The following is a 1,153,433-nucleotide window of genomic DNA, read 5'->3' on the forward strand; positions in this document are numbered from 1 at the left end:
ATAGATCCGACGTGCAGCTGGTGATTCAGTGGCCACAAAGGACCATTAATAGGCGGCTCCCAGAATGGGGGATGAGCTCACTGGCAGCTTTTGTGACGACTACCATTGACCTCTGTACACCAGCAGGCCTATCTGCAGTGGTGTCGAGCAAATTCGGCCTCGCATCCCATTGACTGGATTAGAGCTGTCTTCAGATGATAAGTCTCGCTTCGAAGTAGGCCCCGATTACCAGCAAAGACGTTTCTGGAGACGGCCAAGGACAGCTATGGGATACAATAGCTGTCGCCCGCCATGCGGCCCGACAACCAGAAGTGCCATTCCATTCCTTAGCAGGACACCCTTGGTTGTCACCCTTACAGCACAGCGGTACATCGGCGATTTTCTACTCCTGTTTTGTTGCCTTCATGGCAAGCCATACTGGGCTTACATTTCAGCAAGATAATGCCCTCCTGCACCCGGCGAGTGTTTCTAATGCCATTTGCTATCAGTTATGGAAGATTCAAATCATTTCGCAGCACTAGTTTATCCAAGAAAATGCTGTGATTCACACAGTCAAAGGACTTTTTCAGGTCACAGAAAATACCAGTAGCCTCTAATTCGTTATCTAACGAATTAAGTTCATTCACACTGTGCATGTAAATAGCCTTCTCTATATTGGAACACTTAAGTAACCGAAACTGCGACTTGGACAACATATACACTACTGGCCATTAAAATTGCTACACCACGAAGATGACGCGCTACAGACGCGAAATTTAACCGACAGGAAAAAGATGCTGTGGATATGCAAATGATCAGCTTTTCACAGCAGTCACACAAGGTTGGCGCCGGTGGCGATACCTATAACGTGCTGACATGAGGAAAGTTTACAACCGATTTCTCATACACAAACAACAGTTGACCGGCGTTGCCTGGTGAAACATTGTTGTGATGCCTCGTGTAAGGAGGAGAAATGCGTACCATCACGTTTCCAACTTTGGTAAAGGTCGGATTGTAGCCTATAGCGATTGCGGTTTATCGTATCGCGACATTGCTGCTCGCGTTGGTCGAGATCCAATGACTGTTAGCAGAGTATGGAATCGGTGGGTTCAGGAGGGTAATACGGAACGCTGTGCTAGATCCCAACGGCCTCGTATCACTAGCAGTCGAGATGACAGGCATCTTATCCGCATGGCTGTAACGGATCGTGCAGCCACGTATCGATCCCTGAGTCAACAGATGGGGACGTTTGCAAGACAACCATCTGCACGAACAGTTCGACAACGTGTGCAGCAACATGGACTGTCTGCTCGGAGACCATGGCTGCGGTTACTCTTGACGCTACATCACATATAGGAGCACCTGCGATGGTGTACTCAACGACGAACCTGGGTGCACAAATGGCGAAACATCATTTTTTCGGATGAATCCAGGTTCTGTTTACAGCATCATGATGGTCGCATCCGTGTTTGGCGACATCGCGGTGAACACACACTGGAAGCGTGTTTTCGTCATTGAAATACTGGCGTATCACCCGCCTTGATGGTATGGTATGGGGTGACATTGGTTACACGTCTCAGTCACCTCTTGTTCGCATTGACGGCACTTTGAACAGTGGACGTTACATTTCAGATGTGTTACGACCCGTGGCTCTACCCTTCATTCGTTCCCTGCGAAACCCTACATTTCAGTAATAATGCACGACCTCATGTTTCAGGTCCTGTACGGGCCTTTATGGATACAGTAAATGTTCGACTGCTGCCCTGGCCAGCACATTCTCCAGATCTCTCAAGAAATGAAAACATCTGGTCAAGGCAAGGCCGAGCAATTTGCTCGTTACAATATGTCAGTCACTACACTCTTGATGAACAGCGGTATCGTGTTGAAGCTGCATGGACAGCTGTACCTGTACACGCCATCCAAGCTCTGTTTCAGTCAATGCCCAGGCGTATCAAGGCCGTTATTACGGACAGAGGTGGTTGTTCTGGGTACTGATTTCTCAAGATATATGCATCCAAATTGCGTGAAAATGGAATCACATGTCAGTTTTAGTGTAATATATTTGTCCAATGAATACCCATTTATCATCTGAATTTCTTCTTGGTTGGCATTTATTCTTAATGGCCAGTAGTATAATTTGCAGTCAGATGCTAGAGAAGACGTTTGAACACAACTTTTTTAAATATTTTTGAAAAAGCTGGCAAAAGTGGAATTCGTCGTAGTTTTTTTATCCTGACAAGTTTCAGCAATTAACACAAGACGCTGGATGTTACGGTCAGATAGCCCATTTACTATTGGTTTTGTGATATGACTTTTTTCCTAGATTTTTCGACAAAGATATAATCAATAGCAGTCTCAGAGTATTTATATGTACCAGTTGCCCAGTTGTAAAGTTCACATAGGAATTAAATTTAATGACAGTGTTACCAGTCGCAATTGTTGTTCACTGACAGAGCTTTTCAATAAATCCACATTAAAATTACCAGCAACCAATATTTCCTCGTGTTTTACTATGAGATGGGACAACAGAATTTACAGATATTTTGTGAAGAGTCTGCATATACTTATTGTTATAAAGGATTTATTATGAAATACTACTTCTGTTGCGCAAGCTTCTAAGCGCTGCTATGAGCAAAATTTGTTAATATCAATATTCTTGAAATTAAAACCATTTCTGACAAATGAGGCAACTCTTCCTTTATCTGTATTTTCTCTACAGAAGTAAGAAGCTAACTTGAATCTTGTAACATATCTATACCAGTGTCACACGATGTTCAAAGAGGCAGATTATGCCAGTTGGTTTGCTCAACTCTGATTCTTCAGCACAAATAAGCAACTCATTAAGCTTACCCCATGGTCTTCGGATATTCTGACGCAATAAGGATAACTGATTTTGTGCACTGGTTGAATTACAACTGGATGAACCAAATTTTTCTGTCAGTTCTTAAATATCTCCAGTCTGAATGAGGGACGTTTGCATAAATTGTGTACATTGAAATTTGTTTACTCCTCCTTAAGTTATTTTCTATCAGCCCAGACAGTCTTCCCTTCCCTTTCCTGTTGAGGTGAAGGCTACGCCTAGTGTAGCCCCACATGCTGACAGAGTCAACAGGAACCATACCGATGTGAGACCCCACACCTGACCGAAACAGCCATTCCACCTCTAAACTAACTCTCCTAACAGAAGAATTTATATGTGGCTGGTCATGGCGCCTCTGAACAGATACAAACCCGATAACAAAAAATGGCTCTGAGCACTATGGGACTCAACTGCTGTGGTCATCAGTCCCCTAGAACTTAGAACTACTTAAACCTAACTAACCTAAGGACATCACATACACCCATGCCCGAGGCAGGATTCGAACCTGCGACCGTAGCAACAGCGAGGCTCCGGACTGGAGCGCCTGGAACCGCACGGCCACCGCGGCCGGCAAACCCGATAACAGTTTGTCTTGCTGCTGAAGCTATCTGTGCCAGTTCACCCTCAATTGACTAATTAGCGTCCCTGTCTATGCTCTTGCCTGCCCCACCCAATATTACCACGGTGTATTCCTCTGTGAAGTTTTTTCAAAGTGAACTTATATTTCCTATCACCTAACCCAGACTTGCACTACGTTTATAAAAGCTTGAGATCTGATAACCTGACCCTAGTTCATCCTGAAACCGTTGGCCAACACCTCTGCCAGGTGAACTACCTAGCAACAAAACTTTCTTCTTCCTCACAACTTTTTCTGACTTCTTACTTCTGAAACACTTTTTGAAAGTTTTGTTGTGTTCTGTCGACTCTTGCATCTACTTGTGCTTCATCAGTTTCCAACAGTGACAACAGGTCAAACATGTTTCACACGTTGACAACAAAAGTGTCTGAGAAAATCCTATTCCTGTTTCTTCTATAACCTGTTGCCACTTCCCGCCTCTCTTTCTCCCCCCCCCCCCCCCATTTAACCGTTCCAGATCTTGTTTAGCCTTATATAGTATCGCATGAAGGACAGCAATCTTCTCCACCTGTTCCACTATCTTTCTATCTCTACAGCAAATCCTCCACAACCAATGAGCCTTGTTTATTTCCCCAATTACCAAGTTGCTAGTCACCCACATGAAAGAAACTGCAAGAAAAAAACTGGAACAACCCTCACACCACAAGCCGGAACTAAAATCCTATGGCAAGTCATACACTTCTCACTCATAGCAAACGAATTTTAGCTTTAGTATAAATTAAACAAGAAAAACTTCCTAGAATACTCAATTAATTTATTAAATTTCTTGGAACGTTTAGGCCTAAAATTCAGGTACTAATTCAAAACTTCTGGAAAAATAGAAACGATTAAATCTATATATTTCACATGGTGAAAAAAAATAAACAAGGAACTGAGCCACTACAATATCAACTTTTCACTAATTTCCTAACTTTTCACTTTGGCTACTTACTAGAGAATCAAATGACCAACCTGAGCTCAAACACTTCGAGGTTCTCGGACTGAACTGTCAGGAGACCGGTTTTATCTACATCATAAATACGATGAGCAAGATGAAATAGTTTATTTTGCAATATTTTAAGAATATCAAAGAGCTTGTCTACGCTCATTTTGTTAAAGCTTGTGCTCTAGTGATAGAGGTAGATTCTGGCTTACTAAGACTGATATTAGGACGCCGTTCTCTAAAGCAAGCCACCCAGTATTTGCCTGCCATTTCGGGCTCCTTGTTGAAACGATGTGTTCTGATATGCTCTTCCAAGTGGAATACTAATCGCAGCAGGTCAGTCACTGTAATTCTATAAAATCGCTTTTCTATTTCAAAAGTGTAATGAAGGAATTTTTGCTTTTGCTCTTCACTCAAAAATGCCCTTAAGCTGCCCATAACCTTTTTGCTGCCAACTGTATATCAATTTTACCTAGAACTCTTGTTTTTAGCATATAACGTGGAATATTGAATTATTTTGCTGCTGAAAAAGACATATTAACATTCTTCACTGCTTCAGTCGCCTTTTGCATCCCAACACGACCCCATGTTTGTTGCTCTGTTTTCCGGATGTATTTTCTTCGCATCTTGAAGCTCTTCCAAACCCTTGCAGACGAGCAGAATATCGGATGTTAGTTTTGTGTATAAAACGACTGGTGACATTTAATTCCAGTTGTTATACTGTGTATAAAATATCGAATTTGTTAATTCTCATTGGGACAAACAGACTGAAAATGAAGTGGCAGGAATAGTGGCCATCCGTCGGGAAAAGTGGCAACGGCGACCCTACGGTCGGTAGTGGGACCAGTTTTTCCCATCGGACGCCATTTTTGTATCAGTGGCTCACATGCGAAACAATACAACCGAAGGAATTGACAGTAACTTACGTCTGTAAGCCAAAAGGCATTGCGTGAACCGTACGTGATATCGCAAAAACCTACTGCTCTATAGAAAAGTGAAGAAACTAAAGTAATATGAGTGACTTATCTTACATCAAGCGATGGAAAACCTAAACTTTTTCACAGAAAGCTAACGGAGCAGCTTCCTTTGTAAATGGCACTGACAAACTTAACTGTACCCACTTGTCGGTAGGAAGCAGCACTGTTGAAGGCATCAAACAAGCAGTGGTCACTTTGCCCGCCTGACCACTTTACACTTCTTTGCCCTACTTGTAGAGCGTGCGATTCTTTAGGTGATGCAGCCAGGCGACATATGATTGTAAGTGGACTTGCAGATAGCTAATTTATTTTAAAAGAAGTCTCGGGACTCCGTTGCGATGCATTTATTAGCGAACATCGTAAAACCATTACAATTAAATAATCTGAAACGATTTCTCTCAAAAAGTCAATGAAATTCGACAGCAAGCTGAAACCTAGTATCAGAGGAGGACAAGCTCTCAGTACGTCCTATCGTGGACTGACGAGAAAAATTCGTAGCTATTGGTACATCGTTGGTAGCTTACCAACATTCATTAGTCCACGGATTTAACTAGCTTCACTGTATAGGATAGTATTCTCGAATTAAAGTTCTGTTGACATGCAGTCTGCTCCCAGTATTTATTGTGCCAAGCGTGGAGTTCGATAACTAATGGTTCAAATGGCTCTGAGCACTATGGGACTTAACTTCTGAGGTCATCAGTCTCCTAGAACTTAGAACTACTTAAACCTAACTAACCTATGGACATTACACACATCCATGCCCGAGGCAGGATTCGAACCTGCGACCGTAGCGGTCGCGCCGTTTCAGACTGTAGCGCCTAGAACCGCTCGGTGAATTCGGCCGGCCGATGAGTAATGTTTAGCACAGAAAATTCTGAGTTCCGTGACACAACACCTTTGGTTCCCTTACGTAGTAGTACTACTATGAGTAGTAGTAGTAGTAGTAGTAGTAGTAGTAGCAGCTTTATTCATCCATAGATCTCTTTTTGCAAGAATATAGGACATGTCAAAGTATTTACAAATTTAAATCAATTTAAAATAAGCTAATTCGTATACACATATATTTACAGTACCGATAGTCAAAACAGTTTTTTCTTAATGGAATTTCCACTCTGCAGCGGATTTTGTGCTGATATGAAACTTCCTGGCAGATCAACACTGAGTACCGGAATCAGGTTCGAACCAGGGACCTTTGCCATTTGCGGAGTGCTCACCGACTGAGCTATCCGAGCACGACTTATGACCCAGTACTTCAGCTCCGTCCTCCAAATTTCACAGAAGCTCTCCGCTTCCGTCAATGTTCTTCGCTGAGTGCAACTATAGTATAGCTAAATCCGAGGTTCCTTGATCGACATTTCGCAGCAGTGCCAAAATCCGACACCGAGAGAGTGAAGAACCGCACGCAAGACCTGTCCGCCGGCGCGCTGGGTCACGCCAGGCGCGTGTTTTCGGGCTATATGACCCGCAATAAAAAGCGCGGCGGGTTTTCACCGGCTGCTGAATACATCACGCACGGCACGCATCGCGGCCTCTATCAGGCGTCCGAAAGTTATAACGCGTGTAACGCAAACTCGCTTTATGTCACAAGCCACTCAGCGCATTACTAAATTTTCAACGCGATTGTTTCCGTAATGCGTCCGGTATTTGCAAACCTCATTAAAATTCCGCGTCCGTACACGAGGAAAAAAGGGGGCTGTGACGCCAGCAGTAACAGCAGCCAAAAATATCGGTACCGAATAAAAGAAACAGCATCAGCACAGATGAAGCAAATCAAATACTGAAAACACGCTCGCACTGTAAGAGCACGGCGTTGAAAATGGGGGGCAAGATTATTAACGCAGTAAATTAAATAACTTCTCGTCGATGGACGCTTCCTCGATCAGTAAATTAGAGAAAAAATATAGATGATCCGGGCGGCGCGCAACTTCCCTAACAAAAAACAACCAACAACTGATGGGTGGAAACAACCTGCTTGACGTAGATACAGCATTTTATTCTACTGACCTGTTGATCTAAGTGACTCCAACAAACATTTACACAGAACGTGTATACGATTACGATAATATATTTCTTTCCATGCTGGGTTGGTCCTGATATGGTCTTTAGCGCTGCAGTTTTGGGCTAGCAGAATTACAGTTCCCTAGTCGACCAGAAGACTCTATGTTAAATATCGAATTTAAAGAGCACTCTATGTAAAATATAGAATTTACTAATAGACGTAAAAAGTGACATACAAATTCACTATCTGTTCAGAAGTATCCGGACAACGCTATATGATGCGGAATTGAGCACCAAATGTCACAAGAGATCGCTCGGTTTGTCAGCAGAGAAGCAGTAACAGAACAATGGTTCGGTGAGCAGAGTTCACTGACTTCGAACGTGGACAAGTCAATGTTTTCAACCGTTATGAAGCTGCCCAAGTCGACTCCTGGTTATATGATTGTGAAGTGAAACGCGAAGGAACAGTCGAAAACCAAGATCTGGCAGACATAGACTGTCGAGGGTGACTGCAAAACAATTGCATGAACACAGTGGAGGGAATGGCCCGTGAGTTACAAAGCGCTGCAAGCAGGCTAGCTAGCACAGTGACTGTGTACAGGAAGTTAAAAAGAATGGGGCAAAAGAACAAGCTGCTTCTCAGCAGCCAAGCATTTCTGTAGCCACTGCTAAGCAATGATTCGGACGACATAAACACCGGCGTCAAAGGACACTGGATGACTGGAAATGAGTGATTTGGAGTGATGAATCACACTACTTTTTGTGGAAATGCGATAGATGGACTCTGGTTTACCGAATGCCTGGAGAATATTACCTGCCATCATATGAGGTACTAAAAATAAAGTACAGAGGAAATTGAAAGTACAGAGGAGGGTGAAGTGTCTCATAACCAGAAATGAGAAGCAACGATCAGTATGTACTTTAAAAATAAATTTTTATAGCCAAACTCACGTTCAGAACTACCTTTTATTGACCGGTTTCGACATGTGAGCCTGTCACCTTCATATCTTAGAAAACGTTTTTGGTTTTACATCATATTCCATTGTGTGTTAGCTATTCCTGCCTTATTAACATTTTAGTGGAGAGTATATTGCACATTCCACACAGATTTGTCAAAAATAAAATTAAAAACAATTTTATCAGAACTAAATATATACATAACTAAACTGCACCTTGTGGAACTTGTCACGTCTAAATATGTTGATGTTTGTTATTTGCTAAAATCCGCAGTATAGGGTAAAAGTGCACATTTATGCCATTGTTTACAATTACATGACGAGTGATGCACATCTTGGAACATTTTTACTCGAAATACACACACGTGACGCGTCAGGGACATATTGGAACTTTTTTAACTACGTATTTCGAGTGAAAAGGTTCCAAGACGTGCTCGAAGTAAAGAGGAGATAGTGTTACAATAAGCAGGTTCAAATGGCTCTGAACACTATGGGACTTACCTGCTGAGGTCATCACTCCTCTAGAACTTAGAACTACTTAAACCTAACTAACCTAAGGCCATCACACACATGCATACGCGAGGCAGGATTCGAATCTGCGACCGTAGCGGTCGCGCGGTTCCAGACTGTAGCGCCTAGAACCGCTCGGCTCCTCTGGCCGGCAATAAGCAGGTATTCTTCGTCGTTCCACTTAAGAAAAGCTAAATACGGGAGGATATGAACATATTTTAAGGCACTGTGTACTGTGCACAGTAGAGAATCAGTTGGGATACGATGATTGTTTGCATCAGCCTGACAAGGCACACTGTCATAAAGCAGCACCTGTGATGCAATGGTTTGCGGACAGTAACATTCCTGAAATCGACTAGCCTGAGCAGCGTCTCGACCTGAACTACGTGGAACACATTTGGGAGGAGTTGCGTCATCGACATCGCTCCAGACATCGACGTCCAACACTACCTTCGCTGGTTTCAGCTCTCGAGGAAGAATACGCTGCTACGCCATCACAGACATTCAGGTACCTCACTGAAAGCAAAGTTCAAGCTGTCACAAAGGCAAAGTGTAGACACTTTCCATGTTACTGACCGATGAAAGACGTCAGGATATTTTTGGTCAGGTAGGCTACATATAAACACGCAAAATACTTGAAACACATTCTCGGAGAATATGTGCGGAAAGACAAACACTGTAACGTTTCTGTTAGATTCGTTTCATACTATTCAACTTTTACTCCGTGCTGTCACGCTCTGTCGTTCGTAATTTAGTTTTGTTCTTCGTGTTTGTCCCCATTCAATGGTACACGTTTACATTAAAGTATCAATTTTTCCGGTAAGCACCTAATCCTATGTACATTACCTACATTTTGTGCATTTTGTGCTCGCAAATTTCCCTTCTCTCCTTATCATCTGTATGAATGACTGAGTGAGTGTGTATGTGTGTATGTGTCTGTGTGTGTATGAGCGAGTGTATATGACACCAGTACAGCATCTGGCTGTCTGCTGTGGTAGTAACAGTGTAGCCAATGTAGCTTTCTTATTCAGCGCAAAGAGAATTCGAAAGTAGTTAAGTTGGCGGGAGGACCCCTCTGGTCTCTTACAGCTACCTGGAGAAAGTCCATTGCAGGTAAGGCGTGCTCTCGTCACCCGGGACTGGACCTTATGTGAGTGAAGATGGTACTCTTAAAGAGCGATCTGGCGCTGGTGAATGTGTTAATATGCTGTGGTGTGTAGCTATTCTAACTGGTGTACTCGTTTGATTTGCTAGTTTAGCTTCAAGGTCGGCAGTCGAATTCTTACATTTTGCAATGTATTCAAGAGTATATTTTTCTGTACTTCGGAAGTTTTTCCGGTCCATGCTTTGTGTAATTAGAACACGTGGTGGCGGAAGTTCGTTATTCCAGAACAGGTTTAAAATTCAGTTTTAACTGGAATGTAAATGTGAACTATTCTCGTGTGTTTGTGTTTTATTTCTTCTACTTTTCATTTAATTTCAGTTTTAAGATTGTGTAGCTATTTTTATACCTCATGGTGGTGATCTTACCATGTGTAATTTCAGTACAATCTTAAATAAATTTTCTTCATAATTCTGCGTGCTATTTTATTGGTGCTCTTGTCTATACAATTTACATCTGTGTTCTTGAAGTTTTCACGAGCCTTACCAATTTTGCTTTGTCGATGAATATTCCACAGCATTCGCTGGTGTTTCACGCCAGCGTACCTTAGTTTCACGTGCAGGATGGTGCAGATAAATTTCTTTGTCGGGATGCGTTTCAAGGTATTCTAACTTGAAATAATTCAATCACAGCAATAGGGATGAGCCTCTGAGCCTTTGACTTACTGTGCTGGCAAAAATTCCTTTTATTTTATTCTTGTGTGTGTGAATCGCGTATGTTTGTGTGAACCTCTCCCTTGTGCGCCTAAGAGTTCCTTTTCATTTATCACAGCAATGTACCTCAACACTCAGTACAAATAATAATAATAATAATAATAATAATAAATCCCGTGGGGGCCCGGGAAAAGAATAGGCCTACGGTACGTTCTGCCAGTCGTAAAAGGCGACGAAAAGAACAAACCACTAATAGGGCTAACCCCCCTTTTAGTGTGATTACTTGGTTCAGGACAGAACTAAAGAAGCCTCGGACAAGCGCCGCCATGGTCGGGGACGACGCTTGAACCCTATGCCCGCCCACAATGGTAACGACACTGCTAGCCAACTGGAAAATGATTTAAATCCAAATAGAGGTGTTTTGCAGGATATGCTTCCTGCAACCACCCTAGAAGGAAAACAAAGACAGAGGATGAGATGGTCAGATGAAGTTAGTCGACACCTCATGTTCTGTTATTACCAAGCAACAAACCTAGGAACCAACACAACTGGATACAGATCACAAGTATAAACAACATTTATTATCAGATACCCAGCATTAAAATTTTTAACAGAACAACGACTAGCTGATCAGATCAGTGTAATAATAAAAAATAACAGGATACCCCAGTCAGAATTAGGAAACATCAAACAACAAGTACAACAAATACTGGAACAAAATAATGTGCAATTAGAAGAAGAAGAAGAAAATACAGTAATGGACTTAAACATCCCAGAGAAAACAAACAAAGAGCAAAACGCGTCAATTAAACAATCAGAGGAAAACGAAATCTTAAGACATCCACCCGAACAAGCACACATACAACGTGAAGTGACACACATGTTAGATATAGAAGAAAAATTTCAGTTGACATATATAGAATACAAAGACACAAATACAGACATTAGACCATTCTTGCATAGACCACCAAATAACCCACAAGTCGAAACAACAATAACAACTATCAAGACAACCATACACAACAAAATAAATGAAAATACAACTATGGAAGAGTTACAACTACTGGTTTATGTAGGAGCACTCACTACACTAAATACACACACTAGGCAGAGATCAGAACCAACCACCACACAGAAGAAACCCACAAAACCAGCATGGCAACACAGGCTACAGATCAGAATAGAAAAACTGAGAAAAGACATCGGACAGCTAACACATTTTATAAGAAATGAAATATCAGACAAAAAACGAAAAAGGTTAGGTAAGATCTCACAACAAGAAGCAATTATATGAAAAGATGCAGAAATTACAAGCATTGGCCAAACGACTTAGAAGAAACAAAAAAAGTGAAAATAGAAGGAAACAAAACCAAACATTCAACACAAACCAAAAGAAATTTTACCAGACAATAGATAACACACACATTAAAATAGACAATCCACCAAACATAACAGACATGGAACACTTCTGGAGCAACATACGGTCAAACCCGGTACAACATAACAGACATGCACGGTGGATACAAGCAGAAACAGACTCATACAAGATGATACCACAAATGCCTGAAGTGATAATTTTGCAACATGAAGTCACCCGAGCAATTAATTCTACGCACAATTGGAAAGCCCCTGGAAATGATAAAATAGCAAATTTCTGGCTAAAGAAGTTCACCTCAACACATTCACATCTAACTAAATTATTTAACAGTTACATTGCAGACCCATACACATTCCCTGATACACTTACACATGGAATAACCCATGTGAAACCTAAAGATCAAGCAGACACAGCAATCCCAGCTAAATATCGCCCCATAACATGCCTACGAACAATCTACAAAATATTAACTTCAGTCATTACACAGAAATTAATGACACATACAACACAGAACAAAATTATAAATGAAGAACAAAAAGGCTGCTGCAAAGGAGCACGAGGATGTAAAGAGCAACTGATAATAGATACAGAGGTGACATATCAAGCTAAAACTAAACAAAGGTCGCTACACTATGCATACATTGATTACCAAAAAGCTTTTGATAGTGTGCCCCACTCATGGTTACTACAGATATTGGAAATATACAAAGTAGATCCTAAATTGATACAGTTCCTAAACATAGTAACGAAAAACTGGAAAACCACACTTAATATCCAAACAAATTCAGATAATATCACATCACAGCCAATACAATTAAGCGTGGAATATACCAAGGAGACTCATTAAGTCCTTTCTGGTTCTGTCTTGCTCTGAACCCACTATCCAACATGCTAAATAATACAAATTATGGATATAATATTACTGGAATACACCCACACAAAATCACACATTTGCTATACATGGATGATCTAAAGCTACTGGCAGCAACCAATCAGCAACTCAACCAATTACTAAAGATAACAGAAGTATTCAGCAATGATATAAATATGGCTTTTGGAACAGACAAATGTAAGAAAAATAGCATAGTCAAGAGAAAACACACTAAACAAGAAGATTACATATTGGATAACCACAGTGACTCCATAGAAGCGATGGAAAAAACAGATGCCTATAAATATCTAGGATACAGACAAAAAATAGGAATAGATAATACAAATAGTAAAGAAGAACTGAAAGAAAAATATAGACAAAGACTAACAAAAATACTGAAAACGGAATTGACAGCAAGAAACAAGACAAAAGCTATAAATACTTGTGCTATACCAATATTGACCTACTCATTTGGAGTAGTGAAATGGAGTAACACAGACCTAGAAGCACTCAATACACTTACACGATCACAATGCCACAAATATAGAATACATCACATACATTCAGCTACAGAAAGATTCACATTAAGCAGAAAGGAAGGAGGAAGGGGATTCATTGACGTAAAAAACCTACATTATGGACAGGTAGACAATTTAAGAAAATTCTTTCTAGAACGAGCAGAAACTAGCAAAATACACAAAGCAATCACACATATAAATACATCGGCTACACCACTGCAATTTCATAACCACTCTACAACCCTTTAGATCACATAACATCAACAGATACGAAGAAAGTAAATTGGAAAAAGAAAACACTACATGGCAAGCACCCGTATCACCTAACACAGCCACACATCGATCAAGACACATCCAACACATGGCTAAGAAAAGGCAATATATACAGTGAGATGGAAGGACTCATGATTGCAATACAGGATCAAACAATAAACACCAGATATTACGGCAAGCATATTATTAAAGATCCCAATACCACAACAGATAAACGCAGATTTTGCAAACAACAAATAGAAACAGTAGATCACATCCCCAGCGGATGTACAATACTAGCAAATACAGAACACCCCAGAAGACATGACAATGTAGCAAAAATAATATATCAACAACTTGCCATAAAACATAAACTAATAAAACAACACGTTGCCACATACAAGTATGCACCACAAAATGTACTGGAGAATGATGAATACAAATTATACTGGAACAGAACCATTATAACAGATAAAACAACACCACATAATAAACCTGACATCATATTCACCAATAAAAAGAAGAAATTAACACAACTAATCGAAATATCCATACCCAATACAACAAATATACAGAGAAAACAGGAGAAAAAATTGAAAAATACATCCAACTGGCTGAGGAAGTCAAGGACATGTGGCATCAGGATAAAGTTGACATTATACCAATTATACTATCAACTACAGGAGTCATACCGCACAATATCCACCAGTGCATCAACGCAATACAGCTACATCCAAACGTATATATACAACTACAGAAATCCGTAATTATTGATACATGTTCAATAACCCGAAAGTTCCTAAATGCAATGTAACATATACCGTACAGTTAAAAGGAAGTCACGCTTGATCAAGGTCCGCGTCACTTTTATTTTTGACCAGACATAACGTCTGAGAAAAGAAAGAATAATAATAATAATTGAGTTAACTAATTACATAACAGGCAACGACAGATCATACTTTAGAATTACTTTGTGAGTGTTTTATTTTAATTAACTATGTTAAACTGTGATGACTGCTTGTCTGACAAACCCGTCCCCTTTTGTAAGATTATCTTTAATACATCCCACATCGAGTTTCTGAAGAGCAAAATGCAGCCATCATATTTGTAGACTTTTGGCTGATTATCTTATTCTTTTTGTTGGGGCTTAAGCTCCTGCTCGCTCTGAATTATTTGACTTAACGTTTGTACTTAAATTGTTCCCATATGATCATTCTATGTACTCATTTGAATCTTTTTATTATTATTAACACGTCAGTATGCTTATCAATTCAGTTCTTATACTATATTTTCCCCATTTTAATTAAATTGGGTGGCGACCCAGAAAAATTTTGTGTCACACGAAACTTACAGTAGACTGAAAAGTTCCACAATGGCTAATTTTTCCCCAGTTTCTGTTTATAAATCACTTTGCAGATAACCATTCTGCTATCAATAACCATTTAACACGACATTTGGAATTCAGTTCTCTTTGTATACCACCTCCGTCAACTGCAACTCTGGGATACGCGTATCCTGTTTCGACGTAATCTTATTCTTTACGAGCAAGTACCACTTTCTGAAGCCTTGGAACCCATTGCGAAAAAGTTCAACGAATGTTTCATGAGGTTTTTAGGCACTTCCTGACTTCAACTTATTGCCTTTTTGGCAGAAAAATGTTATGAATAAAACAATAGCATTGCGATGGGTTCTCCGATATCACCTGTCGTGGCAAACCTATTATTCATCGAAACAAAGGGATTAGAGCCGGCTAAGTGTAAGCCAACGTGGTTCTGTCGATACGTGGACGACATGTATGGGTCGTGTCCACGTGGAACGAAGAAAATTGAAGAGTTCCTGGGACGTGTAAACTGTAATCATCCTAATAAAACATTCACGATAGAACTTGAAAAAGACGGCAAACAATCTGTCCACGACTTGTTAGTTACGGGAAGACCGGAGGGACCCGTGAGTCAGTGTGTGTACAGAAAACTCTCACACACTGATCTCTATCTCCACGCCTCGAGCCGTCAGCATCCGTCAGAAGGATGTTCGGTGCTAAAGAGCCTTTCGTACAAGAGAGCCTCACCGAAGACTTACAACACCCAAGAGTAGTGTTCCGGAGGAATGAGTACTCCGATCATCATATTGAACGGGCAATGCAGTCAAAACAAAGACCACCAGTGAAAGAGGTAGAGACGGAGACAGAAAAAGGAAACGAAGAATCGCTTATCTCCCTTATGCTGGCCCAGTATCTGGAAAGATAGTAAATATGGCATCCATTCGTATTTGCCTCCCATCAAAGAAGATAAAAGTCTTGTTTGCAGTGGCAAAGACGGTCCAGGTCTCCTAAGACCGGATGTGTACTGCAGTCCATGCTAATCCGTCATGACTTACCTGGGACAAACTATTAGAACTGTCGAAAAGACGCAGGGCACATCAGCGACACACCCGACGAAAACAACCAAGTAAGTCAGCTGTTGACGAACACTGCCACGAATATAATAATGAAAGGAAATATGATGACATTAGTATCAATGTGCATATGGGAAGGTTACAGAAAGACTATAGAAATAAACGCGGCGGAAAACCTAATAAATAGGGACGGAGGCTTCAATTTAAACAAGGCTTCGGCAAGCAAGGGTTCTCCCGCCAGTTTATTACGAGCTAGGCAGCCATCACATCCACCAAAGCAGGAAAACACGGAGATAATTTCGTTTCACGGAATGTCAGGGCGGGCTCCGAAAAACAAAAAAGGCACCAAAGAGCGTAGTGGGAGTCAGCAGTCAGACTCACAATCAGCTATAAATAGCGGAATGAGACCAATAACAGTTCAAAGCCTAGTTGGAGTCCAGGCACCGAGATCATGCAACAACATAAATCCCAGTACCTGTAGAAGACGGCTGATTCGCTCGTCGAAATATTGTGGGCAAATAGAAATACAAACCCGGTTGGACATCTGAAAGTACTTTATTAAGTAATCACACCCGAAAGGACACTACTTTCTGACTGACGACAGCTTTCCTTTCTACTTAAAGAGACAGACTAGGGAAAAAAGAGAAGATGGACAAATCCCAGTGACCGTTTATTTTGCTTAACTATAGTACTTTTCAGCTAATAATTTTTTAATTCTATGAACAAATTCGTAAAATATTTATACAGATATTTCTTTTGCAAGTAAACACTAAATTAGCAGTCAAAACACCAACAAATAAACGTTTGTATCTCCGCTGGTGAGTCAATTTCGAGGGCGTGCTGAAAGGAATGACTCCGAATTTTTTATGTGAAAACATAACATTCTACATCTTTATTCTTTACGCGTACATATTTGCAGTACTCCGCCGCTAGAGGGCTCAGAATTCTAGCGTGTTACATGGCGGTGTGTAACGTAACTACGTCGGTGCGAGAGAAATAGCGTACTGTAATCGAGTTCCGAATTCGGAGTTTTCGTCCACACATGGAGGGCCCTCTCGTTCAGCATGACAATGTCAGGCCACACACGCCGGCTGCGACATCTGAAACAATCCGACACCTTGGGTTGGCTGTCATCGATTATCCTCCGTACAGCCCTTACCTGGCTCCATCCAATTTTCATCTGTTTTGAAAACTTCGAGGACTTCACATTCATAGTCGTGAAGTGGTGCAAGCACAGGTGAGGTTGTGGCACCGTCAAGAAAGTCAAACATTCAGCAGTGACGGTATCAACAGCCGGCCGCTGTGGCCGAGCGGTTCTAGGCGCTTCTGTGCAGAACCGCGCTGCTGCTACGGTCGCAGGTTCGAATCCTGCCTCGAGAAGGGATGTGTGTGATGTAAGTTTAAGTAGTTCTAAGTTCTAGGGGACTGATGACCTCACATGTTAAAGTCGCATAGTGCTCAGAGCCATTTGAACGGTATCAACAAATACGTTTCTCGCTGGGAGGAATGTGTTCGTCGACAGGGTAGCTATGTCGAGAAATAAATATCTATACACGAAGAATAAGGACGTAGAATGCTAATAACGTTTGTTTTATTTAAAAAGCTTTGAGTTTTAACATAAGAAATTCGCAAGTTTTACTTTTCACCACGTTCTCGTAACTGGTGGCGGTACATCTTACTCGTTTAGTACGGTAAACAATAAATTACAACAAAATGGTTCAACCGAAAACTGAGTGCATATCACTGATGTGAAATCTCAGCTGTCAAGAAGAACTGCTATTGGAAATTCATTGTCAGGTTCCACAGACCCTTGCACAGCTGACGCCTGGCGAAGTGTCGAAAGCTGTATTGCTATGTATCCTTGAGAAGCAGCTCGAAATGTGATGATACAAAAGTACGGGTTTCCCCTGAGCGAAAAGAACAACATGAAAAAAGCAATCGTTAATATAATCAGGCGTCGCGTAGAAAAGGCCACTTACGTTGCAGCATTCAGATACGACGCATTTTACAGTTTCATTGTTATCTTTAGCAAAGACGTTCATAGCATATTAAAAAGACGAAGTGGTATGAGTTAATCTCAAATGCCAAGGAACTACAAGAAAACTTAATATCCAGTAATGTCTTTTATAAAGTACAAGGCTAGGAACTTTCATGTATTTTTTCATTACTGATGCACATGTGGTCGTAGACCTCAGGGATCTATTTTCAAATCAAATGGCTCTGAGCACTATGGGACTTAACATCTGAGGTCATCAGTCCCCTAGAACTTAGAACTACTTAACTAACAAACCTGAGGACATCACAAACGTCCTTTCCAGAGGCAGGATTCGAACCTGCGACCGTAGCGGTCGCGCGGTTCCAGACTGAAGCGTCTAGAACCGCTCGGCCACAGCAGCCGGCGATCTATTTTCATTGAAGAGATAATGGAACATTAGTGACATGAACAAGAAAAAGGTTGTTAATAGGATGCGTGTTATTTAGAGGGGTTACATCTTCTGCAGTCTTTGCTAGTAGCCTTGTAATGACCATGAGCTGAATCTGATGATTGATGTATAAGCATATTTTATGGCTAGAGAAACCGGTTTCATTTAACGAGACACCAGGTGAAAGCTTACTGACGTAAGGGAAAGTTCTGTTGCGATGGGAATGCCTTATGCGGTTTCTGCCCAAGAGCAGCGCCGAAGGTTCTGTTTACGTTGCACTTCTAGTGTTCTTTGTCCTGAAAAGTGCAGTTTTTTAAAAATACGTCCAGAACAGTGTCTCGAATTCTGGAATGTGGAAATTATTTAAACTTAATCAACTTCGTTACACACGAGAGTAAACTCTGAGAAGAAAGGAAGTAGAAGGAGAAAAAGAAAGAAAAGACGTCACGAAGGAATTGTCCGAATGGGACGGAAATCGGTAGATGCGATGTACATGTACAGAAAAACAAATGATTACAATTTCAGAAAACAACAGTATCATTTATTCAAGAGAAAGAGCTTCACAAGTTGAGCAAGTCAATAACGCGTTGGTAAGCGTCTTATGCAAGCAGTTATTTGGCTTAGTATCGATTGTCAGAGTTTTTGGATGTCCTGCTTAGGGATATCGTTCCAAATTCTGTCCAACTGGCGCACAAGATCGTCAAACTCCAGACCTGATTGAAGACCCTGCCCTTAATGCTCCAAATGTTCTAAAACTGGGGAGAATCCGGCGACTTTGCTGGCAAGACAGAGACGGTGCGGGCAGGTATTATCTTGCTGAAATGTAAGCCTAAGATGGCTTGCCATGGTGGGCAACAAAACGGGGCGTAGATTATCGTCGACGTATCTACATCTACATCTACATCCATACTCCGCAAGCCACCTGACGGTGTGTGGCGGAGGGTACCTTGAGTACCTCTATCGGTTCTCCCTTCTATTCCATTCTCGTATTGTTCGTGGAAAGAAGGATTGTCGGTATGCCTCTGTGTGGGCTCTAATCTCTCTGATTTTATCCTCATGGTCTCTTCGCGAGATATACGTAGGAGGGAGTAATATACTGCTTGACTCTTCGGTGAAGGTATGTTCTCGAGACTTTGACAAAAGCCCGTACCGAGCTACTGAGCGTCTCTCCTGCAGAGTCTTCCACTGGAGTTTATCTATCATCTCCGTAACGCTTTCGCGATTACTAAATGATTCTGTAACGAAGCGCGCTGCTCTCCGTTTGATCTTCTCTATATCTTCTATCAACCCTATCTGGTACGGATCCCACACTGCTGAGCAGTATTCAAGCAGTGGGCGAACAAGCGTACTGTAACCTACTTCCTTTGTTTTCGGATTGCATTTCCTTAGGATTCTTCCAATGAATCTCAGTCTGGCATCTGCTTTACCGACGATCAACATTATATGATCATTCCATTTTAAATCACTCCTAATGCGTACTCCCAGATAATTTATGGTATTAACTGCTTCCAGTTGCTGACCTGCTATTTTGTAGCTAAATGATAAAGGATCTATCTTTCTGTGTATTCGCAGCACATTACACTTGTCTACATTGAGATTCAATTGCCATTCCCTGCACCATGCGTCAATTCGCTGCAGATCCTCCTGCATTTCAGTACAATTTTCCATTGTTACAACCTCTCGATACACCACAGCATCATCCGCAAAAAGCCTCAGTGAACTTCCGATGTCATCCACAAGGTCATTTATGTATATTGTGAATAGCAACGGTCCTATGACACTCCCCTGCGGCACACCTGAAATCACTCTTACTTCGGAAGACTTCTCTCCATTGAGAATGACATGCTGCGTCCTGTTATCTAGGAACTCCTCAATCCAATCACACAATTGGTCTGATAGTCCATATGCTCTTACTTTGTTCATTAAACGACTGTGGGGAACTGTATCGAACGCCTTGCGGAAGTCAAGAAACACGGCATCTACCTGTGAACCCGTATCTATGGCCCTCTGAGTCTCGTGGACGAATAGCGCGAGCTGTGTTTCACACGACCGTCTTTTTCGAAACCCACGCTGATTCCTACAGAGTAGATTTCTAGTCCCCAGAAAAGTCATTATACTCGAACACAATACGTGTTCCAAAATTCTACAACTGATCGACGTTAGAGAAATAGATAGTTCTGCACATCTGCTCGACGTCCCTTCTTGAAAACGGGGATGACCTGTGCCCTTTTCCAATCCTTTGGAACGCTACGCTCTTCTAGAGACCTACGGTACACCGCTGCAAGAAGGGGGCAAGTTCCTTCGCGTACTCTGTGTAAAATTGAACTGGTATCCCATCATTTCCAGAGGCCTTTCCTCTTTTGAGGGATTTTAATTGTTTCTCTATCCCTCTGTCGTCTATTTCGATATCTACCATTTTGTCATCTGTGCGACAATCTAGAGAAGGAACTACAGTGCAATCTTCCTCTGTGAAACACCTTTGGAAAAAGACATTTAGTATTTCGGCCTTTAGTCTGTCATCCTCTGTTTCAGTACCATTTTGGTCACAGAGTGTCTGGACATTTTGTTTTGATCCACCTACCGCTTTGACATAAGACCAAAATTTCTTAGGATTTTCTGCCAAGTCAGTACATAGAACTTTACTTTCGAATTCATTGAACGCCTCTCGCATAGCCCTCCTCACACTACATTTCGCTTCGCATAATTTTTGTTTGTCTGCAAGGCTTTGGCTATGTTTATGTTTGCTGTGAAGTTCCCTTTGCTTCCGCAGCAGTTTTCTAACTGTTATGCTGCAAGGGTGCCGCGGATGAAAACCAAAGAGGTCCTGATACGAAATGAAATAGCACCCCAGACCATCACTCTTGAATTTCGGGCCGCATGGCGGGCGACAGTAAGGACAGTACCCTACCGCTGTCGGCGACGTCTCCAGAATCTTCGCTGGTCATCGGGGCTCAATTTTCGAAGTGCGACTCGTCATTTAAGTCACTTCTATTCCAGTCAATTTGACTCCAAGTCGAATGTGCCCGACACCACTGGGATCGACTTCTTGGCGTTTAGTAGCACCTGCTGCAAGTCGGATCGCTGATGGTAAATCCGGGACTCTGGGCGCCTCTTTGACCATTGCTCGGTCCCCGCGTTCTGTCACCTCTATGATGATCGCTACGTCCTTGGCGCTGTGCTCCACCATGACACACCCATTGCTGCCAACGTCGTCGAATAGTTGCATCGCTCTAATCATCTTGGGGTTGAAGCTGTTTTTTTACGTGTTTGCTTTAACAATATGTATGTTTTTGGATAGCGTCCGCCTTTAGCAAAAGATAGTTTTGTTTTTTAACTGAAACGTGTTTCACTGCAGTTGCAGCATCTTCAGTGGGCTTTTATTTTATGGCTGTTAAAGATAAAGAATGTTCTTTAATGTTTGTATACATGTAACGTTTAGTTTTCAAATCGTAGTTACAGATATTTGAAAAAATTCATAAAATTATGAAGTCATACCTTTTTACCACATGGGGTGGTTTTTCTGATGTGTTGTGTTTCTACAGTGACTGTTTTGTTCCACAGTTTGCCATCTGCAACCACTTACACCTTAAAGTAGATAAATTGTTTAAGACAAAATTGTTGTTGTTGTTGTTGTTGTGGTCTTCAGTCCTGAGACTGGTTTGATGCAGCTCTCCATGCTACTCTATCCTGTGCAAGCTTTTTCATCTCCCAGTACCTACTGCAACCTACATCCTTCTGAATCTGCTTAGTGTATTCATCTCTTGGTCTCCCTCTACGATTTTTACCCTCCACGCTGCCCTCCAATACTAAATTGGTGATCCCTTGATGCCTCAGAACATGTCCTACCAACCGATCCCTTCTTCTGGTCAAGTTGTGCCACAAACTTCTCTTCTCCCCAATCCTATTCAATACTTCCTCATTAGTTATGTGATCTACCCATCTAATCTTCAGCATTCTTCTGTAGCACCACATTTCGAAAGCTTCTGTTCTCTTCTTGTCCAAACTATTTATCGTCCATGTTTCACTTCCATACATGGCTACACTCTATACGAATACTTTCAGAAATGACTTCCTGACACTTAAATCTATACTGGATGTTAACAAATTTCTCTTCTTCAGAAACGCTTTCCTTGCCATTGCCAACCTACATTTTATATCCTCTCTACTTCGACCATCATCAGTTATTTTGCTCCCCAAATAGCAAAACTCCTTTACTACTTTAAGTGCCTCATTTCCTAATCTAATTCCCTCAGCATCACCCGACTTAATTAGACTACATTCCATTATCCTTGTTTTGCTTTTGTTGATGTTCATCTTATATCCTCCTTTCAAGACACTGTCCATTCCATTCAACTGCTCTTCCAAGTCCTTTGCTGTCTCTGACAGAATTACAATGTCATCGGCGAACCTCAAAGTTTTTATTTCTTCTCCATGAATTTTAATACCTACTCCGAATTTTTCTTTTGTTTCCTTTACTGCTTGCTCAATATATAGATTGAACAACATCGGGGAGAGGCTACAACCCTGTCTTACTCCCTTCCCAACCACTGCTTCCCTTTCATGTCCGTCGACTCTTATAACTGCCATCTGGTTTCTGTACAAATTGTAAATAGCCTTTCGCTCCCTGTATTTTACCCCTGCCACCTTTAGAATTTGAAAGAGAGTATTCCAGTCAACATTGTCAAAAGCTTTCTCTAAGTCTACAAATGCTAGAAACGTAGGTTTGCCTTTCCTTAATCTTTCTTCTAAGGTAAGTCGTAAGGTCAGTATTGCCTCACGTGTTCCAGTGTTTCTACGGAATCCAAACTGATCTTCCCCGAGGTTGGCTTCTACTAGTTTTTCCATTCGTCTGTAAAGAATTCGTGTTAGTATTTTGCAGCTGTGACTTATTAAGCTGATAGTTCGGTAATTTTCACATCTGTCAACACCTGTTTTCTTTGGGATTGGAATTATTATATTCTTCTTGAAGTCTGAGGGTATTTCGCCTGTTTCATACATCTTGCTCACCAGATGGTAGAGTTTCGTCAGGACTGGCTCTCCCACGGCCGGCAGTAGTTCCAATGGAATATTGTCTACTCCGGGGGCCTTGTTTCGACTCAGGTCTTTCAGTGCTCTGTCAAACTCTTCACGCAGTATCATATCTCCCATTTCATCTTCATCTACATCCTCTTCCATTTCCATAATATTGTCCTCAAGTACATCGCCCTTGTATAGACCCTCTATATACTCCTTCCACCTTTCTGCTTTCCCTTCTTTGCTTAGAACTGGGTTTCCATCTGAGCTCTTGATATTCATACAAGTCGTTCTCTTATCTCCAAAGGTCTCTTTAATTTTCCTGTAGCCGGTATCTATCTTACCCCTAGTGAGATAAGCCTCTACATCCTTACATTTGTCCTCTAGCCATCCCTGCTTAGCCATTTTGCACTTCCTGTCGATCTCATTTTTGAGACGTTTGTATTCCTTTTTTCCTGTTTCACTTACTGCATTTTTATATTTTCTCCTTTCATCAATTAAATTCAATATTTCTTCTGTTACCCAAGGATTTCTACTAGCCCTCGTCTTTTTACCTACTTGATCCTCTGCTGCCTTCACTACTTCATTCCTCAAAGCTACCCATTCTTCTTCTACTGTATTTATTTCCCCCATTCCTGTCAATTGCTCCCTTATGCTCTCCCTGAATCTCTGTACAACCTCTGGTTCTTTTAGTTTATCCAGGTCCCATCTCCTTAAATTCCCACCTTTTTGCAGTTTCTTCAGTTTTAATCTACAGGTCATAACCAATAGATTGTGGTCAGAGTCCACATCTGCCCCTGGAAATGTCTTACAATTTAAAACCTGGTTCCTAAATCTCTGTCTTACCATTATATAATCTATCTGACACCTTTTAGTATCTCCAGGGTTCTTCCATGTATACAACCTTCTTTCATGATTCTTAAACCAAGTGTTAGTTATGATTATGTTGTGCTCTGTGCAAAATTCGACCAAGCGGCTTCCTCTTTCATTTCTGTCCCCCAATCCATATTCACCTACTATGTTTCCTTCTCTCCCTTTTCCTACACTCGAATTCCAGTCACCCATGACTATTAAATTTTCGTCTCCCTTCACAATCTGAATAATTTCTTTTATTTCATCATACAGCTCTTCAATTTCTTCGTCATCTGCAGAGCTAGTTGGCATATAAACTTGTACTACTGTAGTAGGCGTGGGCTTCGTATCTATCTTGGCCACAATAATGCGTTCACTATGCTGTTTGTAGTAGCTTACCCGCATTCCTATTTTCCTATTCATTATTAAACCTACTCCTGCATTACCCCTATTTGATTTTGTGTTTATAACCCTGTAGTCACCTGATCAGAAGTCTTGTTCCTCCTGCCACCGAACTTCACTAATTCCCACTATATCTAACTTCAACCTATCCATTTCCCTTTTTAAATTTTCTAACCTACCTGCCCGATTAAGGGATCTGACATTCCACGCTCCGATCCGTAGAACGCTTTTCTTTCTCCTGATAACGACATCCTCTTGAGTAGTCCCCGCCCGGAGATCCGAATGGGGGACTATTTCACCTCCGGAATATTTTACCCAAGAGGACGCCATCATCATGTAATCATACAGTAAAGCTGCATGCCCTCGGGAAAAATTACGGCTGTAGATTCCCCTTGCTTTCAGCCGTTCGCAGTACCAGCACAGCAAGGCCGTTTTGGTTATTGTTACAAGGCCAGATCAGTCAATCATCCAGACTGTTGCCCTTGCAACTACTGAAAAGGCTGCTGCCCCTCTTCAGGAACCACACGTTTGTCTGGCCTCTCAACAGATATCCCTCCGTTGTGGTTGCACCTACGGTACGGCTATCTGTATCGCTGAGGCACGCAAGCCTCCCCACCAACGGCAAGGTCCATGGTTCATGGGGGGGGGGGGGAAGACAAAATTACGATTTGAAAATTGTTATTTCTATGCCTGAAATTAATTAATTCTGTGTCTGTGTGTGTGTGTGTGTGTCTATTTACATTATGTTTCACTTACGTTTTCTTTTCCCTCATCTTCATCACCGTCAAACACTATATATTGAGTTGCCACTATTTATTAGCTGCAAAAACAAAACGTGGTGGGCAGTGCAACAGTGGAAGGTGTAAAAACAAGATGGCTGACAGTGGAACAGTTGAAGGTGTTCCTGTCGGTTGTTCTGAATCTTTCATCAGAGGCGTCTGTGAATTGTGTGTGTGTGTGTGTGTGTGTGTGTGTGTGTGTGTGTGTGTCTGTGTGTGTGTGTGTGTGAAGAGAGAGAGAGAGAGAGAGAGAGAGAGATAGTGAGTGTAAGAGTAGGCTTAAACAATTTATCTACTTTAAGGTGTAAGTGGTTGCAGATGACAAACTGTGGAACAAAACAGTCACTGTAGAAACACAACACATCACAAAAACCACACCATGTGGTAAAAAGGTATGAATTCATAATTTGATTTGTATTTTCAAATATCTGTATTTACGATTTAAAAACTAATAGTTACATGTATACAAACAGTAAAGAACATTCTTTGTCTTTAACAGCCATACAATAAATGCCCACTGAAGATTCTGCAACTGCAATGAAATATGTTTGGGTTAAAAACAACATTGTGTTTTACTAAAGGCGGACCCTATCCAAAAACATACATATAGATGCATCGCTATTTAAGTGTCGAGCGTTCGGTGATTTCTTCGACCGCCTTCTTTGAGGCCAGCTGCTCGTCTTCTTTCAAGTGATGACATCTGCGGATACTGTTCACGTGTCTCTCTGCGAGGCATAGTTATTTTCCACCTGAATACACGGAATAACATTCGCAAAGACGTTATGCTCCGGTATCGATGTCTCCCCTGTTTACTGTCCTTGCCAGCTATGTGGTGAAACTGCGCTGCAGCGTCATACATTTAGCCATCTGCCGCCAAAGTTAACAGTTTTGCATTTTCCGTCGATACCTGCATGGATACCACTTTGTGATCAGTTTGCATAACTTCTTCGTGGTGCGTCGTTGTTTTCTTCTCTCCATAGAGTATACAGGGAACAAAGGAAAGAAGAAACGGAAGACTGCGCCAAACTTGGGCCTTCAGTGAGCGATGTTATAGAAAGATGGGTCCCTCCTGCAAACTTGTTTTAACTATAAGTAGACATAACGCAATCACGAATTACGCTATCTTGATAAGACCTGTGGTACAAACGACTTATCTCGACAACAATATCCAGCTTGGTGTCCTCACTTGGTAACGGGTGAGCACTAAGCACGTAAATCTCGACGGCTGACTGCCCACATGGACTGTATACAGGTTGACGTGACTAACTTTTTTCGCCTGAATTATTTTTTGTGTATTAAAGACATTTACAATCGGTTTTCAGCTAGGCGAACAGTGATAGCGGCTCTTGAAACGAAACAGCAATTCGTTTAAGCAGCTTCCTTTACAACATAGATACAGACACCAGCTTTCTTTCTGTAAACTGAACTACGCTATTTTTTGCAGCCGGAATAGCAGCGCTCAATGAGACGAATCCAGTGATTCAGCTACTTTGTACATTTAACGAGAAATCAGGAAGAAAAAATACATAGCGATTTTCGTGCTGCTGTTGCAGCCCGCATGTTTACGTCATTCTCCACGGTAAGTTGTGCCCTCGAGGCAATAGGTATCTGATGTTTACGCTTCTCTCGATGGAGACCTGCGTCATCGAGACAAGAAATGTGAGGACCAGTCAAATGAAAGCCGAAACCCCTCTACGAAGGGACCGTGGAATGGTTCCACTCAAAAGTAATCACCACATGCGTCAAGAGATCTGTCCCACTGGAAGACATGAAACGGTTCCATTCCAAAGTAATCACCACATGCATTAAGAGATCCAGCCCGCCGCGCGGAGTGGCCACGCGGTTTGAGGCGCCATGTCACGGATTGCGCGACCCCCCTCACGCAGGAGGTTCGAGTCCTTCCCCGGGAATGGGTGTGTGTGTGTGTTGTTCTTAGCAAAAGTTAATTTAAGTAGTGTATAAGTCTAGGGACCGATGGCCTCAGCGGTTTGGTCCCTTAGGATTTTTTTTTTAAAAAGGTTCTTTTCGCTGAGAGTCGAGACGACCAACTCTCGTTTCGAAGAACGCTGTCGGCAGCTGAGGGATCCACAACCGCACCCACTCTTGCACCGGCTAGTCCGACTGAAACCGACGTCCACGCATCTCTTTCTTCAGGTCGTCAAAGATGTGAAAATCACAGGGAGAAATATCTGGGGTGTACAGGCTATGTGGCTCTGTTTTCCAATCAAATCGCTGAAATGTAGCCTTCGTCCGATTGGGAGTGTGGGGGCCGGGCATATCGTGCAATATGATGACTCCGTCCGACAGCATTCCTGGGCGTTTTGACTTTATGGGTCGTCGCAGTTTTCGCACAGTGTATTCATAGCACTGTGCACCGATTGTGGTTCCACACTTGAGGAACTCGACGAAAAGAGGAAGTTTTCTTTGAGCTATAACGCTCACCTCCACACTGCCAACCGGACGAAGGCTACGTTCCGGCGATTTGATCGCAAACACAGCAACATCTCTGTACTCCCCCCGCCCCCGTATCTTTCACCGTGTGATTTTCACATCTTTACATCTTTGGCAATTTGAAAAAAAAAAAAAAAACACGTGGACGTCGGTTTCACTGGCACGAGAAAGTGCAAGAGATGGTACGGTCGTGGATCCGTCAGCGGCCGACCGCGTGATACGAAACAGGTTTTATTCGTCTCGTCTGCCAGTCTTAACGGATGCGGTGATTACTTTTGAATGGAACCACCCCACGGTCCCGATGTGGCGGGTGCTCTGTTTTCATATGACTGCCCTTGTAGTTCGTCAATTGCGTGTTGCCTTTCGGGGGAGTTATGGTTCAAATGGCTCTGAGCACTATGGGACTCAACTGCTGAGGTCATTAGTCCCCTAGAACTTAGAACTAGTTAAACCTAACTAACCTAAGGACATCACAAACATCCATGCGCGAGGCAGGATTCGAACCTGCGACCGTAGCGGTCTTGCGGTTCCAGACTCCAGCGCCTTTAACCGCACGGCCACTTCGGCCGGCCCGGGTGAGTTAACTGAAATTAGGTTGAACCACTATCTTCGTAGATCACCTTTGTTACGACAAATACTGCAATTCATTTCCACTGTACTGCTTGTAACACATCTACATTGTATTGTATTGTATTCAACTGGGGGCCTAGAAACGACAGTGAGGCTTCGTCCCTGCCGTAGCGTCAGTGGCACCACAGACAAAGATATTACTCTGTGGTGGCACACGACCCTTCAACAGGCTACAGCAGTCCGCTCACCCCAACGCCGCCCCATACCAAGCCCAGGGTTATTGTGCGGACCGCATTCGCCGAGGCAGATGGAAAACCGCCTTGAAAACTATCCACAGACTGACCGGCACACCGGACCGCGACACCAATCCGCCGAGCGGATGCGTGCCGGGGACGGGCACGCCTTCCCGCCCAGAAAGCAGTGCGTTACACCGCACGGCTAACCGGTCGGGTACACATCTACATAATTCCATCGTTAATACGGCATAAATTGCCATTAGGAGTGCAAAGCCATTTGCTAATGAAGAATTGGTTTACGCGCTCTATATTTACGGGTAATGTCACGAAAGTGGGTCAAGATGGTTCAAACGGCTCTAAGCACTATGCGACTTAATACCTGAGGTCATCAGTCCCCTAAACTTAGAACTACTTAAACCTAATTAGCCTAAGGACATCACACACATCCATGCCAGAGGCAGGATTCGAACCTGCGATGTGCGTCAAGATCTGCAGAACTGTAAGCACAATGCTTCGCAGGCAGACGCCGTCTAATTTGTGCCACCCTCGTTAATACCATCAAAAGACTTCGTGAGATTGGAAGCTTTGCCCCAAGGAAACGTATACGATGGGAGACTGTTAACAACGAAATTCAGAACTATATACTTATACGGATATGTTGTCTGTTCTTTCGGACATGTCCGAAAGAACAGACACCATATCCATATAAGTATATAGCTCTAGCAATACCGGCCATGACATTCTTCATCTGTGCAGATGCACACATATTCCTCGAATTCTTACGGGACTTGGTAAGTATGTCTTCCACGAGTAATAAGTGCGTTGGGGTGGGACACTACGAATGTAGTGCGTGGATATACAAGGTGAGAATGTGGGTCTCGCGGGAAGCGTGCGCGAGATAGTCCGTGCAGTCGTACTATCCTCTGTGTCCTCGGTGGCTCAGATGGATAAATCGTCTGCCATGTAAGCAGGAGATCCCGGGTTCGAGTCCCGGTGGGCGCGCACATCTTCACCTGTCCCCCTTGATATATATCGATGCCCGTCAGCAGCTGAAGGTCTTAAAAATTAACCCTAAATTCAGAACTGATGGTTCTTCCAGTTGCTGCAGTACACGTAAGTTGTCAACTATGAAGAGAGGTTAGGATCAGCAAAAGACACATTCTAGCGTATTCCTCACAGATGTAAATATCGCCAGTTCCGTGTTTCTCCACATCATGGGCTACATAGCACTGGTTTTCAACATCGTTTTGAATACCTTTTGCGGGGTCTCCAGAAAGACAATAATTTTGTGAGGAAAGTACCGTTAACTGATATGGTTATATGCACAAACCACGTAAATGTAAATTTGGGAAACATGCACTACCGATCAACTGGCTTCGTCAGGTGTTCAACAGCTACATCTGCACCTATATCCGCAACCCTCATTACGGAGTGTGGCGGAGGGTAATTTCTGTATCAGTGTCACTTCCCATCTTTCCTTTTCCAGTGGCGAATGGTTTGCGGAAAGACCGACTGCTGATAACTCTCTGCGTGGGCGTGAATTTCCCTCTTTTATCTCGATGCTCTTTTCGCGAGATGTATGTAGGCGGAAGCAATATTTTGGCTGACTCTTCTAGGAATTTGCTCTCTCGGAACTGTAACAGTAAACGACACTGTGCTGCAGAAAGCCTCTCTTGCAGAGTGTGCCACTGGAGTTGGCTGATTATCTCCGTGACGCTTCCACGCTTACCAAACGAACCTTTCAGGAAAATGCTGCACTTCTTTGGATATTCTCTATTTTCTGTGTCGACACTATATGGTCCGGATCCCCGACTGACGAGCAATATTTAAGTAGTGGTCCAACGACTGTCTTCTAAGGTACTTTCTTTGTCGATGGACTATATATTCCGAGGCTCCTTCCAGTGGTTCTTAGTCTGGCAAATGTGTGTGAAATCTTATGGGACTTAACTGCTAAGGTCATCAGTCCGTAAGCTTACACACTACTTAACCTAAATTATCCTAAGGACAAAAACGCACACCCATGCCCGAGGGAGAACTCGAACCTCCGCCGGGACCAGCCGCACAGTCCATGACTGCAGCGCCTGAGACCGCTCGGCTAATCCCACGCAGCTTCTTAGTCTGGTATCTGCCTTAACCGCTACTGGTTGCATGTGGCCATCCCACTTCATATCGCCAGTACGGATACCCCTAAATATTTGTTGAATGGAAATCAATAAGGGGCTAAGTGCCAAACAAATGATTACGTTATTTAGTTTTTTAATTTTACAAAAATATTTTAATGAAAAAAACTTCAACAATATTTTTTATTTGTTGTCTACAATAAGAGTCACAGATCTATTGCAATTTTTTTAGTTCCTTTTTTTTATCAACGAAAATAAACATTTTATCCTGAAAAATGCAAGACGTGCTAAATGCCATACAGGTATCGGCAAAAACGAGGTAAGTACCAATGAAAGAAATCTCAGGCATTTATCAGTTTTTTTTAATTATAAATATTTTACAGATACGTTTTACGCGTACACTATCGTGTGATTAAATTATTTTTAATCATTATTTTCATTTTATCTCGTTGCTGGTACGATGAACTAGGGAGATATAGGGATTATCTCTCCTTGTTATTAGAAAATATGCCCTTCAGGACTCGTCAAATGTGGCTCCAACGTGCTGGATGTCCTACGCATAGTTCAATAGCAAGAGATGCATTAACCCACGTGTTTCCAAACCGGTGGGTAGAAACAGGCAGTTCTGCTCACAGATATCTAGCAAGGTCACCTCAAAAAAATGGTTCAAATGGCTCTGATCACTATGGGACTTAACATCTGAGGTCATCAGTCCCCTAGAACTTAGAACTACTTAAAGCTAACTAACCTAAGAATAGCAGACGCATCCATGCCCGAGGCAGGATTCGAACCTGCTACCGAAGCAGCATCGCGGTTCTGGACTGAAGCACCTGGAACCGCTCGGCCACAACGGCCGGCTAAGGTCACCTCATCTGACGCCGTTGCCTTCTTCCAGAGGGGTCATATGTAGTACTTGGTCTTTAAGAGTTAGAACGACTGTGGAGATAACATAAGAGCGAATTACTGCTGAGTGTAAAGCGATTATTCCAGATATGTTCATAGCAGTAATGCAACGTGTCCAAAAGTGCCGTGATGCAAATGATTCTCAATTCGACCACGCTCTTTAAAAATTCAACAGAAATGTGACGGCACATAATAGTATCTTCATTGTTTTCCGTTCGCAGACTTTCGTTTCATCTATTATATGTATTACTTTAATATACGATATTTTACGGGTGTGTAAATAACACAGTGTGTGTAAAACAAGCGAAATAAATAATTTTATTTTCGTTTAGAGTAATACATTTTATGGTGCAAATCGTAATAATTTTGTCACTAAGAAACATTCTGCTGCTCTCATGGATATTTGATTGTTTGTTCAATATTGTGTGAGGTAGATTAGACAAAGTTGATGGTATCATCTTTACTGAACGACTTTCCAGCGACATAGTATTTTCTTTGATACGGAACATGTTTAAACCTAAGGAAGATCTACTGCACATTTATGAAATTGCGTCTTAACTCGGAAACGAAAGTTACCCTGGAGACTTCCGTAAACTCCCAGGTGGAATACAATTCAACGGTCACAATAACAGCACAAAACTCCCTGTATTCAATGTATTTTTCCTCTGTGGTTTCTTATTAGATCTATAAAAGAGTTAGATGTATGGATCTGCGTCATCGAGATCTGTTATTCTGTCGGCAAAAGAAGAAAAAGAAACAAAGCGAATTTGGGACCTGTATCTCGGTTAGATAGAAATTGTGAGAATGCATTGTTTCTTTTTTTTCATGAGCCACTGGTCATCGTCCGTCCAGGGAAAAACAGATTGCAAATTACACTCCTGGAAATGGAAAAAAGAACATATTGACACCGGTGTGTCAGACCCACCATACTTGCTCCGGACACTGCGAGAGGGCTGTACAAGCAATGATCACACGCACGGCACAGCGGACACACCAGGAACCGCGGTGTTGGCCGTCGAATGGCGCTAGCTGCGCAGCATTTGTGTACCGCCGCCGTCAGTGTCAGCCAGTTTGCCGTGGCATACGGAGCTCCATCGCAGTCTTTAACACTGGTAGCATGCCGCGACAGCGTGGACGTGAACCGTATGTGCAGTTGACGGACTTTGAGCGAGGGCGTATAGTGGGCATGCGGGAGGCCGGGTGGACGTACCGCCGAATTGCTCAACACGTGGGGCGTGAGGTCTCCACAGTACATCGATGTTGTCGCCAGTGGTCGGCGGAAGGTACACGTGCCCGTCGACCTGGGACCGGACCGCAGCGACGCACGGATGCACGCCAAGACCGTAGGATCCTACGCAGTGCCGCAGGGGACCGCACCGCCACTTCCCAGCAAATTAGGGACACTGTTGCTCCTGGGGTATCGGCGAGGACCATTCGCAACCGTCTCCATGAAGCTGGGCTACGGTCCCGCACACCGTTAGGCCGTCTTCCACTCACGCCCCAACATCGTGCAGCCCGCCTCCAGTGGTGTCGCGACAGGCGTGAATGGAGGGACGAATGGAGACGTGTCGTCTTCAGCGATGAGAGTCGCTTCTGCCTTGGTGCCAATGATGGTCGTATGCGTGTTTGGCGCCGTGCAGGTGAGCGCCACAATCAGGACTGCATACGACCGAGGCACACAGGGCCAACACCCGGCATCATGGTGTGGGGAGCGATCTCCTACACTGGCCGTACACCACTGGTGATCGTCGAGGGGACACTGAATAGTGCACGGTACATCCAAACCGTCATCGAACCCATCGTTCTACCATTCCTAGACCGGCAAGGGAACTTGCTGTTCCAACAGGACAATGCATGTCCGCATGTATCCCGTGCCACCCAACGTGCTCTAGAAGGTGTAAGTCAACTACCCTGGCCAGCAATATCTCCAGATCTGTCCCCCATTGAGCATGTTTGGGACTGGATGAAGCGTCGTCTCACGCGGTCTGCACGTCCAGCACGAACGCTGGTCCAACTGAGGCGCCAGGTGGAAATGGCATGGCAAGCCGTTCCACAGGACTACATCCAGCATCTCTACGATCGTCTTCATGGGAGAATAGCAGCCTGCATTGCTGCGAAAGGTGGATATACACTGTACTAGTGCCGACATTGTGCATGCTCTGTTGCCTGTGTCTATGTGCCTGTGGTTCTGTCAGTGTGATCATGTGATGTATCTGACCCCAGGAATGTGTCAATAAAGTTTCCCCTTCCTGGGACAATGAATTCACGGTGTTCTTATTTCAATTTCCAGGAGTGTATTTTAATGGTTCAAAAACAATTTGATGTGAAAAAGTTCAGTACCTTGCCCTGTTTAGAAATAAATTTTTGAAAGTACGATACATAAAGAGCCACGAACAGTGATAAAGTTGATGTTTTATTTATGTCACAAAAAGGTAAAACCCAAAACACTTCCTTAGAAAAAAGGATTTATTTTGAACTGCAATATTAAAAATGAGTAGGGAAAGTACCTACTTAATGTTTTATTTGTGACATTTAACATCACTTTCTCTCAATTCTAGGCCTTCTGCATCTATATCTACATGCAATTCACTATTAAGGGCCTGGCAGAGGATTCATAAAACCACGTTTAAGCTACAGGAGATAGCAAAATTATGAGAACACTTGTACATACTAGGGAATCGTTTATTAATAAGGGGTTGGACCTCCATTTGCCCGTAATACAGCAGCAATTCTTCTTGGAATACTTGCATATAATGACTGTGTAGTCTCCAACGGAATGTTAGGCCACTCTTCGATCAGAACCTCTTCTAACCCATGTAGTGACGAGGGAGGAGGAAATCTGCTCCGGAGTCTGTGCTCCAATATCGCACACAGCGTTTCGATCATGTTCAAGTCCGGGGACTGTGCTGGCCAGGGAAGAGGCTGCACTTCAGTTACATGCTCCTCATACCACGATTGTATTGTCATGGCTGTGTGAGTGGGTGCATCATCGTCCTGAAATACGACATCATTGTTGGGGAAAAACATTTGAATCATGGGGTGCATCTGATCACCTAAAATATTCACGTAATCGTTGGTTGTTACACGGCCTTTGAGAGTAATGATGGGACCAGCAGAATACCATGATACGGCCGCCCACATCATCACACTTCCACCTCCATGCTTAACCGCTGGAATCAAGCAATCAGGATCTTTTGACGTTCTCCAGATGTAAACCCAGCTGAAAATGGAAATAACGAAAACGTTGACTCGTCGGGCCATGACGTGTTTTCACTGATCAGCCGCCCAGGATTTATTATCCTGACACCATGTTTTACGATCCCTTGCGTTGGTTGTCGTTCACTAATGGTTTCGGTATAACAGCTCGTCCATGAATATTCGCTTTGTGGAGTTCTCGGCTGACAGTATCGATAGACACCGGTCTCGAAGATGGCTACTGAGCTCTACAGTCACCTTAGCCGCGGTAGTTTTTATAGTTTAGACAAAATTTGCGTTAGCGTACGACGATCTCTGTAATTTAGTTTTGATTTGCGCCCACTATCACGTTTATTCGATGATGTCTCTCCATGTGTTGTGTAGGCTGTCGTAACTGTTGAAACAGTTGCTCTTGAAACATTCAATAAGTAGGCTGTCTTGGTTACTGATGCTCCAGCTAATCGGGCCCACACAATCTGCCTTCTTTGGAACTCTGTTAGGTCTTTCATTGCACGTCGGCCTCAGCCTCTGAATGCAAATGCGATGTGTGCACTACTCGTATACAAACTGCACTGATGCCTAGTCTGTATTGAACACGCACAGTCCAGCGCGACAAATGCCTTACCTGCATTGTTGGCAATCAAACACAACCATACCATTACTACCACTGTTCACATTATTTTGCCTATCCCTTCTTCTTCTCTACACTTCCACTCTCGAACAGCGCACAGGAAACACGAACACTAAAATCTCTCCGTGCGAACTCTGATCTCTCTGCCTCTCCTACCTTTTACAAATCCCTTCAAATCCTCGAACGCCATGCTCTCCGCCTCGCCTATCGCTTTCGTCTCCCCTCCCCCACGCGGATCCTGTACGACCTTATTCCGTTCCCACAGCTCCTCCTTTTCCTCGAACACATACGGATCCTCTACACCTCCCGTAAACTACACTACTGGCCATTAAAATTGCTACACCAAGAAGAAATGCAGATCATAAACGGGTATTCATTGGACAAATATGTTATACTAGAACTGACATGTGATTACATTTTCACGCAATTTCGGTGCATAGATCCTGAGCAATCAGTACCCAGAACAACCACCTCTGGCCGTAATAACGGTCTTGATACGCCTGGGTATTGAGTCAAACAGAGCTTGAATGGTGTATACAGGTACAGCTGCCCATGCAGCTTCAACACTATACCACAGTTCATCAAGAGTAGTGACTGGCGTATTGTGACGAGCCAGTTGCTAGGCCACCATTGACCAGACGTTTTCAGTTGGTGAGGTATCTGGACAGTGTGCTGGCCAGGGCAGCAGTCGAACATTTTCTGTATCCAGAAAGGCCCATACAGGACCTGCAACATGCGGTCGTGCATTATCCCACTGAAATGTAGGGTTTCGCAGGGATCGAATGAAGGGTAGAGCCACGGGTCATAACACATCTGAAATGTAACGTCCACTGTTCAAAGTGCCGTCAATGCGAGCAAGAGGTGACCGAGACGTGTAAGCAGTGGAACCCCATGCCACACGACGGGTGATACGCCAGTATGGCGATGGCGAATACACGCTTCCAGTGTGCGTTCACCTTGGTGTCGCCAGACACGGATGCGATCATCATGATGCTGTAAACAGAACCTGGTTTCATCCCAAAAAATGACGGTTTGCCATTCGTGCACCCAGGTTCGTCGTTGAGTACACCTTCGCAGGCGCTCCTCTCTGTGATACAGCGTCAAGGGTCGAATTGTTCGTGCAGATGGTTGTTGTCTTACAAACGTCCCCATCTGTTGACTCATGGATCGAGACGTGGCTGCATGATCCGTTATAGTCATGCGGATAGGATGCCTGTCATCTCGACTGCTAGTGATATGAGGCCGTTGGGATCCAGCACGGCGTTACGTATTACCCTCCTGAACCCACTGATTCCATATTCTGCTAACAGTCATTTGATCTCGACCAACACGAGCAGCAGTGTCGCGATACGATAAACCGCAATCGCGATAGGCTACAATCCGACCTTTATCAAAGTCGGAAACGTAATGGTACACATTTCTCCTCCTTACACGAGGCTTCACGTTTCACCAGGCAACGCTGGTCAGCTGCTGTTTGTGTATGAGAAATCGGTTGGAAACTTTCCTCATGTCAGCACGTTGTAGGTGTCGCCACCGGCGCCAACCATGTGTGAACGCTCTGAATAGCTAATCATTTGCATAACATAGCATCTTTTTCCTGTCGGTTAAATTTTGCGTCTGTGGCACGTCATCTTCGTGGTGTAGCAATTTTAATGGCCAGTAGTGTAGATCCCCCTCACCCACTTGTCTCTCCCATCCCACCCCCGTCCGCTGCCGCACCTCTATTCCCACATCCCATCTGCTCTCCATCTCTGCACTCTCCTTACCCTCTCCCAAGGTGGCTTCCACCAGCTCCCCCTGCCTGATGATGCCCTCATCCCCTCCATCTACCCCTCCTATCAACTTTGATCCTCCTCTTCCACTTCCTGTGTTTTTTCGTCAGGGCACCCTCCCTCCCTTCTCTCCCTCCTCCCTTCTGCCCCCTCCTGCCCCCGGGTTTCCTCTACCCCCATACCTTCTTTCATGCCCCAATCTCCTCTGCCACTGGCATCTACACTCTCCCCTCTCCCTCCTCCCCCAACTTTTTCCCCTTTTGGCAGGTCTCCAGACTCGCACCCGTTAAGTGAATATTAGCGCCCCGGAGATCATTGCCATCCGTTTTGTGTGCGTGCCGTCGTGTTTGTGCTTCAGTGTTTTCGCCGATCACGCTCCATTGTTTACGTGGGTCATCTGCATCATCAGTGTTCGTGTACAGTGCTAACAGTTTCCTTGGGTTTCTTCGCGTTTGAATGGTGTAACCTCCCCGCAAAAACAAAAGAAAATATTTAAATGAGAATAGACATCGTGCTAAGTGTAACCTCCCCGTAACTATTTTTAAATGATATGAATTGAATGAAAATGCAAATAGAGCCAAATGTTAGCTTCCCACAGTACTAAAACTCAATGATAGTAAAAATGTGCAAAAATGTTATTAAGTCCCCACAAAATTAACGTTAAGATCAACCCGATAAATTTTATAAGGGCCGCAGCGCTGACCTTAGACCCTGTGCAGTAATTAGTCTGATAAATTGATTCTGAGAGGAAAAGCATAGGAAATATTGTTTCAATTGCAATGATTATTTTTTTTAAAAAAACGATTGTTTTGAAAACAAAATTATTATTGGGGCATTTCTTGAACAAATTAATTACAATTAACATACATTACATTATCAGATGTGTGCAATGCTGCTTCATTACCTTATTTAACAATATACCTCGTCCTGAATTGTGACCAGAGACCCATGTCGACGCCAGCCGACTCCTCACACACAACTCCCGACTGAGTACAACATGCAACTGCATGCTCTCGCGACTCACTACGTACAACAACTGCCCTCTCGCGCGGTCAAGCGCAGACAAGCAACGATAAATAACTCTCTGGTCAGAGATTCTGTCATGCCTCGCCATCGCTGCTACTGAATACATACATGCTTCATAACCCTCCACTGGGAGGGCAAAAATTTGGCAGCGATGGTGAGTCATTTGGACTTGCCATGAGCGACAATTTTTTTCTTAACTAATTAACTTTACAATCACAGAATATTCAGATGTAGATCATGAAGTAAATGTGGTGCACATGCACCGAGCGCAAAACATATTAGGCAATGACAAAATGTGAGTACAAAACACATTAACAAATGACATACACAGCATATATACAGATATAGAACATGAAGTAAATATGGTGCACATGCTCCAAGTACAAAACATATTAACAAATGACATAAACAGCATATATACAGATATAGAACATGAAGTAAATATGGTGCACATGCACCAAGTACAAAACATATTAGGCGATGACAAAATGTGAGTACAAAACATATTAACAAATGACATAAGTGCACACGCACTGGAAAACTCTTTAGCATTTTCACAACAAATAAATATAATGGGAAAAAATCATGTTGACAAGTGACATAAGTGCACATGCACTGCAGTTCAGAACACATCAGCAAATCAAAATGTACATACAATGAGTAGTAATCATGTTAGAAAAATTACAAAAGTGCACACGCACTGAAATTCACAATATATCAAAAAAAAATGTATAGGCCATGAATATAAATAATGTTAGCAAAAATGATTTTCACTATGTTACAAGAATTAGGATAGGAAAGGGAAGGATTGCATCATGGTTGTAGCACTTTAGGTTGCATGCAGCTGCACTGAAAGTCCATATCTTTCCACAGAAGTACAACACCAAGTCAGACAATCTGAAGTTCTTTTCCCAGAAGTATTTATCAGCGTACCCAAGACACTGAAATGTTGTAGTAATATTCCACGTTATCATTTTGGCAGTACATCAGGTACACCAAACAGTGGGACCATGATAACGTCTCCATCGCTCACGGTGATGGACAGCATGTCGTGTCAACACCACGCTCATACAAGGCACACCAATGTAGAATTAGTGCAAAAACCAAATATAGTGCTCCATGATCAAGAGGATACAGGACAAATGGATATTACAGTAATTCAGGGTAGTTAGGTCAGAAAGTGAAGGACATTAAGTCACATACTAGTCTTCATTGGGAATTACATTAGTAGTTTGCGGCATTCATAGCCCAGTTATTGAACATTTCTGTACCATGTATGTAGTATTACAAAGAAATGTTCATTAATTGATTGTCAGACGACATTGGCATTGGTCATTTCAATACAGTAATCAGTAGCATTCATTTCCTAGTTACAAAGCATTATTAAATAACCATTGGTCATTTCAATACAGTAATCATCTCAATACAGTAATTAGTAGCATTCTTTTCCCAGTTACAAAGCATAATCAGTAACATTCATTTCCCAGTTATAAAGCATTATTAATCATTGGTCATTTCTATACAGTAATCAGTAGCATTCTTTTCCCAGTTACAAAGCATAATCAGTAGCATTCATTTCCTAATTACAAAGCATAATCAGTAGCATTCATTTCCTAATTACAAACCATTATTAGTTAATCATAGTTCATCTCAATACAGTAATCAGTAGCATTCTTTTCCCAGTTACAAAGCATAATTAGTAGCCTTCATTTCCTAGTTACAGAGCGTTATTAGTTAATCATTGTTCATCTCAATACAGTAATCAGTAGCATTCATTTCCTAGTTACAAAGCATTATTAAATAATATTGGTCATTTCAATACAGTAATCAGTAGCATTCTTTTTCCAGTTACAAAGCATAATCAGTAGCATTCATTTCCTAGTTACAAAGCATAATTAGTAGCATTCATTATTCAAGTGACATATTATTCATAGCTGATCAGCATTACTCAGAACTCTCTTAAACTGGTATCATTATTTGGGACTGGTAATACATTTTTTGTTAGCAATGCATTGCGTTGGGTAATTATAGGGGAAAGCAAGAGAGAAAAATTTGCTTCTGGGTTGTTGCTGTAAATGAAAATGTGTAACATCATTCGTCATGAGTCAGCTGTGGCAAGATTATGAAACAAGTAGAGTATATGTAATCACATTCATAAATGACATAGATTTAATGAACAACTGCTTATAGCACATTAATTTCATAAATAATTTCTCCTGCAAAGATATACAAAAAATGGATTATTAAGCTGAAAGAATTAATGCATTTTATGCTGAAAAGTAGTGAACTTCGAATTAACAGGTAGTGAAATGTGTATAAAATGTGTTCCACAGCTGTCCTTTCCAAAACCTTCCGTCATTATACTATGCAATATAACACCTGCTGTCAAAGCAAACTGCAACAAATACTTAAATAACTACATAGCATAAATACATAACTTCAAAAATATCCTCATCTGTAAAGAAAAAACTTCATTATCCATCACTTCATTATCATAACTCCATTATTATCATCACCTGTAAAGAAAAACTTCATTATCCATAGTAGCATTATTCTTCATCATTATTCATCAGCATTCATTATCATCTGCAAAAAAATCACTTCATTACTCATTACATAGCTATTCCTTATCTCTAGCATATTCCATCACTGAAACTAAGATGTGTAGTTCTGCCTGACAGCCTGCATCAATCGCCTTGTATTCTGAAAGAAAAAATTAGTTAAGACTGCTATTCTACGATGTGTGTAGTATATCCTTGTTAATGCTTGTTAATCCTGATCCATTTACACTTCATCACGAGGTTTGCATCTTCTTTCGTTCATTCCGAAGGTGAAATTCCCATTTCTGTTTAATTTATTTCTTTTACGCATCATTTCTTTCTTAAATTGATGAACAAAGATTAATGTCATGCATTTACATCATATAATCACTAAATAATGACTGGTTTATGATAACATAATTAAGAATACAGCATACCATGACAGAAAACGTAATATGAAAAAAATAGACAGTGTTCAAATGCAAAAATGTTCACAGAATATCATAATGCAGCAGCAAAAAATGTAAAACGGTCACGATGTTGAGCTATCATAGGGCAAAAATGTCAAAGTATGAAAACAATCGTACATACATAAAAAAAATGATGACAAGAAATGTGACCTTCTTTGAGTTCGCCTTGTATGTTGTGTAGTTAGTAGAGGCGAGAATTAAAGACTTTAATGGAGAGAGAATTTAATAAAATTAATATGTCACTAGATAAAATTGCATAATTATTCATAAGATACGTAAGTTTCTCTGGAAAAAAATGTGCACAGTCTGATATGTAACGACAAGAAGAGCGACCTGCTAACCTTACATTGCCAGGCACTTGCCAAGAAAAAATACGATAATCATCAATAAGTAGTCACATAAATATAATTGCAGAAGTAGTCATAAATGTGTAAATTCATCTGAAAAAATATGCACGGTCTGATGTGTAACGACAAGAAGAGCGACCTGCTAACCTTACCTTGCCGGGCACTTGCCAAGAAAAAATAGGATAATCATTAATAATTAGTCATGTGAATATAATTGCATAAGTGATCATAAAAATTAGTAAATGGCATCATAGTATGTTAAATCATAAAGTGTCTTATATTCAATAAAGGGTTTAATATTGGAGACATGGTGGTTGCCTTTACTTCTTCTGGTTCTCAGAGTTTCGACGTGTACAACATTGGGGTGAAGAATGCTGCGAATCCGGTATGGACCTTCGTATAGAAGTTCAAATTTACTGCACTTACGTTTTATACTGCTGGATAAATAGTGTGTATGTACTAATATCTTCTGTCCAATGTGAAAGTCATGGCGTATACAAACATATTTTTGCTGTCTTCTCCGGCGCTCTGCGGTACGTTTGATGTTGTTCAGCGCAATGTTAATTATTTCATGGTGTCGTAGTCGACGAAATGTAGGAAAGTTTACTAATTCTGTAATTTTGTTAGGTGGTTCAACATTTTTCAGTATAACAGACGGAGAGAGCATCGTGGATTCATTTGCTATGGAATTAATTACATCTTGGAATGAGAATATGTGTTTGTCCCAATCAATATGTCTTTTGTGGCAGTATATCCTACACAGTTTACCAACTTCTTTCATTAATCGTTCACATAGGTTCGAAGAAGCATGGTACCTAGATATATAGATCGGAGAAATGTTTCTAGTGCGTAACATACGTGTCTATATAGCAGAACGAAATTGTGATCCATTGTCAGAAATTACTTTCAACACATGCCCTACATGAAATAAGAAATGCTTTACAAATGCTTTCGAAATGGTTTTAGCAGTAGCTTTGCGTAACGGAGTGAACATAACAAATTTTGAAGTGAGTTCAACAGCGACAAAGATGTAGCAGAAACCTCTATTAGTTTTCGGAATTTGACCAAAAATGTCTACAGCGGCCATATGTCTCAATTTAACAGGTACAATTGGATATAATGGAGGAATATGTGAAGTTGTGTCTGACTTAGCTTTCTGGCAGATTTTACATGACGCTAAAACTCGTCGTATACGTTTTTCCATGTTGGTAAAATAACAGTTCTGTCTCAGTATAAGAAAACATTTTCTAGCTCCGTAATGTGCGTAACTTAAATGAGTATACCATATTAATTTGTTAACCAGTTCATCAGGAATGCATAATAACCAATTATTGCTGTCAGGATGAGAGTGGCGAAACAGAATGTCATTGCGTACAGTGTAATGGTTTCTAATCGTAACATTATTCCTATCTTGCCAGAGGTGTTTAATCTCTTTCCATACGCTGTCTTTACTTTGCTCTTGTGCTATGTCCTGTGATGACGACGAAATGAAATTTTCAAATGCAACTTGTTGAATGTACAAAACGCCGAAATTTGCTTTGCAGAAGTTGGTTGCGATGTCTTGCTGATTGTTGCTGAGAGAACGAGATAGTGCGTCTGCTACAATATTTTGTTTGCCGGGAATGTGAACTATTGTAAAATTAAATTCTTGTAAATAAAGCTTCCATCTGCTTAACCTGTCGTGAGTAAATTTAGCTGAAAGAAAAAATTGTATCGCTCTGTGGTCTGTGTAAATGGTGGTATGTCTGCCATAAAGAAAGTGCCGAAATCTCGTAAAAGTCCATACAACACATAATGTTTCCAGTTCTGTAACGGAATAATTTCGTTCAGCAGGTGACAGAATGCGACTTGCAAATGCGATGTTTTTAATTATTGTAGAACCATCTTCTTCAATTTCCTGGAAAATATGTACGCCTAAAGCGGTGTTAGAACTGTCGGTAGCAATGGAAAAATTTCTGGTAAGATCTGGGTGCGATAAAAGTGGAGCATTCAACAAGGTTTCTTTCAGGTTCACAAATTCAGAATGTGCTTACTTATCCCAGGACCAAATAGTGTTTTTACCAGTCAATTGACATAATCTAGCTGTGTCTAAAGCAGAGTGATGAATAAATTTACGAAAAAAGTTAATTAAACTCAAAAAGCTGCGTAATTGTTTTTTTGTCGTAGGAACAGTAATGTCACGTAAAGCTTGAAGTTTTTCCGGATCAGGCGCAATGCCTTCTGCTGAAATTACATGTCCAAGAAATTTTATAGAAGTTTTACCAAAATGCGATTTACTGAGATTAACTGTGAGTCCTTGTGCACGTAAAGTTTGCAACAGTTGTTGAAGAATCAGATTGTGTTCACACCAGTTAGCTTCTGCAATAAGTATGTCGTCTACGTAAGTCGTGATTCTGTCTTTAAGTTCTGTCGGAAGTATTGTGTTCAAACCGCGAATAAAGGCTGCGGAAGAAATAGTTAAACCGAATGGTAATTTGCAAAATTGATAACAGTCGCCAAAACAGAGAAAAGCTGTATACTTTCTGCAGTTCGGATGGAGCTGAATTTGCCAAAATCCCGATTTCAAATCTAGTGTGGAATAAATAGCCGTACCATGAAATTTCTGTAGAAGTTCCTCTAGTGTCTATGGTCGATCTGTTTCATTAATAATTATGTCACTGATGTGACGCGAATCAAGCACGAGGCGAAGTGAGCCATCTTTTTTCTTAACAATATGCAGCGGGTTTATGTACGGACTAAATGCCGGTTCTATAATTCCTTGGTCGAGCATCTCTTGCAACTCTTTTTTAACTTGTTCTCTGTGGATATATGGAATGGGATAATGCTTGGCTTTAAATGTATCATGCTGTTTGACTTGAAACTCATACATAAAACCGGACATAGTACCAGGAATGTTGTCGAAAACTTGAGCTTGCTGTAAAAGAATTTTGTGTAGTTGCGTGCGTTCGTCGTCTGTATTTGCACTGCTTTGTTTAACTTTATCAGAAATCATCTGCATTACGTCGTGGTCAGCTTCGTCTGGAGTGTTATAGTTATGTACGTACGTATCTGTGAACAATGTGGGATTACAGTCTATGTTACGCGTTGCGGAAATGACCTCTGTGCGATTAATTGTTTGTTCTTCCGCAGATAAAGAGTGCTGAAATTCTAAAGCCAATTGTACATTTTCATCCTTTGGCATTAAATAGGAATTTTTGCGTCGTGTTGTACCAGAAAATTAGTACCTAAAATAACGTCTGTTGTCAATAAAGGAACAATCCAAAAATTTGAGTGAAAAGTATGACCTGCAATACAAAATGATAAATGCGTCTGTAATTTAACATCTACTCCTTTACTCGATACTGCTCCTTTCACTTTCGTTTTGCCTAATGGCAATGTAGGATAGGTATTCTCTTTGTTACACTCGTTGAAAGTTTCCTCATTTATAACTGACATAGGTGATCCGGAATCGATTACTGCTGAAAATTTCGATGAACCAATTTTAATTTCCATGACAGGATGTGAAATGGTTTTCTGAACAACTGGTCTTTCCTGTACAAGAGTGTCTCAGATGTCGTGAAAAGTAATAACATTTTCGTGAACAACATTCTGCGTGTCAAAGGTAGAGCTTGTGTTATTGGAAGATGCGACCTGTACAGTATCTAGTCAGATTCTATCTGACGTGTTATTATTTTCTGGAGGATGTTGCGGCATTTCCACTATTTGTACTGTTCTATTATTTCTTCCTGACGTATTACGCTCTGGATGATACCTACTGTCTGGTTAATTCATGAGAATATGTTCTTGTGGATAATTTTGCTGTTGGTAAGACCGACTGTTATTAGATGTACGCTGAAAATTGTGCTCATTATTTTTACGTCTGTCGTAATAGTCATTTTTATACGGTGCACTGCGATGCGAATTGAAGTACTGTGTTTTCTGCACGTAGTTATTTCCTGCAGGCGTGCGTTACTATTTGTTGTAGATGGGACTATACGTGCACGCGGTGAAACATTAAAGCTTGGTTGACCTTGTGTACTGCATTGTTGGTTAGGTATGCTAACCGGTTGACTTTCATGCTGTTGCGGTGGAAAACGTCTATTGTTACCAAAATGTGGTTGCTGTTAATTTTACACATACTGATGATTACGATTTTATCTGTTATCAAAATTACGCTGGTAGTCTGGAGTGCCTAATGAAAATTGTCACTTTCGGTAAAAATTTGTCACATCGGGTTTTCCTTAGTCATTCTTAATACTAGGTAAAGCAATAGTTAAAGAGCTATTTTGAAAGATATAAAGGATAGTAGAAAAGAAGGCAGCAGTGCAGAAAACTAAAGATGAAACAGCACTACTACAGCTCGGGGCCCTATGCACGCTACGGCACATATTCATTAAAGCGTAATGAATCCCCTGAGGTCAATTACGCGCTGCAAATAAATTTTAGCTTTTGCGTTACAGGCAATGGCGGTGAAAATTCAAAAGAAGATTGTAGTATCCATGCTAATTCTAGTTTCTGCATTACACTCAATGCTGTTGAAAATACAAAAGCAAATTGTCGTATCCAGTTCAAAGCTAGTTTCTGCGTTACAGCTAATAGTGGTGAAAGTACAAAAATAAATTGTCGTATACAGTTCAAATCGTGTATATGTGCTTTGTCATTATTAAATTCCAAAAATAAATTGTCGTATACAGTTCAAATCGTGTATATGTGCTTTGTCATTATTAAATTCCTTAGATTTTCTTACGGATAAAAATTGCTTGTAATCAACGTTCTCGTCACTAAATTTGAGAACACGTTCAGGTTTGTGTGAGAATCTGTTTGTCTGTGTCATTTCGGATTTTCAGTCGCGTAGCTTTTCAGATTTTAAGTTGCGTAGTCTCTGTAAATTACCCAAATTATACTGGCTGTGTGAGTGTGAGAAATGTTCGGAATTCGCCGTATGCTGTGATGTGTCATTAACTGAAATATTTTTTATCTCTCTTACTTCTTGCTGTAAACTTGACAATTTTCTACGTAATGTGTTATTAGATGAATCGATCTTATTGATTGTCTGCTGTAAATTTTGGAATTCAGGTGTTTGGTTAAACAAAATCGGTGCAGTATCGTCTGATTTGCAGTCATTATTACTTTCGATAACATCAATACGACTGGCCAATTCATCATATTTTTCAGTCAGTATTTTTACCTGATCATCGGTTTTAGTGTCAGAAGCATTAATTTGTTTTTGTAATTTACGGGGGGTTTCGTTCAATTTTTTAACGTCAGCTTTCACGACATCGGAATCCTGTGTTAGTTCTAATTGTTCGAATCTGTCTGAATATCTGCTGTGTGTGTATCTGTTTTTGATTTAAGATCAGAAATTTCATCACGTAATTCTGTGTTCGACTGTTTGACGGTATTAATTTCGTCGGACACTGTAGCAATATTGTTGTCTACGTATGTTTTTGCCTTTGCAAACATTTTACGTTTATCTTCTTGTCTCTGTGCAGTGATTGTTTCCATTACTTGACGTTTTACTTTATTTTGATACTGTATAAATTTGCGGAAACGCGTATCACTGTTTTGTATGTGGTGATTAAAGCGATCGTCAATTTGAGTGTTCTGTTGTTCGAATTTCGCGTCTATCTTTGCGTCCATTGTGCGTGAAAGTTCTGCTGTCATTAATTTAAACTCGTCGCGTAATTGTGTAGCCTTTTCAGAGCATGTTTACCGACTGCACTTATTTCGTCTCTAAGTGTTTCTGTTGTAGCTGTTTGCATATCCCTTAATTCTTGAGCGACAGATCTAATTTCTTCGCTACTTTTCCTAGCACTAGCCTCAATTTCCTCGCGTAATTGTTCCTTAGTATCATGACACTGTACGGCAACGGCTCTAATCTGTTCACTAAGCTGTCTGGAATTGTTGTCTAATTTTTCATTTAACTGTTTGTTCTGCTCACTAAGTTGTTTGAAATTTTCCTTAAATTGTTTGTTATCTTCACTCTGTTGTTTGAAATCTTCCCTAAGTTGTTTGAGATCTTCATTCTGTTGTTTAGAATTGTTATCTAGTTTTTCACTAAGTTGTTTATTCATTTGTTGCAACAGTGCCACAATTTGATCCGACCCAAAATTAGCAACTCTATTCGCGGTGCTTTTTAATGGCATATCTGCAATTGTCACGTTTTGTGTATCCATTAGGTCATTCTGTAATCTACAAAAAGGTTTGCCAGTCGGATGTACACTGTCAGTCACTATTTCGGAATTAAATAAATCCGTCCTACTTTGAGTATCCTGTTCATTTTCATTAGAAAAATTTGTCTGCTCGTCACGTGAATTTAGCGAACCGGTTGTATTGAGCTGGGCAGCGCTCATTGCAACAGTACGCCCCGCGTCATCAATTGTCGTCAAATTAACAGAGGACACAATTGAATTCGTCTGTTCAGCACAAAGATCAAAATTAACATTAGTGATCGGTACGTACTGATTGTCAGTAAACGGAGGATTGTCATCAATACACTGTGTGTCTATCGGTGAAGCTGTTTAAGTCGACCATTTCACTCATTATACCTCGCGATGCACTATTAATAGTCTTTCGCGGCATTTTTGCACAAGTCACAATTATTCACAAATGAAACAAAGACAATACAAAAAGCAACAAACACAAATACAACAGAGCAACGAATTGCCGATGATCTGAGGAAAGAAAGTCACAAAATTAGTAAAAGCGTTGCGCCAAATGCTAATTATATTAAGTAAATAAGAGCAGATATCTGACTACTTTTCAGAAGATTCTCAAAGAAATACGATCCTGGTCCGGATGTCGCCAAGTGTAACCTCCCCGCAAAAATAAAAGAAAATATTTAAATGAGAATAGACATCGTGCTAAGTGTAACCTCCCCGTAATTATTTTTAAATGATATGAATTGAATGAAAATGCAAATAGAGCCAAATGTTAGCTTCCCACAGTACTAATACTCAATGATAATAAAAATGTGCAAAAATGTTATTAAGTCCCCACAAAATTAACGTTAAGATCAACCTGATAAATTTTATAAGGGCAGCAGTGCTGACCTTAGGCCCTCTGCAATAATTGATTCTGGGAGGAAAAGCATAGGAAATATTGTTTCAACTGGAATGATTTTTCTTAAAAAAACGATTGTTTTGAAAACAAAATTATTATTGGGGCATTTCTTGAACAAATTAATTACAATTAACATACATTACATTATCAGATGTGCGCAATGCTGCTTCATTATCTTATTTAACAATATACCTCGTCCTGAATCGTGACCAGAGACCCATGTCGATGCCGGCCGACTCCTCACACACAACTCCCGACTGAGTACAACTCGCAACTGCATGCTCTCGCGACTCGCTACGTACAACAACTGCCCTCTCGCGCGGTCGAGCGCAGACAAGCAACGATAAATAACTCTCTGGTCAGAGATTCTGTCATGCCTCGCCATCGCTGCTACTGAATACATACGTGTTTCAACGGCTTCGTGTTTTCTCGTTACTGTGTCTATTGTTTTTGTCCACCGTTATGTTATGTTCATTCTGTGTCTCCATTGCTTTCTCTTGTACTGTTGCCGCTGTCAGTCCACCTTGTGTAGAAATGACAATAAAGAAAAAAAAAAACTCTGATCTCTCTTATTTTGTAGGCTGATTCTTTCTCCATATGTAGATGGGTGCCAACAAATATTGTCGCACTCTGAGGAGAAAGCTGGTAATTCAAATTTCATGAGAAGATCCTGTACAGCGAAAAACGTCTTTATTTTAATAACTGCCACCGCAATTTGTGTATCATATTTGTAGCACTCTTTGCCTTATTTCGCGATGAAACAAAACGATCTGCCCTTCTTTGAACTTTTTCGTTGCCCTATGTTGGCTCTGCTGATGTGGATGCCACACTGCACAGCAGTATTCCAGAAGAGGGTGGAAAGCGTAATGTAAGCAGTTTCTTTAGCAGGCCTGTTACATTTTCTAAGTGTCCTGTCAATAAATCACACTCTTTGGTTTGGTTTCCCCACAACATTATCTATATGATAGTCGGGGGAAAATTTCATTTGCGGTGACTGTTTTCAATGTTCGACTAGAAAGTCTCAGTATACGTTCTTATGCTCTGTTTGCAGAAGCAGTGAAGGAAGAAAATGCGAGATTCATGCAGTCATTACGCAATGAATACTGAAGGGACAGTTGTACTACATGTTTGAAGATCTATTCTTGTGTAAAACACAATGTTTGCCAATCGCATGACAAGGCAACAAAGTTTTTCATTGCACGCCTCTTGCATCCTGCCGACCACGACTTCGATGTATTTGTATGTTCTACGTGGTACTCTGTTATATCATCCAATTTTTGATGGCATCAAGAGCAGGCTGTAGATGTAACGTTACTGAAGTCTTATCTCTTCGAGTAGATAAAGAGCAAATATGGCATAGGCAGCCTTCGGCTGTTCTTGGCGAGATCTGCTATTTGCTGAGCTTGTTGTTAGAAACTATTGCCACAGTCTTATCGTTAACAGAAGAACAAGCGTTTAAGGATACGTCACCGCCGTTTAAGTGCAACGAACATCCAACATTTCAAGAAGTATGACATGCGTCAAAACTGTTAATCTGTGCTCATGGTTGTCCATTAGAATTAATCTCTTATTCTATGAAATGATGTCTTCCAGCGGTCACAAGAGCAACAGCTGTCATGTTTCCTAAATTACAAGCATATGCAGAGAAACTGTTACGCAAGAAGAGTGTAGATTGTATCTGCACTGATTTCCATGTGGTGTATTGGGCAGCGCTAAAACAGTTGCAACACACTCACCTTTCACGTCAGCTGCTTGGTGTTTTTTCAAGTTATTGGTGTTATTACGTTTTTAGCTAATTTATGGAAACCACTGTACAGATACAAGGACCAGAGTTACGAGAAATATATTCAACAGTTAAATGTACGAGGAGATTGTTTGGACAAAAAGAGGGTAACTTCACGTATCAGTTAATTTACGAATTGTTTTCGAGAAAACGCTGTTTACATACCACGAAATGTTTTCGCTTCATCGTTCAGAAATATCAAGGTTCACATTATGATCGAGATGGGAAAAGGTCAGGTTCTGGGCAAAAACTGTAAGTAAATAAATGCAAAGCACGAAAACCGTTCAGTTTCAACACAATCGACGCTACACAAACGCAAATTTGAAATGAGTCTGTGTATCGGGAGTGGAAAGTAATTCGAGACAAAAGAAAAAGTTCCGAGAAAATAAACAAAGCAGGACAGGTTCCGGAAACAAAAACCTCTAAGTATATAAATGCAAAGTGGGACAACCGTTCAATTCTAACAGAATCGGCGCTGTAAAAAAGCAGATTTAAAATGAGCCTGTGTATTAGAAGCGGAACGTAATTCTAGACGACAGAAAGAGTTCCATGAAAACAGACAAAGCGATGAATAAACAGACGGCAAGCAGCGTATCCACAGAAGCCACACAAGGAAAAGAAAGTACTTCGTAGTAAGGAAAATAATAAGCGGTTCTATTAGCAGTAGTTTGCTAGACTGTTTGTACATATGAAATCTGGCTTTGGCTATTCATTCGTTTCTTGCTTTGATACAATGTTCGATAATGCAAAAAAGCATTAAACATGGAAGAGAGCACATGGTAACAGAATCAAAAATGTCTCAGCAGAAATGATGGGTCCGCAAACGTGCCGTTTGCTGGATAATAATGCGAGATTACGAATCGGCACTGACCCCAGTATGAAGTACTGTCCTAGTTAGTACAAATGTATCTGAAGTGTAAAATTTTCGATCTAGTCCCCATCTTATTGGGTTTAAATTTTAACAGTGATTCAAGGTTGGGCAATGTGGCACATGTGTAGATGAAGATGTAGGACATCTAACGCGCCACTATGGTCAAAGACGGATATATCTGTCAGAGCCTGTACCTTCACGTCCAAGTTCATCTGACTGCAATCATCTGGATTTTTCCAGGTTACTTCAGACAAGGACGTATCCAGGATTTTGTCAAAGGGGGGTTTAGATTTGTTAAAGAGGTAAAGAGGGCTATAAAAAGATTCATAAACTCAATTTTATATAGATAACATGCTTTCGGGAGGCCTTCGAAATGTGATTTAAAACATGTGCCTTCAAACTCAGATATAATGTATTGCCTCTTTGCTAACAAAATACAGCTAGTTCTTCTATATAAAACACACTCGCTTTTCTTGCCACGTCAACTTGGGATAAAATCTCAAGCTTTCGACGATAGCCTCCACCATCATTGTCAGGAGCAACTGATTCTTCTAATACAAGGTACACTGTCGAAGAGCAGAAGAACCTTATTGTTGGAATGTGTAACATATAGTGTTAAAGCATTCAAACATCTTCACAGTATCTGCCTTTCTTCTACTACACTCTCGTATTTAAATTTCCGTCTTATCTGAAACCAAGTCAGAATTCCCTCAGCATATAGTGGCATGCCAGTTTCTCAGTTCAATCTCAGAGTAAGATCTTTCATTTAATTAAAATTCTTCAATTTTCTTATGTGAGGAAGAACTTTTTAAATTATTGTTTCAACAGTCAAACTGAAACTATAGCACCCAAGCCCATTTACAAAATAAAAACAAAATACACTAATATTATGAGCTACTGTTTTGGGGTTTTAACATTGATTTCAAATGGACTTGTAACGTATGCGGCGTCATAAATGAGTTTGTATTTATCCATAATAATATGATAGTACAGTCTTTGATGCTAATAAATTACTCTGTAATGTACGACATACGTTATCGCTTATGTGACGTTTATTTACAATTATGTTAGAGTTATGACGGCAGGATCTACTATTCCAAGGATATTACGAATAAGTCATTTCACAGTAGAACATGTTTCATGCATTAAAACTTGAAGACATATATCGCCATTCCACAAGTGAGCAATCTTTATGTACAGATATGTAGTACAAAATTAAGATCCCTAGCTGCCTTTCAATGTAAATATCGCTGATCTGTGCATACAGTCAAAATCTTACGCAAACAAACATTAAAATTAAATACTGTTTGCCTGGGAAATAAACAGCTATTCCCCAAATAAAGATAAGCACTGTTACAGAAATAACTAGAAAATTATTATTCACATAATTGTTTCTACAACTAAAAAAAATTACAAATTGAACATGATCACAGAATATCCGGAAAAGTTTAGTTATTACAGTGTTCCAAGAGCTTAAACAGATTATGGACTAAATGGGAGGGGTGAGGAGGGAGGGAGGGGATGCAGGACGAAAGCGGCTCGACTGTTTCAAGCAAGCCGCTTAAAGAACTCTTTTTAGGAATGACTTTTTAGCTTGAGGTGTCATCACATACCTCTTCCGCCCTCAACAAACCTCTCTCCATCTTTCCGTACCGGAACTGGTTTTCATAACTGAGTACCAACAGGTGAGCAGATTGGGCGATATTTTGCCATTTGGGCTACTAATGACCAAATTTTGAGCAATTTTTTTAAGAACTGCAAACCCTTCCCGGCTTGGGCGTTATTTTTGTTGATCAAAGCGATTTTTGGGCGACACAGGTGAATCCAAGTGTATTTTATGCACAGATTTTAATTTAACTTTATTTGTAGTTACGTTTAGCGCTCCGCTGCCTTGTGAAATATTGAAATACTGCAACCCCAAAGTTCCACCAAGCACGAAATAACGACTCCTGTGCTAATATTAAACCACTATTGGTAAGTAACTAGGGTTTTATAGAAGCACCGTACTTATTTTTAACTTACCATAACTCTAGAGGACGAAGTAAAAAAGATTTTCTTTTTTCTCGTTACAAACTTAACTGTAATTAGACACTGTCAGAACGACATACCAAGCGAAAGCAATAAACGCCAGCACTAGCATTTAATCCAGCTGCGGGTAAGGATTAAATTGATTAATAAAACCACAAGTGAGCTCAAGTAAGGCCAGCAATGGGCAGTAGTTGGTCTTGGTTAAAGTAATGTTGGGCGACAGGTGATAATTTAAGGGTGTCGATGGTCTTGTTGACTATCAACAGCGCGTATCTCTTTTTCGTTGATATGAGTGAAAATCAAATAATTTTCAATTCCACTTCACGGCAACTAGGGCGTCTAATTTCATTTAGGTGATGGGGGCTTCGGCCCCCCTTTGGCTACGTCCTTTCCTGAGAAGTGAAGCGTATAGCTCTCTCCGGCAATCAAAAGCCAGGCGATGCGTGGAACATCCTTTCTAATGAAAGTGCAGTACATTGTAATAAATCTCTTGCTTACGTACAGGGTCTTTCTTCAACTTAAAAGAGGCCCCATCACTTAGTTTATTCTATGAATAACATTTTATTAGTAAACTTACATTATACGTTAAATTACAGAAAATGTTGGAAATGTTGTCCGTCCATTTCTGTGCACTTGTTGACATGTTTGGCCATGTTTCTGGCTACTGTTGTTAGGTTTACTCTGTCTATCTCGTTGATGGCTTTCGTAATGTTTGTCTATAATTCCTTCACGGTATGTGGATTGCTATTGTAAACAGTATCTTTTATCATGTATCTCCATAGTACAGCGAGCTGCATGGCAAGCGGCGGCGTCCAGTTGCAACCAGCGGTCAAGCTCGTCCTCTTGCATCGATTATTGGATAATGTCTTGGTAGACAGCAGCATCCTCAGTTGTTACAAGAAACATAGATCGTATTATTCGTCGCCTTGAAATCGCACATCAAACGCCATGTTTTTGTGGGTGTAGGGGAGACTCAAGGAAAGTGTGCGGGTTATCAGTACCCCAGATACGGTAGTTCTGGTTATTACCACACCCACTAAGATGAAACCAAGCTTCAAATGTGAAAAACACTAGATCTAAACTGGCAATGTTGCCTCTAATGAGAGTCTTGAACCACTGACAGGAGTGAGCCCTTCTGTACAATCAGAGTTACTCAGCTCATGGAAAGCCTGCGTTGGTACGAATAACATTTCAGTATTCTCACATGTCCGCAGCTCGTGGTCTCACGGTCGCGTTCTCGCTTCTCGAGCGCGGGGTCCCTGGTTCCATTCCTGGAGGGGTCAGGGATTTTCACCTGCCTCGAGATGACTAGGTGTTTGTGTTGTCCTCATCATTAATGAAAGTGGCGAGTTTGGGCTGAGCAAAGGTTGGAAATTTGTACGGGCGCTGATAACTGCGCAGTTGAGCGCCCCACAAAAAAAAAAAAAAAAAAAGTATTCTCACGGCAGTATTAGCTGATCCAAGTGAAATGTTCTATCCCTGGCATCTGCCCAAAGATTTGTTGGAAGATGATGTAACGGCTGCTTTAACATCCTGAACGACTTATGTCGTTAAAACAGACCTTTGTCTGGCACGTTTCCTGTCGAAGACTGGACCTTTTCCTTAAATTTTTTAACGAAGGTCTGAATGAAACTTTTCACTGGTCCTTCCTTTTCAGATTTCTCCCTGAACTTTCGCTGACACTTATCATGAGATTTCATCACAAAATAATTTTCAATCACGACTACACGTTCTTCAACAGTTAAGCGCATGTTAATAAACAAGACACGATCTTGTTCAGAAACCAGTGCTCAACAGTGACTGTTCCAACTTAAGTGTTCAGGCAACAAACAGCCATCCCAAAACTTATTTCACACATCTCACAGTATATGCATTTCAACAATACTCATTTTGTGTAACTACTGAAAGATGGTACCTCTTTTAAGCTGAACACTCTGCAGTATAGTATTTCTAGTAAAGGCAGAGCCAGGGCAGAACATATGAGCCCAATCAGTTGGAAACCTAGTAGAATAGTTTACATTTCAAATAAATTTGTGCTATATAGGGCAGTATTTCATAGTGAAATCCGTGGCGACTCGTAATCACACATTCGTAATTTTCTCACTGTCATTTGGTTTCCGGGTAAATTTCACGTAAAGTTTTCCCTTGTACTGTCGTATACTGTAAGTAGGCTGTTTAGGTTTTTATGTTGGTAACGCCACGTAGTGACGTGTATGAAAATCTCTGAGTGCGCTGTGTACAGTCTGTGGCTGGTTGGACTCATTGTTGTAATATTCTCTTGTGTAGTGTTGGGCAGTTGAATGGGAACAATGCGTAGCGTTGGGCAGTTGGAGGTTAGCCGCCAGCAGTGGTGGATGTGGGGATATATATATATATATATATATATATATATATATATATATATATATAAGCGTCAACTTTAGGTTACAATATCTCCGGATGTAATTAACATTTTACAATGCAACAAACGGCACTGATTACGTATTTGTTTATATGTTCAGATGTGCTAACAAAACTAACGGGGTTCCATTTAAAAAAAACGTAGGTTTGTGTTAAAAAACATACTTCCGTGCATTTTTGTATGGTTTGTATTAAACAATTACACTAGGCCCTCTCCTCACGTTCGGCCTGTGGAATCGGTTCGTCAGTATTTGATGTGCTTTACGAAATATATCCAGCGGTAACGTTGAACATTATTAAGGTAAATACATTGTTTGTTCTCTATCAAAATTATTCATTTGCTAACTATGCCTATCAGTAGTTAGGATCTTTTATTTAGCTGGCAGTATTGGCGCTCGCTGTATTGCAGTAGTTCGAGTAACGAAGATTTTTGTGAGGTAAGTGATTAATGAAAGGTATAGGTCATTGTTAGTCAGGGCCACTCTTTTGTAGGAATTATTGAAAGTCGGATTGCGTTGCGCTAAAAATATTGTGTGTCAGTTTAGTGATGATCAGAATAAGTAAAGAGAGAAATGTCTGAGTACGTTCAGTTTTGCTCAGCTGTTTGAAAATCAAATAACGTAGATGTTTACCAGCACAGTCATTCATAATTTTTCTAAGGGGACGTTTCAATACGAGTACTTGCACCTGTGCCGGTTTTCATTATTAATTATGAGACACCCTGTTTATACGTATTTCCATAAGCCTGACTGTAGTAGTTTATTTTCATTAAGTTAATAACTGCGTGTTCCATTACAGCCTCTACCCACATCAAATTTCTTAAACCTCTCCTAGTAACTCCCAACACAGATTTTCTCTTTGCTCACTGAGAAACCTTCAGTTGTTGGATGGTTTAAAAGCTCTACCGGAATTTTAGGCGACATTAGGGAGAAGAGGAATCAGTTCACCGTTCAGTCATCTTGGTACGTGTTTTCCCCAACCCCACTAAATCGAATGCCGGATGTTTCCTCAGCAAATGACCCTACTAATTTCCTTGTCCCTCCTCGTGGAGTCCGACCTAGCATTTCGGGTCTGATGACCTTTACGTTGACGGAAAGTCAAACTGTTATTTTCTTTTCTTTTTTTTCACAGCACACTTGGACGCACCACAGCAAAACATTCAACATAAACAAGTGCTGGTTTCCGGCTTGCAGTCTCTCAGGAGCTCGTGCTTATTGTCCACCGTATGTTGTTCGAAGGTGTGACTAATATAACAAAACGCTAAAAAGCAGGAAAAGGTAGAGAAAGTCAGTTTCATAAACAAGCACGGTGAGAAGCGAGTCAACAGCAAAATGTATCTATCGGAGAACAAAACAGGCGAACATGCTCCTGTTTAAAAGCCTCTGAAAAGTGGGGTAACCACTGCCCAATTCTACCTTCCTCAGAATTTTTAAAAATTTTGCCAAAAAAATTGACGTGCGAACATTTTCACGCTCCTTTTAACGTGCAACTCACCCCTTATTCCCACAACAACCCCTAACTGCAGATCGCTCACACTCACTAAGTGTATCGCTGTAGGTCGTTCACATCCAAACACCCCCACACCTACCTTCTCACTCGTTCGGCCCTACTGACTGTCATAATGTCTCTATAACTGTCACGGCCTCCTGTCTCATAGCCACAGTCTCCTTCACCCTGTCCTACTGCTGTCTCCTCTCACTCAGACAGTTTTCTTCTTGTTCTCTCTTACTGCTACTATCTCATGCATTCCTTCTCACTGCTGCTCTCTCTCCTGACTGTCACTATCTCTCTCTTCTTCGGTTTCATAGTCATATACTCTGTCTCTCATTTTCACCAGCTCTCACCCACTTCCACTTTATCCTTCTCCTTAATAGTCTCAAACTGGCACTGTCTCCTTCACTCTTTTGCTAGCACTGTTCTCTCACTGCCAACGATGTCCCTCTGCCATGTGTCCCAGCCTTTTTCTTTCGCTTTCACCGCCCCTTTCACTTTTTTATAAGACAACCTGCCTACAATCTTCCAGTATTTATTACTTTTCCGTCTCTTTGTCATTGCTTCTGTCTCCTTTTCTCTCAGCATAAACAGCGCGAAATGTTTGTACGCAGAAATTTTTGGCAAAGTTTTTAAAAGTGCTGAGGTAAGTAGATTGAGGCAGCTGGTGTCATGGTTATCATTCCTGTCTAGTTAGCAAGGATACCACGTTTCAACTCCCGGCCGTGGCATAAATTTCAATTCATTTCTTCAGATTCCATCATTATCGTAGATATTAGTCTTTTTTGTGCTTCGATTGGAACATTTTTCCTATGGTTTCTGTCTTTGGCCTACTGCAGCCGGGAGTATCACTCATATGAAAAGAGCTTCGTAGGTCAATAAAAATTAGACAGTTTACTTATGTGAAACTGACATAACGCAGAACTAATTTTACACATCAGACCGGACTATACGTGCACAAAAATTGCGCATGCGTTTCAGTACTACAACATGGGATTCCCAGAACCCATATGATCATAACAGAGACACTTCCGTAGCATATTTCTGCGTGTTACGTCAGTTTATGAACTATGTTTCCGCATCGCGCCGGATTTTACGTGCGTATTTTACATGTACAGTTACGGTAACTTTGAACCTCTGTACCTCGGAAAGGGATAAGGTTATCAAGACTTTATTCAAGGATGTTCGCGATGGGGATCTTAGGAATACATCGCAAAAACTACAGCCATTTACTGTGGATAGCCATTTTGGAATCAAGTGGCTCTGTTTCGGCACCCGAAAACCATGTTTTTTTTACGATTTCCGGGTAGTTTTGGCCATAAATACGAATGAAATTGCGAATTTGATAAATGTACTCAACCTATGTAAGATTATATTCTTTGGTAAGTGAAGACAATGTTGGTGGCTGTTTTCGATTCTACCGGTATTGTGCATCATGAATTTACCCCTGGAGGACAGACAATTAACAAGGAACACTGCAAATGTGTCCTTGCGCCTTTGCTCAAAAAAGGTGTGGAAGAAAAGGCCTGCACTGTGGAAAGACAGGCGTTGGGTGCTGCACCATGACAATGCTCCGCCTCATCGTGCCTTCTCCATCATTGAATTTTTGACCAAATTCAAAATTCCTGTGCTTCCACAATCGCCATATTCCCTTGATTTGGCCCCTTTGGACTTCTATCTGTTTCCTAAACTGAAATTTTTACTGAAAGGGAAGCGATTTGATTCGATTGGAGACATCCAGCCAAAGACGGAGACCGTCCTTAACACTCTTCCGGAAAAAAATTTCCAGGAATCTTTCCTAAAGAGGAGACACCATTTGAGGCGGTTGTTCATTTTGAAGGAGATGCATCACAGTAGTAGGTAAGTACCACCGTTGTACAATTACAAGCCCATTCTTAAAACTTTCCAAACACACCTCATATTAGGAAGCGTATGCTGTGCATTAATATTTGTTTGCATCAATATAAAATGGCAGAGCAAAATTTAGCTAGGAAATTGTTGTTTGGGTAGAAGAATGTTAAGACAGAAAGTACTCTAGATGGGAAACAATCCCTCTCGTCATAGGGTGTGCCTGCATGAGGCGCTGACTGTGATGGTCTGCACGATATTCAGGACTCGGACCGTGCAGTGCGGACCACGCGAATTAACGCGATGCCTTCATCGGCTCCAGCGGCCCACAATATCCCCGACGCTGAATCGATTACACGGCTTTGCACGGAATAGGCACTGACGCTTGTGTTCCGACTTGGAGCTCCAACATCCCCGTTTTGCCGAAGAGCGTACAGCATTTCACTGTACCGCGATAGCGTGATGCTCCGGAGTATTGAGTAGCGGGGGATTTTTGGGTGCATGTCTGGGATACGTCATTCTGACACACTACCCCTTCTTATCGTTTGAACGGTGTAAAATGCTTTTGAAGCTCAGTAAACAATTTGAAAGCAGAAACGTCGTAACAACAGAAACGAAATGGAATGAGCTAACTGGATTACAAGCAGAGAACTGTTTGTATGTTCTTCTCCATGAACAGTGTAACAGTTTCAACGAGAAGAACGGTTTGAATACCGCAGTGATTTGCTGACCAAAGTACTGTTCTAGAGAAGTCGAGTATCAGAAGACATGTAGCCAAACGTGAAACGCAAACGATAGGGAAATTTATTTTTTTACACTCTCAAAGCAACTGATAGGAACAATTCTTGAACTAACAGAGATCTAATCCAGCATTTTTTTAATTTTATTGTCTGACACTGACAAGAATCCCGCCCCGCACAATAATGACTACAAAATATTTATTTATTTACTGCTTATTTAGCGTAACCAGATTAGGGGTTTAAGGTGCTCGCCTTACATCTGGCCAGTAACGACACCTAAAAGAATATTACATAACAATCACAATGATAATAATTTTGCATTATTAATAAAAAGTGGTAACAGTAACACAAATAGTAATAAAATAATCGAGGGACTAAGAATAACAATGATTAGTCGAACACTTTTGAAGCCTTGTCCGGTATAAGAAAAAATGGGAATGAAATTGACAATGGCTGCTAGGAAAGAAGAGGATGTCACCCGACAACTCTGTAGACAAGTGAAGGGGAGAATGACAAACGTGAGCTGTAAGAAGAAGTAGATATTGCTGTAGAAGGAGGGCCACAAGCTGTCTTTTGAAGTTTGCTATATTTTGAGGAAGATAGTTCCAGAGTTGTTTTGCTGATAGGGAACATGTCAGTCTCGTGTAGTGGTTCAGAGAGGATTTATTTTGTTGAGAACGAGCTTTTCTGCTGTGCTGCTCAGACAGTGGAGTAAGACTTGAAAATAAAATGGTTCAAATGGCTCTAAGCACTATGGAACTTAACATCTGAGGTCATCAGTCCTCTAGACTTAGAACTACTTAAACCTAACTAAACTAAGGACATCAGACACATCCATGCCCGAGGCAGGATTCGAACCTGCGACAGTAGCAGCAGCGCGGTTCCGGACTGAAGCGCCTAGAACCGCTCGGCCACAGCGGCTGGCCTTGAAAATAAATAAGAAAGTTTGTGATGACTGGGAAGAGGGTACAGCAAACACTGGGTATGTTAATCGATACGCTAATCGGCAGGTAATAATGTTCACGGACAGAGTAAGTCACGAGCGTAGCGCACACAAACATTCATCGCCAGTTCCAGCCGACGTGAGCTCTGATGCGAAAGTTCTTAAGAGTAAAGGATCACCATAATCAAGGAAGGGAAATATTAGAACTCTACGAGATTATTTTTTAAGCTCGAGAGGAAATACTTTTTTATATTTGTGTTGCGAACGAAGTGATGCTGACACCTTCTTAACAGACTGCAGTTGTGTGTTCAGTCAACTCCAAGTGATGGTCCAGAATTATCTGTTTGGTTGATTGGTTGGTTTTGAGGAGGGGACCAAAGAGCGAGGTCATCGGTCCCATCGGATTAGGGAAGGAAATCGGCCGTGCCCTTTCAAAGGAACCATCCCGGCATTTGCCTGGAGTGATTTAGGTAAATCATGGAAAACCTCAATCAGGATGGCCGGACGCGGGTTTGAACCGCCGTCCTCCCGAATGCGAGTCCAGTGTACTAACCACCTGCGCCACCTCGCTCGGTCCAGAATTATCTGCAGATTCTCTGCAGAAGAAGAAAAGTTTATTTCTGTGCTGTTTAGGATTAAGGGTGAAAGAGATTCTCTGAACTGACGACTAATAACTCTTTTATTAGCGACTAAGACTGCTTGCGTTTTAGACGGGTTAAGTTACAAACCTATGTTCTGCACCCATTCTGATAAAGTAAGTCATCATTTACATTCTGACGGCTGTGCCCAGATTCGTTGGGCTTGAAGTCAGGTATAACTTAAGGTCGTAAGTGTAAAAATGATATTTGCAGTGGGAGAGAATAGTCGACACATCATCACAGTGAGAAAAGTAATGAACCCAATACTGATCCTTGTGGGAGCCCTGATACTACATTCTCCTTTGTGACATCTTTGTTACAATCATCACACAATGTTAGCGATACGTAAAGCATGAGTGGAATCAATGTACAGCACTTGTAGGAAAGTTTAGCAAGTAGAATATCTAAGTCGACAGTACCGAAAGCTTTGCTGAAGCCCAAAAAGCACAGAATGTTCGCCTGTTATTTGTCTCCGTAGCTTGTTTCAGGTCATCAGCCATTTTTATAAGAGCAATAGTCGTGCTGTGATTATTCTCGAAACCAGATTGGTATTCATTCAGAATGTTATTTGTTGTTAAGTAATTGGCAAGCTGATCGTGAACTGTGCATTCCAAAGCGTTAGATAATGGTGGTTGAATGCAAATGGGTCTGCAGGCAGAAGGCTTTTTGGCAGGTTCTCTTTTGGGTAGCGGTTTTATGAGTCCCATTTTCTAAGCTATTGGGCAGATGCTGGAGGTCAGAGAACAGTTAAAAATATACATTTTTATGGACAGTAATGGATCGACGATAAAAATGATCATTTGTGTTATAATATTGTCATGCCCTGTACCTGTAGAACGAATTCACGCAACTGACTTCCTGACTGCGTTAAGGCTCTATCAATTCTGTTTGGTAAAGTTTCTACATTTCCCAGAAATGCACGAGAGTCGGTTGCACGAGAGTCTTACAAGCTTTTTCCTTCATGGATGAATTACATTTCCTCGTGACTCTTCCAGCAGATCTTGTTCTGGTATCTGCCTCTCCTACAACGAGTTTTATAAGGTCGTTCCAGTTCAAGTCACTCGCTACACACCCTCTTACTGTTCGTAACGACTGATCCCCAATCGTGTAATCGAACAGTAAGTGCTCTTTCCGCCTATTTATGCTAACTGCTTTTTTTATGTTGACCCACAACATTCATACATATGTCAAGCGTGGAGCCTGGCGACAATCTAACAAACTTATGAATCTATCGTAATACCGACCACTTCATTTATATACTTAGTGATCAGCACTGTCACTCCCTTTGGGAAGGCTACATGGGACTTCAAAGAATTAGTTACACATTGCTATTTCTTTATTGAATGCTGTTCTCCACTTCAAATTGACGCAGATTCATGACATTATTTTTTTCAACATAGCCTCAGAGTATACGTAACAATGGTCGGAATGTTCCATCAGTCGTTCAGTTTCTCGATAGTAAAAACCGGCCCCTTGGTCATGGAACGATTCTAGAAGCGCTGCGCGAACGACATCATCGTTGGAATATCTGAGATTGCAGCAGAACGTTTCGTCAACGTCCTGGTTACTGTCATCTGTGATCGATGACGGTGGCCTTCCTTCGCGATCAGCATCACGCACGTCTCTGCAGCATAAGTCAAATTCGTGACACCATTTCAACACGGGTGTATGCTACATTACATTTGGTTCGTATACAGTCAGAATTTCGCAGTGAATCTGTGTGCAATTCAGACGTTTTTTTACCCGCATCACAGCAGAATTGCGTCTACAGGAAATCCAAAACATGAACACTCATCTGAGAATATGACATTCTTGCTGGGCAGTGATCTTAAGTTGGGACGACATGTGTAACTTACGTTTTTAAGTCCGCTCGTAGAAACTACTTTCACATTTGACGAGTTGTGCCTTCAGGAAAGACTTCAAGCCAGTCATAAATTTGATCAGTATTCCCTAAGCCAGTTGTTCTCAACCTGGGGGTAGTTACCCCATGAGGCGCAAAATGGAATTTCTTGACCGGTAAAAACTAAACGATTAGATTCTGTCACGAAACTTAATTATTTTCAAAAGATTATTACCATTATCACAATTTTATGAGACTCTGATATTAATTGCATAAGTTATCAATAATTGCTTTTCCTCAGTTAGTAGCATGGAGGTGACAGGTTCCTCACATAGTCCACCCACTACACACATATGTTGTGCTTTGTCCCGTACATTTCTGATGATAAAAGTGAGACATTTACGTAGCAAATGTTAAATATCTCAAGAAAATGTTTTCTCCAACTTGTAGATAGTACCTGCAGTAGTCCTCGATTTTTGTCATTAATCGCTTCGAAACAGATAAATGAATGAATTGACAGCACGACACAGCAGTAACTTCAGAAGGGCTACTATAGTGCTAAATGCAAATGTAAATGTCGTGTGGCTAGTGCCTCCCATCGGGTAGACCGTTCGCCGGGTGCAAGTATTTCGATTTGACGCCACTTCGGCGACTTGTGCATCGATGGGGATGAAAAGATGGTGATTAGGACAACACAACACCCAGTCCCTGCGCGGAGAAAATCTCCGACCCAGCCGGGAATGGAACCCGTGCCCTTAGGATAGACATTCTATCACGCTGGCCACTTTTTTTTTTTTTGTTGATCTCATTTTGTTCCATATTGTTCGTTGAATTTGTTCATGGCAGACGTCCGATGACACTAATTCAGGTTGTTTGTTGATCCGTTCACTCAGTTTTTTATTACACAGCGTTGCTAAATCCTGTGACCGAACATGCTGAGCTAACGTGCCGGCTATCCATTCAGCTACCGGGGGCGGACACTATAGTGCTGTATAGAGTATTATTATTAATGTTAATATTACTGTTAGTGACTGTGGTCAGACACAAAGCATTAACAGCCTGAAGTCTTCCAGTTTCTGCCAGTTCAGAAGTAAGGAGTGCAGCAGTCACGTGATTTACAAACAGTAAGCATTGTGCACACACCGCATTTTGTTTAATTTTAAATGGGGCTGCAGTGTACAGGTCAGGCAAGTGCCCCAATGCAGAGGAGTAACGCAGGGGAAGTATCTTTTGTAACAAGTGTGTACCCTAACGGTAAATACTCAGCTTCTTTTCTGATAAGGAGTTGTGAGTAGCATTTGCGACGCACCACGAATCACTTCGTCATTAATTCTAACGAGAGCGCGCACACACACACTCGCACACAAACTAAATATCATTCACCTTTCACCATTTTGAAAATAAAATTCTAAGAAAAGTCTTTTGTTCTACAATTTAGCTAGGTGCTAAAGTTGGTGATAATGTGGGAGAGGGAGAGAGTAACAGATGGCAGGGGGTGGGGAGTGCGGAAGTACTAGATAGCGTCTGATTGCACTCAGCGGTAATGATCCAAGATAGGTTGGGAGCCACTGCCGTAAGCTTATCATCCTTCGCCCTAATCCCTGCCCCTCTGCTATCTTATTAGTCAACATTGCAGAACAAAAAAAATGGCTCTGAGCACTATGGGACTTAACATCTGAGGTCATCAGTCCCCTAGAACTTAGAACTAATTAAACCTAACCAACCTAAGGACGTCACACACATCCATGCCCGAGGCAGGATTCGAACCTGCGACCGTAGCAGTCTCGCGGTCCCGGACTGAAGCGCCTAAAACCACTCGGTCACCGCGGCCGGCTTTGCAGAACAGCGTTAATCGTCTTTCGAAAGTCAATGAATGCAGCATCAGTCTGGAGCCGGTATATACTGCTATTTGGATCTGTTGAGCGAACGTACCGAGCTGAAATGCACACAGTCACGATTTACGGAATCAATAATCCTTCAGATAGGAGTACATTTTTTCGGTCTTAAGAAAATGGATAATATACCAGCACTAAACACATGGCGGAAGCGCTATAGTAAAGCCATATGACTGAACTTAGTGAGTGGCATGCGACTTTTTCTACGGAATTGGAACTCGTAGTTGTTCCATCTACGCACCAGAAACAGCAGCTAAGAAGGGAGCAAGCTTTCTCGGATGCTCCGTATGGAATCGTACTGGTGTGTCGTCTGATCTAATTATTTCTCCTCTGTTAAGCAATTTTGTCTTGCAAAGAAGAAGACAGAAACCAGCCACTATTAATAATGCTATTTAAATAAATAACACCGCAACCGGTCTCGAACTGACAAGTTTATCATCAGACGGCTGTTCACAAGATGCACGTCACATAATCGTCAGTTTTCGATTTTTATTCTCCCACTGTAGCGAAATATTCTTGGTGTGTTGGTGCCATCGAAACTTGGGCGAAATTTTGATACAAAGTTGCAGGATTGTATTTTTGAAATATTGCAAAGTATATGCAGCACTTATATGATCCGCGTATCACAATACTGTGCAAAACACCACACAAACATGCACACACACACACACACACACACACACACACACACACACACACACCAAAACGTATTTGCCATATGTGAAGGTGACACAAAGATGACTGTTTCACAAATATTTAGGAACAGCCGTCTGATGATGAATTTGTCAGTTCGAAACTGGTTACGGCGCTATTTACTTAAATAAATAGCATTATTAATAGTAGCTTGTTGCTGCTTTCGTCTTTGTAAGAATCAATCTACACTAATTTTAGTTCATGTTCTGTTCCGTGACCACTTGTGCCAATATCTGACATTTGAGAGTTTTAAGATCTTCTGAAGCTAAGCAATTTCGGAAGACCATGCTTAGTATTTCGACTGTCTCTCTGTCATTTTCGTTTCGGTGTCTGTTTGGTCAGTGAGCAACAGCAAGTTTGATCTGTTGACTGCCTTCATTTAAGACCAAAACTTATTAGGGTTTTCGCATCATCTGAAGATATAATTTTAATTTTTATTTTACTTCTTGCTTTCCATATCGATCCCAGTGGGCCCATTTCATGCATTCCTCTTTAGTTTCGTAGCTACTTTCTAACCCGCCGATTCCCTCCTCAACGTTAACTGAAACGGAAGCTCGAATTTCTTTGTAATTAGCAGATCTAAGATGTTATCGTCACTAGTCGGTTCTCAAATTAATTTGCAAGTCAGTAGTGTAACACGAATTCTCGTATGTCCTTCTCAGTATCACCTGTTATCCATTGAGGACCTCTGCTGCAAAAAGTGGTAATGGACAAGTTAGCTCTTTTGAGGTACTATGCATTCAAGTTCGATCAAAATCTCGTACATTAAATACATCGACAGAAAAAAATCGCAACGCCAAAATATAATTACTGTACAGTAATGAAATTTCGGGGATATGTTTGTCTAAGTAACATATTTAAGTGATTGACACTGCAAGACCACAGCGCGAGATAAAAAAATGTGAAATGCTGGTACTGTGCGTCCGCGAAGTCTCTCCCCAACAGCGAGCCTCGCGTGTTTCACTTTGCGGTGCCGGTAACGTTGGCAACACATTCAAGTCTCGCCTGCACGTGTTCCGTGGACCGGCAGTGGTGGGCGCGGGTAGTAGTGTTGCGAATGCGTTAATGCTGTTAGTTGTGTTGTTGTCTAGTTCTTGTGTAAGCTGGGTGTAGTGAGAACGCTCACTACTGCAGAGAGAACGTTTTTAGTGGAAGAGGTTTTCCGTGCAAGAGGAAACTAACGAACATGTGAGGCGGCAATTTGGATTGCGTTTTCCTGCTTCGAGGTGTTCACGTTGTGACACTGTACGGGATTTAATTCGCAAATTCTAGACAACAGGTTCAGTTCATGATGCACCACGAACTGGTAGGCCCACAGTTTTAAGAGAACGGAACCTTGACGACATTTCGGGCATCATGTCGCGCAGTACAACAACATCAGTGAGGAGATTATCACAGCAGGCTAAAGTCTCACGTAAGACAGCACGTAAGACCGTAACAAAAGTACTGGGGATGTATCGGTACAAAATTACTACTGTGCAAGAATTACATTGCATGGGCCATGACCGAGCGAGGTGGCGCAGAGGTTGGCACACTGGATTCGTATTCGAGAGTAGTAGCGTTGTACTGTTGGAAAAACGAATCATTAATCTCATTTTCATTTAGCAGGGCAATGAATAGAGAAATTATCTGGGAACAATAGTCGTCGGCAATGACGATAGTAGCCAAGAAGACCCGCCTTATAATTCGCGTTCACTTTACGGCAGCACATACTCCGATTTTCCCGGTGTCCAATGGAGTTTCTATTAAGGCGTGTGGATTTTCTGACGATCAGATTCGTAAATTTTTAAATTAATATAGCCAGATAGGTGAAACCAAGCCTCATCAGTGAAAACGGTTCGATCTAAAGCACCAACACCATGTCGGTTAGTAACTCACTAAAACCATTCACGTTACGATATTCGTTTCGCGTGGCCCATGGGTTAGGTTGGGTTGATTTGGGGAAAGAGATCAAACATCGAGGTCATCGGTCTCATCGGATTAGGGAACAATGGGAAGGAAGTCGGCCGTGTCCTGTCAAAGGAACCAGCCCGGCATTTCCCTGAAGCGATTTAGGGAAGTCAGGATGGCCGGTCGCGGGATCGAATCCTTGACGTCCATTCTGCCCTTTGAGGTACATTCATATATTTCAGTCGAAATTTAGAGTTTCGCTACTACTCATTTTTGGTTTCAGCCAGATTTCTTCTCCTAATACCACGTGGGCGCTATCATCGTGGGTAAATGAGAATAATTCTGCTATCTTACTTTCAACGTTCACGCACTTAATTATCATCATATTAGTATTGTATCTTTCTGTTACAAGGAAAAAATGTTCAAGGATCACCAGACGCACTTGGTGTGTATGCTAGGATCCTCGTTCAGCAGTTGGAAGAAGCTATTCCGTCGCTCACTCGTGGAATAGGATCTAAGCAGCTGCAGTCTGTAGCACACACTGAAACGAAAAGTGTCTATTATCTGGTCTCTGTGGTCATTACAGAGACTGACAGAGAAAACTGAGTAGAACAGCCTCCCTCACGGACTTCAAGCTCACAATCAGCAGCATTGTCCCAGAAATGGCCATTGTTCTGTATCTGAGTCTAGCGAAAAATCAGAACCGGAGACTGTAAATGTTATGTGAAAGCTGGGCTATGACTAACTAAAGTGCGCCTTAGGCTTGAGAACTTCAGGGTCCCTCTGAAGGGATCATTCATGCTCTACACATCAGAAGCTGCTAACTTAAGTTACTGACTGTATGTGGAATCCACACAAGAGCTTTTTGATTATGGGACCCTAGGTCCAATGCAGATAACGATATCTGTAGGTGAACCCGAAGTACTATTGTAAGATACAAATAAATATCCTCCATAGATGACCGTAGCAATCGACTGCTTTACCTCATAAGAAGCATTCGCAATCATTTAACACTATGTACCCGAAGTTAGCAGCAATGAGATTTTTGGGGTAAATCTAAGAGTATTTGTAAGTGATAGGCTAATGCGAAATGGAGTTGGTGTATTCATTGCAGTAGACCAGGAACTCAAAACCCAAGCGAGACTGTTTCAATTAAAGTCAATTCACGCGTCGGCATACATCTGTAATTAGATTTTCTGTCGACCACCAAACACATCCGCAGATGTAATGAAAAACTTTCGAAGAAACCTCAGATATAACCAAAAACTTTCGAGGAAACCTCTGGTTTCTAGTATATTTGTTCCCTAGCCACACTGTCATAACACGAGGAGACTTTAATCATCCAACATTGGCTGGGATAATTACTGTTTCGTAAGTTGCTTAGTTGGTGGATGTAAAAAGACCCCCTGCGAAGTAATACTAAATGCTCTGCCGGTAAACCACAGACAACACGTAGTTTGGAAGTCCATTCGTTATGGAAATGTTTGTGGCTTAATGACAACAAATACATCTAGTCTTAATGTAGGTTAATTCTTACAAAGAAGAAAAAAGCAATCAGCCACTATTAACACTGCTATTTATTTAAGTAAATAGCGCCGTTTCCGGTTTCGAACTGGCAAGTTCATCATCAGACGGTTGTTCACATTATTTTCAAGATACACTTTACATTATCGTCCGTTTCCGAATTTATTATTCCACTCTGGCGAAGCATTTTTGGTGTGTTGTTGCCCTACGGTAGAAAAACAGTGTTAGAAGCGCCCTATGTGAAAATAACTAACCTCCAAACGATGAAATACAGCGTAAACAAACATGTAAGGTTAAGTGGTTATGGTACTTACGTCGAAAATTCCGCGCGATTTTGTTGCGAAGTTGTAGGATCGTATTTTTCGCATATTCCTAAATATATCCAGCACTCACGTAACTTGTATATCACCATATTGTGCAAAGCACCACACACACACACACACACACACACACACACACACACACACAGACACACCAAAAAGGTGATAACTTTACATGTGGCAACAACACACCAAAAATACTTCGACACAGTGGAATAATAAATTCGGAAACGGACGATAATGTAAAGTGTATCTTGAAAATAATGTGAACAACCGTCTGATGATGAACTTGCCAGTTCGAAACCGGTAACGGCGCTATTTACCTAAATAAATAGCAGTGTTAATAGTGCCTGGTTGCTGTTTTCTTCTTTGTAAGAATTAACCTACATTAATTATACACAGCCACGGTCTCACCATGTCAGTTTTAGACAAAATAACATATAATCTTTCTGAGGACGTCCACATAACAACTGACATCAGTGATCATGAGGCAGTTGTAGCAACAATGATTACCGAAGAACTGAAACAAATAGAAAGATGTATGTGTTCAGATAACGATACGGTAGTAACGTTTCTCAAGGAAGAACTTGAAACATTTAATTCTAGACAGGAGGATGTGGAGTACTACGGGTCATCTTTTGAAGAATAGTTGATTAATCACTGGATAAATGTGTAACTTGTAGACCGGTTCATGAAGGGCGAGGACCTCCGTGATATGCAGCTACTGTATGGAAACCTCGAAAGAAACACCTACTACCACGTAATAAATGTAAAACAAAGCATGGGGCTGTAAAGAGAGAAATGCTGAATGAAATACGTTTGGTTGTATAGAGGGCAACGAGTGAGGCTTTAAACGACATCTTAAAGAAATGTTATAGAAATATGTTTCACAAAATCCAAAGAAATTCTAGTCATGTGTGAAGACTGTCAGTGGATGAAAGTTTGTGTCCAGAAACTCTTGGATGACGCAGGAACCGCAGTTGTGGGTAGCAAAGTAAAATCAGAAATGCTGATCTCTGTTTTCAAAGTCTGCATGACAAGGAAAGTTACAGCAGTACTGCCCTCGTTCGACTCTCGCATCACTACAAAGATATGTGATACAGAGACAGTGTCTGTTGAACTGAGTGGCAGTCGAAATTGCTAAACTTGCTCTGCTGAAGAGCTCAACAGAATACGTTTCAGATTCTATACAGAATTTTCTGCTGAGCTACCCATATTTTTAACCGTAATATGTAGTAGATCTCTCGAACAAAAACCTGTGCACAGTAGTTGCAAGAAAGCAGAAGTTTCACCCGATTACTAGAAGGGTAGCAGAAATGATACATAAGAATACCGTCCAGTATCACTGACGGCCGTCTTGCGTCCAGAGTTCCAGAGTAGGGGGAATGAGGAACTCAGTGTCGAACAGCATAGATTCCAGAATTGGCGAGACCTAACTAGTACTCTGTTCACATGACATTCGGGACGGCATGAACCAAAACAATATAGATGCAGTATTTCTTCACTTTCAAGTAGAATTTGACTCTGTAGTATCATCTGCAGTAGCAAACTAAATTTTTTACTTGATTGTGGATGTCTCGGTAGGAAGGACCCAGCGTGATATCTTGGGTAAAGAGTCATGTACAGAAGTAATAGTAACTTCATGCATGCCGCAGGGAAGTGTACTGATATTCGTGCTGTCCATGTTCTATGTTAATGACCCGGCATACAATATTAATAGTATAATACTAATAGCAAATTTAGATTTTTGCAGATGTAGTTTCCTCTCAGCAGTATTATCTGAAAAAAGTTGCACAAATACCCAGTGAAACATAGGCAAGATATCAGAGTGTTGCAACAACTGGCAAGTTGCTTTAGATGTTCGCAAGCGTAAAACTGCACTTCACAAAACGGGAAAACGTAGTATCCTGTGACTAAAATATAAATAAGTAACGCTTGGAACCAGACAGCTAAGAAGAATATCTGGGTGTAACAACCTGTGAGGGTGTGACATGAAATGTCACATTTGCTCAGGTGTAGATAAAGCAGGTGGCACTTCTCGGGTTAGTTGTAGGAGACTGGGAAAATGTAGTCGTTTCACAATGAAGATCGCATACAAACACTCGTGCCTCCCATGCAGGAGGGCCGGCTGTAAAGTAATGCCTCCGAAATGTGCATAGAAAAACTCTTAATCCTTGTAAGTGAAACAAACTTTATTAACATTCTACATCTTTATTTTTCGTGTTTACATACATCTTTCTCAACATAGTCACCCTGGCGACAAACACATTTCTCTCCACAAGAGACCAGTTTGTTGCTGCCGTCACTGTAGAATGTTTCACTCCGTTGACGGAGTCACAGCCTCACCTCTGCTTCAGCACTATCAAAGTGAAGTCCTAGGAGGTGTTCTTTAATTTCTGGAAACAGAGAAAAATCGGATGGTGCCACGTCGGGATTGTATGTAGAATGATGGGTGGCAGTGAACTGAAGGCGTCGGATCGTTGCAGATCTCGAAACGCTCGTGTGTGGTCTGGCATTGTCAAGCTGAAGAGAGAGTGTTACATTTGTGGAAAATCTGTTAGAATTAGAAACTAGATTTCAGCACGTTGTTTCTTCCTTCGTAGAAGTCAAAACTCGATTTCAGCACACTGTTTCTCACGCACCGACATAGTTAAGTTACACACCACCATGTCACGCGATACAATTCGGAGTCCTCTAGCGGCAGAGAGCTACAAATATGTAGACATGAAATATAAATATGCAGAATGTTAACAACGTTTGTTTTATTTAAAAATCTTTAAGGATTTTCACATAAAAATTCGGTGACATTGCTTTTCAGCCCGCCGTTGTAAGCGTGTTCTAACACAGCCAGCCGACAAGTGTGTGGGGATCGACTCTTAATCGGTAGGGAATGCGGAATGTATGCAGAGAAGGGCAACACCAGTGGTTAGAGGTTTGTTTGACTTGCAAGAAGAGCGTAGTCGAATTGCTGAAAAACCTGAAGTAGCAGGCGCTTGAATATAGTCGCCGATTACCCCGAGGAAGCCTGCTTATAATGCATCAGGAACCAATACTGCATGAAGAATCTGGGAATATCCTAACGAAATTTACGTATCGCTCCCATAGGGACCGAGAAGACAAGAGTATGTCTATACAGTGTGCACACAGGCATTTAAAATGTCATTTTTACCACACTCCGTACTCGAATGGAGAGAAACATACATCAATACGCAGTACAAAGGAAAGTAAACTCCATCATACACTTAAGACTTATTTGCAGAGTTTGGATGTAGAGGCAGTTGTACACTATTTAGCGCTGGGCATGGAAATCGTTCAGTTAACGTACAGTTTGGCATCAGTAGCCATAAGGCTGCCCTCTTAAAAGGAGTCATCACGGTATTTCCCCATGGAGGTTTAAGGAAGCTACTGAAAACCTATTTCTCCGTAGCCGGACAGGAATTTGGACCGGCTTGCTCCGTATTGCCGGCCGGGATGGCCGAGCTGTTCTAAGCGCTACAGTCTGGAGCCGCGCGACCGCTACGGTCGCAGGTTCGAATCATGCCTCGGGCATGGATGTGTGTGATGTCCTTAGGTTAGTTAGGTTTAAGTAGTTCTAGGTTCTAGGGGACTGCTGACCTCAGAAGTTAAGTCCCATAGTGCTCAGAGCCATTTGAGCCATTTTTTGCTCCGTGTTATGAGTGGATGGGCAATTATAAACTTGACTGCTGAGGTCGAGAGGCAAAGTTTTCGAGATTTTCGTGGTAGAATGCAGGAGGAACTGTGCATTATCATAAACTACTTTGCGCTGCAAAAACGTCTGAATTACGGAATGGAGAAACGGAACGCCCATACTTGATTGCATCAACCCAGCTGTAAGTGGGTCAGGAAAAGTTTCCTATCGAGCCGTGATTAACGAAAAGACACTGGTCTCCTTTCACTGCTGCGCCACAATGGCTCGCTATTACAACAACGGTAGTCATTTAACAGCTACGGTAGCGGTGTTGTAACGAGTCGTTTTCTAACAGTAATAACGTTTTCGTATGACTTAAACATTATTCTCCATTCAGCGAGAGTTGTGCTACATGTAAGAGATTCTTAAAATAAGTATATTAATAGTGCATGTTGAAAGAAAGTTAACAAAGCAATTTTCTTGTTTTAGTTTTAAAAATACGATTTGGGCCAAGCAAAAAGGACTAGATGGTATGCCTTACCTTACTTCAGCGTCTCACTTCACATCATTAATGTGATCTATGTACGTCAATCGCAGGAAAATGATTAACTGTGGAAACATGATACGTTGCTCGTCTGCATAGTCTTTGTGTGTAATAGACGCTGGTGTACTGGCTCTTCGACCCGCTGGTACCTAGTTCAGAGCGAGACGTTGGAAGGAATGTCCAATACCAGTACCTTCGATTGTAGTCCGTGAGAGTATTTTACTCTTATTTTACGTTAACGTAATTTTGATCATGCATATAAACCAAACTGTAATGGCTCTATAAGAACTTACAATGGCTTGCTCGAGTCAATCCTCTAATAGACGCCACATGAAATGTGGATTCCTAGCATGTCATGAAGCGGCCATTAGCCAATAATTATTTATGATATCACCTTTAAATATAATATAGGGTGAAATGTTTTTATTCCGTTTATCGATGTAATTTCAGTATACGTTAACTTGTATATTTTTTTACTCTTTTTATTTTTTCCGGGCTACCGATAATGACAAGTCAGCAAGTTAATCCATTAAACAATTTACGTGAACATTCGACTGAAATGAACTTTATTCTTAAAGGTAATGTGCTCGCTGACATTTTCTGCTAATGACATGGCAAATACAGAGATATTGGCATGAAATGCTCTAAACCCTCGAACTTACAGTGGTGTGCTGAGTATATATTTTGTCCTAGACCTAGTTGTTAACATAAACATTTTGGTTCACTATTATGATTTGGGCAACAGGAACAGTCCGTTGGCATGATAGTGTTGGAAATTCGAAGTGGCCTTATTTGAGGAACTGTACCAATTTTCGTCGTTTTGTAGAACAACCAAGGGTTGTCTACTTTAGGACACTGGAATCTGAAAAAGAAATGTGGTGTAGGCAAAGAGGAAAAGGAGAGCTATTACAGATCTTTATCCCGTCGTCTAGCAGGTAAAACTGCCAAAGTGTGATGGGTAGCACTACTACATGATTTTTCGATGTTTCCACTCCAATTTTCCGACTGTCTAATATATTGCAATACTCAATAGCAACAAAAGGTGCTAATGTGCGATGTATAGCTCTACGGTCATGTACGGGAAGATAAACGCATGTGCTTTACAAACAGATGCTCTCACTCGTAAGTTTATTTCTCTGAAGTATGTAAATTTATTTTTACGTATTCTTTTCCTAAAACTTCGGAGGGCACGTTAAATGCTCTAATCTAACGTTTGCCTTTATCCATGACGGGTAACTTTGTATATCTGATTTATTTATATATTACACGGGGTTTATCATACATTTTATCTTCGTGAAACTCATTATCTTACATGTATTCCATCATTCAGTGATTCTATCAGGCTGTCCTTTGAATATTTAAGAATTGCTTCATACCGAACGTCCAAAATTCAATTATATTGGATTTTGCTCAGGTGCTCCGCTACATGCTTTAGCAGCATTTGCACTTATCTTTCTTAATAACTTATGAGCAGTTCATGGAAGTTATGCGAATGCAGTTCTTACAGGTATACGGCGGCTGAGACGGTGTCATTGTAAATTATTGCTACCACCTCACAAGCCCTCCATTTTCAAGATATTAGGTAGTATAAGCAACAAATGATAAGCACATTTTTCCTGCACAAATCAACCCTGTAAGGCGCAATTTTAATACACCGCGAAGAAATGTTGTATGAGGTTTGAAGGCACTGTTCTAGGTCTATACTCACCGTGTTACATCCGATTAACCAGCTATCTCAGTGTGCTTGCGTAACTTTTTCCACCTCCAAACTCTACCTACGAAGTCAAATTGCATTATTAACGGGCTGTACTCAGTGTCTGGGAGTAGAAACCGGATTCGCCGGCCGGTGTGGCCGTGCGGTTCTAGGCGCTTCAGTTTGGAACCGCGTGACCGCTACGGTCGCAGGTTCGAATCCTGCCTCGGGCATGGATGTGTGTGATGTCCTTGGGTTAGTTAGGTTTAAGTAGTTCTAAGTTCTAGGGGACTGATGACCACAGATGTTAAGTCCCATAGTGCTCAGAGTCATTTGAACCATTTGAAACCGGATTCATAATCTTACAAGAACTCTCAGGTACAGTAGGAAGATGATTGACAGGTTTACAAGCGCTTATTTTTAGAGTCTCTTTACCTCATTTAACAGTGAGAGAGGGTAAGAACGACAGTGAGAGTCCAAGACAACTCTCTATAAATTTTAGCCGTAGCTGGAATCTTAGAAAATAGAGGTGTAGGTCTTTAATCTCCCAATGGCCATCGCGTGGAATCTCCTCCGCCAGTTATTCCTATATCAAGCAATATACGACAAAGAAAAACGAAATCGGTAGATGTGATGTACATGTGCAGATAAATAAATGATTATAATTCCAGAAAAAGTGGATGATTTATTCAAGATAAAGAGCTTCAAAAATTAAGAAAGTCAATAATGCGCTAGTCAACCTCTGACCATTATCAATCCAGTTGTTCGGTTTTGCATTGATTGATAGGGTAGTTGGATGTCCTCCAGTGGGGTATCGTGCCGAATTCTTACCAATTGGCACGTTAGTCAGTCAAAATCCCGAGGCAGATGGAAATGAAAAGACACCCCAGACCATCATTCCTGGTTCTCGGACCATATGGCAGGTCATAGGTTGGTATCCCACCTCTGTCTGACAAGGGGAAGGCCTCAGACAAGGCCAACCGATTCGGCTCAAATTTGGCAGGTAGCTTGTGTACAACCTAAAACGAAGGACTCTAAGATATTTTGGGTCAACACCCCCGCAATGTTCAGAAAAATCACCCCTAAAGATTATGACGAGCAATCGACTCAAAATGGGAGGGATCGATAGATAATTGTAAATAGAGCATTTTCCATCATCAGGTATGGGGTCCGCATACGCAAACTTTTCCAGAAATTGAGGAAAGAAACTTTTCCAGCTGTTGCTTCTGTACGCACATGGTAAACGCTTTTAGCCGGCAGCGCCGATAGCGCAACGGCCAAGGTAACTCGCTGGGAATCGGAAAACCCGGTTTCTAATCTCGAAGAAACATAACGGATGTTATTCTTTTCGTTTGCATTTTTCCATATTTCAATTGATAGGGATAGGAGGGTTAATAAGGTATGGAAATCAGTAAGGAATGATAAAAATAAGGTAGGCAAATTAATTTCCCAAACGCCTGAGTTAGTAAAGTATTCAACTTTTAAGCCTTGTCACATGAAAACAACTCCGAGTAAGAGTGCTGCGAATTCCTCACGAGGGATCACAGATAACCGCGCGACACTTGTTTACAGCGAGGCACGGGACAGATTGCAGGCGGGAAGAGTTATGTTGTCCCGGTTACCTCTTCGTCATATCATAGTTGTGAACCTGGAAGAGTGAAGGTGTCCAGCACGAGACTTTTAGAAGTCAATAGGAAAGAGCTGTTTTCCGTCATTAGGCTGCCGCGTACCTCGCGGATACATGTAGTGATTCGTCCATCGTTAATGCGCCGAATGAAATGCTTTTTGTGAATGAATACAGTGTTCTTCCGTCAGTAACATATGACGAGTACTGTATGTAGTTTGTAGTAATTAGCTCGTCTGTTTATGCCCTAGTAACTAGTTATTGTTTGTTGTGTCATATCTTTCAGGTGCATAATCTGAATAATGGAGGATGTACACCCTTAGTCAGTCGGCTCACAGCCGTGTCAGCGTGCGGAGCTGCTCCGCGCGCCGTCCGACGCTCCGCTCTCGGCGGTGTTTACTTCCGCGTCGCCGTGTTTGTGTCTATCGAGTCCAGTACTAACGTACACCATGGCGCACTCATACCGCCGTGCAACGATCAAAGTAACTTTTCAGGCCGAACATCCACGACCCAGAGTTTTCGAAATCGAACAGTTCATACATGAGGATCTACGTTTGAACCCCCAGGACGTAATCGGCATACATTTTTCCATCACTGGAAGTGTTGTCTACATCAAGATGTCGACAGAGGAAATTTGCAATGACATAATTCACCGTCATGCCACCGGACTGAAATTTAAACACTCTGATGGACATATGGGTGCTGTGACAGTCGCCCATTCTGGATTCGGTCTCCGGACATTGCGGGTGTTTGAGCTCCCGTTTGAGGTGCCTCGCCCGCAGCTCGTGGTCGTGCGGTAGCGTTCTCGCTTCCCACGCCAGGGTTCCCGGGTTCGATTCCCGGCGGGGTCAGGGATTTTCTCTGCCTCCTGATGGCTGGGTGTTGTGTGATGTCCTTAGGTTAGTTAGGTTTAAGTAGTTCTAAGTTCTAGGGGACTGATGACCATAGATGTTAAGTCCCATAGTGCTCAGAGCCATTTGAACCATTTTTTGAGGTCATTGCCGCTTTCCAACCATATGGCACCGTCTTGAGTCACGTCGCGGAGAAGTGGCAAACATTTACGACCTACCCCGTATTAAATGGCGTCCGGCAAATAAAAATTGAGCTGACGAAACATGTCCCATCGTACCTGCTGATTAGCGGTGTGAGGGCCATCTTCATGTACGATGGGCAGCCACGAACGTAGGCAGGATGTGGCCAGGACGGACATGTACGTTCCGAATGCTTACAGCGCCGTTTAATACAGACGCCGTTACGTGAAGAGACCCAGGCTTCGACGGTCACGTCCTTACCCATCACCTACGCCAAGGTTGCACAGGACCCCGTCGTACCAATCTCGATTGCGCCACCAGCATCCTCAACGCCACCCACCGCAGCACAACGCGCCGACGACACAAGCACGGCGTCGCCTCCAGTGCTCGCTTGAGGACCCTCCGGGTTGCAGACCGAAACCGATGTTCCTGTTGGAACCATGGACATCGACCTCGGTGTCGTGCCGACGTCTGCCTTTGTCCAGACGGGTTCGGCGTCAGACGACGGGCGGCCACATTCTGATTCAGAAGGCCACATCAGAAAACAGCGGTCGCCTCGCAAACACAGAAAACGACGACGAACGCCTTCCGATGACGCCCTTTCTCAGACGGCCCCGCGAGATGTCGACCTGATGTCTGACGGTGATCTCCCACATTGCGTCCAGTCACGCGATGCAGCAGCGACAGGCGCCCCTCCTGTGACGCCTCCTCTCCCGGTTCGGGACGTGTCCTCGCCGTTGTCAACGAATGATGACGGCGGTCCCCCTGCCACTCATGTTGCGGAATCCACAACACCCGTTCCGGAAGTACGTGACCGTCACATGTCCACGTCGTCAGCTTTCTGGGCCGATGACGTTGAAGAAGAAGTGGAACAGACTGCCAGCGTGTCTGCACAGGAGTCTACCTCGACGACACTGCGGCTGTCGCCCCGCCAGTAATAATCACAACTGCGGGACCACCGGCGGGTCTCCACCTGCCGGCTACTTCTACCGCACGTTCTGCATACGGACTCGCCAGTAATATCGTATCGCCACGATGAATCTTGCCACCATTCGTGCCCCCCATAAACTGGCCATGTTCCGAGACACTGTTTACTCTGCGGGTGTTGATATAGCACTCTTACAAGAGGTGTTTGTGGCTGACTTCCTAGTTCCCACCGGACACAATGCCCATGTTTCCCCCGCATCCGACACCGGTAGCAGCGTCGCCATCCTGCTACGCGACGGACTCCCAGCAGAGGACGCCATCTACCTCCCCACTGCGCGAGGTATGGCCCTCACACTATTCGGCGTGCGTATTATTAATGTCTGCGCTCCGTCCGGAACTGGCCGCCGTCATGGCCGACAAACTTTTTTTGCCGAAAGCGTCACACCCCTCTTCATAGGTCCGCAAGACGATTTGGTACTCGGTGGGGATTTTAACTCGACACAAGAGCCCGCGGACCAACTCCCGCGACATTCCCCTTGTGCATCTCTCTCAGTGGTCATCGACCTCTACGACTTGTTGACACATGGAAGAAGCTCCACGGAATTCAACCGGGCTATACATTCTACACCTCTCACTCGTCAAGCCGCATAGATCGCATCTACGTTACCCGCTCCCTTGCTGATGGCACACGTCATGCGGAAGTCTGGCCCTTGGCCTTTTCAGACCATGATGCGTACCTCTGTGACGTCACTCTCGCCCGACAGCAAGTGTGGCATAGTCGTGGTCTGTGGAAACTCAATGTCGCTCATCTGACCTCCTCAGACTGTCGCCGTATGGTCGAAGAAGCGTGGACACGCTGCCACCATCGTCGAGAAGCCTCTGACTCCACCTTATCATGGTGGCTCTCCTGTGCAAAGCCGACCCTCAGGAAGACTCTGATGAGTTATGGGAAGGTATTAAAGGCGTGGCAAACTAATACCCTGCACTTCTACTACACCATACTACGTCACTGTACGACGATGCCTTTCTCGCCAGCCCGGCAGTCGATGGTCCATCGCACGAAGGCGCAGATCTCCTTGATCATGTGGCGTTACTTGGAAGGCACTGTAGTCCGTTCTCGAGCTTCGAATCGAATCCCTCAAGAACGTCCGTCGATGTACCACCTGCTACAGGAAAGACAACGACGACGACGAGCTCTGATCAAAGTCCTCACTGATGTGGAAGGGCGCCGGCACGTCACCCAACAAAGCATCGGTCGTACTCTCCATGCTCATTTTGCCGGGCTATACGCAGCCGTACCGCATTCTGCAGCACTGATCGCAGAAGTCGGTCAGCTTACTACGACCACTCTTCCGGAGGATGCAGTGCATGACCTCCGCCCGCATCTCGTGGTCGTGCGGTAGCGTTCTCGCTTCCCGGCGGGGTCAGGGATTTTCTCTGCCTCGTGATGGCTGGGTGTTGTGTGCTGTCCTTAGGTTAGTTAGGTTTAAGTAGTTCTAAGTTCTAGGGGACTGATGACCATAGATGTTAAGTCCCATAGTGCTCAGAGCCATTTGAACCATTTTTTGCATGACCTCCAAGACGACGTAAACACAGATGAAATGGTACATGCTATCAAGGCGGGTTCCGATAACAGATCTCCTGGACCTGACGGTATACCCATCGAATTTTATAAACGTTTTCACTATTTATTGGCTTCCACATGGACGGCAATCGCACAAGAGCTGATGTCACCGATGACAGTGGTCCCGAGCGCCTTTCTAGAAGGCATTATTATCCCCGTACATAAACCGCGAGGATTATCCAGGGTCCAGGACTATCGGCCAAATACTTTGCTCAACAGCGACATGAAAATATTCACACGGCTATTGGCATCGCGACTCAAGAAAGTCGCACGTTACGTCACATCCTGCGACCAGACTTCCCTAGGAGGCGACAACAACATCCGTACGGCCCTTAGCCGTTACAGAGACATGATAGGATTAGTGCATTATCAGCGTCTCCCTGGCGCCTTGGCTTCACTGGACTTTGGCCAGACTTTCGACCGTGTTGACCACTTCTATTTACGGACAGTTCTTCAGCATATGGGTTTTCCTGGCGGTATTGTCACAGTGGTTATGCGCCTCAAGAGTAGTGCAACCTCTAAAATCATGTACAATGGTCGCCTTACACCGTCCCTGGTCATCGCACGATCTGTACGACAAGGCTGCCCTCCTTCCACGATTTTGTATGCTTTCGCCTTGGAACCCCTGCTCCAGGGCATGCGCCAACGTTTGGAAGGCATGGCTGTGCAAGGCCACCGTTTTTGTTGTACAGCCTATGCAGACGACATAGCACTATACCTGCGCAGTGAAGATGAAGTACGAGCAGCACTGACATGGGTGGCGACTTACGGCGAAGCGTCGGGGAGCTGCCTCAACGTGTCAAAATCCAAGGTCCTGCTCATTGGTGAGGGCTTGCCGGAGAGATGCGCTGCCCCCCCCCCCCCCTCCACCCTCCTTAGTGTCGGCGCCACCATACGGTGTCTTGGACTTGATTTCACAACAGACCTGCGCCGCTCAGCGACTATCAATGGTAGACGCTTGCTACAGACAATCAGAGCAAATCTCGCAGATCACCGGCTACGAGCTCTCGACGTTATCCCACGCGCGCAATACGTGAACATGTATCATGCTTCCCGTATACCACACGTGGCTCAAGTACTACCAGCCCCTAATCTCCTGGCGCGACGACTGTTGATGGCTTTCGGCTCCTTCGTCAGCTCGGGGATGTTATTCAAGGTGCAGTATGAATCCCTTGCACTGCCACGAGATCGTGGCGGGCTGGGACTCATCCACGTGCCGACTCGTGTCAAGGCACTATATGTTACCTCCCAACTAAAACTTTGGCATCGTTGCCCGCAGAGCCTTACTATCCGACGAACGAAATGACTTATGTTGATACTGAAATACTATACCATGAAGAAGAAGCAGAAGGTGATTCAGTGGAAGATATCCCGACTAGTGAATTGCTAAATGGTGATAATACTTTGAAAATCTCCGTGGCACTGGGAATATGTGGTTCATCTGAGTACTACGATCCTATTACTAAACGATTGAACTACGGCGCTATACCCCTTGAAGTAAAAGCAAATGCGGTAGCGCTAGTCAGGAATAATCCAAATTGAAACTTACAAACACTGCAAAGGAATGGAGCAACAACAGCCCTGAAAAGGAAGAAGGACTTGAAATTGTGGGAAAGTGATATCGTTAAAGGAGGGACAAGATACGACAAACACCAGGCGGTAAATAAGTGGACATACGACCGATTTGTCGAATCTCGGTGTCGTAACGAGAATGTAACAACGAGAATATTTCAGGAGTGGGCTGCAGGTGCAGCGCTTCAATATACGGCCAACAAGGATTTTACGTTTGCTGCATCATTATGTTGGGCAAGAAATTTCAAATCGGAGTATAAAATTCGTCAACGGCACATCACTAAATACGTCTCTCATAAGGAGGTACAAAATACAGAAGATATACAGAAAGTGGCGGCTTTTTTCAGCACCCAAACGGCGTCACTTATGACTGGATTTAAACGTGATTACGTGATCAACACCCATCAGACAGGATGCGAGTATCGGGTGAACATTCGACACACGTTATCGCATAAGGGAGAAAAACGAACCCTTGTCGCAGTTGGTAGTAAAAACAAACTAACACATTCGTACACGGCGCAATATGCCACCACAGCCTGTGGAAAAGTGTTGCCTAAGGTTTCCCTGTGTTTACAAGAAACGAATGTTACATTTGGTCCTCGGGTTATAGAAGATGTCAATCGTTTAACCGACTCGTTGAAAAATGTTTACATTACCTGCTCCAAATCCGAGAAACTGACGAATGCGATTCATAGAACATTTCTTGAGAATGTTTTGAAACCATACGTTTCTGATAACAAGTTTTGCCTAATATTGGATTCCTGGAGTGGACAAATTAATACTACAAGATATGACAGAATGTTTATTGGTGGTGAGGGTCAGCCAACGTCCACAGTAAAAGTAATATCGCCAAACAGCACACCTGTGTGCCAGCCGTGTGCTGTCTATTTCTATCGCCAGGTTAAAAACTTTATTTCCAGGCTTCAGAATAGCAGTGCGCTTCTGAAAACCCAGCGGGAATTGCACAACCGCACGGATGCAATAACTATTCACAGTATAATTCATAACCAACCTTCAGCACTTATTTTTCAGGCAATGATATCGTATGCGTGGTACGCATCAAAATTAATTCCCGAAAAAGACGTATTTTTAAATGTAAACCAAGTGTGTTTTCCGCCGACTCTTCGGAAGAAACAGTGTAGCTGTCGAAAGATTACATTCATTAGATGTTCTTGGTGCCGTGAGTAAATTTGTTTAGAATGTTTATATGTCAAGTACGATCCGTATAATTGTTCGAAGAAAAGTGAGGACACGTAACAGTGACTGGAAGAGCCATTGTAAAGTGACCTGAAGTAACATTGTAGTTGTTTACTATCCCAAGAGGTTTGAGAAATTTATTTGCCTACCTTATTATTATCATTCCTTATTGATTTACTTACCTTATTAACCCTTCTGTCCCTATCAACTGAGATATGGGAAAAAACACAAACGAAAAAAAGAAAATCCACTACGTTTCGTCGAGATTCGTACCCGGGTTCTCCGAGTCCATGCCAGTTACCTTGGGCGTTGCGCTGTCGGTGCTATCGGAGAAAAGTGTTTACCATGTGGGTACAGAAGCAAAAGTTGTAAAAGTTTCTTACCTCGATTTCTGGAAAAGTATGCGTTTCGGGACCCTTTACCTGATGATGAAAAATGCTCTATTTACGATTATCTATCGATCCCGCCAATTTTGAGTCGATTGCTCGTTATAGCCTTTAGGGGTGATTTTCTCAAAAACGCGGGGGTGTTGACCGAAAATATCTTAGATTCCTTCGTTTTAGTTTGTACACAAGCGACCAGCCAAATTTGAGCCGGATCGGTTGGCCGTGTCTGAGGCCTTCCCCTTGTGAGTCGTATCCAGACACGTCTTCGATATTTACCTTTCCTCGGCTCAAAGCGGGACCCAGTACTAAAGACAATTCTTCTCCTGCCAATGAGATTCCAGGCACCGAAGACTAGCGAAGACGAGTCGGGAGGCGCCCCGAACAGTGGGCCGGCCGCGGTGATCTAGCGGTTCTAGGCGCGCAGTCCGGAACCGCGCGACTGCTACGGTCGCAGGTTCGACTCCTGCCTCGGGCATGGATGTGTGTGATGTCCTTAGGTTAGTTAGGTTTAAGTAGTTCTAAGTTCTAGGGGCCTGATGACCACAGTAGTTAAGTCCCATAGTGCTCAGAGCCATTTGAACCATTTGAACCGAACAGTGGTGGGATACGAACCTGACTGTCATCCGTCATACTGCGCGACATTCAGTAGTGATAGTCTAGGATGCCTTTTCATTTAATAGCAGGACCCGTCTGGTTGCCATCTGTGCACCCTTACGCCTCGTTTCGTTGCCCTTCGTGGCAAGTCATCCTGTGATTACATTTCAGGAAGATAATGGCTGCCTGCACACAGCGAGAGTTTCTACTGCTTACCTTCCTGCTTGCCGAACTCTGCCTTGGCCAGTAAGATCACTGGGTCTCTCCCCAGTTGAGAACGTTTGGAGAATTTCGGGCAGGGCCCTCCAAGCAGCTTGGGATTCTGACTATCTAACTCGCCAGTTGGACAGAATTTGGCACTGTATCTCTCAGGAGGACATCCGACAACTCTATCAATCAATGCCAAACCGAATACATCTACATCTACAAGGTTACTCTGCAATTCACACTTAGGTTCATCGAACCATTTTCATACTACTTCTCTACCATTCCACTCTCGAATGGCGCGTGGGAAAAACAAGCACCTAAATCTTTCGTTCGAGCTCTGGTTTCTCCTATTTTATTATGATGATCATTTCTCCATACGTAGGTGGGTGTCCACAAAATATTTTCGCATTCGGAAGAGAAAGTTGGTGATTGAAATCTCACCGCAAAGAAAACCACCTTTGTTTCAGTGACTGCCACCCCAACTCGCGTATCATATCATTGGCACTCTCACCCCTATTGCGCGATAACACGAAATGGGCTGCCCGAGCTGCCCTTCTGTGCACTTTTTCGATGTCCTCCGTCAATCCTACCTGGTAAGGATCCCACATCGCGCAGCAGTATTCCAGCAGAGAACGAACAGTGTAATGTAGGCTGTCTCTTTAGTGAGTCTGTCGCATCTTCTGAGTGTTCTGCCAAGAAGGCGCAGTCTTTGTTTCGCCTTCCCCACATTATTATCTACGTGGTCTTTCCAATTTAAGTTGCTCGTAATTGTAATTCCTGGCTATTTAGTCGAATTGATAGCCCTTAGATTTGTGCGGTTTATCGTATACCCAAAATTTATCCGTTTTCTTTTAGTACCCATGTGGATGACCTCGCACTTTTCTTTGTGTAGTGCCAATTGCCACTTTTCGCACCATACAGAAATTCTCTCTAGATTATTTTGTAATTGAAATTGATCGTCTGATGATTTTACTAGATGGTAAATTAAAGCGTCATGTGCAAACAGTCCAAGGGGGCTGCTCATTTTATCACCTAGATCATTTATGTAAATCAGGAACAACAGAGGGCCTATGACACTACCTTGCGGAACGCCAGATATCACTTCTGTTCTACTCGATGATTTACCGTCTATCACTACGAAGTGTGAGGAAATCACGAATGCAGTCCCACAACTCCATATGCATACAATTTGATTAATAGTCGCTTGTGAGGAACGGTATGAAAAGACTTCTGGAAATCTAGGAATACGGAATCGATCTGAGATCCCTTGTCGACAGCACTCATTACTTCATGGGAAAAAAGAGTAAGCTGCGTTGCACAAGAGCGATATTTTCTGAATCCGTGTTGGTTATGCATCAATAAGTCATTTTCTTCAAGGTGATTTATGCTGTTCGAGTACAGTATATCCTCCAACATCCGACTGCAAATTGAGGTCAGCGATGTGGATCTGTAATTCAATGGGTTACTCCTATTTCCTTTCTTGCTTTTTGCTTTCGTAGGAGCCAGTGGTGAACCAACGCGTTACTGATTTGCCCAATTTGTGAAGCTCTTTCTATTGAATAAAACAAGCAGTTTTTCTGATACTGTAATCATTTATTGGTTTTTATATGCACATCACATGTATTGATCTCCCTCCAATCCGGATAATTTTTTAGTGGTGCACCGTTTTCTTTTCTTTTTTTCATTTTTATATACACAGCGTATGCGATCTATCAACGAATCGAAGCACAGGTGAGATGGACCACTGTGTTGATGGCCGAAATATTTTTTCTACGTTTAGGCATGGACTACATTAGACATAAATTTCTTTTAATATACTATTTGTGTAAAGTTTCTTCAACTGTGTGAAATGAATATCTAAAATTGTACGTTTAATGGACGGTAAAGAGCAGCATACGTGGTAACATATTTAGTACACGTAAAGAGAATTCACACAAATATGAGTCACAAAAGTGACAGATGAAAGAGGTCGATCCTATAGTGGACACTCGACTTAGCTTTTGTGAGTTGATTTTCATTAATAAATGCAGGAATACCGTGAATATTTTAAATACTATTTGCATAGGTAACTTCTACATCTACATCTACATGGATACTCTGAAAATCACATTTAAGTGCCTGGCAGAGGGTTCATCGGACCACCTTCACAGTTCTCTGTTATTCCAATCTCGTATAGCGCGCGGAAAGTATGAACACATATATATCTTTTTGTGCGAGGTCTGATTTCCCCTATTTTATCGTGGTTATCGTTTCTCCCTGTGTAGTTCGGTGTCAACAAAATATTTTCGCATTCAGAGGAGAAAGTTAGTGCTTGGAATTTCGTGAGAAGATTCCGTAACAACGAAAAACGCCTTTCTTTTAATGATGTTCAGCCCAAATCCTGTATCATTTCTGTGACACTCTCTCCCATATTTCGCGATAGTACAAAACTTTCTGCCTTTATTTGAACTTTTTCAATGTACTCCGTCAGTCCTATCTGGCAAGGATCCCACACCGCGCAGCAGTATTCTAAAAGAGGACGGACAAGCGTAGTGTAGGCATTCTCCTTAGTAGGTCTGTTACATTTTCTAAGCGTCCTGCCAATAAAACGCAGTCTTTGGTTAGCCTTCCCCACAACATTTTCTTTGTGTTCCTTCCAATTTACGTTGTTCGTAATTGTCATACCTAGGTATTTAGTTGAATTTACTGCTTTTAGATTAGACTGATTTATCGCGTAATCGAAGTTTAGCTTAAGCATAATACCGTCACGAGAGATTTATTGATCTCAAATTTATTGATCTTCGCAGTGCTTTACTGGGAGTGATTGTGTTGATGCCTTTGTCTTCCTCCTGTTTGCGATTCTCCTTATTCATTTTCACATATTGCGTTGCCAGAGATGAAAACCTCAATAAATGTTAGAAGAAAATCTTTGGACCGACCTACGGTCGAATCTTGGAGCTCGGTATTTCTTAACCAACGTCTTCGAATCACAGGTGAGGTGGTCCACTCTGTCACCAGACCACTATCTAGAAAGAAGTATAGGTTGATTACAGACACGCACAAGGAATCTTTGTACATTATTCCATACGTGTTTTTAGTGGGAACGCCAACTTTACTGTGGAAACGGGTGAAAATCCGACCGAACAAATATAGTTTCTGCAAGTGAAGGGAAAGTGGCTGCACTTTTATTACATTTCAGATTTTAAATAAACTCGAAGGACATGTAAAACTTGAAAATAATTACGAGTAACCGAGTTCAATAAGACAAAATGCAAAATTATGCTCGGAATTTTGTATTTCTGATTCATATGACGTTCAACGTTTTCTATCTGCCACTTATCACTTCTTTCATTCTTGCATTATCGGTTAATGTGAAAAATGTCGAGCTGAAATGGGCTCGGAATCCACGTTAAACTGTAGTTTTCCTGTACCTGAGTGGGCAAGTCACTTCAATGGTCGGAGGAAGGCAGCATCATACCACCTTCAACGGGACCGTGCGTGGGGCACTATGATGTTCGAACCAGTCTTCGGATTGTTGACAGCTTCATTATTTTTTTTACTTTATTTATAACATAGACATTTCATAAATTAGTCACAATTATGTTGTGGATTGATGAGTAGTGGAACTGTTTAAGTTGTAAGTACGAGAACTTGTACCTTCAGTAATATATTTTCTTGTGCAGAGGTTAGACGAGAATGTGTTGCACTTTTAATCTTCCAGTTCACGAAGTATGATTCTTCACGACGTCTCTCTCTCTCTCTCTGTCTCCCTATCTATCTCTCGCTATCTCTCGGCCTCTCTCTCTTTCTAAGTGGTTCCTAAATCATAGATTATGTTCAGATCTATTCATCATCCACATCGCACTATTTCTTGAAGTTTATTGCAACACTGATGCCGACGTCACCAAATACGGCATCAGTTAAATAGTGGACAGATGCAGGGATTTATCCCTGGTCTTCTTTAAGGTACCGTACCAGATATCGCTTAGGGAATCCAAGGACAGACAAACCATTCAGAAAGATAGCAAACCAGAGATCCCCATGTTCTGTGCCGCCTCAGAAACGACGCTCGCTATATGAGTACAATGTGTAAGATGGCCATGTCATTTTGATTTTGTACGTCATAGATATGCACGTCAGAGAGAGAGAGAGAGCAGTTACGTTAATGTTAAACAATCGTTGGTCCTGTGGCACAGTCTTTGCCTCTGCACAGTCAGATGCATTATTAGTAGAAGTGTGGTAGGTGATGGACGTATTTAGTAGTGCTGTGTGGACTTGTGATTGTATCTGTTAGATATAGAAAGGAAAGCAAGGATGAGTACGATAGGTGAAAGGAATATAAATTCTGAATAATGTCATTTTTCTTGAAGAGAAGTTTGAGGTAAGGCTGCTGCACTGCGCAGCTAGGAATGATTATTGTCAGCTAGTTAACCTGCTCAGAGGTGAGAGAAAGACCATCCCACTTCCCTGAACTAGTAACATATTAATTTATTAAGGTGTTTGATTCTTATAGAAAGTCTCTGTTAAAATTGTACCGTCTTTAAATCATTGTGCACTTTGTTAAGCATACTATGGTTCAGACCCATGTTATGTGTGAAGATCACGTGAAGTTTTACTCTGGCTTTTTGAATATATACTTTACTCTAAAATCGTTGTCTTGGAATATCATTTCATAGGAATAGTTACTGTTCCCACCCCACTGTTTATCTTTACGCATTGCCACATGCAACAATTTGAACATGTATTTAGAAATAAAAATGTCGCTCAGCCTCTGCCTGCTTGCTGTTTGTCGTTGTGCTTTCGAGAAATCTGCAAAAATGTTTTCCAGACACAAGGTAAGTAGAAATAATAATGATAATTGTTTTACTTCAGTTGCATTCAGATCAGTTGCAGTTGAGTTCAAATTAGGTTCTGTTTAGTCAAACGTTAACATAGGAGTTTAAGTTGGATAACTGTTTACGAATACATAGTTTTTGAAATACGTAGATTTTATAGAGCGGGAGGTAACATGGAGCTAAATTTCATACAGAAACAAAAACATAAATAGCAACTTACAAATGTATTACGTATCACCTTTTGCGTCCAGGTACTTTAATATATCTTCTACAGGACAACTGAAATAATATACGTATAAGCATTCTTAAAGTTAACGTACCGGACTGTCTTGATATCAGAAAGGATTTGCTGTTTCTTAAGGGGTGCTCATACATATGCGTGAATTTCAAGGACTGGGATAATAGTATACATAAGCACTCACAGATAGCGCGTTACAAAAAATGCAGTTAAACGCAGCTGTATTCCTAGTAATATTATCTCTGGCTGGATGGAATTAATTGCATCGATATGCAAAACTCAAGCCATTTTAAACCTGATTGTACTGTGAATTGTCTACCGTATAGTTGTATTAAAAATCGAGCTATCTATAGAGGCTAATCCGTTCAAACGTATTATTAGATTGTAAATAAAAGCTTTCAGTCTGTGAGAGTGTGTCAGTTTCAATAGCAAAATTACTTAGTTAAACTTGTTGCTTAAAAATAAAATTAAATCCGGCAAAAATTACGCTCTTTCGTTCTATCAGCTCGATACTGTACCACAGATTACGTTGCAAGCAGGTACAACGATGTTATTTACCACCTATGCTGGCTTCCCCTTATTTTCTGTTGCGATCGTAAAATCCAGCTATTTCCACTTTCGTTTGTCTTTGCATTAAGTAAACTATTTATCTTACGTGAATAATTCGAAAAGAATGACTGAAGCTATGCTTCTCAATTACCCTCTTTTAAGAATAATAGTTTTCCTTTTCATAACCAGACAGTCTTAACTTCATTAAATCTCCAGCGCAGTAATGACTATCTAGACGAGGTAGTGGCGGAATTAAAACTGTGAGGAGAGGACGTGAGTCGTGCTTGGGTAGCTCAGTTGGTAGAGCACCTGCCCGCGAAAGGCAGAGGTTCCGATTTCGAGTCTCGGTCCGGCACACAGTTTTAATCTGGCAGGAAGTTTCATATCAGCGCGCACTCCGCTGTAGAGTGAAAATTTCATTCTATCTAGCAAGTATTTTCTCTGCTTTTCTTAATAGGACATTTTCCAGATAACGTATTCTTAAGATCTTTTGTCCTCGTTTCAAATATAAGTCGTAGGAGAGAATCATATTCAGAATTATAAGTCGGGAACTAATTATTTTCTTTTGAGCAACGTAGCTTTATTTTTGTTTTTATTCCAATATAGTACAGCCAAAATCGTCGTAGTGCAGAAATGTCAGCAAAAATCTACGTCCCACTAACGGAAGCACTAAAAAAATTAAACAAAAATTTAGGTGCCACCACCACTTTTAACCATACAGTTAAACTTTTTTTCAAAACTCACAACCCCTTCAGGTGTTGGCATTACGCGTGACACTACAATCCCTAGGTCGAATGGTCAGTCGACAGAATTAATAATGATAAGTGTTATATTTGATCTAAATTTGCACCTTTTAATGGTTCTTTCAATATTTGTGGTGTACCTCAAATAATGCTAGGGCACGTGCAAATTAACGCTGTAGGAACAAGCCAAACTTTCGTATACATACGCTAGGGTCTATCACAATAAAAACACTTTTGAGGTACTACGCTAAAGGGCCAAATACCAATTCACCATCAACAAAACAGCCTCATCGCTACTACCTCAGAGTGCACCACACAACGCACTATCCACTTCTCAACTACCTTTGAGCGTGGTCACCGAATCCCTAGATTAACAGCACGGAAGCATACGGATACCAGTCCGCTATTTTCAAACCAAAACTCACGATCTGTAGATCTTGTTGCTTACGGATCATCGAATACTTCCCTACCAATAAATAACTGTAAATAATTGCAAACTCGGCAAACTATAAACCATAATCATAGATCTCCCAGCATAACAGTACCTATTAAGCAAAACATAACTCCTTAACCACGAAACGAGCGAACCAAATCCTACCAAAATCCATCGTGGCAGGGAACTTGAAAATATACACATACAGTGGTCTCTCTATCGTTACGACTAGCTGTACACGTTAGCAGGATCCCGACAACTCGTGTACCCAAGGCCATATGTCCTCGACATGAACCGACTTCTTGTGCGGTAAACATGGTACTACTTATGTACTGCACGTAAAACGTTGCGAGCCACTGAATTCTGAACAAATGTACGGCACACTATGCCATTTAATGGTTTTAGAATTTCTGGTGAAAGCTGTCGGCTGCACTCTCAGCGGTCAGATACGACCTCTCAGGTCCGCGGAGGTGACAGGTCTTCGTGCACCGCAGCGTGTCCTGGACTAACACGCACTGAATTCTGGCGTTATGACTTCCACCTCATAATTACAAAACAAACATTAAACAATTTTATGGGCATTCGTATGAGCATTTACTGTGTTTTTACACGTAACCAGATGAATGGGGACTCCATCAGGAGTTGCGTCTACCACGACTGCCACACCAGTATTAATAACAAATAAAAAAAGGTCAGCATTCGTCGCTGAAATAAAAATCTTTATTTATGTTGTAAATCGATTTCAATCAATGCGTGACCATCATCAGTGCTGCGTATAAAACAATAATAAAATAATCAGACTGCACTATAACATACTACATTTGTCCAAATATGCAAGTAAGAAGATACAGAACAGTTCATTTTCATCAACTTAGCTCGTATTGAAGCCCTGTGGGCTCATAAATACAAACAGTAAAACTGCAATATCAGTCTGTACGAATGAAGAGTACTTGTCAGACCGAAGGTACAAATGCAACTGAGCTAGCTGCTTATAGGGACCTAGGCAGCTATGCTCATTGCTAGCACCAGACGCAACCGCACCCTCTTCGCCGATCATTATTGCAGAATCATTTATTAATGAAAATGGAAGATATGATCCATGCACTCATCAAGAACCTTAAAACTCTGTTGGATTACAGCGTACTGTCATAAAACTAACAGTGGTGTTGTAGGTACGTTTGTATCAACATTACTTTGTACGGTATTCAAAAATGTATGAGTGTTAAAATTAAGGTCAGAGAATGTGAATAATGACCAATTTGCAATTTGGTTTCTTCAAATCTTTTACACTGTGGTGTGTATTTTTAGACCTACAGAGTATTTTAAACATCGTCTATCAAAAAGGCGCTTGTAAATTCTATGATAATAAAAAATAATGTCAAAGGGCATAATATGGTTACCCAATTCTTTTGGTTTCGTTTGAATTATTTCAGTGTTATGTTAATATAATGGTTGCAACACTATGTTCGAGTATGTTTCATGATACGCGACGAACTCTAAAATACACGGCAGAAGGCGTCAGCACCATCTGTTCTATGATTTTACGATGTAATCCTACAGATTTTTACTTTTAAGGCTCTCGTTGTGTGCATGGATTGGATACTGTATTCCGTTATGTCATCTATATTTATTAACAGATGATTTTACAATTATGATAGTTAAAGAAGGCACTGCTGCGTCCGGTGTTGGGAATGAGCGTACCTGCCTAGGCCCCTGTAAGCAACCTTCATTGATATGTGCAGATATTGCGATTTTAATCCTTGTATTTTCACGCAAGGCAGTACTAACCCTACGACTTATCTTAGAAGACAGGTTAAAGAAAGGCAAACATACGTTTGTAGACTTAAAGAAAGCTTTTTACAATGTTGACTGGAGCACTCTATATGAAATTCTGAAGGTGGCACGAGTAAAATGCAGGGAGCGAAAGGTTATTTACAATTTGTACAGAAACCAGAAGGCAATGATAAGAGTCGAGGGGCACGAAAGGGAAACAATGGTTGAGAAGGGGGTGAGACAGGGTTGTAGCCTATCCCCGATGTTATTCCAGCTGTACATCGAACAAGCACTAACGGAAACAAAAGAAAATGAAGCAGGAATTAAAGTTCAGAGAGAAGAAATAGAAAATTGGAGATTTGCTGATGACATTGTAATTCTGTCAGAGACAGCAAAAGACATGGAAGAGCAGATTAATGGAAAGGACAGTGTCTTGAAAGGAGGATATAAGATGAACATGAACAAAAGCAAAACAAGGATAATGGAGTGTAGTCGAAATAAACCAGCCGATGGCGAGTAAATTAGGTTAGGAAACGAGATACTTGAAGTATTGGATGAGTTTTGCTTCTTGGTGGTCGAAGTAGAGGGGATATAAAATGTAGAATGGCAATAACAAGACAAGACTTTCTGAAGAGGAGAAATTTTGTTAACATCGAGTATCGATTTAAGTTTCCTTTGTGAAGGATTCGCCTGGAGTGTAGGCATGTATGGAAGTGAAATATGGGCGATAAACAATTTAGGCAAAAAGAGAATATAAGCTTTTGAAATGTGGTACTACAGAAGAATGTTGAAGATTAGATGGGCAGAGCACGTAGCTACTGAGAAAGTACTAAACAGAATTGGGGAGAAAAGGAATTTGCTGCACAAGCTAACTATAAGAAGGAGTCGGTTGGTAGGATGCACTCTGAGACATCAAGGGATCACCAATCTCGTAATGGTCGGAAGTGGGGAGGGGGGAGGGGCGAAGGGAGGGGGGTAAAAATCGTATAGGGAGACTAAGGGATGAATACAGTAACCATCCAGATTGCAGTAGTTATTCAGAGGTGAAGAGGCTCGAAGAGGATAAAACAGCATGGAGAGCTGTTGAAAGGTGGCTACACTGAGTCACAGCGCAAGAGATTGCGCCAAAGATTATTATTCCGCCGCCTCCACCGGGCAGTAGTAGTTCAGAGGATGTCGAGGGCAGTTGTTGTTCTGTTGGGCGAGAGAATAGACGCTGTGTGTAGATGGAAGAAGTTGCAGTTGTCAAAATATATCTGCGAAAGGAGATGGGCTTTTGATTTATGATGCTGGTGTAATGGAATATTTTCGTCAATATATAATGAGGTAAAAAGGTATTACGGTTTTCTTTAATGACAATCTCTCTTGCTCACAGGTACAGTCAACAAAGCATCTGGCTTGCGTTCATTTATTAGACTTGTAATTCCGGTTTCTATATATAATTATAGTATTTCTGGTTTTTCAATTAGTTCATTGTAAATGGTGTTTAAAATATTTTGTCGTATTGAGAAAGAACCGAGCCAGATACATGTACGTTGAGTCACACTACCACACACAGAACAGTTACACTTGTGCTTCCTTGTTTCGTAGCTTTTGTAGTTGCAGGGGACTTAATTCTCAATTGTGTTAACGGAAATTCTTTGTCATTCTTTATTTTTATTTTATGCAGTGAGAATGGGTGCTAATATAGTCAGGGCCAACCGGTTACGAGACTTCGTAACCGGTCACACAGCTACTAAATTAGTCCTTTCTTATTAATTAAGCCCCCATGCACTATATCAAACCAATGTGCGGACTGAAGACCACAACAACAACAATAACAAGAACAACAGTTTCAAGGCCACAGGGCTGTAATACTAGGTACATTGATGAAACAGATTTCTTCTGTATATTCCTGCTTGTATATTCGGGCTGATGTAATTTGTTATTGTGCAGTTTAATTATTTTATTCTTTTTTTTTTATCTACAGCACTGACGATGGTCACGCAGTGATTGAAATCGATTTGCAAGAAATATACGACGAATTAGGACCCTTCTTTTGCTGTTAAAACGTATCCAGATGTCGCTTTCGATAAGGGAAGGCGATAAAAACATAATATGTGTTGTAAATGACACGGCACACCCTATGGCCAGGCGGGCTTTCATCACTGCTCGGCAGCGCTTAGTCATGTCGCTAGCAATCCGAGTGGATACACGTAGGGCATTTCCTCTATGCAGTAAGGCGAGACTCGCGCCACTAGCGTAAGAAATGACGGGGCTTCCCCGGCCCCTGCTGCGAACGAGGGTCAGCATCGCACACAGCGTCAGCAGTGCTGCTCGCCGAGCCGGCGACTCTGGATACTTGGCGCACAAAAGCGCCCGCCGCATTCTGCGCCGAGAATTTTAAGCCTGAGAAGTTCCGAGGAGGAACAACTTGCACGGCGCATTCCGAATGAGGAGGCGGACACTGTTAACAACGCCTTTAACAACATCACGCCGGAAAAGCGAGAGGCGTGTTCGCAGCTTTGCGCTTGTACTCATCTCCCGCACCGGGTCTCTCCCCCTGCGAATTTGCGCCGCGCGCCCTCCTGAATGAGGAAGAACCGGGCGATGTAACCGGTCTATCTAGCAGCTCAACAGTTTCATACTTGAAGAGACATAAATTAAATCCCCCCCCCAGAGTTCTGCGGGCTTGAAAAATTAATTACAGTTGGGAACTTGTCTTTTAAATGATTTCCCCTGGATCCCAGTCTAAGATTAATTACGTAATAAAACATCTTATTTAAACTTTCAATGACAGTTGTGAAGAGCTGAAACTTTTGTCACAGCTATTTTAAAAGATTGATAGCAGTCAGACCGAAAAACATTAGCAATGGCACTAACTTTCAGCAAGCTGATACGTCGTTCGGTACAGACTTGTTACCTAATCTCCTGCTGCTGCCGGCCGTTGTGGCCGAGCGGTTCTAGGCGCTTCAGTCTGGAACCGAGTGACCGCTACGGTCGCAGGTTCGAAACATGCCTCTGGCATGGATGTGTGTGATGTCCTTAGGTTAGTTAGGTTTAAGTAGTTCTAAGTTCTAGCGGACTGATGACCACAGATGTCAAGTCCCATAGTACTCAGAGCCATTTGAACCTCTGCTGCTCAAGCGGATGACACTCGTTATCCACATGACTTTCCCGCTCTGTTTTGTCTGACTGCATTGGATTCAGATCCCCTCGTTCTCAGTACCTTTCCGTTAACTCTCTATCAGTTACCTTCAGCCGTCATTGGCTTTCAGTTACGCGATGGTGCACTGCTTATGAAATATTATTATAGCTTGGAGGACACAGGTCATTCCCGCGAGTACTACTAATACAGTTTCAAAGTAAGTGTACACTGATCAGCCAGAACTTTATGGTGCCTACCTAACAGCCGGTATGTCCACCTTCAGCGCAGGTAACAGCGGGGACGTGTCGTGGCTTGGAAGCAGTGGGGCCTTGGTAGGTTGTTGGAGGCAGTTGGCACCACATCTGCACACATAAGTCACTTAATTCCTGTAAATTACGGGAAGGCGGGCGCTGAGCTCTGACGCCACGTCCAATTGGAACTCGCCACTGTGTTCTTCGAACCACTGCATCACACTTCTGGCCCTGTAACATGGAGTATTATTTTCTTGAAAAAAGCCACTGCCTTCGGGAAACATGACCGTCATGAAGGTGTGTACCTGGTCTGCAACCAGTGTTCGATACTTTTTGGCCATCGTGGTGCCTTGCGCGAGTTCCACTGGACCCATGGATGCCGACGTGAATTCTCCACAGCGCATGATGGAGCCGTCGGTAGCTTGTCTCCATCCTGGATTGCAGGTGTCAAGGAGCTGTTCCCTTGGAAGACAATGCATTCGCTACATCCAGTCGGCATGATGAAGTATTGGTATTCATCAGACCATGTAACGCTCTGCCACTGCGCCAACGTCCACTGACGATGGTTACGTGTCCATATCTGTCGTGGTATTAACATTGGCACAAGCGTGGGTCGTCGGCTGCGGAGGCCCATCGTTAGGAGTGTTGGGTGTACTGTGTGTTGAGACACACTTGTACTCTGAACGGCATTTACGTCTGGTATTAGTTCCATCAGAGTTAGCCACCTGTTCTGTTTTACCTGTATGTCCAGCCTACGACGTCCGACATCTGTAATGAGGAGTGGCCACCCAAACTCACAACGTCTGGACGTGGTTTCACCTTGGGTTCTCCACGTGATGAAGACTCTCATCATAGCCCTCCTTGAATGCCTGACAAGTCGTGCAGTTTCCGAAATGCTCGTGCCGAGCCTCCACGCCATCACAATCTGCCCTCGGTCAGCCTCAGGCAGATAGCGCGCCTTCTTCATTCTACACACGGACAACACGCCCACTGGTATTACACGCACCGTGCACGTGTCTGACTAGCGGTCAGTCCTCGCCAGGCGACTCTGCTATCATCTGGGCGCGTTTATATCTACAGTAGGTCTGTGGTCATAGTGTTATGGCTGATCAGTGTATATCACTTTACTGCTTTCCTAGATTTAATCCAACCTTCATGTGCGGATACTGGGAACTTTTTTGGACGAAAATATAATACCTATTATTGCAACATGTACTAATATTTGCATCAATGAAGTTTGTGATAATTTTTCTAAGGAAATGAATGTTTAAAAAAATGTTATTAGGATCAGAGCCTTTATTGGCTTGTAATATCTGTGTGGATCCATGAAGCGTTCTAGAAAGGGTTTATCAGAGATGTGGGATAACTCAAAGGCCAACTGATGTGAATCATGCTACTTATGCATGAGAGTAAAACCGATTCAGGTTGCATTTAAGATGTCTGATGTTTAATAGTATCTTCGATAGAGATGTTACGACCAATTATCACTAATATTAATCACCATGTATATACCTTAGTGTATCTCTGTATTAAGTACACTTTTAAAAAAAAATTCCTAACAGCATTGATATACACAGTTCAAAGTGTCCAAATACACCGTTTATGCTGTCGTCCGCGAGAGTGACTGTGTCAGGAAATACACTCCTGGAAATTGAAATAAGAACACCGTGAATTCATTGTCCCAGGAAGGGGAAACTTTATTGACACATTCCTGGGGTCAGATACATCACATGATCACACTGACAGAACCACAGGCACATAGACACAGGCAACAGAGCATGCACAATGTCGCCACTAGTACAGTGTATATCCACCTTTCGCAGCAATGCAGGCTGCTATTCTCCCATGGAGACGATCGTGGAGATGCTGGATGTAGTCCTGTGGAACGGCTTGCCATGCCATTTCCACCTGGCGCCTCAGTTGGACCAGCGTTCGTGCTGGACGTGCAGACCGCGTGAGACGACGCTTCATCCAGTCCCAAACATGCTCAATGGGGGACAGATCCGGAGATGTTGCTGGCCAGGGTAGTTGACTTACACCTTCTAGAGCACGTTGGGTGGCACGGGATACATGCGGACGTGCATTGTCCTGTTGGAACAGCAAGTTCCCTTGCCGGTCTAGGAATGGTAGAACGATGGGTTCGATGACGGTTTGGATGTACCGTGCACTATTCAGTGTCCCCTCGACGATCACCAGTGGTGTACGGCCAGTGTAGGAGATCGCTCCCCACACCATGATGCCGGGTGTTGGCCCTGTGTGCCTCGGTCGTATGCAGTCCTGATTGTGGCGCTCACCTGCACGGCGCCAAACACGCATACGACCATCATTGGCACCAAGGCAGAAGCGACTCTCATCGCTGAAGACGACACGTCGCCATTCGTCCCTCCATTCACGCCTGTCGCGACACCACTGGAGGCGGGCTGCACGATGTTGGGGCGTGAGCGGAAGACGGCCTAACGGTGTGCGGGACCGTAGCCCAGCTTCATGGAGACGGTTGCGAATGGTCCTCGCCGACACCCCAGGAGCAACAGTGTCCCTAATTTGCTGGGAAGTGGCGGTGCGGTCCCCTACGGCACTGCGTAGGATCCTACGGTCTTGGCGTGCATCCGTGCGTCGCTGCGGTCCGGTCCCAGGTCGACGGGCACGTGCACCTTCCGCCGACCACTGTCGACAACATCGATGTACTGTGGAGACCTCACGCCCCACGTGTTGAGCAATTCGGCGGTACGTCCACCCGGCCTCCGGCATGCCCACTATACGCCCTCGCTCAAAGTCCGTCAACTGCACATACGGTTCACGTCCACGCTGTCGCGGCATGCTACCAGTGTTAAAGACTGCGATGGAGCTCCGTATGCCACGGCAAACTGGCTGACACTGACGGCGGCGGTGCACAAATGCTGCGCAGCTAGCGCCATTCGACGGCCAACACCGCGGTTCCTGGTGTGTCCGCTGTGCCGTGCGTGTGATCATTGCTTGTACAGCCCTCTCGCAGTGTCCGGAGCAAGTATGGTGGGTCTGACAGACCGGTGTCAATGTGTTCTTTTTTCCATTTCCAGGAGTGTATCACTTCCGCAAGAGCAACGGCTCAGCATGACAACGTCATATTTCATACTCTGTAAGACACTGCATGTTGTTTGATGTTCTATGTATGGACGTTATGCGTCATGTGCGACTGTCTGTAACCTTGTGCGTTTGTCGTAACCCCAGTAACTGAACGACTACGGTCTCTAATCAACTTAAGAGCGGAAAAGGGAATGATTAATGTGAACTTCCAATCTTGTAAAAATTGTAACACAAGATTTTCTCTCTTCATGTGACTGCGGCGCCCGCCTTGTGGTGTAAAGTATACCACAGGCAACATCCTGGTAGATTAAAACTATACGCCGGAATGAGACTCGAATCAAGAACATAGTCTTAAATTTACAGATCATATCAGTAATATTCTGGTACACACCTTATAACACTATTTGTTTTTGGTTCATCTAAATTTTTATAATTTTTTGCTTAAAATTTTCACATATTGGTGCTATGTTTTTTGTATATGTAAAGTGTGCTATACTGGAGGTCGAAGTTCTTTGCACTGTATGTGAGTAATGTATGTAAAATACTAGTAAATTGTTTATTATGTTAAATAATTATCTAATAAGATCTTGTATTTAAAAACATTTGTGTGTATAAACTGTTCATGTTGATGTAAATTTGGAAATTGTAAGAAATGGTCACGCTTAGAAACAATGTAAGAAACAGGTGTTATGTAAAAGCCAGTGTGCTTTTGTTTGAAACGGAAGTGGCTCTGGGGAATGGAAAAGGTGGCTCGGGCGAATTGGCGCACTGCCTAGAGCAAGCGTGGTGAGTAAGTCACACAGTCTGTTGGCAGCAGTGATTGAGACCACACCCTTGTGGAGCAGGAGACTCTTTGCCTGCAGATTTCAACAAAATTGCCTCTAATGAAGACTGCAAACAGCTTACGGCATAGCTGTGAGTTGTTGGGCTACTGTATGTAAAACTGAACGACGACAAAAAGAGAAACTGACCCCAAACAGCAAGATACTTGCAGGCCGTACTGTGTGTAGTGTAGCCGTCATAATTGCTTGCCACACCCAAGCCTACAGCCACCAGATAAGATTGGCTTTGGTATTTTGCTTATGTACATCGTGAAACATTTTTGAACTTTAAAGAAACTGGTTCACCCTGTTAATTCGTCCTAATCATACACCTATATAGGGTTCCTTCCCGGTTTACAGACTTATGAAGTGCCAAGAGGCACCATTTAAATTGTTTTTGTGTATAAAGTTGTCTTAGTTGTTTCACTGAAAGGCGTAATGAGCATTTTAGTTAGAGTAATGACACGTCCATGCTTTAGTACATTACAGAGAAACAAAGTGAAACTATTATTGCTTAATTAGCTTTCTTAACTATTGTAAAGTGTTATAGAAAAAGATTGTTTACATAAAATCCAATCAGAGTGAAGCCAAGTTATTAGAATCTGTTAAATGACTACACAGAGTTAGTTCAAAGAGTTCTTCTGAAAGTAAATTACAGTAAGAAAGAGGTTTTCTTGAAGTGAAATGTTCAATATAAAAAGTGTGTGCTTTAGTATTTAAGTATTTCAGTATTTAAGTTTCTTGGTTATGGAAAGTGCTTTTCTGAAGGTCCCCCTAGCCAAAATTTTGTTAGCGTCCTCGAGGTTATCTACTGGGCTTTTTCTCTTTTAAAAAACATAGTAGTCAAAAAATATCAGTGTCTGCACCAACATTATTTACGTGAAGTAATACTTATTTGAAGAAGTAACTTAAACAGCAAGAAGAAAGTAGGCAAAATTCATACGTCTGTTTTTTCAACACTTCACTGTTTCACTGCCTGGATAGGCTGGCGACTGTTACTACCTATTTTAAACCACTAAATTAACTTGGAACTGAGTTGTCCAAGCTTCAATATCATACTATTCATACTACATTTCTTTCTAAAAGCTGGGAAAGATCTTAGGAACTGAATAGTCTGATTTACTTATCCATTAGACACAGCACACGGTCAAATCCTGTAAAAAGGTTAGCTCCATTGATTAGCTTTTCCTGTTAACAGGACTATCCTCCCATAGTGTACATTATTTGGAAACTAATCTAAAGTTTAATAAGAGGGTTACACCCGACAACATAGAGACAGGGTTTCAGTTATTTGGGTAAAAACATGCTAAATTACAATAGTAAAAAAGTTTTTCAAATGACTCTGAGCACTATTGGACTTAACATCTGAGGTCATCAGTCCCCTAGAACTTAGAACTACTTAAACCTAACTAACCTAAGGACATGACACACATCCATGCCCGAGGCAGGATTCGAACCTGCGACCGTAGCGGCCGCGCGGTTCCAGACTGAAGCGCCTAGAACCGCTCGGCCACAACAGCCGGCTTACAGTAGTAGTGGTAGGGTTACAACCTGACAATTACGGCCCCGGTAGCTGAGTGGTCAGCGTGACGGACTGTCAATCCTAAGGGCCCGGGTTCGATTCCCGGCTGGGTCGGAGATTTTCTCCGCTCAGGGACTGGGTGTTGTGTTGTCCTAATCATCATCATTTCATCCCCATCGACGAGCAGGTCGCCGAAGTTGCGTCAAATCGAAAGACCTGCACCAGGCGAACGGTCTACCCGACGGGAGGCCCTAGCCACACGACATTTCCATTTCCATTACGGCACACATAGCGCAGTTGCTCCTTGAAGTTATCGCGTGTTTTAATGTCTACTAAGTCTGCATGACACAGGAATTGATTTGAGTGTTAAATGTACAAGCGAATGGACGTTAGTAATAAGAAATGGCGTGCATTGACGCAAAATGCAGACACCGCTCCAACAGGACGGCGCTAAGAAGAAGGAGAACTCTGTATCATCCTTTTTAATGTTCTCGTCACTTTCTTTTTTGTTTCATTTATTCCTGTCGCAACTTTAAAGCTAAATACTCTGTTAATTTTTTAAAATTTTTCTTACATCCTGTCAGGGGATTATGCTGTCTCCAACATCGGAATTGATTTCTGTTCCCCTTGCACTTTCATCACATCTTGAAATTTAGTTATTTTGTTCATTGTTTTTTAGACACACAATTAGAGTAGAGCTGAAAGTGAGCTGTAGACGTACGTCATACCTTTTCTTCGCAAGAAAGTGTGGCTCTTGGTATTTCACTTTCATTATTCGTACCTTTTTGGATACACTTTAGGCTATTTGTCTGTTTAGGTACTTTACCAGAATTAATTTCAAGATTTCGAACATTTAATTTCACTTACCACTGTCGCAGACTTTCTCTAGATCTAAAACCCTGGCTCACAGGTACCTGTGAGCCAGATTTAAAACTTCTGCGGCGCGTTGAGACACATCTTCGATTTCGAAAATGTTTATTGTATCAGAAGGGATCAGTTGATTAGTCACACTCTGTGTCACCAAGGAACTGTTAATTTGGTAAGGGAGGCGGGGGGGGGGGACAAGGGGGGAACATGCTAAGCAGATTCAAATGTACGTAGTTGGCAATAGGTGTGTTGCGATGTAGAGAATTTCACACAGTGGACTAGCGTGTACATGTCCATCAAACCAGTCTGTGGACTGGGACTTAACATCTGAGGTCATCAGTCCCCTAGAACTTAGAACTACTTAAACCCAACTAACCTAAGGACATCCCACACATCCATGCCCGACGCAGGATTCGAACCTGCGACCGTAGCGGTCGCGCGGTTCCTGACTGAAGCTCCTAGAACCGGCTCCGGTCACATCGGCCGGCTCTTTTACAAAAACGGTGATTGTGAACCAGTAGCCTGCAGAAGTTCTGGACAATCAAGGGTATGAGAAAAGGTACTGGTCCGATGATTGCTTCGCAATCTGGAGAAAAATATTAGAGAATTCGAATACTTTTGGTGTGCAATGTGGTGGACAGAGGAAAGGAGTTATCTGACGTCTGTCGAAGATGTGACCACAGTACTGAAGGAGGCGTCTAGTGGTGATGTGCAAAGATGCAGTGCACGGGGAACTACCCGAATGTTCGACACGCCTGCGAGCACGGTGCATAAAGTCCTACGTAAATCCTGCATTGCTGTCCATAAAATATCACCCCTTGTCCCGGAGGCCCTGCTGACATACCAGAAAGACAAACGTTCGCTTTGGAATTTCTTTCTTGCATGGAAGTGGACAATGAATAGCCAAGGGACATTCCATGGACAGACGAAGCCCATTTCCACCTTCAAGGACATATCAATCCGCACACTCATCAAGGAGTGCCATTTTATTCTGCAGAGGTAACTGTGTGATGCGGGTTGACGGTATCGTTCACTATAGGGTCGTATTTTCTCGAGGAGAAGTGTCCTGCAGGTCCCGTTACCCATACAGTCACTGGTAAACGCTATGAGAGTCTTTTGCGGGACATCATTCCAACTCTTCAACAGCGTAGATGTGTGTCTAGGATCATTTATATGCAACATGGCGTTTCTCTTCGGACTGCACAGCAGGGAAGTGGTTGCTGCAGAGGCATTTCGGGAATTCTAGAATTATCAGCCGTCGGTGCCTACAGCCTAGCCGTCCCGACCACCTGGTCTTAGCCCGCGTGACTTCTGGCTTTGGGGATATCTGGAAGATGTTGTGTTCAGTGTTGCAATTACGAATTTTGCTCGACTGAAGGCACAAACTGCGCAGTGTATTCTGAACGTGACCACAGAGACACTCCAGCCTGTTGTGGAATGCGCTGTTTCTCGATTTCAGTTTGTGGCGGATACGGTGGCCAGAAAAGTTAAGATGTCTTGCACCAGTCTCATGACAATTAGAAACCGATGTCATTTTGCTCGTTATGCGGTTTTTGACCTCAGGACAGTTAAAAACCGTTTCTTCCCATCCGATGTGGTACTACCTGGCTGTGGTGGATGGGCTTACCTACGTAACAGGGCTATAACTGTTGACTGCCGAACTTGAGCAATCATGCATATTGAACAGTGCGAATGGTGTAATGTGTAGCTCATATCATAGTCGTTGTATTGCGATTCATCTGTCATTTGCAGCCGACTCCATTTACGTTAAGACGCTTACAGTACCATCTATTGGGAAAATTTTAGTTATTTTTTTTCTTGTTTCATGACATTTCCCTCTGCATCGATAATATGCTGTTCAAATTTGATGTCATTCTGAGCAGTGGCTCTCTTTCTACAGCGTTTTGAAACGAAGTTAATTATGGACACCCTGTACATACGTAGTGAGAGACCATGCCGTTACAGTCTGGTAATTGCTATATTTTTGCATGAGAAGAAACGACAGTTCGGCTGTTGCAATTTGCAATGTCAGCGAGTGAGAAAGACTCAATAGCTGTAGCAAAAAATACCTTATATCACACTAAAGTTATAGCAAAATGCTCTACATTACACAAAAATTGGAAAAAATTGCTCTCAGTATACATAAATGTTATCTAGATTAACATAAAGAATTCTCAAAATTGACTACCTCAGAAATCCACTGCTTAATAAGTGTATTAAGAATTGTACTACAGCTAGAGAGGAACTTTATAGCGCAAGTTGTTGGTATGTTGGCCGGACTTAGCCCATCTCTCATGGGGTGCAACTCAGGAGTTCAGCTGATGCATTTATGAACCGTTGTTGGACTTGGTAGTTCACTATTAGATGAGACAAAAAATGTGTAGAATGTAATTGCTAAAAAAGTAAAGTATGAGTAAGTGTACCATAAAAATTCGTGGGAAGAAGACCACCCCATACAACTAGCACCATCATGTCGGAGATAGAACAGTGTGTTATCTGAATTGTACAGTCCATCTGAATGCGATTCCTGGACGGAAGTGTACAGTACATTTGACAGAAAATCTAGTATAGTACTGTACCCGAATGTGACAACTGGAGAAGATAATGTAGCACATTAGCTGGACAGCATAGTATGGCTTGTACCGAAATGAGAGTGGTTTTATGCGCCGTGGGATATGGTGAGGACAATGCAGGCTGCCTTTTTTCCCCCAGGTCCATCATCTGGGATTTAGGTGACTGTCAACTATGTAGACTCATTACTCCAAACCGACATCTTGGATTGCCATCTTGGTTGCTGACATCATAGAGCCAGTCCTCATATCTCCAGGTAAGTTATCTTGGTTTCTGATTTCATAGAGACTGTCCTCGTATTCCCACGTCGCATCTTCGATTATGACGTTATGCAACTATCCTTGAATTTTACACAACAGATCAAACAAAGTACCACCTTCAATTTTCCACCATTTTCTACTTAGAGTAGCTGCCTTACTTCCATAGTGAGATCGCAGGGGTTGGGAGAAACCTGTACCGTAAGTGGGCTGTTTTGAATTTTCCGCCATTTTTTGGATTCCCTGCCACTTGAACATAGAGCAAATGGCCTATAACATCAGAAGGGTGAGGGGAGGTGAGAAATCTGGCAACATTTCATGACATCATTGATGACTTCATATAAATGAGATGAAAAATCTGACAAGACTGAGAACTGTCCTCGCTCTCCCACAGTTATAATACGCCCAAATCTCTACTGTTACGTATACAAATCTTGTTGCGCTGTAGATATTGATATACATTCAGCCATTTGTTTACCCTCTGTGTCATATGCCATTGATGATGGACTCGGGGCGGGAATACCAATCTAGCAAATGGATATTTTACATGAATATCTTATGTCTAAAGAAGATGCCTTTTGTTCCATAAAATTTCGGGCGTGCAGCCGCATAAATTTAACATCTTCTGAAATTTCGTTTGTATACCGTCGAGCGATCTTCAGAGTGCGTTGAGCAAATTTGAATATGCAGAACAAGACTTCTTTTAAATTCCTAACGCTTTAATTTATAATCGATGATACAAAATTTCTGTTTTTCGGAAACGATTTTTTTGATGTTGCCGCTCTGCATTTTATATTCTCTCCACTTCACCCATCGATGGGGTCTGTAATTAATCATTGGTAGTATAAATTTTTTAATAATTTGTTTTTTGAAAAGTGACATGTAGGCCGCTTAAAAGAGATACTTTCGTTGCTAGCCGGCCTTAGTGGCCGAGCGGTTCTAGGCGCTACAGTCTGGAACCGCGTGACCGCTACGGTCGCAGGTTCGAATCCTGCCTCGGGCATGGATGTGTGTGATGTCCTTAGGTTAGTTAGGTTTAAGTAGTTCTAAGTTATAGGGGACTGATGACCTCAGCAGTTAAGTCCCATAGTGCTCAGAGCCATTTGAACCTTTCGTTGCTATAATGCAGAAGTAATGAGATAGTGAATAAGAAAAGTATCTGAAAATTATGTGCCGGTATGGTCCGACTGTCTACATTTCATAACGTTTTTCCACGAAAATGAATAAATGTTGACTCAGTTTTATCGGAAATCATTAATTTGTAACTCTAAGTTCGTAAGAATTCAAACAGAAAAAACAGCAAAACAGTGAATAAAAATTGCTTTGTCACCGTATTTGGTCACGCACAATCCATTCTCGATGCACAAGTACACGGGTCACATCCACCCACACAGATCGATCGGGAGTGGCACAAAGTGTGCAGTGCACACTCGTTACGTAACAGCCAGTCCATCAGCCGATAAAATAATTGACAGACAGAATATGAATAATTTAATGCAATAATGTCTTTCTACGCAGTTAAGTAAACAGAATCATAAAAGTTTTATCGAATTTATGCCGGAGTGGAGTTTGCTCAGAGTTCGCTTCAATATCTGGGCAAGTTGCTTCCACGCGCTAAAACAATCACATAATGTTTACTTTTCGCGCGCTCTCTTACACTGCGTAACTTGCGGGAGTGCCAAGTTGGAGAGAAAAACTTTTCTGCGCGACAAAAACGGGCATCCACCTTCAGCCTGGCATACAACAGCCCAGCGCTAGGCTCACAGCGCAAACAAAAAATACCTTCTCTCTGTCTCGTTCTACAAAATAGCATGTGCAACAGTAGTCGACGACAGAAAATATTTCTGTTTATGTGCGTTATAAATGATACAACTTTAAAGCGAGCAAATGAAACTCTACTTTTTATACTACCTATCCGCATAAATAAAAATGTTAATGTACGTTTGTTCAGAAACGTGTATCTCCGATATTTCTTCACCAATTGCTTTGAAATTTTGACACACGGTTGCATTCAGGCACACGCGTGTTCTTATACACCTATTGTAGCACCATATGGTCTATACATAAATAAGTAAATAAATATTATGTACATAATAAATAAAATGTAATATACATAATCTGTATATTTATATACCATATGGTGCTGCTGTAAGTATATAAAACACGCGCGTATTCGAATGCAGCGTTGCGTCGAAATTTCACAGGAATCGGTGACGAACTTTCGAAGGGTGAAGAACTTCGGTGACGAACTTTCGAAGGGTGAAGAACTTCCAGAAGTTCTAACTTTTGAACCAAGAACATGAAATTTTTGCTAACAACGTATTCCCTTTACAGATTGTATATACATTTATGTATACCACGTAGCGCTTCAGTAGGTATTTAAGAACACGCACGTATTTGAATGAAACTTTGTGTGGAAATTTCAAAGCACTCTCTGAAGGACTTTCGTTGATTTACAATTTTGTACACATAACCTGTTACATCTATATAAGTAGAAATGTAAATGTCTGTGTATTCAAAATTTTAAATCTTCGTAAGTTCTTCAGCGATTGCTTCGATATTTCGACACAACGTTTCATCTGAATACGTGCGTGTCTTTATATCCCTACTAGAGAGCAACATATAATGGATAATCACATATGTAATAATTACAGGAGAAATCGATAAAAATACAAATGTTCATTTGTGCAAAATCATAAATCTCAGAAAGTTCACTGACTGATTTGAAATTGAAATTTTAACACAACACTGCATTCGAAAAGACGCATGTTTATACATGCCTAGTACACATGGCCGAATTATTGTAAATGCTTGCACACTAGACTAATGAACATTGGTACAAACAGAGAAAAGCTGTTAGCAAACAGAAACGTTGTATTTATTGCTTATCAGCTTATGAATAGAACACTACTACAGAATCTGAACGTATAGTAACAATAAGTAAACATCAGTGTCAGAGAGAGAGAGAGAGAGAGAGGGGTGAAGAGGAGATGGACAGAGGGACGAGAGGAAATGGACGCAGAAGGCGGAAAGGAGCTGGAGGAGAAGACTGGCATAGAGATGGAGGAGGAGGTGATGGATAGAGAGAGCCGGATAGAGAGGGGCAGGAGGAGATGGAGACAGATTGGGGATAAGAAGGTTGCCAGAGAGATGAGGAGGAGGAGATGCACAGAGAGAGGGGGAAGGAGGATGAAGTGGACAAAGAGAGAGGGAGGAGAAGATGGACATAGATAGGGGAGACAAGCAGATTAGGACTTATATCCAGTTCCCATAATCATTGAAACGTGTTCTTTCTCTTTTGTTTCATTTCCAATTCACTGTACTGAGACACAGGAAAGTGTGGCTGAGAACAGCTAGTAAGACTACTCGTAATATAAAAACAGGTGATTTTTAACTATTTGGTGGACATAGACTGCAAAGTTAAAGGCACTGGAATCTTATTGGAATCTCACTTTCGGACGCCCTGATTTAAGAAATGTCGATAAGATTCTTTTTCTAACACGACGCCATTACCTTTCCTCGTCCCTCTTCAGATTCTCGCTATCAAGTAGCATTAAGAATTCTAAAGTTCGTTCTATCTTTCCAACAGTGACGTACGAGTAGACTATGTAGTCAAAACTATCCCTTCCGTAGGTGCGAGTAGAGAGTCTAAAATGGTTCAAAGGGCTCTACGCACTATGGGACTTAACATCTGAGGTCATCAGTCCCCTAGAACTTAGAACTACTTATACCTAACTAACCTAAGGACATCACACGCATCCATCCCCGAGGCAGGAGTCGAACCCGCGACCGTAGCGATCGCGCGGTTCCAGACGGAAGCGCCTAGAACCGCTCGGCCACAGCGGCTGTCTAGTAGAGAGTCTAGTGTCGCACATCCACTCCTTCTGATATGACTACAGCGTTTAATTTTCGGTAACACTTTACATTTCCAGTGTCATATTATGCAATGAAGATGGAATATGTGTCCATTCTTCCTGCTGAATTTTGAAAAGAATTGTTCTTGTACGAACCGACGTTCCCGAAATTGTTCAGTGAGGTTCAGGACAACGTTCGAAGCTGCCCCATCTATCGTTTGCATCTGATACGGAACAAGTCTGACCCCAAGCTTTTGTATTACGGTGGGGAGCAAACAACAGTCTAAAATAATTCCATACATTCTGCTTATCGATCAAACTTGATGGTACAGCACCTAACCACACGAAACTACTCCACGCCATTACTTGATTACACACAGTTCCATAGCAATTATTGGACGAATATACAGGTATCACTCAACAGATATCCGACAAACCCACAAACGCCCACATAACAACATGAAGAATCAATAACACCTTGTTCCACCATTAATATCACCATAGACTATCTTCATAGTAACCTTGATATCTGCAGACAGTGTTTAGGCAAACGTACCTGGCCACGAATGTTACAGAAATAACCTTAGATTCGCATGGGCTTGACTTAAGGCCTTATTCCAATGGACATTTCATATTTCCTCTACTTCTTGTATTGGTCGAGTACCAGAGAAGGAAACAACTGCACCAGTGTGCTTAAGCGACCTGAGCCACAGAGTAGTTGTTTCTCTTTCACCTCTCTACACTGCTTTTGCAAGGTGACAACAGTGACACTGCGTGGCGTGGAATCGATAAGTCCTCAATAGGTTTCCGTGGATATGTGGTACCAGAGCGTCCCACACGCATCCCGACGGGTTCAGATCGTAGAATTCGGCGAACAAGATAATAACTTGAGTTCACTCCCATGCTTCTCCAACATCTGTAAGACGATCTTGACAATGTGAAACGAGCGCATGTCCTGCTGGAAGATACTGTCGTCGTCGGGAAAGATTCAAGCATGAAGGGATGCCGGTGCTCAGTAATAGTGTTCGTAGTTATCATGGTGCGTTCGATTACTACCACAAGCCTCAAGAAAACCCAGGTGAGTGTCCCCAACAGTATAATTCTGTTCCTCTGACATGTGTCCGTCGCGCGATGGATATTTCAAGCAACCGTTCGCCTGGATGATGGCGTGTTGGACACGAGCATCGACCTGGTGTTACAAATAATGTGATTCACCCGACAAGATGACACGTCCACATTTGTTCTCGGACCAACGTTGATGATCCCTTGGCCACATCAATCGTAATTGATGATCTCATTGGACCAAAATGGAGCACCATGTTCATCAATGTGCCCTGAATGGTACGTCTCGATAGACTTACGCATAGACCATGACAGTACTCTGTCACCAGATCTCCCAGAGATCGCCACCTCTCTTGCTATGGAGAAGGAGGGCTATAGCCTCTGTCCTCCACATTCGGTGATGAGGCGTTCGTCTAACACCTTGTCGCCTGGTTCTGGTTTCACCGTTCTCAAATCACTGTCGACAAATGCTTACGACAACAGCACGCTAACAGCCGACCAGCCTCTCTGTTTTCGAGATGCTCGCCCCAGATTCAGGGTCGTAACAAAGTTCTCTTTCACAAAGTCGCTTGTGTCAATGGATTCCACCATTTACGTTCTGTATCATTGCTAGAGTAATTCGTCTCTGTTCCACTTACATATCAGGTGGTTGCAATTCAATTGCGGCTACTCACATAGATCCAGTTTGGGCTGTAATTATCGTGTGGCAGCGAAACTTTATAGGTTCCAATTTTGACCACCAGGTGAAAATCTGGCCCTGTGAATGCAAAAAAGACGAATAAAAATGTTTGCATATGTAATGGATTAGGAGCGGGACGTAGGCAGAAAACGTCAATCAAATCAGAAAGAAATAACGTTGATTTTATTATTAATCGTGCTTACACAATTTGTTCTATATGAGCATCAGAGACTTTAACGTGGTGTTACATGACGCCAGATTTGCAACTGGTGGCCAATATTGGAACTAATTTTTTCCAGCGTAAGTCAGTCCCGCATCAACGTATTAGTATATCTACCAACTTCAGCTGCCATACGATAATTACAGGACACAATTGACCTAAGTGAATAGCTGCTCTTTAAGTATAACCGCCCGCTACTTTTCTAACCGCGTCACGTGAGTGTAGCGCCGTAAAACAGCATTCAGTCTAGCAGTTGGCAGCGACTGTAATGTTTTGGCTCATCAGTATTTATGTCGTTCTGCAATGGACGCCATTTCCGCATTGGATAAGTGTATATCACGTGACACCAGCGAGTTCATCTCTCCCTTCGTTCCTTTTCCCACGAATCCACCACTTCATAGAATTAAGCTTCACTTAAAAATAATGCAGTACAGTCAATCACACTTTAAATATGGAAAAAGGAAAGGCTAAATGTTAAATTTATCATCCATATCACGGTCATTAATCTATACATATGTCGAATAAGAAAGGAAGCAGAGAAGAGAAATGAGGAGTAATTCAGCTGAACAAGAAGGGGAAATAATGTAGCCAGAGTTTGTTTCCATTCATTTGATGTGATTTCAGGAAACAACCGAAAACGCGAGTCGTGATGACAGGACTATGATTTGCACCCCACTCACCCAATATATATTCCCATTATCATAACTACCTCGTTACTTCGCTCCATATTTTTTTTTTCTACAGCTTAAGAGATAGAGGATTGTCGACGAGATTCGTACTGAGAATCTGGCAACCAACAATCTTAGAGCATTTACATACGGTATTCGGACTTCTTCTCAAGTTAGGGCTTTCGGGACGGGTTTCAAGACCGCTTCTTCCAAACGTGAATCAGCATGTAGAAACAATTCTTTAACAAACGGTCACTACACTGGCTTTACGAAGTAAACAGTGAGAGCTTCGAAGGTTGCTACTAAACCTAGGGTTATATAGTGAATTTGAGATTTTTCAATTTGGATCTATGCATAACAGTTGTCTGGAGTTATAAGAAATCAGACGCGGGATGCTATCATATCGTCGTAACGCATAGCGACGATCGAGAGACCTTGAGCAGGTCAACACCCTCTACACCAAAACAGCACTCCAGCTTTTCATTGGCTGTCGGAACTGCGCTTGGCGGCAGTTCGGAATGCTAGCAGTTCCAACAGAGTTCCTAAGTAGGGACACGAACGGGGGGCAACTGAAGAGCTGCAGGGAAGCCAACGAGGCTACTTCGGAAGTCTGCAGCCCCGATAACTAGCAAGACGCAGCTGCAGGAAGTTAGAAAGTGACAAGGAGACTAGTTCAAATGTTCGAAGAGGACTACACCAGGCCGCTGCTGCGAGGATAAAGATAGTAGTGACTGCCGCGTAGGCTCTCTCAGATTCCACCGTCAGAAGGTAAGCGGGCAGCCGCTCGATAAACGTGGCCAACAGACTGACGGTAACACGCAGGACGTCTAGTACCGAAATTCTTTTGTTGTTTCCTTAACATCGTCGTCGGTCGATATGCAGCAAGGAAAGTCAGACCGCTTTCAGAGTAAAGACACTCCGACTGTCAAAATTTTATCAGCAAACTGTCGAAGTATTGGTAATAAATTTCCCAAATTTATTGCCCTCTGGGGAACTTCTCACGCTCAAATTGTTCTGGCGACCGAGAGCTGGCTGTAATCGGAAGCGGATATTTAGTGAGTCGTGGAACGTTTATCGGAAAGACAGATTAGAGGCTATAAGAGGGGGAATATTCATTACTGTTAACAAAAATATTGTCTCTATTGAGGTCGAAGTTGAGTGTGACAGTGAAATTATCTGGTCGCGTACAACAGATGTAGGTGAAACCAAGTTAACTGTAGGACATTTCTACCGGCCACCACATTCGGTTGTAACAGTTCTTGAGTCATTCAAAGAAAAGCCACTTAAATACCCAGATCATTCAGTGTTAGTTGGAGGCGAATTTAACCTACTGAGTACAGACTGAGATGTCTATGTATTCATTGCGTAGGGTACAGACAGACAATCGTGCGAAAAATACTTTTGAACAAGTTTTCTGAAAACTGTCGTGAGCAGATAGCTCGGCAGCGCACACACAATGGAAATATCTTAGATCTTATAGATACAAATACGCCGGACCTTATCAACAATGTCAGTATGGAAACGGGGATTAGCGATCATGATGTCATTACAGGCGCTGTAATTACTATAGTTCAATTCTTTTATCTTGGCGGTTCGCGCATGCCCGTCCAGACGCGGGAGATTGCTGCGTTGCCAGTTGTACCCGCCAAGAGAAGCAGCGCCATAGTATAGTTCGCAAATTTACGTTTAGGGGGGAGCGCGCAATTTATGAAGTAAAGCCACCATGGCCGCATTAACCATTTCGCTGCTACAGAGATGTGCTCCCCGCATTCCGCGATGTGCGCGATTTTGTCATCATTGCACTGTTCGTCTGTGCAGACACATGGTGTTACGACTGTTTTGACACACCTTATCCTTCGATTTCACGAAAACTATTTGGCCCAAAAATCTGAATTTTACACATCTTCTTGACTGATACCTTCTCCCCATAAATACCTTAATTTTGTTTCGATGTTCAACGCAGTTATTGTGCAGCATTAGATGTAGTAAACCATTGCACGAAATTTTGAAGAGTTTGCAGAGGTAAAAGTCCATAGCGTATACTTTACCGTATGGTCGAATTTAGTTGCCACTAGAAATTTCAAAAAATTACATTCAAACGAATAAAATTCATGAAGTATGACACTTCGATATTGTTTTTAAAATAAAGAAAATATTAAGCACTGATCAAAGTTTGAACTCAAAACCTTTCGTTTAGCAGCCAAACACTTAAACCATTACGCTAGCGCAACTCAGCATTCAACATACCACCCGGAGGACTTTAAAACATAACGCAAAAAACCGGCAAACACTGTTGGTATGATTATGAATTACTCACGTTTTGTCGAAATATAATATGAAGTAAACAATTACCACTGTTCTTTATTGCGAAAAAGCAGTTAGTGAGAATGATACAAACACCTTTCCTTGCTATCGCCTGAATTAGGGGGCTTATTGCTTGTTTGGTTTAATTAATTAATAGAATATGAACCAATTGGTATAAAGAATGCTTTTTCCAAACTTTCTATAAAAGAAAGTCTGCTATCAAGACATTGCTTTTATTCAATTACTTTATTTATAACTGAGCATTTCTAAAACTGAAGACACTCGTCCGTGGTCTGCACTGCAATCGAGCTCTGGCAACGTCGTTCTCTGTTCATTGGCTGACTGTGTTTTGTGATGTCAGATGCGCAGAACGAACCTAAACTCGGCCGCCGTCATAAATGACGCGCACTTTAAAATTCATAAATCAGCCAAGAAGGCTAGGAGAATGTTTCTACTAGACAGAGCAGATAAGCAGTTGTTAGCATCTCACTTAGACAGTGAACTGACATGACTTAGTTTCAATAAGATGGACGTGGAGGAATTACGGGCAAAGTTGTGTGCCTGCTAAGTGGATAAAGAATAGAAAAGACCCACCATGGTTTAATAACGAAATCTAGGAGATGCTGAGGAAATAGAGACTGTTGCACGCTCGGTTCAAAAGGGAATGCTCAAATGACGACAAGCAAGGTTAGTGGAGATTCCTGCGTCTGAGAGAACATCTACGTGCGAAGCTTATAACAGCTACCACCACCATACGTTAAAAGATCTGACAGAGAACCCGAGGAAATTCTATTCGCATGTAAAATCGCTAAGCGGGTCTAAGGCTTCCATTCAGTCTCTTGTTGACTAGTCTGGTGTGGCCTAGAACCGCTCGGCAACCTCGGCCGGCTCGAACGGAAAAAAGGCAACAATATCGATTATTATACGAAAACTTTTCCAGATCTATAAGTCAGGGAATTTTAATTATAGACAGCACTTTGCGGAATTAGTATCACAGACGAAGTACATGGGAGAACAGGCCGGGGAAGATTAAATAAAACTGCTGTAATACGGCAGATGCCTGTTGAGAGGAGACGTGAACTGAGAGAGGACAGGAGTAGGAGACCAGTGTGTGTGTGAGAGAGAGAGACAGAAAGACAGAGAGGAACGACAGTATCCGCGTGGTAGCACTCAGAATAACCTGATGACGCCGTCTTTTCCGAAACGCATTGTGAAGTAGAGTACGTGTTGTGTTTTTTGAGGCAACGTGCTCAACAGGCTGCAGCGCTCGGTGCTCGGTGTTCGGCGCCGGCGCTCCCGCTGACTGGCCCTGGTGAGCCCACTTAACGGCCGTGGACCGTGTCGCTGGGACGCTCCGTAATGAAGCATGTCGCACAAAGAAGCCCCCCGCGGGTCGATGCGGGCGCGCGCGCCTGCCGATCACGCACCGCTGCCTATTTTGTATTTACTTACGGGATCGTAATTAATGTTGCACCTAGTTAATGACGTGGCGCTTTAGCCGCGGACAATGCCCGCCCGACGGCAGCGGCAGCCGCAAATGCTTATTAAGAGCGCCATAATTATCATCAGAACACCTTTTCACAATTGTGCAGTTATGAAAACAGCGCGCGCCGTACTGGTCGACGGGGCATTCGTGCGCTCGCGCCTGCAAACCAAACAGCAACACAGCGCAGTACAGCTCAGCGTTGCGCTACTAACAACAACAACAACAACCACACACGTGGTGGCACACCGCAGAGGCAGCGGGTGAGCAATACAGCCTACCCACCTGATCCCCAATACTCACCCATTGCACTTTTTCGTTCACTGTAGCACACTCACTGCCTCATGACCACTGCTACTTATGAACGAAATAAGGGCTCGTAAATAAGCCCCTCCCCACCCCCCACTCCGGCGCTTCCTACTGGTCGGCATTACAAAACAATGTCGATCATCTTCTGAGAATAAAGGAACACAGTACCAATGTGGACGCCGGTATACGAGGAACGAGAGGAAATAATGAAATTGACAACACTGCTAGGTTTGTGGCAGAGCTGTGTTGTTCTGCTTGTGTAGAACGGTGTGTTCATCCCTTCCAGATGCTCAGTTCGAGTTTCAGCTCCGTAAAGCCATTACGTGATTATTGAGAGCGCTGTCAGTAGTGTTTTTGTTGTGTGTTATGAAAGTTGAACAGTGGAATTCAGAGCAAAGTTATGACATCAAATTTTGCGACCTCTGAATAGTTGAAACACGCCCATGGGGAACATTCCTCATCACTCTGACAGGTGACACGTACGTAAACATCCTGTCTGATCACCTGCATCCATTCATGTCCTTTGTGCATTCCGACTTGGGCAATTCCAGCAAAACCATCCGACACCCACACCTCCTGAACTACTCCAGGAATGTTCCTCCTGTGGCCGCCAAACTTCCCAAACATGAACATCATTGAGCATACCTGGGATGCCTTGCAACGTGCTTGCTGTTCAGAAGAGATCTCTATCGCCTCCTACTCTTACTGATTTATGGACAGCGCCGGCAGGACTGATGCTGTTAGTTCCCTCCAGCAGTACTTCACACATTAGTCGAGTCCATGCCACGTCGTGTTGCGGCCCTTCTGCTTGCTCGCAGGGCCCTACACGATATTAGGCAGGTGTTGCAGTTTCTTTGGTTCTTCACTGTATGTTAGGATGTACTTAGTTCACTAGGCGGTTGGTAGGAATGGTATGAAAAGATTTCCGGAAGTCGAGAAACGCGGTATCAAGCCAGGTCTGTTGGCAGACATTTCAGTTTCATGAACTCAAAGAATAAGAGGGTTTTCACACAATCGGTTGTTAAGAAATCTCTGTAGAATTTAATGGAATAGATTTTAGTCTCCAGAGAAGTAATCATTTACGAGGAAACACGTGTTTGATTGCTCTATGGCATACAGGCCATAAATGTTTACCCCGGTTTCAAGATTAAATATTAATCATATGTTTGATGTTACTGTTTGTTTTCTGTTATAGGTGTACCAGGGAACTCGCGAAGTTTCTATATCACTGTGTTTAATTCAACACTTTCGCCACAAGGAGTGCTGTGTGAGCTATATCGTAAAAATGGCTTCTCCCCAGGACAAAACTCAATGTGTTGTGTGGCTAACAGAAACCAAGTCAGCGAAAGTTTTTGTCCTAATTTGGAAAGAAGGCACCTGATGATAAGTTAATCAGAACATGGATTTTCAGCAACAGGGTGGGTCCATAAACGTGCAAACAGCGGCAGACCATCTGTTTCGGAGGTGTCTGTGCAGGCTGTTCAAACCACATTCACGAGGTCACCATAGAAATCGATTAGACAAGCTTCGCAGGAGCTTCAAGTAGCAAAGAGTAGAGTGCACAAAATGGTTCATAAATATTTCAGATTATATGTGAACAATTTGCAATCGACATACTGAACCGTTTGGATGAGGACAATGATTTCTTGACGCACGTGCGTTTTTCCGATGAGGCTACATTTCTTGCTTATGACTCAGTTAACTGTCTTAATGTCCGGATTTGGTGATCAGAAAATCCTCATGTCGCATGAGGACACATTTGGGACAGGCCAAAGGTTAATGAGTGATGTGGGTTAACGTGTTACCGAGTTATTGGCCCATTTATCTTCCTTCAACGTAATGTAAGTTGATATGTTTAATTATACATGTTGGTGAATTATGCCGTTCCGCAGATATAGGATGTGCAATACATTATCTTCTTTCAGCAAGATGGCGCTCCTCCTCAGTGGGCTGTAGAAGTCTGTGATTTTCTTAACGAAACCTTCCCCATCAGGTGGATTGGCAAATGCAACGCAATTCCATGGCCCCAGAGATCACCTGACGCTGCCCTCTCGGATTTCTTTCTTTGGGAGTATAAAACTGCAGTTCCTGATATTGTGACACTGCAAAAACGCATCAGAGATACCACTAGCACAAACACGTCGCATAATTTGTGGCAAGAAATTGTATAACGGCTTGATAATTTGCTTGTTACCAGGGGTGCACATGTTGAAATTTTTTAAATACTGAATTGTGCTACCTGTATTAAATTTTTATGTGAGATTCAAAACTTAATGAGTAGAGGCATATGTGACAATACGCACGTTTCAATTACTGTATCCAATAAAGAGTTACATAGTTTTGTTATCAGAGTAAACATTTATGGAAACCCTTATTTATATTTGCGAATACCAGTGTACTTATGTGTAACTGTCTTGAAAATCGTGACTCGCTGTACCTTTTTCCAATTACTTGAGTCGTGTGTTCAGAGACGTGAGGAACGAAGAACAACGCAGCCACTTTCTCAACTGTACTCCGCTTCCACTAATCCTTCCCCCGGCGACACAACATCTGCTGTTGACCACAAACAGCTTCTAGTCGATACATTAAGCGCCATTAGCAACGCCGGAGATCAAAGCGAGAGCTCCAACGAACGCCTTTGAAGCCGCAGACTATATTACTGACGCAACCCACTCACGCAAACAGTTACAAAGACTTGCCACACATAACATGATTTACGTATATCCAAAAGCATCGCAGACGGCGTATATTCCCTCGACGTCAGTTCACTGAAAAGCGAGGAGGGGCCGTATGGGTTGGGTAGGGTAGGATACACACTGAAAGTAAATTAAAGTGGCTGACGCTGTGTGGTGCATATTTGCAGTTAGTAGTGCTTGAATGTGTTCTGTATATAATGAAACGTCAGTATCAAATATAGATACCGCAAAGGATAAACCTCTCTTGTTTATGAAGTTGAAATTTTGTTATCTAGCGTTAACGTGAACATCGTTCACATACATCATTGTCGTTTTTATTTATTTGTCTTTTCTTTCCATGTTCAAATTCTGAAACACTAAAACATCGGCATAGAAATAGATACACCCGACCAGAGTTGTTTCCCATTCGTTGGCGAACAAATTCAGCATACACTACCAATGACTTGGATTATTAATAACTAATAATGGCCGGCCGGGGTGGCCGAGCGATTCTAGGCGCTACAGTCTGGAACCGCGCGACCGCTACGGTCGCAGGTTCGAATCCTGCCTCGGGCATGGATGTGTGTGATGTCCTCAGATTAGTTAGGTTTAGGTAGTTCTAAGTTCTAGGGGACTGATGACCTCAGAAGTTAAGTCCAATAGTGCTGAGAGCCATTTGAACCATTTGAACTAATAATGTCCTTTTTATTGGCATCAACTACTATGACTTAAATTGTTAATAACTAATAACCAATAACGGCGTTTTTGTTGACCCACCGTGTGCTGGGAAGAGATTATTTGCATATGTTTCCCTGGCACCATTTCACAACGTATGGCGGAAAGAAGAAGTGAGAGAAAGGGAGAAAGAGAAACTGTAGTCGTTCATTCGTTTCCTTCCGTTTCTGAAGACAGTCATCACTGGTGGAATGTTTTCGATACAGGAAAACAACTTTTTGTACAGTTCGTTTCTCACACTGACTCTCGTCTCATCTCATAGTATTTTTTGCGATGAAAGAGAAAAGACAACTAGAATTTTGCAAACGTCCTCAATTCACTCATTTCACGAACAAGTTTCGAATACGAAACGCGCTAGACTTTTGCGCTTGTACACTAATTTTCAGTGGCAATTCGCCTGTGGGGTGTATTCTTCCTGCAAGGTAGACTGGTAGTTCCAAATCTTTCGCTGGAGCGAATTATGATCATTTCATCAGAGAAAAGCTAATCAAATATTGTAGTACCGAGATATAGATTACAGCTCAACTTCAAGTTTCGTGAAACGAAAAGAGCTTGCCACAATCCAATGTATGTCGATATGGAAATGAAGGTACTAAGCAGATTCCTCCACAGAACGTTAGTACCACAGCTGTAGATGCGAAGTATTTCAATAGGAGCCCGTAGTCCAATGACGGATGATGATAACAGATCATCCTCTACTTCACAGGATAGAATTTCAAAGACACATTTATGTATGATTTTGTGAATCCTTCTGAACTGTTCCAAAAATTCACAAGGAATCTTTCATTGAAATTTGGAAGCCTCATAGATATAGCGGTGATACATTTAAAAAAGCTATGAATTAAAAGTAACAGCCGTCCCATAATCGTTAAAAAGCTTGTTACCCAGACAAGGTAAGGGTTCGGTTATTTCGTGAACAGCTAAAATAGAAACGAGGTTAATATCTGAAGGCTACCTTTCGAATGTCACTAACGAAATATTTTCTAATTGAAACCTGGAAATTACGAGTAGGAAAGTCAGAGCGCAACTATCACTCGGCCGATGATCCCATGAAAATTTATCAAAGAGAACAATAATTATGCACACAGAGATGAAAGAAGTATGATATTCTACTCGGTGCGTAACAGATGTCTAAAATGTGTAAAAATTTCGTCATTATACAGGGCGTTTCTAAAGGCTTCATCAGATTTCACAAGACGATATCATCTACATGGTTGGAGATAGAAATTTGGAATGAATTTGAACTTAGGACTATAAAGTTTTTATTTTCAAACGATATATTCACTTTTCTAGGGTTCACCTTTTATGTCCCTGTAAAAACAAACTGAGGGGACTTCATGCCCAGAATGAATTCACAAAACTCTGTCCGTTGATCTTTATCATTATCATGAAGGGCTTTTAGCAACTGAATCCTGTATCGTTCGAAACGGAAACGTCGCTCCAAGACTCAAACTGACACGTAACGAGCAGCTAACTGTCGTCGGTTGGAACGACGGCTTATGTAGAATACATGCAAAACTCTTAAACGAACACACTGGATGATCTTATGCTTTCCTTTATATGAACAACTTGTGCCTTGAAACTCATAGGGCCACTGTCGAACGTTATGAGGTAAAAGAGATGAAGTACTGTTTTCTGGACGAGAATCATGTCACGCAACTGTAGCCTACTGTTGTTTTGTTACCGCAGTCTCAACTTGAGGCACTTGGGTAACGAACGAGTGAACTAGCTAGCCAGCTGCGTCAGAGAGACATCTGCCGCTACCACAAGAATCGGCAGCTTACAACTGCCACCAAGCCAAACTTTTAGTTTATATGCGTAAGCTAAAATTCGCGTCAACTTTCTACAGGGGTTCGACGAAAATATGGAAACGCCAAAAACGCAACACATTACCAGGCCTCATGCGGTGTAGGAAACCAGTTGGCATTCAAAACAGCTTCCAGTCGTACCAGGATGGATAATTACAGGTACTGTACTCGTACCAGAATGGGTAATTACAGGTACTGTATGGTTTTCACGAGAACTTATACAACTCTCTCTGGAAAATAGTATCAAATACAGGTAATGAGGACGGATATGGCCGCGCGGGATTAGCCGAGCAGTCTCAGGCGCTGCAGTCATGGACTGTGCGCCTGGTCCCGGCGGAGGTTCGAGCCCTCCCTCGGGCATGGGTGTGTGTGTGTTTGTCCTTAGGATAATTTAGGTTAAGTAGTGTGTAAGCTGAGGGACTGACGACCTTAGCAGTTAAGTCCCATAAGATTTCACGCACATTTGAACATTTGAGGACGGATATGCATAACGATCACGCACACTTGTCTCCGAAATTAACGTCAGAGTGTGAATAATATGACTGTGGTGGCCAGGGTAGATGCAGCAAATAATCGTCGTGCTCTCAAAACCACTCCTGGATGATGAGAGCTGTGTGAATAGAGGCCTTGGCGACCTGGAATACAGCATCACGTTGGGAAACAAACACTGTGCCACGGGTCACATAATACTTGACAGCAATGCGACCATGCACAGTAGACACGGGGCCAAAGGAATGCCACGATCAGAGAGCCCCCTCCATGTTTCACTCTTGGGACGTAAACTCGGTCACAGTTGGAAACAGTGTGGAACAGATTTATCCGACGAAATTACTTTCTTCCATTGTTCCACTGCCCAAGTTTTATGCTTTCGGTACGATGTTTTCGTTTCACGGGCATTTGCATCACTGGTGAGTGATTTTGGAATTCCAGCTATCCCTGCAATTACCTGCCTATGGAGCGCCCTTGGTGTTATTTTGGTCCTGACAGGGTTCACGAGTGCGACGTTTTGTCCTGCATTGACTTTTACAGCGGCCGTTCAATATTTGTCTTCACAGTCCTCTTTAATGGCCGCCGCTCATCGCTCAACACACACTCTCGTCCGTGTTGTGACTTAGTGAATGGTGTTTTTTCTCTATCCCTGTATGGGTATGAAACTTCGATGCGGTGTGTCTTGAAACACCCAACACACCCCAGTTTTCGGTCACGGAAGCACTCACCACAATAGCACCAACAGTTTGCCTAGGTCCGAATTCACTTTGCTCTTACATGATGACCTCAGAAGTACTGAACACCGTCCTGACTACGACTAACACTTCCAACGTATTGAGGACACCGCACAGGTGCTGTTCATGATCAAACACCACAGCGCAACCTACAGGCTACAACCCTGTCTCACTCCCTTCCCGACCACTGCTTCCCTTTCATGCCCCTCGACTCTTATAACTGCCATCTGGTTTCTGTACAAATTGTAAATACCCTTTCGCTCCCTGAATTTTACCCCTGCCACCTTCAGAATATGAAAGAGAGTATTCCAATCAACATTGTCAAAAGCTTTCTCTCAGTCTACAAATGCTAGAAACATAGACTTGCCTTTCCTTAATCTATTCTCTAAGATAAGTCGTAGGGTCAGTATTCCCTCACGTGTTCCCACATTTCTACGGAATCCAAACTGATCTTCCCCGAGTTCGGCTTCTACCAGTTTTTCCATTCGTCTGTAAAGAATTCGTGTTAGTATTTTGCAGCCGAGGCTTATTAAACTGATAGTTCGGTAATTTTCACATCTGTCAGCACCTGCTTTCTTTGGGATTGGAATTATTATGTTGCTTGGATAGCATCTGCAATTACGTTGAAGCATGCATTTCTCGCGATTTTGTCATATTTCTGCCATTCCACCCGTTGTTAATTCTTGTAGAAAATACAGTCTTGCGAAGCCCGAAGAATCTTTCGGAACGCCCTAAATTATCAATAGATCCACTGAAGAGCCAAAGAAACCTGCCTAATATCGTGTAGGGCCCGGCGAGCACGCAGAAGCGCCGCAACACGACGTGGCATGGACTCGACTAATGTCTGAAGTAGTGTTGGAGGCAACTGACACCATGAATCCTGCAGGACTGTCTACAAATCCGTAAGAGTACGAGGGGGAGGAGATCGATTCTGCACAGCACGTTGCAAGGCATCCCGGATATGCACAATAATGTTCATATCTGGGGAGTTTGGTGGTCAGCGAAAGTGTTTGAACTCAGAAGGGTGTTTCTGGAGCAACTCTGTAGCAATTCTGGACCTGCTGGAATTGCCCAAGTCTGCCGGGATGCGAAATGGACATGAATGGATGCAGGTGATCAGACAGGCTGCTTACGTACGTTTCACCTGTCGGAGTCGTATCTAGACGTATCAGGGGTCCATATCACTCCAACTGTACACGCCCCACATCATTACAGAGTCTTCACCAGCTTGAACAGTCCCCTGGTGAAATGCAGGGTCCATGGAATCATGAGGTTGTCTCTATACCCGTACACGTCCATCCGCTCGCTACAATTTGAAAGAGACACGTTCGACCAGGCAACATGTTTCGAATCATCAACAGACCAATGTCAGTGTTCACGGGCCAGGCGAGGCGTAAAGCTTTGTGTCTTGCAGCCATCATGGGTACACGAATGGGCCTTCGGCTTCGAAGGCCCATATCGATGATCTTTCGTTGAACGGTTTGCACGCTGACACTTATTGATGGCCCAACACCGAAATCTACATCAATTTGTGAAAGACTTGCGCTTGTGTCACACTGAACGATTCTCTTCAGTCGTCGTTCACCCCATTCTTGCAGGATCTTTTCCCGGCCGGAGGGATGTAGTAGATTTGATGTTTTACCGGATTCTTTATATTCACGGTATACTCGTTAAATGGGCGTACGGGAAAAGCCCAATTTCATCGCTACCTCGGAGATGCTGTGTTTCATCGCTCGTGCTCCTACTACACTCCTGGAAATGGAAAAAAGAACACATTGACACCGGTGTGTCAGACCCACCATACTTGCTCTGGACACTGCGAGAGGGCTGTACAAGCATTGATCACACGCACGGCACAGCGGACACACCAGGAACCGCGGTGTTGGCCGTCGAATGGCGCTATCTGCGCAAAATTTGTGCACCGCCGCCGTCAGTGTCAGCCAGTTTGCCGTGGCATACGGAGCTCCATCGCAGTCTTTAACACTGGTAGCATGCCGCGACAACGTGGACGTGAACCGTATGTGCAGTTGACGGACTTTGAGCGAGGGCGTATAGTGGGCATGTGGGAGGCCGGGTGGACGTACCGCCGAATTGCTCAACACGTGGGGCGTGAGGTCTCCACAGTACATCGATGTTGTCGCCAGTGGTCGGCGGAAGGTGCACGTGCCCGTCGACCTGGGACCGGACCGCAGCGACGCACGGATGCACGTCAAGACCGTAGGATCCTGCGCAGTGCCGTAGGGGACCGCACCGCCACTTCCCAGCAAATTAGGGACACTGTTGCTCCTGGGGTATCGGCGAGGACCATTCGCAACCGTCTCCATGAAGCTGGGCTACGGTCCCGCACACCGTTAGACCGTCTTCCGCTCACGCCCCAACATCGTGCAGCCCGCCTCCAGTGGTGTCGCGACAGGCGTGAATGGAGGGACGAATGGAGACGTGTCGTCTTCAGCGATGAGAGTCGCTTCTGCCTTGGTGCCAATGATGGTCGTATGCGTGTTTGGCGCCGTGCAGGTGAGCGCCACAATCAGGACTGCATACGACCGAGGCACACAGGGCCAACACCCGGCATCATGGTGTGGGGAGCGATCTCCTACACTGGCCGTACACCACTAGTGATCGTCGAGGGGACACTGAATAGTGCATGGTACATCCAAACCGTCATCGAACCCATCGTTCTACCATTCCTAGACCGGCAAGGGAACTTGCTGTTCCAACAGGACAATGCACGTCCGCATGTATCCCGTGCCACCCAACGTGCTCTAGAAGGTGTAAGTCAACTACCCTGGCCAGCAAGATCTCCGGATCTGTCCCCCATTGAGCATGTTTGGGACTGGATGAAGCGTCGTCTCACGCGGTCTGCACGTCCAGCACGAACGCTGATCCAACTGAGGCGCCAGGTGGAAATGGCATGGCAAGCCGTTCCACAGGACTACATCCAGCATCTCTACGATCGTCTCCATGGGAGAATAGCAGCCTGCATTGCTGCGAAAGGTGGATATACACTGTACTAGTGGCGACATTGTGCATGCTCTGTTGCCTGTGTCTATGTGCCTGTGGTTCTGTCAGTGTGATCATGTGATGTATCTGACCCCAGGAATGTGTCAATAAAGTTTCCCCTTCCTGGGACAATGAATTCACGGTGTTCTTATTTCAATTTCCAGGAGTGTATAACACCACGTTCAAACTCATTTAAATCTTGCTAACCTGCCACTGTAGCAGCAGTAACCGATCTAACAACTGCGCCACATACTTGTTGTCTTATATATGCATTGTCGACCGCAGCGCCGTATTTTACCAGTTACATATCGCTGTATTTGAATACGCATGCCTGTACCAGTTTCTTTGGGGCTTCAGCGCAATTTGTGCATGAATCGTAGCAAATAAGATCTAGAAATATGAAAATCTGATTTAAATTGAAAGATATTTGTTTCAGGTAGTGGTAACTAACATATGCCAGTGAAGGACCTGTTATTGTGACCTTTAGTCGACGAACGCATTTTTTTACCAGCCAGGATGCAACGGAGCCTGAACACTAATTGCAGCTTGTCATCTCTGTTATATTCTCATCGTCAGTTATTACCGAGCAAAATAATTCGTTAGAAGTACCACGCTGACAGAGCTTTCCAGCAGCGAACAATTTGAAAGAAGATGCAATGACAAAGTTGGCCTCATCCATCGCGCGGCTTACATAACAAACACGAGCTGTCGACCTTTAATTAAAACTAAGACTGGCTCATTGAGATAATACGAATGGCCGCTCTGCGAAGAGCCAGCAGAATACACACTCTGTCAGCGCTGCTGCATGAGCGACCGCAAATACTGCGGGATAACGCTGCGCTCCAAGGCGTACTTCAGCTGCTGTTCAATTTAATTAGCAAATACGCAGTAAAGTCTGTGCGGTCGAGCTCGTATTTCAAGCAGAACTTTGCTACTGGCGAGGTAATAGACGCTGTCTAGAGATTATGCTGAAGAGGAAAAAAGCGTCACCGTCCCCATAAAATCGAAAAGGACTGCTGCATTTGCAGCCTGTCTTAAGTGGAACTGCGTCGCAGTTCCGGGAGGTTCTTGGACGAAGGCTGAAACTAGCTACCAATCGATTGGTGACTCCATGGAGTTATTGTGACCGCTTCTCAGTTTTGGTTATTGATAACTTGATACCAGTGTCTGAGTTTAATTTGTACACCACAGGTTCCAACACTGAAGATGATCACTACGTGATCGAAAGTCGATTCTGCTATCAATAAAACATCAATATTACGGCCAACGCTGAACCTTCCTTTTAATTTAGCTACCAATCACTACGAAGTGGAAACGCGCGAACACGCACAGTTTCTGAGATGCAGCGTGTCCGTCCGAGTACCTCTTGTTTTTGAAGTGCTGTTTGTTTTACGCGAAGCATTTTCACAGTTATGCAACAGCCAGAACATTGCTGTCCTTTGAAGCTCTGCTTTATTGTTTTAAGGCACTGCCAGCGACATGTAAATCTCGAAAATGTATTCCTGGTTTTATTTGTACTGTACGCAGGATTCTTCAAAAGCGTAGTAATTAATGTGTCTTTCAGAGGCCAAACTGGATAACTCCAAAAACTGAGAAAACTGATGAACATTCATCTATAATTACACTACTGGTCATTAAAATTGCTACACCAAGAACAAATGCAGATTACAAAAGGCTATTCACTGGACAAATATACTATACTAGAACTGACATGTGATTACATTCTCACGCAATTTGGGTGCATAGATCCTGAGAAATCACAACCCAGAACAACCACCTCTGGCCGTAATAACGGGCTTGATACGCCTGGGCATTGAGTCAAACAGAGCTTGGATGGCGTGTACAGGTACAGCTGCCCATGTAGCTTCAACACGATACCACAGTTCATCAAGAGTAGTGACTGGCTTATTGTGACGAGCCAGTTGCTCGGCCACCATTGACCAGACGTTTTCAACTGATGAGAGATCTGGAGAATGTGCTGGCCAGGGCAGCAGTCGAACATTTTCTGTAACCAGAAAGGCCCGTACAGGACCCGCAACATGCGGTCGTGCATTATTCTACTGAAATGTAGGGTTTCGCAGGGATCGGTTCAAATGGTTCAAATGGCTCTGAGCACTATGGGACTTAACATCTATGGTCATCAGTCCCCTAGAACTTAGAACTACTTAAACCTAACTAACCTAAGGACATCACACAACACCCAGCCATCACGAGGCAGAGAAAATCCCCGACCCCGCCGGGAATCGAACCCGGGAACCCGGGCGTGGGAAGTGAGAACGCTACCGCACGACAACGAGATGCGGGCTTCGCAGGGATCGAATGAAGGGTAGAGCCAGGGGTCGTAACACATCTGAAATGTAACGTCCACTGTTCAAAGTGCCGTCAATGCGAACAAGAGGTGACCGAGACGTGTAACCAATGGCACCCCATACCATCACGCCAGGTGATACGCCAGTATGGCGATGACGAATACACGCTTCCAATGTGCGTTCACTGCGATGTCGCCAAACACGGATGCGACCATCATGATGCTGTAAACAGAACCTGGATTCATCCGAAAAAATGACGATTTGCCATTCGTGCACGCAGGTTCGTCGTTGAGTACACCATCGCAGGTCGTTCTGTCTGTGATGCAACGTCAAGGGTAACCGCAGCCATGGATCCGAGCTGATAGTCCATGCTGCTGCAAACGTCGTCGAACTGTTCGTGCAGCTGGTTGTTGTTTTGCAAACGTCCCCATCTGTTGAGTCAGGGATCGAGACGTGGCTGCACGATCCGTTACAGCCATTCGGATAAGATACCTGCCATCTCGACTGCTAGTGATATGAGGCCGTTGGTATCCAGCACGGCGTTTCGTATTACCCTCCTGAATCCACCGCTTCCATATTCTGCTAACAGTCATTGGATCTCGACCAACGCGAGTAGAAATGTCGCGATACGATAAACCACAATCGTGATAGGCTATATTCCGACCTTTATCAAAGTCGGAAACGTGATGGTACGCATTTCTCCTCCTTACACGAGGCATCACAACAAAGTTTCACCAGGCAACGCCGGTCAAGCGCTGTTTGTGTATGAGAAATCGGTTGGGAACTTTCCTGATGTCAGTACGTTCTAGGTGTCGCCACCGGCGCCAACCTTGTTTGAATGCTTTGAAAAGCTAATAATTTGCGTATCACAGCATCTTCTGCCTGTTGGTTAAATTTCGCGTCTGTAGCACGTCGTCTTCGTGGTGTAGCAATTTTAATGGCCAGTAGTGTATAATCCAGATTTCTATTCATCATAATATTGCTGTAGTCTGTGGTAATTATAATTATGTGTAATTTACAAATTTGGTGATAACACAACACAGAAACATAGAACAACGTGACATATGTATTTTTTGGCGAGTTTGTCACAGGCCAATTCAAAATTTCATTTCTTATTTCACTTTAACTTCAAATGCAGCAAACCATCACAATAAAAACATCATAGTTTCTGGCACGTGAGCGTTGTGTTGACCACGAATGGTCGGTCACTAGCGTCTTGTAGTGAGACCTGCCCTCTTTTCCTCGCTAATGGCACGTATACTTGAATATAAGGCATACTGGTTTATATTCAGAAATTGATGATGCCCACCTGCTGTAGATTTCTTCAAATTTTCCATAAAGTATAGGAAATATTCGTAAAAGTGGTCTTGTAGTGTCGGGTGTAAGGTAGACGAATTCATCCTCTGTCAAGCCAATTTACTAGTACGCCATCGACTATTTTCTTACTGTTTGTTATGGCATCTTCAAGACTTCTTGTCAACATTTGTTCGTGGCACAGTGAACAGGGAGCGTCTCATAAAGATGTAACAATAATTTGTAAAAACTGTAGCTGAAGACCAGATAAAGCACAGGTCTTTTCAGCAGGATGATGCTCCAGCTCACAACACCATAGATTTCTTGAATCGTAGTTTCCATGGGCAAATGATTTCGAAATAGTTGTGGGCGTAATCGGTCTTCTGATTTACTCTCAATTGACTGGACCGTGTGTGTATGTGTGTGTGTGTGTGTGTGTGTGTGGGCGGGGCGTGTGGAGGGATTGGGTGGGAGTGCTTGTATGGAGGGTACCTTGAAGATACGGCTTACAAAAGTCACCATCATACTATCCATAAACTGCAGAAATAATTTCTCAACAGACGTTACAATATGTTTTTAACGGCACAGGATGTCGTATTAAAATATGTGATTGTCATCAGAGAGGCAACTTTCAATTACTTTTATAAATTAGCGGTTTTCCCATTACTTTCTGAACGCCTTGAATATAATTTTCGTTAATAAGTAATTATTTGGTAGTTTCTGGGAGAGTAATTGAAAAAATGACAGCTTTCACTGAACATACACTAATCAGCCAGAACAGTATAACTACCGAGCTACTATCGATATAAAGCCGTCCAGACACACGCACGGTGCATGCAGTATCAGCGTGCGCGTGGTCCGTGTGTAGAATGAGGAAAGCGCGCGATCTACCTATCTTAATTTGACCGAGGGTAGATTGTGATGACCTGGAAACTGTACTACATGTCGGATGTTCGAGGAGCTCTGTGGTGAGTGTCTTCAACACATGGCAAAACCAAGGTGGATGTCCAGACGTCGAGGCCTTAGGTGACCATCCCTCATTACTGATGTCGGACGTCGTAGGCTGGGCAGGCTAGTAAAAGAGGACAGGTGGCGAACTGTGACGGAACTAATATCAGACTTTATTGCTGTGCAGAGTACAAGTGTGTCTGAACAGACAGAGCGGCCACAGCAGCCGACGACCCGTGCATGTGCCAAAGTTTAACACCATTATCTCCACCCCCGGTAGCTGAGTGGGTGCCTCACTGTAATAAAAAAACTGAGTCAATGAATCAACGATCAACTTGAACAACTTGAACGGATGTCTTGTGACGTTCGCTCAGAACAAACGCAACAAACTATATAAAAAAAAAATAAAAAAATACGCGTAGTCAGCGCGAAAGAATGTAAATCCTACGGGCCCGGGTTCGATTCCCGGCTGGGTCGGAGATTTTCTCCGATCAGGGACTGGGTTTTGTGTTGTCCTAACCATCATCATTTCATCTCCATCAACGTGCAAATCGCCAAAGTGGTGTCAAATCGAAAGACTTGCACCCGGCGATCGGTCTACCCGACGGGAGGCCCTAGTCACACGATATTTATTTATGTAACATCACTATATCGGTAAACTTCGGTAAACAGGCACTATATCGATAAACATCGGTAAACAGGCACGTGACCATCAGCACTGGACGTTGGTGCAATGGCAGATCATTGCGTCTTCTGACGAATCCCGCTACCTTCTTCACCATGCCATTAGGAGACATGAATCTGTCATCTTCTAGGGGAGCAGTTCTTTGACAACTGCACTGCTGGCCAGAGATACTCTGGCGAAGGCTCCACTATGCTCTGAAGAACATTCACTTGGGCATCCACGGGTCCAGTGGATCTCGTGCAAGGCATAATGACGGCCAAAGAATATAGTACACTGGCTGCAGACCACGTACACCTCTTCACGACAATCATGTTTACCGACGGCAGTAGCATTTTTCAACAAGATAATGCGCCGTGGTTCGAGGAGCACAGTGGCGTGTTCCATTTGATGTGCTACCTTCCCAACTCTCCAGATATGAACCTGGTCGTATACATCTGAGATGTGGTTGAACTTGGCGTCAGAGCTCATCACCCCTCTTCTCGGAATTTGGGGGAATTAGGTTTCTTGTGTGTGCAAACGTGGTGCCAACACCATCCAGTGACCTACCATGACCTCATTACTTCCATGCCACGATGCGTTGCCGCTGTTATCCGTGCCAAAGGTAGACATACCGGCTATTAGGAAGATGATCAAAATTTTCTGGCTGATCAATGTGCTATAAAAAATTATTATAAAAATGAGTACCTATGTTGTACTATAGGTAGCCAGGTTTGTGGTGGCTGCAAATGAAGAATTAAGTAAACCTAATACTGCGAAGTACGACTGAGCGACTGAGAACAAACAGTGCGGAATTACAGCCGCTGCGGAGCAGGCGAGGGCAGATGAGCTATTTGCTGGCGGGTGTGCGGCCGCCCACAGCCCTGGAGCCTCAGTATTAGCCCCGCGGGGGAGCGAAAACAGTGCAATTTAAAAAATTACTCCGTCGTGACAGTGCGATGCTTGATTCCAGAAAATCGGAACAAACTAGCCGGTGAATGGAGTACAATCAGAGCGAGACCGCGGGGTGGACGGAGCAGGGTTGGGGTGGGTGGGCAGAGTCTCGGCCTGAGACCCACGTGGGATCAGGCGTGACGCAAGGTGCGGAACCACTCTCTGCTGGCCAACACCTCGCACTCACCGTACGCGCGAATGGGTGTTTTGTTTCCCTTCTAAGGGACGCTACACGATGCTACCCAAGCGGTATTGCGGGCGCGTAACCATGAGTGACAATATTCTTCTTTTTGTGTTCCGTCATGAAAATGTTGGCTGGTATGCTCCCTCTCCATCCCCCTTTCCCCTTCCCGCTCAGCCCTCGTCTCTCTCGTCTTCGTTACCTGGCAATTACTTAATTTTACGAGGGCGTGCTGAAAAATAATGCCTCCGCATCTTTTATGTGGAAACTCGTAAAGGATTTTAAATGAAACAGTTGTTATTCACATTCTACGCCTTTGTTCTTCATGTTTCTATATTTATTTCTCAACAGTCACCGTGGAGACGAACACATTTCTCCCAACGAGAGACCAATTTATTGGTACATTCCTTGTAGAATGACAGCGGACCCAAGGCGTCGGACCGCGTCAGATGCAGCACTCGTGTGTGGCATTGTCATGGTGAAGGAGAGCGTGCTTCTTGTGTGGATGAAATCTTCGATTTCGAAACTCCATTAAAGCACGCTGTTTCTTACTCGCCGACACAGTTACGTTACGCACCGGCATGTTACATGCTACAATTCGGAGCCCTTTAGAGGTAGGGGGCTGCAAATATGTAGACGTGGAAAATGAAGATGTACACTCATGTTTAGAAGAAACAGAACACCTTGAACGACCAGAGATAGGGCGTTCACATTCACAGGACATGTACAGTAGTTTGTCCTGCGGAAATGATAAGCATTTCAGTCACTTCGTTTCAGGATGTGTCCTGTTGCTTAGTAGGCACAGGGTCTGCCATGGAGCCTGATAACTTGTTCCATGCGTGATAGTGTCGAGGCGTATAAGGCGCGAATGGCGTTCTGTGGTATAGACATTGATGCTGCATTCACCTGGTTGCCAAGTTCGTCTGTGGTGGTTGGCAATGGGTCACACTGCTTCACAGTTCACCATATTCCACACATTTTTGATTAGCGGCAAGTCTGATCTGACGGTCCAAGACAAAAGGCAGGAGTTCGTGCAGCAGCATGTGGTCACGCATTGTGTTACTGAAAAATGGCGTCTGGCGTGTTGTGCCGAAAGTGTATGACTGTGGATCGCAGGATGTCATTCATGTAGGTCACGCTGGTCACAGTGCCCTGGACACACACCAGCTGTTATTTGTAGTTCTACCCAACTGCAAAAAATGGTCCAAATGTCTCTAAGCACTATGGGACTTAACATCTGAGGTCATCAGTCCCCTAGACTAAGAACTACTTAAACCTAAGTAACCCAAGGACATCACACACATCCATGCCCGAGGCAGGATTAGAACCTGCGACAGTAGCAGCAGCGCGGTTCCGGACTGAAGCGGCTAGAACCGCTCGACCACAACGGCCGGCTACCCTATTGCACTCGAGACCATAAGGCATTGAGTTAGCGCTGTATGTGTGCGAATGCAGTCACTGTGAAGACGCTCTCCCACCCTCCGGCGAACCAAAATTCGGCCATCATTTTCAAACAAACAGAACCTGGACTCGTCCGAAAACACCACCTGATGCCATTCCTGTCCCCAATGACGTCGTTCCATGCACCATTGCCGTCTAGCATGTTTGTGCACATAAGGTAGGCGGAGAAGTGGACGATGGGCACGTAATTCGAGTCGTAATTAACGGCGACGGACTGTCACCCATGATAGTGTACGATGTGTTACACTGTTGCGCCAGGGCCGAGGATGACGCAGACCTGTCCTGCAATGAGGTGTTCATTCTTCTCTACAGTTGATCTGGGTGGTGCAAATTTTCAAACGTGTGTGAATTACTAAGGGAGCAAACTGCTGAGGTCATCGGTCCATAGACTTTACTTAAACTAACTTAATCTAACTTATGCTAAGAACAACACACACACCCATGCCTGAGGGAGGACTCGAACCTCCGGCGGGAGGGGCCACGCAATTAGTGACATGACGCCTCTAACCACGCGGCCACTCTGGGTGGTGCGACCTGACACATCTCATCGTGAACCGCGGCCTGCCATGGACCACTCTGCACACACCAGTAGCGTTGGCGAAACACTTCGTCCCATATGAGCAGCAGTTTGCCGGATGTGTGCGTGACATTGACTCATGCCAAGAATACGGCCTCTTTCAAACTCAATGACTTGACGTTACGGTCACGCACACGTCCGCGAGGCATCCTGCACGTCTGCTCAGGTCACACTGATCCATAACCTTCGGCTTACAGCGGCAACGAGAGCCGCAGGCACATTTTATCGGTAGGTGGTGTTGCGCCGCGATATCGGTGTTGACCTTGAACCCTCGGGCTGACATGGTTCAAATGCTAATCATTTCTGCAAAACATACTAATGTACATGTCTTCTGAATACGTATGTTCCATCTCGAATCGTTCCAGCTGTTCTATTTTTTGTAAACATGGGTGCAGAATGTTAATAACGTTTGCTTTATTTAAAAAGCTTTACGAATTCCCACGAAAAAGATTGTGAAGCCTTACTTTCCAGAACACCCTAGTAATTGTATTCTACTACCGGATGATCTGCAAGGAGTAATCATAAACTTTTAACTGTCGCCTCGGAAAAAAAGAGTCAACTTGTGACCATCAAACTTGGAGATAGTCCTTAAGCAACTGTACACCCTTCAAAGCCATTATCTCTCCTTTGGATTTAGCAGACATCTTGTTTTCGGTATTCATGAAACGTTTCAAACTGAAAATAACCTGATAGTCATTATTCAGATCCTTGTCGCACAGTCACTTCTTCATGCGAAGAAAGAGGGAATTTACTTACTTTTCTTTATTTTATTTGCTGCGATTAACAAATGTCTTACCAATTAGTGACTGAGACAGGTTGTGTTTTTACTACACTGAATTGTACATAGACCTAATGAGAAGCTTGTTTGATTTCATTTCAGTTTGACAGTGTTACAGCTGTAAATACCTGCAAACTCAAAACTAATTAGGGAACTTAAAAGCTAAAAATTAACAGTTGGTCTGTTAAGAAGATAGGAAAACAGGAAGATAGGAATGAATTTAGATTTGTAGGATGTCGCCATCGATGCTGTCCTGGAGAGAGGGCACCAAGAAAGACACTGAGCTTCTCGCTCCTGGACAGCCACTGGCACGAGTTCTGCAGCTCGCCATCAGAGGTCGATGACCCCAGGAATGCTCTGAGCTTCTAGCACTCAGATGGTGTGATCCTACATCTAGGTTAGGGTACTCTACACTCCACTGTCTGCTACCCTCTATTTCTACATTTCTCATACTATGCCGTATCAATGTCTAATGAACTGTTGTTTTCGTCTCAGAGGGTGACTATGAATTTAGCCCTTATTTGACCTTTGCGATCTGCCGCCTGACCTGTTACCACTACTACGTCGCCTTTCTCGCTAGTATTGTCTACAATTTGATACGTCTCCTGTACTCGTTACCACCTGTATTCTCGAGGCTGCAAGTACACACTATTCATGCACTGCTCGAAATATACTGTCTACATAGTCGTTGACATCGGTCCACAGTGTCTGGTCTTTAAGTGATCGTGCTATGTCATCGTGTGAGTGTGATAGTCTTCTTTCCTGTGACGAACGGTCACAGTATAGAATTATGTGTTCTGGGGTGTTCCTTTCTCTCCACCGGTATAATCAGCCTTTAGTTTATACGCAGCAAATGCATTGATACGCCTCATGGTCAGTAAAGAAATGAATCATGCCCCGACTCGGATTGATACATTTCATCCTCAATAGCTCCTCGATGGTGGTGAAGAATGCAGTGCTGCAGTTGTATATATGTGATGTCTCCTCTTTCAGACATGTCCGAAAGAACAGATGCTACTTTGATCCAACAGCCCGCATGAATTAAGACACAAAGGAATTACAGACATTGGATGCGAACGGGCCTTGATTTAAATCAATGAAGAAAGTTGAAACTTTGTCCCAGAGAGGGATTAGAATCCGGCTCTTCAGCTTACTAGGCAGATGCTCTCACCACTGAGCCACAAGGACACAGTGGTCATCACAAGTGCACGGGAGCCCGGTGTCCATCCGCACTGAAGTGATCGCTGGCCGTCTTCACCTGAATTTTGTATTAGAGTAATGAGGATAATGGGCAAGGGGCATTACGTTAGTAGTGTGTGGCTAAGTTGAGCTTCCGCGTCTGACGGAGACATGCTATGATAGTCCGTGGAGTTGCGATGATGGCTCAGTGTTCAGAGCATCTGCCTAGTAAGCAGGAGATCCGGGTTCGAATCCCAGCCCGGCACAAATTTTCTGTTTGCTTCTTTGATTTCAATCAATAGCTGGTGCTGTTAATGTCTGTAATTCCTATGTGTCTTAATTTCTGCAGTTGCCCCACTTCTTTTGCCATGAATTCACTCGCCCGGTTTTCAGCTCTCTTAAGGCCTGTACTGCCTCTCCTAAGTACTCTTTGTGTCTGTTCTACACGTTTTCAACAAATATGTTACCGCATGATACTTGACAGTTATGTCGGCCTGGTGTATGCCGAGCACCATGTGTACTGCCTCCACTTATGTGGTACCGAAAGCCCCTATAGCCACAGGAGCACACTCCATTCTAGTCACTGCGTCACATGTCAGGGAGTGAAGCAAAGTTTGTTAGCCCAAAACAAGCTTCATGTCTGACTGTGTCTTCTGCAGAACGAGGTGGTGCGTTGTCGTGGAGCAAAAACATACCTTTGGACAGCTTCCCTCGATGTTTCGTCCTGACAGGCTCCCGTAAACTCGGTATTATGCTGCCGTGTTTTGTGATGCTTTGTCTCTTACGAGCATAATCTGTTAGCACCACATCACAACACACTGAAAAAACGTTCAGCAACACGCAGCCCTATGACGGTTAGGTTCAAATGGATCAAATGGCTCTGAGCACTATGGAACTTTTCAACTGAGGTCATCAGTCCCCTAGAACTTAGAGCTACTTAAACCTAACTAACCTAAGGAGATCATACACATTCATGCACGAGGCAGGATTCGAACCTACGATCGTAGCAGCAGCGCGGTTCCGGACTGAAATGCCTAGAACCGCTCGGCCACTGCGGGCGGCGACGGTTAGGTCTTCGTCATTTTTGGCGCTTGTGAGTCCACACGTTTTCATTGCTTGCTTTCCTCCTTTGTCAAGGGGTCATAATGATACCACGCACCACTCGTCCGAGGGACTGGGTTGCTAAAAAAAAAAAAAAGATTAAGATTGGCCTAATACATGGCATCAGTCCTGCTGCTGCCTCGGTTCGGCGAAGTTTTTGAATGGGTCTGAGTAGTCAATGACCACAGGAGGCAGCATAATGGAGACAAATCCACGGCTAATTTTCATTTTTCTCACCCACGCCTCAATTGTGACGCCATGTTCTTCGCGAGCGTGCGGCCTCGACTTCTCTTGCCATTTTCCTTCTTGGTTTTTCGTCATTAGGACCTGTTTCAGCGCATTGCAAGCGTCTGTGCCGGCTAGTCATTATGTCATAAGTGACTGGGTATATTTCGCGTTCACTTCCACCAACTCAGTATGGATTGTCGCAACATTGTTCCGTATCAGGTAGAAAAAAAAATTACTGTACGATTTCATTGTGTACCAAAGTTGCAGGCACGTACTTACAAAAATACAAAAAATTGTTTGTTTAACTTTATTTTGCCGAGGAAATAATTAAAATGCAATGACAACTCCTTGTAACTCTTGCTACAATCTAAATTTATCGTAAGGCCTTTTTCGCACGAGATCATCTTGTTGATCATCGGCCAATATGAGAGTGTTTGTTGCCGTACAAAAAGATATTACAATGCAGTCGCGCGATTTTCTCTTCAGCAGAGCTCACAGCAGCCGACACCTTCATTCCATCTTGTGGCTACAGCAAAAGTGTGTTATCCCGAAGTAATTGCTTCCTGGTCGTTATGCAATGCATTTGCAACAGCTTGCTGTGAAGAAATACTGAAGAAAATTCTCTCGAGTTACGTACGGAGACTGCTGATCGTTTAACATTCATTTTCTTTTTCTAGAGTGTAGATTCTGTTGATAGAACGGTAGCACGGTACGACGAATTTATTACATATATATATATATATATATATATATATATATATATATATATATTTGTGCACAGAACTCTTAATGCCTCGACAGTCAACTACAAGTCCGTGACGGAAAGCGCCACTCTTCGTTCGATCTTCTCTATCAACCCTATCTCATGAATCCCATACTGAAGAACAATATCCAAGAATCGCTCCAACAATCGCCTTGTAAACCACTTACTTCGTGGATGAATTACATTTCTTTAAGATTCTCTCCACGAATCTCAGTCTAGCATCTGATTTCCCTACTAACTGCCTTACGTGGTTATTCCACTTACGGTTGCTCTGGATAACAGGTATATAACTGCAGATACTGTTTCCATCAATTTGTTATCTATAGTGTAGTTGTACAATAGTGGATAACTTTTCCTATGTAAGAGCAATATGTTACATTTATTTACGTTCACGACCAACAGCCAGTGCCTGCACCATTCATCATTTCTCTCCGGATGATTCTACAAATCGATACTGTCTTCTGGCCTTGCTACTTTCTTATAAAAAAAGTCATCAGTTACGAACAGTCTTAAAGAGCATCCGACGCTTTCTACGAGATCGTCTTTGTACAGAGTCACACTTCCTTGGAGTACTCTGTAAATTGCCTTTCTCATCTGCCAATTTTGTTCCGTTAAGAGTGACGAGTTCTATCTAGAAAGAAGTCTTGAATCCAATAGCAAATCTGATACGATGCTCGGTAAGCTCGTTATTTGTTCACTAAACGGCAGCGTGGGACAATGTCAAGTGCCCTCCCGAAGTCACGCAACATGGCATCAATCTGAGTGCCGTTGTCTGCAGTGCTGTGAATGTCGCGGAGGAACCGAACGAGCTGAGTTTCGCAAGATCTCCGTTTGAGGAATTCGGGTTGATTCTTATAGAGTAGGTTTCTGCCCTCTAAATACGTTGCAATTCTTAAGCATAACAAGTGATCCGTTGTACAAGAGGCTAACGTCAACTTATAGGCTTATGATTATGTGCATCTGTCCTACGACGCTTTTTGAGAACAGAAATGACCTGCGCTTTTTCCTGTCGGTAGGTAGTCATCATTGCTCCGGCTATCTGCGATAAGCTGCTGCTGAAAGGGGAGCGAGTTTTTTTGTTTTTTTTTTGCATAATCTTTGTAGAATCTTATAGGTATCTCATCTGGTCCTGATGCCTTTCGACCATTAAGCGATTGTGGTTTCTTTTTTTGGAAATTTGTGATAAGTTCCTGTGCAACCAAACTGCTGAGGTCTTCGGTCCCTAGGCTTACACACTACTTAAACTTAAACAAATTTACTCTAAGGACAACACACATAATACACATCCATGGCCGAGGAAGAACTCGAACATCTGACGGGGGGGCGCGAACCGTGGGAAGATGCCCAAGACCGCGGAGTAGTTTCTCTTCTATACCGCGGTATGTTGTCTCAATATCTACCGTATCAACGTTCGTATGATAATGCGATTTCGTCGCCGTTACTGCGGCGGAGAGGACGAGATGCGGGTTGGAATGAGGAACGTGATACGAGGCTATTCGATCGTAAAATGGAAACAACTGTGAAAATCAAAAATGTTTTGTTTGCAACAACTTGCTACACCTTCCAGGCCGGCCGCTGTGGCCGAGCGGTTCTAGGCGCTTCAGTCCGGGACCGCGTTGCTGCTACGGTCGCAGGTTCGAATCCTGCTTCGGGCATGGATGTGTGTGATGTCCTTAGGTTAGTTAGGTTTAAGTAGTTCTAAGTCCAGGGGACGGATGACCTCACACCTTAAGTCCCTTAGTGCTCAGAACCATTTGAACCAACACCTTCCAGCTACTTCTCTAGGTAGTCACCGCTTCGAAGGAGATATTTGTCGTAGCGTTGTACCAACTGTCCAATACGCTCGTCATGGTAGACAGTCGCCTGTGCTTTTCGCCATCTCTCTACGCTGGTCTGCAGTTCGTTGTCTGTCGCAAAATATTATCTTCTTAGCTAGCAGTTCATGTGAGCAGAGACGAAACTCAGGCGGAGCCAAGTCCGGACTATATGGTTGGTGATCAATCATATGCTATTGGAGACACCGCATGGGTATCCTCATTGCCCCAGCAATTTGTTGCCGACAGCTGTTATGAAGAAGGATATGTATGAAAGCCGGCCGCTGTGACCGAGTGGTTCTAGGTCCGGAACCGCTCTGCTGCTACGCTCGCAGGTTCGAATCCTGCCTCGGGCATGGATGTGTGTGATGGCCTTAGGTTAGTAGGTAAGCAGTTCTAAGTCTAGGGGGCTGACGACCTCAGATTAGTGCTTAGAGCCATTTGAACCATTTTTTGATATGCATGAAAGTTACGTTGTCTGGGTTGCATGAAATCAGGCGAAACCTCGCAGCGGGCACCCATACTCGACAGGAGAATTATTGTTCTAGGCATCTTTACATATTCACTGTGTGCTCAGAACTGGAAAGAGAGACGTGAAGCGACCGACAAACGTACTAGGGACACTGGCCAACACATTTGAGCAAAGCTTTGTCAGATTTTCACTGTCGTTTCCATTTCACGACGTATCGGACATTACTTTCCTAATATCTATCGTACATCAAGTGTAACCGTAGAGGTGCCGAAAAAGCCCGATGTCGTTTCGAGGCTGTTTCCTGACACCTATATTGTGATCGGTACAACAGAGATGCAAAATTCTTTGCCAGGCGGCTTGTGTGCAAATTGCACGGTGTTGACCGAAGGTTCATGCCATCTTTGATCCGCACGTAGTTCGTGTAGCAGATGTTGACATGATTTACAATGATCCATTCCGCATCCTGCAATTGCAAAATCTCGCCTCAGCCTATCAAGGAGTTTTGTGAGGCAAATGCGAATCAGTTCTGACGCTGCACACGCCTCACCTAGGTACTGGTTGTCCTTTACCAGAGTCTTAAAGAATCCTAACGGATTTCCATGCAGGTTGTCTGAGTAATTCTCTTTCATTATGATACTCAGTTTGACTCAATCCTGCGTGCCTTTTTACCAAAATTCATCAAGAAATGCAGCCCAGAAATCATCGTAAGTTGCACACTTTCTCATTCTGCTCTGCATACGTGTAGCCTCTTCTCCACGGATGTGATTATTGACAAAATTCATTCGCAACACGTGCCTCATTATGTAATGAATTATCAAATTGTGATACCCATAGGACCGGATGAGTTATATTAGTAGGATCTGGGAAGATTGAATACATCTGAATGCGCTCTGACGCTTATACACGTAAAACAATGCATCCTTATCGTGATAAGGAAATGACGTTCTCTCTGTTCTTGACTCTCCTATGCTGAACAGTTGTCATATTGTTTACTTTTTATTTTTCTTTACCTTACCCTCCCTCCCTCCCTCCCTCTCTCTCTCTCTCTTGGAAATCCGTTTATTTAAGAACAACGAATGTGACAGAGTTCCCAGAATCCGATGAGATAGAGTACAATGCACAGGTGTGGCGTGTGTTCCTTAGCGCGAGTACCGAGAAGACTTCCCGGGCCTGCGGCTGTACGCTACGCGAGCCGTACAAGGGGAGCACAACGTGACTGACGTGGCGATGGATCTCACGCAACCGCTACACGGCTGTGCCATTGCTGCACACCTGAAGACTGAGAAACAGCAGTGAAGGCGGCATAAAGATTTCAGGATTACTCGGGGCCGGCCCGAGGTCACGCAACACGGCCGTTGAGCGAGGCGCACGCGGAACTTGTTACACCTCCCGTTCCAGGGAAAGGAAATGGTGCTCACGGGACTGGTGATCCGTGATAACATGTGGTGGTTAGTTACACTAGTAAACCAAGTGACATGTTAAGTCAATGGGGTTGAGGAGTGACGTGTCTGCACCAGTGGCTTAATGAACATGGTCATTGAACTGCCACATCGGTACACTGCATTACGCAATACGATTCGCACTCATTTGCGTACTGTTGCTGACATCTAGATGTTTGTTATCATGGTGCGACGTACGTACCGTATACTAAATAACACAGTAGTAATACCAGATCTTGCCTTCTCTAAGAACGCTATTTTAGCAACTAATCTGAAATACCAGGAACGTGGCAATAGTAATGATACTGACAACACTGCGAGCGACCTGGCAACGCTGTGTTGTTCTACGTGCCCAGACCGCTGAGTTCATCCCTTCTAGATGCTCAGTCGGAGTTTCAATTCTGTGATTTTTGAGAGCGCCACCAGAGATTCTGAGTTTTTGTTGTGTGTTACGAAAATGGAACAGTAGAATTTAACATAACGTTATGCCATCAGGTTTTGTGTTGAACTTGGGGAATCGTCGTGTGTGACTTCGCAAGAGTTGAAACAGGCCTATGGGGAACATTCCTTATCAGGAGCACAAGTTTTTCGCTGGCACGAATCATTTATGGAATGCTAAGGACACACTGAAAATGAACCTTGCTTAAACTTCAAAAACCGACGAAAACGTCGAACGTGTGTGTGCTCTTGTGAGAAAACTGTCAAAAAAGTGTTTTACAAAGCTTTCCTTGGAAGGCTTAGGAAAAGGGTGAACCGAGTAAGATCAGAAATTTCAGCATAATGATTTTTGACCTGGCGTTCCTATTGTTCCATAGCCTACCTATTCACCTGATCTGAGGGCTTTTTTCTTTTCCCGAAAGTGAGAAATGACATAAAAAGCATGCCATTTTGGGGCCCTGGAGAACATTCAAGAGAATGTGATGGTCATGTTAAAGGCCCTACCAGTTGCAGCCTTTCAGTGCTACTGCCAACACTGAGAAAAACGACTCCTCCGGTGTGTAGACGACGACGGGAACTACTTTGAAGTGGACAGTACTATTGTTTTACAAAATAAAACTTCGCTGGATAAAAAAAAAAAAAAAAAAAAAAAAAAAAAAAAAAAACAGTCTCATTACTTTTCACACACTGCTCGCATAACGAATCCGCGACGAATCACACCACTCTTCTGTGATTCTTCAGTATCCTTCCCGTTAATAGAACCTGATTAAAGTACCACACTATGAAAAAGTGCTCAGGAATCAATATACGATTGTTTTGTGACCTATCAATTTTGTGGAAGGACTGCGCCTGATTATAAATTTTGTAAGGTATCTAGTTCGGAATTTGCCGTGCCCAGGAGCACATTGTGTCGTGATTTCACCTAAAATTTGTACGAACTGAAACTATTAACACTACTAATTTTTAAAATGATTTCTCAGACTAAACAGCTCTGCCGTAATCTAACAAGCTGCGAATATGTGATAGATTACAAAACAGTTGTTGTACACTGTGGTGACAAACGTCAAGGGATCTACATCTACATGGATATTCTGCAAATCACATTTAAGTGCCTGGCAGAGGGTTCATCGAAAGACCTTCACAGTTCTCTGTTATTCCAATCTCGTATAGCGCGTGGAAAGAACGAACACCTATATCTTTCAGTACGAGCTCTGATTTCCTTTATTTTACCGTGGTGATCGTTCCTCCCTATGGAAGTCGGTGTCAACATAATATTATCGCATTCGGAGGAGAAAGTTGGTGACTGGAATTTCGTGAGAAGATTCCGTCGCAAAGGAAAACGCCTTTGTTTTAATGGTGTCCACCCGAATCCTGTACCATTTCAGTGACACTCTCTCCCATACTTCGCGATAATACTAAGCGCGCTGCCCTTCTTTGAACTTTTTCGATGCACTCCGTCAATCCTATCTGGTAAGGATCCCACACCACGCAGCAGTATTCTAAAAGAGGACGGACAAGCGTAGTGTAAGCAGTCTCCCTAGTAGATCTGTTACATTTTCTAAGTGTGCTGCCAATAAAACGCAGTCTTTGGTTAGCCTTCCGTACAACATTTTCTAATATCGTGTTGGACGTCGTCTTGCTCGAAGTAGTGCAGGAACTCGACGTGGCATGGACTCAACAAGTAGTTGCAAGTCCCCTGCAGAAATACTGAACCATGCTGCCTCTACAGCCGTCCGTAATTGTGAAAGTGTTGCTGGTGTAGTATTTTGTGCACGGACTGATCTCTCGGTTGTGTCCTACAAATCTTCGATGGGACTCATGTAGGACGATCTGAGTGGGAAAATAGTTCGCTCCAAATGTCCAATTTTCTTTAAACCAATCACGAACAGTTGTGGCCTGGTGACATGGCTCATTATCATCCGTAAAGGTTCCATCGTTGTTTGGGAATATTAAGTTAATGAATGGCTACAAATAGGTTTCCAACATGACCACTTCCAGTCAGTGTTCGGTTCAGTTGGACCAGAAGACCCAGTCCATTCTATGTAAACACAACGCACACAGTTGTGGAGCCAGCACTAGCTTGCACAGTACCTTGTTGACAAGCCCAGTCCATAGTTTCTTGGGGTTTGTGCCGCACTCGAACCATACTATCAGCTCTTACTAACTGAAATCGGTACTCATTTGACCAGGCCACGGTTTTCCAGTCGTATAGGGTCCAACCGACATAGTCATGAGCCTAGGAGAGGCGCTGCAGGCGACGTCGTACTATTAGAAAAGGCATTCGCCTCGGTCGTCTGCTACCATAGCCCATTAATGCCAAATTTCGGCGCACTATCTTAAGGGATACGTTCGTCGTACGTTCAACATTAATTTCTGCGGTTATTTCACGCTGTATTGCTTGTCTGTTAGCTCTGAGCACACTACCCGAGTGCCACTGCTCTATGTCATTAAGTGAAGGCCGCAGGCCACTGCGTTGACCGTCATGAGAGGTAATGCCTGAAATTTGGTGTTATCGGCACACTCTGGACACTGTGGATCTCGGAATATTGAATTCCCTGACGATTTCCTAAATGAAATGCCCCATGCGTCTAGTTTCAACTACCATTCCGCCTTCCGTGGCTGTTAATTCCCGTCGTGCAGCCATAATCGTGTAGGAAACCTTTTCACACGGATCTCCTGATTATAGATGACAGCTTCGCCAATGCACTGCCTTTCATACCTTATGTACGTGCTACTACCTACATCTGTATACCTGCATATCGCTATCCCATCACTTGTGTCACCTCAGTGTATTATGCCCATATTGTTGCTAATCCATTTGTTCCATTCATTATATGTATTGCAAAAACAGGTCAGGACGGAAATTTTTACTTAATGTGTACATCTTCATGCACTTGCAGTGAACAAACAATTTAATGCCATTACTGATTCATAGTTAGTGATTGGAAATCGCGTTAATTTCTTTATTTCTCAAAGCGTTTTCGGTAGAGTATGAGAAAACTACTAAAACATCCACTCAGTAACTCTGTAGACTTGAGTAGACTGTCATGTAATTGATATTTTCAGCCGTTAATCTACAAAGGAATATCATCTATAGTTTCGTCAGAAATTCTTTTAAAAATTTCGTCGTTTCTACGTATGGTACTGTTCAGAAGTGGAAATTAAAATAACCGAGCTGCAGCGAGAGTCTCAAGTAAAAAGAAAGGCTCTAATTTCGTCTCTGTGTGCCTGTGTGTAAAAGCTTGGTGTCACAAATTAGCTTTACCATTACTTCAACTGGTATCTGCTAAGTATAAATTTTCAAGTCATTCTAGTCTCTTATAATCAGCACCATTTTTCTACAAAATAGCACAAACAGAGTACAAACATTGTGTATCCGATATAAAAGGAGGAAATAATGAAATATGTGACACTGGACACTTCCCGAAGCATTGTTGTTTGTTGTGGTCTTCAGTCCTGAGACTGGTTTGATGCAGCTCTCCATGCTACTCTATCCTGTGCAAGCTTTTTCATCTCCCAGTACCTACTGCAACCTACATCCTTCTGAATCTGCTTAGTGTATTCATCTCTTGGTCTCCCTCTACGATTTTTACCCTCCACGCTGCCCTCCAATACTAAATTGGTGATCCCTTGATGCCTCAGAACATGTCCTACCAACCGATCCCTTCTTCTGGTCAAGTTGTGCCACAAACTTCTCTTCTCCCCAATCCTATTCAATACTTCCTCATTAGTTATGTGATCTACCCATCTAATCTTCAGCATTCTTCTGTAGCACCACATTTCGAAAGCTTCTATTCTCTTCTTGTCCAAACTATTTATCGTCCATGTTTCACTTCCATACATGGCTACACTCCATACGAATACTTTCAGAAATGACTTCCTGACACTTAAATCAATACTGGATGTTAACAAATTTCTCTTCTTCAGAAACGCTTTCCTTGCCATTGCCAGCCTACATTTTATATCCTCTCTACTTCGACCATCATCAGTTATTTTGCTCCCCAAATAGCAAAACTCCTTTACTACTTTAAGTGCCTCATTTCCTAATCTAATTCCCTCAGCATCACCCGACTTAATTAAACTACATTCCATTATCCTTGTTTTGCTTTTGTTGATGTTCATCTTATATCCTCCTTTCAAGACACTGTCCATTCCATTCAACTGCTCTTCCAAGTCCTTTGCTGTCTCTGACAGAATTACAATGTCATCGGCGAACCTCAAAGTTTTTATTTCTTCTCCATGAATTTTAATACCTACTCCGAATTTTTCTTTTGTTTCCTTTACTGCTTGCTCAATATACAGATTGAATAACATCGGGGAGAGGCTACAACCCTGTCTTACTCCCTTCCCAACCACTGCTTCCCTTTCATGTCCCTCGACTCTTATAACTGCCATCTGGTTTCTGTACAAATTGTAAATAGCCTTTCGCTCCCTGTATTTTACCCCTGCCACCTTTAGAATTTGAAAGAGAGTATTCCAGTCAACATTGTCAAAAGCTTTCTCTAAGTCTACAAATGCTAGAAACGTAGTTTTGCCTTTCCTTAATCTTTCTTCTAAGATAAGTCGTAAGGTCAGTATTGCCTCACGTGTTCCAGTGTTTCTACGGAATCCAAACTGATCTTCCCCGAGGTTGGCTTCTACTAGTTTTTCCATTCGCCTGTAAAGAATTCGTGTTAGTATTTTGCAGCTGTGGCTTATTAAGCTGATAGTTCGGTAATTTTCACATCTGTCAACACCTGCTTTCTTTGGGATTGGAATTATTATATTCTTCTTGAAGTCTGAGGGTATTTCGCCTGTTTCATACATCTTGCTCACCAGATGGTAGAGTTTTGTCAGGACTGGCTCTCCCACGGCCGTCAGTAGTTCCAATGGAATATTGTCTACTCCGGGGGCCTTGTTTCGACTCAGGTCTTTCAGTGCTCTGTCAAACTCTTCACGCAGTATCATATCTCCCATTTCATCTTCATCTACATCCTCTTCCATTTCCATAATATTGTCCTCAAGTACATCGCCCTTGTATAGACCCTCTATATACTCCTTCCACCTTTCTGCTTTCCCTTCTTTGCTTAGAACTGGGTTTCCATCTGAGCTCTTGATATTCATACAAGTCGTTCTCTTATCTCCAAAGGTCTCTTTAATTTTCCTGTAGGCGGTATCTATCTTACCCCTAGTGAGATAGGCCTCTACATCTTTACATTTGTCCTCTAGCCATCCCTGCTTAGCCATTTTGCACTTCCTGTCGATCTCATTTTTGAGACGTTTGTATTCCTTCTTGCCTGTTTCACTTACTGCATTTTTATATTTTCTCCTTTCATCAATTAAATTCAATATTTCTTCTGTTACCCAAGGATTTCTACTAGCCCTAGTCTTTTTACCTACTTGATCCTCTGCTGCCTTCACTACTTCATCCCTCAAAGCTACCCATTCTTCTTCTACTGTATTTCTTTCCCCCATTCCTGTCAATTGCTCCCTTATGCTCTCCCTGAATCTCTGTACAACCTCTGGTTCTTTTAGTTTATCCAGGTCCCATCTCCTTAAATTCCCACCTTTTTGCAGTTTCTTCAGTTTTAATCTACAAGTCATAACCAATAGATTGTGGTCAGAGTCCACATCTGCCCCTGGAAATGTCTTACAATTTAAAACCTGGTTCCTAAATCTCTGTCTTACCATTATATAATCTATCTGATACCTTTTAGTATCTCCAGGGTTCTTCCATGTATACAACCTTCTTTCATGATTCTTAAACCAAGTGTTAGTTATGATTATGTTGTGCTCTGTGCAAAATTCGACCAGGCGGCTTCCTCTTTCATTTCTGTCCCCCAATCCATATTCACCTACTACGTTTCCTTCTCTCCCTTTTCCTACACTCGAATTCCAGTCACCCATGACTATTAAATTTTCGTCTCCCTTCACAATCTGAATAATTTCTTTTATTTCATCATACATTTCTTCAATTTCTTCGTCATCTGCAGAGCTAGTTGGCATATAAACTTGTACTACTGTAGTAGGCGTGGGCTTCGTATCTATCTTGGCCACAATAATGCGTTCACTATGCTGTTTGTAGTAGCTTACCCGCATTCCTATTTTCCTATTCATTATTAAACCTACTCCTGCATTACCCCTATTTGATTTTGTGTTTATAACCCTGTAGTCACCTGACCAGAAGTCTCGTTCCTCCTGCCACCGAACTTCACTAATTCCCACTATATCTAACTTCAACCTACCCATTTCCCTTTTTAAATTTTCTAACCTACCTGCCCGATTAAGGGATCTGACATTCCACGCTCCGATCCGTAGAACGCCAGTTTTCTTTCTCCTGATAACGACATCCTCTTGAGTAGTCCCCGCCCGGAGATCCGAATGGGGGACTATTTTACCTCCGGAATATTTTACCCAAGAGGACGCCATCATCATGTAATCATACAGTAAAGCTGCATGCCCTCGGGAAAAATTACGGCTGTAGTTTCCCCTTGCTTTCAGCCGTTCGCAGTACCAGCACAGCAAGGCCGTTTTGGTTATTGTTACAAGGCCAGATCAGTCAATCATCCAGACTGTTGCCCTTGCAACTACTGAAAAGGCTGCTGCCCCTCTTCAGGAACCACACGTTTGTCTGGCCTCTCAACAGATACCCCTCCGTTGTGGTTGCACCTACGGTACGGCTATCTGTATCGCTGAGGCACGCAAGCCTCCCCACCAACGGCAAGGTCCATGGTTCATGGGGGGGGAAGCATATGGGTAGTGAATTGATGACAACATTTTATCCTCTGAGGAACACGAGTGTCTACTCTTAGGCTCCAATTCTTGTTCTCCCTGACCCTACGTACAAGTGTGAGGGCAGCAAGCTATGGCTAAATCGACTAATGTATACGCCCGATAACATAAGCGAACACGTTTCGAGTGAAAGACGTCAGGAAAAGATTCTTCTTGTAATGCTACTACATTAGAGTCAAGAAGTAATGTATGTCACTTGATATCCCTCGTCTCGCGACAGTATTCCTGCACTTACAAAAAGAAGTAGAGGGAGAGAGAGAAAGAGAGAGACAGAGAAAGTGAGAAAGAGAGAGACAAAGAGAAGAGTGATACAAAATTCCACGTTAGTTATTCATCCCTACCTGTATGTCACTTGATTTCCTTCGTCTCACGATAGTATTCCTGCACTCAAAAAAAGAAGTAGAGGGAGAGAGAGAAAGAGGAAGACAGAGAAAGTGAGAAAGAGAGAGACAAAGAGAAGGGTGATGCTAAATTCCAGGTTAGTTATTCGTCCCTACCTATCCTTATCTTTGCTAGTGAATAGCTGCAGCTTATTTAGCTTATTTATCGAAATTTGTCATACTGAACATCTGAGTGAATGCGTATTGTGGCGGAAGGGCGAGGAGGGGGGGGGGGGGCGGAAGCGAGGGGAGAACTTTGGATTGACAAGTGGGGAAAGACTGAGAGATAATTCACATTCGAAACTGCACACAGACTAAGGTGGTGTCACGACAGACCAGTGAAACTTTACATCTACATCCGCATTGCACGAGCTAACTTGTGATATAGTGCGGAGGGTAATTCGTGTAGCCCAGTCATTCCGCTCCCCCCCCCCCCCCCCCCCCCCCCGCATTTTCCTTTTCCAGTTATGTATTTTACCTTCTGGACTATTCGCGAGATATACATAGTAGGAAGCAATATATTGCTTGACTGCTTGACTCAGCCAGGAACGTTCGCTCTTGGCATTTTTGGCAGTAAACCTCTTCGTCATGGACAATGCGTTCTTGTAGCTCTGCCACTGGAGTTGGATGGCATCACCGTGACGCTTTCCCGCTTACTAATCCAAAATGTGACGTAACTCGTAGTTCTTCTTAGAATCTTATTTATTTCCTCGTTTTCTGAATTATCAGTTTTCTGACTGGTTTGATGCGGCCCGCCACGAATTTCTCTCCTGCCCCAAACTTTTTATCTCAGAGTTGAACTGGCAACCTTTATCCTCAATAATTTGTGGGATGTATTCCAATCTCTGTCTACCTGTACAATCTGCACCCTCTACAGATCACTATAGTACCATGGAAGTTATTCTCTGATGTCTTAACAGATGTCCAACCATCTTGCTCCTTATTCTTGCCAGTGTTTTCCACATATTCCTTTCCTTGCTGATTCTACGGAGAGTCTCCACATTTCTTATCAGTCAATCTAATTTTCAACATTCTTATGTAGCACCACATCTCAAATGCTCTGATTCTCTTCTGTTTCACACAACCCGCTTCACTACCATATAAGTTTCTGCTCCAAGCGTACAGTCTTAGAAATTTCTTCCAGCGAATTTATCACTGACTTCCTTTCACCTTGAATTTTAATCGCACTATTGAACATTTATTTTATTTATGTCATTGATTTTTCGATGTACAGATTTCTTCCATCAGCCCTACTTGATGTGGGACCGAGACTAATGACCATTACTCAGTTACTGGTCGAATGAGATTTCGTACGCTACTTTCAGTATTTCCTACCATTAATTTACTTGCTCATTCCATTTTAGATCGCTCCGTGTACTACCAGATACATAATGGGTGTTACTGTTTCGATTGATGGTATGCGATCGTAATATAATCATTTCTCGAACTTACGGACAGTACATTACATTTGCATATATTGAGTGGCAGTTGCCTGTCCCTACTCCGTATGTGTTTCTGTATTTTGCTTCAATTTTCTTGCACTGCGACCTTTCTATGTACAATAGTACCATCCCCGAATAGCCTCGTTGAGCTTGTGTCCTTATCCTGTACGCCATTTACGAGGTGTGATTGGAAAGTTTTAAAAATGGATCCGCTACTGCTTACTGGTTTGGCGGATAGGTACACGGAGGGTGGGGAATGAGCATTGCTTTATCCTTGAACGCCCTCTAACAGGAAACTGCGTTTCCTTTCAAATGGTTCAAATGGCTCTGAGCACTATAGGACTTTACATCTGAGGTCATCCGTCCCCCAGAACTTAGAGCTACTTAAACCTAACTAACCTAAGGACATGACACAATCCATGCCCGAGGCAGGATTGGAAGCTGCGACCGTAGCGGTCGCGAGGTTCCAGACAGAAGCGCCTAGAACCGCTCGGCCACATCGGCAGGCAGCGTTTCCATTATTCAGTTCGTTGCGGGAGCTGGTTGAGTGCTGGTGTGTTAGAGCTTGTTGCCGGATTCTGTCTGCGTGAAAATGGACGTAAAAACGGAGCCGCTGATTGTAGACTTACAATTAGGGAGATGGCTGCTGAATTTAATTTAAGTTTCCATGCAGTTCAGTCAGTTTTAACTGAAGAACTGAACATGCATCGAGCGTCCGCAAAATTCATTCCAAAAGTGTTGTCAAGTGACCAGAGACAATACTGGCTTGGTGTGTGCCAAAAACTGATTAATCGGACTAAAAATGACCCAGATTTGTGAAATAAGGTAATTACAGGTTACGAATCGTGGGTATATGGATATGATCCTGAAACCAAAGTGCAGTCTTCGCAGTGGAAGACTCCATGTTCACCACGACCGAAAAAAGCATGCCAAAGTCGGTCGAAGACAATGTTGGTGACTTTTTACGATTCTACCAATATTGTGCATCATGAATTTACCCCTGGAGGACAGACAATTAACCAGGAATACTAAAAATGTGTCCTTGAGCGTTTGCGCGGAAAGGTGCCGAAGAAAAGGCCTGCATTGTGGAAAGACAGAAGTTGGGTGCTACACCATGACAATGCTCCGGCGCATGGTGCCTTTTCCATCGTTGAATTTTTGACCAAATTCAAAAAGCCTGTGCTTCTACAACCGCCATATTCCCTCGATTTGGCCCCTGCGGACTTCTACCTCTTTCCTAAACTGAAATTTTTACTGAAAGGGGAGCAATTTGACTCGATTGGAGACATCCAGCCAAAGACGGAGACCGTCCTTAACACTCTTCCGGAAAAAATTTCCAGGAATGTTTCCAAAAGTGGAAACACCATTGGAGTCGGTGTGTTCAGACAGAAGGGGACTATTTTGAAGGAGATGCATCACAGAAGCATGTAAGTACCACCATTGTACAATTACAAGCCCATTCTTAAAACTTTCCTATGACACCTCGTATATATAAAGCGAATAGCAATTCTCCTATAACACTATCTTTGTGCACGACGAAGCCATCTCCGTTAAGAATAACATGCTGTGTGCTGTTTGTAAGAACGTCTTCAGTCCAACAACGAAGCTGGTCTGATGCTCTGTATGGTCGTATTTTGATCATTTGGCGACAGTGTCGATCTGTATTAAATGTCTACCAGAGGTAGGCATCAGCCTGCGTTGCTTGCGAAATATATATCGAGACCTGCAGAGAATATTTTCGGTCTCCAGGAGGTTCGTAATAAGCGAGCTTACTCTGAATGTAGGATGATGCTACCAGCTGGTTTCAATAGAAAGCATAGCACATATTTCCAGTTTAGAAAATCGGTGTCATAGGCTGCTAGTGGTCCTGCCCATACACATTAGCAACCACCATAGTCAGGAAAACAGTAATTGCTGTATAGTACTTCGGTGTATTAGCGACAATTTATTAGTCTTTTCCCGAAATCAAATTTCCTGCATCTTCACTTCATACAGCGATTTGCGTGATTTAGACGTTGCAAGAGAACTGAGTTGTCTTAAAACCTTCCATTTCTTGTAACTGACATTTTTTCTAAAGTTCAGCATCCAGTGTTTCTCCTTAAGTTTATGCCTTAATACTTCACCGAGGGTAAACTTCTTCTGTGATTGTGTGATAAGAGACATTCGTGTTGCGAAATGTTATAGAGCCACTGACGCATTAAACTGGACAATTTATGTAATCGGGAGGCACTGGCATCATATCCTGACATGGTTTTCCTGACACTGGTTTATGCTGTCTAACTAAATCACTTCAGGTGAAACCTGGGTCTTCTCTTTAACTGACTCAAACTGAAACGTCCCCTTAGAAAAATTATACAAGACTGTGCTTAAACTGACACACAATATTTTAGGCGCAACGCAATCTGACTTTCAAAAATCCCTACAAAAGAATGGCCCTGACTAACATTAACCTATACGTTTCACAAATCACTTACCTCACAAAAATCTTCGTTACTCGAACTACTGCAATACAGCGAGCGCCACTACTGCCAGCTAAATAAAAGATTCAAACTACTGAAGGCACTAACTACTGACAGGCATAGTTAGCAAATGAAAGATTTTAATAGAGAACAAACAATTTATTTACCTTAACAGTCATAATATATATAGCAGTTCATGACATCCAGTCTTACAAATTTCAAAGCTCCGCCATTTCTCTCCCCACATCCACCACACCTGGCGGCTCACCTCCAACTGCTCAACGCTACGCGCTGTTCATATCCAGCTGCCCAACACTACAATAGCGAATATTACAACAATGCCACCCAGCCACAGACTGCACACAGCACAGCCAGTGATTTTCATAGAGAACGCTACGTGGCGTTACCAATATAAAACCCTAGACAGCCTACTTACATAGCGCCCATGCTCCCCACAAAAAATTTTACATATCGTTTTGGGCAGTGGCCAATACAGATTTGAAGAAATTTTTCATAATTACAATAACAAAAATATCAAATGCACACATTTATTGATACAACGTTGGTCAAAAGCTAAAATTTTCTCACAGTCCATAAAGACAGTCCTGATCCTTCATCACAGTAAAATAGCAGTGTTTTTCTCAATGTCTAAGCAGTAAAAGAAGATGCACATGGAAGTAGTGGATTTCCATGCAGTTTTGAAGAAGTAGTGTTGTCCTTCCAATGGAAAGGCAGTGATGACTCTTGACATGCGGACAGGTAATGGGCCACAACAGAGCAAACCCACAGCAGAGTCATTCGAAGTTTTGAAGAATACTGGTAGGTAGGTCATCACAGAGCAGACCCACTGTAGTCCTGGTAGAGATAATGGTATTGGTGGGGCACCAGAGGTGCAGACCCACTGCAGTCCTTGTACAGACGGCCAACAACCATCTGTTGCGACTGTGCAGGTGCACAATCACCATCATAGAGTCTTGTGGACAATATAGCAAGTCCATAAACAACCACTTGTGCACTCACAAAGTTTTTTGGAATTGTCCTTAGAACCAGCAATGCTGTTAACCAGTCCCTTGCTGAATTATTAACACACGTGCAAACACTAACAGTCCCTACTTCTCACATATTGTCCATATACCATGACCAACAGAAACGTGTGCAGTGAAATGTAACTTACAAGTTAATAATATGATGAACTGGTATCAACTACAATTTTATAACATAAGAATACAATTACAAAGGTACGAAATACATCATTAAAGAGCATAACAATACAGATAACATTTGCAGTATAGGCTTTACAAAAGAATAGAAATAAACAGATACATCAGTGTTACAGGAATTATGACATGAGTACATACATAAAAGATCAGAATAACTTTTGAAACATCAACTTCACACATGAGCAACAAAACAGAGTAGATAAATAATGTATAAACATCTTTACAAAGTAAATAACATATTATTAATGCACATTATATTTGAGGATAACAGTATTCCTCATCATAGTGAATGTAGCTGAGTATTAGAAAAATTCTACAACATAAATCGTATCAGATAAACACATAAAGACAGGATGAACACAAATACACAAGGGTACACAAACATATAGCGGAATAATACAAAAGGAAAGGACAGGGTTTGTTTTACTGCAGTGTTTTGCAAACAAAACTTTCTTTACTTCTCGGAGATCTCCCTTCGTTCTTCATTATTTCCAAAAAGTCCTATCTATACCTGCTTTCTGTACTTTTCTCGTATAACCTCTCAGTGCATTTCTTCAAATTCATCGCAACTCGTTCTCTTATATAGCCTACCCCATCTTAAGCTAACTTAAATCTACTGAGCTCAGATGCTCAACTAAGGGACGAGGCAATGCAGCAGCACAAAACAATTAATACAAACAGCAATAACAAAATTCAAATTGGCAAAGCAAGCAGCATAAATCAGCAAAGCAAATGCAATATTACAACTAATATAAGGCAATGCACAGCAAACAAGAAAAATAAATCAGTAGTAAAACCGGCTTAACGGAGTAATACATAGTGAAATTCAGTAGGACTATGCCTGGCAAACAGCAGCAGCAAATGCAATAACTTATACCTAAATATGACAAAGCTGAAGCAGTAAGAATATTGCACTAAAAATGGCCATGTCTAATACCTATGTCACATCTTAACACTAGAGTGATGCATCACCTTTACTTACTGTCCCAAAATGTACCAAGTCATTGACAGAAATTATCTATGCACTTCCTGTGAAGGGAAATGTCTTTTTGTGCTCCCTCATTTTTTTTTTGGAAGTAGATCATTAAATTATTTATTTACTGGATCTGTAGGCATAAAATATCTATATTAGTGCATCTATAAAATTTTATTTTAACCAATGCTGCAGTGCAGCTAGACACTAGATATTAAACAAAATAGGCAAAGCAAAGCGTGAAACGTCATTCACTAGCCATATGGCATTTCATAATGCAGTAAACAATCTTTCAAGTAGCAAGACAATAAATGTGAAATGTTTCTCTTCATTTCATGATGCATTTGAGTAAATATCATAAATTACGAGCTCCACAGTGTAATCATGTTTTCAAGTTTGAACGTGTAGTATTTGTGATGCTTTCCACAAAGAACTGTCAATAGCGAGGTTAATAGTCTATCTTTTTTTCTCCACCTGTGCCTCTGAAAGGCACACACTAATGGCTTTTTTCCAGGCATCTGTCGCGCAGCTGGGTGCCCGCGACGCATTACGTGAAGGTGGTCACTTAACTTTCTTACCGAAATATTTATGACAGCAGTTTCCGCTACAGTGACAGTCTCTTATAAAAATATTTCACAGATCAAGAATTTGCGTTACAAATCTGTAGAAACAAAATCCTATTGATATAACAGTGTCCAAAAAATTTTCGTCGGCATTGGAATACATTCACACATTTACATACATTTCATAACTCTTCAAGTACGATTCTTGGTTTCCAACAACCTTTTTCACAAACCATAGTCCCTAAGCACTACTCATTATTCCTTACCTTATTCGTCGACACTTCTTCAATATTTCATCATAACAGGTACGTAGCATAATTAAATAACTCATATAGCATCACCTTATTGATCATAAACATACTGCAACAGTATAATACACATAGTCATCGTAATAATAACGGCATAACACCTCAGTCAACTCTCAAAATCGTCGTAGCTTCCTCCAATAATTTCAAAACCTAAAAAAAATTCTCTGCTCATGTCAAAAGTGTCATCTGCCTCAAACATACTTTAAAAATCATGATCCCATACCAAAAACATCATTCAAAGCTCTCATAGTATCACAATGGTTCCGAAAAAATATGAAGAGTTCACAAAGTACATACAAAATAAAGTTTCATAAGTGTGAAGTTATCCAACTGCATAATTGCGTAAACATCTGTCACTGACGTAGTAAAAAAAATGTTTGTTTCTCTGTTAAATAATCAGGTAGCTGTGTCATTCTGTGTTGGAGAAATATGGTACCGATGTGTAAAGTTGTATAAGCAAATACCATATTAGCTAGGGCTCCTTGTGCTTGCCACACACATGGTACACAAAGTAAGCGTGTACCCCCCTGAGGATTAATGTAATTATACCCTCAGGTGTTACAGATTACAGCAATTGAATGAAATGTGTTACAGAAAACCATTGTGTCATTGTACTTCAAAAATCTTTAAAAATAAATGTTTTAAGTACAAAATTAATCACTCAAATACGTGTACTGTAGCGCTAAACTGTGCATCATATTGTAAGATAAACTCTGTGGAAGTGTTGTAGTTACCGTCCTCTGAAAGCTAAGTTCTGCAGAAGTCAATGTACTTACCTCATGATAAACAAAAGTGAAATGCTTTGCGTATAGATATCTTAGTTATTTCGCTTATTGCCGTGATGAAGAAAGTACTGTGCTGTAACGTATTGTTGTGCTGCGGAAAAGGCTGTCTCATTGTAGCTACACCACAAAAGCTACTAGTAAAACATGTTTTACTTTCCAGAATAATACAGAAAAACTGTGCAGATATAAAACAGAAACACCGCAAAAGCAACATTGTAAATTGTCACTCATTAGTAGCGTCGTGATAAAATCGTGTAGTTGTCACATAAACTAACCACTGTGTCATCTGGTATCTCACAGAAAGTACTTTAAATCCAGAATGTATCTTCAAGTAAACCAAAATGTTGCATTAAAATCTCATTAGCAGTTCCAGTATATGTCCTAAGTATGTAAGCCTGATAGTTGTTACGTAATCATGCAACTAGCAAGCAAGAATGTACAAATACAACACTGTGTCGTCTGTTCACTATAACAATGCATTCGTAATTTCTGTTTAAAAATGTTCCCTAGGTTCTAGACTGGATAGTTAACTTCAAAACATTGTTACATGGTAACAGTTTCTCACTGTGACAAATTGTGCCAGTAGCGTGAAGCGAAAAATTTTATGGCGAAGACTAAGTTAAATAGCAGATTATCTTTCAATAAACGGTTTTACACGTGAAATGTGGTGCAATCCTTTATTCTTCCTACTACGCGGAGCTCCAGCTTTAACGGAATTATCATGTGGTATATCGGACATCGCTAAAGAATGCTCAAATTTTTTTCAAGGTTAGCGTCTATGTTATTTTTCTGAAGCCCTGCCAGCACAAGTTGCTGCCTGCGGTGCGAGTCATTGTCTGTCTCTTTGTTGGCACGCGTCGTTATTGGGATTTGGAGGTCTAACTTCTACAAATTCACCTTGTCGAGAGGGCCCTGCTGTGTTTGAATCCCACCAGTTCTGATGCAATTCAGGTCTGTCGTTACGATCATATCGTCTGTCGTCATGTCGTCATGTCGGTAGATTCCATAGTTTCTTTCTTGTCGGTCACGTGGTGGAGAATTTCTACCTGAATCGTGACTGCGCACTGGACCGTTGCGTCTAAAGTTATTCTGTCTCCCTTGATAATATTTATTTTGGTTCCCATATTGTCTGTTTCTCTGATTGTCTCTGTGATAGTCATTACCACGGAGAGGTGATCTTTCCCTGTAATTATTACTACTCTGCCAACGGTTGTCATACGGGTGGTGTCTGTTTTGGTCACGATTTGTGTTGTGAGAATAGCCTTGTCGTGTCCAGTTATTATTTCTTTCATCGTGGAATTGCGACGGATGTGACCCGTAATTATTGTGTTCCTGTTTTCGCGTTCCGCGATTGTCAGTGTCAATTTCTAATTCTTGTAAGAGTCCCTGAAAAGCTTCAATGTCGTCTTTGCAAGTCCTGCCAAAATAATATGCCGTAAATGTTCAGGTAATTTGATTAAGCATATGCGGATGAGTTCTGAGGGGCTGTATGGATTTGACAGGTACTGATTCTTGTGCAACATGTCTTCAAAATATTTCACAATACTGGAAAATTCAGATTGTTCGAAATGTTTCATCATTATGATGCCATGTTTTACTCGGTCTTGTGTGGCTTGAGACCAATATGCTGAGAGAAAGGCATGGTAAAATTCTCCTTCACTGTGGCAATCGTGAATGACCGATCGCATTCTTAGAGCTTGTTCATTCTCTAAGTAGCCACACATAAATTCTAATCTGTGTTCTAATGACCAGTTGGGAGGAAAACAATGAGAGAATTGATGAAGCCACGCTTGTGAATGAATGTCGTTGCCAGAATTCTTAAATGTTTTGAATTTACGTGTAGTAATGAATAGCTTATAGTCAAAATGATCATGTCGGCGAGTCGCATGTCGGTCATTGTTACGTCGTTTCCGCGGTTCCATCTCAAAATTCGGTGCACTTTGCCAATTTCTTTCATAATTTCCGAAGTGCCCTGTGTTACTATGTTGTGGCTGTTCCGTATTTCTACGTCCCTTTTCCCGTATTGGAGTGCGAGTGTCCTCTGAAATACGTAATTCTTGTATTACCTGTGTCAGCTGATCTTGTACTTCCCAGATTTCTCTTTGGTGTTGCGTATTAATTTGATTCTGATTTTTTTTGAATTTCCTAATTTGTTCGCACTCTTCTGTGTCATTAAAGACTACCGGTTTTGTGTCACTCAGATTATCATCTACCTTTGTAGATAAATTATTTAGCTGATCCGAAAGTTCAACTACTTTCTCTGATAATGAACTAATTTCCTCCATGTGTCTTTCTGAACCAATTTTCAGAGTATCTACTGTGTCCTATAAGTTTTCTTGAGTTTTTGCAAGTTGTGTAACCGAATCGGTAGATACAACCGAGTCAATTTTAGCTTGCAAGGTGTCGTGATTTTCATGAACAATAGTTTGCAGTTCTTTTATGGCTGCTTCGTGATTCTGTAATGCATTTTCATGCCGCGAAAAAATAGGTTGAAAATGCTCACAAACCTGTGTTTTTACATCATTACTGATTTTTTGACATTTCGATTCAATGTTATGTAACTCTGCAGTTAAATCTTCACGTGTTTGTTCAAGTGTGGTGTCTAACTTTTGAAGCATTTGCTGTGTTCCATTGTGTCTAACTTTTGAAGCTTTTGTCCCATTTGTTGCATTAATTGTAATAACAATGCACTGGTGTCTGAAACATGTTCCTCAGTGCTATTCGGCAATGCATTTGAACCGGCAATATTCGCATTTTGAAAAGCAGAAAATGTGTCTTGACTTATTTGAGAACACGGTGAGGACGCAAAACCTGAATCTACAGTATTTGCAAGATTGTGTCCTGTCATTTCGGATTCCTGAGGCAAGCTGTTGCCGACCGATCGATCGATAATGCTTCCCTGTTCACTAATTGTTTCACTGTCTACACCATTGTTTGCAGCCCGCTCCATTTCCCTATGCACAATTACCAAACTACTACTTTGAACATTAGTTAATTCATTACTCGGTGGCGCTAACACACTATTTTCGTCTTCGCTGTCATTTCTCAGTTTACTTTGGAGCCTAGTATTACGTTTTTCACACGCCATTATTGTCACAATATTTCACACGATAACACAGAAAAGCACAATGTGAAGAGCAAAAATAAGAGAACACATTAACGTAGCACTGAAAATAATATCTCGTTAATAGCAAGAGCAGCTGCGAAATACTTGCTGCAAATCTACATGCATGCCACAACTGTTTTACTGTACAACAATAAAAATCTACAACTACAAAGGCAATTCTCTCTATAATTACGCACTAGCAATAAACAAAACTACAAGAAAAAATCAGAAGATTCCAATGAGGTATCCTCGGCTAAGCGTCGACATATGAAATGTCCCCTTAGAACAATTATACAAGACTTTGCTTAAACTGACACACGATATTTTAGGCACAACGCAATCTGACTTTCAAATATCCCTACAAAAGAATGGCCCTGACTAACATTAACCTATACGTTTCACAAATCACTTACCTCACAAAAATCTTCGTTACTCGAACTACTGCAATACAGCGAGCGCCACTACTGCCAGCTAAATAAAAGATTCAAACTACTGAAGGCACTAACTACTGACAGGCATGGTTAGCAAATGAAAGATTTTAATAGAGAACAAACAATGTATTTACCTTAACAGTCATAATATATATAGCAGTTCATGACATCCAGTCTTACAAATTTCAAAACTCCGCCATTTCTCTCCCCACATCCACCACTCCTGGCGGCTCACCTCCAACTGCTCAACGCTACGCGCTGTTCACATCCAGCTGCCCAACACTACAATAGCGAATATTACAACGATGCCACCCAGCCACAGACTGCACACAGCACAGCCAGTGATTTTCATACAGAGCGCTACGTGGCGTTACCAATATAAAAACCTAGACAGCCTACTTACAAAACAAAACCCAAGGCCGTCTCAATATACAACTTTGTTCAAAACTGCTGTCGTTTATGTCTCTAGTGACTTGGCTGCCAATGGAATGTGGTATAACAGAAAGAGATAACAATTAAGAGACGACAGATCGTGAAGAGATCGAGACATGAACATAGCTATTGTAAAATACGAGTCTGTTTGTCTCCCTGATAAATATAATTTCTACTTTCGATTGCCAGTAAAGGCCAAAAGGCATCTACTGAGTTTCGAGAAGGAGGGAAGGAATCACATAAAATAGAAGTAGCGATTCCAATTTTTGAAGCCAAAATTCATGACGGAGAGAGATACCCATAAACAAACATTCCAGTACTGCCGTCCAGTCAGAGCACTGACAGAGTATCAATCAGTTAGTCTCAGAGACTGTTATCCACCGCCATCCTATGCGACGTTGCTTATATCGGTACTGGAATCTGAATGTGACCCTTACTGTGTCCAGCTGGCCCTGTGTCATGTGGCTACCCGGCTCCAAACGATACCACTACTCACAGGATTCTGCATATAAGGCGTCACTGCTTGATGGACGCAACTCGTGGATAACTGCAGATGCTCACGAGTGTCAGACCACCTTTAGATCATCTCTCCCAGAGCATCGTGAGTGTCGTCCAGACATTATAAGTGCACGCCTTCTATCTTTTGTCTGCAGAAACTGGTCTGATGGAATGACCATACTGATGCATGGGGTTCTACGACTTGGGAATCTGGTTGATGTATGACTGACACCACTGTGGCCTATCTCATGCCTGAGGCACTCACTATTTTTCGGTGTTATTACAGGCATTACAAATGAGCACAATGTCTGTGAGGTTTCCACCCACTTACGCTGGATAACAGACAAGCTGTGACTTTAGGTGGCATGTGCTTGTACATGTAGGACAATGTTCTTGTTGTTTGGTGTAGTTGTCATAATCCGCACTTCTGTATCTGCACAGTGAGCGTACTAATGTGTGCAAACTTTGCTTACCACTTAGCGTGCAAATGTAAGGCAGCTAATATCAGGTGTGTATCATAACAAAAATCATTAGAAATGCTGCTGTCACGTAACTAGAATGCATGAATTAATAAAAGTGAAAGTTTGGGATCTATTCTAGAAAGACAAAACAGCTATTCTCTTTTTTTCTATATGTAATTTCTCAACTGTGCTTTCAGAGGTCAAGTGAGACGCAACAATCACGTTCAATTACTTTTGACACTCAATAAAAAAATATTTAACTCTTGGACATATTGAACTGACGGTTATTACAATTGTTATCTCTACAGACGAAAAATTTTTATCACAGGAAAGAATGGTTAAAACTCTTCATCAGCTCATTTACATCTACATTGCTGTAGCTGGTCAATGCACTGAGTTGGTTGAGAATAAATTTACTTTTTGAACCAATGAAAAAACTCTCATGTACTCAATGTGAGGGTAGGTTAGTATCCAAGCTTGTGATATTCAATAGTCAAAGTGTACACAAGTTGGAGTGAGCAAAATTTAGACTCAACATTTACTGTGGCCTAATGCACGATGGTACTTTACCAAGTGGTATCTGCAATGGCGTTGTCTCTGTACTGGATCTGAAACGCTGATTCCCTACTGTGGCCTTGACTGAATTCCCTCAGTCTCAACTTTCATGTGTTCTATAGAGAGTTAATCTTTCCCTAGGCGAAATAATGGCTATTGCACACTCGCTAAGGGTTGGAGCGATGTGCAGAATTTCCTTGCCCACAAAAATTCCTGCAGGAATAATTAACTACCTCTTTGCTATCTGTTGCCAAGACATGTGAAGTGTATCAACCTCACTTCACAGAAAGCAAAGCTCTCAACGCCCTTGCTTATTTCCACACACTTGTGCGGTCCACTTCAAGTCGAAAGAGAGAGATCTACCAATTTTAGTTCTCAAAATGCTTTTATATAATGGGGATCTCCCCACCATGTCAGGTCTGTGTCGCCTAGTATGGCTTCAGCAAATCACCATCTCGCAAGAGGTGAATTAATATATTTTTCTTGCTGGGTCACAGCCTAGCCCTGTTAATGCCGTGCAGCCACTTACCCTCGGTCCCAACCATATTTACGTTAAAAGGAATAATGTATTGTTCTCCCCTTATCTCTTTCTGCCCTGAAGCTAGCCATTCTCATGTTAAATGGGGTTTTCCGATTCATCCGATTCATTAACCACCTGTGTGGTTCGTCTCCAAAATGCGTTTCACTTTAACTTGTTTATTCATGCCCCCGTCCATATATTGGTAGATATTGTTTTGTTAGTTTCGGTACATGAGATTAACTGCGATTGCCTTTTGTTGATATGATGTAATTATTAATTTCTGAGGGTATCACACTGTATCGTACTGTCGTTATGGATCAAGCATATGTAAGGTCCGTAAAATCCGGGTGCCTTACATGGTAGTGCAGTCTTATCTGGCATGTTTAAATCATTGTGTTGTATGTTTTCGGTGCAAGGATAAAGTACAAGTTGGTGTCCAATCTCTTGATCCCTGAGAGCCTTTAATATCAGCCAAAGGACACTTTGTGAAAAAGGTAATCGAAGTATTGGCATGTTTAAGAAACTAAATCCCTATGCCAGAGGACTGGAGTACAGATCCCTATGCAATCTTCCTGCTTGAAGTTTAGCATGGTTACCTTAATTCACTTCAAGTGAAGGCTGGGATGGTTCCTTCAAAGAAGACAAGAATCACTTCTGTCCCATACTCGTCCAATTGAGCTAGTACCACTAGCAATTTCCGTCATGATGGCACCTTGAACTCTGACATTTCTTTCTTCCCTCCTTCTATGAGTATTTTCTTTTGTGAAAAGGAGCTGTCTGAGGTATCTTATTGTGTACAGGTTTGCAACATGGTATACCTTGGCCTTCGCCCAGCATGTCTCATTCCATGTCTTGTCGATGTCTTTGGCATAAGTACACCTGTACCTCACAGGGCATTCGTATTCCGACACATAGTAACTGACTGCCGCTACTCTTAATGTTAGCCACTGTGAGGCCCACATGCTACCTATTATCTTCCTTAAGATGTTATTTCTGGTGTCCGCTTCCAGCTTGTAAGTCAGTATGTAATAAAATGAGAAACTTAAGTATTTTGATACATTGTGACAGCCAGTTGTACTCCTGCATGAGCCCCACTGGACCCACGGTTGCCCAAGTGAATGTTCCCCAGAGCATAATAGAGCAGCAGCCAGTTTGTCTCCATCCCACCGTACTATGTGTCAAACAGCTGTTCCCCTAGAAGACGACGGATTCGCGCCGTCCTATGGCATGGCATAGAAGGTATTGGGGTTTATCAGACAATGCAACGTTATGCCGCAGCGCCAATATCCAGTGCCGATGGTCATGTATCCAGTTCAGTCATATTTACCGATGTTGTGGTGTTAACATTGACTCATTCATATGTTGTGAGATGCGGAGGCCCTTCTTTAGGACTGTTCGGTGCATTGTGTGGTCAGACATACTTGTACTCTGCGCAGCACAGATGTTTGATGTTAGTTCTGCCATATCTTCGCCTGTCCTCTTTTACCAGTCTGCCTAACTACGACGTTCGACACATGCAATGAGGGGTGGCCACCCACCCACATCTGGACATGGTTTCACCTTGGTTTCGCCACGTGTTGAATACACTCACCACAGCACTCCCCGAGCAGCCGACAAGTAGTGCACTTTCCGAAATGCTCGTACTGAGCCTCCGGGCTATCACAATATGCCCTCGGTCTAATTGAGATAGCTTGCGCACCTTCCCCATAGTAGACACTACATGCACCGTGCGTGTCTTACTTGCAGTCATTCCTCGCCAGGTGACGCTGCAATTGCCTGAAATGGGTTTATATCGAAAGTAAGTCAGGGTCATAATGTTTCCTCTTCATGACAATTCTCGGCCGCAGAGTGCAGGGGTAATGAGGACGCTTCTGCAGCGTTTTTGATGGGAAGTGTTCATCACCCACCATACAGCCAGGGCTTGGCTCCCTCCGATTTTCATCTCTGCTCGGATGAACTGCTAGCTATGAAGACAAAATTTTGGGCACAGACAACCAGCTGTGCAGTCCAGCGTAGAAAATTGCCAGAAAGCATTGGCAGCTCTCTTCTATGACGAGGCTATCGGAAAGGTGGGACAACGGTAAGACAGATGTCTAAGTCGGAGTGGCGACTGTGTAGGGAAGTGGCTGGAAGGTATCACTAACTGCTGCAAATAAAACAGTTTCCATTTCGCGATCAATCGTTCCTTACTGTCTGAAGAGTCCTCGTGACTTCTTATCTCGTTCAAAGCATCTGTGAGGGAACTTACGCTGAAAGCAAAAGCCAATCATCGGGATAGAGAAAACTCCTGCGGTACTCTTGATGTTGCTTTTCATCAGTGTGGATGTTAAAAATAGTTCAGGGCCAATACACGTTCTTGTGGTAATCAGATGTCGTGGTGTTAACATTGGTTCCTTCATATGTTCAAAAATGGTTCAAATGGCTCTGAGCACTATCGGACTTAACATCTGTGGTCATCAGTCCCCTAGAACTTAGAACTACTTAAACTAACCTAAGGGCATCACACACATCCAAGCCCGAGGCAGGATTCGAACCTGCGACCGTAGCGGTCACGCGATTCCAGACTGTAGCGCGTAGAACCGCACGGCCACAACGGCCAGCCATTCATATGTCGTGAGTTGCGGAGGCCCATCTTTAGGACTGTTCGATGCACTGTGTGGTCAGGCATACTTGTACTCTGCGCAGCACTGATGTTTGATGTTGGTTCCGCCACATCTCCGTCTGTTCTGTTTTACCAGTCTGCCCAGCTATGATGTCTGACACATGCAATGACGGGTGTGAGGACTGTAGGAGGATACAAGATGGCTTGGACAGGATTTGTGATTGGTGTAAAGAATGGCAGCTAACTCTAAATGTAAATTAATGCAGATAAATAGGAAAAAGAATCCTGTTATGTTTGAATACTCCATTAGTAGTGTAGCGCTTGACACAGACACATCGATTAAATATTTGGGCGTAACATTGCAGAGCGATATGAAGTGGGACAAGCATGTAATGGCAGTTGTGGGGAAGGCGGATAGTCGTCTTCGGTTCATTGGTAGAATTTTGGGAAGATGTGATTGATCTGTAAAGGAGACCGCCTGTAAAACACTAATACGACCTATTCTTGAGTACTGCTCGAGCGTTTGGGATCCCTATCAGGTTGGATTCAGGGAGGACATAGAAACAATTCAGAGGCAGGCTGCTAGATTTGTTACTGGTAGGTTTGATCATCACGCGAGTGTTACGGAAATGCTTCAGGAACTCGGGTGGGAGTCTCTAGAGGAAAGGAGGCGTTCTTTTGTGAATCGCTACTGAGGAAATTTAGAGAAAGAGCATTTGAGGCTGACTGCAGGACAATTTTACTGCCGCCAACTTATATTTCGCGGAAAGACCACAAAGATAAGATAAGAGAGATTAGGGCTCGTACAGAGGAATATAGGCAGTCATTTTTCCCTCGTTCTGTTTGGGAGTGGAACAGGGAGAGAAGATGCTAATTGTGGTACGCGGTACCCTCCGCCACGCACCGTATGGTGGATTGCGGAGTACGTATGTAGACGTAGATGTAGATGTAGAATCCATTTTAAGACGTCAGAATCCACTGCATTGTCCACAAAGGCGAACGCAGAAACTTTCATTTCCAAGAAATTCTTCAGTGTTAGTGGGGCATAATTTTGACAGAAAAAAACTTCTTCTTCTTTACTCTCCTCAGTATTAATTATGCAATGAATAGTAGGTCCTTTCATCGAGTGCAACTGTACCGAAGAGGAAACCAGTAAACGTAGTTAGCTGAGGGCTCGGCACACACTGACGAGGCGAGGGCTGCCGACCCGGCGGTACTTGGGTGCCGGCGCAGACGCAGGGGCGGCGCTTATATTGCGCTCGAGTGACGGAATTAACCGGCGTCGAGGTGTAATAACCACTAAGCACCCGTAATGATCAATAAGGCAGTCTAGTGCGTGGCGGCGCCCCCTTGAAAGGACTACTTACATCCCGCGGGTCCCCGCGACGCGATTCTTGCTAATAATTGGTCTTCCTGAGGTGAACATTTTAATTACGGCGGGTCAATACTTACTCATTATTTTAATAACTGTGACGAATTAAATTATACGCGGGCCTAATAAGTTCCTCTCTTCTTCTTCATCTTCTTCTTTTTTTTATTTTCCCGCTGCACTCGTGCACGCGACAGATTTGGCCGTCATTAAGGGCTTGTTGGTACGCACTAATTAGTAAGTTGCGGCCGCCATCTCATTAGGCAGACGCCATTGTGACGATTGCGGCTCAAGTGTCAATTCAGGCGGGGGGTCTTTGGCGCCCAGCGTGGCGGATCACGAGTTGGCCAGCCAGCTCCGCGGGACCGCGCGCTTCGCGGGCGGAGCGATGTCTGCCTGCCTCCAGCGTGCGAGGAGGCGGGGCTGGCGACGCTGCGGGAAGCACGGCGTGTCCCATCTCTCTCCTAAACGATGTCCGCTGAACATGAGAGTTCACTTTTATAACGAATAATGTCTTCCCAATAATGATCTTGTGGTTGAAGCTGTTTTCTTGGGCCATTTTTGCTTCCTAACAAGGGAACCTCCCCATCGCACCCCCCTCAGATTTAGTTATAAGTTGGCACAGTGGATAGTTCGTTCATTGACGTTTCTGTTCACTGTAATAAGTTTAGTGTCTGTTTTGCGACCGCACCGTAAAACCGTGCGATTAGTAGACGAAAGGACGTGCCTCTCCAATGGGAACCGAAAACATTTGATCGCAAGGTCATAGGTCAACCGATTCCTCCACAGGAAAACAAGTCTGATATATTCTATACGACACAGGTGACGGCATATGCGTCACATGACTGGAATATGTTGTCGACCCACCTAACTTGTACACTTGGCGAATGGGTTTTAGCTTGCACGATTTAGGTTTTCTTGTGGATGTGATAATCACTCCCAAAAAAGTGATGAAAACATAAGAGTGTGTCACATAAACTGCAACAAATGAATGCAACAGTTTCACAGTCGCACAGTTTTCCCTGTGCTCTGTCAAAACATATGTTTTAACGGTTTTTAACGTTTCAAATTTTTCCTTGTGTAGAGCGTCAAATCCTGAATATGTCCAAGCAAATCTGAACATGTCCTGGAATTTTGGAGAGCGAAGTTGATTATGTGTGTGTGCCTGAACTTTGATAATTGTCTGAAAATGAAAAATTAAACTTTTCACTCGAGGAAAGACTTGAACCAAGATCTTCTTTCTCCGCAGCTGCACACGCTAACCACGGGACCACGTCGCTCCTGAGCTGACATTTGTCCTTGATGCTGCCTATGTTGCGCACGGACTACTCAGTTTGTATATTTTGCTTATTTTTTTCATAGTTCCACACAACTTCTTCCTGTTTTCTCGATTGATCTGTGTTGAGTTTTTCAAGGCCTATCCACTGTGCCAACTTAAAACTAAATTTGAGGGGGGTGCGATGGGGAGGTTCCCTTGTAAGATGTACGAGGTGCGTTCAGTAAGTAGAGCAACACATTTTTTTTCTCGGAAATTGTCAGTCGAAAAAGTGCGGAATTTGTTGTGGAACATCGTCGAATATTCCCCCTTCCATCCCTATAGTTTCATGAAGTTCCGGTAGGTGGCGGCGCTAAGGGTAGCCTTCAAAATGGCGTCTGTAACGGAGGTGCGTTCCAAACAGAGAGCTGTCACTGAGTTCCTTATGGTGCAAAACCAGAGCATCGCAGATATTCATAGGGGGTGGGAGAATGTCTGCCGAGACTTAGCAGTGAACAAAAGCACGGTGAGTCTTTGGGCGCGGCGTCCGTCATCATCGCAATAAGGTCGAGCAAACCTATCCGCTGTCCCGCGTGAAGGCCGGCCGTACACAGTTGTGACTCGTGTAATGTTGGAAAGTTCGGACATTCTCATTCGAGGTGACCGACAGATCGCAACCAAACACCTCGCTGTACAACTGGGCATCTCTGTTGGTTGTGGTGACAGAGTCATCCACCATTTGAGGGTACTCAAAGGTGTGTGCCCGATGGGATTCACATACAGCCCGGAACTGTCTTCCATCTGTTTGGCCCAATGAAGGATGCATTCTGTGGGGAGCAGTACGTGCAAGATGGGCAGGTTACTGATATAGCAAGACGGTGGCTCCGACGGCGACCAATAGAGTGGTACTATTTGGGCATACAGGCCCTCCCAGTAAGGTGGAGTAAGAAGACCGCATTGACCGGAGATTATGTTGAAAAATAGAGTGTTGTTGCCAAAAGAATGGGGGATAATATGGTGCAATGAAATTCTAAATAAAACCAACTAACTTTAAGAAAAAGTGTTTTGCGTCATTTATTGAATGCCCCTCGTAATAGGGGAATGTGGCTCTGTATTGAGCAAACATAGTGAAACGTCCCCTTTGAACAATTTATACATGACTGTGCTTAAACTGACACACAATATTTTGTTAGCGCAACGCAATCTGACTTTCAAAATTCCCTACAAAAGAATGGCCCTGACTAACATTAAACTATAGCTTTCACAAATCACTTACCTCACAAAAATCTTCGCTGCTCAAGCTACTGCAATACAGCGAGCGCCACTACTGCCAGCTAAATAAAAGATTCAAACTATGGAAGGCACTAAATACTGATAGGGATAGTTAGCAAATGAAAGATATTAATAGAGAACAAACAATGTATTTACCTTGATATCATCATATATAAATATAGCAGTTCATGACAAATTTCAAAACTCCGCCATCTCTCTCCCCACATCCACCACTGCTGGCGGCTCACCTCCAACTGCCAATGCTACGCGCTGTTCACATCCAGCTGCCGCTGCCCAACACTACAATGGCAGACAACAATGCAAACTAGCCACAGACTGCACACAGCACAGCCAGTGATTTTCATATTGAGCGCTACGTAACGTTGCCAATAAGAAAACATAAACAGCCTACTTACATAGAGAAAACATAAACAGCCTACTTACATATAGAGAAAACATAAACAGCCTACTTACAATAGTTTTCCTTGTTTCGCGGAACATTAGTGTGTTCATTTATTCTCTGTGAAATAACATCTAAATATTTTTTGAATTGTAATATACAATAGTAAGTAGCCACATTTACGTGCATAGTGCGTCATTACCTCCCCGCTCACCATTTCACAATGTCTGTTCACAATGAGCATATACTTCAACACATTTTTCGAAAACTAGTAATGTAATTTTAAATGCGAACATTCTAGGCTAGGCTTTACCGTGGCTGTTACTAACATCAAATGAAACAGCAAGTTCAGTGTTACCAGTCACTGTTTATTTGACTCCAAGACGTGTTTCAAAGGTTTATACCTCCATCATCAGGCGGATTTACATTCGTTAGTATGACGTGTGTGCGTATGTTGTGTTATGATGTTTGGAGAAAGTTACGCCACTGTCTTCGAAGGAATGCATCATTCACATTCGCTTGATTCGACGATACTAGTCTGACCGTTCCTATTAGTGTTGTATTGCAAAACCGTCGAATGGTGTTTACATGTCAATGGCACGTTACATGGATACGCCATATTCGGCAAATATTTACTATTTACACCATACACGAGAGAAAATTGTCAGAGTATGTGCTTCGATAAGTGCCAAAGCGATTAGGAATACCACTCGTTCCATGATAAGAAGATTGCAGTACTGCATTGATACCAATGGTCATCACTTCGAACATCTTCTGTAAATGGACGTTCGTGCCACCTTTGTGTCCTTCGTTGAACTCCAAAGACCTTACTGTTGCTCATCATTGGATTCGTCTCGATAGCCACTATCAGAAAATAAGTACCAAACTATAACATCTCATTTAAAATAACAAAGTTGATCTTCATTTCTGTGACGCGTCCTCACCTAGCAGCAAAAAACCATCGTCATACTATGGCCCCCGTTCTCCCATGCAACTTCCGTCCCACAAACTTTTCAGCTCCTATCATACTTCCGAAGTTTTTCTAGGTGGCAATAGTTAGTGATTCACCCTGCATAGCTTAAGCTATATAGACTTGCGATCACGCAAATATTCCAACTTGCGGATCCAGCCCTCACAAAACTCCTTCATCGAGCCGCGCGAGTTCGCATCTAAAGGCCTCGATACGACAAATTCGCGCCAGACACTTTGTTGTTTTTGCTCTGACCAGTATTCAGCCAGAAACAAATTTTTAAACTTGTTAAAAGTCAGGTTCGTAATGTTGAGGTTTAAGCCCCAACGCTTGGCATCACCAAAAATTTATAGTACAATAGATGGAAATAGGAAGATATGCATTTCCGGCGTTACAACTTGACAAAATCGGATTTATATAGTACCTGTAATACGTATTCCAACGCATGAATTCAACACCTCGAATCAAAGATCTCCAAAATCCTTTAAAACTTATTCTGTATTAATGTTGTTATGATGTATATTCTTTGTACTCTATGATAATGTTTCTCTTCTGCTATATGGTCCTTGCACCCAATAGTTTCCAGACGCCATATTCCTTTTCAAAACACAACGGTTTACGTAAGATGTGTTACGACAGTGAAAGGAACCTGCGACCGCTGGAGATACTCTATTTTACTTATTTATTTTTACCGTTAGGTATAGTTTAGTTTTAAGTCAGAAAACCCAAAACTATGTTTTGAAATAGTGTTTTGTTTCTCCACTTGACGGTGCCATAAGTTCCTCAAAAAATCGTAACACAACACACACGCACATATATCATTTAACAAACGTAAATCCACCTGATGATAGAGGTTTAAACCTTCGGAACGCGCCGTGGAGATAAACAGTGTCTAGTACTGCAACATAACTAATAAAAGACAAAGAGTAAAATTGCGAATCTTTTTTTTTTTTTTACAGCACAACATAATTCAACGACAGTAGTGCTATAGAAAATTTAAAAATACAAATATCGACAAATTTATGTCATACCTACAATTTGCAAAATACGTAACAAAACATGGATAAACACCTTCTAATAGGAGATCATATACTGGAAGGCAACAATTATATCCATGCCGCAGATATCATACAGCCATGTTAACACCAGTAAGTAATACTAAAATATTTATTTTTTCCCTTAATACACTCTAACACAAGAAATAGACGCATCATGGAGTTATGTAAATTGGTCACAAATTGATAGTTATACATGTAACTTATCGACAGAAAATGCAAAATTGCAAACTTTGGCGGCCGATGGATGAATTTGTGACGTTGCAGCGCAGCTACACGCGCAAGTAGCAAGGGTTGTAGACACGGGATATGCCGATACCAGGACATAAAGTCTTTTCTAATTTCCTTCCACTAACTCAGCTGTACTTGACTATGCTTTGCAGACAGGTACGTGAACAATATACGCATGTGTCAACATTTCAGAGAGGACGTGTTGCTGGGTTCAAAGAAGCCGGCTGGAATAATTGTCCAATCGTAGATTTGAAAAGGATCGCCGGCCGGGGTGGCCGAGCGGTTCTAGGTGCTAAGATCTGGAACCGCGCGACTGCTACGTCACAGGTTCGAATCTTGCCTCGGGCATGGGTGTGTGTGATGTCCTTAGGTTAGTTAGGTTTAAGTAGTTCTAAGTCCTAAGGGACTGATGACCACAGCAGTTAAGTCCCATAGTGCTCAGAGCCATTTGAACCATTTTTTTGATAGTTGCGGATAGATAATAAATTATTTAGTTAATTACAAGTTACTATTAACGTTGCATCAGTCTTCATTTTTATTTCTTTATTTGCTTATCCCAACTATTCGAAATAAACGTCGTGTTGGGTCACGCTTCATTATCCTTTTCATGACCCTCCTGGAATGTGTGCGAGAGTAATGTGTGAAATAAGAGCTAGCAGGGCGTATGTAGCTCCAAAGATAGGTAGTACGGTTTTCAATGTTGAAACTAGCAAGGCTCAAAGCAGGAATGGCCTGCGATGCTTGAGAGAGACCAGTTTGGTTAGAGTGGATAAGGCACCGGTCGGCCCTCAGCCAAGGAGAGCGTGCGATTCGGACAAGGGAGGTTCGGTTCGGCGAGGAGCCCTCTAGGGTGACACTTAACTGGAGCGCGCTGGAGGGAGGACAAACCGTGGAGGCGTTGCGACTGCGCTATGGGAAGATATGGTAAAAACGCGTCATTCTACTTGATACGTTTCTGGTCGTTGTAGTTAGTTTCAGTCTATGTGTAGAAGTACTGGACGAGGCAATAATTGTTATAATTTAGGCAGGCCGACCGCTTTTCTAGGTCATAGACATAACGGCTTTGGACTAGTATTAGCTAGCAGCTCTTGGGGCGTTAATACGAAGGGCAGATAGCATACGGTTGTTTTTTGTTACAGTGTAAATGATTTCAATTCGTGGTATAAATTTTGTGGGGAGAAATTAATATTTTGTAGTATTTTATTCGTGATGTGTATCGGGGTGTATGTTGGCCCGCTTTTCCACGGGTATCTTCAGTGTCCAGAGGAATGCATCCTGTGAGCAAATAAGGGCAGGAAATTGTGTATATTAACAGTAGGAATTGTGTTGCCATAAGTTTTACGTAATTATTTTGTGAATTTTGGTGTGTTTATTTATGTGATGTGCTCGCGCCACGTGTTGTGCAGCAGAGAATGAGCGCGGCAGTAGTAACGGTATTTCGCTTTTGTAATATTCTTTCGTGTTAAAAGCTTAAGATAAATTTTCTGAAAGGAGAGGGGCGCATATTCTGCAAGTTTTGTAAATTTCCAGGTGGTTTTCTTTGTGCGAACATTGTCGGTTTTCGTCCACATCACGTGGCATGTGAGGATGGCTCCTGGCTTAGTAGAGACATGGGCACTATACTTAACCACTCAGAGAAGTCATTAGTGCAGTTCTTAGTGTAAGCATTCGTCTCTCGTAATTTTTGGAAATTTTGTGAAGGTTTTTGTGTCCGAGCCCACCCACGTTTATGGTACTGGACGGTTTGACCACGCGTTCAACTTGTGCTTTGTTTGGATAAATACTTAGTACTTAATTATTTCGAATGACCATGGCCTTCAGCCATCCCTGTCGTGTTAAAACCAAAGTTTTTGCCGTAATATTTCCGATGAGAGAAGCCTCTTTGCTCGCTTCTGACAACTTGTGCTGGAATCGGCTGAGCCGCGACGGTACAGATCACGGCAATTGCTGTAGAAATCGGTTTACTAACTAATTCTCTTGATCCCGTCTTTCATTCTGCTTATGGAACTCTCAACTGCAGCCCATTGCGTAGCCTGTCTGGTTTCTTGCATTTGCACTTTGTATAGTCAGTGAAATATCGGCGCTGTGGGTAAATTTGTGTGTGTGTGTGTGTGTGCCCTGTTTTAAATGAAGTTATCGGGTTGCTTAGAGAGAGAGAGAGAGAGAGAGAGAGAGAGAGAGAGAGAGAGAGAGAGAGAGAGAGAGAGGGAGGGAGAGAGAAATCAGAATGTTGATTCCACAAACTTCTGCATAGTACGGCCTACAGCAATATAAGAGACCATTTGTATAGTTCATTTAGATTTGTGTAGAGTGAAATGTGTGTTGACTCAAATGAGCGAGAGGTTTGTTTAGAGAATAAATGTCAAATCTATCACAGTCAAAATTATAATGTTGTATCCGAAAATGATGCCCCCTTCCTAACCAAATCCACTCTATAACCAGCAATAAGCAATGTAAGATAGTTACGGACCCCCATAAAAGATGTTCAGTGATAATAATTGTCATATACAGTATTCTTATCAGGTTCAGACAGTACAAAATGGTTCAAATGGTTCTGAGCACTATGGGACTTAACATCTGAGGTCATCAGTCCCCTAGATCTTAGAACTACTGACACCTAAATAACCTAAGGACATGACACACATCCATGCCCGAGGCAGGATTCGAACCTGTGACCGTAGCAGTCGCCCGGCTCCGGACTGAAGCGCCTAGAACCGCTCGGCCACCGCATGCTTATAGCATGCGATTACCAATTCACCCCGTTTGCGTTGGTTTGATGTGTAAGGATAGTTATGCGTTGCGCACATTGTTTCCTTTAAACGTTATCAGATTCTTTTGGGGTTTATATGAATTGTCTTGCACCGTAACCTCAGTATGTGGTACGAGACGCACTTCGTAGCACAGTACCTTAACTAAAGAGAATTAGGACCATCCAATGAAGGTACAAGCTTATATTGCATGTCTGGCAAATTAAAAATTTTGAACCGCTGGCTAGGGGGTAACCGTACAGCTCTTAACAGCTCTGTCAATCAATGCCAAGGCGAATAGCTGCTTGCATAAGAGCCAGGGGTTGACCAATGTGTTACTGACTTGTTCAATTTGTAAACCTCTTTCTCATGAATAAATCACGCAATTTTTCTGAAATGGTAATCATTAGTTTTTCTATACATGCACATCACATCCACCAATCTCCGTCCTATTCAGATGATTCCTGTTTGAGTCCTTTTTTGTTTTTGGCTTAGAATTTATTTCTGTCCGTACTTTTATTAATGTAAATACTATAACCTCAAAACCTGTTATGTATTATAATTTTCAAATGTTTTTTAACGGAGAGTAAATGAACCTACTTAAAATGGAGATACTTCTTCGAAACATGTTTGGGTACGAAAAAAAGAAGATCTGTGTTTGTTCAAAGCAGAACTACGTTAGTTTGATTGCCATGGCGACACCAAAAGGCTTCTTAAGAGAAGCACATCAAAACTGTCGAAACGCCTATTTCTGAATCGGGAAGAGGAATATGACACGGCCTAATCTCCCAGAAGACTATCTTCAGTGACATCGGTCACAGAAGTCTTCAGACTCTATAACATGTTTCTTTGCTTCTCTTTTCTTGCGCATCAGAAACAGAGATTATTCGCATGGTATTATTTAAAAGCGTGACCGGTCAAGCTAAGGTACCAGAAATCATCTCAGTTATGAATGATGATGGCATCCATATAGTAGTAGGAACGGGAAGCTGCTTGAAACCACCTGTGAAACATGCTATGATAACAAAGGCTTCAGAGACAGGGTGTCTCACGCGAAGAGGAAAGGAGCAGAGTTGCCTGTCATATGATGAGAACAGACTCGTATGAGTGACGTCTTAGATCTCAAGCAGAGGTGAAGCTTCTTAATGGGTTAGGGAAAACACAACAGCCCTCCACCGTGCACTGCAATGAGCTATAGCTTGACACAACAGAAGTAGCCTTAAGAATACAGTAGAATCTTCTGTTAGTATTATACCGATAGAAAAAATCGCAACACCCAAAAATAATTAACGTAGAGTAATTAAATTTCTAGAATACATTCATCTATCTAAGATACACTCCTGTAAATTGAAATAAGAACACCGTGAATTCATTGTCGCAGGAAGGGGAAACTTTATTGACACATTCCTGGGGTCAGATACATCACATGATCACACTGACAGAACCACAGGCACATAGACACAGGCAACAGAGCATGCACAATGTCGGCACTAGTACAGTGTATATCCACCTTTCGCAGCAATGCAGGCTGCTATTCTCCCATGGAGACGATCGTAGAGATGCTGGATGTAGTCCTGTGGAACGGCTTGCCATGCCATTTCCACCTGGCGCCTCATTTGGACCAGCGTTCGTGCTGGACGTGCAGACCGCGTGAGACGACGCTTCATCCAGTCCCAAACATGCACAATGGGGGACAGATCCGGGGATCTTGCTGGCCAGGGTAGTTGACTTACACCTTCTAGAGCACGTTGGGTGGCACGGGATACATGCGGATGTGCATTGTCCTGTTGGAACAGCAAGTTCCCTTGCCGGTCTAGGAATGGTAGAACGATGGGTTCGATGACGGTTTGGATGTACCGTGCACTATTCAGTGTCCCCTCGACGATCACCAGTGGTGTACGGCCAGTGTAGGAGATCGCTCCCCACACCATGATGCCGGGTGTTGGCCCTTGTGTGCCTCGGTCGTATGCAGTCCTGATTGTGGCGCTCACCTGCACGGCGCCAAACACGCATACGACCATCATTGGCACCAAGGCAGAAGCGACTCTCATCGCTGAAGACGACACGTCTCCATTCGTCCCTTCATTCACGCCTGTCGCGACACCACTGGAGGCGGGCTGCACGATGTTGGGGCGTGAGCGGAAGACGGCCTAACGGTGTGCGGGACCGTAGCCCAGCTTCATGGAGACGGTTGCGAATGGTCCTCGCCGATACCCCAGGAGCAACAGTGTCCCTAATTTGCTGGGAAGTGGCGGTGCGGTCCCCTACGGCACTGCGTAGGATCCTACGGTCTTGGCGTGCATCCGTGCGTCGCTGCGGTCCGGTCCCAGGTCGACGGGCACGTGCACCTTCCGCCGACCACTGGCGACAACATCGATGTACTGTGGAGACCTCACGCCCCACGTGTTGAGCAATTCGGCGGTACGTCCACCCGGCCTCCCGCATGCCCACTATACAACCCTCGCTCAAAGTCCGTCAACTGCACATACGGTTCACGTCCACGCTGTCGCGGCATGCTACCAGTGTTAAAGACTGCGATGGAGCTCCGTATGCCACGGCAAACTGGCTGACACTGACGGCGGCGGTGCACAAATGCTGCGCAGCTAGCGCCATTCGACGGCCAACACCGCGGTTCCTGGTGTGTCCGCTGTGCCGTGCGTGTGATCATTGCTTGTACAGCCCTCTCGCAGTGTCCGGAGCAAGTATGGTGGGTCTGACACACCGGTGTCAATGTGTTCTTTTTGCCATTTCCAGGAGTGTATATATGTGATTAACATTGCAAGATCACAAGTTAATGTAAGCACTAGATAAGCCACCGTAAATATGAAATGCTGGCACACTAATAACCGGTGTAACAGCCTGAATGTTGAATGTAAGCATGTAAACGTGCGTGCATTATGTTTTACAGGTACAGCATGTCATTTTAAGGGATGGATTTCCGTACCTATCGCACTTGGTCCGTCAATACAAGGACGGTTAATGCTAGATGACTCTGGAGTTATCGTCCGATGATGTCCCATATGTGCTCGACTGCAGATAGGTACAGTGATCGAGCAGGCCAAGGCAAAGTGTCGACACATTGTAGAGCAAGTTGGATTACAACATCGGTATGTGGGCGAGTGTCATCCTGTTGGAAAGCACCCCCTGGAATGCTACTTGTGTGTGGCAGCTCAACATGTCGAATCACCATACTGAAGCACAAATTTGCAGTCACGGTGCGTACGAGAGTGCTCCTGCTGCCATACGAAATCTCATCCCATGTGTAGGTCCGGTGAGTCTAACACGCAGACAGACTGCTTGCAGGCCCTCAAAACTGGCCTCCTTCTAACCAACACACATTCATGACTGTCAAACAGACGCCGATTTCTGCACCGAGGCAGAACCAGTTTTCATCACAAAACACAACAGACCTTCACACTGGCCCCCAATGTGCTCCCGCTGGACACCGCTGAAGTAGCAAACGGTGGTGTCTTGGGGTCAGTGGAATGCACGCTATAGAGCATCTGGATCAGAACTTTCCCTGAAGTAACCGATTTGTAACAGTTCGTTGTGTCACTATGTCGCCAACTGCTGCACAAATTGCTACTGCAGATGCAGTTAAGATTCACCAGAGCTATACGCCGAACACTCTGGTCTCCCCTTTCGACAGTACCGCTTGGCCGCCTGTCTACTTGCGACCATACAGTCCCGAGACCACCGCTGCCAGCATTCATGTACAGTGGCTACATTCCCGTCAGGTCTTGCTGTGGTATCGCACTGGGAACATCCAGCTCCACGTAGCCGTATTACAAGTAGCCACGTGCAAACTCAGCGAGGTGTTGATAATGGCCTCTTTCTCGCCCTAAAGGCTTTCTTGACTAAAATCAACTCTCCTCGTCCAGTCTCAAAGGTAACTACTGCTCACGACCGTAACAGCGTATTTTAAAGCAAACCTGGTTGCGCTACTAGCCCCACTCCTATGCGACTAGCGTGAAATTGGAATAGACATCATCTTTCAGTTACAGAAACAGGCCTCTGAATTTTCGTTTATGTCGCACAACTGCTTCTTGGTGCTGCAACTTTTTCCTTCAGTGTATTAAATACTCGTATTTCAGCCTCCATGATATCATAATGAATTTCGACTTATTACCAAGTCATCATCAGAATATAAAGGGTTGTCTAGTTGAACCCTGTTGGTGGTTTGTAAATATTATAGGTTCCTGTTATGTGTAATTTATTTTGCACTCAGGATTAATGTAAGATCAATTTTACCACACGCCGGTTTACTTTAAGCCATATGAGTACGATGTTTAAATTTTATTTCTACATTCCTTTATAGAATTAGTGTCAGATACCAAAACTTAAAACCCATCTATATAAATTTGTACATCCTCCAGTGGCTGAGATCTGCAGCTTACCTAATTCTATGTTTGGCTAAGAGTTCCTAATATCGGGCTATGTAATGAGAGAACTACTAACTACTTACGAGAGTTTAAATAATCCCCGGGTTCGATTCCCGGCGGGGTCGGGGATTTTCTCTGCCTCGTGATGACTGGGTGTTGTGTGCTGTCCCTAGGTTAGTTAGGTTTAAGTAGTTCTAAGTTCTAGGGGACTGATGACCATAGCTGTTAAGTCCCATAGTGCTCAGAGGTATTTGAACCATTTGATTTTTTTAAATAATCTTTCTCATCTAATTAACGTTTATGTTATACAATGTTTTTATAATTGCTTGTTGTGATTTGACGTACTTACAAGTGTTAATTCTTTGGTAACTAAATATTTATTAATGCTTGATGCGTTATTCTAGAAATGTTGTTGACTGTAATATTTTTGTGTCTGTTCCAGTAGCACCAAAATTTATACTATGCTTTATTGAATTAATTCGGGAAAGACACAATTGAGTGAGGTTAGGTTGTACGAAATGTTATAATCTGAAATTTGAGACTAATATTGCACAGTTTTGAAATTCTTAATGTTTATTAGTGATTTACTTGGATTACATCAGTTTTAGTTTGTCAAACATCACATGTAAACAAAGTATTTCATAATAATAGTTTGCACAACTTCGTAAACAAATGTAATTGACTGTTTATAGACGACAGGTTACGTTCCTTGTGACCTGGCACCTTACCACATTAAGTTTCTCATTTGCCAACGATTTCATTGGTGGCAGAGTGTGGTTGTGGAAGTGATTGGGCTGTCATCCAAGAATAGGCATAAGAAGCAAAAATTATTATTTTAATGTCTTTTGCATGCTGTGTATGGTGTAACTGTTTTGTTCCCAGTTGATTCTGTTCTCAGTTATGGATGTAAGAGATGTGGTCAGGATTGGGAATCCGAAGAAAGAACAGTTAATATATAAATTGCAAAACCGGATGGAGGCTCTTGCAGGCAGTGTCAGTGAACTGGAGCAGCATCTCCACGGTACACTGGACTGCCAGCTGCAACTGAACCCTGTTATCCTCGGTGAGGCAAGTCAAGCTGTCGTTGTTTCTCTTCAGTCTCTCACCAATGCCCAACACAATATCGACCTGCTTCAGAATAGCTACCCTTCGTGGTCCCGGTTATTTTGGGTGCAAGCTCATCTCAGTCACATAAGTAATCAGCTACGGGAGTAGCATAAAATTAATACTGATGTAAAACAGCGCGTAGAAACTGAGAATGAATGTTAGGACACTTCAGTATCACGCTAATCTATTGCAGTGGAAAGAAATTTCTGATGATCAGATAAAGGGTGACTATGGCCGCGAGACTAAGTGTATTTCATAGAATGGTGAAATTGAAGCATTTTCTCTTAACACTATTATTGCTGATGTGCGAGGGACTGCTAAACTGTCAATGGAGGCTAGTGATCAAATTGTAGAATTTTTGTGTTTGTCACTTACACTACAACGATTTAATGCTCTCTAAGTTTTTGAACTCGTAGTTCTTCAGATCATTTAATCGTCATCTAATGGTCGGTAGGTAGTATTATTAATCAGGTTATCTGAGAAAGTGGTACCTTGAGTGGTTTGCGTGGTCAGACTGTTAACCAATGTTTGTCAGATAGGTTTTGAGGTACAAGGTCAACAAAGGAAACTTTGTGAACTATACTGGGCTTGTTAGACGGATCCAGTTAGCGTTACGTGCCGCGGTCACCAAAAATCAGGTTGCTGGTAGTATACTCGAAGGGGTGTGGCGGAAAGACCTTTTTCATATGCGGTTTTTGTTAATAAACCTAGTGGTTTCCTTGACTCGGGGTGCGTTAGTTTTTATGATCAGGAAAGGAGAATCGCTGAGCACAAGTGTAATTTGGCCAGAATCTCTTCCCCTTAATCTTACGGGAGCTGCCAATGTGGACGTGATTGTGATAAATTGTTTTACGTGTAATAAACGGGAACAATTTGCTTGGGATTGGCAGGGAAGATGGGGAAAAGGTGTCAACAAGTGACTTTTTAGGTTATGGAGTTAGGGAAGGGGAACTAGGTGGCCACGCATGGGTGCAATCAGTTAAGTGGAATCAGTAAGTCCACCTAACCCTTTTTTATCTGTACTGTCCTTTACCATCAATCACTCTGTGGATTGTTGGATGCCAGCAGCAATATTTCTTTGCCTAATTATGCAGTAAGATTGGAAAATTTTCCATTATGAGACCGGTGGATAAACAGGTTATTGGGACTGTTAATGGTCAGTCATTATTTTTATTGGGGGAGATACAAGTTAATTTAAAAATTCAACGATTTTCATGACCTATTAGAATCATTGCTGCAGAGTATTTGCCTACTGACTTACTACTGCGGTGTCATTTCATAGACAAAATGATTGTGTCTTACACTAGTCTGGAAACAAATTTGTCTTGAAATTTCATCTGGGTAAGGATTATCAGTTAGGTAGTCAAGGTCAACTTCCTTCGGTTAATAGTAACGATTAGAGTGAATTTTAATTTGATGTCCGACGACTGGGAGAATATGAAGCCCAACAGCTATTAAGTTTATTTAGTGCCTTCTGGATGTTTTGACTTAATGCTTGATACCGCCAAAAATGCGTGAGTCAATGCAGATTATTGATAAATCGCTCACGGAGGACGTAATTGTGACTTCTATCTCGCTATACGCTTTGCTAATTCTTTGGTTCCTGAAGACGTTGATTATAGACCTGTTGTGCACTGCTGAGCACTTTACCAGAAGATAGGTATGGAGCTGGTGTCCTTGCCTGATCTTCAAACCACGTTCACTTGGTTTATGGGGAACACTATTTCATGCTTTTGGATCTGAATCAAGCCTACCACCAGGTACCTCTAGCTGAAGAACCCAAGTCTCTAATTGCTTCCTCCAAGGGATTGGGACTGTTTGAGTTCAACAGAGTTCCCTTCAGACTGTCAAATGGTGTAGCAGTTCACGTACGCTGCTGGATTCCATTTTGAGCGAATTGAAGTTTCATAGTGTGTATAATTACCTTGATGATGTTGTTGTTTACAGTAAGATGTTTGGTGAGCACTTTCAGTATCTTAGACAGATCTTCTCCCGTTTCATAGAGACAAGATTATCAGTGAAACCTACAAAATTTAACTGAGGCAGTGTCTAGAATTTTTTTCGGGATCATCTAGTTGCAGCCAATGGGGTTAAAACTGATAATGATCACACCAAGCCCATTTATAATTTTCCACACATGTAAGATAAGAAGGTAATTGCACGGTTTATCGCAATTGTTGGATTTTTCGGGAAGTTCGTTACCAGCCGCCCTATTAATCCATCTTAAGTGAGCGCAATTTTAGTGGTCAGATGTTCAGCAATTAGCTTTAGATGTGTTGAGGCAGGCTGTCAGTAATGATCCCGTGCTAGTCATTCCGAATTTTCAGTTATATACTCTAGAGTGACGCCTGCAGTCCTGTTGCACGAATTTGATGGAGATCGTCGACCTGACGTGTGTGTATCAAGGGCTCTGTCAGCGGCGGAGTTTAAACATTCCTTATACAAGTTTCATTTGGCCTGCAAAAACCTAAATTCTATTTGGAGCATAGACATTTCTTATTAGACAATCAGGCCCGAAGCTGGTTGCTGGCTAGGCCCCAACGACTGGCAGGATAGCACGCTGGGCAGTTCGAATTTCAGCTTCCCGGTTTGTCGTTAAACACGTAAAGAATTCTGAAACTCAGCTAGGATCATGCGGTAGGGTGGTAGTCTTCAGTGTAGTGCTGCTCTACTAACCGAATTCCATCACCTTTTGGGAATTTGAAGGAACAGCAGGAGCAGCATCGAGTGCTAAGGAGTACTGAGGATCAGCTCCAAGGATTAACTCTTTAGTGGGAAGCAAGTAACTTTGGAATCATCTTAACAAATGTATCCTACATTATTGTACCAATAAGATAGGAAGTTAAAGGTTCAGCTTCCCAAAGAGTGAATCCTGGCTGTATTTAAGTACTTTTATTACTTCTTGTGTGGACGTCATTTGGATACTTTTAGCACCATAATGAATATTAAAGAGCATTTTACTCAGCCATTTTAAATTCAGACGTCAAGAAGTTAGTCGAGGAATGTCAGGAGTAATCATCTTGGGGTTGAAGCTCTTTTGTCCGTGTTTGCTTTAACAATTTATTCGGACTTTCTACCTCAAAGCTAATTGCCAGTACATATAAGAAACAAATACAAAGCAATCACTTGTTCTTGGTTAGCACTGAAATCTCTCTAAGTAATTAAGACCAAGACTGACAGCCTCTGTTCAACACTATTCCAATGAAACTCTAAAAATCCTCCTTGACCTTCAGTTCCTGAGTGTCCACCAGAGTCTATCACCGTCTTCTCATATTTGAAGTCTTTATCAGCTGTATCGGCTGCTATGGGCCTACTCGGCCCCGCTGGCATCTCGCTGCGGAATCTCCAAACTGACGGCACTGGCTCTGAATCTGCATCTGAATCTCTGCCCCTAGCTTTTCCGCTGCCTGGCCTTTTATTTCGTTTCTCATGTACTTGGGTGCACACGAGTTAATTTGTTTCACACGACCCTTTCATTTCTAAGTGATCGGATTGCACAAGAATGCCTTCGGTTCCACACGACACTCTCGTTTCTAGCTGCACACAACTTAATGTGGTTCCACGTGAGTCCTTCCGCACGTGACTGACACTCTCTCTTGCTGTATTATCGCCCTAGTGTTTGCGTCTTCCATTGCGCAAGTTTGATTCATCTGCTTCCTCTGGCAGGAGGTCAAACACTAAGTTATTTGATCAACAAGCCATACTTGGCAGCCTCCGACGCTTATCTTGTCGCTACGTCCTGGTGGACTATTTCTTAATATCGGATGGCTGTTTGCCTATGGAGCCTGGACTCTTATTATGGTCACAAAAGCAAGAATAAAAGTTTAAATTTTCTACGATCACAACAACATATGTTTTTGGATGGGATCCGCCTTTAGCAAAACACAGTTTTGTTTTTTATCCCAAACATGGTTCACTGCAGTTGCTGGATCATCAGTGTGCTATTATTTTATGACTGTTAAACATAAAGAGTACTCTTTGCTCTTTGTATACACTCCTGGAAATGGAAAAAAGAACACATTGACACCGGTGTGTCAGACCCACCATACTTGCTCCGGACACTGCGAGAGGGCTGTACAAGCAATGATCACACGCACGGCACAGCGGACACACCAGGAACCGCGGTGTTGGCCGTCGAATGGCGCTAGCTGCGCAGCATTTGTGCACCGCCGCCGTCAGTGTCAGCCAGTTTGCCGTGGCATACGGAGCTCCATCGCAGTCTTTAACACTGGTAGCATGCCGCGACAGCGTGGACGTGAACCGTATGTGCAGTTGACGGACTTTGAGCGAGGGCGTATAGTGGGCATGCGGGAGGCCGGGTGGACGTACCGCCGAATTGCTCAACACGTGGGGCGTGAGGTCTCCACAGTACATCGATGTTGTCGCCAGTGGTCGGCGGAAGGTGCACGTGCCCGTCGACCTGGGACCGGACCGCAGCGACGCACGGATGCACGCCAAGACCGTAGGATCCTACGCAGTGCCGTAGGGGACCGCACCGCCACTTCCCAGCAAATTAGGGACACTGTTGCTCCTGGGGTATCGGCGAGGACCATTCGCAACCGTCTCCATGAAGCTGTGCTACGGTCCCGCACACCGTTAGGCCGTCTTCCGCTCACGCCCCAACATCGTGCAGCCCGCCTCCAGTGGTGTCGCGACAGGCATGAATGGAGGGACGAATGGAGACGTGTCGTCTTCAGCGATGAGAGTCGCTTCTGCCTTGGTGCCAATGATGGTCGTATGCGTGTTTGGCGCCGTGCAGGTGAGCGCCACAATCAGGACTGCATACGACCGAGGCACACAGGGCCAACACCCGGCATCATGGTGTGGGGGGAGATCTCCTACACTGGCCGTACACCACTGGTGATCGTCGAGGGGACACTGAATAGTGCACGGTACATCCAAACCGTCATCGAACCCATCGTTCTACCATTCCTAGACCGGCAAGGGAACTTGCTGTTCCAACAGGACAATGCACGTCCGCATGTATCCCGTGCCACCCAACGTGCTCTAGAAGGTGTACGTCAACTACCCTGGCCAGCAAGATCTCCGGATCTGTCCCCCATTGAGCATGTTTGGGACTGGATGAAGCGTCGTCTCACGCGGTCTGCACGTCCAGCACGAACGCTGGTCCAACTGAGGCGCCAGGTGGAAATGGCATGGCAAGCCGTTCCACAGGACTACATCCAGCATCTCTACGATCGTCTCCATGGGAGAATAGCAGCCTGCATTGCTGCGAAAGGTGGATATACACTGTACTAGTGCCGACATTGTGCATGCTCTGTTGCCTGTGTCTATGTGCCTGTGGTTCTGTCAGTGTGATCATATGATGTATCTGACCCCAGGAATGTGTCAATAAAGTTTCCCCTTCCTGGGACAATGAATTCACGGTGTTCTTATTTCAATTTCCAGGAGCGTACATGTAAATATTAGTTTATAAAATCGTAGTTACAGATTTTTGAAGAGACGCATGTAATTCTGTAGTCTGAATGTTAGTCTGTTAAGCCAAATCCCAATTCTGATCATGATTTGTTGCACTCTACTGAAGAGGAGAGGCCAATGGACAAATCGTTCCACACGCTAAGGGTGGCAATAAGTGTATTTTTCTTGTGATGGATACTTTCACTTCGCCTTTCCCATGTAGTGTTATGACTGCTAGTTTGACGATTCAGCCTCTTGATGAAATATTCTCTTACTTTGGCTCTCCCAAGATATTTGTCGGTGACGACGCGTCTGTTTTCACTGCTAGAGAATTTAGGAAATTCTGTTTTCGGTAGTACCATATCGCATATCACCATCATCCCATACTAACTTCAATGTCCGCTGAGTGTGTTAATTGCCACCTTACACTAGTATTGATTATTTATCTTAGCCAATTTCAGAGTAACTGGGATAAATCTGCCAGCTGGCTTAAGATTGCTTTCAGTTCCGCTGTGCATGGAGCAAATGAGACCGCAGCTGCAAAATTAATGCTTGTGAAAGGAGCCGACTAACTATCTGATATTCAACTTATGGTCCATCAATGACCTCCTTCCTGAGGAAATTTATCTCGAAACTATTAAAAGAAAGTGCAGCAAGGACATCCATAACATGTATTTTGCACACAGGTGGGAGACCGAAAGACATAATGACAGTAAGTATAGTACTTTATTAAAGATTAGAGAGCCCAGAACAACGGAGCAGACACTGTTTCTGCCAACCTATGTCACATTTTGCTGGACCATCTCAGATTCTAAAGAAACACACCCTGGTTCGACTCCTATTTAAAAATCTGGCTACCGATAACCTCCATAGGGTTCATCTTAAGTCAATGTTAGTGTTCCTTCTGCTGATTGGAAGGCCAGCGGAGCTCAGTTACAAAAAGGAGGTGAAGGCGCTCAGGTTTTACTTTTAAGGGGGGGAGGAGGAAATTGAACCGAGTGCTGCTTCGAAATGAACTCCAAAGTGTGATATAATCTATTTGTGTGTGTAGCTAAGCAACCTTGACCTCTGCATGCCGCAAAGGGGCATGCGCGCTCTTCAAAGTGCCGACTTCACAGCGCTCTGCATGAACTCGCCCTCAGGAGTTACCACCAGTAACTGCAGGATGACGATCCAGGGAGAAGATCTGTCAGTTGTGCGGCGCGTGGATGGTATTAGCACTTGAAAAATCTGAGTTTGACTTTGGGTGGGCATGTGATTCACGATTATACAAATTTGCGTGATTGAGAAGCACATCACTCGATTTTGGTGGAAGATGGAATTCACGGGTACAGTGGGATTGGTGAGCCGTAGTCATCAGAGCTTGTTGAACTTGTCTGGTAAGCAGTTTAGTGTGTAGTATGAGCATTATTCTGAACTATCCACGTATTGCATGTTTCTCTAAGCTAAGTGTGTTTTATCGTTTTCGGATCTGAGTTAACTCGATATTATTTAAAGAGTTTACCGGTTCCAACTTGGCTAGGTACATTGCTAACATTGTGGCTATTACCAAATGATCATCAGATTATCTGCTTAAAAAGAATGATTGTTTCTGTCACAGTTATTTGGGGTGGGTTGTCTATCTACTGTCTGTTTGGTTTTAAGCCACTTTGGTAATATAGAAATATTGTTTCTGTTCGTTATATGTAATTTATTTTTCACTGAGGATTACTATAAGTTCAAATCTACTATATGCAGTTTTACTTTAAGCCATGTGGCCGCATTGTTTAAATTTTATTTACACATTCTTTTGTAGAACTAGGCTGAGTTATAACGACTTAAAATCAATTTATGTATATTTGTACTTTCTCTCTTGGCTGAGATTTACAGCTTACGTCATTCTATGTTTGACTAATTGCTCCCGAACTCTGGCCCTTTGATGAGACAACTGCTACCTATTTATCAGAGTTTAAATAAACTTCACCTGATGTACCTAGAGCTATGTTATACATTGTTTTTATCTTTGCTCATTGCTTGTTGTGATCTGTCGAGCTACAGGTTTTTGTCATTACTAAATGTTTTTTGATGTTCGATGTATTACTGTGGTACTCTCGTTAACTAAAATGTTTTCTAGAGGCATCTGAATTCATACTGTGGTTTATTGAATTTATTTTGAAATAGAATCACTTGAGTGATGTAAAGCTCTATGCAATACCATAATTTGAATTCTCAAATTAATATTATTTAAATTTGAAATTCTAAATGGTTATTATTGCCGTTCTGATTGCATTACTGTGAGTTTGTCGAATATCATCTCATCATCTGTAAACAAAAAAATTCATAATAGTATGCGCAACTCCTTAAATAAAGCTTACTGATCTTTTTTTTGTGGCCCTACACCTTACCATTCCCAGCTTCTCGCTTGCTAACCTTTTCAAAGAAAGAAAAATGGAGATAGTAAAACAGCTGGGAACTAAATTACTATGTTAATTAATTTTTATACAGACCTATACGTACTATAATATGTTACATAGCCGTAATGAGTCACACTCGTAGGCCTTTCTAATATAGTTCGATTTAAAAATTGTCTCATTCTGGCCACGTAGTACACACTTACGACCACCAGCTACTAATCTGTAATTCGTCGATCGTGTCTACATGCGGCCGTCATCCATTCTGTATCTAGAGTACATCTGGCTTATCTATACTAGTAGTTACTTAATTTGTTACTAGTTTTCAGTTGCAGAAGGCTTCGTCTCATAATCTGTTTTACATTGTGATTTACGATTTAAGAGCTAGCACCTTTATACCGTTACGCAGCTAACTGTTATCTTCAATTACAACAACAGAACTGCAGATATGTTTACAGTGTGAGCACCGCTCCGTGCCTTTTGAGACGCTGAGTCAGTGAATAACCTATGGCTACTCTGACATGTATAGTTGTGTATATGTTTGTTTGTTTGTTATTTACTTCCCTAAAATTCTTTTTCCTTCTTTTTTAAACAGACGATGATCTGGTAACGATTCGAAATCGATTATGACACTACCTGTGACGCATCAACGACGCTAGTAAAACATTATTACAGTCCAATCTTTTATTCTCAGTATATACAAGTCGTTGTTCTTCCAAACCACCGTACGTTATTGCTGATTCAGCTGCTTGTTGGATCCAAAAAGACTGGTATAGGCATGCGTATTCAAAAATGGCTCTGAGCACTATGGGACTTAACATCTATGGTCATCAGTCCCCTAGAACTTAGAACTACTTCAAACCTAACTAACCTACGGACAGCACACAACACCCAGCCATCACGAGGCAGAGAAAATCCCTGACCCCGCCGGGAATCGAACCCGGGAACCCGTGCGTGGGAAGCGAGAACGCTACCGCACGACCACGAGATGCGGGCATGCGTACTCAAATTCAGAGATATATAAACAGGCAGAATACGGCGCTGCGGTGAGTAACGCCTATATAAGACTACAAGTGTCTGGCGCAATTGTTACATCGGTTACAGCTGCTACAATGGCAGGGTATCAAGATTTAAGTGAATTTGAACGTGGTGTTATAGTCGGCCTGCGATCGATGAGACACAGCTTCTCAAAGGTAGCGATGAAATAGGGATTTTCCCGTACGACCATTTCGTGAAATGGTCGTACGGGAAAATCCGTAGCGTGAATAACAGGAATCCGGTAAAATATCAAATCTCCGACATCGCTGCGGCCGGAAAAAGACCCTGCAAGAACAGGACCAACGACGACTGAAGAGAATCGTTCAACGTGACAAAAGTGCAACTCTTCCGCAAATTGCTGCAGATTTCAATCCTGGGCTATCGACAAGTGTCGGCGTGCGAACCATTCAATCGAAGATAATCGATATGGGCTTTCGGCGCCCAAGGCCCACTCGTGTACCCTTGATGACTGCGCGACACAAAGCTTTACAACCCGCCTGGGCCCGTCAACACTGACGTTGGACTTTTGATTACCGGAAACATTTTGCCTAGTCGGACGAGTCTCGTTTCAAACTGTATCGAGCGGATGGACGTGTACGGGTGCGCAGACAACGTCATGAACCCATTGGCCCTACATGTCAGCAGAGGACTGTTCAAGCTGGTGGGGGCTCTGTGATGGCGTGGGGCTTTTGCAGTTGGAGTGATATGGGACTCTTGATACGTCTAGATACGACTCTGACAAGTAACACGTACGTAAGGATCCTGTCTGAGCACTTGCATCCATTCATATCCATGGCGCATTCCGACGGAACTTGGGCAATTCCAGCAGGACAATGCGACACCCCACACGTCCAGAATTGCTACAGAGTGACTCCAGGAACGCTCTTCCAAGTTTAAACACTTCCCGTGGCCACGGAACTCCCCAGACTTGAAAATTATTGACAATATCTGGGATGCCTTGCAACGTGCTGTTCTGAAGAGATATCCACCTTCTAGTACTCTTACAGATTTATGGAGAGCCCTGCAGGATTCATGGTGTCAGTTCGCTCCAGCAGTGATTCAGACATTAGTAGAGTCCATACCGCGTCGCGTTCCGGCACTTCTGTGTGCTCGCGGGGTCCCTACACGACATAAGCCATGTGTACCGGTTTACTTGGCTCTTCAGTCTGGTAGACGTCCGTCGTGTCAGTTCAGTAGTTGCACTCCCAGGAGATGATGTCAGGAACCCTGATGGCACGGCTGATAGCAGGCGCGGCCATTGCCCGGCGCGAAGTGCTTCTCGCGTTAGGTGGTCGAATGTAATCGGTCCCACTCCGAATTCTGCGATGACTCTTGATGAGCCATTCGCAATGTACCTGGTGTCGGCAGTCGTGTCGTCAATTGATCTCTTCCCTACACTCAGTAGGTGCCAGCACCTGAAGCCGCCTGTATGTCGAACAGGAACGTGGCCACAAGAGGCTTCCTCGTTTGGCCCGGTGTTGACAGCACTCTGCATTTGGTCAGAAGAGTGTTAGTTCCTCAATCAGTATTATGGTAGATGGCGACCAGCATGAAGTTCACCAAGTTAAGGCTATCATCTTGAGGACATCTTTGGCTAGTTCATAGACTGTGTTGGAGTATCTAGGGCATAGGTTCACCACAGTACCGTAATAATGGAATCGACTGCTGCTGCTGTGAATGTTATCGATCCCAATGATCAACTCATGACGAGAGCTGGAGTATTTAAAGGAACCTAGCGTTAGGCTGTGACACAAGGCTCGATTCATAATGACTGTATGTCTCTTTCCTACATTCATTTAACAGGCTGTTAACTGCTGTGTCAGTTCCTTGTTATGGGCTCTTATGAAAGAGGATTTTTCCCAACATGAGTCAGAGTGGACGAATTCGCTTGTCTCGCCACATTAGGTTTTCTGACGCAGCCTCCTTTCTGCCGAATGTGTATGTTTATTCAGCAGACAGTGTCGCAATTTGTCCTCGTTCTGACCCACTTGCGACATACTGGCTCGCTTCCTGCTTCCTCCTCTCTGTCTTGTGTGGTGGAGTTGTCGGAACACAGTTAGTTCTTCCATCAGTAGATGGTAGGCCGCGAGCAGCATGAAGTCCATCACGTGGAGGCAGTCATGTAGGGCACACGTTTGGCTAGTTCGTAGACTGTGTTGGAGTACCTACAACATAGATTCAGTACAGTTTCGTATTCATCAAATGCCATCGATTCCTATGATCAACTCATGACGGTAGCTCGAGTATTTAAAGGGAACTAGCTTGAGGCTATGAGCAAGACTCGGTGGTAATGACAGCATGTGTCATCCTTATTCTGCTATATTCAGTTAACAGGTTGTTAACTGCTGTGTCGCTTCCTCGCTATGTGCTCTTATGAAAGAGACAGAGTTTTTTCCATCATGTGTTTCGAGTACGAATTTCCTTGTCACGCTTCCTTCTGTTTTCTTTCGCAGTCTCCTTCCTGCTGAATGCGTATCTTCTTTCAGCAGACAGTGTCGTAATGTGTCGACGACCTTACCCACTTGCGGGATACTGCCTCGCTTCCTGCTTCCCCCTCAGTCTCTAGTCTGACTTGAGTTTTCCTGTGGCAGTGTGAATGAATTTCAATAAAATAGTCTAATTTCTACCCCTTTACTATCCGGTGCCGTAAAAAAAGTGTGTGAATTCTTATGGGACTTAACTGCTAAGGTCATCAGTCCCTAAGCTTACACAGCACACACAGCACACACACCAATGCCCGAGAGAGGACTCGAACCTCCGCCGGGACCAGCCGCACAGTCCATGACTGCAGCGCCTTAGGGTGGCGTAACAGATTGTATGTTTTGAAAGAGATTATAAGAAACGTAGAGAAATATTTATGTTTGTCAAATGCGATGAGAAATAAACTGTGGATTATCTGAACAGACGAAGTGCAGAAAAAGTGGAAAAATACGAACACGCATTAGACTGGAATGTGTTGATTAAGGCTGTGACCATTGGAAAAGACCTACCACGGTTCAAAAGCCGCATCTGAATGTTATCACAGAAGGAATGAGACTAACACGGTTTCAACACAATCGCAAAGAAAACCAGGTCTTCTTCACCAGCAAAAACTGAACGAATTAAAAATTACCGTATTGAGAACAATGGAAGAATTTTACAAAGGGTTTGAAAGCGATGTCTTACCTTCTTAATTCAAGTAACTCTCCAAGAAACTTTGGTCTTGTGTTACGTCAACCAACGGTTTAACATGACCTATCCAGTCTCTCAATGATCAGACTGGTACCGAAATGAATGATAGAGAGGCTGACGAAATACTTAAATCAATAACATCTCTAATATTAACCTATTGTAAGAGTACGTTTTATGCTTTCGTGTCCTGACCATTTCGGAGATCGACAACGTCCTCTTTGGAAAATAACACGGGTTCGTAAGAGGCGATCTTGCGGAACTCGGGTAACTCTGGCAGTCCATCAATTCCGGAAGGCAGTAAGTACCGAAGCCCGCTGATTTCCTTGAATCCTAGAAAGTTTTAGATATATTTCCAAAACGAATTTTACACTCTGGAGCACAGAATACGCTGTTTTGAAACTACTTCCGGGTTCGTGTTCAACACTCGATACATGTGTGCACTGTCGCCTAGTGGGCACTTTAATTAATTACTTGCTTGGAGACAGATTTAATGAGAACCTAACACACAGAATTCAGCATGTCGAGCCTAATGGAAAGAAATCATCAAGCGTTGAAGTAGCTGCGGAAACGACTGTTACAGACTGTTACTGTTCGTTATACATTTAAATCAGGGCATCGTCCGTTTTACAGGAGCACCAGTAAGGGATCAACGCTTGATTAAGAGACAGGTGGGCTACAGAAATAAAAGTAAAGTATACCGCGCAAATGTTTTCTTTCCGTAGAAATGTTGGAATACGCGAGGCAATACTGACCCTACGAGTTACCTTAGAAGATAGATTAAGGAAAGACAAACCTGCATTTCTAGCATTTGAAAACTTAGAGAAAACTTTTGAGAATGTTGATTGGAATACTTTCCCTCGAATTCTGAAGGTGTCAGGGGTCAAACAGAGGGAGCGAAAGGCTATTTACAATTTTTACAGAAACAAGATGGCAGCTATAAGAGTCAAGGGAAGCAGTGGTTGAGAAGGAAGTGAAACAGGGTTGTAGCCACTCCCCGATGTTATTCAATCTGTATATTGAGCAAGCAGTAAAGGAAACAAAAGAAAAATTTGGAGTAGGAATTAAAATCCACGAAGAAAAAATAAAACTTTTAGGATTCCTCATGACATTTAATTCTGTCAGAGGCAGCAAAGATCTTGGAAGAGCAGTTGAACGGAATGATCGGTTACTTGAAAGGAGCATATGAGATGAACATCAATAAAAGCAAAACGAGCGTAACAGAATGTAGCTGAATTAAATGAGGCGATACTGAGGGAATTAGATTAGGAAATGAGACACTTAGAGTAGTAGATGAGTTTTGCTACTTGAGGAGTAAAATAACTGATGACGGTAGAAGTAGAGAGGATATAAAACGTAAAAGTAAGGAAAGCGTTTCTGAAGAAGAGAAATTTGTTAACATGAGTATAGATTTAAGTGTTAGGAAGTCCTTTCTGAAAGTATTTGTATGGGGTGTAGCCATGTGCGAAAATGAAACATGGGCGATAAACAGTTTAAACAAGAAGAGAATAGAAAATTTCGAAATGTGGTGCTATATAAGAATGCTGAAGATTAGATTGGTTAAGAAATGAGGAGGTACTGAATAGATTTGGGGAGAAGAGGAATTTGTGGTGCAGCGCGGAGTGGCCGAGCGGTTAGAGGCGCCATGTCTCTGATTGCGCCGGAGTTTCGATTCCTCCCTCGGGCTTCGGTGTGTGTGTTGTTCTTAAGATTTGTTGGTTTTAACTAGCTTAAGTGGTCTGTAAGTCTAGGGACCGATGACATCATCAGTTTGATCCCTTAGGAATTCACACACATTTGAACATTTGAATTTGTTGCACAACTTGACTGGAAGATCGGTTGGTAGGACACGTTCTGAGGCATCAAGAGATAACCAATTTAGTATTTGGGAGAAGCGTGGAGGATAAAAACAGAAGGGGGAGGTCACGAGATAACTACCTTAAGCGGATTCAGAAGGATGTCGGTTTCAGTAGTTACTCGGAGATGAAGAAGCTTACACGGGATAGAGTAGCATGGAGAACTGCTTCAAACCAGTCTCTGGACTGAAGGCGACAACAACAACAACAACAACAACAACCGCACAAATGAGGTGAAAGAGTAGTTTTTCTTTAATTACATTACTAGCGATAAATCACAGAAAACCATAAAACATCTGGGTACTTGCGTTTGAAGAAGCAACGACCAGATGGAAGTAGTCGCAGGAAAGTGAGATTCCCTATAAAGATTCATTCGAAGACGTGTAACAAACGCTGTTTCTATCAATTCATGAGTATTGCTCGTTAGTGTAAGAACGTTGCTATAAGTAGAAAATATTAATGAATAGCAATTTATTTCGTCACAGAAGGTACACCGGTGTGTGCAAAACTTAAGGACGAGAGTAAGTTGCGCACGACGTGTCACTGGCAAATAACATAATTCGATGAACTTGTATCGTGCGTGGAATGAACTGCCACAGTGTAGAACAGTACAGTACAGAAGATAACTGAAAGCAATAAGCGAAGAGACGAAGAGAAATAACTCTATTATTCAAAGACAATAATTGCATTGTCCACGCGATTTGTGAAGGTCCCCTGGACATTACAAAAGGTGAGACATGGTTCTTAAAACGTTGTGTGATCAGCATGGATGGCAATACATGGTCTGCAAAGCCCTCATTTGCTGGCCACAAGCTTAGTAAGGAATTTGTGTGGTATGGATTTCCGTTTCTCCACCTGCGCGGTGGAAGATCGTTGGGGCATCTGGGCATGTCACATTTCGTTTCCTCAACGCATCCCACACTTAGTCGATGTGATATACATGGTGTTTCAAAAAGGACTTTACAACTTTGAAAATTCATATAAGATAATTCATAGTACCTGCAGAGGTGACTGTAGTGTCAATTTGTAGGGAAATCATCAAGTTTTGTCTCACGTAGTTGGCTAGTGCCGAATTGCACCGTTAGGAGCGCTAGCGGCAGTTTCCTTACAGATGGCTGCCTTCCCTGGACCCGAGCGTGCTAGCTGTGTGTTTTGTTTTGAAGAATCGAAGCCGGCGACAACAGTTCAGCGTAATCCCACGCTCGATTGTTTGCAGTGTGTTGAGAAGTCATTTGCATTTGAAACCGTACAGACTGACAACTGTATAAGCAATAAAAGGCACTGATAAAATTGCTTGCGAGAACTTCTCTGTAGATATGTTGCATCGATTACCTGAGGATGAACATTTCTTGGATGAGTCGACTTTTACTTAAGTGGCAATGTTAACACACATAGCTTTAGGATTTGGGGCAGTGAAAGTCACATCAAACATTGCAACATGTTCGTGATAGCCCTAAACTGAACTTTTTTGTGCACTGAGCCAGAACAAATTGTACAGACCTTTTCTTTTTACGTGAGAGAACCATCAACGGGATAGTGCACCTGGATATGTTACAACAAATTTTGATACCACAGATCAATGATGATGATGAAGAACGAAACGTTTGCTTCATGCAAGATGGTGCACCACCCCACTACCTGGCTGATGTCTGGGATTTTCTGTGACTGCTTTTCATCAATGGGTTGGCCGTGATGCATGGGCCCCACTTTCCCCACACCTTACATGACCCTTCTTTTTGTGATGATTCATCAAGAACATCGTGTTTGTACCTCCTGTGCTCGCTTCTCTACCTGAACTTCGAGCAAAAATTTACGCTGCCACAGAGCAAGTTACACCTGCAATGCTGTACCGAGTTTGGGAGGAAGTGTGCCGGATAACCAACAGAAGCAGCATATAACATCTTTATATCTTCTTTCCATAAATTTATATGAATTTTTAAAGTTGTAAAGTCCTTTTTGAAACACCCTGTAAGTCGGCGGAACGGCAAACCAGTCCATTCGCCGAATAACCTCCCGTTCCAAGAGCTCCTCAGACCGCGCAGTTCGATGTGGTGGTGCAGTGTCATCCGTAAAAGTGAAGTCAGGGTTGGACGCGCCCATGGAAAGAAGGACATGTAGAAGGAGTGCAGCGGAACTTTAACGTTGACCAGTGTGTGTTATGTGCTCAAGTGTTTGGAGGTCACTAAGCGCATGCAACATTATGCCTCTGCACACCATAACAGCTGGACCACCAGAACACTCATGTTCGGCAATATTCGGGAGTGTATTACGCGTTCCCGCCTCTCCCCTAGCGAGGTTACGTAATGCATCCAGATACTTTGTCGAAAATTATAATTCTGTAACCAGCTCATGGAGCTGCAGTGACCAATGCTAAGGGACAAACGAGTCAGGACTTACTCCCATGACACATTACAAACTTTATTTTTATTCCTGCGATCATTCTGTGACGCTACTTCACAAATGATTTACAAAAGGACTGCTATGAGTTAGTTGGCCACAATTCTGATCAGTAATAAATTGGTACTCAATTACTATACATCTTACACGTAAATTGAAGGTGGAGAGAGGAAGAAAGGAAAGGGAAGGGATCACTGCTGTCAGCTGCATTGGGACAGTATGTGGAATTGGCGGCAACGAGTGAAACTGTCTTCTGGACTGGGATTCGAAACTGGGATCTGCTGTTTACTATGCAGGTGCGACAACCACTGCACCATCCGGGGCACAGTGTTACCGCAACGGCACGGACTACCTCGACTCGCCTCACGGCCGATCCACACTGCCATCGAGCGCCACCTATGCGCAGCCCCTCCCTATTCCCTCCATATACGCTCTTCCGAGATTCCAACATGAGGTCGGACGTCTTTTTGAATCTAGACTGAAGAAGGTGGATTCATTGCCCATCTAGGCGTATAAAATTATACACCATGTGATCAAAAGTATCCGGACACCTGGCTGAAAATGACTTACAAGTTCGTGGCGCCCTCCATCGGTAATGCTGGAATTCAGTATGGTGTTGGCCCTCCCTTTGACCTGATGACAGGTTTCACTCTCGCAGGCATACGTTAAGTCACGTGCTGGAAGGTTTCTTGGGGAATGGCAGCCCATTCTTCACGGAGTGCTGCACTGAGGAGAGGTACCTATGTCGGTCGGCAAGGCCTGACACGAAGTCGGCGTTCCAAAACATCCCAAAAGTGCTCAGTAGGATTCAGGTCAGGACTCTGTGCAGGCCAGTCCATTACAGAGATCTTATTGTCATGTAACCACTCCGCCACAGGCCGTGCATTATGAACAGGTGCACGATCGTGTTGAAAGATGCGATCGCCATCCCCGAATTGCTCTTCAACAGTGGGAAGCAAGAAGATGCTTAAAATATCAATGTACGCCTGATCTGTGATAGCGCCATGCAAAACAACATGGGTTGCAAGCCCCCTCCATGAAAAACACGACTATGCCATAACACCACCGCATCCGAATTTTACTGTTGGCACTACACACGCTGGCAAAAGACGTTCACTGTTCATTCGCCATACCCACACACTGCCATCGGATCGCCACATTTTGTACCGTGGTTAGTCACTCCACACAACGTTTTGCCACTATTCAATCGTCTAATGTTTACGCTGCTTACACCAAGCGAGGCGCCGTTTGGCATTTACTGGATTGATGGGTGGCTTAAGAGCAACCGCTCGACCGTGAAATCCAAGTTTTCTCACCTCCCGCCTAACTGTCATAGTACTTGCAGTGGGTCCAGATGCAGTCTGGAATTCCTGTGTGATGGTCTGTATAGATGTCTGCCTTCAGCTGTCGGCGGTCTCTGTCGGTCGACAGACGAGGTCAGCCTGTACGCTTTTGTGCTGTACGTGTCCCTTGACATTTCCACTTCACTATCACATCGGAAACAGTGGACTTCAAACTTGCGTGCCTCACCCCACTCTACGAAACAAATGAATACTACGCAGCCTCAACAACACGTAATGGCGGTGAAAACTCTGACCATGTTTTGAAAAATCGGAGCGGCCATAGGCCACGTAATCAGCTTATTCACCTCGCCAACAACATACGATAAAACACTACAACATCAAAGCCGTAAGTTACACCAACAAACGTGATATTTACTCATTTCCGTTTTTAAATGGATAGTAAACAGAAAATAAAAATTACGTTTTGCTGTTTGCAGATGAGAAGTTGTACATTGTGTAGCAGTGTAGCTACCAACATAAATATCCGACAACATCATTTAAGTTGTGTAAACTAATGCATACATCCATTCTTTTGCCAACTAAGCTATAACTAGAACTTTAGACATAATGCCATAAATAACACACAGTGCATCAGGTCGCTAATACATATCACAACTGTGAACTATGAAGAAAGGATGTATAATTATAAATATAAATAATAAAATATATTTGATAACAATTATTCATTCACAATTTTAAATATTATGTGCCAAAAATTTCGCTAAATGTTAATATGCAATAACAATTTACAGCAAGAAAATAAAAAATAACCAACTGAAGATAGCACAAAAAGCGCTGAAACGTGTCTGGGTAAAACAAAACTGAAAAGGTGTCTTGGATAAGGCGGAATTCCTCGTCCTATTTTCATAGCAAGCACGGACAGAAGAAGAAGAACTGCAACGCCATTAGATGATTAGAAGGAATATTTTCTGCTAGACACTTACACCTGAAGAAAACATGCTTTAAGTTACTGCCTTCCATCCAATGTACATAGATAATGAATTAGATTTGAAAATATTACTTTCCGGTTAAGTCTCCTCTTGGAGGAAATGAAAAAGCACTTTTTGACGTAAACATCTAGTAAGGCAGACGTAGAGATGGGAGCTGATGTGCAATATTTACGACACACTAGAAAGATATGCTGTCGAGTTGAATATAATGAGCACTTAGCCGTGGTGATTGCAACAACAGAAAAACATTCAAGTGACGCTGTTACTTACATCTGCTTAGTAGTGGCGATCAATAATACAGTAAAAGGAGAAACTAAATCAGACTTTAGGTACATGTGTTTCAAAAGCTAAGCACGAAAGTTAAAATTAAAACCCTTGTGACCTAATGAACAGTCTACATTGCAGCCTTAGATTTAAAATTACAGCTTAGTGTTATTTCCAATAACAAACAGCAATGACGTATTTCGTTATAAAACGCCATTTAGTCCATTACAACAAATTCCTGAGTGAAACACGACGGCAAACACTCATAAAAACCGACACAGGGGAGATAAATAGTGAACGAAGTAAATATGCAAGAGCGCAGTTTGTTCATTCAGCTGAAATTCCTAGGGAGAGCATCCCTCGTATCTGACACCAAATTGTTTGGAATCCTGATCATTGTGAGGTAAACAGAGCGGAAAATATGCAGTTGCCGAAATTTAGAGCTCATGCATATTTTGTATTACTCATTTTAATATGTAGATAAGCACTTGTTTTTTGTGTTATATTTAGGCAGTCTTTTTAAGTGCTTAATACTTATCCATGTGACATTACCTCAGGAATATCGCTTAGGAGGAAAGACTTCGTTCCCCTAAAGAATACATACTTACATTAACTTTTATTGGAACTCTTCCATCTGGTCCGTGTTCGCATAAAAAACAACAATATGGGAATTGCGAGTCCACCTTGATGCAAAACACTTTTTTGTCGTTTGTTTACTTAAGTATTCCCCCAAACTAGTTTCAGCGACAGATATCGCCATCATCAGTGCGTTCTTTAAATCTAAAACACGCAGAAAATATCATAGTTATAGAAACAGTGTGACACTTTACTCCATTTTTACTGTTTTTTTTTTTAATATAATTTTCTGCGGATGCTTTCATACCATCTTATTTGTTGTATGTTAAAGGAAGCTTTTAAGAACTGTTGTCGCTGTTTGTGGCACATTTTCTGCGCTTTCTCTATTGCCATTTTTCTCGACATACATCATGTCATCTGCAACTGTGTGAGCGGGTGTTAGTAAACAAATATTAAAAGGTGAACCTTACGCATGTCAGGAATTTCAAGACGGCACTGTGGCGCAGTGCTCAGCACATTGGCACGGTACGCGGGTGGAGAGCCTGGCAAACCCTCGCCCAGCTATTCTAATTTAGGTCCAGTATTCTTTGTAACTGAAGATATTTCTGTTACTCCCATCCGTCTTGTTGGTAATAACATAAAAGTGTCAAAATAGTGGTGACTGCGGTAAAGCGCAACAGGAATGATGTATGGGTGACTGGGGAAAGTTTACGCGGAGCACTTTTCTAGGGAAACATTCTTGTTAGAGCTCTACTAACAACGGGAAATCAGTACTGCCATCTGCTGAGAGCTCTCACAAACTTCACGGCAACCTCTTAACGCGAAGAACATATTTGTGTTTTAGCACAAGGTGAGTAAATTTTGTTACTCAAATGTCGAAGTTCTTAGGCAGTATACATTTTAGAATTGATAGCAGATAAATATGCGTTCGTTTACAGAAGGGTATTCTACTTTACAAAGCACATTTGTGTAATCTGAAAGCCCGAAAGTCATTAGTGCAGTGGCAATGTGGCGCGTGTTCCCAGTTCAGTTGTGGCATGTTTACGCACTTTCTTTCATTGCTGCCTTAACTGACACCCCAGTCAACGAAGCTTTAAGACAACTGGAGTCGGAAGAGCATTCTATAAAACAAAAGCACAGGAGGATGAAACGTATAAATTGCTAAGAAAGCCATTCGTACACACTGAATCTCAAGCTGAAACAATAAATTCTATGAGAGCAAGGACTAATCACGGCAAGAAATTACTAAAAGCAAGAGCAAGAGAAAATGTGGATAGGCCTACTTCTGATCATTATTAATGTTCTGAACAAAGGCTGTTTTCCACGTGGTACAGGGTGGCACGCAAAAAACCAGCCCCGAGTCAGACCGCTCGCCAATTACCCACGTATTGTTGCTTACCAGGAGCAGATACAACAAAAAATAGATAAACCTGCAATAAAAAGCTAATAAAGAAATGCTGATAACACAATAGGTAGCCGCAACATCATCGAAACAATACATGCCAACTGGCAGGTGACGATGAGCAGCCTAATACTTTGGGCTGGTTTTTCGTGCGTCGCTCAGTAGCTCTTATGCTCTCTTGTCTTCTGTCACCCTCTTTCCGCTTCCTCTTATGTCGTTTATCATGTTGTATTTCCTCCTTTCTTTCAGTGTCTCCTCATAAACGAGCCTTCCACAGCGTCTGTTAGCGAGCACTCCTTTTTCAGTAAATGTTCCAACCAGTTCCTCTTTTTTTCTCATATAACCTGCAGCAGTAGTCTGATGAAAAGATTGAAAACTGACTTCGTATTTACTGCTTGAAACGATACAACAAATCAAAATGAAATCAAGAGTGGGGTCCAGTGTAATAGAGGTGAAAGTTGGGCTCATGACGATTGTGCCACAGCAAACACACTGTTTTCTGTGTGCACAAATTGCATCTCGACAGTGATGATCAGTAGGCCTTTAATTAGGATTCAGACTTCACTGTAGGCCATATTATGCTAACAGGTGGAGCGTCGACAAAAAACTTGTTTACTGCCAATAAAATGGTTGTGTTTTTCCACGTCATTTGTTCTAAGTAAGATGACAGTTTTGTGTACTGCCAACAAAATATTTTAAAAAAGTTTGGTAGTATGTTTTGCTTACTCAATAGTGAGTTCCATTAGACGCGTAGACATGCGTAAACCTGGTCAATTCCCGAGGGACTTTTATGCTCTCTATTTGGGCCTATATATAATTATTTTGAACTCTTAAATGTAATCTTGAGCTAGAAGTGAATATAAATTATATACATAACTATGTATAAGTTATACATAATTTATAATTTAATAGCCCTATTATAATACTAAACAAATTTAAACAAAATGAAGCTAATAAAAAGTTTAAGAAGCCCGAAAAGAAATACGCATAAATGTTCTCCAATCTTCCTTACTACCGTACAAGATGAAGCGTCTTCGGCAATTCTTCAGTTCATTTCTTATGTAGGCAGGTGGACTTCAATAATTCCGTAATATTGATATCGTGAAGAATTATAATAGTCCTTTTGTTTTAGCTAATGTAAGAGTTTTTAAAAGGGCGGATTTGGACTAAATGCTAATATACAAGCACAATAAGTGAGTTTAAGAAATAATTTATACTGCCTCTATCACTTTTTCAGAAACATTTAACACGATGCGTTTCGGCAGCATGCTGTCATCATCAGGTGCATTGCAGTTACTCATAAATTTTATTAATCTGAAGTGTAATTATGTTAGGCCGGCCGGAGTGGTCGAGCGGTTCTAGGCGCTACAGTCTGAAACCGCGCGACGCTACGGTCGCAGGTTCGAATCCTGCCTCAGGCATGGATGTGTGTGATGTCCTTAGGTTAGTTAGGTTTAAGTAGTTCTAAGTTCTAGGGGACTGATTACCTCGGCAGTTAAGTCCCATAGTGCTCAGAGCCATTTTTTTGTAATTATGTTCATTTGTTGTGTGTGCCAGCGAGATTATGCATCGACATACAACCATTTTTGTTGGAAAGTTAGTTGTCTGTCAAACAGATCAAAGTGACAAACACATTACAGCTTAACACTTTCGAAACCAGATGTCTACATCATTCAATTTCTTTTCGAATGATGTAAACTTTGGTATGCGGAGATGTTAAGCTCTGATGTGTTTGCCACTGTGCCAGACAACTAACTTTCCAACAAAAATGATTTATGTCAATACATAACCTCACTCGTACACACAGGAAATTAACATAGTCACACTTCAAATTAATGTAACCTAGAGGTAACGGGAATGCACTTGATGATGGCAGCTTGCTGCCGAGACGTGTCGTGTTAATTAAACACCAGAAAAAGGTGACAGAAGCAATACAAATTATTTCATAAATTTACAATACAGCTGCAGTCCTCAAAACATTCCATATAACATGGGAAAATGTAAGTACGACAAGTCAGACAGTCGTTGTTCACTTGATCACCATTGATGTCGCCACTTTTCTTGAATAACCTGAAAACTCTGCTTCGAGCAAAAACATATCCCAGTAAAAAATTAAACTTCATTAAAATTACTATAAAAAGTTACCTACTCATTTTCTCTGTAGGATTAATAAACAGTGAATACATACTGAAAATCTCATCCGATGCGTATGTGCTGTAGCTCATATGGTTCTTGTAGGTCAGTTTGAAGTAGTTTCTCGGCTTTCTAAACCATAAGTGTCATACATCAAATTATTCGTCTCTACTTCCCCTATATCCCTATGGTGTGTTGTAAGCAGTTAACGCTTCCACACTGAATATTATAGGAAAGTTGGTCGTCTGGAACATATCACAGTTATCATTATGCTGTAATGAATTTATGTCTGATGATGATTTCCCAGTGGCTCAAAATCACATTACAATCAATTAAATACGCCATCGCCGTTGGAAGTTACCAACGCCGAACACTAGAAGGGACTGCGACGTTTTCGCACTGGGGTATACACGTTAACGCCATTATATCCTCGAGATCTGCACACATCAGCGAGTCAGCTTTTCTGATGAAAAAAATCGAAATTTCACTGAAGATTTCATGCCTACATCTATAAATTTCACAGGCTGAGCTAGATACCGTTGGTATATTTTGAGGTACTCAGAATCAGTGTCTTGTGATGAGGCTTTTTGCGACCTTCGTTCGTTCACAATCTGTGTCTGTCTCTTTGATTCGGTGGTACACAGCAGTCAAACATGTGACATATCCTGACTATACAACAGACACAATTACTTCCTCGTTCTTTGGACCATGCCAGAAGCCACACGCCTAGAATTAGCTATTTAATGCGTCTCCTGCAATCGTATCTGTGTTGTGGCGTATTATAGTCACCGAAGTTTGAGATGAGGCTTTGCTTCGATGTGGCCATGCACAAACCTAATATTACTGGATGGGCCTTAGACGCAACAAACAACATGGTTCACTGCCGCATCGAAACGCATTGACGTACTCGTACGTGGCTCTCCAAACAATAGTCTTGACGCAATCATGATGCAGATAAATTTTTATAATATTGGCTTGTTTGTTTTTATTAAGAACTGGCTTCCAAACAAAATACATTCAACCAGGCTTTACTACACGAAAGTCAAGAACAGTGCATAAATTATACAAGTATAATTACTCGCAGTCACAGGTGGTGGAGGCAAAGAGCCAGTTGAACAGTAAATTTGATCTTGGATCATAAAAGTAGATAAAAACCGGCTATTTTGATTTATGAATCCACACCAAATGAAGTCATCTGAAATGGTGCATTATATTTTCTATTTATAACTAAAAAACGCCTCGATTCATTACATTGGTACAGAAGTAGAGCTTTTGACGTTTCCTGTGCCTTACCTAGTAATAGAAGTGAGAGCCTGCAACCAGTGCAATGCACACCAAACGTTTCTTTCTTTCATTTCAACGCATTACAACATGTAAATCTCACACCATTATCGCTAGGATGATTAATGGATGAGTAACGTGGTCAAATATCGGATCATGGTCAAATATGAAATCAGCCTCACTACAAGTCTCCCACTGTCTACAAGTAAAAGCGCGTCACCGCTCTGTTTGTCCTACAGCATTTAAATATAGCCATCGTTCTGAGCCTTCAAGCGTCTTAGAAGCCATAAGAGACGTGGGGCACTTAGTATCTAAAATGCAACATTTTTCTCTAGACCTTATGGTCTCATGATGTTTTTGTTCTAACTTCTGGCGGATCTGAGATTGTTCCGAGGGCTGCTGGATTCGAGCAACTTTCGCAGCTCGACCTCCATTAGAACTATGCACTAAATCTGACACTTTTGCGAGGCACATTCCAAAATGAATAACATTAATAATATGTTTCTTAAGGCTTTCCCGGCGTTGCAGTTTAAATATCGTTCTCGGGCTTAACGTCGGATTGCATTATTGTATCTTCACAATATTTCACGTAAAACTTGTCCAGTTTCGCCAAATGGTATAACATTTCTTTATCACCAGAAACCACTCACGCCTAACACTGGATTCTCACTGGCAAGGAATAATCCCCACTGTGACTACGTAGACTTTCCCGGCGAAATAAGTCTTGACAGTCTCTTCGGGTTTGTTGTCGGATCCTAAAATCAACTTGACTCGATATGGTTCATATGGCTCGGAGCACTATGGGACTTAACTACTGTGGTCATCAGTCCCCTAGAACTTAGAACTACTTAAACCTAACTAACCCAAGGACATCACACACATCCATGCCCGAGGCAGGATTCGAACCTGCGACCGCAGCGGTCGCGCGGTTCCAGACTGAAGCGCCTAGAACCGCTCGGCCACTCCGGCCGGCACTTGACTCGATATTTCAGCGATCCAACTGGTTGCAGGAAAAATCTTCAATAGCATAGCAGAATACTGCTTAATGAGGGACAAAGCATAAAATTTGATGAAACTGTGGTAGTTGCCAACATTTCCGAGTTTTGGAATAGTGTATATAAGGAGGCGATTGAAATTAGGTTGGCGGCTAATTAAATCAACAGAGACAATGGGTTTCCTCTTAGCAAGACGTGGAATCCTGTATTATCTCGCATCAAAATTGAACATTCTTTTGTGCGGCCCTGAGTGCGATATATCGTTGCCAGCAGTGTTCTACTAAGGGCGGCGCCACCTCCCTGTCTTGGAGGGCAGCAACCGTGATGGGCGTCGCATGCGCCGTGTTCTGAACGGTGGCTTATATAGGATGTCGATTTGCAGCCTGGCGTCGGTTCTCAGCGGGACTCAGCAGCAGAAGCAGCATTCTCCTGAAGATGGCGACCAGTTGGATCGCCGAAATATCGAGTCAAGTTGATTTTAGGATCCGGCGGCAAACCCGAGGAGACTTTCAAGAATAATCCACACTGCGCAACAAAATTAAAGGATTACTTTTTAAAAATTCTGCAGTTGTCTGCCATTACGACGCATACGTTGAAAATTTAACCCAAAGATGCCTTCTACCTAGCCCTATAATGGTGCAAAAGCATGCAGCCCTGGAACGGTAGCATCGCGATCGGCAACGCTCCAAACAGCGAGGTGTTGACACATGCGAAGGAAAAGGCCTCAGCTCAGAAGTTCATGCGAGCTTTTAGGTGGGTTAATGATGTCACATTGGCACCAAATTTCGCCATAATTCTGCCCATCGCCACCCTGGACGAGTGACACGATGAGAAGGTCGTCAGAATCCCTCTTACCCACATTTCACTCTTTCTTTTGACGTCTCTGTAATGGATGTCAGAACCACGAAACCCAGCGTTAAAATCATGCGAGTTTCTTATGTGAGGCCGACGCAAACATTGTAGACACACCGCCGCTCAGAGTCACACGGATGGGTCTCTGGAGGAGGTATAAAGTGCGCCAATCAAACCACCCATTCCATATCGCGTTGATACGCACACATTTCATGGTCGAAAACGTCAGTCCGCAGTTAGAGTAGCAACAGGACGATGTTCTGGACAACGTTCGACACTGCTAGCACACCCTTTATGGGGTTTGCCTACCTTCAGGCGCTAGAGCAGGCTTTTGTAGAGTTGGCGTCGAAGTTTCTGACAGGCATATTTTTAACGTGCTCAACAAAGTGCCCGTTTGGAACAGAGGATGTTGTCGAACTGAGGGTCTCAGAGAGACACTTGCGTTTTATTCACACACGCGTTAATGGTTAATGTTGTGTGCCCCGCCCCCCCTTCTTCCTCCCTTCAGATCACACCACAGGAGAGCTGAAAAAGAACAAAAATTTTATGCTGCTTCGGATAACGTTCAAATTTTATTGAATGGTTTCGAAGGGTCCCTGGTGACTCCATCCTGTATACCAGAACAAAAATAGCGTTCGAGCCACACTCTAAGGGGACCAGATAACATTCAATGTGGTTGTAGCCCCACGATGTCCTTAGAGTATGCCTGAAGCGCCCACGGGAGCGGCTACGCTGATCACGTTAGCTACAAGCTCTCTGCCGCCCCTCTAACAGAGTTTCGACTGAGAACAGGGAACTTCATATTCTGGTCATCTGTTCCCTAGGAGTCACCTCATACTATCATTCGTCTTCCGGAAGAAGTCCCATGCTGACTATCATCCGATTCCTGGTTGCCGTTAAGTGCTGACTGTACAGTTTGAAGGTGTAAGCGTCGCTTTTTGCTATAGCATGAGGTGTTGGTTTTATATCTCAGAGACCGTGCTCAGAGCAACTCGCATTTACGTGGTTGTTTCTGCATATTGGTTGCTGACTTTATCGAGCTATTTCTATTGTTTGTCTGAATATGTAGGTTGCACAGATGATGAAGACTTATTTGTTCCTCTTTCAGTCTTCCTAAGAATGTCGGTCAAAGTCTCATAATTCTTTCATGTCAGTTTCTTGTGTTTCTGTTTTTCGGGAATCATATTAAAATAATATTCTTTGTCTTCTTTTTATTTTCAAATAACAAATTAGTAATTTCTGGAACCGATATCTACTCTGAACCCTACTTCCTAGAACTTCATTCATAGTTAGGTGGCCCTTATTTCATAAATATAATCAGGAATAACTTAGGGTGAATTTTCGACGTGACGGTCTATCGTTGTGCTCAGTGGCCAAATTATTAATGGAACGTTGCGTAACATGCAACTTTGTTTATAGTGCTGACGAGTGAGTAGCACTTGCAGAATTTTATTTCAGAGCTCTAATGCGTTTTACGCATTTAATTACGACTTAACGATTCAGTGAAAACATTTGATGAACTTGAAGGTGATATCATGGATATGAAAGAGGACGTAAATGAACATGATATGGGAGGTATGCGAGAAGAAGTTGACAGGGCACTGAAAGATCTAAGACGAAATGAGTAGACGACATTCCGTCAGAACTGCTGGTAGCCTTGTGAGAGCCACATATGACAAAACTGTTCCATCTGATGAGCAAGATGTATGGGACAGGCGAAATACCTTCAGATTCCCAGAGGAACAAGTCATTGCCAATTTTAAAGACAGCACGTGCTGACAGGTGTGAATATTACTGAATTACCAGTTTATTAAGTCATAGTTCCATAATACTGACACGAATTATTTAAGGAAGAATGGAAAAACACGTACGAGCCAACCTCGGGGAAGCTCAATTTGGATTCCGGAGGAACGTAACAACATTGGAGGCAATATTGATCCTTCGACATCTGTTAGAAGATGTGTTAAGGAAAGACAAACCTACGTTTATTGAATTTGTTGACTTACAGGAAGCTTTTGACATTGCTGACTAGGATACTTTCTACGAAACATTGAAGGTAGCAGCGGTAAAACACAGGGAGCGGAAGGCTATTGACAGCTCGTACAAAAACAAAACGGCAGTTATAAGATTCGAGTGTTATGAAAGGGAAGAAGTGGTTAAGAAGGGCGTAGTCTATCCCAGATGATATTCAGTCTGTACAATGAACAAGTAGTAAAGGAAGCTAAAGAAAAATTTGAAGTAGGAATTAAAGTTCTGGGAGAAAAATACAAACTACGAGGTTTACCGATAGCACTGGAATTCTGTCAGAGACAGCAAAGGACTTGGAAGAACAGGTGAACGGAATGGACAGTGCCTTGAAAGAAGAATATAAGATGAACATCAACAAAAGGAAAACAAGGTTAATGGAATATAGCCTAATTAAATCAGGTGATGTTTAGTGAATTATATTAGAAACGAGACTCTGAAAGCAGCATATGAGATTTGCTATTTGGGTAGCAAAATAACTGACGCTGGCCGGAGTAGAGCTGATTATTATTATTATTCTCGTGTCAGAAACACACATAAAACACAGTTTACACAAGTGTTGGCGAATCAACATATTTTATGTCATCTTTGAGCACAATCTGGCCACTTCCAGCGCATTTTCCGTTGCCTGGTGAAGGTCATCTTCTGTGCAAGCAACTGGGCACAGTCGATACTGCAGCATATGTTGAACAGCCGGATCGTCCCCACAGTCACATTGGGTTTAGTTTTCTTCAATGTATCCCAATTTTGCCAGGTTAGCCCGTGATCTGCCCACTCCTGACCTCAGCCAATTCAAGGACTTCCACGCTGGAGTCCGCAGCTCGTGGTCGCGTGGTAGCGTTCTCGCTTCCCGCGCCCGGGTTCCCGGGTTCGATTTCCGGCGGGGTGCTTAATTTACTCAATTCGTACATTGTCTAAGCCAGTTGACTTACCGGTTTTATTCTGTTTAATTGGCTTCTGTAATTTATCCATCGTGAATGGGAGTGAAAAGTTGGTACTCTCCTCTTCCTCAGTTCATCGCAGTTTGGGTTTTTGGTTTTATGGCTGGACTTCCCATTCAGCAGTAGCTGGTGTGCTGTGTGGTTGGCGGTGATATTTTGTTGTGAAGTGATCTTAGTTGGGTCATTGCACAGACATCACTGAAGTCGCCGAGCTTTATGACTGTCTCTTTTCAGATCCAGGTTTTCAATTGTTTTAATCCATTTGCTCCTTTTTGACTCTCTTATAGAGGAGATGAATTTGTTTCCTGTTACTATAGTTGTTTCACTGGAGGGATTTCTCGAAATAAGTTGCTATATTCGGGAAATAAGGCTACCGTGTCCTATATCAGCTTAGGGATGTAAGATGTTCGACAGCCACGAGTGGCAGATAGTTTGGAACATCCCTTTACGGCCGTGGTGAAGGTATTGTACCGTTCTGGTGTTGGTTCTGTAGAACACACTTCGGCATCCAGTAAATCTACATTTCTCGAGCAGTCATCCTTTCTAACGGGATTCATTGAGGTCTAACAGCAGCAAATATTTGGCAGATTATTGGTCTGTGCAGTGAATTTGGTATTGGAGAGCAGACGGACTTTACACGCTGTTGGCTAACATTGTTGGTGGTGAATATGAGGTCGGGATTGTACCCTCGCCTCCACTTTCCGCTGTCAAATGGTGCAGGTACTTTTGCATCGTGAATTAGGGTAAGGTGACTAATTTCTGCCCACTCTCGTACTGCTGCCCCATTTTCACCTTCATTATCGTAGCTCAAAATGTTTCTGCTGCTGTTGAAATCGCAGATCACAATCTGTACATGCTTATTTTAGTAATTTGTTGCTTTATTGTGAATTCTTCACCAGACGTTTTGTAGAGAGACGAATGGCACAATTAGCTCTTTCTATAGTAAGGGTTTCCTTGTTATTTTTCTCTGTGAGCGTTGTGGATAGAATTTGGATGACTGGATGAACAAAGACAGCGCTTCTGTATTTATCATGTGGTCTTTCGCTGTCAAGGCGTGTTCCGTTTGTTTTCAGTCTAAGCATGTCACAGCTCCTGTGTGTTTCCTGTACGCACAGTACGCGACACTGCTGCTGTCTCCCAAGTTCTTGTAGCAGTTCTCCTTTTCCTGATGTTATTCATTCTACGTTGATTGAGAAATGCTAAGATGCGGCCTTGAAAAGGGCTTGCATGTGGAGCAGTGCTGATATAAAATGTAGACTGCTAATAGCAAAGAAAGCGTTTCTCTAAGAAGAGAAATTTCTTGACATTGAATGTTCATTTAAGTGTTAGGAAGTCTTTCTGAAAGTATCTGTATGTGGTGTAGCCACGTATCGAATTACGAGGCGTATTCGGAAAGTAAGGTCTGATTAGGCGCGAAATGGAAACCATTGTGAAAATGCGATGGAACTTCGCACATATGTGTTGGCAGTGTCTTTAGTGTGACTGTCGACCACTTCATGTCTCTCTTTTCAATTCAGGGTGCACACTGAGCACGTAGAAATGCCTAAAACAAGAGTGTCTCCCGTCAAGTATGTGGATCTGGTGAGAGATTTCGCCTGAAGCTATGCAGCCCACATACCGTAAATGTCATGCGTTTCTTTCTTCAAGACAAATTTCAGCAGCATTCTGCAGGGGCAATGAAGATGCTCAAGCAGCGTTTTCGATGGGGAATGTTTGATCACCCACAATACAGCCCTTCAATGGATCCCTGTGTTGTTCATCTCTGCCCACATGAACCACTGGCTACGAAAACACCATTTTGGCGCAAACAACGAAAGGTCGACCAGGGTGGAGAATTGGCGGAAAGCACAGGCGGCTGCTTTCTGTGACGAGGGTACTGAAAAGTTTGTACGACGCCACGACAAATGTCTAAGTCGGGGCGGCGACTATTTAGAGAGGTAGCTGGAAGGTGTGGCTAACTGCTGTGCACACAAAATTTTTGATTTTCACTGTGGTTTTCATTTCGCGACCGATCGCACCTTACTTTCCAAACGGCCCTCCTAAAACGTGGACGATAAACAGTTTACATGAGAAGATAATAGAAGCTTTTGAAACGTTTGTCATAGAAGAATGCTGAAAATTAGATCGGTAGATCACGTAAATAATGAGAAGGTACTGAATGTAATTGTGGTACGACCTGACTAGAAGAATAAATCGGTTGACAGGACATTGTGAGACATGAAAAGGTCAACAATTTAGCACTGGAGGGAAGAGTGGTGTGTAAAAATCGCAGAGGGAAAACAACAGACGAAAACAGGAAGCAGATTCGGAAGGATGTCGAAGACGAAGAGGCTTGTGCAGGATAGAGTAGCACGAAGAGCTGCATCAACCCAGTCTTCGGATTAAAGACAACAACAAACAGTAAACATTTTTCCACTTACAAAGGAATAACAACACTCTTCAGGACCCGAAGGGTGTAGATACACCGCTCTGTTACACTGCGCCTCATGTCTACAGGGTGAACCTGGGTTCCATCACTTTTCGTTAAGATTTACTTCTTCAAAGTGTTTCCTTTTTTGCTTCTCTCCCTGCTGTCATATTACAGCATTTTCCATTGCCGTGAAGGTATTCTCGCAGAACCAAAGGTAAACTGTGTAAAAACTGGATCATTATCTTATGATTCTGTAATAAGTCGCCGGGAATCTGTGGCCCATTTAACCAAATTACTCGGAAAATTACTAAACAACCTGTGGAATTTTCTTGCTGGTGTTTAGGTTCGCCGTGTGTAACGTAACGTGACGAGCATTTATCGAGTAACGCTCTTTAAGTCTTCTTGCCCTGTGGTACATCAGTACCTTCTGATTATGTCTTGATAGAAGATTGAAATTAAGAGCATCTACATCATGGTCGTGTTATACAGACAGTTCAGCTTCTCTTAGTCTAAATGGTAAATTCTGAGACCTGCATCAGATTTCGTACTGGTAGTAGTACATGATTTCCTACAGTACGATATATGGAGGGCCCGGCCTGTTCGTAATTGACAAACAGCAGTATGGGTGCACAGCGACGGACGGCGTTAACGCCGAGCAGCGCCATTATGGCGGCGTGGCGAGTTTTTGCCGCGCGAGCATACGCGGCGTGGCCTTTTCATTCCCACGCCTCTTAGCATTCCTGCGTGAATGCACTCTTTGTGTCGGACACAGACCGCGTCTAATGACTTCAAGTAGAACGGTGCTTTATCCTCTCACAACAACGCGGCAGTCACGGTGCGCTCGCGCGACATTCAGCCGGCGTCCGCTCGTACACGTATGTTAAATAAGCTTGCCCGCGGTGCAGGAAGCCACAAAACCCGGCGCGCGGTTGTTTGTCCGCGCTCTTCGCCTTGCCACGGCTTACTTCGTTTTCATTCGCCGCAAATTTGCCGTAAGCTGTTCGACGGCAATGTGTTATTGCTCCCACATAAAACTTTTAACGATGATTAGTAAAGTTTATGGGAATTCCATGTTTTCATTGTTGGCACTTTGAACACTGGCGCGTGGAGACGCAATTGTCGGATACCGTGCTCCATTAGCGGCGGTGTCTGCGGGTCTTCTGGCGGCTCATATTGGGCTGTCACCTTTATGGGGCTGCGGCCTCGCTGTCTCACGCCCGTCGGAAGAGAAAGGAACAGCGGCCTTCGGCATTCTAAAGATTTATTTACTACCGCTAGTGCACCCTGAGTGGGTATTACTCTTCATTATTTCCGTCGCTTCTTTAAAAAATGACCTTCTCGTTGTGTCACAACCTCAAGGGCATAGCTAATCCGACGATCTCTTCTCGCAAAGCACTAGTTTTCCTTGACGGCAGAAAAGAGACAATAGAACCAATGGTACAAGCACAATGTTGGTTACGATGTATTGTACGGTCTGAATGTAGTCTGTCTCTTTCTAAGACCTTTTGGTCACATTTCCTCGATCGGAAATCTCATAACGAAACGGAACTTCTTTGTAATGTTTGCGTAACGCTTAGATGTCTGTCCAGTTTATCGCGAAGTACTAAGCAATGAATTGCGCAATGGTTTAACGCTTTCCTTACTCTGTAGATACAAAATCTATGCCTAACCACCACTAGAGGTTCAGGGGCGCATTGTTTTCATTCTCTACTTGCTATTATTTACAAATTTAATGCAGGCTGCCACAAAAATGTTTGATCATAGGCACAATAACTTAAAATGACTAACATTTGGCAAGGGAAATTTGAAATTTACCAGAAAATCTTTACGTCATGATAAATCTTATGCTGTAGAAGAATCTTTAATTATAAACTGGCAGCATGAGTAGACAAAAGAAGAATAAAGAGTATTACTAGTTACTGGGGTTGTATTACACTCCGATATGTCCATTCTCATCAAATTAAAGAGTGCTGTTTAATAACCTATAAACTGATTTCTTTTCCGAGCGGGTCCGCCTTGAGAAAAACACAACTGCACAAGGTTGGACCCCCTCCAATCACAGATCTGCAAGAAACACGGACAACAGAGCTTCAACCTCAACCTGTGAAAGGTCGGCATGCAGCCACCCTCACAAACATATTGCCTAAACATACCCTGTAACTAATCATTCCACACCATTACGATAAAAATCTTGCAGATTGGCTACAAACTATGTAACTAATTAATACATATTATAATTCCTCATCACGAGTAGAGGAAGAAATCAAAGGCTTTATTTATTTATTTATTTATTTTTTATGGAGCCCCTCCACGTCGACACCATCGTGGTGACCAAACCAAAAGTTCTACTGTCACCTCCGTATAACATTTTAGTTTTCGAATCGTGAGTCACAGGATGCGGGCTGTGATGTTATCCATGCGTCTGGGTAGGATTACTCATTGACATGGTCTATCACGAGACAGAAAGTGGACGAAAGCGATCGAATGGTAGCGGTTTGTAAGGGCAGAGGGGAAAAAAGTTCCAAGGCAAGCGCGAAGGGAAAATTACCTCTTCAACAGTAGGACGGGTAGTAAGGACAGTAGCGGCTTGCTAGCTGCGACAGTGCATGCAAGGTGTGGTTATGTTAGTGCGAGGTATCGTGCATCGTTACCTTTGTCGTTGCTGGAGCTCGTCGTAGGGCTTGCTGCAGCTGCCGCGTCCCTGTAACAGTTTAAGGTCGTCATACATTAGTGGGCGATCGGTCATAGATCAGCTCACAGTGTAGGGTGTGTGTGTGGCTCGTTTGCGTTCTGTGTTCAGTACGGTTTCCCTGCGACTGCCTGTTTTTCGGCGGGTCGAGCATCTAGGGTTATCAGTAGTAGCTGTGATGTAGGGGCTCGGCAGTACTGTCGTGTTAGCGTGCTATGGACCATAGATGTTTACTTTTCTGCTAATAGTGACTTTGGTCTATTATGTTTCCATCTATGGTTGTGGTCGTAGGTACCCAGAGAAAGGATAAACGGGTTACGCGAGTGTCTCGTGTTATTGTACGGTCGTGTGGAGAGTTTTTGGAATATCTGCAAGATGGTATCGAGCTGATATTCCCGGTGAAGGTCCGCGGTGCGTGTGCAGCGCGGAGCTTTGCTTATGATTCTGATACTTTGTTCTGTATGAGCTGCAGACGGCGCAGGCGTGGGGACGCAGACAGGGGCTGCGTACATCATCAGGGGTCGAGTAAGTGTCATGTACATGGACCTATAGACCCTCCTATTCAGTGTGCTACGCCTGTTAAGCATAGGGTAGAGTTGTTTGAGCCTCGCGTTTGCTTTGTTGGTCACATGTTGGATGTGGTCCCCCCACAGCAGTTTCCGGTCCAGCCAGACACCGAGGTATTTGACCTCGCGGAAACGTACTGGGCGTGCATGTAGTGTTATTGGGCTGCAGTGCTGATGTTTGAGCAGTAGTTTCGGTCTTCTAGTGAACAGAACGGCTTCGCACTTGCCGACGTTTACTCTAACACGCCATTTTACCAGTACCCAGCGATAAGACGGGGGAGACCAGCAACCTGCAACTCCTTTTTGCCGGCTGGAGTGGCCGACCGATTCTAGGCACTACAGTCTGGAAACGCGCGACCGCTACGGTCGCAGGTTCGAATCCTGCCTTGGGCATAGATGTGTGTGATGTCCTTAGGTTTAAGTAGTTCTAAGTTCTAGGGGACTGATGACCTCAGAAGTTAAGTCCCATAGTGCTCAGAACCATTTGAACTCCTTTTTCCGGAAAGCGGTCTTCACAAATCGAACCCTCATCCTGCCGCACCAAACAGACAGACGTATTAATTCAGTATCAGTTAGAAGAAAGTCAAAACATATAATGGATACTGACTAGTAGTAACTGAAACCAGAACCATTTGATTTCGTCATTGATCGTGAAACTGACATAAATTTCTCTCTCCTAGTTGAGGCCTTGGGTACGCTCTTGGGACAGACTGAGCAATCAGGTTGTTCCACGTCCGACAATTCAGACTTAAATAGACTGATCTCCGTATGCACATTCGATCTCAAGGTAATACCCGTTCAAATATGAATGATCCAAACGTAAATATTCTGCCATTTGGATGAGTTTTACTAAAGATACTTACTTACTTACTTACAACTCGTGTGTTTCTTCCAGAATGAATTTCCATTTCACTGTGGAGAACGTGCTGTTCTGAAACTTCCTGGGAGATTGAAACTGTGCGAAAGTGAGTAGCTCCCAGCAACTGTACAACAAGCAGACAACATGGTAGTCGCATCTTTGTAATTTTGTTTTATATTCGTGATATATTAAGTTCAGAACTCAAATCTTAAATTGTCAAAGTAGTTTGAAGCAACTCTCAAAAATTCATGAGAAAATAAACTCCGGAGTTTCCCGATCGTCTGTAATACGCTAAAGTAAAGTCAGTCTTTCTCGACAGGCAGTGTGATTTTCTGGCCTGTCGTATACGGGTCTCAGCTTCGGTTCCCAGTCAGTGCAGCTTTTTAAACAGAAGTGCGTGTTCTACTAGCAATTCTGTGAAGCATAAAGTACATAAAGATGGAAGAAGTTCAAATGGTTCAAATGGCTCTGACAAGGGAACCTCCCCAACGCACCCCCCTCAGATTTAGCTATAAGTTGGCACAGTGGATAGGCCTTGAAAAACTGAACACAGATCAATCGAGAAAACAGGAAGAAGTTGTGTGGAACTACGAAAACAATAAGCAAAATATACAAACTGAGTAGTCCATGCTCAAGATATGTAACATTAAGGACACTGTGACATCAGGGCGCCGTGGTCCTGTGGTTAGCGTCAGCAGCAGTGGAAAGAGAGATCCTTGGTTCAAGTCCTCCCTCGAGTGAAAAATTTAATTTCTTTATTTTCGCAGTTATGATCTGTCCGTTCGTTCATTGACGTCTTTGTTCACTGTAATAAGTTTAGTGTCTGTGTTTTGCGACCGCACCGCAAAACCGTGCGATTAGTAGACGAAAGGACGTGCCTCTCCAATGGGAACCGAAAACATTTGATCGCAAGGTCATAAGTCAACCGATTCCTCCACAGGAAAACACGTCTAATATATTCTATACGACACTGGTGACGGCATGTGCGTCACATGACAGGAATGTGTTGTCGACCCACCTCACTTGTACACTTGTCGAATAGGTAAAAAGATTCTTCTACCTTGCCCGATTTAGGTTTTCTTGTGGATGTGATAATCACTCCCAAAAAAGTGATGAAAACGTAAGAGTTTGTCACATAAACAGCAACAAATGACTGCAACAGTCGCACAGTTTTCCCTGTGCTCTGTCAAAACATATATTTTTAAGGTTTTCAAATTTTTCCGTGTGTAGACCGTCAAATCCTGCATATGTCCAAGCAAATCTGAACATGTCCTGGAATTTTGGAGAACGAAGTTGATTGTGTGTGTGTGTGTGTGTGTGTGTGTGTGTGTGTGTGCCTGAACTTTGATAATTGTCTGAAAATAAAAAATTAAAATTTTCACTCGGGGGGAAGACTCGATCCAACGACCTCTACTTCCACAGCTCCTCACGCTAACCACAGGACTACGGCGCTACTTAGTTAGTACCCTCCTTAATGTTACATATCTTGAGCATGGACTACTCAGTTTGTATATTTTGCTTATTTTTTTCATAGTTCCACACAACTTCTTCCTGTTTTCTCGATTGATCTGTGTTCAGTTTTTCAAGGCCTATCCACTGTGCCAACTTATAACTAAATCTGAGGGGGGTGCTATGGGGAGGTTCCCTTGTGAGCACTATGGGACTTAACATCTGAGGTCATCAGTTCCCTAGAAATTAGAACTACTTAAACCTAACTAACCTAAGGACATCACACACATCCATGCCCGAGACATGATTCGAACCTGCGACCGTAACGGTCGCGCGGTTCCAGACTGAAGCGCCTGGAACCTCTCGGCCACTTCGCCCGGCGATGGAAAAAGTCAGTAGCACTAGAGACTGGTAATCGCTGGTTCGAGTCTCGTTTCCTGCGTCATTTACATATAAAACACACCAAATATTTGCCAATAACCAGATGTCTAATAGTCATTTCTCTGATTTTTAATTCCTTTTTACACTAAGAATCCAGTTTTCTTTGTAAATATTTGATCTTGATCTTTTATAAAAGATTAATAGTCGTCCATCCCACCCTCAGAGGCCCGCCTTAAGCGCCATCGTTGCCTTCGTCGCCGCTGACACATAACCCATAACTTCCCCGAATTGTCACTCGTACGGTAAATAAAATTCGACGCTAGGCACTTTCACATGTTTGTTTCCATGTACGACTTCAACTGTGTAACCGAACTGAAGTAATAAATTAAGGTGAAATAAATAATAGATGCCACTTACAATGGCGAGAGTTCTTCCTAGTGAAGTAACTCAAAACAGAGAAAATAGTGTCCAATAAAATTGTAAAGCAAATGCTCATTTAAAAATAGTTCCAGAACATAAAATCCATCAAAATACGTCCTTGCTCTAGGATATTAAGGACATTCAGAAAACTTCAAAGTCAGTTTTTTTACTCTTACTTCGGTCGATTCATACTTGTTTCAGAAAATTGACGTACCATAATATAAAAAATACAAAAATGTGATTTCCATGGAGTCTTCTTGATTTCTGCTTTTCTTCTGGGAGTGCTATCCCCTCAAAACATATGGGAGAATTTCTGAAGAGTTTTTAAAGTTGGAGAAGAAGTAAATCATGATTTGTTAAAATGGTTTAAGTCCAATTGTACCTAATTTTGGGAAAGTATGCTGTCGGGATCTAGGCACACAAATACGAGATCTATTCGGAAAGTAAGGTCCCATCGATCGCGAAATGGAAACCACAATGAAAGTCCGATGAAGTAGATCGCGTCATGTCATTCTTTTCAGTTCTGGTCTCACAATGAGCACGTAAAGACGCCAAATATGAGCGTCAGTGACAGATTTCGCCTGATTTTATGCAGCCCACACAATGTAATTGTCACGCATTTCCCTCTTCCTGACAATTCTCGGCAGCACACTGCAGTGGTAGTGAGGACGCTCTTGTAGCGTTATCGGTGGTAACTGTTTGATCACCCACCGTACAACCCACACTTGGCTCTCTCTCATGTTCATCTCTGCTCAAATGAGCTGCTGGCTATGAAGACATCATATTGGCACAGACAACGGTCAGCATACCAGCTTAGAGAATTGACAGAAGAAACAGTTGGCTACCTCCTACGACGATGGTATGGGAAAGTTGGTACTACGCTACGACAGATGTGTAACTCGGAATGGCGAGAATGTAGAGAAGTGGCTCGAAGGTGTAGCTAAATGTTGCAGATAAAACATTTTTTAATTTAGCTGTGGTTTCCATTTCTGATAGCCCTCGTACATAGGTTAATGTTAAATAGACTTTACTCCTACCAACCCCTGACCAATATCAAGGCTTCAGTCTTTTCATGCAGTGTCAGCGAGACTTAAGTAATTTAGTTCTTTTAGCATTGGACTGATCTGGGCAAGTTACATTTAAGCGTTGTGACTATATGGCATTTACCTACAAATACTCTTCATATCTGAAAGGGTGTGTCATGGCTTCACCTTACATATGCATGTCGTACATTTAACCTTGCACGACCTAATAATATGAAAGGTGCAGATTTTCCTAATACGTTAGCATATCCTTAAAGCGGTGTCACAATCAAAACCAAGAAAGTAGCTGGCTTTCAGCAAGCACTGTCATATATTCCCCACAGAGAAGAAAAAGAGATTTTCTAACAAGTGATTGATAGCAAGAACAACACGGCCGCATCGGATGATCTTAGTGAGGAAGACCGAAAGAACATCTTTAAATCAATGTTTGTAGAATCCCTTATTTAATGTCAAGCTTAAAAACTACTGTTTATGTTTTGTCCATTACGTGTTTGGATGTTCTATTACACAATATTTCTTCTGGAATATTGTTAGATACCTGCAAAAATGTTAGAGATAAACTGTTTCACATGAATTTCGTGGTCGTTCAGAAAAATATGTTAAGTCACTACTGAAAATAAAAAAAAATCCAGATCAAAAAGTATGACGCCCATGTACCATAAACATATTAAAATGAAGATAATTTTAAAACTAGGGCAGCCACATGCAAAATAGTTCCACTTTATTGACTGATGATGTCATACAATACAACAGTTGTTTGAAAATAGGTGTTAAAACTATTAAAATATATAACTGAATGAAGAGTCCATTAGTTCACTGTAGCTGTATTTATCGTCTGTTGCTTAGCATAATTCCGCAGAAACATATTTTAATCGGTAAAGTGATGACAGTTGGTGATTTTTGCACAGACTGGACATTCATCATTGATGGTAGTTTTTGTCAGTTGAGGAAACCTGAGAACTTTGCGTAGCCACGCCAACTGCTGCTCTGCGGCATGCAGTAACAACTCTTTATACCATATGACATAGCATTCATATACACCTGAAGATGAGTTGCAAAACCGGTTGTGTAGTTCTCTCATTGACTTAAATAAATACAGCTACACCAGGCTACTGGCCTTTTCATTAAGTTTTATCTTTTAGTAGTTTTAACACTTGTATTTAAACAACTGTGTCCAGGATGAATTGGTCAATCAATCACGTACCTTAAAATACGTCTAAATTGCTTCTTAAAAGAAAAAAAAATATTGCAATAAACTTGTCAAAGAATAACAGCAGCAGCAGTTACATCAGTCTGAATTGAAGCCACACAATTTATCTAGATGCGAAGCAGTTTTTTTAGTCTTTTCAAAGTACAGTCAATGGACTTCGCCCTGTTAACGCGTCGTAATTCAAGTACTGTCGTAAGCTGTGAGAGCGGCTTTTGTGTCGTGTTTTGGATAGCTACGTCAGCAGAGCATACAGAAAAATGCCGAGTTCCCTGGCTCGTATACCGCGTGTGTCATATTCTGAAATCCTATGACGATTACGAAACTTATTTTTCTTCAACTCCGAACAAAAGCTGTCATCCTCATGCGAGTAGCACTACTCAGTAAGGGCCAAATATTTCGTACGTGACGTTAAGAATCGCTTACTTTCACACAGCTATGCACGTTTTTTTATCATGTTGTTCTTCCACAACCGATTAATATGAATGTTAAGAAAAGCACCGCAACTGTTATCTTACGTACGTGCACGAGTGTTAAGCCAAAACTGGAAAATCCTCATGTGCCCTCCGCTTCAATAAGAAATATATTAGGCGAGGCTTTAGCCCTATCCGTGTCTTATTTTCAGGTAATCTGAGGATGTTCGTATAGAATGAATCAAGTGTTGGCTTCACAAAACTACGTTAAACAACAACTGTGATGATTTTCTTAACAGTAACATGCAACATTTCTTGTTTTGTAGGTATAATTATTATGAAAATTTAAGTTAAATTTTCATCACAGTCCAGTATTAAATATTGTTTATTGACTCATAATAATTTTAGCATCCAATGTATCATAATTTTAGTACCAGTATAAAAAGAAAGATTCGAGACAAGAAGGCTATGCGTTTTACCCTTGATGTAACGCGACATTGTGAGTTCAGTAGAATGGACGTAACTGGTGTAACCTGCACGCCAAATTCGTGTTTCACTTGGCATTGGGACAGGAAAGATGAGGACCAGAGATGTACCAGAAGATCTAGCCATCAGTACAGATAAAAAGATCAGTATCTGTCGGCGTGAGCTTGACATTTTCCGATCTTAACGTCACTTTCGAACATTGTAATGATGGGCCACATTGCACACCGAGAATATCAGAAAATCAACTATTCTCAGAATTTGTATGAATATTTACTACGAGTACCAATTGCGTTATGATAATACCGAGTAAATTATTTCAATCATACAAAGCAAAACCTCATGAGTAACACTTCATGGATTAAAAATTATGTTGTTGGTATCAGTGTTCTCATTTTCATGTAATTCTAATTTAGTGTAGACTGTAGTGTTCTATTTTTGTAGCAGAAATTGCTTACTGACATAATGAGACGCTGTAGCTCCCGACTCTATGGTTGGGTAGCGCCTATATAAACAGTACGTGGAGGCAGACAGAACAGAGAGCAGTTTTGTGAGTATAACAAAAATTACCTTTTGTCAGTTTACTTGGCAATAAAGACGCACGCCTTAGTCGTACTGAGGATGAAACGGGACTATAGAAATATAAAAATATTCTTTTCTGGAAATGTAACTTCTATACTAAATAAATTTTTCGCCAAAGTCGCACGGAAGGCATAACTCGATACAAATTACAGTTTGCAGCACTGAAAGATTCTGCTGTATAGAAACATTTTATGGTCTGGCCTTAACAGTCAGCTGGCAGTAGCTTCCAACCTCTTGGCAAGCTGCGTGACAGCTGATCTTAATACATGATGTAATACACCCCTGTACAACCGGCTGGCACTTTGTACACCCTCTCTCTCCTTTTAGAACGACGCAGCACAGCAATACGCCGTATTTGTTACTGCACCAAGGCAAAAATTCACATAAATGACTCGTTATTCATATGCCAGAGGATAGATGTGGAATACCACCTCTACAAGGCGTTCTTAGTAATCCATGAGGGATAATTCTGGTGGCCATCTTGATGCTACGAAGAGTAGGACTCGGTCAGTCATAAACAGAATATGAGCAGCCAGCCGTATTGCCGTATGAATAAGTCACTCGCACTAAATCTTGATGATTAATTTAATTGTGGATTCAACTGGTGTTAATGTATACCGGTAAAAGTGAATGTGGGACAATAGAAGTAAAAAGTGAACGTGGGACAGTAGAAGTAAGGGTGTTAATGTATACCGGTAAAAGTGAACGTGGGACAATAGAAGTAACGATTCTTTTTTTATTTTAAGGAGCCTGCGGCTCAAACATATGTTGCCTGTCCCTAGATATGCTGTATTAATAATGAGACTATTAGATGTTAAAATCTCTAGGAAACAGTAAAGTCAGCAATTTTTTTTTCGGGCAGAGAACTGTGACAGTGGCATACAAGCAACGGTGTCTATATCTGTGGGGTCCATGAAGGACGATGTGTCCAGGGTAGCCGTTCTCACAGTATCCATTTTTGTGTCGTGTGTTGATGTCAAATCGACGTTAATTTGAAGCGAATACTAGTATATTTGCCAACGGCCTTGCCGCAGTGGTAACACCGGTCCCCATCAGATCACCGAAGTTAAGCGCTGTCGGGCTGCCCTAGCACGTGGATGGGTGACCAGTCGGTCTGCCGAGCGCTGTTAGCAAGCGGGGTGCACTCAGCCCTTGTGAAGCAAACTGAGGAGCTACTTGATTGAAAAGTGGCGGCTGCGGTCTCGGAAACTGACATACGGCTGCGAGAGAGGTGTGCTGACCACAATCCCCTCCGTATCCGCATCCAGTGATGCCTATGAGCTGAGGATGACACGGCGGCCGGTCAGTACCGTTGGGCCTTCATGGTCCGTTCAGGAGGAGTTTAGTTTTAGTTTACTAGTACATATAGGAGTTATCTATAAGTGGCAATCAAATGATAACAAGACAGATAGAAAAACGGAAGTAAACAGTTAATTATTTCAGAGGTAATCGACATAACTATTAACACGTTTGTCCCACTGTGAACAAGACGGTCAGTGCCTTCATGAAAAAATGTTTGAGGTTGCCTACGGAATCAGGGTGCTCCTTATCGTCCGCATCTAATGAACTACCACGAATCTCTTTCTCCAGGGATCAAAAAATATGGAAATCGCATGAGTAGGGTTTGGGACTGTGTGGAGGATGTGTAACGGCTTCCCAGCGAAATTTGTGCACCGTAGTCGAAACAACAGGCACACCAGTTCCGAGAGATTCATGAAGACCTTTTTCTTTGACTGCAAGGGCCAGCTGCTCATTGACCTTCTGGAACACGGTGCCACAATTAACGCACAACGGTACGTGGACACTTTGCAAAATTAAAGCGCGCCGTCAAGCTCAGATGCCCTGGAATGTTGACGGATTGCATCATTCCGTTGCAGGATAATACCCACCCGCACGTTGCCGTGGTTGTTTCGACTTCGCTGCAAACGTTTCGCTGGGAAGGCCTTACACATTCTCCATATAGTCCGGATCTCTCCTCACGTGATTTCGATATTTTTGGAGCCCTGGAGAAAGATATTCGCGGCCGACGATTTGCTTCGGACGAAATGGTGCAGGTCTGGTTCCGTACGAAAGCGTAAACATTTTCCCATGACAGCGTTGACCGTCTTGTCTCAGGGAGGAATAAATGTATTATCAGTTATGGTGTTTACTTTAGAAACAATAAACCGTTTACTTACTTTTCTCCATTTGTCATATTTTCGTTTGACTACCCATTATAGATACGCTTACATTTCAAATTCATGTGTAGGAGAGGCACACAGACTAATGCTCTCGAAAACTGATTCTTGCCTGCGGTTATGGTAGTGCAGAACACAACGCAGAAAATACAGGACTCTGGAAGAGAATCAAGAAGAAGGAAGCACGGAGGACCAATTAAGGTTTAACGTCACGTCGAGAAGAAAGTCATTAGAAATCAAGCACATGCTTGACTTTCACCAATATAAAACAATAAATCTGCCGTGTCATCTCGAAGGAACCATTCAATGATTCCGGTATCACCCGAGTGATCTAAGAATTCCACAATAAAATCTAAATCTTGGTCACTGAACGGAGGAGAAGCGAGCCAAGCGGTGCATTAATTACTATTCTGAACTCGTATTGATGCAAAGGATCTGTGACCCATGGCATTAACTACTAAACGAGCTACATGGAGAAATAGGTTTCAAAAGATCTCCGACTATAGAAACAAAAGTTTCTCTAAATCATTTAATTGATAATGGAAGCTAGACTGAAGAAACGTCAAGACACGTTCCGTCGACCTGCAAAAAGCCTTCCATAATGTAAAACGGTGTAAGATCTTCGACATTCTGAGACAAATAGGGATTCGCCCGCCATCCAGATTAGGCGCGATCCGATCTACGAAGTGCTTCGTCTGCCTTTTCGTTTAGCAGTTATTTATTATTCTGCTGGTTATCAATACTTGTAAAGTAATGGAATGATAGCACGCTATTGAGAGATGCTTTAATATGAAATGCAAGAGCCGGCCGGTGTGGCCGTGCGGTTAAAGGCGCTTCAGTCTGGAACCGCATGACCGCTACGGTCGCAGGTTCGAATCCTGCCTCGGGCATGGATGTGTGTGATGTCCTTAGGTTAGTTAGGTTTAATTAGTTCTAAGTTCTAGGCGACTGATGACCTCAGAAGTTAAGTCGCATAGTGCTCAGAACCATTTTTTTGAAATGCAAGTAAATACTAATATTAGTAACAGAAGTTTATCATTTTGGCACGTAATTACCGAACGCAGCAGCCAAGCGAGGAGAAGGATCCCAGTTTAGGCAGTCTTTTTCACGATACCCGTACCAAACAAACCATCTGTCTCTGGTACCTCACCACATTACGTCATCTTGCCACTGCTGCCTTCTGAACTGCTCTAAGAAGAGCTGGTTGTACCTGAATATGAAGGCTGCAGAGCCACAAATATTGCACTTGGACACCTGTTAAGACATGAGGGGATATCTTCCAGAGTAAAAACTTTATAGAAATACAGATTTTCGAACACATCCAGAAAATACTTGAGAAAGTAATTTGCAATAGCTACTTCGAGATGAAAAATTTGGTACAGGAGAGGAAATAGTGGCTGGTCACATCTAACCAATCAGAAGACTGATGACTCAAAAAAAAATTCATTTATGCTGATGACTCAAAAAATCATTTGTGGTGATGACTGGATGACGAAAAGTGCACTGCGGATTGTCTTCCTTATCCATGTCTATTCCGATCATGTGCTTCGTCTCTAATTACCTCTTCGTCGGCAGGCAGTTAAACTCTAATCTACCTAATTGCTGTCCAGACGGGAGTTTGAGCCTCGGTCCTCTGGAATGCGACTCCATGGCTTCCACCACTGCGCCACGTCACTTGAAAAAGTCAAGACATGGGACGGCCGACGTCTTTAATTGAGTCGGTTTGATGCACGTCGCTAGTAGATTTACACCCGTTGGAAATGTCTGGAAAGGAGTATTGCTATGTTCCCACCTTGGGAACAGGTGGAGGAGACGTTCTCGTTTTCTTTTGCTTGGTTCGCTACTACTGCTAGAGCCACGTCAAGGAGTCCAGGAGATGGGAGTGAATGAAATTAAGGGAACGACCTGGTCTCTGATCCGAACAAAAATGAGCATATTCCCAGCGGGTCGTGAAGCGCGGCGATAGCCCGACTGGGAGGTGCTGCCAAGTCTGCAGTATGGAAAGAAGGAAGTGCAGCCTAACGCCACATCGCCGTCCAGGTCACAGCAGACGAAACCCTGACACAACTGAGAAGTTATGGCGCAGGGGTAGTAGTATGACTTATTGTTGGAATCATCCCAACACTCACGTCGAAGAGTTTGCTGAAACTTCAGAGACCTAATTTACGACGACAAAGTGATGGTCTCAACTGGGTCCACCTTTATAGAGCAACCGACATCGTGTAGTGCCAAAGGACAAAACTGCAGCATGCTGACGGCGTAAAAGTACAGACAAGCAATTTCAAGTAGGGATACAAAATGGTTCAAATGGCTCTGAGCACTATGGGACTTAACTTCTAAGGTCGTCAGTCCCCCAGAACTTAGAACTACTTAAACCTAACTAACCTAAGGACATCACACACATCCATGCCCGAGGCAGGATTCGAACCTGCGATCGTAGCGGTTGCGCGGTTCCAGACTGTAGCGCCTAGAACCGCTCGGCCACAACAGCCGATCCAGTAGGGAAACACTACTACGGATGATAATACAGTGCTTTCCTTTACCGGTGGTTGGCCTCATGTAATACACATGACCTATTTCAAGCTCATTAAATAGAGAGCATTTCAAAAAGATTTGTACGAATTCATAAGACTACATACCCGGACAACCCTATTTGATGTCTCGAGAAGTGGCTCATCAGTTTAAAAGTATTTGGGGCTTATTGTATTGTTGCAAGCTGCCCGTGTCATTGATAATCATACTACACCCAGTTCAGCGCCAGTTATGATTTACTCCTTCCAGTTTGCCTGAATTAACTTGGACGTATGTGACTGAACTTTGTGTTGAGTGGAGAAAACCAAGCTGCCACTTATGGACTTAAAGTACTTGCCCTGACTCAATGGAAGGGATCAAGAACTCACGTGGTAATATCTGGCCCACGTCTACTCATTTGCAATGCCGGCCGATCAGAACAGTTAATGAAAAGGAGACTCTGATATTAATTTATGGACTGGAACGCTTTCAGTGATTCAGGCCAACTTCACGTAGATAAGCCTTTGCTCTTAAAACTTCTGTTAACTATTATACTGAATTTAAAGCTCTTCGTCGCTATCTTTTGGGAAGAAATAATATTCCGGAAGACAAAAATATGAAGTGAGGTGGAATTTTTGTGAAGCAGTTCTCACTGACATTCACAATTTATTATAGAGATTAGCACCCAACATTTAAAATTCATGATCTCACATTGAAACGACAAAATAAAATTACAGTCCATAATGAACACATTTGAATTACAAATTTCAAAAAAGGAACTGAGCATAATGAACTCAAGGATGGGGACAGGCAAAACTGAAAACAGAGCATAGTTCTGTATTTACCACCTAACAGAACCACATGTAAGTTAGTAAGAGATGAGCAACAACTCATTACGCCAGCAACGAAGTTATGTAGGTGCCCCAGACAGATCACAGGGTGTCAGAGGCTATCTGGTAAAATTGATAAAATATATAATGATCAAACGGATAACGTTTCTCGATATAGGGTTCGTTCTGCACAGAATTTGGTGCTCTACACAGTTGGATAGTCTGCACTCAACATCTTATTCATCTACACATGATTCGTTAGTCCAAAAATCTCAGACTGGAAATAATCTAAATAAAGTTCTAGTTTCTATGAGTTAAATGGATTCTTAAGTAAAATCATGATACATTATTGAATAGATAAAATCCACTGTTGATGGTACGAGCTCACTCTGGCGTAAAGTCAAGCTACCATTTTGAGAATTATTCGTGCAAATTACTTAAAGAAAGCAAATGAGATGAACCAAAAAGCACTCCCGAATATTCCGCAAATTCGGTGAAATGGTTCTCTCATTCTGGATAGGAACGAACCCACACTAACCAAACTAAATTATACTAAGATTTGTTCGAAGAAATATTTCGTCTTATCAGTGTGTTGGTAGGATCACCTGTGCATCTTCCAAAAGACGAGTGGAGGAGGTTGAATCTACAGATCGTTTTTCCTTTTTTTAGATAGTGGGAGAATGAATATATCCTAACGCTCAGTGGAGAAAGGGTGGGACGCTGCCTGATTCGCACAAAGTCAAACTCGTCAACTGCTATAAAAAAGACCGGACCCATGACCGCTTGCCTGACCGAAAGATAAAAACAGATACCCAATTTGCAGAGATTTTCTCGGGCAACGTAGAGGACAGGGGAGGATGCTGACCGACAAACAAATTAAAATATTCTCACCCTGTGTATTATTTTAACAAGCGAAAAGACAACGAAAAGGAGTCTGTGGAATTTATATCTGATAATTAGACAGTATCACACCACCAGAAATGAATGTTGGCTTATACAGCCATCTTTCATTGTTGATTTCCAGAAGGCTTTCGACACCGTCCCTCACAAGCGTCTTGTAACGAAAGTGCGTGCCTACGGAATATCGCCTCAGTTGTGCGACTGGATTAGTGATTCCCTGACAGAAAGGTCACAGGTCATAGTAACAGACGGAAAGTCATCGAGTAAAACAGAAGTAATATCCGGCGATCCCCAAGGAAGTCTTATAGGCCCTCTATTGTTCCTTATCTATATTAACGACATAGGAGACAATCTGAGTAGCCGTCTTAGATTGTTTACAGATGATGCTGTCATTTACCGTCTTGTAAAGTCATCAGATGATCAAAACGACTTGCAAATAATTTAGATAACGTATCTGTATGGTGTGAAAAGTGGCAATTGTCACTGAATAAAGAAAAGTGTGAAGTTATTCACATGAGTACTAAAAGAAATCAGCTAAATTTCGATTACGCAGTAAGTCACACAAATCTGAAGGCTGTAAATTCAACTAAATACTCAGGGATTACAATTACAAATAACCTAAAATGGAACGATCACATAGATAATATTGTGGGTAGAGCAAACCAAAGACTGCGATTCATTGGCAGAACACTTAAAGGTGCAACAGGTCTACTAAAGAGACTGCTTGCACCACGCTTGTCCGCCTTATTTTGGAGAATTTCTGTGCGGTGTGGGATCCGCATCAGGTGGGACTGACGGATGACATCGAAAAAGTACAAAGAAGGGCAGCTCGTTTTGTATTATCGCGAAATAGGGGAGATAGTGTCATAGACATGATACGTGAATTGGCGTGGAAATCATTAAAATAAAGGCGTTTTTCGTTGCGACGGGATCTTCTTATGAAATTTCAGTCTCCAGTTTTCTCCTCCGACTGCGAAAACATTCTGTTGGCACCCACCTACATAGGGAGAAATGATGATCACTATAAAATAAGAGTAATCAGGGCTCGCACAGAAAAAATTAAGTGCTCGTTTTTCCCTCGTGCCGTTCGAGAGTGGAACGATAGAGAGAGAGCTTGAAGGTGGTTCACTGAACCCTCTGCCAGGCACTTTATTTTGAGTAGCAGAGTAATCACGTTGATGTAGATGTAGTAGAGAATCAGCAAAAGCAGAACGGATCGGAAGAGGTGAGTGACTTCGAACATGCACTTGCCGTTGAATCCCACGTTCGTAGCAAATCCACCAGTGACTTTTCAACTGTTCTGAAGTTGCCCAAATCTACTACTGGTGACGGGATAGTGAAGTGGAAACGCGAAGGAACAGGCACAACTATACGAAGACGAGGAGACCTCATGTACTGACAGACAAGTGCAGCAGAGTGTTGCTGAGGGTGGTTGCAAGAAATCGCAGAGAACCAACAGGAGGGTTCACTCATGGGTACCAAAGTGCGACCAGCAATCCAGCTAGCCCAATGACGACGAGTTGGGAGTTAAAAAGAGTGAGGGCAGTAGTCGAGCAACTCCTAATGAGGCCTCATATTTTGTAATCAATGCTAAGCGACACTTTTGGTCCCTACTGGACAGTGGTTGACTGGGAACGAGTGATTTGGAGTGAGGACTCACGCTGTTCCCTGTGGCAATCTGCTGGAAGGATTTGGGTTTGGTGAGTGCCTGGAGGACGTTACCTGCTGTCATGTGTAGTTCCAACAATGAAGTATGGAGTAACCGGTGTTACGGTATTGGAATGTTTTTCGTGGTTCGGGTGTAATCTGTTTATTGCTTTCAACAGAACGCTAAATGTGGAAGGATACGAGCATTTTTTCCAACATAATTTTCTGCGTACAATACAGGAACAGTTCGGAGACCACAATTGTATCAGTATGACAATGCGCCCTGTCATAAACCAGCACATGTGATGCAACAGTTTGCACACAATAATATTCCTGAAATAAGCTGGTCTGCCCAAACCTCCAACCTAATCCCGATGGAACATGTTTGAAACGCGTTAGAATGTCGACTTCGCTCCAGGAAGCAGCGTCCAACATAACTTCTTTGGTTTCAGCTCTTGAAGAGGAATGGACTGCCACTCTTCCAGAAACTTTGGATCTCTTCACCGAAAATGTCCCCAGTAGAAGTCAAGCCGTTATAAAGGAGCAGGGTGAACACACCCCATGTTAATAAGTGCCTGGGTACATTCGATCACATAGTGTATATAGGAATAGGAACTGGGGCTGAATTTTGATAGTGGCATTGACCTAAGAAATTTTTATTTTCAAAAGAAGCACCCGATTCTACAAAGGTATATCTACACCATACATGCATATAAAATATGCGATAAATGTAAATGTCGTGTGACTAGGGCCTCCCGTAGGGTTGACCATTCTCCGGGTGCAAGTCTTTCGATTTGACGCCACTTCGGCGACTTGCGCCTCGATGAGGATGAAATGATGAAGATTAGGACAACACAACACAACACCCACTCCCTGAGAGGAGAAAATCTCCAACCCAGCCGTGAATCGAACCCGGGTCCTTACGATTGACATTCTGTCGCACTGACCACTCAGCTACCGGGGGCGGACACTAAGCGATCAAAAGTATCCGGACACCTAGCTGAAAATAACTTACCAAATCGTGGCGCCCTCCATCGCTAATGCTTGAATTCAATATGGTGTTAGCCCACCCTTAACCTTGATAACAGCTTCCACTCTCTCAGGCATACGTTAAATCACGTGCTGGAAGGTTTCTTGGGTAATGGCACCCCATTCTTCAGGAAGTGCTGCGCTGAAGAGAGGTATCGATGTCGGTCGGTGCGGCCTACCACGAAGTCGGCGTTCCAAAACATCCCAAAGGTGTTCTGTGAATTCAGGTCAGGACTCTGTGCAGGCCAGTCCATTACAGCGATGTTGTTGTCGTGTTACCACTCCGCCACAGGCCGTGCATCGTGAACAGGTGCTCGATCGTGTTGAAAGATGCAATCGCCATCCCCGAATTGCTCTTCAACAGTGGGAAGCAATAAGGTGCTTCAAACATCAATGTAGGCCTGTTCTGTGATAGTGCCACGCAATACAACAAGGGGTGCAAGCCCCTACCATGAAAAACGCGACCACACCATAACACCACCGCCTCCGAATATTACTGTCGGCACTACACAAGGCTGCAGATGACGTTCATTGGGCATTCGCCATACCCACACCCTGCCATCGGATCGCCACATTGTATACCGTGATTCGTCACTTCACACAACATGTTACCACAGATCAAGCAGATGGTTCAAATGGCTCTGAGCACTGAGCACTATGGGACTTAATATCTGAGGTCATCAGTTCCCTAGACTTCGATATAAACCTAACTAACCTAAGGACCTCACACACATCCATGCCCGAGGCAGAATTCGAACCTGCGACCGTAGCAGCAGCGCGGTTTCGGATTGAAGGGCTTATAGCCCCTCGGCCACAACGGCCGGCTACTGTTCAATCGTCCAATGTTTACGCTTCTTACACCAAGCGAGGCGTCTTTTGGCATTTATTGGCGTGATGTGTAGCATATGAACAGCCGCTCGACCATGAAATCTAAGTTTTCTCACCTCCCACCTAACTGTCATAGTACTGCAGTGTATGCTGACGCAGTTTGGAATTCCTGTGTGACGGTCTGGATAGATGTATACCTATAACACATTACGACCCTCTTCAAGTGTCAGCGGTCTCTGTCGGTCAACAGACGAGGTCGGCCTGTACGCTTTTCTGCTGTACGTGTCTCTTCACGTTTCCACGTCACTACCACGTCGGAAAAAGTGGACCTAAGGATGTTTAGGAGTGTGGAAACCTCGCGTACAAGCGTATGAAACAAATGACACCCAATCACTTGACTACGTTCGAAGTCCGTGAGTTCCGTGCAACGCCCCATCCTAGTCTTTCACGAGTCTAATGACTACTGAGGTCGCTGATATAGAGTATCTAACAGTAGGTGGCAGTACAATTCACCTAATATGAAAAACGTATATTTTTGGGGGTGTGCGGATACTTTTGATCACATAGTGTAGGACCGTGGAGCGTAATTTTACAGTATGTTTATTTTCATGATTTTCATTTATCTTCAACAAATGTCTTATGTGCCAGCATTGGACGCACGACAAAGATTCAGATGATAGTCAAGCACGTCTCACGCTTTTGCGGAACTATCTGGGGTCACTGCATTCAGTGTTGTCACCATGCAGCGTTGTTGTTCCCACAGACTTGTTGGAAAGGGAGAAACAGAGATCGAATCTATCACAACATCTCCATCCCTTAACAAAAAACAAAAGATCAGGCGACCTTGGAGTCAAATAATATAATGAGCGGTCTGTACACATCTTAAGTTGCAGAAGAACTGCACCCATCGAAAAAGAAAACTTTGAACTGCTTTTCATGGTGTTTTGTCACCAGCTCGACTTAAAACACATTCAGTAAAGAAGGCGCTAATTGGCTGTATGTTAGAGATCCCTGCACGCGACCACATGAACCGGCAACCTTCAACTGGCGCCGAGGTAAACGTTTAGTCTCGGAGGGCAAGTCTTCATTTATGTAGAAGATACTGTCTTGTGAAATCAGATGAAACTTTTTGAGACAGCCTTTACTTCGTTACTGTCCTGGATTATGATAAACGGTGCCAACTTTCTTTGTTGATTCGTTATTCGTATACTCCTAAGTAGAATTTATCATCCTCATCTCCAAGACGCAACGGCGAAGGTGCCGTCTAGTGGTACATGATACTCACAGGCCAACATGATCAACGCATCTTATCGAAATTTGTCATCATTTCGCTCGCTATATCGTGTCGCCAACGACCTTCCTTTTACACTGAAGCGCCAAAAAACAGGTATAGGCATCCGCATCCAAATACATAGATATGTAGGCAGGCAGAATTCGGCACTGTGGTCGGCAACGCCTGTATGAGGCAAGTGTCTGGCGCAGTTAGTAGAGCGGTTACTGCTGCTACAATAGCAGGTAAACTAATTAAATGTCGTGTGTCTAGGGTCTCCCGTCGGGTAGACCGTTCGCCTGTTGCAGGTCTTTCGATTTGACGCCACTTCGGCGACTTGCGCCTCGATGAGGATGAAATGATGATGATTAGGACAACACAACACAACACCCACTCCCTGAGAGGAGAAAATCTCCAACCCAGCCGGGAATCGAAACCAGGTCCTTAGGATTGACATTCTGTCGCGTTGACAACTAAGCTACCGGGGGCGGACGAAATAGCAGGTTATCAAGATTTAAGTGAGTTTGTACGTGGTTTTACAGTCGGCGCACGAGCGATGGGACACAGCATCTTCGAGATAGCGATGAAGTGGGGATTTTCCCGTACAACCATTTCACGACTGTACCGCGAATTCGAGGAATCCGGTAAAACTTCAAATCTCCGATGTGCGACCGGAGAAAGGTTCTGCAAAAACTGGATCAACGGGGACAGAGGATAATCCTTCAACGTGACAGAACTACAATTCTTCCGCAAATTGCTGCAGATTTCAATGCTGGGCCATCAGCAAGTGTCAGAGTGTGAAGCATTCGACGAAACATCATCGATATGGGCTTTCGGAGCCGAAGACCCACTCGTGTACCCTTGACGACTGCACTTCACAAAGCTTTACGCCTGGCCTGGGCCCGTTAACATCTACATTGGACCGTTGATGACTGGAAACATTTGCCTGGACGGACGAATCTCGTTTTAAATTGTATGATCCGATGGACGTGTACGGGGATGGAGACAATCTCATGAGTCCATGCACCCTGCATGTCAAGCTGGCGGAGGCTCTGAAATGATGTGAGGCGTGTGGAGTTGGAGTGATATGGGACCCATGATAGGCCTAGATACGACTCTGACAGGTGACACGTACGTAAGCATCCTGTCTGATAACCTGCACCCACTCATGTCCATGTGCATTCCGACGGACTTGGGCAATTCCAGCAGGTCAATGCGACACCACACACGTCCAGATTTGCTACAGAGTGGCTTCAGGAACACTCTTCTGATTTTAAACACTTCCGCTGGCCACCAATCTCCCCCTCAAATGAAAATTGCATATCTAGGATGCCTTGCAGCGTAAAGTCGATTTATGGACAGCCCTGCAGGATTCACGGTGTCAGTTCGCTCTAGCACTACTTCAGACGAGTCCATACCACGTCGTGTTCCGGTACTTCTGCGTGCTCGCTGCGACCATACACGATATTAGGCAGGTGTACCAATGTCTTTGGCTCTTTAGTGTATTAACTTGTTTCTTTTCAAGTTTTCAGGAAGATAGTCAAAAATTATACTATCATACTTGTATTTACAAGACGGGCCAGAGGAGACGTCTCATTTATTACCTCGATTCGTGAATTGCGCTTGAGTGAAGTATTTGTCCTTTAATTTTTCGTAAATGACCTTTAACTTAAGCTTCTTTTCGACAGTGTAGTTGTTATTCGTGTATTGCAGCGATATTTCGTAATGTCGCTGTTTATCGTTTTGGGACTACAGTCTTTATTATTGTTCCATATGATGTACAAGGTGGCTATACAAGGTCCAGTCACATTTGTGTGACCACTGCCTATGCTGGACGTCAACGTGCAGTAGCCACTCACAGATTTCAGCCGGAAGCACTAGCATTTGAGGGTATGTAAAGAGTGGCGGGGGACGCGGAAAGCAGTGCAACCTTTGTCGTAATGCGGAAACGGAGCGACGGCTGCAGAGATCCGTACGGGAAAACAGACGTGTAACTATTGAGTAACTGACCGCCCAGAGGAAGCAAGGGGGCTACCAGCAGTCTTTCCTCAAAGATCGTTCAGCGAACGGTGCTGCATATGGGCCTTCGTATTAGGCGGCTGCTTCATGCAACCATGCTAACTGCTGTCATCCCCGATGACGGAAGAAATCAGCACACAAATACCGCAGTTGGACGTCCACTGAGTGGGGATAGATGACCTTTTCAGGTGAATTATATTTTATGCTCCATCGGTCAAATGGGCATTTTCGTGTACGGCGTCAAACGTGTGAAAGCAGACACCTTACAACAATCGTCAGAAGGATCCAGGCGGGAGCGTTATCCCTGAGTGATCTCGTCATTGTGGAATGCACAATGGGTCAAGAAAAATATGCGTCTTTCCTTGAAGACCATGTCCACTCCTACATGATGATTGTTTTTCCTCGGCACTATGGCATCTACAGACAGCACGATGCAACGTGTCACAAAGCACGCTGGGTACATGCGTGCTTCTAAGAGCACCAGAATGGTTTTACCGTACTCTCTTGAACCCCATACTCTCCGGATTTAAACCCAAGAATCTATGCACCACCTCGATCGAGGTGTAAGTGTCATGGATCCTCCGCTAAGTAACCGAGTGCAACTGGCAACGGCTCTGCAGTCGGCTTGTGTCCACATCCCTGTCGGTACCTTTCGGAACCTTCCTAGTTCTCTTCCTACACGTCTCGCAGCGTTGGCACCGAAAAAAGTGGTTATCCAGGCTTTTGACAGGTGCTCATATTAATGTTACTGTCAGTTTTATCTCCCCCTTTTATACTGATTGATTGTTAATGAATAATGCTCATGCTCCGGCTAGCTGGCTGTAGAATGTCTGCGAGGAAAGTCACAAAAAAAGAATTGTCTTGCTGCACTGTATTTACACCGAGTGCGTGTTAGTTGTACAGGACTACTCAGATGAATACTTGCTCCCCGGCGTGTACGAGCCTAGCTACACGTAAATCCATACAAACTGAGACTATTGCCCTAATCATGCTTACAGTCTATATACAGCCAGAGTTTATCTAGGAAAGTTTACAATTCGTGTGAGCTAAAAAGTCTGACTCAGTACGATAATTTTCTAGACCGCCAAATAATACCTATGAATGCTGCACTATGTTGATAATCTATGTTGTCGCACAGATAAATATCTTATGAGCACGTAATATTAAATGGGTTGAAAAAATGTCAAACACTATAAATACACTTTATGTTGGTTTATTCTAGTCTATGCACATCCTATCATTGTCTTAAAGAAGTAACCGTTCTTTCAGATGGGTGGAGTTAGTTCTGTAAATTAAGCCAAACAGTTTACAGCAACTTCCAGATTACGCTATTTACTTTAACGCAGTTTGGTATATTCGTCACAGTTTACACTATTCATCACTTACTATCAGTTGAACTACTAATTGTCTATCGCATTAGGTCTAAGTTCAGTCTTTCGTTGATAATAATCAAATTAAGACAATATATTCGGATATTTTCCTAGCTCGAATTACTTCAAATATATTTTCAAAGTTGCTGATTTACCTCTTTCAGTTTTTAATCATTCCTATCAGAACGCTAATCTTAAAAATGTAACAAACCATCTCGTATCGCCTACCAATATTACGTACGAGCGCACAAGTTCAATTACGACACGACAAGGCAAGCGCCAGAAGCACATTAACAATGTACTACTTTAGCTTCTGTATTTCGCAGTGTGCTCAAAGAGCTTTCACAAGGAGTATTCTTTGAGGACACTTGTTATACTCTGTGGTCTACAAGTCTACTACGTTGTGATCTACTAATATATTATCTTGAAACTAATGGATTCTATTTCTTTTTTATTCTTTTTCAAAACATTAAGTTACTTTACTACTAAGAATATTTTCTATTTCTTTTTATACTATTTTCTTTTCAGCGTGCTTTGTTACTCGTCATGCAATGTTAGAACAGAGGGACTCCGTTTTTCTTTTTATGAAATTTCGATCTTGGGCTTGGGACTTGTATTGGGGTGTGAGGACTGGATTTTATTTTTCATATTTGGGTTCAAAGGGTAGCGGCGTTAAACAGTGTAATTAAACTGTTGCTACTTGAGAGGGTCCATATGAAAAATGAGTGATCGCAGGACAGCGATACCTAGTGAAAACATTTTTAAGGAAGCAGGGAAGAAAAATAACGAATCAACCATTGAAAGCAACACATTTTGATTTCAACAAGACAGAGTAACATTTGTTAATTGCGTACTACTTTTAGGTTCCAGGTTACAGGCGTTGCTCAATGTAAGGTCCATCTGCATCCACGTCAGCTACGAGATGTTTTCGGATATCATTTCACAATTATTCGCAGCACTTGTCGAACGGTGGACCATAGGATGTTCAGCCGACGTGACGCGACGCGGCTCGTCCACTGCTTGAAGCTGCACACTGTGTCCAGCATTCTCAGCAACAGTAGCTTCAACAATTTGTGGCGAAATTGGCCGTCGGCCTCTCCCACGAGCAATTGCCAAAACTCCAGTCAGTTCGAACTTTCGAATTTTGTTCTTCAACCCCGATGCGGTCCTCTCCGTATTCCTTGTATGCCCCTATACTCGCGAAGTGCAGTTGCACTATTGCTGCTGTTTTGATAAAACAGCTTTACTAGTAAATCCCCGCTCTCTTCGACCAGACCTACGTTGACCATCTGCAACTGTAATGCACACTGATGCTTCTGTTGCAGGCCTAACAGCAAGTCGTGACACTAACATTACCAGCAACGAAAGTCCTGCAGCGCACAGTCTGAATATCATTTCTATAAAGTTGGGCACCGAAAAGGTAAATAGTCTTCCGTTGATACTGGTTCAGATAGGTGAATGATGAGATGTGGAGCCGGTGAAGTACGACTGAATATAACGAACAGCTTTCTAAACTGCTTCTACGTTTTCCCCGTATGTTATGTTTTTGCGGACTGTGAGTCTTGGTTACTGTGACCGCTCATATGAAACTTCTAAACACGTTCGGCGTTCGTGCGCTGTAGAAGAGAGCTTACACAGGTCAACAAACGCAATATTCACTGGCATTTCAATATCACCGTTTAATAAAAATTAAAAGAGCTATATTAAAAAGCAGAAACGAATTTAATTGTTTCTTTTCCTCTATGAATGTATCTGTTCCACATTTTCGCAGCAAATCCAATTATATTCTCATCCGCAGCAGCTTTAGTTAGAAATAGAATTGCTATACGAATTCGCGACGAAATGAAGTCGTACTAACAGAATAGGGGAGAAACAACGTAAATCCGAATACATTAAAATTCTCTTGTAATAAAGTCACAACCTTAGATTCAAAATAAGAAAAGAATTGTATGAATTATGGTGTCACCTACAGTGAGTTCATTAAACACCGTCGAATTTTCAGTTCCCTTACCGACCATGGTATCTTTTATCTTGAGGAAATTTTATTTTATTTTACTGAATAGAGGGATAGAGTAGTGGACTAGCGACGGAAAAACAAATGGATTTCTGACCTCAAACTAGTGGCAAGGCTATTCGTGTTCCACACAATAGCATGCCTTCCCTCGTAGCCCTGTAATGGCGAACAACTGAGCTAATTCGTTTGCAAGGTTCACTCGTAACCTGTCAACAGTAACTTTTCAGTAGTTATTATATGTATTTTTGCGAAGTACATTTAGTTGCGGCCAGCAATCTTTTTCTGCTGTTGCTGTACTAGAGAACTGCAGCGATTAGTTGTTTGGTTAACGTAAATAAATTTTGTAGCCGGGAGCAAGCTATGTCAAACTATTGAGAGAAATAAATAAATTAACAGAACTACCACCCTGATAATGATTTCCTTCTTTTCTCACCTTTTTTTGAGTTTTCTTCGTATCTGCTTAAATGCTAGTGCGTTAACGAACACGAACAAGGGATCTTTTAACTGAGCAAGTTACGACTCATCACCTGACTATATAAATGAGAGTAATGTGAAGGTGCAGACTCCTGAAAAATATGTGCTTAATACTAGCTTAACTACCTTAGGAGTATCTCCTGCAAAGCTGCATTCAGTTGCTCTGCATAGTCGGTATGCAGCAGCCAAACGAAAATTGGAATCAGCAGCTGGGGCTCTTGAAACTAAAATTTCACATACGTAACAAGTTGAGCTGGCTGCTAATGCAAACATTATCAAAGACAGTGATTTAACAAAACTGGAAGAAAAGGCAAAACATCACGGACAAAATCAAACAGAAAATTGAATATGCAAATAATCGTGAAAAAATTTTGTTACTTACTCTAGTGCCGCCAATGTGGTCTCGACCGAAAGTCAGTTCTAGATTTCAGGTTTCTGAATATTTGGTGCGACAAGCAAGAGATCTTTCGATAGAGAACGGTATTTTATTGATGGCTGAGCAGAAAGGAGGAAAGACGTTGCCACATGACACAGTGCAAAAAGTAAAGAGTTTTTATTTGGATGCTGAAAATACAAGAGTAATGCCTGGGAAAAAAGACAAAGTGAGCACCAGCAAAAATACCTATGAACAAAAGCGTCTTGTTTTGAGTAATTTAATTGAACTATGTTCTCTCTATAAAAAAGAAGTGTTTTGAAGACAATGTAGGATTCTCAAAATTTGCTTCTCTGGGACCAAAACAATGTATACTTGCACGACCATCAGGAACACGTACCGTATATGTGTGCATTTACCACCAAAATGTTAAATTGCTACTAAATTCCATTGCTATTAAAGAAAGACACCAAGATCTAATTAAAACAATGATATGTGATACAAATAACGGAGCCTGAATGCTTTGTCTGTGTGAAAAATGCCCCACGAGTTCATTGCTTCAAACCCACAAAGAAAATGAAATAGAAGACTATAATCCTGATGAGATGGTTCAGTACAGTCAATGGGCATCAACTGACAGAATGGCTTCAGGCGTTTAAATCACTCTCTGTCAGAATTCTGTGATACATTAATTAAGAAAATTGAAAAACTTACTCCACACTCTTTTATTTCTTAGTCACAATATGATTACCTGAAAATGATAAGGAAACACTTGATGAAGGATCAATGTTAATTTTAATGGATTTCAGTGAAAATCTCGATTTTGTTGTACAAGAAGAAGCACAGGGGTACCATTGAAACAATGGTAGCTGCACCCTTCACACTGTCCATATTAATTACAAAAAAGGACAAACAGTTGCATGCAAAAATTATTTGTATTGTTTCTGATGATCTGGAACATGATGTTGCCTTGGTGTACCACACTCAGAAGACTGGATTGAATTTTTTAAGTGTGAATATTTCACAATATAAAAACTGTAAGAATTTCAGAAATATCTGCTACTATGAACACGACTTCAACATAAAGTGCAGTTGGTCCTTTTTTGCTACCAGCCCTGGCAAATCTCCCTGTGATGGTTTTGGCGGCACTGTTAAAAGACTTGTCACAAAAACAACTTTACAAAGAGTTTACAAAGATCAAATACTTACAGCTTCGCAGGTATATGAGTTCTGTCACGAGAAACCTGCAAGGCATTTCAGTTCTCTTCGTTGCAAAAGATATAATGGTACAAGTCAGACATTATCTTTGTCAGTGCTTCACAACTCCTGGAACACGATCTATGCATCACATTGCACCAATATCACCAACCAAGATTGGAGCAAAAAGGATGAGCTGTGATACGGATTTTAGTATCGTGCATGGTTTCTCAGATGCATTTCCGCCACTAATGCCAGAATGCACTGCGCAGCCCAACTGCTATGTTGCACTTGCATATGACCTTTTTTGGTATTTAGGTATTGTTGATACGGTGAATTGTGAAGAATGAGATGTTACATTAAGATTCATGCATCCTCATGGACCATCCCCATCCGTCTATTGACCTGATAATGACGGTTGTGTTGCTTCTTTCTCTCATATTCTGTGTGAATCTGATTTCACCACAGCAACAGGCCGTCCTTTTTCTCTGAGAAAAGAGTCCTAAGAGTCGGTGGAAGAAAAGTGGTTCTCATACAAAAAAAGTATTATCTAAGCATCAAATTGTCTTGTCACATGTGTAGTTCCGATCCAACTTGAATGCAGATTGCAGGACCAGCATTTTGTGTAGTGTTGACAATATTGGCTTTTGACAAAATGCTTAAATGTTATAAACAAAATGCTATATATTACAGTGAGTTAATTTGGTTATGGCAGAGGTAAGAAAGTGTTCGTATGTCATGTAATGTACAAGTTGCCCTAAATTTTATAATGTGTAATTTTGTTTCATGTATTGCAATTTTAGTTCCTTGTTACGTGTACTTATGTTGTTAATGTATCTTGGGTAGTAATTGTATTTCTCTCCAGGATATATATAAAATTTTTAGCCCCAGAGCCATTCATTTCTCAAAATTGATTTTTTGTGCTATGAAACTTTATTATTTGAAGATAACTTTCTAATTTTTATAGTGTTTTCCAAATGGGCAATTTTCCAAAATATTTTTTTCTAATTTAACAATAAAATTAAAAAAAATTAACTAACAAAAATTTAATTGGAAATGTCTAACATTTTTTCTGAAACAGGTCCGAAAATGTGTTCAGGGAAAAAACTGTCAGCATACAATTTTTTGTTTAAAAATTGCAGCCAATTTGCTTTGAAGAAACGGATAGCACCAAACTTTCAGCTATTGCTACCTACAGATTGTATGTAAAGCAATAGACATTGGCAAAAGATCGTGATCTTAGATACAAAAGCAGTAAACAAAATCTCAGTTCACAACTAGATAATGGGCGTCATGGCGTAGATGACTTGTCATGGAATGACCCTAATGGGATTTATTTGGCTCCAAAAAGGGTGAGATCATTGGCTTTCCGACCAAGGGTGGAAGCATTTTCGAAAAGGCTAAGTTTGTAAACTATTCGCGTGCTGCTGGCGTTAGAGTACAACGTGCATGGTAAAATAGCACTAACCGAAACCAGCACTGAGGCAATGTGGTGCACCAGGGGCCAATGCTGAGACGGGTGAACGGCGGCTGCGGAGAAGTGCACGGGCGAATAGACGAGCAACTGTTGAGCATTTGTCCCCCGCATATGAACAGTGTGTCCTCAACGACATTTCAGCTAACATTGCTGGGTATGGGCCTCCGCAACAAGTGCTTGGTTCAGGCACCCATGTTGGATGCTGTTCGTGGGCTGGAATTCGCGCGCCGGCACCACCACTCGGTGTCCACTGAGTGGTGGCAAGTGGCCTTTTCAGACGAATCACGTTTTATGCTTCATAGGACAGATGGCCACTGGCGTGTACGGCGTAAAACATTTGTGACCAAACACCCGGCAACAATTCTCGGAACGGTCCAGGCCGGTGGAGAGAGCGTTACAGCCTGAGGAATGTTTTCGTGGAGTTCACTAGTTGATCTCTTCATTCTGGAAGACACAATGGGTCAACACAAGTGAGTATCTGTGCTTGGTGACCATGTCCACCGCCACATGCCGTTTATTTTTCCTCGGCATGATGCCATTTATCAGCACGACAATGCAATGTGTCACATATCTCCCAGTGTACCCGCATGATTAGAAGAGGATGAGTTTACTGTACTGCCCTCCACACCAAACTTCCTGGATTTAAACCTAACTGAGAATCTGTGGGACCATCTCGATCGGGCTGTTCGTTCCATGGATCGTCAACCGAGAAACCCAGCACAGCTGGCCACAAAACTGTAGTCAGCATGGCGTCGCATCCCTTTTCGTACCTTCCAGAACACGACTGACTCTCTTCTTACACGGCCGCGCGGCGAAAGGTGGTTATTCAACCTTTTGACAGGTTGTCATATTAATGTGATGGTACACTGTAATTGAAGAACGAAAGAGGATTTGATGACTCAATTACTGCAGCTATTCACATTCGTAATTTGCTTGAATATCAATATTTATATTAACAGTCTCTTCTTGGCAGCCCTTAATATTCTAACAGTTAGATGAGTAGTATAATATATACTTTTAGGTACTTCCGTACAAGCACATACTTGCGTAAACAGAAATCTAGAGCTAGTGTATAGTTCACTCCGATAGATCGACATTTATTGTCTGCATCCGTTGTAGACTAGACTCAGAATAGTAGCTGAAAGTAGGTTAACAAAAGTTGTCTTCCCCGTTTCTATCACTTTCTGGTTGAAATGGCTCTGAGCACTATGGGACTTAACATCTGAGGTCATCAGTCCCCTAGAACTTAGAACTACTTAAACCTAACTAACCTAAGGACATCACACACATCCACGCCCGAGGCAGGATTCGAACCTGCGACTGTAGCGGTCGCGTGGTTCCAGACTGAAGCGCCTAGAGCCGCTCGGCCATAGTGGCCGGTTATCACTTTCTGGATCGAGCCTTCTGTCGCTAGTACTCCCAAGCTATCGTGGCGGGCGTCAGCATCAGCAATGTTCACACAGCAATGAGCCAAAACATTATGACATCTAAATAATAAGAAGTTGCTCCGTGTTTGGAAGGCAATACAGTAGCGATGCTGCGGGTCATGGATTCCGCAAGTGCTTGATACGTTTCCGAAGATACGCGACACCAGATGTCTAAGCACAGAACACGCAGTTCTCGTAAATTACGGTCAGTGGATTATGGGCTTGGAGCTGGAGTCTGGTAACATCCCATATACACTGAGGTGACAAAAATCATGGGACTGCGATACGCACATATACAGATGGCGGCAGTATCGCGTACACAAGGTATAAAAGGGCAGTGCACTGGCGAAGTTGTCATTTGTACTCAGGTGATTTAAGTGAAAAGATTTCCCACTTGATTATGGCAACAAGGCGGGAATTAACAGACAAAGAACGTGGAATGGTAGTCAGAGCTGGACACGTGAGACATTCCTTTTCGGAACTCGTTAGGGAATTCAGTATTCCGAGATCCACAGTGTAAAGAGTGCGTGCCGAGAATACCAACTTCCAGGTGCTACTTCTCATTACATACAACGCAGAGGCCGACGGCCTTCTCTCAGTGAGCGAGAGGGTTGGATTGGGTTGTTTGGGGGAGGAGACCAGACAGCGAGGTCATCGGTCTTTTCGGATTAGGGAAGGATGGGGAAGGATGTCGGCTGCGCCCTTTCAAAGGAACCATCCCGGCATTTTCCTGGTGCGATTTAGGGAAATCACGGAAAACCTTAATCAGGATGGCCGGGCGCGGGATTGAACCGTCGTCCTCCCGAGTGCGAGTCCAGTGTGCTAACCACTGCGCCACCTCGCTCGGTAATGAGCGAGAGCAACGGCTTTTGGGAAGAGTTGTCAGTACTATCAGTTAAACAATAGTGCGTGAAGTAACCGCAGAAATTAATGTGGAACGCATGGCTAACGTATCCGTTAGAACAGTGTGGCGAATTTGACGTTAATGGGCTATGGCAGCAGATGACCGACGCGAGTGCCTTTACTAACAGCACGACATCACCTACAGTGCCTCTTCTGGGCTTGTGACCATATTGGTGGCACCCTTGACGACTGGGAAACTATGGCATGGTCAAATGAGTCCCGATTTTGGTCGGTAGGAGATAATTGCAGGACTGAGTGTTGCGCAGATGCCACGAACCCATGGGCACAGGTTGCCAACAAGACACTGTGCAAGCTGGTGGTGGCTGCACAATGGTGTGGGCACTGTTTACATAGAATGGGCTGAGTCCCCTGGTCCAACTCAACAGATAATTAACTGGAAATGGTTAAGTTCGGCTACTTGGAGACCATTTGCACTCATTCGTAGACTTCATATTCCCAAACAGCGACGGAATTTTTGTGGGTGATAATGCGCCATGTCGCCGCCGACAGTTCTTTGCGATTGTTTTGAAGAACATTCTGTACAATTCGAGCGTCTGAGTTGGCCACCCACATCGCCCGACACGAATGCCTTCGAACATTTGTGGGACGTAATGGAGAGGTCAGTTCGTGCACAAAATCCTGCACTGGCAACACTTTCGCAGTTATGGACGGCTATAGAGGCAGCGTGGCTCGTTATTTCTGCAAGGGATTTCCAACAACTAATTGAGTCCATGCCACGTGGAGTTGCTGCAGTACGCCGGACAAAATAGGGTCCTACACAATATTAGCAGGTATCCCATGACTTTTTGTCACCTCACTGTATGTTCCTTTGAGTTCAAAAAAATGTTCAAATGTGTGTGAAATCTTATGGGACTTAACTGCTAAGGTCATCAGTCCCTAGGCTTACACACTACTTAACCTAAATTATCATAAGGACAAACACACACACCCAAGCCCGAGGGAGGACTCGAACCTCCGCCAGGACCAGCCGCACAGTTCATGACTGCAACGCCCCAGACCGCTCGGCTAATCCCGCGCGGCCTTCGAGTTCAGATCAGAGGAATTTGAGGCGAAGGCATCTTCATCTATATCTATATATATATCAATTTTGTACCCCGCAAGCCACCTTACGGTGTGTGGCGGAGGGAACTTTACGTACCATTGGTCGTTTCCATTCTTCCTGTTCCATTCGCGAATGGTTCGCGTGAAGAACGATTTCTGGTAAGCCTCTGTGAGGGATCGAACTTCACAAAGTTTACATTTGTGGTCATTTCTTTAAATCAGAATATTATTTGAGTCTTCTAGAATTGTACGCTCTCGAAACGTAAACAGTTAACCACACTATGATGCAGATCGCCTCTCTTGCGATGTCTTCTACTGGGGTTGGGTCAGCATATCGTGATTCTTTTGCACTGTAGTGAAACGCGCTCCTTTCTTTGGATCTTATCTATTTAACCTACTTGTTCTCTTTGGTACGTATCTCAGATTGACTGTTCCAACCAGGGTTTTGTGAACTACCTCCCTTGTAGATGGTCTACATTTCCTGAAGATCCTTCCAATAAATCTGAGTCTGGCATCTGCGTTACCTGTGATTAATTTAATGTGGTCGTTCTGCTACAGATTGCTCCGTATGTGCACTCCTAGATGTTTTATGGATCTGACCGAGCCGGCCGGAGTGGCCGAGCGTTTCTAGGCGCTTCAGTCTGGAACCGAGCAACTGCTACGATCGCAGGTTCGAATCCTGCCTCGGGCATGGATGTGTATGATGTCCTTAGGTTAGTTCGGTTTATGTACTTCTAAGTTGTAGGAGACTGATGACCTCAGAAGTTAAGTCTCATAATGATCAGAGCCATTTGAACCATTTTGATGTGACCGCTTCTAATGATTGTTCTGAAATTGTGAAATTATACAATAATAGGTCTTTTGCTAGTTATGTGCAATACGCTAATTTGCTTGTACTGAGATTCCACTGCCAGTCCCTGCACCAAACTTTAACCCTCTTCACGTATTGCTGGACTCCGCTACAACTTTCGGAGGCTGAGACTTCTCTTTATACAACCGCATCATCCGTAGAAAATCTCATGGAACTTCCGATGTAATGCTTTAGGTTATTTACATATATATTGTGAGAAGTAGTAGTCTTGCAATACTCTTTCTGGGTACACCCGAGGTTACTTTTACGTCCGAAAATATGTTTCCTTTGAAAATTATATGTTGTTGTCTGTTTGCTAGGAACTCTTCAACCTAGTCACACAACTGGACTGATAATTCGTACTCTCGTACATTGTTCGTTGGGAGGCAGTGCGAAACTGTATCTAACGCCTCACGAAGGACAAAAACCTGGACGCTGGTATTTACTGCTTTCTGAGTCTCGTGCACGAACAGAGCGAGCTGCGTTTTAGATATTAGTTGTTTTCGGAACACATGTTAACTCCTACAGAGGATGTTTTTCGTCTTCATAAAATCATAACAAGAGGGGATAAAACACGTTCCACAATTTTACAACGGACCGAACGTCAGAACCATATGACTATAATTATCTGCATCTATTCTTCGATCCTTCTTAAAAACAGTCATGAGAAGCGGTTTTAGAATCATTAGGAACGCCTCGCTCCTCCAACAACCTACGGTTACCTGCTCCTAGAATAGGAGCAAGTTCTTTCGCACAATTTTTCTATAACCGTATTGGTATACCGTCAGGTCCAATGGCCTTTGTTGAGCAATTTGACTTGCTTTTCTATCACATGATCGCTTAATTCGATATCTGTCATTTGGACGTCAGTAGGAAGAAGGACTTCTTTACCATGCTTCTCGAATGATTGTAATATGGTTCAGGCCTTCTGACATGTTCAGTTATCTGGGTGGAAGATGCTATTGCAGTCGGAGGCGACGTCATCTATGAAACTATGCGGGTGGTCCACATTAATGTTCATGTAGTCAACAATTGTCATGGTGCCTCCGTTTACTAGAACTGGTCTCGTGGAAGCCTAGGTGAACGTCCATCATTGTACTGCCATCACCGGCTTGCGTCCGTGGCGTGCTGCGTATTGCGAGCAGCCGGCGTATCCGAACACGACCATAAACCGAAGACCAGATGGCACGCCGGCCGAAGTGGCCGTGCGGTTAAAGGCGCTGCAGTCTGGAACCGCAAGACCGCTCCGGTCGCAGGTTCGAATCCTGCCTCGGGCATGGATATGTGTGATGTCCTTAGGTTAGTTAGTTTTAACTAGTTCTAAGTTCTAGGGGACTAATGACCTCAGCAGTTGAGTCCCATAGTGCTCAGAGCCATTTGAACCATTTTGAACCAGATGGCACGTTTTCAGTGATCCACTGCCCAATGTTGGTGATCTCATGACCACTGCTTCGCAACTCAGGGTGCCGTTGGGGCACTGTGGGAACACGTAAGGGTCGTTTGCTGCGGGACCCTATTTTCAACAATGGGGGCTGAACGTTGTGCTCCGAAACATTTCTGCCTGAACGGCCATGCTACTCTGGCGTTAGATGCGCTCAGATCACCTCACATCCTGCCTTACAGAACAGGCAACTATCCAGCCTCCATGTCCAGGGAAAGTGTCGTGGACGCCCAAGACCTATTGCCTACTCGTGGTTTCACCCACCTTCAGCCACTTCATACAAAAAAATGGCTCTGAGCACTATGGGACTTAACATCTGTGGTCATCAGACCCATAGAACTTAGAACTACTTAAACCTAACTAACCTAAGGACATCACAAACATCCATGCCCGAGGCAGGATTCGAACCTGTGACCGTAGCGGTCACGCGGTTACAGACTGAAGCGCCTGGAACCGCACGGCCACACCGGCCGGCTCAGCCACTTCCCATATATGTCCACGACAGTAGCACACGAGCAGCCGAAAAGTTTTGCCGTCTACGGGGTGCTCGTTGCGACGGACAGGTTAGTAACAATCTGTCCTTTGTTAAAATCACTAATGTAAGGACATTTTTCTATTCGTCGCCTTATCATACAGGGTGATTCAAAAAGAATACCACAACTTTAAAAATGTGTGTTTAATGAAAGAAACATAATATAACCTTCTGTTGTACATCATTACAAAGAGTATTTAAAAAGGTTTTTTTTCACTCAAAAACAAGTTCAGCGATGTTCAATATGGCCCCCTCCAGACACTCGAGCAATATCAACCCGATACTCCAACTCGTTCCACACTCTCTGTAGCATATCAGGCGTAACAGTTTGGATAGCTGCTGTTATTTCTCGTTTCAAATCATCAATGGTGGCTGGGAGAGGTGGCCGAAACACCATATCCTTAACATAACCCCATAAGAAAAATTCGCAGGGGGTAAGATCAGGGCTTCTTGGAGGCCAGTGATGAAGTGCTCTGTCACGGGCTGCTTGGCGGCCGATCCATCGCCTCGGGTAGTTGACGTTCAGGTAGTTACGGACAGATAAGTGCCAATGTGGTGGCGCTCCATCCTGCTGAAATATGAATTGTTGTGCTTCTTGTTCGAGCTGAGGGAACAGCCAATTCTCTAACATCTCCAGATACTGTAGTCCAGTTACAGTAGCACCTTCGAAGAAAAAGGGACCAAAAACTTTATTGGCTGAAATGGCACAGAAAACGTTCACCTTAGGCGAGTCACGTTCATACTGAGTTGTTTCCCGCGGATTCTCAGTGCCCCATGGGCTGCGAACAAATGCTTGCTGGATGCGTGCTACATTTTCATCACTCGTTCTCGGCCATCCAGAACTTTTCCTTTTGCACAAACACCCATTCTCTGTAAACTGTTTATACCAACGTTTAATACACCACCTATCAGGAGGTTTAACACCATACTTCGTTCGAAATGCACGCTGAACAACTGTCGTCGATTCACTTCTGCCGTACTCAATAACACAAAAAGCTTTCTGTTGAGCGGTCGCCATCTTAGCATCAACTGACGCTGACGCCTAGTCAACAGCGCCTCAAGCAAACAAATGTACAACTAAATGAAACTTTATAGCTCCCTTAATTCGCCGACAGATAGTGCTTAGCTCTGCCTTTTGTCATTGCAGAGTTTTAAATTCCTAAAGTTGTGGTATTCTTTTTGAATCACCCTGTACGATGATTCCCTGTTCGTCACTGCTCAACTTATGTACTTTGCTTACCGCATTACGAGCCCGCAACGACACCAGGCGACATCAGTCCTCCGGTGGCCACTGCTCATCAAGTGTTTGCTCGTCAGTACAACTCTGATTTTTGTCAGCCTCATATGGCTACACTGATAAGCCACAACGTTATGACCATTGCCCACCGCGACGTTGGATCCCGCCTGATGGCGTTTCAGGCACGTGACACGGCAACAAAGGTATGTAAGCGGTGCAGACACGGACGTGGGATCACCCTAGCGAAGTATCGGCTGCAAATGGTGAAATGCATTCAGATAAGCGACTTCGCAGAGCCTGTGAACGAGTATCTCGGAAACGGCGAAGCTGGCCGAATATTCACGAGCTGATGTCGTGAGCAACTACGGAAAGAGGCAGAAGGACAGTGAAACTACCACTAGGGGCTAAATGGTTCGACGTCCACGACTCTTCACAGAAAGTGGGGTTCGGAGGATTGTCTGCTCTGTAAAGTAAGACAGATGGTGAACCGTGAATTTACTTTCAAAACCTTTTCTTAAGAATTTACTTTATTCACTAGCGATTCATCACGAACATTAACACATTTAATCGCACTATGTGAGCGTGGAAGTAGTTGCCAGTGGGTAACTGATGGAAACAAATCAAATTTCTTTCAACAAATGGAAATTTTATTCCTAAAAGCCTTTTTTTTAACAGATTTAAAATTATAATCAGAAAGCACCCTCTAACGATCAAGTTACAATTTATTCAGAGGTAGAAAGAACAACTTTTGACTGTATGAGCTTTCGGGCTGAGAACCTTGCCGCTCCCTTTTGACACGGCCGTAGTCACGACCGCTCGCAACAACCTCTGAACTGGTGAGATATGCAACACACCGGATTACTTTAAACTAAACATTTTTAATAACTCACACAAGCACATAAACTATGGACCCCGTTGGAGGGCAGGAAATAGTACAAAACGCTATCATTAAAAGATTAATTTGTCACAGAAGGTGCAACCTGATTTTAAAAAAGGCCTTACGGTTGGTGTCAACTTTATATACTAAAATGACCATTTAAATAAAAACCCATGAAATGCAGTCTTACATAAAATATACAAGGTTGGCCAAACATGCTCTACATTACACATCTCAAGATGATAGGCAAGATAAAAACATATTTCAGGAATTCGGCAGTTACACTTCAAGCAATAAATTCGTTAACACCGAATCCGACAAACGTGACAGAGGCGGCTATTAACGTACGGCAGACCGACAGACAGACAGACACTAACTGCCTAACAAGTGCGGACGGGAGACAGACGAGCAAGCTGGGGACGAGAGACTGACCAAGAAAACAAGTAAAATTTAACAAGTAAGTGAAACAACATATCGCGAATCACTTAACTTCTAATAAACTGCGATGCCTGGCGAAGACCTGGCGCCCCTCCCCCCCCTCTCTCCCCAACCGTCCGCTGCCAGCCGCTTCAACGGACGCAGGAAGGCGCGCCGATCTCCCGTCTCACGGCGTCGCAGCTCGCACCGGCCAGACCGATGTCGTGGGTTGACTCCTGTTGCTCTCGTGTCTACCGCGAAGCCACTACCCCTCGCTATACGGCGCGGCCCACTGGACTGACGTGGCGACCTCACATGCGTCGACGCTTAAGACGGACTAGTCATCTTGTGTCTCGGTGTGCGACCGACCAACTGATCGATCCAACCGCCATTGACCATTGCATGAACAAACTCGAGCGGACTGGCGGCCTAACACATACTAGCACTCCGGACGATAGATAGACACTGACTGCCCCACACTGACCCGGCTGACCAACTGACCGACTGGAAATCTCATAGTGCCCCTTAAATGCACGTGAACAGGCAACCTTTCCCCTTTCCCACCAAAGGGAGACACCAAAGCTGCGATTGCCATAGCGGCGCCACCGCCAGAAAGGGAGGGCGACTGCTTCACACAACGCGCACAGTGATCTGTGGCATGTCTGCCGAAAGAACACAATGCTGGTGTACGCACAAGTGTTTCGGAGCGCTCCTTTCATCGTACATTGTTGAAAATGGAGCTCCGCAGCAGACTACCCCTACGTGTTCACATGCTGATCCAACGACATCGTCAGTTGCGATCAACGGAAACGGTGGCCTCACCACGTGAATCTCATTTTTGCTACATTAGATCGATGGTAATCTCCACAAACGCCGTCATCGAGGTGAATGGCAGTTCGAAACGTGCGGTGTGCCACGGACGTCGGCTGGTGGGCGAAGTATTTTGCTGTGGGAGACGTTCTCCTGAGCTTGCATGGGACCTGTGGTAGTAATCGAAGACACGCTGACAACAGCGAATAGTCTGCATCCCTCCGTGCTTGATGTTTTCCCCGACGACAGTGTTGTCTTTCAGAAGTATAACTGTTCTTGTATCTAAGCCAGAACCGCTTACAGTGGTTTGAGGATCATTGTAGTGAACTCATGCTGCTGTGACGGCGACCGAATTCGCCTGATGCAAATCCTAACAAACCCATCTGGGTCGCTATCGATCACCGTCACCGCCTTCGCAGATCAACATCCCTTTATTTACACGAATTACATCTACATCTACATAAATACTCTGCAAATCACATTTAAATGCCTGGCAGAGGGTTAATTGAACCACCTTCACAATTCCAATCTCGTATAGCGTGCGGAAAGAACGAACACCTATATCTTTCCGTACGAGCTCTAATTTCCCTTATTTTATCGTTGTGGTCGTTCCTCCCTATGTAGGTCGGTGTCAACAAAATATTTTCGCATTCGGAGGAGAAAGTTGATGACTTGCGCGTAGACATCTAATGCCACGTAGCTCCACGAATCTGCCAACAAACTGTCGGATCCCTGATACACAGGATCAATGACGTATTTCGTTCCAAAGACGGACACAGAAGCTATTAAAGAGGTGGTCATAATTTTTTGGCTCATTAATGTATGTGTCCTTAATTCTACATGTAGGTATGTACGTAACAAGGTAGGCACAGCCGGTCTATCATACTCCGTTATCTGTTGATAAATACCACTTAACAATTCGTGCATTAGCTTCGTGTGCATTTTTTTTTAAATCAAAAGCCACTAAAGAGCGGTCGAATGATCTTGATTCACTTTCTATTTTCAGCACAACTTGTTGATATTATGTTCAATAAATTAGTTAGTATAAAAGACTTTGTCGCCGCTAATTTACGAACACGTTTACGAACTCTTGATGTTGAAGTAACGTCATGGAGCTAAAATGACGATAGATTTATCTGCTGCATTAGAAACATAAGGTAAGCCGCGCCTTCAGTTTAATTACGGGTTACGAGGTTTTACTATCTGTGGGTGATACAAGAGGCCTTTCGCAGAGGAGAAAATGTTACTCTGGGAAATTAATAAACATGAGACTAGCAAGTCGCCGCTGGAATATAGCCAGAATAAGAACTTGAAGATCAGTAACACAAAAAATGAGCATTTATTTAACATCTCAAGCCACTAAATTTGCATTATAACAAACGAAACGCAAAAGCACGAGAACAGTACTAATAAGAAAATAGTATGTTTGTTTTCATGGCCATCTTCCTCAGCAGCTGCTAAAACCAGTTATTATCGATTTCTTCGTCTTAAGATTACTGCAGTTTTACTAAAGAGAATTTTACACCTGACGCGTTTCACTTGTTTTTATGAAGCATTTTCTGTGGCCATTCTGCAGATTAGATACATATTTTTGTCCATTTTTCGCTGTTTTAGATTTAAAACAACATTTTGTTTATAAAGTTGGTGTGCCATTTACTCATAGTGTTTCCACCCCTTGTTTACATATTCTCTAAACTACTGCTTCTTTCCTCTTTGTTAGCATAAGTTGATGTCGAAAGACTGAAAGGGTACAGTACCGCCCGACATTGAAAATAGGTACAGCATACTTCATTATTTTTGTCAGAACAACACATTTTTTGTGAAATAACTCAATTTCAATTAATACAGCGACGCCGGATACCAGTGTGGGAAAGAATGACAATTTATTTATTTAATTGATCACATGTGCACTCCCACAAAATAAATCCCTACATCCAGTTTGGTGAGATCTGTGAAATGAATGAATGTATGGTCGTCTGCTAACCGCAGATAGTGAATGTGAATATTGATCACATGTGCACTCCCACAAAGTAAATCCCTACACCCAGTTTGGTGAGATCTGTGAAATGAATGAATGTATGGTCGTCTGCTAACCGCAGATAGTCAATGTGAATATATGATCATCTTTGAGACGATCCTTTGGCCACCTTTGGTGGGACCAAAGAGATGAAATCTACCTGAGCTTTGAGCGCCTGAAATGTGGCTGACCAATACGGTAGCAAGGTGCTCCCCCACTTCGACAGAGGTGCGAGATGACCTGAAGAACGGCCATGTTTCAGCACTCTGCCGCTGGATCTTGTGCTGTTAAGATCTGTCTTAGTTGTGCTCCGTAAAGACAAAAGAGTAGAGACATGGTATGCATGTGAAATATTTAAGAGTAGTTTGAAATAATAATTTCTCTATTTCAGGAACTTTTGTGGAGAGAATTAAATGTCAGGCAGGTAATATTAAAGGGATTGTAGTAATCTTCGGAAGTGACCAACGGTCACAATGAAACCACGTGTAGCAATAAGTTGAAATACTTCCGTGTGCTTAAGTTAAGCTGAATTACTAGCGTCTGTACAATAAGTTGAAATATTTAAGAAATAGCGTGTGAACCATAAGTTGAAATATTTAAGAAATGGCGTGTGCAGGACTTGAAATTAGAGACGAGTACTTCCACGTGGTGAGTACTGCGTGAGTCTCAAACTATGTATGAGACAAAAGATAAAGAGAAGTACTCGTCCATGGTATCAGTTGAGGACTCGCGTGTGTGATGAATACGTTCTTAATATTACTTTGCGCGATATGATTCCGTGTGACGCTAGATTCAAACTCTGAGAGAGAAGCAAGGTGAGTCGGCCGTCTATCCAGCAACGCCACTTGGCTTGCATTGCACAGGAAGACGTGCATATATCTCCAGAGTTCATAGTAGGAAAGTAGAATTAAGAAGTGGGGCACTGTCGTGTGAAACTGGGATAAATATTAATTGAAGTGGGAAAGCTGAAAGTGATAATGTTATGACTATTCCCTGCGTAGTATTTCATATTGTAGTGTGGTGTATGTCATGTAATTTGGGTATGTGTGGTTTGCATGGGAGAGTAGCGAGGTAGTTTCAAAAGATAGTGGGTTATGCGTGTTCCTTTTGTACTGCTCGGTCTGGAGGAAAGTTTCGTGATGATGATTGTGAGAGTCGAAGTGTGAGATATAATAAAAGATCCACCATCCTATCCAGAAAGTTCACTGTAGCGTTAAATAATTACGAGACCATAATATAGAGATTCACCAATGTAAAGCCATGCCTACTGGGCGGAATTTCTCATGTGTTATTGTTGTAGGTTATAGAATTTGTGTGTTTAGGTTATAGAATTTATCGGAATAAATAAGATAGTGAAAAGAAAAAGATTGGTGGACTTTTCCTTCGAATTGTATGTTGTCATGATGTCCCGAATTTATAATGTGTGCGCCATTCATATTCAGTGCGGTGGCCACGTGTTGATAAAAGTCGTTAAATAAAAGACAAAAAGAAAATGTGATATTGCCAGTGCGTAGTGAACAGTCAGAGTTCTGTAAATCACTGATAGTTAGAAGTGCGTTTCCGTTGCGTATTATTCATACAGGAGGATAATTTGTAACTTAATTGTGAGTACGAGAGTTCATGTTACTCGATAAATAAGAATGAATCCACTCGCTTGGCAGACCACTCATCTTGCAGGCCTGACTGCTTGATGCCACAGTATGAGCAAGGCATGTGGGTGCCTCTCAAGACTTCGTTTCACGTATACACTTTGCAGTTTTTGCCATTCTGCACTTTGAGACGCAGACATGGAAATCGTAAGGATAAAGGACAACAACAAATATCTCCTCACCTTACAAGAAAACTACCACATTTAAAAACCATAACGAAAAAGTAACAGCCCATAAATAATTAGACCAATATGGCAAACCACACTCTCTCTCTTTAAACTGATTGATTACTTAATATAACATTAAATATGCACGTATAACAACAGGCTTCATTTACCACTATCACGTCCTCCCAGTTTCTTTCTATAATCGCCATCGCTCCCACACGAAAAAGAAATCGAACCATCGAACCACAATTCGTAATCACAAACCTCCATGTTTTCTCCCATCTCTGCCGAACGTACAAGATTTTTTCACTAATTTACACTAACCTTCTCTCTATGTCTCTCTGTCTCTCTCTCACTCTCACTCTCTCTCTCTCTCTCTCTCTCTCTCTCACACACACACACACACACACACACACACACACACTCACACCCTTATTCATCCTCTATTCTCCCCCACCTTCTCATCCTCCCTCTTTCTCTTTTCCTCTCCTATCTCTCCCCTCTCCCCTCTCCCCTCTCCCCTCTCCCCGCCACTACACGCTCGCGCGCACGAATTATAATTTAAAAAAGTAGTATTACAGTCGGGCAATAGTCATAACCTGCACGAAAACACACGGACAGATATAAACACTGCAACAACTAGTGTGCTGAGTGAGAACACACATAACTGCAGTTCGAATTCCGAAAGTGAGGTGAAGTGTAACTAACAGAAATGCAACTGCGAAGTGTACATATGTGCGAAGTCTTTCGGCATCAACCTATGCTAACAAACAGGAAAGAAGAAATAATGGTACACCAACTTTATAAATAAAATGCTATTTTTAATCTAAAACAATGAAAAATGTACAAATATATGTATCCAGTATGAAGAATTACCAAAGACGATGCTTTATAAATAAAAGCGAACCGCATGTGGTGTAAAATTCTCTTTAATGAAATTGCGCAGAAACCAGTGGCGAATAATAATTGGCGATAAAGAATACACTCACTAAGCTACAAGTTACTTGCGCAAATAAAAACACTTGTAGCAAGATTCTAAACGTAGCTACCCAATCAACTGCATTTTCCAGATGCAAAGAGAATACTTCTATACCATTCGGAGCACAGCAACCAAGTCCAGAAAGCTTCTTCTCTGGTCCACAGAAAGGCGCTTAAAACTGATCGGTCAGCGGACGCCTTTCTACCACTTGGTGTTATTTAGCAAACTAGCAGCCGGCCGCGGTGGCCGTGCGGTTCTGGCGCTGCAGTCCGGAACCGCGGGACTGCTACGGTCGCAGGTTCGAATCCTGCCTCAGGCATGGGTGTGTGTGATGTCCTTAGGTTAGTTAGGTTTAAGTAGTTCTAAGTTCTAGGGGACTTATGACCTACGATGTTGAGTCCCATAGTGCTCAGAGCCATTTTTTGAACAAACTGGCTTAATTTAACTAAACTATGGTGACTGTCTTAAGTTAGAGCTAGAGACATTGGATAATCGCGTTTTTATCTACTGTGTTCACATTTTGCACGTGTATTGCTAACAATGCTAAGTTGATTGCAGTCTTCTACCCAGACGCGGTACATCTGTGGTCGTTGTTTTTGAACAGGGCGTCTCTGCAAGTAAGAAAGAATTTGGGATCCAATTTGGCAAGAAAAGCTCTTTTCGCTTACTGTACACAAGAAACCGAACAGCTGCTCCTAGCACTGACTCGCACCTGAAGTATAGTGTAGTTCGTATAACGAATTATTACCAGAATCAACTACTCTTCAGTCATCCCAGCACATAATTATATGTTACTATCGCAAGCCATCCAATTTGAGATTCTACTTTAGTGTGGTCTTGTATCTGAAGGTGTAGGTGTATTGTGTGGTTGCAAAATCAGTGTAAAAAGCTTCTGCAAGATAACCGGTTGCCACTTTTATTTACCGTATGGAGGCAAATATATGAGTTATTTTTGATACCGTTTAACTGGAATAGCTATAGAATTATACTGTTGCTACCAACTGCACCACATTAATATGTAGCCGGCCGCGGTGGTCTAGTGGTTCTAGGCGCGCAGTCCGGAACCGCGGGACTGCTACGGTCGCAGGTTCGAATCCTGCCTTGGGCATGGATGTGTGTGATATCCTTAGGTTAGTTAGGTTTAAGTAGTTCTACGTTCTAGGGGACTAATGACCACAGCAGTTAAGTCCCATAGTGCTCAGAGCCATTTGAACAATTTGAACATTAATATGTGGTGATGCTGCACGGTTGACTATATGTTACAACTCAACTGTGGATATCAAAATTGCAAACTATGGTTGTTGAACAGCTAGTAACAAATCCCACCTGTTTCATGCTTACACCTGTGATCACATTATCTGTACTATTCAACATGACAAGCCTCTCCACTTGCTGATCTCATTGACTTACGGTTGATTACTTCACCCATAACTGTTTGCTGAAAGCGTAGTGTTATGAATCGGATCACCTACTGAACTACTGACGGTGAATCTAATCAGTTTCCATCCTTAGCATAACTGTTCCAGCTAACAGCTCTTGAACAAATGCCTCAAGAATGCCAGAGAAATGTCCCATTTTGCATCATCTCAGCCTGCCTCTACTGCACGTATATATAAATGTTCAGTATCGGGAATTCTGTATCCTGATTTCTTTCAGTGCATGAAGAAAGCATTGTCAGAATGCTTAAGCGGCTACTACAAGGTAACACTGGGTGTTCTAACATGTGCTCCCGGCCGCCGTTAGATAAGCAGCTGCAGCAGCAAGTCGTATACCCCTAGCTTACTTATTTGTTACATAGTTTAATTCTTAATTTCTTTGCGTGTTTTTGGGTACTTGCATTGTTTAATTCATAAATTTCGGGCGTATTATAGTATTTGAGAGTTGTAGCATCGCGCTTTAGTGTTTACTTCGTAGATTCTTACTTAAATTGCGTGTGAGTTTCGTATAGGAGGTGTAATTTCGAGTTTTAGTTACTATAATCGTAAATTCAGGCAGATTGTAGCGCAGTCGTTAGGCATTTGTACAGGTTAGTTAATACATTCTTTGCGTGTTTCCCTTGCGTTATCTAGGCACTGACTTGTGTTTCAGTAGCTGTTGTTCAACATCGATTAGAATGGACAGGGACTGTGATTGCTGTGTTCCGATGAGGGCTGAGTTGGCATCCCTTCGCTCACAGCTGCAAGCGGCGCTGACTTCGATCGCGCAGCTTGAGGCTGTTGCCAATGGGCACCACTGTGGGGAGCCGGACTTGGGTATCACGGGGATGTCAACCTCGTACCGTCTGTCCCCAGATCGGTCTGCCGCTGTGGTTGCCCCGGTTGCTGCCCGCAGTGGGGCTGAGCCCTCGCCTGTGGTTGATTGGGAGGTCGTTCCAAGGCGTGGCAGGCAGCGAAAGACGTCCCTGGAGGCTGATTAGAAAGCCTCCCCGGTGCGTCTGACAGACAGGTTTCAGGCACTGTCTCTGGCTGAGCCCGATGCAGCTGCCTGCCCTGTTTCAGAGGATGATTCTCAGTCTTCAAGGTCTGGGCAGATGGTAGGCTTATTGGTAGTTGGGAGCTCCAATTTAGGCGCGTAATGGGGCCCCATATGGATATGGCGGCTAAGGAGGGGAAGAAATCCAGTGTGCACTCCGTGTGCATTCCGGGTGGAGTCATTCCTGATGTGGAAAGGGTCCTTCCGGATGCCATGAAGAGCACAGGGTGCAGCCAGCTGCAGGTGGTGGCACATGTCGGCACTAATGACGTGTGTCGCTTTGGATCTGAGGAAATTCTCTCTGGATTCCAGCGGCTATCTGATTTGGTGAAGGCTGCCGGTCTTGCTTACGAGATGAAGGCAGAGCTCACCATCTGCAGCATCGTTGACAGAACCGACTGCGGACCTTTGGTGCAGAGCCGGGTGGAGGGTCTGAATCAGAGGCTCAGACGGTTTTGCGACCGTGTTGGCTGCAGATTCCTTGACTTGCGCTATAGGGTGGTGGGGTTTCGGGTTCCGCTGAATAGGTCAGGAGTTCACTACACTCAGCTGGCGGCTACACGGGTGGTGGAGGTTGTGTGGCGTGGACTGGGCGGTTTTTTTTAGGTTAGAAGGCCTCGGGAAAGTACGGGGTGGGCTGCAATCTCAAAGGGTGCATGCTAAATACAGGACGTGCTTGAATCAAGGAACAGTCGGAATTGTAATTGTAAATTGCTGTAGTTGTGCTGGGAAAGTCCCTGAGCTTCAAGCGCTAATAGAAAGCACAGAAGCTGAAATCGTTATAGGTACAGAAAGCTGGCTAAAGCCTGAAATAAGTTCTGCAGAAATTTTTACGAAGTCTCAGACGGTGTTCAGGAAAGATAGATTAGACAGAATCGGTGGTGGAGTGTTTGTGTCTGTCAGTAGTGGTTTATCTTGTAGTGAAGTCGAAGTAGATAGTCCGTGTGAATTGGTATGGGTGGAGGTTATACTTAACAGCCGAACTAAGTTAATAATTGGCTCCTTCTACCGACCCCCAGACTCCGATGATATAGTTGCGGAACAGTTCAGAGAAAATTTGAGTCTCGTAACAAACAAATACCCCACTCATACGGTTGTAGTTGGTGGGGACTTCAACCTTCCCTCGATGTGTTGCCAAAATACTTGTTCAAAACCGGTGGTAGGCAGAAAACATCTTCAGAGATTATCCTAAATGCTTTCTCCGAAAATTATTTCGAGCAGTTAGTCCACGAACCCACGCGAATTGTAAATGGTGGCGAAAACACGCTTGACCTCTTAGCCACAAACAATCCAGAGCTGATAGAGAGCATCATGACTGATACAGGGATTAGTGATCACAAGGTCGTTGTAGCTAGGCTCAATACCGCTTCTTCCAAATCCACCAGAAACAAACGCAAAATACTTTTATTTAAAAAAGCGGATAAAGTGTCACTAGAAGCCTTCCTAAGAGACAATCTCCATTCCTTCCGAACTGACTATGCAAATGTAGACGAGATGTGGCTCAAATTCAAAGATATAGTAGCAACAGCAATTGAGAGATTCATTCCTCATAAATTGGTAAGAAATGGAACTGATCCCCCATGGTACACAAAACAGGTCCGAACGCTGTTGCAGAGGCAACGGAAAAAGCATGCGAAGTTCAGAAGAACGCGAAATCCCGAAGATTGGCTAAAATTTACAGTCGCGCGAAATTTGGCACGGACTTCAATGCGAGATGCCTTTAATAGGTTCCACAACGAAACATTGTCTCGAAATTTGGTAGAAAATCCGAAGAAATTCTGGTCGTATGTAAAGTACACAAGCGGCAAGACGCAGTCAATACCTTCGCTGCGCAGTGCCGATGGTAATATTACCGACGACTGTGCCGCTAAAACGGAGTTATTGAACGCAGTTTTCCGAAATTCCTTCACCAGGGAAGATGAATGGAATATCCCAGAATTTGAAACACGAACAGCTGTTAGCATGAGTTTCTTAGAAGTAGATACCTTAGGGGGTTGCGAAGCAACTCAAATCGCTTGATACGGGCAAGTCTTCAGGTCCAGATTGAACACCGATTAGGTTCCTTTCAGATTACGCTAATACAATAGCTCCCTACTTAGCACTCGTATACAACCGCTCGCTCACCGATACATCTGTACCTACAGATTGGAAAATTGCGCAGGTCGCACCAGTGTTTAAGAACGGTAGTAGGAGTAATCCATCTAACTACAGACCTATATCACTGACGTCGGTTTGCAGTAGGGTTTTGGAGCATATACTGCATTCAAACATTATGAATTACCTCGAAGGGAACGATCTATTGATACGTAATCAGCATGGTTTCAGAAAACATCGTTCTTGTGCAACGCAGCTAGCTCTTTATTCGCACGAAGTAATGGCTGCTATCGACAGGGGATCTCAAGCTGATTCCGTATTTCTAGATTTCCGGAAAGCTTTTGACACCGTTCCTCACAAGCGACTTCTAATCAAGCTGCGGGCCTATGGGGTATCGTCTCAGTTGTGCGACTGGATTCGTGATTTCCTGTCAGGAAGGTCGCAGTTCGTAGTAATAGACGGCAAATCATCGAGTAAAACTGAAGTGATATCACGTGTTCCCCAGGGAATCGTCCTGGGGCCTCTGCTGTTCCTGATCTTTATAAATGACCTGGGTGACAATCTGAGCAGTTCTCTTAGGTTGTTCGCAGATGATGCTGTAATTTACCGTCTAGTAAGGTCATCCGAAGACCAGTATCAGTTGCAAAGCGATTTAGAAAAGATTGCTGTATGGTGTGGCAGGTGGCAGTTGACGCTAAATAACGAGAAGTGTGAGGTGATCCACATGAGTTCCAAAAGAAATCCGTTGGAATTCGATTACTCGATAAATAGTACAATTCTCAAGGCTGTCAAGTCAACTAAGTACCTGGGTGTTAAAATTACGAACAACTTCAGTTGGAAAGACCACATAGATAATATTATGGGGAAGACGAGCCAAAGGTTGCGTTTCATTGGCAAGACACTTAGAAAATGCAACAAGTCCACTAAAGAGACAGCTTACACTACACTCGTTCGTCCTCTGTTAGAATATTGCTGCGCGGTGTGGGATCCTTACCAGGTGGGATTGACGGAGGACATCGAAAGGGTGCAAAAAAGGCAGCTCGTTTTGTATTATCACGTAATAGGGGAGAGAGTGTGGCAGATATGATACGCGAGTTGGGATGGAAGTCGTTAAAGCAAAGACGCTTTTCGTCGCGGCGAGATCTATTTACGAAATTTCAGTCACCAACTTTCTCTTCCGAATGCGAAAATATTTTGTTGAGCCCAACCTACATAGGTAGGAATGATCATCAAACTAAAATAAGAGAAATCAGAGCTCGAACAGAAAGGTTTAGGTATTCGTTTTTCCAGCGCGCTGTTCGGGAGTGGAATGGTAGGGAGATAGTATGATTGTGGTTCGATGAACCCTCTGCCAAGCACTTAAATGTGAATTGCAGAGTAATCATGTAGATGTAGATGTAGAAGTGTTAAATGAAGTAAATAACAAGTCGCCACTGAATTCGTATTTAGCACTAAGGTGATTTATCGTCAGTTGACCTAAATGTTTTGAACTGGTTGGTTGTTACAAGGCGAACATTAATAAAACCGACAAACTGCATGGACGGATTCCTGACTGGAAACGGAAGAAAAAGGGTTTTATGAACGTGTGTCCGGAAATGCATCGTTGCCACGGTGGATGCTGCTGACGGATTACAGTTCCTCTGGCCACGTGCCGTTATGGATGTGTGTGATGTCCTTAGGTTAGTTAGGTTTAAGTAGTTCTAAGTTCTAGGGGACTGATGACCTGAGATGTTCAGTCCCATAGTGCTCAGAGCCATTTGAACCATTTGAACCAAAACAAGGAACCTCACATACATCAACCACATCACACAACATTTCAAGCGCTTTTTGAGCCTTTGTATGGTCATGGGTCCTTTCAGGCAGAGAAAAGTGTTGGGAGGCGGCGGACTATGCGTACACCATATTTGGAGGATCGGGTTCTATCCTGCCTCTCGATCGTTTCCGTCTGCTTGGCCGTAAACAAACATCTTCTGCGCTTGGTCCCGACTTGAAAACCGGACCATGCTGCTGCTTAAAAAGTACGCTGCGTCAACCACACAACCATAAAATTCAACGAACACGCGGTACGCGGTCAGAGGAACTGTCATTGGTCAGCGTCATTTACCGAAATGTATGTCAAATACTGAGGTCTGTGGTCCTTTGCTGCTATAAAAAAAGGTAGCCTATTAAGTCACTGCAATCCTACAAACGGCCATTATGCCAAAAAATTTGATGCAGGAAAACTCGCTCATTAAGACTTATAGGGTTCTTCCAGTTATCGTAGAATCATGAAATCTGGCAAGAACCAAGGTTTCAAATAACATGTACAAATAAATCAGAAAATTACTCATCTTTGGGTTTAAGCTCTTTTGTCCGAGTTTGTGTTACCAGGTATATGTGTTTGGATGGGGTGCACCTTTAGCAAAGCACAATTTTGTTTTTTTATTGCAAATATGTTTCACTACAGGTGTAGCATCGTCTGTGGGCTTTTATTTAATGGCTGTTAAACATAAAGAAATACAGCAGCAAGAAATAAAATCATTTCTGGTTATAGCGAGAGACACCAATATGAGAAAACGTTAAGCGACTGATGTACACATTTTTCTGTTCTGACTAAAGGAACAGATTAAACTTTTTACCTGTCGAAAACTGTAAGCCAGCTTTTTTCAATATTTTTCTTCTTCTGACATATACAAATACAAAGTAAGTTAATTTGTCCTCGGCCGGACGGAGTGGCCGAGCGTTTCTGGGCGCTACAGTCTGGAACCGCGCGACCGCTACGGTCGCATATTCGAATCCTGCCTCAGGCATGGATGCATGTGATGTCCTTAGGGTAGTTAGGTTTAAGTAGTTCTAGGGGACTGATGACCTCAGAAGTTAAGTCCCATAGTGCTCCGAGCCATTTGAACCATTTGTCCTCGTGATTTAAACACTTACTATATAAGCGTTTTCTTCTTTTTTGTCACGATGTGAGGTAGAGGAGATGTGACCTCGAATATTAGCACCTTAAATGAATCATCTGCTGTCACAATGCTTGCTACAGTTAGTTGTCGGCTTATCCATGCATTTCACATATAATTTACAGGGCACTTCGTAATGATATGGTAGGGATCAGTCAGTAGATTATTAATGCAATTCACTTTTGTACCTGTCTGTGTCCTGTCCGCACAGAAATATGTACATGTAACAGTGAAATATTCTATAGGTTATCAGTAATAAGTATGAATACTGTCCTTTTCACTGTGCATGAAAAAGTTTCGAAATAATTCTTTATCTACGAAGTGGAATGGCTTCTCATAAACAACTTCGGTTTGTTTTCTTAACTAAAATTTAAAATATGTATTGCTTTTCACACCAATTAGGAATGCGATCGAGTTTTTTCACGGAAATTGTTACCTCTTTGTGAGCCAAACAGAAGTTTCAGAACAGAAAATCTATTACTTCATCTAGTGTCCTCATTTATGACATCACTATTCATTCAAACTACAGAACATTATCTGCAATACACAGAGTACATGTATTGTGAAGCTGTAATTAACACGAATAGCTACTTTAAAAATTGATCGCTGATAAAAACTACATAAGGCTCTTATTACATGCTCTTGCACAATGAAATTACTTTCCGAAGGAGAGGTTTCCCAAGAATAATGTTCCATACAACATCAGCGAATGACAACTGGGAAAATTCATCGACCTCTTTCTCCTTGAGATTTCCGAAAGCAGGAAGCACAAACTGCACTGACTTGAACTGTGTATTGACCTCCACAGAATGGTTCTTCCAATTTACATACTCATCTTTGCGTAGGCTGTAAAATAAAGATATTCTGCCCTACTTATTAAATCATGACCGTTTGATAAATTACACTACTGACCATTAAAATTGCTACACCAAGAAGAAATACAGATGATAAACTGGTTTTCATTGGACAGTGATATTATACTAGAACTGACAAGTGATTACAGTTTCACGCAATTTGGGTGCACAGATCCTGAGAAATCAGTACCCAGAACAACCACCTCTGGCCATAATAACGGCCTTCATACGCCTGGGCATTGAGTCAAACACAGCTTGTATTACGTGTACAGGTACAGCTGCCCATGTAGCTTCAACACGATACCACAGTTCACCAAGAGTAGTGACTGGCGTATTGTGACGAGCCAGTTGCTCGGCCACCATTGACCAGACGTTTTCAATTGGTAAGAGATCTGGCCAGGGCAGCATTCGAACATTTTCTGTATCCAGCAAGGCCCGTACAGGATCTGCAACATGCGGTCGTGCATTATCCTGCTGAAATGTAGGGTTTCGCAGGGATCGAATGAAGGGTAGAGCCACGGGTCGTAACACATCTGAAATGTAACGTCCACTGTTCAAAGTGCCGTCAATGCGAACAAGAGGTGACCGAGACGTGTAACCAATGGCACCCCATACCATCACGCCGGCTGATACGCCAGTATGGCGATGACGAATACGCGCTTCCAATATGCGTTCACCGCGATGTCACCGAACACGGATGTGACCATCATGATGCTGTAAACAGAACCTGGATTCATCCGAAAAAATGACATTTTGTCATTCGTGCACTCAGGTTCGTCGTTGAGTACACCATCGCAGGCGCTCTTATCTGTGATGCAGCGTCAAGGGTAACCGCAGCCATGGTCTACGACCTGATAGTCCATGCTGCTGCAAACGTCGTCGAACTGTTCGTGCAGATGGTTGTTGTCTTGCAAACGTCCCCATCTGTCGACTCAGGGATCGAGAGGTGGCTACAAGATCCGTTACAGCCATGCGGATAAGATGCCAGTCATCTCGACTGCTAGTGATACAAGGTCGTTGGGATCCAGCACGGCGTTCCGTATTACCCTCCTGAACCCACTGATTCCACATTCTGCTAACAGTCATTGGATCTCGACCAAAGCGAGCAGCAATGTCACGATACGATAAACCGCAATCGCGATAGGCTACATTCCGTCCATTATCAAAGTCAGAAACGTAATGGTACGTATTCCTCCTCCTTACACGAGGCATCACAATAACGTTTCACCAGGCAACGCCGGTCAACTGCTGTTTGTGTATGAGAAATCGGTGGAAAGTTTCCTCATGTCAGCACGCTGTAGGTGTCGCCACTGGCGCCAACCTCTTGTGAATGCTCTGAAAAGTGAATCATTTGCATATCACAACATCGTCTTCCTGTCGGTTAAATTTCGCGTCTGTAGCACGTCATCTTCGTGGTGTAGCAATTTTAATGGCCAGTAGTGTATTTTTAGTACCCATTGGCGTGTAGAAGTAAATGCATTATGTTATTCGCATTTAAGAATGATACTACTAACAGAAAACTAATTAATAAATTAAAAGTAATTTGCTTTGCGTGTAATATTAAGTCGAGGACCATTCAAATTACGGTAAACAGTTGTGGCATCGGTAGGCATGCGACATCATGTGCTACCTAATATGTTCCAAAACGCTTCGCGTAAAAACAGGGTTCTTCCGGGGCTCATATTTCGGTTTCTATTGGTAATAGAAATGTAGGGTCCCGTATTTTGAATAGCCGTTGGGCTAGGGACCATATGCATACCCAACAGGAGGACTGTCTTAAATAAACAGTCTGTAGTATAGGATCAAATTTCGAATATTACACATTTCCTCCTGTTTAGGCTAGTGGAGAAAATTAGTTGATTCCCTTTTGTATTTGACGTGGTCTATGGTAGGCCTTAAGAGGTTCATGGAAACATCATGGGCAATTTCTTGTGAAACACCAATAAATATTTACGACTTTTTCGTACCAAAACCGAACCTCAGATTTCAAGAAGGCTATGCACATCAAAAGGTTTAAATTTTGGCAATATTTTCCTAAGATCTCGATCTCGAACAGGCTTGAGAATTTCACTTACATCTTTATCTATTTTAGAGATACAGAGGTTTAAAGTTGCCCTACTTTAGCCTGTAAATAAGCACGTAAAGGGTGACAATTATTGAACTACATAAAAAATAATTTAAATTAGTTACGAACTACAACGTGCACAAAGTTTATTCAACATGTAAACGTCACTACAATATTCGAGTATAGATTAGGACATGTTCGAAATGCGTGCCATCATTAGCGATGATATAGCGTAGATGAATACCGAAATTCTCCATGACCCGCTGAAATGTTGGAACATCGATACTGTCGATGACCTGAATGGCTGTTTTCAGCTCAGCAATGGTTTTTTGGTTATTGCTGTATACCTTGTCTTTAATATAGCACCACAAAAAGGATTCGCATGTGTTCAGGTCTGTAGTATATGGCAGGCAATCGTGGCCCATGCTAGTGGCCTCCAGGTACCCCAGAACCAGAATGCGGTCCCCAAAGTGCTACTCCAGGACATCAAACACTCTCCTGTGAGGTCTCACTAATAAATAACTGCATATTTTAACGGTCTGTTCTCTATCTCTAGGCATTTTCTAAAAGTGCCAACTTCTCCTTTTCAAAAATCTTCATCCGTTAACGAGAAATATTGTTTTTGGGTAACAAAACCGAGCAACAAATTGCACGACTATGTACAGCAAATGGGTGTAATGTTTAGGATAGCGAACTGGAACAATCTTGAAAATTTTCTTGATATCTGTATCCCGTTCCCAGATACAGAGGTTATAAAATAACATTCTTGTACACATAAAATACGAACATAAAATCCGGCGTGAGACGAAAACGTAATTTGTAAAGTGACATAGGACGGAGAAAATTGCTGTAAGGTGTCTTCGTTATCATCAGAAGAGTTCTGGGAACTACATATCGTTGTACTGAAGCAAATGCATAGTTTATGTGCACTTGAAATCCGCTCTGAGATGCCAAATTAGTTTTGCGTTATTTTAATTTCACTATCAAAATTTTACTGATCGATACAATTCTTGTGATATGAGTTACTTGCCGTCCTGTGGTAGGGAAAAGAAAAGGACCAGCAAAAATTGAAATAAAAATAAATGCTCCTGTCGAACCACGAAAAAGGCTAATATGCCCCTGTTTAAAAGATTCAGACTGAAAAGTGGGGTACTAGCTGCCGTATTCTACCTTCCTCACTGCCTCTGAAAATGTTCCCAGAAATTTTGGCGCGGGAACACCGTGAGATTTTTGATTCTGACAGAAGAGGAGAAAGTGTCATTGACAAACAGATAGAAAACTAATGAATACTGTAAGATATTAGACAGTGGTTGTGGTATGAAGAGAACGAAGGAGGAATGGCAGCGTAAGAGAAAGAGAGGGACACAGTGGCAGTGGAGCACAGTTGACATTGACGTAACAAAGCTAGGAAAAGAGTGAAGGAAACAGTGCCAGTGGGAGAGGAATGAAGAGAAGGAGAAGGTGGATGTGGGGGACAGCTGGCGATAATGAGGAACATAATCTATGAGAATGGCAACGAGGAAGAGAGAGATAGTGACAGTGAGAAGAGACAGCAGCAGTAGGAAGGAAGGAATGAGATAGTAACAGCGAGAGGAGACTGCAGTATTAGGACAGGACGAAGGAGACTGTGGCTGTGGCTCAGGAGACAGTAACAGAGAGACACAGAGAGATAATGACATTGAGTTGGGCTGAGTGAGTGAGTGAGAAAGGGCAACTGAGAGGATGAGTAAGAGCGACTTACGGCGATGGACTAGTTGGTATGAGAGAGTTAGGTGAACTTATGGGAGTGAGAAGTGAGTTATATCTTAAACAGAGCGTGAATATATTCGCTTGGCAAACTTTCTGAGGAAAATTTTAAAGACGCCCAGGAAGGTAGAACGAGGCAGCTGGTATCCCACATTTCAGTCAGAGTCTTTTAACAGAAGTATATTCATCTTTTTTGTACTGCGATAGAAGCATTTCTCCGCCGGTTACTTTAATTATATTGATGGTGGTTGAGCTCCTTGCCTGTGGACTGAATTACAATTCAGCAACCATCCACTTTTTCCACAGATTTATTTTATGCAAGGGTGTGTTTCGGGCTTTTAATCATCATCAGTTCGTGTGATACATTTATATCTTCGTCAGTATAAAGATTTTATCGAACGCATTTTGAACACTTCAGCTACCTATTGTTCTTTAATTTTTGGATTCGATTTACGACATTATGTGTAAAAACACTTTTAGGTTCACGGTTGCAGTATCTTATTCACCATTCGCATCAGTAAAGCTGTCTGCAGATTTTTTTTCCAAATAAAGCAGTCGTGGCTGTCATACTGAACGTACGGACTGTTACTCATTTCTCAGCAAAGATTTTGTTTTGTTCTATCACCTTTAAATCTGACTATATGAGAATTGCCTCAGAAAGGCGTCACTGAAAGCAAACTGTATTTCGTGATAGAACTTGACCTGTCGTATGCTAAAAGGCGCAGTGCCAGACAAGTTGCCCCTGACACATCAGATGGTGAGACTTGAAGTTGTGCTAGTGAAGGCGCGACGTTAGGCAGTGTTTTCGCCATGTGGTCTTAAATAATTAAACGCCGACTGAGTGGATTATCGTGCAACGCACACTGGAGGAAGCTGCCAAACAATTCCCGATGGAGTTAATTCAACGTGGGTAGGCATTACACTGATGGACACGAATGTAAATATTTCTGAAGCGTCCTGCATGGGTCTAGCAGCATTGCAGAGGTAAGGTCAGCTGAGACAATGTTGATAGAGATAGGTCAATGTTGGGCTAAATAAATTTATACGAAACTAAAATTAAAACTGATTCCGTGGTTGTATTAAGCGGTCGGCACTGTAATGTCATCACAACATAGAGCTATTCTATTTCATTTTACTTTAACTTCTCCATATCTATAAAATAACGTACGTTTTTGCTAATTAAACACTTATTTTTGAACAAGGAGACAGCGCAAAAGAAAGGTAGTATTGTTATTTATGGAGGTAATATTGTATTAAGCTAAATTAGATAGGTCACATTTGTTCAAAATAGTGGACAGCTTTGGTATTGAAGTCTTCAGAACAAAAACTATGAAATTATGAGTTGTACCTCGATATTGGGATAGTATGAGGTAAAGGTACGCATGGGGCAAGAACACTAAGCAAGAGAACACTAATCAAGTTTTCAGGCACCTAAAGTAGAATTTCGTCATTCTCCCACCAGGCAACGCATGTGTCATCATCCCCCTCAGTTCTGTTCTGGAACCAAGTGGCAGTCGTACGCTTGCAACTGGAGAAAACCAGGGTTCGAGTCCCGATCGGGGCACACATTTTCAGCTGTCCCCATCGAGGTATATCAACAACACCTATCGGCAGCTGAGTGTTTCCATTAATTATCATTTATTCTAAAGAAGCTGCACGGTCATTAATGGTATCTGTTCTTTCCAGAACAGTTACTATCTTCATGTATATAGCTAAAGTGTCATATCTCTGGAAAGTTACTTTGGTCCGTAAGCTTTTCAGGATTTTTAATTTTTAGAAATTCTTTTCTTGGTACTGCCAATATACGTTTTATGTCCCCTCAACCATTACCAGTTAATTTGCTTCCCAAACATAAAGACTCATTTATTGATAAGGTGACCGTAGACAGTTAGTCACAAATGTATCAGTATTGCGGTGTATGAACAAACATTTAGAAATTCTCGATGTCATCAAGAGAAGGAGACTTGAATACTGTCGTTACATAATGCCCAACAACAAATATCATCCCTTACAACTGACACTTCAACGAAAGAATGATGACAGACGCAATCCAGGACGTATAAGATTATCCTGGCTGAATAACTAATGCCACTGCCTTGGACTGAGCACAGCCTTACTGTTAGATAAAGCCATGGACCAACAGTAGATCAGGCCGCTGGCCGCTAGTGTTCTTGGAGGACGAGGCACTTACAGAAGAAGAAGAACAACTTTAATTTTTTCTTGGTTTCTTTTACAGCGTACTCAGTGTACGGATTGAATTACATCAACGATGTTCTTACAGCCCTGTCTCACTCCCTTCTCAAAAACATACACGCCCATCGACTCTCATAACAGCAGTTTGCTTTCTGTCCCCTACAAAAATTGACCCATGCTGTCGCTGTGTTGTTTGTTGTTGTGGTCTTCAGTCCTGAGGCTGGTTTGATGCAGCTCTCCATGCTACCCTATCCTGTGCAAGCTTCTTCATCTCCCAGTACTTACTGCAACCTACATCCTTCTGAATCTGCTTAGTGTATTCATCTCTTGGTCTCCCTCTACGATTTTTACCCTCCACGCTGCCCTCCAATGCTAAATTTGTGATCCCTTGATGCCTCAGAACATGTCCTACTAACCGGTCCCTTCTTTTTGCCAAGTTGTGCCACATACTCCTCTTCTCCCCGATTCTATTCAATACTTCCTCATTAGTTATGTGGTCTACCCATCTAATCTTCAGCATTCTTCTGTAGCACCACATTTCAGAAGCTTCTATTTTCTTCTTGTCCAAACTATTTATCGTCCATGTTTCACTTCCATACAAGGCTACACTGCATACAAATACTTTCAGAAACGACTTCCTGACACTTAAATCAATACTCGATGTTAACAAATTTCTCTTCTTCAGAAACGCTTTCCTTGCCATTGCCAGTCTACATTTTATATCTTCTCTACTTCGACCATCATCAGTTACTTTGCTCCCCAAATAGCAAAACTCCTTTACTACTTTAAGTGCCTCATTTCCTAATTTAATTCCCTCAGCATCACCCGACTTAATTCGACTACATTCCATTATCCTCGTTTTGCTTTTGTTGATGTTCATCTTATATCCTTCTTTCAAGACACTGTCCATTCCGTTCAACTGCTCTTCCAAGTTCTTTGCTGTCTCTGATAGAATTATAATGTCATCGGCGAACCTCAAAGTTTTTATTTCTTCTTCATGGATTTTAATACCTACTCCGAACTTTTCTTTTGTTTCCTTCACTGCTTGCTCAATATACAGATTGAATAACATCGGGGAGAGGCTACAACCCTGTCTCACTCCCTTCCCAACCACTGCTTCCCTTTCGTGCCCCTCGACTCTGATAACTGCCATCTGGTTTCTGTACAAATTGTAAATAGCCTTTCGCTCCCTGTATTTTACCCCTGCCACCTTCAGAATTTGAAACAGAGTATTCCAGTCAACATTGTCAAAAGCTTTCTCTAAGTCTACAAATGCTAGAAACGTAGGTTTGCCTTTCCTTAATCTTTCTTCTAAGATAAGTCGTAAGGTCAGTATTGCCTCACGTATTCCAATATTTCTATGGAATCCAAACTGATCTTCCCCGAGGTCGGCTTCTACTAGTTTTTCCATTCGTCTGTAAAGAATTCGCGTTAGTATTTTGCAGCTGTGACTTATTAAACTGATAGTTCGGTAATTTTCACATCTGTCAACACCTGCTTTCTTTGGGATTGGAATTATTATATTCTTCTTGAAGTCTGAGGGTATTTCGCCTGTCTCATACATCTTGCTCACCAGATGATAGAGTTTTGTCAGGACTGGCTCTTCCAAGGCCATCAGTAGTTATAATGGAATGTTGTCTACTCCAGGGGCCTTGTTTCGACTCAGGTCTTTCAGTGCTCTGACAAACTCTTCACGCAGTATCGTATCTCCCATTTCATCTTCATCTACATCCTCTTCCATTTCCATAATATTGTCCTCAAGTACATCGACCTTGTATAGACCCTCTATATACTCCATCCACCCTTCTACTTTCCCTTCTTTGCTTAGAACTGGGTTTCCATCTGAGCTCTCGATATTCATACAAGTGGTTCTCTTTTCTCCAAAGGTCTCTTTAATTTTCCTGTAGGCAGTATCTATCTTACCCCTAGTGAGATAAGCCTCTGCATCCTTACATTTGTCCTCTAGCCATTCCTGCTTAGGCATTTTGCACTTCTTGTCGATCTCATTTTTGAGACGTCTGTATTCCTTTTTGCCTGCCTCATTTACTGCATTTTTATATTTTCTCCTTTCGTCAATTAAGTTCAATATTTCTTCTGTTACCCAAGGAGTTCTACTAGCGCTCGTCTTTTTACCTACTTGATCGTCTGCTTCATCCCTCAGAGCTACCCATTCTTCTTCTACTGTTCATCTTTCCCCCATTCCTGTCAATTGTTCCCTTATGCTCTCCCTGAAACTCAGTACAACCTCAGATTCTTTCAGTTTATCCAGGTCCCATCTCCTTAAATTCCCACCTTTTTGCAGTTTCTTCAGTTTCAATCTACAGGTCATAACCAATAGATTGTGGTCAGAGTCCACATCTGCCCCTGGAAATGTCTTACAATTTAAAACCTGGTTCCTAAATCTCTGTCTTACCATTATATAATCTATCTGATACCTTCTAGTATCTCCAGGATACTTTCGCTATAGCCGTCTATTGCGAATGTGTTCCCAGTCCAAGATTTTGTGCACGAACTGACCTCTCCAACATATCCCATCAATGTTCGATGGGATTAATGTCGGGTGATCTGGATGGCCAATTCATTACCTCGAATTGTCCAGAATGTTCTTCTACCCAATAGTGAAACATTGTCCCCCTTTGACGTGGCGCATTGTCATCCATAAAAATTCCATTGTTGTTTGGGAACATGAAGTTCATGAAGGGCAGCAAATGGTCTCCGAGTAGCCGAACTAACCTTTGAAAGGTACCGATCGCATCAGTTTAACCACAGGACAAAGTATACTCCACGTAAAGACAACCCACACCATTATGGAGCCACCACCAGATTCCACAGTGCCTTGTGTCAACTTGGGTCGATGGCTTCGTGGGATCTGCAGCTCACTCGAACCCCACCATCAGATTTTACCTACTGAGATCGGGACTCACGTGATCAGACCACGTCTTTCCAGTAGTCTAGGGTCCAACCGATATGGTCGGGCTATTAGCAAAGGCACTCGCGTCGGTCGTCTGCAGCCATAGTCCCTTAACGATAAACTTCGCAGCGATGTCCTAACGGATACGTTTGTCGTGCGTCCTTCACTGATTTCTGGGGCTATTTTAGGCAATGTCACTTGTCTGCTGGCTCTGACAATTCTACGAAAATGCCGCTGCCCTCGGTCATTAAGTGAAGGCATTGGGCCACTGCGTTGTCCGAGGTGATTGGCAGTCCTGCATTTGGTATTTTTGGCACACTGTTGACACTGTGGATCTCAGAATACTCTCCTTAACCATTTCCGAAAGGGAATGTCCCATGCGTCTAGCTCCAATTCCGCTTTCAAAGGCTGTTAAATCGCGCAGAGCGTCCATAATCAGATCGGAAACCGTCTCACATGAATCACCTGAGTACAAATGATAGCTTCGCAATGCACTCTCCTGATGCACATTGTGTACGCGATACCAACACCATTTGTATATGTGCGTATCGTTATCAAATAACTTTTTGTCGCGTCGGTGTGAAATTTCGCCCCAGTTATCTTCAGAATTTCAAGAAAGTATGTCTACCTTTTTTTTAAGCTATCGGCTAAGATTTTGCCGCAAATATTCTTACATTTCACCAGAACCCCAACTGGTCTTCCCCAAGTTGACTTGTACGAGTTTCTCCATTCTTCTATAAATAATTCGTTTTAGAATTAGTAGGTATGATTTACGAGGGTGAGTCAAATGAAAACCTTAAATACTTTTTTAAATATTATTTACTTTGCAGATGTGGTACAAAGCTGTATCAGTTTTCAACATAATCTTCCTCAAGTTCAATGCAAGTCCTCCAGCGCTTACAAATTGCATAAATTCCTTTAGAGAAAAATTCTTTTGATAGTCCGCGCAACTGCTCATGCACTTCGTGGCGTACCTCTTCATCAGAACGGAACTTCTTTCCTCCCACTGCGTCCTTGAGTGGTCCAAACATATGGAAATCACTTGGGGCAAGGTCTGGTGAGTATGGTGGATGAGGAAGACACTCAAATGCAGATCTGTGATTGTTGCAACTGTTGTACGGGCAGTGTGGGGCCTCGCATTGTCATGTTGCTAAAGGACACCTGCTGAGAGCAACCCGCATAAACAAGCTGCAATGTCATTCAGTGTCACTCGGCGGCTTTCCTTCACTATGGCTTCAACTGTTCTGTGGAGTGACAACTCGTTGTGCTTGACCTGGACGAGGAGAATCTTCCACTGAAGTCACCTCATTTGCGAACTTTCTGCTCCATTAGTAGACTTGCTGCTGTGACAAACTTGCATCACCGTACTGAACCTTCATTCGTCGATGAATTTCGATGGGTTTCACACATTCCCCAGGCCAAAACCGAATAACAGAACGCTGTTATTCCCTGGTGCAGGTCGCAAGTGCGGTGGCCATCTTCATACTGATACTGCGGCGGTATGTGTGCATTTGCACTATGCTGCCAGCTACAGGCCATTCTTCTCGCTGTTTGTACCACGCTTACAAACTTAAAGGATAAAGGAGCGAAATTTTGATTTGTTATTACAAATTTAAGATTTTCATTTGACTCACCCTCGTATTAAAATGACAGTTCGGTAATATTCATATCTGTCACCACCAGCGTTTTTTCGATTTGCAATACCACAAATAACAAAATATTTTAAAATTTATAGACAGTTTTGATAAAAGCGCCGCTTATTCGCTTAATAAGCGGATCGACTTGAACTCTTTCACATACGCAGCAAATGTCGGCATCTAAAACCCGCAGCAGGAGCAATTAGTCACTATCTCTCATCTGCCCGCTAGCTCGTTAACAGCTGTCTAGCGAGAGGTGTTTGACGGCCAGCAGACGTAATTAAATAACTTTAGTCCTCCGCGCTGAGCCGTTAATAATCAGGTGGAACTGATTAAAACTGGAGCACTGATAGTGGCGCGGTGCCCTGGACCGGTCGGCCAGCTAGGTGGGAGAAGGGCGCGCCAGAGGAGCACGCGCCGGTCTTGGCGGGAGCGGTTTAACTGCGTTACCTCCTGTTGCCTGACGCAGTCAATAACCTGGGGGACGCGCCACACTTCTATTTCTGGCTCTGACGTTTAATCCGTATTACATTTTCGGTAACGCTAAGTGGATTACTTAAGCTGCTCATGGAGGCTGTCGGAAAAAATTGCATTAACACCTCGTTGCAGGAGGCACAAATGCGCAGGACAGAATTTGACAGATATGCGAGAAGGGAAAGTGGAGAATATAGGTGAGCAGAAGGTAACGGAGTATTCTGTTAATCCTGGTAGGGTGTCTCGCTTCCATGTTCCCACAATAAAGTAGCAGGTGTTCGCTAACTAAGTACCTACGTGACATAAATGAAGCTGAAAGAATCCGAAGTAAGTGGAGTGTCTAAATACCTTTTGTGATGATCATCGGGAAATTATCCCCCCCCTCCCACCCCCACCCCACGCATCCCCCGCTCTCCATCCGCCCCACCCCCCACAGAAAATAAAAAGAAGCGGACTGATTACATTGTAATTCCTAAAAATGTCCGTAATTCGACCTGTTTGCTTTTCATCTCTCCGCACGCAACAAAACCAAAGACTTGGAAAATACACTACTGGCCGTTAAAATTGCTACACCATAAAGATGACGTGCTACGGACGCGAAATTTAACTGACAGGAAGAAGATGCTGTGATATGCAGATGATTAGATTTTTGGAGCATTCACACAAGGTTGACGCCGGTGGCGGCACCTACAACGTGCTGACATGAGGAAAGTTTCCAACCGATTTCTCATACACAAACAGCAGTTGACCGGCGTTGCCTGGTGAAACGTTGTTGTGATGCCTCGTGTAAGGAGGAGAAATGCGTACCGTCACGTTTCCGACTTTGATAGAGGCCGGATCGTAGCCTATCGCGATTGCGGTTTATCGTATCGCGACATTGCTTGGTCGAGATCCAATGACTGTTAGCAGAATATGGAATCGGTGGGTTCAGGAGTGTAATACGGACCGCCGTGCTGGATCCCAACGGCCTCGTGTCATTAGCAGTCGAGATGACAGGCATCTCCACAGTGGATCGTGCAGCCACGTCTCTATCCCTGAGGCAACAGATGGGGCGTTTGCAAGACAACAACAATCTGCACGAACAGTTCGACGACGTTTGCAGCAGCATGGACTATCAGCTCGGAGACCATGGCTGCGCTTACCCTTGACGCCGCATCACAGACAGGAGCGCCTGCGATCGTGTACTCAACGACGAACCTGGGTGCACGAATGGCAAAATGTAATTTTTTCGGATGAATCCAGGTTCTGTTTGGCGACCTCAACGTGAACACACATTGGAAGCGTGTTATCGTCATCGCCTTACTGGCGTATCAGCCGGCGTGATGGTATGAGGTGCCATTGGTTACACGTCTCGGTCGCCTCTTGTTCGCATTGACGGCACTTTGAACAGTGGACGTTACATTTCAGATGTGTTACGACCTGTGGCTCCACCATTCGATCCCTGCGAAACCCTAGATTTCAGCAGGATAATGCACGAACGCATGTTGCAGGTCCTGTACGGGCCTTTCTGGATACAGAAAATGTTCGACTGCTGCCCTGGCCAGCACATTCTCCAGATCTCTCATCAATTGAAAACGTCTGGTCAATGGTGGCCGAGCAACTGGCTCGTCACAATACTCCAGTCACTACTCTTGATGAACTGTGGTATCGTGTTGAAGCTGCATGGGCAGCTGTACCTTTACACACCATCCATGCTCTGTTTGACTCAATGCCCAAGCGTGTCAAGGTCGTTATTACGGCTAGAGGTGGTTGTTCTGGGTACTGATTTCTCAGGATCTATGCACCCAAATTTCTTGACAATGTAATCACATGTCAGTTCTAGTATAATGTATCTGTCTAATGAATACCCGTTTATCATCTGCATATCTTCTTGGTGTAGCAATTTTAATGGCCAATAGTGTACGTCTCTCATCACGTTTCCTCTTCGATTCCTGACTCAAGCAGTACATCCCCTGTAAGCTTAGCGCCGCTGCTTCGTTCGCATAGACTATAAAGTCTCCACAGATTATTTTTTTAATGGAATTTTGTTCACAGTTTATGCTACGGAGGTGATGTCGTGCACAAATTTCAACAGCTTCCACACTTTTCAAGCTAAATAAGATCATAGACTCACGGTCCCAGGTGAATGTTACCGGCCGCTCTGACCGAGCGGTTCTGGGCGCTTCAGTCCGGAACCACGTGGCTGCTATGGTCGCAGGTTCGAATCCTGCCTCGGGCATGGATACGTGTGATGTCCTTGGGTTGGTTAGCTTTACTTAGTTCTAAGTCTAGGGGACTGACGACTTCAGAAGTTAAGTCCCATAGTGCTCAGAGCCATTAGGAACCATTTTTTCTGAATGTAGTTCTGACCAAAAAGTGATTCTGGTAGCTGGAGTCCAAGGTTTTTGTTAATCATGCCTTTTGCGTTCTTGCGATGGTATTTTCATAGAAACTTCATCCCCAACCATCATGTTTCTTCACATCTAACGGAGAAGTGAAATATCAATTATCAAACATTTACCTCAAAAAAATTTTAAGATAACGAAATATTTTCTTAAAACTTTTCATCCTCTATTTTACACTTAGAACTTCCAAAAATACTGAAACCTGTACTTTTTTGTTTCTGACTGAGAAACCAAACACTAATTTTCGTAATCCAAGCTTCAAAATTGCCTTAATATCGACATATTTTCAAAAAACCTTTCATACCCTATTCCACCCCCTTAGGAGTGTAATTTCGAACAATCCCTTCTTATACGATGCCACATTATAAGATCCCATCCCTCTCTAAATTTCAAGTTTCTATCTCTAGCGGTCTGGGCAGGCGATGATGACTCAGTGAAGTAATCCGGCCCTATTCCACCCCCTTACTGGTTGAATTTTCAAAAACAGTGAGATAAGCGTTTTTTTCATTTGTAACTGAGAAGCCAAATACCAACTGTCATCGATACAGCTTTAAAAATTCTTTCACAATGAAATGTTTCATAAAACACCGCTTCAGGAGTTGAATTTCCAAAAATTTTGAAACGCATTTTTTTTTACTTCTAACCAAGAAGACAAATATCAACTTTCAACATCTATCTTTATCAACATCTACGCTTCAGTAGTTATTCAATAATGATTTATTTTCGAAAAAATTTCACCTACTATTTTACCCCCATATGGGGGAAACCAAATACCGAATTTCGAAGTCTAGCTTGCCTTAAAAGCAACATCTTTTCAAAAAATCTGACGTCCCCTATTTCACACACACAGGGCTCTGGCAAATCAATGGAGAACAGAGAAATTTTCATCGCCCAGTGGATATTCGAGATGAATACTGTGTTTTACGCAATAATAAGCCAGAAAGAGATGACTATAAATTTGGAGACATATTGTACGTCTTTCCGCAACTGGAAATTCTCCCAATACCTATAGCTGTCGAAAGTCATCATGAAATTTGTTTCATGGTTCAAGGAAGATCTGGCTGCTTCGACAAGTACACGGACACTGAAGGCAACCAACCACGTAAGTTGTCCACGAGACAGCCTGCTCACAATTGGCAGCGCGGAGCCAGCTGGCGTATTACAATGCACGACTTTTCTTTATTGGCTGCCTCAGACGGCCTGTCTAGTGCGTTATAGCCTTACTTCACTACCGCCTCGGCTCCCTTCATCTGTCTTTGCACCTGCCAATTCGTCTCCCCCTCCTACTGCTAACATGACTCAAGAACTTTTCGTAAGCAGCCAACGAAGAGAATGCAGCTGACAAGAGTTCTCAGTCTTCAAAATCTACATTTACAACACTGTCGGATATGCGTGTCTTCTTAATATAATTACGCAATTGGTGGTCTTAGTGCTACAAAATGAATGAACCATGAAAGTACTCAGTGGTTACTAAAGATCAACACCAGTAGTTTTATTGCAAAGTCTCCTAAAACGTTCATGGAATGCTGCTGGACGTACACAATCATCTAAAGTGTTTTAGGACTAACTCTCAGTGAGCTTGCCGTTTAGATATGGAATACTTTTTCGAGCTGACATCCCTCTGTGCAGTTACGTACAGCTCTGAGATACAAAAACTCGGAAGAGACATTGGAGCCCGTAATACTGCAGTACTCTTGCAACTTGTGTATCATGATCGTGGAAAGAGACGATTGTAAGACGTTTTCCGGCTTTCTATGCCAACTATAATTAAATTCAGAAGAGTCTTACCCACGGTTTTGAAAACAGGTAATCCCCCTTTATTGCTGTCCAAGACCATTTGGAGTCTTACAACAAACTTCAGACATTTAATAGCCAAAGAAATTTCAGAGAAATCGGGTCACGAGTTCCGGAAGACATTACGACGTAAAGAAAAGATTTTATTAGGAACGCGATTTGAGAAGCGGAGATATAGTGGAATCACAACGAATTATTTGCCAGATGATTGTATTGATGATTTCTTAATTTTTGCTGAAGGAGATTATGAGCTGGAAGTCAGAAACCGAAGTGATGAATAAAGACGAATTCAGGAGTGCATTGCTTGTGTAGAACGTATTTTCTCTAGTGTCACAACAGCAAATAACCGTAAATCAAATAAAGCTTCTGATGAGACATTAAAAAATTGGTCTGAAAACTAATATACACTCCTGGAAATTGAAATAAGAACACCGTGAATTCATTGTCCCAGGAAGGGGAAACTTTATTGACACATTCCTGGGGTCAGATGCATCACATGATCACACTGACAGAACCACAGGCACATAGACACAGGCAACAGAGCATGCACAATGTCGGCACTAGTACAGTGTATATCCACCTTTCGCAGCAATGCAGGCTGCTATTCTCCCATGGAGACGATCGTAGAGATGCTGGATGTAGTCCTGTGGAACGGCTTGCCTTGCCATTTCCACCTGGCGCCTCAGTTGGACCAGCGTTCGTGCTGGACGTGCAGACCGCGTGAGACGACGCTTCATCCAATCCCAAACATGCTCAATGGGGGACAGATCCGGAGATCTTGCTGGCCAGGGTAGTTGACTTACACCTTCTAGAGCACGTTGGGTGGCACGGGATACATGCGGAAGTGCATTGTCCTGTTGGAACAGCAAGTTCCCTTGCCGGTCTAGGAATGGTAGAACGATGGGTTCGATGACGGTTTGGATGTACCGTGCACTATTCAGTGTCCCCTCCACAATCACCAGTGGTGTACGGCCAGTGTAGGAGATGCCGGGTGTTGGCCCTGTGTGCCTCGGTCGTATGCAGTCCTGATTGTGGCGCTCACCTGCACGGCGCCAAACACGCATACGACCATCATTGGCACCAAGGCAGAAGCGACTCTCATCGCTGAAGACGACACGTCTCCATTCGTCCCTCCATTCACGCCTGTCGCGACACCACTGGAGGCGGGCTGCACGATGTTGGGGCGTGAGCGGAAGACGGCCTAACGGTGTGCGGGACCGTAGCCCAGCTTCATGGAGACGGTTGCGAATGGTCCTCGCCGATACCCCAGGAGCAACAGTGTCCCTAATTTGCTGGGAAGTGGCGGTGCGGTCCCCTACGGCACTGCGTAGGATCCTACGGTCTTGGCGTGCATCCGTGCGTGGGTCCCAGGTCGACGGGCACGTGCACCTTCCGCCGACCACTGGCGACAACATCGATGTACTGTGGAGACCTCACGCCCCACGTGTTGAGCAATTCGGCGGTACGTCCACCCGGCCTCCCGCATGCCCACTATACGCCCTCGCTCAAAGTCCGTCAACTGCACATACGGTTCACGTCCACGCTGTCGCGGCATGCTACCAGTGTTAAAGACTGCGATGGAGCTCCGTATGCCACGGCAAACTGGCTGACACTGACGGCGGCGGTGCACAAATGCTGCGCAGCTAGCGCCATTCGACGGCCAACACCGCGATTCCTGGTGTGTCCGCTGTGCCGTGCGTGTGATCATTGCTTGTACAGCCCTCTCGCAGTGTCCGGAGCAAGTATGGTGGGTCTGACACACCGGTGTCAATGTGTTCTTTTTTCCATTTCCAGGAGTGTAAAAGAAACGAAAAGTACATTCGTTTAATGATTGACAAAGAATTAGAGATTTAAATGCAACTGGATTTCAAATTTATGTATTGTGCTTAACACTTTTTATTCACAGATGACGAATTAATGTCTTTTAAGCTTCCTGGAAGATAAAAACTGTGTGCTGGAGCGAGACTCGAACTCGTGACCTTTGCATTTCACGGGCAAATGTTCTACCAACTGAGCTACCCAAGCATGACTCACGGTCCGTCCACACAGCTTCACTTCTGCCAGTACCTCGTCTCCTACCTTCCAAACTCCAGACAAGCTCTCCTGCGAACCTCGCAGACCTATGACTCCTGGACGGTGGATAGGAGACGAGATACTGGCAGAAGTGAAGCTGTGAGGATGGGCCTTGAGTCGTACTTGGGTAGCTCAGTTGGTAGAGCACTTGCCCGTGAAAGGCGAAGGTCCCGAGTTCGAATCTCGGTCCAGCCCACAGTTTTAATCTGCCCGGAAGTTTCATAGCAGCGCACACCCCACTGCAGAATGAAAATTTCGTTCTAGTGTCTTTACGTCCACCTGCTTATCTGAGTGGTAATGCTCTTGCCTCCCATGCAGTGGGCCCGGGTTCGATTCCCGGGCTGGCCGCAGTGGCCGAGCGGTTCTATGCGCTTCTGTCCGGAACCGTGCGACTGCTACAGTCGCAGGCTCGAATCCTGCAGATGCAGTTTGATGCGCCAGAGCCATATGCCAAAGACGTTGGTCTTGCCTCTCAGTAGTGTCACGTGGCCGTCCGGAGACCAATCTTCTTGCGACCGTACTTTCTGGTGACCACCGCTTTTAACAATCACGTACACTGGCTAAAATTCTTGCCGAGTCCTTCCGCAATATTGCAGAAGAAGCTTCTCGTAGCCCTATTACACGACGTCGTTGGAATTCAGTGAGGTGCTGATGTGGCCTCTTTGTCGCCTTAAAGGCATTCTTGACTAACATCAACTCACCACGTCCAATCTCAAAGGTAACTAACGCTCACGACCTTTACAGCGTGTATTCAAAGCAAACCTCTAGTGGCGCTACTACCCCCTATCTTAGCAGACCGGTGAGAAATTTGGTGTATAACGTACTAACGGTAGTGATAAGCATTTGACGCGAAACGCCAAATCGATCCCAATGGGCTTGGCATGTTGTGACTCTCTCAGCTGGCGCTGGGACAGCGAGACAGTACAAGCAAACCAGCCCGACCCAAACAGATAAAAAGGGGGTACATGGTACATGTTCCACGTCCAGTGCTATAAATAGCAGTGGCTGTGATGCTGAACACTGACAACGATAGGAAAGCGTCAGTTTCCAGAATTTATCTGATTGGCCACTATCTGTACAAGGATAGTACGATATAAACAAATTGTTGTGGTTGTGGTCTTCAATCTGAAGAGTGGTTTGATCCACTTCTCCATGCTACTCTATCGTGTGCAAGCCCCTTCATCTCCGAGTAACCACTGCAGCCTACATCCTTCTGAAACTGCGCACTGTATTCATCTCTTACTCTCCTTCTACGACTGTTACCCCTACGTTTCCCTCCAGTACTAAATTGGTGATCCCTTGATCCCTAAGAATGTTTCCTACCAACCGATACCTTCTTCTAGTAACGTCGTGCCTCAAATTTCTCTTCTCAGCAATTCTGTTCAGTACCTCCTCAACAGTTATGTGTTCTATCCGTCTAAACTTGAGCATTCTTCTGTAGCACCACATTTGAAAAGATTCTATTCTCTTCTTGCCTAAACTGTTTATTTTCCATATTTCACTTCCACATATATGGCTATACTACATACAAAAATTTTCAGAAAGGACTTCCTGACACTTAAATCCACACTCGATGTTAACAAATTTCTCTTCTTTTAGAAAAGCTTTTCTTGTCATTGCCAGTCTACATTTTATATCCTCTCTACTTCGACTATCATCCGTTTGATTGATTCCCAAATAGCAAAACTTATCTACTACTTTAAGTGTGTCGTTTCCTAATCTATTTCCCTCAGAATCAACTAATTTACTTCGGCTTCATTCCATTATCCTCTTTTTGCTTTTGTTGATGGCTATCTTATATCCTCTTTTAAAGACACTGTCCGTTCCATTCAACTGCTCTTCCAACTCCTTTGCTGCCTCTGACGGAATTACAGTGTCACTGGCAATTTCAAAGTTTTCATTTCTTTCCCTGGAGTTTAATCCTTACTCTAAATTTTTCTTTTGTTACCGTTACTGCATGTTCAGTGTACGGATTGAATAACATCTGGGATAGGCTACAACCCTGTCTCACCTATCTTCTATGAGAAGTCGATGTGTCAGTATTGCCTCGCGAGTTTCTACATTCCTTTTGAATCCAAAGTGATCTTCTCTGAGGTTGGCTTCTACCAGTTTTTGCATTGATCTGTAAATGATACATGTTAGTATTTTGCAACTGTTGACTTATTAAACTGATAATTTCGTAATTCTCACACTTGTCAGTACCTGCTTTCTCTGGAATTCATATTATTACATTATTCTTGAAGTCTGAGGGTATTTCGCCTGTCTCATACGTCCTGTTCACTGGATGGAAGAGTTTAGCCACGGCTGGCTCTCCCAAGACTATCAGTAGCTCTAATGTAATGTTGTCTACTTAAGTCTTTCAGTGCTTCGTCAAATTCTTCCCGCAGTATCTTATTTCCCTTTTCTTCTTCATCTTCTTCCTTTTCCATTTCCATAATATTGCCCTCAAGTACATGTCCCTTGTATAGTCCCTCTATATACTCCTTTCAACTTTCTGCTTTCCCTTATTTGCTTAGCACTGGTTTTCCTTCTGCTGCTGCTATTCGTACTGGTGGTTCCCTTGATTCCCTTTTCTCCAAAGGTCTCTTTAATTTTCCTGTAGCAGCATTATCTTACTCCTACTGATATATGCTTCTACATCCTTGCATTTGTCCTCTAACCATTCCTGCTTAGCCATTTTGCACTTGTCGATCTCATTTTTTAGACATTTGTACTCCCTTTCGCCTGCTTCATTTATTACATTTTTATATTTTCTCCTTTCCTCGATTAAATTTAAGGATTTCTACTAGTTCTCGTCTTTTTACCCATTTGACCCTCTGCTGCCTTCACTATTTCATCTCTCAAAGCTAAGCATTCTTCTTGTCCCGTATTCCTTTCCCATGTTCTTATCAATTGTTCCCTAACGCTTCCCCTGAAACTCTTTACAACCTCTGGTTCTTTCGGTTCATCCAGGTCCTATCTCCTTAAAATCCAACCTTTTTGCAGTTTCTTCAGTGTTAATCTGCAGTTCATAACCAATAAATTGTGGTCAGAGTCCACATCTGCCCCTGGAAATGTCTTACAATTTCAAACCTTGTTCCGAAATCTCTGTCTTACCACAATACAATCAATCTGAAACCTTCCGGTGTCTCCAGGTCTGTTCTACGTATACAACCTTCTTTCATGATTCTTAAACCAAGTGTCAGTTATTACTGAATTAATGCTCTGTGCAAAATGCTACGAAGTGATTTCCTCTTTCACTCCTTTCTTCCAGTTCATATTCACCTACTACTTTTCCATCTCTCAAATTCCAGTCCCCATGACTATTAAAGTTTCGGCTTCCTTAACAACCTGGATAATTTCTTTCATCTCATCATACATTTCCTCAATCTCCTCCACGTTTGCATAGCTGTTATTGTTGTTGTTGTGGTCTTCAGTCCTGAGACTGGTTTGATGCAGCTCTCCATGCTACTCCATCCTGTGTAAGCTTCTTCATCTCCCAGTGCCTACTGCAGCCTACATTCTTCTGAATCTGCTCAGTGTATTCATCTCTTGGACTCCCTCTACGATTTTTATCCTCCACGCTGCCCTCCAATACTAAATTGGTGATCCCTTGATGCCTCAGAATATGTCCTACCAACCGATCCCCATCGACTGTCATATTTCGTTCACAAATAACTTAGGTGTAGCACTGTTACAGATACATAAGGAATTACTCAACCCTACAATGTATCACTGACTGAGCGTACTCATCAAGCCAAGTGTATAGCGGAAGCAGCCGCTTACATTACTTCATTTAGAGCTGGCGTTATGAATTTAAGTAATGACGTTGTTTCGTACTCGTGTTTCGTCCAGACATGAACAGTGAGTCTTTTGTAATATGTAAGCTATCGATGAATGTACAATCGTAACAGAAGTTTTTCGAGCGAGCTGTTTACGAAACAAATTTTGTAGAAGTTTTTAAATATCCGTTATTGGAAGCATGTTAGTGATTTTGAAAAGAAGATATTACACGTTTTTTGTTTTGAATACTTTCAAAGAATTACTGAAATCAGAATATAATAAAATTCAGGTACTACAATCCAGTTTTAGACATTCATATTGACAGGACAGCTGGAGCAAACTGTCCTTACTGTTGGTATTTTCATTTAAAGTGTTGAAGGTTCAGCTCAAACGGAAATATTTGGACTGTTTTGGATGGGGGAGTGCGTCTGTCGAGAAATTCCTCCGGAAAACATCTTCGTTGATGCATTTATAGATCGTATTAGCAGAAACCAACATAGAAGACACTGTAACAGTTCTAAAAATAATAAAAAAATAAATGATGGAGCTTGTTGATTAATGTAGTAGTAGTAGTATCAGAAGAATGACTAAATATCGAAAGGAACATGACAGCTACCAAACACGGTGCGAGAGCTTCAAGTAGATGACGATAAGACACACACAACATCATTCAAAAATGTTTGAGAGACAATACAGTCAAAATTTGGTACGGGAAACAACTGGAAACAATATGATGGAAGCAAAGCAGGTACTTAAGTTTTTTTTAACTATTCCGAAGAGCAATTAAAACAAGATTGCTCTTTGACATTTATCATTACCCTACTTAGTATCCATTTATCCAGAACGTGATTTGAGGAGTCTGAGCTTTTGTGAAAGCTTTCGTCGAATTTGGGTTTCACGTTTTCAGATCGCCTTTTAAATTTCCATTTACTGCTTCTCATTTCTAAGTACTAAAGCTAAGCTTCCCACAAAACTGATATTGGTTTGAACACCAAAGTGCTTTGTTGCGCCTGACCGTAAAGGCATTTAACCTTCATTATGGAGCGATCTAACGTTTACACACACACGGAACCATGATGCTAGTTGGCAATTTGCACGTTTAATCTCTTTGCCAGAGATTAGATAAACTGCAAGTGGCTTCAAAAACTCTGGACAATATAACAACCCATTCTTGGATAAACTACGAATACTTCATGCATAAATTTCGTAATGGAACTGGTTAGTGATACACACTAGTATATAATCCGATTCTCTTAATTCAGTACAGAGCCTAATGCATAGATTGTGGGAATCACGATATTTGCAATTACTGTTAATTTTCTGAGATTCAAGCTTTCGATGTCTCCCGAAAATTCAAATGTAATTACACTAAATACTATGCTACGAAATGTAAAAACTATTAATTTACATAAAAACTGTTTTTTGAACGTTCTAGAAGGCATTGTGACAACTCAAAATTAGTTTAAAACCACTTATGACATTTCTACGAAACTGTTGACAGTACATTTTTTAAACGTTGTATCAGAGTGTCAGAGAGAATGTTAGCAGGAAAAATATCTGTGTTATTAAAAAGTAAATTAACTTTTTTCTGTTTTAATTGTTCTACATTTTTTTACATAAAATATTATGTTATCTCAATTCTGCTTATGTAAAACATTTTGTAGTAAGGCATCCTGAGTTCAAATTGTCAAAGATGTATAACTCTATCATAATTCAAATCATGTATCCATCTACACGATACTCTGAAGTATCTGAATAACTGGTATGTTATTCATACATCGACGTCCGCGCTTGCCAAGTTAGTGTCTTGCAAGTTTTGTTTTGGTCTGCATTGACAAAACGGCGTTTGGATTCATTGACATTACTAAATATCCAGGTAAATCATCGAACTATATTTCCCACAGATGAGTATATCTTCAATATTGTTATTAGCTGTGCATTTAGCATTCGACTTTTTATCTCTCGGTGATGACAACTCTTACAGCGAAATCACTTGCATTTTTTCGAAGTTCATTATTTGCAATGATTATGAAATTTGTTAGTTTCGTGACTTTTTGAATGGTACATCTTACGTCTTCTACTGAGTCACTAATATTGCGTTAACTATTTAAAGCTCCAGGAGGTGATTACCAATAACAGCATTATAATGAGGTTCATTCGGGTTTTTAGTTGTACAAGACTGACAGCACTTTGGTAGAACATTAACTTTCACATTTTTATTTCGACGTTTTCTCATAGCACGTGTGATTACAAGCAACGTGATTCGCCGAAACACAACATAACAATTTTTACAGCGAAGAAACAACATTTGCCGTTAATTTCACTGAACAAAACCCATACTACAAGCGCTGAAATCAATCTGTTTCCAAATTGGCGACTGCTGCCCGATTATGTACAGACTAAACATAGAGTGACTGGATTGGCGCGTACTCAGTTATATATAACAAATCATGTTTTCTCCGAATATTCTAGAGGGTATTTGCTCAAATTGAAGATTTTACTGATATAAAGTTTTTGCATTACTGACAATTTTAAGTACAACTATACATTTATGCTTAAAAAAATCTGAGAATAAAAGTGGTGATAAAAGTAATTTGATACTGTTGTAAAATAAAAATGTAAATATTCAAGATATGTCACGTTACAAGGCTTGTTTACGTCACGATTTCATAGCGTAACAAATTGTTTGCATAGTAATTGAATGTGTTTTCAGATGTGATATGGTTCTTAATTTGATGGGTAATAGAGTTTGATTTGCCATTACGTAAGTTAAATTTAGAAAATAATCAATTCCATGTGACATTAAAAAAAAAACAACAACAAAGTACTTGTTTCACAGATGCAAAATCTTTTTCTAAAGTGAAATCTGTAGGATGCTAAAATTTCGAACTGTAATTCATTTACATATCAGTTCTCAAAAATTTGTAACCCATACAAGTTATAAAATTGGATGTACATATAAAGGGCTTATTTCAAAAGTGGTACAAGTCCATGTTTGTTCATTGTGAGATACAGATTCCTAAAGTTAAATGTGCGCTGAAAAATCTGCAGCTGAGATATCAGAAATATTCGAACATATGGCTGCTTGCTAGAGATGAATCTTTCTGTTTGTTTGTATCATTAATTGCAGGAGCATTGTAGGCAGAAAAGTGGAGGTAAAGGACTTATACCACTATTAAAATAAGCCCTTCATATGTATGTATTCTCCACATGTCCTGCTATACCACTGGACTGAAATCAACCAAAATTGATACACTTATCACTTACCTCATGGAAAGAATCACTGTGGGGTAAGAACCATCCTCCTACCAAGGGGTGGAGTGAGATTGAGAAAGCGGTGTAGCTCATGACGCGAAAATATCCTACTTAAGTTATCCAGTATTTGAGAGTGAGAGCATTTAGACTTAAAAGATTCGCAACATTCTTTACACATAATTTCAGACCTGTATGAAACTTTTTCTCGTTGACAGCCTCTAAAAAATTAAGAAAGGAAAAAATGTTGTCGCTTACTACATTTTCGCTGCTCGTGCAGTAAATGGCTGCATGGACTATGACGATGTAATTGATTAATTGTTTATACTAAGTGTATTCGTGACACTTTTGCAGACAGTATTCACATATATCACTGAATATTACATCAATGTATGACACTTAGTTCAGGAGATTCAACGTCATAAACACTCAATGCGTGAAAACTATGCATCACTCAGGACGTTTATATTTACTACTTCGTTCCTACCAATTCTATGCACAATACGTTTCGTAGGCGGTAGAAACATATACTACTGGATGTACCTGCAACATTGTATCGTTGTGCTGCTCGTAGTTTAGGAGATACGTCGTCATAAACATAAAAGCTGCGTCAAAATGATACTGCAGGGAGGATTTCTCGAGACATACAGGTGAAATACGCGAGTGAAATGTGTTAAATATGAGTGAAATGTGTTTGAAACGCGCGTGTGCCAGGAAAGCCACGAGTAAATAGCTCTCCTTAAACGTCTGGAACAATTTCAGTTAATTTTGGTACACATATTAGGTACAATCTCGAAACAAATACCGTTGATGTAAAAACTACCAGCCTCATATTGGGATGAGTATGATAACGTGGAGAGAGAAAGAAGGACGAGGAGATGGATAGACAGCGAGGGGGAAGGAGGAGATAGGCACAGATAGGAGGAGGATGAGGTGGACAGAGAGGGGAGGGGAAATGGACATAGGGAGGGGAGAGGAGGAGATGGACAGAGAAGGGAAAGAGGAAGAGGTGGATGGAAACAGGAAGAAGAAAGGTAGTGAGATGGGGAGGAAGAGATGAAGAGTCAGAGAGAGAGGAGGAAATGGACAGAGAAAGTGAAGAGGACGAGATGACCAGAGAGAGGAGGAGGAGGAGGAGGAGGAGGAGGAGGAGGAGGAGGAGAAGATGGGCTTCGAAAAAGACGATCGTGTGAAACCCAGCTCGCGCTATTCGTCCACGAGACTCAGAGGACCATAGACACGGGTTCCCAGCTAGATGCCGTGTTTTTTGACTTCAGCAAGGCGTGTGATACAGTTCCCCACAGTCGTTTAATGAACAAAGTAAGAGCATATGGACTATCAGACCAATTGTGTGATTGGATTGAAGAGTTCCTAGATAACAGAACGCAGCATGTCATTCTCAATGGAGAAGTAAGAGTGATTTCAGGTGTGCCGCAGGGGAGTGTCGTAGGACCGTTGCTATTCACAATATACATAAATGACCTTGTGGATAACATCGGAAGTTCACTGAGGCTTTTTGCGGATGATGCTGTGGTATATCAGAGGTTGTAACAATAGAAAATTGTATTGAAATGCAGGAGGATCTGCAACGAATTGACGCATGGTGCAGGGAATGGCAATTGAATCTCAATGTAGACAAGTTTAACGTGCTGCGAATGCATTGAAAGATAGATCCCTTATCATTTAGCTACAAAATAGCAGGTCAGCAACTGGAAGCAGTTAATTCCATAAATTATCTGGGAGTACGCATTAGGAGTGATTTAAAATGGAATGATTATACAACGTTGATCGTCGGTAAAGCTGATGCCAGACTGAGATTCATTGGAGGAATCCTAAGGAAATGCAATCCGAAAACAAAGGAAGTAGGTTGCAGTACGCTTGTTCGCCCACTGCTTGAATACTGCTCAACAGTGTGGGATCTGTACCAGAGAGGGTTGATAGAAGAGATAGAGAAGATCCAACGGAGAGCAGCGCGCTTCGTTACAGGATCATTTAGTAATCGCGAAAGCGTTACGGAGATGATAGACAAACTCCAGTGGAACACTTTGCAGGAGAGACGCTCAGTAGCTCGGTACGGGCTTTTGTTGAAGTTTCGAGAATATACCTTCACCGAGGAGTCAAGCAGTATATTGCTCCCTCCTACGTACATCTCGCGAAGAGACCATGAGGATAAAATCAGAGAGATTAGAGCCCACACAGAGGCATACCGACAATCTTCCTTTCCACGAACAATACGAGACTGGAATAGAAGGGAGAACCGATAGAGGTACTCAAAGTCAGGTGGCTTGCGGAGTAAAGATGTAGATGTAGAAGTTAAGGGGTGGAGGAGGAGATAGACAGACACAGTGACAGAAGGTGATGGATGGAGAGTGGGGGATGGAGAAGATGGACAGAGAGAGGGAATGGTGGAGATGGACAGAGAGACGAAGTGGTGGAGGTGATGGACAGGGACAAGTGGAATGGATAGAGAGAGAAGGAGAGGTGGGCAAAAAGGGAGGGGATGAGAGAGAGGGAGGAGGAGGAGGAGGAGGTGGTGGTGGATAGAGAGAGGGAGAAGGAGCAGATGGACTAATAGAAGGTTGGAATAAATAAATACCTGAACAAAGCTGGATTTCTCAGCAAGTAATACCATAAACAAATTTGGAAATACAGCTTAGGTTTATAAGGACCATGAATTTCGTACTGTACGACTGAAATCAGAAAAACGTTGTCAAAAGGAGACGGAATAGCCGCTTAATTCTGGATGGAATCGGGAACTTCGATTGATAAAGAAACCCATTAATCTTCGTTCGTTATTACAGATAGAGGACTGAACGTCGAAGACACCTGACTACTTACTCTAGAAGGCACTGAGTCATTTGTATAAAACACGGGGAGTCTAATAGCTTTCTTTGACTGTCATTATTACGCTCGTGAAGCGCAGTAAGCGGACAGTGCAGCGTTGTGCGAGATGCCGACGTGACCTGCGGTTGCCCGGTCGGCGGCACAGGCGCGACTGGTGGCTGCGCGGCTAAAGACGTGCGTGCAACGCGAGCCGAGCGCCGGGAGTCAAGTGGGTCCACAAAGCGGCGCCCGGCGTCGCGTCTTGTGACAGCGGCCGCAGCCACTGCAGCGCCACTGCCAATAATACAATTATCGGGTGCCGCGCTGTGACCAACCCGAGTGTCGGGCTGATTACAAGGGGCACAAAGCGGCCCGCACTCGTTACCCGGAGACCCGCACGGCCAGCCGAGCACCCGGTCACCGAACACGCCAAAGCCCCGGTCTGCCGACAGCTCCAGCCAGTCGCGGCTGCGGTTGGGCCGCCACGTGCCCCCCTGGCGCACAGTGTTGCAAAGGGCTTCCACTTTCTCTGCACTGGTCCACGTTCGGGGCGCGCAATTACTAAAATGCCTCTTGTACTGTGTGTGGTAAGTAATGGCGACAGCTGACACATGTCAAAGTATTAACAGCATTCAAGCTGATTTCTCCGTGTTTGGCTTTCAAACTGACCTTCTCCACCTTTCCTACTTTCCTGGAAATTTGTTGCTCTACTCTCTTTTTTAATCAAGGCATTGTGGAGGAGATTAGTGTTTAACGTCCCGTCGACAACGAGGTCATTAGAGACGGAGCGCAAGCTCTGGTGAGGGAAGGATGGGGAAAGAAATCGGCCGTGCCCTTTCAAAGGAACCATCCCGGCATTTGCCTGAAGCGATTTAGGGAAATCACGGAAAACCTAAATCAGGATGGTCGGAGACGGGATTGAACCGTCGTCCTCCCGAATGCGAGTCCAGTGTGCTAACCACTGCGCCACCTCGCTCGGTAAGGCGTTGTAGCCCTTAGTCTTCAGCTCCAGTGGAACTGCAAACCGTAAACCGTTGCGTATTATCACGAAAAAGGCTAAAGAGCGTTACAGATGCACACCGAGGAGACGAAAGCTGAGGTCATCGGTCCCTAAGCTTACACATCACTTAATCTAACTTACGCTATGGACAACACACACACACCCATGCCCGAGGGAGGACTCGAACCTCCGACGGCCGGAGCCACGCGGACCGTCACAAGACGTCTCAGACCGCACGGCTACCCTGCGCGGTGCGGAGTAGACACGGACGGTGAGATTACCCTAGCTCTAATGGCAAAAGCTTCGACCTGTTTATTACGGTATATTGATAATTTTTACTGATGGGCCGTCTGACAGCAACTGAATAAAACACAATTTTAGTGCCATACGCGTTTCGCCTTTATTTTCTGCAAGACATCATCAGTGGCAGGTTGCGTGGACAATTTCTTACATATTACGCTCCTGTTGCATTTTTGGTGTTGTTCTTCTTCCTATGAACGCCAATTTGCGGTTTTTTCCACATTCCGCAGCACTATGCACTGAACGCTTGTTTTAATGCCTGTTGTGTTTTATTCAGTTGCTGTCAGACGGTCCATAAGTAAAAATTACCAATATACCGTAATATTACACGCAAATGAGGAAGACAGGACTACAAAAGTTGAAGATGTCTTCGATCTGTTGTTTAACTTTTTAGACACTTTGTTCCATAGTTTCGCGTAACGTATTCATGTCTGCTTGGATAGTGTCAATGTATGTTCTCATTTGAGTGTGTCCTGTAACAAGCGTTTGAAGCGTAATTTGTGCTTCTTGAGCTTCAGTTCGGATTTGATCTAAGTGGCCTTATGTATTATCACGCGGGATTGTCGTTCTAAACGCTTTTCTGATTCCTGAGTTTGTTGTAATAACCGGTGCAACATTCCTAATATGTTGGCGTTTTGTACACCTACACCACTATCGCCTGTTGCCATCTGTAGTAACCGTTCCCTATCTCGTTTTTCGTGAACCGTTTCCTTCTCTTCCGAACATAGTATAGGAGAATGAGATTTTCACTCTGCAGCGGAGTGTGCGCTGATATGAAACTTCTTGGCAGAATAAAACTGTGTGCCCGACCGAGACTCGAACTCGGGACCTTTGCCTTTCGCGGGCAAGTGCTCTACCAACTGAGCTACCGAAGCACGACTCACGCCCGGTACCCACAGCTTTACTTCTGCCAGTATCTCGTCTCCTACCTTCCAGGCAAAGGTCCCGAGTTCGAGTCTCGGTCGGGCACACAGTTTTATTCTGCCAAGAAGTTTCATAGTATAGGAGGTTCAAATGGCTCTGAGCACTATGGGATTAACATCTTAGGTCATCAGTCCCCTAGAACTTAGAACTACTTAAACCTAAGTAACCTAAGGACATCACACATATCCATGCCCGAGGCGGGATTCGAACCTGCGACCGTAGCAGTACCGCGGTTCCGGACTGCAGCGCCTAGAACCGCACGGCCGCCGCGGCCGGCTAGTATAGGAGGGCTAACACTCGTTCTTTCATGTGATTGCCAACCTGACTGATTCAATATGATCACGTTCGGTTCTACATACTGTAAACAACTGGCACCATATTCGACGTCTGAATCATTTACAACGCTGTTCTCATGTCCATTCTTTTGACCAGATAGAACAGCACGTTTTGCAATTTACGTCTCATTCAGTATTTCTCCGTACTCTGTTTCGTGTTGTTCACGCTGATCTAGCTGTTGCGTGTCCAACTGGAATCTATCAAGATCTGCCATCACTTCTCTCTGCCTTGACCTATTGTTTTCTGTCATTTTTGAGAGTTTCTCTAAGCGTTGCTGTTCGTGAAATTTTTGAACTTGACTATGCGTTAACATCAGGTTATAAGACTTGACTCTACCCCAAAATATCATTCACACAGTCCTATATTCAACCCGTTTCCCAGTCTTTCATTTAGCCTTTTTATTTACTGGAGTTGAGACAGAACTCAGCACAATACAATTCAATAATATATGTTGTTGTTGTGTGGTCTTCAGTCCTGAGACTGGTTTGATGCAGCTCTTCATGCTGCTCTATCCTGTGCAAGCTTCTTCATCTCCCAGTACCTACTGCAACCTCCATCCTTCTGAATCTGCTTAGTGTATTGATCTCTTGGTCTCCCTCTACGATTTTTACCCTCACGCTGCCCTCCAATGCTAAAATTGTGATCCCTTGATGCCTCAAAACATGTCCTACCAACCGATCCCTTCTTCTAGTCAAGTTGTGCCACAAACTTCTCTTCTCCCCAATCCTATTCAATACCTCCTCATTAGTTACGTGATCTACCCACCTTATCTTCAGCATTCTTCTGTAGCACCACATTTCGAAAGCTTCTATTCTCTTCTGGTCCAAACTGGTTATCGTCCATGTTTCACTTCCATACATGGCTACACTCCATACAAATACTTTCAGAAACGACTTCCTGACACTTAAATCTATACTCGATGTTAACAAATTTCTCTTCTTCAGGAACGATTTCCTTGCCATTGCCAGTCTACATTTTATATCCTCTCTACTTCGACCATCATCAGTTATTTTACTCCCTAAATAGCAAAACTCTTTTACTACTTTAAGTGTCTCATTTCCTAATCTAATCCCCTCAGCATCATCCGATTTAATTTGACTACATTCCATTATCCTCGTTTTGCTTTTGATGATGTTCATCTTATATCCTCCTTTCAAGACACTGTCCATTCCGTTCAACTGCTCTTCCAAGTCCTTTGCTGTCTCTGACAGAATTACAATGTCATCGGCGAACCTCAAAGTTTTTACTTCTTCTCCATGAATTTTAATACCTACTCCGAATTTTTCTTTTGTTTCCTTTACTGCTTGCTCAATATACAGATTGAATAACATCGGGGAGAGGCTACAACCCTGTCTCACTCCTTTCCCAACCACTGCTTCCCTTTCATGCCCCTCGACTCTTATAACTGCCATCTGGTTTCTGTACAAATTGTAAATAGCCTTTCGCTCCCTGTATTTTACCCCTGCCACCTTCAGAATTTGAAAGAGAGTATTCCAGTTAACGTTGTCAAAAGCTTTCTCTAAGTCTACAAATGCTAGAAACGTAGGTTTGCCTTTTCTTAATCTTTCTTCTAAGATAAGTCGTAAGGTTAGTATTGCCTTACGTGTTCCAACATTTCTACGGAATCCAAACTAATCTTCAACAAGGTCCGCTTCTACCAGTTTTTCCATACGTCTGTAAGAATTCGCGTTAGTATTTTGCAGCTGTGACTTATTAAACTGATAGTTCGGTAATTTTCACATCTGTCAACACCTGCTTTCTTTGGAATTGGAATTATTATATTCTTCTTGAAGTCTGTGGGTATTTCGCCTGTCTCATACATCTTGCTCACCAGATGGTAGAATTTTGTCATGACTGGCTCTCCCAAGGCCATCAGTAGTTCTAATGGAATGTTGTCTACTCCCGGGGCCTTGTTTCGACTCAGGTCTTTCAGTGCTCTGTCAAACTCTTCACGCAGTATCTTATCTCCCATTTCATCTTCATCTACATCCTCTTCCATTTCCATAAAATTGTCCTCAAGTACATCGCCCTTGTATAGACCCTCTATACACTGGGTTGCCATCTGAGCTCTTGATATTCATACAAGTGGTTCTCTTTTCTCCAAAGGTCTCTCTAATTTTCCTGTAGGCAGTATCTATCTTACCCCTAGTGAGACAAGCCTCTACATCCTTACATTTGTCCTCTAGCCATCCCTGCTTAGCCATTTTGCACTTCCTGTCGATCTCATTTTTGAGACGTTTGTATTCCTTTTTGCCTGCTTCATTTACTGCATTTTTATATTTTCTCCTTTCATCAATTAAATTCAATATTTCTTCTGTTACCCAAGGATTTCTACTAGCCCTCGTCTTTTTACCTACTTGATCCTCTGCTGCCTTCACTACTTCATCCCCTTATATTACGCCAGCAATTAAACATACAAGGAATACACTTCTATCTACACTTATTTACTTACTTACTTACTACTACACAGTTGAGTCAATTTACTTTTACAAAATTTATTTTTTTCCAATTTGGGTCAGCTTTTTGTTTACACTCAGTCTATCAGATTTCTATCCTGTCAGACTATCAAAATGCTGTTAATTCAGAATCCTGGCAGGGTAAACCATTTGTAAAGTGTTATCATTTTGTGTAAAGTGCTGATGGGGCAGAGCAGACATGGACAGGGGGATTACCCTAGCGAAGATATAGGCTACAAATGGGAAAATCCATTGAAGTAAGTGACTTCGACTAAGGACAGATTATTATTAAGCAGGGCCTGTGACTGAGTATCTCGAAAACGGCGTAGTCAGTCGTATGTTCACGGACTACTGTCACGAGCATTTACGGAAAGAGGTAGAAGGACAGTGAAACTATCACTAGGTGCTAAATGGTTGCACGTCCACGCTTCAGAGAACGTCGATTTCGGAGGCTTGTCTGCCTTGTAAAGTAGGATAAATGGTGATTTGTGCATTTATGCCGAAAGAGCACATTGCTGGAGCACGCACAGCAGTTTCGCAGCACACCGTTCATCGGACATTGTTGAACATGGAGCTTCGCAGCAGACCACCCCGAAGTGTTCACGTGCTGACCCAACGATATCAACGATTACGATTGCAGTGGGCGCCGGATCATCGGGATTCGACCTTCAATCAATGGAAACTTGTCGGCCCTTTCGGTGAATTGCATTTCTTCTACACTAGGTCGATGATCGTCACCATAAATGCTATCATCGAGATGAACGACGGCTCGAAACGTGCAGCGCGCCAGGGACTCAGAGTGGTGGGAACAGTGTTATGCTCTGCGCTTTCATGAGACCTGTGGTAGTAATCGGAGACACATTGGCAGCTGCAAACGAGCGAACCATCTGCACCCCTTCAAGCTTGATGTGTTCCCCGACAAGGATGTCATCTTTTATAATTGTCCGTGTCTCGGAGCCAGAACTGTGTACACTGTTTTGAGGAGCGTTATAGTGAACTCACGTTGATGTCTCGGCAACCAAATTTACCTGATATAAATCCTATGAAACCCATATGGGCAGCTATCGGGCGCCTTCAATGAGTACGCATATCAGCGGCCCGTTATTTACGCGAAATACATGACCTGTGAATGGACATCTAATGCCACATACCTTCACAAACCTACCAACAAACTGTCGGATCCCCGACACGCAGAATCAGTTATGTATTTCGTACCAAAGACGGACAAAGAGACGGAGCGAGGTGGCGCAGTGGTTAGTACACTGGCCTAGCATTCGGGAGGACGACGGTTCAACCCCGCGTCACGCCATCATGATTTAGATTTTCCGTAATTTCCCTAAATCGCTTAAGGCAAATGCCGGGATGGTTCCTTTGAAAGGGCACGGCCGACTTACTTCCCCACCCTTCCCTAATCCGACGAGACCGATGACCTCGCTGTTTGGTCTCTTCCACGAAATCAACCCAACGGACAAAGAGGCTATTAAGGAGGTGGTCATAATGTCTCGGCTCATTAGTGTATGTTGGACGTTCCGCAATCTGCGTACAGTTTTGCAATGAGAAAAGGAAGGGGATAAAATGGCATAGCATTACATGAATTGAAAGATGTCTACGTGAGTAGTTTCATAATGTTTTACTCAAGTTAACTCCATTTTCCCAAGTCATTAGCGCCTCACACTTTCGGTGCGTTTTATAAATTACGCAGGGATAAAGAATGAGCAGCTGAGTGTGTCCATAGTAGCCACACTTTCACACATTTTCTGCAGCTTTACGTGTTTTGTATCTGGTTTACACGTATATACGTACATTCATTACGTATCTGTGTTTCCGCTGCCCTCCACAACCTTGTTTATGATAATGTAATGTTGTATTCTTATGTTTCTTTTCCATTCATCCCCTCTTTGAATGATAGAATGAGTGGATGTGCCTGTATATTGCGTTTTTAAAGTGTTTAGTTGTGGGTGTAGTTTCCGCCTGCTGTTGTGACACTTTTAACCAACACTTTTGTAGACTTATGGTGAGACAAAGAGCTTTGACCCCATATGATCAAAGTATTGTTGTGTTGAAGTTGGCACGGAGCGAAACGTGCTTCTCTGGCCACCTTCGCTACCCGTGTAGAGCCCGATTTTGTTAGGATGCTACGCACTCGTCCCTGTGATCTTAGCGAGTTACGAGCTGAAGTATTAATCTATTTTTATACACTGTTATATCTTTATAATCATGTGGTTGGGTTTATTAAACATAGGGAGTGTCAGGAATTTTACTGTTATTCGATTTAAATGCTTCGCTCAGCCAACTTAGGTATGTGGAACCGTGGCTGACGAACTGTGCTAAGTTTTGACTAGTACTCTTGTTTTCTCAATGTGAAAGTGAATTTGTTCATGTGTCTCTCGTATAATTTTTCCTTGTTTCAATTGTTTCATTAGATTCTGCAACTTCTGTTTGTTGCTTATGTGCGCCTTTGTCTGTTGCAGATTCCAAGTGTTCGTGTGTGGTTTAGAGAATTATTGTAGAATTACGTGAGACATAGGTTAGTTCGAAAAGTTTCGGTCGCTTACAAGACTATATTTTCGTAAGGTGCCGGTACGAGTGTTTTGGGTAGTTAATTTATTTCGTAGCAAACCTGAGTTTCTGGTTCATAATTCTGCCGAAGAATAAATCACTCCTGAACTTGAATTATATCAGTTCAAATAAACGTCGGTTTTCGAGAATTTTCGGAAGTTCCCATGGTCCTATGCATAATATACGAACAATTTGTACCAAATTGAAGTCTGTGATTTAGTTACTCTAGCAGATTTTCTAACTAACGCATTGTCTTGCACCTAGTTTCCCTGTAAAGGAGAGTAGCCCTAAATATTATCTGCATTCATCATAAATTAACTCTGTTCTCGAGGTTGCTAACATCTATAATGAACATCAAAACGTTTTGGGAAAGTAGTAATTTTTAGAACAGGTTTTTGTGTTTCCTTAATAGATATCTCTTTTTTTGTGTTTGCTTCAATTCTTATAAGGAATTAGCAACATTTTAGGTTAATAAATTAAAGGATGATCAGCGCGTTCAGTTTAAAGCTACACTACTGACTATTAAAATTGCTACACCAAGAAGACGACGTGCTACAGTCGCGAAATTTAACCGACAGGTTCAGAACATTCACACAAGGTTGGAGCCGGTGGCGACACCAACAACGTGCTCACATGAGGAAAGTTTCCAACCGATTTCTCATACACAAACAGCAGTTGACCGGCGCTGCCTGGTGAAACGTTGTTGTGATGCCTCATGTAAGGAGGAGAAATGCGTACCACCACGTTTCCGACTTTGATAAAGGTTGGATTGTAGCCTATCGCGATTGCGGTTTATCGTAACGCGACGTTACTGCTCGCGTTGGTCGAGATCTAATGACTGTTGGCAGAATATGGAATCGGTGGGTTCAGGAGGGTAATACGGATCGCCGTACTGGATCCCAACGGCCTCGTATCACTAGCAGTCGAGATGACAGGCATCTTATCCGCATGGCTGTAACAGATCGTGCAGCCACGTCTCGATCCCTGAGTCAACAGATGGGGACGTTTGCAAGACAACAACAATCTGCACGAACAGTTCGACGACGTTTGCAGCAGCATGGACTATCAGCTCGGAGACCATGGCTGCGGTTTCAAAATGGCTCTGAGCACTATGGGACTTAACAGCTACGGTCATCAGTCCCCTAGAACTTAGAACTACTTAAACCTAACCTAAAGGACAGCACACAACACCCAGCCATCACGAGGCAGAGAAAATCCCTGACCCCGCCGGGAATCGAACCCGAGAACCCGGGCGTGGGAAGCGAGAACGCTACCGCACGACCACGAGATGCGGGCGCTGCGGTTTCACTTGACGCTGCATCACAGACAGCAGTGCCTGCGATGGTCTACTCAACGACGAACCTGGGTGCACGAATGGCAAAACGTAATTTTTTCGGATGAATTCAGGTTCTGTTTACAGCATCATGATGGTCGCATCTGTGTTTGGCGACATCGTGGTGAACGCACATTGGAAGCGTGTATTCGTCATCACCATACTGGCGCATTACCCGGCGTGATGGTATGGGGTGCCATTGGTTACACGTCTCGGTCACCTCTTGTTCGCATTGACGGCACTTTGAACAGTGGACGTTACATTTCAGATGTGTTACGACCCGTGGCTCTACCCTTCATTCGATCCCTGCGAAACCCTACATTTCAGCAGGATAATGTACGACCGCATGTTGCAGGTCCTGTACGGGCCTTTCTGGATACAGAAAAAGTTTGACTGCTGCCCTGGCCAGCACATTCTCCAGATCTCTCACCAATTGAAAACGTCTGTTCAATAGTGGCCGAGCAACTGGCTCGTCACAATAAGTCAGTCACTACTCTTGATGAACTGTGGTATCGTGTTGAAGCCACATGAGCAGCTGAATCCTGTACACGCCATCCAAGCTCTGTTCGACTCAATGCCCAGACGTAACAAGGCCGTTATTACGGCCAGAGATGGTTGTTCTGGGTACTGATTTCTCAGGATCTATGCATCCAAATTGCGTAAATATGTAATCACATGTCAGTTCTAGTATAATATATTTGTCCAATGAATACCCGTTTATCATTTGCATATCTTCTTGGTGTAGCAATTTTAATGGCCAGTAGTGTATTTATTCACTGCCTTGTAACACATTGCACCAGCCAACATGCGGCCCCATTGTGAATGCTGTTGTTGAACACGGGGTCAGTTGGTGGCGTTCGCAAGCAGCTGGAAATCGCCCTGACTGCTGTCAAACGACTGGCAGGTGCTGCGAGTCGGAGCGCCGGAAGAGCTCCCGAGTGTCACGTACCTGTCATACCTGTACCAGAGGTACCACAAGAACTATCCTATCGTGTGAATCCTGTCTCCTCTGGAGAAAGTACAGGAACTGTCATTACTCCTCATTACTCGTCCACTTGACTGCGAATGGCGTGTCTGTGGTAGATCTATGTGTCCTGTAAAAAATCAAGTGATGGTGTTGCAATGACCGTCGGGAGGCTCGAACGATTTGTGCAGAGCATAATATCGCGACGAATTTGTATCTTAACTACAGATTTGTCCGTATTATATACATATTCTTTCCTACAGTAAGTCCTACAGAGTTGCGACAAATCCTCTATATCTCACTGTGACTTTTCAGACATTAGTCCATCTCCAGCTGAATCTTCTAGATGAGAACTCGAATATAGTAGATTTTCACAGTGAGGAAATCATAGCACATCTTCACCTGATGCAAAACTATGGGTATTAAGTACAAATACGGCTTACCGAACCACCAGAAGAGCACTCCGCAGCGCAAGCAGGGCGTGATAACACACGAGAATTACGAGTATCTTAAATCCATTGGACTGAAGCCTCGCAGTGAGGCCACTCGAAGTAAGGACTCCATTTCAGTACGGTGACCAGATCATTAGCCAGGAATATTATTCCCACAAACCATTTGCTTCAGCAATATTTAATGATAATGATGAAGTATGAATTATTATTCAACATCAAGAAACTCTAGATCATCCTCCGTACAGCCCCAATCTTGCGCCCAGTGACTGCACTTGAAGAAACACCTGGGCTGTCAGCGTCTTCAAGAAACAGTGGTGATGCGGTGGTTAACAAGTCAGGCGGCATACTTCTGTGAAGAGGGTATTCAAAACCTGGTACAACGTTATAACAAGTGCCTCAATATTGACGGAAATTATGTAGAAAAGTAGATTAAGGTACAGGCTTTCATGTAAAAATAAAATTATTGAGATACCTTAGCATGTCTTTTTTAATTTACTTAAAAAACACGCCTCGTAGATACCTGCAGGACATGAAACGATTTTGTCCATTCGCAGTGAAGGTGATAGATTCATTTTCCAGCGAAACGAATCAGTTATGTGAATGCGTGGTGGGTGTTCTTTTGGACAAGTCTTTCGCTGCAACTTGCCTGAATAAAATCGTCTTGCTTTTCAAGCCGCGCCGTTTCGAATAAATTCCTCCAGATTTCGATAGCTGTATCTCTCTCCGTCGGTTTCCCCATCCCCTTTCGTTTTTCCTCTCCTCTACCTTCACCCCCCCCCCCCCCCTCAGCGGTATTTCCAGTGATTGTTAAGTATTGTGCGTCTTTTCCGAAGTGTTGCGAACGGACATCAAACTGTCGCTGGGTGTGATTTTTATGTCTCTTACGAACAGCAACCAGACTGTCGCCGTGTTTTTTAATTGTCTGTCTACTATTTTACCTGTCTGCTTCCTGTGTATTTTATTAGCATCGCCGACCCTTTGTTTTATGTTTTAACTTTCCACAATATTCCGCCGTTTTACAATTTACGTCGCCGTTTCATCGCCTGCTTTTATTGTTTCTTATCTTCTTATGCTTTAAAAATTCTGTAGGCTGAAGAGCAGCGTACTAAGCTGCTGCCAGCCCGCCTCCTTTGGGGGGAATCCAAATTCAATAAAGGAAAAAAAAGATAACTGTATTCTCAACATCATCAGGAGTACCACTACCACAGCAGTACCACGCGATTTCGACTAAAATCCTCGAGCTTTTGTCTGCTGTCTTCGCTAACAAGATAGACTGACACGTTCATGCAAGAAATTCCTGTATTTTGAGGGGGTATTTACACCTAAGAATGCTGTGGCAGAGTCACTGTCTCATTTTGTGATGGTACCTAATGATAACTTCAGAGTGTAGCTGCTCTTCCAAACCGCATCCATAAGTGAGCAAACCAGGTGTGGTCTTCGCCGGCGGTTTCTTGTACTGAAGTACTTGGGCTGTGCATAGCCATGTTTAAAAAGAGTAACTCGACTTAGTCATAGGGTCGAGCCGCACATGTCCGCTTCCATGCCCCGCAGCTAATTAGCTGCAAATAATAACCCATAGCTGTGTTCGAGAAAGAACTTCTCAAATAAAGAGGAAGTGGTCCTACGATATTCAGTTAAAAGTACAGCCAGAAAAGACCCTTTATCAAATGCAGTAAAGTTATGTTGAAAGCGTTACGACAATGATGGCAAAATCCCCAAACTAAGTATCAAAGATACGCGAGAACTAAGTCTATTTGGTGAACAGAAAACAGGCAATGTTCATCGGCCCCAAACAGTTCAGAGCTCAACCCGACGACTTATAAATTATCACACATGATGCAAACAATAGTAACTCATACTCTGTCTATCCTCAGTTCTGCGATACGAGCGGATAAGTTAGTGTCCTGTTCTGGACCACATCCAGTCCTCTCGTAATAAAAACTCTCTTCAGAAGTTAAGATATAGCAGCGGCCGTTGACCGCCCAGGCTCGGACACCTGTACGACAAAATCACGCACATTACCTCAGACAGGTCTGCCTTCTTCAGGAACTCGACATAAAGTGCCCAGAATCGTATGATTTGACTCAAGTTCACCACTTCCAGGAATAAACAAATGTGTTACAACAATATTTATATTAAGAAGTGTCATAAATAGTTACATTCAGATCATTTACAATAAATATAAGTAATACTTAGTTCATAAATTAATTCTTGCACAAGTGTGCTCACGATAAATGACAATAGAATGTCCTTAAGTATTGTTGAAACTCTTATTTGTGCCATCTTAACAGAAGTGTTGTTTGGTTCTTTTTTTAGTTATGGCTTCTGGTAATACATGCGACTGATCAGTTCTAAATTAGCGCACTTTTTTAATAGCATTTGCAATCACCATCTAAATAAAGTTACTAGCAAAACAGTAAGCTGTTCATTAAATAAATACACAAGAGCGATAAAATATGAGGCATTCATGCTGTATTCGTTGGCTGTGTAATTGTAATGGATACGAGGTTCTGACAAACAAAAAGCGTAATTAAAGAAGATATAAATCAAGAAATCAAATAGATACAGATGAAGATATGTAGCTTTCACAGGTGGCAACTTTCGTGCAATGCTGTGTTCTGAGACATCATTTGATAAAATCCCATAACGCAATTAAAAGTTGTTAATTCAGAGGTTCATCGTGAAATTCTTTATCGCTGTGAAATACACTACTGGCCATTAAAATTGCTACACCAACAAGAAATGCAGATCATAAACGGATATTCATTGGACAAATATATTATACTAGAACTGACATGTGATTACATTTTCACGCAATTTGGGTGCATAGATCCTGAGAAATCAGTACCCAGAATAACCACTTCTGGCCGTAATAACGGCCTTGATACGCCTGGACATTGAGTCAAACAGAGCTCGGATGGCGTGTACAGGTACAGCTGCCCACGCAGCTTCAACACGATACCACAGTTCATCAAGAGTAGTGACTGGCGTATTGTGAAGAGCCAGTTGCTCGGCCACCATTGACCAGACGTTTTCAGTTGGTGAAAGATCTGCACAATGTGCTGGCCAGGGCACCAGCCGAACAATTCCTGTATCCAGAAAGGCCCGTACAGGACCTGCAACATGGGGTCGTGCATTGTCCTGCTGAAATGTAGGGTTTTGCAGGGATCGAATGAAGGGTTGAGCCACGGGTCGTAACACATCTGAAATGTAACATCCACTGTTCAAAGTGCCGTCAATGCGAACAAGAGGTGGCCGAGACGTGTAACCAATGGCACCCCATACCTTCACGCAGGGTGATACGCCAGTATGGTGATGATGAATACACGGTTCCAATGTGCATTCACCGCGATGTCGCCAAACACGGATGCGACCATCATGATGCTGTAAACAGAACCTGGATTCGTCCGAAAAAATGACGTTTTGCCATTCGTGCACCAAGGTTCGTCGTTGAGTACACCATCGCAGGCGCTCCTGTCTGTGATGCAGCGTCAAGGGTAACCGCAGCCATGGTCTCCGAGCTGATAGTCCATGCTGCTGCAAACGTCGTCGAACTGTTCGGGAAGATGGTTGTTGTCTTGCAAACGTCCCCATTTGTTGACTCAGGGATCGAGACGTGGCTGCACGATCCGTTACAGCCATGCGGATAAGATGCCTGTCATCTCGACTGCTAGTGATACGAGGCCGTTGGGATCCAGCACGGCATTCTGTATTACCCTCCATATTCTGCTAACAGTCACTGGATGTCGACCAACGCGAGCAGAAATGTCGCGATAGGATAAACCGCAATCGCGATAGGCTACAATCCGACCTTTATCAAAGTCGGAAACGTGATGGTACGCATTTCTCCTCCTTACACGAGACATCACAACAACGTTTCACCAGGCAACGCCGGTCAAGTGCTGTTTGTGTATGACAAATCGGTTGGAAACTTTCCTCTGGTCAGCACATTGTAGGTGTCGCCACTGGCGCCAACCTTGTGTGAATGCTCTTAAAAACTAATCATTTGCATATCGCAGCATCTTCATCCTGACGGTCAAATTTCGCGCCTGTAGCACGTCATCTTCGTGGCGTAGCAATTTTAATGTCAAGTAGTGTATTAATTTCTGTAGTTTTAAAGATATTGGAATATTATTGTGTCACTGGATGTACTTCATTTATCTGAGATCGCTGATGTATTCAGATTTGCTTCAGTACTTGATGTGAATTATTATAGACCCTCACAGACCTATAAGAAGCTACCTTTCAGCTTGTATGACTTTCTTCCATGTCTTGGAATACTATTTCCTGCCCAAAGGCCATATGAGCAACAGCCGTCAAAATTCTCCATACTGGGATTTTCCATATTTCCGGCGGCACAGCTTGCCTTTGTAACTGGATCCACTTGAACAAACATCTAGCCGGAAGCCAGAATTGCCGCGGCGCCCCCTGAGACCTGGACCCGCTAGCGTTCCGCCCTGCAACGAATTCATTTTACCTCGTAGCAATTCTAGACTGCCAATTAATTCTCTTACATACTCATAACGTTTATGTCTTCACGTAATGCACTCACCTTCCTGTTTCAAGAAGTAAGATACGAAGTGAACGGAGTTGAAATCGAACAAATCAGAAACGTTGGACTCATATCTACAATCAAGACACACTGAAGAGCCAAAGAAACTGGTACACCTGCGTAATATCGTGTAGGGCCCCCGCGAGCATGCAGAAGTGCCGCAACACGATGTGGCATGGACTCGACTAATATCTGAAGTAGTGCTGGAGGGAATTGACACGAAGAATCCTGTAGAGCAGTCCATATACCCGTAAGAGTACGACGGGTTGGAGAACTCTTCTGAACAGCACGTTGCTAGGCACCCCTCAATAATTTTCATGTCTGGCGAGTTTGGTGCCCAGCGCAAGCTTTTAAACTAAGTAGAGTGTTCCTGCAGCCACTCTGCAGAAATTCTGGACGTGTGGGATGTCGCATTGTCCTGCTGGTATTGCCCAAGTCTGTCGGAATGCATAATGGACATGAATGGATGCAGGTGATCAGACAGGAGGCTTATGTACGTGTCACCCTTCAGAGTCGTATCTAGACGTATCAGAAGTGAAAAAAAAAAAACGTTCAAATGTGCGTGAAATCTTATGGGACTTAACTGTTAAGCTTACACACTACTTAGCCTAAATTATCCTAAGGACAAACACACACACCCATGCCCGAGGGAGGACTCGAACCTCCGCCGGGACCAGGCGCACAGTCAATGACTACAGCGCCTGACACCGCTCGGCTAATCCTGCGCGGCTATCAGGAGTCCCATATCACCCCAATTGCAAACGCCTCACACCATAATAGAGCCTCCACCACCTTGAACATTCCCCTGTTGACATGCAGGGTCCATGGATTCATCAGGTTTTGTCCATACCCGTACCCTTCAGTCCAATGTCGGTGTTCACGGGCCCAGGAGAGGAATAAAGCTTTGTGTCGTGCAATCATCATGGATACACCAGTGTGCCTTTGGTTCCGAAGCCCATATCGATGATGTTTCGTTGAATGGTTCGCACGCTGACACTTGTTGATGGCTCAGCATTGGAATCTGCCGCAATCTGCGGAAGGGTTAAACTTCTGTCACGTTAAACGATTCGCTTAAGTCGTCATTGGTCCCGTTCTTGCACGGTCTTTTTCCGGCAGCAGCGATGTCGGAGATATGATGTTTTACGGATTCCTGATATTCACGCTACACTCGTGAAAAGGTTGTACGGGAGAATGCCCACTTCATCGCTACCTCGGAGATGCTGTGTCCCATCGGTCGTGTGCCGAGTATAAAACCACGTTCAAACTCAGTTACATCTTGATAATCTGTCATTGTAGCAGCAGTAACCGATCTAACAACTGCACCGGACACTTGTCTTATATAGGTGTTGCTGACGGCAGTGCCGTATTCTGTTTGTTTAGGTGTCTCTGTATTTGAATACGTATGCCTGCAACAGTATCTTTGGCGCTTCAGAGCGTGTCTCTGCATGAGCATCGGATCTGAATGTCTACAGAGTGCAAACAGATCTGCAGATACCTGCTTCAGTGCTTGGATTCCACTCAGAATGTTAAAGGGCTTATTTGAAGATAGTAATCATATTGTGCTGAATGCTAAGCAGTAGCTAATTATAGTTCATAGCGGTACAGATAACAACTAGTACTTTCAAGGACAAGAAGAAGATTAGCATAAAATTGTGCTGGATAAATTGGTATGGAAAGTACCGCACCTGTCGCAGTCTGACGAAGAAAATCAGAAACTTTTACGTGTTCTGAAGTCAGGGGAGTAACTGCCCTTAACTTTCCGTTAATGCGAGATGTTTTTCCTTCCAAAGTCGTCTTGCAAAGTGTGGACTCTTGAGACTTCTTTCCAGCTAGAAACGCCTCGCTTTGTTATTCTCGCTCTACAAGCAGCCGACATGGGAGTCTTGAAAAGGATTCAACTGTATTTGTCAACTGTGATCTAACCAGTATAAGAGTTTGCCTAATCTCCCTGTTTCTTTCGTGCAATAATTTACAGTTCGACTCGAACAGGAAAACATATGGACTACTGTATGACATGTATGCAAGATCGTACGCGTCATATTACGAGACTGGTGGTTTTGGATGCGTACATAGACCACACAAATTTAAGGAATTATAACCCGTAGTGGTGACAGACTATGCAAAGTGACATGAGATGGTGAAGACTGTAACTCTCAACGAACATATTGTATCCGAATCATTGAAACACTTCCCTGTGGGCACTGCAACATATGCATTAATACTACATGACTGTCTTGTAAACTACTCCTCAGTGAGAGGGATCCTACAACATGTGGTATAAATGTAGAGGCATTACGCAATATACGATGCATTATACAAAGATGCCCCAAAGAGCAAAGATAGTAGCAAACATATAGGGCTTTTACAAGTGTGGACGATTTATGTTTAGAGATGTGGCATTCGTTGCATCCTCCAACTTCGGAATAAGATCGAACGAGGTATTCAACAATTGTTGGTTCACCTAAACCATTTAGCTCAGTGAAGTATGCTAAAACTCTAAAGATTGCGGCTTGGTTGACTCGATTTTACCACACAAATTGCTGCGATGATGAAGGTATGGCGTTTGGAAAGACGGTGTCATCGCTGCAAGCATATGATCTTAGAGACAGCATAGTTTACATTGAATTCTGTGAGAAGATTTCGTGGTTTAAGGAAATTTGTAGATGCGCATCTATCTAGAATCTGGAAACAGAAAGACGCGCCGCGCGGTCTGGGGCGTCTTTTCACGGTCCGCGCGGCTCTCCCCGTCGGAGGTTCGAGTCTACCCTCGGGCCTGGGTGTCTGTGTAGTCCTTAGCGTAAGTTAGTTTAAGTTAGATTAAATTGTGTGTAAGCTTAGGAACCGATGACCTCAGCAGTTTTGTCCCATAAGACCTTACCACGAGAAAGATGTCCTGCCCTCAAGCAGTTAAAAAGAGATATGGACAATATGGGTTTATGAACGCTTCAGAAAACGTACCACTACTACTCAAATGGCTTACTAGTAAATAAATTGTTCCTTTACAAAAATCTTCGTACTTTTTTCACTTCTCATTTTGGATCTCCTCACGTACAGTCTTTAGGAGAATATTCCACCTATGCTTTCCACTACACTTTTCGTCAAGAAGAAGTGCCAGGGGCCCTTGTGAACAGATGCACCATTAAGCAGCCGACGTCATAGTGGCAGGAGGCAGCTCGAATGGCGACGGTAGTTGGATTACACCGACTCGCCTGGAACATTATCGCGGTACCACGTATGTGCCACATGAAGAAGCATAGGATTACAATTAGCGCCATTACCTGTATGCATATAGTACCAGTCAGCAGTGTCGGATTTCACTGAATCACTTACAAAGGTGTGTGAACTACAGCTACCTCCCGATCTCAGAAAAAGCCCGAACGTAGTGGAATGTGTAGATGGGAGCTGTAAGTGCAGATTTTCTACTGTAAGAGGAAAGATCGATTTTGATGTACCACGACTATCACCTATAGCGTCACTTTTCTCTCAGAGCTCACGGAGTGGCGATCAGATTGTGGATGAACTACCATAAACAACACCACCATTTTTTTCTAGTCAGAACTCATGGTGGATGACACCAGTTATTGTAAGGCAAATACGAGAGTATTAGTATTACTACTTCTTTTATCAATAGTAATAATTTTCACAGTTTTATTCAGTTTTTTTTTCTAGACACACTTGACGATAGTATTGCGAAGGAGTGGAAATGAATTAAACCAAAAAATATTAGAATATAGCACACCTAATACTATGATTCATAATGAGGATGATGACTGGCTGAAAGCTCCTATTGTCGGATAACCTTGGGGTGAGCATCGGAATTTAACTACACTACTGGCCATTAAAATTGCTACACCACGAACATGACGTGCTACAGACGCGAAATTTAACCGACAGGAAGAAGATGCTGTGATATCCAAATGATTAGCTTTTCAGAGCATTCACACACGTTTGGCGCCAGTGGCGACACCTACAACGTGCTGACATGAGGAACGTTTCCAACCGATTTCTCATTCACAAACAACAGTTGACAACGTTGTTGTGATGCCTCGTGTAAGGAGGAGAAATGCGTACCATCACCTTTCTGACTTTGATAAAGGTCGGATTGTAGCCTATCGCGATTGTGGTTTATCGTATCGCGACATTGCTGCTTGCGTTGGTCGAGATCCAATGACTGTTAGCTGAATATGGAATCGGTGGGTTCAGGTGGTTAATACGGAACGCCGTGCTGGATCCCAACGGCCTCATATCACTAGCACTCGAGATGACAGGCATCTTATCCGTAAGGCTGTAACAGATCGTGCAGCCACGTCTCGATCCCTGAGCCAACAGATGGGGACGTTTGCAAGACAACAACCATCTGCACGAACAGTTCGACGACGTTTGCAGCAGTATGGACTTTCAGCTCGGAGACCATGGCTGCGGTTACCCTTGACGCTGCATCACAGACAGGAGCGCCTGCGATGGTGTACTCAACGACGAACCTTCGTGCACGAATGGCAAAACATCATTTTTTCGAATGAATCCAGGATCTGTTTACAGCATCATGATGGTCGCGTGTTTGGCGACATCGCGGTGAATGCACATTAGAAGCGTGTATTCGTCATCGCCATACTGGCGTATCACTCGGCGTGATGGTATGGGGTGCCATTGGTTACACGTCTCGGCCACCTCTTGTTCGCACTGACGGCACTTTGAACAGTGGACGTTACATTTCAGACGTGTTACGACCCGTGGCTCTACCCTTCATTCGACCCTGCAAAACCCTACATTTCAGCAGGATAATGCACGACCGCATGTTGCAGGCCCCGTACGGGCCTTTCTGGATACGAAAATGTTCGACTGCTGCCCTGGCCAGCACATTCTCCAGATCTCTCACGAACTGAAAACGTCTGGTCAAACGTGGCCGAGCAACTGGCTCATCACAATATGCCAGTCACTACTCTTGATGAACTGTGGTATCACGTTGAAGCTACATGGGCAGCTGTACCTGTACACGCCTTCCAAGCTCTGTTTGACTCAATGCCCAGGCGTATTAAGGACGTTATTACGACTAGAGGTGGTTGTTATGGGTACTGATTTCTTAGGATCTGTCCACCCAAAGTGTGTGAAAATGTAATCACATGTCAGTTCTAGTACAATATATTTGTCCAATGAATACCCGTTTATCATCTGCATTTCTTATTGGCGTAGAAATTTTAATGGCCAGTAGTGTATTATCGGTGGATGCACATGTCTACTGCCTGTGATACTGTGTGATACTAATCGATTTCGCTTCTTCTTCTGTTACAGAATGAGTGTTGGAAGCTTCCGCCATTAGAGTTTTCATTGATGTGGCCGTCTGCGTCTGCGTCACCTCAGCCTAGCAGTACCATGGCAGTGCCGTCTACATCTGCGTCAACTCGACTAGGACCTTCAGGTTACTACTCCCGTCCTAGCAGTAGCAGGGCTGTGCCTTCGACGTCTGTGTCACTTTGGCCTAGTGGTAGGAGAGCGGTGCCGTCGTCTTTGACTGGGACCATCAGGTTACCAGCATCGGTCTAGCAGTAGCAGGGAGATGCTAGCAATGTCTGTGTGCCTTTAGTCCAGCTGCAGTTTGGCCGTACCATCACCATCTGAATAATCTCATATGGGATCATCAGGCTACTGCCCCCAGCCCAACAGTAGCAGGACGGTACCATGAACGTCATAGCTGTCACCCTGTTGGCTCTAGCAATAGCAGCCTCACAGCCCATCTTGTTCACCAACAACAGATAAACCACAGAGTCACATTACACTACATTGTGGTGCTTTCAGGAGTAGGATATTTCTACCTCGCACTGGTAATGTCAGTGCTGGATTTGTAGATCCGGCTACCTTCCTTCGTGCATTTCAAACAGTGCTGGAAAGGGAGCTAACTGAAATCATATATTCCCATGGTATCCTGCCATCAGATGTAAAGAAGTTCTCTATGGTGAGCTGTTGCACCACCAGACACTTTTACCACAGATGCATCAACTCCACATGCAACAGTCACAACAAATTTTCGTTGCACGTTAAGGCTAAAACTGTGAGATGGTTGCTCTCTGAGCTTGAAAAACTTGTGGGGGATGTTGATGGCCTTCATAGCGAAAACATAACGACCATCACGCAGGAAAACAATGCCTTGTACAAGCAGGCAGTTAAATGTCATGTTTGTGACCTGTCTTAGGATAGGAAAGTGGCAATTCCACGCAGAGATCACTGTCATCTCACTGTGTTTTTCTGTGATGCAGCTCACAGTGCATGCAACCTAAAGTACAAACCGCCACAATACATACAAATCTTTACCAATAATTTGTGGCGGTAATATGAACATTTTCCTGTTGAGCACGTGGGTTCTTTCGGGTTGGAGAATGATAATACCTGACAATGAAGAAAATGAAAAATACATTTCATTCTCCAAACGAGTGACGCCAAGAATGTTGCTCCAGTTCCTGGACTCATTGCAATTCATGCAGGCTTCTCTTCAGAAACTTGCTGAGACAATGTGTCAAGAGGACATGCATGTATCTCGATCTGTGTATCCTGACAATGCCAAGTTCCAGCTGGCAACGAAGAAAGGGATCTTGCCATATGAACACTTGGATTTGATGGAGAGACTCTGTGGAACAACATTGCACGGTCTAACCGCATTCAACACTAAATTCACTGGCTCTGCCGTAGTGGTTGGCAGGAATTCAACATCTCTGATTTAATGGCTTATGCTAAATTGTGCATGGGGACAGATGTGCACTTGTTTTCAGACTTTTTTTGGAAATTCTGTCACGTGTGCCTGGGCACACACATTTTGGATCCTGCCTTTTGTTGCACTCTGCCAGGGCTCTCGTAGGACGCCATGTTAAAAAAGAACCGTCTCAACATCAAACTGTTGACTGACCTTGATAAGTTGCTGTTTCTCGAATTTGGGGTTCATGGGAGACTTTGCCAGCGTGCCCACTGGTATTCCAATGCAAATAACCTGCGACAAGGTGACGGGAATACAGGCCATCTGACGATTTCGGTTACGTGCTTTACTTGGATGTAGATAATCGCCGCGAGGGGAAGCCGCGCAGTCTTGGCCGCGTTGCCACGGTTCGCGCGGCTCCCCCTCAGAAGTTCGAGTCGTCCCTCGGGCATGGGTGTATGTGTTGTCCTTAGCGTAGGTTAGTTAAAGTTCGATTAAGTAGTGTGTAAGCCTAGGGACTGATGTCCTCAGCAGTTTGGTCCCATAGGAACTTACCACAGATTTCCAAAAAATTGTAAATAATCTCTATGGACAGGTCATGTAACGAACCCTGCCATTTGGAGTGTTCTGATGGCTGTCCATAGATAGAGGGCAAGATCCTTAGTGTCACTATTGATGCTGGTGGGGGATATGTCCTGGAGGCAGACTTGGAATATCTCGACAATTTGCACAATACGCACAGCGACCTACCATTGTGTCTGAAGCCACTAGCCGTGCGAAATTGTTCCATCCCCAAGCCGATGACAACATAAGCAGAGATACATTCCACACTACAGAAACCTCCAGCAACGTCTCACGTTGCAGATGCGACGTTTGGGAATCACCTGCAACATATCCTTCAATCAGCATCCCTGGTTGAAGGAGTATATTGATTTAAACACCGAATAAAGGGTCTTCGCGATGTATGAGTTTGAAAAAGATTTTTATAAATTAATGAATAATTCACTTTTCATCAAAACTATGGAGAATGCTAGAAACCGTCGTGATATTCACTTAATTCATCATTGAGATGGGTGTTGCGGTGCAAGAGATTACGTCACCAGGCAAAATTAAGTAGGTCACAATGTTCAATAAAGGACTAGGCGCCCTGGAGATGAAACCTGTCTATATTGGTTGTGAGTTCTTGATCTCTCCATACTCCACATGTACCGTTTCCATCACAAATTTGTAAAACCAAAAGTTTTCTACTTCGTTGATGTCAAGTTTCTTTCTATGGATACGGACAGTTTCACTTATTTGGGCGAAAGCCTGTGATCCATATGAAGTAATTAGATGCAATCCCAACTAATTCGGCACCTCTGGACTTGCTGTTCATAGTCCTTATGGCAGAGCACCTGAGAACAAGGTTATCGACCTGATAAAAGACGAGACGAATTTCTCGCAGACTGTGGATTTTCTGGGGCTCGGAACTAAGATGCATGCATATATATGTGTGTGTATAAGTGTGTGTGTGTATGTGTACTCATGTGAATTTATATATTATTATGTGTACCATGTGCACAACTACACAATGTGTGTGCTTGTAAAAACAAAGAAATGCTTGCATACATTTTGTGAGTTTGCCTCTATGTTTGTGGTTCTTCACCTGCTGCTGCTTGTCCCTATGCAGTGTAAATATTGTAAATAATTTAAAAAATCATTCTTCTTCTCTCTTTGTATGATGTCTCGGTTGCTCTGAATATTGTATAGTCGATTGGTTGCCGTTATGTAAATAAACTCATTCTGTATCTATGCTACCGCTTTTCTTCTTTGAAAAAATGTATTGTTTCTAAGAATGAACTGTAAGTAAATTCGCCACACTTGTGTTACTGTTATTATATGATGCTTTCACCATTAAGGTTTTTATACAGTGGAAATAAATAAGAACTTGTTTTTATATGCTTTTAATTCAGTCTCAATCGTATTCAGGGCTGTAGGTGCAATTACATACATGGACACTCCTTCACTAAATTCAGTATTCCTCATTTCAGTTAGTCATTATATTGTAATTGTTTTATGCGCAATAGAATTTAATCGCGTTTGCCACAACGGATAACAATACGAAAACAAGACAATAGAGAGTCTTGCAAAATGATGATTCATTACAGGATGAAACGAAACAATCTGAACAATTAGCCAGTAGTTTACACGTGATCAGCAACAAAAGCGTAATATGAACACCGTGCATGAACAGCTATAACTCATATAAAGAAAGCTTTACAACAACGACGAAAATGACGAATTTGACCGTTCATGTCCACACTCCCACCAGAAAATTTCGAAGACAATACAAATTTATGGCTTTGTGGTTATTGTCGGCGACAAAAGTACCACACAACCAGATATGGTAATGAACTGCCGACATGGGACAATAGAGAACAGTCCGGCTCACATAAAAAATAGTAACTTAGAGTAGAAACACTTTTTCATAGCACGAAAATTTGCAGCCAAATTGGCAATTAGAACGCAAATTGGAATCTTGCAAACGGCCCCATCTGTTGACTCGGGAATCGAGACGTGGCTGCACGATCCGTTACAGCCATGCGGATAAGATGCCTGTCATCTCGACAGCTAGTAATACGAGGCCGTTGGGATCCAGCTCGGCGTTCCGTATTACCCACCTGAACCCACCGATTCCATATTCAGCTAACAGTCATTGGATCTCGACCAACACGAGCAGCAATGTCGCGATACGATGAACCGCAATCGCGATAGGCTACAATCCGACCTTTATCATAGTCGGAAACGTGATGGTACGCATTTCTCCTTCTTACACAAGGCATCACAACAACGTTTCACCAGGCAACGCCGGTGAACTGTTCTTTGTGTATGAGAAATCGGTTGGAAACTTTCATCATGCCAGCACGTTGTACGTGTCGCCACCGGCGCCAGCCTTGTGTGAATGCTCTGGAAAGCTAATCATTTGCATATCACAGCATCTTCTTCCTGTCGGTTAAATTTCACGTCTGTAACACGTCATCTTCGTGGTGTAGCAATTTTAATGGCCAGTAGTGTATATTATTTTCGTCACTCTGTAAATTCTGGTTCTTACTTAAAATCGATATGCAATACTCACACAAAGGAAACTCATGTAGCTTAATTGTCTTTGACTATTGCTACAGTGTCTTCGTGTTGCTTCATCGCCTCTGCCTGAGAGAGCTTGCAAAGTTACTCGCATTCTACGTTGAGCGGTGTAGAGTAGCTGACGTGTTTTGAAGGACGGTCAGAAAATCTTCTTTATAACTGTGATATGAGACTGATGGTATTGGAGTATGAATATTTTTGAGCCAATTATGGAGAGAGAAGCAGACGACAGTTAAGTTACAGTACATGACGACAGATGTAGCACCTTGCTGCTGAGCGAGGTAGAGCCTGAAATAAAATGCAGCAGTGCATTCCTCAGGACATCAGCAGCAGCACCATCACCAGCAACAGCGGTAGCAGCGGCAGCAGCAGGAGTGGGCGACGCGCTGTCGCCGGCGGCGGTGAGAAAGCCGGCAGCCGCAGTAAGTTATCTCACGGCCGCGCCGTCTCGAGTGCTTCCAGATGTCAGCGACAGGCCGCGGCGCCGCACACCCGCTACCCATATCCGACGCGATAACGCCGCCGCGGCGCCTGCCGGCGCGACGAGCGACCACGTCACAGCGGTACGTCTGCTAAACACTGCACCCACTTTTATTGCCTTTTGGCTTCAGAGTAATCACTACTCATTACAAACACGAAGTGTCACCATAAATGTGCCAGCCTCCAGCACGTCCTCTACAACTGGTTGTAATGTTGATGCATTAAGTTGTTCTGAAAGCGGTGCTGATATTCAAGAGAATAAAAGCGGGTTAAAAGCTGTGAGCTATCTGGGGAAGTCAACCTTGCATTACTGAGCAAATGTTTCACCAGGCATCCAGTCTAGTTTACCAAATTCCCAACCAGACTAACGTTAATTATAATCTTTTAATAGTCATCTTGCGACAACTGTTAATATATATATAAAAAGACAATTTAAATAAAAAGAAATAAATCAGTTTCCAGTTGGACATTTATTTTAACATTGTTCATTGTTAGGTTAAAATTTCAGCATATTAAACTTGACTCATAACTAAACTGGTGCCTTATTTAGGATTGTGATCTTACGGAACACATCAAATATGGAGCAAAGATTGAGAGACTGCATACAACACTGCATTCATAAAATAACACACGAAGAACGTTGAAACATATGCAAGAGGAAATTAACGACAACCAACCGATTCAATTTTCACCCAAAGAAGTTACGTTCGTAGCGCAGTCCTGTCCGTCATGAAATTACCACACACTGCTATACTAAATTCATATTAACTCTCTGTGAAATCTTCCCGAAAAGAATATCTGAGGGCTACTTTGATGCTTACACCACATGCTTCACGTGGTCAACTTGGTTTACACAAAGAGTGTAACTCCACAATAATTTTGATAATTAAAATAAATTACATCGAAACGCAATTTACAAAAGAAAAACCTCTAAGTGGTTACTATCGTCTTACTATTAACCTGATGGGTCAAACAATTGTATAAGCACGTGGTACTGGTCTAACAAAGTACACCCCACGTGGGTAGAACATAAAGTAAAGTTGCTATATTAAAAAATATAGTCAAGAGGAGACGTTATAATCTCACGCAAACTCGCATTTAAGATTGATGATCTTAGTTAGAGTTACGTATCATCAATACGTCGTTCCACTTTACTCACAAAGTAGTGATAAAGCAACTACTGGAAGATATTCTGAACTTCACACTCGAATTACACTGCGTTGCAATTTAAGATAACATAAGATATTTTAGATCTAAACCTGAAACAAAAGGTGATTAAATTTTCAGTTAGGCTGAACTTGAGAAATCCATTGTCCTACGCACTTGGCAGAGACGCGCTTAGCTGGAGATCTTACCACATCAGACACTCGCTGCGGACAGACTGGCCTGGGCCCCTACCGAGGGTGCTTCACAGATACAAACGGAAGTGACCAGAGAGGCAGCTTCCTATACCAACATGACAAGGGACGGACAGCACCATACTAAGAACAGGAACCTCTTTGCTTTTATAAAGCGTAGCTAGTTGTTCTGACGTTGGTCCTACTGTTCTCTAGCAGACAGGCTTGTCTGCAACCGTCAAGCATACAACTAGAAATACATTTGGTCATTCATCCTTTCACACAGAAGGGAAGGGGAATGACAGTATCTTATCATATACAGTATATAAAAGAAAGCGGATGTAGGTTCCGTATGAGACTGTGTGATATCAATTACATATAAACTGTGTTTTAAAGTGTAGTAGTGTGACAGATCGTTCTTGATTGTGTGTAAAAGTAACATGTTCCACTGCTCAGTCTCCTCCCAGATAGAAACACCACAGTAAATTTAGAAGTGCAATATATGCCGTAAATGACAACAGTTCTAAGAAATTAACGTGAAAGGAATCCAACAGAGACCTTCCATGGTGTGTACCGGAAACAACTTCGCTTGTGGGAACACTCAGTGCTTGAAGTGAATAATTAATGCTATGGAGAATAGTGAAGCAGCCAGATGGACATTAATAACGGTACCACCGATACTTCCGCAGTGAGTTGAGAATTTCGACACAAATTATACACAGTCCAGTCTCATTAACGCGGGCACCGCCTGTGTTCGACGTTAACGTGCAATAACCACTCACAGGGGACAGGTGGCAGCACTATCAGTAGAGGGTAGATAAAGCGTGCCAGGGGGACGCAGTGAGCAGTAGAAGTTACGGACTTGGCAGTACCGCTTGACGTACCACATGGGTCATTCCTGTCCCACAGTAGGAAACCACCGTTTGATTGATATTTGGCTGATGTTTTGGATGTTGCTATGTTAACAGTACGCTTAGGAAGACTCTAAAGTGTAACCAAGGGATAATTTGTCTCTAAAACGGATAGTATACTGTCAAAAGTAAATTTTCAGAAAGATATTTCTTTTATTCTGCCGGCCATAGTGGCCGAACGGTTCTAGGCGCTTCAGTCTGGAACCGCGCGACCGCTACGGTCGCAGGTTCGAATCCTGCCTCGGGAATGGATGTGTGTGATGTCATTAGGTTAGTTAGGTTTAATTAGTTTTAAGTTCTAGGCGACTGATGAGCTCAGAAGTTAAGTCGCATAGTGCTCAGAGCCATTTCATCAAACACCAGTAAAACAAGTACTAGGGAATCCCAAAAGTAAGGTCTCCTGTTTTTTATAAGTACATAGACCTGATTATTTCTACAATGGCTTACATCAGTTTACAGCTTGAACATCTAGCTATTTTTCGACATAATCACCATTTCTGTCGATGCATTTTTGTAGACGCTGTGGCAGTTTTTGTATGCCCATGTCATACCAGCTCTCCGCCATGCTGTTCAGAAAGCTATGAACCTGTTCTTTCACCTCGTCGTCGGAGCTGAATCGCTTTCCGGCCAAATGTTCTTTTAACCTAAGAAACAGATGGGCGCCAAATCAAGATTATAGGGTGGGTGGGTGATTAATTTCCACTGAAACTGTTGCAGGAGAGCAACGGTTTTCCGAGCGATGTGTGGGCGAGCGTTGTCATGGAGGATGTGGTACGCCCTTGCTCAACGTTCCTCTTCTCCGGTTCTGAATTTCCGGAGTTTTTTCAGACTCTTACAGCATCTTCCAGCGTTAATTATGCCCCCAGCGATTTAGCTCCGACGGCGAGGTGAGAGAAGAGGTTCATAACATCCTAAACAGCATTGCGGCGAGCTGGTATGATATGAGCATACAAAAACTGCCACAGCGCCTACAAAAATGCATCGACAGAAATGGTAATTATGTTGAAAAATAGCTAAATGTTCAAGCTGTAAACTGATGTAAACCATTGCAGAAATAAACAGGTCTATGTACTTAAAAAAAGTTGGAGACCGAACTTTTGGGATTACTCTCGTAAGTAAAACAATGTTACACGGTTTTTCTTTACAAAAAGAGTGAAAGAGAGTCAAAAAATACTGTTTATCTGAGTACTAATAGTACTGTTACTTTTAGAGACAAATAACGTAAGTACGAAGTATTTGTAAAAGATTCTAAAATGCAGCTTGTGAATAAAAAGCCTTGCGTGTTTTCTTACTTATTGCAATCAAGGAACAATAACATAAGAATAAACAATTCCGCTCTAGAATTATTAACATTAGTAAATATTTAGGAATTAAGGTGTGGACATTATTGTCTAAGCTGGGATGAGCTCAAACTTCAGATATTTGACAAGAGTTTTGCCTTGGCAGCTTTCGCACACCTACCTGTTGCATAAATGGTTCAAATGACTCTGAGCACTATCGGACCTAACATCTGAGGCCATCAGTCCCCTAGAACTTAGAACTACTTAAACTAAAGTAACCTAAGGACGTCACACACATCCATGCCCGAGGCAGGATTCGAACCTGCGACTATAGCGGTCGCGCGGTTCCAGGCTGAAGCACCTGGAACCACTCGGCCACTACTGCCGGCGTACCTGTTGCCCTTCAAACGTGATGTTTTATTCCCCTTTTGTTCTTTGCGGGGAACCTGAATATGGCAATGTTTTCTATTTCCAGGTTGTTCAGCGCCGGTACCGAGCGCCTGCAAGTGGAGATTGCCTCCTCTCTGCGCTATGTATGGGTCAGGACGCTTATCTGCTACTCTGCGGATAAAGTCGTCACGAAACCGTCTTTGTGGTAAGTAACGTAAAAGTCGTGTGACCACTGATCATAGCAAGGTCACGAATGTTGTAAAGAACAAGCACAGGCCGCCGGTGGGTGCCAGTTCGAACGCTGCACACTCCAGTCATTTGGTGAACTAAATCGACTCCACCTTTTGTGCCATTTTAAAACTTACCAGTTTCTGCAAGTTTCTTCTCAGTATTTTTACTGATCTGACATCCAGCACACACGTTACTCAGAATAAGAACATTTGCTTTTCTTTTTCCTTTGGTGTACTGTGAGAAGACTGCTGCTCGACTTGAGCAAGTTCATTGCATTCAACGTGTCGTCACAGGGGGGACCTCTCTGAGGAATCTCCGAAGATTCCAACTAAATTATTTCATTTTTGTTTCAGCTCATCCACCAGTTATACGGAGGTGAAGAAGTTGTCATTCGTGATGGTACGCCACAGTTGAGGAATGGCTGTGCCAACTTCACAGCGACATGGTGATCAAGATGCTCCCTCGGACCACGAGTTTCATATTTAACACATAAAGGGTGTTACAAAAAGGTACGGCCAAACTTTCAGGAAACATTCCTCACACACAAAGAAAGAAAATATGTTATGTGGACATGTGTCCGGAAACGCTTACTTTCCATGTTAGCGCTCATTTTATTACTTCTCTTCAAATCACATTAATCATGGAATGGAAACACACAGCAACAGAACGTACCAGTGTGACTTCAAACACTTTGTTACAGGAAATGTTCAAAATGTCCTCCGTTAGCGAGGATACATGCATCCACCCTCCGTCGCATGGAATCCCTGATGCGCTGATGCAGCCCTGGAAAATGGCGTATTGTATCACAGCCGTCCACAATACGAGCAAAAAGAGTCTCTACATTTGGTGCGTAGACAGGAGCTTTCAAATGCCCCCATAAATGAAAGTCAAGAGGGTTGAGGTCAGGAGAGCGTGGAGGCCATGGAATTGGTCCGCCTCTACCAATCCATCGGTCACCGAATCTGTTGTTGAGAAGCGTACGAACACTTCGACTGAAATGTGCAGGAGCTCCATCGTGCATGAACCACATGTTGTGTCGTACTTGCAAAGGCACGTGTTCTAGCAGCACAGGTAGAGTATCCCGTATGAAATCATGATAACGTGCTCCATTGAGCGTAGGTGGAAGAACATGGGGCCCAATCAAGACATCACCAACAATGCCTGCCGAAACGTTCACAGAAAATCTGTGTTGATGACGTGATTGCACAATTGCGTGCGGATTCTCGGCAGCCCACACACGTTGATTGTGAAAATTTACAATTTGATCACGTTGGAATGAAGTCTCATCCGTAAAGAGAACATTTGCACTGAAATGAGGATTGACACATTGTTGGATGAACCATTCGCAGAATTGTACCCGTGAAGGGCAATCAGCTGCTGATAGTGCCTGCACACGCTGTACATGGTACGGAAACAACTGGTTCTCCCGTAGCACTCACCATACAGTGACGTGGTCAACGTTGCCTTGTACAGCAGCAACTTCTCTGACGCTGACATTAGGGTTATCGTCAACTGCACGAAGAATTGCCTCGTCCATTGCAGGTGTCCTCGTCTTCCCCAGTCGCGATTCATGTTCCGTGCTCCCTAAGACGCCGATCAATTGCTTCGAACGTCTTCCTGACGGGACACCTTCGTTCTGGAAATCTGTCTCGAGACAAACGAACCGCGCCACGGCTACTGCCCCGTGCTAATCCATACATCAAATGGGCATCTGCCAACTCCGCATTTGTAAACATTGCACTGACTGCAAAACCACCACGTTCGTGATGAACACTAACCTGTTGATGCTACGTACTGATGTGCTTGATGCTAGTACTGTAGAGCAATGAGTCGCATGTAAACACAAGCACTGAACTCAGCATTACCTTCCTTCAATTGGGTCAACTGGCGGTGAATCGAGGAAGTACAGTACACACTGACGAAACTAAAATGAGCTCTAACATGAAAATTAAGCGTTTCCGGACACATGTTCACATAACATCTTTTCTTTATTTGTGTGTGAGGAATGTTTCCTGAAAGTTTGGCCGTACCTTTTTGTAACACCCTGTATAAGAGAATCCGTTCAAGAAGTAGCGCTTGTCAGCATCGCATAAAAGTAAGTATTTTATTCCGTACTCACCAGGTGTACCCGGCGTGTAATCTTTGAACGGGCAACTGCAATTGCAAAGATACAGCTACTCGGCTGCACAGTAAATAGATTTCCAATTCTGAAGCAAGGCGAAATTAATCAGTTTTCTTCAGCTGTACCCTTCATGACATAGAATCAAACCTAAGATGGCTCCGTATCGCCAGTCCTTAGGGAAATCGAAAGCCGCACTGATATACAGCATCGTCCGACCTCTGATATCTTCGTATTTCACGTTATTTTTGTCGTAAATTGTTGTAATATACTCCAACATCTCGTGAATAACGTCGAGGAGTGTACAGAAACTAAAAACCGATGATACTAATAACAAATTGCGTTAAACTGCGTATCGGTCATAAATGATCTTCATGGTACTTCGGGTATAAAACGTAAATTTTTCATACTTCTAGGTGGGCCAAGCCAACGGCCTTGCCGCAGTGGTAACACCGGTTCCCGTCAGATCACCGAAGTTAAGCGCTGTCTGGATGGGCTAGCACTTGGACGGTTGACCATCCGGTCTGCCGAGCGCTTTTGGCAAGCGGGGTGCACCCAGCCCTTGTGAGACAAACTGAGGAGCTACTTGATTGAGAAGTAGCGGCTCCGGTCTCGTAAACTCACATACGGCGAGGAGAGCGGTGTGCTTACCACATGCCCCTCCATATTCGCATCCCATGACGCCTGTGGGCTCAATGACACAGCGACCGGTCGGTACCTTTGGGCCTTCATGGCGTGTGCTGGAGGAGTTAGGTGGGCCAGGGGGATGAAATTTGGTTGAGTTGTACAACTCCATGAACGATTAAAACTCGGGGGAGCGTTTGGTCCTGTCATGATTATGGAGGAGAGCAGGACCCTCCACAAACCATCATGGGTCAGAAATGACCCACATTGCACTTCTAGTGAACAGCGCAGTCGCCGTAATGCGGAAACAGAACGATTTACGTGACGTCCAAATGGCCACGATCACTGGTTTTCAGGCCAAGCGTGCTAGCATTCCCGAAACGGCTAAGTTTTTAAACCGTAGCGTGCCGCCGTGATTAGAGTATACCGTGCATGGCAAAACGGCGCTATCTAAAACCGGCGCCGAAGCAACTGTGATGCACCACGGACCATACATGACAACGTAAACGACAGCTGCGGAGAGGTCCAACTGTTGAGCAATTGACCGCCAAATTGAACAGAGGGGCTACGAACAAAAGTCTCCCCAACTATCGTTTAGTGAAAGTTGTTGCGTATGGGCCTCTGCAACAGGCGCCTTTTTCATGTAACCAACCTGAATGCTATTCATCAGCGACGAAGGCTGGAATTTGTATGGTGCCAGTTGTGCTAATTCACGTCCGTAATAGAATATGACAAGTAAAGATAAATGTGCCTGAAGAAATCAGTTACGGAGATGTGACACAAATTAAAAAGACATACCTGGGAAATGCAGCAAGACACTAAACTGGTGGCTTCAACAAATCAAACCGCGCCTTATTAAATGCTTAAAGACACACCTGAGAGACAAAGCTAATTGGCGATGGCATATGAAGGTTTTTTTTTGGCCCAACGTGAAATATATGATGATCTTTCAACTGTACAGGAAAATATGTAGTCAGTGAATGGTTTGATGTGGCGTGCCACGACTCGCTCTCCTGAACCAACTTCTTCATGTCACGGTAGTTCCACACTCAATGTCCTCAGTTATTTGTTGAATGTATTCGAATCTCTATCCTGCCCTACAGTTTTCACCCTCTGCAGCACCCTCTAGTGCCACGAAAGCTTTTCCTCGGTGCATGTTCATTCTTCTTGTCAGTGTTTCCCACATATTCCTCTCTTCGCCGATTCTGCGGAGAACTTCCTCATTTCTTATCAGTCCATTCGATTTTCAACAGCGCTCTATACCACCACATCTGAAACGCTACGATTACGTTCTCTTTCCGATTTCCCCGCAGCACATGATTCATTTCCATCCAATACTGGGCTCCAAACGCACATTCTCGGAGATTTCTTGGTCACACTGAGGCCAACGTTTCATCCCACTAGACATCTCGTGGTGCAGGACTGCCCCCTTTGCCCGTGCTAGTCTGCTATTTATGTCTTCCTTACTTTATCCGTCATGTCTTATTTTGCTTTCAAGGAAGCAGAATTCCTTCACTTTGTTTACTTCGTAGTCCTCAATTTTAATATTACGTTTCTCATTGACAATCATCTTGCTCGGGTTAGAAGCTCTGTTGACGTATTTCCCGTGTTTGTAAATTAACTTTGGGTTTTCAATCTTCCTTCTGCAAAGCCCAATGTATTTTCTTTTTCGATGTACCTAAAGATGTTTCGGCGCGTATATTTTATCGTCTTCTGTTGGTTTCTGTTGATTTCTATAAAAATAGTATACAATCGTGGTGGTGTTTTTTTTTCAAATTTAGGCTGAAAGCTATGACACATGCATTTAGTATGTTTTCTCAATTGCTAAACTAAAACTAAATACATTGTCAAATTGAATTTTTAGAAGTTAGCTTGTTTTTATTCCTTTTTATCGTCTGACATCATCACATCTGCAAAGTATTCGGAAGAATTTCATTAGTTATTAATTCTGAAACACTTTTTCGAGAGTAGTGGTTGTGTATGTGCAGTACTTACTGTTTTCGTCCTGATGTACATCTTTGGTGTGTTTTCTTTTTCTTTTGTATTTATGTACAATGTTTTCAACACCGTTTTATTTTTCACCCTCACCCGTTCACACACAATTTTTACATAGAAACTGGATCTGAGAGTACTCTTATTTCGCCACACTCATCGAGAGATGCTCATTTGTTCAAAGTTTGGTTTCTTCCAAAATCACCGAACTGGCGACCAACAACCTTTTTGACAAACCCTTGTTTCCTGCTTAACCAGACGTAATACGTTTACTGGGAACTCACTTCCTACGCTCACCCACAGAATTGTTCCCATGATCAGTAGTTTATCGCGCGAATAAAACGCTAGTGGCCTTGCACGCAGCTTAATTCGTTCATGTTTCGCGAGAGACGAACCTTGCGGATGAAACGATGTCTCATCGAGTTCCACTATACGCTGACCAAGACTAATTTTAGCGTGATGCTTATATAGTAAAACTAACCCTAAGACTGTGCAGTAACCATTGCTTATCCGAGACAAAACTTTCGTAACATCGTCCACCTAAAAACTAAATATCACGTACCCCACCGAGTCCACGTCACTATCATCCCCACCATATCACTTACATCGTGGCTGGCCTAACCGTCGCATTCGCTTGAGAGCCAAACTTGCCACAGACACATACGCATCTGTGTCCAATAAAAACTTGTATTCCTTTTCATCCACTAAGCCAGCTGAGCACACGGTTCATTTACGCTAAAATTTATAGGGAGCGCCGCTCGACGGCCCTGGAACCCCCCACTGTTGTTTAACAGTTGGTTACCCCCATTCCATACTTTCCCATCATGCTGTAAAGTTCCGTACCCGATGCCCCTATTGCTTCACACGTTCTACACAGTGTTTGATGAGAATCAAACCGCAAGTGGCCTGATCGCCAATAACGGCAACGTGTCACGTTTCGCGATAATATCCCTCTTTTTTCACGGACTCGTATCACTATGTCTATTTCCCGCAATGCTCTTGCTGTATCTGCGAAGTCTTTCGGGAAGTCTCCCAGTACAGTGCAACAGGTCGCAATGCCCGCAAATTGCATCTAACATCCTGTGTTCTGTTTCCTTCAGAAGTACATTATTCTTGCATCACTTACCGGTAACTCATACGTGCTGACATTAAATTTCCTTATTTTATCTATAAAGCTTTCGATGGATTCACTCCGTCTAGGTGACACACTGCTTAAGTGCCCCTAATAACATCTACAACTATTCATTCTCATATAACGGTGCAACGAAACTTTCCTTCAAATGTCTGGGCGTTTCTTAATTCCTCATGATACACAGGGTGTTACAAAAAGGTACGGCCAAACTTTCAGGAAACATTCCTCACGCACAAATAAAGAAAAGATGTTATGTGGACATGTGTCCGGAAACGCTTAATTTCCATGTTAGAGCTCATTTTAGTTTCGTCCACCTACGCTCAGTGGAGCACGTTATCATGATTTCATACGGGATACTGTACCTTTGCTGCTAGAACATGTGCCTTTACAAGTTCGACACAACATGTGGTTCATGCGCGATGAAGCTCCTGCACATTTCAGTCGAAGTGTTCGTACGCTTGTCAACAACAGATTCGGTGACTGATGGATTGGTAGAGGCGAAACAATTCCATGGCCTCCACGCTCTCCTGACCTCAACCCCCTTGACTTTCATTTATGGGGGCATTTGAAAGCTCTTGTCTACGCAACCCCGGTACCAAATGTAAGACTCTTCGTGCTCGTATTGTGGACGGCTGTGATACAATACGTCATTCTCCAGGGCTGCATCAGCGCATCAGGGATTTCATGCGACGGATGGATGCATGTATCCTCACTAACGGAGGACATTTTGAACATTTCCTGTAACAAAGTGTTTGAAGTCACGCTGGTACGTTCTGTTGCTGTGTTTCCATTCCATGATTAAAGTGATTTGAAGAGAAGTAATAAAATGAGCTCTAACATGGAAAGTAAGCGTTTCCGGACACATGTCCACATAACATATTTTCTTTCTTTGCGTGTGAGGAATGTTTCCTGAAAGTTTGGCCGTACCTTTTTGTAACACCCTGTATTACAAACGTTTTCGCTTCTCCAACTACACTAACTTAGTCGTATGTATTAACTGTCGCTCTGACCAACAACTCAGTTTTGCGGCTGTCATCAGGTTATCCACAAATGCTAACATCTAACATATCCTCTCCCGGTTAGTCGGAAAAAGACGAAGCTACGGGGGGAACACTAGGAACTAGGATGCGTTATGATGAACTCCTCTATTACTGCATCTAACAACCTATTCTAGTGTACATTATCTGCCATAATTTGAAGGCCTTGATCTAGCAAAGACTGAACCGCCTCTGCATTGATAAGCCCTTATCCACTGGTTTGCTCATTATAAACTCGGTGTCTACAACAGCAGGTCAAAATACAGGGTGTTTCAAAAATGACCAGTATATTTGAAACGGCAATAAATACTAAACGAGCAGCGATAGAAACACACCGTTTGCTGCAATATGCTTGGGACAACAGTACATTTTCAGAAGGACAAATTTTCGAAATTACAGTAGTTACAATTTTCTACAACAGATGGCGCTGCAAGTGATGTGAAAGATATAGAAGACAACGCAGTCTGTGGGTGCGCCATTCTGTACGTCGTCTTTCTGCTGTAAGCGTGTGCTGTTCACAACGTGCAAGTGTGATGTAGACAACATGGTTTATTCCTTAGAACAGAGGATTTTTCTGGTGTTGGAATTCCACCGCCTAGAACACAGTGTTGTTGCAACAAGACGAAGTTTTCAACGGAGGTTTAATGTAACCAAAGGACCGAAAAGCGATACAATAAAAGATCTGTTTGAAAAATTTCAACGGACTGGGAACGTGACGGATGAACGTGCTGGAAAGGTAGGGCGAACGCGTACGGCAACCACAGAGGGCAACGCGCAGCTAGTGCAGCAGGTGATCCAACAGCGGCCTCGGGTTTCCGTTCGCCGTGTTGCAGCTGCGGTCCAAATGACGCCAACGTCCACGTATCGTCTCATGCGCCAGAGTTTACACCTCTATCCATACTAAATTCAAACGTGGCAACCCCTCAGCGCCGCCACCATTGCTGCACGAGAGACATTCGCTAACGATATAGTGCACAGGATTGATGACGGCGATATGCATGTGGGCAGCATTTGGTTTACTGACGAAGCTTATTTTTACCTGGACGGCTTCATCAATAAACAGAACTGGCGCATATGGGGAACCGAAAAGCCCCATGTTGCAGTCCCATCGTCCCTGCATCCTCAAAAAGTACTGGTCTGGGCCGCCATTTCTTCCAAAGGAATCATTGGCTCATTTTTCAGATCCGAAACGATTACTGCATCACGCTATCTGGACATTCTTCGTGAATTTGTGGCGGTACAAACTGCCTTAGACGACACTGCGAACACCTCGTGGTTTATGCAAGATGGTGCCCGGCCACATCGCACGGCCGACGTCTTTAATTTCCTGGATGAATATTTCGATGATCGTGTGATTGCTTTGGGCTATCCGAAACATACAGGAGGCGGCGTGGATTGGCCTCCCTATTCGCCAGACATGAACCCCTGTGACTTCTTTCTGTTGGGACACTTGAAAGACCAGGTGTACCGCCAGAATCCATTCCGCCAGACACGTTGTCAAAGGTTTCGGGTAATTTCATTCAGAGACTACGCCATATTATTGCTACGCATGGTGGATATGTGGAAAATATCGTACTATAGAGTTTCCCAGACCGCAGCGCCATCTGTTGTTGAAAATTGTAACTACTGTAATTTCGAAAGTTTATCTGCCTGAAAATGTACTGTTGTCCCAAGCATATTGCAACAAACGGTGTATTTCTATCGCTGCTCGTTTAGTTTTTATTGCCGTTTCAAATATACCGGTCATTTTTGAAACACCCTGTATAATAAGGTAAATAGATCAAAAAACTTAATACTAATATCAGATCACACTCTTGCCTACAAACACTCCTTACTCCTGTGCCCTAACTGCCCACAAACACTGCATTTTTCAGTGTAATATCCAGGGCTTTTACATTTAAAACAGAACAGTGCTGAAGGTTCAGTGCACGGGGCACCATATCCCAGCACATTACACAGCACACACCTAACTGGACGTAACCCAGCGTGTGTTTCTCTACAGTCGCCCTAAATTCACACAGCTCTGTGACTCAGTCCATTTTAACGAATAAAACTTTCACACCAACTCTCCAATTTAATTGTTTCACCATTGTCAATCATTCGAATGGAAAACAATTAAAAATAGTTTGTCCTCACTCACCAAGTTGACACGATGATGCTGCAGTCTGACCCACAATGTCGCATGCTGTCACTCTCTACTTCTGATACCAAAGTAATAGCGTCCATGGTGCGGTCACTATCATATGCCAGGGTGTTTGACTCAAGATGGCGTGGAAGATGGATGATGTGAACTACCAGTCCCTCAGCGTTTTTAGAATCAGAAACGCTTCATTAGCAAATACGTTATTTATTGAATGAGAAGTAGAGTGGCTGTTTGAGACTGGAAGACTTGAGTTGACCTCAAGGCAGCAGTGGCTACCTCCGCAAGGTCCAAGGCGACACACGTGGCCGCAGCTACGCGTGGGCGTAGGATACGGGGGCCAGCTCAGCTGAGTTCAGCGTCAGCATGCGACCCTGCAGACGTGGGCCCAGACAGACGCTGTGCTGACGTCATTCCTCAGCAGCCTGCCGGCTTTTGAAGGCATATCCAGCTGCCACGTCAGTGAGTTAAGTGCGTAGCGCAGTGGTGCACAGGCTTCGAACACGAGAGCCCTAGGCGACGTGCAGAGGCTGGACAGAGGCAGCCTGGTGACCACCCAAGCTGGATGGCGCTAGTTCTAATCTGGGCGTAGCAGCGGGCCACAGACCAGTAGCCAGTAGCTAGGTGTGATGAAGCTGATTGGCCCCTCATGGGACTGTAGGCTGGTGTGAAGTTCGTCTCTGTGTCGGCAGCGGACGAAGACAAGATACTACTAGAGCTGAGCGGCCAGTATTTATAATCGATTTGCTCAGTATTGTTATAACTGAGCCCCGTGTTCGGTCACGTAGGGAGGGGATGGATGCGGTGCAGCGTCCGTTCATGCCACGAAGTAATTCAACTTGCCACTGCGAATGACTGGTGTCTTGAACCATGCCACCTCAGCAATATTCTAGCCTTGGCAGCGGGATTTCACAGCAGTATTTGCCCGCCTCGTCACGGGTTATGAAGTATGCACGGAGTGCTCCCACAACAGGCTGGTGACATCCCTCTATGAGATGAACTGCAAAAGTGAAGTGAGTACTGTCACTCTGAATGGCCTTGAAGTGCTCAGAAATCCTAGTTTTAAAATTCCTGCATCTTTGGCCTTTAGACAGCTTGAAATGAACTACAAATTAACTGCTCCATTCCAGCTTAGGTAAATTTGTCTGCGGAGATGCTCTTAAAGCTTATTTATTTCTATATTCTTCTTCAGTGCGAATGCACAAACAGTGCCCGAACTCTTACGGGAATCGGCAACGCGCCGCGAGTAATGAGTATAATGGGCAGGGGCACTACGAATGTAGTGCGGGACAATACGTTGAGAATGTGGGTTTCGCGGGAGGCGTGCCAGAGATAAACCCCTGCAGTCGCGCTATCCTCTGTCTCCTCGGTGGCTCAGATGGATAGAGCGTCTGCAATGTAAGAAGGAGGTCCCGGGTTCGAGTCCAGATCGGGGCACACATTTTCATCTGTCCCCGTTGACGTATGTCAACGCCTGTAAGCAGCTAAGGGTGTTCATTTCATTGTAATTCCATATTGTGTTGTTTGTGACGTATGATATTATTAGTCCTTGTTTTTTCATAATGTTCCCGATCTGTGACCGCTTTTGTTGTTATATGTTAGACAGTGTTTCTTGTAAGGTGTTCCCCTTTCCCTTTGTTGTCTGTGTTTCTCAGGTGTTGGTGTTACTTGATGTACGTTACACACTGCTGCTTGTAAGGTATTCCTCATCCCATGTGTTCTCGGTGTTTCCCAGGTGTTGATGTTACTTGATATATGTTACATAGTGTTCCTTGTAAGGTGTTCCTCTTCCCCTGTGTTCTCTGTGTTTCTTAGCTGTTGGTGTTACTGGCTCTTTCATGTAGCTTGTAATTTGTCTGTGGTTTGTTCTTCTTGATATGCTTTTTTACTTATTTGTTTAGTTTGTTTATTATTTGTGTGTTGTGCCCATTCTCTCCATCTGGTGTACATAAAGTAAGTCTTGTGTGTAGTTCAGTTTGTCCAGTGGAGCTCTGTTAAGTCAGTGTTGTATGTATGTGAATTTTGAATGTTTGTCTATCATAGGGCCATTGGACTGGTTGTGAATGGTTGTACTTCTGTTTATGGGTATCCAATATGATCCAAAACTATGTTCATTGTTGATTCTGTGTATGGTGATGTCCACGAAAACAGTGTCTGTTACTACAACAGATAAAGAAAATGCTTTAGAGATGCCCAACAGCCCGAAAACTACTACTATGGGAAAAGTATTCCAAAATTAATAACTATTTAAGCAAATTCTTCCGACTACTCTGCAGATGAAATACCGTCCACAAGAACAAGCCAATCTGTACAAATGCACTTTCTCAACTAATGTAGTTTCAGGTGAGCAATCTAAACGAAAGAAAAATGCACATGTTATAGTTTTTAGGCCGAAAATAAAATAACAGTGTTGAAATTTGTATGATATTTTTACAGAAATAAATGGAGACCAACAATGATGACACATATGGGTGGAAACATGTTTGGGTAAATAGAAAAGTAATCCATTGTGGTTTGCAGAAGAATAAATTTAAAATCCAAATTGTCTCACTACCCTTATATCAGCTACCACTCATTACTTTCTTCTTTCTTCAGTTTACTCTCATTCAGTATTCTGTGCTCTGTGGATTGTTCACTCCAGTAGTCCTTTAAGTCTTCCTCCCTTTCATTGAGGATGGCAGTGTGAAAAGCGAATTGATTTTCTTTCACCCTGAATTTTAATCCCACTCGTGAGCTTATCTTTACTTCCAACATTGTCTTTTTGATGTATAGACTGAACTGCAGGGGCTAAAGACTGCATTTCTGTCTTACACCCTTTTTAATCCGAGCACTTCGTTCTTGGTCTTCCATTCTCCTTGTTCCTTCTACGTTCTTGTACATATTGTATGATACTCACTGACTCCTATAGGTTACACCTATTTTTCTGAGAATTTCGTACATTTTGCATCATTTTATTTTGTCGAAGGCTTTTTCTTGGTCAAAAAATATTATGAACGTGTCCTGATTTTCCTTAAGACTTGGTGGCTTCTATTACCAATCACAACGTCAGAATTGCCTCTTCGGTGCCTTTACTTTCCCCAAAGCAAAACTGTTAGTCACCTAAGCGATTCTCAGTTTTATTTTCAACTCTTCTGCATTCTTGTCGTTAACCAGGATGCGTGAGCTGTTAAGCTGACTGTCCAATAATGATCTCGTTTAAATGCCCTTGCTATTTCGGCATTACGTAGATGATGGTTTTCCGAAAGACTGACGACATGTTTCAGTCTCATATACTCTAGACGCCAATTTGAGTACTCGTTTGGGTGTCATTTCCCCAAAGACTTTATAAATTCCAAATTAATTTCATCCACATTTTCGCCTTATTAGGTTGTAAGACCTCCAAAGCTCTGTCGAACACTAACCGCAATACGTGGTCCTCCATGTTTCCAAATCAAATTCTTCCCCTACCACGTAGACAGTTCTTCGCAGTAATAGAAATCTTCACTGGATTCTTTTCACCTGTCCGCTCTCTACGTGAAACAGCTTACAAATGAGATTACATTAGACGCAGACAGATGCGGTACACAAATTCCGTCCCGCGGCATCAGAGCGGCGCGGGCGGGGGATAGGGTTGGAGTGATGACGGGAATGGCAACTCGCAACCCTCTACCAGTAACATCGCCAAAACCGAAAAATTAGCGAGCCAAAGTTGCGAAAATATAGACTCAGAAAATATTAGATACGGGCTCCCTAGTAGATGCCATTTTCCTTGACTTCCAGAAGGCGTTTGATACGGTTCCGCACTGTCGCCTGAAAGGTAAGAGCCTACGGAATATCAGACCAGCTGTGTGGCTGGATTGAAGCGTTTTTAGCAAACAGAACACAGGATGTTGTTCTCAATGGAGAGACGTCTACAGACGTTAAAGTAACCTCTGGCCTGCCACAGGGGAGTGTTATGGGACCATTGCTTTTCATAATATATATAAGTGAACTAGTAGATAGTGTCGGAAGTTCCATGCGGCTTTCCGCGGATGATGCTGTAGTATACAGAGAAGTTGCAGCATTAGAAATTTGCAGCGAAATGCAGGAAGATCTGCAGCGGATAGGCACTTGGTGCAGGGAGTGGCAACTGACCCTTAACATAGACAAATGTAATGTACTGCGAATACATAGAAAGAAGGACCCTTTGTTGTATGATTACATAATAGCGGAACAAACACTGGTAACAGTTACCTCTGTAAAATATCTGGGAGTATGCGTACGGAACGATTTGAAGTGGAATGATCATATAAAATTAACTGTTGGTAAGGCGGGTGCCAGGTTGAGATTCATTGGGAGAGTCCTTAGAAAATGTAGTCCATCAACAAGGAGGTGGCTCACAAAATACTCGTTCGACCTATACTTGAGTATTGCCCATCAGTGTGGGATCCGTACCAGGTCGGGTTGACAGAGGAGATAGAGAAGATCGAAAGAAGATCGGCGCGTTTCGTCACAGGGTTATTTGGTAAACGTGATAGCGTTACGGAGATGTTTAGCAAACTCAAGTGGCAGACTCTGCGAGAGAGGCGCTCTGCATCGCGGTGTAGCTTGCTGTCCAGGTTTCAAGAGGTTGCGTTTCTGGATGAGGTATCGAATATATTGCTTTCCCCTACCTATACCTCCTGAGGAGATTACGAATGTAAAATTAGAGAGATTCGAGTGCGCCCAGAGGTTTTCCGGCAGTCGTTCTTCCCGCGAACCGTACGCGACTGGAACAGGAAAGGGAGGTAACGACAGTGGCACGTAAAGTGCCCTCCGCCACACACCGTTGGGTGGCTTGCGGAGTATAAATGTAGATGTAGATAAAGGCAGAAAAAAGAAGAAGCCACACTATTTTGAATCTAGTTACATTGAGCTCGTAATCGCTGAATAGCCAACGGCCAAAACATGTTTTGTCTTTGTACGGAAGTCCGCATGGCATCCTATGTTTACAAAATGCCCAGATAAAAATTGGGGCGGAATGTGGAAGAATATCTCGTAAAATTTGCCCAAAAATGTCAAAACTATCAGGCGTAACTTAGTCAAGGAAACCTTTCCCTTCCGGGAAAAATATGATTTTAACCCCAACCCCACCTGTTCAAATGGTTCAAATGGCTCTGAGCACTATGGGACTTAACATCTATGGTCATCAGTCCCCTAGAACTTAGAACTACTTAAACCTAACTAACCTAAGGACATCACACAACACCCAGTCATCACGAGGCAGAGAAAATCCCTGACCCCGCCGGGAATCGAACCCGGTAACCCGGGCGTGGGAAGCGAGAACACTACCGCACGACCACGAGCTGCGGACACCCCACCTGTCACAAGTGTAACTTGGTGGTCAATGTGACCCACATCTACTAACGCTTTATGATCTGGGAATGGATACGAAAAAAGCTAAGTATAATCATATGGACCACTTTTCACATAATAGTGATCATAAGTGTCATAAAACCGGACTAGTAATTTTTCCCCTTGGAAAGCAGAATGCTTACGGTTGGATAGTGTGACACATTACGCATTACATGATTAAACATGAGAACTTGGAAGCACAAAACTTCTTCAAATAAAATATGTAAAATAAAATATCGCGTTTCAGTCTTCGATCGCTATTCTTTATTTTCAATTACCGGTTTCGGGCTAGCTGCCCATCTTCAGATCATATGTTGTAGTTACAGAGTAACTTGTCCGTACAGAACACACAGTTCACTGTCATAAGTATACAGGGTGATTAAAAAAGAATACCACAACTTTAAAAATGTGTATTTAATGAAAGAAACATAATATAACCTTCTGTTATACATCATTACAAAGAGTATTTAAAAAGGTTTTTTTTTCACTCAAAAACAAGTTCAGAGATGTTCAATATGGCCCCCTCCAGACACACGAGCAATATCAACCCGATACTCCAACTCGTTCCACACTCTCTGTAGCATATCAGGCGTAACAGTTTGGATAGCTGCTGTTATTTCTCGTTTCAAATCATCAATGGTGGCTGGGAGAGGTGGCCGAAACACCATATCCTTAACATACCCCCATAAGAAAAAATCGCAGGGGGTAAGATCAGGGCTTCTTGGAGGCCAGTGATGAAGTGCTCTGTCACGGGCTGCCTGGCGGCCGATCCATCGCCTTGGGTAGTTGACGTTCAGGTAGTTACGGACAGATCAGAGTTTTAAATTCCTAAAGTTGTGGTATTCTTTTTGAATCACCCTGTACTTGTATGAGCAACACTCTCTCTCTTTCCAAGCTTTAATCCTAATTTTTAAGGGGTGGCCAGATGCCCTTCCTGTCGCCACTCCGTACCCCCTGGGAAGGAATCATTGTACCCCAACTGTCTGCGTCTAGTGTAATCCATGGAATAGAGTAAATGTGTTCAGATGTCTGCGTGCCGTGTAACTGGGGCAGAACGTGAGGACCAACCCGGTATCCAGTATTCACCTAGCGGGATGTGGAAAACCACCTAAAAAGCACATCCAGGCTGGCTGGCACACCGGCCCTCGTCGTTAATCCGCCAGGCGGATTCGATCTGGGGCCGACGCACCTACCCGAGTCCAGGAAGCAGTGCGTCAGCACTCTCGGCTACCCTGGCGGGTTATGTGAGCAGCACAGGGATCTTCAAAAATATATGGGAGACAAAATTCGACACCTCTTCCACAACTATTTAAATATACTGGTGGAAAGGTAGACACTAATGATAGATAAGTAATTCATGCAATCCGCTTTGGAAGTTGACAAGCAGGCAAAAACAGATTCAAATAGGGGACTTTGTTAAAGAAAAAAAATGATAACGTCACGCTCAAGGCTAAACAAGAACCAAATACAACAAAGGTTCATATCAGACTTCAGATACAAGCAGACATGAATAGGGGGCACCTCCTTCAAGTAGAACAATTCCCTGGAAAGTTACAAAATTATAATAAATGGATTATTAAAAAGTAAGTTCTGTATGCAATCAACACTTCAGAAAGGAGGATTTCATTTTATTTTACACATACCTTTTATCATCTTCTTTTCCTTCTTTTCTTTATAATGTAGAATAGTCGTGAGACATTATTTTACTTGTTTTCCCAAAAACAAGGAATCCCTCGACACAAGGAAGAAAAAATTCTCCCTAAGCGACTCTGCTTGAAAAGTTTGAAGCACGAATTGGGTGCCGGAGACGGCGATATTGGCAAGTGAAAGGCAGGGCTTCTCCTCCAACTGAAGTAATTTACTGTCTCTAATGACTCCCCGCCGATGATCGTACAAGCATATTCAGTAAACTTAGTGTGATGTGTGTATGCCTTCAACTAGCAAGTAATCCTACCTGTATGAAAAGTTAAAGAGAAGTTAGTACGTAATTTAGCTAGTTACGTCATCTTCCAAGGATTACTGCCACGATTTCTACTGTAATGATGTAGAATTAGCCAGTTCACAGGTTATTTGTTTGTGTTGATCTTTATGCATCGGCGATTTGTAGGTTATTAAATACAACAGAAGATCAAACTTGCTAATAAAGAAAATATTACTTCGTGACATTATTAATGAAGTATGTTGATATTTATGAACCACGGTAAACATGTCCACTACGATTCTACGAGTTTTTAATTTAAAAATTCGTCTATCGACCAAAAGTTAATTTGCTTTACTACTTGGCAGACATATTATGTTATTGAGCAAATAATCAAAGACTTCTGTGGCTGTATGTTAAACAACTTTCTGAACTGCTTACGGCTATAGCGTAGTCTAGTGTAGATCTTTCTAAGTTACGAGTTACTCCAGTGGAAATGTGGATTATATGTTAAGCTATCAATTTTTCAGTTTCCGAAATTCATAATCATTCGAAGAGCCTAAAATTCTGAACTTAGTTCTTAATTAAGCTCAATAATATGTAGATGGGCAGATCACATAACTAATGAGGAGGTATTGAATAGAATTTGAGAGAAGAGGAGTTTGTGGCACAACTTGACTAGAAGAAGGGATCGGTTGGTAGGGCATATTCTGAGACATCAAGGGGTCACCAATTTAGTATTGGAGGGAAGCGTGGAGGGTAAAAATCGTAGAGGGAGACCAAGAGATGAATACCCTAAACAGATTCAGAGGGATGTAGGTTTCAGTAGGTACTGGGAGATGAAGAAGCTTGCACAGGATAGAGTAGCATGAAGAGCTGCATCAAACCAGTCTCTGGACTGAAGACCACAACAAGAAACGACAATATGTAACTAACAATACATACTTTCATCAATACACAGATAACCAAAACTTAAAGACGATAGTAACTTTCGCATGATGTGTCATTGCGAAGTACATAGCTCGATGAAACTTGGACCAGACATAGGAAAAAAGAGAACGTAACTGAAGGAAATATTCAATGACACGAACATGTGTAACACTTTTATTTAGAGACATTAACTAACTGAAGTCACCATGATTCGTGCTGGTCCCCTGGGACATGGTTCTCAATAGGATGTGTAATCACCGCGTACAACAGCGGATACTTTGCGACGTGCTCCCATGCTGGCCACAATGTTGATAAGGAATTCTTGTGGTTGGGCGTTCCATTCCTCCAGCAGAGAGGTTGACAACTGCTGGATGGTCGTTGCTGAACGTGGAGGTGCTGCAGCGCATCTCTCAAATGTATACCACACTTGCTCGATGGGATTTAAATCTGCGGAAAGGACAGGTGACTTAATTCGCCGAATATCATCTCGTTACAACACCTCCTTCGCCTGCACAGTTCGATGCGATCGGACATCGTCATCCATAAAAGTGAAGTCACGGCCGAACGCATCCCTGAGAAGATGCAAGTAGGGAAGTAGTATAGTGCCACAGTAATGTTGATCGGTGAGTTCAAGGATTTGAAGGTCAGTACGCCAATGCAGCAACATGTCTTCTATAAATGGGCATTCCGCTCATGAACTGATTCGAAGAACCAGATCCTTCTAAGGAGTAGGTGACTGCTGATTCAGAAAAAATGAACGGTAGCTCATCTGATTTCGCAATGCGTCTCTGGCGACTGTAGTGAGCTGAATGAAAATTCTCCGGTAGGGTGCTGCAACAGCGTCCACGCCACATCCTTAAGAAAACGTTTCCCACGCTACAAAAAAAGTTATAGACCATGTGCACATGTGGATTTGCATACCATGTTAGTATGTGAAGCTTTGTCATCCATAAAACCAGCAGAAAATAAAGAAAGCTCCTTTTTTGTATTTAATGGCTGTAGGCCGTACCCATTCACAATCTCAATAGTAATGTCAATTCTGATGTTACTAAAGTTAACACAACACAATACCCAGTCTGCGAATATCAAAAATCTTCGACCTGGCCGAGAACCGCATCCATGTCCCTTCACTATTGTCTTTCCACACCATAAGCCATGGACCACAAAAGCAGCCATGTTCGACAGTGTACCTGGGTGATTTAAGTGCCCACCTTTGGTCATATGATGGTTTCGACAAACCATCATATTCATTTTTTCTGAATCAGCCATCACCTACACCTTAGAAGGATCTGGATCTTTGAATCAATTCAGGAGCGGAATGCCCATTTCTAGAAGACATACTGCTGCATTGGCGTACTGACCTCCAAATCTCTGAACTCGCCGAGCAACATTACCGTGACACTATACTCCTTCCTCACTTGCATCTTTTCAGTGATGCGTTCAGCCGTGTCTTCACTTTTATGGATGACAATGTGCGATCGCATCGAACTGTGCAGGTGAAGGAGGTCTTGTAACGAGAGGATATTCGGAGAATGAAGTCACCTGTCCAATGCCATACATCCAGAAAGTTGGAACATTCTATTCTACTCATTTTTATGTGCTACATTAATTGTTTGTGTTATTCGACTTGTTGTACAGAACTGAATATGCGTCTTTCGGAGTTAAGGGAAAGTCATTTGCCCAGAACTTATTAAATCCTTGAAAACTACAGTTAGAGCTATGTATTTCCTTGCTGTCTCCAACGTCAGCCGGCCGGGGTGGCCGAGCGGTTCTAGGCGTTACAGTCTGGAGCCGCGCGACCGCTACGGTCGCAGGTTCGAATCCTGCCTCGGGAATGGATGTGTGTTTAAGTAGTTCTACGTTCTAGGGGACTGATGACCTTAGACGTTAAGTCCCATAGTGCTCAGAGCCATTTGAACCATCCACCGTCAGACTGATAATGTTAGTTCAGATTCTTCCATTACTTTGACAACCGTGGGCACACACGCAGCAGAAAGAGTACTCCACCAATGAAACAGAAGCCATTTCGTGAACGCTTGATGATTTCAGAAAAATGTCAGTAGAGGAAAGACTGGTGTAATGTAGTCGTTTAGAGTAGACGTAGACGTAGACTGAGAGACATGCAAGTGAACAAGCTCCAGGCAGTATTGATGTGTCGCATTTACGTCCGTTGGTCACACACAACACACGAGCAGTTAAACACGAGCTCACACGATGCTCCACATTGACAGACAAAGAGTTTAAAGAACTTTTTCTTTAATCTTACTCTGAGACTACTATGCAATGGGTGATGAAAATAAAACATCGCTGATTCATGCATAGGCGAGCGTCCATTACGTGCGGAACCCAAAACAGCGAGTGGTGTCAAAGAAAAGAAAAGCGTGAGCAATCGCATTCTAAAGACTAAAGTATTCACACGTAACTAAGTCACAGGGGTATAGTGGAGCCAGGTGCTATCCTTAACGGTTGTATAACATCTGCAAATATGCAAAATCACAACTTCAAAAATAGTCTTTCCTTCCAAAGTCTTCGAAAAGAGTGAGATTATTTCTTGTTTTCATGAAGACATACACGAAGCCGCTAGGTATGAGTTGGATTACACTTTTTGCAATAAGACGAAGGGAGTAAATTGACTGTTTCTTTACGTGTACCAGAATGCATATTCGTCGTCGACAGTGGCTGTAGAACGAGATGGCGTAATACTGCTTTCACATAGCGCCCAATCCTACTGGCTTAGCACGAGTGATACTTCTGTAAGAATCCTATCTTCCTCGTGCTTAGAATTATGGCAAAAGACGGAAGCGAAGTCGCTAACTGGAATCAGTGGAGCGCACGGCGGGCTGTTTGGAGGAGGGTAGCTGCTGAACACTCCATTGAGCACGGAGCCTTGGCGAGGTCATGGGGCGCGAATAATGCATGATGTTTATCTGAGCTGAGATGCTACCTACCCCAGAAAATTTCACGCGTACTCGGTTCACACTTAAATGTATTACGTATTACAGTTGCATCAGTCGGGATAATGCAGTGCAAGGATCCAGAGCCAGTAACTAGGAAACGTACGACGATGATAGTAGAATTTTAATTTATAAGGAATTTAGTTCAGTACAGTAAACTTACGCTAAGGAAATAAATAAATAAAACCGATCAACAACTTACAGAGATGTGTACACTTTGGGAGTGTCGATTCGGTAATAATTCGGAGTGTCCTTAAATACATAATGTACCAGAATAATATTTAGCTTCTTTTTCTCCTGTAAGGGGCAAGTCAGTCACAAGTGGTTGAATCTGAAGAAATGACAACAACGAAGGTGTACCTTGTTCGTGTTTTGTGAATTATTTGGCTACTAATGGCGGTAAAGTAAAATTGTTGACAGAATGGCTATCGTGAACAACACTTCGCTCGAGAACAGTAAACCGATTCTTAAGTTGTGTCTGAAGTGGGAGAGTGTGACTGGAGAGGGAATATTTTCAAATGTAAATAATAATGGCGTGGAGCCATCGCGAGTAGTAATTACAAAAAAAAAAGAGTGACAGGTTTGGGAGCGAGTAAGCTTATTGTGTCTGATGACATGTGAAGACGGGTGAAAGAGAGCCAAAACGGAAGATGAAAACGTGGAGGAAGTGCGACAACTTTTCACATATGTGAAATCCATGCTGCAGTTTCTCTGACCAATAATTCAAGTATTCATTGCTTTTTAAAGGAAACCACTGTATGTTCTGACTGAAAGCGATCCAGATAAGCATGTACACTGCTCGACGTGAAGGCTTCTAAATTGCTTGGCACCATAATATCCACAAACGTGGACATAGAGGGAACGAAAATTCAAATGTTGCGATAGAGCAGAGGATGTCCTTGGGCTAATCTTGTGATTCACTATATATACTACAGTGAGAACTCTTCTTCTTAAAAGTAATGTCAAATGTCAACAGCTCGGTACACTGCAAGAAAATATTGTGCCAGCCATTCCCCTGTGTTAGCCAGGCTACTTCCCTCGATTAATATACCCATGACTATGGTGGCTCTGTCCCCGGCACGAATCCACCCGGCGGACATGTGCCGAGGTCAGTCTGTGGATGGTTTCTAGGCGGTTTTCCATCTGCCTCGGCGAATGCGGGCGGGTTCCTCCAATTCCGCCTCAGCTACACCATGTCGGCGACTGCTGCGCAAACAAGTTCTCCACATACGCGTACACCACCGTTACTCTACCACGCAAACATAGGGGCTACACTCGTCTGGTGTGAGACGTTCCCTGGGGGATCCACCGGGGGCCGAACCGCACAATAACCTGGGTTCGGTGTGGGGCGGCGGAGGGGTGAAGTGGACTGCGGTGGTCGTCGTAGGGTTGTGGACCACAGCGGCTGCGGCGGGGACGGAGCCTCTCCGTCGTTTCTAGGTCCCCGGTTCACATACAATACATTACTATACAACGGTGGCTCTACTCTGTGGGTGGAAGTGCTTGAAGAAAAATACAAATGGTTCAAATGGCTCTGAGCACTATGTGACTTAACATCTTAGGTCATCAGTCCCCTAGAACTTAGAACTACTTAAACCTAACTAACCTAAGGACAGCACACAACACCCAGCCATCACGAGGCAGAGAAAATCCCTGACCCCGCCGGGAATCGAACCCGGGAACCCGGGCGTGGGAAGCGAGAACGCTACCGCACGACTACGAGATGCGGGCAATCGTTACTCTACTGTACACAGTAGACAATGTCGTAATATCTGTTCATATGCTCCCACATTAGCGTTTTCTGAAGCGCAATAAGACGATCACCACACAGCTACGAGAAACATCCCTTTACTGTAAGACCACCTCCTCTGTACTTCACTGTTGGCACTACACTTGATGGCACGTCACTTTCTCCAGGAATTCGCCGAATCCAAACACTTTCATTGGAGAGTTTCAGGATGTGGCGTGATTCATCAGTCCAAATCACTCGTTTCGTCATCCACTGTCCAGTGCCATTACTCTTAACACCACCTCAAGCGTTGCTTTGCATTGGCTACAGAAATGTGTGGCTTATGAGGAGCCACCACCTCATGAACCATGGACCTTGCCGTTGGTGGGGGGGAGGCTTGCGTGCCTCAGCAATACAGATAGCTGTACCGTAGGTGCAACCACAATGGAAGGGTATCTGTTGAGAGGCCAGACAAACGTGTGGTTCCTGAAGAGGGGCAGCAGCCTTTTCAGTAGTTGCAGGGGCCACAGTCTGGATGATTGACTGACCTGGCTTTGTAACACTAACCAAAACGGCCTTGCTGTGCTGGTATTGCGAACGGCTGAAAGCAGGAGAAACTACAGCCGTAACAGCTTTATGCTTATCCATTACGGATATTTTAGAACCGTGACTGTATATTGAATGTAAATAAGTTATACGCAACTGCAACCAGTCACTTTTTTCAATAATAATGCTTTATTACTTTCACACGAACTGTCACTGTCAAAGTGTAAACTAATATAGTTCGTGTGACAGTGTTCTGGACATCAAAATGGAGGCAGACAGATACGAAAAAAGCCGCCTATACTGTCGCAAACCAGCACCCGGCATTATGCTACTACCAGTAATGATGTAACTTCCCGGATCCTCCCGAAATCATCTGAAGATGAACCTGAAAGGGTTCGAAAACCGGATCATGTAATAAAGCATTATTATTGAGAAAAGTGACTGGTTGCAGTTGTGTATAACTTATTTAGATACGTAACAGCTTTACTGTATGGAGTAGCAAGGAGAGCTGCATCAAACCAGTCTCTGGACTGAAGACCACAACAACGAGAACATGAGGAGCCATTTGTATTTAACTCTCTACACACACAATCATTGTGTTAACTGGACTGCTGGTACCACTTTGGAACTCACGAACAAATTTCTTCTGACCACTTCATCCTATTTCTTCAACCATCGTCCGCAGTGTTCGGCGGTCGCTGTGTCAGTTCATGAGGTCTGTCTGGTCTTGGTTCAGCTGTGGTTATTCATTACCAATATTCGAATTGAGCAGCTTCAGGTGGGTTGAAATGGAAATGACCGTTTGGCGTCATTGGCCGGGAGGCACCCTGTGGGGCAGGTCCGGCCGCCTTGGTGCAGGTCTTATTACATTCGACGCCACATTGGGCGACCTGCGCGCCGGATGGGGATGAAACAATGATGAAGACAACGCAACACCCAGTCCCTGAGTGGAGAAAATCGGCAATCCGTCACGCTGACCACTCAGCTATCGGGGTGGACTTCAGGAGAGTTGAAATGTCCCTGACAGACATTCAGTGACTACTCTACTTTCGAAATCAAGACTGATATTTCCACTCTGCAGCGGAGTGTGCGCTGATATGAAACTTCCTGGCAGATTAAAACAGTGTGCCGGACCGAGACTCGAACTCGGGAACTTTGCCTTTCGGGGGCAAGTGCTCTACCACCTGAGCTACCCCAGCACGACTCAGGACCTGTCCTCACAGCTTCAATTCTGCCAGTACCTCGAGGTACTGTCGAAGAATAGGGGTTACAGATGAGAGAATGGAGCATAATGAAGAAATAGTGGTAAATGTGCGAAAGTCAATAGGGGAGTCAGTAGATGAAAATTTTAGATAGTAAATTGGCCGGTGGTGAGCATATGTAGACATTCGATCATGGGGTCAGGAGTGATGGTACGTGTGGCTTGGGTGCAGGCATGAGGAGATGTCGCAGAGCATTAATAGAAGGTGGTGGCTTGTGTATCTGTAAGGAAGCGGGGAGCGTCTGTCGGCATAAAGAAGATCTGGTTCTGAAGGATTTGAATGTCCTTGACTTTGGCATATGCAACTAAAGCCTAAAATTCTAAACTGTATGTGCTGACTGGGAGCAGGAGTGTGTTGAGCATTCGGAGGTTTATCGTGATAGATATGTCATTTCCCTCAAGGAGCTGATACATATGAGGAAGTAGTCCTTAAGGTTTGTTGCAGATGGACTCAACGTGTGTATGAACGTTAGATGAGAGTCAGGGATAATGCCGAGTACTTGACCACGGCTTTCAAGGTATGTCAGTTCCGTTCACTGACAGTCTGACGTATTAGGTATCTGCTTGTAAATGAAGAGAACAGCCGCGTTTTGGCTGCATACAACGTTATTTTCCAAAGAAGAGCCCAGTGGTGCATGATGTCCAGACAGTCCCGTACTTTATGCGTGATGTACTGTAAGTTGGAGCTGCTCAGACAGACAGCAATGTCGTCAGCGGACAGGCAATTGACCCCATAACTGATGAGGAATGTCGATGGGTAGACGTAATAAAGCAATGAATCCAGAATGGATCCTTGATGGAAGCCTGCATCTATGTTAGGCAGTTGACTACTGAAGCGCTGTATGGTGACAAAGAAGTGCCTTCTGCTGATGAAAGAAAAGATAATTTTGGGAATAACAAGTGCCCAGTCATGAAAAAAAAAATTATGGGTAAGCCCAAAACGGCAAACTTTATCAAACACTTTTTCAATATTCAAGAATGCAGCACTAGTACTGTGAGGGATTTGAGCTGCAGTACAGATGTGTTCTGCCAGGGGAACTTTATGATGAACCAGATACTGTGGTTGGCGTGAAATCGAACTGCTGGAGGATGATGATGTTTCTGGCTGTAAGAGAGTCGCGAAGAACCTGCAGAATGACCCACGAAGACTTTAGTGGGGCAAAGAGAAAGAAAACAGGTCCGTAATTTTACGGAAAGTCCCTGCCTGTCTTAGGCAAGCTGATCTACTTTGCTGACATCTAGGGCTTATCACAATAAAGCAGGGAAAGATAGACATTAAATATGCTTTTGAGGTAAGCTAGACCAGTAATCAGTAGATGCTAGAGTAGGAGATGTGTAATTGCATCTGTTCCTGGAACTCGTTCGGAATGGAGGTACCTGATGTGGCTCCACGCTATTTCTGGAGTGTTGGGAGGAAAAGAAGTTGTAACAGGGGAACACACTTTGCGTGCCACCTGTCTGATGATCATTTCTTCATGATCGTCACTATCCTGGTTGTCAGAAGTACAAGTGGTGAACTGCAGTTAAAAAGTGTCAGTCATGCCTTCTGTTGGGGGTCATGGGCCAGGCCAGTCGAACCATGTACTGGTTTGACTGGAATGGCATGATGTTTCCGCGAACTGACGATCCTCCAGAATTTAACCAGATCTTGCTCACACTCCTAAAGGGACGCTTCCCAGCACTGAGATCTGTGCTGTTGAAGCAGTTCCTTGATTTGACGACAGAGATGGTGCATGTGGCGGTGGTCTGTTGGATTACGATAAATCTACCAGCTTCTGAGGAACTCTCGTTTCTCGGGCACAAGTTACAGGATGTGTTATGGAAGTGATCATCTCTTGGTATGACATGTGATGGTAGTGCTAGTTCGTTTGCTGCCGTCAATGATGGTATTGGTGAAGGAAGTGATGGTTGGAAGTTACGGTGGTCAGCCTCCAAATGTGAGTGGAGGTTAAGATGTTACATGAATCCCGGTTGGTACGAGAAGAATAGACGGTATGTCCCATGTCGAGGTGGCAGAAATTACAAGGATTACAGGGCTATGATCCGAGACCAGTTCGTTAATGGTAGTCAAGCTGTGCTACCATGGGATTTTGTTGAGAAGAAGGATGTTCAGAAATGTGTGTGAATTCCTAAGGGAAAAAACTGCTCAGGTAATCGGTCCCTAGACTTACACTACTTAAACTGACGTAAACTAACTTACGATAAGGACAACACACAGACACCCATGCCCAAGGGAGGAGTCGAACCTCCGGTGGGGGAGAAGCACGAACCGCGGCAAAGTGCCTCAGACCGTTCGGCTACCACGCACGGCAAAGAAGTATGTCCAACACATCATGGTGCAAGAGATGTTTGTAGTGGAAATGGATGGGTGCATCTGGAGCAGCAACTGTGACATTTCGTGTCACCTGAAGAAAGACATGAAGGATCAGTCGATTTATATTTGTTGTGTGACAGTGCCAGGAAGTGTGTTTTGAACTGAGGTAGCCATCAAGAGTACGATTTTGCTGAGAGCGAGAAGGGCTTGCAGGTCACCTTGAAGGAAATGAGGTCCTACCAGAGGATTGCAAGCAATTATAAGAGACACTGGTTTGTCATGCAGTTATAATTCATTCACTGTGGCATCCATTCGAGTTGAGCTAGGGAGAAGGAGTTCTCTGTCAGCATTTGGTAGAAAATCCGAAGAAATTCTGGTCGTATGTAAAGTACACAAGCGGCAAGACGCAGTCAATACTTTTGCTGCGCAGTGCCGATGGTACTATTACCGACGACTGTGCCGCTAAAGCAGAGTTATTGAACGCAGTTTTCCGAAATTCCTTCACCAGGGAAGATGAATGGAATATTCCAGAATTTGAAACACGAACAGCTGCTAGCATGAGTTCCTTAGAAGTAGATACCTTAGGGGTTGCGAAGCAACTAAGATCGCTTGATACAGGTACAGATTGTATACCGATTAGGTTTCTTTCAGATTACGTTGATACAATAGCTCCGTACTGAGCAATCATATACAACCGCTCGCTCACCGATAGATCTGTACCTACAGATTGGAAAATTGCGCAGGTCGCACCAGTGTTTAACAAGGGTAGTAGGAGTAATCCATCGAACTACAGACCTATATCATTGACGTCGGTTTGCAGTAGGGTTTTGGAGCATGTACTGTATTCAAATATTATGAATCAACTCGAAGGGAACGATCTATTGATACGTACTCAGCATGGTTACAGAAAACATCGTTCTTGTGCAACGCAGCTAGCTCTTTATTCGCACGAAGTAATGGCCGCTATCGACAGAGGATCTCAAGTTGATTCCGTATTTCTAGATTTCCGGAAAGCTTTTGACACCGTTCCTCATAAGCGACTTCTAATCAAGCTGCGGCCCTATGGGGTATCGTCTCAGTTGTGCGACTGGATTCGTGATTTCCTGTCAGGAAGGTCGCAGTTCGTAGTAATAGATGGCAAATCATCGAGTAAAACTGAAGTGATATCAGGTGTTCCCCAGGGAAGCGTCTTGGGAGCTCTGCAGTTCCTGATCTATATAAAAGACCTGGGTGACAATCTGAGCAGTTCTCTTAGGTTGTTCGCAGATGATGCTGTAATTTACCGTCTAGTAAGGTCATCCGAAGACCAGTATCAGTTGCAAAGCGATTTAGAAAAGATTGCTGTATGGTGTGGCAGGTGGCAGTTGACACTAAATAACGAGAAGTGTGAGGTGATCCACATGAGTTCCAAAAGAAATCCGTTGGAATTCGATTACTCGATAAATAGTAAAATTCTCAAGGCTGTCAATTCAACTAAGTACCTGGGTGTCAAAAATACGAACGACTTCAGTTGGAAAGACCACACAGATAAAGTTGTGGGGAAGGCGAGCCAAAGGTTGCGTTTCATTGGCAGGACACTTAGAAGATGCAATAAGTCCCTAAGCTTACACACTACTTAACCTAAATCATCCTAAGGACAAACACACACACCCATGTCCGAGGAAGGACTCGAACCTCCGCCGGGACCAGCCGCACAGTAAATGACTACATCTACATCAACATTTATACTCCGCAAGCCACCCAACGGTGTGTGGCGGAGGGCACTTTACGTGCCACTGTCATTACCTCCCTTTCCTGTTCCAGTCGCGTATGGTTCGGCGGAAGAACGACTGTCTTAAAGCCTCCGTGCGCGCTCTAATCTCTCTAATTTTACATTCGTGATCTCCTCGGGAGGTATAAGTAGGGGGAAGCAATATATTCGATACCTCATCCAGAAACGCACCCTCTTGAAACCTGGACAGCAAGCTACACCGCGATGCAGAGCGCCTCTCTTGCAGGGTCTGCCACTTGAGTTTATTAAACATCTCCGTAACGCTATCACGGTTACCAAATAACCCTGTGACGAAACGCACCGCTCTTCTTTGGATCTTCTCTATCTCCTCCGTCAGACCGATCTGGTACGGATCCCACACTGATGAGCAATACTCAAGTATAGGTCGAACGAGTATTTTCTGAGCCACCTCCTTGTTGATGGACTACATTTTCTATGGACTCTCCCAATGAATCTCAACCTGGTACCCGCCTTACCAACAATTAATTTTATATGATCATTCCACTTCAAATCGTTCCGCACGCATACTCCCAGATATTTTACAGAAGTAACTGCTACCAGTGTATGTTCCGCTATCATATAATCATACAATAAAGGATCCTTCTTTCTATGTATTCGCAATACATTACATTTGTCTATGTTAAGGGTCAGTTGCGACTCCCTGCACCAAGTGCCTATCCGCTGCAGATCTTCCTGCATTTCGCTACAATTTTCTAATGCTGCAACTTCTCTGTATACTACAGCATCATCCGCGAAAAGCCGCATGGAACTTCCGACACTATCTACTAGGTCATTTACATATATTGTGAAAAGCAATGGTCCCATAACACTCCCCTGTGGCACGCCAGAGGTTACTTTAACGTCTGTAGACGTCTCTCCATTGATAACAACATGCTGTGTTCTGTTTGCTAAAAACTCTTCAATCCAGCCACATAGCTGGTCTGATATTCCGTAGGCTCTTACTTTGTTTATCAGGCGACAGTGCGGAACTGTATCGAACGCCTTCCGGAAGTCAAGAAAAATAGCATCTACCTGGGAGCCTGTATCTAATATTTTCTGGGTCTCATGAACAAATAAAGCGAGTTGGGTCTCACACGATCGCTGTTTCCGGAATCCATGTTGATTCCTATATAGTAGATTCTGGGTTTCCAAAAACGACATGATACTCGAGCAAAAAACATGTTCTAAAATTCTACAACAGATCGACGTCAGAGATATAGGTCTATAGTTTTGCGCATCTGCTCGACGACCCTTCTTGAAGACTGGGACTATCTGTGCTCTTTTCCAATCATTTGGAACCCTCCGTTCCTCTAGAGACTTGCGGTACACGGCTGTTAGAAGGGGGGCAAGTTCTTTCGCGTACTCTGTGTAGAATCGAATTGGTATCCCGTCAGGTCCAGTGGCCTTTCCTCTACTGAGTGATTCCAGTTGCTTTTCTATTCCTTGGACACTTATTTCGATGTCAGCCATTTTTTCGTTTGTGCGAGGATTTAGAGAAGGAACTGCAGTGCGGTCTTCCTCTGTGAAACAGCTTTGGAAAAAGGTGTTTAGTATTTCAGCTTTACGCGTGTCATCCTCTGCTTCAATGCCATCATCATCCCGTAGTGTCTGGATATGCTGTTTCGAGCCACTTACTGATTTAACGTAAGACCAGAACTTCCTAGGATTTTCTGTCAAGTCGGTACATAGAATTTTACTTTCGAATTCACTGAACGCTTCACGCATAGCCCTCCTTACGCTAACTTTGACATCGTTTAGCTTCTGTTTGTCTGAGAGGTTTTGGCTGCGTTTAAACTTGGAGTGGAGCTCTCTTTGCTTTCGCAGTAGTTTCCTAACTTTGTTGTTGTACCACGGTGGGTTTTTCCCGTCCCTCACAGTTTTACTCGGCACGTACCTGTCTAAAACGCATTTTACGATTGCCTTGAATTTTTTCCATAAACACTCAACATTGTCAGTGTCGGAACAGAAATTTTCGTTTTGATCTGTTAGGTAGTCTGAAATCTGCCTTCTATTACTCTTGCTAAACAGATAAACCTTCCTCCCTTTTTTTATATTCCTATTAACTTCCATATTCAGGGATGCTGCAACGGCCTTATGATCACTGATTCCCTGTTCTGTACATACAGAGTCGAAAAGTTCGGGTCTGTTTGTTATCAGTAGGTCCAAGATGTTATCTTCACGAGTCGGTTCTCTGTTTAATTGCTCGAGGTAATTTTCGGATAGTGCACTCAGTATAATGTCACTCGATGCTTTGTCCCTACCACCCGTCCTAAACATCTGAGTGTCCCAGTCTATATCTGGTAAATTGAAATCTCCACCTAAGACTATAACATGCTGAGAAAATTTATGTGAAATGTATTCCAAATTTTCTCTCAGTTGTTCTGCCACTAATGCTGCTGAGTCGGGAGGTCGGTAAAAGGAGCCAATTATTAACCTAGTTCGGTTGTTGAGTGTAACCTCCACCCATAATAATTCACAGGAACTATCCACTTCTACTTCACTACAGGATAAACTACTACTAACAGCGACGAACACTCCACCACCGGTTGCATGCAATCTATCCTTTCTAAACACCGTCTGTACCTTTGTAAAAATTTCGGCAGAATTTATCTCTGGCTTAAGCCAGCTTTCTGTACCTATAACGATTTCAGCTTCGGTGCTTTCTATCAGCGCTTGAAGTTCTGGTACTTTACCAACGCAGCTTCGACAGTTGACAATTACAATACCGATTGCTGCTTGGTCCCCGCATGTCCTGACTTTGCCCCGCACCCGTTGAGGCTGTTGCCCTTTCTGTACTTGCCCAAGGCCATCTAACCTAAAAAACCGCCCAGCCCACGCCACACAACCCCTGCTACCCGTGTAGCCTCTTGTTGCGTGTAGTGGACTCCTGATCTATCCAGCGGAACCCGAAACCCCACCACCCTATGGCGCAAGTCGAGGAATCTGCAGCCCACACGGTCGCAGAACCGTCTCAGCCTCTGATTCAGACCCTCAACTCGGCTCTGTACCAAAGGTCCGCAGTCAGTCCTGTCGACGATGCTGCAGATGGTGAGCTCTGTTTTCATCCCGCTAGCGAGACTGGCAGTCTTCACCAAATCAGATAGCCGCCGGAAGCCAGAGAGGATCCATAGCGACACACATCATTGGTGCCGACATGAGCGACCACCTGCAGATGGGTGCACCCTGTACCCTTCATGGCATCCGGAAGGACCCTTTCCACATCTGGAATGACTCCCCCCGGTATGCACACGGAGTGCACATTGGTTTTCTTCCCCTCTCTTGCTGCCATTTCCCTAAGGGGCCCCATTACGCGCCTGACGTTGGAGCTCCCAACTACCAGTAAGCCCACCCTCTGCGACTGCCCGGATCTTGCAGACTGAGGGGCAACCTCTGGAACAGGACAAGCAGCCATGTCAGGCCGAAGATCAGTATCAGCCTGAGACAGAGCCTGAAACCGGTTCGTCAGACAAACTGGAGAGGCTTTCCGTTCAACCCTCCGGAATGTCTTTCGCCCCCTGCCACACCTTGAGACGACCTCCCACTCTACCACAGGTGAGGGATCAGCCTCAATGCGGGCAGTATCCCGGGCAACCACAGTCGTAGTCCGATCAGGGGATGCGTGGGACGAGCTGGCCGTCCCCGACAAACCCCCATCCGGACCCCCACAGTGATGCCCATTGGCAACAGCCTCAAGCTGTGTGACCGAAGCCAACGCTGCCTGAAGCTGGGAGCGAAGGAATGCCAACTCAGCCTGCATCCGAACACAGCAGTTGCAGTCCACCTTAGAGCGTGTTCGTCCCGGAGCGCTTACAAACGCGCGCACGTTGTCTTCTGCTGTTCACTGTAATGGAGATGGTTCTATTTTCGTCGCTGGCAGACATCGTTGGCGCATTTAGCCGTTACTCCTCACCTTCTTTTATACCAGCGGGTACTCCTCTCATGTCTTTTAGTGATCGGTTCTGCATTACATAGGGGTGCCCGGATATATTTCATCAGATAGTACATGTCTTCATCATTAATACGTCGTTGTCCACCTTTCGAGCAGGGTGGTGTTCCACCACATCATCATAAATAAGTACGGTCACTCCCAGACGAAACATTTACTGGGGTATTAACCTATCGACAAGAATGTATTGAATATCCATTGACGCAAAATGTACACTGTCGCTAATGGCGACTGTTTTGTCAGTGCATTTGTAAATTTTTTTCTCACCCTCATATACATTCAAAGAATGTTGAGATTAATTTGGCTCATGGGGGACTGGTACACGTACGGTTTTGAAAACAATCATGAACTGTTAAAACATACATACTTCATGTTCTTATTTTCAAAATTAAATGTCGCGTGAACCTCTAAAAAGGAAGGAAAAAGTACATGTTGCCACGATGTAGCATGGATAGGCTGATAAAGGAAGCATTGAATAACCATAGAAGCAATTACTCACGTTGTCGTTAATGGTGACGGTTTTGGTTTTGCAGCTATAACAACTGTTTACACACGAATTTGTTTCAACAACAGTTGCACTTGTTAGAGAAATGTTTGTCTAACATACCCTTAGATTAACGTTTGTAAGAGCTCTTTGTCTATCTTATTTACGAATTTTTGATCAGTAGCGTGCAGAACATAAATAATATTTGAAACTGATGACTTCAGAAAGATCATTCGTTGTGATATATTTCATATGGCGTAGGGTCTTTTCGTATTTCCATTACGGATGTTCTTTTATACAGCGTGGTCCACTGATAGTGACCGGGTCAAATATCTCACGAAATAAGCATCAAATGAAAAAACTTCAAACAACGAAACTCGTCTAGCTTGAAGGGGGAAACCAGATGGCGCTATGGTTGGTCCGATAGATGGCGCTGCCATAGGTCAAACGGATATCAATTGCGTTTTTTTTTTAAATAGGAACCCCCATTTTTATTACATATTCGTACAGTGCGTAAAGAAATATGAATGTTTTAGTTGGACCACTTTTTCGCTTTGTGATAGATGGCGCTGTAATAGTCACAAACATATGGATCACAATTTTAGACGATCCGTTGGTAACAGGTAGGTTTTTTAAATGAAAATATATCAACGACCTTGGCGGGTTAATGTATGGTGCGGCGTTATGGGAGGAAGGATAATTGGCACCCAATTTATCGATGGCAATCTAAATGGTGCAATGTATGCTGATTTCCTACGCAATGTTCTACCGGTGTTACTACAAGATGTTTCACTGCATGACAGAATGGCGATGTACTTCCAACATGGTGGATGTCCGGCGCATAGCTCGCGTGCGGTTGAAGCGGTAGTGAATAGCATATTTGATGACAGGTGGATTGGTCGTCGAAGCACCATACCATGGCCCGCAGGTTCAGCGGATCTGACGTCCCCGGATTTCTTTCTGTGGGGAAAGTTGAAGGATATTTGCTATTGTGATCCACTGACAACGCCTGACAACATGCGTCAGCGTATTGTCAATGCACGTGCGAACATTACGGAAGGCGAACTACTCGCTATTGAGAGCAATGTCGTTACACGTATTACCAAATGCATTGAAGTTGACGGACATCATTTCGAGCATTTATTGCATGTGGTATTTACAGTTAATCACGCTGTAACAGCATGCGTTCTCAGAAATGATAAGTCACAAATGTACATGTACCACATTGGAACAACCGAAATAAAATGTTCAAACGTACCTACGTTCTGTATTTTCATTTAAAAAACCTACCTGTTACCAACGGATCGTCTAAAATTGTGATCCATATGTTTGTGACTATTACAGCGCCATCTATCACAAAGCGAAAAAAGTGGTCCAACTAAAACATTCATATTTCTTTACGTACTGCACGAATATGTAATAAAAACGAGGGATCCTATTTTTAAAAAAACGCAGTTGATATCCGTTTGAGCTATTGCAGCGCCATTTAGAGGGCCAACCATAGCGCCTTCTGGTTTCCCCCTTCAAGCTAGACGAGTTTCGTTCTTTGTAGTTTTTTCGTTTGACGCTTATTTCGTGAGATATTTGGCCCGGTCCCAATCAATGGACCACCCTGTACATTCAGTTCTGTGTGGGTTTCCATTTCATAATGTTTCTATTAGAACTTCAAATTACTGTCGAAATAACAAATTTCAATAATAATATGATGAACCAATGGCAGTAGCGCTATAAAATCTTACAATCTACCATTGTAGCTGAAGGGATTGTGAATTTAGTTACGCAGAAGTGAAAAATTTAAAAGAAACGTAGTACGCTGACATTTCACCAAATGTTAAACACTGCCAAAATTTTAACCGTACCAGTCGTACCAGTGGTAACGATGGAGGGGAATGTGCAAAAAAAGTTTGTCAGGAGCTAGCACTGAAACATCGCTTGATTTCTGCAGTAGCAAACGTTATTACAAATACATATCTCAAAGTGTGCTGGCAAATAGGCAGTGGTCCTTGTGTTGGTGTCTATCGGATTTAAAAGATAGAACACGAGCAAACAGGTCTGACCCAGTGCTCCCAGATAAATTTGGCCGCAGCGTATGGCTTATTGGCTTGGCGGTTCTGAGCAACAACGAAAGACAAAAGCAAATACGCTAAGCTGATGGAACCAGTAAAGAGACAGTGACGTATAACTCACGTGTTCGCACACCACTGCTCAACATTTCTAGCGCAGGAATAAATGTGGAAGTTGACGCAAAAGCAGTTGTGCTAGAAACAACAAAGAGTGTGAGAAAATTTCATGCTAAGCGTAGACTAAAACTGAAAACTGAGCCTTACTTTTTAGCAAACCACACACTTATTTCCCAGCGTAAGATTTATCGCTGCGTACGAAAGTATAACCAAGGTTAATAAAAACAAAGCGAACGCTGAAATTTGCTTTGCTGCAAGATATTAGTGAATTGTCGATTGCAGTCTAACGTACAGAACAGTACAGTAGAGGCAACTGATGCGTGGTGCTGCCGTCTCAAGAGAATTTTTCAAAAAATTGAGAGGGAGGTTTAAAACGGGCAATCAGCAAGGGTAGTGCCGCACCGAGGGAACACGTCCTCAAAGCAACCCTGCCGTGTAAATATTGTGGACGCGAGGAACAAAGGCAAGGTAGTTTTCCAACAATGTTGCCGAGTCCCGAAAGCATTTCAATTTATCGCTGTTTCAAACTGTCGCAGCATTCCCGGCCAAGTTGAGCGCGCTACATCACAAAACGCTGCACTATGCGAAGAATGCCAGGGCCGCTATTTATCACTGGCCATTAGTACTGCGCGCTGCCAACTACAAAAAGGAACGGAAGCCGGGAAGACCTACGCTCACAAATGAAGCTCTCAATCTTCCGCCCTTATATTCCACGGCGAATAATTAAACGCAACTTCTCCCTCTCAGCGTACTTTTGTTTCACAGGGGTAGTAACAACATTCAGACCTACTCTTTCATGCCACACGGTTAATTATATCGCTGCCTTTCACGTCGCAGGTAAGCCGGATACTTGAAAATGTAATGAAAAGTGCCTTTCTAGGAACTGACCTTCCACGCTGCACTATACCAGCGTGGTATCCACAAAAGACCAACGTTCCAGAGAATAGCGCTGCTGTCACACCTGCCTGTCTGATGTTTTGCTGAAAAGCTGAGACAGGATTCTTAACCTACCTTCAGCAGCGAGTTACATAAAGTACGTCCCTGATTCACATGGATGTCTGTAATGAACGTTTGTGTTCTGTAATGCAGAGATGGATGACTGTGGTAGTGAAACTAAGGCGCAGTATGAAGCGTGATATAAGCGCAAAGCGAAACGCAGCAGTTTAATGCCCCATCCGACAAACGGAACACCAGCAAGTGTCACATAACCAACGAACATTCGAAAAAAATTTTGGAACTTAACGCAAGATGTTGGTACATTAGATGGTAATCAGCTCATTCAAAAAATGGTTCAAATGGCTCTGAGCACTATGGGACTCAACTGCTGAGGTCATTAGTCCCCTAGAACTTAGAACTAGTTAAACCTAACTAACCTAAGGACATCACAAACATCCATGCCCGAGGCAGGATTCGAACCTGCGACCGTAGCGGTCTTGCGGTTCCAGACTGCAGCGCCTTTAACCGCACGGCCACTTCGGCCGGCTCAGCTCATTCCCACTTGCCGGCCACGTATTAGCGATGGACATATTTTCTTGTTGTTGTTGTGATATTCAGTCCGAAGACTGGTTTGATGTAGCTCTACATGATAGCTGTCATCCTCTGCAAGTCTCTACACAATGGTTGCAACTTAGAACCATCGGAAACTGTTTACTATAGTCAAGCTTTCGCCTCCCACTATAACTTTTACTTCTCATACTCTACATTCAAATCAGCTTTTCTTTCATGTTTACAGGTGATTCCTATCAACCTTTCCCTTCCCTTAGTCGAGAATTAACATAATTTTTTCCTCTCTGATTGGGGTCAGTACTTCTTCATTAATAATACGTCCTACCTACGATCGAATAACATCAGCATTCGTGTAAACTTCAGCACTCTATTTTAAGAACACATACGAAAAGTTTCTGTTTTCCCTTCTATTTTGTTTACAGCTTATTTTCGACATTTCACTTGAATATAAGATTATAATCCAGACAAATAATTTGATTTACATTCCATACTAACGTATTTCTTTTTCTCAGAAAAAATTCCTTAGCCGAAGACAGTAGTTGAGAAGGAAGTGAAAGTTTGTTGCAGCTTATCCCCCATGTAATTCAGTCTTTGCATAGAACAAAGTAATCGAAATAAACTACAAATTCGGAAAATAAATTAAAATTCAGAAGAAAGAAATTTAAAAAAATTAAGGTTTACTAATGAGATTGAAATTGTGCTAGAAAATGCTAAGGGCTTAAACAATTCTTCCAGCAGCACAGTTCGATGGGGCTGCTATATTCGTGTGGAAGCGTCACCGCATTAGTGTCTGTTTTTGACCTCGTCTACGGAAAGAGGGTAATGAAGCGTTGTATTTTACAATGTGTATCTGCACACCACTTTCAGGGTGTTCACGTAAAAGCCTCGCTGGGCGAAATCTCACGTGCAGAGGTTTTCATGTTGGTAAGAAGCACATCCGTTCTGTCGCTAATGTGTCACGCGCGGGAGTGGGGAGCATTCATCGTGGGACGTTAAGTACCCAAGTATGTAGCCCGCCCGGCTAGTCGCGCGGTCTAACGCGCTGCTTCCCGAGGCGGAATGCGTACCGGTCCCCGGCACGAATCCACCCGGCGGATTAGCGTCGAGGTCCGGTGTGCCGGCCAGCCTGTGGAGGGTTTTTAAGGTGGTTCCCCCCTGCCTCGGCGGATAGGGGCTAGTTCCCCTTATTCCGCCTCAGTTACACTATTTCGGCGATTGCTGCACAAACACTGTCTCCACGTGAACATTGGGGTTACACTTCTCTTGTATGAAACGTTCCCGGGGGATGGGAGGCCCACTGCGGGCCGAACCGCACAATAGCCCTGGGTTTGGTGTGGGACGGCGGTGAGGTGGGTGGACTGCTGTGGCCCGTTGTGCGATTGTGAACCACTGAGGGCAACGGCGGGACGAAGCCTCTCCGTCATTTCTAGGTCCCCAGTTAAATACGCAATACACACTCCAATATGTTGCTAGTTTTAACTCCTAAGATTTATTGTGCCCTGTCAGCTATTCGTCACATTTGAGCAGCTTTATCGAACATGAGCTACTAGTTGTTTGAGGTCACTGACAGGACTTTGTGTAGCCGAGATGTGAGGGCAAAGGAGAAGATGCTCGAAGTGTCCGCTCGCATCGATTTCGTAACTGAAATGGAGAACGCAACTTTCGTATTTAACGTCACATCGGCGATAATATCAAGAGAGAAGGAATTTTTCTAATAAAAAATATCCAAATCACGGAACTTTTGCTGCTGTTTGCCTATTCCTTCGAGGAATATGAAGTATTCAAATTTCCTGGCAGATTAAAACTGTGTGCAGGACCTAGACTCAAACTCGGGACCTTTGCCTTTTGCAGGCAAATACTTTACCTTCCGATCTACCCAAGCACGACTCACCCAGCGTCCTCACAGCTTTACTTCTGCCAGTACTCCGTCTCCTACCTTCCAAACTTCACGGAAGCTCTCCTGCGATCCTTGCAGAACTATCACTCTTGGACGAAAGGATGTTGCGGAATTGTCACATTAACTTGCGAAGCGACCAGCACATGGAACAATACATTCTAAAATGTGCCATTACACCGTCCTTGGTTGCGCTTTTTCATTTGACACTCTGAAGCTGTTCCTTAGTCGAGTATCATTACGCAAGCACTACTATTAATTGTCTAAGGTCTAATGAGTACATGTTCCTATGTAAACAGTACACAGTTAAAAAAGAAATAGTGTCCTAATTAAAATGGAAACACTGATGTATGAAAGTAGAATGGATAACGCTGAACCGACGTAACCTTTGCAGAAACCAGTTTTTATGTCATTAAAGGTGATCAGGAGACTGAAATATTTATCAGGATATTTGCTTGTTGACCATTTCAAAACTGTTATCGAGTAGTGGGCATATGGAAACTCTACTTTAATGGAGTCCCTTGTTCTCTTAAGTAAACAAATCAGTCAGTTTCCCTAGTCCATGTTTTGTTTATTTATGACATAATTAATGGACAATTCCTGCCATAATAATGACAATTGTCACTAACTGTCAAGATAATTACCGTAATTTATGGTGGCCTAGATGGGAACTTGAATTCCTGTTTAACGAGGTGTTAGTTAATGATAATATGCTTTTAGCGTAGAGTGATAACTATCATTTTCTACATCTACATCTACGTGATTACTCTGCTATTCACAATAAAGTGCCTGGGAGAGGGTTCAATGAACCACCTTCAAACTGTCTCTCTACCGTTCCACTCTCGAACGGTACGCGGGAAAAACGAGCACTAAAATTTTTCTGTGGGAGCCTTGATTTCTCTTATTTTATCGTGATGATCATTTCTCCCTATGTAGGTGAGTGCCAACAGAATTTTTTCGCAATCGGAGGAGAAAACTGGTGATTGAAATTTCGTGAGAAGATCCCGTCGCAACGAAAAACGCCTTTGTTTTAATGATTGCCACTCCAATTCACGTATCATGTCTGTGACACTATCTCCCCTATTTCGCGAAAATACAAAACGAGCTGCCCTTCTTTGTATTTTTTCGATGTCATCCGTCAATCCCACCTGATGCGGATCCCACACCGCACAGCAATACTCCAGAGTAGGGCGGACAAGCTTGGTGTAAGCAGTCTCTTTAATAGACCTGTTTCACCTTCTAAGGGTTCTGCCAATGAATAGCAGTCTTTGGTTTGCTCTACCCACAATATTATCTATCTGATCGTTCCAATTTAGGTTATTTGCAGTTGTAGTCCCTAAATATTTAGTTGAATTTGCAGCCCTCAAATTTGTGTGACTTATCGCGTAATCGAAATTTAGCTGATTTCTTTTAGTACTCATCTGAATAACTTCGCACTTTATTCAGAGTCAATTGCGACTTTTCGCACCATACAGATATCTTATCTAAATCATTTTGCAAGTAGTCTTGAGCATCTGATGACTTTACAAGACGGTAAATGACAGCATCATCTGCAAACAATCTAAGACTGCTACTCAGATTGTCTCCTATGTCGTTAATATAGATCAGAAACAATAGAGGGCCTATAACACTTCCTTGGGGAACGCCGGATATTACTTCTGTTTTACTCGATGACTTTCCGTCTATTACTACGAACTGTGACCTTTCTGACAGGGAATCAGGAATCCAATCGCACAACTGAGGCGATAGTCCGTAGGCAGGCAGTTTGATTAGAAGACGCTTGTGAGGAACGGTGTCGAAAATCTTCTAGAAATCTAAAAATATGGTATAAATTTGACATCCCTGTCGATAGCACTTATTAGTTCATGACTATAAAGAGCTAGTTGTGTTTCACAAGAACGATATTTTCTGAATCCGTGCTTACTACATGTCAATAAATCGTTTTCTTCGAGGTATTTCATAGTGTTCAAATACAGTATATGTTCTAAAACCTTACTGCAAATCGACGTTAGTGATATAGGTCTGTAATTCAGCGGATTATTCCTACTTCCGTCTTTGGGTATTGGTGTGACTTGAGCAATTTTTCAGTCTTAAGGTACGTATCTTTCTGTGAGCGACTGGTTGTATATAAATTCTAAATATGGAGCTATTTTATTATACTCTGAGAGGAACCTGACTGGTATACAATCTGGACCGGAGGCTTTGCCTTTACTAAGCGATTTAAGCTGCTTTGTTACACCGAGGATATCTACTATGTTTCTCATCTTGGCAGTTGTTCTTGATTGGAATTCACGAATATTTACTTCGTCTTCTTTGGTTAAGGAGTTTCTGAAACCGTGTTTAAGAACTCTGCTTTAGTGGCACTGTCATCAGTGACTTAACCGTTGTTATCGCGCAGTGAAGGTATTGATTGTGTCTTGCCACTGGTGTGCTTTATGTATGACCAAAATCTCTTTGGGTTTTCTGCCAGATTTAGAGACAGAATTTAGTTGTGGAAATTATTAAAAGCATCCCGCATTGAAAGAGTACGCGCCATATTTCGAACTTCTATAAAACTTTGCCAGTCTTGGGGATTTTGCGTTCTTTTAAATATGGCATGCTTTTTTAGTTGCTTCTGCAACAACGATCTGACCCGTTTTGTGTACCATGGGGGATCAGTACCATCACTTATTAATTTATGTGGTATATATCTCTCAACTGCTGTTGATACTGTCTCTTTGAAAACATTCCACAACTTTCCTACACTTACATGATCAGATCGGAAGGAGTGAAGACTGTCTCTTAAAAAGGCATTAAGAGCATTATTATCAGCTTTTTTAAATAGATTTAATTTGCGTTTCTTTTTGATGGTTGTAGGTGTTACGGTATTCAGCCTAGCAACAACTGCCTTGTGGTCGCTAATTCCTGTATTCGTCACAACACTCACTATTTGTCCAGGATTATTTGTTGCTAAAAGATCAAGTATGCTTTCGCAACCATTTCCGCTTCGTGTGGACTCATGAACTAATTGTTCAGAATAATTTTCTGTGAAAGCATTCAGTACAATTTCGGATGATGTTTTATGCCTGCCGCCGGCTTTAAACGTTTAATTTTTCCAGCATATCGAGGGTAGATTGAAGTCACCACCGACTATAATTGTATGAGCGGGGTACTTATTTGAAATTAAACTCAAGTTTTCTTTGAACTGTTCAACAACTATGTCTTCTGAGTCGGGCGGTCGGTAAAGCGATCAAATCAATAGTTTAGTCAGATTGTCAGGTATAACCTCTACTCATACCATTTCACATGAACTATCTACTTCAATTTCGCCACAAGGCAAACTACCTCTGACAGCAATAAATACTCCACCACCAACTGTATTTAATCTATCCTTTCTGAACACTGTTAGATCGTTTGAAAAAATTTCGGCTGAACTTATTTCCGTCTTTAGCCAGCTCTCTGTACCTAAAAACTATTTGAGCTTCAGTGTTTTCTATTAGGGCTTGGAGCTCTGTTTCTTTCCCAACACAGCTACGACAATTTACAACTACAATACCAATTGTTTCTACAACTACCTTACTGTGTTTTACCTGCCCACTTTCTGACGAACGCCCCTTCTGTGGTTCCCTAAGACCCCCTAAGCTAAAAAGAATCGCCCAGTCCCTTCCACACAGCCCCCGCCATCCGTGTAGCCGCCTCCTGTGTGTAGTGGACTCCTGACCTATTAAGCGGAACTCGGAAACCACCACCCGATGGCGCGTCAAGTAATCTGCAGCCTAAACGGTCACAGAACCGCCTGAGTCTCTGATTCAGACCCTCCACTCGGCTCTGCACCAAAGGACCACAGTCGGTTCTATCGAGGATGCTGCAGTTGGTGAGCTCCGCCTTATTCTCGCAAGCAAGACTGGCAGTCTTTACCATTTCCGCTAGCCGCCCGAAACCAGACAGACATTTTAACAATGGTACCTTTTAACGCAAAAAAATGGCGCCTCCCCCACTGTTGTAGTGTGGTCATCCGTGCTACTTCTGGTTATTCCCCCAGCACTGCCCACATCACTGCTTAGAGTTCTACTCTTCCTGCGATTGGCATTCTGAATGAATACCTCGCTCGAGCAACAAACATCAGCGGCATCAGTAAATACAGGCGCGTGATACTGCGAATTTCCTGCCTGGTATGGAACCCAGTGGTATTGACCTAGTTATCACAAATGTTGAGAAGAGTATCACACCCAGCGCTATTTTCTGCAACATAAGAGGCTGTCTACGGTTTTGTGGCCAATCTTAAAAATATTTTAAGAAGACGAACATTTCACTGTTATTTTCTGATTTTCCTCCCACTTTCCTAAAACATACATGTAAATATGTGTTTTACTTCTATCCCCTCCTCTTTTAGGGAAGACACATGTAAATACGGGTTTCGCGACTGATTTTTATCTATTTGTTGAGAAGAGATACATAAAATACGGATTTCGCTGCTATGTTGTCGATTTTCAGGAAACACATGTAAAATCCAAGGCTTTAAATGTTTAAAACTATCACCGTCGATATATAACGCTATTTACAGTTTATGGGGAATTCATTAAAATTTTTTCGATTTTCTCTGAGTATTCCGCAAATATCTGTTGTTTCAAGAAGATGCACTTAAATACAGAGCCTTTAAATGTGTAACAACTAACAGTATAGTGAATACCCTGCGACCACACCAACATATGACACTATTTACAATTTTTAGGCAATTCGTAAAAGTTTTTTCGGTGTTTTGTAATACAGTATTCCGCAACACAGCCATTTTTCCGGTAGGCACACTATATCAAGAAACACACAGCAGGCCTATATTCTGCTTAACGCGAATTTACTCTCCCACTCGACCCCTCACACTTTCAGTGTGTGACGTAACTATGAGCGTCGCTAACGCTATCTGATTATATTTGTAAAAAACAGTGACTGGAATTCTTCTATAGAGAAAGTTATATGCTCCATTCGCGACGGCTGCACTAAGCCACCTACCATTTTCCAATCATCACTACCAGTTTGCAGCTACCGTCACCGCTACTTTGAATTTCAGTACTGCTGCGAGATAACAACTGGGATAGTATGCGAATAATTACGTCTGTATTTAAACAAATATTGCACAGTACAGTGACCTCCTAAAGACATGCAAAACAATAGGTTTCGTACTGTGCACAGTGATTCCCACTGCACCGATGGAGACTCCTCTGCTGCACCAGAGCACTCGTGTATGTGAGCTGCCAAGGGCTCCTCTGGCTAAAAGCGACATAAGCAATGCCAGCCCCATTCCCCCACAGTGGGTGTAAAAAGACCGAGGCACTTTGTTTGATCTCTTGCGACTGGTCACGTCCGATAATTCTGCCGTCTGCCACTGTTTGCAAGGCGGCACGCATCTGTCCAACTCCATGCGATTCTTCCACTATTACAATTAAAAATCCTGGCAGGCGACAGCTAGGTTGGTATCGCACAGCTTTCTAGGGCACCTACGAAACATCTTCGGTCGTTAATACCATTGACTGGAGTAGAATTGTCTTCAGTGATGAATTACACTTCGAACTGAGCCCCAATGACCAGCAAAGACGTGCCTGGAGATGTGTCAGATAATGGTGGGACGCCAACCTGACTACCGCACACAATATGGCCCGAAACCAGGTGTGATGATCTGGGGTGCCACTTCTTATCATCACTGTCATCCATGCAACCCTTGCACCACAACCGTGTGTCGATCATATTGTGTACTCTGTTTTGTTGCCCTTCATGACAAACTGTTCTGGGCTTACCATTCCAACATATAGTGTCCGCCTGCACATGGCGGGAGTTTCTGCTATTTGTCTTCACGGTCGCCAAACCCTACCTTGGGCAGCAAGGTCACTGGATCTCTCTCCAATAGAGAACATTTGGAGCATTATGGGTGTAGCCCTTCAACCAGCTCGGAATTTTTACGATCTCTGAAAGAGCGGACACCACACTTGTAACGGTATAGATACGTCTCGATGGGCGTATGGCTATTTCAATGCTGAATAACAGAGTTCGTCCCCTAGCGGGAAACAGTGAGTCTGCGAGCAACAGGAAAAATAAACGGCGTCACAACATCAGTGGTGAGCGGCACACGGGAATTTACTCCAGATGGGAAGCGTGTCGGGGTGGCCAAAATCAGTCTATCATCGGCAGGATCAACGAGAAAAGGTCTTGTGTGCGTCCCGTCCGCAGTGTACGCGAGCGCAATCATTCTGTTTACATCTTCGCCTCTACGACTGTCGATAGATACGCCATGACGTATCGAAGATTTAAGGTCAAGTTGGGTTTTCAGTCGAATTATGCACGAGCAAAAGCATTTGATACCGAGTGCTTCCTTCAAAACGAAGTTAAATTCCATCCAAAGGACATCTTAGGCATCCACCTTTCAATCATCAGTAGCGTCGTACATGTCAAAATTATAAGCGACACCATCTGTCATGATATAGTTCGAGATATGCCAGCGGCCTCAAGTTTAAACGCGCTCATGGACACAAAGGACTGGTCATCGTCGATCACGCGGGACTCAGATTGCATTCTCTGCACGTCTTCGAGTTTCCCTTTGAAGTGCCACCTGACATTATTGTTGCTGCCTTACAACCATACGGGAAAGTGCTTTACCACGTAGCCGAAACGTGGAATACATTTACAACATATCCGATCCCTAACAGAGTCAGCCAAGATGGAACTAACGAAGCACATGCCATTATGTATCAACATTAGTGGCTGCCTAGCAACAATATCATACGACCACGACCGATCCCCTCACTTACGCTGCGGCAGTTGGGTCAAAAACTTCGCCTGATGAAGGACAGACGCTCTCTTCCGAGACGTCACTTTCCGACGCCACACCAAGGACAGATTTCAAACAACGACGTCCCAGAGGTGGAACAACAGCCGGATGCCTTTCAACAGCAGTCATTGCTGGCCCCAGCTTTTGATGCTAAGACTGTGCCGACTTCTGATTTCCTTTCTGAAGGAGATGTGACAGCAATGTACCATCAACATTCCGCTTCTGAGCCAAATGTCTGCAAACAACACGCGCCTTGGAAGCATAAAAAGCGACGCTGGACACCCTCAGACGACTGTCTCTTGAGAACATTGTAAGTAGAAGATGGACTTCTTGCGGCTGCTGAGAGCAATGCACGAGATGGTATTTGGTTTGTGGGGCGCCCAACTGCGCGGTCATCAGGGCCCATACAGAGTACCAATTTGTTTCACAGTCCAATCTAGCCATTGTCACGAATGATGATGAAATGATGAGGACAACACAAATACCCAGTCCCCGAGCAGAGAAGATCCCCAACCCGGCCAAGAATCGAAAACGGGACCCCACGATCCAGAGGTAGCAGCGCTAGCCACTAGACCACGAGCTGCGGACGCAGTGCATGAGCCTTAGTTATACAACACACTGTGGGCCCACAGGCTATGGCATGTGACATACTACTACCAGACATGTCTCCATTCCAAGAACTGACCTCTGCAGCCATCCCCCTGCTCCATACACTTCCGATTCTGTAGCATGCCGTCACAGACGATAATTCCCAACCATTGCCTACCCACATCTCATGGGCTGACGGTACCGAAGAAGCCGGGCTGTCGATGTAGGACAATGACAAGCCTGCTACACAGGGACAATGATTGCAGTAGTTGGAAGCGGCGGTTGCGCCGCAGCTCATGGGTTGCCTTTGTACCATAGTAGCTGATGACGACCTTCCACGGAAGAGATGTAATTCAGGTATACAGACTTGCGACCATCAGTGTCAAAAAAACATATGCAGTCATCCAAAGTTACATTTGTTACAGGACATGTTAAACGCAGCTGACTCTGATATAACCTTCTTCAATAGGTCAGCACAGCAATGTTCACCGACATATATGGTCATACTGAATTTACGTCCCAAGCTTCACCTGCTGGCAGCAGTGTCACGATACTCCTCAAGGACGGACTACATGCTGATGACATGTCTTACTTCCCCAGCATCAGAGGGATGGCGCTCGCAGTGCTGGTGATACAACGTATCAATCTCTATGCTCCATCCGGTTCCAAATGCCACCCAGACTGTGTGCGGTTTTATAAGGAAGAATTTGCCCCTCTGACATGACGAGATCGATTTTGGCGGTGTCTTTAATAGCATCCTAGCGATAAAGGACTAGCTCCCATAACATTCTCCATATGGCTCTTGTTTGGGACTATTTAAAAGGAGATTGTTCAGGGTTCACCCATTACACGATCTGTTCATCTAGTTCCAAAGGATATATGTCTCTCGTCCCCTTAAGCCCTGTTACGAGGTGCAGAGTTGTGCATTTACGGACCGTATCGCCTGCGTAAGCGGTGTCGCCCTCTGCCGCTAGCAGATGTGGTGAAGCAGAATCCCCTGGAAGCTTATCACTGCTCATCTGACTTCCCCCAACTGCAGACTCGCTATTGAGGATATCTGGAAGTCATGCGTGTGCTGCGTAGGAGCATACCCAACGATAGCGTTGTAGATTGCTTGTACCAAAATCGATCATCCAGCGTATGAGGGTATCTGGAAGTCATGCGTGCGCTGCGTAGGAGCATATCCAACGATAGCGTTGTGGATTGCTTGTACCAAAATCGATCATCCAGCGTACCCTGATTGCGCACAGTCGTGACGCAGCAGCATGAAACCTGCGGTCACTTGACTTCTGTTACAACGCGTGAAGTGTCTACACTTCGATGCCGCCATCATCATGAAAACAGATAGAGGTGAACAGGGCCAAAGGACAGATCGTGGCGCGCGTGCGCCGGCAGTCAAAGGTTGTTGTCATTCGCTCATGGACGCTTGATAGGTTTACGCTGGGTAGGCCATCCATGTATCATGTTAACAGAGAACGCCGACAGCACCAACGAGCACTAGTCTACATTACTGATGCGCACAACAGGTGGTGTTTCTCTACCCAGCGTGATATCAGTGTAGTTTTCTGTGAACACTGCTCCACACTATACTTGGCTCAAGACCCTGATCTACTCATGGTGATGGAAGTCACACAACAGATAAATTTAGTAACGCCGTGGCTGACGCCTTCAGACGGACTTTACTGAGGAGGAAGTACTTGATGCCATCAGTAAAGACGAGACCCATAGATCACCTTGCTCGATGGACTTCCTTTGGAGTTCTGTCGAGCGTTCCAATATGTACTCGCACCTCATTGGTGATCAATCTGTCAGGCCCGGCTGTCCCACTATATTTGTTGAAGGAAAGATCATCTCTATCCTGAAACCGAAAGGTGGAACATGGATTCACGATTATTGCCCCTTAACACATCTTAATTGTGACATGAAAACATTCACCTGTCTCTAGGCGGCACGAATCCATCGGACGTGTCGTCTCATATAACCTAGCGTCGTTAGGAGGACCAAATAATATCCAAACTGCTTCGTGTAGATATCGTGATACAATAGCCCTGGAGAAGACTGACAGATTACCAGGTACTCTGTCACCCTAGACTTTAGCCAGGTCATCGACCGAATCGATCATCTGTACTAGACGCGCATTTTCCTGAACATTGGGTATCCACAGCCCTTCATTACCGGAGTCATACAACTCCTTCAAACAGCGACTTCCAACGTCCTGAACCAATGAACCAACGGACGCCTCACGCGCCCTATTTACATCGCACGTTCGGTGCGGCAGGGGTGACTTTTATCGACAATCCTCTATGCACTCGCACTTGAAGCTCTCTTATGCGGGCTTCGCAAAAGATTGCAGGCATGATGTTCCATGGAGTTAATTCCAATGTACAGCCTACACTGACGATCTGGTGGCTGGGCTCCGAATTGGCGACGATGTCTCTGACGCACTGGAGTGGGTACATAGGCACGTTACGGCCTCAGGTACCGTCCTTCATGTCGAAAAACCGGTCACTATGAATGCTGGACCCGGACTCCATCCAGGGTGCGCCGCCACTCTCCGACTTCGTGACACAATGGAGTGCCTCGACATCGAATTCAGTAGCGCCATACGCCGCGCAGCGGCTCTTAACTATCGGCTCCTTCAGCAGCACGACAGGACCCTCATTGTCGACCAACGGTTGCGAGCCATGGACATCATTCAACGAACACACTTTGTCAACACCTACCTGGTTTCTCGTCTCCCTCATCTGCCCCACGTCGTACCTATGCCAGCCACGATTGCTCGACGTTTGTTAGCAGACCTCAGACCTTACATCACCAATGGTATGTTATTCAAGGTCAATTGTGGATCCTTCCCTCTCATCCCCAATCGATGGGGACTGGGTCGAGTTCATGTCCATTACAGGGCGGTGGCCCCATTCATGAACACAAAACTTAAGCTGTGGAGGAATTGCCCATAGAGGATGACGAGCCTCCTCATGAAATCATTAAGCCATCTTATCTCGTTTCGCACCCCGTCGAATTTATTTATGTTCGCTTCGTTGTAGTGGCAACGCGTCGTATGAAGTTGAGGGGTTGACCTCCGAACGTCATAGAGTCGAAATATCCACACGTCCGATGGAAGGTCGTGTGGAAGACGATAAGGACGGGCCTTATAGACACATGTTCAGTCCATATTGTATGTAACGGTCGATTGAAAACAGAGGACACAAGACTTCACCTGATCAACAGGGCAGACTCACCCGACTGCACCAGCTGCAGAACAAAGGACACGTATGCTCGTGGTCTTTGCTGTGGAGAGGCGGGTGAGATATGACATCTGGTTCGACAAATCCTGGCCTAATTTCTCCATGTGACACCGCCGCATATTGCTCCACAGACCCTCCTTTCCCCGGACGATATCTACTACACTCGTACGAAAACCAACGCAGTCACGTGGATCAAAGAACACGTGTTTCATTACCTATTCTGGAATGATGCCAAAGAAGTGTTGGACTTCTGGATTACACTACTGGCCATTAAAATTGCTACAACAAGAAGAAATGCAGATGATAAACGGGTATTCAGTGAACAAATATATTATTCTAGAACTGGCATGTGATCACATTTTCACGCAATTTCGGTGCATAGATCCTAAGAAATCAATACCCATAACAACCACCTATGACCGTAATAACGGCCTTGATACGCCTGGGCATTGAGTCAAACAGAGCTTGGATGGCGTGTACAGGTACAGCTGCCCATGTAGCTTCAACACGATACCATGGTTCATCAAGAGTAGTGAGTGGCGTATTGTGACGAGCAAGTTGCTCGGCCACCACTGACCAGAAGTTTTCAATTGGTGAGGGATCTGGAGAATGTACTGGCCAGGGCAGCTGTCGAACATTTTCTGTATCCAGAAAGGCCCGTACAGGGCGTGCAACATGCGGTCGTGCATTATCCTATTGAAATGTAGGGTTTCACAGGGATCGAGTGAAGGGTAGAGACGCGGGTCGCACCACATCTGAAACGTTACGTCCACTGTTCGAAGTGCCGTCAATGCGAACAAGAGGTGACTGAGACATGTAACCAGTAGCACCCCATACCATCACGCCTGGTGATACGCAATATGGCGATGACGAATACACGCTTCCAATGTGCGTTCACCGCGATGTCGCCAAACACGGATGCGACCATCATGATGCTGTAAACAGGACCTGGATTCATCCGAAAAAATAACGTCTTGACATTCGTGCACCGAGGTTTGTCGTTGAGTATACCGTCGCAGGCGCAACTGTCTGTGATGCAGCGTCAAGGGTAACCGCAGCTATGGTCTCTGAGCTGATAGTCCATGCTGCTGCAAACGTCGTCGAACTGTTCGTGCAGCTGGTTGTTATCTTGCAAACGTCCCCATCTGTTGACTCAGGAAGCGAGAAGTGGCTGCACGATCCGTTACAGCCATGCGGATAAGATGCCTGTCATCTCGACTGCTAGTGATACGAAGCCGTTGGGAGCCAGCACGGCGTTCCGTATTACCCTCCTGAATCCACCGATTCCATATTTTGCTAACAGTCATTGGATCTCGACCAACGCGAGCAGTAATTTCGCAATACGATAAACCGCAATCGCGATAGGCTACAATCCGATCATTATCAAAGTCGGAAACGTGATGGGATGCATTTCTCCTCCTCACACGAGGCATCACAACAACGTTTCACCAGGCAACGCCAGTCAACGGCTGTTTGTGTATGAGAAATCGGTTGGAAACTTTCCTCATGTCAGCACGTTGTAGGTGTCGCCACCGAGGCCAACCTTGTGTGAATGCTCTGAAAAGCTGATCATTTGCATATCACAGCATCTTCTTCTTGTCGGTTAAATTTCGCGTCTGTAGCGCATCATCTTCGTGGTGTAGCAATTTTAATGGCCAGTAGTGTACTTGCAAGAAAGTCAAACCAAAATTGTTGGCAATCCGAAAAATCAACAGTGCTTTCCGCGACCCTCCAAGCAGCTGCAACCGTCCGGTTAAGGGAACGACATCCGTCCACCAATTGAAGACTCCGGACGCCGGATGCGCTGCGCGGCAGGGATCGCTAAGCGCCGCTACCTTTCTCACGACCCGGAGAGATAGCATCCAAACAATCCGTAACCTCCACTAGCGCGGTTATAGGCAATTCAGGCCGGAACCGCGCTTCTGCTACGGTCGCAGGTTCAAGTCCTGCCTCGGGCATGGATGTGTGTGATGTCCTTAAGTTAGTTGGATTTAGGCAGTTCTTTGTCTAGGGGACTGATGACCTCAGATATTAAGTCCCATAGTGCTCAGAGCCATTTGAATCTCCACAAGCAGCACAAAAACAACTTGGAAAACCATACATCACGTTCGACGCATGGTTTGGGCGTTTAAAGCCAATATTTTAAATCTCCACCACAATGGAAACAAATGGTTCATCTCCATCACCATCCAACTACACTTAGCTTATTAGGACGTCGCTTAATAGCTAATGAAAGATATCAGCCTCGCGTAGTATGTTTTATACTTAGGGTGAGCGAATCTAATCTCCCAGACATCACACCTTGAACTGCACAACGGCGCTAATTCGGGAGATGAGTGTAAGTGTATGGCTTTTCTGCACAGGTAGTATTGTAGAAGAGAGAGATACAGAATGGCCTGCCGCAGATACACTCTCGCAGATATACCTCGCCAACACAGTCAGACATGCACCACATACAGACAGACCTACTTCCAAAGCTCCATGTATATGTGTGTGATCTACTCCAAAGATTCACGATGTCGACGCTTTCGCTCACGTCATCATGACGTCATTTCTGATCATGTATTCTACATTTACTTGTAAATGCGGTAAAATTGTAATCACCTAATGCAACTCTACTATTTTCCTATATGTGCATGTGCGTGTTCATGTGTCTATGTGTGTGTGTGTGTGTGCGTGTGTGTGTGCATGTGTGTGTGTGTGTGTGTGTGTGTGTGTGTGTGTGTGCGTACATATGTGCGTGTGGGTCTCTTGGCGGTATTCTGGTGGTCGTGGGTATCGTAGGTAGACAGTACACCGTCATGCTAAGCAGAATATTTGCCAAACAGCGGACTACCAATCCAAGGATCTTCAACTGACTGTTATGTCCCAATTTCACACATCAAACGTAATCACCTTGCCAACAACTGATACGCAGAAAATTAATGTTTCACCTCTCCTCTTCTTTAATCCCGAATATTCGCAATGTTAAACAAGATTTATACACGCTTAATTCAGAAAAATGGTTCAAATGGCTCTGAGCACTATGGGACTTAACATCTATGGTCATCAGTCTCCTAGAACTTAGAACTACTTAAACCTAACTAACCTAAGGACATCACACAATACCCAGTCATCACGAGGCAGAGAAAATCCCTGACCCCGCCGGGAATCGAACCCGGGAACCCGGGCGTGGGAAGCGAGAACGCTTAATTCTCTCTATAACAAATTAAGCCCACATTCAGCTTGATCCTTCCTACTGTGTGGCCGTTGCTACTCATTCCATATGTGGACGTTCTAAAAACTTTTGTAAGATAATACTGTTTTAATTTCAGTTATGTTTTTATTCAATATTTGCTGGCGAAACTCTTTTCAGCAGCACGCTGCAGTCATCAGGCGGCTCACTGTCATTTATAAATCAACTGTATACAAGATGCGTCTGAATGTGAATGTCTCAGATAGTAAAGGAAACAAGACTTACAAAAAAAAAAAATACCTTTACTGGACTTCGAAGTAATTACCCTGAGCTACAACACACTTCTGACATCGGTTATAAGGCTACTGGAATCTGTAAGCAAACGCTTCTTGTGGAATCGCTCGAAGCACCGTGGTCACGCACAAACGTCGGCAGCGCGTAAGCCTTTAAGGGTGAGTTAAGGCACGGAAACAAAAAGTAGTCTGCCGACGCCAAATCTGGAAAATAGGAAGGGTGTTGAACAGTCACCTTGGGTTGAGCGAGAAAGGGTATCCAACAGCGCGTGGCTACGGTGCTTCGAGCCATTCCACAAGAAGTGTATGCTGACAGATTCCAACAGATTTACGACCGATGTCAGAAATGTGTTTTAGCGACTGGTGATTAAGATTTTTCTTCTGTGGGTATCCACAGTCTCTAAGTCTCTAAGTGTTTAATAAAAGAATACATTCTCCGTTGTAGGGTGTGTTGTGTGCCTGCATCTCGTGGTCGTGCGGTAGCGTTCTCGCTTCCCACGCCCGGGTTCCCGGGTTCGATTCCCGGCGGGGTCAGGGATTTTCTCTGCCTCGTGATGGCTGGGTGTTGTGTGATGTCCTTAGGTTAGTTAGGTTTAAGTAGTTCTAAGTTCTAGGGGACTGATGACCATAGATGTTAAGTCCCATAGTGCTCAGAGCGGCCAGCCAGCTGTATTGTACTTTATTAAAATCGTGCTATTAGCTAATTTTTGCTGTGAGCCATTGTCAAGGACCTGAAATGAAACAATGTGGAAGAGGGTCACACGTCTGCTTAGATCATCATGTGTAAATAAAACATTCTATAAATCACAATAACGTAACCAGAATTACAGTGCAATAACATTGCTTACATTTGGTATGTAATGTATTACATACCGTTCTCATCACATTCTTTTATGTCACATACACAAAACAAGGCGTCGTACTGCAATTCAGGTGCCTGATAACGGCACACGGCCGAAATTAGCTAATAGTACTATTTTCATAAAGCGTAACACTGTCTACAACGGACGGTGTATTCTTTTATTAATGGTGACAACTTTGAAGTACAGTAGAGGTATTTCATTTGTTCACATTATTTTCTGGGACCATTCACCGAACTTCTCAGAGGATTATGGTCGATACGCTGGTGCCCATGAATATTGTATAAAACGTGACTAAAACAGAAATAGTGTTATTTCATAGATTTAGTAATGGAGCTGCAGACCTCAACCAGATCCATGCAACATCGGTAAAATTAAATCGAGGTCTGAACAAAGTCTACTTCAGTTTCTGATAACAAATGGAAAAACGTCCTCCACTTCAGTGATCGCGCTAGGCGTAACTATATGCCGTTTTTCATCAGGATATGAAGTATCATAGTAGTGACAGTGAGACGCTTGCATTTTGTAATCCCAACGCTCTTAGGTGCTGTGATGTTCCGTTAATGTGTGACCATTAGAGAACGATGGGGAAAGGAAATGATTTATTGATGTTTCAGAAAGGTGGGAGAACTGGAATGGGGCTTAATGTACAGCTGCACTTGTTGGCTGCACAAGCGCTAGAATAGTTAAAGTGCATAGAGACTGGCTTCAGCATAGCGAAACTGGAGCAGCCGACCAGATAATCCTGTAGCGGTCAGTTTTCAACAACATCCTGCTGGTCATACACGACACATTCTGATAAGCAGTTAATTCTAGCAGACGTACTGTAGTAGTGATTTAGGGAACTGACGGCACATCGGTACATCTCAGACATTCTGCAGCTTCATGTGTTATTCCTCATGAAATAATATTCAGAGACTATCTTCCAGCAGGACAACTCTCATCAGACATAGCCCGACTCTCTACGAACTAACTGCATGTCGTTGATGTTCTCATTTAGGTAGCAAGATTCCTCTTTTCGCACGCAGTAGAAAATGTGTGGGACGAGCTCGGACTTCAGTCCCATTATTGAAGCAATATCCATAATATCCAGGATATCTACAGCCAATTACAACAGTCCTGTGTCAACTTACTACAGTGAGAGCTACAACATTTGTATGAAACTTTTCCCAACTGAAGCAGTGCACTGATCCAAGCCAAGTAAATGAAATGCTCCACTGACACGGGACATGCAGTGTGCTCACAGTAGCTTGATTTTGTAATCTTTGAAATAAATCGCATAATCGTGTTACACGTGGGCTACATTTTACTCCCTCGTCTTCATGTGGCTGCTTAACATTTTGTTTCCGTGAGTGTGTGTGAGGAAACCATTTCTTATACAAAATGAACAAACCTGGTTAAGCGACACATTATCAACATATGGGAAATGAACAATCAATCGAAAGACATATGATATGAAAACACAAAATAAATGAAAATAAATCTTGGGGAGACATAAAGAGAAAACATGTGTACTAGTCGTAGAAAACACAGTTGCTAATAATCTATACTGGAGGTCAGAATAACGTTTACATCAAAACAGAAGCTTAATAACTAAGTTTCGCTTATAATACAGTGGTATCCGACAAGAATGGAGAGAAATTCCCTGCGAATGAAAAAGACTGTAAATCAGGAGTTATATCCAAATCAATACGTTTAGGACTGCCGTCCAATACAAACGTTGAGTCTAAAAGTTCTTCCTCTTACATACCTCTTTCACAGAGCATCACAATTCTACTACGTTCGATGGCTTTAACTTCTGACTCACTTTGCGTAATGTCACTTACTAGAATCGAAACCCGTGTTTTTCTTCTCCTTGATCTATAAAGAACACAAATCGCGCCGTGAATCACGAGGATGCCCTGTTTTCTGCGACACAGAGTTGGACGGCAGTGGAGCGATAAATTTCAGCGGTATTACTTTACTTTAGTGGGGAGTACGACAGTAAGATTTTCCTTGAAATGGAATCCTCGCAGCAACGGAACACCGGAGCGCAGAACGAAACTGACGCAACAGCCACCGGAGCTGAGTTCATTCCGCACGCGAACAGAGGCGCTGCCAAGCGCGCACATCGGCAAATGTTCTGCACTCCCCCTTTTCCCAGTATAACGTTCGGCGGGAGTGGCGCAAGAGATAAAACAAACATTTACAAAAATGTTTCCGGCGCATTTGCAATAAAATATTTTTATGTTGTATTGATTCACGGGTGAAGCAGATAGCTTAACATCATTATTTTCCATCTGTGTAATTTCCGCTCGCAAAGCGATGTGCGCCGGAGTTACGAGAACTGATAAATTATTCAGCTTTACGCACAGTTTGTCTAATGTACTGCTATGTGAGATGAATATTCGTTGCAAGTCTGTGTGATATAACGTGTGTTCTGAATACGCAGCACAGTTACTTCATTGCAAGGATTCCAGATCGAACAAAGAACATATCCCATTTTTCCGACTATTTTAGAGGTCTCACACGAAACTAGGAATTGTTATATCGTTTCACCGGATGCAATAAAGTAATATTCACTCATAAGGAAGTGTCACATGTCATAAGAGTGATGGCTTTGTAAGCCTTCACAGCTGACGGCAATACTTGGAATTCCGAAAATAAAACTTGTACAAACGATTGCATGAAACAGTCACTAAAAGTTGGCGATGGAACAGCTGAACGACAGAAAATTAAGGGACATAAAAGACACAGTACTGAAGACTCAGTTCAAAGAAGTGTGTTCACGAACCAGTATATTGCTACAACTGATTCGAATGCGAAACAGTGTGGGTCGGTACAATCAAAAATGAGGATGATTTCGTTGATGGAGCAGTCGATCACGAAAGACAGAAGCTATCCATCAGTAATTAACTGACTGGGAGAATGGAAAACAATAGCAGATAAAATTAAAGGTAGAAATTTAAAAAATCGGTTTTCCCGCAACTAGGAACAGAGCACACGTGTTTGTTTCAGAAGTTCATAAGAGAGCGATAAATACGAAAACGACTGGAAATTATAAATAAGGTGCGGTATTAACTACGCGGTCGAGATGACTATAAAGAATTGGTGAGTCAGTGGGTTAAGTACAAATCGACCCTCATACGTTCCTAGAATTTTTTCTGTCAAGTACTGCTTCTCATCTCTGGCAACGATTTGTTACTATGAAAAATGCCAAGTTGGACCCTAGTTCAAAGTCCACGCTGAAATGCAGGTACCGTTATAACTATCTAGGTAAATCAGTACAAAGGCCGAAGGAAAGCAAAGAAATGCTACCTCCAACACGACCATGCCTGTTAATCTTTTTATCGTTAAAATTTGGTTAACATGTATCTGAAAAGTAAAAGGTCTTAACCTGTGTTCCTGTGTGATAAATAAAACACTTTCAACACCAAAAAGGTTTTAAGCTGACCGATTATGAAAATCTGCGAAGTAAGACACATGTGGTCCCTGAACCTGACTAGATTCGTGGTTTCATGTGCACCTAGGATTTTCAAAGTTAAATATTTAATTTAAAGTGATTTTATCAGAATGAAGATTGTGGGAAGTAGCATATCAAAACACATTTATTCTCCTGACAATGAAGTACATGAAAAATCTCACATATATTTTCAACATTACATTTGAAAACGATTTTGATATATCACACACTAATGATTTCTACATCCTATGAAGTTTTGTGGGACAGCCGCGCGGGATTAGCCAAGCGGTCTAAGGCGCTGCAGTCATGGACCGTGCGGCTGTTCCCGGCGGAGGTTCGAGTCCTCCCTAGGGCATAGGTGTGTGGGTTTGTCCTTCGGAAAATTTAGGTTAAGTAGTGTGTAAGCTTAGGGAAACCCGTGATCTAGGGATTAGCCGGCACGGTAGCTCAGCGTGTTCGGTCAGAGGGTTACGTGTACTCTGTAATAACAAAACTGAGTTAATCGATCAACAAGGAACTAAAACGGATGTCTTACGACGTCCGCCCTGAGCAGATGAAGCGAACAAAATGAGATTTTTTTTTTTTTAAAAAAGGTAGCGTCTTTTATTCATAATCAAAGCGTGTTCGGTCCCGGGTACGATCCCCGCCACTTTCTAAATTTTGATAAATAATCAGCATTGGCGGCTGAAGACTTCCGGCATAAGAAGTCACCCTCATTCTGCCAACGGCCTTGTCAAAGAGGGCGGAGGAGCGGATAGAGGTTCAGGGCACTCTCTTGTCCTAGGGGTGGTAAATTGCCCCTAAAGGCGGAAGAATCAGCAATGATCAACGACATGAGGATGCAGAAGGCAATGGAAACCACTGCATTAAAGACACGTAACGTGTATCCACAGGACATGTGGCCTGTAATTGAAGAAGTGTCATGATGATCTCACCATTGGCAAAAGATTCCCGAATAGTCCCCCATTCGGATCTCCGGGAGGGGACTGCCAAGGGGGAGGTTACCATGAGAAAAAGATTGAATAATCAACGAAAGGATAACGTTTTGGGGGCCGGGGCGTGGAATGTCAGAAGCATGAACGTGGTAGGGAAACTAGAAAATCTGAAAAGGGAAATGCAAAGGCTCAGTCTAGATATACTAGGGGTCAGTGAAGTGAAGTGGAAGGAAGATAAGGATTTCTGGTCAGATGAGTATCGGGTAATATCAACAGCAGCAGAAAATGGTATAACAGGTGTAGGATTCGTTATGAATAGGAAGGTAGGGCAGAGGGTGTGTTACTGTGAACAGTTCAGTGACTGGGTTGTTCTAATCAGAATCGACAGCAGACCAACACCGACAACGATAGTTCAGGTATACATGCCGACGCCGCAAGCTGAAGATGAACAGATAAAGTGTATGAGGATATTGAATGGGTAATGCAGTATGTAAAGGGGGACGAAAATGTAATAGTCATGGGCGACTGGAATGCAGTTGTAGGGGAAGGAGTAGAAGAAAAGGTTACAGGAGAATATGGGCTTGGGACAAGGAATGAAAGAAGAGAAAGACTAATTGAGTTCTGTAACAAGTTTCAGCTAGTAATAGCGAATACCCTGTTCAAGAATCACAAGAGGAGGAGGTATACTTGGAAAAGGCCGAGAGATACGGGAAGATTTCAATTAGCTTACATCATGGTCAGACAGAGATTCCGAAATCAGATACTGGATTGTAAGGCGTACCCAGGAGCAGATATAGACTCAGATCACAATATAGTAGTGATGAAGTGTAGGCTGAAGTTCAAGAAATTAGTCAGGAAGAGTCAATACGCAAAGAAGTGGGATACGGAAGTACTAAGGAATGACGAGATACGTTGGAAGTTCTCTAACGCTATAGACACAGCAATAAAGAATAGCGCAGTAGGCAGTACAGTTGAAGAGGAATGGACATCTCTAAAAAGGGCCATCACAGAAGTTGGGAAGGAAAACATAGGTACAAAGAAGGTAGCTGCGAAGAAACCATGGGTAACAGAAGAAATACTTCAGTTGATTGATGAAAGGAGGAAGTACAAACATGTTCCGGGAAAATCAGGTATACAGAAATACAAGTCGCTGAGGGATGAAATAAATAGGAAGTGCAGGGAAGCTAAGACGAAATGGCTGCAGGAAAAATGCGAAGACATCGAAAAAGGTATGATTGTCGGAAGGACAGATCAGCATACAGGAAAGTCAAAACAACCTTTGGTGACATTAAAAGCAACGGTGGTAACATTAAGAGTGCAACGGGAATCCCACTGTTAAATGCAGAGGAGAGAGCAGATAGGTGGAAAGAATACATTGAAAGCCTCTATGAGGGTGAAGATTTGTCTGATGTGATAGAAGAAGAAACAGGAGTCGATTTAGAAGAGATAGGGGATCCAGTATTAGAATCGGAATTTAAAAGAGCTTTGGAGGACTTGCGGTCAAATAAGGCTGAAGGGATTGATAACATTCCATCAGAATTTCTAAAATCATTGGGGGAAGTGGCAACAAAACGACTATTCACGTTGGTGTGTAGAATATATGAGTCTGGCGACATACCATCTGACTTTCAGAAAAATATCATCCACACAATTTCGAAGACGGCAAGAGCTGACAAGTGCGAGAATTATCGCACAATCAGCTTAACAGCTCATGCATCGAAGCTGCTTACAAGAATAATATACAGAAGAATGGAAAAGAAAATTGAGAATGCGCTAGGTGACGATCAGTTTGGCTTTAGGAAAAGTAAAGGGACGAGAGAGGCAATTGTGACGTTACGGTTTATAATGGAAGCAAGGCTAAAGAAAAATCAAGACACTTTCATAGGATTTGTCGACCTGGAAAAAGCGTTCGACAATATAAAGCCGTTCGAGATTCTGAAAAAAGTAGGGGTAGGCTATAGGGAGAGACGGGTCATATACAATATGTACAACAACCAAGAGGGAATAATAAGAGTGGACGATCAAGAACGAAGTGCTCGTATTAAGAAGGGTGTAAGACAAGGCTGTAGCCTTTCGCCCCTACTCTTCAATCTGTACATCGAGGAAGCAATGATGGAAATAAAAGAAAGGTTCAGGAGTGGAATTAAAATACAAGGTGAAAGGATATCAATGATACGATTCGCTGATGACATTGCTATCCTGAGTGAAAGTGAAGAAGAATTAAATGATCTGCTGAACGGAATGAACAGTCTAATGAGTACACAGTATGGTTTGAGAGTAAATCGGAGAAAGACGAAGGTAATGAGAAGTAGTAGAAATGAGAAGAGCGAGAAACTTAACTTCAGGATTGACGGTCACGAAGTCAATGAAGTTAAGGAATTCTGCTACCTAGGCAGTAAAATAACCATCGACGGACGGAGCAAGGAGGACATCAAAAGCAGACTCGCTATGGCAAAAAAGGCATTTCTAGCCAAGAGAAGTCTACTAATATCAAATACCGGCCTTAATTTGAGGAAGAAATTTCTGAGGATGTACGTCTGGAGTACAGCATTGTATGGTAGTGAAACATGGACTGTGGGAAAATCGGAACAGAAGAGAATCGAAGCATTTGAGATGTGGTGCTATAGACGAATGTTGAAAATTAGGTGGACTGATAAGGTAAGGAATGAGGAGGTTCTACGCAGAATCGGAGAGGAAAGGAATATGTGGAAAACACTGATAAGGAGAAGGGACAGGATGATAGGACATCTGCTAAGACATGAGGGAATGACTTCCATGGTACTAGAGGGAGCTGTAGAGGGCAAAAACTGTAGAGGAAGACAGAGATTGGAATACGTCAAGCAAATAATTGAGGACGTAGGTTGCAAGTGCTACTCTGAGATGAAGAGGTTAGCACAGGAAAGGAATTCGTGGCGGGCCGCATCAAACCAGTCAGTAGACTGATGAAAAAAAAAAAAAAAAAAGCTTAGGGACTGATGATCTTAGCGGTTAAGTCCCATAAGATTTCACACACATTTGAACATTTTATTGTGGGGCATGTATGTCCCATTACGTACATATCGGCAGAATTACTCATATGTGTAGTAATGTTTCAAAACAATCTTTTCGACGTATAAGAAAACACAGTTACTTCAGACTTTCTTGGAACGGAGAAGATGGTGATTTGACCAGATTTTCGTGAGACATACACACTATAAAGAAACGCCGCCCCATTTGTATTACATAATGTATAACCATAGTCCGAAAGCATCACTCTACGTGCTAGCACTGGGCAGATATGAGATACAGATGTCCCAACGCTCAAAACTTGAATTCACTTTAGTGAGACAAACGTGTCCCATCCACCACAAAATGGTTAAAACGTTGTGGTACTGAGGTCAGCCTTCGCGTTATAACAGCTTCACCTATCTACCTTAACAAATAAAAGCATCCCGTAGCAGGTTTCAGTGTATGTGCAATGCTGGTGCAAACATAAGGCCAGGAAGCTCAAAGAGAACCTCCTCAACCAACATACACAGCTAAAACGTCTGCAGATAAGCAAAGAATAAATTTTTAAATCTAAAATTAAAAAGTTACAAATGGACAGCAAAGGTATACTGTCAGAGGTAACTGATATGTATATGGTTCTTTCAGACGTGAAAGCGTACAGCTAAAATTTCTGAATGTACCGGTGAAAATCATGAACATTCGGAAAAAAGTGGGGGTAACTTGATGAATATGGAGCCTAAAAAATTTTGACTTTGTCTGGCACACGACAGGTCCTACAGTAGTGTTATAAATATGAGGTTACAAAATGTTGGTTTTAGTGTATAAATGTTACAGCAGCATGTATCAAAACGCGAAGAACTATGGTATGATATTACACCTGGCTACGGCAGAAAGCAGGCACGCAGTATTTAGTTGCGTATATCAGCGCGTTGTCTCCCGTTTAATCCGACGAATCTGTCGTTTATTCTCCCCTCATCACAATCCGACGCAATAACATGAGGTTATCTGCTTAGATTTCACAATTTTCGATCCAAATCTCTTAATTTTACCAAGTGATCAAGTCCTCGCATCATAATAACAGTACTTTGTGATAATTGCGTGATGGGCATACAGACAATTAGGCCGTTCTTTGCTGTGCACGTGTTCTTGAGCTTCGCCTCGACGAAACTTATCTGGCCAATATTCACGTAGCAGCACGCGCAGGCATGTTTTAACCCCGATGATAGTCTGCGCACATAACAGCGCTGTGATCTCTCTTCACACTGCTTTGTTCATAATCACGAGCAGTCGCGCGGCAGTGCATAATTTCCTTTAACCACGCCTTGCAAAGATGAAAGCCACCAGAGGTAAATAGAGAGGAAAATCGCTCTGCGGCGACTACGAACCTGCACACTATCAGAATTATAATCCTCTCAAACAAGCGAGGGGCAATCATCAACGGCTATCAGTACTGTCTGCAGCTTGTGAGTTCAGCCTACAGAATTCCGCAGACGTAAATTACGAGCAAAACATTGCTGTTGTGCTGAGCAGTTTTAAATGTTAGCTCGTTATTAAAACCCGAATACGATAGGTATGACCGACCTTCGGAGCAGGTATTTTATGCTGTAAACGGAATTCTTGTCATGCATTGTAGAACTAATTTAATACATATGTTTTGAAGTACTGTATACATCGGCATCAAAGCTTTCTAATCTAGAAACAGACTCATTTGAAGACTAGGAGGCGTAGGTTACTGTAGTTTTAACGAAACGAACTTTCTCCCCAATTTCGGCCACTTTTTCTCTTTATGTATAATTTTACGGCATTTTGTAAACGTCCCTGAATATTTTCGTCGTAACTTCGTTATTGTACAAAACTTTTTTACAAAATATGATTACAATATAAACAAAAACACAACGTCTCCTGTCAGTTGAGTAGCAACAGTATATGTGAATAGATCTAAAAATCGCAATAAGAGTTGCCCGCTGTTTGATAACTTCTGATGTCAAACAGATGACATTTACTGCTGTGAGAACTCAGAAATCAGAAGCGTACAGAATATAGTTGGAATAGCATTTAAGAAACTTAGTAGAGAAACATTAAAGAGTCGTGTGATAATTGCCATCTAAAGCTCCCTTAGTATTTATTCTCATATTTTGTTGAATTACGTGTGAACGAGGGCTAGTCGACAATAAATGAGATGTTTAGTACTCTATTACAATGTTTACATGATCTTCAAATTACTCCCCTCCAACTCTAGAAGTGCCAAGACATGCCGAGCCTCGGACTACAAGCATGCAGCACATCTTGCGTGCATGAATTTTTACACATCGTGGTCGACCCTGCGCTAACGGAAGCCAGCGCGGTGGAGCTCGACTTGGGACTAGCATGTTTCAGTCCACGTAGTGCAAGAAATTCTCAGCAGCAGTATTTGCCTAGGAACGGGAGGAGAGATTGTGAGCAGGCTTTGACCCAATTTTTCGAAATGAATCTTAAAATTTTCCACAGCATCTCATGGAAAGAGAATGAGTGACATAGTTGTCCCTCGTTCACTGGATCGGGTCGTTACGAGTGATGTGCTCCTTAATGCTGTTCGGCACCTTAAAAAACAACAACACAAACAAAACACTACACACCACACGCACGCATCGTCGCCTTCTACAGTGAAGCGTCACGCGTTTAGACTCGTTGCAATCGAAAGGCGGATGGAAGAAAGCTTTTCATCTTTAGATGGCAGAGGCAGCAGGGAGGGTCATCCCAGATGACAGCACATTACGATATTTCCTTTGTTACCTAAAAGTATCATTCATGGTATAATTATTAAAGATTAGAATTACCCATCCAGATTTATACGGTCCTAAAGTTGGGTGTTATTCTACTGGCCAAAGTAGTTTTGCAAAATCGGAAATATTTTCCTAGCAACTCCACATCAAACTTCCAGGCTATACACTGATTTCTGCCAGTAAATAACTTTTGCTGACGATGCTGCATTTACCGGAATTCTAAAGGAAACATGGTGACATGTAGAAGGCTGGAACTTCCTGGCAGATTAAAACTGTGTGCCTTTCGCGGGCAAGTGTTCTACCGATTTTTTTTAATCTCATTTTGTCGTTGCATCTGCTCGAGGCGGACGCCTTAAGACACCCGTTTAGTTTCATCGTTGATCCATTAATTCAGTTTTTTTATTACAGAGGACAGCTAACCCTCTGACCGAACACGCTGAGCTACCTTGCCGGCAAAAGGTCAAGGCCGGTATTGCCATATATATATACTTATATGGATATGGCGCCTGTTTTTTTGGACATATTGATTATGTGTAGCCGACTCACGACCCGCCCTCACATCTTTACTTCCGCCAGTACCTCGTATCCTACGTTCCAAACGTCACTGAAGGTCTCCTGCCAAACTTGCAAGAATTTGGAAGAACGGTATTGCGGAGACATGGGTTAGCCATAACCTGGGGGATGTTTCCAGAACGAAATTTTCACTCTGCAGCGGAGTGTGTGCTGATATGTAACTTCCTCGCATACTGAAACTGTGTGCCCAGGGAAGGCAAATGTCCCGAGTTCGAGTCTCGGTCCAGTACACAGTTTATAATCTGCCAGGAAGTTTCATATCAGCGCACATTCCACGGAGAGTGAAAATTTCATTCTGGAGCCAGAAGGCTGGTGACACGCCGCACCTCTACAGAAGGCCCTGCAGGAGTCTGCGCTGCCCCGCAGCACATGCGTAGGAGGTGAAAGCTGGCACCGGCGCCGCCGGCACGGAGAAACGCCGCGCGTGTATATAGGACAGTTTCACAACACGGCACACATCGATTACCAATGTATCGCCCCCAAGTGCAATCAGATTTCCATCTGCACAGCAGAGCTCCCAGACCAGCAAATGACGCCCGCTGCCGCTCGCCGGCGCTTTCACTTTGTGCGGGAGGCTCACGATCGCACAAGAAAATCAAACCACTTTAATGGTGTTGCCTTTGATTGCTGACAACGATCGGTAAACATACAAGCTACCGAACGCGTTGACAAACGATTTCTTCCTCTGTATGCCGGCTGTGGAACTCACATTTTTCAGTAAAATCTGCAAATAAACTGCAACACTGATCGTCAAACTGCTGTCGTGATTGAACGCGGAATGGTAGTTTGAGGTAGATGCATGGGACATTCCATTTCGGAAAATGTTGGGGAATTGGGTATTCCGAGATCTACAGTATCAAGAGTGTGCCGAGAATGCCACGGACAACGCAGTGCCCGACGACCTTCACTTAATGACCGAGAGCAGCGGCGTTTACGTAGAGTTGTCAGTGTTAACACACAAGCAACACTGCATGAAATAACCGCAGAAATCAAATTAACTTATCAGTTAGGAATTTGGCGTTAATGAGCTATAGCAGCAGACGACCGACGCGAGTGCCTTTGCTAACAGCACGACATCGCCTGCAGCGCCTCTCCTGGGCTCGTGACCACATCGCTTGCTCCTAGACTAATGGAAAACCGTGGCTTAGGCAGGTGGGTCTCGATTTTAGTTAGTAACACCTGATTGTAGGGGTCGACTGTGGCGCAGACTCCACGAATCCATGGACCCAGATTGTCAACAAGGTTCAAATGGGTCTCAGCACTATGGGACTTAACATCTGAGGTCATCAGTCCCCTAGGACTTAGAACTATACTACTGGTCATTAAAATTGCTACACCAAGAATAAATCCAGACGATAAACGGGTATTCATGGGACAAGTATATTATACTAGACTTGATATGTGATTACATTTTCACGCAACGTGGGTGCATAGATCCTGAGTAATCAGTACCCAGAAAAACCACCTCTGGCCGTAATAACGGCCTTCATACGCCTGGGCATTGACTCAGAGCTTGGATGACGTCTACAGGTACAGCTGTCCATGCAGCTTCAACACGATACAACAGTTCATCAAGAGTAGTGACTGGCGTATTGTGACGAGCCACTTCCTCGGCCACCATTGACCAGACGTTTTCAATTGGTGAGAGATCTGGAGAATGAACTGGCCAGGGCAGCAGTTGAACATTTTCTCTATCCAGAAAGGCCCGTACAGGACCTGCAACATGCGGTCGTACATTATCCTGCTGAAATGTAGGGTTAACACGGATTGAATGAAGGGTAGAGCCACGGGTCGTAACGTCCACTGTTCAAAGTGCCGTCAATGCGAACAAGAGGTGACCTAGACCTGTAACCAATGGCACCCCATACCATCACGCCGGGTGATACACCAGTATGGTGATGAAAAATACACGCTTCCAATGTGCGTTCACCGCGATGTCGCCAAACACGGATGCGACCATCATGAAGCTGTAAAAAGAACTTGGATTCATCCGAAAAAATGACGTTTTGCCATTCGTGCACCCAGGTTCGTCGTTGAGTACGCCACCGCAGGCGCTCCTGTCTCCGATGCAGCATCAAGGGTAACCGCAGCCATCGTCTCCGAGATGATAGTCCATGCTGCTGAAAACGTTGTCGAACTGTTCGTGCAGATGGTTGTTGTCTTGCAAAGTCCCCATCTGTTGACTCAGGCATCGAGACGTGCCTGCACGATCCGTTACAGCCATGCGGATAAGATGCCTGTCATCTCGACTGCTAGTGATAGGAGGCCGTTGGGATCCAGCACGGCGATCCGTATCACCCTCCTGAACCCACCGATTCCATACTCTACTAACAGTCATTGGATCTCGACCAACGCGAGCAGCAATGTCGCCATACGATAAACCGCAATCGCTATAGGTTACAATCCGACCTTTATCAAAGTCGGAAACGTGATGGTACGCATTTCTCCTCCTTACACGAGGCATCACAACAACGTTTCACCAGACAACGCCGGTCAACTGCTGTTTGTGTATGAGATATCGGTTGGAAACTTTCCTCATGTCAGCAAGTTGTAGACGTCGCCACCGGCGCCAACATTGTGTGAATGCTCTGAAAAGTTAATCATTTGCATATCACAGCATCTTCTTCCTAACGATTAAATTTCGCGTCTGTAGCACGCCATCTTCGTGGTGTAGAAATTTTAATGGCCAGTAGTGTATTTGTCAGACAATTTTGGTGTCACCCCTTTGGAATCGCTAAGGCTGGCAGCAGTCTGAAACAGAGAACATTTGCCACGAACTGTTGCGAATGATTCCTGCTTCCTACGATCAGTACTTTGGGGCCAGCTTATCGTACCCTTAGTATATCCAGTCTATTGGGAACTCATAATATACTAATTTATATCTAGGTTACGAATTAATAATAAGGTTGCTACCCACATGTCCCAAAGTTTTAAAAAAATGGTTCAAATGATTCCGAGCACTATGGGACTTAACATCTGAGGTCATCAGTCCCCTAGAACTTAGAACTTCTTAAACCTAACTAGCCTAAGGACATCACACACATCCATAGCCGAGGCAGGATTCGAACCTACGACCGTAGTGGTCGCGCGGTTCCACACTGAAGCGCCTAGAGCCGCTCGGCCACAAAGGCCGGTCATGTTCCAAAGTGACGACCCAAAATATCAGTATTGGTTCTTGAGCAAAAAAGTTTGAAGACCACGAACATAGAAGGAAACATCCTGTCCCTCATCCACCGAAGAGGTGAGGTACCCACAGGGAATGAGAAAAATTAAAATTTTTAAAGCCAAAAGTTTTTTCAGTAGCGCTGCGTGGTTTTTATGGAGGTTTGCGCAAAGACATGCGACTTTCCTTTTGATACCGAGAACATTATTGCCTTAATACCTATATTTTTCACCATCACGTCGCGCTACAGGGTCCCGAGAGCTACCTGGAGAACACGCTGGATTTCGTAAAGGAAGAGAGACCAGAGATCAAATTACTACTTCAAATGCATTAGGGAGAAGGCAAGAGAATTCCTGGATGACGCAGGTCTCCGCTTTACTGATAATGCTAAAGCCTTTGACTGTATCGACTACAATAAGTTATTTGAGGTACGCAAAAACGTAGCAGTACCAGATGAACTGATTTGCCTCATACTCTGACGGAGAAGCTGAGAACCCTGTACGGAGCAACTGTATAGGTCAAGATTCAGAAAGGAGGATGGAAAGGCTGTTTATTGTAACCTTATTCATCTTATCTGTTAAATTTGTACGCAGAGGGCATTTCGAGGAATGCCGGGTTAGATGAAGATGAAACTTGATTCAAAATGGCAAGGACAAATATAAATAACCTTAGATAAGCACACGATACCATTTTGATGGTAGTTAAGTGAAGAAGACTGAAAGATCTTCTGACAGAAAGAGAAGACAACGGTCTTGTCACAGTGGTAACACCGGTTCCCGTCAGGTCACCGGAAGTACGCGCTGTCGGGCTTGGCTAGCGTTAGGATGGGTCACTGTCCGGGTCTGCTCAGCGCTGTTGGTAAGCAGGATGCACTCAGCTCTTGTGAGGCCTGTTGAGGAGCTACTTGATTCAGAAGTAACGGCACTGGTCACGAAAACTGACAACGGCTGGGAAGAGGTATGCTGACTACGTGCCCCTCCGTACCAGCATCCTATCGGCTCAGAATAACACGGCGGTAGATCGGTACCATTGGAGCTTCCGAGGTCTTTTCGGACGGAGAATTACTGGAAGTGAAGGGAGAAAGAGCAAAAGGGTGAATGTCAAGAAACGGACAATTATAGCAAATTCATCTATTACTTCACGGCATGTAGCAGAAAAAAACAATGAAATTAGTCTCTATGTTCAAATGTCTCGGCACCTAGATTTCTGCTGATGGTGACTGGGGCCACGAAATCAAAAGACTAGGTAGAAAGGCAATATCCAGCCTTGACAATACTTTAAGAAGTGGAGACACATCAATAACAACAAAGATCCATTTAGTAAGGGCTGTGGTCTCGTCAGTTGTCATTTACGAGTGTGAAACCTGGTCCATAACAAAAGGGCGACTGAATGTGATAGCGTTGACTCTTTGGAACTGTGGCGTTGCAAGAAACTCCTTAGTGTTCCGTGGACTGTTAAGGGAACAGAGAGATCAATACTAAGGCAAAAAACTAGATTCCTCGTTGCAAAATCTGAAACGAAACCAAAAACTGATGTACTTTGGGCACATCATGAGAAGACATGATTCGCTGGCAAAGACCTTAATTCTGGGAAAGAACGAAGGCACAAGAGTAAGAGGGCGTCAAAAGATGAGGTGGACTGATGGCATCACAGAAGCAATGGTTACTAAGCTGGAAAGTCTTCGGGAGGTAGTGCAGGAAAGAAGAAATTGACTTGATTTAATTCTCAGGGTCACGGAGAGGCAGAAGCGTCTAAACGACTATACACACACACACACACACACACACACACACACAGAGAGAGAGAGAGAGAGAGAGAGAGAGAGAGAGAGAGAGAGAGAGACAGAGATGGCGTGGAGGGTGGGAGGGCAGGGGGCGTTAAGCAACTGAGTGTCAACAGCCAATTACGCCTCATGAGGACTGATAGGACACACTTTTCATCTACGTGCACAGCTGTCAACTACTCCACAACACCGTGCGAGCTACTAACATTATCGCAGCGCCGACTGCTAGTAGAAATATGAAATCATGCTGACAATACATAATTCTTTGTACCAAAAGTTTCGGGTCCTTCCTTCTTTTCTGAGAAATCACATCGTGCTTTAAATTATATTTTTGGGTTTCATCTTTTATGTTACGTTTGCAACAGACGGTAGTTATCACCGCTGGCCGTACAACGTGAGTATCCGTATGTCTGCTTAGCGTATCCTTCTACTGCATCTCTTTTGCCTGGAATTCGTTGATTTTAGGAAAGCATGTTTTTTTTTTCAATTTCAGCTACTTTATAACAGCCTTTGCGAAGCAAGACATTGACTCAGTGTACAGTAGTATACAAAAACTGTTGATGTCAATGCTGTTGATTCTGCCAAACTCAATCAGGACAGTAACAAATTCGAAACTGGAAGAGAAACGTTGCAAAGATATTCCAGACCAGCAAAAACATTCCCAGCAGTTTTAGAAAAGGTTTCAAGTCAGGGTAGAGAGGTGAACTCCAATGTTTGCAAGAAATCAATAGAGAAAGTTTGATAGCAGGCCAGAAAATCAATTGTAATAAGACTAAAATTGTTTATAGTAATTATCGGAAACGCAAATAGTGCAAGTTAACACCGAAATCACACAACCAGCTGATGAAATGTATTTAAATAATTTGAAGATAACGATTGTATGACAACAAAAGAAATAAACGGAAAAGTAAAGAATTCCTCTATAGTTTTTGGTAAATTAAACAGAGTTTTCAGAAGCAATCTTCTAATGTGACTGGAAGTTTAGGATCAGTATGTACTACGATTTACGCCTAGTGACAGTTAGATACGACCTCTTAGTGCGAAAACCATTAAAAAATGTAACAGTGCTTAACAGGCGATGGACACACAGGGAAACAATGCCTCATGGAACCCACTAAAGTGGAAGTTGATATCACCCTAATCAAAACCAGATGAAGCTGAGAAGGACATGTAACCAACTGTGTGCTTGGGAGTTCCTTCGAGGAATCCAAGAGATCACAAAATACCGATATGACATCCGGTAGTCCTCTAGGTGAAGCTCGACGACACGCAGGCGCAAAATATATGCGTATAACTGAATTACGTAACGTAAAGATATATTGCCAGTATGATTCTGAAAATATAAACAGCCATTTAAATCTAGTGCTATTCCTGCTTTTATAGCTGCTGTATTTTCTTCTAATTGGTTTTTATTGCTTGTTAATGGTACTGCCAGCTGCAATGAGTGTTTCCAGAGGTGCACTTGGAAAACTGGAAAAAGGTACATATGATTTTCAAATTAGAGTACCGACACTTTTATAAGGAAACGTTCACTAAGAAGCACTCTCTGGTTTGTTATTCTGGTAAAGGAAGATAACAGTTACCATATTTTCCATCACGATGTCAGTGTTGGGGGAAGTTGTCCATAAATACGTAACAGTTATTTCGCGTTTGTTTATAGATTACTATCGCATCAGCTCTCGTCCTTTGGTTTATAACTTCAATGTCACAGTTAGTAGTAATAGACGGAAAGTCTTCGAGTAAAAGAGAAATAATATCCGGCGTACTCCAAGGAAGTGTTATAGGCCCTCTATTGTTCCTGATCTATATTTACGACATAGGAGACAATCTGAGTAGCCGTCTTAGATTGCTTGTGGATGATGCTGTCATTTACCGTCTTGTAAAGTCATCAGATGACCAAAACGAATTGCAAACTATTTTAGATAATATAACTTTATGGTGCGAAAAGTGGCAATTGACCCTGAATAAGGAATAATGTGAAGTTATTCACATGAATACTAAAAGAAATCCGCTAAATTTCAATTACGCGATAAGTCACACAAATCTGAAGGCTGTAAATTCTACTAAATACTTAGGGATTACAATTACAAATAACCTAAATTGGAACGATCACACAGATAATATTGTGGGTAGAGCACACCAAAGACTGCGATTCATTGGCAGAACACTTAGAAGGTGCAACAGGTCTGCTAAAGAGACTGCTTGCACCACGCTTATTCGCCTTATTCTGGAGTATTGCTGTCTGGTGTGGGATCCTCATCAGGTGGGACAGACGGATGACATCGAAAAAGAAGGGCAGCTCATTTTGTAGTATCGCGAAGTAGACATGATACCTGAATTGGAATGGCAATCATTAAAACAAAGGCGGTTTTGGTTGCGACGGGAACTTCTCATGAAATTTCAACCACCTGCTTTCTCCTCCGATTGCGAAAACATTCTATTGGCACCCACCTACGTACGGAGAAATGATCATCACGATAAAATAGGAGAAATCAGGGCTTTCACAGAAAAATTTAAGTGCTCGTTTTTCCCGCGCGCCGTTCGAGAGTGGAACGGTAGAGAGACAGTTTGAAGGTGGTTCATTGAACCCTCTGCCACACACTTTATTGTGAATAGCAGAGTAATCACGTAGATGTAGATGTAGATGCAGAATGCAAATCTCCTTGTGGAAATTTCTTCTCCATCTCTTGTCTAGTATCATCAGCGCTTCTGCAGCTACAAGAACAGCAGCGATTAGCTAACTTTATGCAAGACAGTGTAGCTAAGCAGTAGTTGCTATATACACATATTTCATACGTCAGGCTGACTGGTTGCTGATGTTACTCCTATTATATCTTGATACGTTCTTCTATCGAGGCATTCATTCAGCAAATGCACTGCATTTATTAAGCTTTTCTATTTAAGTGAAAGCATTCCGTTACGGTTGTGGACGAAATTAAAGGAGAAACATAATGAACATACAGTTTTCCATGATGAACCCTAATATTTATAATTCTCTAAGAGCAAGGAAATCTCTAAAATTTACGAAAATATTAATGCTTAAAAATTGTTCCATTCCATTGTGGCATGGTGCCACAGCAACCAGTTTCGAATTAGTTCAGAATTAAAACAGCCTTGGTTGTGAAATTATTTTGTATCTTTTACAAATTTTGGGGTTGTCATCAGATTGTCTATAAAAACAAGCTTGAAATTAGTTTTCTGAAAGGAGGTCGGCGACATCTTGTTTGCACTTGCATCTTGGTTGTCCCAACTCAGATATAACAAATGAAAGAATAATACTGAGAGCGTGAGAAGATGGACAGACTCGCTTCAATCTTCTGGTTATACATTTATGGTTAGTAACAAAATACTTTCGAAATTGTTATTTAAATGAAATATTACCTTCTTGTGAGAAAATACCCTCTTTTCAGCAGTCTTTAGGTTGATAAGTACGCATTACAATGAAGCAAAACCTGTTAACATGTAACATATTATGTAAACGCTTTTCAGGCGAGCTTAATTGGAAGTGAATGACACCCGGAAACTAGAGATGAACTGCAACGGTATCTGGGAACAGGTTAAGCAAGTGCCACGAGATCTATTGCCTCAGAAGGTTACCTACAATCTCCTGACAGATTGTTAATTAACGTAATGCCATCTTGTTTAGCATCTTGTAAGGAAACCGGATGTTCAAAGTAACGAATACGTGTCAGCCTAAGCCTTACTCACGATGGCATCCAGCTTTCTCCTCGCCTTCCAAATGTATAGAAAACTACTCACTAGTACTGACATTAAACCCGCTGTCTTTCCGAAAACAGTCTGAAGAGTAATGGGTGGCACATTTTGTGCTGTATTCAATCGAATAGCGTTGTCTAATTTTTACTCAGTCGGAGGTACGCATTATCTAAATTTCACTTCCGTGACATTAAGTAGCACAGGTATCACCACATCATAATGAAGACGTTTGTTCGGCACAAACAAAATCGTTTTATAAAAACTATTAGCAGTCTAAGACTTTTATAAAACGTTCTCATCATTTCAGACATGATGGTCGGCACTGAAAATCTATTTACAATGATGCAGAGATGTTTATGAGATAATCTTGACAGAGAAAGTGGTAGGCCCATTTGTATAATTATCTTAGGGTCTGAAAGTAACGAAAACCTGAAGCTAATGATATTACGAGTGAAGCATAAATTTTGGAAAAATAACATGTCGAATTTGAGCTCACAGCAGAGTCAACGAGTTTACGTAAAGTTCCTGTAATTGTGTTGTTTATATTTTTATGTAGACCTGGAATATAGTGAGAAAGAAATAAAATATACAAATTTCTTTTTAAGAGAACTTTTAGAACCAAGAAATTCCAGGAAGTAAGAAAATAATTCCTTTAAACGTGCCATGAATCTAATTTTAGGTGCTATTCCACACAGTTACGTATTTTAACAGTTAAGTAATTAAAAGCAACAAGTACATACTAACAATAGAGCTACTTTCTACACTTTGTAAGTTTTCACTCCTTTCAAAATTATACTCGAGTGCTCATTTAAAGTTACGAGCACGTTTATGCCCTGAAATATACCCGCAGACAGTGAATAGGACCCATTAATAACGGTACGTGGCATTAGAATAGCAAAAGGTGATAGCAAAAGTTACGCAAAACAGTATGAGCTGTGGAAAGTAATTCGGAAGTAACTCAAATGAATATTTAACTCGAGCATAAACTACAAATATCACATTACAAAGGCTCAGGGTATAATAAATCGCGGCTTATTGCCCGACTTGTGCTAGGATAGATGTTTTTGTCGTCTGTTTTCTAATAACCTGAAAGCCAAGAGCTTGTGCAGTGATTGCGATGATTAGCAATTACGCCATCTTCGACGCCAGATATCTCGGAGAACTAAATCGGCATCGACTAATATGGATTGCTGAAATTTCTTACGAAAAATAAATGCAAGCGCGATACACATGTTCAATGTAGCCCCTAAGAAATGTGAGACGTAAAGTCTATGAAACGCGTTTCCCATAAAACCAAGCTTAAAGATTCAAATATGAAGACAAAATAGACAAAATATTAATGATAGAATTGATCAGTCAAGAAAAGGTGTAAGATAATGAATTCACCAAGTCGAAATGTATGAAATCCTCAAGCAAATTAGATGTACAGTTTACATCGGATGGCTGTGAACGAACTCGAGTCAGAATATCTAACATCTCTTCCTAACATCATATAACAGAATAACATAAAATAAATCACGTTAAAAATGGTTCTGAAACATAGTTGCGAGTGAGAGAAGCTGTCTGTAAGTCATTTGATTTTATATACTATGTGGTCAAAAGTATCCGGACACCTGGCTGAAAAGACTTACAAGTTCGTCGCGTCCTCCATCTGTAATGCTGGAATTCAGTATGGTGTTGGCCCACCCTTAGACTTGATGACATCTTTCACTCCCGCAGGCATACGTTCAATCAGGTGTTGGATGGGTTCTTGGGTAATGGCAGCCGATTTTTCACGGAGTGCTGCACTGAGGAGAGGTATCGATGTCGGTCGGTGAGGCCTGGCGTTCCAAAACATCTCACAGATATTCTGTAGAATTCAGGTGAGGACTCTGTGCAGGAGAGTCCATTACAGGGATTTTATTGTGTGTAACCACTCCGCCACAGGCCGTTCAATATGAATAGGTGCTCGATCTTGTTGAAAGATGCAATCACCATCCCTGAATTGCTCTTCAACAGTGGGAAGCAAGAAGGTGCTTAAAACAAACATGTAGGCCTGTGCTGTGAAATTGCCACGCAAAACAACAAGGGCTTGAAGTCCTCTCCATGAAGAACACGACCACGCCATAACACCATCGCCTCCGAATTTTACTGTTGGCACCACACACGCTGGCTGATTACGTTCACCTGCCATTCGCCATACCCACACCCTCCCACCGGATCGCCACATTGTGTACCGTGATTCGTCACTCCACACAACGTTTTTCCATTGTTCAATCGTCCAATGATTACGCTCCTTACACCAAGCGAGGCGTCGTTTGGCATTTACCGGTGTGATGTGTGGCTTATGAGAAGCCGCTCGACCATGAGATCCAAGTTTTCTCCCCTCCCGGCTAACTGTCGTTGTACTTGCAGTGTATGCTGATGCAGTTTGGAATTCCTGTGTGATGGTCTGGGTAGATGTTTGCCTATTACACATTACGGCCCTTTTCAACTGTCGGCGGTCTCTGTCAGTCAACAGACGAGGTCGGCCTGTACGCTTTTGTGCTGTACGTGACCCTTTACGTTTCCACTTCACTATCACATCGGAAACAATGGGTCTAGGGCTGTTTAGGATTGTAGAAATCTGGCGTACAGACGCATGATACAAGTGACATACAATCACCTGAACAAGTTGGAAGTCAGTGAAATCCGCGGAGCGCCCCATTTTGCTCTCTCACGATGTCTAATGACTGCTGAGGTCGCTGATATGGAGTAACTGGCAGTAGGTGGCAGCGCAATGCACCTAATATGAAAAACGTATGTTTTTAGAGGTGTCCGGGAACTTTTGACGACATAGTGTATATGTAGTAAAACGATAGTTGTATACTACAGTTTATTATTCGTTGGTAGTGAAGTTAATTTCTGCTTGACTTTCGACACCTGGATGGAACCAATTATTTTATTTCGGTGATATTATTCATGGCTTTCAGTGTCGACGTCATATTCAGTAGCGGTCAAATTATATAGATTGTCACATGATGACCTAACTACTGCAGTAACTAACGGAACTGGAGAATATTGAGAGTGGAGTTCTTTATAATCATGTGAACATATCAGGACCGAACAGGCTCTCAACCGCTATTTCTGTATCAGTCATTATATCGACAACGTATTTCCTTGGAGTGCAGCCTTTTATATGGAAACCCTTATTGATGACAGCGTCGATATATCTTCCATTCTTGAATCCAAATTATCTCTGGCTTAGTCCCAGGAGCTCCCTTCGTGCCTCTAAACGATTGCACAAGAGGCGCTCCTGGAACCACGCCAGAGTATCTGTCAGAGAGATGGTTCGATATGTCTTCGACCCAGCAGGAATTTTTGTGTATTTTTCTTGATAATGACTGCAAGTGCTGTCTTTGTAATCTCTAGTCATTTATGTAATGCTAGACTATCGCTGATGAGGTTTCTTAAACACTGAATAACCTTTGACCCCGCTCCTTTTATGGTATTATGAGTCCGATCAGTTATAAACGCCTTCCCAATTTTTAATTGGTTTGTTGCCTTTATTAGCTCTTCTAGGCAATAAATGATCGTAGCATCACTTCTAAATTACTGTCCAGCTATCTACCTCCTTTCTTATCTAAACTTGCTGTCATCCATTTCCTTGTCATCATTTGGAGCCAATGCATGACAGACAAAATCCTTCATCTGCATCTCACAGTTACGTCTCTTCTATATAAAGCAAATAGAATCAGTCGTGAGCACCCCAAGCACTGACCTTCATTCTCTCTCATAAATCTCTTCCACTAGTTTAGTTAGCGCGAAACGTACTTCCTTTACCATACACCACAGTTCAACGTGCTGATAAAAGTTCAGCAACGTACCACTTTCCTTAACCCCCTAGAAGTCTGCGGTACTGTCGCCTGGCTGTTCTTAGGGGAGACGAGGTTATGACAGTATCGGCCTATTCATCCAATGTGTATCTGGCCCATATAATATGCATTTCCTGGCAGCGGCTATTCTTTGTACGACATGAAACGCTAAGGTTAGTGGAAGCATCACTGACTTTTAATACTTGGGAAGTTGTGACTGACATGTCCCAAATGGTTCAAATGGTTCAAATGGCTTTGAGCACTATGGGACTTAACTTCTGAGGTCATCGGTCCCCTAGAAATTAGAACTACTTAAACCTAACTAACCTAAGGACATCACACACATCCATGCCCGAGGCAGGATTCGAACCTTCGACCGTAGCGGTGACGCGGTTCCAGACTGTAGAGCCTAGAACCGCTCGGCCACCTCGGCTGGCGTGTCCCAAGTCTGACTCGAGTAGCGTAAGTATAACTCTCCCTATAAAACAAATCACTGGTCATACAAGACGAGCGAGTGCAATGGCCGCCCTTTTCTCTGAATCCTCAAAGTGACTGGTCGCTGAGTTTGCCACTGCGCATAGCGAAAACACTGCCGCAGTGAGAACAACAAAATGTGTCTACAACGGAGTACAGTTGGTACTTGTGGACCACCACCTAACCATGGAAAAATCGTAGGAGAGCGAGGGACTCTCAGTCAAGACAGTGATTTACAGTTATTTATTTAATCTAATAACTGACATAAATCACTCTAAAATTAACACAGAGCAAAGTTCCTTAAAACTAAAAATCAAATTACAATATGACTATAAGACTGTGGGGAGGTACCAGTAGGGTGGAAGACCATGTGGACAAAGCGCAACAAGATCTGATAATCTGCTCGCAAAATTAAATTTAACGATCCAACAACCCGCCACAAGTTATAACCTAATCGAACAACCCAGGATGCGTGAAAAGTAAGCAGGCAACGAGTTACTCAGAATGTAGATCGTGCTGCCGGAATTTGTGACATTCACATTTCTGTGAATCATCACTCACAACCAGGCAGCAGCCAGATGTGACTCCCTCTCAGTTAGGGCCTGCAGATGAATGTGCAGAATCTCACTTCACAGCCTTCCACTCTCCACCTACAGAAGCTACACGGAGACGCCGAATCAATGCTGTTGCCACTGTGATGGATGAGAACATCACTTATTTCACGAAAACACTGGGGAGTGAAACAGAGACTTCCTACGCTTGCCATATGAAACACACATTAACAAACACGAAATTGTACCAGCCTAGAGCAGTGTTTCCTTGATTCATGGGACACTTCAGGCCAAGCATAGAGCCAGGGCGACTCAATTTGCTTGGAGAATCAAAAGTCTGGAGCGAAAGCAACCGTCGGTCTGACACTGGACAGGTGGTGCTGCAGCGTCAGCCGGCCGAAGTGGCCGTGCGGTTAAAGGCGCTGCAGTCTGGAACCGCGAGACCGCTACGGTCGCATGTTCGAATCCTGCCTCGGGCATGGATGTTTGTGATGTCCTTAGGTTAGTTAGGTTTAACTAGTTCTAAGTTCTAGGGGACTAATGACCTCAGCAGTTTAGTCCCATAGTGCTCAGAGCCATTTGAACCATTTTTTGCTGCAGCGTCTCAGCCTTTGACGGTCACGCAGAAAAGGTAGAGATGTCAAACTTCATCTTTCTCCAGGGACGGTTGTGACGGCAGGGCGACGGCTGCCCACAGCTAGGCCACAGCTAGCTTCACAGCTAGGCTCTGTCCACAATAACACAGAAGAGACAGGAGCCTCACGTCCGCAAATACTGCCCATCTCCCTGGGGAGGTGCGCCTCTTCTAATGAGATGCGCCTACTGCCTTCTGCCGACATCAGGACCCTGAGACCACACCGGTAGAGCACCGTCTCAGCGCAAAAAACACATAGCTTTCCACCGAAGCACACAGGTCTACTACGTACGAAATAAAAAGCACGAAGCAGTGGTAAAGAATGTAACAAAAGCGCTTAGCGATATATGACAACATTGTCACAAATTTTCTACTGCCTAGATGAAGTATCGCTCATTCAACTTTTTATACCCAGTGACGAAGAATCATGAAATGTGGATGAAAATAAATTGTTGAACGTAATCCCGTTACAGTCAGTGCTGGTAGTATTCTGCTGTATATTTTGTCTACTAACAACTAGGACAGTCGTTCTCTTTGCTAATATTACATTGACACTCGAACATCACTCTCAAAACCACGAAAACAACATGGTCGTGTTAATAACAAAAACATCAAAATCTTCTATGGCAGTGCTCAATAACAGTCGGTATTGACCACTTAATTTACCGTATCAAACGGACGATGTTTTGCATTTATGTCAGCCGCAATCGTATGGTAGAGAAACATAGGTATTCTGCGTGCTCCTCTTTCTTAGAATTATAAAAGGACTGTTCCGAATGTTTGCCCACACCATCATGTTCCATGCTACTGTAGTTTCAGATGTAAATGCGTCATTAATGGGTTGATATTAAATGGCGTCATGACAGAGAACAAATGAACGCTGAATTCGCTGTGTCCTTCCATCGGCGAATTTCCCGTGTCAGTGTCTTTGGGCGTTGAGATGTCTTCTTATTAATGTGAATATTGAGTATGGACGTCATAAAGGCCAATGTCTGTTTTCGTTTGCAGAACTGCATTGCTGGGATCACTCTCATCACATTACCACTAGTGCAGATTTATTCAAAAGCATCACTTTAAATGAGTGTCATATCATATCTTTTTGTAATAATATTTCTTCATCATTCGTTCATTTTGTTCACTGGTGTGGACAATTCAAGGGGAAAGTGGGATACAATACAGAGAATGTACCTAAGATAAAATTCAAATAATTTTTGTCTTAATTATATGCAAAAACAATCATTTTCATCTTAATTATGTACTAAGACAATCTAAACCTTATATTCTCATTTATGTCCCACATACGTACACATGTTTTTGTTGTTGTGGTCTTCAGTCCTGAGACAGGTTTGATGCAGCTCTCCAAGCTACTCTATCCTGTGCAAGCCTCTTCATCTCCCGGTACCTACTGCAACCTACATCCTTTTGAATCTGCTTAGTGTATTCATCTCTTGGTCTCCCTCTACGATTTTTACCCTCCACGCTGCCCTCCAATACTAAATTGGTGATCCCTTGATGCCTCAGAACATGCCCTACCAACCGATCCCTTCTTCTAGTCAAGTTGTGCCACAAACTTCTCTTCTCCTCAATCCTATTCAATACCTCCTCATTAGTTATGTGGTCTACCCATCTAATCTTCAGCATTCTTCTGTAGCACCACATTTCGAAAGCTCCTATTCTCTTCTTGTCTAAACTATTTACCGTCCATGTTTCACTTCCATACATGGCCACACTCCATACAAATGCATACACATATACACATGTAATTTCAGTTACTGTTGCTCTTCGCCAAGGCCAGTTTCACAGCTTACGGGGTGCTCTACTGCCTCCTTGGCTGCTTCACTATACCTGTTGTGTTTGTGTCAACAGTTTCTTCAACAGTAATCTCTGTTTTTCTCGCTTCATCATGTGAGCAAATGATTTCTGTGTGTAGTTATTCCCTATCTACCTTTCCTGATACTCTTAGAAAATCTTTTCTTCTTAGAAAGCAAGTCTATAGCCGAGAACATCCACTTTAGATAGCTGTATTAGAATACGCTACCGAAAGTTTCTATCACGCTAATGTATCGTCGTATTACGGAATCTAGCAAATCACACTGCTGAAACATTTCCTTACCTATGCTCGAATCGAAATGAGAACTGGCACTGATCACAGACTAAACTTCGAAAAAAGGAAAGTTAGAATACAATAAATCGTCGATATCGAGACCATTAGGGACAAAACACTAGATTATTCAAACAAGGATGGCAAAAGAATCGACCCTGACGTTACTGTAGGAACTAGTTTCTTAAATGAATTTGGTAAACAAAACAGGATTGCTTGCTGATAATTTGAATCCTAGTGGCCAATCTCGCTCAGTCCACGACTCCTGAGGTTCCAATATTTGACAGAAACCATACTTAATTGTCATCCTCAGAGTCCTGAAGTCTACATAAACGAAACGGTTTTTCCTTTTCCAGTAGTAATGTTAAACAGTTGGCTTCAGTGTAACCAAGGCATAATATTTTAACAAAAATTTAACACTACATCTTCAATGGTTCTCCAACTGGTTTGAACACTCTAAACAGACAAGTCCAAACCCATAACGGTAAGAGCTAGTAGGGATGTTGAAAAAAATCTGGTAACCCATTCCATTTATGAGCACTTGTTCAATAGAGGTGTTTCACACTAGCGAATGTGAACAAGAGCTCATAGCTCCACAGATATGCAGTTTAGATCGCTTGTCTACTTTACATTACTTATTGTTGTGGTCCATACTATCACCTCTGAAAGTTGCATACTCTACATTTTTAGCAACAACAGTACCATTATATGTATTCCACTGTCACAGGTATCAGAATGATTATCGCTGTAACTTTCCACTCGTTGGTTTCCGAACACGGGACCTCAGATTGATACATTTATCCATTTCGATCATCCTTGAAAATCCGTAACTTCCATTACGGAATCTCCGTGTATATACACACATCAAAAAAAGTTATGCATCACCTCGGTTCCGAGAATTCCAGAAGTTGTACAGAAAATTGGAATAGAGATCAACATAAACATCATTTCCGTGCTTTTTATTGCTCATGAAAACCACACATTGCATGTTGTACCACCATACAGCGAGACCTTCAGAGGTGGTGGTCTAGATTGCTGTGCACACCGGTACCTCTCATACCCAGTAGCACGTCCTCTTAGCATGATGCATGCCTGTATTCGTCGTGGCATACTGTCCACAAGTTCATCAAGGCACTGTTGGTCCAGATTGTCCCACTCCTCTACGCCGATTCGGCGTAGATCCTTCAGAGTGATTGGTTGTCCATATACAGCCTTTTTCAACCTATCCCAGGCATGCTCGATAGGGTTCATGTCTGGAGAACATGCTGGCCATTCTAGTCGAGCGATGTCGTTATCCTGAAGGAAGTCATTCACAACATGTGCACGATAGGGGCGCGAATTGTCGTCCATGAAGACGAATGCCTCGCGAATATGCTGCCGATAAAGTTGCACTATCGGTCGGAGGATGGCATTCACGTATCGTACGGCCGTTACGGCGCCTTCCATGACCACCAGCAGCGTCCATCGGCCCCACATAATGCCACCCCAAAACAGCATGGAACTTCCACCTCGCTGCACTCGCTGGACAACGTGTCTAAGGCGTTTAGCCTATCCGGGTTGCCTCCAAACGCGTCTCCGATGATTGTCCGGTTGAAGGCATATGCGACACTCATCAGTGAAGAGCACGTGATGCAAATCCTGAGTGATCCATTCGGCATGTTGCTGGGCCCATCTGTACCGAGGTGCATGGTGTCGTGGTTGCAAAGATGGACCTCGCCATGGACACCGGGAGTGAAGTTGCGTATCTTGCAGTCTATTGCACACAGCTTGAGTCGTAACACGACCTCCTGTGGCTGCGCGAAAAGCTTTATTCTACATGGTGGCGTTGCTGCCAGGGTTCTTCTGAGCCATAATCCGAAGGTAGCGGTCATCCACTGCAGTAGTAGCCCTTGGACTGCCTGAGCGAGGCATGTCATCGACAGTTCCTGCCTCTTTGTATCTCCTCCATGTCCGAACAACATCGCTTTGGTGCACTACGAGACGCCTGAACACTTCCCTTGTTGAGAGCGCTTCATGGCAGAAAGTAACAATGCGGACGTGATCGAACTGCGATATTTACCGTCTAAGCATTGTAGAACTACAGACAACACGAGCCGTGTACCTCCTTCCTGGTGGAATGACTGGAACTGATCGACTGTTGGACCTCCTCCGCCTAGTAGGCGTTGCTCATGCAGGGTTGTTTACATCTCTGGGCGTGTTTAGTGACATCTCTTAACAGTCAGAGGTACTGTGTCTGTGATGCAACATCCACAGTCAATGTCTCTCTTCAGGAGGTCTGGGAACTGGGATGATGCGAAATTTTTTGTATGTGTGTATATTGCATTTGCAGGCGCCGAAGCCTGTAACTTTGACGCTCTGTAGCGTGGTTGAATGACATTTGCCGCGCGGGATTAGCCGAGCGGTCTAGGGCGCTGCAGTCATGGACTGTGCGGCTGGTCCCGGCGGAGGATCGAGACCTCCCTCGGGCATGGGTGTGTGTGTTTGTCCTTAGGATAATTTAGGTTAAGTAGTGTGTAAGCTTAGGGAGTGATGGCCTTAACAGTTAAGTCCCATAAGGTTTCACAAACATTTTTTGAATGACGTTTCTGGTCTTGGGTGCCTACGTAAAACTTGATTTACTACGCCCCTTCTACAACCTCTAGAAGTGTGCAACTTGAATTGTGAAACACCCGGTATATCCATATATTATTAGTACCAATGAGAGCAGTGGCTGTTCCAGCGAAAGAATCCTTGCAAAAATTGTAACTGGTATACAAGTATATCATAAACGACCAGTTTTAGTGAAAAGATAGCAAATAGCTGATTCGACTCACTGTTAATATTGTACATTAGTTAGGTATATTAAGACATTGTGAGTATTAGTAAGAGCTTTGAAGAAACCTGCGCGTCATGAATCGTATGTTGAAGGAGAACAAATAAGTTGACTAATTGGGGTTTATTTTTTAAGTAGATAACATAGAATACATAAAACTGACTTCGAGTACTACTGCAGAACCAGTATGGCATATGGTGCTAATTGTCTGAAACAAATTAAGCTTTCCAGTCGGATGGAAACAAGGGCCAACGTTCAGTGCAATGCACTCACGTCCCGTGTATTCCCTCCTCTGTACGACAGACAACATATCACATTTTCACTGTGAATACAGAGCATTGGAAGTGTCCTATTTGTGATTTGTCACATCAAAGCAAAACACGCAGTTTCCAAGATTTATATGAAGATGGTATCTGTTCTTTCGGACATGTCTGAAAGAACAGATACCATCTTCATGTAAATAAGGCTTACCGGCCAATGATCTTCTTCAATGCGGATGCACTCGCATTGCTCAGACTCTTACTGGAATCGGTAGATTGACTGCCGCGAGTAACGGCTATAGTGGACACGGGCACTTTAAGTGTAGTGTGTGGGCAGTAAATTGGAAGTGTGGGTCTCACGGGGAGCGTGTCAGAGTTAAGTCTCTGCAGTTGCGCTATCCTCTGTGTCGTCAGTCGCTGAGTAGGCTAGGGTTAAACGGTCTGTGCAATAAAAAAACTGAGTTATTCGCTCAACGATGAACTTGAACAAGCGTTATCGGACGTCCGCCTCGAACAAATAAAAATAAACGAAAACGAACAAAATGAGATCAAAAAAAAAAGTAGGATAGAGCGTTTGCCATGCAAACAGGAGATCCCGGTTTCGAATCCCGGTTGTGCTACACATTTTCAACTGTCTCCGTTGATATTTATCAACTCCTGTAAGCAGCTAATGGTCTGGATTTCATTTCAGTTTCACGTTTCCGAAATTTTCCGGCAACGTAAGGCCTTCAAAGGTTGTCCTTGTGCAGAATCAGTTTACGTGAGGTCATGGCTTAGAGTTTTTAGATGTGAGGCTGAAAGAAATTTACTAGCGCGTGGGCTAAGGCCCTTATCGCTGTTAAATGAGAGGTCAAATTTCAGTAATACTCCGGTGACATACGAATCATGTTACAGACAAAGCCACAAATATCCGATTATAGTGTCACGTGTAACGTAGTTTCAGTGTGCAGCAATCAGGATACACATAGAATTCTTGTCATAGATCACTCCATACTGCATTGATCGCAGAGAGGCGGTGCATCAAGCTGAATACATAGGTGGCGCGCAAATAAGGCGTTAAATAGGCAGGCTACCGCCTACTCCACGCCGTATAGTCGGTCTAACCGTTCACGATACTCAACCCTGTCCGAAACTGGACTACCGTAGCCAGTGCGGAACTCTTCGCTCGGCTCAAATTGTTGACGTGTCGAAGATGCTTGAAGTGCTTTTATCTGAGTTAACGACATTAAAGTCGTTAAAGGAAACTGTCACTAAAAAGAATCTGAACAAAGTATTTGACTTTTCCTATTGACGAGCGCTGCGATAATTGTCTATCACATCTGAATACATACGTTAAAGATATGTTAAAATATGAAACTAATTCTGCATCTCATTCGCCCTCTGACGTCATACCTGAACACAAATTCACTTCCTCAGTTGCTAAGTGAGGCTTGAGAGTGAAGATAACGGCTCACAGTGCCATAAATGTCGCAGGCACAAGTAATAATATTTATTCAGCTTGAGTATTCTACGCTGTCATTATTAGACATGCAGCAATATCTTTTGTTTCGTTTGATTTAAGATTTGTCATCAGGTTAAATTTTCTGAGGACGCTTATCAGTATTCAGCATATCACTGCTCGCGGGCAGCGAATGAATTTATTCCGACACGTCCTGTTAAATGTGCTTATGAAGGGGTGACGTCTATTTGCAGATTCCTTAATTGTAAGTAGAAATAATACCAGTTGGAGTGAAGAACAAGTCGCCTCTTGGTTGCTGGATTTTATGTACGCTAATAGTCTGGGATGGCTGCCTCTAACACAGCAAGTCGAAAACATTTCATCATTTGTACTGGACAGCAAGAGGGAGAGAGGAGCTTACGTACAGTTCCCAATCGGTATACGTAGTGGATGGCCACGCCCTGGTTCATCGAGTGAGTCCATGTGACATTTGTGCTAGGCACATTTCAGTGGCGACATTTGTGAAAAACACACACATTCTTGTGCACCAAATCCACAGTATTGAAGGTACGTCTATGAAATTTTATACCATGATTTAATGAAATTAACACATTTACTGTTAAGTTCCTTGGATTATAAATGTTAAACCTTTTTTGTTGTTGTTGTGGTCTTCAGTCCTGAGACTGGTTTGATGCAGCTCTCCATGCTACTCTATCCTGTGCAAGCTTCTTCATCTCCCAGTACCTACTGCAGCCTACATCCTTCTGAATCTGTTTAGTGTATTCATCTCTTGGTCTCCCTCTACGATTTTTACCCTCCACGCTGCCCTCCAGTATTAAATTGGTGATCCCTTGATGCCTCAGAACATGTGCTAACAACCGATCCGTTCTTCTAGTCAAGTTGTGCCACAAACTTCTCTTCTCCCCAATTCTATTCAATACCCCCTCATTACTTATGTGATCTACCCATCTAATCTTCAGCATTCTTCTGTAGCACCACATTTCGAAAGCTTCTATTCTCTTCTTGTCTAAACTATTTATCGTCCATGTTTCACTTCCATACATGGCTACACTCCATGCAAATACTTTCAGAAACAACTTCCTGACACTTAAATCTATACTCGATGTAAACAAATTTCTCTTCTTCAGAAATGCTTTCCTTGCCATTGCCAGTCTACATTTTATATCCTCTCTACTTCGACCATCATCAGTTATTTTGCTTCCCTAATAGCAAAACTCCTTTACTACTTTAAGTGTCTCATTTCCTAATCTAATTCCCTCAGCATCACCCGACTTAATTCGACTACATTCCATTATCCTCGTTTTGCTTTTGTTGATGTTCATCTTATACCCTCCTTTTAAGACACTGTCCATTCCGTTCAACTGCTCTTGCAAGTCCTTTGCTGTCTCTGACAGAATTACAATGTCATCAGCGAACCTCAAAGTTTTTATTTCTTCTCCATGGATTTTAATACCTACTCCGAAATTTTCTTTTGTTTCCTTTACTGCTTGCTCAATATACAGATTGAATAGGATCGGGGAGAGGCTACAACCCTGTCTCACTCCCTTCCCAACCACTGCTTCCCTTTCATGTCCCTCGACTCTTATAACTGCCATCTGCTTTCTGTACAAATTGTAAATAGCCTTTCTCTCCCTGTATTTTTCCCCTGCCGCCTTCAGAATTTGAAAGAGAATATTCCAGTCAACATTGTCAAAAGCTTTCTCTAAGTCTACAAATGCTAGAAACCTAGGTTTGCCTTTCCTTAATCTTTCTTCTAAGTTAAGTCGTAGGGTCAGTATTGCCTCACGTGTTCCAACATTTCTACGGAATCCAAACAGATCTTCCCGGAGGTCGGCTTCTACCAGTTTTTCCATTCGTCTGTAAAGAATTCGCGTTAGTAATTTGCAGCTGTGACTTATTAAACTGATAGTTTGGTAATTTTCACATCTGTCAGAACCTGCTTTCTTTGGGATTGGAATTATTATATTCTTCTTGAAGTCTGAGGGGATTTCGCCTGTCTCATACATCTTGCTCACCAGATGTTAGAGTTTTATTAGGACTGGCTCTCCCAAGGCTGTCAGTAGTTCTAATGGAATGTTGTCTACTCCCGGGGCTTTGTTTCGACTTAGGTCTTTCAGTGCTCTGTCAAACTCTTCACGCAGTATCATATCTCCCATTTCATCTTCACCTACAACCTCTTCCATTTCCATAATATTGTCCTCAAGTACATGGCCCCTGTATAGCCCTGTATATACTCGTTCCACCTTTCTGCTTTCCCTTCTTTGCTTAGAACTGGGTTTCCATCTGAGCTCTCGATATTCATGCAAGTGGTTCTCTTTCCTCCAAAGGTCTCTGTAATTTTCCTGTAGGCAATATCTATCTTACCCGTAGTATATGTGCCTCTACAATCTTACATTTTTCCTCTAGCAATCCCTGTTTAGCCATTTTGCACTTCCTGTCGATCTCATTTTTGAGACGTTTGTATTACTTTTTGCCTGCTTCATTTACTGCATTTTTATGTTTTCTCCTTTCATCAATTAAATTCAATATCTCATCTATTACCTAAGGATTTCTATTAGCCCTCGTCTTTTTACCTATTTGATCCTCTGCTACCTTCACTATTTCGTCTCTCAAAGCTACCCATTCTCCTTCTACTGTATTTCTTTCCCCCGTTCGTGTCAATCGTTCCTTAATGCTCTCCCTGAAGCTCTCTACCACCTCTGGTTCTTTCAATTTATCCAGGTCCCATCTCCGCAAATTCCCACCTTTTTGCAGTTTCCTCAGTTTTAATCTACAGTTCATAACCAATAGATTGTGGTCAGAGTCCACATATGCTCCTGGAAATGTCTTACAATTTAAAACCTGGCTCCTGAATCTCTGTCGTACCATTATATAGTCTATCTGAGACCTTCCAGTATCTCCAGGCTTCTTCCATGTATACAATCTTCTTTCATGATTCTTGAACCAAGTGTTAGCTATGATTAACTTATGCTCTGTGCAAAATTCTGCCAGGTGGCTTCCTCTTTCATTTCTTGGTCCCAATCCATATTCACCTTCTACGTTTTTTTCTCTTCCTTTTCCTATTGTCGAATTCCAGTCACCCATGACTATTAAATTTTCGTCTCCCTTCAGTACCTGAATGATTTCTTATATCTCATCATACATTTAATCTATTTCTTCATCATCTGCAGAGCTAGTTGGCATATAAACTTGTACTACTGTAGTAGGTGTGGGCTTTGAGTCTATCTTGGCGACAATATTGCGTTCACTATGCTGTTTGTAGTAGCTTACCCGCACGCCAATTTTTTTTTTTCATTATTAAACCTACTGCATGGGGGCTTAATTAAATAACTTTGAAAATACTTTTAGTAGCTGTATGTCCGATTACGCTGTGTCTCGTAATCGGTTGGCCCTGACTAGTATTATTACGCAATATGACTGCATAGAATAACAACAAACAATGAAAGAAAATTTTCGTAAACACAGTTAATTAATTAAGTCCCCAGCAACTATAAAACCTACAAAACCAAAGCACAAATGTAATTGTTCTGTGTGTGGGTGTGTGACTCAACGTACACATCTGGCACGGTTCTTCTTCAACAAGACAAGAAATTTCAAATACCATTTATACTGACGTGATAAAAGAAAATTACAAATACTATAATTGCGTAAGGAAAGCAGAATTAAACTCTAATACAAGAACACACGCTAGATGCTTTATTGACTGAACCTGTAATGACGCATTATTTAGGACACTGAAATAAAAAGAAACGGAGTTAGTTACCTCATTTATATTGATGAAAATGACTCTAATCCTTACATTATATCTCACACCGACTCTCTACTATCACATCTCAACCAGAACTCTCCAATATCACATCTCAGCAAGCACTGCCTAATAGCACATCTTAACAAACACTCTCTGCTACAACATCTCAGCACAGACTACTCCGAGTCCTCGACAGGCACTGACTACTACGAGCTCTCGACAAGCACTGTGGAGGCGGCTTAATAATACTCTTTGGCGCAATCTCTGGCGCAGTGGCTCAGTGTAGCCACCTTTCATATGCCCCTCCTCCACAGGCCAGAATTTGATGGTATTTTTGCCAGCATTGATGGTGAAAATACCACCAAATTCGTCCACAAAAATACAGACAAAAATAAAAGATAATATTAATACCTAAATATCACATAATTAGTTAAAATTTTGGCTTTGCACTGACCTTTCAATAACCTAATATATGAAATACAGTAAGCAATACAACTTCTTTTCATACATGTGCCTTTACATAATAGTTCACACAATACACAAAAAATCAGTTTATACAAATGTTCACATAAAATACTTTTAATTATTCAAAACAAAAAAAAACAAATAGTTGATAATTCCAGCCCAGCAATGGTCAACAGGTGCAAACTCCAACAAGTGACATCATTTCAGCAGAAGCAGTCCATCAGTTGCACCCAGCAATGTTGAGCAGGTGCAGACACCAACAAGTGACATCATTTCAGCAGAAGCAGTCCATCAGTTGCACCCAGCAATGTTGAGCAGGTGCCGAAACCAACAAGTGACATCATTTCAGTAGAAGCAGTTCCATCTGTGGCACCCAGTAAAGTTGAAGAGGTACACACAGCAACAAGTCACATTAGTTCAGTAGAAGCAATACATCAGTGGCACCCAGCAATGTTGAGTAGATGCAGACACCAACAAGTGACTTCATTTCCATAGAAGTAGCTTCATCTGTGCACCCAGTAATGTTGAGCAGGTGCAGACAGCAACAAGTGACATTATTTCAGTAGAATCAGTTCCATTAGTGGCACTCAGCAATGCTGAATAGGTCCAGAGAGCAGTCCATAATATTCACTATCACTGATCACACTGTTCATCAGTTTTTATAAGCAGAAATTAAACATGTCCTAGTGGCACCAATCATGTAGAAAAAGTACAAGTAACAGTCCATAATATTCACTATCACTGATCACACTGTTCATCAACAGAAATTAAACATGTCCTAGTGGCACCAATCATGTAGAAAAAGTACAAGTAACAGTCCATAATATTCACTATCACTAATCAGACAGTTCAAGCATGAACAATAGTTTGAATACACATACTAATCACACTGTTCATCAGCAGAAATTAAACATGTCCTAGTGGCACCAATCATGTAGAAAAAGTACAAGTAACAGTCCATAATATTCACTATCACTAATCACACTGTTCATCAGCAGAAATTATCAGCAGAAGTTAATCATTCCTAAGTGTCACACATTATGTTGAAAAAGTGCAGGTAACAGTTCATAATATTTACTATCACTAATCAGACAGTTCAGGCATGAACAATAGTTTGAATGCACATACAAATGCTTTTATACTAAACATACAAATCATAACAAACACACAAATGATGTCAGATAATTTTCATATTAACTATTACAAATACTCAAATATCCGTAAAACTATAATATTTATGGGTGTCAGTGCAAGCCACAACAAACAAATAAAATGATATTTAGGAGATAGGTGGGTAGGATTAGGAAAGGAAAACACACAAAACACACTCACTCATCTTTCATCCACATTAAGTACTACTGTGTAATTGAATAGTGTTAACTGTGTAAATGTAATTCTGTCAAAATTTGATGTTCATCATGTGTATCAAGTAGTAGTGGCAGCAATGTATAACAGTCAATAATAGTTAGGTCAACGTCATAGTCATCATGTCAAGACCAATGTTTGCCAAGCCAGATCAAATGTACTGTTGATGAACAACTGTCAGTGAGCCAAGATATGCAAATACTTCCTCTCTTCAAAGAAAAGTATATACTGCTTAGTGATTTAACAAAGTGTGTATAGACTATGTTCCTTCTACTTTAGTGTTCTAGTCTGCTATCTTCATCCTCCTTGTTCCATAAGACCAACAAAAAAAAAAAATTATGCTCCTCACTTACTTTACCTCTTATCCACCAAAACTCCAATAATCATCAACTTCACACAATCTCAATAATACCTCAATAATATCTCTTCAATACGTCGATACATATAAACCTTATTGCCAATATATGCTCCTCACTTACTTTACCTCTTATCCACAAAAACTCCAATAATCATCAATTTCACACAATCTCAATAAAACCTCAATAATACCTCTTCAATACGTCGATACATATAAACCTTATTACCAATATCATTTCACTTCCATAACAACTCTTTCCTCTAGTCAGTCTCCTCGAACAAGTACAGATAAAATCCTAATGCAAACCTCATCATCCCATACAATCCGAAGACATATTGTCAACACTCAACCTCTGTGTAATCCATCTGAGCCAAATCTTCTACTCATTATGAATTATAAACAAAGAAATGCATACATGACCTCTAACAGACTTAGCTCGAATAACTCTCAGTAATTAAGTGCGATTACGGGATGTGAATGAGCATAATATTTCACAGTGTGTACACCACTTCAAGAATTATGGCAGAAGCAAACATGTGGAGTATTTTTTGTGTCAAGTGTCACTTCCTATTTCAATTGCTCACGAAGAATGCAGTGTAATAATTGTTAATGGTCTAAACCTAGTAATGGTATGTCATGTCGTTAGCTTCCTTCCTATTAGCATAAAGTTGTACAGCTTCCATAAAACCTCAGCTCATGTGACTTCTATGAAGTTTCTTGTACTAATGTCGTTCGTCGAATTATAGCAGTTCATTTTCTTATCTTAAAAATATAAGGCACTGATCGTAAGCAAAACAAGCAATAGCGAGTAAATATACCAGTAGAGAACAGAATGTCAACAAGTGTATGCAGCACAATTCTTACAACGAGCCTCTGCCAAACGAACAATCTATAATTAATCCAATAGTGTGACCTAAACTCTCTGTTTGTACACAGTATATCAGCATTTTATACACCAAATTAAAGAGTAGTTATGACAACAACAGATATGTATAAATATGCAATCCATACGCAAAGCAGTAAACATGTCATTAGCATCATATCAGCATAAGCAAATAAATGTTCATATGTCATCTTAATAAGTAAACATGAAGGCGCAAGCAGATAAATCACAAAGTATAACTTACATACATAATCACAGTCAGCACTATTAATCAGGTTACAATTATAATTTAAATAAATAAGCACAGCAGGCACATAATTAAAAAATATGACATCAGTGAAAAAGCGGTGCAGCCAAGCGATGCATAATATACACAAGTTACAACGCAGTTCATTAATAATCATTGTCAAAATCAGATAATGTACGCAAGCACGTCGCTTCACACGTAAATTCATAGAACATGAAATTAGCACAAAGTATGAATCACGTAATCGCGAGCAGCAAATTACGTCTAAAGTACGTACCTAAGTGGAAATATGTTACCTGAAAATGAACTCAATTAATAGTTACCCTTTTTAGTTTATTAGTTTCTTCTTGGAAATTACATTCTTCCTGAAAATTTCTCGATAGCAAGTCCTCTTAACGTCGGAGACACACAGAATTTACCTGAAGTTCTTAAATATTTTATAGAACCGTATCCTGAAAAATACTGAATGTTAATAACATAATTCATCAAGTCACTATAGCTTTATACTGAATTTAGTCGGAGAAATTAAACTGTGTATTTGTTTACGGCTGTCAGTGCATTCGCACTGAGCGCTCGATCAGCTGTAGGCGCGTGACGTAGGAAGCAATTGTTTGCGGTCAACGACTGCCTTGTGCGGCGCGCAGACTTGACTGTTGCTTTGAGTATGTGCCGCCGCCAAAAGACAGCGCGATATCCTTGTACTCTCTGCGTGTTTACATGTAGCTGTGAGTTTCTCTAAAGTATGTCATTCCACAAAAATTTTTCAAAAGTATATCATTCCACAAAAATTTTTACGTTAGATATATGATGTATTCCTTTAGAGCGTCGAGATTTAAGAGCATCTACTTCGACAGTGTTATCATGAATAATTTTACGAATTCTATATGGACCGTTATAAAGCAGAAAAAATTTGCGACACAAGGTTTTTCCTTTGTGAGACAAACGGTGAGACTTAATTAACACTTTTTGACCAACTGACAAGATTTTTGAACGACCAGGACGCTTAGCTGACTTCTCTCTTCTAGCAGCCGCAGATGCAATATTTTGCAGAGCCAGGTTGACAACTTCAGAATGCCGCAGTTTCCGTGAAGGCGGAAAAGGAACGATTTCAGATATGCGATTTGTCGGTGCTCTGTTTTTTTAATATCAGTGAAGGCGGTAAAGAAGCTGAATCATTAGGGAGTTCATTCAGAATGTTTTGAAAAATATGATGATGCTGATCCCACGTTCTGTGATTCTGATGACAATAAAGACGACACAATTTATTGATTTCCTTCATCCATCTCTCTGAAGCGTTAGATTGAGGGTGAAAAAGTGAAATGAAAATTGGTTTAATTTTACGACGCTGTAGAGTACGAAGCCAAATTTTAGAACGAAACTGTGATCCATTATCTGATATAACCTTATCAACATGACCAACTTCTTTAAGAAAATGTTTGATGAAAGCATTAGATACTGAACGAGCTGTTGCTTTGCGTAAAGGTGTAAAACATACATATTTTGACGTCAACTCCACTGCTACGAAAATGTACGCAAAACCATTAGTAGAACGAACCACTGGACCGAACAAATCGACTGCAGCCATCTCCTTTAATTTCACTGGAATGATAGGAAACAACGGTGCTCTGTAAGAAACTGTTGGCGGCTTAGCCTTTTGACATAATTTGCATTTGGCCAGAACAGATCGAATACGTTTTTCCATATTACTGAAATAGCAATTTTCTCGTAATTTATGAAAGCATTTTCTGGGACCAAAGTGTGCATAACTGAAATGCGCATACCAAATCAATTTATTGACCCACTCATCAGGAATACAAACTAACCAAACGGAGTTGTCGACCGATTTTCGTTTAAAAAGAATGTCATTGCGGACTAAATAATGCTGTCTAATCGCTACGCTTTCCTTTCTCCTCCACTTCTCCTTAATGTCCTTCCAGATTGGATCCTTATTTTGCTCCTTAGCGATGTCCTGGAGCGAAGACGAAATAAAGTTCTCAAACGCAACACCTTGAATATACATCAAACAATAATTGTTTTCCTTGCAGTCCTCTTCAGCACTTTGTTTCAAACCCATAGGTGCACGTGATAAAGCATCAGCAACAATATTAGAAGAACCCTGTATGTAAACAATACTAAAGTCAAATTCCTGTAGGTACAGCGCCCATCGTGACAATCTTCCATGAGTTAATTTTGTCGACATAAGAAATTCCAGAGCTCGATGATCGGTGTAAACCTTAGTATGTCTGCCAAATAAAAATGTGCGAAATTTTGTGAAAGCCCAAACAACAGCCAAGGCTTCAAGTTCCGTAATCGAATAATTCTTTTCTGATTTAGAGAGAACACGACTTCCAAATGCAATAGTTTTCTGTACTACAACGCCGTCTTCTTCTATCTCGTGAAATAAGTGTGCACCTAGGCCTTTGTATGATGAGCCCGTCGCCAAACAAAAATCTTTAGATAAATCCGGATGTGAAAGAAGTGGAGCAGCAACTAAAGCATCACGAAGCTGTCCAAATTCTGACTGAGCTTCCTCATCCCAACACCAATTAGATTTCTTTCCAGATAGTTCACATAAACGAGGTGTGGCTAAATCGTCCAATCTAACAAAGCGTCGAAGAAAATTACAGACACCAAGGAAACTACGAACATCGCGTTTTGTGGTAGGAACAGCATAGTTACGAATAGCGTCTAATTTATCTGGATCAGGAAGAATACCTTCTGTAGAAATAATGTGACCGAGAAATTTCACCTGTGAACAACCAAATTCAGATTTTTCTAAGTTCACTGTAATGCCAACTCTTTCAAAAATACGTAACAATGAATCCAAAATTTTGTTGCGCTCACTCCAAGAATGTTTAGCAATAAGAATGTCGTCAACATATGAAGTAATATTGTCACGAAGATAAACAGGTAAAATTTCGTTTAAACTAGGAATGAATGCTGCTGAAGGTACAGTAAGTCCAAACAGTAATTTTCGAAATCTCCTTTGGTAAAAATCGTCATATCCGGTTATTGTTAATCTATTGTCTAGATACATTGATAGTCGAACAGTTGGTTTGACAGATGCAAAGAATAGTAAAAGAGTAGGCAGCGGTGCAGAAAACCAAAAGGGAAATAGCACCACTACAGCTCGGGGCCCTATGCTCGCTACGGCACATATTCACTTAGAGTAGTGAATCTCCTGAGGACATTAATAGCTGCACATAATTTCAAGTTTGTGACTTAGAGGCAAATTTGGCGTAATTGCGTACATAAATTGATCTAGCCATGCACATGGATGTATGTCATTCTTAGAATTGCGGAAGATCTTAAATTTCCGGACAATCAAAAAGTGTTTATAGTCAAAGTTTTCGCCTCGTGGCGACAAAGACCTACCGCGTCTGTCCTAGTCCCAATGACGATTATTGTCAAGTTCGCGCGCCTGGCGCTCTCTTCTTGCATCCCGTAAATGAAACAAATTATTTTCTTCAAACCCCTCTGCTATCCGTGATTCCAAATTTCTTTTGCTGTCTTTTCCTACAATTTCGCCTTCGATCTGTTTGACTTGCTTTCGTAATGCCTCAACTTCTCTTTTAACGCGTTCATTAAATTTTCCCTGATTTTCAACATGCTTATTTATGTTCTGGTACTCTTCGGTTTCTGCAAATGGCAATGGTGCTGTATCATCTGAATCTCTGTCACCATTTAAACTAAGACTTGTCAATTTATCTGAAATCTCCTCAACTCTTTCCGACAAATCACCTATTCGTTCTTTCTGTTTATTTACGTCTTCCGTAAGTGTCGTGACTCGGGTTTCAGTATTAACACATTTAGTAGTTAACTGTTCATACTGTTGTGTTAGGTTATTTACTCTGTCATTTGGTACGGATTCCTCGATTCTTTCAATTATTTCTTCCTTATCGCGTGCGCGTTGTAAATTTAACTCTGAAAATTTCTGTACTATCACGCGATCTCTTTCTTCCTGTTCTCTATCCTGTTCCTTTTGTCTAATCTCTACTGCAATTACTCTATTATTGTGAGAATTCAAAATCGGTTGTACTTCTTCTCTGATTTCTTTCTTTAATCCATCTTTCATATTTTTGAAACATGTCCCTATTCGTGAGTCTAACCGTGTTTCCATTGTTCCCATCGCAGTCCTAATTGTTCCTATTTGTGACCCCAGTGAGTCTAACCGTGTTTCCATTGTTCCCATATCAGTTTTAATTTCAGATCCCAAAGTTCCCATCTCTGTTTTAATTGTTCCTATCTCTGTTTTAAATTCAGATCGAAACTGCTCCATTGTTCCCATTTGTAAGTCTAACCGTGTTGCCACTGTTTTTAATTCAGATCCCAAATTTAATATTACACCCATCAACTGCTCCATATTAAATGGTTCAAAATTCTTTTCGCCCCTAACATTTCCCGCAAAACTAACTTCCTTCTGCATAGCCATAAAGCTATATCTGTTCGATACTATTCCAGAATCTTCTGTCGTTAATCTCGGATTCTATGAATTTTATGATTGAGAAAAATTTTGAAATGGTTCCGGACTATTTTCCCGACTTATTAAATTGTTTTCCACTTCATTATTCATCACACTGTTCTCCTGTGTTGGCGAGTTCGCCATGTTAACAATTTCGTCATTCTCACTATTCATCATTTTTGCCTTTTTCATTGATCACGTAATCATTTACAAAATATACAAAACTCGTCACTATATGAAAATTGCACACAATGACACTTTATCTCCAACAATACCATTCACACGAAATGTTTCCTTCAAACACGATTAATCGAACAATTGAAATAATTGCACTAAATCGTCAAACGCGTATACAAGACAACACAAATTAAATTCTGAGAAAAAAATACCATTATAAGAATGACAATTACCAAATCCACACATGCAATATAGACTACAATTACTAAACTACAAATTACTACAATAATACTACTGCCTACTATTTTTACAATCAGAAGAATTCCAAGGGACGATCAGAAGCAGCGGTCGCCACGTGCATGGGGGCTTAATTAAATAACTTTGAAAATACTTTTAGTAGCTGTATGTCCGATTACGCTGTGTCTCGTAATCGGTTGGCCCTGACTAGTATTATTACGCAATATGACTGCATAGAATAACAACAAACAATGAAAGAAAATTTTCGTAAACACAGTTAATTAATTAAGTCCCCAGCAACTATAAAACCTACGAAACCAAAGCACAAATGTAATTGTTCTGTGTGTGGGAGTGTGACTCAACGTACACATCTGGCACGGTTCTTCTTCAACAAGACAAGAAATTTCAAATACCATTTATACTGACGTGATAAAAGAAAATTACAAATACTATAATTGCGTAAGGAAAGCAGAATTAAACTCTAATACAAGAACACACGCCAGATGCTTTGTTGACTGAACCTGTAATGACGCATTATTTAGGACACTGAAATAAAAAGAAACGGAGTTAGTTACCTCATTTATATTGATGAAAATGACTCTAATCCTTACATTATATCTCACACCGACTCTCTACTATCACATCTCAACCAGAACTCTCCAATATCACATCTCAGCAAGCACTGCCTAATAGCACATCTTAACAAACACTCTCTGCTACAACATCTCAGCACAGACTACTCCGAGTCCTCGACAGGCACTGACTACTACGAGCTCTCGACAAGCACTGACTACCACGAGCTCTCGACAAGCACTGTGGAGGCGGCTTAATAATACTCTTTGGCGCAATCTCTGGCGCAGTGGCTCAGTGTAGCCATCTTTCACTACTCTTGCATTACCTCTATTTGATTTTGTATTTATAACCCTGTATTCACCTGACCAAAGGTCTTGTTCCTCCTGCCACCGAACTTCACTAATTCCCACTATATCTAACTGTTACCTATCCATTTCCCTTTTTAAATTTTCTAACCTACCTGCTCGATTAAAGGATCTGACATTTTACGCTCCGATTCGTAGAACGCCAATTTTCTTTCTCCTGATAACGACCTCCTCTTGAGTAGTCCCCGCCCGGAGATCCGAATGGGGGACTATTTTACCTCCGGAATATTTTACCCAAGAGGACGCCATCATCATTCAATCATACAGTAAAGCTGCATTCCCTCGGGAAAAAATTACGGCTGTAGTTTCCCCTTGCTCTCAGCCGTTCGCAGTACCACAACAGCAAGGCCGTTTTGGTTAGTGTTACAGGACCAGATCAGTCAGTCATCGAGACTGTTGCCCCTGCAATTACTGAAAAGGCTGCTGCCCCTCTTCAGGAACCACACGTTTGTCTGGCCTCTCAACAGATACCCCTCCGTTGTGGTTGCACCTATGGTACGGCTATCTGTATCGTTGAGGCACGCAAGCCTCCCCACCAACGGCAAGGTCCATGGTTCATAGTTTGTGAATTTAAAAATTTTATTTTCAAAAAGTAGCATATGTACATTTCTCCGAGAAACTATTCAAAAAATTTCTACAAAATATTCTCTGTTTAATCTCTTTGTATATAGTAAGCTTCTTTCATCAAGTTTTTTGAAGATATCGAACAGGAGAATTTTAATAATTTTTCAATTACAATTCTGTAAGTATAATACAAAATTTATGCAAAATCCCAAGCACTTTGCCCCATACTTCAGTTTACACTCAGAATTTCAATATTTGAGGTTACATTCATTAGGTTTATAAAAATAAATGTACAAAATTTTATAACTCTAGCCCTCGTAGATTCTAAGAAAAAGGTACACAAACTTCTAAAATCATAATTTTCAGGAAACGCAACTGAGAGTTCAACCTTACGTTTTTTGTCGTGCTTCCTCTCAGGAGGCCCCAGATTTCTACTTGAGGTCCTCTTTCCCTTAGAGGCTTCTCTTCTGTTTTTTTTTTTTTTTTGTCTTATTTCCTTTAGCAACTCTTGAAATGACTTTTCATCTGCAGAGAGACGCTGAAAATCTATTTTCCTCAAGATGTCTTCAGTGAAATTTCCTGTCTTAAAAAGTCCATTCTTTCATACCTTCATCCTCCCTATGTTCCCGTCATTCAATATAAGTACTGCGTCACCATTTGGACACCTGACAACTGTAGCAGATGAAAACCGGATCCTGTGTATTTTTTCTAAGATACAGAACAGGGTTACAGATGATCTATAAAACCAAATAGTATGTACCACAGCCTTCTAGATCAATCGCGTGCAAGTTTGCTTGAAACGTGTCCACAGAATCGTTGCTTACCGATCATTTGGATCCTGTGTATTGTTTCTAAGGTACTGAACAGACTAACAGATGATCTATAAAACCAAATAGTATCTACCACTGCTTCTAGATGTATGCCGTGCAAGTTTGATTGAAAAAAGATCCACGGAAACGTTGTTCATCGTGCTTGTACTGAACTGCATGAATACTTGGTTTCGCGGCGATATGAATTAATAAAAAATTTTCGGGGTACCAAAAACTGGGAGAATTCTTAGAACACCTGAATAGCATTCACGGCCACATCAAGTTTACGATGTAAGTCGAGACAAATGGTGCATTGCCCTTCCTTGACGTCCTCGTTCGACGGAAATCCAATGGACACCTCAGCCACAGTGTCTACAGGAAACCGACACACACAGATTGGTATCTGCACGCTCTCAGCCACCACCATGCGGCACAAAAACGTGGCGTTCTGATTACTCTCGTCCATCGTGCTAAAGTCGTCTCAGACGGAGAAAGTCTGCCACTAGAACTGAGCCACCTACGAAAAGTTTTCCGGGAAAACGGGTACAGCCACGGACAGGTGCAGCCACGGAAAGGTGTCACAGGCTATGTCTGGTGTGACGCGTAAGAAACACACAAACAGAGAAGAGAACACTGCCGAAGAAGAAAGCAAGAAACTTGTGTTTTTGCCTGTCTGTGGTACAGTGACGGGAAAGAATAGCCTGCTGCTGAAGAGATATCACATTTTATTGTACTGAATTGTTGCTTCAAAAAGTGGACGTACCAATAAGGTGGCGCCACACATTTAATTATTTTTCAGGCACTTCTGATGCGATTTTTTCACTGAAACAATAGGAACTTATGCTCCATGAGTTCTACTAATCCAGGGAAAATAGAAACTGAATATTGACAGTTTCGGTCAATTTCATCAACGTTCTCCCTTAAGCTTGACAGCAGCCGTGGTACTGTTTGAGAGGAGGTGTCATAAGCAGACAGACGCTTCACACGCACTCCCCTTTCACTCCAAAAATATCCATAGCAACATAAATAAAACACTACACACCACAGACAGCCACACGACACAAATTCAAAAGTGGCGCTTCAATTGAGACATTACAGCAGTACTCGAAAGGACAGGATAATACTCCCCGTCTAACCAAACTAATTCGTATTTTCCATTGTTTCCTACATCATTTGAAATAAATATCAGGAAGGTTTCTTAAACCGAACGCGTACAAAATATCGCGGATTATTCTTGTTAAACTGTCTCCGCATCTAGAGTCGTTAAATCGACTCTAACGTTACTTCCTTTTTTAGACGTAAACATACTTGCCTCTTCAAGGAGCAAGAAGAGAGATTCCAATAGAATATTTCCGTATGCACTTTGAATATTCATGAAGACAGTTCATGACACTCGACTTCGGACTAATGATCAGACGTACATACAGAATTATGAAGATGAAAGACAACTGTTGTCACTGACATATCCGGGAATGTACAACAAATGGGATAACACTACACGTAAGGCAGGTTTAGAAAGGGCCGTTTTGAAAGACAACGTAAATTTTTGTGCCATTCCGGTCAAGCGGGCGCTTCGTTCCCGAGGTGTAAGGCGGTCTTTAGCCGACCGTCGACCGCCGGCAGGCGCTACTCGAACCAACAGCTGCCGCAGTGTTGGACGATTTGCGGCGAGTGAGTAACAAAAACTCATAATCGTCACGTGAATGGTCGGCGTTCCCGCGAAGAGGATATTGTTCCGAGAGGACTGGCGAGTGCCCACCTGCCCGTACAGTCGTGCACCGCTGCAGGCGGAGCACCCGCAGCTGGCTGCTGCCGCTGGCACGCCGCTCCACTCCATACGCAGCCAGAGCTCTCCACTTACGTTTGCGACCCATCACGACCAACTGCGGTAGCTCAACAGTTTATCTAAGGGCTTCCTTTTACGATCGGCAGAATCACAGGGGGTAAACGCTGAGGTAGAGAGCGTTCAACTCAAAAAGAGTCTCCATCACTTAGTTTATCCTGTAAGTTTCAAGATATTGAGCATGGCTGCGCTCCAGCAACTGTAAATGCAAGAGTTTCAGTGGATTAGAAATAACAGCCAACCAGCTGCAAAATACAGGTTTAATAAACTTGCATTTTGCAATTAGTTGGCTGTTATTTCTAATCCACTGAAACTCTAGAGCATGGTTTCTACAGTTTTTAAACCGTCTTCTTCAGAATATATTGTACCTGCTAAATACATTACGACATTATTGCAATAAGCAATAAGCAAAATTACAGGTAATGTATAACTCTTTTTGCACATTTTGTACAGAGTCTGCCCTGTTTAACTGAGTCTGCAGGCCCTTTTACCACCTCTCCTCTCCCTCTTTTAAAATATTTACTTTACACGCTAATTCTGTTAACAATATGCACTAGTGAACTCACACAAGCTACTCCTATATAGGACGCGCCTTGCGCCATGTACCAGAGGTGACTCAAGTTTACTTCCTGTATTCTTCAGCCAGTCGGCGCATGCCACGAACTCTGAACGTGAAATATTTATGCTCTAGAGAATTCGATGCCACCTTTCATAATCAAATGTGTTTCATACGAATCTTTCAAGTTGCATAATACATTTTGTTGTATCCAGATTCAAATACTGTGTATGATATTTTAAAATGGTTTAACTTATAGCCTTACAGTAGGCTAGGTAGAGTCAACGACTTCCACATAAGCTACAGATAATGTGATTCTACGTGATACACAACCAAAAAAGTAAAAATTTTCTCTACTTCTGCTCACTGTAATGTTACTGCCTTTGTTCCACACAATGTCGTAATCTTGTTAATGGGTACAATATCTTCTGATGAAGGCGCTTTTAAAACTGTCGAAACTTTGGTCAAGGTTTAATAAACGTCTACCTTGTAGCTGGTTGGCCGTTATTTTTAATCCATTGAAGCTTAGCGTATAAGTAACATCTTTATTGATAAACTTACACCATAAGCTATTATAAATTAGACCAGGTGTTGGAAATGTTCTCCATCCATTTCGATGTATTTGCCGACACGCTTGACCATGTTCCTGGCTACTCTTGTTAGCTTTAAAGTGTCTATTTCGTTGTTAGCTTTCGTAATGTTTGTCTTCAGTTCCTGCAGTTTATTTGGATCGCTCCTGTAAACAATAGCTTCCAGGCAGAGCCACAGAAGGCAGTCTGGACCGCGGCGGCCACAATCTTATCGAAATGATTCATTCACAAAAAAAAAGAAAAGAACAAGTAAGACTATGGACTGTTGATAATGTCTTGGTAGACTGCAGCATCCACAATGGTTTCAAAAAACACAGGTCCTATGATTCGTCGTTTTGAACATGCACACCATTGGCCAATTTTTTGTGGGGTAGGGGAGACTCAGTGAAAGTGTGCGGGTCCATACCCACCAAGATGAAACCAAGCTTCAACTCTGAAAAATACGTAATCTAAAATGCCAAGGTTGCCACTAAAACATACGTAATCTATTATGCCAGTGTTGCATCTAATGAGGGTCTTGAAACATAGGCAATAGTGACGTCTTCTGACGTAATTAGCATCATTCAGCTTGTGGAAAACCTGCATACTGAACAGATAACATTTCAATATTCTTCTCAGCACATTGTTGGCTGAACCAAGTGAAATATTCTTTTCCTGCCGTAATCTACAGAAGTATTTGTGAAGAGATGTAACTGCTGCTTTACTATCCTGAATGAGCTGAGTCGTTAAAACAGGTCTGTCTGGCACGTCCCTCGTCTAACACTGGACCTGTTTCACTAAATTTTTTTAATTATCTTCTGTTTTCTCTTCAGATTTCTCCGTGAACTTTCGCCAACAGAGATCATGAGATTTCATCACAAAATAAGTTTCAATCACGAATACACGTTCTTCTACGGTTAAGTGCATTTTAACCAACAACAAGACACGAATACGTAGCCTTGTCCAAAAGCCAATGTCCAACAGCTCAACAGTGACTGGAGTGACTTACGTGTGCAAGTAACAAACAGCCTTCCCATTCCGAACTCCAGTCGTACCAACAATATAGGCATATGTCACCCAACTCACAACAATATATGCATTTCAAGAACAATATTCATTTAATATAAACTACTGAAGGATGGGGCCCCTTATAAGTTGAACGTTCTGTGTAACAGAAGAAGAACAAGGAGGGCAACAATGCCCATGATCTCTCAAGCCGTCTTCATATGGACTGTGCATTCCAACGTCAACGTTGAGCGTGCGATTTTCTGACATCATTGCGTATGACAAGCACGCTGCAGAGTCTTTCACAAAGTACGGAGCAGTATCAAGGATATCAGATATTCTGAACTCGCGTTTGAACGTAGACCAATGAGATGGAAAAAAAGCCACCTACGTCACATCCAGGCCATATTTCTTGTCATTACAGACTACAGAGTTGGGAATCACCATGTTGGATTTCAGTTAAAACATAACTTATGTCCTTTGAAAACAGGATGTCCCAGGAAGAATGGCTGATATTCGTGGACAAGGGAAGAAAGATCATTCGAAGCAAAAAAATCAAGTGCACATGGGCTCTAAAATGCTTACCTTTAGATCTATGAGCTCTTGTTCAGTAGAAGAGGTGTCTTCACAATAGGGAAGATGAACGAGTGCTCATAGCTCTTCAAGTATGAACTTCAGGGCCTACATTTACTATAATCTCTTTTTGTTGTTGCTTTTTGTTTCTGTTTAGTTTTGGTCCATACTAAAACCTCTCAAACTACGGAAAGCAAAGAGCATCCAGTAGAAGACATTTGTTTCATAATATCGAAAATGAGTGCAAACTTCCCTTCTAAAGACAATTTCCGTTTAATAACGTCTGGATATTACAAATCTAAAGAAAGAAAACAATGCTAATACTTACTAGCACCATTACAAAACCGTTTTGATTTTACACACAAAACAACTGCGAGGAACAAGACCACGTGGCCTAGCCACCTGAGTTATACCACTACTCCCGCGAACGCACTTCACTCTGACGTGAGAGAAAGAATGCATTTGGAGTTCTGAAGTGCCTCCGGTAGGAGGATTTGGAGTAAATTGAGTTGTATAGCTCAAAAACTAGTTGCTTTTACGTAGACCACTTTGGTTCTCAGCTGCTCAGTTGTGGGTGGCGTCAGAGGTGGAGAGCGTTCAGTAATGGTGGTGTTACGTATACCCGTCACTCTCCATACAATGTCTTAAAGGAGAGAACAGATGTATATACTGTGTGAATGTCAAAATTTTCAGCTAAGTGCAATGAGGCTACATTAAAAAATAGGAGGATCACATGAAAAGTATTAGTTTGGAAATAGCGAGAACTGATTTCCCGGATAGAGACAGAGACAATAATATTGTTACTGCCCGCACACGCAATTATCTAGTTAGTAAAGTTGGGGAATTTAAAAGTTTTGTGTGCAATACTTCTTCGCCTGCGACCACCGCAAATAGAACATGAACTGTGACCGATGATACTGGTACACCGTGAACCACACGGTTCCTTAAGACGTACAGATGAATTGAATATGCAAAAATATGTGTCAGGGGCGATCCTGGTCAGTCAGTGGCTAAACAAAAATGTTTACGTCAGAGGCTTCGGAAGTCAGTGAATGATCTTGGAGCTAAGCTTCAGTATGAGAACCGAAAGTAAGGAAAATAAATAAGACGGACTCTGCTTAAAAGGTGGATAACATCTCACAATTGTAACCCGAGCCAGTACCAATACACAACGGTGAAAGCGCCGACCCAAGGCCGGGAAATCGATGGGCCAGAGGGATGATCAGTAGCTACTAAGCCGGCGAGGAAATCGGGCATACGCGTAATAATATTATGTTACAGTGCGATTGTCCCATTAAAACAGATTTTGAACCGTAAACTATTTGCCGGCGGCAGCGCGAGAGCCAACATAATTTACGCGTAATCTGCCCGCTCGCTCGCGAACTAATCGCTGAATGCAAACAGAAACACAAACGCGCGCGCCGCCACTAAATCAGCGGAATCTGTTGGAAACAGTTTCACTGTGCCAGCCAGGTACTCATTATAAAACGCCCGTCGCCATTTATTTGCCCTTCGCAGCAGAATCAAAGTGACTGAGTCACAATGTAGTCATGATACATCGAACCCGGGGGCTTTCCAATAAACACTCGCAAGATCTATAGCTTCCATTATTAAATGGCGCGCTGATTTATTTGCACTTTCGTTTCTTACAAGCCTGTTAGTGGAACTGAGTTGGCTGTCATGGTTCAAATATAAATCTAACACGCGATCCATGAACTATAATTCTGTGCTGAGAACAGTTGATACAATTAAAAGGCGACATTTGTAATGGCGGTCTGTCATCAAACGGCAGAGACAGCGATCTGGTATAACCTACTGTGTGAATAGTAGAATGTCTGACACGACTAGTATTTTCGATGACTTATTAATTAAAGCAAATGAAAGATGGCGTAGAACGTTAAATTTAACTGCATAATACGGGAGCTATAGTAGGCAATTTACTTGCAAGGGAGCTTTCTTTCCTAAATTTTGTACAATATACACACAGAGGAACAGCCACGCCAGCGGAAAATAAAAAGATTCACACACGGACCAGTCACATTAATTGACCACCACCTATATTCGATGTCACCGTGCGATAACCACTCACAGACGGCAGGCGGCAGCACTAGCAGTGGAGGGTATATAAAGCCTATCGGGAGGACGCGGATAATAGAGCAGCCGTAGTCGTAATCTGGAAACGGATTTATTTGACGATCAAAAGGGCACGATCATTGACTTTCGGGGCAAGGGTGGAAGCATTTCCGAAACGGCTAACTTTGAAAATTGTTTGTGTGCCGTCGTGGATAAAGTATGCCGCGCACGGCAAAATGGCCCTGTCCAAAACCGGCGTCAAAGCAACTGTAGTGCAGCACGGGCCATAGATGACAGAGATGAACGACGGCTGCAGAAATATGAGGTACGACAATAAAGTAATGAGACTGATTTTCTTTGGAAGATGTGGCAACCGTGCAGGCTTGTGTAGGCACAATATCTTTGGCCTTGGTCTATAAGCTGCTTCTAGTCCAAGCGGCACATCGATGCAACTGCTCAGTCGTGAGTTGTGCTGTAATAAGTGTCTCTCGTCACGGAAATGGAACAGCATTATATGGCGCAACGGTATGCCATTTATTTTTGCGTTAAATTGGGTGAAAACGCGACGACAACTTACGGTAAGCTTCAGAAGGCTTTTGGAGAGGAGGTTATGTCAAGAGCTCAAGTTTTTCGTTGGCATAAAATGTTTAGTGAAGGCAGAACGAATGTTGAAGATGAAGACCGCAGTGGACGACCATGCATGCTTGTGTCCTCATTTGATTGCAAGGGAATTGTTCGTAAAGAGTGGGTGCCTCCTGGACAAACAGTTAACCAATATTACTACAAAGAAATTTTAGAAAGACTTCGTAAAAGAGTTCTTCGTGTCCGTGCCAACACTGCTGATGATTGGATTCTGCATCACGATAATGCGCCATCCCATACTGCTCTGTAAGTACAGCAATTTTTTCCTCAAAACAAATTTCACTACTACCACAGCCTCCTTATTCACTAGAGGGTCTTGGAGAATATCACAGAAGATTAGTTCTAGAAATATTATCATCGATGGCAGAAGCGCTGGAAAAAGCGGGTGCAATCAGAAGGGAACTACTTTGAAGGAGACTGCGCGACTTTTGTTTCTATTTCCAAGAGTCAAAACTGCGGCAAAGCGACACCATTTTCAAACAACAAAAAAGTTTCAAATGGCTCTGAGCACTATGGGACTTAACATCTGTGGTCATCAGTCCCCTAGAAGTTAGAACTAATTAAATCTAGCTAACCTAAGGACATCGGACACATCCATGCCCGTGGCAGGATTCAAAGCTGCGACATCACCGCCGGCCGAAGTGTCCGTGCGGTTCTAGGCGCTGCAGTCTGTAACCGCGAGACCGCTACGGTCGCAGGTTCGAATCCTGCCTCGGGCATGGATGTGTGTGATGTCCTTAGGTTAGTTAGGTTTAACTAGTTCTAAGTTCTGGGGGACTAATGACCTCAGAAGTTGAGTCCCATAGTGCTCAGAGAAATTTGAACCAAGACATCACCAACAATGCCTGCCGAAACGTTCACGGAAAATCTGTGTTGATGACGTGATTGTACAATTCCGTGCGGATTCTCGTAAGCCCACACATGTTGATTGTGAAAATTTACAATTTGATCACGTTGGAATGAAGCCTCATCCGTAAAGAGAACATTTACACTGAAATGATGATTGACACATCGTTGGATGAACCATTCGCAGAAGTGTAGCCGTGGAGGCCAATCAGCTGCTGATAGTGCCTGCACACGCTGTACGTGGTACGGAAACAACTGGTTCTCCCGTAGCACTCACCATACAGTGACGTGGTCAACGTTACCTTGTACAGCAGCAACTTCTCTGACGCTGACATTAGGGTTATCGTCAACTGCACGAAGAATTGCCTCGTCCATTGCAGGTGTCCTCGTCGTTCTAGGTCTTCCCCAGTCGCGAGTCATAGGCTAGAGTGTTCCGTGCTCCCTAAGAAGCCGATCAATTGCTTCGAACGTCTTCGTTCTGGAAATCTGTCTCGATACAAACGTACCGCGCCACGGCTATTGCCCCGTGCTAATCCATACATCAAATGGGCATCTGCCAACTACGCATTTGTAAACATTGCACTGACTGCAAAACCACGTTCGTGATGAACACTAACCTGTTGATGCTACATACTGATGTGCTTGATTTTAGTACTGTAGAGCAATGAGTCGCATGTCAACACAAGCACCGAAGTCAACATTACCTTCCTTCAATTGGGCCAACTGGCGGTGAATCGAGGGAGTACGGTACATACTGACGAAACTAAAATGAGCTCTAACATGGAAATGAAACATTTCCGGACGGATGCCCACATAACATCTTTTCTTTGTTTGTGTGTGAGGAATGTTTCCTGAACGTTTGGCCGTACCTTTTCGTAACACCCTGTATATCTTCGATATCGTACCCCTTGAAACACCGAACGCTTCGGTCCTCTTGGTTACTGACGCACCCACCATTCGGGCACCAACAATTTGTACGTGTTCGAATTCACTTAACTGTGACTTAATGCACTCCCAACTGTACACCGATCGACCGGCGTTTGGAGCGTGTTGAAGGCATTGAAAAGGACTGGGGATAGGAAAGATGAATAAATAATTAGGTGGGCAACGAAAGTCAGCAGATACGGAACGCTCAGGAGACATTGTCGGCTGCTGCCAAACGGAAGGGAACAGAATAGGGTGAAGAGCTTTCAATCAACACGAGGATATAAAGAGTCAGACCAACTATATATTTACAAAGATTTAGTATAATGACTTTGTTATTTCATTATGTACTCCTGACCACTCGACTTACGAGTGTAGAAATAGGACGGTACGAAAGAAGTCGGGCAGAAAATTCAGGAAGTTGGTTAAATTTGTATTCTGTAGCTTCGTCGCTTACCCTCAGAGCTCGGCTATTCTCAGATGATTTGACTTTCTAATGCAAGAGTTGGTTTTAGTTCTATTCTTATCTAAGATATCAACGGGGAAGCTGTTTCTGTTCTTTAGCTCAGTCAGTAGAATCTTCTAGTTTTCTTTGCCAGAATTCGTTTATTTCATGGTACAACTGTGTAACTCTGCAGCGCATACTACGAAATATTTAGTTTTTGCAGCACATTTGTTAATGACAAACTTGATAAACGAATTATTCTTTCTGCAACAAGATTGGATGTAGAGCCCGTCGACATTGAGGTAATTATAGTCTGAACACAAGACCCGATTGAATAAGGGTAAAGGAATGAATCCGCCGTTGTCTTGTAGAAGCAGTCATCCTGGAAATTCCATACATTAATTTAGTGAAACCATGAACGGTTTTCTGGCGATGAATAGATTCGATTTCATTATTGCTGTGTGATGTGATACTCTCAACAGGATTTGCCCTATGACGATCACTTCATATGTAATTTAATTTCTGGCACAATTTGAAATGAGACTCGTCCGATCAGACAATATCAACAGTCCAATGTCGGTGTTGACGAGTCCAGGCGAGGCGTAAAGGTTTTTTGGCGTGCAGTCACAAGGGTACACGAGTGGGCTTTCGGCTCCGAAAGTCCATATAGATGATGTTACGTTGACTGGTTTGCACGCTGACACTTGTTGATGGGCCAGCATTGAAACCTGCAGCAATTTGCGGAAGGGTTGCACTTCTCTCATGTTGAACGATTCACTTCTGTCCTCGTTGGTCCCGTTCTTGCAGCATCTTTTTCCGGCCGCAGTGATGTCGGAGATTCGATGTTTTACCGGATTCCTGATATTCACCGTACACTCCTGACATGGTCGTACGGGAAAACCCCTCTTCATCGCTACCTCGGAGATTCTGTGTACCATCGCTCGTGTACCGACTATAACACCACGTTCAGACTCACTTAAATGTTGATAACCTGCCATTGTAGCAGCAGTAACCGATCTAACAACTGCGCCAGACACTTGTTGTCTCCTATAGGCGTTGCCGACCGCAACGCCGTATTCTGCCTGTTCACATATCTCTGTATTTGAATACGCATGCCTGTACCAATTTCTTTGGTGCTTCGGTGTATTATTAACTTGTATTATGGAGTAGACTTTCAAAATTTGGTTCTCTCACGTTTCGTCTCTCGTGCAACGTTTTTAAACTTGGACAAGGGTATTCATATACTTTTAAATACAATAAATAAGGATTTTTCCACCTATCACATATGAAAACCAAAATGTGCGAGAAGAGTGTACAGCTAACACAGTGTCTCGATTACTCTTGAGAACAGTTTATATCAATGAAGTATGAAGTAAATAAGATTATTAGAAAAAAGCAAAGATGCATAACGTACCAGCGCAGGACACACGAAAGCTACAGTTGGTTGTCCCTTCGATATGCAGGCCACTACACATGGAGCGCTAACGATGTGTTTAACAAGAACGAGGGAAGGAATCGACCGTCTCCATTTTACAAGAAATAGTCTCTGTCATGAGCGTAGAAATGGTAATAATTTCAATTACATGTCACACCAGAAAGTGTTAATAATTGTAAATACATACTGGATCATAATGAGAAGCGGATACAGGCTTTCAAATGCATGGCACAGATGAGTACAAACAAGATGAGACGAGTGCCGTGCCAACCGAAAGCTGTTTCTTTCTCAGTGGCTGACCAAACATGGCTGTCGGTAGGCCAAGATGACGAGGGTCGAGGTCACAGGTGTTAGTGGTAATCTTCTGATGCATGTATAGGAGGATATTAGAGTGGAAATTAGAATCATAGTCAAATATTGGGGACGATAACATGTCGAGGAAGGCTTCCAAGGAGATACTCCCAACAGATATCGCAGAGCGCCGTGCGCACACAGAATCGATGTATAACGGAATAAAAGGTCAGAGGGATGCAGATTAAGGTAGCAGCGTGAGTAGTGAAAGGACAGCTCCAGAGAGTAATCCGAGGAGCCGGGTTGCTGTGACGCTCCTCGGCAGTGCCTGATGGAACAATAGACATTTCAGCTACGAGGAGACGTCGATAGACACACGGCAATTGAAAGTAAGGTAGAAATTTTCTGTATTGGTGAATCGAAGAGGAATTTCAGTGAACAGCAGGAACTAGCTACTAATTGGTGCTCGTCTCCTGTACTACAGGGCAAGTGGCCCGCGGCTAATAATGAATTATCTCAAAGTGTTGATGATTTATGGCTTAGGCCAAGTGGCCAATATTTAGCAGACTAAGTGGCAGCGAAAGTACGCGTCTCTGATAAAGGTCCTTCCTAGTGATATTGAAAGCATCTGACTTTCTGTTAACGGAGTTTTGGTCTGACACCTCAACAAACAAATGTGTTGGGTAGAGCAATAAACAAACTGACTAAAAGTAATAACTTGCTATGTCAGCAGATCAGTCCTCCCCACTGCACATCAGTTACCAACCTATTGTAACCGAACACCAGTCTTGACCAAGGAGAGCTCAGCCCTGTAATATACGCTATAAAGGTTGACAAACAAGCTAACTAAACCCATGCTGTCGTTAGCGTCTTGACTAAGCCACGCAGATAACAGTGGAAGAAATATCTGGTGTAGGGTAACTGTGCCGGGACGCTGCATCTCGTTATTCTACCGTAGTAAATCACGAAAAAGATTGAATGAATCGAGACGGTTTAAATGCTGATTCAACGTTTTATCATGCGTTGTATAGTTTGGAGGCATAGAATGCTCTCTGGCACCGTAAACTGCTTTTAATGCATAAATGTAGATTCAGTCATAAGACGCAGACACGATTCGCCATTTGGACGACGATTAGACGGCTATGTCGATCAGTACAACAGGTGTTGGAAGCAGTGCGAGCGATGAGTTCTTGCCGCGGAGTAAGCCTGTCGTTCTCCTCTGTGCGCGACATAAATTCCGGTTTCAGGCGACAGGCAGCTTCCTCAGAACGGTACTCTGGAACTGGCCGTCCGGTAATGGGACGACCAACCTGGCAGTCAGACCGGGGTCCGGGGTTCAGCGACCCCGCAGGCACGAACTGCGAGCAGCGAGCAGGGAGGGTGGCGAGTGGAAAGTGAACCAGCGGCGGAGGCCGCCGCGGGCGGCGCTGGGGGCGGAGGGGCGGCGGAGGAGGAGGAGGAGGAGGAGGAGGAGGCGGCGCGGGAGGGGTGGGGAGGAGAAGAGAGCAGGGCGGAGAGGGGGAACAAACAAGCCAACGAAATGCTACACTTGTCAAAATCAATACTGTATATTGCCGCCGCCCCACTCCGCCGCGCGCGCTCCTTCCGACCGAGGCGGCCCGCTTACAGACAGCGTGTACAGCGGCGACATGGCGCGGCTTGCCCGGCAACCACACCGCAGACAGCGCCGGCTATGGGCCGGGCGTGCCTCGAATACTGTAGCCGGCGGCCGGTCCACAACCGCCCCACTCCCCCAGTTGGAATAGGCCTCGGCGCGTGTCGCGGTCACACGTAATATCGGCCATTGACGGTCATTAACAGTTCATGGGCTGCAATCGTACGTTCCATTCGGCAGTTAAACACATACTCATATCCAGCCTAGCGAGATAAAACCATCTTAAATGTGTCTGAGAGTAGAAAATATCAGGAGGAGAGTTCGCAATCCGAAACATTGTGAAAGTAAAACATCATCTACACTCACAGTGGCACCAAAAAGTATAGTCAGATACACCTTTTCGCATCTAATACAAAAAGTATAAATATGCGTACCATTAACTCTGACTTAATAAAGGTTCGCGCGGCTGCCCCCGTCGGAGGTTCGAGTCCTCGGGCATCGGTGTGTGTGTTGTCCTTAGCGCAAGTTAGTTAGATTAAGTAGTGTGTAAGCCTAGGGACCGATGACCTCATCAGTTTGGTCCCATAGGAACTTACCACAAATTTCCAATTTCCAAATAAAGGAAATTATTTGAATATTAAATTTTTTTCTCAGTGCAACAGCAACAGTTGTTAGCAATTAAAGGAGAGTTTTCTTCTGCTCAAAACAGTTTTTGCGCTCTGTACGACGCATGTTATTGTGCTTGAGAAACAGCGCCGCGAGCACCACATTTGTGCAATCGGGTTTGACATACAGTTAAAAAAATTGGTTCAAGTGGCTCTGAGCACTATGGGACTTAACAGCTGAGGTCATCAGTCTCCTAGAACTTAGAACTACTTAAACCTAACTAACCTAAGGACATCACACACATCCATGACCGAGGCAGGATTCGAACCTGCGACCGTAGCAGTCTCGCAGATCCGGACTGAAGCGCCTAGAACCGCACGGCCACCACTGCCTGCAACATACAGTTCAGTAGCTTGCCTGACGGCCAGTGTAAACGGCATCACTCATCACTATGAGTCCGAAGGGTAGGAGCATTGCGTGCCTTTCCGCAACAAGACGGTTTTATTGCATTCGTAAGGTAAATGTTACCGTGAGATTGGTAAAGAACTTTCTTTAATTATGCAGCAGTGCGAGTAACCGTGAAGCAGTCTCAAGAGATTGGTAAAACAGACAGTAAACGCAGGTCCGGACGTTGAAGACTCCTTACATGTAAGGAGCGTAGAAGGATGGTTCGTCCTGCTCGAAAAGAGCGCTCTAAAAGTGCATGCTCGTTCGTATCGGTCATCCAGTCAACGTCCAACATACAGGTCAGTGCTCACACTATTAAGAAGGTTTTGAACGCAACTGATATTCAAGACAGATCTCCCAGAAAGAAGCCATTTGTTTCGGATGCTAACCGACGAAAACTCTTGCACTTCGCCAAAGATAATGTCAACAAATTGACTGAAATTCGGAATACTGATGAATCCAAATTTAACATGTTTGGATCTGACAGAAAGGGAAGAGTGTGACGCAAACCAAATACAGAGCTATAATGACAGCATGTCCTACCTAGAGTAAAACATGGGGGAGCAAGCATAATGGTTTGGAGGTTCATGGCAGCTTCTGATGTTGGTGGCTCAGTAATTATTCACGGTGTCATGGATCTTCGTAAATATATCGATGTGTTGTGAGGCTGTTTGCGTAGCAGTGCCCAAAAACTGGTTCTTGATGGCATCTTTTGTTTTGAGCGAGGCAACGACCCTAAACATACGGATCTGTCAACTCGGGTTTATTTAATATACATGGGTTGTCTAGAAAGTAAGTTCCAGTCGGTTGCGAAGTGGACACCACAGTGAAAACCCGATGAAGCCTTGCACAGATGTGTTGGGTAGTGTCTCTAGTATGACCGTTGATGGCATCAAGGTGCTCTTTTCAGTTGTGAGCGCACTGTGAGCGAGTAGATGTGCCTAGAATAACGATGTCTCCCGCCAAGTAGGAGGGCCCGCTGAGAGGCTTCGCCTTAATGAATGCAGCCCACCTAACACTACTGCCATGCACTTCCTTCTTCTTGGCAAATCTCAGCCGCACTCTGCAGCGGCAGTGAAGACGCTTCTGCAGCCTTTTCGATGGGAAGTGTTCGATCACCCACAACACAGCCATAATTGGCTCGTCCTCAATACCATATCTGTTCACATGAAACGCTGGATGCGAAGACAACACTTGGGCGCAGGCTACGTGCTATAGACCAGCGTAGAGAATTATCGGAAAGCACAGGCGGCTGCCTTCTATGACGATGGTGTTGGAAATTTGTATAACGCTCCAACAAATGTCTAAGTCGGAGCGGCGACTATGTAGAGAAGTATCTGGGAAGTGTTGCTAACTCTTGCAAATAAAATGTTTCTGATTTTTGCTGTGGTTTCCATTTAGCGACCGATCGGAACTTGCTTTCTGGACAACCCTCGTATAAAACTCCAGAATATTTTCACGCCACCACAGAGCCGTGATCTTAGCGCACACTCGGATACAAAAATCCGAAAACGTCTATCTGCACGAAAGCTGGGATTTGAGACGGCGTTGTTAGAGGAATGGCAGAAGATCTGACCAGATATTACTCGCAATTTGGTTCACTCCATGCCAAGACGTCTACAAGCTGTCATCAGTGCCAACGGTATGTAGGCACGCTACTAAATTGATTTATGTGAATTACAAAGACTTTAATTTCATTTTTGTGTAGGTGTGCCAATACTTTTCTGACGTAGACAGCACCTGATTTCTTTTTGTAAACTAGTATTTTTGCTGTAAGAAACCAATTAAATTAGAAAAACGTTATGTCTACTACTGTACATTTAAATAAATACAACAGTGTCTTGGCATCACCTTTATTTGTTTGTAATGTATATATAATGGTAGTCCATTAAAACTTTGTGGTGTCACTGCACAGTGTGGCCCAGGATGAATGGTCAGTATTCAGGGATATGACAGGAACGCTCATCTGAAGCAAAAACTTCTTATTGACATGTGCCCTATTCCTAATACTATCCGAGATAGAAGACGTTTAATGTACATTTGTTTTGAGCCCGTGGAGCACACGTATGTGTCTTACTCATCCGCACTAACTGACGATTTTTTCTCGCCCAACCCACCTCGTTACTTTAGTCTCTGTCCTCGCGATATCCTAGTGACACTAATCTAGCCCGTTGGTGTGTTGTGCGTGAAGCAGCACGAAGGCTTGAGAGTGTATCAAAGAGAAGTATCGGTTAACTGTATTTGTACACGCACTTACTAAAATGCCACACATCTGCATGAAAGAAGAATATACAGACATTGTGTACGTTTACGGCTTCTGCGATGGCAGGTCTCTCGCTGCTGTCAAAGAATGCCGTCAGCGCTCTCGTACGCGGCATGTATGATAACGCTTAGAGGAGAATCTGTTAGAAATACGTAATTTTCAACTGATACTTTGTAAAACACTTGTCGCAATCTTTAACACCTATTGTTTGTCGTTTGTCTACAAATGTAAACTTGACAATGTACTGAATAACACAGAAAATAAGTAACAGTGCACATTACATATACTCTATCTCGGAAACCATTCAGAATGGGGAATATGTCCATATGAAGTTTTTTGGATCAAATGATCGTCCCTAATATATCCCTGAATGCGGACCATTCCTCCTGGTAAGCTCTCTGTTCTCAGTGGCTGCAGATGTACGTCTCTCTGAAACGGTCAGGAACCACGACGACGCAAGCGACAGTAAAAACATAGATTATTTCTCGTGTGTTATGCTCAATTACCCCTTGTAACTCAGATTCAAATATACAACCAGTATTAATAACGTATTCCGCAATTCTCGTATAAAATAGTAGTAATGCTGGCCGCTGCTATCGTCTTGAAAGTGCCCGCAAGTATTACCACAGAGGCAGCGCTGTTATTTACTCTGAAAATATATACTCTAAACGCTGGTATATGTTTCAGCGATTTCCTTAAAACACTTAGGGTTGAAACGTCTCCTTTTGAACAATTATACAAGACTGTGCTTAAACTGACGCACAATATTTTTAGCGCAACGCAATCTGACTTTAAAAAATCTCTACAAAAAAATGGCCCTGACTAACATTAATCCATACGTTTCACAAATCGCTTACCTCACAAAAATCTTGGTTAGTCGAACTACTGCAATACAGCGAGCGCCACTACTGCCAGCTAAATAAAAGATTCAAACTACAGAAGGCACTAACTACTGATAGGCATAGTTAGCAAATGAAAGATTTTGATAGAGAACAAATGATGTATTTACCTTAATAGTCATAATATATATAGCAGTTCATGACATCCAGTCTTACAAATTTCAAAACTCCGCCATCTCTCTCCCCACATCCACCACTGCTGGCGGCTCACCTCCAACTGTACCACGCTATGCACTGTTAACATCCAGCTGCCCAACACTACAATGGCAGATATTCCAACAACAATGCAAGCCAGCCACAGACTGCACACAGCACATACAGAGCGCTACGTGGCGTTACCAATATAAAAACTTAAACAGCCTACTTACATAACCCCATGCTCTCCACAAAAAATTTTACAAATTGTATTGGGCAGTGCCCAACACAGATTTGAAAAATTTTTTTCATAATTACCATAACAAAGAAATCAAATGCACACAGTTATTGATACAATGTTGGTCAAAAGCTAAAATTTTCTCACAGTCCATAAAGACAGTCCTGATCGTTCATCACAGTTGAATAGCAGTGTTTTTCTCAAAGTCTGAGCAGTAGAAGAAAATGCACACGGAAGTAGTGGATTTCCATGCAGTCTTGAAGAAGTAGTGTTGTCCTTCCAACGAAAAGACAGTGCTGACTCTTGACATGCAGACAGGTAATGGGCCACAACAGAGCAAACCCACTGCAGAGTAAGTCGAGGTTTTGAAGAATATTGGTAGGTAGGTCATCACAGAGTAGACCCACTGTAGTCCTTGTAGAGATGGCCAGCAGCCATCTGCTGCGACTGTGCAGGTGCACAATCACCATCGAAGAGTCTTACGGAGAATACAGCAAGTCCATAAACCACCACTTGTGCACTCACACAGTTTTTGGAATTGTCCTTAGAACCAGCAATGCTGTTATCCAGTCCCTTGCTGAATTATTAACACACGTGCAAACACTAACAGTCCCTACTTCACACATATTGTCCATATACTATGACCAACAGAAACGTGTGCAGTGAAATGTATCTTACAAGTTACTTAATTTGATGAACTATTGTCAATTTCAATTTTATAACATAAGAATACAATAACAAAGGTACAAAATACATCATTAAAAACATAATAATACAGATAACATTTGTAGTAATACAGGCTTTACAAAAGAATAGAAATAGACATATACATCAGTGTTACAGGAATTATGACATAAGTAAATACATAAAAGATCATAATAACTTTTGAAACATAATTAAAAAAGAACGGAATAAATAATGTCTAAACATCTTTACAAAGAAAATAACATATTATCAGAAAAATGCTACAACATAACTCTTATTGGCTAAACACATTAATACAGGAAAAACACAAATTCACATAGTGTAATAATACAAAAATACAGGACAGGGTTTGCTTTGAGTGTGACATTTGGTACTGCAGTGCACCCCAAAACTTCATTCCATGTATCTTTCCTCTTATTTCAACATTTGTTTCCACCAAAAAAATTCTATCCAAGCATGCTTTCTGTATTTATATGTTCACACATTTCTTACCTCATTATTTATTTTCCATTATCTTACCTCATCATTTATTTCCAAGAAAATCCTACGTAAACCTGTTGTCCCTAAACCCTACTTTTTTCCTCATATCCTCTTTCAAAATACTTTTTTGCCCAAATCACTTTCTTATAGCTTCTCAATGCATTTCTTCCAATTCATCACAACTCGTTCCCTCATATAGCCTACCCCATCTTAAACTAACTTAAATCTACTGAGCTCAGATGCTAAACTAAGGAACGAGGCAATGCAGCAGCACAAAACAATTAACACAAACAGCAATGATAAAAAATGCATATGGCAAAGCAAGCAGCATAAATTAGCAAAGCAAGTGCAATACTACAACTAATATAAGGCAATGCGCAGCAAACAAGAAAAATAAATCAGTAGTAAAACTAGATTAACAGAGTAATACAAAGTGAAATTTAAGAACACTATGCCTGGCAAACAGCAGCAGCAAATGCAATAACTTATGTCTAATCATGAGAAAGCTCAAGCAGAAAAAATATTACAGTAAAGATGGCCATGTCTAATACCTATGTCACATCTTAACACTAGAGTGATGCATCACTGTAACTTGCTCTAACAGACAAGTTACCAAGTCACTGACAAAAATTATGTATGCAATTACTGTAAAGTGGAAATGTCTTTTTGTGCTCCCTCATTTTTTTGGAGTACATCCATCATAAAGTTATTTTTTACTGGATCTGTAGGCATAAAATATTTATATTAGTACATCTACAAAATTTTATTTTAACCAATGCTGCAGTGCAGCTAGGAACTAGATATTTAACAAAATGGGCAATCTCTCAACTACAAAGACAATAGATGGAAAATGTTTCTCATCATTTCATTAGACATTTTAGTAAATATCATAAATTAAGAGCTCCACAGTATAATCATGTTTTCAAGTTTGAGAGTGTCATATTTGCGATGATTTCTACAAAGGAATGTCAATAGCGAGGAAATGGCCTCCTTTTTTTTTTTTCTCCACCTGTGCCTCTGAAAGGCACACACTAATGGCTTTTTTTCCAGGCATCTTTCGCGCAGCTGCTTGCCCACGGCGCATTACATGAAGGTGGTCACTTAACTTTCTTACCGAAATATTTATGACAGCAGTTTCTCCTACAGTGACAGTCTCATATAAAGAAATTCCACAGGTTGAGAATTTGCGTTACAGATGTGTAGAATCAAAATCCTGTAAATATAACAGTGTTCAAAAAGTTTTCGTTGGCATTGTGATACATTCATGCATTTACACACATTTCACAACTCTTAAAGTACGATTCTTGGTTTCCAACATCCTTTTCCACAAATCAGAGTCCCTAAACACTACTCATTATTCCTTACCTTATTCGTCACAACTTCTTCAATATTTCATCATAACAGATACAAAGCATACTCAAATAACTCATATAGCATCAGTTTATTGATGATAAACATACCTCAACAGCATAATACACATCAAAATCGTAATAATAACATCATAAAACCTCAGCCAAATCTCAAAATCGTCGTTGCTTCCTCCAATAGTTTCAAAATCTAAAAAAATTCTCTGCTCATGTCAGTAGTGTAATTTACCTCAAACGTACTTTAAAAATCATGATCCCATACCAAATACATCATTCAAAGCTCTCATAGTATCACAATGGTTCCAAAAAAATATGAACAGTTCGCAAAGTACAGACAAAATACAATTTCATAAGTGTGAAATTATCGAGCTGTGTAATTGCGTAAACATGTTTCACTGACATAAAAAAATTTTTTGTTTCTCTGTTAAATAATCAGATAGCTGTGTAATTCTGTGTTGGAGAAATATGGTACTGATGTGTAAAGTTGTATAAGCAAATACCATATTAGCTAGGGATCCTTGTGCTTACCACACATGGTACACAAAGTAAGCATGTACCCCCCTGATGATTAATGTAATTATACCCTCAGGTGTTACAGATTACAGCAATGGAATGAAATGTATCACGGAAAACCCTTGTATCATTGTACTTCAAATATCTTTAAAAAAATAAATGTTTTAAGTGCGAAATTAATCACTCAAATACGTGTACTGTAGCGCTAAACTGTGCGTCATGTTGTAAGATGATCTCTGTGGAAGTCTCGTAGTTATTGTCCTCTGAAAGGTAAGTTCTGTAGAAGTCAATGTACTTACCTCATGATAAACAAAAGTGAAATGCTTTGTGTATAGATATCGTAGTTATTACGCTTATTGTTGTGATGAAGAAAGTACTGTATTGTAACGTATTGTTGTGCTATGGAAAAGGCTGTCTCATTGTAGCTATACCACAAAAGTTACTACTAAAACATGTTTTCCTTTCCAGGATAAAACAGAAAACTGTGCAGATATAAAACAGAAACACTGCAAAAGCAACATTGTAAATTGTCACTCATTAGTAGCGTCGTGATAAAATCGTGTAGCTGTCACATAAACTAACCACTATGTTATCTGGTATCTCACTGAAAGTACTTTAAATCCAGAATGTGTTTTCAAGTAAACCAAAATGTTGCATTAAAATCTCATTAGCAGTACCAGTATGTGTCCTAAGTATGTAAGCCTGATAGTCATTACGTAATTGTGCAACTAACAAGCAAGAATGTACAAATAAAACACTGTGTCGTCTGTTCACTATAACAATGCATTCGTAATTTCTGTTTAAAAATGTTCCGTAGGTTCTAGACTGGATATTTAACTTCAAACATTGTTGCATGTTAACAGTTTCTTAAGTCTGACAAAGCATACTAGAAATGTGAAGTGAAAAGTTTTATGGCAAAGACAAAGTTAATAAGCAGATTATCTTTCAATAAACGGTTTTACATGTGAAGTGTGTTGTAAACCTTTACTCTTCCTAGTACACAGAGTTTCAACTTGAACGCAATTTTCATACAGTATACGTCGGTAAAGAATACTGGAATTTTTTTCAATGTTAGCGTCTATGTTATTTTTCTCTGAGCCAGCCGGCGCACGTGGCTGCCTGCAGTGCGAGTCATTGTCTGCTATCTCTTTGTTGGCGTGCGTCGTTATTGGGATTAGGAGACCTAACTTCTACAAATTCACCTTGACGAGAAGGCCCTGCCCTGTTTGAAGCTCGCCAGATCTGATGCAATTCAGGTCTGTCGTTACGATTATATCGTCTGTCGTCATGTCGGTAGATTCCATAGTTTCTTTCTTGCCGGTCACGTGGTGGGCAATTTCTTCATGAATTGTAACGGCGCGCTGAACTGTTGCATTTGAAGTTATTCTGTCTCCCTTGATAATAATTGTTTTTGTTCCCATATTGTCTGTTTCTATGATTGTCTCTGTCATATTCATTACTATGGAAATGCGATCTTTCTCTGTAACTATTACTCTGCCAGTGGCTGTCATATGGGTGGTGTCTGTTTTGGTCACGATTTTCGTTGTAAGAATAGACTTGTCGTGTCCAGTTATTGTTTCTGTCGTCACGGAGTTGTGACAGATGTGGCCTGTAGTGATTGTTTTCCTGTTTTCGCATCCCACGACTGTCTGTGTCAATTTCTAATTCTTGTAAGAGTCCCTGAAAAGCTTCAATGTCGCCTTTGCAACGTCCTGCCAAAATAATATTTCTTAAATGTTCAGGCAATTTCATTAAGCAAATGTGGATGAGTTCTGAGGGGCTGTATGGGTTTGAAAGTTATTGATTCTTATGCAACATGTCTTCAAAATATTTGACAAGACTGGAAAATTCAGATTGTTCAAAGTGTTTCATCATCATTATGCTATGTTTTACTCGGTCTTGTGTAGCTTGAGACCAATATGCTGAGAGGAAGGCATGGTAAAATTCTCCTTCACTGTGGCAATCGTGAATGACCGATCGCATTCTTACAGCTGGTTCATTCTCTAAGTAGCCACACATAAATTCTAATCTGTGCTCTAATGACCAGTTGGTGGGAAAACAATGAGAGAATTGATGGAGCCATGCTTGTGGATGAATGTCATTGCCGGAATTCTTAAATGTTTTGAATTTATGTGTAGTAATGAACAGCTTATTATCAAAATCATCATGTCGGCGAGTCACATGTCGGTCATTGTTACGTCGTTTCGGCGGTTCCATCTCAAAATTCGGTGTGCCTTGACAATTTCTTTCATAATTTCCGAAGTGTCCTGTGTTATTATTCTGTGGTTGTTCCGTATTTTTAAGTCCCTCTTCCCGTGTTGGAGCGCGAGTGTCCTCTGAAATATGTAATTTTTGTATTACTTGTGTCAGCTGATCTTGTACTTCCCGGATTTCTCTTTGGTGTTCCGTATTAATTTGATTCTGATTTTGTTCGAATTTCCTAATTTGTTCGCACTCTTCTGTGTCATTAAAGACTACCGGTTTTGTGTCATTCAGATTATCATCTACCTTCGTAGATAAATTATTTAGCTGATCCGAAAGTTCAACTACTTTCTCTGATAATGAACTAATTTCCTCCATGTGTCTTTCTACTGTGTCCTTTAAGTTTTCCTGAGTTTTTGCAAGTTGCGTAACCGAATCGGTAGATGCAACTGAGTCAATTTTAGCATGCAAGGTCTCATGATTTTCATGAACAATAATTTGCAGTTCTTTTATGGCTGCTTCGTATTTCTGTAATGCATTTTCATGCCGCGAAAAAATAGGTTGAAAATGCGCACAAATTTGTGTTTTTACGTCGATACAGACTTTTTGACATTTCGATTCTTTTTTATGTAACTCAGTAGTTAAATCTTCACGTGTTTGTTCAAGCGTGGTGTGATGATTTTGTTCCATTGCGTCTAACTGTTGGTGTGTTCGCCTCTGGTGTTGTTCCATTGTGTCTAACTTTTGAAGATTTTGTTCCATTGTATCTAACTTTTGAAGCTTTTGCTGTGTTTGTCTCTGGTGTTGTTCCATTGTGTCTAACTTTTGAAGCTTTTGCTGTGTTTGTCTCTGATTTTGTTCCATTTGTTGGATTAGCTGTAATAACAATGCATTAGTGTCTGGAATCTGTTCCTCTACGCTTTTCGGCAGTGCATTTGCACCGGCAACATTCACATTTTGACAAGCAGAAAATGTGTCTTGACTTATTTGAGAAAACGGTGAGGACGCAAAACCTGAATCTACAGTATTTGCAAAATTGTGTCCTGTCATTTCGGATTCCTGAGGCGAGCTGTTGCCGAACGATCGATCGATAATGCTTCCCTGTTCACTACCTGTTTCACTGTCTACACCATTATTTGACGCCCGCTCCCTTTCCCTATGCACAGTTACCAAATTACTACTTTGAATGTCTGTTAATTCATTACACAGCGGTGCTGGTAAGCTACGCTCGTTGTCACTATTATTTCTCTGTTTACTTTGGAGCCTAGTGTTACGTTTTTCACACGCCATTATTGTCACAATATTTCACACGATAACACAGAAAATAAGAGAACACATTAACATAGCGCTGAAAATAATATCTAGTTAATTGTAAGCTGCGAAATACTTGGTGCAAATTTACATGCGTGCCACACCTGTTTTACTGTACAACAATGAAAGACTGCAACTACAAAGGAGATTCTCTCTACAATTACGCGCTAGCAATAAACAAAATCTACACTAATTACACAAACTACAAGAAAAAATCAGAAGATTCCAGTGAGGTATCCTCGGCTAAGGGTCGACATATGAAACGTCCCCTTTTGAACAATTATACAAGACTGTGCTTAAACTGACACACAATATTTTTAGCGCAACGCAATCTGACTTTCAAAAATCCCTACAAAAAAAATGGCCCTGACTAACATTAACCCATGCGTTTCACAAATTGCTTACCTCACAAAAATCTTGGTTAGTCGAACTACCGCAATACAGCGAGCGCCACTACTGCCAGCTAAATAAAAGATTCAAACTACGGAAGGCACTAACTACTGATAGGCATAGTTAGCAAATGAAAGATTTTGATAGAGAACAAATGATGTATTTACCTTAATAGTCATAATATATATAGCAGTTCATGACATCCAGTCTTACAAATTTCAAAACTCCACCATTTCTCTCCCCACATCCACCACTGCTGGCGGCTCACCTCCAACTGTGCCACGCTACGCACTGTTAACATTCAGCTGCCCAACACTACAATGGCAGATATTCCAACAACAATGCAAACCAGCCACAGACTGCACACAGCACATACAGAGCGCTACGTGGCGTTACCAATATAAAAACGTAAACAGCCTACTTAGAGGGTGAATCAGGGACGATTTCAAGAACTGCCTTATTTCCATTTCGTCAGCTCTTCCCAAAAGGAGTGGAGCATGACCAAAAGCGGGCTCATTAAATAAAACCTCAGTTAGAAAATCGTCTGAGGTTATCTAAAGAAGTGCGATACGTAAGTTTCCTCTCAAATTCTTATCATACTTAGCTGGAGCTCCGTCCCCAACGACTTTGATTTTGACATGAACCTATTTCTTTGTTCCGCCAAATCAAAAAACTTATAACATCTCCTCGCCATAATTGTTTCTATAGCCCGCTCCTCTCCCTCAAACAAATCCATCATCGCCGTTGGACAACCACTACTGGATATCCTACACATTTCTTCACGCTTTGTGACCTTCAGCTATACGTACGCGTGTTGCTCCTGAATGCCATCCACACACTTTCAATTACGTCGTCCTCGTCTTCTCCTACATGCTGACATGCAGCACAGAGCTTCCATCGTCCATTTCCCATCCATTCGCCTCGTAAATAGCCAGTTTACCTCCATTTGACACCCATTATGGTCATGGACTCTTCTCTGACCCATTTGTTTGTTTCCCTGAAATACAGGTCTCCACTGCCCATTGAAAGTCCTTCAGATTTTGAATGATTTTTTCATTATTTTTTCTTTATTTTATTTATTTATATATTTAACCTGGCAATATTATACTCTCTCTTACATCTAACCGGCTATCACAATGATTACGATAAACATATAATGAGTTGCATCTAATAAGAAATAACATAAAAAAATTATTTATTTATTCAATCTGATCAGATTAGGGCCTTCAGGCCTTCATTTACATCGGGCCAGGGTTTCAAACATAAAGTACATTTTTACATCATAGTTATCTAAGAAAAGATAATAATTTTAATATTAAAAATAGTAATAAAATGATTTGAGTGCCTGTAGAGACAATGTGAATAAGTGATACTGACTAAAAGCTAATAAAGCTAATACTAGTAATACTCCTACTCCTGCCATTTCCAATAATGACGAAAAAAACAGTAATAATATTGAACAATAATGACAATAATAACGATAGTGGCAGATACAAAGACAATTTATAAGTATGCAAAACAGTGGAGTGGCAGTTACAAAATTAATTTGTAGGTATACAAAACAGATATATTCTGATATAGCGAGCGCTGGGGAAGGGAAATTTAAGCAGACGGCACTGCTGAGAACGCTGGAAAATGAGGAAGATTTCGTTGGGATCAAGAATATAAAGAGATAACAAATGCTTACAGGGATATTGGTAATCATTATTGTTGCTCCAGGTTTTGACAGATGTGAAAATTAGCGAACTACCAGTTTAACAAGTCATGGCTGCAAAATACTAACGCGAATTCTTTACAGATAAATGGAAAAACTGGCAGAAGCCAACCTCGGGGAAGGTAAGTTTGGAGTCCGTAGAAATGTTGCAACACGTGAGGCAATACTGATCATACGACTTATCTTAAAAGACAAATTAAGAAAAGGCAAATCTACGTTTCTAGCATTTGTAGACTTAGAAAAAGGTTTTGACAATGTTGACTGGAGTACTGTCTTTCAAATTCTGAAGGTGGCAGAGGTAAAATACAGGGCGCGAATTTGTACAGAAACCAGATGGCAGTTATAAGAGTTGAGGGGCACGAAAGGGAAGCAGTGGTTGGGAAGGGAGTGAGCCAGGGTTGTGGCCTCTCCTCGATGTTGTTCGGTCTGTATGTTGAGCAAGCAGTAAAGGAAACAATAGAAAAATTCGTAGTAGGTATTAAAATCCACAGAGAAGAAATAAAAACTTCGAGGTTCGCCGATGACATTGTAATAATCAGAGACAGTAAAGGACCTGGAAGAGCAGTTAAACGGAGTGGACAGTGTCTTGAAAGGAGGATATAAGATAAACATCAACAAAAGCAAAACGAGCATAACGGAATATAGTGGAATTAAATCGGGTGATGCTGAGGAAATTAGATTAGGAAATGAGACATTTAAAGTAGTAGATGAGTTTTGCTATTTGGGGAGCAAAACAACTGATGATGGTCGAAGTAGAGAGGATATAAAATGTAGACTGGCAATGGCAAGGAAAGCGTTTTTGGAGAAGAGAAATTTGTTAACATCGAGTATAGATTTAAGTGTCAGGAAGCCGTTTCTGAAAGTAGTAGTACATAATTTGTGAAGACAGGGGAAAAGAACGTGGCGTGAGTGGTTGGCAAATGAGAAGCACAGAACCGTGGGAGAAGATGGGATTATTTCCTTTACTTTTGGAGAGACGCGAAATTGGCCTTACACGTCAGTTTTTGGGCAAAAGTTATGAGATTGACAAGTGCTGAAGTTCTTTCTCAAAACCAACGTGGCACTGATTTCTGCTCAGAGTGCAAGGTAGCTTGTCCCAGAGGTGGATGGCAGTAACAGAGAAGACGTTCGCAAATGCATTTTTATGGATGGGCACTGATGAGATTCTATATGAGTGAAACTTTGTGTCTGGATCATGATGAATGGCAGGTACATAATCTCTGACGAAATGTGCTGGGGGAGCGTGTGCGTGAGCCACTGAAGTAAACGTAGCGTGTCTGGTTTCGTTAAACTAACTGGGTGTATTTGGGAGGGTAGAGGCTCCAATCTTCATCAGGCCATACTGATTTAGGTTTCCCTTCATTTCCAAAAATTACGTGACACAAACGCCGGGATGGTTTTCCTACTGTAAGGTCGGCATAGCTCTTAGTGTAAGGCCACAGTCGACTATGTATTCCATTTTTGGGAAACTAGGCCCGTAAGTATGTAAATGTCTATACAGGGTGTAACAGGTATAGGTGCAGATATTTCTATATCTAGTACCTTAATATGTGTTCACATCAGCGTATTGGTTGGTTTTTCTCTGCGGCGTTTCCAACAAACACGTCACTAACTTTACCTACTGATGTTTTCTGCGTGTTCGTAACTGCACTAGTAAGTGCAACACGGCCGCGCGGGATTAGCCGAAAGGGCTGAGGCGCTGCTGTCATGGACTGTGCGGCTGGTCCCGGCGGAGGTTCGAGTCCTCCCTCGGGCATGGGTGTGTGTGATTGTCCTTAGGATAATTTAGGTTAGGTAGTGCGTAAGCTTAGGGACTGATGACCTTAGTAGTTAAGTCCCATAAGACTTCACACACACACAAGTGCAATACAGTCTAGCCGTTTTGTGCTCACATGTCCATATAAATAAGTATTAATGGCTTGCTGTTGCCGTACATACTTGGAGGCATTAACCAACCTAAAAACATATGGCTTGTAACAGCTGTAATTATTAGTCTGCAAATGATGTAAATACTGATGCATGGTGTTCATCAGACCTTCCTGTCACCAACAGAAATATCTGTACTTATACCCGTTACACACTATATATAAGATTTATGTTATTTCTGTTGGTCTAAGAATGTAAGACGGCTGTGGATGAATAAACTACTGCTCTGAAGCGTTGCTGTTATCGAATAGATGAGCGTTTGCAGATTTAATGCACACAGGCATTCATAGTTAGTACCAACTTGTTAGCTGACTCTCTACTTCTCGCGTTATTCGGGTACATGAAAATAATTCTTAAAAAAACCATATATATATATATATATATATATATATATATATATATGCCTGAATAAATGCTCCTATTTACATAAAGTTTAGACGCAAGAAATGAATTGCAATGTTACAATATTTCAAGAAACATATTTGCATGTAGTTAACGCTTGTTTTGCGTAGCGGAAGGAAATGTGGGCAGAAATGAATTTTAAGTAGATTTTATGATTACAATCACTTGTGGAAAATTCACAACCTGATTTTGAGAACGTCTAGGTAACCCGTATTAGGTACAATGAAGATACGTGGCTCAATATGATAAACAGACATTTTTCTACCGAAAAATCTGAAACTTAAGGATGCCTACTTTAGAAGTCACGTCGAACATGAAATGATAAACACCTAGCAACCGTGTAATCTTCACCTTCACGACATCACTTAGCTGCTATCCTGAAAGCTCGTCAGATACCAAAGGCTATCTGAAAACTGCAGTTCTTAGAAAGGTTTATAATGATTGTAATTGTGCCTTGCTTTGACTAACGTTCCTGCTTAAGTCAGGGAATGCATGAATATTCATGCTTCAAATGAAGCGATGAGCATAAAATGCACACAATAACACGTGAGTAATCTAACCTTAAAACATGACGTCATCAGTAACAAGAGAATGTGAACAAGCCAGAGAAGTTTCAGTTCAGTTGGTAATTATTTCGTCTCAAACATAATCATTGATACAAGAAAGAACAGAATTGTCTGTACGTGAAACACCTTGCGTACTAGACCATCATAAAAGAAAGAACTGAACAACTTAAAGTTCTAGACGCACTGGAAAATCCTGGAAACATTTAAATGGACGGGAATGTAATATATGCAACAAGCCAGTTATTCGGATGGATTACTGAAAACTCGATACTGTACCACGTGCATCGAATGCTAACCATCTCACTGAACAACGAACCCTAAATTTGACTACAAGTAAAGACACGTTGAGAATATGAAAATGCAGCAAGTAATATCATGCCAAGAGCAGTAGTCTCGCCATACTGTGTGTAACACGTTGGATGAGAATGACCATCATAAAGCAGCTTCAAAGTAGATTACGGCACTCTCGACCATAGCAGAAACGTGGGAGCAGCAGCCAAGACCGCTTGCAGCAACAACCACCCGGAAACACTGACAAGAAACGACTAGACTGTTTTGTGTGGTTCAAACGGGGACACAGGCTGAGACCACAGAGGAGCCGTGGCTAGCCATTCGATACTGGCTCAACTCGCCAAACTATCTCTATTCAGAATCTCTTCTCAGCGACTCGGAGATCGTGATACCTTCAGTAATCGATCACTTGGTACAGAAAGTCGTTAAAGTATCCTAGCGATCCAGAATACGCGGAAGAAAGATTAGTTTCGAAAGTTGTTATTGTCACAAGAAACTTTCAAATTCTTCAGCATTGTCACTACTCGCACCATGTTGGAATACATCGGAATAGTGGAGGTTCTTTAGAACGAGAGGTTAAACAAGTTTAAGTTTCACAGCTTGTGGAATTATTTTACGAAACTTTTTAATTGCTTAAAAGCATGTAGAAGGCTTAAAAGCATACAGAAGTCTTCCAGCATGTTCATCGATATCCGAGTGCTGTAAATCAAACAGTAATTGTTTCACACACATTAAAAACTTAGTTTTCAAACCTATAATTACTCTGCTAAAACCGTTCCAGTCCACTTTTACTCTTACGTTTATTTCTTCACTGTCCGTTCGGTAATTAACTGAGCCTCTAATTTTGTCTACTTCTAGTTCATTCTATTATCATTATTATAGTTGATTATCAGTACTACTTCCAAACTTGCTCTGTTAAGTCCTTCCGCCGGCCGCGGTGGTCTAGCGGTTCTAGGCGGTCAGTCCGGAACCGCGCGACTGCTACGGTCACAGGTTCGAATCCTGCCACGGGCATGGATGTGTGTGATGTCCTTAGGTTAGTTAGGTTTAATTAGTTCTAAGTTCTAGGGGACTGATGACCACAGATGTTAAGTCCCATGGTGCTCAGAGCCATTTGAACCATTCTGTTAAATCCTTCCATTAGTCGCTGATGATTGTGTGTTGAGAGGGTAAACAATGGAATGTCACCATGAAAGGGAACGTAATTTAGATATATTAAATTAACTATTATTACTTCTCCTTTTTCCTAGTGTACGGTTGTAAAATATCTTCTTTAAGACCAATTCTTCCGGTGATATGGAATTTCCTTGTTTGGCTCTTCTTTCTGTTCTTATTTTTTCACAATTCCGATGAATTGTAATGGAACATGTTCTTCATATCAACACAGGACGAATCAGTGCTGCACCTACATCTACAAATGTACTCCGCAAGCCCCCTTGCGGTGTGTGGCGGAGGGTATTTAGAGTACCAATTTCACTTCTCCACTTTGCCTGTTCCAGTCGCGAATAGTTCACAGGAAGAACTATCACCGGTATGCCTCCTCGTTGGCTCCAATCTCTCTAATTTGATCTTCATGGTCCTTTCGTGGGATACGCGTAGGAGGAATCAACATATTGGGAGAATGTTCTGAGAATGTACTCTCTTGTCATGTATGTACATTGTGAGAGGTAATGGTCCGATAACAGTGCCCTCGGCACGCCCTAAGTAACTTTTACGTCTGGGGACTTCTCTCTGCTCAGAATGACATGTTGTATTCTGTTTGTTAGAAACTCTTCATTTCAGTGACGCAATTGGTCTGATATCCTGTACACTCATATTTTGTTCATTACGTGGCAGTGCTGAACTGTCTCCAGCGCCTTTAGGATGCCAAGGAACATGGCATGTACCTGGGCGCCTGTATCTACTGATTTCTGGGTCTTTTAGACCTGTAGAGTGAGCAGTTAATTCCGGTTTGTTGTGAGTGAAAAATACGCTCAGAATGTGTCAGTCCTAAGCAAAGTGGTAATACACACTCATTGTCCTGATCTCTATCTCTTATAACGATGTTTGCAGTTTGCAAATGGTCCTTGTGTTATATCCACTCCTAAATCGGGTTGTCCCTTTGCTTAGTCAAAACCGTTTTTTTAAAAAATTTTGTTCTGTACGGTGCATACCAATTCTCCTGAGCCACCTTGCGCATTACGGAATGCAGACTAATACGATTATAATTTTTTGTCTTTTTCTGTCTTCGTTGTTGTGAAGCAGAACAGATGCAGAAATGTTCCAATTTTTTCTAGTTATCACCTAAGGCAAATCTTTTGTAATTAATCTTACGCGTTTCTTATTCATTTACGTTTCGCCTAGTTCTATTGTACCGCAATCACCTTTAGGCACCTTTCCTTCCTCTATGCTTTCAACTACTTTGTGTTCGTCACCTGCCACAACTTTCAGAATGACGTGCACGATAATTATTCGTGTTTTCAAGTCATGTCCTGAAATATACAAACATCAGAAAAATCTTGAAATGTTTCCACAATTTACATTTCGCAAACATTCATGAGTTGTTTTGTTTCAGTAGATTCTATCATATCCTGATTATCATTTATAACACACTTGTACCATGCCTTTAATGGCTGCTTTGCTTTATTTAAGATTTACGATTACTTTGTGTTTTCACAACCTTTATATTCCAAGATGTTGAACTTGGTGTTTAATTTAACATGGTATAACTCCATGTTCTTGAATAAATCCCAATAATGTACATTTCTGAGCTCCTGAATGAGAATTTGTTTCTTTATGATTGTTTAGCATTTTTCACTCGAAGTTTTTAGGATATTCTCCACACTGTTAGATAAACATAATTAGTTTCACTTTGCGTCTTGTTGATCCTTGTCAAGTTCATTTTCTGTTTCTTTATTTCTACAACAACGTATTAAGAAAAATATGTTATTCGTTTCAGCAAAAACTGCCAATGTGTGACCTCTGTCATTACTGGTATCATTTGCAAAATTTTCCACAAGAGATTGTGAATCATTGCGGCGTGAAAGCTGTTCCCACGTACCTGAGTGAAACTCGAGTAATTTGTAATACAGACACGCAGTAACCGTTGCCTCTTTACTTTTAACGGTCTGTGAACGCCAAGTCTCTTTCAAACCAACATTGAGGTGGTGAAATGTGGCTTCCGGGTGTCGAAGCAGCGCGTCCACAAACATCTCATAGTCTTCATTTAGCTTCCTCTTTTTCGCAATAACTGACCCCTGGGCATCGATCTTCGGCTAAAGGGAAGTGATCAGATGTTTTGTGTAAAGGAAATGAAATGGTCGTATGGCATTATTGGCCGGGAGGCCCCATCCGAGGAAGTTCAGCCGCCGAGTGCAAGCCTTATTTCAGTCGACGCCACATTGGGCGACCTGCGTGCCGGAGGTGAGACTGACATGATGATGAGGACAACATAGCACTCAGTCAACGAGCGGAGGAAAATCCCCAACGCGGCCGGGAATCGAACCCGGGCGCGCTGCATGGGAGGCAAGCATGTAACCACCCAGCTAAGCAGGTGGACTGTTTTGTGTAATTTTTTCTGTTCCGTACTGAGAGTGTTTCAAGTGACTTATAAATCAAAATTACACTTTTTAAGGTCTCTATACTGAATTGATTTTGGTGAGATGGGTTTCAAGTTATACGTGGAATTGAACCAAAACGCATTTTGTTTCCCAATCATATAGTATTAAACACATCTGTGAGTGGTCCGAACGAAAAACTATAAATAAGGACTTAAGAAGCTGATGTATTTCTACAAACGTCAATGACGGTCAAAAAGCAATTGTTCCGCATTTCTGGATTTCCGGAAGGCTTTTGACACGGTTCCACATAAATCAAAATTACACTTTTTAAGGTCTCTATACTGAATTGATTTTGGTGAGATGGGTTTCAAGTTGTACGTGGAATTGAACCAAAACGCATTTTGTTTCCCAATCTTATAGTATTAAACACATCTGTGAGTAGAACGAACGAAAAAGTATAAATAAGGACTTGAGAAGCTGATGTTTTTCTACAAACGTCAATGACGGTCAAAAAGCAATTGTTCCGCATTTCTAGATTTCCGGAAGGCTTTTGACACGGTTCCACACAAGCGGTTCGTAGTGAAATTGTGAATTGTGTGCTTATGGAATATCGTCTCAATTATGTGACTGAATTTGTGATTTCCTGTCAGAGAGGTCACAATTCGTAGTAATTGACGGAAAGTCACCGAGTAAAACAGAAGTGATTTCTGGCGCTCCCCAAGGTAGTATTACCGGCCTTTTGCTGTTCCTTATCTATATAAACGACTTCGGAGACAATCTGAGCAGCCGCCTTCGGTCGTTTGCAGATGACGCTGTCGTTTATCAACTAATAAAGTCATCAGAACATCAAAACAAACTGCAAAACGATTCAGAAAAGATATCTGAATGGTGCGAAAAGTGGCAGTTGACCCTAAATAACAAAAAGTGTGAGGTCATCCACATGAGTGCTAAAAGGAACTCGTTAAACTTCGATTACACGATAAATCAGTCTAATCTAAAAGCCGTAAATTCAACTAAATACCTAGGTATTACAATTACGAACAATTTAAATTGGAAGGAACACATAGAAAATGTTGTGTGGAAGGCTAACCAAAGACTGCGTTTTATTGGCAGGACACTTAGAAAATGTAACAGACCTACTAAGGAGACTGCCTACACTACGCTTGTCCGTCCTCTTTTAGAATACTGCTGCGCGGTGTGGGATCCTTACCAGGTGGGACTGACAGAGTACATCGAAAAAGTTCAAATAAAGGCAGCACGTTTTGTATTATCGCAAAATATGGGAGAGAGTGTCACAGAAATTATACAGGATTTGGGATGGACATCATTAAAAGAAAGGCGTTTTCCGCTGCAACGGAATCTTCTCACGAAATTCCAATCACCAAATTTCTCCTCCGAATGCGAAAATATTTTGTTGACACCGACATACATAGGGAGGAACGATCACCACGATAAAATAAGGGAAATTAGAACTCTGTTCATTCTTTCCGCACGCTATACAAGATTGGAATAATAGAGAATTGTGAAGGTAGTTCGATGAATCCTCTACCAGGCACTTAAATGTGATTTGCAGAGTATCCGTGTGGATGTAGAAATGCAATTATGTGCTAAAATAAATCAAAGACGTTATTGTTTCAACTAACTGCCATAGTATTATTACATCACTTATTTGAAATTTATCAACTAAGTGCGAAGTACGTGAAAGACTATAGTAACTATATCATCATTGTAGGGATGTGCATCTGCTTACAGGGCTCGCAGATTTGAAGCCTCCAGAGAAAATATTGACAGAGATGAAATTTACGGCCCTCTGCAATCACGAAATGCACAAGAGACGAACACCTTGAAGGCCTAATGCTGGAACCTTCAGAGACCTCAGAAGTGATGGTAAAAGTGCAACGGACGTTAATGCAACACTATCCCAGGCAAAAGACGTTAAACAATGTCTCACTGAATACTATGAAACGATTCTTAATGAGCTACATTTCGGGCACACGCTTGCGTGGCGTAGAGCCCGCCCGGTTAGCCGCCCGGTCTAACGCACTGCTTTCCGAGCGCGAAGGCGTGCCGGTCCCCTGCACGAATCTGCCCGGCGAATTAGTGTCGAGGTCCGATGTGCCGGTCAGCCTATGGATGGTTTTAGGGCGGTTTTCCATCTGCCTCGGCGAATGTGGGCTGGTTCTCCTTATTCCGCTACACTATGTCGGCGATTGCTGCGCAAACACTATCTCCACGTACGCCTACACAATAATTATTCTACCACGTAAACATGGGGTTACACTCGTCTGATGTGAGACGGAAGGGGGGGAGGGGGGGGGGGGGGAGGGGCATGGACTGAACCGCACAATAACCCTGGGTTCAATGTGGGGCGGCGATGGGATGAGTGGACTGCTATAGCCTGTTGTGCGGTTGTGAACCACTGAGGGCTAATGCGGGGACGAAGTCTCTCCGTCTTTTCTAGGTCCCCAGTTCAGTACAATACAATACAATACAATCGGGTACAAAAGAGAAGAATGCAAGTTTTCGAGATGGGATATTGAAGAAGATTGTTGAAGATGCCACGGACGGACAGTCTCAAATGAAGAAGTACCTAGAGACGGGAAGGTCACCCAGTACGCTCAGGAGGAACATATGGTCAACCACCTACTCCGCCCATTTCACTACCCTGATCGAGGAAATGATTGAGGGAGAAAAGACAGACAGAACGACCGAGACAGAGGAATATATGCGTGAAATTAACGTTTGGCGAAGATACGACTGCATCAGCAAGGGAGTATGAGCGAGTCCAACAACTTTTGGGTAGAAGAGAAAAAGAAGAAGAGAAGAAGGGAAGATAAGGTCAAGATCGGTGAGTTTCCTGTTGAAGTCACCATTACATCAAAACACATTAATATCTTTAGACACTGGAGGAAAATTTGAAATCAGTGTTGTTCCAATTGGGCAGTTTCACTACCGTAATATGCTGCAGGATGATTAAATATATGGATTTACAGCTATTACTCTCAGTCTGTGTTATATTTTGCGACAGTGTTTTCTGAAATACTGTCCTACTCTCCAATGGAGATAGTGCATTTACAGTCTACTAAGAGAATAACGTAACATAGTTCGATTCATTTAATGAAATATTAGTGGAAATACAAAAATATGTTCTAAACTTTACGGTTAATTTCACTGACTCCTTCACATCTGCATCAGTACTGCTTCTGAATTTTCGATGTAGGTGTCAATGTAAGCAATTGTAAAATGGTTAACTTATATGACTTCAAACTATATACTGATTATGAATTACGTACTGTGCCTTGTATTATATGTATTACAGAACACAAGCGTAAGTGGAATGTTGTCTTTTATGTAGAATGACTGACTACACATTATGAAACATCAATTCAAGAAGTTTTATTGAACCGCCGACGTACTGAGTTGGACGATGCCATACAAGTGAACGACATAACGCCTTCACTCACCAAAGTTATCTTATAACGGGCCCTTATTTCATGCGTGCTGTTCTAGGCGCTCCAGTCCGGAGCCGCGCTGCTGCTACGGTCAGAGGTTCGAATCCTGCCTCGGGTATGGGTGTGTGTGATGTCCTTAGGTTAGTTAGGTTTAAGTAGTTCTAAGTTCTAGGGGACTGATGACCACAGCAGTTGAGTCCCATAGCGCTCAGAGCCATTTGAACCTTATTTCATGTAATAACGTCGGACTTTATTGGGAAACCAAAGAGGAACCAAGATAGAAAATGACCCCTGAATCATCCGTTTCTATTACGACAAAGTTCTGATCGTAACTTACCGAATATTGATTGGTGAGTTTCAGTCTTGAACTTTCCTCTCTCAAGAAGCAATGTTTTGCTGCGCGCAATTGTCGTATTATTTCTTTTTCATCGTGGGAACGCTTCTGCTTTCGTCGGTACATTTTGCGTCATTCCTTTTTCTTCCAATTTGCTTTCCTTTAGTAGTAACCCATAATTTCTTTTTGTAATTTTAAAAAGTCGAAAAGCTATCTCTGAAGTTCACCAGTCATTTTAGCTTCTTCTGTTCCTTTCTGTAGCGATTTAATTTACTAATATTATTCTACTGATCTAAATTACAGGCCAAAAGCCTGCCAAAGCGACATTATTTATGATGTATACTTCACTCTCAATTGTTTCAGGCTTCTGATTCAGATCTTCGACAGTGTCCTGCACATCCTTCTGTTACATGGCTCGAACTCGGGACAAGGCGTTGATGGCATCGCCTCTGTCACAGCATTATTGCTATTATTATCCTTGAAATTACTGTATATACATTTACCGGAAAATATTTGTATAGATCAGGGAACTTTTTGCTGCTATGTATAGTATAAAGCACGATGTCTGTAGGCCAGTGCTTCCTAGGCGTACTGTAGAATCCTTCACGGGTGACCCGTCATACCTCCTACCTTTCTCACAAAGATCGATCTTCTGGTCATATACAGTATCTTACCTTATTTCCAACGACACACATGTTTCCTTACTCCAAATGAAAAGCGTGTTTTCTTTTTTGGAATTGGTAGTAATTCTGCTTGGCCACATTTCACCTCTTCCGTTTCTAGCGCCAGGCACACATGTATATTTCTCCATATTTTTTGACGCTGTCGGAAGCGTATAGTAATTGTCACCTCCTCAACAGTCTCTTTTGCTGTAGTATGATATTGCAGATAACTGTATATTACAATCTTCGTGTCATAAAAAACAGATCATTTTTCAGAAAACGTTAATAGACTAGATGGACACGTTTATGAAATGTAAAGACAATTAACAAAATAACTGAATGTTACTGGAATGATGCTGCTAGCCCACGTGCAATGAGTTTTGTCCGTCATACCAGTGAAAGAATCTACTCTGCAGTGTATTACATATTGATGTTTCATGAAGTTGTAACAGCCGGTCGCAGTAGCCGAGCTGTTCTAGGCGCTTCAGTCTGGTACCGCGTGACCGCTACGGTCACAGGTGCGAATCCTGCCTCGGGCATGGATGTGTGTGATATCCTTAAGTTATTTAGGTTTAAGTAGTTTTAAGTTCTAGGGGACTGATGACTTTGGATGTTAAGTCCCATAGTGCTCAGAGCCATTTGAACCATTTGAAGTTGTAAAGTGTGACAGTCGTTAGCGTCTTAGATAAACGTGTTGCGCAGATAAAGTTTGTGGGAGAGGAGGGGAACATTATTTTCTGAATATTAATAAATCACTGAAATGACAAAAGCCATAGGATACCTCCTAATACAGTGCTGGGGCGTCGTGCAGCAATTCGACGTAGCATGGACTTAACAGTCGTTTGTAGTCCCCTACTGAAATATTGAGCCATGTGGCCTCTATTGACATCCACGATCGCGAAAGTGTACCGGTGCAGGATTTTGTTCATGAACTGACCACTCGATTACGTCCCATAAACGTCGGAAGATCTCTGGATGGACAGATGGTTAGCTCGAATTGTCCAGAATGTCGTTTAAACCAATCGTAAGCAATTGTTGCCCGGTGACATAGCACATTGTAATCCATAAAAATTCCATCGCTTTTAGGGAACATGAAATCGATACATGGCTGCAAATGTTCTCCAGATAGCCGAACACAGCCATTTCCAGTCAATGATCGGTTCAATTGGACCATAGGACCCAGTCCATTCCTGGTAAACAAAGCTCACACCATTATGGAGTCAACACCAGGTTGCACAGTGCCTTGTTGATAACGTGGGTCCATGACTTCTTAGGGTCTGCGGCACACTCGAACCCTACCATCAACTCTTACCAATTGAAATCGGGACTCATCTGACCAGGCCACGCTTTCCAGTCGTCTACGTCCAACCAATATGGTCATGAGCACAGGAGAGGCTATTAGCAAAGGCACTCGCGTCGGTCGTCTGCTGCCACAACCCATTAACACCAGATTTCGCAGCACTGTCCTAACGGATACGTTCGTCGCACGTCCCACATTCGTTTTCTGCGGCTATTTCACGCAGTGGTGCTTGTCTGTTAGCACTGACAACGCAAACTCGGCTGCTCTCGGTCGCTAAGCGAAATACGTAGGCCATTGCTTTGTAAGTAGTGAGAGGTAACGGCTGAAATTTGGTATTCTTGGCTCACTCTAACATCGTGGAACTCGGAATCTTAAATCTTCTAACGATTTCCGAAATGGAATGTCCCATGCCTCCAGTTCCAACGAAATTTAGTATTCTCGGCTCACTCTAACATCGTGGAACTCGGAATGATAAATTCTCTAACGATTTCCGAAATGGAATAACCCATGCCTCTAGTTCCAACTGTCATTCCGCTTTCAAAGTCTGTTAATTCCCGTCCTGTGGCCATAACCACGTAGGAAACCTTTTCACGTGAACCATCCGAGTACAAATGACAGCCACGCCAATGCACTGCCCTTTTATACCTTGTGTACGCGATACTGTCGCCATCTGCGTATGTGCATATTGGTATTCCATGACTTTTGTCACCCTTATGTACAGCCAATAAAAAAATTACTCGTACAGATTTTACATATACATACCCTTTTAGGACGATGAACAAAGTCGCTGTTAATATGTTCGATAAATCATTCCTATACGATATTATGGATAGCGTAATAGTTTGTAATATTTCGCATTTACAACTGTAGAAGATGCACCCTGCAGCATGAAATTATAAAGAAGTAGACAACTACACTCAGCGGCAATGAAACCTACCTTCTGGAACGAATTTTCACAGGCTGCAGCGGTCGCGCAACAGTATGTAAAAACTGTTGGTTTCAGGTCATATAAGCATTGAACTGACTCGTATTCTATGTGACCTAGTTACAGTTAAATACACAGAGAGATGGAGGTGCTCCAATAGGAACGGTCCTCCCCTTAGCTCATGAATATAAGGACGACGTCGTATGCTTATAGAATGGTGTTTTATTTTTATCGAACTCGTCTAAGCATTACTAAAGCTCCCGGAGAAGGAAACACGTACTTCCACTGTTCTAGTTTAAAAAGAAAGATATGGAGCAGAAGAATATCTTGCTGAAAAGAAGTAGTCAGTTGTCGAGAAATAACGAGCAAATTTTCTGAAGAACACAAGCAATAACACGGCAAATAACATATCGCTGCCCCAGAAGCCATGGGCAGTGCGCACCGGTATCATAAGATCCTGGCATAGGGAAATGTAACGAAGTGAGATATCTGATGTGAAAGAAAGCTGAGTCCACAGGAGCAGGACTTTGATTCAGTCCGCAGTCTGCACGGCAGCGCACATGACGGCCGAGGTCAGGCATCATGACGTTCGTTTGAATTAAGCGATGACCTCTTTTAAAGTAAGAATGGGACATTCTTTAATCGAATTTCGTCCACAAATAATCATCCAAGCCTTCCTGACAATGACACCATAAACACATCGAATAAGATTCTAAACGGAAACGTTGTCATTTTCTTTGCGAATGAATCAATGTGCCGAAGTCACGCGCCGGTGACTATTTTTCAATTATTAGTGTGTGGTTTAACGAAGGACACTTGTTTCTTACGGTACACAATATGGAAGTAACAATCAGTGTTCTGGGTCTTTATGTCAATATTTATTCATATTACTTCTACTTTGGGTGTCACGGGGACGATATCTTTACTAGTAACTCGTAATACCAATTTTGCATTCTAACCGAGCGCAATGGAGCTGTTGTTAAGATACTGAACTAGGATTCAAATCCCCATACATTCATCCAGTTCCATGTTTTCTCTACTTCCCGGAAAGCGTTTAAGGAGAATGATGGGATTGTACATCTGATCTGGTCGCGGTTTATTTTTGTCCCTGTCTATAAAATTTATTTCAGTTAGTGCACATATAAATTGATTGTTGCTATTTCGGTTTCGAATCATTAATCAGTGTCAATAGCCCGCAAATATTTCTTGGCCGATAACTGCCTCAAAGCTTGTAATGATTTAAAATTTCATGGAAACTCCAGCTAGAGAGTCCTCAGGTAGGAACCTCCATGAAATGTTGACTCTCTGCATGCTTTGACGCAGTCGTCCGCCAAGGATATTTACGGGCAATTGATAGCAACAAACTATTCCGAACCGATATAGTCATGAAGCATTTTATATGAGCAATGACTGAAATAAGTTTTATAGTTTTCCGCCCCCGGTAACTGAGAGGTCAGCGCGACAGAATGTCAATCGTAAGGGCCCGGGTTCGATTCCCGACTGGGTCGGAGATTTACTCCGCTCAGGGACTTGGTGTTGTGTTGTCCTAATCATCATCATTTTATCCCCATCGACGTGCAAGTCGCCGAAGTGGCGTCAAATCAAAAGACTTGCACCCGGCGAACGGTCTACCTGACGGGAGGCCCTGCTCACACGACATTTACATTTATCGTTTAAAGTAACGCTCTCTGTCAAGAATATGGTAACTTAGTTATGCATTCTTTCATTTTTTTCTTGGTAGAACAATTCCACAGCTAAGATTTAATAAGTACACTGTTTTCCTCCCTACAAAAACATTGTACTTGTTATTAAATCTCAGATATGGTAACTATTAATCCCTCCGTAATCTTTCCCGTTCTCAACTTGTAGTCCGCCCCTACAGACTCGTTATCTATGGAATGATAAACCTTAATATTCCTACAGTTTTTATATTCTGAGTTTGTAGTTGATGTGTGTCAGATGCTGGTTGCTTTGGGGGAAAAAAAAGTAATTCAGAAACGGAAAAAAAGACGTACTACGTCTTTATGAAGAGTGCAAAAGAAACTTGAATAGAGCCGTTCAGTTTTGAGTAGAGTGGCTCCAGCTAGATGGTGTCAAAAAACAAAGACAATTTAGCAAATATGTAGAAAAAGATCAACGGTTATGGGAAAGCACTGGCCGGCTACGCAAACGATACAGGACAACCAGTTTCCAACAAAGAGAGAGAGAGAAAAAAAGGAATATTCTTGTACCTTTTGTTCAAACTCATCCTAACTACAGTAGATACAAGAAGTTCTCTCGCTTGATCCTGACGTGCTACAGGACATTTCACAGACAAATGTACAGGAAACATGCACTATTGAGCTGCTGAATATCCGCGCTTGGTGATGCAGCCTGAACATCATAGGCATGGTACAGGTTCATTAGAAAATGCGTACTCGGTTCATACTTCATTGTGGAAAATTTGACAGATGCGGGCACTTGTGTTACTGATTTTCTACATGTTTTCCTGGACGAAGAAACTTAGGACAGCGTTTTTAATGCCCCATCTATGACGTCATTAGAGACGGAGCACTAGTTCGTGTTGGAGAAGGAGAGGAACAGATGTCGGCGGGGACATTTCAAAGTTACCATCGCGGCATTCGACTTAACTGTTTAGGAAAACCACGGACAACCTAAACCTGGATGATCATAGGGGGACTTTAACCGCCGCCCTACCGGTTATCTCCCAGGCAAAGCAACACATGAAGTACGATCAGCTTTGTACCCAGAATACACCCGTTCATCCTTATCTTTCCTGGATAGGACGGGCTGTATCAAATGGCCTGTACGTACTAGCTGCAAACGATGTCTCCAATCTGTTCAGATTTCCTCGTACAGTCAACTGCAAATATTTGTTGCAATATGAGAACACTTCATTGCATTAATACAGTTCATGGAATGGTTCCAAAGATTTTATTTTGTGATTTCGAACACTTTATTGCATTAATACAGTTCATGGAATGGTTCCAAAGATTTTATTTTGTGATATCTCTACTGTTGTTGTTATTGCTTTTGTAACTGAACCACCTATGTGTGTGTCTTGCATCTTTCCTTCGAGACTCAGGCAAAAATATAGGTACAACTGTTATCGTAGTTAACTGATGACTCATTCTTAGCTGCTCCGCTGTGTAATTTCCAGTTGGTGTGACGGTCCAACTTGACGTGGAGAAAGGTGAGAAGTATCAGTTTTAATTGAAAATTTCGTATACTGCTTAAAATATGCAATTAACCTAACGAAGGTGCAACAGGCTGGAGCAATATGTCTCCCGGACGTGATAATATTGTACAGTATCACGAGCTTCAGCGTACAAAAGTGCTCTGTTTTGTGTTGAAAACAGAGAAATGTGAATTTCAAAGTACTAAATTTTATCTAATCGATTGACAGATAGTAAAACACGATTGAACCCGTCTCTTTCTCATCCACGATACTAAAAACAGAAACTACTACAGTAATTTAATCCACAATGACCTGTGGGTAAGCTCTGTGACTGCTAATAAAAAGGAAAGAAATTACAGTTCTGCGTCAGTCACAAGGTCTCTGTCGCATCCACTAGACATTTTCAGGTTAAGCCATCATCAGTAAGTGGAATTTATCTCATTATGCGATGTTGCCATGAAATTATCAGCTGTTTGTAAATTAGCTTCTATATCACTTAAAGAAATGCTGTAGCTAACATACTTAATTAATTATTGTCGCAGCAAGACGCAAGTTAACATCACGGCCACTTTATATGATATTACAAGAAATCACCAATACAGGGTGCCCATAATTAAAGTTCGAGTCTGAAAACGCTGTTGAAAGAGAACCACTGCTCATAATGATGTCGAATTTGAGTAGTGCGACTCTACTCGCTTGCTTGGCCTCGGACGTGACCAACCATATGCGACGGTAATCAGATTTAAATTTTGTCTACTGAGGCTTACGCAGTGCAGTTATGGTAAAAAAATTTAAAAAATTAAATCGTAGAAATAAAGTCTGGATGTACACTGTTTCCAGGATAGCTGAGAGCCCTCAAGTGGTAACGCAGGAAATTGTATGCCAAAAGAACAGTCACCTCAAAAGAAAGAACAATGGGCTACCCTAGTGTATGGTTGGGCTTCGATATTCTGGCTACGCTACATCTGAGGAGGCCAACAAACACACACCCGTCCCATATTCCAAATATTTTAATTTAATTGTAGCCCAAAGAAATGAAGTAAGGATGGATGGCTCTGAGCACTATGGGACTCAACAGCTGCGGTCATAAGTCCCCTAGAACTTAGAACTACTTAAACCTAACTAACCTAAGGACATCACACACACCCATGCCCGAGGCAGGATTCGAACCTGCGACCGTAGCAGTCGCGCGGTTCCTGACTGAGCGCCTAGAACCGCTATACCACCGCGGCCGGCAATGAAGCAAGGAACTGATAGTGTAAAATTATGTACCTTCTCACAGTAGTTTATATTTTGCAGAAAACTTGAGTTATTCCTTTTTGGTATCACAAATTAAATTAAAATTTACAACTCACAAATTAAATCCATGTTCCACCAAGAGTTTATATGCCGTGGAGTCTATCATGAAATTGCAAAAAACTCTGAAAAATATTCCCCAGAAATGTTAACGTTCAACTAGAGCAACGTCAGAATACAGGTCCCACACAGTCTAACTGCGAAAAATGTACGAAGTCCACCTTGGTAGCTGGGTGCATCTGCAGAAACTACAGTTCACATGAGTTATTCCCACCCGAGAATTATTCTGTATTTGCTTGTGCACAAAAATATTCTATGTCCAACTCAGAAGTTGAATACAACTACAGCATCGTGTATGTTGCGAGACGCGATAATTTACAAGTTCACTCATGTCAAAAAATATTCTAAGTTCTCGTCAATGACACTTCACGAAAATTTTACAAACCCGAAGTGAAAACCTTAGAAATATTCCGTCACCTCCCGTCTCGCCACCCATCTGGAGCAAATCACCACAGATCTTGCCTCACCAAGGTCCTAACCATGACAATCTCTTTCAATATGTGCACCGTGCTTATAAATCCTTGTACTGATGAGTCAAAATAAATACTTTGTTTTGCATTAGAATACTAAAAACAACAAATTTAGCATTTGATATACATATGTAAAATCGTAAACTCCGTCCACAGGCCCTCGCGGACCCATCGGTAACGATCGGCCGCCGTGTCATCCTCAGCCCACAGGCGTCACCGGATGCGTATATGGAGGGGCATGTGGTCAGCACGCCGCTCTCCTGGCCTATTTCAGTTTCCGAGACAGGAGCCTCTACCTCTCAATCAAGTAGCTCCTCAGTTTGCCTCACAAGGACTGGGTGCAACCCGCTTGCCAACAGCGCTCGGCAGACCTATTGGTCACCCATCCAAGTGCTAGCCCAGCCCGACAGCGCTTAACTTATGCGATCCGACGGGAACCGGTATTACCACTACGGCAAGGCCGTTGGCTTTATATTTATGTCAAACAACAAATAACAAGTAATTTTGTTAGCTTTTTGAATATGCCTTTTAATCTTTATCTATCTGCAATAGATTTTATGCAGACAATCACGTTTTCTGTGGCTATTATAGAGTAAATAAATATTGCTAATCACGTTGCTCTTCCCTACTAGTCTTGAGTACTGCTGTAATTTTTCCGACATTTATTAATTTTTAGTTAAAAAAATAATATTTTCTGATGCCAAAGGCACATTCTTGTCCATTATTCAAAACTGTGTACTATTCTAATATATCTATTATGACTGCGTGATAGAGCTCAACGAGATCTATCCATACTGCATCGCCGAAATACAAACTTTCATAGAGCGTTATTCAGTCTGCAATAACTTATAAAGCATTTTAGACATAAATGGCATGTCTTTATTGACACAATCGTCTTATTTTTGTTGTTAAAATGAGCCTACTATCTCCCCAGTACCTGAAGTTGTTTAATATGCATTACTTTTAGTCTTATTTTTGCACGTTGGAATGATCGCACAGAGCAGACATTCGGAGCCTCTCCGCGGTCCAGTCCAACGTCTGGGTTTTCTCGCCTCGGGAAACGGCACAGCCTCGGTTTTACGCCTCTCCAGCGGTATTCTCATACCTGCGAGCTTGTCAGTCACACGTCAAAGCCCCCACCATCTGTGTGCTAAAGAGTGAACTCGTCCCTTCAGCCATCTCTCAAACCGTCTCACCGGACACACCCTCTTGCATGGCTGTCAACACACACGCCAACCGATCGCGACCGCGCATTCGCGGTTGAATTTAGAGACGCTCGTCACTTTAGTAGGGTTGGACGCTGACAACAGCGTAGGCTATTATTGAAGCAGGGGGAAACCTCACGGTACAAGAAAAAAAGTGTAACGAAAATTTTACCAATAGCTATAAACATCTTACCCTAAATGAGATGGCTATGGTTTAACTTGCACGTTACACCATTCGCACTGTTTGGTGTGCATGACCGTACAAGTTCGGCAGTCAACATTTGTGGCACTGTTAAGATACGTAAGCCCACCCGCCACGCCAAGGTTGTACCACATCGGGTGGTAAAAAATCAGCTTTTAATTGTCCTGAAACGAAAAATTCCATAAAAAGCAAAATGACATCCCTTTCTAACTGTCGTGAGACTGGCGCAGAACATGGTCAGTACGATGTCTGCTGTCTTCTGCCACAAGATGAAATCGAGAAACAGCAAGTTCCACAACAGATCGCAGTGTTTCGCGTTCACGTTCAGAATGCATTGAGCAATGCGTGCCTTCAGTTCAGCTATGTTCGTAACTGGAGTGCTGAACACAGGATCTTTCAGATAACCCCACACCCAGAAGTCACATGGATTGAGATCAGGTGGCCTGACAAGGCTGTAGGGAAATGACGGCTGATCATTCTAGCATATCCGAAATGCCTCTGCCTCAACCGCATCACTGCAATGTGCGGAGGAACGTCATAAAAATTATCGTACACACACGTCGAAGCTGTTGAGGAATTGGAATGACGTTGGTGCCCAAAAGACCCACAGCGTTTAACACTGGCGGCTCCGATAACTGGGCCCGCCGGACTCGTCTCGTTGACAAAATACGGCCCTACGATAAACGATCTCATCAACTCACTCCATACACTCACCTTTGCAGAGTGAAGTACCGGTTGATTTTCGTGTGGATCATCCATTGCTCGTATACTGTAATACTGCTTATTGACATATACTTGGAGATGGGCTTCGTCTGTCCACAAAATGTTCCATGACCATTCATTGTCCTCTTCCATATGAGCAAGAAGTTCTAGAGCAAACATTTGTCTTGCTGGCAGATCAATCAGAACGAACTCCTGAAAATGAGCCATTATGTACGGATAATAATGCAGGATGTTTCGCAGGATTCTAAGCACCGTGCTCGCAGGCATATCCAACGCTTGTGCATTTCCCTGTGCGCTGCATGTTTGCTCCATCACTCCTGCAACGCTGTGGCCGTATCTTCGACAGACTTCGGGTCAACTGCTTTCCTCCCTCTGCCACAGTCCACTTCAAAAGAACCTGTCTTTTCGAATATTCACCATTTTCTCCATACCCATAGGAGACATGGGACCAATTCCTTTTTCCATTCCCTTGAGTGTCCAGAACTTCTGCAGGGCTTCTGGCGCACAGTCACCGTTCTTATAAAAAACCATTACCTGGAGCGAGCGGTCCTACATGGAGGCGGTGATGCTGGGCGTCTCGCACTCAAACGGAGAACAGCGGTGTGTCTCACCTCTGTTGGTGTGCAATTCTGACGCTTACAGCACCAACTACTAGTCAAACTGTGGTTTTTTTTTTTTTTTTTTGTCCCATGACGTTTCTCCTTTTGTCACTAATACGCTGTTCAAATTTGACGTCATTCTGAGCATTAGTCTCTTTCTACACCGCTTTGAAAATGGAACTTTTTGCTACTAAAGGCGGGTATGTAAGGCATGGCTTTCACAAGGTTAGACTATGTTTTAGCTGTCGAGACACATAGTGCGTAAAGGAAAAACTGCGAAATTGACGCACAATTGTAATTTTTACCTTAGCAAAATTTCATTCGAACAACAACGAAGAAAAAAGTTCATTTCGATTTCTTTGTAACATTACTATGAAAAGAGGCCAGCCCAGTTAGCCGAGCGGTCTAACGCACGGCTTTCCGGAGCGGGAAGGAGCGCCTGGTCCCCAGCACGAATCCGACCGGCGGACTTGTGTCGAGGTTCGGTGAGCCAGCCAGTCTGTGGATGGTTTTCAGGCGGTTTTCCAACTGCCTTGGTGAATGCGGGCTCGTTCCCCTTATTCCGCCTCAGCTACACTATGTCGGCGATTGCTGCGCAAACAAGTTCTCCACGTACGCGTACACCACCATTACTCTACCACGCAAACATTGGGGTTACACTCGACTGGTGTGAGACGTTCCCTGGGGGAGATCCACCGGGGGCCAAACCGCACAACAATCCTGGATTCGGTGTGGGGCGGCGGAGGGGTGAAGTGGACTGTGGTAGTCGTCGTGGGGTTGTGGACCACTGCGGCTGCGGCGGGGACGCAGCCTCCCTGTCATTTCTAGGTCCTCGGTTAACATACACTGTACTATGAAAAAATACTATACTTCAGTCTTTGGGGACTTTTTTCTAGTTGAGTGAGGTGAAAAAGAAATACGATATCTTACATTAGAGATTAGGATCATGCGTATAGCCTTCGGGTTTACAGGCAGGTCGATAAAAAAAATTGCGTGGCCCAATGGCCGAGTACAAGACTTGCAATTGGACGCAATTTTGGCGACTTGCCTGTCTCTAATCTACCATAGTTACCCAATTTGGAAAAGGGGACCTATAGATTAACGTGGGATCCGAACTATGTGTCATTCCAGGTGTATCTTCACGTCATTTGAGATAGTACGAGCGGATTTCCATCCCATAACTTCCCGTTTTGGAGACGCGCAGTTTACCGTTCGACTGCAACGCCGGATAAAAAGGTCGATCATTTTATTCATATGCACAACATATCGACAACTGAACTGAAATATTATTCAGCGGAATGCAATTGACAGCTTAGCTGGACAGCGGTATATTTCGGCCTGCCATCGCTATGGCGAAATGGCGGCAGTGGAATTGTTTGCGCATTACCGAGTGCTTTGACAGTGATGAATTGATAGCTGAGCATACGACAAGAATTACTACGTCCTCTTCACGACAGGCTTAAAACATTGCACAAGTTGAACGAAACGAGAAATTTTTCTCCTACAGGGCACCGAGATATATAAACGTAAGTGAAAAGGAAGACAAAATGCAAATTACAGCGGCAGAAATTGTTAATAACGTCGGATTAGCACAGTTTCGTGAAAATTACGGCGGAGAGGAGAAATATGATACGTGTTTCTTGCTCACTTGTTTGCATGCGTTTATATTAACATTTATCGTGGCCTCCAAAGAAGTCAAAACTGTTTTTCGACATTGCTCTGGTGCATAGTTCCACGAGTCTCGAACACATTCTAAGCGCGCAGTGAGAAAATGTACGCAGCAGGGGAAAGGATTGGATGGAACGCCGCCAGAGAATGAGCTCATTAGCGTGCCAAGTAAAATTAGTACGTGAGAGCAGTTTTACGTTCGCCTCTTAGCGTTGATGAGCTGCGCGAGAGCCCGCGTTGTTGTACCAACTACGAACAAAAACACTGTGCAACAGACCAGGTGGAGCTTTCCTTAAAAGATGGGGCCCATTGGATTTAAGGTTGTTAGTTCACTGTAATATCAGTGCTACTCTTCGCCGTGGTACATACGTTCGGTAATGTCAGCTCTGGGACAAGTATAACACAAGTTAAAACAATTACCATATTTGTGAAGTTGTGACGAGAACTACGTTACACACACACACACACACACACACACACACACACATACACACGCACGCACACACACACACACACACACACAAATTGTCTACTGTAAATTCTAAAAAGAAAACTAAGACTGAAAACCTGGAGTCCCAGCAGAGCTCGCCGTACGTAGCCGAAGCCTTCCACGGGCCTTATTATTCGGCCGTATCGACCACTCACAATTTGCTGAGCAGTATTTCCCGTCAGCGACGAAAGGCGAAACAAGGCGCCTTTACGGGATTGTAAGCGCGACGGCACTTCTTTCCAGCGACTGCGAAGAGAAGGCAAAAGATGTCTTGTTACTTAGAAATAACGAGCTATTCTAGTCAGGGGCAATGAAGCGACTTTCTTTATAGCAGGAACTCTTAATACTGAGTTTAACAAGCTCGTTGAATGTCGAAAAAGCGCTCCATCCATTCCAGATTCGTTTCGGAGCGGCCACAAAATCTCTCTCGCGACTGCGCGCCGCTTCCAGCGAGATTGCAGAGTCGCATTCAAACACGCTGTTTCTTTCGCAAGTGCGTCGCGAGCACAAAAAGTTTTAACTAGCACGTTCGCTAATGGAGAAGCATTTGTGCGGGAATCGTGTTTTCAAGTCTCAGTATCGTACTAACGACAAGAAAGTAATTATTGTGCCACTGAGACTTAACTATACAAAGCTGTACCAAAAAATTAACAGCACAGAGAAATTGCGAGGAGAGCAACGAAAGTATCCCAACAGTTAATGGCTGGTGATTCAGACACAGATTAAAGTTTCAGACTAATGTAACTACATTCGAGACCGAAATGCAGTAATACATTATGCACAAATTAGAGTTCTTTTACACCTTTTATGCGTATTGCTACCAGTCTGTTTAGATTCAATCTATAATTTATTGGTGTTCACTTGTGGGGAGCAGTAATAAGCGTATGATCATACAATCTGTCGTGTACGTTTTTAATCTACGAAACTTCAGGCTAACTTGTCGGATAGAAAAAAAGAAAAAAAAACCTATGAATTTATTTAGTTTACTTAGCGTTACTACAGCTACAAAGTTTTTCTTGTACCTTTCAAAAATATTACCATCATAAAATACGTCAGGCGACATGAGGTTACACATGTATGAATACAGCACTGATCTTATGAACAGTGCCGACGGCATTGCCGCATTAGTAACTCCGGTTCCCGCCAGATCACAGATGTTAAGCGCTGTCGGGATTGGCTAGCACTTGGATGGGCGACCTTCCGCGTCTGCCGAGTGCTCTTCGCAAGCAGGGTGCACTCAGCCTTTGTGAGGCCACCTGAGAAACTCCTTGACTGAAATGTAGCAGCTTCGGTCGCGAAAACTGCCAGTGGCCGGAAGAGCGGTGTGATGACCACATACCCCTCCATAGCCTATTGGCTATGGTGACACGGCAGTCGGTCGATGCCCTTTTTAGGCCTCCCGAGGCCTGTTTGGAAGAGTTTAAGAACAGTAATACTGACAATGACCATAACAACACTGTATAACCGATTAAAGACAGCACTTATATTTAGGAGACGAATTATGACGAAGTTGATAACATAATTGTATCGTAATATTAACAAAAACCTGATAATGATAGATCCGAGAAACAAGAGACGTGAAGAACAGTCGGGAAAAATGAATATAACAACGAAGGTGATGAGAGCGAAAAAAATCGATAAAAGTGGATGAATTACTTTTAGATATAATACCATAGAGATCAGGAACGGTGAAGACAAGAGAAAGGTAAAAAGAGGAGAGTTTCCTTCGCTTTAGTATTTCAAAAAAGATGTTTTTCTTATTACTGTTTCCATATTACTGTGCGAATTGCTTCCCAGATGCGTGTAAGTTGCTTCCAGAGAAGGGCAACAGCAAAAAGATGGTATCGGCAAACGTGTTTGTTTTATGCGCAGCTGTAGCCATTATCCGATCGGATCTTGTATTGCATTTATTGTGACGTGATAGGTATTTGATGTGCTTGGGAAGCTATTTTGGAGACAGCAGGCTGAGCAATTGGCGGAGAAGACGCAGTGTATGACAGCTGCACAGACTGTCTTCCCCTATCCGATCTAAATGACAATATCATAGGAGACACTGCTGTCAACGTATCACACGCAAACTCCTTGTGTGTAGCGCAGCTTCTCAAGAGTTTGCAGCGCTCGTACCGTATTGAGCTCCGTTTTAGAAAGCTACGACAATGCAATGAAGCGTGGACATTTTCCTGTTTATTGCAACGATATTTCTTGACCAGTTAAGCCGCTCACTCACCAATAACCCAAGTGCTTTCACCGAGTTTAGTAGGTATGAAACTGGTTGATCTCTAGGACAGTGGAAGGAAGATTTGAGCCAAGATTTCAAGACGATATGGGCTTTGAGAAATGTCATAATTCGTGCTCATAACAACAGATTTTACATCCATGTTTTCAGTGCTCAAACATACGTGGTGATGGTCTGGAGATTGGAATAAATTCATTTAGATATAGGAAGAAGAGTAATGGAACTATGACTGAGCCCTGTGGAAATCTGGCAAGGTTTCTGTTCCAAGACGTCTTTCCAGTTGCGTGGATAATTGACTGTACTGTGTTCTTCGCGAAGTTTCGGAACATCTTAGTGAGCTATATAAAAATGAAGGCGTCGCGTTTATGAAAATCAGTTGCCGAACCATGTCAGACGTTCTGGCGTAATTGAGGTATGCACGATAGTAGCCTAGCTATTATTTGTATCGAATATTACATTGATAATTATTTTATTTAGTGTAGTTTGGCACATCTGTAAAGAGAAAGCCATACTGATAATTATCCTCAATCTCTGAAAATCGTAAGTAATTTGTCAATATGTGGATTAAAATAGTGTGTATATCTCTAGAGAACAAATCCGCTTTGTAGGTAACATCAAATGGGGCATTGTTGTATTTAACTATTGCTCCTCAACTTAGCTGGAGAAAGGTTACGACGTCTTCCTGTACTTTCTTTCTTTCTTTCGCTTACACCGCAGCGATCGCAGGGTCGGCGTGGTTACAACGGATCTGGCAATGTTAGTGTTAGGGATGGCCGGATGCCCTTCCTGCAGCCACCCCGTACCTCCCAGGACGGAATCAGTGTACCCCAACTGTCTGCATCTAGTGTAAATCGTGAAATAGTGCGGACGTGTTGCAAATTTCTGCAACGCGTGTAACTGAGGCGGAATGTGGGGACCAGCCCGGTATTCACCTAGCGGGATGTGGAAAACCGCCTATAAACCACATCAATGCTGGCCGGCACACCGGCCCTCGTCGTTAATACGCCGCGTGGATTCGATCCGGGGCCGGCGCGCCTACGCGAGTCCAGGAAGCAGCGCGTTAGCGCGCTCGGCTGCCCTGGCGGGCACGAAATCTTCCTGCACAACTTGTTGTAAATAGCAGTTCTTTCTGGCAGCATAAAGCCCAATTCCCAGTCGTGTGGGTATTTCACCCGTGAGCATCACCGGTGCATCTGGAGAATCACAGCGATCGTCCTATCTGAAAGCGTCAGCTTAACTCAACAGTTCTGATCACACAGAACACTGTGACGTGCTCAAGTCTTTCACTAAACTTTCTCTGTGTTCAATGTGGTTACCTAAGTGATTCATCTACTTATACAGTTTGTTGGTTTCGTATGTGTCTTGGGAATCACATTAACATGTCATTTTTTTTTATTAACTTGCTATAAATTGGCTCAGTTGCTGGCATATTACGCTTGGTGAAACGAATAAATGCTCTTAACACAAGGTGGGTTCTGTTCAGTGATGAAAATGCTTATTCAACCTTTGCTTAACACTGTCAGTGCAATGGTAGGTTAATTCGCGCACTCGATAAAGAATGCACTAAGTCCAGAACACCATGTTATTGTCCAAATAATAGATTTTGAATAACTCTTCGTAGTCAACAACGAACCTATGCAGAAATGTGGCAAATCGTTAAACACGTTGCTCCAGTTAAGAGTTGAAATGCCGATTCTATACAGAATTCTTCCAATTCTAACACCGCTCTGTTGCTCAGAGCTAAAGATACAAGGGAAGCTATGCAGAATTTCTCCCAAGTTCCCGAATTCCTGCTGAAATTCTGTAATCCCACAGAATTGCCGCCTGAAATATTTTATAAACACTTTAGTGCGATAGACACCCGCTAAGCAGCACAGGTCATTGTTCGCCGACGAATGAAACCAAACTTTTTTTTTAATCATGGAAGATCTGATGACTTTTGTAGCCTTCGCTATCATCTATGTTATGAGAACAAATGACACTATCTATATCTGGCGGGCCGCTTGAATTTGCAAGCGACTGCCTGAACTTCAGTACTAATTACCTCGGAAATGGCGCAACGTATCAATTTTTTTGTTAACAATTATTTCCAAACACAACCTACCATCGATTTCTTTTCTTAACAACGAGTTCCCAGCGTAACCTACCATCGATTTTTTTCTTAACAGTTATTTCTCAGCACATCCTACCCTGCAGCACCCTTACAAGCTTTTCAGATTCTTTCCAACCACCCTGTATAGGCTCTTTGTCGTTGAAAACCCAACAAAATTGCACGTACGGTATACATACTACAAAAACTACACATATAAAAACTTTGTGTGGTTCGCAATTGCAATCAGATTCCTCTGAACTGTTGAAGTATCAGTTGAATTGTTTGTTTACTAGAAAATCCAGCATAATGTCTTTCTAAGGATGCACATGAACTATACAAAAAATAAAATTACATTTCTTTCTATCATCATTATTTAATTGAGCCGGGGTAAAAATTGCTGTTTTGAAGAGCGCGCCGCAGCGCGTAGTGTGAAGCAGTCGCCGTCCGTTTTTGGCGGTGGCGCCGCTGTGGCAATCGCAGCTTTGGTTCAAAAATGGCTCTGAGCACTATGGGACTTAACATCTGAGGTCATCAGTCCCCTATAACTTAGAACTACATAAACCTAACTAACCTAAGGACATCACACGCATCCATGCCCGAGGCAGGATTCGAACCTGCGACTGTAGCAGTCGCGCGGTTCCAGACTGAAGCGCCTACAACCGCTTGGCCACACCGGCCGGCCCGGTGTGCATGCTGACGGTCGATTCGTAATGGTGTTGGCTGTGTTTACATGGACTGGACTGGGTTCTCTGGTCCAAATGAACCGATCATTGACCGGAAACGGCTATGTTCGGTTACTTGAAGATCACATGCTGCCATTTGTGGACTTCATCTTCCCAAACAACTATGGAATTGTTACGGATGACAATGCACCATGTCACCGGGCAACAACTGTTCGCGATTTGTTTGAAGAACATTCTGGACAATTCGAGAGAATGATTTGGTCAGCCGGATCGTCTGACAAGGAATATAATAGAGAGGTCAGCTCGTGACCAAATCCCTGCATTGGCATCTCTTTCACAATTATGGTTGACTGTAGATGTAGCATAGCTCATTCTTTCTGCAGGAGACTTCTAATGGCTTATTGAGTCCATGCTACGTTGAGTTGCTGCACTACACCAGGCAAGAAGAGGTCCGAAACAACGATGTTAGGAGGTATCCCATGACTTTCGTCAACTCATTGCATACCGAAATTTTAGAATGCTTACTCGTGGCCTTCCCTCCCTCCCTCCCCCCCCCCCCCTTCCCGCTAGTACGTAAATGAGTTCAATAGGCGAAACAAGCCTTTTTGTATGCAACGACTGTACATTTCTTCACTTTGGACGATGAGTATCTTGAGAGGTGGCCGAGTGGTTTAGAGCTGATAGAAGTTTGTACCATTTCTCCTATAGCCGACATATCAGCAACTGCGATACGGATTTCCTTGTGTATCCATCAAACAGTCCAGTTCATTACTACAGGTTTGGCTTAGGCAACGATCAGATGCAAAGGTAACATAACGACAGCAGGCACGTGATGGAGATTGAATTTTGTCGCACCCTCAGTGCGCCTACAACCGACATCTCAGATCTCTTATTTTTCAGATCAAGAAACATAGGATTTAGAATACTGAGCTGCATCCAGACGTTGTAGAAAACTGATATAAGTAGGTAGTTTCATCAAGATGGATGTCACTTCAGTTTAGATTTTTACAGCTTCATGAAATAATTATTGATCGCATGTTTTAGTTTCACTATTTTGTATCTCATAACCAACGACTGCATCACGCGTGTATTTGTATTCTTCATGGGGCTTGGTACATAATATTTCTATGTGCTGCTTGAAATAAAGTGTTGAAAGTAACAAATTCATTGCTTAGAATCTTGAACGTAATGTTTCCACAAATTATGACGTTAATGGAGATGAAGGAAGACATATTGAAGTTTCTAATCGCTTTTTTTTTTCTTTTTTACAAACAACGTCCTGCCTGTCACCCTGCTATAGCGTAACATGATCACAGATTTCGTCCTGACTGTTGCTGATGCTGAATGTACAAAAAACACAATATTACGAAATTATGACTATTCTCGTCACTCACAGTTTACTGGTCGTTGCAACTACCGGCAAATGGGACTAGAACTCCGCTGTTTTCCTTTAGCCACGGATTTGGTTCCACAGCATCTTCCAGAATTGTGAAGTTACCATATGTGTGATCCCCATAGAGAAATGGCAAGAGAACGACAAAACGGACAACTGAGAATTGTGTGGAGAATGAAATACATTGTCATACCTATTAAGAAAAGAACATTATGTAGATACTAGAAACTTTTTTTTTCAGCAAACAGCTGTTATGGTAGAAAATCAACATTAATTTTCTAGTCGAACAACTATTCTTTAAGCATGAAATTTAGTATCAAACTCACACCCCTGAGCTGATACACAAAATGTTAAATATCTTGCGTTGTGTGCTGAGTTCGGTTATGAGAGCAATGTCTATTTTCTCCTCGTTAAATATCGGTTTCCCTCAACTTTCAACGCGCACGTAATGAACGTTCCCTCCTCTGCTTATAACATCAGACTGCGCTGCCACCTTACTTAATAGTATTCTGCCTTCGCAGTGAGTTCTTATAAGTTTGCTTTATTGTCTCGCTGTCGAAGCCTGTCTTGTAATGTTTCCCCGACTCACTTTCGTGAGAGGCCTCAACAAATCTGAAATCAATCAATAATGCAACTGCCCCAAAACGTCAGAACATTATGTTCACTAAACTGTGGCGCCTGGAAGACTCATCTACAAAATTTAAATAAAATTGCAAGCGCAACAGCTGCTTGTACAATTGGAGATTATTTTTTTCCAAAACATCGTTATGTGATAACATTATTTACCCAATAGAAACGACTTTAGCTTTTTAAACGTTTCAACTCGCTCTCACTCTTTTGACGTATTTCTTATACGTCTTTACTTTTCTTTACTATTCTACCAAGCAGGAGGCAGAATGGATAGTTACGGATTCATATTCTAATCAATCTACCAATATCCTTCTCTCTGGAAACGTAGAATTCTTTCAGCCACATTTTCAGGTCATTCTATAAATGTATGGCTAATCTTTGTTCCTGCAATATGAAATTTTATTCTCTCTCCCTAATCTGCAGATGTTCTTGAGCTGTTGCATTTTCACTTTTACTGTTCCATTTCTTCTTTTAACAAGAACAGTTGCTGACTTTGTTAACCTATTTCCTATAGTCTGGTTTCTTCTGATTTTCTTCTCGTTTAATCTCCAGTGCTTACTGACACCTAGGCAGGCTCTTTCAAACTTTCTGCTGATCATAGACTTTTTTCGCTAAATTCTTATTGTAATTCCCAATACAGAGCACAAATTTTCCAGTTTAAGAACAACATAAACATCTAGGACGAGATATATTCAGCACCCCGGAAACATAAAAAGGTTAAGTGATTCATTACTTCTAGTTCTAGCCACTACTTTCTGTCGTAGTGTTGAGCATCCTGTAAAGAATATTTCTTTCATCATCATAATCATCCATTAGCGTTACTAAGTGTACTCACGTTTGCCACCACAGAAACTGTTTAACCAGTTAACGATATGATCTTCCTAGATCTCACCTTTCCTGGAATTAATATTCGAGGGATTTGTGTGGCGAACAGTTCTCTGGAATCCTGCGACAATCGCTTAGATCTCGTGTGTCATTTCTTCTACGTGCCATAGTCTTATACAACGCTCACTTTTCATTATGGTCCTCGAACTTTTACGACACTTCAAGAAAACAAAAATCAAACCATTGAGCGGTTCATTCTTGCTTTCTCACTTTGGTGAAGGGATCAACACCCGCATCCACACACAAGGTGTTTCACAATTACTGTTACATCCTTCTGGAGATTGTAGAGGCGAATAAGTACATAAAGATTTGATAAGAAACGCATGTCCGCAACGCCTTCGAGGAACAGGTACGTTCGCAGCTAGGAGGATTGGCTGCGGTGCTCCAAGGACACACCTCACTCTCAACTTGGGCGTGTGATGACGGGTGGCGAGTGGTGCTTGGGTAGCTCAGCTGAGCCGGCACGGTAGCTCAGCGTGTTCGGTCACGGAGGTGGCTGGTCTCTATAATAATAAACAAAAAATAAAAAAATAAAAAAACTGAGTGAGGGGATCAACAACGAACTTCAACGGATGTCATGCTAGGACCAAATAGAACGAAGAAAAAAAGTAAAAAGTTGGTAGAGCACTTGCTTACTAAAGCCAAAGGTCCTTAGTTCGAATATCGGTCTGGCATACAGTTTTCATCTGCGCACACTCCGCTCATTCGGTAATGAGGTGATAAATTTGACATGTAGTTTTACCAGCAATTCTGAGATGACCAACGTATCCTCGAGACGAAGGACCACCGAATCGGAAGATTCGCACAATTTTCAGTTATCCATACGCCAGATTAGGAAAATAGTCCCAGTATTGCGGGCGTGTTGAAAATGACGTCTTGAGCTGTCACGTTTAGACTTGATTTGCAGACTCGCTTCCGCACAGGGAGGCGTTGATTTTCGCTGGACTGCTGCTGTTGCGCCTTCTCAGAATGTTCAAGTTACAGCTCCAGCGGTCGCTCTTAACTCTTGGACAATCCGGTGTCGTGCATTTTCCGACCGTTGGCTTTGCGACCTTTGACGGCAACGTAGAATTTCCGACCACAAATATTTTTCTTGTGCGTTTTCCGACAGTCCAAAGAAACCGCTACGCTGGGGCAGACTTTGTCGAGCATTTTGTAATAAGAACATTCCTTCATATTTCATCCACGCCTAGGATTGGTTGTGCCATAAAGTACACAGGCATCCTTAAATGCTTCTTTTTAGCGTTTCCTTTTTTTTAGTAGATCATTACTTACTTTATGAACAGTAATTTCTCACTTCTTTTTGGAAGAAAAAAAAGAGATATTTTCCACGTCTTAAATTCCCCGAGGCATTATGTATTTATCTACTTTTTCTTTACATATTCTCGGAGTACTGGTGGTTGGAACGGCGAGCAATACATTTCAGAAATACTGTGTCCTTAAATCTCTTGTCGAAATTCTTAATTTTGCCTACTGGCCATCAGTTTCGGTACACAACACCATCCTCAGGCCTTCTGTGATCAAAAATTTCGGTATTTAGTTGTGAAAACAATGAAGGAGAAATTTACAAAATGTTTTACTCAATGACAACAAACGTATGTCGTATAATGCAGCTTTAAAAAGGTCAGGTCGAAAGTTTCAAGCTCTGCAGCACCTACAAAATGGTAGGAAACATCACTGTTGGAAAAATCACGTAGTCGCCTCATCCGCCGCAGTAGCCTGGTCAGGCTGGCTGTATAGAACTACTTTTTCCGGAGTAGCCAGTGTTGCGTCACAACCGAGATAACAAAACCGAGAGACACGTGCTCCGGAACCCCTCTCCGAAGCAACTTTTGGATAAGGACGGTCGATTACAGTATGTGGAAGATTGGGGGGAGGGGGAGGGGGCAAATCTGTCGCCGTCTTGATGTCTAATTTAGGTTTTTAAGGCTTAGAAAAATCTTGGACATTTCTCGGGTATTCCTCTGGCACCACCTGGCTGAATACGCGAGAAACATACGAGAGCCAGCATCAAAGTAATAGCATGTTCTTGACGTCATTACCGCTGTAGCAAGCCATGTCCATTGGATATGCAATTAGAATCTGACTGCATTTGAAGATAATGTACGCTAGGGTCACGATCGAGATGACGATATGTACTCTCTTACGTAGTTGAGAGCATTCCACAATACACTTGCGGTAAGCAAAGCGCTAATGCGCCGCCGCACCCGTCTCCTCGTATCACTCTCCCATGGCTCACTAAGTGTGTCTACTGAGACTTACATGCTTTTACATATTAATGGAAAACTGTGTGTGCTACTAAACGTCCCTCTAGTAATCTGAAAACGTGTCTTTTAAATTCCGGTTACAGTGTGTGATCTAGAATTGCCTTTGCTACCCTATTTTTAAACACGAACATAACTGTGAAAATTACTTTTGATGAATGTGATACCAGTTAATCTGAACTGCATCTGATATCTGTAAATGAATGCAAATAACTGGTTATCTGTAATAGAATAATTTCAATAATACTTAGAATAATTTTGTCATGAAACACACAGAATGGCTAACTGTTTCAGAACAAAAATTGTGCCCTGTTCTAAAAAAAAAAAAAACGCATCTATTTAATTTACATGACTTTTGGTAACGAAAACTGATCTTAGTTTCCTGTCAAAAGGTTCATTTAGTCTCTAGAGTTTTATCTTTCTTTGCAATGCATAACTCGGCTCTCCTCAGCCTGCACTGCAAAAATTATGAGCTGAAATAAGTCTTCTTATTTTATTTTATTTTAAACTATTTTCGCAAATTAAACATTTGTTCTTTTTCTGGGAATATGAATCACTGTCCACGAAATAGTGCGAGGCGTGACCATGAAGGTTTTGCTAAATTCACTTTTCGTCTAATAATGGGGAAAAGCTTCATGAAATATTTGTAAATGAGGGGGAAGTTATTTTTAAATTATATTGAACCTTTCTTCTTATTGACACGGAAAAGACTGAAACTAACATGAACTATGACCCTTTTTCCTTCTAACATTGCCCTACAGCATAAAAAAAAATACTTTTATACACAGTACTTCAATTACGTAAAATTTGATCTTTGCCTTTTTTAATAAATACTTCAACTGACAGTGGCGGAAGAAAGTTAATTAAATTCTAAAAACATGACTGTTAATTCGCCCTGAGTGTCAACATGTAGACAGTGTTAGACACAGTGAAATCTTTACAATACGATACTTCACAATTAGTGCTAGCAGCAAATAAAATTTGATGCAGATTACCCTTTTCCACACGAGCCGTCTGTTTATAACATCATCTCAGATCCTCCTTTATTCTCAAAATTCGCGTCATAGAGCACCTCAAATAAAAATCTTAGTACGGCACATCCGCCATCGAGGTCCTCACTTTGCCATGACACAACAATCTGTCTTGGTCTCTGGCCGACTACAGCCTCCGACTCCTTCACTCGCCCCCGTGCTCTACTCATTAACACTACAACCTCTGGTAGCCAAAGAACACATATCACCCACGTATGTGGCACGCAAAGATACTCAGAGTAGGAATCATTCCCAGTAATCTGGCAAATATATGCCAAAGAAACTGACGTTTTCATGATACACGCATCTATTGCAACCATTTATCCTAATATATACATCTTTCAGTATTGCCCCTTGATTGGTTCTCTCTTAATACATAGTATTTTTCTTGAAAGAATAAATGAACTCTTACTATTATTTCTTTATGTAATTCATGTATCCTTTTTCCGTGGATTGCTTACTTTTTCCATTAGCGATCCAGGATTGTGGGTTCATGGCTATTCCCACATTGTCAAAACTTTCTCGCTTTTCCCTGCTGGATACAGAAGGATACAGAGTTTAATTCAATTGCACCATCTCAATTACGTCTGTAGCTCTTCCACCGGCCATAAGTAATTCAATTACTCCTCAACTGAACACCTGTACATTTACGACATGCGATGTTGACGGTCAAGGCAACAGGCAGTTTTGCCGGTAAACCCTAATTTATCCATAAAATTGTAGGGAGGAGTGACGGAGGTTCAAGTACGGTTTTGATAAATCGTACTCCACCTTTTCATTTAATTATATCGTCACGAAGTGTGCCACATCGTCGCTATAGTTCCCTCTAAGTCTTCACGGGCATTAATCATATGCCTTTCCAAAGCACTACACATTCGGGACGGAAATATAAACATTTTTGAGGCGCTCATGTTCTTCATAATAGAAAGCTTACGGTAAACGCAAATAAGTACCAATTCAGCTTCAGTCCCGTTTTCACAGACCTCTCTCTCTCTCTCTCTCTCTCTCTCTCTCTCTCTCTCTCCTCTCTGTCTCCCTTTTCCCCTCCCCTTCCACCCCTTTCTTCTCTCACTGTATGCTGTCTCTGGCTCTGTTTCCCTTTGTCGATTTCACAGCACCACAATACGGTACAATACTGCCGTCATCACAAAGTGTACACTTTAAATGACAGCAAAGCCATAAACCTCTACTTGGTACCGTGCAATTTCGCGAGACATGTCAAAGTTACGTGTGTGGCAACTGGCCAGTCTACGAGTGGCCAGCTAAAATCACCAAACAATAACTAGGAATGCTCACGGCACTGGAAGTGATGGAAATTTGTGTCATTGGTACGACAGCTATCAGAATTTTATAAAACAAACCATGAAAAAAATTTTGAAAAAATAACGAAACTATCAAACATCATCTAAGCGGGGCAGCCGTTCCCAGTGTATATGTACACTACTGGCCATTAAAATTGCTACACCACGAAGATGACGTACTACTCACGCGGAATTTAACCGACAGGAAGAAGATGCTGTATATGCAAATGATTAGCTTTTCAGAGCATTCACACAAGATTGTCGCCGGTGGCGACACCTACAACGTGCTGACTTGAGGAAAGTTTCCAACCGATTTCTCATACACAAACAGCAGTTGACCGGCGTTGCCTGGTGAAACGTTGTTGTGATGCCTCGTGTAAGGAGGAGAAATACGTACAATCACGTTTCCGACTTTGATAAAGGTCGGTTTGGAGCCTATCGCGATTGCGGTTTATCGTATCGCGACATTGCTGCTCGCGTTGGTCGAGAGCCAATGACTGTTAGCAGAATATGGAATCGGTGGGTTCAGGAGGGTAATACGGAACGCCGTGCTGGATCCCAACGGCCTCGTATCACTAGCAGTCGAGATGACAGGCATATTATCCGCATGGCTGTAACGGATCGTGGAGCCACGTCTCGATCCCTGAGTCAACAGATGTGGACGTTTGCAAGACAACAACCATCTGCACGAACAGTTCGACTACGTTCGCAGCAGCATGGACTATCAGCTCGGAGACCATGGCTGCGGTTACCCTTGACGCTGCATCACAGACAGGAGCGCCTGCGATGGTGTACTCAACGACGAACCTTGGTGCACGAATAGCAAAACGTCAATTTTTTCGGATGAATCCAGGTTCTGTTTACAGTATCATGATGGTCGCATCCGTGTTTGGCGACATCGCGGTGAACGCACATTGGAAGCGCGTATTCGTCATCGCCATACTGGCATATCACCCAGCGTAATGGTATAGGGTACCTTTGGTTACACGTTTTGGTCACTTCTTGTTCGCATTGACGGCACTTTGAACAGTGGACGTTACATTTCAGATGTGTTACGACCCGTGGCTCTACCCTTCGTTCGATCCCTACGAAACCCTACATTCGATCCCTGCGAAACCCTACATTTCAGCAGGCTAATGCACGACCGTATGTTGCAGGTCCTGTACGGGCCTTTCTGGATACAGAAAATGTTCGACTGCTGCCCTGGCCAGCACATTCTCCAGATCTCTCACCAACTGAAAACGTCTGGTCAATGGTGGCCGAACAACTGGCTCGTCACAATACGCCAGCCACTACTCTTGATGAACTGTGGTATCGTGTTGAAGCTGTATGGGCAGCTGTACCTGTACACGCCATCCAAGCTGTGTTGGACTCAATGCCCAGGCGTATCAAGGCCGATATTACGGCCAGAGGTGGCTGTTTTGGGTACTGATTTCTCAGGATCTATGCAACCAAATTGCGTGAAAATGTAATCACATGTCAGTTCTAGTATAATATATTTGTCGAATGAATACCCGTTTATCATCTGCATTTCTTCTTGGTGTAGCAATTTTAATGACCAGTAGTGTATTTACTCATCACATACATTAATGTCATATTAATTTCTTTGTTAGACATTTTTATATGTGAATGTGATTCATATAAATGGATAATTGATTTTACTATTCAAATATAGCGGAAAATAAACATTACGGATGCATTGAAAACTCACACCTACATCCAGAGTGTAACACGGATATGGGATCTCGCTTTGCGAGATAACTGTGCAGTCCTAAGATCACGAAAGATGTAGCAGAATCGTCTTCCGACATGGCAATTCGAAAAGAGAGTCGGGCAATAATGAGGCGTACATTTTCCGAGTCTCCACAGACAATAAAACAATTCCCCGAATTTTCTACCGAACTACCACGCCAAGCAACGAAAAAATGGATTTCGACCGTGTTGATAGAACGAACTGCACATCACACATCGTATACACTATGTATGCAGGGATTCTCCTTATTGGTTAGTGTACTGAAAGAAGGGTGAGACAGCGATGCCTGCAGCTTCCCAGGTGTGGTGGTTAATTACAAGCTGTACGCAGTCCATAGTAGTTTCGACGGTTGATGATCTTCATGGTTACAAATAAGCTGACGCTCAGGAATAGGAACGCTGCAGCCACCTTATTTTATGCAATGAAATTTCAGCTAGACGTTTATCCGTGTTGTATATATATGAATGTGGTGACTACTTTTTGATTGTATAGTTGCGTTGTAATGTGTTATCACGGAAAGAAAATTGAGGGGAAGGGGGTATTGCTTGTTTCCAGCACACATCTAAATATGTTTGAAAGCTTGAACAGGTAGGCCTAAAGAGCTTGAAATTTTCGTCTGACACACACACACACACACACACACACACACACACACACACACACACAAATCGGTAGATGTTATGTAAATGCACAAACGAGTAAATGACTAGTGTCTGAAAAAATGGATGATTTATTCAAGACTGAGGGCTTCACTAATATAACTTAGCAAGTCAGTAATGCATTGCTTCATTTCTGACCCTTATGCGAGCAGCTATTCGGATTGGCATTGATTAATAGAGTTGCTGTATATCTTCCTGAGGGATACAGTGCAAAATTCTGTCCAACTGGCGCGTTAGATCGTCAAAATCCCGAGCTGGTTGCAGGGTTCTGCCCACAGTACTCCAAATGTCCTCGATTGGGGAGTGATTCGACGACCTTGATGAGCAAGGTAGGGTTTGGCAAGCAGAAACAAAAGCTGTACACCCTCTCGTCGCGTGAGAGCAGACGCTATCTCGCCTAAATGTAAGCCCCGGATGGTCTGCCATGAAGGCCACCAAAAAGGGGCGTAGAATATCGCCGACGTACCGTTGTGCTATGATGGTCCCGCAGACGACAAACAAAGGGGTCCTGCTGTGAAATGAAATAACACATCGGATCACCACTCCTGTTCACTCCTGCTCACTTCGAAGCAGGACTCATCACTGGAGACAACTCTACTCCAGTGAATGAGATTCCTGGGCGAAGACATGTCTGTAGACTCCCCGGAATGTGGCGGAATACCAACCTGGCTGTCGTCCGCTATACGGCCTGACAACCAGAAATGATGGTCTAGAGTGTCATTTATATTCATAGCAGGAACTCTTTGGTTGTATCCGCGGTACCCTTATAGTACAGCGGTACCTCCACGATATTCTACGCACCGTTGTCTTTCCCTTGATGCCAAGCCATCCCGGGTTTACATTTCTGCAAGATAATGCCTGTCGGCAAACGGCGAGGGTTTCTACTGCTTTCCTTCGTACTTGCCAAACCCTGCCTTGGCTAACAAGGGCGTCGGATCTCTCTCCAGCCGAGATCATCTGGAGCACTGTGGGCAGGGCCCTGCAACCAGCTCGGTATTTTGACGATCTAACGTGCCAGTTGGACAGAATTTTGCACTGTATCCCTCAGGAAGACGTACAGCAACTCTAATAATCAATCAGTGCGAAACCGAATAACTGTTTGCATAAGAGCCGTATGTCAACCAATGCACTATCACTTGCTCAGTTATATTAGTGAAGCTGCATACACTTCTTGGCGTCCTCTGCTACACTATTGCTGTGTAAAATGGGACCCTTACCAGATAGAATTGACGGAGGACATCGAAAAAGTACAAAGAAGAGCAACTCGTTTGCCATTATTGCGGAACACGGGAGAGAGTGTCACGGATGTGATACTCGAGTTGAGGGTGGTAGTCATTAAGATTCACTTTTTCTGAAAATATAATCATTTGTTTGTCTTAACAAGCATATCACATCTACAGATTTCCGTCCCATTCGAATAATTCCTTTGTGGTGCGTCCTTCTTTTCCTTTTTTGTCTTAGAGTGTATATTAATGTTCTAACAGAAAGAAGGTCTTAATCCAGATCGGTGTATTTTTAAACAATAACATTGTTATATTCTGAAACTTGAATCGCTTACCATCCTTAATTCCTATGGTCGAAATTTTACTTTTTTAGTCATTCTTCTGTAGACTTCAGCTCCTTGTTTCCCAAAAACATACACCCCTTTCCGTACAAGGTCTGATTTCTCTTATTTCATTACAATGATCGTTGTTCCCTATGTTGGTAGATGTCTACAAAATATTCTCGCACTTAAAAGAGAACGTTGGAGATTAAAATTTTGTGAAAACATCCAGCCGTAAAGAAAGACGCCTTTATCTCAAATGGTTCAAATGGCTCTGAGCACTATGGGACTTAACATCTGAGGTCATCAGTCCCCTAGAACTTAGAACTACTTAAACCTAACTAACCTAAGGACATCACACACATCCATGCCCGAGGCAGGATTCGAACCTGCGACCGTAGCGGTCGCGCGGTTCCGGACTGAAGCGCCTAGAACCTCTCGTCCACACTGGCCGGCCGCCTTTGTCTCAATGACCACTACCCTCAACTCGCCTGTCACATCCGTGACACTCTCTCCCTTGTTCAGCAATAATACAAAACGAGTTGCTCTTCTTTGAACTTTTTCCATGTCCTCTGTCAATTCCGTCTGGTAAGGGTCCCATATTATACAGCAGTAGTCCACAAAGAGCTATGTAAGCTTCTAGGGGAGGCATGTGCGCGAAGGGGAGAGGGCATAAACCTAGAGAAGGTATACAAGGACTTCGTGAGAGCACATGAACGTGTGTTTCTGGATTTTAAAGAAACCACACCCAAATTTTTTCCTTCACTAGATATCCCTTCTGAAGGTAATACAACTAAATTGCCAGGGCAGTACCCTAGTAAACATGGAACTAGGTAGGCTCTTGGCGGAAACAAAAGCAGACATCGCCTGCGATCAGTAACCTTTTCTGCGAGGCGGGAAAATTTCGGGGCTCCCCTCACATTACATCACAATAGCTGGAAAACCAAAGGCGAAAGCAATTTCTTTCATTTCCTGGTGGCTTTACTAGACGATAAGTGACAGCATCGTCTGCAAACTATCAGAGAGCGCTGCTCAGATTGTCTCCTAAATGATTTATATAGGTTAAGAACAGCAATGGGCCTGTAACACTACCTTTGGAAACGCTAGATCTGTGCAACTTTCCAGTCTTTAGGTACGAATATTTTGTCGAGCGAGTGTCTGTGTATCACAGTTAAGTACGGAGCTATTGTATTAGCATACTCTGAAAGTAATCTGATTGGTATATGTTCTGGATAGGCTTAAAGCTGCTTTGCTGCACCAAGGATATCTACTTCTAATTTCTTTTGGTGGTAAGGCCTTATGGGACCAAACTGCTGAGGTCATCGGTCCCTAAGCTTACACACTACTTAATCTAACTTAAACTAACTTACGCTAAGGACGACACACGCACCCATGCCCGAGGTAGGACTCGAACCTCCGACAGGGAAACCCGCGCGGACCGTGACAAGACGCCCCAGACGCTCGGCTATCCCGCGCGGCTAATTGAGGGTCCCGGCAGTACACAGTGGTAAGGGACAGACTGCGAGAAACAGAGATATTAGTTGTAAAATGTCAGAGATGGCATGTTTCATTCATATTAGTCAAAAGATCCATGAAAAACCGATAGATGGCACCACTTTGTCAACTTTCTAAATTTCGCTGTTTTCAGCTTTTTCGGTTCGTGTGCAAGTACCTAAACCAGTGCCTAAACCTCGGCAGCAAGTGAGAGTGAAGTGTTCAATGTTCGTGCGAAAAACAAGCTTTTCAGTGAGTTTTTGAATCAGTGTGGAGATGACTTGGATACTCATCACTCTGATAAAGCCTCGGAATACGTTTATAAAGATGAAAGCACCTCCAGAGTTGTTGATAATCAGGTAAATATGAATATTTATTTCTGCAAGTAAACAGTGTTGAATTGCGTCCCGTAACATTATTTACATGAATGTACTTGACAATGTGATGCCAATAATTTTAACGGCTATCCTTAACACTACTTTCTTGCCGTAGTAAGAAACCCATATTAGTTTTCTATGAAATTATTACGGTATCTGTAAATGTAGCTATATATTGAAACCTAGCCTTCTAACAGCAATCGGTACTAAGTTATGGGTCTGTTATTATGGAGTTTATCTGTTCCACATGCTTGTCACTTTCAAGATTTTTTTTTCTAGGGAAGGTGTGTGGGAGAATATTAATAGATATGTTACATAATGAAAACTACAGTGGATGTATAGTTTTAGGCGTTTAATTATCTTAAAACTGTGCAGAATATTAACCTTATGACTCTGATTTTTTGTAGGTTCAGAGGCTTCTTGGAGGTAGATGTTGCTCTGAGGATACGTGCAGTAGTGACAATGGTGAAGCAAACACTAAACAAGTTAACGATCCACAGAGCATACAGAAAGGACGAAAGAGCCTAAAACGTGGCTGTGTGCAAGAGCGGATGAAGAAAAACAGGAATGAAGAAAAGCAGTATACGAAGTACAGAGGCAAGGGTGCTCTTGTTGAAGAAAAAAGATAGGCCCGCCATGCGAATGCCCTAAAAAATATTTCCAGCTTATTAACAAAGTAGATAAGCAAACAATATTCTGAAATTTCTGGGAGATGAATTGCTATGATACTCAAAACGCTTACCTACAAGGTTGTTTGCGATCAGAAAACTGTTATCCGAAAGAAGACTAAACAGGAGATATCTAGACGCAGTCAAACAATTCTACATACAGTGAAAACCGCCGGAAAGGATGTCATTGTTTGCAAAATTGCATTTCTTAACGTTCACGGACATCAGAAAAATAGAGCGTGTGTGGAGAATATCTTGAAACGACTGAAAAATGGTGCCGTTTCACCTACTTCTGATGGTAGAGGTAAGCATACGAATCATCCTAGAAAATATTCAAAGGATATCATCAACGATGTGAAAGCTTTTATCGACAAACTACACTTGAAAATATTCATCACGAGAGTCCTTAAGTATGGAATGTTCCATGCAGCTCCGTTATGACAAGTACGTCAAGGAATGTCAGTCGACAAGCAAAAGTTCTGTTTCTATAGACAAATTTTGACGAATATTTACCGAGGAATTCAATATAAGTTTCAAGAGCTCTAAAATGGACACCTGTCAACAGTGTGATTCAATTTATGTAGCAATCAAGCATGCTGAGAACTGTAAAACCGAAACTGAAATACGTTCATTGCAAATAAGGCAGAAGCTGTGCAACCTGCAGTACGTGAAGCAATGAAAGTAGCAAAACAAGACAAAAATGTTCATGTAATCACGTTCGATTTGCAACAGACACTACCCGCGCTAAACTGACTAGTGGGCCATTGCTTTATAAGCGTAAAATATGGTACTATAATTTTAGTGGCCATTCTTGTGCAGATAGCCAAGGACGTTTCTTCCTCTGGGATGAAGCAATAGCTAAAAGGGGACCAGACGAAATAGCAAGCTGTTTAAAGATGTGTTTTGAAAAGAACGACGTGAAAGGTGAAAAGTTGAATGCGTTTTCCGACAACTGTGACGGACAAGACAAGAGTTGGACCTTACTGGCGTTTTGGCTGTACCTGTTAAAGTCTGGTCGTCTCAGATACATCGAGCACACCTTTCCTCAGGGTGGACATAGCATGCTACTTAGTGACAGAGAGTTTGCTCAGATGGAGAAAAATGTCACCTCACATTATCAAGGTGTTTATGGACCCGACAACTGGGAAGAAGTTCTAAGAACATTCCAGCGAAAGAAGCCATTCAAGGTAACTCCTGCGACGCAAGAGTGTTTCTACAGCTTCGCTGCACTGAAACAGCTGTTCCATCAACCACAAGAATGAACTGCTCAGAGAAAATTCAGCATTAGAAATTGTGTTCGACTCGTACTTTCTGCTGTTTAGTGATACATATAATGGTTGCCTAGAATCTGTTGCTTTATCGAAAAGCGGAAGAGCTGCAAGCAGTTCTTTCCTGACAGAGCTTAAACCGAAACATTCTGGGCCTCTTCCTATTAAGGGAGAAAAGCTAAGAGACATTCTCTCAATCTTAAAATGGATACCTCCTGTATACCATGATTGGTACAACACACTCCAAGCAGAAGGAGGTACTGCGCTTCAGCAACTATAAGACGAAGAAGAAAGATAGACGACGATGTACTGAGAAAATAATGCATTAAGTAAAATAATTATGTTAAGTAAATGTACTGAGAATAAAATGTTTTCATGTAAGAAATATCAAGTAAGCGTGTTGAGATTACAATGTTCCCAGTAAATAATGTTAAGTACGTGTTTCTGAAATTTTGAAATTTTTTTTTCAAGTTGATATTACGCACTAAAAATATGTAACTAATGACGCTGTATAATAAAGCAAGGCTGTACCCGAGAAAAATATGATTTTGTATGTATTTCAGATATTTGATTTATGGGATTTTATTAAAATATTTGTGGTTCATTTTCTCAGAACTACTGATTTGTCTTTTACCATTTTTTACTGCCAAGCCCTTCAATTTACTCATGTAGGTACCAGCTGTTGATTCAAATTCTGAAATATTTGCCTTTATTGTGCTTTGTAAGCTGCTTTACTACACCGAGGACATCTATCTCTGATTTACTCATGTTGACAACTGTTCTTTATTTGAATTCTGTAATATTTACTTCTTCTTCTTCTTCTTTGGTCAAGTAATTTCGGAAAAACGTATGTAGCAACTACGCTGTAGTAGTAGTGTCATCGATAACATAATCGTCGCTCTCACTCAGTGAAGGCATTGACTTTATCTTACCGCTGATATACTTCACATACGACAAGAATACGGACGTTCTGCCAGATTTCAAGACAGAGTTTCGCTGTGGAACCTGTTGAAAGCACCTCATATTGAATTTCGATCTGCTGTAAAACTTCGCCAGTCTTGTGGATTTCGCATTATTTTGAATTTGGCCTGCTTTTTTCGTTGCTTCTGCAATAGTGTCCCGACCTGTTTTTGTACCATGACGGGTCAGTTCCGGGTCTTATTAATTTATTGTTTGTAAATCTCTCCATTGCTGCCGATATCTTTTCTTTACATTTTAATCACATATGATTAACTTCCAAACTAACTACCTTCATAGTTAGTTTTGAAGAAATGGAGACTGCCTCTTAGGAACGCGTCATGCGAATTTTATTTGCTTTTTTTTAAAAAAGATTCTTTTGTGTTTACTTTCGGTGGGTTTGAATGTTACGGTGTTGAGTCTCCTTACAACGCCCTTGTGATGATTTATCCTATAGTCCATCATAGTGCTCCATATTTGCTCAGCACTGTTTGTTTCTGAGAGGTTGAGTATATTTTCGTAAGCATTTACACACTTCGAGTAGGCTCCTGAACTAATTTTTCAAAGTTATTTTCGATGAGGACGTTTAATATGTTTTCAAACGATGCTTTATATCTATCACCGACCTTAAACATGTATTTTCGCCAACTTTTCGAGGGTAAATTGAAGTCGCCACCAACTACTCGTATAATTGTATGAGTGGGGTACATATTAGAAATGAGATTCAATTCTTCCTTGAACTGTTTAACAACTGTATCATCTGAGTCGGCAGATTTGTGAAAGGAAACAATTGTTAATCCATTCCGGTTGTCAAGTATAACCTCTGTCTATACTCTCAGTAACTATCTACCTCAATTTCGCTACGAGATAGGTTACGTCCAACAGCAACAAACATGCCACCACCAATTGCATTTAACCTATCCTTTCTGAGCACCCTTGGGTCTTTTGTAAAAATTTCGGTTGAACTTATCTGCGGCTTTAGCCAGTTTTCAGTACCTATGACGCTGTATGCGTCAGTGCGTTTTATTAGCACCTTTCCTGGCACAGCTACGATAATTTACTGCAATAATACCTGTGGTTTCTAGGTCATCTCTAGTCCTTTGAACTGCATTATTTGAGACTGAAACAAGTTTTGTTCTTTCCGAGACCCTCTAATCTAAAAAACCACCCACTCCACTGCGTACAGTCCTCGCTACCTGTGTAGTAGCCTCCTTTCTGTAGTGGACCCCTGACCTACTAAATGGCACCCGAACCCCACCATAGCTGCGATGATATCGTCGATGTAATAAACTCTAAACTGAATGCTTTGCGTTTGCAGTATGCGTTAGAAATAATTTACGTGTTTACAGTGGCTTCAGTATGAACCACAGTCTGCACATCAATATGTGCTGTGATAAATTTCGTCTAGTCACTAAAGCATATTTCACTAGCGGAGAGATAGACACCATGTACAGAAAAATTAAACACAGCATAAAAGAAAAGAGAAGCAGCTGTTTGATTATCAGATGGAAAACCAGTCCCAAACAAAGAAGGGAAATCTGAAAGGTGGAAGGAATATATAGAGGGTCTATACAATGGAGATGAACTCGACGGCTATTTTATAGAAATGGAAGATGGCGTAGATGAAGGTGAGATGGGAGATACGACACTTAAAATCTTTGGGGACCAAGAAATGAATACGTTAAGCAGATTAAGATGGATGTAGGTTACAGTAGTTATTTGGAGATGATGAGACTTGCACAGGATAGAGTAGCCTGGACAGCTGCATGAAACCAGTCTTCGGACTAAGACCACAACAACGACAACAGCAACAACAACAACAACACCTAAGTCTTTTTTTATATGGTGTCGCGACATATTTCAAAATACATCCAGGAGAAGGCATTTGCAATCGTAGCCGTAACGTCGATTTTATCCAGTGGTGGTTATATCATAATATCATGCGGCACCAAGCCAGAAAACTTTTTTATTAACTGACTCAAGGTCACGAAAGTCCTAGATCTACGAAATGTTGTCTAATTTGTTACTCTAGTTTATATCTGTGACTTGTGAGCAACGATATCACTGGTAAAGATGTTGATTTAAGCAGACATACGTAGTTGGCTGCTCGCGTTCATTTGTTACTAACTGCAGCTTCTGATTTGAAGGATTGTAAAAGATTTTTTCTCTGGTCAGTGGTCAAACAAGGCGGAAGTAAACTGCCATTAAGCATTAGTTTTACATTACGAGGCGTACTACTCAGCATGAGAGAAACAGTGTACTCTTAGAAAATAAGTATTCTGGTGTTATTGAAGTAACGTTGTCGGCTACGGGGTTTAACGGTTTTCCTTTCCGCTTCATTTTTGCGTTTTATGTGGTATTGAGTGCGTTGTTTGTGTGGAGGTTTCACAAAGGATAGCGCTTACAGACTCATGAGTGTACTTATCTGAGTGCACACCAGTTTTCAGAGTATCAGAAAATAAGAAATGAATTTCATGCTGGGCCAGTTTTAATAAATTTGCGTAACTTAAGCGTCGGAATGCAGGAAACATGGACGTTATTGTTTACTTCTGAGGTATACGTGAGAGCAATTAACAAACCACAACATCATAAATTAAATAAGATCTAACTGCATGAATTAATTACAATTATAATGAAAGGAAGAAGAATAAACTATTAATAAAACTTTACAATGACGAAGATACAATCTTTTAAGCAATTAAATGATGTCCTGAACTCGACTACGCCAGCAGAGTTTTTCCGTCAATAGTCGGTGTATAGCATCGTGCTATTTTGTAGAGACAAAAAATGAAGCAGTTGGTTCTTCGCAGTCCCAGTAAACTTATTTTGTGGGTAAGGCCAGTCTTCCTAAGTTATTTATAGGTCCCCTAATATAAGTGCACGCACTTATGACGGGTCACTGTTGCAGGCTTACAGAGATTGTCAGGAAGATGTTCCTCGATTAGCACTTTACCTATAGGTAACTGTCGGTAAAATGGATGTGTTTTGAAAGAGCATATCCTCTTTGTGCAGCACTTCATCTGCGTAATTATAAAGTCGATTGCTTGTTAGATAGTATGGATTTCGTAATGGGACTGGATGTAGTTATCCCGTGATCAGTGCAGCTTCTCAATTTACGACGACGCCCACTCGTTTCGCTGAATCCGGTTTACGCTGAAGAGAACTCTCGTTCTCCCTGCAGAATAAGACAAGGCAGACAAGTAAGTTCTAATTCGGAGTGTCTGCATTGATAGAGGCTGGAGATGTTCATCTTGATGTTTTTCGTAACTTTCTCTGCAAATTACTGCATTTCTGTAATGGGCTCATTAAAGGAAGAATTGGTTTGTGAACACCGAGGGAAGATTTATAAAGGAATTTTCTTCCTTAAAAATAACACGTCTCTCTAAACAACTGATGCAGCGCAAGAAATTGTCGATTCTCGGACTTGAAGACTATACAGGGTGAATCACATAAAACTTGCACCGCAGATATTTCGGAAATGGAAAGTGCTGTTGAAGTACGATTTTCGCAGAATGGATTGGCACCTATGGACTCGTTTTGTTAGCTAATAAACGGAATATAAAAAAACTTAGAAGTGTCTTTTTGTGCAGACATATACTTTTTTTAAATAAACCAATGCCTATTGATCTTACCAAACTAAAATTAGGCTAAATTAGGGTGTCATTGATGTCTTTTGTAGGACTCTAGTGCAGGTCGTTTATGAGATATCGTGTTTTTTCAAAATGCGAAATTCCCACATCGACACTTGGACAGCACCTGACGTAGCACACACTAAATAACAATAAGAGTGCAGTTATGTAGGTTCTGACCAGTAACGAGACAAATGAGCATCACAGATTTTGGTCAAAATTACCACCTGCAGCGGCAATACACGCTTCCGTCTGGTATGGAACGACTGCTGCACACGTGCTAGCATTTCAGAGGAGATGTCCGAACAGGCCACAGTAATACGTCGTTGCATGACATCGTCTGTAGCTGGTATGTTCTTGTAGACAGAGGCTTATAGTCTACAGGCGTAAAATCCGGGGAACGGCCAAGGTACAGGTCCTCTGTGTCTAATCCAGCGATTTGGAAACAGTTCATGAAGATATGGTGTAGTACTTCATGCACTACGGACTGACATCCATCATGCTGGTACCACAAGTTCCTCTTACTCTGCAAAGCAACACCTCCTAACCTAGCATCAGTGTCAGATGGTCTATTAGGAGGCTGCGATACACGTGTGCGTTCGAAACAGGCCTACGAGCTGATAGTTCGCTTTCGCACAACGGACATGTACATTCATTCTATGGACGCTGGCGTTTCACTTGAAGAAGCCAGCGGAGATCACCAACAGACCAATAGTGCATGTTTCAGTGCTTTATCTGGACGTGATTGGTAAATGTGCCTTCATCACTAAACAAGATACATGACACATCTGGAGTATCATGTCTCAATGCCCATGTACAGAAGTTAATACGGTTGTCATAATTGTTTCCATGCAGCTCTTGATGGAGAGGGATGTGACAGGGATGGAATCTACTTCCTCGTGCGCATTGCTTGGGAACTAACGTGCGGATCAACTGAAACAACAGCGTGAACATTAATTTCCCCCTCTTATTCCGTCACTTGTTTCTTTCCGTTACGTTGTATATGAGTTATTGCGTTATACTATCACTTTCACATAACTGGTTGAGATGGCTGATAAACAACTGCCGAGCTAGTTGACGTCTATAGGGATATTTTGCCGCTTACTCCGTACAAGATCGAACTGCACTCTTCCTACACTCTCCATTCACCATGAGCAAGTCGGTTTTTTCTGCACTGGTAAATCACATCGTCCAGTCACGACCTATTGCTTGGACTGCCACACATTAAATGACTAGCAAGTCACAGTGTACTCAAGGGACACACAAGCGCATTGTAAGTAAACATAACAACGTCATACCTAGTTAACCACACAGCTTGAATGGCACAAACAAGTGTCGGTGTGGAAACTTTTCAAAATACTATATCTCGTTAAACGACTAGCACTTGAATCCTACAACAAACAGCACTGACATTCTAATTTACCTTATTTTTAGTCTGTTAATGTCTACAAGCATTGTTTCATTTAAGAAAGTGTATGTTTGGAGAAAAAATACATTTTCTATGTATTATTAAAATCCGTTGATTTGCTAACAATACGAGCTCCTGATTATCAGTCCATTCTATGAAAACAGTACTTCAACAGCGCTTTCGATTTCCGCAATATTTGTGGTGCAAGTTTCAAATGATTCACTTTGTGTATACAGTATAAAGTGGAGCATCCATTTGTTCCTCCGTAATTCATACAAATCTACAGTTTTATTCGGATCTTGATAAAATTTTGGCACATTTTACCTTCGAGGCAATTGGAAAGTCATTGTCTTCATAAGATTTCGTAATCTGTCTTGAAGCATATATGAATGCAGTGTATAAAGAGGAAAGGTTGTTACTACAAATCTCTAAAAGTTCTTGGCCGATTTATTTCTAATTACTACACGATCCAGTAATGAACATTTGGCCGGACGTAGGCTATAATTTTTTACTATACAAAGTATATCTACTCAGATGAAACAATGAAGAAAATTCATGAAAAATGAAATTCGTACCAAACGAAATGTGTCGTGGTAAACTGGCTGTAATTCATTTCTCGAGAATAAATTACAGCGGCAATACCCGTCTTTGTGATAATACTATCTGACGTCATTATATCGTGGGACGAGTAGATGCTCGAGTATTTGACAGAACCATGATTGCAAACTCTTATTTTTTGATTAGTTTCCATTGTTACATGTGACATATACCCTAGAAGATATTGTAGTCAGTCGCAGTTATTTTAATTATTAAAATCCATAGTGCCATACAAATTTTAAAGAATATCATGGATATAGTACCAACAGAAGAACGTTGTGTACCATCAAGCTTTGCGATAAGAGTTTTATTTTACGGGTTTGGTAAAATTATAACTTTACTCACTGAAAATACACTTTCGTTTAGTTTTCGTCAAAGGAAAGTTTCGCAGCTTGTGCTGTAGATACCGCTAAATAGGAATGTCTTTTTAAATAATTTGGGGTTTTTTGACAGCTACTGAATGTAATATTACTGTAATTCGTAATTCTAAAAGGAATCAAAGCCAAAATATACATATATAACCTTCGATTTAAAGCGAATGCAGTTTCCCATGTGGCTTTTATCCCTATGAGAATCATCAAGGCACAGGGCCAATCACTTTGCGCGGGTGTATTAACATCACGGGCAATGCTGGGCACTGCAGCTAGTACTAACTATTGAGCTCACTCGTCAGATCTGGATCCCCCAGACCATCAGAACTTTCCAAACTTGAAAATATATCGTGGAGGATATTGGTTCTTGATTACAGAGATAGCTTGATGTGTTTCTCAGAAGAGGATTGCATCAACTGAATATATTTTTCTTAGTCGTAAGAAATTCGGGCAACCGTGATATAGTAACGGTTTATAAATGTGTTGATCTCAGAATTAAGTATTTCTAGTTGTAGAGAAATGTCGGAACATACGCTTTAGGTCTCTTTACGAACGCAGTAACTTTTATGTGTCCCTTCGTAAGTCACTGACGCCGTAAGAGTATCACATAAGCTAGAGGTACAACTGTGACATCGAGCGTTGTGTTTACGGGTACTACTGACGATTATTGAGGCAATCTATTCTACAGATAAAACTGCAAACATACATTTATTATGACCGAAAATGGTTATAAGGCACTAGCATGATCGGGAAAATGAATTATGAGTTTCACAGCCTCATCTCATAGTAGCCTCTTTACGTAAACTGTGACAATATGATGTAAAGTTATGATTGGTTCTTTAATCTTATATGGATATCATCACACTTGAGAAGGTAGCATGTATCTGAAACCTTAAAATCTAGGTTTACTGACAACTGTAACAGCTAAAAGAGAATAATAGTGTATCTCACTGGTATAACTTCCTTTGTGATTAGCAACATAGCGGCAGGTAGCGAATTTTGTACATATTTTTACAACTAAGGTAACAAACGAGAGACTTGCAGTACTCATCCACGCTCTATCTTTATTCAACCTTCGTCTTTCCATTTCTCAGATACAGCGCTATTCCGAAATCTGTGATCCGCAAAAGGCGAATGTTAAAAAATCTGTTTCAGTTTGGATGGTAAATAAAAAATGCTAAGGATTGTAGAACCGTAGCCCAAGCTAAAAATGTTTTTCCACACTCAACGTAAGAACATCACGGATAACTACAGTAAGACAGACACACAGAAAGCTGTTGCTGATGCTCTTGGGCTTTACATCAAAAGGCGTCGCTAAATTTCGTCGAAGCACCTGGTCTATCTTTCACGTGAAGTCGACTTGTGCTGAAAGACCCCACAAGAGCAGTAACTGTCTCGGTGAAACACGTAAGCGCATGCACGTAACAACAGTCTTTATCTTCTTTCGGATGAATAGCAGTGAATATAACTCCTTCTGTGGACTGTCAGGCTAGAAGGCGTAAAATGTGTTTCTTTGTCCTCACAATTGTGTTTACTATGGATTCACAGTCTCATAAAACGCTTAGAATGACTTCATGTTCGCCGCTGACTGTGCGTTTATAAGGAATTTCGCTGTCGCAGTTTCAACGCTTTGGTCATCTTCAACTGGGCAACATATGCTGTAAGCACAGCAGTAGTCATCAATAAAAGGAATAAAAATGACGTAATACTCTAGTGTTAGTGTCAGCCTTAGTCACATACAACGTTTAAACGAAGTATAAAATACAATATTTACGCATTTTGTACTTCATTTAGATCGCGTACGTGCTAAAGGATGTTACGAGCGTTAGAGGGTCACGTCATTTTTATTCCTCATATTGATGACTATTGCTGTGCTTATAGCACCTGTTACTCACTTGAAAATGACCAAAAGGTTGAAACTGCAATAGCGGACTTTCTAATAAACGTACAGTCAATGACGAACTTGAAGCCTTTCAAGGAATTTCTTGGTTCTCTTGGTATATAGTCTTCTGTAGCGGACGCGATTTTAGCACAGATTCGTAAATTGTATCCAGTGTCTCTTATAGTTGAATTACCATTTTCGCATCTGGGAAGGGGCTGTTAAATACCGCAGCTCCAGGTGGAGGAAGGCATACTGAGGATTTTGGAGTTTTTTTAGTCGATTCGGTGTACTGTATTCAAATAACTCTCGACAAACACTGATTTTCTCCGACTGCCCTCTATATGGTGTCATTTTTCGTCACCTCTGTAATGGACGGTTGAGTAAATTTGGCCAAATAATATTTCCCGCACTAGGACGGAATCCCATTAACATCTTCCTGTGTGAGAGATAATTTTCCTCTACAGAACGCAGGAGCCCGTGTAAAAATTTGGAAGAGCAAATAGTATGTTTCATCTTCTATTTCTTTTTCCATCTGCGGCGAAGCACGACCTAAGGGAAATATGCTTTACAGATTGTCTGTTTTTTTCTATCTTTGCAGCATAAGTTAAAATAAATACCGAATATTGAGCATACATTCTGGAGCAGAATGACTTGATTCGTTTCGTAAATTTGCAGGATATGAAATGGAAAAAGATGGATTCTGGATTCATTTATTTTATGGGAAGTCGACGCCCATCTGTCCGTACGTTCAGCCAGCAGCTTATGAGTGCTAAGGCGCTCGTGCTGCATTTTTCCAGTTCGAGAAGTGCACGCATCCCGTATGGTCACAGATATACACTCCTGGAAATTGAAATAAGAACACCGTGAATTCATTGCCCCAGGAAGGGGAAACTTTATTGACACATTCCTGGGGTCAGATACATCACATGATCACACTGACAGAACCACAGGCACATAGACACAGGCAACAGAGCATGCACAATGTCGGCACTAGTACAGTGTATATCCACCTTTCGCAGCAATGCAGGCTGCTATTCTCCCATGGAGACGATCGTAGAGATGCTGGATGTAGTCCTGTGGAACGGCTTGCCATGCCATTTCCACCTGGCGCCTCAGTTGGACCAGCGTTCGTGCTGGACGTGCAGACCGCGTGAGACGACGCTTCATCCAGTCCCAAACATGCTCAATGGGGGACAGATCCGGAGATCTTGCTGGCCAGGGTAGTTGACTTACACCTTCTAGAGCACGTTGGGTGGCACGGGATACATGCGGACGTGCATTGTCCTGTTGGAACAGCAAGTTCCCTTGCCGGTCTAGGAATGGTAGAACGATGGGTTCGATGACGGTTTGGATGTACCGTGCACTATTCAGTGTCCCCTCGACGATCACCAGTGGTGTATGGCCAGTGTAGGAGATCGCTCCCCACACCATGATGCCGGGTGTTGGCCCTGTGTGCCTCGGACGTATGCAGTCCTGATTGTGGCGCTCACCTGCACGGCGCCAAACACGCATACGACCATCATTGGGACCAAGGCAGAAGCGACTCTCATCGCTGAAGACGACACGTCTCCATTCGTCCCTCCATTCACGCCTGTCGCGACACCACTGGAGGCGGGCTGCACGATGTTGGGGCGTGAGCGGAAGACGGCCTAACGGTGTGCGGGACCGTAGCCCAGCTTCATGGAGACGGTTGCGAATGGTCCTCGCCGATACCCCAGGAGCAACAGTGTCCCTAATTTGCTGGGAAGTGGCGGTGCGGTCCCCTACGGCACTGCGTAGGATCCTACGGTCTTGGCGTGCATCCGTGCGTCGCTGCGGTCCGGTCCCAGGTCGACGGGCACGTGCACCTTCCGCCGACCACTGGCGACAACATCGATGTACTGTGGAGACCTCACGCCCCACGTGTTGAGCAATTCGGCGGTACGTCCACCCGGCCTCCCGCATGCCCACTATACGCCCTCGCTCAAAGTCCGTCAACTGCACATACGGTTCACGTCCACGCTGTCGCGGCATGCTACCAGTGTTAAAGACTGCGATGGAGCTCCGTATGCCACGGCAAACTGGCTGACACTGACGGCGGCGGTGCACAAATGCTGCGCAGCTAGCGCCATTCGACGGCCAACACCGCGGTTCCTGGTGTGTCCGCTGTGCCGTGCGTGTGATCATTGCTTGTACAGCCCTCTCGCAGTGTCCGGAGCAAGTATGGTGGGTCTGACACATCAGTGTCAATGTGTTCATTTTTCCATTTCCAGGAGTGTATAAACTGTGGACGCCTACAGAGAATACGGAAATTTGACATTCTCCAACCAAAAGTTGTTCGTTAACTTCACATATTTGGGTCAAAGGAACGTAACACAATATTTCGTAGCGAAATTCGGTAGCTTTATAACGTAATTTTAATGACAGGAACACTTGTATGTAATTCAAGATACAAAACAAGTGCCTAATGTTGATGATGCTGAGACAGCAACCGGCCACAAATTTCTTTTTAAGTTCCTTTATTCAAAAGGTACCATTACCTGTTTCGATCATTACAATTTATCGTCAGGTGGCCTTACAACATGTGGTGCGTTTTTTAACATGTTCTAATGAAGGCATGAAAGCCGTCTGTCGATGAATTGTAATGATTCGAAACCGGTAAAGGTACCTTTTGAATAAAAGGACTTAAAATAAATCTGTGGCTAGTTGCTGTCTCAACACCATGTGTTTTCAAATAACAGCCACGGTCTCGAACCATGTTATTATATGACAACACTGCAAAAAGAGCCTAAGGCTTTCAACGATACAGGCAGATATTTCAGTACCTAGCCAAGTAAGAAGCATTTTCACATGCCTACACGAATTTATTTTCTCTGGAGACATAAGTACCCTGTGAGACCTGTGGCATTGAGGAAGTAGTCTCTACTTGTCCGCAACAAACGAGCTATTCTGCAGAGGAACTAAGTTTTCAGGAATTGTCCTCTGGACGCAGGAAGTTCGTCCACTTCCACATAAACAACGGTTTTTCGTTGCTAACCATGAAGCACTCACAGGATGACGTAAAAGTATTCTACGTCTATTCACTTATAGTCTGTAATCCTACAGCGCACTGTTACAAAACGGTGTACGATCTCTTAGACCTCAGGTTTAATCGTAAATTGGAATTCATGTACCGAACCTACACACTTTATTTACCCTACCAAAAAATGGTTCAAATGGCTCTGAGCACTATGGGACTTAACTTCTGAGGTCATCTGTCCCCTAGAACTTAGAACTACTTAAACCTAACTAACCTAAGGACATCACACACATCCATGCACGAGGCAGGATTCGAACCTGCGACCGTAGCGGTCGCGCGGTTCCAGACTGTAGCGCCTAGAACCGCTCGGCCACTCCGGCCGGCATTTACCCTATCCAACAGCTTCTAATCATGGGCTTTGAGAGAGGAATGGTAGGCACACGTACAACCTTACGTAACAGGGTAGGTGTCATTCACACACTGATAACCCTCCACAGTGTTCACATCGTTTCAGTACTGTGTTTGGCTGAAGACCCCGCTGAGATTTCGTTAATTTCGTTAAGTCCGTTTTACTCGCTGAAACCTTTTGCACTCCAAATGGTGGGACTGGGATCAAGAGTTAGCCTTTATTACTGTGAAAAAGGGTAGTGCCACTGGTGCAGTATATAAATGACAGGAAGCCAAGTTTTGCGATGACGCAGTTTTTAGTAGCTCCTCTTTTAAAATTCTGTCGTTATGCTTGCTCTGTCCAGCATAGAATGTAGGAGAGACTTCACTGCGGCACTTGTGACATTGTCATCATAAGTGACTTTTCTTCTAGCATACTGCAGTCTGTATCTGCATACATAGTCTGCCAGCCGCCATATTTTAGCTACAGTGTGCCACTGCTATTTTATAATCATTCCTTTTCCTGTTCCACTCGCAAATGGAACGAGGAAGAAACGACAGTCCATATACTTCCGTACTAGCCCTGATTTCTATTATCTTGTCGTCCCGGTCCTTACGCGAAATGTACGTCGGCGGCAGTAGAATCATTTTTTAGTCTGTCGCAAATGTCGATTCTCTTAACTTTCTCTATAGCTGTTCACGAAAAGAACGTCTTCTTCCCTCCAGCGATGTTCATTTAAGTTCACCGAGCATTTCCGTAACACTCGCATGTTGATCAAACCTACCGGTAACAAATCTAGCCGTACGCCTTGGAATTGCTTCAATATATTCCTTTAATCTAACCTGGTGGTGATCACAGACACTCGACCATCGCTCAAGAACGAGTTGCACAGGTGTTCCGTACTTGGTCCCCTTTAAAAATGAACTACACTTTCTAACATTCTGCGTGGTGTCTGTTTGTTCTAAGTCGTGTCTCCCTACCGCTTTCGCGCAACGACGCTCTGAGCGTGTTTTTTAGGGAATTGACTAGTTTGAACCTGGGACCTGTTGCTGGTAAGGAGACGCCGGACCACACATGACATGTAGAGTTCAGAAGAGTTCAGTGAGACTAGCGATGATATAATCAAATACTTAATGATTTCAGCGTCAGCTCCACTGCACTCCCTGTAAAAGAATCTTAATACTAACTAAATTTAGCGGAAGGGCTTCAAGGCTTTGCTATTTTTAGTTAGCTGGTAAAATAACGTCGAAAAAGCAGTTAAGTTTACCATTGGAAATTTTATTCTACTCACAAAACATTCTTTATAAATTGCACTATTTATAAAAGGAAATGTTTTAATACAGGATGATAAAAACCAACTGCGTTCAACAAAAATGTGAACGAATATTCCCTGAATGGGTTTCCAAGTTCTACAATGGATCGAAGGATGACCTATACCATATCACGTCTATAATCTAGGTTTAAACTAAATTTCACAAAAGAGAAAACTATCAAAATGGTCTACAGTGACCCTCAATTATATTTAATTACTTATCTAACTTGTCGTAAATTACAGTGGCTGATGTGGCTTCTCAATGATTATATAACAAAAAAATCATCGCGTTTCAGATTTTAACTTACGCAGCAAATGTGAATACCATGAGCTTTACTTGACGATCGACACTAGTATTAGGCAAAAAGGGGGTGTAACATATGAGACTTCTGCAGTTCTGAGTGAAGCTTTATGCGCTGTTATGCAGCATCGCATGCATTCATTACCATGTCATTGGTTAGGCAGTGTCAGGGGGCAGCGGGCGGCGGGCGGCGCAGCTCCATACGGCTCGCCGTTTCGGAAGCAACTCTCTCCTAACTTCCCCTTACTACAATTTACCGAAGTTGGTTTAAAAAAAAACTATCTGGCTGTGTTTTCATCTGACCAATCAGGGTCTCAATGTTAATCTTAATCTCCGCCTACAAAAATTCTGTCTATCCAATGAGAAACGTTATACTTTTCGTGGTGGGGCAATGTTCTTAACGTTTGCAACGTAACAGAGACGCGAAAAAGTCTCACGCTAATACTTGCAGCTGGTGTGGCCCTTTTAGTGTTATCGTAAGATCTATGCTGTTCTTCTGGAGGGCTCTATCTTTTAACATGGGCTGGGGGGTGGTTCTGGCGATTGGCTGGCGACGTGGGTGTCCGTCCCTTATCGTAGGGCCTTCTAGCTTAACACGGTTCTGCTCTCGGCTTCTGTTCTCGTTTCTCTCCTCGGAACTGCGTCTGTCTCACGGTGGGAAGGTATGACATGCATTTAGGCATTCTTGTGTTAGTCTGTTGTATTCCATTTGCTCACTCGATGATCGTATTACTTTGGTTAATTTAATGTCACGATTTATTCGGAGCTATGTGCTGGATTTGCTTATCATGTCAGGGTTTTCATGGAAGGTGTTGGATTTGCCTGACACCTTACAACTTCCCTAGAATTCTCCCAATAAACAGAAGACGATCCTTTGTCTTCCTTAAAACCGACTTCACGTACTTCTATTTCACGTGGTGTTTCAACGCTATGCTTAGGTATTTTATTCGACGAGAGGTTTTTCCTACCCATCTGCATTAATTTACATTTTTCCACATGTAGAGAAAGCTGTCATTCATCACTACAAATAAGAATTCTGTGTAAGTCAACCTGTATCCTCCTAGACTCACTCAAGGACGGTACTTTTCCGTACGCTGCAGCGTCATCAGCAAACAGTCGCAGTTTGCTCTTCGTATGTCCATCACGTTATTTATGTACGTAGAGAATAAGAGCAGTCCAGCCACACGTCCCAGGAGCACTCCTGATAGTTTTGTCTCTGATGAACACTCACTGTCCAGGACTACGTACTGAGATAAAACCACGTACCTGAGGGCCTATTCCGCATGCTTGGGCCATCATTAGGAGTATACAAGCTACAGTCTTTCAATTATATTTGTGATGGGATCAACATTTAGTTCATGTTTGATATCGGTGTCTCCTTTATGCACCAGTAATAAATTTTCCACCGCAAAGTGAAAGAACTTAATCTGTGATGGTTTGATTTGTCGTAACTGACGTCATGTTAGAGTCCAACATTCATTACCATATAGCAGAAAAGGCAAGACTATTGCTTAAAAAGCTTCATTAATGTTTCTTCCCGTACTTTACCACAGAAACGCCTGAATCCAGCAAAAATTTTAGCTCTGCTTCATCCACTTGGAAAATGAAAATTGCACACCACATATTTAAACTCTCTTACCTTTCAATTACAAATCGTAAGTACCACCGCACGATAATTTAACTTCACGAGACTTGTGCTGCAGAAATTGTTTCTAACTAGGAAAAGAAAGAATAACATGAGAAGACGTAGCGTAGCGACATACTTGTAACTACTACGTAATGCGTTATCATAAATATATAAGCAAACATGTATAACAGGCCACTGAAGATGTTTCGTAAATAAAACAAGCGAAACACGTATGACAAAAACCAGACTGCCATTCGTTTAGTTACGAAGACGAAACATAACTCCACGAATTTTGAAGCAGCTGAGGAACGACGGCAAAAGGAAGGAAAAAGCAGCCGAGGAACGACGGCAAAAGGAAGGAAAAAATGATGAACTGCAATCACTGTGTAAAGAATCATTGGAGACCACGAGTGCTTTATAACACTTTAAAGTCAGTACCGCCATTAGACTGTTTTTTATTTGCAGTGTTACATTTACACGATCATGATTTCGGCTGTAAAGTGTCATTATCAAGTTTTTTAATGTTATACAGTGCCTAAGATGGCATACTGTCTTATTTAAGATACACTATTAGTCACATTACCTAAAGGTCAATTTAGACAATGTGTCTAATAGTGTATTTTAAATACGACAGTATGCCATCTTAGGCACTGTATAACATTAAAACTCTTGATAATGGCAATTTAAAGCCGAAATCATAAAGGTGTAAATGTAGAACTCCAAATAAAAAACAGTCTAATCGCGGTACTGACTTTAAAGAAATATATTATGACTGTGGCCCCACAGTATGAAAAAATTATTAAACGCTTTATACCAATTTCCTGTTGTGGTATAACAAGAGATACTGCTGTTGCTGACATAATCAAGTATTCGAAAGTATTTCGCACTTACCTGCAAGGCCTATAAATTTCTTTGAAAATCAACAAAATGCGAGATCTTCGTTTAAATATCACAGGGGTCATCGTGTAGATATTTGGTATGTGAGACGAAATGAAAAATCCTAACACAGCTAACGTACATTTCTCATATTAAGCATGAAATGGAGATGTATTATGCAAACGAATGTTTGCACATTTGAGTCATTTCCACCATATTCTCCGAACACTAAAAGCTACATATAAACACATCTGCAGAATATTTCCAATAACTTCCGGGAAATCAGCTAGGTAGCACTTTCAGCGACCGCCGATATTTCGGCGGGAGAACACCCCGCCATTTTCAAGGCAAACTGCAACGGACAGCCAACGTACTTGCAAACTTAAAACCTCGGTTCTCGGACTGATGCAGGAAAGATAACACACACACACTGAACACTAGTGCCACTAAATATGACCAAAGTCAGAGATATCGACAGTGAGAGTACGAACTCGCAGGTGAGGTAGCATTGACTCTGTCCCTCCGTTTTTTGACAAAGGAGAGAGATGGATTCCAAACAGAGTTTAAACAAAAACCTCCATCTCTGTTAACGAGGTTGCTCGCTAATTTAATCTCAACTGCCTCCTTAATAAGACTGTCCCAATAGCTAGTCGTGCATGACAATATCTCGGTGTTATTATATAACATGGGGTGACCAGTATCTAAGCAATGTACGGCAATAGCAGATCTACATGGCCGCTGTAATCGTGTGTGCCGTTTATGCTGAGTACATCGGTCCTCCACGGTCCTGATAGTAGGACTAATATATGCCATGCGGCAGCTACAAGGAATGCGATATACACCCGCCTTGCGCAGACCAAGGTCATCCTTAACAGAACTCAAAAGCACTCTGATTTTAGATGGAGGTCGGAAAACACATTTCACATCGTATTTCCGTAAAATACACCCAATATTGTTGGAAGAGTTTCCTACATAAGACAAAAAGGCAGGACTTAGGTGTCGACTCAGAATTATCACCAATCACCCGACGTACAGTTGGTCGATAGCACAATGCACATTCAGTCTGTCTATCACTGTTACCAATTTGACGAAACGTAACTTCAAGATGGGACAGCTCAGCTGGCAAAGTCTCAGCGTCGGAAACGACATGCGCCCTGTGTACCAAGGTACGAAGTACCCCTTCAAGCTGAGCCGGATGGTGACAACTCTTAGCCTGTACGTACAAGTCAGTGTGAGTACGTTTCCTGTAGACTGCATGTCCCAATGATGAGTCATCCTTCCTCCTAACCGACACGTCAAGAAAGGGAAGGCAACCATCCTCTTCCACCTCCATCGTAAAGCGAATGTTAGGGTGGATCGAGTTCAGATGTTCTAGAAAGGCATTCAAATTCTCCCTACCGTGAGGCCAAACAACAAAGTTATCGTCAACATATCTAAAGAAACAGGCGGGTTTCAAAGGCGCCCACTCCAGGGCACGTTCCTCGAAATCTTCCGTAAACAAATTTGCAATCACAGGAGACAACGGACTACCTATCGCAACTCCGTTTGCTCATAATGCTAGTCACTAAATAAAAAATAAGTAGATGTCAACACATCCCGAAAGAGATTAGTTAATCAGCACCAAACCTAGCCTCAATTAGCCGCAACGAATCAGACAGATGAACACGAGTGGAGAGACAGACCACATCGAATCTCACTAAAATATCAGAGTCATTCAACCGCAGTCCCTCCAAACGACGTAAAAAATCAGCTGAGTTCCTGACATGATGTTCCCACCGACCTCCTTCTGGACTCAAGAGAAGCAAGATGCTTGGCTACACGATATGTCGGAGCGCCGATATTACCCACTATAGAACGGAAAGGAACTCCGTCCTTGTGAACCTTCGGAAGGCCATATAACGTAGGGGGAACAGTACTATAGGTGCATGAACGCCGCCTGTCCATTGCAATTGGCCTTGAAAATGGCGGGGTGTTCTCCCGCCGAAATATCGGCGGTCGCTGAAAGTGCTACCTCGCTGAATCCCCGAAAGTTATCTGAAATCTATATACGCCAGGAGAAACTCAGGTCCCACATCTGCAGAATAGTTTGCCCGGGAATCAGGAAGAAACTTCTCCTTTTACGTATCAAATAAACTAAAATTTCAATTTCAGATAATCCCTGTCTAAGCCACCACTTTATTACTAGAACGCAAATTTAAATTAAAAAAGTTTCAGTTTTAATTTTTTTTCAGTAAGCTGAATGACTTTGGGTTAAATGGATTACCAGTACTGTCGACTCTCATCTGCATGTGTAGCTGGACGATAAATCAGAGCAACGTTATACAGTGCTGGATCCTCCTGCCAATATTATCTGCTGATGACCACGCACTATGCATCCAGCTAACAGTGAACCAGTGTAAGTCTTCATCAATGAGGCTGGTGCAGCCTATTAAGCCTATTATCGTTATGCGCCCATAGAATACAAAAGGCTGCAGTACGACGAGGGAACACAGCTACCGACCGTGCAACTTACATAAGTGAACGTTTCCCATAACGGCGGGAATAGTTTTGTTAAGAAAAATACTTACTTATACGTAAGAACTACAACGAAGTGCAAAGCAGTCTCAGCAACACAAGACGAGTAAAATTCATTACAGGTTAAGGATTGTGAGCTAACAGCAGAAGTACTAGTATAGGCATCAATTTGTATACCACTCTACAATCATTTATTTATTTATTTATTTATTGTTCCGTGGGACCAAATTAAGGAGACGTCTCCATGGTCATGGAACGAGTCAATACATGAAATTATAACACGATAGTAGAAACAGATAAAATGAAATATAAGTAACATATTCAGGCGACAATTCGTAAGTTTAAATAAAGAAAATCAACAGTGTAGCACTGGAATTTGCTTAATTTTTCAGCTCTTCCAGGAGCTCCTGGACAGAATAGAAGGAGTGAGCCATGAGGAAACTCTTCAGTTTAGACTTAAAAGTGTTTGGGCTACTGCTAAGATTTTTTAGTTCTTGTGGTAGCTTATTGAAAATGGATGCAGCAGAATACTGCACTCCTTTCTGCACAAGAGTCAACGAAGTGCATTCCACATGCAGATTTGATTTCTGCCTAGTATTAACTGAGTGAAAGCTGCTTGCTCTTGGGAATAAGCAAATATTGCTAACAACAAACGACATTAAAGAAAATATATACTGTGAGGGCAATGTCAGAATTCCCAGACTATTGAATAGGGGTCGACAAGAGGTTCTCGAACTTACACCACACATATCTCGAACAGCCCGTTTTTGAGCCAAAAATACCCTTTTTGAATCAGAAGAATTACCCCAAAAATAATACCATATCACATAAGCGTATGAAAATATGCGAAGCAGACTACTTTCTGTGTTGAACTGTCACTTATTTCAGATACTGTTCTACTGGTAAATAAAGCAGCATTTAGTTTCTGAACAAGATCCTGAATATGGGCTTTCCACAACAGCTTACTATCTATCCGAACGCCTAGGAACTTGGACTGTTTCGTCTCGCTTATAATATGCTCATTCTGTCTGATCAAAATATCGGTTCTTGTTGAATTGTGAGTTATAAACTGTAAAAACCAAGTCTTACTGTGATTTAGCATCAAATTATTTTCCACAAGCCACGAACTACATTATTTGATACTGTTTCAATATTACACACAAGATCCTTCAATATCAAGCTGGTGTCATCAGCAAACAGAAATATTTTTGAATTACCTGTAATACTAGAAGGCATATCATTTATATAAATAAGAAACAGCAGTGGCCCCAGCACCGACCCTTGGGAAACGCCCCACTTAACAGTGCCCCATTGGGACTGAACATCACTACCACTCTCAATATTGCGGAGAATTACCTTCTGCTTTTTGTTCTTAAAGTAAGAGGCGAACCAATTGTAAGCTACTCCCGTTACTCCATAATGGTCCAACTTCTGCAGTAATATTTTGTTGTCAGCACAGTCAAAAGCCTTCGTTAAATCAAAGAAAACACCTAGCGTTCGCAACCTTTTATTTAATCCGTCCAAAGCCTCACAGAAAAAAGAGAATATAGCATTTGCAGTTGTTAAACGACTTCTAAAACCAAACTGTACATTTGACAGCAAATTATGTGAATTTCAATGCTCCAGTAACCTTGTATATACAACCCTCTCGATAACTTTAGCAAACACCGATGGCATAGAAATAGGTCTATAATTGTCAGCATTATCCCTGTCTCCCTTTTTATAAAGTGGTTTCACTACCGAGTACTTTAATCGGTCAGGAAACCGACCACTCCTATAGGAAAAGTTACAGATATGGCTAAGTACTGGGCTAACATACATAGAACAATACTTCAGTATTCTGCCAGATACCCCGTCATATCCACGAGATTTCTTGATCTTTAGTGATTTAATTATTAACTCAATCTCCCTCTTGTCAATATCATGGAGGAGCATTTCAGAAAACAGTCTCGGAGCACTTTTTTCTACGAGAGCTATTATGATATTGACGCAGCAAGTCTAAAAACATTAAGTATCGGCCACGCCATTGCTTGTACTCTGGTAAGGAATAAAATCCACCTTACTGTTTCCCATTATCGACATTAGTCTGTTAATGTATTGGAGAATATCTTGCAATCTATAACTACAACCTATACTGGAAGTCTCCTTTGCCCTACAATGGGCCCCAAGTAATCTGAAACCAAGTTTTATAAGCATGTAACTCCCGCCGATCCAGCCGAAAAAGTTCGGGCATTGTCTCGGAGACTACTCTGTAACGAAAGAGAGCAAAGTAAAACCTAGCCACAGACCACTTGGCGGAAAGCCACAGCAAATATCCAGTTACTTCGCGTATCGCGCTTTTTCCCTGTTTGATGCCAGAAAGCTGTGCTCTTCATGAGAGCGTACTCCTGTAAATGGAACGGCCCCGCGTTTATCAACAGGATGAGAAAGATGAAGGAACACAAAAGCAGTAATGCGTCTCATGTTTTACCGGGTTTCCACAACATTGAAAGCCTCATGACAATGATCGTTCTGTTTTATCCATGGAAGGTACACAGCTCCTTAGCTTGTCTAAACAATGAATTAACAGAGAAAAAGCATTTCTTGTAATTCCTGGAGTGCAAATGCATGCGTTTTATAATACATCGTCACTTCCGTAGAGAGTCGGCCGCTATGACCGAGTGGTTCAGGGCGCTTCAGTCCGGAACCGCGCTGCTGCTACGGTCGCAGCTACGAATCCTGCCTCTGGCATGGATATATGTGATGTTCTTAGTTAGGTTTAAGTAGTTCTAAGTCTAGGGGACTGATGACCTCAGATGTTAAATCTCATAGTGCCTAGAGCCATTTGAACCATTTTTTCCGTAGAGAAGTCTTCTTCCAGTGTATACAGGGCGTTTCACAATTAGTGTTACACACTTCTAGAGATTGTAGAGGGGACTTAGTAGATTAAGTTTTAAATAGGAACCCATTCCGGAATAGGTTCGTTTTCATATTTCAAGGAAAACAAGAATGACACAGTCTCGCCCCAGAGGTTTCTTACACAGTTCGCCTGATATTGTAGGCTACCCACATTCATGATTGGTAAGATGACGCGATTTCGCATGATGTCCACTGCTTCCATCTGCCTTGTGTTCATGCTTCGTGGTGATGCGACAGTAGACTTTACGGTGACTGCTCCTGCAGTAACAAGATGCCTGAATACACGTTCGCAGCGTACACCGATATGTTGTTAATCTACGGTGAAGCTCGCCGTAGTAGAAGTTCAAAGTCGGTACCACAAGTACCTTCCACATCGGGTGACTCCATCTAAACTTCGCCAGAGCAGAACCGCGGCTGCGGGAAAGTAGGAAATTAACAATCCACAGAGCGAACTGTGGTGCTCCAAGTTGGCTGCGCTCTGTCCTCCTGGAAGAGGAAGTGTTACATCAAGCTGAAGAGAGACCATCGACCAGTACTCGAGCCACTGCACGTAACTTACACGTGTCTCACTCGTCTGTCTGGCGTGTTCTGCATGTACAGCAACTTCAATAGTATGACCCTTAGGAGGTACACGCCATGCTCCCTGCAGATTTTGTTTCACATGTTAATTTCTATACTTGCTTTTTACACCGTTGTGTGGATTTTACTCAGTTTCCACGGCGAATATTTGTTCACCGACGAAGCGCATTTCAACAGGGAAGGTGTTTTGAACTTTCTAAATAGCCACATTTGGGATCAAGGATACCTCAAAACCACGTGTACACTAAGATTTCACCACATCTTCGACATCAGTGTCTGGAGAGGTATCTGCGATGGTCTTATGATTGGGCCGTACATTCTCCCTCCCCACCTACCTGTTGCCAGGTACTTGATATTCCTGCAAGTGATGGCTGACTTCTTGGAAGCTGTGCAACTGGACATTCGACACGCTTAGTCGTTCCAGCGCGAAGCTGCGGGTGTACATTTTGCAGTTCGCGTCCGAAACCATCTGAACGTTGTCAAGGAGGGCAGGTGGATCGGTCGAGGTTGCCCACATGGTTGACCGACAAGATCCCCAGATATTACACCACTGCTTTTTTTTTTTGTGGTGCCACATGAAGACTCTTGTTTACGAGACCCCTGTCGAGTCAGAGGAAGATCTGGTTGCACGGATCATGGCTGCAGCAGAAGTGATTAACTACACACCATGCATGTTGGATAGAGTTTATGCGAAATTACTGCGCAGATACATCGTGTGCACCGCGGTTCAAATGGTTCAAATGGCTCTGAGCACTATGGGACTTAACTACTGTGGTCATCAGTCCCCTAGAACTTAGAACTACTTAAACCTAACTAACCTAAGGACATCACACGCATCCATGTCCGAGGCAGGATTCGAACCTGCGACCGTAGCAGTCGCGCGGTTCCGGACTGCGCGCCTAGAATCGCTAGACCACCGCGGCCGGAGCACAGAGGTCGTCATACCGAACAGCTGTTGTAACATCACAGTGAACAGGACTGAAATCTATACATCTTGTACTCCTTGTAACATGGGAGCAAACCGCTTCCGGACAAGGGTTCTTAAGTAAAATTTAATCTACTAAGTCCTCTCTACAACCTCTAGAAGTGTGTAGCATGAACTGTGAAACAACATGTATATGTATGTATCTAAGTTGGGCCTTGTTTGCGGCAGCCAACAAGCAACGTGTTTAAGCTGGCTGAAAATACGACAGTTACGTTAAAGCTACGACCGGGTTCCAAGAACTGTGATCACTCCAATAAAACGTATTATTAGATACACGTATGTTGATTAAACAGCTGATGACAACAGTTGCAGCAGCGCACTACAACAGTATTAGTCAAATGAAAATAAGACAGATGGGAGAAAAGTAAACTGTTCATTATTTCAAAAGCAGTGGCATAACTGTCAAACCATTTACTCCAGTGTGAGACAAGAACGTCATTGCTCTTATGGAAAAATGTTTGCAGTTGTCTACGAAATCTTAATTGCACCCAGTCGTGCAACCCCTTGTCGAAGCAAATCGACTGCCGCGAATGTCTTTCTTCAGGGCTCCAAAAATACAGAAATCACATTAGGAGACGGTATTGTGTGGAGGACGTGTAAAGGCTTCTGCAGCATAGCCGAAACCAACTGCCCACAAAATGTCCGTCCACTCATTGCCAAGGTGGTTTCAACTACCGAACAGTCATGAGAAGTCCATAAACATCCTCCATACAGTTTCAGTCTATTGCCATGCGATTTCCAAGTGTTTGGAACCCTTGAAGAAAGACATCCGTAGCCGTTGAGGCGATCACAAATACACTCCTGGAAATGGAAAAAAGAACACATTGACACCGGTGTGTCAGACCCACCATACTTGCTCCGGACACTGCGAGAGGGCTGTACAAGCAATGATCACACGCACGGCACAGCGGACACACCAGGAACCGCGGTGTTGGCCGTCGAATGGCGCTAGCTACGCAGCATTTGTGCACCGCCGCCGTCAGTGTCAGCCAGTTTGCCGTGGCATACGGAGCTCCATCGCAGTCTTTAACACTGGTAGCATGCCGCGACAGCGTGGACGTGAACCGTATGTGCAGTTGACGGACTTTGAGCGAGGGCGTATAGTGGGCATGCGGGAGGCCGGGTGGACGTACCGCCGAATTGCTCAACACGTGAGGCGTGAGGTCTCCACAGTACATCGATGTTGTCGCCAGTGGTCGGCGGAAGGTGCACGTGCCCGTCGACCTGGGACCGGACCGCAGCGAACCACGGATGCACGCCAAGACCGTAGGATGCTACGCAGTGCCGTAGGGGACCGCACCGCCACTTCCCAGCAAATTAGGGACACTGTTGCTCCTGGGGTATCGGCGAGGACCATTCGCAACCGTCTCCATGAAGCTGGGCTACGGTCCCGCACACCGTTAGGCCGTCTTCCGCTCACGCCCCAACATCGTGCAGCCCGCCTCCAGTGGTGTCGCGACAGGCGTGAATGGAGGCACGAATGGAGACGTGTCGTCTTCAGCGATGAGAGTCGCTTCTGCCTTGGTGCCAATGATGGTCGTATGCGTGTTTGGCGCCGTGCAGGTGAGCGCCACAATCAGGACTGCATACGACCGAGGCACACAGGGCCAACACCCGGCATCATGGTGTGGGGAGCGATCTCCTACACTGGCCGTACACCACTGGTGATCGTCGAGGGGACACTGAATAGTGCACGGTACATCCAAACCGTCATCGAACCCATCGTTCTACCATTCCTAGACCGGCAAGGGAACTTGCTGTTCCAACAGGACAATGCACGTCCGCATGTATCCCGTGCCACCCAACGTGCTCTGGAAGGTGTAAGTCAACTACCCTGGCCAGCAAGATCTCCGGATCTGTCCGCCATTGAGCATGTTTGGGACTTGATGAAGCGTCGTCTCACGCGGTCTGCACGTCCAGCACGAACGCTGGTCCAACTGAGGCGCCAGGTGGAAATGGCATGGCAAGCCGTTCCACAGGACTACATCCAGCATCTCTACGATCGTCTCCATGGGAGAATAGCAGCCTGCATTGCTGCGAAAGGTGGATATACACTGTACTAGTGCCGATATTGTGCATGCTCTGTTGCCTGTGTCTATGTGCCTGTGGTTCTGTCAGTGTGATCATGTGATGTATCTGACCCCAGGAATGTGTCAATAAAGTTTCCCCTTCCTGGGACAATGAATTCACGGTGTTCTTATTTCAATTTCCAGGAGTGTATTTTTCCGAGAATGCACTGGCCGTCTTGTCTCACTTTGGGATAAATGCATTAACTGTGTCGGTGATTGCTTTTGAAATAAGAAATAGTTTACTTACATTTTTCTTCCGTTTTCATTTGACTGCCCATTGTACGTACATCAGAGTAGGTGATCGGGAACGTGATTAATGGAATATGAGAACACTAACTACAGAAGGACGTATTTCGGCGTGGAGAAAATGTGATCTCATAACGGCAAGTTTAGGATGAAATCACCTACGTGTTACATTTACACCAATATATACAGTACATGTTGATTAACTACTAACGAAAAGTGACCCGCAGACAACACAACTGCTTTAAAAGTTATGGTACCGGTATTACTTGGTACTGATACGTCCTTCGCCACTGCACCGAGCTGCCCTTCTCAAACCACACTCCACTAGGTATCGATGTGTGTCTGGTGACCTGTAATTACATTCGGCGGAGAGGTTTGCAGTTTCATCCAGGACACTGGAGTAAAGCCGTGTTGTGAGGAACATTACGCCGCCACCTCTCCTTCCCATTTCCGTTAAATGTCTTCCTCCCAGGGCTATCTGGGCTATTCAGCCCGCCTGCTCCCACAGTAAGCGCCACTGCGCTGGCGTACATGACTTCGCTTCCCGAGGAAGGTTTTTCTTTCTGCAAATCACTAATTTATGTGATTGTAGGCTGCACAATCTGCTGTAGGTTAGCAGCAGGTCACCAATGTGCCCAGGAATGAATTTTTAAAGAAAGAGTAATACTTTTTAAAAGTTATCAGGGAAAATGACTCATAATGCTCTCATTGCAGTGTATCAGAATTATCGCCCCTGAAATGTTACAAATGACGTTTAAGGTGTCTCCGCTCTTAGCTGTACTGCGCTTCCGATTAACAGTTAGTGCGTTTCATGATCCAATCAATTAACAAAGCGTTGGTCGCAAAAGAACATGGAAAATATGCCATACTGAAGGAATAATATAATTGGTTAGACGCTGTCCACGAGAAAGGAAAATGGCATTGTGAAAAAATATAGAAAGGAAGCAGAGGAAAAGTCGCAATGGCTGTTAGGAAAATTACCGGTGCAAAGAAATAGAAGGAATATACGCGAAACTTAAGTCGCTCACTTATACAGAACACTTAAGAGATCCGTCTATTAATTTGCGTGTTGCTGCTAACGATAGAACGCGGATGATTATCTTATTAAGAAGTGAATGAGTAGCGTCGTTCACAAAATTGAAAACAAAATTTCGGTGTCGGACCAGGAGATTTCTATGGTCTGGTCTCTTGTTGTCTCAAATCATCGGAGACTTACAGTGACTAGGTACGAAACTTATTACACCACATACTTTTATTTGCAGACAGGATGTAAACTAAAGTAAATAACTATAGAAAATTTGTTCGCTGTCTGACTACTGCTGTATCCTCTGCTAAGGAACTGCTGGACGAGGATTCTTGGAGTTGCATGAGGTGAATACGCAACCCACCCGGCCGTTTACGTCGCCTTTAGAAACAATATCCACTACTTTCCACGAATCTACTCCTGACAGTTGTGCTCTCGAAGCTCATGAGCCTCATACAAAGAAAAATCTCTGTGAGCTGTAGGTGTGTGTATGAATTCCTAAGGGACCAAACTGCTTAGGTCATCGGTCCCTAGACTTACACACTACTTAAACTAATTTGTGCTAAGAACAACACTCACACCCATGCCCGAGGGAGGACTCGAACCTCGGTGGTGCACTGTAGGAACGAATTGAGTCATGGTTGTAATGAACCCTTCGGAAATCTATTTTTTCTGTTGATGATTTATTATCGCCCAGATCGATGAGACAATTCACAACATTACAGTTATTATTCTATTAGGTCCACAACTTTGCTTCCGCTGTTTTTATTCTCGAAGTTTGAGGCTTTGTTGTGAAAAACCAAAAACTGCACGATTCAAAGTTGAAACGCCTCGAAACCCAGGACCTAGGTCGTGAAGTGTTGGGGACTGGATTAGGTAATAAACGCATAATACTTTTACAAATATTCATTGGAGATTAAATTTTCCAATAGGTAAACAGGATCTTAATTACATGTTTACTTCATCATGTCCAAAAACGGACATAAACACGCAAACATTACAGAAAGAAACTCAATCACAGGTTGTCATTAAAACCTCCAAACGCCCAATTAACTCTAAACTTCAGAAAACTCCTGCGACAACAAGCCAGGAGTTCTCACAGTGACAAAATTTACAAGTGACCAAAGTAAACGTGCAAGACACCAACAAAGATAAGAAACATTTAAAACCTTACGTAACATTCTTTAAATAAATTACTTTCTGAATCACTTAAAGGGTTAAACTTTTCGCATCGGTGTGGCTGCACGTTGTCTTACGAATTACAGTAATAACACACTCAGGCATTACTGTCAGAACCAACGGGCGTAGCTACTGGCTTCAGGTGACGGCATGATTACACGTAGCGGTAACAAGAAACCGTTAAGCCATAACATATAACACTCGCCAGCCATCAGTAAAAGCTCTAGGATTTACATTCACAATTAAGTAGCTACCGGAAACACATGACAGAGATGTAAACACAGGTACAGGACAAATGAAAGTGCACAGTTTGGAAGGAACCCGTTCAGATTTCCACAAATGAACAATATTTAACTACTTGTATTTTAGCAGCTTTCGTGCTGATTAAGGAGCCGACTCAAAATAACCATTTAAATGAATCAACAGCTCCGACCAGTGTCTGACATAATTATATAGTTATTAAACCACTATGACAGTCTCAATTGCCGGCCGAAGTGGCCGTGCGGTTGAAGGCGCTGCAGTCTGGAACCGCAAGACCGCTACAGTCGCAGTTTCGAATCCTGCCTCGGGCATGGATATTTGTGATGTCCTTAGGTTAGTTAGGTTTAACTAGTTCTAAGTTCTAGGGGACTAATGACCTCAGCAGTTGAGTCCCATAGTGCTCAGAGCCATTTGAACCATTTGACAGTCTCAGTCACCGCACTTACCCGCGCTTGGTACACTATAATCCCTTCACAAGTGTTAGGACAAGTTTTTTAATACCCAGATAACTACACTTGTTACCGAAGCCTCTTCATTTTCTTTTTTCAAAAAAATGAAAACCTCACGGTGACAGACAATAAGAGCCTGATGAGGCTGATAGGTACCCCCATGACGATTACAATTCTCATAACAAACGCAATTTCCCAAAGGAATTTATCAGAGCTCACTATTAAACAAAGAAAGACTCCGCAGCAAGCGGATAAATCAAGCCGGATCCACAGGATGTTGACGATTCAAGTGAGAGCTCATCATCGAGCTGCCGTATCACAATAATCATAGCTGCACCCAAAGCGTGTAGTAGGAGTTTCCGTCCGCTATGCCCCTGGCCAGCGAACCCTGTCGCCGCAACGCGCTTCAAAGAACCACAGCAATACAGGCGTGCTCCATTTGTTCGCCAATCAAGTTCGCGCGAGTCCACAGCTACCACTAGGAGCGCACCAGAGCTCACGCCGTCTCAACGAACGCAATCCTACCTTGTTTTTCTCTGGCAGTCCCTCACGAAGGGAGCACTACTGGGCATCTGCTCCCCTCCGTCGCACCCTCTGGTCGCAACCAAATAGTTGGCCACCATCGATATTTGAGGGAAAGAGGATGTTGGCGCAAACGTAAATCGAAATGCCCCGCGACGTCACAAAAGTATTGACTATCGTTGGCCGTTACTTTCTCCCATCTTTCAGGTGACGTACGAATCCCGCGATGCAAGAATTGGGCGTCTTTTGAGGAGATCCGTGAATCGATCCAATTTAGTATTTGTTTATATGACCAGAAACGCTGGTCAACCTGGCTGTGTGCCACTAACCGAAAGAGGTGATGGTCAGAGCGAGCATTGTCTGCAGAATACGGCGTGTGGGGTATAATTTCCCATGTCAACATTTCCAGTAACGTTTCGACGCGTTTTGCCACATCGAGTTGAGCACTGTCACGCTTCAACATCACCTTTTCCTCTCCATCACTGTACTGGGCCCGTTTGTCTTTCAGTGCTCGGCTCAAACACATCTGTTGCTTTCGATAATGATCTCCTGTGATTGTTTCCCTCGGTTTTCATCTACATCTACATTTACACGGATACTCTGCAAATCACACCTAAGTGCCTGGCAGAGGGTTCATCGAACCAACTTCGCAATTCTCTATTATTCCAATCTCGTATTGCGTGCGGGAAGAATGAACACCTATATCTTTACGTACGAGCTCTGGTTTCCGTTATTTTATCTTTGTGATCGTTCCTCCCTATGTAAGTCGGTGTCAACAAAATATTTTCGCATTCGGAGGAGAAAGTTGGTGATTGAAATTTCGTGAGAAGATTCCGTCGCAACGAAAAACGCCTTTCGTTTAATGATGTCTAGCCCAAATCCTGTATAATTTCTGTGACACTCTCTCCTTAGTAGGTCTGTTACATTTTCTAAGTGTCCTGCCAATGAAACGCAGTCTTTGGTTAGCCTTCCGCACAACAGTTTCTATGTGTTGCTTCCAATTTAAGTTGTTCGTAATTGTAATTCCTAGGTATTTAGTTGAATTTACGGCTTTTAGATTAGACTGATTTGTCGTGTAACCGAAGTTTAACGCGTTCTTTTTAGCACTCATGTGGATGACCTTACATTTTTCGTTACTCAAGGTCAACTGCCACTTTTCGCACCATTCCGATATTTCTTCTAAATCGTTTTGGAGTTTGTTTTGATCTTCTGATGACTTTGTTAGTCGATAAACGACAGCGTCATCTGCAATCAACCTAAGACGGCTGCTCAGATTGTCTCCCACATCGTTTTCAGAGATACGGAACACCAGAGGGCCTATAACACTACCTTGGGGAACGCCAGAAATCACTTCTGTTTAGAAACTTCCTGGCAGATTAAAACTGTGTGCCGGACCGAGACTCGAACTCTGGACCTTCTAAACTCGGCAAAGGTCCTGAGTTCGAGTCTCGGTTCGGCACACAGTTTTAATCTGCCAGGAAGTTTGATATCAGCGCACACTCTGATGTAGAGTGAAAATTTCATTCCACTTCTGTTTTACTCGCTGACTTTCCGTCAATTACAACGAGCTGTGACCTCTCTGACAGGAAATCACAAATCCAGTCACATAACTGAGACGATATTCCATAAGCACGCAATTTCACTACGAGCCGGTTGTGTAGTACAGCGTCAAAAGCCTTCCGGAAATCCAGAAATACAGAATCAATCTGAAATCTCTTAATGAGAATAAAGAACTAGTTGTGTCTCACAAGAACGATGTTTCTAAACCCATGTTGACTGTGTGTCAATAGACTGTTTTCTTCGGGGTAATTCATTACGTTCGAACACAATATATGTTCTAAAATCCTGCTGCATATCGACGTTAACGATATGGGCGTGTAATTTAGTGGATTACTCCTACCACCTTTCTTGAATATTGGTGTGACCTGTGCAACTTTCCAGTCTTTGGGTACGGATCTTTTGTCGAGCGAACGGTTGTATGTGATTGTTAAGTATGGAGCTAATGCATCGGTGTACTCCGAAAGGAACCTAATTGGTATACAGTCTGAACCAGAAGATTAGCTTTTGTTATGTGATTTAAGTTGCTTCACTACTCCGAGGATATTTACTATGAAACGTCCCCTTTTGAACAATTATACATGACTGTGCTTAAACTGACACACAATATTTTGTTAGCGCAACGCAATCTGACTTTCAAAATTCCCTACAAAAGAATGGCCCTGACTAACATTAAACTATACCTTTCACAAATCACTTACCTCACAAAAATCTTCGCTGCTCAAGCTACAGCAATACAGCGAGCGCCACTACTGCCAGCTAAATAAAAGATTCAAACTATGGAAGGCACTAACTACTGATAGGGATAGTTAGCAAATGAAAGATATTAATAGAGAACAAACAATGTATTTACCTTGATATCATCATATATAAATATAGCAGTTCACGACAAATTTCAAAACTCCGCCATCTCTCTCCCCAGATCCACCACTGCTGGCGGCTCACCTCCAACTGCGCAACGCTACGCGCTGTTCACAGCCAGCTGCCTAACACTACAATGGCGAGTATTACAACAATGCAAAGCAGCCACAGACTGCACACAGCACAGCCAGTGATTTTCATATTGAGCGCTACGTAACGTTGCCAATAAGAAAACATAAACAGCCTACTTACATAGAGAAAACATAAACAGCCTACTTACATAGCCCCCATGCTCCCCACAAAAAATTTCACAAATTTTTTTTGGGCAGTGGCCAATAATGATTTGATAAAATTTTTCATAATTACAATAACAAAGATATCAAATGCACACACTTATTGATACAATGTTGGTCAAAAGCTAAAATTTTCTCACAGTCCATAAAGATAGTCCTGATCATTCATCATAATAGTAATTACAGTTTTTTTTCACAAAGTCTCATTAGTAAAAGAAATTGCACACAGAAGTAGTGGATTTCCATGCAGTCTTGAAGAAGTAGTGTTGTCCTTCCAACGGAAAGACAGTGCTGACTCTTGACATGCTGACAGGTAATGGGCCACAATGGAGCAAACCCACAGCAGAGTCATTCGAAGTTTTGAAGAATATTGGTAGGTCATCACAGAGCAGACCCACTGTAGTCCTGGTAGAGACGGCCAGCAGCCATCTGTTGCGACTGTGCAGGTGCGCAATCACCATCGAAGAGTCTTGCGGAGAATATAGCAAGTCCATCAACCACCACTTGTCCACTCACAAAAAATTTGTTTGACATGTCCTTAGAACCAGCAATGCTGTTATCCAGTCCCTTGCTGAATTACTAACACACGTGCAAAAACTAACAGTCCCAACTTCTCACACATTGTCCATATACTATGACCAACAGAAATGTGTGCAGTGAAATGCAACTTAATTTGAAGAACTGGTGTCTATACAATTATAAATTTACAACATGAAAATAAAATTACAAAGGTACAAAATACATCATTAAAGAACATAACAATACAGATAACATTTGCAGTAAAACAGGCGTTACAAAAGAATAGAAATAGACATATATGTCAGTGTTACAGGAATTATGACATGAGTACATACATAAAAGATCAGAATAACTTTCGAAACATCAACTTCACACATGAGCATTAACACAAAACAGAATAAATAATGCATAACATCTTTACAAAGTAAATAACATATTATTAATGCAAATTATATTTGAGGATAACAGTATTCCTCATCATAGTTCATGTAGCTGAGTATGAGAAAAATTCTACAACAAAAGTCTGCTGAGGTAAACATATAAAGACAGGAAGAACATATATACACAAGGGTACCCAAACATATAGTGGGATAACACAAAAGGAAAGGACAGGGTTTGTTTCACTGCAGTATTTTGCAAACAAAACTTTCTTTGCTTCTTGGAGATCTCCCTTCATTCATCATTATTCCCAAAAGTCCTATCTAAGCCTGCCTTCTGTATTTTGTTCACATCCTCTGTCAAAAATAGTTTTTCTCTCTGCTTTCTGTATTCTGTTCAAATCCTCTGTCGATAATAGTTTTTCTCCACTGTACAGTATCCTTTTTATTTTGCCAGGCCATTTTCTGATAGCTTCTCAATGCATTTCTTATAAATTTATAATAGTTAGTTTCTTATATAGTCTCCTCTTAAGCTAACTTAAATCTACTGAGCTCAGATACTAAACTAAGGGACGAGGCAATGCAGCAGCACATAACAAATTAACACAAACAGCAATGCAAAAAAAAATGGAAAATTGCAAAGCAAGCTACAGTAAATATAAATTACCAAGCAATGCAACATTACAACTAATATGAGCCAATGTACAGTAGCAAGAAAAATAAGTCAGTAGTAAAACTAGCTTAACATAGTAACACAATTTAAAATTCAGTAGCACTATGCCTGGCAAACAGCAGCAGCAAATATAAAAAATTCAAAAAATATAAAACTTATATCTATACATGACAAAGCTCAAGCAGAAAAGATATTACAGTAAAAACAACAATGCAGATAAGGGAAGTGTATATTCACATCTTAATGTCTATGTAAATTAAAGTGGTGCACCACAACAACTTATTATAAAAAAAATATTACCATGAACTTGAAAAGAAAATTATGTGTCCAGTTACTGTTACTAGTCCCTTCTTATTGTTCTTTCCTTTCCAAGTGCTCCTTTTTTTAAAGAATGTGGATTACAAAATTATCATTTAATAGATCTGTTGACAGAAAGTGTTCACATTAGCAAATGCATCTAAGTTTATTTTATAAAACTAATGCTGTAACACAGCTGGAAAACAGGTATCAAATGAAATAAGCAATTACGCAAACCAAAGCATAAAAATATCATTCAACAGTCATATGACATTTCATAAGTTAGTAGAAATTCTCTCAACTCTCGTAGAAAGACGCTTGTCGTAATCAGGTGTGCAGACGTAAAAATATTTCTCGTCATTTCATTAGGCATTTCAGTAAATATCATAAATTACGAGCTCCACAGTATGCTTTCAACAAGGAAATGTCAATAGCGAGTATAATGGCCTCCCCTTTTTTTTCTACCTGTGCCGCTGAAAGGCTAATGGCTTTTTTTCGGGCGGCTGTCGCCCAGGTGGGTGCCCGCGACGCATTACGTGCAGGTGGTCACTTAACTTTCTTACGGAAATATTTACGACAGCAGTTTCTGCTACAGTGACAGTCTCACATAAAAATATTTCACAGGTCAAGAATTAGCGTTGCAAATCTGTAGAAAGAAAATTCTATAAATATAAGTGTCCAAATAAAATATTCGTCAGCATTGTGATACAGTCACGCATTTACGCACATTTCATAACTCTTAAAGTACGATTCTTGGTTTCCAACATACTTCTTATTCCTCATATACGGTAGCATCATCTTATTGATCATAAACATATCTCAACAGCATAGTACACATCATTGTCGTAATAATATCATAACATCTCAGTCAATTCTCACAATCGTCGTAGCTTCCTCCAATAATTTCAAAGCCTAAAAAAATTCTCTGCTCATTTCAATAGTGTCATCTATCTCAAACGTACTTTAAAATCATGCTCCCTTACCAAATACATCATTCAAAGCTCTCATAGTATCACAATGATTCCGAAAAAATATGAACAGTTTACAAAGTACAGACAAAATACAGTTTCATAAGTGTGAAGTTACCCAACTGTGTATTGCGTAAACATGTGTCACTGATGTAGTAAAAAAATGTTTATCTCTCAGTTAAATGATCAGATAGCTGTGTAATTTGTGTGTTAGGGAAATATGGTACCGGAGTGTAAAGTTGTATAAGCAAACACCATATTAGCTAGGGCTCTTTGTGCTTGCCAAACACATGGTACACAAAGTAAGCGTGTACCCCCCTGAGGATTATTGCAATTATACCCTCAGGTGTTACAGATTACAGCAATGGAATGAAATGTATCACGGAAAACTTTCTTTGTAATTCAAAAATCTTTAAAAATAAATGTTTTAAGTACAAAATTAATCACTCAAATACGTGTCCTGTAGCGCTAAATATGCGTCTTGATGTAAGATAATCTCTGTGGAAGTGTCGTAGTTATCGTCCTCCGAAAGCTAAGTTCTGCAGAAGACAATGTACTTACCTCATGATAAATGAAAGTGAAATGCTTTGCGTATAGATATTTTAGTTATTACGCTTATTGTTGTGGTGAAGAACATACTGTGCTGTAACGTATTGTTGTGCTACGGAAAACCCTGTCTCATTGTAGCTATACTACAAAAGTTACTACTAAAACATGTTTTACTTTCCAGAATAAAACAGAAAAACTGTGCAGATATAAAACAGAAACACCGCAAAAGCAACATTGTATATTGTCACTCATTAGTAGCGTCGTGATAAAATCGTGTAGCTGTCACATAAACTAACCACTGTGTCATCTGGTATCTCACAGAAAGTACTTTAAATCCAGAATATATTTTCAAGTAAACCAAAATGTTGCATTAAAATCTCATTAGCAGTACCAGTATATGTTTTAAGTATGTGAGCCTTATGGTCGTTACGTAATCGTGCCACTAACAAACAAGAATGTACACACACAATAACGATGTGTCGTCAGTTCACTATAACAATGCATTCTTAATTTCTGTTTAAATAAGTTCTCTTGGTTCTTGACTGGATATTTAACTTCAAACATTGTTGTATGTTAACAGTTTCTTAAGTCTGACGCAGCATACTAGTAATGTAAAGTGAAAAGTTATATGGCAAAGACAAAGTTAAAAAGCAGATTATCTTTCAACAAACGGTTTTACATGTGAAATGTGGTGTAAACCTTTACTCTTCCTAGTACGCAGAGTTTCAACTTCAACGCAATTATCATGTGGTATACGTCGGATTCTGTAAGGTCCATTGCAAACTAGAAAGAATTTGTGACTCAAGTGTTTCTTCTTATGTGACAATGAATGAGCTTTAATGAGAACTTTCTGACCAATATACAATTTCTTTGAATTTGCTTTACCGTGTAGTTTTCTCCTTTTGTCTGCTGCAGATTTTATATTTTTAAGAGCCAAATCAATTATGTCTTTGTGTCGAAGTTTACATGTATTTGGGAAAGGTACAAGCTCTCTGATTCTGTTCGGTGGTTCTTCATTCTTTAGTACAAGAGTAGGTGGTAAAGCAGTGGAATCATGAGGCATTTCATTCAGCACATTTTGAAATAAGTGTAAATATCTGTCCCAATGCTGATGCTTTCTGTGACAATAAAGTCTGCAAAGCTTATTGATTTCTTTCATAATCGGTTCAGACGGGTTACAACGTGGTGAGTACAATGAAATAAAAACAGGTTTGATTTTATGATTCCGAAGCATGCGTGACCAAACAGCAGATCTGAATTGAGGTCTGTTATCTGAAATGACTTTGCTAACGTGTCCAACTTCACGTAAGAAATTTTTAACAAAGGCGTTGGATACAGATCGTCCAGTGGCTTTACGTAACGGAGTGAAAGAAACAAATTTTGAAGTAAGTTCAACAGCGACTAAAACGTACGAAAATCCATTGGATGTTCTGACAAGCGGTCCCAAGAGATCAACAGCAGCAAATTCTTTTAATTTAGAAGGAATAATAGGAAATAACGGAGCACGATGTGAGTCAGTAGATGGTTTCGCCTTTTGACAAAGTTTACAAATAGACAAGACTCTTCGAATTCTCTTTTCCATATTGTTAAAATAACAAGTCGTTCGAAGAATATGATAACATTTTCGTGGACCAAAATGTGCGTAGCTGAAATGAATGTACCAAATGAGCTTATTAACAAAATCGTCTGGAATGCAAAGTACCCATAGCTTGTCATCAACAGTGCAGCGTTTGAAGAGTATGTTGTTTCTAACCAGGTAATAATGCCGAATCTGTGTGTGTGTCTTTTCATGCCATTTGCTCTTGATGTCTTTCCAAATCGGATCTTTATCTTGTTCATGAGCAATGTCCTTTAAAGATGTGGTGATGAAGTTTTCAAAGGCGACTTTCTGAATGTAAAGATTACTGAAATTTTTCTCGAGGTTGCCTTCTGTGTTACTTTTCTCAAGCCCAGCCGGTGCGCGTGACAGTGCGTCCGCATCAATGTTCTCCTTGCCGGGAATGTAGACTATTGTGAAGCGGAATTCTTGCAGAAACAATGCCCAACGTTTTAACCTGTCATGATTTAATTTTGAAGACATAAGAAATTGTAATGCACGATGATCACTGTATACTTTTACGTGCTTACCAGAAAGAAAGAAACGGAATTTGTTAAATGCCCAAACGATAGCCAAAGCTTCTAATTCAGTAACGGAATAATTTTTTTCAGATTTTGTTAGCACTCGGCTAGCAAAAGCAATGGTTTTCTGAACGGTAGTGTCATTTTCTATGGCTTCTTGAAATAAATGGGCACCAAGACCGGCTTTAGAAGAATCCGTGCTAAGGCAGAAATCTTGTGACAGATCTGGATGAGCTAGTATTGGCGCGTTAAGTAGCGATTCTTTCAAAGAACTGAATTCCAACTGTACTTGTTCGTCCCAGTTCCAAATAGCATTTTTTCCAGTGAGAGAACAAAGTTTTGGTGTAACAAGAATTTGCATATTCAGAAAACGACGGTAAAAATTTACGAGACCTAGAAAACTGCGGACTTGTCTTTTTGTAGATGGAACTGGAATGGCTCTGATTGCTTCTAACTTTTCAGGATCCTGCTGAATGCCTTCAGAAGAAATAATATGTCCCAAAAACTTGACTTTTGTCCTAACGAATTCAGACTTTTCCAAGTTAACTGTAATTCCAGATTCTGCAAAAATATGTAACACGCTGTTGAGGATGCGATTGTGTTGTTCCCATGAGGCTTCTGCTATCAGAATATCGTCTACATATAAGGTGATGTGACGTTTTAAGAATTCAGGTAATATGGAATTTAGCCCGCGAATGAATGCTGCTGAAGAAATGTTCAAACCAAAAGGAAGTTTCCGAAACTGATAACAAACGCCGAAACAAAGGAAAGCTGTGTATTTTCTACATTCTGGATGAAGTTCGATCTGATAAAAGCTGGATCTGAGATCAATGGAAGACAACACTTTTACACCATTAAAATTTTGAAGAAGATTTTCCATCGTCTGCGGCCTGTCTGTTTCAGGAATAATGATAGTATTGATTTGTCTCGAATCTAAGACAAGCCTGATCGATCCATTTTTCTTCTCAACAACATGTAACGGATTGTTGTATGAGCTTCCTGTAGGCTCAATAATGCCCTCGTCAAGCATAGATTGTATTTTTGTTCTAACACGGTCCCTATAATGTGCTGGAATTACGTATGGTCTAACACAAAATTTAGTATGCTCACGAACACGAAATTGGTATTGAAATCCCTTGATTGTTCCTGTTTTGTGAGTAAAAACTGTGGAATGTGCTTGTAAAATCTCAAAAAGGTCCTGCCTATGAGTGTCATTACAATTGTCAATTGTTTGAATTTTATTCTGAATTAACTTATTAGTGTCAAATGCGCCGTCGATATCATCCCTGTCAGTACTTGCAGAATGATTGTTAGCGTCAAGTTCCGTCGAAAATTCCGAACTGTTGTCTAACAGGAGGTAAAGCCGATTAATTTCTTCGTCATGGTTTGAGAGCCAATCTTCAAATTTCAAAGCTACTGACTTACCTTCTTTTTCTAAAGTTATTTCAGCATCGTGAAAGTTTAAGATTGCTTTGTATTCATTCAAAAAGTCTACTCCCAGTATAATTTCCGTCGACAATAATGGAACAATAAGAAAGTTCATAGAGAAGCTGTGGCTTTGACAAAAGAATTCTAAGTTGGTTTGTTGGCGTACATCTACACTTTTTCCAAAGATTGCACCTTGTAATTTAATCTTACGTAACGGAAGTGTGGGGAATCGTTCGATTTGTTGCATTTGCTAAAGGCTGTTTCACTGATTACTGAAATGGGACTGCCAGAGTCAAGTACTGCCGTAAATTTTACGTCATTTACTGTAATGTGAATCACAGGATATGCAATGTTGTTATGTTTTACGTCGTGTTCTTGGAGTAAGATGTCCCTAATATCTTCCATTTTTACGTAATTACTAGCTACGGCAGCTGCGTCGTCAGTTTCATAAGTACGTTTTGTGGCAGCCAGCGGTGTGAGTCATTGCCTATGGTCTCTTTGTTGGCGCGCATCGTTATTGGGGTTTGAGACCTAACTTCTACAAATTCACCGTGACGAGAAGGCCCTGCTCTGTTTGAATCCCGCCAGTTCTGATGCAATTCAGGTCTGTCGTTACGATCACATCGTCTGTCGTCATGTCGGTAGTTCCTGTAGTTTCTTTCTTGTCGGTTAAGTGGTGGAGAATTTCTCCCTGAATCGTAACTGCGCGCTGGACCGTTGCGTCTAAAGTTATTCTGTCTCCCGTAATAATAATTGTTTTGGTTCCCATATTGTCTGTTTCTCTGATTGTCTCTGTGATAGTCCCTACTGCGGAGAGGTGATCTTTCCCCGTAATTATTACTAGTCTGTCAACGGTTGTCGTACGGGTGGTGTCTATTTTGGTCACGATTTGCGTTGTAAGAATAGACCTGTCGTGTCCAGTTATTTTTTCTGTCGTCACGGAATTGTGACGGATGTGACCTGTAGCGATTGTTTTCCTGGTTTCGCATCCCGCGACTGTCTGTGTCAATTTCCAGTTCTTGTAACAGTCCCTGAAAAGCTTCAATGTCTTCTTTGCAACGTCCTGCTAAAATAATATGTCGTAAATGTTCAGGCAATTTGAGTAAGCAAATGCGGATGAGTTCTGAGGGGCTGTATGGGTTTGAAAGATACTGATTCTTATGCAACATGTCTTCAAAATATTTCACAAGACTGGAAAACTCAGATTGTTCGAAATGTTTCATCATTATGAAGCCATGTTTTACTCGGTCTTGTGTGGCTTGAGACCAATATGCTGAGAGGAAGGCATGGTAAAATTCTCCTTCACTGTGGCAATCGTGAATGACCGATCGCATTCTTACAGCTGGTTCATTCTCTAAGTAGCCACACATAAATTCTAATCTGTGTTCTAACGACCAGTTGGGAAGAAAACAATGAGAGAATTGATGGAGCCATGCTTGTGGATGAATGTCGTTGCCAGATTTCTTAAATGTTTTGAATTTACGTGTACTAATGAACAGCTTATAGTCAAAATCGTCATGTCGGCGAGTCGCATGTCGGTCATTGTTACTTCGTTTCGGCGGTTCCATCTCAAAATCCAATGCGCCTTGCCAATTTCTTTCATAATTTCCGAAGTGTCCTGTGTTATTATTTTGTGTTTGTTCCGTATTTCTATGTCCCTCTTCCCGTATTGGAGCGCGAGTGTCCTCTGAAATACGTAATTCTTGTATTACCTGTGTCAACTGATCTTGTACTTCCCGGATTTCTCTTTTGTACTGTGTATTGATTTGATTTTGATTTTGTTTGAATTTTCTTATTTGTTCATACTCTTGTGTGTCAGTGAAGGCTACAGGTCTTGTGTCATTCAGATCATCATCTACCTTTGTAGATAAGTTAGTGACCTGATCCGAAAGTTCGGCTACTTTCTCCGATAGTGTACTTATTTCCTCCATGTGTCTTTCTGAACCAATTTTCAGGGTATCTACTGTGTCCTTTAAGTTTTCCTGAGTTCTTTCAAGTTGCGTAACCGAATCGGTAGATGCAACTGAGTCAATTTTAGCTTGCAAGGTCTCATGATTTTTTGAACAATAGTTTGCAGTTCTTTTATGGCTGCTTCGTGATTCTGTAATACATTTTCATGACGCGAAAAAATAGGTTGGAAATGCTCACAAATTTGTGTTTTTACGTCATTACAGACCTTTTGACGTTTCGATTCGATGTTATGTAACTCAGTGGTTAAATCTTCACGTGTTTGTTCAAGTGTAGTGTCTAACTTTTTGAGATTTTGTTCCACTGCGTCTAACTTTTTGAGATTTTGTTCCACTGTGTCTAACTGTTGCTGTGTTTGTCTCTGGTGTTGTTCCATTGTGTCTAACTTTTCAAGCTTTTGTCCCATTTGTTGCATTAATTGTAATAACAATGCACTGGTGTCTGAAACACGTTCCTCAGTGCTTTTCGGCAGTGAAGTTGCACCGGCAACATTCACATTTTGACAAGCAGAAAATGTGTCTTGACTCATTTGAGAAAACGGTGAGAACCCAAAACCTGAGTCTACAGTATTTGCAAAATTGTGTCCTGTCATTCTCGATTCCTGAGGCAAGCTGTTGCCGACCGATCGATCGATAATGCGTCCCTCTTCACTAATTGTTTCACTGTCCACGCCATTGTTTGCCGCCTGCTCCATTTCCCTATGCACAGTTACCAAATTACTACTTTGAATGTCTGTTAATTCATTACTCTGCGGCGCTATCACATTGCTTTCGTCTTCACTGTCATTTCTCAGTTTACTTTGGAGCCTAGTATTACGTTTTTCACACGCCATTATTGTCACAATATTTCACACGACAACACAGAAAAGCACAATTTGAAGAGCAAAAATAAGATAACACATTAACATAGAAATGGAAATAATGTCTACTTAAATACTTGGTGCAAATCTACATGCATGTCACAACTGTTTTACTGTACAACAATTAAAGACTGCAACTACAAAGGAGATTCTCTCTACAATTACGCGCTAGCAATAAACAAAATCTACGCTAATTACACAAACTACAAGGAAAAAATCAGAAGATTCCAGTGAGGTATCCTCGGCTAAGGGTCGACATATGAAACGTCCCCTTTTGAACAATTATACATGACTGTGCTTAAACTGACACACAATATTTTGTTAGCGCAACGCAATCTGACTTTCAAAATTCCCTACAAAAGAATGGCCCTGACTGACATTAAACTATACCTTTCACAAATCACTTACCTCACAAAAATCTTCGCTGCTCAAGCTACAGCAATACAGCGAGCGCCACTACTGCCAGCTAAATAAAAGATTCAAACTATGGAAGGCACTAACTACTGATAGGGATAGTTAGCAAACGAAAGATATTAATAGAGAACAAACAATGTATTTACCTTGATATCATCATATATAAATATAGCAGTTCATGACAAATTTCAAAACTCCGCCATCTCTCTCCCCACATCCACCACTGCTGGCGGCTCACCTCCAACTGCGCACAGCCAGCTGCCTAACACTACAGTGGCGAGTATTACAACAATGCAAAGCAGCCACAGACTGCACACAGCACAGCCAGTGATTTTCATATTGAGCGCTACGTAACGTTGTCAATAAGAAAACATAAACAGCCTACTTACATAGAGAAAACATAAACAGCCTACTTACAACTTCTACGTTACTCATGTTGGCAGCTGTTCTCGATTCGAATTCTGGAATATTTACTTCGTCTTCTTTTGTGAAGGCATTTCGGAAGGCTGTGTTTAGCAAGTCTGCTTTGGCAGCACTGTCTTCGATAGTATCTCCATTGCTATCGCGCAGAGAAGGCATTGATTGTTTCTCGCCGCTAACACACTTCACATACAACCAGAAACGCTTTGGATTTTCTGCCAGGTTTCGAGACAAAATTTCGTTGTGGAAACTGTTATAAGCATCTCGCATTGAAGTCCGCGCTAAATTTCGAGCTTCTGTAAAAGATCGCCAATCTTGGTGATTTTGCGTCTGTTTAAATTTGGCATGTTTGTTTCGTTGTTTCTGCAACAGTGTTATAGCCCGTTTTGTGTACCAAGGAGGATCAGCTCCGTTTTAGTAGCTTCGAAAACCTACCCTCTATCATGCCCGTCTTCGACGTCAAAATCATCGGTCTTGAAGTGCTGAAAACATGTTCTGTACGTTCTTTCATTGACAGGCTCCTGCAAATGACGAGAACTGAATTCGTAAGTTGACAAATTCAAACGATAATAACTTTACTATCCAATCACAAATCGACTAATATTTTGAGGGTGTTATGTTTACAAATGCCTAAGTTTATTGTATGACCCGACATAACACTTGCACCACCCTTTTCGCTACTGCCGTCTATTACAAAATGGCGGAAAAACAGTTGTAGACCTTTTAATTAACACATGTATGTGTGAGATTTGCTATCAATAAGAAAATTCTAATTGGGTTTCATAAGCTGCAATTAGGTAAATAAGTGCTTTATAAATGGTTTTATTTAGAGAAAATTTGTTTATTTTGAACTGTGGGTAACGAAAACACTTATTAACTCATTTGAACAAGCAAATTAACCTAATTACATAGATTAAAAAGCAAACAATAATATGACCGTTGTAGTAATAAATACACAGGACTCTCTTTTCTGGGCGTCAGTTATTACTTTGAGTCCAACGGAACATTTTCAAAATCTCATCACCAGGCGGTGTGCAGCTAGCGTGTGGAGCCAAAGACTTCAGGTTTTCACGCCGAGCGGGTGAGGTTCCAGTCAGTATCAGTTGAGGCCTGAACAGACCAAGGGTTTTCTTCTTTTTCCTGGCATTATCCCCTGTCTTCACGGGGTCGGCATGCTAATTTGTATTTGGCAGCAGTAGAGGATGGTCATGTGCCCTTCGTGTCGCCACCCTCCACAGACCGATCTTAATGGACTTTCTAGCGGACACGGAAGTGTCCCACAACAGGCGTAGTAGCTGCGTTCCAACAGTAGGAATGTATCAGTCTATCTTCTCTCCTCTCCCATGCCACAAAATCCGTGCCTGGCGAATTATTTCTTTTCAAAAGTCAGCTCTGGATTTTCATCACGCTCATCAAATTATCGTTAACAATTTTCGTTGCTGTTGTGGAACGACCTCCTTTCCTATGCCAAAAATGGCCCCTCTAAAAGCATTATGTAGAAACACTTGGTTTGCTTCTATTTCTCTCAGAATCTACAAACTCTGTTACTTGTCATGTACTAAATCCAGTGTTCCGACATTGTGGGCTCTCACCTGACACAGACCTGCATGCTATCGGAGTGATAGTTTCAATTCTGGGTGCAGCTACCGGACCTTTCGAAAATATTCATCCGATTTCTCAAATATTCTATGTGAATGAAGATACGAACTTTTAATTTACGTATCAAAAATAAAAGTCAGTTGCCGATTCTTGTGGTTTCCTGCAGAGATCTCCTACTGCTGTTAGCTTGTTCGTTTACTTGGGTACGGGAACAACTTAGCTGGATAAGCTGGAGATATGGTGTTTTGCACAGTTGCGAGAACTTAACCGAAAACGTCGGTTTTCAGGAAGACGCAGTACTACAGCATTGGCACCTGCATGTAACAACGTTTCTTAGATGTGAGCTGCCTCAACGACTGATCGAACTGCCGTCTGGAGGGGTTACGAATTTCCCACTGGCTGATACCTCTGTACTTTTTTGTGGGTGTTTAAGAAAGACTCCATCTTCCCTTCAAGCAAATTAGGCTGCAGGGGGACGGCGCAAATAATGGTTCAAATGGCTCTGAGTGTAGTGTTGGCAGAAGAGCCAACACTGGGTTTCTAGAGGAGGCCGAAATGCACGCGTTTAATTACACGCTGACTGGCGTGAGGTCTGGAACAGCACAATATCTTGAGAATTGCAAATAAAGTACGTAGATGATATAATACTTAACTTTAATCCACAATTGTAGAACATCTCTCTTGACGGTACGTGTTATAACCACAATATATATAGCAAAGGATTATGGCGCCTTGCTAGGTCGTAGCAATTGACGTAGCTGAAGGCTATGCTAACTATCGTCTCGGCAAATGAGAGCGTATCGGTCAGTGTAACTTCGCTAGCAAAGTCGGCTGTACAACTGGGGCGAGTGCCAGTACGTCTCTCTAGACCTGCCGTGTGGTGGCGCTCGGTCTGCTATCACTGACAGTGGCGACACGCGGGTCCTACGTATACTAATGGACCGCGGCCGATTTAAAGGCTACCACCTAGCAAGTGTGGTGTCTGGCGGTGACACCACACTGAGCACTATGGGACTTAACTTCTGAGATCATCAGTCCCCTAGAACTTAGAACTACTTAAACCTAACTAACCTAAGGACATCTCACACATCCATGCCCGAGGCAGGATTCGAACCTGCCGCAAATAATAAACAATAACTTTAGTAACTCCAGAGATACTCGTGGAAGTATGAGATGACTTTGGCTATGGTCAGGAAACGCCTTGTGTCCGTTGGAGAGCACATTAAATTCCCACATCTGTATAATGCAAGTGAAAAGTTTGATCGTAGACGTAATTATAAAAATATCTCAAGGCTGTATGTGCATACGCGTGAAAGATATATCCTTGTAAAATCGGTTGGTTCTTTTGAAAATAAAAACTTTGTACTCCTTCGCGTTGACCAGAATTTTACATAAAATGACAATTTGGAGAGCGATCACAAGATGCATAATTTTTCTTTTTTTGTTTAACTGTCTTGATTACAAAGGTTAGTGAACTTAATTACCAGTTTCAACAACACAATATCTCTTTCCAAAATCTAAAATAGAAATGAAAGGAAAAAACCTTACTATCTATTGCTGTAAGAGATTAAAACAAAGTGTAGAAAGTATAATATGAATACATGTTTGAATTGTATTTTGTGTTCTTTGTTTTCAATCTCCTACTGTAACAGATATAATGGTCTTTTTTTTTTACTTCTATTGTAGATTCTGATGACCAGTATTGTATAGCCGAAAATGGTAATTCTGTTCAATAACCTTGCGATCAAGACAATTAAATAAAAGTTATAATCTTTGTGTTGGTTAAATTTTACCTAATTTTTGTGTATTCATTCATGTAGAGGCTGTAGTCATGTCAAATAGGATGAACCCTTCTGAAACACTGAGCGTTACAGGGCTTCTGTAGGCTCGCCCGGGTCGCAATTCTGTGTGAAGACGTTCGCTATCGTGTATCTTATAGTTGTACAGACACATGAAAGGGTCTTTCGCGTGATTGGAAGACACAGACATGCTGAATGCTCAGTAAACCAGATTTCTGACGCACACACACAAAAAAAGAACTTACAGCAATGTACGTCTCTGATTTGGGATGTCATGAAATTAATCATAACTGAATACATCTTTAGAGGAACAAAGAATAATTATTTAATGGTAGCCAGGAATGTGATGGCACAAGCACTACAGTGAGAGATGCTGTCTAAACTGCATCCACACTGTGCGATATCTTTTGTCGCCATACACCAACGAAAATTTGGCTAGGAAATCATAGAGCAGAATGTTGGCAGCACCGTGACAAGAATTTGCTGTTACTGCGCAGAGCGTAGAGAGTCACAAGTTACACAAATGTAGCACGAACGATTAATGCTCGTGCGAGAGAGACCTTTGCGTAATGCACTGCATTCGCTGTAACAGGATTTGCAGAGTCGCCACTGCATGACGAGGTCGCCGAGTTGGCTCGCGTGCAACGTTTTTGCTCGCTGGCGAGTGGGTGGCAGGGAAATCGCTATCTGCCCTCACCCAGGGCACGGAGGGCATTACGGGGCGAAAATCGACGCTGGGGATTGCAGACGGCGCTGTGATGTCCCTCCTATCGCACCTCCATCTGCCTGCGTCGCTCGGTCGCTGCCTACCACCAGCCGCGCAGACATGACGACCAGGAAACGATGACACCGACAAGTGACTTTAACTCGACACCATGATAACGTGAATAGTAAACAGCGTAATAACTTCAAGCTACTTGCAAAGGACCCTTATGGCCGTCCGATTACATAATACAAAAACGAACACACTATATAGCAAATCCATTATTTCACTCGACAAACAGGTACGAAGTCCACTCGAGAGTTATATCTGTTAAGGTGGACTGAGAGAAATGCAGCAATGAACTGAAAGGATGACACTGTCAGTTCTAGAATGACGAGCAGGTAGAGAAAGTCGTTTAACTTTTCGTTTAAACAAGATGCCGGTAGTATGTACTTATACAGTAGAGGAATAGTGTTGATATAGGTTAGATATTTGTACGTTTCGGCTGAAATTGGTTAGTGTCATGTTATGGAGACTGCCACCTATGTCAGGCATTGAAGAAAAAACAGTAATTAGCAAAGAAGCTCTGCTTAAGAAAGATTTGTGTCAGTGGCTCCGGGTACGTGTAGTGTCATTGCTGGGATACCTTGGAAGTATGTCTCTTTTTCGCTGACTGCACATTAGTGTTACTTAAACATCGATAGTTGACACAACCGATATTATCGATATTATTCTGCAAAACTGTCGATATATCGATTAACAATTGATTGTTTAGTGCAGGTATTTCAAATGAAAAATAGTTTTCTAAGAGCAAATTTTGTTTTATAAAAATTAGGGTATTTAAATTCTTGTCCTTTAGAGTGTTTTCTAAAGTACAACATTAAAAGATACTAGTAAGGTGTTTAAATTCTTCTCCTACTGTCTGTTGCGTTTTTCAGTAATTATTTATCCTGCTTTGGAGAAAACCCTCTCTGCAGGAACTGAAGTCGCTGGACACCACAAAAATTTAGTGGTCATTACAAGCAACATACTATTAGATTTTGCACAATAATCTACTACACGAGCATGCTTCTCTATTACAGGTTTTTCATAATATTGATTTAGGTCAACGATGGGAATTACTGACTTCTGTCACGATATCGCCGTTACGCTGTTGCTAATCGGGCTAAAAAAAAAAAAGACATTCAATTTCAAACTGTTAGACGTATCCGTAGACGTATTAGCACTGTTTCTGTTTCAAGTATTATTCTCGAAGTTGATGCGGTGATAGCAGCGTACTCATTCTGAAGTACTTGTGCAGCGTTCTCTGCCTCTTGAAATGTCATGAAACAAGTTTTTTAAAGCTAGGCTCTAATAATGTCACACGCACATTAATAGTCAATGTGTTAAATGGTTTCATTGACTGATTTAATCAAGGAATCCAGAACACTTCGTCCTTCATTAGTTGTTAAGGTGCTTTCTGAGTCTGATAACTTTGCAGCAATACCTCGTATAAGAGGCAAAATTAAGGAAACAGTGATGTATGAGTCCCCTGAGATGTTGTTGTTGATGCTTCAAATGGTTCAAGACGATCTATTATCCCATGTATAGCTATGTAATTTTCTGCTCTGAGAATTGCAGTGCTTTTGAAGTTTTATTGATTTCAATCTCAAGCTCACTTCCAAAATTCTTGAGCATGTGGCATGAGCTGTTCCATCGAAACGGCACCTTTTGTATCCGTCTCAGTTCTTTTTTGTTTGGTCTGTTTTGAACATTGCGCAGTTTGTCAGTGGCGGCTAATGTAGAGTTATGAAAGAAAGTCACAACAGCCTTTGTTTTCAATAAAATTTTGGGAAATGTTTCTGCATTCAAACAGTCCTGTATTGTTAAATTGATGCAATGGGGAAAACAGGATGAATGTCGAATCCTTAAGATTTAGGCAGCTTTCCCATAACTGCAACGTTGACTGTAACCATTACTACATACTATCACGAATATTGCATTCTAGGAAGATTTGATTGATGACATGAAAAAAAATGTAATGTTCGAAATTTTGCGTAATATTGTCAAAAATTTCTTTATTTCGATGTCTTGTTATCTGAAAAATTGCTTTCATATATTAAAAAAGTAATTATCACAAAAATTGGGCCAATATATTACTTGTCGATGTTACGTTGACCTTCAGCTTCTTACAAGCACGGGGAAACCAGGAAGAGAAAGAAGAAGAAGAAGAGGACGAGAAGGAAGGTCAACATAAGGAATAGGGATGCGAGAGGGAAAGTGATTACTGGTCTGCCATGCAATGTTGCTATCATAGGTGTGCATGCTTGCAGATGAACTGCAGTAAATATGGTATAAGCTACACATGGGAATAACAAGACTGAAACTGCATTGAAGAGACCAAGTCTGGCTTCTTCACTCATTATGTTTTTTCTCAGTCGAGTTGAAACTCAGTACAAAACAAAAGAGCCTCACTCTACTGTAGTGCTACAGCTGCAACATCGCTGAACTCCTCAGCACTTGTGACCTTACTACAGTCGACATAAAGTGTGTAGCTTGTAGAAGTTTTGTTGAGTGTTTCGCCTTTCGTCGGGGGGAAGCGCACGGAGCGGTATAAAGAGCACAACACGGTATTAACGAAGGATAAGGAAAGGTGCGGCGAGAGACAGCAGTATCGCCACCTTCACCCATCATGCTGATGCATTCCTATAATATACCCTCGCCGCTCAAAGTTTGCACTTGACAGAACCTGATCGATAGCGTTTCGTCTACTTCACTGTAGTGGTGATACAACACCTTTCATTATACAATAGCTGAGAGTTTTCCATTGCAACCGGAGAGTTCCGGTTCGATTAGTACGGCCCATATTTACAACTTGCTGTGGTTAGTCTTTTTCGGCAAATAGATGCATTAATATTGACGCCATTTTATAAGCACCGAAAGTTCTAATTCCGTTCCGATCCGCTAATACAATGGAAGCACTTCCGCATAAATCGCACACCAAAGCACGTTGTATATATGTACTCGGAAGATAGCAACACAGTAATTGTAACGCAACTGAAAGCTGATTTTGCTACGCTGTATTAATTTTGGTTCAGATGGTGTTGGGATTCGCATTCGTTTCTGACTTGTTAGTGTCTCCTATCACACAAACTCTCAAGTGAAACTTTGGATGCGGAAGTAACAATGTTTTGAGAAAGAGCATTATTGAGACATGCATGTTCAAGTGTGTTGCTTATTTGTAGCAATCAATAAGAAAATATATTAAGCCTGTTGTAATGCAATTATTCAATGATTTATTACGGTTGGCAGTGTCCGTAAACAGAACAGAAATGACACGACGGTTTCAGATTTCTGTCGACAGGAAGGTTGAGGGGGTGTGGGGGCGGGGTGAAACCGCCAAGCAAAACCTTACAAGTTACGCCGACTTCACTTACACTGACTTGTACCGATCACAAGAATGAACCGAAAGTCGGGTGCAAAGATTCTGCGCTGCTATGACCTGCAGTTTTTGTCACTTTTAATGTGGGTGAAACTAATTTTTCGTCCATTAGAAAGTGGCAACTCAATGGCAGTACACCTTCATTTGCGTTGCTTTTCCGCAAGTCCGCTGTAACACTAAAAAAGTTACATTTTGTAAGGGCTTTTTATAATTTATTTTTTATCTCTTCCTATAGTTTGGAGATCAGTAAATATTTAAGTCTGGTTTTAGCTGGCAGCTGGTATCCCTTGTCTAAGGCATAGACAAATTTTTTCGAACCTTGATGGTCGGAAGTTCTGTATGGCAGCATATCGATGGCAGTCATTTGCGTGTAGAGAGAATCAAGTTCTTTTCTTACTTTTGAACTGTTATAGCGCAACTGACTTCCGATAAAATAATGTTTTACAGAGCTTCTCGATTCTTTTGGTTGCACCTCTTGCACTTGATCTATATCTGAAGTTGATCCCACACCTTTCAGTTCTATTACTAATCCGTGGTTCTCTAGTTTCTCACCGTGTTTTCTCTTTAGTGGTGTCTTAAATTAGCCCTCTTCCCTGGTCCTGCTTATAATCTTTCATGCAGATGGTAAATTTTACAAACTGACTATTAACCCCCACTTTCTTAAAAAAATTCCACTCAGATGATTGATTTTTATGGTTCATTTTCAGAACAGTAACAAAAGACTCTATTTACACACCTCTTACATAAACAATATATATTTGACGTGCGGAATTTCCTAGGGCGACAGAGATTGTAGGTGGCGTGCGGAAAGTACAGCTCGTTTCATATCGGTACCACTCGCAATACTTCTTGGCTACTGTGATCTTTGTCTCATTGCTGCCAACGACAGCGATTCAACAGTTGTGCCACTATAGTTGCGTAATGAGGAATAATCCTGCTGTTGTGTGGCGTTTAAATAACGAAATGAGTGACGAAATTGCCATTGTTGGCACACTGAGATCACCTCCTACGATACTCCGAAGAGCCAGAAGCTTTATAGGCAGAACTATTTTTCGTAACGCTCGAAAAATTATTAATCCGGTTGTAGAATGATGTAAACTCGAAAAAATAAAAAAAAATAAAAATAACGGCGAAATATGTCACCCGCTGCACAAGTTTCAAACAAAGGGTTTCAGTATTAACGGGAAATAGCTTAAGAGCTATGTACAGGGATTGGGAGTTTTGCGAAAACATTCCCGGACATTCACCGTCAACTCTTGGCAAGAAGAAGTTAGTCCTCTCTCACATCCACTGAAACATTCATATTTCGCCCGAATTACTTATGAATATACACTGCAACACTGTGAAAGCAGATAACATGTAAATACCGTTGTATGTGTTAATGATTATGTCCGGACACCAAACAAATAAAGAAACTTGACAGTCGATGGATTGTGCTTTTACTATATTCGATTTTGCGGGAGCTAATCAAACACATCACGGGCAACCAACATATGAATGATATTTGTTCTTCTACAAAAGCAGAAGCGACGCAGGAGCATTAGGATTGCATCAGTGTTTTTTTGTTTTCGAATCACCTTACACGTTAACATGTGCGACTGGAAACACTCGTAGTAATTGACGGAAAGTCATCGAGTAAAGCAGAAGTGATTCTTGCGTTCCCCAAGGTAGTGTTATAAGCCCATTGCTGTTCCTTATCTATATAAACGATTTGGGAGACAATCTGAGCCGCCGTCTTCGGTTGTTTGCAGATGACGCTGTCGTTTATCAACTAATAAAGTCATCAGAAGATCAAAACAAACTGCAAAACGATTTAGGAAAGATATCTGAATGGTGCGAAAAGTGGCAGTTGACCCTCAGCACCAAAAAGTGTGAGGTCATCCACATGAGTGCTAAAAGGAACTCGTTAAACTTCAGCTACAAGATAAAACAGTCTAATCTAAAAGCCGTAAATTCAACTAAATACCTAGTTACTACAATTACGAACAAATTAAATTGGAAGGAACACACAGAAAATGTTATGGGGAAGACTGCGTTTTATTGGCAGGAGACTTGGAAAATGTAACAGACATACTAAGGAGACTGCCTACACTACGCTTGTCCGTCCTCTTTTAGAACTCGAAAAAATATGAAAGAAAGGCAGCACGTTTTGTATTATCGCAAAATATGGGAGAGAGTGTCACAGAAACTATACAGGATTTGGGCTGGACGTCATTAAAAGAAAGGCGTTTTTCATTTCCACGGAATTTTCTCACGAAATTCCAATCACCAACTTTCTCCTTCGAATGCGAAAATATTTTGTTGGCACCGACCTACATAGAGAGGAACGGTCATCACGATAAAATAAGGGAAATCAGAGCTCGTACAGAAAGATGTAGGTGTTCACTATTTCCGCGCGCTGTACGAGATTGGAATAATAGAAATTTGTGAAGGTGGTTCGATGAACCCTCTGCCAGGCACTTAAATGTGATTTGCAGAGTATCCATGTATATGTAGATGTAGATGAAGTACAATTAGGACTCAGAAACAGAAGAGAACAGAAGCAGATGTGTTTAATTAATAAAGATTATAGTTGTATTTGTTTTTCAATGCATTATACAGTACCATCACAAACACTTAACAAACCTTTAAAAGGTCATTTTTTCCTCTACTAACTGCGTCGTATTCAACAGCCTTATTTACATTTGTATTCCTTGCTACAAGGAAGCAAGATCACACGTTTGAAGATGACAGTCTGTATAATGCACATTCACGAATCCATGTTATTTACATGTGTAATTTTTATCATAATCATCTAATCGGTGCGAGATATCCACGACCGTGAGTTGTCATCACTGAAAGACAAACAAGAAAATTCCCTCTCTCACGATCCCCCCCCTACAGCAACCAATCCAGTAAGAACATAGTTTATAAGCAACATCGACTAGCTAAGGCACTGCCATATTTGATGTTGATTAAATACCTTCAAACAATCTATGGAGGTAATAAGAAACGACAGTTTTTCAGGCGCCAATTAAAAAAAAAAAGACATTATAAACGACAGGACTATTGACAGTTAAACCATACTACCGATAGTGACGTCAGTGCATATACTATATATTAATCGATAGTTTATAGATGTTTAAGTAACACTACTGCTCATTACCAAACAAAGAGCACAGTCGGATTAAATCTCCCGCGACTTCTTTCAGTGCGATTTGGAAGCTCGCCATCGACGTACGAAATTTCTGGAAATGAGGAGCCGGCCGTGGTGGTCTCGGGGTTCTAGGCGCGCAGTCCGGAACCGCGCGACTGCTACGGTCGCAGGTTCAAATCCTGCCTCGGGCATGGATATGTGTGATGTCCTTAGGTTAGTTAGGTTTAAGTAGTTCTAAGTTCTAGGGGACTGATGACCACAGCAGTTAAGTCCCATAGTGCTCAGAGCTAACAACCTGGAAATGAGGAGTTTGTTTGCGTGGCTGTCCCCGCAGCAAGCACAGCAAGACAAGGTGGTTTCATTTACAAAACAAATACTTCTTGAAATGATTTAAAATTATTTCTGTGTCTTTCTGTTATAGAGCTTCTTCTGTCCTTTCCGTCGTTCTGCAAGAATTTGCACTGAAATGCTGGTAGCATTATTGTCGGTAAGTTACAGGCCTTCGAGTTCATGGTGTGTTTCCTGAGCCTGAAGCGTCCTGTGTGAGTCAGCTGGTAGTTACGCAGCTCTTATGGCCTTTCCGTGATCACTGGCTGAATGGTGGCGGGGGGGGGGGGGGGGGGGGAGGGAGCTCAAGGCCACTGACCGGCACATACCTCCTGTGCTGCAATTCGACGAATCAAATTATGCATCTGGTGGATGTTGTGATAGAGACTGCGTATCAAAATATGTTTCCATTCATTTCTTTTGCCCCGATAATTTTCAATTTTCTAATGATAAAATTGGTGAAAATTATTGTTAGGAGATGCAAAAGTGAAAACACCGATATGAAATGTGATATACTAAAAGGAAATTTCATATAAAGCTGTTTCTGAAATGTCGACCACCAAAAAAAAAAAAAAAAAAGGAAATCCCCTGTATTAGCCTTCAAAAGAACATTCGTTGTTCACAGTATACGTTTGTCAGTGTCTTCAAGGCTGCTTCAAATTGTAAGCAAAGTTTTATTTTGGAATCGATCGAAACATTGTCAAGCGTGTTGAAATAATTTTTATGTGTCTTTCAAGACTTACTTGAAGTGGCACAGTAAAAGGTATTTTGATGGCGCCAGATCCAGAGAGAAGAGTAGACGCTCGAGTAGACGTCAGTGACACGTCTTCACTGTGTATTAGATGCCTATTACATGCCCTGTGAAACTCTTAATAGAACTTTTACTGAGAACCAACAGTTGAGAAACTGCTTCGAACAAATCCCTACTGGCCTTGCCCTATGACATTCAGGTAGTGCTGTCTTGACTGCGGAGATTTTGTGGGAAGGGGGAAGGCTGTGAGCGCCATTGCTTTGAGTGTCGCTTGGATATTTAGCGAAACTATTACCACTAGGTCTGATCACATGTGACGCTGGATCTACATTACACGAGTCTGTGAAATGCTCCAACAGATTAGATTTGTGTTACTTCGTTCTTTGTCGGTTAAAAATCTTCCACGTTCTTTCCATGTTACCTGCAGCTATGCTTTTGATCGGGAGACCCGAAAGATTTATTTAGTGTCCGCTCCTAAAGTGCCTTAACCAGGTGGAAAAAAGTTTCTACTCTTGTATTCTGTTCCGTACACATATAACAGCACAGAGTGCTTTTATCCTACTTACGAAAAAAGTCGACGTTTATTGCTCTACTTCATGCACTGTACCGCGTGTCTTCACACACCCTGCATCTGACCGGTCACAGCACACGAATGGTGCCATCATCTAAAGTGAAGTACTATCTCAAAAAATTAAACTTCCTGGCAGATTAAAACTGTGTGCCCGACCGAGAGTCGAACTCGGGATCTTTGCCTTTCGCAGGGAAGTGCTCTACTATCTGAACTACTCAAGCACGACTCACGCCCCCCCCCCCCCCCCCCTCACAGCTTTACTTCTGCCAGTACCTCGTCTCCTACCTCTCAAACTTTACAGAAGCTGTCCTGCGAACCTTGCAGAACTAGCACTCCTGAAAGAAAGGATATTGCGGAGACGAGGTACTGGCAGAAGCAAAGCTGTTAGGACGAGGCGTGAGTGGTGCTTGGGTCTCTCAGATGCTTGCCGGCACGACAAGGCGTGTTCGGTCAGAGGGTTAGCTGCCCTCTGTGATAAAAAAAAACTGAGTTAATGGATCTACGACGAACTGAAACGGGTGTCTTGCGACAATGGTAGAGCACTTACCCGCGAAAGGCAAAGGTCCCGAGTTCAAGTCTCGGTCCGGAACACAGTTTTAATCTGCCAGGAAGTTTCATATCAGCGCACACTCCGCTGCAGAGCGAAAATCTAATATCTGAAAAAATGTCCTCCTGGATAGCTGAGTGATACCGGCACGGTAGCACAGCGTGTTCGGTCAGAGGGTTAGTTGCCGTCTGTAACTAAAAAAAAAAAAAAAATCTGAATGAATGAATCGACGATGAACTTGAACGGGTGCTATTGAACGTGCATCCCGAACAATTACAACAAACAATAAGAAACAAAATGAGATAAAAAAAAGCGTCGGAGTACCATGCAAAGGGGCCCGAATTCGATTCCCGGCTGGGTCGGAGGACTGGGTGTTGTGTTGTCTTCATCATCATCATTTCATCCCCATCGACGCGCAAGTCGCCGAAGTGGCGTCAACTAAGAACACTTGCACCAGTCGACCGGTCTACCCGACGGGAGGCCCTAGCCACTAGCCACACGACATTTCCTTTCATTTCATCAGAAAAATCTGTACAAATATCCAGTCGGTTCCTGATAAGATTTTAAAATGGTGCATAAACTTGCAACTTACTTTCACAGTTCATAAATGTGAAATGGTGCAATCCACAAACTGCAAAAACGTCAGTTACAGTTGCATTTAGTCAACTCCTACAGATATTTGAGTGTAATTACTTTTAAAGATATAAAATGAAATGACCACATAGGATAGTAGCAAAATTAAATAAGTCAATTAAATAAGTCCAAAAAGGAGACTGCTTACACAACAGTCGTTTGATTCCTTCTATAATACTGCTCAAGGGTATGGGAACCAACGAAAACAGGAGTAGCACAGAATGTTGAACATATTCAAAGAAGGGCACCACGAATAGTCACAAGTTTGTCTGACTGAGGAGTCATGAAAATTGTGAAAAGATTTGAACTGAGAGATTCTCCAATATGGAACGTCCTTTAACCTACGTAAAAAGTTCCAAAGCCCGTAGTAAGTGAGGAATCTGGGAATACCCTGCAGACCCCTGTGTACTGCTTCCGCAGGGACCGTGAAGACCAAGATGGGAGTATTTACAGAGTCAATCTTCCCGTTCTCCATACCCTACGACGCAATATTTATTGTGATAGGTGATTAAATTATAAATTAAAATTTAAAACATCCTCCTTCCCGACTTTCTTTGCGTTTTAACATGAGAGTCAGACGGAAATTACATGCCATCATTCGTATGTGCAGGATTTAGTCTGGGCCGCGATAATCTTAATGCTACACCTTTCAAACTGTAATTTGAGGGGCGATCCAAAATTTTCCGTTTTACGGCCGTGCAGTCAAGAATCGATATGGCAACCAAGCAAAATGAGCATTTGAGGCAATTATCTCATATATGCACCAGGTTGAGATACCGATTTGGTAAAAAAAAAAAAAAAAAAAAAAAAAAAAACGCTATGTCCTACTGCGTGAAGAAGTCCATAACTGCCTGCTGTACATCCTCAAATGGTTCAAATGGCTCTGAGCACTATGGGACTTAACTTCTGAGGTCATCAGTCCCCCAGAACTTAGAACTACTTAAACCTAACTAACCTAATGATATCACACACATCCATGCCCGAGGCAGGATTCGAACCTGCGAGCGTAGCAGTAGCGCGGTTCCAGATTGTAGCGCCTAGAACCGCTCGGCCACTCGATCCGGCTCTGTACATCCTCGTCCAACAGCTCTCGTGGACCCCTCTAGGCGAATTTTGAGGCGCCGAAGAGGCGATAATCGCCTGGGGAGAGATCAGCAACATAGAGCGGGTGCTCCAGTGTCCCACTGTCGAATGCCAAGTCTTCCCGACCGATCGCCGTTTTGTTTCGAATCGCGACCCGCACAGAATTTGGCTCATCATTTCACAACGGTGGTTTTGGATAGACATGCTATCCTAAACACATTTTTTATTCTTCGATGGATGTCTACCCGTGGTTCTCCTTCGGCAGCCAAGGAAAGAATAACAGCACATCGGTTCTGTTTGGACTCATCTGGCAATAAAGTCGCCACACCTCCCGTTTCCGCATTTACCTCACCAACGGTCGGAAAGAGACGAATGCCACACTAATCCGTTGCGTATATGTCGGTGCTTATACGAGGGTAATCCCAAAAGAAAGGTCTCCTATTTTTTTATCAGTACAGAACTCTGTTTCTGTGGCAGTTGGTCACACTGTCATGAAGAGTGCTTCACACGCTGTGGGTAAACATTCGCACGCCGCGCTGAGGCGCTGTCTTGGCTTGACAGCCGTTGAGAATGGAGCTCCCGTTGGATGTTACAGCCAAGTGCGAATTGCGCACAGTTATTCGGTTTTTGAAAGCAAAGGGCACTGCGCCGATTGAAATCCATCGCCAATTGACGGAAGTGTATGGTGAGTCGTGGATGGATGCCAAAAATGTTCGTAAGTGTTGTAGAGATTTTGCAGCTGGTCGGACCGAAATTCACGACGAACAAAGGAGAGGGAGACCGTCAATTTCTGCGGAGACAGTGCTGAAGGTTGAGCAAAGCATGCATTGAGATCGGCGGATCACCCTGGATGATCTCTGCACGTTGGTTCCTGAGGTTTCCCGAAGCACCGCTCACAGAATTTTGAGGGAAACATGGAACTATCGGAAGGTGTGCGCCTGAGGACCACTCGCGGCAACGAGCTGATGCTTCCCCCACATTTCAGGACAACTTTCTGGACTCAATTGTCACGGATGACGAAACCCGGACATACGACTTTACACCTGAGACCAAGCAACAATCACGCCAGAGGCGTCATCCTTATTCGCCAAAGCCGCGGAAATTCAGACAAAAACAGTCTTCCGGTAAAGTCATCACAACCGTTTTTTGGAATCGGAAAGGGGTGTTGTTGGTCGACTTTATGCCCACTGGGCAGGTACTGTGAGACTGTGAAAAAACTCAGACAAGCAATTCAGAACCGGAGAAGAGGAATTTTGAGCAAGGGCGTACACATTCTCCATGACATGCTTGCCCACATATCGCCCAGCAAACCGTTGCTCTCCTGCAAAAGTTTCAGTGCAACATAATCAGCCACCCACCCACCCTATATTACTGACTTGGGGCTCAGTGACTATCGCCTGTTCCCTAGGCTAAAAGAACGTTTGGCCGGAAAGCGATTCAGCTCAAACGATGAGGTGAAAGAAGAGGTTCATAACTTTCTGAACAACATGGCGGCGAGCTGGTATGACATGGGCATACAAAAATTGCCACAGTGTCTACAAAAATGCATCGACAATAATGGTGACTATGTTGAAAAACAGCTGAATGTTCAAGCTGTAAACTGATGTAAACCATTGTAGAAATAAACAGGTCTATGTACCGGGTGATCAAAAAGTCAGTATAAATTTGAAAACTTAATAACGACGGAATGATGTAGATATAAAAATTGACACACATGCTTGGAATGACATGAGCTTTTATTAAAAAAAAAAAAGTTCATAAAATGTCCGACAGATGGCGCTGGACAGCAAAACGTCAGTAACTGCTACCGTGACGGGTGAGAGGTACGCCGATTTGTTACAGAGTCGCATCATCCCCAGCCTGGCTGATAAACACCTGCTGGAACGTACGATGTTCATGCAGGATGGCGCTCCGCCCCATATTGCTAGACGCGTGAAAGATCTCTTGCGCGCGTCGTTTGTTGATGATCGTGTGCTCAGCCGCCACTTTCGTCATGCTTGGCCTCCCAGGTCCCCAGACCTCAGTCCGTGCGATTATTGGCTTTGGGGTTACCTGAAGTAGCAAGTGTATCGTAATCGACCGACATCTCTAGGGATGCTGAAAGACAACATCCGACGCCAATACCTCACCATAACTGCGGACATGTTTACAGTGCTGTTCACAACATTATTCCTCTACTACAGCTATTGTTGAGGAATGATGGTGGACATATTGAGCATTTCCTGTAAAGAACATCATCTTTGCTTTGTCTTACTTTGTTGTGCTAATTATTGCTATTCTGATCAGATGAAGCGCCATCTGTCGGACATTTTTTAACTTTTGTATTTTTTTTTTTTTTTTTTTTTTTTGTTCTGATAAAACCCCATGTCATTCCAAGCATGTGTGTCAATTTGTACCTCTCTATCTACATTATTCCGTGATTTATTCAGTTTTCAAATTTATACTGACTTTTTGATCACCCGGTACTTATAAAAAAATAGGAGAGCTTGCTTCTGGGATTACCCTCGTATATACGCATCGGGGTTGCGCTACGCTGCATATGCGCTGCAGTAACCCCCCCTCGATCGGGAACATTTTGATGCCCCCTTGTATTAATGGTCATCAAGAAGCTAGTCACAGAGATTAAAAAATGGACGCCAGGAACGAAAGGATACTTTCTCGGGAGTAGCCGGCGATTAACCTGCCAGGCAATGGCAATGTATCAAACCTGTAGAGTTCTCTGAGAACTCGTTTGTAAGACGAACATAGCTTTTTATAAAAACGGTCGCTTAGGGTGGCAATAGAAAATGGAGCCTGCACTACGAGTCTACCGTTTTCTTGCTGGGATCAAACAGGATTACTCACCTTCACCTTTGTCGGTGTCCTTGGTTGGTTGGGTTGTTTGGGGGAGGAGACCAGCCAGCGAGGTCATCGGTCTCATCGGATTAGGAAAGGACGGGGATGGAAGTCGGCCGGCCGAGGTGGTCGTGCGGTTCTAGGTGCTACAGTCTGGAGCCGAGCGACCACTACGGTCGCAGGTTCGAATCCTGCCTCGGGCATGGATGTGTGTGATGTCCTTAGGTTAGTTAGGTTTAATTAGTTCCAAGTTCTAGGCGACTGATGACCTCAGAAGTTAAGTCGCATAGTGCTCAGAGCCATTTGAACCATTTTGAAGGACGTCGGCCGTGCCCTTTCAAAGGAACCATCCCGGCATTTGTCTGGAGCGATTTAGGGAAATCACGGAAAACCTAAATCAGGATGGCCAGACGCGGGATTGAACCGTCGTTCTCCCGAATGCGAGTCCAGTGTGCTAACCACTGCGCCACCTCGCACGGTCGGTGCCCTTGCGCAGTCAACAAGTGCCGTCCGTGTAGTGACAGTCGTGGTACGTGGCATGTTGGAGAATATCTAACGACTGGGCCACTTAGAGGAGTAGTGTGAGCCTTTGAAAATTAAGTATGATGTTTATTAATCGAGAGACGTAAGCTAGGTACGTGACTCACGCGATCGGAAGACACTTGTTAAAGGAGCCGGGCAACAGGCGAGGTAACAACCCGAGTGGAAGAAATCCTGACGTAAGTGGTGCACTGAGCATTCCTCAGAGACCTGCAGAGCTCGGCTACTGCAGAGATGAATGTAGACTTGGCGAGAGAGAAGCTGGGGGACCGTTGACAGGTTTGCGGCTGGCAGACAGGGGGCGGCGCCGTGCGGGGTGGGCCGCCAGTGGGCGACGGCGATAACGAGGTGGTGGCCGGCGCCGCGCCGCGGTGTGATTGGCGCACGCGACGGCGCGGCCTTGACCCAGAGCAGAGCAGGGCCGCGCACAGCCGGGGGCGCGGCGACCGTGGGAAGCGGGCCAGCGGCCGGCCGGCCGGCACGGGCGTTGATCGTTGACCCCGGCGCGGCCGCCGCCGCAGCCGCACAAAAACACCCTGCCCTTGCCTCCGCCTCCAGCCACCCACCTAATGATTTATCCCGCCGCTGCCACCACTGCCGGCTGGCGGGCCTGCTGCGGATAAACCTTTCAAGAGATAGCCCGCTGCACTCCTAGGGTGCGTTTAAGCGTTTAACACCCCAGAGTCCAACTAGACTTTCAGCTCTTCCGTTATGTCTCCGTTAAGTGTACACGAAACGTATCCGCAGTTGCGAATATGGACAGTCATCCGCTGTACGAGGGTGAGTCGAATGAAAACCTTAAATTTGTAGTAACAAATCGAAATTTCACGCCGTTATCCTGTAAGTTGGTAAGCGTGTTACGAACAGCGTGCAGAATGATCTGTAGGTGGAAGCATAGTGCAGATGCACACATACCGTCACAGTATCAGTATAAAGATGGGAGCCCCACTTGCGACTTGCACCAGGGAAGAAAAGCGTTCGGTTATACTGTTTTTGCGTAGTGAAGGCGTGAAACCTATTGAAATTCATCGACGAATGAAGTTCAGTACGGTGATGCATGTTTGTTGTGGTGTCACTGCCAGACACCACACTTGCTAGGCCTTTAAATCGGCCGCGGTCCATTAGTATACGTCGGACCCGCGTGTCGCCACTGTCAGTGATTGCAGACCGAGCGCCACCACACGGCAGGTCTGGAGAGACTTACTAGCACTCGCCCCAGTTGTACAGACGACTTTGCTAGCGATGCTACACTGACAAATACGTTCTCATTTGCCGAGACGATAGTTAGCATAGCCTTCAGCTACGTCATTTGCTACGACCTAGCAAGGTGCCATTACCAGTTTATATTGAGATTGTTATTAATGTACCGTCAAGAGCGATGTTCTCCAATTATGGATTAAAGTTAAGTATTCCAAGAACTACGTTCTTTTCTTATTAGACTCAATTACTTTACCTTGTTCCAGACCTCACGCCAGTCTGCGTGAGATTAAACGCGTGCCTTTCGGCCTCCTCTAGCAACACGGTGTTGGCTCTTCTGCCAACACTACATTTGTCACAGCAGCAAGTCTACGAATGGAGTAGGAAGTTCGCAAATGGTGTGACTTCAATGGATGATGCTCCTCGTCCAGGTCAGGCACAATGAGTTCTGACGCCGGTCATGGTGGCCAAGCGGCTAAAGGTGCTACAGTCTGGAACCGCGCGGCCGCTACGGTCGCAGGTTCGAATCCTGCCTTGGGCATGAATGTGTGTGATGTCCTTAGGTTAGCTAGGTTTAAGTAGTTCTAAGTTCTAGGGGACTGATGACCTTAGAAGTTAAGTCCCATACTGCTCAGAGCCATTTGAACCATTTTTTGAGTTCTGACTCCACAGAACATTGCACTAGTTGAAGCCATAGTGAAGGAAAGCCACAGAGTGACACTCAGTGACATTGCAGTGTGTTTACAGATTAGTCATGGGTCAGCACACCACATTGTGCGTGATGTGCTCCAGTTTCACAAAATCTCTGCAAGATGGGTGCAACGGCAGCTGACTCCCGAAATGAGAGAACGAGGTGTTGATACTTGTGAAGAACTTCTTCGGCGCTTTGAACGAGAAGGTGATGGCTTCCTTGCAAGAATCGTTCTGATAAAGAGGTACGCCACGCGGTGCATGAGTGGTTGCCGGGACTACCAAAAGAATTTTTTTTCTAAAGGAATTTATGCACTTTGTAAGATCTCGAGGGCTTGCATTGAGCGTGGGGGAGATATGTTGAAAAGTGAGACAGCTTTGTACCACTTCTGCACAATAAATAATATTTAAAAAAATATTTAAGTTTTTCATTTGACTCACCCTCGTATAATGATATGACGACAACGAAAATCTGTACCGGACTGGGACTCGAACCCGGAATCCCCACTTATCGGGAGGGATCGCCTTGCCATCAGACTATCCGACCACACTCCACGGTCAGGCCCAAATTCTCGTATGTCGTCAACCATGTGTCGTCATTCCATTGTACATCTGATGGTTGTTCATATTCGCAACTGCAAATATGCGAGGGTTGCCCAGAAAGTAATACACCGGAATTTTTATCTCAGCCGAAAGCAATGCTGTTCTGGCGTATCGCCAAACGCCGGTACGAAGACGAAGATCGCGAGAGCAAAGAAGCCGGTGAGACGACGGCAGCCAGTAGCCCGCTGGCTAGGACCGCACCACGACACGAGCGCCGTCTAGCAGAAGAGAATGTAAGCGCCACTCCTGCCAGTCTCGGCCGCACAGTGTTAGCACAGTACTACGACAGTAATGAATTGAGATCCATATCAATTGCCTACATGGACCTTGTATACAGCAAAGGACTTTGATTGCCTACATGTCGTGCAACACTTGTGACACCGTTGTAAATTCGAAGTGAAGTACTGTCAATCTTTTTATTTGTAATAAAAACTATCAATGTGATTTGCTTGAATTGTTATATAGCATTCTGATGACGCAGCGTCCTTTAGGCACCCTATACGAGACGAGTGGGCAGGACCCCACAAATGCTACGAATGTGGAACGTTACGTATGGATTATTTGAAGTACCAGAGTGAGTGCCCCAAGGTTCCGTCACTTCCGACAGGTAGCGTAGCTGCAGGAGAGTCTCAAAATGGCGTCTGTAAGTGACGTATGTTACAAGCAAAGGGCCGTTTTTGAATTTCTCACTGCAGAGAAAGAAATTGTGGGAATATACACTGACACTTGTGCAAGGTCTATGGAGCATCTGCTGTCGACAGAATTACACTTAGTCGCTGGGCACGGAGGGTGAGGTCATCAGAAGGCGGTTCGCGCGGAGCTCCACGCTTTGCAGCGGTCGGGGAGGCCATCCACGGCTGTCAAACCTGACATGTTGTAGCGAGGTGACGTTGTCAAAAAAAAAAAAAAAAAAAAAAAAAAATTGTTCAAATGGCTCTGAGCACTATGGGACTTAACTTCTGAGGCCATCAGTCCCATAGAACTTGGAACTACTTAGACGTAATGAACCTAAGGACATCACACACATCCATGCCCGAGGCAGGATTCGAACCTGCGACCGTAGCGGTCGCGCGTTTCCAGACTGTAGCGCCTAGAACCGCTCGGTCACCCCGGCCGGCTGATTTCCTTCGCGAGGACAGACGCATTACGACTGCATCTGACAATCAGCAAAGGAAGCGTGGATGCAATTATCCGCACTCTTCGATATTCAAAAGTGTGCGCTAGATGGGTCCCGCGGTGTCTAACGGTGGAGCACAAATCGCACAGAAAAAAAAAAAAAAAAAGAAATTGTCTTGATTTGTTGCAACGTTTTGAGGCTGAGGGGGAGGCCTTGTTGTCCCGGATTGTGACAGGTGATGAAACCTGTGTTCACCCTCTTCAGCCCGAAATGAAATAACAGTCGATGGAATGGCGCCATTCCCACTCCCCACAGAAGAAAAAATTCACAGCAGCTACATCCCCGTGCTCTGGGACTGAAAGTTCTCATTGAGGTGATGTCAAGAGGCGGTACCATTAATTCAGAAGCATATGTCAACACAGCAAACACACAAAACTTCCGGCGACTTCGGCGCCACAGCAACGCAGGAGATGTCTTGCTGCAACACGATAGAGCTCGGTCACACACAACTCTAAGGGTTGCTGAACACATCACGAAACAGGGTTGGACAGTGTTACCCTTTCCACCCTACAGCCCTATATGACTTCACATTTTTCATTATTTAGAGTCAACTCTCTTTTTCCCACTAAACAGATACCTTCCCTAAGTCATTTTGCAATCTGTTTTGATCACCTGCTGACTTCACAAGACGGTAAATGACAGCATCATCTGCAAACAGTCCAAGAGGGCTGTTCAAATGGTCTCCTACGTCGTTTATGTAGATCAGGAACAGCAGAGGGCCTATGACATATCCTTGGGAGATGCCAACTTTACTTCATGACTTTCTGCCAGTTACTACGAATTGTGATCTTTCTGACATGAATTCACGAATCCATTCGCGTATCTGAGGCGATACTCCACAGGCACACAATTTAATTACTCGTCGCTTGTAAGGAACGATGTCAATAGTGGAAATCTAAAATTATGGAACAATTTGGCATCCCCTGTCAATAGAACTTATTATTTCGTGAGAATAAAGAGCTGCCGGCCGTGCGGTTCTAGGCGCTTCAGTCTGGAACCGCGTGACCGCTACGGTCGCAGCTTCTAATACTGCCTCGGGCATGGATGTGTGTGGTGTCCTTAGGTTAATTAGGTTTAAGTAATTCTAAGTTCTAGGGGACTGATGACCTCAGAAGTTAAGTCCCATAGTTCTCAGAACCATTTGAACCATTTTTGAATTAAGAGCTAGTTGTGTTACTCAAGAACGATATTTTCTGATTCCGGGCTAACTATTTGTCAGTATATCTTTTTCTTAGAGGTAATTCCTAAATTTCGAACACAGTATATGTTCCAAATTCCTACCGCAAATCAACGTTAGTGATTTGGGTCTGTAATTTAGCGGATTACCCCTATTTCCATTCTTAGGTTTTGACGTGACTTGGTCATCTTCCGAGTCTTTATGTAGGATCTTTCGATGAGCGTGCGTATGTATCTGATTGCTAAGTGTGGAGCTATTGTATCAGCATACTCTGAAAGGAAACTGACTGGTATACAATCCGGACTGAAGGCTTAAGATTTATTGAGTGCTTTGAGCAGCTTCCCTATACTTAGGATACCTACTTTTAAGTTACTCATGTTCACTGTTTACTTCGTCTTCTTTGGTGGAGGAATTTCGTCAAACCGTTTTTAGTAACACTACTTCAGTGACACTGTCGACAGTGACATCACCACTGTTATCGCGCAATGAAGGTGTTGGCTGCGTCTTGTCACTGGTAAACTTTACATATGACAAGAACCTCTCTGGGTTTTCTGCTAGATTTCGACACTGAGTTTCTTTGTGGAAATTATTAAAAGCGTCTTAGATTGAAATTCGCGCTAAATTCCGAGCTTCCGTAAGGCTTCGAAAATCTTAGGAACTTAGTATTCTTTTAAATTTGGCATGCTTTTATCGTCGATTCTGCAACAATGTTCTGACCCGTTTTGTGTACCATAGGAAACTTGTACCATTTCTTATTAACTTATTTGATATATATCTCTCAATTACCGTCGATATTATACAGTTGCGGAACTGCTGAATGATGTATCATAAAAGGGTGCTGTAATATGTATATTCAGTAAGCGCTGAAATTGATGAAGGTATGTATACAGGAAGTAATATCAGTATTCTTCACAGACTTGGTCATTCCACATAAAATCGGCACACAAATATTGTGTGAAGTAGAGAAACAATACGAAGCATTACAATAAAAATGAAAAAATGGAATTATTTACTAAAATTCAAGAACTGGATTTCAGGAAGGTATTCAGTGACATTTCTCGTAGGGTTGAGTGAGGTTTAACGTTCAATCGTTGACAGGGTTATAATGCCTTGCACTTAATCGATTTAGAGAAACCGAGGAACACATACCCAGGACGACCGCAGAGTGTGTGAAATTCCGGTCCTTGTGATTCCCCAAATGCATGCCCTGTCGCTACTGTGTTTAAAGCACTTGGTAGCAATACACAGACTTAATGATAGCGAAAGCAGGCTATGTTAGACATGTTATGGTTTAGCAATACTTCGACTCTACTGTTCCCCCTGCTTTTCTCATCATACCCAAAATAATGATAATATACTAACAACGCTTACGGATAACTAATAACCTCAGATCTATTAAAATAGCAGTTCTGACATTGATTTTATTATGCTAGGCGTCCGTTGTATTATAACCAGCAGAGGAAATGATATCAATCCTTCTCTACGTCTAACAAGTTCAACTCTGAACAATGCTATGGTCTTATCGATCTGAAGTCACTAGATGGGTGTACTGATGTCTTTCGTGCAATGAAACCTATAAAAATCAAAAATTTTACTTTGTGACGTAACGGGCGAGTTGTGGCGCCCTGAAAATATTATGTGTGCGGAGTTGGGGCAGTACACAGGGCACTCGTCAAAGCTGCGGCCCGCCAGCGACCGCGTGGTGCTGAACGTTACCTTAGCAACCGCATGATGCCGCACAACGGCCAGTCCATCCACGTGGCTGGGAATTCCATGGTAACGCTGTGTTCATGACGGAGACACCTCAGGAGTGCCAAAGGTGGCAGACTTCGTGAAAACTTAACGGCAAACGTTTCACAGTTCGTACAGAAATTGATAGTAGCCAGATGAATCATGATGCCTCAAAAAGAAACATGTACATTACTATTATTTGCACGACGATTCTCATGGTGTAATCAGAGTTTCAATATCTTTATTAGTTTAAAGTTTAGTACCTGATAGGAAATTATACAAGTAACACCCAGCAACCAATTACCAAAATATAAACGCTTCATCCGATTTTGTCGAGCGCCGTGTCTTTAGAAAGCTGTTAGTGTAAACCTAAATTGGTATGAATTACGAGCACGTAACTTGAATAGTACATGAGTTGTTGGAGGTCAAAGTGGATGATTACTATCGATCGAGTCATGCCATAAGTACTCCACAGTTTCACGAAAAACCGGTAGCAGCAAAGCTTATAAATATATTTATTCGTCTTTGTCCTTGTTTATATCCGATATACACTATTCATGAAGAAATTGGTCAATTATTTACTGTGTTTTAGAAATCGCAGAGACATTAGGCTACTGGCTTCATTCTGTTCTATTCCTTTGATACATGTTTATTTAATTTGTTTATGTATTTAATAATGTGTGTTAGAGCGTGTTTACCGTACAGCCGTAGGAATATTTATTTAATTTCAAGTTATTTAAATGCAAATCCAGTATTTGGTATGTGTTTCTACATGTTTGTGAGTGCACGTTGGCCTGGAGACATGGAGGGAGCGCTCTAGCCAATCACAGCACTCGTTACTAAGAGAGACGTATGGAGGTTTGGGGGGAGCACCGTTTCTGGAGAGGACACGGGGGAGTTCTGGCAGTGCGGCAGTTCTGGACGGTACAGCACAGGACACGGAAAGTGCTGGACGGACGCACAGTCGCGGGAGAGGGACTTCGCGAGTGTGGAGTAGTTTGCGCATGGTCGCTGCAGATAGAAATATTTCGTAGTGCTGACTTGTGCACTTGTGAGATTTCTGTAGCTTCTGCAGTGAAGACGTAGTTTGCGTTTAGAAGTGAATATCTCGTGAACTATGTTGTTGTTCATAACTAATTACGTGCCGAAGGAATCTATTGTTTCCCTGTTATTCAACTTATATTTCATTTAATTGCTGGACCATCGACACCAATAAGTGTTTTGCAGAAATACACCGCATTCTCAAAAGTTCTTCCACTGTCGTACTCATCAGTTAAAGTCGTTAAAATGGTACATGTAGATTTTATTTAATTTCAATCTTTCATTTACAAATTTATATGTTACATTCATAATTCAATTCATAATTCACAATTGCCAAGTGATAGAAACCTTAGACCATTCTATTCATGAGTGTATTCTTATTGTATACTGTAGACTCAGCAGTATTTGGCCTGTAATGCGGCAACTAAACCAGCCAAAACTTTTAATATTGCAACTCTGAGTTAAAGGGTACGTAGTTGAGGACCACACCCCACCACATCATTTTTCTTATTTGAAAGCCCGCAACCTCACCCTATCATATACTCAGCATCTGCAAAAGTCTTCTACTATTAATTACGTTTAGATTGCTCTTTAAAAATTAATTAATTGATCAGTTTCAACATGGCTGTTTGTCAGCAACAGTACGTTAGTTTCAATAAAGGATTATACAGCCAACAGGCTGCATATCCTATGTTATAATTAATCAATGCTACGTCCATCTATAAGTTACGGAAATATTTTCTTTTTCGCTTATCACCGTTCCTTTGTCAGTCAAAATTTAGCACCAACCCAGCAGTCTCATGCAGGTCAGAGATAGCTCGCCCTGTATCACTTTTCTGCTTGAAGTGTTATTTAATAATTTATAACGTAATTTCTTTTATTATATAAAAATATATTTTCTTTAACATAATCATTTTCAGAATACACCTGACTGCGTAATAACTTTTCGCGTATTATCTAAATTAAATTTTTCTTGATATTAATTGTCTGGCTGATATATCTAACACACTCTGGATTTTAAGATGAAAGCAGAATACATGTTCAGTTCATTTCCTGAGATAACTGGGTTTCAAATCTACTTTGGGGTGAATCGCAAAGTAATGTACTCAATAAAACCTTTTGAATTTTTGATGCTGAAATGTTATATTCTTCTTATTCACTCTTCCATGCATACGCTCGCTGTCTTCGTGTACCACAGTATTCTTCAAATCAGACTATCCTTGACCTTTCCTAAAAAATTTAAAATAGCAGGTTGTCACCGGCACTTTTACCCTACTTCTTATACTGCCACCAATATCATTCACTTCAGGCGTTAACATGTCACTTTTTTTGGTATTCCCAATAGACTGGTTACAAAAAAATGGTCGGTACTCAAAGCAGCCCGTTTTCTAGGCAAAACATAAGTATCCTGGATTTCTATAATTCCAAAATGCAAATAGGTTAACAAAAGCTGTTTCTATGTGAGGCTCAGTACTATTTACTTCTTACAACAACTATAACTATACGAAAACACTAACAGAAGTACCCACTTAACAATCGAAATTCCATTAAGTGTACTTTAGCTCTCAGATTAATCTACTGTCATAATACTATGAAAAGGGAACATTCATCGTTCTCATTAGACCTGGTGCTACCCAAGGATGGCAACCAGTTTCAGATAACAGAGAGAGATATGTAAACAGAGATATGCACAAAGATATGTAAACAGGCAGAATACGTTGCGGCGGTCGGCAACGCCTATATAAGACAACTTGTGTCTGGCACGGTTGTTAGATCGATTAGTGCTGCTACAATGGCAGGTTATCAAGATTTGAGTTTTAACGTAGTGTTATAGTCGGCGCACGAGTGATGGGACGCAGCATCTCCGAAGCAGCGATTAAGTGGGGATTTTCCCGTACGACTGTTTCACGCTTGTGCCGTGAATATCAGGAATCCGGTAGAACATCAAATCTCCGACATGGTTGCCGCCGGAAAAAGATCCTGCAAGGACGGGACCAAAGACGACCGAAGAGAAGTGTTCTACGTGATAGAAGTGCAGCCCTTCCAGATCGCTGCAGTTTGCAAGACTGGGCCATCAACGAGCGTCAGTGTGAGAACCATTCAACGAAACGTCGTCAAAATATGGGCACTCGAAGCCGAAGGCCCACGACTTTACCCTTGATGACTGCGCGTCACAAAGCTGTACGCCTGACCTGGGCCCGTAAACACCGACATTGGATTGATGATGATTGGAACCATGTTGCCTGGTCGGATGAGTCTCGCTTCAGATCGTATCAGACTGATGGACGTGTTCGGGGATGGAGGCAACCCCATGAATCCATGGACCCTGCATGTCAGCAGGGGACTATAACGGTGTGGGGCGTAAGCAGTGGGAGTGATATGGGACCTCTGATACGTCTAGATACGACTCTGATGGGTGACGCTTGCATAAACATCCGGTCTGATCACCTGAATCCATTCATGGCCAATGTGCATTCCGACGGACTTTCGCAATTCCAGCAGGACAATGCAACACCCCACACGTCCAGAACTACTGCAGAGTGTCTCTATGAACACTCTTCTGCGTTTAAACACTTCCTCTGGCCACCAGACTCCCAGGATATGAACGTTATTGAGCGTATCTGGGATGCCAGCAACGTTCTGTTCAGAAAAGGTCTCCACCCCATTGTACTCTTACGGTTTTATCGACAGGCCTGCAAGATTCATGATGTCAGTTCCCTCCAGCACTACTTCAGACATTAGTCGAGTCCTTGTGACGCTGTGTTGCGGCACTTCTGCTTGGTGGGGGCCCTACACGATATTAGGTAGGTGTAGCAGTTTCTTTGGCTCCTCAGTGTATAACAGCTTCAAACCTCTGATTACTTGGCCGATACATGAATATCGTTAAGCACGTAAGCGAGAAAAAGTTTAGAAGAAATTTAAAATTACGTCTAAAGTTTGCTGGTAGTCGCTCAGTGCTGACATTTTCAAACACTAGATGAGTATCGACTGGGTAATTCACGCACGGTTTTAATCAAAAGCTAGTTTCTCAAGAATCCCTATGTTAAGGAATTCATATCTCCTGAACTACGAGTCGTACAAAGATACGATTTCGCAACTACAGTCAATGGTGTATGTTAGATACTGTCTGCAGAATGTGTTGCAAATAGAATTGATAGTAAAGAAGTAAAACACTAAAAAGTCATGCCTGATGAGGCAGTTTTGCTACCTGAACAGAGAAAATGTAATACGCTATAAACCTTTTCCGTTTTATCATTTTGCTTGCGGTGTCAGCGAGAAAAGCTTCGTAAACGTTTTAAAATATGTGGAAAGTTTGTTTGCAAGTCATTATGTGCTGTCATTCTCAAATACTGGTTGATTGCAGTCTGCCTAATTTGCGAGCAGAGAGATACGCTGTCTCGAAACATACACATAATTTCTAACTGGGACATTTACACTGAACATACAGAAAGTTATGACCCCAACCTACTATCATATAAATGCGTCCAGGCGACAGTAGCGTCAGCTGGCGAGGTACGACTGCTAGTCAGACACACGCATGGTGCACGTAGTATGAGTGAACGGGCAGATTGTTATGGCCCGGAGTCCTGGCACGAGATGGCGGCTGGAATCGGCTACATTTTGCTCTGGAAAACTTTCATGTGGGCGTCCATGGGTCCACTGGAGCTCGTACAAGGCACCACGATGGCCAAGGAGTTATCGTACACCGGTTGCAGACCACATATACCCCTTCATGACGATTATGTTTACCTACAGCACTGGAATTTTTTAGCAATAGGCGCCATGTTACACGAACAAGAATGTGATGGAGTGGTTTGAGGAACATTGTGGCGAATTCCACTTGACGTGCTGGCCCCTAAATCGCTATATCTGAACACGATCGAACACATCTAAGATGTGGTTGAACATGACGTCAGAGCTCATCGCCCCCTCTCCGAGATTTAGGAAATTAAGCGACTTGCCTGTGCAGATGTGGTGTCAACTGCCTCCAGCAATCTACCAAGGTCACACAGTGCTTCCGTGCCACGACGCCTCGGCGCTGTTATCCGTGCCAGTGTTGGACATACTTGCAGTTAGGTAGGCGATCATAATGTTCTGGCTGATTAGTGTATCTTACTGTGATAAACCTTAAACATAAGATTTCACGTCTCAGTGAGTCGATAGTGACAGCATTTTTAGTTTTTAAGTACGGTCAATAATTAGATGAAATATTAAAGATCAGTTTTGTATTCCCGCTGGAAGTCATTAGATAGGCAACCTGAAACTGGCGGTCATTGCACCATGAACCGAGATGGCCGTTTATTATAATACTGTAGATACTTCGCCAACAAACATACCCGGTGGACTCCAAACCAAAAATTCAACTGACTGAACAACCACTCTTATCCCGTGTAGGAGCTGTAAGATAGCAGAGGAACAGCGTTATTTCCACAGTTCAAAAATTATTAATTGTATGTAACAGCTTCCACCTGACGTCATAGTGGCCAGTTTCGAATCACAATTCACACTCAGCCCATCACTGGTATGTACGTATGGTGGTTTGATAGTTTTCTTAGGTGAGGCATTATTCTCACTTTGACCCTTCTCATGGTGTTGGTTCAAATGGCTCTGAGCACTATGGGACTTAACTGCTGTGGTCATAAGTCCCCTAGAGCTTAGAACTACTTAAACCTAACTAACCTAAGGACAACACACACATCCATGCCCAAGGCAGGATTCGAACCTGCGACCGTAGAGGTCGTGCGGTTCCAGACTGTAGCGCCTTTAACCACTCGGCCACTCCGGCCGGCTTTCATGGTGTATCTGGTGGTTAACCATTGTATCACTTCACTCCGTCTCCTCATTATGCCTTACATAGCTATTCTGAAGAGAATATCTGATTAATTACTTCAGCCACATAGGCTTGCAAACGATCATTCTTCTTCAGGTCTACTGTTGTTTCAGAGTGAAGCGTATAATCGCATGGCATCGGGAAAAGTATCCTCTGCCATCCTCTTTGTACAACACCGCAATGTAAATGCGAACAAAAATTGAAATGGTCTCATTAAAGACAAACAGGTCAGACATTATTTATATAGAACGCGTTAATTAATCCTATCGATTGTGGAATACAAAGAGATTGCCGCTTTACCAGCAATTACTAATATTCAGAGGGAGGAATTGCTGCGCTGTTAGTCAAAATAAGTGTTCCCTTTGTATCAGCTTAATTATTAAAAAGAAATTCGCATACGTTAATACATGCAAAATATCAAAGGCTACTGTGCTTAACTCCATTCTGTGATACAGCGCCCAATGAGCGAACAGCCTTCGTGAAATCTCTGTTATCACATCGTTGGACTTTACTACTTAAAATTTATAATCAGCGAATTCGCCTGGAGTGTCCGTAAAAGAAGGAAAACGAGCTGAGCACAAGCCTCAAGTGGCTAGGAGTCTGTCCGTACCACAGATCCACTCGTATGCGCGAGAACAACACAGCGGCACTGGGTGCACGAGGACTTGTTTCCACAGCGGCGGCTCTCGGCTGTGCCAGATGCACGCTCCATCTGCTGCATAAATATTTGAACTGCTCCCCTGAAAGTGTTCGGGCAATAACAAATTTCTGTTGCTTACAATTCTGAAAAGCATTGAGCGGAGCTGAATATGTTTTCAGCGTTAATTGGCTCGTTAACTGTTTTCGTTCTACTCTCTGCTGAAAGAGGTACTTTTCGTGGGAGTTTAAATATAAATTTAACTCATAAACGTCTTCCACAATAACAGTTTTTCCAGAATTCGAGGCAGATATTAACAGTACCGCACTGTAATAACGAAATAAAGCTTACCGTTGTTCGCTCAAAAAGCAGCTTACTACGATTACGAAGTAATTACACTTTTTCTTAGGATTTTGAACCCCAGTCGGTAAAAACGGAACCCTTGTCAGATCACTTTTTTGTCCGTCCGTCTGTCTGTCTGTCTGTCTGTCTCTCTGTTTACCTATTCAAACCCTTTTCTCTTATCAACCAGTGGCTGTACTAAGTTGATACTTGTATCATTTATCAGGGTCTGTAAGTCCTTCGACGATGTAAAAAAGTGAAGCTTTTAAGTCAATGGAAGCAAAAGATACGCCCATTTATGTTACATATTCTGATATTCGCAAACTAGTCATTGAAACCTGCAGGGTACTTTATGGTGACGTACAAGTTTCACACTACAACCAAACGAAAAAAACACGAGAGTTTTTAATTTGATATTATACCACAAGAAAAAAAAATTTTTGTTCGTTATCAGACTGTCTGTCTATCCATCTGTCCATCCGTCTGTAAGACAACATTTTCTGGGGAAGGGGTAGAGGTACCCAGTTGAAATTTATGTCACGTATTGGGATCTATAGTCCTTTGGCGGCGTGAAAATGTTAAGCTTCTAGGCCAACGGAATCAAAATATACGGCCATTTATGTCACACATTTTGACACTCGCAAACTCACTCATCAAAACCTTTAGGGTACCGCAGAATCATGAAATTTGGCAACAACATAGGTTTCACGGAACAAGTAAACGAACGGAATCAGAAAATTGCGAATTTATGATTATATCACACAAGAAATGATTCTTTTGTCATTAGTTATCCGACTTCAAACTTGAAATTAAAACATTCATCCAAAGTATTGGAATCCCTGGGATCAATATATTGCCAGTACCAGCGTCGATCGCAGGCAAATATTGTAGAGATTATCGGTTCTCAGTATCGATAAATGAGTCTGTATGTAACCCTGAAAGCGCTAATCCTACTCGCAGGTGGCCTTTTTTTATATTGAAGACAGCTTTGCGACAAAAACACAGTCGTTAAAACGGCATATGTCTTAAGAAAACAAATGCTAGGACAAGCTTCAAATATGAACCTATCATTTCCTCAGTAATTTGTGAAAACTTTGATACAGAAAATGTGCTTGACCAAGACTAAGCCCTGAAAAGCTATTTTTTGCGATGTGTTACATCACCGAAGCTATTCAAACATGTGTGACAGCAAGACGCGTAGTATGAGAATTTCCATACCGTTCTTTTTCCATGATTCCTAACTGCGCAGTGAGGCTCATTTCCGAGGAGGAAAGAAGATGAGGGAAATTAAAACTTCCTGGCAGATTAAAACTGTGTACCCGACCGAGACTCGAACTCAGGACCTTTGCCCTTTCGCGGGTAAGCAAGCACTCGCCCGCGAAAGGCAAAGGTTCCGAGTTCGAGTCTCGGTCGGGCACACAGTTTTAATCTGCCAGGAAGTTTCATATCAGCGCACACTCCGCTGCAGAGTGAAAATCTCATTATGAGGGAAATTGCTTGGTCAGAGCCTGCGTAACCGATCCACAACGAATCTCTTTCATTTCAGAAAGTCAAGCGCATGATATTGATCAAATATGCTTATAAGCTATTGGGTCATGCCTGTATAATAACCAGAGTGCATCAAAATTGAGGCTGTTTAAAGCAAAGGGGAATAAGTGACAATATCATGATGCTGCAAAAATGAGCTACAAAATTTCTATCAAATTAAAAATGTTTTGATCATTTGTTGTATGCAGTGACTACTAATGAAGCTATACAATATCAGAGAGTTAAATTCAGAATGTTGTGCTCAGTAAAGTTTTTACCAATAAACTAGTTGACACAACCCTCTACCTCCAAGGATTTCACTTACATCCGTTCGGCTGTCATTAATATCATATTCGGAATGACCCACAACAATATAATACAATATTTTGTTCTATTTTCAAGTATCACGACAATCCATATACATAAATTTTATTGATTATACATACAGAAAAAAAAATTTCCAAGCAAGCTCTTAACACATACAAATAATACAATTTGTTATTATTACGGGGCGTGTCTATTCCGATTCCCACATAGGATCGTCGGAAGGCACCACATCATTAGAAGATTTTGTGCTTGTCCTTCCACTTGCCGATGACCTCCTATGTGGTCTGGAAACAGATGTTTCTTATTATTGAAGGTGTTAAACTGGAGGCAAAAATGGAAGTACATGCTGCAGATTCTTATATTCGCCTGTTATGGCAGGTGGTGATAGTACTTTCGGCTGTATTATCGCTGAAGTTCGGCGCCTTAGGTTTCATCGTCTTAATTCAGTGGAATCAAAATTAATGTCATCATTGAGGGTCGTCTTATACAACATTCCACATAGGTGTGGCCTGAAGTCAGGAACTTGTGGTCTGTGGTCTACAGTGAGACGTATATTACGATGTACATCCCAAACTTAATGTTTTTTATTTCTTGTTCTGACCTCTCCACTGTCAATAAAGGCAGTGAGGGTCTCTGCATATTGAGGAAGCTTTAGATACCTCAGCAGACCATCATTATTAGCATTTTGATTGCCTGTTTCTTCATTATATCATCTCGTCCCAATATGTTCTCCTTATTCCAGTCTATTATTTTAGTGATTTGAATGAATAAAACAGCTTCCAATCTGCCTTCTAATGTAACAAATCACTAGCTAACAGCAGTATACAAAACATATGGAACAAAAGTCTTGCATGTGCAGATGCATCTCTTTGCATCCAAAGAGAAAATTCTTCTTGTTAAGTAGTTCTTCAAATAACTGCTAGGAAGCACTTCAATTCACCCTATGCGCCTATATCCCTTTGTCACCAAATATATTGGTTCTTCCAGTATGCGGTACCACTTTCGGACATGTCCGAAAGAACAGACACGATTGATGCCCTGCAGCCGTATAGAACGAAATTAGAATTATATTAATACCTGCAGCTGCTGATGGGTGTTGATATACAGGGTGAGTCACCTAACATTACCGCTGGATATATTTCGTAAACCACATCAAATACTGACGAATCGATTCCACAGACCGAACATGAGGAGAGGGGCTAGTGTAATTGGTTAATACAAATCATAAAAAAATGCACGGAAGTATGTTTTTTAACACAAACCTACGTTTATTTAAATGGAACCCCGTTACTTTTGTTAGCACATCTGAACATATAAACAAGTACGTATCAGTGCTGTTTGTTGCATTGTAAAATGTTAATTACATCCGGAGATACTGTAACCTAAAGTTGACGCTTGAGTTCCACTCCTCCACTGTTCGATCGTGTGTATCGGAGAGCACCGAATTACGTAGGAACTATATACTTATATGGATATGGTGTCTGTTCTTTCGGACATATAGTTCTGGCAATACCGGCCATAACCTCCTTTTTCTGTGCGGATGCACACATATTCCCCGAACTCTTACGGGACTTGGTAAGAATGTCTTCCACGAGTAATGAGTGTGTTGGGGTGGGACACTAAGAATGTAGCGTGTGGACATACCAGGTGAGAGTGTGGGTCTCGCGGGAGGCGTGCTCGAGATAGCCCCTGCAGTCACGCTATCCTCAGTGCCCTCGGTGACTCAGATGGTTAGAGCGTCTGCCATATAAGCAGGAGATCCCGGGTTCGAGTCCAAGTCGGGGCACACATTTTCACCTGTCCCCGTTGATATATATCAACGCCCATCAGCAGCTGAAGGTATTAATATAATTCTAATTTCGTAATATTTGGTTTTGTCACCTACATCCTTTTGTTGGTAACCACCTCAATTAACAGAGAAAACTGGTAGGGTTTAAAGTACATAATAATAGGAGGGCTGCGTTCCCGTAAACGTAGGTATCCAGAGGACTGAGGGCGGGTGATCCTGGCGGCGAAAGTATCGACGCAGTCGACCTGTCCGTCTCGGGCCGCAGCGGAGCGTGAGATATCGCGTTACATGGCCGGCTAAATGTGCCGCTGTCTCATCATGCATGCACCACATTCCCCAACCATGAGTTATGAATGAGATTTGAGCCCTATTATGTGGAGATCTAATCGAATGTTTCAAAATCATTTGTACTATCTAGGACATTATTTCGCACTGGAGTTAATGGCCTCTCCTAAGCAGACATTCACAGTTTCCCACAAACAGATCGTTTTGCTGACCCAGGTTGAGTGGAATGTTTTTTTTTCCGTCTCTGTTTCACTATCAGTTATGATAAATCCACTTTTTTCCTATGACAGCAAACTGAGAAACAATTAGAACGAAACATGAGTCGCCAGTTGGGGCTCATAGACAGAGAAAAAGCCTATGCAACATTATCACCGAACAGAATATTCGAAAACTTTTGTAACGTTAAAATAGACCCAATATATATAATAGCAATATACAGTCAGGTTCAAAGTGATAAATGGATGGAAATCGAAATTTCGTAGCTATTAAACCTTAACAAAGGTACGGTATGACATTACCACGTGAAGCAAAACGTCATAGATGAATGCTAAAAATGATGTCTAGTTATGAATGTCGGAGACAGTGAATATATGAAAACAGTAAGAATGTTGTTGATCTGGAATTACAAAAGAAGTATTGAAGGATATAACCAACTTAAACACCACAACGCATGCACCCCTCATAGTTTTATGGACACACGATGACGGCATCGAATCGGTTCCCAGTTTTGCACAGTTCGTTGGTGAAGCACCTCTGCATTACAAATACACTCCTGGAAATGGAAAACAGAACACATTGACACCGGTGTGTCAGACCCACCATACTTGCTCCGGACACTGCGAGAGGGCTGTACAAGCAATGATCACACGCACGGCACAGCGGACACACCAGGAACCGCGGTGTTGGCCGTTGAATGGCGCTAGCTGCGCAGCATTTGTGCACCGCCGCCGTCAGTGTCAGCCAGTTTACCGTGGCATACGGAGCTTCATCGCAGTCTTTAACACTGGTAGCATGCCGCGACAGCGTGGACGTGAACCGTATGTGCAGTTGACGGACTTTGAGCGAGGGCGTATAGTGGGCATGCGGGAGGCCGGGTGGACGTACCGCCGAATTGCTCAACACGTGGGGCGTGAGGTCTCCACAGTACATCGATGTTGTCGCCAGTGGTCGGCGGAAGGTGCACGTGCCCGTCGACCTGGGACCGGACCGCAGCGAACCACGGATGCACGCCAAGACCGTAGGATCCTACGCAGTGCCGTAGGGGACCGCACCGCCACTTCCCAGCAAATTAGGGACACTGTTGCTCCTGGGGTATCGGCGAGGACCATTCGCAACCGTCTCCATGAAGCTGGGCTACGGTCCCGCACACCGTTAGGCCGTCTTCCGCTCACGCCCCAACATCGTGCAGCCCGCCTCCAGTGGTGTCGCGACAGGCGTGAATGGAGGGACGAATGGAGACGTGTCGTCTTCAGCGATGAGAGTCGCTTCTGCCTTGGTGCCAATGATGGTCGTATGCGTGTTTGGTGCCGTGCAGGTGAGCGCTACAATCAGGACTGCATACGACCGAGGCACACAGGGCCAACAGCCGGCATCATGGTGTGGGGAGCGATCTCCTACACTGGCCGTACACCACTGGTGATCGTCGAGGGGACACTGAATAGTGCACGGCACATCCAAACCGTCATCGGACCCATCGTTCTACCATTCCCAGACCGGCAAGGGAACTTGCTGTTCCAACAGGACAATGCACGTCCGCATGTATCCCGTGCCACCCAACGTGCTCTAGAAGGTGTAAGTCAACTACCCTGGCCAGCAAGATCTCCGGATCTGTCCCCCATTGAGCATGTTTGAGACTGGATGAAGCGTCGTCTCACGCGGTCTGCACGTCCAGCACGAACGCTGGTCCAACTGAGGCGCCAGGTGGAAATGGCATGGCAAGCCGTTCCACAGGACTACATCCAGCATCTCTACGATCGTCTCCATGGGAGAATAGCAGCCTGCATTGCTGCGAAAGGTGGATATACACTGTACTAGTGCCGACATTGTGCATGCTCTGTTGCCTGTGTCTATGTGCCTGTGGTTCTGTCAGTGTGATCATGTGATGTATCTGACCCCAGGAATGTGTCAATAAAGTTTCCCCTTCCTGGGACAATGAATTCACGGTGTTCTTATTTCAATTTCCAGGAGTGTATCTCCTGAATACACCATATGCTTCAAGCGGTCGAAAAGTGCTGAAGTCAGAGAAGCATGTAAAATGACCCTACACTAATCATCTGTCTGTCATGGATACACTATCCCTCCATAAGTTTGGAAACACCTCGCTGCGTATTACAACGGACAACGATGGGAGTGATGTATGTGAGTCATTGGTTAGAATAAAGAATAATGCGCTGAAATAACAATAATGACACCTACAGTACTGTACAAATAATTTTGTACATAGGCACATACATATTGATGAGTATTGAGTATTCACATTGCTCAGTTATATGTAAACTGACTTTACCTCTCCAAGCAGTTCTACTGAAGACGTCAGATGAGACCAGTAGATGACACGGCTTTGCAGAAATATGTTGTTTAAAATTCTGTTTAGTTGAAGTTCCTCTGTATGAAGGTAGGACAAGCGGCGAAACAAGGTAGTACATGCAGCAAAGTCTGGAACCGCAAGACCGCTACGGTCGCAGGTTCGAATCCTGCCTCGGGCATGGATGTTTGTGATGTCCTTAGGTTAGTTAGGTTTAACTAGTTCTAAGTTCTAGGGGACTAATGACCTCAGCAGTTAAGTCCCATAGTGCTCAGAGCCAACATGCAGCAAAAATAATTGAAAATGCCCCAGAGTGACAGATTCCTTATAATTCACGGGTAAAGATAACCACTTTGTACAATGAAGACAGTAAGGTGCGGCAAATATCAAAGGAATTAGAGATTTCCGTCAGCAAAGTTGTCAAGACTACACATCGGCATCGATATAAAGGCTCCTATGATGTTCGACCTCGCACAGGAGCACCAAAAAAATAACAGAACGCCAGGAAAAGTAGTGACCAGCAAACATAATGGATTCAAAGCTATCAGTGAATTGACTAAACACAACATGGGATACACAACTGAGTCAACACTGAAAAGGAAGCCTAGCAGAAAACAAGCTTCAGGGTTGTGTAGCATCAAGGAAACCATTGTTGCGCCCTGTTAACGAGAAGAAAAGGCTTCAGCAAGCTACGACACACCAAAATAGAACAGCAGGGGACTGGAAAAGAGTCTTATTCACTGATGAATCCCAGTTCGTAATATCTGAAGAGAATGCCGTCAATTCTTACGCCGTTTTATCCAATAAACGCTTGAATCCTCAGTGCTTAATTCCAGCTGAGAAGACTGGAGAGTTTTCTGTGATGATGTGGGGATCATTTGAAGGTAGTAAAGGCGGAGATTTGGTGAAAGTAGATGGGAAAGTTAACCAAAACGATTATCACGTCATTCTCCAGCAATATACCAAGACATTTGGGTTGCGTCTATTTGGGAAATGTTTTCTCATGTTTCACTCGAAACATACATCCCGCTTATGTGAGACCAATGCGAAGTCTCTAGAGGTTCAGAAAATTCTGAAAAACATGGAATGGCATCCCCATTCCCTCGATTGTAACTTCGCCGATATACTTTTGGATGAGTTGGGCAGTAGTAATCTAGAGTGGGACACATTTGTGAGAGATCTTGGAGCAAGAATGGAGACTAATTGCAACTCAGACCCTGGGAAAACTGACCCATCACATGCCGAGAGTATGGAAGGCAGTGGTTAAAGCAAAGGGTGGTTACTTCGAGGAATCTGAAATTGAATAGCTACATTTACCTATATTTTGTTTGAGCTTAACAAGCAATTAGAAGACAATAAAATACAGTTTATTAATGTATTTCCTTTTCATTGTCCGTAATCACACGGTGATCCTAAACTTGTGGAGGGTAGTGTGGTTGTCATCCAGTGCCTGTCGAACAGCGTTACTAGTACACTACCAGATCAAAAGTATCCAGATAATCCTATATAATGTGGAATAGACCACTAGATGTCACGAGAGACGGACCAGCCAAAATAAAAGGCTGCGAGGAATATTGTGTTGTCAGTAGAAAAGCAGCAACAGCAGAATGGGTCGTTCAGGAGAGGTCAGTGGCTTTGAGTGTAAACTAGCTATTGGATGGCTCTTGAGTAACAAAACGATCAGGGACGTTGAAACCTTCTAAAGCTGCCCTGTGTCGACTCTTGGTGATATGGTTGTGAGGCGGATGCGTGAAGGAACAACAACAGCTAAGCCAAGTCTCGACAGATCTCACGTAAAAACGGACTGTGACCTTGAAACATCGCAGAGGGTGGTTGTTAAAAAACTTATGAACTAGACGGAAACAACCACTCATCAGTTCGAAAGTAGAGTAGCTTCTCGTAAGCCACCAACTTCTGTAGTCTATGCTTGAGGTTGTGTAGGAAACGACACTACTGGACAACGGATGAAAAAATGAGATGAGCGTAAGGCATCGTTGGCCGGGAGTCCCCTATTCGAGGAAGTTCGGCCGCCAACTGCAAGTCCTATTTCATGCGACGCCACATGGGGCGACTTGCGCGCCGATGAGAAGGATGAAATGATGATGAGGACAACACAACACCCAGTCCACGAGCAATGAAAATCTCAAACCCTTCCGGGAATCGAACCCTGAGCCCGCTTGCACGGGAGGTGAGCACGTTACCACCCAGCTAGGAGGGGGACTACTGGACAACGGATGACTAGAAATGAGTGATGTAATGAATCACGCTACACCCTGTGGCAATCCAATCGAAGGGTTTGGGTTTGACAAATGCCCAGAGAACGCTACATTCCACCACATAGTCAGTAGCGAAGTATAAAGAAGATTGTTTTGGGAGGTGGGGTTGTAGATGGAGTTTGGTACCCTTACTGTACTTAGGAATACGTTAAATGCGGAAGGAAATGTAAACATCTTACAGCACAGTGAACCACATACAGTGGAGAAACAGTTCAGATGAAAGTAATTGTTTTCGTCCCTTCACAAGGCGTAGCTTTTGGGCCAACTCATTCCTTGTGACATGTTTCGCTCCGTCCTGAGCTCGTGTTCTAGTGGTTAGCGTTGCTGTCCCTGGGTCACAGGGACCTCTGGTACGATTCCCCCGCCGGTGGGGCTGGGTGTTTGTGTTGTCCTCATCATCTCACGTCATTCAGGAAATGGCGAGACTGGACAGTGGAGAGATTGGGAACTTTTACGGGCTCCATGCCGTTGAGCGCCCCTTAAACCAAAATCATCATCATCTTTCGTTCCATCTTGCTAGTTTATCGTATCTATTTCTTAGGTTCTTTGAAGATGTTAATCAACAATGATATTGTCCGGAGAAGTTAATCAATACTGAGTTGGCCGTTGTAAATAACTGGTAGAATCCTTACCCCCGTTGTGTCACTTACGAGAAATAGCAAGGAATCTAACTTAATCTGGTCTTTTTGTTTCTTTTAAGTAATTAGAACCAGCAACCAATCCCTGCCAATCTGTTCGGCTGTTACGTCTCTCCAGCAGGCGTGCCCTCTGTGCTGGTGAGGCGTACCTCGTGGCTTCCGCCAGGGGAAACTCCTGACAACACGCTCTCCTTAGGCCCACGGCTAAGTTTATGTTCGCCCGTGTTGTCTGACACGAGCTATCAAACCGGAGCGGCAGACGCACACGGTTCCTCTGAAGCTAACCGCTCCTGAGCCAAGTTGCGCCTGCGCGGATCCTACAGTTGTCCTTCACCAGGTAAACCTCCTCTCTGTGTTGACATTAATTTCGCAGAGCCGGAGTAGCCAAAGCCCCGCCGTTCCTCTCCAGCTCGGTATGGTACACACGTCCTCATCTGCCGCCAGCTGCTAGCTTCTCGAGTGTTCCAAAATATGCAGTCTGTTACACTGTGCAGCGTTTGTGAGTTGCCTCTCTGAATATGTCTCTATACAGTCTTAAAGTTTTTGCGGTAACCAGCTTTCTTTTATACTGGACAGTAGTAATGAAAATCAACACTACCTTAAGAAACACAATCGATTACTTCCCACACACATTTACCTTCTTTCTCCAGCGTTCCGTAATTTCGTACGAGGTCGCGAATTACCATTGCCACTTAAGTCTTCCGCAGTAAGAGTGATTTCAGGTGTGCCGCAAGGGAGTGTCGTAAGACCGTTGCTGTTCGCATTATATATAAATGACCTTGTGGATAACATCGGAAGTTCAGTGAGGCTTTTTGCGGATGATGCTGTGGTATATCGAGAGGTTGTAACAATGGAAAACTGTACTGAAATGCAGGAGGAACTACAGCGAATTGACGCATGGGGCAGGGGATGGCAATTGAATCTCAATGTAGACAAATGTAATGTGCTGCGAATACATAGAAAGAAAGATCCTTTATCATTTAGCCACAGTATAGCAGGTCAGCAACTGGAAGCAGTTAATTCCATAAATTATCTGGGAGTAGGCATTAGAAGTGATTTAAAATGGAATGATCATATAAAGTTGATCGTCGGTAAAGCAGATGCAGGACTGAGATTCATTGGAAGAGTCCTAAGGAAATGCAATCCGAAAACAAAGAAAGTAGGTTACAGTACACTTGTTCGCCCACTGCTTGAATATTGCTCACCAGTGTGGGATACGTATCAGATGGGGGTTGATAGAGGAGATAGAGAAGATCCACCGCAGAGCAGCGCGCTTCGTTACAGGATCATTTGGTAATCGCGAAAGCGTTACGGAGATGATAGATGAACTCCAGTGGAAGACTTTGCAGGAGAGACGCTCAGTAGCTCCGTACGGACTTTCGTTGAAGTTTCGAGAACATACCTTCATCGAGCAGTCAAGCACTATATTGCTCCCTCCTACGTATATCTCGCGAAGAGACCATGAGGATAAAATCAGGGAGATTAGGGCCCACACAGAGGCATACCGACAATCTTTCTTTCCACGAACAATACGAGACTGGAATAGAAAGGAGAACCGATAGAGGTACTCAAAGTATCCTCCACCACACACCGCCAGGTGGCTTGCGGAGTATGGATGTAGATGTAGAAGTGTTGGTGGGAAAAAGAAGTACGAAATCAGATTCATTTTAATGCAATCAAATTTCGAGCTAATGCACTGATATTTCAAGGGCTTGCCAAAATGTATTGCTTCCGATTTACTGTTCTGTTGACAGAATGAGATTTTCACTCTGCAGCGGAGTGTGCGCTGGTATGAAACTTCCTGGCAGGAGACGAGGTACTGGCAGAAGTAAAGCTGTGAGGACGGGGCCTGAGTCGTGCTTGGGTAGCTCAGTTGGTAGAGCACTTGCCCGCGAAAGGCAAAGGTCCCGAGTTCGAGTCTCGGTCCGGCACACAGTTTTAAGCTCCTGTTCTGTTCTCTATGTCACTTGAGGTATGACATGTCATTCATATTACTCGGTCGACCTTTCCACTTCGTTATTGCAAGTTGCAACTTTCTGCCGTTTGAGGGTTCGCAACTATAGAGCAAAATATGGCGATGTTTAACGCAGTTACGTTGTGCATGAGAAACAGCGTGCTGTAATCGAGTTCCTAACAGCAGAAAAGTTCGTCCACACGTGTAGCACACTCTCCTTCAGCATACGTTTGCCAGACCACACACGAGGGCTGCGACCTCCGCAACAATCCGACATTTTGGATTCACTGTTATCGAACACCCTCCGTACGTTCACGATTTGGTCCCATCTGATTTTCGTCTGTTTGCATAACTTAAGGAACACCTCCGAGTAGTTCACTTTGATAGTGATGAAGCGATGCAGATAAAGGTGAGGTTGTGGCTCGGTCAACAAAGTCAAACATTCTACAGTCACGGTATCAACAAACTGGTCGCTCGGTGGGTTGACTGTGTTGAGAAAGAAATATATAGACTTGAATATCTTTAGATGCAGAATGCTAATGAATTTTGTTTTATTAAAAAGGTTAAATGAAGGACAACCGCCTTCAGACATAATCGCGATTTTATTTCAATGCATGATATATTTCGAACCCTCGGGCTCATCTTCAGGTGCTTTGAGAGTCTACATCAATTTTTTTTTTTTTTTAGATTTAGGTTGATTCTGGTCTTGGTAATATGAAAATGGTATATTTCAAAAGGAATCATTGTGAATATGAATTTACAAAACTAAGTGAAATCGAAAAATATGTTACTATTTCCAATAGTGCGTACGTGGTTCTGAGGCAAAGAGTGAGTAAACATGTTTATGTACATATACACACTTCCCATTCTACAACAAATTTGGAAACAAAAGCTTAAAAAAAAAAACGTTCAGATGTAACGATGCTGCATCTCTGAAAATACCCAGGTGTTATTATTTCAAAGAAGATACAAAGTTATTACATTTTTTATTATACAGAGATCCGGCAGAACACCTGACAACCCAAGATGTCATTAGATCGCCGGGAAAGCCTGAAGAGTTACATACAGAGATATTATTTATGGAACAAGTACCTGTAAATATTTCCATTGTGGCTGTATGTTATCAAATGATTGCACTATTAAATATTTGTTTCCTTAGAAAGAAACAAACTTTTAAAACGACTGAAAAAGCTGTTGCTGCTAAACTCCGTTTGTTCATTCAACATGACTTCAGAAGGTATTTCTTTGTGCAACATACTTTTTCTGTTTGCTTTAGTGGAACAAGGTTTTTATCACGGTTTTTTGTGTGGAGTAAAGTTTGGCTTTGTTAATGTCACTCACTCTGTGTCTCTTAAGGTACATGCGGTTAGCTATTGTGGATTTGTCAAAGTGGTTAAGTCTAAAAGCATCATTGTGTTCTTTGTAGCGTGTATGGAGAGTTCTTTATATTTCTCCAATGTAAAAGGCAGGGCAACTTCTACACTATAATTTATATGGGGTGATATTTTCCACTGTGTACAAACTCTATGGATTTGTGTATTGTGTATTAAACTGGGGACCTAGAAACGACAGAGAGGCTTCGTCCCGCCGTAACCCTCAGTGGTTCACAACCCCACAACAGACCACAGCAATCCACCCACCACCCACACCGCCCCACACCGAACCCAGGGTTATTGTGCGGTTCGGCCCCCAATGGACCTCCCCCCCCCCCCCCCCCGCCCTCCCCGTGACGTCTCATACCAGAGGAGTGTAACCCCGAATGTTTGCGTGGTAGAATAATGATGGTGTACCCATACATGGAGACAGTGTTTGATCAGCAATCGCCAACATAGTGTAGCTGAGGTGGAATAAGTGGAACTAGCCCGCATTCGCCAAGGAAGATGGAAAACCTCCTTAAAAACCATCCACAGGCTGGCCGTCACACCAGACCTCGACACTAATCCGCGGGGCGGATTCGTGCCGGGGACCGGCACGCCTTCCCGCTCGGGAAGCAGCTCGTTAGACAGCGCGGCTAGCCCGGCGGGCAACTCTATGGATTGATCGATGAGAGAATACGGAACAAAAAAGATGTAATGAACTTGTGTTCGGAAATGCATGGTTTCCATGCTAGAGACCATTTATTCAATCATACTTTGTTACAGAGACTGCGGCCAAATATGTGCTGTGCCATGCAACCACAGTTACAGTATCTACGGTTTCCTCCTACAGTGTGGTGTTCCTCATACGTCATCCTCTCGCGCCCTCTCCTGCCATAGTAATTGGTAATGATGTGCCCGATTCACTTCTCCTGCTGACTCACCCTTGTAGTGGATGTGATACAGCATTCTACACTATGCATCAGTATTCGAATTTTGAGCTTGGTGTTCTCTTACGGAAAGACAAATGTCAGAGGGCGGCGGGCAGCAAGGTTGTCGCCGACAACAACCACAGCATTCAATGTCTGCAACAGTGTTTCACCGTTTGTCTGAGGCAGGGTCGATTCAAGACGTACCCGATATGTTCGGACACCTGACTTGAAGGTAAATGTGTCCAACACTGTGGAAGGCGACCGCGTGTCAGTACCAGGCAGCTGGCCCTCCAGTACTTGGTAAGCCAGACAACCATGTGGAACATCCTCCGTGACAATTATCTCTTATCTCTTACAGCGTCTGCAGTGCTTACTAGCGATAGACTTTCAGAACGGAAGCAGTTTTGTCACTTGTTTCTTCACCAGACAAGCACGATTCCGGGATTTGTGTCATCCTTCGTATTCACAGAGGTGGCCACCTTTCTACGGAGTGGTATCTTCAACTTTCATAACAGTCCTCTGTGAGATAGTATGCAGAACCCCAACAGTATGATGACAGCGGATCATCAGCATCGGTACAGCTGGAATGTGTGGGCCGAAATAATTGGCGACCGTGTTTTGGGACCAGTCTTCCGTCCACGCCAACTAACAGGCCGGAACTATCGGGGTTTCTTGCGAGTGACTTTGCCACCCCCGCTGGAAGAAGTGCCATTGATGACTCTAAGGATTATGTGGCTGCTACATGATGGTGCTCCAGCCCACTTCGCCCTACGGATCTCAATAGTGTCTTCCCTGGATGATGGATGACGAGAGGGTCCAGTTGCATGGCCTGCCGGATCGCAACCCGTAAGATTTTGGCTATGGGACCATCTCAAAAGGTATCGTTATGCAGAACCCATTCCAGATGTGCAGACAGTGGAGTAGCGTATTGATGCTGCTTTTGGCACTGTTCGGATGCAGCCTGGCCAATGTGATCGCGTGAGACAGAACATGCTAAGGCGTGTACACGCGTGTGTTGAGGCACATGGAAACCATTTTCAACACATTCTGTAATTGTGGCTGCGTCCTACAGCGTGCATTAGACTGCAGTCTCTGTAACAATGTATGATTGAATAAATGATCTCTAGCATGGAAACCATGCACTTCAGGACTTTTTTTGGTCCGTTTCATCTCATCGATCAATCCACAGAGTTTGTACACGGTGGAAAAATCAGCATGTGTATTCCTGTGTGTTCTGTTACTGGGTGTTTGTGTTTACTGTGTGAGGTAAGAGGTGTCCAAGTTTGTTGTTTGTGATGAAGGATATTTCCATATTGTTGTTTCTAAATAAGTTAGCAACTTTTTATGATGCTGTGCCTAAACACGTAATGCTTGTGATGATACGCACTGTCTCAATAGTTATTCCTGTAGTGCTTCTACTACTGATATTGGACTGTATTTTGTTGCACAGTTTGTCAATTGATTTTTCTGAATACGCATTATTTACTGCAATTGCTTTGGTCGTGTCAATTTCTTGAATTAATGCTTTGGGTTTCAAACGTAATGTGCGTGTCCTGTTCAACATGGATTTAAATGTTTGGGTATTGTGACGATTCGTGTACTTTGATATCAATGTAGGTTGGTTTCCTGTAAATGTAAAAATTGTGGCCTTGCAGTCCGTTAATTGTCGTGAGGTCTAAGAAATTTATAGATTGATTTCTTTCATGTTCAGTTGTAACTTTTTTCATTGTGAAGTAAATTAAACAATGCCGCACATCGTTTGTGCATGAAATAGGAGAATAGTGTCATTCATGTTTCTTCTGTAATGAACAATTTTTTCAGCAACGCTATTCTTCCTTTCAAAAATTTGTATTTGTAGAAATGCAGCATCTTTACATTTGAAATTGTTTGGCTTATTTTAACTTGTGTTTACAAATGTGTTGTGGAGTGGGAAGTGTGCGCAAGTGCAAGAAACATGTTTACCCATACTGTGCTTCAGTTAGTGTTAGTTTTGTAATTTTATATTCACACTGTGACACTTCGCAGTATCTGTTGCAGTTTTACCAGGACCAGAGTTTAACTGAATCTGAAAAAAAAATGACGTTGACTATCAAAGCACCCTAAGACGAGTCCCCAGGGCTCGAAATGCATCGTGCATTGAAATAAAATCATGAGTGTGACTGTAGGCGGTTGTTCTTTGTTTTACGAAAGTAATACAGTCACGGAAGAAACACTGACAGCAATGCATAAAATTAAGTTATTTGTAAAGCTTTAAGAGATTTCACATAAGAAATTCGGAGGCATTACTTTTCAGGACGCCTTTCTGCATCAAGATGGTTCTCTCTAATGTTTCCACTCGTAAACGTTTTTTAACTCTCAAGCATTTAAACTTCACCTAGGTGAAATTTAGATGACGTTTGGAGGGATCGCAGTGGAGAGAAGTTTAAAAAAATTTGAAGGGTTAATGTAGGATGCACGAAACACTCCCAGGAAAAATTAATATTTAAGTAGGTCGGATCAAAATGCAGTAGTTTGATAATCGCGACAGAGTGGATTATCATTCCAGGGTCGTGAGTTAACAAACTATTAATCAGTTTAGGTTGGCAAATTTGTTTCACGTGTACTTTTGGTGATCACATACATTACATTGTATTCTAAAGTATTTCTGGGACACGTGACTGCACTCTTTGTGAACAGCTGCAGTGAAGACATGCTTCAGTGAACGTATTTGATTTGAATGTGGCTAGTGGCTAAAACCGTACATACTGAATCCGATTAAAACTAGGATTGACGGATAAAAAACCACATCTCCGGCTCGGCATCTTAATTTACCTGTGGATTCCTTAAATTTCTTGTTATTGGCGATATTTTTGAAGATAATGTTTAAGTTGGAACGTGCAGTTGAGCGTAGAACCAGTAGTTGAAACTTAAACAGTTTTTAATATCGCATTCACTTCTTCTTACTTTTCTGGTCCCACAATCCTCAATCGGTTACTGGGCCCCGTCGAGAGCCTCCACCATAGCGTTCTGACGTTCGCATCTTGCTCTGTGCATCTCAAGATCTTTGGCCACCAGCATCTACGGAAAGCGGTTGAAGGGCGGTGATCCACGTGTAGGCAGTAAGACTATCGGTGAAGGCACAAGTGTTTCAGAAAACACTGGTCAGCACACATGGTTGAACATGGGGCTCCGCATTATACAACCCCTACATCTTCTCATGGGCGCCCTTGTGGCCGAGCGGTTCTAGGTGCTTCAGTCTGGAACCGCGCGACCGCTACGGTTGCAGGTTCGAATCCTGCCTCGGGCATGGATGTGTGTAATGTACTTAGATTAGTTAGGTTTAAGTAGTTGTAAGTTCTAGGGGACTGATGACCTCAGATGTTAATCCCATAGTGCTCAGAGCCATTTGAACATTTTGAACATCTTCCCATGTTGACCCAACGACGACGTCAATTACGATTGCTGTGGGAACAGGATTATCGAGATTCGACCATGGATCAGCGGTAATGTGTTACCTCGTCCGCTGATCGGATGAGTCACATCCTCATTACATAAGGTCGGTGGTTGTATTGACGTAGCAGGTAATCTAGGCGAACGACTGCTCAAAACACGTAATGCGCACGGACGCTGCGACGCTGCCCGGTGGGGGCAGTATGAAGCTTTGGAGCACATTGACCTTGCACTCAGTGTAATTTGCGATCGTAATCGGAGGAACCTGAGGACATTCTCCTGGACTCTGTGTACTCTGTGGTAGTAATCGAAGGTGCTATGACATGCGGACAATGTAACTGTTATTGCGGACCACGTGCATCCCCTCATGCTTGAGGTCACCTTCCAGCAGGAAAACTGTCCGTGTCACCGGAGCAGAATCGTCCTAGAGTGCTTTGAGGAGCATGATAATGAACGCACGTTGATGACTTTGTCACCAAATTCGCCTAACCTGACCCGATGGATCACTTCTGGGAAGCTATTGGACGTCAGTTCCACGCGCGCCAACCACCAGCCCACATTTTACGAAAATTGCTGGCGTGTGCGTAGACACATAACCCTGCATACCCGCAAATACCTGTCAAGGTCTTGTCGAGTCCATGCCGCTCAGAATCGCTGCCATACTGCGTTCCAAAGGCGGAGCAAGGCGCTATTAAGGAGCTGGTCATTGAAAAACAGTGAGAGAGTTCGTTCTACACATCACCTGGGTAATTAGCTGAGCATCCACTGAATACGTGATAACGGTGTTTCTCTTCGTCGTTATTTCTATCAAGCTTCCATTCCGTAAGCTAACTGTTACGAATTTGTACTTTGCCAATCGATACATAACTTGTTTCCATTCTCCTTGACAAAGTAATTACTTCTTTACACGTTTATTGCTAATCATTACATTTACTGCGGACGGTTTGAAAACAAAGAAGCGTTTAATGCCGACGCTGGACGGCTACGCACGTGAGAGTTATGTCTTGTATTATGTACAAAGCACACGTTCTGAAGTACGCATGTGTCAGTGCCCTGCAAAATTTGATAGTAGTTTTACTAACCACTATTTTTTGACCTCGCCTCATGCGGTTCAGTTAAGTGACTCCGAACTTGACAAGCTCTCTTTGCGCAGTTTATTGTGAAACAGTTTTCTTAATAAATGCACATGCGGACTGATTGAATGATAATGTCAACGTTTTTGCTTTGTCATTTAATTCCACGTGCTCTCTAATCTTAGATTTTCAGAACCACTTATTATAAAAACTATTAAGCGTAATGAACAAGGATTTATCACTATATACATACAACGATTTGTTTTCATCCAGACGAATTTTCTTCTCGAGTATGAAAGTATCGTAAATTCTTGAACTATAAAGAGCTACGTATCTTTTAGTTTTATCTAATTTTTGTCTACTACTGTCTACATATGTGCTTTTTTTTAAATGCTCTTGTACAGGAGATATGATCAAAGAGTAAAGGAATTTTTTTAATTTTGCGGGCTTCAGTCATTCAATTTTCAAATTTTTTTATCTTGTTAGTAAACATGTTCCTGATGTATTTTTGCATTTTCAGCTGCTTAGAATATTTAGTTTAATGGTGACAGTCGAAAAGGCTAAACGTGCTTTCGATGGTCGGCGAATTCTTTCTTTCGAAAAAGAGGCTCAAATAATTTGCTTTAAAAGTGGAATAACGTGCAGCACAGCATTCGAAATACTGACTGTGGTTTTCTGCGAATCTGCTATCAGAAAGAAAAGAGTTTACGCGTAGCATAAACGTTTCAAAGAGGATCATGAAGACGTTGAAGACTACAACCTCCTTAGACGCCCTTGCACATCAATTACTGACGACAGTGTGGAAATTGTTCTGGAAAATCGCCGAATCACAATCCGAGATGTTGCTGATGATGTCGACATATCCTTTGGCTCATGCCAAGCATTTTTTTTTTCGGATGTTCTGGGAATGAAACGAGTACCAGCAAAGTTTATTCCGAAATCGTTAAATTTCAGCCAAAAACGACGTCGCCCACACATCGTCGAGGAACTTCTGAAGTTTATAACAGGTGACGAAACATAGGTGTACGGGAATGACGTCGAAACCAAAATCCAATCCTTCGAATGAAAACTGCGAAGAGCCAAGACTGAAAAAGTTTCGACAAGCTCGATCACATATGAAGGTTCCTCTCACTGTTTTCTTCGATTACAATGAGATAGTGCATCATGAATTCCTGCATTATGGTCGTACGGTCAATAAGAAATTCTTACTAGAGGTTATGCGACGTTTGCGTGAACCAATCCGAAGGAAACGACCAGGATTGTGGCAAAACCACTCGTCGAAATTCCATCCCGATAATGCTCCCGCTCACATCTGAACGCTTGCTCGTGATTTTTTGGCAAAGAACAGAACCGTTATGTTGCCACAGTCACCATATTCGCCGAACATGGCTACCTACGTCTTCTTTCGACTCTCGAGGCTGAAGAGAACCGTGAAAGAAAATCGTTCTGGTACCACTGACGACATAAAAACAGAATTGCTGAATGAGTTGAACACCACAACGAAAAGTGATTTCCAGAAGTGCTTCCTAGATTGGAAAAAGGGCAGGCACAAGTATGTTATATCTGAGAGGGATTACTTTGAAGGGTACAAAGTTGACGTTGATGATTAAATGAATATTCTTTAAGAAAACCAAAAAGTCCATTGTTTTGTGATCACATCTCGTATGTGTGTTTCAAATTACGGCAACATGAAGCCGTAACGTTTTTTTAATTGTGTGCTATCTGCAGTGTCCGCTATTAGGTTAGCAAGCTTAGCCATTTTTGGTGCAACAGACTATTTGTCCTTGATGGGAAACTTGGAAATTTGTGGTAAGATATTATGAGACCAAACTGCTGAGTCGTCGGTCCCTAAGCTAACACACCACTTAATCTAACTTACGCCAACAACAACCTAAACAACCATACCCGAAGGAGGGCTCGAACCTCCGACGGGGGGTAGCCGCGCGAACCGTGACAAGACGCCCATAACCGCGCGGCTACCCCTCGCGGCTCGCTGATGGGAAGTTCAGACGTTGCGGACTATTTAAATTTAACAATACTCGGTAGTAACAGTTTTATTTGCATTCTGTTGTTTGTCATGATACATCAACATTTCTGAGGCGATGAATTTACTTCTTGACTTTTCAGTTAATACAAGCAGTTATTTCAAGTGTAACGGTTGTGGGTTACGTAAAGCATAAGTGGTTTTATAACTATTGTCTTCTTTAATCGTTATCAGGAGGATGAAAACTGGCGTTCTACGAATCGGAGCGTGCAATGTCAGATCCCTTAATCGGGCAGGTAGGTTAGAAAATTTTTAAAAGGGAAATGGGTACGTTAAAGTTAGATATTGCGGGAATTAGTGAAGTTCGCTGGCAGGAGGAACACGACTTTTGATCAGGCGAATACAGGGTTATAAATACAAAGTCAAATAGGGGTAATGCAGGAGTAGGTTTAATAATAAATAAAAAAATAGGAATGCTGGTAAGCTACTACAAACAGCATAGTGAACGCATTATTGTGGCCAAGATAGACACGAAGCCCCCGCTTACTACAATAGTACAAGTTTATATGCCAACTAGTTCTGCAGATGACGAAGAAATTGAAGAAATGTATGATGAAATAAAAGAAATTATTCAGATAGTGAAGGGAGACGAAAATTTAATAGTCATGTGTGACTGGAATTCGGTAGTAGGAAAAGGGAGAGAAGGAAACGTAGTAGGTGAATATGGATTGGGGCTAAGAAATGAAAGAGGAAGCCGCCTGGTAGAATTTTGTGCAGAGCATAACTTAATCATAGCTAACACTTGGTTCAAGAATCATGAAAGAAGGTTGTATACATGGAAGAACCCTGGAGATACTAGAAGGTATCCGATAGATTATATAATGCTAAGACCGAGATTTAGGAACCAGGTTTTAAATTCTAAGACATTTCCAGGGGCAGATGTGGAATCGGACCACAATCTATTGGTTATGAACTGTAGATTAAAACTGAAGAAACTGCAAAAAGGTGGAAATTTAAGGAGATGGGACCTGGATAAACTGACTAAACCAGAGGTTGTACAGAGTTTCAGGGAGAGCGTAAGGGAACAAATGGCAGGAATGGGGGAAAGAAATACAGTAGAAGAAGAATGGGTAGCTTTGAGGGATGAAGTAGTGAAGGCAGCAGAGGATCAAGTAGGTAAAAAGACGAGGGCTAGTAGAAATCCTTGGGTAACAGAAGAAATCTTTAATTTAATTGATGAAAGGAGAAAATATAAAAATGCAGTAAATGAAGCAGGCAAAAAGGAATACAAATGTCTCAAAAATGAGATCGACAGGAAGTGCAAAATGGCTACGCAGGGATGGCTAGAGGATAAATGTAAGGATGTAGAGGCTTATCTCACTAGGGGTAAGATAGATACTGCCTACAGGAAAATTAAAGAGAGCTTTGGAGAAAGGAGAACCACTTGTATGAATATCAAGAGCTCAGATGGAAACCCAGTTCTAAGCACGGGAAAGCAGAAAGGTGGAAGGAGTGTAAAGAGGGTCTATACAAGGACGATGTACTTAGGACAATATTATGGAAATGGAAGAGGATATAGATGAAGATGAAATGGGAGATTTGATACTGCGTGAAGAGTTCGACAGAGCACTGAAAGACCTGAGTCAAAACAAGGCCCCGGGACTAGACAACATTCCATTAGAACTACTGAGAGCCTTGGGAGATCCAGTCCTGACAAAACTCTACCATCTGGTGAGCAAGATGTATGAGACAGGCGAAATACCCTCAGACTTCAAGAAGAATATAATAATCCCAATCCCAAAGAAAGCAGGTGTTGACAGATGTGAAAATTACCGAACTATCAGTTTAATAAGTCACAGCTGCAAAATACTAACGCGAATCCTTTACAGACGAATGGAAAAACTAGTAGAAGCTGACCTTGGGGAAGATCAGTTTGGATTTCGTAGAATTATTGGAACACGTGAGGCAATACTGACCCTACGGCTTATCTTAGAAAATAGATTAAGGAAAGGCAAACCTACCTTTCTAGCATTTGTAGACTAAGAGAAATCTTTTGACAATGTTGACTGGAATACTCTCTTTCAAATTCTGAAGGTGGCAGGGGTAAAATACAGGGAGCGAAAGGCTATTTACAATTTGTGTAGAAACCAAATGGTAGTTATAAGAGTTGAGGGGCATGAAAAGGGGAGCAGTGGTTGGGAAGGGAGTGAGACAGGGTTGTAGCCCCTCCCCAATGTTATTCAATCTGTATATTGAGCAAGCAGTGAAGGAAACAAAGGAAAAATTCGGAGTAGGTATTCAAATCCATGGAGAAGAAACAAAAACTTTGAGGTTCGCCGATGATATTGTAATTCTGTCAGAGACAGCAAAGGACTTGGAAGAGTAGTTGAACGGAATGGATGGTGTCTTGAAAGGAGGATATAAGATGACCATCAACAAAAGCAAAACTAGGATAATGGAATGTAGTCGAATTAAGTCAGGTGATGTTGAGGGTAATAGATTAGGAAATGAGACACTTAAAGTAGTAAAGGAGTTTTGCTATTTGGGGAGCAAAATAACTGATGATGGTCGAAGTAGAGAGGATATAAAATGTAGACTGGCAATGGCAAGGAAAGCGTTTCTGCAGAAGAGAAATTTGTTAACATCGAGTATTGATTTTAAGTGTTAGGAAGTCGTTTCTGAAAGTAGTTGTATGGAGTGTAGCCATTTATGGAAGAGAAACATGGCCGATAAATAGTTTGGACAAGAAGAGAATAGAAGCTTTCGAAATGTGGTGCTACAGAAGAATGCTGAAGATTAGATGGGTAGATCACGTAACTAATGAGGAGGTGTTGAATAGGATTGGGGAGAAGAGAAGTTTGTGGCACAACTTGACTAGAAGAACGGCTCGATTGGTAGGACATGTTCTGAGGCATCAAGGGATCACCAATTTAGCACTGAATGGCAGCTTGGAGGGCAAAAATCGTAGAGGGAGACCAAGAGATGAATACACCAAGCAGATTCAGAAGGATGTAGGCTGCAGTAGGTACTGGGAGATGAAGAAGCTTGCACAGGATAGAGTAGCATGGAGAGCTGCATCAAACCAGTCTCAGGACTGAAGACCACAACAACAACAACATCTTCTTTAATTTATATTTTGCTTATCTTTCACTTAAAGATGCTCTACATGTAACTCCTACAGCAATGACTACTGGCCTGCTTTTGCTGTGACTGCTTATTTAACTTTGTCTTCCTTTTGTATTTAACTGTGTCAGAACTTTCTAGAAACAATCATTTCTAATGTTTGCTATAAATCACGGGAGCTTGACTTCGTTACATACGGCACGTCGATTTCAAGATATCACACCAGTTACAAGATTACGAATAATGTTGTTTCAAGATATCACACTAGTTACAAGATTACGATTCACGTGGTCCAGAGTTGCATACCTCTATGTGTGGAATAAGTAAAGCCTGTCAGTTTTCGAATAGGAATCTAGTTGTGTAGATGATTTAACTACAGACGTTGTACGTGGGATCAACGACTTGTAAACAGAGGTTTAATCTTTCATCAACACTCCATGTCTGTCTAATATTCTGCGGACCTGTAATATAGCGTGCAACAAGGGTTCCTTTACTATTCAACTCCTTTTACTCCCTCGTCACGTTTGTCGAAGACTTGTAGTGTAATGTAAAATATCGACACAAAGGGGCACATCGTACAGAAAATAATCCCGGATAATAAACCGTAATATTGCAACTCATCTTGACGTGCAAAACCGCGTGTTTTTGTTTGTACTCACGAGCAGAGCATCAAAGTTAATGGCAGGGGGGCCGGTGTACACCGAAACGTCCGGATAAGTACCGAGAGAAAATAAGTTACATTTAAATGTAATCTCGAAACGAAATGGCCCCGCTATTAAATAAATATATACCGAGGGAGTGAAGATTAACGGAAACAGACAAATAAAGTAAATCGAAAACAAACAGCGGTGAGTTATTCGGCGATAGCATCAGCGGGTCATTAGGTGGACGGTAATTTCCAGGCAAGGATGCAGCCTGAGTATTGGCACGGGCGGGGTGGGGAAGGGGGAGGCGCCTGTAATATTACAGGGGGCTATCTCGGTGGTACTCCAGCGCAGCCTACCGGCGGCGGGCACAACACAAAAGTTCAGGGTTCACCGGCCCCGCACCTCCCTTGCCCCCTTCTCCGATACTCTTTCCTTCCCCTACAAATACCATTTTCTCTTTCTCCCTTTTCCCATCTCGCCGGATACATATGCTAAGTTGAAAATTCTTTGCCTGTCACTGCGTAGCGCAATAAGAACGCAGAATTCTCTTTAAGAACGCAATATATTGGCGCTGCCACGAGCTGCGTATATTTTCGTCAGAATATGAATGGCGTGCAAGCTTAATATTGTGTGTGCACGAGAAATAAATAAATAAATAAAGAAGGGAGTTAAACGAAATGACAACTGCATATTTTCGTTCCTGCGTAGTTACGAATTCGAGAGTTCTGTGATTCCTTTCTTCTTCGTCGTTCGTCCACTTCAAAATATTCGCTACGTGATTTCCTAAACCGAAAATACAATTATTACTGCGTTTAAATACACTGTTCACCATTAAATTATTTTTACTGGAGATCGAAACCTAACGCGGATTTCAAAGCGAGATGCTTTTGGTAGCTTGCACAACGAAACTCTGTCTCGAAATCTGATAGAAAATCCAAAGAGATTCTGTTCGTATGTAAAATACACCAGTAGCAAGTCACAATCTGTACCTTCACTTCCCGATACCAATGGTAATGTTTGCGATAGCAGTGCTAGGAAAGTGGACTTACTGAACACAGTTTTCAGAAATTCCTTCACCAAAGAAGAAACACTAAAAATACTACAATATGAATCAAGAACAACTAACAATATGGGTAACTTAGAAGCAGGTATCCTTTCCATAGCGCAGCGGGTCAAAACTCTTAACAAAAGCAAGTCTTATGGTCAATTTCTATGTCCATTTAGTATTAGGTGTTTCTTGGTACAATGGTTCCATACTTAGTAGTCATATACAACCTCTCGCTCGAGGAAACACGTGTACCCAAAGACTGGAAAGTTGCACTGGTCACACCATTATTGAGGAAAGGAAAAAGGAGTAATATGATGAACTAAAGATCTACTCAATGTCGTCGATTTGTGGTAGAACTCTGGAACACATACTAGACCGAACATTACGAATTACCTCGAAGTAAACGGTCTGTTGACATATAGTCGGCACACTTTCAGAAAATAACGTTCTTGTGAAACACAACTAGCTCTTTATTCACACGAAATAATGAGAGCTATCGTCAGGGTACCTCAAACTGATTTCACATTTATAGATTTCCAGAAGGCTTTTGACACCGTTTCTCACAAGAGACTTCTAATCAAACTGCGTGCCTATGGAATATCACCTCAGTTGCGCGACTGGATTCGTGATTTCCTGTCAGAAAGGACACAGTTAGTAGTAATTAACGGAAAGTAACTAAGTAAAACAGAAGAGTTATCTTGTGTTTTCGATGGTAGTGTTATAGGCCTTATAATGTTCCTAATCTACATAAACGATTTACGAGACAATATGAGCAGCCTTCTTAGTCGTTTGCAGACGTTGCTGCGTTTCACCGTCTAGTAGAGCCAACAGAAGATGAAAACCAAATGCAAAATGGTTTCCACACGATTTCTGTACGGTGTGGAAAGTAGCAGTTGACTCTAAATATGGAAAAGTGTGAGGTTATTCTCATGAGTTCTAAGAGGCGTTACCAATATAAAAACCTAAACAGCCTACTTACATAGCCCCCATGCTCCCCACAAAAAGTTTTACAAATTGTTTTGGGCAGTGGCCAATACAGGCTTGAAAAATGTTTTCATAATCATAATTACAATAACAAAGAAATCAAATGTTGGTCAAAAGCTAAAATTTTCTCACAGTCCATAAAGACAGTCCTGATCATTCATCACAGTAAAATTGCAGTGTTTTTCTCAAAGTCTGAGCAGTAAAAGAAAATGCACATGGAAGCAGTGGATTTCCATGCAGTCCTGAAGAAGTAGTGTTGTCCTTCCAACGGAAAGACAGTGCTGACTCTCGACATGCAGACAGGTAATGGGCCACAACAGAGCAAACCCACAGAATATTGGTAGGTGGGTAGTTTTGAAGAATATTGGTAGGTAGGTCATCACAGAGCAGACCCACTGTAGTCCTGGTAGAGATTACGGTATTGGTGGACCACCAGAGGTGCAGACCCACTTCAGTCCTTGTAGAAATAATGGTGCTGGTGAGTCAGCAAAGGTGTAGACCCACTGTAGTCCTTGTAGAAATAATGGTATTGGTGGGTCATCAAAGATGCAGACCCACTGTAGTCCTTGTAGAGATGGCCAACAGCCATCTGTTGTGACTGTGCAGGTGCACAATCACCATTGAAGAGTCTTGCGGATAATATAGCAAGTCCATAACCACCACTTGTGCACTCACAAAATTTTTGGAATTGTCCTTAGAACCAGCAATGCTGTTATCCAGTCCTTTGCTGAATTATTAACACACGTGCAAACACTAACAGTCCCTACTTCTCACATATTGTCCATATACTATGACCAACAGAAACGTGTACAGTGAAATGTAACTTACAAGTTACTTAATTTGATGAACTGGTGTCAATCACAATTTTATAACATAAGAATACAATAACAAAGGTACAAAATACATCATTAAAGAACATAACAATACAGATAACATTTGTGGTAATGAAGGCTTTACAGAAGAATCGAAATAACATATACATCAGTGTTACAGGAATTATGACATAAGTAAATGCATAAAAGATCAGAATAACTTTTGAAACATCAACTTCACACATGAGCATTAAAACAAAACAGAATAAAGAATGTCTAAATATCATCACAAAGAAAATAACATATTATTAATGTAAATTATATTTGAGGATAACAGTATTCCTCATCATAGTGAATGTAGCTTAGTATCAGAAGAGAAAAAAGTCTATGAAACAGTACACAGAGACAGGAAGAAAACAAATACACAAGGGTACACAAACACATAGTGGGATAACACAAAAGGAAAGGACAGGGTTTGTTTTCAGTGTAACATTTGGTACTGCAGTCCGACCCAAAACTTCATTCCATAGATCATCCCTCTTATTTCAACATTTGCTCCAGCCAAAAAAAATCCTATCCAAGCATGCTTTCTGTATTCTGTTCACATCCTCTTTCAAAAATAGTTTTTCTCCACTGAACACTACTTTTTTTGGCCAAACCATTTTCTTACAGCTTCTCAATGCATTTCTTCCAATTTGTCACAACTCATTCTCTTATGTAGCCTACCCCATCTTCAGCTAACTTAAATCTACTGAGCTCAGATACTAAACTAAGGGATGAGGCAATGCAGCAGCACAAAACAGTTAACACAAACAGCAATGATAAAAAAAATTCAAATTGGCAAAGCAAGCAGCATAAATTAGCAAAGCAATTGCAATATTACAACTAATATAAGGCAATGCGCAGCAAACAAGAAAAATAAATCAGTAGTAAAACTGGCTTAACAGAGTAATGTAAAGTGAAATTTAATAGCACTATGCCTGGCAAACAGCAGCAGCAAATGCAATAACTTATATCTAAACATGACAAAGCTCAAGCAGAAAAAATATTACAGTAAAAATGGCCATGTTTAATACCTATGTCACATCTTAACACTCGGGTGATGCATCACCTTAACTTACACTACTAAATAAGTTACCCAGTCCTTGAGAAAAATTATGTATGCAATTCCTGTGAAGGGAAATGTCTTTTTGTGCTCCCTCGTTTTTTTGAAGTAGATTATAAAATGGTTATTTACTGGATCTATAGGCATAAAATATCTATATTAGTACATCTATTAAATTTTATTTTAACCAATGCTGCAGTGCAGCTAGAAACTAGATATTAAACAAAATAGGCAAAGCAAGGCGTGAAACGTCATTCACTAGTCATATGGCATTTCGTAATGCAGTAAGCAATCTTTCAACTAGCAAGGCAATAGATGTGAAATTTTTCTCATCATTTCATTAGGCATTTTAGTAAACATCATAAATTACGAGCTCCACAGTGTAATCATATGTTTTCAAGTTTGAGCATGTCGTATTTGCGATGCTTTCTACAAAGATATGTCAATAGCGAGGATAATGGCCTCCTTTTTTTTCCACCTGTGCCTCTGAAAGGCACACACTAATGGCTTTTTTCCAGGTGACTGTCGCGCAGCTGCCCACATAATGCGTCGTGCCCACGACGCATTACGTGAAGGTCACTTAACTTTCCTACCGAAATATTTACGATACCAGTTTGCACTACAGTGGCAGTCTCATACACAAAATTCCGCAGGTCGAGAATTTGCGCTGCAAATGTGTAAAACAAAATCTTATGAAATAAAAGTGTCCAAAAAATTTTCGCCGGCATTGTGACACATTCACGCATTTACACCCATTTCATAACTCTTTCACAAGTCAGAGTCTGTAACCACTATTCATTACTCCTTACCTTACTACACATATACACTCCTGGAAATTGAAATAAGAACACCATTAATTCATTGTTCCAGGAAGGGGAAACTTTATTGACACATTCCTGGGGTCAGATACATCACATGATCACACTGACAGAACCACAGGCACATAGACACAGGCAACAGAGCATGCACAATGTCGGCACTAGTACAGTGTATATCCACCTTTCGCAACAATGCAGGCTGCTATTCTCCCATGGAGACGATCGTAGAGATGCTGGATGTAGTCCTGTGGAATGGCTTGCCATGCCATTTCCACCTGGCGCCTCGGTTGGACCAGCGTTCGTTCTGGACGAGCAGACCACGTGAGACGACGCTTCATCCAGTCCCAAACATGCTCAATGGGGGACAGATCCGGAGATCTTGTTGGCCAGGGTAGTTGACTTACACCTTCTAGAGCATGTTGGGTGGCACGGGATACATGCGGACGTGCATTGTCCTGTTGGAACAGCAAGTTCCCTTGCCGGTCTAGGAATGGTAGAACGATGGGTTCGATGACGGTTTGGATGTACCGTGCACTATTCAGTGTCCCCTCGACGATCACAAGTGGTATATGGCCAGTGTAGGAGATCGCTCCCCACACCATGATGCCGGGTGTTGGCCCTGTGTGCCTCGGTCGTATGCAGTCCTGATTGTGGCGCTCACCTGCACGGCGCCAAACACGCATACGACCATCATTGGCACCAAGGCAGAAGTGACTCTCATCGCTGAAGTCGACACGTCTCCATTCGTCCCTCCATTCACGCCTGTCGCGACACCACTGGAGGCGGGCTGCATGATGTTGGGGCGTGAGCGGAAGACGGCCTAACGGTGTGCGGGACCGTAGCCCAGCTTCATGGAGACGGTTGCGAATGGTCCTCGCCGATACCCCAGGAGCAACAGTGTCCCTAATTTGCTGGGAAGTGGCGGTGCGGTCCCCTACGGCACTGCGTAGGATCCTACGGTCTTGGCGTGCATCCGTGCGTCGCTGCAGTCCGGTCCCAGGTCGACGGACACGTGCACCTTCCGCCGACCACTGGCGACAACATCGATGTACTGTGGAGACCTCACGCCCCACGTGTTGAGCAATTCGGCGGTACGTCCACCCGGCCTCCCGCATGCCCACTATACGCCCTCGCTCAAAGTCCGTCAACTGCACATACGGTTCACGTCCACGCTGTCGCGGCATGCTACCAGTGTTAAAGATTGCGATGGAGCTCCGTATGCCACGGCAAACTGGCTGACACTGACGGCGGCGGTGCACAAATGCTGCGCAGCTAGCGCCATTCGACGGCCAACACCGCGGTTCCTGGTGTGTCCGCTGTGCCGCGCGTGTGATCATTGCTTGTACAGCCCTCTCGCAGTGTCCGGAGCAAGTATGGTGGGTCTGACACACCGGTGTCAATGTGTTCTTTTTTCCATTTCCAGGAGTGTATATATTCGTCGACACGTCAATCTTGCGACGACACTTCAATATTTCATCATAATAAATACATAGCATAATCAAATTCCTCATATAGCATCAGCTTATTGATTATAAACATACCTCAACAGCATAATACACATCGTCGTCGTAAAAATAACATCATAACACCTCAGTCAAATCTCAAAATCGTCGTAGCTTTCTGCAATAATTTCAAAACCTAAAAAAAATTCTCTGCTCATTTCAATAGTGTCATCTACCTCAAACGTACTTTAAAAATCATGATCTCCTACCAAATACATCATTCAAAGCTCTCATAGTATCACAATGGTTCTGAAAAAATATGAACAGTTCACAAAGAACAGACAAAATACAGTTTCATAAGTGTGAATTTTTCCAACTGTGTAATTACGTAAACATTTGTCACTGATGTAGTAAAAAAATGTTTGTCTCTCAGTTAAATGATCAGATAGCTGTGTAATTTATGCGTTAGAGAAATATGGTACCGATGTGTAAAGTTCTATAAGCAAATACCATATTAGCTAGGGCTCCTTGTGCTTGCCAAACACATGGTACACAAAGTAGGCGTGTACCCCCTGAGGATTAATGAATTATACCCTCAGGTGTTACAGATTACAGCAATGGAATGAAATGTATCACGGAAAACCTTTGTATCATTGTACTTCAAATATCTTTAAAAATAAATGTTTTAAGTACAAAATTAATCATTCAAATACGTGTACTGTAGCGCTAAACTGTGCGTCTTGTTGTAAGATAATATCTGTGGAAGTGTCGTACTTATCGTCCTCCTAAAGCTAAGTTCTCCAGAAGTCAATGTACTTACCTCATGATAAACAAAAGTGAAATGCTTTGCGTATAGATATCTTAGTTATTACGCTTATTGCCGTGATGAAGAAAGTACTGTGCTGTAACGTATCGCCGGCCGCGGTGGTCTAGCGGTTCCAGGCGCTCAGTACGTAACCACGCTACTGCTACGGTCGCAGGTTCGAATCCTGCCTCGGGCATGGATGTGTGTGATGTCCTTAGGTTAGTTAGGTTTAAGTTCAAAAAATGGCTCTGAGCACTATGGGACTCAACTGCTGAGGTCATTAGTCCCCTAGAACTTAGAACTAGTTAAACCTAACAAACCTAAGGACATCACAAACATCCATGCCCGAGGCAGGATTCGAACCTGCGACCGTAGCGATCTTGCGGTTCCAGACTGCAGCGCCTTTAACCGCACGGCCACTTCGGCCGGCTTAGGTTTAAGTAGTTCTACGTTCTAGGGGACTGATGACCACAGATGTTAAGTCCCATAGTGCTCAGAGCCATTTTTTTGGTAACGTATTGTTGTGCTACGAAAAAGGCTGTCTCATTGCAGCTATACCACAAAAGTTACTACTAAAACATGTTTTATTTTCCAGAATAATACATAAAAACTGTGCAGATATAAAACAGATACACCGCAAAAGCAACAATGTAAATTGTGTCACACATTAGTAGCGTCGTGATATAGTCGTGTAGCTGTCAAAGAAACCAAATACTAAGTCATCTGGTATCTCACTGAAAGTACTTTAAATCCAGAATGTATTTTCAAGTAAACCAAAATGTTGCATTAAAATCTCATTAGCAGTACCAGTATATGTCCTAAGTATGTAAGCCTCATAGTCGTTATGTAATCGTGCAACTAACAATCAAGAATGTACACACACAATAACACTGTGACGTCTGTTCACTATAACAATGCACTCGTAAATACTGTCTAAATATGCTCCCTAGGTTATAGACTGGATAGTTAACTTCAAACATTGTTGCATGGTAACAGTTTCTAAGTCTGACAATGCATACTAGAAATGTGAAGTGAAAAGTTTTATGACAAAGACAAAGTTAAAAAGCAGATTATCTTCCAATAAACGGTTTTACATGTGAAATGTGGTGTAAACCTTTACTCTTCCTAGTATGCAGAGTTTCAGCTTCAACGCAATTATCACGTGGTATACGTCGGATTCTGTAACGTACATTGTAAACTAGAAAGAATTTGTGACTCAAGTGTTTCTTCTTATGTGACAATGAATGAGCTTTAATGAGAACTTTCTGACCAATATATAATTTCTTTGCGTTTGCTTTACCGTGTAGTTTTCTCCTTTTGTCTGCTGCAGATTTTATATTTTTAAGAGCCAAATCAATTATGTCTTTGTGTCGAAGTTTACGTGTATTTGGGAAAGGTACAAGCTCTCTGATTCTGTTCGGTGGTTCTTCAATCTTCAGTACAAGAGTAGGTGGTAAAGCAGTGGAATCATGAGGCATTTCATTCAGCACATTTTGAAATAAGTGTAAATATCTGTCCCAATGCTGATACTTTCTGTGACAATAAAGTCTGCAAAGCTTATTGATTTCTTTCATAATCCGTTCGGAGGGGTTACAATGTGGTGAGTACAATGAAATAAAAACGGGTTTGATTTTATGATTCCGAAGCATGCGTGACCAAACAGCAGATCTGAATTGCGGTCCGTTATCTGAAATGACTTTACTAACGTGTCCAACATCACGTAAGAAATTTTTAACAAAGGCGTTGGATACAGACCGTCCAGTGGCTTTACGTAACGGTGTGAAAGAAACAAATTTTGAAGTAAGTTCAACAGCGACTAGAACGTACGAAAATACATTAGATGTTCTGACAAGCGGTCCGAAGAGATCAACAGCAGCAAATTCTTTTAATTTAGAAGGAATGATAGGAAACAGCTGAGCACGATGGGAGATAGTAGATGGTTTCGCCTTTTGACAAAGCTTACAAATAGGCAAGACTCTTCGAATTCTCTTTTCGATATTGCTAAAATAACAAGTCGTTCGAAGAATATGATAACATTTTCGTGGGCCAAAATGTGCATAGCTGAAATGAATGTACCAAATGAGCTTATTAACAAAATCGTCTGGAATGCAAAGTACCCATAGCTTGTCATCAACAGTGCAGCGTTTGAACAGTATGTTGTTTCTAACCAGATAATAATGCCGAATCTGTGTGTGTGTCTTTTCATGCCATTTGCTCTTGATGTCTTTCCAAATCGGATCTTTATCTTGTTCATAAGCAATGTCCTTTAAAGATGCGGTGATGAAATTTTCAAAGGCGACTTTCTGAATGTAAAGAATACTGAAATTTTTCTCGAGGTTGCCTTCTGTGTTACTTTTCTCAAGCCCAGCCGGTGCGCGTGACAGTGCGTCCACAACAATGTTCTCCTTACCGCGAATGTAGACTATTGTGAAGTGGAATTCTTGCAGAAACAATGCCCAACGTTTTAACCTGTTATGATTTAATTTTGAAGACATAAGAAATTGTAATGCACGATGATCACTGTATACTTTTACGTGCATACCAGAAAGAAAGACACGGAATTTGTTAAATGCCCAAACGATAGCTAAAGCTTCTAATTCAGTAACGGAATAATTTTTTTCAGATTTTGTTAGCACTCGGGTAGCAAAAGCAATGGTTTTCTGAACAGTAGTGTCATTTTCTATGGCTTCTTGAAATAAATGGGCTCCAAGGCCGACTTTAGAAGAATCCGTGCTAATGCAGAAATCTTGTGACTGATCTGGATGTGCTAGTATTGGCGTGGTAAGTAGCGATTCTTTCAAAGAATTGAATTCCAAATGTGCTTGTTCGCCCCAGTTCCAAATAGTATTTTTTCCAGTGAGAGAACAAAGTTTTGGTGTAACAAGAATTTGCATATTCAGAAAACGACGGTAAAAATTTACGAGAACTAGAAAACTGCGGACTTTTTTTATGTGGATGGAACTGGAATGGCTCTGATTGCTTCTAACTTTTTAGGATCCGGCTGAATGCCTTCAGAAGAAATAATATGTCCCAAAAACCTCGCCTTTGACCTACCGAATTCAGACTTTTCCAAGTTAACTGTAATTCCAGATCCTGCAAAAATATGTAACACGCTGTTGAGGATGCGATTGTGTTGTTCCCATGAGGCTTCTATCAGAATATCGTCCACATATAAGGTGATGTGATGTTTTAAGAACTCAGGTAACATGGAATTTAGCCCGCGAATGAATGCTGCCAAACAAATGTTCAAACCAAAAGGAAGTTTCCGAAACTGATAACAAACGCCGAAACAAAGGAAAGCGATGTATTTTCTACACTCTGGATGAAGTTCGATCTGATAAAAGCTGGATCTGAGACCAATGGAAGACAACACTTTTACACCATTAAAATTTTGAAGAAGTTCTTCCAACATTTGCGGCCTGTCTGTTTCAGGAATAATGATAGTCTTGATTTGTCTCGAATCTAAGACAAGCCTGATCGATCCATTTTTCTTCTCAACAACATGTAATGGATTGTTGTATGAGCTTACTGCAGGCTCAATAATGCCCTCGTCAAGCATAGATTGTATTTCTGTTCTAACACGGTCCCTATAATGTGCTCGAATTACGTATGGTCTAACACAAAATTTAGTATGCTCACGAACACGAAATTGGTATTGAAATCCCTTGATTGTTCCTGTTTTGTGAGTAAAAACTGTGGAATGTGCTTGTAAAATCTCAAAAAGATCCTGCCTATCAGTGTCATTACAATTCTCAATTGTTTGAATTTTATTCTGAATTAACTCATTAGTTTCAAATATGCCGTCGATATCATCCCTGTCAGTACTTGCAGAGTGATTGTTAGTGTCTAGTTCCGTAGAAAATTCCGAACTGTTGTCTAACCGAAGGTAAAGCCGATATATTTCCTCGTCATGGTTTGAGAGCCAATCTTCAATTTTCAAAGCCATTGACTTACCTTCTTTCTCTAAACTTATTTCAGCATCGTAAAAGTTTAAGATTGCTTTGTATTCATTCAAAAAGTCTACTCCCAATATGATTTCCGTCGACAATAATGGGACAGTAAAAAAGTTCATAGAGAAGCTGTGGCTTTGACAAAAGAATTCTAAGTTGGTTTGTTGGTGTACATCTACACTTTTTCCAATGATTGCACCTTGTAATTCAAACTTGCGTAACGGAAGTGTGGGGCAATCGTTCGATTTGTTGCATTTGCTAAAAGCTGTGTCACTAATTACTGAAATGGGACTGCCAGAGTCAAGTACTGCCGTAAATTTTATGTCATTTACAGTAATGTGAATCACAGGATATGCAATGTTGTTATGTTTTACGTCGTGTTCCTGGAGTAAGATGTCCCTAATGTCTTCCATTTTTACGTAATTACTATCTACGGCAGCTGCGTCCTCAGTTTCATACGTGCGTTTCGTGGCTGCCAGCGGTATGAGTCATTGCCTATTGTCTCTTTGTTGGCGCGTGTCGTTATTGGGATTTGGAGACCTAACTTCTACAAATTCACCTTGTCGAGAGGGACCTGCTCTGTTTGAATCCCGCCAGTTCTGATGCAATTCAGGTCTGTCGTTACGATCATATCGTCTGTCGTCATGTCGGTAGATTCCATAGTTTCTTTCTTGTCGGTCACGTGGTGGAGAATTTCTCCCTGAATCGTAACTGCGCGCTTGACCGTTGCATCTGAAGTTATTCTGTCTCCCTTGATAATAATTATTTTGGTTCCCAAATTGTATGTTTCTCTGATTGTCTCTGTGATAGTTACTACCGCGGAGAGGTGATCTTTCCCTGTAATTATTACTACTCTGCCAACGGTTGTCATACGGGTGGTGTCTGTTTTGGTCACGATTTGTGTTGTGAGAATAGCCTTGTCGTGTCCAGTTATTATTTCTTTCATCGTGGAATTGCGATGGATGTGACCTGTAATTGTTTTGTTCCTGTTTTCGCGTTCTGCGGTTGTCAGTGTCAAATTCTAATTCTTGTAAGAGTCCCTGAAAAGCTTCAATGTCGTCTTTGCAACGTCCTGCCAAAATAATATATCGTAAATGTTCAGGTAGTTTGATTAAGCAAATGTGGATGAGTTCTGAGGGGCTGTATCGGTTTGACAGGTACTGATTCTTGTGCAACATGTCTTCAAAATATTTCACAAGACTGGAAAATTCAGATTGTTCGAAATGTTTCATCATTATGATGCTGTGTTTTACTCGGTCTTGTGTAGCTTGAGACCAATACGCTGAAAGGAAGGAATGATAAAATTCTCCTTCACTGTGACAATCGTGAATGACCAATCGCATTCTTACAGCTGGTTCATTCTCCAACTAACCTGTGCTCCAGTGACCAGTTGGGAGGAAAACAATGAGAGAATTGATGAAGCCATGCTTGTGGATGAATGTCGTTGTCAGAATTCTTAAATGTTTTGAATTTACTTGTAGTAATGAACAGCTTATAGTCAAAATCATCATGTCGGCGAGTCGCACATCGCTCATTGTTACTTCGTTTCGGCGGTTCCATCTCAAAATCCAGTGCGCCTTGCCAATTTCTTTCATAAATTCTGAAGTGTCCTGTGTTATTATTTTATGGTTGTTCCGTATTTCTATGTCCCTCTTCCCGTACTGGAACGCGAGTGTCCTCTGAAATATGTAATTCTTGTATTACTTGTACCAACTGATCTTGTACTTCCCGGATTTCTCTTTTGTACTGTGTATTGATTTGATTTTGATTTTGTTTGAATTTTCTAATTTGTTCATACTCTTCAGTGTCCGTGAAGGCTACAGGTCTTGTGTCATTCAGATCATCATCTACCTTTGTAGATAAGTTAGTGAACTGATCAGAAAGTTCTGCTACTTTATCTGATGGTGAAATTATTTCCTCTGTGTGTTTTTCTGAACCAAGTTTCAGAGTGTCCATTTGTGTTGAAATGGTATCTACTGTGTCCTTTTAAGTTTTCCTGAGTTTTTGCAAGTTGCGTAACCGAATCGGTAGATGCAACTGAGTCAATTTTAGCTTGCAAGGTCTCATGATTTTCATGAACAGTAGTTTGCACTTTTTTTATGGCTGCTTCGTGTTTCTGTAATGCATTTTCATGCCGCGAAAAAATTGGTTGGAAATGCTCACAAATTTGTGTTTTTATGTCATTACAGACTTTTTGACATTTCGATTCAATGTTATGTAACTCAGTAGTTAAATCTTCACGTGTTTGTTCAAGTGTGGTGTCTAACTTCCGAAGATTTTGTTCCATTGTGTCTAACTGTTGCTGTGTTTGTCTCTGGTGTTGTTCCATTGTGTCTAACTTTCGAAGCTTTTGCTGTGTTTGTCTCTGATTTTGTTCTACTTATAGCAGTTCATGACATCCAGTCTTACAAATTTCAAAACTCCACCATCTCCCTCCCCACATCCACCACTGCTGGCGGCTCACCTCCAACTGCGCAACGCTACACGCTGTTAACAGCCAACTGCCCAACACTACAATGGCCAACAACAATGCAAACTAGCCACAGACTGCACACAGCACAGCCAGTGATTTCCATACAGAGCGCTACGTGGCGTTACCAATATGAAAACCTAAACAGCCTACTTACAGTTATTCTCATGAGTTCTAAGAGAAATCCATTAAATTTCGGTCACAAGGTAAATCAAGCACATCTACAGACAGTCAGTTCAACTAAATATCAGGCAATTACACTTACAAAAAACTCAAATTGTAATGGTCACTTATATAGTATTGTGGAAAGGCAAGCCGAAGTCTGCATGTGACTGGCAGAACACTTAGAATATGCAGAAGGTGTATACTAACCAAATCAAATGATTTCACAATTGCGAATAAGGACTACCATCAGCTGTAGAATGGAATGACGACAATGAAAATTTGTTACCGGACTGAGACTCGAACTCAGATTTCCCGCTTACCATTTGGCTATCAGTGCACGAGTTACGGCCAGACCGAAACTTCTACATGTCGTAAACCATGCATCTAAGATTTGCTCTCGTACATCCATTATGTATATTCCCGTACAGGTCAGTCGTTGTACCTGAAATTCGCTTGCCCGGTATTGGCAGATACATACCTTATGGTGTGCCTGTGTTATTCTGATTATGATGCAAAGTTCCTTTGGAGATGCATTCGCAAGTGAGAATCATTTGAGGCGTTTCGTAACGGCTGTGGTCGCCGCATGCCTTTTCCTTTGGACATGCTTGCAGGCATATTGTACTCCTATACTAACGTTGTCTGTCCTCTTCTACGTTATTGTTGTGCAGTATAAGATCCTTATCAAATGGAATTGACAAAGGACATCCAAAAATTCTAGAGGACAGCTCGCTTTGTATTATTATTGGGGAAAGAATGTGACAGAGATTTTAAACGAGTTGGGATGGTGATCATTGAAAAAAATGGCTGTGGTGTCACGTATCGATACCCTCCCACGCCTGTCAGAGTTAGCAATGGAATTCCAAGTTTTCGTCTAACGCGGGCAGCGGTCGTGCGGGATCCGGACGACGCAAAGTTGCACGCGCGGTGAGCCATGCCTCCAGTGACTTCGAGAGCCTGTATACAGAGAGAGTCGCTGTAGGTTAAGTTGCCCGTGATTGGTTGATTAGCTTTGGCGCCATTTTTCTCCCAAACGTCTCCTGCGCTTCCTATGTTCACCGTGCTTTTGAGTTGAATTGAAATTCAGAGCACTTTTGGAAACGATTAAAAGGTATTTGAAGTATTGAGAGAGTTGTTATGCGTTGTGCATGCATCGTCGATTTAGTTGTATATCGTTATTAGTACGTAATTAGCGTTTGCGATCTTAAATACGAGTTGAAATAATGAAGCCTTTTGTGATGAAGTCGGTAGGCCTACATGTTTGAAGTAAACACGTTAGTAATTGTACATTATTGTTTTTGACATCTGTAATTCGTTCTGCAGGCGACCGAGCGAGGTGGCGCAGTGGTTAGCACCCTGGACTCGCATTCGGAAGGACGACGGTTCAATCCCGCGTCCGGCCATCCTGATTTAGGTTTTCCGTGATTATATCACTTCAGGCAAATGCCAGGATGGTTCCTTTGAAAGGGCACGGCCGATTTCCTTCCCCATCCTTCCCTAACCCGAGCTTGTGCTCCGTCTCTAACGACCTCGTTGTCAATCGGACGTTAAACACTAGTCTCCTCCGTTCTGCAGACGTTCGTAAACGATGACAGGTTGTGCTGCATTTGGTTGTTCCAATAGAGGCGAAGGTGGATTTCGCAAGTTAGGCGTGATTTTGGTTGAAGTATTATTGCCTGACTGTTGATGCAGGCAGGTTGTAAGCACGTTTTCCAGTTGTGGTTGCTGAAACATTATTCGTAGTAAATAATTGTAGGTACTCTTGAAGATAGTTTTCAATAGGCCTACTTACTGTGGGGTAGAAGGGATACGGTAGTTTTCTTGTTATATTTGGTCGTTATTACAGTAGCCTGCATTTAACATTACCTGATTTTTGTAATCTTTTTCGTTTGTTATCTACGAGAGCTATTCAGTATATATGAAAGAAAGTCGTAAGCAGTTGTTTACTTGTGACATTCAAAAAACTTGAAGACGTGACAAGAAGTACTAATACGTCTCACACTTTTTGCATGTGACAAGTAAACAACTGCTGTAAGTAGGCTGTTTAGGTTTTTTATTGGTAACGCCACCTCTGTATGAAAATCACTGGCTGTGCTGTGTGCAGTCTGTGGCTGCTTTGCATTGTTGTAATACTCGCCATTGTAGTGTTAGGCAACTGGCTGTGAACAGCGCGTAGCGTTGCGCAGTTGGAGGTGAGCCGCCAGCAGTGGTGGATGTGGAGAGAGAGATGGCGGAGTTTTGAAATTTGTCATGAACTGCTATATTTATATATGATGATATCAAGGTAAATACATTGTTTGTTTCTCTATTAAAATCTTTCATTTGCTAACTATGCCTATCAGTAGTTAGTGCCTTCCGTAGTTTGAATCTTTTATTTAGCTGTCAGTAGTGGCACTCGCTGTAATTGCGGTAGTTCGAGTAACCAAGATTTTTGTGAGGTAAGTGATTTGTGAAAGGTATAGTTTAATGTTAGTCAGGGCCATTCTTTTGTAGGGAATTTTGAAAGTCAGATTGCGTTGCGCTAACAAAATATTGTGTGTCAGTTTAAGAACAGTCGTGTATAATTGTTAAAAAGGGGACGTTTCATATGTCGACCCTTAGCCGAGGATACCTCACTGGAATCTTCCGATTTTTTTCTTGTAGTTTGTGTAATTAGTGTAGATTTTGTTTATTGATAGCGCGTAATCATAGAGAGAATTTCCTTTGTAGTTGTAGTTTTTCATTGTTGTACAGTAAAACAGTTGTGGCATGCATGTAGTTTTGCATCAAGTATTTCGCAGCTGCGCTGGCAATTAAGTAGACATTATTTCCATTGCTATGTTATCTTATTTTGCTCTTCAAATTGTGCTTTTCTGTGTTATCGTGTGAAATATTGTGACAATTATGGCGTGTGAAAAACGTAATACTAGGCTCCAAAGTAAACTGAGAAATGACAGTGATGACGAAAGCAGTGTGTTATCGCCGCAGAGTAATGAATTAACTAATGTTCAAAGTAGTAATTTGGTAATTGCGCATAGGGAAATGGAGCGGGCGGCAAACAATGGTGTAGACAGTGAAACAGGTAGTGAACAGGGAAGCGTTATCGATCGATTGGTCGGAAACAGCTCGCCTCAGGAATCGGGAATGACAGAACACAATATTGCAAATACTGCAGACTCAGGTTTTGGGTTCTCACCGTTTTCTCAAATGAGTCAAGACGCATTTTCCGCTTGTCAAAATGTGAATGTTGCCGGTGCAACTTCACTGCCGAAAAGCACTGAGGAACATGTTTCAGACACCAGTGCATTGTTATTACAATTAATGCAACAAATGGGACAAAAGCTTGAAAAGTTAGACACAATGGAACAACACCAGAGACAAACACAGCAACAGTTAGACACAGTGGAACAAAATCTTAAAAAGTTAGACACAATGGAACAAAATCAGAGACAAACACAGCAACAGTTAGACACACTGGAACAAAATCAGAGACAAACACAGCAACAGCTTCAAAAGTTAGACTCATTGGAACAAACTCTTGAACAAACGCGTGAAGATTTAACTACTGAGTTACATAACATTGAATCGAAATGTCAAAAAGTCTGTAATGACGTAAAAACTCAAATTTGTGAGCATTTTCAACCTATTTTTTCGCGGCATGAAAAGGCATTACAGAATCACGAAGCAGCCATAAAAGAACTGCAAATTATTGTTCATGAAAATCATGAGACCTTGCAAGCTAAATTTGACTCAGTTGCATCTACCGATTCGGTTATGCAACTTGCAAAAACTCAGGAAAACTTAAAGAACACAGTAGATTCGATTTCAACACAAATGGACACTCTGAAACTTGGTTCAGAAAAACACATTGAGGAAATGTGTTCACTATCGGATAAAGTAGCCGAACTTTCGGATCAGTTCACTAACTTATCTACGAAGGTAGATGATAATCTGAACGACACAAAACCGGTAGTCTTTAATGACACAGAAGAGTGCGAACAAATTAGGAAATTCAAACAAAATCAGAATCAAATTAATACGCAACACCAAAGAGAAATCCGGGAAGTACAAGATCAGCTGACTCAGGTAATACAAGAATTACGTATTTCAGAGGCCACTCGCGCTCCAATACGGGAAGAGGGACTTAGAAATACGGAACAACCACAAAATAATAACACAGGATACTTCGGAAGTTATGAAAGAAATTGGCAAGGTGCACCGAATTTTGAAATGGAACCGCCGAAACTACGTAACAATGACCGATATGCGACTCGCCGACATGATGACTTTGACTATAAGCTGTTCATTACTACACGTAAATTCAAAACATTTAAGAATTCTGGCAACGACATTCATCCACAAGCATGGCTCCATCAATTCTCTCATTGTTTTCCTCCCAACTGGTCATTAGAGCACAGATTAGAATTTATGTGTGGCTACTTAGAGAATGAACCAGCTGTAAGAATGCGGTCGGTCATTCACGATTGCCACAGTGAAGGAGAGTTTTACCATGCCTTCCTCTCAGCATATTGGTCTCAGGCCACACAAGACCGAGTAAAACAAAGCATCATAATGATGAAACGTTTCGAACAATCTGAATTTTCCAGTCTTATGAAATATTTTGAAGACATGTTGCACAAGAATCAGTACCTGTCAAATCCATACAGCCCCTCAGAACTTATCCGCATTTGCTTAATCAAATTGCCTGAACATTTACGACACATTATTTTGGCAGGACGTTGCAAAGACGACATTGAAGCTTTTCAGGGACTCTTACAAGAATTGGAAATTGACACTGACAATCGCGGAATGCGGAAACAGGAACACAACAATTACAGGTCACATCCGTCACAATTCCTCGATAATAACTGGACGCGACAAGGCTATTCTCACAACACAAATCGTGACCAAAACAGACACCACCCGTATGACAACCGTTGGCAGAGTAGTAATAATTACAGGGAAAGATCACCTCTCCGCAGTAATGACTATCACAGAGACAATCAGAGAAACAGACAATATGGGAACCAAAACAATTATTATTACGGGAGACAGAATAACTTGAGACGCAACGGTCCAGCGCGCAGTTACGATTCAGGGAGAAATTCTCCACCACTTAACCGACAAGAAAGAAACTACAGGAACTACCGACATGACGACAGACGATGTGATCGTAACGAAAGACCTGAATTGCATCAGAACTGGCGGGATTCAAACAGAGCAGGGCCCTCTCGTCATGGTGAATTTGTAGAAGTTAGGTCTCCAAACCCCAATAACGACGCGCGCCAACAAAGAGACAATAGGCAATGACTCACACCGCTGGCAGCCACAAAACATACTTATGAAACTGACGACGCAGCTGCCGTAGCTAGTAATTACATAAAAATGGAAGACATTAGGGACATCTTACTCCAGGAACACGACATAAAACATAACAACATTGCATATCCTGTGATTCACATTACAGTAAATGATGTAAAATTTACGGCAGTACTTGACTCTGGCAGTCCCATTTCAGTAATTAGTGAAACAGCCTTTAGCAAATGCAACAAATCGATCGATTGTCCCACACTTCCGTTACGTAAGATTAAATTACAAGGTGCAATCTTTGGAAAAAGTGTAGATGTACACCAACAAACCAACTTAGAATTCTTTTGTCAAAGCCGCAGCTTCTCTATGAGCTTTCTTATTGTTCCATTATTGTCGACGGAAATTATACTGGGAGTAGACTTTTTGAATGAATACAAAGCAATCTTAAGCTTTCACGATGCTGAAATAAGTTTAGAAAAAGAAGGTAAGTCAGTAGCTTTGAAATTTGAAGATTGGCTCTCAAACCATGACGAAGAAATTAATCAGCTTTACCTCCTGTTAGACAACAGTTCGGAATTTTCAACGGAACTTGACACTAACAATCACTCTGCAAGTACTGACAGGGATGATGTCGACGGCATATTTGAAACTAATAAGTTAATTCAGAATAAAATTCAAACAATTGAGAATTGTAATGACACTGATAGGCAGGACCTCTTTGAGATTTTACAAGCACATTCCACAGTTTTTACTCACAAAACAGGAACAATCAAGGGATTTCAATACCAATTTCGTGTTCGTGAGCATACTAAATTTTGTGTTAGACCATACGTAATTCCGGCGCATTATAGGGACCGTGTTAGAACAGAAGTACAATCTATGCTTGATGAGGGCATTATTGAGCCTGCAGTAAGCTCATACAACAATCCATTACATGTTGTTGAAAAGAAAAATGGATCGATCAGACTTGTCTTAGATTCGAGACAAATCAATACTATCATTATTCCTGAAACAGACAGGCCGCAAACGTTGGAAGAACTTCTTCAAAATTTTAATGGTGTAAAAGTGTTGTCTTCCATTGATCTCAGATCCAGCTTTTATCAGATCGAACTTCATCCAGAATGTAGAAAATACACAGCTTTCCTTTGTTTCGGCGTTTGTTATCAGTTTCGGAAACTTCCCTTTGGTTTGAACATTTCTTCAGCAGCATTCATTCGCGGGCTAAATTCCATATTGCCTGAGTTCTTAAAACGTCACATCACCTTATATGTGGACGATATTCTAATAGCAGAAGCTTCATGGGAACAACATAATCGCATCCTCAACAGTTTGTTACGTATTTTTGCAGAATCTTGAATTACAGTTAACTTGGAAAAGTCTGAATTCGGTCGGACAAAGGTGAAGTTTTTGGGACATATTATTTCTTCTAAAGGCATTCAGCCGGATCCTGAAAAGTTAGAAGCTATCAGAGCCATTCCAGTTCCATCCACAAAAAGACAAGTCCGCAGTTTTCTAGGTCTCGTAAATTTTTACCGTCGTTTTCTGAATATGCAAATTCTTGTTACACCAAAACTTTGTTGTCTCACTGGAAAAAATACTATTTGGAACTGGGACGAACAAGCACAGTTGGAATTCGATTCTTTAAAAGAAGCGTTACTTCATGCGCCAATATTAGCTCATCCAGATCTATCACAAGATTTCTGCATTAGCACGGATTCTTCTAAAGTCGGTCTTGGTGCCCATTTATTTCAAGAAGCCATAGAAAATGACATTACTGTTCAGAAAACCATTGCTTTTGCTAGCCGAGTGCTAACAAAATCTGAAAAAAATTATTCCGTTACTGAATTAGAAGCTTTAGCAATCGTTTGGGCATTTAACAAATTTCGTTTCTTTCTTTCTGGTAAGCACGTAAAAGTATACAGTGATCATCGTGCATTACAATTTCTTATGTCTTCAAAATTAAATCATGACAGGTTAAAACGTTGGGCATTGTTTCTGCAAGAATTCCGCTTCACAATAGTCTACATTCCCGGCAAGGCGAACATTGTTGCGGACGCACTGTCACGCGCACCGGCTGGGCTTGAGAAAAGTAACACAGAAGGCAACATTGAGAAAAATTTCAGTATTCTTTACATTCAGAAAGTCGCCTTTGAAAACTTCATCACCACATCTTTAAAGGACATTGCTCATGAACAAGATAAAGATCCGATTTGGAATGACATCAAGAGCAAATGGCATGAAAAGACACACACACAGATTCGGCATTATTACCTGGATAGAAACAACATACTCTTCAAACGCTGCACTGTTGATGACAAGCTATGGGTACTTTGCATTCCAGACGATTTTGTTAATAAGCTCATTTGGTACATTCATTTCAGCGACGCACATTTTGGCCCACGAAAATGTTATCATATTCTTCGAACGACTTGTTATTTTAACAATATGGAAAAGCGAATTCGAAGAGTCTTGTCTATTTGTAAACTTTGTCAAAAGGCGAAACCATCTGCTGTCTCACATCGTGCTCCGTTGTTTCCTATCATTCCTTCTAAATTAAAAGAATTTGCTGCTGTTGATCTCTTGGGACCGCTTGTCAGAACATCTAATGGATTTTCGTACGTTCTAGTCGCTGTTGAACTTACTTCAAAATTTGTTTCTTTCACTCCGTTACGTAAAGCCACTGGACGGTCTGTATCCAACGCCTTTGTTAAAAATTTCTTACGTGAAGTTGGACACGTTAGTAAAGTCATTTCAGATAACGGACCGCAATTCAGATCTGCTGTTTGGTCACGCATGCTTCGCAACCATAAAATCAAACCCGTTTTTATTTCATTGTACTCACCACATTGCAACCCGTCTGAACGGATTATGAAAGAAATCAATAAGCTTTGCAGACTTTATTGTCACAGAAAGCATCAGCATTGGGACAGATATTTACACTTATTTCAAAACGTGCTGAATGAAATGCCTCACGACTCCACTACTTTACCACCTACTCTTGTACTGAAGAATGAAGAACCACCGAACAGAATCAGAGAGCTTGTACCTTTCCCAAATACACGTAAACTTCGACACAAAGACATAATTGATTTGCCTCTTAAAAATATAAAATCTGCAGCAGACAAAAGGAGAAAACTACACGGTAAAGCAAATGCAAAGAAGTTGTATATTGGTCAGAAAGTTCTCATTAAAGCTCATTCATTGTCACATAAGAAGAAACACTTGAGTCACAAATTCTTTCTAGTTTACAATGGACCTTACAGAATCCAACGTATACCACATGATAATTGCGTTGAAGTTGAAACTCTGCGTACTATGAAGAGTAAAGGCTTACACCACATTTCACATGTAAAACCATTTATTGAAAGATAATCTGCTTTTTAACTTAGTCTTTGCCATAAAATTTTTCGCTTCACATTACTAATATGCATTGTTAGACTTAGAATCTGCTAACATGCAACAATGTTTGAAGTTAAATATCCAATCAAGAACCAAGAGAACTTATTTAAACAGAAATTACGAATGCATTGTTATAGTGAACAGACGTCACAGTGTTATTGTGTGTGTACATTCTTGCTTGTTAGTTGCACGATTACGTAACGACTATAAGGCTCACATACTTAGAACATATACCTGCACTGCTAATGAGATTTTAATGCAACATTTTGGGGTACTTGCAAATAAATTATGGATTCAAGGTGCTTTCTGAGAGATACCAGGTGACACAGTGGTTAGTTTATTTGACTGCTACACGACTATATCACGACTCTACGAATGTGTGACACAATTTACCTTGTTGCTTTTGCAGTGTATCTGTTTTATATCTGCACAGTTTTTCTGAATTCTTCTGGAAAGAAAAACATGTTTTAGTAGTAACTTTTGTGGTATAGCTATAATGAGATTGCCTTTTCCGTAGCACAACAATACGTTACAGCACAGTACTTTCTTCATCATGGCAATAAGCGTAATAACTAAGATATCTATACATAAAGCATTTCACTTTTGTTTATCATGAGGTAAGTACATTGACTTCTGCAGAACTTGGCTTTCGGAGGACGATAAGTACGACACTTCCACAGAATTATCTTACAGCAAGACGCACATTTAGCGCTACAGGACACGCATTTGAGAGATTTTGTACTTAAGCCATTTATTTTTCAAGATTTTTGAATTACAAAGAAAGTTTTCTGTGATATATTTCATTCTATTGCTGTAATCTGTAACACCTGAGGGTATAATTACATTAATCCTCAGGGGGGTATACGCCTACTTTGTGTACCATGTGTTTGGCAACCACAAGGAACCCTAGCTAATATGGTATTTGCTTATACAACTTTACACATCGGTACCATATTTCTCTAACACACAAATTACACAGCTATCTGATCATGTAACTGAGAGATAAACTTTCTTTATTACATCAGTGACAGATGTTTACGCAATTACACAGTTGGATAACTTCACACTTATGAAATTGTATTTTGTCTGTACTTTGTGAAATGCTCATATTTTTTCGGAACCATTGTGATACTATGAGAGCTTTGAATAATGTATTTGGTATGGATTCATGATTTTTAAAGTACGTTTGAGGCAGATGACACTTTTGACATGAGCAGAGAATTTTTTTAAATATTGGAGGAAGCTACGACGATTTTGAGATTTGACTGAGGTGTTATGATGTTATTTTTACGACGACGATGTGTATTATGCTGCTGAGGTATGTTTATGATTAATAGGCTGAGGCTATATGAGTTATTTGATTATGCTTCATATTTATAATGACGATATATTGACGAGTGTCGATGGATACGTATATGCGTAATAAGGTAAGGCGTAATGAATAGTGGGTAGGGACTCTTGACTTGTGAAAAAGGATGTTGGAAACCAAGAATCGTACTTTAAGAGTTATGAAATGTGTGTAAATGCGTGAATGTATCACAATGCCGGCGAAAATTTTTTGGACAACGTTATATTCATAGGATTTTCTTTCTACAGATTTGCAACACTAATTCTTGACCTGTGAAATATTTTTATGTGAGACTGTCACTGTAGCGGAAACTGGTGTCGTAAATATTTCCGTAAGAAAGTTAAGTGACCACCTGCACGTAATGCGTCGTGGGCACGCAGCTGTGTCAAACACCTGGAGAACAAGCCATTAGGGTGTGCCTTTCCGGAAGCACAGGTAGAAAAAAAAAAAAAGAAAAAAAGGCAGGCCTTTATCCTCGCCATTGGAATTCCTTTAGAGAAAATATTGCAAATGCGACACCCTCATTACTTCCATTAACCTTGCTATTGACATTCCTTTGTAGAAAGCATCGCAAATATTACACGCTCATTACCTGAAAACATATGATTACTCGTACTTTGTGCTAATTACTGCAATGCTTATGAATTGATGGGAAATATTCGTACATCTGCACACCTGATTATGACAAGTGTCTTTCTATGAGAGTTGAGAGCTACTGACTTACGAAATGCCACATGATTATTGAATGATATTTTTATGCTTTGCTTTTCGTAGTTGCTTATTTCACTTGATATCTGCTTTCCAGCTGTGTTGCAGCATTGCTTTTATAAAATAAAATGCATTTGCTAATGTGAACACTTTCTGTCAACAGATCTATTAAATAATTATTTTATGATCCACATTCTTTAAAAAAGGAGCACTTGGTAAGGAAAGAACAATAAGAAGAAACTAGTAACAGTAACACATAATTTTCTTTTCAAGTACATGGTAATATTTCTTTTTACAATCAGTTGCTGTGGTGCACCACTTTAATTACATAGATATTAAGATGTGAATATACATTTCCCTTATCTGCATTGTTGTTTTTACTGTAATATTTTTTCTGCTTGAGCTTTGTCATGTATAGATATAAGTTTTATATTTTTTATATTTGCTGCTGCTGTTTGCCAGGCATAGTGCTACTGAATTTTAAATTGTGTTACTCTGTTAAGCTAATTTTACTACTGACTTATTTTTCTTGCTACTGTACATTGGCTCATATTAGTTGTAATGTTGCATTGCTTGGTAATTTATATTTACTGTAGCTTGCTTTGCAATTTTCCATTTTTTTTGCATTGCTGTTTGTGTTAATTTGTTATATGCTGCTGCATTGCCTCGTCCCTTAGTTTAGTATCTGAGCTCAGTAGATTTAAGTTAGCTTAAGAGGAGACTATATAAGAAACTAACTATTATAAATTTATAAGAAATGCATTGAGAAGCTATCAGAAAATGGTCTGGCAAAATAAAAAGGATACTGTACAGTGGAGAAAAACTATTATTGACAGAGGATGTGAACAGAATACAGAAAGCAGAGAGAAAAACTATTTTTGACAGAGGATGTGAACGAAATACAGAAGGCAGGCTTAGATAGGACTTTTGGGAATAATGATGAATGAAGGGAGATCTCCAAGAAGCAAAGAAAGTTTTGTTTGCAAAATACTGCAATGAAACAAACCCTGTCCTTTCCTTTTGTGTTATCCCACTATGTGTTTGGGTACCCTTGTGTATATATGTTCTTCCTGTCTTTATATGTTTACCTCATCAGACTTTTGTTGTAGAAGTTTTCTCATACTCAGCTACATGAACTATGATGAGGAATACTGTTATCCTCAAATATAATTTGCGTTAATAATATGTTATTTACTTTGTAAAGATGTTAGACATTATTAATTCTGTTTTGTTTTAATGCCCATGTGTAAAGTTGATGTTTCAAAAGTTATTCTGATCTTTTATGTATTTACTTATGTCATAATTCCTGTAACACTGATGTATATGTTTATTTCTATTCTTTTGTAAAGCCCCTATTACTACAAACGTTATCTGTATTATTATGTTTTTAATGATGTGTTTTGTACCTTTGTTATTGTATTCTTATGTTATAAAATTGTAATTGTCACCAGTTCATGATATTATTAACTTGTTAGTTACATTTCACTGCACACGTTTCTGTTGGTCATAGTATATGGACAATATGTGAGAAGTAGGGACTGATAGTGTTTGCACGTGTGTTAATGATTCAGCAAGGGACTGGATAACAGCATTGCTGGTTCTAAGGACAATTTCAAAAACTTTGTGAGTGCACAAGTGGTGGTTTATGGACTTGCTATATTATCCGCAAGACTCTTCAACGGTGATTGTGCACCTGCACAGTCACAACAGATGGCTGCTGGCTATCTCTCCAAGGACTACAGTGGGTCTGCATCTTTGATGACCCACCAGTACCATTATCTCTCCAAGGACTACAGTGGGTCTGCATCTTTGATGACCCACCAGTACCATTATCTCTACAAGGACTACAGTGGGTCTGCATCTATGATGACCCACCATGCCATTATTTCTACAAGGACTGCAGTGGGTCTGCACCTCTGGTGGCCCACCAATACCGTAATCTCTACCAGGACTACAGTGGGTCTGCTCTGTGATGACCTACCTACCAATACTCTTCAAAATTTCGACTGACTCTGCTGCGGGTTTGCTCTGTTGTGGCCCATTACCTGTCTGCATGTCGAGAGTCAGCACTGTCTTTCCATTGGAAGGACAACACTACTTCTTCAAGACTGCATGGAAATCCACTACTTCCGTGTGCATTTTCTTTTACTGCTCAGACTTTGAGAAAAACACTGCTATTCTCCTGTTATGTACGATTAGGACTGTCTTTATGGACTGTGAGACAATTTTAGCTTTTGACCAACATTGTATCAATAAGTGTGTGCATTTGATTTCTTTGTTATTGTAATTATGAAAAAAATTTTTCAAATCTGTATTGGCCGCTGCCCAATCCAATTTGTAAAATTTTTTGTGGCGAGCATGGGGGCTATGTAAGTAGGCTGTTTAGGTTTTTTATTGGTAACGCCACCTCTGTATGAAAATCACTGGCTGTGCTGTGTGCAGTCTGTGGCTACTTTGCATTGTTGTAATACTCGCCATTGTAGTGTTAGGCAGCTGGCTGTGAACAGCGCGTAGCGTTGCGCAGTTGGAGGTGAGCCGCCAGCAGTGGTGGATGTGGAGAGAGAGATGGCGGAGTTTTGAAATTTGTCATGAACTGCTATATTTATATATGATGATATCAAGGTAAATACATTGTTTGTTCTCTATTAATATCTTTCATTTGCTAACTATCCCTATCAGTAGTTAGTGCCTTCCATAGTTTGAATCTTTTATTTAGCTGGCAGTAGTGGCGCTCGCTGTATTGCAGTAGCTTGAGCAGCGAAGATTTTTGTGAGGTAAGTGATTTGTGAAAGGTATAGTTTAATGTTAGTCAGGGCCATTCTTTTGTAGGGAATTTTGAAAGTCAGATTACGTTGCGCTAACAAAATATTGTGTGTCAGTTTAAGGACAGTCATGTATAATTGTTCAATGGGGACGTTTCACTGCTTAAGACTTTCATTCATCTGACGTAATACTGGTACGTTAAATCTTTAGCTTTATTCACTTCCGATACAAAACAAATGCTATACACTAATTTTTTGTATTTACGTTACTTTCATTGCAATATGTCTAGTAAACGAACTTTAAAGGAGATAAATGCAAGTAACGAGTAATTTTTACAGCCACTGTATCAAATTCTCCTGTGCTGTACGTAGTAGGCCACTATGAGTATATTATAGCTGTAAAGAAAGGCATTTAACGAATGATTTCGCCCTGTTGTCTTGTGCTTTTGATTCGGTGAGTGTGTACTCCACTACTCCACTACTGGCTATTCAAAAGTCCCGCCCGCAGTTTGGCAGAATAATGGCCGCCGTATCGTCCGGTTGGCGACTCTCTCCCTATACAGGCTCTCTACAATGACTGTGCTACGAGCGCCCTCTGGCGCCGCAACCTATGACGGCCGGCGATAACCACCTACCCCACTCCCACTGGAAGCCTCTCCACTACGTGACTCTGTCCAGGCCTCACCTACTCGCGGCTCCTACACAAATGTTTGTGCTTTAGTTCAGAGGGTCTCATCCTTGTAGACATTGTGATAGCTGGACTCTATTCCTTGCTGCATTGTTTATAATGAGTCTTCATACGCTTGGAATGGTTCAGATCGCTCTGAGCACTATGGGACTTAACATCTGAGGTCATCAGTCCCCTAGAACGTAGAACTACTTAAACCTAAGTAAGCTAAGGACATCACACACATCCATGCCCGAGACGGGATTCGAACCTGCGACCGTAGCGATCGTGCGGTACCAGACTGAAGCGCCTAGAACCCCTCGGCCACAGCGGCCGGCCATATGCTTGGAGCAATACAAGTTAAGTAAGTTTTATGTTTTATGTGCTACCTTGTTCACTAATCGTTTCTGCTCCTGCCAAGTTCCGCTTTGACAATAGTTGTCGCATCAGTCTGCAGCCCACCTCTCGTTACCGTTGTGTACGAAGTCGTACACAACAGTAGCTTTTCTCGTTGTGTCGGCATTTTCTACGAAGTTGCAATTCCTCTAAATTAGAAAATATTTTATTTTCGCCACTGTACATAGGATGAAACCACCATCACAATAAAATAAGAGGAATCAGAGCTCGTACCAAAAAGATTTATGTGTTCATTTTTACCATGCGCTATTCGAGAATGGAAAGGTAGAGAAGTAGTCTGAAGGTGGTTCGATTATACATCTACGAGGCACTTCACCAGCAGTCACGCAGATGTAGATCTAGAAAACTAGGAATAACACCAAATAACGAAATTTTAATTATTGTGCATGTACAGTATTGTAGGAATAAAAATGGTAAAATTTGTAGCTAATATGAGGGATACAACGTGCGAGATTTAGTAACATAACTGCCGCCTGACGGCAACAGCGAATCTAACACAGTTGGGCGTCGAGGTGAACTGAGGTAGAATGACAGATCATAGATAGCCATTCCATGCTGCTTCAGCTGTATACCAGAGTTCATAAGTCGTAACGGCAATCGAGTAATGTCATGCAAATGTCTCGCCAACCCATGACCAGATCTTGTCAATGACTGAGAGATATGGAGAACAAGCAAGTGAGGGCATTAACTGAACACCCTCCGCATCGAAGTACGTCAGTACAAAATACGTTCTTGCATTATCTTGATTAAAATAGCGCCATGGAGATCTCGAATGAAGGACAGAACTACTGACCACAGCATATCAGAACTGTAACTTCTATTGTTCGCCGGCCAGAGTTGCTGAGCGGTTCTAGGCGCTACAGTCTGGAACGGCGCGACCGCTACGGTCACAGGTTCGAATCCTGCCACGGGCATGGATGTGTGTGATGTCCTTAGGTTAGTTAGGTTTAAGTAGTTCTAAGTTCTAGAGGACTGATGACCTCAGCAGTTAAGTCCCATAGTGCTCAGAGCCATTTGAACCACCCTATTGTTCAAATAATTGGCCATGCGAATTAGAGGTAATCGTGTGATGTATGCACGAGCACGTACACCATTACGCCAAGCGCTGGATTCATATGACAATGACAAATGGAATCTGGACACGTTCGTTGTAGAGATGGGGGATCCGCTCCTGAACCAATTCATAGAGTTGAATCTTTCAAAGGAGTGAAGAATCAGTGATTCAGAAAAAAAGAACGGTAGCTCCAACCGTTTCCCACAGCAGAGAGAGAGAGAGAGAGAGAGAGAGAGAGAGAGAGAGTCAGAGCAGACCAGTGGGGCCTCTGCTGTTCAGAGCACACTGCACGCCACACAACACAGCCAGCGCTGACCTCTACCCTGCTTCTGCCTTGGCTGCCTGCATTGTGCAGTGCCCCATTGGATTTTGTGTTTCACATATGCCGTGCACTCTCTGTGCTTCCTCTGCCGCGTGCAGTGTCTGGCGCACCTTAACTTAGCATAGCACTCCGTCAGCGATCGTTTCAGTTGCACGTCCTGCCCTCTGGGCAGTTGATGCGAGCAGCAGGACAGAGAACCTCCTAGCGGAGAACATAAGAACTACTTGCAATAACCTGCTCGCAAGAGAACGGACGATTTGCCTCCGAGCGGGTGAGTGGTGGCCGTTCACCACTCCCCCCACCCTCGGAACTCGCCCGCTCAACGCTCACCCCATCGTTCTCGACTCTAGCCAGAGCGTTGAGCAAAGCAACTCAGGTGTCACTCTGGTCTCTGCGGTCTTAGCTCGCACAGTAATACAGCTCGCGGCTTGACCTGCTTGACTCAGCACCTCTGCATCGGAGTTCGTCTCTACTGGATATTGTTCTTCATAGTAATACCGTTATGTATATTACATAATTATATTATGTATACATCATTTGTTTTTATTTTATTTTTATCTGTTTAAACTGATCAGATTAGGTTCCTGACGGCTCCTCTTACTATAGGATTTTTTATTATGGTCACTCGAATTTACACTTTAATTACGAGCGAACCGATAAACGTAGAGCAAAAGTGATACACCAATATTTTCCTTGTTTTATTCTGCGGAAGGCTACATGCAGCACTTTGGTCTTACAGTCAAATTTATATATTTTTTTCTTATTGTAGTACGGGTTTTGCGATTTTAGGCGTCTTCGGAAGGAAATGTTCACTTTAAAAATATATGGCTTGCGATGTACTTGTACGAGGTTAATTAAATTTTAATACATTATAGCCAAATATATTGTTAATGTAAATCTCAAGTTGCAACATTTTCCGATCACCCAAAAAACCACGATAGTGCAAAATAAATCAGTAATCAAAAACTTTGTCATACCGTGAAATTTCAATAAACAATACAAAATTCTTACTCATTATCTGTTTTACTTCAAAATAGGATCAAATAAGATCAAAATACAGGTATAGTACTGGAATAAACCAAGTTTAAAGGGCAATGTGCCTTCCATTTATTTTCTGTTGTGAATGAGTGGTGAGTCATGAAAAAGAGCTAGTTCATTTCAGGGAGTGAACAGTTCTGATCCGATCTCTGAAAATAACAGTTTTGCCCATCTCTAGTTCATTGCCCTTGGGGCCCCCACACAGTAGTATATGCAGCACCAGAACTCTTCTTAAAAGACGATGTGTTGCCTCTGCTGTGTCCAGAGTTGTCGCTGAAGTTACCACTGTCGGCGGTCCTCTTTGTCCTCTTTGTATTGCCGCATCAGGGAAGGTGCAGCTGCGGTCGCCTTTCTGACAGTTTACGGTGCTCTAGACGTTGTGGCTCTGCCTGTATGGATACTTCTCTTGCTGCAAACGAGACCATTGCCTCCACTCCGTATTCCTCTCTAAAACGGACCTAGAGAAAGCGAAAAGCTGTGAGCATAGTAAATTACTTCGACAGCTTCCTCGCGTTTCATTCAGTGGAATAAATGGACAAATATGATTCTTGCAAGTTGGGCAAATGTACGATCCTGGGGAGGACTGTTGGATAACTGTTGATCTTACCCTGGGTTGCACACTGCTGTCATTCAATATCTGCAACACCAGCTTAAATTCATAAATATTCAGCGTCTCTCACAGTCAAATATCTAACATGGAACCCCCCAACAGTGAGGTCGCAAAAGACCAGTCATGTGTACGGCATTCGCCGCCGCACGTATTGTCTACATCTGCATCTACATTGATACTCCGCAAGCCACCGTACAGTGCGTGGCGGAGGGTACTAGCAGTCATTCCCTTTCCTGTTCCACTCGCAAATAGAGCGAGGGAAAAACGGCCATCTACAGGCCTCCGTGTCTTATCTTCGCGGCCCTTACGCGCAGTGTACGTTGGCGGTGGTATCATTGTCCGGCAGTCAGCTTCAAATGCCGGTTCTCTACGTTTTCTCAATAGTGTTTCTCGAAAAGAACGCCTCCTTCCCTCGAGGGGTTTCCATTTGAGTTCTCGAAGCATCTCGGTGTCACTGACGTGTTGTTCGAACCTACCGTTAACGAATCTACCACACATTGTAACGTCCCCTTTGAAAAATTATGTGTGCCGGTAAACTTCCACGTTATTTGGTACAGGAACAACTGAATAAAACTGAACGTACTCAGACAGTTCTCTCTTTACTTATACTCATCATCAGTAAACTGACACACAATATTTTAGAGCAACGAAATCTGACTTTCAATAATCCCTACAAAAGAATGGCCCTGAGTAACAATAACCTATACCTTTCATGAGTCACTTACCTCACAAAAATCTTTGTTACTCGAACTACTGCAATACTGCCAGCTAAATAAAAGATTCTAACTACAGAAGGCACTATCTACTGATAGACATAGTTAGAAAATGAAAGATTTTGGTAGACAACAAACAATGTATTTACCCTAATAGCGTTCAAAATTCATAATATATGACATCCAATTAAACAAATTTCCTTTTTCTGACGGACACACGTCCAGATCATCCGCTCAGAACTCTGGCATCTCTCTTCCCACATCCATCACAGCTGGCGGCTCACCTCCAACTGCCCAACGCTACGAGCTGTTCACATCCAACTGTCCAACGCTACTCAAGCGAATATTCCAACAATGAGTCCAACCAGCCACAGACTGCACACAGCACAGTCAGTGATTTTCATACAGAGCGCTATGTGGCGTTACCAACATAAAAACCTAAACAGCCTACTTATAACATCGACAATATTGACTGCTGATGGCAACAGGGGGCGGTACTGGAGATGAGGCTACGGAGCTCGAACTGCTTAGTCGACGAGTGATCACAACAGTGCCAGTGGTAGTTGTGTTGATACAAAGCAGATCACCGACAACGATAAAGAAATCAAACATTGCATTGTATTTATAACAACAGTTGCCGAAGTTGACATTTGGCCAAAAAAGAACCCAAGGCATTTCGTAGAGTGAGAAAGAAGTGGCAGATAAAATATTAACGTTTCTGCAAGATTTGTTGGTGGAATGTGTGGTAACGTATACGTTCGACCGTGCGGACGCTGTTCTTAAGGAGTAAAATGATGACGACGGGTACTTAACAAGTGAAAGCGATACTGAAACAGTTGTCGAGCCATGTAGTTTATCATCCTTGTCCGACAGGGAGCCACAAATCCCGTCTCCAGTGAAGCGGAGCAAACGACAATTGTTGCCCAAATAGCGGGTACTAAACATAATTATATACGTGGAAGATCATCTGAAACGTAGTAAAAGAACAACTATGAAGAGATTTCTAATAAGTCCGCGGCAATATGGTCATGTAGTGAGTAAGAAAAACTACGGATATTCAAGGCGGACTTATTACAAAAACTGGTGTTTGCGGGTTTCAAGGATACTCGATAAAATTTACAGGACGTGCATGATACTGACCAACTACGCTACGCACATAAAACTGCGCGCGACATATGCTACAGTGATTTCAAGGGAAGTAGTGGGTGGGTGCATAGCTTCAAACAGTGCTACAGAATCGGAAGACGTAAGATGACGGAATTTCAAACAAAGCGTCAAGTTGACAACGCACAAAAAACTGGGGAATCGTCCCAAAAATTTGTAGCACGATAAGCTACACGACAGATTATTTCGCATTCGACCGCATGACATCATATTCCATCAGCTCTCTCATCTCGTTACAGTAACAGGATTCTACATGCATTCTTTCAGAGTGGATACCTAACTGAACCTTCTGTACTGTTTGTAACTCCTAAGGATCTTGATCGTGTATCCTTTGTAATCACTGTAGCGCACCGTTTTTCATTCGATGTTCGTGGTGCAAGTTAATGGTGTATTTTGAACATTTCTTGAATGTCGACGATGTCTATTTTGTGAAATGCAATACATGCATCTCATAGAGGGTTGATCTCTGCACCTCCCGGGCACTCCTTTTCTTCACCCTTCTGATGCACATGGCGAGTAATCAGCAGCTAATATTTTTGTGTCATCATTGATGAGCCTTACTGAAGACTGAACCTGCAACCTCGCACTCAAGGCGTTCCTTACAAGGATGGCAGAAATGAAAAAATCCATAAATAAAATCGTTATAATAGTCTTAATGGTATACACCCCAGAGGATTAATGAAGTAAGCCCAACCAAAATTATAGCATTTTATGAAATGAGGTTTATTTAAACGAATTTTACAACATTCTATGAGTGGCGGCCTTGCAGTAAGTGAATATCTAAAGTGCACTTAAGTTTTATGGAAAGTGCAAACTTTACATGCAGCTTCCCCACACTGAGTAGACGATTTTCTAACAACCTACAGAAATGCAGCCGTGTGACGTCTTAGACAGCCGCCGATGTTTCAACAGTATCAAGCCGCAAATGCATGGAAAGAGCGCTATGGGACGAAATTATATCCCAGGAATGCTGGCATATGCACACACACACACACACACACACATATATATATATACACTCCTGGAAATTGAAATAAGAACACCGTGAATTCATTGTCCCAGGAAGGGGAAACTTTATTGACACATTCCTGGGGTCAGATACATCACATGATCACACTGACAGAACCACAGGCACATAGACACAGGCAATAGAGCATGCACAATGTCGGCACTAGTACAGTGTATATCCACCTTTCGCAGCAATGCAGGCTGCTATTCTCCCATGGAGACGATCGTAGAGATGCTGGATGTAGTCCTGTGGAACGGCTTGCCATGCCATTTCCACCTGGCGCCTCAGTTGGACCAGCGTTCGTGCTGGACGTGCAGACCGCGTGAGACGACGCTTCATCCAGTCCCAAACATGCTCAATGGGGGACAGATCCGGAGATCTTGCTGGCCAGGGTAGTTGACTTACACCTTCTAGAGCACGTTGGGTGGCACGGGATACATGCGGACGTGCATTGTCCTGTTGGAACACCATGTTCCCTTGCCGGTCTAGGAATGGTAGAACGATGGGTTCGATGACGGTTTGGATGTACCGTGTACTATTCAGTGTCCCCTCGACGATCACCAGTGGTGTACGGCCAGTGTAGGAGATCGCTCCCCACACCATGATGCCGGGTGTTGGCCCTGTGTGCCTCGGTCGTATGCAGTCCTGATTGTGGCGCTCACCTGCACGGCGCCAAACACGCATACGACCATCATTAGCACCAAGGCAGAAGCGACTCTCATCGCTGAAGACGACACGTCTCCATTCGTCCCTCCATTCACGCCTGTCGCGACACCACTGGAGGCGGGCTGCACGATGTTGGGGCGTGAGCGGAAGACGGCCTAACGGTGTGCGGGACCGTAGCCCAGCTTCATGGAGACGGTTGCGAATGGTCCTCGCCGATACCCCAGGAGCAACAGTGTCCCTAATTTGCTGGGAAGTGGCGGTGCGGTCCCCTACGGCACTGCGTAGGATCCTACGGTCTTGGCGTGCATCCGTGCGTCGCTGCGGTCCGGTCCCAGGTCGACGGGCACGTGCACCTTCCGCCGACCACTGGCGACAACATCGATGTACTGTGGAGACCTCACGCCCCACGTGTTGAGCAATTCGGCGGTACGTCCACCCGGCCTCCCGCATGCCCACTATACGCTCTCGCTCAAAGTCCGTCAACTGCACATACGGTTCACGTCCACGCTGTCGCGGCATGCTACCAGTGTTAAAGACTGCGATGGAGCTCCGTATGCCACGGCAAACTGGCTGACACTGACGGCGGCGGTGCACAAATGCTGCGCAGCTAGCGCCATTCGACGGCCAACACCGCGGTTCTTGGTGTGCCCGCTGTGCCGTGCGTGTGATCATTGCTTGTACAGCCCTCTCGCAGTGTCCGGAGCAAGTATGGTGGGTCTGACACACCGGTGTCAATGTGTTCTTTTTTCCATTTCCAGGAGTATATATATATATATATATATGCACCGTAATTTCTGACGTTAGTTACCTTTGATTGTGTGGTTGCTCCGGTTGTGTGCATGTGTGTTGTGTTTCTGCACACGCCGTATTACGGTTCTTGGCCGACGTCGTCCTGAATACTGAGGTTCGGAATATCCTTGCACAGCGCTCTCTTCTTCTACATCTACACCTGCACGGCTACTCTGCAAATCAAACTTAAGTGCCTGGCAGAGGGTTCATCGAACCAACTTCACAATAATTCTCTATTAGTCCACATTCGAACAGCACGCCGAAAAAGCTAATACCTATATCTTCCCTTGTGAGCTCTGATTTTCCTTATTTTATTATGATGATCGTTTCTCACTGTGTCGGTCAACGCCAATAAAATATTTTCGCATTCGGAGAAGAAAGTTTCTAATTGAAATTTCGTGAGGGGATCACATCGCAAGAAGAAATTCCTTTGTTTTAATGATTTCCATCCCAAATCCTGTATCATGTCTGTCAAACTCTCTACCATATCTCTCGATAATATAGAACGTGCTGCTCTTCTCTGAACTTTATCGATGTACTCTGTTAATCCCGTCCGGTAAAGATACCACACCACGCAGCAGTACTCCAAAACACGACGGACGAGCTAAGTGTTCTGCCAATAGTACGCAGTCTTTCGTTCACCTTCCCCTCAACATTTTGTATGTGTTATTTCCAATTTAAGTTGATCGTAATTGGAATTTGATTGATTTATAGTGTAACCGAAGTTTAAGGATTCCTTTAGCACTCATGTGGATGACCTCACAGTTTTCATTATTTAGTGTCAGGTGGCAATGTTCACACGATACAGATACCGTTTTGCAGTTGGTTACGATCTTCTCATAATTTTACTAGACGATAAACGACAGCATCCATCTCCAAGAAGCCTAGGAAAGCTGCTGAGATTGTCTCCTGAATCGTTTACATAGATAAGGAACAACAGAGGGTCTCTAACACTACCTAGTGGGGCGCCAGAAATAACTTCTCCTTTTCTCGATAACTTTCCGTCAATTACTGCGAACTGTGATTTCTCTGACAGAAAATCACGAATCCAGTCACAAAATTGAGACGAAATTCCATAAGCAAGCAATTTGATTACAAGCCGCCTACGAAGGACGATGTCAAAAGCCTTCCGGTAATCACGAAATACGCAGTCAATTTGAAATCTCTTGTCGATAACACTCAGCGCTTCTTGTGGGTAAAGAGCTAGTTTTGTTTCACAAGAACGCTGTTTCCTAAATCCGTGTTTACCATGTGTAATTAGATAGTTCTCTTCAACGTAATTCATAAAGTTCGAACACAATATCGACGTTAATGATATCGGCCTGAAATTTAGTGGATTACTCCTCTTGAATATTGATGTGACCTATGCAGATTTTGTCTTTGGGTACGGGTCTTTCGTCGAGCGAGCGGTTGTAAATGATTATTAAGTACTGAGGTATTGCATCAGTATAATCTAAAAGGATCCTAATTGGTATACAAACTGGACTGAAAGACTTGCTTTTAAATGATTTAAATTGCTTCACGAATCCGAGGATATCTACTTCTAAGTTACTCATGTTGGCAGCAGTTCTTGATTCGAATTCTGGAATATTTACTTCGTCTTCTTTGGTGAAGGAATTATGGAAGGCTGTGTTTAGTAACTCTGCTTTAAGAGTGGTGTCATCGATAGTATTTCCATTGCCATTGCGCAAAGAAGGCATTGATTGTGTCTTGCCGCTAGCGTACTTTGAATTTTGTGACAGATTTCGAGAACAAGTTTCGTTGCGAAAATTGTTGTAAGCTTCTCGCATTGAAATTCGCGCTATACTTCGAGCCGTAAAGGCCCCCAATTCTGGGGATTTTGCGTTCGTTAGAATTTGGAATGCTTTTCCGTTGTTTCTGCAACAGTGTTATGAGCCGTTTTATGTACCAAGGGGGATCAGTTCAGTCATTTGTTAGTTAGTTTGGTATAAATCTCTCAATTGCTGTCGATGCTATTTCGTTGAATTCACGCCACATAAGTTCTTTACTTACATTGTCGATCTGGAAGCAGTGGAGATTGTCGTAAGGAAGGGGTCAAGCGAATTTTTGAATAGCTGCATTTTTCGTTTCTTTTCAGAGGATTTGGGAGTTAGGATATTCAGTCACGCTGCGACAACCCTGTGTTCACTAAGCCCTGTATCCATTTCGATCCTCGTTGTTAGCTCAGGATTATTTGTTACTAAGAGGTCAAGTGTATTTCACAGCCGTTTACTATTCGAAGGGGCGCATGAACTAACTGCTCGAAATAATTTTCGGAGAATGCGCTTAGCACATTTTTGGGTAATGTTTTAGGCACGTGTGCCTTAAAAATGACGTGGTGTACACCTGTCTATACATCGACGGATGTTGAAGACGTCACCCTGCTCCGTTTCGGTAAGTTGCCCAAACATTTTGTACGCCGGGAGAAACTCAAGTTTCATTGAGTGCATAATGGCAAGCTCCGACAAAATCCAGTTCCCTAGCGGCAGTCGTAGAAGTTCAAGTCCCTACCGCCTTTTAAAACCAATCATTCAACACTGCAGCAAAAACTGTAAATAAAAGTTCCTTTGTAAAAGTCACACTTTCTTTATAATTACCTAATTCTCAGGAACTGCGATAAGTATGGACAAAGCTTAATGTACTGCATGCGCATGGCGGACTCGTGTCGAGAAAACCCACAACGTCCACTGGGAGAGGTTCCTCCTGAATGGACGAACAACCATGCAAGACCCCAAAGCACACATCGCTCTTGCTATTCATACTCTGTGGTCCCGCTCCCCTCCCGCCACATCCCCACCTCCATTGTTCCACCTAAAGTATGAATGTGGCTGAGCGGTTCTAGGCGCTACAGTCTGGAACCGCGCGACCTCTACGGTCGCAGGTTCGAATCCTGCCTCGGGCATGGCTCTGTGTGCTATCCTTAGGTTAGTCAGGTTTAAGTAGTTCTAAGGTCTAGGGGACTGATGACCTCAGTAGTTAAGTCCCACAGTGCTCAGAGCCATTTGAACCATAAAATTTCAATATAATGTGATGGACCGCCATTCAGTTTTATACACAGTAATGGCGTAATTACAAATACTGAGAAGAGCATCTCTCTTGGCTGGTCCTTTTGTGTCCTTTGTGACCTGATTATCCAGAACATTATGACCACCGAGCTGCTATCGATATAAACCCGTCCAGGCGATACGAACTTCACCTGGCGAGGAGCGACTGCTAGTCAGATATACGCACAGTGCATGTAGAATCAGTGAGCGTGCTGTCCGTGTGTAGAATGGGGAAGGCGTGCGATCTATCTGAGTTTGGCCGAGGGCGCACTGATGGCTCGGAGGCTCGGCACGAGCATTTCGAAAACTGCACGACCTGTAGGGTGTTCGAGGAGTGCTGTGGTGAGTGCCTCAAAAAATTGCGAAACCAAGGTGAAACCACGTGCAGACGTCGTGGGGTTGGGCGGCCACCCCTAATTACAGATGTCGGGCGTCGTAGACTGGGCAGACTGGTAAAACTGGACAGGGGACGAACTGTGGCGGAACTACATCACACTTTATTGCTGGGCAGAGTGTAAGTGTGTCTGAACAAACAGAGCACCGAACGCCCCTAATGACGGAATTCCGCATCCATGTATGTGCCAGTGTTAACACAAGGACATCTGCAGCTGCGACTGAAGTGGGCACGTGACCGTCCGCACGGGACGTTGGCACAATGGCAAAGCGTTGCGTGGTCTGATGAATCCCGTTACATTCTTTATTATGGGAGGGTTCCAATCTGTCGTCTTTCAGGGAAACAGCTTGCAATCTACCCCTCCCTTCCTTGTTGCTACTGTCCACGGTGGTGAAGTCTTTTCAGCAGATGCGAGAGGAGTAAGATTTACAATAAACTTTTTACTTATCTTTTCTCGCGCAGTTTACTCCAGTTCTTCGTATCTAGGGGTCCGATTATTGAAGCTGAGTTTCTCACATTTTAGGTTCTCGAGGTTCAATTCATCTAAATAATTTTTGAAGAATTGCTTTGGAGAATTTTTGTTTTCACGATAGCTTACTGTCTCACATTTTACTAATCACACTGTCTTTTGAATTTTCACACTAACAAAGCCGAAATTACATAGTTCGTCCAAAAAACAAAAATATGTCCAATCACATCAGAGGCATGCTTACTACTCCCTCTCTCTGCGGTAATAACAATATGCCAAACGGTTTACAATTTTTCTTGAAAATGAATTTCTATTAATTTAGAGTATTATTTTTTAAATGAATCTAGAAATAGACATAATAAACAGTACTAGATTGCGTAATTAGTGATAGAAATTTTAAATGTGTCAAATATTTTGCAATTCCAAAGGTCTCTCAAAACACCATTTTTACTGTACACTCATAGCAAGTACATATAGAAAACGAAAATAAAGTAATTCCTTTTCATAGATTTTAACTTGAAATATAACATATTGCGTATAAAATTACATGAAACTTTTCAGAAAAACAGTTGAGATAATATTGATCTGTCCAAAATTGGAAAAATACTTCTGCTATCGACTACTACTGTTGAAGAAACGTAATGCTACAGGAGGATGCCCCTTTACTAAACACCTGTACTGCCGGTGGCGACTCCATTATGCTCTGGGGAACATTGGCGTGGGCATCCATGGGTCCAGTGGGGCTCGTCCAAGGCACCTTGACGGTCAAGGAGTATCGTACACTGGTTGCAGACCACGTACACCTCTTCTTGACGATCTTGCTTACCGACGACAGAGGTATTTTTCTGCAAGACAATGCACTATGTCACAAGGCCAGGAGTATGATGAAATGGTTCGAAGAACACAGTGTCGAGTTCCAATTGATGTGCTCCCTCCGCCACCCTCCCATGCAACTCGCCAGATCTGAACCCGATGGTACACATCTGCGCCGGCCGCGGAACTACGCGACTGCTACGGTCGCAGACTCGAATCCTGCCTCGGGCATGGATGTGTGTGATGTCCTTAGGTTAGTTAGGTTTAAGAACACTACTGACCATTAAAATTGCTACACCACGAGGATTACGTGCTACAGACGCGAAATGGAACAGACAGGAAGAAGATGCTGTGACATGCAAATGATTAGCTTTGCAGAGCATTCACACAAGATTAGCACCGGTGGCGACACCTACAATGTGCTGACATGAGGAAAGTTTCCAACTGATTTCTCATACACAAACAGTAGTTGACCGACGTTGCCTGGTGAAACGTTGTTGTGATGCCTCATGTAAGGAAGAGAAATGCGTACCATCACATTTCCTACTTTGATAAAGGTCGGATTGTAGCCTATCGCGATTGTGGTTTTTCGTATCGCGACATTGCTGCTCGCGTTGGTCGAGATCCAATGACTGTTAGCAGAATATGCAATCGGTGGATTCAGGAGGGTAAGACGGAGCGTCGTGCAGTCGACATGACAGGCATCTTAGCCGCATGGCTGTAACGGATCGTGCAGCCACGTCTCGATCCCTGAGTCAACAGATGGGGACGTTTGTAAGACAACAACCACCTGCACGAACAGTTCGACGACGTTTGCAGCAGCATAGACTATCAGCTCGGAGACCATGGCTGCGGTTACCCTTGACGCTGCATCACAGACAGGAGCGCCTGCTCTCCGGAAGTCAAGGAATGCGGTGCCTACCTGGGTGCCTGCATCTATTGCTTCCCGAGTCTCGTGGTCGAACAGAGCGAGCGGGGTTTCACACTATCACTGTTTTCGGAATCCTTGTTGGTTCCTACAGAAGAGATTTTCGGTCGCCAGAAATGTCATCATGCGCGAGCTCAAAACATGTTCAGAGATTCTGCAACATACCGATGTCAGAGATACATACCAATAGTTTTGTGGGTTTCTTGCGTCTGTTCAACGATCCTTCTTGAAATCGGGAATTACATGTGCTTTTTTCCAATCATCAGGAGCACTTCGCTCCTCCGAATAATTACGGTACCCTGCTACTAGAAGAGGGGCAAGTTCTTTCGCATACTCTACGTAGAATCGCACTCTTATCTCGTCAGGTCTAGAGGCCTTCCAGCTGTTGGAGAGATTTCAGTTGCTTTGCCATTCCACGGTCACTTACATCGAAATCGGTGGTTCTGATGTTCCTGTGAAGATAAAAAGAACGCACTCCCTCTGTGAAACAGTTTTGAAAAAAATACATATAGTACTTCGGCCTTTTCTGTGTCGACCTCCGTTTCAATGCCCTTACTGACACAGAGTGTCTTGACATATGGCTTCGATCCGTTTATTGACAGATCATAAGACCATACGTTAAAGAGGAAAAAAATTTGCTTAACTGATATTGACAGACCAATTTTACATGTGATTGTAACTTATATGTAACATGTTTCGGAGCAGAAGAGAGCGTATGAGTGAAGTAATTAACATGGCATGTCCTTGGCATACTTGTGTTTGTAAAAGCCATGTAGATTTAACGAAACACCTCTAGTTTTCTTCTTAAACGTCATACACCTCCATCTTACGTCGAATGCAGATGGCTTTGTCAATGCGTTAGGGACCCACTGTTGAAAATTCAAGTAAATACGCCAGGGTGAAAAGGTTTGTGAAAACTTTTATGGCCTTTTAGCTTCTCATTGGCGAGTGTCGTCGTTAAGTGTAATCTGTAGATGTATAAAATTTTATGTTGTATTTTATCCATTCGAAGCAAATGTAGTCTTATATAACGAAATAATAAGCAACCAGTTGCAAAAAAGAAATTTAATTTCTTTATCGGTTTGGGGCACTTAGTGCCCTTCTTCAGAAGATTATACCCATAACATTATTTGCGAATATCAAACAATAAGATGCATGTAGAAAAATGCCACAGTCACTTTGTTCACGGTGTTTGTACTAAATTTGTACATACACTATGAAAAACTTGACCGTGGAATTTTGATTCGCATTTGCCCTACATAAACTCACAGACATAGCTCACAACTTACAAATACTTTACCTGGTTAACAAAGGAGAAAGAAAGATCTTACTTGAAGAAAACGAAGTTTATTCCCACAAATGTGCATCACCTATGACATTCTAAATGATCAAATAGAACTACCAAACAACATTTTTCTAAGGAATTTCCACAATTTGATCATACAGCTACACACTGCTCACAGCCACGAAAAAACGTAGTCAAACATGAGAGCATCCAGAGCATAAAATATTTTCTACATGATGTAAATGTGTTGTTTTGTCTTTATTGTTTATAAATGTCATTCCAACTGCGACATGATAAAAAGATAGAAAGAGAGAGACAGAGAGAGAGAGAAAACATGAATTCTTCTATGTGAAGTGTACAATATTCTTATTTTTTACGATATATCTTATAACCTAAACAGTCTCTAATGGACTTATTTAGTAACCATATAGTGCAGTTAGGACATTCATATTAAACAGTTTAAGTTCTTTTTAGTCATACAGAAAATGTAAGCAAAGTATAAGTTTGAACATAGCAGAAGGACGATGTAATCTTTGGCAGCATGGTGAATATTGGGACTGTTTTTGTGGAATATAGAAGAAAAAAAGTATTTGTGTCGCATTCAAAAGGGCGAAAGTCGAAACAGCAACAGGCAGAGTAGAAAGTAAGTACAAGTGAAAAGCAATACATCTTAGACATACACCTCGCGAAGTTTAGCAACTAAACAGAATTGTTATTTTGTGCAGGGCAGATGCAGCATCCAATATCCTTTCGATGTCGTAACCATGTGGTGACAGAAGACTGAAATATGTATTATAGTGACTGAAGTTGTGTGAAAGCCTAATACGCGTACTAGTTTAAATAAAAGCACATGACAAACTCGTTGCTTGCTGTACTCGTCAAAGTAAAATAATAAGAAAATACTTCTTGTTTACAGAAAAACTCACGAATTATGACAGCGTTAATTTTTTTCTGCTAAAACGACAACTGTTTGAAAAGCTGAAAAGTTCTTTTTTATTTCTTGTTAGTTAATGCTCTAATTTCAGGCAAACAGTACTGCAGAATGTATGTCCCATTTGCAACAGCAGATCGTTCACATTCGAAGATGCCCATCTTATTTGCTCAGCATATCTTAATCTGCGTGCTGAGTGTTTTTCTACACAGTCCTTACACTAGTTTCGAACATTTGTTAACGGTACATGATGAAAAAAGAATACACCATTATCTGAGAAGCGGCCACATATATGGATATTTTTAAATTCGCCTGTCCCATTATCTTTCAGTAATTTGGGTTACTCATCCCTAATTAAGTAATGTAGGTTGATTCTTACAAAGAAGAAGACAGCAACCAGCCACTATTAGTAATGCTATTTATTTAAGTAAATAGCGCCGTAACCGGTTTTGAAGTGACAAGTTTGTCATCAGACGGCTGTTCACAAGATTCACAATATGCGCTTTACATAATCGTCAGTTTTCGATTTTCATTCTCTATTTAATTTTATTCTCTATTTAATTGCTTTGCAACCAGTGAGACTTAGAAATGAGAACACATCGCAAATGGAAATTAAGCGGTGGTTCATCTGCGCGTCTGTTTCCACGTTCATAAATGGAAAGCTCGTTCCACCATTCTTTGATACTGGTTTATTCAAATCCTCATTCACCATCTGACAGTTTCACCCCAATTTCGAGAGCCAAATGTCAAAACAGATGAATAATGTGCTGAAGTGCGAAAATAGGGGGGAGGGCAGGGCATTGGCGCGTAAATGGAAATCCGATGGGCATGGCGGACCTTTGAAATGTCACTCGCCCTGAACTACACTACTAGATATCGGAGTTATTTGTTCGGTTGTTTGTTAGTAGCGAGTTACGCAATCTTTCAAACCATATAACAAGTTCCGAACATTCCCGTATTTCATGAAAATACAACTAATATTTATTCATGTTAGAAGATGCAAGTGAAAAAAATAATATTGGGTTTTACAATCTCGTTAAATATTATTACGGTACAGTAGTTCTATTGCCTATTAAAATTTATTCATGTAGGCAAATACTTCGCAATGTAAGTCTGTGTATAGTATGTTATTATCTCCACAGTGTCTTATCTGGCGTGAAATATTCGACAGACAATTCGACATAATCCATCGTTTTACATATATCATCATTAAATTGGACATCTGAACTGCTGTGCATGCGCAGTTTAACTCATGTAATGGGACCAGTAACTTCAGCGTTGATTTCATTTTCGAATTCGTTGTCGTCTGTTATTCATTTTTGTATTAAAAATTTTCTCTGTGCTTTACAAAATATCATTAATTCGTATTCAGGTCATTTAGCCCGTCATTACATAACTACGCATGTGTTGTTATACTGTCAGTGTCGCCAACATCAGTGTTATAAAGTGTCGTACCCATATGAAGATGAGCAAAATAGCCCGAAATGGTCATGGCAATGAAGTAAACTTTTTTTTTAATGTTTGTGTCTGATTGGGGGTCTCTCAAAAACCTTAAACTGAACGACAGCCATGGGTTTCATCCACACCTCTCAAGTAAAAAACAACATATGGAGAAGACATCCACAACTCGTTTCTCGAATCACAGGCACAAAAGTAGTCCACAATTAAATTAAAATTACACAGGGGATACAATTTCCTTTCAGTAAAATCTCATTTCAAAAAGTAAATAACCACAGTTAAAGCGATAGCTCAAAAACGTCGATAACCAACTACACTAATTAAAAAAATGTCTTAAAAGATCCAGCCACTCTGCACATAAAATCAACCTGCTCGTTCGGTATAAGAAATTCGACAGTATCTCGTTCGCTAGTCAGTTACTTCCATGTTGCACGGATAATAATTGGAGTCTCGCACAGGAGTTATTGCCTCGATATTTCGACGCAGAGTTATATGGCAATCTTCGGTAGGAAGGAAGGGAGGAAGATTGGGTTTAACGTCCTGTCGACATCGAGGACACTAGAGACGGACAATCTTCGGGTGAAGGTGGCCAGAAAGCAGAACTTATGATCAAAAAGTTTCCTAATATGGTGACTATTTAAATAGTCGTTATCAAGTGGTATACTGCAAAAGACTTTCGCATTATTGTTTGTTATTACTGTATATCGATTGAAAATGCGTTAAGGCCGAAACTGCGTTCTTTACATCACAGTATAAATGATCGAATGTTTTTGTGGCTGAATATCTCACCTCTTCCTGTGCTTAAGGCTGGGTGATGGACAGTGTAAGTCATTTTTCCTTCTAGTATAATAGTTATGAGTAATAGTAAAGTCAAATTTAAAACTTTCCCGTTGTATAGATTGTTCCACGAAATTTTGGGCAAACAGCCTGATTTCCCTAAGCTGCTGCCTCGATATTTCGACACAGAGTTATATGATAATCTTCAGAAGGAAGGAATGAAGGAAGATTGGGTTTAACGTCCTGTCGACATCGAGGACGCTAGAGACTGACAATCTTCGGGTAAATGTGGCCAGAAAAGCGTTCTCCGAAATATCGTAGCAACAAGCTACAGACATCCGGCTGTTCGTCCGAAATTTCATGGAATATTACTGTTCTTTTCGGACTGTGACTGACTGTTGACAGCGAACGTCATACGAGAGTAAATATATTGCCAAGAACTGTCAGAATGTCCAACTTTTTAAACAGCTGTGTACAAGAGGTTCTGCTGTGGACACCACATACTGACATTTTATCCTTGTTACACGATTCTGGGCAACAAAACCTTGTTCCTCAAATAAATGTTGTCTTAGAATAAGATACCATAAGAGTTTAGATGGTAAAAGCTGGAAAATTAAGTGTCCTTTTGACATTGTCATCTTTTAAATCCGCTAGAATCTGTAATGCAAAAGTTGCATAGTTTAGACGATTAAGAGGAGCTGTAACGGGTGACCTACTGTTCAAGTTCTTAAAATTTTAAACGCTTAAGGATGTTAGAACATTCTGTTTCATTTATTATTGACTTATCCTCATTCGTTATTTCTAACGTGTGGTCAGCCCAAGTGTATTGTGTTTTATCAGAATTCAGGGGCAGCCCATTGACAGAAAAAGAAAAATAGTTACATTTTCATGCGTTTAAGGTTTTATGTTGGACTTCACTGTAACACATGCAAAGAGAGCTATGACTGTTTCTTGGACATGCGATGGCAAATCATTTTTACATAACAAGAACATGTGCGGACCCAACATCCTTCCCTGTAGTGCTGTTTCTCCATTCTAATGACGCTGTTTTGTCGTGTGCACGTCTCGAGTTTCTTACAGCGAACCTCTGCATTGTTTTTGCCAGACGGGATGAAAATCAGTTAACAGCAGGACCTTTGGTGCAAAAAATTTGAGCGCATCGAGGACAAAACACAGAAAATATAATGGCAATTTTTTGTCATTTAAGTTTTGTATCATATAATTCGTGAATTGAAATCAAGCATGTTCTGAGAAAAGATCCTATTTATAACTAAATATGCTATTTTAGGATAGGTGTGTTTCGTTCTTGCGTACATATGCTTTTCCAGCGACTTTAAGACGGAGATAAATAGTTGGTAAGGTAACTCAAAAAGTTGCTTCTACCTTTAAGAAGACTGGCACCTAGAGTCTTTGGTACAAACGTAGAAATAGACTCGCAAGCCGTGGCTATTGTAAGTTATACAATGAAGATTGCTGTGAATCTCATGCAGGAAAAACTGAGTTGAGTTTCAGAGACAACTTATCAACTTGTAAGGGAACTGCCCCTTGGCTTCTGTCTCGGGTTCTTCGGCCTCCGTTTGTATGATGATTTTTCTGACGCTTCGCCAGCACGAGTGGCTGGCATTGTCAAAGTGGAAGTCCAATGGAGGGTGAAACTTTGACGATGCCAGTTATTCGTGCTGGCGAAACGTCAGAGAAAACATCAGATAAACGTCGGCTAAAGAATCCGAGACAGAAGCCAAGAAATCATTTCTGTCAGATGCGACTGCATGATTCAGGACAAGGCCTAACTGTCCGTAATAAAACAGTTGCAGAAATCAAAACGGTAAAACTAACTGAAATAGCTCAGCAGAGGAAAGGAGACTTGTCCCGATGGGATACTTTTGCGACTGCACATCCAGTATGCTGAAGAACTTGCTTCTCTTGTAGCAGTAGCGTACAATAAATCCTTGTTGGAGCAGAGCGTCCGTAGTGACTGGAAAAGAGACCAGGCCACTCGTGCTTTTAAGAATATCCGTCGAACATAGGCACAAAGCTATAGACCTATATCGCTGACTTCTGGACGCCTAAAAATCTCCTCTGTGGAGATCAGCACCGATTTCGCTAACAAAAAATGCAGAAAATCGGCTAAGGATCAACAATCGGTGCAGGAATTGGCAGTCAGGTCTCAATATAAACAACTGTAGCGGAATGCGTGTAAATAGAAAGAAAGAAATATTATTGTATGATTAAAAGATTTCTGAACAACCACCGGAAGCAGTAATGGGAATATAGGTATGAAAGACTACATAAAACTAATCGCGGGTAAGGCAGAAGGCAGACTGAGATTCATTGGAAGAATCAAATGGTTCAAATGGCTCTGAGCGCTATGAGACTTAACAGCTGTGGTCATCAGTCCCCTAGAACTAAGTACTACTTAAACCTAACTAACCTAAGGACATCACACACACCCATGCCCGAAGCAGGATTCGAACCTGCGACCGGAGCAGACGCGCGGTTCCGGACTGCGCGCCTAGAACCGCGAGACCACCGCTGACGGCTGGAAGAATCTTCAGGAAGTTACGTCCACGCACAAACGAGGTAGCTCACAAAGCTATCGTTCGGCCAATACCTGACTATTGCCCGTCAGTCGTGCATTAATACCATGTACTATTGGCAAACGAAATAGAGCGAGACCGAAGAACAGCAGCACATTTCGTTACCGTTCGCTTGGTAAGCGAGAAACAGTCACGGACATACTTAGCCAACTATAGGTACCGAGTCTATTCGCGGGCGCTGTGTATCAAGGTGTAGATTACTGCTGAAATTCCTAGAGCGTACGTTTCTAGCAGAGTCAGTTTATATATTGCATAACGATCAGACTTCGAGAATAATATAATAATTCCAATCCCAAAGAAAGCAGGTGTTGACAGATGTGAAAATTACCGAACTATCATTTTAATAATTCACGGCTGCAAAATACGAACACAAATTCTTTACAGACGAATAGAAAAACTAGTAGAAGCCGACCTCGGGGGAGATCAGTTTGGATTCCGTAGAAATGTTGGAACACGTGAGGCAATACTGACCTTACGACTTATTTTAGAAGAAAGATTAAGGAAAGCAAACCTACGTTTCTAGCATTTGTAGACTTAGAGAAAGCTTTTGACAACGCTGGCTGGAATACTCTCTTTCAAATTCGAAGGAGGCAAGGGTAAAATACAGGGAGCAATAGGCTATTTACACTTTGTACAGAAACCAGATGGCAGTTATAAGAGTCGAGGGGCATGAAACAGAAGCAGTGGTTGGGAAGGGAGTGAGACAGGGTTGTAGCCTATCCCCGATGTTATTCAATCTGTATACAGAGCAAGCAGTAAAGGAAACAAAAGAAAAATTTGGAGTAGGAATTTTTTGAAAAATCTGTGGAGAAAAAATAAAAACTTCGAGGTTCGCCGATGACACTGTAATTCTGTCAGAGATAGCAAAGGACATGGAAGAGCAGTTGAACGGAATGCACAGTGTCTTGAAAGGAGGGTATAAGATGAACATCAACAAAAGCAAAACGAGGATAATGGAATGTAGTCGAATTAAATCGGGTGAAGCTGAGGGTATTAGATTAGGAAATGAGACGCTTAAAGTAGTAAATGAGTTTTGCTACTTGGGGAGCAAAATAACTGATGACGGTCGAAGTAGAGAGGATATAAAATGTAGACTGGCAATGACAAGGAAAGCGTTTCTGAAGGAGAGAAATTTGTTAACATCGAGTATAGTTTTAAGTGTCAGGAAGTCGTTTCTGAAAGTATTTGTATGGAGTGTGGCCATGTATGGAAGTGAAATATGGACGATAAATAGTTTGGACAAGAAGAGAATAGAAGAATTCGAAGTGTGTTGCTACAGAAAAATGCTGAAGATTAGATGGGTAGATCACGTAACTAATGAGGAGGTAATGAATAGAATTGGAGAGAAGAGAAATTTGTGGCACAACTTGACTAGAAGAAGGGATCGGTTGATAGAGCAGATTCTGAGGCATCAAGGGATCACCAGTTTAGTATTGGACGGCATCGGAGAGTGTAAAAATCGTAGAGGGAGCTCAAGAGATGAACACACTAAGCAGATTCAGAAGGATGTAAGTTGCAGTAGGCACTGGGAGATGAAGAAGCTTGCACAGGATAGAGTAGCATGGAGAGGTGCATCAAACCAGTCTCTGAACTGAAGACCACAACAACAACAGCACTCCTGCGCGCATGCTGCAGAAGGTAACACTAGAGAGATTTGAGCTCGCACGGACGCTTATAACAATCGCTCATCCTGTAGACCATTAGTGACTTAGACAGGAAATGGGGTAAGTCACAGTAGTAGATAAAGTACTCGCCATCACACACCATAAAGAGATTTCCGAAGTAGAAATTAGATGTAGATGCAATGTAAAATAAAAGTATAATAAAACGATTTTCTGACTCATCTGCATGTTAATACAGGGTGTAACGGGTATAAATGCAGATATTTCAATTGATCACTTAGGAAGGTGTACTGAACAACATCACATCAATATTTACGTCATATATATAGACTAATAATTATTGCTGATACGAATCGTATGTTTTTAGGTTGGTTTTTACCTTATAGGAAATGTGGTAAGAGCAAATCTTTAATGCTTATTTTCCCCAGGGAGGCAGGTCAGGTATTGAGGTGTGGGCGTGTGGATGCAAAACGGTTAATCTATACTGTGATGCATATTACTCTTATTGGTTCAGTTATGAACATGCAGAAAGCATCAGGTCGTAAAATTTGGGACGTGTTTATGGGGTCAGTGCTCGCCGCAGAGGAAAAACAAATCAAACACCGTTACAGCCTGTCTATCATGGCCATCGACAACTTACAATGACTAAAATTGAAAACACAGAAATAACATGCTCTGTAGTGAATAAGGTGTGAGCAACCTCAATTGCAGTGTATGTGGCTTGACTTTATATTGTTAGTAAGAAATTCGACAAGTGTGTTAAAGGAAGAGATAGGCTTTGATCTCAGGAACTTCTCTGAAGTATACAAGTAAATTTTAGAGTAGAAGTATATTTTAGAGTACAAGTATATTTTAGTAGTGCCGATCACTAAAGATACTCAACGGCGTCCTTTGGTATTATGACAGTTGTGCGGCCAGCGTAAGGCCCAAAAATGTATGCTATGTGGCTGAATTGTGATCATGACTAAAATTAAAGCCGTTCAGATGGCCAGGAAACGCACTTTGTCGGACCAATGTTCCGTATTTGAAATATGTCGAGCAACGCAATAGGTGATTGGTTTGTTTCTGTGTACCCTTGGGATAAAATGACAAGAACTGTGATGCGGCGTTCCTCCGATATCGTCAGCGGCATCGTGCTGCCTACAACAGCTGCCACGTCTGAGATGTTAAAGAGCATAACTCCATATCTCTTCTCTAACTCTCGACGGAGCCGAACTTACAGTATGGCAATGCCTACTTGAAACGTTCCTGCCTTCCGTCCTCTGAGCTTACGTGGCCAGAATCAACGTACTCTACGCGATATGCGGCGCATGAGAAGAATTAAGTGAAGTACTGCTCCACTGGTTAGATCGGAACCTTTAGCGACGGAGCTAGATTAATTCTCTGTACTGATACACTGACGCTATCTCATCAGAAGTGAACACTCTTCGCTTTATGACGCCTTGAACTTTGCTCAGTTTCAGTGATGAGGCTGACTTGGAGCTCGGTGGCAAACAATGGCTGACAGAAATGTGAAGCACTCAGCAGGGGAAGCTTTACAAAATGAAACATCAAGAGTTTAGAGGTTATGTGACGTTGTTTCAGTGATTACAATATCGAATAAATTTACAAAGAAGTTGTCAATATGAAACCATTTGTCAGTATGGCCGGCCGCTGTGGCCAATCAGTTCTAGGCGCTTCAGTCCGGAACCGCGCTGCCGCTACGGTCGCAGGATCAAATCCTGCCTCGGGAATGGAAGTGTTGGATGTCCTTAGGTTACCAGAATGAGATTTTCACTCTGTAGCGGAGTGTGCGCTGATATGAATCTTCCTGGCAGATTAAAACTGTGCGCCCGACCGAGACTCGAACTCGGGACCTTTGCCTTTCGCGGGCAAGTGCTCTACCATTTGGAAGGTAGGAGGCGAGATACTGGCAGAAGTAAAGCTGTGAGTACCGGGCGTGAGTCGTGCTTCGGTAGCTCAGATGGCAGAGCACTTGCCCGCGAAAGGCAAAGGTCCCGAGTTCGAGTCTCGGTCGGGCACACAGTTTTAATACGCCAGGAAGTTTCGTCCTTAGGTTAGTTGGGTTTAATTAGTTCTAAGTCTAGGGGACTGATGACCTCTGATGTTAAGTCCCATAGTTCTTGGAACCTTTTGACCCATTTTATTTTGTCTGTATGACGTTGCACAGTCTCTGGCCTAGACGCATGCTCTTATTCGATCCGGAAGACTGCCGTTACGCCGCGCCGTTGTATCATCTTCTGGTGCAAGCTGCCGACAACAGTGGTAACTGGTCGCTAGTATGCTCAATATTCGCACTGGGATGGAATCAACATCCTAGCCAGTCCCACACGTCAGGAACAGAACTCATCATCACATAGACAGTTCATAGAGACTTCCGTCATATGTGAACAAGCACTATCCTGTTGAAAATTGCCACCACGATACTCTCGCACGAGAGGAACACGTAATGAAGCCGGATATCCGAGGCGTACCATTGTGCAATCAGCATTTTTCCAGTCGTTACCACCCATGAACGCAAGCCATACCCGACGGTTCCTCACATCACAAGGCCCGAGTAGCACTGCTGTGGCTCTTCAAAACTTTGGGAGAATGCTAACTCTTCCCAGGTCGCCGACGCACTTGCTGACAATGGTCATCCGGGGTAGTACAGAGCAGCTGAGCAGCTAATCGTCGATGGTCACGGAAGCACATCCAATAAAGCCGTTTATGGAATGGTGTTAACAGCAGCCTACGCATGGGACAATAATTCCCTAGCCCAGTAGCTTCTAGTCTCCAAGCAATAGTGTGAGATGAGAATTTTGCAGTGAATCCCTTGCTGATCATCAGATAGTCGACGCACATGTGCAGGGGTTACCATGTGCTTGGTGCGCAGTACGGTCATGTTTCCTTGTTATGGTCAGACGTCATCGACCTAAACCTTGACGAGGATTATGCACGCTCTCACGTTCCATTTCAGTACAACATTCAACCACAGTCACAGCCAAACGCTCCATAAATCTAGATATTGTCCGAGTCCATCAAATGGAAACCTAAAATGAGACCCCATTCAAACAGTGCCGGGTGCTGATAAAGCTGTCTCACACAAAATCACCGAATCTCTGTGTCCTCCACAACAATCACCGTTCACGCAGGTTTTAAACTCTACCAGGCCTCGTAGAAATACCAAAGACGAACAACGCTACTGCAGTCTGGTGGCTGTTCTACCTATCAGATAGAATTCCAACTCTAATCATTTACACACTTGTAGATTGTGGGTGCATGTTCGAGGTTACGTTGATATGTTAATTCCTGCAAGTTCCCAGCATTCATACAGCCACAAACATGTAGCTTTCTATTCAATGGTGCATCGCCTCACATCTGTGCCATCACTCGAAACATCTTTTCAAACGGAACTACAATCCGTCAAACAAATCAATTCCAGGAATGGCTACAGCTCTCCTCTGATTGATAGTATTCCACAAAAAAAGAATAAGAATAAAATTGCACCACTTTTGCGCGTTGGCCAACAGCAGTAACACAGTAGTTACAAATGCCGGTGTAAAATTCCACATATAGTTAACGTTTCAGATAATTTTCGAAAAAATATTAAAATATTGCAACTACAGACCTACATTCTACACACATCAAAAAACGTTTTGCATCACCCTTGTTCCCAGAACTCCTGGAGATAGACGTTGACTGCAGATATTGTATCACAGACACAGTTTCTTCGGCTGTTCTTTGATGCCACTAAACCCGCCCAAACATGTAAACAACGATGCATGAGCGGCGCCTATTAGACGGAGGGGTCCGATAGCCGATCAGTTCCAGTCATTCCACCAGGAAGGAGGTACACGGCTCGTGTTGTCTGTAGTTAAACCATGCCTAGACGGTCAATACCGCGGTTCGATCGCGTCCGCATTGATACTTTGTGGCAGGAAGGGCTACTACGGCAATGGGTGACAGCTGCCTACGGATTATGGCTCGGAGGAACCCTGGAAACAACGCCACCATGTTCAATAATGCTTTTCGTGCAGCCACAGCAGGACGTCGTGTTACGACTCAAACTGTGCGCAATAGGCTGCATGATGCGCAACTTCACTCCCGACGTCCGGGACGAAGTCCATCTTTGCAGCCATGACACCATGCAGCGCGGTAAAGATGGACCCAACAAAATGCCGAATGGACCTCTCAGGAGTTTCATCACGTTCTCTTCACCGATGAGTTTCGCATATGCCTTCAAACAGACAATCGTCGGAGACGTGTTTGGAGGCAACCCAGTCAGACTGAACGCCTTAGACACACTGTCTAGCGAGTGCAGCAAGATGGAGGTTCCCCGCTGTTTTGAGGTGCCCTTATGTGGGGCCGACGTACGCCGCTGGTGGTCATGGAAGGCGCCGTAACTGAGCAACCATATCGGCAGCATATTGTCTTCCTGGACGACAATTCGCGCACCCATCGTGCACATCTTGTGAATGACTTCCTTCAGGATAACGACATAGCTCAAATAGAGTGGCCAGTATGTTCTCCAGACATGAACCGTATCAAACATGTCTGGGATGGATTGAAAAAGGCAGTTTATAGACGACGTGACCCATCAACCACTCTGAGGGATCTACGCCGAATCGCCGTTCAGGAATAGGACAATATGGGCGAATAGTGCCTTGATGAACTTGTGGATAGTATGCCAAGACGAATACAGGCACGTATCAATGCAAAAGGACGTGTTACTGGGTATTAGAGATACCGGTGTGTACAGCAGTCTGGACCACAACCTCCGAACGTCTCGCTGTCTGGAGGTACAACATAGATGTGTGGTTTCCATGAGCAATAAAAAGGGTGGAAATCATGTTTATGTTGATCTCTATTCCAATTTTCTGTGCAGCTTCCGGAATTCTTGGAACCGAGGTGATGCAAAACATTTTTAATGTGTGTATAATACGAATAACATTTCAAAATTTTTATTCAGTACTAAAGACAAACTGCAAGCCTTGGCACAGAGTAATGTATATGAAATCGCTCGGAAGCGGTATGAAAAAGAGTGTATTGGTCAGTCAGGCAGAGCTATGGCAATTAGATTATGTGAACATGAGAGAAGCTGACGATTGACTAAGAAAAATTCGGCCTTTCCTGATCAGCTTTTAATGGAAAAGCATCCATAAGATGTACAATGTGAAGTTTTACATTTTGTCAAGAAAATAGAGAAACATGACCCTACTGCAAATACTGGAAATTTACAAACATATGATACAGAGTGCCAGGCTAGTATTAAATGATAAGACTCAATTTCCATTTTCTCCTTTGTTAAATTAGGTTTTCATTACAAATAGCAGTTTCAAAATGTAAATTCATTGTAATTCTTATCATTTGTTAAACTTTCTCCACATAAAACTTCATTTACATTGTAAGAGGTATGCGATGTATGCGCTGCCTGCAACAGGCAAGACGTAGGAGTCTCTGACCAGAGAGCAGTATGTAGTTAGTTGTTGCTTGTCGCTAGTCAGCATTAGAGTGTGGTAGTCGACAGTAGTCTTCAGTGGTAGGCAGTTGTATGCAGTAGTCTGTAGCAGTCGACAGTAGTCTGCGTGAGTCGGCAGTAGTGTATGTAATTATCGTAATTTTTTCTATGTAACCGTTTTATCATTTTTGTATCTCCTGTGTAAGTAATATCTGTGCAAGTCGCACATCATGTATATCTGTGTTTGCGACAATCAGTTGCCACCTAGATATGGCCTGAAAAGCCGAAAGCCGGTTCGTGAGGAAATAAATTCTATTTTGCAGAACATTAGGAAATGTTTTCTTTATTAATATTACTATCTTGTTCTGCCGGGCACTGGCACAAAATTTAGGTAACTTTAATAGGCCTTTAATTTACTGAGCCTGCTGTGTGTAAGTGAACCTGATTATCGGTGCAGAGAAGTTCACCTTTATATAAGTAGCGAAAGACCCACCTGGAGGCCCCTGTCAGGCTTTCATAAAGGCGGTGCACAGTTACCGTTGTAATGTTACCTCGTACACAACGTACGACGGAACAGAGTAGCTGCAGTACCAATTTATGCGCTTATGGCTGGTGTTTGGAACAGCGTGGGGTAGCGTGCACTGAGCCGGCGTTTAGGGTTTCTTTAGGAGCTGTCGCGCAACTCTGCTCCTCTGATGGAAATCGACCGGTCCCCGTCCGCACAGCGCGTCGCTCTCGCTCCAGCAGCCTGACCTAATTTCGGAGACGCGACTTCGATGTAACAGCTACATCCTGCGAAGTAACAACTACATCCTGCGGCGTAAATTACATAGTGGACAACGGCAGGCGCAGTACCACCATTCGCGGTAGCACCGACATCGACAAAACAACCATATGTAATCAGAGGACAGTGGCAGACATTGGACACCTGCACACACTACTACAGAATCCGCTGACACTACATATTTTCTGACTGAAAAGACAGCTCAGCAATCCTCCCACCAGTCGTAAATATTAAACGGTATGGCTTAAGAAAGCGCTGCAAGTCACAGTTTTGAATCCACTGTTAACAATACACACGACATCTTCCAACCATTCGCCTTCTACATCTGCATCTACATTCATACTCCGCAAGCCACCCAAAGGTGTGTGGCGGAGGGCACTTTCCGTGCCACTGTCATTACCTCCCTTTTCTGTTCCAGTCGCGTATGGTACACGGGAAGAACGACTGCCGGTAAGCCTCCGTGCGCGCTCGAATCTCTCTAATTTTACATTCCTGATTTCCTCGGGAGGTATAACTAGGGGGAAGCAGTAAATTCGATACCTCATCCAGAAACGCACCCTCTCGGAACCTGGACAGCAAGCTACACCGCGTTGCAGAGCGCCTCTCTTGCAGGGTCTGCCACTTGAGTTTGCTAAACATCTCCGTAACGCTATCACGCTTACCAAATAACCCTGTGACGAAACGCGCCTCTCTTCTTTGGATCTTCTCTATCTCCTCCGTCAACCCGATCTGGTACGGATCCCACACTGATGAGGAATACTCAGACACGACTGGCACGTGTACACACTCTAGTAAAAATGGTTAAACAGGGCGTATATACTAACTTAATTTTTATAGATTGAAGGAGAAGACAGGCAGAGAGGCCCACCGACAGGACGGCACAAGATTAGCTCTGGTAACGTCTGAATGCACGAATGGTAGAGTGTTATGCTGCTGCATTGTTCGTTACACAACACAACAACACTTTGCAGTCGGTCACCACTTGTCACTAATTCTATAGCTATCACAGATTAACTGTGCATCTATTTCGGTTGCTGCGGCTGTCGTTGCTTTATGCAGTACAGTTTATCATCTACACTGAGTCAAAACTGTACCCAAAGACCCTCTGTGAACGTATTAAGGTTGTCCAGCAATTACACAAAAAGTATACTTACGTTATTACTAACTGTGATAAAGTTGTGGTTTATTACAACATTATATAGATAAACCCTCATTGTCCACTTTACTGTGGTAGTTAAATTAAACTGTGTGTCCATGGCGCCGCATCTCGTGGTCGTGCGGTAGCGTTCTCGCTTCCCACGCCCGGGTTCGATTCCCGGCGGGGTCAGCGATTTTCTCTGCCTCGTGATGACTGGGTGTTGTGTACTGTCCTTAGGTTAGTTAGGTTTAAGTAGTTCTAAGTTCTAGGGGACTGATGGCCATAGATGTTAAGTCCCATAGTGCTCAGAGCCATTTGAGCCATTTTTTGTGTGTCCATGAGAATTTCTTCAGCTAAGGAATTCAACTGACACTCCATATTTATTTAATACTGCGAAAGTCTTTCTAAACCACCTTATCACGTTAAAATTAAATATTTCTCGTATGTTCTGGTCCTTTTCCAAAGACGTAGGTATGTTTTTAGACTCTCTCCTAAAGTTAAATTTTGTTTCTGTTTTGTAGTGAACATGAAGCACTCTCAATTTGCCTAAATTACGATTTCTTTGAATGAATGATGACTTGCTTTGTTAAAGCACTCCGTCTTCCTGCCACAAGTGACCCATCGAGACCATCCGACTGCCGTGACATTCTCAGTGAGAATGCGGATAGGAGGGGCGTGTGGTCAGCACACCACTCTCCGGGTCGTCATGATAGTTTTCTTTGGCCGGAGCCGCTACTATTCGGTCGAGTAGCTCCGCACTTGGCATCACGAGGCTGACTGCACCTCGAAATACAGCAACGGCGCATGGCCGCCTGGATGGTCACTCATCCAAGAGCCGGCCACGCTCGACACCGCTTAGCTTCAGTGATCTCACGGGTAGCGGTGTCTCCACCGCGGCAAAGCCGTTCTCTTGTCTTTGTTAAGCTTAGCGTTATGAGGAAAAAAACTTGCTATTACAAGAATTCGGAACAGCAGCTTACAGCAAAATTCAGTCACACAGTTAAAATTGTTTTGTGATATTTCACGAATATGTAATTATTTCTGCATACCACAAAGGAAAGCTTGATATTTCCAGAAGTAAAGTAAAAATGCCACAGATGATTAACACATAACCTGCATGTAGAACAGGGCTTTCGAATCTCTGAATAAGTGCTCAGCGAAAAATTACTAATATCGTTCTTCTTAAAAAAAATTATTATTTTTTAAAATTTTATTATGATATCAGTATTATTACATGTGATTTAAAATTGAAAGAAACACTGGATAAAATAAGTTTTTCTTGCTTTTGAAACGTTTTCTATTTTATTATCCTATTAAAGTAGCAGGGTTCTCAAAGTGTTCCATCAAAGGAAATGTTCGGAAACCCTCGACTAGCGAGTCTATACTAATAATGTATCTATAAATCTGTCGTGTCTGTCTGTTTATCTTCGAACACGCTGATTTCCAAAATTACTACACGGCTTTTCATAGGGTTTCCGCACGTACTTTGAGCGTGGTTTGGGGCAACATATAGGCTGTAATTCATCAAAATCAGATCACGGAAAAAAGATACCGTGATTAAAAATTTTAGTAAAATTTTCTTGTCTGTCTTTCTGAACACCCTACTCTCCAAAACTACTTGACTCATTTTAAGGTATTTTCACTGGTAACTTCAGTGTAGCTCCGGGCACCGCATGGGCTATATTTCATCAAAATCGGATTACGGAAAGAAAAGACATTCATACTTACCATAAAAATGTATACATGTATGTATATATGTTCCACAACTCCTCCGAAACCACTCGACCTATTTCAACCAAACTTGATACACGTATCACTTACTGTCTGGTAAGAAACAATGTGGGTTAAGAGGGACTGAAGAAGAAGTACCACAGTGCGCGATTATCCCGATTTTATTCATCAAGCATTTGAGAACGAGAGCACTTTGTGACTTCCAACAAGCTTTACACATAGTTTCAAGCCTTTACTAAACTTTTATGGCTCACATCCCATACACAATGATGAAAGGAAAGAAATGTTACTTCATTTTGCTGTTCATTTTCGCATCAGGCTAAACGTCATAATTTATTACTTCTTTACTACTAAAGGCATTCGTGACACATTTTTCAGATAGTGTTCACATATACCACTGAATGTACCTACAAAATTATATAATTGTACGACACATAGGTCAGGATATATGACGTAATAAACACTGAGAGTTGCGTGAAAATCTGCCGAACCATGCAAGACATTTAAATCTATTATTACTAACACCACTGAACCTGTTTCGATGAAACTTGATTAGGAGATAACTTTAACCCTGAGGAATAACGTAGGCTGCTTTAGAAACTGTGTAATACAAGGTACCTGTTTATTTCAATAATATTAGCGAATTGGGGAAAAGCATTTACCATTTCAAAAGCTGTTTACTCTTTGACTTTTGAACTTAATAAAATTGATGAAAATGCTTTTCTTGGTTGATATTTGCTACATTATATGATTCAGTAATGAATACCAATCTTAAACAATCTTCAGTGTGTTTAATCATACTGTTTGTTCCACAATGTACACGTTGTATAATTAACTGCATAGCTACTATGCGCGCTATCCAGTATTTGACAACGAGATCACCTAGAAGCTACAACAAACTTTAACATAACTTCAAATCTTTACGGAAGTATTTCTTACGGTCTCTACAAAGTGATGAACGGAAAAAAGTTTATCTCTTACTACATTTTCAATATTCATGTAGTAAAAATGTTGTGTCATGTATGACCTTCTTATTTATCATTTCTTTACTAATAACTGTATTCGTGACACTTTTTGCCGACAGTGTTCATATACAGCACTGAATGTACGTGAACAATTGTATCATCGTACGACACATAGTTCAGGAGATATGATGCCATAAGCAATGAAATGCGTGAAAACGGCCTCATCGAGCATGACGTTTGAATTCATTACTTCTTTGATATTAACTGTATTTGAAACACATTCATCAGACAGTATCCACGTATGCTGCTCACTTTGCCTACAAAATTGTACGATTGTATGGGCAGTGAGGGGAGGAGGAGGAGAGGGACAGGGGAAGAGAAGAGGAAGAGATGGACAGGAAGAGTGAGGAAGACATGGGTATAGAAGGGAAAGAGGACAAGATGAACAGAGAGAGGGGAAATAGGGGATTGGCAGTGAGGTGAGGGAGTAGCAGATGAACAAAATGTGGGGCAGGACAGATAATTGGGGGTTGAGGAGGTGGATGGAGAGAAGGGAAGAAGGAGATGGACAGAGAGGGGTGTAGGCAGAAGAGATGGACAAAGGGAGAGGGAAGTAGGAAACTGGTTAATATAGTTGAAATAAATACATATCCAGACAACGCCAAGTACTCATCTGGCATATGTGAAATTTGCATCACGTGGGAAAAATTCCCAAATGAATCTAAAGTTAACGATGGATGGAGAAGGTTACCTGTAAAAAGTGATTACAAAACAGTGACACAGCTTATGTGCCGGGGAATGGCGCTGTTAGGCGAAGCTCAGTTAGTGAACAAGCAGCAACAAAGTAGTAACGTGAAAGCTCATATAAACAAGCCGACCTGGCAACAAGAGGAGTGAGTTCCTGTGGGGCAGAATAGTATCTGGTGAATGGGTTTGTCATAACGTGATATTTGTACTTGTTTAGAGAATTCTATTAGACGATAATGTGCATGTAGAAACAGCAGATAGAAGGGAATCACGCGAAAGCACCGAACGGGTACAGGACCACACAAAGTGAGCACCCCCCCTCCTCCAGGAATGACTGCCATGTAACAAATGGTACAACTTTTACACAGTCTTGACTCAACGTTGGACCCACAGCAAAGTATGTGTGACTGTTTGAATGGATGAGTGGACTATATCCGTTATGGGCTGGACTGGTAGTCCGTGTGGTACTGTTCGCAAAGTATAAAGATTTATTTATCCTTACGTCAGGAGAAATCGCAGCAGCTGTTAGGTATGTTCGCTGATGACGACGCTACAGCCTGAACTACAACATTGCCTGCTTACCACACCGACAAAGAGGCTGCTGATGTTTGCCAATACTGTGTAATAGAGCACTTTCCCCTTACCTTGCCCCATGCCTCTTTGACACCGGACACCTCCTAAAGCGACCATAGTAAGAATGCAATGAGCACATGAATGCCTTCCCTGGAGTTCTGAGAGATAAATACAAAATTTTCAGACAAGTCATTACTCAGCCTGTTCTACAGTCACGTCAACATTCAGGTTAGAAGTTGCTGTGATTACTGCATCCTGGCAGTCTATGTCATTGAGCAGTGCATTAAACAAAGGCCAAGTGTTGTGGTGGAGCTATCATTCAACAGAGTCTAGACATGCACATACTGAATTCAATCTAAAAATCAACCGCTGAATTCTCAAGCTGCAATCGCAGCTCGTCTCAGGGTCTTTGGGCGTCTAGGGCTCAGTGATTTTCCCAACGTTTCGCTTGTACAAGCGAGTGGCATTGTCACAGATTCACTGTCCACCACTGGTAGTGCAGCGTGAACATCTGTGAGTGCCAGCCACTCGTGTTGGCGAAACGTCGGGAAAACCACTGAATGACCGCCGGGCGAAAATACCGAGGCAAGCGTTCAAATGTAACACGTGAATTCTTAGTATCAAAAATCATGTAATCCTAATGTTAAGCAAAGCAATGTAAATTTAATCGTTTCTGCATTTTCATGTAGATAACTTTTTGTCTAACGTTCACTGCTTTCACATCTATGCTTTTTTGTGTTGTAATTTCTACAAATAAAAGTCTAAAGCGGCTTAGAATTTTTAGTTTCTCCAGTGAAAATTATAATACACCTGTTATTAATCAGTTAGGGTTAATTCTTTTCTGATTCTTAAGAAGTGTTACGGAATTCTATAGTAAGTGAAACACTGTTCTCACAAAACGAAACTTTTTTGTTTTTTATATCGATTTAATTATGTGCAAAAATGCTAAGTTTTAAGGTTCAACTTCAAATATTTGTTGAAAGTAACATCCTATGAATACCAAACGTAGTCAAGCATCTCAAAGACTCTAACATGTGTGAGCCTGGTTCTATCTATCTTCCTACCACAGTTGCTGGGAGTGTTTTAGGAATTTGTGTTGTTCCTATGGCCTGCAAGGTAGGAAGATACCAGCCCACCATGCAGAGTTCAGAGGGGTACAGCTGTACAGACAGTGATGTAATCAGACAATGACTTCAATGTTGGTTCCACTACACTCCCTGTAAAAGAATCGTTATCGCTAACAGAAATTAGTGTACTGCTTCAGGTCTAACTGTATGTAAGCAAAAAATGAAAATCTTAGATTTTCGTCACTAAGGTTCATTTTTACTCAGCAATCATCATTATCACATGTACAGAACGAAAAGATACTGTTATGGGTGTTCACAACTGTGAAGCGAAATTCCTAACTATTCTGAGGTTCTTTAATAGTAAGATGGTTGATTAGCATGTCTGGGGATCGATAAAATACAAACAAATTAAATAGAATTGGGACCAGAGATATTAAGTAAGCTAAAAACGCATGACGAAAATACCCAAAATTTAATGGGGTCTGTATAGAGTACGTAAATATCACTGCAAATACAACTGCACAATTAAAACAGTTCAGTAACTTCAGAGTATAAAGCACTTTGCAGTGGCTGGTCAGATCGTTTCTTTAGATCGGATATCCCGCGTTTGTGCTTCAGTTAAGCCCAAAAATCGTGAATACGTTTCACTGGAGGTCATAGTCGAATGTTCAGAAAAATTGGTTTCGAGTGTCAATTGAATATCACTTGCTGGCATAGTGAGAGCGTGAGTGTTTACCTTTTGTCGGCGGCGGCAGTGGATGCTGCCGGCGTGAGCTGTGAACCTGAGAATCTTTTCTAAATCTCTCTTGACTGTTAAACACCAGTCTGCCGAGACTCCTAGTTATTCCCTAGCTAAGTTGATTGGCATGGTACACCCTATTTGGCTGGAATAGTGTGTACGTCGTTGCCCTCAAATGACTCGTAATTGTTAACTGTCAGTGCTTGGTGCAATTCTTCATACTAGGAGAGTTTGCGGTTTAACTCCTTAAGAGTTAAGATGAGCCTGTGAACAAGTGTTCACATAATTCCTCTCGTAATCATGTCAGTGCGGCGCGAGTCGCCTTGCTCAAACACTCGACGACTTGCTGCTAAAGAAGAGCGAATTTCTCTCTCTGCATTTGCGTATATTAAAGCTGGTGGCCACGCGTTTTCTTTCTGGCCAAACAGAGCGTCTGTACTTGTTGTAACTCCACTCACTAGAATTTCTGTAACCTATCATAGACGTCATTTCTTTCGCAGGTCAGAGTTTTAACTTCTACTTTATAGTACTGAGACAAACAGCTTTTTTCACGTGAGTTTTAACACAGGTGGCTACAGTGAGTCACAAATGTTTTGAGTTGGGTTTCTCTGGACGTTTATCTGCCATCTCCAGCCGTACTCCTGCAGAAAGGTTTCCCGAAGTGTCGTCGTTTAAAGGAGGGACAAGACCGGTTTTCGCCGACGCCCTGCGCAGTGCAGTGGCTCCAGCGTCGCATTGTGTCCGCTCAATGTCCTGCTGTGAAGATTTTGGCCGAAAATGGGATGGGCGTTGCTGTCATAAAATTCTCCTTTACTCACAACTGCTCCTCGTATCTCAGGACTGGGAAATTACTTGCGCACAGTTACTAATGTGAGGGTTAGTGGTTTACATTCATGAAATGTGGGCTTCTTTATTCGATTTGCATATCAATAAAATTCGTACATTTTCACCCTACTTTGTCGAGTGACATATTGATTTCACCGGAATTGTTTAAGAAATTCAATGTAAGGTGTGTTATTTGTATGACACCTTACAAGATGTGCAAAGTTTAACTGTGGTTATAATGTGCTGCCGCCAGATGAAAATACCTTTGTCTAACTATAACCGTGGGTTGTTTGATTACCCTGGGAGAAGGCTAAAAAAACGAGAACACATAAAATATTAGTTCATTTTACTACTCACATGAATAAAGGTTTTGCTTAACTTTGACATTTTTTTTTTTGTCACGGGAGTACTTGATAATTTACTACTGCTATTGACTATGCAAGCATCACTTGGTTCGCTAAGTAAGAAACTGTTGTCTTGAGGAACAATGTGTGACACTTACAACAGTACACGTTCATCTGAAACTTTGGCATGTTGTTGGTCCAAGCCTATGATGGTGACTGTGCATGGGGGCTTAATTAAATATAATGCAAATATTTTTAGTAGCTGTAAGTCCGATTATGCTGTTTCGTAATCGGTTGGCCCTGACTAGTATTATTACGCAATCTGACTGCATAGAACAACAACAAAGAATGAAATGAAAATTTTCGTTAACACAATTAATTAATTAAGTCCCCAGCAACTATAAAACCTACGAAACCAAAGCACAAGTGTAATTGTTCTGTGTGTGGGAGTGTGACTCAACGTACACATCTGGCACGGTTCTTCTTCAACAAGACAAGAAATTTCAAATACCATTTATACTGACGTGACAGAAAAAAATTAGAAATACTATAATTGCGTAAGAAAACCAGAATTACACTCTAATACAAGAACACACGCCAGATGCTTTGTTGACTGAACCTGTAATGACGCATTATTCAGGACACTGAAATAATGAGAGAGAAAAGAAAATTTTTTTTTTACATTCATTTATATTGATGAAAAGCACTCTAATCATTACAGTATATCACCATTCCGAGTCGCCACTACCACATCCCAACAAGAACTGAGTACTACGACATCTCAGCAAGCACTCTCACTAGCACATCTCAACAAGCACTTTTCACTAGCACATCTCAACAAGCACTGACTACTACGAGTTCTCCCCAAGCACTGCCAGTGGAGGCGGCTGAATAATACTCTTTGGCGCAATCTCTGGCGCAGTGGCTCAGTGTAGCCACCTTTCAACTGCTGCAACTGAGGTCTCAAACTGGATGAGCTCTTGCATGCTCGACACTATTCTGACTTTATGTATGAGGACGCTGCTGTGTTCGGAGAGGAGGCGAGGTCTTCAGGAGCACCCCCCATACATTGTTGCGGATTGTAGCGAGACCTCTCTAACACCTATGGTATTGATTGGTATTGCCGACTCTGGTGTGCCACCGCGAGCTCTAGATGATACAACACAGTCAATTTTAGTAATTGCCGTTTCACAAAATGTCAGATGTCACTGTAACAGACGTCTTGAAGCTAGCATTGTGGTAGCACAGATATTACAGAAAGTGTAGGATCATCAGACATTGTTAACGCGTTACAAATATGTATAATATTCATCAAGATCTGGTCTAGTTAATCTGTTATGCAACCATAATTATTTCTGTCACAGTCAAACCATATCGCTGATCAATACAGAGAGCTGATTTGTTTTTGTGCATAAGAATATTTCTTGACTGATGTACAGTACCAACTTATGCCGTCAAACATTCAAGAATAGTAGCAAATAATCATGTTTTATAAAAATGTACTTGGTTAAAACCTGATTAGCTTATTGAGTTTTTGTAGTAAGAATGTGGAATGTCATTTCAGTCAACTTTGGGAGACGATCATTTCGGTGTGCTTGCAATTCTAGTGCGTGAGTTAATTTAGTAGTTTTCATTTTTCTGCTACACTGAAGCGCCAAAGCAACTAATAAAGGCGTGGGTACTCAAATAAAGAGATACGTAAACAGGCAGAATACGTCGCTCCGGTCGGCAACGGCTGTATAAGATAACAAGTGTCTGGCGCAGTTGTTAGATCGGTTACTGCTGCTACAATGGCAGGTTATCAACATTTAAGTGAGTTTTACCGTGGTGTTATATCGGCGCACGAGCGATGGGACACAGCACCTCCGAGGTAGCGACGATGTGGGGATTTGTCCGTACGACTACTTCATGAGTGTACCGTGAATATCAGGAATCCGTTAAAACATCAAATTTCCGACATCGCTGCGGCCGGAAAAACATCCTGCAAGAACAGGACCAGCGACGACTGAAGCGAATCGTTCAACGTGACAGAAGTGCAACCCTCCCGCAAACTGCTGCAGATTTCAATGCTGGGCCATCGACAAGTGACGGCGTGCGAACCATTCAGCGAAACATTGTCAATATCTGCTTTCGGAGGCCAAAGCCCACTCTTGTACCCTTGATGACTGCACGACACAAAGCTTTACGCCTCGTCTGGGCCCTACACCGACATTGCGCTGTTGATGACTGGAAACATGATGCCTGTTCGCACGAGTGTCGTTTCAAATTATTTCGAGTGGATGGACGTGTACGGGTATGGAGACAAGTTCATGAATCCATGGACCATACATGTCAGCAGGGGACTGTTCAGGTAGATTGAAGCTCTGTAATGGTGTGGGACGTGCAGTTGGGGTGATATAGGACACCTGTTACGTCTAGATACGACTCTGACAGATGACACATACGTAAGCATCCTGTCTGATCACCTGCATCCATTCATGCCCATTGTGCATTCCAACGGACTATGAGAATTCCAGCAGGACGCCCCACACGTCCAGAATTGCTACAGAGTGGCTCCAGGAACAGTCTTCTGAGATTAAGCACTTCGGCTGGCTACCAAACTCTCCAGACATGAACATTATTGAGCGTATCTGGGATGCTTTGCAACGTACTGTTCAGAGGAGATCTCCCACCCATCGTACTCTTTCGGATTTATGGACAGCCCTCCTGGATTCATGGCGTCCGTTCCCTCCATTCAGACATTAGTCAAGACCATGCCACGTCATGTTGTGGCGCTTCTGCGTGCTCGCGGGGGCCCTACACGATATTAGGAAGGTGTACCTGTTCCTTTGCCTCTTCAGTGTATGTCACGCTTTGTTCATACAGCCGGTGTGAGGCTCTGGGGCGATTATTGGTTCTTCACATAGCTGGGAAAACCACATCAGTTGATCTCTTCATCGTTTCTACTGACCTGAGACCTACACCAACGATGAAAGCCTACGGGGTGCTACAGTGGATTAAATTGATAAAAGGAAAGCTCAGCAGAAATCCGGTTCTGAAATTATGAGTGAGCAACATCAGATGTCAGACGGCGTACAGTTATCTTGGCGTGCTACCATGGGCGTCTGCAGAAATTTATCCCCATGGGAGGAAAGGGAGGGGAGGCAAGACTCCTAAATTGTCATTTTTTATTTAGATCGGTTGTTCAGTTTCGAAGCGAGTCGTTCCATAAGAACTGAATGTTACGAGTTGCAGAAAAAACTTAAAGATACCCACTCAATCTTTGCAGATGCAAAAGCCTTTTTGCGATCAGACGCATTATATTACTATTGGCTAAACGAGAGGTTCATCTGAATCAGGAAAAATCACTTCTAGAAGCATATGAAAATTCACTAATCAGTAAAAACTATGTACTCCAGTTTCCAGTGGGTACCAAGTGCCCGTGTTGGCCTCTCTTGCCTAAGCCTATGATTGCAACTTGATGAACATCGAACTGCAGTGAACGAGAGCAACTACTGATGACAATCCAGTAAATATCATCCAACAGCTGTGGCAGTAGATTGCAGACTTTCTCTATCCATGATTAAGGTACACAACAAAGCAATCTTCTTCTCAGTGGCTTTTGTGCACAGCATTAGGACACACCAGCTCTGCTTCTAAGTCGGAAGATCACTGTGCGCCGCCGTTCCGCTCCATTCCACTGGATTCACTGTATGATTCTCTTGGGGTTTATGCGCCACCGTCATTAGATACCAGGCAACAGCGTACTGGATTAAAAGTACCACCATTTAGTTTCGTAAGTTGTGCACTTATCGATCCAGCAATGATGACAAGGCTCAGGAATTACAGAGACTGAACTGTGGAAGTAGGAACCAGACAGGAGAGTTCAAGACCCGTAGTTCCGAGACGGTGAACTTCGACAGCTACAACGTGATTCATCTTCCCCTCTCTTTAACATCCTCCTTCCTTCTATTGTCAAACACTTTTCGACGATAAGCTGCTTTCCAACCAAACATTTTCACTTTTTTTTTAATCAAATGAGTACCAAGACCATTGTAAGCATATACACTATCGAGAAGATTCCTGAAGCTGGCAATGCCTGTTGCCAGTTTTTGATCACGAGGTCCAAAGGCCGCTGCAACAATGACTGGAAGGTATAGCTGCCTAGGACCGCCGCTGCACTGTGTTGTGTCTTAGAAATAAACAAAAAAATTTAGTTTCTTAATTGGTCGCAACAGATCATCGAAGTAGACCCCCCCCCCCCCCTCCCCGCCCCAGACAGTCGGGCCACGGCCTTCAGACTTTAACACCGGTAACAAATACAAATTCAGGAGGTAGATGCCACATAAAGTTTAGAATATACACTCCTGGAAATTGAAATAAGAACACCGTGAATTCATTGTCCCAGGAAGGGGAAACTTTATTGACACATTCCTGGGGTCAGATACATCACATGATCACACTGACAGAACCACAGGCACATAGACACAGGCAACAGAGCATGCACAATGTCGGCACTAGTACAGTTATATCCACCTTTCGCAGCAATGCAGGCTGCTATTCTCCCATGGAGACGATCGTAGAGATGCTGGATGTAGTCCTGTGGAACGGCTTGCCATGCCATTTCCACCTGGCGCCTCAGTTGGACCAGCGTTCGTGCTGGACGTGCAGACCGCGTGAGACGACGCTTCATCCAGTCCCAAACATGCTCAATGGGGGACAGATCCGGAGATCTTGCTGGCCAGGGTAGTTGACTTACACCTTCTAGAGCACGTTGGGTGGCACGGGATACATGCGGACGTGCATTGCCCTGTTGGAACAGCAAGTTCCCTTGCCGGTCTAGGAATGGTAGATCGATGGGTTCGATGACGGTTTGGATGTACCGTGCACTATTCAGTGTCCCCTCGACGATCACCAGTGGTGTACGGCCAGTGTAGGAGATCGCTCCCCACACCATGATGCCGGGTGTTGTCCCTGTGTGCCTCGGTCGTATGCAGTCCTGATTGTGGCGCTCACCTGCACGGCGCCAAACACGCATACGACCATCATTGGCACCAAGGCAGAAGCGACTCTCATCGCTGAAGACGACACGTCTCCATTCGTCCCTCCATTCACGCCTGTCGCGACACCACTGGAGGCGGGCTGCACGATGTTGGGGCGTGAGCGGAAGACGGCCTAACGGTGTGCGGGACCGTAGCCCAGCTTCATGGAGACGGTTGCGAATGGTCCTCGCCGATACCCCAGGAGCAACAGTGTCCCTAATTTGCTGGGAAGTGGCGGTGCGGTCCCCTACGGCACTGCGTAGGATCCTACGGTCTTGGCGTGCATCCGTGCGTCGCTGCGGTCCGGTCCCAGGTCGACGGGCACGTGCACCTTCCGCCGACCACTGGCGACAACATCGATGTACTGTGGAGACCTCACGCCCCACGTGTTGAGCAATTCGGCAGTACGTCCACCCGGCCTCCCGCATGCCCACTATACGCCCTCGCTCAAAGTCCGTCAACTGCACATACGGTTCACGTCCACTCTGTCGCGGCATGCTACCAGTGTTAAAGACTGCGATGGAGCTCCGTATACCACGGCAAACTGGCTGACACTGATGGCGGCGGTGCACAAATGCTGCGCAGCTAGCGCCATTCGACGGCCAACACCGCGGTTCCTGGTGTGTCCGCTGTGCCGTGCGTGTGATCATTGCTTGTACAGCCCTCTCGCAGTGTCCGGAGCAAGTATGGTGGGTCTGACACACCGGTGTCAATGTGTTCTTTTTTCCATTTCCAGGAGTGTACTTCACATACAACGAATCTGAAGTCTTCGGAAATTATTTAAGGAATATGGCCTTTAGACAAAGTTCAGTGCTTGACACAGGATTAGTAAAACTTCAGATATTTTGGTGAATACAGCTTTCAACGAAATTCAGATTTTGTCTTTGATCAACGAACATACAGTTGTGTTCAATACGTTTTGTCTGTGAACAGATAACTAATTTCTTAGGGGTTCGTCAGATCCTAATATTCTTTACAAAAATCACACACTTTTGTCAGAGTACGGGAAAAAAGTAACGTGTTAGGATGTATGTTAGAACAGTTAGTTTTATGAAGTTTGGACATTTGGAATGGTAACTGTCGATGTACGATCTTCCATGTTGAAATAAGATGAACCAAACCTCAGCTAGGAAGGAAGAGTCTATCGATGGAAAGATCTTTTTACACAGGTAGAGATCCATACAGACAGAGGACAGGTTGGTTTCGTGGCAGTGTGCCAAAATAAATCGCCTTAAATAGTTAAAAAGTAGCAGTAAGTGTCACATCCAATATTTTTGAACTGAAGTCATATGCGGTGCTGAAGAATAATATCAAAATCTTTCTGTCAAAACATCAAAACGATATCTTCAGCAGGAATTTCTCACTCTTTTTACTAGCGTACGGAGTTGCTGTTTTTCATGGTACGGAAAATCTGCAATTTATTTTAACTTTATGGCCGGATACCCCTTCCGCTACAGTCCCCATTTAGCCTCGGGGAGGGAAGTCGGTATATTATCGTACATCAGTTCTTAATGACTCGTACTTTCTGACACACAGATCTGGAAACGGCAAGCATTTGTTTAAGCTTACGCAAAAAGAACCTAAAAACTATATTCAGGTGAGACCGAAGACAGTTCGACCAGGATTTGTATTATCTCCTTCACTAACAGGCTAGCTCACAGCATGTTCTTATTCTTTCGTTCTTTTTATGTTTTTATTTTGAATATTTTGGAGTCTCGCTCCGCCCCTTTCAACCCAGCCTTCTGATCACCGAAATGCCTTCTTTGCCTACCTGGCATAAGTTACTAAAAATTAAATTTTCTTCTTAGTTCGACTGCTTCAGAAATACAGTTCCTGCATTTGATTTTGACTGACACATCTTTTAACTTCCTCTGTACACTTTGCAGCATTAAAAAAATAAAAAATTACCATGCTAAAAATTAAGATATTAAAAATCGTAGTTTGTCGGCGAGTTTGTCATTTCCTTGTTATTAAAAGCCACTTTTCCGAACAAACACTCTTCTTTTAACTTGAACTTCTTCATGAAACTGAGCTTCCTGACTTATGTGATAGTATGCATTACATTTAAGAAATTTTGGAATCGCTTATTCCACCCATCTGAATTTATTTTTTAGCTTATTATATTCTTCTTTAAGGTAGAGGGCAAATTTCTATGTGTCCGATTGTTTTACGTTCAAGATATAATGCGTTAAGTGTCCCGTCGTCCATGTATAACTATTCCGTTTCGTCTTCGAGTACATGTGCCTGTCATGGTGCAATAGTCGTCGATTTCTATTATCTGGACTGCAGTTCTATTTATTATCGCCATTTTCTTACGCGTCCAGTCCCAAACTCGAGCTCATCTTTACAAACAAACGTACGAGCTAGGCAGTTGCTCGTTGTATCCTTTTCGCAAAAAGGGTTAGGCCATAGTTTTGTTTTGCACACTCGTCCCCCCCATAGGGGATCATTTTGCGTAATAACTTCATACCAAAAGACTTTCACATACGTCGGAAGTACTGGATTGTGTATTTAGCTCGAAATAGTTGGTCATTCTCTGTTCTGGTGCTTTAGTTCTATTTGATTTGGTGCTGAATGCCTTAAGAGCTGTTGCTAAGTTTGCACTCTCTTTCTCTTTTAGATCTGTGTCTTTTATATCAGTCATTTCTAAAAACACATTAATCTGTTCAAGAATTTGGCTAACAGATGCAAGATTGGTGCGCTGTTACTCTGGGGCTCAAGTATTTCACAGTCTTTTGGACAGGAAGTCTTGATTTCCTATAATGATCTTACAGGTATTCTTTATGCACATGTCTTGGCAAAAAGCTTGTATGTTATTTAACCCTAGTCCTCCAACACTATATGGAATGGATGTAGTTGTAAAGGAAATTCTGTTTGGCTTTCCAGATATACCAACATGCAGCGCTTAGGTTAGTTCGTACAGTCACTGTTGCTGTAGGCACGTTTCCAATGCTGCAGTGTGATGTGACTTAGAAATACGCAGTTGTTGATGTAAAACGCTTTTATAGGTGATCCAATCCTCTCACATTCTGTTCTCTAATTGTCGCTCGAATGGACTGTAGTTTGGGTTCGGTAGTCAATTTTACTAGCTCCTGGGGGCATTGTTCGACGTACACGCCTGGTTGTTTCCTAATGTTTGTGATCGGAATTTGAGGATAGTTTATAAGATGGATATATGGACCTAAATGAAGTTTTGCCGAAGTGGGCACCTGAAGTTGACTCTCGCTAGTATTTGTCCGACTGTATTCATTTATAATTCGTATGGTGACATCACTTTCTTCTTCGTTGGTTAGAAGCAGGGTCACGCCAACGGCATAAGCGTGACATACTATCTTGGTGCCAAATATGTAAATCCTCCATTATGTTCCGTGCAGTCTTCTAAGTAGTGGGCTTTGTGGTGACAGCGTGTAGTGTTGAGGGAAGTGGGCCACCTTGCTGAGTGGCTCACATAATTGCTGCTGTACTATCAATTGTCCATTAATTTTGATCCTTGAGTATGCTGCAGTTGATATTTCTTATCACCTCTAGAAATGGTGGACAAAAAAAATTTGGTTTATTAACTCTTAGAAGAATTGATAATCGATTCCGTCATTGGCCGTATCAGAGTCCAGGAAACCCATCGAGAGTTTATTTTTACATGTTTACTAGGTCCCTAAATTCAGTTTAGATATTTATCATCGAAGAAGTAGCGGTGGAGCTGGCTAGCTTGATAACGTCCGAAAGTCTGTGATAAAATGAGTCCCTGTCTCGTATTTAAAAATTCGCGTGAAGATCTTAACGTCTGAATTTAATAAAGTAATTAGTGTAAACTTTACCGGCATTAGTTGAGCTATAAGAGCAGCCGTTCTACAGGATCTTCAATAACACAGGTAAAATAATCCTTGGAATCAGTACCACCGAGTATGTTACATATAGCGGATTTCTGTGTCCCTGGGTATTAATCATACAAATTGTGAGAGGCTTCTTATATAGCTATTGGTCCATTCATTCGTTCATCGTATTTTATAGGCCTCATCCATAAGGAATCCAGGGAAAATGCCTAAAGCAATTCGTTACTATGAAGTAGGTAGCACAAGGTGTTGAACTGTATACATGCAAAACTGTAGCTGCAGAGATCCTTTTGGTCCGCTGCTCGTGGAAAGAAAATGGACATAGGCGAAAGTTTACATTAATTTCTCTCTTTGTTTTCGCAAACTCCCAAGCTCTATTCTATATTGACACTGGCAGTTATAAACTACATAACGAATCTGCACTGAAAGAACGGCAAAGTGAGTGCTACTCTTTAAACACTTCAAAGTATATAAAAGGAGCCAAGAATGTTAATGTGTCCAAGAGAGATTTCACTTGCTGAAACATGCTAGTGAAACATGTGATATGAAAATGTGGTGGGGAGAAAAGTCAAAGGGGTTAAACACGATATGCATCTTTTCATTATACACTGCAATGCTATTTCCACATGTTTGTTCTCAAATACTGGAAACACTGTCCGTAATTTCGCAATTCATCCCAGGGAACGAAACAAACAGAATGTTTACACATCAAAATGAATTACCAGATCCAAACGTTTGCTTAAAGAAATTACATTCGACTTCCTGTACCTGCTTTATCCTTTGCTACAGTAACGATTTCCTGATACATTTACTGCACTGTAGAAGAACGCAGCATGCAATACAAGAAATGATGGCTAAATAGAGACATATACGTTTCCTGAAGACGCAGTGCATATGAGACTTCGTTTGGTGATTAATTCTTTAGCGAATTAAATCACATGGCCCGTTGAAGGACTCTGAATTTATTTCCTCCACAAAATATACTCGCTTAATCGGTACTCATTCTATTTGCGACTGTTACGAAGTTATTTTTCAGTTCTCTGGTGTTTAAGTCCTCACTTGTATGCACCTAGGAGCCTCATTCACGAAAGAATTACATTCAGTTTCATTATACAGAAAGACAGAATAGAATAAACTGCCTTCTGCAGGGATGATAATTTCATTTCTTACTGTTTTAAATGAAATTTCCGGCTAACAAGTTAAGTGTGAAGATGTCCATATTTAGCTACCATTCGAGCTCATTCAGTTTATTAGGAATGTTCGGGAGTGTAATTAAAATACAAGGTGAAAAGATACTAATGATACGATTCATTGATGACATTGCAATCCTGAGTGAAAGTGAAGAATAATTACATGATCTGCAGAATGCCGAAAAGGGCATTCCTGGCCAAGGGAAGTCTACATAGTATCAAACGTAGGCCTTAATTTGAGGAAGAAATTTCTGAGAATACACGTTTTGAGAACAGCATTGTATGGTAATGAAATATGGACTGTGGGAAAACCGGAACAGAAGAGGATTGAAGCATTCGATGCTCAGACGAATGTCGAAAATTAGGTGGACTGATAGGGTAAGGAATGAGGAGGTTCTGCGCAGAATAGGAGAGGAAAGATATATATGGAAAAGACTGACAAGCAGAAGGGACAGGGTGATAGACCATCTGTTAAGACATCTGAGAATCACTTTCATGGTGCTAGGGGGAGCTGTAGAGGGCGGAAACTGCAGGGGAAGACAGAGATTGGAAAACATCCAGCCACTAGTTGATGACGTAGGTTGCAAGTGGTCCTCTGAGATGATGAGATTGGCACAGGAGAGGAATTTTGACGGGCCGCAGCAAACCAGTCAGAAGACTGATGAACCAAAAAAGAAGTGAGCACATACTGATGTCTTGCCAAGCACAGGTGCCTAATCTGTACCCACTGGAACACACATCGGGCACCAGCTGCGTGCCCGTAAACCACCATCTCGTAATTTCTGAGAATTGCTTGACCTGTATGTAGACATCTGGTGCCACACACTTCTTGAATCCTGCCAAGAACTTGTAGAATTCATACCAAGCAGAACGGCTGCCGTTATATATAGAGTGGACCAACACGCAATTAAATAGGTGGTCATAATGTTTTGGCTCATCGGTTTAAAACGGCAGTGCATTGTCGGAGCTATCAATTGTACTCAAGTGCCTCATGTGAAAAGGTATCCGACGTGATTATAGCCATATGACGGGAATCAACAGACTTTGAGCGCGGAATGGTAGTTCGAGCTAGAAGCATGCGACATTCAATTTCGAAAATCCTTAGGGAAATCAGTAGTCCGAGATCCACAGTGTCAAGAGTGTGCTGAGAATACCAAATTTCATGCATTACCTCTCACAATGGACAACACAGTGGTCGACGGCCTTTACCACCGAGAGCTGCGGCTTTTGCGTAGAGTTGTCAGTGCTAACGAACAAGCAACACCACGTGAAACAAGTGCAGAAATCAGTGTGGAACGTAGAACGAACGTACCCGTTAGAACAGTGCGGCGAAATTAGGCGTTAATGGGCTATGATATCAGACCAACGCGAGTGAATTTACTATCAACACATCATTTCCTGCAGCGCCTCTCCTAGGCTTTTGAGCATGCCCATTGAGCCCTAGACCACTGGAAAACCGTGGCCTGGTCAGATGAGATCCGATTTTAATCGATAAGAGCTGATGATAGAGTTCGACTGTATCGCAGACCCCACTAAGTCAGGACCCAAGCCAGGATCAACAAGGCACTGCGAAAGTGGTTGGTTCGATTCTCATTACCGTAACAATATTTTCAATTTTACGTTACTTACACCGAAAATAAACTGAAATAAAGCAGAGTATATTGTATTTATTAATATTTTCATAAAAGACATGAAAAGGAAAGACGAAAGAAAATTTCGGATTGCAAATAAATTTCCAAGAAAGGACTGGACTTACATCGTCCACGAGTTGTAAGTAGGCTGTTTAGGTTTTTATGTTGGTAACGCCACGTAGTGTTCTGTATGAAAATCACTGACTGTGCTGTGTGCAGTCTGTGGCTGGTTGGACTCATTGTTGGAATATTTGCTATTGTAGTGTAGGGCAGTTGATGTGAACAGCACGTAGCGTTGTGCAAATGGAGATGAGTCACCAGCAGTGGTGGATGTGGGGAGAGAGATGGCCGAGTTTTGAGAGCGGACGATCTGGACGTGTGTCCGTCAGAAAAAGGAAATTTGAAAGACTGGTTGTCATGAACTGATATATATATATATTTTATGAATTTTGAACACTATTAAGGTAAATACATTGTTTGTTCTCTATCAAAATCTTTCATTTGCTAACTGTGCCTATCAGTAGTTAGTGCCTCCAGTAGTTAGAATCTTTCATGTAGCTGGCAGTATTGGCGCACTCTGTATTGCATTAGTTGGAGGATTGTTTTACTTGAAATAAATCAATTCTTGAATATTTAAAATTTGACTATTGTCCAAAAAAGTCTGTTAAACGTGAGAAGACGCTAACATTAACAGACATTTTAACAGACTGCGTCATTTGTGACATAATGAAAACAAAGAGGTCGTATTAACATAAATCATGAATATTGTTAATTTTCTGAGCGACAAAGATTTCCTTCAATTGATAGTTTTGACGAACAAAACTTTTCATTCTCGTGCGCACATGGTTTACCTTGAAATATGCCTCAAAAAATCTTCTCCATGAGTGTTATCAATAAAATAGCTTTATAAACAGGTTTTCATCTCCGTAATAAAATATTCCAGATAAATTTTCTCAGACTCACAAATACCTGATCTTCTTCTCTAAAAATCTATTGCTCGCTACTATGGCTCTAACAAGGATGCCCCAGTGTTGCACAACTGACTGGCGACCAAGACCGCTACAGATTACATTAAACATGAATCAAAGATCTTATCCACCACCTGCGCAATGCGCTCATGCAGCTTTGTCCCTGTACACTAATTGAGAAATATTTACAATGGCACAAAACATATGAAAACCTCACATTCTGTTGTCTTCCGTGGCGCCCGTCGCTCTCTGAGTGCTTGCTACCTACGGTAATATAAATGACTGCTGCCTTGCTCGTCCCAAGCCAGAAACGCTATTCTTATCCAAACGCTTCTTCGTCTGATGCTCCCAGTTCCACACTTTCATTTCTGGCCAAGCTCTGCACTTACCACAAATTTGGATGAAATCGCTGATGACGAGTAGAACCGGTCCTCTTGTCAATCGCGAACGGGCTCGTTGTTGGAAGAATCGACAGAAACACTCTCCGACACGTCTCCTCTATAACACAGTCCATCTAGAAGAAACCTGTTCCACCACGGAAACCGCTGGTCATTCCTCTGCTGGGACGATTCTCCCACAGCAACGTGTGTCAAATTTCATGGCGAGGTCGACTTTGCGCGACGCCTGTATTTAGCATTATCTCTGTCTTCTTCGCTTCTTTTGAACTTAACGTCCCCGCCCTCACTTCCTCCACGAGAAAGCGACCACTGCACTACGTACCCAACACCCACCCCCACATGCAATCGCCATCCTTGTGTCGCCAAATGAGCACCAAACACGTCACTCGCGTCGTCGATTGTGTTGAAAATATATCTATAGAACCATGTACCTTGCCACTGGTGGGGAGGCTTGATGCCTCAGCGATACAGATAGCCGTACCATAAGTGCAACCACAATGGAGGGGTATCTGTTGAGAGGCCAGACGAACGTGTGGTTCCTGAAGAGGGGCAGCAGCATTTTCAGTAGTTGCAGGGGCAACAGTCTGGATGGTTGGCTGATCTGGCCTAGTAACATTAACCAAAACGGCCTTGCTGTGCTGGTACTGCGAACGGCTGAAAGCATGGAGAAACTACAGCTGTAATATTTCCCCAGGGCACGCAGCTTTACCGTATGGTTTGCAAGATGGCAAGAACTATGCCCCTTACATGAAGTCATTAAGGATCACTGAACTCATGTTGAGCGAACAGTAGGGCTGAACAAAAATGACTGACAAGGCACAATGCATGGACATATTGGAATAATTAATGTTGGGTGATGGTTTTAAAGTAATTCCCACAACATGAAAACTTTGTGGAAATGCGTCGATTTACTGGAGGCTAGTTTATCCCACTGAAGTATTCAGAGTTGACCGTGGCCGGTAGTGGTGCATGGCTGGGGAGGCGTGAAGGGAAGCGACAATAGGCAGCTTAGGGCGGCTCAAACTCTGAGAATGGGGCGCGGCCTCCAGCTGCCTTAAGATGAGTGACAGTGAGAGGGTGGTTGACCCCATGCTAGTGTACTGGGAAGCAGACAGAGAACTTGTACACCTGCTGATAAATGTCCATTGACCTGTTTTCAGTGAAACATGTGAGAAAGCCACGCAAAGCTACAGTGGAGCGGTCAACAGCGGCCGAAATATGCGTGTTCATGACTATAGCAACTTCACACTGGGTTCACGGTTCACAGAGACTGAAGTAAATCAGGTGAAGAGCGACAGAATTAAATACGCCGGCCTCCGATGGGAATGTAGGACCAAGGAATTTGAAGTACTCTCCTGGGAGTCACAATTTCGGGAGAATTGGAGTTCTATGCAGATGATAACCTTCATGGGTGGCCTGGGAGGAGCTAAACAGCAGAAGTTGAGAGGAAGGAAAATTTTATGGAATTTGTTCACTTCCCAGATCTGGCATTGGTCGACACTGGAAAGTGATGCATAATAAACGCGACTTGAGCTGCAATTGACGTAAGTGATTTTGCTGGAGGGGAAACCTAGGCGAAGAGCGGACTTACAGAAGTCTCCATGGAGATCTTCTGTTCCCAACTTGCCTAGAGTGCGGATGTGGCATTCTTTACTCAGCTTGCCTGAGAGAGAGTGAGCATCTCTGCAGTTCATGACTTAGCAAACAGAATGATTCAGCTTGGAGATAGAAAGTTTTCATTCAGCTATGTGCTGAGCAAGATAGCTTGGAGTAAATTGATGAGCGCAGCCTTGCAGCACCATGAGGCCAGCCGACGTCCGTACAACAATGCCTCCACGCCACGCTGAAATCGGTGATATTGCACCTGCTCCGGCTTGAGTTAGGCCACTGATTAATTTGTTGGATCACACTGGCAAAGTTTCCACGAGGGTTTCATGGGCCGTGTATTGTAGAATTCTTCTCGCACTTCGCATTATGCCTCCTGGGTCAGTCGATAGGAATTAATTTTGATTTCTACATCTACATCTACATCTACATATATACTCCGCAAGCCACCCAATGGTGTGTGGAGGAGGGCACTTTACGTGCCACTGTCATTACCTCCCTTTTCTGTTCCAGTCGCGTATGGTTTGCGGGAAAAACGACTGTCGGAAAGCCTCTGTGCGCGCTCGAATCTCTCTAATTTTACATTCGTGATCTCCTCGGGAGGTATAAGTAGGGGGAAGCAATATATTCAATACCTCATCCAGAAACTCACACTTTCGAAACCTGGCGAGCAAGCTACACCGCGATGCAGAGCGCCTCTCTTGCAGAGTCTGCCACTTGAGTTTGCTAAACATCTCTGTAACGCTATCACGGTTATCAAATAACCCTGTGACGAAATGCGCCGCTCTTCTTTGGATCTTCTCTATCTCCTCCATCAACCCGATCTGGTATGGATCCCACACTGATGAGCAATACTCAAGTATAGGTCGAACGAGTGTTTTGTAAGCCACCTCCTATGTTGATGGACTACATTTTCTAAGGACTCTCCCAATGAATCTCAACCTGGTACCCGCCTTACCAACAATTAATTTTATGTGATCATTCCACTTCAAATCGTTCCGCACGCATACTCCCAGATATTTTACAGAAGTAACTGCTACCAGTGTTTGTTCCACTATCATATAATCATACAATAAAGGATCCTTCTTTCTATGTATTCGCAATACATTACATTTTGTAAGTAGGCTGTTTATGTTTTCTTATTGGCAACATTACGTAGCGCTCTGTATGAAAATCACTGGCTGTGCTGTGTGCAGTCTGTGGCTAGTTTGCATTGTTGTCTGCCATTGTAGTGTTGGGCAGCTGGATGTGAACAGCGCATAGCATTGCGCAGTTGGAGGTGAGCTGCCAGCACTGGTGGATGTGGGGAGAGAAATGGCGGAGTTTTGAAATTTGTAAGACTGGATGTCATGAACTGCTATATATATTATGACTTTTGATCACTATTAAGGTAAATACATTGTTTGTTCTCTATTAAAATCTTTCATTTGCTAACTATGCCTATCAGTAGTTAGTGCCTTCCGTAGTATGAATCTTTTATTTAGCTGTCAGTAGTGGCGCTCGCTGTATTGCAGTTGTTCGAGTAACCAAGATTTTTGTGAGGTAAGTGATTTGTGAAACGTATAGGTTAATGTTAGTCAGGGCCATTCTTTCGTAGGGATTTTTGAAAGTCAGATTGCGTTGCGCTAAAAATATTGTGTGTCAGTTTAAGCACAGTCATGTACAATTTTTCTAAGGGGACGTTTCATATGTCGACCCTTAGCCGAGGATACCTCACGGGAATCTTCTGATTTTGTTCTTGTAGTTTGTGTAATTAGTGTAGCTATTGTTTATTGCTAGCGCGTAATCATGGAGAGAATTTCCTTTGTAGTTGTAGTTTTCATTCTTGTACAGTAAAACAGTTGTGGCATGCATGTAGATTTGCACCAAGTATTTCGCAGCTGCGCTTGCAATTAACGAGATATTATTTTCAATGCTATGTGAATGTGTTTTCTTATTTTGCTCTTCAAATTGTGCTTTTCTGTGTTGTCATGTGAAGTATTGTGACAATAATGGTGTGTGAAAAACGTAATACTAGGCTCCAAAGTAAACTGAGAAATGACAGTGAAGACGAAACAGTGTGTTAGCGCCACCGTGTAATGAATTAACTAATGTTCAAAGTAGTAATTTGGTAATTGTGCATAGGGAAATGGAGCGGGCTGCAAATACTGGTGTAGGCAGTGAAACAATTAGTGAACAGGAAAGCATTATCGATCGTTCGGTTGGCAACAGCTTGCCTCAGGAATCCGAAATGACAGGACACAATCTTGCAAATACTGTAGATTTAGGTTTTGCGTCCTCGCCGTTTTCTCAAGTGAGTCAAGACACATTTTCTGCTTTTCAAAATGCGAATATTGACGGTACAAATACATTGCCGAATAGCACTGAGGAACATGTTTCAGACACCAGTGCATTGTTATTACAATTAATGCAACAAATGGAACAAAATCTTTAAAAGTTAGACACAATGGAACAAAATCTTCAAAAGTTAAACACAATAGAACAACACCAGAGACAAACACAGCAACAGTTAGACACAATGGAACAAAATCAGAGACAAACACAGCAAAAGCTTCAAAAGTTAGACACCACACTTGAACAAAGACGTGAAGATTTAACTACTGAGTTACATAACATTGAATCGAAATGTCAAAAAGTCTCTAATGACGTAAAAACACAAATTTGTGAGCATTTTCAACCTATTTTATCGCGGCATGAAAATGCATAACAGAATCACGAAGCAGTCATAAAAGAACTGCAAACCATTGTTCATGAAAATCACGAGACCTTGTGGGCTAAAATTGACTCAGTTGCATGTACCGATTCGGTTACGCTACTTGCAAAAACTCAGAAAGCTTAAAGAACACAGTAGATACGATTTCAACACAATTGGAGACTCTGAAACTTGGTTCAGAAAAACACACTGAGGAAATATGTACACTATCGGAGAAAGTAGCCGAACTTTCGGATCAGTTCACTAACTTATCTGCAAAGGTAGATGATGATCTGAATGACACAAGACCTGTAGCCATCACTGACACAGAAGAGTATGAACAAATTAAGAATTCAAACAAAATCAGAATCAAATTAATTCGCAATACAAAAGAGAAATCCGGGAAGTACAAGATCAGTTGGCACAAGTAATACAAAAATTACATATTTCAGAGGACACTCGCGCTCCAACACGGGAAGAGGAACTTAGAAATACGGAAAAGCCACAAAATAATAACACAGGGCATTTCGGAAATTATGAAAGAAATTGGCAAGGTGCACCGAATTTTGAGATGGAACCGCCGACACGACGTAACAATGACCGATATGCTACTCGCCGACACGATGATTTTGACTATAAGCTGTTCATTACTACACGTAAATTCAAAACATTTAAGAATTCTGGCAACGACATTCATCCAAATGCGTGGCTCCATCAATTCTCTAATTGTGTTCCTCCCAACTGGTCATTAGAGCGCAGATTAGAATTTATGTGTGGCTACTTAGAGAATGAACCAGTTGAAAGAAACCGATCGGTCATTCACGATTGTCACAGTGAAGGAGAAGTTTATCATGCCTTCCTCTCAGCGTATTGGTCTCAAGCTCCACAAGACCGAGTAAAACACAGCATCATAATGATGAAACATTTCGAACAATCTGAATTTTCCAGTCTTGTGAAATATTTTGAAGACATGTTGCACAAGAATCAGTACCTGTCAAACCCATACAGCCCCTCAGAACTCATTCGCATTTGCTTAATCAAACTACCTGAACATTCACGACATATTATTTTGGTGGGACGTTGCAAAGATGACATTGAAGCTTTTCAGGGACTGTTAGAAGAATTGGAAATTGACGCTGACAATCGCGGAACGCGAAAAAAGGAACACATCACATCCTTCACAATTCTGCGATGAAAGAAATAATAACTGGACACGACAAGGCTATTCTCACAACACAAATCGTGACCAAAACAGACACCACCCATATGACAACCGTTGGCAGAGTAGTAATAATTACAGGGAAAGATCACCTCTCCGTGGTAGTGACTATCACAGAGGCAATCAGAGAAACAGACAACATGGGAACAAATAATTATTATCAAGGGAGACAGAATAACTTTAGACGCAACGGTCCAGCGCGTAGTTACGATTCAGAGAGAAATTCTCCACCACGTGATCGACAAGAAAGAAACTATGGAATCTACCGACTTGACGACAGACGATATGATCGTAACGACAGACCTGAATTGCATCAGAACTTGCGGAATTCAAACAGGGCGGGGCCCTCTCGACAAGGTGAATTTGTAGAAGTTAGGTCTCCAAATCCCAATAACGACGCGCGCCAACAAAGAGACAATAGGCAATGACTCATACCGCTGGCAGCCACAAAACGTACTTCTGAAACTGACAACGCAGCTGCCGTAGCTAGTAATTACGTAAAAATGGAAGACATTAAGGACATCTCACTCCAGGAACACAACGTGAAACATAACAACATTGCATATCCTGTGATTCACATTACAGTAAATGACGTAAAATTTACGGCAGTACTTGACTCTGGCAGTCCCATTTCAGTAATTAGTGAAACAGCCTTTAGCAAATGCAACAAATCGAACGATTGCCCCACACTTCCGTTACGTAAGATTAAATTACAAGGTGCAATCTTTGGAAAAAGTGTAGATGTACGCCAACAAACCAACTTAGAATTCATTGTCAAAGCCACAGCTTCTCTATGAACTTTCTTATTGTTCCATTATTGTCGACGGAAATTATATTGGGAGTAGACTTTTTGAATGAACACAAAGCAATCTTAAACTTTTACGATGCTGAAATAAGTTTAGAGATAGAAGGAAAGTCAATAGCTTTGAAATTTGAAGATTGGCTCTCAAACCATGACGAAGAAATTAATCGGCTTTACCTTCTGGTAGACAACAGTTCGGAATTTTCGACGGAACTTGTCTCTAACAATCACTCTGCAAGTACTGACAGGGATGATATCGACGGCGCATTTGATACTAATGAGTTAATTCTGAATAAAATTCAAACAATTGAGAATTGTAATGACAATGATAGGCAAGACCTTTTTGAGATTTTACAAGCACATTCTACAGTTTTTACTCACAAAGCAGAAACAATCAAGGGATTACAAAACCAATTTCGTGTTCGTGAGCATACTAAATTTTGTGTTAGACCATACGTAATTCCGGCGCATCATAGGGACCGTGTTAGAACAGAAGTACAATCTATGCTTGACGAGGGCATTATTGAGCCTGCAGTAAGCTCATACAACAATCCATTACATGTTGCTGAGAAGAAAAATGGATCGATCAGGCTTGTCTTAGATTCGAGGCAAATCAATACTATCATCATTTCTGAAACAGACAGGCCGCAAACGTTGGAAGAACTTCTTCAAAATTTTAATGGTGTAAAAGTGTTGTCTTCAATTGATCTCAGATCCAGCTTTTATCTGATCGAACTTCATCCAGAATGTAGAAAATACAAAGCTTTCCTTTGTTTCGGCGTTTGTTATCAGTTTCGGAAACTTCCTTTTGGTTTGAACATTTCTTCGGCAGCATTCATTCCCGGGCTAAATTCCATATTACCTAAGTTCTTAAAACGTCACATCACCTTATACGTGGACGATATTCTGATAGCAGAAGCCTCATGGGAACAACACACTCGCATCCTCAACAACGTGTTACATATTTTTGCAGAATCTGGAATTACAGTTAACTTGGAAAAGTCTGAATACGGTAGGACAAAGGTGAAGTTTTTGGGACATATTATTTCTTCTGAAGGCATTCAGCCGGATCCTGAAAAGTTAGAAGCAATCAGAGCCATTCCAGTTCCATCCACAAAAAAACAAGTTCGCAGTTTTCTAGGTCTCGTAAATTTTTACCGTCGTTTTCTGAATATGCAAATTCTTGTTACACCAAAACTTTGTTCTCTCACTGGAGAAAATACTGTTTGGAACTGGGACGAACAAGCACAGTTGGAATTAAATTCTTTGAAAGAATCGCTACTTACCGCGCCAATACTAGCTCATCCAGATCTGGCACAATATTTCTGCCTTAGCACGGATTCTTCTAAAGTCGGTCGTGGTGCCCATTTATTTCAAGTAACCACAGAAAATGACACTACTGTTCAGAAAACCATTGCTTTTGCTAGCCGAGTGCTAACAAAATCTGAAAAAAATTATTCCGTTACTGAATTAGAAGCTTTAGCTATCGTTTGGGTATTTAACATACTCCGTTTCTTTCTTTCTGTTAAGCACGTAAAAGTATACAGTGATCATCGTGCATTACAATTTCTTATGTCTTCAACATCAAATCATGACAGGTTAAAACGTTGGGCATTGTTTCTGCAAGAATTCCACTTCACAATAGTCTACATTCGCGGCAAGGAGAACATTGTTGCGGACGTACTATCACGTGCACCGGCTGGGCTTGAGAAAAGTAACACAGAAGGCAACCTCGAGAAATATTTGAGTATTCTTTACACTCAGTAAGTCGCCTTTGAAAACTTCATCACCACATCTTTAAAGGACGTTGCTCATGAACAAGATAAAGATCCGATTTGGAAAGACATCAAGAGCAAATGGCATGAAAGGACACACACGCAGATTCGGCATTATTATCTGGTTAGAAACAACATACTGTTCAAACGCTGCACTGTTGATAACAAGCTATGGGTACTTTGCATTCCTGACGATTTTGCTAATAAGCTCATTTGGTACATTCATTTCAGCTATGCACATTTTGGCCCACGAAAATGTTATCATATTCTTCAAACGACTTGTTATTTTAACAATATTCAAAAGAGAATTCGAGGAGTCTTGTCAATTTGTAAACTTTGTCAAAAGGCGAAACCATCTACTATCTCACATCGTGCTCCGTTGTTTCCTATCATTCCTTCTAAATTAAAAGAATTTGCTGCTGTTGATCTCTTGGGACCGCTTGTCAGAACATAGAACGGATTGTCGTACGTTCTAGTCGCTGTTGAACTTACTTCAAAATTTGTTTGTTTCACATCGTTACGTAAAGCCACTGGACGGTCTGTATCCATCGCATTTGTTAACAATTTCTTACGTGAAGTTGGCCACGTTGCTAAAGTCATTTCAGATAACGGACCGCAATTCAGATCTGCTGTTTGGTCATGCATGCTTCGGAATCATAAAATCAAACCTGTTTTTATTTCATTGTACTCATCACATTGTAATCCCTCCGAACGGATTATGAAAGAAATCAATAAGCTTTGCAGACTTTATTGTCACAGAAAGCATCAGCATTGGGACAGATATTTACACTTATTTCAAAACGTGCTGAATGAAATGCCTCATGACTCCACTGCTTTACCACCTACTCTTCTACTGAAGAATGTAGAACCACCGAACAGAATCAGAGAGCTTGTACCTTTCCCGAATACACGTAAACTTCGACACAAAGACATAACTGATTTGGCTATTAAAAATATAAAATCTGCAGCAGACAAAAGGAGAAAACTACACGGTGAAGCAAATGCAAAGAAATTATATATTGGTCAGAAAGTTCTCATTAAAGCTCATTCATTGTCACATAAGAAGAAACACTTGAGTCACAAATTCTTTCTAGTTTACAATGGACCTTACAGAATCCGACGTATACCACATGATAATTGCGTTGAAGTTGAAACTCTGCGTACTAGGAAGAGTAAAGGTTTACACCACATTTCACATGTAAAACCGTTTATTGAAAGATAATCTGCTTTTTAACTTTGTCTTTGCCATATAACTTTTCACTTTACATTACTAGTATGCATTGTCAGACGTAGAATCTGTTAACATGCAACAATGTTTGAAGTTAAATATCCAGTCAAGAACCAAGAGAACTTATTTAAACAGAAATTACGAATGCATTGTTACTGTGAACAGACGTCACAGTGTTACTGTGTGTGTACATTCTTGCTTGTTAGTTGCACGATTACGTAACGTCTATAAGGCTCACATACTTAGAATATTTACCAGTACTCCTAATGAGATTTTAATGCAACATTTTGGTTTACTTGAAAATACATTCTGGATTTAAAGTACTTTCTGTGAGATACCAGATGACACAATGGTTAGTTTTAATGACAGCTACACGATTTTATCACGACGCTACTAATGAGTGACAATTTACAGTGTTGCTTTTGCGGTGTTTCTGTTTCATATCTGCACAGTTTTTCTGAATTATTCTGGAAAGTAAAATCTGTTTTAGTAGTAACGTTTGTGGTATAGCTACAAGGAGACAGCCTTTTCCGTAGCACAACAATACGTTACAGCACAGTACTTTCTTCATTACGGCAATAAGCGTAATAACTAAGATATCTATATGCAAAGCATTTCACTTTTGTTTATGATGAGGTATGTACATTGACTTTTGCGGAACTTAGCTTTCAGAGGACGATAACTACGACACTTCCACAGATATTATCTTACAACAAGACGCACAGTTTAGCGTTGCAGTACACGTATTTGAGTGATTAATTTTGTACTTAAAACATTTATTTTTAAAGATATTTGAAGTACAATGATACAAAGATATTCCATGATACATTTCATTCCATTGCTGTAATCTGTAACATCTGAGGGTATTATTCATTAATCCTCAGGGGGGTACACGCTTACTTTGAGTACCATGTGTTTGGCAAGCACAAGGAGCCCTAGCTAATATGGTATTTGCTTATACGACTTTACACATCGGTACCATATTTCTCTAACACATAAATTTCACAGCTATCTCATAATTTAACTGAGAGATAAACATTTTTTTTACTACATCAGTGACACATGTTTACGCAGTTACACAGTTGGGTAACTTCACACTTATGAAATTGTATTTTGTCTGTACTTTGTGAACTGTTCATATTTTTTCCGAACCACTGTAATACGTGGGCAGTTCAATAAGTAATACAACACATTTTTTTTCTGAAACAGGGGTTGTTTTATTCAGCATTGAAATACACCAGGTTATTCCCCAATCTTTTAGCTACACAACACTATTTTTCAACGTAATCTCCATTCAATGCTACGGCCTTACGCCACCTTGAAATGAGGGCCTGTATGCCTGCACGGTACCATTCCACTGGTCAATGTCGGAGCCAACGTCGTACTGCATCAATAACTTCTTCATTCATCCGCGTAGTGCCTCCCATGGATTGCGTCCTTCATTGGGCCAAACATATGGAAATCCGACGGTGCGAGATCGGGGCTGTAGGGTGCATGAGGAAGAACAGTCCACTGAAGTTTTGTGAGCTCCTCTCGGGTGCGAAGACTTGTGTGAGGTCTTGCGTTGTCATGAAGAAGGAGAAGTTCGTTCAGATTTTTATGCCTATGAACACGCTGAAGTCGTTTCTTCAATTTCTGAAGAGTAGCACAATATGCTTCAGAGTTGATCGTTTGAGCATGGGGAAGGACATCGAACAGAATCACCCCTTCAGCGTCCCAGAAGACTGTAACCATGACTTTACCGGCTGAGGGTATGGCTTTAAACTTTTTCTTGGTAGGGGAGTGGGTGTGGCGCCACTCCATTGATTGCCGTTTTGTTTCAGGTTCTAAGTGATGAACCCATGTTTCATCGCCTGTAACAATCTTGGACAAGAAATTGTCACCCTCAGCCACATGATGAGCAAGCAATTCTGCACAGATGGTTCTCCTTTGCTCTTTATGGTGTTCGGTTAGACAACGAGGGACCCAGCGGGAACAAACCTTTGAATATCCCAACTGGTGAACAATTGTGACAGCACTACCAACAGAGATGTCAAGTTGAGCACTGAGTTGTTTGATGGTGATTCGTTGATCATCTCGAACGAGTGTGTTCGCACGCTCCGCCATTGCAGGAGTCACAGCTGTGTACGGCTGGCCCGCACGCGGGAGATCAGACAGTCTTGCTTGACCTTGTGGCGATGATGACACACGCTTTGCCCAACGACTCACCATGCTTTTGTCCACTGCCAGATCACCGTAGACATTCTGCAAACGCCTATGAATATCTGAGATGCCCTGGTTTTACGCCAAAAGAAACTCGATCACTGCCCGTTGTTTGCAACGCACATCTGTTACAGACGCCATTTTAACAGCTCCGTACAGCGCTGCCACCTGTCGAAAGTCAATGAAACTATACGAGACGAAGCGGGAATGTTTGAAAATATTCCACAAGAAATTTCCGGTTTTTTCAACCAAAATTGGCCGGGAAAAAAAATGTGTTGCATTACTTATTGAACTGCCCTCGTACTATGAGAGCTTTGAATGATGTATTTGGTATGGGATCATGATTTTTAAAGTACGTTGGAGGTAGATGACACTGTTGAAATGAGCAGAGCTTTTTTATTTAGATTTTGACATTATTGCAGAAAGCTACGACGTTTTTGAGATTTGACTGAGGTGTTATGATGTTATTATTATGATGACAATGTGTATTATGCTGTTAAAATATGTTTATGATCAATAAGCTGATGTTATATGAGGAATTTGATTATGCTATGTATTTATTATGATGAAATGTTGAAGAAGTGTCGACAAATATGTATATGTGTAATAAGGTAATGAATAACGAGTAGTGGTTAGGGACTCTGATTTGCGGAAAAGGATGTTGGGAATCAAGAATCGTACTTTAAGAGTTATGAAATGTGTGTAAATGCACAAATGGATCACAATGCCAATGAAAACTTTTTGAACACTGTTATATTCATAGGATTTTGTTTCTACACATTTGCAACGCAAATTCTCGACCTGTGAAATTTTTTATATGAGACTGTCACTGTAATGCAAACTGGTGTCATAAATATTTCAGTAAAAAAGTTAAGTGACCACCTTCACGTAATGAGTCGTGGGCACCCAGCTGCGCGAGAGTCGCCTGGAAAAAAGCCATTAGTGTGTACCTTTCAGAGGCACAGGTGGAGAAAAAAAAGGGGCCATAAACCTCGCTATTGACATTCCTTTGTAGAAAGCATCGCAAATACGACACGCTCAAACTTGAAAACATATGATAACACTGTGGAGCTCTTAGATTATGATATTTACTGAAATGCGTAATGAAATGACGAGAAATATTTTTATGTCTATACACCTGATTATGACTACTGTCTTTCTAGTTGAGAGATTTTTTTGCTACCTTATGAAATGCCATATGGCTAATGAATGATGTTTCATGCCTTCCTTTTTACATATTTGCTCATTTTCTTTAATATCTAGTTTCTAGCTGCACTGCAGCATTGATTGTTATAAAATTTAATAGATGTACTAATATCACTATTTTCTGTCTACAGACCCAGTAAAGAATACGTTTATGATGTAATTTCTTAGAAAAGAGAGCACAAATAGACATTTCCCTTCACAGGAATTGCATAAATAATTTTTTTACTGTCTTGGTAAGTTTCTTGCAGAGTAAGTTTTTGTGATGCAGCACTATAGTGTTAAGATGTGACATAGGTATTAAAAATTGCCATTTTTACTGTAATATTTTTTCTGCTTGAGCTATGTCATGTTTAGATATAAGTTATTGCATTTGCTGCTGCTGTTTGCCAGGCATAGTACTACTAAATTTCACTTTACATTACTCTGTTAAGCCAGTTTTACTACTGATTTATTTTTCTTGTTTGCTGCTCATTGCCTTATATTAGTTGTAATATTGCTGCTTGCTTTGCCAATTTGCATTTTTTTGTCATTGCTGTTTGTGTTAATTGTTTTGTGCTGCTGCATTGCCTCGTCCCTTAGTTTAGCATCTGAGCTCAGTAGATTTAAGATAGCTTAAGATGGGGTAGGCTATATAAGAGAATTAGTTGTGATGAATTGGAAGAAATGCATTGAGAAGCTATAAGAAAATAGTTTGGCCAAAAAAGTATTTTGAAAGAGGATATGAACCAAAAAAGTAGGGTTTAGGAACAACAGGCTTAGGTAGGATTTTCTTGGAAATAAATGATGAGGTAAGATAATGGAAAATAAATAATGAGGTAAGAAATGTGTGAACATATAAATACAGAAAGCATGCTTGGATAGAATTTTTTTGGTGGAAACAAATGTTGAAATAAGAGGAAATATATATGGAATGAAGTTTTAGGGTGGACTGCAGTACCAAATGTCACACTGAAAACAAACCCTGTCCTGTATTTTTGTGTTATTACACTACATGAATTTGTGTTTTTCCTGTCTTAATGTGTTTAATTAATAAGAGTTATGTTGCAGAATTTTTCTGATAATATGTTATTTTCTTTGTAAAGATGTTTAGATATTATTTATTCTGTTCTGTTTAAATGCTCATGTGTGAAGTTGATGTTTCGAAAGTTATTCTGATCTTTTATGTATGTACTCATGCCATAATTCCTGTAACACTGATGTATATGTTATTTAGATTCTTTTGTAAAGCCTGTACTACAAATGTTATCTGTATTCTTATGTTCTTTAATGATCTATTTTGTACCTTTGTAATTGTATTCTTATGTTATAAAATTGTAATTGACACCAGTTCATAATATTATTAACTTGTAAGTTCCATTTCACTGCACACGTTTCTGTTGGTCATAGTATATGGACAATATGTGAGAAGTAGGGACTGTTAGTGTTTGCACGTGTGTTAATAGTTCAGCAAGGGACTGGATAACAGCATTGCTGGTTCTAAGGACAATTCCAAAAACTTTGTGAGTGCACAAGTGGTGGTTATGGATTGCTGTATTGTCCGCAAGACTCTTCAATGGTGATTGTGAACCTGCACAGTCGCAGCAGATGGCTGCTGGCCATCTCTACAAGGAGTGCAGTGGGTCTGCACCTTTGATGACCCACCAATACCATTATTTCTACAAGGACTGCACCTCTGATGGCCCACCAATACTGTAATCTCTAACAGGACTACAGTGGTCTGCTCTGTAATGACCTACCTACCAATATTCTTCAAAACTTCGACTGACTCTGCTGTGGGTTTGCTCTGTTGTGGACCATTACCTGCCTGCATGTCAAGAGTCAGCATTGTCTTTCCGTTGGAAGCAACACTAGTTCTTCAAGACTGCATGGAAATCCACAACTTCTGTGTGAATTTTCTTTTACTGCTCAGACTTTGAGAAAAACATTGCAATTCTACTGTGATGGATGATCAGGACTGTCTTTATGGGCTGTGAGAAAATTTTAGCTTTTGACCAACATTGTATCAATAAGTGTGTACATTTTATATCTTTGTTATTGTAATTATGAAAATTTTTTTTCAAATCTGTGTTGGCCACTGCCCAAAACAATTTGTAAAATTTTTTTGTGGGGAGCAAGGGGGCTATGTAAGTAGGCTGTTTATGTTTTCTTATTGGCAACGTTACGTAGCGCTCTGTATGAAAATCACTGGCTGTGCTGTGTGCAGTCTGTGGCTAGTTTGCATTGTTGTCTGCCATTGTAGTGTTGGGCAGCTGGATGTGAACAGCGCGTAGCATTGCGCAGTTGGAGGTGAGCCTCCAGCAGTGGTGGATGTGGGGAGAGAAATGGCGGAGTTTTGAAATTTGTAGGACTGGATGTCATGAACTGCTATATATATTATGACTTTTGATCACTATTAAGGTAAATACATTGCTTGTTCTCTATTAAAATCTTTCATTTGCTAACTATGCCTATCAGTAGTTAGTGCCTTCCGTAGTTGGAATCTTTTATTTAGCTGTCAGTAGTGGCACTCGCTGTAATTGCAGTAGTTCGAGTAACCAAGATCTTTGTGAGGTAAGTGATTTGTGAAACGTATAGGTTAATGTTAGTCAGGGCCATTCTTTTGTAGGGATTTTTGAAAGTCAGATTGCGTTGCGCTAAAAATATTGTGTGTCAGTTTAAGCACAGTCATGTACAATTTTTTTAAGGGGACGTTTCAATTTATCTACGTTAAGGTTCAGTTGGCACTCCCTGCACCAAGTGCCTATCCGCTGTAGAGCTTCCTGCATTTCGTTACAATTTTCTAATGCTGCAACTTCTCTGTATACTACAGCATCATCCGCGAAAAGCCGCATGGAACTTCCGACACTATCTACTAGGTCATTTATATATATTGTGAAAAGCAATGGTCCCACGCCAGAGGTTACCTTAACGTCTGTAGACGACACATGCTGTGTTCTGTTTGCTAAAAACTCTTCAATCCAGCCACACAGCTGGTCTGATATTCTGTAGGCTCTTACTCTGTTTATCAGGCGGCAGTGCGGAACTGTATCGAATGCGTTCCGGAAGTCAAGGAAAATAGCATCTACCTGGGAGTCTGTATCTAATATTTTCTGGGTCTCATGAACAAATAAAGCGAGTTGGGTCTCACACGATCGCTGTTTCCGGAATCCATGTTGATTCCTACAGAGTAGATTCTGGGTTTCCAAAAACGACATGATACGTGAGCAAAAAACATGTTCTAAAATTCTACAACAGATCGACGTCTGAGATATAGGTCTATAGTTTTGCGCATCTGCTCGACGACCCTTCTTGAAGACTGGGACTACCTGTGCTCTTTTCCAATCATTTGGAACCTTCCGTTCCTCTAGAGACTTGCGGTACACGGCTGTTAGAAGGGGGGCAAGTTCTTTTGCGTACTCTGTGTAGAATCGAATTGGTATCCCGTCAGGTCCAGTGGACTTTCCTCTGTTGAGTGATTCCAGTTGCTTTTCTATTCCTTGTACACTTATTTCGATGTCAGCCAACTTTTCGTTTGTGCGAGGATTTAGAGAAGGAACTGCCGTGCGGTCTTCGTCTGTGAAACAGCTTTGGAAAAAGGTGTTTAGTATTTCAGCTTTACGCATGTCATCCTCTGTTTCAATGCCATCATCATCCCGGAGTGTCTGGATATGCTGTTTCGAGCCACTTACTGATTTAACGTGAGACCATAACTTCCTAGGACTTTCTGTCAAGTCGGTACATAGAATTTTACTTTCGAATTCATTGAACGCTTCACGCATAGCCCTACTTACTCTAACTTTCACATCGTTTAGTTCTGTTTGTCTGAGAGGTTTTGGCTGCGTTTAAACTTGGAGTGAAGCTCTCTTTGCTTTCCCAGTAGTTTCCTAACTTTGTTGTTGAACCACGGTGGGTTTTTCCCGTCCCTCACAGTTTTTTTCGGCACGTACCTGTCTAAAACGCTTTTTACGATTGCCTTGAACTTTTTCCATGAACACTCGACATTGTCAGTGTCGGAACAGAAATTTTCGTTTTGATCTGTTAGGTAGTCTGAAATCTGCCTTCTGTTACTCTTGCTAAACAGATAAACCTTCCTCCCTTTTTTTATATTCCTATTAACTTCCATATTCAGGGATGCTGCAACGGCCTTATGATTACTGATTCCCTGTTCTACACTTACAGAGTCGAAAAGTTCGGGTCTGTTTGTTATCAGTTGGTCCAAGATGTTATCTCCACGAGTCGGTTCTCTGTTTAATTTCTCGAGGTAATTTTCGGATAGTGCACTCAGTATAATGTCACTCGATGCTCTGTCCCTACCACCCGTCCTAAACATCTGAGTGTCCCAGTCTATATCTGGTAAATTGAAATCTCCCCCTAAGACTATAACACGCTGAGAAAATTTATGTGAAATGTATTCCAAATTTTCTCTCAGTTGTTCTGCCACTAATGCTGCTGAGTCGGGAGGTCGGTAAAAGGTGCCATTAACCTAGCTCGGTTGTTGAGTGTAACCTCCTTCCATAATAATTCACAGGAACTATCCACTTCTACCTCACTACAGGATAAACTACTACTAACAGCGACAAACACGCCACCACCGGTTGCATGCAATCTATCCTTTCTAAGCACCATCTGTGCCTTTGTAAAAATTTCGGCAGAATTTATCTCTGACTTCAGCCAGCTTTCTGTACCTATAACGATTTCAGCTTCGGTGCTTTCTATCAGCGCTTGAAGTTCCGGTACTTTACCAATGCAGCTTCGACAGTTAAAAATTACAATACCGATTGCTGCTTGGTCCCCGCATGTCCTGACTTTGCCCAGCACCCTTTGAGGATGTTGCCCTTTCTGTACTTGCCCGAGGCCATCTAACCTAAAAAACCACCCAGTCCACGCCACACAACCCCTGCTACCCGTGTAGCCGCTTGCTGCGTGTAGTGGACTCCTGACCTATCCAGCGGAACCCGAAACCCCACCACCCTATGGCGCAAGTCGAGGAATCTGCAGCCCACACGGTCGCAGAACCGTCTCAGCCTCTGATTCAGACCCTCCACTCGGCTCTGTACCAAAGGTCCGCAGTCAGTCCTGTCGACGATGCTGCAGATGGTGAGCTCTGCTTTCATCCCGCTAGCGAGACTGGCAGTCTTCACAAAATCAGATAGCCGCCGGAAGCCAGAGAGGATTTCCTCCGATCCATAGCGACGCACATCATTGGTGCCGACATGAGCGACCACCTGCAGATGGGTGCACCCTGTACCCTTCATGGCATCCAGAAGGACCCATTCCACATCTGGAATGACTCCCCCCAGTATGCACACGGAGTGCACATTGGTTTTCTTCCCCTCTCTTGCTACCATATCCCTAAGGGGCCCCATTACGCGCCTGACGTTGGAGCTCCCAACTACCAGTAATCCCACCCTCCGCGACTGCCCGGATCTTGCAGACTGAGGGAAAACCTCTGGAACAGGACATGCAGCCATGTCCGGCCGAAGATCAGTATCAGCCTGAGACAGAGCCTGAAACCGGTTCGTCAGACAAACTGGAGAGGCTTTCCGTTCAGCCCTCCAGAATGTCTTTCGCCCCGTGCCACACCTCGAGACGACCTCCTACTCTACCACATGTGAGGGATCAGCCTCAATGTGGGCAGTATCCCGGGCAGCCACAGTCGTAGTCCGATCGAGGGATGCGTGGGTCGAGCCGGCCGTCCTCGACAAACCCCCATCCGAACCTCCACAGTGATGCCCATTGGCAACAGCCTCAAGCTGTGTGACGGAAGTCAACACTGCCTGAAGCTGGGAGCGAAGGGATGCCAACTCAGCCTGCATCCGAACACAGCAGTTGCAGTCCCAATCGCGTTTTACTCCACGTAAACGCAATTTTTTTCCCACTGCCTGTTGGGAGAGTCATGTAATGTGATGACTGAAGGTGAGTTAAAATAAATTTGAGCTGATCGACTGCACCTGTTTTCAATCAAGTAGTTGAAATCCCAAGTCACTTTCTTAATTAATTTTATGTTCAACATTTGCATCTGGTGTTCAACAGCCGAATATAACATCAATGTGCACCTCTTTTTAATTGAAAGGGATCAATTCTGAATCAATTAATGTCAACACTGCCACCGCAGTTCAATCAGGAGTCACAGGGCGTTATTACCTTCTTTGCATTGTCCGATATTGAGGTAGTTTTGCGCTCTCTGTTGATCTGTTAGTCAATTAGCTGGGATGAACACACGCCAAAACCATACAAGTGATGAGTGGGGGGCTACATTTGGCTGACCCATGCCAGGATACGATACTTTGGGATTTGGTAGGAAGTAGTCTTGAAAAAGGAAATTTTTCCACGTGAGCCATTGCTTAGCCATTTTTAATTGAAAAACGAGTAACATTAGTTACAATAAGTTACATTGTCTTCTTTATGTGCTGTTCTTTCAGATTGACATTTATAGGTACCTATGCATTGTATTTGTAATTTGTTGGAGTACTTATGATGTGCAGTGCCGTAATCAGCCGATGCTGAGCACACAGAGTACTAGCCTTTTTGGGGGAATTCTTCATGAACTGTTTGCCGGGACACTGCTCACACCCAGTGTATCAATTTGTGTCCTGATATATGTTTTGCGTTATCTAATTATTGAGTGTAAGGGGTACTTGGGTTTTCAGTTTTCGTGTAACAGAAAACTGCAAATGATAACGAGGGGAAAAGCCAAGACAACGGCAGAATATAATCAGATTGTTACTCGGGAGAACATGGGTGATAGTAGGGAAAGCTCTACCGATGAGCGTGACGAACGCGAGTTGCAACCTCGTGAAACTGGGTCTCACGACCAGTTTAGTCCACTGAATAGCAAGGACGTTGATTCAGGCAGTGATACAGAGAGCTCGGGGGACGGAGGGAGTACAGGATTAATCCACAAGTATGGAAGATCCAGCCTAAGAAGCCAGAGTGTGTTGGAACAAAACGGTGTCCGACCATTATCAAACGATTCATTCACAAGTGATCCGACGGGGGCGCGGAGACGGTACTTGTCTAGATATCGAAGGGTTCCTCAGAACAGAGGAGAGAGTCGCATTTTCAACCGCAAAAGAACGAGGATCAAAATGCGGCTACTCTCAAAATTATTACGGACCTGTTGCAACAGATGCAAACGGTGAACTTATAGCAGAGCGCCAACCCTAAGGCCGAAATTAAATAGTGCAAATTCGGAGCTGAACTTTAGGCTCACAGAGGTTGATAGGGAAGTAAAAGAGGAGGCAAAGAATCTCGGCGTCAAAATAGAGAAAGAGATTGCCATCATCAAACGAACGGCAATTGAAGCCAAATTAATTGCGAAGGGAGCAAGGAAAATCGCGAGAGAAACTCGGGACTCCACGCAAAGCACGGCAAAAGTAGGAAAGGTCATGTTATCAAGGCTACAAATCCGGATAAAACGTGTCGAAGAAAAGCAAGAAGAGCAAAAGGACATAGGGCCTAACGAGATGTTGAAAGAGGAGGTGGTGATATTGAAAAGAAATTTAGAGGACGAGGCACAACGTCTCATTAGAGAGACTTCAGGAAAGGAGATGGGTGTAATTACTGCGTCGACTGAACCGTCACTTGCCGGAACACAGATAACCGCTTCACGGTGTGACAAAGTTGACACTATAAGCAACGGGAGCCTCGCCTTGATTCACAGCTCTGAGGCAACGACCGAGGTAAACACGGACAGCGCGCAGCAGTCCAGTGAGCACAATTGCTGCCGGCTGGTTAGATGTACCGAACAACTGTCGAACATACAGTGGGGGAGAGATGACGATAGCGTGTCGGAACGAATTAGTCCACGTCCCGAAGTTCATACGAATCGTAAGAACGGGCGAAATGATAACTGGAATGATGACTGGTTTGACTACAAGCATTTTATATCAGTCCGAAAGTTCCATCACTACAAGGACGAAGGTAATAGCTTGCATCCAAAAACTTTTATGGGACAATTCGAGTTATCTTTGCCCCCACACTGGCCATTGATATTCCAGGTGGATTTTGTGTGCTCCCTTATGGAGGGCGCGACCGCCGAGTACATGAGAGTCCGCAGCTCGTGGTCGTGCGGTAGCGTTCTCGCTTCCCGCGCCCGGGTTCCCGGGTTCGATTCCCGGCGGGATCAGGGATTTTCTCTGCCTCGTGATGACTGGGTGTTGTGTGATGTCCTTAGGTTAGTTAGGTTTAAGTAGTTCTGAGTTCTAGGGGACTGATGACCATAGATGTTAAGTCCCATAGTGCTCAGAGCCATTTGAACCAAGTACATGAGAAATGTAGCGAAGACGAGCGTCTCGTTCGAAGAATTCAAAAATGCCTTCTTGGGCAAGTATTGGTCTAATGAAACCCAAGAAAGGATCAAACAAGAATTTATGATGTCCAGAGATATGGAAGGGGCAGGGTACCGGAGTCCGGTCAAATTTTTTTGAAAATATGACAAAAAGGAAACAGTACCTATGTAAGTAGGCTGTTTATGTTTTCTCTATGTAAGTAGGCTGTTTATGTTTTCTTATTGGCAATGTTACGTAGCGCTCAATATGAAAATCACTGGCTGTGCTGTGTGCAGTCTGTGGCTGCTTTGCATTGTTGTAATACTCGCCATTGTAGTGTTAGGCAGCTGGCTGTGAACAGCGCGTAGCGTTGCGCAGTTGGAGGTGAGCCGCCAGCAGTGGTGGATGTGGGGAGAGAGATGGCGGAGATTTGTAATTTGGCATGAACTGCTATATTTATATATGATGATATCAAGGTAAATACATTGTTTTTTCTCTATTAATATCTTTCATTTGCTAACTATCCCTATCAGTAGTTAGTGCCTTCCATAGTTTGAATCTTTTATTTAGCTGGCAGTAGTGGCGCTCGCTGTATTGCAGTAGCTTGAGCAGCGAAGATTTTTGTGAGGTAAGTGATTTGTGAAAGGTATAGTTTAATGTTAGTCAGGGCCATTCTTTTGTAGGGAATTTTGAAGGTCAGATTGCGTTGCGCTAACAAAATATTGTGTGTCAGTTTAAGCACAGCCATATATAAATTGTTCAAAGGGGACGTTTCATATGTCGACCCTTAGCCAAGGATACCTCACTGGAATCTTCTGATTTTTTGTTGTAGTTTGTGTAATTAGTGTAGATTTTGTTTATTGCTAGCGCGTAATTGTAGAGAGAATCTCCTTTGTAGTTGCAGTCTTTCATTGTTGTACTGTAAAACAGTTGTGGCATGCATGTAGATTTGCACCAAGTAATTCGCAGCTGCAATTAACTAGATATTATTTTCAGTGCTATGTTAATGTGTTCTCTTATTTTTGATCTTCAAATTGTGTTTTTCTGTGTTGTCGTGTGAAATACTGTGACAATAATGGCGTGTGAAAAACGTAATACTAGGCTCCAAAGTAAACTGAGAAATGACAGTGAAAATGAAAGCAGTGTGTTAGCGCCGCAGAGTAATGAATTAACTAATGTTCAAAGTAGTAATTTGGTAATTGCGCATAGGGAAATGGAGCGGGCGGCAAACAATGGTGTAGACAGTGAAACAGGTAGTGAACAGGGAAGCGTTATCGATCGATTGGTCGGCAACAGCTCGCCTCAGGAATCGGGAATGACAGAACACAATATCGCAAATACTGTAGATTCAGGTTTTGGGTCATCACCGTTTTCTCAAATAAGTCAAGACACATTTTCTGCTTGTCAAAATGTGAATGTTGCCGGTGCAAATGCACTGCCGAAAAGCGTAGAGAAACAGATTCCAGACACTAATACATTATTATTGCAATTAATGCAACAAATGGAACAAAATCAGAGACAAATGGGACAAAATCTTAAAAAGTTAGACACAATGGAACAACACCAGAGACAAACACAGCAACAGTTAGACGCAATGGAACAAAATCTTCACACCACGCTTGAACAAACACGTGAAGATTTAACTACTGAGTTACATAACATTGAATCGAAATGTCAAAAAGTCTGTAATGACGTAAAAACACAAATTTGTGAGCATTTTCAACCTATTTTTTCGCGGCATGAAAATGCATTACAGAATCACGAAGCAGCCATAAAAGAACTGCAAACCATTGTTCATGAAAATCATGAGACCTTGTGGGCTAAAATTGACTCAGTTGCATCTACCGATTCGGTTACGCAACTTGCAAAAACTCAGGAAAACTTTAAGGACACAGTAGATATTCTGAAACTTGGTTCAGAAAAACACACTGAAGAAATAAGTACACTATCGGAGAAAGTAGCCAAACTTTCGGATCAGGACACTAACTTATCTACAAAGGTAGATGATGATCTGAATGACACAAGACCCGTAGCCTTCACTGACACAGAAGAGTATGAACAAATCAGAAAATTCAAACAAAATCAGAATCAAATTAATACACAACACCAAAGAGAAATCCGGGAAGTACAAGATCAGCTGACACAGGTAATACAAGAATTACGTATTTCAGAGGACACTCGCGCTCCAACACGGGAAGAGGGACTTAGAAACACGGAAAAGTCGCAAAATAATAACACAGGGCATTTCGGAAGTTATGAAAGAAATTGGCAATGTGCACCGAATTTTGAGATGGAACGGCCAACACGACCTAACAATGACCGATATGCGACTCGCCGACATGACGATTTTGACTATAAGCTGTTCATTACTACACGTAAATTCAAAACATTTAAGAATTCTGGCAACGACATTCATCCACAAGCATGGCTCCATCAATTCTCGCATTGTTTTCCTCCCAACTGGTCGTTGGAACACAGATTAGAATTTATGTGTGGCTACTTAGAGAATGAACCAGCTGTAAGAATGCGATCGGTCATTCACGATTGCCACAGTGAAGGAGAATTTTACCATGCCTTCCTCTCAGCGTATTGGTCTCAAGCCACACAAGACCGCGTAAAACATGGTATCATAATGATGAAACATTTCGAACAATCTGAATTCTCCAGTCTTGTGAAATATTTTGAAGACATGTTGCACAAGAATCAGTACCTGTCAAACCCATACAGCCCCTCAGAACTCATCCGCATTTGCTTAATCAAATTACCTGAACATTTACGGCATATTATTTTAGCAGGACGTTGCAAAGACGACATTGAAGCATTTCAGGGACTTTTACAAGAATTAGAAATTGACACAGACAGTCGCCGGATGCGAAAACAGGAAAAGAATCACTTCAGGTCACGTACGTCACAATTCCGTGATGACAGAAACAATAACTGGACACGAAAAGGCTATTCTTACAACGTAAATCGTGACCAAAACAGACACCACCCGTACGACAACCACTGGCAGAGTAATAGTTACAGAGAAAGATCGCACTTCCGTATTTATGAATATGACAGAGATAACCAGAGAAACGGACAATATGGGAACCAAAATAATTATTATCAAGGGAGACAGAATAACTTCAGACGCAACAGTTCAGTGCGCAGGTACGATTCAGGGAGAAATTCTCCACCACTTAACCGACAAGAAAGTAACTACAGGAACTACCGACATGACGACAGACGATATGATCGTAACGACAGATCTGAATTGCATCAGAACTGGCGGGATTCGAACAGAGCAGGGCCTTCTCGTCAGAGTGAATTTGTAGAAGTTAGGTCTCCAAATCCCAATAACGACGCGCGCCAACAAAGAGACAGACAATGACTCGCACAGCAGGCAGCTGCGTGCGGCCGCTGGCTCAGGGAAAAATAACAAAGACGCTAGCCTTGAGAAAAGATTTAGCATTCTTTACCGACGTATACCACATGATAATTGCGTTGAAGTTGAAAGTCTGCGTACTAGGAAGAGTAAAGGATTGCACCACACTTCACATGTAAAACCGCTTACTGAGAGATAATCTGCTTTTTTAACTTAGTCTTTGTCATAAAATTTTTCGCTTCACATTACTAATATGCTTTGTCAGATTTAGAATCTGTTAACATGTAACAATGTTTGAAGTGAAATATCCAGTCAAGAACCAAGAGAACTTATTTAAACAGAAATGACGAATGCATTGTTATAGTGAACAGACGTCACAGTGTTATTGTGTGTGTACATTCTTGCTTGTTTGTTGCACGATTACGTAACGACTATAAGGCTCACATACTTAGAACATTTACCAGTACTGCTAATGAGATTTTAATGCAACATTTTGGTTTATTTGAAAATACATTCTGAATTTAAAGTGCTTTCTGAGAGATACCAGATGACACAGAGGTTAGTTTATGTGACAGCTACACGATTTTTATCACGACGCTACTAATGAGTGACAATTTACAATGTTGCTTTTGCGGTGTATCTGTTTTATATCTGCACAGTTTTCTGAATTCTTCTGGAAAGAAAAACATGTTTTAGTAGTAACTTTTGTGGTATAGCAACAATGAGACAGCCTTTTTCGTGGCACAACATTACGTTGCAGTACAGTACTTTCTTCATCATGGCAATAACCATAATAACAAAGATATCTATACATAAAGCATTTCACTTTTGTCTATCATGAGGTAAGTACATTGACTTCTGCAGAACTTAGCTTTCGGAGGAAGATAACTACGACACTTCCACAGAGATTATCTTACAGCAAGACGCACATTTAGCGCTACAGGACACGCATTTGAGTGATTAATTTTGTACTTAAATCATTTATTTTTAAAGATATTTCAAGGACAATGATACAAAGGTTTTCTGTAATACATTTCATTCCATTGTTGTAATCTGTAACACCTGGGAGTATAATTACATTTATCCTCAGGGGGGTATACGCCTACTTTGTGTACCATGTGTTTGGCAACCACAAGGAACCCTAGCTAATAAGGTATTTGCTTATACAACTTTACACATCGGTACCATATTTCTCTAACACACAAATTATGCAGCTATTTGATCATGTAACTGAGAGATAAACTTTTTTTATTACATCAGTGACAGATGTTTACGCAATTACACAGTTGGATAACTTCACACTTATGAAATTGTATTTTGTCTGTACTTTGTGAAATGCTCATATTTTTTCGGAACCATTGTGATACTATGAGAGCTTTGAATGATGTATTTGGTATGGATTCATGATTTTTAAAGTATGTTTGAGGCAGATGACACTTTTGACATGAGCAGAGAATTTTTTTAATTATTGGAGGAAGCTATGACGATTTTGAGATTTGACTGAGGTGTTATGATGTTATTTTTACGACGACGATGTGTATTATGCTGCTGAGCTATGTTTACGATTAATAGGCTGAGGCTATATGAGTTATTTGATTATGCTTCATATTTATAATGACGAAATATTGACGAGTGTCGATGGATACGTATATGTGTAATAAGGTAAGGAGTAATGAATAGTGGGTAGGGACTCTTGACTTGTGAAAAAGGATGTTGGAAACCAAGAATCGTACTTTAAGAGTTATGAAATGTGTGTATATGCGTGAATGTATCACAATGCTGGCGAAAATTTTTGGACACTGTTATATTCATAGGATTTTGTTTCTACACATTTGCAAAGTAAATTCTCGACCTGTGAAATTTTGTATATATGACTGTCACTGTAGCGGAAACTGCTGTCGTAAATATTTCCGTACGAAAGTTAAGTGACCACCTGCACATAATGCGTCGTGGGCACCCAGGTGTGTCAGACGCCTGGAGAACAAGCCATTAGTGTGAGTGCCTCGTCAGAAGCACAGGTAGAAAAAAAAGAAAGGGAAGGCCATTGTCCGCGCTACTGACATCTCCTTGTTGAAAGCATACTGTGGAGCTCGTAATTTATGATATTTACTGAAATGCCTAATGAAACGATGAGAAACATTTCACAGCTATTGCCTTGCTAGTTAAGAAAAATGCCATATGGCTTGCTTTATGTATTTATTTACACATTTTGTTTAATATCAAGTTTCTAGCTGCACTGCAGCATTGGTTAAAATAAAATTTTATAGATGTACTAATATAAATATTTTCTGTCTACAGATCGAGTATATAATAATTTTTTTCAAAAAAATGAGGGAGCACAAAGCGACATTTACCTTCACAGGAACTGCATTCATAATTTTCTTTTCAAGTACTTGGTAATTTCTTTTGTAGAATAAATTGTGATGCATCACTCTAATGTTAAGATGTGACATAGGTATTAGACATAGCCATTTTAGTGTAATATTTTTTCTGCTTGCGCTATGTCATGTTTAGGTATAAGTTGCTGCTGTTTGCCAGGCATAGTGTTATTGAATTTGACTTTTGCTAATTTATACTGTAGCTTGCTTTGCAATTTTCCATTTTTTTCATTGCTGTTTATAATAATTGTTTTACATGCTGCTGCATTGCCTCGTCCCTTAGTTTAGCATCTGAGCTCAGTAGATTTAAGTTAGCTTAAGAGGGGGTAGACTATATGAGAAACTGACTATGGAGAATAGGTAAAGAATGCATTTCGAAGTTATATAAAAAGGATTTGGGCCCAAATGAGTATTGTACAATCAGAAATAATTATTTTGAAAGAAATATGAACAGAATACAGAAAGCATGCTTGGATAAGATTTTTTTGGTGGAAGCAAAGGTTGAAATAAGACGAAAGATCTATGGAATGAAGTTTTGGGATGGACTGCAGTACCAAATGTTACACTGAAAACGAACCCTGTCCTTTCCTTTTGTGTTATCCCAGTATGTGTTTGTGTACCCTTGTGTATTTGTTTTCTTCCTGTCTCTGTGTAGTTTCACAGAATTTTTTTCTCTTTTAATATTAAGCTACATTCACTATGATGAGGAATACTGTTATCCTCAAATATAATTGGCATTAATAATATGTTATTTACTTTGTAAAGATGTTAGACATTATTCATTCTGTTTAAGTGCTCATGTATAAAGTTGATGTTCCAAAAGTTATTCTGATATTTTATGTATCTACTTATGTCATAATTCCTGTAACACAGATGTATATGTCTATTTCTATTCTTTTGTAAAGCCTGTTTTGCTACAAATGTTATCTGTATTGTTATGTTCTTTAATGATGTATTCTGTACCTTTGTTATTGTATTCTCATGTTATAAAATTGTAATTGACACCAGTTTATCAAACTAAGTAACATGTAAGCATTCATTTCACTGCACACATTTCCGTTGGTCATAGTATATGGACAATATGTGAGAAGTAGGGACTGTTAGTGTTTGCACGTGTGTTAATAACTCAGCAAGGGACTGGATAACAGCATTGCTGGTTCTAAGGACAATTTCAAAAACTTTGTGAGTGCACAAGTGGTGGTTTATGGACTTGCTATATTATCCGCAAGACTCTTCAATGGTGATTGTGCACCTGCACAGTCACAACAGATGGCTGCTGACCATCTCTACAAGGACTGCAGTGGGTCTGCATCTTTGATGACCCACCAATACCATTATTTCTACAAGGACTGCAGTGGGTCTGCACCTCTGGTGGCCCACCAATATCGTAATCTCTACCAGGACTACAGTGGGTCTGCTCTGTGATGACCTACCTACCAATATTCTTCCAAACTTCGAATGACTCTGCTGTGGGTTTGCTCTGTTGTGGCCCATTACCTGTATGCATGTCAAGAGTCAGCACTGTCTTTCCGTTGGAAGGACAACACTACTTCTTCAAGACTGCATGGAAATCCACTACTTCTGTGTGCAATTTCTTTTACTAATGAGACTTTGTGAAAAAAAATGTAATTACTGTTATGATGAATGATCAGGACTATCTTTGTGGACTGTGAGAAAATTTTAGCTTTTGACCAACATTGTATCAATAAGTGTGCATTTGATTTCTTTGTTATTGTAATTATGAAAAATTTTATCAAATCATTATTGGCCACTGCCCAAAAAAAATTTGTAAAATTTTTTGTGGGGAGCATGGGGGCTATGTAAGTAGGCTGTTTATGTTTTCTCTATGTAAGTAGGCTGTTTATGTTTTCTTATTCGCAATGTTACGTAGCGCTCAATATGAAAATCACTGGCTGTGCTGTGTGCAGTCTGTGGCTGCTTTGCATTGTTGTAATACTCGCCATTGTAGTGTTAGGCAGCTGGCTGTGAACAGCGCGTAGCGTTGCGCAGTTGGAGGTGAGCCGCCAGCAGTGGTGGATGTGGGGAGAGAGATGGCGGAGATTTGTAATTTGTCATGAACTGCTATATTTATATATGATGATATCAAGGTAAATACATTGTTTTTTCTCTATTAATATCTTTCATTTGCTAACTATCCCTATCAGTAGTTAGTGCCTTCCATAGTTTGAATCTTTTATTTAGCTGGCAGTAGTGGCGCTCGCTGTATTGCAGTAGCTTGAGCAGCGAAGATTTTTGTGAGGTAAGTGATTTGTGAAAGGTATAGATTAATGTTAGTCAGGGCCATTCTTTTGTAGGGAATTTTGAAGGTCAGATTGCGTTGCGCTAACAAAATATTGTGTGTCAGTTTAAGCACAGCCATATATAAATTGTTCAAAGGGGACATTTCACCTAGACAACCCATGTAGCGGTGCGGAAATCATCAGATTATGCTACATGAAACTTCCCATCCCGTATCAACAATCACTTGCGGTCGTTGTGGAAGCGATACTGAGGTATTGAAGGGCATTTTGCGCGAACTGGAATTCGCATTGCAAGAGTAACAGACGCGGGAGAAACGCCGACAGCGTGAACAAAATATCAACCGTCGCAATAATGGACGCCAGTGGGATAGTAGGCCAGTACCGAACTACAACGGCCACAATCAAGATAACAGTAATGGCAGCTCGAAAAAAAGGTACTCATTAAGACACACCGGCTGTCAAACAAGCAAAGGATGTTGTACCACAAATTCTTCGCCGCGTATAGTGGGCCTGTGCGCGTGCGGAGAACAGCACACGCCAACGCATTGGAAGTAGAATCCATAAAAACAGGGAAATCACAGGGAGTGCGTCCGATAGCACATGTAAAGGCATTTGTGGAATTATGAACTGCAGACTTTGAAAATATAGGCTTAGAATAAGGATTTTTGTTAAAGTGTCTTGTTTGATTGTGTATGTACTGATCTTAGTGGTAGAATGTCTCGTTTATATGTGCCTATATTTTGTGTTTTTATTATTGATAATAATATCTCGCCTCTCGATGTTGTGAAAGTGAAGTGCACTAGATTATTTTGTGAAAACACATGATCAAAGAATGGAAACAAGTATTTCTGGGCGTACCCCTAGAAAAAGATAGATTAGGGACTCTGTAAGTTACAGGAAGGTTCTCCGTAATTGTATCTCCGTCATTGAAGAACATATTTAAGGTGGCCAGTCCCGTAGGTCGTTACGAGGACGCACCGACGCATCTCGTATGCCCCTGAATACGTATGAGGTGGACAGCTATGCGCAGTTGCGTGAATTAGCGCACCCAGTACATGTTAAAATGAACCGGATGTAATCATCTACAGAGCGAACAGCAATATTAATACGCCAGAAATACTTGTTGACACCAAGATAGTGTAACAACTGCGAGCGTGAGGACTGAGCTATATTTGTGTTGTGCCATTGTGACATTGCTAATCCGAAACATGTTCACAGGCCTTATGAAACAATTCGTGACAAAAGGAGAAAACGGGAAGAAAATAGAGGAGAGAAGAAGTGTCGCAATAAAACACGATAAAGGACGCTACCCAAACTTCCAACAAAAATCTTGGTAAGACTGACACATGTCTAAGTTTGTTGTGTTTTATACATGTTCGCAGGCAAAGTAAGAGGGACGCCTGCTACTTAGGGACTTCAGAAGAAAAAACAAGATTAGAGATAGAAAGTAGTAAACAGTTGGCCGACACCGTGTTAGTCGTAGGAATTGGTAGTTAGAAATGGCGATGGGATCCTGTCCAGATAATCTTCGTTCCCTGTCCCTTGATTGTGTGAGTGTGAATGACTGTGAAGCAAGTTGTCTTGTACATTTTTTATGTTTATGTATAAAAAGTTGTGTTACATACCTATTTTAATTGATCATGAAGTTGATTTACAAACAAGAAAATCATTCCTTTTGTAATGAGACAATTTCATTGTCTTCAATCAAATGTAAAAAAAAAAAAAAAAAAATTTATGGTACTGATTGTTAAACATGAGCACTTTCCGTGTTCTGAAATTAGTTTTCTTAGTGTGTTAAGGTGGCGTAACTGAGCAAGAGGGAGATGAAGCTACGACACCTGGCACACCACACACGAGCTGACAAGGAACGAGGACGACAGCAATGTGGGGAGCTCACAGCTGACGATGCTGATGGCATGCAAACCACGCCCTGAATCGACGGGGCCGGTGGTCAACTCAGCAGCCAAGGAGAGGTGAGAACCAGCACCTCTGTGTACGACAAAGAGGGCGGTCCCGGTCTCTGTACACAGTACGGATCGGAGACAGCAATGAAGAGGTCCAAGAAGGTTTCTATATTTGTTGCTTGCCACGTCAGGTGGAGCGACAGCCCAGCTGACCTTTTGTGTCCAATGACACCAACTTTGAGGACCTGAGCTAAAAATAGGCTCTCGTCTGATCACGGTCCCTCCATTGCCCTAAAACGTCTATAGAATGAGCAATGACCTGTGGCTGCGCTGCGACAGGTCAGCGATCATAGATACACCGATGGGGTCTTGTGACTGTCGGACAAGACGTCAACAACGAGATCTTAGGTGAGAGCCATCCTGCCTCAAGAAGATGCGGGTGCCTGTGGCGCCATCTCGGTAATCGACGTTGCTCTCTTCTCAGCCGTTAGCTATCCCTCAACTTGCTAGTCAGAACTAATGTCACTTCCGTTCCTGGAACAAACTTGTGCCGTGTGTGTGTGAATGTGTCAGTGTGGATTCAAATGAATAACATACGCCTCAACGAACGTAAAGTACTCATTCGTTCTGTTTATGAATTATGTTATAAGGAGGTTATGATTTTATAAATGTGTCATTTGTTAAAACGTCATATATTTGCATGCCACGTCTCTTTGTGTTCGAACAATATTTCATACTTATACCTTATTACAAATATACAACAGTGGTTGCTCAGTACGGAATGATTCTTGTCATTTTGGTTGGGTTTTATTGGTTATGAACTGTAGATTAAAACTGAAGAAACAGCAGAAAGGTGGGAATTTAAGGGGATGGGACCTGGATAAATTGAAAGAATCTGAGGTTGTACTGAGTTTCAGGGAGAGCATAAGGGAACAATTGACAGAAATTGGGGAAAGAAGTACAGTAGAAGAAGAATGAGTAGGTTTGAGGGATGAAATAGTGAAGGGAGCAGAGGATCAAGTAGGTAAAAAGACGAGGGCTAGTAGAAATCCTTGGGTAACAGAAGAGATACTGAATTTAATTGATGAAAGGAGAAAATACAAAAATGAAGCAGGCAAAAAGGAATACAAACGTCTCAAAAATGAGATCGACAGGAAGTGCAAAATGGCTACGCAGGGATGGCTAGAGGACAAATGTAAGGTTGTAGAGGCTTATCTCACGAGGGGTAAGGTAGATACTGCCTACAGGAAAATTAAAGAGATCTTTGGAGAAAAGAGAACCACTTGCACGAATATCAAGAGCTCAGAGGGAAACCCAGTTCTAAGCAAAGAAGGGAAATCAGAAAAGTGGAAGTAGTATATAGATGGTCTATACAGGGGCGACGTTCTTGAGGACAATATTATGGAAATGGAAGAGGAGGTAAATGAAGATGAAATGGAAGATATGATACTGCGTGAAGAGTTTGACAGAGCACTGGAACACCTAAGTCGAAACATTCCATTAGCACTACTGTCAGCCTTGGGGGAACCAGTCCTGACAAAACTCTACCATCTGGTGAGCAAGATGTATGAGACAGGCGAAATTCTCTCAGACTTCAAGAAGAATATAATAATTACAATCCTAAAGAAAGCAGGTTTGACAGATGTGAAAATTACCGAACTATCAGTTTAATAAGTCACAGCTGCAAAACACTAACGCGAATTCTTTACAGACGAATGGAAAAACTGGTAGAAGCCGACCTCGGGGAAGATCAGTTTGGATTCCGTAGAAATGTTGGAACACGTGAGGAAATACTGACCCTACGACTTCTCTTAGAAAATAGATTAAGGAAAGGCAAACCTATGTTTCTATCATTTGTAGACTTAGAGAAAGCTTTTGACAATGTTGACTCGAATACTCTCTTTCAAGTTCTGAAGGTGACAGGGGTAAAATACAGGGAGAGAAAGGCTAGTTACAATTTGTACAGAAAGCAGATGGCAGTTATAAGAGTCGACGAACATGAAAGGGAAGCAGCGGTTTGGAAGGGAGTGAGACAGGGTTGTAGGCTCTCCCCGATGCTATTCAATCTGTATATTGAGCAAGCAGTAAAATCCACGGAGAAGAAATAAAAACTTTGAGGTTCGCCGATGACATTGTAATTCTGTCAGAGACAGCAAAGGATTTGCAAGAGCAGTTGAACGGAATGGAGAGTGTTTTGAAATGAGGGTATAAGATGAACATCAACAAAAGCAAAACGAGGATAATTGAATGTAGTCGAATAAAGTCGGGTGATGCTGAGGGAATTGGATTGGGAAATGAGACACTTAAAGTAGTAAAGGAGTTTTGCTATTTGGGGAGCAAAATAACTGATGATGGTCGAAGTAGAGAGGATATAAAATGTAGACTGGCAATTGCAAGGAAATCGTTTCTGCAGAAGAGAAATTTGTTAACATCCAGTATTGATTTAAGTGTCAGAAAGTCGTTTCTGAAAGTATGTGTATGGAGTGCAGCCATGTATGGGAGTGAAACATGGACGATAAATAGTTTAGAGAAGAAGAGGATACAAGCTTTCGAAATGTGGTGCTACAGCAGAATGCTGAAGATTAAATGGGTAGACCACATAACTAATGAGGAGCTATTGAATAGAATCGGGGAGAAGAGGAGTTTGTGGCACTACTTGAGTAGAAGAAGGGATCGGTTGGTAGGACATGTTCCGAGGCATCAAGGGGTCACCAATTTAGTACTGGAGGGCAGCGTGGAGGGTAAAAATCGTAGAGGGAGACCAAGAGATGAATACACTGAGCAGATTCAGAAGGATGTAGGCTGCAGTAGGTACTGGGAGATGAAGAAGCTTGCACAGGATAGAGTAGCGTGGAGAGCTGCATCAAACCAGTCTCAGACTGAAGACCACAACAACAACAACAGCTTATCGCGCCTCCGGTAATAAGGTCTGGATTGAGACTAGCCTGCCTCGAACGAATACGCTGTTCGAGACAGCGCTCATGAGTTCTGTGTCATACACGCGGAAAACCATTTCTTGCGCTAAGGCAGAATTTTCTTTAGTCACTGAAGACCACAGCGCGTCATTCCGTGCTCCAGGTGTGACGGCATCATACGTGCACGTCGATGCCGTGACGGGACTAGAAGACAAGCTAGAGGTGTGCGTGCCGCTAGCCTCGCTGCTAGTCAGCGGTTCGCAGCAGGTCGTTTTGACACTTGTGGGGGTCACAGTTGCTGATAACTTGACTGCGATATTTGTTTCAACTGTCACTGCTGCCATTACAATACGACGACCGTGGCGGGCTTCTGTGCTACCTAAAGGTCCAGAACATCACGTAAGAGTGTGAGAATGCTCACCTGTCCAATACTACCAGCATCGCTGAACGACCAACGTGGCACCTCTAACATGTGTGGCGATTCTCCGAAGCGACCATGCCGTCACTCTAATGGTAACGATTTGACCCCAAGCTACGGTCGCAGGTTCGAATCCTGCCTCGGGCATGGATGTGTGTGATGTCCTTAGGTTAGTTAGGTTTAAGTAGTTCTAAGTTCTAGGGTACTGATGACCACAGATGTTAAGTCCCATAGTGCTCAGAGCCATTTGAACCATTTTTTTGACCCCAAGCAAACGTACTAAGTTTGCTGTAGGAAGCACGAGTGCGTCTCCGTGGCTCGAACCCTGCTGGTTCTCCATGTTTACACTACATTGGGCCTTATGACCTTGGACATTATCTTTTAAAGGATGTACACAGGTGTTGGTCTGGTAGCTACGTCACTATGCTGTCTGCTGGTGGCTAACGTTGAGATCTTTAAAAGTAAACCTGTGATCCCCAGTTGGCATATTCTGTCATCGGATCAAAGTCATCATCGTCTCTCAAAGTGTTTTAATCTTTTTCCTTGCTGTGTATTTGGAAACAGAAACGTCTTACTTGAGCCCCATTTAATTATAAATTCAATAGATTTTATACTTCCCACGTGAGTGATTACTGTGTTATAAAATTTAATAAGCAATATACTACATCCTTTTTTCTGTATATTGGCGATTGAAGACCCATGAAGTCAAGATCTCACATGAAATATTTATTTTGACGAATTACTAATTTTGGGAATCTAATACATAAAACAGAGTTTTTCTCATGTTAGCAACGTAAAGTAGCTTACAGAACTGCGTATAATACTGCAGCAAGGTTTAAAAGTACACACACAAATTTACTGCACGTAACATAAGGCCTTATTAATTAGTGTTGATGCGATTACGGATTCACACATCGTTAAAATCCATGTCAACATGAAAAAAAATTTGTTTTATATCTTAGATCGGAAGGAGGCTACACTTTTAGGCGAAACTTATAATCAGTCCAAATAAACGGATCATGCGCGACCTTGACTCCTTAGGTTTTCAGTCCCTAACATAAAAAAAAATTGTTATTATATAAAAATTGGTACGTATCTCTTGGCTGGCAATGTCAACAAACATTACAATGCATCTACTTCTATTATTTCAGTACGAATTTCTAACTGCCACACTACAAATAACTATGAAAGTGCGTCATCAGCATATAGTGTTTCGTATACCGTTTGAAGGAAGAAAAGATCGTACCAATTGTTGGAGAACATAAGCAACATTAATATGCATGTAAGCTACTCCAGAAAATAAAACTGCTTCCAGAATGCAATTATGACCAAATGTTCTATGCCTACTAAGACACGCACAAATGTGTAAAACTCTGTCGATGTCGCATCATACCGGACGCGAAGTCCCCCGCTAAATGAACTCCCTCGCAGAAGCTAAATTCGCTCTCAATTATAAAGAAGCGCTTCGTCATTGCAACGGAGCCCATTCCATGATCTGAAATTCAAGCTACGAAAACAATTTCAGTTAAAGTTAGGCAATTTGCATCGTAACTGTTATTATAAGCGTAATGTACGTTACTAATCGTGGGAGGGAGCAGTTGAGTTTCCCATTAGAGTTAAATACGCAATTTACATTAAAACGTCAGACTACCTTTTACAGTTTTCAACGTTTCCAAGTTCTGGATGTTAAGTAGAATTTATAGCTGGGACTTACAACTGAAATGCGCTGCGATTCAACACAGCAAAATTATGGAGCGTGTTCCAATAACTTTACACTGTTTGAAATATTCGACCGTGCATGTTAACATTTATTGCATCACTCGACGAAAAAAAATGGTTCGGTTCACGTGAGAGAACTGGGTTAATTAAACGGCGTGATAAAATGTATATTGTAGTACAAATTAACACTACGATACTCGTTTCGTAAATGTGCAACATGTCGCAGAAAGGTTGTGAGACGCAGGAGTAAATTAAACGTATTTAAAATACTGGAGCGGATAATCGAAATGCAAAAATTGGTAGAAGCTTGCGTACGTATGTGTGTACAGTAATACTGTTCTGGAATTTTATTCAGAAGCAGAATATTCAGAAACTACGTAAGCTTTAGCAAGGTTGATCTTAGAAGTGCTCTGCAGTGGCACCGATACACTCTGCACTGCGTGTGGCTTAACTTCCTGTTACCATTCGAGTGTAGGCCCTACACTGTATACTGGTTCCACACAAATACTGGGCACATGCAGCGGTAATTGTGTGCGGTGTAGCGTGGAAGAAAACAGCCTGCAAGCTGTTCTATACCAAATGGAGGTGATTAGACCGAAGACCAGTCATGAAACATATGGTTTCAAATGCTAAAACTATATCAGTCGAGGCCCAATCAAGCAGTCAGCAAGGAGACAATGAAAAATTTGGGTTGGAAGTTTCGGGGAAAAGCTGTTTGCGGTTCAAAAATGGTTCAAATGGCTGTGACCAGTATGGGAATTAACATCTGAGGTCATCAGTTCAAAATGGCTCTGAGCACTATGGGACTTAACATCTATGGTCATCAGTCCCCTAGAACTTAGAACTACTTTAACCTATCTAACCTAAGGACATCACATACGTCCATGCCCGAGGCAGGATTCGAACCTGCGACCCTAGCGGTCGCGCGGTTCCAGACTTAAGCGCCTAGAACCGTTCGGCCACACCGGCCGGCCACTGTTTGTGGTCTCGTGCGTGTGAGATGTATGGAATAAATGTAGAAAAACATCCCATACTTGGAAGTAACGTTTGTTGGTTCTGGGGCACATTTGGAAAATAACCGACTGACTAAGTAATTTTTTTTTCTGACAAAGGCAAAGGTGGAAAGACTAGAGATGGACGGTCTTATGCCTGCACAACTTGGGAGATGGATGTGCGTTTTGTCCATCCTCCACCCTACCATCTCGCTGGCAACCGTTACAAGATCTGACAACATTCTGTGCACATAACGTGATAGACTTGTCTATTCGTCGTTGCGGTAGCCATGCTTTCGCTCCAACTCGGAACCCGTTTGCGATTCACCTGTATGCTAATGCTGTAACGACATAACTTTAAACAATTTCCACATTATGGATATTTGGACTTAGCCTTTTTTACAAATGACTTACGCCCCAGAGGTTTCACGAATTTTTAAATACTACGATTCCTATTTACGATTCTGTGTGGCTGCACCTTCATTTCTGTTTCTCGTAGAATGTGACTCTTCTGCATAATTCAGAACGCTGTTCTGTATTTCGCACTTCACACATCACCGTGTGTAAAAGTTATCACTTGCTCGAATAAGTGTTCAAGAGAGGGACGTAGAAGAGAGTGCAGGGTTATCACAAACTGTTTTACTGTAGCACATGTGTAAAGAAATAACCACATGGACTTGTCACTGAAGATTCCTCAGAGAACCAATATGCGTATGGCGGGTATTTAAAAAGTTTTTTATTCAGCCATCTGATGTTAGTGTTAGTGGCTGCCGGGCCAACAACAGACGTACAAAACGATGTTAATGATTCTTAAGTTGCGTCTGCAGCTACTGAATAAACGCAATTCATATTTTTGCATTCGAATTTTACCTCAGTTAAATAAGAAGAGTCTTGAATGGCAGTGTTTTTATTCAAAGCGATCGCAGATCTCAAAACGTGAAGGGATATGTGTGTGGATAGGAGGCTTGTCTACCAACTTCTGCAATGAACAATAGTTGACTGCAACCGCTGCCATTAAGAAAGTTTTGTCCACGGCAGTTAACTCTGGCAGAGATGGTTTCCTCGGATCGAGGAACACACAGCATATCCTTGATAGAACACAAAAGTAGCTGTCAAAAAGAGGAAGGTAATCACAGCCACTAAAACGGAAAGAAATAACACGGAGAGGAGATGAATCATCATAAGTCGGGAGCAAGGCAACACTATAGTACTTATTGAATGGCAAAACACTGAAATCTTTATCTACCTCTACATCCATATGAATACCCTGGAAATCACGCTTAAGTGCCTGGCAGACGGTTAATCAAAACACCTTCACAATAATTCTGTACTATCCCCCTCTCAAACAGCGCGCGGAAGAAACGAACAGCTATATCTTTCCGTTGGAGCTATGATTATCGTTTCTCCCTATGTAGGTCGGCGTCAACAAAATATTTTTTTGCTTTTAGAAGAGAAAGTTGAAATTTGGTAAGAAGATGCCGCCGCAACGAGAAACGCCTTTGTTTTTGTCAGTTCTACCCCATATCTTGTATCACGTCCGTGACGCTCTCTCCCCTATTTCTCGATAATACTAAACGTGCTGCTCTTCTTTGACCTTCTTCAATGTACTTTGTTAATGCTCTCTGGCAAGGATCCCATAACGCGCAGCAGTACTCCAACAAAGGACGGACAAGCGTAATGTACGCAGGTCGCTTGCATCTGTTCTGCCAATTAATCGCGGTTTTGGTTCGCCCACCCTACAACATTTTCTGTGTTTCTTCCAATTTAAGTTGTGCGTAATTGTGATTCGTAGGTGTTTAGGTGAGATTACAGCCATTAGGTTTAAATGATTCATCTTGTAACCGAAGATTAGCGGCTTCCTTTTAGCACTGATGTGGTTAACCCCACACTTTTCCCAGAACATGGTTAAAAAATTGCTCAGTTGCCGGTGGGACTAGCGTACTGAGGGCTCCTAACAAACTTAATTTTGTATATAAACAATTCACCCATTCCGGAATCGAGAATCACGACCGTTTTTGCCTGTTATCGACACTGATACTGGCAAGGTGTCGGTCTAAGGCTTTCGAGAGTGTTTTAATTTCAGTTATTATATTATACTGTTACAATAATCAGTACTGCATATAGGCTGACTGGGTTGCAGTTTAAAAGACAAATGTCAGCCAAGAAATGACTCTATTGCTCATATGACGCGTTTCGAAATTTATACGTCATCAGATATCCAGGAGTGACTGTTACAGGTATATGTGCTGTTTCAGGTTGTATGTGAAACAAGCATTCACAGACTAGTCTTACCATAGCGACTCAGCCAGCCTGAATGCAGAACTATTGGCTGTTTTAATTTCAAGTTTGACATCGGTTAAAAATACCAAAATAAAAAACATTTTTGTGTGGTTGTTGTTGTTGTTGTTGTTGTTGTGGTCTTCAGTCCAGAGACTGGTTTGTTGCAGATCTCCATGCTACTCTATCTTGTGTAAGCTTCTTCATCTCCCAGTACTTACTGCAAACTAGATCGTTCTGAATCTGCTTAGTGTATTCATCTCTTGGTCTCCCTCTACGATTTTTACCCTCCACGCTGCCCTCCAATACTAAATTGCTGATCCCTTGGTGCCTCAGAACATGTCCTACCAACTGATCCCTTCTTCTCATCAAGTTGTGCCACAAATTTCTCTTCTCCTCGATTCTATTCAATACATCCTCATTAGTTATGTGATCCAACCATCTAATCTTCAGCATTCTGCTGTAGCACCATATTTCGAAAGCTTCTATTCTCTTCTTGTCCAAGCTATTTATCGTCCACGTTTCACTACCATACATGGCTACACTCCATAGAAATAGTCTCAGAAACGACTTCCTGACATGTAAATCTATACTCTATGTTAACAAATTTCTCTTTTTCAGAAACGATTTCCTTTCCATTGCCAGTCTACATTTTGTATCCTCTCTACTTCGACCATCATCAGTTACTTTGCTTCCAAAATAGCAAAACTCATTTACTACTTTAAGTGCTAATCCAATTCCCACAGCATCACCTGATTTAATTAGAGTGCATCCCATTATCCTCGTTTTGCTTCATCTTATATACGCGGTATAATTGCGAATTAACATATTTCCGATTTTTATTTATATGTCCTGAGAAACCCTGTATCTTGCCAAATTTCTCGATTCCAGGGGAACGGGAAGTACCCTATAGGTTTTGATGAGTCAGTTCGCGAATATCAAAATGTGTGTCGTAAGTGGCCGTATGTCTTGACAGCATTAACTTGCCAATGGACCGTGGGCCTTACTACGCGACATAAATTTTAACTTGATACGTCTGTCCGTTCCCGAGAAAAAGGGTTTTTAACGGTCGGACAGGCCGACTGAGGAACAAATGGACGACAAAGTGATCCTATAACGGTTACGTTTTTACCGGATAAGGTACGGAACCATAACATAGTGAGTCTATAAGGATTCCATTTTTACGGGTTGAGGTACGGAACCCTATAAACTCCAATAAATTCTAAGAACATAATTAAGAAAATTAAAAGTTAATGAGTACACATTGGATGACAGTCAAGATATCGAACTTCACCTGTTTGTATCCCAGCATCTACATCTATACTTGCAAACCGCGTTAAATTGAATGGCACACGGTACTTCCCTTTGACCACTAATTAGGGCTTTTTCCCGTTCCATTTGCATACGAAACGAGAAATGAATGATTACTTAAATGCATCTCTGGGCGCTGTACTTAGCTTACTTCGGTCTTCGATGTTCACACGGGACAGAAATGGACAGTATGTTCCAAGATTCCTCACTGTTTCTTCAAAGTTTCGAAGTCAATAATCGAAAAATAGTTAGAGTCTGTCTTAAAGCGTCTGTCAGTTAAATTTTTTTCGCCGTCTGAGAGACGTGCTCTCGAGGATCAGAAAAACTTGTGGTCCTTTCTCTTCATAAGTTGTAAGAGGTATGTGCTGCCTGCGATATGTAAGCTATAAGAGAATCTGAGACCATAGAGCAGTGTTGACTGCAGTACGAACTGTGTAGCAGCAGCAGTAAGTTGTTGCTAGCGAGCAGTCGCCTGTCTGCGCTTGTCAGTCCAGTCTGGTGTATCATGTTGGCTGGGCCGGTCGCGGTGCAGCGATGCCGGAGCCTCAGTATTATTGTATAAGGTAAAAAGCAGCCTCGCGCATATCTAGTAATGTTATGTGAACTCCCATGTAAATCTTTTAAAAATGTCCTAATAATAATCTTCGTGATATAAAGTAATTTCTAACAAAAATTCATTTCAATTTAAAGAATTTACTAATTTCTTCAATCCATGATCATTCCTATTGTTGCAAAAAAAAAAAAAAAAAATAAAATAAAGTCAGTTGCTTCCTTTCATAAATGACAAATCTATCGGCCAGCATTGCACAGAGCTGTCCCGGAAAAATTTTATATAAGAGCTGATGTATTCGCCGTTTTTATTGAGGTAAGAATTTTTCCTTATTTTATTCAGAATGATCTTACAGGGCCATGACGCAGCGCTGCTGTCGTCCAAATTCTACTAGGTTACTGAATTTATTTTTTATTACGAGGTTTAGGAATTTTTCTGTATCGAGCTTACATTAAATGGGAAACAAATTTTGTGTGGAGGTTAAATGTGAATGAATTTCTGTAGGGAGGTTATAAATGGGAACCAGTTTTGTTCTGAGGTTACACTAAAACTAGAATCGCTTTCCATAATAATTATTTTATTACAATTTTTTTTGTGGGGAGGTTACAAAGTTTCTCTTTATAAGTTCAATATGCCCTGTCAGCCCTATGTGATATGGATCTCACATACTTGAGCAATACTATGGGGAGAGTCGCTCGAGTATTTTGTTAGCAACCGTCTTTGTATTTTCCCATTATCCTTACAATGAACCGAAGTCAACCACCTGCGCATGCAAATTATTACATACAGGTGGTTGAATCAGTTAATTTATTCCACTTCTCTCATGATATTGTAGTAACAGGGTACTACGTTGTCTCATTTTGTGAAGTGCAAAAGTTTACGTTTCTGAACATTTGAAGCAAGCTGCTAGTCTTCGCACCACTTGGAAACCTTATAACGATCTGACTGAATATTTGTGAATGACGACTGGGTGGTCGTGAATCAGAATTCCTCCTCAGAATTCATTACGTCTAATGCAATCCACGTCACAATGCTTCAGCACCAGGGGGCTCTAACGTCACTAACTCTATGCCTCTAATTAATCGGGTCATGAGCGTATTTTAAAACCGAATCATTCTCTACACACCACTGTCGATATTTTTGAAAGAAATGTAAGAACAAAAGATGTTTCAGAAAAAGAGGGGCTCTGTATATCAGGCTCTAAGAAGACTTTCATGTAATCGTTAAGACGGTCTTCATAAAATACACATAATCCACTAAAGGTACAAGATACAATTAAATATTTCCAATTCGGATAGCATCGCCACTTTAATTCACCTACATCTGTTTATCCGAGTTACTGGTTGTTGAGCTCCTTGGCAATGGATTAAGTTGAATGAAAGAATAAAGTAAACAGTAATTTTGTAGGTAGTTAGCTAGTTACATGTACCATGTATCATTTGAATGACTCTTATATCGAAATAATGTGGAACGACTTAGTTAGGAGGATATGTATCCACGATTACTGTTGACATTAATGAACAGATTATTTCATTATTTTTTAGTCTCACTCATTAACCACACTTAAAAACAATTTCCTTTTTTCCCTTATAGGTTACCAGTTGTTAAATAGAAATTCATCCATGAAATTCAAGGTATTTTCGAGGAGAAATATTCTAAAGTTAGATTCAATACTTGCTTTGGGACTGCCGGACATTTTATGTTAAAGCTCTATTTGTGCTATGCCGCGTATCGGACTTTACCCATCTTAAAATGGAGTAATACGTAAAATGTATTAAACAAACTACAAATGTATTACGCCAGGTAAAGATATGCGTTAGCTCAAAAGGAGTCTAGGCATATGTAAAGCATAAAGGTGTGCAGAAAGTGGGTGGTTGCTGTATCTCTTCAAGTAACTCATTCGCTTATTTTTCCAAATGAATATTTTTCAAACTCAGCTTCGCAGCACTGGAGTTCCATCACTCCATTTGCGTTCGTTTGCTTTAATGATATAAGACTTCATGTTACTTTCAAAATGTAATAGATTCGAGAAGACGTATTGCTTTCAGTTCTCCGGTATCTAGAAAGATAGAATGAAGTATATCTATTGAGACAAACAGCGAGAGTAGAAATGGTTCTGAATTTCTTTGAATATTTTAAGGTTGTTAGGCTCAACAAGAAGAATTCAGTCTCCGATAGCTGACGCCAGTCATCGAAATGGAGAGGTAAAGCGAACTAAGAATTCGCTGTAAGATGCAAAGAATGCCAGCGACTCGTTCGTACTACATTTTCTTAGCTGGAAAGAAACATAACGTCTGTTATTGTTATTTAGAAGATTGTTATCGGCAGTTATTTGGTTTTACGCAGAGTGTTACATCTTTGGATGGCAAACATGTGCTTTTCTGGAAGTTTTCGAGTCTTTAAAAATTACTTGTGCTACAGGTTCCTCGAAAAATACCAAAGAATGTAGTGAAAATTTAATACTCGTTTCCTTTAACATCACGTTCTGCGGAACAGGAGAAGGTTCCCGCTACAGCACTGTATCTGTGTACATAGCAAAATTTAGTCGTTACAGGCTATCGTGGCACTTAATGTTACGTTCAGTTTATGCATAGAGGAATGTGACACCAGCAAAAATTTCAATATCGTAGAGTCATTTGTAACTAACATGTGATATGCTAAATTTTTGTCTTCTTCTTTGGATAAGTAGTACTTTCTATTCAGTTGCCGGCCCTGTGGCCGAGCGGTTCAAGGCGCTTCAGTCTGGAACCATGCGGCTGCTATGGTCGCAGGTTCGGATCCTGCCTCGGGTATGGATGTGTGTGATGTTCTTAGGTTAGTTAGGTTTAAGTAGTTCTAAGTCTAGGGGACTGATGACCTCAGATGTTAAGTCCCACAGTGCTTAGAGACATTTGAACCATTTTCTATTTAGTTAGCAAGCATCCGTGTTGAGAACTACGTGGACAGCTATCTGTGACTTTGGCTTTAAGTCAAAATTTTTTGTGCGAATTGTGCCTGAAGAGCGGCACGGTTATGAGGCACGCAGTGCAGCATTAGACTGCAGAGTTATCACCAGATGACTGGCTCCAGCTCTTTTATAATTAATCTCAATGTCTTGGTACAGTCACAGATGCACTGATCAGCCAGAACATTATTACCACCGAGCTATTATGGATATAAACCGGTCCAGGCAATAGCCGCGTCACCTGGCGAGGATTGATTGCTAGTCAGGCACACGCACGGTGCATGTCGTATCAGTGAGCGAGCTGTCCTTGTGAAAAATGGGGAAGAAGCGCGATCTAGCTGAGTCTGACAGAGGGCAGATTGTGATAGCCCGGGGGCTGTGCACGAGCATTTCGGAAACTGCACGACTTGTCAGGTGTTCGATGAATTTTCTGGTGAGCGTCTTCAACACGTGGTGAAACCCAGGTGAAACCATTTCCACCCCCAATTACAAATGTCGGACGTTGTATGCTGGACAGACAGGTAAAACACGGCAGACGGCGAACTGTGGTGGTCTTAACATCAGACTTTAATGCTGGCCAAAGAAAAGATTGTCTGAACACACAGTGCACCGAACACTCCTAACGATGGGCCTCCGCAGCCGACGACCCACGCATGTTCCAATGTTAACACCACGACAGAAATGGGTACATCACCATCGGCACTGGACATTGGCACAGTAGCAGAGCGTAGCATGGTCTGGTGAATCGCGATATCTCCTTCATTATGCCGGTAGGAGGACGCAAAAAACAAAACGAAATGATCGTATGGCATTGGTGGTCGGGAGGTCCCACTCGGGGGAGTTCGGCCGTCGTATTGCAAGTTCTTGGGGTGACGCCACATCAGCGACTTGCAAGTCAATGATGATGAAGAACACACAACACCCAGTCCCCTGCTGGGAATCGAACCCGGGCCCCCTGTGTGGTAGGCGGTAAAGTTACCGCTACGCTACGGAGGAGGACGTAAATCCGTCGTCTTTCAGGGGAACAGCTCCTTGACACCTGCACTGTGGGACAAAGAGACCATGTACAGCTCGTCGCGATGGCAGTGGCATTTTTCAACAAGATAATGCCCCTTGTCACAAAACCAGGTGTGTGCTGGAGTGGTTCGAGGAACAAGGAGGCGAATTATAGCTGATCTGATGGCCCGCCGTCTCACCGGACCTGAACCCGATCGAACACATCTGGGATGTGACTGCATATTGCCTGAGGGTTCATGACCCCCCTCTCCAGAATTTATGGGAATTACGTGACTTGTGTGAGCTGGAGTGATGGCAACTACCTGCAGCGACCTACCACTAATATGTCATTGCTTCCATTCCAAGACGCGTCGCTACCGTTACGCGTGACAGAGGTAGACATACCGGCTATTAGGTAGGTGGTCATAACGATATGGCTGATTAGTGTATAATCATGCAAATATGCATGCTAATTATTTGTTCTCGTACTCATATTAGTAGGCAGCAATACCGAGTTGAAATAATGCAACACTGTCATGTGGTAAATGCACTAAGAACAGCAAATCGTGCAATTGCAAGTCCATAGTGCAGTCGAGGCTGATTAGGTCCTAATAATGCTCATATAACTGCGACAAAGTCCGGAACGAATCGGTAGGCATTATCTTTCAAGGACACGCTTAGATTACATTTCAGTTTTGTTCTGCGATCATTCACAACTTTTCATTGTGGTGTCACGAAAATATGTTGGTCGTCACTAAGCGAAGCGTCTTTGCCTGGACAAAACAACTGCTATTGTTATTACGTCACATGCATATGAATCGATGTATTCGCAGAAGTATTGGCGGAAGTAGTCTCTGATAGGGCCTCTAACCTGTATACGTGCATCCACCTGCAGCCGATGTTGCGTATTGTCATTCAAATATAGGGTGGTGCACGAAGTGTGTCATCGTTTTGTTTTTGAATAAACACTTTACCTGCAAGACATGTTCATGGGAACATGTACTGCCATGGAAAACACTGTGTGGAGAATTTTTCCAACTCAGCACCCGCTCAATATGTCCACCACTTTAATTCCTGACGTCCTACACGAATATTGATGTTAGCTATAACCTTACGGCACATGTCTTCCGCTATTTCAACGCAAACTTGAAGAATGAGACGTCTCAATTCCGTTAAATCATTTGGACGTTTCGCGAATATTGTTTTGTTTAGGTACGGACAAAGAAGGAACACACTTGGACTGAGGCACGGATTGTAGACGGAAGCAGGAGGGCAAAACTGTCGGTCCGTGAAACGACCTGGAAGCCTGAGTGAAACGACCCACATGTCGAAACGCTCGTATAAGAAATCCCACACAGTATTGCAGTATGTAGCCTTGCTCCATCTTGCATGAACCACTGCGTGTTGGAGGGCAAAGTAGTAGCTAGGAACTGTGGAACGAAGTTATTTCGGAGCGTGCTCAGATAACGTGCATTGTTCACAGTTTTTTCAAACAGGAAAGGTTCAATAAATCCTTAACTGGAAATTGAGACCCGCACTGCAATCCTCGGAGCAGGACGTTGTCGTTCATGAAGCATTTGCGGATTTTCAGTAGCCCACAAGCGTACATTTTGTTTATTTACCACACCATCCAAATGAAAATGCACCTCGTACGAAAACCAAACGTTGCTGAGAGTTAGCTCCCTATCGTCGGCCAAACGGGCAAACGGTGGTCTCTGCCGCTTGTGTTCTGCACTGAGCTTCTGGCAGAGTTCATCTTTACAACTGGAGCTCACTTTTAAGAATCCGTCGAACGGAGCAACTGGATATGCCCCAGTTGTACTGTTGCCTTTCTGCACGATTTGCCGGGGCTTCTTCTCTGTAGAGCAACTCGTACCGCTTCAATATTTTCCGGCGAGCAAACAGGCTTCGGCCGAGGTCGCTTCGCTTCCATTACTGATCTTTCCGATACAGACTGATCGTATAGCGTATGAATTCTGTTGCAAGGAGCCCACCGTGTGTAAAACCGATGCTGAAAGCACCTCAGACTCGCAATAGTACTTTCAATATCGTGAAAAGCAACACAAGTATCGAGTGCTACTGCGTTGTTAGTCGTCCATTGTCGACCATGTTGTAGAAACTAGTACCGTAGCGACGTTATCGTGAATTATGCATTCCGTAAGTCATTCATTTCTCAAAGTTCTATTGCGATGCTTATCGGGGTGTCTAGTGCGACTCACAAATTACGTACGAAACAAATGATGACACACACCCCGTACACCATCATGTGAGTAGCGTTCTTTCCTAGATTAAGATATCAAAACCGTACTACTGGTCTTTAAAATGGCAACACCATGGAGGGCAGAAAATATATTAATTTTATTTATTGTGCTCATACAACATAGCAGGAAGAACATATAATTAGGAGATTTGTTGGCGATTTTGAGACGCGAAATTCGGTCCACAGAGTTCCCATCTCTGGCAGCAACAGTAGCTCTGTCACTGCTAATACTAACCTTGGATGACAGACACGGATGCGTCACGCCATACCGCTTCATCTCTGCGCCCGAGTTCATAAAACACAGTGGCTGGCGAGTTAGGGCGTGCTAGTAGCGTGGCAATCCATGACAAGATGTTTTCAGCTGGTGAGATATTTGCCGAACGTGCTGGCCAAGTTGATAGTGGAACACATCTGAGTATCATGGTAGGTCAGGATGACTCGGGCAACATACCATCTTGCGTTGTCTTTTAGAAATCTGATGTTTCCAAGTGCACAGCCATTGATTAACCTTAACGCGTCACAAATGTAACGGCTGCTGTCTCAATTACTGGCTTTGAGAACTAGTGTTATGTACCTAATGGCAACCCACACCATCACTCCAAGAGCTGCACTCGTTTGATGACGACGAGTGTAATGCAGAAAGTTTGGTTTTCAAATGGTTCAAAAGGCTCGGAGCACTATGGGACTTAACATCTATGGTCATCAGTCCCCTAGAACTTAGAACTACTTAAACCTAACTAACCTAACATCCATGCCCGAGGCAGGATTCGAACCTGCGACCGTAGCAGTCGCGCGGCTCCGGACTGAGCGCCTAGAACCGCTAGACCACCGCGGCCGGCGTTTGGTTTTCCTCGGAGACTGTACATAAGGATGTGTCTGTCCATCCTGATGCTGGACACTGACCCAGGTCTCACCCAAAAAGACGACGTGGTGCCACTGTTGTGTTCAATGTTGTCATTGGGAGCCTCCATCTGCTGCCGCATCAACGAAAGCTTGAATGTTGGTAGGTGATGTGGCTGTACGATCCTGCATGGCTGAGAAAACAGTTGGCCTATCCTCTCGGGGGCTAGGCATGTGGTACTGTTGAGGTACCACACTCGCACGACAGTTGTGGTATACCAACGTGAACAGCTGCATCGCAGGGCGGTAAACCGCAGTCTTGCTAGACGACGATACTCCCGTTGTCGAATTTCGACACGTATTGGTAAACGTTCCACCTTTTTACCGAAGCTATAACATGGACATGCCAAACACAATCATGTGATCTCTGAAGAAGAAAACCACCGAGTAGTATTTCCTTGCTTACAGAATGTAGATGGCGTTACTCCTGCCTTCTTTATATGGTTGTGCTGTAAAGCTAATCATTTGCGTATCCAAGTATGCAGTTCACTTCAAATTTGTTTGGCGTTTGCTGCGTGTCGCCTTAATGGTCGGCAGTTTTAATGGCCAGCAGTCTGTAAGGGGAAAAAGGCTGTCGTTTCACAAAGTACTTTAATATATAAAGTCCCAATTCATGGTGGTGGAGAAGGAACAGGGTACATTCTCTAACAAGTTGAAACATCAGTACAGTGCTTCGTGAGTTTGGGTAATTGCGTGAATCGCTATTGTCCAGGCCGAATGGCTGGTCCTGCTTTGCCCTAAGACAAGAAATACCTGCCAGACGTTGTCGTCCCGCTCTCCAGAACAATAGAAGGACGATTTCTTTTTGTGCGATTTCGTTAAGAACTAAGTATGCATCCCCACAGAACTAGCGAGGCTGGAACCTCATAATCTGTATTGTCTTTCTACTTCAGGTGGATGGCGGAGAATGGACTAGCCATCTCAACAGTAACTGTCATATAGAGCACAAGCCTACCGCGCATTCACTGATAACTCCCCTCTTAGACGTGGTGGTAATAACGTGTTTTAAGTTCAGTGTTGTCCATCCTCATTTATACTGCACAATCCATCTTATGGTGTGTGGCTAAGGGTACTTTGTATAGTACTTTCAGTCCATGTAGCTTCTTCCAGTTTTCAATGGTGTGCAGGACAACGATCGTTCGGAAGCCTCTGTTTGAATCTGAAACTATTTAATTATTTTTATTCATGGTCATTTCGCGAGATACACATACGGAAAGCAATATGCACTGGTGTGCAAAACTTAAGGACGAAAGTCACTTCCACTGGATGTGTCACTGCCAACTAACAAAGCTCACTGAAACTTAGACCATACGTTGGATGAACTGCAATAGTATGGTACGGAAGGCAACTAAAAGAAATGCGCAATGTGACGAACTGAAATGACACATTTAATTTAAAGACAAAAATTACAATCAACTCACCACAATATTTGATGGTCTCCTAGACGTTAAAAAGACTGGAAATAGTTTTTAGCAGGTTAAGTGATCACCAAGGATGGCAATGCATGCTCTGCAACATGCTCTCATGCTGGTAACAAGGTTAGGAAGTAGTTCTTACCGTAGGGCGCCCCATTAATCCACCAGCATGGTTGCCACCTGCTGGAAGCGCGGTGGCGCCGTGTTGACTTGCTGCAGTACGTTTCCACAGCGCACACCACATGTATTGAGGCTCTTTGAATAAGACGAAATTCGGCGGGCGGACTGCCTGCCCAATTCCCCGGCTTACATCTGATCGAGCACATGTGGGATGTGTCGGAACCACATATGGCAGAACATTCAAATGCATCAACGAACATCCAGTGGTTTCAACGCGAGAATACTCTAGCACAAGAACTCGTTCCCAACTTTGTGGCTAGCTTCAGAGCACAAGTAGTTATTGTGGGTGGGTTCCAGTGCAGTGTGTGTCACTGATGACGTCATCGATTCAGTCATTGGATCTCCGCACTTCCTCTATAGCCCCATCTGACAAAGGTCAATTGCAATATGTATAAACTGAAGGGGGAAATTGAAATGTTTGGAGGAAATTCTAATTTTGGAGAGAAATTTGAAAAAAAGGCCGAATTGCATTAGTATGCTACCTTTGGAAGCAGGGTTGTTTCCCTATGTATAAATGAGCAGAAATGCAAGACAGAGCATTGTGAAGCTCGCTGAGTAGGAAACTGAGACTGGTTCTATGACATCACATTACATCTCAGACTTTATGGGCTATTTATCACAGTGTAGAATTCTTGTATGCTACCCCAGAACTGGAATACTGTCCCTGGCTCTATGACATCACAATCTAACACTTGGAATACTGGTGCAGCCTTAACATGACATCAGAATCCAAGACTAGCACTGGCTTCGCAGTAGCCCGCTATGAGCCAAATCGCCCTGGAGCAATGCTACCACTTTACGCCACTTCGGAGATAAACTGTACACATACTGCCAATTCGGTAACCTAATGCAAAATGGACTATGGAAGCTCCCTATCCCACCGATAGTATGCTGTTTGACAGCACTGCAGCCACAGCTTGCATGACTCGAGCTAAACTGATGGAAAACATGAAACATGCAGGAACCACATTTGAACTTTAACCCAAATGACAGGGAGTCAGAATTCGCAGATACTGAAATTACCTATAAAATAAATAAAAAATCTAGAGACACACATCCATCCTGGTGGTGGTGGTGGTGGTGGTGGCGGCGGCGGCGGTGGCGCTGCTGATGCAGACCTGTATGGAGGATGTGAAACAGAGAAAAAAAGTTTTGAGATACTATGCTTATAAACTCTCACAAAAAATTGTGTGTAGGAACGAGTACTTGTTATTTACCGATAGGAATGCAACCAGTCATCACAGAACCTCTTCTTTTTTTTTATTGAATTTAAATTCATCATCCGGGTTGGGCTGGCAGCAGCATATGTGCTGCTCTTCAGCCAAAAGACAATAATGATACAACAAAAGACATTTAAAATTACAAAGGAGGAAATATGGCGGACAAAACTATAAATTAGGGGAACAAAATGGACGAGGACGGACAAAAAGGGGGCGACTGTAAAATGGAGACAAAAACCTTAAAAAGTATTGAGCACAAAAATCCACACACTCGAACAATGAAAAGAACACAAGGCAAATTATGACTGGAGCACAAAAGTATCGAAGGATGGCATGGCACAGAACAATCACTGACAGTAACACTATGTACAAGGCCAGCACACAATTAAAATCACACCTTTCGACGCACAGGAGAACAGCACCAAACACAACACTGACGTAGCACGCAGATGACAATGAGCAAATTGGAGGATCTGCCAGGCGCAAGGAGATGAGGAAGAAGGGAAGAAGGGAGGGAGGTGAAGAAAGGAGGGGAGATGGACGGGGAAGTGCGCCAAAGAGGGATGGGGAGTGAAGGACGTGGGAGCAAAAGAGTCGTGGATGGGGTGCACGGACTCAGGGGGAGGAGGAGGAAAATACGCTCTGGGAGAAGGAGGGAAGAGGGAAAGAGGGCCCTGTGGAGGGGGGGAACAAGACCAGGTTACAGTTGGAAGGAAGGGTATACGTCACAGCGAAGTTCAACATCTGGGAAAGGGATTTGCTGGAAATTGCCCCGATGAAGGAGATGGAGGGTGTGGAGGTGGAGATATGGAGGGAAACAGCGATGGAGGTGCGACGACAGGTGGGAGGTGGAGAGGAAGGAGGAAACCAGGGGGTGGGGGAGATGAAGCCTGCGGACATTGTAAAGGATGTGGAGATGTTGCAGGAAAAGGAGGAGGTTGGGGAAGGGGATGAGGCCGTGCAGGAGCCGTGTGACGAGGGTGAGGCCAAGGTATCTCAGGGTGGGGGTGAGCTGGATGGGACAACCATAATGGGTGAGGCAGAAATCATGGAGATGGAAGGAGCAGGTGGCGCAGGCTATGATGAACAGAACCATGTTTTTACCGTCCACTCGAAGCCGCTGTGACAGTTCTAGTCATTCAAAGAAAGCCTATGGTCAGTAGCACTTGTTAGATGCAACTTTAACCTAACGAGTATAGACTAGGATGTTTATGGATTCATTGTGAGATGAGAGCGTGGGGGGGGGGGGGGGGGAGGGAAGGGGCTAGAGACAGACAGTCGTGCAAAGTACTTTTGAACGCGTTTTCTGAAAACTGTCTTGACCAACTACTTCGGCAGCCCACACGCAATGGAAATATCTTAGACGTTGTAGCTACAAATATGTCCGATGTCACCGATAACGTCTATGCAGAAACAGGGAATGGCGATCATGATATCATTATAGCGACTATGGTTAGGAAACTTAATAAATTAACCATAAATTTAGGAGAATGCTTCTGCTAGAAACATCAGATAAGCAGTTGTTAGCGTCTCATTTAGATAGTGAACTGCCATCAGTTAGTTCCAGTAAGACAGACGTAGAGGAATTACGGACGAAGTCTAAGCAGACTGCAAATCGTGATCTGGAGAGTTATGTCCCTAGTAACTTGATTGAGGATGGAAAGACCAACCACGGTTTAATAACGGTATTTGGAAAATGCTGAGGATGCAGAGACTGTTGCATTCTCGGTTCAAAAGAGAACGCAGAAATGATGACATGTAAAACTTGGTAGAGATTCGTGCGTCTTTGAAAAGATCTATACGCGAAGCAAACGACAGCTGCGACCGTGATACTTCAGCAAATGTTCTAGCAGAGAACATGAAGAAATTCTGCTCTTATGTAGAATCGCTCGGCGGGCCTAAGGCTTCCATCCAGTCTTTTTTTGACCAGTCTGGTGTGGTAGTTGCAGACAGCAAAACTAAAGCCTAAGTTTTAATTTCGGTTCAAGAAATCGTTCACGCAGGAGAATCGTACAAACATAGCGTCATTTGACCATCGGACGGACTTCCGTATAGACGACACAGTTATAAGGATCCCTGACGTAGAGAAACAACTGATATATTTGAAAGCAAAGAAGTCAGCAGGTCCAGATGGAATTCCAGTGCGGTTTTACAAAGAGTACTCTATGACAATGGCCCCTTATGTTGCTTGCATTTATCGCGAATCTCTCGCCCAATGCAAAGTCCGAAGCTACTGGAAAGAAGCGCAGTGACTCCTGTAAAAGAACAGACACGCAAAATTACTGATCAATATCTGCTACGGAATCCTTGAACACATTCTCAGTTCCAATTTAATAAATGAGAAGCTTGTGCCCATGAATCGGCAAGGTTTTAGAGAACGTCGTTCGTGCGAAATTCAGCTTGCCGTTTTCCCACATGATATAATGGGAGTTATAGATGGAGGGCAACTGGCAGAGTCCATATTTCTAGATTTCCGAAAATCAGCTGACTCAGTGTCCCATTGCAGGCTGTTAACGAAGGTACGAGCATATTTAATAAGTTCACAGATGCCTGAGAGGTTCGAAGACCTTTTGAGTTATGTCCTCGACGGCGAGTGTGTATCAGAGACAATGGTATCGTCTGGAGTGCCCCAGGGAACTGTGACAGGACCGCTGTTGTTCTCTGTGTGCATAAATGATTTGATGGACCGGGTGGGCAACAATTTGCGATTGTTTGCTTATGACGATGTGGTGTACGGTAAGGTGTCGAAGTTGACTGATTGTAGAAGGATACAAAATGTCCTAGACAATATTTATAGTCAGTATGTTAAATATCAGCTAGCCCTAAATGTGGAAAATAATAGTGCCCTGCTTCACACAGTCACACCGTTTAAATACCTGGGCGTAACATTGAAAAGCGATATGGAATGAAACGAACATGTGAGGTTGTAAGGTGGCTATAATTTCGCACTTAACATGCACTCATCTACATACTTTGCCGTGGTTTAGAACCGGAATTAGGTATCATTTGATAGGCTGTACGTTGTATATGTGAATATTTAAAGAAGACTGAGATCGTCACATACACTTTGTAAATAGCTGTTAATGTTAATTGCATGAAAGGTGACGGAGTGTCTTTATTATCAAAACGGAGTAATGAATGATTGCCTATACTACTAGAGGTTGGAACGCCAATGGAAATGAAACGGCAGGTGTAACTTAAGCCATGAGTGGAAAAGCTCGCACAGGTGTGTTGGACCTGCTTGACACAGGAAGTAGCCACGATGGACGGTTGGGGCACCTGAGCGCTGAAGCACAATAGAGTGGCGACTGGCCGGTGTTGTAGCTAGCCTGGAAGGATAACCGGGAACTCTGAAAATCTTGGACGCAGCAGAGAGGAACAAGGAATCGTTACTTCAGAAATCATGCAGGTTGCGTTATTTCCGAGGATTTTTACTCTGAGAAGCGTACCACTGTGTGAATTAACGGGGATAGGTATTTCCTCGCAAACTTTCCGCACTGAACGACAAAAGACTAAAATATGGTTGGACTGCGTTCGGAAGAATCTTTAGAGAGGGAGAATATTCCGTGGTTTCGAGAATATGATTCGCCTTCAGCAGTTACAAGGGAGGGAAGCCGAGCTTTGCTGGGAATCCAGCGGTGGATAGAAAGTGGTATTCCGGTTAGAGCGCCCGTGTTTGACGGTCGCTCAGTATCAGCTTTTGTTGGTACAGACGGACTTGCTGTCTCTGCTCTCAGGAGATTTTATAGTTAGAACGGTTAGGCACTATACTGTTGCAAACTTATACGATTCTGGACTTCGCCTCCTGGTAGGGGGTCGTCATAGAGTACGCAGCGTTCAGTGATTGAGAGCACTTCTTCTACCTACACTCAGGTAGAGACATTGCCTGATTTCCGTCCTTGTGACTGGGAGTTCGCGTTTCTTGTCTGTAGAACACAGAGAGGAGAAGGCAGTATTAGAGCACACTAGTCAGAGGACCGCCTTCCGCCGTCCTAGTGTTTGAGTTTATTTTGTGGCTGGAGTTCTTCTATCGTCGCTGACGTGTACGAGAACCATCACTCCGATGCACCGGACGCAGTACATATGGTGATATTGCTAATTGCTTCGGCTCATTAGGGCTATAAGGCTAAACAGCTGTGATCGCGTAAGTTTTCTTTCCACTGAGGTTGCACACCATTGTAGATCATCTTTGAAAGTAGTGTCTTCTAGCGTTTTTGTACGTAGATGATGTGAGTCATTTCGCGTTATTTATATGAGATCGCGTAGCCATAAAAAGGGACAGATTTGGGCAATTGATCACTAATATTAGTTAGGAAATATAAACATTTGTAATGTACAGGATTTTTTTAATCTACAGTGAATGTATAAGCAGAAACAACATTTATCATTTAGTAGTTACTAGTTCCCTTAATCATTCATTTACGTTTAGGTTGTAATTTATATCTTAAAGAGCAAGAAGGAGAAAATAATATCACAACTAAGATATCCTAAGATCTGTTTCAGTGGGTAGTCAGACAGGGCCAAATATTGATTTTCGCGTTCAGTATTTTCCGTTGCGCACATTCATTTTACACCCACCTAGAGTAGCATCTTGGAAGGTCTGTGGTAGGGGAGGTGAATGGTCTACTTCGGTTTATTGAGAGAATTTTAAGGAAGTGTGGTTCACCTGTAGGAGGCCGCATATAGGACGCTGGTACAACCTGTTCTTGAGTACTGTTCGATGTTTAGGAGCCGTACCAGGTCACATTAAAGGGAGACATCGAAGGAAGTCAGAGGCTAGTTGCTACATTTGTTACTGGTAGGTTCGAGCAATACGTAAGTGTTACGGAGATGCTTCAGGAACTCAAGGGAATCCCTTTAGGGAAGGCGACGTTCTGTTTGAGGAACACTATTGAGAAAATTTGGAGAATGGGCATTTGAAGGTGAAACTGACTTAAGAACGATTCTACAGGCGCCGACATGCGTTGCGCGTAAGGACCACGAAGATAAGATAAAGATATTAGGGCTCATACAGAGGAACATATACAGTCGTTTCCCTGTCGCTCTGTTTGCATGTGGAACAGGAAAGAAAATGACTAATAGTGGTACAAGGTACTCTCAGCCAAGCACAATACGGTGGCTTGCGGAGTACCTGTGTGGATGTAGACATGTCAATGGAACGTTTGGCTTCCAACTTGTGGTGGTTTCAGGTCTACAGTAGAAATAGAAACACTTTAACGTGATAACTGAATATGTCATAACTACAGCTGTTCTTCGAATTTGAAGTTATTGCAGAAATGTGAAATGTATGGTGCAAAGTACATCCATCTGATGCATACTACCAAAGGTCTATATCACTAGCGCTAGTCGGCACTTAATTTTGGAAAACGTCTTATGCGCTTTCTGGAGACAGAGTAACAACAACGTGTATTCCATTGCTTACAATGTATCAATAGCTGGTCAACTCTGTCTAAAACAGAAACGCGACACTGTAGTAGGAGCAAGAACAGGTGGATAAAAATATCAAAATTTTGTGTAGCCATTACAACATTCGTTTCAAAAGTATTTGCATGGGGAGGGCTACACTTCCTTAGGTACAAAGTTTCATTGGGTTTGGTACTATATTCGATCATTTGAATTTTTTTTTTCATCTTACCTAAACCGCGTACGGGCGGGGAGGTGGGGGGCTGTCAGTGGTACATTATTCCACTCTTCAGGCAAGGGTGAGAAAATAAGAAAGATGATAACACCATCTGAACAGACCATGAAGACCGAACAGTTCCGACCGGCTACTGTTTCATCCTCAGCCCTTAGGCATCACTGGATGAGGATATGGAGGGCATGTGGTCAGCACACTGCTCTACTGGCCATTGTCAGTTTTAGTGAATGGTGCCACTACTTCTCAATGAACTAGCTCCACAACTGGTCTCACAAGGACTGAAACCTTCCCACTTGCCAAGAGCACTTGGCAGACATGGATGGTGACCCAACTAAACAAAGGTGACAGAAAAATAAAAATGTGAGGACTGGTTACATTTTAAGTCAAAAAGATTAATGACGGACACCTAAACGAATGAAGAATATATACAATTTAAAAGCACAGTTGTGATGACATTAAATTATTATATGGAAAAAACACTGGAGCACAGCACTTTCACTTAACATCTGAAAAGGACCTGCAATGTGTGAAAAAGTATTCTGCAAGGAGAGAATTCGTTCCCTAGAGGTTCACGGGGGGAGGGGGGGATAAGCAGGTAGGGGTCTGTTATGTGGGGAAAGTATGGACATGACACGTAGGAGGCGAAGCAGATAATGGGAAGACAGACAATAGGAAGTACAGGGGGTTAGGAGGAATAGTGGAGTTAGGGGAGAGTAGTGGTACAAGAAGGAAGGGAGACAGGTGAGTTTAGACAGAAACAGAGGAGCCCTGATGTGGAGCGGGATAGATGGTGAAGGATTGAAGTTGGTAGGAGAGATAAATGTTAGGGAGGATATAATTGTCTGGGAGAGAGAGTTAATTGAAGTTGATTTTGGGTAGTATATGGAGTGTGTGGAGGTGTAGGAATCGAGGGATGTGTTGGTGAAAGAGCAGCAGCATACCAGGGCTGGTTATCAGAGGGGAGACAATGGTGTTATTAGAAACTAGTTAGCAGACAATATAGGAGACATGTAGGTGTTCGATGAGGGTGATTAAGGGTGGGAGTTTGATGAGATGGTAGAGGATAGGTGGGGGAAGGTAAACGAATACGAAAAGCGAGGCAGAGTGCATGGTGTTTGAGGATATGGAGGGATTTATAGAACTTTGGTGGGATGCAGATCCATGCAACATTCGCATAACAAAGCATGGGGTAGATCAAGGTTTTGTAGTTGTGGAGAGTAGTGTAGGACTGTAATCTCTAAGTTCAGCCACTTAGTAGTTTTACTTTGTTTTTGGCTTTCTGATAGATGGTCAGTAGGTGGAGATTGCACATTAGTTGCCAGTCGAGTGTTATTCCAAGATATTTTAGTGTGTTAGCTAGCTGGATAGAATAATTGTAAATGTTAAGGTAGAAGTCGGGAAGGTGCAGGTGTTTCGCCCTACAATTATTACCTGGGATTTGGAGGGATTGACCTTGAGGAGCCATTGTTTACACCAGGAAGTAAGCTGACTAAGGTGAATTTGGAGGGATCGTTGGGATATCTGGAGTGTAGGGTAGAGGCATGAAAAGTGGTATCAGCGTACTGAAGGAGGTGGACTGGCGGGGGTGGCTTTCGCATATCAGCGGTGTAGAATAGATAAAGGAGTGGAGTGAGGACAAACCCTTGGATCATTCCTGCAGTGGGATGGAAGGTGAGGTAATTATTATCGTTGACAGTGACAAAGGATGGGCGATTAAACAGGAAGGATGCAATGAAATAGACATAGTTAACTGGAAGTGCGTTATGTCTGGAGTTTGAAATGGAGACCGGAATACCATACAAGGTCTAAGGCTTTTTCTAGGTCGAGAGAAACAAAAATTGTGGATTTATGGGAGTTGAGTTGGTGGGATAGGAGGTGAGTGAGGTGCAGGAGCTGGTCATCAGAGGAGAAATTGTGATCGAAGCCACACTGGTTAATGACAAGAAGGAGGTGTTGGTTCAAGCGTTAATGGATGTGCTGGGAGAGGACGGATTCGGAGACCTTGCTAAACACAGAGGTGAGGGATAAGGCACGATAGGAGGAGGTATCAGTAGGAGGTTTTTGGGATTTGAGGAAACGTACGATTTTGGATGTTTTCCAATGTTGAGGGTAATAACCTATGGAGAGGAGAGAAGTGCAAATGGTTGCAAGAGTGATTAGATAAGAGAGGGGGCATTCTTATAAGCATTGATATGTAATGTAGTCATGACTGGGGGAAATGTTGCGTAATTTTTTTTTTGTGGAGTCTTGTCTTATATCACCTGCTGTAATTGGTGAATTTATTTCTGTGTGTGGTATATTGTACAAGTACTGAAAGCTGGGAGGCAGGGATGGGACAGCGGCATTTGTACGTTCATGGACGGTAGGGAAAAGAGAGTAATCGAAATGTGGGTCATCAGGCATGGAGAACATGTCGGACAGATATGGTGCGTAGTGGTTAGCTTTCCTCAGGTTGTCAGGTAAGGGATCATTATCATGGAGAAGCGGGTAGTAAGGTATGGGTTATAGCCAGTGAGTCGATGGAATGGTTTCCAGTACTTGGCAGAGTTAATGGGGAGTGTAGCATTGAGTCTGGTGCATGTCTGGCGCCGGTGCCGGCGTTTTTTTGCATTTCATAAATTCCTGATATGTCTCTGATTTGCCGGTGGTGTGTGAGTGTATCATGGTCACAAGTCTTCAAATGCGTGCGGTAGATATGACGAGATTCTCAGAGGAGTAGTGGGGCTTTTGGGAGGAGGGAGGTGCGGCGGGGATATATGGTCTTGGTAGGAACGTGGGCGTTCAAAATTGCTTTGATGTCTTCACAAATTATGCGAAGTTGGGCGGTATCCTGTCCTGAAACCGCTGCCAGCTGTGATTGGCAAGAGACGCGAGTTGTTGGCAGTGAGCTGTCAGCTGTCTAGGTGGAGGTGATGCTGGTTGTAAAATCGCTTACTTCTGGCGACGTGTCAGTTTGTGCTGGTTTCTCCCATGCTTCTCATAGATGCACAATACCCTGTTAGGTCTCTGATTGCACACTTGTGGTATAGCGTTCAAATTTCTTTCACCAGTTGTAGGTGGCTGTCTGCACTGTGTTGGTAGCATAACTGCAATCATTTGCCGTCAGTTGACGCTGCACTCTTTTGTGAAGGTGGTTTAGGTTTCCATCCTGAAATGTGGTGTAGAAGTATGGTATTGGCCGCTATTCTCACAGAAAATGTCATACTTCGCGGCAGACGTATTTTCCGAGTTTTAATGGCTAAAATTCGACTTCTAAATACGAAGTTGCCCAGAAAGTAGAGCACCAGGTTTTTTTCTCAGCCGGAAACAAAGCTACGAATGCGAAACGTTACATATGTGTTATTTGAAGTCTTCTGAGTGAGCGCGCCATGTTTCCGCCCGTTCTGACAGAGAGTGTAGCTGCAGGACAGTTTCAAAATGGCGTATGTAGGTTATGTACGTTACAAGCAATGTGCCGTCTTTGAGTTTCTCACTCCAGAGAAAGAAACTGTAAGGAATACTCACAAACTCTTGTGCGAAGTCTATGGAGCACCTGCCGTCGTCAGAAGTACAGTTAGTCGCTGCATACGGAGGGTGAGGTCATTAGAAGGTGGTTCGGCGAAGTTCAACGATTTGCAGCGATAGGGGAGACCATCCACGGCTATCGCACTTGACATGTTGCAGAGAGGTGATGTTATCATTCGCGAGAATAGACGCATTCGTGGAAGACATTTTGAGGACGATGAGGAGATGATTGACACACTGAAACAAGCACTGGCTCCGCCACCAGGACAAGGACTGGTACGAACAGGGCGTACACGCCCTTGCTTCGCTCTGATGGAGGGCCATAGAATGGGACGGAGATTACGTGGAAAAATAGGGTGTGTGGGTAATTTTCATTACTTTCAATAAAGAATTGTTGAAGAAAAAAATGCGGTGCAGTACATTCTGCGCAACCCTCGTAGGTATAAATGTTTTCATTCTCAAATGTTGTTGCTGGATGTCTAATACATGTAAGTTCGCGATTTGGACGGTTCTCTGCTGTCGATTATGTTGCTGTCGGTAAATAGCTAGCATCCGTTCATCACCTGTCACCAGCCACCCGCCATCCGCCGCCCGCCATAGACCAACCCACGCATCAGGATAATGAATGTACGAGGGGGTACCCAAAACAAACCGGAATAGTATTGCCCTGGGTGGAGTTTGTGAAGTACACATTTCTGCAGCTAGGCGTGTATAGTGCAACTCATTGCTAGTTCAGAGTACCTGTGTTGTCGACCTGGCTTTTTCTGTTCATCTGCAGTTTTGTTCTTGTTACGTTTTTAATGATGGTAGGTTTAGTGAACAATGTGCAGCTGCGAAATTTTGTTTTCTACTCAGTAAAAATGCTGCTGAAACCGTTTTAATGTTGAAAACACCTTACCGAGATGACGCTTTGAGAAAAACTCAAGTGTACAAATGGTCTGCTCGATTTAAAAATGGTAACATGTCGTTTGATGACAAATCTCGTTCTGGACATCAATTAACAGCTTGTGCTCACAGACCGTCGGCAGGATATTGATCAACTGTCAGAAATAAGTGGTTTGTCATCGAGGTCGGTTCAGCATAAAAAAAAGATCCGATTTATGGCAGACAGGAGACTGGTTCCTGAATCATGACAACGCACGGCTATTTGTGTTAGACAGTTTTTGGCTAAAAATTTCATTGTTCTTCTGTCCCATGCACCTTACTCGCCTGTCCTGGCTCCGTGCGACTTTTTCGTATTTCTACAAAGGCATGAAAGGGCACAGCTTTGGCAACATTGAAGAAGTCAAGAAAAAAACAGAGGAGGAGCTGTCTGCCATTTCTAAAGATGACTACAAAAAAATATTTCAAACTGTGGAGGAATCTGTCAGACAGATGAATTAATTTTAATGGAGAAGGGGATAAGGTTGTTATGTAAACAGTTTGAAAACAAATGGTTTTTAAAAAATAATTCCGGTTGTTTTGGGTAGCCCCTAGACTTTTTAATGCCTATGCACAATACATGTCTGAGCTATTGGTAATTTCAACGTATGGGAATTACAAGTCCGTGTCATTTGTGTTGATGCACAATAGTGTTTTTCTGCATCTTTGGTGTTTCCCGTCATTTTAACTGGTGTAATGCAGGCTGTGGCTGCAGTGCTGTCACAACAGCATCCTAGCGTTGGTAATCGGAACTTCTGTAGCCCATTTTACATTAGGTTACTGAATTGGTAATATGTGACTGAGCTGTAACTGGTGCATGGTGATGGTGTGACCCCAGGGGGCTTGGCTTTTTAGTGGGTAAACCAGAGTTAGAGTGGTGGTTATGAACTTTGCTACCGCAGCAAAGAGAGCTCCTCCTGACAAGGTATTTCTTTAAATAAAGGCTCAAGTGTTCTTACGACACAGCATACAGTTTCGACTTTAACTTATTTAAACAGTCCTTCCCTGTGTTTGTTTAAATAAAGACGCAAGTGGAGAGATAGAGAATACAGTGACCATACACCTCTCAGTGAATAGGGGGGTGAGGGGGAAAATATCTCAAATAGATCAGAAGCCAGGTATGGACGTGCCTAACCATTCTTTGTCTCTAACGTCATAGAGCACTGTTCCAGAACTATGATTCTGACAACATATAGCCTGTCCCACTATGCGCTGATCGTCATATTCGATCACCATCTTATATTCCAAGTTACCCGTCTCGGATTCTGACGTAACAGTAGAGCCGCGACAGTATCTCGATTCTGGGCCAATTATACACTGTTAAAATTAGCCCGAGAAATCTGAGGTTTAGTGTTTTCGTGAGAATGTTCTTTAAACATGCTAGGACCACCAGATGGGAGCGATGAATCCAGTCGACCGTGTCTGGGATCGATTGAAACGAGTTGTTTTTGAACGTTGACAACAGCCACTTACTCAGCACGACCTACGCACAAAATTTGGACAAGAGCTTCTATGGTATACCAAGATGGATTCAAGCTTGTATCCACGAATGGAACATTCCATCACGTATTTACGTTGTCCATTGGAGTTGTAAAAAACATCCCATAGGCAATGAACGATTTTATTGTTGCGCAAATGTTCGTTTTTTTAATTTGGTGATCTGGAAACATTGCAAATCAATATATACGCAAGCCTTACCACAATTTTTATATATTCTGTGCCACGAATTTCGAAATAAAGTAATAATGCAAAACTTTTGTTGATGAGTGTATGTGTCTCCCAGGCGAGAGATGAAGACGGGAATTATATGCCATCAGTTCCTCTGTAAAGCAGTAATTTTGGGCCAGCGTAATTTTAATGCAACGCCTTTCAAATTCTTAGTTATTGGTGGTCAGCAAGATTGCGTTGACCGTTAGTGAAGCTCCTTGGTGCTGAAGCGCACCAGGAGGACAGGAATACGTTAGAGAGACTCCTTGTACTGAAACGCACCAAAAGGGCAGGAATTCCTCCCCGGGAAAGATGGTAATTAGGAGTAGCAGGGTAAGGAAACCTAACTGATCTGTAGAGTTCCTTCTGAACTCGCTTGTAAGATGGACATATCTTTCTGCATCTATGGCCATTTAGGATGACAATATAAAATAGTCCTCATCTTAACAGTGACCCTTTCCTGGACCGAATTCTGAAATAGGTCTCAGCACGGTCACTCAGCATAACTTTTGTCAGTGTCTTGATGAAGTCAGCACAGCCTCCATGTAGTCAGCGACCGTGAAAGAGTATCTCCTAGTGGGAATCATGTTGGCGAAGTTCTCTCGCTAAGGCTCACACCCTTGTAGAATTATCGAGAGCCATTGAAAATAAAGTGAGACGTAAGAGATTCTAAGACAACCACGAACCAGCGTCCTCATAACACAGTGAGATAGTACGGCCTACAGACTAGATAACAGTCAATGTAGTTCCATTATTGCTAGTACTGAATTTCTCTCTCTCTCTCTCTCTCTCTTTCTATCCCAGTCGTTTCAACCATACAGTAGCTTCATTCACATAATTTTATAAGTTTTAATTTTAACTGATGACTACTCATAGACAAGATTGGGGGTAAACTGCCAGTCGGGCACACAGTTTTAATCTGCCAGAATGTTGAAAACAGTGCTCAGTTTGCAGGAGAGAAAGATTCATTGTGTGTAGTCACACGAAATTTGGAAATTTGTGGTAAGGTCTTATGGGACCAAACTGCTGAGGTCATCGGTCCCTAAGCTTTCTCATTACTTAATCTAACTTAAACTAACGACAACACACACGCTCATGCGCGAGGGAGGACCCGAACCTCCGTCCCCCTTTGGAGGTTCGAGTCTTCCCTCACGCATGGGTGCACGCGCTCATCACAATTTACAGTTGGCTCTACAGTTGTTGGTTAGCATTGGAAGTCCGTCGGCAATGATGGAGACTCTCGGATATTCAAAGAGGTGCTCTCTGTGGGTTCGATCATAGCGCACAACAAGATTCAAAGAAAGGCCATTTCATCTGAATTGTTGGACCTTAAGGATTCTCTACGGGGAACACACTTTGAAAATGACAAGAATGCCAGTCATGCAGTGAAAACATGGCTACGCCTACAGGATAAAAGCTTTCAGCAGTAGGGAATACATGCTCTTCTACGACGTTGGCGTTCGGCCATAGAACATGATGGGCACTACGTAGAAAAATAGGAAATGGACAAGACATGTTAATGTATATTATCACCAAATTCCGACTTTTAACAATAAACATGGTCTGAGAAAAAACGACCCTCGTACATTTGTTGCATACGTTGTCTTGACTGTAGCAGTACTCAGTTATTAATGTATTGATTAATTAGGTTACAACGTGCTTCCAACTTAAGGTAACATTGGAGACTGGGAATCGATTTAATATGTCATTGTCAGCTGCATCAGGTGAGAGGACTCAGTAAAGCTTCGTGCCTTTCACACCTGATGCAGCGAAAGAAGAAGAAATGTCACATCTTCAGATAGCGTTACATGGTAGGAAGTTGTACAACAGCCTGCTACATAGATAGTTACATTTTCAGATTGATTCAGTTTGGTGTTGGAGAACCTTAGCTTACTTTTGTACACCGAAGACCCAAAGAAACTGGTACACCTGCCTAACATCATGTAGGGCCTCCGAGAGCACACCGAAGTGCCGCAACACGACATGGCATGGACTCTACTAATGCCTGATGTAGTACTGGAGGGAATTAACATAATGAATTCTGCAGGCTGTCCATAAAACCGTAAGAGTACGAAGGGGTGGAGATATCCTCTGAACAGCATGTTGCAAGGCATCCCAGATCTGCTCAATAATGTTCATGTCTGGGGAGTCTTGTGGCCAGCGGAAGTGTTTAAACTCAGAAGAGTGTTCCTGGGTTAACTATGTACCAATTCTGGACAGTGAAGTGTCCTACTGAAATTGCCCAAATCCTTCGAGATGCATAATCGACATAAATGGATGCAGGTGATCAGATAGGATGCTTACGTGTGTGTCACCAGTCAGAGTCGTGTCTAGATGTATCATGGGTCCCATATGAGTCCAACTGTTTACATCCCACACCTTTACAGTCCCCTGCTGACATGCAAGGTCTATGTATTCACGAGGTTGCCTCCATACCCGTAGACGTCCATCCACGCGATACAATTTGAAACGAGACTCGTCCGACCAAGCAACTGGTTTCGAGTCATCAACAATCCAATGTCGGCGTTGACGGACCCAGGCGAGGCGTAAAGCTTTGTGTCGTGCAGCCATCAACGGTACACGAGTGGGCCTTCGGCTCGGAAAGCCCATATCGATGATGTTTCGTTCACGCTGACACTCGCTGATGGACCAGCATTGAAACCGGCAGCAGTTTGTTTAAGGGCTGCACTTCTGGCACGTTGAACGATTCTCTTCAGTCGTCGTCGGTCCCGTTCTTGGAGGATCTTTTTCCGGCCACATCGATGTCGGAGATTTGATGTTTTACCGGATTCCTGATTCTCACGGTACGGTCGTAAAATGGTCGTGCGGGAAAGTCCCCTCTTCATAGCTACCTCGGAGATGCTGTGTCCCATCTCTCTTGCGCCGACTATGGCACTACGTTCCAACTCACTTAAATCTTGATAATCTGGCAGTTCAGCAGTTGTAACCCATCTAAGAACTGCGTCAAACACTTGTCTCATTTTGGCTTTGCCGACCACAGCGCCGTATTCTGCCTGTTACATATCCTTGTATTTGAAGATGCATGCTTATACCAGTTTCTTTGGCGCTTCAGTGTATGTGTATCTCGTCTTCAAATGCTGTGTGCGACATAGCATCCGAGTCAATGTGTGTATCTGTATCTGTGTCGTTTACTATGTGCTGCTGATCTGACTAATGTGGAGCCTGTCTTGTAGTAGCGTATGGTCTCTCATGTTTGTATGCCACATGAAATGTAGTGTTCGCGATACTCCGTCTGTGATGTTGTTTATAGAGTTTCAGCCATCTTCTCTATGTATTAACTGTCCTATTTCCTCGTGTTGACAGATGTGAAAATTACCGAACTATTAGTTTAATAAGTCACAGCTGCAAAATACCAACGCGAATTCTTTACAGACGAATGGAAAAACTGATAGAAGCCGACCTCGGGGAAGATCAGTTTGGATTCCGTAGAAATGTTGGAGCACGTGAGGCAATACTGACTCTACGACTTATCTTAGAAGAAAGATTAAGGAAAGGTAAACCCACGTTTCTAGCATTTGTAGACTTAGAGAGAGCTTTTGACAATGTAGACTGGAATACTCTCGTTCAAATTCTGAAGGTGGCATGGGTAAAATACAGGGAGCGAAAGGCTATTTACAATTTGTACAGAAACCAGATGGCAGATATAAGAGTCGAGGGAAATGAAAGGAAAGCAGTGGTTGGGAAGGGAGTGACACAGGGTTGTAGCCTCTCCCCGATGTTATTCAATCTGCATATTGAGCAAGCAGTAAAGGAAACAAAAGAAAAGTTCGGAGCAGGCATTAAAATCCATGGAGAGGTTCGCCGATGACATTGTAATTCTGTCAGAGACAGCAAAGGACTTGGAAGAGCAGTTGAACGGAATGGACAGTGTCTTGAAAGGAGGGTATAAGATGAACATCAACAAAAGCAAAACGAGGATAATGGAATGTAGTCGAATTAAGTCGGGTGCGCTGAGGGAATTACATTAGGAAATGAGACACTTAAAGTAGTAGACGAGTTTTGCTATTTGGGGAGGAAAATAACTGACGATGGTCGAAGTAGAGAGGATATAAAATGTAGACTGGCAATGGCAAGGAATGCGTTTCTGAAGAAGAGAAATTTGTTAACATCGAGTATAGATTTAAGTCTCAGGAAGTCGTTTCTGAAAGTATTTGTATGGAGCGTAGCCATGATTGGAAGTGAAACATGGACGATAAATAGCTTTCGAAATGTGGTGCTACAGAAGAATGCTGAAGATTAGATGGGTGGATCACATAACTAATGAGGAGCTATTGAATAGAATTGGGGAGAAGAGGAGTTTGTGGCACAACTTGACTAGAAGAAGGGATTGGTTGGTGGGGCATGTTCTGAGGCATCAAGGGATCACCAATTTAGTGCTGGAGGGCAGCGTGGAGGGTAAAAATCGTAGAGGGAGGCCAAGAGATGAATACACTAAGCAGATTCAGATGGATGTAGGGTGCAGTAGGTACTGGGACATGAAGAAGCTTGCACAGGATAGAGTAGCACGGAGAGCTGCATCAAACCGGACTCAGGACTGAAGACCACATCAACAACAACAATGTCCCGATTCCCTAAACTGGGTCTTATAACAATAAAAACAACGGGCGTCGACCTTATACAGTAAGAATGCTTACTAGACGCAGCTGAGAGACAGCGCTGGTGGACAAGCCAGGGGTCGCCAGTGGGCGGCAGGAGGGGGCGGCTCCAGAAGAGCACGCTGGAGGAGCGAGTCGCGTCTCTGAGGTCCGGCGCCCCGCCCCTTAGGACATGAAAGGCGGGGCGGTGTGGGCGCTCAGCCAAGGAGTGCGAGGCGCGCACGTGATGCGCCGTAATGCGGCTTGTGATCGGTGGGCCCGAAGGCCGCGGCTGGCCGGCGCCGTGTGCGCGCCGCGCCGCGCCGCGTCTCCGCCCTGAAATAGACGCCCCGCCGTCGGCGTCGGTGTCGTCAGCGCCTTGAGCCGCCGCCGGCGCCACCCCCTGGCACGCGAAAATAAGGGAAGGGAAGGCGCGGCCGAGCAGATGACCGCGTAATTACCGCGCAAGGCCAAGGATGCCGCCCGAGCCTTAGCGCGGCACTCTCTTTGACAGGCGACGCGCTCTGATGCGCTTTGTGCGAAAGGAGGAGTGCCAGCTATGAAGCCGCCTCACAGGACTTATCTGGGGTCCGCCGCCGGTGAAAAGAGGCGGAAGGAATACTGCTCCCGAGGAGCGATGGAGGAGCCGGCCACCGCGCTAAAAACTGCTCTCGTCGACCAGGAAAGAATGAAGACGGCCTACAGCAATGTACTGCTACAAGACAGCATTTTTCCATTATCCTCTCGTCTTGTAACCTGGAAGTAATTCGTTAGATCGCCTTGAATTCGCATGTTGTCGCTGATGTGCTCTTCGGTCTCAAGACTTGTTTGATGTTCATCATTGATGGTTACAATGCTCTGTTTATGCAGTGCTTGTGTCCTTGCGGTATAATGCCCTACAGGTATGCATGCATGTATGAAGGAAGAGACACTGTCACGGACAATTACAGAAGCGGTAAACATTAAGAAATGCAGTGACGGAAAAAAATCCCATCGGTAATAAGAATTTGTTTTAGATCAAGGAAAGTTGGTAGGCCTATTTCTGTACCTTTAAGATGTCACCTTTCCAAATTTCGCTTAAGAGTGGTGCCACTCTCAGTAGCTCCCTGTGTTTGGATGAGATCGTTTAATAGGGTTACGAGAAGCTGGGTATTCACATGGTTCACATGGCTCTGAGCACTATGGGACTTAACATCTGAGGTGATCAGTCCCCTAGAACTTAGACCTACTTAAACCTAACTAACCTAAGGACGTCACACACATCCATTCCCGAGGCGGGATTCGAACCTGCGACCGTAGCGGTCGCGCGGTTCCAGACTGAAGCGTCTAGAACAGCTCGGCCACACCGGCCGGCGCTGGGTATTCCTTCTGCGATATTGCAGAGAGGCTTGGCAGGAATGTAGCCACTGTATATGACTACAGCGGTTGTCATGGGCGGGTACGGTCACAAGGAGACCAGGTTCCGAACGGCCACATGGTACTACCGAGAGGGAAGATAGTCGTGTTTGTCAGTATCAATGAAATCCGCCAACAACCGTGCAACAGAGAAGTTACTTTATTTTATTTTAGTTGACTGTCACTTTCGGCATCCCACTTCGCCATCTTCAGTCCCTATATGCGTCCTCAAAATAAAGAATACAGTCAAACAGTGCCATATCTGAAACTTCCTGGCAGATTAAAACTGTGTGCCGGACCGAGACTCGAACTCGGGCAGAAGTAAAGTTGTGAGGACGGGGCGTGAGTCGTGCTTGGGTAGCTCAGTTGGAAGAGCACTTGCCCGCAGGAGGCAAAGGTCCCGAGTTCGAGTCTCGGTCCGGCACACAGCTTAAATCTGCCAGGAAGTTTCATATAGGCGCACACTCCGCTGCAGAGTGAAAATCTCATTCTAGTGCCATATCTTCCTGGATGTCGTGAATTCAAACGGTTTCACAAATGCTCATTCGAAGACTTCAGAGTAACAACTGCTGTGAAGTCTCCGAATGAAGTACTTGTGAAACTGTTCTGAAACGCCTGTGCTAGCAGGTCAGAGCGGATTAGGTTGTGGAAAGGGTCCAAAATGAGTTCCTGTCAATTGTACTCAACATACAAACTTTATTTATTAGTACACAATATTACAACAAGGATGCAAAACACTTAAAACTTTAATCGACCTCCTTTGATTAACTTTAGATCGGCTGTAGGCCACTCTCAAAATCCAAGACACAAGGCCTAAGCAAGAAATTAAAATACAAGGTTCTTCTTGAAGTTTCACCATAAATAAAAAAAATGGTTCAAATGGCTCTGAGCACTATGGGACTCAACTGCTGTGGTCATAAGTCCCCTAGAACTTAGAACTACTTAAACCTAACTAACCTAAGGACATCACACAACACCCAGTGATCACGAGACAGAGCAAATCCCTGCCCCCGCCGGGAATCGAACCCGGGAACCCGGGCGCGAGAAGCGAGTACGCTACCGCACGACCACGAGCTGCGGACAGACAGCAACAATACGACGAGGAAAATACACCGCCGAAAACTACGTCAGCGACCAGGGCGGGTAACCAGAACGTCAACGGCCACAAGGCAGAAGATACCGCTGGACAACTTCAATAACTGGGAATAAATTAAGTTAAACTCAACAGGATGACGGCTGGAATCTTAGCCGACTTAAATACACACACGCTGTTGCTTACGGGAAAGTCCCAAAGTGACAAGCAGGATCAAACGAAGAAATGTAAACAGTTGAGGCTCGGTAGTAGGTTAAGTGAGGACTCAACTTTCATGTTCAGGATCGGTGGGCGACGAATTTCGTAGCACTCGCAAGCAGCACTTCACACTCCAACCGCGCGTGCACGTTGCCAGCGGCTCCGACCCGACTGTGCGCGACGGGGACTTGGCTTGCTGCTCCACGCCAACTGACCGACTGCCCAGGCCTGGAACTGTGAAAGGACGAAATATACGTCGGCCGATGAGACGACCAACCGAACGACCAACCAATGGTCATCCCGCTCCAATCTCCCTCCGTCGGGCAATTCATGTGTGTCGCCAGCGGCCGGTGAGCACTGGCTGTCCGCTACTCAGCGGCGCTCCGTTCCCGACTTCACTGCTGCTGCATCCTGACTGCACTGCTGGTCCGTCTCCAACTGACTGCCAGACACACGATGACCCGAAAATACTATCAGTTGCTCCAGAGATGGTGCGACAGTGCATTTATCGATACGCGCTGCTGCTGCCGCTCATGGGCAAGTAAGGCAGGAAGTTAGTGACGCCAGTAAATGGAATAAGAAAATGCGGCGGCAGTACTGTAATAGAAAATGTTAAACAATAAATGGCATGAACACAAGCTGTGCACTGCTCAGGTTTGAATTCACGATATCCAGGAATATATGGAACTGTATGTCAATATTTATTTTGAGGATGCGTACAGGACCTGACGATGGCAAAGTGATAGTCAAAATAAAATAAAAATGAAATAACATCTCAGTTACACGACTGTTGACGAATTTATTTGATATTGACAGTTACCTGACCAGCTGATGTTCCCTATTCATGATGAATCAACAGAGACAGCCGTGTTTGGTGTATGGCTGTGGCACATCGTATTGCGTCTGCAGCAGCAGTTGGCACCACAGTGGCACAAATAACTGTCAGCAGTCGATTACTTCAAGGACAGCTGCAAGCCGGATGCCGCGCGGGATTAGCCGAGCGATCTCAGGCGTTGCAGCCATGGACTGTGCGGCTGGTCGCGGCGGAGGTTCGAGTCCTCCCTCGGATATGGGTGTGTGTGTTTGTCCTTAGGATAATTTAGGTTAAATAGTGTGTAAGCTTAGGGACTGATGACCTTAGCAGTTAAGTCCCATAAGATTTCACACACATTTGAACATTTTACAAGCCAGGCACCCTGTAAAGTGCTTTCCACTGACCACAAATGACCTTAGTTTTAAATTTCAGCGCCGTCAAGAGAGAGCTCATCGGAGAGCTGAATAGAGGTCTGTTGTTTTTCTGATGAAAGCTGGTTCTGCCTCAGTGCCAGTGATTGCCGTATGTTGGTTAGAAGTAGACCAGGTGAACGCTTGCCTCCAACCTATCTGCAGCCAAGGCATGCTGGACCTACATCTGGAGTTATGGTCTGGGGTGCGACTTGGTGCGACAAGAGGGCAACTTTCGTCGTTACCCCACGTAACCTGACTGCAAATTTGTATATAAATCTAGGGTTTCAAACTATTGTGCTGCTGTCATTCATGAACAGCGTTCCAGGGCGTGGTTCCCAAAAGGATAATGCTCATCCACATACCGCTATTGTAATCCAATAGGCTCTGTTGAGCGTCGACATATTGCCTTGACCTGCTGCCTCACCAGATCTATGATGACTATTCGGCTATTCGGAGAGTAAGGTCCGATAGGGTGTGAAATTGATACCACAGTTCTTTCTTTCTTTCTTGCTTTCGCTTACGCCAGAGTCCGGCAGCGATCGCAGGGTCGGCGTGGTTACAACAGATTTGGCAGTAGAGTTAGGGATGGCCAGATGCCTTTCCTGCCACCACCCCGTACCCCCCAGGACGGAATAGTGTACCCCAACTGTCTGCGTCTAGTGTAAAGTGTGAAACAGTGCGGACGTGTTTCAAATGTCTGCGACGCGTGTAACCGAGGCGGAAAGTGGGGACCAGCCCGATATTCACCTATCAGGATGTGGAAAACCCCCTAAAAACCACACCCAGGCTGACCGGCACACCGACCCTCGTCGTTAATCCACTGGGCGGATTCGATCCGGGGCCAGCGCGCCAACCGAGTCCAGGAAGCAGCGCGTTAGCGCACTCGGCTACCGTGGCATGTCAAAATGATACCACAGTGACAATCAGATAAAGCTTTTCACAGATGCGTTGGGCAGTGCCTGTAGTATGCGCGTCGATCGCGTCACGTCGCTCTTTTCAGTTCTGAGCACACAGTGAGGACGTAAAGATGCTTAGAACAATAGTGTCTCTCTCCAAGTGTAAGGGCATGGTGTGAGATTTCGCCTGATGCCATGCAGCCCACATGACATAGCTGGTATGCGTTTCCTTCTGCATGACAATCCTGGCCCGCGCTCTACACAGGCAATGAAGATGATTCCGCATCGTTTTCGATGTGAAGTGTTTGATAACCCACAAAAGAGCCCATAACTGACTCTCGCTGAGTTTCATCTCTGCTCACATCTCTGACTATGAAGACAATGTTCTGGCACAGACAACGAGCTGTACACCAGCGTAGGGAATTGGCAGGGAGCACAGGCGGCTGTCTTCTATGATGAGGGCATTGGAAAGTTGGTCAAACGCTACGATAAATGTCAGCTTCGGAGCGGCGACTATGAAGAGAAGTAGCTGGAAGGTGTAACTAGCTGCTGCAAATAAAACATTTCTGATTTTCACAGTGGTTTCCATTTTGTGACAGATGGGACGTTACTTTCTGAATAGGCCTCGTATCTCCAATCGAGCACATCCGTGACATCTTCGGACGACAACTCCATGGCCATCCACAACAAGCATTAACTGTCTCTGTATTGACCCACCAAATGCAACAGGCATGGGACTCCAGCTCACAAACTGACATCTGACACCTTTACGACACAATTCATGCACGTTTGCATGCTTGCATTCAACATTCCGGAGGTTACACCAATTATTAATATAACAGCGTGTCACATTTACAAGGGCTTTCCTCGCGCTTACATTAACCTGTGATCTTGCATTATTAATCGCTTAAATATGTTATCAATACAGATATATTACTGAAATTTCATTACTCAACATTAATTATTTCTTGGTGCTAGAATTTCTTTTTCCGTCAGCATAGATATGCTTTGTACGACTATACATACACGTCGGTAATTTGTTGCGTATGAAACTTTGTGCCGAATTGGGAGGCGAACTCGGATTTCCCACTTCTCGCGAGTGGTCGCCTTAACAACTTCAGCTATGCGAGCATGCCTCTATGAACAATCCAAACATCCAATGTCACGTATTCACAACCCTAACGCTCGCACAATTCGTGATTTTAGCACAGGAAACGATAAGCGGGAAATCCGGGTTCCAGTCCCCGTCCAGCACAAATTTTCAAGTATTTAATAAAATAGAACACCTACAGCCGTCCTTACGATGTTATTTATTATATGGCTCCAAGTTTCGGTGCTAGTGCTGGTGTCATAAGTAAATAACATCGTAAAGACGGCTTTAGGTGTTCCATTTTACCACATAAGCAGTGGGGTGGACGTTCAAATTTCCTTGTGTCACACGCAACTGACATCAGTGCGAAGTCACAGAATACGAATCTATTTCGTATTGTTTCATGTAGATCTGCACACCAGACAACCCTGTGAAAGCCTCTCTGCTTTACAAATGTGACTACTTTTGTAAGTAGGCTGTTTAGGTTTTTATGTTGGTAACGCCACGTAGCGCTCTATATGAAAATCACTGACTGTGCTGTGTGAAGGCTGGGGTTGGTTGGCATTGTTGTTGGAATATTCGCCATTGTAGTGTTGGGCAGATGGCTGTTAACAGCGCGTAGCGTTGCGCAGTTGGAGGTGAGCCGCCAGCGGTGGTGGATGTGGGGAGAGAGATGGCGGAGTTTTGAGAGCGGATGATCTGGACGTGTAAATTTGTAAAAATTTGTAATTTGTAATACTGGATATCATGAACTGATATATATATATATTATGACTTTTGAACACAATTAAGGTAAATACATTGTTTGTTCTCTATCAAAATCTTTCATTTGCTAACTATGCCTATCAGTAGTTAGTGCCTTCAGTAGTTAGAATCTTTTATTTAGCTGGCAGTAGTGGCGCTCGCTGCATTGCAGTAGTTCGAGTAATGAAGATTTTTGTGAGGTAAGTGATTCATGAAAGGTATACATTATTGTTAGTCAGGGCCATTCTTTTGTAGGGATTATTAAAAGTCAGATTGCGTTGCGCTAAAAATATTGTGTGTCAGTTAAGTGTTGAGAGCGAAATGTCTGAGTACGTTCAGTTCTGCTCAGCTGTTTGAAAATCAAATAATGTAAGAGGTTTATCAGCACAGTAATTCATTAATTTTTCTATGGGGACGTTTCACTTTCAATTTCAACCTGTTTGCTGTCATCAAGTCTTGGCCTCCCTCAAAAATATTTACCTCCCTTACTTCCCTATATTATACAACTTTCGATTCTTTGATGTCTCACGATCCGTCCTATTAACCGATAATTACTTTTCTTCAAGTTGCGCCATAAACTTCGTTTCTCACTGGTTCCATTCAGAACTTCTTCATTACATAGCTGATCTGCTCATCTAATCTTGAGCGTTCTATTACAGCACGGCATTTCAGTCTTCTTGTCTCACCTATTTATTGCCCAGTTCCTACTTCCTTACAGAGGCGCACTCCAGATCAGTACCTTCAAATAGATTTCGTGACGCATTTGTATCCGATGTGAAAAAATTCTCTTAATGAGGAGCTCCTATGTTGCTGTTGACGCTATGTATTTCATATCTTCCCTACTTCGGAAGTTTGAATACCTGCAACAAAGGTTAGGGAGAAGAAATGAAAATCAAATGACACTGTAATCTTGTCAGAAATTTTAGGATCAGTTTAACGGAGTGTCTAATGTGCTGAAAAAAGTTACTACATAAATGTCAACGGAAGTAAAAGAAAAGGGTAGCAGGGAATAGTATAATGAAACCAGGTGAACTTGATGTAGTCGACACTTGAGATGCTGCTAACTGTTGATCAGTTTTGTTATCTCGACAGAAGTATAACTGACAGTGGTAGAAACAAAGCGAACATTAAGCACATACTGGAAATGTAAGAGAAGCCTTTCTCAAGAAGAAGGAATACGTTAACACATGATATAAACGTAGCCGTTAGAAAGTCTTTCCTGAAGGCATTTGTCTGCAGCGTAGCCTTATATATAAACGAAATGAGGACGATAAACCGCCGAGAATAAGTTTTGGAAATGCGGTGCCACGTAAGACTTCTAAAGAGTTGACGGGTGCCAGATAACTCATGAGGAGGTACTGTATCCAATCAGGGAGAACAGGAAGTAATGGCAATACTTGGAAAGGTAAGGCACAAGCTAATCTTGCGATATCAAGGAACAGTTGATTTAATGGTGGATGGAAGTGTAGGGGTAAAAATTGGAGAGCGAAACCAACATCTAACTACAATAAGCAGCTGCACAGATATGAAATATATTTCACAGCGTGGAGAGCTGCATCAAACCAGTCTTTGGACGAAGGACCACGACGACAGTCTAATACGATCAGGGTACTGAGAACTAGTGTTACTCAGTACCCAGTCATAAGATTGTGAGCTACCAGTTCTGCATGAAAAGTCCATTATGACCAATAAAGTGAGAGTGATTAATCTGTTTGTCGGACTCAAATTCTGTGCTTGGTGTTCTGATTGTGGCTAGATGACCGAGGTAAGCTTTGAAATGATAGTATCGTGTGTCAAGTTCCTTCATTTTATTTCTGTACTCATTGCAGACAATTTTCGCTATCATGCATTGAGGTCAACGTTTTTGTTTGCGCAATAGCGCGTTCTCATTTTAAATTTGGCACCTCAAAGAGTTTTTTTCTTGTCGAAGGAGTGATACTCGGTTTATGCTGCGCTGAGACAACAACCGAATAGCTATTTGTAGCAGACGTTGCGACTGTGGATTCGAACAGCGAAGCTAAGACTGGAAGAGTCGTGCGCGTAGCGGTGACACGCTGGACAGACGATGAAACTTCGAATAATCACCAAGTCAGAATCTCAATGAACGATACTACATAGACGTCTGGTCTTTTCCTGTACTTCATTCGCTACAGTACAAACAATACACTCGAAAATTAGTCATTACAGTTATATAAAACCCCAGTTATGCATTTGCTCCATCATATTCGTTGGATGGAGGAAGGGAGGCAACGAAAATACCGTTTCCACTAAAATCTTCTCGTAAGTGTATTGCGCGCGTGACGACAACTTTACTGCATTGGTTACAAAAACTAGCTATCCAGAGTTCTCACAAATTACATCATCTTTACTTAATACAAACAATACATTCTTCTGTCCACTAGGGGGTGGACAGATTGCCCATGGGGACCACAGAAGCTACAACACTAACTGAAATCTCGTTGATTTTATAATACGATGTAGAAGAAAGCGTCCAAGAGAAGATTATGTTTTGTGTTTATTACAGCACCAGACAAATTATTCCACTGTCACCGCTTTCATTTGTCATATATTAATTATAACCAATAACCATAAGCTAAAATGTTTACGGAGCTCTCCTGAACACTCAGCAACGGTGTCAATTAGGAAGACTTAGAACTATGCAGTTGTGAAAACTTTCATTAGTCTCAAGACTTTCGTTATTGGAATAAAAACCATAATACAGTTGACTCAAATCCTCTCGGGCCTCCAGACTTCCACGAGCTTCCAGTTGAGTGTCTTTTGCCCTTTGTCAAGCTGTAACTCACTGCCCTGTCCTTAACATACTCGTGGGTACCGCCAGCTGTGTTCTCAGCTGCAAGCTGTTATACTTATTGATGGTGTTACTAAATATTTTGATTTCTACAGCTTCCTTAATTACGTTAACCCAGGAACTGTTAGCCTTATTGATGACAGAAGTATCATAGAAACCACCGATTTATTTCGGTAGCGTAGTAGTAGACATCTTTCATGTTGAATCTGGTGTTTTATTACGTACATTGTCTGCTCGACATAATACCATCTGTAATGACGATCTGAGGCCTATATTATGTTTCAAAGAGTTAAAATCTTTTAGCTGGAGGCGTGAAGATTGCGTGGCAATCTCTTTGTGAAAGTGTTACACTATTTGTTTTCTTTCTCTGGTGCCTTATATATGGAACTCATTAACATTGTGAAAGTGTGTGGATTATGTAAAGTTGTTGCTGCAGTAACGCTCAACCTGATCAACCTGTCGCAGATAGAAAAAGAATATCACTGAAATATGTATCACGCAATAATAACGCTCATACGAAAAATTTTTTTTATCAAAGAAGTGAAAAGATGTATATATTTTGCCAATGTCTGTACGAGAATATCAGTTTTGCTCTACTGATACAAATACGTAATACCTTCTGAACCCTAATGTGGTGTTTTACTTTTTATTGGTAATATGTCAAAGTATGAAACTCTGATGAACCATTTTAGTACTTTAAACTTGATAACGTTAACAGACATGCTGGAACTTCTTTACCATGACGGATAAACCTTTGCAAATTGATTGTTAACGACCAGTCTCAATTGTGTTTCAGAAAGTAATTGAGTTACATGCGACTGTCGTTCACCACAAATTTCAAACAGCAGTTTCAAGAATAGAAGCTCTCAGTTGCTATTCAATGAGCCACACCATCATCTTTTCCCCTGAATTCTAAAATTGTGTGTTCTCACATTCCTCTTTCCCTCCCTCCTCCACACATTTCGCTCGTAATGAGTGGTGCTAGCACTCATAACGAAAACCCCCTTAACGTAATTTTTAACTATTACTGTGCATATCATGCTGAAATGCAAACAGTGCTGTGTTTTTTTACCTGCACCACTGTAATATTTTGTTTCTAAATGTAGTATAACATACTTACTGAAATACATGTAATCTAAAATGTGTACAATTCCTGGTTAGGTGTACAAGAGGACCTGTGGGTCCCAGTATTGCTGTAGTTAACTGTGTCAGACTGTATGTAAGTGTTAATTTATGTCTGGGATCTTCTCTGTAACCCCTTGTAACCCCTGGGTCGATTTCAACCAAAATGGCATACAAACAGGAAACATTAGGAGCATCAGCACTGTGGGGGTTAGAATCTCCTAGCTACCATGTGAGCAGAGATATGAGCAAAAACGTATTTTATTAGCCACTGCTTTGTTGACTGCCCTGCAGGGCAGGTGTGTTATGTGGATGTAGTATCAGACTGCTTTACACATTGGGGCAAAAATGTTTTTCCAGCTGCCAAATTGTTGACTGTCCTGCATGACAGGCAGACTGTGTTGGAGTAGTATCCACCTTTGTGATCGATCTGTCTTGCATGGGCTGCACATGCGGATGGACATTGCCTGCAGAAGGCTGAGATGGATATAGGAGGGGATGTGCAGACAGAGGGACCATGAAGGAATGGATGGGGGAACAGAGGGCAGAGTACAATGGACAGAGAAAGGGACAAGGAAGGGATGGACAGTGATTGGGGGGGGGCGGAAGAGATGGATGGGGAATGTGGGGAGGAGAAGATAGATAGAGGTGGGCAGTAGTTGATAAATGGGAAGGGGGGCAGGAGGATATGGACTGAGAGGGTAGGAGCAAGAGGAGATGCAATGGAAGACAGATGGAGGAGGAGATAGGAAGAGAAATGGGGGAGGGTGAGATGAACAGAAGCAGAGGGAGGAGGAGTACATGGACAGAGAGGGAAGGACAAGATGTACAGACATAGGTGAGAGGAGGAGATGGGCCAGGAGAGAGTGGAAGGAGGGGATGGAGAGGGGGAGGAAGAGATAGGGGAAAAGAGAAGACTGGTACTGATGTGGGGGAGAAGGAGATAGACCGAGAGGAACAGAGGAGGGGTAGCTGATCTTAAAAAAAGGGGAGGATGAGATGAAGAGACAGAGAGAAGATAAGGAGGATATGGGGAGAGAGATAAGGCAAGGTTGATGGACTGAGAGAGAGGAAGGAGTAGTAGATGGAGAAACGGATACAATGAGATAGAGGAAAGGGGGAAGGAGATAGACAGAGAGAGAGGGCAAGAGGAGATGAATAGGGAGAGAGGGGTAAGAAGAATTCCATAGAGAGGAGAGGGAGATGGGCAGAGAGATGGGGAAAAAGGAGGTAGTGAGAGGGTGGGGGAGTGCATAGGCAGAGGGTGGAGGAGATGTGGAGAGAATGAGGAGAGCGAGAGAGAGAAAAAGTGGAAGAGAAGATGAACTGTAAGAGAAGTAGCAGGATACATGGACAGAGAGGAGAAGACAAGATGGACTGAGAAGAAGGGGAGAAGGAGACAGACACAGAGAGAGGGAGTATATGGGCAGAGAGGCGAGGAGGAGATGTACAGAGAATGGGAAGGAGTAGATGGGGAGACTAATAGAAGAAGAGTAGTAGACGAGTAGAGAGATAGTGTGAGGAGGAGATGTAATGAGACAGAGGGAGAAGGAGACAGACAGAGGGAGGACAAGTAAATCAGCAGACAGGGAGGGACAAGATGAACAGAGAGAGGGAAGAGGGGGAGATGGACATAGGGGGAGAGAGGAAAATAATGTCTGAGACAGAAAAAATGGTTCAAATGGCTGTGACCACTGTGGGACTTAATAGCTGAGGTCATCAGTTCAAAAATGGTTCAAATGGCTCTGAGCACTATGGGACTTAACTACTGAGGTCATCAGTCCCCTAGAACTTAGAACTACTTAAACCTAACTAACCTAAGGACATCACACACATCCATGCCCGAGGCAGGATTCGAACCTGCGACTGTAGCGGTCACGCGGTTCCAAACTGACGCGCTTAGAACCGCACGGCCACACCGGCCGGCCGGTCATCAGTGCCCTAGAACTTAGAACTACTTAAACCTAACTAACCTAAGGACATCACACACATCCATGCCTGAGGCAGGATTCGAACCTGCGACCGTAGCGGTCACAGTGTTCCAGACTGAAGCGCCTGCAACCTCTCGGCCACTACCGTCTGCGTCTGAGACAGAGGGAGGAGGAAGTGGACAGAGAGAGGAGGCATGAGGAGATAAAGAGGCAAAGAAAGTCGGGAGAAGGACATGTGCAGATAGAACTGGGAGATTGAGATGGCTAAAGAGATGGAGGAGGAAGAGGTGAACACAGAAAGGACGAAGCCGCGGGGAAAATGCTAGTAAATAAATAAGCATTTATTAGGAAACACTCACAGTCTTGGGGGCCTTATACTCATCTGTGACATGCTGCCAGGCGTATCTCTGTATGTGTATTAATGTATAAACACAAGGCAAAGTAACAACGTCTTTGCTGGATTCCGTCGATGAAAAACGAAAAGATAAATACAATAACATGGCTTTAAGAGTGATTTTAAATCAGCTAAAAACAGCTAAAATCATGGAGGTAAACTGCCACCTTAATGATGGTTTTACCAGTGGACTCACAAATGTTAAAGGTACAGAAAAATTTTAAATTTAGTTGACTAGGGTAGTAAGAAAATGACAGCTACCGTCTTTACTTATACATTTGTAAATTTCAGAAGCAGTTAGCTAGGTATCACTCTGTGACTCGCAGTCCCTCGAGCATTGTCCACACGGCCATTCAGCATCCAGAGCCCGTGTCGCCCTGAGGTAGACCTACACAGTGTCCCGGGCCATTAGGACACGGCGGGGCCCTGAGTGGAATCCTTTTACTCCTGAGCGCGCTTGTTACCCCAGCTGCGAGTGCTCCTTTTGTTCGCCCTTCTTTTCTTGCGCAGTCCCTTTGCTCTCTGATCGCTTCCACAGTGGGTGTTCTACTACATTTGCATCGACTCTGCACTGCTGATATTCCAGCATAACACGTATTATGACTCTTACGTAATTTAATTGCTAATTAAAACATAGCAGTTTTAAATATGTTTCCGAAATTAAATGGTGCCGTTTCCTCTGCAGCAGGTAAAAAGGGTGACGTAATTTCTGAGGTTTTTCAAAATTGCACCCTTACGCAAATTCATTACGTATTCAAACTGAAGAATAAACTGAACAAAAGCAAAAAGGGAAGGACGATTAGGGTAGCGTCCCTACAACGAGGTCATTAAAGACTGAACACAAGCTCGGATTGGTTCAAGTATTGTGGAAGAAAATCGGTCTTGTCTTCTTAAAGGAATCATTCTGGCATTTGGATGGAGCGATCTAGGGAAATCAGGAATGGTCACACGCTGATCTGAAACCGTCGTCCTCCCGAAGGCAAGTCCAGTATTCTCCGATGCACCACCTCACTCGGTAAAACTGAAAACACATAAAGACGATATAACGTTGTTTTTTAGCGTCGTGCATGCTTTGATGATTATTTGTGATGGAATAAAACCAAGTGCTACACTGGGACTCTAAACCACATTCCTGCGTTTCGCGTGCAGTGTGCTAATAGCTTTACTCTTAGTAAAACAACTCTAATTGAAAACACGAAACCGGCTAGAAGCCATACAAGTACCAACAACAAGAAAAATTTAAAAAAAAGGCAGTACACACAAGGGCGCCCAGATGTTTGAGGGTCCTGTACTACAAACACTAACGTTCGTTTAGGTGAGACAGGCGGTTGGGCCAACCATTCACCATCCGATGACAACTCAACCGACTGACAGTCAGCGGAGCCACCGACAAGATAACTTCCACTTCACCCGACCAGGGCACAACAGGGATTTCAACGGAACAACGTAGAAGATATTGGCGCCAACAATCAATCATTCACGGAGCTGTCAAACTACACACCGTGCTGGACAGCAACAACACGACGAGGAAACTACACTTCCTGAAATTTACATCAACGCCCAGGGCAGGTAACCGGAACGTTATCGGCCACAAGCAGAAGATTCAGCTGGTGCACTTCAATTCAAATAACCAAATACAATGAAACTCCACCGGAAGGTGGCTAGAATTTTCCAACTTGAAACCCACGTTGTTGCTCGCGGGAACATCCCAACAGCCGACAACGAACTCCAATCGACACAATGTGAACAGTCCTGACTTGCTGGTAGGTTAAATCAAAACTCAACTTTCGTGTCCAGGGTCGGTGAGCCACGGACCTCGTAGGAATGGGAACAGCGCCACACTCTCCGACACCGCGTAGAGACCGCCAGCTGGTCCCGGCCAAACTACGCCCCGGCGAGAATTCCTCACTGCTCCACGCCAACCGACCGACTCCTCGCACACCGCCCTGCAGGTCAAAGATAGTCCAAGGTGCGAATATCGATACACCCCGCTGCTGCCACTCGCGGAAGGAGAGGATAACAGCATAATCGCGATAACCGCGAGAGACTAAAGACAGAATCGCAATGAAGGTTTAATCCAGCGCATAGCTCAAACACATCAGTCTGAGCGACGATTTTTACGCTGTTCTGGATGTCACTTACGAACAGAGTGAGCCGAATTTCGAAAGAACTCTGCTTGCAGAATCCATGTTGATTTTTTTGCGAAGATTTTCGTTCTTCAATAACGTGATAATTCGAGCCACCACGGCAAGTATTAGCAACACTCTGCCTCGTCGGGATACATCTGAGCTGTATCCCGGCCTAAGTTGAGTCGGCGCAGTTCGTTATCCGGCAGACGGTTCTGCCTATCGTTAACGGCAACACGTCAGAAGCTCGTGGAGCCGCCAGTTCACACGGCCGGTTCCCAGCCACCTGGCCGTGCGCCGCATGGTTAGCAGTCATTACGTCTGAGCGCCACGCCGCAGCAATGCATCCCGATTTTCCGGTCGGGAGTCGTGATTTCATAATCCGGGCTATCGCGAGTCGCGGGAAGGCGCCGGGTGGCGGCTTAGTGCAAACAATAACAGTGATCGGCCGGCGTGATGACAGGCTGCGGCTGGCAACGCGGCAATAGCGGAGGCTGTCGCGGACGTGTCCGGCGACAAAAAGCGGCCTATCGCCGCACCCATCGCGCCCTCTCCCTAATAAATAACGCCTCGCACCGTGTTTACCTTGCCATTACGGCCAGCTCGTCGCCCGCGCTAATTTTCTCCGCTACGTGTTAAGGTGTTAAACAACTGGCAATCTGCAGCCAGTTTTGCTCTTCCCGTCTCCTTGCGGCGCAGTTTACTGCGCCCGCGAACGGGGGGGTGTTTAGGCGGAAAGACAGTGTGATTACATTATAACTTAATACGGCCGCGGAGCGTGTCGACTGTCCCGCCTAAACGTCTTCGATTCGGTCTTTTTTATCTCCTGTGCCGGCAGGTGAACTTCTTCGTTCGCCAATATAATGTGCCGTCGGGGTGTAATATCGTTTCCTGCTGTTGTTGCCAAGCGGAAGACGAATATTGCATTCCCAGTGCTCTGCTCGAGTCCTACGTAGGAAATTTTGTGTCATCAATAACACAGCGTCTAAGGGTTGCATTGTGTACGACTAAACTATGGAGAAAGGTTATGAACCCATGCACAGTTCTTCCTTGTATTCCAATAAAATTACCAGACGACGATCAGAGTGAAATTGCATTCCGAAATACGAGGGTAAGCCAAAATTATCCACATTGTAGCTATACCTTTTATTGCAATACAAGTAGAATAGGTACGTTAACATTATTTCTTTAATATACACTCGTAATGGTTCTTTATTTACGTGACCATTACGGCATTCCAACCCCGATTCTCGATACCAGTAACATCGTACTACTATTCTGCGAAGTAACAGACATATTTTTGTGACAATATTCACATTTGGTTTTATTAATGTATCGATATATTATAGTGATATGGTTCTTGTGTGTATTCATTTCTGTGAGACTGTCATAATCTTTGACTTTCTTGTAATCGTTTTGGGCCGTCCGTGGTGGCCGAGCGGTTCTAGCGCTTCAGACCGGAACCGCGCGACTGCAACGGTTGCGGGTTCGAATCCTGCTTCGGTCATGGATGTGTGTGATGTCCTTAGGTTGGTTAGGTTTAAGTAGTTCTAAGTTCTAGGGGACTGATGACCTCAGATGTTAAGTCCCCTAGTGCTCAGAGCCATTTGAACCATTTTAATCGTTTTGGCGCGAATGCGCACAGAGCAGACTTTGTTTCACTTTGAGAAGTTAACTTGTCATTTCGGTTTGTAAAAGAACGGTCATGTCTTGTGTTTGGTTAAAGTGGAAATTAAATATATGAAGACTGATACAAAACTGTTTTCTTGATGATGTGACAATTAAAAAGTATATGTGAATCTACAAGAAGTTTAGTAAAAATGTGGATCGTGAATGTCAAGTCAAAAATTATTTCTACCATACCATTGTTCTGATCTGGGATTGTTTGATCATTAAGAATTTCCTGAAAAACGCATTTGTTAGGTCTTGGCTCTGAGCACTATGGGACTTAACATCTATGGTCATCAGTCCCCTAGAACTTAGAACTACTTAAACCTAACTAACCTAAGGACAGCACACAACACCCAGCCATCACGAGGCAGAGAAAATCCCTGACCCCGCCGGGAATCGAACCCGGGAACCCGGGCGTGTGTTAGGTCTTCAAATATTGCTAAAATACTGATCTGGACCTTCTAGCAGTCAAAGTCGAATCACCCTAGAACAACAAGATGAGCCATAACATCTTCGGCGAAATCTAGGTGGGAATCGATTCAAGATGAGTGCCAAAATTAATTACTTTTTTTACAGTGACTTCAATATTTCCATTCTGACGATACCAACCACAGTCCATAACTTTGTTGTTGCCCGACAAAGCGAACATATGCTGTGTGAGCAACATTTTTAATCTGATTCCTAACCTACTTTGCAAGTGGTGGTATTGTTGGACACTGCAGCGCCAAAGAAACTGGTATAGGCAGGCGTATTCAAATACAGAGATATGTAAACAGGCAGAATACAGCGCTGCGGTCGCGAACGCCTATATTAAGACAAGCGTCGGGCACAGTTGTTAGATCAGTTATTCCTGTTACAGTGGCAGGTTATCAAGATTTAAGTGGGTCTGATCGGGGTGTTATAGCGGCGCACGAGCGATGGGACACAGCGTCTCCGAGGCAGCGATGAAGTGGGGATGTTGCCGAACGACCATTTCAGGAGTGTACCGTGAATATCAGGAATCCGGTAAAACATCGAATCTCCGACATCTCTGCGGCCGGGAAAAGATCTTGCAAGAACGGGACCAACGACGACTGAAGAGAATCGCGTAACGTGACAGAAGTGCAACCCTTCTCCACGTGGTTTCATTTTAATATTAGTGTGCAAAAACCAGTGAAACTAGAGTATCACACCAATTCCACCTGCTGTGACTGGCATCAAGGTTTGTTTCCTCTTCTTCTTCCTTACCTTTACCCGTTTCTCTGCGGTGTCGAAGTTGTTATTGAGTTACGACAATGTTAGTGACTGTGGGTGGCCGAATGCTCTTCCTGACGGCCGGCCGGAGCGGCAGAGCGGTTCTAGGCGCTTCAGTCTGGAACCGCGCGACCGCTACGGTCGCAGGTTCGAATCCTGCCTCGGACATGGATCTGAGTGATGTCCTTAGTTAGGTTTAAGTAGTTCTAAGTTCTAGGGGACTGATGACCTCAGAAGTTAAGTCCCAGAGTGATCAGAGCCATTTGAACCATTTTTTTTTTCCTGACGCCAGCACTCCTCATCCCCAGCCCCCCCCCCCCCACCCCATCTTCTGGGACAGCATCATGTGCCCCATGTGTCTGCGTCCAGAGTAAATCTCATGTTCAAGTGTAAGAACGGTTGCCAAGTTGTTGTGTAGCGTGTATCTGGAGTGGGACGTGGATACCAGCTCGGCATTCACCTTGTTGGATGTGGGAAACAGCCTTAAAACGACATACAGCCTGGCCAGCTTGCCAGCCTTCGACCTTAAACCACGGGGCGTACTGGAACCAGGGCACGCTCGCTCCCCGAATCCTGGAAATGGCGGGATAACGCACTCGGCTATCTGGACGGCTGACTGTCGCCAACATTTATTCGTATAAATACTGTTCGTGTGGCCAACGTTATTTCTACATTCGTACACGAGAGTATTATATCGTTTACTGTGCTTCCTCACTAGATAAAATCGTCTTCCACTGCTGGAACGTGGTTCTTGTGTTAATTGGTTTCTGCGCGGCATCACGATATGAGGAGAGTCCTGCCGCCGCTCTGCCAACCGCTGTTTCAGCGACCTTTGTATCTGAGTTACATTTGAGATCTTCTCAATACTTGCCAGTAATGTCCATCGGGTGAACTAAGACGTTCTAGAGATCGGTGGTACCATCCTTGATGCTTAGCTTCCCCCCACATTATTTCACATTCAGAGTCTGTAATAAGCCACTAGACATTATAGAATTCGTTACGGCAATAAATTTGCTGCTACCATTTGCAGCTAGACTATTTGTTCCAGTCTGAATTTCAGGTTCCTCTGCTATTCACTTACAGTTCCAGCCAACTTTCTCTACTACACTACCTTTAACAAGCGATACTAATTGTGGAACCTCGCTGCCCATGCTCATGCAGTTTAGAAACAACGATTTAACAGCTTATTTTTGCTGTTTATAAAGACGAAAGTTCATAACTGGTCCTAAGGTGGGGTTTCTCTAACATAAAAAAGCTACACCTACTCTGCCACCCGAGTTTCCGCTTGTATAGTGCAGAGCACACTTGGCCTATTTAGAAAGGCCTTAGTCATGTGCGATGCCTTAGTACGCCGTTAGTAACATGAATGTGTGCTTAAGTATTCTAGTTCACTAGAATGCTACCGAATCGAGAAAGAATTAAAATGATAACAAGCGTATTTTCATTTCATCTTCTTTTATGATCCGAAACACCTGTGTGTTGAGCTCTTGGAACCAGCACGTCAGCTGAAGATTTCGTTTTATATTTAGTTCTATAGTTTACAAATAGGATTCAATTTCCTTATACAATTTTTCTTGTTATCTTACTACACTCGATGTTCAAACACAGTTTTTCAGATGGCTCGTTCTTCTGCCATTTCATAGCGTCCTAATCAAAACACAAAAAGATTTTTGCTGTTTGATTCAGGAAATTGCGTACCAATGGGCAGCAACGCTTACTACGGTAAAAGCGTAATGAATCGATGTTAGTAAAGAAAAGCCTTACATCAGTTGATGGGCAAGATTTTGACGTTATCAAAATAAAATCTCAAACACGCAGTCATCGCACGGCCTATTTTGTCTGAAAATGCAATTATTTTCTTCTTCTTTGAGACCAAACTGTTAGAAACACAATGAAATTAATCCAAGATTGAAAAGCCTTAACGAAAGGAAATTTTATTGAGTGAAGGCGTCAAGACATGGCAGAGCTCGAACGAAACAAATAATTGTCAAAGAGAGAAAAATCTTCTATACGCCACTTTAAGACTTCGATTGTAAGGCGCGGCTTCTAAAAAACCGGACAATTTCTTGTGGTAAGTGGTATAAGAGAAGTATTCGAGCAGGATAATGGTCATCCGTTTCAATGTATTAGAAACTACAGCTTTTGTTACCGTATTCCATAATGCCACTAATTGCAGCTTCTTGACATATTGTGTGTTTCACAGCAGTAAAGACAAAAAAACATCTTTTCCGAATTAAAGAAACGAAAAAGGTGGTACAAGTTACACGTTGTAGAAACACATTGCTGGCACCTCTCTTACAATGAGTTCAATGCAGATGTAGCAATATTCTTCTGGGTGAGTGTAATCGGAAGATGGTATAAAACGTTGGAGGCAGTATTGGAGATGGTTTTAGTGTCAATACCAAAGTATCCATCTGGTTAGTGCATACAGTGAATTTCCAATATGTATTACTTAATCTTCGTTAGCCATTAACAAATGACAGCCTAGTTACAAAAATTAAAACACTGGCCAACAAAATCGAAGAAAATGGGCAACGCGTCTCTAGCTACAGGCCTAAGCAAGGAATAAAATTACAGCAATAGTGTAGCCTTCCTGGAGCGACGAGAAACTGCGCAATATTGAAGATACACAACACATAAGTTGATACAAAATCATGGGGTAGCTCGTACCAGAAATCAGAAAGGACAGTTTTGGGACATGAATTAAGGGAAAATAAACAGAAAATGCATATGGCAGCTGAAAGAAACTTAAAGAAAATGATTTGGTAATTACGAGGATAGCAGTAACACCGATTTTACTTACACTGACACTGAACGTTGTTTTTCAGGTTCTAGCCTTTAGTCTGATGATAGCGGTAGTCGAAACGGCATTATAAATGAAGATATGTCTTACGTAAGATGGACATTTTTATTTTCGCAGTACGCTGTAAGGCTGTTTCGTTAGAGTTTTCGCATTCGAGAAACATTTCAGCAAACGGTAACAAAGATATTTAACGTCGCCACGGAATAAAGAAAACAGCTGGAGCGTCGGAACTTTGAAACTCCTGGTGCCGTCCGTGCCCACGCGAATGAGATCAGGTTGCTCAGCTGTCGACAAAAGAGGGAAAATTATTAAATTTGGTTTTCTTTCCAAATTAGCCGGGTAACTAGAAGGACATTATATTATAGACGCACTTCTGACGAGCGCGATAAAGGAGGAGGAGACGCGAGGGGAACGGGAAGGAAGAGATAATATATAAAAGAGAGACTCTCGGAGTAGATTACAGTTGACACAAAGCTGAGAAAGGAATTGTAAATTAAAATCGATTTTTCGTTACAAAAGACGGAAAGATCCTCCTTTCCTTGCCTTTCGTTCCGTTTCCTTCGCGGCGCGCCGGCGAGGCCTTCGGGAACGGTGCTGCCATGGCAAGGGGGGGGGGGGGGGGAGTACAGTCGCGTGGAATCGCATTAGCCGCCGTCCGCGGCGCGCAGAAGACAGGCGAGCAGGGGGGAGAATCTGCATCGCAATTTTGGTATCGAGCAGAGGCGATTTGCTAGCAACGGAACCGACTGTCCACGAGACGAGGTGGCGGGCACCACTGCAGCACAGTGGTTCCTCGCGGAACAACAGCCTACTTTTCACTTTCTGAAGACTTTACTTCAAGTCTCAAGGAGTTCTGAAAGGAGAAAGTGTTGGCAAGCAACTACCCACATCTCCATCTATAATCAGGTCACTCCTTTCACTAACCTAGTAAAGTACTTAGGACTAACCTTTGACAGAAAAACTAACATGGAATGCACACCTTCTTACCACTGAACACAATTCCCGAAACCGACTAAAACTATTAATAGCTAATAGAGCTACATTCAATAGCTGCCCCATCTTAAATTATGCCACTGTTGTCTGGAACTCCCCCAGCCCCGCCATTCTGATCACAAAAATTTACAAGCAAAATTTTACAAGCATTAAATAACGAAACAGTTCCGGTTGATACTTTCTGCAGCCTATCTAAGGCATTTGATTGTGTGAATCACAATATTCCCATAGATAAACTGAGGTTTTATGTGATTGATGGTATAGCCAACCAATGGATAATGTAATGCCTAAACAAAAGGAAGAAAGAAGTTGTACTTGGTCATCCAACCAATGCAGCCCGGAGATATTATTCTGACTGGAGGGAAATCACATATGGGGCTCCCCTACGCTCAATCTTAGGTCGATTGATGTTCCTCATATTTGTAAATGATCTTCTGTCTATTATACAACAACTAGCATTAGTTCATTTTCCACACTAGTATTTTAATCAATTCAAGCCTATGTACAGCAATAGAAGAAATTGTAAACAAAGTTCTTTAAAGTATCATTGATTAGTTTTTCTGCAAATGCTCTCATCCTAAACTTTAAAAAGACACAACATATCTTAGTCCTGCACATCTAGGTGTACTAAACCAATGGCGACTATAACACATGGTGAGGAAATAATAAATAGGGAGGAAAAGTCCTAACTTTTAATGTATCTGTATTGGTGAGAATTAAAATTGGAATCAAAACGTTTTGGAACTCCTGAAACAACTTAGTTCAGCCACATTTGCACTTAGAGTCATTGCACATTGTGGGGAGAGACAAATCGATAAGTTGACAAATTTTGTTTATTTTCATTCAGTACTGTCACATGGAATAATGTTCTGGGGTAACTCATCTTTAAGTCTTCAATGCTCAAAAATGTGCTGTAAATATAATATGTTGTGCTCACCCATGATCATCTTGTAGACATCTGTTGGACTTGACATGCTCAGATGCAGACAGGCACAACGAAAAGACAGTTAGATGTGTAGCTTTCAGCCAAAGTCTTCTTCAGCATACTTTTATTCATACAAACAAGAAACCTCATGCACGCATGACTGCCACCTCTGACAGCTCAGTTTGTGAGATCCCTGTAATTGTTTCTCTGCGATGCATCACCATCATTCAAGTACATATGTTTTTTTAATTTGACCATCTGAAGTCTGCAGTTTGACATTGCTGACAAAATGCCTGAGGAAAACATGCAGAAATGTGGTATTGTGCTGCACGTTATCAGGTAAACAGCAATGGATCAGAGATCTTACATAATCATTAAATTTGTAATATAGTGTAAATGGGTGCAGGGTTGACAGAGAATTAATCCAGTATATCTCTGCACCTATCAAGAAAATATAATTTTCAGTGAAGTCTAAAATTACAGGATTTCGAAACAGGCCAAGTTTTCCTTGCAACACGTAATGATACTGTTGAATCAACCACCTCACCTATATTTTCACCACAGAATTCAGTCACAGGCAGGTAGATTGTGACTGCGGAAGTCTGTCTGCATGCATGCGCTTACCAATGCATATGATGTCATCGTTATTGACATGTGTCACACATTTCTCTGTGCATTGAATTCTTGTAGTGTTATTCCATGGGTACGGGATACACACATGTGCAACCAGAAGCCTCGATATCAACAGGTATGCACCACTTTGGCCTCAACTCAGAATTCAGAAAAGCCTATCTTATTTTGATGTTGCTTGGAAAATACACTGTACAATTATCTCAGATTAATCAGAATCGGATCCGACTGACCACCATACCACCATCAGCTAATGACACAGCCACTTGGATGAACGGTGGAAGAGCTTGGGATGAGCACACCGCTCTCCCACAGAAAACTTACTCTCAGCATCAAATGTCATACCGAGCGAAGTGGCACAGTGGTTAGCACACGGGACTCGTATTCGGGAGGACGACGGTTCAAACCCGCGTCCGACCGTCCTGATTTAGATTTTCCGTGATTTCCGCAAATTGCTTCAGGCAAATGCTGAGATGATTGCTTTGAAATGGGACGTCCGACTTCCTTCCCCATCCTTCCTTAATCAGCCAAACATCCAACCAAATGTCATACTCACTGCTCAACTATCCAGGTACCCTGCTGTGCCACTATATTCATATTCTATCCTCCATGCACTTCTATGACTTATCCATCCTTTCCCACCTGAACTGCAAATGGCTACCAATCCGACGATAAAATCTAGCCCGAAACATACCCTTCTTTCCCGCCCTAGCCAATACGGCAACATCTCACGCCATGCTTCGGATTTCTCCCTCCATCATCCTTCCCAGTCACAACTATTAGCCCGCATCTTGTGGTCGTGCGGTAGCGTTCTCGCTTCCCAAGCCCGGGTTCCCGGGTTCGATTCCCGGCGGGGTCAGAGATTTTCTCTGCCTCGTGATGGCTGGGTGTTGTGTGATGTCCTTAGGTTAGTTAGGTTTAAGTAGTTCTAAGTTCTAGGGGACTGATGACCATAGATGTTAAGTCCCATAGTGCTCAGAGCCATTTGAACCATTTGAACCACAATCATTAGTTGCTACCTAAGATAGAATGGGGACCAATTGTAGTACTCATCATTCGATCTCCATCACAAACATGATCGTGTTCATCCACCACTAGCATCATCGTTATAACATAGCAGCATCAAGATCATCTCTGATTACACTTTAACTATTATGTAAACGATTCTGCTTCTTTTTCAGTCGGCGTGCGGAGTGGCCGGACGGTTTGCGGCGCCATGTCAAGGATTGCGCGTCCCCTTCCGCCTCGGGCATGGGTGTGTGTATTGTTCTTAGAATAAGTTAGTTTAAGTAGTGTGTAAATCTATGGACCGATGACCTCAGCAGTTCGGTCCCTTAGAAATTGACACACACACGCTCTTTTCTTTTTCAGTCAAGAAATTTTTCACCAATAATTGTATTTTTAAGGCTTTAATTTATTTCATCGGTTTTAGAAAATTAAAGAGAACGTGCAACATACGAAACCTTTGGCTAAAGAGAAAGAACAAATGCTGTGTTACTAGAGTCCTCCACAGACCGGAGACAGTGAACCATCTAGAAACTGAGTGATGATTTGAAAATGGCCTGGTAACCTGAGGAATATTTTTGCTTTACACAGTTATTCCACAATCTGTTACTTACGAGTAAACAGTATTTATAGCAAAACTTAAACTGTCGGTGTTACGTTAGGTTTTATTCGAAAATTGTTGAGTGCTAACGTGAAGCAGGAGAATGTGGTAGTAAAAATAAAGAAAACAATACAGATTTATCATAGAGCACTTTCTTCAACAACAAGGTAAAATAAAAATCGTTAAACCAAATTGTATTATGAAATGTATTTGCAGTTGCGAATGTGGACAACCATCAGCTGTACAATGTAATGACAACAAAGAAAATGTGTGCCTGATCAGGACTCGAAACAGGACTTCCCGCTGATTGCGAGCGGTTGCTTTAGCATTTTTTTTGTTGTTTTTCTTTTGTTGATCGCATTTTGTTCTATATTGTTCGTTTAATTTGTTCGTGGTGGACGTCCGATGACACTCGCTCAGATAGTTCGTTGATCCGTTAACTCAGTCTCTCTATGTTTTATTACAGAGGGTAACTAAACCCTCTGACCGAACACGCTGAGCTACCGTGCCGGCGATGCAAAATTCGTTCGGACATTCCTGCATGCAGGAAAGAGCCATGCATCGTAATTCGGAATAACACAGAACACAGACACTGCAATATCGAAAATTATATCAAATATCGCTTCAATGCCTTGTCGAGCTTATATATGTTTAAAACATGTTTCTGTTACATATTAACAAGTCTCGCATTCTTCAAAAATAACAGGGAAGTCTTGCTTTGATAGTGACAAAGAACGTTCTATTGAGTACAGAATAACAACAATAATTACATATATTTTTATGTTTGTGCATGCGAACTGTACTTGCATCAAAATGAATTGCTTTGGTTCCATAAAAGCGCAGAAGTTTTGCCATTAACTGATTTTTATTGCTTACAAAATGCAATTATTATTCTGTACGAAAATAAAATACGTATGGACTAACAACGATTGATGTGTGGTTCTAATTGAGTGCAAAACAAAGAACCAACCAAAAAAATAAACAAAAAGAGATGTCGTCGGCTCCCATTTTCTTTCTCGCACATTCAATTACGTAATCCTACCATTAAGTACGTCATTTATGTAGCGTACCAAAACGACCGAACCATAGTTCTGGCAGAGCGCGACTCTAGTCTCAAGCATACTGCAAACTGAAAGTCTCTTTCGTCAGACACGTTGGACTTTCAACGGCGAAGCATCTTCAGAAGTTATATTGTAGGAACTATGGCTACACAACAGTTTCCACTATTTTGTTGCTTGTTGACTGAGAGGCTGTTTTGGAACACTGTTAAAATTATATTCGTCATTTCATATAGTGAAATTTGTCTGCCTGAAGATAACTCGGTATCAAAAAGAATAGTCTTTTTATTTCCACGGGATAATAGTAGCACAGGAGGAGCTAGGGCGGTATTCAGACCGGCATCCCGCGATATTTATTCAAATTTCCAGAGGTATCATTTGACCTTCTTTCGCTTTCTAAATTACTGCTCGTTTGGAAACATCATTTCCCTCCAGTGAGCAATTGATTAGCGCCGTCTTCGACAGCATTCTAGACGTAAACATCGAGCTGGTTGACGCAATGTCACACAGCCGACTGGCATTCGCTAGGACGGCATTTAAAATTCGCGTCCCGCCATTCAGAATTAGATTTTCCTTCGTGTCCTTATACCACTTAAGGCAGATGACGGTATTGATTTCTTTGTGAGGGACACGGACCAATGCATTCCTCATCCTTCCCCAATCCGAACTGAAGTTCCATCTCTCAATACCTCATCCTCGACGCGGCACACAAACGTAATTTCATCAACGACTCCTACGAGAGACACTCCACCCTGGAATGATCTCTTGCCATTACTCATTCTTCAGCTGATTGCGGTGCCCTGCTATCGTTAAGACAGGGCGAGCTAGCGAATGTAGCAAAGCAGTGATCTCAGTCTCAGGGAGAATAAAGATTAGCCACAAGAGGGCATTTCTGGTTTAAGTTTTACGTGATTTCTCTGTGTCAGAGCAGGTGAACGCGATATGCTTCCTTAAAGGGGACACCACTGCTTACTCCCTTGAGCCTTCTCTTTCTCAGCAACTGTTCCTAAAAGTGAAGACGTGAACGTATCTTCGAGGACAAAGCAATTACAAACGGAGCAAAAGTTCAGTTACAGAAGGAAACAGACTTAAGACTGATGCCGGGATAGTACAGAGAAATATCTTTCTCTGTGGGCATACTGAAAATAGCTTTGCAAGTCAGAACGATATTGTATTGTATTGTATGTTAACCGGGGACCTAGAAACGACGGAGAGGCTCCGTCCCCGCCGCAGCCGCAGTGGTCCACAGCCCCACGACGACTACCGCAGTCCACCTCACCCCTCCGCCGCCCCACTCCGAACTCAGGGTTATTGTGCGGTTCGGCCCCCGGTGGACCCCCCCCCCCCCCCCCAGGGAACGTCTCACACCATACGAGTGTAACCCTTATGTTTGCGTTGTAGAGTAATGGTGGCGTACGCGTACGTGGAGAACTTGTTTGCGCAGCAATCGCCGACATAGTGTAACTGAGGCGGAATAAGGGGAACCAGCCCGCATTCGCCGAGGCAGATGGAAAACCGCCTAGAAACCATCCACAGACTGGCCGGTTCACCGGACCTCGACACAAATCCGCGCCGGCCGGTGTGGCTGAGCGGTTCTAGGCGCTTCAGTCTGGAACCGCGCGACAGCTACGGTCGCAGGCTCAATCCTGCCTCGGGCATGGATGTGTGTGATGTCCTTAGGTTAGTTAGGTTTAAGTAGTTCTAAGTTCAAGGGGACTGATGACCTCAGATGTTAAGTCCCATAGTGCTCAGAGCCATTTGAACCATTTTTGAACAAATTCGCCGGGCGGATTCGTGCCGGGGACCAGGCGCTCCTTCCCGCCCTGAACACAATCATATTACTTTTCCTCACTCCTACTGAAACATTATTATTTTCTGGAGCCTTACCTTTCTTAATTTATCCAATGAACACACTTACCTCCCATGACATTACTTTCTTAGCCCTTCATTTCTAATATTAATTGTTGGTATTTCTAATTGATCTCTCTGTTGATCTTTCGTGTGTCATCTCCCAATCTTAATTCACGAAATGAGATGTTTTATGAACATAAGTTTCTTATTTGTTTTCGTAACATCCTTATTTTATTTCAGTTGCTTCTCTTACCAAATTTTAATAGGATCTTTATAGCACAACCAGTGACAACTAAAGTTTGTGTTTGGTTCCTTGGAGGATAAGTGCTGTCGGACTTGTTTAGCAGTTGAATTGTTTGCCGGATGGTGGGAAAATATGTACTCACTGTGTCTCACTGTTCATCTAGATGCGACCACACAGTGTAGTGGTCGCTCCCTGGTGTTCAGTCGATAAATCCTTGCAGGAATATGACAGGATGAATTGCAGCCCCAAACATACAAGGCTCAAATTATGATTGACGATACACCTGCATCTGAAGTTCAATATCTGCTTACTCAAATTGTGTATGTTCATCACAAGCTACGTTTGTGGAAATGCTGTGTAGACTTAAGATAGCGTCTAATTTGCTGTTACACAAAACAAGAAGTCACCATTAAGCACTGGCTTGAATGGGAAATATGTAATGATGAAAATTTATGCACCGTGACTGAATTCAACCTGTGCAAGTTCAATAAAAATTTCGTGAATTATTCTTAAAATTCCTGTATGATTTCACACACATGGACAATTTCAAAACTTAACAAGAGGCCATGTTAAACAGAAATAAAATTCTGGCGTTCAAGTCTTATTGACGTAAAGTTCAAAACCCAAAACTAATTCTACCTACAAAAATAATCAATCCTCTGATTACTTTTTGATTTATCGTAAGTCTCTACTGCTCCTGAGTAAAATCTTCAGTGTCTTAATGTGCTGTCCACCAAAAATGTCACAGTCATATTACCACCTAGAATTCAAAGTCCATACAAGTTCACACAAAACAGATCTCCTAACCAACAGAAGGTATGTGTCATTTTGTATTCAGAATCGTACCGTTAAACTTGTCTGAAACATTTTTATGTCACACAGCCGCAAGACTGTGTCCATCAGACTTCTACTCCACATTGAAGAGGATTTAAACATGGCCGTTTTAAAAGATCTCAGTGATTTTGTATGTGTGGCTCTCATCTGAAGTTTCTTATATGCTAAATAGTCTCTTGAGAGCGGAGATATGTCGTTTCATTGAATCGTCAGGAATTGTATATCTATAGGAACCTTGTTGCACTTGGTACTTAGGCGACCCAAAAAAGTGCATAAGGGCCAGAAGCTATACAGCTCTGTTACCCACGATATCACAAGCCATGGCCTTCTTATCAATGACATTATCACTATAACTTGACACACTCCACCCCCTTTCTGTAATGTTATTTGTCCCGCAGTCACCACCCTTCCACCCCTTCCGCATCCCCCACCCTCTACAGCTAATAAAGGTGTAGTGTTTTAGACGATATTAAAATCAGACAGCCAATCAAAATGTAGCTGTCTGATTACACAAACTTTTTTTGATTTTGTAAAAATGGTGCCATTACCCTCCAAATACTACCTGTTGGGGCAACGATGGTCATTTTACAGGGTGCGACAATGATGATAAATTTACAGGGCTGACTTCCATTACCACACATAATATTGAGGGGGGGGGGGGGGGAATGATGATCTTACATATATTCTTTCCCCCCGTCCCCCGACCCCTCTCTCTCTCTCTCTCTCTCTCTCTCTCTCTCTCTCTCTCTTACAAAAGATTTTGTTTCTGACTACGTATGTGAGCGGTTCTATGCTGTAGGAACCTCTAGCTAAATGTCACAATATGTAACCTTCCAGCGGAAAGGTCTCCTAAACTGTTCAAATTTTGAATGCCTCAGTGGACCAGTTGGGAGTGGAGCCATTTTCGAAAAAGTTTCTATGTTCACTAATTCTGACAACATCGTTGTCTCTAAATTTGCCTAACTGTGGATCTATCATCTTGATCCTATTACTGCGCCAGTGTTTTTAGCGACGAAATTTAGGTTGCATCTCATTCAGTATGTCGCCGTATCGTCGGCGTACAGGGTAATTTGCACGCCCTCCAACTTTGGCACTGACCCCCCCCCCCCCCCCTCTCCTCATGCCCTGGCGGGGTGGCATCTTGCTTTTCACGCACGATCCACCACCAGTATCTGTATGATGATAGCCCACCCAAATATGGTGTTGAAATGATGCTCTTATGAGACATTAATATGAGTTTGCACATTTTACCTGACAGCTATTCAAGACGAATTAAATGTGTATAACTGCAAACTCCCTGTTAAGGCAAAAATCGTCTTAAAATTTTATTGTTGACTCTTCATGAGTCTACGTCACGAATACTAATAAAAATTATCCCACGTTACATAGTGTTTCATGGAGTGGACGCCGTTAGTGATAACGTCCTATTATTGGCTGTGGCGGTGGTACGTGAAGTGCGCTCAACAGCGAGGTCATCGGCGCCTGTACTCAACTGATGGGAGACGAATGTGGTTTCTGGTTTTGTTTTGTGAAAACTATAAAACAGATTATAAAACACACACATCAAAAAAAGTTTTGCATCACCTCGGTTCTGAGAGTTCCGGAACCTGTACAGAAAATTGTAATGGAGATCAACATAAATATCATTTCAGCCCTTTTTATTGCTCAATAAAACCACACATTGCATTTTCTACCACCATACAGCGAGACCTTCAGAGGTTGTGGTCCAGATTGCGATACACATCGCTACCTCTAATACCCAGTGGCACGTCCTCTTGCATTGAAGCATGCCTGTATTCTTCGTGGCATACTATCCACATGTTCCTCAACGGAGATTTGGCATAGATCCCTCAGAGTGGTTGGTGGATCACGTCGTCCATTAACAGCCCTTTTCAATCTATCCCAGGAATGTTCGACAGGGTTCATGTCTGGAAAACATGCTGGTTACTCTAGTCGACCGATGTCGTTACCCGGAAGGCAGTCATTCACAAGATGTGCACGATGGAGGTGCGAATTATCGTCCATAAAGAAGAATGCATCGCCAATATGCTGCCGATATGGATGGCAGTCACGTATCGTACAGCTGTTACGGCGTAGCCCATGACCAACAGCGGTGTACGTCGGCCTCACATTATGCCACCCCAAAACAGCAGCGAACTTTCACCTTGCTGCATTCACTAGACAGTGTATCTAACGCTCTCACCCTGACCGGGTTGCCTCCAAACACGTCTCCAACGATTGTCTGCTTGAAGGCATATGCGTCACTCATTGGTGAAGAGAACGTGACGCCAATCTTTTATCGAAGTAACTGCTTCCCATGATCGTTCTGCAATCGCATAATCAGTTAGTAATGGGTCATACTATCTGTATGTACACTATACGTTACATTGTTTTTTTTTGTGTTGAGTGTCAATTACCAGTGCCTGCACCAAACACGCCTCTTCTGCATTTCGCTACAATTTTTGAGCGTTGCGACTTCTCTCTGCACAACAGTACCTTCTCGAAAAGCCTCATGGAGCTTCTGACGCTGTCCACTTGGTAGTTTTTTAAAGGTGTCAGAGAAACTGTATGGCCCAAATTTCAGGACACATTCCTCACAAGTAGACGAAGGAATTATGTTATATGGACATGGGTCTGGACACTCTTTGTTTCCATGTTACTACTCATTTTTTCCTACTCATTAATCATGGGAAATACTCACGAACAGACTTACCAGCATACGACATGGAACTATTTCTCACAGGAGATGTTCAATATGCCCTCTGTAGGCACTGATACATGCATCAACATGCTGCCGTAGTGAATCTCATATGCGCTGAGGTATCCCTGGAGTATTGCATATGGTTTCGCAGCCTTCCATACCGGCATGGAGACTCTGAATATCTTGTACTGGGGTTCCATACTCAAGAACTTTCAAATGCCCTTACAAATAAAAGTCCAGTGGGTTTAAGTCCGGAGAGCGTGAAGGTCAGGCAGTTCCCCCATCTCTGCCTATGCATTTGCTACCGAATCTGTTATTTCCTGGCCTCCATGCTTGCCGGACCTAAACACACTGGACTTTTATTTTTTGGGACATTTGAAAGCTATTGTGTTTAGAACCCCAGTACGAGATATTTAGAGTTCCTGTGCCCGTCTTATGGAAGTCTGCGAAACTGCATTCAATACCCTGGGATACATTAGCGCATCCGAAATTCACTAAAAAGGCGGGTTGATGTACGTACCAAGGCCCGCAGAGAGCATGTTGAACATCTGCTCTGAGAGAGAGTGTCCGGGACCGCGCTGCTGCTACGGTCACAGGTTCGAATCCTGCCTCGGGCATGGATATGTGTGATGTCCTTAGGTTAGTTAGGTTTAAATAGTTCTACGTCGAGGGGACTAATGACCTCAGATGTTCAGTCCCATAGTGATTAGAGCCATATGAACCATTTTTTGAGAAAGAGTGGCATGCTGTACGCTGGTGCCTTCTGTTCGTGTGTATTTCCCACGATTAACGATTTAGAGGAAATGAACTGTAGTGTGGAAGCAAACCGTTCGTAGATCCATATTCATATAACATAATTTGTTCGTCCGTGTGTGAAGAATATGTCCTGTAATTTGTACCGTAAACTTCTGTTACACCCTGAATGTAATGTGGAAAGTAATGGTCCAGTTACACGACTGCAGACTTCTCTCCGTTAAGAACCGTACTATGTTGGTAGAAACTCTTCAGTCCAATCACACAGCTGGTCTAATGTCATCACGTTCGTCTTTCGTTCATTCGGCGGCAATGGGGAACTGCGTCAAACTCCTTCCGGAAATCAAGTACTCGTCGTCAACCTGGACACCGTTACTACTGCTTTCTGGATCTCATAGACGAAAAGGTTAATCTGGGCTACACACGGTAGGTGTGTCCTGAACCCAAGTTGGTTCGTACAGAGGAGATTTTCCGGTCTCCAGAAATATTATTATATGAAAGCATAAAACACATTCCATAGTTACTTGTAATAAACTATAGATTGCTTTGACGAAGATTCGCACTCTGCTTGTAGCTCATCAGGTCACACTACATTTATTGAAACGTCCCTCATCTTGATATATATCGGTCAGTGTTGAGTACTTTGAACCAGCCGGTGGCGATTCGAAGTATTCGCGTACTTTTATTTTTTTTTTTTTTTTCATTCATGATTCTGCCATGCTATGTAACACAGTGGTTTAAACACTCTACTTGCACTCAGGTTCCAATCCCCTTCTGTCACACAGATTTAGGTTTTCCGTGGTTTTCCTGCGACGCTGAAGCCAAATACTAGGATTGCCCGTTTGACGTCTACGACTCCTTTCCAAATCACAGCTTGGGCTCCGTGTGTAACTACTTCGTCGTCGGCAAGGCGTAAAACCCTACATTTTCTTTCTCGTGATGGCTAGTTTCAAATGTTTGTTACTCTGCAACCATTAATAATTTCAAATATTTTTGCCTACGGGGAAGATGCAACAATAATGCGATAAATCAGTCTACAACAGGATTAATTCGCAGTTTATGGGGCCGTTGTTCTCTAAAGATCTGCGTATTTGTTCTGCAGAGCGGCACTGAAAATGAAATTAGCGCAGGAGAACGGAACGCTGGCTCGTGTTGTTCAGGCCTTTGCTACGTAAATGAGCTGCACTGTGGTGTCAATTATGCGTATCCATTAACGACAGAGAATCCCGGTTAAATCACATCTGTCAGTGTTGTCCACCCTCAAAGAGCATCACATCATCACAAATTGTGCAGCAACTCTTCTAAATCAGCCAGCTTTGCTATTTTCTCTCTACCAGACGTAAAACTGTCTACTGCGAACGATTGCTGTAGGCCGTGGTGATGCCTAGTTTATGTATAATCACCTGACCATATATGTAGATTTTTTCATTAACTGTTGCATATTATCATCATCAGTGGTGCAGAAAATACTCTCAACGCTAGATAAATAACTGAAGCTGTAAGAATAACATAATGGTATCCTTATACTATAGTTCGAATAGCACATATATAGAGTTCAAACGCAAAAAGGGAAGAAGGAGGGAGGAAGATAAGGATTAAACGTCTCGTCGACCTCGAAGTAATTAGATATTAGATATGGAGGAGCTCGGATCAGGGAGGATGGAGAAATATATCCGGACGTGCCCTTTTCATAGGAAAACGACGGATGTCATAATTCTGGGTGGCCAGACGGGGATTTGATCAGTAGTAGTAGTAATAAATCCGAAGACCAATTAGAGAGCCTCACAAGGGGCTTTACTGGAGTTTTTATTCGTCAGCTTGATTATTTTTATTCAAGCAACAAAGTTTTCTTAGCACAAAAGCGTGCAATCAGGAGAACAGGCAGTACTTAAAGTAACCGTCTTATGGGTATCTATTTAACGAGCTGTACACGTTAACTAGAGCTTCGTAATGAATATGTTGTCTCATGATATTTGTTTTATATTTTATACTGCAGTGTAAAATCAATAACATCTTCCTTAAATACAATACTAAAAAAAAAAAAAAAACGAACCTTGATTATTCTTTGCCAAAATTCGCTTTTGCTCAGAGGAAGTATGAATAACGCTACTGTTAAAATCTTTTCCCAGTTATGTTATAATATAAAGTGCTTAGCCTATACCATCGCTAAATTTAAGGCTCAGCTGAAAGGATTTTCCGAGGGCTGACTTCTATATCCCATAGACTGATTTTTATTTAGTGACTCACCTTTTTGTAGTAGAAATAACTATGCATTCGTTGTTAAACTGAATATTTATTTCACATATTTACTAGCCAAGAGGTCATCAGCATATACTTGTACTTAAATATGATTAGTGTTAAATAACCGCCGGCCGCGGTGGCCGTGCGGTTCTGGCGCGGCAGTCCGGAACCCCGGGACTGCTACGGTCGCAGGTTCGAATCCTGCCTCGGGCATGGGTGTGTGTGATGTCCTTAGGTTAGTTAGGTTTAAGTAGTTCTAAGTTCTAGGGGACTTATGACCTAAGATGTTGAGTCCCATAGTGCTCAGAGCCATTTGAACCATTTTTTTTGTTAAATAACCTATCAACTAATCCATTCCACCCGAAGATGTAGTATGGTGCAATTAAATCAACAAAAATTTAATGTACATGCCACATTAAATTTGATTTTTCGTTTGACATGGAATGCCAGCAACGTAACTTTTTCTGTTTCTTTTTCTGTCATTTATTCAAAAAGGTGTTATGAAGCTGCACCGGTAACTGGTTATATGCAGGTTTAATAGGCAGATATTAACACATTCATTTAGAGCATTTATATTTGTCTTAATCTTCCTATTGTGGTGCTTCATATGGGGGACGTCCTTGATTAACACCTCTGAAAATGCACTCATAGTTTCTTCGGTGCTTACATGAGATAGCAATTGACGTGTTAACAGGTCAACACAGGTGCATTTTCCTTCTGAAACGCTGTTTAGCTAAAACATGGATAAGTTGAAAGCGGCCTGCTAGTTTGGATACAGCAGTTCTAAAATTGTCAGCCAATTATCGAGGAGGACATAAACTGAGGCTACAATTATAAAGCGGTGCTCCACACATACAGTTTTAAAGAATAAAGTTGTAAAGAAGCCTTTTGTATCATTCTCTGAACCGGCTGCATCGTAGTTGTGTAGTTTTTTCTCGGAAATGTGCTAATTCACCGAGGAAGTTAAAATAAATGGAGATTTTATTACCTTAGCTGAGAACAACCGTTACCTGAAGCCAGAGGATGTGGCAGTCAGCCATCTTAGTGAGAGCAAGACGAGGGTTTCTCTGTTAACACACTGTGTGAAACTTAGCTTCTCTACTTTAAGTCATCGAATTGACAGGCACTTCCAACTATATTTATAGATACGACGTACTTTCATGGAGGATTACTCACATTCAGACAGTTGCCACCCCAATTGCTGATACGATATTTCATTCATAAAGCGTCTGCTACATGGTGACACAGAAGCAGTTGTTTAAATTTAAGACAAACTAGTTCTTCACAGTACAAACGGCACAATACCCTTCTTATCACTTCAGTTACAAAATGTACGATTTACAGAAATGCTGCTTTTTAGTCAGCGGAATACGTCAACATCATAGGAAAATTATTGGTTGATTTAGGTGCATTCAAGCATTTCCTCTAAAAGGAAACATTTACACCTAGTGCCAGGTATAGACATTTTTTGTATGTTTCATACATTTTTCCCCTTCTAAGAGCGTTTAGGTCAGCCTACACAGTACCAATTTCGTTTGATAATTTTGTCATTAGGATACATATTTCAGTGATGATTTTATCTTACCATTACAATCATTGGTATTCATATATTCAATTACGATATATGTAAAAGCGCTTTTCAGCAAAAAATGGGTATGGCGCTTAAAAAATCATTTTCTTTACCGCAAAAAATAGTATAGTGCTTTGTAAAATTGAATATTTATTTCACTTTCACAAACAAAACAAGCTTGCAGTTATAAACTAATGTACTTCATCACAGATCTCGTTCACTGTCCTTCAGAGATACTTAGATTAGAATATTTGCTTACAGTTTTGTTTTCAGGCAAAGAAATTCAGCATTCTCGCATTTCCACGACGATACTTACTCTAAACCTGTTAGAAAATCCAAAGAGATTGTGATCGTATGTGGAGTACGCCAGTGAAGTTACACATTCAACACCTTTACTGCACCATTGCATTGGTAATGTTACCGACCACTGTGCCTCTAAAGCGTAATTATTAACGACGATTTTTCAAAATTTCCTCAACAAGGAAGACGAAGCAAATATTCCAAAATTAGAATCGAGAACAGCTCCCAACATTAGTAACTTAGAAGAAGATATTCTCAGTGTAGCGAAGCAGCTTAAATCTCAGGCAAGGCCTCTGATTCATATTTTATTTCAGTTAGATTCTTTTGAAGGTACGCTGATGCAGTACCTCCACACCTCGCAAGCTTGCCCGTCGAAAGACCTTACCTGACGAATGGAAAGTTGCCCCAATAGTCAAGAAAGAAGACAGAGTAATCCGCCGAATTATAGACCCATATCACTAATGTAAGATTTTGGAACATATACCAAGTTCGACGAAAACGATTTCTTAATAGAGAGACAACACGCATTCAGAAAACGTCATTCTTGTGAAGCTTGATTACCTCTTTATTCGCACGAAGTAATGCGAACTATCGGCAGGGAAAATAATATTTATTCCATATACTTAGATTTCCATAAGGATTTAGACACGCTTCTTCACAAGCGCCTTCAAACCAAATTACGTGCCTGAGGTGCATCGTCTGAGTTGTGGGAACGGATTCACGATTTCCCGTCAGGAAGGCTCTGAGCACTATGGGACTCAACTTCTGAGGTCATCAGTCCCTTAGAACTTAGAACTACTTAAACCTAACTAACCTAAGGACATCACACACATCCATGCCCGAGGCAGGATTCGAACTTGCGACCGTAGCAGTCACGCGGTTCCGGACTGAAGTGCCTAGAACCGCACGGCCACCGCGGCCGGCCCCGTCAGGAAGGCAACAGTCCATAATAACTGATGGAAAGACACCGAATGAGACGGAAGTAATTATCGGGCGCTTCCAAAGGAAGTGTTATAAGCCCTCTGCTGTTTATAATCTGTATAAACCACTTCTAAGTCAATTTGAGCAGCCACCTTAAACTGTTTGCAGACGATGCTGCCATTTACCATCTGGTAAAGTCATCAGATGATCGAAACAAATTGCCAAATGATTTAGACGAGACATCCGTATGGCGAAAAATGGCAGCACCATAAAGTACGTAAATCTAAGGGCTGTGAATTCAGTTAAATACTTACGGATTACAGTTACAAATAATTTGAATAGGAACGATCACATAGATAATGTTGTGGAAAAAAGCGAACCAAAGGCTGCGATTTATTGGCAGAACAGTTAGTAAACGCATCAGATCTACTAAAGAGACAGCTTACACTAAAGCTGTTCATTCTCTTTTGGGTTATTGTTCCGCAATATGGGATCCGCATTAGATTAGATTGATGCAGGGTATCGAAAGAGTTCAAAGACGGGCAGCTCGTTTCTGTTATCGCGAAATAGAGGAGAGAGCACTTCAAATATGATACGCAAACTGGAGTGGCAGTCACTGAAACAAAGGCGTTTTTCATTGCGGCAGAATCTACTCATGAAGTTGCAATCAACAGCTTTCTCCTCTGGATGCTAAAATATTTTTTTGCGCCCACCTGCTTATGGAGAAATGATCATTGTAATAAAATAGCAGACATCAGTGCTCACACGAAAAGACAAAAGTGTTTATCTATGCCGCGCTCTGATCGAGAGTGGAACGGTAGGGAAATAGCTTCAAGGTGGTTCGGTGAACCTTCTGTCAGGCACGTAATTGTGAATTGCAGAGTAGTCGTGTAAATTCAGGTGTAATTGTAGATGAAGGTTGTTTAGTATTATAATTCTTGATCGTCCGTCTCATTCAGAATCAATGTTTTGTTTGACCTTTTATTGCCAAAAATTCCAGAACATGGAAGCATATACAAGATGAGACGTCGAGTACAACCGTACGCGGCAGCAGTTAGGTGATGTTATAACTGACTTCGGTATGACCTTACTGATAGTCAACCTTGTTCGAAAAATATTTTCAATATTACGGTCATGATCATTAATTAAAAGAGTGCACAAAACCAATTTCCATCAGTGTTCATTGTAAATGGAAGCATAACTCAATGGACAACAGATGCCCTAAGGATAAGAAATAAACGAAAAACAGTTTTCTGCTAAGTTCGCTATTTGATACTTTGATGGCCATTAAGACTGCAGCACCCTGAAGACAGCAAGAAACCAGTATGACATTGGCACAAAGTGCAATTCGTGGTTCGATATCCACGTGTACAGTGCTGTGGCTTCCCCTGATACGGCAGTGCAGAGGCGCTCAGGCGCTGGTTTGCCCAGTGACAACACTAGTCAGATGAGTCTTGGTGCTACGTACAGGAGCACTATGGATGTATTGGTGTGTGAGGGCTCTGAGGAGATGGAACGCTAAAGGTGGCATTCGTCGTCAACATACAGGCCCAGCAGGTGATGTGAAGCTGCACAGTGCTTTTGGGTACACAGTACTGTCTCCTGCGTTTCCCACAGCCAAAAATTCTGAAAAGCGACAAAACGTTTTACTGGTCGCTTTTCATTTATTTATGATGAATAATTCGGCTGAATGGGGGCTGTGACAGTCTCTGACTATACAAAGTTTAGATGGCTTAAGGAGGCTTCTGTGTTTATATGCACTGATTTCATTTTCTCTTTTTAAACGTTCTTTAATTTAACCTGATGCTGGTTATATTCATTGGTTTTCTAGGTAAGTTTCAAAATTGAGTATCTCTGTGGAGATATGGGACAGGAGTCGCAAGTGGCACGGCAAAAGCAGCCCTCTGCGGAGCGAGAGAATATCGCCTTCGCAGAACTACATATGGGGGAGTGGGATGTGTAGTAGCCTTCGCATTACCTTGATAAAGTCGCGTCATACTGGCGCCAGGAATATTGTGCAGTTGACTGAATGTAGCCAGTTTGGATGGCCGAGCTGAAAGCAGTTGTTCTGGATGACGGAACTCAGCCGGCAGGAGACAGGAGTGGGGACCATGTTATGAAAAGTGTATTCAGCTGATTAACATCTCCGAACTATCCAAAAAAGAAACACTGCGAAACAGCTTTGACATACTCCAGGTTCAGAAACAGAGCAGAGTTGGCAGCAAGCCTCGAGCACAGTTTTTTAACCTTTCCCAGGGCCTCTGATGCAGGACTTGGTGCCATTTGAGGGAGAACCAATTGCTGAAAATGATGTGACATCAGGAGAACATAACAAGTAGCGTGAAGGGTTTTAGAAAAGCGAGTTATAGTCAACATTGTTTGTTTTTAACGTTTCACCTCTTCTTGGTGGCATAGTTTGTTAAGGACGCAATCATGTCATTACATGAACACCACAGATACGTCCGTCCCCCGTAGCTGAGTGATGCCGGCACGGTAGCTCAGAGTGTTCGGTCAGAGGGTTAGCTGCTCTCTGTAATAAAAAAACTGAGTTAATGGATAAACGACGAACTGAAATGGGCGTCTTGCGACGTCCGCCCCGAGCAGATGCAAAAAAAAAAAAAAAAAAAAAAAAAAAAAAAAAAAAAAAAAAAAAGAAGTGTTCAGCGTGACAGAATGTCAACCCTAAGGGCCCGGGTTAGATTCCCGGCTGGGTGTGTCGGAGATTTTCTTCCCTCAGGGACTGGGTGTTGCGTTGTCCTAATCATCATCATTTTATCCCCATCGACGCGCAAGTCGCCGAAGTGGCGTCAAATCGAAAGACTTGCTCCCGGCAAACGGTCTACCCGACGGGAGGCCCTAGTCACACGACATTACCACAGATACGAATGTGGACTATCATGAGCTGTATAATGGAATAACGACAATGAAAATTCGTGCCGGACTGGGACTCAAACCTGGATTTCTCGCTTATCACAAGTGGTCGCCTTACCATTAGGCTACCCGAGTCCAAGTCACGACCAGACCCAAACTACTATATCGTACGCCATGTTATCTACAGCCTCTACTCGTCCATCCATTATGTACATTCCCATACAAAGAAAACATTTTACTTGGAAGTCGCTTGCCTGGTGTCGGCAAATAAATACGATATTGCAGTGCCTCTGCTATTCCTAATTACGATGCATGCATGTCCAGAGGAACACTGCTTCGTAATTCGAAATAACACAGGCACAGCGATATCGTATCATGCCACTCGCGGGACAATAAAAATTTAAGGAGGACTAGCAGCTGAGATTCTTGTCTGAAATAAGCATGCAGTCAGTGTTTTACTGACTAAAAAGAAAAGACTTGGTCTCTGGGCTTGGTGCTGAACACGTCAGTTCTCTGCAGGCTGCGCTCTGAGATGGAAAAACAGACTCCATCAGCAAAGTGGCATCCAATGTTTGAGTCCTTGGCAGACCGGTTCTAGCGACGTACTTGATGGCAGCCAGCCACAGTGTCGCCGTCCTGTTCACTTCCCACCGAGGGTAACAGCGAGCGCAGTTAGCATGTCTAGCACGTTAAGACCTTATACACTATAAATTCAGATTCAGGGTCGCTTCTCTTTTCCCACGTGCGTCAGAACATTCCTATTTGCAGAGGTTCCTTCTGCTTTCCACACAGACAAACAATAGCTTAACTGATGAGTCGACTTTTAAACATAAACTTCACAAGAAACAAGATTATTAACTGATTATAGCCCCCACCGAGTAACTGCACCAGCCGATAGTTTGCTTTTCTGGTTCACATAGTTAATATTGTAGCCTTGTAATTCTCTTAATTTCATGATTTATTTAGATGCTTGTCCATTCTTACGCTGTTCGTAGTAAACACTTCAGTCATATCTTTGATTTGAGTAAATGTTGCCTCCCTAATAATACAAGATATTCCTCAATGTTAAAATGCAAATTCCCCACTTTGAGATTCACTGCTAGAGCCACGATCTCTCGTAGCATTAATTAATACATTGCGTACATTTATCCGAGCACTGAGTCTCAGGGGTGTGTCTGTATCACGATTAATTCCGATTCAGTGAAATTAGCACACACTCACACATGGGGTTTGCAAGATGGAGAGCAGATGCTGCATTTCTGACTTGTTCAGGAGCTGGTTGTAGCCGGTCTTTAAGGTTTTGGCATTTTGCAACAAGACAACGCAAGACCGCATGTTGCACGTGCTGTTCCGACCAAATTCTATAAGACGATGTTTGAGTCTTGCCATAGCCAGCACGTTCTCCATAGCTCTCACCAGTTGAAAACATGTGGTCAAGGGTTGCCGACAAAGTGGCAAACCATCACTCGCTGGCTACTAAGATTAATGGGCACATTTCAGTTCAAACAACATGGCAAGACGAATCAATGTCTGTCATCCGAACGCAGTTCTGTTCAATGACCGGCCGGATTAGTACAATTATTGATGTCAGAAGTGTAAGCGCTATCTATTAAATTTTTCATCCTGTATGGTCTCAAATCAGACATACATTTAATTTTAGAATCGTAAGCATGGCTGCAGCAGCAATTGTGGAAATGTAATACAGGGAGTAAAAAAAAGGCATCAGTTCCGGAAGGTAGTACTCAAAAGCTCTTGGCCTAGTTTTCAACCCATATAAGTTGGCCTTCTTCAGAAGTCGTATTACGTTTTACATGTTCATCATGATGAAACACCAATGGGTTTAGTCCTAATTAAAACCGACAAATCGTAAAACCAGCCGCCTGGCCTTGTCATACATAAGAGAATACACACATTATATGTGACGCGAGTGACCAGTAACGGATAAGTTGCAGGTTTATCCATTACTGGTCACACACGTCACATCTAATACACTCCTGGAAATGGAAAAAAGAACACATTGACACCAGTGTGTCAGACCCACCATACTTGCTCCGGACACTGCGAGAGGGCTGTACAAGAAATGATCACACGCACGGCACAGCGGACACACCAGGAACCGCGGTGTTGGCAGTCGAATGGCGCTAGCTGCACAGCATTTGTGCACCGCCGCCGTCAGTGTCAGCCAGTTTGCCGTGGCATACGGAGCTGCATCGCAGTCTTTAACACTGGTAGCATGCCGCGACAGCGTGGACGTGAACCGTATGTGCAGTTGACGGACTTTGAGCTTGGACGTATAGTGGGCATGCGGGAGGCCGGGTGGACGTACCGCCGAATTGCTTAACACGTGGGGTGTGAGGTCTCCACAGTACATCGATGTTGTCGCCAGTGGTCGGCGGAAGGTGCACGTGCCCGTCGGCCTGGGACCGGACCGCAGCGACGCACGGATGCACGCCAAGATCGTAGGATCCTACGTAGTGCCGTAGGGGACCGCACCGCCACTTCCCAGCAAATTAGGGACACTGTTGCTCCTGGGGTATCGGCGAGGACCATTCGCAACCGTCTCCATGAAGCTGGGCTACGGTCCCGCACACCGTTAGGCCGTCTTCCGCTCACGCCCCAACATCGTGCAGCCTGCCTCCAGTGGTGTCGCGACAGGCGTGAATGGAGGGACGAATGGAGACGTGTCGTCTTCAGCGATGAGAGTCGCTTCTGCCTTGGTGCCAATGATGGTCGTATGCGTGTTTGGCGCCGTGCAGGTGAGCGCCACAATCAGGACTGCATACGACCGAGGCACACAGGGCCAACACACGGCATCATGGTGTGGGGAGCGATCTCCTACACTGGCCGTACACCACTGGTGATCGTCGAGGGGACACTGAATAGTGCACGGTACATCCAAACCGTCATCGAACCCATCGTTCCACCATTCCTAGACCGGCAAGGGAACTTGCTGTTCCAACAGGACAATGGACGTCCGCATGTATCCCGTGCCACCCAACGTGCTCTAGAAGGTGTAAGTCAACTACCCTGGCCAGCAAGATCTCCGGATCTGTCCCCCAGTGAGCAAGTTTGGGACTGGATGAAGCGTCGTCTCACGCGGTCTGCACGTCCAGCACGAACGCTGGTCCAACTGAGGCGCCAGGTGGAAATGGCATGGCAAGCCGTTCCACAGGACTACATCCAGCATCTCTACGATCGTCTCCATGGGAGAATAGCAGCCTGCATTGCTGCGAAAGGTGGATATACACTGTACTAGTGCCGACATTGTGCATGCTCTGTTGCCTGTGTCTATGTGCCTGTGGTTCTGTCAGTGTGATCATGTGATGTATGTGACCCCAGGAATGTGTCAATAAAGTTTCCCCTTCCTGGGACAATGAATTCACGGTGTTCTTATTTCAATTTCCAGGAGTGTATATGTATTATTTTATGTATGACAAAGCCGGATGGTTGTTTTTACGATTTGTCAGTTGCAGTCATGACTAAGCCCACTGGCGGCGCATCATGATCGACATGTAAAATGTAATAATATTTCTGATGAAGGCTCATTTATATAGGTAGAAACCTAAGTCAAGAGCTTTGACTGCAACCTTTCTCAACTGTTAGCTGTTTTTATTCCATACACTACACATTTAATTATTTATTCTTTCTACTGTACTGCAAATGCGCAGCAAGGAAAATTTCGTTATTTGCTATGGCTTCTGGTGCTGTAGTTACAACGCTAGTAGTGAATGTTCAGTGTGTGTGTAGTGTGGTGTAATGTTTGTGTTGTACAAGGGGAGAGAGGGTGAAACCAGTTGCTCACACGTAGTCCAGACTTCTCGAGCAGTACCAAGGGGACCGGAAGGTTCACTCCAACATAGGGATCATCGCATTAGTGTCACACACTTTCCTAGAGTGAAGCAGACGAAAAACCGCGAGAATCTGTAAGAACTATAGCAATAGTCCTTACATAAACATGATTTATTTATATCAGTTATTCTCAAGCGTTTTGCTACCTGGAAACTTAGAAATCGGGCGATACTGTAGCAGCATACTGTGCTACAGTCTTCAAGCTCTCTGATTATATCAGTGGTGCTGAAATAACGTGCAATGTTAGTGATTCCATCTGACAGGACACCCTTTTAATTAGCCAGACCTGTAACATTCCAGCAGAGTAGTGTATCACATACTAAAATTTATTTCTCAGACATTTAAGGAGTGCAATGCACCACTTGATTAGATTTCAAGGTGTGCAGCCCGCATCTCGTGGTCGTGCGGTAGCATTCTCGCTTCCCACGCTCGGGTTCCCGGGTTCGATTCCCGGCGGGGTCAGGGATTTTCTCTGCTTCGTGATGGCTGGGTGTTGTGTGATGTCCTTAGGTTAGTTAGGTTTAAGTAGTTCTAAGTTCTAGGGGACTGATGACCGTAGATGTTAAGTCCCATAGTGCTCAGAGCCATTTGAACCAAGGGGTGCACGAGTAAGTTACGAACATTAGTGCAGTGAACACGCAGAAATGATTCAAGTGTGCAATTCTGTATGCTTATAAAATATTGGAGCTACAGTAATAATCTGTTTCTTGATGGCTTGTCTTTCTAGCCTGAAAGTAGTTATATTCTCTACTTCAGAGTTTCCGGCCAAAGTAGAACCGTTACAGAATTCACAATTCTAAGGTATGAAGAGTTTTCTTGTTTGGGATGATACAGGATATGAGTGTCTATGACATGATGTATCTTCACACTGGCCGGTTGCGTCACTCATGGATGAAGGAGGAAATAAATTTGATGCGGGACATACCTCCACCTTCCAACTTGATCCTGGTTCGAACAAGCACAGAACACAAGAGAATACCTCAGATATTATGCCTAGTGTTAGCTTCCACTGATAAAATTCCTAGTGGGAAACTTAGTAAATCTTCAGAACAATCATCATTGCACATGTTCTGAGTGTGAGACATTAATTGTTTGTGAATTGGTACTAATTCTGAAGAGCATGGCAAACGAAAACTGCATGATTACACGTTTTGAGTGATTTGTGTAACTTGTCATTTGCCTCAACGCGGAACCTTTTACTGCTAGCAAATAATGCCACACGAAATAAATAAGGTGATTGTACGACAAACTATTATGGGCTTCCTGCCAGCAGGGACTAAAACTTGGAATACAACATGATAAAAGATATGGGAAGTTATAAACACCCTCTGTTGAACAAAAATAAAGCATAAATTCATTTGAGACTTGACACCCTCGGTGCGAAACTTAAGCTCACTATCGTATTTTAAGTAAAGCCTTTGACTCGAAAATAGCAAAGTAGGGGATCGCGAATCGGTGCGAAACATATCCTTCTTTGAATTAAAGATTATAAAGTTTACTTATGGAGTTAGTTAATTTCAGCGCAAAATTTATGATTGGTTAAACCTATAGTCGGTATCTTCCAATCATAGAGGTTATTAAAAAAGCAAATCCTTTCGAGGCTAAAAAAAGGACAGCAACACATGCTGGTAACCAATGCCCACGTTATTTCACTAGTATTTCGCTAAATAAACAACAAATTCCATTTCTTACACCAAATCTCTCTTTCACCACAAACGTCACAAACGTTAGAGTTCACAACATAAAATGCTCCAAGAAAACATCTAAGTGTCACACTGACTTCTCTCGAAAAATTGTTTCGATTATGTCGCTGTATACCGGGTAGAAATTAAGAACAACAACTTGGCTGTACTGTCCTCACACGAAGTCTTCACTCAATCGTCTACCAACACGAATTCTTCACAGCGCTATCTTCCACGATAAAGTGACCACTACACAGTCTTCCAGTATGTAGTGCCCTTTTTCATCCTGGCAACTTTCTGGGAAGAGCAACCACAGCTCAGAGTCGTTATGAGTAACAACAACACTCAACACTCAATAACCGCTCACACATCATAAAATTGTAACTATTAAAAAGTCAAGAATGGTGTGTTTCCAGAAGACGCATAGCCGTATAGAGGTGCTTCATCCGCAACCAGGGTTTCACGTGTGTTCAAATGGTTCAAATGGCTCTGAGCACTATGGGACTTAATATCTGAGGTCATCAGTCCCCTAGACGTAGAACTACTTAAACCTGACTAACCTAAGAACAACACACACATCCATGACCGAGGCAGGATTCGAACCCGCGACCGTAGCAGCAGCGCGGTTCCGGACTGAAGCGCCTAGAACCGCTAGGCCACAGCGGCCGGCTCACGTCAGTATAGACACATCTTTAGGTTTATAAATGTCATATTTGCATAACGTAGATGGACAATTATGGAATCTCAGATTCCGGAAAGATGTCCACCTTAAGAGGCAAAGCACGATGGTGGGTTGTCACAACAGAACTGAATACACCCAAAAGATGCTTTTCAAAATGTACAACGCCTGACTGCTGAATGAGCCAGGCCGGATAACAGCTCGTACGATGTAAGATTCAGTACAGCTGTCTAAAATCAGTAAAGCTTAAAATTTCGTGTAATGTCCGTACTTGCGCCGTATTGCTAACAGGCCGATGTGTTTTGAGCAGCCGGTGGAGGCTAGCAGTATACTAGAAGGCAGAAGACCACGGTGCCCGATGTTGTAGAAAATGGTCAGTGACTGACTGGTTTGGGCACCGGGGCCTTCTGTCTTCCAGGGTTCTTCTAGTCTCCACGGGCAGCTTACACCACATCGGCCAGTTAGCAACATGGCGCTAGTACGGACATTACTCGCTATTTTAAGTTTTACTTTACTGATTTTAGACAGTCTTATCTTAGAATATATCCTACTGGCTATTTTAGAGCCTGGCTCATTCAGTAGTCAAGCTTCGTACATTTGGAAAGCATCTTCTGGGTGTATTTAATGTTATTAAGACAAACAACAATTGTGGTTTGACTCTTAACGTGGATAACATCCCAAAATCTGAGACTCCGTAACTGTCCATCTACATTATGGAAGACTGACCATTATAAAGCTGAAGATGCGCTTATACTGTCGTGAAACTGCAGTTCCAAATTAAGCACCTGCGCCTTTGAAACACCTCATCATTCTTGACATTTTGGTTGCTGTTATTCATGATAATTTGAATGCTTATTGAATGCTGAGTGTTGTTATTAATATTCCTTTTTTTATCCTCAGACAACAGCTCTCGTCCAATCCTCCCATCGTGTGTGTTCCTCCTCTACCACAACTGCCTAGCCCTGGTCGAGACCAACCATATGCGACTTATCTATGTGGAATAAAAATAAAAATGAAGATATGCCGGTTTAAACTGTTCATTGGTTTCAGAATGCGTGGTTAGTTTTAACTATTTGGCTACGTTTAACGTCTAGCGGCCAACCAACGATTTAGTCGCAATACCCTCATGATAGCCACACAATAGTTCAATTAAAAAAAAGAAATGCCGACAAGATTTTTCTGTGCGGTGAAAAATGAACAATGTTCACAATTTACGAAAGCTTTCTGTTAGATACGTCAGACTCCACCGATTCCATTTTAAGTCGAACTAACGCAGCTATAGCACTAAGGCTTTCAAAATAAACTAGCAGAGCAGTATACCACGTCATCTAACGGGTAGTTCGAATAAACCACTGTAAACTAGTAAACTAGTTTTACTTTAGTTGCGTTTCTTTTTAGAACCGGCTAATCAGTGCAAATTACAAGCCCAAAACTCTCGAAAATATTTCAGAGTTCAGCTTCAAATTCTGGTTCTCTAAATTTTCTCAGTAGTGTTCCTCGAAAAGAACGTTGTCTTCCCTAAAGGGATTTCCATTTCCGTTCGCGAAGAATCTCCGTAATACTTGCGTGTTGTTCGAACCAGCCGGTAACAAATCTAACAATCCGCCTATGCATTGCTTCGATGTCTCCCTTTAAACTGACCTGGTACGGATCTCAAACACTGAGCATTATTCAAGAAAAGGTCGCACTAGCGTCCTATATGCGATCTCACTTACAGGTGAACCACACTTCTCGAAAATTCTCGCAATAAACCGAAGTCGACTATTCGCCTTCACTACCACCTTACATGCTCGTTCCATGTCGTATCACTTTGCAACGTTACGCCCAGACATTTAAACGGCGTGACTGTGTCAGAAAAGGCGCTACTAAAACTGTATCCAATGTTATGGGTTTGCTTTCCCAACTCATCCCCATTAGCTTACATTTTTCTACAATTTGAGCCAGCTGCCATTCATCACAGCAACTACAGATTTTGTCTAAGATATCTCGTATGCTTCTACAGTCACTCAACTTCGACACCTTCCTGCACATCAGAGCAACATCAACAAACAACCGCAAACTGCTGCCTACCCTATCCGCCAGATCATTTATGTAATAGCAGTCGTATCGCACTTCCCTGGCTCCTGACGTTACTCTTGTCTCTGATGAACAATCGCCGATGTGGACAACGCGTTGGTTTCTATTACTTATGAGGTCTTCGAGCCACTGGCAACCTGTTCTATGTGCTCGTACCTGAGTTTAACAGTCTGCAGTGAAGCACCTTGTCAAATGGTTTCCGAAAATCTAGAAATATGGAATCTGCCTGTTGCCCTTCATACACAGTTCGCGGTACATGGTGTGAGGAAAGGGCAAGTTGAGTTTCGCCCGAGCGATGTTTCCTACACTGAAGCGTAAAACAAAATGGTATAGGCATGCGTATTCAAATACAAAGATATGTAAACAGGCTGAATATGGAGCTGCGGTCGGCAACGCCCATATAAGACAACATGTGTCTGGCGCAGTTGTAAGATCGGTTACTGCTTCTACAGTGGCAAGTTATCAAGATTTAAATGAGTTTGAGTATGGTGTTATAGTCGGCCAGCGAGCAGTGGGACACAGCATCTCCCAGGCAGCAATGAAGTGGCGATCTTCCCATACGACCATGTTACGAGTGTACCGTGAGTATCAGGAATCCGGTAAAACATCGGAACTTCGACATCGCCGTGGCCGGAAAATATCCTGCAAGAATGGGACCAGCGACGACTGAAGGGAATCGTTCAACGTGACAAAAGAGCAACCCTTCCGCAGATTGCTGCAGATTTCAATGCTGGACCATCAACAAGTACAAAGTTTCAAAGGTGTGTGATATCTTATGGGACTTAACTGCTAACGACAAACACACACACATCCATGCCCGAGGGAGGTCTCGAACCTCCGCCGGGACCAGCCGCACAGTCCGTGACTGCAGTGCCCAAGACCGCTCGGCTAATCCCGCACGGCCATCAACAAGTGTCAGCATGCGAACCATTCAACGAAACATCATCGATATGGGCTTTCGGAGCCGAAGACCAATTTGTGTACTCTTGATAACTGGACGACGCAAAGCTTTACGCCTCGCCTGGGCCCGTCACGCAGTGGTGTGGTTTCGTTGTAGTTTGTCTCTATGCGTGGGCGGAATTTCCACCTCACTTTCGGTAACTTGGAATCTCAAGTTTAGCTGTGCTGTGTAAGTCTCCAGTATGTGTCTGTGTGGGTTTCCACACATACCTGCGCCGTTGACAGCTAAATTAGTTCCTGCCGCAGCTCAGTGCAGCAAGCAGCGCTAATCCGTCGCTTGCTCAACGTCCCTGTTTCCAGTCAAAATCCAGCAGGCAACTTTTTGATATCCTTTCCTACATGGAAAGCACTTTGCTCGCAATGGTAAGTTCCCTCTAGCTAGTCTCGGCGCTCACAGCTATGTTACACTGAGATAATATCTGAGTGCAACTTCTCTTACTGGAAATTCACAGCACTCTCAAAGCCAAGTACATGTGTCGACACAGGTAAATTTTCTCACAGGAAAAACTTTCCGTCAGAAGGCTATAAAATTGCATATCCCTTAGGTTTTAAACTTTAGGAAACTGCCCCTTACTTAAGAAAATTCTAGTCGCAATACTATCACCTCACAAGCATAATGGCAACTGTAGTGCACCTAGCTTGTCGCTTAGTGGCTAGGACATCGTATTACTAGCTAAGGCACCGCGTAATTGCATCTAGCCGTTTCATATGCTCTGATAGAATTACGACAGAAACAGTTCAAGCGTATCCAGAATATGTTGCAACATAGTATCTCCCACGGCTGGGTGCGAACCTGAAACTTCCGCCACCAAGACGCACCGCTAGCGGCCGATCAACTAGCCGACCACTGGCGGCAGGAGCTGCTCCTGACCAACCTACGGATCAGGATCTTCTGCCTCTGGCTGAATGTCGTTCGATGCCATCAGCCACCGGCTCTCAGCAGCCGTTGATGGCAACCGTGGTGAGATTTTTCCCTTTTCTGTCTACCCTATGTCAATTATCCATTGGAATATCCGCGGAATTCGCTCCAATCGCGATGAATTGTCCATCCTCTTACGATCCTACTCCCCGGGCATCTTCTGTCTTCAGGAAACAAAGCTACATCCCCATGATGGCTTTGTCTTACCTCATTTCCAATGAGTCCAGTTTGATCTCCCCTCTGGTGATGGTGCTCCGGCATACTATCCATTATCACACAATCCCCTTACATAATTCCTTCCAAGCTGTCGCTATACGTCTTTCTCTTTATGGATACACCTCCTCTCTTTGTACTATAAGCAACCCATCGTCCACATCTCCCTGGTCAGCTCCCTCCCTCCTATTTCCTGGTTCGGGATTTCGACGCCCATCATCCATTTTGGGGATCTCCGTGTCCACGTCCGAGAGGCTCCCTGTTGATTGACCTCTTCCACCAAGCAGATGCTGTTTGCCCCAACACTAGGGAATCTATATTTTTGTCTGCCTCCACGTCAACCTACTCCCATTTTGACCTTTCGGTAGGTACTGTTCAGCTAGCTCGGCTAGATCGGCGCTTTGAATGGTATGCTCTTTCTTCTGATACACACTCGAGTGGCCATTTTCCCTGTGTCCTTCGATTACAGCCACAACTGCCATCTATGTGCCCAAAACGCTGGACGTTTTCCAAAGCCGATTAGACACTTTTCTCCTTTCTAGCAACATTCGATGACCGTAAATTACGAAAGTTATTCTTACAGCCGTGGAACGTTCAATACCTCGTACCTCCCATTTACTCCGGCGCCCCCCCCCCCCCCCCCCAGTTTCTTGTATTTGGTGGAATGAGGTATGCCGCAACGCAGTACGTGAGCGGAGACGTGCTCTTCGCTTTTTCCGCGATGATCTTGCGTTGGCCAACTGTATCCGCTATGAGCAGTTACGTGCGCGATGCCGTTGAATCACACGCGATAGCAAGAAGGCAAACTTGGACTTCTTTACCAGCTTATTTAACACCTTCACTCCCTCATCTGTAGTTTGGAGTCGAATTCGACGGTCATCCGGCGCGTCTAGTTTCTCCATGATCTCTGGGCTAACTGTCGCCAAAGATGCCTTAGTGGACCCAGTCGCAATTTCTAACTCATTCGGTCAACACTTTGCTGAGATTTCGAGCTCTTCAGATTACCCACCAGCCTTTCTCCCGAAGAAACGAGCAGCGGAAGTGCGACCTCTTGCATTCTCCTCTCAAAATCGCGAAAGCTGTAACACCGTGTTTCCTATGCAGGAACTCCAACACGCACTCTCTTTCTCTCTCTCTTCCGCCCCAGGACCGGATGGCATCCACGTCCAAATGTTGCTGCATACGTCATACCGTAGTCTGCGTTACTTCCTTCGTCTTTATAGTCGAATTTGGACCGACAGTACCTTTCCCAGAAGATTCCTGTTCCGAAACCAGGAAAGAACAAACGCCTCTCCTCTAGCTGTCGCCCAATGTCTTCTACGAGTAGTGTATGTAAAGTTTTGGAGCGTATAGTAAATTGCCGTTCAGGCTGGTGGCTGGAGTTCCGAAACATTTTAACACCTGCCCAATGCGATTTCCGAAAGCATCGTTCCGCAGGTGACCATCTTGTTGCTCTCTCTTCTTATATCATGAACAATTTTCTCAGGAAACCCGAAACGGCAGCAATATTTTTTGACCTGGAGAGGACATACGATACCTGTTAGAGGAAGCCATCCTCCGCACACTGTTCTCTTGGGGCTTTCACGGTCGACTATCCATTTTCGTCCGTGAATTTATGACAGGGCGCGCTTTTAAGGTGTGGATGAGCACTACTCTATCCTGTACTTTCTCCAAACTGTTGTAGTGTTTGTTATCGCCATATATCCGATTATGGATTGTCCCATTCCCTACATCTCGAGCTCCCTCTCTGTCGACGATTTGGCAATCTACTGCAGCTCTCAACGGACCAGCCTTCTTGAACGGCGCCTACAGGCGACAGGGATGTCTCGATCGCCTCTGCTCATGGAGTATCGAAACCGTTTTCCGATCTTCTCCCAGTAAGACTGTCTGTATAAATTTTTGGCGTCGTATGGAGTTTTATCCGCCTTTCCTTCATCTAGGCCCTGTTAACCTTCCGTTCGCGGACGTCGCTAAATGCTTGGGACATATGTTTCACAGAAACTGTGCTGGTCTTTTTACGTTTCGTATCTTTCGGCTCACTGTCTGTGATCCCTCAACACCCTCCATGTTCTGAGTGGTACCTCCTGGGGATTGGATCGAGTGGTTCTCCTCTGCCTATATCGCGCCTTAGTGTGCTTTAAATTGGACTCTGGAAGCATAGTTTTCTCCTCTGCATATCCGTCTATTCTTCGGCGCCTAGACTCTGTCTACCACCGTGGACTGTGTATATCGTCTGGAGCTTTTTACACCAGCTCCGTGGAGAGCCTTTACGCTGAGACTGCTGAACCGCCGCTGTCCAGTCGGCGAGCTGTCCTGAGTCGTTACGCTAGTCATCTGTCTTCCATGCCTGCTCATCCACCCCATGACTTTTATTCAGCGCCTCGTTGGAATTAGGGCATGCAGGCCGCCCTTCCTCTCTACTACCACCGGGAGTCTGCTTCTATCAATTGCTACATTCGCTTTCCTTCCAGTTGCCTAAAACTTTCTTGGCAAATGGGGTATGGCGCCACCTTGGCTTGGCCCCTGGACCTGCCTTCTCCGTGACCTTTTTCAGCTTCCCAAGGATAGTACCCACCCTATAGTTTATCTTTGGGCATTTGCACACAAACAGAGGTTGCCACATTTATTTACATTGACGGCTCAAGACCACCTTTGGTGTTGGGAGAGGCTATATTGTTGGCGACACGCCTATTAGTTTTCGGCTTTCCGAGCAGAGTTTGGTTTTTACTGCGGAACTTTACGCTGTCCTCCAGGCTGTCCAATACATCCGTCGCCATAAGCGGATACAGTATATTCTATACTCTGATTCACTCAGCTCTCTTTTCAACCTCCACGCCCTTTAACCTGTCCACCCTCTGGTCCACGGGATTCGGGACTGCCTCCACATGGTCCACTTTGGGAGGGGGGGGGGGCATCTCTGTGGCATTCATATGGATCCCAGGGCATGTTGATATCCACGGAAACGAGGCAGCCGATATAGCGGCAAAGGCCGCTGTCTCTCTTCCTAGGCCCGCATTTCGCATGGTTCCCTTTGCCGATCTGAGAGTGTTTTATGTCGTCGTGTTGCTCTTTCATGTCACACACATTACGGTACATAAAACCTCTTCACTGTGCTTGGACCTCTTCGTCCCGGCCTCGTTGTCGGGAGGAGGTAATTTTAACTAGACTCCGGATAGGGCACTGTCTTTTTAGCCATCGACATCTTTTAAGTGACGATCCTCCCCCGCTTTGTCCCCACAGCTCTCAACCGTGGACTGTGAGACACCTTTTACTTCAGTGCCCCTATTTTAATCCGCTACACGTCCGTCTACAGCTGTCGCCTGATATATATTCCGTTTTAGCAGATGACAAGCGCTCAGGCGATCGCTCCTTGAGTTTATAAGGTTTAGTGAGATGACATCGGTCATTTGAAGCACTTTTCGGTAAAACAACTCCACTTCAATAGCAATTTTCTAAAATTTCCTTCCGTTTTTAGTTTACCTCCTTCTTGAGATCCGCTCCCATTGCTGCTGATTTAAATTTCCGTTTTTTACCCTTCACTAAACCACAGAATGGGCGCTTAAGACCGTCACAGTTTTACGCCCTAAAACCACAAAAAACAGAACTCCCTATGGCAAAAGTGTTGAATGAGACACTATTGTACAGAAACTTCATGGGTTCCCTAATATATCTCTAACAAGAAACAGATGTTATCATCTTAAATGTAATTAATATTTAATCTTGGAATCGGAGTAAACATTTATGAACACCTGTGTGTTTCTGGGCTATTCAGCTGAGTGGCGTCGTCTAGAATGCGCGGTATTTCGTCAAACCGACTTTTTGCCATCTTCAGGCGTTGCTGACGACTGGTGGACGTCTACTGAGGGCTCCGATACAGCTCATTATCCCCTGCCACTCCCCCTTCCCGCCAGCGGCCCTTAGGCAACCGATCGCGATCGCGGACCTGTCGCGATGGCGAGGGAAGCTCGTTGCGAGTCTCGACGCTCTTCTCCAGTCCCGTTGCCGCCACCGCCGGACACGGGTGTTTACCGGCGCGGCCAGTTTCCATGACGTGAGTGGTTCTCACCTAGATTGTCGTTCTGCTGTGTCCCGGGCCTTGCTTAGTCGAAAACATCTGTCTTCGTTAATAAGTCCCTCGCGCAGCCTCTTTTAGAATGTAATCCCAGAAGGTGTTTGTCTGTTGCAACAAGTTGGTGCCGTCGTAATTCATGACATGTCGGTGGGAGACGCATTGCTCGGTCACAGCTAGCTTTGTCGGCTGTTCGTTGTCTGTTTAGCGTTTATGCTCAGTGCGTCTCTCCTGTACCGTCCAGATAGTCTAGCCTACCTACATTTTCCCATTCTGGTTGGGAATGCGGTAAATTTCAGGTTTCTGGAGCATCAGGTCGTCTTTGTCTGATCCCAACAACGCTGTTGTCTTGGCTGGTAGGTGGAACACACACTTGACATAAAGCAGCAGGAGTATTCTTCTGGTTTTTGCTAACGTGTTCCCCACGTGTGGGATAACGGCCCTAGTAACAGGTTTCTCTTCGTCCTCAACGACTGTAGCCTCCGCCTCTTTTGTGTCATGGCACGTTGTATCTAGCGATTGCTGTAACCGTTCGTACAGAACACAGTAGGTGCTGTAATTCGGCTGTTAGACTGTATTGGTCCGAGATCTGGGAGTGCCCTGTGCACTAGTGTGCTTATGTCTCCTCGCTTAGATGCTGTGTTCTAGTGTGCCATCTAGGCTACACTTGAAAAGCGTATCTAGAAATGGAAGTTGATCATTTTCTTCTACGTCTGTCGTAAGTTTGAAGTTTTACTGCAGCGAATTCAGGTATTGCAGGAAGTCTTGTAAGTCATGCCGTCCATGCTGTCAGCTTATGAATGTATCATCGACATATCGGAAAAAGCATGACGGCTTGTAGATTCCTGCCTCCAGGACTTCTTCTTCGATTGGATGCATAAACATATTGAGTATCACTGGTGGCAGTGGGCAGTCTACCCCCTTTCCATCATATTATTCTTAGCAATTTCCGTCAGATAGAAAATAGATCACATAAGAAAGTATTCCAATAGTTTCGTTAGCTCTGGACCAAACATTTTTCTATGACGCTTAGGGATCTGTTACAGGTAAACTTGTAAAGCGGGACACAACGTTACTCAGTTATGGTACCAGCTGGCAATTATGAAGCTAGTGCATGAAATGTGCGCCATTTCTGTATGCAGTGCTGGCAGCTGCCAACAGAGGGGCTGAGCATAGCTGTCAGACGTTTTGCTAATTCATATGTTGGTGCACCTATGTTGCTGATAACGGAGCAGAGAGGCATTCTTTCCTTGTTGAGTTTACGTAATCTGTAAAGCTTTGGTGGCGCGGTTGCATGTGAGCGAAATCTCTTTACCGTCTTCTTGTCTTGGAAAGCGCGTTGGAGAAGCTCGATCGTTTTCCTCTTCACTCGGCCGGTATGATAGTCTTTTGCCCTCTTGCAGGTGTCGTCCTCTAATAGGCCGTAGATTTTTTGTTTGTATACTTGATGCAGTAGCAGCACTGTAGAATTTCCTTTGTCTGCTGGAATGATTTCAGTCTCAGAGTCTTTTCTGATGCGCTTAAGCGTTTCCTCTCCTCCTTGGAGACATATGGCGTTGGTGGAACAGCTCTGGTATGTCTATAGGGTGTTTTACGTCGTATTCCCTCCGTAGCTTCCCGTGTAAGTGCAAAAGCAACCTGTTCCACGGCGCTGGTAAATTCCGTTGTTTGTACGTTAAATTTCGCATCGACACTGATGACCCTACTGCTTCACTATCATGACACACGTCGATGGTCGAGAATCACAGCCTCCCCTGGTTTTAGTTCTAAATCATCTCTAAGGCACCACTGCGACCAGTGCATCTATTTTAAACGGTTAACTAAGATGGACAAACAATTCATTACTATCATCACGTGCGCTGATGGACTGTCTACCGATAGGGGAATACGCGATTTATATGTACATGCTCCTGTGGGGCACGATCTTAACTGTTTAATCCGTGGCTCATGCCTGGAGTGTGTCTAGTGGTCCATACGTGGTCCACCCCTGCACTGAAATGAAATGATCGTATGACAGCGTTGGCCGGGAGGTCCCATTCAGGATCAGGTCGCCAAGAACATGTCTTATTTCATTCGGCGCCACATTGGGCGACTTGCGGCCGATGATGAGAATGAAATGACGCTGAGGACAACACAACACCCAGTCCACGAGCGGAGAAAATCTCGAACCCGGCCGGGAATCGAACCCGGACCCAGTGCATGGCAAGCAAGCACGTTACCACCCAGCTAAGCAGGCGTACACGCCTGCATTCACGCACCAATATTTCTTTACAGAGATTGTCCCACAAAGCTATGGGACTAGTACTCTAGTCGCCACACTCATCGCTGAACTTCCACCACTGAAGTTTAGTACCGAGGAGGATCGTGGTTCGTTTCACGGGTTTCACCGTTTGACACACCTCATGCGAAATTGGAAGACTGCGAAGATAACAACGGATGACTCCTAACTTCCTAGAACATTAAAACTGGTGTGCCGGACCGACATTCTCACTTGAAACCTTCGCAGGAAAACTTCTGAAGTTGTAGGAGACAAGGTACTGGCGGCCGTAAAGCTGTGAGGACGGGTTTTGAGTCGTGCTTCGGTAGCTCAGTCGGTAGAGCACCCTCCCGCAAAAGACAAAGGTCCCGAGTTCGAGTATCGGTCCGGCACACTTTTAATCTGCCAGGAAATTTCATATCAGCACACATTACGCTGCAGAGTTGAAAACTACGTTCTGGAAACTCGTTTAAAATGAAAATAAGTTCGCCAACGAAGAGTTAATCTGAGATAAATGCAAGAAAAAAAAAGAATGGTGATTGTATTTTCATTCTTCAGCGAAGCGTGTGCGGATTTGAAACTTCCTGGCAGATTAAAGCTATGGGCCCGATCGGGAATCGACCCAGGAGTCCCTCTCCTCCACAAAGTTTTAACATGCCAGAACTATTCAAAGAAGAGCCGTATTTTGCAAGTAGTGCAATCACATACACACAAGAAGCGAAGAAATGGTGCTCGGGAAAAACAAGGAACAGGAATATGAATGCAGTCTGTGTTTTATAATCTCGAACTGTCCGATTTCCCATTCGTCTTTCGCATAATAAACTCATCGCACAGGTCTCCCCCTAGCCTTCACACAATCGCCATTTGCACGAAATGAATATGCGTAGAAAATGTGTCGGCCATCTGCTGTTTTATGAGATGTTGCTGCCTCACGTCACATTCCTTTCATCCTGCCGGCAAAAACCTCTGTTATTAGCGGTTTTTCCGGACGGCAGAGCTTCGTACGTCTCTGTCGGTGAGCACGCGCCGAATGCCTGTGCAAAATGGACCGCGTTCCGACGCCGTATAAGGGTAGGCGCGGGGCGAGGTATGCGACATGTTATTTCTGCCGGAGCGCCTCGTCTTTCTTTGCAGGCGTCTCTCTTTTGTCAGACAGATGCTGTCCGTGTCCCGTTCACGCTTCCACTTCAGTGCTGAACCTTGGGGACTGTAGGGAAACTAAGGCCGGCAAGATGCAGTGAGGAGTCTCGAGTGCACGTAGAATTTTCTCTGGTGTCAAAGTCTCGGTGTAGCACATCATCACTATTTGGTTAACGCTCGTACCGCCTACTCTATTTTCGGGGGTCACGGTTGCTTGATATTGCGTTGTACGTAACTTGGACGTCAGTTATATTCCTTAGACAAGTACATTCCGAGGAGGGCTCAAGGTATAGGAAAGGCACACCAAGGTTTGATAGCTGTGTTCGAAGACTGCTCCGAAAATGAAGAGAAGTCAAAAACTAACTGCGAAACAAAAGCTGAACGAAGTGAAAATGAGCGTAAAAAGGGCAATGAGAGAAGCGTTCTAAGACTTCGAAAGTAATACTTCGCCAACCGATCTGAGCAGACACCCTAGAGGCTTTAATACTATGTATAACCAGTAAGCGGTTCGAAATCGTCTATTCATTCGCCTAGAGACAATTCTGGCACCAAAACGAAAGATAACACTGAGGAAGCCAATATACTGATTTCGGGCTTCTGAAATTGTTTCATTGCGGAAGATCGTAACACGGTACCTCCTTTCAGTCATCATACGAACGTCGAATTGGTAGATATTGAGACAGCCGATGGCGGAACAGAAAAGAAACTACAATCGTTTAATAGTGGAAAGGCATCAGGACCAGATGAGACACCTATACGATTCTGCAAATATTATGTAGAAGTACTTGTTCCACTTCTAGCAGTATTTTATCGAAGATCGATGGAGCAAGGAAGTGTATCTAGCGACTGGAAAAAGGACAAGTCATTCTGGTTTTCAAGAAGAGCCGCAGGACAGATTCACACAATTATAGATCTACATCGTTGACATCACTCTGCTGTAGAATTGTATAACATGTTTTATGTTCAAGAATTATGACGCTCTTGGAGAACGAAAATCGCTTCTACAAAAATCAACATGGATTCCGCAAACAGGTCTTGCGAAACTCAGCTTAGTCTGTTCCTCCAGAGATCCGTTGCACTGTAGGAAACGGCGCTGTGGTTTGTGTCGTGTTCCTTGACTTCAGGAAGACAGATAAAACCATCACGCACTGCCGTTTACTGAAAAAAGAAACGAACTTATCGTGTATCGGACCAGATATGCGACTGCATTCAAGAGGTCCTTGCAGATAGAAATCAGCGCGTCGCTCGTAACGAAACAAAATCAACAGATGTAAAGGTAATTTCCCAACCACCTCAAGAAAGTATGACAGGACCGTTGCTGTTCACGATGCACATAAATGGTCTATTATAAAGTGTCGGGTGCTATTTAAGACAATTCGCAGATGATGCAGTTGTCTATAAGAAAGTAGCAAAGCCAGAAGACAGCATCAAATTGAAAAATGACCTGCACCGGATTAATTAATGGTGCAGGCTCTGGCAGTTGACCCTGAACGGCAATAAATGTAACACACTGCGCATACAGAGGAAAAGAAAGCCACTTCTGTACAACTACACTGTTGAGGAGAAAGTGATGAAAACAGTATCCACCGTAAAACACTAGGAGTAACTATCCAGAGAGACCATAAGTGGAATGACTACACAAAAAATAGTAGGAAAAGCAGATACCAGACTGTGATTCAAAAGAAGAATCTTAAGGAAATGTAACTCATCCACGGAGCAAGTGGCTTATAAGGCGCTTGTTAGACAGATTCTTCAGTATTCTTCGTCAGTCTGGGGCCCTTACCAGGTACGACTGATAGAAGATAGAAAAGGTCCAACGAAGAGCTGCGCGTTTCGTCACGGGATCGTTTAGTCGGCGCAAGAGCGTTACGAAAATGCTCAACAAACTCCATTGCCAGACGTTACAGGAGAGGCGTGGTGCGATGTTCACTATTGAAATTTCGTGAGAGTACTTACCGGGAAGAGTCAGACAACATTTATTACTTCCTCCCACATAGAACTCACGAAATTACCACAGTGAGAAAGTTAGAGAAATTAAGCTTATACAAAGGCTTACTGACATTCATTCTTCCCACGCGTTATCCTCGAGTGGAATGGAGTTGGAGGGCTCAGCTAGTGATGCGAGAAGTACCCTCCGCCACACACCTTTGGGTGGCTTGCAGAGTGTGATATAGATGTTGATGTCACCCGAATGGTCCTGTGTTTGAGTCTGCTAATTGGGTTGTTGGCTGATGTGGTACAGAAATTAATTAATTGGTGTAATGGCACTTGCTAAATATTTAAAAGAGGTATACGAAAGATAATAAAAAGAGACAGTACATCTCTTTCATCTAACAGCATCTCTGCTGCAGCGCATCGCTTCCTTTTTTAAGTCGACAGAAAGAGAGGAGTCTGTAGTGTGTCTCGATAACGAGAGAACGTAAACATTTTTATCCTGTTGTAACGGTTTTCTGATCCGGATTGTGTTCTGAATTAATATAAAAGTGAAGTGAGACACAGTGTCTATTTATTTGACAAACGGTTCATCTTACCACGTCGAAACAGAATTTTCTTCATTAGGCGACTCGGTCAACAATTAGTAACTTCTATGACGGCTGTATTCTAGACGGCCATCGAAGCAGAAGGAAAAAGTAAATTTTCCACTGACAAGAAAATACAACTAAGAACATTTACTATTAAATTTCCTAGAAAGTTTGTTTCGGATTTGTTTGAGGTGCCTGTTCGACAACTGGCTGTAAAAGCGTTTCATTAACTCCCACTTATGACTACACAGTTAAGTCATAAAATTCAAAAACTCTAATTCATTATCCAGCCAGCTAGTAGCAGCAGTAAAATATAGAGTAGAATACACTGAAAATTGTTGAAAGGACAGAGATTTGGAGAGTACGGATGCGATGTACTTGAAGCTAGCGAGCGTAAGCCTCTAAACACGTTGTGAAGGAAATAACAATGACTGTCACGTTGTCTTTTATAATATAAACAGTAGCTGTTTCTCAATAACAGTTCAGCATGTGTGAAACAGCTATTATTGCACTACAGGGATACGAAAAGGAAGGTTGTGGAGCTTCTGATGATGGAGATGAGAAATTCCTCAGACGTTTGTGCAGTGGTGCAAGAGCCTAAAGAAATGATCGTTCACTTTCAGCAGAGGCCGCATACGGTAGACATTACAAGTAAGATCCGGGATTTCTCTTAGGTCAAACTATTTTATACGTACATCTTAAGCCTACATGTAACGTTCCCTGTGTACCATCTTAGAGTGGAATAATAAGGGGATACTGGGGGTACGGTAATTTGGTATTTTATTTATGGTCTGCCATTTACCTGAAAGAGTTATTTAAAGTTTGATAAACTTGCACAAAATCGTTGAGGAAATGATTTGCTAAATAAACTCTGATCCTACAAGAACACGGCGACAGAACGAATTTCAGCAGTCCATTTCATTTTTTATTAATAATAATATTTATTAATATCAATAATATTCCTTCCTAATTATTACGCCGGCCGGTGTGGCCGAGCGGTTCGAGGCGCTTCAGTCTGGAACCGCACGACCGCTACGGTCGCAGGTTCGAATCCTGCCTCGGGCATGGATGTGTGTGATGTCCTTAGGTTAGTTAGGTTTAAGTAGTTCTAAGTTCTAGGGGACTGATGACGTCAGAAGTTAAGTCCCATAGTGCTCAGAGCCATTTGAACCATTTGAACCTAATTATTACAACTTGGGTAATGAATGGATGGTAACTGCTACATACGGAAAGAGATCGTGTAATTACACAAATTTGTCATGCCGAGCGACTTTTAGCACGAGAAGGCTTCACCATGAACATTTGAGCTAAACACAGGGGACATTATTGCGAGTGTCTGGTTCAAATGGCTCTGAGCACTATGGGACTTAACATCTGTCCCCTAGGACTTAGAAGTGCTTAAACCTAACTGACCTAATGACATCACACACGTCCATGCCCGAGGCAGGATTCGAACCTGCGACCGTAGCAGTCGTGCAGTTCCGGACTGAAGTGTCTAGAACGGCTCGGCCACTATCGCGAGTGAAAACATTTAATACGGGCTGGAGGTTACTTATTGCGATGTCTGAATTAGTATACCTGCTGTAAGCTAAGGCACGTAGCACTTCTACGTTGCTAACCGGTACAACCATGCTACTTTACTGCTTGAGTTGTACGTGCTACGATTATTCCATTCCATCACATGATCATTCCAGCGCAGAACAATGTAAACAGTTATTTCTAATGAGCTGATGTTTTCACAGTACAGGTACAGAGACTGTGGTCAATATACATGCCATTAACACCTTCATTTTTATTTTATTTTTAGGCATATGTTATTCTAGTTTAATGGTTTTTTTTTCTTTTTTGCCTTTTCTTTGACGATTTCTACTATATATCAGATAGATACGAAAAGATGAAATGATAACAATAAAATAAAACACTTTGTCTCAGAGTTCGGTTCTCCTCACGCAGCGGTTTCAGTGCCGTAGATAATGTATTTCACTTTACTGAGAAATACTGCAGTGTTCTGTGCTATTTGGTGTATCAAGTATTAAAGTGTGTGCATAGGTTGACTCGTCTGACGATTTAATAACACATAAGATAATATTAAACAGCAGTAAGCACACATTAAGTTTTGTCTCTGAGCATAATTGTTCGTCTCGAAGATAAACAGCTTGTCGTTTGTTCACCGGCTCCTCATCGTGCAAAAATAAAATAAAAGCTACACTCTTTATCTATATTTCTAGATGCGCTTTGCTGCATGGATGCATTAGAACTGTAAAGCGAGCTGCAATCAATTAGTTTTATTTGCAGAATAAACATCCTATGAAAACGGGTTTGAGAACCATTGTCATCGCTTTTAGCGAATTATTCGTTTGCCTCTTTTAACATACATACACAAAAAAATAATACATCCTAGTCCACAAAGTATTTTCACCACGAAGAACAAAAGCGTTAAAAACAAAACAAAGAAAACAAAATTTAAAAAAACTGAGGCTGGCAAACTGCAGTATCGGAATAACTCCTGGATCACTCGGTATAATGTTTCTACTGGAAATACATTTTTCATTACTTTCCGTTTCAATTCATTTCGCATTTTAATCAACAGAACCTTTACATTAATGAGGCTGCACTTGTGATTAATTTGACAGTCAGAAACAAATGTGTAGGGTGCAGGGGGTGCAGGGTTTTGTAACGCACTCCACAGCCTCTGCAAGCATCGATTTACGGCTCTTTGTGCGTCTGGCTGCGGGGAAAAAGGGAACAGAAGGTAACGTATGGTTGGCTGCGCATTGGCTTCGCCTCTCCCGTTCGCCGCTGTTGAGAGCTGAACGCGGTGCAGGCTCCATGGAAACCGAAGCAACACCCTGGTCCATCCGATGGAGAAACATCATCGCGTTCGGAATTCAGTACTGCAATGTGTACAAGATTTCCGTTAACGTACGCATTATTCTTACGCATTAATGTATGTCGCGAGTTGAGGCGCTTACCAAAGAAACTACATTGATACTCTGAAGGCTTAAATGATTAAAATTAGAAGGTTTGAATATTACTATTAACTAAGTAACTAAGCATGATTTGAACAACACGCAAGTGGATGGTCTAAATTAACTAGTAGTGAATAATAGGAAGAAAAATAAGAGCAAATAAATAAGTCAACACTATGATGAAAATGACACAGCAAAGTAAGAAATACTACTGAAAATGCTTGACAGCTGAACATCAGATAGCCATAAATCTATCTGCAGAATGAGCCAGGTACTTTGGCAGTTAATACACTTGGCTTGTATTCTGTAGCAGCGGAATTTATGATCTGGAGCGATTTCAGTTGGTGCCGGTTTCAAAATGTCAGGGAAGTCTTTAATTCATATCGCCATCGTTTCCATTCACCTTAGATGTTCAGTTAATATGTTGCACAATGTCATATGACATCGGAGCCTGCTAAATGTTTATAGAAACAAACAGATATATAACCGTATGTGTCAGTAGTTGATAAGAATGCACACTACGTCAAATGGAACTGTAGTCCGATTAAAATTACTCGACTGTTGACGTCTGTCACTTGCCGCTACAGTGTTGCCACATCGGCAGACGGCTACTGCTCGGTTATTAGTCCAGTGAAACTGTCAGAAAAAAAGCCTGTACCTTGCAAAAGGTGGGGTAGAGGATTTTATTTTTTTAACTCGCTCATATTGTTTGAAAGGTTAGAAAACCAAGTTTTGCCAACAAAATTTCTCTTGGGAAAACTTTCTGCAGTCAAAAAACTTCGAAAATTTCGGCCTTTTTTCAGTTTTTCAAAATATCTCAGATTCATTTGTTCCTATCGCTTTGAAGTCTATTTTCTTTTTTAAAGAGCACAAAATTCTCTACAAATTTGATTTTTACCATTTTTTTCTACTCCCAATATCTAAGGCACTACAGCGCCTCAAAAAATACCAATTTTTCAAATTTCGAGCATAGTGGCAAGATACCTTATTTTTGAACACTTATTTCAGTTTCTATTTGTGTAGTATAAACATATTACTCATCATGTTATTCTTTGGAATTTACCATCTCACTCTGCTGCAGGGCCAGGACAAACAGTATCATATTCAATGACTACAAACACATTCACGTCGGATTGCGTGAAGTTTATTTGTGTTACAATATGTAATACGATTGCATGCAGGTGCCGTACATTTTCTACAGTTGATTGACGTTAATGATCAGTTATAAGAAAAAGTATGTAGGAACTGTTCTTTAGCGAACAAAAGAGTATTTCTTCTTTGGCAGGCGGAAGGCGATTATCTCTGGTGCTTGTTCACAGAGCGCTGACAGCTATTAGCACACAACAATAAGGGTCCTGCAGTTTGGAGTCGCTTCCATTCAGTGTATGTTGTGGTGCTGAAAATGAGTATGTCTGACATGAACTTGTGTTTCATTTCTGAAGAAACTGTGGCGAGTGATGGACGCAATGTGAAAAAGAAAGGACTGAGCACATTTATCGACTGTAGTGCTAAACGCAGGGAGTCTGCCCACACCCATTTTTGAGAACGCTCAGTGAAGTTATGGTGCATGAAGCATGCTACAAGAAGTACATTAATGAGAGCATGACAGCAGCTAGCCTTCAACATCCTCAGGAACCAACAGGCGTGGTACGTCGGTCGCAGGAAAAAGGTCAGTTCAATTTCAAAGAGAAATGCTTCTTATGTGCAAAAGGGAATTCTGATGACTTTTTAACCAAGCAGTTAAGATTGCCATATGCCAAACGAAATTTTGTTTGCAAAGTAATGAAATTGGAAGTGCAATCGACAGTATTAGAACAGGCTAAACGACGTGGTGATGAATTTGCTCAACAAGTGATAAAGCGGATTCAAAATGTAAATGATTTGGTTGCTGCAGATGGGTGGTACCACAGATATTGCTACAGAAAGTTCTTTCACCGTGTTTCAGCTACTGGACAGAAACGAGGTTACCGACCTGCAACACAAGTAGATCAAGGAAAAATTAAGTGCTGCAATATTGTTGCGAATAATGAACACCTAACCTCAGCGCTTTACACGTTCAATAAACCACATGCTACCCGTGAAGAAATAATAACAGCAGGTGAACAGGTTACTATCGCATTGTATAGTGGAGGTGTCAGCAGTTCCCACACATTAGACCATTTGTGGTACCAGCTATTCGCCAAGTCTGCCACAAAAAGCAACGTGAATCTTGCACGGTTGCCACCTACACAAGGTGCTGCACAACATCATTCGTTGCGGACTTACCAACAAGTCCAAAGTTGGATGGGAAACTGGAAACTTCCTGAGAAATGGTGCTGGAATCACAGTGACCACGGTCCAATACCTGTTATAATGAGCCAAGACCCAGCACCTGAAGCACTTCTTGACATTGTTTCATGCTCATGCAAGCTGAACTGTGGCGGAGCGTGCTCCTGCAGAAATCGGGCTTGAAATTTTCTTTAATTTGCAAGAAATGTATTGGGGTCAACTGTGAAAACGTGCCAAAATTTTTATATGAAGACAGTGAAGAAGATGTTATGGAGGATATTGAGGAAACCGCTGACGAATTCAACGAACTTGCTGAGGCTGACTCGCTGTTTAAAGAAGAGGTCAATCTGGGATCATCTCTATGTACAGACCCTGAATCCGTAACTCAAGGTATTTCTGGTGACACTGAGGAACCTGGCCCATCAAAACGTTTAAAGTGATGCTCATATCTGTCTCAAGAGCGCTAAAGTGCGATATTACAACTATTACACACCCAAAACTGTCAACATTTTTAGTAACTGATAATGCATTTCAATTGTAATAAAGCTACTTATTTTTAATGTCAACTGTGTGACTTTTATACACAAGAATAATTACCTACCTAATTAGGTTGCCTATTGCAGCTAATAATAGTTCAGTTTCTTGAGACAATTTATTTTCTGTGCGTGTGTATGTATGTGTGTGTGTGTGTGTGTGTGTGTGTGTGTGTGTGTGTGTCTATGTCTCTTAACGACGTATTTTTATATTTATAGTTTTACATATACCAGGGCTGAGGTGGCCCATAGTGAACTTCAGGTAGTGATGTAAGAATCACAATAGTTGGGTGCCCAGTAATCCTCATGTTGCATACAGAGAAATTGAATACCTGAAAGTGAGGTGGTAAATTCCAGCATATAACATGATGTGTAATGTATTTATACTACACAAACAGAAACTGAAAAAATAGTGTTCAAAAATAAGGTATCTTGCCACTTTGCTCGAAATTTGAAAAATTGGTATTTTTTGAGGGGCTGTAACGCCTTAGATATTGGGAGTAGAAAAAATGGCAAGAATCAAATTTGTAGAGAATTTTGTGCTCTTTAAAAATGGAAGTAGACGTCAAAGCGATAGAAGCAAATGAAACTGAGATATTTTGAAAAAACTGAAAAAAGGCCGAAATTTTCCAAGTTTTTCGACTGCAGAAAGTTTTCCCAAGCGAAATTTTGTTGGCAAAACTCGTTTTTCTGATCTTTCCAACCATATGAATGAGTTGAAAAAATAAACCCTTCTACCTCACCTTTTGCAAGGTATATCTGCTATTTGACTGGACTACATAGCCGACACACAAGCACGGCGGGTCGTTTCACAAATGCGGATTATGACGGAAACGGGAGGTGCTTGTCACCAGCTGATTTTTAGTGACTCGTGACTGAACTGCGCCAGGCGATGCGTTTTGTACCCCTGAATTAAAACTCATATCCTAACGCCTAACCTATCTACAACCTCGAGATGTGCGATGTATCCTAGAAAACGGCCCTCAACAATCTGTGGCAGAACTAAAATCACAACCGCTTTGTACACGGCGATCAAACCTATCCCCTACGAGCAAACTCGAGACAGACAAATTTCAGATTCGGCGCTGAAACCAGGCTGTAATTTATCGTTATCATTGGTTACCTGAAACTATATGTCCGCCCCCGGTAGCTGAATGGTCAACGTGACAGATTGTCAATCCTCTGGGCCCGGGTCCGGTTCCCAGCTGGGTCGGGGACCGCCCTGGGAGTGGGTGTTGTGCTGTCCTCACCATCATTCTATCATCCTCATCGACTGCAGGTCGCCAAAGTGGCGTCAGATTGAAAGACCGGCACCCGGCGAACGGTCTGCCCGACGGAGGGCACTAGCCATATGATTAAATGAATACCTGAAACTATCATCACACGGGCTACGCGAGCTGCCGCGTTACAAATCAATGAGCAATCCTGGTTGACGAAGAAAAATAAGAGCAAATAAAAAAGTCAACTCTATGATGAAAATGACACAGCAAAGCAAGAGAAATAAAAAAATTACATTTAAACTAATTAATTGAACAACGATAATAGTCAGTCTTTTGATTAGATTTAGAAATATAAAAAGTCGGTGCATTTTATGAGATTCAAACTTATGTATTTACTGTGTGTGAGTGCTATATTGTGCGGCTGGTCCCGGCGGAGGTTCGAGTCCTCCCTCGGGCATGGATGTGTGTCTTTGCCCTTAGGATAATTTAGGTTAAGTAGTGTGTAGGCTTAGGGACGGATGACCTCAGCAGTTAGGTCCCGTAAGATTTCACACACATTTGAACATTTTTTTGGTGTTATATTAATGACTCTGGTGACCCAGTTGCAACGACGAACTGTAGTTTTCTAAAATTCTGCTTCGTGCTACGTTGTGCGAAGCTTTGTAATACGAAAGCCGATCTCTTTGATTATAATAAGTGTGTATGTGACGTTGGATCGCGTCTTGTGCGAAAGGCTCAAGCAGTGTTTGGTTAATGCTGTCTGTGAAACGTGTGTATTTCGTTAGCATTACTGTGTGTGTGTGTGTGTGTGTGTGTTTTGTTTTTTGTATTGTTATCATGAGTAATGAAATACGAAATAAAAGGTCCAGACTCAGGATTCGGAATCCAAAAACACAAAGGAATTTGAAATGAACTGACCTATTGTGGCGGTTTGCCAATGACGAACAGTTCGAATATGACGTTGGGCACTCTGACTGTAAGAAACCAGCTATAATGGCTGAAGTGTCAACCATCAAATAATTTTAAAGGAATTATATTTCCTTTCATAAAGGGATATGTGCCGATACCACAGATTTTAGAAGTACATTTAGTGCACACAGTTATTCGGATGGTATTGAACTCCGCAACCTGGTAATTTCTTAACCTAGTAATATGAGAACTCCGTATAATGAAATTTCGAACACAACGCTTCGATCTGAATGTTTTACTCTCCTTCTTACAAGTCATATGGAAACGTCAAGCCGGCCGCTGCGGCCAAGCGGTTCTAGGCGCTTCAGTCCGGAACCGCGCTGCTGCTACGGTTGCAGATTCGAATCCTGCCTCGGGCATGGATGTGTGTGCTGTCTTTAGGTTAGTTAGGTTTAATTAGTCTAGGGGACTGATGACCTCAGAAGTGAAGTCCCATAGTGTTTAGAGCCATTTTTTGAAATAAAATAAACATGAGGAGAAAAATTCAACGATCGAGTGGCATTATAAATGTGATTGGCGGCGTTTGTATAACGGTTTAAGAAAACAACGAAATATAAAAGTAATCAGTTTATTTGATACCTAGAACAAGACGATATGGAAAAGTCAGTGGAAAAATAAACACCGCTTACGTAAAAGCGGATGTCAAGGAATTCAGGTCATCTCATGAAGTGACAAATCAAGAAAAGAGTAGATAAAGGGATATACTTCAGACGACTAGGGAGAAGTTCCGACGCTGTCATTGCAAGGGTCCCAGCTAAATCGATATTTGCCTGTGGCCAGAAAGTAAATACAAAATGGTTCAAATGGCTCTGAGCACTATGGGACTTAACTGATAAGGTCATCAGTCCCCTAGAACTTAGAACTACTTAAACCTAACTAACCTAAGGACATCACACACATCCATGCCCGAGGCAGGATTCGAACCAGCGACTGTAGCAGACCCACGGTTCCAGACTGTAGCGCCTAGAACCGCTCGGCCAGCCCGGCCGGCCAAAGTAAATACACTGGCAAACAAAAAAAGTGAAGCCTCAAAAGACATGGTCGGACGTCACTGTAATTTCTTACATGTACACACTACCGGCGCTTACGTTAATCATTAAAGTGGCAATTCTCTGCTTCAGGTAGAACGGGCAGCAGAGTGAATCTGCGTTGTTCCTGTTTTCCGTTGTTACCTGCCCTGGTAGCGTATATAAGGTGCGTGAACTGCGTCATACGTTGGATAATCACTGTGAAGGACACAGACGTGCCGCGTAGTAGTGTGAGACAGCGCTATCAGCAACTGACAGGGTTTGTAAGTGGTCTCATTGTGGATCTCCACTCGGCTGACTGGTCGAGTTGTACAGTACTTAGATTTGCGGGGCATTCTGACATGACAGCGGCCCTATTTTGGATCACGTGGGAATCTGAGGGCAGCCATACTCGTCATCAAAGTTATGGTCGTCTACATCCGAATATCACAAGGTAGGATTCCCATGTTATGCATCAAGCTGTTGTAACCCTTACACATCTGGGCTGCCATTCGAGCATCAGATGAACTAAGGAATTACCGCCCCATGCGTAGGCTTCCGTTCACAACACAAACTGGGTGCGTTATGATTGGTGCCATGACTGGGAAGCATGGACTATATGGCGCTGCACTGTGTTCAGCGACTCATCACGGTTCTGTACTACCCTAGATGACCATCGCCCGCAAGTGTGGCGGCGACATGGGGAGAGATGCTATTCTTCCCATGTTTTGAGAAGGCACAGAGGTGCTACTCTTTGCGACATGTTGCGGGAAGCCATCGGGTATGACGTGCGGTCACGGATGAGAAAACTCTGACGGCAAAACGGTGCTTCACGTACATCCTGCGTCCCCATGTGTCACCTCTCGTGTAACAGTACCGTGGTACCACTTTTGTACAGGACAATGCTCGACCACACGCGTCACGTGTGTCATTGAGCTGTAGGTGCTACGTTGGGGTAGTCACCTGTCCACCTATATCCCCAGCTCTATCCACGTTGGAACCCGTATAGGACTAGCTATGACATCAACTTCTTCCCAGGACATCAGGGATTAGTTAAAGAAGTTATGGGCCAGTGAAAAAAAATCGAAAAATAAATGGTAGTCGGAAGAACTAGCTCAGAATACAGAAAAGTGAAAACGACCGCTTGTGAAATTACAAGCAAGAGCGGTTACGTTAGGAATGCAGTGGGCATTCTATTGTTACATGCAGAGGAGAGACTGGGTAGGTGGAAAGTGTACACTGAACACCCCCATAAAGGAGATGACTTGACTCATGACGTGATGGAATAAGAAACAGGAGTCGACAGACACGATATAGGGGATTCAGTGTTAGAATTTAAAAGAGCTTTGCAAGACTTATGATCAAATAACGCACGAGGGATGCATAACATTCCACCGCAATTTCTAAAATCGTTGGGGGAGTGTCAACAAAACGACTGTTCACGTTGGCGTGTACAACGTATGAGACTGGTGATATAAAATCAGAGTTTCGAAAAGTATCATCCACACAATTCAGAAGATAGCAAGAGCCGACAAGTGCGAGAATTATCGCAAAATCAACCATGTTACTGACAAGAATAATATACGGAAGAATGGAAAAGAAAATTGAGGATCTGTTAGACGCTTGTGCCGGCCAGAGTGGCCGAGTGGTTCTAGGCGCTTCGGTCTGGAACCGCACGACCGCTACGGTCGCAGGTTCGAATCCTGCCTCGGGCATGGATGTGTGTGATGTCCTTAAGGTTAGTTAGGTTTAAGTAGTTCTCAGTTCTAGGGGACTGATGACCTCAGAAGTTAAGTCCCATAGTGCTCAGAGCCATTTGAACGATTTTTAGACGCTTGTCAGTTTGGCTTTAGGAAAGATAGAGGCACCAGAGAGGTAGTTCTGACGTTTCGGATGGTAATGGAAGGAAGACTGAAGAAAAATCAAGTCACTTTCAAGGGAATTGTCGATCTGCAAATTGAGTTTCACAAGTTAAAATGGTGCAAGATGTTCGAAATTCTGAGAAAAGTGAGGGTAAGATATAGAGAAAGACGGGTAACGTTCAGTATGTAGAAGAACCAGGAGGAAACAAGGCTGGAAGACCAAGAACGAAGTGCTCAGATTAAAGAGATGTAATACACGGATGTGTAGAAAGGCCTATGTACTACAGATGACATCATTTGCTTGTACTTCTAGAATGCTGATGCTCGGTTTAGTACTGGAAAATCTATTCCAAGTACCTATGCAGGAATTGTACTGTCACCTACTTTCTTTAATGTGTACACTAACGATCAACCACAGCCTCAAGGACGCAAAAGCTTCATATATGCTGATGACCTTGCTCTTGCTGCCCAGGGCAATCGGTTTGAAGATGTAGAGATAATGCTTACACACGGCCTACAACAGCTTGGTACTTACTATGAAAAGAGTCAACTCGCACCCAATCCTAAGAAAACGCAAGTGTTTTCATTCCATCTGAAAAACAAACAAGCTGACAGGAAACTTGAAATATTCCGGAATGGAGTTGCACTAGAATATTGTTCCCATCCCAGGTATTTGGGTGTCACTCTCGACCGTACTCTGACCTACAAGGAACATTGAAGCCGAAGCAGAAAGTATCCTCCAAAAACTGCCTTCTTCTGAAGCTGGCGGGATCGAACTGGATTACACATATACACTCCTGGAAATTGAAATAAGAACACCGTGAATTCATTGTCCCAGGAAGGGGAAACTTTATTGACACATTCCTGGGGTCAGATACATCACATGATCACACTGACAGAACCACAGGCACATAGACACAGGCAACAGAGCATGCACAATGTCGGCACTAGTACAGTGTATATCCACCTTTCGCAGCAATGCAGGCTGCTATTCTCCCATGGAGACGATCGTAGAGATGCTGGATGTAGTCCTGTGGAACGGCTTGCCATGCCATTTCCACCTGGCGCCTCAGTTGGACCAGCGTTCGTGCTGGACGTGCAGACCGCGTGAGACGACGCTTCATCCAGTCCCAAACATGCTCAATGGGGGACAGATCCCGAGATCTTGCTGGCCAGGGTAGTTGACTTACACCTTCCAGAGCACGTTGGGTGGCACGGGATACATGCGGACGTGCATTGTCCTGTTGGAACAGCAAGTTCCCTTGCCGGTCTAGGAATGGTAGAACGATGGGTTCGATGACGGTTTGGATGTACCGTGCACTATTCAGTGTCCCCTCGACGATCACCAGTGGTGTACGGCCAGTGTAGGAGATCGCTCCCCACACCATGATGCCGGGTGTTGGCCCTGTGTGCCTCGGTCGTATGCAGTCCTGATTGTGGCGCTCACCTGCACGGCGCCAAACACGCATACGACCATCATTGGCACCAAGGCAGAAGCGACTCTCATCGCTGAAGACGACACGTCTCCATTCGTCCCTCCATTCACGCCTGTCGCGACACCACTGGAGGCGGGCTGCATGATGTTGGGGCGTGAGCGGAAGACGGCCTAACGGTGTGCGGGACCGTAGCCCAGCTTCATGGAGACGGTTGCGAATGGTCCTCGCCGATACCCAAGGAGCAACAGTGTCCCTAATTTGCTGGGAAGTGGCGGTGCGGTCCCCTACGGCACTGCGTAGGATCCTACGGTCTTGGCGTGCATCCGTGCGTCGCTGCAGTTCGGTCCCAGGTCGACGGGCACGTGCACCTTCCGCCGACCACTGGCGACAACATCGATGTACTGTGGAGACCTCACGCCCCACGTGTTGAGCAATTCGGTGGTACGTCCACCCGGCCTCCCGCATGCCCACTATACACACTCGCTCAAAGTCCGTCAACTGCACATACGGTTCACGTCCATGCTGTCGCGGCATGCTACCAGTGTTAAAGACTGCAATGGAGCTCCGTATGCCACGGCAAACTGGCTGACACTGACGGCGGCGGTGCACAAATGCTGCGCAGCTAGCGCCATTCGACGGCCAACACCGCGGTTCCTGGTGTGTCCGCTGTGCCGTGCGTGTGATCATTGCTTGTACAGCTCTCTCGCAGTGTCCGGAGCAAGTATGGTGGGTCTGACACACCGGTGTCAATGTGTTCTTTTTTCCATTTCCAGGAGTGTACAAACATAAAGAACAACAGCTCTTGCCTTACGCTGTTCTGCAGGAGAGTATGCTAGCCCAGTGTGGTACAATTCAGTACATGTAAAGCAGCTTGATGTAGCCTTAAGTAACAGCTGTAGGATTGTTACAGGCTACCAATGGCCAACCTCCATGGCCAAGTTCAATGTCTCGCTGGGATTTCTCCACGTGACATCAGAAAAGAGGTCGCCGATAACATCGAGAGGCATAAATCAAATACAGTAACTTCACATCCACTCTTTGGACATCAACCTTCCAAGCCAAGACTGACGTCCAGGAAGAGTTTCGTAACAACCTCACAGCCCTTAGAAGGATCAGCTACGGCTACCCGACTCACCAAGTGCAAAGAAAGATGCCGAACCAGCTGTAGCATGAAGGACTTAACGTCTGTAGCATCCAATGCTATCAAAGTTGCGCAGTTCTAGGTGAATACTGTATAGTTTTCTTTGTATGTATTGTATATGTGTTCATTTTAGTGTACCTCTGACACGAATAAAGAAACAACGAATGTAGTGTTCGCCCCTACTACTCAATCTCGGCATCGAAGAAGCAATATTGGAAATACAAGAAAGAGTAAAGAGTGGAATTAAAAGTAAAGGTGAAATGATATCAACGATAAGATTCGCTGATGACGTTGTTATCGTCAGTGAAGGTGAAGCAGAATTACGGGATTTGTTGAATGGAATGAACAGGCTAATAGTTACAGAATGTGAACTGAGAGTAAATCGAAGAAAAACGATAGTAATGAAAAGTAGCAGAAATGAAAACAGCAAAAACTTAACGTCAGAAATAGTCATTACAAAGTAGATGCAGTTGAAGAATTCTGCGACCTAGGTAGCAAAACACCCCATGGCGTATGTAGCAAGGAGGACGTAAAAAACAAAATAGCTCTGGCGAAAAGGGCACGCCTGGACAAGAGAAGTCTACTAGCATCAAATATAGGCCATAATTTGAGGAAGATATTTTTGAGAATGTGCTTATGGAGCACAGCATTGTACAGTAATGAAACACGGACTGTGGGAAAAGCGGAGCACAAGGGAATCGAAGCATTTGAGATGTGGTGCTACAAACGAAATTAGGTGGGTTGTTAAGGTACGGAATGTGGTGGTTTTCCGAAGAATCGACGAGGAAAGGAACATGAAGAAAACACTGACAAGAAGGAGGCAAAGGATGAGAGGACATCTGTTAAGACGTCAGGTAATAGCTTCCAAGGTATTAGAGATATCGGCCGGGGGTAAAAACTGTAGTGGAAGACAGAGATTCGAGTACATACAGGAAATAACTGAGGATGTAGTTTGCAGTTGCTACTCTGTGATGAAAAGATCGGCGCAGAAGAGGAACTGAGGAATCTGTGGCGGGCCACATCAAGCCAGTTAGAAGGTTGATGACATAAAAAAGAGGATAGGGTGTCAGATTTCCTCAGGAGAAGATACAACGGCTCTATGACTCACTTCTTAGTCGGAGCATGAGTCCAGGCCAAGTTCTTTGTAAACATGACGCTGTTTTGTAATCACTGAAATCACATAACACAACTTCTCAATCGTGAAGTTTCGTTTCCTCTTCTCCTTCTGTTCCCATTATTTTATACGTCCACACATGTCGCTTTACGCGATTAATTGTGATATACAATGTAGTTCCTTAATGCGCTCTCCTCATGCCCGATATAAGCTGGCCGCGCGTGTCGTGGATGAATCATGTGATAACAGAGAGCTAGACTGGCGAAGTAATATGCACCTAACTGAAAACTGCACCGTTTTATAACAAACACTCATGTTTAATCAGTATAGGAAAAGAAAACTTTAAATTATCTGTTACTTCCAAGAGCGGTTCGAGAACTGTTTTCCACAAAAGTGCCACGATTTGGCGTCCTGCGTCCACTCCTCCCTCTTTTCCGCTTGTGCACTTAACACGCGTGTCAGTTTCCGCTGCTTACTGTGATACGCACTGTGTACATATATTGCACTTGGGCGTCTCTGACACTCCTCACAGTTTGGCCCCCCAAGCGGCGGGCGACTCGTGTCGCCTGGGCTCTAAGCCGACCCTGGTTACTTCTCAGAAGATTTGGCCTGAGTGGATGATTACTCGAGCCACAATTGCTTCATGTAGGAGTGCTGAAGTCAGCTGCACCGCCAACAGCACGGGTCACGTAGCGAACGGCGACTGGGGTGACACCAGTGTCTTGGTGCCACACTGTCCGCTGCTACTGGAGGCATCGTGTCGGTATCTAGGCTCGAGTACCGCTGTGCGACGCCAACACCGTCATTGGTGGACTACATAACGCAGCTGAACTGCCCACTGCCCACTAACGGCGCTAATCTCGCTGGCGACATCTTTCAAGGGCTTCCCCAACGAGTCCGGAATGTCTCGTTTGTGCTGTGAAGCGGTGCAGCACGCTACACATACATAATCAATGGTCGATTTCAGCGGCACTTTCTGTTACGTGTCCAGTGATGCCACTGGTGACTACCCCATTAGGTGACTCCGACCAGAATTTTTATCAACTAATAATACTCACATGGCAAACTTTTTTCTCCAGCGCTTAACCCGTCAGCAACCAAATAAATAAAACTTTCTTTTCAGCAGGCACAGCTTTTAATCTTCTGTTTCCCCTCTGCCACAACTTCTCAGTCATTCTTGTACGACAGGTCAGATGTACACTACTGGCCATTAAAATTGCTACAGCAAGAAGAAATGCAGATGATAAACGGGTATTCATTGGACATATATGTTATACTAGAACTGACATGTGATTACATTTTCACGCAATGTGGGTGCATAGATCCTGAGAAATCAGTACCCAGAAAAACCACCTCTAGCCGTAATAACGACCTTGACACGCTTGGGCATTGAGTCAAACAGAGCTTGGATGGTGTGTAAAGGTACAGCTGCCTATGCAGCTTCAACACGATACCACAGTTCATCAAGAGTAGTGACTGGCGTATTGTGACGAGCCAGTTGCTCGGACACCATTGACCAGACATTTTCAATTGGTCAGAGAACTGGGGAATGTGCTGGCCAGGGCAGCAGTCGAACATTTTCTGTATCCAGAAAGGCGCGTACAGGACCTGCAACATGCAGTCGTGCATTATCCTGCTGAAATGTAGGATTTCGCAGGGATCGAATAAGGGTAGAGCCACGGGTCGTAACACGTCTGAAATGTAACGTCCACTGGTCAAAGTGCCGTCAATCCGAACAAGAGGAGACCGAGACGTGTAACCAGTGGCACTCCATACCATCACGCCGGATGATACGCCAGTATGGCGATGACAAATACACGCTTCCAATGTGCGTTCAACGCGATGTCGCCAAACACGGATGCGACCATCATGATGCTGTAAACAAAACCTGGATTCATCCGAGAAAATGACGTTTTGCCATTCGTGCACCCTGGTTCGTCGTTCAGTACACCATCGAAGGGGCTCCTGTCTGTGATGCAGCGGTAAGGGTAACCGCAGCCATGGTCTCCGAGCTGATCCCCCATGCTGCTGCAAACGTTTTCGAACTGTTCGTGCGGATGGTTGTTGTCTTGCAAACGTCCCAATCTGTTGACTCAGGGATCGAGACGTGGCTGCACGATCCGTTACAGCCATGCGTATAAGATGACAGTCATCTCGACTGCTAGTGATACAAGGCCGTTGGGGTCCAGCACGGCGGTCCGTATTACCCTCCTGAACCCACCGATTCCATATTCTGCTAACAGTCACTGGATATCTACCAACGCGAGCAGCAATGTCGCGATACCATAAACCGCAATCACGATAGGCTACAATCCGACCTTTTTCAAAGTCGGAAACGTGGTGGTACGCATTTCCCCTCCTTACACGAGGCATCACAACAACTTTTCACCAGGCAACGCTGTTTGTGTATGAGAAATCGGTTAGAATTTTTCCTCATGTCAGCACGTTTTAGGTGTCGCCACCGGCGCCAACCTTGTGTGAATGCTCTGAAAAGCTAATCATTTTCATATCACAGCATCATCTTCCTGTCTGGGGGACTGATGACCTTAGCTGTTTAGTCCCCCTTAAACATCCCAACAACCACCACCACCATCTTCCTGTCTGTTAAATTTCACGTCTGTAGCACGTCATCTTCATGCTGTTGCAATTTTAATGGCCAGTGGTGTATATTGCCAGTAGCCGACTCTGTTAGTAAACCTTCATACTGTCCTCTTCACCTCACGGTTCTTTGTAATCCCCACTGGTTTGTAACTTTCACCTTGTTGTCTATAATATCACTAGGCAACTGTCATACCTGCAGAGAAAAGACAGTCTCTTAACCAGACGTCCGAATTTCGCATTACCTGACAGCATTCAAAGCTCGGATAAACTGGCTAGTTTCTTAATCTCTCTTGGAAGCAATGGTCAGTTTCGAAGTCTGTTCTTTGATTGCAGCAGAGTGTGTACAAGAACCTGCTAGACGTAACTGGACCGTTCACTATCCATATGGCCACTGATCCCAAAGGACAACTCGTTATACTGTCCATCCATGCATCCCGAATGTACTGGGTCAAAATGAGTTAAATTTTAAAGTGACGCTAAGCAATTTGCGATCAGAAATCAAAGAATAACAAAGTCTCTTTTTGGTCGCACTTGGTCGGGAACAGAGAGTCCTTGTGGATTTCAGTCCGAAACATGCTTGATGCAGCTCTCCATGCTACTCTAATCTGTACAAGCTCCTTCATATCCGATTAACTTCTGCAAACTACATTCTTCTGAATCTGTTTACTCTATTCATCTGTTGGTCTCCTACGATTTTTACCCCTCCCCACTTCTTTCCAGTACTAAACTGGCGACCCTTTGATGTCTCACAATATGTGCTATCAACCGGTCCCTTCTTTTAGTCAAGCTGTGCCACAAATTTCTTTTCTCCGCAAATGTATTCACTACCTCCTCATTCGTTACGTGGTGTACCCATTTAATCTTCAGTATTCTTCTGTAGCACCTCATTTCGATAGTTTCTGTTTTCTTCTTGTTTAAGCAGTTTTTCATCCATGTTTCACTTTCATACGTGGCTATACTCCTGCTAAATACTTACAGATAAGACTTCTCATCTTCAGAAATGCGTTTATTGCCATTGCCAGTGTACATTTTACATCCTCTCTGTTTCGACCATCATCAGTTATTTTGCTGCCTAAGTAACAAAACTCATTTAGTAAGTGTCTCGTTTCGTAATATAATTCATTCAGCATCGCATGATTCAATTGGACTATATTTAATTACCCTTGCTTTGCTTTTGTTGATGTCTATCTTATATCCTACTTTCGAGACAATCTCCATTCCGTTCAACTGCTCTTTCAAGTCCTTTGCTACCTCTGACAGAATTATAATGTCGTCGGCAAACCTCGAAGTTTTTATTTCTTCTCTACAAATTTTGATTCCTACTCCAAATTTTTCTTTGATTTCCTTTACTACTCGCTCAGTGCACATTTGAATGAGATCGGGGATAGGCTGCAACGCTGTCTCACACCTTTCTCAGCCACTCCTTCCCTGCCATTCCCTGCCTCCAGGTTCCTGTAAAAGTTGTAAACAGCCTTTCGCTCTCTGTATTTTACACTGCTACCTTCAGAATTTCAAAGAGAATATTCCAGTCAGCATTGTCAAAAGCTTCCTCTAAGTTTACAAATGCTATGAACGTAGGCCTACCTTTTCCTAACCTCCCTTCTAAGAGAAGTCGCAGGGTCAGTATTGCTTCTTGTGTTCCTATATTTCTCCGGAATCCAAACTGATCTTCCCCGAGGGCGGCTTCTACCAGTTTTTCCATCCTTCCGTACAGAATTCGTGGCAGTATTTTGCAACTATGATGTATTAAACTGTTAGTCTGCTAACATTCACACCTGCCAGCACCTGCTTTCTTTTTAATTGAAATTATTGCATTTTTTGAAAGGTGAGGTTACCTCGACGGTCTCGTACATGTTTCACACCAGATGAAATAGGTCCGTCTTGGTTGGCTCTGCCAAGGCTGTCAGTAGTTCTGGCGGAATGTCATCTACTCCAGAGGCCTTCTTTCTGCTTAGGTTTTTCAGTGCTCTGTATCAAATTCTTCTCGCAGTATCATGTCTCCCTTCTCATATCCTTCTACAATTCCTTTCTATAAATTATCTTTAAGTTCATTTTCCTTACAGAGGCTCCATGTAAACTACTCCACCCACATTGCAGATTTCCTTTCTGTGCGTAATACCGGTTTTACATCTGAATTGTTGATATTCGTCCAGCTGCTTCTCCTTTCTCCAAAGGGGATATGTATCTTTCCCTTAGGAAATAAGGTTCTAAAACCTTGCATTTATTCTCTAGCCAATTCTGCTTTGCCATTTTGAACTTCCTCTCACTCTTCTTTTTTAGACGTTTTTATTCTCTTTCGCTTGCTTTAGGTTAGTTTCTCCTTAGGTTAGTTAGGTTTAAGTAGTTCTAAGTTCTAGGGGACTTATGACCACAGTAGTAAAGTCCCATAGTGCTCAGAGCCATTTGAACCATTTTTGATCCTCTACTGTCTTCACTATTTCAAGGCTACCCGTTCGTCTTCTACTGTGTTCCTATGCGCTGCTCTAGTCAATCGTTGCCTAAAGCTCCCTCTGAAACTCTCAGCAACCTCTCGTTCTTTCAACGTATCCAGACCCCATTTCGTTAACTTCCTACATTTAGCAATTTTTTCTGTGACTGTTCAGACTGTGCAAATTAATAAACTTTACACTTCATAGGAAACAGCAAAGGTGATTCATTAAACTGACAGTATCAGTGCCACAAACAAAATAGTTTTCAAATCTCAAGCGCATATAGTCATTGTCACTTTGTTCACCTTAGGTTGCTAATGTAGCCTAGTGCGGTGACGTTCGATCAGGAAAAAGCGGCGAAAGAAATGTTGACCACTGGGACACAGTCAGCAAGGAGGGTTGAGGTGCTTGCGGCAACATGCCGAGTTTCTGTGATGCGACTCACTTCTCCATAGTGTCGCGTAGTGCGCGTCCTTGGTGCAGTACGAGAGGAGTCAATTCCACCACCACTTGTGAGACCACTGCTCTGCCGTAGCACTTCTCGCAGTCGTCCGCACGGTACGATTACATATTTCAGTTATCAACCACAGTCCAGAAATATCAATCAAAGTGCAATTCAACTACGCACGATGAGTCAAACGATGACTTTATACTGTATGTTTATAACTTGATGTACATGCGTATAAATGGTTTTAATTTCTTGTCCGAGACATTGTCCCAGAATTAAATAAGAAAAGTTGTATCTCCTGGTTCTCACCACGATTTTCCGGAGGTTTCCTTTGATGCAAGTCAAATGTAGTAACTGAATTCTTCTCTCATATATTCCCAATTGGAGCTCCTTCTCCTCCACTACCAAATCACCCGGTACATATTTGGCTGGTAAGACTGTGACTACGCGCATCATTACTTGAGCACACCCTCTATATAGAGAATGAGAAGCAAGGCGGGACATGAAATGTGTACATAGATACATCAAATATGTCGAGTAAGTCATCGTCGTAACAAAAAATGGTTCAAATGGCTCTGAGCACTATGGGACTTAACATCTATGGTCATCAGTCCCCTAGAACTTAGAACTGCTTCAACCGAACTAACCTAAGGACATCACGCAACACCCAGTCATCACGAGGCAGAGAAAATCCCTGAACCTGCCGGGAATCGAACCCGGGAACCCGGGCCATCGTCGTGGTGGTGGTGGTCAGTGTTTAACGTCCCGTCGACAACGAGGTCATTAGAGACGGAGCGCAAGCTCAGGGTAGGGAAGGATTGGGAAGGAAATCGGCCGTGCCCTTTCAAAGGAACCATCCCGGCATTTGCCTGAAACGATTTAGGGAAATCACGGAAAACCTAAATCAGGATGGCCGGAGACGGGATTGAACCGTCGTCCTCCCGAATGCGCCATCGTCGTAACACTCTGTGAACATAAAGAAATACAGTTTTATGTTTATGACGTTTTTTTGTTATGTACATATTTCTCCATATCTGAATTAAAAATAAATCTTTTACTCTGTTCAGGCGGTGGTTTCCGGGAGGTTTCCCGTGGACCTAAGCCAAATGCCGAAACCTCGGAATCCCCTCACAAAATTTCCCCGTTAGGACACCTCCTACGATCTCGCTTCGTATTTGGTTGACAAGTTTCATACTCTACAAAGTGTCATTTCTCTGGCAACTGGCCGCGTGGTTAGAGGCGCCATGTCAGGGATTGCGCGGCCCGTCCCGCCGGAGGTTCGAGCCCTCCCTCAGCCATGGGTGTGTTTGTTGTTCTTAGCATAAGTTAATTTAAGTAGTGTGTAAGTCTAGGGATCGATGACCTCAGCAGTTTTTGTCCCTTCCGATTTCACACACATTTGAACATTTTTTCCTTACAACCGCTTTACCTACATAAATAACATTATGGAAAAGGACACGTCGGCCAAAGGCACATGCACCACTATCTTGCAGACTGAATAACATAGAATTTACAGCAACACCAACACTTTTAGGAAAGCTTAGATGCATCCTTTCGTACTCTACTGAATTGTAAGACAAGAGTCGACGTGTATGTTAAAATGTCAAGAACGACGTCATCAGTAATTTCCTCTCTCACTATTGGCTACATGATTCGGCGTTTCAATATTCCATTCTCAGGCCCTTAAACAGCAAAATTACCAGCCATATAACTATCAAGAATTACATAAGACAGAGTTAAAAACAATATATCCGAGCAAGTCTGAAAATAAGGTCACCATATGTGGATATCAGCGTAGTGAACGCATTACTGCGGCCAAGATGGATACGAAGCCCACGCCTACCACAGCAGTACAAGTTTACATGCCAACTAGCTCCGCAGATGACGAAGAGATTGATGAAATGTATGATGAGATAAAAGAAATTATTCCGATAGTGAAGGGAGACGAAAACTTAATTGTCATGGGTGAGTGGAACTCGATAGTAGGAAAAGGAAGAGAAGGAAACGTAGTAGGCGAATGTGGAATGGGATTAAGGAATGAAAGAGGAAGCCGCCTGGTAGAATTTTGCGCAGAGCATAACTTAATCATAGCTAACACTTGGTTCAAGAATCATGAAAGAAGGCTGTATCCATGGAAGAAGCCTGGAGATACTGGAAGGTCTCAGATAGATTATATAATGGTAAGACAGAGATTCAGGAACCAGGTTTTAAATTGTAAGAAATGTCCAGGGGCAGATGTGGACTCTGACCACAATCTATTGGTTATGAACTGTAGATCAAAACTGAAGAAACTGCAAAAAGGTGAGAATTTAAGGAGATGGGACCTGGATAAACTGACTAAACCAGAGGTTGTAGAGAGCTTCAGGGAAAGTATTAGGGAACCATTGACAAGAATGGGGGAAAGAAATACAGTAGAAGAAGAATGGGTAGCTTTGAGAGATGAAATAGTGAAGGCAGCAGAGGATCAAGTAGATAAAAAGACGAGGGCTAATAGAAATCCTTGGGTAACAGAAGAGATATTGAAATTAATTGATGAAAGGAGAGAATATAAAAAAGCAGTAAATGAAGCAGGCAAAAAGGAATGCAAACGTCTCAAAAATGAGATCGACAGGAAGTGCAAAATGGCTAAGCAGGCATGGCTAGAGGACAAATGTAAGGGTGTAGAGACTTATCTCACTAGGGGTGAGATAGATACTGCCTATAGGAAAATTAAAGAGACCTTTGGAGAAAAGAGAACCACTTGTATGAATATCAAGAGCTCAGATGGAAACCCAGTTCTAAGCAAAGAAGGGAAAGCAGCAAGGTGCAAGGAGTATATAGAGGGTCTATACAAGGGCGATTTTCTTGAGGACAATATTACAGAAATGGAAGAGAATTTAAATGAAGATGAAATAGGAGATGTGATACTGCGTGAAGAGTTTGACAGAGCACTGAAAGACAACATTGCATTAGAAATACTGACAGCGTTGGGAGAGCCAGTCCTGACAAAACTCTATCATCTAGTGAGCAAGGTGAATGAGACAGGCGAAATACCCTCAGACTTAGAGAGGAATATAATAACTCCAATCCCAAAGTAAGCAGGTGTTGACAGATGTAAAAATCACCGAACTATCAGTTTAATAAGCCACGGCTGCAAAATGCTAACACGAATTCTTTACAGACGAATGGAAACACTGGTAGAAGCCGACCTCGGGGAAGATCAGTTTGGATTCCGTAGAAATGTTGGAACACGTGAGGCAATACTGACCCTACGACTTATCTTAGAAAATAGATTAAGGAAAGCCAAACCTACGTTTCTATCATTTGTAGACTTAGAGAAAGCTTTTGACAACGTTGACTGGAATACTCTCTTTCAAATTCTGAAGCTGGCAGGGGTAAAATACAGGGAACGAAAGGCTATTTACAATTTGTACAGAAACCAGATGTCAGTTATAAAAGTCGAGGGGCATGAAAGGGAAGCAGTGGTCGGGAAGGGAGTGAGACAGGGTTGTAGCCTATTCCCGATGTTATTCAATCTGTATATTGAGCAAGCAGTGAAGGAAATAAAAGAAAAATTCGGAGTATGAATTAAAATGCATGGAGAAGGAATAAAAACTTAGTGGTTCGTCGATGACATTGTAATTCTGTCAGAGACAGCAAAGGACCTGGAAGAGCAGCTGAACGCAATTGAAAGTGTCTTGAAAGTGGGATATAAGATGAACATCAACAAAGCAAAACGAGGATAATGAAATGTAGTCGACTTAAGTCGGGTGATGCTGAGGGAATCAGATCAGGAAATGAGACGCTTAAAGTAGTAAATGAGTTTTGCTATTTGGGGAGCAAAATAACTGATGATGGTCGAAGCAGAGAGGGTATAAAATGTAGACTGGCAATGGCAAGGAAAGCGTTTCTGAAGGAGAGAAATTTGGTAACATCGAGTATAGATTTAAGTGTCAGGACGCCGTTTCTGAAAGTATGTGTATGGAGTGTAGCCTTCTATGGAAGTGAAACGTGGACGATAAATAGTTTAGACAAGAAGAGAATAGAAGCTTTCGAAATGTGGTGTTACAGAAGAATGCTGAAGATTATATGGGTATATCACATAACTAATGAGGAGGTATTGAATAGATTTGGAGAGGAGAGGAGTTTGTGGCACAACTGGAGTAGAAGAAGGGATCGGTTGGTTGGGCATATTCTGAGACATCAAGGGATTATCAATTTTGTATTGGAGGGAAGCGTGGAGGGTGAAAATCGTAGAGGGAGACCAAGAAATGAATACACTAAACAGATTCAGCAGGATGTAGGTTACAGTAGGCACTGGGAGATGAAGAAGCTTGCACAGGATAGAGTATCATGGAGAGCTGCATCAAACCAGTCTCTGGACTGAAGACCACAAGACATGTGGATATCCACAAGCTATGGTCCATACGTAAAAAGGACGATACGAATAAGAAGTGTCAGAATGTGAATTACCGAACGTGGATAAGCTGATAACGAAGTATATGTTCATAGTACACTGATCAGCTAGAACATTGTGACCGCCTAATAGACGATATGTTCACCTTTCGCACGGATAACAACGGCGAGGCGTGATGGTATAGAGGCAAGAACGCCTTGGTATGTCGCTGGAGGGGAATCTGGCACCACATCTGCAAAAAAAGCCACGTAACTCCCGTAAATTCCGGGGAGGGGGACGACGAGCTCTGACGCCACGTTTAATCACATCCCAGATGTGTTCGATCGTCTTCAGATCTGGTGAGTTGGGGGAGGGTGTGGAGCAGCTCAATACCGTGTTCCTCGAACCACTCCATCAGACTCCTTGGCCTTGTGACATGGCGCATGATCTTGTTCAATACTGCCACTGCCGGCGGGAAGCATGATCATCATGAAGGGATGTACGTGGTCTGCAACCAGTGCATGATACTCTTTGGGTGTTATGGTGCCTTGCACGAGCTCCACTTGCCCCATGGATGCCGACGTAAACGCTCCCAGAGCATAATGGAGCCACCGTCAGCTAGTCTTCGCCCCACAGTACAGGTGTCAAGGAGCTGCTCCCCTGAAAGACGACGGATTGACATGGCGTTATGCTTGAGTCTGGTCCCTGCTAGTTAGGATCTGTTTACTGCCACGTTGGACAGTCCACATCGATACACTAAATGATCAGGAATCTTCACTGTCATGGGTACATTGGAACAGGACAGCACCTTCCTGATATATTGTTACGTCACTATTTCGACCCACCTTACTGAGCTGATTCCATACAAGTGACTGGCACACACACACACACACACAAAACACATACTTCACTGCCAAGACACTCAGAAATGGTGGAGGAACATATGACCGCCTGGTAAGACATCTGCACCAACTACAGCGTTCCCAAATGATTTTTGTGCTCCTTTAGGGGGGAGACGAGTACTTTCTCCAGTCACATTATATCGCCTGTCTTTCCCTGTGAGCATATATCTACACTACTGGCCATTAAAATTGCTACACCAAGAAGAAATGCAGATGATAAACGGCTAGTCATTGAACACATATATTATCCTAGAACTGACATGTGATTACATTTTCACGCAATTTAGGTGCATAGATCTTGAGAAATCAGCACACAGAACAACCACCTCTGGCTGTAATAACGGCCTTGATACGCCTGGGCATAGACTCAAACAGAGCTTGGATGACGTGCACAGGTACAGCTGCCCATGCACTATCAACACGATACCACAGTTCATCAAGAGTAGTGACTGGCGTATTGTGACGAGCCAGTTGCTCGGACACCATTGACCAGATATTTTCAATTCGTGATAGGGCAGCAGTCGAACATTTTCTGTATCCAGAAAGGCCCGTACAGGACTTGAAATATGCGGTAGTGCATTGTCCTGCTGAAATGTGGGGTTTCGCAGGGATCGAATGAAGGGTAGAGCCACGGCTCGTAACACATCTGAAATGTAACGTCCACTGTTGAAAGTGCCGTCAATGCGAAGTAGAGTAGACCGAGACGTGTAACGAATGGCACCCCATACCATCACGCTGGGTGATACGCCAGTATGGTGATGACGAATACTCGCTTCCAATATGCGTTCACCGCGATGTCGCCAAACACGGATGCGACCATCATGATGCTGTAAACAGAACCTGGATTCATCCGAAAAAATGACGTTTTGCCATTCGTGCACCCAAGTTCGTCGTTGAGTACACCATCGTAGGCGCTCCTGTCTGTGATGCAGCGGTAAGGGCAACCACAGCCATGGTCTCCAAGCTGATACTCCATGGGGCTGCAAACGTCGTCGAACTGTTCGTGCAGATGGTTGTTGTCTTGCAAACGTCCCCATCTGTTGACTCAGGAATCGAGACGGGGCTGCACAGTCCGTTACAGTCATGCCGATAAGATGCCTGTGATCTCGACTGCTAGTGATACGAGGCCGTTGGGATCCAGCACGGTGTTCTGTATTACCCTCCTGAACCCACCGATTCCATATTCTGGTAACATTCATTGGATCTCGACCAACGCGAGCAGCAATGTCGCGATACGATAAACCGCAACCGCGATAGGCTAAAATCCGACCTTTAACAAAGTCGGAAACGTGATGGTACGCATTTCTCCTCCTTACGCGAGGCATCACAACAACGTTTCACCAGGCAACAGCTGTTTGTGTATGAGAAATCGATTGGAAACTTTCCTCGTGTCAGCACGTTGTAGGTGTCGCCACCGGCGCCAACCCTGCGTGAATGCTCTGAAAAGCTAATCATTTGCATATCCCAGCGTCTTCTTCCTGACGGTTAAATCTCCCGTCTGTAGCACGTCATCTTCGTGGTGTAGCAATTTTAATGGCCAGTAGTGTATTTTCCTGAGGATTTCTAACATGTTGCACTTCTTTACGAGGTCTGAAGCTGCCGCAGTCAACCCTTTACGCGGTAAGCAACATGCGACAGAGTCAGTAAGCGTCAGGCGGGGGGTGTAGCGTATTATCTTACGACCTGGTTGGCGCGCTCAGCCCTCTCGCCCAGCGGTCGCCAGTCGGCGCCCGCGGCGCGGAATGTCAGGTATGCGGCGGCCGCACGCCGCTGGCCCCGCGAGAGGCCTCTACAAATGCACCGGCCGGCCTCGGAATGTCTTTCCATCAAATCGGCACCGCCAGGCCGGACTGCTCGCATCAGACGTCGTGCACGCATTCCGAGTGCGGCGGCCACGCCCCTGCGGCCAGTAAACAGCATGCCACGCGTTCTCCGGCAAAGGCACGAGCCCGAATGAAATAGGGACAGCAAATGGTGCCTGTGAGGCTGGATGATTGAGTTGCGCTCGGAAACCTGGTGGTGGAGTCCGCCGCTGAGCATCAGAGTAAAGAGGCGGCGGCGCGAGGCCGACCAGATACTGGGCACTATTGGCAATTCCACAGCGCAGGCCGGTCATGTGCGGAGGCGAGAGCGTTTATTGCCTCGGTAGCACGTTCCAGTGTCCTGTGGCCCTGTACTAGCGGGCGAATGTACACTACCGGAAAAAAATTCGTACGCCCTTTTAGTGGTTTCTAATTCATTCAAGATTTATTTTTTCTACAGTGCATGTGGAGTTCTCGAAATTATTACATTTATAGCTTTACAGATCAATAGCACAAGCAGTTCTGACGTACCCATATCACTGCACTGCGTAGCCTCCAAGAGCGGCAATGCAGGAGCTGTCTCTGGCATCCGGTCGATCGTACAGATGGATAGTGGTGTCCTGGTATATGTTATGCCACGCCTGCACGACCTGTCCATGTAGTTTTGTAAGAGTTATTGACTGACGAGTGGTACCATCACTTCTTGTCCCATCTGTAACACTTCTGACACTAAATGTAACTGGGTTTTCTCTTTTGATGCTAGTCAATTGTCAGGATGAGCATTACTGCAAAGGGAATTTGAGTCTGAAGCATTATGACAGGGTGAAAAAACATTAAATAAATTACTTTTTCTCTCTTAACAACATGTTGGCAGCGTGTGCCCTTCCTTGGCTCGGGTATGAGGTAGAATGAAACAACAGTTTTACAAAAGATAACTTTTATTGAAATTTTTGTACAACTGTTTCCTTACTGGATGTTCTGGCTGGGAGAGCGGCAGCTGTGTCATTTGCGAAGCCTTCTTCTGCTGCGGCAGCGGCGGCGTCTGATTACGCGTGGCGGTGTGTATCTCGTGTCACCGTCTCGCCCAGTTGACTGGAGGCACGCATCGTGAAGCAGCCCGTTTAATTATTGAGAACGAAGTCGTGCATCGGATGGTGATACCTTGGATGTGGCGCCCCAGTCCTTCTCTTCTCTAAGCGGCCGCGTGTGTCAGTGTTGTGCGTCGGCCAGCGGAGCGGCGCGGCAGGGGAAGACCACTGTCCCGGACTCGAACAACAGACTCCAGCTTGCCAGTCTTCGGCTGTCCGATCTTCATCCCAGCTCACAGGTGACTGCTGATGTGAGGCCATCTCCTTCCCGTCGTCACGAGTCACCCGGGTACGCACAAATCAGTCTTCGAATACTTTCTAACTTCTGTCTTCTGGCGGTGAGGCTGCTGCTTGCTATTCCATTACAGCGGCGGACTTGGTGCTTCTGTGTAAGATGTACTCTCTTCCTGCATGACGGTCTTCAGCACCGAAACTGAACTGAAAACTACTACCTTCCGGGCCCACTGCGTCTCGCATATTTATTCACTTCAGTTCACTGGAGGTGAAAGACTTCACGGTCATTGCCTCGTCTGTCACGTTGAAAAGCTTCTCGAAGAATCTTCTTAACGTCGGCCATTGGCTCTTGGAATGTAGGCGAGGGCCTTTGCTGACATATGACAACTGAGAAACACGTGAGCCGGTCGGGCGATGCCCTGACGGCTGAATCGACAGCATCCGCTTATGTGAGGAGGGCGATGGCTTCTCCTAACGTGCTGACTTCACAGTCATTGGCTCTTCTGCCACTGCTGCTCTGCCTGCTGTTTGCCAGTGTGTAATTCTTCTAAACTAAACTAAGTTTTTCATTTATTTTCTAATTACTACTTCACTTCACATTGATTTCACTAATTTATTTACCTATCTTAAGTAGCACTGAACACATCATATCCCATGCGTACTCCTTTGGAGACAAGTCCAGAGACAGTGCTGGCGAGGGTTCAAATGGTTCAAATGGCTCTGAGCACTATGGGACTTAACATCTGAGGTCATCAGTCCCCTAGAACTTAGAACTACTTAAACCTAACTAACCTAAGCACATCACACACGTCCATGCCAGAGGCAGGATTCGAACCTGCGACCGTAGCGGTCTTGCAGTTCCAGACTGAAGCGCCTAGAACAGCTCGGTTACAGCGGCCGGCACTGGCGAGGGAAGTTGCTGCATGTCTTACAGAGCACATTGGGTTTCAGGGACAGTATGTGGGCGAGCCTTATCCCGTTGGAACAATACATCGCCTTCCTGTTGCAAGAATTGGTCTAATAACATTCTGCACGTACTGAGCGCTGCCTAGGATTCCCTCCAGAAACGCTGAAGGTGAACGAGAGTTGTAGCTTATCGCACCCCAGACCGTAAGGCCTGGGTGGAGCCAGTGTGTCTTGGATGGATGCACTCTACAAGACAGTGCTCTCCCGGTCTACATTGTACGTGCAAACTATAATCACTTGTGTCCAGGTACGAGGTGCATTCAAGTTCTAAGGCCTCCGATTTTTTTTCTAATTAACTACTCACCCGAAATCGATGAAACTGGCGTTACTTCTCGACGTAATCGCCCTGCAGACGTACACATTTTTCACAACGCTGACGCCATGATTCCATGGCAGCGGCGAAGGCTTCTTTAGGAGTCTGTTTTGACCACTGGAAAATCGCTGAGGCAATAGCATCACGGCTGGTGAATGTGCGGCCACGGAGAGTGTCTTTCATTGTTGGAAAAAGCCAAAAGTCACTAGGAGCCAGGTCAGGTGAGTAGGGAGCATGAGGAATCACTTTAAAGTTTTTATCACGAAGAAACTGTTGCGTAACGTTAGCTCGATGTGCAGGTGCGTTGTCTTGGTGAAACAGCACATGCGCAGCCCTTCCCGGTCGTTTTTGTTGCAGTGCAGGAAGGAATTTGTTCTTCAAAACATTTTCGTAGGATGCACCTGTTACCATAGTGCCCTTTGGAACGCAATGGGTAAGGATTACGCCCTCGCTGTCCCAGAACATCGGTTACCCGAAATTTTTTTGGTGGCAGTGAATCTGTGTGCTTCCATTGAGCTGACTGGCGATTTGTTTCTGGATTGAAAAATGGCATCCACGTCTCATTTATTGTCACAACCGACGAAAAGAAAGTCCCATTAATGCTGTCATTGTGCGTCAACATTGCTTGGCAACATGCCACACGGGCAGCCATGTGGTCGTCTGTCAGCATTCGTGGCACCCACCTGGATGACACTTTTCGCATTTTCAGGTCGGCATGCAGGGTTGTGTGCACAGAACCCACAGAAACGCCAACTCTGGAGGCGATCTGTTCAACAGTCATTCGGCGATCCCCCAAAACAATTCTCTCCACTTTCTCGATCATGTCGTCAGACCGGCTTGTGCGAGCCCGAGGTTGTTTCAGTTTGTTGTCACACGATGTTCTGCCTTCATTAAACTGTCGCACCCACGAACGCACTTTCGACACATCCATAACTCCATCACCACATGTCTCCTTCAACTGTCGATGAATTTCAATTGGTTTCACACCACGCAAATTCAGAAAACGAATGATTGCACGCTGTTCAAGTAAGGAAAACGTCGCCATTTTAAGTATTTAAAACAGTTCTCATTCTCGCCGCTGGCGGTAAAATTCCATCTGCCGTACGGTGCTGCCATCTCTGGGACGTATTGACAATGAACGCGGCCTCATTTTAAAACAATGCGCATGTTTCTATCTCTTTCCAGTCCGGAGAAAAAAAATCGGAGGCCTTAGAACTTGAATGCACCTCGTAGAACCGCTTTCTTTGCTGAAGACCAAGGTGCGCCATTCCATCTTCGAAGTGATCGTCTGAAGGCACTAGTCGAGCAACGCACTTCGATGCTCTCTCGTGAGTTGAATGCTGGCAAGAGGTGTGCGTGCCAATAATCGAACTACTATCAACCTACTTGCAACTGCGTTGACACGACTGGGCTCACAAGCTCTCTTACCCTTGCCGTGGCTGCTGTGAGGTCTGCCACTGCTGCCTTTACAATACGACGATCCTGGTGGGCTTCGTGCTCCGCGGACGTCCAGAACCTCCTCCTCTACCGGTGTGAGAAAGTTCTCGTGACCACTGATACCAGCATCGTTGAACAACTGACGCAGCACGTCCAACTTGCGAGGCAGTTCTCCGAAACGACAATCCCGCCACTCGGAATGCCATACTGTAACCCTTTTCAAATTCGTTCACTTGGGTGTAGGAAGCACTTCCACGAAAAGAAAAGAAGAAAGATGCAGAGGTTTCTTTTTATTTTGTCCTCAGCAGCTGGACGTGGCGGACGTCATATGACATCAGTTCTAGTTGATCGTTGAATATTTCACAATTTTTTTAATATTTTTTTTTGTTATTACAGCGGGCAGCCAGCCCTCTGACCGAACACAATGATCTACCGTGCCGGTAAGTCACTGAGCTACCAATGCACTTTCTTCAACATCGGCGAGTAGCCTGATGAAGCTGCGTCGAAACTTTGACCGTCATTTCCTCGGAAGTTATTGCATTTTGGCACCTAAGCCAAAATGGATGTCCCTTTGTTTTCATCCTTCTATCACTTTACCAAGTTCCGACTGCGTCAGACAGCGACTTATGGTGGTTATCCTTGTAAGCGTATTCATCTCCTTCTTGGCATCTTGCGCAGCATCTCGTGAGTTACGCTGCGAAAGGCTTCCTGAATTCTTCGCGCAAGTTTTCCATGGCATTTTTACCAAATTAGCCTCTCTCTCTCAAAATCACATATAAAATTGTACCGTATACCACGTACTAGTAATGTATATCATCTTTTAAATCATTTAGTTTTTCATTTTTTTAAAATAACTGAGGCACAATACATCTCGACCTCTTCATCATTTTTCTTACGTCTTGCACCATGTAAGCACGTTGTTTTTCTTGCTTTCTGTAATCTTAGTATAAGAATAAGATTAATTAAGTTAATAGATGTTTTTCTTCTTAGTAAAGGTACCAATAACCTTTACTAATAACATGTAAAGCCTCCGTACACGTTTCAGCATCTCAGTAACGTTGAGAAGTGATTGGTTTCGTGACGTGTCGATTAAGAACCATCCCGGCGCCATTATATGTACATTTGTATTTGCATTGTTTTCTAAGTCTAGCCTTGCAATCTAAATTTCTCGTCACGATGTCTGATTATTGCTTTTGTGTAATCCAAAACGTTCTGTTGCATTGTACATCATATTGTCACGGTCCATCTTCACCAAACAGTTTCATTCCCCAATGAAGGCTCTACACCAGATTCAAAGGAAAAAAAATCAGAATAACAGGTAGCAGAGGCGTATTGTCCAACTATGACGTTTTATATTAATGAATATTCATAATTTAATGACATAATTTTTTATTGTACTTCTAACAACCCTACCACAACAAAGGTCAAAATTTTCATAACGATTGTGGTGTTGCTCACGCTGCTAAATACTGCATTTTCGGGCAAAAACAGTCATATTATGTGGCAGGTGTCATTAGAGCATAGTTAATAGTCATTTCATGTAATAATCAAAAAAACTAGGCACTCATCTTTTTGTGTTTCCCACGCTGGTCTCGTCGTAAAATCATGGCTCAGTCGTTGAAAATCTAGGTGGTTATGATTCCAAGCTCGGATGCAAAGAGGCCTAGGTTTTATTCTGCTATATTCAAAAGTTTTGTAGATGCGCTTCTCAAACCATTCTTGGATATAACACTTTTGCTGGACAATGGTGATGTAAAAAAATAATCAGCACTCCGAATTTAAGTTACACTTCCTTTTAATTGCTTTTATTGCAATATCACGTAAACACAAAACATTACTTCACAATACAAAACATACTTGAAAACATCTTCTTCACAGTCACTGTTAAAGTTCACATTTTATAAGCGGACTACAATACGCGTCTTTCCAACATGACGCCCAAGACTTGACTTTCTCAAGGTCCGACTCTCTAACAACTTAACAACTAACTCTTTAACAACTAACTAATAATCGCTTGCGCGCCCAAAAATCAGAGTTACAAATACGACAAAGATCATAGTGACAAAAGAAAGAAAACACATAAGAATAATATTATTGCAATATAAACATATCACAAATGAAATCAAATATGAATGTTGTCTCAGAAATATGTTAAGTAGTTAACAGAAACACAGTAGAATATCGCTGGTGTCGACAGGTTCAGGTGAGGTACCATAATGGTTACGTAATTCAAGTACCATTACATACTCCTGCTGTGGTCACTGTGATACACCAACACTCAGAACAATTAGCTATCGAAGGATTGAATTTTAATCATTTTCATTCAAAATAACTTCTTTTCGAAGGATACATTACTTGTTGTACCAACGCTGAGCAGAAAGGTACTTGATTATTCCCCGCAACGAGTGATCTAGCGTTAGGCTAGGTGGGTGTTTCATGACGAAAGCTCGCTAGTCGACACGCAGAGAGAGAAAGCAGATAGCGTACATAATAAAGAAATTTCGACTGTCAAAATTTGAATAGTAAAATTGTAGAAGCATGCGTAACAAAGTTCCTAGATTTACTGCCATCCAGAAAACTTGTCGCACTTAAATTATTCTCGTAACCGAGAACTTGTTGAAACTCGAAGCAGAAAGATCCGGAATATTTAGCGACGCATGGAACGTATATATAAAAGACTGATTACACCCCGCAGGAGGGGATGGGTTCATTGCAGTCGGCAAAATATTGTGTGTAACGAGGTCAAAACTGAGTGTAACTGTGAAGTTATCAGCGCGCTAATAATGGCCCAGGTGAACACAAGTTACTACCGGCCACTCGATCAGGCCATGATAGTTTTAGTATCATTCAAGGGATGTCTATGCTCAGTAGTGCGGAAATACCCAGACTAGACAACAAAAGGAAAGCTGAAGTTTTAAATTTCATGTTTAAGAAATCACTAACGCTGGAGGATTCTACAAGAATACACTCGCTTTGACGGTCGTATAGAATCCTGTGTGAAATATATTAGTAATAGGCATCTCCGGCGTAGAAGCAACTGAAAGAATTGAAAACAAATAAGGTCCACATGGAATCCGAATTCGGTTTTGCTGAGAGTACTCTATGGCACTGGTCCGTTACTTAGATCACATTTATCGCGAACATTTCGCCCAGCGCAAACTCCCAAGAGACTAGAAAAAAACGCTGGCGTTTCCTGTATGTAAGGAGGGTAAAAGAACGGATCCGCAAAATTACAGGTCAATATCATTAAACACCGGATTGCTGCTGAATTATTTAATATATTCTGAGTTCAAATGGCTCTGAACACTATGGGAATTAGCATCTGAGGTCATCAGTCCCCTAGAACTTAGAACTACTGAAACCCAACTAACTTAAGGACATCACACACATCCATGCCCGAGGCAGGATTCGAACCTGCGATCGTAGCGGTCGCGCGGTTCCAGACTGAAACGCCTAGAACTGCTCCGCCACTGCGGCCGCAAGGTTGTTGAGTTCATTAACCTTCCGTCCACAAATAAGCACGGATTTAGAAAGCCTATCTCGTCAGAATTTCAGCTTGTCCTTTTCTCAGATTTATCCTACGAACCATAGATGAAGGGAACAGGCAAATTTTGCACAAAAGCTGCAAAGAAACTAGTGTAGTCATTCGTATTCAAATAAAGATATGTAAAGAAGCAGAATACGGCGCTGCGGTCAACAACGCCTACATAAGACAACAAGTGTCTGGCTCAGTTATTAGACCCATTGCTGTTGATACAATGGCAGGTTATCAAGATTTCAGTGACTCTGAACGTGGTTTTAGAGTCGGCGCACGAGCAAAGGGACACGGCATCCCCGAGGTAGCGATGAAGTGGGAATTGTCTCGTACAACCATTTCGCAAGTGTACCATGAATATCAGGAATCTGGTAAAACATCAAATCTCCGACATCGCTGCGGCCGGAAAAATATACTGCAAGAACGGGACCAACGACGACTGAAGAGAATCGTTCAACGTGATCAAAGTGCTACCCTTCTGCAAATTGCTGCAGATTTAAATGCTGGGCCATCGGCAAGTGTCATCGTGCGAACCATTCCCCGAAACATCTTCGATACGGGCTTTCGGAGCCGAAGGCCCTCTCGTGTACCCTTGACGACTGCACGACTCAAAGCTTTACGCCTCGCCTGGGCCCGTCAACACCGACATTGGACTGTTGATGACTGGAACATGTTGCCTGGGCGGACGAGTATGGAGACAACCTCACGAATCCATGGACCCTGCATGTCAGCTGGGGCCTCTTCAAGCTGGTGGAGTGTCTGTAATGGCGTGGGGCGTGTGCAGTTGGAGGGTTATGGAATCCCTGATAAGTCTAGCTACGACTCTGACAGGAGACACATACGTAAGCATCCTGTCTGATCACCTGTATCCATTCATGTGCATTGTGCATTCCGACGGACTTTGACAATTCAGGCAGGACAATTCGACACTCCACACGTCCAGAATTGCTACAGAGTGGCGCCAGGAAAACTCCTCTGCGTTTAAAAAATTCCGCTGGCCACCAAACTCCCCAGACATGAACATTATTGAGCATATCTGGGATGCCTTGAAACGTGCTGTTCAGAAGAGTTCTCCACCCCGTCGTACTCTTATGGATTTATGGACAGCCCTGCAAAGGTCATGGTATCAGTTCCTTCCAGTACTTCTTCAGACATTAGTCGAGTCCATGCCTTGTCTGTTGCGGCCCCGCGCGATCTTAGGCAGGTGTACCAATATCTTTGGCTCTTCACTGTATACTCCTGTATTTCCGGAAAGTGTTTCACATGGTGCCCCGCTGCAGATTGTAACCAACTTCCAAACATATGGGTTATGTTTCCAGACATGCGAGGGGCTGGAAGACTTCTTAGATAATAGAGCCCAGTATCTTTCCCCCGACGACGTGTTTTCATCAGAGACAAAGTACCCTCAGGAAGAACGTGGCTCTTTTTCTCAGTATACACAAATGATGTCGGAAAGGGCGAGCAGCAATGTGCGGCTGTTTGATGATGACGCTGTGGTGTACGGGAAAGTCACGCAGTTGAGTGGCAATAGAGAAATACTGGATGGGTTACACAAATTTCTAGTTGTGTTGAATGGTAGCCTAATCTAAACGCAGAAAAATCTAAGTTAATGCAAATAAGTAGGAAAACGAAATGTTCGAATAAAGCATTCGTTGTGTGCTGCTTGATACAGTCACGTCGATTAAATATACAGACGTAACGTTGCAAAGCGATATGAAATGGAACGAGCATTTAACGACCGTAGTTGAGCAGGCGAATGGTGGACTACAGTTTATTCAGAGAATTTTAGGAAAATGTAGTTCATCTGCAAAGGAGACCGCATATAGAATGCTAGTGCGACCCATTCTTGAGTTCTGGTAGAATGGTAAGGACCCGAACCACTTTGTTTTAAAGGCAGGCGCGCTGCTACATTTGGTACCGGTAGGTTCGATAAAGACACGAGTATTACGAAAATGTTTGGTAAGCTCGCATGGGAATCTCTGCAGGGAAGACTACGTTCTTTTCGCGAAACACTACCGAAATAGTTTAGGGAAACTGTATTGGAAGCTGGCTGTAGAACTGTTCCAATGGCGCCAACATACATTTCGAGTAAGGACCACAAAGACGAGAGAAATAAGGGCTGGTTCTGAGGCCCACAGACAGTCATTTTTCCTTTGCTCTCTTTGCGAGTGAAAGAGGAAACGTAATGACCCGTAGTGCTACATGGTACCCTCTGCCATGCAAAAAAATGGCTCTGAGCACTATGGGACTTAACTTCTGAGGTCATCAGTCTCCTAGAACTTAGAACTACTTAAATCTAACTAACCTAAGGACATGACACACATCCACGCCCGAGGCAGGATTCGAACCTGCAACCGTAGCGGTCGCGCAGTTCCAGACTGAAGCGCCTAGAACCGCTCGGCCACACCGGAAGGCAGCACATTGCAGCTCGTTGCTCCATGTCGTTGTCAAATAATTCATTCACAAATATTGGTCTAAATCCTTTCATTATCGAAGCCACGTATCGACGAAAATGGTACTTGTTGTTCAGGTGCTGTTTTGGGAAAGCTTCTCATTGGATACTGCTCGACTGACTGGGCGCCGACATACACATTTGCTCTCGCGTTTCCTTGCGTCGGATACGCAGCCTGTCTATGACGCAGTCCGAAACAAAAACACGTTTCTCCTAATCAAGCAAGGTTGCTTTACGGTATGGGGCCGTAACACAACGATCTCCAGACTCAGTCACTATTTTTGTCACTGTTTGTCCCGTCTGCGGACGTTCGTACGTTCGTACATCTGCCACTAACCGCTTCTCAACACAGTAACTTTGACTTCTCACATCAGCCGTGGCTTCACGACAGAGGAATTCAATACTGTAGAAAGCAATAAAATACTGACAATAGTGTTTACGTCTCCTTGGAAGCAAGGATGCGAATAAAACAACTACTTATTTCTCCAGTTGAACAACGTCAATAGTGATTTGAGGACAAAGAGGACACCCTGTAGAAACATACTGTTAATATAACTTTTTATGTAAACCCTGGTGGTGTTTGTAACATGTAGTGTGTGTATGTGTAGTTGCCAAATACTGTCAGCACAGTGGAATTCTCACAATTACAACGTGGATGTTTATTCCCAAAAAACATGTAGAGTGCAAATAATTGTGCTAATACGAAGGATGCAATTTCAGATTCTACCTTAAATGTAATTTCTAGATCACTGATGCTGTTTAGTGTTGAGAAACAGAAGATGTACACCCTGACTGGCCCGTTACTGAAAAGCTCAGTGGACAAGCAAATGAAACCCTACACGTTTCCTGTGAGTGTTTCCTCTATCTGCTGAGCCGAAGTGCACATGTCGCCATTTGAAATACTAACAGCAGTTATGCTGCACCGATGATCCACCCCTTGCGGCATTGGCTGCTGTGCAGGTGATGTATGTGGTGTGCCTGTAATTTTCTGCCTGCAAGCAATAGGCCGTCTGCAAATTCCTAGGGCTGAAATTACCTCAGTGCAACACAGAATACATGTCCAGATTTCTGTTTGCTCACTAGCCAGGAACAGAAATTGGACGCAAGTATTCTTCTATAAAGAAGCACTCCAGTGTTTGTCAGACTCCATAAAGAGGTAAAGAATCGACACTACAGTAAACACAACTCTGTTCACAAAGAAATGACTTCACATGCTCCTTTCGGCAAAAGCAACACTTCTCAGAATCTAACCAGCAGAACCTCCAATATGGCTCTCACCGGCGATGTGTCTAGGTGCTCCCCACAGGGAAGTGTCTTCCGTCGATCCCAACAGGGAACTGTCTCTCTCCTGGACAAGCGGCGTCTGCATTTGCACTTGGGCAATGAATCCCAGCAACCGTTACAAAGACATTCAAATGGCTCTGAGCGCTATGGGACTTAACATCTGAGGTCATCAGTCCCATAGAACATAGAACTACTTAAACCTAACTAACCTAAGGACATCACACACATCCATGCCCGAGGCAGGATTATAACCTGCGACCGTAGCAGTCGCGCGGTTGCGGGCTGCAGCGCCTAGAACCGCTCGACCACACCGGTCGGCACAAAGACATTGTCTCCCACTGCATGGCTCATCAGTCTACCAGCTCATACTCCTTTCAGGAGATTTTCTGGAAGTTTCCATTTCTCCTCCAACATCCTTAGAACTCTACCAATCAAAATCTTGTCTTGGCTTTAAAGTGTGAAGTGTACCCTAGTGTTTTCTGTGAGAAGTTACCATGGAGGTCAGCTCGTGAAAATCATTTGTGGTCCTGGCCATTCCTTCACACTAAGAGGATATTCTTTTGCCTCGTTCCACCATATTGCTCTTCAGCCAGATACGGTATTCTGAAAATTTTTTGGCTCACCAGAGTACAAGCTCCCTCCCGCATTGTCCACAGTTCAGGAGTTCTGTGGCCGTCTCCAGCATTGTAAACTGCTTCCTCTTTTCTCTCTCTCAGGCCTGTAAATGTCTACCTTGCAGAACAAGACTACTCTCTTTCGAACCCCTCTCTAGCTCACATCGGCTTCCGAGGAACACGGTGCCCATGTCGCCCTTTCTGCCAGCACTCATCTCTAATTAAGTCCAGACGTGCAGTACTACACAAATAGCTAGCACATAATGCCAGCCAGTGTCATTCGAAGAAATGATTAGTAATCCAACTGTACCTCATAAACAGTGAACTACTTCAAATGTAAATTGAACAGAGTTTAGAGAATATTAAATGTTTGGTGGCAAAATCTTGACACCTTACATGATAAATCTTGAGATTTAAAACGACACCTCTGTCACAAAATTCAGCAAGAATACAAAATAAGTTGTCTAGCAATGTTCGATAATGGCTGTACTGATGTTCTTTGCACTCACAGGAAACCTTTAATGATATTAATTGTCTATTATATTATTTTGTCTGTTATTGCAGGCAATGAACGTCATTAAGGTGCATGTAATTAAGACAGTGAGATTCTAAACATATAAATAAGATGCATCACAGACATTCACAGATAAATTTTTTCTTTAACTTGAGATTCATCATCTACACGACTATATGAAGACTAGATGGTTGTATTGTTTTATTATGTATTTTTATGAGTACAGTAATGTTTATAATTATTTTTTTAATCAGGCGCCTACCGGTGGAATGTTTTGTGACTGGCTGAAAAATGATCAAACATGTAAAACAATGGGAACTAAAAAATTCTATCAAACTTACACCAGTTTTTCAGTGTTACAAAATATGTTAGTATAAACAGCTCCTTACTCGACTGTCCACAAACAATGCATTGTTCATGCTACAGTTTGGATTTATGTAGGCTTTCAATATTGCTAGAATGGTTTGTTATTTCTATTACAATTAATATATTAATTACAGAATACTTGTATTTTGTATGAGATGTTGTAAGTTTTGATAATGTATAAGGGGCAGTTAAATGGAAGCGAGTCATAGTAATGAGTAGATGTACTTAAAACTATTGAAGGTGAATTCATTAATCTAGAATGTGGCCATTAATCTAGAAGAAACTCTTTGTCAGTAAGTTGCCAGCAACAGCCATCGAAAGCTAAGGTACCAACACATTACATTAGAAAACATCCTGAAATACTCACCGGCAGCTAAATCCTACCCTATTCTTAAGAAGAAATTGATCTAAGTTATTAAAAATGTTATCGAACAGTAATTATATACACTCCTGGAAATTGAAATAAGAACACCGTGAATTCATTGTCCCAGGAAGGGGAAACTTTATTGACACATTCCTGGGGTCAGATACATCACATGATCACACTGACAGAACCACAGGCACATAGACACAGGCAACAGAGCATGCACAATGTCGGCACTAGTACAGTGTATATCCACCTTTCGCAGCAATGCAGGCTGCTATTCTCCCATGGAGACGATCGTAGAGATGCTGGATGTAGTCCTGTGGAACGGCTTGCCATGCCATTTCCACCTGGCGCCCCAGTTGGACCAGCGTTCGTGCTGGACGTGCAGACCGCGTGAGACGACGCTTCATCCAGTCCCAAACATGCTCAATGGGGGACAGATCCGGAGATCTTGCTGGCCAGGGTAGTTGACTTACACCTTCTAGAGCACGTTGGGTGGCACGGGATACATGCGGACGTGCATTGTCCTGTTGGAACAGCAAGTTCCCTTGCCGGTCTAGGAATGGTAGAACGATGGGTTCGATGACGGTTTGGATGTACCGTGCACTATTCAGTGTCCCCTCGACGATCACCAGTGGTGTACGGCCAGTGTAGGAGATCGCTCCCCACACCATGATGCCGGGTGTTGGCCCTGTGTGCCTCGGTCGTATGCAGTCCAGATTGTGATGCTCACCTGCACGGCGCCAAACACGCATACGACCATCACTGGCACCAAGGCAGAAGCGACACTCATCGCTGAAGACGACACGTCTCCATTCGTCCCTCCATTCACGCCTGTCGCGACACCACTGGAGGCGGGCTGCACGATGTTGGGGCGTGAGCGGAAGACGGCCTAACGGTGTGCGGGACCGTAGCCCAGCTTCATGGAGACGGTTGCGAATGGTCCTCGCCGATACCCCAGGAGCAACAGTGTCCCTAATTTGCTGGGAAGTGGCGGTGCGGTCCCCTACGGCACTGCGTAGGATCCTACGGTCTTGGCGTGCATCCGTGCGTCGCTGCGGTCCGGTCCCAGGTCGACGGGCACGTGCACCTTCCGCCGACCACTGGCGACAACATCGATGTACTGTGGAGACCTCATGCCCCACGTGTTGAGGAATTCGGCAGTACGTCCACCCGGCCTCCCGCATGCCCACTATACGCCCTCGCTCAAAGTCCGTCAACTGCACATACGGTTCACGTCCACGCTGTCGCGGCATGCTACCAGTGTTAAAGACTGCGATGGAGCTCCGTATGCCACGGCAAACTGGCTGACACTGACGGCGGCGGTGCACAAATGCTGCGCAGCTAGCGCCATTCGACGGCCAACACCGCGGTTCCTGGTGTGTCCGCTGTGCCGTGCGTGTGATCATTGCTTGTACAGCCCTCTCGCAGTGTCCGGAGCAAGTATGGTGGGTCTGACACACCGGTGTCAGTGTGTTCTTTTTTCCATTTCCAGGAGTGTATATTATCTACTTTTTGCGAATCATTAGTTCAGTACCGTGATCGATACATGGAAACACTATGAACTCTTTTTGTTTTAGGGTGTATGGTCACAACAGCCGAGAAATCACTTTTTACATTTTTGTAAGCAAACTTTCAGTTATATATGTCAACTGTTGTATTAATTTATAAATGAAAAGTAATAATGTTTTTTACTTGTTCCACATTCGTGAGAGCGATTGTTTATAGAGCTATGGAATGAACAATAAATCTAAAAGTGTTCATTACTTTATCAAAAATATACATCCATGTCCGTGAGTTAACGGATGTTCGAGAACCACAAAACAAGAGTGACGATAATTTTGATGCTTAAAAGTACCAACAACTGTGGTAACCAAGACAAGAAGGAGAAAAAGATGCACTGGATAACCGGTAGTTGGCTACGGCTCCAGTAGCGGTACAGAAACAATCAGTATGGCTATACAGGCAGTGTGCCTTTCCTCGTCGTGTTGATGCTGTCCGCTACGGCGTGTAGTTCGACAGCCTATTAAGTCGTTTAGTTCACGTTTTGCTTAGAGTGGTTAATGTTCCCTTGGTTGTTCTTAGACGCCAATTTCTCAAGACGCAGTGCTGTTCGTATCCTTAATCTCAGCCGATATTTTCCATCGTTGTGCCGTTGGTCGGACGGAAGGGAATTGGCTGAATTTTTGGTCGGTCCTTGGGCCGTCCCTTGTTTGGGTTGCCATCCGATTATTGAAGTTCAGCTCTTGGCTACCTGACTCACCTCACCTTACGTTTGAGCTACCTTTCTCATGCCGATCCTTGGAAAATTTCTGAGCACCACTTCTTCTGTTTGTTTTAGATTGTGATTTTCATTTTATTTAGAAGTATTGTGCGAGGCCTTCAGCCGTGTATTAATTGAGTTCTTTTAAATTTTACATAAAGGCCTTCAGCCATGTTAAATTAAAATTCTGAAGATTGTTTTTATTTTTTAAAAATGTTGTTCCTTAAAATTTGTTCTATCTGAAGTTGTTTGTAATCCAGGCCCTAAGCCGTTAGTTGTTCGATGTGTTATGTGTGTCCTTCAGCTGAGGATTTACATAAACGCCTTTTAATAAGGCCTTCAGCCGTTTGTGTTCTTTAAAGGAAATTTTTTTATAAGAAGGAAGGGGTTTATTTCAAATTGTTTGTCTGACTTGTTGTTCTGGCCTTCAGCCGTTGTTTCCAATTAGCATGTGGCCTTCAGCCATGCAATTAGTAATATTTCTTTAATTAGGCTTTCGGCCATTCTGTTGTAAGTTTAAAAAGAAATTTCTTGGTTAGCAAAATTGTTTATTAATGTGTTAATTATAGTTGTCCCTCACACGTGTATTGTAGGCCTTCAGCCGCTAATTGTTTTCAATTGCATGTTTTTTTTAACTTACGTTCCATTTTCATTGCTTTTAATTTATAAGCCAGACCTTCAGCCGTTTTTGTTTTGAGTGTGGTTTAGGGCCTTCAGCCCAGAAAGCATCTCAAGTTTCTTTAACTTGGCCTTCAGCCGTATTGTCTAATTGTGATCTTTTAAAGCAATGTGTAAATAAGTGGTTCGTAGAAAAATAAAGTCGTGTGTTTGATTGTGCAACTCACAGTAACTGTTTACGGGCCCATCCACAATCAACACCTTGTTCTGTGCGCTCTCTGAGTACCTACCAACCAGGTTTCAGTTTCCTTCCCTTTCATTTTTTCCCACAACAGGTAAATGAACCTATAATGACATAATATTGCAGGAAAACGCTTTGCCTCTAGCTGGCTCGCAAGTACAGGGCATAATATGACCCAGATTGGCCCATTGTACCATCCTACTTCTGTATGATTCGACTACTGTGCCAAACGTAAAAAAAAAGTTATAAGCACTGCACTTTCAATCTCCTCCCAGGCAAACAACTACAGGCGTACTAAGCGGTCTCATTCTGCCATGTGTTTCCGTGTTATCCCGGCACAGTTCAGACAGCACACTGGCACCATGACACGTTGCTCTTTTGTGGATATATTTGATCCTTCAACTTACAGTCGTAAGTGCACTCTGTATTTTATTTACTGATAAGTTCGATATCTACGACCAACAGCTTGATATCGGAGTTTATGGAAGGAACGATAAATCTAATCTACTCTCATGGATAGACACCAGTGGAAAGCTAGTGACACCACTGAAAAGTTAGGGGGACAAACAATGAAAAGCTACGGACACCACTGAAAAGTTAGGGGAACAAACATCAGCGTTTATTGTAAGGGATTGTAATATGTGGAGAAGTCTAAAAGGGGTACTGATCCAATCCAGCAATAGGTGAAAAATGAGGCTCATAAAGGCAATAACGATCACGAGTATTATTTGTGAAGTATTAGCGCTTCGGAAATACAGTTTTACATTTTTAATATCATTTAATCGTAAACGCAATAAATAACAATAATGTTCTAGCACACTGCACCAAGCACGTCATAACAGATTATGGACTACAGATACGAATATGGATGGTGGGACATGAAATATTCTTCCTGTAATACAAGCAATGTAACGCATTCTAGCAGTTTATAAAAAATTACTGAAAGTAAACATAATATTATTTTAAACAAAATGTTTATCTGAATCACAATAATAAAGGCAAAACGCAACGTTTTACCAGCAGTCTCTACGATTTATTCATGAGTCTGTTTACGGTACGTTTGGAACATTAATATACGCTCAGTTTGTTTACAGTGAATTCCGATTGCAGGTGACATGGAACACATACCAGTCGACACGCGGCTTATTAAGTACGTGGCTCGTGGTTGGGTAACAAGCGGTGAAAGGATTTACATCCACACAGTTCAAATTAACATTTTAAAACAGGTTTGTTGCGGCCTACCACGAGTGTAGAAGTCGTTTGACTAACAAAACAGAGCTTTGATCATAGCATTATAGTCTAAAATGGGTTTCAGTCATAATACTCTCCATTTCAGAAAAGATAATCGTGCTAATGTGAGATTCATTAAATAATTTACAAACACAAAAAAATCAATTAAACTCTTTTCCTGAATTGGCTATGATCGATCGTGAGTTGAGAATGGCATGGCACAGCAATATTTATTCCGGTTTTCATCGTACCTTTATTATGATCTCCAGTTCCAGAGAATATTTCGAATTTTCCGAGGGTTCCGTAATTTTTTTGTATTCAGTCACGAAACTTTTAGAGGGACAAGGCTTGCAGAAGATGAAAAATTTGAAATCTGTACATTTGGCACCATAGCCGAGCAGAAAGACACACATACACTGATACCAAACTAAATACGACTGCAGATTTTCCAGGCCTTTAGCATCAGCTCTCTGTTCCTGTAAAGCTGAATCAATGTTGTCACCGTCATCCCACAGAGGAAAATTGCTTTCTGTTAACGGACATCGAACTCACATCCATGTGGTAGTCAGCCACGTGCTTAGCGTTGGGGAAAATGCAGGATTGGAACTTTGCTAACGTAGTCATCATCCTAGCGACGGAAATTGATCATTGCTTTCCTCCATCTGTCATGAAATGTAAAATCTATATCGAGTGTATGAATGCTGGTGTGGCGAAACGTCATCAATATATTTTCATAGAAGGTCATGGAAATGAATGGAAAGGAGAGCTTGAAAACCTGTGCAGGCACATAATGTACTCATTGCGAGTTGTAGAAAAGAGGTTATCTTATTTTACAAAACCATCCGATGGGCAGTACAATAACAATAGTGTCGCATGGCCTCACTGTATGGAACAGCGATCAGTAACTGCACTTCACCACCTCTCCGATTACCGACCCAATTCTAGTAAGAACGAAGTTTACTTTACCACCACGATTGAAACCGACTACCTCCTCGCCATGTGCCAATGTACTACTCTGCGTTAGTAACGTTAGATTTTCAGGCGGAGCCGGCCGCGTGGGACGAGCGGTTCTAGGCGCTTCAGTTCGGTACCGCGCGACTCCTACGGTCGCAGGCTCGAATCCTGCTTCGGGCATGGATGTGTGTGATGTCCTTAGGTTAGTTAGGTTTAAGTAGTTCCAAGTTTTAGGGGACTGATGACCTCAAATGTTAAGTCCCGTAGTGCTCAGAGCCATTTGAACCATTTTTTCTCAGGCGGAAACAGATATCCTAGCGAAATTCATAGTCGAACTAAATGAAACTTCCCGTTATCAACCTCTTTTGTTCAATCACAGCCTTTTTGGGAGAAAAATTAACTAAGCACCATTTTTTGGCAGAAAAAATTCCTGTTCTTGAAACTGATAACGCAGACCTTCTTGCGTGATGGATACTGCATCATACCGCAAAAATAACATATTGTTAAAATTACCCTGTTAAATGTTTAGAGAGAGAACTAAGCTAAGTGTAACAATAATGACCTTTCTGTATATGGTGGATTTTTCCCCATCACCAAGCTTAAAATTCTGCGTTCTACTATATGAAATCTGTTTCTTTCTTACTTAGTAAATTTCTGAGTACGGTAAATACTCTTTCAGATAATTATGAAGACATAAATCCAAGGAAGATACTGATAATCGGTTCTTAATTTCAGATTTAACTTATCATTTGTTAACAATTCTGTCAACTTCTTTCGCAGAGATAATGCATTTTACGAAGCCATCCAATGGGCAGTACACCAGCAATAGTACCGCAATCCTAAAATCTACTTGCGAAATCTTCTTCCAACTGCTGGAAAAATACCAGAATGTCAGCATCTACACCCAAGTGGTAAGGTGCCGGCCGTTGTGGCCGAGCGGTTCTAGGCGCTTCAGTCTGGAACCACGCAGGTTCGAATCCTGCCTCAGGCATGGATGAGTGTGATGTCCTTAGGTTAGTTAGGTTTAAGTAGTTCTAAGCTCTAGGGGACTGATGACCGCACAAGTTAAGTCCCATAGTGCTTGGAGCCATCTGAACCATTCTGTTAACTGATAATAATCTATCCCACCCAAATTTGGTCTGTAGAACGTAGATATTGTCTTCTGGGTTCTGTGCATGCAATCAAGTGACCTGAATAACCCCCCTCCCCCCCTTCCCCTATGATTCGATTTTTACATTTTCCACCAGCGATTACTGCTTAAACACTTTTTAGGCTGCAATGCGTCAGTTTCAACATTTCACATGGAGCTCATTTGCTTATAAAATGGCGTTAGTAACCTCTAAATTGGCTCACAGATGAAGCACGTGTCGGTAGCTAAAAGCTGCCCGTATTTACAGTAATATTTAATGAATCTTTTGCACACGTACAGATTTGATATTCTGCAGTTGTGTTAGATGATTGCAAATTCCAACATAAAGTCTTTATTGGTCGATCCATAACACAGACGCCTCTCCGACAACGGATACAAGGGGACCGGCGCATCCTATATAACTGCTATAGCCTAGCTCCAAAATCCGACGATGTGCCTATTACCTGACGGATTTTCTACAACCGACGAAGTCCCGTTGAATGTCTAGTTTGTTCTTTGTTTCCTGAAAAACATTATGAGAGGACGTGTGACTGTGTCCTACGCAGAATGAGCTGAGCCTTGTTGTCGAGGAAAATCACCTCCTTGCACGTCTGCCCGCGGCACTTGAGATTAACAACCTCCGTCAACCTCGTCAGAAGATTCCGGCAGCGTGTTCCTGCTACGGTTTGCCCCATATGAGCATAACTTGTTCGCTCCACATTATGAAGTTCCAGACAACACTCAAGGGGGAGGGAGGGGGGGGGGGAGGGGCTCACGCCTTTTTCGGCTCTTGTGAAGCCACATGTTTTCCACTGCTTGCCTTTCTCATTTTGTCTCTAGGTCATAGCGACACATCCGTCACTTGTCTACATCTACATTTATACCCCGCAAGCCACCCAACGGTGTGTGGCGGATAGCACTTTACGTGCCACTGTCATTACCTCCCTTTTCTGTTCCAGTCGCGTATGGTTCGCGAGAAGAACGACTGCCGGAAAGCCTCCGTGCGCGCTCGAATCTCTCTAATTTTACAATCGTGATCCCCTCGGGAGGTATAAGTAGGGGGAAGCAATATATTCGATACCTCACCCAGAAACGCGCCCTCTCGAAACCTGGCGAGCAAGCTACACCGCGATGCAGAGCGCCTCTCTTGCAGAATCTGCCACTTGAGTTTGTTAAACATCTCCGTAACGCATCACGCTTACCAAATAACCCTGTGACGAAACGCGCCGCTCTTCTGTGGATCTTCTCTATCTCCTCTGTCAACCCGACCTGGTACGGATCCCACACTGATGATGCAATACTCAAGTATAGGTCGAACGAGTATTTTGTAAGCCACCTCCTTTGTTGATGGACTACATTTTCTAAGGTTTCTCCCAATGAATCTCAACCTGGTACTCGCCTTACCTACAATTAATTTTATATGATCATTCCACTTCAAATCGTTCCGTACGCATACTCCCAGATATTTTACAGAAGTAACTGCTACCAGTGTTTGTTTCGCTGTCATATAATCATACAATAAAGGATCCTTCTTTCTATGTATTCGCAATACATTGAATTTGTCTGCGTTAAGGGTCAGTTGCCACTCCCTGCACCAAGTGCCTATCCGCTGCAGATCTTCCTGCATTTCGCTGCAGTTTTCTAATGCTGCAAGTCGTTCAATGTACCAACTCGTCCATGGTTATTACGCTGCTTAAGAAGCCATCCGGACTGGCCTGACACAACATTAACATTTCCGCTGCTGTCTCACGGCTAAGAGCTTTTTGAAAGTGTGTGAGCTGTCGCGGAACTCGATGGGTGGCTGTCAAGTTCAAAATTTTGGGAAATATGTTGCAATCTGATTCGTGACAGATTTTCACTTTCTCCACTATCACCTCGATTGAGACTCGCCGGTCGTCGAGCGCCAGGACATTCACGTCTATTGCGATTCCAGGTTCTCTGCAGAGAGAATATCTTTCACTACATTCTTTGTCATTCAGAGTCGTTTGATTACAATGGAAACGTCGTGAAAGCTAAACACTGAGTCATATGACGGTACTTTGTTGTCGTACACCTCACCAACACAGTCTGGATTGTTTCAGCTTTGTTTCTCTTAAATTAAACTGAATTCCGAACTTCCAGCGTGCTGGAATAGCTGTGGGTCAGCAACTTCTGTTAATCAGTACAACGAGAAACCAATCAAAAGTTGGGAGTTTTCCTTTTTTCATTCACACGATGACTTGTTTCGGGCCGAAACCTTTTTTCAAATCATCGTCAAATGTAAAACACATGTCAAAAATGTGTAACGAACAGTTCAAAAAATGGTTCAAATGGCTCTGAGCACTATGAGACTTAACATCTGTGGTCATCAGTCCCCTAGAACTTAGAACTACTTAAGCCTAACTAACCTAATGACGTCACACACATCCATGCGCGAGGCAGGATTCGAACCTGCGACCGTAGCAGTCGCGCGGTTCCGGACTGTGCGCCTAGAACCGCTAGACCACCGCGGCCGGCTAACGAACAGTTATCTGTATGCTTTGAAACTGTTCGTTGCACATTTTTGACGTGGTTTTCACATCTTCGGAATATCATTTTTGACTATGTTACGATGATTTGAAAATGGATCTCCGTCCGAAACTAGTCATGAAGTGAATAAAAAAAAATAAAATTTGCAATGTTAGACTGGTTTCTCGTTGTACTAATCAACTAAATTCCATCCGAACAGGTCTCGGAACGCCCAATTGTACCGACCGAGCGCCGTGTCATCCTCATCCGATAGACGACACTGGATGCGGATAAGGAGCTGCGTGTCGTCAGCAGGCGGCTCTCCCGGCCTTTGTCAGCTTTCGTGACCGGAACCACTACTTCTCAATCACGTATCTTTTCAATTGGCCTGAAAAGGGCTGAGTGCACCCCGCTTGCCAACAGCGCTCGGCAGGCTCGGAAGGTCACCCATCCGAGCTCCAGTCAGGCGCGACAGAGCTTAACTTCGGTCATCTGACGAGATACGGTGTTACCAATGCGGCAAGGTTGCTATTGTTTCTCCTAAAATGCAGAAATGGAATTACGACAGGGTGTGTTATTTTAGTTTGGCTCTCTTACCGGTGAGATGCGGTACAGTGGCGCGGGGATTATAATGTGTACCAGGACAGAAAACAAAGAAGTAACTATGTAACCTTATTTCTTTGAGGTGAAAGTAAAAACGGTGCAACTACCACTCGTAATGTAGTACGAGGGTCACTCCTAAAGAAATGCACACTATTTTTTCTAATCCATCTTATATTCTACATGTTTGAAAGTTTTAGAGTGTGTAGATACATCCTTTAGGAACAATATTTTCATTTCTCCACATAATTTCCATCCCTCTCAACTGCCTTACGCCATCTTGGAGCCAGCGCCTGTATACCCTCACGGTAAAATTCTGGACCAACCTGTTGGAACCACTGTTTGGCAGCGAGCATAAGGGAGTTATCATCTTGAAACCTTGTTCCACGAAGAGAGTCTTTCAGTTTCCCAAAGAGATGATAGTCACATTGAGCCAGGTCAGGACGGTAAGGCGGGTGTTTCAGTGTTGTCCATCAGAGTTTTGTGATCGGTTCCATGGTTTTTTGACTGACATCTCCACCATTCTCGTACTGTTCCGAAATTTCGCTGCATACCGTTTTTCTTGTTTCTTTGTGAGCCTCTGTCAATGTCCTGGGAACCCACCTGGTACAAACCTTTTTTAACGCCATCATTTTCAGTATTCTGCAAACACATCGTTCCCCTATCCCAACGTAGTGTGACAATTCGCTCACTGCGATGTGTCTGTCAGCAGTCACCAATTCGTTAACTCTCTGCACATTGTCTGGAGTTTGTGCAGTACGAGGCCTGCCGCTGCGAGGACAATCCTCAATATTGCCGTGCCCGCTTTCATCACGTAACCTGCTTGCCCACCGACTTACTGTACTGCGATCGACAGCAGCATCTCCATACACCTTTTTCAACCTCTTGTGGATGTTTCCCACTGTCTCGTTTTCACGGTACAGGAATTCTGTGACAGCACGTCGCTTCTGACGAACGTCAAGTGTAGCAGCCATCTTGAAGACATGCTGTGACGGCGCCACTCACGGGAACCGGTTGAGCTAAGTTTGAAAACAAGCAGAAAGAATGTAGCTACACACTGTAAATCTTTCACAAATGCAGAATGAAAACTGTATTTTTATAAAAATAGTGTGCATTTCTTTTTGAGTGACCCTCGTAATATCTACTTTTAATAGAAACTGAACGCGTCTACAAGATACTCACACAAAATATTTGAAGCACTTATTCGATAATTTTTAGTATTAATCGTTTCATCACATTACTGCTCAGTGCAGCTGGGGATAGGGAATAAGCGTGGGAAGCAGCGGATGATCCTCAAAGCTCCGTACTTTTTCCTGGACCTAACAAGCCCCCAACGTTTTTTCAGGGCATGCATGTGAGTGGTGCCGTTACCATTGGGATCAACTGGTCGAGTCTGCAGTGTTGACAGCGAAGAACGGCCAGCGACTATATATGACGCGAACGTACAAATACGTCTGTGGTACACGACGCAGTATTGCAAACGCTTCCGTTCCTGGAATGGCTGCCTGACAGCAATTCCCGATGTTTTTCCAGTAGCATTTCCCAGAAAGCGCAACGGCTCGCGCTGTCTGTCGTCCCACTGTCACAGCGAACTATTGTCTCTGTGCAAAAAATTGTACAGACTGTGTGTGTTGCAGACAATAGTCCCGTTATACTCCTTTGTAGGAAATAACAGTGCCCGCGTAACAGCGTTTCTGTGAAATTATCTTCATTTAAACAATGTCAGGAATCAGCAGATAAAATCGAACAATCTGGTGACAAGTTCACTAACTTTCGAAAAACCAGCACTTAACCGTATTGTCACACACACACACACACACACACACACACACACACACACACAAAGCCTTATGATCTGGAATTAACGTAAACAGTATTCGTAGTGGTTTTCACATAAATGTACAGAAAGACAATTTGATTTATGTAATACGATGGTAGTCTGGTAAAAAGCTACTTCAAGACATTGTCTCCTTTGAGGGAAATACATATGGTCCAGCTATCCTCCTGCTTTTTTATCCCGTTGGAAAAATAGTTTATGTCAAACTCTGCAAAATATTCGTTGACTGCAACCGTCACTTTCTCATTGGATGATTATTTCTCCCCAATAAGCCACGGTTCCGAGTTACGAAAGAGGAAGAAGTCACTTGTGGCTAAATGTGGTGAACAGGCAGTAATTCGAGGCCCAATGCACATTTGCCATTCTTATCGTTGATGTGTGGGATGGTGTGTTATTCTGGCGACGGAACACTTGGTCTTTTTTCAGTCAAGACAGAATTCAAGAGAGTCAATAAAGAAGCATAATAGGGTCCAGTTACAGTTTCCAAGCATTCTATGAGGATTATTCTTTGATACTCACAGCAAAACAGTGGCCATCAGCTTGCCAGCTGACAAAATGGTCTTCGTCTTCTTTGATGCACTTCCACCAGCAGTTGTTCATTGTTTTGATGCTGTTTTGACTTTCGTGTTAAATGGTGCATCCAAAATTCATCAACAGTCTCCAATAGGCGCAAAAAGTTTGCCGTTTGCCATTAACCATCGCCAGACATTGTATTAAAACGCGGAGTCGGTTGCGCTATTGGTCGGCTGTGAGCAGTCACGGCACACAAGGCTTCTTCATAGCCAGTTTTCCGTATGGGATTTCATGCACGTCCACAGTTGAGATGACTACCGTCTCAGCGAAAAGCTTCGTTTTTGGTGCTTGTCCGATCACGTTTAAATTCATTAATTCAAAAGTAAATGGTCTTCAATGAAGGTGCAGACTCCGCGTGAACTTCATCCACTTCTGTTTTTGATCTGTACCCCAGTCCAACCTTTCAAATGAAAATGTTTGATACCAATACGGAACTCGTTTTTGTCCGTTTTGAATAGCAGTCGATATACTAACCAATCCAGACTACTATAAACTATGAAGTGTACGCTGTAAGCTGTAGAAATCCTTTATACAATCTTTGAAATAATCAAGCTTACCAACCGCCCCTCTCAGAATAGTTACATTTTTCATGGTCTAATGCTCCTTATTATTTGAGGAGTATGCGCGCTTGGTAAAACTGGAATGTAATGTGAAATGGCTGTTAAACGTCCTGTGGACAGACGAGAGAAGTGAGGATGGTTGAAGCGGAAATCGACTTCTTTGTAGATAGTCTCCCCCCGTTTTAAAATACACGGTGTCGTTTCACCCAACACCAGTTCTGAAGTCAATCATGTATACTGGTTTGTAACTGACGTTTTATCATATGTGCAAAAATCAAAATAAATTAGTATCAAACCTATTTGGTGACAAAGTTATTAAGATAGTTTTATATGTAATTGATGTTTTGTTCACAGGTGATCAGAGAAGAAATATTGCGGAGAAGTTCACAGGAGAAATATCTGAGCCGTTTATGATTAAAACGAGGTTAAGTCAGGAAGATGGTTTATTGCTATTCAACTGTGCTCTGGAGTGCGTGATGAGGGAATGGTGCGTGGAAAATCCTAAAACCATGATAACAGTAACCAACAAAGATGAAATAAACTTTAAGTGCTTGGGTTTCGCAGATGACTTAGTGGTACAAGCTAATAACAATCAAGAAGCCAGAAATCAAACAACAAGCCTATAAACTATAATGCAAAAAATAGGACCCCAGATATTATTCGAAAAGAAAGGAGATCTACTAGTGTTTAACCACTTAACGCTAAATAACTGGAGATTAAAAATAGTGAAACAATTTAAACGCCTATGAGAAACTTTAGTATACGAATTGGACGAGAAACCTGTATGGTAATGAAGAACTAGCAAGGTGATAAAAGCTAAAACGTTGACGTGGTCTACATTCATTAAAAAATATCTATCAATCAAAACTAAATTAAGAGATTAAAAGACTGTCGTTAGACCAGAAGTGACGTACAGAAATGAAACTGTTTTTCAAAGTGACTCAGGAAAGCAGAACCGACAAAGTCCTAAAAGCAGAGAGGAGTGTAGCTATGTAAGTAGGCTGTTTATGTTTTCTCTATGTAAGTAGGCTGTTTATGTTTTCTCTATGTAAGTAGGCTGTTTATGTTTTCTTATTGGCAACGTTACGTAGCGCTCAATATGAAGATCACTGGCTGTGCTGTGTGCAGTCTGTGGCTGCTTTGCATTGTTGTAATACTCGCCATTGTAGTGTTAGGCAGCTGGCTGTGAACAGCGCGTAGCGTTGCGCAGTTGGAGGTGAGCCGCCAGCAGTTATGGTATTTGCTTATACAACTTTACACATCGGTACCATATTTCTCCAACACATAATTACACAGCTATCTGATCATTTAACTGAGACAGACAAACGTTTTTACTATATCAGTGACAGATGTTTACGTAATTACACAGCTGGATAACTTCACACTTATGAAACTGTATTTTGTCTGTACTTTGTGAAACTGTTCATATTTTTTTGGAACCATTGTGATACTATGAGAGCTTTGAATGATGTATTTGGTATGGATTCATGATTTTTAAAGTACGTTTGAGGTAGATGACATTATTTAAATGAGCAGAGAATTCTTTTTAGGCTTAGAAATTATTGGAGGAAGTTACGACGATTTTGAGATTTGACTGAAGTTTTATGATATTATTACGACGATGATGTGTATTATGTTGTTGAGGAATGTTTATTATGCTACGTATTTCTCACGATGAAATATTGAAGAAGTGTCGACGAATATGTATATGTATAATGGGGTAAGGAGTAATGAATAGTGGGTAGGGACTCTTGACTTGTGAAAAAGGATGTTGGAAACCAAGAATCGTACTTTAAGAGTTATGACATGTGTGAATCATGTGTGAATGTATCACAATGCCACTGAACATTTTTTGGACACTGTTATATTCATAGGATTTTGTTTCTACAGATTTGCAACGCTAATTCTTGACCTGTGAAGTATTTTTATGTGAGACTGTCACTTTAGCGAAAATTGCTGTCGTAAATATTTCCGTACGAAAGTTAAGTGACCACCTGCACGTAATGCGTCGCGGGCACCCAGCTGTGTCAGACGCCTGGAGAAAAAGTCATTAACGCGTGCCTTTCAGAGCACAGGAAGATAGAACAAAAAAAAAGGGGAGGCCATTATCCTTGGAAGTATTTTTACATCTGCACACCTGATTATGACAAGCGTCTTTCTATGAGAGTTGAGAGAATTTCTACTAACTTACGAAATGTCACATGACTACTGAATGATATTTTTATGCTTTGCTTTTCATAGTTGCTTATTTCATTTGACATCTGTTTTCCAGCTGTGTTGCAGCATTGCTTTTATAAAATAAAATGCATTTGCTAATGTGAACACTTTCTGTCAACAGATCTATTAAATAATTATTTTATGATCCACATTCTTTAAAAAAGGAGCACTTGGAAAGGAAAGAACAATAAGAAGGATCTAGTAACAGTAACACATAATTTTCTTTTCAAGTACATGGTAATATTTCTTTTTACAATCAGTTGTTGTGGTGCACCACTTTAATTACATAGATATTAAGATGTGAATACACATTTCCCTTATCTGCATTGTTGTTTTTACTGTAATATTTTTTCTGCTTGCGCTATGTCATGTTTAGGTATAAGTTGCTGCTGTTTGCCAGGCATAGTGTTATGTAATTTGACTTTTGCTAATTTATACTGTAGCTTGCTTTGCAATTTTCCATTTTTTTCATTGCTGTTTATATTAATTGTTTTGTGCTGCTGCATTGCCTCGTTCCTTAGTTTAGCATCTGAGCTCAGAAGATTTAAGTTTGCTTAAGAGGGGGTAGACTATATGAGAAACTGACTATGGAGAATAGGTAAAGAATGCATTGCGAAGTTATATAAAAAGGATTTGGGCCCAAATGAGTATTGTACAATCAGAAATAATTATTTTGAAAGAAATATGAACAGAATACAGAAAGCATGCTTGGATAGGATTTTTTTGGTGGAAACAAAGGATGAAATAAGAGGAAAGATATATGAAGTTTTGGGTTGGACTGCAGTACCAAATGTTACACTGAAAACGAACCCTGTCCTTTCCTATTGGTGTTATCCCACTATGTGTGTGTGTACCCTTGTGTATTTGTTTTCTTCCTGTCTCTGTGTAATTTCATAGAATTTTTTCTTTTAATATTAAGCTACATTCACTATGATGAGGAATACTGTTATCCTCAAATATAATTGGCATTAATAATATGTTATTTACCTTATAAATACACTCCTGGAAATTGAAATAAGAACACCGTGAATTCATTGTCCCAGGAAGGGGAAACTTTATTAACACATTCCTGGGGTCAGATACATCACATGATCACACTGACAGAACCACAGGCACATAGACACAGGCAACAGAGCATGCACAATGTCGGCACTAGTACAGTGTATATCCACCTTTCGCAGCAATGCAGGCTGCTATTCTCCCATGGAGACGATCGTAGAGATGCTGGATGTAGTCCTGTGGAACGGCTTGCCATGCCATTTCCACCTGGCGCCTCAGTTGGACCAGCGTTCGTGCTGGACGTGTAGACCGCGTGAGACGACGCTTCATCCAGTCCCAAACATGCTCAATGGGGGACAGATCCGGAGATCTTGCTGGCCAGGGTAGTTGACTTACACCTTGTAGAGCACGTTGGGTGGCACGGGATACATGCGGACGTGCATTGTCCTGTTGGAACAGCAAGTTCCCTTGCCGGTCTAGGAATGGTAGAACGATGGGTTCGATGAAGGTTTGGATGTACCGTGCACTATTCAGTGTCCCCTCGACGATCACCAGTGGTGTACGGCCAATGTAGGAGATCGCTCCCCACACCATGATGCCGGGTGTTGGCCCTGTGTGCCTCGGTCGTATGCAGTCCTGATTGTGGCGCTCACCTGCACGGCGCCAAACACGCATACGACCATCATTGGCACCAAGGCAGAAGCGACTCTCATCGCTGAAGACGACACGTCTCCATTCGTCCCTCCATTCACGCCTGTCGCGACACCACTGGAGGCGGGCTGCACGATGTTGGGGCGTGAGCGGAAGACGGCCTAACGGTGTGCGGGACCGTAGCCCAGCTTCATGGAGACGGTTGCGAATGGTCCTCGCCGATACCCCAGGAGCAACAGTGTCCCTAATTTGCTGGGAAGTGGCGGTGCGGTCCCCTACGGCACTGCGTAGGATCCTACGGTCTTGGCGTGCATCCGTGCGTCGCTGCGGTCCGGTTCCAGGTCGACGGGCAGGTGCACCTTCCGCCGACCACTGGCGACAACATCGATGTACTGTGGAGACCTCACGCCCCACGTGTTGAGCAATTCGGCGGTACGTCCTCCCGGCCTCCCGCATGCCCACTATACGCCCTCACTCAAAGTCCGTCAACTGCACATACGATTCACGTCCACGCTGTCGCGGCATGCTACCAGTGTTAAAGACTGCGATGGAGCTCCGTATGCCACGGCAAACTGGCTGACACTGACGGCGGTGGTGCACAAATGCTGTGCAGCTAGCGCCATTAGACGGCCAACACTGCGGTTCCTGGTGTGTCTGCTGTGCCGTGCTTGTGATCATTGCTTGTACAGCCCGCTCGCAGTGTCCGGAGCAAGTATGGTGGGTCTGACACACCGGTGTCAATGTGTTCTTTTTTCCATTTCCAGGAGTGTATGCTTACACATTATTTATGCTGTTTTGTTTTAATGCTCATGTGTGAAGTTGATGTTTCGAAAGTGATTCTGATCTTTTATTTTTGTACTCATGTCATAATTCCTGTAACACTGATGTATATGTTTATTTCTATTCTTTTGTAAAGCCTGTACTACAAATGTTATCTGTATTGTTATGTTTTTAATAATGTATTTTGTACCTTTGTTATTGTATTCTTATGTTATAAAATTGTAATTGTCACCAGTTCATGACATTATTAACATGTAAGTTACATTTCACTGCACACGTTTCTGTTGGTCATAGTATATGGACAATATGTGAGAAGTAGGGACTGTTAGTGTTTGCAAGTGTGTTAATAATTCAGCAAGGGACTGGATAACAGCATTGCTGGTTCTAAGGACAATTCCAAAAACTTTGTGAGTGCACAAGTGGTGGTTTATGGACTTGCTATATTCTCCGCAAGACTCTTCAGTGGTGATTGTGCACCTGCACAGTCACAACAGATGGCTGCTGGCTATCTCTACAAGGACTACAGTGGGTCTGCATCTATGATGACCCACCAATACCATTATTTCTACAAGGACTGCAGTGGGTCTGCACCTCTGGTGGCCCACCAATACCACAATCTCTACCAGGCCTCCAGTGGGTCTGCTCTGTGATGACCTACCTACCAATATTCTTCCAAACTACGACTGACTCTGCTGTGGGTTTGCTCTGTTGTGGCCCGTTATCTGTCAGCATGTCAAGAGTCAGCACTGTCTTTCCGTTGGAAGGACAACACTACTTCTTCAAGACTGCATGGAAATCCACTACTTCTGTGTGCAATTTCTTTTACTAATGAGACTTTGTGAAAAAAAACCTGTAATTACTGTTATGATGTACGATTAGGACTGTCTTTATGGACTGTGAGACAATTTTAGCTTTTGACCAACATAATATCAATAAGTGTGTGCATTTGATTTCTTTGTTATTGTAATTATGAAAAATTTTTTCAAATCTGTATTGGCCACTGCCCCATCCAATTTGTAAAAATTTTTGTGGGGAGCATGGGGGCTATGTAAGTAGGCTGTTTATGTTTTCTCTATGTAAGTAGGCTGTTTATGTTTTCTCTATGTAAGTAGGCTGTTTATGTTTTCTTATTGGCAACGTTACGTAGCGCTCAATATGAAGATCACTGGCTGTGCTGTGTGCAGTCTGTGGCTGCTTTGCATTGTTGTAATACTCGCCATTGTAGTGTTAGGCAGCTGGCTGTGAACAGCGCGTAGCGTTGCGCAGTTGGAGGTGAGCCGCCAGCAGTGGTGGATGTGGGGAGAGAGATGGCGGAGGTTTGCAGTTTGTCATGAACTGATATATATATATTATGATTTGTGATGATATTAAGGTAAATACATTGTTTGCTCTCTATTAATATCTTTCATTTGCTAACTACCCCTATCAGTAGTTAGTGCCTTCAGTAGTTTGAATCTTTTATTTAGCTGGCAGTAGTGGCGCTCGCTGTATTGCAGTAGCTTGAGCAGCGAAGATTTTTGTGAGGTAAGTGATTTGTGAAAGGTATAGTTTAATGTTTGTCAGGGCCATTCTTTAGTAGGGAGTTTTGAAAGTCAGATTGCGTTGCGCTAAAAATATTGTGTGTCAGGTTAAGTACAGTCTCGTGTAAAATTGTTCAAAGGGGACGTTTCAGCTAGAACAGGCACTAAAAAGAAATGCCAAAAAGATGGACAGTTGCGGAAAGGACCAAATGAAGTGGCGTACAGCGATCTGATGCCAATTACAGATACTGTAAGGAAAAAAGGATTTCTTTTTTGATCACAAACGAGGACACCCGAAAAACTATACAGAATCTTTGGAACATAAAACAAAAAGTAGGATGGATAAAGGAGCTCGGAGAGGATAGGAAAGAGCCGGAATTAACCCTTTACGGTTTACGACACAAAACAGAAAACTTAAAGAAACCGAAAAACGTAAAAATAAGATGTAAACTGAAAACAGACAAACGACAAACAATAAGAAGGGCATTTACGAATAAGGACCGACGAAGAAGATCAGAACGAATGGAGAGATACTGGACAGTTCGGAAAGAAAACCCACTGAAGAAGACGACTAGAAAATAACTGAGTGATGTGGTTCAATGAGGTCGTAAAATTTCAAATAAGATGAAGAAGACGAAGGATATATAGAACTCAGCGACCGTCTATTGAACTTTTTGTGAGCTGTAAAACATCGCTGAGGTTCTTTCTCGTCAACACTTCTTTCAGTATAACTTGTTTTGGGACAAGGCTCTGTGTTCTTCGGCGTAAATTTTGTACCCATGATTTCAACGATGTGGAGTAGCGCGTATTAGTCTTGTTTCATGCAGTACTGAGTAATATCACCGTTCTGTGTAGAGATTGCTCAACTTCAGGAAAGAAGACGACTACTCATATGGCAACTTCTTATATACTGAGTGCTTTCATTCCCGTGACAGCTTATTAATACGCAGCACATAAAGCACTCTGGCAATACTTCATTGGTTGTTCTCCGCTTTGCGTACAAGTAATTTTGACAAGACAACAAATATGTGATATGAAGCAAGCCTACAGATATGACAAAAGCAGCCAAAGGTTATTCTGACGTAGCTTGTTGAAGGAGCTATCATGAGTAATATTCAGAGGACGCATGCTGCCCTTAAACACAATATGCTTCCGTATTATTAAAATATCATTGTAAATCTAAGTGATAATTTCCATGTGGATGTAGTGGAAAGGATCAGAGAAATGGTATTGGCGGCCGGAGTGGCCGTGCGGTTATAGGCGCTACAGTCTGGAACCGCGTGACCGCTACGGTCGTAGGTTCGAATCCTGCCTCGGGCATGTATGTGTGTGATGTCCTTAGGTTAGTTAGGTTTAAGTAGTTCTAAGTTCTAGGGTACTGATGACCACAGTAGTTAAGTCCCATAGTGCTCAGAGCCATTTGAACCATTTTTGAAAAGGTATTATGGGATTTATTTTACTGCAGATGACTATCTTGTGTTACCTCAAATATGTCTAGCACGTTAGGCCAAACACTTCGTGATAATTTCTTGACATTGTCTTAAAATGGAAGGCACTGGCTTCATCTACGAGGGTTGTAACTTTAATAGTGGCATATTTATTTACAGCTCTTAAAAAATAGATACGTGTTTCCAAGTTTTACTGACTTTCAATGTAGTCACCAGCATTGTGTATAACCCGTTGCCAGCGATGTGGAAGTCGTAGGATACTCTTAGCAGTGCCAGTTGTGTTGACAGAGGGGCGCGGTCTATTGCCATACTGCGACCAACACTCTCTGACGAGTACGTAACTGCACGAGTTTGAGTAAGCATCCTGAAATAAGATACTCAAAACCGCTTTAATTCATACCAAATCGATTAATGTCGTTCGTCGACGTCTTGCGTGGGGAGATTCACCTATGTTATCAGATATTTAATATTTCTCTTTCTGATAACGATCTAAACAGTATTTTCTAAGGCAGAAGTATATGCCGAGACAGAGTATCAACGATTTGGTGTAATTTATTAATCAACATTACATATCACTTAACTTTAGTACACAGATCACCAAGAACATATGGCCACCTATCTAACACATTTGGCACGGGTAACAGCGGCGACACGTCGTGGTCTGGAAGTAATGAGGCTATTGTAGGTCGCTGGAGAGAGCTGGCACCACAACTGCACACACAAGTCACCTAATTCCAGTAAATTCCGGGAGGAAGTCGATGATCTCTGACGCCACGTTCAATCATATCCCAGATGTGTTCGATAGGTTTCAGATCTGGCAACTTTGGGGGCTAGTATACCGACTGGAACTCGCCACTGTGTTCGTCGAACCATTCCATCACACTCCTGGCCCTGTGACATGGCGCATTATCTTGTTGAAAAGCGCCACTGCCGTCGGGAAACATAATCATCAAGAAGGGGTGTATGTGGTTCACAACCAATGTACGATCTCCTTGGTTGTGAAGGTGCCTTGCACGAGCGCCACTAGACACATCGATGCCCACGTGAATGAGCCCCAGAGCATGATGGAGCCACCGCCAGCTTGTCTCTGTCCGCAGTACAGGTGTCAAGGAGCTGTTCCCCTGGAAGACCTCCGATTCGCGGGTTCTCATCGCGTTTATGAAGGAGGTATCGGGATTCATCAGACCATACAACGTTCTGCCACTGCGCCAGCGTCCAGCGCTGATGGTCACATTCCCGTTTCAGTCGTAAACGCCGATGTAGTCGTGTTAACATTAGCACATGCATGATCGTCGCCTGCGGAGGCCCATCGTTACGAGTGTTTGGCGCACTGTGAGTTCAGTCACACTTGTACTAGGCCCAGTACTAAAGTCTGATGTTAGTTTCACCTCACTTCGCACCCTGTCTTGTTTTACCAGTCTGCCCAGCCTACGACGTCCGACGTCTGTAAAGAGGGGTGGCCTTCCATCCCCACGACGTCTGGACGTGGTTTCACCTTGGTTTCACCAAGTATTGAAAACACTCGCCACAGCACTCCTCGAACACCCGACATATCGTGCAGTTTCCGAAATACTCGTGCCGAGATTCGGAGCTATCATAATCTGTCCTCTGTCAAACGCAAATAGATCCCGTCCCTTCGTCATTCCACATACAAAAAGCACACTCACTGGTACTACTTGCACTTTGCGAGAGTCTCCCCTCCCCATGTGAAGCTGCTGCGCCTGGATGGGCTTATATCGACAGTAGGACGGCGGTCATAGTGTTCTGGCTGATCAGTGTATGGCGAAGGTGCGTACCAACACTTTACTGGTCCTGATCGCGTCTCGAGGTGGTGCTGATACTGTCGCTGATACAGACAGAGGAGCCGCGTGTCCACTTATACCCGTATTTGGCAGACAGACGGCAACGCAGATTAAAGGACACTAGAGGCAATAGAGTATGGAACAGATGCAATGGTCTTCGCAGCAAAATAGTTACGCAGGGAAAAATGCAGACATACTTTAAAGCCTATTAAGGACAAAATCAATTAGGGAGTCGCACTCCCAAGTACAGAAAATCATAGGCGGAAATGGGTATATGGCACTTCACAAGCTGTGAGCAGTGAGCTTCGGACTACATTACAGCAGAGGATAATATCAATGGCAAACAGTCATTTCCTTCTAAAACTTCTTCGAAGAATAATAAATCAAGACATTTGTCAAAAGGTTCTACATGCAAACATATAAACAGGAATAGGAGCAGTTTCTGTCTTCCTTCGTGAAACGGAATTTTAAATTTTTCACCTACATATCCTGAAACAACGTAACCAATATGAAGAAAGCGTTATGCCAACGTGTAGTCTTGTTTTCGAACTGGTTTCTCAGATCCATCACAAGTGCACTACCGTTTTCGAGCATGCTTCTTCATTTGGATATCTGTGTTTCAAAATAACCAAAACTGTACAATCCCACCTTTACTTCGTTTACTTCGGCAAGCGCTAGCTGAATGGCACAACATTCATTAGACGACGGTACGAGTGGTCTGCCGAAATGTTCCTGATGTTCCTTGATACAGTGGATGTTAAAAAACCTCGTACCTGTTAAAACCTGCCAATATCGTGAACATCCCTCGAAAAAGCCAGAGAAACATCGTAAACACGTCGTAATCATGATAAAACAGCTTTCCAAGTACTTCCTGCAATTTTTCGAGGTGTTACAGGCGATAAACAGATGTTTCTTTTTATTGCAATTTTGTCATATGATTATTGCTTAATTTGTTAGTTCATTTTTATTTAAAAACAAATAATATCACGAGTGAGCTACGAGATCACTCCACGATGTATTGAGAAACATCAGCGGCAAAAAAATCAAGCTGAAAACATCTACTCATTAAGAAACTAAGGCAGACGGATACAGAGACGTAATGAAGCCTATTATCTATGGAATGTAAATAAACGCAATATCGCGCACTACAGTCCAGCAAGCGAACAGTGATGTTCCCAGTCAAATATACAGAGCGCTATCGGTCATTCATTACGCGTTGCAATTATGTTCAATGAATTATTTGCCACGGGGATGTAATGGATTGCTGTGTGCAGCGTTCTGCTGTAGATGGCGAGTAACTAAGGGCCCATCATTAGGTGATGATTTATGTTTGTGTTCTAAATGCGAGAGCGTTATCTATAATTAGAAATAAATAACACAGGAGATATAGTAACTAACAAATAATAATCATTTTGCGCATTATATTTGTAAGTAAATTATGTTTTCTAGCAATTTTCTGTCATCAGCAGCTGCAGAGAAAATGAAAATGCTTTGTTTTTATTATCAGGTTGTAAAAATATGTATAATGCGACTATCGCTCGACGACGGACTTATTTAAACAAACAACGGTGAGATTAAACATTCAGTATATCTCAATTCTAAATCGAAGGAAGGAACTTTACCACGTAACCTAGCATCATATCAGCTACATGTACAATAAGGAACATTGAATACAGCGCACCAAGAGGGGAGCATTGGATCGAAACGAATTTTGTTAGACATAACGATACAGATGAGGGATTCACTTTGTCCAAAAATCAAGACAAGTAAACAAAAATAGGGAGTACAAGACAAATGCAGTACAACGTTAGTAACGTGTTGGACCACATCTTGCTGCTGTATATGCCGAACACGGTCCGGCATCGAGATGATGAGATGTCTGATGTCCCGATTCAGACTCCCGCCCACAAATCTCAGACCACCACCTCCGAATCAGGTACAGAGTGAGACGGCGGCATCTGGCGTTTCACATGATCCCACACATGCTCTACAGCGCACAAGTCTGGGGTGAAGGCCGGCCATGGAAGAGTCGGGACATAAAGCAGGAGATCTTGAGGAGCTCTAGCGGTATGTGCACCAGCATTAACTTGCTGGAAAAGTGCCTCTTGTAGATCATTAGGGAAGGTATCACATGGAGTTGAAGAATGTCGTGAACATAACACTGACTCGTTAAGATCCCACGTACAACAGCTAAAGGCGACCGCCTATCGTAGGTTATGACCCCCTAGACCATTACGCCGGCTGTGCGGTGGTTCTCGTAGCAGCCTGGGCGGAACTGTACCGTTCCAGACTGCATCCACTCCTGTATGCGGTTACCATCCGTCCCCAAAATGCATCGGGATTCATCACTAAAAACTATGTTTTTTCAGTCTGCCACAGTCCACGTCGTTCTGTCTTGGCACTTCTGCAGATGGAGTCGGTGATGAGGCGGAGTTAACGACAGTAGGTGACAAAACCGCCTGGATTTCAAATTCGGGCCCGCAAGGCGTCTGGGAATGGTATGTGGAACACTAGCAGCCACACATCTACCTCTGCTGTGGTGCTAGTCACTTTAGGAGCCCTGATCGCTTCTCGCGCAATGCTCTCGCCTAGTTGTCTCCCTGGTCGCTCCAGATCCATTGCTCCCAGCAGCGTCTGACGGAATACTCCGAACGATCGACCTCGCGAGCCACTCGGTGTATCGACCAGTTGTGGTTTTTATGACGATGATTAGGACCCTCTCAAACCGGCTTAACTGTGAAAAATGTCGTCTACCTCGCCTACACGGCATTCTGTGCCTGGTATCGTCCTTCTTGCGTGTGGATACGATTGTAACCGTCCACCGTGCTCCCTTTAAATGGGGCCGCATGTCCGGTTGCTGCGCTACTGCAGGGTCTGTGGGCATGGGCCTGACACAAAATTTGAGTCATTTGTATGTCAGACCACACTGCACTTTGCACAGTTTGGTAGTTTTACATTGCTTCCCTCTTGGTGAGCTGTTTTCAGTGATCCTGAGTGTACGGAAAGAGACAGACAAATCGCTTAATTCGGAAGCATTTGACAGTAATAGATCGCGACTTAATCCAAGGAATCTCTGGATTTCACCTGAAGCGACGCAAGTAAACTACGGACAACCCAGTTAGGATAGGTTGGATGGTCTAATGCACTGTGCTCCATCTGATTGGGGGTCTGCTGCACGACGTCGCTCTGTACTCCTTATCTTTAGATGTCAATAGTGACCAGAAGTAATGCCCCAGCCTATAGAACGAAACATCCGGCCCCCCTCTGACACTAACATCACCAAATCCATAGTAACAATCCCCGCGTTGACGTGGGACAAAGGCCCACGAAAATGATGATGACTGAAAAGACCAATACAACTTTGGATTTTCCATTAGATCGACAGACAGAATTTTACTTTCGGCCTCGCTGAACGCTTCTCACATTGTTCTCCTTGCGCTAATTTTGGGTGCATTAACATGTGATTTGTCTATGACGATTTGGCTAGATCTAAAGCTCCAGTGAAACTCTTACAATGAGGAACTGTTTCTACAAGAGCTGGCCAAAGTGTCGACCACATCGATCACGAGAGGTATGACGATGCAGCGTGGGGTGTAACGCTGGAGTCTAATAAATTAAACTCTTGAAATGATTCCTGGAGAACAAATCTATTAGTGTCATATCTGATTGGCGCTGGAACATGACCATAACGAACTATTGGTCGAAATGTACGTCAATATCGATAGGTCCCAATATACGAGGGGCGTTCAGAAAGTAAGCTCCGATCGGTCGCGAAATGGAAACGACTATGAAAATCCGATAAAGCTTTGCACAGATGTGTTGGGTAGTGTCTCTAGTATAACCCCAGTTAGCATCACGTCGCTCTTCTCATTTCTGAGCTCGCAGTGAGTGCGTAAAGATGTCTAGAAAATAGTGTCTGCCGCCAAGTACGAGGGCCTGGTGAGAAATTTCGCCTGAAGCTATGCAGCTAACATTACATAACTGTCGTGCTGTTTCGTCTTCACGACAATTCTCAGCCGCATTCTGCAGGGGCAATGAAGATGCTCCTGCATCGTTTTCAAATGGAAATGTTAGATTACCCACAATACAGTCCGCAATTGTCTCCTCCTGAGTTTCATCTCTGGCCACATGAACCGCTGTCTTTGAAGACAACATTTTGACACAGACAACGAGGTGTAGGCCAGCGTGGAGAATTGGCGGAAAGCACTGGCGGCTGCCTTCTATGATGAGGCTATTGAAAAGTTGGTACAACGCTATGACAAAAGTCTAAGTCAGAACGGCGACTACGTAGAGAAGTAGCTGAAAGGTGTAGCTAATTGTTACAAGTAAAACATTTCTGATGTTCACTGTGGTTTCAATTTGGCAATCAATCGGAGCTTACTTTCTGAACAGGCCTCGTAGACTGCAAGATGATATTGCTGTGCCTATGTTATTCTGATTACGATGCATGTCCGAAGGAACTTTGCGTCGTAATCAGAATAACACAGGCACTGCAGTATCGTATTTATCTTCCGATGCCGGGCACGCGACTTTCAAGTACAACGCCTGACCTGTACTGAAATATATATAATGGATGTATGAATAAGGGTCGTACACACGTGGTTCACGACATACGGAAGTTTGGGACTGGCGGTGAGTCGTGCACGGGTAGCCAAATGGTAAGACGACCGCTCGCGATAAGCGGGAAATCCGGGTTCGAGTCCCGGTCCGGCAGAAATTTTCATTGTTGTCTTTCCAGTCTGTAGCTGATGGTTGTCGTTATTTGCAGTTACGAATACGTTTAATGCAAGGTACATAGGCTCTCTGCCATCTCGTAAACATGTTCTTAACAGTACGGCTTCTAGCAGCTCTGGCATGATATTGTAGGAGCTTCGTGGTCGTCTCGTCACCCGGTTACATGGATAGATGATCTAGTACTTCACATTTTATACGTTATTGTCAACAGCGAGTGGTTTGCTAGTGATACTATGTACATTAGTGTGACCCCTATTCTTCAGCTTTCCAGAAGTTTCTCCCGGATTATCTGATTACAGTCGTCAAAACCGAGCGAGGTGGCGCAGTGGTTAGCACACTGAACTCGCATTCGGGAGGACGACGGTTCAATCCCGTCTCCGGCCATCCTGATTTAGGTTTTCCGTGATTTTCCTAAATCGTTTCAGGCAAATGCCGGGATGGTTCCTTTGAAAGGGCACGGCCGATTTCCTTCCCAATCCTTCCCTAACCCGAGCTTGCGCTCCGTCTCTAATGACTTCGTTGTCGACGGGACGTTAAACACTAACCACCACCACCTAGAGTCGTCAAAGCAACTGCCTGTAAAAAAAAACTCTAACTCAATCATACAATTACAACGTGACTCCGTACAACCACCAATTTCTGAAATTTTCAGTAGGAAGGTAATTTTTCCTGTACATTTACGGAAATGTTGGAAAGTTTAAATGTGAATGTCCAGACGTGAATTTGACCAACCTTTATTACAAATGCAAATAGCGGTGCTTAATCACTGCGCAGTCTCGTTCGCTAGAAAAGAACGAATACCCTGCCCCAATATACTGCTGATGCTACATTCCATTAGGACAATAGTAAGTCCTACAGAGGTGAGTATCGACGTTTCCTTCCAATAAAATTGGGACACCTTTTTTGCTTGATTCATTCTCCACTAATGTCATTGAGTATAGGCAAGTACTTTACGGTCGTCAGGGAATTAAATCTTCTATCTACTCTAGTATCGGGTATCGACAAGCTGTGGATTTCCACTGAAGCTTTTGGAAAGATAGAAACTTAAAATTCGCTCTCCGATAGATACGACGGCTATTCGGAGTAAGGAACCGTCGGCGAAATGTTGTATTCGTAGCTAGTGGCTCATACGAGCGGAGGTAAAAATCAGAGGGAACCAAGTTCGGGCTGTATGGTGGATGATGAAATTCTTCCCATTGCAAACGTTTCAGGAGCGTCCTCATTGCCTCGCAGTGTGCGGCCAAGAATTGTCATTAAGAAGAAAATTCATTACAGGTACTTTATGTAGGATTGCATGAAATCAGGCCAAAGTTCTCGGCACGCACCCGCACTTGTCGGGAGACACTACTTTGGGTTGGGTTGTTTGGGGTTGGAGACCAGACAGTGAGATCTCGGTCTCATCGGATTAGGGAAGGATGGGGAAGGATGTCGGCCGTGCACTTTCAAAGGAACCATCCCGGCATTCGCCAGGAGCGATCTAGGGAAATCACGGAAAACCTAAATCAGGATGGCCGGACGCGGGATTGAACCATCGTCAGACACTACTTTCTAGACAGTTTTACACCCCACTGTGCGCTCACAACTGAGAAGAGCGACATGACGCTGTCTACTGGAATAGGCTACTAGAGACACTGCCGAACATATTTATGCAAAGCTTCATCGGATTTTCACTGCGGTTTCCACTTCGCGACCGATCGTTTCTTAATTTCCGAACACCCTTCGCAGAAGCAGTTATTTTAGCGCAAGTCAGTAAAAACTGTTGGGAAGGAATTGATTCGGGTGGAAGAGTAGGAAACTTTATTTTCTTATACGGAACAACTGTAGAAGGCATACTCTCCCTGTATAATTTATCGACGACACAACATGTTTTGATGCAGCAGTGTATTACGAGCAGAGACGTATCCTGCATGTCATGCATTGTACTTACCCGACTGAAAATGAATACTTTGAATAACTGGAAGTTGGTTCGAATACCACGCCAGCAGGAGTGCGTGTCTCACCCGCAGCGAGCTCATCGCAGAGACTCGCGTGTGCGTGTGCTTGAGCAGAGCGTGACGGTTAGCTCGCGCCTCCCATTGTTTCCTCGAGTATTTATCGACTTTCGTGCCTCCACGTCCTCAGGAAGGCTCTTCAAAAAAGTACACTTCACGTAATTGGAAAGGAGACATTAGAGTTCGCACGACGTCGCTGTCACTGAAAATTGTAGTACTCTTTAGTTACTACATTATTTTCAGAGTGATGTTCATAGAGATGAAATAATTACCTGTTATCTTCTCAATCAAATTCGGTTCTAACAACTTAGGGCAAAGTACTTCTACGGCAACTGTTTAGGATTAATTTAAGAAATGCATCTCTGAGCCATTAGTTGTACAAATGCAGGTACGGCAGATGGCTCAGATATAGATTTCTTCAAATATTTGACAGCTGTGGAGGGTTACCTAATGAAATGACGTTTAAGAATAGTTTATACTTACGAGCTACTTGACGGGGGGTTATCATCCGCCTTTCCTGATTTCAATCCTATCCTTGTTGGATCCACTTGCTAGCGCCTGTCATTCTTTTCTAAACCTAGCATTCATCGGAAAACTTCTTCATTTAACTATATACTAACACTTTACTCTCTGCAATTAAACGAAGGTAAATGACTTTACCCCGGCCTATCTTTTTACTAATGATTGTTCTTTTGGAGGATGGGTTCTAGTTAGACTCACTTCATACTTGCGTGGTTCATGTAATGTCTGCAAATTGCTGGCGGTGAAATACGTAAATGTTCAGAAGTTACAAAGTATAACAGATTACAGCTACAAGAAATCAATACATTAATTTTGTAAGATGCATTTTCAGTATTACCAGCTCATTTGGGGAGTGGTACCTGCTGGTATAAGAGGACACCTACATCTACATTCGCATTCTACAAACCACTGGGTAACGCATGCCAGAAGGTACTTTTCATGGGGGCACGTAAGAGGGTTCCTCCAGTCCATTCACCTAAAGAGAGTAGCAAGAACCGGCCGGTGTGGCCGTGAGGTTCTAGGCGCTTCAGTCTGGAAATGCGCGACCGTTTCGGTTGCAGGTTCGAATCCTGCCTCGGGCATGGATGTCTGTGCAGTCCTTAGGTTAGTTAGGTTTAAGTAGTTCTAAGTTCTAGGGGACTGATGACCTCAGATGTTTAGTCCCATCGTGGTCAGAGCCATTTTTTTGAGTACCAAACATGACAGCTTAAATGCATCTGCGTACGCTGTAATTTGTTTATTCTTGCTTTCACGTGTCCTATTGGAATGATACTTAAGGGACTGTTGTATATTCTTAGACTCCTCACATGAAACTGATTCTGGGAACGTAGTAGGAAGGATCCTACGCTATAGCTGCTGTCTATCTTCGAGCCTGTTGACGCTTTTCTCCATTTCCTTGACACGCTCCCCTCCGTCAAACAAATCTTTGGCCATTCCAACTGCACTTCTTTTAGATCTCAGGTTAACCTTGTTTTTTATGGGTTCATTTGCATTACGCTCGAACAATATTCTAAGGTAGGTCGCATGAGTGTTCAGTAAGAAATGTCTTTTGCACTGATTCCGTTTTCTCCGTTTCCTGCCAATAAGCCCGACAAGGGAAGTCTACATTCAACGATTTTGGTCAGCCTTCACACGGTTATTGTACTAGGGTGTGCTCAAAAGCAGACTTCGAATTTTATGTCTGAAAACTCTTAAAGCTTTTTAAGTAAAACAAATTTTATTAACATTCTACATGTTTATCCTTCTTGTCCATGTATTCACTTCTGAACATGGTCAACCTGGCGAGAAACACATTTCTGCCAACGAGAGACCAGTTTCTTGATACTGTTACTGTAAAATGTTTGATTTTGTTGACAGGGCCACAGCCACAGCTCTGCTTGCACCACTTCATCACTATCAAAGTCAACTCCTCGAAGATGTTCTTTAAGTTCTGGAAACAGATGAAAATCGGATGGGGCCGAGTCGGGACTGTATGGAGGATGATCGATGACAGTAGACCAAAGACGTCAGATTTTTGCAGATGTCGCATCAGTCGAATGTGGTCTGGCATTGGCACGCTGAAAGAGAGGGTTCTCCACTCCATGTGGGGACGAACTCTTCGAAACCGTGCTTTCAGTTTTCTGAGGGTCTCGCAGTACCTTGTACAGTTTATGGTGGTGCCCTTTGGCATCAGTTACAACTGCACCACATCTTGAACATCCGAGAACACTGTAAGAATGACTTTTCCTATTGATGGCATGGTCTTGAAATTTTCGGTCGGTGATCCTTCGTGGCGGAACTCCAATTATGCTCTTCTGTTTTCGGCGTCACAGTGGTGCAGTCAGTTATTATCAATGGTTCAAATGGCTCTAAGCACTATGGAGCTTAACATCTGTGGTCATCAGTCCCCTAGACTTAGAACTACTTAAACCTAACTAACCTAAGGACACCACACATATCCTTGCCTGAGGCAGGATTCGAACCTGCGATCGTAGCACCAACGCGGTTCCAGACTGAAGCCTGTTATTATCATCTGTCACAATGTCGTTAAGGAACCCATCAACCTCACACTCAAAACGCAAAAGAAACGGGTGACAGACGTCCAGTCTCCTCTGTTTTATGTCAGGAGTGAGCATTCGATGCACCCGCTGTGCACACAGTTTCCTATACCGCAGTTCTGCAGCGATGGCTAGTACCCACTCTCGTTACATGCCACAGTTATCTGAGAGCTGTGTCTGTGTTATCTGATGATTTTCCCTTAAGAGTTCATCAGCGCGTCTCCGATGAGTCTCGTCGGTTGCCGTACGCGGTCGTCCACCCCGATCTCTGTCGTAGACGTCAAGGTTAGCATCACCGTTTCCTTCACTACGAGCAAGAAGAACCCACGTCGCGCATTACTGATGTCGATACAATCATCACAGTACACTACTTTCATTCTCGTACGGATTTCAATTGGAGGTATGTGTTCTACAACTGGACTCTCGATTTAAGGACATTATTTCTCCTACACAGATATAGTTACGTTACACACCACCATGTTACACGCGGTAAGTCGGACCCATCTAGCGACAGAGGGTTACAGCTTGCGTCATTGAAACGGGAAAGTCGACCGCGTAATACGCATGACATGTGATACCTCACCCGATATTGAGAAGAGAGTAAAAATTCGGCGGCATTACTTTTTCATACGCTCTCCTACAACGTAGATGTAAAAAATTCTGCTTCAGTACGATACGCTTCCAAAACATTTACGAGAATAGAGGATCAAAGTTCTGCACTCCCGCTCAGTACCATACGAGAGCGCCAGCAGTCAAAGAGCGGCGTTCGTGCAGCCAGAAAAGGCAGCATACTAGTAATCTGCCTGTACTACGGTCGGGTCTCGTAAGTTTTTTACGTAGTCTTGCACCAAAAACTTTTATCGCTGCCACGAATCATGTTTTTTAGAAAAGGAACAACAATAAAAATAATGATAACCATAGTGGAACATTCCTGATGGAGTAATAAGTAATCGTGCTCAAATGAACATTTATTCATCGATACATTCATATGCGTATTGCTCTTCGAACAATCTGCAATCTACATTGCTTTTGGAGCAGCAATAGAAAGCAGCTGTGACCCCTATTAGTGGAATCGGCCAGGAACGCCTGCTTTCTCACATGCTATGTTGCAGAACGCTTCTTTTTGGCTCTAGAAGTGATCGAATTGTTAGTGAACTGTTTCTACCTGACCTTCAGTATTTTCAAAATTATTTGCAGCCAACATGGGCAACCAGTTTATTTATTTATTTATTTATCCATCTTTAAATATTTACAAGCAATCGATGTCGTCATGAGTAATGTACAATTTACATATTAAGAAATATAACTATTGTGAGGTATCACATACAGCTAAAGTATACATTTTAAAAGAACATACATAATAAAGGAATACATTTGATACATAAAGATATCCCACATAACTAAAGTTTGCATTTTAAAGAATGTGCATAATAAAAGAATACATTTTATACATAAGGATTTCTCCACATCTTTAACAGTTAAATGTGGAACTACAGAGACAAAAAAAGCTTAGGAAGAGGTACAAACAGAGTTGCAAGTTGTTTCGTAAGTCAGGTCTATTTTTGAAGAGTTTTCAAATTCTTTAACACTGTAAAATGCTTTGTCTTTCAGCCATTTTTTAGTCTTACTTTTAAATATATTAAGAGAGACACAATGTGCCTGCACAGGTAATATGTTGAAAAGCCTTATCCCCATGTATTCATAACTATCTTGTGTTTTCTTGAGTCGAGTTGTTGGTATGCCTATCTTAAATGTTTGACGAGTGTTATGATTATGAACGGAGGGCCTAAGGTTGTAACTGTTAAAGCTTTCTTTTATGTACAAAAGGCAGCTGTATGTAAAAAGAGAAGGGACTGTCGTTATCTGTAATTCTTTGAAGTATGACCTACATGATATGTTATTTTTGGTAATCCCAGAGATGCTCCTGATGGCTTTCTTCTGCCAAATAAAAATTTTCCTGGACCATGGAGAATTACCCCACAGAAGAATACCATAGCTAATATGGCAATGAAAGAATGCATAATAGGAATTGATCAGCAGGCTTTCAGAAGCCTAGGTGCGTAATTTTTTCAGTAGATAGATAACTCGCGAAAGCTTTCGAGATATGTTGTCTATGTCACTCTGCCAGGTTAATTTCGTATCCAAGTATATGCCAAGAAGTTTGGTAGAAGTGTACTCAATATCAGCATTGGATAAGCTGAAGGATATATTTACAGTCGTTTCATAGTTAATAGCTAACTCATTGGCTTCGAACCACATATTGAATAATCTGAGAAAATCTTTACTTTGCTCCTTCAGTTTATTTATGTCCTTCCCTGAATTGATGAAAGTTGTATCACCTGCGTAAAGCACAGATTTGCATGGCATATTGCTGGGCAGGTCATTTATAAATATTATAAACAGTAATGGCCCAAGCACTGAACCTTGGGGAATGCCTCTAGTGACATTCAGTAACTGTGACTTTTGACCATTGTAGCTTACAGTTTGCTTTCTGTTACTGAGATATGATTTAATGAGGGAGAGTTCCAGATCCCTAATGCCGTAACACCGCAGTTTCTCCAGCAGTATTGTGTGGTTTTCAGAATCAAATGCTTTGCTTAAGTCCACCAGTGTGGCTTCAGCAGATAATTTGGATTCGAAAGAAGATTGCACAATGGAAACAACATTTTCAACAGCATTAATTGTTGATAACTGGGCCCTAAAACCATATTGAGACTTATTCAGTATATTGTTTTTTGACAAATGCATGTTAATTTGCTTTTGTATACAATATTCGATTATTTTTGAAAAAATAGGTATCAGAGAAATTGGGCGATAATTATTAGTGCACGATTTATCATCTTTTTTGTGTAATGGAATTACTACTGTCTTCCTTAGACATTCTGGGAAAATACCACTGTCAAATATCCAGTGTATGAGTGTGCAGAGAGGGAATGATATCAAGTCGATTATTTTTTTAATCACAAAATTTGAGAGGCCATAAATATTTTCTGATCTAGAGTAACATAACTTTACCACTGATTTAATTACATCATTTATTTCCACATGTCCCCAATTACAGGTTGGCACAGTATCAGAAAAGTTTTGTAAAAACTGGTTTATATAAGTAGATTGTGAATTTGATTTTGAACTATTCTTATGAGGACTTGAGGGATTAAGGTTTGCTGCATTGATAAAAAAGAGGTTAAATTCATCTGGGGTGACATTAACATCAGTTGTAACTTTTACACTATGACTACATGTACCTAATTCTGCTTTAATGACCCTCCACGCAGCCTTACACTTATTATTGGAGTTTTTGATGAAGTTATCATTTGCTCTACATTTTGCTAATCTGATTTGTGATCTATACTGTCTCTTGAGGCTAATGTACATTGCATTGTCAACACTACCATTTTTTACCTTATCACAGCATATCAAAACCATTAATCTTAGCTTCTGTAAATATGGTGTGAACCACCTATATGGAGTAGTTCGACCATGCTTTCTTGCCATAGTTTTATTTTGTTTGGTAACCATTGGACAGGAGGTATTGAAAATTTCAGATAGAGTACTAACAAACCTGCTACAATCTTCCTCAACATTGTTGGAAGCATGTATTATATCATTCCAGTTTAGCACCTTCAGCTTATCCCTGAAGCTATTTATGCTTTTATCATTTAATAACCTGACATACTGGGTTGGTTCACAATTCCCCATTGTTTCATTAATTGTTAGTTTTACCCATATACCTTTGTGATCTGTCAGATGGTCGAGATTAAAGAGTCCCAATTCAAAATCATCTTTATGTTTATTTGTAATAAAATTGTCGAGACAATAAAGTTGTCTTGTGGGACTATAATTTGCACAGAAGAGATTATGGAATCTTAGCATGTTAAGCAAATTAGTATTTTTGTGTGTTTTTTTCCTTACATCAAAATTTAAGTCCCCTAAAATTATTATCTTGTGTTTGGTATATTTTTCTGTACAGTGAATAAGTTTATCTAAACACTCTACAAGTTGATTGGCATCACTATCAGAAGAATGGTATATTGAAATAACTGTGAGTTTTAATGTTGGTAGTAGCATGACAGCCGCTTCAAGAATGCTTTTAACACATATGTCCCTAACATCATGCACGATATATCCTAACCCTAGGTTGTCACTTATATATATTGAGGAACCCCCATAACCTTCATTGGGTCTGCAGTAACTTGTAATTAGATTAAATGATGGTGGTACATACAATTTTATCTCTTCTTCTCTTAACCAGTGTTCATTAATACACAATACTATTCTACTGTTTCCATTCAATACAATACCAAGTTCATCAGATTTATATTTCAAAGATCTAATATTTATGTGCATGAATAATATTGATTTTTCACAGCAAGAGGGAAGATGCGTGCTGTCTTGGGCCCAACTGGATGCACAGATGGTGGTTTGCCTTTCACTGGTCCTCATATTTGGTGTGGTGCTGATGTTATGTTTCGGTAGCGGCTGGACATCCTTGTGGCAGGCCATAAAAAATCATTACTTCTCTGTGGTACTTTTTTGGTTCGGTTTGAGGCTCGAGTGGCAGACTTTTTTATTTCACTTCCTGCATAATTTATCTGGCATGAGGGATTTGATATAGGCCTACTTGATAACACATTAGTATGGGATGGCTGATTTGATGCACTAGATAACACTTCACTATGGGATGGAGATAATACAATACTTACTGAGGTTTCTGTCTTCTTATCTGCTAATGGAGATGACATTTTTGTTGTTTGTTTCTCAAGGTTCTTGTTTGTTTCACATATTACATAGTTTATGTGGGCAGGCTGAGTGGAGGCACTTGATGACACTTTGGCGTAGGATGGAGGTGGTGATACAATGCTCACTGTGGTTTCCTTCCTCTTTTCTACCAGTGACTGCTGTGGAACTGCTACAGCTGTTGTTGACACCATTTCTGCTTCTGTTGCTTGTGCTGCTGCTGTTATTGGTCTTGTTGCTTGAGCTGATTTAGATGTTGCTGGTTTTTCTCGAGCTGCAGTTGTTACTGAATTTGATAGTGATGCTGTAGCAATTTGTGATTCTGCAGCTGCTTTAGTTGTTGTCTCCAAGACAGATTCACTTCCTGCATGGTTGCTTTGAGTAATGTATTGGTAGTTCATTACAATGGCTGGTACTGACTCGTAGATACTCTGTTTTTAATATGTTTCTAACGTTTCGTAAATTGCTTTGCACAGAGATGACTTGCCTCTTCTATTCAGGTGCATGCCATGTTTTGTAAAGCTGCATCTATCCAGGAAATCGACTGATAGAAATCTTATGTTTGGCTACACTTTACACACTGTCTGTATTTGTTTATTTGCTTCCTTAATTTCGGCGTTCACACATGAAGCAGATATGAGGTCATGCCTATGTGGTATACCAACAACAGTTAGTTTTTGGTTCTCTATCGAACTGAGGGCACTTTTGAGACTGACAATAGCATTAACTAACTCGTTACAATACACGTCATTTGCTCCTCCAATTAATACAACATGGCGATTTTTGTTGTCTTGTTTGTCCAGTGAAACGTCCCTAATAATTTCCCGCATTGGTGCTCCTGGTTTCACATGACTGCATACTTTCAGATCGTAATGGTTTCGTAGTACTTCCGCCAGTCCGCGTCCGTGGCTATCTGAGTAGATATTTAACTCAGTGAGATTTCCTGAAGATTTCTTATTTATTCTAGGAGACAAATATTTCACTTGAGCACAGATTTTCGCTTCGCTGGTATGCATTTTCTGTTGAAATTCACCGGTCTCAGAGTGTTTTCTATGTGAGGCCTGTCTTTGTAATTTATTAGTTAATGAACTTATTATTATTTTTGCTTCTTCCAGTTCGCTTTTATATTTTAATGTATCAGGCTGTAGGTCTTCTTGTGTTAAGGCGTCATATTTACGTTTTAAAATGCCGATCTCAGTTAGCGACGTTGCAATCACTTCACTTTCGCATTCTGCACTGATCAGTTTTTTTTCAATGTCGTCTACATAACATTCCCGACAAGTCCAGAATTTTTGTTTCGGATTAACACTTGCATGGTGTAAAGTTTTGCATTTAACACATATAATACCTTTCGCCGCTCGCTTGTTGCAGTAGCACTTGTCTGAGTATACGCGATAATGTTCACCACGAGGTTGATCGGAAGACGATGTGGACGCTATACTCGTCCGTCATCTACACAGTGATCTGAAACTGGAATTTCGTCTCTTTCCTCTGAACTTCCATATCTGAGTAGGGCTAATGATCTCTTCATTTATTGTTCACTGTTTTCATTTTCTTTCAATTTTCCTGCAAATGCCTCTTTCTCTGGAGTGTCGGTGATAATTCGAATTGTCTGTACGACTGTTATTCGTCACTGTGAACCTGTTTTTCAGTTTGCTGCAACTTCTGAATTCTTGAAGACTCACAACACCTTTTTCTCATTCAGACCAGAGGTTGATGGGATATATGTTCAAGTTGAAGAGATCTGTGGTCGATTAGAAACAGCTTGTCTCGTGGCACAATCGGAGAAAGTGCCAACATACGTTTAGATTTCACGATTTCTGGTAATTATGGGACATGAAAAAATGTATGTTATGTTCAAAAACAAATTTTATTTTTAAACAAAAGCATGCAGTAACACTGGAAACGTAAGTCAGAAAAGCTATCATGGAGTACCCTGAGACATTGTCTCTGCCCCACGAATCTCTCTCACTGTGCTTCCAGTGTTACATTTTTTAAAGCAACGTAGTATAAATCTAACAATAATGTGTTATGGTACATCAAAATTGGTAGTTTATAGCTCAGAGTATTAAGGTTCCAAGAATATTTCGATTTTCAGCTGATCTGAATTAGTACCAACATCTTTTAGTTTGATATCCCGCACAAAAATTACTTTACATGTCTTGAAGAAGATGGTGTAAATTCATTAAAAGGAATCAATATATTCAGTAATCAGGCTAAGGTAGCTATGTTCCTACATACTTTCTCTTTCTGCAATAAAGGCATCAGCGTTGTACACTTAATACATGCAGAGGTAACAGAAATATCTCATTACGGCCAATGTCTCAAATTGTACCACTCTCTCGCACTGAAATCTCCATTGCGTTATAGCTGTACTGTGTATCAGGTACCTGTCTCTTGATCCAAATTGTCCTTGGTCTTCTCAAGTATACATTACCCACTGTCTGTAACACAGTTACGTTTCTCAGACACTCTTCGCCCAAGCTAAGGATGAAAGTATTCTACTTTTGTAGCATTTTGTAACTTTTTTGATTTGACGTAAGCTTTGAGTACTTTCTGTTACGTCTCTGAGACATATGTCGATCAGTTTGCTGCAATTTGATTATTGTATTAAGGCGATAGTGCGCAAGATATTTAAAGCGTGAATTTCTAAAAATCCTGTAATTGTCTCACATTGTGACGCAGAAGTTTGAAATTTGGCTCGACGGTACACACAACCATCCTCAGTAACGGTACAAAAGCGTGACACACTGCCACGGTTCAAACGGCAAGGTGTCGACACATGCGAAAAAAATACCGCTCCTCACAAGTTCATATGAGGTGTAAGGTGGATTAATGATCTCACATTGGCGCGAAATTTCCTCACATTTCTACCCAACGCCATGGGAAGTTCCTCAAACCCCCTCTTCTACACATGCCAGCCCTTCTTTTGGCGCCTCTGCGATGGAGGTCAAAATCGCGATGCTCAGCGCTGAAAGCGCGTTGTTTTCTTGTAGGTGGCCAAGGAAAGCATTTCCTATACACCGCCATTCAGAATCGACACGAAGATGCTCAGGTGGTGGCATAAAGGACATCAATCAAACCAACACTTCCCTGGGGACATTTGTTTACACACATTTCGCTCTCCAAAGCGGCCGTTCGCAATGTGATGAGCAACAAGATGACGTTCTTTGCAACCTCTGACACTGCTGGCATCCTCTGGATGTTTCAACCCTTTTATAAGGACCCTATGCGGCTGCATTCCCATTGAACGTGTTCGCAACCCTCTGGAGTGCAGCGCGACCGCAATTTTTGCTCCCTGTACAGGTTGGATCCACTGCGGACTGTTCACAACCATTCGACAAAATTGTAATATGATCAAAGTAGCGAAGGGTACTTACGCATTTTTAACCCTCCAGTTTTGCGCCCTCCTGTAGTATGATCAACAGGGGGTACGACGTTGACACATGCGTGGATAAAACGGCAAAGGCTCTCTCTAAGACCACCTTTACTAGGAATTCTAAAAAAGTACCTGTACTGAGACAAGCTGTGAAATACACTGAAGCGCCAAAGTAACTAGTATGGGCATGTGTATCCAAATACAGAGATACGTAAACAGGCAGCAGAAAGCACTGTGATCGAAAACGCCTCTATAAGACAACAAGTGTCTAGTGTAGTTGTTAGATCCGTTACTACTGGTACAATGGTAGGTTAACAAGATTTAAGTGAGTTTCAACGTGGTGTTATAGTCGACGCACGTGCGATGGGACACAGCATCTCCGAGGTAGCGATGAAATGGGGATTTTCTCGTACGACCATTTCGCGGGTGTGCCGTGAATATCATGGATCCGGTAAAACATCAAATCTACGTCACCGCTGCTGCCGGAAAAATATCTTGCAAGAACGGGACCAACGACGACTGAAGAGAATCGTTCAACGTGACTGAAGTGCAACCCTTCCGTAAATTGCTGCATATTTCAATGCTGGGCCATCAACAAAACATCATCGATATGGGCTTACGGAGCCGAAGACCCACTCGTGTATCCTTGATGACTGCACGACACAAAGCTTTACGCCTCGCGTGGGCCTGTCAACATGACATTGGACCGTTGATCACTGGAAACATGTTGCCTGGTCGGTCGAGTCACGTTTCAAATTGTATAGAGTGGATGGACGTGCACGGGTATGGAGACAACCTCATGAATCCATGGATCCTGCATGTCAGCAGGGGACTGTTCAAGCCGGTGGAGACTCTGCAGTGGTGTGGGGCGTGTGCAGTTGGAGTGACGTGGAACCCTTGATACGTCTAGATACGATTCTGACAGGTAACACGTACGTAAGCATCCTGTCTGATCACATTCACCCATTCATGTCCATCTTGCATTCCGACGGACTTCGACAATTTCAGCAGGACAATGCGACACCTCACACGTCCAGAATTGCTACAGAGTGGCTCCAGGAACACTCTTCTGAGCTTAAACACTTCCGCTGGCCACCAGTCTCCCCAGACATTAACATTACTGAGCATATTTGGGATGCCTTTCAGTGTGCTGTTCGGAAGAGATCTCCACCCCCTGGTACTCTTACGGATCTATGGACAGCCCTGTAGGATTCATTGTGTCAGTTCTCTCCAGCACTACTTCAGACATTAGTCGAGTCCATGCCACGTCGTGTTGCGGCACTTCAGCGTGCTCGCCGAGGCCCTACAGCTGTAGCAGTTTCTTTGCCTCTTCAGTGTAGTATTAGGCGCCAGCAGCAGGCAGCCCATTAACGCCCCTATTGTCCTTCTATCAGGCTCGTAGGATCAGTCCACAGAGTGCCTAAGTACAGGCAAATTTTTAAAATTCCCAGTATAGGTGGTGGGGTATCACCGAGAGTGTTTCCGTACAGGGAGTCTTATAGAGACCCTTCTAATTTTATTCACACATGGGCCAACGTCGCAACCCACGGTGATCACGCTACGGGATGGTGCGAGATAGTAAGGCTGAAAAAGCATAAGTACACTTTGCTACTTTCGATCACATTCAAATTTTATGACTGTTTGTGGACTGTCCGCAGTGGATCAAACAAGTACACGAGGGCAACAACTGTGGCCACACTGTATTCCAATTGAGAACGTCACATTCAGTGGGGATGCGGCCCCACAGTGACCTTACAGAAGGGTTGAAACGTCGAGGTGATGTCAGCAGTGTCAAAGGTTGCAAAGAACGTAGTCTTGCTGCTCATTACACTGCGAAATGTCGCTTTCGATCGAGAAACGTGTGGGAATCAATGCCCCAAGGATAGGGGCGGTTTCATTGACACCATTTGTGTCACTCCTGAGGTCTTTCAGCACCGATTCTGAGCGGCTGAGGGTTTCAATTGTTTTCCTCGGCCATTCATAAGAGAACCCCGTGATTTCAACGAGTTCGTCGCCTTTCTCAACTCCACCACAGAGGGGTGAAAAGAAGGGGTGAATGTGGATAATATGGTATGTGATGACTTTTCCAATCATGTGGCACATCCACTATGGCGTTCAGCAGAACAGTCGTGAAATTAGGCAGAAATATGACTTCCTTAACCCAGCTAACTTGACACATGAACTTGTGAAGTCTGACCTGTCCTTGGCATGTGCCGACAGCTTGCAGTTTGAAGCGCCGTAGAGATCGAGCGTGACATTGCAGGATGCCACGCTGTTTTACCGTTACAGAATAAGGTTTTTAAGCGCCTTTGATCCAAATATCATACTTCTGCGTTGCAATTGGAGACGATTTCGGCATTTATAAAAAGTTATCCTTTCATTGTGTTGCGCGCTGTACATACTTCACGCTGGAATTCTGGTATCGTATTGCAGTTAAACTCACTCTCCTCTCTATGGATACGGGCTGAAATGTTTTAAAATTTTGCATGACCACTTCATATTCATTTAGCAATTCACGGAGCTACAGAAATATACCCCGTTAGCAATTACACAAAAATAAATGTATTTGATATGTCCGAAATAATGCTGGCAGTACTTACAGAAAAGAACAGGAAAACAGATCTGATGTAAATGCAACAAAGCTGTTGTTGAACGAAATGTATGCAAAGGAACGTCCATTTCTGCAAACGAAAAACCCGCAGCGGTGTTATTTTCGAGCATGCAAAAACGCTGCGACAAGAGTTCCCAATCCGAAGTAAAGGGGATAAACAAACAGCGGTACATTTTAGCGGCACCGGCGTGTATTGATTCGTGACAACGGCTGACATAAATCTGCGTTTGAGGAGTAACAGAGGTGGAAAACGGCTGCAAGGGAGAGAGCAGCGCACGCTCACACACACACACACACACACACACACACACATAAGCAAAGAGTAAGAGAGGGGGAGGGAGGAGAGAGAGTGGGAGAGAGCTGCTGAACAGCTGCTACGGAATGAGGAATAAGACCGCTGCAAGGGAAAATAACACGTGCTGCTGAAGGAAGAAGCGAGGCGTTGAGGAACTTTTCAAGTGGCGCATTATGCAGAATGAATAAAAACCGGTTCTCCTCCGCGCCTTTTCATACCAAATGTTAACTTCATCTCCGTGAGGGGCAGCCTGTTAGAATTCACGAGGTTCCTATAGCGGGCTGGATTACGGAATCATCGGTACGCCTAAATCTGCCTCTTAGTAAGAGGGAGACATGTGTGTTCTGGAGAAAGAAAGCAGTCGAAGGAAAAAGAAGATGGAGGAATATCTGCAGTGATAAGAAATAGAAGACCACTAGGATCAACACAATCCTACATCTCTGCAAAAAAATTCAGACTTGCGACATGATGGTAGTGGCGTAAGAGATCTGCAGTTGAGGATGAATTATTATGCCGATGAAACTTCCTGACAGATTAAATGTGTGCCAGATGAGACCTGAACTTGGGTTCTTTGTCATTCTGGGCAAGCAGTTTTTCATTCTGCATAATATGCCTCATGGTCGAAACGAGGAAAAGACCCATACATCAGTTAACAAATAATCATACCATCGCTCAATATTTTAATGTCTATAGTATTGTTAGCTGCTAATCCATACAAATTACAAAAATCGATGCATGTATACATGTCTCTGTGTATCTTCCACATCTCATCTGTTAGTAGGCTGTTTAGGTTTTTATGTTGGTAACGTCACGTAGCACTCTGTATGAAAATCACTGGCTGTGCTGTGTGTAGTCTGTGACTGGTTGGCATTGTTGGAATATTCGCTATTGTAGTGTTGGGCAGTTGGATGTGAACAGCGTGTAGCGTTGCGCAGTTGGAGGTGAGCCGCCAGCAGTGGTGGATGTGGGGAGAGAGATGGCAGAATTTTAAGAGCGGGCGATCTGGACGTGTGTCCGCCAGAAAGAGTAAATTTGTAATACGTACTGGATATCATGAACTGATATATATATATATATATATATATATATATATATATATATATATATATAATGACTTTTGAACTTTATTAAGGTAAATACATTGTTTGTTCTCTATCAAAATCTTTCATTTGCCAACTATGCCTATCAGTAGTTAGTGCCTTCAGTAGTTAGAATCTTTTATTTAGCTGGCAGTATTGGCGCTCGCTGTATTGCAGTAGTTCGAGTAACGAAGATTTTTGTGAGGTAAGTGATTCATGAAACGTATAGGTTATTGTTAGTCAGGGCCATTCTTTTGTAGGGGTTATTGAAAGTCAGATTGCGTTGCGCTAAAAATATTGTGTGTCAGTTTAGTGTTGATCAGAATAAGTAAAGAGAGAAATGTCTGTGTACGTTCAGTTCTGCTCAGCTGTTTGAAAATCAAATAATAAGAGGTTTACCAGCACAGTAATTCATAAATTTTTCTAAGGGGACGTTACACATCCTAAACTAGTGTACCGATTTCAACCAAACGTGGTACACATATCCGTTGCCGTCGGGCAACAATCGCTGTTGGGCAAAAACTGCCTACCTATCATAGTTCTGGGGAGAGACCGTCATAAACGGTGATATGCGTGAAAAGCAACCGCATCGTTCACGACTTTTAAATTTATTACTTCTGTACTGTTAAGTCTATTCACAATCGATTTAGCCGTCATTATCCACATATGTCGCTAAATGCACCTAGAAAATTATATCGTGGTACCAAATGTAGTTCAGGAGATATGACGTCACTAACACTGAAAACATGAAAAACGACCAGATTGTGTATTACTTTTTAAATTTATTGGTTGTTTCAGTTGGTTCAAATGGCTCTGAGCACTATGGGACTCAACTGCTGAGGTCATTAGTCCCCTAGAACTTAGAACTAGTTAAACCTAACTAACCTAAGGACATCACAAACATCCATGCCCGAGGCAGGATTCGAACCTGCGACCGTAGCGGTCTTGCGGTTCCAGACTGCAGCCCCTTTAACCGCACGGCCACTTCGGCCGGCTATTGGTTGTTTCCTACTAAAACTATTCGCAACACACTTTGCAGACAGTATTCACAAATGATGCTAACTGTACCTCAAGAAATATACGACCCATGGTTCAAGATATATGGCGTCTTAAACCATGAGATGCGTGAGGAAAGCCGCATCATTCATGAAGGTTCAATAGATTTTCTTTACTGCTAAGACACTGCTACAGCCGAATCAACTTCAGGATATCCCTGACACCTGGCATTGATTTTTATAGGTTTCAACTTCTAAGCGCAAACGACTATAGGCGAAAACACGGTCTATAGAATTAAGAGGAAGATTTGCGAAAGAGACATTGACGAAATCGCGTTTTAGATACCCAAAGCAGATGCGCCCAGCATCTGGGAACTATCTGGGGTATTACACTACAAACACAGTTCACTTTTTATTTTCGTTTCTAATAGATTTATCAGCTAGTTGTTTGAAACAATAAAACAACTTCTGTTGCGTGAGATTTTCAAACTACTGAATACAGTACAATCAGTGTTGGAAAAAGAACGTAACTGGTTTAATAAATACAAGAATAATAAATAAAAATCACTGGAAGAGCTGCATCGGGCTTTTTCCAAAGTAATAAAGTGGTTAGTAAACCTGGACACTGAGCTTTGATTCTTTCCTTTTCTTTATTTTATTGGTTGTCAATGTTCTTTGTACTGGCGCTGGCGAATGGCAGTTGCCCTGACTACGTGACGTGTGTTTATTGTGTTTAGTAGGCTGTGTGGTTGACGCAGCTTGCTGTAAGCAGCAGAATTGTCCGGTACTCATGTCGGGAACAAGCCAGGACGGTGGTTGTGTACGGCTAAGCAGATGGAAACGGCCGAGAGGCAACACGGCAACGCCAAAACAAGTACACTCACAAACACCAACCCACATCACACAACATTTCAAACCCCTTTTCGGCTTTTGTGTGATCATGGGTCCTTCCAGACAGACGCACGTGCAGGGAAGCGGCAGATTCTGTGTACACCAGATTTGGAAGACCGGGTTCTGCAGAATACTGAGACGAACCCTTGTACAATCTCAAGGTAAGTGGCTCGCGAACATGGTGTGAGCCAAAGTACGATTATGTGTATCCTGCATGACAACCGGTACTCTCCCTATCACCTAGAGGCCAGTTTGAACATCTGTTGTGACGTGGATGCCATGCAGCTGAGTACTGTGTTCATGGACGATCTGTTATCGTTGCGCGCACCCCGTCCATTTCCGGACACAAGTTCATAGAACTTTTCTTCCTCTACTTCCAGTCAGAAATCCGTCCCTGCAGTTTGTCTGGTAATACAAAATGAACAACGGAAGAACTGAAAAGACGAAAATTTCAAGCTTTCAGAAATTTGCTTGCTAAAAAATGTAACATTCATTATAGAGAATGTAGAAAGCCATACAGTAGCGATCATGACAGTAAAAAAAGTTTTGATTGAACACAAGGAATTTATTTCCGTCGGCATTCCATACTACAGCCATATTCCTTTGAAGGGGAAATTTTACTCAGCAACTCAGGTTTGCCTAATTGGTATGAATAGAAATCAGTATAACTGTGTTTACTAAAGTTGAAAAGAATCAACAAAATACCCCTAACAATCCTCACAATATACTTATTCCTCTCATTTGTCCACTGCGATGATAGTAAACAGAAAACTTTTTCAACATTTGTATTGTAGGCAAGGAGTGAAAAGAAGTGCTGTTCTATTTTAATTTATTCCCTGAACTCTTTATTACATTTGCAAGAAACGAAAACTGTGTGTCCAGTTGATTCCAGTATTTACTGCCTGTTTCCACTAGTTGTTTTACAAATGACTGAATATGAAGTATCTCATGAATCAGAGAGAAAACATATAGAAAAGAGGTATTCCGTGTAACCAAGTGATAGATAGATAGTGCAGCACCAGAAAATGTTGCTAATGCTATGTGAAATATCTTAACGGGCTCCTAAAAAAAAAAAAAAAAAAAAGTCTTTCCAGTTGACGCCATACTGTGCAACTTGGGCGTCGATGATGATGAAATGAGGACAATACCCAGTCTCGAGGCGGAGAAAATCTCCAATCCAGCCGGAGGTCGAACCTGGGCCTGCTGCATGGCAATCAAACATGGTGACCACTCAGGTAAGGGGTTGGACTGGTTAACATATTCATTCAGCAGTATTTTTTAAACTTAGCGGTACAAAATTTTAATGTTTCCTTGAATTTGGACGTTTCAAAACTTTGCTTCAGGCTTCTAATAATTCACATGTGGATTTATTCTGTTCCTCAATGCTCAGAATGGAATGCTGGAATACACTAATTTGTGAATGTACATAAAGTAAATAACATTCATTTATAGGAACACTGAAAAAACTCTAAGATTGCAAGGTACTTTCAGTTATATTGTGATAGGAAATAAGATTTCAAAGGGTCGTACTTTTTTAAGACCCATTCTATGGTTGGCAACAATGACAACCACATTTGTTTTGGAAAAGGAGTGACACCAACAAATTCGCTGAATTATTCAATGAGTACTGCAACACGAGTTGAAAAAAATGTGAGAATGGTTGAACAGCTTCATGACAGCGAGTAACATATTATGTTAAGAGTTTAAAAATTGTTCTTTCTTCATCAACTCCCAAAATTATTAAGTCTACAACTTTGCTTCCGCCGTTTTGCAATAGACGGCAGTAGCGGCAAGTAGGGTTCGGGTGGTTGGTCACAGGTGTAATATAATAACCTTAGGTACCTGTGAACATAATGACATAAAATATTAGTCAATTTATGGTTGCATCATAAGGTTATTCTCTATTAAGTACGTCAACTTACGTACCCATTTCTCGCCATTTGCGAGAAGTTTTAATTTTCTGCTTTAACATGAAGAAATCTGCAGCTGTGGCTCTTAAAATGCTGGGTAAGACCAATGGTGAGGGAACTATTAGTGGAAGAACGTGCAGAGAATGTTTTCAACGCTTTAAGAACGGTGATTTTGATGTCGAAGACCGGCATGACGGTGGAAGACAGAACGTTTTCGTAGCTACTGAAATAGACTAAGACAGTCACAGGAGAGCATTATCGAAAGCAATTGATGCGTTCGAGCACAGCACTGAAACACAAACGGCCACAATGCAGCGATAAACACGTGAAGGTAATTTTGCAGTAGGTCAGTGCTCGACCCCACGTCGCAAAACCCGTCAAAATATACATGGAAACGTTGAAATGAGAAGTCCTATCCCTCCCGGCGTATTCTCCATACGTTGCTGTCTCTGACTACAATCTTTTTCGACCAGTGGCATAGAGTCTGGCTGACTAGCACTTCCGATCATATGAACAAGTGCAAAATTGAATTTATTCATGGATCCCTACAAAGAACGCCCAGTTCTTCAGCCACGGGATCCGTATGCTATCTGAAAGATGGGAGAATGTAGTAGCCAGCGATTGACAATACAATGAATCATAATGCTTTGGTAAGTTTTCACAATAAAGTCCCGAATTTCGAGAGAAAACGGTGGAAGCGAAGTTGTAGACCTAGTATAATCAGTATTGTCTGTTTCAAATCCAACACATTTTGAAGTTATGTTCAGTGACTGTATAACATGTGAAAGATAATTAAGAACTCTTTCAGACTTTTTGTTCTGCAACTCATCAAGGTGAAGCAGTTTAATCTGCAGCTCACCGTCACTTAGAGAAAAGTATTCAACTGTCAAGGGAAAAATGTCTGATGTCCTTGGTTGCTAGTATCAGTAGATACCGAAAAGTACCTTGCACTCTTCACTTATACCTCGACTTTCTAGGAAAGTTGTTGATAATTGCTTCACACTTGGGTCTTCAACACGAAAAAATTCTTGCAATCTTCGAATCTGGAAATTTTTTTGTGTATCTGAACACTGCCACTCATTAGAAAGGTGCCTTTGGTAGTGTTCAACAACATGGAATGATATGGTTCCTTCCACTGCAGCTAAGTTTTTCTGTTTATGCGTGTTTTAAGTCACAAAAATGTGGTAATTTTTAGTGGGAAATCTGTCAATTGAAGATTCTTGCTGTGTTTCTCGAAATCCATGTGATGTTTGAGATCTCTAGTAGCACCATGGCACACATACTCATCTTACATTTCGATAATCAATCGTTGTCTGTGGCACTGAATAATGGAATTCGTCCTGAAGCTCTTTCGAAAATTTTGGTTTCCATTTTAGCATTGTAATTATTACAACTCATCATAGCTATGACCATAACGTGCTAGCACTTCACGAAATTGGTGCTGGTGGAAATGCCAGACAAAAGCAAAGAAAATCGAGTACGCAGCAATTATAGAGCTTAATCTGAACAGGGAGTAAAAACATAAGAAGTGTCAATTTCGTCTGCAGGTTTATAAAATCGGTAGTGAGAAAATATTTTAACCGGTTTGGAAATGTTTGAAAAAATCCTTTAGAAATGGCAACCAGCTACTAGTCTGAGAAAAAAAATTGGGAAATTTTTTTTTGGGTTCAATAACTAGACAGTTCTTCTTAATCGGGGCGAATGTCACTTTAGGCGCAACAGACTTTCCAGTCTGATAGTGATTCAAACAGTCCGTCAGTAAATAATGCTACTGACGTAGCACATGTTGTAACCGCCTCTACTTCTTCATTAAAAGTACCAGCAGTGATAGGCGTCGCACTTGTCAGTGCTGACGAACTTATACCAGAGGTACACGTGCCAGTTCTGTACCGTGAGCTGGCTGACACGTGTCCTATCTATTTATGCTATAGCTCTGTTCGTAATGCGCACCAAAGTACTAGCGTTAAAATAATGAAGTTAAATTGATGCTAACACTGATTTAATAAACTCTCAGTTGATTATACTTTATTCACGAGTAATGTGCCCCTACGTATCTGTTCTCACTCGTTCTGCAGCCATAGTCATTTACTAAACGCCGCTTGGGTGACTTCTCCATCGTTGTTCGTTACTTTAAGGAAATTAAATATCAATTCCTGAGTAATAAAGTACAGTCCTTTCTGCAAATAATGAAATCTTCCCGAGGTATTAAAAACCTATGTACACATGATTCTCTCCGCGTGGTTACTCAATCCAGACTCTAAATATTCCGAAATGATTCAGTTAATATGGAAATGATGTTAATTCACCAATTTTAATCCTGCCACGAAGGTATTTCACTTTCACACGCCATCGCGCCGGGTCCGAGCACCCAGAACCTACCCTACAGTCTTGCTCAGACTCGACTGAATAACTGTCCCGCGTCAAGATCTACAGATGCGAAAACCGTGTCTTGTCTGTATAGTGAGCTTCAGCCTGGAGCAAAGATACTTAAGGATAGTTTCGATGCGTCAGGGGCAGGATCGATATCTGTACTCTTACAGCGATACGTTACACATCCAGACACATCGTCGGAAGGAGGCAGTTGGTGATGTCCAGTGATGGCAAGGATCAAGACTTGCCACGAAATACGGTTACGGGGACCAGTCCCGTGAACCAAAGATGGGCATATACACGCTGCTGCCACCGCTGCTGAGGCAGATCTTCATCTTCGTTGGCTTTCGCTTTGTATCTTCAGAGTTCGGCTGGCTTATTGGAGTCGTTGCTACTACTTACCTTACTTACGGAAATCTCATAAGCTCTTGTTGGTTTGCTGTATTCTGTTTAATTCTTGAGCTTAATTTTGGTAGTGCTTTGTGGCTGTTGATGCTTTCCTAACGTGAAACGCGTCCGCCAGTTTTCTGGCTGCCTCGTTTCCTTTCATGTTAATTTTCGACACTATAATTACAGATGGACGAAATAATATGAAATCATAATAGAAATAATTGCAACGACAAGTAGTTAGCTCCCTAATAACCGGTTCACCTGTGGTTTTCTATGTGCATCTCTTGTACAGGGAATATTTGAGCAGTCTAAAGAGTCCCACCATGCGCGAGGGATAGGAACTCGTGTTCATCTTTACGCTGTCTTTACGAGTCTCTCTGGGCTGACGGATTTGCGATGTCTGTCTCCTGTGATGCGCTTATGGTTGCAACCGGTCACATGCCTCCCTTGACCGTTAAGAGTTTTCGCGCCCCTTTCTTTCGTAGAAGCGCCGGGAGGGCAGAGAGGCAGAATTTCGTAACTTTGGACGTTGGCTTTAGCGGTCCACAGGCTAAGTGCTGCTTTGTTCTGCCAGTCGACTTGAATCATAATTGAGAAGAGGTAATTTCAGTTAGGCGTCTTTTGATTCTTTTCTTTTTAATGTCTTTACTGTGATAACGCGATAATGAGCAGTGATAACTTTTTATTTATTTATTTATTTGTGTTTGCTATCCAAGGCAACGGCCTTGCCGCAGTGGTTACACCGGTTCCCGTGAGGTCACCGAAGTTAAGCGTTGTCGGGCGTGGTCGGCACTTGGATGGGTGACCATCCAGGCCACCATGCGCTGTTACCGTTTTTCGGGGTGCACTCAGCCTCGTGATGCCAATAGTAGCGGCTTCGGTCAAGAATACCATCATAATCATAACGACCAGGAGAGCGGTGTGCTGGCCCCACGCCCCTCCTATCTGCATTCTCCCCTGAGGATGACACGGCGGTCGGATGGTCCCGGAAGGCCCACCTTTTTTTTTTTTTTTTTTTTTTTTTTGCTATCCGCCTTTGAATTTTACTTCTTTTCTATGCGAGCCTTTGCGCACTTACTACAGTTTCCTTTGGTGAACTGGTAGTCCTTTGTAATGATAGGGCTGACGGAGTGCTCCACACTCGGGGTCGTATTTCACTTCCGACTGAGTCGCGTGTGGTAGTTTCTATCTGTTTTACGTTTCTGCTTTATGATGAGGGTGCACGACTGCACGTGTGTTAGATGCGCTTCTTCAAAGTCTCTTGGTAGTTCAAAAGTGCCTACTCGATTTTGTATTGGTCATTTTTTTTTCCTTTGACGAGCGCTATCCCTCTGTAGTAATTTTGTTCCCGCGATTACACATTTACTCTTGATGTCTTTCTGATCCTCGCACACGTGCTGCTCAAGAGTTTCTCACTGTTGTTAACTGCGCTCTGTGTGTTTTCTCATCGCTTTGCTGCTTTTGGGACTAATTATCTTCGCTTTGAGTATCTTTGAAATCCGTTAAGCGATCTATTTTATCAATTTCTTGTTTCTCTGTGCATCCGGAACATAACATAACGCAGGCGATATGTTCGCAACATAACAAGTGGAGATCAGGTCGTTCTTAAGCATTTTTGTCATGGCTAGGAAGGTCATTCAAGCGTAGTTTCAAACATTTCAATGTACGATCTAAGCTCTTGCTCTTCTGTTACGGGGTGACTGCCCGACGCTCGCTGGAAGAAGTGACTGCCTATCACAACGCCTACAGCATTCTATTAACTCGTGTTTGATGCCATTCCAGCAATCACAGCATGTTCCTGTGGTACAATCGAAAGTAGATTCGAAAGTGAACCATTTAGGCAGTGTTTTCATTTACCTTCTCACTCTGTGAACATTCACAAGTGTGATGATATGTGTTTCATATAACTAAAATGACTCTACATGTATCATAGTGCTAGTGTCGTATAAGTTTCCTTAGATACAGTCCTCATGTGTGTAGCATTCTGGTCAATAAAGACGGGATTAATTTTGGCCTCCTCTGTTATCGATCTGTAGCTAATCAATCATCTTCGCATGATATTGAAACGTCCCCTTTTGAACAATTATACACGACTGTGCTTAAACTGACACACAATATTTTTTTTAGCGCAACGCAATCTGACTTTCAAAAATCCCTACAAAAAAAATGGCCCTGACTAACATTAACCTATGCGTTTCACAAATCGCTTACCTCACAAAAATCTTGGTTACTCCCACTACTGCAATACAGCTCGCGCCACTACTGCCAGTTAAATAAAAGATTCAAACTATGGAAGGCACTAACTACTGATAGGGATAGTTAGCAAATGAAAGATATTAATAGAGAACAAACAATGTATTTACCTTAATATCATCATAATATATATAGCAGTTCATGACAAATTACAAAACTCCGCCATCTCTCTCCCCACATCCACCACTGCTGGCGGCTCACCTCCAACTGCGCAACGCTACGCGCTGTTCACATCCAGCTGCCGCTGCCCAACACTACGATGGCAGACAACAATGCAAACTAGCCACAGACTGCACACAGCGCAGCCAGTGATTTTTATACAATAAGAAAACCTAAACAGCCTACTTACAATATGTATTGATTTCGCTAAGCTGACCTCCATTATTCATTTACAAGGGTCTCTTCCCTTTTAATCCGTTGCCCACTCTTAAATTATCTATCTGAATAAATAAGGAGCGTTCTGACTGCCGCGAAGTCCAGCCGGTTCCAGACATTATAAACGGCTAATATCGTGGAATAACACACGGTCTCTTGCAGGCGGCGACCTCGCATTAGTTGTGTAACAGAGTTTTATGTGTACCCAGAATATGGTGAAATGAAGATTTGTAATGTTGAAAAAAATGGAAGCCTTTAGTGATTTTAAGCAGAGGTACGACAGCTAAATCTAGACTATCATCTTCAGGTGCAAGCGCGCGCAGGAAGCAGCAGCACTAACCGTTCCACCTGCTGACTATTACCCTCATGAAACACCGATTTCCCCGCCGCATCTAAAACTAAGCATTTGTTCATGCTCTGTTTTATTCACTGTTGCAGACTTATACAAGATAGGGTCACAGTTTCGGAATGGCGATCGATATGTTATTCACTTTATAGGCCAAGCCTAACACAAGCAATGAATTGCATAGGAAAACAAATCAAATAAAGATTGGAAACACGATAGAGCAGTCGACAAGAATCTGTTCCTCGTCGTGTGTAGGCAAAATCTCCATGAAGTTGACAGCAAAAGTGCAATAGAAACAATAAAAAATGAAAAATAAAAATAAAACAAGCAGGCAGCGGAATGGATTGGAGACAAGACTCGTGATTTGGGAGCAGCGTAGATAAAAATTTCAGCACGATCGCAATGATTCCTAGCAGGCGTAGAAAGAAGGAACAGCGTGAAGTGTTGATGCTGGTTGGCTACATTTTGTTCGTAAGCGCTCTTAGAAGGAAGTCCCTTCGCAAACCAAACAAAATAGCAGTGGTTACGATACTTGGCTCACATTCGGGATGAGAATAGATACAAATCCCAGACCGTCCATTCTTAATTGCTTTCTCGGTCAGTTTCTTAAATTGCTTCGGATTAAAGGTGAAATTGTTGCTTCAATGTGGGCAATGCCAAGACCTCATCTTCCACGCCAAACTCAGCTGCAGCTCTGTATCTTTAACGATGGCGGCGTTGGTGAAAGTGTGTGAGAAAAGGAATGAAATTGATTCTTTATCTGCCAAAGTTTACATTTCTTTTTTTTTTCCAAACAACAGCATTGTCCTCTTCAAAGTGGTTCCCTTTGGCAACTATACATCGGCGGAGTTGCTGTTTCCAGTCTTGGCAGCAGTGCTGAAGAGCTTCACCTAGTAGTGCCAATAACACATCGGTCACATCCTTTTGAATGTTCTCCAGAGTCCCAAAATAACACCCTTTTAAGACAACTTTCAGCTTCGGGAAAAGGACTGAGGTCAAGCACATAGCGAGGCTGTAGAACAACAGGAATGCCTTTTGACGACGAAAATTCCGTGATGAAAGTGACCACGTGACATTTGGGCGTTATCACGACGCAGCATCCACTTGTCTGCCAATATCGACGGCAGCTGAGTACTGCAGTTCCACCAGCGAGGGCGCTGCCGCTGGGCGGTTTTGGCCCTTCTGTCTCCGCAATTGCAACGCATGCGCGGCAGTACTATCAGCGCACTAAATAAGCTGGAGCGGAAAACGTCTTCGTCAGTCCTCGTTCGGCTCACCTGAAGATGGCTGGCAATTGTCCAGCCGAAATATCGTGCAATGAAGTTTACGACGACCGGCTGCAAGCCCGAAATCTTTTTGAACTACTCATCTTTTCTAAAACTGTAAGCATTTTTCTGTCTGTACGTCTACATTACATCTACCAATTCGCGTCCCATTCGGATAATTCTTCTGTGGTGCGTCGCTCTTTTCTGTGTTACATTAGAGAGTATTTTTCGTACCATGACTTGGGTCCACTCATTCATGTCTGCACATGTCGGGACTTGTACTCGAACAGCAAAACAGTGATTTGGATGGTTGAAGTGCGGCCTGATAGGCGGCTTGGCACCGCAAGTCAAAAACAAAGGAAGGACGACACGAGCGGATTGTTATCATGGGAAACTCCGCAATGGCCACTACGACCAGACGCACCCTCTTCGCCGACGGACGGCACCCACTTCGCCATTAGGAGTCGCGGCTAGCGCAGCGCTGCTTGCGACCGCAAGTAGTTCGGCTGTATCTTTCCGCCGCGTCTGTAGTTAGGAGACGCCGCACGGCCACTGCCAAGCAGCTGCAGTCAGCGCACACCATGGACGCGTTCGCTAACAGAACCATTAAGGAGCTGCCAACAATCCTCGAAGAGCTACACTATGTGATCAAAAGTATCCGGACACTCCCAAAAACATACGTTTTTCGTATGAGGTGCATTGTGCTGCCACCTACTGCCGCGTACTCCATATCAGCGACCTCAGTAGTCTTTAGACATCGTGAGAGAGCAGAATGGGGCGCTCCGCGGAACTCACGGCCTTCGAACGTGGTCAGGTGATTGGGTGTCACTTGTGTCATACGTCTGTTCACGAGATTTCCACACTCCTGAAGATCCCTAGGTCCACTGTTTACGATGTGATAGTGAGGTGGAAACGTGAAGGGACACGTACAGCACAAAAGCGTACAGGCAGACCTCGTCTGTTGATTGACAGAGACGGCCGACAGTTGAAGACGGTCGTAATGTGTAATATCAGACATCTATCCAGACCATCATACAGGAATTCCAAACTGCTTCAGGATCCACTGCAAGTAATATGACTGTTAGGCGGGAGGTGAGAAAACTTGGATTTCATGGTCCAGTTACTGCTTATGAGCCACATGTCACGCCGGTGAATGCCAAAGGACGCTTCGCTTGGTGTAAGAAGCTTAAACATTGGACGATTGAACAGTGGAAAAACGTCGTGTGATGTGATCAATCACGATACACAATGTGGCGATCCCATGGCAGGGTGTGGGTAAGGGGAATGCCCTGTGAACGTCATTCGCCTGCGTGTGTAGTGACAACGGTAAAATTCGGAGGCGGTGGTGTTGTAGTGTGGTCGTGTTTTTCATGGAGAGTTCTTAAACCCCTTGTTTGTTTTGCGTGGCACTATCACAGCACAGCCCTACATTGATATTTTAGGTATCTTCTTGCTTCGCACTGTTGAAGAACAATTCGGGGATGGCGATTGCATCTTTCAACACGATCGAGCATCTGTTCTTAATGCACAGCCTGTGGCGGATTGGTTACACGACTATAACATACCTGTAATGGGCTAGCCTGCACAGAGTCCTGACCTGAATCCTATAGAACACCTTTCGGATGTTTTGGAACGCCAACGTCGTGCCAGGCCTCACCGACCGACATCGATACCTTTGCTCAGTGCAACACTCCAGTTCCCAAGAAACCTTCTAGCACGTGTTTGAAAGTATGCCTGCGAGAGTGGAAGCTGTCTTCAAGGCTAAGGGTGGGCCAACATCATACTGAATTCCAGCGTTACCGATGGAGGGCGCCACGAACTTGTAAGTCATTTTCAGCGAAGTGTCCGGATACTTTTGATCACGTAGTGTAAGTTGTGCGACCTTGGTCTCATAGGGTACCAATTCCAGGACTGCTGTCCACAACCTTAAGATTCCACTCTTTGACACTGAATTCTGGACAGCCGTCCAACTGTCGTCTGTCTAGGCACATAATGATAAGTGTTGCTTCCCAGCGATAATATTCCACTACGAATATCTATTCCAGATTTATCAATGATTGTCTTGCTAACTAAACAGTTTCATCGGTTTCTCCAAGAAGTCTTCAACGACTTTGTTAAATACAGTTGTCGTGGCTTTGAGAGAAGTGTTAAGTTACTGCCAATAAAATGTTTATTGTTATTTGTCTTGTAAATCTAAATCTACATCTGCATCTACATGGATACTCTGCAAATCACGTTTAAGTGCCTGGCAGAGGGTTCATCGAACGACCTTCACAATTCTCCATTATTCCAATCTCGTATAGCGCGCGGAAAGAATGAATACCTATATCTTTCCGTACCAGCTCTTATTTCCCTTATTTTATCGTGGTGGTCATTCCTCCGTATGTAGGTCGGTGTGAACAAAATATTTTCGCATTCGGAAGAGAAAGTTGGTGACTGGAATTTCGTGAGAAGATTCCGTCGCAACGAAAAACGTCTTTCTTTTAATGATATCCACCCCAAATCCGGTATCATTTCTGTGACGCTCTCTCCCATATTTCGCGATAATACAAAACGTGCTGCCTTTCTTTGAACTTTTTCGATGTACTCCGTCAGTCCTATCTGGTAAGGATCCCACACCGCGCAGCAAAATTCTAGAAGAGGACGGACAAGCGTAGTTTAGGTAGTCTCCTTAGTAGGTCTGTTACATTTTCTAAGCGTCCTGCCAATAAAACGCAGCCTTTGATTAGCTTTCGCCACAACATTTTCTGTGTGTTCCTTCCAATTTAAGTTGTTCGTAATTGTAATACCTAGGTATTTAGTTGAATCTACGGATTTTAGATTAGACTTATTTATCGCGTAACCGAAGTTTAACGAGTTCCTTTAAGCACCAATGTGTATGACCTCACATTTTTCGTTATTTAGGGTCAACTGCCACTTTTCGCACCATTCAGATATTTCTTCTAAATCGTTTTGCAGTTTGTTTTGATCTTCTGATGACTTTATTAGTCGATAAACGACAGCGTCATCTGGAAACAACCGAAGACGACTGCTCAGATTGTCTCCCAAATCGTTTATATAGATAAGGAACAGCAAATGGCCTATAACGCTTCCTTGCGGAACGCCAGAAATCACTTCTGTTTTACTCGGTGACTTTCCGTCGATTACTACGAACTGTGACTTCTCTGACAGGAAATCACAAATCCAGTCACGTAACTGGGGTGATATTCCATAAGTACGCAATTTCATTACGAGCTATTTGTGTGGTACGGTGTCAAAAGCCTTCCGGAAATCCAGAAATACGGAATCGGTGTGAAATGCCTTCTCAATAGCACTCAACACGTCATGCGAATAAAGAGATAGTTGTGTTTCAACAGAAACGATGTTTTCTAAGCCTATGTTGACTGTGTGTCAATAGGCCGTTTTCTTCGAGGTAATTCATAATGTTCGAACACAATATACGTTCCAAAATCCTACTGCATATCGACATTAGCGATATGGGCCTGTAATTTAGTGTATTACTCCCACTACCTTTCTTGAATATCGGTGCGACCTGTGCAACTTTCCAGTCTTTGGGTAATGATCTTTCGTCGAGCGAATGGTTGTATATGATTGTCAAGTATGGAGCTAATGCATCAGCATACTCCGAAAGGAACCTAATTGGTCTGGACCAGAGGACTTGCTTTTATTAAGTGACTTAAGTTGCTTCACTACTCCGAGGATATTTACTTCTACGTTACTCATATTGGCAGCTGTTCGTGATTCGAATTCTGGAATATTTACTTCGTCTTCTTTTGTGAAGGCATTTCGGAAGGCTATGTTTGGTAAACCTGCTTTGGCAACACTATCTTCGATAGTATCTCCATTGCTATCGCGCAGAGAAGACATTGATTGTTTCTTGGCGCTAAGGGCTTGTCCTTGCTTAGTGAGCCCTTACATAGTCGCTTTCAGGTTATCGTGAACGTGAAGCAGGTTGTTTATTTGAACATTCTCGAAGACTAACTGTCGCCCTTTGTCATACATCTTCGTGATGAGGACGCTGTGGACACTCCCATCTTGCCAAATAACAGTCGCCCTCTTGACGGTGCTGCCCTCATACGTTCCTGGTTTGACAAACACTCGGGTATGGTACCGTATCTCGACTGGCCCGTTATATCACCCGACCTTAATCCCATGGACAATGTCTAGGGTAGTGAAGAACAACGCGTAAAACATAGTAGTCACCATCTCCACAGTTTGGTAGCTCTACGGAATCTAATCTCCAATGAGTGACTTCAGACAGATGGGGCACGCCTGAAGAATCTTGTAGACTTCTTTCATCTCCGAACTGACGCCACTGTCAAGGATAGAGACAGTGTTGCACGGTATTAACGACTCCTAGGGTGACTAATTTTTTTTTTTCAGAGTGCATATGTGCGTCAGCTGTAATTGCGTTCAGTCTCATCATATCGGAGCGAAAGTATTCAACGACCTCGTAGTCAATTAGTAAAAACTATAGGCTCACGAGAGGGTAGTTTGAGGTAGCTCAGGAACTAAGTGTAGATTCTGTTACCCTTGTACTGTTTTCGTTGCCTTCGGTGCTTTAAAACCAGGTACTAAGCAACACAGCAGAAATAGATGGTGCATGCGCTCAGCCAATTGGTGTCACGAACCGACATAATTGCAGTTGCGTGGCGTACGGCTGTTAAAGCAGTAAAAATGGCAATGCAAGCTAAACTGAAGATGAATTCTTGTGTGCGGAAGCCTTAGATCTGACACGCTCCAAAGTTGCGAGTGAAAATATGATCGGAGGACCCGTTGATATCATTGTGGTTCTAATTGTACACGGTTGTAACTAGAGAGGTAGAAAGGCTATAGCACTAGTGGCGCTAAAGCATTGGGTGCTGTATATTTCTCGTCGTGTACAAAACCGAACTATAGTAAAAGAACGTTGTAGTAACAGTAAGGAATGTACAAAAAGCAGTCCGTTTGTTTTTGGAGGTTGTCACAGACGTAAGGGATGAGTAGCATCCCCTATGAACAGACCCGTAGCCTGATGAATCAGCAACAATAAATTATTGCTGTGCACAGACGACTGAAGTGCCATGACCCAAGCGTTGCAGATATGGTACTGACCGCAACAGAAGGTGGAACACTAAGCACATTTGCTACTAATACACAGATATCACACTATGTTAAATACGGCCTGTATTCACAATTAATAAACCGTTGTAACTGTTTAAAATATTCTGTACTTCCACATTTCAGTGATATGATGCACATAATCCGTATCTGTCAGCAAACCTCCGAAATTTGTAGCACGAGAGGTCATAGAGACCCTGAACAAAAAGACAAGAGGCGTTACTCCACAATTTAAGGTCTAAAAACACAACGCCATGCTTGTTTTTCAGGCATTTGTTTCACAATGAAAGAATAAGTTCTTTGTAGCTGCCAGATATCTAGATTTCCAGCAATTTAATTATCATTCAATTTCATGCTGATAACAATGGATGCACTCAACAATAATTAGTATTCACCCAAAAACAAATATTTTAACAAAAGAGACATCAAACTGTTTCATGTCCGAAAGTGCTCAGGAAATAAATCTAATAGACGCGATATTCGGTTACAGTGTGATTAATATTGGATCTGTAAATAAGAACACTTTATGATCCACAGTGAACAGAAGAAACACAAAGAAGTATTGCAAAGCAAGATACGTCACCAGGACAAGTCCGACAACCAGAAGCCTTTTACAGCAAACTAGCTCTGGAGGAATAACACCGTAACGTACAACAACATTCCGGGAACTCTGCTCCTTTGATCGGTGTACATCTGCCTTTCAGAGCTCGAATCAGCACCTTTGGTGACGAGATGATGTCTGCTTTCGAGTATATTGGCCTGGCTGAGGGAGTGTGACGATGGAAAAGATAAACGAACTGCGTTAAACAACGCGTAATGTATACAAAGCGAATGGGCACAAAGAACTCGTTTACGAAAGGAGAGCCTTTGACTGTGTCCGCGGCTTCATATGTTGGCATTCTGAGAACCGCCACGAAACCGACGCACTCTGGTTATTATTACACGCGAGTTGCATCAGCACAGGCGCAGAGGCTCAAATAATGTGAAGAATGAAGTGAATTAGCATGAAAGTGGACGTGATATCTCAAAGTTACTAGATAGGCAGTGAATACGTGATAATCAAACTACCCCGTGATGAATAGTACAGGGCAAAAAAACTGCTACTTGTTAGTAAAGAGTTTACGTTTGACCATAATTCAGCAGTAATCGTGACGAAATCTTATTCAGAGTTATGCGAATGTGTTGATAAAACTTTAAAACTTACTCTCCTCCCTCTCTCTCTCTCTCTCTCTCTCTCTCTCTCTCTCTCTCTCTCTTTCTCTTTCTCACCCCATCTCTCTCTCACTTTCCCCTTCTCATCCACACACGCACAACACACACACACACACACACACACACACACACACACAAACATAGATGCACGCATAGCACATTACTGCACGTAGCGATGGCCACATTTTGTTTCAATAGTAACACACTATACGGCAGTCCGACCTGTATAGCGCCTATTGCCTCTCAATGTGACACAACTTAATATGCAAATGAATATTTATGTTATTGACATTATGAACTGTAATAAAAAGGATTACGACGCTAATTGCTACGAAATAACTCGCTGCCGGACGGAGTGGCCGAGCGGTTCTAGGCGCTACAGTGTGGAACCGCGCGACCGCTACGGTCGCAGGTTCGAATCCTGCCTCGGGCATGGATGTGTGTGATGTCCTTAGGTTAGTTCGGTTTAAGTAGTTCTAAGTTCTAGGGGACTGATGACCTCAGAAGTTAAGTCCCATAGTGCTCAGAGCCATTTGAACCATTTTGAAATAATTCGCTCTCTTTCTGTATAGGTGTCTATGACTGGTAGTGCGTAAATGCCCAGATCGTGCAAATTTAGTTGGAGACGACTTTAACCTACCGAGTATAGGCTGGAATGTCTGTGGATTCATTGTGGGGCAGACAGTCGTGCGAAGTACTTTTGAATGCGCTTCCTAAAAACTGTGTTGAGCAGCTTGTTCGGCAGCCCACACGAAATGGAAATATCTCAGACCCTGTAGCAACAAACAGGCCCGAACTTTTCGACAACGTCAGTATAGAAACGGGGATTAGCGATCACGATGTCATTAAATAACCTATGGCTAGGAGAATGTTTTTTCCAGAAAGAGCAGTTGTTGGCGTCTCACTTAGATAGTGAATTGACATCACTTACTTCCAGTAAGATGGACGTAGAGCAATTATGTGACTAGCATGTGGATTAAGAGTAGAAAACCCCACCATGGCTTAATTACAAAATTCGGAAAGTATTGAGGAAGAACGGGCTGTTGCAATCTCGGTTCAAAACACAACGCGGAGATGACGACAAGCAAAGAGATTCGTGCGTCTGTGAAAAGGACTATGGGCCAAGCTTAGAACAACTAACACCGTCATGTCTTAGCATAAGATCTGGCCGAAACCAGAGAGAATTCTGATTCTGTGTAAAAACGCTAAGTGTGTCAAAGGCTTCCATCCAGTCACTTGTTGACTGGTCTGGTGTGGCAGCTGAAGATATCAATTCGAAAGACGAAGTTTTAAATTTCGTTTTCAAGAAATCGTCAAAGTTGGAAAATCGTCCAAACTTACCTCTTATGACCGTCGCACAGACTCCCCGATGGAGTAGAGAGACAACTTAAGCAGCTGAAAGCAAATTAGTCACCAGGTCCTGTTGGAACCGCGATTCTGTTTTACAAACAGTGCGCTGCGGCATTGGCACCTTACTTTGAATTTATCTCGAATCTGTCGCTCAGCGCAAAGTCCGAAGCTACTGGGAAAAAGCTCAAGTGACTCCTGTATATAAGAAGGGTAAAAGGACTGACCCGCACTATTACAAGCCAATATTCCTAGCATTGAGTGATGCAGAATCCTTGAACATATTCTCTGTTCGAACAGAACAAATTTTATAGAGGCCGAGAAGCTTATGCCAACGAATCAACATGGTTTCAGAAAGCATCGCGCGTGCAAAACTCAGCTGGTTCTATTTGTCATGTGATATATTGCGAAATGTGGATGAAGGGCAAAAGTTAGATTTATATTTCCAGATTTACGGAAACCAATTGACACGGTGGCCCACTCCAGGCTGTTAACTGATGTACAGTCCTATGGAACAGGTTCTCAAAGATGTGACTGGCTAGAAGTTATACATTGAAGAGCCGAAGAAACTGGTACACCTACCTAATATCGTGTAGGGCCCCCGCGACCACGCAGAAGTGCCGCAACACGACGTGGCATGGACTCGACTAATGTCTGAAGTAGTGCTGGAGGGGACTACACCATGAATCCTGCAGGAATGTCAATAAATCCGTAAGAATATGAGGGAGTGGAGATCTATTCTGAACAGCACGTGGCAAGGCATCGCACAAATGCTCAATACTGTTCGTGTCTGGGGAGTTTGTGGCCAACGGAACTGTTTAAATTCAGAAGAATGTTCCTGGAGCCACTCTGCAGCAGTTCTGGACGTGTGGGGCGTCGCATTGTCCTGCTGGAATTGTCTGAGTCCGTCGGAATGCACAATGGACATTAGTGGATGCAGGTGGTCAGTGAAGACGCTGACGTGCAGGGTCCATCCGCTCCATATGATTTGAATTCCAGCCATCAACAGTCCAATGTCGGTGTTGACGGGAGCAGGCGAGGCGTAAAGCTTCGTGTCGTGTGGTCATCAAGAGTATACGAGTGGGCCTTCGGCCCCGAAAGGCCATATCGATGATGGTTCGCACGCTGACACTTGTTGATGGTTCAAAAAGGGTCAAATGGCTCTGAGCACTATGGGACTTAACTTCTGTGGTCATCAGTCCCCTAGAACTTAGAACTACTTAAACCTAACTAACCTAAGGACATCACACACATCCATGCCCGAGGCAGGATTCGAACCTGCGAGCGTAGCAGTCCCGCGGTATATAAGACTATAGAAGACGTTGAAATGTCAACAGCCGCCGCTGACAAGAAGAAGAATACAATCAAATCTGTTGCGGCCCACGCATTGCTAGATGGACCGTCTGTGTTTTGTGGTTGCAGACTGAATTTCAGCATTGATTTGAATGACACATTTTCACATGGTAATGGTTGGTTAGCAGTAGCAATTGTACGTGGTGGTACAGGTGTGTCAAACGTGTCTGGACTGGAAAGCTTTGTCGACAGAGACATCATAGCCTACAAAACATATCATGTTACTGAAAATGCTAATAAAGACTTCGGCAAATCAGCATATATGTCCCCATCACCCTTTGTCCTGTATACTCGTAAGAGATGTAAAATTAATGTAAATGAAAGTGTATTTATTTGGTGTAAAGGAAAAGGAGTTTGTGAATACATTAAATTTGTTGGAGATTGTACACTGTATTTTCATAAATAAATTGAATGAGGTGACACATTGACCTGTAGCGTAGCCCGGGCGAACGAGTTATCCAGGAACTTTTTTTTGGCAGGGGGGGTCAGGGGGGGGGGGGCGCAGCCCCCCCTGCAGCGCATAGAGTTTGCCAGAGCACATGACCGCGCCGCTAGTGCGCGTGCAAGATGGCGGCGGCGCTTGGCAGCGCGCCTAGAACCACTAGACCACCGCGGCCGGCACTTGTTGATGGCCCAGCGTTGAAATATGCAGCAATTTGGGAAAGAGTTACACTCTGCACGTTGAGCGATTTTCTTCCGTCGACGTTGATCCCATTCTTGGATGATCTATTTCCGGCCTCAGCGATGTCGGAGATTTGATGTTTTACTGGTTTCCTGATATTCACGGAACACTCGTGAAATGGTCGAACGGGGAAATCCACATGTCATCGCTGCCTCGGAGATACTGTGTCCCATCCCTTGTGTGGCAATTATAACACCACGTTCAAACTCACTTAAATCTTGATAACCTGCCAGTGTAGCAACAGTAACCAATGTAACAACTGCAACAGACACTTGTTGTCTTATATAGGCATTGCCGGCCGCAGCGCAATATTCTGCGTGTTTACATATCTCTATATTTGAAATCGCATGCCTATACCAGTTTCTTTGGCGCTTTAGTGTAGAATCCAGTATGTTGTTGTCGACTACGAGTATTCATCGGAGACGAGGGTATCCTCAGGAGCGCCCAGGGAAGTGTGGTAAGACTGCTGTTGTTCTCTGTGTGTATGAATGATTTTGAGAACAGGATGGGTAGCAATCTGCGGTTGTTTTCTGATGACACTGTGATTTACGGTAAGGTATCCAAGTTGAGTGAGTGTAGGATGATACAAAATTACTTAGACAAAATTTCCAATTGGTGTGATGAATGGCAGCTAGCGCTAAAAGTAGCAAAATGTAAGTAAATGCAGATGAGTTGAATAATAATACCGTGATGTTCGGATACAGCATTAGTAATGTCCTGCTTAACACAGTCACGTCGTTTAAAAATCTGGGCGTGAAGTTGCAAAGAGATATGAAATTGAACGAGCATGTAAGGATTGTGATAGGGGCGGTGAATGGTCGACTTTGGTTTATTGGGAGAATTTTAGAAAAGTGTGGTTCGTCTGTTAAGAAGACCGCATGTAGGACTCTAATTCGACCTATTCTTAAGTACTCCGTATCAGGTCGGATTAAAAGAAGACACTGAAGCAATTTAAAGGCTGACTGCCTTTCTTTTTTTACCGGTAGGTTCGAACAACACACAAACGTTACAGAGATGTTTCGGGAACTCAAATGGAAATCCTGGAGGGAAGGCGAAGTTTATTTCGAAGAACACTACTGAGAAAACTTACAGAACCGGCATTTGACTGTAGAACGATTCTTCTGCCGTCAACATACGTTGCGCGTGATGATCACGAAGACATGATACACGAACTTAGTACTCATACGGAGGTATGTAAATAGTCGTCTTCCCTCGCTCCGTTTAAGAGTGGATCAGGAAAGGAAATGGCTGGTAGCTTCACAGGGTATCCTCCGCCACGTGCATTTTTTGGCTTGTGGAGTACTTCTGTAAATGTCGATGTCGAATGTGAAGTGACACAGTTAGAAATTACTATTATCTCGCATCTTTAACAGAATATGCTATCACTTGCCCGAAAATTGCAGAGTTCCAGCAGTTTTAGTCATCTTAAAAACCTCTTCAATCTTACGTATAATTTGTGTCGAAGAATTTTGTTTAATGATCTACACATTAGGTTATGCGCATGTGCTTCAAGAGAAAAATCTGCACAGTTCTGCACGAAGAAACAAGGAGTATTTTCTTGCCCAGTTTATAGGCGAGCGGGGAATGAACACATCGGAGGGGGCGGCGCAGTTGCTTTGACGAGCTCGCTCGCTTTGCAGACAAAGTTGGAGGGAACTACTTGCGCCGTCGCCGGATCCTCACGGCTTAGCAGAGAGTTTAAATGGGGCCGTAGTAACGACTTGGGGACAAAATCATTAAAGCGAATTTGCCTTGCTTGTGGAATCTTCGTCTTCCTGGGGGTAAGGAACCAAGTTAGGAAATTCATTTCAGTCGTTCAAGTTTAATTATATGAAAGACGCTTAACAATATATAATATCGTATATAACGGCAATCTATTTTCTGATTTCAGGCTCCACGAATTAACATGGATACAACCGAAACAAAAAGGACTTTTTAAAATTACTTTAGTAACTTATGATTCTCGTCAGAGGAGAAACTGCGGTCACAATTCGTATCTTACCGTTATCTCTGGCTACATCGATAAACCATTATCTTGCACGAAAACGTCTACAGTACAGTTCATGGCAAGTTTTCCAGTCACTTATGGTTTCATGACAGAAATCAGCATGACAGAAGACCTACACGTTCGAAGTTTTCACACAACAGTCTATTCACTTATGTAGCCAACAGTATGATTCAGATGCGTTAATAATCCTTGAGCAGTTTGAGAATATTTGCAACAGCAACTGTTCTATAATTGAAGGACAATGAAAGAGCGTGTATTCAAACAGTCCTCGTTTCGAGACTCGGCCGCATACTATGTACGCGAGTGTTAGAAAAATGGCTATCACCCTGAATTCGCATTTCAGAGGTGCGGTGTTCACATGACGGACTCCCATACACACCATGTTTACGTTTTCCGTAGTTTTCTCCAAGTGATTGAGACAATTTACTGAAGTGGCACTTTTAAAATGCACGCAGCCGATTTCCTTCTGCTGCCTAGCTCTATTCGACTTCTTGCTCTGTGTCGTCTCCAGTTACCTAATCGTCGAGAGGATATTAATCCATAAGAACCTTAAGACGACTTCCTTTGTATAAAGTGAGGAGACATCTCTAAATTGCAAAAATTTTGCAAAATGTTCTCCAGTACGCGTGTTTCTTATTGCTTGATTATCACGTCCCCAGGCTGAAAAATATTTATCCGATATAGAGACTCTTTCGTAACATATTTCATTCTGCAGGCAGTAGACATAATTATTTTGACCCAAGAACTCTTGTTGTCATAAAATTAAGTTTACTTGGAGTAGAAATAACTTATAAAATGTACGACAGAAAAGAAATACAAAAACAAAAATACCCGCCAAGGGTTGAAAAAGAACCAGGCTGCAATCTTCTATAATGCAACACTGCAGGAGACCGACATTTTTTTGCCAATAGCTTTAAAACCTACAATTTGATGAAGAGGGAAGATTTACACTGATTGCCAAGTATACTCGTCCCCGAGAAATCTTAAATAAGTAATTACACGAACTCGTCAAGGGAAGAAAGGAGAATTACATAAATGGTCATAGCGTAACATTGTATAATATTCATAAAAAAATTCTTACCGTTAAAAAATTCGAAATTAACATAATACATTTCCGATTACCAGTGTCGTTCATTGCAAACAATTAGACAGATGACTCCTAAAGCAGATAGGGATTTGACACTGAATAAAAGCGTTGAATGAATGTGTCATTGCACAGAGGCACTTAAAAGTGTTTTGATGACAACTCCTACATCTACAGTACTAGCGATACTGTTGAAGCAATTGTACCTACAAAAAGCAAACAATAAACGTTATATCAGGCAGCAAAATTATCAATCCAGTAACACTATACCTTGTGTTAGGAAATTAAGGTAAGAAACTCACAGCTTTTAAGTGCTGTAGTGGTAAACCATCAATACAGTGAACAGTAAACCTTCAATACAGTGAAACGAAACAAAATAAGTATACATTTCTTTGACAAGTAGTGCTAATACTTAGCTACGTGAAGTTTTGCTGCTATTACAACAGCGCTTCTTGCAGGTATGGATTGAATTAGGCGTACGACATCGATCTGAATAATTGTTCTCCATTCAGACTACAAAATTTAACAGAAATCTGCTTTATTTCGGTGGTGATTTGCTGTTGAAACTCCATAACGCTTGTTCAGATCATCTGCAGTTTATCGCGCAGTCTTCCGAAGATCCTTTATAGACTGTCTTCTGGACGTGGTTTGTTGCTCATTGTTGTTGTTGTTGTGGTCTTCAGTCCAGAGACTGGTTTGATGCAGCTCTCCATGCTCCTCTATCCTGTGCAAATTTCTTCATCTTCCAGTACCTACTGCAACCTACATCCTTCTGAATATGTTTAGTGTATTCATCTCTTGGTCTTCCCCTACGATTTTTACCCTCCACGCTGCCCTCCAATATTAAATTGGTGATCCCTTGGTGCCTCCGAATATGCCCTACCAACTGATCCGTTCTCCTACTCAAGTTGTGCCACAAATTTCTCTTCTCCCCAATTCTATTCAGTAACACCTTATTAGTTATTTGATCTACCCATCTAATCTTCAGCATTCTTCTGTAGCACCACATTTCGAAAGCATCTATTCTCTTCTTGTCTAAACTATTTATCGTCCACGTTCCATTTCCATACATGGATGACTACACTCTATACAAATACTATCAGAAACGACTCCCTGACACTTAACTCTATACTCGATGTTAACAAATTTCTCTTCTTCAGAAACAGTTTCCTTACCATTGTCAGTCTACATTTTATATCCTCTCTACTTCGACCATCATCAGTTATTTTGCCCCCCAAATATCAAAACTCATTTACTACCTTAAGCGTCTCAATTCCTAATCTAATTCCCTCAGCATCGCCCGATTTAATTCGACTACATTCCATTATCCTTGTTTTGCTTTTGATAATGATCATCTAATATCTTCCTTTCAAGACACTGTCCATTCCGTTCAACTGCTCTTCCAAGTCCTTTGCTGTCTCTGACAGAATTACAGTGTCATCGGCGAACCTCAAACTTTTTATTTCTACTCCATGGATTTTAATTCCTACTCCGAATTTTTCTTTTGTTTCCATTACTGCTTGCTCAATATACAGATTGAATAACGTCGGGGATAGACTGCAGCCCTGTCTCACTCCCTTCCCAAGCACTGCTTCCCTTTCATGCCCCTCGACTCTTATAACTGCCATCTGGTTTCTGTACAAATTGTAAATAGCCTTTCGCTCCCTGTATTTTACCCCTGCCACCTTCAGAATTTGAAAGAGAGTATTCCAGTCAACATTGTGAAAAGCTTTCTCTAAGTCTACAAATGCTAGAAACGTAGGTTTGCGCTTCCTTAATCTATTTTCTAAGATAAGTCGTAGGGTCAGTATTGCCTCACGTGTTCCAACATTTCTACGGAATCCAAACTGATCTTCCCCGAGGTCAGCTTCTACCAGTTTTTCCATTCGTCTGTTCGTCTGTAAAGAATTAGTGTTAATATTTTGCAGCCGTGGTTTATTAAACTGATAGTTCGGTAATTTTCACATCTGTCAACACCTACTTTCTTTGGGATCTGAATCATTACATTCTTCTTGAAGTCTGAGGGTCTTTCGCCTGTCTCATACATCTTGCTCACCAGATGTTAGAGTTTGTTGCTCATATGATCACAAAGTCTATAAATTTTATTCCAAGCCGAAACCAGCTGTCTAGATTTTCCTAAACTGCAGCCTGTGTTTTGCCTTCTTTCAAAGTATGTAGGCCTTTTACTGTCGCCCTCAAAATTTTGGAATATTCTTTGCGTTTCAGTGATGGCGTAGTTCTCTATTAATGACTTCATATTTCCCTGGAAAAGACAACCATTCACTTTTAAGAAACGGAAGATTTAAAACGACCAGTTCCACCACACACTCTTTCCCAGATTTCTCCAGGGTCCAGGGTTTCCATTACTCGTCTGGCCGCCTGGCTGTTTCCGGTAAACCGTTTTCGGTACCAAGTTAATTTTGGGGCTGTTTCAGTTGCTTTTAGATTATTTATTTACACTTCACATGTAGATATTCACTCACTATTTTGTTTCTTAACAAGTCTGGTACTGCGCGACCGCTACGGTCGCAGCTTCTAATCCTGCCTCGGGCATGGATGTGTGTGATGTCCTTAGATTAGTTAGGTTTAAGTAGTTCTAAGTTCTAGGGGACTGATGACCACAGCAGGTTAAGTCCCATAGTGCTCAGAGCCATTTGAACCATTTGTTTCTTAACATAATCTGCAATGTTTAAAATTCGTCCAAGTTGAAAAACTTCATCTGTTTAGGCGATTTAGAGCAGGTTTTTGTGTTTGTTTTCATTTTTGAACTAGATCATATTTTTCTGACATCTAGGCGTGCATAATTAAAATTAAAATTTATGGCCTATTTTCAGTATTTCCTTTAGAGGCACGTAGGCGTTATCTTTTGGGTAAGATTAATTTGTGTTGTTTCGTGATATTCGTACATTGGAATCAGAAAAAATTTCATCGATCTGTGTACATATTTTTGACAAGAACTGCAGCGATCACTGCTGCAACAGATGGAACAAATGTCGAAGCTTCGAAATCAATGTGGCTATCTGTAGACTAGTGACAATGAGAGAATAAGCAACCCAATTTCAGCTTCAAAAGAACTCACTGATTGCCTAAATGTAAGCTCTTTTACTGAGAAACATCGGAGCGCTTAACGCAGAAAAAAACTAAGATTAAAACGACAAAACTGAAGCTCTGTTAAAGAAAGGCAGTAAGACGTGAACTATACACAGTGCCAGAGTATATTTTAAAAGTAGTTCTAATTGTAGTCATTCTGTTTTAATATACCTCGTTACAGCAAGTCTATCTTGGGCTGAAAGGAAAGCAGCGCACAGTCGTACAGTGGTTGCTCCCAACACTGATCCACTTAGACTAACACTGGTGGCACTAAGAATCATTTCAAGATCTGTTTACAGTGTTCAAGGTTGAAAAACAGTCACGCCTGTCGACAACGTTCAGTATCGGAAAATCGTCCCACACAAATGCGCTCTTCCTTACTGAAGCGAACCGGAACAGCACACAGAAATGTGTTTGGAGAAATAATGTCGTGTCAAACCCAACAGTAAACGCAATTCAAAGGCTGCTGGTAGAAAGCTGACGTAAATACCATGTTAAACAAGAGAAACTGTATGGTCCTCCATCACCGTTTCGCGTTTGAAAGGCAGAATTAACATCAGTAGTAAAAAACAAACACGAGACAGGACGTGAAAGCTGACATTCCAGTCAGCTGAGCTAATCTGTTCCAAATGCCGGAAAGTGTGCCGAACGTATTACCCTTCTGTGACTGAGTATGGAAGTCAGCATACGCAACAACTGACACCTGGATGTAGCTTATTTACTGGAGAAATCCATGTAATATTATTACACATGGAAGATCTTCTGTTAAAAATATGGTTTCATGGCCGCACGGGCAGACTTCCAAGCCTCCAATCCCCTGCCTTGTCTCAGTTCCTCAACTCAGTATATATATTAAAACTGGCATACATACTGATGTTACTTTTTGTACCCCCTACGAACAAGATGCCATGTGAACCCAGTGTTTTGCCACTTTTATACTGGTTACCGCTACTGCTACTTCTTCCTGAACAAACGGAGTTAGGAAATAGCTGTTAGTGCACTCCAATCTCATCTTGCTAAGCATTACTGCTAGCCTGTTGATGGTTGCTGTGTCTGAGGAGTCATCTGGCAAGAGAGTGTTCAGTAAATATTCGGCCGAGTCTTTCTAGCATTTTATCATTGTTTCATCGGTATTGGGAAGTATGGAAAGGATTGTGGGAGATTTTATCTAGTCGATAAGTAGTTTGTACAGCTGGTACTCTAAATCACGTTTCGGTTGCACATTCAGAAAACGCCCCCAGGGCTTCTTCCTAATTTTCGTCCCATCCACTGAGCTCTGGTAATTCCTCTATGGGCTACGGATCTTTGCACGGAACTCTGTAACCTATTCCAAGGTCTCTTAGAAAAACTATTTTGGTGGTAATAGTATTCCAGTTAGCTCTCTTACAATACTAGCCACCCACTTCTCTACCGCCTTCACTTTTTCAAGAGTTTTTGCTTCTTGTTCTAATATAAAAGATTATAACATAAAGGTCGGTTGAGGTACGCACGGTCTTTGAGTCCTCGGATCATCTGTGCATGTAACGGAAGGGGAAGGGTGCAGGGGGAGGGGTACTGAGGCTAGTGCGCTAAGTACCCTGTTCCACACACCGTACGGTGGCTTTCAGAATGAAGATTTACGTACTTTTGCGAAGAAATCCTAAAAATAAGGATAGTCATTGACGTCTCATAGGCTTCAGGGCATGGAAGGGACGGGAAGGCCGAGCAACGATTCCGGAGGTGGACTTTCGACAGAACCATTTCAGAATTTGGGTGAAGTTATCTACGGAAAGCAAAGGAAACTGTTCCATCTAGATTGGTAGAAACCATTCATTGATCGAGCTGCAGCAAACAAGGCTGCGTTGTTGTTATGATGTCCTTACTATCCGTTTTCGACACTCTACGGATTAATACAGTGCGAATCTAACGTCTTGACCAAAAATGAGACAGACAAGAGAGGCGTCAGTAATGACAGCTTTGAGATACAAAATCAAAAGTTATGAAATGTCACCCTTAAGCTATACGATCTGGAAGAATGAGGATTCTATTCATTGACACCATTCTCGCATGATGGACAATTGTGCATTCTAAACACGGTGGGTGTGATGACAGCCCAGAAGGCACCCTTCGCTGACTTCCATGATGCGCCGGATTCTCAACATCACAGTTGACGTGCGGTCCACCATTACAAAATCAGAGGTTGCCACCAAGAAAATCATACAGAGTACGATCGGCACTCTAAGCATAAGCACAGTCCAGACAGCAGACGAGATCGCGACGTAAGCGAATAGACGGTGAAAGCACAGCTGAATGTGAGCGGTGGCGGGTTATTGTACCTGACGTAGTGAGGTGAGGTATGCATGGACCTACTTCTGGTACTGCCGATAGGGGGTTGCCGACGTCACCTAAGTCGAAAGATATTCGTTCGTTTGGCGGGGGGGGGGGGGGGGGGGGGTAAATGACTAAATGACTGGGACGTTGACCATTTCGATTATGAAATAATAATAACAATATTAACTGCTTCTGGCTGAATGGCTGAGTGCAAGTGTTCCTGATGGACGTCATTTCACCTACTCTTCGCATCGTTAAGAGGCGAAGCTAACATTAAAAGCAGACTGAAAACTTCCGATCTCCGACCGGTATTCGATCCCGCGACTTCACGTTTTCCAGGCAGGCGTCTTACCGCTAGACACTTGTTTTTTTTCTGTACCAGTTTCTCTTTCGTTTTTCTTCTGCCGTTTTGTGCGGGTGTCGCATGACATCTCTCAGATTCCATCGATGAAACTCTTCGAGACCGACGCTTATGAAGTAAATCATTGTCTCCAGAAAATTTTTTCCTACTAGTGGCAGGCAGGATCACTGAAGCCTGTCTTCAGCTCTTTCCCCTTTAGGAACAAGTCAGTAGTTCGCGAAATCAGAGTCAAAACCAAGTTGGACCAGCCTGATGCAATTTTGGCAGACTACTCGTTTATGTGGCACCAGGTTTCACAGAGTAAGAGCAAAATTTTGTACACGAACTGAGTAGGTCCAGCCACGTTAAAGTAATACGTGTATGAACAGCGTCTCGCAGAATTAACGCCTAATACGACGTAAATGCCGTAGACAAACCGGATGCAATCCTATTTTATTTGAACCTGCAGTAAAACAACTTGGAATGAAGATGCATGACATCGGTATATTTAACCAATCTTCCTTTGTTTACAACAACGTTTCTTATTCGTGCTGAATGAAAGCTGCCATAGGCTACATTTCTGTATTGACGAAAACTGTCAACATCATTGTTGTTGAAGGATATGGTGATATGTCAGATACAGTATGTGGATGGTTCAAATGGCTCTGAGCACTATGGGACTTAACTGCTGTGGTCATCAGTCCCCTAGAACTTAGAACTACTTAAACCTAACTAACCTAAGTACATCACACACATGCCCGAGGCAGGATTCGAACCTGTGACCGTAGCAGTCGTGCGGTTCCAGACTGTAGTTCCTAGAACCGCTCGGCCGATCCGGCCGGCACATGTGGATGTACACGCGCATGTGTGCAAGAAAGTAACCAGGATCTGAGCTGAAAGGGGTGAGGGAGTGTGTAGGCTGGGCTGGGGTTGGGTAATGGGATAGGATGGTGAGAGGAGGGGAAAGCAGCTCGTATACTCCGTGAGTACAAAAAGTTCAGAGACTGCATAATAAAAACCAAAGAAAACTTTAGATGATTATTTTAATGCTTCAGGTAGTACATATAATCTCCTCCCCCCCTCCTCCTCCCCGACTTGGGTACAACACACAAAACTTTCATTTAATCATTTGAAACTGTAACAAAAGCCCTTCTTTGGAATGTTGTTCAACTCGTAAGTAGGCTGTTTAGGTTTTTATGTTGGTAACGCCACGTAGCAGTCTGTTTGAAAATAACTGGCTGTGCTGTGTGCAATCTGTGGCTGGATCGCATTGTTGGAATTTGCTATTGTAGTGTTGAGCAATTGGCTGTTAACAGCGCATAGTGGTGAGCAGTTGGAGGTGAGCCGCCAGCAGTAGTGGATTTGGGGAGAGAGATGGCGGAGTTTTGAGAGCGGATGATCTGGACGTGTGTCCATCAGAGACAGTAAATTTGTAAGACTGGATGCCATGAACTGCTATATATATTTTAACTTTTGAACACCATTAAGGTAAATACATTGTTTTTTCTCTATCAAAATCTTCCATTTGCTAACTATGCCTATCAGTAGTTAGTGTCTTCAGTAGTTTGAATCTTTTATTTAGCTGGCAGTAGTGGCGCTCGCTGTATTGCAGTAGTTCGAGCAACGAAGATTTTTGTGAGGTAAGTGATTTGTGAAAGGTATAGGTTAATGTTAGTCAGGGCCATTCTTTTGTAGGAATTATTGAAAGTCAGATTGCGTTGCGCTAAAAATATTGTGTGCCAGTTTAGTGATGATCAGAATAAGTAAAGAGAGAAATGTCTGAGTACGTTCAGTTCTGCTCAGCTGTTTGGAAATCAATTAATGTAAGAGGTTTATCAGCACAGTAATTCATTAATTTTTCCAGGGGACGTTTCAAACCCGCTTGTCGTTCTGGCTTGAAATTCGTCAAAACTTTGACTTTTCGTCTGAATTTCTGCACTTTCTCGTAGGTTCGTATTGATAACACCAAGTCTCCTCATGCATGGTGATTTTTTTTTTCAGAAAACATCTGTCGGCGTTTTGCATTTCAATTAAGGGTATACAGAATGAGTTTTTTCGATGAGAAAATGGATTTTTGGGAAAATACATTTTAGAGTCTCACATTTAAAACTGTGTATAAAATACTGAGATGACGTACATAGAAGTATTTCAAATCGTTTATTTTTTTAAAACGATGTTCCGCACCGTGTTTATGAGACACGAAGCATGCTAGATACAGCCTGTCTTGCCGGAAATATAGCTGAGCACATAGCACACAAGTGTTATCTTTTCTATTGGCTGCTTTTTAAGACAGTTGATAATCGATTTTGCTTTGTTGTATTCTTCCCTTTGTCCATATGCTTGTTGTGAAGTAATTGACTTTTCTTTCCTTCAGCGTACCAAGACATCGTATGAAGCGAGTACATCGGTGCAAGAAAGTAAAGGGTACTCCGAATGTGTCTGAGTCATCACCAACATCAGTATTTGACATCCCAGTAGTGTCTAACCTCCTATGCTAGTAGTGATACATAGAGTGATGTTGCTGATGCTACACCTGAAACTGCGTCAAAATAAAACAAGCTGTAATTAACGAACAATACAAGAAACTACATGTTGAAACTACAAAATGTAAGTTAATTAGTGTGTTTGTTTTGGAGAATAATGTATGTTGCAAACAGTGTGGAAAATTTTATATTTCACTGAAAACAAACACACACATAGGACTTCGTTGTGAATTAGAGCTGATGTCCAGTTATTGCATACAAAGTGTTATTTTCTTCAATTCCTCTCATGTTATTGCAGATACAGGTAAACTATATGATATAAACATTAGATTGATTTATGGATTACGGTTTATATGTACGAGTAAATGCAGAATGCAGGTGCCACGTTATGTAACATGATAAACCTCCCTGCCCCACCCTCAAAATTTGGTAAGCTCATCGTTGCAATAGGCTCTGCTGTTGAAGATGTAGTACAGGAAAATTTGGAAGGTGCTGTTGAGGAAGCTGTTGTTGAAAACGAGCGACTTTTCCATGGCCGTTCATGGGAGATAGTAGAAGAGAGGCCACACAGCCTTGCATGTTGCTCTAACAGCTATAACAGTGGACACTGGCAAGAAAACTGATGTGGCAGTACTTCCCGAGCATTGCAGATGCAATTATAATTCAAAGCTCAGTAAAATGGTACAACGTCAGATACATAAATTATTTTGGAGACTGTGATTCAAAGGCATTCTAAGAAAATGAGAGACTGAGGTCATATGGAAACAAAGTGAACGTAAACAAAGTGAACATCATCAAGCTAGAGTGTGTTGGCCACATTCAGTAAAGCATGGGATCAAAACTTCGACGGCTCCAGGCCAAGAAAGGGAAGGATGGAAAATCTGTATGTGAAAAAAGGAAAAAAGGAAAAAAAAAACAGAATCAGAATAACAGATGCTGCTGTAAACTATATTCTGAAGTGATATAGTCTAGAAACTAGACAGAATACAGCAGAAGTAAAATTGATAAGAAGAGAAGTCTGGACTCTGTTTTTTCACACACCTACAAGCAATGAGAATCCCCAACATGGGCTGTGTCTAAAAGGAGTAGGTAGTTGGCGCAAATACAGTAAAGGCAAGATAATTAAACAAAATTTCGATCACTCTCATCATTTGTCACCTGCCATAATGAACAAATTAAAACGAATGTTCCGAGACCTAGCAGTTGTTAGTCTACTAAAGAAACTCCAATTGGGTGTACGGACCTACCGATATAGAACGGACTACCTAAAACTGTGTTTATGGAAATAAACACTCTTCACTTTGAAATTTATGAGGCTGTTTCACCATTCAGTCAGGGTAATACAGCAAAGTGCAAAGTTTTGCAGAAGATGCGGCTCTGAGTAGGACTAGGAACTGCAGCATTTGCGCTATGTTGAGACAAGGAACGACTCAGGTCTTCAGAGAATGCTGTAAAAATCTTTTCAAAGATGGCTAGACAGCTTAGGAGACCCGTAAATAGGAAACTGTTGGACAATTCTGATGATACTACGGAGCAGGCATGCATTGAAGTAAAAGCTTTAGGTTCATTCATCGTAACATTGCGTTTTCTGCATATAAGGAATATTTTCTCAGAGTCTGCTTATAGTAGAAAGATGAAGCTTTCGTGAGTTGTTCCTTAAGGCCTTCTAATATATCTGAATTAAAAAATTTTTGAAACTATTTTGTATTAACGGATTTGAATTTTAAAATATTTGATAGATGTATAACTTTTTAGACTAAAAAAATAATAAATCATCTCAAAAACTAAACTTTCTTTTTCCAGAATGATTAATTCATTAGAAAAGCAGAACATTTGTCGGCGTTCCGTTTTAAAATTAAGAGTATAGTCCCAATCACTCATGAGAAAATGTTTTTTGCTCAATTTAATACGCCAAGTATAGGGCATTCCGCACACCCTTAAGACGCTGCAGGCGTACACGTCTCTTTTTTTTTTTTCTGGAATCGAGGAGTGCGGGACCAACTTTGCATACGCTTTTCTCTTCTTCAGAACGTTCTGGGGAATATCTTGAACAACTGATTTAGAGATGTTGTCGCCATTGCTGTTTGTGACACGTCCACTGGTTAGCATTGCCTGTTCAGAATTGACTGGTCGAATACACATCAGTTGTTTACAGCTGGTAGGTCAGACTGCCAATGTAGCTACGGCGCTAATGGGAGATGGTAACCACCATGAATAAAGTCGGTTTCGGACTATTTCGACGGACTGTGCATGTCCGCAGTGAATGTGAAAACAGTTTCAAGATTTCACGACAAACGGTTCTGTACGCATTCCCACAAGTCACTATCCATTACCTGCTCCACTTCCCTTGAAACTGTTGCTAAACAGATACATCTGTCAGCGTGGCGGGCCGCTATGCGAGTTCGTTTGGTGAAAATCTTGATTACTTCCTAAGGGATGTGTAGTGATTAGCAAATTGGCGAGGAAAAGAGAGGGACTGGTTGGGCAGCCTGGTCGTATACGGAGTAACGTATTCCGCTATTGGGCACTGACCTCACCTGGGTAAAAATAAAGTACAATATATCTCTCACACCTATGCCTTATTCGTCACTACCAGTTTCAGAAAGAACTGGTTTATTCAGACTACTTAAAAGGCGAGCAGCTCGCTCTTAAATAGGAAGGTGACTTGCTTCAGTGTTTTTACGCGTCCATTTTTGCGGTGGTAGTACGTGTTTACTGCAAAGCGTTTACATCAACAATCCACACTGCCTCACATATCCCTACACATCCGATTTATTTACTATGGCTTTCGGTGGAAGAGATCATCGCCTACGTCAACTTCCAGCAGACGACAAACACTCGCAATGTTATTAACTAATTGCTTTCTATTTTTGGTTAAAGTGATATATTTCATCTACATTTGCGCTGCTGCATTGTTTTTACTGATGAAAGCAAATACACGCTGGGCACTTTTTTTTCCTGTCATTTCATGAAGCAAACACCGTACAGTGATGTTTAATTATACGTAACATTTTGAACCATCGATCATCAGCCTCACGCGATGTCGCAATTATCTGAATAACTGGAGTACAAACGAGAGAAGGCCCGCTGTTTGCAGAACACGCAGGGATTACGAGGCTATCGTGTCTCTAATTTCTATCGGTTCTCAAAGCTGCCCATGTTAATTCTTCTTAAGTAGCACAGCAAATGATATAATGACCGTGTAAACAACTCGTTAGCAGAAAGAAGGGCGTGGCTGACACTTGTTTCGATGCACCCACGCACTGATAATAATACCCTCGTTGCGCTGTAATATGCACTACTGCACAGTCATTTTGGTTTCTGGTTTTCGAAGATATGTTTGTCACCGCAGTTTATACGATCATGTAAAGAGAACTAGCAACATATAGTTGCCAATCGTAAGGCAGTTCAACACTGTAATGGGATTAATTCGAAACATCTCGACAGAGACTGAAGGAACAAAGTTGTTGTTGCTTAGCAGTTGATCAGGTGAAGATATTAATCTCGTCTGCTCCACTGGCATTTCTCGTGGCGAGTGGGATACAGGATAGCACAGCGTTTGTAGTCTAATTGTGGACGCAGACTATGCGACTATTTTTTCCCGAGATGGAATTTTTGATACTAGCTATCAGCTCTGATGAGTGGTTGCTATGACGTCACTACTTAGTGCGCATTCCCAACTGTATTTTTTTAGTGCAATTTCTTTAAATATTTTAGCCCGTTCTGATGAAACTAGTTTTTAAATCTCTACTGTGTCCAAGAAAGAAAACACTGTCTCCTCTACTTTGGACGAAATTTAATCTTTAGTTGATTTATCAGTCTTTCACCTATAACATAAGTACTTACTTTCCCGTTAATTCGTATCATGTATCGTGGTCTCCACTACAGTTTTACAGGTTTTTCTATGATACTAGTTTCATTTTACGAGTAAATGCGGTGGCCGTTTCGAAATACTCCGAATTCATAGATATATTCGTAACTCTGTACGGCAATCACCATTTAAACTAATATCTGAAGTGCGTTTTCTGACGCTAACTTCATTTTATCCACAATTAATATATTTTAAGGTCGTACTCCGTGCCACGGTATCAATTATAGCAGCACAGATTTTTTTATGATATCGGGATTTATTTATTTTATTTATTTATTTATTGCCGCATTATAGACCTGTTACCTGATGTTTAAAACAGGTCGTACATCTTACAATTTTCGTTTTTCATCTTTTTACAGTTTTCTTTTCTTTTGTTTTATCTCCAATATTTGCAAAGAATGATACTTTTCAAAATAACAGTAATTTAAGGTTGAAATATAAATAAAATTTTGTTGTTTTTAAGAAGAATATAATAAGAAGAAGATCGGGATTCGATTCATATTCTTTCCGATAGAAGTTTCTTCTATTATAAAAGCATCGTAGTTTTAAACATAGAAAGCACTCCATAAAATACGTGCCCAAGGATATGATGTTATATTAGACGTGTTGTTTACGACATCCGACGGATGTTCACCACGTATCTGGGAAAAGATGAGGTGGCAATTCCACTTTATCACTCTTATCCTTCTTTCAAATTTGCGATATTATGTAATATTTACTATTTAACAAGCTTATTCTGAACGCGCGTCCGGGCACCCTGATTTAGGCTTTCCGTGATTTCCCTAAATCGTTTCAGGCAAATGCTGGGGTGGTTCTTTTGAATGGACACGGCCGACCTCCTTACCCATCCTTACCTAATCCGATGAGACTGGTGACCTCTGTGTTTGGTTACCTCTGTAAGTTGGCTGCTTCTGTGTTGGCAGCGATGTGTAGCGCTTTGTATTGGATCTCTGACTGCGCTTTCTTTGTAAGAGACCGTGTGGCTGGTTGGACCCGTTGTAGGACGTTAATCGGCAGTAGTTTTGGGCAGTTGGAAGTTAGTCGCCAGCAGTGAAGGAAGTACTGTTGGGCAGTTGGAGGTGAACAGCCACCAGTGATGGATGTTAAATGTGAGAAGTTATCATTGATGGAGGGTACAGGTCTGAAGTGTTAGCGTAGGCTACCGATCTGTATATGTTCGACTTGGAGATGGAATATTATTCATGATTATATATCTTTTTACTAGATGTCAATGACGATTTATATTCGTGTTTGAACTGGATATCACATTATCAAGGTAAAAAATACATTATTTGGTTTTCAACAAAATCTTTCGTTTGCTTACCACATGGCTATTACAAGTTAGTGGCTGTAGTAGTTACAATCTTTTAATTAGCTGGCAGTATTGACGCTCGCTGTATTGCAGTAGTTCGCGTAATGAAGATTTTTGTGAGGTAAGTGCTTAATGAAATGTATAGGTTATTGTCAAGATTGCTTCTTATTCAGGGCCATTCTCTTGTAGTAATTATTTGAAGTCCAGTTGTTTTTTTTTATTTTTTATTATTTTTTTTTTTTTTTTTTTTTTTTTTTTGAGCCATCAGATTGCTTTACGCTAGAATATTGTGGATCAGTGTTGACATGATAAGAAAAAGTAAAGAGAAAGTACGTTCTGTTTCATTCAGCTGTTTCAGAATCAAATAACGTAGAAGATTCAACTTCTCAGTCATTCAGCTGTTTGAGTGCACATTCTCACATTTAAATAAAGAAGTTTCACCTCTCCTAATTCAACCAGTCGACCAACCAAGTTTATTCTTTGGATGTTTCAATTTTAATGAGCAAGAAAGCAATAATTTCTAGTTCAATATCATAACTGCAGTGAAAGTCTCACTTTCTACAATAAGAATCGATTGCAAAGAGGTATGGATAAAAGGTAGCTTTGTGTTGTGACATAACAGACTTTCATGTTTTACCCCATGCAATAGACGCAAAAAGACGTTAGTATAAGGAAATCGATGTGTAAGCTACGTGCAATAATCTTCAGGGCTGTGGAATGAGGCATCCGTGCTCCGACTACATCCTTGCTTTGAATTGCCGACTCACACACATTGTGGGTAAGAACGGCGTTTGTGCAGACAACCAGCGACATAGTGTGGCAAAAATGTGATTCACCCGAAGATCCGACACGTTTCCATTGATCGACGGTCGAAACTCGATGGTCCCGTGCCCCATTGTAATTGACGATGTCCTTGGGTAAACATGTGAACACGTAGAGGTTGTCTGCTGCGGAGTAAAGCAATGTACGATGAACGGCGTGCTCCGAAACACTTGTGCCTGCACCAGCATTATGCTTTTTCGGCAGAGATGCCACAGACCACCTTCTGTCCTACTTTACAAAGCAGACAAGTATCCGAACCCCACGTTCCGTGAAAGGTCGTGGACGTCCAACCATCTAGCAGTAGCACTTAGTGACAGTTTCACAGTTCTTCTACCTCTTTCTGTACATGCTGACGACAGTAGCACTTGAACGTTGCCCAACTTGGCCGTTTTCCAGATACTCGTTCACAGGCTCTGCGTAATAATAGTCTGCCTTTTGTCAGTGTCGCTTACCTCAGTGGATTTCCCAATTTGCAGTCTATATCTTCGCTAGGGCGATCTCTCGTCTGCGTCTGTTTCGTTTGCAAACATTTTCTACCGCGTCACGTTCCCACGAGGTCACCAAGCGACATCCATCGTTGTCAGGGCGACATCAATCAGCATAATTGCCGCCTTCTTTGTAGCTTTGTTTTTTTTACAGAATAAGACCAGCGGTATGACTTTTTTAAATGGCACCTGTATTTTCTATTCGGTATTTCATTTCCTGTCCTCAAGACCAATTCAAAAATGTATCACAGTGTATCACAGTGTACAACATTATTAATTACATAATACAACACTGACGTTGACGCTCCTAGCGCTCGATGCAGGTACTCGGGGTAATGGAACACATCCACGTGCTGACGTTGACAGATGTAAACATAAGCAGAATGCACACCCGTCGTTCCGTCAACCATCGTCAGTTGAAGAGTTGTGTGAGTAGAATGTAGAAATGCTGCTCATTTATGGGGAATGTAAATTAGCAGAACAGTAATTGCAATACTGTTTTCTTATGTACGGGTACATTTAGTTCAGTAGTTTAGTCCTTTTAAATACTGTTGGTTACAGTAGCCATATAGTAAAGGCTGTCCTTCCTACAAACTGCATCGACATAACGTTTCTTTTATTGTTGTTGTTGAAGGTAGGCGAAATGCTACGCAGGTAGCGGAACTGTGCAGAGAGCGATATCCTGACAAGAACCCACCTTCCCGACGGATGTTTTATCGTCTTGTTGCGACGCTTCAGGAAGCTGCCGAAGTTACTGTTCTCGCTTCTGTTGCTATGAATCCACATGTGAGCACACAACATCTTGAACACGAGATTGGCATTCCTAAAACCAGTGTACATCGTATTCTTAAACGTCACCGGTTCTATCCTTACCATGCACACCTACATCAAGAATTGCATGGGAATGATTTCCAGAATCGTGTATGATTCTGTCAATGCGTGGAGCTGTAAATCCTCGCCAACCCGGACTTCTTCTCCAATGTCCTATTTAGCGATTAATGTTCCTTCTCAAACAAAGGACAGGTAAATACAAAGAACATGCATTATTGGTCCAGCGACAACCCACGATGGCTTAGACAGGTGGAACATCAGGGTCAATGGAGAGATAACGTCTGGTGTGGGATGCTTGGTACTACAATTATTGGCCTTTATTTCATCAATGGTAGTCTAAACGGCACAGCGTATGCCAACTTCCTCAGACGAATTCCTCCTCCTCTTCTGGATGAAATGCCGCTAAGAACCAGAATGCTTACTTGGTATCAACACGTTGCATGTCCAGCACATAATTCCTTGCGTGCACGTCGTGTTCTAAACCGAAGGTATCCTACCAGATGGATTGGTCGAGGAGGAGCAGTTACTTGGACTGCTAGGTCTCTTGACTTAAATCCTCTGGACATTTTTCTTTGCGGATGCATTAAAGACGTTGTCTATCGCGATATTCCAACTCCAGAGGACATGCAGGGACTCTCTTTACCAGGCAACACTGGAAGCAGTAAATAATTCTTTCTGCAAACGAATGTGCCAGTGTATCGGTTTACAGGGTCACCACTTTGAGAACCTTTGAGTGTTCTACTACTGGGCAATGGTACAGGAGAGTCAAAGTCAATTTTGTGTTATGTTTTTACTTGGTTTTCATCTGTTTTCTGACAACGCCAGCCAGTGGACAAGTCTGTTATACCGGGCTCAAAGTCAGTGTTGCTTTATGTATTTAATAACGTTGTGTTTCAGTGGATGGTACACTGTGACAATACCTCTTCAGGAGGCGAAATGAATTCCCGAATAAAAAATACAGAGTTCCACTTAAAAAAGTCATACCTCTGTTCATATCTTTGTAAAAACAAAGCTACAACGAAGTCAGTCATGCTGATTGATGTCCTCCTGAGAGCTAAAGAACATTAGCTTGAAACATTTTTTAATTTGCATCTCGACAGACAGTTATTTAGGGTGGTCAAGAAAAATGGGACGCTCTGTATGCTGGTACATCATTTACTAAGTGAAACGGAGTCTTAGCGGTACGTGGTGCTATGAAATGACAGAGAACATTCATGCCCGAACACACGCATCTGATGTGAAATTTTTTACCAAATATGAATAACTATGTAGAGATCGCATTCTTAACACTCAATTTGTCACGAACTCGTCGTTGCTCAGTTTAAATGCCTTTAATTCCCATTTCTTGCTGTTATCGTTAAGGACTATTCATAGTTCCTTTCATCATTTTTACGAAAATTCACTTATGGTTTCAAATGAAAAGTTGAGCTCTAAGTTGATATTTTATGTCACTGGAATCGACAGTCGCAATCACCACATACGAAAGCTGCAAAATTTTGCTTTCCTATGCATCTGGTATTATGTTGTTCGTAAATCACTGCAAACTACTACTCACAAGTATCAAATAACTCTGTGTGCGGTTTTCAGTGTTAACTGAAAATATGGCAAATGTAGTTTAAAGAGATCTCTTGTATAATTCGCCATGAATATGCAGGAGCCGAGTAGTCATCATATTTGTATGTGTTGCAACAATCTGGCGATAGGATGAATGCATGTTTTGCCATATAAATGTCGATATAATTTTTTCGTACTTTGGTCCGTTTCTGGACTATAGGAAACAACTTAAAAATGACATAGCTGACTTTGTTAATATGGTTGCTATTTTTGATGCGAGTGACATTTCATACATTATTACGCTGAGAGAATGATATCTGACTAATAAATTGCTGGCGTTGGGTAACGATAAGAGAATTTTCCGTTTATGTGGACATATGGTAGACGACATACACAATTTCAGACAAGCAACACAACTCATGCTTAGGTTCATTTCCCAATAACGACATGAATAAACAGTATGGGGCTAATACTTTTTTTTGGGTCGCTTTCGTCAGTGAACCAAAGGCAGTATTCTATGTAGGGCACACCACCTTTCTTCTTCTTACACTACATTCGTTCACGGCAACACGGCAACATTATACGTTTGACACATGGCTCAGAGACTGGAGGAAAGAAATGCTAAGTGATTACGAGTAACACTTTACTAAAAGAGCATGTGTGGACTTCTGCATTATCTCTGGGGCTTAGTTGTAAATATAAGACTTTTCTCCTTTGAAATTCTTAAAACAATACACAAAAATCTATGTAGACAACGCTGTTATTGCAATGGCAGCAGAAACATGAGATCATAGGAAGAAATGTTTAGGAAACGCCAATTATTTACAGCAGTTTTCTGTGGTTATCTTTAAACCTTTTCCGAAAACAAGTACAAGTTGTAAGGTGTAATATTTTTGGTTTACTTATTCTAACTTATTCTATGACTGAGGACAACTGTGTAAGTGGAACTGACATGTTTAATATCGCAAAAAAACAGTTGTCAGGCTAACACATCTCATCAGCATCAAAAAGTGAAATAATTCTAAACACAACAATATTAAATATTAACTCTCAGAAGGTTAAATTATCCTGAACACGACAATATTAAAGTTTAACTAGAAGTTTCTTTACAAAATTGTTCTTACACTTACGTTATGATGTTGGTCAATACTACAAAAATCGTCCTATTACGGTTCAAAGTTTGGTGCTATTTTTAGGATGACAGTCAAGTCTACGGTGGATGGTTAGTTATGTGACAAATTGAGCAAAATATTATCCACGGTCGCTCGACTTTACAGTGGACGCAAGCTCGTGAACCATCAAGTTTACACCTCTGCATGCAGTATTTACCTTAAGCTGCACCGAGCGAGGTGGCGCAGTGGTTAGACACTGGACTCGCATTCGGGAGGACGACGGTTCAATCCCGCGTCCGGCCATCCTGATTTAGGTTTTCCGTGATTTCCCTAAATCATTCCAGGCAAATGCCGTGATGGTTCCCCTAAAAGGGCACGGCCGACTTCCTTCCCTAATCCGATGAGACCGATGATCACGCTGTCTGGTCTCCTTCCTCAAACAACCAACCAACCTTAAACTGCGATGAGCTGTCGTCTGCTAGACCGCTCTCTTCCGCTGAAATTCCTATAAAACTAATTACACCTTTGCTAAATTTTTCAGCAGAAACTTTCCCTATGTTTCTCATTATGCGAGGGAACATGTACTCATCCCAAGTTTTAGAATGTGGTGATATACGCGCGCATGGTTGGAGCAGCGTGTATATTATAATGCCCTCTCAGTTCTCGCCAGAACAATTAACTAACTGGCTCGTTCGTTTCTCCACAGTTGGAGCTAAACGATGCTACAGCTAATTTCTAGCTGGATATCAGCCACTGTGAACGCAGTGTTCACACAAATTACTCATCTGCATCGTACAGAGCGATATGTGCTCTGTTCTGCACTTGGTGGCAGTCCACGAAAATATCTGTCTTGTCTTACTCATAGCTGAACTGTCTTCCCACCTGGGTTCTTTCGTTCTTCATGTCACTGCTTCTTTCGACCCATAGGAGCGTTCCTCTTATTTTGTGGAAACACTCTACCAATCGCAAGGTCCCTACCATTAAATTGCGTCGAAACTTCAGCGCTTTTCTCCTTCTTACCGCGTTTCCACCAATCGGACGTTTTGTGCCCGTTCCAGACTCCTAAATGCGTTCATTGACTCTCTCACGTGTGTATCACTCGCTGGACACGTGATCGAAAATGCGTCACTGGCCTTGTTTCGTATCCATTTGGGATTCCGAAACGCAGTTATTTTAAAAGCTTTCTTTCCTGTCCTCCCTCAGATGGGCCGTTATATGCACTCTCCCCATCTGAGTCACCTGGTCAGTCGTTGACTTTCCGCCAGGGACACCCCTTAAAGTGGTTTCCGTGGTACCCCCTGTAGTGCGGCCTTGCCTCAGCATCGTTCCTCTGAATTCCAAACTAAAACGCCTCTCACTGCTTGTTTCACCTTCTGCTCAAACACGCATTATAGGAACGGTGTGTTAATTATGTCGATTGAATGTCGTCCCTTTCTTCATTACACAGTGCTAGGCAAATTTGCTCATTACTGCCGAATTAAGTTAGGTGTCATATTCACCTTCCTGTTGCGATGTGAGGTGCGAATCTGACCTACATTTATTCTGCCACCTTACAAAGTTATAGAGTGAAAATTGTAGTATGGTAAAATAAAAGTTGAGTTATTATCATACGACAGTTTTTTACTGTTTCCTGACTGCAATTTTCTTTATTTTTTCGGTTATGACACTATCTGCCATTAGTATAGAATCGGTAACCATAACTTTAGAGAAATGGTAGCCAAGTTTAAAGCCGTTGATGTGGCCATCTCAAGGAAAGATGCAGTTGGACATTTAGGCATCAGTAAAGAAGCAGAGTCTTACAAGTAATCTGCAATGTTAGAAAGCTGAGGAAACGGTGTTACTTGCTACATTGACTCTAGAAGTATTGGCATTTCTAGCGTCACTATTACCGGATTACTCGCCGTGAGCTTGACTAGTGGAACTTACCTCAAAGTTAGATAATAAAGTCATGCAGGAAGTGACTTGTCATAGACGAAAATCACAGGAAATGATACTATGTAAGCTAACGAGCTACAGTTCATATGAAACTGTATTCGAATTCGAGAGGAGCATCGTCTGTGCTCTGTCTCAGTGTCGTGATTAATCACACTTTCATGTTTTCCTAAATTTCTATCTAATCTGAGTTCAGACTGCCAGACACAGCAAGGAATATCATGAATAGCTATATTTCCTTACGGATAATTCCGTATTATTTTGTTGCCAAGGTACTCATTCAAAGCGTACTACTATTGCACTCACACATATAAATGAATGCCCAACAGGCAGCATGTACAAGCATTGTTTGCGAGAAAGCACAAATCCCCTTTGCTTCCACACAGTTCAAGGATGCTTGTACAAACATCAACGTTTATTTTGAATTCGAGAGACTCGGAGGGCGTCGATTTGCCCGTTGTGGTAGGCTTTGCCGTTCTCATTCGGAAAGAGAATGGAATAAGATATGTAATTTGTTATGTAAACATCGGTTAATGAAACGAAAAATTTATTCTCACATATACAGTAGTTACTCTGTGAGGTGCAGATACTTGAGTATCGTGCAGGTGCTACTCTGAGATGAAGAGGTTGGCACAGGAGAGGAATTCGTCGCGGGCTACGTGCTCAGTTATTTGCTGGATGTGTTCCAACCTCTGTCTTCCCCGACAGTTTTTACTCTCTACAGCTTCCTCTAGTCCCATGGAAGTTATGCCCTGATGTCTTAACACATGTCCTACCATCCTGTTCCTTCTTCTTTGTAAGAGTTTTCTACCCATGCCTTTCTCCGCCGATTCTACGGAGTACATTCTCATCCTTAACACATATGCCCATCTAATTTTGGACTTCCTATACACATCTAGAAAGCTACAGAATTGACTTACGTACAGAATAATTTAAACAAGATTTATGTATGGTGCGAAAAGAGGCAGTTGACCGCACATAATGAAAACTGAGAAGCTGCCTACATGAGTATTAAAAAAACGCATTGTATTTCGATAACAAAATAAATAACAGAAGTCTAAATTCCGTCAATTTATCTAAATACCTAGGGATCACTCTTATGAAAAAATTAAAGTAGATCGATCACATAGCAGACTCTCTGAGGAAGATGAACCAAAAACCGCTATTATTGGCAGAACACTTAAGAGATGTAACAGATCTACTACAGCGATTGCCTTCACCACGCTTCTCCGTTCTCTTCTAGAGTACTGCTGCGCGCTATGGGAGCCTTACCAAGAAGGGACGATTGAGGACAACGAAAAAGTTCAAAGAAGGATAGCTCGTTCTGTATTATCGAGAAATAGGGGAGAGGGGACACAGATATGACACGCGCATTGGGCTTGCAGTAATTAAAGCAAATTCGTTTTCCCTTAAGTCGAGATATTTTCGCGAAATTCCAGTTTTCAACGTTCTTCTCTGAAGCCTCTTAAGCGAATTTTATTGCTTTTGTAGCAAGCCACCATGCTGAGTCAGCAGACTAATATGTGAAACTACGCAGTAGTCAACAAGTATGGCATCTTGTTGTTGATGCTACAACATACTCCAGCTTTCCAATATTTCCAAGGAACGTGATCTTTGAGGGGGGGGGGGGGGGGGGGTTTCTTGGGGAAGGAGACCAGACAGCGAGGTATCGGTCTCATCGGAGTAGGAAGGATGGGGAAGGAAGTCGGCCGTGCCCTTTCAAAGGAACCATCCTGGCATTTGCCTGGAGCGATTTAGGGAAATCACGGAAAACCTAAATCAGGATGGCCGGACGCGGGATTGAACCGTCGTCCTCCCGAATGCGAGTCCAGTGTCTAACCACTGCGGATCTTTGAGGAATCCAAGCCCGAGATACCCAGGGAATCAGGCTCTGCAGCAAGGACCAGACGGGCAGGCAACGCATCTCTTTATCGCAATTTTTTCGGTAAAAGAAAATTTTATGGTAAAATTTTTTCTGCGCATTAAGGCACACATAATAATCCAAAATGCTGTGCATCTTAATACACCACACGTGGACGCATCACTTTCCAGAAGCCTGGTCCTGGGTTCGAGTTCCAGTCCAGCACACGGTTATAGCCTGCCGGGAACTTTCATAGCTATCAGTTTCCTCCCGCCTCTGTGATAAGACAGCACCTACCTGAAAGCCGCTTGTTGCACTATGCAGACGTAACTACGAGCTCTACAATTCTGCCGATTTAATCAATTTTTCTGTGGAATCTAATACAATCCTTCTCCCTCTGTACCAGGATCCAATTCATGCTATTTGATGTACGAAATCCCATGCAATAATTATGTGAGAAATTTTCGAATTTATGAAATGCCCATTTTGCAGATGTCTCTCATACGCAACTTCTGATCCTGCAGTAAAGCGTTTTACTTTATTTTCCGTACTAAACTTCAAGAAATGATCGATGCTCTGCGAAACTCCTCTTCAGTGCTGCTGGCCTCACGTGTGGGGTGCAAGCACAGGTCGCATTTTGCAACGTTGTTCCCAGAGTTGATCGGGATCCTTTGGTTTGGAAACGAGTGCCGTGTCTCAACCAAAGGATTCGTCAACTCTGTGACGGTCCTGGTTGCAGATTTCTAGACCTGCATTATCGATTGCGTATTTATGGGACTCCTCTTGATTGGTTAAGGATGGACTACATGAAGGAAGCAGCTACCCAAGTAGAAGAGTACCTGTGGAGGGCGCATGAGAGTTTCTTAGGCTAGGTGATAGTTGGAGGTGCTCTGATGAACACTCGCCAGTCGTTACGCATGAGGGAAGCCAGAGAACGTTCAACGTTCAAAACAAAGACACTTCGACTGTCAAAATTTTGTCCGCAAATTGTCGAAGTATTCGCAACAAAATTCCAAATTTACTGCCCTCCAGGGAAATTCTGTTGCTGAAATTATTCTCGAGACCGAGATCTAGTTGAAACACGAAGTGGAAAGCTCTGAAATATTTAGCGAGTCATGGAAGGTATAACGGAGATACATTAGAGGCCATAGAAAGGGTTGGAAATGAAACGACAAGTAGTGGTACAGGGCACTCTCCGCCACGCACCCGCTATGTAAATGTGGATGTAGGTGCAGAGTATACAGTTCAGTTGGAAACCATATTGTCTCTATAGAGGGCAGGAAAATATCCGCTACCAGTCAAAATAAAAGGTTATTTTTACATGTTGTCTCTGTTGAGGTCGAAGTTGAGTGTGACAGAGACCTTACCTGGTCGCATATAACAGGTCTAGAGGAAACAAAATTCTGCTGTGGCTGTTCTATATAGTCATTCCAAGAAAGTCTATCGTCAGTAGGAACTAAATCATTTAAGAAGGCTATGAGAGTGTTTCTGCTAGAAAGAGCAAATAAGCAGCTCATTTAGACAGTGAAATGGCGTCATTTAGTTCCACTACTGGCCATTGAAATTGCTACACCAAGAAGAAATGCAGATGATAAACGGGTATTCATTGGACAAATATATTATACTAGAACTGACATGTGATTACATTTCCACGCAATTTGGGTGCATAGATCCTGAGAAATCAGTACCCAGAACAACCACCTCTGGCCGTAATAACGGCCTTGATACTCCTGGACATTGAGTCAAACAGAGCTTGGATGGCGTGGACAGGTACAGCAGCCCATGCAGTTTCAACACGATACCACAGTTCATCAAGAGTAGTGACTAGCGTATTGTGACAAGCCAGTTGCTCGGTCACCATTGACCAGATATTTTCAGTTGGTGAGAGATCTGGAGAATGTGCTGGCCAGGGCAGCAGTCGAACATTTTCTGTATCCAGAAAGGCCCGTACAGGACCTGCAACATGCGGTCGTGCATTATCCTGCTGAAATGTAGGGTTTCGCAGGGATTGAATGGAGGATAGAGCCACGGGTCGTAACACATCTGAAATGTAACGTCCACTGTTCAAAGTGCCGTCAATGCGAACAAGAGGTGATACGCCGGTATGGCGATGACGAATACACGCTTCCAATGTGCGTTCACTGCGATGTCGCCAAACACGGATGCGACCATAAATGATGCTGTAAACAGAACCTGGATTCATCGGAAAAAGTGACGTTTTGCCATTCGTGCACCCAAGTTCGTCGTTGAGTACACCATCGCAGGCGCTCCTGTCTGTGATGCATCGTCAAGGGTAACCGCAGCCATGGTCTCCGAGTTGATATTCCATGCTGCTGCAAACGTCGCCGAACTGTTCGTGCAGGTAATTGTTGTCTTGCAAACGTCCCCATCTGTTGACTCAGGGATCGAGACGTGGCTGCACGATCCATGACAGCCATGCGGATAAGATGCCTGTTATCTCGACTGCTAGTGATACGAGGCCGTTGGGATCCAGCACGGCGTTCCGTATTACCCTCCTGAACTCACCGATTCCATATTCTGCTAACAGTCATTGGATCTCAACCAACGCGAGCAGCAATGTCGCGAAACGATAAACCGCAATCGCATTTCTCCTCCTTACACGAGGCATCACAACAACGTTTCACCAGGCCACGCCGGTCAAGTGCTGTTTGTGTACGAGAAATCGGTTGGAAACTTTCCTCATGTCTGCACGTTGTAGGTGTCGGTAGCGGCGTCAACCTTGTGTGAATGCTCTGAAAAGTTAATCATTTACATATCACAGCATCGTCTTCCCGTCGGTTAAACTTCCCGTCTGTAGCACGTCATCTTCGTGGTGTAGCAATTTTAATGGCCAGTAGTGTAGATTAAGGATGGGAAAGACCCGCGATGGTTTAATAACGAGATTCGGAAAATGCTGAGGAAGCAGAGACTGTTGCTCTCTCGATTCTGAGCAGAACGTGCAAATGACGACAAGCAAATGTTAGTAGAGGTTCGTGCGTCTTTGAAAAGACCTATGTGCGAAGCATGTAACTACTACGACCGTCATATGTCAGCAAAAGATCTGGCCCAGAATTCGAGAAAATTCTAGGCCAGTGTAAAATCTTTAAGTGTGTCGAAGGCTTTCATCTAGTCACTTGGTGACCATTCTGGTTTGAGAGTTGAAGATAGCAAAACGAAAGCCGAAGTTTTAAATTTCACGTTCAAGAAATCGTTCACGCAGGAGAATCGTACGAACATACCGTTGCTTGACCATCGAACAGACTTCCGTATGGACGACACAGTAATAAACATCCTGGCGTAGAAAAACAACTGAAGGAATTTAAAATACGTAAATAAGTCATCAGGCCTGGTGGGAATCCCAGTTCGACTTTTCAGAGAGTACTCTACGGCACTGGTTCTTAACTTGGCTTGCATTAATCGTGAATGTCTTGCCCAGCGTTGAATTCCAAGCGAATGAAAGAAAGCGCAGGTGACTCCTGCGTATAAGAACAGCAAAACAACGGACCCGGAAAATTACATACCAGTATCCTTAGCATTAGTTTGCTGCAAAATCCTGGAACATATTCATCGAATATAATAAATTTTCTTGAGGCCGAGAAGCTTATGTTCATGAATCAGCATGGTGTTGGAAAGCACAGCTCGTGCAAAACTCAGCTTGCCCTTTTCTCACGTGATATACTGCAAACTATGGATCAAAGGCTACTTGCAGATTCCATACAGTATTTCTAGATTTCCAGAAATCGTTTGACACGGAGACCGACTGTAGGCTGTGAAAGAATGTACGAGCGTATGGAATACGTTCTCAGACATGTGAGTGGCTCGGAGACTTCTTAAGTTAAAGAACCCACTATGTTGTCATCGACGGCAAGTGTTCATCAGAGAGAAGGGTATCGTCAGGAGTGCCCCAGGGAAGAGAGATAGGACCGCGGTTGTTTGTTGATGATGCTGTGGTGTACGGTGAGGTGTCGCAGTTGAGTGACTACTGGAGAATACAGGATGACTTAGACAAAATTTGTAGTTGGTGTGGCGAATGGCAGCTAGCTCTAAATGTAGAGAAATATCAGTTTACGCGGATGAGTAAGAAAAACAAACTCGTAATGTTCTGATACAGCATTAGTAGTGTTCTGCGTGACAAAGCCACGTCGTTTAAATATCTGGGCGTGACGTTCCAAAGTGATATGAGACGGAACGAACATGTGTGGGCTTTGGTAGGGAATACGGATGGTCCACTTCGGTATCTTACATTGTGAGGTTTCAAATCATCTCCTTCAACAGTTATTTGTGAATTACCAACAATCCAGCTTTTGATATCAGATCAGATCTGATGTTGTATACAGTATCGTGCTTTCTATTAGTTTACCAAAAATAAATGTTGCCACTCCACCTCCCGTCTCTCGCATAGTTTTGTTTCGTGACACTTCTTCATACCACCACCAACTTCCTTCACCTTTCATAAATACATTGTTCTCTTTGGTTTCACCTCCTTCATCTTGATCCGCCTTGTTCTCCTTCTGGACTAGCTTCTCCAATCTTCCTAGCAGTTGAGAAACGTGTCTAAATGTACTTTCCAGTCCAGAGTCAACTTCTGCTTGCCTTTCCTGTAGCAATGCCGGTTCCCAGCAGTTATGTCGTTGATATTTCGACGACTTACTTTTAAGACTAATATTTCTCCAAGGTTTATTGAGAAACATATTGACAACCACACTGTTCAATCAATAACTGAACCGATATTAAACAAACATCTCAATTTATACCACTGCTCACGTGTAGCAGATTATCACAAATACAAATACTGTTACTGAAATTAATATGATAACACCTGTAATTTAAATCATCATCTTAGCTTATAATCAGAAAATTGTGTGTATTACTATTCAGTGTACATTTACACGTTCCAAGAAATGAATTAAAACTCATATCTGGTTTAACATGATCGCTGAATACAAGTTCAAATTAAGTTCATCTTGTTTCAAAAAAATAATTAAAATAATTATGTTAACATTATTTCTAATTAATTGCTTTCGAATATTCCTACATGTTCGTTATAGCCAAAAGCTGTATTGTCCAAAATGGCAACCCATAGAAAAGTAAGCCTTTTTATGATCTGACTTATCACTAACAGTATCGTCAAAAATAAATATCGCAAGCTGTAGTGCTTCAATGGGCCATGTTACATACTCCTTAGTTAAAATGTGAAATATCCAACAGCATTCATTAAATTTTCAAACACTTGTACTAGTAATTTTTATTTATATTCCTGAAGTGTATGAAATATACATATGTACACATCTCAAATTTGAGACCATTTTCGTGTAGAAAGTTGAAGACCACATTCGAATTTCCACAATTGAAAGGACTAGTTACAATGCATCTCATTCAACCTGCTAAGAGATCGCCATATTTGCGATTTTGTGGTGGTAACACACTTAAGTAATACGACTGATAGGGAATGTAAGTGCATGCTTCTAGATTCATATTTTCAAACTCACTAAGCGTTCTTCAGCCATACACTTTGCGACAGATACTATATTTATGCAAAGGCAGTGCATAGATTCTAGTACATCACTCATGAGGTGAAATTCGAGCAACAAATAAGAAGAAGATGCAAGGAAGATCTCTCCTTAATCGTATCATGGACGACTTTTCCATAGAACTTCACGTACGTGACTGTTCATGCTATACTTTGGGAACAAAGCTAATGGAGCAGCTAAATAGAGGAGATGTTGGCGTCTGTCCTTTAGACGCAATGTGCATCGAACATGATATCACTTATGCAATGCTTCCAGACAGTTTGCCAGGCGTGCAGTGAGCAGACGGGGTTATGGCTGAAAAAGCATGACACTGAGTGAAGACAAAAGACAGTAAGCTCAGACAAAAATTAGCTGCCTTAGCATGACTGGTGCAATGGAATCTGAAGTTAAAAGCGACATGAGTACGAAGAAAAAAAAGACAGAAGAAATCAAAACTAATAAACGGAATAACTTTAACTGTCTGAAATACTGTAATGTATAGGAAGCTAGACAGTAATCTCACAACAGCTATGAAAATAACCCATAAAACCGCTTCACAGTGTGGGGCGGCGGGTGGAATAATTGTAAATGTTCCTATTATTTATTTAATGCTGTTGTTTGCCGTTCTCAACACTGGCTCTCTAACTACAATATTGGCAACCAGAAAGTGATTAGCAAAACGTGAAGCCTGTAATTAGAATTCCTAGTGCCCACTTCATCTGAGAAATACATTTATAGCTACAGCTTATAGCTCTGAGGAATTAGGAGATTGTCTGGGATTCATAATCAAAAACCATTCTCTCTAAAATGTTCACTATATTCTGAAAGTCTCAGACCAAAAAGAATCCACACAATCCAACTACCAGAGCAGTTCAGAGTCTAATGCTCTGATGTAACTATAACTGTTCAAATTAAATGCTTAAGTGAATGCTCGCCATAATTTGATGATAATGTTCATCAAACGCCACGCTAATAATGGTAGAATGTCTGTCCTGCGGCGGCACGTGAAAATACGACATATGCAAACTAAAGATAGATCATTAACGTCATCCCAAAATTAGCACTTCACTCGAAAACGATTTCATGGTTAGGCGTATCCGAGTAACTTATTACTGCATCCGAGGCTGTTTATATCAACGAGACCCACGCGGCAACGCGACTCCCGGCACAGGTGGTGCGCTAATCAGCATCTGGAGAGAACTGGGGCCTTCCTTTTTTTTCACACAGCTTTCTTACATATAAAGCCACGGTGCGGACGGCTAAGGGAACGCCTGATCAAATCTGCTCTCCCGACTAGCCGCTGGGCTAGTAATGCACCACTTTAAGTTATCGAATAAATCATTGCTTCCTTTGCTGATGGCCGATGAAGCTCTCAATTTAAATGTGCAATCAGCACACAGGTAAGTAATCGTAATAAAAGTCTGACGTGGCTAAGTCAAATATTTTGGGCGAGATAATTAATTTAATTACACTACACGCAGTAGACGAGCTCTGAACTTGCCCTTTGGAGATACGCTATCGCTATAGTTTTATAGTTATTCAGTTGAAACTTCTCACATCTTTATGGTTATAGCGGATCTCCCTTCTACTTCAATTTAAACATCCTAGCTTTATTTATTCGCCTACTTAATCTATCTTGCTTCCTTAATTTCTAAGACAAAAACCAGAAAATCATGAATTTCAACTAAAATTTTAATTTGTGAGATCCAGTATACTGTTTCTACTAAATTATTATGCAAAAGGAATCTAAATATAAATTTTTAAGTTTCTAGCTCTTTTCTGTTGCGCCAATGATTTTTACAGAAAAACATCCAAATTTCGAAAATGGTTAAAGTTATTGAACTGATATTCAACATATATTGATTTAGTATTACTGCTGACATGCTAGAAACGTTTCAGGTTATTTACTTGATTTTTAAAGTACTGCACAACATTTATGACGTCAGAGCTAGTTACAGCGCACTGGCTGGCACACAATGGAAAGACTGATGTGAATTTTATAAGGCGTGAGTAGACTGCTTCCCTACAACAAGTTGTTGCACGAGTGAAGTCGTTCTGCTGATAGCATATAATACCGATCGTCGAAGCAGGTGCAATATTACCTCTTGTCTGTTCGCCTTAAGCGACTTCCAAAGAAAGCGCTAAGAGTATCATGCTAAAAAATTGAAAATACCATGTGTTCAACTTGTATTTACCCAAAATGTCTACAAGATATGAGAATGTGATTGTTCACTCCCAGACGGAAAGTGAACTTGGTTGGCACTGATTATCTTATAAAAATGATAATTACTTCAATAGTTTTGGCAATTTACAGTGCTCTGGAAATGGTAGTGTATTTCAAAAGCTATGTAACGAAGTGTATTGTGTATGTATTTTGTGATGAACCAGGGACCTAGAAACGACAGAGGGGCTTTGTCCCGCAGTAGCACTCAGTGGTTGGCAACCCCACAACAGGCCGCAGCAATCCACCCACCCCACCGCCGCCCCACACCGAACCCAAGTTCATTATGCGATTCGGATCCCAGTGGATTCCGAGTGCAACCCAAAACGTTTACGTGGTAGAGTAATTGTGATGTACGCGTACGTGGAGAAAGTGTTTGCGCAGCAATCACCGACATAGTGTAACTGAGACGGAATAAGGGGAACCAGCGCGCATTCGCAGAGGAAGATGGAAAACCACATTAAAAACCATCCACAGGCTGGCCGGCTCAGCGGACCTCGACACTAATCCGTCGGCCGGATTCGTGCCGGGGACCGGTAAGTCTTCCCACACGGGAAGCAGCGCGTTAGACCGCGAATGAGGTGTAACTACAATACCGTTAAACCACCTAAAAGTCATAGATGTGGTCATCTTTATTTAAACTTTCTGAACTTTTTATAAATTATAAAGTCATATATATACAATATCACAACGAATGTCATTCAGCATGATCTAACCTTTAGCCTATCTCGTAATGGTTCAAATGGCTCTGAGCACTATGAGACGTAACATCTGAGGTCATCAGTCCCGTAGAACTTAGAACTACTTAAACCTAACTAGCCTAAGGACATCACACACATTCATGCCCGAGGGAGGATTCGAACCTGCGACCGTAGCGGTCGCGCGGTTCCAGACTGAAGCGCCTAGAACCGCTCGTTCACACCGGCCGGCCTATCTCGTAATGACTAGATTATAACTGTTGTCTGTAACCACACGCTAAATTTATCTCATCCTGTGTATGAAACTACCTTCCTCAACTTATTTGCCTACAACAACATACCGAATATTACATCGAGGAACAATAACTTCTACTTTTATGATCAGATGATGATAGGGAATTCTGGACAGAAGTACTTTAAACTTACTAACTGAATGACATTATTTTAGACTCTTTTGCGGAAAATAGATTCGTACAACGTCAAAAGCGACCAAGAAGATGAAAAAGAATGATACTAGTGTCAAGCTGAGCAACGCTTTCATCAAAATTTTCTAACAACGCTAGGTTTGGAGTCATGTATATATTGGTTTTAAGCTGAATGATAATATAGACTCGGTTTTAGATTTTGAGATAGATGTAATTGGAAACAAAAATCTTAAATGCATCAGAACATCCAATAAATATTCAAAACGTTGACATACTACGCGTTGACTATAATATTTCTATGGGTTCTTTCGACAATGCTGCTTCCACGCATGTGTTACAGCAGTTCTGGCCTGTTATGCCACCTGTGTATCGTAGTGGAATCAAAAACGAGTCGTGTGTACGTGCTAGTGTAAGAGTTAAGGGTAGCCAAAATACTTGCGAAGTCTGAGCGACCGTCACTGACAGCAAACTAGTACAAAAAAGCTTCAGGAAAAGGTCCCAGCATTTGAATGGATCTCTTTAGCTATCGATGACGATAATGAAGTTTCAGATACTGCGCAGCTACTGATATTTGTTCGCGGAACAGATCATGGCTTTAATGTCTTTCAGGAGCTTTTACAGTTACTCATATTGGATGGAATCACTAGAGGGGAAGATTTATTTCGTCACTTAGATCAAACGTTACTGTCAATGCAATGACGTTGGCAAAACCTACACTCATGCTCATAAATTAAGGATAATGCTGATACATGGTGAAACAACGCTCTGCTCGGCGGTTTGCGGGTTTAAATCACCTCGTAGTATGACCATACGGTGTATTTGACCTGCGGTCGTCGCACGGTGGCACTGGCTGCAGTCCACATACGCGGAGGTGTGTTGGTGCAGCGGGTAAGTGTGCAGACGTTTTCGGACGTGCTAATGGTGACTGTGTGTTGAAAATGGCTCAAAGAAAACATATTGATAACGTTACGAGGGGCAGAATACTAGGACGACTCGAGGCTGGTCAAACACAGCAGGTCGTAGCACGGGCCCTCCGTGTGCCACAAAGTGTGATCTCAAGATGATGGCAACGATTCCATCAGACAGGAAACGTGTCCAAGCCCTACAGTACGGAATGACCACAGTGTACAACACCACAAGAAGACCGATATCTCACCATCAGTGCCCGCAGAGGTCCACGGAGTACTGCAGGTAGCCTTGCTCGGATCTTACTGCAGCCTCTGGAACAGTTGTCTCCAGAGACACAGTCTACAGACGACTGGACAAACATGGTTTATTCGCCCGGTGACCTGCAAGGTGCATTCCACTGACCGCTGGTCACAGGAGAGCCCGTAAAGCCTGGTGTCAAGAACACAGTATATGGTCATTGGAGCAGTGGTCCCGGGTAATGTTCACGGAGGGGTCCAGGTACAGTCTGAAACGTGATTCTCGCGGGGTTTTCATCTGGCGTGAACCAGGAACCAGATACCAACCCCATAATGTCCTTGAAGGGGACCTGTATGGAGGTCGTGGTTTGATGGTGTGGGGTGGGATTATGATTGGTGCACGTACACCCCTGCTTGTCTTTGACAGAGGAACTGTAACAGGTCAGGTGTATCGGGACGTCATTTCGCCTCAGTATGTCCGCTTTTTCAGGGGTGCAGTGGGTCCCACCTTTCTCCTGATGGATGATAAAGCACGGCCTCACAGAGGTGCCATCGAGGAGGAGTACCTTGAAACAGAAGACATCAGGCGAATGGAGTGGCCTGCCTGTTCTCCAGACCTGAACACCATCGAGCACGTCTGGCATGCTCTCGCTCGATGTATCACTGCACGTCTTCAAACCTCTACAACACTTCAGGAGCTCCGACAGGCACTGGTGCACGAATGGGAGGCTATATCCCAACAGCTGCTCGACCACCTGATCCACAGTATGCCAACCCGTTGTGCGGCCTGTGTACGTGTGCATGGTGATCATATCCCATACTGATGTCGGGGTACATGCGCAGGAAACAGTGGCGTTTTGTAGCACATGTGTTTCCGGACGGTTTTCTCAACTTATCACCAATACCATGGACTTACAGATCTGTGTCGTGTGTGTTCCCTATGTGCCTATGCTATTAGCACCAGTTTTGTGTAGTGCCACCTTGTGTGGCACCACATTCTGCAATTATCCTTACTTTATGAGCATGAGTGTAGTAGGCGATGCAACTGATGAAGGCAAAAACATGAAGTAAAAAAAAACAAGAGTATCGTGGACAGCATTAAAACAAAGCTGAGAGGGACTGGTTGAGCTATACTATTATTTTTCCGTCGTACTGACCAGCATGAAGCGTTATGTTCCGAAGTCCTTGAATGGAAAGAAGTAATGGGTATCTTGATATCCACTGTAAACTTCTTCTGAAAAACAAAAATGGTTTGATGCATCGCTAATGTCAAAAGTTTGTGTCAGATATGGAAGCAGACTGAGATGTCCCGTAGTATTTTGAAGTGAGATGGTCAGATAGAGATGTAGTTCTGAAAAGATTTCTTGACCTCAGATAAAGACTCACCATATTTGAGATAATAAAGGAAAAATGTGTTCCAGAACTTACAGATCCTCAGTGGTAAATAGACCTTGGAGTTTTTACCTATTTAACTAATGACGGGAAAGTTGGGAAAAATGTTCATTGGTGATAAGATGAAACGAAATGGATTTTAACGCACCCACAAAATCAGTTTAACGGTAGATTTCGTGACTTCGAGAAAAACTGAAGATTTCGGCAAAAACCTTTTTCATCTCATGTTGAGGACGAGCCGAGTAATTTACAAGTGAACGTGGCTGGTCTTCAGTCTGTTGACACTCTAAAAAAACTATTTGTATGAAATAAATAATCTTGTTAAATTTTATGGCAGTTTGCCTTTTAACTTTGAATATCTGGAAATGTTTGCACAGCAAATAATTACAATTTTTGGCAGAACTTACTTATGCCAGCCAGCTTTTTCAAACCGCAATTACAGAAATAAAAAATATTTTTTTCAGTTCTCATATGAGAAGTTGAGTTCCAATCTGTGAATTTCTGCGACAGAAATGAAAACAAAGATTGTTCGTTAGCGCTAGGTCCATATTCAAAAGTGCGAACAATTGCACAGTTGAAATGAGTGTGTTTATTACTCTGTTCCTTGGGATGCTTCCAATGAAGGAATTATGGAAAGGTTTCCTCTCCTGGCGTGTAGCATGTTAAGGATTGGAAATAAGAAACGAGTAAATGTAGAAGATATATTTGAATTTTAGACATGTACTCCTATGCGTTAATTCTAGTTTTAGGGTTGGTAGGTCCGTAAAAAATGTCGACTTCGTCTTGGAAAAATCTGCCAATCCTAGTTATAATACGTACTTGAACTTATTTTTATTTTGTCTTTGCATCCCTTTCCATCAAGAAATGAACGAATCTTGAGGTAACTTGTATCCAGTTAACGCAATAATCCCTCCACCACGCCTTCTTAACACACAGTTCTCTATGGATAAGAAGAAAATTTCTAAGCATCTTAAAAAACACTCCACTTTACGTCAGCTCACGAACATATTCCCTATCAGAAGTGCGTGTCGATAGGTTAACAAAATACCGGACTACGACTGCCGAAATCTTTTCCCTGGACTCAAAACTGTTGTGAGCCATAAATTGTCTTGGACGTGGGAAAAGATCGAGATCAGTGTGGATGCAATAATTACGTGCTTTGTGGATGTTCCAGTAATTTGAGCTTCAAAGGAATTTTTGAGTCGCCTAAACGCACTGATCTGATGATTTTATTTTTCATTTTTTTTTTTCATTCAGTTGGTCTAGGAGACTTGGGTGGTGATAGTCGCTTACTGTTTTACCTTTAGTTGAATTATTCCAGGAAACATTGGCTATTTCCTTTCCAGCAGATGAAAGACATTTTGCCAGATGGCATGCAGAATCGTCAGCTTCCGGCCACTGCTTTAAATTTCAACGTTATTCCGTTTCTTGTGAGGAATGATACATCTGCTTCTCACCTATAGTTACAAATAAGAAAGCAAAAGTAATTTGTTCTCTTCAGCACAGTCGTATTATTGCTAAAATAATATTTTCCCATAATATTTTGCTTACAGTGTTTAACAACAGTGTTCTTATAACTAATTCTTCATTTACATCCCCGGCTGGGGTGGCCGAGCGGTTCTAGGCGCTTCAGTCCGGAACCGCGCGACCGCTACGGTCGCAGGTTCGAATCCTGCCTTGGGTATGGATGTTTGTGATGTCCTTAGGTTAGTTAGGTTTAAGTAGTTCTAAGTTCTAGAGGACTGATGACCTTAGATGTTAAGTCCCATAGTGCTTAGAGCCATTTTTCATTTACATCTACATCATATTCCGCAAGACACGTATCTTTGTGTCGCCGCTGCAGTCTGGAACCGCAAGACCGCTACGGTCGCAGGTTCGAATCCTGCCTCGGGCATGGATGTTTGTGATGTCCTTAGGTTAGTTAGGTTTAACTAGTTCTAAGTTCTAGGCGACTAATGACCTCAGCAGTTGAGTCCCATAGTGCTCAGAGCCATTTGAACCATTTTTTTGTGTCGCGGAGCGTACTTTGCTACCAGTAAAGGATTACCCCTTCCCTGCGCCACTTGGGAATTTCGAATGGGAACAGTAATACTTGGTAAGCTCCTGTATTAGCTCTACTTTCTCTAATTTTCTCGTCGTGGTCATTTCGCGAGATGTACGTGGAAGGAAGTAATATGTTTCCCGATTCTTTGCGGAAAGAGCTTTCTCAAAATTTCTGTAATAAACCTCTCCGTGATTCAGAAAGCTCAATGTTAAATGTACCCAATTTCTGCCTCTGATATAGCTAATGCATCCCCTACGTCTTACATCTTCAATCTGCTCGATCAAGACGATGTTATGCACTTATTCGATGTTTACGCGTGTGGTCGCAGTTTCGGGTCGTCCTTCTCATTAATCACCTTCACGAGATGTACAGCTATGTTTGAAATATTCAGCTGATGTGTCGATTCATTAAAAAGAATAATTCCTTATGCACGTACCCCAATTTTGGATGAATTTTCTCGTGTCACTTCCACTGTACATCGTCTAAAACCGGGAATTTCTGTGCGGTACGATATTCCAGTTTACCCGTTTAAATGAAGCACGCTCAAAACGATCCCGTTAGAAAACTGCCTGAGCTTAACTTATCCTCAGACACTTGACCTATTTATTGTGCAACATGATAACATAATAATTCACTGAGATCAACGTAATGTCTGTTCCAGCCAGAAAAGCACTTTCAACTACATTTTTTTTTACCTTTTCAGTTTATCATGCTGTTCTCTAAAACTGCGTTTTGAATATCCCCAACCCTATGCTCTTGATTTATTCTGATGTCTGCGCTTCCTTTCCATAACTTTATGCCTACAATACTTATTAATTCAGAAACTGTTTTTGTAATGCAAACAGCAAAATATTTCCCACATCACGCTTAAGATACTCTGAGCGCCAAATGAAAAGAGAGAGAGAACGACAGATGGCGGCGTGGTCAGGAGTGGGGGAGGAGGTAGAGAAAGGAAAAGAGTGAGAAGGAGATAAGGTAGAACTTAATTACTTTTTGAAATGATGAAACTGGAGGTCAGTAGCAAAACTTTATTGGTGGGGTCATCTGTGACCTGGTGTTCTAACTAACTGGTTCGGAAAGCTACGAGAGTCCTAAATTTCATTTAAAAAGACACGAATTTTAGAGTTTAACGAGTTGTTAAAATCATATCGTTAAACAGGGAACACTAAATAGGGCTCGGCCAGGGCAGGGCATCGATTCAATTAGGGACTTATTTATCTTGAATACGCGTGCTGTTTCTTCATCGTGGTGCATTCGTTGCAGGTGTTTAGATCGTCACTATTTTCGTATCAGTGGCTTTCCATCATGTGTCTCTTATTTCAGTTAGAGTTACGAGCATCTCATCATTAAGAAAGCTATTCATAACATTTAACACTTTCCCAGGATATTTCTAACTTACGGTAGTTTTAAACTGAAAATCTTGATTTGATAGGAATTATGGTTGTGTGGAAAATAAAAATGAAGTTCCTAACAAAAATGGTTCAAATGGCTCTGAGCACTATGGGACTTAACATCTGTGGTCATAAGTCCCGTATAACTTAGAACTACTTAAACCTAACTATCCTAAGGACATCACACACATCCATGCTCGAGGCAGGATTCGAACCTGCGACCGTAGCAGTCACGCGGTTCCAGACTGAAGCGCCTAGAACCGCACGGCTACACAGGCCGGCGAAGTTCCTAAATATCATATCTACTAGTTAAGTGCAATAGGCGTACACATAACTGAACAGTCTGTATGGCATCCACTGACAATCGAAAGGAAAGGAAGGAGGGTGGAAGGGTAGAATACTGCAGGTTTTTTAGGAAAGGCGTAGGAAAAATACCACAGCCCTTTGAAAGAAACTCTCGTCTAGTTCGTTTAAGGTGCTTCACTAAAGCCACGAAAAACTGCGCTGATGCATATTACTGTGGGGGATTTTACGCCGATCCACTTAGATGAATGTCTAACATCCAAACCACTGCACTATCTCGCGGCTCCTTCGTTAAATCTTTAATGAATAGTGTTTCTCACTGCTCTGAATTCTGCTTTCGTCTTGGGTTCTGTTTGCTGAGACGTGCTGTCTAACGGTCATACGCAGATATTTACATCTGAATGTTGTCTAACATTTCAGAGCACTTACAACCAATGAGAAATATAAATTTTAGTTTTCTGGGTGGGAAAGGGGGCACAAGTCGTTTACGGATATGCGAATATGTTGCTATAGTGTATTCAACGAAGTGTGTTGCCTTACAGGGGAATGCAAAGATCATTGCACTGTTAGCTGAGCACTGACTAGAAGAACAAGGTCTAAAGGTCGTTCGACAGTGGGCTTTTTTTAATCCAAGATACGTGCACTTAATAGGTCTACTGTCCTCTCAGCACATTTTACTCACTTCTGAAAGATGGGATAAGAATAACAAACGGGAGAATGGTGGCCACAGATACCTCGGGAAGAGCACTGTTTAAGGCAGAAGAAATTAATACAGGAACAAAAACAATGGAAAATTATCACCATGGCGCCTAGTTTCTCTGTCATATAATACGGGAACGCCTGACAGGATGAAAGCGGCGCAACACAGCCGCTGCGTGTTTAACATGTTAACATAGCGATACCTTTTATTGGACGCAGCAAACTACTGTTCCCATCATCAAGTTATAGCCACACAAAGGAGATTTGTTGCAGTCAAGATAATAATACTCCATTGTCCCTCCCCGCAGTTTGTTTTATCTTCGTATCCGCGCTCATTCATTACATCTCCAAAGCGGAGACAGAACAATGGGCTAGATATCCGAACTTGGCGATAAATGTATAATAAAGCAGCCGACTGATTACTTTTACATTACCGTAATATTAGGGAGTACAGATATACATCACGGTTAATAAAAGAAGGACGCGGAGTGAAAGATCGAGAGGGCATGATGCAAGAACTTCGGCGATCGACTGACACTAATCAAAGTCACTGTCACCGTCTACAACGAAGCTGTTGGACGTCCGTGAAAGAAGACGTACAAGAGACGTATTTTGATGGGCCGCTTGGAGGCTGCGTGACTGGAACACCTGCTATCTCAATGTATTTTCGACTACAGTGGCGCTCCTTTGTCCTCTTCCCGCGCTGGACCACCCTTCATTAACCAAACGCATTAAAAATCTGCTGTCTCGTCAGGCGTATAAGAAGCCAAGTGGTGTATTACTGCCAGCATTAAACGTTCTATGACACAGCAGTTCCGAGACCTGAAAGCTTTCTAACGGCAGCTGTTGCAATACACCCACACTCCACAAAGAGGTGCTGTGTCTCGACACCTATACTGCCACGTTTCATCGTCACTTCGTTTATATAGCGAGATATTGCAGTCTTAAGGCGTTGCCATTCAATTACGTTACAGTTAAAAAGATTAAAAACTGCATTCTTTTATTGTCTCTCGGCGCCTTGTATTATCAGCTCTAGTTCTTAGAAAACTTTCATCACTGAACGAGGATGGATTTCTATGCGTTTTTGTTCTGTACTTTTTTATTCCCTTCTAAGTTTCCATTAATGATATTGCTACTCACCTTAATATATTTCCCGTTAAGGGGACTGAGAGGGCCTTATACCCTCGCTCGTCGTTAATAAGGAGTTTCTTTTGATATTTCTATTGAGTTAATATTTCTGACTGCGTACATCAATAAACATACTGCAGAGTTGAGTAAACTGCGCCCAATGGCAGAACATTATCTTTGCTTGTGTCGTGGCTTGGAGTTTATCGTTGCCGCAGTACGCGTTAAGTAGTACTAATAGGCGGACAGTCGTAAGCGGAAGCCGCGTTTTCAGTCGTTTGATATGTGGGCACGTCAACGTATATCGTGACATACTGTAGTTGTTAGTTTTTAATCCAAATGGGATGTTCAGCTTTAGATTAATTAGTCGTTTCAGAAAACTAGGGTAAGTTGTAGTTTCGGTGTGGAATGTTCATGTGACAGACAGGTGATATAAGGACATTACGTAACCCCATTGCTGGTGTTCGTGAGACACTTGTCAAATAATATAAGGATAAGTTCGTCACCCACAACAAACTACTATTAGTAGCAGCCATCACTGTCTGCGTCATCGTCCCGATCCTTTTAAAACAATTTCATGATGGTAAGAGAACTAATAAAAAGGCTGAACCTACTGCTTGATAAACGTGGAACAGGAGAAGCAGATTAATGTGCTATGATCATTCCTATATCTTAGTGTTATAAGAGGGCTTCTCCATTATAGCGGATATGAGGTTCCTTACCATTGACAAAGAAAGCTTCTCTCATCACATTCATGATGAAGTGTTGTTCTGTCATGTGTGTGCTAGACTTGTACAGTCATAATGAAAAGTATTCTTAGGTGACAAGCAGTATAACAAGAATCGGAACTGTGAACTTCTTTAACCTGTCAGTTAACACCCACTCATTACTTTTGGCATACATCGAGGGAATTCCTCAAGTATTACGTGTCGCCTATTGCGGCGACAGCTATATCAATACGAAGAAATATCAACAGGTTCAAATCGTTCAGAACTAATTAAACCTAACTAACCTAAGGACATCACACACATCCATGCCCGAGGCAAGATTCGAAACAGCGACCGTAGCGGTCACGCGATTCCAGACTGTAGCGCCTTTAACCACACGGCCACACCGGCCGGCAAATATCAACGGGATGGAGTTCCTTTCCAATAACGTTGTACAGGGTGGGGCAAATAAAAGTGGCCCAGAGAACAGAGTTCCAGTGTACAAAGAAACACATCACATCAGGGAAAAAGAAATACAGTGCTAAATTGACTATAGTACATGTTGAAAGCGACCAACCTTCATCTCTCGCCACTTTCGGGTCCTGGTCAGCAAGCTGCCGAAGGTTGATCGAAGCTGGACAGCTGCAGTAACTGCAATCTTATCCGAAATGTTCTCCTGCAGTTCTTGAAAACTATGAGGTTTGATGCGATACACCTTAGACTTAAGGACTCTCCACACAAAGTAATCGCACACTGACAGATCAGGTGACCTCGGTGCCCAGCTACAACCCCGACCAGACTGACCTTTGCTAACAAATCTGTCAGCTGTGAAGATTGTGTAAATGTGCTCCAAGGTTTGGCTGGCTGTATGGGCTGTTGCTCCATCCTGTTGGAAGTAGCTGAAGGCCTTTTCCTCCTCCGTTAATGCTGTCACAAATGGTTTCACAATGTTGGCAATTTAACTCGCCGAAGTCAGAGTCTGATGGAAGAAGACGGGGAAAATAATGCGGCGTGCAGACACTGCACACCAAACCAAACCTTCTGATCATGCGGTGGTTTTTCATGGAAGCTATGCGGATACTCCGCCGCACAGGATCTGTGATTCTGTGAGTTGACAGAATCACCCATGTGAAACCAGGCTTCATTGCACATAAAGAGCAAATCCATGTCGAATCCATTCATTGTTATCCCAGTGAACAGCAGCCACTCTTACAACTGGAGGTGCTGAGGAGCATCTGCTGGCTTTAATGTTCAAATGTGTGTGAAATCTTATGGGACTTAACTGCTAAGGTCATCAGTCCCTAAGCTTACACACTACTTAACCTAAATTATCCTAAGGAGAAACACACACACCCATGCCCGAGAGAGGATTCGAACCTCCGCCGCGACCAGCCCCACAGTCGATGACTGCAGTGCCTTGGACCGCTCGGCTAATCCCGCTCGGCTGATGGCTTTAATGCATGAACAACAGGCACTCCGTAGGGATGCATGTTCAGGTCCAGGTGGACTATTGCTCCGCATGTTCGACGTGCTATGCCTGTCTCTTGGGACAGGTGCCAGGTTGATTTGGTAAGACTCTGAACCTTTTCTGGTGAACTGCAGCTACATTTTCTAGTGTGCGGGGGTGCGGCTCTCCCTGTAGGAGGTTCGAGTCCTCCCTTGGTCATTGGTGTGTGTGTTGTAAGCTAGATTTAGATTAAGTAGTGCGTAAGCCTAGGGACCGATGACCTCAGCAGTTTTGTCCCATAGAAACTTACCACCAATCTACCAATCTGGTGTGCGGGCACGTTTCGGAATGTTTCTTGACTTGTTCAAAACAGACCCTGTCTGACGCCATTTTCTGGCTAAGCGTTGCATGACACTCTTTGCTGGCACTTTGACAGCATAAAATTTCCCAGCAAACAACCGAACACATCGTTTCCAGGACTTTGTAGTCACGTAAATTTGCACAACGAATACCCGCTGCTCCACTGTGTGCACCATCGTCGTCTTTGCACTGCTTCACTCACACTGACACAGACCGCACTGCGCTCTGAACCGGTGTGTATCACATGGAGGGCGTGCGCATGATGTGCGCATCACTAGGTGCTGTTATATCCATACATTCACTTTCAGTCCTAATCACTCGTCCGGACCACTTCCATTAGCCCCACCCTGTACTGATCCGTGGTACCTACGGGCCGTCGCCTTGTCAGAATATGAGGACGTGCTTACCCGACTGTTCGCATTGCAGAAGAGGAAAGTGTGAAATTGTGGATAACCCGACTGTTCGCATTGCAGAAGAGGAAACTGCAAAATTGTGGATGATTATTTATCATGAGAAGGGTGAAGAAAGTCACACTCGTCAAAAAGCGAAAAGGTGTAAAGTAACAACCAGCGGACGAGATAGCGCTGCTTCTGATGTCAGCTTCCAGAAACAGACCGAAACCGTGATGTGCCAATGGGTGCCACCCGTGCATGCTGCTGGTTTCCGTGACTCCACGCGTGCAAGAAAAGTAGCCATTAAATGGGTTTCAGTCAAACTGGAATATGTTATTTCCTATACATAACGAAATTAGCATTGACTTGCCGACTGAAACAGTGACAAAATATTATACTGCGTATCAGTAATTTCTCCGACATCAACGGAGTTTTATTAAATGGTAGTATGAAGCACTCCTCTTACGACAGATAGTCTGATAACATGGAAAAGTAGCCGGAGCATCGCAATTTGGTAGCCCTTTCGAGAGACGGGAAACCACCATTAAATGTGAAGAATTATTTACTCCTCGCTTCACCACAGTTCCACACAAGTCATCCAATAACGAAAGAGTCAAATGGGTCAAATGGCTCTGAGCACTATGCGACTTAACTTCTTAGGTCATCAGTCGCCTCGAACTTAGAACTAATTAAACCTAACTAACCTAAGGACATCACACACATCCACGCCCGAGGCAAGATTCGAACCTGCGACCGTAGCGGTCGCTCGGTTCCAGACTGTAGCGCCTAGAACCGCACGGCCACTCCGGCCGGCTAACGAAAGAGTTCTTGAATTTCAGGTGTAGTGTGGCAACGGTTGTGTAGGACTACCTTGTGTGTTAACAACAGTGTCTTCTTTCGCCGTTGCAAGGTTCTGGCGATGTGAACACTCAATGCGTTGAAAGATGGGAGTGACTGTCCTCTGCAGTTTTTTGTGAGGTGACGAGAAAAAATGTAACTGAATTTTACAGATCAGTGATTCTGTCATAGGCAGGCCTCACCAGCATGCCTGTTATTTCTCTTCTGAAACGATCTGTAATGTTAATAATAATATACACATACTTATATGTACATTCTGCGTTGGAGAGAAAATGTTCCTGTCACCCAGACAAATGGAGAAGGTCCTCTTGTCCTGTGGCAACAAACGTTCTCCTGGCTGTAGGTATGACAATAAACTTCAGTATATACACATGTGACACGTTACACCAGTGTAAGAACGCAGTCAAGGTGGATATGCTCTCCGCATGGGGTGCGCAATCTCTGAGGTCGTGGAGCCACTGGCCAGTCACATGTTGATGGCAAGGGCTACTGCAGACACTCGCTGACCGTTCCAGCGAATGAGCGGTACATGGTGCTCTACATCACCAGCCACTCCAATGCTGCATAGCCAAACTATCCACAGGTACCGCCTAACTGCGGAATGCAGAAGCAACGGTCGCACACTTGTTGCCCTATCTCCGCCAGCCACAGATCACAGAGATTCGGAACACCAGCAATGGACGTTCGTAGCGACAAGAAAAGGCTGTCTGGGCTGATGCGTCACCATGGACGATGGTCCACGACAACGACGGCGTGCGTTTATGTAAAACACATTTGCGCCAAAAAGGATATAATGAAGGCAAACTCACGTTGGGGAGCTTAACAAAAACAGGGCTCCCCTGCCTTCTTTTCTCATCCCAGACTATTCGGAAACATATACACTGACGGAAAAAATCTTAACACCAAAATATAATTAATGTAAAATTAATAAATTTCAGAAATACACTACTGGCCATTAGAATTGCTACACCAAGAAGAAATGCAGATGATAAACGGGTATTCATTGGACAAATATATTATACTAGAACTGACATGTGATTAAATTTTCAAGGAAGTTGAGTGCATAGATATTCAGCAATCAGTACCAAGAAAAACCACCTCTCGCCGTAATAACGGCCTTGATACGCGTGGGCATTGACCCAAACAGAGGTTGGATGGCATGTACAGGTACAGCTGCCCACGCAGCGTCAACACGATACCACAGTTCATCAAGATTAGTGACTGGTGTACTGTGACGAGCCAGTTGCTCGGCCACCATTAGCCAGACGTTTTCAGTTGGTGAGAGGTCGGGAGAATGTGCTGGCGAGGACAGCAGTCGAACATTTTCTGTATCCAGAAAGGCCCGTACAGGACCTGCAACATGCGGTCGTGCATTATCCTGCTGAAATGTAGGGTTTCGGAGGGATCGAATGAAGGGAATAGCCACGGGTCGTAACACATCTCATATGTAACGTCCACTGTACAAAGTGCCGTCAATGCGAAAAAGAGGTGACCGAGACGTGTAAACAATGGCACCCCATACCATCACGCTGGGTAATACGCCAGTGTGGCGAGGACAAATATACGCTTCCAATGTGCATTCACAGCGATGTCGCCAAACACGGATGCGACCATAAATGATGCTGTAAACAGAACATGGATTCATCCGAAAAAATGACGTTTCGCCATTCGTGCACCCAGGTACGTCGTTGAGTACATCATCGCAGGCGCTCCTGTCAGCGAAGCAGCGTCAAGGGTAACCGCAGCCATGGTCTCCGAGCTGATGGTTCATGCTGCTGCAAACGTCGTCGAACTGTTCGTGCAGATGGTTGTTGCCTTGCAAACGTCCCCATCTGTTGACTCAGGGATCGAGACGTGGCTGCACGATCCGTTACAGCCATGCGGATAAGATGCCTGTCATCTCGACTGCTAGTGATACGAGGCCATTGTGATCCAGCACGGCGTTCCGTATTACCCTCCTGAACCCACCGATTCCATAATCTGCTAACAGTCATCGGATCTCGAACAACGCGAGCAGCAATGTCGCGATACGATAAACCGCAATCGCTATAGGCTACAATCCGACCTTTATCAAAGTCGGAAACGTGATGGTACGCATTTCTTCTCCTTACACGAGGCATCAGAACAACGTTTCACCAGGCAACGCCGCTCAACTGCAGTTTGTGTATGAGAAATGGGTAGGAAACTTTCCTCATGTCAGCACGTTGTAGGCGTCGCCACGGGCACCAACCTTGTGTGAATGCTCTGAGAAGCTAATCATTTGCATATCACAGCATCTTCTTCTTGTCGGTTAAATTTCGCGTCTGTAGCACGTCATCTTCGTGTTGTAGCAATTTTAATTGCGAGTAGTGTATATGTATCGACGTAATATACTTAAGTGGTTAACATTGCCAGATTACAGGTTAATATAAATACGAGAAAACCTATTGGAAATATGAAATACTTGTACACTAAGAACCGGTGTAACCACCAGAATGTTGAATGCATGCATGCAAACGTGTATGCATTGTGTTGTACACGTGCAAGATGTGGGATGGAGTTCTACGCTTGTTGCACTTGGTCGGTCAATACAGGGGCGGTTAATGCTGTTTGCGGATGACGCTGGAGTTGTTGTCCGGTGATGTCCCATATGTGCTTGATTGGAGACAGATCTGGTGATTGAGCAGACCAAGGCAACATATCGACACTCTGTACAGCATGTTGGGTTGCAACGGCTCTAAGTGGGTGAGCGTTATCCTGCCCGAAAACACCCCCTGGGATGCTATTCATGAATGGCTGCACAAGAGGTCGAATCACGAGATTGACCTACAATACTGCAGTCAGATAAGCACGAGAGTGCTCCTGCTATCATACGAAATCGCACCCCAGTGTGTCTAGCACGCAGGCAGGTTGATTCGAGGCCCTCAACTGGGCTCCTGTTAGCCGACACAAGGCCGTTACTGCTACCGAGGCAGGACCACCTTGTACCAGCTCTCGCTTCACACCACTGACGTAGCAAATAGCGGTGGTTTGGGGACAGTGTAGTGCCTCCTGCTGCTCATATCGCTGTTGCAGTTGCATTACGATGCGCCACAACCATACGTTGAACACTGTGGTCTTCCCTCTCGGTAGTGCCATGTGGCCGTCCAGAGCCCGGACTTTTTGCCACTGTACATTCTCGTGCGCACCGCTGCCAGCAATCATGTACAGTGACTGCATTCCTGCCAAGTCTTTCTGCAGTATCGAAGAAGGAACATCCAGCTTCCCGTAGTCCTATTAAAAGACTTTGTTCAAACTCTATGAGATGTTGATAGTGACTCTTTGTCACCTTAAAGGCATTATTGACTAATGTCAATTCACAACGTTCAATGTCAAAGGTAGCTAACGTTACTAGCGCCACTCGTATGCGACTGTCGCGAAACTGGAATAGACATCAACTTTCAGGTGCAGAAACACGACTACCAACTTTCCTTTAAGTGACAAACTGCCTGTTGGCTCCTGTCTCGGGTTCTTCGGCCGACGTTCATCTAATGGTTTTTCTGACGTTTCGCCAGCACGAGTGGCTGGCATTGTCAAAGCTTCACCCTCCATTGCCGGTGGTGAACTGGAGCCGAGCTCGCGGTCGCAGACTATATGTACCTGGTCATTTCCGGTGCGGTTCTCCTCTTGCTACCTGCGACACCCGTTCGCTGCAGTACGGGAAGCCAGGATCCATTTACCTTAAGGCTTTCCTCTTTCTTGTTCAAACTGTTCGCGTGTTTTTGTATTTCTACAGCTTCTCTGAACAAGCGCGTGTGATAGTGCTTCTCTACAGCCAGAACTTCAGTGTCGGCGAATTTTATTACGTGGTCGGTCTCATTCAGTGCGTGCTCTACCACACCTTAGGTTTGGACGTCGCCGAGTCCAGTGCCTGTGCTACGAATTGTTCCATGAAGAAGTTGGCCACCACTGGACTGAGAGGACTACCCATGGCGACCCCTTCCAGCTGTTCGTAGAAATCGCCATTCCACATGAAATAGCTCGTAGTGAGAAATACATGGAAGAGCTTTCTGATGTCTTGTGGGACAACCTAAGGTGTGGTACAGGTACGTCGATGAAACTTTCGTGGTGTGGAGCCATGGTGAAGAACAGCTCGGTGACTTCCTAAGACACTTGAACAGCCTCCATGCCAACATAACATTTACCAAGGATGTAGAAAAGGACAAGAAACTGCCATTTCTAGATGTGCTGGTCACAAGGGACGGCGAAAACGTGGGACACAGCGTGTATCGAAAACCGACACACACGGACCGATACCTGCACAAACTGTCAAACCACCACCCGAGCCAGAAAAGAGGCATGATTAGTACGCTCGTAACGAGAGCAGGACGAATATGTGAGCCGCAACACCTCAAACGGGAAATGCAACACCTGGAAACTGTTCTGAGGAGCAATGGGTACTCCACAAATTTATTAGAAGTGTAACAGAGCCAAACACTCGGCGAAGTAAGGAACCAGAAAAAGAAATGTCGGGTACGGCCTTTCTGCCATACATTCCCAGAGTGACGGACAGAATCGGCCGTATATTGCGCAAACATGGCGTAAAGACGATTTTCAAACCGACAAGGAAGATCAAAGAGTGCCTTAGATCGCCGAAGGAGAAAAGAGACCCACTTGCAATGTCGGGAATATACCGTATACCGTGCACATGCGGAAAAGTCTATGTCGGAATGACTGGACGATCAATTAACACCAGGATCAAAGAGCACAAGCGACATTGCAGGTTGGGACAGGTGGAGAAATCGGCCGTGGCAGAGCACGCACTGAATGAGACCGACCACGTAATAAAATTCGCCGACACCGAAGTTCTAGCTGTAGAGAAGCACTATCACACGCGCTTGTTCAGAGAAGCTGTAGAAATACAAAAACACGCGAACAGTTTGAACAAGGAAGAGGAAAGCCTTAAGGTAAACTGATCCTGGCTTCCCGTACTGCAGCGAACGAGCGTCGCAGGTAGCAAGAGGAGAACCGCACAGGGAAATGACCGCGGAGAAGCCCTCGGACGTTGGTGCGCCAGGTACATATAGTCTGCGACCGCGAGCTCGGCTCCAGTTCACCACCGGCAATGGAGGGTGAAGCTCTGACAATGTCAGCCACTCGTGCTGGCGAAACGTTAGAAAAATCATAGATGAACGTCGGCCGAAGAACCCGAGACAGAAGCCAATAGGCAGTTTGTCAACAAGTGGCCACGAAAGCCTTAACAAGTTTGTTTTTCTTTAAGTCTTCTTGGTGTTGCAAATTTTTTTCGTCAGTGTAGCTCACAGACGACCTTATCAAAGCAATAAACCACCCCATTGCTGGTCTCGGAATACTTTTGTGGAACTTTCCACAGATATGAGGGTACCTGTCACCCGACTTTGGCGTGTTTGGGACGCACTCGAGATTGATAGACAATAACCAGAACTGCCACAAGCACATTTTAAATCTCCTTGAGTCCATGTAGAAGGTATGAGTTTCGAAACCCATCATCACAGAAAAAAGGTGTTAATACTTGTTTAGAGAAAGATGATTCTAATTGAGCTACTCACGAGCACAACATTTTGTTTGATTCCAGAACGGCCCCGCCCCCTCCCTTTGAATGTGTTCCATGTTACTCACGTGCTCTGAGTGTGTGTAAAAACGCCGACACCATACATTCATTTTCTATGGAACTGAGGTTAGAAAAGGACCTGAGTGAGATCGCAAGGCGTAACTGGCGTTTCTCACAAATCTGGTGATATTTAGCAGCAGCTGCGTGCTCGTAGATCACCTATCCTGATGTTATTGGGAAGTGGAAACCCTAGGAAAGAGTAGAAAACCCAGGAAAGTGTTATCAATGAAATTATGACCTCTAGGAAATGCGGATATTCACAACACAACCAATAAAAAGTGGCTGCAGTTGAAACCAAATTTGTACCTGTCCTTCTGCAGATTTTTAGCCTTTAACTTTCACAAGGATATTTCTCAGAATGTTATTTACAAGACATCCGGTCTCATTTTCAGACACAGCAGCAATTTCATTTCTTTGATCTGTGCGTTTCCTGACATGTCCCAGCCAAATGTATCTGACGTAGTCACTCTGCAACTGAACCGTCAGTATACTGTATCTCCCAGTACCAACGGCATTAAAACTAGAATCGAAACGACTTATGGGAACATAATCAGAAACAATGCAAACGGTTTGTTGATTTGTTATCGCATAGAAACCTCACCTGCAGCTCTTATTTACGCTCATGTCTCTTATACAGTAGCTTCATACCCCAATTCCTGACGTCATCACTGACAGCCATTTCTCGTATAATGTCAACGTCTCTCAATGTTGATACAGTCCTTATGTCCAGTTGTATAGACACTGTTCACACAGGCAGCAGATGTGAAATATGCCTTTGCGTTTGCTTCTGTATGTACATTGTTTCTTTTACAGTGAGTGTTGGAAGTACTTTTGGGCCTACCATTCTTGTTCGTCTTTCCTATATTTTAGCCTTCCCGATCTTGTTGAGATGGAAAAACCAAAAGCCTTGTCGCAACGTAAAAATCTATTTAATACATATTATTATAACTCAACTTTTAATGCACTTTGTAACATAGTAGAAGACTATAACACAAGCTATTTCCTACCGGACAGTTGCGAGTGAATAAAAATTTAGAAATTTGTGGTAATATCCTATGGGACGAAACTGCTGAGATCATCGGTCCCTAAGCTTACACGCCACCTAATCTAACTTACGCTAAACACAACACTCACACCCATGCCCAAGAGAGGACTCTAACCTCCGACGAGGGGGAACTGCGCGAACCGTATCAAGGCACCACAGACCGCGCGGGTACCCTGCGCCGCAGATTGAGTAAGAAAAGGTCGTATAAAACTCCGCTAGTGAAGTGGCCGATTAGTTTCTTCTGCAAAGATCCTTAGACCTAAATCCATAACCACTTTTTCTCATCAGGTTTTGTGAATGAACTTCACAACGCAGCATATTTTGCGAAACAAATCTTTTGACTTCAAATGGTTTAAATGGCTCTAAGCATTATGGGACTTAACATCTGAGGTCATCAGTCCCCTACACTTAGAACTACTTAAACCTAACTAACCTAAGGACAAATCGCTCTGAGCACTATGGGACTTAACATATGAGGTCATCAGTCCCTAATAACTTAGAACCACTTAAACCTAACTAAACTAAGGACATCACACACATCCACGCCCGAGGCAGGATTCGAACCTGCGACCGAAGTGGTCGTGCGGTTCCAGACTGAAGCGCCTAGAACCGCTAGGCCACAGCCTTAGGACAGCACATACATCCATGCCCCAGGCAGGATTCGAACCTGCGACCGTAGCAGCAGCGCGGTTCAGGAGTGAAGCGCCTAGAACCGCTCGGCCACAACGACCGGTTCTTTCGACGTCAATTGCCACAGCCGTTGAAGTTCAAAAACAACATTAGTGCTTTTGAAAGTATGTTATTGGACAATACAACAGTGCAATTTCGAATAAATCCTACACAAGTTTAAAAACTATGGCTAACTTTTCTTCATAAGTGACTTCGGCGCTTCCAAAATTTGCAATCTGTTTTTCATGTTACATAACTCATCTCTATGTCTTGTAGCTCTATTTATCGTGGTTACACTGAATAGCTCCAGGCAAACGCCGGGATGGTTCCTTTGAAAGGGCACGGCCGACTTCCTTCCCCATCCTTCCCTAATCCGATGGGACGGATGGCCTCGCTGTTTGGTCCCCTCCCCCAAATCAACTAATCAACGTCTACTTACCACTATATAATGCAACTATCTCCTCAAAACTATTTTCTGTTTTAGAAATCAGACTTTCGAACAATGTCCCTCAGAAATCAGGGAAATTAAATTCCTTCCAAGCTTTAAAAGACAGCTAATGGTCCACCTTCTATCACAATAGCAGTCTCCTCCATATATTTGCCTGCAGCCCACACTCGTCATCCACGCTCCCCAACCATTTTGCCCTCCCCTTCTCTAGAGAGACCTCTCTTGGAAATCTGTTCCTGCTCAACAGCCGTTGTCAGTGTCAGTTCAGACTTCTCCTCTTCCATTAGCCCTTCTGTTCCTGGTGATACCAAACATGGCTTGGAAGACTACACTAGGTGAAACAACAGCGGTGTTAGTCAGCAGTTGGTCCCAGTGAAAAAGAGTTTATTGTGCGGTTTCTCTCCCTGTCATTGTAGTGGAGCCAGCCAGTATCCTTAAATACTAGCAGGAGATACGTTACTAGTTCTTTACTAGACACAATTTATTCAGAGCTTAATGACTCAGATATTCCGTGTCTTTTGGCTCCCAAGGCTTTGCGTTGGCAGAATAAATGTGGTGTGGTTTCATCCTCCTCATCACACGCCTTACACTCAGGAGCTTCTTTCTCTATACCCATCGGGTGCAAGTGTCTCCTGAAGTTGCCGCGGCCGATCATTAGTCCCTCCATGAGTTTAATCAGTCTGCTTTTCAAGGCCTAGATTACAGAACTTCTCTTAAAACAGGGCTTTGACATCATAGCTAGCCACGTTTATGTTTTTAGATCTGCGTACAATATTCTGCGTGCTGCCTCGTAATGTAGCAACATAGTTTTGATTTTATCATTACCTTATTGATGGTCAGGACAGGTCCATGTGAAACAAGTGGAGTCGTTGGTCTTGTCCTGGCCAGCCCGTCGACTTGTTCATTGCCACTAATTCCTGACTGACGAGGGAATCACAGTGGGTTTACTTTGTTCCTTTCCCCTGCCTCACATGGGCTTCATGGAATTCTGTAACGATATTTGATCTCATTTCAGGCGATGATAAAGATTCCAGAGGTGCTTGGCTGCCTGATTCCAATGTACATGCCACAATCCTTGTAGTACCTATGTAGACTCTCCTCCGCACACACTTCGATAGCAAATAGTTTCGCTTTGAATAACATGGCAAGTTTCACTAGAGATATTGCGCTCTCTAGCCCTTGGCTGTTCCATGTATAGCCTGCCTTCGTCTGTTTCCGACGTGACAGTAAACTAGACTGTGTCACCTGAACAGATCGTGGATCATTCTTCCATTGCTTCCTACTGCAGCTATTACCTTTAAAGATGTTATTGAAGCAACTAGTATTAAAATTGCTACACCAAGAAGAAATGCAGATGATAAACGGGTATTCATTGGAGACATATATTATTCTAGAACTGACATGTGATAACATTTTCACGCAGTTTGGGTGCATAGGTCCTGAGAAAACAGTACCCAGAACAACCACCTCTGGCCGTAATAACGGCCTTGCTACGCCTGGGCATTGAGTCAAACAGAGCTTGGATTGCGTGTACAGGTACAGCTGCCCATGCAGCTTCAACACGATACCACAGTTCATCAAGAGTAGTGACTGGTGCATTGTGATGAGCCAGTTGCTCGGCCACCATTCATCAGACGTTTCCAATTGGTGAGAGATCTGGAGAATATGCTGGTTTGGGCAGCAGTCGAACATTTTCTGTATCCAGAAAGACCCGTACAGGACCTGGAACATGGGCGGTCGTGCATTATCCTGCTGAAATGTAGGGTTTCGCAGGTATCGAGTGAAGGGTAGAGCCACGGGTCGTAACACATCTGAAATGTAACGTCCACTGTTCAAACTGCCGTCAATGCGAACAAGAGGTGACCGAGACGTGTAACCAATGGCACCCCATACCATCACGCCGGATGATACGCCAGTATGGCGATGACGAATACACGCTTCCAATGTGCGTTCACCGCGATGTCGCCAAACACGGATGCGACCAGCATGATGCTGTAAACAGAACCTGAATTCATCCGAAAAAATGACGTTTCGCCATTCGTGCACCCAGGTTCGTCGTTGAGTACACCATCGCAGGCGCTCCTGTCTGTGACGTAGCGTCAAGGGTAACCACAGCCATGGTCTTCGAGCTGATAGTGCATGCTGCTGCAAACGTCGTTGAACTGTCCGTGCAGATGGTTTGCCGTCTTGCAAACGTCCCCATCAGCTGACTCAGGGATCGAGACGTGGCTGCACGATCCATTACAGCCATGCGGATAAGATGCCTGTCATCTCGACTGCTAATGATACGAGGCCGTTGGGAACCAGCACGGCGTTCCGTATTACCCACCTGTTCCCACCGATTCCATATTCTGCTACCAGTCATTGGAGCTCGACCAACGCGAGCAGCAATGTCGCGATACGATAAACCGCAATAGCGATAGACTACAATCCGACCTTTATCAAAGTCGGAAACGTGATGGTACGCATATCTCCTCCTTACACGAGGCATCACAACAACGTTTCACAAACTTTCCTCATGTCAGCACGTTGTAGGTGTCGCCGCCGGCGCCAACCTTGTGTGAATGCTCTGAAAAGCTAATCATTTGAATATCACAGCATCTTCTTCCTGTCGGTTAAATTTCGTGTCTATAAATCGTCATCTTCGTGTTGTAGCAGTTTTAATGGCCAGTAGTGTATATTATAGAAGTTGCATTGGTGTGTGATTCATTTTATCTTAAGGGTTTTTAGTTATTTCCCAGTTTTTAACCCACATACCCTTCCACTGCCTCCATTGTAACCCAAAGGTATAATCGAAGCACATTCAGTATGGTCTCCATCCCAGCAGTGGATGTACTGATTCCGCATGGTATTGCTAGGCAGTCCAATCTCTGCATCTTCCCGGGTTCCATTGAGCCCACCTTAGGGCTTACTTTATTCCACCATACTGCCGCTCCATAAATTACTACGGGTGTTGTTGCAAATGTGTATATCCAGTACATGCTCCTGGGGTTTAGACCCCAGGTTTTACTGCAGACCATTCTAGTGCACGTAAGAGATTCTTTTGCTCGGAACATGTGTGGGATCCATCACATTTCCATATCCAGGATAACCCCTAGATACTTTACCAAACGCTCTAGTGGCAGAATTTCATCGAGGAGCTTAAAACTGCAGTATGTGTCTTAGATAGTCTTTTTCACGAGTAGTACAACAAGTTTTTCTCGTACTGACCTAAAGACTCTGTTTCTTGCACCAGTTTTATACAATATTCAGAGCGGTTTGTGCCATTGTTCTAACGGCACTTGCAAATTCGCTAAGTGTTACTATGAATAATTATGTAGTACATCCGTGGCCTTCACCACTATGTTTCACTGTAATGGGAACAAACCCCCTCCTTGCGGACGCCCTCTGGTGGTGTTGATCACCATCTTCTCACTCATCCTCGTGGCTTCTACCTTTCATCTTCTCAGCAAGGTCTTAATTCACTTGCATATAGCGGTCTTAGTGCCACACTCTCCTGCTGCTCTAGCCTTGGATTCGCAGGTAATGTTGCTAAAATCCCCCTCAATATCCAAGAAGATGCAGAGAGAAATTTCCTGAAAGTGTACAAGTTGATATGATTGTTTGTTTTGTTGTAGAGAAACGCCATATGCGTCGCTTCCCCAGCCTGCACTTTAATCACTTTTTCTAATTGCACTAGAAACAAGGAGGACAGACTAATTGGTCTCACATCTGTAATCTTGGTACGATCACCTCTTCCTGGCTTCAGAATACAAACAACTTTCACTATTCTCCAAGCATTAGGAATGTCTCCTGCTGTTAGGCTGGCTCTAAACAAGTCTGCATAGTAGTCGGATGAGTCTCCATGTCTGTTGCAGTAGAGCATGGAAGATTTCATTTGGCCCCTGTGACTTGAATGGTTGAAACATCTTCTCCGCCCACTGGATTTTCTTGAAGTCAACACATTTTCCAGTGGATTCTTAGTTGGTTATCTGTAAAGCAGTACCTCACAGAGACTGAATCTTGGTCTGAGTTCTCTGTTAGAGTGCGTTCACAGAAGTGAGTTTTGACGAGCACATCCTGCGTCTCACGTATTGTTCTTGTAAACCCACCATCCTCCTCCTTTACAATGCCTTCTGGATTTGTTGGTATTCTTGAGAGGATTTTGTGAAGTCTCGCACTAGCAGTTGTATCTTCCACCTCCTCATACAATAATTTCGCCCAATAACAGCAAGGATGTATTTAGCAAGGACTTCTCAGTTTTTTGGCTGTTTCCCGTTCCTTCTTCGAAAGGTGAACTGTCTTTTTACCTGCTTCCTTTGCAATTCCCGATTATTGGTCCACCAAGATCTAGTCCTGTTTGTGTGTTTCTTTGTGGCAGGAGAGTTTTCTAAGGATGAGGTCATTATAAAAGGCGTTATTTCATATGCAAGTTCTTCAAGATCCACTGGATTCTTATCGATGTTTTAACTCCAGATAAACTTGAGTTTAAGTCTTTCCTACATGCGTCTCAGTTTGTTTTCCTAGGATTCCTACAGCCCATGGTCTGTTTAACACCCACTTCAGCCTTAAACGTAATGAACATGTTGTCACGTAAGGATCGCTCCATCGCTACATATCATTGTTAGAGGTAACTACGTATTAGGTTGGACCCGAATGTTAATCAATTATTTCCTCTCTTTTATTCCTGATGGTAGATCCTACCAATCCAAGGTCTCTAAATCAATCACTAACAGATATTTCAATAGGTACTCACCTCTGCCGTTCGTGTCGCAACTTTCCAATACCAGGTTATGGGCACTGGGATTACAGCCAACCAACAGTTGTTCATTCAGCTGCAAGCATCTGCAACCAGTCGCCTCACTACCTGAGAAGAAGCAGCATGGACTTCATAAGGAAGATAAGCTGAGGCCAGTACAAATTCCTTAGTGCTTCCTTCCTCACGCTGTTTTATCCAAATCGTCATTAAGTCTTTGGGATAGAAGTCTAACTTCGGCATGAGTGGAATTCCGTTGTTGATATAAATGCATGTTATGGAGACATTTAGATTCCTAGTATAAATCAACTTATCTCTAATTTGTCGCCACAATTGCTTTCGAAAGACCGGTAAATACAGTTTCAAGTCTTCTTCTCGCCTTGTCATCAGGGATACCTCACTGACATCCGCCACAAGGGTTTCGCTGTCAGATACAATTTTCCAGTTGGTTCGTCTGTAAAGACCTTCTGGTCCTGTAACTGAACCACCTCCAACTAAGTCTTTGGAGTCACGTTATTAGGAAGTTTCAGGGCCAAAATCTGTATCTTCACAGCCCTGAAGAGTTTCGCTGCTGTCTTGATCAGCAGCTTTATCTCCTCCACAGAGATATCTTCAACACTATCTGTTTAAGTAAGTCTGCTGTTCCTATTCCCTTGCACACAAAGATAAAAGGACCTTTGTTCAGAAGACATCCTGAATTTGAGTCCTCCCCCCCTCCCCCCCCCCCCACAGTCTTCTCAAACAGAGCCATCTGAACTAGGTGCTCCTGCTGCGAGGTAAGGTTGACCAATGGATATCCCTGCTGGATAACCGCCATTCTAAAGATCAAGACTGCTGGTTCATAGGTCTGTGTTTCCTTGGATTTTTCTGCCTCCTATTATCCTGAGATATGGGAGTACTAGGCCCTTCCCTCGTTCGCTTGTTACCTGTGTTGGAGGTATAAGTAGTCTATGCACACCATTCATTCTGAGACTTCGTGTTTCTGAAGATCTTAGGTATAAGACATTTCTCTTTCTCCATTTGTTAAACACATTTCGTGCCTTCCTTTTCTTTTCGTTCTCTGAGAAGTTTACTCCTCTGTCACGCACATAAGGATTTTATCTCGATCTGGTCCAACTTCTCTGTAATGTTTTCCACTTCTTCGACTCGTTTGTCACCTGGTCCAGTGGCAGAAATTGTTTCCAGCGATTCCAGCCCTGGTGTTCGCGTAAGTGAGGTATGATCAATTGTTTTTTGTGTTCTCATTATTGTTCCCATGAATTGGGAATATATCAAGACACAAGCATGAGGCTAAGGTGGGAGGACACCTAGTATCACTGGGGTTCTGTTCGTGACACTTCTTTCCATAAGACATACACACCCCTCAGGGTGGATTGCATTACAGCATTACACCTTTGGTTGGATACCTAGGTAGCTAGAGAAGGACTTTGGATCTCGATGTGGGAACAGGTGGGGCTTTGTCGGACAGGCTTTGTCAGGTTCATCTGCTGAGTCCAGTCCGGCATAAGAGACTCTGTCAGTAGCTGAGCTATCGCTGGCATAGCCCTCAAGTTCACAGGAACATGCAAACCTCTCTACTCATACAGTCATCGCTACAATAGGGTGATGTCCAACCAGAGGGGATTTGGGCTGAACTCAGGGTTGGTTCCTTCGACAAGGCTACAGTTACTTTCTCCACCCACCCTTGTTGAATGTGATTTATCGTTCAAATGGCTCTGAGCACTATGGGACTTAACATCTGAGGTCGTCAGTCTCCTATAACTTAGAACTAGTTAAACCTAACTAACCTGAGGACATCACACAAATCCATGCCCGAGGCAGGATTCGAACCTGCGACAGTAGCGGTCGCGCGGTTGCAGACTGAAGCGGCTAGAACCGCTCGGCCACACCGGCTGGCTAATGTGATTTACGCTTTGTGTCTAATGATCTCGTTGAAGGTGGGATATTTGACTTCATTCTCTCTGGTTACTTGGAAGGCACAGGGCTCGTATCTGGAATGAGCCTTACTGCCATTCATCTCTAAGTTCTCCCCTGTAATACCAGTGGTTTTATGGTGACCAAGTCATGTGGCGCTGGGCTCCTGTTCTGGAGGATGGCAGTTCAAATCACCACTCGATCATCTGGATTCGGGTATTGTGTCATTGCTCTAAAACGCCTAAGATAAATTTTGAGTTGGTTCCCTCAACAGCTCGAGCTTGTGCTCTGTCTCTGATAACCTCGTTGTCATTTTTCTTTGTTTTAAAGCGATTACCAGTGTGTTCCATTAAAAAAATAGAGACCTATTCCTCTCTATGGTTTTTGTCTATCTCAGTTAGTCGTCCACCTTTCGTAACCTCGGTGACGAAACCATAATAGCTAACGACGTAGGCAGCAACCGCAGTACGGACATTGCAGCAGCGCAGTAAGTTGTTGTTTAGGAGGAATGGAGAATTTCTGGAGAACTCATTAGTAACCCTGCATCAGTGGGACGTCGTGTGTTCGGTGACGGTAAAGAAGCAGACGAGATGCAGTCGCTTCTCGCTGTCACCATTAGCAGAGGCAGCGTAGCACAGCACATATTAGCACTGGCGCATTCGATTCCCGAAATTTACTCTAGTTCGTACGCGGCCCCCGCCTCTCGCCTCCTGCCCTTTCCTCAGCCGTCCCGCAGTGGTGCTCTTCCTTGCCCCCCGCTTCTCCGCCTCTTTCGACCCGCGCTCCAGACCCCCATCCCACGTCACCCTGCCCTTCCCCCTGCGCCCCACCCCCTTGCCTTCTCCGCTAAGCTATATAACCTTCTTTACGACGCCATTCCAGGAAATCGAAATTTCGCGAGCAACAGAAAACATGGCAGCAGGGGAGTACACTTAGGACGAAGAGATGCGCAACACTGGGTCGGCCCCCGGCGGCAGGTGAACAGCCTGCCACACGCAGACACGTGGCGACAGCGCCGCTGCCCTACATACCGCCGCACGGCCCTCCCCAGCTGCCGGCCGCGCGCGTGACGGTAGCACTGGCTGCGCGGGCAGCCCGCCTCCGTCATCGTGTCGCCGTACGTAGGCAGCAGGGAATGCAACGCCGTCCGTTATTGGTACGTCTTGAGAAAATTGTAAACTATCGTTTCAGCACTGGAGCGCATAACACAGTGGTAAATTTCGGAAATGTATGGCCGGATGTTAATCATTTTAAGCTCGTTTTTCACTATAATGGCAATGCCCGCGGTGTATTGGGTTGGTGCTTGAGTTCGTAGCGTTTTTCCGTAAGTTTAATAAACACAACAGATACACATAGAGAGACTTTAGTCATTAATATCATATTCTCCTTCAGTATTGATAACAGTCTGCTAACGCTATGCCGGCCGGAGTGGCCGAGAGGTTCTAGGCGCTACAGTCTGGAACCGCGCGACCGCTACGGTCGCAGGTTCGAATCCTGCCTCGGGCATGGATGTGTGTGATGTCCTTAGGTTAGTTAGGTTTAAGTAGTTCTAAGTTCTAGGGGGACTGATGACGTCAGATGTTAAGTCCCATAGTGCTCAGAGCCATTTGAAACATTTTTTGCTAACACTATGTAAGTGCAGAAATGACGAGATTCTGAGGCGAAGAACTCGTGGGGACATGTTCGGCGCGCATTTTCATCCGGAAAGTAAGTTCTTTGAAGGTAGTTTGATAGAGAGCCCAAAAGCTGAAAGTCTGAGAGCGTAATATCAGGTGAATAAGGTGGATGCGAAATGAAAAAAAAAAAAAAAGGTTCAAATGGCTCTGAGCACTTAACGTCTGAGGTCATCAGTCCCCTAGAATTTGGAACTACTTAAACCTAACTAACCTAAGGACATCACACACATCCATGCCCAAGGCAGGATTCAAACCTGGGACGGTGGCAGTTGCGCGGTTCCGGACTGAAGCGCCTAGAACCGCTCGGCCACCGTGGCCGGCGATGCGAAATGAATATCCGAACAAACTCCTGTACAATGTTTTTGTCATTGTATCAGAACGAGGGCGGGCATTAACGTGGAGTAGCATCACTTCACGCAGGCTTCCAGCTGAGTTTTCCAGTTTATACACGTCCCAGTCATATTAATGTGACCACCACCTACGTTCGACGTCATTGTGCAATAATCACTCACAGATAGCAGGTGGCAGCAGTAGCAGCGGAGGGTGAATGAAGAATCTCATGGAGTGCGACTATGGGGATTGCGGAAGGGAAGGCGAATGGTTGAATTCAGTTTATCTGGGAGAATTTTAGCCAAATGTGGTTCATTTGTAAAGTACACCGTACACACACTGATCAGCCAGAATATTGACCACCAACCTACTATCGATATAAATTCGTCCAGGCGATAGCAGCGTCCTCTGGCGAGGAGTGACTGCTAGTCAGACACACGCACTGTGCCTGCAGTATCAGTGGGCCTTAAGCCCGTGTGTAGAAAGGAAATGGCGCGCGATCTATCTGAGTGTGTGTGTGTGTGTGTGTGTGTGTGTGTGTGTGTGTGTGTGTGTGTGTGTGTGTATATGTGTGTGTGTGTGTGTGTGTGTGTGTGTGTGTGTGAAGTCTTATGGGACTCAACTGCTAATATCATCAGTTCCTAAGCTTACACACTACGTAACCTAAATTATCCTAAGGACAAAAACACACACCTATGCCCGAGGGAGGACTCGAACCTCCGCCGGGACCAGCCGCACAGTCCATGACTGCAGCGCCTTAGACCGTATCTGAGTTTGACCTAGGGCAGATTGTAATGGCCCGCAGGCGCGGCACGAGCATTTCGGAAACGGCACAACTTGTCGGGTGTTCTAGGAGTGCTGTGGTGAGTGTCTTCAGTATGTGGCCAAACCAAGGTGAAACCAGGTCCAGATGTCGCGAGGTTGTGGGGCCACCCCTTATTATAGATATCGGACGTAGTGGGCTGTGGGGATACTAACATCAGACTTTCATGCTGGGCAGAGTGCAAGTGTGTCTGAACATGCAGAGCACCAAACACTCCTAAAGATGGGCCTCCACAACAGATGACCATGCATGTGCCAATGTTAGCACCACAGCATCAGAAACAAACACTGAAATGGGCACATTACCATTGGTACTGGAAGTTGGCGTAGTGATGGAGCGTTGCATGGTATGATGAATCCCAATACTTTTTTCATCATGCCAGTGGGAGGGTGCGAATCCGTCGTCTTCCAGGGGGACAACTCCTTGACACCTGCACCGTGGGACAGAGACTAACTGGCGGTGGCTCCATTAAGCACTGAGGAACTTTTACATGGGCATCACTGGGTTCAGTAGAGCTTGTGCAAGGCATCATGTTTGCCAAGGCATATCGTGCACTGGTTGCAGACCACATACACCTCTTCATGACGATCATGTTTCCCGACTGCAGTGGTATTGGCAATAAGATAATGTGCCATGTCACTGACCAGGAATGTGATGGAGTGGTTCGAGGAACACAGTGGCGAGTTCTAATTGAAGTGCTTGTCTCCCCAACTCACCAGATCTGAAACTGATCACATCAGAGCTCATTGATGCCTCCTCATAATTTACGGTAATTAGGTGACTTTTATGTGCAGATGTGGTACCAACTGCCTCCTGTGACCTAAGGTTTCATCATTAGGTAGGTGGTCATAACGTTCTGCCTGATCACTGTGGGATGCCAGTGCGAACTCTTCTTGAGTACTCCTCGAGCATTCGGGATTGGCACCACGTCAGATAAAAGGAAGACAGAAGAAATTCAGTGGCGAGCCGCTAGATTTTGATGCTTGTAGGTTCGAACAACACAAAAGTCTTACTGAGATACTTCGGGAACTCAAATGAGTATACCTGGAGAAAAGGCGACATTCTTTTCGAGGAACACTACTGAGAAATTTTAGAGAACCGGCTTTTTGAAACTGACTGCAGAACTATGCTCCTGCCACCAACATGTAAGATAGGATACGAGAACTTTTGGGCTCTCACGAGGCGTGGAGACAGTCATTTTTGCCTCGCTCTATCTGCCGGTGAAACACGAAGGGATACTGCTAGTAGTGGTACAGGTCATCCTCCGCCAGTCACCGTATGGGAGATTGTGGAATACATAGGGAAGGGAGGACTCCGAAGACAATGCATTCGTTGTCGTAATGTGGAAACGGAGTGATTTATCTGACTTCCAAAAGGGCATGATCACTTGTTTTTGGGTCAAGGGTGGAAGTATTTTCGAAACGGCTGGGTTTGTAAACTGTCTGCTTAAGGTCGTTGTCAAGTTATACTGCGCATAGCAAAATGGTGCTATAAAAAGGCACCGAAGCAAAAATGGTGCACCAGATGCTGCAGAAGACAGGGGAACAACGAGTGGGGAAATAGGTTTGGAGTGAATAGATGTGTAACTGTTCAGCAACTTACCATCAAGACGAAACAAGAGGCTACCAACACTGTCTCCTCAAAAAGCGCTGAAAAGTTTACTAATTACTGCCAATTTGACTATTTCTGTTGAAACTGGGGCTTTTATGAACTTGAACAATTTAATGCGTATGGACACAAGTGCGAGGTGAATTTGGCCATTAGAAGATGCCAGTGGCTGACAATGTTTCAAAATAGTCCTTCCACAGTGGTGTAAAATATACAGGTTTCCCATGGAATGTACTGCTATTTCAGTCCGTCGTAGGTTCTCTTTGGGAGCAGTGGTTTTAAATGACAGCCAACGTGAGCTGTGAATCTCAGATTTTGTAACGACTTGGAGAAGTCGACAACAGTTTCCACAAAGGTACACTCAGCATCTGGCGCTACGTTGTAACGATATTCCCAAGTGCCGAGGCCTGAAAAGTTACGGAAAACTGCCGGGTATCGACGAGCAAGCCCTTTAACTACCTTACTACGTCACGGCTGCAAGATACTAACGCGAATTCTTTATAGACGAATGAAAAAAGTGGTAGAAGCCGACCTCGGGGAAGATCAGTTTGGATTCCGTAGAAATGTTGGAACACGTGAGGAAATACTGACACTACGGCTTATCTTAGAAAATAGTTTAAGGAAAGGCAAACCTACGTTTCTAACATTTGTAGACATTGATAAAGCTTCTGACAATGTTGACTGGAACACTCTCTATCAAATTCTGAGGGTGACAGGGTAAAATACAGGGAGCGAAAGGCTATTTACAATTTGTACAGAAACCAGATGGCAGTTACAAGAGTCCAGGGGCATGAAAAGGAAGCAGTGGCTGGGAAGGGTTGTAGCCTATCCGTGATGTTATTCAATCTGAATATTGAGCAAGTAGTGAATGAAACAAAAGAAAAATTAGGAGTAGGAATTAAAATCCATGGAGAAGAAATAAAAACTTTGAGGTTCGCCGATGTCATTGTAATTCTGTCAGAGACAGCAAAGGACCTGAAAGAGCATTTCAACGGAATGGACAATGTCTTGAAAGGAGGATATAAGATGAACATCAACAAAAGCAAAAGTAGAATAATGGAATGTAGTCGGATTAAATCAGGTGATTTGGGGATCAAAATAACTGATGATGGTCGAACTAGAGAGGATGTAAAATGTAGAATGGCACTGGCAAAGAAAGCGTTTTTGAAGAAGAGAAATATGTTAACATCGAATATAGATTTAACTGTCAGGAAGTTGTTTCTGAAAGTATTTGTGTGGAGGAGAGCTATGTATGAAAGTGAAACATGGACGATAAATAGTTTGGACAAGAAGAGAATGGAAGATTTCGAAATGTGGTGCTACAGAAGAATGCTCAAGATTAGATGGGTAGATCACATAATTAATGAGGAAGTACTGAATAGAATTTGGGAGAAGATAAATTTGTGGCACAACTTGACTAGAAGAAGGTATCGCTTGGTAGGGCACTTTCTGAAGGATCAATGAATCACCAATTTAATATTGGAGGGCAGCGTGGAGGGTAAAAATCGTAGAGGGAGACCAGAAGATGAATACACTAAGCAGATTCAGGAGGATGTAGGTTGCAGTAGTTACTGGGAGATAATGAAGCTTGCACAGGATAGACTAGTATGAAGAGCTGCATCAAACCAGTCTCTGGACTGAGGACCACAACAACAACAACAACAACAACACTGCTCATTATTTGTAACGATTCTTTTTAACAAATATTATGATAATGACTTTCAAGTACGACTGCTACTAGACCCGATAGAGTAATAACAACTGATCCAACAAGCTGTAACACTTGAACTATTTAAGCATCTTTTGCCACTCACTTTGGTGCTGTCACATTAATTCATTAACTGAGCCGGTTGTATTGTCATTTATGGCTTCATTCAGTGTATCTGTTTACTTTAGTCTTCTTAGAGATGTGATCCGTCCATCCAAATACATGAAAGGCTAACTGCTACGTGCCATACTAGTTGCGATTCTTTTAAGGGTTCTGTACAGACCTGAGTTGAAACAAGGCCCCGGGAGTAGACAACATTCCATTACAACTACTGACAGCCTTGGGAGAGCCAGTCCTGACAAAACTCTACCATCTGGTGAGCAAGATGTATGAGACAGGCGAAATACCCTCAGACTTCAAGAAGACTGTAATAATTCCAATCCCAAAGAAAGCAGGTGTTGAAAGATGCGACAGTTACCGAACTATCAGTTTAATAAGTCACGGCTGCAAAATACTAACGCGAATTCTTTACAGACGAATGGAAAAACTAGTAGAAGCCGACCTCGGGGTAGATCAGTTTGGATTCCGTAGAAACATTGGAACACGTGAGGCAATACTGACCCTACAACTTATCTTAGAAGCTGGATTAAGGAAAGGCAAACCTACTTTTCTAGCATTTGTAGACTCAGAGAAAGATTTTGACAATGTTGACTGGAATACTCTCTTTGACATTCTGGAGTTGGCAAGGGTAAAATACAGAGAGCGAAAGGCTATTTACAATTTGTACAGAAAGCAGATGGCAGTTATAAGAGTCGAGGGACACGAAAGGGAAGCAGTGGTTGGAAAGGGAGTGAGTCAGGGTTGTAGCCTCTCCCCGACGTTATTCAATCTGTATAGTGAACAAACAGTGAAGGAAACAAAAGAAAAATTCGGAGTAGGTATTAAAATCCATGGAGAAGAAATAAAAACTTTGAAGTTTGCCGATGACATTGTAATTCTGTCAGAGACAGCAAAGGACTTGGGAAAGCTGTTGAACGGAATGGAGAGTGTCTTGAAAGAAGGATATAAGATGAACATCAACAAAAGCAAAACCAAGATAATGGAATGTAGTCGAATTAAGTAGGGTGATGCTGAGGGAATTGGATTAGGAAATGAGACACTGAAAGTAGTAAATGAGTTTTGCTATTTGGGGAGCAAACTAACTGATGATGGTCGAAGTAGAGAGGATATAAAATGTAGACTGGCAATGGCAAGGAAAGCGTTTCTGAAGAAGAGAAATTTGTTAATATCGAGTATAGATTTAAATGTCAGGAAGTGGTTTCTGAAAGTGTTTGTATGGACTATAACCATGTATGGAGGTGAAACATGGACGATAAATAGTTTAGACAAGAAGAGAATAGAAGCTTTCAAAATGTGGTGCTACAGAAGAATGCTGAGAATTAGATGGGTAGATCACATAACTAATGAGAACGTATTGAATAGGATTGGGAGAAGAGAAGTTTGTGGCACAACTTGACTAGAAGAAGGGATCGGTTGGTAGGACATGTTAGGAGGCATCAAGGGATCACCAATTTAGTATTGGAGGGCAGCGTGGAGGGTAAAAGTCGTAGAGGGAGACCAAGAGATGAATACACTACGGAGATTCAGAAGGATGTAGGTTGCAGTAGTTACTGGGAGATGAAGAAGCTTGCACAAGATAGAGTAGCATGGAGAGCTGCATCAAACCAGTCTCAGGACTGAAGACCACAACAACAACAACCTATCAGTCGGTGAAAACGGAACACTTATAGAGGCGATTTGTTGTCTGTCTATCTGCCAGACCCAGTGCTAAGAGCCCTTCAGGAAAGAGTAAACATATCAAGTTGACAATTATGTCACACTAAGGTCTAGAGTCCCTTGGCGGTGTAAAAAATTTGAGGCTCTAAGTCAGTGCAACTAAAAGATATGGGAATTAATGTCATCTATTTTGTTACACGAAAACTCACTCATCAAAACCTATGGGATCTTGCTCATTGACCTAGTATCGTGAAATTTGAGAAGAAACAAGTAAGAGAAAAAAAATCCGAAAACTGTTAAATTATAAATATACCAATTAAAAATAACTTTTTGTCATTAGAATATTTGCAATCAGCATCCGCCAAAAGCATAATAGAAAACTATTACCACATGCAAACATGCACCACTGGCCATTAAAATTGCTACGCCACGAAGATGAAGTGCTACAGACGCGAAATTTAGCCGACAGGAGGAAGATGCTGTGACATGCACATGATTAGCTTTTCAGAGCATTGACACAAGGTTGGCGCCGGTGGCGACACCTACGACGAGCTAACATGAGGAAAGGTTCCAACCGATTTCTCATACACAAACAGCAGTTGACCGGCGTTGCCTGGTGAAACGTTGTTGTGATGCCTCGTGGAAGGAGGAGAAATGCCTACCATCACATTTCCAACTTTCATAAAGGTCGAATTGTAGCCTATCGCGATTGCTGTTTATTGGATCGCGTCATTGCTGCTCGCGTTGGTCGAGATCCAATGACTGTTAGCAGAATATGGAATCGGTGGGTTCAGGAGAATAATCCGGAACGCCGTGCTGGATCCCAACGGCCTCGTATCACTAGCAGTCGAGATGACAGGCATCTTATCCGCATGGCTGTAACGGATCGTGCAGCCACGTCTCGATCCCTGAGCCAACAGATAGGGACGTTCGCAAGACAACAACCATCTGCACGAACAGTTGGACGATGTTTGCCGCAGCATCGACTATCAGCTCGGAGACCATGACTGCGGTTACCCTTGACGCTGCATCACAGACGGGAGCGCCTGCGATGGTGTACTCAACGATGAACTTGGGTGCACGAATGGCAAAACGACATTTTTTCGGATGAATCCAGGTTCTGTTTACAACATCATTATGGTCGCATCCGTGTATGGGCGACATCGCGGTTAACGCACATTGGAAGCGTGTATTCGTGATCGCCATGCTGGCGTATCACCCGGCGTGATGGTATGGGGTGCCATTGGTTACACGTCTCGGTCACCTCTTGTTCGCATTGACGGCACTTTGAACAGTGGACGTAACATTTTAGATATGTTACGACCCGCGGCTCTACCCTTCACTCGATACCTGCGAAACCCTACATTTCAGCAAGATAATGCGCGGCCGCATGTTGCAGGTCCTGTACGGGCCTTTATGGATACAGAAGGCCGGCCGGTGTGGCCCAGCGGTTCCAGGCGCTTCAGTCTGGAGCCACGCGATCGCTACGGTCGCAGGTTCGAGTCCTGCCTAGGCCATGGATGTGTGTGGTGTCCTTAGGTTGATTAGGTTTAAGTAGTTCTAAGTTATAGGGGGCTGATGACCTCAGCTGTTAAGTCCCATAGTCCTCAGAGCTATTTGAACCATTTTTGGATACAGAAAACGCTCGACTGTTGCCCTGGCCAGCACATTTTCTAGATCTCTCACCAATTGAAAACGTCTGGACAATGGTGGCCACGCAACTGGCTCGTCACAACACACCAGTCACTACTCTTGATGAACTGTACTATCGTGTTGAAGCTGCATGGGCAGCTGTACCTGTACACGCCATCTGCTTGACTCAATGCCCAGGCGTATCAATGCCGTTATTATGGCCAGAGGTGGTTGTTATGGGTAGTGATTTCTCAGGATCTATCCACCCAAACTGCGTGAAAATGTAATCTCATGTCAGTTCGTGTATAATACATTTGTCCAATGAACACGTTTATCATCTGCATTTCTCCTTCGTGTAGCAATTCTAACGGCCAGTAGTGTAAATGGTTAGTGTCAGGAACAACTGTAGAGTGTTTTGGAATTCCTGGGCCTCTATTGTTCGGCCTTCCCTGAAGCCGATTTGATGGGGCGTTAGGCCGAGGTGGCGTCTGTGTGATTGTAAATGGTCTCACAGGAGCCTTTTCTGTACCTTGTCGAGGGTGTTTAAGAGACAGATCGGTCGGTACGTTTTGGGGTCTGTTGACTATTTGTCTTGTGACTTCCTGATTATTACTATATTAGCAGTTTTCCAGGTTTGTAATTCCGCCTTTCAGTAGTGCCTCGTTCAACATGTTAGTAAGAAAAGGTGTGATTTGTGTTACTGTTTGTTTTAATGTTTCTGAAAGTATGTTGTCTGAGCCGGGTGCTTTTCGGTTATTAAGCCTGTTGATTGTCGTCGCGACTTTTTATTGCGCGAATGGCATGATTACACTGTCACTGATGTATGGTTGCCTCATGCTCTCTCCTAGGTCAGCGTGGTGTCGCACGTCTTGTGTGGGGTCGTTATCTGGCAGGAGCCTGTTCAGGAGGTATTCTGCTGTGCTTCTCCATCCTCCGGTCATTGTGAAGTCAGCTCGTTTTAGTGTTGACAGAACTGTCGGTGCCTTAACTCGTTCTGTTCTATCTTGAATGGTTGTCGCCAGATGTCGTTCTGTAGCTGGGTTTTTACAAAATTGGTCCAGTAGTCTTTCCTTGTGTTTTTGGTATTTCTGTTTCGCTTCTCCATACAGTGATGTTGGACATTGGAATCTGGGGCGAAATTGCGTTGTTAATCATTCCTAATTTATTCATGGGGTTTAGGTCGGGACTCAGGGTACCCCATTACATTTCAAGAATGTTATCGTCCGCAAACTTTGGCCTAACAGAGAAACGTCTTCATATAAATCACTTCATTTACTTTCAAGGTTGATACCCGCTTTTACATTTCTGAACACCATCGCTGACGTAAATTCAAACTGAGAGAAAGATGATCAGCCGGATGATATATCTTGCAGCCATAGTGATATTTCAGTACTAAATTGCCGTATGTGAATTGGATTTCATATCTAAATCATCTGCCATATTAGTTAGTCACATATTAAGAGTTTAATTTCATAAAAAAAATCACCCTATATGTTTTTCTTGTTCCATCCCTCTGGTCGTCTGCTCCCCTATTTCCTATAAGTGTTTCGACCTGGGGTAAGTTTCTCTGAATGAAGGTACAGGTTAACCAACTTTTGTATGTAGCAAAGGCGAATTCTTCTTGGTCAGAGAAACAACGACCTCCGATTATCCGGCGCTTTTATTAAGTTGGCACAGGCAGAATATGCATCTGTTTTAGCCCGTGGTGTTATAAATTAGTGAATGTTTAAGATTCAGCTTAACTGGGTTCTTAATTCATTTCTTAGTAGGTTGCGGCTATTATAGAATAACTCAAAGTTCCTTGCGTAGGCAGGAACTGAGGGTAATTTTGAGATTTTTGGAAATTTAAGAGTGTTTTCTTTGTCCTCTAAAACTTTGTGACTGTGGGGAACGAGGTCACGTGGATCTATGAGTATGACTAGATTCCTGAATAAATAGTGTAACTCATTTGAATAATGCCTTTAGTTTTAACATTCGGTAGTCATGTTAAGAAAAAGGTCACAGTGGTTTGTGCAGATTTGAGTGAGTTTTCTTTGTGTACGGTTTGTAGCCGTTACTACGTGTAAAAACACGTAGATGCACTGTTTTAGTATTCTTTGCTAGCAATTGAACCAGCTTCCTTCCATACGTAAATACCCGAGTTTTACGATTTGATTTCGCGATCTTTCTTGTCGTAAATTTTATTTATATCTTATCGATTTTTTTTGCAGTGGGTAGCCACGTGGCTGTTATTGATTTTCGGTGGCTCCTACCTTTTGGAAGAATTACCCACAGGAAATAGCTCCTATTCATTGTTCTTAATTGTACTCTTATGTATTTTTTATATAGATTTGGGAATAATTTCCTGTTAAAGTATTCGACCATCGAGGTTAGTCTCTCTAACCCAATTTGTATCTTGTGTCCCTTTTTAAATTATTGAACGACTTCTTTCTGTCTGATGAGTGGTTAGTCTGAATGTGTGCTTGGTGTGCTTGTCTAATATGTCTAATGATGTCACGCGACTTTTATGACCATAGTAAGCAAACCTCCACGGTCTCCATCCGTCAGTACATGAGGTCGGGCTGATGTTGGTTTAGCTGTGGTTGCTCCTTCCCGTTTCCAGTTCTCAGTCACATCACCAATAGTCGAGTTGGGCAGCTTTGGAAGAGCTGAAATTTCCCTCATGGATTCATTACTCAGGTGACACCTCAGTCGACTTTCAAAGTCACTGAGCTCTTCCGACCGATCCTTTGTGCTGTTACTCCTTCTCTACTGACAACACAATACCTGCGGTCTGTTTTTATACTGGTGGGTCCAACTCCCGTGACATCTACCGCTAAATTCCTCATTACTTAGGGATGTGCGGATACTTATGATCCGATAGTGTATTTAGTAATTAACAATTGTAGTCCTGTTTATTAGTTAACCATTTGAATCTAACAGTACTTCATCTTCGCACATCCATGTTTAAATTGGATGAAGATGGGACACAGCTGGTATAACTTTTATTAAAAATGAAACTCCTCCAGCTGTACTTAAGATTTTATATTTATTTGGCTACTAGTTTCGACGTTGCATCAACGCCATCTTCAGTCCCTATATAACAATACTATACATAAAACAAAAAATGGGAGACATCAGTAGACTGTGAGCTAGTGTACAAAATATATATATTATAAACATATTATATATAGGATGACTTCATTAAAAGCAGTTACATTTCGTTCATTTTCACTAAGATGCAATTTACCTTGACATTAACAATTTTTATGGTACAAAAAAGTACAAATGATGTTAAATATCCCCGGTTATTTCCGTTATAGATCAATACCAGACATTCGAATAAAAATGGGGGTATATATAAGTGTAGGCGACATGCCATTACTCTTAGAGGTAATAATACAGGCATAAAACAGTACTAAAATTGTGTTAAAAACGAATAATAATACCCTAAAATTCTTCTTTGTGTGTATAGTTTTACTAGCAGGAAGGAAAATATGCATTGCCAATCACACAAATGTAAGGTTTGATTCCATCGTTTATAAATAGTGAATGGTGGGAAAGGTGGAAAGGATTTACGTTTGCATAACACTGTATCCTCATCACTATAAAGTAAAGAAACAGGTTACTGAAACAACATCATTCCTAACGATACGAAACACAAGTGAGGAGGAACTAGATGAATGGTATGGAACTCAGTTAATGTATTAAAAGGTAGTCAATGGTGTAAAATAAATGCATATGAGTCAATTCATTAATCTACTCATTCCAACAAGGGAAATGTAAGCTAAAATGCCACCAAAATGTACCATTTCAATGTCGGTGCCTCATTTAAGGCCGTGACCCAGGTCTAAGGTAATCTAATTCTAACTTGCCCGTATTAGTAAAAGAACGATCAAGTACATAAAAATGCTTCAAACAGAATTAAACAAGGTATTGTCAGGCAAAACAGTTAATCACATATGTAAAATACTTGTAGTTCCTCTAATAACTAATTACTAAAGACGAGTACACAGTAAGGTATACAAAGTATAACTCTCGTATTGTTATACGTAATCCAGCCAAGGGTTGACATAAGTTAACAACAATCAATGAAATGCCTAATCACCCACTTACTTGGACGACTAAAGTCTAACATTTATATCATCACTACACCATAAGTACTCATTTATTTCACCTATCTTTATAAACCTGTTCGTGTATAAAATTACTAGTTTAAATATATTGACTATCCACTCATTTACGAGAACGATAGTGAGGGTGGGGGGTAAAACTGTACTGAATAAAAGTGCTTCACTACTTCGTCCGCACTATTTTTCCTGTGGTTAGTGTCAGTCTGGAATGTTCCCTATTATAATTATTGAATCTTAAATCAAACACTGATTAGGCCACTACCATTTCATATCATCCGCACGCGATTATCAGTATTAAACACTTACGCCACAAAATTCTGAACACTGCTTCTTTAATAATTACTTATATAACCTCTCTTCTGAATTAATTAATATAGTTCCTTTATCGCACTTTCACTTCTCAGCTTCTGTCGACATTCCTCTCAGTTCTGGTATTCACAGTACTCAATAAAACTTAGTCTCACTTAAGGTTCTCTCCACCTTCCCTGCGTCATTCTTAGATGCACAACTCTCGGCCCCTACCTGGTACTTTAAAGTGCACTCACAGACAGATAAAAAAGCTCATATTCTCGATTGGACAATGACTAACGAATGTACATCTCGCAGAATGCTTGTCGGCGCATTCAATGCTTTAATCTTACAAAAATTCTACGTTGAATGAGGGTTTTGTCTTGGTTCATGGGGCAGCAATTTTACAAGAGAACTGGTTCTCATTATTCGGAACGCTGAGTGGCTGATGACTGGTCAATGTTAGGGAAATATTGTGAACGTCAGCATGGCTAGTCCGAGAACACTTTTCCACACAAAGGACATAGTATCTGGCGTAATACGCCCCCTCAGTTGCGTTTCGTAGGGCTCTTCGTAAGATCTTTAAAAATAAATCGCAATCTAATAGTAGTGGGAATGGGTTGTCTTTTATTGTAAAATAAGAACTTCAGAGACATTCCTCTGCAACAGGAATGAATTTTTAAATTTAACTCTAATGCTAAATAATAAAAGAAGAAATAATTTACTAACATTTGGAACAATGCCCTAGTTCTCTTTAAACGTTTTAGTAAAAATGGATATAACTAGACTTACAGCATTGATGTAGCTTCAATAAAAATTTTCTATGTATTAAACTCTGTGGAAAGATTGAAAACACATTTTGAAATCTTTTTGGTATAATAATCGAAACTTCTAAAGCCGTAATTCACTCCGAAGTAGGACATAAATACAAAAAAAATACTTTTACAGTGACATGTTCACAGTATGTTACCTGCGAAGAAAGCTCACCAGTAAGTAGTTACATTTTTGGAAAAGTTCCAACGAATGTAGTTGAAAAATGAGAAACCTGCTCAAGATCTTCATTTCTGCACCTGAAAAGGAAAACAAAAATTTGTGTGACACAAAAGAGAAGCATTTTATTAATAACGTCGTTTCATGGCGACATGTGGAACATCTCCTTTAATAGATACGAGTATACAGGCTGAAGTACAGTTCACATACATTTACTCTAGCTACGACAGTGTTTGATATGGAAATCAGTGATGTCTCCTAACTACACATTCGCAGTACTCTCGAAAACTGTTCGATAGCGAACCCATGTTTATTGGTACGTCTTTGCTCTTTATTACCGTATACTTTCACTCCTGACTCCTAGCAGCTCTCACCACTAACAACGGTACACCCGGTGTACAAATTATGCACAGGGCGCCTATGGCATCCTACTCACAGCTTGGCTCCCTAAGAGCCCGCTTGTTTTGCTTGGACCTTAAACCGGCTTTGAATGTCGGCCCCGACCATCCTAGCTTTTCTCTGGAGGCGTTTTCATAAATTATAACACTGGAAAAAACTGAGGAATCATAGTGTAAGTTCTGCTTGTAACGGTCCGTTAAATTCACCGTAAATTCGCTTTTTTATTGGAACGCCGCTATGAAAATGTTTACTGTGTGATGGAATGAAGCTACAAATGGGGAAAAACCTTTTATTAATTTTTTTGGGAAATTTGTGCCGTATTCTCGATGTCTAAGTGTCTACGAGTCACCACGCCGCATCACAACCTGGCAAACAGAGTAAAAGCAGAGAAGATGCGTAAGCGCTGGAAGCCAGAAAACGATGAACTGGACAACAGACACCACAAATGCTGTTGTCCCGAAAGAAGAGTTCATTAAAACTGTGCACATGCCAGTCTTTGTTTTATATTCGTTACTGACTACCATAATTCTTTCCTTTGTGCTACGCTATGACAAATGCTATTAAGGTTTAAGGTAACATTGAATAATTTTAGTAAGCGTTAGCAAGGTATTACAAGGGGCAGTGAATGTATTGCTATTGGTAGTATATATAGGTATATTCATGTAGAGTAATTCATCTTCATTTTACATTTTGGGAAATTATGTGTGATGATGTGATATTTATTTTCAATTGAGTGGACAGCATGTTCTCACTTTTATTTGGTAATGACTAAGAGAAGATAGAGGAGTTGCTTACTCTTGTAATTAACACGAAATACTCTTTGCAATATCTAACTCCCGGAGTGGCGGAAATTTATTCTCGAGGTAAGGTGAAGCACAGTCTCACACACTGACGACAGTCCTGTAAATTTGTGTTGTACAATGTGACAGCAGAACTGCATGCGGACGTTAAGCCACACTCCTCAATATGATGTCGGACGTTTACTAATAGTACCGTTTACACTGATCTGTAATGTAGCTATGATTAACCGAACATGCAGACTCCCATAAAAATTGGCAGTTAGTAAAAAATGACACCACATTTCTCTTTCTTTAATTTCTTAAGGGCTCTGTAAGGTATGAAATGGTACATTATAGGGCAGTTTATTTCCATTCTCTTGTAACCTACAAATATTTATCTAAAACTGCCTTTCTTTAAGAATAAAAACGAGTTGTGGAAAAAGGCGTCGTATATCTATACAGTATTAAGGATTTTTGTTCACAACGCTTTAGATCAAACTCATAAACGTGGAACGTAGGAAACTTACACGCAGTGTAACATCTAAATCACTTAACGTACCAAATAAGGCGTAACAACTGTAGGTGAAGGAAAATCGCATAGATATGATAATAAAACGTCAAAAGAAATGAAAATGCTTCCCAACACAGAAGAGACCAATTCCACAATTGTTGGTACATCGCATCCACAAAGGGAAGAATTTTCAACGCATTCGCTTTTGAAGGAAAAGTAATTATATTTACAAAAAAATATTCGTGTATTAGAAAGCTGAATAACATGTAATAATGTGGCGAATAATTAGACTCCATAAAAATCATTACATGCCAAAGAAAGTGCCTGTCACAATAACAACAGTCAACAATATGCATCTCACGTGCGACATATGTGTTTATGTTCTCTTTCTTTCTGTGGAGTAAGCTCCAGTTATACTTGCACTTACTTATTCATGAATAAGTTGTAGCTTATGTCGGCGAATCAGTGAGATTCGGCAGTTTTAACATTTATTTCACTGTTATTCACGTCTCTTGACAATTTGCTAATGTTTGAAACTTAAAAATATAATAAAAGTTAGTTAATTAGGTAGAATGGTAATTAATTAACACATTAACAGCCGGCCTGTGTGGCCGAGCGGTTCTAGGCGCTTCAGTCTGGATCGCGCGACTGCTACGGTCGCAGGTTCGAATCCTACCTCGGGCATGGGTGTGTGTGATGTCCTTAGGTTAGTTAGGTTTAAGTAGTTCTAAGTTCTAGGGGACTGATGACCTCAGATGTTAAGTCCCATAGTACTCAGAGCAAGTTGAACCATTTGAACACATTAACATTACCGATGGTTTTCTCGCCACTCGGGGCGCTGCTGTTCCAGCTGTCAGACAATAACCTCTTTCAAGGCAGTGAGCGTAGCGACTGTGTATGTTAGACAGTGACTGCACGTTCAGACGCAGTCAAATTATCTGTTTTAGAGACCCAGTACAACCTTTGTACTGGAACGGTTTCAATAAACAGGAGATATGATGTTACGTCCCTAATACGCCAGTTCACCCGTGTCAGAACTAAAATTGTTACTGAAGTGTAGCGTTCTGGAACTGTTGGTTGTAATTATCTCTGCAAAACCAGATCATTCGATTAAACAACTGAACCACCGCCTGCTTTTGGCCTACCAGACTTTCGTACGATTACACTGTAGGATATACTGCAACCAGCCACGCGTTTTCTTGAAATGATTTCATTATATCATCACTTATTTCGGGCCTGAGCCCTTCGCCAGATGACAAACTTAGACTTAAAGTTTTACATTTGCGTCCTAAAATATAACAAACTCACTGTGATTTTTCATTTTAGAGTTTCGTCTTAAAATTTAAAAAGATTATGTGATTCTATAACTTTACACTTATATATGCTCTATACAATGTACTTACTTCCTGGAAAGCCCTCCTTTACGTATTATTTTCAAGACGTAAGTACAACGTATAGAGCACATATAACTGTAAAACTATATAATTACAAAAACTTTGTTAAATTCTTGGAAGCAAACGTAAAATGACAAATCTTTTGTAAACTATGCGTTACAAAAATTTTGTTGTATTTCAGGACACAAGTTTAAAACTTGCAAGAAGTCAACGCTGCCACCTGACGAAGAGCTTAGGCCCGAAAATAATGATGGTATAATAAAATCATTCCAAGAAAACTTATGGCTGGTTGCAGTATTTCCCACAGCGTAATTTACGAAAACAGACGCGGTGTTCTCCAAGCAAAATGGATAAAATAACTTTTGTATGAATAACTTGAATAACTACCTAAACGAATCTACGTCTACATTTAGATCTACATGGATACTCTTCAAATCACACTTAAGTGCCCGGCAGAGAGTTTATCGAATAACATTCACAATAATTCTCTATTCTTCTACTCTCGAAAGGCGCGCGGAAAAAACGAACACCTATCTCTTTCCGTGGGAGCCCTCGTTTCCCTTATTTTATAACGATAATCGTTTCTCCATATATAGGTCGGCGTCAACAAAATATTTTCGCATTCGGAAGAGAAAATGGTGATTGAAATTTCGTGAGACGATTCCGCCGCAGAGAAAAACCTCTTTGTTTTAATGGTGTCCATCCCAAATACTGTATCACGTCCGTGACACTCTCTTCTCTGTTTCGCGATAATACAAAACGTTCTGCTCTTCTTTGAACTTTCTCGACGTATCCGGTTAATCCTATCTGGTAAGGATCCCAGCAGTACTCCAAAAGAGGACAAGCGTACTGCAGGCTGTCTCGTTGTTATCAAAGTACTAGCAGAACAAAGATGTGAGGCAATGCCTTTCTAAGATACAATTATGTACCGGCATCAAGGCATTCATTACCCCGTGTTGCTCTCGAGGCGGTGGAGAGGGGACTTTAATGAAGGGAGCGCCGGCCCGCTATCGCTATCGGCTTTAACCACTTGCCCTGGCGGCGCTGCCGAGCTGCAGGCCCGGCAGATGAGCGCTCCACACAACTTCCACACAAACTTGAGTCGCGCGTGTTCGGCGCGCAGCGCGCAAAATATCGTCCTCATCCCGTATAGCGAGACGTACTTTACGCCTGCGCTATTTCAGACACAAGCAAGCGTGTTTAACGGCGACAGTTACGATGCCCCGGTACGGCCATAACGCCGCTGCAGCCGCCCTCGAGGCTCCGTGAGGCTGCAATATGACTCTCCTCACAACTTTTGAAACACATCTCCAGTTCGCCAGCAATTCGTTTCTGCGACTTTTAATACACTGCAGCTGGCGTTAGTAATATACGAGGGCCACAAACTTGTAGGCGTTTATGTCTCTTCTGAAAGACAACTAGGTGGAACAAAATTATTATCTTTAGGTGTCTCATCAAGGTGAAATACACGAAGTTCAGAAATTGCCGCATGAGTTTTCCTCTCGTGCACTTAAGAAATTAAGTGAGTCTGACAGCAAAATGTCACACACTGAGCAATCGAACTCTTCATAATTCTAGTCATCATCAAATGGGTCTAAGCACTAAGGGACTTAACTTCTGAGGTCATTAGTCCCCTACAACTTAGAACTACTTAAACCTAACTAATCTAAGGACATCACACACACCCATGCCCGAGGCAGGATTCGAACCTGCGACCGTAGCGGTAGCGCGGTTCCAGACTGTAGCGCCTAGAACCGCTCGGCCACTCCGGCCGGCTAGTCATCATCATTTTTTAGTAAGTGAGTTATTTTCGCGCAGGCAAGAAAACTTGCAACATTGTCTCTAATTTCAAAATAGTTCACAAGATTCCGGGAAATCGATTCCACCCATCCCAATCGACCTATTTGCCTCCTCTTCTTCTAGTGGCACGTCCTTTGACTGATAAGTCCTTCTAAATTATAACATCTTACTGTTCTAAAGTAAAAGTAATAATAATGAAAACTCGTCGAAACTAATTCGCAGAAAATGCATGATGTGGAAATATGCACCGCCCCGCAGTTAACTGTCGCCACACAGATTCTATTTATAGCAGATTCCCCATTTCATTGCATTGTAGCAAACTCACTAAGTTACCGAGCTTCAAATGAGACATGGCACACCCAAAAGATGCAACTCAGTTGTACTTCCATTTTGCCATTTTGAAACTTCATTTCGTATTCGTTTTACCACTATTTCTTGAAGTGACAATAGAAATAACCACATATACAGTCAGATAAGAAATATTCATCCAAATAAATAATAATAAGATACTAATTCATTAATCTGTTGAAATTGTGAATATCTTAAATTTGTACTAACGGCGATTAATTATTTCTTGTTGTGTTACCAAGAGGATATTTGCCACATACTAGCTCTGTGTATCCTGTGTTACATTTTCGTCTTGTTAACATGTTTCAGTATATTGAGGTTGTAAGATTAGATTTATGTTGCAATCTGTCCTTTGTTACGCCTACGTAACTTCGTACCAGGGTATGACTTAAACTAGTGTTTACTCTGAATCGTTGCAGTAAACTATAGTACGCCATTTCCAGTGTTAAGACGGATATACGGGCAATTTCCGAAAACTAATAAACTGAAAAAAATGTTAATTTGTTGAAAGCCGTGCGTTATAAATGAATTTGATGTCGTGTATCAGTTGGTGAGTGTTGAAGCATTTGTGTAACTCAAAGATGCATGTTTCCATCTGCTAGAGTTCAAAAATGGCTCTGAGCACTATGGGACTTAACTTCTGAGGTCATCAGTCCCCCAGAACTTAGAACTACTTAAACCTAACTAACCTAACGACATCACACACATCCATGCCCGAGGCAGGATTCGAACCTGCGACCGTAGCGGTTGCGCGGTTCCAGACTGAAGCGCCTAGAACCGCTCGGTCACAACGGCCGGCGTTCCATTACACTATGAAAGTTTGGTAACATCCTCATATTTCTTTAGAAAGTACTCAGACTGCGCTGTTGTTCATACATGGGCCAAACTTCATACAATGGGGAATATTCTCAGGACATTAATACAGCAGTTGTATTTTGCTATATGCCCGCAGGTCAAACGTATAAGGTACTGGCAAATTTCAGTGAATGTTTAAATATGAAATTGTTCGCTTTTGTGTGGTTTTATATCATCTCTGGCGATTTAAAAGCAGCAAAAATTATGTTCACATTTTTAAAATTTAGTTTGGTGCCATATTCCATGTTGAGGGATTTAAAATTTTATGAAATAATATAAAGTACTTCTCACGTCCATATCCAAGGACCAGGTAACCTCTTTTTTTTAATAAAACTGTGATTTCAAAATATTGATTGCTGACAAAATGTTCTAACTATCAAAGTCGTGGAGCAATATTAGTTATAGTTACAGGAAAACGCATTTGAAAAGGACTCATTTGTTTAGCGCAGGCAGGAACACGGCATGTCACATTCATCGTTCGTAGAAACAGAAGTGCTTCTTTGCTTCTTTGAAGTAAAAATGGACGCTGAATGCCCGTTAGGTTTTGGTTCCTCACTGCACCATTCTTTTTAATTTAGGATATCGGGCAGACATCGTCATTTGTTGGTGTTTGCTGACTAGGCTGTTGAATGCATGTATAAGCATTCGGAAATGAACATATGATGTAGAAACAAAGGAAGAAGTGGATTATGGAACAAATTACTTTTATTCGACTAACGTTCTAGTATTCAACTTATAATCGCCTTTTTGGTCGCTAATGAGAAAGCTATAATTGTTGTTGAAGGTTTTTTTTTATTTACATGGCATGGATCACCATAAGTATTTCAGACAAAAACTTCACCACTAGCCGATATGCTGATAGTGATCCATGCCCAAACGCGTAAATAAAGTTTTAACAACAAATGTAGTGTTGTAATTGGCGACCAAAAAGCGGTGCTAAGAACGGCTGAGAACTCATATAAAGTTCGCAGGTCTGCTGCGCAACTTCATGGCGCCAATTAACTAATAGTCTCGTCACTGAAAATTATCTGAAGTTTTGAAAATGTGCGATTTACACTTGTGTTAGTCATAAATAAGCGATCCTGTGAATATTATTTGTAAAATTTGGGGCTACAAATCAAACAAACGCAGTTAAAGCATCCATCTTACAGTACTGTGAACGATTCGTGTGCTTCTAATGATTACCAAAAAGTTTCTTTCGTATGTCATTCGCTAACTCCAACAACTTTCGGTATTTATTTTACAATTTCGAAAAGTAATTTACCATACTGCCATTTTTTAATGAACCCACATAAAAATTGCATTTTCTGCCACGTAACTTTACTTCATAGCAATAAAATTTCACTTTCGTGACATACAGAACTTACCTGCAGGTAAGGAAATGTTCACGTTTGTCTAAACGAATTTTATCTTATGCAGTTCGCATATCTAATACATTTACAGAGAAGCGTTGTTGAAAATGTCTCCACAAAGCCAAGTGGGTCTTCTTAGGACCTCCGACACGAGTGTTGTGTCGATATTGTCACGAGTGAAAGTGGCTTCCTGAGACTTCGTCAGTAAACAGTGTTAATGGGATTACTCGACGATTTTCAACTAGCCAACGATAAAATTCCAATCATCTTTTTTCATCTCCATCTCAAAGGTGTTGAACCTGTTGTAAATGATAAGGACACAAGCCGTGAATGCGTAATGATCGCCATATTATTGTATGTGGGACACCGATACGGACATAAATCGTGTGTGTGACTGTAAAGACTAAGTTCCACCAACTGAATACGTACCGAATGAGTGTCTTTAACTTCACCAACACTTTGTTCATTTTAACTTACATGTGAAATACTGCCGGCCGCCGTGGACGAGCGTTTCTAGGCGCTTCAGTCCGGAACCGCGCTGCTTCTACGGTCGCAGGTTCGAATGCTGCCTCAGGCATAGATGTGTGTGATGTCCTTAGGATAGTTAGGTTTAAGTAGTCAAGGGGACTGATGACCTCAGATGTTAAGTCTCGTAATTATTAGAGCCATTTGAACCATTTGTGAAATACGACTGTCAGGCACTGTACCTATCTCACACAGTTTAGTTGGTTGGTTGGTTGTTTGGGGAAGGAGACCAGACAGCGTGGTCATCGGTCTCATCGGATTAGGGAAGGATGGGGAAGGAAGTCGGCCGTGCCCTTTCAGAGGAACCATCCCGGCATTTGCCTGGAGTGATTTAGGGAAATCACGGAAAACCTAAATCAGGATGGCCGGACGGGGGACTGAACCGTCGTCCTCCCGAATGCGAGTCCAGTGTCACAGTTTAGTGAAAACACGTGTAATCACTACTGAATCTTGTACTTACCCTTTGGGAGCAGCAAGGAGCAGCATCGTTATATTTCAATAACCGTACTACACAAATACCACACTGGCATAGTTAGCGTCTTTGAACATGTATCGCATGCATACACAATATGGCAGTGCTGGTCAGCAAATCATAATGACAATACAGTTGAAAAATTCAGTTACGTAAGTACAAATTCCCAAGTTTAACTTCAAAACAAATATGACAATTCGTAAATAAACCTATAGTAACTGGAGTACCAACGCACGAAAGGAAAACAAGCTTATCTACGCAACCAATAAGAACTGGACGACATCTTACACGGAATGTTTTAACTTAATTAGTCTACAGTCTGGACGGAAACAGTCTGAAAAGTTCGTAGAGGTGTTCCAGGAGAGATTGTGCTCAGAGGTAATTGTTAAGAAGAAAATTCGATACGGTGCGCCTATTTCGCGTTATTTAGCAGTGAATGTAGCCAAAGAGGTCGTCGCGAGCTCAAGTTCAAGCAGCCTGCCAGAGACGATGTCGTCAAACGTGTTCTTCGTTGGTTTCTTCAGACCAAAGAAACGTAGCTTTTACTCACCTAGCTTCAATTTATCACTTCATAAAAAAGACATATTTTAACTGTTAATGATCATTTGAACAGTGGTAGCTCATGGACCCACAGATGTCTGCGTATTACCGCATATTAACGTCTGCAAGTTCTTGAATTTGAGCGCGCGTCGACCCGATTGGTTAGCTTCAATGCTGAAGAACTAGATTTTTTCTTCTTAACAATTAATTATCAGTACAGGTTTCCCTACAACACTTTTACAAGCTTTTCAGATTGCTTCCGGCCACCCCGTATTGTTCCACCTCGTAAAAAAATTACTGTCCCATCTGAAACACCCCGTATTCTGCTACTACCATAGCCTCTACATGGTACACTTGTTCACTAAGCTACACCGCTTGATAAAGAAAGAGGAGTACCCAGAAGACATGGTCGCATGTCAATGTACACTGAAGAGCTAAAGAAATTGGTACACTTGCCTAACATCGTATAAGGCCCCCGCAAGCACGCAGAAGTGCTGCAGCACGACGCGGCATAGACACGACTAATGTCTGGAGTAGTGCTGGAGGGAACTGACACCATGAATCCTGCAGGGCTGTCCATAAATCCGTAACAGTATGAGGGGATGGAGATCTCTTCTGAATGGCACGTTGCACAGCATCCCAGATTTGCTCATGTCTGGGGAGTTTGGTGCCCAGAGGAAGTGTTTGAACTCAGAAGAGTGTTCCTGGAGCCACTCTATAGCAATTATGGACGTGTGTGGTGTCGCACTGTCCTGCTGGAAGTGCCTAAGTCCGTCGGAATGCACAGTGGACGTGAATGGATGCAGGTGGTCAGACAGGATGCTGACGTGCAGGTTCATGGATTCATGAGGTTGCGTCCATACCCATACACGTGCATCCGCTCGATACAATTTGAAACGAAACTCGTCCGGCCAAGCTACATATTTCCAGTCATCACCAATCCAAGGTCGGTGTTGACGGGAGCGGGCGAGGCTTAAAGCTTTGTGTCGTGCAGTCATCAAGGGTACACGAGTGGGCCATCTGCTCCAAAAGCCCATACCGATGATGCTTCGCATGCTGAAACTTGTTGACGGCCCAGCGTTGAAATCAACACCAATTTGGGAAAGAGTCGCACTTCTGTCACATTGAACGGTTCCCTTCCGTAGTCCTTGGTCCCATTCTTGGAGGATCTTTTTCCAGCCGCGGCGATGTCGGAGATTTGATGTTTTACCAGGTTCCTGATATTCGCGGCACATTCGTGAAATGGTCGAACGGGAAAATCTGCATTTTATCGCTACCTCGAAGATGCTGTGTCCCATCTCCTATACGCCGATTATAACACCACGTTCAAACTCACTTAAATCTTGATAACCTGCCATTGTAGCAGCAGTAACCAATATTACAACTACTACAGACACTTGTCTTATATAGGCATCGCCGTCTTCAGCGCCAAAATCTGTGTTTACATATCTCTGTATTTGAATACGCATGAATATACTAGGTTCTTTGGCGCTTCAGTGTAGATTTGTGGCGCCCTCTAATGCGACAACGAACCGATGTTGGACCGCATGAGAACGTGATGGCAGGTATACCAACCGTCAAGGTTCTGGGCAGCCACATCTGCCCACCACAAGGGCGGATCGCTATATTGTGCGCCAAGAACATAGTGACCCCTTCACATCTCCACCCGTCATCCTAGTGTAAGTAATGAACTCCCTCTAACATTCAATTTCATCCCAAAACATTGGTCGGAGACTAGAAGCAGCCGGACTAGCGAACTGCTATACCATGCATAGGCTTCTGTTAACACCTCAACAAATATAACTGCATCTGGAGTCGTGCTGTTGCGGGACTAGGGAACTACTATACCATCCATAGGCTTCTGTTAACACCAAGACTAATACATCTGCATCAGGAGTGGTGCTGTTGGCGGACTATGGAACTACTATACCATGTATAGGCTTCTGTTAACACCACAACAAATATAACTGTATCTGGAGTGGTGCTGTTGCCAGACTAGGGAACTACTATACCATGTGTAGGCTTCTGTTAACACCACAACAAATACAACTGCATCTGGAGTGGTGCTGTTGGCGGACTAGGGAACTACTATACCGTGCATAGGCTTCTGTTAACACCACAACAAATATAACTGTATCTGGAGTGGTGCTGTTGCCGGACTAGGGAACTACTATACCATGTGTAGGCTTCTGTTAACATCATAACAAATACAACTGTATCTGGAGTGGTGCTGTTGCCGGACTAGGGAACTATTATACCATGTGTAGGCTTCTGTTAACACCACAACAAATACAACTGCATCTGGACTGGTGCTGTTGCCAGACTAGGGAACTACTATACCATGTGTAGGCTTCTGTTAACACCACATCAAATACAACTGCATCTGGAGTGGTGCAGTTACCAGACTAGGGAACTACTTTACCATGTGTAGGCTTCTGTTAACACCACAACAAATACAACTGCATCTGGAGTGGTGCTGTTGCCGGACTAGGGAACTACCATACCATACGTAGGCTCCTGTTAACACCACAACAAATATGCCTGCATGTGGAGTGGTGCTGTTGCCAAACTAAGGAACTACTGTACCATGCATAGGTTTCTGTTAACACCACAACAAATATAACTGCATCTGGAGTGGTGCAGTTACCAGACTAGGGAACTACTTTACCATGTGTAGGCTTCTGTTAACACCACAACAAATACAACTGCATCTGAAGTGGTGCTGTTGCCGGACTAGGGAACTACCATACCATGCGTAGGCTCCTGTTAACACCACAACAAATACACCTGCATGTGGAGTGATGCTGTTGGCAAACTAAGGAACTACTGTACCATGCATAGGTTTCTGTTAACACCACAACAAATACACCTGCATCTGCAGTGGTGCTGTTGCCAGACTAGGGAACTACTATACCATGTGCAGGCTTCTGTTAACACCACAACAAATACAACTGCATCTGGAGTGGTGCTGTTGCCGGACTAGGGAACTACCATACCATGCGTAGGCTCCTGTTAACACCACAACAAATACACCTGCATGTGGAGTGATGCTGTTGCCAAACTAAGGAACTACTGTACCATGCATAGGTTTCTGTTAACACCACAACAAATACACCTGCATCTGCAGTGGTGCTGTTGCCAGACTAGGGAACTACTATACCATGTGCAGGCTTCTTTTAACATCACAACAAATACACCTGCATCTGGAGTGGTGCTGTTGCCAGACTAGGGAACTACTATACCATGTGTAGACTTCTGTTAACACCACAACAAATACAATTACATCTGGAATGGTGCTGTTTCCGGACTAGGGAGCTTCTATACCACGTGTAGACTTCTGTTAACATCAAAACAAGGTGGTGCTGTTGCCGGAAGGCATGGACTGCTGATGAATGGTGTCGCATTTTCTTTTGCGAGAAATCATGGTTCTGTGCTATCCTTGATGACCGTCGTTGGCGAGTGTGGCGGCAGCCAGGCGAGAGGTCCCATTCTCCCATTTGTTTTTGAGACACACAGCTGTGTGACTACTGGTATCATGTTTTGGGAGCCGCTGGATGTGACCTGAGGTCACGGCTGGTTGTGACTGAGGGAACGTGGACGGCACAGCCGTTCGTCGCGGACGCCCTGTCTCCTCATGTGTTACCTCAATGCGATACTGTCGTGGCGCCATTTTTCTCCTCGACAATGTTCATCCACATGCGGCACGCGTCTCTGTGAACCGTCTGCGTAATACTCAAGTACCCCTGTGGTCACCAAAGCCCCCAGATCTATCCCCAATACGACATGCATGGAACCTGTTCGGTCGTCAATTTCGTGCCAGAGCCAGTATGCAGGATATCAACGACCAGTTACAACTGTTGTGGGCCAGCTTGCTTATGAGGGGATGCAAGGTGAGCAGGACGCCCTTATCAACCAAACCAGTGCAGGCATCCGGTCCAGAAGAGGTGCAACGTCGCATTGATAAGTCGGTTCACACTGCAACGTCCTTTGTGAATTCCACTGGTTTTTGTAATCAGTGAAATAACATCACATACCCTCTGAACCGGTAAACTTACCTTTCGTTTGCTCCTCTCCTTCTGGATGCTTCACACTTTTGCGTTTGTTCTGTCACTTCTGTGACTTAATAGCTGTCCTGCTCAAGTATTAAATGGCACGACATGAAAATACATAGTTAATTGTAAAGAATAAGAGAATTAATTTAATAGTAAATATTTCACTGACGTCATATGCATTTGCACAACTAAGAGCTTAGACGTTATTCTATACTCACTGAAACGTCGAAAGACAGTGCTTTGCTTCTGACTCCTGAAACGGACTAGAAGATATAATGAATTATTTACGAAGTAGTAGGGTCCGATGTTCGATTATTGTCTAATGCATTAGAAAGAGACACTAGGTTTTTATAGTCCTCTGTTCAGTAACGTTACAAATAGATTTATAGTAAAACTTCCAGAGATATAATTCATCGATAACTGGATAAGTGGATCTTTCTGGATTCAATACACACTTTCTTCCCTTATTCTTTCGATATATTCTTCCAAGTCAGGTAACTGTCGTTTAGAATTCAAATTCAAATTTGAACACAATACTGGCAGTCTAGAAGTTTACAAAGTTTATTTCCGATGATTACGTAAGGAAACAGACTGTGGCCGCGCGGTTCTGGCGCTGCAGTCTGGAACCGCGAGACCGCTACGGTCGCAGGTTCGAATCCTGCCTCGGGCATGGATGTGTGTGATGTCCTTAGGTTAGTTAGGTTTAACTAGTTCTAAGTTCTAGGGGACTAATGACCTCAGCAGTTGAGTCCCATAGTCCTCAGAGCCATTTGAACCATTTTTTTGAAAGAGACTGAATGAGATACGTGTAATACTGCTGCAAATATATATTCCAACACCATATATAAACAGGGTCGTCCATTGATAGTGACCAGGCCAAATATCTCACGAAATAAGCATCAAACGAAAGAGCTACAAAAAACGAAACTCGTCTAGCTCGAAGGGGGAAACCAGATGGCGCTATGGTTGGCCCGCTAGATGGTGTTGCCGTACGTCAAATCGCTATCAACTGCGTTTTTTTTTTTTTTTAAAAAAAATAGGAGCCCTCATTTTTATTACATACTCGTGTAGTACGTAAAGAAATATGAATGTTGGACCACTTTTTTCGCTTTGTAATAGGTGGCGCTGTAATAGTCACAAACGTATAAGTACGTGGTATCACGTAACATTCCGCCAGTGCGATACATTACTCGTGTTAAAATGGACCGTTTACCAGTTGCGGAAAAGGTCGATATCGTGTTGATGTATGGCTATTGTGATCAAAATGCCCAACGGGCGTGTGTTATGTATGCTGCTCGGTATCCTGGGCGACATCATCCAAATGTCAGGACCGTTCGCCGGATAGTTACGTAATTGAAGGAAACAGGAAGTGTTCAGCCACATGTGAAACGTCAACCACGACCTGCAACAAATGATGATGCCCAAGTAAGTGTTTTAGCTGCTGTTGCGACTAATCCGCATATCAGTAGCAAACAAATTGCGCGAGAATCGGGAATCTCAAAAACGACGGTGTTGAGAATGTATCATCAACATCGATTGCACCCGTACCATATTTCTATGCACCAGGAATAGCATGGCGACGACTTGAGCGTCGTGTACAGTTCTGCCACTGGACACAAGAGTAATTACGGAAGGATGACAGATTTTTTGCATGCGTTCTATTTAGCGACGAAGCGTCATTCACCAACAGCGGTAACGTAAACCGGCATAATATGCACTACTGGGCAACGGAAAATCCACGATGGCTGTGACAAGTGGAACATCAGCGACCTTGGCGGGTTAATGTATGGTGCGGCATTATGGGAGGATGGATAATTAACCCCCATTTTATCGATGGCACTCTAAATGTTGCAATGTATGCTGATTTCCTACGTAATGTTCTTTCGTTGTTACTACAAGACGTTTCACGGCATGACAGAATGGCGATGTACTTCCAACATGATGGATGTCCGGCACATAACTCGCGTGCGGTTGAAGCGGTATTGAATAGCATATTTCACGACAGGTGGATTGGTCGTCGAAGCACCATAACATGGCCTGCACGTTCACCGAATGTGATGTACCCGGATTTCTTTCTGTGCGGAACGTTGAAGGATATTTGTTATCGTGATCCACCGACAACGCATGACAACATGCGTCAGTGCATTGTCAATGCATGTGCGAACATTACGGAAGGCGAACTACTCGCTGTTGAGAGGAATGTCGTTACACGTATTGCCAAATGCATTGAGGTTGATGGACATCATTTTGAGCATTTATTGCATTAATGTGGTATTTACAGGTAATCAAGCTGTAACAGCATGCGTTCTTCACATATGTTTGTGACTATTACAGCGCCATCTATCGCAAAGCCAAAAAAGTGGTCCAACTAAATCATTAATATTTCTTTACGTACTACACGAATATGTAATAAAAATGGGGGCTCCTATTTAAAAAAACGCAGTTGATATCCGTTGGACCTATGGCAGTGCCATGCAGCGGGCCAACCATAGCACCATCTGGTTTTCCCCTTCAGGCTAGACAAGTTTCGTTCTTTGGAGTTTTTTCGTTTGATGCTTATTTCGTGAGTTACTTGGCCCGGTCACAACCAATGGACCACCCTGTATATATAGCCGTAGTATTATATTTCCTCTTTTAATTTTATCGTAACAGACATACCACAAGAGACCATATACGTTGGACTAGCATGTGCTTATACAAACGTCACTAACTTAAAACAACTAAAGTGTCACTTGTTTCAATGTGACAACCGCAATAAAGAAATATAACGCAGCAAGAGATACTAAATTTCTGGCAAGGTTAAGTCCCACTTTCCGCAGAGATCCTTAGTAGAGCAAAGTGAAAGATGTCATACATAGTAACTCGTACCAAATACGTCCCTGAAATATTCAGCAATGCTTTAAAATTTACTTTCAGTGTCGTACTGACAAAGAGCTTAGAAAAGATTTAAGGATTATGAGCCTAGTAATATTTAAAAATGAGTGACTAATGGCAATCCCATGAGTGTATGGTATAGCATCAGAAGTGTAATTTGGGGTTCCAATGGCTCTGAGCACTATGAAACTCAACATCTGACATCATCAGTCCCCTAGAACGTAGAACTACATAAACCTGACTAACCTAAGGACATCACACACGTGCATGCCCGAGGCAGGATCCGAACCGGCGACCGTAGCGTTCGCGCGGTTCCAGACTGAAGCGCCTAGAGCCGCTCGGCCATTATTTGGGGTTCGGATGTTTCATTATGATCTTGTGCTTCATTGAGTGGGTACAGTTTTATGCAGCCACTCTTACAGCTAACCAGCAACATACCATCCAAAACCAATTGGAACCATGAATATTGTACGTATCACCTTGATAAAGCACGACTTATACTACACGCTATGTTGAGAGTGGATAGCAGACAGCTCGCTGTGATATACTGTCTTACTACGAGGTCTCTACTAAACCTGAATGAACACGTATTGGTTATTTCGGAAAGCTGATTCCACGCCATGCTGCGAACTCCAGTACTGAGACGTTACTTCTTCGCTTAACACCTTTTCGAAGAACTCCCCACTACTTTACAGAAGTTTTACAGCTGGTTGTCACAAGAGTCACTGCGGTTCAAATCAATCTAAGCACTATGGGACTTAACATCTGAGGTAATCAGTCCCCTAGACTTAGTACTGTGGTGTCACCGCCAGACACCACACTTGCTAGGTGGTAGTTTAAATCGGCCGCGGTCCATTTAGTACATGTCGGACCCGCGTGTCGCCACTGAGTGATCGCAGACCGAGCGCCACCACAAGGCAGGTCTCTAGATACGGACTAGCACTCGCCCCAGTTGTACGGACGACATTGCTGGCGACTACACTGACGAAGCCTTTCTCTCATTTGCCGGGAGACAGTTGGAGTGGCCTCCGGCTGGGTCAATGGCTGCGACCTGGCAAGGCGCCATTAACCATTTTAAGATAGAGTCTCACTTGTATCATCAAGGAATATTAAAAGTTAAGTATTCCAGCAGCTACATACTTTTCTTTATAACATTAATAAGTATCCCATCCTCGTCGCCAACTGTTGTGGCGTAACAAGACAGCTACGCCACTCTGAAGTAGCCGAAAGGCACGCGTAATCTCACTTAGGCTAGAGAGAGGTCCGACATGTACTAAATGGACCGCGGCCGATTTAAACTACCACCTAGCAAGTGTGGTGTCTGGCGGTGACACCACAAGTACTACGTGAATCTGACTAACCTAAGGACATCACACACATCCATGCCCAAGGCAAGATTCGAACCTGTGACCTTATCAGCAAGGCTGTTCCGGACTGAAGCGCCTAGAACCGCTCGGACACAACTGCCGGTAGTCACTGCGGAAACGGAGAGATCATTAAGGCGAAGTGCGAGGTAACCAATGTTCAACGGCACAGCATGAAATGAAGGAATATTTGAAAGAAGTAAAAACTAGACTTTGATGTCTGCCTACGACGAGATTATTAAACACGAAGTACGACCTCGGATTGATCTAGGATGGGGAAGGAAATTGACTGTGTTCTCTGCAAACGAAATTTGATTAGGTTTTAATAGCCTGTGGACTACCATGCTTACATCAGTGGAATACCTTAGTCTGCAAGCACGGCTATGCACGCATTCATTTGACAGCGAGAATGAATCTGTCTGGAGCAGAAGAGTACTACGTGGTTCTTTTTCTTTTCCATCATTTAACACATTTATGAGATAAAATACAGAAGGTCCGAGATGAGTTTTTAGAACAGTTTACCACGGTCGTCTGAAATTAACTCTTCAGTTATCTTGTGGCAAGAGCGTCTGTGCGTAGAAATGGTTGTGATATGAGATAATTACTGTTTTCTTGCTTAACTAGTAACCTGACACTTATATGGAGCAACTCGCTGAGGATCACACACTGAGTATAGTGCAACAAAGTGGACTCCTTCATTACCTCCATATACTGAAATATTGCTTTATTATCTCGTTACTAAGGAGAGGCGTTAAACCAATTTCATTACATTCATAAGGCTAATAAATGTTGTTTGTCCAGACAGTCTACTTACATTCACTTCACGGAATAGTCAACATGAAACGTTAACAATAATGCCATGTCACCAGTCTGAAATCGTCCGTAATCCTCAGGTCCTGGATTCGATTCAAAAACTGGTGAGGCACACAGATGTAATCTGTCAGTAATTCATAATCGTGAGATGCCTTTCTGCATGGTCTGAATGAGTCTGAAATTATTGTATCGGCTATACAAATTTTTTGATGTCACGTTCGAGCAATGGCTCATACTGATATTTCTGCATCGATCCTCTCAGGTAACAGCAAACTGGCTTCCGGGGTTTACAGGAGATAACTGATTTTTCCTTTGACCTACACATTGTAACATCCCTCCCCATTAAGCTTTCCAGAGATGGCGCAACAATACTTTTGGCTGATCAGATCTTCTTGAGCTATTAGTCTAAACATGGTGTTGCTTTATCGCAACGTTTCGACAAGCTTCCTATTCGTCATCTTAAGTCGAAGATGAAGAGCAGGAAACTGTTCGAAAAGTTGCAACAAGACGCCATCACTCAGTCGGCTGATAAAGGAAATGATTTCACCAACGAAATTCGCCGAGAAAGGCTGCATTTCGATATAATGCTAATGGCATTGCACAACGATTAGAAACTTTATCAGCGTACCTCGTGCATACTGTTTTCAGATACTTTTATTAATATTTTCATACTTTTGCAACTCTGCAGCTTCACTATCACCCAGAGGTGATGTTACTAAATAATATAAGAAACAACCGAGATAGCATTCTTATTAGGTTTATCAGTTGCAGTTACGAGTGGTATTTTCGGAATACTGTTTTTTTTTTTCAGTGAACAACGTCTCAGAGGCATGTTTCATAATGCACTAAAGAAATATTTAGTGGATTATTTTTCCACAAAGTGCTACAGTGAAATAAAGAATTCTAAATTGTAACAGCAGTTAGAGCAAATTCTCTGCAAATGACACCTGCGACCTATTTAGGAGAATATTGAGCGTCTTTATCCCATCTGACTTAGAAATGGATCATCATCGTTATCAGCTAGTTGGTATTCATTGCTACGTAAACGCTTTCTGTCGACGTTACCTGGCCTTACAATCTTCTGCGATCTCGTCAACATTGCTGCTACATTGTTTCTACTGCCATCTATCCACCTAACATCAGGCCGTCGTCTCGGTCTTCTTTTCTCTCTCTCTTTTCTTTGTCCACCGGCCACCTATCAACCTCGCTACGTGTCCCGGCCACTACACTGTCTTTGCATTAAGATCATAATTACATCTTCCACTCCAGTCTCACCTCTGATCTATTTGCTCGTTTTAATGTCCGTCCTAGCAATTACTTTTACGCTTCTCTGCGTTGTGAGCTATGCAAACATCATTCTTTGAATATTTTTATATTAAAAAAATGGTTCAAATGGCTCTGAGCACTATGGGACATAACAGCAATGGTCATCAGTCCCCTAGAACTTAGAACTACTTAAACCTAACTAACCTAAGGACATCACACAACACCCAGTCACCACGAGGCAGAGAAAATCCCTGATCCCGCCGGGAATCGAACCCGGGAACCCGGGCGTGGGAAGCGAGAACGCTACCGCACGACCACGAACTGCGGACTTTTTATATTGAAAGTTAATCTTTCACAGCAACCAGTAAAAACTAGTAATACACACTGATTTTAAATTTCCGGATTCAGAAACACGGTAATCTTCGGTCTAAAAACTGTTTAATCTATCAAAAGCACTCCTGACTGTTTTTACACCCCTGTCTATTCCCTTTGTCGTCAGTCCATTCACTACGAGTAAATAGACCTAAAATTCGTCAAAGTTTTCTATGACATAAATAATACTTTTAGAACGTTTTCATTTCATTCTTTTGATAAAATTTATTTCATCTTACATACAGATGACTTTCAGGTAGGCCTACGTTCGCATTTCCTTTCTTTGGTTCACCAATTTGATGCAGAAGTTTATAAGTACCAGAGGCGAACTGTTAGATGCTACCTGCAATATGAAGGTATAATACATTAACTCGTAGTCCTTTTCATTTTTTTTTCAGTTTAAGAATCTGATTATATTCTCAGTGGCAGTTGAATACCAAAACATTATGTCTACCAAGTTAATAGCGTGTTGGTTCGCTTTTGTAGCGAATACAGCAGTGATTCTGCCTTGGCGTAGATTCCACAAGTCCTTCGCAGCTTTCTGAAGATATGTGGCACCAGATGTCTACGTACAGTTTAGCAAGTCCAGTAAATAGTGGGGGCCGGAGGTCTGATGACGGGCAGCTGGCTCTCGATACCGTCCAAGATCGGTAGCATCGGATTCAGATAATGAAAATTTAATGGCTGAGACATCAACGTAATTTCCTTGTGATGGTCCTCAAACCTCTGTAGCACTATTTTGGTCTTGTATCACAGACAGTTATCCTACTGGAAGATGCCGTCGCCGTCGGTGAAGACATTAGGAGTCCACAGCAGTGTTTAAGTAATCCACAGCTGTCATGGTACCTTTGATTACTATCACTGGTCCCACGAAAACCCAGAAGAATGTCCCCCACAGCCTGATCCTGCACCGAGCGAGGTGGCCCAGTGGCACACTGCACTGGAGTGCGGCAGGACGGCGGTTCAATCCCGCGTCCGGCCATCCTGATTTAGGTTTTCCGTGATTTCCCTAAATCGCTCCAGGCAAATGCCGGGATGGTTCCTCCGAAAGGGCACGGCCGACTTCCTTCCCCGTCCCTCCCTAATCCGATGAGACCGATGACCTTGCTGTTTGGTCTCTTCCCCCAAGCAACCCAACTCTAATACTGCCCCCAACATATGGAGTTCATGGCGTTGTGCACGTTTCGCGTAGCCGTTCGCCCGGATAACGGCGTACCCGAACACGACCATCGACCTGATGTATCAAGAAACGTGATTCATCCGAGCAGGCGACACGATGACATTGGCCTGCAGTTCAGTCTCAATGGTCCAGTGCCCAGCGCGATCGCTACTGACGATGTGGTTGGTGCAACATAGGAATACGTAAGGGTCGTCTGCTTCGGATCCCCATGTGCAACAATATACGCTGAACGGTGTGCTCCTGAACACTTGTGCCGGATCCAGCGCTGCGCTCTTCCGTCGGATATGTCCGCAGATCGTCGACTACCTTGCCTTAAAGAGCGGACAAGCCGCTGACCGTGCCGGCCGCAGTGGTCGAGCGGTTCTAAGCGCTTCAGTCTGGAAACGCGCGACTGCTACGGTCGCAGGTTCGAATCCTGCCTCGGGCATGGATGTGTGTGATATCCTTATGTTAGCTAGGTTTAAGTAGTTCTAAGTGCTAGGGGACTGATGGCCTCAGATGTTAAGTCCCATAGTGCTCAGAGCCATTTGAACCATTTTTTTAACCATTTTTGAACCTGCCTCGGGCATGGATGTGTGTGCTGTCCATGGGTTATTTAGGTTTAAGTAGTTCTAAGTCTGATGACCTCAGATGTTAAGTCTCATAGTGCTTAGAGCTATTTGAACCATTTTTGAACCGCTGACCATGTTCTGTACGAAGCGTGGGCTTACACATTTTCGGCTCCTTGTGCTTTAAGATCCATCATTCACTTTCCATAGATGTTCACGACAGTAACACACGAACAGCTGACTAGCTTCGCCATTTCACGACGCTCGTTCCTGGGCGACAAGCTGCAGCAATCTCCGTCAGTGTGGCTTATGGCAGTGGATTTCCCCATTTGCGACTCACACTGTCGCTGGATTGATTCCCCATTCGGCTCATTTCCGATTATACAGGGTGAATAAAAAAAAAAAAAATCATCCGATTTGGCACGTCTACATTTCTGAAATTAATAAACATATACAATGAATTTTGTTTTTTGATGAACGTGAAACTCAAAAAGTTTCTTTTTCGTCATTCTCATAGGTGTTCAATTTTCCCCCCGCCCCTTTGAGATACACTGCACATGTCAACGACGTATTCAAATTGTTCCCGCACTGCAGCGTACATGTCTTGAGTTACATCTTCCGCAGCTGCTGCTATGCTATGTATCAGATCATTCATTGTTGTTGGTAATGGGGGCACATAAACAGAGTCTTTTATAAACCCCCACAAGAGATAATCACATCTACTCAGGTCCAGTGACCTTGGAGGCTAGTAATGTAAGGCTGAATTATTTGGTCCAGTGCAACCGATCCATCGTTCAGTAACCCTCTGATTTAAAAATTCTCGCACTTCGTGATGCCAGTGAGGCGGTGCCCCACCCTATTGATAAATGAAGTCGTTCGAATCAGTGTCCAACCGCGCGACATGAAAGTTCTCAAGCATATCGAGATATGTGCTTCCTGTAACAGTGTTCTCGACAAACAGAAACGAACCATACACCTTTTCCCGCGAAACTGCACAAAATACATTAAATTTTGGAGAGTCCCTCTCATACTGTACAACTTCATGTGATTATTCCGCAACGTATATTCACATATTATTACGGTTCACCTTTCCCTTTAAATGGAATGTCGCCTCGTCGCTAAACACTAAGCGTGGAAGAAAACAGTCATCCTCCATACTGCCAAGAACGAAATTACAGAATTCCACACGATGTTGTCACCTTCACTATGAGCTTGCTGCAGCTGAATTTTGTATGGTTTGATGTGTAAACGTCGATGCAACACACGCCAGAGGGATATCGGCGGCATGCCGAGCTGTCGAGCTGCACGGCGGGCTCCTTGCGAAACTATGGCGCATATATTCGACGTCGGTGTTAGACACTCGGGGACCGCCTGGCGATTTGCCTTTTACACAAACAACCTGTTTCTTCGAATTGTTCATGACATCATCTAATGCTCTGTGCTGCAGTAGGATCTACATCATACGTAGTACGAAATTCAGGCTCAACAGATATTATTAAACCGCACAGTCGAAAACGTAGAACACGAAACGCTTTCTGCTGTCCCGACACCATTTTCACTAGAACTGAAATGGGCGCACACTGCTGCTACCTATTGGAAACCATGTAAAACTGGAGAGTTTTCTCTTTTAACAGTATGTTGTTCATGCACATACCTCTAATAACATTGTAGTTATTATTTTTTTTAATCGGATGATTCTTTGTGATACTCTGTATACCTTTCATACCGCGTCTTAAGCCAATGTGGCATTCAGCCTCGAATTGGCTGTGGTTTTAACGTTACAGTTCATAATTGTAAATGCGCAGTGTGAAAGACAACAAAGAACATAAGGTATAGAGTTGGTAGACTGGTGAGGGTCACAAAGTTAAGACTCTTTGCTAGAGGTGGCCATGTTGTGTGCGATCACTGAAGTATAGCCCGCCCACAAGGTGCTTGAGACTGGGAAGAGAAGAACGCCAGCCGGTCAATGCCCCAGTCGTTAAAAACAGAACTTACTGTGGTAGTAAACTGCAACTTAATGTATCGCCATTAGGTAAGGCTGGGGTGGCGAGGCAGACTGACTACTAACTGGTGTGACGCCACGGAACACTCCACCTCTTTCATAGACTGGCGGCAGCTTAAACGCATTCCGATCAGCGCGGTAAGTGCACGAAGACTGCCAGAATAGAAAATTATGTAACAATGAAAAACTGTCACCTAAGTGAGCTACGAGGTAAAGAGTAACGCTGCCATAGAGGTCTCTCTGATGAGATCAGTTTCACTATCATACTTCTGGCCTTCACCCATTTGACGTTCACAACTGGACAAAGGCGTAGTCTAGACTTTTCCGCAGATCACATTCTTGAGCTTTGCATATGCATGTTACTCCTTCATGTTTTCTAATGTAATTTCCCCACAATCCATCCAGCATAGAACTTCCACGGCCAATTAACGATCATTTCAGCTGACACTATGTGCCATACACTTAATTTCTTTACACTTCAGTCATAAAATTGGTTGAAAGTCTGGTAACGACCACCGCGGGTTTCTATTCCGCGCCAGACAGCATGAACCTCGATTACCACTAGAGGTCTCTCTAGCCGTCGCGCCGTTAAGCCGTGGCTGGGCGCAGGCTCCTAGCCCGTGTATAATGTGAGGGTGCCAAGGTGGAGCACGTGGTCCCAGCAGCCAATAGCAACGTACTCTATCAGGTATTTAAGCACCTGCCCCTCCCTCTCTCAGCAGCAACTCTGATATTGGTTGAAAGTCTGGTAACGAGCACCGCGGGTTTCTATTCCGCGCCAGACAGCATGGACCTCGATTACCACTAGAGGTCTCTCTAGCCGTCGCGCCGTTAAGCCGTGGCTGGGCGCGGGCTTCTAGCCCGCGTATAATATGAGGGTGCTAAGGTGGAGCACGTGGTCCCAGCAGCCAATAGCAACGTACTCTATCAGGTATTTAAGCACCTGCCCCTCCCTCTCTCAGCAGCAACTCTGATATTGGTTGAAAGTCTGGTAACGAGCACCGCGGGTTTCTATTCCGCGCCAGACAGCATGAACCTCGATTACCACTAGAGGTCTCTCTAGCCGTCGCGCCGTTAAGCCGTGGCTGGGCGCGGGCTTCTAGCCCGCGTGTAATATGAGGGTGCTAAGGTGGAGCACGTGGTCCCAGCAGCCAATAGCAACGTACTCTATCAGGTATTTAAGCACCTGCCCCTCCCTCTCTCAGCAGCAACTCTGATATTGGTTGAAAGTCTGGTAACGAGCACCGCGGGTTTCTATTCCGCGCCAGACAGCATGAACCTCGATTACCACTAGAGGTCTCTCTAGCCGTCGCGCCGTTAAGCCGTGGCTGGGCGCGGGCTTCTAGCCCGCGTATAATATCAGGGTGCTAAGGTGGAGCACGTGGTCCCAGCAGCCAATAGCAACATACTCTATCAGGTATTTAAGCACCTGCCCCTCCCTCTCCCAGCAGGAACTCTGATATTGGTTGAAAGTCTGGTAACGAGCACCGCGGGTTTCTATTCCGCGCCAGACAGCATGAACCTCGATTACCACTAGAGGTCTCTCTAGCCGTCGCGCCGTTAAGCCGTGGCTGGGCGCGGGCTTCTAGCCCGCGTATAATATGAGGGTGCTAAGGTGGAGCACGTGGTCCCAGCAGCCAATAGCAACGTACTCTATCAGGTATTTAAGCACCTGCCCCTCCCTCTCTCAGCAGCAACTCTGATATTGGTTGAAAGTCTGGTAACGAGCACCGCGGGTTTCTATTCCGCGCCAGACAGCATGAACCTTGATTACCACTAGAGGTCTCCCTAGCCGTCGCGCCGTTAAGCCGTGGCTGGGCGCGGGCTTCTAGCCCGCGTATAATATGAGGGTGCTAAGGTGGAGCACGTGGTCCCAGCAGCCAATAGCAACGTACTCTATCAGGTATTTAAGCACCTGCCCCTCCCTCTCCCAGCAGGAACTCTGATATTGGTTGAAAGTCTGGTAACGAGCACCGCGGGTTTCTATTCCGCGCCAGACAGCATGAACCTCGATTACCACTAGAGGTCTCTCTAGCCATCGCGCCGTTAAGCCGTGGCTGGGCGCGGGCTTCTAGCCCGCGTATAATATGAGGGTGCTAAGGTGGAGCACGTGGTCCCAGCAGCCAATAGCAACGTACTCTATCAGGTATTTAAGCACCTGCCCCTCCCTCTCTCAGCAGCAACTCTGATATTGGTTGAAAGTCTGGTAACGAGCACCGCGGGTTTCTATTCCGCGCCAGACATCATGAACCTCGATTACCACTAGAGGTCTCTCTAGCCGTCGCGCCGTTAAGCCGTGGCTGGGTGCGGGCTTCTAGCCCGCGTATAATATGAGGGTGCTAAGGTGGAGCACGTGGTCCCAGCAGCCAATAGCAACGTACTCTATCAGGTATTTAAGCACCTGCCCCTCCCTCTCTCAGCAGCAACTCTGATATTGGTTGAAAGTCTGGTAACGAGCACCGCGGGTTTCTATTCCGCGCCAGACAGCATGAACCTCGATTACCACTAGAGGTCTCTCTAGCCGTCGCGCCGTTAAGCCGTGGCTGGGCGCGGGCTTCTAGCCCGCGTATAATATGAGGGTGCTAAGGTGGAGCACGTGGTCCCAGCAGCCAATAGCAACGTACTCTATCAGGTATTTAAGCACCTGCCCCTCCCTCTCCCAGCAGGAACTCTGATATTGGTTGAAAGTCTGGTAACGAGCACCGCGGGTTTCTATTCCGCGCCAGACAGCATGAACCTCGATTACCACTAGAGGTCTCTCTAGCCGTCGCGCCGTTAAGCCGTGGCTGGGTGCGGGCTTCTAGCCCGCGTATAATATGAGGGTGCTAAGGTGGAGCACGTGGTCCCAGCAGCCAATAGCAACGTACTCTATCAGGTATTTAAGCACCTGCCCCTCCCTCTCCCAGCAGGAACTCTGATATTGGTTGAAAGTCTGGTAACGAGCACCGCGGGTTTCTATTCCGCGCCAGACATCATGAACCTCGATTACCACTAGAGGTCTCTCTAGCCGTCGCGCCGTTAAGCCGTGGCTGGGCGCGGGCTTCTAGCCCGCGTATAATATGAGGGTGCTAAGGTGGAGCACGTGGTCCCAGCAGCCAATAGCAACGTACTCTATCAGGTATTTAAGCACCTGCCCCTCCCTCTCTCAGCAGCAACTCTGATATTGGTTGAAAGTCTGGTAACGAGCACCGCGGGTTTCTATTCCGCGCCAGACATCATGAACCTCGATTACCACTAGAGGTCTCACTAGCCGTCGCGCCGTTAAGCCGTGGCTGGGCGCGGGCTTCTAGCCCGCGTATAATATGAGGGTGCTAAGGTGGAGCACGTGGTCCCAGCAGCCAATAGCAACGTACTCTATCAGGTATTTAAGCACCTGCCCCTCCCTCTCCCAGCAGGAACTCTGATATTGGTTGAAAGTCTGGTAACGAGCACCGCGGGTTTCTATTCCGCGCCAGACATCATGAACCTCGATTACCACTAGAGGTCTCTCTAGCCGTCGCGCCGTTAAGCCGTGGCTGGGCGCGGGCTCCTAGCCCGCGTATAATGTTAGGGTGCCAAGGTGGAGCACGTGGTCCCAGCAGCCAATAGCAACATACTCTATCAGGTATTTAAGCACCTGCCCCTCCCTCTCCCAGCAGGAACTCTGATATTGGTTGAAAGTCTGGTAACGAGCACCGCGGGTTTCTATTCCGCGCCAGACATCATGAACCTCGATTACCACTAGAGGTCTCTCTAGCCGTCGCGCCGTTAAGCCGTGGCTGGGCGCGGGCTCCTAGCCTGCATCAAATGTTAGGGTGCCAAGGTGGAGCACGTGGTCCCAGCAGCCAATAGCAACATACTCTATCAGGTATTTAAGCACCTGCCCCTCCCTCTCCCAGCAGGAACTCTGATATTGGTTGAAAGTCTGGTAACGAGCACCGCGGGTTTCTATTCTGCGCCAGACAGCATGAACCTCGATTACCACTGGAGGTCTCTCTAGCCGTCGCGCCGTTAAGCCGTGGCTGGGCGCGGGCTCCTAGCCTGCGTATAATGTGAGGGTGCCAAGGTGATGCACGTGGTCGCAGCAGCCAATAGCAACGTACTCTATCAGGTGTTTAAGCACCTGTCCCCTCCCTCTCTAAGCAGGAACTCTGATATTCGCGTTAGTCTACCGACATCTCGCTTACAGACAGCGTGTTTACTAGGTTTACATGTACCAGTGGAAGTTGTGAATTCGTGAGGTTTTGCTTGTGACCCCGTTGCTATTTGCGTGTTGTTGTTCGTTAGGACTTGCTCGGTCATCCGTCGTTGCTCGTGTCCATCCTTCCCCGTTAGTTTTGTTTGTTCGTGGGCCTCTCACATTTGGTCCCGCTGCACTTTCGCTCTCGGCAACAACAAGGTGTAAGTTATAAGAACACCTGTTGCAGATACAGCAACACACAAATCATTTCAAAAGAGTACATTGTAGTGATTTGCATAAAGAGGTTGCATTCCACAGTCGAAGAGAAGCTCCATAGAATTGCATAGACTGGTTGACGAAAATTGTCTGCAATGATTAATGGAATGGTGAAATCAATTACGACGGAGTTCAGTAAGTACCAAAGCACGTTTCTTTCTCGGCCAATTATGTTTGAAAAAAATGTGGGTTGTAGGACGTCTTGGAATATTCTCACTTCATCCTCTACAGTTTCATGAAATTCTGATAGGTAGCGGCGCTATACGCAGCCTTCAAAATGCCGTCTGTAACGGAGGTGCGTTTCAAGCAGAGAGCTGTCACTGTCTTTTGGCGAAAAACCAGAGCATCGGAGACATTCACAGGAGCTTGTAGAATGTCTATGGCGACCTCGCAGTGAACAGAAGCACGGCGAGTCGCAGGGTGAGGCATCTGTCATCATCGCACCACAATCAACCGCGTGCAGCAAGCAGACGTGACCCCTGCAGAGTTGGAACGTGCAGACACTCTCATTCGAGATAAGCGAATGATCACAATCAAACACCTCGCCGCACAACTGAACGTCTCTGTTGGTAGTCTCTGACACACTCGTCCACCGTTTGGGATACTCAAATGTGTATACGCGCTGGGTTTGTCGCAGCTTAACAGAAGACTGCGGAAATTGCTGCATGCTACGCTGCTGATCGTATCAATATTTTGTCGAACATCGTCATAGGCGATGAAACGTGGGTTCTCCATTCAAACCGGAAGCAAAACGACAATCCATGGAGTGGCGTCACACTACCTTTCCTTCGGAGAAAAAGTTTCAACCACACGCTCAGCCGGTAAAGTGTTCCGCTACTGTAAAGCGGTTTTTCGTTTGTTGTCCTCCCTTGTGGCGCAGTTCGACAGATGAACGCTATGTTCAAGTGCATATCTCGTACTACTTTGAGGCTACACACAGCGAGGGTCCAAACGATTGTATTAGCTGGTTCTGTCGTTATGAGCGATAACTTGACGTATATAGATGTTCAACCTCACCGTTTTGTCACTATGGTACTGAAGAAAAAATAATCACACAAACAAGTCATCAAACATCTGGAGATGGTGGCGAAGCCATTACACAAGTAAATCAGGGCAGTATAGGTAAGAACGCGGTATTGCCTCGTCGCCAATGTTTGGTTGGCAGGAGAGCCAACACCGTGTTACTAGAGGAAACCGAAAGGCACGCGTTTTAGCTCACGCAGGATGGCGTGAGGTCTCGAACAGGCCAAGGAAATTAGAATTTAGAAAAAACGGACGTAGCTGGTGGAATACTTAACTTTAATCCATTAATGATGAACGTCGCTCTTGACGGTACATGATTCAGTATCAATAGTAACTGGTAATGGCGCCTTGCTAGGTCGTAGCAAATGACGTAACTGAAGGCTATGCTAACTATCGTCTCGGCAAATGAGAGCGTATTTTGTCAGTGAACCATCGCTAGCAAAGTCGGCTGTACAACTGGGGCGAGTGCTAGGAAGACTCTCTAGACCTGCCGTGTGGCGGCGCTCGGTCTGCAATCACTGATAGTGGCGACACGCGCGTCCGACATATAGTAACGGACCGCGGCCGATTTAAAGGCTACCACCTGGCAAGTGTGGTGTTTGGCGGTGACACCACATTTACTCTTCTGCGTAAGTTTGTACCAACTGTGCTATCAAGAATATCAAAATTCGCGCTACCGAAAATCATTAATAGTAGGCGTAGTTTCTGTTAATTTGACTCCAACGTTTCATTGATGGGTGCACACTTACTGACTAAAAGGTTTTGCAACAATGAGTGATGGAATCAGTAAACCGAACTCGCATTAAATTAATTCTAAGGGAGGTAATATAGTATGAACTATTCAAATAGAAAAATAAAACTGTGTTACATATAGGGTGATCCCAAAGCACTATTGCCCTTATGTATTATTATGTATTACATAGATGTTAATGATTGTTGATACGCATTTAAAGAATGGGTGATGAGCCCACGTACACCACGGATCGTAAGGAGCACTTTGGCTCACGAGCGACTCCACATAGGAAAATCGATGAGAGATATTCAGCATGGTTTCACTGTAAGGTATCAGGAACCTTCCCCACTAGAACCAAAAATTTTACGGTGAAAGCAAAAGATCATTGGAATTAGTTGCATAAAAGATAATCCCCAGTTCGGGAAGACTAGCAACAAGAATGGAAACTCATGTGGAGGCTGCGGCGTCTACCGAAAGTTCACCAGAAAAGCCCACTCGTAAGCAGTGACAGGAACTGTAGTTCCATACTCGACATTGCAAAAATATGTAAAGAGTGATTTGAAGTTAAAAGCATTTAAAACTTCGTTTGTAAACGAAATGAGTGTTAACGACATGTAAAAACGTCATCAGGATTGTGGGCGAATGCTCGATGTCTTTACAGCTCATTTTTGAAGAGGGAAAGTGTTTTTCTCGGATGAGTGTGCAATATATCGCAGTGCAAAAGCGAGGAATATTTATTTCTGGGCTAAAGAAAACCCAAGTCTTTTTGATGAACGTGACCACGATCCACTACATGATATGATCTGGGCTGCAATGTGTGCAACCCACTTGACAGGTACATATTTCTTTGGCGATGTTGTGAATCAGATTTCGTATCTCACCATTTTACGTGATTGGTCGATTCCACATGTGTAATATCAGAGGCTGCTCGCTCGCATATCGTTCCAGCATGATGGAGCACAACTAAATTATGCTATTGCAGTCAGAAAATATCTCAGTGGCATATTTATTGATAAATAGATTGGATTTGGTTCTCTCCATTCGCATCATCTTTGGAATGGCTACCCCGTAGTTGTCTTCCGTCATCTTGCGACAATGGATTGTGGATGTTCACTAAACAGAAGATTGCTGCTACACGATACGAGACAGTTAACGAACATCTACTTACTGCCTTCACGCCAGCAATGTTGATGAAAATTTCATATCGTACATGGAGGAAAATCATACTCTGTTATCAAAATGATAGTGTACACGCTGATATTCCGTGACAAATAATAAATAATAGTCACATGAACTCGAAATTGACCTCTGCCACGATACCAAATTAATACAATGTGATCACCTATGAATATGTGGACAGGCGATAAGAGGTAATGGGAGTTTTTGATCACTGTGTAGACTGGATGTGTGACTTCGAAGTGATAGGTATTAACTGCATATCTGAAAATACGAGTAGTCAAACAAGAGTGAAATTCAGTGTTAAAACTGTTCTCATTTAAATATTTAATATCGACAATAGCATGTAATTTAGAACATGAATCTAACCGTCGTCCTGTTTGTTAAGGCAACCTGTTATTGTTAGTAACAATGTAATCTATGAAAGTGAGCCTGAATAACAAAACCAGTGTGACAGTAAAAACTTAAAGGGAGCTTACACAGCGTTAAAACTGTGAAGGCTCACAACATTTGTCCGCAACAAGCTGTCCTAGCCAGTTCGAATTTTGTCGAAATTTTGACTGCAAAAAAAAAAAAAAAAAAAAATATATATATATATATATATATATATATATATATATATATATATATATATATATATATATACGTGTAAACGTTGTGCGTCTCGGATATCCTGTGCTGAACTGCCACGCTGGTGACATTCAGGTTCTGGCGACACAACAGTCACGTGACATGCCGAACTGTTCCATTCACCATGAGCCTAAGAGAACTCACTCTGTAGCAGGCATCTGCTTATCGGCATGGATGCTTGGTGTTTACATGTCACTTGATTGTTGTTTACAGTGTGGTTGTTGGCAGCCACCTGTGATTCAGGGGTGTCCTATTTGCTCTGTGCTCCACGTTTCTGGTACGCTATGTTCATTCCGAGTCAAACATTGATGGGGTGCTGCTCTGATTTTGCGGTGCTTGGACTACAAACAGTGTCTGTTTCCCTTCTCTGACGTGCCATGAGCGGTCTCCCCTGCAAGGAAGGAAAGCTAGAATTTCGCCTCCATTGGTCGACAATGACACTGAGAAGGGAGCACGAAATAAGTCGGAATAAGGAACAGGCTGGAGTATCATCTCAGCCTTTTGAAGTCCGAAGTGATTTCGGTAATTACCGGAAAACCAAAATCAACACGGTGCGACAAAAATTCAATCCACACATTACTGGTTGCAAACCCAGAGCCATATCCACTCCTTCGAGGCGACTGTCATCTATTTTTTTTCCTCAGCTATCCATGTGGTTTCAATGGTTCGTAACTTACTTTACGTAGGTGGTGACCTGTGTCCTCATTACTGACGGTTGTAGACACACGAGGGGTGTTTTTGAAGGTAATTCAAAATGGAGGAGACTGAGAAGAATGTCAGTGTTGTGAAATTTATTTAACTTTTCGTGCTTGTTAGACAGCCACAAGTCTGACACCAAAACAAAGGCAAGAAACCAATGGAAGTCAGTATTAAATATGAATAACTGCAGTTCTGCGTCTATAATTATTACGTAACAAGAAAAAGATCCTCTCCGTAAAATAAATAAGCAATGGAAGTTAAATGACAAGTATTCTAACCGCGCGTCTGCTTAAGGACCACTCTGATGCCGATCTTCTAGGGAACTCGAGAAAGCCTACAGCTGATGAACTACGCGATCTGGGACAATATACAACGTAAAAACAGGGGAAGCAGTAATTTTCTCGGCGTCTTGCACACGTTATAAACGCCGCATGTTAACAATTGCATGGCTGTTTCAAAGTTTCTATTGAAATACCACCTTGGTTTACTTTCAGAAAAGGTTCTTGCTTATCGCACAGTTTGACAGCAAACCACGTGTGACGCATTATGTCTCGAAATATTGGCGAAGAAAGCTGGTTATGTACATACCACTGATTGATTTTAATGCAGTCTTCGTAGGATGTAATTTCTTGTCCTCCCATGATGAGATAAGAGTAGTTTTCAATCAGTTTGATCAAATTCTTTATCTAACCATAAAAACAGACATCGCGGAGTTACAATAGTGGAATCCATTTGAGGGAATCACCTTAATACTTCACGATGAAAAATTTCATCGTATCTTTGCGCATTTGTCTGCTCTCCGCACGAGTTAGTTAACTGAAGAAATTTTTTCTCTTGCAAATAGCGTTTCATCACACGAGTCGAAAATTTTGATGTAAGGCTGTTGTAAGCTTCCTAGATTTCTATATTCTGGCATGTACCCATCCACTGTTTTTCGAATACTAGGACCAAAAGGACCAGAAATCGCTTGCAGATGTACGTAGACTGTTGGTAATAATTCTTCAGAAAGGGTCATAATGTATTGGGCTGAATACGAGTGGGTTACCTTGTTCACATCCTGTCATTTCAAGAAAACTACTTTCACCCCTCGATGGTTGGTACAGGCAAACTGCAACAAGAAAATTCGAATATAAATATTGTGATACACATGAAGTTAGGAAGAGTATTTCAGCTGACATCGACGAATGAGAATTCTTGACTTACCTGTTTGATGGGAGGCTTTCATTAAAGTCCTTTCTTGGAAAGTTATTTGCTAAGTCCTCGCGGACGCTGTAAGTATAATCCTTTCTCGGAAATTTACTTGCAGTCGCAAATTTTCCTTTGCCTTTCCGTTTCATGCTGGCAAGCTCGGCAATCCCTGGTACTTATTTTGACAATTTTCTAGTAGAAGCGAAAACAGAAAGTGAAATATTTTTTAGTGTAATATCTCTGTCAGCTTCTATAGGCTGTGCGCAGCTGCGTCGCATGTCTACAACGCGATTTTGTAACCATCTCTACGGCAATGCCTTTTCGTAGCTGTAAAGAGGGGGGGGGGGATTATTTTGGCCTACAGCCTCTTGCTCTTCGCATTGAAAGTTTGTAAAAGCGCTGCCAGGTTTCAGGGATTTACTTAAATGGACTCGACTGTAAGAGTGTATTATTAGTAAGCAATAGATGTATAAAAACTTCATGCATGACGCAGCGTTTTCCCACTCATCTCATTGTTTATGACGTCATAACTTTTGAACTATGTGTCGTACAATGATATATTTGTGTAGGTACATTCAGCTGCAAATGTGAATACTGTCTGTGAAACATGTTGCGAATAGAGTTATTGCAAAGAAGTAATAAATTTAAACGTCATGTATGACGCGGCATTTTTAAGGCATCTCATTATTTCTGACGTCGTATCTCATAAACTATGATAAGTAGGTGTTACTCACCCCGACAACGATTGTTGCCTGACAGTAAGAGATATGTGTACCAAGTTTGCTTGAAATCGGTCCAGTGTTTAGGAGGAGATGTGGAAAGCACACACACACACACACACACACACACACACACACACACACACACACACACGCACGCACACACATGTTTTCATAATAACTTTTTGTAGATTAATAAATACAATATATTTACCATTGTTTCGGTTTATCTACCGTGTAAGTAAAGCAAAAACCGAAAATAAAGAATCGGATTACTTTTCCGTACTCTATCTGGAGCGACAACCGGTGTCTAGAAGCTACAGTCACATAAATGGCTCATGCACTGTCCGACCTAGGCCAAAAATTACATCTTTTCTTAGTGCTGGACAATCTGGAGTTCACAGTTCTGTTACTTCCACTTCTGGCCGAGCCCTCCATATACTTACCATTAACCCACTCCGCAGACAACGAAGTAATATCTGATGTGACAGAGGAATGTGAGAGGACTACTGCTTTCTTGTTATACATTACTGACGTATTTGGTAGTTCCACAAATGACGCAATTACCGATGAGAAAACACTGTTTGTTAAAAAAAAATCGCGGCCATATCCAGTTAAATCTCGACAGAATACGAGCCTTCTGCGAACACTGGTAACTAGCTCTTAATGTGCAGAAATGCAAAGTTGTGCACTTCATTACAGAATTAATTAGTCGCAGCTGGAGTCAGTCGTATACAAATATCGGAGAGAAGAGATATGAATCGAAAACAATAAAGGTTCCAGTTATAGATAAGGCAAATGGTAGGCTACAATCCGGTCGCAGGACACTGGGAACATCTAGTTTGCATGAAAAAGACATTGCATACCAAAAACTTTTGGAGCCCATGATAGTCAAACGCATGTCAAGTCCATGGGACCCATATCAGATCGACCAACGGAGGAAGTTGAGTTTATTCAAAGAAGGGCGATAAGAATAGTTACTGGCAAGGGACTGTAGTAGATACCGTGAAAAATTATAACCGGCATACTCTCGAAGAAGGAGTGACCTAATTAGAAAACTTCGGGAACAATCTTTCAGAACAGAAATTACGAGTATTCTTCTTCCCGAATTTTTCTTCTTAGGGCCAGCAGCAAATTATATGTCTGATAACGACACGATTATTAGAATAGGTACACCAAATAGCGCTCATGATAAGTAATCTTTATTTACGACAAATTGTTTCAGCTTTATCGCCGTTTTCAAGTACCTGCAATTACAATTTTGGTGAGAACAGGTACGGATACCAATGTCATTCATATTAAAGTAGCTGTATTGTACTCACGTCTAGATTCATGTGATGTCGATATTACGTCGTCAGTAGACTGTTTTATAACTGTCACTGCTTTAATAAGGTGGTAAATGATGTGAAGATGTTGAAAATAAAATGTTAATTACGACGTGACAGCAGTTTGACAGTTACACTCTGACGACACTATATGTTTACAAAGATTGTGCAGGTGAGCAGCGATATTATTTTATTAACTAAAATTTGCTACGATTGTCTGTGGTTGTTGCGTATGCTACTTACGATTTTTCCTTTTTCCTGTTCTCAAAGTCCAATAAAGTTCTTAATGTAGTACTTGTGTATAAATTCTGTATATTCGTTTAATATTTTTTGTGGGTATTTTATTGTGTACATGTAGATTTCTGCTTCCTCAAGAATGTTCATTGCATAACTTTTTGGTATTCTGTGCAGAATCTGTAGAACATTTTCAATCGTATCAGCAGTGTGATATTGATGTTTCAAGTGTAGAAAAAAGCTTGATTGATTATATTCGCTCCCTCTGATGTGTACTTTATTTCTCACGTTAAAATTTCCTCCTGTTTGGCCAATGTAAAAGCTTTTACAGCTGCTATATGCTATCGTATATATGCGTGGATTATCATATCTCGATGTTCTAGTGGTGGCGGTACCTAATTGTACTGAAGGGTTGTTAAGGGTTCGAAAGGCTAGTTGACTATTTGTGACTTTATAAAGTGCATTAATTCTTCTGGAAGTTCTACCAAGTTGGACTACTGGTATGTATATTATTTTCTGTCTCGGTGTATCGAAATGGTTGCACCACGTAAGGAGAATGATGAACTACTACTTCGACGGCAGGGGCGCTCCGCTCATCGAGTTCCAAAACTGTGGAACCACAATAAATACGGAGCGCTATGAGCACACTATGCACAAACTGTGACGTGTCATAATGTCAACATGCCCGGAAATGTTGTCGGACGGAATCATCCTGCTGCACGATGATGCCCGTCACCACACCGTGAAGGCTGCGCTTCACCGATTCAGTTTGAATGCAGTGACACTTCTCCGTACACTCCGGATCTTTCACCGTGTGATGTTTACGTCTTTGACTGCCTGAAGAAAGACATGCATGGACATCGGTTTCAGTTGGGCAAGGAAGTGTAAGAGTGGGGTCCGTTGCGGCTGACCGCATTCTTCGAAACAGCCATTTATCGTCTTGTCTCCCAAAGGAATAAATGTCTTGATGCGTGTGATAATTACTTTTGAATAGAACCATTTCATGGTCCCGTTGGGCGGTTGTTCGGTTATTTCTGTAGTGCATAGACGTTATGTACTGCATTATTTGGTCTCAGAACGTTCAACTCAGAACATTGTGGTTCCATCTCTGGAGCAGATACTTTACGAATCCATGTCTCGTCCCACTGGCATGTATAAGCGCTCCCGACTGTGGAGGCGAACATCAACGACACAATTTTCGGAGGTTGTTCAAGGCCATTTTCTGTTTATTTTGGTACATGGTACGCACGGTGTCCTATGGCTAGTTACGGATGAGAATGCATTTATCATTTATTCATTTAGTTACCAGAGTTACCTCTGTCCCTGTGAAGCCATCTTCACAACACTCAAAAAGTTTATAAACAGGTAATCACGAAAACTAACACCGCAAAATACAAAAGCAATGCAACAACAATTAAATGGAGAAGTACTGTGACGTGGTCGCCGTCAACACCTCAGCATAGCGTCGTTGCGGCGCTCTTTCAGTGCACACATTGAACTCACACATTAGACGCACATCGGGCTCTTTTATCAGTAATCCTGTCCCCACTGCTGTGTGTCAGTGTTAATGTATAAATAACACTGCCGGAAACGCAGACTCGAGACCGAAGCGAGTATTAATGCTGTCAACAGCAAGTGAATGGAAGAAGTTTGTTTCCAAAAAATACATAAGCGCATGCCGTCGATATATGCAAGTTGTGCAGATATATTCAAACCAATACATATACGCAAATGAGTGTGGGTAAGAAATCAAAAGGAAATGCTGTTACGGTATAGTCAGCCACCGGAGACTAAGGCTCCCTTGCGCCTAAATACTTCGAAATTCTGTCGCCGGGTTTCGGTTTCGACCCGTAAATTACAATCCTTCCAGCTGAAGCAGCATAAGTCTACTAAAAAATCTTTTTCGAATATTTGCTAGGCTTAAGGAGTACTCGAACGCCTTTAATTGTTAGGACTATTAAGAACATGAGGCCCAGTCTTCCTAATGTAACCACAGCGTACGTTCGACATCAACACACAGTAACCACTCTCAGACGGGAGTTGGTATCTGTAGTAGTGGAGATTATGTAAAGCATGTCGTGGGACTTGGAAAACAGTGCAGTCATTGGTGTACTCCGGAAATTGGCTTTCGGGCGAAAGGTTGAAGCATTCGCGAAATGGCTAAGTTTGTAAACCGTGGTTAAACTATACCGTGCAAGCCGGCCGCTGTGATGGAGCGGTCCTAGGCGCTTCAGTCCGGAACCGCGCTGTGTTGGAGCGTTATGGCCTGGGGAATTTTTTCGTGGCATTCCCTGGTTATATAGTCGTTCTCAAGGCACAGTGGATGAAGACAAGTATGCTTCTATGCTTTGGGGCCACTTGCACCCCTACATACAGTTTTCTTTTTCCTCTACCTACACAGTTTGCAATGTACCTGCGTGGTTCGAAGAGCACCTGGATGATTCCAGAATGAGATTTTCACTCTGCAGCGGAGTGTGCGCTGATATGAAACTTCGTGGCAGATTAAAACTGTGTGCCGGACCGAGACTCGGACTCAGGACCTTTGCCTTTCGCGGGCAAGTGCTCTACCACTGAGGTACTCAAGCACGACTCGCGCCCCGTCCTCACAGCTTCACTTCTGCCAGTACCTCGTCTCCTACCTTCCAAACTTAACAGGAGCTCTCCTGCAAACCTTGCAGAACTAGTACTCCTGAAAGAAACGATATTGCGGAGACATGGCTTAGCCACAGCCTAGAGGCTGTTTCCAGAATGAGATTTTCACTCTGCCCGCGAAAGGCAAAGGTCCCGAGTTCGAGTCTCGGTCCGGCACACAGTTTTGATCTGCCAGGAAGGTTCAGCACCTGGATGAGTTTACTACACTCTCCTGGCCACCAGACTCCCCGAATTCAAACCAAGTCGAAAATCTGTGCTACAATTTCGATCTGGATGTTCGTGCCATAAATCCTCAACCTAAATCAGCCAGCCACGGCACTAGAGTCGTGGCTGCGTCATCTCTATGCCACAGGCTTATCAGCCTTGGCGTCCCAGAGTCTCAGCAACCCATGGCCAGATGTTTTCAGTGGATGGCGAACCTGAGGAAAGTGATGACCAGGGCAACAGTCAGTCTCCCTCTATATCGAACAGAAAAGAGTGAGTAACATGTGATCTTGCATTATCTTGTTGCAACATAATGCCATTGTGTCCTCGAAGATAGAGCACTCCCATTGGTCATAATACATCTGAATCATAGTTCCTGCTGTCAAATTATTGACTATACCAAACAGAGGTGATAGTGTTGTGTACCTAGTGACTTTTTATACCATCGTGGGAGGTGCTTGGCCTGTTTGACCGTAACGAATGTATTCTGCCAATGTTCGTTTACCGCAGAGTCTCCGCACGGGGATACGTCCATCGTATGCCTGAACGCAGAACCGACACTTAAAGATGACATAGTATGATTTCTGTGCGCAGTGTTGTCGTTGGGCACATCATTGTTGACGTGCCTCTGTCAGCAGCCGCCTTAAGAGCTACAATAACGGTCGCTATAGTGACTGTCTGCAATGTTCCAGAAGCTGTCGCACTGTCCGTGTGGATACATGTATTTTCGCAAACAAGTACGTTTCCAACTCATGGTAATTGATCGTCACGACCGAGCGAAGAATCTCTCGATACTGTCAGACAATAATTGCTTCAAGATGCCGAGATCCAGTACGGTGTTGAGTATGGCGGTGCTCACCCTGTCGATTCCGTATTCGGATGGCAGCCGTGGGATTCCGTCTGACTCGAGAAGAAATGTCACGGAACGGCAAACCGCAGTCTCGAAAGGCTACAATCCTACAGCTCTCGAATTCTGATGCGTCACAGTAGACGTTTCTCTTTCTTACGCGAGACATAACACGACGGTCTCGCATTCATATACGTCTCCTGAATGAGAAATCCGCTGCGTAGTCTTTCCTTGCGTGCAGAATGTGTCAGGGGCGCTCAACAAGCAACGGAACTTTTTTTTTTCTCGGACAATCTCGGTTGAAAAAAATGCGGAATATTTTGTGGGACACCGTGAAATTTTTCCGCTTCAGCCCCTACAGTTTCATAAAGTTCCATCAGATCATGGTGCTATACGTACCCTTGAAAATGGCGTCTGTAAAGGGGGTACGTTGAAAGCAAAGAGCTGTCATTGAGTTTGTTTCAGCGGAAAGCCAGAGCTTCGCAAATATCGTCTTTGGAAACTTTGCAGTGAAAAGATGTACGATGAGTCGTTGGGCAAAGCGTCTGTCATCATCGCAATTAGGTCGTTCAGACCTGTCCTCTCTACTGCGTGCGACCGACCACACGCAGTTGTGAACCCAGCAAGGTTGGAACGTGTGGACACTCTCATTCGAGGTGATAGGCGGATCACAACCAAACACCTCGTCGGCAGATGTGATACACTCGTCCACCTGCTGGATACTGGAAAGCGTGAGACTGCTGGGTTCCTCGCGGCTAACAGAAGACCATAAATAGCAATAAAGGACTATCTGTGAGGAATAGCTTGCGCTTTAAGAGCCTGATCGTGTCAATTTTTCGGTGAAACATGAGTTCATCGCTTCGAACCGGAAAGAAAGCTGCAGTACATGGAGTGGCGCCACACCACCTCTCCTCTGAAGAGGAAGTTCAAAGCCGTACCCTCAGCCAGTAAAGTCATGGTGACTGTCTTCTGGGACTCTGAAGGGTTTATCCTGTTTGACGTCCTCCCTCACGGTGCAACGGTCAACTCTGAGGTGTACTGCACTACACTCAGGAAACTGAACAAACGACTTCAGCGTGTTCGTAACCACAAAAATGAAAACGAACTGCTCCTTCTCCAAGACAACGCAAGGCCTCACACGAGTCTGCGCACCAGAGAGAAGCTCACGAAGTTTCATTGAACTGTTCTGGGCCATCCTCCCTACAGCCTGGATCTCACACCGTCCGACTTCCATCTATTTGGTCCAATGTAGGATGCACTACGCGGAAACAGTACGTGGATGACGGGAAAGTCATTGATACAGCAAGACGTTGTGGGCAAACAGACCCTTACAGTAAAGTGAAATAAGGCCGTCGCACTGAACGGAGATTATGCAGAAAAACATGGTTTTGTATTTAAAAGAATGGGGAATAATGAGATGTATTGGAATCTTAAATTATACGAATCTGCTCTCAGGAAAAAAAAACTGTGTTGCGTTAATTATTGAATGCCCTTCGCAGATGGTGTTACTCCTCCCCAAATACTGTGGTTGTTTGGTAATCCTTCATGGCGATGGGATTTTAATTGCCAGCAGTGTAAGAGGAGGGGACATTCAATTGCTTAAAACATTCGCACTGTTCGTGCATCTCGCGTAGTACTTTTCTTTACCCACTTCATTCCCTTGCGCAAAGGGTAGATCGAGCTATTTGATAGCTGTGTCTTTGCAGAACTCGGTTCTTTTCAGCCAAATCGCAACAAGCTGGGAAAAGAGAAGAGGAGCTCCCGACTGGGATTAATTAGGAGGGGATTGCCAGCTATGACAGTGGTCCTGTTAGTAAGGGATGCTTCGCGAAAACGCTTGCCAGAATCGGAGTTGGAGCAGTTACTATTTTATTTCTAGAAGGAGGATGTAAATCTATAAATGAGAGTAACAGAGTAAGGTCGGTGACGAATCGATATGAAATACGGAACTGACGAAACGCTCACGACGACGACGTTTCGACGAGTGTCTTCATACTTGTCATCTACCGGCGAAGATAGATTTCGCCAGAAGATGATGACTATGACGACACTCGTCGAAACGTCGTCGTATGTTAACACTGCAACCTGTCTGCCAACCCGACACGTTGTCGTCAATAGTATACGATGGGAAAACCTACGCTCATACACATAAGACAGTATACCTACGGCTAGCAGTGTTGCAATTTTGAAAAACAAAGTTACAAAACTGTGAACAAATTACTGTGAGAGAATGAGAACAAAATAACGTGTAATTAACATGGTACGTACATTACATTAATAGAAATTCACAACAGAATGATGTGGCTCCCCCCCCCTCCCCCCCCCCCCCCTCATCCTAAGAACGTGTTTACCACTATTTACCTGTAAATGCGCCAGTTTCGTTTAATTCTGAGCTTTGTGAAGGTGTTGGGCCTTTATATATTTTAACACCGTCGATATGGACCTCGTAAGAACGAATAAAAATGACTCGAGCAGTTCTTTCAGCATCAGATGTGTTCACTGGGACGAGATAAAGCGAAAAGTGTAAATGGGACAATGTTCTCGTGTGAAATCTTATGGGACTTAACTGTTAAGGTCGTCAGTTCCTAAGCTTACAAACTACTTAACCTAAATTATCCTAAGGAAAAACACACACATCAATGCCCGAGGGAGGACTCGAATCTCCGCCGGGACCAGCCACACAGTCCATAACTCCAACGCCTGAGACCGCTCGGCTAATCCGCGCGGCACAATGTTCTCGATGAAGGGCAAAGCAGGTGTTCGCCGCCTGGGAAAGGTGTATTGGAGAAAAATGCTGCGCAGTTGGAAGAGACAGAAGCTTAAGAAATGTTGGAACCGAGTTTCTCTTCCATATACAATGACGGGAAAAAATCGCAACACCAAAAAAGTAATTAATGTAGAGGGATGTAACTTCGGGACTACATTTGCCTAGGTAAAATATTTAAGTGATTAACATTGCAAGATCACTGATTAATGTAAGCACAACATAATCCATTTCAAATGTACAATGCGAGTACATCAGTAATCGGTGTAACTGCCAGAATGTTGCAAACATGCAAGCATTTTACTGTACAGGTGCCGGCTATCAATTTGGGGGATGGAGTTCTATGGCTGCTGATCTCGCTCGATCAATACAGGGACCGTTAATGCTGGTTGAGGTTGATGCTGCAGTTGTCGTCCAATGATGTCCCATATTTGCTCGACTGAAGAGACCGTGTGATCGAGCAGGCCAGGGCAACATGTCAACAGTCTGCAGCGCACGTTGGGTTGCAACTGGGGTACGTGGCCGAACGGTATCATGTTAGGAAACGCCCCCTGGAATGCTGATCATGAATGACAGCACAACAGATCTAATCACCAGACTGATGTACAACTTTGCAGTCAGGCTGTGTGGGCTAAGCACGAGAGTGCTTCTGCTGCTGTACGAAGTCGCACCCTAGACCATAATTCCAGGTGTAGATGCAGTGTGCCTAGCACGCAGGCAGGTTGGTTGCAGGCCTTCAGCTGACCTCGTTCTAACCAATGCACGGGCATCACTGGCACCGAGGCGGAAGCACCTTGCACCACAAAACACAACAGACCTCCACCCTAACCTTCCAATGGGTCTATCAACACCGAAGTCTCAATTGGCAGCGGTTTGCGATAAGTGGAATGCACGCTATAGCGTAACTGGCTCGAAGCTGTCCTTGAAGTAACCGATTTGTAACAGCTGGTTGCGTCACTGTGGTGCCAACGGTTGTTCAAATAGCTGCTGCAGATGCAGCACTATGCGCTACAGCCATACGCTGAACACGGTGGTCTTCCCTTTCGCTAGTGTCACATGGTCGTCCAGAACCCGGTCTAATTGCGACCCTACATTCTCATGACTACCACTGCCAGCAGTCATGTACAGTGGCTACATTCCTTCGATGTCTTTCTCCAGTATCGCAGAAGGAACATCCAGTTCTCGTAGCCATATTACACGACCTCGCTCAAATTCAGTTAGGTGATGATAATGGCATCTTTGTCAACTCAGAAGCATTCTTGACTGACATCAGCTCACCATGTCCAATCTCAAAGCTAACTAACGCTGACAACCTTTATAGCATGTATTTAAAGCAAAGCTGATTTACATCCTCGTAGTCGTGCGAAATTTGAATAGGCGGCCTGAGTGGCCGTGCGGTTCTAAGCGCTACAGTATGGAACCGAGCGACCGCTACGGTCGCGGGTTCGAATCCTGCCTCGGGCTTGGATGTGTGTGATGTCCTTAGGTTGGTTAGGTTTAATTAGTTCTAAGTTCTGGGCGACTGATGACCTCAGAAGTTAAGTCGCATAGTGCTCAGAACCATTTGAACCATTTTTTTTTTTTTAATTTGAATAGACGTCATCTCTTAGATGCAGAAACACGCCTACCGACTTCTGTATACGTCGCACAACGTCTTCTTTTCTCAAAAAATTTTTCATGGAACCTTTATCGTCACTGACAAAGAATTTGTATTATGAGCCACAGAAGAATATGTTGCTCCTGTACTACTGTAAGTGTTTCAAAATTAATTATATTTATTTAGAAAAAATAAAGTACTTGCATATGCAATAAGCAACTGTATATCTATTTTTGCACGTTTCGAACATAGTCTGCCTAAATTTGATTTCGGGATAATACTGATGGTTGCAGTAGCTGAATGACTAATGGTGCAGACCAATACCATCAAATAGTTGCTACAAATTCAGTATCCTCGAAGTTGTGTAACACAGATGGATGACTCACTTACCGGATGACCATAAAGCCAACATTTATTGAGAGTGCAAGAAATATTCATAGACCGACCAAGGACTTGAAAGCTTTAGACCCAAATAGCAAAGAGATCATGTAATCACTAACCGCAGGTCTTAAAAAAGCTTCATTTTTTCTTATTACAGAACGACCAGAACATCATATTTGCAACAATTAAGTCTTGTTTATAATATCTTCAACGTACTGAAACATAAAACTGTCCAAAATATTCCCCCGTTTCTAAAGACTGTCGGAAAGTATCACTGCTTTCCACGGAATGATAATAAAACGGATTTTCATAAGTAATGTGGTAAATGTAATGTTCCATGTGATGTGAAGCGTCGAAAATGTCAGAAAAACAAACATGAATAGAATGTGGAGGCTTAAATTTCTATTGCCAGCTATGTCATTTGGAAAGGAGAAAGCATCCACTTTCGTTGATTTACGGAAACCACGAAAAATCCAAATCTCGATGGCCAGACTAGGAATGTGAACCTCGCTAATTCCGGAATGCGAGTCGAGTGCCTTAGCTACCGCGCCACTTCCTACAGTAGAACTGAGTCATTACGAAGCGCAAGGCACAGAAAGTAATGTGTGCTTCTTACCAGCTTCTGTCTATGTCCGCAGGATTTTTGATGAGAATGTGCACATAATATGAATCTGCACATAATATGGATATCATTTATGAGAGTTCTACACTGTTGGCCAATAAAATTGCTACACCACGAAGATGACGTGCTACAGACGCGAAATTTAACCGACAGGAAGAAGATGCTGTGATATGCAAATGATTAGCTTTTCAGAGCATTCACACAAGGTTGGCGCCGGAGGCGACACCTACAACGTGCTGACAAGAAGAAAGTTTCCAACCGATTTCTCATACACAAACAGCAGTTGACCATCGTTGCCTGGTGAAACTTTGTTGTGATGCTACGTGTAAGGAAGAGAAATGCGTACCATCACGTTTCCGACTTTGATAAAGGTCGAATTGTAGCCTATCGTGATTGTGGTTTATCGTATCGTAACATTGCTGCTCGCGTTGATCGAGATCCAATGACTGTTAGCAGAATATGGAATCGGTGGGTTCAGGAGGGTAATACGGAACGCCGTGCTGGATCCCAACGGCCTCTTATCACTAGCAGTCGATATGACAGGCATCTTATCCGCATGGCTGTAACGGATCGTACAGCCACGTCTAGATCCCTGAGTCAAGAGATGAGGACGTTTGCAAGACAACAACCATCTCCACGAACAGTTCGACGACGTTTGCAGCAGCATGGTTAAAAAAAATGGCTCTGTGCACTATGGGAATTAACTTCTGAGGTCATCAGTCCCCTAGAACTTAGAACTACTTAAACCTAACTAACCTAAGGATATCACACACATCCATGCCCAAGGCAGGTTTCGAACCTGCGACCGTAGCGGTCGCGCGGTTCCGAACTGTAGCGCCTAGAACCGATTGGGCACTCGGGCCGGCGCAGCAGCATGGACTATCAGCTCGGAGACCATAGCTGCGGTTACCCTTGACGCTGCATCACAGACAGGAGCTCTTGCGACGGTGTACTCAACGACCTACTTGGGTGCACGAATGGCAAAACGTCATTTTTTCAGATGAATCCAGGTTCTTTTTACAGCATCATGATGGTCTCATCCGTGTTTGGCGACATCGCGGTGAACGCACATTGGAAGCGTGTATTCGTCATCGCCATACTGGCGTATCACCCGGCGTGATGGTATGGGGTGCCATTGGTTCAAATGGCTCTGAGCACTATGGGACGTAACATCTATGGTCATCAGTCCCCTATAACTTAGAACTACTTAAACCTGACTACCCTAAGGACACTACACAACACCCAGTCTTCACGAGGCAGAGAAAATGGTGTGCCATTGGTTACACGTCTCGGTCATCTCTTGTTCGCATAGACGGAACTTTGGACAGTGGACATTACATTTCAGATGTGTTACGACCCTTGGCTCTACCCTTCATTTGATCCCTACGAAACCCTACATTTCAGCAGGACAATGCACGACCTCATGTTGCAGGTCCTGTACTGGCCTTTCTGGATACAGAAAGTGTTCGACTGCTGCCCTGGCCAGCATATTCTCCAGATCTCTCACCAATTGAAAACGTCTGATCAATGGTGCCCGAGCAACTGGCTCGTCCGAACACGCCAGTCAATACTCTTGATGAACTGTGGTATAGTGTTGAAGCTGCATGGGCAGCTGTACCTGTACACGCCATCCAAGCTCTGTTTGACTCAATGTCCAGGCGTATCACGGCCGTTATTACGGCCAGAGGCGGTTGTTCTGGGTACTGATTTCTCAGGATCTATGCACCCAAATTGCGTGAAAATGTAATCACATGTCAGTTCTAGTATAATCCCAAGGGCCCGGGTTCGATTCCCGGCTGGGTCGGAGATTTTCTCCGCTCAAGGAATGGGTGTTGTGTTGTCCTAATCATCATCATTTCATCCCCATCGACGCGCAAGTCGCCGAAGTGGCGTCAAATCGAAAGATTTGCACCAGGCGAACGGTCTACCGTACGGGAGGCTCTCGTCACACGACATCATCACATCATCATCAGTTCTAGTATAATACATTTGTCCAATGAATACCCGTTTATCATCTGCATTTCTTCTTGGTATATCAATTTCAATGGCCAGTAGTGTACTTTACCAATCCGTATGTGCACAGAAGCACTGCAAGGGAGCGTTTGACAGAAGCTAGGTCACCAGTATTGGAATACGTAACGCCTGTCTTAAATTATTCATGCCGGGCCGTCAGGGAAATAATGGAGTTAATAAAGAATGACAGGTAGGAGATGAGGCAGAGCACCAGGCGCTGTCACAGGAGTCGTCGCAGCTGCGGGCGATCTTTCTCTCCCGCGCCACACTGTGGTGTGCTCCTCAGATTCCATTCTATTAAAACGCTTCTGTGCAATCCAAGATGATGTGCTAAACTGCACCGTCTCCCTCTCTCAAAGCTGATTTCATCCCCATAGCAAACGCACTGCACTTAACTTTCTTGCCTTTGATTAATTTTATGCTTATACTCATTATGTGTTGTTACTTCCGTAAATATTATTAAAATGAGAGTACATACATAATTGTGTGTGTGTGTGATTTCACATCTCCTAAACCGCTGGAAGGAACCGCTGTGGCGACAAGTTTCACCTGCCTGTCAAAGAGGTCGGTGTGAGGGTGGACAATCGGTGTAGCCCACGACGCAGGAATACCCATACTTCAGTAATCCCAGTACTTGAGAATGAGGGTACTTACAGCCTTGCAACAAATATTACACAAATTTAAAACCTTAACGAAACCTTGTGTCACTGACAACTTCCATAAAGTGATGAAAGGAACAAAGTCTATCATTTACTTCGTTTTCGCTGTTCAGGCAGTAAATCTTCCGCATAGAGCGACATTGTAATTTATTGCTTCTTTACTACTAGGTTTATTCCGACACATTTTAGAGACGTAAAATTATGTCGTTGTACGACACATAGTTAAGGAGATATGACGTCACATACATTGAGATGATGAAAAACTACCACATAATGCAAGAGGTTTAAATTTGTTAATTCGTTGTTACTTACTCTAACCGCAATACTTTCCGCAGACAGAATTCACACATGTCTCTCAATGTACGTACAAAAATAAATCGTTTTACAAGATATAGTTGAATGTGACGTCAAATACTGACATGCGTAAAAAACCCTTGCATCATTCACGATGTTTCAATTTATTACATTTTACTACAAACTCTATTCGCCATACTTTTCACAGGCACTATGCACATATACCAGTGTATGTACCAGGAAAATTATATAACTTTCCGAGTCATAGTTCAGGAGGTAGACGTCATAAATATTGAGCTGCTTGAAAACGGAAGTTCAGGGCGCAATTTGCTGGAGGTACAGGTGAAATATCAGTAGAAATACTTGTGATACATGTTAAATACATGTGAAATATATTTTACGTGCTCGTTCGAGAGCAAAGCCACGGGTAAAAATCTTGCAATAAGCGCCTGGAACAAAAGAAATTTGCTACTTCTATTAGATCATCAAACAAACGTCGGCCGAAGAACCCGAGACAGAAACCAACAACCTGATTGTCAACAAGTGGCCACGAAAGCGTTATTAATTTTGTAGAGAAGAACGTATTGGGAAATGGACAGACAGAGAAGGGGAAGCAGGAGGTGAACGCTGATAACGGGGAGGACAAGATGGACAAACGAGGAAATGCGCAGAGAGAGGGACGATGAGAAGATGGACAATGCCAGGTACTCAGTTAGTTTTCTATAAAATAAATCGAGGAAAAATTATGAGTGTTCTCAACACTAAAAGAGTCATCTAAGTTACATCTATCTATCCATATCCGGATCCTGCCCCATCTATTGCCGGGTCTGGGTGCTGACGTGTCCTCTCTATTTGGCTCGGTCCTCCCACCACTTTTCTTCCTCCACTCGCCACCAGGTCACACCTCTTCTTTCCATAGATATTCACTCTCGTTTTCCACCTTGTTCTTGAACGCCCTCTCGGTCATCTTCCATCCATCTTCAGTTCTTCCATAATTTTGGGGAGCCTCTGCCCTCGAATCCACTTAACATGCCCGTACCATCTTAATCTCTTTTTCTACATACCTTACTCTATCCATTCTCGTTTTCCCTTAACTGCTCTGAGAAATTTCATTTCCACTGCTTGCAGTCTGCTCCTGTCCCTTTCTGGCACTGTCCATCTTTCTTCTCCATAGGTGACAACAGGGAAGTAATAACTGTAAGACATAAGGAGTTTTGCTTTTTCTGAAACTTCCTTATTCCAAATCAGGTGTTTTATTCTTTGATTGAAATTGCCTCCCTTCTGTAAAATCGTATTAATTTCATTGGATATTCTTCCATCACTAGATATTTCACTTCCTAAATAAATGAAACTGTTCCCACTTTGAGGGTTCTCCATTCAAAGTAATATTCCCGCTCATCCCTTTGTCTCTTCCAAATACCGTTACTTCACTCTTATCTTTATTTAATTTTAATCCATACCTTTCCATTATTTCCTTCCACGCATCAAATTGTAACAGTAGATCTACCTCTTTATCGCCCCATATTACCAAATCATGTGCAAAAATCATCTTTTTGTCTTTTTCTTTTACTATATCTTTAACCGCCCTATTCATTCCCTCCAGCACAACATTAAAAAGTGCAGGAGATAGAATACTTCCTGGTTTAAGACCTTGTCTTATTTCGAAGTATTCAGAGTTCCCCAATGGTGTTCTAATTCTACAATTGTTTCCTCTGTACACTGTCTTTATTGCATTAATGTATCCATCTTCTATACCTATCTTCTTCATTTCTTCCCAGAGTCTTTCCCTTTTAGCTGAGGCCTATGCCTTTTCTATGTCTATAAAAATCGTTATCAGCCTTTTGTTGTACTTCCAACATTTTTACATCAGTTGACGGATAGAAAATATCAGGTCGATCGTGCTTCTTTCTTTCCTAAACCCATGCTGTTCTTCACTCAGCTTCTTTTCTATCTTTTCACTTACTCGATTTAGTAAAATTCTTTCAAAAATCTTGGCTGTATGACTCATAAGGATTATTCCTCTGTAGTTTTTACCAAGTCTTTTATTGCCTTTTTTCGAGATGGGAACAATGTCTCTTCTTCCCCAATCGTCAGGTATTGTACTATTTCTCCACACACTTGATACTACAGTTTCCAGCCATTGCATTCCCACTGGATCTGCTGCTGTTATCATGTCCACTGATACTTCATCAGATGCTGGGGCTTTCCTCCCATTCATTTTCTTCACAGCTATTTCCATTTCTTCCCGTGTAATTTGTCCTAATTCTGCTTCCCAACTTCTCTCAGTTTCTCCATTATTTGTTGTTTCCTCGTGTACCTGCTCCTCAGCGTTTAACAGTTTCTTAAAATGTTCTCTCCAGAGGTCTTTTATATTCCCTGGATTTTAATCACAGTACTTTCCTCTGTTTTCATCTTTACTGGTATTTCAGAAGCCTTCCTTTTATTTTTCATGATTTTATAGAACATTTTCTTATTGCTCTTCACATCTTCTTCAAGTTTTTTGTAAACTTTTCCAATGCCTTTTTCTTTGCTGTTTCCATGTTTATTCAAAAATATCGTACAGATATCAGTTTTATAGATTAATATTTTTGTAACATGTTCAAAAATGGTTCAAATGGCTCTGAGCACTATGGGACTCAACATCTTAGGACATAAGTCCCCTAGAACTTAGAACTACTTAAACCTAACTAACCTAAGGACATCACACACACCCATGCCCGAGGCAGGAATCGAACCTGCGACCGTAGCAGTACAGCGGTTCCGGACTGCAGCGCCAGAGCCGCTAGACCACCGCGGCCGGCTGTAACATGTCCGTCAATGACAAAATGTATCTGTGCAGTACGACTTTTCTTTTGTAGACCTATATGGAAAATCTTCGACTAGCGTTCACGAAGGGTTAGACATTCATTTTCAGTTCTTTTCCATATCATACGACAATACGACCGAACTGATGTTTTCTCTTAAACTTGTACCGCGTTACTTGTTGTGCATTACCGCATGAGAAGAGAGATGAGCCAGATTTCGATCAAATACGACTTACTGCAGTCGAAGTCCTGCTTCTTACCAGCCTTGCCTAAGCAGGAATGGATAGGAAGATTGAAGATTCCTTTGGAGATAAAAGAAGCAGCTGTATGAGTACCAAGAGCTCAGATGGAAAAACAGTATTAATTAAAGAACAGAAAGCTGAAAGGAATACATAGAGGCGATATACAAAGGAAATTAACTTGAAGGCAGTATTATAGAAAGGGAGAGTATGTGAGAGTCAATTTGTAGGTATGATATTGCGAGAAGAATTTGAAAGAGCGCTTTGAAATACTTAAACCGAAACAAGGTCCCTAGTAGACAACATTCCCTCAGAACTACTGGTATCCTTGGGAAGCCATCCATGAAAAAGCTATCCTACCTCGTGTGTAAGATGTATGAAATATTTATGCTTATGTGCGACACCGGTTCGCAAAAATTAGTAATATACTGTTAGTATAAGACGCAATATATGCTTTAAAATTGTATATCAATAGTACTGTAAAATCCCTTGTATTTTTACTCTTTGAGTGACAGTTGGAATTTTCTTTTACACGTATTGCATAAATAAATGCGTACACGTGGGGTTTGCAGCTATGCGTTATGAACTTTCTCTTCTTGCTGTTACTGGTTAGACTGGCATTTTAACAATGTGATAGTGCTATTGTTCTCGCAACCACTGTCATTTCCTGCACTTTACATTTTAGTTGATGCACTTTGACGACCGTGCTGTACACAATTACACATGACACATGCTTTTCGTATGAACAGACGAGGACTGTGTGTACACATCTGTTATAGATGATTATTATGTTTTCGTAAACACTACATACGTCGTCGTTGCGTGACTTTGGTAGTGTAATTCTTGCCGTTACGGTGTGTTGTTAAATTTTTAGATGCACTTGAAAATGGGGCACGCCAGAAACTAGTAGTGCTGAGTAAAGTATTCTAGAGCGCAGCCCATTGGGATAATGTCTTTCCTCAAATACTGAAACATTTCCTTTCAACATTCGCGTTGCTTCCCTGTTGATATATAGAGTATTTACATGATTGGTTTTCGGTGTTATGCTATCAGTAACGTTAACTCAAGACGAGTGCTTAGTCAGATGCAATATTTCCTCAAGTAAACAGAAAGAAAGAAAACTTCCTTCTATTATATCAAATTTAAGTGTCGCTTTGTAGAAGGCATTCGGTAACAGAAAAAGTGCCAGATCCACAATGAACAATGGTTTATCTGTTTGGGGTTCTGGAATCATAGGGACAACGCTAGAAAACGGTCGGATTATCTACCGATGAAATCTGTGTAGTTGTGGGGTTGTGACCGAGCGAGGTGGCGCAGTAGTTAGCAAACTTGACTCGCATCCTGGAGGACGATGGATCATACCCGCGTCCAGCCATCCTGATGTAGGTTTTCCGTGATTTCCCTAAATCACTTCAGGCAAATGTCGGTATGGTCCCTTTGAAAGGGCACAGTCGACTTCCTTCCCCAACTTTCCCTAATCCGATGCCACCAATGACCTCGCTGTTTGGTCCTTTACCGCAAATCCTTCACCCAACCTCCTTAAAAACACTGTCCCAGAAATATGTGGGGATGTGTACCGGGTCTGTCAGCTTCTGGCAAGCTATGTTGTGACATGTCGAAACAAATGAATCTCTACCCATGTTTCACTCATATTATTCCGGCGTCTTGTGATGTGGTTTCATCAGCGAATGAGCAAGTGGTGTGACTTCCACGCCTGACAGTAGTTTTATATGCAGAAAATTCCTAGTTGGCTGTATTTTGGAGTTTTGTATTCATCTACAATATTTTGTATTAATCTCCCCCTTTCAACTCCGAACGCACCAGATGATCAGGTTCAAAGGAAAGGGTAGAAATACTATTCCCGCCAATACGAAGTCTTGTTGGGAGAAAAACTGAACAGACAAATGATGTTAGATGTTCCAAAGTAGACTGCGGAACCATGGTGCCGATTCTAAATGAGTTGTTGTATTGATATACAAAGTACGAAATAATTTAAAAACTCAAACCCTAAGGGGGGATCACTGTGCTGTTCACATGGAGTCAGATGATGGCAGAGCAGGAGATGGAGTAATAACTAACGAATTTGGCAATATTGTGCATTCCGCAGGAAACAAAGAATCTTGATGTTGTAATAATAATTCCGTGTAGCTCAAGAGCCTTGGGCAAGGCATTCAGTTGGACTCCACTTCGGCGACTTGTGTGTCATTAACCTACAACAGTTATCCTACTGGTGGAAGGGACCTGCCGTTTAACGTGTTCTTTCTGGTGAATCTTCACGTCATTGAGGCTTGAAGGCTAGGTTAAAGGAAGACTGAAATATTCCATGGTCCGACAGGGATTCGGTAGCTACCCGTCGCCCGAAATGGGTTTTACCACTCGCTGCAATGCTCGACACACCTTATTGTTGAAACGGAACTGACATCTAGCTGATTTTGTAATGATAAGAAGTATACATGCCTATCACAGAAGCTGATGATAGCGAAGTCGAGGAAATGAGATACGAGTAACAAGGGGAACCTTGATTACGTAGGATGCAGCAATTGTTGTTATCGTTGTTGTTGGGGCATTCGGTCTGAAGGCTGGTTTGATGCAGCTGTCCCCATTACTCTCCCCTGTGCCAGTCTCTTCATCTCTGAATGACTGCTGCAACCTACGTCCAATTGAACCGTCTTACTGCATACGTTCCTTGGTTTCTCTCTACATTTATTACCCCTCACACTTTCCTCCATAACCAAACTGATGATTACTTGATGGCATATGCCATAAATTTCTTTTTTCCGCGATCCGATTCACCACTTCTTCATTAGTTACTGGATCTCCCCATCTGATCTTCAGCATTTTTCCATGGTACCAATCTGGTATGATACACTGAAGAGCCAAAAAAACTGGTACACCTGCCTAATATCATGTATTGCCCCTGCGAGAAGTGTCGCAACACGACGTGGCATGGACGCGACTAATGTCTGAAGTAGTGCTGGAAGGAACTGACACCCTGCATCCTGCAGGGCTGTTCACAAATCCGTAAGAGTACGTTGGGGTGTAGATCTCTTCTCAATAGCACATTGCAAGACATCCCAGATATCCTCAATAACGTTCATGTCTGGGGAGTTTGTTGGCCAGCGGAAGTGTTTAAACTCAGAAGAGTGTTCCTAGAGCCACTCTGAAAGGTATAGGTTAATGTTAGTCAGGGCAATTCTTTTGTAGGGATTTTTGAAAGCCGGCCGAGGTGGCCGAACGGTTCTAGGCGCTACAGTCTGGAACCGCGGGACCGCTACAGTCGCAGGTTCGAATCCTGCCTCGGGCATGGATGTGTTTGATGTCCTTAGGTTGGTTAGATTTAAGTAGTTCTACGTTCTAGGGGACTGATGACCTCAGCAGTTAAGTCCCATAGTGCTCAGAGCCATTTGAACCATTTTTGATTTTTGAAAGTCAGATTGCATTGCGCTAAAAAATATTGTGTGTCAGTTTAGTGTTGATCAGAATAGGTAAAGAGCGAAATGTCTGAGTGAGTTCAGTTTTGCTCAGATGTTTGAAAATCAAACAACATAAGGGATTTATCAGCACAGTAATTCACTAATTTTTCTAAGGGGATGTTTCATATGGCGACCCTGCCAGGTTTCGAACCTGGAATCTTCTGATTTTTTCTTGTAGTTTGTGTAATTACTGCAGCCTTTCTTCATTGCTAGCACATAATTGTAGAGAGCATTTCTTTTGTAGTTGTAGTTTTTCATTGTTGTACAGTAAAACAGTTGTGGCATGCATGTAGATTTGCACCAAGTATTTCGCAGCTGCGCTTGCAATTAACGAGATATTATTTTCAATGCTATGTTAATGTGTTTTCTTATTTTGCTCTTCAAATTGTGCTTTTCTCTGTTGTCGTGTGAAATATTGTGACAATAATGGCGTGTGAAAAACGTAATACTAGGCTCCAAAGTAAACTGAGAAATGACAGTGAAGGCGAAAGCAGTGTGTTAGCGCCGCCGAGTAATGAATTAACTAATGTTCAAAGCAGTAATTTGGTAATTGTGCATAGGGAAATGGAGCGGGCTGCATATAATCGTGTAGGCAGTGAAACAATTAGTGAACAGGGAAGCATTATCGATCGATCGGTCGGCAACAGCTCGCCTCAGGAATCTGAAATGACAGTACACATTCTTGCAAATACTGTAGATTCAGGTTTTGTGACCTCACCATTGTCTCAAATAAGTCAAGACACTTTTTCTGCTTGTCAAATTGTGAATGTTGCCGGTGCAAATGCTCTGCTGAAAATCATAGAGGAACAGATTCCAGACACTAATACATTATTATTGCAATTAATGCAACAAATGAAACAAAATCAGAGACAAACACAGCAAGAGTTAGACACAATGGAACAAAATCAGAGACAAACACAGCAAAAGCTTCAAAAGTTAGACACAATGGATCAAAATCAGAGACAAACACAGCAAAAGCTTCAAAAGTTAGAGACCACACTTGAACAAACACGTGAAGATTTATCTACTGAGTTACATAAAATCGAATCGAAATGTCAAAAAGTCTGTAATGACATAAAAACACCAATTTGTGATCATTTTCAACCTATTTTTTCGCGGCATGAATATGCATTACAGAATCACGAAGCAGCCATAAAAGAACTGCAAACTATTGTTCATGAAAATCATGAGAGCTTGCGGGCTAAAATTTACTCAGTTGCGTCTACCGATTCGGTTACACTACCTGCAAAATCTCAGGAAAACTTAAAGGACATAGTAGATACTCTGCAAATTGGTTCAGAAACACACATGGAGGAAATTAGTTCATTATCAGAGAAAGTAGTCGAACTTTCGGATCAGCTAAATAATTTATCTACGAAGGTAGATGATAATCTGAATGACGCAAGACCGGAAGTCTTTAATGACACAGAAGAGTACGAACAAATTAGGAAATTCAAACAAAATCAGAATCAAATTAATACGCAACACCAAAGAGACATCCGGGAAGTACAAGATCAGTTGGCACAAGTAGTACAAGAATTACATATTTCAGAGGACACTCGCGCTCCAACGTGGGAAGAGGGACTTAGAAATACGGAAAAGCCACAAAATAATAACACAGGGCATTTCGGAAATTATGAAAGAAATTGGCAAGGTGCACCGAATTTTGAGATGGAACCGCCGACACTTCGTAACAATGACCGATATGCGACTCGCCGAGACGATGATTTTGACTATAAGCTATTCATTACTACACGTAAATTCAAAACGTTTAAGAATTCTGCCAACGACATACATCCACAAGCGTTGCTTCATCAGTTCTCTCATTGTTTTCCTCTCAACTGGTCATTAGAGCACAGATTAGAATTTATGGGTGGCTACTTAGAGAATGAACCAACTGTGAGAATGCGATCGGTCATTCACATTGCCACAGTGAAGGAGAATTTTATCATGCCTTCCTCTCAGCATATTGGTCTCGAGCTACACAAGACCGAGTAAAACATAGCATCATAATGATGAAACATTTCGAACAATCTGAATTTTCCTGTCTTGTGAGATATTTTGAAGATATGTTGCACAAGAATCAGTACCTGTCAAACCCATACAGCTCCCCAGAACTCATCCGCATTTGCCTAATCCAATTAGCTGAACATTTACGACATATTATTTTGGCAGGACGTTGCAAGCACGACATTGAAGCTTTCCAGGGACACTTACAAGAATTGGAAATTGACACTGACAATCGCGGAACGCGAAAACAGGAACACAACAATTACAGGTCACATCCGTCACAATTCCACGATGAAAGAAATAATAACTGGACACGACAAGGCTATTCTTACAATGTAAATCGTGACCAAAACAGACACCACCCGTATGACAACCGTTGGCACAGTAGTAAGAGTTACAGAGAAAGATCGCATTTCTGTAGTAATGAATATAACAGAGACAATCATAGAAACAGACAATATGACAACCAGAACTCTTATTATCAAGGGAGACAGAATAACTTTAGACGCAACGGTCCAGCACGCAGTTACGATTCAGGGACAAATTTTCCACCATGTAACCGACAAGAAAGAAACTACAGGAACTACCGACATGACGACAGACGATATAATCGTAACGACAGACTTGAATTGCATCAGAACTGGCGAGATTCAGACAGAGCAGGGCACTCTCGACAACATGAATTTGTAGAAGTTCGATCTCCAAATCCCAATAACGAGGCGCGCCAACAAAGAGACAGACAATGACTGGCAGCACAGGCAGCCACGTGCGCTGGCTGGCTCCGAGAAAAATAACATAACACGCTAACCTTGAGAAACATTTTAGCAGTCCTTACTGACGTACACAAATGATGATTGCTTTGAAGTTGAACCTCTGTGTACTAGGAAGAGTAAAGGATTGCACCAAATTTCTCATGTAAAATCGTTTATTGAAAGATAATCTGCTTTTTAACTCAGTCTTTGCTATAAAATTTTTCACTTTACCATTACTAGTATGCTTTGTCAGACTTAGACTTTGCCGGCCGCGGTGGTCTCGCGGTTCTAGGCGCTCAGTCCGGAACCGCGAGACTGCTATGGTCGCAGGTTCGAATCCTGCCTCGTGCATGGATGTGTGTGATGTCCTTAGGTTAGTTAGGTTTAAGTAGTTCTAAGTTCTAGGGGACTGATGACCACAGCTGTTAAGTCCCATAGCGCTCAGAGCCATTTGAACCAACCACTTAGACTCTGTTAACATGCAACAATGTTTGAAGTTAAATATCCAGTCTAGAACCTAGAGAACATATTTAGACAGTAATTATAAATGCATTGTTATATTGAACAGACGACACAGTGTTATTGTGTGTGTACATTCTTGCTTGTTAGTTGCATGATTACGTAATGACTATAAGGCTTACATACTTAGAACATATACAGGTACTGCTAATGAGATTTTAATGCAACATTTTGGTTTTCTTGAAAATACATTCTTTATTTGAAGTACTATCTGTGACTTAGCATTTGGTTTCTTTGACAGTTACACGATTATATCACGACGCTACTAATGTGTGACACAATTAATATTGTTGCTTTTGCAGTGTATCTGTTTCATACCTGCACAGTTTTTCTGAATTCTTCTGGACAGTAAAACATGTTTTAGTAGTAACTTTTGTGGTATAGCTACAATGAGCCAGCCTTTTTCGTAGCATAAAAATAGGTTACAGTATAATACTTTCTTGACACGGTACTGTACGTAGTAACTACGATATCTATATGCAAAGCATTTCAGTTTTGTTTATGAAGAGGTAAGTACATTGACTTCTGCAGAACTTAGCTTTTGGAGGACGATAACTACGACACTTCCACACAGATTATCTTACAGCAAGACGCACATTTAGCGCTACAGGTCACGCATTTGAGTGATTAATTTTGTACTTGAACCATTTATTTTTAAAGATTTTGGAATTACAAAGAAAGTTTTCCGTGATACATTTCATTCCATTGCTGTAATCTGTAACACCTAAGGGTATAATTACTTTAATCCTCAGGGGGGTACACGCTTACTTTGTGTACCATGTGTTTGGCAAGCACAAGGAGCCCTAGCTAATATGGTATTTGCTTATACAACTTTACACATCGGTACCATATTTCTCTAACACATAAATTACACAGCTATCTTTTTTTTTTTTTTTTTTTTTTTTGTGGTTTTAGCGCGCAAAACTTCTATGGTCATTAGCGCCCAACACAGCTATCTGATCATTTAACTGAGAGATAAACATTTTCGTTTACTATATCAGTGACACGTGTTTATACAATTACACAGTTGGATAACTTCACACTTATGAAACTGTATTTTGTCTGTACTGTGTGAACTGTTCATATTTTTTTTGGAACCATTGTGATACTGTGAGAGCTTTGAATGATGTATTTGGTATGGGATCATGATTTTTAAAGTATGTTTGAGGTAGACGACACTTTTGAAATGAGCAGAGAAATTTTTTTAGGTTTTAAAATATTCAGAAAGCTACGACAATTTTGAGATGTGATTGATCTGTTATGATGTTATTATTACGACGACGATGTGTATTATGCTGTTGAGGTATGTTTATGATCAATGAGATGATGCTATATGAGGAATTTGATTATGCTATGTATTTATTATGACGAAATATTGAAGACATGTTGATGAATGTGTATATGTGTAATAAGGTAAGGAATAAGGAGCAGTGGTTAGGGACTCTGACTTGTGAAAAAGGATGATGGAAACCAAGAATCATACTTTAAAGAGTTATGAAATGTGTGTAAATTCGTGAATGTATCACAATGCCGCCAAAAATTTTTTCGACACTATTATATTTAAAGGATTTTGTTTCTACACATTTGTAACGCAAATTCTCGACCTGTGAAGTTATATATGAGACTGTCACTGTAGTGCAAACTGGTGCCGTAAATATTTTGGTAAGAAAGTTAAGTGACCACCTTCACGTAATGCGTCGTGGTCATCCAGCTGCGCGACAGTCGCCTGGAAAAAAGCCATTAGTGTGTGCCTTTCAGAGGCACAGGTGGAGAAAAAAGGAGGCCATTATCCTCGCTATTGACATTTCTTTGTAGAAATCATCGCAAATACGACACGCTCAAACTTGAAAACATATGATTACAATGTGGAGCTCATAATTTATGATATTTACTAAAATGCCTAATGAAATGATGAGAAACATTTTATATCTATTGTCTTTGTAGTTGAGAGATTGCTCATTTTGTTTAATATCTAGTATCTAGCTCCAATGCAGCATTGGTTAAAATAAAATTTTATAGATGTACTAATATAAATAATTTATGCCTACAGATCCAGTAAATAATAACTTTATGATCTACTCCAGAAAAACGAGGGAGCACAAAAAGACATTTCCCCTCACAGGAATTGCATACATAATTTTTGTCAATGACTGGTAACTTTTTAGTAGTGTAAGTTAAGGTGATGCATCACTCTAGTGTTAAGAAGTGACATAGGTATTAAATATGGCCATTGTTACTGTAATATATTTTCTGCTTGAGCTTTGTCATGTTTAGGTATAAGTTATAGCATTTGCTGCTGCTGTTTGCCAGGCATAGTGTTACTGAATTTGCCTTTTTATTACTCTGTTAAGCCAGTTTTACTAATGATTTATTTTTATTGTTTGCTGCACATTGCCTTATATTAGTTGTAATATTGCAATTGCTCTGCTAATTTAGATTTACTGCTGCTAGCTTTGCCAATCTGCATTTTTTTCATTGCTGTTTGTGTTAATTGTTTTGTGTTGCTGCATTGCCTCGTCCCTTAGTTTAGGCATCTGAGCTCAGTAAATTTAAGTTAGCTTAAGAGGGGGTAGACTATATAAGAAACTAACTATGGAGAATAGGGAATGAATGCATTGAGAAGTTACATGAAAACGATTTGGGCAAAAATAAGTATTGTACACTGAGAAATAACTATTTTGAAAGAAATATGAATACAGAAAGCAGGTATAGATAGAACTTTTGATGAATGAATGGAGATCTCCAAGAAGTAAAGCAAGTTTAGTTTGCAAAATACTGCAGTAAAACAAACCATGTCCTTTTGTGTATCCCACTATGTGTTTGTGTACCGTTGTGTATTTGTGTTCTTCCTGTCTTTATATGTTTATCTGATAAGACTTATGTTGTAGAATTTTTCTAATACTTTGTTATTTACTTTGTAAAGATGTTTAGACATTATTTATCTGTTCTGTTTTGTTGCTCATGTGTGAAGTTGATGTTTCAAAAGTTATTCTGATCTTTTATGTATGTACTTATGTCATAATTCTTGTAACACTGATTTATATGTTTATTTCTATTCTTTTGTAAAGCCTGTGTTACTACAAATATTATCTATATTGTTATGTTCTTTAAGAATGTATTTTGTACCTTTGTTGTTGTATTCTTATGTCATAAAATTGTAGTTGACGCCAGTTCATCAAATTAAGTAACTTGTAAGTTCCATTTCACTGCACACGTTTCTGTTGGTCATAGTATATGGACAATATGTGAGAAGTAGGCACTGTTAGTGTTTGCATGTGTATTAATAATTCAGCAAGGGACTGGATAACAGCATTGCTGGTTCTAAGGACAATTCCAAAAACTTTGTGAGTGCACAAGTGGTAGTAATGGACTTGCTATATTATCTGCAAGACTCTTCGATGGTGATTGTGCACCTGCACAGTCGCAACGGATGGCTGCTAGCCATCTCTACAAGGACTACAGTGGGTCTGCACCTCTGATGGCCCACCAATACCATAATCTCTACTAGGACTACAGTGGGTCTGCTTTGTGATGACCTACCTACCAATATTCTTCAAAACTTCGACTGACTCTGCTGTGGGTTTGCTCTGCTGTGGCCCATTACCTGTCTGCATGTCAAGAGTCAGCAATGTCTTTCCGTTGGAAGGGCAACACTACTTCAAGACTGCATGGAAATCCACTACTTCCGTGTGCATTTTCTTTTACTGCTCAGACTTTGAGAAAAACACTGTAATTTTACTATGATGAACGATCAGGACTGTCTTTATGGACTGTGAGAAAATCTTAGCTTTTGACCGACATTGTATCAATAAGTGTGTGCATTTGATATCTTTGTTATTGTAATTATGAAAAATTTTGTCAAATCATTATTGGCCACTGCCCAAAATAATTTGCAAAATTTTTTGTGGGGAACATGGGGGCTATGTAAGTAGGCTGTTTAGGTTCTTATATTAGTAACGCTGTCGCCACGTAGCGCTCAGTATGAAAATCACTGGCTGTGCTGTGTGCAGTCTGTGGCTGGTTGGCATTGTTGTAATACTCTCCATTGTAGAGTTGGGCAGTTGGCTGTTAACAGCGCGTAGCGTTGTGCAGTTGAAGGTGAGCCGCCAGCAGTGGTGGATGTGGGGAAGTGAGATGGCGGATTTTTTAGAGCGGATGATCTGGACGTGTGTCCATCAGAAACAGTACATTTATAAGAATGGATGTCATGAACTGCTATATATATTATGACTTTTGAACACTATTAAGGTAAATACATTGTTTGTTCTCTATCAAAATCTTTCATTTGCTAAGTATGCCTATCAGTAGTTGTGCCTTCAGTAGTTTGAATCTTTTATTTAGCTGGCAGTAGTGGCGCTCGCTGTATTACAGTAGTTCGAGTAACAAAGATTTTTGTGAGGTAAGTGATTTGTGAAACGTATAGGCTAATGTTAGTCAGGGCCATTCTTTGGTAGGGATTTTTGAAAGTCAGATTGCGTTGCGCTAAAAAATATTGTGTGTCAGTTTAGTGTTGATCAGAATAGGTAAAGAGCGAGATGTCTGAGTAAGTTCAGTTTTGCTCAGCTGTTTGAAAATCAAACAACGTAAGGGATTGAAACGTCCCCTTTCAACAATTATACATGACTGTGCTTAAACTGACACACAATATTTTGTTAGCGCAACGCAATCTGACTTTCAAAATTCCCTACAAAAGAATGGCCCTGACTAACATTAAACTATACCTTTCACAAATCACTTACCTCACAAAAATCTTCGCTGCTCAAGCTACTGCAATACAGCGAGCGCCACTACTGCCAGCTAAATAAAAGATTCAAACTATGGAAGGCACTAACTACTGATAGGGATAGTTAGCAAATGAAAGATATTAATAGAGAACAAACAATGTATTTACCTTGATATCATCATATATAAATATAGCAGTTCATGACAAATTTCAAAACTCCGCCATCTCTCTCCCCACATCCACCACTGCTGGCGGCTCACCTCCAACTGCACAACGCTACGCGCTGTTCACATCCAGCTGCCGCTGCCCAACACTACAATGGCAGACAACAATGCAAACTAGCCACAGACTGCACACAGCACAGCCAGTGATTTTTATACAAAGGTGGCGTTACCAATAAAAAAACCTAAACAGCCTATTTACATAGAGAAAACATAAACAGCCTTATTTACATAGAGAAAACATAAACAGCCTACTTACATAGCCCCCATGCTCCCCACAAAAAATTTTACAAATTTTTTTTGGGCAGTGGCCAATAATGATTTCATAAAATTTTTCATAATTACAATAACAAAGAAATCAAATGCACACACTTATTGATACTATGTTGGTCAAAAGCTCAAATTTTCTCACAGTCTATAAAGACAGTCCTGATCATTCATCACAGTGAAACTGCCGTTTCTTTTCTCAAAGTCTGAGCAGTAAAAGAAAATGCACACGGAAGTAGTGGATTTCCATGCCGTCTTGAAGAAGTAGTGTTGTCCTTCCAACGGAAAGACAGTGCTGACTCTTGACATGCTGACTGGTAATGGGCCACAATGGAGCAACCCCACAGCAGAGTCATTCGAAGTTTTGAAGAATAATGGTAGGTAGGTCATCACAGAGCAGACCCACTGGAGTCCTGGTAGAGATTGTGGTATTGGTGGGCCACCAGAGGTGCAGACCCACTGTAGTCCTTGTAGAGATAATGGTATTGGTTGGTCATCAAAGATGCAGACCCACTGTAGTCCTTGTACAAATAATGGCGTTGGTGGGTCATCAAAGATGCAGACCCACTGTAGTCCTTGTAGAGATGGCCAGCAGCCATCTGTTGCGATCTGTTGCGACTGTGCAGGTGCACAATCACCATCGAAGAGTCTTGCGAATAATATAGCAAGTCCATAACCACCACTTGTGCATTCACAAAGTTTTTGGAATTGTCCTTAGAACCAGCAATGCTGTTATCCAGTCCCTTGCTGAATTAGTAACACATGTGCAAACACTAACAGTCCCAACTTCTCACATATTGTCCATATACTATGACCAACAGAAACGTGTGCAGTGAAATGTAACTAACAAGTTAATAATATCATGAACTGGTGACAATTACAATTTGGTAACATAAAAATACAATAACAAAGGTACAAAATACATCATTAAAGAACATAATAATACAGATAACATTTGTAGTACAGGCTTTACAAAAGAATCGAACTAACATATACATCAGTGGAATTATGACATGAGTACATACATAAAAGATCACAATAACTTTTGAAACATCAACTTCACACATGAGCATTAAACAGAACGGAATTAATAATGTCTAACATCTTTACAAAGTAAATAACATATTATTAATGCCAATTATATTCGAGGATAACAGTATTCCTCATCATAGTGAATGTAGCTTAATATTAAAAGAAGAAAAAATTCTATGAAACTACACAGAGACAGGAAGAAAACAAATACACAAGGGTACACAAACATATAGTGGGATAACACCAATCGATACAATTTGAAACGAGACTCGTCCGACCAGGCAACATGTTTCCAGTCATCAACAGCTCAGTGTCGGTGTTGACAGGCCCAGGCGCGGCGTAAAACTTTGTGTCGTACAGTCATCAAGGGTACACGAGTGGGCGGCCTTCGGCACATCAATGATATTTCGTTGAATTGTTCGCACTCTGACACTTGTTGATGACTCAGCACTGAAATCTGCAGCAATTTGCAGGAGGGCTGCACTTCTGTCACGTTGAACGATTCTCTTCAGTCGTCGTTGGTCTCTTTCTTGAAGGATCTTTTTCCGGCCGCAGCGCTGTCGGAAATTTGATGTTTTACCGGATTCCCAATATTCACAGTATATTCGTGAAATGGTCGTACGGGAAAATCCCCACTTCATCGCTACCTCGGAGATGCTGTGTCCGATTGCTCGCGTGCCGAGTATAACACCTCGTTCAAACTCACTTAAATCTTGATAACCTGCCATTGTAGCAGCAGAACCCGATCTGACAACAGCGCTAGACACTTGTTGTCTTATATAGGCGTTGTCGACCGCAGCGCCGTATTCTGCCTGTTTACATACCTCTGTATTTGCATGCGCATGCCTATACTAGTTTCTTCGGCGCTTCAGTGTAGATCGATACCTCCCCCAACCGCGTCTCGTAGTTGGCAATGGAAACACACATTTTCAGACGACGATAGCGGTCGCGCGGGGACCTGGCGGATACAGTGAAGCGCGTCCGACTGTGGCCAGCCCCTACTGCCAAGATGTATGATGGCCGGCAGCAGCTACACGGTCCAATACCAGTCACCGTCTTCGACAGTCTTCAGTCATAATCAACCGTCACAGCACGCTTATGCGTGAGTAGTGGGAGCCTCACACTGCACGATGTTCCTTAGTTTGTTTCTTGTAATACCTGGACCTTATTGCTGTTTATTCTTTTGTAAAATTTCTTTGCAAAAGCTAACAGCTAAGTAAAACTTCTGTTACTGTATTTACGTATTTACTAATCATTTCTGTCCCTGTTCAGCTTCCCTGCGACAACAGCTGCTGTAGACGCTGTAGCGCATCTCTCCTTATTTTTGTGTAGGAAGTAGTACACAAAAACCACTTTTGAAAAGTTATGTTCTTATCTTAACCGTCTATCATGCATGTTTCACTTATTACAAACCACACTCCAGAAAATGATCTTTAGAAAAGACTTCCTAACATTTAAATTTACTATTAGATGTTAAAAAATTCCTCCTTTACAAAAACTTCTCTTGTTATCGGCAGCTGCAATTCATATCATCTCTTAATTCGGCTTTCATCAGTTATTTTACTGGTCAAACAACAAAACTGTTACTTTTACTATCTCATTTCCCCATCTAATTCCTTCAGCATCATATGAGTGGCCACCTTCCATTACCCTTGTCTTACTTTTTTTGATGTTCATATTACAATTTATTTTCAAGACACTATCCATTCCTTTAGACTGCTCTTTCAAATCCTTTGCTTTCTGTCACATAATTACATTATCACTGACAGGCTTCAGAGCGTTTACTTCTTCCCACTGAATTTTAATCCCCTTCTGAACTTTATTCTTCGTTCCCTTTACTGCTTGCTCGATGTACATATTGTATAAAATTGGCGATAGGTTACATTCCTGTCTCATTCCGTTCTCAACCATTCATGTCCTCAAGGCTCGTAACTGGCGTCTGGCTTCTGTATCAATTGTAAATAACCTTAAGTTGCCAGTAATTTACCTCTCCTACCTTCATAGCTGCAGACAGTGCTTTCAGTCAACGTTTTCTCGAAATCCACATATGCTATAAACGTAGAATTGCCGTCTTTTACCCGTCTAAGATAAGTCAGTATGACTCGTGTGTTCCTAATTTTTCAGGAATCCAATATGGTATCCCGCAAGGTCGGTCTCCAGCAGTTTTTCCATTCTTATATAAGTAATTCGTTCAAAATTTTGTCACCATGACTTATTAAACCGATTTTTCGGTAATACTCCAATATCCGCCTTCTTTGGGATTGGAATTATAAAATTCTTCTAGAAGTGTGAGAGATTTTCTCCTGCCTCATATATCTCATGCGCCAGGTGGAATAGTTTTGTTACTGAAGATACTCTCAAGAATGTCAGCAGTTACGCTGAAGTAAAGAGAGTGATTGGTAATTAACACGGCTAGGAAAATGTATTCATGGCAGAAACAGCAACAAGAAATATATGAAATGACATAATGGCAGACAAGGATAAAATTATGAAGTTCAAATGCCCCAAACTTTGTACCAGTAAAGGAAGACAAAACGGAACTGGAAAAGAATAAGAGCACACTTAATGCAATCCTCCTCGATGCTAAAGCATCAGACTGCATTATCTCAATGGAAGATTACAGCATCCAGATCGACTGTGCTGGCTGGCCCACAATACACTGAGACACATTCCACGCAAATTCCAAGTCTACAATCATATAAGTACACTAAGGCTAAAAACTGATCTAATCAAATAGCTGTGATGACTCCATTCTATGAGCTAAGTGGTGCTCTGTTAAAGGCACTGGATTCGTATTCGGCAGGAGCAGAGTTCAAATCCCAAACTGTCAGTATAAATTTAAGTTCCCACGCTTTCCCTAAATCGCTTAAGGCAGAATTTCGTGATACTTACTTTCAAAGAAATACGGAAGATTTTTTCCCTCCATCCCTGTCCAAACCGCACTTGTGCTCCATTTATAAAGATCTTCTCATCGACGGAACGTTGAAACTCAACTCTTGATTTTCCTTCCTAGACCATACTCACTAAACAGAAGTGGAGACGATATACCATCATCATTTTGGCCTAATAGCTTTTCACTTTTCTGAATGAAGATGAACTGAAGGAATGTTAAGTGGCGCTCAGAATCAGGGTGTGACAAAAGAATGTATTGCCAGAAAGACTTTTTAGAGAGGAAGGGAAGGGGACTGCCATTTTCTAGCTTCGGCTTGTTATCTACATAAATTTAAAATTTTGTAGTGATATAATACAGTTAATATGTGCTCAAAAGGACCCTTAGCGAGAAAGCTGTGGGATAGTTTTGAATTTTTTCATTGTATATGCCTTGAGATTCTGAGTCCCTATCTGAGGTTTGCGTACAAAGTTTCGTGATTCAGCACTGAAAAATATGCAAAAAAGTTAAAACAAAGTTTTTGGCAGTTTTTTGCTTATAACTCGGAAGATATAATAATCACGTACTGAAATAACTATCGAGGTATTAACAAATTTCATTGAGTACAAGCGATCAGGTTGTGCACATCTGTTTATCTACAAAATGTAACTCGTCAAGATCAGGAGAGAACTGATCTCACATCAACGCAAAGCAGCAAGGAAATATCGAAATATTTCATCGTAGGTTTCGCGTTATCTATATTGTATCTGTTGTTAAAACGGCAACAAACCATTTTTTAGGAATGCATTATGACTTAGTTCCCCTGGCAGTACTCACAGAATGATGCATTTCACGTTAGGCAGTATTAACTGATTATATGATCTGTCGTCTTAGAGCGAAAATGTGCCTCATGTACACAATATATAAACAGTGGCCATACCGTGAGCATGTACATCGTCTCTGCTGTTCCTCAAACGTACTGTAACACTCGTTTAAAAGAATAAAAACCTAATACCATGGAAGCTGACATCACATTTATTAAGTATGCTGTAAAATCAAACTGAAAAATCATTTACTATCCACAGAACACTCGTAAAGCTAAGAGCCAGTGTACGAGCCTGTTGATGACTGGTATCTCTTACTACAAACTACACGAGTTGCATTGATCAGGAAACAACCACAAACGTAAACAGAAAAGAAAAATGTATATGTCGAATGTGACAAAATTAAGCTGGCGTGTAGAAGACCTGATGCGTCATAAATAAATCTTAAAAACAAAATTTCATACAAAAAAATCTGTTCACTCTGAGAACGACTATAAAATACACGAGAACCTGTTTCTTGTTATCCGCAAACAGTGACACAGAACATATAGCGGCATGAGACGCTATTGATGACGATATATACGTGCTCCACAGGACATCAATTCTCTTCATTTCGGAACTCTTCTCCCAGCATGGCAAGTCTCTTGATACTATCACTATCGGCACAGTACTACTTTCGAGAGCACCCCAGACATGCTCCTTAGGTCTCGGGAAGCACTATCGAGATTACCACACCACGTGCTGGACTGCATGTTGTTGAATAAATTCGTCCCGTAAACGGATTCTCTATGGTCGAGCGTTGCGTTATTCTGCTGAATCGTTACCGAAATAACTATGTACAAACCCGTCTCATTTGGCTGTTCGAACAGCTACGGTACTGTAAGTCAACTACTGCAACACTAGGTCTGCCTGTTTCTATAACCGTCGTCTCTCTGCCTCTCTCTTTCGTAGCTTCAGCCTGTCGCAGAGGGTGCGCTGTTTCCTTGTTTAATACGTTTTCTATTCCTTATTTTATCTTTTTGGGCTGCTGCACCTTCTATCGGCACAGTCGCCAGTCAACCAAAGGAAGGAAAGTCGTGTGCATGGAGTGTCAGTTAATCGTGTAAGCTTTTGTGGACTGGCAAGACAGCCAATCCACTAGGACGGGAGGCCGAAGGGCGCGCGTTTAAGCTCACGCAGGATGGCGTGAGGTCTGGAACAGGACAAGGTCTTTATAGTAGCAAAAATAGTACGTAGCTTCTGGAGTACTTAACTTTAATCCATAATTGGTGAACATCGGTCTGACGGTACATGCATCACAAGATAAATAGCAATTGATAATTGCGCCTTGCTAGGTCGTAGCAAATGACGTAGCTGAAAGCTATGCTAACTATCGTCTCGGCAAATGAGAGCGTAATTTGTCAGTGAACCATCGCTAGCAAAGTCGACTGTACAACTGGGGCGAGTGCTAGGAAGTCTCTCTAGACCTGCCGTGTGGCGGCGCTCGGTCTGCAATCACTGATAGTGGCGACACGCGAGTCCGACGTATACTAACGGACCGCGGCCGATTTAAAGGCTACCACCTAGCAAGTGTGGTGTCTGGCGGTGACACCACATAAGCATTGTTCTGTGTGTTATTATTTTAAAAGTTTGTCCGTCGTACTTTGAGACTGGCGACCAACCCATCATTTACCTCAACGACCTGGGAAACCACAGAAAACCACCATCAGGGAGTCTGGTGGACCAGACCAGTCGTTAATCCGCCGCACAGATACCATGTATGTCTGGTTCACCCCTCTGCTTTGCAAGCTGGCACTCTACACGTTAAGTAGACGAGCAGGTCATCTGTAGTAACCGTGCTGCAATGGCTGGTACATTTTAGAGTATATCGCCTATTGTGTTCATTTTTAATTAATGCACTGTCCAAAACGAGTGTGTGTGTGTGTGTGTGTGTGTGTGTGTGTGTGTGTGTGTGTGTGTGTGTAAAAGAGGTGATGCAAGTGGCTTGCCTGCCGTAAAGATTCGTGGGTGTACATTATGTTTGCTGGTTTAAGGATATATTTAATGAGTACCGTTCAAGTCCCTATTACATACCAAAAGTCATGTCTATAGACCTCCTATGTCACAGCATCAACACGCACATTAACGACACCTTGTAGCAATTCACCCCTTTAACAGTACTTTGATGGTCTAAGCTTTCTGGCTTCTCGCCGAAATAAAACAGGATAACCGCAATCTCGTAAGCTAGAGTGGGGCTCATGTTTGGAGTGAACGACGTAGGCAGGTGTGAGTTCTGTCGCGTCTATTGGAGAGGCCCACATCAGCGCCACCCCTCTCCTTTTCTGTGCATGGTGTTCGATGGCACACTCGTTTGATGGCTGTAGTGTGCAGAAATCACAATCGTGATGGGTCGCCGTCCTGTTCCTTCTAACGAAAAACAACAGAATTAGCTCTTCGGCGCTTGTGTAGCGGTCCTTTTACTCCCTCACTTGAACATCGTATACATCGTATCACATATATGTTGGCACATAATATGAACAAAGGAGATCCAGCCTTTAGTCTCCTGTCCTCCCTCGATTTGGTTTTATCAGCCGTTAGTCTTGTGATGAAACTCCACCACTGTTCCACGGAAAAATGAAGCTTTGATGCCTTTCAACCAACGCGGAAATCTAAATTATTTTCAAAAAAATGTACTAATTCTAACATTCTGCGTGGTGTCTGTTTGTTCTAAGTCGTGTCTCCCTACCAGTTTCGTGTAACGACGCTCTGAGCGTGTTTTTTAGTTTGAACCTGGGACCTGTTGCTGTTAAGGAGACGCCAGACCACACATGACATATAGAGTTCAGAAGAGTTGAGTGAGACTAGCGATGACATAACCAAATACTTAATGATTTCAGCGTCAGCTCCACTGCACTCCCAGGAAAAGGATCTTAATACTAACAAAATTTAGTGGAAGGGGTTCAAGGCTTTCCTATTTTTAGTTAGCTGGTAAAATAACGTCGAAAAAGCAGTTAAGTTTACCATTGGAAATTTTATTCTTCTCACAAAACATTGTTTATAAATTGCACTATTGATAAAAGGAAATATTTTAATACAGGATGATAAAAACCAACTGCATTCAACAAAAATGTGAACGAATATTCCCTGAGTGGGTTTCCAAGTTCTACAATGGATCGAAGGATGACCTATGCCATATCAGATATATAATCTAGGTTTAAATTAACTTTCACAAAAGAGAAAACTATCAAAATGGTCTACAGTGACCCTCAAATATTTTTAATTACTTATCTAACTTGTCGTAAATTACAGTGGCTGATGTGGCTTCTCAATAATTATATAACATAAAAATCATCACGTTTCAGATTTTAACTTACGTAGCAAATGTGAATACCATGAGCTCAATTGACGATCGACACTAGTATTACGTAAAAAGGGGATGTAAGAGATGAGACGTCTGCAGTTCTGAGTGAAGCCTTATGCGCTCAAAAATGCGGCATCGCGTGCGTTCATTACCTTGTCGGTGTTTGTCAAGGGGCGGCGGGCGGCACAGCTCCACGCACCTCGCCGTCTCGGAAGCAACTCCCTCCTAACTTCTCCTTACAACAAGTCACCGAAGTTGGTTTAAAAAAAACTATCTGGCTGTGTTTTCATCTGACCAAGCAGGGTCTCAATGTTAACCTTAAGCTCCGCCTACAAAAATTCTGTCCATCCAATGAGAAAAGTTATAATTTTCGTGGTGGGGCAATGTTTTTAACGTCTACAACGTAACAGACACACAAAAAAATCTCACGCTAAAGCTTGCAGCTGGTGTGGCCCTTTTAGTGTTATCTTAAGATCTATACTGTTCTTCTGGAGGGCTCTATCTTTTAACATGGACTGGGGAGTGGTCCTGGTGGTTGGCTAGCGACGTGGGTGTCCGTTCCTTATCGTAGGGCCTTCTAGCTTAACACGGTTCTGCTCTCGGCTTCTGTTCTCGTTTCTTCCCTCGGAACTGCGTCTGTTTCACGGTGGGAAGGTATGACACGCATTTAGGCGTTCTTGTGTTAGTCTGTGGTATTCCATTTGCTCACTCGTTGATCGTATTACCTTGGTTAATTTAATGCCAGGATTTATTCGGAGCTATGTGACATACTGCCGGATTTGCTTATCATGTCAGGGTTTTCATGGAAGGTGTTGGATTTGCCTGACACCTTACATAATGTGCGTGAAATCTTATGGGACTTAACTGCTAAGGTCATCAGTCCCTAAGCTTATACACTACTTAACCTAAATTATCCTAAGGACAAACACACACACCCATACCCGAGGGAGAACTCGAACCACAGCCGAGACCAGCCGCACAGTCCATGACTGCAGCGCCTTAGACCTCTCCGCTAATCCCGCGCGGCAAAACTATTTTCGCTCACCAATCCAAAGTCAGCTGCTACGCTACTCTACATCAAGGAAGTACCTCCAGTACACTGATGACCCAAAAAAAAGGTTCGAGCGTGGCTAGTTAGCAAGTAGTGGTTTCGTGTAGCACTAAGATCTTGAGAACAAGTTCAACTGTGATCTCGATTGCATTTAACTATATAGAGTGTTTGCTGCTCTCGTGATTTCTTTTTTTGCGGAACTACTGTAAAGAACACGCGGAGACATCTGTACTGTGGGTATGGCCCTTCAGAGCCTGATCGTGGAAGAATTTCCAACCTTGGTGTTTGTAAATCAACGGTTCGTTGTTGGCGTGTAGTTCTGGATCAAAAGATTCTGGATAAGTTTATAATATTATCTTCGATACTTCAGAATCAAGCACTGTTGAAACACTTGTTGTTTCCAATGGCTGCCACTGTTATAATTGGATATTATGTCAATATATTTACCATTCTAAAGTGGCAGACTTCTTGTACGAGGGGCTACAATATCTGTGTTATGTTTCTAAAATTGTTGTAAAATCGACAATTTTTCAGAGGCAAAACCAAGGGAGACATTGTGCTCAGTGGAAATCGAAAGTAGTTACGTCCAGTAATATGACTGAAGTCTGTGAGAAAATTAACTGTAGAAGAATCTTTCAGCGCCTTTGAAAGGAGGAATGTAGCTGCTGTAGCATTTATCGTGGCTCGTTGGGTGAGTGGGTTACTGGCGGACTGCCAGTCCAAAGGTCCACTGCCAATCCCCATTCGCTGCTGGGATTTTTCCTGTAATTTATAGCTTCTTTCACCTTCCAATGATTTTCAGATGTGGAAAATGCCAAGTTTTATCGTTGTTCGGAGCCCACGTTAAACCGCAGATCGGAGGAAGGCAAAAGCGTACTATTCTCGGTAGAACGACGACTAGTAAAGTACTTCTGTAGGGCTATATGAGTATTCTAATCAACCTTGGTGTTGAGAATAGCAATATGCTCAATCGAATCTACAAAAATGGTCATGAATCCTGCTATACTAGGTAATCAAAAGATATACGTTGAATTTAAAAGACGTACACACCGATTAAGAAACTAGTCTTTCTTCTAAGAACTGCTTTGCACTCTAAATTATTCGTGATATACGCGATGAATCAACTCAGAATTCAGAGTGCTCAGAATTCCTACTTGCTTATTTCCTTGGATTAGCAGTCTGAAAAAACAGAAAAGAAATTTATCACGTACACGGAAACTTCGCAGTAGTTTAGTGGGAATCAAATACTGTCGGACTCTGGAAACGATCCCCATCTACCAAATGAACAAGCATCTTAAAACAAAATGGCACAGTTGTGAATTGTGACACATTCTACACGAAACTAGCTGGGGGTGACGTTAAACTGGCCGCTTGCATACCGCAAACGGCGCTTCAATACCTAGCAATAGGTATCGCGCTAAATATATTTCGGAAACTTGACGAGAGAAATCGCAAAACCCAGCTGACGGTACTTGCAACTTCTGCCAGAAGATAGTCACACATGCAAATTCAGAAAATGTCGATGGAAGAAAGAATTCATTCAGTAAGTGACTTAAATTCAAGTGTAGCTTTATTAAGCCATCATTAAGATTGCATACATTCTATAAAGAAAAGCAGAGACGAGCTTTTGACTACGTCAGCTACATTTCTGTTTACCTGTTTCAAACATTGGGTGCTTTTACCGATGAGAAATTCTTTAGGTTGGTACACAAGACATTCCCTGAACAAGTTAAGAACAGGCAAAGAAAGGATAATCTATTTAATCGAGGATACGCTGAAGAGTTATCTCTGTGTGACTACGGTGACGAACAGATCATGTAACACGTGTGCCAGTATTCGTGTTGATCACATTTAGTGTATGCTGAGGTGTGCTGAAGGGTGCAGGCGGTACTCTTGTGATACTATGGAAGTAGGCAGTCTCTGGACGAAGACCATCTGATAAATATGATAAATCTCGGTGAGCTATCAGACCCGACATCTCGGTCGAGTCGCACCTACTACCACCCATCAATCCTAAATACACTCATTCAGTGCTTCTTATGTTTCCATAAACGTACATGTGTACTCGGCACATACATGGTCACAAGAGCTGACGACTGAATTAGAACAGCAGTTGCGTAGACAGTAAGTAGGGATGCAAACCTTGTAAGTGCAAGATGATGTGATATCGAGACTTTTATTTGAACCGAATGTTGTAATGGACATAAAACTGTAAATAAACGACAGTCTAATGGTGAACCTACGCACATAGAATTATATGACGAATTACGACAACAAAAAGCTCTAACACACGACACATTTCATCAAGCAACAGGCAAGGAAGTGAGTCTGGAGGTCAATAAAAATAGGACAAAATAAATGTTGATCTCACGGATACGACAAGACAGAATTCCATTGTCTGCAGGTAGACTGAGATTAGATAATGGAGTAATTCAAGTTTTTGGCACGGCTCACCTACATGCAGTGAATAAGAGCTCGATTTAGGAGAGGAAACAAGAAAGAGACAGAGTTTAACGCAGTCTGTTAAATTCGCTGATAACAAAATCAGATCTCTCAAAAATAAGACAAGAAGTACATTGCCATTATTCACGCAGTTACACTTTATGGGATCTAAATACTGATTTGTAGTACTATTGTTAGAAATAAACTTGCAATATGTGCAGGAACGGTGGCTAAGTGAGACCTTGGTCACATTAAAGTTGGAGATAAGTGGAGACAGCAAGCAGAATAGTGTAGAATATGACAGATGAAAACAGTGTGAAACAAACGAATCCAGTGGGCTGGCAATGTGGAAAGGACGTCTGGAAAGGCTGCAGCCAGAACTGGGTTGGAAGTCAGACCACGGAAATGCTGCGTTATTGGGGTGAGCAATATAACCAACTATCCCAACTACAGGCTTCACGAGAATGAAAGAAGGAATCATTTAGATCTGCGATTATTTAGGAAACTTGTTTAGGCAGCACGTTTTGTTCAAGGTCTGAGGTCGCAGCACACGTGTCCGTTTAAATCCGAGTTTCATCGCTGCTGGAACTAATTCTGTGGAATCTACACTAGGCACGTCGAATAGAGGTCTCCTTGGTAGGTAGAGTACTAGATTTTTTTTTCAGAGCTAACGGTGACCAATGGCTAATATACACAATCACACAATCTTTTATCTGTTTTTATTCCTTTTCTTTCCACTACAGTTAATGTTTGTCTTGTGTGAAGATGTTGGCTTATTATATTGCCATATTTTGTTTTACTAACTCAAAGTTAACAATGCAGGTTATTAAATTATATCCCTCAGTTAGCATGTAGAATTTGGGACAAATCTATTATAATCACTTGTACCGACTGGTATTTAATTTCTAGAGGGCAAACTTGGCAGTTACTTTGGAGCTTGTGGACAATTTAGTAACGAATATACAGTTCATTTCTTCTCACAGACCTTTAAGCTCTTTATGTCTTTCTTCTTCTTTTGTTTCACCCTCTTTGGGGTACGCTGGATCAATCATTTCTTTGTGCGTTGTCCTTTTCTTAGGGCCCAGTATTTCTTCATTCTGTCTGATCTTCTTCTCCTCTCTTCTTCCGAGATGAAGGATTTGGACTTTTGTGTGGATTTGTCTTGGAACCTTATGTTTTCATCTTTAGTGATTAATTTAGCAGTTCGATCAATAAGTGAATTTTCTGAAATACTTAATTCCACTAGGTCTTTCTCAGTTTCTTTAAACCAGTTGGGCTTCGTTTTTCGGTTACGGAAGAAGTCAAATATTTGTTTAGTTAATCTGTTGGAATTCATTCTGAGAAGGTGACCATAAAAATTTATTCTCCTTTTTCGCATAGAATCTGAAAGTTTTTCAATTTTCTTGTAGAGAGTTTCATTTTTCATGTATATAATCTTACTGTCTTGAAATTTTGGCCCAATGATTTTTCTTAAAATTTTTCTTTCCTTTACCTCAAGTTTCTCCATTTGGCCTTTGAAATTCATGTTAAGTGTTTCTGCTGCATACAGTGCTTCTGGCTTAATCACTGTCTTGTAATGTGTAATTTTGGACCCACATGAAAGGGATTTTTTGTTGTATGTATTTTTTGTTAGTTGGAAGGCCAATTCAAGTTTATTTTTTCTGGATTCCATTGCTTTGCTTTCCCCAGCATTCCAAGTAATCCATTCTCCGAGATATTTGAATTCTTTTACTATTTCAATCTTCTGTTCTTGAACTTTGAGATATTTACATGAGTGCTTGATGTTTGTCAATATCTTAGTTTTTTCAGAGGAGATGTTAAGACCAATTTTAGCTGCTTGTTTCTTTAGTTCAAGGATTTGCTCCCGTGCTTCTTCCATTGTTTCAGCAAACAGGGCCATATCATCTGCCAAAGCAATGCAATTTACTTTAAGGTTCTTCTTTTTGCAACCTAGTCTTATACCACTCTTAATATTTGTGTTCCATTCTCTGACTACTTTCTCAAGCGCACAATTGAACAGCAACGGTGAGAGCCCATCGCCCTGTCGCACTCCCGTTTTTATTTCAAAGGGTTCCGATAGTTTGCCCATAAATTTAACTTTCGAAAATGTATTTGTAAGGGTCGCTTTTATAATATTAGTTGTTTTCTTATCCAAACCCATTTCTTCCAGGACTGATAACAGAGATTCTCCATCAATCGAATCATATGCTTTTTTTAAATCGATGAAGGAGATTACGTATGTCTTTGCCCTTGATTTTTGGTATGCCATAATGTTTTTGAGGTTTAGTATTTGCTCTGAACATGGTCTACCATTTCTAGAACCTCCCTGGTATTCCCAGATTTGCGGGTCCAGTTGCGACCCTGCCCTGTTCAAAAGGACTTTAGAAAGAATCTTGTACATTATATCCAGCAGTGATATTCCTCTGTAATTGTTGGGGTCTGTCTTCAAACCTTTCTTGTGGATAGGGTGGATGAGAGCTGTTCTCCATTCTGCGGGGATCTCTTCTTCTTTCCAGATTTGATCGTAAACACACTTTAGGGATGTAACTGCATTTTTGTCAGCCTTTTTCCATAGTTCGGCCACTATTTGATTTTCTCCGGACGCCTTGTTGTTTTTAAGTTCTGAAATGACCTTCTGTAGTTCTTCAGTCGTCGGTGGTTCTGAATCCGGCTTCTCACGGTTGTTTGGAATGGATTCAAATTTTTCAAGGATGGGTTCACAATTCAAGAGTTTCTCAAAGTAGCCTGCTAGTATTTTGCAGTTTTCCGTGTTGTTGTGAGCGATGGTCCCATTTACATCTCGAAATTGGAGGGTGGGTGCTTTGTATCTTGATAACCTTTGTTTGAAAGTTCTGTAAAAGCTCCTTGTGTTGTTTTTAGCAAATTCTTCATCAATTTGGAGGAGAGTTTTGTTTTCATGTGTCTTCTTAATCCTTTTTATATTTTTATCTACCAGTTTTCTAACTGTAATGAAATTCAGTCTACTTTCTTCCGTTTTCTGTGACTGCCAATTTTGCCATGCCTGTTTTCTTGTTTCAATGAGGGCATCACATTCCAGCGACCACCAGGCATGTTTTTTACTTTTTTTGTTAGGTGCTATCCGTTCAGCTGTAGTAATGAGGTTTTCCTTGATATCCCCCCAGCTTTGTGTCTGAATGGTTTCTGTTGCTTTTGTGAATTCATCTGATTTTAATATCTCTTCTGTGCTATACTTCCGACCCTTAATTTGTTTCATGCTGCGTTTCCTGTTTGGGATGACTTTGAATTTAATTTTAGAAAGGTAATGGTCTGAATCCAAGTTTGCACCCCTGAGTACCCTAATGTTCATGATTTCTTTGCTAGAAATCTTCTTGATTGCCACATGATCAAGTTGAAATTCCCCAAGGCTAGGATTTGGGGATACTCATGTCTTTTGTCTTCGTGGTAGTTTCTTGAAAGCTGTGGATTTAAGAATTAAATTGTGTGCTTGGCAAAGTTCTATTAGTCTCACACCATTTCTGTTTGTTCTCTTGTGTGCAGGATAGTTTCCAACTATTTTCTTATATCTTTTTTCTTTACCAATCTGTGCATTAAAATCTCCAAGAAGAATGGTGATGTTTTTATCTGGAATTTTCTGAATAATGTCATCTAGATGATTCCAAAAGGCCTCCAATTTGTCTTTGTTTTTCCTGTTATCCTCGTTTATAGGGGCATGTGCACTGATAATTGTGTAGATTTTGTTTGTGCTTGTGAATGTAAGACTTGAGGTTTTTTTTAACGAGGTGTTACTCCTCCCCCTCCTCCTTCCTCATCACTTGCGAAATGAGGCCCCGGACTTGGGACCGGAAGTGGTGGAGTTCTCTTTATGTCTGATACATGCTTTTCTACATTTCTGTCACTGTAGTTGCTGTGTATGGAGACAAATGTAAGACTTGACATGCCACAGTTCGGATGGATCAGTCAGACATTTCTGACAATTTAGAATGTATCTGTGTTTACCTTGCATGGAGTTTTGTGAATTAGATAGTGTAGCAAACTAGTTTCTGTCGCCTTGATCGTACCAAATCGTGATGATGGACGGTGGGACGCCAATGAGCCGATAATGATAACTTCAGATAAGGATGAAAGAAAAACTAGTAAGCATATTTCAGCATCGGTATTAACATGACTTTATGCCCCTGTTCGAATCACGTTTTGTCTTAATGTAGTCGCTATAATTGTATCAATATCCAGATAATTTTTTATATTGTTCCTGACTGTCAAACGTCTAAGTAAAGCGAAAGCTGCAAACCAAGTGGACCAGGGCTAACATTACTTGTTCGTCGATGGGACAAAGAAGAGGGAGCCTGCTTTACGCCCTCTCCCATGGAGCACTAGATGCCACGGGACCCCACTATTTTCGAACCGACCTCGCGACTGTTTCCACCGGCTCTTCAAACACTGGGAGGACAATTTGGCGTGATGAGTCATTGGTAGTTTTCGCAAAAGTGAAGATATTCTAATTGTTGTCTCCATTAGTTTTAAGATTTACGGCAGAAGTAACGCCTAATATATTACGTTAAAAATAAGAAAAACATAAGTTCAGAATGAGATTCTCATTCTGGAAATATCCCCAAGGCTGTGGCTAAGCCACGTGTCCGCAATATGCTTTCTTCCAGGAGTGCTAGTTCTGATAGGATCGCAGGAGAGCTTTTGTGAAGTTTGGAAAGTAGGAGACGAGTTACTGGCGGAAGTAAAGGTGCGAGGACGGGGCGTGAGTCGTGCTTGGGTAGCTCAGTTGGTAGAGCACTTGCCCGCAAAAGGCAAATGTCCCGAGTTCGAGTCTCGGTCCGGCATACAGTTCTAATCTGCTAGGAAGTTTCAAAACATAAGATATCTATGATGCTATTGGTGACAATGTGCTTTACACATACATTATTAATATATAACATACCGGGCGTCGTGGACCGACGGTAAACAATTGTTCGAAACGTATTCAAGGAAAAATAAACCTTTCAGTGGGAGATTATGGTGATTATTAATTTTATTAATAGTTTATCAAGAACAGCGGGTAATCTAAAAATGAGTTTTCTAATTTCCTAAATGATAGTGGCAAACTGAAGCCCGCCTATTGCTTGTAATTCACATAATTGAGAAACCACAACTAAAAATGTTAAAAATCGATTGTGAACATTTACATCCTGAACTAACTGATCACGTGGTCGCCTTTGTACCTATTGCCGCCATTACTGAATGGATAACAGCACCAACTTCTACTTCGTGTTGCATAAACCTACCTCCCGGTGGTATCATTTAAAATGGACGATCAAAAAGTATCCGTTCGAAGACCATCCAGTCCAGAATCGGTATGCGAATCAGGCAGAGTCGTCGTTAGCACTGAGGCAATCATTCCAGCGAAGTATCAGAATGAAGATACCCATTTGTTCGAACACCGTGTCCCACTGTGTAAAGCAGTTCGTATGCGCGTGATGCACATCCTCATCCGACAGGAATTGTCGACTCTTCGAGGCACTTTTTGAGGCACCGGATGCGTAGTAATCGTATGGGTAGAGATCAGGGCCGTAGGGCGGGTGCACGCGCGTCGCTCTTGAGTTGGCGTAACTTTTGCGTTACGACATTTGCAATATCTGGACGTGCGTTATCACAAGCAGCAGCGCGCCTTCTCGGCACTGTTCCACAACGAAGGGTTTCGACAGGCATGCTGACCTGTACACTTTCTTCATTCTTGGATGAATGTCTACCGGTGACTGACCTTCGGCAGCCAAGAAAAGAATAACAGCACGTTTGTCCTATTTGGACGCATTTTGTAACAACGCCGCCATAGTTCACATTTCCGGATTTACCTCACGAACGTCGGAAAGACACGAATGCGACAGTTATCACTTGCCTACATGTGGCTGCTTATACATGGTGGTCCATTGATCGTGACTGGGCTAAATATCTCACGAAATAAGCATCAAACGAAAAAACTACAAAGAATGAAACTTGTCTAGCTTGAAGGGGGAAACCCTATGGCGCTATGGTTGGCCCCCTAGATGGCGCTGCCATAGGACAAACGGATATCAACTGCGTTTTTTAAAATGGGAACCCCCATTTTTATTACATATTCGTGTAGTACGTAAAGAATGTGAATGTTGTAGTTGGACCACTTTTTTCGTTTTGTGATAGATGGCGCTGTAATAGTCACAAACATATGGATCACTATTTTAGACGAACTGTTGGTAACAGTTAGGTTTTTTAAATTAAAATACAGAACGTAAGTACGTTTGAACATTTGATTTCGGTTGTTTGAATGTGATACATGTACATTTGTGAACTTATCATTTCTGAGACCGCATGCTGTTACACCGTGATTACCAGCAAATACCACATTAATGCAATAAATGCTCAAAATGATGTCCGTCAACCTCAATGCGTTTGGCAATACGTGTAACCACATTCCTCCCAACAGCGAGTAGTTCGCCTTCCGTTATGTTCGCACATGCATTGTCAATGCGCTGACGCATGTTGTCAGACGTTGTCGGTGTATCACCATAGCAAATATCCTCCAACTTTCCCCACAGAAAGCAATCCGGGGACGTCAGATCCGATGAACGTGCGGGCCATGGTATGGTGCTTCGACGACCAATCCACCTGTCATGAAATCTGCTATTCAATACCGCTTCCACCGCACGCGAGCTATGTGCCGGACATCCATCATGTTGCAATTACATCGCCATTCTGTCATGCACTGAAACATCTTGTAGTAACATTGGTAGAACATTACGTAGGAAATCAGCATACATTGCACCATTTACACTGTCATCGATAAAATGGGGGCCAATTACCCTTCCTCCCATAATGGCTCACCATACATTAACCCGCCAAGGTCGCTGATGTTCGACTTGGCGCAGCCATCGTGGATTTTCCGTTGCCCAATAGTGCATATTATGCCGGTTTACGTTACCGATGTTGGTGAACGACGCTTCGTCGCTAAATAGAACGCGTGCAAAAAATCTGTCATCGTCCCATAACTTCTCTTGTGCCCAGTGGCAGAACTGTACACGACGTTCAAAGTCGTCGCGATACAATTCCTGGTGCATAGAAGTATGGTACGGGTGCGATCGATGTTGATGTAGCATTCTCAACACCGACGTTTTTGAGATTCCCGATTGTCGCGCAATTTGTCTGCTACCGTTGTGAGGATTAGACGTGACAGCAGCTAAAACACCTACTTGGGCGTCATAATTTGCTGCAGGTCGTGGCTGACGTTTCACACGTGGCTGAACACTTCCTGTTTCCTTAAATAATATAACTATCCGGCGAATGGTCCGGACACTTGGATGATGTTGTCCAGGATACCGAGCAGAGCAGCACACATAGCACACGCCCGTTGGGCATTTTGATCACAATAGCCATACATCAACTCGATATCGACCTTTTCCGCAATTGGTAAACGGTCCATTTTAACGCGGGTAATGTATCACGAAGCAAATACCGTCCGCACTGGCGGAATGTTACGTGATACCACGTACTTATACGTTTGTGACTATTACAGCGCCATCTATCACAAAGCCAAAAAAGTTGATATCCGTTTGACCTATGGCAGCGCCATCTAGCGGGCCAACCATAGCGCCATCTGGTTTCCCCCTTCAAGCTAGACGAGTTTCGTTCTTTGTAGTTTTTTCGTTTGACGCTTATTTCGTGAGATATTTGGCCCGGTCACTATCAATGGGCCAACCTTTATACCCGCATCAGAGTCGCGCTACGTTGCAGTGACGCCATCGAACGGAAACGTTTTGATCGCCCCTTACACATTCTTGCCTAACAACTGCGTCAAATGGACGTATGATCTTCAACATTGGAAGTAATATGAAATTGCCTTATACGCTGCAAGTTATTCAGTGTAATGTTCGCAGCTAAAGCCGTTTTAAAAATAGCCTCTTCGCAATTTAGAGAACGTAGTTTTTAAATACTCACCGCGGTGAAAGTGCTCAGAGTCAGTACGTGTGAATATTATTGTCCTTTCGTCCCTACTAGCAGCGCTTGTCACTTCGCAGAAACAGCGTTGCGTTCAAAATAGCGCGGCTTGATGGAATTCTGTTGCTAGACACACTTGTCCATTAGCCGGGAGAGACCGGTTCTTGCGCAGTTGTGGAAACGTAGCAGCAAAGAAAAGGAGTTGGGAGCTGATTTACGGTGGACGTCACGTGCTGTGCTGTGAGTGGAGATGGCTGCCACGGGTGAGAAGAGGGGGGGGGGGGGGGGGGGCTGGAGAGAGAGAGAGGCTGGCCGGACAGCGAACCAGGGACAGCCCAGGCTCACAGCGCGGCCGCCTCGGCCGGCTACTGTACAGACCGTCCCAGTTTGCTTCCAGCTGGTAGACTCTGCCGCGAATTACGATGAAGGGGAATACTCGTTATTGGGAATAAATGCCAAGTTACATACTGCCAGATGAGTTGTGGGGAGAGATTACACTAGTGCGCTTCCTTTTCTTGGAAACGGATTAGCCAGTTGGTACCTCACTACCAGTCTCCGATTTGCAGACGTCCCATGAAATGTGTAACTACTAGTTTGGATAACAGTAAAGGATACTACGGGGGACTGAACTTGCGAGACCCTTCACCTTTTCGTTACGCTGAAGGGCAAACTTTACTGTCTGATACACAGCCTAACAGACAGGGAGACACAGTCCTACCAACATACTGTCATGATTTGATTAGATTACATTAGTACTTGTTCCATAGGTCATGAATACGACTCTTCGTAATGGTGTGGAACGTGTCAGGTTAATAAAGGTGCCTGTACAAGATATTAGATTACACAATATATTACATGACACTTAATTCTTTTTTTGGGGTGGGGGGTGGGAGGAAATTACGCAATTACTATATCGAAAAATTCGTCTACTGAGTAGAAGTAGTTGCCATTCACAAATTCTTTCAATCTCCTTTTAAATGCTATATGGCTACCTGTCAGGCTTTTGATGCTATTAGGTAAGTGACCAAAGACTTTTGTGGCAGCATAATTTACCCACTTCTGAGCCAAAGTTATATTTAACATTGAGTAGTGGAGATCATCCTTTCTCCTAGTGTTGTAGCCATGTTCACTGCTATTACTTTTGAATTCGTTCGGATTGTTAATAACAAATTTCATAAGCGAATATATATATTGTGAGGCTACAGTGAAGATCCCTAGCTCTTTAAATAAGTGTCTGCAGGATGATCTTGGATGTGTCCTTACTTCATCTTATCGGAAACAAAAAGTGAGATACCTACTGGACCAAAGTGAGCGTAGAAAAAATATTTGAAATGTTAAATATTAAACTACATGACAAATTGCATCAATTTTCTGAGAAGGAAAGGAACGTTGGACAGAATATAGCAAACTTTAGTGACCTTTTCCAAGGAGGTAATTGAACAAGATAATGTTGTCCTTCACTGGTCCAAACAGGTAAGATATTGCAAATGAGTCTGCACTAATAATTGAACTAACTGTGATTAAAAACTTAAATTTTAACAGGAGAAGTGAAACTACAATAACTGAAACAAAGGAAAAAAACGGAAAGTGTGAGAGGGAGAGTAATGTACAGAGTGGCATGACTAGGATTATTAGCACTGCCTGCTGCTAGAAGTGGCCAGTATGGGACAGGTACTGCCAGCCAAATTAAAACTTTCCTGGATCAGCTAAATTCTACGTACAACAATATCAAATTCAAATCGGAGTTCGTTGGTACTCCATAAATTATTTAGACCTAAGCACAGATACCACTGAACACATTCGTGCTACCAAGCGTTCAGGAATCTTACTACCACTAACATTGGTGTGTGATCGCGAGTCTACTCTTCTCCTTCTCTGACGGAGTTGATATGTGGTAGACACACTCAAGGACGCACCACCTCCAAGGATGATGGCTCAATGACCCATAAACGTTCTGCCTTTGATTCAATGGTTCAACGCCTAATACACGTACCCACGAGTGATGACAACATGCGTTTTTACTTGTGGTGTTAAGAACATAGCGAGCAGTATATAGAAATACAACAAAAACATCGTAAGGTCAGGACACGAACTGTCAGACTATTTGCTGACCAGTGTTATATCAGCTGATCAGAGTTAATAAGAAAGATTGTTTTTCAGTAAATCTTTGTGCTTTGAGTTGTCATGTCAAATAACGGTATGTGTTAGTACCAGGTCCCAAACTGATATCAAATTACAATTAGATCTCTCAAAACACACATGGAACCAGTCCTCGGTGAAGAAGATCATTCTGGCGAAAATACTTGCCTTGTGCCGGTCAATTACTCAAACCTAATGACTCATTTTACCGAGGCCAAACTGAAAGGTAGTGAAAGCTAATTAGTTTTGCACCAAATATTGACTTCAAGCTGTTTTGTGCAGCCCCTACACAAAACGCGATTGTTTCGAGTATCACTTCAAACACAGAAATTTCCTGTGTCGCACGACGTCAGAAATAACATCTTGTCGAACGAAATAAAAGTGAACATGTTTAGGTCTACTCGTAATTTACAATATCTACCGAATAGCTACTTATAAATGTTCGACTTTCTTTAATTTACATATGCAAAACTTAATCGTGAACTGCTTTCACTAACGTAAGTAATTTATGAGTCCGTACGTAAGTGTCAATATATAGATCCCAAGGTCTCAGGTTCTGTCTTCATTTGACCATAGAACTTTTTTGTGACAGATTCTTTCACCGCTGGATATGATCTGTGTATTGGAGATATACTAGTATACTCTGTTGTGGTCGTCAGTCCACGCAATATTGTAAACCTTTCTCCTTCTGTAACGGGGTTGGTGTGTGGTAGACATACCCAAAGACATACCACCTCCAATACGATCATGCCTAGTAAGGCACTGTGATGTTGAGACTAACATTGAAACGTCCCCTTTGAACAATTATACATGACTGTGCTTAAACTGACACCCAATATTTTTAGCGTAACGCAATCTGACTTTCAAAAATCCCTACAAAAGAATAGCCCTGACTAACATTAACCTATACGTTTCACAAATCACTTACCTCACAAAAATCTTGGTTACTCAAACTACTGCAATACAGCGAGCGCCACTACTGAGAGCTACATAAATGATTCAAACTACTGGAGGCACTAACTACTGATAGGCATACTTAGCAAATGAAAGATTTTGATAGAGAACAAACAATGTATTTACCTCAGTAGTGTTCAAAAGTCATAAATTATATAGCAGTTCATGACATCCAGTCTTACAAATTTCAAAACTCCGCCATCTCTCTCCCCACATCCACCACTGCTGGCAGCTCACCTCCAACTGCTCAACGCTACGCGCTGTTCACATCCATCTGCCCAACACTACAATGGCAGACAACAATGCAAACTAGCCACAGACTGCACACCGCACAACCAGTGATTTTCATACAGAGTGCTACGTAACGTTGCCAATAAGAAAACATGAACAGCCTACTTACATAGCCCCCATGCTCCCCACAGAAAATTTTACAAATTGTTTTGGGCAGTGGCCAATAATGATTTGATAAAATTTTTCATAATTACAATAACAAAGATATCAAATGCACACACTTATTGATACAATGTTGGTCAAAAGCTAAAATTTTCTCACAGTCCATAAAGACAGTCCTGATCATTCATCACAGTAAAACTGCCATTTCTTTTCTCAAAGTCTGAGCAGTAAAAGACAATGCACAAGGAAGTAGTGGATTTCCATGCAGTCTTGAAGAAGTAGTGTTGGCCTTCCAACAGAAAGACAATGCTGACTATTGACATGCAGACGGGTAATGGGTCACAACAGAGCAAACCCACAGCAGAGTCATTAGAAGTTTTAAAGAATATTGGTAGGTAGGTCATCACAGAGTAGACCTACTGTAGTCCTGGTAGAGATTACGGTATTGGTGGGCCACCAGAGGTGCAGACCCACTGCAGTCCTTGTAGAGATGGCCAGCAGCCATCTGTTGTGACTGTGCAGGTGCACAATCACCAATGAAGAGTCTTGCAGATAATATAGCAAGTCCATAACCACCACTTGTGCACTCACAAAGTTTTTTGGAATTGTCCTTAGAACCAGCAATGCTGTTATCCAGTCCCTTGCTGAATTATTAACACACGTGCAAACACCAACAGTCCCTACTTCTCACATATTGTCCATATACTATGACCAACAGAAACGTGTACAGTGAAATGGAACTTACAAGTTAATAATATGGTGAACTGGTGTCAATTACAATCTTATAACATAAGAATACAATTACAAAGGTACAAAATACATCATTAAAGAACATAACAATACAGATAACTCTGTAGTAGTGCAGGCTTTACAAAAGAATAGAAATAAACAGATACATCAGTGTTACAGGAATTATGACATAAGTGCATACATAAAGATCAGAATAACTTTTGAAACATCAACTTCACATATAAGCAACAAAACAGAACAGATAAATAATGTCTAAACATCTTTACAAAGTAAATAACATAGTATTAGAAAATTTCTACAACGTAACTCTTATCAGCTAAACACATAACGACAGGAAAAACACAAATATACAAGAGTACACAAACACATAGCAGAATAACACAAGAGGAAAGGGCAGGGTTTGTTTTCAGTGTAACATTTGGTACTGCAGTCCAACCTAAAACTTCATTCCATAGATCTTTCGTCTTATTTCAACATTTGTTTCCACCAAAAGAATCCTATCCAAGCATGCTTTCTGTATTTATATGTTCACATATTTCTTACCTCATTATTTATTTTCCATTATCTTACCTCATCATTTATTTCCAAGAAAATCCTATGTAAACCTGTTGTCCCTAAACCCTACTTTTTTGCTCATATCCTCTTTCAAAATACTTTTTTGGCCAAACCATTTTCTTATAGCTTCTCAATGCATTTCTTCCAATTCATCACAACTCGTTCTCTCATATAGCCTACCCCATCTTAAGCTAACTTAAATCTACTGAGCTCAGATGCTAAACTAAGGAACGAGGCAATGCAGCAGCACAAAACAATTAACACAAACAGCAATGATAAAAAATACAAATTGCAAAGCAAGCAGCATAAATTAGCAAAGTAATTGCAATATTACAACTAATATAGGGCAATGTGCAGCAAACAAGAAAAATAAATCAGTAGTAAAACTGGCTTAACAGAGTAATGTAAAGTGAAATTTAGTAGCACTATGCCTGGCAAACAGCAGCAGCAAATGCAATAACTTATATCTAAACATGACATAGCTCAAGCAGAAAAAATATTACACTAAAAATGGCCACGTCTAATACCTATGTCACATCTTAACACTAGAGTGATGCGTCACGAGAATTTACACTAGCAGATAAGTTACCAAATCGTAAAAAAATTATTTATGCAATTCCTGTGAAGGGAAATGTCTTTTTATGTGCCCTCGTTTTCTTAGAAGTAAATCATAAAATTCTTATTGACTGGATCTGTAGGCATAAAATAACTATATTAGTACATCTATTAAATTTTATTTTAACCAACGCTGCAGTGCAGCTAGAAACTACATATTAAAGAAAATGAGCAAATATGTACAAAGGAAGGCATGAAACATCATTCATTAGCCATATGACATTTCATAAGGCAGTAAAAATTCTCTCAATTCTCGTAGAAAGACGCTTGTCATAATCTGGTGTGCAGATGTAAGTATATTTCCAAGTAATGAGCGTGTCGTATTTGCGGTGCTTTCTACAAAGGAATGTCAATAGCGAGGATAATGGCCTTTTTTTTTCTCTCCACCTAATGGCTTTCTTTTGTCAGACGACTACCTCTCAGCTGGGCGCCCAAAACGCATTACGTCAAGGTCACTTACCTTTCTAACTGAAATATTTACGACAGCAGTTTCCTCTACAGTGACAGTCTCATATAAAAATATTTTCACAGGTTGAGAATTTGCGTTACAAATGTGTAGAAAATAAAATCCTTTGAATATAACAGTGTCCAAAAAATTTTCGCCGGCATTGTGATACATTCACGCATTTTCACCCATTTCATAACTCTTAAAGTACGATTCTTGATTTACAACATCCTTTCTTAAATCATAGTCCCTAACCACTACTCATTATTCCTTACCTTATTACATATATACATATTCATCGACACTTCTTCAATATTTCATCATAAGAAATACGTAGCATAATCAAATTCCTCATATATGGTAGCATCATCTTATTGATCACAAACATACCTCAGCAGCATAATACACATCGTCGTCGTAATAATAACATCATAACACGTCAGTCAAATCTTGAAAACGTCATAGCTTTCTGCAATAATGTCAAAAACCTAAAAAATTCTCTGCTCATTTCAATAGTTTCATCTACCTCAAACATACTTTAAAATCATGCTCCCTTCCCAAATATATCATTCAAAGCTCTCATAGTATCACAATGGTTCCAAAAAAGTATGAACAGTCCACACAGTGCAGACAAAATACAAATTCGTAAGTGTGAAGTTATCCAACGGTGTAATTACGTAAACATTTGTCACTGATGTAGTAGAATAAATGTTTGTCTCTCTCAGTTAAATGATCAGATAGCTGTGTAATTTGTGTGTTAGAGAAATATGGTACCGATGTGTAAAGTTGTATAAGCAAATACCATATTAGCTAGGGCTCCTTGTGCTTGCCAAACACATGGTACACAAAGTAAGCGTGTATCCCCCTGAGGATTAATGTAATTATACCCTCAGGTGTTACAGATTACATCAAAGGAATGAAATGTATCACGGAAAACCTTTGTATCATTGTACTTCAAATATCTTTAAAAATAAATGATTTAAGTACAAAATTAATCACTCAAATACGTGTCCTGTAGCGCTAAATCTGCGTCTTGCCGTAAGATAATCTCTGTGGAAGTGTCGTAGTTATAACAACATTCGTGTTCATAAAAACTAAGACGTCATGTCTGTTCGAATTTATGAAAACGATTTTAGTGTCTGGTATGTTCCATATTAAGTGATTCGTGAACTGAAGCTGTTTTGAACTGAAATTGAGGTGGTTATTTATTTTGACATACTACCCCCTGTCTCGCTGCAGTGCCACTGGAAGGATGCTCATTGTCGAATGAAAGTACACTATCTAGTCAAAAGTATCCACACACCTGTTACTGTACAGTAATACGGGCTGTGTCCACCCTTCGCCTTTAAGACGGTTTGAACTCTGCTGGAGATACTTTCAAGGTGGTGTATGGTAACCCAAGCTTCCTCAAGAGCCGAAACCACAGAACAGAATGATGTTGGAATGTTGGACGGCGCGGCCAGAAACGAAATCGACGTTTTAGCTCATCCTAAAGATGCTCGACTGCCTTCAAGTATGAACTCTGGGCAAGCAGTTCGTTTCACGAACGTTATTGTTCACTTACCATTGTCTCTCAGGTGCTGCTTTATGACAGGTGTATTGTCATGCTGGTACAAAAAAAAAAAAAAAAATCATCATATCGGAATGTTCCTCTACCGTACGCAGCACACGGAGCATGTGTTCATATCCTTCCCCATTCAGCATTTTCTAAAGGATAAAAAGAGGACAGCACTCTGATCACGAAAGGCACCCGCCCGCTCTTCAGTGTTGCACTAAAAATGATGACATTTATCAAACCCAAACTTTTCCATAGGATTGCCACAGAATGTAGCGTGATTCATCACTCTAAATTGCTTTTTTCCAGTTACGCACCTTCATTGATACAGTTTAGTGAAGACAGTAACATACATTTAAGACATACATTTTCAAAACGTAATGGTACAACATAACTTTCGTTCGTTTATTCGTTAGTTTCGTTTGATGGTTCAGAATGAAGTATTTTGATTTATGCGCCAAACGTACTGTAGATGCAACAAGTTTGTCTATCTGTTAGTGGCGTAGGGAACTGTTCATACAAACGTTTTATTTTCATTCTGCGCAAAACGTTAATTCCAGATATTATTATGTTTGCGATACATCCTCACAAAAATTAAATAGCAAAGAAACACTAGGATTTGTAGGTAAATGAAACGAAAGTAAATGTTTTGCGGTCTGACTCTTACAGAGAAGACAACAGCAACCAGCCAATTTTTTACAATGCTATTTATTTATTTCAATAACGCCGTTACCGGTTTCGAACCGAAAGGTTCACCTTCAGACGGTTAGTTCACGTTACGATACATTTTACTTTAGCATTCACTTGTTGGTTTCCTAAATGATGAAATTTCCTTGGGGTGGTGCTGTCGTTGAAAAAACCTTGCCATTACGTTCCAGTGCTGACTGCCTGTGATCATGAAGTAGTGAAGACTGTATGATGAACATTTTTTTATGCACCTTCTTTTACATACTTCCATGTGGTGAAATTTCTTGGTGTGTGAGTGGTGCTTCAGATTATGTGTATAAATATACTTAAAAAAACACAGGCAGTCAGCGCTGGAACGTAATGGAGCGGGTTTTTTCAGCGGCACAACCAACCCAAGGAAATTTCATCAAATGGTTCAAAAGGCTCTAAGCACTATGCGACTTAACATCTGAGGTCATCAGTCCCCTAGACTTAGAACTACTTAAATCTAACTAACCTAAGGACATCACACACATCCATGCCCGAGGCAGGATTCGAACCTGCGACCGTAGCAGCAGCGCGGTTCCGGACTGAAGCGCCTAGAACCGCTTGGCCACACCGGCCGCCGAAATTTCATCATATAGGAAAACAACAAATGAACTAGCTGTCTGAAGATGAACCTTTCGGTTCGAAACCGGTAACGTCGCTATTTACATAAATAAATAGGATTGTAAAACGTGGCTGATTGCTGTTGTCTTCTCTGTAAAAGTCAACCTGTATTTTGTACACAGCCACGGGCTCAGAATGTCAGCTTTCGACAAAATAACAAGTAAACATTTTACTCTACTGTTTTGGTAAGACTATGTTTATAGCAACAGCTTCGAGTAGTAGCTAATTTGTGGCTGGGTGGCGATGTGATGTGTGTGTGGTTGGCATGCAGCGATACGAAAATGTACCGTATTATCTGGAAGAAGAGCGTTATTTATCATAATTGTAGAGGAGGTATATTAACGAGACAAGAAGAAATTCATTGCAGATGATAACGAAATGTAGATGTGCCACAAAGATCCTAATAAAGTACGCAACTTTACTGTACGTGGTAAGTACTACAGACTGAATTAATGTGTGCATGAGTGTGGTATTGCTACTATTCTTCTTCTTATTATTATACTCTAGGTGATTACAGTTTGTCATGTCATGCTTTGTGGTAGAGAACTGTTTCACACGTATTGCTTCCCTCAACTTCCAAATTATCGTGTCAATAAGAATCAGTTCATCTGTTGCATAAAACTCTAGTTACAAAATTGGCATACAAAACATACAAAAGTCAGATTCCATAATTTTGTGTGATTGTACCATTATCGTCAAAACATGGCGTTGGGAAGCCCGATGCACTCAAGGTCGCGTCACTTAACTAAGGAGTATAATTAAGTATAAAATTCAGTAGGCGGCCTTGTACAGTGTCCTGTAGCGTCGCTTTTTATACTACCTTACGCGTTGCTTAGCATTAACTGCAGAAATTTGTGATTGATAATGAAATTTTCGACCAGTACACCCACCCACACACCCACACACACACACACACACACATATATATATATATATATATATATATATATATATATATATATATAGTGTTACGAAAAGGTACGGCCAAACTTTTAGGAAACATTCCTCACACACAAATAAAGAAAAGATGTTATGTGGACATGTGTTCGGAAACGCTTGATTTCCATGTTAGAGCTCATTTTAGTTTCGGCAGTATGTACTGTACTTCCTCGATTCACCGCCAGTTGGCCCAATTGAAGGAAGGTAATGTTGACTTCGGTGCTTGTGTTGACACGCGACTCATTGCTCTACAGTACTAGCATCAAGCACATCAGTACGTAGCATCAACAGGTTAGTGTTAATCACGAACGTGGTTTTACAGTCAGTGCAATGTTTACAAATGCGGAGTTGGCAGATGCCCATTTGATGTATGGATTAGCACGGGGCAATAGCCGTGGCGCGGTACGTTTGTATCGAGACAGATTGCCAGAACGAAGGTGTCCCGGTAGGAAAACGTTCGAAGCAACTGATCGGCGTCTTAGGGAGCACGGAACATTCCAGCCTATGACTCGCGACTGGGGAAGACCTAGAACGACGTGGACACCTGCAATGGACGAGGCAATTCTTCGTGCAGTTGACGATAACCCTAATGTCAGCGTCAGAGAAGTTGCTGCTGTACGAGGTAACGTTGACCACGTCACTGTATGGAGAGTGCTACAGGAGAACCAGTTGTTTCCGTACCATGTACAGCGTGTGCAGGCACTATCAGCAGCTGATTGGCCTCCACGGGTACACTTCTGCGAATGGTTCATCCAACAATGTGTCAATCCTCATTTCAGTGCAAATTTTCTCTTTACGGATGAGGCTTCATTCCAACGTGATCAAATTGTAAATTTTCACAATCAACATGTGTGGGCTGACGAGAATCGGCACGCAATTGTGCAATCACGTCATCAACACAGATTTTCTGTGAACGTTTGGGCAGGCATTGTTGGTGATGTCTCGATTGGGCTCCATGTTCTTGCACCTACGCTCAATGGAGCACGTTATCATGATTTCATACGAGATACTCTACCTGTGCTGCTAGAACATGTGCCTTTACAAGTACGACACAACATGTGGTTCATGCACGATGGAGCTCCTGCACATTTCAGTCGAAGTGTTCGTACGCTTCTCAACAACAGATTCGGTGACCGATGGATTGGTAGAAGCGGACCAATTCCATGGCCTCCACGCTCTCCTGACCTCAACCCTCTTGACTTTCATTTATAGGGACATTTGAAAGCTCTTGTCTACGCAACCCCGGTACCAAATGTAGAGACTCGTCGTGCTCGTATTGTGGACGGCTGTGATACAATACGCCATTCTCCAGGACTGCATCAGCGCGTCAGGGATTCCGTGCGACGGAGGGTGGATGCATGTATCCTCGCTAACGGAGGACATTTTGAACATTTCATGTAACAAACGAGTTTGAAGTCACGCTGGTACGTTCTGTTGCTGTGTGTTTCCATTCCATGATTAATGTGATTTGAGAGAAGTTCAAAAATGGCTCTGACCACTATGGGACTTAACATCTATAGTCATCAGTCTCCTAGAACTTAGAACTACTTAAACCTAACTAACCTAAGGACAGCACACAACACCCAGTCATCACGAGGCAGAGAAAATCCTTGACCCCGCCGGGGGTCGAACCCGGGAACCCGGGCGTGGGAAGCGAGAACGCTACCGCACGACCACGAGTTGCGGACTGAAGAGAAGTAATAAAATGAGCTCTAACAAGGAAAGTAAGCGTTTCCGGACACATGTCCACCTAACATATTTTCTTTCTTTGTGTGCAAGGAATGTTTCCTGAAAATTTGGCCGTACCTTTTTGTAACACCCTGTGTATATACATTCTTTCTAAACTTCTACGCACAGTCAATGTGCTAGCTGCACAGGTGGTAGCACTTTGAAACTCTGGAGTGATTCCCTCCGCTTACAACGCCCCTCTGCAGTGCCCAGCGGTCGACGTCCGTCAGAACATGAGGTTTGCCTGCTCTTGGCTTAGATGTGGCTGTTCCTTAGCATTTGCACTATACACTTCCAGTTCACAATCGCACCACCTATAGTCGTCTCGGTCAGCTTTGGAAGGGCTGAAACGTCCCTGATCAGTTGTTACTCAGCTGACATCCAGTGACTAGTCCACGTTAAAGTCACTGAACTGTCCTGAGCGACCCTTTCTGCTGTTACTGCTTATCTAACAACACAACATACCTCGTCCCCTTGTATACTGGCGGGTGCGCCTCTCCTAACATCCAGTGGCCAATTCAGTATCACATAGGGGTGCCCGAATATTTTTGATCATTTGATGTACCTTAGGTGGCCACAAATGAATTGCATGTCCCGAAGGACGTCACCTTCCTCATGAAAGGTTCTAACAGCAGAATGTCAGACCCTATGTGAGTTCGACGAGCCCCTTCGTGTTATCTGAGAGCATTAAGTTATACGTCAGTACCGATATCCCTCTGTTCCATTGCTCTCACCAGCATCAACGACACCAGTGCGACACTGCTCTACACTCGACACGTTCTCTTCGCAACCACTAGCCCTACACAGTTACCCGTCAGTACATCGAACAATCAAGACTGAGATCGCAACACACGTTCTTTTTCAATCGAAACCTAGCTTATGCTTACATTCTTTAGTTGATTTCAAGCATTCAGTATCTGTAATAACATTTGATTGTCATCATTACTTCTGTCTCGCAAAGTGTGTAGGTGCTCCTCTAGCAGACTCTCTGGTTTTCGTTTCTGACATAGAAGTCTGGTAAGAAAGGGCATTTACAAGTAATCAAACAGTCAGCGAAATATATCTTTTAAAATTAATAAGATTAAAAAAGTGATAAGAACTTTGTTAAAAGCTTCGCTCTCTTAGGCGGTATATGAATGTTGGTGTCTTTACTATCTGAATGGTTTTCTGTCATCGTTACTTAAACGTAAATATCTACTTTGGCCATCAGAACGATCTGCGGTGTCAGCTTACGAACTCGGTGCAAGCTGTTCTTTACGTTTTTCGGAATTTTAACTATACGAACCCATTCCACATACATTTGGGATTAATAGCGTGGATTAATTTGAAAGGAGCTGCTGTATCCTCTCAGTAATACGCCATTAAATATGGTACAAAAAATGTGCCTATCCCATATGTAACAAATAAGTAGCACAAGCGAAGAATGGGAGTGATATGCTACGGATTGTTCAAATCTGTTCAAAGGCTATTTTTGGGTTACATTAATTTTGGTCCGTACAATTATTACTAGCAACATTTTAGGTACTTCTGCTGAAATGAATACGTATATACTACCGCACGTTTTTTATTCTGCACTTCACTGGAAATATCTCTTTCTATGACCAAATAGCATCAGCTCAAATACTTTTGCTGTTCCCGAGAAAACGAATAAATAGAAATTCTGTATATCACTTGATCCGATTTGAATATACCCAGATTCTTCGAGCTGGCTTTTCGGGAACCCTCTTAGACTGTAGCATTTTATACAGAAAAAATGGAAGTCTTGCCTACTAGAAACATTTTGTCTTATTTCTCTTTCATTACACTTGGCTCTTCTTCGGATAACATAATCTTAATGAAAGATACATAGACAAAGACGTGATTTGATTGAAATAACGGTATACTATACTATAAATGTGAAGTATTAGTATGAGAGAACGTCACACAATTTAAATTTTTAATCTACGTGTAGTTTATGCTATTCATAGAAGACCAAGAGAAAAAAATAACTGTGGCGTCAGAGACTAAAAATGGTTCAATTGGCTCTGAGCACCATGGGAATTAATTTCTGAAGTCATCAGTCCCCAGGAACTTAGAACTAGTTAAACCTAGCTAACCGAAGGACATTACACACATCCATGCCCGAGGCAGGATTCGAACCTGCGACCGTAGCGGTCGCGCGGATCCAAACTGTAGCGCCTAGAACGGCTCGGCCACGACAGCCGGCGTCAGAGACTATAATTTAGTTTATATTCGGTTCATAAATTAATAAACTTAGTTCAATGTTTTGGATAATCGTTAGGTCACGTGTGCAGAAATACCTGTTTCGAATTTGAAACTAATGCATGTTATCATCTAGTAGATCATTCTATGTAATGGTATTTCTAAGAAAAGTTGTAGTTTCGCAGGCGCATACAGCAGACTCAAGAGACAGAAGTGATTTCATACGTCGAATTAACGAGGAAAGCTGTCAATTATTGGCATAATAATAATTACATAACTACATTTGAGCCAACCTGGCTGTTATATATTCACTTGCAGTGGTAGAGCTCTGTACGCGAGGAGAGGAACCTTCCCGTGTTGTTACTACGAAAACACGCACGCAATTACTAGACAGAGGGTTCTCAGCATCCTAGTCCTTACGTAATAGAGACTAGTTATCGCAAGAGACTGCATACAACGTAGGTTGAAGACAAATGGCTTGGTTGTACACATGTTCATCAGAGGACACTATCTACAATGAAACATATACAACGTAGTTTTTCCTCAAAAAAAAAAAAAAAAAAGTCAAATGAGTGTGAAATCTTATGGGACTTAACTGCTAAGTTCATCAGTCCCTAAGCTTACACACTACTTAACCTAAATTTTCCTAAGGACAAACACACACACCCATGCCCGAGGGAGGACTCGAACCTCCGCCGGGACCAGACGCACAGTCCATGACTGCAGCGCCTAAGACCGCTCGGCTAATCCCGCACGGCAGTTTTTCCTCAGCCATTACTTTTATTTAAAGCAGTGGGATGAATCTCTAAGCCAACGGTGAAGGGAAAAAGTGATTTAAAAACGTACAAAAATAACTGTATACACTATCGTAGTTCTGAATGTAGATCGTAACTGTGACCGTCAGCTATACCAGATAATAAAAGAAAAGAAACAATTACAATCAGCATTATTTTTTCAAGCCTCGCAGTGCATACCAGAGTTGACTATGTCGAAACAGATGTGCTTCATATTCCGGTATTTCTGGACACAAATTACCTGCATTTTATTATATTTGCAGTGCCTGTGTTGGATCCGTTTGCTCTGCAATGTAGTTAAGAAATGCATGCAGTCCCAAGGACACTACAGTGTGCGTCGAATCAACACATCCACTGCAATATAATACCCTCCTGGAAATGGAAAAAAGAACACATTGACACCGGTGTGTCAGACCCACCATACTTGCTCCAGACACTGCGAGAGGGCTGTACAAGCAATGATCACACGCACGGCACAGCGGACACACCAGGAACCGCGGTGTTGGCCGTCGAATGGCGCTAGCTGTGCAGCATTTGTGCACCGCCGCCGTCAGTGTCAGCCAGTTTGCCGTGGCATACGGAGCTCCATCGCAGTCTTCAACACTGGTAGCATGCCGCGGCAGCGTGGACGTGAACCGTATGTGCAGTTGACGGACTTTGAGCGAGGGCGTATAGTGGGCATGCGGGAGGCCGGGTGGACGTACCGCCGAATTGCTCAACACGTGGAGCGTGAGGTCTCCACAGTACATCGATGTTGTCGCCAGTGGTCGGCGGAAGGTGCACGTGCCCGTCGACCTGGGACCGGACCGCAGCGACGCACGGATGCACGCCAAGACCGTAGGATCCTACGCAGTGCCGTAGGGGACCGCACCGCCACTTCCCAGCAAATTAGGGACACTGTTGCTCCTGGGGTATCGGCGAGGACCATTCGCAACCGTCTCCATGAAGCTGGGCTACGGTCTCGCACACCGTTAGGCCGTCTTCCGCTCACGCCCCAACATCGTGCAGCCCGCCTCCAGTGGTGTCGCGACAGGCGTGAATGGAGGGACGAATGGAGACGTGTCGTCTTCAGCGATGAGAGTCGCTTCTGCCTTGGTGCCAATGATGGTCGTATGCGTGTTTGGCGCCGTGCAGGTGAGCGCCACAATCAGGACTGCATACGACCGAGGCACACAGGGCCAACACCCGGCATCATGGTGTGGGGAGCGATCTCCTACACTGGCCGTACACCACTGGTGATCGTCGAGGGGACACTGAATAGTGCACGGTACATCCAAACCGTCATCGAACCCATCGTTCTACCATTCCTAGACCGGCAAGGGAACTTGCTGTTTCAACAGGACAATGCACGTCCGCATGTATCCCGTGCCACCCAACGTGCTCTAGAAGGTGTAAGTCAACTACCCTGGCCAGCAAGATCTCCGGATCTGTCCCCCATTGAGCATGTTTGGGACTGGATGAAGCGTCGTCTCACGCGGTCTGCACGTCCAGCACGAACGGTGGTCCAACTGAGGCGCCAGGTGGAAATGGCATGGCAAGCCGTTCCACAGGACTACATCCAGCATCTCTACGATCGTCTCCATGTGAGAATAGCAGCCTGCATTGCTGCGAAAGGTGGATATACACTGTACTAGTGCCGACATTGTGCATGCTCTGTTGCCTGTGTCTATGTGCCTGTGGTTCTGTCAGTGTGATCATGTGATGTATCTGACCCCAGGAATGTGTCAATAAAGTTTCCCCTTCCAGGGACAATGAATTCACAGTGTTCTTATTTCAATTTCCAGGAGTGTATTTCATGACAAAAAACAAGATCTCTTGCTGTACGTGTTTCACAGCGTCTGTGCGAGTATAGGTTGCAGACAAAACGGCGACGTATGGAAGCCTGGGTCTGTCCAAGCAGCGAGCTCGGACAGCTAAAGCGGTTAAGGCAATTGGTCGCATAAGGGAGCAAATCTGAGTTCGAGCCCCACTTTGTCACAGATTTTCACTGTCACCAATAAATAGTGCAGCTACACTTTAACCACAGTCGGCAATGCGGGTGTAATTTTTGTCTATTGCCTGTCGTTCTGTTTCCTAAATGTCCTTATTTTGGAAAGTGAAAAATACGAAACACAGAGAGGACGTCAACAGTCCATATAATGATGCGAGAGTACAATATAGATTCCGAAACACGTTGTGGCGTACAAATCAGATTTAAAAAATCTGACTGGTTATGGTTTCTTATTGTCAGTATTATCAGTTAACGTGGATGCGTATGTACATCAAAAGAGAGGTGCTCAACACGATAACAGGAAAGAAAAGGAATGTAATAGTTTTCAGAGATGTGGTTTGACGCTTTTTGATATGGTATGCATGTTGTACATTTCTTTTATGAACGTAATAAGTGGCTGCTTTTTGATGAAGAAAAAAAGAAGCTTCTCCTCATGAAAGTGACGAAATTAATTCAAGTGGTACTTAGTTATTGTAGAATAATACTCCTCAGAAGACAGGTTAAATAATGGCAAATCAGTATTTATAGCATCTCCAATTTTAGAAACGAACTGCGACGGTGTTGACTGGGATACACGCTGTTAATTTCTGAAAATATCAGTGATAAAACTTACGGAGCGAAACGCTATCCACAACTTGTACAGAAACAAGATTGCGGTTCCTTGAATGACTCAAAGGTTATGAGGGTTAGGGTTGCAGCAAATCCTGCATGTTGTTCAATCTGTGCAGCAGCAGTCTGGGAAGGGCACTACGGAAAAAAATTGAGAGAAAGAAGTTCAGAGAGAAAAATTAATGATTTAAGGTTTGACGGTATAATTGTGATTCTGTCAGAGGCTCTAAAGGATTTGGAAGATCAGCTGAATGGAAAAGACAGTGTCCTGAAAACAGATTATAAGATATGTATCAATAAATTAAAACATGGTTAAGCTAACTGATACTGGGGAATTATATTAGGGTGTAAGACGAATGAGCCCGCATCTCGTGGTCGTGCGGTAGCGTTCTCGCTTCCCACGCCCGGGTTCCCGGGTTCGATTCCCGGCGGGGTCAGGGATTTTCTCTGCCTCGTGATGGCTGGGTGTTGTGTGCTGTCCTTAGGTTAGTTAGGATTAAGTAGTTCTAAGTTCTAGGGGACTGATGACCATAGATGTTAAGTCCCATAGTGCTCAGAGCTATTTGAACCATTTTTTGTAAGACGAATGAGACCATAGGTAAAGATGATATCAAATGCAGACTAGTAACAGCAAGAAAAACTGTTTTGAGAGGGAGAAATATGTTAAAGTCAAGTGTAAATTAAAGTGTTCAAAAGTCCTCTTGAATGTATTCGCTTGGAGCTCTGGTGATCAAACTTGTTTTCTCAAGAGCCAATACTGACATTGTGGAGCGGTACCTTGGGCTGCAAATGCCCCGATCGACAACATACTAAAAAAATTTCAAATGGCTCTGAGCACTATGGGACTAAACATCTTAGGTCATAAGTCCCCTAGAACTTAGAACTACTTAAACCTAACTAACCTAAGGACAGCACACACACCCATGCCCGAGGCAGGATTCGAACCTGCGACCGTAGCAGTCCCGCGGTTCCGGACTGCAGCGCCAGAACCGCTAGACCACCGCGGCCGGCGACAACATACTAAATAACCATTGATGGATTCTGCTTTCTGAAAAAGCTCCATGTGGAGCACATAGTTTTGGACTGTACTAAGGAGGAGAGGGAGGCACTGTGTACAGGCAAGGTGGACACAGAGCATAGTCATGTTCGGACTGGTGGAGTGAGACTCGTAATAAGATGGGGGTGTAACTGCAAAGCCGGCCGGGTTGGCCGAGCGGTTCTAGGCGCTACAGTCTGGAGCCGCGTGACCGCTACGGTCGCAGGTTCGAATCCTGCCTCGGGCATGGATGTGTGTGATGTCCTTGGGTTAGTTAGCTTTAAGTAGTTATAACAAGGGAACCTCCCCATCGCACCCCCCTCAGATTTAGTTATAAGTTGGCACAGTGGATAGGCCTTGAAAAACTGAACACAGATCAATTGAGAAAACAGGAAGAAGTTGTGTGGAACTATGAAAAAAATTAGTAAAATATACAAACTGAGTAGACCATCCAAGGATAGGCAACATCAAGGACAATGGGACTGAAGGAGCGCCGTGGTCCAGTGGCAGTGCGGCTCTCGCAGCCGAGCGAAGCAGACGTGCGGTGTGTGCTCTCCGCTGTCAGAGAGAGCCCGCGCGCCTTGTTTACTTTCTTCGGCCGACACTAACGTGACGCCGTAGCGCTACAAGACCATGGCAAACCAATACAGAAGATCAACCTTGAAATTCACATTTCGGAACGACTTTACCCGACCAAAGGCGCTCGAAGTCGAACGCTTTTTAAAAGAGGAAGCCAAGATCCCGGCTGCCGACATTGTCGGCATTCACTTTTCGATCGTCAGTAGCACGGTCTATGTAAAGCTCATAAACGAAACTACATGCGACAAGGTGCTTCGTGAGATGAAACAAGAACTCCGCTTCTGCCACGCAGATGGCAATGTTGGCAACGTCGAGGTTGGCCATGCCGCAATGGGACTGCGGACTATCCGCATATTCGAACTTCCATTTGAACTCCCGGCGGCAGAAGTTGTAGCGGCGCTCCGCCCCTACGGCACGGTACACGAACACGTGGCTGAAAAATGGACCCAGTTTAAGACGTATCCCGTTCTCAATGGAATACGCCAAGTGCGCATAGATCTCCAACGACACGTGCCATCCTATCTACAGATAGGAGGATGACGGCCAGCCGAAGACGTGTTCCGGATGCGGCAAAGAAGGACACCTTCGTTCCGAGTGCCTCCAGCGTCGGATCACACAACTCCCACCGAAGGACGTTGCACCACCAGCGGCGAAGACTGTTCTACCCATGACTTACGCGGCGGCGCTCACGACGTTCTCCACACAACAGACACGGCCGACCGCTTCAGCGGTACAAGAATCACTTTCCACGGACAAAAACCTGGATGATCCGCCGACCTGGCCAGTGGTGGAAAATAGTACTACGACTCTGGAGCTACCGAACGCGACAGACATTGACGCCGGCAAGATGGCAATTGATTCCCTTATTGTACCGACCGAAGCGTTTGTTCCGGCGGAGCGTGAGTCAGTGCCGTCTTCTGACAATGAAGGCCATGTACGGAAACAGCGATCACCGAAACGCCGAAAGCGCCGTCGTCGGACCGTGTCGGAACACAGCGGTTCGCATTCGGCCGGGGAAGAACAACTGACCCCTCAAGAAGCCAGCCGCGAAGCTGGGGCTGTTTCCACTGACTCCAACCTTGCAGAACAGCCAGAAAAACATCCAGCTTTCGAACATCAGCCCATTGACAGAAACAGTGAGCAGCGGGAAGGTACCAGTGCAGGCAGCGAAGTCGCCCGGTCCCTTACTACCAAACATTCCGAGGCTATGGAACATGAACAGACACCCGCGCCCGCTTCGTGGGCCGAGGACGTCGAGACACAAGATCCCGACCCGCGGCCAGCTGAGGCGCCGCCGGATCATGCAGCATAAGCAGCACAGGGAGGACCGCGTTTGGCGGGGGGTTACATTACTTCCGATGTTCGCTTCTCTCCAACTTCAACATGGATAACCTCGCCCAAACAACGCGTTGCCAGGCTTACCGCCTGGCGACAATGAATATCAACATGATCAGTTCTCCTGTCAAGATCCAACTTTTGAAAGAAACCATACGAGCCATGGGAGTTGACTTTGCTTTCCTACAAGAAGTGAAAACGACTGCACTCCCGCACTTTTACGGTTACGCCACACATGTGACGCCCGGTAGCCCTGCAGACACCGGAGTGGCGATATTAGTGCGTGAAGGTATTGAAGTTACCGACGTCACGTTTCTTCCCTCCGCGCGAGGAATAGCATTTACGGCAGTCAACACCCGATTCATTAATGTTTACGCGCCGTCGGGTACCACAAGACGTCACGACCGCGCCAGATTCTACTCCACAGATGTCGCTCCCCTTTTCCTTGGACGATACGACCACAGCGTCTTCGCCGGCGATTTTAATTGCGTACTTCACCCCCAGGACCAAATCCCACATTACATGCCTTGTCCGGAACTGGGTGCGATGATCCAAGAACTTCACTTGTGCGACACGTGGGAAAAAGTCCACGGTAACCGCTCTGGCCACACTCATCTTACCAGTCATTCGGCCAGCCGACTTGACCGCATATATGTGTCACAAGATCTCACACAAGGTGCAATGGCTTTTGGAAACTCAACATAACTCATCTCCAGGACCTGGATTGCCGTCGGCAAGTTGCAGCAACGTGGACTGACTGTGAACGCCGCCACCCACGATACACCTCGACCCTGGAGTGGTGGCTCCTCTGTGCCAAACCAGCAATCCGTAGGACACTTATGCGATATGGCAAGGACGTGACTGCGTGGCATCGACAGACCCTCGATTTTTACTACGCGGCACTCAGGGACCTCGACGCCTTACCCCCTTCCCCGGAGAGACAACATGACCAAAGCAGAATCAAGGCTCACATACTATCATTGACGAAGCGTCGACTAGAAGGTGCAGTAGTCCGCTCGCGACGGTACGACCGAACGGTTGCAGAGGAACCCACTATGCACCACGTTGTGGCGGATAAGCGCCGACAACGTCAACATTTAATCACACAACTCAGGACACACGACGGTCGCTTATGTACGACCCAAGCAACCATAGTAAAGGCGGTGGAGGATCATTTTCGTCATCTTTACAAGGAAAGAACCGTCATTGACGAGGCCACTACTGAAGTGTTACAGCAGATAACACGTACTATCGACGAGGCTACCGTGAATGCACTAACAGAGGAAATCTCACTCGAAGAAGTCGAAGACGCCGTGGACAAAGGTGCGGCCAATAAATCTCCTGGACCTGATGGATTGCCCATCGAATTCTACCGGACTTTCCGTGACATCATGATGCCTCGCTGGGATATAATGTTCCGCGAACTTATGTCTCCAGACTGTGTTGTGCCGCCAGCGTTTGTAGAAGGTCTCCTCATACCAATACACAAGCCAGGTGGAGGGCTATCGATTAACGACTATCGGCCGCTTACAATGTTGAACGCCGATTACAAGATTTTCACCAGGATTATGGCGAGCCGTATTAAGACGACTTTGCCGATGATCCTCGCTCCAGAACAGACGTCGCAGGGGGGAGAAGCCAACATACACATGGCCACCGGTGACTGCAGGGACTTAATAGCGATCGCTTCTGCGTGCCGTCTGAGAGCGGCGATCGTCTCCGTCGATTTCAACCGCGCCTTTGATAGAGTGCACCAAAACTTCCTCCTACGAGTGATGGACTGTATGGGATTCCCCCCGGGCCTCATCGACACCCTACGGCGTCTTTGGACCGCAGCCAACTCACACGTCCAGGTCAATGGAAGGACGGTAGGACCAGTACCCATTAAGAGGTCTCTACGACAGGGTTGTCCCCTTTCTACCTACCTTTATGCAATCGCACTCGAGCCACTCCTAGGGGGCCTTAACCACCGCCTATCTGGTATCACGCTGCGGGACGTCACCTTTCGCTATAGGACATACGCTGACGACCTGCTACTGCTGGTTCGTTCCAATGACGAAGTTCAAAGCGTACTAACCTGGATTGAGCGATACGGACAGGCCGCAGGCAGTCTTCTGAACGTCAACAAGTCGGCGGCGTTGGACATTGGGCGTGGTCTCGGACCGGAAGCCCTCGCTCCCTCCCACCAGTTTCTGATCTGCGATATTTGGGCATCACGTTCAAGAAAGATGTACGTAAAACAGCTGCAGCAAACTACCGACGGTTATTACAGATCATACGCGCAATGGTGCGACAGAACCTGCTCCGGGACTTGAATCAGCTACAACGTGTTGAATACTTGAACCTCCACGTAGCATCCAAACTCAACCACGTGGCACAGGTCCTCCCACTACCGCTGCAGATAGGTCGCCGGCTTCAGGCGGCCTTCAGTTACTACGTTTCCGCAGGTCATATCTTTAAAGTACGATACGACACTCTTACCCTCCCAGTGCACAAAGGAGGGCTGGGATTGGTCAACGTCAGGGCGAGAGCAGCTGCCCTTTACATGAGCAACATGAGGAAACGATGGAAAAGTCAATATACCTCTCTCACGGGTCTTTTACTACAGGTTCTGATGCCAGTCTCTAACGTTCCGCCGGTGTCAGTTGCGCACGTCGCACCACAGCTCTCCCATGTCTCGACCTTCATTCTTGATTACAGCTATGTCAGCTTGAACCTCTCCGCCACACGTCCACCGAAGGCGAAAGATTTTTATACCAACCTTCTGCGGGCTGTTCACCATAACGTGGTGGAAAACAAGTACCCTACGGTTCACTGGCCAAGAGTGTGGAAAACGATACACCACCACTTTCTGTCATCCACGGTGCGTTCGAAGAGGTATCAGATCGCCAACAAAAAATATGCCACACGCCAGCGACTTCACACTATTGGACTGGCAGACTCCCCTTATTGCCCAGATTGTCACCTTTTGGATACCGATGAACATCGTTTTACTTGCGCATCATCGTCCGGAGTTTGGCGACTAACACAGAAGATACTGGCTTGTTACCTCCGGGTCACACCTGATATGATTGACCCGCAGACCCTACTCTGTCCCGATGAAACTTACTTTCCGGATGCAAAATATCATGCGCTTACATGGTTCAAGGGACTTACCGTCGCCTACATCTTTAGCGACGGAGAAAAAGAGCAGCTTGATTTCTGGTGGTTCCTACAAAATGCTCACAATGCCCTCGAACGCACACCGAAATACCGTACGCTCTTCGCAAATTATTTACGCAGCGTTTTCGTTAACCCCCCACTCAGCTGGGGAGTGCCAGGCTGTGGTTAATGTGCTGTGCCGCATCACACTAACGGCTCAACGTTCTGCCTTGTCAGCCATGACCAAAGGAAGAGACAAGCTGCTGCAAGGATACTGTTTTCCTTGAGGCACTAGCGAAGCAGAATGCCTCCGTTGCAGATGCCCTTCAAAGGCGCTATTGGAGATTTCAGATAACGATGGCAAGGCTCCAAGTGGAACCAGTTACATTATTGGAGAACCTTTTAGTTAGAATTACATCAGTGGTTTATATTTTTATTTTTTTGATTACTCTTTTATGCCACCCTTGTTGTTGTAACACTTACTTGTAACACTTAGTTACTAGAATTCTCATTTGTACACGCTCCCTAAATGTAATCATATAAAAAATTAGAAAAAGTGGCAACGAATAGCCCTAACCTTGATTCCCATACTTCCCCTGGTCTATAGGCAGCTCTCTGGGGTGGGTTTACTTAGGAGCCAACGCCTGAAGTGGATCAGATTATTTTTGTTATAGGATGACAAGTGGGAAAAAAAAGTGGTTAGCGAAACCATCTACGGAGCGAGAGGTCCTAGGTTCAAGTCTTCCTCGAGTGAAAATTTTAATTTTTTATTTTCAGTTTATGTGACAAACTCTTACGCTTTCATCACTTTTTTGGGGGTGATTATCACATCCACAAGAAAACCTAAATCGGGCAAGGTAGAAGAATCTTTTTACCCATTCGCTAAGTGTACAAGTTAGGTGGGTCGACAACATATTCCTGTCATGTGACGCACATGCCGTCACCAGTGTCGTAAAGAATATATCAGATGTGTTTTCCTGTGGAGGAATCGGTTGATCTATGACCTTGCGATCGAATGTTTTCGGTTCCCATTGGAGAGGCACGTCCTTTCGTCTACTAATCGCACGGTTTTGCGGTGCGGTCGCAAAACACAGACACTAAACTTATTACAGTGAACAGAGACGTCAATGAACGAACGGACAGATCATAACTTTGCGAAAATAAAGAAAGTAAACTTTTCACTCAAGGGAAGACTTGAACCAAGGACCTCTCATTCCGCACCTACTCACGCGAACCACAGGACCACGGCGCTCCTCATCTCATACTTTCCTTAATGCTGTATATGTTGCACATGGACTACTCGGTTTGTATATTTTACTAATTTTTTTCATAGTGCCACACAACTTCTTCCTGTTTTCTCGATTGATCTGTGTTCAGTTTTTCAAGGCCTATCTACTGTGCCAACTTATAACTAAATTTGAGGGGGGTGCGATGGGAAGGTTCCCTTGTAAGTACTAGGGGACTGATGACCTCAGAAGTTAAGTCCCATAGTGCTCAGAGCCATTTTTCGTGACTACAAGGCCACCCATACATTTGGTGTTACGTGTGAAGCCACTCAGATCGATTTTCAGTTTATTGCTGCATGCCTGATACGAGAAAATTTTCTGACTGAGAACTTTGCTTCCCATGGCACCGCCACTGAGTGTCCGGTTTGGATACACAGTCCTGGGTCCTGTATCGAGCCATGTAGGCTGCAGCACTTCGGTTGAGTCACCGTTATGACATTCAGTGCACTGCTTTGTAGATTTTCAGTGGTGCCTGGTAACCATTTGCACTGTTGCGGGTTGATAGGAACACTGGATGTGAATTGTACACCACATTCTGCCTCCGCAAACAGCAGCAGTCGTACCTCCTTAGTGCGTAATTTCCCATTTACCATCTCTGTTAATACAGTGACTTATAGTCAGACTGCGTTACCCACTTTGTAAGTGAGAACCATGGTGTATGGGCTCCTCCCATTTCTGACTTTGCCAGCTGCACTGCAGCACTTTTTATATTCATTTAATTTAAGAGTTATTTATGCTTGCTTATCGAATTTCGCCCTATGTTATCGACAATAAATCTTTTTTTAATTAATCTGGATGTCTTTAATTTCGATAGAAATCAGAAGCTATAACAATTTTTAAAGTAATTTATATTGGAAATAAAGAAGTTGAAAATTTGTTACATTAAGCTCACTTCAGTTTCCCATTAGGGCTAAAATACTAATTACATAGAGTCATATCTCCATTGCGCATAATTTTTTAGTGGTGTAGTTCAATCAAGGTTCTGTCATGCAGACAAGTAGAAGTAACTACTGGTATCTCGTATTACCAAAATGACGCACACCCTATGCCAGGATCTCGTGCCCTGGAGCCCTGACCTCTGATGTTTTACTTAGAATTGAGCCAGGGAGCCATATTTCTGAATGCTGATCTTGGAGCTTTGCATAGAATTTGGCTGGATTTGAAATCTGAATTTGCCTCATGGGACTTTGTAAGGAATTGTCATTTCGTGTCAGAATTTAGTTTTCTGGAATGCTGTATCTTGATTTTCTACAGTCTGAATCTGGATCCTGTGACTTATATCGAATTGCCGTCCCCTGTAGTTTTGTGACTCGGACAGGCAATTGCTCAGTGTTTGTCATGTATAACTTTCACGAGTTACACAGTGTATAATTTTAGTGAATGGCAGGATCGGTTTTTTTCTTTGTAAGATACTAATTTCCTTTCAAATAGGCAGTTTTATAATTTGACGGTATTCTGAACAGTTAAATCTGTGATAGAACTGCTAGCGAGAATGTGCTAATATGTGTCTTTCTCTCTTTTTTCAGCTCAGTATTTGCTGTGTGTGCATCAGTCGGTCCATGGCTACTGCACCACATGTTGTAATTTACTGTGTTGTCACCAGAGCTGATCGATTTTGGAGCGTTGACTAGCTGATGTATTTGTGTGCCAATATACACTCCTGGAAATGGAAAAAAGAACACATTGACACCGGTGTGTCAGACCCACCATACTTGCTCCGGACACTGCGAGAGGGCTATACAAGCAATGATCACACGCACGGCACAGCGGACACACCAGGAACCGCGGTGTTGGCCGTCGAATGGCGCTAGCTGCGCAGCATTTGTGCACCGCCGCCGTCAGTGTCAGCCAGTTTGCCGTGGCATACGGAGCTCCACGCAGTCTTTAACACTGGTAGCATGCCGCGACAGCGTGGACGTGAACCGTATGTGCAGTTGACGGACTTTGAGCGAGGGCATGTAGTGGGCATGCGGGAGGCCGGGTGGACGTACCGCCGAATTGCTCAACACGTGGGGCGTGAGGTCTCCACAGTACATCGATGTTGTCGCCAGTGGTCGGCGGAAGGTGCACGTGCCCGTCGACCTGGGACCGGACTGCAGCGACGCACGGATGCACGCCAAGACCGTAGGATCCCATGCAGTGCCGTAGGGGACCGCACCGCCACTTCCCAGCAAATTAGGGACACTGTTGCTCCTGGGGTATCGGCGAGGACCATTCGCAACCGTCTCCATGAAGCTGGGCTACGGTCCCGCATACCGTTAGGCCGTCTTCCGCTCACGCCCCAACATCGTGCAGCCCGCCTCCAGTGGTGTCGCGACAGGCGTGAATGGAGGGACGAATGGAGACGTGTCGTCTTCAGCGATGAGAGTCGCTTCTGCCTTGGTGCCAATGATGGTCGTATGCGTGTTTGGCGCCGTGCAGGTGAGCGCCACAATCAAGACTCCATACGACCGAGGCACACAGGGCCAACACCCGGCATCATGGTGTGGGGAGCGATCTCCTACACTGGCCGTACACCACTGGTGATCGTCGAGGGGACACTGAATAGTGCACGGTACATCCAAACCGTCATCGAACCCATCGTTCTACCATTCCTAGACCAGCAAGGGAACTTGCTGTTCCAACAGGACAATGCACATCCGCATGTATCCCGTGCCACCCAACGTGCTCTAGAAGGTGTAAGTCAACTATCCTGGCCAGCAAGATATCCGGATCTGTCCCCCATTGAGCATGTTTGGGACTGGATGAAGCGTCGTCTCACGCGGTTTGCACGTCCAGCACGAACGCTGGTCCAACTGAGGCGCCAGGTGGAAATGGCATGGCAAGCCGTTCCACAGGACTACATCCAGCATCTCTACGATCGTCTCCATGGGAGAATAGCAGCCTGCATTGCTGCGAAAGGTGGATATACACTGTACTAGTGCCGACATTGGGCATGCTCTGTTGCCTGTGTCTATGTGCCTGTGGTTCTGTCAGTGTGATCATGTGATGTATCTGACCCCAGGAATGCGTCAATAAAGTTTCCCCTTCCTGGGACAATGAATTCACGGTGTTCTTATTTCAATTTCCAGGAGTGTAGTATAGGTTATATCTTTTCTTTTTGCCTTTGGCATAGGTCACAGGGAAATTGTTTCCGATCATGAAATGGTAAATGATTAAGTGAATGTTCACGAGAGGCAATGCATGGTTGTCTCATGTAGAAGGGAACATCGGAGAATTTAATAGTGTGAATCAAGACACAGAAATGAGGATGGACAAGTCCAGTCACGACCAGATAACTTTTCAAGTGGAAGAGCCAAATAGAGATGGTGCTAGAGTGGAGAAGGCTGCATCAGATTGTGAGGAGCTAAATAGTAATGTAGGCAAAAATGATGATGAAGGGGAAGTAAATATACGACATGTAGATGCATTGGTCATAACCGAGAATGATCCAGCAAGACATAATGAGGGGTGGTTTCGCCATCACAGCGATATAGTGCCATTGAGTTTTCAGGCATCTATGCCAAAAATGAGCATGGATGACGATACACACATGGACGCAGCAGAACATAGTAATGTGCATGTCCATTGAATATGAACGCCCTATTTCTAGTCGTTCAAGGGTTTTTTTCTGAACGTGAGTGTATCTACGGGGCATGTTGAAAATTAATGACTCCCAATTTTTTATGTGAAAACCCTCAGAGATTTTTAAATAAAACGAACTTTGTTAACATTCTAAATCTTTATTCTTCATGTGTACATATTTTTTCTCGACTTACTGTGGTCACCGTAGCGATGAACCTATTTCTCCCATTGATTTTGCTGATAACGTCGTTGTAGAATGTCTGATATTGTTGACGGAGCCACTAGCGCACCTGTGTTTGTACCGCTTCATCACTATCAAAGTGAAGTCCTCGAATGTGTTTTTTAAGTTTTGGAAACAGATGAAAATCGGATGGGGCCAAGTCGGGACTTAGTGGAGGATGAAGCCAACGCGTCTGATTGTTGCAGGTGTCGCAGCGCTGGTGTGTGGTCTGGCGTTTTTATGCTGAAGGAGAGTGTAACCCATGGGTGGACGAATTATTGGAATTCGTGCTCTCCATTTTCCGAGCACTCTGTAGTACCTTGCAGAGTTTATGGTGGTGTCTTTCGGCATGAATTCCTAATCCGACACACCTTGAACATCCTATAACAGCGTGGGCACGATTTTGGCCTCTGATGGCATGATCTTGAACGTTTTTTTGGCATGTGATCGTTTGTGGCCGAACTCCATTGATGCTCTCTTGTTTTCGAGTGAAAATGGTGAACTCCGCTTTCATCACCTGCTGCAGTCATTACCGTACACAGCTTTCATTTTTCTGAGGATTTCAATTGGAAGCACGTTTTTTGCGGAAACTCTATTGCAACACACTGTTTCTCATGCAACGCCGTAGTTACTTTACACACCGTGATATTCCACACTAGTATTCGGAGCCCTCTAGCGGTGGAGAGTTGCACCTGGGGTCAGTGAAATGAGAAATTTGGCCGAGTAATATGCCTAACATATAACATCTGAACCGATGTTGAGGACAGAACTAAAAATTATGAGGCATGACTTTTCAGAACGCCCTCGTAATTTTACCATCATGGTCATTTCGCGAGGTATACGTAGATGGAAACAACACATTGGTTGAATCTTCTAGGAACGTACGTTCTCGGGACTTGAACAGCAGACCACATCGTGATGCAGAAAGCTTCTCTTGCAGCGTCTGCCACTAGAATTTGGTGACCATTTGCGTGACTCTTTCGCGCTTACTAAATGAACCTGTGTTGAAACGCGTTGTTCTTTGGACCTTCTCTATTTTCTCTGTCAGTCCTGTCTGGCAAGGATCACAGACTTAAGAGCAATATTAAAGTATTTTGCGAACAAGTGTTTTGTAACAAGCTACCTCTTTTGTTGATCGGCTACTGTTTTGTAAGTTACCTCTTTTGTTGATCGGCTACGTTTCCCGAGCACGCTTTCAATTAATCTCAATTTGGCATCTGTCTTATCTGCGATTAATTTCATGCGGTCGTTCCACCGTAACTCGCTCCTTACGTATACTTCTGAGAATTTTATGGATATAACTGCTTCGAGTGATTGTCCTATGATAGTGTAATAATACAATAATTGGTATTTCTGCCTATTTATGCACAGTACCTCACATTTGTTTATGCTAAGGTTCAATTTTTACCTCCTGCACCAAGCGCCGCTCCGCTTCAGGTCTTCTTGCATTTCACTACAAACCTCTAACGTAGCAACTTCTCTGTATATAACAGCATCCTCCGCGAGAACCTCATGGAACTTCCAACCTTATCCACTAGGTCATATAATTGTTCTATAAAACTTCCTTGGGGTGCGCCCTAAATTACTTTCACATCTGAAGATCTCTCTCCGTTGAGAATGATATGCCGTAATCTGTCTACCAGACACTGTCATTCCAGTCACACATCTCGTCTGATATCCGGCACACTTGTAATTTGTTCATTTCGTGGCAGTGCAGACCTGTACCGAACGTCGACTGGAAGCCAGGGAACATGGCACCTACCTGGGCACCTACATCTTCTTCTTTCTGCTGAAACGTCCCCTTAGAAAAATTAATGAATTACTGTGCTGATAAACCTCTTACGTTATTTGATTTTCAAACAACTGAGCAGAACTGAACGTACTCAGACATTTCTCTCTTTACTTATTCTGATCGACACTAAACTGACACACAATATTTTTAGCGCAACGCTATCTGACTTTCAATAATCCCTACAAAAGAATGGCGCTGACTAACAATAACCTATACCTTTCATGAATCACTTACCTCACAAAAGTCTTCGTTACTCGAACTACTGCAATACAGCGAACGCCAATACTACCAGCTAAATAAAAGATTCTAACTATTGAAGGCACTAACTACTTATAGGCATAGTTAGCAAATGAAAGATTTTGATAGTGAACAAACAATGTATTTACCTTAATAATATTCAAAAGTCATCATATATATATATATATATATATATATATATATATGATGACTTTTGAATATTATTATTATTATTATTTGAATATTATATATATATATGATGACTTTTGAATATTATTATTATTATTATTTGAATATTATATATATATATATATATATATATATATATATATATATATATACATATATGATGACTTTTGAATATTATTAAGGTAAATACATTGTTTGTTCACTATCAAAATCTTTCATTTGCTAACTATGCCTATAAGTAGTTAGTGCCTTCAATAGTTAGAATCTTTTATTTAGCTGGTAGTATTGGTATTCGCTGTATTGCAGTAGTTCGAGTAACGAAGACTTTTGTGAGGTAAGTGATATATATGTTCATGATATACATCATTACAAATTTACTCTTTCTGATGGACACACGTTCAGATCATCCGCTCTCAAAAGTCCGCCATCCCTTTCTCCACATCCACCACTGCCGGCGGCCCACATCCAACTGCGCAACGCTGCGCGCTGTTGACATCCAACTGCCCAACTCTACAATAGCAAATATTCCAACAATGCGAACCAACCACACACTGCACACAGCACAGTCAGTGATTTTCATATAGTGCGCTGCGTGGCGTTACCAACATAAAAACCTAAACAGCCTACTTATACTGCTTCCTGCAGTATCTTATTTTGTCTTCATGGTCGACAGAGCGGCATGAATGTACGTCACCTCTGACAAATTATTGTGAAGACCTTTCCAAGGAACAGAAACCATTGTTTTCATGCTTAAAACGCTCTCACTATCCAGTTCGAATAAAGAAATGCACATTCGTCGGTGTTTCTAGGTTCTGCGGTGAGGCCAGTCTCCTCCGTCTTTTGTCGACTCGAAAAGCAGAGCTATAGTTTACTTGTTGTTGTCGCCCTGGTGCGCAGATTATAGGGCGGTCGCCTCCAGACTGTTTTATGCATGAACTGTGACCTGCTTTCCGGTAATGTGCGTGTCCTGTGCGCATCGAATAAATCCAGTGAGGTTGTGCACCCAACAATTCGCCGAGTCTGCCAAGGCCGAGAGTGGAGGTTTTTTGTCTACGAAGACGTCTGACTCCTCTCTTCAGATTCAACGAACCAGTGGAACTTTAGATGTCCTCTAGTGCCATGGTGGCCGTTGCTGGTGTAGTACATTTATGGCACGGTGATTTCTGGTGTTCAGTTGTCTGGCGTGAGACGAATCAGTTTCAGCAGTGGCCAACAAAATTACCAGTTTCTCGTCAACGACGTGCTGCAGCGTGGATTAGGTCCAGCATTACTTCTTGTTTCTCATTGGCTGTCTAACCTGGCGAACTGCTCTGATAACGGTTTATTACAGTTTGATGTCTTTCACGTGTGCGTTGGGCGTACGCCGGTATAAACTTTACTGGGGGAATATATTTGCATTCGAAACGGGGATAGTCACCCCTGTGCCACTCGGTAATTCCCACTGTCGTAGGCTTCATACTTGGATTGGCTGTTCTCCTCCTGACTGACCGCTTGTACACTCTGTTCTCTGAACTTTATTTATATTTCACAGCCACGAGTAACATTTAGTTACGCAATTTAGCTACTCAGACAAAATCGTTAAGAACGGAAATGAGGTGTTTCTAGGCATATATCTGGACATACAATATTCCACAATAACAACTGAGTTTTGTTTATTATGACAATGCCACTTCCTACACTAAAAACCCTATATAAAAAAAGCTATGAACTTAATGAGTATTTTTGTGCAGTGAGAGTGCTCCCACCTATCTGGAAACGGTCACGTCTGATATGGCGTCGAAAGCTACATCTTCCATGCACCGCTGACACAAAGGAGCTAGTGGTATTACGGAACCTAAGCCGTAGTCTACTCGATATACAACCTTGGACTATTGACAGTAGCCTGTGTGACGTTATGAGGCTAGAGCCGAGCCGCGGCCTATTCCCGATTTCCGGTGTGAACTTCGTGCATTCAGTAAGCTTCTGACTACAGTGTGTGGACCATAGCCTGCATTTGAACTTCCCTTGTGCTGAATATGTTTCAAGATTTGTGTCTTCATATCATGAAACAGTCCACTAACTGATGGAGATACTAAGTAAGTACAAATAGTCTCCGGATAATTGTTTCTATCACGTTTTTCTTCCTCTCAAAAAGGATATATCAGTCTATTACTTGCTCTAGGTGCTCGAAATGGTGTTTACCTGCAGTGTGCGAGGCTGTACCCTAATTTACACGACGAACGGGGAAAGATATATTTCGACATTTTCATTTTCAAAACATGCAGTGATTTGGCATGAGGTAGCGAGCAACTCGTCGTGCGAATTCCATTCCTGTGAAGAGTGTTGCAGTTTTTGTTCAGCATTTCACGGAGAAGCATATAAGGTACTGGAGGTAAAACGAAGACAGCAGATGTTCCTATGCTAATGACAGAGCGTGCCCTGCCTTCTCCGTTTGCTTCACAGCCACACTACATGTTTGTTTACTTTTCTGCTGGAAGGAACTCGCCAGAGGGAAGAGTATAGAAGTTTTTGCGTCGAGAGGAACTAAATTTCGATGCGAGGTGAGAGCAGGACGAGACTGCAATCTATGATGATTTAGCAGCTGGAGTGAAAGAACTAAGTGTTATGTGATTTGTCGTAGAGAAGTAACACTGATTTCATATTATTTTACGGATTTTGCTTCCAAAATAGGACATCTCATTTGTTTTGTGTCCTATAGAACTTTTAAGAAGTTTCAGCGTAGAGGTGTATCTGAGTAGCAGTGAGATGCCATCCAACTGGATATTATGTGATACACTACTTTGCACCAGGTACACTACATTAGATAACTTGCTTTGCCATATGAATTTCAGAATGGTAATAGTGCGGATAATAAGGTCGAAATGGAAAATATTTGTTCCAGACTGGATAAACTCCTTACGTTAAAAAGTGATAGTGATCAGTTAGACTTTACTAGCAAGCTACAGTTTTAGAACGAGCAAACTGAAAATAGTGTACGCAATCGATCGTGATATTCCTCAGAGAATAACCTGAACGATATTTCAGTATTAGTTTTCGTTTTCTGGTGCTTACAACCACATTAAGAATTCATTCTTTTGTGGTATTATCTTAGAAAACCATCAGGTGACGTGAAGATTGAAGCCTTATTAAAAGTGGGGGAAGTTGCGTGTTTGTGAAAGAAACATAATCGTTTGCATCCACGTAAAAATAAATTTGAATGTTCTTTAAGATGATATACATATTTTATCAACGGTTACTTACAGAGGTGAGCTTCTAGAGGGAACATAGAAGTTGCTACCAAAATTAATGCTTGTATGGTGACTTCCTTATATTATTTATTGGCGAGATGTAGTGCGTCTTTTTGATGAGCAGAGTGTGTCAGGTCTAACTCGGTTTTCAAAGAGCGATGCTCTGTAGGTAGTGTAGAATATATTCAATTATTCGTGGTCAAAGATTATAAATGTCCGTTCTCCTAAGACTATTTGTCGCTTCAGAGCTCCGTTGCAAGATCCAGTACACAGTTTTGGCGGTGACAGTATATTGTACTTGAAAAATGTTGTCGAGTTCCTAATGCACCAGATACTCTTACCTCCCTACAAACGTATTGGAAGAAGAAAGGAAGATTAGACTTAAACGTCCTGTCGACAGTGACACAGAGCACAAGTTCGAATTATGAAAGGAAGGGGAAGGAAATCGGCCGTGACCCTTTTTGAAACGAACCATCCAGCAGCCTTCTGCCTGGAGCGATTTAGGGAAATCACGGAAAACCTATATTTGGATGGCCGGACTGAAATTTTAACCGACATCCTCCCGAATGTGAGACCTACTGTTTGCCTTCTAATGTCCCCTATCCACCTGCTACTAGGTCGTCATCGTGGTCTTTTCTTACGTCTCTAAGCAGAGAAGATTCTTGGGTCAGGCAGCCCTCCTTGAACTGAGTACGTGCTCCATCCACCTCCATTTCCACACTTACAGCGGCCATAATTGCGTCTGCCGCTCCAGCCTGTTCCCTGGTCCGTTTCTTTGTCTTCCTGCCTCTTGCAGTAATATTTCCCTCATACTTACTTCCATAACGAGCTGAGTAATCCTCAGTTCCTAAATAGCAGGTCAATGATCGTTGCTGTAAGTCAAAACTCATAATACAGATCGTGAACTTGCCTTTTCAGAAACTTTGGCAAAGCCTGTTCAATTTAGCGAAAGCATTCCAAACAATATTCACTCTTCTATTTACTCCTTATTTCTAACCATCCTAAACAAAAAAACTCGTCAGCTTGTCCAATGACAGCATTGTAAATGCTTTCTATTTTCTTCTCAGTGTGTTGCTTACATATTTTTCAGTCGTACTGTAATTGATGTTTTACCTTGCTTTCATACTTCCTCTATGACGTTCTTACACAGTATGTTGAAGTTTATAAGCAATAGAAGAAAATAGGGCAGTTTCACCTGCAAAGCGGAGTTGATCCAGACATATTACGTTAACACGCATTCAGTCTTCTTTGCCTTCGTTTAATGAGGTGAGCATTTCCCCTAGTACTCTTTATAATAGTATAATGAAATACGATCTACTGCCCTGATCTTTATTTTATTTCTAAATTTCTCACAAGCTCTGTCAAGTTTAATGGAAATTATAGCTCCACGGTATTAATTTTTCGCTATACCTACATAGATTGATTTTTTCCTGTTTCGTAAAGGGTAGAAGCAGATATTTCGTTAAAACTGAGTGCAAAATTTCCCCAAAATATTTTAATCCCAGTAACTCGTAGTCACTGATCCGTTCTGTAGACTTGTTCACGACTTGCAGATGGCCCTTTGCCTGCATCCATATCCAAAGTCAGCTTGTTTATGTGCCTGACTCAAAACTAATGGTATTTATGTGGTAGATAATTATTTTAATGAGTATCTTACATCTTACGGAGAGAAGGCTGAAAGGTCTGTTGTTATCTGTCCCCTTTTTTGTAAATAACAATAATTTGAGTAATTTTTTTCTTTCTTAAATATTCTGTAAATAAACACTGGAAGATCTTTCCATACAAATTTTGCTCCGGCTTTACCATTCATGCCGAAACACCACTATCTCGTGGCACCATCTCTTTCTTCATTCTCATGCAGCAATACTTCTGATACCTCATTGTTTTCATTATTACCTATTTGTGCTGCTTCGAGGATAATGCTGATTATTTCAGGATATTGTAATAGGGTAATTTACGATTAATAGGGCTTTATTATAAACTTGTGTCCGTTTTCCAGCAAGTCTAGAATTACGGATCTTTGATTGTCGAGCATAACAAAAAGTCGATAAAAATGGTCACAGCAACATAAATAATCTATTTCAGTAATTTTTTTTCTATAAGAACATTTGAATACTTAGATACGTCCGAATTTTGAAAATGTATTATCTGCCATCAGCGACTTCAGTACACCTTCCTGCTTCACTGAATTGTTGCTCAAGTTTTGACGTACTTTTATTAGGATAGTAAAACTTATTTTTATTTTGCTTTCAGTCCATACCGACTAATAATAAAAGTGCGGCAAACTTGATGACCAATAAGTCTGTGCAGTGAAAACCTTTAATTGGCTAGGGAATGTTAGATTTGGTTTCTGTATCACCTGGTAGTAAGAGGTGTATAAGAGCTGAACACTGAGCTTACAAAAATGATAGGATACCTCCCAATATCGTGTGGGACCTCCTTTTATCCGGCGTAGTGGAGTAACTCGACGTGGCATGGACTACAAGTCCCCTACAGAAATACTGAACCATGCTGCCTCTACACCGTCCATAACTGCGAAAGCGTTGCCAATGGACGATGTTGTGCATGAACGGACCTCTCTATTATGTCCCATAAATATACAATGGATTCATGTCGGGGAATCTGAGTGGCCAAATCATCCGCTCGAAATGTCCAGAATGTTCTTCAAATCAATCGTGAACAACTGCGGCCCTGTGACACAGAGCAGCAGTCGAACATTTTCTGTATCCAGAAAGGACCGCACAGGACCTGCAACATGCGGTCGTGCGTTATCCAGCTGGTTTCGCAGGGAACGAATGAAGGGTAGAGCCACGGGTCGTAACATATCTTAAATGTAACGTCCACTGTTTAAAGTGCCGTCAATGCGAACAAGAGGTGACCGAGACGTGTAACCAATGGCTGCACGATCTGTTCCAGCCATGCGGATAAGATGCCTGTCATCTCGACTGCTAGTGATTCGAGGCCGTTGGGATCCAGCACGGCGTTCCAGCAATATCGCGATACGATAAACCGCAATCGCGATAGGCTACAATCGGACCTTTATCAAAGTCGGAAATGTGATGGTACGCATTTCTCCTCCTTACACGAGGCATTACAACAACGTTTCACCAGGCAACGCCGGTCAACTGCTGTTTGTGTATGACAAATCGGTTGGAAACTTTCCTCATGTCAGCACGTTGTAGGTGTCGCCACCAGCGCCAACCTTATGTGAATGCTCTGAAAAGCTAATCATTTGCATATCACACGATCTTCTTCCTGTCGGTTAAATTTCGCATCTGTAGCACGTCATCTTCGTGGTGTAGCAATTTTAATGGCCAGTAGTGTACAACTGAAAAACCATATTTGGTTCACGGTACTTGTTCCGCTATATTCATTTAAAACATTATCAGTTGCAGAATTTCTGCGTGATATCTTTTAATATTTTCAAGGCCGCGCGGAATCAGCCGAGCGGTCTTGGGCGCTGCAGTCATGGACTGCGTGGCTGGTCCCGGCGGAGGTTCGAGTCCTCCCTCGGGCATGGGTGTGTGTGTCTGTCCTTAGGATAATTTAGGTTAAGTAGTGTGTAAGCTTACGGACTGATGACCTTAGCAGTTAAGTCCCGTAAGATTTCACACACATTTGAACATTTTTGAATATTTTCAAAGCCGAATTTAAATACTTTAAATAATGGAAAAGCACTATGATCATTATAGTCACACAAATGAAGTATTGAAACCAAATCCAGTGTAGGCAAGTGGAGTTCACATAGCAGTGAATAGCTTACCAAAGACTGCTTTTTGTTTTACTTTGCTGTAAATCTCTTGCAAGGTACAATTTAAAAATCGGAACACACCAAAACATTACACACCGGGGCAAATTCACTTCTGACTACCAGTTTTGTTAGGACTCGAACTAACAGATTCGTCCATCCTGATTTTTTTCTAATTCATCACCACTCGAGGGTACTGGGCCCACATTAATTACTGAATCATCGATGGTAACTTCCATAAAGCCAATGTTCTTCCAAAAGTCCGTTTCTAAGGATTCCACCTTGTTACAATACTTTGTCCGAACCTCTGCTGTGACAGACTGAAGGAAACCGTATGCAAGCTTCTATAAATTTTAGAAGGCGTGCCTCTAGTTACATTAAGTTCTCTGAACTGTCTTCTAATTTTTGCCCAAGGTAGTTCTATTTTATCGAGATCACAATTGTGCGGCTGCAAGCAGACGACTTTATGCCCTTGGTTTGCTGGTACACCATCGATGGCATACGATTTTCCTTTTGGTTTGTTTATATTAATTAGCTACAAAAGAGCTCCTTTCCCCATCCTGTCGCTGCAAGTGATTTGCCTCTTATGCTGCCATTCTCAAGCAGTCACTTTCGCGTCATTTCTTATTGCTAGTTTCGTTGAGCTGCTTGTTGTGACACACCGCATAGTTCAAAACAATCAACGACTGTGGAGGAAGGTATGGTAAAACTAAATCTTGGAACCACTTTTCAATATTCATTAAATTCATTTGTCCATGGTAGTCGCTTTGCGTAGAATTAGCCTTGAACTGTAGCTGAATGTTTCTGAGCAATACATTTTTGGAATTCACTCTGTCTTGCAACTGCAAGTCTTCCTGAGACACTTGCCCAAGTCTTTTCTTGATGTTAACAGCATTTTCCACATGCCAGATTTCTTTATATTCTCGACTCATCAAGGTAAAAAATTTCCTCGCCTGCTTCACGAACGTGCAGAAAAGAGTGCAAAAAAGTAATTAACTCTCTTAACACAACGTCAAGACATTGTAAACCAGCTTTCCCAATTCTTTTTGCTAATGAAGCACAGGGAATTGATAACGCTAGTTTACAATGTCTTGACGTTGTGTTAAGAGAATTAATTACTTTTGCACTATTCTCCTCATGAAACGTATTAATACTTAATAGTTTCCACAGGAAGGTGGTACCCCATCTCCACCTAGTCTTTTATTGTAAAACTGACAACAGTTTCCTGTTGTATGATAAAACGTTTTGCAGGGAAGAGTGTTGCATCTATAGGATAGTGTACCTAGGAACACACGACGTTTCTTGGTTGGTATTTCAGTCTAGTGACCAAATTTTTAACTACGTGAAGGAATGCGAACTAGAGATCCCATAAAATGTTTCCGCTATTTTGTATTGTTTTTCTTGTTGTTAGACATACAGTTGAGTTTGTGCAGCATTCATAAATATTTCTATTTCTATACATTTAAGTACTGTCTAATATACTATAGCTCCTTGGAATATATTATTAATTCGTCAGTAACAGATTTTTACGGCAAGAAAATGCTATGTATGTTTAAAAGCAGCTACATAATTCTCCACGGTTAAGCCATTCTTTGTCGGTCTTTCACCATCTTGTACCTTGAAGCAGAGGAAGGTATTTTACCGTGGAAATGACGCGATATTTGGAAATTAACTGAGTTTATTTAATGTCTTAATAATTTTACCTGTCTTGAAAATAGAGTTACTTCTTAATTTCCAATAGCTTCAGTTTCAATATGCATTTAACTCGAAACTGGTTTTTGACAATACTTCTGCGTAGTTTGACTTGAGTTACTGATTAGTGGTGTGTAGCAGAGTAATGATGTAACAGATAGACTACTAAATTTAGTGCTGACAAGATTCTCTCGATTGTAACGGTTTTAAATTTCAATCAACTATTTACTCATAGGTACACAGCCTTGTTGTACCCTGGAACACATTTTCATATTTGGAAAAACCTTAATTTTCCGGGGTTTGTTGATTGTACGAGAAAAAGCACGTAAAAAGTGAATGCCATCGTTTAAAAATGGAATAACAATATGTTAAACTTCTATTTCAGGGATGGATAGTGGCGCAAGTTTGAAAAGACGTTCCGACACTTCACAGGCTTTTCTTTTTTGAGCTCACTCAAACAATTCGACATCTGATATTTAAAATTGTACTCGTGTATTGAATCGCACTTACTATACTCCAGGTGATGACGTATTTTGTTTTCAGATGTTTTTGCGAAATGGTAGTATGACAGGATGCCAGTAGCATAAAAGTAGCATAATGTCAAAGTTGAGAGCGGTTCCGTTCTGATAAACGACGCAAGATTGCACTTGTAGTAATATGGCGTGTGCTGGTATGGACATGGGAGTAGCTCAACAAGCCACCGAGTTACCAGCTTCTACACTATGACCAACCGTTCATTACTGTGTTACTGATTACGCAGCAACGTCACTAGGGGTGGTTAGTACGACAAAATGCCTCCGAAACCTGTTCCATACTGACAGGTAGGTCATATTTTCCGTCTGCAATGAAATTTACTTGATTACGTTCAGTGGTAACAAAATGCACGGAAGCTGCACTCAGAAGCTTGGAACCAAAATTGGAGATGTCAGACTTTTTTTTTTTTGTTTAATCAGCACAATGCAGACAAAACTAAGACGGTTGCGTAATATTGGCAATCCTGCTTTGCAGAAGCCAAATATCTGTCAGTGAGTCTGACTCTGACTGTGTAGTGTGACAATTGTTCAAATGGCTCTGAGCACTATGGGACTTAACGTCTGTGGTCATCAGTCCCCTAGAACGTAGAACAACTTAGACCTAATTAACCTAAGGACATTACACACCTCCATGCACGAGGCAGGATTCGAACCTGCGACCGTCGCGGTCACGCGGTTCCAGACTGGAGCGCCTAGAACCGCACGGCCACACCGGACGGCTGTGACAATTGTGCCGGCCAAAATAAAAATCGGACGGCTTTAAAGACTTTAATCTACGAAGTGGTAAAAAGTATGGCTGATAGTGTCAGTTCGAAATTTATAGCGTAGGGGCATTCGTACATGCCTTGTGGCGGAGATTTCGACACGATAGAGAAAGAAGGTTTCACAAGCAACGACTCCTAACGAAGTAGCTGGTATGCTTAGAGAAGCAAAGAATGTGCAACCAATCAATGTTGTAAAGCTGATGGAAGAAGATTTCTACTATTTCGCCCCGCGTATGTGATACTTTATTGCATACAGCACTGGTGAAAATCAGTTCCGCTTCATTGATTAGAATTATGAGGGATGAGCAGCCCATCATAGAAATAAAAGATTCGTTCAATGAAATGGAACCGTGAATGGAGAACAACATGTTGAAAAAGAATAAATCTATCAAGAACATCTCTGCAGTTCGTTCTCTGCCACCAATTAGACCGACAAAAAAAAGTTCCTGGCGATGTTGGACTACATGAACATCAAATATCACGCATTTTACCGCAATCTTTGTTCACCATAATTATCTTTCTTACACAAATGAGCCAGCTTGCTGTAAATGTATTTGTAAAGTTAATTTGGAGTTTCTGTAACCATTTTATAAATTCAACCTCGTATTTTGTAGTGACAAAACAGGTTTTTTCTTCTCCTTTCAAATTCGCTATTCATGACTTGCTCCCTGCCCCATGTCAGCGCCTCAATTTACCGCTGCGCCGGCACCAGTGAACGTAACAGTGGCTGGCCAACGTGACGCGATGGGCAGAGGCGAGATACTGTGTGCCTATCTACATACAGCACAGCCAAGGTAACTTGAGCTTCGATGCAAAGTTGTGATCCGTACATGTCACCTTTTGCTTACGACTGCCAGCAACCTCGGCGATCTAGTAGCAAGACGACGTCTCGTGTTACGTGCGTCAATGAGAAACAAATAACGTAACGAGTATCTGAGCGTTTGTATAACGCGCTTTCACAAAATCTGGTTTCTTCCGTGTCGTAATTTATGCTGTAGCTGCTAATCAACTGTGCGCACGGCGCACGTATGGCTAAAAGTTGGCAGCCTTCCGGGCGAATACGTAAGCATCCTTCCCCTCGCGTCCCTTTGCCCGTGGCGCTCAATATCTTTTCCTCTTTCCTTCCCTCACACCCTTGTTAGAACTTTGTAAGTTATATCACAAGTTTTCAAAATCCGAAACTTGTGATTTTTATGACGGGGAAGTGGGGAGGGGGGGGGGGGGGGGTGAGATACGTCCCAGCACCTAAAATCTTAGATAATAAGCACTGCGCAAGGTGTCTCGTATGAGACGCTTGTCAGAGTCATCTACCTCATGTCGTGTTTTACAACTTTTCTAAAGAACGAGAACAGAAGACCGCAGAAACTTTGATGGCACAGTACACTAAACAAGTTAAAACACATAATCCATACAAAATGCGACTGTACTTCCATACAAACTCATCTGGCAAAAATCGAATGCACATATAAATAATTCTCACGTATTAGGTGGCTTTATCGAAGACTGTCGAATAGGAGAGTTACAGTACTCAAACTAACCTCTTCTTTCCTGGAGTTCCTGGCTGTTCACCAGGTTGAGCATTATTAAACTTCAGCAGCCTCCTTAGGTTCGCTACGCTTTTTTGTGTGTAGGCAGCAGCCTGCTTTTTATAGACGAGCAAGCTGGTGTAGCAATTTTTTTTCTGCTGTGTCTCAGTGTCGCAACAATGTACAACATTTATCAGCACTTTGAGAGGTAGCGTCCGAATCACAGCTCTCTTTCGGCCAACAGGAGTGCAAAGTGTTGAGGGTGTCACCCCCGATGAAGCACCATCTGACTCATTTTAAAAGTAAATACGCATCGCTAATTGCGCTTCACAGATCAAAACTTAACGCGATTAACATCACTCCAAAAATGTTAGCACACTAGCACATATTATTGAAAGTTAAGATTTTTATCGACGGGAAACTAGTGAATATCGGTCCGAAGCCATACACAGTCTTTAGACTTTTATCTAAACAATGACTCCCGTGAATCGCCACGCCATAACTCTTCTTAGCGTGAACTGTTAGTAATTGAGCCTGCGAAACGATTCGGTATGATAATAGACAAAATAAACCAGTTGTCAGTCACATAGCCCAACAAGTTTATAGACGAACAACGTTGGAAATGTGTCTCCAATTTGGATACGGGAATTCTGTCACACCACCGCTGTGAAGTAGTGGAGTTCTTGATGCTGTCACGCGTGAAAATATCCTCCTCGGTGAACAGTATGAATGGAATTTATTGGCAATTGGCAATTATCCATCGACTAAATTCCAGTCGCGTGCGTGAAGAGGGTTCTGCCGCTGATGGAAACGATGCCAGCCTTATTTACGCGATCGTCTCCCCGATATGTGTTTCAGTTCTTCGTGTAAATCTCGTAGGAATACGTAAATACTATGTTATACTGAGTGAAGAACGGCGTCTACTTCATCCACATCTCTGTTTCAGAACTAGAAGAGAAACTCCACTTGGAATTGTGTTAGTCTTACGAAGTTTATTGCAGAAGGCGGTATAATAATACTACAGAATATTGGCGGACCGCTGTTAGTAAACGGCGTAACACACCATTTTGCTGAAGTGGCTAGAGCATTTCCCTTACACAAACAGGGAAACGTAATCAGGTTGACAAATCTACCATACTAAAAGATGTATGGTATTGATTTAATACTCGCTTGGTTAGCTACGTGGTTCAGGGTATTGGTTAAGCTCCCATGTGATCCCTGTTTCTCCCCTGAGCTTGAGTCCCCTCCATTGTATCTCTGTTTTGTCACTTTTTCTCTTCCACATGTATATAAAAATGAATTGACAAGAAGGGTGGAATAACGGGTGAGTCTTCCCGTTCAGAATTTAATAATTGTTTGTCGTGTTCAAATGGCTCTGAGCACTATGGGACTTAACTTCTATGGTCATCAGTCCCCTAGAACTTAGAACTACTTAAACCTAACGAACCTAAGGACAGCACACAACACCCAGCCATCACGAGGCAGAGAAAATCCCTGACCCCGCCGGGAATCGAACCCGGGAACCCGGGCGTGGGAAGCGAGAACGCTACCGCACTAATAATTGTTTGTGCTTGAACTAATTTGTTGATTTTTCTTTTGGCAGCTGATATTAAATGATGATTTGACTATGCTTGTCTTATTTTAATGAAAATACCAAGTCAATCTTATAATTTAAAAAAGTGGTAAAGTGCCTGCCACCCACGCAAGGGGCCCGGGTTCGTTTCCCGGCCGGGTTGGAGATTTTCTTTGCTTGTGGACAGGGTTTTGTGCTGTCCTCATCACCATTTCATGCTCATCACCGGCACGCAAATCGCCCAGTGTGGCGTTGGCTGAAATAAGACTTGCAATGGCGGCCAAACATTTCCCAGGACGGAGCCTCCCGGCCAGCAATGCCATGCGTTCATTTCATTTCATTTCTCGTATTGCGACAGTCAGTGTCGTCGATGTGCAATACTGCCCGCTTCGGGTATGAGAGCCACGAGTTTATGGTAAACCGAACGTGAATAAAATCGTAAACAATTGATGATTCATTCACTGTTGTAACACGATTATTCACGTTATTATCTAATACGTTCATTCTCCGTTCCGACTTGTTTGTTATTAGGTCTCATCCCGTGTAATATTCGTTCCAATGCTCTGCTGACTATTATTTCTTGACTACTTCCCCTCTTCATGAGGGCTGATTCCACTTCATTATCATCTCACGACAGGAGCTAATCTATGTGGCGTTGATTATCATTTTATGATGCTGATTCAATACAGTGAAACCGGTCGTGTGCATAAATCATCAGTTAACAGCTTTTTCCTATTTTACTCAAATACAGTTTACAATGAATTTTAACAGCTGTGGCTGCCCATGTTATGAAGCTCTTACTGTTTGGTTTCAGATTCTAGCGCCTGTGTCGGAATTTTTCGTTTCAGTTTAAAGCTGCTATACTTCCACAACCGCGGCAAGCTGGACACATGTTTGTCTCAACTTGGTAAATTTCAGTGTCTTGTATAGCGCCTCCTAGCTGTCTTCCGGTTCCTGTATTCATACGAAGAGAGGGTTATCGGTTGTCATAGGTGGATATACAGCTCCACGCTACTTTCTGCGCTGTCCGTAGCCTCTGTGAATCAACGCATGGTTCCGGAAATCCATACCGTGGCAGAAGCTTCTCTATCATTTCCTATACTTGAACTTTGGGGAAAAGGTCGTTGATAATGATGGCCATAGGATTAGAAAATCATCGTACAGATTGCATTGTTCTTGGTATACAAGAATAGCATAAAGGATAGGTCTGCTTGTTGTTCTAAAACTTTCGTATAATGTTCAGAGTTTCCAGAACAAACACCACGTACGCCACTGCCTGACACAAGCTGGCAGTTCTACCTTTCGTTGTCGACGCCGCACTCACTAACTTCTGTAACTTCAGCCATGACAGAAATTTCTCTCGTCGTCAAAAACATCATAGCATCATTCATCTCTCCACATGTCTGTTTCCCTACTTTCGGTCTTCATTAACAAGGAAGAAGAAGATGAATGAGCGTACAAAGGTAGGAAGATTACAGTTCAACGTGCTTTCGATAACAATGTGCTACAGACAGAGCACGAGCTTCGATTGAGAAAAGATAGAGAAGAAAATAGGTCGTGAATCTTCACAGGAACCATCCCGCCGTTCACCTTAACCTCTTTGCGGAACTAACTGAGGACTGTATGTTGATTGATCGGAATTTGAACCACTATGATATCAAATGTGTCTTCAGCAATTTACCACTGCCACCATTCTCGGTACAGATAAGGTCTGAACGTTTCGTCTGCGAGGAGGTAAGTGGTGGCAGAGTACTGAGGTGCTTCAGACGGGCTAATTTTGAAAAGGACTATTCCAACACGAGCATTAAGTGTTTGAGGGTAGCCAGGGAAAATCTAAATCTTGTCACTTAACAGAGATTTGAACCTCTCACCATCAGGATGTGAGTCCCGCGTACTAACCACCATGCCATCTCCCTCGGGTACACCGTATAAACTGGCGGCAAGATGTTGGTGTGTATGAGGAAGCCTGAGGCTTTGTATGCTTGATCGTGACGATAATTCCAAGACACGGTTCTTGGTCACCGTACTAACCATTCGGACTGCAACATCGTTCGAAATATGTGCTGCACATGCCGTGTGATCAGCTATGATCGCTCTCCCGATATGCCGCCCAAGGTGTGGTCCTGTATGCTGTTGCATTCCGGCACAAGCACCGAAAGTGATTCTCAGGTAAAATCTGAAGTCCAACATATTGGAAAATCCTCTGCAAGAACCATAAAGCATTCTGTAGACGCATAATATGACCTCGCTGAAACCGTGTTAACTCTATGTGCCGGCCGGAGTGGCCGAGCGGTTCTAGACGCTTCAGTCTGGAACCGCCCGACCCTGCGGTCGCAGGTTCGAATCCTGCCTCGAGCATGGATGTGTGTGACGTCCTTATGTTAGTTAGGTTTAAGTAGTTCTAAGTTATAGGGGACTGATGACCTCAGATGTTAAGTCTCATAGTGCTCAGAGCCATTTGAACCAACTCTATATTGTGGTCGTAGATGGTGCACTGCCAGTCTCGCAGTATTTGCCAATCTGGTACGACGATGTAAAGCACAGATCACTTTCAGCAAGTCTAATGTTCATTATGTCCCAAGAAACCACCGACAAGTTTTACGGACATATTCCTTACACTAAAACAAGAAAAAAGTGTCTAGTAAACATGGGCTGTAAAGTGCATACCTTAAGTGCTATGAGCACTTGTTCATCTTCGGTACGGTGAAATACATCTGCTTTACTTCAAGCTCTTTGCTTTCCGTAGTTTTGGAGGAGGTAGTACAGAAAAAACAAGAAAAAATGCAGTAACATGTACTCTAGGAAATGTATACCTTACAAGCCATGAACACTTGTTCAGTAGAAGTGTGTTGCACACTAGCGAAGATGAACGAGAGCTCATAGTTCTTGAAGTAAGCATTTTACATCCTATGTTCATTGGACATTTCTTCTTGGTTTCGTTCATACTACATCCTCCCAAAGAAAAGTCCTTGCAATGGAAGAGATCTTTTCCATAGTATCGAAGAGGAACAATTGCTTATAGCTCTTAACGTATTCATTTTAGAGCCCTTGTTTCCTACACATTTTTTTCTTGTTTTAGTGTAAGGAATCTTTCCCTAAAGTATTTTAGGGGGGGGGGGGAGGGCAGGTAAATGAAACGATACATAAGGAAACGAGTAAGTTAACTGTTGATTATTTCAAAAGTAATCGCCGTAACAGTTAATACATTTACCCTTCTATGCAACAAGACGGTCAGTCCCTCAGTGCCCTCATGGAAAAAAGTTCGCGTTGCCTACGGAATCATGATTTTACCCAGGCGGGCAACTCTTGGTCCGAAGGAAATCAACGGCCACCAATGTGTTCCTTCATGGCACCGAAAATATAGAGGTCACGTGGGGAGAGATCGGAACTGTATGGCCGATGTCTAAGAGCTTCCCAGCGAAGCTTCTGCAGTGTTACTGAAACAACTTTGGCAACATGTTGGCAGGTATTACTTTGCACCAATATGATCCCGTCCGTCAACATTATTCGGCATTTGGAGTTGATGGCGAACTTCACTTTTGCAAAGTGCCCACGTACCACTGAGCGTTAACTGTGACGCCAAGTTCCAGAAAGTCAAAAGGCAGCGGATCCTTTCAGTCAATAAAAAGGTCATCATGGTATTCGCCCGTGCTGGCGTACCTTTTGTTTCCACTAAGATGCAGAGGTTTCGTTGGGAAGCGTTTACACATCCTCTACACAGTTTCGATCTCTCCCTATGCGATTTCGGAGCCCTGTAGGAAGTCTTTTCGTGGCCTTCGACTGGCTTCGGCACGAGAGGTGAGCGACGCCTGGGTACAAACCTCGAATATTTTTCCCTGAAGGCATTGATAGTGTTGTCTCAGAGTGGGATAAATGTATTAAGATTTATGGCAGTTACTTTTGAAATAATAAACAATTTAGTTACTTGTGTCCATCCGTCTCGTTTCCATTTGACTACCCCTTACAGTTTCTTCGGACATCACAGTGCGCCGCTTCGGGTCACTGCCAGTGCTCTCTTGTATGGGAACGATGAACACAGGGACTTCAGAAAGTAAGTTAAACAAGTCGTCCCACGCTAAGGCCACGGCCCAACAAGAGTGGCGCGTTGCCAGAAGAGTTCTCGCTCAGAGTTTCCTGCGGAAACAGTTCTGCTGCAGCACGGGTAACCAAGTGCATTAAAGGATGCATCGGAAATGGCGCAGCAACTGGAAACCTAGTCCAAAGCTGAAACACACGGAACAATGCGATTCTTGTCATTAAGTTTCATTTTCCATTTGTACGATTAATCGCAGTAACGTGGAAGGACTCGTTTTGGATTCACATTACACTTTCATTTCTAAATATGTCTGCATGCTGATCATTTACGGCTTTTTTTTTAAATACAGACGCTAGTTAGTAATTCTTACCCATCTCCTTTTTAATATCGCAAAACTCAGAAGTTCTTCCATAGAACAGAAGGAGTTATCAAGGGGAAACTTTTTCAGCTTATTACGGTAGACTGATAATTTTTATTTTTGAACCGTCTAACTGCAACTGAAGGGAACACAATTTTCGTGCCGTACCCGTTTCGCCTTTATTCTCTGCAAGGCATATTCAGTGACCTGGAATATGTACTTATTTTTACAATTTAGTTTCCATTTTGGGGCAATGTACCTATAGGTTACAAACAGTCCTACTGGTTGGTTTTTCTATAACGTAGTAATATTTGAAATTCTACTTACAGGTTGCGTGGGCGATTTTCTACGTGTTATGTTTCTGTTCCACTTTTGGTGCTGTTCCTCTTCCTGTAATTGCCACTTGGGGTTTTTGTTTTCCACATTTCCCAACACTAGGAACTGAACACTTGTTTTGACGCAATTTTTTCGTCTGTGTTGCCGACTGTCGGATGTTATTGCCAAAGATCGAATGTTATCGCCAACTTAAGAAAGGGGGGCAGGGGGGGGGCTGCATGTCCGAGAGGGATCATTTTTATCTTTTCTTGCGTTTGTATAAGGGATTCATCGTGGTTGTTTATTCTCAAATATCTTATACAAATGTAAGAAAACTTCCATATCCAGAAATCCATCCCTGAAAACAAACTTGTGATAAATGAGCAAACACGTAAGAACAGACTCCCTACTATACTTAATAAAAGAAATGATAGGATAAAAATCATCCGTATTGCACATGCAGCCACAAAAAGTAAATAAATAAAATAATCTATCTCTCTCTCTCTCTATCTCTCTCTCTCTCTCTCTCTCTCTCTCTCTCTTTCTCTCTCCCCTTCACCTTTTGATCACACACACACACACACACACACACACACACACACACACACACACACACACACACATACACATGCATACACAAACAGATCGCAGATATCTCAAAAATTACACTCGAAAGTTGGCAGTAACATTCTATCTTCGGCAATAACATCCGAGAGTCAGCAACACAAACCAGAACATTGCATCAAAACTAGTGTTCAGTTCCTAGTGCTGTCAAATGTGAAAAACAGAAACCGCAAGTGGCAATGATTAGAAGAGGCACAGCACCAGAAATGGGACAGAAACATAACATATAGAAAATCGTCCACGCAACCTGTAAGAAGAATTTAAAATATTATTAAGTCATAGAAAAACCAACCACCAGAACTGCTTATAACCTATAGGTACATTGCCCCAAAATGTAAACCAAATAGTGAAAATTAATACATATTCGAGGCCACTGAAGATGCCTTGCAGACAATAAAAGCTAAACGCGTATGGCACGAAATCTGTGTTCCATTCAGTTTTTGTTAGACGGTCCAAAAGTAAAAATTATAAATATATCGTAGTATTTCACGCAACTGAGGAAGAAAGGACTAAAAGTGGAAGACGTTTTTCAACTTGTTTGCTGATTTAACTTTGCTCTTTGTCGGACATTTTATATCACTAGATAAGTTATATAAATGTTTTGTTCCAGTACTGTGCACACCTTTTCGCGCTAAAGAAACGTAAGCCTGGAGTAATGAAGGACATTTCTTCTTCTGCTATATCAGATACGTTTATCATTCTTCCTTTGAATGGCAGTGGATTGCCTACATTAAACTACACGAGAGAATAACTATACTCTTAAGCAACAGTCAAAGTCTCTAACCCTTTAGACAGATCTCTACAAGACGATCGTGGGTGAACAACAAATATTATTCTTAGATTGCATTTTTGAGCTATGCCGCCCTTCTTTTCTTGAAGATGAGATGTTCCAGAGCATTACTGCATATGATATTATTGAAATAAAACATGCCAAATATGTCAACTTCCTGATTTGTCTGTTCTTAAGGTTTCAACGATTCGAAGTGCAAAAGTGGCTGAACTATTTTGCGGGCAGAACGTACAAACGGCACTCAGATTCACCATGATATTCTGGCGCCATACGGACCAAATGCAATGTCGCTGGCAGCAGTGCTGAAATAGTGCCAGCAATATGGCTAAGCCTACACAGTCATGGGTGATGCTCAACGGGAAGACACCATACGATTTCCATTTTTTCGACGATCTTAAAGAACATCAAGGGGCAAAAGAGATTTTCCAACAATGACGTTAACTAAGTGCTTCTCAGATGCCTCTGTGACCAAGAGCTGAGCAACTGTTAGAACATTTCAACAGTTTTTACGGAGATTTAGTCACTGTGTTGAAAAACAGTGTCATGTGTCTGTGTCTCTTTGAAGTGTAGCGCAGCATAGACATAAAAGTTATTTGGTCCGCCATGACAGTGGGTTCCCTATTTTTTAAAGTTGCCTCATAATTGGCAGAATGATTTACAGCAACATAATGCACACTTTCCCAGTGTGTCACAAATATATACGGATGCACAGGGATTGGACAAAAATAAGGGAACACCAAAATTACAACCCATTATCCTGCCTAATACGGTGCAGGGAACCCTTTAGCATTCAAAACAGCTTACTGTTGTCTCGGAACGTATAAATACAGGGCCTGTACAGTTTTCAGGGGGACCATATGCTATTATTCCTGTAAAATAGTATCAAGTTCAGGTAACGACGATGGATGTGAACAGCGATCATGCAACCTTCTGTCCAAAGCAGGACACAAAGGCTCAATAATACTGAGATCTGGTGACTGTACTGGCCAAGAGATATGCAACAGTTCATCCCCGCTCTCACAAAACCACTCCTGGACAATGCGAGCTGTGTGAGCAAGGCCCAGTCTTCTTGAAACACAGCATAGCCACTGGAGAACAAACCTTGTTTCATGAGAGTGACCTCAGAAGCCCAAATCGTCACGTAATCCGTGGCAGTAATGCTAGATTGCAGAGAAAGAACAGGGCCGATGGACAACCACGATATGCTCTTCTTGAGAAATGCTTTCCCTGACATTATCATCTCTTAACACTATTAGTGTCTTTGTTTCCTAATCTAATTCCCTCAGCATCACCAAATTTAATTCGACTGAATTCCACTACACGTGTTTTTTCTTGTTAAATGCTTTCTCCAAGTCTACAAATGCTATAAACGTAGGGCTGACTTTCGTTAACTTATTTTCTAAGAAAAGCCGTAAGGTCAGCATTGTCTCGCGTGTTGCAAGATTTCTCCAGAATCCAATCTGTTCTTCCCCGAGTTCAGTTCCTACTAATTTTTCCTTTCTTCTGTAAATAATTCGTGTTACTGTTCTGCGGTGATGATTTATCAAACTGATGGTTCGGTAATTGTCACATCTGTCAGCACTTGGTTTCTTTGGAATAGAAATTACTATATTCTTTTCGAAGTAGGAGAGTATTTTACCTATCTCGTAGATGTTGAACATGAGGAGGAATAGCTTTGTCATGGCTGGCTCTCAAATTACATCGGTAGTTCTGAGACATTCTCCTCTACTCCAGAGACCTAGTCAAATTCTAAATAATTCTCCTCACAATATCGTATCTCCCATCTCATCTTCATCTACGACCTCTTCCCTTTCCGTATTTGCCCTGAAATTCATTTCCATTGTATAGGTCCTCCATAATTTATTCCTTCCACCTTCCTGTTCTATTCTCAGCACTGGTTTTTCATGCAGCTGCTTCTTCTTTCTCCAAAGGCCTCTTTAATTTTTCTGTAGGTGATATATATCTTTCCCTAGTGATATGCGCTTCTATATCCTCATGTTTGTCCTCTAGCCATTACTGCTTAGCCGTTTTACCCTACCTGTCGGTCTCATTTTTTAACGTTTGTATTCCCTTTCATTTGCTGCATTTTTATATTTTCTCTTTTCATCAGTTAAACGCAACGTCTCCTGTTATATCCAGGGATTTCTACTAGGCTTTGTCTTTTTACTTACTTGATCGTGTGTTGCCTTCAACCTTTCTCAAATCTACCTTTTCGTCTTCTACAGTATTTTGTTCCTCCGTTCTAGTCAATCGTTGCCTAAAGCTCCTTCTGAAACTCTCAACAACCTCTGGTTCCATCAACTTATCCAGGTCTTATCTCTTTAATTTTCTTCTTTTTTGCAGTATCTTCAGTTTTAGTCTGCAGTTCATAACCAATAAATTCTAGCCAGAGTCCACATCCGGTACTGTAAATGCTTAAATCACTGTCTTACCGCTATATAATCAATTTGAAGGCTTCCAGTGTCTCGAGGTGTCTTCCACGTATACTGCCTTCTTTCATTATTCTTCATTCAATTGTTAGCGATGATTAAGTTATGCTCTGTGCAGGATTTTAATAGGCGGAGTCCTCTTTCATTTCGTTATCTCAGTCAGTCTTCATCAATTTTTTTCCCTTCCCTTTCTTTGTCCACTGCCGAATTCGAATCCCTCATCACAATTAACTTTTCGTCTCCCTAAACTATATTAATAACTTCTTTTATTTGATCAAACATTTATTTCGTTATAGAGTCAAATAAACCATTTAATTATTAAAATTCTGTTTTTGCATCACTTCGCCGTCGTAAGATACAGTAGAGAAAGCGGGAGCACAGGAGCGCATGGGGGAAAAATCCGAATCTAGACTTTTTATTACTTGTGTAGTGTGGCAGCGGTGCACCTTCAGTTGAGAGCTTTTATGGTGGAAGAATTTAGTCGTGTTGTGTCAACGGTTTGCGCTTTGAAGTTTTCGTGATATGAGGTGAGTAATTTTTTTAGAACTTTCGATCTACGGAAAATTGGAAATTTGTGGTAAGATCTTATGGGACTAAACTGTTGAGGTCATCGGTCCCTAAGCTAGCACACTACTTAATCTAACTTAAACTAATTTACGCTAAGGACAATACACACACACACCCATGCCCGACGGAAAACTCGAACCTCCGACGGGAGGAGCCGTGCGAACCGTGACAGGAAGCCCTAGATGGTTCAAATGGCTGTGAGCACTATGGGATTTAACTTCTGAGGTCATCAGTTCCCTAGAACTTAGAACTACTTAAACCTAACCAACCTAAGGACATCACACACATCCGTGCTCGAGGCAGGATTCGAACTTGCGACCGTAGCGGTCGCGCAGTTCCGGACTGAAGTGCCTAGAACCGCTCGGCCACCCTGGCCGGCCGCGCAGCTACGATCTATGCATTTAACATGTAATGGATGGCTATCTGTCTGATATAGCAAAATCTCAAAGAATTATTAATTCGTAGTAGTAATTGCATAACTCAGCTTAGTTGTTAGTTTAGCAAGTTGCCGTATTATGTGGCAGCTGCTACCAGAAGTTCAAAAACCAGCGCCATGGGGCAAAGATCCTACGAACTAGCTGGATCACATGTCAGCATGCGTACTCTTGAGCCAAAACATTTATCTTTTCTTTCTTGGGTTTTACTACTCAGCACGTAGGTTTATTTAATATATTTAACGGATCTTAATTTATAGTTCACTATTTCACCTCGATTGATTCAGCATTAATAAGACTAGCTCAACTTCATGTTACAGAATATACGAAAGTAAAACGTCCTCCACGCCGTCGTCTTGTAAAACGTTAGAGGATGCTAAGAGTAAGTAGCTCATAGAATATGAATCCTTCGTCAGAAATGCAATTAAAAGGCTTGTATATAATGAATCCACATTACATAAAATACGTAAAACACATCATTAGGGTTTTTCAAGGGAGTCTTTTCTGAGACAGAAGAAACAGAATTGACGGAGCGGTGTCCGAAACCGGGCTCTATGTTCTATGGCCTTACGTTTAAACACAATGGACATTTAGTATGTCAGTTTGCCGAAAGTAAAGACGTAAACCACCCGTCTAATAAAAAAATCCAAGTGGCAGGGGAAGACTGAGCTCACTCGTTTATCGTTCATTATAATTTAAGTTTGAGGAAACAGGAGAAAATCAGGATCGGGACGATAATGGGGTTCAATAAAGCATAAATGGAACTTTTCTCAGCAGCTTCGAAACTTTGCAGTCTAAATATAATTTTCCACCCCATATAGTCTATAAGGAAAGCGAAACAGGAATAGAGTCTTTACGGGAAAAACGGCAGAAAAGTTTCTCTAGGAAAGAGTAAATTATAATAATAGTATTGGAGTGTGTTTCCTTGTGTTAAAAATATTGGTATTTAAATTTGTGATGTGTTTGTGTCATGTTTTCGATAAGATGACGATGATGGAGAAGATGTTGATGATGACTGTGATGATGGTGATAATTTTGATATAGCAAAAAATTATACAAGTGAATGATGGTAGTACCTGGCAAATGCCTTAATTTTCATTTAGTCTGTTATAATAGCTTCTTCTTGCGTGGGATTTAGACCCATAACAATATGATGTCTACCCCAAACCTGCGAAAAAGGTCCATTTTCTTTATTTGTAACATTTTATTAAACATAACTTTAATCCGTCATACAAGCAATCTAGAACTTATAGCGTCGAAGTATAATCTTAGGCTGTCCGGCGTGGCCGAGCGGATCTAGGCGCTTCAGTCTGGAACCGCACGACCGCTACGTCGCAGGTTCGAGTCTTGCCTCGGGCATGGATGTGTGTGATGTCCCTAGGTTAGTTAGGTTTAAGTAGTTCTAAGTTCTAGGGGACTGATGACCTCAGATGTTAAGTCCCATAGTGCTCAGAGCCATTTGAACCATTTTATAATCCTAGGTGTATTTGTACGATTTTCATTGTCATGTAACCAGAAAAGCAGAAGGGAAAAACAGAAAATTTTTAAGTGCGCACCTTTGCCTCCACCTACTGTAATCGGTCGTTGCACACACGCGACACACAATTGTAAGAAACTAGACTGCTCCACTGCCAACACCACAGACCAGAAGCCTTACACACTAAAAGTATGTTTCAGTCACGTCTTTAGAGGAGTCCATCTCATTTCCCTCTAGTGTATTGTAGACAGTTAACTAGCTCGGAAGTCTTCATAATTTGCGGTGAATTATAGTTGAGTGAAGCGAGTCGATACGCGCTACATTCGGCGTGGGGACGCAGGTGTCGCCGGCGGCTGGTCCGTCGCAGACGCGGCGGACAGGCCTCAACTTCTGCGTGCCACTGGGGCGGAGAGAACCAGACGTGACGTGATACATTCGTAATCCGGGGCTGCGCGCAGCGGAGGAGCCTCCATATTTCCTGCCAAGTCGAATCATGTCGCCGCTGAACCGTAAAGCGGATTGATTGGAGAATTCCTCGTAATGGAGCAGAGCTGTCGCGGCACGGGGAAACTGTAGAGAATCGCGAAGGAGCTGTGTAACGGTAGAAAGTCTGTCTCGGCCGGCAGCTGGAGAAATCGGAACGCCTTACGTAAGCCGGTCGCTGTAGCTCCTCTCTCATTAACGCAAGCGCCGTGTTGCTCTGCCATCCGATAGCGAACGGATCCCTCAGGATATTCTCAATACAACGATCACTCACATCGCAACCTTACTAACTCGCATTAATTCGTTTATTCCCCCCTGTCCCCTCTCTTTGCAATTTTAACTCAAAATGTGGCGCAAGTAATTTTTTTGAAACTACAGAAAGGTTCGCGAAATCGTTGAATTCGAGATAAATTCGAGTGGAGGTAAGCCATGGCGTACCTCCTTCAAAACGCTGAGGCCCAGCAGCACACATTCTTACACGAAACCCCTTGAGTGCTAGGTAGCAAAAGGCCAATGATGATTACGGCATTCGACGCCCCACGTATTGTCTACCATGCAACCACAGTACTAGCTGTGGAAGCAGTGGATGGTTGAATAACTTCAAACAGTGCTACAGTATTGGAAGAGGTAATATAACACAATTTCAAAGAAACCATTAACTTGACGATGCATAGCAAACTGTGGAAACGGCCCGAAAATATGTAGATGAGATAAACAAACACATGGCATGGTTCATTATGGAATTTGTTTTCAACTCCGACCAGTCTCAATTTGAAATGCACGTGTATTTGAAAGGAACCCTGCAAATTAGTGGTACTAAAAGAGTTGTATCTACGTCAACTAACAACAGTTATACCGACTGTTAATCTGGATGGCAAATTGGCTGGAAAGTTATTTGTTGTTCTGCGGTAAGTTGTACGTAGGTCCTTTGCTGCTAAGATTATTTCTCGAGTGCATGATATTGCAAGGCTGTTGACGTCACAGCAAGCAAGATTTGGGAAACGCGAAATGCTTTTGGCCAATAGCTGGCGAGAATAATTTACTCTTGCTTGATCCCTGGTCTGCGAACAATAGCTGGTGAGAATAACTTACTCTTGCTTGATTCCTGGTCTGCGAACAAAAATCATACTCCTTTACAGCAAACTATCTCTCCTAAAAAGTGCGTGACAACTGCAGTTCGCACCACTTGGGACGACTGGACAAATTCAGCCTCTTGAAGTTTGTTTTTCCATGCCTATAAAACATATTATTACACTATCTGCAGCTACACCTTAAACTAGGATAGCCAGTTTCACGATAAGCTCCACGCGTTCGGTTGGGTTCTATCAGATTCCATCAGTTCTCATCACCCCGCTACACCAATACGCTTCTATATGCATTCTTTAAGAATGGGTACCTAGCTGAACCGTCCTGCACGGTTTGAAACTCCCACGCAGTTCACCTTCGATTTTGACGGTGAGAAACTTTGTTATCATTGTGGCGAACCATTCTGCATTCGATGTTCATGCTGCTACTTAATGGTTTGTTTTGAACATTCTATGAATGTCGAAGAAGTCCATTTTGTGAAGTGTAATACATACATTTCATAGATGATTGACCTCTGCAACTCTGTCGCTCTCTTGATGCACATGGTGAGTCTTTAGCAGTTAATATTTTTCCTGTCATCATTGTTAACACAACACTTTCTAATGTGCCTGACTTGAGATTGAACTGGCGACTTCGCACTCAGGAGGTTCCATGTTTGTCGAACTGCTACGGGCGGCGAGTGTATTTATATATACACTCATTTGGAGTCGTAATTTATGCCGGATAATGTCGTTGTTTCCCACTTTGGAGGTCGCGAGTTCCAACCCCACGTTGGCATAATTGAAGATTTTAAATATTCCAATACAGCGTGTCGCCTCTACAGGTGGTACAATATAATTCATGGAATTATATCTCCTGGGTGTCCCAGGAGAAATGGTTAGCAGTCATGTATATGACAGGAACGACCATTCGAATCAAAGAAGTCCGCTAAACACGGGCTCCAAAGTGCATGCCTTATGAACTATGTGAACTTGTTCATCTTCGGTTTTACAGAGTACATCTCCTTTACTTCAAGCCCTTTGCTTTCCATATTTTTGGAGGAGGTAGTGTAGACCAAAAAATTATCTAATAAACACAGGCTCTAAAATTCATACATTAAGAACAATGAGAACTTGTGCAGTAGAAGACATGTGTTTCACAGTAGCGAAGATGAACAGTTGCAAGGTATGCACTTCAGAGCCCATTTTAATGGGAATTTTTTTCTTGTTCGGTCCATAGCACCGCCCCTCAAAAATTGAAAAAAAAAAAGAGTTTGCCGTAAAAGAGCTTTGTTTCACAGAATCGAAGATGAAGAAGGACTCCTAGTTCTTTAAGTATGCAGTTTGTATCCCATATTTATTGGACTTTTTCGCTTCGAATGATCTTTCATATCCCTGAACATGGACCATTCCTCCTTGTACACCCAATATAACTTTGTGAAGGTGTTCATCAGATAGTGGGCAATACATGTTTAACCTTCCATGTATTCGGAAGTGATACGTCACTAATATCTGTACGTTAGAGCGCAATGTACTCGAGTACACCGTTGTGTTCGTTGTGGCGTGGAAGCAAACAATATGCGAATGTCATCTTGACGAATTTCTTGCCATGCCTGAAACACATTTTGTCAGTCCATGAAAACTGGTGGATGTAGGGTGGAATGAAAGCATACGCCTTCGCATCGCAGTACAGACATGTTCTATCGGTGACAAATTAGGGGCCAGTAAAGGATCCGTAGAATATTCCGGGTACTTATGGTGTGAACTGCAGAATGCGGTGTTGCTTTACATAACTGGATTATGCCATTTTGTATCCTGGTCACGAAGAGTACCATTACAGGGTTTGCCACATACTTGTGAGTGCTCAGTCTCCCTTCAGTAATCACCAAATCATTCCTGCTGTCATATTCAACAGCTCCTGACACCACGATTCTAGGAGTTGGAAAGGTATGGGTCTCGAGAACCGCTGTTTCCTGTGATCTTTCATCAGTTCGTCTACGGATATGTTGCTGTCGATCTGAGAGTCACAAAGGTAGCAACACTGACCTGTGAACACCGTAAGATTCCACACGGTATTCTATCTGACTCTGGCTTCATACCACGCAAGTCTCTGTTGTCTGTGGTACGGTGTCAGCTTTAAATGACAGGTGGTAAATAGAATTCTCAACCCAGGTTGCAGTAATCCGTTTGTGATGATCATCTGCCAGTAACCTCTGCCATATTTCAGCTGTCGTCATCTGTCTGTTGGTCAGACGCAGTCGAATAATCGACAATCTTCTTGTGTAGTCCTCCTGAAATTATCTGTGCCTAGTCATCTCGCCACATTGTTTTCCTGAGTCCAACTCATCATTTGATAAGCAGTCATTTTGTGATATAGTCCAGAGATCGCGGTGCCGCACCAAAGTCGGTAACGCATATCGATACCACAGGCGGTATCGCGGCAATCCGCAACGACTTATGGGAAGCGCTCCAGAAGGCCACGCCTCTTCCCCAACACTGCAGTGCACTCGCAATGGGGTAGCTAGGAAGAGATCTGCCCAGATTGTGACCTAATCTGACGTAGTAACATCATAGTGTAGGACCAACGAGTTGTTAAAGTACCAAATGGGCTTGTGCTTTCGGAAATGTGAACATTATACTTGAAGAAAACAGTTTACTAATTAGTGCATCAAGTGATGCTTTACTAGTCACTGACAGTTCTAAATTTTCAAGCACTCCTGTGGCTAAGAAATGAGTCAGATTTATGTAAATCTTTTTATCATTAGTGTAATGAACTAACATTTTATGTGTTCTAGTTTGGTGAGCGTTCTCGCACAGCACCCACAGTTAAGGCCGGACGAAAGTAGTTTTCTCTTGTCACAACCTCTACATTACATATACATCTGCATGGATACTCTGAAATTCACACTTAAGTGTCTGACAGAGTAGTCATCGAGCCACATTCGCAATAACTCTCCATTATTGCACTCTGGAGCAGCGTGAGGAAAAGAATAAAGCCTATATCTTTCCCAGAGAACTCTGATTTCCCTTATTTTATTTTGATGATCGTTTCTCCCTACGTAGGTCGGCGTCAACAAAACGTTTTCTCATTCGGGGGAGGAAGTTGTTGTCTGAAATTTCGTGAGATGAATCCGCAGCAACGAGAGACGACTTTGTTTTAATGAGCTCCACCCCAAATCCTGTATCGTGCCCGTAACACTCTCTACCCTATTTCTCGATACTACAGAACGTCCTGCCCTTCTTCGAAGTCTCCGGGTGTACAGCATGAATCCTATCTGGTAAGGATCCCACACTGCGCAGCAGCACTCCAAAAGAAGACGGACAAACTTGGTGTAGGCATTCTCTTTAGTAGATCTGTTACATTTTCTATTTAAATATGTCTTGCAGACTCGTATAACGTTTTCTTCACATAAATTTCATCAGCTTTACATGTTTGCAGCTACGATTATGTCTATATTAGGACCTGCATACCCGTGCGAGCAACTTTTTTCCGCAGTCAAGAGAACAAAAATCTATCAACAGAATCTCTATGACAGATTTCCAAGCTTGCCTTGGAATTGGCAGAGCTTATAAAATAGCATTCTCTTTAGTAGATCTATTACATTTTCTATTTAAGTATGTCTTGCAGACTCGTATAACGTTTTCTTAACATGAATTTCTTCAACTTTACATGTTTGCAGCTACAATTATGTCTATGTTTGGACCTGCATACTTGTGCGAGCAACTTTTTTCCGCAATGAAGAGAACAAAATCTATCAACAGAAGCTATATGACAGATTTCCAAGCTTGGCTTGGAACTAGCAGAGCTTATAAAATAACACCAGACGTAGATGCTTTAGTGAAAATCAAAATAAGTAGTGAGACTTCCTGGCAGATTAAAACTGTGTGCCCGACCGAGACTCGATCTCGGGACCTTTGCCTTTCGCGGGCAAGTGCTCTACCAACTGAGCTACCGAAGCACGACTCACGCCCGGTACTCACAGCTTTACTTCTGCCAGTACCTCGTCTCCTACCTTCCAAACTTTACAGAAGCTCTCCTGCGAACCTTGCAGAACTAGCACTCCTGAAAGAAAGGATATTGCGGAGACATGGCTTAGCCACAGCCTGGGGGATGTTTCCAGAATGAGATTTTCACTCTGCAGCGGAGTGTGCGCTGATATGAAACATCCTGGCAGATTAAAACTGTGTGCCCGACCGAGACTCGAACTCGGGACCTTTGCCTTTCGCGGGCAAGTGCTCTACCAACTGAGCTACCGAAGCACGACTCACGCCCGGTACTCACAGCTTTACTTCTGCCAGTACCTCGTCTCCTACCTTCCAAACTTTACAGAAGCTCTCCTGCGAACCTTGCAGAACTAGCACTCCTGAAAGAAAGGATATTGCGGAGACATGGCTTAGCCACAGCCTGGGGGATGTTTCCAGAATGAGATTTTCACTCTGCAGCGGAGTGTGCGCTGATATGAAACTTCCTGGCAGATTCGAGTCTCGGTCGGGCACACAGTTTTAATCTTGAGATTTTCACTCTGCAGCGGAGTGTGCGCTGATATGAAACTTCCTGGCAGATTCGAGTCTCGGTCGGGCACACAGTTTTAATCTGCCAGGAAGTTTCATATCAGCGCACACTCCGCTGCAGAGTGAAAATCTCATTCTGAAAGTAAGTAGTATTCATTGATATCCAGTGTTTTATTTTTAACGTGTGAAGGAAACAGTCACGCAATACAAGTTAACGTCGATTTGAACTTCGTCCGAAAACGACTTTCATCACAAGGCCTCATCAAACGTAAGAAATACTTTGTTTTGTACTTAGTTGCCCTTTCTTCATCGCCTCATCAATAAAAAGAAATGTAAGTTTCCTTTTTACTGTCGTTTCTCGTCTATGCAACAGCCCTAGGGAATAAATCTACCACGGAAGGTATCAAGTAGTCACCGGTAAGCTATACATCTCCGTAGGACTAACGTTATAACCTAGAACAGACTCGTTGACAATAGTTTCTCGTGAAGGGCTGCCTTACTCCGATTTCTCCTCTCCTCCAATCCTCTTCCCCTTCCATTACTCGCCGTGAGCCGGCCGGTTGAGCGGTTCTAGGTTCTTCATCCTGGAGCCGCCCGATCACTACGGTCGCAGGTTCGAATCCTGCCTCAGGCATGTATGTGTGTAATGTCCTTAGATTAGTTAGGTTTAAGTAGTTCTAAGTTCTAGGGGACAGATGACCTCAGAAGTTAAGTCCAACAGTGCTCAGAGCCAGTTGAACTATTTGAATCAGCCCGTTGCTCACATGAGCAGGTTGATGAAATGCTCTGTTCTAGATTTTTTGATGCACTCCGGTCACATCTTCAACTGGGGTGCTGAGTTGGTGGAACGAACCGGGGTTTTGGAGAACTCAGTATGCATGCAAGATTTTTCCACTGAGACGGAACCACCACCGCAATATTCTGGAAATACACTCCTGGAAATGGAAAAAAGAACACATTGACACCGGTGTGTCAGACCCACCATACTTGCTCCGGACACTGCGAGAGGGCTGTACAAGCAATGATCACACGCACGGCACAGCGGACACACCAGGAACCGCGGTGTTGGCCGTCGAATGGCGCTAGCTGCGCAGCATTTGTGCACCGCCGCCGTCAGTGTCAGCCAGTTCGCCGTGGCATACGGAGCTCCATCGCAGTCTTTAACACTGGTAGCATGCCGCGACAGCGTGGACGTGAACCGTATGTGCAGTTGACGGACTTTGAGCGAGGGCGTATAGTGGGCATGCGGGAGGCCGGGTGGACGTACCGCCGAATTGCTCAACACGTGGGGCGTGAGGTCTCCACAGTACATCGATGTTGTCGCCAGTGGTCGGCGGAAGGTGCACGTGCCCGTCGACCTGGGACCGGACCGCAGCGACGCACGGATGCACGCCAAGACCGTAGGATCCTACGCAGTGCCGTAGGGGACCGCACCGCCACTTCCCAGCAAATTAGGGACACTGTTGCTCCTGGGGTATCGGCGAGGACCATTCGCAACCGTCTCCATGAAGCTGGGCTACGGTCCCGCACACCGTTAGGCCGTCTTCCGCTCACGCCCCAACATCGTGCAGCCCGCCTCCAGTGGTGTCGCGACAGGCGTGAATGGAGGGACGAATGGAGACGTGTCGTCTTCAGCGATGAGAGTCGCTTCTGCCTTGGTGCCAATGATGGTCGTATGCGTGTTTGGCGCCGTGCAGGTGAGCGCCACAATCAGGACTGCATACGACCGAGGCACACAGGGCCAACACCCAGCATCATGGTGTGGGGAGCGATCTCCTACACTGGCCGTACACCACTGGTGATCGTCGAGGGGACACTGTATAGTGCACGGTACATCCAAACCGTCATCGAACCCATCGTTCTACCATTCCTAGACCGGCAAGGGAACTTGCTGTTCCAACAGGACAATGCACGTCCGCATGTATCCCGTGCCACCCAACGTGCTCTAGAAGGTGTAAGTCAACTACCCTGGCCAGCAAGATCTCCGGATCTGTCCCCCATTGAGCATGTTTGGGACTGGATGAAGCGTCGTCTCACGCGGTCTGCACGTCCAGCACGTACGCTGGTCCAACTGAGGCGCCAGGTGGAAATGGCATGGCAAGCCGTTCCACATGACTACATCCAGCATCTCTATGATCGTCTCCATGGGAGAATAGCAGCCTGCATTGCTGCGAAAGGTGGATATACACTGTACTAGTGGCGACATTGTGCATGCTCTGTTGCCTGTGTCTATGTGCCTGTGGTTCTGTCAGTGTGATCATGTGATGTATCTGACCCCAGGAATGTGTCAATAAAGTTTCCCCTTCCTGGGACAATGAATTCACGGTGTTCTTATTTCAATTTCCAGGAGTGTAAATGTGAGTACAGAATGTATCATCTACATCCGTCACTGGAAAGAGATACGTTTAATGGTTGAAGAAGCAATGGTATTATTTTAGTTCAGGGGGATTCATATCAAATCCATTAATTTAGTTAGGGTATCCAACATAATTATGATGTTACAATGATAGCAGTGTACCATTGGAGATGGAAAAATAAGATCGATGCTCACTTAGAGCTGTACACAAAATTTTGATGTTAAGGGGTATGGTGGGAGTACTCTTCATTCGTCTGATTGATCAGAAAGTTCCTGAATCCGTTACCAAGGTCGCTAACGCATACGAATCCAGCAGTAAGGGCACAAGAGACTTTGGCACTAATTTCCTGATAACACACTAAGTTTCAAGTCTTGGCATTAAATCCCTAATATCTTTAGCAGTGCCTCGTAGAATGAGGACGTGATACACTTATCTGGTCTTAATGTGGAAAGATTAATCTCAGCAATCTAATAATTTTATTGTTGAAGCTCTTTCCTAGTCTGTGTTTGCTTCCCAATATGTAATAAGGAAATGTGATTCTGCCGTGAACAATCATATTTTTTCTTGTTTTACTGTGCATATATGTTTCGGAGAAGACTCTCCTTCTTCAATGAGTTTTATTTATAATCTGTAAAAAAATACAGAAAGAATGTTTATGCGTTTCTTGAGATATAAATTTACATTACTATAAGTAATAATAGAAATATTAACATGAAGAACAAATATATGCCTTATTATAATAATAATGACTATTGGTGCTCACAAGTCTGTTTGGTATTTGCTTCAAAGCTACAATTACTACCTTCCAGTATGTCATTTGCTATTAATAAGCGTTTATCATTGTTTTCTTGCACAGTTTCTTGTAACTTTTTATGGCCTAATATGACATCGTTTTTTTCTTTCGATAACACCACTGTCGTTATGTTATTTTCTAACAAAAATTTGGTATTTTACTATTTGAATAGCATGTTTTGGTTACAGTACTGCTTTTCGAAAAAAGTGTTAAAATGTATGCTGATTGTGACTGTTGTTTATGAAATGTTGATTAGAGCGGGGAAGCAGACTATGTATGTAAGTGTGTGTACCTTCTCTTCGTAGAGCTCTCATTTTCGTGCTTGTGCAGAGTGTTTGAGTTGACCTTCTTAACACACACTGTTTCACTGTGGAGTGGGCGACTCTCTCTCTCTCTCTGTGTATGTGTGTGTGTGTGTGTGTGTGTGTGTGTGTGTGCGTGTGTTCGTGTTATGTGTCTTCGTTTTCTGATAATTCCTTCAGAGTTGAGAACAGTGTTCCATTACATAGTGCTGTGTATCCATTCATCACTTCATTTCCTTCCATTTTGTCCTTTTTTATATCATAATTTTCTTCTATTATAAGTTTCTGTGGAGGGCTATTGCTACATTTAAGAATTTTTACGTATGTATTTGTGTCTGTTAGTCTGCCTTTCGTGTTCATGAGATCATCTACAAAACTTGGAATGAGTGTTGTTACTCTTTAGTGTCCTTCGTTGGTCAGTGCACTTGATGTTGAAATTTCTACCTATCTCTACAGTGCAATTTGAGTTGCAGTCTTGACACATGAGTTGCTAAATTCCAGGTGTGCTGCGTTTGCCGGTATCGGTATTAGCTGGTTTAAGTTTCTTTTGTATGGAGTTGGCTGTTCTGTAGCCAATTTTCAGTTCTAATTTTTCGAATAAACTGCCTGTTTTGTGAACCGCTTTGATGTTGTAGATGAGTGAGCACAAAAATCCGAAATCTAAATAAACTAACTACACATTTACATACACTGCCTACTCTCCCATTCCAATCAAGATTCCATAAAGCCTAATCACAATCAGCATGCATTCGGAAACATTTTTCGAAAAATAGTGCTGCAACCTAAAAATGGTAGTCAAAAAGTAAAATAGCGAATCTTTGTTATAAAACAACACAATATAACGACAATAATGTTACAGAAAGAAGAAAAAAAGCGATAATAGCATATTAGGTCTTAAAAAGTTGTGATAAATTACGTAACGAAACGATGATAAACGCTTAATAATTGCAGGTAACGAACTGGAAGGCAATAATTGTAGCTGTGCTCCAAATACCAAACAGTCTTGTGAACACCAATATTTAATAATAAGGTATATATTTATTCTTCGTGTTAATAATTCTGTCGATAGTTGTGGTAATGTAAATGCTATAATCTCAAAAAATTGATTAATTTCATAATGCATAAATTTTTTGAGCAGCGTTCAACATATAAAACGCAAAACTTCTCCGAAACATGAACTGGTAGCAAAGCAAGAAAAATTGTGTTTGCTCGAGGGAGAATCACATATTCTTATTACTACTCAGCAGTCTACTGGTGCTATTCGACAGGTATAGCCCAACTGTTGTGTTTCAGCTCATCAAATCTCTGTCTCAGCATAATGAACAACATTAACAAGACACCAGTTACTTTTATTTTTTATTTACACGTCAAGTTCCGTTGGGCCAAATTGAGGAGAAAAATCTCCAAGGTCATGGAATGTATCAGTACATGAAATTACAACATAAAAGTAATAACAGATAAAGATAAATGTTTATGAACCCGAAAAAAGTCAATCCAAAAGTTTAAGTAAACGCAATCAACAATACAATAAGAATCAGCTTAATTTTTCAAGGAATTCCTCGGCAGAATAGGAGTTATCCATGAGGAATCTCTTCAGGTTAGATTTGAAAGCGTGTGGATTACTGCTAAGATTTTTTAATTCGAGTGGTAGCTTAATGAAAATGGATGCAGCAGTGTACTGCACACATTTTTGCGTAAGAGTTAAGGAAGTCCGATGCAAATGCAGGTTTGATTTCTGCCAAGTATGAACTGAGTGAAAGCTGCTTATTCTTGGGAGTAAGCTAATGGTGTTAACAAGAAATGACAGTAAGGAATATATATATTGAGAGACCAATGTCAAAATACCCAGACTCGTGAACAGGGGTCGAAAAGAGGTTCGTGAACTTACACCACTTATTGCCCGAACCGCTCGTTTCTGAGCCAAAAATATCCTTTTTAGAATGGGAATAGTTACCCCAAAATATAATACCATACGACATAAGAGAATGAAAACAAGCAAAGTAGATTAATTTTCGTGTCGAACGATCCCTCACTTCTGATACCGTTCGAACAGTAAAAATGGCAGTATTAAGATCCTGAACGTGGGCTTTCCACGACAGCTTACCATCTATCTCAACTCCTAGAAATTTGAACTGTCGAGTTTCACTAATCATATGCCCGTTCTATGAAATTAAAACATCAGGTTTTGTTGAATTGTGTGTTAGAAACTGTAGTAACTTAGTCTTACTGTGATTTAGCGTACGTTTATTTTCTAGAAGTCGTGATCTTTGGTCATGTACTGCTCTATTTGAAACCGAGCCAATGTTGCACACAACGTCCTTTACTACCAAGGTAGTGTCATCAGCAAACGGAAATATTTTAGAGTTACCCGTAAGACTAGAGGGCATATCATTTACATAAATAGGGAACAGGAGCGGCCCCAACACCGATCCCTGGGGCACCCCCCGCACTTGACAATACCCCACTCAGACCCCATATCACAGCCGTCATCATCATTGTGAATAATGCCCTTTTCCTGCCTATTGCTAAAGTAAGAGGTGAACCAATTGTGAGTTACTTCCTGTATTCCGTTACAGTCCTACTTATGGAGCAATATTTTGTGATCAACACAGTCATATGCTTTAGTTAAATCAAAAAAATATGTCAAGAGTTCGAAACCTTATGTTTAGCCCATCCAGCACCTCGCAGAGAAAAGAGAATGTAGCATTTTCAGTTGTTACACGACTTCTAAAGCCGAAATGTACATTTGATATCAAATCGTGTAACATAAAATGATCAATTATCCTTACATACACAGCCTTTTCGATAACTTTTGCAAACACTAATGGCATAGCAATAGGTCTAAAATTATCTACATTATCCCTTTCCCCCTTTTTATAAAGCGGCTTTACTACTGAGTACTTTAATCGCTCAGGAAACTGACCATTCCTAAGGAAAAATTACAAATATGGCTAAATACAGGGCTAACATGTGCTGCACAGTACTTTAATATTCTGCTAGACACTCGCTAACGAGAACCACAGAAGGAACACCTGCATTTTACGTACATTATTCACAATTACTAAAGAAAAATGACCAATGGTTGCCAGTTAGGCAGTTAGTTGCGAGTAAAGAAGATATTTCCTATTTAGGTCGCTAAAACCATTGTGGACTTCCTAGTGAGGAATATCATATTATATTTAAATGTAGTTAAACAAGCAGATGAGCCTAAGGCAATCTCTCAGGGCCTTTCACCGTTATGACGGCTGCAACTACCGGATCCATTATTCAGAAACTGATTCAAGATATCTCAGCAGTCATCTAAAATACGCAGAGAGAAATATTATTTATGTCCCTCACGAATTATTCTAGGTACTCTTGGCAAAACCAATAGGCGTGACCCAAAAGGCTAGAAATTTACTCAGATATTTAAAGTCTGTTTATAAAAACACTCCGAAACAGTTTGGAATCATTTGATTTGTGAACTGATTGATGATTATACAAATCTTCATATCTCTATGCACGCGATCTGCCAATTGGTGGTCCCGTGTCCTGCCCATTGTTCAATTGAAATACGGCATACTTCTTATCAGAAACCAGTTTTATAGTTCGCCGTATGAATCTTCGCTCAGAGAGTGAAGAATCATCATATTAACTTTTTGTCGTAGCAAAAGGACTCCAGCACTGCATATACTATTAGACACTTTGCTACTCATAAGTACTAAGAGTTCTCTCTTCTAACACCTTTCGCCGTGCTTAACGTGTTGTAGGGTGAAAAGAAGAATAAAACACGAGATTTTGCTATACAACGTAAATCACACCACGATCGTCGAAGAAACATTACCTGTGTGTGTTCCTTGCACACCTTAATTTGTGAAGTAGCTTCAGTAAAGATCCACCGTTGTAAACATCCTGTCGCATCGCTGAATTCGATAATGACTAGATACATTGATGAGCCAAAACGTTATGACAACCTGATTAGTAGCATATTGGTCCTCAAATGGAATGCAATACAGCAGTAACTCTATTTGGAATGAATTCTACAAGCCAGTGGTAAGTTTCCGGAGGTATGTGGCACTCGATGTCTAAGCAGGCAGTCGCCGTTAATTTCAGTTTAATGTTATCCAACGAGTCATGTTATTATTTCCCGTACAAGTGGTCAATTGCTGATTAACGCACTGCAGCACACAATAAGATGGTTAGTACACAGTCTAAAGAATTAGCCCTCCGATAGAACAATGAGTGAGTTGATTATCAAACAGTTTGTGAACAGCGCAGCCAGTTCGTGAAAAATTTGATCAGGAATATAAACTATTTTTACCACGAATTAGAATTGAATCAGAGCAAAGGCTACACAACTCTGTGTGAGAAATGTGTGTCTTACACCATAACTGTGTGTATTGGGGCGGCCGGTGTGACCGAGCGCTTCTAGGCGCTTCAGTCTGGAACCGCTCAACCGCTACGGTCGCAGGTTCGAATTCTGCCTCGGGCATGGATGTGTGTGATGTCCTTACGTTAGTTAGGCTTAAGTAGTTCTAAGTTCTAGGGGACTGATGACCTCAGATGTTAAGTCCCATAGTGCTCAGAGCCATTTTAAGCTTTTTTTTGTGTATATTGGAGGCAGTATAGAGGCTGAAGACTATAACAGTGTGAGGCCCCTTCAATTATACCTACGTGTAACATATATGGTCATGCACTGTAAACTGCAGCATATATATATTGACAATGAACTGTGAGCAAACAAAATTTAAACCAAAGGATAGCGGTTATACCTCCCAACGACTGCGGGTTCTCGTTTCCACAAACGAGACAATTTTGGATACTCACAACTCTTTAATACGAGCTATGTAGCTATTTTATTCCATTCAGATGGCCTCCTAATCCTCTCGCAGAACTGCAAACTATGCGCCGCGGAAAGCCTCCACATAATCTCCAAATCGATACAAGTCAGATTCGCGACAAAAGTATAAAACACGGTCAGACAAATTCAAATCATTTAAGTTCCACACTACTACTGCCACCAACCGACATCTCAACTGAGAACCACGAAGAAGTAAGGGTTCGTACGAAAGCATACAGACAGTTGTTTTTCTCTCGATCCATGTGCTTCAGGAAAGGGCATGAGTGGCAGTGGTATACGGTACCCTCCGCCATACGCCATATATGTATGTAAGTGGATGCAGATGTAGGTGTAGAAATAACATGCATTATTTTCAATTTACAACCGTAGTCCAGTCGATTTCTTGGACAAATGTACTTCCCCAAATTAATACCTCTGGGAACTAGAAGAAGAACCAAGAAAGGCTTCGGCTGGGCATTCAGAACTAGCCCCATACCAAGCCTCTGTGCAGAGGCTGGTGAACCGTCACTTCACATGCGGCGGCGGCGGCTACTTATGGTGCGCCAGGCGTATAAAACTTTGTCCACACCATACACACCTGCATACCATACTGTTGCTCAGTTTCCTCTGGCACGTCTATTTCATAACCGGCAACGAGCGCCGCAACCATATGGCACTCGCGCACAGGATTGCCTCTCTGCGATGGATATGGCTGGTCATTGTGTTTACCGTTGCGGTTGGAGCAGATTTCCACCTTGGCTCCTCCGGAGACCCAGACTTATTTTAGATTTGACTAATTTTAAGAAAAATAGTACACCAGATTTTACATTCCAATCTCAATTTTTTAATATTTTAGATGTGCATCACGGTTTTACCGTCGTTTAACACTGATGGCTCCAAAAAAGAGAATTTCCTTGGCTGTTTTGTAGTGTTCCCTGATGATATTACCCGGATTCGCCTCCCTGATGAATATATCGTTTTCGCAGCGGAGCTCCACGCGATCCTGAAGGTACCGGAGCAGATGAATCGTGTTCGGGGCAATCGATTTCTCCTCTGGTCCGATTCTCTTAGTGCCTTACAATCATTGCACAATCTGTACCCACCTGAGGAGATGGTCCAGCTGATATATGACCAACTTTACTTGCTCCAACGGCGGGGTAAGGAGATGTCCTTCAGCTGGGTGCCTGGTCATGTAGGAATATGGGGCAATGAACAGGCCGATCGGGCTGCCAAGGAGGCCTGCAGAGAGCAGGATGTGATCCAGTGTCCTATTCCCTTGCAGTTTATCATTTCTGCACAACACAAGAAGTGCATGGAATTGTGGGAGGAAGAATGGCTGGCGGTGACGGCCAATAAATTGCGGTTGGTGAAGTCAACAACTCGGCCGTGGCATTCCTCTTGCCGGTTGCTCAGGCGGGAGGAAGTGACCCTCACATGTCTTCGGACTGGGCACTGTCCTCTCACACATGGCTTTCTATTACGGCGGGAGGATCTTCCGTTTTGTGATGCTTGTGGTGCGCACATCTCTGTCCGGCACATTTTAACAGACTGCATTTTATACCGTGATGCAAGGGCAGAAGCACAAGTTGATGGGGATCTGCCCTGTGTTTTAGCTAATGACGAGACATGTGTGTCTAGCGTTTTAAAGTTTCGTGATGTGTCTGGACTCTGGGCTAAACTTTTAGGCTGGAGGTTTTAGTGTATTGGAAAGTGGCTGGCTCCTCCCTTTTTTCCTTGTGGTCAGCCAGCCACTTCCATCTGCTATATTGTTTTAGCTCCCTCTACCACTTTCTTCCTGTGTTGTCAATGTTTTACTGCTGGCGGCATGCTTCGCCCCACGCTTCGGTGTGGGTAGGCTCATATTTCCAAGTTTGTTACCTGTGTTTTACGTTCTGCTTTATCATACTGTTCTGAGTCTTTTCTAGACACCCGTCTCAATCTGTTAGTGAGCGGGCGCTGAAGACCTTGCCATCGTGCGCCCATACAACCCTCTCCATCCATCCATCCATAGAAGAAGATTGTCGCTATATACACAGTCTACTCACAATAATAGTACCATCGCCTATGTTCAGCATCAACGTGCAATAGCCACTCAGTAAGGTTGTAAACCGGTTGTGTGCCGCCGTGGTTCAAGTAAAGCGTCCATGGCAAAATGGCGCTATCCAAAATCGGCACGGAAAGAACTGCGGCACACCACGGACAATAGACAGCTGCGGATAGGTATACTGGCGAGTAGACCTGCAAATGTTGAGCAACTGACAGCACAGATGAACCAAGGGGCTACCAACAGTGTCTCCTCAACGACCGGTCAGCGAATGTTCCCACGTATGTGCCTCCGTAGCGGGTGGCTGCTTCGTGCACCCGTACTGACTGTTGTCCACAGGCGAATAAGGCTGCAATTTGAACAATACCACAGCTGGACGTTCAGTGAACGGCGAGAAGCGGCGTTTGCAAATGAATCGCGTTTTATGGTACATCGAACAGATGGCCGTTGGCGTGTACCGCGTGAGAGGTCTGAAAGCAAACACCCTACAGCAGGGACATGGCCGGAGGAGGGAGTGTTATAGTCTGTCGAATGTTTTCGTGGGATTCCCTGGGTGAAGTACGCACCTATCAATGGAGATCACGTCCACCCCTACGTACAGTTTGTTTTCCATCGGCACGATCGGCCTCCGTAGCTACCATCAAGACAATTTAAAGCGTCACACTGCTCGCAGTGTACATGCATGGTTCGAAGAGCAGCAGGATGAGTTTACCGAACTCTCCTGGGCACCGAACACACCAGATTTAAACTGGTCAAGAATCTGTGGAACGACGTTGATCCTGCTGTAAGCGCCGTGGATCCTCAACCTAGCGCAGCTGGCCAGAGCACTGTAATCGGCATGGCTCCACATCCCTGTCAGTACCTTCAAGAAGCTCCATATTTCTCTTCTTGCGTGTTTCGCAACGCTCCGCGCTCCAAAAGGTGGTCGTTGAGGCTATTGACAGGTATGGCTGGACAGTACAATAACAACATCTGCCACTAAATCGCAAATACAGGCGCTTTCGAATATCAGGTTATGGGGAAATAACACTGCGTTAAAAAAAAAAACAGGACGCGACTATTTATTATTTCTCGATATCTTTCTGTACTTGTTAAGTAACTTCAAAGTTCCATACTGATGACAGCTAACCTGTTAAGGAAATTTAAAACTGCTAGAAACGTACACTATGATCTGTATGCCACATGCCGCCAAGAAACGAGTTTCTACCATCCAGGAAACTTTAGGCTCCAATTGCGTACTTTAAGCGTTTGGCTGCAGTCTGGAACCGCAAGACCGCTACGGTCGCAGGTTCGAATCCTGCCTCGGGCATGGATGTTTGTGATGTCCTTAGGTTAGTTAGGTTTAACTAGTTCTAAGTTCTAGGGGACTAATGACCTCAGCAGTTGAGTCCCATAGTGCTCAGAGCCATTTTTTTTAAGCGTTTGGATATTTCCTAAAAATGTTTAACAAGTCGTTAGCTCAGCCTATCAGCATTACGACTACGACTTGATTGGCTGTTGCATCTTTGTCGAACATTCCAACTCATGCTGCTTCTTTTCCCATAACTGCAATTTTTAGAGTGGGCTTCAAATGATACGCAACAGGTAGCCGTAGTTTTGATTATCATCTCAAAAATATATAGTTACATAATTAATTTCTAGTTTATTTTACAGGTACATGTCTGCAGCCGTAGTACGCTTCGAAATCTGCTCACCAGAGTACCGTAGTACGTCGCTAGAGGATCAAAACAAAATAACGTAGGGCATTGATAGAGTGGAGTATCGTGCGGTGATTCGTTTTCTGCTGTTGAAGGGGAACAAATATGCAACGATCCACAGCGAATTACTGGAAGAGTACGGCAACAATGCACCATCATAGGTGCGTACACACTAGGCCGACGAAGGCCAACAAACTACAGCTAACCGCTTCGTTGGCCCAGATATGCTTGGTTTGTTGGGTTGTAGGGGTGGCAGATAGGAGGCAACGAAGCGGTTGGCCGTGGCTGCTGTTTCATCAAAGTATTGGTTATGGGTTGGTCATAGGGCCCGTCTTATAGTGCGGACGCTGTGTTCGATGGCTTACCAGCGATTTTCTGTGTCTATTGAACGTGCGTGTTTTTATTGTGTTTAAAATTACTGGAGTATAGAGTGGAATATAGAGAAAGCATTAAAGCTGAGAGAGTTTTATTGAGAACGGGAACAATCATGGAACCCTAAGAACTGCGATCATAAAAAAAGCTGAAAAGATTGGAAGCTTGCAAGGAAATAAGTGAACTACTGGAAAGTGAAGTGTATGACGTGAAAAAGAAAATGGAGCCTACTGACGTCTTTCAACCGTCAAATTAGGTTAACATATTCCTGTATACTTCGAATTATAGCTGAATTTCGGGTACAATCTTGCAGAACAGATGCTTGAATATGAATCCTCAGTAGCTAATTATCTCAGAGTGACCATCAGCTTCAGGTGTAGCTCCGCTAAAAGTGTTGTCATCTATGGCAATTTTGAGGGGTACACAGTTCAATATCATTTCAAAATCTGTAGCTTTCACTGGAAAAAAATGAAATAGCCCATATTCCTGTTCAGATTTAAGGTCAGACATTACTTTTTCCTCATCACATTGCTCCCTAATTTTGAAATGACAGGTCGCTCACCAATGTCGTTTCTTCTTTTACTGATCAGCTTCTTGCACTAAAATAAATAGTGAAAATTCGATGACTGCTAAGTCCTCTTCTTCACTCGAGGTACTGGGCAAATGAAATTGTAATTTAAACGGCAGTTTACAAAAATAACAAAATGGGAGAAACCTCGACAAGTTACCAGAGCCAGGTGCGACTCCACATGGCAGAATCCCGTGGTCCCAGCCACTTGGTTTGGTAAGGATAAGAGGTCGAAAGCAGGTCCGATGGAAACCAACGTTCGGTCGAATCCATTTGATTTGACATAATGTGTACGCGCCTTTACACAATGGTTAGGTTGCTCAGTGACATGCACTGTGGTCAGACAAACATGAAAAAGGAAGAACGAAGTGGCAGATGACTCTCTGTGAAGAATAGGAAATCTCAACAGAAGTAGTGATCAATGATCGACGCATCACAACCAACGCGATAGTGGAAAAAGTGAAGATTAAACATCGGCTAGTTCTACAAAGATTTGGATCGTGACGAAGGTTGCCACTCGCTAGGATCCACGACTATTTGACACTCACTCAGAAAACCCACCGACCGGACGAATATCAGTTCTGTCCAGATGAATTCTTTAGCCGCGTGATAACCATGGACAAGTGCTTCGTGCCTCACTATTAGCGGGAGACAAAGGGGCAAAGCAGAGAGCGTAAGCCAGTAGATATGCCACTGACTTATTGTGAAGACCCAAGTATCATGACGAAACAGTGATGCTGAGTATTTTCTAGAACCGCCACCGTGTGGTGCTAACAGATTGTGCTCCTAAGGGGTAAACCCTCACAGGAGCACACTATGACAACTCGTGACGAGGTTATGGGAATCTGTCAACATGAAACGTCGCTTAAAGCTGCCGAAAGAGGTGTTTTTGCTCCACAACAATGCCTCAGCTGGTTCTGCACGGGACACAGCACGTTATCGTGCCCACTGAGTTCTTCCTGTTTCTTCGCATTAAAAAGCTATTGTTTAGCAGGTATTTCTAGAATAGCAAGGATGTCATTTTCGAACTGGAACGTCAGATGAACAGCCAAATTGCAGACGTCTACGACCAAGGTGGGCGCAATGTCACCCATCCTTGGGAAAACGTCTCATTCAGGATAGAATACCTAGAGAAGGACTGATACCACTGCAAATTTTTATGACCGCAGCTTCATTTCCTCCAGCTCATAATTAAAAGTTTATCACCGTCCAGAATTTTTAGCCATGTAATGTGCTTATAAAATCCCGAAGAAACGGGAGCATGACTGATGGGTTAAGCAAACTCCGAAATAAACCTGAGCTAATAGCGAGCATCGAAAGGGATACAGGGGGTAGTGAACACAAGGTTGGAATAGCGAGTGAATTTTACAACCCGAAAATCCTCCAAATATAAATGAAAAATATGCTGTTGTTCTGAGCTTCAGTCCAGAGACTGGTTTTATGCAGCTCTCCATGCTACTCTATCTTGCGCAAGCTTCTTCATCTCCGTATAACTACTGCAACGTACATCCTTCTGAATCTGATTAGTGTATTCATCTCTTGGTCTCCTCTACGATTTTTATCCTCCACGCTTCCCTCCAATACTAAATTGGTGATCCCTTGATGCCTCAGAACCTGTCCTACCAACCGATCCCTCCTTTTAGTAAGGTTGTGCCACAAATTCCTCTTTCAAATTCTGTACAGTACCTCCTCATTAGTTACGTGATCTACCCGTCTAATCTTCAGCATTCTTCTGTAGTGCCACATTTCGAAAGCTTCTATTCTCTCCTTGTCTAAACTATTTATCGTCCATGTTTCGGTTCCATACATGGCTACACTCCATACAAATACTTTCAGAGAAGACTTCCTGACATTTAAGTCTGTACTTGATGTTAACAAATTTCTCTTCTTCAGTAACGTTTTCCGTGCCAGCGCCAGTCTACACTTTATATCCTCTCTACTTCGACCATCATCAGTTATTTTGCTCCCCAAATAGCAATGCTCATCTACTACTTTTAAGTGTCTCAATTACTAATCTCCTAATCTAATTCCCTCAGCTCAAATGATTCAAATGGCTCTGACCACTATGGGAGTTAACATCTGAGGCTCCCCTAGACTTAGAACTACTTAAACCTAAGTAACCTAGGTACATCACACACATCCATGTCCGAGGCAGGATTCGAACCTGCGACCGTAGCAGCAGCTCGGTTTCTGACTGAAGCGCCTAGAACCGCTCGTCCACGCAGCCGACTAATTCTCTCAGCATCACCTGATTTAATTCGACTACATTCCATTATCCTCGTTTTGCTTTTGTTGATGTTCATCTTCTATCCTCCTTTCAAGACACTGTCCATTCCGTTCAACTGCTCTTCCAAGTCCTTTGCTGACTCTGATAGAATTACAATGTCATCAGCAAACCTCAAAGATTTTATTTCTTGCGCATGGATTTTAATTCCTACTCCAAATTTGTCTTTTGTTTCATTTACTGCTTGCTCAATATACAGATTTAACAACATCGGGGATGGGCTATAACCCTGTCTCATTCCCGTTTCATTCACTGATTCCCTTTGGTGTCCCTCTACTCTTATAACTGTCATCTGTTGTCTGTACAAATTGTAAATAGCCTTTCGCTCCCTGTATTTTACCCCCGCCGCATTGAGAATTTGAAAGACTGTATTCCAGTCAACATTGTCAAAAGCTTTCTCTAAGTCTACAAATGCTAGACGCTAGGTTTGCCTTTCCTTACTCTATCTTCTAAGATAAGTCGTACAGTCAGTATTGCACGCACCTGTTCAAAAGGGCAGACAAAAATTCAGTTGAAGCCTTTCTGAGAGACAACCTCCACTCATTCCACATCAGCAATGTAAGTGTAGAGCAGATGTGACTTCAATTCAAAGAAATGGCATCAACAGAATTTGAGAGATTCATACTAAATAAATTAACAAACGAAAGAGCTGATCCCCCTTGGTACATAAAACGTGTCAGAACACTGTTGCAGAAACAATGAAGCAAACATGCCAGATTTAAGCAGACGCAAAATCTCCGACATTGGCGATCTTTTACAGAAGCTCTAAATTTAGAGCTGCCTTGAATGCCAAATGCTTACATTATTTTCCACAACGAAACTTTGTCTCGAAACCTGGCAGAAAATCCAAAGAGATTCTGATCGCATGTAAGGTATGCTAGCGGCAAAACACAATCAATACCTTCTCTATGCGATAGCAATGGAAATACTATTGAAGACAGTGCTGCCAAAGCAGAGTTACTAAACACGTCATTCCGAAATTCCTTAGCCAAAGAAGACGAAGTAAACGTTCCAGAATTTGAATCAAGAACAGCTGCCAACATGAATAACTTAGAAGTAGATATCCTCGGGGTAGTGAAACAACTTCATTCATTTAATACAAGAAAGTCCTCCGGTCCACACAGTATACCAGTGAGGTTCCTTTCAGAGTATGCTGATTCAATAGTTCCATACGTAACTGTCATATGCAACCGCTCGCTTGACGAAAGATCCCTACCCATAAACTGGAAAGTTGTACAGGTCACACCATAATTCAAGAAAGATAGTAGTAATAGTACAACAAATTACAGGCCCATATCAATAACGTCTATACGCAGCAGGATTTTGCAGTGTGTACTGTCTTCGAACATTATGATTTACCTCAAAGAGAACGGTCTATTGTCACAGAATCTACACGGATTTAGAAAACATCGTTCTTGTGAAACACAGGTAGCTCTTTACTCACACGAAGTGTTGGATGCTGTTGACAAAGGATTTCTAATTGATTCTGTATTTCGAGATTTCCAGAAAGTTTTTGACATTGTACCACACAAGCGGCTCGTAGTGAAATTGTGTGCTTATGAAATATCGTCTCCGTTATGCGACTGGATCCGCGATTTCCTCTCAGAGAGGCCACAGTTCTTAGTAACTGATGGAAAGACATTGTGTAAAACAAAAGCGATTTCTGTCTTTCCGCAAGGTAGCGTTATAAGCCCTCTATTGTTCCTTATCCATATAAACGATTTAGGAGACAATCTGAGCGGCCACTTACGTTGTTTGCAGATGATGCTGTCGTTTATCGTTTAGTGAAGTCATCGAAAAATCAAAACAAATTGCAAAAAGATTTAGAAAAGATATCTGTATGGTGCGAAATTTAGCATTTGACCCTGAAAAATGAAAATAGTGTGAGGTAATCCACATGAGTGCTAAAAGGAATCCGTTAAATTTCAGTTATACGATAAATCAGTTAAATGTAAAGGCTGCAAATTCAACTAAATACCTAGGAAGTTCGATGAAGAAAAACTTAAATTGGAAAGAACACATATAAAATGTTGTGGGGAAGGGAAACCATGGACTGCCTTTTATTGGCAGAACACTTAGAAAATCTAACAGATCTACTAAAGAGACTGCCTACAATAAGTTAGACCGTCCTCTTTTGGAGCAGTGCTGCGCGGTCTGGGATCCTTACCAGATAGAATTAACGGCGTATATCCAGAAAGTTAGAAGAAGGGCAACATGTTTTGTGTTATCGTGAAACAGGGGTGAGAGTCACGGACATAATACAGGATTTGGGGTGGAACTCATTAAAACAAAGGCGTTTCTCGTTTCTCCGTGACCTTCTCACCTAATTTCAATCACCAACTTTCTTCTACGAATGCAAAAATATTTTATTGACGCCGACCTACATAGGGGAAACGATCATGATAATAAAATAAGGTAAATCAGAGTTCGCAGGGAAAGATACAGCGATTGGTTTTTTCCTCGTACGGTTCGAGAGTGGAATAATAAAGAGTTATTATGAAGGTATTTCGATGAAACCTCTTCCGGGTACTTAAGTGTGATTTGCAGAATATACAGGCAGACGCAGATGAAAATGAATTTTCATTGAACGGTACTATGAGAATGCTCTGCAGCTCCCAGAACCATTCTTCTTCTATTACAGGAAAATCTTCCCCTTTATAGTACAGAGTAATCCTCTTTCGTGTGGCTACTGCTGTATTTGAAGCAGAAAGACCACAAATACACCCGCGACTGTCCTCTGGCAGAAAAAAATCACGTCACATTCGCGGCAGTCTCTGGCGCCGCACTTAACGTGTTGGACAGCGTACGTAATTCCCACGAACAAGAGATAAAACCTGACAGCATGCAATTATAACATCAGTGGTAAACTTCTAGAGGCTGACACATCGTTTAGATACACAAAGAAGAAACGTAGGGGCGAAATGAACTTCCCGAAAAGTGTTGTCTGCATTTTACGGAAAATTAATCAAAATACACATGCGTGTGAGAGCAGAATAAGCTGTGTCTGTTACGTTGATTAAGTGGGGTAATTTATTTCGTGTCAGAATTACATTTTACGGGGCAGATTTATTTTGGTCATTCTGTACCACTGAACGGTATCAGGTGGGACAGGAAACACGTAAAATCTGTATCAAAGAAAAAGAAGGGAAGAATACGAATTAGGAGGAACTGTAGTACAAATGATAATGAAATAAAAAAGTGCAAGCTACTTATTTATGGAATAAATGAAGAAACTGTTCAGTCAGTGAAATGTGTGACTGGTTGCAATGTTTTTCCTCATTCGTAAGTACCAAAATAATTTCAGACGTTTCATGCTATAACGGATGAAGTAACGTAATGCATCTCCTAGGGAATCCGAACACAAGGCATTAGTTCAACCTATTCCATAGTACTGCTCCTGTGTTTAGCAGTCCTCTAACAGGCCTCAGAGCAGACACCGAAGGAATTCATAAATGCGTTGGTAGGACTGAAGCCGTCTGCTATAGCCCACACAAAACAGTTATTAAAATGAAACTTCCCTCCGCCATCCACTGTAAAATAGCCAGAAGACTATATGTGTGTCAGTACAGATGTAGAGTGCACGCGAAATCAGTCCAAATTAAAATACGACGTTGATACGAAATATCATACCTATATCCTGAATGAATCGATATATCCTGAAACAATTTGCATTCCTTCGAATCCCTATGTTTATGGTTGAGTGGTAGTTTTCGCTTTTCAGTCATTTGGTAACTGTAAAGAGAGCAGAGGTAATGTAGAACGTCCTATAAACAGTACATATCAGCCATCGTAGGTACTTGCAGCTACCACATATCGACATACACGCTATTTTCGTAACGCTATCCTCAATACGACGCCGACCGCTTTCTCTCTGTACTACAGAAGTAAACGAACGTGTTAACTCGCGCTTCCTAGCATAAATCTAGCTTTCACCGTATTCGAGACGGCGTCGCTGCTTTCCCCTACGATAAAACGAGTGAATGACGTAGACAGATGGAAAGGAATAAGCATTCTCTGCCGGAGACACCTCCGTCTGTCCACGTCAGACCTTCCATGCTGGCAACACGTCTTCACCTCCCAACCACGCAGACGAGTTCCTGGGGCAGGGGAAGACCAGCACAGCCTCAGGTACTCATCTGTTATGTTGACATGTGTCATTTAGGATAAACACACGAGGAGTATGATACAGGTTTTCGTTGAATTTCGTATACTGGTAGAGAAAAATGGTGCAATCGTCATATGCAAAAGGTAAAATCGCCTCCTTGGGGTTCTCTAATGTCTAAGTCCATTTGAATCATGATATTTTGGTCTCATCAACATCATCATCATCATCATCTACTGGAGTCAATCCAGTCCGGACCGTAATTATAACCAACCTAACCAAGCTCAACCTGTGGTATCTACCTTCAGCGGGAAAATTTTGCGATAATTATCCCACAGAAACAGGATTTTAGAGGAGTTTAGCGAATTGAACCTTTGTAACGCGGCATTTGACATTAATGACTTAATTGGAAAAATTAATATGAGATTTATGGTGTAAAGAACTGATCAAATTTTAAATTTGTCTGTCCTTTTATGGCTGTGAATTCATTTTTTCTGACGATCCATAGCAACGAATTATACTGAAAAGTATTTAAAAACTCTTATCACAGGAATAAGTTTATTTTGCTGTTATATTGGTGCTGTTCCCCTACAATGAAAAGTACAGCCAGCATACCAGTTCAGTGTACTACGTTACCCTTATAATGCCGTAATACTGATGTTGAGAAACTTTCAGAGTTGTTTCCAGCTGGAAAAGATACCATTCCAAAAACAAAAAAATATTTTGTAACAATAAATTTTCCTATTAGAACCTTCACGGTGTTTGCATGACATATCTATCACGTTCAAAGTCAGTAAGCCTCCGTTGTCAGACACAATGGATCTTAAGACATTTCGTACATTTCACGTAATATCTGGTTAACAAATAGAGTTGTCTGAAAATAGTTTTCTCCAGCTTTAAGAGCTCAAGAATCCGTGACTTCGACAAGAAGAAAAAAATTTTACACTATCTGATAAAAGTATCCATGAAAGGGTACCGTCAGTTTCGTTTCATTAGATTTGTCACTTGGCGTCTCAATGCGTGGGTCACGTTGAATCTCACTCTTTTGCTGTTATGAGGAGCCTGTGGAGGAAGGATGACCGGAAGAATGCGTTTTTTACCTTTATCACCCATCTTCCATACAGAAAACTCCTAAACTGACGAATTGATGAATCAGTCTGGTTTGAAAGTTCCACAGAGAACCAGAGAATCAACACAAGTACGCATGAGCTATGAAACATTCTAGCAGTCTGGTAGTTGTTGGGCTATGGGTAAATGCAGTGTGTGTCAGCGATGTTCTGTTCCTTTCCAACAGTGTTATGAAGCAGTTGTCAGTGAGTGACGGTACTAATTCCCCACACCACTTGGTAAGGACATGCCGTGGGAGTTTGCTACCGGGAAGGCACTTTAATTTCGGTCGGTGTGTGGTAAGAATGGGACTGCATCTTCCTTGAGCATGCTGATGTAGTTTGGGGTTATGCATTCACTTGATGTTCCGACATGTAGCTGCTTTCGCTAGGTTTTCGTTTGGAGGTAAAATTCAAAAATTGGAAATTTGTGGTAAGGTCTTATGGGACCAAACTGCTTACGCACTACTTAATCTAATTTAAACTAAGTTACGCTAAGGACAACACACACACCTATGCCCGCGGGAGGACTCGAACCTCCGACGGGGGGAGGTAAAATTCAATAATTGTTTTTCGATCACACTTTTGTTTGTACGCTATATGATCCAAAGTATCCGGACACCCATAAAAACATACATTTTTATATTAGGTGCGCTGTGCTGCCACCTACTGCCAGGTACTCCGTATCAGCGACCTCAGTAGTCATCAGACATCTTGAGAGTGCAGAATGGGGCACTCCGCGGAAATCACGGATGTCGAACGTAATTGGGTGTCACTTGTGTCATACGTCTCTATGCGAGATTTCCACACTCCTAAATATCCCTAGGTCCACTGTTTCTTATGTGATAGTGAAGTGGAAACCTGAAGGGACGAGTACAGCACAAAAGCGTACAGGCCGACCTTGTCTGTTGACTGACAGAGACCGCCGACAGTTGAAGAGGGTCCTAATGTGTAATAGGTAGACATCTAACCAGATCATCACACAAGAATTTCAAACGGCATCAGGATCCACTGCAAGTACTATGACGGTGAGGCGGGAAGTGAGAAAAATTCGATTTCGCGGTTGAACAGCTGCTCATAAGCCGCACATCACGCCGGTAAATGCCAAAGGACGCCTTGCTTGGTGTAAGGAGCGTAAACAAGGGACGATTGAACAGTGGAAAAACGTTGAGTGAAGTGACGAATTACGGTACACAATGTGGCGATCAGATGGCAATGTGTGGCTATGGCGGTTTGGCGGTGAGCGTCATCTGCTAGCGTGTGTAGTGCCAACAGTCAAATTCGGAGGCGGTGGTGTTACGGTGTGGTCGTGTTTTTCATTGAGGGGGATTGGTTCAAATGGCTCTGAGCACTATGGGACTCAACTGCTGAGGTCATAAGTCCCCTAGAACTTAGAACTACTTAAACATAACTAACCTAAGACTGTAGCGTCCAGAACCGCTCGGCCATTCCGGCCGGCGGAGGGGGATTGCACCCCTTGTTGTTTTGTGTGGCACTGTCACAGCACAGGCTTACTTTGGTGTTTTAAGCACCTTCTTGCTTCCCACTGTTGAAGAGCAATTCGGGGATGGTGATTGCATCTTTCAACACGATCGAGCACCTGTTGATAATTAACAGCCTGTGGCGAAGTGGTTACACGACAATAACAACCCTGTAATAGACTGGCGTGCGCAGAGTCCTGACCTGAATGCTAAACAACACCTTTGGGGTGTTTTGCAACACCGACTTCGTGCCAGGCCTCACTGACCGACATCGATACGTCACCTCAGTGCAGCACACCGAGAAGAATGGACTGTCATTTCTCAAGAAACCTTTCATGACCTGACTGAACGTACGCCTGCGGGAGCGGAAGCTGTCATCAAGACTAAGGGTGGATCAACACCATATTGAATTCAGCAGCACCGATGCAGGGCGCCACGAACTTGTAAGTCATTTTCAGTCAGGTGTCCGGATACTTTTGATCACGTAGTATAGTTAATCAATGTTCACATGTAGAATGCGATTTTGGTTAGCTAGCCTTAGTCTTTGAGAAGATGCATCCCCATGTGCTCATAGATCAATCAGCGTAGTGTTTCGTGCAGTGATTTATTCCTAAATTAAAAACGTATTTGTCCATAGAACCTAAAAAGTCATTTTCATTCAATATTCGTGTGATTTTAATGTGTTCTTTAATGGTTTGGTCTAGCTCCTTTGTCGGTAGCTAACACCACGTGGCACTTTAGTCCAAACTCGCCTTGTGTTGTTTAAATAAAAAAGTCGTCGCTTTCAGCGGATCTCATTTAGTTACTTCGGGCACGACTCTTTGGGAATATTTTATCCGTGTTAAGGAATTACCTGTCATTGGTGAACACGGCAGTGTAAACAAAGCCTGCCACGCCTGCATTCAGAGAGCAATACTACGCTTCGTATTGTCACAAATTGTCGCAAGCAATATTATGGACCAGACGAATACCGACTTTCATAATATATTTCTCCTCATCTTACATTTATGGAACTTAAGTCTTCTTCATCAATTCAGTATATAACAGATAACATGCATAAGCTCATCTGCTTTTTCTCTAATGATTCAGATTATAAAAGTTTAACACCCATAGATCCCTAGTAGGTCTGCGAGACTCTGTCATTATACTTGTTATCCATTCATTCTGTTGTGCCTATTTGTATAGATTAAAGACAATATGTGGCTTAAAAACAAATAAAAGGTCGTCCCTTGTGAACACTGAAGCACTATCATTTTTAATACCTCGTATATCCAAATTTCATCTTTCCCTGTAGGTTAACATGTCGCAACCACTTTAAGAGTACTTCAAAAGCAAATGAAATTAATCACTCCAATATGGTATTACGTCACCCCATAAATCATTACTTAGCTTTAGCTCATGTGCTATTGAAAGTTACGCATAGAATGGCATTAGTGGGCCAATGTAGTTGAAACAGATTCAAATATTTTACATATCAACATACTTCACACGAGTTTTGTGGCATGTACGTATTATTATGTGATTATACAGGATTTCAGGAGTATATAGGCAGGTATTTCCTTTGAGGGCTAAGGACGGCGTGCTGAACATCATCAATATTTACTTCATTTGCAGACTAATAATTATAGCTATTACGAGCAGCATGCTTTTACTTCCAAGTACTAGTGGCACAAGCCAGGCATTAATACTCACTTTCCGTTGAGTAGTGGGTCAGATGTTGAAGTTTGGATGCTTGGTCGCAAAGCTGTTAGTCTATCCTGATCGGCGTAGTCCACTTCCCAGCGCATTTACAAGCGTACAGAAACCATCAGGCAGTGGATTATGTGAGATGTTTAGCGGGAAGACCGCTAGGCACAGAGAAAACAACTAACACACTGAAGTTGAAATATCCTCATTTGTTTCGTACTACTTCCGCCCCCCCCCCCTTTCTTTTATAATTACGAAGCAAAATTCTCTTACTGAACACCTCCTTTTATCTGGACACATACTAGTCCACATTAATATGGGTGTATCCACCATTCCCCTTTTATGGAAGCTTGAATTCCGCTGGGAACACTTTCAATTAGGAGTACATTTTTCCTCGAGAGCCAAAACCAGAGAAGGTAGTGATGGGGGGCACTGGGTTCTGGCGCGCAGTCGAGTTTAGAACTCAGGTGTTCCGTAGGGTTCAGATCGGGACTCTGTGCAGGTCCATCCATTTCAGGAATGTTGCCTAAACCCTTGCCTCCCAGATGCGCTTCATGAGAGGGTGCAATTATCGTATCCAAACTGTTCCTCTACTGTACGCAGCACGTCATGTGGCAATACGTGTCCGTATTCTTCGGCGTTATGCGTTTCCTTAAGTACAATAAGGACACCGCTCCCTAACCACGAAAAACTCTTTCGTACCGTTACACCACTTTTTCCATACTTCACTGTTGGTGCTACCGATGGTGATACGTAATGTTCTCCAGGCATCCGCCAAACGCAAATCCTTTCATCCGAGTGCTACAGGATGTAGCGTGATTCATCTCCCCAAATCACTGGTTTCAAGTCATCCACTTTCCAGCGACGTCACTCTTTACAGCACCTCAAGTGTCTCTGCACATAATTGACTAAAGAAATGTGTGGCTTTTGTGGGTGTTACATTTTGCTCTTCTCGTGTGATTTTTTACAAGGACCCCCCCCCCCCCCCCCTCAGTGCCAGACGGTCCGTGCCCTTCGGGTTGGATTGTGCCTGTTTGCTTTGTTAGGTGGCCTTCGTTGACTAGCCCACGTTCCAAATCACTCAGCTCTCCTGACCCAACCATTGTGTTATTACTGCTTTTCTACCAACAACACAAGACAATTAATTAATTGGCTTCCACGAAAACGCACTCATTTCAAACTGCCAATATTCCGTTAACTGCTCTTCTAAGTATTACCGGTTTTTGCGAATGAAGTGCCGCGCGTTTTACTGGGCGCCACTGGCAATTTGATGTGAGGTGGATGCTGATTTAATTCGCATCAGGTGTCCACTGAAAAATTCAGTCCAGTGAACCCATTCAAAATAATTACTTCTGCGTCTTTTACGGCTATACTGGGACCGCACCAACGCGTTAAAAAAGAAGAAATAAAAGAAAAGGACACATCCTTATCTATTATCGTGGGGATCCGTTTGTGGTGCGGGCTTACAGCCTACATGGCCTGCTCAATAATGCAGTCCTGGATACGGCCAATCCATCCATCCCGTTTGTCACCTATTATCACACCCCGTGCTAACAGTTGCAGTAATCTCCACTGGACACACTCTGCTGCACGGATACATGGTTGAAGGCGCAGGCGGCCGAATTTTACGACGAAGGAATTTCCAAGCTCGCCCATCGCTACGATAAGTACCTTAATTCAAATGGCAACTAAGTAGAAAAGCAGTATTGAAGTGTGGCTTTCATCTGTATATAATAAAAAAATTTCAATACTTTATTTATTTTTAATTCCAAAACGTAATGTACTTTGTGGATAGGTCTCGTACTTAATATCTTTATGGTACCATCATATAGTGGAGCCTGTTCAGCATTTCTCTAACGCTCTCGTGTAAAAGAAAACCAAACAAACTCCAACCTACCATAGCGCTCTTCTTCCAAGCTCTCCAATAATACCACTTATTAATCGTACCACATCGGCAAACAACACTCAAGACCAGAAAGACTGTATCGTATCTTATTTTGTGAATTAATTTAGAATGTAATGAATGTCTTTCTGGGATCAGCTTTCTCCACAGCGAACTTATGTGAACGTTTCACCTCATATCTGCCCTTATTGATAACTTTCAGCATATGACGGTTGTAACTAAATTTTGTAACTCACAGACGGTAGTCTGCTTAAACGATAGTGGAGTTTGTAGCGTAGCTCCAGAACTAATCGTGGTCCATTGGTTTTGAGTCGAGTGGAAGGAATAAACAAAAGACCTCGAAGGTTCTGTGACAAGCTAGCCTGCGACTTCGTGGACTTGCGCCATAGGGTTGAGAACTGCAGGGCCGCCTAAATATGTCAGTTGTGCACTACACATCAGAGGCTGCTACTCAGCAGCTGACTGCGTGTGGAGTGCACACAGTGCTTTTTTAGATTAGGCGACTATTCATCCAATTCAGATAATGATAGCTGTAAGAAATCCAGAAGTATCACTGCAAGATCGAAAGAATTGCCTCCTACAGATGAAAGTATTAAAATCCTAATGGTAAACTGCCGAAAGTTAGTTTAGCACTCCGTCTTCAGGCCACGAGTGGCCCACCAGGACCATCCGACCACCGTGTCATCATCAAGGAGGATGCGGATAGGAGGGGCGTGGGGTCAGCACACCGCTCTCCCGGTCGTTATGATGGTATTCTTGACCGAAGCCGCTACTATTCGGTGGAGTAGCTACTCAATTGGCATCACGAGGCTCAGTGCACCCGGAAAAATGGCAACAGCGCATGGCGGCTGGATGGTCACCCATCTAATTGCCGGCCACGCCCAACAGTGCTTAACTTCGGTGATCTCACAGGAACCGGTGTATCCACTGCGGCAAGGCCGTTGCTCAAACTGCCGAAACAATGCCAACAAAGTTCCAGAGTTTGAAGGGCTCATGAAAAGCAGGGAAACTCATATAATACTAGGTACAGAAAGTTGGTTGACACCTGGAATTGACAGCAGTGAGATTTTTGGGAAAAATTTAAGTGTATATCGAAAGGATTCGCAATTTGGGAAATGCAGGTGGTGTATTTGTTGCATTAGACAAGAAATCAGGTCCACCCAGATAGAAATTGAGGCTGCATATGAGGTTGTTTGGACGACACTCAGTATCAGGGGTGGGCACAAAATGATAACTGGATCTTTCTATCATCCATCAGACTCACCTTCTGGTGTAACCGAAAACTTTAGGCAAAACCTCAGTTTACTTGTACGTAAGTTCCCCAATCATACAGTAATCATCAGTGAAAACTTTAATCATCCAACAATTAATTGGGGAAATTCCGACATTGTTAGTGGTGCGCGTGATAAGACATCATGTGAAACTTTACTAAATGCCTACCTAGAACCAATACTTAGCCGGCCTGAGTAGCCGAGTGGTTCTAGGCGCTACGGTCTGGAACCGCGCGACCTCTACGGTCGCAGGTTCAAACCCTGCCTTGGACATGGATGTGTGTGATGTCCTTAGGTTAGTTAGGTTTAAGTAGTTCTACGTTCTAGGGGACTGATGACCTCAGAAGTTAAGTCCCATAGCGCTCAGAGCCATTTGAACCATTTTTGGACCAATACTTAGGAACCCCAATCATGATGCAAATATATTTGATCTAATGGCAACAAATAGACCTGACCTCTCTGAAGATGTCCACATCTAAACTGGTATCAGTGACCATGACGCGGATGTCGCAACAATGATTAGCAAAGTACAAAGAACAACTAAAACAAGCGGGAAGACATACATATTCAGTGAACTAGATAATGAATCAGTAGTGCCATTCTCAATGAGGAACTTGAAACTTTCAGCACAGGACAGGAGCATGTAACGGATCTCTGGCTCAAGTTAAAAGAAGAAAAAACAAAAGTTGACCATTCAGTGGACAGATATGCAGTCAGCATAACAGTTCTAATGGGAGGAAATCTCAGTGGTATAAAATCATTGCAAAGAAACTTCTAAAGAAACAAATTAGTGCATAGCAGCGTACGGTTGGAGATAGAGAGATGCTGAATGAAACGCGTTTGACTGTAAAGAGAGCAATGCGTGATGCCTTCGATGACTTCCGTAACAGAATATTGTCAAGCGATCATTCACATCACCCAAAAAAATTCTGGTCGTATGTAAAGGCTGTCAGAGGCACAAAAGTTGGTGTTCAGTCTCTATCGAATGAGTCAGGAACTGAAATTGAGGGTAGCAACGCAAAAGCTGAAATGCTTAACTCCGTTTTCAAATATTCCTTTACCGAGGAAAACCCAAGAGAACTGTCCCAGTTTAATCCATGTGCCACTAAAAACATGAATGAAATAGTATTAATGTGAGTGGTGTTGCGAAACAGCAGAAATGTTTAAATTGAGCAAAGCTCCAGACCCCGATGGAATCCTTGTCAGATTCTATACTGAATTTTCTGCACTGAGTTAGCCCCTCTTCTAACTAAAATTTATCGTAAATCTCGCGAACAGAAAACCGTGCCCAGTTGTTGGAAAAAGGCACAGGTTGTACCCTTCTACAAGAAGTGTATTAGAAGTGATCCACAAAACTAGCGTCCAATATCCTTGACATCGATTTGTTGTTGAATCTTAGAACATATTCTGAGCTCAAACATAACGAAGTATCCTGAACAGAATGACCTCATCAGTACCAGCTAGCATGGATTTCGAAAACACTGATCAAGTGAAAGCCAAATCGCACTTCTTTCACATGACATACTGAAAGCTTTGGGTCAAGGCCACCAGGTAGATGCAGTATATATTGATTTCCTAAAAAAAAAAAAAAAAAAAAAAATGGGTCAAATGGCTCTGAGCACTATGGGACTTAACATCTGAGGTCATCAGTCCCCTAGAACTTAGAACTACTTAAACCTAACTAACCTAAGGATAGTACACACATCCATGCCCGAGGCAGGATTCGAACCTGCGACCGTAGCAGTCGCGCGGTTCCGGACTGAAGCGCCTAGAACCGCATGGCCACCGCGGCCGGCGATTTCCTAAAAGCTATGCTTATTGCCAAAATTACGATCATATGGGATATCAACTACAATTTGTGACTGTATTGACGACGTTTTGGTAGGGAGGACACAGAATGTTATCTTGGACGGAGAGTCATCGTTAGTTCTAGAAATAACTTCGCGTGTGCCCCAGGGAAGTGAGTATATCAATGAACTTGCAGACAATAGTAAAATCAGGATTTTTGCAGATGATGCAGTTATCTATAACAGAGTAGTATCAAAAAGAAGTTGCATAAATATTTTGCCAGATCTTAATAACATTTCAACGTGGTGCAGAGACTGGCAACTTGGTCTAAATGTTCAGCAGTGGAAAATTGTGCACTTCACAAAACGAAAAAAGGTAGTATCCTAAGACGATAATGTCAATGAGCCACAGTTGGAATCGGCCAACTCATACAAATACCTGGGTGTTACACTTTGTAGGGATATTAAGTGGAATGATAACATAGGTTCAGTCGTGGGTAAAGGAGATAGTAGACTTCGGTGTATTGGTAGGATAGTGGGCAAGTGCAATCAGTCTACAGAGGTGAGTACTTACATTTCACTCTTGCGACCGGTGCTAGAATATTGCTGAAGTGTGTGAGACCCGAACCATATAGAATTAACATGGGATATTGAAGGTATACAGAGAAGGGCAGCACGAATGGCCACAGGTTTCTTAAATCCGTGGGAGAGTGTCGCAAAGATACTGAAGGAGCTGAACTGGAAGACTCTTGAAGATCGACGGAAACCATCCCGAGAAAGTCTATTAATAAAATTCCAAGAACAGGCCTCGAATGAATACTCTAGGAATAGACTACAATCCTCTACGTATCACTCGCATCATAGGGATCACCAGGATAAGATTAGGATAATTACTGCATGCACAAAGTCATTCAAACAACCATTCTTTCCGCGCTCCATACGTGAATGGAACTGTAAGAAACCCTAATAACTGCTACAATTGTAAGTAGGCTGTTTATGTTTTCTTATTGGTAACGCCAAGTAGCGCTCTGTATGAAAATCACTGGCTGTGCTGTGTGCAGTCTGTGGCTAGTTTGCATTGTTGTCTGCCATTGTAGTGTTGGGCAGCTGGATGTGAACAGCGCGTAGCGTTGCGCGGTTGGAGGTGAGTCGCCAGCAGTGGTGGATGTGGGGAGAGAAATGGCAGAGTTTAGAAATTTGTAAGACTGGATGTCATGAACTGCTGTATATATTATGACCTTTGAACACTATTAAGGTAAATACATTGTTTCTTCTCTATCAAAATCTTTCATTTGTTAACTATGCCTATCAGTAGTTAGTGCCTTCCGTAGTTTGAATCTTTTATTTAGCTGACAGTAGTGGCGCTCGCTGTATTGCAGTAGTTCGAGTAACGAAGATTTTCGTGAGGTTAGTGATTTGTGAAAGGTATAGGTTAATATTAGTCAGGGCCATTCTTTTGCAGGGATTTCTGAAAGTCAGATTGCGTTGCGCTAAAAAAATATTGTGTGTCAGTTTAAGCACAGTCATGTATAATTTTTCTAAGGGGACGTTTCATATGTCGACCCTTAGCCGAGGATACCTCACTGGAATCTTCTGATTTTTTCCTTGTAGTTTGTGTAATTAGTGTAGCTATTGTTTATTGATAGCGCGTAATCATAGAGATAATTTCCTTTGTAACTGTAGTTTTTCATTGTTGTACAGTAAAACAGTTGTGACATGCATCTAGATTTGCACCAAGTATTTCGCAGCTGCGCTTGCAATTAAGTAGACATTATTTCCATTGCTATGTTATCTTATTTTGCTCTTCAAATTGTGCTTTTCTGTGTTATCGTGTGAAATATTGTGACAATTATGGCGTGTGAAAAACGTAATACTAGGCTCCAAAGTAAACTGAGAAATGACAGTGAAGACGAAAGCAGTGTGTTAGCGCCACCGTGTAGTGATTTAACTAATGTTCAACATAGTAATTTGGTAATTGTGCATAGGGAAATGGAGCGGGCGGCAAACAATGGCGTACGCAGTGAAACAATTAGTGAACAGGGAAGCATTATCGATCGATCGCTCGGTAACAGCTCGCCTCAGGAATCCGAAATGACAGGACACAATTTTGCAAATACTGTAGATTCAGGTTTTGAGTCCTCACCGTTTTCTCAAATAAGTCAAGACACATTTTCTGCTTGTCAAAATGTGAATGTTGCCGGTGCAAATGCACTGCCGAAAAGCGTAGAGGAACAGATTCCAGACACTAATGCATTGCTATTACAGCTAATGCAACAAATGGAACAAAATCAGAGACAAACAAAGCAAAAGCTTCAAAAGTTAGACACAATGGAACAACACCAGAGACAAACACAGCAACAGTTAGACACAATGGAACAAAATCAGAGACAAACACAGCAAAAGCTTCAAAAGTTAGACACCACACTTGAACAAACACGTGAAGATTTAACTACTGAGTTACATAACATTGAATCGAAATGTCAAAAAGTCTGTAATGAAGTAAAAATACAAATTTGTGAGCATTTTCAACCTATTTTTTCGCTGCATGAAAATGCATTACAGAATCACGAAGCAACCATAAAAGAACTGCAAACTATGGTTCACGAAAATCACGACATCTTGCAAGCTAAAATTGACTCAGTTGCATCTACCGATTCGGCTACGCAACTTGCAAAACCTCAGGAAAACTTAAAGGACACAGTAGATACTCTGAAACTTGGTTCAGAAAAACACACTGAGGAAATAAGTACACTATCGGAGAAAGTAGCCGAACTTTCGGATCAGTTCACTAACTTATCTACAAAGGTAGATGATGATCTGAATGACACAAGACCTGTAGGCATCACTGACACAGAAGAACATGAACAAATTAAGAAATTCAAACAAAATCAGAATCAAATTAATAATCAACACAAAAGAGAAATCCGGGAAGTACAAAATCAGTTGGGACAAGTAATACAAAAATTACATATTTCAGAGGACACTACCGCTCCAACACGGGAAGAGGGACTTAGAAATACGGAACAACCACAAAATAATAACACAGGACACTTCGGAAATTGTGAAAGAAATTGGCAAGGCACACCGAATTTTGGGATGGAACCGCCGAAACGACGTAACAATGACCGACATGCGGATGATTTTGATTATAAGCTGTTCATTACTATACGTAAATTCAAAACATTTAAGAATTCTGGCAACGACATTCATCCACAAGCATGGCTCCATCAATTCTCTCATTGTTTTCCTCCCAACTGGTCGTTAGAACACAGATTAGAATTTATGTGTGGCTACTTAGAGAATGAACCAGCTGTAAGAATGCGATCGGTCATTCACGATTGCCACAGTGAAGGAGAATTTTATCATGCCTTCATCTCAGCATATTGGTCTCAAGCTACACAAGACCGAGTAAAACATAGCATCATAATGATGAAACATTTCGAACAATCTGAATTTTCCAGTCTTGTGTAATATTTTGAAGACATGTTGCACAAGAATCAGTACCTGTCAAACCCATACAGCCCCTCAGAACTCATCCGCATTTGCTTAATCAAATTACCTCGACATTTACGACATATTATTTTGGCAGGACGTTGCAAAGACGACATTGAAGCTTTTCAGGGACTCTTACAAGAATTAGAAATTGACACTGACAATCGCGGAACGCGAAAACAGGAACACAACAATTACAGGTCACATCCGTCGCAATTCCGCGATGAAAGAAATAATAACTGGACACGACAAGGCTATTCTCACAACACAAATCGTGACCAAAACAGACACCACCCGTATGAGAACCATTGGCTGAGTAGTAATAATTACAGGGAAAGATCACCTCTCCGTGGTAATGACTATCACAGAGACAATCAGAGAAACAGACAATATGGGAACCAAAATAAATATTGTCAAGGGACACAGAATAACTTTAGACGCAACGATCCAGCGCGCAGTTACGATTCAGGGAGAAATTCTCCACCACGTGACCGACAAGAAAGAAACTATGGAATCTACCGACACGACGACAGACAATATGATCGTAACGACAGACCTGAATTGCATCAGAACTGGTGGGATTTAAACAGGACAGGGCCCTCTCAACAAGGTGAATTTGTAGAAGTTAGGTCTCCAAACCCCAATAACGACGCGCGCCAACAAAGAGACAATAGGCAATGACTCATACCGCTGGCAGCCACAAAACGTATGTATGAAACTAACGACGCAGCTGCCGTAGCTAGTAATTACGTAAAAATGGAAGACGTTAGGGACATCTTACTCCAAGAACACGACGTAAAACATAACAACATTGCATATCTTTTGATTCACATTACCGTAAATGACGTAAAATTTACGGCAGTACTTGACTCTGGCAGTCCCATTTCAGTAATTAGTGAAACAGCCTTTAGCAAATGCAACAAATCGAACGATTGCTCCACACTTCCGTTACGTAAGATTAAATTACAAGGTGCAATCTTTGGAAAAAGTGTAGATGTACGCCAACAAACCAACTTAGAATTCTTTTGTCAAAGCCACAGCTTCTCTATGAACTGTCTTATTGTTCCATTATTGTCGACGGAAATTATACTGGGAGTAGACTTTTTCAATGAATACAAAGCAATCTTAAACTTTCACGATGCTGAAATAAGTTTAGAAAAAGAAGGTAAGTCAGTAGCTTTGAAATTTGAAGATTGGCTCTCAAACCATGACGAAGAAATTAATCGGCTTTACCTCCTGTTAGACAACAGTTCGGAATTTTCGGCGGAACTTGACACTAACAATCACTCTGCAAGTACTGACAGGGACGATATCGACGGTGCATTTGATTTCTTTGTTATTGTAATTATGAAAAATTTTATCAAATCGTTATTGGCCACTGCCCAAAACAATTTGTAAATTTTTTTGTGGGGAGCATGGGAGCTATGTAAGTAGGCTGTTTATGTTTTCTTATTGGTAACGCCTCGTAGCGCTCTGTATGAAAATCACTGGCTGTGCTGTGTGCAGTCTGTGGCTAGTTTGCATTGTTGTCTGCCATTGTAGTGTTGGGCAGCTGGATGTGAACAGCGCGTAGCGTTGTGCAGTTGGAGGTGAGCCGCCAGCAGTGGTGGATGTGGGGAGAGAAATGGCGGAGTTTTGAAATTTGTAAGACTGGATGTCATGAACTGCTATATATATTATGACCTTTGAACACTATTAAGGTAAATACATTGTTTCTTCTCTATCAAAATCTTTCATTTGCTAACTATGCCTATCAGTAGTTAGTGCCTTCCGTAGTTTGAATCTTTTATTTAGCTGACAGTAGTGGCGCTCGCTGTATTGCAGTAGTGCGAGTAACGAAGATTTTTGTGAGGTAAGTGATTTGTGAAAAGTATAGGTTAATGTTAGTCAGGGCCATTCTTTTGCAGGGATTTCTGAAAGTCAGATTGCGTTGCGCTAAAAAAATATTGTGTGTCAGTTTAAGCACAGTAATGTATAATTTTTCAAAAGGGGACGTTTCACAATGAGACATACCCTCTGGCATGTATCTCACAGTGGTTTTCAGAGTATAGATGTAGATGTAAATATTTTCAGTTACAGTGGTGTGCAAATCGTAAGGACGAAAGTAGCTTCCGCATGATCTGTCACTGCCAAGTAACGTAGCTGGATGAAACTTGGAGAGTAACTGATACAGAAAGAGCTCCTACAGCATAGAAAAGAAGGTAGCTGAAGAAATGAGACGACTAGAGATGATACTTTTACTCAAAGACAATAATTACACTGAAGTCACCGCAAGTCATGATGGCCCTTGGACGTGATTTTCTTCTTAGGGTGTGTGATCGCCATGGACGGTACTGTACGCTCTGCACCGCGCTCCCGTGCTGCCCACATGGATAGTAAAGCATTATTGTGATGTGTCTTACCATTCCTCCACCAGCGCATTGACAACTGCTGGATGGTCGACGATGCATTTGGGCGTGTTGCAATACGCCTTACCAGCGTATTTCAGAAGTACTCGAAAATATGTAAGTCGGAGGAAAGGGCAGTCCATTCGCCGAATATCGTCTCGTTCCAAGAATTCCACCAACTGCCTGTTTGATGTGGTCCCCATTGTTAGCCATAAAAATGAAGTCGGCGCCTAATGTACCACTGACAGGACGCACGTGAGGAAAGATTAGAGTGTCCCATTAATGTTGATCATTGAGAGTACCGTGTTCGTTGATTCTGAGGTCAGTATGCCCGTGCAACATTATGTTTCCCCGCATCATAAAATGTGTAACATAAAAACGACCATGTGCTTTACGTGTCCCCATTTCTCGCCATATGAAAGAAGGTCCAGAATCCTTACTCAGACAGAGTGTGCTCTCATCCGAGAAGAGCACTCGACCCTACTCCTCGTTGGTCCAGTCCCTGTGCTCTTGTACCGTCACAAAAGATGTCACCGAAGTGTGCCGGTCAAAGGAAAACAACGTACTGATTGTCGAGAAAAGAGACCATCCCCCTGCAGTAGCCGTGCCACAGAGGTTCGTGAGTCTCCGTGCCTTGCATTCCTGTTAAATATGGTTGCAGTTGCACCCGATGTTTGAAATGAAACTCTTCTTGCCTGGTGCACAGTGTAGCCGTCATCTGCTGGGCTGATCATGGTGGACTACCTCCTCTGCTTCGGTCAGCAGTCCCTGTGGCTCGGAACGCTCCCCTAGCACGTGAAACAATACTATGAGTAATAAGAAATTACTGGACTGTACCAGGTAAACTTCGTCTTTCTTCCAGTTTCCCGATGATCCTTCCCCATGTGAAGTCATTTAGATGTTGTCTCCTCTCCATGTCGTACTGAAGTACGCTACCGCAGTACACCGTAACTGATCGCTGATTTACACACATTGTTTTTTCCCGTCCCTCCAGCTGCCTCGTGCTACGGTGCCAGCCCCATTTCGCGCTATAGTCGCACTGAACTCAGGCCACGTAACGTCCAGCTTTCTAACTTTCTGTGCACGATGGGAGACCTCTGCCACAGTTTTATTCATTAACATCAAGTGTTTAATACGTTACATTACTTCATCTAAACTGAAGCGTCAATAAATTTGATATACGTATGCATATGCAAATACAGAGATACGTAAACAGACAATACGCCGATGCGGTAAGTAAGTAAGACAGCAAGTGTCTGTCGCAGTTATTATATCTGTTACTGCTGCTACTATGGCAGGTTACCAAGATTTAAGTGAGTTTCAACGCGGTATTAGACGACGCGACTCATCATCTCCGAGGCAGCGATCAAGTGGAAATTTTCCCGTACGGCCATTTCACGAGTGTACCATGAATTTCAACACTCACGTAAAACATCAAATCTCCGACATCACTGCAGCCGGAAAAAGATCCTGCAAGAACGGGACCAACGACGACTGACTACAATCGTTCAACATGACAGAAGTGCAACCCGTCCGCAAATTACTACAGATTTCAGTGCTCGGCCATCAACAAGTGACAGCGTGCGAATCGTTGAACGAAACGTCATCGATATGGATTTTCGGAGCCGAAGGCCCTCTCGTGTACTCTTGGTGACTGCACGACTGAAAGCTTTACGCCTCGCCTTGGCCCGTCAAAATCGACATTGAACTGTTGATGACTGGAAACATGCTGCCTGGTCGGGCGAGTCTCGTTTCAAATCGTATCGAGCGGATGGACGTGTACGGATATGGAGAAAATCTCATGAATCCACGGACGATGCATGTCAGCAGAGGACTGTTCAAGCTGGTAGAGGCTGTGTAATAGTGTCGGGCGTGTGCAGTTGGGATGATATGGGACCCCATATACGTCTAGATACGACTCTGACAGATTATACGTACGTAAGCATCCTGTCTGTTCAACTGCGTCCATTCATATCCATTGTGCATTCTGACGGACCTGAGCCATTCCAGTAGGACAATGCGACACCCCGCACGTTCAGAATTGCTAGAGAGTGGCGCCAGGAACACTCTTCTGAGTTTGAACACTTCCGCTTGCCACCAAACGCCCCAGACATGAACATTATTGAGCATATCTGGAATGTCTTGCAACGTGGTGTTCAGAATAGACCTCCCAGCCTTCTTACTCTTACGGATTTATGGACAGCCCTGCAGGATTCATTACGTCAATTCCATCCAGCACTACTTCAGACGTTAGTCCATCCCACGTCGTGTTGCGGCACTTCTGCGTGCTAACGGGGGCCTTTCACGATATAAGTCAGGTATACCAGTTTCTTTGGCTCTTCTGTGTATCTCGTCCTTAAGTACTGCGGAGCAGTGTATTCGTGCCCATTTAATTTCACGTCCTTATATTGAGTGTTATCTACCAGCCTTTACACTCAGCGTTCGCCATCTCCTTGTCTGTTTTTTATATCGCAATTATTTTCTTATTTTGCGATCTTCTATGTGCAACTGTGCCGACCGCGAATGCACTCTCAGAACTAACGATGTTATCTAGAAGATAATTTATACCTACGGTGACTAATAATGGTCCTTGAAGTAAAACCGACACTAATTTCTCTTCTCGCTATCTCTTGCACAATTTGCTGAGATCGATGTGCTGAGTTCTGTTTGCTGACAGATGTTAATTTCAGCCATATACCTGAGCTAATGATCTGCAAGGACATATTGTTTTTAGTAGGCTACAGGGCGGAAGTTGATAGAAGGAAGTGAATAAATGTGGCTTTAACCTGCTCTCCGCTACATAAAACATTGCATTAAGTATTATCGTTCTTCACCAAGTAGATTTTATTTCTTATTCACTTCCTATTGGAATTAGTTTACGTGATCTATCTGACATTAGCCTCAAATGAATGAGTACCTTTCAGGAAGTAACAGTTTCGCAATACGTACAAGCTTTATTACAGAACTAAAAACAATAGGTACAGTGTTCGTTAACTTCTAGAATACTAATTCACTTTTTGCGTGCCTCTACTACAAACATACGACCGCCGCTTGATTAACAGCTGTGAGAGAACGAAGGAAAGAAATACACTGGCTTGTTATTAATCCAGGTAAAGGTCTTTAAACAGCGAAACGGCTGTAGGAAACTTCGTAGTTTCGATCCTCAAACTCAGCAAGTTGCCCCTTCCTTAACGACCTCGACGCTAACGTAAATCACGAGGACTGCCACAGCGTCTTACTTTGCAGGATTCATTAAGCGCATTTGTAATCAACGCTGTCTGGCATTCACATTCCACATTTGTGGCTCCGGTAAGCCGATTACCCGTCGTTATGACGTGGAGTAAGTGAACAGTGAAGGAGCACAAGAATTTGCAGAAGGAAGTTTCTGGCACAGTCAGGTTGTAGGTTTTTTGCGACTGATTCCTCTGTGGGTAACAATAACCGGACGGGGATAGTGGCTAGTGATATTCTGAACATTTTACCTAAGTGTTACTTTCGCCTTTAACTACCAACAGCACTCTCATCCCTGTCAGTACAACAATAAACTGCCGCAAATCCGTTTAACATTGTTTTAAACGTATTAGGTGATACGAATTAAAATAGAAAATGCATACACAAACCGATGACTGATCTCTGTTGAAAAAGGAGTATGATCAATTCTCTTTTAGATTCCCTGTATGCTACAACGCTTCCTTGTTCACTCGACGTTCAGTTAGGGAGCTGCATTTTCTATACTGCTTGAAGAAAGGATAAAGCATAAGACCAAACGACGGTTTCTTTTTTCCTGACAACCCTTGTCTTGCTTTACAGTACCATTCAGAATTTACTGGTAACACGACGCACGTCATGTTTAACACAATCTCAGCAGTTACTATCATGGAAAAGTAGTAACGGATTCGTTTCTGTCTCATAGTCCCAGCAATGTCTGTTCGTAATTTTCAACCTAAACGTCTCGATACTTTTCCTCAGATTAATGGTACATATTGAAATACACCGCCCAAAATAGTGAAAGTAAAATTTTTTTTTGGAACCCCCCTCATTTTCCCCATTCCGAAGTAGAGATTTGAAATTAGGCTAAATGGTGCCTACAAACTTTACGACGTCACCTTCTAGCTCGGCATCACTTCAAACAACAAGGCGTTTTGCGAAAAAATTGCCAGAACTTAGGAATTTATGTAAATTGTAAGATGGATTAATGGTGTTACATTGGCACCAAATTTCACCATGCTTCTCTCCAACGCCACCGTGGGCGTCTTATGCGATAGGAATGTCGTCACCCCTCCCCCTGTACCCCCATCTCAGTCCTTCACTTGACGCCTCTGCGATGGAGTCCACAACGGCGACGCCCAGTGTTGAAGGCACGCGCATTTCGTATGAGTGGTGAAAGAAAATATATCAAACAAACTGCTGCTCAGAATCGACACGAAAAGGCCTCAGAACGTGACAAGGGGCTTCTATCAAACCATCCTATCCAATGGAGCGCTCGTTTACACACTTTTCGAACTGTGACGTGCAACAGAATGACGTTAGTGACAACCTTTGACACTCCTGACTCCCCGGACGATTCAACCCTTGCGTAATGGCAT

This window comes from Schistocerca americana, chromosome 1, assembly GCF_021461395.2.
Source record: "Schistocerca americana isolate TAMUIC-IGC-003095 chromosome 1, iqSchAmer2.1, whole genome shotgun sequence".
NCBI lineage: Eukaryota > Metazoa > Arthropoda > Insecta > Orthoptera > Acrididae > Schistocerca > Schistocerca americana.